General features: G+C 39.6%; 33 protein-coding genes and 1 pseudogene across 99 annotated transcripts in view; 13 read left to right on the forward strand and 21 right to left on the reverse strand.

Moving 5' to 3' along the window:
* The window catches only part of LOC143732087 (GTPase IMAP family member 8-like), a 33,638-nt gene extending 13,743 nt beyond the window's left edge, over positions 1 to 19,895 (reverse strand). Inside the window, exons 1-4 of the mRNA XM_077222780.1 lie at positions 19,614 to 19,895; positions 15,696 to 15,817; positions 5,133 to 5,210; positions 3,687 to 4,547 (exon numbers count right to left, since the gene is read on the reverse strand). Of these exons, the coding sequence (XP_077078895.1) occupies positions 3,687 to 4,547; positions 5,133 to 5,210; positions 15,696 to 15,759 (1,003 nt within the window). The 5' untranslated portion in view covers positions 15,760 to 15,817; positions 19,614 to 19,895. The remainder of the gene's footprint in view (positions 1 to 3,686; positions 4,548 to 5,132; positions 5,211 to 15,695; positions 15,818 to 19,613) is intronic.
* A 22,959-nt stretch (positions 19,896 to 42,854) lies between these two features.
* On the reverse strand, positions 42,855 to 330,841 carry naa35 (N-alpha-acetyltransferase 35, NatC auxiliary subunit). Of its 2 annotated transcripts, none has more exons than XM_077223794.1 (23): positions 330,833 to 330,841; positions 57,773 to 57,901; positions 56,640 to 56,673; positions 56,422 to 56,536; positions 55,592 to 55,666; positions 54,901 to 55,068; positions 53,648 to 53,714; positions 53,001 to 53,044; positions 52,821 to 52,871; positions 52,583 to 52,666; positions 52,375 to 52,489; positions 52,098 to 52,276; positions 51,952 to 52,011; positions 50,994 to 51,100; positions 50,232 to 50,298; positions 50,043 to 50,141; positions 49,243 to 49,421; positions 46,998 to 47,134; positions 46,838 to 46,905; positions 45,529 to 45,669; positions 45,312 to 45,434; positions 44,555 to 44,635; positions 42,855 to 43,117 (listed from the first exon to the last, which is right to left on the reverse strand). In XM_077223794.1, exons 2-23 carry the CDS (start codon positions 57,891 to 57,893, stop codon positions 43,058 to 43,060), a joined length of 2,175 nt encoding a protein of 724 aa, XP_077079909.1. In that variant the 5' UTR covers positions 57,894 to 57,901; positions 330,833 to 330,841; the 3' UTR covers positions 42,855 to 43,057. The 2 variants fall into 2 exon arrangements, with proteins under 2 accessions (XP_077079909.1, XP_077079908.1); XM_077223793.1 differs by lacking the exon at positions 330,833 to 330,841 and adding an exon at positions 59,389 to 59,479.
* Positions 59,118 to 106,153, forward strand: agtpbp1 (ATP/GTP binding carboxypeptidase 1). Of its 5 annotated transcripts, none has more exons than XM_077223757.1 (26): positions 59,118 to 59,137; positions 61,555 to 61,619; positions 61,872 to 61,993; positions 71,616 to 71,683; positions 71,787 to 71,850; positions 75,119 to 75,265; positions 75,476 to 75,607; positions 75,742 to 75,835; positions 77,907 to 77,944; positions 79,402 to 79,610; positions 79,702 to 79,879; positions 80,185 to 80,285; positions 81,157 to 81,273; positions 82,313 to 82,806; positions 83,251 to 83,334; positions 88,399 to 88,485; positions 88,590 to 88,738; positions 89,027 to 89,114; positions 89,216 to 89,360; positions 90,101 to 90,251; positions 91,589 to 91,769; positions 92,076 to 92,205; positions 92,280 to 92,411; positions 93,644 to 93,820; positions 99,724 to 99,893; positions 104,732 to 106,153. In XM_077223757.1, exons 2-26 carry the CDS (start codon positions 61,588 to 61,590, stop codon positions 104,904 to 104,906), a joined length of 3,465 nt encoding a protein of 1,154 aa, XP_077079872.1. In that variant the 5' UTR covers positions 59,118 to 59,137; positions 61,555 to 61,587; the 3' UTR covers positions 104,907 to 106,153. The 5 variants fall into 5 exon arrangements, with proteins under 5 accessions (XP_077079872.1, XP_077079871.1, XP_077079873.1 ...); XM_077223756.1 differs by having other exon boundaries at positions 59,120 to 59,137; positions 61,552 to 61,619; XM_077223758.1 differs by lacking the exon at positions 59,118 to 59,137 and adding an exon at positions 60,274 to 60,528 and having other exon boundaries at positions 61,552 to 61,619.
* ntrk2a (neurotrophic tyrosine kinase, receptor, type 2a) lies at positions 117,401 to 167,888 on the reverse strand. Of its 5 annotated transcripts, XM_077223783.1 has the most exons (17): positions 164,210 to 164,849; positions 163,786 to 163,860; positions 163,626 to 163,697; positions 163,423 to 163,491; positions 162,379 to 162,521; positions 156,150 to 156,286; positions 154,281 to 154,419; positions 152,933 to 153,232; positions 152,821 to 152,847; positions 152,332 to 152,369; positions 150,030 to 150,129; positions 130,688 to 130,876; positions 125,995 to 126,125; positions 125,732 to 125,904; positions 125,152 to 125,392; positions 121,818 to 121,976; positions 117,401 to 120,458 (listed from the first exon to the last, which is right to left on the reverse strand). In XM_077223783.1, exons 1-17 carry the CDS (start codon positions 164,425 to 164,427, stop codon positions 120,273 to 120,275), a joined length of 2,397 nt encoding a protein of 798 aa, XP_077079898.1. In that variant the 5' UTR covers positions 164,428 to 164,849; the 3' UTR covers positions 117,401 to 120,272. The 5 variants fall into 5 exon arrangements, with proteins under 5 accessions (XP_077079898.1, XP_077079901.1, XP_077079899.1 ...); XM_077223786.1 differs by lacking the exons at positions 117,401 to 120,458; positions 121,818 to 121,976; positions 125,152 to 125,392; ... (1 more) ...; positions 125,995 to 126,125; positions 130,688 to 130,876 and adding exons at positions 141,661 to 142,883; positions 167,673 to 167,888 and having other exon boundaries at positions 164,210 to 164,458; XM_077223784.1 differs by lacking the exons at positions 117,401 to 120,458; positions 121,818 to 121,976; positions 125,152 to 125,392; ... (1 more) ...; positions 125,995 to 126,125; positions 130,688 to 130,876 and adding an exon at positions 141,661 to 142,883 and having other exon boundaries at positions 164,210 to 164,842.
* On the forward strand, positions 121,355 to 187,864 carry hnrnpk (heterogeneous nuclear ribonucleoprotein K). 9 transcript variants are annotated; one of them, XM_077223822.1, is made up of 18 exons: positions 174,971 to 175,063; positions 176,053 to 176,162; positions 180,172 to 180,269; positions 180,349 to 180,405; positions 181,038 to 181,081; positions 181,758 to 181,830; positions 182,411 to 182,524; positions 182,599 to 182,727; positions 182,809 to 183,125; positions 183,223 to 183,315; positions 183,695 to 183,748; positions 183,874 to 183,916; positions 184,472 to 184,484; positions 185,399 to 185,440; positions 185,896 to 185,931; positions 186,572 to 186,633; positions 186,706 to 186,875; positions 186,964 to 187,864. In XM_077223822.1, the coding sequence occupies exons 2-18, from the start codon at positions 176,105 to 176,107 to the stop codon at positions 186,992 to 186,994; spliced, it is 1,434 nt and encodes a 477-aa protein (XP_077079937.1). In that variant the 5' UTR covers positions 174,971 to 175,063; positions 176,053 to 176,104; the 3' UTR covers positions 186,995 to 187,864. The 9 variants fall into 9 exon arrangements, with proteins under 9 accessions (XP_077079938.1, XP_077079937.1, XP_077079935.1 ...); XM_077223823.1 differs by lacking the exons at positions 174,971 to 175,063; positions 184,472 to 184,484 and adding an exon at positions 121,355 to 121,364 and having other exon boundaries at positions 183,874 to 183,929; XM_077223820.1 differs by lacking the exon at positions 184,472 to 184,484 and having other exon boundaries at positions 183,874 to 183,929.
* Positions 171,446 to 533,962, reverse strand: rmi1 (RMI1, RecQ mediated genome instability 1, homolog (S. cerevisiae)). Of its 2 annotated transcripts, none has more exons than XM_077223819.1 (2): positions 533,894 to 533,962; positions 171,446 to 173,356 (listed from the first exon to the last, which is right to left on the reverse strand). In XM_077223819.1, exon 2 carries the CDS (start codon positions 173,323 to 173,325, stop codon positions 171,706 to 171,708), a length of 1,620 nt encoding a protein of 539 aa, XP_077079934.1. In that variant the 5' UTR covers positions 173,326 to 173,356; positions 533,894 to 533,962; the 3' UTR covers positions 171,446 to 171,705. The 2 variants fall into 2 exon arrangements, with proteins under 2 accessions (XP_077079934.1, XP_077079932.1); XM_077223817.1 differs by lacking the exon at positions 533,894 to 533,962 and adding an exon at positions 174,570 to 174,885.
* Positions 188,536 to 195,943, forward strand: qng1 (Q-nucleotide N-glycosylase 1). 4 transcript variants are annotated; one of them, XM_077223836.1, is made up of 6 exons: positions 188,552 to 188,727; positions 188,964 to 189,056; positions 190,221 to 190,563; positions 192,559 to 192,815; positions 194,577 to 194,772; positions 194,980 to 195,943. In XM_077223836.1, exons 3-6 carry the CDS (start codon positions 190,227 to 190,229, stop codon positions 195,207 to 195,209), a joined length of 1,020 nt encoding a protein of 339 aa, XP_077079951.1. In that variant the 5' UTR covers positions 188,552 to 188,727; positions 188,964 to 189,056; positions 190,221 to 190,226; the 3' UTR covers positions 195,210 to 195,943. The 4 variants fall into 4 exon arrangements, with proteins under 4 accessions (XP_077079954.1, XP_077079951.1, XP_077079952.1 ...); XM_077223837.1 differs by having other exon boundaries at positions 188,967 to 189,056; XM_077223838.1 differs by lacking the exon at positions 188,552 to 188,727 and adding an exon at positions 188,770 to 188,829 and having other exon boundaries at positions 188,967 to 189,056.
* On the forward strand, positions 196,325 to 206,919 carry gkap1 (G kinase anchoring protein 1). The gene is made up of 12 exons (XM_077223833.1): positions 196,325 to 196,452; positions 197,210 to 197,444; positions 197,732 to 197,890; positions 197,981 to 198,058; positions 202,513 to 202,636; positions 202,726 to 202,754; positions 204,179 to 204,322; positions 204,479 to 204,565; positions 206,071 to 206,134; positions 206,218 to 206,288; positions 206,374 to 206,451; positions 206,571 to 206,919. The coding sequence occupies exons 1-12, from the start codon at positions 196,346 to 196,348 to the stop codon at positions 206,610 to 206,612; spliced, it is 1,218 nt and encodes a 405-aa protein (XP_077079948.1). The 5' UTR covers positions 196,325 to 196,345; the 3' UTR covers positions 206,613 to 206,919.
* Positions 208,907 to 325,253, forward strand: frmd3 (FERM domain containing 3). Its single transcript, XM_077223815.1, has 14 exons — positions 208,907 to 209,142; positions 263,151 to 263,255; positions 269,214 to 269,256; positions 270,837 to 270,915; positions 274,883 to 274,980; positions 275,321 to 275,444; positions 281,334 to 281,421; positions 281,550 to 281,638; positions 285,108 to 285,171; positions 294,616 to 294,704; positions 297,509 to 297,583; positions 297,738 to 297,806; positions 299,523 to 299,647; positions 322,372 to 325,253. Exons 1-14 carry the CDS (start codon positions 209,038 to 209,040, stop codon positions 323,013 to 323,015), a joined length of 1,797 nt encoding a protein of 598 aa, XP_077079930.1. The 5' UTR covers positions 208,907 to 209,037; the 3' UTR covers positions 323,016 to 325,253.
* On the reverse strand, positions 333,146 to 351,591 carry rasef (RAS and EF-hand domain containing). Its single transcript, XM_077223795.1, has 17 exons — positions 351,101 to 351,591; positions 348,390 to 348,536; positions 346,950 to 347,040; positions 345,243 to 345,338; positions 344,944 to 345,021; positions 344,285 to 344,400; positions 343,439 to 343,507; positions 342,917 to 342,998; positions 342,282 to 342,346; positions 341,757 to 342,036; positions 339,224 to 339,358; positions 338,945 to 339,092; positions 338,778 to 338,859; positions 337,032 to 337,146; positions 335,945 to 336,064; positions 335,366 to 335,442; positions 333,146 to 334,293 (listed from the first exon to the last, which is right to left on the reverse strand). The coding sequence occupies exons 1-17, from the start codon at positions 351,421 to 351,423 to the stop codon at positions 334,188 to 334,190; spliced, it is 2,130 nt and encodes a 709-aa protein (XP_077079910.1). The 5' UTR covers positions 351,424 to 351,591; the 3' UTR covers positions 333,146 to 334,187.
* On the forward strand, positions 354,144 to 424,920 carry opn7d (opsin 7, group member d). 2 transcript variants are annotated; one of them, XM_077223831.1, is made up of 7 exons: positions 354,144 to 354,842; positions 404,054 to 404,141; positions 409,529 to 409,691; positions 410,930 to 411,057; positions 413,338 to 413,476; positions 420,055 to 420,250; positions 423,327 to 424,920. In XM_077223831.1, exons 2-7 carry the CDS (start codon positions 404,054 to 404,056, stop codon positions 423,822 to 423,824), a joined length of 1,212 nt encoding a protein of 403 aa, XP_077079946.1. In that variant the 5' UTR covers positions 354,144 to 354,842; the 3' UTR covers positions 423,825 to 424,920. The 2 variants fall into 2 exon arrangements, with proteins under 2 accessions (XP_077079946.1, XP_077079945.1); XM_077223830.1 differs by lacking the exon at positions 354,144 to 354,842 and having other exon boundaries at positions 404,027 to 404,141.
* On the reverse strand, positions 453,188 to 460,920 carry nfu1 (NFU1 iron-sulfur cluster scaffold homolog (S. cerevisiae)). The gene is made up of 8 exons (XM_077223844.1): positions 460,816 to 460,920; positions 459,989 to 460,086; positions 459,769 to 459,904; positions 456,752 to 456,818; positions 456,557 to 456,674; positions 456,400 to 456,463; positions 454,965 to 455,139; positions 453,188 to 454,204 (listed from the first exon to the last, which is right to left on the reverse strand). Exons 1-8 carry the CDS (start codon positions 460,872 to 460,874, stop codon positions 454,163 to 454,165), a joined length of 759 nt encoding a protein of 252 aa, XP_077079959.1. The 5' UTR covers positions 460,875 to 460,920; the 3' UTR covers positions 453,188 to 454,162.
* Positions 462,754 to 501,744, forward strand: sypb (synaptophysin b). The gene is made up of 8 exons (XM_077223840.1): positions 462,754 to 462,927; positions 467,136 to 467,201; positions 489,047 to 489,171; positions 490,850 to 491,048; positions 493,730 to 493,921; positions 496,276 to 496,414; positions 496,872 to 497,032; positions 500,575 to 501,744. Exons 1-7 carry the CDS (start codon positions 462,910 to 462,912, stop codon positions 497,018 to 497,020), a joined length of 888 nt encoding a protein of 295 aa, XP_077079955.1. The 5' UTR covers positions 462,754 to 462,909; the 3' UTR covers positions 497,021 to 497,032; positions 500,575 to 501,744.
* On the forward strand, positions 509,855 to 528,349 carry plp2b (proteolipid protein 2b). 2 transcript variants are annotated; one of them, XM_077223853.1, is made up of 5 exons: positions 509,855 to 510,213; positions 521,546 to 521,701; positions 521,798 to 521,896; positions 522,029 to 522,125; positions 525,842 to 528,349. In XM_077223853.1, exons 1-5 carry the CDS (start codon positions 510,118 to 510,120, stop codon positions 525,847 to 525,849), a joined length of 456 nt encoding a protein of 151 aa, XP_077079968.1. In that variant the 5' UTR covers positions 509,855 to 510,117; the 3' UTR covers positions 525,850 to 528,349. The 2 variants fall into 2 exon arrangements, with proteins under 2 accessions (XP_077079968.1, XP_077079967.1); XM_077223852.1 differs by having other exon boundaries at positions 509,872 to 510,213; positions 526,068 to 528,349.
* prickle3 (prickle homolog 3) lies at positions 528,690 to 578,063 on the forward strand. Of its 3 annotated transcripts, XM_077223780.1 has the most exons (11): positions 528,690 to 529,446; positions 539,747 to 539,829; positions 562,240 to 562,423; positions 564,192 to 564,305; positions 564,463 to 564,600; positions 566,237 to 566,440; positions 566,695 to 566,881; positions 569,790 to 570,143; positions 571,395 to 571,706; positions 571,796 to 572,173; positions 575,800 to 578,063. In XM_077223780.1, exons 1-11 carry the CDS (start codon positions 529,405 to 529,407, stop codon positions 576,216 to 576,218), a joined length of 2,415 nt encoding a protein of 804 aa, XP_077079895.1. In that variant the 5' UTR covers positions 528,690 to 529,404; the 3' UTR covers positions 576,219 to 578,063. The 3 variants fall into 3 exon arrangements, with proteins under 3 accessions (XP_077079895.1, XP_077079896.1, XP_077079897.1); XM_077223781.1 differs by lacking the exons at positions 528,690 to 529,446; positions 539,747 to 539,829 and adding an exon at positions 555,364 to 555,504; XM_077223782.1 differs by lacking the exons at positions 528,690 to 529,446; positions 539,747 to 539,829 and adding an exon at positions 555,381 to 555,409.
* Positions 578,064 to 578,561: 498 nt separating this feature from the next.
* On the forward strand, positions 578,562 to 583,071 carry fam110a (family with sequence similarity 110 member A). The gene is made up of 3 exons (XM_077222743.1): positions 578,562 to 578,753; positions 578,899 to 578,948; positions 581,422 to 583,071. The coding sequence occupies exon 3, from the start codon at positions 581,540 to 581,542 to the stop codon at positions 582,815 to 582,817; it is 1,278 nt and encodes a 425-aa protein (XP_077078858.1). The 5' UTR covers positions 578,562 to 578,753; positions 578,899 to 578,948; positions 581,422 to 581,539; the 3' UTR covers positions 582,818 to 583,071.
* A 4,594-nt stretch (positions 583,072 to 587,665) lies between these two features.
* mfsd2al2 (major facilitator superfamily domain containing 2a-like 2) lies at positions 587,666 to 602,990 on the forward strand. The gene is given in 20 exon segments (XM_077223898.1): positions 587,666 to 587,686; positions 589,450 to 589,506; positions 589,670 to 589,780; positions 590,970 to 590,992; positions 590,994 to 591,072; positions 593,268 to 593,362; positions 593,364 to 593,379; positions 593,622 to 593,704; positions 595,111 to 595,242; positions 595,733 to 595,765; positions 595,767 to 595,823; positions 598,183 to 598,213; positions 598,216 to 598,340; positions 598,427 to 598,561; positions 598,606 to 598,731; positions 601,079 to 601,136; positions 601,138 to 601,229; positions 601,482 to 601,570; positions 601,573 to 601,657; positions 602,981 to 602,990. Coding segments are annotated over 20 exon segments (1,458 nt in total).
* An 845-nt stretch (positions 602,991 to 603,835) lies between these two features.
* fkbp1aa (FKBP prolyl isomerase 1Aa) lies at positions 603,836 to 606,077 on the forward strand. Of its 2 annotated transcripts, none has more exons than XM_077224194.1 (5): positions 603,836 to 603,990; positions 604,198 to 604,245; positions 604,885 to 604,997; positions 605,245 to 605,419; positions 605,726 to 606,077. In XM_077224194.1, the coding sequence occupies exons 1-4, from the start codon at positions 603,954 to 603,956 to the stop codon at positions 605,371 to 605,373; spliced, it is 327 nt and encodes a 108-aa protein (XP_077080309.1). In that variant the 5' UTR covers positions 603,836 to 603,953; the 3' UTR covers positions 605,374 to 605,419; positions 605,726 to 606,077. The 2 variants fall into 2 exon arrangements, with proteins under 2 accessions (XP_077080309.1, XP_077080310.1); XM_077224195.1 differs by having other exon boundaries at positions 605,245 to 605,394.
* Positions 606,078 to 606,351: 274 nt separating this feature from the next.
* Positions 606,352 to 625,646, reverse strand: snpha (syntaphilin a). 10 transcript variants are annotated; one of them, XM_077224193.1, is made up of 7 exons: positions 625,467 to 625,619; positions 618,804 to 618,924; positions 618,431 to 618,527; positions 618,194 to 618,296; positions 617,771 to 617,896; positions 610,194 to 610,343; positions 606,352 to 609,344 (listed from the first exon to the last, which is right to left on the reverse strand). In XM_077224193.1, exons 4-7 carry the CDS (start codon positions 618,235 to 618,237, stop codon positions 608,060 to 608,062), a joined length of 1,605 nt encoding a protein of 534 aa, XP_077080308.1. In that variant the 5' UTR covers positions 618,238 to 618,296; positions 618,431 to 618,527; positions 618,804 to 618,924; positions 625,467 to 625,619; the 3' UTR covers positions 606,352 to 608,059. The 10 variants fall into 10 exon arrangements, with proteins under 10 accessions (XP_077080308.1, XP_077080302.1, XP_077080303.1 ...); XM_077224187.1 differs by having other exon boundaries at positions 617,771 to 617,899; positions 618,431 to 618,555; XM_077224188.1 differs by having other exon boundaries at positions 617,771 to 617,899; positions 625,467 to 625,606.
* A 7,037-nt stretch (positions 625,647 to 632,683) lies between these two features.
* rad21l1 (RAD21 cohesin complex component like 1) lies at positions 632,684 to 693,574 on the reverse strand. The gene is made up of 16 exons (XM_077223779.1): positions 692,564 to 693,574; positions 692,098 to 692,310; positions 691,726 to 691,846; positions 647,747 to 647,907; positions 647,496 to 647,625; positions 647,313 to 647,412; positions 647,108 to 647,211; positions 646,927 to 647,022; positions 643,456 to 643,554; positions 639,852 to 639,974; positions 638,800 to 639,029; positions 638,578 to 638,674; positions 637,417 to 637,565; positions 637,122 to 637,229; positions 633,473 to 633,547; positions 632,684 to 633,297 (listed from the first exon to the last, which is right to left on the reverse strand). The coding sequence occupies exons 1-16, from the start codon at positions 693,557 to 693,559 to the stop codon at positions 633,109 to 633,111; spliced, it is 2,991 nt and encodes a 996-aa protein (XP_077079894.1). The 5' UTR covers positions 693,560 to 693,574; the 3' UTR covers positions 632,684 to 633,108.
* On the reverse strand, positions 656,197 to 675,329 carry LOC143732612 (neurotensin receptor type 1-like). The gene is made up of 4 exons (XM_077223888.1): positions 674,682 to 675,329; positions 673,207 to 673,381; positions 656,580 to 656,664; positions 656,197 to 656,479 (listed from the first exon to the last, which is right to left on the reverse strand). Exons 1-4 carry the CDS (start codon positions 675,327 to 675,329, stop codon positions 656,197 to 656,199), a joined length of 1,191 nt encoding a protein of 396 aa, XP_077080003.1.
* Positions 693,575 to 780,236: 86,662 nt separating the features above from the next.
* Positions 780,237 to 804,499, reverse strand: LOC143732561 (taste receptor type 1 member 1-like). Its single transcript, XM_077223778.1, has 6 exons — positions 804,278 to 804,499; positions 803,853 to 804,150; positions 802,961 to 803,707; positions 802,509 to 802,721; positions 801,441 to 801,561; positions 780,237 to 782,553 (listed from the first exon to the last, which is right to left on the reverse strand). The coding sequence occupies exons 1-6, from the start codon at positions 804,457 to 804,459 to the stop codon at positions 781,619 to 781,621; spliced, it is 2,496 nt and encodes an 831-aa protein (XP_077079893.1). The 5' UTR covers positions 804,460 to 804,499; the 3' UTR covers positions 780,237 to 781,618.
* A 14,921-nt stretch (positions 804,500 to 819,420) lies between these two features.
* LOC143732628 (uncharacterized) lies at positions 819,421 to 825,528 on the reverse strand (annotated as a pseudogene).
* Positions 825,529 to 866,509: 40,981 nt separating this feature from the next.
* Positions 866,510 to 881,624, reverse strand: golm1 (golgi membrane protein 1). Of its 2 annotated transcripts, none has more exons than XM_077223834.1 (10): positions 881,482 to 881,624; positions 879,762 to 879,932; positions 878,786 to 878,956; positions 878,608 to 878,662; positions 878,406 to 878,508; positions 878,216 to 878,321; positions 876,477 to 876,657; positions 867,831 to 867,965; positions 867,568 to 867,750; positions 866,510 to 867,320 (listed from the first exon to the last, which is right to left on the reverse strand). In XM_077223834.1, exons 2-10 carry the CDS (start codon positions 879,891 to 879,893, stop codon positions 867,208 to 867,210), a joined length of 1,179 nt encoding a protein of 392 aa, XP_077079949.1. In that variant the 5' UTR covers positions 879,894 to 879,932; positions 881,482 to 881,624; the 3' UTR covers positions 866,510 to 867,207. The 2 variants fall into 2 exon arrangements, with proteins under 2 accessions (XP_077079949.1, XP_077079950.1); XM_077223835.1 differs by having other exon boundaries at positions 878,228 to 878,321; positions 881,482 to 881,620.
* Positions 881,625 to 883,766: 2,142 nt separating this feature from the next.
* ddx51 (DEAD (Asp-Glu-Ala-Asp) box polypeptide 51) lies at positions 883,767 to 897,351 on the reverse strand. The gene is made up of 16 exons (XM_077223813.1): positions 897,109 to 897,351; positions 895,810 to 896,126; positions 894,627 to 894,817; positions 894,382 to 894,532; positions 892,740 to 892,885; positions 891,711 to 891,782; positions 891,502 to 891,608; positions 890,383 to 890,491; positions 889,245 to 889,387; positions 888,226 to 888,403; positions 888,020 to 888,135; positions 886,610 to 886,726; positions 885,771 to 885,872; positions 885,602 to 885,665; positions 885,278 to 885,412; positions 883,767 to 883,997 (listed from the first exon to the last, which is right to left on the reverse strand). The coding sequence occupies exons 1-16, from the start codon at positions 897,129 to 897,131 to the stop codon at positions 883,971 to 883,973; spliced, it is 1,998 nt and encodes a 665-aa protein (XP_077079928.1). The 5' UTR covers positions 897,132 to 897,351; the 3' UTR covers positions 883,767 to 883,970.
* A 2,572-nt stretch (positions 897,352 to 899,923) lies between these two features.
* aak1a (AP2 associated kinase 1a) lies at positions 899,924 to 976,052 on the reverse strand. 13 transcript variants are annotated; one of them, XM_077223761.1, is made up of 19 exons: positions 975,151 to 976,052; positions 945,452 to 945,570; positions 941,565 to 941,673; positions 941,306 to 941,448; positions 937,764 to 937,885; positions 937,597 to 937,678; positions 937,277 to 937,409; positions 936,646 to 936,749; positions 935,044 to 935,123; positions 934,429 to 934,586; positions 933,520 to 933,695; positions 932,773 to 933,120; positions 930,020 to 930,213; positions 928,889 to 929,067; positions 928,666 to 928,752; positions 920,518 to 920,586; positions 917,478 to 917,633; positions 914,814 to 914,915; positions 899,924 to 902,514 (listed from the first exon to the last, which is right to left on the reverse strand). In XM_077223761.1, the coding sequence occupies exons 1-19, from the start codon at positions 975,302 to 975,304 to the stop codon at positions 901,733 to 901,735; spliced, it is 3,297 nt and encodes a 1,098-aa protein (XP_077079876.1). In that variant the 5' UTR covers positions 975,305 to 976,052; the 3' UTR covers positions 899,924 to 901,732. The 13 variants fall into 13 exon arrangements, with proteins under 13 accessions (XP_077079876.1, XP_077079875.1, XP_077079883.1 ...); XM_077223760.1 differs by having other exon boundaries at positions 932,773 to 933,123; XM_077223771.1 differs by lacking the exon at positions 899,924 to 902,514 and adding an exon at positions 906,612 to 912,921 and having other exon boundaries at positions 932,773 to 933,123.
* Positions 976,053 to 999,336: 23,284 nt separating this feature from the next.
* LOC143732629 (serine/threonine-protein kinase pim-2-like) lies at positions 999,337 to 1,002,194 on the reverse strand. The gene is made up of 7 exons (XM_077223906.1): positions 1,001,714 to 1,002,194; positions 1,001,385 to 1,001,479; positions 1,001,199 to 1,001,249; positions 1,000,418 to 1,000,796; positions 1,000,147 to 1,000,320; positions 999,943 to 1,000,031; positions 999,337 to 999,495 (listed from the first exon to the last, which is right to left on the reverse strand). The coding sequence occupies exons 1-7, from the start codon at positions 1,002,183 to 1,002,185 to the stop codon at positions 999,337 to 999,339; spliced, it is 1,419 nt and encodes a 472-aa protein (XP_077080021.1). The 5' UTR covers positions 1,002,186 to 1,002,194.
* A 10,652-nt stretch (positions 1,002,195 to 1,012,846) lies between these two features.
* On the reverse strand, positions 1,012,847 to 1,017,874 carry LOC143732586 (serine/threonine-protein kinase pim-2-like). Its single transcript, XM_077223843.1, has 7 exons — positions 1,017,779 to 1,017,874; positions 1,017,585 to 1,017,635; positions 1,016,804 to 1,017,182; positions 1,016,534 to 1,016,707; positions 1,016,330 to 1,016,418; positions 1,014,375 to 1,014,490; positions 1,012,847 to 1,014,138 (listed from the first exon to the last, which is right to left on the reverse strand). Exons 1-6 carry the CDS (start codon positions 1,017,845 to 1,017,847, stop codon positions 1,014,470 to 1,014,472), a joined length of 783 nt encoding a protein of 260 aa, XP_077079958.1. The 5' UTR covers positions 1,017,848 to 1,017,874; the 3' UTR covers positions 1,012,847 to 1,014,138; positions 1,014,375 to 1,014,469.
* Positions 1,017,875 to 1,027,862: 9,988 nt separating this feature from the next.
* Positions 1,027,863 to 1,033,512, reverse strand: LOC143732589 (protein RER1). Of its 2 annotated transcripts, none has more exons than XM_077223851.1 (6): positions 1,033,372 to 1,033,512; positions 1,033,046 to 1,033,145; positions 1,032,872 to 1,032,950; positions 1,029,605 to 1,029,740; positions 1,029,397 to 1,029,451; positions 1,027,863 to 1,028,318 (listed from the first exon to the last, which is right to left on the reverse strand). In XM_077223851.1, the coding sequence occupies exons 1-6, from the start codon at positions 1,033,480 to 1,033,482 to the stop codon at positions 1,028,308 to 1,028,310; spliced, it is 492 nt and encodes a 163-aa protein (XP_077079966.1). In that variant the 5' UTR covers positions 1,033,483 to 1,033,512; the 3' UTR covers positions 1,027,863 to 1,028,307. The 2 variants fall into 2 exon arrangements, with proteins under 2 accessions (XP_077079966.1, XP_077079964.1); XM_077223849.1 differs by having other exon boundaries at positions 1,029,323 to 1,029,451.
* Positions 1,033,513 to 1,062,106: 28,594 nt separating this feature from the next.
* LOC143732613 (serine/threonine-protein kinase pim-2-like) lies at positions 1,062,107 to 1,064,366 on the reverse strand. The gene is made up of 6 exons (XM_077223889.1): positions 1,063,898 to 1,064,366; positions 1,063,569 to 1,063,663; positions 1,063,383 to 1,063,433; positions 1,062,600 to 1,062,978; positions 1,062,329 to 1,062,502; positions 1,062,107 to 1,062,213 (listed from the first exon to the last, which is right to left on the reverse strand). The coding sequence occupies exons 1-6, from the start codon at positions 1,064,364 to 1,064,366 to the stop codon at positions 1,062,107 to 1,062,109; spliced, it is 1,275 nt and encodes a 424-aa protein (XP_077080004.1).
* Positions 1,064,367 to 1,086,098: 21,732 nt separating this feature from the next.
* LOC143732630 (serine/threonine-protein kinase pim-2-like) lies at positions 1,086,099 to 1,088,363 on the reverse strand. The gene is made up of 6 exons (XM_077223907.1): positions 1,087,895 to 1,088,363; positions 1,087,566 to 1,087,660; positions 1,087,372 to 1,087,422; positions 1,086,592 to 1,086,970; positions 1,086,321 to 1,086,494; positions 1,086,099 to 1,086,205 (listed from the first exon to the last, which is right to left on the reverse strand). The coding sequence occupies exons 1-6, from the start codon at positions 1,088,361 to 1,088,363 to the stop codon at positions 1,086,099 to 1,086,101; spliced, it is 1,275 nt and encodes a 424-aa protein (XP_077080022.1).
* A 5,303-nt stretch (positions 1,088,364 to 1,093,666) lies between these two features.
* LOC143732588 (protein RER1-like) lies at positions 1,093,667 to 1,107,322 on the reverse strand. Of its 4 annotated transcripts, none has more exons than XM_077223847.1 (8): positions 1,107,211 to 1,107,322; positions 1,104,095 to 1,104,180; positions 1,099,242 to 1,099,346; positions 1,098,920 to 1,099,019; positions 1,098,746 to 1,098,824; positions 1,095,408 to 1,095,543; positions 1,095,200 to 1,095,254; positions 1,093,667 to 1,094,122 (listed from the first exon to the last, which is right to left on the reverse strand). In XM_077223847.1, the coding sequence occupies exons 2-8, from the start codon at positions 1,104,173 to 1,104,175 to the stop codon at positions 1,094,112 to 1,094,114; spliced, it is 567 nt and encodes a 188-aa protein (XP_077079962.1). In that variant the 5' UTR covers positions 1,104,176 to 1,104,180; positions 1,107,211 to 1,107,322; the 3' UTR covers positions 1,093,667 to 1,094,111. The 4 variants fall into 4 exon arrangements, with proteins under 4 accessions (XP_077079962.1, XP_077079960.1, XP_077079963.1 ...); XM_077223845.1 differs by having other exon boundaries at positions 1,095,126 to 1,095,254; XM_077223848.1 differs by lacking the exon at positions 1,107,211 to 1,107,322 and adding an exon at positions 1,106,662 to 1,106,799.
* A 2,282-nt stretch (positions 1,107,323 to 1,109,604) lies between these two features.
* Positions 1,109,605 to 1,153,433, reverse strand: part of tp73 (tumor protein p73) — a 65,028-nt gene continuing 21,199 nt past the window's right edge. For 6 of the 15 annotated variants that reach the window (XM_077223796.1, XM_077223800.1, XM_077223803.1 and 3 more), the window contains 10 exons: positions 1,131,710 to 1,131,896; positions 1,130,629 to 1,130,744; positions 1,124,085 to 1,124,194; positions 1,123,703 to 1,123,845; positions 1,122,767 to 1,122,876; positions 1,122,544 to 1,122,668; positions 1,121,562 to 1,121,710; positions 1,120,484 to 1,120,616; positions 1,113,530 to 1,113,623; positions 1,109,605 to 1,111,925 (listed from right to left, as the gene is read on the reverse strand). In XM_077223796.1, coding sequence (XP_077079911.1) covers positions 1,111,611 to 1,111,925; positions 1,113,530 to 1,113,623; positions 1,120,484 to 1,120,616; positions 1,121,562 to 1,121,710; positions 1,122,544 to 1,122,668; positions 1,122,767 to 1,122,876; positions 1,123,703 to 1,123,845; positions 1,124,085 to 1,124,194; positions 1,130,629 to 1,130,744; positions 1,131,710 to 1,131,896 — 1,482 coding nt within the window. In that variant the 3' untranslated portion in view covers positions 1,109,605 to 1,111,610. Of the gene's footprint in view, positions 1,111,926 to 1,113,529; positions 1,113,670 to 1,120,483; positions 1,120,617 to 1,121,561; positions 1,121,711 to 1,122,543; positions 1,122,669 to 1,122,766; positions 1,122,877 to 1,123,702; positions 1,123,846 to 1,124,084; positions 1,124,195 to 1,130,628; positions 1,130,745 to 1,131,709; positions 1,131,897 to 1,153,433 lie in introns of all 15 variants that reach the window. The other 9 variants (XM_077223802.1, XM_077223805.1, XM_077223798.1 and 6 more) reach the window with 3 other exon arrangements.
* LOC143732575 (uncharacterized) lies at positions 1,147,461 to 1,152,964 on the forward strand. Its single transcript, XM_077223816.1, has 6 exons — positions 1,147,461 to 1,147,736; positions 1,147,999 to 1,149,020; positions 1,149,108 to 1,149,177; positions 1,149,670 to 1,149,841; positions 1,150,007 to 1,150,169; positions 1,152,672 to 1,152,964. The coding sequence occupies exons 1-5, from the start codon at positions 1,147,532 to 1,147,534 to the stop codon at positions 1,150,167 to 1,150,169; spliced, it is 1,632 nt and encodes a 543-aa protein (XP_077079931.1). The 5' UTR covers positions 1,147,461 to 1,147,531; the 3' UTR covers positions 1,152,672 to 1,152,964.

Genomic DNA, 1,153,433 nt, shown 5'->3' on the forward strand with positions numbered 1-1,153,433 from the left:
TTGCTCTTTAGTCGTTATTTAAGATGCTGAACCTGCTGATGATATGATGTGCTTGCGGACATTTCATTTGTGTGTGTTTTACGCACATACGAAAGTGGTGTAAAGAGATTTGCAACAGTAATTTGAGGAGGTGAAATGTGATTATTTGGAAAAGTCCTGGCATGACTGCTTAAAGAAAAATGCCAGCAGGCATTTGCCTCCTGCATAAACTTTAATATTGTTGACATTTTGGGCACACGCACGTTGGGCACTATTTGCGTTATATGTAGGCCTATGGCATATTGGTCTTTGTGTGTTGTTGCTGGTTTTGCGGTATATGTATATGGCATATTGGTCTTTGTGTGTTGTTGCTGGTATACGTTTCAAATAGAGGGGCGGCACAATTGTTTTTCGCCTAGAGCGGCAGAAGTGCACTCGCCGGTCCTGGGTCTCATTGTTATATTTCATGTGAATAACGTTACTAGTTAACGTTAACGTTAGATGAGTAGTATGCAGGAAGTGTTGCGTATTGTGTTTCCACAACAATGTGAGTAAAATCTACTGAAATGGCCACCATAAACGTGGAGTGTGATGTGTAACGTACGCTGTCATAGTTGTAAAAATAACAATGGCTTCTGAACATCTTTACCAAGCGTAAACGAATACAGAACTCAATAAATTATCGGGGAGGGTCATGCATTTTTTAACAATCATTTTGGAGGGTCATCGAAAAAATTATTGCTGGCGAAGGGAGGGTCAAGTCTTTTTTGACAACAGATCTCAAAACTCCTCCGGTGGCCCCTTAAATAAATAACGAACAGTCCCTTAGAAAAAAGTTACTTGTTTGAGCATAAAAGAAGATTAAAGAAAATAGTCCAACACCGTGGGAAAACAAGCACACTCAGAAAGTAAAGAGAGCAGCCAGAAAAATGGAGCGCAACTGGAAGAAAACAAGACTAGTTTTTTTCGCATTTCATGGAACCCTCGACCTGTGTCTGAAATGTCAACTAGTCTCACACCTGTACAGGCTCCTTCCCTTCCCTTTACCTCTGTACAGATAAAACGTTGTCAAAATAATTTCAGTTCACATGGATATGCGGAAGCGAAAAAAAAAATCTGTATTATACATTTTTAAGGCCAGACAAATAATTTGTTGAGGTCAATTTGTAAAGAAAGACTACACGCCTGCGCACATATTCAAATCCGCATACCTATAGACTAAACATGTAATACGCATTTGCGTATTTAAAGTTTACGCAGAGATGATTTTTTTTCAAAATTATTCAACGCTTTCACCTTCAAACCTATTTCAAGGTTTGCGTTCTCGAGCCACAAGGCACTGTTGTTATGTGGGCAGGGGTGGTAAAAGTACTCAAAAATTATACTCGAGTAAAAGTATATATACCTAAATAAAAAATGACTCCAGTAAAAGTAGAAAGTCCTCCATTCAAACATCACTTGAGTAAAAGTACAAAAGTATCCGATTTAAAACATACTTAAGTATCGAAAGTAAAAAGTAAATATTCAAACTGTAAATATCAATAATTAAACAGATCAATTGTTTTGGGAGTGTTATGCAATGTTTTAATTTAACAAATTATTAGATACTGCAATTAAGAATTTGTTAGATTTGAAATCATAAGAGACAATGAAGCACCTTACATCAATTCTAAACAATTTCATTAAGTTTAGTGACAGCATATTATGGTGCAATGACTGGTAGGCCATTCTTTGATACAAATTTTACAATTTCAATTCAATTATTGTGGTTTGATTCTGATCTTGATTTAATATAGATTAATTTTGATAAATATTCGGTACAGTAGATGCATGTTAATTTTTAAATTAAGAAAATCTCACCTAATTCTGTAAACATAGGCTACAGAGAGCCCTGTCAGCTGGTATTATTACATGTTAAAAATACATGTGAAAAATTGAAAAACACTGATTTATTGATATTATGTATAAGGTATATACATTTCGGTAAGTTGTACTGTATCTTTCAACATAGGCTACCTATTATTGTTCATTTGTGTTTATTTACAATTAACTAGTAGTAAAGAGATTAACGGCACCCTGCATAGCAGGCGCTAGCTATCTGTCACGTCACATTTAAAAGCTCCAAAACAGTATTTATTGTTTAAATTTCATAATAGAATTGACAGAATCTGAGAGCTGAGAATTTGTTTCATATCAATAGTAACCTACTCTGTCTTGTCTGTCGGTGTCAATGTCCTCTTTGCTTCGCGATTTTTCTCTGCGTGAGAAAATGGATGCGTGTCGTGAGAGCGTGTGGAAAGTGTCAATTGCGTGAGTCTCACACTGAATGAGTGAGAGTTGGCAGCTCTGCAATAGACATGTTCCATAACATTAGCTGCATCAAACAGAAGATGTGCAAGATACAAGGTAAGCGGGAATCTCGGGATCATTGCTGGGCAGAGCTGCACCTTCACCTGTTTCTGCGGTCATCTTCCACAATGGCGAACTGACTGCTATGTGAGTGTACATGCTGGCAAAGAGCTTGCGCATTCTTTTTTTCAAAATAAAACCAAGTTTTTCATTGGTTTGGAAAGCCAGTGTAATAAATACTTGGAGCAGGCATGGGCAAATGTAACGGAGTAAAAAGTAAACTTTGTCTTTAATATTGTAGTGGAGTAAGAGTAAAAGTAGATGCAAATAAAACATACTCAAGTATTTTTTTCGGGGATCTGTACTTTACTTAAGTAAAGTAACGAAGTATTTCTACTTCGTTACTTACCACCACTGTATGTGGGTGAGCGGGCCGGAGCACATTAAGGGTTTTCTGTTAGAACAGTGTCGTGTAAGCGGCCCCTAAGTTAATAACTAATGATCTTTGCTACAGAGGTGAATCAATCGAAACTAATTTTGCTGGACAATAACTTTATTCTAGAGCCGCTGTAAAGCCAAAACAATCTGTTACTTTAGTTTCCTATTACCAATGTAAAGCTGCTTTGAAACAATCTCTATTGTTAAAGCTACATATGTCATTTTTTCACCGCTAGGTGTTGCTAACCTCTTACAATAACAAAGGCGTAGGTTGATGACGCATAAGCGGAATTATGGAACTTGTCGTAATGCTGATAGTGAATACATTGATGTTTTTAACATGACTGTGGTATGAAGCAGGGCGCGACTTTATAAATACAGCTATTATTTTGTTTTGTGGACTGTAAACATTTATTTTATGAAATCGCTTAATGTTATTTTCAGGGATATTCAGTTGCGTTTATCTTAGTTTAATTTTCATGGACGTTTAGTTTGTTACTTTCAGTCATATTGTTCCTTTGTTCAGTTTCCCACCACACATATCAGTTGTCATAGTGATACATTTCTCATGGGTGTTTATCATTATTACCCTCATTTGACCTGTATTTAGTTGCTCTGTTTTCAGTTCTCATTGGTCCAGTCAATGTTAAAGTTAGCGTGTGTGTAAGTTGCGTCAGTTCTGTTCCTTCAGTGGACTGTGTTTTCATCTTCTTTGTGTGTTTCTGCACCCTTGCTGACAGTTGCACTGTTGTAAGTGAATTAACTGTTTTAATTATATAGATGCTGGGACACGCTCCAGCCCTGCTGTGACTCGACAAAGTATAAGTTGAGAGGATATTGTGTTTTAGGATGTTTTTAGGATGATGTCATGACAGACATTTGATGAAAAAAATTGTCATGGTTATATTAAAAGTTCTCACCTGCTTGAGTTGGTGGTTTTTCTAACACCAACTCCTGTTTCTTCTGACTCGTTTTCCCGCTTTTATCCACTTTTTGTTTCTCCTGGCCCGAGATATTCAGATCTCTATCTAATGAAGTATTTCCTTGTAGATTTGTTTCTTCATCAGTTGTTTTCTTTCTTTGTTGGACATTTTCTGGTTCAAACACAGCACTTGTTGCTCCTTCCATTGCAGCGTTCATTTCAAAGGTTTCCCCCAATGCTAGCTCTTGTCTCTCTTTCTCTTGCTTTTCTTGTTTTTTTCCTTTGTTAATTAAGAAAATCTTGTTATTAAAATGTTTATCATTTTTGTTGAATTCGATCTTCTTTAGAAGTTTTGTTATGTGAGTTTTATCAATCTCAATTGTACTGTTGATCTCATGATAATTGTTTCTGAAGTTTTCGACTAGGCCCTTAAATCCTTCACTAAGTATAAAATTATTCCAGTTATTGTTTGACATTTTTTCTCTTCCAATAAACAGCACCATTGTGAACTTCAAAGCTTTTGCTCCAAAGATCTCCTCAATTTTCTCCACAATGTTCCTTGTGTGTTTCTCAAAGTTCTCGAGGTTGACGATGAGCAGGAACATGTGAGGACCAGGATCAGAGAGATCCAGACTCTTCATCATCTGCTTCTGCAGCTCTTCATCAGTCAGATCATTGCTGAAGAATCCTGGAGTGTCGATGATGGAGATGTTTCTGTCTTCTACTTTTCCACTCTGCATCTCACTCTCTCTGGTTGTTCTCTCTTCAAACGCCGTTCGATCCAGTATTGCATTTCCTATTGAACTCTTTCCAGCTCCAGAGACTCCAAGCAACACAATCCTCAGATCATGTGCATCACCTGTCAAACAGTTCATTTCATTAGCGGCAGCTCTTCATGATCGTGATAAATGCTTCTAATATTCAAACAATTTAATCCCCAGTTAATAACATCGACTCGGTTTTCTGCTATTGTGTATCATGTACAATTTCATGCTATCATTTGGCATGCTGTTTTTACACCAAAGCATTGGTGTATAGAGTCATCCTAGCTAATACAGGGAACATTAGCTAACGTTCTGCCAAGGTTCTCTCAATGTTGGAAAAAAAAGATCTTCCAGTAAAATTAATACAGTGTTTGTTCAACTTTATCTGGTGAACGACCAGCAGAAGAACACAAATGAACACGAGACACACTATCGTCAACACCAAACACCTACTTCCTCCTGTCAAACAGGAAGAAAACACAAATCAATTAAGAACAATTCCATATTTTAAGGTTTAACACCTAAAATCAACCTTCGTAGGTAATTGATAGGGATTTTAAAAGAGTGTTCTTTTGAATGCTCTTTTATTATGACAATCATTAGAAATTAACACATGGTAAAAAAGAAAAAATAATCTGTTAATGTAATATTACTCAAAAATGAATAAACTCTCTTCTTACTGTTCTTGTCCTTTGTCCTGGTGGCGACCCCGGTATCGAGGTCCAGTTGCTGTGCAGGAAGTGGGGGTGCTGAGGGTGCTGCAGAACAAAGAAAAGAAAGAAATATAAATAGTTTTATTTCTTTTTCTATTCATTAAAATTCATTTGAAACAATGTCATTAAAGTCAACCTGTGATGTGTCTGCAGCCACCATTAAGAATATTAATGACCACTTCTAGAGTCATTGCAGAGAGAGAGAGAGAGAGAGAGAGAGAGAGAGAGAGAGAGAGAGAGAGAGAGAGAGAGAGAGAGAGAGAAGCGCAACTAATCCCCCAACAGCAACTAATCTCGCATTCTAGTTATTTATCAACATTTTACTTAAGAGGCATTAGGGATGAGCCATTTTTCCCAAGATTAATAAACTTGTGACAACACCGGTATTACACCCCATATTTTACAAGAATAAATATTTGTCAATGACGTTCAGGATCTTCAGCTCTTGTTTTGATCTCGTTAGATCTTTTTCTTGGAACACAACGAATGTGTAATGCTGATTCAATATTACTCTTAATGAAAAAACACAACAATAAAATAGTACAATGACAAACTTTAACAAAATGAACAACTAAGACTGATAATATGGTATAGCTATATTGTATCAAATAAATGAAAGGTCTTACTTTAATGCTTAGTGGATATTTTGTTCAACAAAATAGTACAATGACAAATTTGCTTATATTAAACATACATTTATTAACAAAATGAATAAGACAGATGATATGCTAGGCTATACCCGCATTCTAACACAAATAAATAGAACATATTTGGATTTTCAAGCCCCGAAAAGTTATTAAAGACATAGTTAAAATAGTCCAAGTGACTACAGTGGCTCAATCTTAAGTTTATCAAGCGACGAGAATACTTTTGTGCGCAAAAACAAACAAAAATAACGACTTTATTTCGACTATTCATTTCCTTCTCTGTGGGCCTCAAGTCCGTTGACGTAGTGTGATAGGGTAGTGTTTCTGTGTTGTACGTCACACGTAGGCTAACTATTGGCCAACGCTGGTCATGTGTGTGATGCGTGTGACGTATAACACAGAAACACGCTATAACACTAGTGAACTGACTCGAGGCAGACAGAGAAGGAAATGAATAGTCGAAATAAAGTCGTTATTTTTGTTTGTTTTTGCCCACAAAAAGTATTCTCGTCGCTTGATAAACTTCAGATTGAGCCACTGAGTCACTTGGACTATTTCAACGATGTCTTTAATAACTTTTCAGGGCTGGCAAGTTTTAATCCCTTAAGAAGCCTATGGAGGAGTGAGACTACTCTTAGTTTTAATCAAAAATATCTAAATTTGTGTTCCGAAGATGAACGAAGGTCTTACGGGGTTGGAAGAACATGAGGGTGAGTAATTACTGACAGAATTTTCATTTTTGGCTGAACTATCCCTTTAACTCTATTGGAGTTAGACAACGCATGTCAGGACCTACTCATTGTCGTAATCATACTCTAGATCTAATATTATCACATGGAATCAATGTTGATGCTGTTAAAATTCTGCAGCAGAGTGATGACATCTCAGATCATTATCTAGTCTCGTGTAAACTTCATTTAACCAAGGCTGCAAAGCCGACTCCGTGTTACAAATATGTTAGACCTATCACTTCTGCCACTAAAGAATTCTTTATTAATAATCTTCCTGATCAGTTTCATCATCTCAGCATCCCAGATAGCTTAGAAGAACTCGATATTGCGACAGAAACTTTTAACTCTCTCTTTTCCAGCACTTTAGACAAAGTTGCTCCTTTGTGCTTAAAGAAGATTAAAGAAAATATTCCAACGCTATGGTACAAGGAGCACACTCAGGCCCTTAAGCGAGCAGTCAGAAAAATGGAGCGCAACTCGAAGAAAACAAAACTAGAGGTATTTCGCATTTCATGGAAAGAGAGCATGATTGCATACAGAGAGGCCTTAAAAACTGCTAGATCTGCTTATTTTTCAACCCTATTAGAAGAAAATAAACAAAACCCAATTATTTATTTGAAACCGTGCCTAAACTAACGAAAAATAAAGCTTGTTTCCAAGCAGCACAGCAGTAATGACTTTATGAACTTTTTTACTTACAAGATTGATAACATCAGGGAGAAAATTATAATTATGCAACCATCTACTACAGTATCGCATCAGACAGTGCAGTGTAGTCTCACTGACAAAAAATTTGATTCATTCATTGCTATAGGAGAGGGTGAATTTTATAAACCCGTTAAATCATCTAAATCAACAACATGTATGTTAGACCCTATACCGACTAAACTATTGAAAGGGATGCTTGCAGAAGTCAGATACGTACCAAAAACTTTTAAGCTGGCTATGATTAAACCGCTTGTTAAAAAAAACGCAACTTGATCCTACAGAATTAGTCAATTACAGGCCGATCTCGAATCTACCTTTTCTGTCAAAAATACTAGAAAAGGCAGTATCTTCACAACTATGTTCCTTTTTAGAAAGAAATGGTATCTGTGAGAATTTTCGATCAGGATTTAGACCGTGTCATAGTACTGAGACAGCTCTCATTAGAGTCACAAATGATTTTCACTTATCATCCGATCGTGGTTGTATCTCTCTATTAGTGCTACTCGATCTTAGTGCTGCATTTGACACTATCAAAAATTATGTTGGCATTAGTGGAATTGCACTAGCATGGTTTAAATCATACTTATCTGACAGTTATCAGTTTGTAGTAGTAAATGAAGAGATGTCTTATCGGTCAAAAGTTCAGTATGGTGTGTACCACAAGGCTCAGTACTAGGACCGCTGCTGTTCACTCTGTACATGCTACCCTTAGGAGATATCATTAGGAAGCATGGCATTCGTTTTCACTGTTATGCTGATGATACTCAGCTCTATATTTCTTCACGCCCTGATAGGGGTGTCACGATTCTCCAAATCCTCGATTCGATTACATTTTCGATTCTAAGGTCACGGTTCGATTCGATTCTCGATTTTGAAGCACAGGTTGCTGTTGCTCATAAAAAGCTGACATCAGTTCATCGCAATCTCACACATCTCTGTTATTATCAATGAAGCTGACTGCACAATGAATCTTTCATAATATATAGCCTACACTTTGTTTGTTATAATTAGAGGATTTGCCAGCTTACAGAATTCCGGACTGAACAAAAAGTCAGTTTTGAGCGGTGAGGAGAGTCTATCTTAAATGCTTCTGATTGGCCATTGCGTTCAAGAAATCAACACATATGTTTGTGATTGGCTAAATCGCTCAACGCTGCAAACATGTTATAAATATAAACTCTGGCCTGTACATCGTTTCTATTTTGTTTTAGTTGTTCTTGTTGCTTTTCTGCAACAGATAAATAAAAATGTATTAGCTTTTATATGTTTTATTCATAGATATTTCTAGTTTGCGGGAGTCCCGCGAATCGTTTTATTCTCCCACAACACACAGAGTGAGTGCATTAACGCCCGCGCTCGGCCATCAAATCTAGTCCCGCAGCGCACTCTATTGCGTTGGGAGTGCACGTCTATAGATCAAGAGCCCGGCCCGAGGATAGTGACGGGAAATACCAAGTTCGGGGTCGGGCATAGAATCCAAGCTAGAGGACTCACAGCCTTTCAACACGTGTGTTTTTTCCCCGCGCCGTGATGAGTCGTTCATGAACGATCCGTTCATTGCCTCTGTCACGGGACAAATGAACAAAAGACTCGGAAGGTCAAGTAATTATTAATGTTCCCTGTAAATTATTTTTGACTGCATTAAAATGATTTCTTAATTCAGAATATGATCAAGATTGCGTAGGTGGATGTGTTCGGGGAATTTGCCTGTTAAAAGTATAACATTTAAAGCCCCTGAAATGACTAGAAAAAAGATTAGTTAATTTTGATGAACGAGATTGAACAATAGAGTCAGTAAAACGATCCGAAATTTCCATCACGGGCGCGACATGGGGGCGTGGCAGTATCGACGATTCCATTTTTTATTTCGATTTTTGAGATTGTGAATTAATTTCGATCCCTTACGCCCTGACGAAACTTACCAAACCACAAAATTAACAGAATGCATAGCTGATATAAAAAACTGGATGACTAGTAATTTCCTACTACTTAAATTGAAAAAACAGAGATTCTAATTTTTGGACAAAAAACGTCCTCACGTAATAACCTAGAATACTGTCTAACACTTGATGGCTGCCTTGTCAAGTCTTCGTCGTCGGTTAGGAACCTGGGTGTGCTCCTTGATACAAATCTTTCATTTGAAAGTCACGTGTCTAGTATCTGTAATACTGCATTTTTTCATCTTAAAATTATATCTAAATTACGTCATATGCTCTCAATGAAAAATGCAGAACTATTGATTCATGCGTTCATGACTAGATCAAGGCTAGATTATTGTAATGCTCTACTGGGTGGTTGCCCTGCACGTTTAATACATAAACTACAGTTGGTCCAAAACGCAGCAGCTAGAGTTCTTACCAGAACCAGGAAGTATGACCATATTAGCCCGGTTTTGTCAACACTGCATTGGCTCCCTATTAAACATTGTATACATTTTAAAATATTGCTAATTACTTACAAAGCACTAAATAGTTTAGCTCCCCTGTACTTGAGCGAGACAACAATCTTCAACAATCTTCTTTGGAACAATCTTCCTAACATGGTCAGGGAAGCAGACACAGCCTGTCAGTTCAAATCTAGACACATCTCTTTGGCTTAGCATACACATAACACATTATAGACTTCTATAATTCAATGTTAGGCTGCATAGTTTAGATCAGCCGGGACCAGGAACACTTCCCATAAATCCCGATGTACCTTCTACATCATAAGAAGGATGGCGTCTACGCTAATATTAGTCTCTCTGTTTATCCCGAGGTTTACCGCAAACCGCCGGATCCAGGCCATATCCAGATCTGATGAAGGACCATCACATGCACACGACGACAACACATCCCTGAAGTGCCAGCCTCATCAACACTGTGAAGGCCTCATGGACACCTCAACAAACTCGTCTCCATACCGGCGTGATGACTCCGACCCCCAACCAGATGGAACTGGATAAATATTCCTGAAGTTCTGAGCCCATCTGGCTTCTGACCTATTATGCTGCCTGAATCATAATCATACACTGTTCGTTCATTGGCCAAAGGAGAACTGGCCCCCTGACTGAGCCTGGGTTCTCCCAAGGTTTTTTTCTCCATTCTGTCACATGATGGAGTTTTGGTTCCTTACCACTGTTGCCTTTTCGCCTTTCTATGACTTTGTCGCCATTGGATTTTGGCTTGCTTAGTTGGGGACATTTAATTTTGTATTTAATAATACTATTACAACATTATTTTCCTGTTATCTCTGTAAAGCTGCTTTGAAACAATCTGTATTGTAAAAATGGCTATATAAATAAAGGTGACTTGACTTGACTCTCTACAACGTTCAAAGTGCAGGTTGTTTCCCTGCCCGCTTTATCTGCTGAGCCGTCCTCCTTGTGTGACTCTGAGGCTCAGAGCGCTGTTTGCCCTGTCAGAGCTTTGCAGATGTATGTGAATTGCTCGGCCGCCTTTCGCCAGTCGGACCAGCTTTTTGTGTGCTTTGGTGGATGTACTAAGGGATGTGCTGTTTCAAAACAGAGACTTTCTCACTGGATTATGGATGCAATCGCATTGGCTTACGAATGCCAGGGGAAAGATTGTCCCCTTAACATCAGAGCTCATTCGATGAGGGCAGTTGCCTCTTCTTGGGCCTGGTCTAGAGGGATGTCTATCCAGGATTATGTCTTGCTGCTAGCTGGTCTTCTCAAAACACCTTCGCCAGATTTTGCAAGCTGGATGTACCATCTGTGGCATCGCAAGTGCTTTTGGTGAGTTAAGTTTATTACTGGTGTATTGTGAACTATTGCAACCATATATGCAGTGGTTACCACTATGCTGTTAACTCAGTGTATATGGCTACTAGTGTTAATACAGCTGTCACCGCTACTGCCGTTGACACTTTGTTTAACCCTCATGCTTGAGTGCTTATTGTCTTGTGTCTGCCCTGGATCAGTGCAGCCTTCGCTTTCATTGCATTTGGATATGCAAATTTGGATAGGGTCGGTGCTGATGTCTCACTGCTCTAGTTCCGCCTATCAGATGCGAGCATTCCTAGCGGCGCGGCTATTGGCTGACAGTCAGTTTCTTCCGTGGCTTGTGTAGCTTGACCCCGTTTCTCAGGGCTTATCTTCACTACTCTCATGGCGGGATTTAATACAGTTCCCGCAGCGTTGCTATGCAATGTAGAGTTACTGCTCACGAAAGGGAACATCTCCGGTTACTATCGTAACCTTGGTTCCCTGAGAGGCAGGTGTTAATGTGAAAAATAAGAAAGTATACTTTCAATCTACATTTTATGTACTTATATACTCAAAAATATACTTAAAATTACACTTAAGTGTACTTGACTTATACTGAGAGAAAATTACACTTAAGTGTACTTGACTTATACTGAGAGAAAAGTCCAAGTATATTTGGCCTGTACTTGTACTCAATCTTTTGACAGAGATATACTTTAAAGTAAAATAAAGTATTCAAAGTATACTTGGCTTGTTAACTCTTTTGATCGAGTAGCCTATTAAATATACTTTTTTACATAGTTTTTCATATACAGTCTTATGAAACTTACATTGTTTGAAAATATTGATTAGAATATTGATATAAAACAGATGTTTCTAATTCTTCGTATCTGAATTTCTGTGTAGGCTAGTCCACTGGTAGTGTACATAGGAATTTACTTAAATTCTACTTTACTCTTTCCCCACCATTGACTGATTTTTCCAGCTATCCATGTTTTCACTGTTATACGGAAGGGGGCGCTATGACAAATTCTAGTACAGAATGTAGGGATCAAAACACAGGAGAAGAAGAAGCTGAAACAAGCGATAGATAGATTGCACACTCAAATGTAAAATAACGTGATCATCAAACAGCGTGTAAATCAAAAGTGCTTAATGTTACCAAATGTAACATTAAGCACAGTAAACTACTAAACTAGTAGTTTACTGAGAGTACTCTTCAGTGTGTACTTTCATAAACTAAAAAATTTGCTACTTGTATTAAAATAGTAAACTACTATTATACTTATAAGTTCACTTGTTGTACAGATGCATTACAAATGAGAAACCTAGTTGTGTACTTAGTTTACTACTGTTACACTTATAGTACACTTAAACAAATACGTTTATATACTAAAAGTGGGCGAATTTAGTCCAAAGCAGTATTGAAATAGTACACTTACAAGTTTACTACAAGTATACATTGATATTAGTATACTTACTACATAAAGTATACTCAAAAATATACTTGAACATTACTTAAGTATACTTCATAAAATGAACTTGAAGTATACTTTTTCGTAAGGGTAATTAGTAGTGACAGCAGCGGCAATCCACCTGTCACTCAAGTGGCCACGCCCTTAATTATGCAGAACTTTAAGGCTTAATATAATTTAAACGGATGAGTTATCCGCCCCTCTCACAGTTGTCATGAAGGACAAAATTAGCTATATAGACCAAAACCACTCTGTAGCAATGTTCAGGGAAGAAGGAGGCGGGAACCGGCGAACAATCAAATAATCTTTATTTAAAATAAAACAAACAAGCCAAAATACCGCCAGCAGCCCCTCGCGGACGACTGCTGGCTACCGAAAATAAACAAAGAACTGCCAGCAGCCCCTCAAGGACGACTGCTGGCTAAAATAAAATACAATGCAAAAACACAACTAAAACACAGGCCTGTTCCTCTCTCGATCATCAACGTCGTCGCTCCTCCTTTATGCTTCCGCTCCTCCGTGAGAGATGCGAGACCGGTGTGCTTCACAGGTGTTGCTCATTAGGAATCCCACCACCGGCCTCGCGCCGTTCTCTCACGTCCCTCGGCCGTCCTTCGCCACACACTCTTTGCACGAGGATATAAACATATTTTTTCAGCTGAAAAGTTGAGCATTTTAAAATGGGGGAGATACAGATTTGACTCACTTTTGCATCCAGCCTCAAGCGGCCAGTTGATGAATTGCTGTTTAATTCACTTCCGTGTTGGTTTCAAAAGAGAGACAGGGAGGTTGCCGCTTGGGGCGAACGCAGTCACATTACTCACATTACTGTGTGAGCAGTCAGATAACTCACATTAATGACATACATAAATTACATTACTGTGATTTCAGCAAGATGCTGTGAACATTGATTTGCCGTGAATAAACTTCAGCGATGTCAGATGAGGAAGCACAAGCACCGCGGGAGAACAGTGTGTGGACGCGCCATGCACAAACCCCAAAAGGACATTCCTTTACCACGGCCATTTCGCAACGATGGCTCTGAATCTTTTCAGCTGTGTGCCCGTCGTTATGAGGTAATTCAAGAGGCTTGTTATAAAGATAGTGGTGTCGATTTGGAATGCAGTTTTAGCAGCAGAGTTGCCTACTAGAATACCACCTGAACTGTTTATTGTTTGGGACAATTTTCCATCCGCAATACAGCACTCTTTTGGTGCAGTGAAAAAACATTTACAAGATGCTTTTGGTCAGAAGGATGTAATTGCGTCTTTTCAAACATTTCCAAATTCACACCACAAATTGCCTAGTGAACATTTGCAGCAGTGTGTCACTATTGCCTAGTGTAGTGTATGCAGCAGACATATGTAAACTGGTCAAAGAAGGTTTTCCAGATTTTGAACAGAATGCTTCTAAATACATGAAACTGTCGAGATTTCTGGCTGATTTAGATCAAGAACTTCAGATTAAATGCCATGAGAGGGGCGTGAAAATGTTCAAAGATGCCTTCCAAGTCACTACTCAAGCTGAACGGGTGCGCCAGGCTGCCAGATTGGTGCAGCCGGTTCCACCTGCAATAAGAGGAAATTCTCACCTGACAGCTACAGAAGATCTCCCAGCCATCACAGAGACCTTTGCAGACAAATAATACCAGCCTAATGTCAGAGTGGATTTTTCACCTCACCGTAGGAGGAGGTTCAAGGATTAATATTCTCCAAAATACTCCACTGCAGTCTGCACTGACTACTACGAGGACGACAGACGGGGACAACAGAATGGCACCATGTCTTACAACCGCACGTCATTTCAACGACGCAGTCCAAGCCCTCATCACAAGCGTGTCACCTTTGAGGAGTACAAAGGCCATCATTACAGACCTCAGCATCTAAGCCTGAATCTTCAGAGTGGTCCACATGACGTCTACCCAGATCATCACAGCCATCATCAGGGAAACTTCCACAAGCTGATGCGGCGGGGCACACATCAGCAGTTTCACTACCAGCCCCACACGACACCGTACGGATCACAACCAAAGACAACAGCCGTCCAGAGACTGAACACTGTGTTGCTACAAACATGAAGGACATTTGTACAGCACACATCAATGGCATTGTTGACGATACTGACATACTCATCATGATAGACACTGGTTCTATCAGTGCATAAAAAATCAGCTTGCAAAATATTTGTATACCATAGGTGGGGAATGGGATGCCCACTTGAAACAGGTTGAATTTGCCTTCAATACGAGTGTTCAATCCTCAACCAAACATAACACCATGAAGGCATCGTAAAAATAATCAATCAAGTGTTCCAATCCAAATCCAAGTCTTCTGAAGAGACACGATGGCTTTATATGATGAACAGATTTTCAATGATGCGCATACTGTAGTAAACACGAACGTTCAAATGCTTGCGTGACACTCAAAAACAACATGAGAGAGTAAATGCAAGAATTTAAAAATTTTGAACTAACCATTTACAGTTTGGGAAAAATGTCTAAGAACATTCTCCAAACATTCTGTTTTGGTTATGGAAACATTAAAATGTCAATTTTTCTTAACGTTAGAGTTACGTTTTTTCAAGGTAAGTATGATGTTCCTGGAACATTCTCTCAACTTTTTCAACATTTTTTCAACATTCTTTCAACAACTCAAAATTCTAGGGACATTGATATGTAACATTCCAATAACATAAAAAAGTCCATTTTCCTTAATGTTAATGGTTGTCAATTAAAGGTTTGTATGATGTTCCTGAAACATTCAAACACCTGCTGTTAACAAGCTGAATCACTGATGGAATGAGAAACAACAACAACAACAGAAACTACAACTGACTTCCAGCCACAGCCTTAGATGAAATAAACTGAAGATAAAAGAAGACATTAAATCTCTCAAGATCTCTGCAGGAGGATTAAACAACTCCACAAGCAGCATTACCAGCTACACTTATTACTAACCAGATTGACTTTATTTCCATCATAGTTACCGTCTGTCGAAGTTACCGTTGTGGTAATCAATGTTTGCTTGAGTTGGGCTTTTGACCCTTGCCTTTTGTACATCAGTTTGAAAAAAAACATAAAACATGAAAAAAAAAAACATGATTGAGAAATTGTTTAATCATTTAATCTGAACATGTTAATTAAGTAAAGTATTGTGTAAAGAATGTTGAGTGAACTCATATATTTATGTATATTTAACAAACTTTTTCTTGTTAATTTTTGCAGAAAATGACTCAAAAGTGCATAATGCAATATATTGGCTCACATGCAAATGAAGGAGGAGGATCAATGCTGCTGCCATCACTAGAGTCAGAGGAACTCTGATGCATTTTCACTGCCTCTTATTAAGGTACTCAATCAGTGATGTAGTGTCAGATGCTTTAAAACCTACAGAGAAAGGGTGACAAAAATCAGGATGAGCAAAAATCTAGATAAAACATCTTTATCAAATCAAACGGATTCACAATTACATTGTCTCTCCTGTCTGAGAGTTTAAGAGACTTGGATCTGCGACAGCCAATCAGAACTGATCATTATTTAATTCAGGTTAAATAGCCCATTGAAAGGGTACTGTTAATGCACGCCACTAAAATGTACATATTATTGATTATCCTTGAATTTCAAAAGTTTATTAACAATGCATCACATTTGATCTAGCCACATTGTTTGTTTCATTAAATATTACACAATGCTGTCAAAAACCAGGTGTTTTGTTTATAATCACATTTCTCCACGTATGACTTTCTCAACATGCTTAAAGCTGCAGTCCGTAACTTTTTTTGGTTAAAAATTATCCAAAATACATTTGAGCAAGCGCAGAACCAGCCAGTGTTCCATACTATCTGCTTGCCTTTAGCTCGATTCAAAACAGTAAGCTTGTAATAATGTTTTTAATTCCAGTGGTACTGGTGGATTTCCGTGGGAAATTCGAGCATGTCTTTGCGTCAATAGGTCACATCTGTACACATTCCTTGGCTAGAAGGGTATATTGTGTGTGAGGATGTTGGAGGTGGAGATTTATAGCCTTTTCTTACAGCACTTGATATACTTAAACTTATCAATTTGATGGCAATTTGGTGACGACAATCACCAGCAGACAACTGGAGATTCACCCGTTGTAAAATGCAAAAGAATTCGGAGTGGCTACAGAAAAAAAGAGACAGCAACCGGGCCAATGTGACAAGGATAAATATCTGAAGGGCATTAAATATAGTCAAGCAATGCTGATGTTGTTAACATTAACTATTTGAGAACAAAGTATAGTTTGTACGGTTTGCGATCGTTATTTAATCAGCACGATTTACTGCAATTTTTTTCCCCCATAGTTGGTCAGAACAAAAGTGGATGTAACTTGTTGAGACGACATTTTCTGGAGAAAATTCTTATGTTGGTCATACTTCCTAAAAGTATAATCTGTTATTCTGAATAACATTATCCACACCGACGCGGTGACTGACAGACTTACATTCTCCTCAAAACATTGGATTCATCCGCGCTGTGCCCTGCCGAGGCACAACCCACGTAAAGTTGATAATTCCGTGAAGAACTGCAATTGCAGATTTCGACCAGAGATGACTACAAAAAGGAAAAACTATAGGGACTGCTGCTTTAATTTGGGTAACATAGGGCCCATTTTTTATTTTGCCATTTCATCTGAATATCAACATTTGTGAGATTTAGTCAGTCGAAAAAGTTTTGAGGTTGATTGATTGATATAATTTGGTGTCTCTGGAAAATATGACACTTTCGTGTCTTTTGTGTCCCAAGTGGTATGTTGTTACATGTGTTATTATTTATGTTAAGACTGCATCTTCAAAACTAGTACGAACAACTGAGAGTTAGTTAGGGGTAATCAATCTTACTTTTGTGTATCAAATTAGGCATCTAGATGTCTATGTAACTTACTTAAAAAAAGTTATGAACTGTCTTAAGGAAAAAAAATATGACTAACTTTTAAGACTAGTCTTAGCAGTTTATGCAACCGGCCCCTGGTTTCACAGACATGACTAAGCCAGCATTAGGCCTTAGTTCCATTAGGACATTTAAGAAGCTTAGAAAACAAAAACATTACGGTGTGCATCTTGAGACAAAACAATGGCGCATATTTTAAGACATTTCAGTGCAAGTTGCTTTCAGTTAAAACAGCTCAAACATGCATTTTAGACTGGAACTAGCCCTTGTCTGTGAAACTGGGGGTAAAAGTATTAATTCAACACTGCTTGTGAGATTTGCTGTCAAAATAAAATTTTAAATAGTTGATTTAGTATTTTACATTAATGACACACAAAATATATGAATTAGAATTATATAAAAAGTAATTTATGTAAAAGGTTTAAAAGGGTTTATCCAGTAGGGAATAGAGAAAATAGAAAAATTAGCCTATGTTAACACATCGGTTGATGCATCATTACCCTGCACATGCTAAACGTAGCCTATATCTAAATATAATAGGGGTGGGAGAAAAAAATCGATCCATCGATGCATCGCGATTCTCTCTCCAACGATTCTGGATCGATTCTGAGAATTCCAGAATCGATTCTGAGCTTAGTTTTTAACCAGATGTGCGATGACGTTGAGTTTGCTTTAGAAACACCCGTATCCTGCTTCCAATTCCTCACACACATACACCACTCGAACCTTCCGTAAAATAATCTTTCATAAAGTTCGGAAAGGTTGAAGCGAATTACAAGGACATTCACAGGCTTCATTGCACAGGATATACGCGGTGAGAGACGCGCTTTCTTTGATGTTACACTAAGTGTGCTGTCTCGCCCGTCGGTATTTTCCTTACAAATGCTCTACGAAGTCATCATTTATGTGGTTTGGAATGCAGTGGACGTATATATTTAAAATATGAACCTCACTAACAGAAGGCTGCTTTCAATATCAAATGCTGACGCGCGCTTTGTTTGTGAGACTGCTCGCGCATGCGGCTGTGCGACTCCGTGTAGTGGTTTAATGTACTTGTGCAAAATTAACGTAAACACAGCCAGTTATGTCTTAAGGGATTAAACGGACAGGACTCACCGCATTACTTTTTTTATTTCAAAAGAGATGCGTGCGTGAATGCAGCTTAATAGATCTCCCGCAGTCTATGATGTCATAGTAAAAAACAACAGTAAAGATGAAGAAAAATCACTCACAGTTCTTGAATGGAAAACGTTCAGATAATCTATACGCTACTGAAAGCACTTTTTGTTTGTTGTTATATTTTTCTATGCTCCTCTTCATTATTTTTTATATTAGTTTAAAATTCTTAACATACAACTGTTTTAATAAAAAAAAAAGTGTAATTATTTTTTAAAAAGTACTTAATTACTTATGTAAACTAATGAATTAATAACGGGGAGAAGGGTAGATAAAGAATCGTTCTGGAATCGGATCGTGACTCCCAGAATCGGAATCGGATCGGATCGTGAGGTGACCAAAGATTCCCACCCCTAAAATATAAATGCAAGGAATGCAAAAGTGCCTATAACTTCAGTAGCCTAACTCATGGTCTTTGGGTGTATGGTTCCGCTCATAAGAAAAAACAATCCAAGGCACTAGTTTTTAGAAAAATTTAAAAAGCCTTAATTCTTTCATGGCTTAGATTTTGTGCGTTGGCCATAACGCACACCTACGCGTTATGGCAAATGAGCCTTCATCAGGGTGTGCTCACCGAATAAGGCTTTTTAATTTGTCTAAAAACAAATTACTCTAATGCCTTGATGTTTTTTTTTTCGTTTATCTAAATATTTTTCAGTTTGGTAAATCCAGGGAACAACATAATGAACATATCGGAGCGCACACGGACGGTCAGCTAAAAATAAATTTCTGGCAACGCTGCTGCAGCGTAATCATTTACAAAAAAGAGCGAATGTGACATTATGGACAAATCTTACAATATTTAGAAGTTGTTAGTTATGCCAAACTTTTTGTTTTTGCTCATGTGTTTAGTTTCGGTTTCCCTGCATCAGTGGCTGATTACCATCACAACTCCTAATACAATTTAATAATGCACATTTTAAGTCCAACATTTATGCAGTCTTGATAGCTGAACTCTGTTTTACAGAGTGACGAGAAAGTAAGTTATGCCTAACTGAACCGATCCAATTTATCTTAAAACTAACTGTGTAACACAAATAAAAGAATATAATGTCATTTATATTACACGTAGGCTACCTTAAACAACATGTCTCACCGTATGTTTTTGTCAGAATCTCTCCGTCTTTGTCTGACTGTAGAGAAAGAGAAACTAAAAGCATCTACTACTTGCGCACTTCCACGTGAAACTATTGTTACAACTCGGAAGTTTCCGGTCACAGCATTCTGCGCAGTTAACCCGTTTAATCCCACCGGTCTTTTTTTTTTTTCATTTTGTTATTTGCTTTGGGCAAGAAATTCAACTTTTAAATGAAAAAATTAGCAGTGAGAGAGTGAGTTCAGGCTCTACATGTGCTGTTGTTGGTTGTTTTAACAATTCAAAGACATTTTTTTTAGAAACTGGGTGCTTTGAGCATAACATAAAAAGGAGATAATGCCTATGTCCGGTATCAGCTACATTCAATGCCAGAGAGTAGACGTCATTGTAGACATCCAATGAAAAATGTGTAATACGTTACCAGTAGGGATGTTGTTGTTGTTGTTGTTGTTTACTTTATTTATACCCGTAGGTAAATTTGTTTTACAGTGCAATGACATTCTATGGCATCCAATACAAAAAACACAAGAACACAGGACACTACACTACACATAAGGACAGATAAATAAATACTCATAAACTTAGTGAAGTGCTCTCATAAAAAGAAAGAAAATGCTCTCAAGAGCATTTCATATGATCTTTTAACATCATAAAATCATAAGACCCCTAGTACATATCTAAAAAACACCTCTACAATTTGTTAAGCATATCAATCGCATTTGTTACGAAGCTGCTTTTATATCTTTTCGTTCTACACCTGGGGACTTTATACCTCCTCGCAGACGGTAATAACTGAAACTCATTTCGCAAAGGGTGAGAGTCATCATTTAAAATTGAAAGGGCCATCCTTTGTAATTGTTTGGCATATAGTGATGCCACTCCTGGCATTTCAAGCAAAAATAATATTCGAAGATCGCTGGGTATTATTCAATTATTATTCGAAAATCGCACCCCTCCATCACATCACGCACACATGCATGTATAGGCTATAGCAGACCAGTGTTTCCCAAACTTTTTTCAGTCGAGGCACCCTTTGAAAATTTTAAAAAATGTGTGGCACCCTACACTAGTGTTGTCACGATACTACTTTGATACTATACCTTGAAATGTATTGATTTTCAATACCACAGGGAATAACTGCCGTATATAGGCCTACTGCCATATAGATATTTTTTAATATTATAAATTTTTTTGTCCATCCATTTAAAGTCTAGGAAATCATTAATTTCTTCTCCAGAGATCACTTTACATGATGACATATTTAATTAAGGCTTTTATTCATAATTCAGTAAAACATTGCTCAATTACCATTGCAAATCTCACCTAAATGTTTGCTCACTCAGTGTAGGCCTATTTGTGTTTTTATATTGGGATAATTTTGTTATAATTGCACAAGATAGCTTGTTTTTAATATATTTTATAATGTAATAATTTCACAGTTAATCTCCAAATTAATGTATAAACAACATAAAGACAGTATATTTTAAATAATTGTTTAATGGCATCTTTTTTATGAATGAAGCCCATATCACTGATACCAATACTGCTACTGATGTCAGGAAATACACAGAAATTGAATAAAGTTATCAAACACTTTACAGTCTTCACTGCATAAATTATAAATGAAATATAGATGAATCCTTATTAAAGCTACAAGCGTTCTTTAGTCAAGAGCAGTGAGTAATTTTCTCTGTTACTTGTTCTTTGATTCTGTTGTCACTGCTGCACTTGTTTATTTCACACGCGTCCCATCTTCTCACAACTCTAATTTAAGATTTTAACTAATTTAAGACTGCTCTCATGACGATACTCAACAAAACTGAAATGTTGGCATAACTGTGTGTTATTATTCGTTCAAGCACGAAAGAGAAGACGATTCTGGCACGCGATGCGCGTCGTCAGTGTCAGCAGGACATTCACAGACAGCGCGTTCTCTTTTGTCTTTTCGCGGTTGCATGGTTTAAAAGCATTTGCATGAATAAGAACTTGATTATATAATGTAAGGCTAGCCAAAGGATGACAGAAAAAACGGATGCTGCGTTAATTGTGTTTAAATATTTTTTAACGCGTAAAACTGAAAAAACATTAATCGCACGCGTTACCGTTGACAGCAGCACGGACATAACCGATGTGTTTGTGAATATGCGGCAAGACGGACCTTGTGACAATGTTTCGTGTGTATTTGACCGTAAGCGCAACAAGCCATGAAAAAGAGGCAGCTTTATGTGTGGACGCTGGGAATGAAGCACGAGAATGAAATCATGCGGAAATCGCAATTCAACGAACGCAGAAAACTTATGATTTGCATTTTTTATTATAAATTTGTGTGCATTATTTGTTGTTATTAGACGCTTCCGACGATGCGAGATTGATGATACATTAATTTTTTTTTTTTTTTTTACACATTTTAGCAATTTAAAAACGTTTAATGGAGTTTTTACACGGGACCCCTGCTCTCGCCAGAAGGCACCCCAGGGTGCCGCGGCACCCCGTTTGGGAAACGCTGGCATAGAAATCATATAGAGACTAGATGCCCCATTGGCCGCTGTGGCGCAAGAAATGCGGCCGCCATCTTAAACCGGTCATACTCCTATTTGCGTTGCATAGCAGCAGTAGATGCCAGAGCACTGTGAAGCATATTCCTGCTCAAATCGGCGGACCATCACTCGGGGATTACTTTTCACAAGTAAGATTTAACATTTAACATTACCGTACTATTGTTTGTATTTTGTGAGTAAAATGTTCAATGTGTCCTGTATCGTAGCTACGTGTATGACCTTTGCAGCAAAAGTACCCGCGTGAAAATCAGTTTGGTATTCAGTGAGATATGATTAATTAAAGCTCATTTAATTAATCACATCTCACTGAATACCGAACTGATTTTCACGCTGTTTTTTTTTTTTTTTTTTTTTTTGCTGCAAAGGTCATACACGTAGCTATGATACAGTGTTCTGTCCTCACTAGACGTGTCACTTCTCTATCCAGCTAGACAGACAGTGAACAGGCGAGATGTTGATTCATGGCTTTTAATCTTCCATTAGCTTTCATGAATCTTTTCTCATTAAACTTTAACATTGTAAAACTGTAAACAAACATAGAAAATACAGCAATTAGAATTGTACATATTCAAAGTGCATAGCTGACTGAACAGTATTTACTGCCTATAATAAGCACTTATTTGAAACATTAAATCAACATATTAAGCATTAAACATTACATTGTCATTTGCATTTGATAATTATATTCCTAGTTTTAGGTAATAGCTTGTAATCACGGAAACCAAATTAGCCTAATTATCATAACAAAATATCGCTAACATACGGCGCTAACTAATGCTCACGTATTGCACAATCACTTTACGTCATGGTTATAGCACATTTGCTTCTCTGAATTTACTGACAAACATGTTAAGCTTACTAAACATCAAATTTATATGACAAATAATAGTAACTTACAGCCTTATGCGAGCCAACACTTCACCGTAAGAGCAGCACTTCAGCCATGACACTTTACAATGAACTCAACTCGACGCAAGTCATACGGAAGTTACCATACACAATATCACCACAAGAGGGCGCTTAAAGGTTGACACATAACCAAATCAACCTGTCTTTTACAATTAAACTGAACCATTACACTCCCCGTCTGGTATAAATGCTTTATACCACTATTTAATACTAATCAGTCTTTGTATCACTACTTTGGGGAAGCAGGAGAACAAGTTGAGTCACTGGGCGCAAGTAGACACGAGAAATCCCTTGCTTCACAACTTTGACTTCCACTTTTCTGATCCTCTTGTCTTCGCTTGGGATACTTTTAGTTATGAGTCCTATGGGCCATTCATTACGTTTACTTGGTCATCTTTCAACAAGACTACGTCCCCCACTTGAATGTTTTCTTTGTCATGAGCCCATTTCCTCCTTGGCTGAAGCACTGACAGATAATCTTGTCTCCAGCACTTCCAAAAGGTGTTTGCAAGACCTTGAACGTGTTGCCATTACTTTTTATACATGCCTTTTATGTCAAATGTCCCTTCAGGAGCGGGAGCAGCTCCTGCCTTTGGAGTTAGAAGCATAGACGGTGTCAGAATAGTTGGTGAATCTGCATCAGTACTTATGGGAACCAATGGACGAGCATTCATGATTGCCATGACTTCCGCCATTAGTGTAGTGAGGACCTCATGGGTAAGGCGAGTTGGACTTGACTGCAGTAACATGGCATCTAGAATGCGGCGAGCAATGCCAATCATTCTTTCCCATGAGCCACCCATATGTGATGAGTGAGGTGTGTTGAACGTCCATGTGCAGCCTTCGTTGCTGAGGTAGTCTTGGATCTCAGGCTGATCGGTACTGATTTTTAGCTCCTTACAGGCTCCTATAAAGTTTGTGCCACGGTCTGATCTGAGAACTTTGGAAGGTCCTCTGACTGCCAAAAACCTTCTCAGTGCATTAATAAAGCATGAGGTGGACATCGATTCAATTACTTCTATGTGAACTGCACGAGTCCCTAAGCAACTAAATAAAACTGCCCAGCGTTTGCTTTCTGCGGCCCCACCCCTAGTCTTGCGAGTGACTTCACTCCAGGGCCCAAAAAAATCTAACCCGACCCTAGTGAACGGGGGCTCCATGGCGAGTCGATCTTCTGGGAGGTTGGCCATTTTTTGTTCAACAGGTTTTCCTCTAAGCCTACGACAAGTGACACACTGGTAGATTACAGATGAGACTAGTTTCCTGCCTCCAATTATCCAAACACCAGCGGATCGTAGAGTTCCCTCAGTGAGGTGACGACCTTGGTGAGCTACGCCTTGGTGATAATGTCTCACAAGCAGAGTTGACACATGATGTTTTTTAGGGAGTATCAGAGGGTGCTTTTCGTCATATGGAAGGTTGGCTAGAGACGTCCGACCCCCCACCCTTAACAGCCCATCTGAGTCTCTGAAGGGGTCTAGAGCCCACAAGGGGCTTGTTTTGGGAATTCGTTCCCCTTTATGCAGCTTCTTAATGTCCTCTTTGAAAGCAAATTGTTGGATGCATGAGATGACTGTAAGCTTAGCTTGAGTTTGAGGATTTGCTGTGTTTTGATCTGAAGCTTTGGACTTGTTTCTAGCTAGAGTAATGAGTTTTGCCATACCTCGTATGAGATGTTTCCACGTTGAGAACCGTTCAAACCGGTGTGGACTGAGGGGTTCGATGCTGGCTTTAGTTGCATAGACATTCACTTCTGGTCGAATCTCTGAATCATGCTCTGGTTCTATTAGCTCAAACTCGTTGGTATCTGCTGTAGATTAACACTGGGGCAGTTCCTTTGACAAGAATGGGGGTCCGGTGAACCAGCATGTTTGTGGCAGTAAAAATGTTGCTATTGGGCGAGTAGCAGTGTCTGCCGAGTTGTTTTCTGATGACACATGATGCCACTGTGTTGGTACTGAAGATTTTGTGATTCTAGAAACTCTGTTCGATACATAGACATAAAATCTTCTTGATGTGTTGTAGATGTAACCTAGTACAATCTTACTATCCGTGTAGTACTTTACAGCATGAAGCTTCAGGTCGATTTCTTGGCATATAAGCTCTGCCATTTCTGTAGCAAGGACAGCAGCGCATAGTTCCAGCCGTGGAATTGTGTGAGCTGGTTTTGGTGCTATTTTAGCCTTGCCCATGACAAATCCGGTGAGGTGCTGTCCCTGCTCATTGACAACTCGCAAGTAGGCGACAGCTGCTATCGCTGTGGATGAGGCGTCACAGAAAACACAAAGCTCTCTGTGTTGTGTTGAGGAAAGAGACAATGGTACGTACGGTCTGGGAATGTGTAGGTGCTCTAACTCGAGAAGAGAGTCTCTCCATACAGACCATAGTCTTTCTTTGGCTGGCGATAGGGGGTCGTCCCAGTCGCATGGTTCGGAGGTTAGTTCTCTTATGAGTGCTTTTCCCTGTATAGTTATAGGCGCAACAAAACCTAAGGGGTCGTACAAACTATTACAGTGGATAGCACGCCTCTTTTGGTGAATGGTTTTTGTTCTTTAGAGACTTGAAACGTGAAAGAATCCGATTCGAGACTCCAGCTGATGCCTAAACTTCTTTGCACAGGTAATGGGTCAGTGTCTAAGTCAAGGCTTTTGATGTCTTTTGCTAAGTCATTGGGGTGGGAACGCCTCCATGACCTTGCTGCTGTCGTCGTCTACGTAAAAGTTCCTGGTGACAAAATGCTCTGCGTCCTTGCCATATTCCTTCAAACCGGCTTCAGCTGCCTTGCGGAGCCCATAGATTGCAACAGAGGGAGACGGACGGTTTCCAAAAACATGAACTTTCATGCGATACTCGATAATCTCTTTGGTGACGTCGTTGTCTTTAAACCAGAGAAATCGTATTAAATTGCGATGGTCTTCTCTTACTGTGAAACAGTAGAACATTTGTTCCACATCTGCTGTTATTGCGATGGGCTCTCTGCGGAATCTGATTAGAACCCCAAGAAAAGCGTTGTTGAGATCTGGGCCGCTTAAAAGGACATCGTTGAGCGCTACGCCCTCATGTTTGGCGCTCGAGTCAAAAACTACACGGATTTGCTTGGGTTTCTGCGGCTGGTACACCCCAAACATGGGGAGATACCAACACTCCTCATTCAGCTGTAAAGGGGGGGCGACTTCTGCCTGCTTGTTGTCAATGACTTTTTGCATGAACTGTACAAAGTGCTCTCTCATCTCAGGTTTTCTGTCGAGGCTTTGTTTTAGTGTGTTGAGTCTTTTTAAAGCCTGGTGTCGGTTATTTGGTAGACGTTGTCTGGGTGTAACAAAGGGTAGGGGTGCAACCCAGCTGTTTGTCTCATCCTGATACATTTCGTTCTGCATTATTGTGAGAAATTGTGCATCCTCTTGTGAAGGTGCTAACCTTTCATTATCCTCCTTTCTGATAAAGACAGTGTCCCCGAGACTGTCAGTTTGTCTTGCCTGGTAAGTATCTGTACAGCTCTGAATGTCTTTTGATTGACTTACAGATTTATCTTTTATTTGCAGGACATTGGTACATGGTCTGAGGTATGATGGACGGCCGTTGAGCAACGTGTTAGTTTTGTACGCTGCGACAGACTTTGGTTTGTGTGCGCCATTCAAACAGACGTCTCCCACAATAACCCAACCAAGGTCAAGGCGCTGGGCGAATGGTGCATCATGGGGACCATTGCACTGCTGTCTCACTTTGTGCAAACTCAGGATGTCTCTACCCAAGAGCAACAGGATTTGTGCATTCGAGTCTATGGGATGTATCTTGTGTGCGATTGCCTTTAAGTGTGAGTGATATCGGGCGACTTCAGGCGAGGGGATCTCTGAGCGATCCGCTGGGATCATGTCACATTCTAACATCGCAGGCAGTGGCACCTTTATGTGACCATCCATAGACTCGACAACAAAGTCTTTAGCCTTTCTCCCTCTCACTTCCATGATACCTGAACATGTCTTCAAAGTATACACCTCTGTGCCTCCTTTAACACCAAAGAGGTCGAAAAAGTCAGAGCGTGCAAGAGACTGATTACTTTGTTCATCCATAATAGCATACAGGTTTATTGCATTGTTCCTCTGACCTACTGGATACACTTTGGCAAGGCATATTTTAGCACAAGACCTTGAGCCGCGCTGTTCGCCACATACCTCTGTGCACATTGCAGTAGCTGCGACTGATGGTGTGCTGAGCTCAGGCTCCCCGCCATGCTGTTTCACCTCTGTCGGCGGTGTGATGCTGTTAGGAGGAGGTGGGCCTGGATGTAGCACTGTATTGTGTCTTTCACTCCCACATTCCTTGCAGGTGGCTTTGATCTGACAGCTTCTGGCTTGGTGTTTGGTTGATGCACAACACTTGAAGCAGATGTTGTTGTCCTTCAGATATGTTTTTCTCTCTTCTAGGGACTTACTACAGAAACCATGACATTTTCTGAGGGGATGCGGCTTTTTATGCAAAGGACATTGTTTGTCAGGATCCTCACTAACATCTGTTGTTTCATTACTCTGTGCTATTTCTGTCTTTTTCACTGAAATCATAGGGCGAGTACTGTTTTTAACAGGTCTGTCAAACTTGGACTAAACTGCTGACAGAAATGAAAAGCTAGGATCATTTCTTATGCGTGCTTGCTCCCGTACAAAGTTAGAAAAAGTAGAAAATGGTGGAAATGTGGCATTGTAATCTACCTTGTATTTGGATGCATGTGAGATCCATCTTTCTTGTAGGGAGTAAGGGAGCTTTTCCACTATGGGATTAACACCACAAGCTGTATCCAGAAAGGCTAACCCAGGTGAATAACCATCTGCTTTAGCTAATTGTAGTTCAAGTAAGAGGTCTCCTAGCTCTCTTAGTCTACTTGAGTCTCTAGGTGTAATCTTAGGGAAGTTTTCAACCTTTTGAAAGAGTGCATGTTCAATTACCTCAGATGCTCCATAGGTTTCTTCCAAGCGCTGCCAGATCATTTTTAGGGCTGCAGCGGCATCATTGATTTGAGCCGCACTGATTCTTTTAGCTTGTTGGTTTGACTTTTGTCCAAGCCATTTTACAAGTAGATCTAATTCTTCTTTAGGAGACAGGGACAAGTCTTTAGTGACATTCAGAAATGAGGATTTCCAGCTTCGATAATTCTGTGGATCATCATCAAAGGTTTGCAAAGTGGCTGACACCAGTTCACGTCTCATCAGATATTTAGCCATATAATTTACCGTAGATGTCTGCTGAGGATTTGTGGGCGATGAGCTGAATGACTGGTGTTGGTGTTTGAGAACTGGAGGTGATATGTTAGGATGTGGTGTTGATGAGTATATGGATGGCCGTTGTTGTCTGTGCTCTGGGAATTTTTGCTTGGTTACAGGAGTATTGTAGGGGGCTGGTGATGGTTCTGCGCCTGCATTATCATGTTGGTAGAAGGGGTTCATGATTGAGATTTGAGGCTGTGACGGCACTTGGCTGTTTTCCAAGAATACTTGACTGTCAATGAAATTTTGAACCTTTTCCTTGGAATCCACAGGGTTGTCGCACAGATGTTCTTGGCTGTAAGGCTGTTGTTCTTCAAACTGTGCGACTGCTTCTAGTATCTCTGCTCTTGCAGCTGCAGCTGCCGCTTCTTTCTTTATCTTTAAAATATGTAGCTGAGCCTGCATTTCAGCTTGTTGTTTCATTACTTCAGCTTCCTCCTCTGCATAGACCACCTGCGCTTGAACAGCCTCAGCTTTGGCTCGTGCTTTGAGAGCTGCTACGCTTGCAGATGACCTGGTAGATCGTGATGAAGAAGCTGAGCAACGGGATCACGTTTCCAGTACCTCCTCTTGTACTTTCAGCATTAGACTCCCTGGCTGTCGTTGGGATTGCGGATCCAATGGCTGCCACATGATGACTGAAGTTAACAGCGTCCTAAAGGCGATGTCTGCTAATAATAAGGCTTTTTACTGTTCTGTCCTCACTAGACGTGTCACTTCTCTATCCAGCTAGACAGACAGTGAACAGGCGAGATGTTGATTCATGGCTTTTAATCTTCCATTAGCTTTCATGAATCTTTTCTCATTAAACTTTAACATTGTAAAACTGTAAACAAACATAGAAAATACAGCAATTAGAATTGTACATATTCAAAGTTCATAGCTGACTGAACAGTATTTACTGCCTATAATAAGCACTTATTTGAAACATTAAATCAACATATTAAGCATTAAACATTACATTGTCATGTGCATTTGATAATTATATTCCTAGTTTTAGGTAATAGCTTGTAATCACGGAAACCAAATTAGCCTAATTATCATAACAAAAGATCGCTAGCATACGGCGCTAACTAATGCTCACGTATTGCACAATCACTTTACGTCATGGTTATAGCACATTTGCTTCTCTGAATTTACTGACAAACATGTTAAGCTTACTAAACATCAAATTTATATGACAAATTATAGTAACTTACAGCCTTATGCGAGCCAAAACTTCACCGTACGAGCAGCACTTCAGCCATGACACTTTACAATGAACTCAACTCGACGCAAGTCATACGGAAGTAACATACACAATCTCGCCACAAGAGGGCGCTTAAAGGTTGACATATAACCAAATCAACCTTTAAACACAATCACAATTAAACTGAACCATTACATACAGGACACATTGAATATTTTGTTCACAAAATACAATCAATAGTACGGTAATGTTAAATGTTAAATCTAACTTGTGGAAAGTAATCCCCGAGTGATGGTCCGCCGATTTGAGCAGGAATATGCTGCACAGTGCTCTGGCATCTACTGCTGCTATGCAACGCAAATAGGAGTATGGCATGAGTATGACCGGTTTAAGATGGCGGCCGCATTTCTTGCGCCACAGCTGCCAATAGGGCATCTAGTCTCTATATGATGTCTATGGTGACAACAGTCTGACATTTGTACATCTTCTAGTAGCTGTTGCAAAACAAATCTAAATCACCCAATTCCTCAAACACGTTGTTGAAATATTTTGTCCTGTTGCTTTTATGGACTCTCTATCTATGGGTTTCTCCCTTGACTTTATGCCTCTATGTCCCTACGATTGCCTCATAGACAGTAAAAGATTGCCTGCGAGCTTCTCTTCCTGTCTATACGGTAATGTCTCTATTGTGCGACATAAAGTCGCGTGGTTATGACACAATCGTTAGCCTTTTTTTAACAAAAATGACTTCTACGGGGCCATAACGTAAGATACAAAGTAATGGAGCCTTTTATACATTGTCGTGTTTATTTAGAAATAAATAATGGACAAATGAAGTCTTTGGACGCCTCAGATGTAAAGTTATTTGCTGTCAAAGTGACGCCAAAATGAATGGGAGTCAGTGGAATGCTAACAGCAGGTGAAGTTCTGCTACAATGGCGGCCCCCGCGAGGCTTCAACTTCCGGCTGATGGATTACCTCCTTGATATTGAGAAGCACCCCCTATAGAGAGCTTAAGTCCCTCCCCTCTGCTTCCGGCTCATGGGACCTTATTTCGGAAAAAAAATGTATGGTAGTCAATGGCGAGAGACAACTTATCTTTTTATTCCGTCTGAACTGTCCCCTGAATTACACATATGATGTTTGTCAATTTAAAAGATAATTATGAAAGTCAAGAAAGTCACAGTTTGTAATAAAACAGAAGAGTAACATTTAGTTTTATGTGAAAATCACTCAATGAACTACATCTCTCGTCTCGCACTATGTACGTCACCAAGGTCTTGTGTGTTCAGTCTGGTACAAAACACACAGGCATGACGGCGTAATGTTACGATTATAACGTTCGACTATAGAAAACATGACAGACGTAAGCTTCAGTAAAGTTAGCTTGATTAATTGAGAGAAAAGGTAAGACGTCACATGCGCGCCTTTTGGGTTTGTAGTCTTTGTAATTACGTATTTTCACAGTCTTATACCTCAACAGTTTTACATCAAACTGCGACTTTCTTGACTTCAAAATGTATCTTTTAAATTGACAAACATCATATGTGTAATTCAGGGCACAATTCAAACGGGATCCAAATAATTGTTGTCCCCCGCCATAGACTACCATACAATATTTTTCCGAAATGAGGTCCCATGGTGTCCACCGGAAGGGGAGGGACTTAGGCTCTCCATAACCTCGAGCGTCACTTCACTGCGTCATCAGCAGCGCTAAAGGGATCTTTGATGTTGTTGAAGTTAGTTTATTTAAGAATTTCATAAGAAATAACAATAAAGCAAGATACCTTGTTGAAATATTTGAGATATGTAGTTTATATAAACTGCAAAGGTAAAGAATAAATTAAAATGATTGTGATGATGTGACGTCACATTTAGTCGATAAAACTCTTCGCATATCATACACCCGTGTATCCTTGCTCATAACTCCTCCGGAAGCCTCCTCACTCCTCGCCGTGCAATTAGAGAATTAACTACCACAGATTTACAGATTTGACAACAATATTGGAAAGAAACAGGCCTTTTGTGTACATAGAAAAAGTCTTAGATCTTTCAGCTCATGAAAAATGGGGGCAAAAACTAGGGATGTCCCGATCCGATCCACAGCATCGGTATTGTGCCGATACTGGACCAGAACGCTAGATTGGAGATCGGAAAAAATATGATCCGATACCTATCTATCCAACAATGCTTGAATATAGCATTTCCCTTGCTGCGACATCCAATTAAGCGGTGAATATTGGGCGGTTTTGCAATCTATTTTGCGGGTAAAAAATGGGTTTGGGCGGGTGGATAAAAATTGGGCTGGTTTCGGATCAGTCCGGCTGACACATACACATCTCTGGCTGACGTGCCCCCTAAACTCACAACAGACACTCCATCCCACTACTTCGGTGTACTATAAACACGGTTTTGCAATCCGTCTCCTCAGTTTATAAACCGTGGGCAGTAAACTGTATGCTACACAGGACTTTGACGCATATCCAAGCAAGGGTTTGTTCAGAGGGTGGAGCGCGCACTGCATGGACAGAGCACGGGCGCGAACACTTCCGTGTTCCTTTCAACATTGGAAACAACTTAAAATACTATATCATTTCTGGTCATACAGAAAATAACTTATTTATATATAACTTACGTCAATATTTATTTTTTGCGCAGCTTTTGGTGTGCATACAGTTCAAATTAAAATGTTGGTGTTCAACTTTGCGTTTTAAAAATACAACAACCGTTACCTTTTCGTTTTTTACGGGTTAAAAAGGAAAAACGAATCGACGCAAAAGTACACAGATCAATGGGTAATTTTAAAGCTTTTTAATTTTAAATGATTAACTTTAAACCTGTTGGTAGTGTAATGACCTCAAATAATTATTTAATTTGTTATGTCTTTGTTTATTGTAGATAATCTGCACTAATATAATGTAAACAGTATACATATAGAAAGCCTCAGGAAATATGTATACTGTGGGGGGCACTGTGAGAAGAAAAGACTAGTGAGAAAAAGGGGAAGAGAAGAAGCGCAGTTCACGCATGTGGTTGTTCATGTTAAAACGTTCAGCCCCAAAATCTGTCACAGAAAACAAAAGAGAAAAACAACCGCGGCGAATAAATCTACAGAAAAGATCTAGTTGTCGTTGTTATTGTCTAAGGGGGCAACATAAAATTGGTGTTTCTGCTCGGTTGTGACGGATTTCGGGAAGAAGAAAGCAGCAAGTGCGGAGCGGCCAGCGAATGATGAAACGAGCCGCGAGTGCAGCGCGAGCTGAGAACGAGCCGCGATTCACGGAGAGAGTGGACTGTGAAACGGCGGAAAAATAACTGCAATCTACTACAAACGTGAGTTAATCTGTTCAGTGAGTGGCCATAACGTTGCCTGTGTGGGAAGCTACGCTGGATGAAATAGAGGGTAAATTACTCGAGTTATCTGCTTCGCAACTGAGAGGTTTGTGTGAAATGTTAATGCTAAATGTTGGGGTGGATAAGACACACACACACCTCGCGTGCTGAGGAGACGCATTCTGCAGCATTTAGAGGGAGATGATGTTGTTTCACTTGAAGATGAAGGACTATCTATGTTGTTAGATACAAAGGAAAAAATTGACAGTTTGAGAAGTGTGGACGAAGAGGAAACCGATAGCCCATCCAGTTTAGGGGTTGAAGCAACCAACGAGGTGCATCGAAAAGTTGACCTGGAGCACTACTCTGTGGGCGTTAGTGGAATTGCATCAGAAAAGCCTGTGATAATCACTGCAACAGAATCACTATATGCCAGAACAAACAGAAAACTGCGAAATTCATCAGTTTCAGGAGAAAATGTCACACTAGTGCATCCAGTGTATAAAAAAGAACTCAAAATAATTGGACAAATAGGTGAACCGGGCCAGAGAGACAAATTAAACTTCACCAGCCTGGACAGACAGATCCACAGGGCCTGCAAAAAGGGTTATGAAGAGGGAGGAATTGTTGAGGCAGTCATTCAAGCCATCATCCCAGGTGTTAGTTTGAGAAGTTACCTGGAGAATAGGACAGACTTAACATTGCCTGCCCTTAAACAAATTCTCAGAGCACATTTTATTGAAAAGGATGCAACTGAATTGTACCACTCACTCACACGTGCATTTCAAGAACCCAAAGAAATGCCGATCCAGTTCTTAGTTCGAGCCATGGATCTCAGGCAGAGGGTTTTGTCAGCATCTGAAAATGTAAAGGCAGGATTAAGATATAATCATGAACTAATCCAGAATCAGTTTTTGCAGACAGTTCTGACTGGCCTTCATGATGACAGCGTACGAACAGATTTAAAACCCTACCTGGAAAACTCGCTGGTGGAAGATGAAGTGCTTTTGGAGAAAATGAACATGTCGCATAGTCTTGAGCTAGAAAGAAAATCAAAGTTTTCAGCCACTCGACCAAAAGTAGCCAAAGTGGCCACAGTTAGGGAGGAGGAACAGGCACATGCTGAACAAGATAGAGGTGTCAGGATGAAAAAAGAGAAATCTCCAAAGCCTAACAACTTGATGGAAAAGCTGGATGCGCGAGACAAAGTGATCTGTAAGGCAATCCAGAATCTTACGTCTCAAGTAGTGAGCCTTGCTCAAACATCACGACCTCAGATGACTAGAAACATTAACCAGAGATTCAATCGCAATCAATTTCCACCTGTTCGAGCAACCACCAGGCGCTGTACCCAATGTGAGCAGTCTAACCCAGAGGGAAGGTGTGAACACTGCTACAAGTGTGGCAGCAGTGAGCACTGGGCAGCGGGTTGTCGAAAACGAACTGTGAACAATGTGACGTCAAGCAAGATTGAGATTACATCAGACATCATTGAAAGCTTACCAAGAGTTTGCTTATCTGAAGGACCATGGTCGAACAAACAGGAGAAAACAGCCAGTTTGGTGGGACGCAGATGCTTGGTGCAATGTTCTCTTGGAGGTGTTATAACATCAGTGCTTTGGGACACAGGGTCACAGGTTTCAATTGTGGGCTCAGCGTGGAAGAAAAGACACCTTCCTGACGCAGAGGTGAGACCAGTGAGAGAGCTGCTTGAGGAGGGAGAACTCAACCTGACAGCAGCGAATGGGACGAGCATCCCATATGAAGGCTGGATGGAAGTGGAGTTTTGTCTGTCTGGAAACACTGAGACTGAAGGAAGGGGCACACACCTGCTGGCACCAATTCTCATTGAATCCAGTGAATTGGAGAAACCCATAATCGGCTTTAATGTGATTGAGGAATTGGTCCAAGCTAATGCAGCCCAACAGATTCCTTTGAGTTCCCTTGTAAACACACTGAGTTCATCCCTGGAAGTTACCCCAAGGAAAGCAAAAGCCGTTCTGTCACTCCTGAAGAAACGCAAAAACAGCAGTGGGTGTCATATTGCAAGACTTGGACGAAAATCCATTATTCTTCCAAGGTGCGCGAGAGTGAACGTCAGTTGTGGCAAACTGAATAAGACCCTTGGAACACACGTGATGCTGGAGCCCAATTCAGAAGTACCCTGGCCTGCAGGTATAAAGTTAAACAAACAGCTTATTCAGATGCCTCTGAACGAGAATGACAACATTACAGTGATGGTGGAAAATACCACAGAAGAAGAGGTGACACTTACAGCACAGACTGTCCTGGGGTGGCTGCATACAGTGGATGCCATCCATCAGCTGGAAGTGAAGCCACCGTCTCCGTCTGAATCCCAATCTCAGCTATCACAAGGTGACAATGACTTGCCTCCAGACACCCAACCTAGGGTTCAGGAGAGTGAAGGATGGGACCCGCCAGTGGACCTCAGTCACTTACCTGGGGAACAACAGGAACGTGTGAGACAGCTGTTGAGAGAGAATAGTGGAGTGTTTGTTAAGGATGACTGGGATACTGGTTGCATTCCAGACCTTAGAATGGACATTTGTTTAAAAGACAAAAACCCTGTACAAAAGACGTACAATGCAATACCACGACCCCTGTATCAAGAGGTGAAGACCCACATACAGAATCTGCTGAGTCAGGGGTGGATCCAAAAGTCGACATCCTCCTATTCCTCGCCAGTTGTGTGTGTGAGAAAGAAGGATGGGAGCTTGCGTCTATGTGTGGACTACAGGCTGCTCAACGAGAAGACACACCCTGACCGGCATCCCATCCCACGAATCCAAGAGATACTAGAATATTTAGGGGGAAACTCCTGGTTCACTGTGCTGGACCAGGGTAAAGCCTATCATCAGGGCTTCATGAGCAAAGACAGTAGGGCATACACGGCATTCATAACACCCTGGGGGCTCTACGAGTGGGTACGGATACCTTTTGGCCTCACGAATGCACCCGCCGCCTTTCAGAGATACATGGAAGAGTGTCTAGGAGAGTTAAGGGATGATGTCTGTGTTCCCTATCTTGACGATGTGTTAGTCTTCAGCAAGGATTTCGACCAGCACCTAGAGGACTTGAAGAAAGTGCTACAGCGACAGGAGCAGTGTGGGATCAAGCTAAGGCCAAAGAAATGTGACTTTTTTAAGCGGGAAGTCTGCTATGTGGGCCGCATCATCTCGGAACATGGATACAGCATGAACCCCCAAAGAAAAAGAGGCTGTGCAAGCACTAAAGTGGGAAACACCTAGCACTGTTCGTGAGCTGAGGAAGCTCATGGGTTTCCTTGGTTACTACAGATCATACATTGCTGACTTTGCCAGAGTAGCCAAGCCTTTATATGAACTATTGACAAAGCCCAGCATGTGCAAAATGAAAGGCTCCGGAAAAAGAGGGAACTCTTCCTCGCAAACACCTCCATCACAGCCAGTAGAGTGGACAGGTAGACATCAGGAAGTGCTGGAGAGGCTGATTGCGGAGTTGTTAAGCCCACCCATTATGGCATACCCAGACTTTGAAAAGCCATTTGTCCTTCATGTTGATGCGTCAGAAGAAGGGCTAGGAGCTGTACTGTACCAACGACAGGGAGGACCACTCTGAGTAGTTGGTTATGGGTCTCGGACTCTGAGCCCTGCCGAAAGGAACTACAAGCTGCATTCTGGGAAGTTGGAGTTCCTGGGACTCAAATGGGTGATCACAGAGCGTTTCCGGAACTACGTGTTTCATGCACTGCATTTCATTGTCTATAGTGATAATAACCCATTGACATATGTCATGAAAACGGCAAAGCTTAATGCAGCGGAGCAACGGTGGGTTTCTTAGCTGGCAGACTACCGTTTCACTTTGAAGTATAGACCAGGGACGGCAAATCGAAATGCAGACTTCTTATCACGGAGACCAGTGCCCATTGAAGTCACAGTCAGAGAGGGCACTCAGGAATGTGAGCCAGAAGTTCTGGGATCAATCGGGGAAGTCCTGAAAGCACAACGACATGGAGAAGTGGACTGGATATCTGCAACCACTTGCAACATAGATGTCTTACTGGAGGAGCTGAAGGGTGGATCAGAGAACAGTCAACGGCTAACGCCTCAGGATATCAGGAGCGCTTAGCTGAGTGATCCAGTCATTAGCAGAGTACTGGATCTGAAACAGAAACAAATCTATCTCAAACACAAAGACAAATTGAGGGAACCGGAACCTGTGAGACAACTCTTATGAGAATGGCATCACCTGCAGATTAATGAGGAAGGTATCCTGCAAAGAAAGATAATGACCAGAACTCAGTTAGTTGTCCCAGAAAAGTTGAAAAGTATGATATACAAGTACTTGCATGAAGACATGGCCCACCTAGGTGCTGAACGTATGGTGGCAGCAGCTCGTGCACGTTTCTTCTGGCCAAGAATGAGAGAAGAGATAGAGCATTATGTCACAAGAGTGTGTCGATGTCTAAGACAAAAGAAACCAAACCGGATTACCAGAACCCCAATCAAGAGCATTGAGACAACAGCTCCATTTGAGACGATCTCAATTGATTACCTGCACCTGGAGAAAAGTAAAGGGGGAGCAGAGTATATCCTTATGATCATAGACCATTTTTCGAAGTTTGCTCAGGCATACGCCACCAGAAACAAGTCTGGAAAGACAGCAGCCCAGAAGATCTTTGAAGATTTCATCATGCGCTATGGTTTTCCTGCAAAGATCCACCATGACCAGGGGAGGGAGTTTGAGAACAGCCTGTTCCAAAAGTTACAGAGTTACTGTGGGATTTGGCATTCACGTACAACTCCCTACCATCTCCAAGTTAACCCGGCAGAGAGGTTCAATAGGACACTGTTGGGGATGCTGAGGACCTTAGAGGAGACAAAGAAGTCGAATTGGGCAGAACACCTTAACAAAGTTGTCCACGCCTATAATTCCACGGTGCACTAGTCAACAGGATTTTCCCCATTCTTTCTCCTTTTTGGCCGAGAGCCAGTTCTTCCAATTGATCTGGTGCTCCCCACAAAGCAAGTAAAGGACACCCGGTATCATGCCGACTATGCTGAAAAGTGGAAAAGGTCTTTGCAAGAAGCATATGATATCGCAAAAAAGAACATGAAGACGGCTGCTGCAAAGGGGCAGAGAAATTACAATCGGAAGGCATGGAGTTCTGTCTTGGAGCCAGGTGATCATGTGTTGGTGAGGAACCTGTCAGTAAGAGGCGGCCCAGGAAAACTGCGAGCGTTCTGGGAAAAACAAACGTATATGGTGAAGGAAAGGAGAGGAGGATATAGGCCGGTGTATGTAGTTGAACCGTTGGATGCGACTGGAAAGGATAGAGTGCTGCACCGGAACCTTCTATTACCTTGTCCGTACCTGGTTGATGAGCAGAGGACAGCCAATGTTCGTCTAGAAAGAAAAGGATGTCAGAGGAACAGGTCAAAACAGGAAGAACAACCACCACAAAATACTCACCATGGAAGCACTGACAGTTCCAGCGACGAGGAGGTTGACTTGTGGGTTCCAATGCAGAGAGCAGGAACAGATCTAGATCCATGTGCAGCAGAATTTCACCCTGGAAGAGAGGAGAGAAACAGGAAACCCGGAAAAGGAACCTGACATCGAAGAAATTGGTGACGAATCTGTAAACCTACCTGACTCAGATAAGTCCGATGAAGAAGTGCTGGGAGATCTTCAAGGGGAGCGGGAGCTGGAGGAAGGATCCGTTGGAGAAGCCAAGCATGAAGATAGTGACTTGGCATCAGAACCTATCAGTAGAACTTCTGCCAGAACCAGGCGACCTAGGAATCTATACACATATGACACCCTGGGTGAGCTAGGGCTGGGCGATAAATCGATTTTATCGATTAACTCGAATGTGTAGTTTACGCCGATTTTTTTTTTATGATAATCGGTTTTCTCTTTAACAACCGCCGACGCTCCCATCTGGGCTCCCGTAGTTCCGACCGGGCTCAGCGCTTGCCATGATAGAGATACACAAACAACATGGCAAATGAGCAGGACCGCGGCAGCAGAAGCACACCCGCCGAAAACATTTAGGCTACAAGCTGAATCTGTAGGGCCGCCAACTCTCACGAGTTCACTGTGAGAGACGCAATTCTGTCACTTTTTACACGCTCTCACGCCACACATCCATTTTCTCACGCAGAGAAAAATCGCGAAGCAAAGAGGACACTGACACCGACAGACAAGACAGAGCAGGATACTATCGATATGAAACAGATTCTCAGCTCTCAGATTCTGTCAATTTTATTACAAAATTCAAACAATAAACACCGTTTTGGCGCTTGTAAATGTGACGTGAAAGAACGCTGGCAGATCTCAGTTCAAGCGGCACGTGAACCGAACATCTGTTAGGCTACTCTTTACTACCAACTTACCGAAATGTAATAAAATCGATCGATCAGTGTTTTTCAACCACGGAAAGATGTCCATAAAACAGCTGGAGAACAACATATGTCACGTAACGTTACATTTACCTCAGGGTGGCTTTTAATGACCCATAGAACGCATGTTAGTTAGACGCATTATAAAATAAAAAAACGCATTATATTTAATTTCAGTTAGTAAATTAAACCTTAGTAAACCTTTAATAATACCAGCTGACAGGGCTCTTTGTATGTTTACAGCATTAGGAGAATTTTTTTTTTTTTGGGAGAACAATTAACACATTAACGTATCTACTGTACCTATTTATCCAAAGGAATTTATATTGAATAAAGATCAGAATCAAATCACAAGAATAGAATTGAAATTGGGAAATTTGTGTTAAGTTATAATAAAAACAATAGCATACCAGTAAACTTAATAAAATGATGTTTAGTTACCAAATAATTTGACAATCACAATACACTTATTGTGATGCAAGTTTTTTTTTTTTTTTTTTACACATCCCCCCCAATCCCAATCCACCCATTTTATTTTATGTTACATTTTCATTGTTTTCAAAGACATGGCCTGTCCTCTTGTCTCTTTGGCTTGTTGTTTTTGATTGCACTTTAATGGAAATCAAATCCCAGAAGGGAATATTAAAACAAAATAAAGTTAAAACTTGTTTTGAACAATTTCTTTGTCATCTGCAGATTGATTTTAAGTAGGGAGAGAAAAAAATCGATTTAAATCGTAAATCGGATTTTTTGTGAAAAAATCGGGGATTTTTTTTTTAGGCCATATCGCCCAGCCCTAGGGTGAGCCCACACTTCGACCAGTGAGCTGGGGTGTTTGTGGTGGAAATACTGACGTGATAACCTGCTGTGTACAACCCCACCTGAGCATCGATCACCTGAATCTGTATCCTTCATAGTAAGTAATAATAGTGAGAGTTGAAATAGTTACGTTCAAGGTAATATTTTTGTTAAGTGAGTTATAAACAGTTAAGGGTATTGTAAGTCTACAGTCGTAATAATGCGATAGGCTACTGCAGAATTATAGGTTGTTCAGCCCAAGGTATATTTTGCAGACTGGAAGAACACTAAGAAATTAATACATTACTGAAGTGACATTTAAAATGTGTCAAATACATTGTGGAGGTGTATGTGGTTGTATCCACTTGTCATTACAGGATGTTCTGGGGGGCCCACCAGCGAACCTAAAGACAAGACACCTCTCTCAACATGCATCAAATCTAAAAGTTTAGATGATTGTAATTATGTCAAAGTAGTTTGGAAGTAAAATATACTGTTAAGCTGTGAGAAAGCATGTACATTACACTGTTATTGGAACTTACACTTTCAATATTTGCCCAGAGATTTTAAACTAAAAATGTTTTGTAACATTTTATTATTATTTTAGTGGGAGAGGGTGTAATGACCTCAAATAATTATTTAATTTGTTATGTCTTTGTTTATTGTAGATAATCTGCACTAATATAATGTAAACAGTATACATATAGAAAGCCTCAGGAAATATGTATACTGTAGGGGGCGCTGTGAGAAGAAAAGACTAGTGAGAAAAAGGGGAAGAGAAGAAGCGCAGTTCACGCATGTGGTTGTTCATGTTAAATTCAGCCCCAAAATCTGTCACAGAAAACAAAAGAGAAAAACAACCGGGGCGAATAAATCTACAGAAAAGATCTTGTTGTCGTTGTTATTGTCTAAGGGGGCAACTGTAGCTTTAAGTAGGCTAGCGTACTGAAGTAGCCTGCCTGCATTATTTATTTATTTTTTTTTTGTAGTGTTTGAATAAAGGGTTGCAGTCTTTCATAATCAACTGTTGTTGTGGACTATGTACTGGAGAAGTATTTGTTCTCCATTTGAGTGAGATGTTTTAAGGGTTGCTAATTGAGCAAAGTGCTTCCATATATTTTATTAGGCCTAGTATTAGTTCAAGAATAAAATAAAAATATCGGATTAATATCGGTATTGCAAATAGCCAAAGCTGCGGCATTGGAAGTGAAAAGTGGTATCGGGACATCCCTGGCAAAAACAAAAGTGTTGCGTTTATAATTTTGTTCAGTGTAGTTATCAGTATCCCAAAAATGATCAATGTGTTGGACCTTCTAGACATGACCCACCCCCACCCCAAGTGCTGTGTGCAGCAGAGGCAATTGAAAGTGACTGTGATACTGATGGTTCATATAGGGAGTCCCGAAGTGAAACGGCCCATTTGCGAGGTAGACTATTGAATGGCGATGCAGAGGTGAACTATCTGGAGGATAAGGCAGATGTTCATGAGAACCAATTGGTGTGCCCTACACATGACCACAAACAACCCTTTCTACAACGTACGGCCCATCTTCAGTGCACTGAATGAGTGCACACACATCTCCCTGAAACTGGCCTAGGACAGGGCCCAAGTGCAGTAATGGTCTAACCATAGGGGTATAGCCGAACAAGCAGAAGCTCCTCCAGGGTGTAACTTTTTTGCATGACAACCTTTTCATCTCACTAAGCCTCCTTCATGAAATTACAAAACGAGGTATTGGATGTCTTGGAATGTGTTGTGTAAATAGGTCTAATTGAAGAATTTGTTTGAATTCTGACTATGGTGTTTCCCACCGGTCACTTTTGTGGCCGAGTATAAAACGTAATATTTCACTAACTTAACCAACATAAAATCAAAGAGGGCATAATGTTTGAGTGTTAGGGAGGTCTAAGGAGTAAAATGCATGTATTCAAATTGCAAGAAAAAATTTGGGATTAAACGGGTTAATGAGAACGCACATTATTAAGTACATAGCAACGCACATTAGCCTACGTACATTTTATGGCTGTCAATTGGATTAAACAAACATGCAGCAGTTGTGTTCGTCTTCTCATTAACAGTGTTTTTCTCTTACTGATCATATTTCATACCTGTTGAGTTTACATTTTTAAATGAATTTGAAGGAAAGAATGCGCGGTACAGGCCTTAAGTAAATGTAAAATATTAACGATGTTAAATATTGCATTAATCTTATACAGTAACGCACACAGCTTAGAAGACAATGACAATCAACTACTTTGAATATTAATTAAGCATTTTGGGCATAAACATGTAAATCACATACAGTAAAACGATTGACAATGAAAACTGACACAGAATAGTTATTAGTATTAGTTTTACAATGTGAATACCATAGATGAAGTCTGAGCTTTGAAACATATTCAACTAAGCTTATTCAATAAACCCTGATCATTTTTCATCATCACTTCGTCTCCTGCTTCCTGCCATTTCACAGCCTCGTATGTAAACCTACAATTTTGGGTACCAGACAAAATACAGGTTTGTTGACAGATTTTGGCTTTCAGATAACACTTGCTGCTAACTGTTTTTGGGTATCCAACAAAACTGACAATTTTGGATACCAAACAAAACAAATGTCTTCTGATGGGATCTGGTAAAGAGACTGGATCCAATATTACTGGCGTGGAGATTCAAGCCTTTTTGGAGAGCAGGATATAGACACAAACGTGGAATACACTTTGTACGCACCTTGTCAAACCTGGACCTGATGAGTGAAGTGAGGGTTAATTCTGAAGCCACTAAAAACAAAATATGCCAGAAAGGCTTTATTCTCACTCCAATTTAATACAATACTATCAACCAAACAAAAAACATGATTTGTGAACTGTTCAAACTAAACCACTTTGAGTCCATGTGTATTTACTGTACAATTGCAGTTATGAATATTAACTTATTGTGCAACTGTGATGACAGTTCATGTAAACGAGACGAGTTCCTGGAGAAACATGGCTGATCTCAAATGATCTTGACTACGGGGAAGTATTTGTGTGCCGAGAAGTCAAATTCAGGAAGGGCCTGCAAAGAACAAACACAAGGATGTAATGAGTTTCACAGTATCTCATTTCTTCTATATGCAAAACGTGTGTTTTTGGAAGGAATTCAAGTTATGCATTTTAAACAGCATCTGTGCAAGAGACATCATTTTGACTCCTCTCCAGTTTACAATAAAAAAAGCCTATGGGGCAAAATATTGAGATTCAAAGCAAAAATGTTCAATACATATTTAAAACTAATTTAAGCGTTTACTGCGATTTCACACCAGCCTCGTTCGGAGCGATTGTTTCAGAACCTGGCGTGTTTTCTCTCTTAGTTCATTTTGGTTAGCAATCCGACCCAACAAACTAGGCTTTATCACAGTGTTTGATGGGCAATTACATACGTTGCGTGAAAAACAGCAAGTAGTTGTTTTGCTAATGTCTTTCAAAATGAATCGTGGATTAACCGGGAGCAAAGCAATGCGTTTACATTTTAAAATGCTTCCTAACTGCTCTTCTCCGAAATAGGTATGAATTTTGTCCCGATTAAGCCTCGATTCCTGCCAAAATGATACATATAGCGACAGCTACAAAGAAAGCCACAAAGCTGTTGTCTATCCATCCTCACGGATAACCGATATAATGTTGTCCAGACTGTCAGTCCAGCTCTGATTTTTAGGCATATTCGATGGGAATACGATCAAATTTAGCAGGTGTGAATGGCAACAACAAAAACAAAAAAAATCACATGAAATCTGATTTTTTTTTATGAATTTTTTTTTATTTATTTTTTATCTGCTCTAAGCTACCTTTATGTATTGTAAATGGGCCCATTTAGAAATTTTGCCTTTTGAAAGTGAATCGAACCAAGAAGAAACCTGCAACATTGTAACAGTTGTAATTCCTTTTTTCGTAAAAGAGCAATTGATTTCCAGGTCTGAAAAAACCCTTAGACTAAGTATTCAACTAAAAGAAAATTGTAAAATAATAATTGTCTAAATTATCCTTTCAGCAGTGGGACAACAGTGACTTTAGCATTGGAGAAACGGTTTGATAGCCTTTTTCAAAACCTTTTGGGGGAACTAAATTAGGGTCTAACCCAGCACAAAAGGAACCAGTGACGTAAGTCTATGTTGATTATGCGAACACTGAAACCTGCCATTAGTCAAAAGTAGTTAAAACTCAGTTTTTAGCCTGTATATTTACTCCACAAACAAAACTCAGTGATAGATGGATAGACAGATGAGCTTTGATTTTAAGTTACATGGTCAAGGCAGGAGTTGAAGTATTGGGTATAACTTTCAAATAAATGTCTATTGTAACATCTCCCAATAGATGTCTCATTAAGTGAATTACTAAAAACACAATATTATTTTTTACAAACAGAGAAAAGTTAAAATGATTTGTCCGGTAACAGAGACGGTCCATAGAGCTTAAGTTGTACTGAACCTAGAATATTTATATATACATGTTGTACCTTAGTTTCCTTCTTGTGTCCTCCAGCCAGCAGTTTCATTACAACAATATTGGGTTTGGCCACTTTAAGGATGCGGTTAACCTACAACATGACGCAACAAATCAGTCACTTCTTTACACAATATATAACTAACAATGTAAGACTTCAATGTAACAATGTATGAGTTTTCAGTTTTCATTGGATATAATCATTAGTTAAAAATAATATGATATCAAAAATGAAATATTACAGCCCTTTTTCAAAATTTAAAGTCATTATATTATTTTAAAAAAGGCAATACTGCTGAATTTCCTCCAAAGATAGCTACACTATGATATATACACTAAAGTTCTAAAACGTGAGGTCTGTAAGTTTTTTTTTAAAGAGGTCTGTAAAATTTTATTAAACTGATCACAAATTACAGTAAAGACTTTTACACTGTTGTAAAAACCTTATAAATATAATATAAATGATGTTCTTTTGAACTTTGTAATAATAAAAAAATCCTTTAAACGGTTTAGACAGAAAAACAGCACAACTGTTTTCAACATTGATGAAAATAAGAAATGTTTCTTGAGCATCAAATCAACATATAATGATTTCTGAAGGATCATGTGACACTGGAGAAATGACGCTGAAAATTGAGCTTTGATCACAGGAATAAGTTCCATTTTTAAATATGTTAAAATCAAAAACCAAGTACCAATTCCAACTATATATTTGTGTTAATAAGACTGGACTGGCTCACAGAGCAATATAAGGACTGTTTGAAATGTACCTCTGCATCAGGGCTGGTGACGTTTTCAAGTATAAGTTTGGCCTGCTGGAAATGTTTACTGGCTGCCATATAGAGATCCGCTGAGCGAGGAGGGGGATTGTACTTCTTCAAATCTGACATTTCCTACATTTACACACACAAAAAAACAGTTTACTGTAATCTTTGGACAGGATAGCTGCAGTAAACATGACCTTGAAGTGAGTTAAAGCAGTGCTACCTTAAACTGGATGTAGTGCACTGGTGGCGGTGTGACGACACTGTTGAAAGGGGCGAATCGATGCTCGTAGCGAACCTGCTCGCTGTCCAGTTCAAACTGAGGCTTGCGCACCTTTCTGTCCATATCCAACGCTATCATGGTCTGCAGAAATAAAGACTAAGTTCATTCAAAAATACAATTCACACAAATACAATGACTTGAATCCATCCCTTCTGTGATGAGTATGTTTTTAATTTTAACATTAAAATTCATTTTCATTTGGAACAAAGTTAAAATTGTGATTTAAATAAATGACTGTTCTCGCGGCTCTCTGCCCCGCCCTGCTTGCCACATACCCCCATCACCCCTCGCAATTAGTTGGCAATGTCACTTTGTAAAGAAAGACTACGCGTGCCTGTGCATCTACACATTCAAACACGCATACCTATAGACTGAAAACGTAATACGCATGTGTATGCCGTCATCATTTTCACAGAACTTTTGTAGTTTACACTGAGATGATAATGGGATCGTTTTCAAAAACTTTCAAAAGTTGAAAGGCCAGCAAAACGCCATTGTCGTGTAAACGAACAGTCCAAAGGCATAAAAAGTTCCTTTCTTAGTTGAAAACGGTGTTGTGTAAACAGCCCCTCGATTTCTCCTCGTCAGCATCCGGCCTCCTGTTGTTTATCTCCGGGCCTCTAGAGGTCACCTGTGTTCCCTCTGCCTTAGTTCTTCCTCATGTGTCCTCATTAGCATTATCCAGGTCACCTGTGCCTTGTTTCCCCTAGCTGCGTCTTTTCCCCTTGTTCCTCACTCGGTTTTTGAGTCTTGGCTATGCGTCTCCTGCTGTGTCCCACCGAGTCCTTCCAAGTTATCCCAAGTAAGGTGTTCTTAGTTATTTGATTTTGTTTTTCTCCCCTCGTGGAGTTATTTGATTTCTCTCCTGTGATTGTTTTCATTATCACTACTTTTAGTAATACCTCTTTCTGAGAAGAACTTTTGTTGGATTACTTTTGACTTACAAAGTACCCTCTTTTTTTTATAAATCTGCTTTGCCTGGAGTATTGTCTTGAGTGTTTCGTTTGGGTCCAACATAACCTCCTCTGTGGCTAAGTGGTAGATCTCTCAACTCACCACATCTGAGACCCGAGTTCAAGCACAGATTGTGACACTCCTTCATCATGCACACTTATTTGTCTCTGACCCACCAATAAAATCCTGATGATCATGATTTATTTCCATCTGAATATTCTCTGCCACTCTGAAATACTGTATGTTACATTGGCAGCTTTGAGTACTCCAGTGTGTGTGTGTCAGGAGGCATTACCTTGTACATGCCAGCACACATGTTCTGGTAAGCTTGGCTCATGGTGATCTCTTTACTCAGAGGACGAGCTGAGGAGACAATGGAAACACAATGAGCGAGCCAGACCCAAACATCCCAATCCTCCATAGCAACAGTTGAATGAATGTGGGCCTGGGAGAACCTTTCTTCTTCTTCTTGCTCTTCTTGCTGCTTCGTACTTTCAGCTGCTCCTCCAGGATTCTCTCCTCTGCCATCTGAGAGCTGTCCGCTCGACTCAACGTGGACATGAGCCACGCATACAGGAACTCCGACAGATACCTGAACATACATGGAGAGAAAGATATATCTTTATCTATATCAAAGTAGACATTGTTCATCATGGGCAGCCAAATAAAAACTACAAATTGGAATTATGCAAATTTCTTACAAACCTACATAAGTTTGTGCAGGAAGTGAGACTGGAATTACTGATGACTCGTTTCAGGCAGTTCAGAATCTATTCTTTATTTTGGGAGACAATAACTCCATTTATACACATTTATACGCATTTTCAGGGAAACACACGGCTAAAGTAGTTCGAGGCAGGTCTTGACCGCATTACATGTCCATATCACTTCACCAAATGATTTCAGCTATTTCAAAAGGTCCTAACAGCCGACAACAGCAAAAGAACAAAATCCCACAACGACACGGAACAAGCAAATAAATATAGTAAATATTAGGATAAAAAAGACCTAAAAGACCTTTAAAAAAATATTTCCATGTTTTTTTTTTGCCACAAAATTAAGTTTTATTAAATACGCAAAGCACATCCTCTCTTTCGCCCACTCTCTCTTCCATTCAAAAGCACACACATACAGTACGGACACACACTCGCACAGAAACGCGTTGTCAGTGCTCTGATGATTTTATCAGTAAAATAGTTAAGCAACTTAAAAGCTACATGACATTTCTAACTAGCGAGGCAATAAAGGCGCTGTTCCTGAAGCAGATAAACTTACAGTTTCGCTATTAGTAGAGACACTGCTGCTGAACACTGTTGAGAGACACACAGACTCGGGTAATTCATACACGCTTAATCTCTCTCTCTCTAATAACTGCATTAGTCTGTTATCAGTGGCTGAAGCTTCCATTACTAGCTCTAAAATTAAGTTTTGGAATTAGCAACGGAGGGGTGGGATGAGATGCGTAATAAATTAGTCGTCAATTATCCCTTATTTATCATGCACATACATGTTTGAAACTTTGCAGACCATTTACATTCACAAACCGCTTTCTAACACACCAGATGAAAGGTAATATCCAAAAATGCATAATAGGGCCACTTTTTAATATGCTATTAAAGGGCACCTATTATGCCCCTTTTCAGAAGATGTAAAATAAGTCTCTGATGTCTCCAGAGTGTGTATGTGAAGTTTTAGCTCAAAATACCAAACAGATCATTTTTTACAGCATGTTTAAATTGTCACTTTTTGGGGGCTGAGAAAAACACGCCGTTTTAGTGTATCCCTTTAAATGCAAATGAGCAGCTGCTCCCGGCACAGAGGCACTCAGGACAATCCCATCTCACAGAATGATAATATCAGAACAGAAACTCTCAGTAGTGTTCATTTCAATATATACACACCTTTTCATTGGGTGCTTAATAAACTGGTAAACTTTATATCCGTAAAACGACTCGTTGATGAGCTGTCATAAAGTACGCGCGCCGCTCTCATATACATTTCTGCCATGATCAGTGATCAGCAAAAGTTAGGCCTATCGCTCCGGAGACTGTAAGCTGGATCACGAACACTTGGTCCAACGAGAGTAAATGAAGACTGCTATGTTCATTCTTACATCCAACAGCAGAATACCTCAATCGCTTAGGAGACATTCTTGTCTACAGCTGCTCCGGTGTCGAAACAATGTTGGACTGTGTACTGCTCACTCAGGGCGGGTCTACGCTAACACTGCAGTGTCCGTCAACAGTCGTGGGAGGGGCTTGTGCAAAAGTATGTCACATTTCCCCGAATCTGAGAACAGGTTGATTCTGAGACAGTGCTTATGATTAATGGGGATTTTTAAAAAAAAGCACTGGGTGGATTTTTTTCATTATAGGGTGTTTGTGTACACACACTGTCAACATACATTTATGTTCAAAGAGCATGGAAAAGTGAATTTGGCATAATAGGTGCCCTTTAAATCTTCGGCATAATTGGTCAATGGTCGCTGTCCCTTTAAATTAGTGTGAGATTATTATCTAAATTTTAAAATGGGTAGAAATAATTAAACCTCAAATATTTTCTGATGGATATCTGATAAAAGTCGATATTGATAAAAAAAATAAAAAAAACGCTAATAAACAATAGTATGTTTAGTGCGTGCCTGTGCATTCTGATCTGTCTATAGCAATAAAAGCATGTTTGTTTAGCTCTTTGTCGTACCAGTAGATGTAATAATACTCATGCATGCTGTAGAGCTCCAGCTCGAAGCCACTGAGCAGGTACTGGATCATGATGCGCAGGTTATGATAGAGGATCCAGGTGCCCAGACAGGCTAAATGCTGCCTTTGAGGCTCCAGCTTCATCAGAAGACCGTGAAGAGCAGCGTCCACCTTCTCAGCCTAAACACCAACAAACACACTCCATTTCAGAAGAAGGAACATTTTGGTTAAGTGGACTTTCAAAGGATGGGCAATAAAGATTTAAAACATCTTAATTTGTGGTTTGAAGATGGGTTTGGAACGACATAGTGAGTAAATTATGACAGAACTTTCATTTTTGGGTGAACCCTAACCCTTATATTTACACATTCATGCATTTAGCAGAAGCTTACAAAAGAAGAACAAAAGCAATAAATCTAATTCGTTAAACCTTTTTAATTCTTTGTAATAAACACCTATGAATTGTGAGGAATAAGACCAGAAACACTTATTAAAAGGATAGTTCACCCAAAAATGAAAATTCATCAATCATTTACTCAAAACCTGTGTTAAACCTGTATGCATTTCTTTCTTCTGCTGAACTCAAAAGAAGATATTTGGAGAATATGGGTAACCAAACAGTTGATTGGCCCCACTGACTTCATAGTATCTTCTTCAGAAATTCATAAAGGTTTGGAACAATTTGAGGGTGAGTAAATTATGACAGAATTTTCATTTTTGTGTGAAGTGTCCCTTTAAGAAAGTATTAGATTCAATTTGGAATTCATGTCAACTTTAACCAAACAAATAACATCTACGCACCTCGTCCTGAAGGGTGGCAAACTCCTCCAGTATGTGACCCAGTTTGTCTCGCTGGCGTGCTCTGTTGTGTCCGTGAATCTGGATAAGGCTGCAGAATGGCTGAGACACAAAATAAAACTCTTAATTCATCTAATCAAAAACACTATTTCACCTGTTACAGTAACATATCAAACAAAATGAATCACAAACCCGTGTGCAGTGTGTGACAAAGGAGTCAATGTAATCTTTAGCCTGGTGGTTATTGTTCAAACTGCATCTGTGAAAACAGCATTTAAACAGTGAGGGAATATAATGTCATCTTAAAAGAGTCATGAAATGAGAATTTAAGCAAGATAATAAGGACAGGCAGGACAAATACTAAAACAGAATCACGAGACCAAGAATAACATTAGTTAATCTCTGCAACTTTAATAGTAAAAACGTAGTTTAAATGTTTTCAAAAGGAGTTAACGTATAATACTTGTTAGCTCTGTTAGCACAAAAAATGTTAGCAGTGGGTATTTACTTCTTAAAATCTTAAAGGAGACACGCCCCTTTAAATGGAGTGTTTAAAACAGTGGGCTAAAATCATGGTAGAAAATAGGGTAAAACTATTTTACACGTTGCACGTAGTTACTATTTTAATAACTATAAATTATACATTACATCCAACTAACCCTAAACCAAACCCGAATCCTAACCCTATAGTGAGTACATGTAATTAATGAATATTACTCAGAACGTAAATGTATACTTAACACTGTAACAAGGACATCTTAAAATAAAGAGTAACCGAAAATGGTCTCTTCTTTCTAAATTATGTAAATTTTTTATGCAAAAATCCTACTAACATTATAAATGCACCTCAGGAAACATTGTAAATTAAAAAACAAATGCAGAAATTTCATGTGATTTATAAGCAACAAATTAATTAAAGAGTAAATAATAAAGTGTAAAGAAATAATCGCTCACTTTGTGGAGAGGACGGGTGGGCTGACAAAATAGCGCAATGCATCTTTAATCATATCCTGCATCAGATGAGTCCCAAACACCTTCTTATTGTCAATCAGAAACGTGGTCTGCATCACACACACACACACACACACACACACACACACACACACACACACACACACACACACACACACACACACACACACACACACACACACACACACACACACACACACACACACACACACACACACACACACACAGAAGGCAGGTGAGTGTTCAGAGTCAGACTATCTACATGCAAAGACCATCCATCATATCATTCTGTCACTATGTGTAACAATTTATCCGAGACAAGTTTTTTATGTGATATAGTTATGTGTTGAATGTGTAATTCGTTGATAATTAAGCTAAATTAAGATAATTGTTTTTTAAAGCCACGGCAGCAGCAAGGTGATGTTCATGTTGAGAAAAAGAGTGAATAAATCATACAATTAAAAGAAAACTATATACGACATTTAAAGTCACCATGAAATCATGAATGGACAATTCCTGTTTATTATGTAATGATGCAGTGTTTTCTTTCATAAATGATTTATCCGTATACATCATTATTTTTAAAATAATTGATGTGTCTTTCGTTAAAATAACTCCCCAAAATTAAAACCCGCCATACAATTTTTCCTCATTCAAGAAGCCGTTTCACTCGATTATACGTCAGATTAGGAAAGAAAGGACGATCGGAACTTCCATTTTATGCTGAATTTAAGATTAATGCAAAACAAATTCAGATTATACTTCTTTGATTACATCAGTTGAACATATTATGTCTGAATAAAAACGCTGTCTATTTAGATTTAAAACAGTCCAGTCCGGTAAAATATCTTTAACGGTCATTAAAGATTAAGAAATGTTGTTTTTTGTCCATTTTCTTTGAGTAAAGCACAAGTTTGAGATTCATGTCAGATGAAGTTACCTGTAGCAGAGATCTAGACATCACACATGGAGACTGCTCACTGAACTCACAGAAGAAATCCTGAAACCGCAAACACTCGGCAGGATTAGTTACATTACTCTCCAATACAACCACAGAATGCATGTGTTAATACAGAGTTATTTTACCAAGATGCTGTGCAGGTTGGTTATGTTGATGACCTCACAGATATTTTTAATGCGCTCAATGAGTTTGCTGAAGTAGTTGACCATCTCTTCTCTCTTAATGATCTTGGCGTAGCGCGGGAAAGTGGGCGGGAGCAGGCGCTGGTTAACCAGCGGCTCAAAACCCATCATGATTGGGTGATCTGGAAAAAGCATAGTGTGTACATTTGGGGAATTAGAAAGCTCCACAAGACAAATAACACAAAAAAAATTACATTTTGAATTGTTTTTAGACAGTTACCTCCTTTGGTTGTGTCATTCTGTGACTGTATTCCATACTGTATAGAGGAGTGTATCGCGGGCAGTAAGTCAGCAGCCTGAGTCATCAGCTTCTGTGCTTCGCTGACAGCACTCGTCTTAAATGTCCAATTACCAATCAAAGATTAGATAACGAACTGGTGAATCTTTTTGTGAAGCAATATGCTTGAGTGAATTTAATAGTGTCATACCTCTTTTTTAGTGAAGGAGATGAGCGCGCTAAGCAGCAGACGAGTGAATTTAACACGGCTGAACAGAGCCAAGCATTGCTGATGCTGAAGACAAAAGAGAAGGATGATAATCATCAAAACTCGCAGTATTTCAGTACAGTGCTGTTGTCTGGCTGATAATAAACGCCAATATCACTCAAAGCATCCATGCATCTCGTTATCCTCAGTTTAGTATTCGGGGAAATGATTATGTACTTACATCCAGTTCCACCTCAGGATCTCTTTGTTCACCCTGTCGACTGCGTGTACTCTGAAAGAAAAAAGAAAAAGGAAGGAACAAATATTTAACAAGTCAAGAAAAAAGAAGGAAAACCTCAAACCTACGCAAGTTTGTAACAAATTTAAAATCGTGAAAAGTATTGAGATGGAGTCACCATACCTTCACTTTCCTCTGAAGTTCATCCTCAACATCTTTTAGCATTCCTATAGAAATTTTAAAGGGCGAAATGAAAAGACTGAACAACAAAATCTCACAAAAACGTGTAGTCTAATTTACATTTTGCATAAGGAAGACGAAGCCTAATATGTTGCACCGTTGCATTATTTTAATGATAATTAAGAACATTTACCTTAAATTCTTTTTACTGAAGTTCATCTAAATGCTTTATTTTTTGTTTGTTGTACACTATCTTTCAAAAGTTTGGGATCGGTAAGAATTATTATTATTTTTATTTTTTTAAGTTTCTATTGCTCACCAAGGCTGCATTTATTTGATAAAAAATACAGTAAAAAAACGGTAATATTGTGAAATATTATTACAATTTAAAATAACTTTTGTATTTTAATATATTTTAAAATATAATTCATTAAAATTCATATATAATTCATTACTGCAGTCTTCAGTGTCACATGATCCATCAGAAATCATTCTAATATGCTGATGTCACTTTTTGTCAGAATTGGTGAGAAAATTTGCTTTTTTGTCACAACAGTGAAAAATAAATAAAATTAAAAGTAGATACTAAAATTATTTTATTATATTACGCAAAATATAAAATCACAATCAAGATCGGTCTTTACACTCACCTGTCACTCTCAGATCTGTTACGTTATTTGCCATTTTAAAGCCGTAAGTCATGGCCTGAAAATCTTCCTGCGATTGGAAAACAGAAAAATTCATATTCACCGAATAAACCAACAGAAAAATTAAATTACAATAAAAATAAATGGTGACTAATGGCCACACCGTTACTAAATATTTCCAATGGTCTTCCAATGGGTTCATTTATAAATAATCTACATATCGTCAGTAATCACACCAGACATTTTTAACTTGAAGTGCCCCATTATGCTTTTTCATACATTACCTTTCATGCAGTGTGTAGTTTGTGAATGTAAAAGGTCTGCAGAGTTTTAAAGTTGAAAGTGCACGATAAATAAAGTTATTGTCCCCCCAAAGAAAGAATAGATTCTGAACTGCCTGAAACAAGTCGTCAGTATTTGAACGACTTCCTCCTCGAACCTACGCAAGTTTGTAACAAATTTAAAGCCTACGGTCTTCATTGCTGCCCGCGAACAACGTCTACTTTAACCTTCAAACAGTGTAGTTGTGGCTGAGGCCTAGAAGAGTTAGGTTTGTGTTATTCATGTTGAGAAGACGCTGTTCTCTGCACTGCAAATCTTTTGAATGCATTTCCAAAGGATGAGGACTGTTCGGTGTATCAAGCGCTGAGGAAGATCTGGAGCTGAAATTCAGATATGGCAATGAGCGTTTGGTTTCAGACACGTGCTGTAAGCTGTCGACCAGCGCGTTAAGGGTTTTCTGTTAGAACGGTGTTGTGTTAGCGGTCCCTGAGTTAATAACTAATGATCTTTGCAACAGAAGTGAATCAATCAAAACTAATTTAGCTGGACAATAACTTTATTCTAGAGCTGCTGTAAAGCAAAAGCAATCTGTTACTTTAATTTCCTGTTATCACTGTAAAGCTACTTTGAAGCAATCTATATTGGTAAAAGCGCGACATAAATTAAGGTGACTTGACCAATCACAACAGACTGGGCCATCTGACCAATCAGAGCAGAATAGGCTCTCAGAAAGGAGGGGTTTAGAGAGATTGAATTCTTTATCGAAACGTTTCAGACACTGTGACTAAAGAGGTGAAGCTACAATGTATATTATTAGAAAATGTATGTTTTTTTTTTTATCTTGGGTGCATGTAAACCTATTGTAAGAGACCTTCAAAACAGAATATGGAAACATTTAAAATAGCATAATGGGGGCAATTTAATAAAACAACAATTTGAACAAAAATCAAATAAGACAATTGAATGTGTCTTGCCTCCTCAAACACAGCAGCTTTGTTGACTTTCTCGCGGGCGATGTCGCAGATCTTGAGGATGCCCAGAGCGAAGGCTTTAAGAGCAGGGTCTTGAATAAGATCCGGGTTATGAACATATAGACACGTAAACACAGTCTGAGCCAGAGAATGCCCCTCCAGCCATGTGATCTGAGACAGATGAAGACAACAGTGACATTCAGTACAGTCAGTAAACTCAAATGCAGCTTTTTCCAGCCACTGCTTTCTTTAGTATACACTACCATCTCAGGGTCACATGATCCTGCAGAAATCATTCTAATATGCTGGTTTGATGTGAAGAAACATATCTTATAATTATCAATGTTGAAAACAGTTGTGCTGCATAATATTTTTGTGGAACCATGATAATATTTTTCCATGAAAATAAAGTCTAAAATACTATCTTGTAACATTACAAAAGTGATTCCTGTCACTTATGATCAATTTAATGCTTTCTTCGTTAATAAAATTATAATTTTTTTAATCAAATAAATTATTATCAAATTAAATTAAATCAAATTATTTGTTGAATGCGTATTTTACTCTTTTGGATTTTTTTATTATCATTACAGACACTTTATTATTATTATTATTAGAATATTTTTTTTTACTTTGCAATTGATACACAGCTTCATGAAACACAATTTTTGTGTTTGGTGATATCAATACTGACCAGACAGCAAAAACATGTGTCCATGATCCCGATGAGCTCAGGAATACTCAGATCCTTCACTCGAAGGGCCTCATCCTTCAGAAAAAGAGGAAGACAGAAGGAATAAGAAATAAGGAAAAAATTACATAGAGAGAGAGAGAGAGAGTACACTTTCAGTAAAGTATAGTACTGTGAATAATGAAAGCCTAAATAAAATCTATTCATCATACAGTGCTGTGAATAAGTTAGGACACCCATGCTAAAGTTGCCTAAAAAGAGGAATAAAAAAATCATCTTTTGGAAATTGATCTTAATGCCTTAATTAGAAAAATGAGGAAAAATCCAACCTTTAAGGACACCAACTTTCTTTGTGAATGAATAATGTATCATAAATAAATAAATGTTCTTCCTTAAAATACAGGTTGCATAAGTCAGGAAACCCCTATGTTTTCACAAAGAAAGTTGGTGTCCTTAAAGGTTGGATTTTTCCTCATTTTTCTAATTAAGGCATTAAGATCTATTTCCAAAAGATGATTTTTTTATTCCTCTTTTTAGGCAACTTTAGCATGGGTGTCCTAACTTATTCACATCACTGTATAAAGAGTTCGCGTCTCTTTAGAAAATTTGGACTAAACTGTCAATGGAGGGACAGAAATCTCTCAGATTTAATCAAGAAGATCTTCATTTGTGTTCCGAAGATGAACGAAAGTCTTACAGTGACAGAATTTAAATTTTTGGGTGAACTAACCCTTTCAACTCACTATATTCAGGTTCATTATTACAATTACATCACTTCACAAGATAAAATAAAATATCAGGAGCGAGGTGAAACCAGCTCTTTCGAGTGCTACCTTAACAGCTTGTTCAAAGTTGAGGACTTTACGGTTCACTTGGTTTCCGATCATCCCAGCATCCATCTTCGGATCCATCATCTCGATGGCTGACATCGCCTCAAACAGACCAAACCTACAGGAACATGAGCATTACGTACACCGAGCTAATGCACCAAATCTTGAATTACATGTAAAAGCATTTCTTTGCTCAAAAAATAAAAATATAAATTTCTTACAGTTTGTCATGGAGCAATTCGCCAAGTTTGAGTTCTGCAAAAACAAACTCATTTAATCGGCAAATTTGGTTTCTGTACAACATTTCACTACAAGATTAATCAACACAAGCACTAAAACCAGACTGATGGCACCAGAACCGTCCAAAAATCTCCTGTTCACAATAACACAGATGTATTGAGGTGACTTATGGCGTAGTGCTGGAGCTTAATCATGATGTGGTCAAGCTCGCATGGGAAAGGAAGTCAATTTTAGAACTCTTAGTGACCATAAATGGTCAAAATTAAAATATCAGCAAATTTCTGCAGCCATGCCTCGTTGCACATTTAGATGATGGATCCTACATGCAATCAACATTTCCCCGGATCATTTTTGGGGGAGAGAGGAAAAAAAAAGTTAATGCAAGACAATATCCTGATGAATCACAAATCACTGATCAGAATATTGGCTGTAATGGGATATGAAGTCTGCATCCTGTTTAGGAATATAGCCTACTGTAACTTTTTAATGTTACATAAACAAGGCATATATTTCTCAGGGCTTTGTGGAAAATGGCTATTCTGAGAAATAGCTACTGCAGAGTTCAGCCAATGATAACTCACAGCTTTGTCATGCCCATGAAAGACACACACTCCTTTGCAAAAAAATTAATAAATAAAAATAGATGGAACAAGCCCAAACTGGCTTTTAATTGTCTTATGCACAAATTATTGGTCAAGAAATTAGCAAAATGTAACCAAATGCACTACTAAAAAAGCCATTGCTCTCACAGAAAAACATCAAAGACAGAATGACGTTTTTGGCAGAATATGGGAAGTTGGTTCAGGCTCATGTTTTGGCTTTGATCAGAGTCCAGATTTGAACCCTGCAGTGAATATTTGGTCTCTGTTTGAAGCCATAAACATTGAGCAGAACAACACTGACTCTTCTTGCTGTAAAAAGCTGTCTGAGAGTTGGAGAAGGATATTCCGTGCTAAATTCCCTTATCTACAGTATTTGTGCAATTCTTGCTAATTTCCTGACCAGTGATTTGTGATTAAAATGGTTAAAAAAAATCAAAAGACCAATAAATATTTTGCCATTTTTGGCTTGGCCCATTTGTTTTGCCACGTAGTGCACACACAGAGACACACACCTTTACAGGCTCCTTTGAATTCTTTGGTGACGTCCACCCAGTCGGCATTGTTTCTCATCTTCTCTGGGATCCCAAGACCCCAACCTCCCTCCTCCTCCTCTACCGATGACTTCATCACCATTGAGACAGCTACGAACATAAAAAAAAATATGTGCATTAAAACTATTTTTATTAAAGGCCAGGGATAGTAAGACTTTCGTTCATCTTTGGAACAAGAATGAAGATATTTTTGATGAAATCTGAGAGATTTCTGTCACTGCATTGGCAGCTATGAAACTTTCACTTTGACGCCTCAAAAAGTTCATAAAGAGATCATAAAACTAATCTATATGAATTGAGAGGTTTGGTTAAAATTTTCTAAAGAGACTCAATCGCTTTATATGATGAACATAATGAACATAAACAGAAGCTCAACCGAACCCGCTTGACTCGCGATAACAAACCTCATTGGTTCTTGCCGAAGCTCAAACGTGTTGCGTAACACGAGAATGAACCTCATTGGTTCTCACACGTCAAACGAACATGCTTGAGCTTCTGTTTACCACAACTGATGTGTGAGTTGATGAATGTTTATATGTGAATAAATACATCACATAAAGCGACCGAGTCTCTTCAGAAAATGTTGGACTAAACCGCTCAATTCATATTGATTAGTTTTACGATCTCTTTATGAAACTTTTGAAGCGTCAAAGTGGTAGTTGTGTAGCTTCAGATTTCATTAAAAAGATCTTAATTTGTGTTCCGAAGATAAACGAGAGTCTTAAGGGTTTGGAACGACATGAGGGTGAGTAAATAATTGACAGAATTTTCATTTTTGGGTGAACTATCCCTTCAAGAGTCGCCAGGAATATCTTGTACAAGCACATATTAATATGACCAATTAGGTAATATAAGGGAAAGACAGAATATTGAATTAATAGTGCACATGATTAAAGATTAAATAAACAATGGAACTATATCAAGACTTCAGACTGAGCCTGAGGACCACACTTCAACAGTTTGCATGACTAAAATTGAGTGTTTTTAAATAACTGGGTTTCAGCACAATAGATGTCTCTAAACCTTGTGAGTTACCAACACATTTTGGGGCAATATATGAAGCACCACATGATGTGGTCTCGGTAGGCACTAGGCAGTTCACTAGCTTTAGAGCACAACTAAATATGTCCAAATTGGGTATTTCGTCCAGCTACAATCAGGCATGACAGACCATAGGCACAGACACTCAAACAAACTCCAGTATTTTGCAAGGTTAAATATACTGTACTCATGAGGACACTTGTGGAGAAGAACTCATGGTAACTGTAACGTTACTGAACCTCCCTTTGTTGTTACTGGTCGACGACGAATCGTTTTTGAATTCAGGTGAGTTTTAATGAATATAATAGGATTTTAATTACACGTGTGATTTGGTAAAATTATTTAAATACAGAACCAGCATCGATGTGTCAAACTGCACATAAACAAATAGCAGATGACATTAGCGAAGAGCGATAAATGCTAAGCTCACTAACCCCTAACATATATCATTACTGCTAAATAACTTCTATACTTTACAAAATTTGAAGTACATATTCAATTACAAAAGACATTCAAAGGGTAAATAAATACAATACCTTTAAAAAGGCAGTCTTTCTGTGCTGTTGCAAATATACAGCGCTGCTCCAGCGGGCGCCTGTGAATGACATCATTTTGTGATTTGCATTCTGGGACATGTAGTTCTGAGATTTGAAGCTGTAAATAAAATAATGTAAGATGTTTGTGACAACGTGTTATTTTTTCTGGATAAAAAATATTATTACTTTATCAAAAAAAAATAATCTATAAATATAGAATAAATAATATATACTTAATAATCATTATAATATTTAATGAGTTAAATTCCGTTAAATTCCTGTCAGAATGAGAAATTTAAAAATGCACTGAAGTTGCTTGGTTAGTTCATAAAATATAATCTTGTGTAGAGGTATGGTATGGGAGACCCATTTTCTTGCACTTTTTTTTATTTATTTTTATACTTCAGACAGAACTGCAAAACTCGAAAACATATATTATACAAATATTTCACATTAGTAAAGTAATAGATTGCATATATAAAGTAAAATAAATAAACGTATGACAAAAACAAAAAGTTGCGGAATATAAAAACAATAAACAATAACAAAATCACAAAATTAAAAACAATTTAATAAAATAATGTATCAAGATGTTTTTAAAACGTGTGAAATTGTGATATGATTATAAATGTATATATTATTATATTTATATAAATTATACATATATGTATGTATGTATGTATGTAAGTATAATACATTTAATAATATATAAATATATCATAAATTATAATAATATAAACATCTAGAAATTATATATATATAAACAAACAACGACATATATTAACAACGTTTTATGTTAGATGCGATTAATCGATTTGAACGCACTAATATGTATATGTATTATATAAATGACTAATGTTTTTTTTACTCACGTCTACCGACGTTACGTTAGTCACGCTAAAAGCGCTGAATGGACGCTGATCTGTAGTCCATCTGTGCGTCAGACTCTGATGTGACACATGAGGTGCAGATCGTGAATTATGCGCCAGCTCTGTTACTGGACGCGCCCTCACTTCCGAGTGTGTGTTGGGGGTTAGAGTCAATAATAATAACACCATCAGGGGGCTTGTGTTGTGTCTGTGCTGCCAAGAGATCGCGCTGTGAGTAGTTCAGATGGCGCAGCTCTCGCATGCTTTAAAGGTTGGTGCTCGCATGTATTTTTATTTCTATGCCTGTGACAGAGATCAGCTGTCCTGTTAGCGTATCTGTGCTAACAGTGGAGCTTTCTCTGTAGGACAGGTGGATCTGACATGATCATGAGTGGATTTCAATTATACAGGAGGGGTTTTTATCAACTTAATAATTAATAATGACGTTGAATTAATTATTCATTAGCTGGTCTGAATCTGTCTGTAATATATGGCCAACTTCCTCTGACAGACTCATTTAAATAGGAGTGGACTGTACTTGCACAATTACTGGCCTTGGCTCAAAACCTAATGTGCTCCCTACATGGACAGCTTTTTTGGGAGCCCAGCCTATTATGCCCTAAAATGGCTGTCCAGATTGAAAGCACAGTTGGTTTTCATGTCCTACAAATGCTGTCTGTGTGGGCAGGTAGGCTATGAGACACAAACAAATATGGTTTATGTTGGCAGCTTTCTAGAGTTTGATGCCTAAAAATGTGGACAGCAAGGGCCAAAAAGCTCAGTAGATTTTAATGCCCAAAACTGCTCTGAAATAGGCTTTGACACCCAAAATGCTGTGTATATTGGAAGCTCTATAGGGGTTTAATGCCTAAAAATGAAGTCTGTATAGGCAGAAATACTGTAATGCTGTCTAGGTAGGAAGCTCAGTAGGTCTTAATGCCCAACAATGTTGTATATGTGGACTGATAGACTATGATGCCCAACAATGTTGCCTAGTTTGGCAGCTCAGTCAGTAGGCACTGATGCACAAGAGTGTTTTCATCTAGGTAGCTGTATAGGTAGTTTGCTCACTAGGTTTTGAGACACAGCCGTTGATCTTGATTAAGATTCTTGCTGCTGTTTTTGTTTTTTCCTCCCTTGAATAAGCAAAATGCTTATGATTTAAGACTGTATAAAGTGGCCTATGTTGCTGTATAAACTCGGACCGATTTTAAAGCAGTAGTGTGACTTTATTCTCTTTATAAATTAAATTTGATATTCTGTATAAATGCATTTCTACATTTTCCCCCCTCAGCAGTCAGTTTGACGTTTTACTTGAATGTGAGAAGAAATGAATAAACCCAAAATGGCAACAGAAAAAAGGTTTGTTTTTGTTTCCAACACGCACACAGACACACACACACACACACACACACACACACACACACACACACACACACACACACACACACACACACACACGCACGCACAGACACACACACACACACACACACACACTGGCAGCTCTATGACAATGACGATATGCAGTTTACAGTTTTTCGACTGCCTGAAACATCTTTACTAAGCTTCGCCAGTGTTTACTTGGCCTATTGTGATGGTTTCCTGTATTCCCAGTGCGTCCCGGGTGCTGGTGTTGCTGAGTCAGCTGGAAAGACTGAACGAGGTGTCCAAAGTCTCTGATAAGGATGCCATCCGACAAATCACTGGAAAAGTCCTTCACCTCATCCAGACCCAAGGTGACCTGACACACGTATACACAAAACCAGTGCATTAACACAATGAGTGGGATCAGCAGCTTCAAACATGCACAATAATTCCTGGTCTTTGTAGAAAATTCAGCAAGTTAAAATGTTATGCTGTTTCAGATATTACCTTTCATTCCGTGTGTTATATAGATGTTTGTGAATGTAAAAGGTCTGCAAAGTTTTAAAGATAATACTATTAGTAAATATTAATGTTAACCTAAAGCCAAATAGCTATTCAGACATTGTTTTTAAACAGTAGATTTGAATAGATTTTTCAGGGTTGTCTTGAGTGTCCCGTTTTCCTCAAAAGTTGATAGTTAGAGAGTAATAGGAAACACTCACTTTTTGCAAAGAGTATAGAAGAACAAGAGGCGAAACTCAATAGAACGTTCCATTGCAACACCAGCGCCCAGCAGCAGCGCTACGCTTCCGCCATTTTGGGGTGAAAGCGCCTCGGCAGTCCACTAGTGTTGATGTGTCATTCGGGAACGAGCCGCTCTAAAAGCCGATTCATTGAAAAGAGCCGGACTTCCCATCACTATCCGTATTAAAGTAGCCTACATTAAAGATCAAATCCAAACTGAATGATGACAACACAGAATAACGTACAATCACTAGACTAGTGATCATCAAATCCCTTTTAACAGTTTATTTCACAGACTTAGACAAGTTTTCTATTTTTTTCCCACAAAACCTTTAGTATTAGCATTACAAACACTGAATTAATACCAACATATAAAGGTAATTAAAGGACATGCTGCTATATTAGATAATTGGGAATGTTGGAAAATATTTATATATAACAGCAATAGAATAGCTTTACAGTCAACTGTTTATTTGTGTGTTTTTTTTTTTCTTTTTCTTTTGCAGTAGCTCTACTATCTTATATTAATGACCGTTAAAGCAAGATTATGTAAACAAAAAAACACAGCCACTGTCCATCATGTTCTATAAGATCATCATGTTTGTAGCATGATCCAGGGGATTACCCATACAGAAATGTAATATATGTCAATATAAGTCAATTACATATATAGCCTAATGTCAGTGCACATGTATGTCTGCTGCCTATATGAGAATATATGCAAAATTCATATAAAACACATAGACATATATGAAACAATATAGCAAAAATGGCCGTTTTCATGTAAGTGCCATATATGTTACCGTATATGCACATAAATGTTAAATATATGTAGCCTAATACGCATATATGTACTTATTTCAATGCATCAGTATCACATGCATGTTTACATACATTTATTAAATATGCGGGAAACAATTATGTATGTCACATATTTATACTTAATGTTGTCCACATATGCGAGAAACCAATACTATACTGTAATATATGCAGATATATGGTATCATATATGGATGAACTCAAATATTTTCTTCACATGTTTGGACACATACATGTTCATATATGTTGCAGGCATAGGCGATATTGTGTTCTCAGATAAGTCAAATATATGTATAGATATATGTCATGCTATTTAAAATATATGTACATATATGGCCATATGTTACATGTTTGTAGGCCTATGGGTAAAACGTACAAAATATATTTCAGGGCTAGTGAAGTTGCTAACTAACAATAGTAATAAATGTGTAAAGTTGCATAAAATGGAAATACTCCATAAAGCAAGAAAAAAACACCTCAAATGTGTATATAATGACTGGATTAACTGTTAACTGTGCTGTTGTCCAGTAACTCCAGTTGGAATTTTCACCCCAAAATGGCGGCCGCACTACCGAAGCGCCACCTAGTGGCTGTTTCCATAAAAGCATCAGAGTTTCGCCTCTTGTTCTTCTATACTCTTTGCTTTTTGGTAGCATTTTATAGAACCAATGAGATTCATTCTCGTGTTACGCATCACGTTTGAGCTTCTGCAAGAACCAATGAGGTTCATTCTCGTGTTACGCATCACGTTTGAGCTTCTGCAAGAACCAATGAGGTTCATTCTCGTGTTACGCATTACGTTTGAGCTTCTGCAAGAACCAATGAGATTCATTCTCGTGTAACGCATCACGTTTGAGCTTCTGCAAGAACCAATGAGGTTTGTTCTCACGCGTCAAGCATGTATTGAGCTTCTGTTTATGTTCGCTGATCAATGTTTATATGTGAATAAAAGCCTAAATTGAATCTGTTCATCATATAAAGCGATCGTGCCTCTTCAGAAATTTTGGACTAAATCATATGGATTTGTTTTACGATCTCTTTTGGAAGCATCAAACAGCCTGAGCTTGCTGAGATTCTGAAGAGATCAGCTGTGAAATGTGACAGCTCTGGGATATCCAGCACTCGTTCGCTCTTCCCCCTGACCCCCGCTGACCGTAACCGTACACCGCAGATGCGTAATATCTCCTAACACACACACACACACACCTTGTCATCAGCAACTGAGAGAAAATATGGAAATGTTCCCACGTCTCCGAATGGTCGCCCCTTGTGCCCTCCCCCTGTCTGTCTCTCTCTCTCTCTCTCTCTCTCTCTCTCTCTCTCTCTCTCTCTCTCTCAGTTCCCCTTCACATTCTCGGCCATATCCTCACATGCTCGTGACCGTCATTGAGCTGTTGTGGGCTTTGGATGTGTGTGTGTTTTGATTGACAGCTCCTGGGCTGTGGGAGGGGTCTTTGTCTATGTGAAATATGATTACCCCGGTGTAGAATTTCCCCAGTATCTGTGTTATGGATGAAGCGCTGGAGTGTATTCAGGTTATGAGAAGAGGCATAAGTGTGATGTGTTAGGAATAAACATGGACTATAGAAGCCATGTCAGAAGGAAGACGAGAGATTTGTGTCGGCCCTCGCGCAGCCCTGGTAAGACCAGATCTTTTTACGGCTTCTAAACTTTCCAAATAATACTTATGATATGTGAAGATCAAGTTTCACACTTAAAAGGATAGTTCACCAAAAAATTTCAATTCTGTCATTATGTACTCACCCCAAACCTGTATGAGTTTCTTTCCTCTGTTGGACACAAAAGAAGATATTTCACCCAAAAATAAAAATTGTGTTATCAGAGTTGGCGTCATCTGAATTTCCTCTGTTGAACACAAAAGAAGATATTTTGAAGAATGTTGGTAATCAAACAGTTGATGGACCCCATTGACTTCCATAGTAGAAAAAAAAATACTATGGAAGTCAATGGCTACCGTCAACTGTTTGATTACCAACATTCTTCAAAATATCTTCTTTTGTGTTCAACAGAGGAAATTCAGATGACGCCAACTCTGATAACACAATTTTTATTTTTGGGTGAACTATCCCTTTAAGTATTATAGTGTAGCAGCCTCTATAATAAATTCATTCATTTTAATACTATATAGCAAATCTCAAGTGCTCTAATCTGCTAAATGTGGACAGTTAGACATTAAGGGTATTATAAAGATTAATGATGTGTATTGTGAAAAGCGCAATACAAATATAATGCGCTTGACTTTTATGAATTTTATAGTAAAGGTTATTCATTTTAAATTCAGTTTTAGTACTTTATTCACAATTTTTCAGTTAAGTTATTAAAACTTAATATTAACACATTTGAACACTATATTGATAATTATTAATTTTGTATTAATAAAACAGTATAACATCAAAACTTTCACTCAACTAAACATATCTATATATATCTATAATGCATGTATTTGAACTATCATTTACTACATAATTAAAATGTATAAATAATAGAAATATTGAACTGAATTTCAAAGTAATGATTATAGTTGTATTTTTGTATTCATCTTGATCTTAATGATGAATTATCAATTTACTAAGGCAGATTAACTGCAAACAAATTGTGTTCTACTAAACAAGATATAAGCCTTAAAATAAATGAAATTATTGAATACATTGTCTTATTGAATGTCATCGTAAAAGTTGTTTATTATTATTATTTATTATTAGTATTATTTTAGTAGTAGTTAATGTTTCCAAAGCAGAAGTGTATAGGTTGAATAAATGTCAAAAAATGTAATTAATTTATGAAATTGTGTCAGCTATATGAATTAAAGTTCAAAAAAGCATTTTTCAGTTTGGAATTTCTTAGCATGTTCTTACCGCTTCTTAAATTGGGTGGGGGAGTGATCTTGTTACTCTGCCGCACTTGGGTCCGTGCATTGAAATGCATTGATGTGTCGGTGTGATCTTCGCTCGTGTCTCTTCGGTTACTCTGTGTCGATTGGAGAGTTCAGAGTGATTGAAAGCATGCGCTGCCTCAGCCTGACATGTGTACTCTCAGCCGTCTGCCATGTCATCAGTTTCTGATTTGCGCAGCACTTTTTATTTATGTGTGTGTACATCTAGGCTGGGATATGTAACAAGTTAATTTGCCGTTAATAGTAGATGGAGCGGCTTTGTCTCGTGCGTGTGTCATTTAAGAGGGATCTTGGCATGCATAAACTGCACGCTGATATATTTAACGCTGGCCAAACTTCTTGTTCTTTCCGAGGTGTTGAATTTAGAAGTTCACTGCCTGCTTGACTCGCTTTTTCATTTCTCGAGTTGTTTTTACCGTTACTCTGCAGTTTTTAGACTGTGTTGAGTTGATAGATACTTCTTTTTTACTTTGTGCTCTAATAATAGAACCGGTCAACAAGTGTCATAATTTTGCCAAAGGTTTAGTGCCATTTTAAGGTCATAAATAAAAGATGACAATTGTGGGGAGGGAGGGGAAATTATTTTTAAATACTTTTGTGTTCTTTTCCCCCCCCCAATTAAGCCAATATTCAATATCTATGGAAGCTTATTTCCGCCACTAAATAAAAAATAAAAGGTAATTGCAACTTTTTGTCTCACAATTCTGAATTATTCTCGCAATTCTGAATTTTTTTCTTAGAATTGCATAATTTAAACTCGTAATTGCGAGTTATAGTTAGAATTGTGTGATATAAAGTTGCACTTGCAAGAAAAGAAGTCAGAATTGTGAGATATAAAGTCTGTTATCTTTTCAATTGTTTTATTCTGTTTAAGTTTCCATAAATATCAAATTTATGCACTACTGTTCAAAAGCTAAGACTGAAGATTGCAATTATTTGATACAAATTAGTAATATTGTGAAGTATTAAAATACTGATTTCTATTTAATATATTGCAAAATGTAATTTATTTAAAGCTGTATTTTCAGCATCATTGCCAGACTCCAGTCTTCAGTGTCACATGATCCTTCAGAAATCATTCTAATATTTTGATTTGCTGCTCAAGATGCATTTTAATATTAATATAAATGTTGAAAACAGTTGTGCTGCTTAATTTTTTTTTGCAGGATAATTTAATGACCAAAAGATAAATGTCTGTACTGTCACTTAGTTAGATTAATTTATTTAAAGTCATACTGACCCCAAACCTTTGAATGGCAGTGTATAATAAATAAGTAAATACATGCATGCATACAAAAATGCCACATTAATTCCATGACTAGCATAGATTAAGGACAACTATAAGCATAAAATCAAATTTAGTGTGTCGAAACTCCAAATAATCTGAATTAGGGTACTATTTAAAGGAAAATAATGCAAAACTATGATTCAGCTGTTACTGAGGCAGATCCGTCACTCTTTTGACCGAATGCCATACCAAAAACATCTCAGCTATTCAAGGCCTGTGTCGTAATAGGCCCTTTTAGCTTAAGGTCCCAGGTCTCTGCCAAGAAGACATTTCTTCAGAGATGCTACTGGATTTTAAATGTGTAAAATATGATGAATGTTACGATAAATAATATTATTAATAATATTTCAGGGGAAAAAACAGGGCTTCGATTAAGCCAGGATTAGGCATTGCTGGTTATTAAATTATTTCTGGTTTGCATCTTGAGACAAAACAATGGCACTGACATTTTTTAAGATATTTCAGTGCAAGTTGCTATAAAATAGCTCACACATGCATTTAGTCTGGGACTAGGTTTTAACTCTTGTCTGTGAAACCGGGGGTTTATGCTAAACTTCTCATTGGACACTCAAGTCTAAACTGAGAACTGGAAATCATACAAGTCTTAGGGCCCTATCATACGTCCGGCACAATACGTGGCACCAGGCGCGATGCAATTGTGTTTTGCTAGTTTCAGCCCGACGCAGTTATCATTTTTACGTCCTGCGCCATGTTTTTTAAATCGCAAATGCATTTGCGCCCATCTGTGCGCCCATGGGCTGCTAGGTCTGACTCCGAAATTGCCCCGTGTACCCTCAAATAGGGTATTATTTGAGGGCAGAGCTATTTGTAGTGGTGTCCGAAACCATAGTGGATGTTATTGAGTGCACTTCAATCCCACCGCAATAACGATGTACGCACAACAGCTGTCCGAATTCACCTGCTATTTTTTTCATTCACTTTTTTAAGTGAACAGTATTAGTGGACTAACCTAGTGAATAGTGATTGAGTGTTTAGGAGGCGATATATAAATAGTATAAATCGGTATAAATAGCGAATCCGTCATGGCGCGAGCGCACCTGGCTTTTAAAGGGAATGGGAGATGATACTCTGATGAGAACTGATTTCACGTTACGCCCAAAACACACCCATTACTCATTAAGTGAATAGGGACAACACTTTTAGACCATGCGCCGGGTGCACCGACCATTTTTCCCGTCGTTCAACTAGCAAAAGTGGATTCAGACACGCGCTAAGTGCACTTGTGCCCTGCACTTTAGACCATGGGTGCTTCTCATTTCTTATTTGTGCATCCTCGTTTCCTTTCCTCGCTTCCTTTCCTAGCGCCTCAGCTCCTCCCCCTGTAGGTTGTGAGGGAAGGCTGCAAGGAAAGAAAATGAGGACGGAGAAATCGAATGAAAGCTTTTTTTATACATTGGAATACTTGATCACTCGAGCGTCACTTCACTGCGTCATCAGCAGCGCTCAAAGGATCTGCCCTTATGTTGTTGAAGTTTGTTTATTTAAGAAATTCATAATGAATAATAATAAAGCAAGATACCCTGTTGAAATATTCGGATGTGTGGTTTATTTAAACTGCAAAGGTAAAGTATAAATTCAAATTATTGTGACCGATGTGAAGGGGGAGGAGAATGTATACGTGCGTTACGTTTAGTCAATAAAACACTTCCGCATAGGATACACCTGTGTATCCTCGCTCATGACTCCTCTGAAAGCCTCCTCACTCCTCGATCCTCGACTCCTCGCGGTGCAATTAGAGAATTGAGATGTCCTTCAAGATGGCTGTGCTTGATTGGTTTCTGGGTCATAGGATGGAGGACAGAGGAGCGAAGAGACGAGGAGGGATATTGAGAAGCACCCCATGTGCTTAGATCGTTAAAATAGGGTCCTTAATCTTAAAATCGTAAAATGCAACTCCTAGTGGATGGTAAAAGATTAGTTATCTAGTATACCAGGGTCCGGTTGCATAAACGACTAGTCTTACAAGTTCTTAAAAACCGTTCATAACTGTTTTAAGTTAGTTACATAAAAACGTAGATTGGTCTAATGTGATACTCAAAAGTAAGACTACCCCTTGACTAACCGCTAGTTGGTCGTACTCTTACTTAAGACACAGGCTTAACATAATAGCTCTGTTTATGCAACTGGTTCAAACCAATATACTAGTCTGTCTTTGAGCAGGGAACTTGTTAAGTTAATAATTAAGGTTAAAAACTCAGACATGATGTGACCGCCCTACATCAAGTATTTTTTTAAAATTACTTATAACAAAGACTATCATGATTCGAGCGTGTAGAAACTAAATTTATTTGACAGTTGTTGTCAGATTTCATTGGTAATTTCAAATATGAAGTTTAATCGTAACCATGGCGAACAGTTTTGGAGAATTTGATATTTCCCCATTCAAAGAGATTGGAGTTGCACTTGAATGCCCGAGAGGCGTTTCAAAGATGGCCGCCGAGTGAAATGGGACTTTACTTAGGAGTTTACATTGAGTAAAATGTAAAAGTATTGAATAGTTAAGCTGCATTTTCTAAATTCTGGGTGGCAGTTGATAGAGAGTAGAGTTACCATGACAACTGCAGCACATCCTCAAACAACACGGAGGACCGCTTGAGTAACTCTCGTCTCTTTCGCTCTCATTTACTGTTAAGGTTAGTTAAATTCACTAAATTTATATCAAATTGTTATTTGCATGCTTTAATGTCCAACCAATTTGTTTTAATTTTTGATTCATAATTTTAAAGGGATAGTTCACCCAAAAATTCTGTCATTAATTACTTGCACTCATGTCGTTCCAATCCCGCAAGACTTTCGTTCATCTGTGGAACACAAATAAAGATATTTTTGATGAAATCTGAGAGATTTCTGTCCCTCCATTGACAGGCTATGCAACTACCACTTTCAAGCCCCAGAAAGGGAGTAAAGACATCATTAGAGTAATCACTTCACTTCTTAAAATTGAGGTTAAACCACTGGAGTCACATGGACTACTTTAATGATGTCTTTCAGGGCTCCAGCACCTGATTTGGTAGTGCTGGGGGAAAATGTATCATAAAGTTCATTTAATCATAAAATTACTATTGGTTTGCATTAATAAGCACAGTTACTAATAATATTACATGTTTGTCTATTGGAGTTTTAAAAGTAGAGCACTGAGCTTGTATTGATATGGAGATAAAATGTCCTTTTATTATCAACAGTAATGTGCAAAAATCAAATTTTTACAGGGAAAAGTTAAATATTCTACTCTTATTAAATGTGCCATTGCTCTTCTATAGGATCATACTGAACTGACCAAAAGCATCAGTGATTATAAAATGAGCTGTGTAATCTTGAATTCAGTCACAATTTGAAGAAAAGTTTTAGTTTTTCATAACGTTCACATTTACATGTATCCAAAGCGACTTACAAATGAGGAAAAAAGCAAGCAATTCACCGTGAAAAGGCAAATAAACACAGAAACTGCTCAAAATGCAAAGTTTCAGACATTGCTTAGAGTAGCATCAGCTAGGATATAAGGGATTAAGGGAAAATGAAAGTATAGTCTTGACACTTTGTGACTTCCTACTTTTTCCCATATATTCAAGTGGTGCTCACTGCAGAGTCAAATGACGTCCAGCTCCACCTCTCTGGATGTCTAATGGGGTGGAGGGATAGAGTTGTGGGTAGGATATTCTAGCTTCACCTATCAGTCCCAAATTGCATTCGCTCCTCCTCGATGAACGTCTAGCAAGGGTGAGCTGAGACGTAAGCTCCACCCATTTGCTCTGCAGTGAGCTTACATATATTAGGGAGTAGAAATGGCTATGTAATGTATAGGAAGGTTAATGTATAGGAGCCCAATTGTGTGATAATATGAGAAATCAAACACATCACTTAAATAGTCAGTTATAAGCAAAAAATGGATAAAAGGATCTAATAATCACTAACGATTATCCCCATAGAATTGGATTTTATTTTTTTATTTTATTTTGAAGCTTGTTTCCGCCACGGAATAAAAAAAAAAAATAAAAAATAAATATATATATATATATATATATATATAGTATATATACTGTATATAGTTGCGATTTTTATCACAAGTTTGACTTTTTTTTCTCAGAATTGCGAGATATAAACGTGCAATTCTCAAAATTCTAACTTTATAACTCGCAATTAAGAGAAAAAGTCAAAATTGCTAGATGTAAATTACCTTTATTAACCGAATATTTTTGTGATGTTTTAGAGAAGACCCGTAAGGAGGTGGTGTCCAAAGGCTCTGGTGGGATGGAGGTCATTCTATCATCTCTCGAGGTACCATCACTCAGAACTGACAACTTTACGCTGCCATGAAATCTGTTTATCTTAGCTCAAGTTGGAATGCTTTTCAGCTGCTAATCTACTTGATTCTTTACAGAATACACGGGATTTGCAGACCAATCTGAACATCCTCGGTATTTTAAACGAACTGTTGACTGTGGGTGAGTTTCAGTGTTGTTATTGTTACCTAAAACTATTCAAAAATGTAAAATAAAATATAATGTAAATCTTAAAACTTAAAAAAGTGAAAATTACTACCTAGGCAACTAACTGAAATTAAATAAGTTAAAGTACTTAAATTATTTAAACTAAGTGTTGTGTTGTGACCCACCAAGCTGTCGGGCGAGTGTTCCAGCATCAGGCTGTGGGTGAGAGCGATCGCTTTGATTGGTTGTTCAGTTTAGCTAGCGAGTCAGTGCACGTGAATTAAGGCGAAAGTGATGAAAGTGAATGGAATGAAGAAAGTGATCAGCATGATTGATATTCAAAATAAAAGCAAGCGCTGCTTTGTTTACGGTTTGTATATCTGCAGTCCTAGTTTCGGTTTCTCTTTTTGAATGATGAATATAGACTATTGATACCTGCTGATTTAGACAGTTATTTGTAGGATTACAATTTTTCTTTTTTCAATTTGCATAAAGCCAGCCAATGGTCTTCATTGGCTGCTCACAAACAACGTCTAATTTGACCCAAAATCAAACACTGAGGGCTTTTCACTCTTGAAATGGTTAACCCTGGGTCATTCTAAACCCTGGGTAAACAGAATCCTGGGTTGCCTTGCTTCACGATTCACGCTGCTCCTACTTGTGTTGTCAGTGTCATTGATTGGTCGAATGCAGCACATGGCCCATTTACATAAAAGCTCTAGATTTGCGCATCCTTATATTGGCGACTGTATTATCAAGTTTACATTGCATGGACATTTCGGACTATACAGGTAAGAATGAAACGGTCTCTTCTTCACTCAAATTGTTCCTGTTTCTGCAACAATATACACTGCACAATATACACAATATACAACCCGAGCCTGGCTCCGCCCTCCTACGTACTTCCGCTCAATTTTCATTTTCCTTCAGTAATAGGTTTGGGATTGTGCTCTCGTCTTTGGTTTTCTCCGATCAATTTTTTACCGGGCCAATCAGCGAACAGAGGGAGAGGCTGAGAACGATGACGTTGATGTCGTGCGTTATTTTGAGTTGTACTTCAGTAATGGGAGCGGAGAAAGATGCTAGCGAAGCCATTCGGTCCGTTGTGGCAACACTGCCGAGTATCAAGAATTTAAAGCCGGAGCAAGAAAAATTTTTGCTTAGTTTTGTTGGTGGCCATGATGTTGTGGCCCTCCTCCCCACGGGGTTCGGGAAAAGTTTGATTTTCCAGCTCGCTCCGTTAGTGGTGAATGAGTTGGACAAGGCGAACGCTAGGCATACGTCACGACCAAACGTTAGCGATTGGTTATTGCAGAGGGACTCTGGGCAGATCCAATAGTTTTAGACTTCAATAGAGTACCCGCCTACAAGGAAGTTAACGCTCGTCAATGGAGCGGTGCCAGACTCTATGTACAAATGAAATGTACGAGAGTCTGGTGGGACCAGGCTAGTGAAACCCTGCTCCGGAGCAAAAAAAGCAGTTCTAACCCCTCTTCTAGATTGAAGTTCTAAATTCTAAATAAAGTGTAAACATTCCTTTACATGGGGTTAAAAGCGTTGTTTAGAAGGATGAACCCAGAGTTAAGCGTAGTGTGAAAAGCCATAAGTTGTAGCGAAGACGGAAGAGCAAATCCACTTTGATGCACTTCCAAAGGATGAAGACTCAGGACCAGATTGATACAGTAAAACTGACTCCATCGTTACTGTACAAGTGCTGAGGAAGCCGGAGCTGAAATTCAGATATGGTAATGGGTGGTAGACCAATCATAACAGAGTGGCTCATCTGACCAATTAGAGAAGAGTTGGCTCTCTAAAAGGAAAGGGTGAGACAGAATCCTCTATCGAGCCATTTCAGACACTGAGAAAAGAGGTGATGCTTCAATGTATATTATGATAAAATTAAAGTGTGTTTTTTTTCACTTTGAATGAATGTAAGCCTATTGTAGAAGACCTCCAAAATAATATTAGGAACCTTTACAGTTTTTCTCAGTCGCTTTGGTGCATTTGCAGATCACAGCTGAAATTCTCAAAACTACTTGTTCAACCTCCACATCATCTGGTCACTTCTATTGCACATCATAAAAATGAACAAATTGCAAATGCTTTGATACATTCATGCAATTGATTATATACAATTGTCTGCCGTTTACTACATTATCAATTGCTTATGTCATGTTGATCAAAATATATTATATGGTTCCCGGTTGAATAGTCTTACCAATAGTCAAAACATCTAGGCATTAGTTCTAGCATAAGTCATTAAATGCAAAATGATTGAAATAGTTGTTATAAACTGTCAAGCATATTTTCTATACATTTCTGTTAGACTTTTTTGTAAATGTTTGTTTTTTGTAAATGTGTCAATTTACAAAATGAATTGCAGAGGTGAATTTTGAATTTTGATTGTCCTCAATCATTCAAACGTTTGTAGAAAGAACAGGTTCCGTATGTAATCAGACAGTGTTCACTATACATATACTGTAGACTTAATGTAATGCTATATTCGATACATTAGTCCTCTTGCATTTTACATTATATAGTAAATATACTCTATAGAGATAATGTAAAACACACAAATGTCATACAGATAAAGTGCAGTCTTTTGCATTTTAATTGTCATCAAAATCGTAGACATTTTACATCTGAAAATACAGACAAAATACACTGTTATATTGACAACATGACTACGCATTTTGACTATCTTGCTTGTGAACAATGACACAGACTTCTCATTTTGATGGCACTGATATGTTCACTGACAAATACTATTGGGAGATGAACCCAAGGAAAATGAATTTTTATACAGGTAATCCATTGTGTTGTGCTGTCTGTATGAATTGTTTTGAGAAAAAGCACTTACTGGTTTGCAAATTTTAAGAATGATTCAATAAATGTACCTATGCGACAGGAAAAACTGCAAAATAGCGTAATAGTGGCACTTTTAGTGGCACTCTAAAGGTGATGATTCATGGGGCAAGATTTTTGAGCGATGTTGCTTGCGCACTTTCCCATTGAGAATGTGCAACAAATTTCTATCTGGATACTTTAGATCGGTCGTGGGCCCTGTCTCATCTGGTTGCCCAGCAACATTGCTCAAAAAGTTGCCCTGTGTATCATCACCTTCAGACTTCTATAAAAGTCCCTTTGTACACTACACTAGATTCAGCTAAGAAAAGCTGTAATCAGGAGACTTCAGTCAAAACAGTGTTTCTGAAGGACAGAATGACTGTGTCAGGTCTAGCATAATGTTTGTTTCACACTAACTCTGCTGTACTTGTGGTAGGTGGAGGCCGTAGGACCGGGGTGTTTGTGTCTAAGGGAGGAACAGCCATTCTGCTGCAGTTGCTAGTGAGCTCCAGCAAAGACCCTCCGGCTAATGAGGAACTAATGATTCTCATTCATTCTCTACTGGTCAAAGTTGGCCCGAAAGGTACAAAAGACACAAAAATGTCACTTTGTTTTAGCTTTGCTAACCCTGTAACCTAAAATCAGAATACACAATATTTTGGTACAATCCAGACAACATCATATAAGTCTACAGTTATTATTTATCTATTTGAATCTGTTGAAGTTTGATTAAGATGTCAGAAATTGCAGTGGACAAATGAACAATTTCCAGTGACATCACTTCCTTATTCAGACAAGAAGTTTGGTGTTAAAGCGCGTCTGAACGGGGCTCTGAATGTGACTGTGAATCTAGTGAAACATAATCTGCACAACTACAAGCTGTTGTTGCCATGCCTGCAGGTGCTTCGGGTCTACTCAAGCAACTGTAAGTTCACTCGCATTACATTTGATGGTCTCTAGTAAATTTACAATAATAAATACCTTTACAATGTGCTGATATGATCAAATGAAAAACAGTAGGGCATTAGTGAACCTCAAGATTTTCTGTCTTTTTTGTAGTGGTAAATGCAGTGTCGCTGGGAAGGAGTGGTGCTTTGGAGATCATGTTCGATATTATTGGACCCTTTAGCAAAAAGAGCACCACTCTACTAAAGTATGTAGTGTGTGTTCCCGTTTACCAGATCTGAGAAAGATATAATGCACATTCCCTATATGTCAGTCTCATCGACGTTTTGTTGAAATACCGACTCTATGGGTCCCAAACACCTCTGATGTATTCAGAAATGGTCAATGGAATTGGCAAATGAAATTTGCATGTCCAGCCAACTCCCCTGGTATAAAAGAGGGGTCTGGCCTGCTTAATTCACTTAGCTTTGTTCTTCGGAGACAATCAGTGGTCTCTCTCTCTCTCTCTCTCTCTCTCTCTCCTCACACACCCAGATAAGTGCATAGAGTTCCCCTTGAGCGCATCATTCATGCATGCCTTTTTGTCCATGTCCTTCTGGGAGCAGTAGATTTACATCTCCCTCGGACGGCAATGATCACTCTCCTGAATGGTTCATGTCCTCACTGTGAGAACATGGCCATGGGCACGCTGCGCTTGCGGCTCTCGTTCTTTTTCGAGAGACCAAGAGTCACCTCAGATGTTTCCCATCTTGGTCCTTCTACCTCTGGGTACGAATCCTCTGCAATTCCCATAGGACTCCCATTCCTCTGCACTCTCGTGTTCTTCTGGATGAGTTTCTGGATGAGTTTGGACGCTCGCCCCTGGGTGATGTCAACACTCATGGTCCTGGAGTGGCACCTATGGCTTAACCTGATGGAGATGAGGGATGCAGAGAAAGCACTGCCCACTCGTCAACAGGCTACTAAGAGCCCTTCGGAAGGCTTCAAAGCGAACCTGAGATGGGCGACCCAGGAGAGGAGAGTTCTCACTCCCAATGGAGGGATGCAAGGAGAGCAATTATCTTTGGCCAGACAACACCAGGCTCCCACATGATCAGCAGAAGAGCAAGTTTCCTCTTTCCCCTGGGTCACACACACACACACACACACGGTACTCATGGCTCTCTTTATCATGACGACCAGGCATCGAACATTTGCACCAGAACCTTCATGAACTCCTCATGTTCTGCTGCATCAGGTAAGCGTGACGAGTGCATGACTAGAATGAGAATGGCCCACAGGATTGTGGATGCAATTCTCCTGGCCTACCAAGCTGTAATGCTTACCATGCCCCTTGGGATTGAGGACTCACTCCACCAGGGGCATTGCAGCCTCTTTGGCTCTGGGGAATGGTGCCTCGTCTGCAGAGCTGCGGGTTGGGCTACACCTAACAACTTTGCATCTCGAGTTTTGCTCCATATGTGTTGACTCCCTAACAGTGGTTCCATATGTATTGTTCCACTGTTTGGTTTCCCCTGGACAAAGCTCTGCTCCATCGCCAGTCACTGTGGTCGGTAGTCTCTCCCCTAATAGGTGGAACCCACCGCAGAGACTTCATCCCTATGTAGTGTTTTCCATCAGGTAAGTCCATAACTTGTATTTTCCACATACTAACTCCCCTTCAGATAGGATGTGCTCTCTATAGTGTTCCTTTCTCAGTAGAGAAAGAGAACGCTTCCCAACGTTAACAACCAATTTTGCTCAACTGCAAAAAGCAATGGAAAATCCCCTAGGGACGAAGCGAGACTAGGGGTTATACCCTCTGGGCGTTGTAAGGTTTTGAGTGGGTTGAGTGCACTTGTTACTTGGCAAACGAACTACCGAAGCTTGTATCGTTAGTTTTGGTTTTTAGTATAGGGACCCCTAGTGTCGGCATTTCGACACGTCAAAGAGAAAGATAGGGAACTTCCCTGATGGAGGGAATGAAGACGTAGTGTTCCTCCTGACACAGCTCTGAATGGCTGCTGAAATGGTCGAGACGCTGTCTTGGTTCCTCACAAACCTGAATGAGTGAAGCACGCCGGCCCTTTTTTATAGCCGGATGTCCGGGAGTGGCTGGACATGCAAATTTCAGTCGCCAATTCCATTAACCTTTTCTGAATACGTCAGAGGTGTTTGTGGCTCCCAAGAGTAATCCCTAGTGTTGGTATATCGACGCATAACAGAGGTTACAATAGTAACCAAGACGTTTTGTCTAATTGTTACAAGAATGATATTGATCATTTATTTAATTATTTAATTTCTTTCTTTATTAATTTATTTGATTTTTTCCAACTCAGGGTGGCCTTGGACACACTGGCAGCATTACTGAAGTCCGGTAAGATGCCTCCTTGGATGATTCTCACAAAAAAGAACATGTCAACATTATACACCAAAAAAGAAGAGAAAAATATATATATTGCATGAAGAAAAAGAAACCAAAATGACATGATTTGTATATTACTTTATTCCCATAATAGTTTTCATTACTGTAAAAATAACATTATAGAATGTAAATTATAAATTGTAATTTATAAATTGTAGTAGTTTGTTTTACTACCTTGAAGTTATGTATTACAGCAATGAGAATAATATGAATATTAGAAATATTAGCAAAGAATAATTATTCCAGATTTATCTCCTGATTCATACTTAAATTATTAACCCTTCTGTACCACAGTTATGCATTTATTATAATATAATACTACTGTTTTATATGTATATATACATTATATATATATATATATATATATATATATATATATATATATATACACACACACCATGGTCTGTTCTGTCTGATCATATTAATGCCCTGTTTTCATTGAAGCTCACTCAAGCATACGTCACTCACGCACACAAAATCGGCAATCACGCCTCGCACACACACACACATTAAGGAGCACAGAAACTTATCAATGCTGCCCTGCGACTTCTGAAAACATTTATCCACTACTACATTATATTTCTCAGCAACGAGGGAGTAACATTGCTGGTTTTGAAGTAATTAAACTCACAGCTTTGCTCTCTCTCTCTCTCTCTCTCTCTCTCTCTCTCTCTCTCTCTCTCTCTGTCTCTGTCTCTCTCTCTGTCTCTCTCTCTCTTTCTCTCTCTCTGTCTCTCTCTCTCTCTCTGTCTCTCTCTCTCTCTCTCTCTGTCTCTCTCTCTCTCTCTCTCTGTCTCTCTCTCTCTCTCTCTCTCTCTCTCTCTCTCTCTCTCTCTCGATAATTAATTAAAATAAATGCTATAATTCATTCATTCAAATATTGCACTGCAAATATTGACACCTTTAAGTTGTCAATGCTGACAATTTAAATGACCGTGGTATAAGCAGGATAATCCACTGCATTCAAATCTTTTAATGCACAGCTAGCTATGCGCTTCGTGTTGGGTGGTTTTTGCCTCCACATTGTGCATTTAAAATATTTTAATGCACTGCTAGCTGTGGATTATCCCTTACATAATGTTGTACAAATTTAAAATGTATGTTTTCTTTTTTACTAAATTATAAAACGTTTCAAATCTATTCTTTCGATGCAAAGCTGAATTTTCAGAATCATTACTCTTGAAAGCTGTTGTGCTTCTTAATATTTTTGTGGAAACAATTTTTCACAATTCTTTAATGAATGAGAAATTCAAGAGTACAGCGTTTATTTCAAATAAAAAATGTGTAACGTTATAAATTACTTTACTGTAACTTTTGACCAATTTAATGCATCATTGCTGAATAAAAGCATTTATTACACACTCAAATCCACTACATTACAAATTGTCTCTCGTGTGTGTGCTCTTTAGGAATGAATGCCCGCCGGGCGGTGGACAGAGGATATCTTCCCACACTACTTGCAATCTACCAAGATTGGCACCGCAATGACACTCGTCACCGCCATGTAGTCATCCGCAAGAGCATCCTGGGATGCATCAAAAACATCACTAACATTAAGCTTGGCAGGAAGGCCTTCATAGACGCAAGTGGGATGAGGATCCTTTATAACGCATCCACAGTATGAAAGTTTTTACTTTATTTTTTATAACATTGGAATGTGCCAAACAGCTTCTCCACAGTATAAAGATATATTACTGTGATATGTTCAGGAGTGCCTGCCCGTCCGGACACTAGATCCACTGGTCAATACCTCCAGCCTAATTATGAGGAAGTGCTTTCCAAAGAACCGCCTACCACTGCCTACCATTAAAAGTGTCTTTCTCCACCCGCTGCCACACGTACCCGCTGGTGGAGCAGTGGCGCTGCTGTACAACCAGCCGCCAGGAGGTAAAACACACTTACAGGTGTCAGAGGGGTGCTGTTTTTATTGGTCTTGGTGCATGATAATTCTGATGCACCACATTTATTGTCTTTGCTCTTATTGTGGATGATTTATCAATCCTCAATGAATAAAACCAAGTCCTGTCCATTTAAAAAAAAAAATCTAAATATGTCAGCTTATAGAAGTAAAATTGTTTGCAAATGCTTTTTCTTGCCCCATTTAATATTAGCTTATAGCACTGCATAAAGTGTCAGTGTTGTTTGTTTGGTGTAGCGTCATTGGTAAGAGATCCCTCTGTCTTCTGTGTTAGTGGATGATGTAGTAGATGAGAGCGATGAGAATGAAGCTACAGAGGTCGACACAGAAAATGACACGGAAAATGAGGAGGATGAAACCGGGCACAGAACACAGGTAACAATGGTCTCATTAAACTTCACTAAGATTCTAGTGATCAAACAATGTGGGTCTTTTAATAGCTGATACCAATATGCAGAGAACAGGGTGACTGATGGAAATTATAATGTGATTCCATCTAATATTTATATGGGTCAAATGTCACGTTTCCCCTGTTATATATTGCATTTTTTCACCCTAATTCTGATTATTGTAATAATTAAATATAGAATTTTCTTTTAAGAATTTCTTTATTCAAATTTTTAGGTGAACATGATCCAAGTGTTTTTTGTGTGGTTCACAGATACATTACCAATAGTTTAACAATATCTAATGAGATTAGTGTTATTTTAGTATTATTTATATACTGTTGTAGTATTTATTAATATTCTGAATTAGCTTTTATTATTATATTTTTAAATTTGTTAATTCATTTTAATTTCTTTTGAGATTCAGCCTTATCAAATCACTTTATAAATTGTAATTATTAAATAAATGTATAAATAATAAATTAATAATAATAAATTACTTTTTGGTATCATTTAGAGTAATTAAAGCAATTTCATTTTACATTTTAGTAACTTTGCTATGAGTTTTTTAAAGTTTATTATATATATATATATATATGTAGTTTTAGGTATTTTTGTACTTTTTACTTGTACTTTTTGAATTTACAGTATTTATTTTAGATAGTTGCCAAGGCAACATTTCTCATTTTCATTTAAGTTTAAGTTTTTCATCTAATATTTACATATTATCATGTTAAAGCAATCCTATCCAATGAATACTTGTCTCTACTCGTTGGCCTACATGGGGGTTCAGAATATTTGTAAAAGAGCGATCAAAGTTCTGGGAAACTGATGTTGATCAGATTTGTTATGCACTACAGAATGATGACATAGAGACCGATATCAACAAACTGCGGCCCAGACAGATCAACATGCGTCCGTTTGATGAGCTCAGAGTCTACGAGCATTTCTGTCGGGAATTCATAGAGAATTTTGAGGTGAGAACATTTCTGATTAGCTGGTGAAAGGTCAATAAAAATGCATGTAAATAAAAAAATGACTTGGATTTCAAAATAGCAGACACAAAAATACTTGCCTTAATGGTTTTAAGAACTTAAGTTTATTTTGTTCATCTAAGGTAGTTTTGCTTTTTATTTCTCCATAGCACAATTTTATTTTTTGTTACATGCACTTAGAGAATTGAGTTTCGTTTTAAGAAGTGAGTAAATTGTTCAGACCTGTAGATTGTTTGGTTTGTTTTGAAATGGGGACTTAATTTGTTACAATATAGCATTTTCTACTTGGTTTGGTTCGTTTTCAAAGGGCAACATTTCAAGGTGTAAAAAAATGTGTCTGTACAAGTCACATGAGTAAAACTGAACTCTTATTGGTCAGGGTTTCCACTGCATCATTCATCAAGATGGACTGGCAAGTTCGCTCCGTGATTCATCTTTAGAAGATGATTTTAATTAACACGAGAATTGTTCAATAAACATGATAATAAAAAAATACAGTCATCATTCAAGATAGTACAAGCTCTAACTGATAAAAAAATATATATAAAATTTAAAATACAGTTTGAGCGGGAATCAAGGCTTCATCAGGACCGCATTCTTGTATTGCATGGAGGAGAGCAATTACAAAACATTTTTAAGATGTAGAAGCGCTTTTTTGGTTTTCAACTGCGATAATGTGCTCACTCACAGAATCAGACACTGCCGTTTCTTATATTACACATTTCCGTTATGAATTATGATACCACTTGGTCTGTTGTGTTGGATTGCTTTCTCACCTCAACCGAACCACTTTTGTTTCATTTTCATCCGTTTTCAATGGGGCCGAGAACACGTCGCCCAGGCGATCTCAGAGCGATTGTTTTGGTGCGAAACAGAGCGTGATTGTCGTGTTCATATATGCCAAAACGAAACAAACTAAGGGAGAAAACGCACTAGATTCCAAAACAAACGCTCCAAGCGAGCCAGGTGTGAAAACGGCCTTAATAAATGGGGGTGATCACTGTTTCTATTTTGATCTCAGGATAATGACTTTGAAAGCCCCAGATCTTTCATTCCTCTATCAAGCGTCAACCCAGAGCTTCATCATGGTCCCATTATCATTCCCACCACGCCAACATCCTTGGGGCCTCAAAACAGATGTTCCCCGCAGGGAGACGTTCTGCTGCCCAACTCAGATAGATCATCTCTGGAGCTGGACACCATCTCTATATCAAAAAGCCCAGACGGCAAATCGGACTGCGATCTGGTCTATAGTTTGGGTCGTCTGGTTCTAGATGGCGGCGTGAATGGAGGCTCTGTGGATGGGTCTCAGGAGGAGGGCGGGGAACAAGCGGATCTCGAAGTTCCAGATACAGCGGCACTGCTGCCACTGCATGACCCTGACCTCTACTTAGAGATGGTGAAGAGTACACGCTCGGTGCCTGCCTACACAGAGGTGGCATACCCAGATTACTTTGGGCATGTGGCACTCAACCTCCGCGAGCCCATTGTAGAGAGGGTTTATGGTGTGCAGAGGTACTTAACAAATGTTTGACTTTTTTTGCTGTGAAATATAGTACTTGAAAGGGTAAACAAAACCTCAAATTTCGATGTAATTCGTTTAAGATATTCCAAACCCGTTAGAGTGGAGCACAAAAGGAGATGTTCAGCTGAATGTTCACGCTGGTCTTTTCCATACAGCAAAAGCCAGGGACTGTCAAGCAAGCTCCAAAAACACCATAAAAGCATGATTAAAGTGTCTTTTGAACTATATTCCAGATCTTCTGAATACATCCGAAAGTTTTATGTGACGATCTAACCGAAAATTTAAGATATCAACTGAATGTTTTGTGTGGAAAAGAACTCATCTCATTTTGTGCTCCGGTCCACGGTAGAAACAAAAAGTTCCAAGGGTAGGTAAATGATGACAATTTAAATTTTTGAATGAACCATTCAGTTAAGACATTCTTTTTTCAACAGAATGAAGATCTTCCAGGATATTGAGAGGCTCATTCACCCCAGTGACATCATCGATAAAGTTGTATATGACTTGGACAATCAGAGGTCAGTGTGCAATTTTGACAGGAGTGTCTGAAACAGAAGTAAACTGTCTTGCTCTTGTAAGGGAAACGGGTCAATTTAGCTCAAAGGGAATGATTCATTAATTTATAGGGATTTTTGAAAGAATCATTTATTTTACGTCGAACAAATGACTCGTTCAGCGTTCACTTGAACGGGCCGTAACTATCAGCTCTGCAGCGGATATTAATATCCAAACTATATTGAAAACACTATTTATTAGCACGGTAACAGATCAGCAGTTTAAGACATTAAATTTGTAAACACATAACACAAGAACACTTCTCTTTAAAATACAAACAATACTTTATTGATTGTTCTAACACAAATAACTAATATCTAACACAAACACACGCAAACACACATTCATACGAGTTGCAGAAAGAAAGAAAGTGAGGAAAGAATGAGTTTTAGGAGTTAGATGGTGAAATCTGAAGTTTAAATAAAACATGACCTGAACGAACCATCAATCATTAATTTAACCCTTCTATCGTTTCTCAGGTTGGTTATTCAATTTTATATCAAAGCACCAGTTCAGCTGAGAGTCTGGAGGCTACTTGCATTTGCCTTTGCGTTCCTTTGGGGTTTCATTTTTTGGCATAAAAGGGGGTTTCCCGTGTTCGTTGATTGGCTGGGGGTCTCGTCGTGTCTGGATAGATGTCTTGGGCGGCCAATCACGTGCTGTGTTGGCGGATGGATGGAAAGTTTTTGTGCAAGTGTAGTTAGAAGCGGGCTTTGCTGTGGAATCGTTGACCTAAACTGTACAGAAAAACTTAACTTAGAACTGAGACTCTCAACGGAAAAGAAAAGAAACTAAGTAAGAGGAAGAAAAGTGGGAAGAGAGTATAAGATGGCTTAAAAGAAATTGTTTAACCCATGTTCTTCTGATCTTGATCTGCAGTCTTTTGCCTGCTCGTCTACATGTCTGGTCTGAATCGTCGTTTGTATGTCTACTCTTAATCTTTGTTCGTGTCCTAAGATTTTAAACTCAGAAGTTTGTCTAGCCTCCTGGATGAGTTCTGACCAATTAGACACTGTCTTTAGTTCGGAGGAGTCTGTTTCTCCTCCTTGCATCATAAATTACCTTTATTCGTGTCTCTTTACTTTCCAGCTCTAGCAGAGAGTACAGTTTAGACATGATTCCTATAATAAGAATATGACTTTCAGTCAACAATCCAATAGTTATAACAATTGTATGACTTATATGTGATCAAAGCATAATAGTCACATATATCTATATCTGTCCATTTAGCATGTAGAATGATCTGATGCCTTTTAATCATGTAAAAGTCTCAGTCTCTGTGGTTTTAAGAGATTTCAACCCTGGGGTGGTTCAGAGGTCCTTAAGAACAAGAAAGGTCTGCTTTGCATATTCGTCCTTTAGCTAGGCTCATCTTTACAAGCTTGCATGGCCATAAAGTACTTAGCTGGGGAGGTTCTCTAGTTAGCTCAGACTGGCTGGAGCCCACTTCATCTATGGTCCTAGATTGCTGATTTGGGGTGTGGAGTCTAGAGTTGAGGTTTTTGTGTGGAATTATGTTTAAACGAATCATCTTGAAGATTAATTTGTGTTTGGGTTACCTTCAAAACCTACACTATGATGAGCTAAACAAATTCAAGAATTTTTTTCTTAAATTAATTCTTAAATACAACATTTTGATCATCAACAATATACATTACTCATTTTTTGTTTTGTTTTTGACTTAAATAAAGGTAGGATAAAAGGTTTTTTAAGGAAAAAACTTTAGATTGTTATAGTCATGTAAAAAAAAATGTATATAAAAAAAATGGCCAAGCACCCTAATAATAATAATCTTTAGTCGTCTTCGTCTACTTCTTCGCCGTCTTCTTCTTCTTCTTCCCAGTCTTCTTCTTCTTCTTCTTCTTCTTCTTCTTCTTCTTCTTCTTCTTCTTCTTCATCTTCTTCTTCTTTGTCGTCTTCTTCTTCGGCTTCTTCTTTGTCGTCGTCTTCTTCTTCGTCTTCTTCTTCGTCGTCTTCTTCGTCGTCTTCTTCTTCGTCGTCTTCTTCTTCGTCGTCTTCTTCTTCGTCGTCTTCTTCGTCTTCTTTGTCGTCGTCTTCTTCTTCGTCTTCTTCTTTGTCGTCATCGTCTTCTTCTTCGTCTTCTTCTTCGTCGTCGTCTTCCTCGTCTTCTTCTTTGTCGTCGTCTTCTTCGTCTTCTTCTTCTTCGTCTTCTTCGTCTTCTTCTTCTTCGCCGTCTTCTTCTTTGTCTTCTTCATCATCTTCTTCTTCGTCTTCTTCGTCTTCTTCTTCTTCGCCGTCTTCTTCTTTGTCTTCTTCATCATCTTCTTCTTCGTCTTCTTCTTCGTCTTCTTCTTCGTCGTCTTCTTCTTCTTTGTCGTCGTCTTCTTCTTCTTTGTCTTCTTCTTTGTCGTCATCTGCTTCATCTTCTTCGCCGTGTTCTTCTTCGTCGTCTTCTTCTTCGTCGTCTTCTTCTTCGCCATCTTCTTCGTCGTCTTCTTCTTCTACGTCTTCTTCTTCGTCTTCTTCTTCGTCTTCTTCGTCTTCTTCTTCTTCGTCTTCTTTGTCTTCTTCGTCTTCTTCTTCTACGTCTTCTTCTTCTTCGTCTTCTTCTTCATCTTCGTCTTCTTCTTCTTCGTCTTCTTCTTCTTCGTCTTCTTCTTCGTCGTCCTCTTCTTCGTCTTCTTCTTCTTCGTCTTCTTCTTCGCCGTCTTCTTCGTCGTCTTCTTCGCCATCTTCTTCGCCATCTTCTTCGCCGTCTTCTTTGTCTTCTTCTTCGTCTTCTTTGTCTTCTTCTTCTTCGTCGTCTTCTTCGTCATCTTCTTCGCCATCTTATTCTACGTTGTCTTCTTCGTCGTCTTCTTCTTCGGCGTCTTCGTCTTCTACGTCTTCTTCTTCGTCGTCGTCTTCGTCTTCTACGTCTTCTTCTTCGTCGTCTTCTTCTTCGTCGTCTCCGTCTTCGTCGTCTTTTTCGTCTTCATCGTCTTCTTCTGCTTCTTTGTCCTCTTCTTCTTCGTCTTCTTCTTCGTCGTCTCCTTCGTCGTCGTCGCCTTCTTCGTCTTCTTCTTTGTCGTCTTCTTTGTCGTCTTCTTCGTCGTCTTCTTCTTCGTCTTCTTCTTCTTTGTCGTCGTCTTCTTTATTATCATCATCATCATCATCATTATTCCCTTTTCTTCTGCTTTTGAGTCAAGGGCAGCCCATAAAACTGCTTGTGGAAAAATTTTGAAATTTGAAACACAGATAAAGCACATTCTCATTATTAACCACTGCAATTTTTGAGTCTCTAACTCAATGCCTCTAGTGCCACCGACTGGCCGAATTTTCACTTAAGTTTATGCTAATAACTCATGAACCGTAAGGATTAAAAATCTTTTTTCTTCTGATTCCTTTGCTCAAGACGATTCGATTTTCTGAAAAACTTTTTCAAACTAGTCTTAGACCATTGAAATGATTTCCACCAAAAAATGGTTCACATCATCTTCAGACCATGCTGGAAAAAAGATATTAAAAGCATTTTAATGAACCCAACTGTTCTCGAATATCGCGCAAATAAAGAGCATGCCAAATTGGATGTGAGGCTATATATTCGCAATGCTTTTGTTTTTTGAGTGGTACAGGTATGACGTCACTTTGTAGGCCAACCGGCAGTTAGCATCACGCTGGTTCCCTCGGCAAATCCCATAGGATTTTGGATTATCGCTAAAAACAAGCTCTGTGATCAGCAAAAGTTTATGAGACTTGCAAGTTTTGTCCATCTAGATAATTATCACAGATGAACACAACTTTTATTAATTTTGAAGCCTAAACATAGTCACCAGAAGTAAAAAAGCTAAAGGTAGGCTATAAACAAACTACAGTACACTACGGTCCCAGAACTTTAACGTGACCATCACTAAGCTTCTGACAACTCTTTCAGTTTTTATCTAAAAACATTTTCCCTGAACATTTGAGTTAGAATAGTTTATATGAGCACAATTTTAAGCATAATGATGCTGTAAAAGCGGACTGAGTTTACCTGTTCAGCGTGATGACGTTTAATGTCCTAGACAGCCTCTGTAGTCCCATTTAACCACTTGTTAGCAACCGCCTTTTCCAAGACACGTAACAGCTTCAAAAAAGTCACAAGTGGGGTAATACTGATGTATTTTATGTCGTAGAATAAAATGTGAAAGTGTCTTGAGCTTGTTAACTACAGATCTTATTTCAGCCATTCAACCAAAACCCTATTCAAAAAACCCATTGCATTTTGGGACGATGGAAGCGGAAGTGCTAAAATGCTAACTCGCTTCTGCGATTTGGCCTACAAAGTGATGTCATACCTGTACCACTCTATTGAGGTTCATCTTGGTCTATGTCATCACAAGCATGACCCAAAGCTACATGCAGCATTTCAGCACGGCGCCACCTACTGGTCGGGAGATATTCAAAAAAAAAAAAATGTTTGTATGTACTTCTTAACCGTTTGCCTAAAACTCATAAAAGTGGTCTTGTTAGATTCGGTACTGCATACAGTTTCAAATGGAATCCAATTTTTTCATTTCAGCCATTTTAAACTTTAAATTAAAATGCTGTAATTTACAAATGCATTAACGTATCGTTATGAAACTAAGTATGGGTCATTGGCTCCATGCCCTAATGATAAAGTTTCAAGAAAGCGCCAGCTTCTGATCTAAACTTGTAATGAAATTTCAAAAAGTCCTAATAGCTTTGGATTATTTTGCCTATTTTAATGAAAGTGGTTTTGATACGTTTCCCTGAAAATAATTGAACACCTTTGAACGTTTGTGCATCAATCAGATTCAAGCATTCAATAGCCCCGTAGTATAACACCGATTTATTTTATCATCTGGTATATATCAGCCAACACTGGTTGAAGCTGGAAAAAAAAACTGTATTAAAAACACTTTTTAATATCTTTGTTAATTCCTTTTTTTAACTAATTGCTCAGGTTAATGGAATATCACAGATATGACCACATTTATTGATTTATACACACCCAGACTGTCTTTGTTTTGTTTTTGTTTTTCAAAATATGTGAATCATCAATGTCAATTTATTTGTCTTTTCAGTTGTCCAGTTATTGACAATGGGGAGTCTCTCAAGTTCAACTCTAAATTTGAGTCTGGAAACCTACGGAAAGCAATGCAAGTCAGAAAGTATGTGCAGAATAAGCATTTTTGTTGTTTAAATGTGCTTTTCATAAAAAGAACAGAAAAATAAGAAACAGCTTCTTCAGTGTATTGCCTTCTTCTATCGGCAGGTTCGAGTATGACTTGATTTTGAACTCAGACATCAATAGTAATCACTATCACCAGTGGTTCTATTTTGAGGTGGGCAATATGCGTCCTGGAGTTCGTTATCGATTCAATATAATCAACTGTGAGAAGTCTAACAGCCAATTCAATTATGGTAGGTCATTTCAAGCATTAGTCCAGAAACATACATACTGGAGCGATTGTTCCATTCAAATGTCTGAATACTTTAGTATTGGGTTACTTAATAATCCAGTTTAATGGCAACGTGTTATGAATTGTGCTAGAGCTAGAATGCCATTGTGTTATGCAGAGTATGTTTGGATGTTGTATAGTATTCAGCTACTTAAATGCACTAAGTCAACCTATCTCTAGCCATCTCTAAAGTCAGAGTGTGGTTGGTTTTTGTCTGATTTTGCTACTGGTTTTTCCTATGATGTGACAGGTATGCAGGTGCTCATGTACTCTGTCCAGGATGCCATCAACGGCAGGCCCCAATGGGTTAGAACAGGATCAGACATCTGCTACTACAAGTTAGTACCATCCTTTTATGTTGTATATTAGTGTATTATAACCTGTAAAAGTACTTTGATTTGTGGGTTGTCATGCATTGACCTCTATTCTTGTCATCTAGGAATCATTTCTCACGGAGCTCCATTGCAGCCGGAGGGCAAAAGGGCAAATCATACTTCACCATGACCTTCACTGTGACCTTTCAGCATAAAGATGATGTTTGCTACTTTGCCTATCATTATCCATACACCTACTCGATGCTGAAGGTACTATGCAAATGTACCCTCCTGTAATTGATGCAACAGTGGATGTACAGTAATACCAGCATGTGTTTTATCAAGAAGCACATTAGTTTGAATAGTACACCTCAACTCACATACTTCTATATGTACTAAAATGATTTACTTTGGTGGTTACAGTTGTACTTTTGACAATATACCGTCAGGGGACATATGTGGCCAGATTTACTAACAGCTTGCACCAGTGCAAACCCTCTTTTGGTGTTAGAAAACTACTGTCAGGATTTACTAAAGACACGCAGTGAAAAATCAGCACTGAAAGGCATGGGCAGGGTTATTTTTGCAGCTGACCTTATTTCATATGCATTTGTAGGACTTTTCCTTTCAGCCACAAAATGTATGAGGGGAGAGTATTTAAATGAATCATGCAAGTCGATTTACTAAGTTTTGCGCTCATCAATTTACCAGTGTTTGCACCATTATTTACCAGGCGCCAATTGGTAGATTGAGTTGGTCATTGTAGCAATGATCCGGCTGCGTCTGTATTCTTTAATTTGCGTGTGGTCAGTAGATCATTCTACCATTACCACTATCATTTGCGCTGTTTTGGAATTGCTCATTCTCACACTAATTTCCCCTGTTTAGTAAATCTGCCCCATGGCATGATATTTTAAATATACCTTGATTTTACCATCATCCTGATCTTTCATGATATATAGTAGGATCTAAAGTTGGATTCAGTTTGATTTTGTTCCTCATTTGTTTAGATGCATCTGCAGAAGTTGAGTGCTTTGAGTACTGCTCAGATCTACTACAGACAGGAGGATCTGTGTGAAACGCTGGGAGGAAACAGCTGTCCCCTGCTCACCATCACAGCCATGCCAGAATCCTCCAGCAATGACCATATCAGCCAGTTCAGTATGTAACACACACACACAGACAGGAACATCACTGATAAACATACAGCCATAGCAATCAGTTTAGTGCAGGGGTGCAAAACTCAGTTTCTGGAAGGCCACAGCCCTGCAGAGTTTAGCTTCAACCCTAGTTTGACCAGCGAATCAAGTGCTTCAGGCTTATTTAAAAACTACAGGTATATTGTCTTGGAGTAAGGATGGAACTGAACCCCTGGTTTAGTGGGTAAGAAACAGCATGTACTCTTAAATGCACTCGCTCTCATGAATCACAAACTCACGCTCACATAAACACTCACACGCATTCTTACACACTCTTGCATACACGCTCTTTAGCTCTCACTTTCATGAACACTCATACATGCAACCTCATGCATGCACTCAACCATGATCTCTCTCACGTGTCCTCATGCACGCTCACATACGCTCTAATGAATTCTCTCATATGATTCCTCATGCGCACTCACATGCACTATCTCTAATGAACACTCTCACATGCGTACTTATGCACACTCACATGCATTCATTCATGAACACTCACATGCACTCTCTCTAATGAACACGATCACATGCGACCCCATGCACGCTCTCATGCATTCACTTTTACGAACAATCATATATGCAACCTCACATGCACTCACTAATGAAGTATTTCACATGCATCCTCATGCACACACATGCATTGACTCATGAACACACTCGCATGTGACCTCATGCACTCTCTCTGATGAACACTCACATGCACTCTCGTGAACGCTGTCACATGTGTTATGCAAACTCACATGCACTCTCTGATGAACGCTCACATGGATCCTTATGCATGCTCACATGCACTCACTCTCATAAACATTTATATGCTTCCTTATGCACACTCACATGCACTCACTCTCATGAACGCTCTCACATGCTCAAACACACTTTCTAATATATCCATACACTCATATGCACTCCCGCATATGTCATACAACACACGAGTGTTAAGAACACTGTGCATGCATGTCAGCAGGCATGCAAAAGTGTATGACAGTCACATGCTCACACTTAAGCACTCTACCAATTGCTCACATTCGCCTTTTTTGGCTCTCTTACATGCATGCTGTCATGCAATTTTGCTTTTTCATTCACATGGGTCTTAGTCTTAATCTCACATGCACCTCTTGAAAGCACTTGCTCTCATGCACTGTTACATGCACCTTAGCAGCACTCCCTGTGCATGAACTCACTCAGGCTCTCTTCCACACATTCTCTCATGCACACAGTCCATAATGTGATTGTCGTTTCAGTCTCCGTGAATGAGTGTCAGCAATGCTCGCTCAGCAATGCTGTAACGTGTGTTTGTAGGAAGCCGTCCAGTGGTGTTTCTGTCTGCGCGGGTGCATCCTGGAGAGACTAACTCCAGCTGGGTGATGAAGGGCACTCTGGAGTTTCTCATGAGCTGCAGTCCTCAAGCCCAAAGTCTACGAGAGAGCTACATCTTCAAAATCATCCCCATGCTCAACCCTGACGGGGTCATCAACGGAAAGTATGTCAGCAAACAACAAAATCCCCTCCACACTGAAAAAGCCACACTGGTTCTGCAAATGAACAGAAGCTGTTGATAATGCTCCTTCATCATTAGTACAGCACAAACCAATGATCTTTGTTATTATATTATTTAAATAAAAAATCTAATGCACGTAAGATATGGGCAGGAAAGTATACTGCATTTTAAATGATACTGTTTGTTAACACTATTAATGAAAGTTATCACACAGTGTTACCAATATTAGAAACTGCAATACTTTATCTGTAATCACATATTTCAATCTTCTTTATGGTCACGTTTCAGTCATCGTTGTTCTCTGAGTGGAGAGGATCTGAACAGACAGTGGCAGAACCCCAACCCCGAGCTTCATCCCACCATCTACCACTCCAAGAGTCTCCTGCAGTACCTCAGAGCTACAGGAAGAACTCCACTGGTGAGAGAGCATCATGTTTAAACTGTTTAATGACACCAGCAGTGTGTGTTTGCCTATTAACCGTGTGCGTTTAGGTGTTCTGCGACTATCACGGCCATTCACGGAAGAAGAATGTTTTCATGTACGGCTGTAGTATTAAAGAGACTGTGTGGCAGACCAGTGTCAACACCAGCACTGTTGACATACACGAGGACCTTGGATACAGGGTAACACATCTGCACACTTTATATACTAATCTTTTATTGGCACCTTTTTGGCATAATCTGACATTCACAACACACAGCTCCCTCTGTCCATTCAGACCATTTATGAAAAAAAAAAAAAAAAAGGCAAAATTGGGTTATTCACATGTAATGCCCTCATTAACATTTAACTGCCCACATTTACACATTAAAGGAATAGTGTGCCGAAGTTATGACGTCACTTTGTAGGCCAAAATGCAGAAGTGAGTTCCCCTCCGGTTCCCTCGTCCTAAAGTCTATGGGTTTTTGCTAAATCGCCTGAAATAAGGTCTGTGGTTAACAAAGCCTCTGAATATTTTCACGTTTTGATCTATGACATAAAACACACCAGTTATAACCTGCTTGTGGTTTTGTAAACTTTATTGTGTCTGCTTGTGGTTTTTTTAAACTTTATATAGGCTTCAAAATGTATACATTTTGGATTAACTTAAAGATTATCTTAATAGACAAAACGTGTAAGGGTCACAACTCTTTGTTGAACACAGATCTTATTTTTTGCGATTTTCCAAAAGTCTATGGGGAAAATGCATAGCTTTTCGATCGAGGGAACCCATGCGCCGCTAACTTCCGAGTTGTCCTACAAAGTGACGTCATAACTTCGGCACTCTATTGGTGACCCAAAAATGGAAAATTGGAAATGCTGGTGCACAACACAAAAGATGATATTTGATAAATGATTCAGATGTTTTTGTATGTATTAAATTCATGCTACACCTTCGTGTCATCTTTGGAGCTTAAACGTTTTGGGTCCCTTTAACATTCATATTATGGACAAAAACAACTGAACAATTCTTCTTTTCACAGAAGAAAGAAAGATACGATCTTTCGAGTAAATGACAGTATTGTAATTTTTTTGGGAGGATTATTCTTTTAAAGTAGGACCTATTATGCCCTTTTACAAAGTCTTGATATTGTTTTGGGGCTCTAGAACAGGTTTTCATGCATGAATGTTAAAAAAAAAAAACACTCCCTCCAGGAAAAGTGTTGTGAAATACTGATATAGAGAATGAATCCTTTTGGAGTGACTTTGTGCTTTGGAAATTTATATTACACACTAAAGAATGTTGAACATGTAAAAAGGCATTAAAGACAGCATAAAACGTAGGCTAGTCTTAAAAAGTTGACTCTCCATCAGTGTTGATTGTTTCATGTAAATACTGTATGTTGAATGTAAAGCAACTTCTCATGTGTTTTAGACTCTGCCTAAGCTGCTGTCTCAGATGGCTCCAGCGTTCAGCTTGTCCAGCTGCAGTTTTGTTGTTGAGCGCTCTAAAGAAGCCACGGCGCGTGTGGTGGTCTGGAGAGAGATCGGAGTGCAGCGCAGCTACACCATGGAGAGCACCCTGTGTGGCTGTGACCAGGGCAAATACAAGGTGAGGGCTGCTTAGTTTTACACACAAACTTTACCTTAACATAACCTTTTGTTTTTAAAACTTCTGAATATTCCTGAGATTGCTGCTCGAAAATGAGTTCTTCTGAAAATGACTAGGAATATCAGATAAAAACAACACCAGATAAAGAACAAAAGTACACGTTGGAAATAAATGACCATGAATGGATTGAAGCATTATTGCATTGCAAAATATGTAACCAACTTCAAAACGCTGTGATTTGTGTACTTGTGTAAAGTGTGTTTCTGGCCTTGCTCTTATTGTTTTTGCTGTTATCTAGTAATCGTCATGGAAATTAATTTCACACAGGGTGTGGGAATACTAAACGGAGAAACAAGAAACGTTCACAATATAAAACACAGTAACCCCATGTGAATGCTGAGGAAGTAAAAGAAAAAAAACATGACAAGAAAAATTGAAATGACTAACACATGATCAGTTTTAACTGTGTTTCGTAAATGTTGGTCTGACATCAAGGTTCTTGGCTTTCTGTGTGGGTGAGATTAAACGATCTATTGATATGACAAGGTCTTCGCCGGGCGGTTCTCAGCTGGAATGAACGACAGCTTCGTTTGTGATAAAGTTCAGCCTTCTGAGATGCCATGCTTTAACATGTGTTAGCAATTCTCACTGGATTCATTTGGCACTGCAGTTCGAGCCCGTTCTCATCCTTTGGCGGCATATGTGACGCCATATGACAAAACGGCGAAATACTACGCACATGGCACCCTTTAGCGTGAATATAACACGCGAACCCAAGGCGTCATAAAGTTGACTGGCATCCTTTAGCGTGAATATGAGACGCAGACCCTACCCCACACCTAAACCTACCCATTACAGTGCGTGTTATATTGACGATAAAGGGTGCCATGTGCGTAGTATTTCGCCGTTTTGTCATATGGCGTCACATATGACGCCAAAGGATGAGAATGCGTTGGCAGTTCAGAGTAGCTGGCCTTCATAACCCAAGGTTAATATTTTTTTAGTTTTTTCACACATAAATAGCTGTGTGTTTACTCTGCCTTTGAAAAGAATGATATGAGTAATCTTTTCACCAGTTTGTTCTAGAAGAATGCTGTAAGCCTTTTTGCAACCCTGCAAGTCGAAACATCTTTGTCACTGGACTTCATGAAGTGGAAATGAATATACTCATAACCTGTCCAAAATCAATTTGGTGTCCCTAATACCAGAGAAGTGACGAGAAACAAGTTTGACCGCATCTACTCATTCTTTTGACTTTTCTACATTTTAGAATAACAGTTCAAGTCACCGAATCTATGAAATAACTAGGGTTGCAAAGGGGTGGAAAAGTTATTTTCATGGGAAGTTAAGCTGAGGCATTTTGGAAATATGTATATTAAAAAAATCCTCTGATTCCAGAGCGACCAGGGCCTGATTTATAAAACGTTGCCGTGTGCATGCGATTGAGGAATTACACAGGGTCGCATTTGAACTGAATTTGCATTCTGGTGGTTTAAACCAAGATTATGCCGCAAGATGTTTTGGGGTTTTTTTCAGCTACATTTAAAGGGATAGTTCACTTTAAAATAAATTCTGTCTTCATTTACTCACCGTGAAGTTGTTTCAAACCTGTATGAATTTCTTTCTTCTGGTGAACACGAAGGAAGATATTTTGAAAAATGTCAGTAACCAAACGGTTGATGGACCCCAGTGACTTCCATAGTTGGAAAAAAAAAATCTGTGGAAGTCGATGTGGTCCATCAGCTGTCTGGTTACCAACATGCTTCAAAATATTGTCTTTTGTGCCGAAGAAATAACTTCATACAGGTTTGAAACAACTTAAGGGTGAGTAAATGATGACAGAAAAGAGTAGTTCACTTCAAAATGAAAATTAAGTTTCCTGTTATAGGCTAACTTTCAATTTAGCTAATTATTCCCGTTAATTCCCATATATTCCTGTGGGAATAAATCCCTGGAATTTTGCAACCCTAGAAATAGCACAACTGCAATTATGTAGTTTGTCTAGATTCAGATTTGTTTACTCTGGTCTCTTAATCACTTCATAAGCTTTTTCAGTTCTAAATTGAAAGGACAATGCTATTTTGGTCAGTGTACTTTTGTGTCCATTAATTTGTCTATTTTTAAACCAGAAATTAAATATGGAAGATGTGGTTCTTCTTTAATAGTTAACACTGACAAATGGAATATTGTATTTTATTGAAAATTAGAGAAATAATATACAACTTTTTTTGTTTTTAATATACTTTATATACACTCTTAAAAATAAAGGTTCCAAAATGGTGTTTGTGTAGCAATGTCATAAATGAACCATTTTTTGATTTCCCAAAGACGCTTTCAGTGAAAGTTCTTTGAAGAACTATTTTTTTTTTCTTTGTGTGATGAATTTAGGTAATCTAAAGAACCTTTTTTCTACTATAAAGAAACTTTTGTGCAATGGAAAGGTTCCATAGATGTTAAATGTTCTTCATAGATGCTAATAAAGAACCTTTATTTTTAAGAGTGTACTGTACATGTTAAATTTAGGGTGTTTTGGTATCTAGCATGTTTTTTGTTTGTCGTCGCTGGGCGCTTGTCAGCATAGTGAGCACATTTCTCTTGGATATGCGGCAGTATCGGATGCCTTGGGAGCGGAAACATTGTTCGTTTTAAATTAAGTTACCTCTCTGGTTCATGAGACATGGCTATGATTCAAACATTTCTAATTTGGCCAAAGAGAACTAGTCAAAATACAATTTTATATATTAATTTGTGTATTTTTTGATAATTAATAAATGTGCGCACAGTCTTAAACAAAATTCTTAAAAGAACACAATATTTTATTCTGTGCGAAGCATGTACAGTTCTAAATTCTATTTTGGGATTCAACATAGCATTTAAAAATTACAACCGTTCTATTTTTACTTCTCTCAACCATGTTAAAAAAGGGAAAGGGGTGTAAAAGTACACTGAACAGGCCATGTTTACTTTAAAACTGCTCCTTTACCCCTTTTAAATATAATTAGTAGAAGCATAAGCATTTTGTAATGCCACATCTTAAGACATTGGTGTCCAAGAAACAAAATTTGTTACAGATTTGCTCAGATTTAAGGCTGTCATACGAGATCTAAACAGACGCTCTTAATATTCAAAGGTGATGACCACTGCTTGCTTGTTTTTATAACGTCTTGATGAAGAAATAATGTTAAAATGTCAATAAATATATGACAGGTTGTCATGATGAATGTGAACAGTAGATGGCGCTATAGACCACCTGTGAAAGATGCAGTAGTCTCAGGTCTCTGATAGTGACTGTCTTCTGTCTGTAGGACACATAATGGCGTCTCTGTGAGTTCAAGTAACATGGCTGAAGCTTCTTTCTGTCTAGCATGACCAACTGACAATTTACAGTAACTAGAAAAGATTTAGATAAACTACATCAGCAGCACTGTATTCTGTACTTAGTTTTCAGTTCACTATAAAAACGCATGCATACCTGTGTTGGAGCCGTCACCTAGCGGTTATATTCTCTAATGACCGGTAAACTGTGTGATTTTGGGCTGTCCGAGATGAAAGATGACCAGTGGCCGCGGCTCCAAACGGTCCTACGTCATTCAGAGTGAGAGAGGTTCAAAGATGGCCATTGTCACGGTCTTGTGACCAAAGATAGCCTGCGATAATATTCTGACAATGTCAGAAATTCAGCATGATCATCTCACCGTGTTTGCTGCTATGACTGACGTCTACTGACTAGCCAATAAAAATGCAACATGAAATGGCGTATTGGTCAACACGACTTGACACACCCCATTTGCAAAATGGACATGCCAGGTTGCCCTCTTTTCCCTAGCCATGACAGCATCCATATTCTCCTTTCGAAGAAACAACATTTAAAAAAAAAAAAGTAAGGTCACACTTTATTTTTTAAGGTGTCATTGTTACAGTGCAAGTACTGATTAATTGACTACATGTACTTACTATAGGGTTATGGCTGGATTAGGGTTAGTTGCATGTAATTATGCCCAATTTACTGTTATTACTATGGTAAGTAATAACATAGTAATAAGTATGTATATAACTAATATTATAGTATATATTATAGTAATAACTATACAATTCAATATTAAATAAACAGTTTATAAACAATATTTTTTTTTTAAATCCTAAAAAACAAAAACTCATTTTTGTATTTTTGGAATAATCTGATGCGTCTGTGGATCTAAAACAGTCCGTGCATTCATAGTCTGATATCTGATGCATATTGCAAACAAATTTGAAAATGACTTTCTCATTCTGGCGAAATCTAATTACACAACTTCCTCAAGTAAGGGCACACAGGTGGTTTTTATCAGTCTTCCTGGAAGCAAAGTATCGTATTTACAATGCACTGGGATGATACACTGAGCGGTTCAAGGAAAGAACTCATCATTGGATTGGAAGTTGTGATTAATGGCATCAAATCTTTAAAAGGGTTTTGTTGGGGAAAAACTGTGATATAAACTGTATGCAATTGCAAAAAAAGGCAGAATTGTGAAAATAAAGTTGCAATTATCTTTTATATTTCGTTATTCCATTGCAAAACAAAAACAGAATTCTGTGGGGGAAAATTGTGAATCTGAATTGTGGGATAAATAGTCACATTTACGTTTATTTTTCGGTGGCAAGCTTCTATAATAGCTTTGATAATTTAATCAACCGTTTTCATTTTAGTTTTGTTAAAAGAAAAAAAGTGAACAGTATATTATTATTATTATTTTATTCAATGAAAAGCTGCGTTTCTCGATGTGCTGTCTGGTGCACATTCATTTTTGTTTTGTTTTTTTGTTTTAAAGATATTTACTTTGCCTGACTTTCTGGGTGAAAAAAAATGAAGTTGGCTTCTGTGTTCAATACAAGTTAAGCTCAATCAACAGCAAATTCTAGCACAATGTTCAATATTTGTGCTGCCTTGCCTTTGTAAAAAATAAAAAAAGCTGTGGGTTTCAGTGAGGCACTTACAATAGAAGTGAATAGAGCCAATTCATAAATATTTAAATACTCTGTGTATTGGCTCAAGACATAAGCAATATGCTTGTTGACTTGATTTTACTGAGACAAAATCACTTGTAGACCTTTTATGAGTTAAGATATTTACAATTCTACAACTGTATTGCCATGGCAACAAAGCTCCTAAATCCTACAATGTCAATAAAATTGATATTGCAAATTTACAGCTCAAATAATGCACAAGATTTAACAGAATAAGTGCTTTTAAAATATCATAAGCTTCACATTTCTGCATACAAGTTCTCCAGAAATTGTCCCCCAATTCCATTGTAAGTCCCTGACAAATCTCAAATTGTTTATTTTTATTTTTTACTATTATTAAAGAAAACGAGGGACAAGTAAAAATTATTTTGTGTAAATGAACATTATGCCACAAATGCTAGATGCTGAGCTTAACTTAAGTTACATTGAAGGGTGGTCCTGACTGCTGAGTTTTATCTAGAGAGCCAAAAAAAGCGGATTGGTCTCACATGATCCTGCAGCCAATGAGATTGCTTGCTCTACATTTAAATATTCTGGTTCATTGTTTTCTGTAAGCTAGTCCTTGAGCCTGCTATCAGATTTACTCTGAACCCCTCCACCTCCCCCAGCTCCACCTGACTAGATATTCTACGGGATTTATGTATGTCTCTTTATGCAATTAATTGAATTAATTCCTTCCTTTAATTTTATATACATAATGTAATTCATCGTGTCTCACACACAGACAAAACACACTCCCTTTTTAGTAAAATCTGAAGAACCCAATGCTGTCTGTATCAGTACATGAAATCACAGACGTCTCCTGTTAATGAATGTGACCCAGATGTCATTTTGCAAACTAATCCTGTACAAACAGTGCTTGTTACATGGGATCTGTGTGTGTGTGTGTGTGTTTGCAGGGTCTCCAGATCGGGACAAATGAATTGGAGGAAATGGGCGCTCAGTTTTGTTTGGCTCTGCTCAGGCTAAGACGCTTCACGTCCCCACTGGAGCTCCACAACCACAACTCCCATCTACTGGACATGGAGAACGACTTGATAGACACACGCAGCATCCCCAACATCACCAGGTACACGCGCACACAAACACACACATACACACCAGTACAATGACCAAATCCAGCTCAGGGACGTCCTGTTATTGTGCTGCGCATGAACCGGCACAAACCGTAGAAGACGCAACAGATGCCATATCAAATTTCAATACAACATTAAGCAGCTCGTAGCCCACAATGTTCAGAACAATAATAGCCCTGATGTCCATGATGTCAGAAGCTTCTAGATTCTTGGGAACATACTTCGGCCCCTCCCTACTTGTGTATTTCTGTAATGGATAACACACACACACGATCTTGCAGTCCTCTTCTAATGGCCGGCACCACTTGAGGAGATGTCAGTCACATGGGGTTCAGCGCACTTGAGTGTAGAGAGAAGCACTCTGCTCATTATAGTCATCTAATCACCTGATCAAAACGCCCGCTAATCCACTTTGAGTCTGCCCCCCCTCCCCTCAGCCCGTCTCACTTGGATCCAGTTTCTTCCCCCTCACACCATTAAAACCATTAAAAACCCACTAAAACCAGCCAAACCACCAGACCACACATTAAACCATTTAACTGCTTAACAAGAGGGCCATAAAACCATCATCACTCTTAGTAAGGTTATTGTGTTAGGAGAGAGAGAGAGAGAAGGATGCTGAGAAATGCCTCCTGTGCCGCCACATGAGGTTTTCAACCACTACCCTACAGGAGTCGTTTGTTGGTTTTGTTGTATTGACCCGTCATTTATTATAGCTCTAACTTAGGGTTAGATATTTGAACAACCCCCAACCTAAAGTATTAAACTGTGGCTCGTAACTCATCCCGCATTGTTTTGCTACAAACATGAATGATGTCTCAAATTGTGTGGCTTAAGGAGAGGTGGGAGATCCCATAGACTTACACTGAAGGGGAGTCCCAAGCTATTTAGATAGAGCAAACTATCATAGAGACATGGGAATGGGATCTGGTTTCTTGGTCCACAATGCACCAACGATCATGGAAAATCTGGAAATATCTGATCATTTTTAATTTGGAATTTCTGAACTTATCTGTAAAATATTTTTGTTCAACCCGTTGAATTAAATCTGAAAGTCTGCACTTTAATTTTATCTTGATTTATTTTAATTCTCTTCTGGCGGTATACAGAGCCAAAATTATGAAAATTGTGTCAATGTCCAAATATATATAATGGTACAAGGAAGTCACGGATCGGTACGTACCTTGGTTTTGGGGTCCGGTTACAACAAATCCCCAATGCAATGTTTCTTTTCATTTATTTTGAACAGACAGTAGTGCAAATTACAGTTTGTTCCACCGTTCAGCATTTAGCCCCACCTGAGGTAGTTGGTACAGTACAGCCTCCGTTAGCGTATTAAGCTCTAAACCGTAAACAGAATGCACACTTGCATAGGTCTTTTTTTTTTCTTTATTTTGCACTCCTGTAATCTTTTTCTGCCTAGTTCAGGTGATTGGCACATCTGGATGATGTCGTTTGATTGACATGTTTTGCATAGTCTACGAAGTCTTTTTTTTTTGCTTGTGAGAGTTCATGAACATGCAGTGACAATGGGAGATGACGAAGTTCAATAGAGTGTTTGCACCTACGTCACGATTTGGTCAGTTACCTGGATGCGGGTTAGGGTTAGGCATGAATTGCACCGTTTATGTACTACTGAACACATTGTTACATTAATTTATGATGTCTGAACTACGGAAAAAAAACACATGGAAGCTGCAAAATCATATAGAGAAGGACCCAGTAAGTCCGGAATTTTGACGAACTAAAGTTAATATTTAGTAAAGATCTGAACGAACGAGCTTCTCTAGCCCTTACCACTATTCTTCCTTCTATTTCTGACGTAGGCTACGTTCAGATTGTCAGTCCAGAAAAAGCACATGAAATCCGTTTCAAGCTACATCCTTATGTGGTTTGAAATCCTATTCAAATCACATATCAGGAAATCCGCTTCTGAAGAACGCTCTGATCGGATTTAGCGTGGTATGGGACTTTCTCACGCCACGTAAAATGTAGACGTCAGACGTTGTTATAGGGAAAATGCTGAATGTCGATGCCGAAATAAGGCTGTGTTGTTGCAAAGTGCCGGACAAGCAGAAAATAATTATTTTTGATAAATATTTTGAAACCGGCGCAGATAAGAGCGCAGAAAAAAAGCTGTGCATACCAGCCTTCAGTTCTGCAGCTCGAGACGCAGGAGTCCAGCGCGGCGGCTACATATATCCATCTTGTAAAATTTAAATAAGACAACATCTCTAATGCAAATGCAAACCCCTTCATCAACGCAACGTCATTGCCATATTGCCAAAGAGCTGCATGAACACACAAATTGGATCTGAAGAGTTGCGATACAAAGTGTGGACATCATTTTAGATCAGATTCCAATCGAATACAAAGATAATCAGATTGTGACTGACAGTGTGAATGTAGCCATAGTTAACTGCTTTACGTCAACATTTTAGCCATAGTCAATGCTTAATTTACACATGTGGCTGATGCTGTGCCTCTCTCAACCTCAAACGCCTTCTTTCATCCGTTTTTTGCACTCTTCTCTTTAACTTTTGGCAGTCTATAGAACTCGAAATGTTTTTTCCCGGTGTGACCGATTATTACAGAAAAAAACACAACCATATTTCAGCAGCAATAATCAGCCAAATATGCAATTCTGTTCAGTTCAGTGGCATTGTTTACATTCAGTGCCTCCATAATGTCCGACCTCCGGATTGATGACATTTAGTGAAAACCCTCTATGTTACGCTTTATCAAGAAATCAAGGGAAGATGAGCGAGAAGGAGAAAAAGTGCCATACATCTGAGTTCACTTCACCTCAAGTGAAGCGGCTCCTGAAACTTCCAAATGATTTTCTCATAACAATAACTTCAAATACTCCGTCATTTATGTTCATACAGATGGGAGTAAAGGTCATTGCACAGGTGTCTGAAATTCACGTCCAAAATTTTCGCATGTTAAAAAATAAATACGACCTCACAAAACTTTCGTTTATAATAAAAAAATCAGATTGGGTTAAATGTTCTGCTTTTTTGCATTTTGAGAGGTGTTTTGTCAATTCAGAGCCACCGTACAAGCGAACGCCAAAATCCAGAACTGTTCGGGATCAATTGGTTCATGGAAATTGGTGGTCTTCTTTTTAATATGTGGCTCCAGTATTGCTAGCAAAGAATCAAACTGAGCCACCGACATCCATGAAGTAAACTTTGAATCGCTTGGGATAATCCCGCAGTGGAACTCTCCTTCCTCTCTCTCTACGCAATGTCAGGATTGGGAGATAGATATTATACAATATTTCCTCTTTCTTTTTCTCTTTTTAAGAGAGAGGACAACAAAATCATTCTCACTGCTTAATGACTCCATTTTGTATTGTTTTAAAAAAAAAATTAAAGCGAATTATTTATACGCATCTGACTCCGTGTGTGCAAGGTTTCTGTGCGTGAAGAATTATTAGGATGACGAATACGAACGGATATGAAAATTTCGGACTTAGTGTGCAAGGACCTTAAGACCATGCGAAACTGTAAAGGGTCTGTTTTTGTGTGTACACTCACAATAGAAACTAAACATTGCGCTTTTGTAAAATAAAGAAAACAAACAGGATACCGCTTTCTGCCGTCCTGGTTTCCTTTCCGTGTAGTTTGTGGAGCATGTCACAATAATCAATGTCTGTAGACTACTAGCAAGCTCTTGCGTGCCATCTCTTGTTTTAAGTTGGAGCGTAGATCGTCTCTTCTGCTCTTTTTTCTGTTGTGGCGGTTAGCAAACAGTGTTGCATTACCATGCGCGCCCCCTTCTGGACTGGAGTGTGGATCGCCTGTATTCTTCATCTGACTGCATGCACCGAAACATGACGTCCGTACCGTGACGAATACATGTACCGTTACATCCCTAGTATATTTAAATACAATATTTATATTGTATTTGTTTTTCTAGTTTTGCTCAACATCACTACCTTCATTTTCTAGAACTACTTCTTTGTGAATAATTAATTTTGAAAATCCTTGTCCAGTAATCATTAACACCTAAAAAAGTCGTGGCAGATCATTAGTCAAAAGGTGCGAGAACCCAGAACATACATAGTGGAATTAACAGCAACACCCTAATGTCGAGGCATTGAGTTTTACCCAAGAGGCAACATTCTAATCTGAAAAATGAAGCCTACCCGGAAAGGCGAAAAATTGCAATACATCGAAAATCCGCTAGGGGCAGGTCCCAAAAGGGAGCAAATGTCCATAGACCCCCCATGTTAAAATGTCCATTTTCACAGCATAAATTCATGTTTTTACAGGTTGGTCCCATGGACTTTTATTGTATTTCGATAGGTTCCGAGTGCCTGACAACTGTGAGGGGGGTGAATTTTTTTCTAACTCGTTAGTTTAGATCGTATTTAGATATAAAATGTATGACAAATAAGGACGTGGTTATCTTTGATTGACAGCGTGATTGACAGCTGATAACGGGCTGCGCCGAGTGGAATTCCTGAAATTTGACGTCTCGGCCATGATCTGACATACCACCTCTGTATCCTTTCTGAAAAGATTTTCCAAGGTGGCGCCGCCCACACCCCCCATAAACGGCCTCAAAACCGTTCTTCAGAAAGTCTATGAGTGACGTCACAGACGCTTTGTCCATATTTTTTTACAGTCTATGGTTTTACCGCCCAAACAGCACTTACAGAAGAGATCAAAATCTCAGGTATTAACGCGGTGTTAATAGAAATAAGGGAAGCTTTATGCGACTTATGGGAATGAACTGTTCAGTTGTATCCGTTTCTGTCAGAAGATATAATCTCACTCATCTCTGACTTAATAAATGACAGCCATGTGTCTGTTTTCTGCAGTAACACCACATATGTGTTGGATGAGGATGAGCCAGCGTTCCTGGAGGAAGTGGACTACAGTGCGGAAAGCAATGACGAGAATGACCCCGATCCTGAAGCCTATCTCCAAGATAACCACGCTCTCCCGGACCCCAGTTCTGACTCTGAGTTCAGCCACCAAGACTCTCTTAACTGAAATCATACCAGGCTCACTTTAGTCTAAGGCTTTAGCTGGACTCACCTGTCGTTTGCCTGTATTGTCACCTGTGATCGCCTACTTCTTCATAGAACTTGTTCACAAAACTTACTTAAATAAGTATAAGCAAACCACTTTTCTGACAGCAAACATGACATAATAATGGAAAAGGACCTTTTGAGACCATGACGAATATAGATGCTTTTCAAGCTATAGCACTCTAAGTAATATTACATAGAAATCATCCTCTTGTCATTCCAAACATGTTTGACTTTCATTCTTCTGTGGAACACAAAAGGAGATGTTGTGAAGAATGTTGACACTGCTCTTTTCCATACAATGATGGCATACTGTAACCAGGTGCTGTCGAGGTTTAAAAAAACACTATAAAAGCAGATTTGTGTCCTCTAGTCCAGATCTTCTGAAATGTATCTTGTTACATAGTATGTTCCACAGAAAAGAAACAAGTCATACAGATTTGCAATGACATGAAGTTGAGTAGATGACAGAAACCTTAAATAAAACAATCTAAGAAGTGTAAATGTAATAGGTCCCTATAATAAGACATTGAATTAAATTAGTTATACTCAAAAAAAAAGTATGTGTTATGTGCTAAACAGAAAACCGAAAAGGTCATGACCATGTTTCCTTAAACACCATCTTTACATCTCTTTAAGAACATATGGTACAGCTATAATCCTGATACTGAATGATGAACCACAATGTCACCGAACGTCACCATGAGGATAAAATCAACACCTCACAGTACAATGCATTGCAATCTAATGAATGTAACATCACTCCTATTCTCACGAGAACGCTCACCTCTGTGCTTCCTGTGGCGTCCTGATAGGACCATGACGTCGCAGTGCTAGATCAGTATTGTATTCGTTGGAGTGTGTGTTCACGGTACATTTTGTGGCTGTATCTGCTTTAAGTGAGAGAGCTTCTGTATTTTAATTTAGATGTTAATATTTCTTTGTTGCATTTGTATAATTAGTGCATGATTTTTTTTAAAGTCTTTGCATTTTTAATTTATTTTATTATTTTTATTTGCTTGTTGGGAGAAAAGAAGAGTGAAACTTGATTTCGACAGTGTGTTAGTGTGCTTGTTTGTATTTGTGTTTGTTTGATGTCAGCAGTTGGCCAAAGTATGTATGTATGGGGTAGAGAAAATAGTTTGGTTGTTTGAATGTTTGTCAATCTTTGATTGAAATTATGGGTAATAAACAACTAAGTTAAGCTGATCCGTCGCATTTGGATTTTGCACTTAACTGGTATTTAAATGACTAAATGTTTGCCTCCCAAAAAAAACAAACATTTAAAATAAAGTTTGGGGTCAGAAATATTTTTGTTTTAATTAATACTTATATTCGGCAAGGACACATTAAATTGATTGAACGTGACAGTAAAGGCATTTGTTACAAAAGATTTCTATTTCAAATAAATACTCTTCTTTTGAGTTTTTAGCCATTAAAAAAACAAAAGTATAAAGCAGCATAGCCGTTTTCAACATTGATGTTAATAAGGAATGTTTCTTGTGCAGCAAATCGGCATGTTAAAATTATTTCTGAAGGATCATGTGACACTGAAAACTGGTGTAATGAGTTATTTTAATTTGTCATAATATTCCTGTTTGTATTGTATATTTGATATGCAGCCTTAAACATAAGAAACCACCCCAAACTGAACCGTATTGTGAGTACTAAGAAATTGCTCACTAATTTTATTAAGGATTCACCGACAGGATGTTTAATTTTATGTATCTTTTTTTTTTTTGGCTGACACCGATTTTAACAAACTATTGTTATTAAAATAGATTACTGTTTTGATCACGTTTTAAATTATAAAAATGTAAAAATGCATGCATTAAGGTATACTAGTTTATTGCTGCATCCTCAAGTCATCTTCATTGAACATGGACTGGATCCATTGAACGTTCAACAGACCAACATAAATACAACAGAACAAAGATGATTATGAAATAAACTGTGCTTTTCAGGTAGGTCTAAGGGTAGTTTTCAGGAATATAAAGTAATCAAATGTAAGATAACACTTACATAGGCCTATATTAATCCTTATGATACAAAAGTTATTTAGTTGTTTTTTTTGTTGTTTGGTTAAGAAAAGAGACTGCAGCGCAGCAAGAATATTCGGCTGCTGTCACTTTAAGAGTTGCATGGATCTAGTACTGATACACACCTGTGTTTTATTTCTCAACTATTTACATTCAGTTAAGCCATAACCGACTGTGTTTACTAGGATCCCCGCCGAAATGGCCTTTTGATATAATTCTGTGTGATTTTGTCCGTTCAAAATTGAAAGAGAACTCAGTTCAGTATTTGCGTGCTGCCTGAGACGGGGGTTTCTTGACGCGTGCTTTGAGTGACCGCACACACAAAACATCTTACACAGGGAGTATCAAATTGAATATTTAAACTGGTAAGGCTTAAAAACACATGGATGAATTTGAATGGCGATGCAGAACTGTCCCGATCGGGTCAGTCACTGTTCCGTCAATTGTCCTGAGCGTTGTTCACGCTGGTACCAGGCAGTCAATATTGTCGATTGTTCATTTTGTTTTGGCAAGTATTTCATTATTTTACCCCGAGAAAATATTGGATTATGTAACAGATATTATATTACTGGCGGGCTCTGACGCGAAGCGACCTGGTTGGTTCGCGCATCTTAACCGACTCGCCATAGGTTCGTGCAGTTGCCGCAGCGCAGCCAATGAGTGGCTGGACGCTCAGCTGTGTGTCTGCTGTGCAGCTGCACTGCATTTTAAAAATGTGGCTTCAATATTCTCGAGAATAGGAGTTTTCCAATAGCGCAAGCAAACTTGCGCATTACTCGTTCCCTATACTCTCAGGGAACCGAGATGTTATTATAGTAACTATATGTAACAATGACACTGTAAAATAAAGTATTACCAAATATTTTTTATTGATTTAATCACTTGTTATTTTAATTTAAAAAATATATATATATTTTTGTCTGAAAATGTTCTACTAGACCCCTTAGCCCCAGGTTGAAAACCCCGGCCAGAGGATTGATGTGACAAACTTGCTTAATACATTTTAATAAAGTTTAATTTTTTTTAAAAAGCGTAAAAAATGTGTTAAGTATTTTATAAAAGCAAACAGGAACTTGAGGTCAAGTTGTATTGTACATATAGTCACGGGTGTAATCAGAATGTAACAGGACCTCTCCTACCTAACTGTCACAGAATGGTGTATCAGTGACGCACACGATGAAGGATCATTCCAGGAAATACTCTTTTATTCCAAACACTCAAGGAACAAGCAGAGAAACTCAGAAAACAACCATCCAACATAGAAGAGATAGGGCAAAGACCGGAACCACCTTTTGTAAAAGGTGTAAAGGTGGAACACCACATAATCACACAGGGGAAGTTCATCTGTGCAGAAAAGAGGCCTACTGCTAAAATGTTGACTGTGTGTGACAGCTTTACAGCTCAAATAACAAATATCAAAAAACACGTTTTGTATGGAAGTATTCATGTAAGCGCTTTGACAAAATGACAAGCTTCACATTTATGTTTTTAAATTCTCCTAAATGCCTTGGCCATAGGCTTCTTTTGTACATTATTGCAAATGCTATATTTTTGCTTGTTTTTACAAACTGAGGCATAACGACATGCCACAAATGCTGCCCATAAAGCTTATCTTGTTTTGAACCCGGAACACTGTGGACAAGTGGATGGTCAGACAGGAAAGAGTCAAATGAGTGAATGAGTAAGTGGGAGCAGAGACGCATGTCTTAAGCAGCGGAAGAATGCTAATCCACAGTCGGCATTCCAAACGAAAGCTCCCGTCTTTTCAGCTCCATCACTTCCTCTTTATTTTCAGCATCCCTTCATTTTCCACAGTGCAGAAACAAAAGACTCAATCCCAGCTGGCCCTCGTCGACAGCTGTATTCACATCAGACCCCTAATTAACCACACCAATACATTTGGCATGCATATGTCAACACAATCTGATGCTCTCCTGACTATTCATTTAAAAACCATTCATTGGCTTTCATGTAACTCATTCATTGTGCAGATCTTTATCAATGTTTTTCATGAGACTGAGGTTGTAAAAGCCCTTTTATCTCTCTCTCTCTCTTTCTTGCTTGCATATTGTTGTGTATGTGTGTGCCATCTATGCCAAAAGATATACCTTTTTTAGAGAACAATCACACACATTGCTATCATTTTCAAAGCAGAGTTTGTATGACTTAGGTTGTTGCTCCACTACATAAATAAAACCAGAGCGATAGGCTACCATGCTGATGCATTCATTCTTTGGACAAATGAATACAGCATTAAGGCAATATAACCATGTTTTTCACCATTAGTCAAGTCTTTTCCTAGTCTAGTGTAACACTCAAAAAAGGAATGCTGCAAAGATTGTCTATGCTATCACTTAAGTATTTAGACTGTCACAACCCAACTGAATTCTCAGAGAGTAGGGGCAAGGTATCTTCATAATCAAACACACCTGATTTTACTCATCGGCTCATTAGTAGAGACTCTGAGATCTGAAATGAATGGGTCAAATAAAGGAGACATCTAAAATGTGCACTGTTGGTATGTCTCCAGGAACAGTGTTGGGAAACACTGGGGCATTTTTCTCACTTTAGGTGTGAGAGGTTGTGGGATATAAATCCCGCACGAGCCCCCAATTTATTTGTGAATTCCAATTGGAAGTGAGAATTCCCATGCCCTTCTCACTCTAAAGTACAGGGCCATTGAAGTAGGAACTCTGGAGGGAGTGAGACGATTTGTCAAAAAATGTGGAGGCTTCCTAAAGCTCATTCAAGCGCAAGTCCGATGATAAATCATTGACAGACTAGTTATTCAACCCGAACCTCCATCGCAAGGATGACTCGAGCAGGAAGTTTCTCAGTGATACATTACACAGTTTGTTGTGCATTATGAGATGCTGCACCTGTTAATGCTCCTCTACATCAGCATTAACAAGTGTATGTCCATCTACAAACCGATGTGTATATTCCTAATTTATTGCAGTGCACATGTGGGAACTCTATCATTAACTGTATCAGTACCAGTGCATATGTTACCCGAGCACTAACGTGAATGACTGATGTACCATCAAAGTTTGTAAAACAAATCTTGCTCCATCCTTTATCACTTTACTCAAAGTAGTAATTACAACAGAAAATCTGCATTAATGGACACAGTTTTAGGTAATAGTGGCCCACAGCTGATTAGCAGAAGTATTTCAGTAAGACAGTAATAACGTGGGTTAGCCGGTTAGGCGGAGAGCTGCACACTTTAAAACACAAAACTACATATTTTGAACACCTGGTAGAAAATATATACATCAATAATTATTCATACTTATAGTTTGTGATTCTGAGGAGCAAGTTGGCCCAAATAAAGTGGGTACTACTGTCCCATCTTTATTGGATAAGCGTTTTTTTAAATCCTGTTTCGACCTCACAGAGATTTAAGAAGCTATCATCGAAAGGTTAAACTGCTGTTGTATCGCTGTGGTCATTCTAACAACTGACCCTTCACACCCTCATGCTTTGGAAGTGTTTACAAAGAGAAATTCCTTTTGCAGTGCAAAAAACAGCGTCTTCTTGACATGTACACAACACAAACCAGATACAGTGTTTGAGGGCGGGTCAATGTAGACATTGTTCGTGTGCAGCAAATGAAGACCATTATGCAAATTTGTTACATTGTTATGTATGTAAATTACGGAAGTAAGACTGGAATTATTGACAACTTGTTTCAGCAGTTCCGAATCAATTCTCTCTTTTTCTGGAAAACAATAACTCATTTTATCATGCACTTTGATCTTTAAAATTTTGCAGACCTTTTACATTCACAAACTATATAACACACTGCATGAAAGGTAATATCTGAAAAAGCATAATTGGGGCACTATAACCCTGGGGACCCACTGACCTGCAGAGTTTAACTACAACCCTCATCAAATACACCTGAACCAGCTGATCAAGCTCTTCGGGATCACTTGGAAATCACATTGGTTTGAAATCCAGTTGTGCTGAAGCAGTTTGGATATAGACTTTGCTGGACAGTTAAAAACCTCTACCCTTGACCAGTGGTTGCCCAATTCGTTCTGGTCCACACTCTGCATATTTTGTAAGTCTCCCTTATCTAACATACCTGATTTAGTTCATCTGCTTACTAGGAGAGAGCTTCATGAAATGCTACTGTCCCTACACAGTGTTCACTGATCCCGATTCCCTGAGCATGGCATAATATACATAAATAAAGCTAATTTGGTTATAATAGGTGCAAAATACTGGGTGCAAAATACTGCCTGATTTGGTTTTGTTTTTTTTTTTTGTTTTTTTTTAAAAATCTCAGATTTCTGTGTGCATATAGCACATGAGGTTATGGGTTCAAAATCCAGGACATCCCCAATTTACTGTTGTACAGAGGCCCCAAAATGTCATTTCACACTCAAGCCACACATATCTCTTTGGATAACAAAATATCAAAACATGTGGCATATGCAAAGTATGTTAGACCTTTTCTTTGAACAAACTATTTAGAGCCACTACATTTTTTTTATAATGGGATACAGTGTATTCATAGTTCATAAACACACACATAGATACATACATAGATAGAGCTGCTCTCACACACAAAACCTGCCGCACCAATAATCCGCAAACTCATACACACATAAATGCAAGATGTCCTCTATGGATGAGTGAATTATTTAGTTGTATATGAAAGAACGTTATTGACTGATTATCTGTGTTCTGAATTATTAATTTGTGAAGATGCTGGTCGGGGGTGGGGTGGGGGTGTAGTTCATACATGATGTGTGTGTGTGTGTGTGTGTGTGTGTGTGTGTGTGTGTGTGTGTGTGTGTGTGTGTGTGTGTGTGTGTGTGCGTGCATGCGTGCGTGCGTGCGTGCGTGCGTGCGTGTGTGCGTCTTTTAAAAATAAGACATTCAGTGGGAAATATATAGAGTTAAAGACGGGAAGATGGGTAGAGGTCAACCACAGGAAGTGAAACCTGGTACCAACCAGACCTACAGAAAAACCGTGACATTGCATCCTTTACATTTAGACCAATATTGAACATGGACATCAGATACAGGACGGGATGTGCGATCTCAGGCTATAAGATCCCATTATTTATTATGTACTGTTGGTTTTCATCAGAAAAAAAAAGTTGTAGACAGACAGGCTTTTAGTTAATCAGATGTAAGGTAGAAATAATCTCTGTAAAAGCTAGTATTTCAATACACACATGTACAAACAACACAAGGTCAAAATAAAATCACAGTAGCATTATCAAACTAGATAACATTTTATTTCGAAGATATGCCTTGGGTCCTTAATTCAATGTCTATTGAGCACTATTTTTATTGTCAGCTATGCAAAATAGTAAAGCACACTTCTTAATTAGCAGCAGGATTTGAGGTATCATTCATGTACGTGGCATATATGGGGCAGGAACTGGAAGAGGTTTCATTTCAGCAATAGTCTTAGTAAACATCACTAATTAGCTGATGCCAGCTAATTCAAGGAGTGCTAATGATGAAACTGCTCAGCATCACACATGAATGCCAGGATAACATCTTGTCCCTGATTATGAACTCAGTTTGAATCAAGTCAACAGGAACTATATGCTTCAACAGATTTGTCAAACGACTCTACGTCAGGTGTGTCCTGGATGACTACTATCCTGCTGAATTTAGCTCAAATCCTAATTAAACACACCTAAACCAACTAATCAATGTCGTCAGGATTACTGGGACTGCGTTTAAGTTAAATTATTTTCGCTAACTTCCCTCCATCTCGTTCACAAGGATGTACATCATTATTTATGTTGCACGAGTGCCCACTACTGCCGAAACCCTTGCAATGTGTTTAAATGGAGCGTCCTAAACCCTTCATCACTTAAAATCTGCAGTGGAGCTGATTAATTACTTACAGTTTTTTTCCTTATGAATTTGTTTTACGCACCTTTCTGCGCCATCCTATTTGCATGCTTGGGCTGTTGGAAAAAATATTAAAAATAACAAACGAAAATTCAATACAATAAACTATAACAATCAGCTTAAGTTAGCTACCATTATTATGCGGTTAATTGTAAAAATAACTCCAATATCATGCACTAGAGCTGTGTGGGGTGTGAAGCTGCTGTGATGTCACACTCATGTTGCATTGTGGTCTGTAGATCTGCCTGAAGTGTACATATCGAGTAGACTCTCTCCCTCGGTTAAAATCGGGTCAAGAGTCTGTCCAAATAAAGTTCCCTCATCCACTTGATGAAGTTGAACGCACTTCAAAACAGCAGCGGGGTTTCCCCCAAGGGGAAGTGCTTAGGAAAGTTTGCAAGTGTATGTCTAAAAGTGGAGTTAAATGCAGCCTGAAAACTTCCAGGCAAGTGTGTTCAGGCAGGATGGAGCTAAACTCTGCAGGACATTTGCCCTCCAGGAACAGGACTGGACACCTCTGCTCTATGTTGGCCATCAGTACAGGGTATTGTCAGGACAAAATAAGCACTTGTGTTCCGTACACGGGAGCTTCTGTTTAGTTCAGGGGTCCAGTTTGCAGTTTGGATGTAGACTTTGCAGGACTCAGCTGGAAGATGGCCCTCCAGGAGCAGGATTGGACACCCCTGGCCTACTTGAATGTTTAAATGGCCTTGTTTCCGTTCCAGTATTAAGATCAGTGATCTGATCACAAGCATTGAGCCAAGGCGTATTGCCGTTTTTACCTGGTATTCATATGCTTCTTCAATGCATCTTTTGTTACCACTTGTGTTGTGATAGGAGTTTGTCATACCCTGCATCAATGGATGATCTAAACTCTAGTCCTGGGGACCTACCACTCTTCACATGTTGTAAACAGGGCCAATGAAATGTCAAATCACCAATAAATTCTGACACGGCATCATTATGTATTTTTTTATTCAGCTTCATTTGGGCTAAAAGTGTGGAGGAGAACAAAACATTCTGGGCTGCATTTCTCAAAAGCATCGTAAGCCTAAGTTGATCATTGGTGGCAATTGTTCTACGATCAACTTAAGCCCTATTCGCACGGGATTAGTACTATCTGTGGACCTCGTGTGATTTAGAAATTACACCCCCACATCTGAATTTCATGTGGTGCATTCGCATGGGATAACCGAAGCCTGTGATTTTACTCAAATTTACTGACTTAACTCCCGGATATGACGTCAATAGGCTATTGCTTAGAAATGTCATTTCGTTATAGGTCTAGCTGATATATTATGACATAAACAGAATAAAGTTCCTTACCGCACGCTGCTATACATGTCATTCATCTCCATCTAATCATTCTTTTTGTTTTTGCTCTTCTGATGATTTTCAGCTTTCACTTTCTGCAAATTGTGTAGTTGTGTATAGCCATATGACCCAGCACCCAAAATACTAACACTCCAACACAGCCTCCATTCTTCGCGAAAGATGGATAAATAGGCGCACATGAAACAAAAACCTTGAAAAAATGATATACGATCCGGCCAAATCACAGAGATGCCGATTCGCACGGGACTAATACTATCACAGGACCTCGGTGTTCAGTGAAATATAGTAGGTAATTTGCGGGGGAATTCTTACTTTACAAATTACAGATATGGCCGATTCGCACGGGATTAAGATCTCAGACAAACTCCGCAATTATTACAAATGACTAGAGGTCACCAGGTAATACTTATCCCGTGCGAATAGGGCTTTAGTCTTACGATGCAGCCCTGACCAATCATCTATTAAATTAATTTATAAAGTCACTGTCACAAACTGTCATGATTCCCTCTTGTCTGTGTTCCTAGACTTTTATTTTGAAATGATTTTGTCTGGCTGCGCCTATGTTCTCTTCCTGTGTTTAGTTCCTCTCTGCCTGTCTTTCAGTAGTTTGTTAGTTTTTTTTTTTGTTAGTTAACATGGTTACTAATCAACTTCACCTGTCCCTCATTATAGCCTCTTGTTACCCAGTGTATTTATACCCTTGTGTTTCAGTCAGTGTTTGTCGGTTGTTGGCTTTACTCCTTCTCCCCAGTTGGATTATTATCTCGTCTTCAGGTTTGGATTAGCTTTGTATTGTGTGACTATTAAATAAAAACTGCTTGCATAAAATTCTCACCTCTCTTTGTCCCTACTACACGCGTGACACAAACTTTCTTGGTTACAGATATTCTGCAGTTTAACACAAACCACCAGCTTTATGGAGAGAAATTAGCCTACTCTATAATTGTACAAATTATGAACAATTTAAAAATCTTTCATAAAAAAATCTAAGTTCAAATTAATGTACACCTAACGCTTATCTTAAATTGTAAATCAACAACTACTGTACACCCCTGGCTAATAATTTAGCTCAAGGTGGTCTATAATATCTTTAGAGAGCTTCTGTTAGCATTCAATTTCACCATCAATGGTGGTTGCTATGGTATTTAGCCCAACATCCTTCAATATGTACTTCACACCGTCAGTTTTGTTTTTTTATTTTAGAATATTTTGTTTTGGATAATGTCTACTGGCACAACATTCATTAGCATTAGCATGTTATCTTCATTGTCCCATTCATCTGTGCAGTTTATGTTGATTCATTAACTCTGCATATATGTAAGCATAACCTTCTCTAACAAGAAAAAACTACCATGATACTACCATAGTTTTTGGACATGATACAATGGTATTATTTAAAGCAACTACATTATGAAAATTCGTGAACAAAATGGTGAATAATTTACTCACCGTCATAATATTTAAAAACTGCATTTCTTCTGTGACAGAATTTTGTGGTAAAATATCCCTTCATGGATTTATACGCCAATTTTATACGCAAAAACAAACTTAAATCCACAGTATACAAGGTAAAAATGACACCAAGCACATGCTCTGTAGGTTTTGATAGTTAAAAACAGCATTATACCACAACACAGATTTACTTGTAAAACACATTGACCAAGAGCACCCAAAGCCTGCTGTCAGCGACTGTTTTCCCTCCACACACTGACACTAAACATCTGATAATGTGGTTAATCTGATGAATAGCACATGCTAATATCCCAAATGATCTCCCATGCTTTCCCAGAAAAAAAATGCCCTGACATTGGGATGTATCTGTGTTTAACGAACCACAAACCCTCACAGTTGTCCACTTAATGTATTGGAGTGGCATTTAAGAGTTAATATCTCTGAGGAAGTATGGTGGGAAAAATCAATTTAGGATGAAGAGGAGGGGCCCTGTCATAAAAAACATCTCTCTTACAATTTTGATGAAACCACGAATCCACGAACGTTTAAGCCGAAAAGAGCACACAAATATTCACTGATATCGATATATGAATAACAGATCGGATATTCCCGTCAATGAGAGTCGTACGTCATTAAAAAAGTGACGGTGGAGATTGACGTCAACTCAAGTGGACACCAACCGTGATCACAAGACTCTTGTCAATGGAGGATGAAGGCTCAACCCAATGATTTGCTGACCTTTAAAGATGGTGCAGAAAGCAAAAGCTTGTATTATCATTTCATTTGCGTTCATTGCAACTCTTGCTGTTTTTACTTCCTTTTTCCTGGTCACTACGTCTACCTTGGGTTGTTTCACCAAGTGCATAGTGTAAATGCAGATGTCGGATATGGGTCACTTTTAAAAGAAGATGTAAGCTGGTCATCAAAAAAAAAAACAAATATGAATATAGTCAACAAATTGGAATCGGTCATCAAGACCTGCACTGTAAATGCGGTGTAAAAGTACAGCACACCTCTCCTCAACAAGCCACACTTTTTGAGGTCTCATTCTGTAGCACAAGCATTGCAGCGTGGTTGACATGCTGTAGTTAATTATAAGTACTGTAATAATTATAAGTATAAAATGTATGTATATAAAACTGCAAGATTGGGTTTGAAATGATGACATTAGAGTGGATCTTTGTTTGTTCAGAGCTGCAGTTGTTTGCACACTCACTCGGTCCTTCGAGAATTCTGCTGCATGCTGTGAAAAATCCCGATTGCACTGACCATCATGGATGTGTTTTTAAAAGCATTTAGCCCTCTGGCAATTAGTTAGGTCTTAATGTACAATGTCAAAACAAGCCATCGATCCACTGATTGATCAGTCTTCCTTTTCTTTTTCCCCTCTGCCCATGACTGAAATGGGAATTGGAACAAACTCTTGTTTTATTCTACTCTCGAAGCTTCAGATCTACTATAGCAACGCTAATGCTACATAAACTTTATGGATTGTGTCATGTCATCATAAATTGTTTTTAACTTGCTCTGGTCTCCATCATGCTTCTGTATGAGGTAAAATTTCAGGCTGACAGCCAGTAAGACATAAAAAAACATGGCTGTCAATAAAGCATTTTAGTGCCTGTAGGTCAATACGTTCGGCCAATGTTGTCAAAGCACTCTGTATGAACCTCTATTGACCCACCTATAAACATGGACCTACGCATAACTCACTGTCACAATAACACACTCCACACACACACGATGAGGTAAGACATTACACTTTTATTAAATACAATGGCGGACAACTTGACTTGTCCATATACCTCAGAGAAAGCATACAGACAAGGACGTTTGATTGTACTTTTGTAGATGAGTGTTTAATTGTATAACACACTACAAAATACTTTGCAGAAATCTTCTTTCCAGGTGTAAGTAGGCATGTATTTAAAAGTATCAAGAAAAGTATACTAGGTGGGAAGTCTCTTAAGAATGTTTGATTCAAAGTCAACATGAAACAGCCTTTGCAAATCATTTTACTTCCGTAAATTGGTGACTGGTGAAAAGGAAAGATGTTTCAGACTAGGAAAGTGTTCGAAAGTAAAGTAGATCAATGTTGCTGTCATGTTGACTTTAACACTTGTCAGGTGGTTTAATTGTGGACAGTAGTTTAGCTTATAGACATTCTGAAACATCAGAAGAAGTTCTGTACATGTAGAAGACAGTATTTGATATGCAGTCACAGTTCATTGTTCTGTCGCAGACTAATCTAAACCACTTAAACTCCTCATCCATAATGATATCTTTGAACAACCTCATGAAAACCTCATGAAAATAAGAAGTTGCATTGTGGTATTATTTTCTTGACAATTAAGCAGATTTTTCTACATTTCCATTTGTATATATATATAACATAAGAAAAAAAATCATAGCCATCACAGTAATGCGAAAAAAGTAATGACATTTCAATAGTTTGTTGTACTGTAAGGTAGTTTGTTGTACTGTAAAAAAAATGCTAAGTTAAAAACATTAAAAACATTGTTCTTCAGTAAAAAATGAAATTACTTCATTACAGAAATTCAACATAAAAAATACATCGTGTTAATTAGAATTTGAGAACATTTTCTTAATGTTCATGAAAAATAGTCACAATCCAAAGTTAAGCTTCATTGCTTTTGCAGTCTTTTAATGTGGTTTTCTTAATGTTCACCCCAAAATATGTAATCTTTCTATATATGTTTCATCAATACATCCCAATCCACAACCCTTGAACTCTCAACCAAATATCAAAAAAATATAATATCAATAATTACTATTTTTACATAAATAAAATAATTTACAAACACAAAAGTGCTACACATTTAGTACAAAATAAATAAAATATAAAATTATAAGTTACATCTCTTCAAGATTATTCCAAAAAAGTAATTAACTCCAAACTTGTGTAAACTATTTTTGGGATTTTACTTTTGAGTACAGTGTGCTAAGTCTTCTATGGGAGATTGACAGTGCAATAATCAACACAAAAAAGGATGCTTTGATAGGATCTCTACAGTGATAAATAGATATAATCATGTATGTATGATAAAAGGAAGAAGAAATGCGGGTTTTAGTGAGGTGACTCAAGTTTATCTCTCTTTAACATTATTTTCCTCCCCACGTCTCATTCTCTCCATCCTGTCCCCTCCCGTCTCTCCTCTTCTCCCCATTGATAGCGTATGAGCCTAGAGGGAGTTGCTGCTAATAGGAGACATTTTTCCTGTAATGAAATATATATTACACTATAGCAGTTGTACGACCCGAGGCTTGAGTACTACATTAGTACTTCAACTCAGTAGTAAAACATTGCGAATGAGAAAGACAGAAAGAAAGGTCGTAAATTAGCCCACACCATCATAATCGGCCACTCTGTATAATTAAGCTCCTGTGAGAAATGCAAGCTGATGGTATTGAGGCATGGCCTCGTCTCAAATGACTCCATGGTGCATGTCGTGTAGAGACCTGAAGACTATGGCCGTTAATTTGGTCGAGGGCACAGTGGCGGAAAACAGACACGCTGGTTGTGACATCACAAAATGGTGAAGGCTTAGCTTATGAATATTAATAAGGTTATGCACAAATAATTTATTGTGACCTTATAAATATGAAGCTTCGATCTGGAAAGTAGGTCAGTAGTAGAGCTTTTCTGCAAGTTAAAACTGAAATGTGAAAAATGACAGTGATTAAAAATGTCCAAAAATCATACATCATAGCTAATTCCACCAATAGATCGCTATTCATACTAACAAAATATAAGCCCTGCTCGAAAACTGTAGATACATTCACTGCACTGGACATAAACCTGCTGCAAACTATTTCATAAAGTAGTGGGACAAAATCAGCAATGGCAAAAGTAGTGGGGACATGTCCCACTCTAAATAAAACCTATTTTCTCGACACATTTTAATGGGCTACTTGGCATTTCAGATTTGCTCGGCTGCATCAACATCCTGTCAGCGTCCAGAAGCATTTAATTAGAGTCGCTCAACTGTGAAACTACTTCGGTAACACCCAGTTTTATAAACACACATGTATACGTATAGATATAGTTGCAGTTTGTCACTGTTAATCACCATGCTAGTTTCAATTTCTGTGCTTTGTATCGGATGTATGACACAACAGGTGGGAGCTGAGAGGACCAAATCTGTGCAGAGCGCAAAAGAGTTGTTTATTTCTCCTCTCATTTGTGTTTGGTCATTGTTCGGAGCTGCTATTTCCTCTTTGTTAAGATGGACACCCTTCCTCAAGTCCCGAATCCATTTATTCACTGAACTGGAATTTGCAGTTGTGAACTTGGTCCAGAAGTTGAGGATGGTCAACCATTGGGATCTTGATCACCGTAAGTAAAACTAACGTCACTTGAGTACGGCTCTTTCCATTCAATCCATTTCTGTTCAGAAATACATAATTCATAGTCATTGGACACAATCCTGTTGCCAATGTATGTAGACGTTTACATTGAGAAGAGGAGCAGTCGATGAGGAGGAGGGCAAGGGAGGAGGTGTTAAAGCTGTAGAAGAAAGACATTTCGGGTGGGATAGAAGAGGAGGGGCAATTTCAGGGATCCACTCGCAATCCCAAATGCGGCACATGCTCTCTTATCCCAGGATGTCCAGATAAACTGGTGATGCCTTGGCCAAGTTGAGGAGCAGGTTATTGATCTCTTTAATGTAGAGTCGGGTGTGGGGTTCTCTCTGCCAGCATCCCAGCATCAAGTCATACACCTCCTTTGGACAGGTCCGGGGTCGCTGGAGTACACGACCTTGGGTGATACACTCAATCACCTAAAAAAGAGCAAGGATTGAAAGGTCAAACAAATTAAATGTCCAGAAATGTATGAGTCAAACTGCTATAAACGTAGAAAAGGATTGTTTATTAAGGTAAACCACCATCCAAGGAGTGATAGAATTTGAATATATAGCATTTTGAAGTTTATATAGTGTAGCCTTATGTGTTTGAGTACTTCAATTCTGAGGTTTGAAGGGGTGTAGGCCTTACTCAGGTCATTGCTAGGGTATTCAGGTTAGGTGCGAATTTGTTCTAAGTAGATGTCCAATTTGTTCCAATGTCCTAAAGAGTTTAGCTCCAGCTTGTCCCGACACACATCTGCCTGGAAGTTTCTATCAATCCTGAAGACCTTGACTATTTGATTAAGGTGTGTTTAATTGAGGTTGGAGCCAAACTATAGGATAGTGACACCACTGTATTCTGGGTGTTCTCTAGGGCACAGCTTCCCAAGCCTGCTCCAGGGAGCACATTTATATGATAATATTGTAATTTATATGAGCTACATGGGAACTCAAGGCATCCAGCAGACGGTCGGTTTAGCAAGTCTGTCTGCTTTCTGACCTGGGCCCCGGATAGTCAAGCACTTACACTAAGAAGAAGCAGGTCAGGTCTACCCCAAAAAGTCTGAATCCTATGCCTTTCTGTGAACACCACTTAGAACTGGGGTTTTCAATCCTGTTCCGGAGGATCCCAAGCACTGCACATTTTGTATGTCTCTGTCATCTAACACACCAGATTCCTCTCATCAGCTCATTAGAAGAGACTACAAGACCTGAAGTGGGTGTGACAGATAATGGCAGTTTTGGGGATCCTCCGGGGAAGGTTTGAAAACCCTCGACTTAGACATCAAGCCATTGGGAAGAGTTAAAAAAGGTCTACTGTTGGTGTGCCTTCAGGAACAGGTTAGGGAAACCCTGCCTCAGGGTCTTCTAGTTGGTTGTTAATGTTGTCTAGATGCTTGCTATAGTGTTCATTGCATTTGATAATGTGTTCAAAGAAGCTGCTAGGGTGTTCTGGGTGATCTCTAAGGCAGAGGTAGGCAACCTTTCTCCAGGAGCGGGGTCGGCTACCCCTTGCTCTAGCTTCTTCAGGTTGGTGACTAATGTGTTCAAGGTGATTGCTATGGTGTTCTGGGTGGTTTCTGGGGCATTGGTTACTCATTAGAACCGTACAAAACATCCAAAATTTGCAAAGCAGTAATACTACACTTATCAAGTAGCAGATTAGTTGGATCAATTTTTTTGCTCATTTCTTTAAAAAATATAAAGGAACAAGTGCTGGAGAGGGGGCCTGCCCCCCAAAAAGGCATTTCATTGCATGGCGATCACATGGATGTGTATGATATGCATCAATACCTCATTATTTGACAGTTGGTACCAGGGCTGTTTCCCATAGGTAAAGATCTCCCACAGCACCACTCCCAGACTCCAGACATCACTCTCCGTGGTGAATTTCCTGTACATGATGCTTTCTGGTGGCATCCAGCGAATTGGCAGCATGGTATGACCTCCAACCTAGACATGTGAAACAGTAAATACACACTGAGTCATCCGACATATTGAGTCATGGTGCTGATGTAGGTGACGCGAGTTTGAATCTGTCGAATCAATAAAAGTTGTAATGGACAATGTAATTAATTACAAAAATAGAATGGCACTGAAACTTAGAATATATGTTGGACTGTGGTTTGACATTAAGATAACCAGGTGTGATCAAATCGATAAAAACAGAAGATATATACTGTAAATTCAAGCTACTCTAACAAAACTCCCTGCATTTGCTAATGCAAATTGCTAATGCATGCGCTAATGGATAAGATCCTTACAGACTTAAGAGTAGGCAGTGGATACTAGTTTGTTGCCATTGGAGCATTGTTCAATCCAAAAACCTCTCTGGCAAATGCTGACAGTATTTCTAGTACAGGACCTCAGATGGTGCCGTAAGTTGCGCCTCTCAGGATTTGGATGCTGTAAGCTTGGGGAGTTGGTCTGGCCTGGAGCTCAACCCCAAAACCAATCATTTCATTTATTAGCTTTCTCCATAATGCGCTGCCTCTGAAATATTAATTATGAGATTGTGGTCCAGTATGTGGATTAGTCTCAGATTAATTGGTTTAACATACTGGACTCATCAAATATTAAGGTCAAAAGCTTTCAGGCTTTTTCACTGGTCCCATAGTGGATCTACAGACTGGAAGGGTCACTTAAAAAGAGGTCTACAGCACTAGCACTATTAGAAACCTTTTTCCTCTGCAATCAAACACACACACACACACACACACACACACACGCATGCACGCACACACAACAACATCCTGCTAAAAAGCTTAGACCAGTTTGCACCAGTTTAAAATCCAAGGTTCTTTTAATTGGTTTTAGGTGGGCATTTACTGGCAAAGCTGGTTAATTTTGCAGGTCATATGATGTTTTTGCTCACACTGTCAAATAGCCTGTTAAAGTGCCTCGGTTTATGAGTATGTACAAAGGATCAAAAGCTGTTGGTTTCAGTAGGGTACTTTTTTTTCATACTGCATTTAAATTTTTTTATAAAAAAAAAAAAAAAAAAAAAAATATATATATATATATATATATATATAATATATATATAATTATATATATATATATATAATTATTATATATTTCTTTTACCTTTTTGGATTTTTTGTTCAATAAGGTGACCACTTTTTTTCCTAAAAAGGAGGTGTTTGTTTAGGTTACGTTATTAATAATAATAATAATAATAATAATAATAATAATAACAATAATAATAATAGAACTGAATGACTATTAAAATATTACACTTTACTGAGATGACATGAAAGCTGTTCACACACATTTTCTTGACAACATAATCTTTGTTTACTGTATGTTTCTAAGAGGGATTGGTGACATCAGCCAAATGTGTAGTCAGTTTATGTGTAGAGAGACAGCAAGTTATAACATTTGAATGAAAGATTAAAAATACATGTTTTTATCTTTGGTATAATATGTAGTGATGAATGGTGCACAATATGAGACAATTAACTCTCTATTAAAGAATTGAATGAAGACAAAGGCAATGGGTTGACTATGAGGATTCTCAACTAAAGCTTTTGTATATAGGTTATAATGCACAAATGTGGCTTCATAAGAAGTTCTATGGTTACACAACATGCTTTCACAACTTCAAATCCACCCATCAGCCTCTGCCTGACCAGCTGTTTCTATGGAAACTGATGTTCTATAGGCCTAATCAATGGTGTACACACAGTGCGCACACACACAAATCTACTGACCTGCATTTGAATCTCAATGGAGACTAGTATAATGGAGATGTGTCATGATATTCATCAGTATTCAGAGACAAATGAACTTGAATGAACTTGTTGGCACAGTTGTCAATGAAGAGAGTTTTCTAATAGCACATCTCTGCATTTATAAACATCATTCAACCCATTTCAAACACTGGACAGATGATTCACACTGAATACATGATTGGAGCACAATAGAAGAACATCATGCTATCAAATAATAAATTAAGTAGTCTGTCTCTCTTCAAATCTTTATTTACCAAAGTGTAAGTTTTGGTTTATTCATATTTCTTTATCTTTTCATTTGTTTTTTAGTCTTTTCCCCCTAACTTCTACCTCCTACCCCTCTCCTTCTCGGTAGGCCCTCATGCTGAATTTGGGGGGGAATACTAATGAGAGATCTTTAATGACTTTTTCAGTTTCTGTCTTATGGCGCAAGCGCTCTATTCTTTTTCTTTGCTGTTGCCATAGTGACCCCTCTTTCCTGTTCCCACGCCACCTTCCTCTCTGACTCCTAATCTGGGAGAGACTAACTGACGGGAGTGAATCAACACACAGACACACAGACACACACACACACACACACACATACACACACACACACACACACACACACACACACACACACACACACACACACACACTGAAATTCTGCTGACTTCATACAGGAGGAGAGCCAGTGGGGTCAAGGTGTTCGAATATCTAGTATTCAGTGATCTGTATAGCAAAAAACATGAGAAGCATATTGATTTATACATATACTGGGAAAAGGATTTGAATATCGCCTTTAAGTGTCCTTGTAAAGTCAGCATTAATTTCCAACTAATGAATCTGAAACAGAATAGAAGGTAATGCATCTCGATCTCTAATAAATAGGAATGTGAATACTGATATAATCTGACCTAATATATATACACACACGCACATTTAGTTTTAAATTAAATTATATACTTTTTTTTCTTTAAGTTGACTACTTTTTTTCCTAACGGAGGTGATCGTTCCGGTTACATGTAAATAATATTAATAATAATAGCACTGAAAAACTATCAATATATTACACATTACTAAAATTACATCAAAGCTGTTTACACAGACACACACACACACACACACACACACACACACACACACACACACACACACACACACACACACACACATATATATATACACATGAGGAAATCCGGATGCCTAAACGCCATTGCATTAGATATCAAAATAGCAATTAAACATGACTTTATTTGTATTTTTTAAATACAACACACTAACACCACAACATCTAACCTTGTTACAAACATAATTATGTAATATTGATTTTAATAATGTCAACAAATTAGAATTAGAATTTATATTTATAATTAATTTGAAAAAGCACAGACAAACTATAAAGCAAATCTTACCCGATAGTAATCTGTACTGTAGACATCTCTGGACATTCCAAAGTCTCCGATCTTCACCAGGAGATTCTCCCCGACTAGGCAATTTCGTGTGGCCAGGTCTCTGTGAACAAAGTGCTGGGAAGCCAGATACACCATGCCTGCGGCGATCTGCTGCGCGATATGAAGCATCTGAGACTGAGTGAGCTCTGCCTGCTGCTGTACCTGTCCGTCAGCCATCAGAACTGCATCAGGACCATGAGCCCTGGGGCGGACAGAGAACGTAACAACATCAACCAGACCACAATTCAACAACACTCCTTTTAAACTCAGACATAAACTAAAACATTACATAATTGGCCATCAGCATCCTGATAGATCTTTTTGGATTTGTTTACCAACTAGAACACTTTCTTAACTAGCTTTAAAAAGCAGCAATGAAAGTCCTATGGTTTACTTTGTATTAGTGACAGATTTTCAATAGCTTCATGAAAAATGATGTGTAATTATTGGCTTACAAGGACAAAGCAATTAAAGAAAAGATGTGACTAAGCACTATTGGATTCCAATGCGAACACGCGCAGACACGTTCAGGAAGCTGTACCTGAGGAACTTGTTGAGGTCGCCATGCTTCATGTACTCGAACACCATAATAAGCGGATCGCTCTCCACACACACTCCGTAGAACGTAACGATGTGCTCGTGCTGCAGATTGGTCAACAACTCGGCTTCACGATGGAAGTCCTTCCTGGCGTTCTCGCTGGCCTCTTTCAATGTCTACAAACACAGAATGTGTACAAATACAATGAGTATACGGTACGTATAGTGATCAGTATGCTAACATCAACGCTAAATTAAACAGCCAACCTTGACAGCCACCAAGATCTTCTCCTGTTCTGCGGACAGGTTGTAGCATTCGGCCAGGAACACCTTCCCAAACGCTCCTTCTCCAAGTTCCCTCTTCAGTACAATGTTGTGCCTCTTAATGTGCTGAACAACTGTCGAAAGAACACAACACAATCACACATTAGTGCTACTTTTGCCTTTTTGCACTGCCCCGTCAACTCCGTAACCTTCAATCTCAAAATAGTATAATGGGATTGGAGCCAAACATGGTCCCCATTGTGACCTTGGGGATCGAGATTGTGGATCACAGGATGAAGATTTAAAAGCTGATGAAGACTGGAGACTCAAGGGGCGTTTAAATCAGGAAACTTAAGGAACTAAGCAAAACTCTTAGAAATATGAAACTAACTGATAGTCTCAGTAACAGGAGAATCAGGAACATTCTCTCAAACAGGAAACATTAACAAGGTCTTCAGTACAGGTCATTCAGGGATGGATGATACAAAATGCAATGATCTGTCAACATATGTATTTCCATACCTCCACGCACCTGTTCACGCAGCCATCACACATCATGAGTGCGTTCAGTAAGGCTGTGCAGAGTTATATACAGACAGTCACACTCCTTTTATAGTTTCTCTTGAACCAAAACAACGAGCTTGTGCTGCGTCCCCGTCATGTCAATGGTTAACTATGATATGGCAACCCGTGACGTTCTACCCCGACCAGCTCACATCCTCAGACTCGGATTTATGCGTTTCTATGTCAACACTATCAACACCAAAATAAATCTGCAGCAGTCAGGTGGTACAGGTCAGTTGTTTATTTTCATTATTTTTGTAATGTTATGTACTTTGAGACATGAGGTAATTTAACACCATCTCTCGTGAAGCTTTGCAGACTCTGCTGTGCGCGTTCATGTGTTTTAAAGGATGCGTGGCTTTGGAGACACTCTGAAGGGACGGTGGGATCTTATGCTATTGCTAGCCTCTCTGAAATTGCCTACTCTACCTTTAAGACAGTTCAGAGGACTGGATATTTAATAAAAACAGAATGAGTAATCCAAAATGGATAATCCCACCTGGCAGAGTTCACAAAAAATAGCTTGATGGTCAGATGTTCTGTAATGTAAATCTTAGAGAATGATAGTTAAAGGATCTAAGTGATTCTTTATTCAAGGAAGTACACAAAGATAGAAAGATTGAGAACAAGTAATTCAAGAAAGACAATAAATCAGACCTTTTCAAACATAACATACAAACAAAGACACTTTTTTTTATAGATTTGACATAAATCCAAAAGTTAAGGCAAACCTGAAATGAACCAAACTCATGAAACTGAACCAGAATACGTAATAAATGGTAATAACACAATAATAATAAGACTAGTGCCATTATGTTAGCTAGGCAGATCCTTGAATATGCTTGTGTTAGTAAGATGCTAATATACATAAAGTATACCTCTTTATAGTGTATACTAAAGTCTATTATCTGAAGCTTATCAACATCAAGATCAACTAATTGAAGAAGCTAACTCTTTTGTTTGGAATCTGGACGTGATGATTATGTAGGATTGGTGTTGTCAGCATTATGGCTACTATGCAACTGGATGGAAGTGATCTGTTAAGTATAGACACCCTGACCAATGTTAGTGCTTCATTCATGGTAACTTGAGCAATTTCAGATGAGTGACAAGCCTGTTAGGTAGGCATAAGTAGGTTATTCTTGTGAGAACCTATGGAAATATTATATTGTTTAGAGGTTGCTATTTAAAGCATTGGAGACATAAATGGTGTGTCTCCTTAATCAAACACACCTGGTTTAACTCATCTTGTTGGAGACTCCACAAATTAAACGATGGAAATACTGTCATCATTCACTTGAAATTTACGTGGTAATTCACTCTGATCAAATCAAATAATTGATTAACAAAACATAGCTCAAATCATATATGTTGAGATGTCAAAAGTGATCGCAATGGTTCTGAAGACTTGGATTAAACTGCTGGAGTATGTCCCTATTTGTGCTTGGACCCCATTGACTTTCATCATACGGACAAAAACTGCTGAAACATTCTTTAAAATATCTATATCTATGTGTGTGTGTGTGTGTGTGTGTGTGTGTGTGTGTGTGTGTGTGTGTGTGTGTGTGTGTGTGTGTGTGTGTGTGTGTGTGTGTGTGTGTGTGTGTGTGTGTGTGTGTGTGTGTGTGTGTGTGTTCTATATGTTCTATAGACATTCCAATGGCTACGTTTTTTTAATAATTATTATTAAATAATGGGTTTCTAAGAGCTTTATTTATAATCAGACAAATGCAATTCCGGACATTCGACATAATTTAATAAAAGGTGTACTAGAGATTATTTCAAATTTGGTGGAAAAGAGACCTTTCTTATCCCAGATGTCCCTTAAGAGAGTGAGGACAGTGCAGAGATAAGACGAGATTAATCAGCCGTTTAGTGTGCTGGAGGAGAGAGAGATAAAAACAGAGAGAGAGAAGATTCTGAACAGACACTGCACTCTTAGAGATTTATCCTTAATGTGATTAAGAAATGCTTTTGAAGAAAAACTAGCCAGTCAGCCGATTACATTAGCGAGAGCTAGATGATGAGGCTGCATCGATCTACAGTAACTCACTGTACAACATAACCCTATATTAAAAGTAACCAGAGTGGGAAGGAAAGGACACAGAGAGCGTAAAAAAATGAGAGAGGCAAGTGATGAGGGTTATAAAATAAATATTTAAGATGCTGTGTGATTGTGTATGCAGATGCACAGTCATATAAACCTGGATAGTTCACCCAAAAAATTTTAATTCTGTCGTTAATTACTCACCCTCATGTCGTTCCAAACCTTTCTTGACTTTCGTTCATCTTCAGAACACAAATTAAGATCTTTTTGATTAAAACCCGGAGTTTTCTGTCCCTCCATTGACAGCTATGCAACTACCACTTTGACGTTCAAAAAATTCATACAGAGATTAAAGAGATTTGTTAAACTAATCCAAATGTATTGAGCGGTTTAGTCCAAATTTTCTGAAGAGACACGATCACTTCATATGATGAACAGATTGAATTTCGGCTTTTATTCACATATAAACCTTCATCAACTCACACATCAGTTGTGGTAAATGGAAGCTCAAGCATGTTCGTTTGACGTGCGGGAACCAATGGTTCAGTCTCGTGTTACGCATCACGTTTGAGCTTCAGCAATAACCAATGAGGTTTGTTCTCGCACATAAAACAGGTTCGGTTGAGCTTCTGTTTATGTTCGCTGATCAATGTTAATATGTGAATAAAAGCCTAAATGAAATATCTTCATCATATAAAGCGATCACGTCTCTTCAGAAAAATTGGACTAAACCACTCAATTCATATAGTTTTACGATCTCTTCATGAACTTTGAAGCGTCAAAGTGTTAGTTGCATAGCTGTCAATGGAAAGAAATCTCTCAGAATTAATCAAAAAGATCTTCATTTGTGTTCTGAAGATGAACAAAAGTCTTAAGGGTTTGGAACGACATGAGGGCGAGTAATTAATGACAGAATTTTAATTTCTGGGTGAACTATCCCTTTAAAGTCCCTGTAAAGGCAATTCTAAAAAAAATTCTAAACACGTTATAAATGTTAGAAATGTATTGCTAAAACATATTACAAAGACTGTTAACTGTGAAGTACTGAATTGTGGAGTTAGACCGTTAAACAGTTGTTTACCATTGCTGTGTTACGGATTTTTTGGGCGGGGCTAAAACGCGGCTCGATGACGCACTGGAGCCCCTGAGCTCCTGGACACGCCCCTACTTGATGACGCACTGGAACCACTGAGGCTGGCCCCTCCCCTAATTGCGAGTTACTGTCAGTACTATTAGTTACTACAGCTTACAGTTTGCTAGCTAGCTATGTCTTCGTCACGGAAATGTGTACTACCTGGATGCGATCACGTACAAAACAGATCAGTGTCCTTATTTAGATTTCCAAAAAACGATCACATTAGAAGAGGTGGATTAATTTTGTGAAGAACCACCCTGATGGAGAGCTGAGAATCACCGCCAAAACCTGCCTCTGTAGTGATCATTTTACACGGGATAGTTTTATAAACTTTCGTCGGAGACAACTGGGATTCACTGATAATCCGCTGTTGTGTTACTGGTGAATGGGGCCGAACGACTCAATTATGTATTGCCTTTAATTTAGTCTACAGTTCATTTCCCTTTTAATATTACATTCTGTTATTAGATTAGTATGTTATTAGTTATTATTATTAGTTAACACTATTAGAGTATTAGTACACTATAGTTTTAGTAGTATACTACTATTAGTAGTATTAAACTTTATTTTGATGCTCCCTAACAGACATTCTACTGACTATAAGTAACTTTACAACTACATTTCAACTTATTGTACTAACCCGAACACTAACCTAACAGTCTACTAATACTCTAAGGGAATAATAATCATTCCCTGAATAATGAGAGTTAGTTGACATCTAGTTGCAAAGTTGCTTACATTTAGTAGAATGTCTAAAGTGGACCATCGAAATGAAGTTTAAACCATATATAATGTTGGGGGGGAATGTACTTATTTGAAATGGTCTCATTGCAAAAAAAATCCTGACAGATTATTCATATTGTTAAATTTTTGTAGTCATTGGGCTAACATTGTTTCAGGTTGGCAAGACACAAATGAAAAAGCAAAGACAGACAGACAGGTGAACTCACAGGTGTCAGATTTGAGCAGACTGCTGGTGCTGCGGAAGTACTGCGGGTTCTCTATGACGGGAATCTTGGTCATGCCGATGATGACGGCGTCCGCGTTCATGTCAGAGGACGAGGGTGTGTTAGAGCCATTGGACACATGATGAAGAGGGCTGGCAGAGTCATCATCATTACTGATGACTGAGGAAGGACCTGTGTCAAAGACAAAGATTTGCACTCAGAACCAAAACATTTCTTTCCTGGCAAGAGTATACTTGCTATTAAAATTTAATTTTTATTGGCATCAGAATTACCTTTTTTTTTCTGCCACCATACACTTTTGCAAGAGAAGTTTATTATTCTGTGCCACAATAAACATCACTTGATTGAATGTTCCAACAAAATTGAACAAAAAACGATCAATAAAAACATCAGAAATGTTTAACTAAAAAACATCACAGCAAGGTCTCTCAGGGACAGCAAGCCCATTTGAAAAGATTGACACTGTTCCAGTTTAAAGTCAAACGTTTTGGCAGAACCGGAAAGGAAAAATGTAATACATGGAGGAAAAAAACAGTGGGGGGCTTCCTGTCTGACAGGATATTTGTATGTATAGTAGGGTCCAAAACTCTGAGACCACAATGGAAATGTGGGACTTGTTTTTTCATTACAATCTGGAAATAAACAGAATGGAAGGATTCTGAAAAAATATGTAAAATTTATAATATAAAATTTATATAAAATATTAAAATTCTGCTCTATTTCTTGGTCACTAATTAAATCTGGGACACTGACATCCTGTGACTCTTTGTACAGATGGTCAGATGTTCTTAATTTAACTGAAGCACAAGATGCTCTTTGATTCATTCTGAAATTATGTTGGAAAACATGATCATCATGACCAACACAAACTTCTGGATTTTATTTATTCATTGACATACACTGAATATAAAATATTTAAAATGCTGTGTTATGTCCTGGTCACTAATCACGTAATTTGAAACATTGATATCATGCTGACTCTTTTTTTGTTTTGTTCAGACCGTCACACAATGATGTTTGAATCATTCTCAAATCATTCTGGAGAAAAAGATCATCAGGTTATATACAAACTTGTATAAAAGTTCATGTGGCTCAAATTCTGTTGTTAAAGCAAAAGGGGAACATAACTAATTCCAAGATTAATAAATACTACAGACAAGAACCCCAAAATCACAGTGTTCAGCAGTCATGATACTCAATCAGTGTCTGAAATCAGTTTTCTGTTGAAATTGGAATAAAACACAAGGAACCAACTAAAAGAAATTAATAGTGCACATGTAAACATCTTCATGAGCCAAGAAAACCAAAATGTTTCAACAGAAATACCATCAAGGGTATAATTGTTTTATTTCCATGAGGTTAACAACGTTTAGCAATGCATCTATCATGAACTAACTATTCCCAGGAAAAGATACTTTGCGAAAAATAATTTTAGCTGGAAATACAGTTTTAAAGTTGACCTATTATGACCTTTTATAAAGTCTTGATTTTGTTTTTGGGGTCTACTAGAATTTTCTACTAGAGTTTTCATGCATGAATATTCAAAAACACATTATTTTCACATATTTTACATTATTACAGCACCTCTTTCCCCAGTCCTTCAGTAACTCTGGGCTTTGTTTCCCAAAAGTATCGTAAGCTAAGTTGATCGCAGAGACCATCGGTGACAATGGTTCTACGATCTACTCATGGGCTTATAATGCTTTTGGGGAATGCAGTTCCTGTCTCTATGAAGCCCCTCCTTCCGAAAAGCGCAATGTGCTCTGATTGGTCGGCTGGACCAGTGTGTTATGATTAGTCAAGCGCTTTGAGCATGTATACATTTACATTTACATTTATTCATTTAGCTGACGCTTTTATCCAAAGCGACTTACAATTGCTATATTTCAGAGGTCGCACGCCTCTGGAGCAACTAGGGGTTAAGTGTCTTGCTCAGGGACACATTGGTGTCTCACAGTGGATTCGAACCTGGGTCTCTCACACCAAAGGCATGTGTCTTATCCACTGCGCCATCACCACCCTATGTATGGGAAATGTCACGCCACTTACCATAACCGTGAGTTTCAACACACTACTAACTGAACTCAACCAGGCCCCGCCCCTTTATTCTGCATATGCCTTAGGCATTAATTATTTAAACAAGGAATATTTTGACGTGTTCGTTATCGGAAGAAACTCAAGACTTATCTTCTTTTTTCTCGAACATGGTTGAAGATGGTTGAGATGATGAAGATGTTTTTTTATTTTAGTAACATTAAAGACACAGACAACAGCAGGAATATTAGGAAGCTGTCACTTTAAGACCGAATGCATGGAGCGAATATACTGACTCACATCCGGTTTCTTTCTCAACTGTTCACTTATACATAACCAAGAGAATACTTGTCGAGACGGGTATTTTGACATAATTTTGTGTGGCATGTGTCAGTTCAAGCGCAAGTAAACGCGAAAGAGAAATCAATTCAGTGTTTGAGCGCTGTCTGAAACGCACCTCTCTCTCTGCGTGCTTCGAGTGTGTGAGGCTGTGCGCACAGATAACAGCACGCGAGTCCCGATTTCAACCTCTTCTTCTGCATTTAAATTGGTTCAAATGTGTAAATTGGCATGACAAAACACATCCAAATGATAAACTTTCACTCTATGATGGTTAAACTTATCAGTCAATCCACAAATCACATGCATGCCGAACCGAGGGACTAGATCCGTACACATCATGGATCCGTTGCAACCCTTATAATTAATGAACACAGTTATCATCATGATTGCTATATTACCAGAAATGGAGAAAAATCCAACTCCAGTAAGTAAACGTCATGTATTTTTACCACGCATGCGCACCAGTTATGAGCACCCCTGTTTGTAATGCTTTATACGGGTATTCTTAATGCATTATAATACATGAATAACGTCTTATAAACAACCTTATAATACGTTGTATCATCTTACAAAAAATCATAACAATAGGTACAATACATTATCATACTTGCTTATTTGTGGTTATAACTTTTAAGAGTACAATGCATTATAACACCAGATAAAGCCTGCATTTATAATGCATCATAAGGGTAATTTTTTTCTTGTAGTGTCTTGTCTTAAGATCAGTGGTTTGGCTGTCTTTGTACAAAAACAGGGCATCCACCAGTCATAACCTGAACCCCATCCATAAAATCAGTGCACATAAAGGATTGATAGGAATGTTGTTCCAGGAACAACAGGATGTTGATTTTGGAACATCTACTTGAACATCTAAATGTTAAGTTGCATAACAGTGCACAACAGTAGGATGAATAGAAGACAGAGAGACTGAGGAATGAGCCTGAGGAACAGACATAAAGTCCCTTCAAATGTTTGCATAGTCCTAAAGTGATAGCTCATCAAAAAAATTGTGTTCTGCAGAAGAAAGAGATAGAAAGAAACATTTTGCATGCATCTTAGGCCCAGTTTGCACCCAGTATTAAGATGCGTTTTGATCAGTCGGTTGACAAGTAGACGAGGGAAACACATTCCTGTTAAACCTGGTGCTTTAATCCGTCTCTTTTGTCCACTTTCAACCATTTCTGTCCTGATTCAATTGAGGGGAGGGTCTATGGGCGGGTAAATGAAAGGACTTTTTCAGATCTTTTGATCTAATGGACAAAGTAAGCTCACGCATTTTACATATGAACGCGCCTGGAGACGACGAAAAACATACGGAGCAGCTTTCATTTCTGTTCTGACAGCTGTAAGATCAGCTGAATGCTGTGTGTGTTAGAAATCAGGAATGGCGAGAGAACATTGTGCTTGGTACATTTTTGTCTTCAAACCAAACTTGGATCTTCAGTCGACAAAGTTTAAATCCCATCTGGCTAGATCTAGAGCTCTTCCCATAATGAATGCATTAGATCAGTAGACGGAGAGTAGACGGTCTTTTGTGGCTGTTCGAACACATTCGACCACATGAGCGTTTACACCACGAAAGCAATCCTGTCGAATGTGTTTTCGACTACCTCTGGAAGTGGTGGAAAGTGGACAAGCTCAAAACATTTTAGAAACCATTTACACCTGTATTTATCCTCGCCGACTCGTGATCCGATTGACCAAAACTCATCTTAATACCAGGTGTAAACAGGGCCTTAGAGCACCTCCTGCACAAAGTTTGAGTTTGATTGCTTTTCATGTTAAATATGTCTTGGTGGCCATTTACACTTGTTATTTGCATGAATGGGTAGCTATTCCATAATTAAAAACGCATGACCAAGTAGATCCATCCGTAACCCTGCCTGATATTGTGAAAAATATTGTTGAAGCCAGTGATTCCAGCCCTAAATCGGTTGTTCCATGACCAACTAAGTGATCCAGGGACTTGTCTTACGTGGGTAAATCACATTAACCTTGACATCATCTTCCTTCTTTACTCTTAGATTGCCAACTGCACTTCTACAACAGAGTTATTTATCAGTAAGTAAAAGATAGAGACTGTCAAGACAGAATATTTGGCTTAAAGAGTCAGTGGCATGTTGAATGATATAGCGATGGTAGAGGTGCATTAGCCTCATTGATATCTGAGAAAATAAAACAGGAAATTGGAGATGTTGCGATGACCCCTCTGATGGCACATGACAGCTTAAAGCATTTACTAGAAAACCCAAGCGTCTTGTTACCAGCAGAAATGTCTGTGGAAATAATGAACACTTTTTACAGGACGTCAACATCGTTTTATAGCTATTATGACATAATCTAGAGCTGGAGAAGACACTGATAGCTGTAGTAATGGGGCGATTGATTGGGTCATTGCCACGATGGCGAGTTCTGGTCCTTGAATTTGATTGGCTGAGTGGCGTTCCAGCAGTGCTGATATACAATCCAGGGCACTGCGACTTTTCACTGTTTATATAATTACACTTTTCTGTGTTTGCAGAGTATACTACCGATCAAAAGTTTGCGGTCTGTACAATTTGTTTCATGAAATAATCATTTTTTAAAAGTCTCTTCAGCTCATCAAAAATACAATAAAATATATAAAATACAGTAAAAACAGTAATATTGTGACATATTATTGCAGTTTAAAATAACTGTTTTCTATTTTAATATTTTAAAATGTAATTTATTCCAGTGATGCAAAGCTGAATTTTCAGCATCATTACTCCAGTCTTCACACACGTCATCCTTCATTTAGTGTTATATTAATATATTATAGTCTATTATTTTATATATTAAGCATACATTATGTTATATATTATTTATATATTAAGCATTTAATGTTTATATATTATATATTTTTATCAACACACAAAGGCTTCACATGGGTTTGATTGATTGCCATTCGGTTTAAGTACACATTGCAAATGGAGTTAAGCGACAGGGGTCAGACTTCAGTCTGGTGAGGGTGAAGAGGGCAAAATAATGACAGAGAGGCAGCAGACGAAAGAGGAGACAATCAGGAGTGACCAAGTGACCAGGGGTCCTGACATTACAGCGCATGAGCCTGAGGCCGGACAGAACTCAGGCCGTTGTATTGATTCTCTCTGCTGTTCAAGGGGTAATTGAATGTTGAAGGTCTCTTGCGATACATGACACTCAGTGATTTACATGATGCTGTCTTTGAATCGAAACTCACAATTGTCCTATTCAAACATGATAATACACCTAATACAATTACATTGGTTTAAAGCTATTAGCTTTGTAAAACTGCTTTGGTTTATGCACGGGCTTATATTAAATATTCACTCATTAAAGCCCCCATGAAATGGCTTGACAAGTACAGTTTGATAGTCGATCATCGAATTAAAGCTTTCATATATTAAACCATATGTTTTATCAGATAGGGCCCTCTAGTTTGATAAGCAAATTAACTTAGTTGCCTAGTTTCTATACAGACCCTATGGCCAGCTTCAGCTCCATACCGGCGTAATGAACCAATCTCAAGCAAAAGGAACTGGGTGAATATTTAAATGCAGAGTGAATCATAATCACACAGTGTTCGTTCGTTGGCCAGAGGAGGACTGGCCCCCCGACTGAGCCTGGGTTCACCCAAGGATTTTTCCTCCATTCTGTCACATGATGGAGTTTGGGTTCCTTGCCACTGTCGCCTCTGGCTTGCTTAGTTGGAGACACTTAATATTAAAAAATATTATTGATCTGACTGTACTTCCGCTGTTGTATGAGAACTGAACTGAGCTGGACAACATCCTTTTTTGAAGATAGATTTTATATATATGTATATATATATATAGATGAAATTAACTAATTTAATAATTGATGATCTTTACAACGGAACTGAAACAACACTGAACTGACTTCAGCTGAACAACAGCCAAAATGCATAATTTTACTGTTAACACTAAAGCTGGTTTGAAACAATCTGTATTGTATAAACGCTATATAAATAAAGGTGACTTGACAATACCAACTAGGAGCTTTGGATAAAGTGAAGTCACTTCTCTCTTTTAATAAGTTTAAAACAGTGATAACTTTAAAACCAATTATAAAATAAAAAAGTTCTTGCTTTCTTTTTAAATGTTTAAATTGCCTAGCACCTTCTTACATCTTTGACCTTTAGAACATCATCCAGTGAAAACTCTTATGTCTGTCAATCAGAGGTTACCATTGCTGAGTGTAGGCTAAAACCTAGGGGTGATTGTGCATGCGCTGTAGCGGCACCGAATCCGTGGAAAATTATGAAATTATTTCATCTGCTGAACACAAAGATATTTTGAAGAATGTCGGTAACCAGGCAGTTGATGGACCCCATTGACTTAAAGTATTTTTGTTCCTGGTTACCGACATTCTTCAAAATATCTTTGTGTTCAACAGAAGAAAGAAGTTCATACAGGTTTGAAACAACTTGAAGGTGAGTAAATGACAGAATTTACAATTTTAAGTTAACTATTCCTTTAAGATAACTAACATAAAGGAAAACATCTAACTGACTAAAAGTTCTTGACAAAGCAAGCAAAAACCGATCAGGCCACACGTTAAATTACACGAAGTCAGAGGGATGAAGGACCAGGGCGATGTTGCAGGCACTGAGGGCCAAGGCAGAGGGTTGGGGGTGAAGGGCTGAGGTGTACCCGTGATGGACACTACGGTGGACGGGGCCGTTAGAGCCAAGGCCAAGAGCCAACAACTGACTTTGGTGTGTGGTGCTTCATGCATTACTATACTATTGACAGCTAAATTTTGCTAAAATATGTGAATATATGTTATAACAGGATATAACGGGTTTCCTACTTTTAGCAGACAGAAATGTAAAATAGACTAAATATTCGAACACAGAAATGCAAAAAGCACAAGTGAAAATAACTGGTTGTTTTGAAAGAGGAAATTCAGATGCATATTTAGTGAATGAGCCAAATACACACAGATAGTCCCAGGCTGAATCCAGAGCTTGTGCTCACATTTGTGTGCGTATGTGTGTGTGTGTGTGTGTGTGTGTGTGTCCGGTAAGAAAACCCAGCCAGTCGACACACTCTTAAACTCTTTTTCTTGCTAGCAGAGAGGAAGTGATCTATCGATCAGAGAAGTTAATGAGAAGAGATGGATAGTTGGATGGATGGATGGAATGATGGATGAGGGGTGGGAAGGAAAGAGCGTCGAGAGAGGACAGCAGCGGATGGATTGTTTTCAGGATTGGATTTCGGTTACACAGCAATACTGACTGGGACCCCTGTGCCGAGCGCTCTTTCAGGCCAGAACATGAAGAGGAAAATATCATATTCCCAAAAATAACAGAGATTGATCGTTTTTCTCGCTTTTAATGCCTGCTGCTATTTTTAAAGACCAAAAACACCCTCGTCGTGTGACAGTAAAACTCCAGCCCCTCTTCCTTCTGAAGACCCCAAGGTCACAGGAAGTTCAAATAACAATGGAAAACACTCTCTCTTTCTTCCTCGTGTGTTGCATTCACATTTTCTCACTGGTCTGAGATGAAAATCTATCCATTAAACTTAATAATAAACTGTGCTCTCAGATCTTACTCATATTTGACACTGTGAATGGTGACCAGGGCTGTGTTCACAATAAATACTAGCATACTACACTATGTATACTTTATTGCATAGTACTTTATTTGGTTATACTACTGTATGAAAAACACTATTATGGAATGATTAATGCTGTCACATGACCTTGTCACGAACACAGCAAGTGTAAAACAATCTTGGCTGTTATTATTTCTGGTTCACTTTTTACACTGGAAATGGAAGTTCAAGTCATATGCATTGCATTGTGGGATGCACATTTTGGCAAATGTACACTACCATTCAAAAGTATTGGGATTATACTAAATATACAATATTTAGGTGTTTTTGAAAGAAGTCTCTTATGTTCATCAAGGCTGCATTTATTTGATGAAAAATTTAGTAGGCTAATATTGTGAAATATTGTAACAATTTAAAATAACTGTTTTAAATTTTTAAATATTTTAATTTATTCGTGTGAATTCAGTTAAGCAGCCATTACTCCAGTCTTCAGTGTCAAGTGATCTTTCAGAAATCATACGAATAAGCCAGCCCGATCTCACGGCAATTTGTACGAATTTTACGAGGTGGCTAATTCATACGACCTAACTCGTACGAATTAGTAAGATTTTTGCTAAATCGTACATATTTTACGAGTTGCCCAATTCGTATGAATTTGTACGAATGACCTACCCCTGACCCCGCCCCTAAACCTACCCATCACGTGGGTTTAGACAAATCGTACAAATTCGTACGAGTGAGGTCGTATGAATTCATACGAATTAGCCACTTTTTAATCACTAGTACAAATTCGTACGAATTGGTCGTGAGATAGCGTTGAATAAGCCGATTTGCTGCTTAAGAGACACTAAAAAGTTGTGCTGCTTAATATTTTTGTGGAACCACAAAACTTTGTTAAGGATTCTATGAAGAATGTAAAGCTCAGAAGGACAGCATTTATTTGAAACAGTTTTTTTTATGCAAGTAAGTCTTTACTCTTTACTGAAACTTTTGGTCAAATTAATGGGTCCTTGCTGAATAGAATTATTGATTCATTTTGAAACAAATCCATCTGACCCCAAACCTTTGGCGTATAAATACTGTGAGAAATATACATAGTACATATTAAATAGCAAGAGACCTATGGCAGTATGTGTTTCCAAACATAAACCAGCATTCCCCCATGAGCATTTCTCTTTGAAAGAACATGTCCAATGAAAACACAGTGATTCAACAGGGTAATCTGAAAGCAAACTTCAAAATCATCAACATCCTTCACTCCAAACATAAAATAACTGGAATGTTATCCAGCCAAGCTTTTTAAAGTGACGGTACTAATGACTTTCTTTTCTAACCATGTGTCATCACATTGGGGGTTGTTTAAACTGGAGTGCATCACTCAGCATGTTTCAAGGCAACCACATAGTCCTAAGGTGAAAAGTTAGATTTGAGATATTTTTTGGAGACTATATACTTCTACTTGTCTTGTTTTTGGTCACAGAGTTGTTGAGAGATTTGTCTCAACTTCTAAATCAACACGAGACCCTTTGGATATTTTTCGGGTATAGAAAAGAAAATATTTGTCGTAAAAAGAGCATGTTCACAGGGGTCAGAGGAGGGACTGTGGCTCTCAGGAATGGAAAGAGAAATCATATCGAAGGAACAGATGTTGTGAACATAAGGGAGGACGGCAACATCTAAATAAAAGTGTCATGCAGGACATTGGGGAGTGGCTAATGGGCAGCCTAGCAGGTTTATACATAATACAACACATTATACGACTGAAATAGGATTACAGAAGATTAGATTAAGATAAACTGTCCATAAACACTGCTCAAAAATCTGCTTTACTGTCCTGCTTCCCTTTTTTTTGACATCCATATTTTTCATTGTGAAGCAGCAGGTCAACAGTTACAGTGATTTTCAGACTCATACGCAACCCGAGGTGGCTAATTCGTACGATTTTAGCTAAATTGTAGCTACATATTTTACGAGTTGGCCAATTCATATGAATTCGTACGAATGACCCAGGCCCTAAACCTACCCATCACTAGGGTTTAGACAAATCGTATTAGCGATTCTTACGAATTAGCCACCTTTTACTCACTCGTACGAATTTGTACGAATTGGTCGTGAGATAGGGATGTTATACACCACGTATTGCGTACGTAGATGAACTGCCCAGATAACACTGATCTCTTTTTTTACCTACAACCACCAAGTAACTGCCCAGCTGTGGTGAGGCCTGTTGTGTTAATGCCAAGCCCTGGGCCGTCCCGGTGTGAGTTAGAGGAAAGGGGGCCATCTCCGCCCGCTGGGGTCTGTTCGCCGTGTGCCCCCTAAAGCCCCTTTGATAAAGGGCGGTCCTGGCCATGCCTTTATCAAACTGCTACTCACAATGAAGTGAAAAGGGACAAAAAGCTGGTTTCAAAAGTGGTTTTCATTTTTCCGAGCTGCACCGGGAACTTAGACATTCAAAGTAACCCCCAAACGTCTTTGCAGAAATGCCGAAAACTTCACCTTACAGTTTCTGTGCCTAAGCCAAACACTGCCTCCGAGCTGCAATATCATACTGCATTACGCCTTTCATTCTTGACATCTGTGTTTGTGTGTGAGAGAGAGACACACAGAAAGAGAGAAAAAGAGTAGGATGGGGGGCAAAAGAGGAAATTCTTCCACCTCCACTTTGGGACATGAGACGGATTGTTTTTTATGCGTGATGAAGAGCGTTTCTGTCAGGCCGACTAAAGCGATGATGACGTCCAGACACAAGAAAGCAGCAGCGTGTTATTTGAAGTAATGCATTTTATTAAATGCAGCACCATCTCTTGCTTGTTTTCATGATATTTTGATAAATCATTTGATTTGCAATCTCATTTTGCAGAAATAACAAAACTCCTGATGAGCTTGGGGTTGTTGTATCTAAAATACATTGTATTAATAAAATCAAAACTCCAAAAGTCTCTATATATATATATATATATATACACGACACAGTAAATCAAACAAAAACAAACATAAAGATAAAATCATTTTATGAATAAAATTATGCAGCTGTGCATGTCCAGTTAAAATGAACTACATTTTACACTTAATGTATGTTAGTGAGTCTATGATGTCTAAAATTAAACTTTTGTTTGTACTGATTACACTTTTTGCAAAATACAGTGATTAAACAATTGCGCAAAAGCAGTTTTATTTGAAAGGTTATTCGTCCCCGTTTTACTTCCATAATGTGATGAATTTCTGCACGAAACAGCATATTCCAACACAAGATTTGATTGTGAAAAAGTTGTCATAAGAAAATAAAGGACTTGGTGGTGGCGAAAAATATTTTTTACTCGTCTGATCAATCGTTCCCAGTAAGACAATGAAAATGTATTAAGAAAGTAAATCAAAGCGACTGTAAGGATTTTTCAGTGGTGGTCTGATCTTCTGCCTCAAATGAATTGAACATCCTGAGTGTCAGCTGATAATGTTTTAGTAAGAGTGGCCACAAATCTTCACAATTAAAAATATATATTAAAAATGTGTTATCTGCATTTTTACCATACATAAATATGAAAGGATGAACAAGACACGGTCTCGTACATATTTTGTGTGTGTGTGTGTGTGTGTGTGTGTGTGTGTGTGTGTGTGTGTGTGTGTGTGTGTGTGTGTGTGTGTGTGTGTGTGTGTGTGTGTGTGTGTGTTTGTGTGTTAAAATGAGCACACTATCTCTTTTAACACATATGTGTGTCTGTTTTCAGTACGTGCAAATCTTTATGGTTCAGCTGTCACTTTGCTATCTGGTCATTAAATGTGTGAACAGGGTGAAAAAAGGCCCATCTGGCATGATTCATTTATAAGCGACTCCATTTGGGTGCGATCTGTCCTTCTCTCTTAAAGCATCAAGGGTTCATTTGCCCACTGACACAGATTCTAGCAGCTCACAGTGAACCCAGTGATGGATTCACACATTTATTCCACTCAGCACAAGTACGAGACCAGGTCACACCATTCCCCCACTGCATGGGTTAGTTAGAGAACCATTCTTCTGCAACAACCAATCAGAATCCACCCTGTCTATAATGTGCTATCGTATGATTGGCTATATGGCTTGGCGTGTTGCAGGTGGGGTCAGCCATAAACCTCTCTCCCAAAATGGTCCATAAATTCTCGGTCCAGGTCAGTCTGGTGTGACCACAGTCATTCTTATCTCGCCACAACCACGACGGGGACATTGTGAAATAAAACAAAACCTAAAAAGAAACCAAAACACAACAAAACAAAACATAAAAAACACAACACAGCATTAACATAATGAACACAATACAACATAAAAAAACAAAAAATATATAAAACATTGTAAACTGAATTATCTAATAATAAATGAAAACAAGGAAAAAAGGGACAACGGTAAATAAAACAAATAATTTCAGACTTTTTGGAATGCATCATTATAATAATCAAACTGCTAAAATGTTATTAGCATCTAGAGGTTAAAGTCAGAAGCTGTGTGGCAGACATACAAAAGAGGGATAGTTAGTCCTAAACATGCTGAAAGTCACTGCAGAAACAAAGTGTCGCATCCCAACATAGAGTGGACAGTCAATCATTTAGACCAGATTCCAATCGGATGAACAAATAATGGGATTTGGACTGACTGTGGGGACGCAGCCCTGGTGATTGCTAACACAGGGACTCTCAGTAATAAAGACACTGTTAAGCAAACCAGGGTTAACGGTAACAGAATAAACGTACTGTGAACAGCTACTGGTACAGATACATAACTGTAATATGTTAGGTATGTTTGTGCGTGTTGTGCATGTTACACAAGTGAATGTGTGTGTGATCTCAGCTAATGGTGATTCATGCTCTGTGAGAATGATTCATCGTTGGAACAGAGTAACTATGATGCTTGCAACTATGGCAACTATGCATGCGGTGGGAAGGCAGGTCCACCCCCAAGTTCTTAACACACACACACACTTTAAGAGCCGAGCACACTCTGAATGACAGGCGGAAGTCGCTGGTCGGTAATGACAGTTTTCAGAACGCTAAATCAGGGCTTATTCTGTTTGTCTTAAAGAATTCAATGAAATGAGCCCTTTAACCCTTACCAGACAAATATACCACTGGCAATCTAATCACTGATGAAACAGAAGAATGAAAGGGTTACTTTAAATGGGATCTCTTTACATTGCAGTGCCCGTTACACATATTACATGCTATTACTTATTAAAATGTTTAATTGCAAGCAGATCCACAAAATGTACTTTAGATATATGTTGTAATTAACTAGTAATTACAATGTAATCACATAGTAATATGAAACTAATGGATTCGTTTCAACTAAGTTGCATGTAGAACAATCTGGGTTCAATATAAGTTACATTAAATCGACAACATTTTTGCTATGATCAGTCAAAAATAATTTGGACTCATCTCTCATTTTCTTAAAAAAAACAGGTTACATTGAGGCACTTTGACTGCACTGTTGTTATTGATAACTATAACTAAAAAATATATATTTTTTAAAACTGTAATTTAAATAAAGCAGAAATAAAACAAAATGTAAACATTAGATGAAAAATTTAAACACCTAAAACCCAATGGCAACTAACTGAAATAAGTTGAAGTACTAAAATTACTAAAACTAAACTAAAATTGAAGCTATAAAATTAAAATATTTAATTCAAAATACTAATAAATAACTATAACAGTATATAAATAATACTTAATACTTAATTTTACGGCCATTGTTTTGTAAAATTGTATATAACGACTTTACAAAAAAAAACACTAAAAATATGTTAACATATTGTGGCGATACTACTGAAAATGTGAGAATTTTAACATTAATGAATTAGCATCATTCACTTCCAGTGTAAATGTCTCATTATAACCAAGACTTTTGCTGCTTTGTTTTACAGAAAAGAAGGAAGTAGTAGAAATATTTTAGTAGTAGTAAGTATTCAACATTTAACTTAATCAGTAATATTTTTTGAGTAGCTATTGTGAAACTGGCATAGCCAAATAACTGCACACTTGATTTGATAGTACACTCTTGTGTCAGTTCCAAAATCTGCCAAAGCCCTTTTTTAAAGGGAATTTAAGTATTGTGTACAATAAGAGTTCATTTAATTTAAACAATAGTGTACATCTCTTTTGTCGTCATTACATTGTGTTCTTGCATATATATATTGACATTATAACGGCCTCCCTGCTCTCTAGACATCTCGTATCGGTCAGCACTCGAATGCTTGAATGCACTTGAATATTGAATGCTCTCTTCACAATAATGAACCATCAATGTGCTCAGAAACACTGTAATGTGCCCTTGACCTACCGGCTGGACTGTTTACTGTGGTACTGCATTCGCTTAATAAACTCAACATCCACAGCAGTCGTGCACCTCATCTAGATCTGTGACACTGGTTGTGATTTAATAGTTCTTTAAAATAATGTGATGAAAAACACGAGTGTAAATTTCTTATACATTTAGAATGTAAATATTATATTTGTTTTACAGTTACAAAACGCACATTGGTGCTTTAGCCCAAGATTCATCGTGTATTTTGTGTTACTTAAAGGAATGTTCTGCATTCAAAAGTAGTTTGGTCCAGAACAAAAAGACGAACAAACAAAAAAATAATGTAATCCTGGTCCTTAGCTTAGCATTCACATTGGCACTTTAAAACAGAACCTAAAGATACCGAACCTAAAGGCATAGGGATCTGTTCACAACCTGATTGGTCGGCTTTAATATTTCGTATATAATTATAGCGAATTACCGAACATCCAAATCAATGCTGTTTGCTGGAATAAATGCACTATTTGTATGTGCGTAGCCTACATATGACAGTATTTTGACCAGTTGAGAACTCATGAAGAGCTTATTTAATGTGTAAAGGAGTCAAAACAGCGGCAGGAATCCCTCCGTCACACACACAAATGAAAATTGCGGTTCTGATGCCTGTATTGAACTGTGATGGGCCACATTGCGACTATGACGAGAAAAAACAGGTGCTTGAGGTGTAATTCTGTCCTTCTTAGGGTTGCATCTTGTGACATCATGTCCTGTTTTTGGTTTGTTACATGTCTGTGTTACGTGTTGCGTTCATATTTCAGTCAAACCGCACAAGAGTTTGTTTGGAAGCGGATCGAGACCCATCTTTTCAGTTTCTCGGTCCGCTTGTTTTGTGTCATCAGGGTTCAGATGGCAGCGTTCACACTTATTGTGAACCGCACTAACAGAGCAATCGCACCAGGGTTCGTTTCAATCCAACCAAACATGGCAAGTGTGAACACATCCCACTTCTAAACAAACTCTGGTGCGGTCCGACTGAAATATGAATGCATCACAGAACGAAGACATCTAAACGAACCAAAAGCAGGACGTGATGTCAGAAGATGTGGCCCTAAAAACAACAGAATACTGAAGCATACCAGTTTTTTCTCGTTAAAGGAGCTTCAATGCCCATCACAGTTCAGTACAGGCATCAGAACCAGTGAAGGGATTCCTGCCGCTGTTTTGAACCCTTTATACATTTTATAAGCTCTTCATGAGACATCAAAATAGCATGGAGGCTACGCACATACAGCGCATTAGCGCATTGTTTTGGATGTTCAACAAGTTCCATCACAAAATTAGTTTGTTGTTTTTTTGACATCTTTAGGATCTGTCTTAAAAATGACAAAATGAATGCTAAGTGAATCAGGACTAAATGTATTACTGATGTATTATTGATATATGATATGCTTACACCCCAGTGGCGGTTTTGTTTAGGGGTGGACCTTCATGCTTGCTTTTCCCCCCCAAAAAATCTTACTTTTTTTTTGACTATTCACATTGTACAAATCGTCACCTTGTAAAATAGTAATGTTTTCTCACGAGATCCGGTTAGACATTCTGTTCTAGATTACCAACATATTTCTTAGCGGTAACACTTTACAATAAGGTCCTGTTGGTTAACATTAGTTTACGCACTAACTAATATTAACTAACAATGAACAATGCAGTATGAATATTTTTTAACATTAATAATAACAAAGTAAATGAATTTCTAGTTTAATGTTAGCGTGTCCATTAAAAAAACACAAAAATATACAACTTTTGATTTTAATAACTTATTAGTAAATGTTGAAATTAATATTATAGATTATAATATTTAGTTTGTAGTAGTTAACTGTTGCACTTAACAAATGGAACCTTATTGTAAAGTGTTACCAATGTAAACAGACTCTTTCTAATATCCATGTGAAAGTTCCTGGTATACAAGATTTCCATGGTCAGGACAAGCATTGAAATATTGGATATAACTTTCAAAACAGTCTTTTCCAGAGCAGTGCCTTTCGCCAGACTTCTATTATAAGTGCATTATTTTAAACATGGTTCTTGGTTTGTTTGAGTCTTGTTCAAAGTATTGAAATGTTGTTTTGAACAGGGACATTCCTATAAAAATGGTGGAGAGAGGAGAATTGTGGGACGGTGGCTGAGGGTGAGGAGCACCTTTAGTTTGTTAACCAAAGACCACGAGTCAAGGGCTGATGATACTTCTGACCTTGACAAGCTTCATTGATTTTTTTGATTCGTCCAAACCAGAGAAAACTGATACCTGGCCTCTGAATCATTGATAAGCACAAGGTTGCTGACTCTCTCTGTCAGGCAGATGGAGAACTGCATCTCTGCAGACACCCACACTTCCTGAAGCCGAGGGCTACAATTACACCTCGTTCCTCGATCCCACTCCACTTCCGCTCCTCTCTGAATGGTTCAGGGGTCTGCTTTTCTCTATCTGCGGTGAGATGTGTTTGTGTCTGCTTCTACAGTGGGGTCCGAAAGTTTGAGAACACACTGGGTTTAAAGAATATAGAAATAAAGTTGTCACTCGAATCCTTATTCTTATTAAATGATTTGTATAAAAAATAAAAATAGAGTGAAAACACATTCACGCAGCAATTACAGCATGATTGGGATAAAAAACTATGGGAATGAAACCTTCAAACAAGTAAGTAATCATGCATTTTGTCCTTGTGGACAACCAAGGAGGCACTTACACACACACACTCAAGACCACTGTGCGAAAATAAGCCCCTTAGGACATCTAACTCGACACTTCCTCTCAGAGAAACCACAGAAACAATCACACGCTCTCACTCAGACACCAACTGACTATTAAACTGTCAGGAGCAAGACAAACGCAAATAAATAAATAAAATAAAACAATGAAAATCTGCTTTAGAGGATCATTAGTAAATTACAGAGAATATGTTCGGTCAGATTTACTGATGTTCTGCAAATTTTCGCAAGCAAAAGGCGAACGATTTCCCCATGCAGATTTTGCAACGGGTGGATTCATCGCGCTGACCAGACGAAAGCCTAAGGAGTTTGATTGACAGGCGATCTGACCAATCATAATTCGACATCTGCCGAATCCGCCATTTTTTCCGACAAAACAGTCAGGAGAGTTAGTAGATTAACGTCGGTGGACTTTTACTTGAAAAACTGTACTGACGTCTTTCTGCGGTTGAAACAACATTCCTTCTGATGTTCATTCATGTTTATTTGATGCTATAAATTAACTAGAAGGAAGAGATGATCGGTTCACGAGGCGCTACAGCGATCTGTCACCACATATTAAAGAGCCACAAAACAGTATTTATTGTTTAAATTTCTTAAAGAAAAGGCACAATTTGTTTCATATGAAAAGTAACCTGCTCGGTTCTGTCTATCGGCACGTTGTCAGTGTCCTCTTTCTTCTGAGATGTATTTTTCTCTGTGTGAGAACATGTGGCGTGACAGTGGCATGGCTTGTCGGATATAGAATATATATAAAAATAAAGATGGTGGGTCTTTGCGAACGGTCAATTAGCGTGAGAGAGCAATTCCAAAAAAGCGCCGATGGGAATGGAAAGTTTTGCACGTGATCTACTGATGATGCATAAATTAAAGAACACAGCCGGATATATATATATATATATTCTATAATGACCAACGCAATCTAACAATAGCAGCACAAATTAGCGTCTGGTTTAAGACATGCTTTTTTGGGCGTTAAAAAATAGCGTAAATACCAGTAAATTGACAAAAGCAAAGCTTAGTAAAACACCTTGCATGACTCATTTAAATACTCTCCTCCCATAAATTCTGCGTCTGAAAGGAAAACTCCTACAAATGTATATGCAATAAGGTCATCTGCAACAATAACCCTGTCCATGCCTTTTTCAGTGCTAATTTTTCACTGCGTGTCTTTAGTAAATCCTGACAGTAATTTTTAACATAAAAGAGGGGTTTGTGCTGGCGCAAGCTGTTAGTGAATCTGGCCCTTAGTATTAACAATTGGCATGTAACTCTTCATGTGTTGTTGTTTTTAACAATTGTATTACTTTACGATTTACAATTTCTGATGATAAAATGGGTGAAAATTCCCTTAGATTTACATTGAAGGAGGACCCAAGGCATAGCGATCAGAATATCAAGAAAATCTCACCCAAGGGCCAGTAAATAACCACCTAGCAACCACCCAAAACACCCTAGCAACAACATAATGAAATAGAAACTACTCAGAGCAGTATACCACCACCATATACTGTAGCAAAGCCCTGGCAACCACACTAGCATTGCGGCAGCAACATCTGCACTTTTACACTCCTTTCTTAAGAAAAACTTACTGAATGAAAATAATTCACCGCTCCACAACACAATGCACAAGTTTATCCCCTATGAGGAGTCATGTTTAGTCAAGAAGCATGGCACATCATTGGGAGAGACAAACAAGAATGCAAGAAAACACTTTAGTATCTAGTAGTCAGCAAAGATTATTTAAGCAAACTTTAATATATTAGTGTGCACGTTTTAAAGAGGACCTATTATGCCCTTTTACATAGTCTTGATTTAGTTTAGATTTAGACACACTACTAACTCAATCAGGCCTTGCCCCTTTATTTTCCGTATGCCTTGGGCAGGAATTATTTAAATGAGGGTTATTGGGAAAAGTTCGTTCCCGGAAAAAAAAAAAATCAAGACTACAATGGAGGCGTTTAAGGGAGTTCAGAAACAGTGATACTGATATGGAGAATAATTCTTGCTGGAGTGACTTTGTGCTTTGGAAATTTCTATGTTCAAACAGCAACATTACACACTAAAGAAAGTTGGAAATGTAAAAAAGCATAATGAGTCCTCTTTAATATTCTCCATGAGAAACAAATGTTATAATATATTAAGTGTGTATTAGTAATAATTACAGCCCATTAAAGAGTCGAAGCACAGCCTTCCGTTAGCATTCCTCTTTTTCGATTTCCACAAAGGAAACCCACTTATTCCACCCAGAACAATGTGTCTTTCCAAAGCAGTCCTTAATGAAGGTTTGGCAGAGCCACGCACAGAGCTGAGAGGTGCTTACCTTTGATTCCAAACTTTGAGTTGCGTCCAAACTTCAGAATGACAAGCATCAAGATGAAGCCTGTGAATGTGATTGCTGCAATTCCCACGACCACGTACACCTACAAACAGAATGAAGAGTCTTCAAAGAGCAGTCACCGCATTCAAAGCTTATTGGGTAAAAATACTTACTCTCCATGAGGAAAGGATTTTGACGAGTTTTACAAGTTTACTATACTAAAAACTGATTGGGAATCTAGAGGTCACAAACATACATGACAGATGGCTTAAAGGGATAGTTCACCCAAAAATGACTCACCCGTAAGAAAGACTTTCGTTCATTTTCGGAATGCAAATTAAGATATTTTAATGAAATCTGAGAGCTTTCTGTCCCTCCATTGACAGCTCCGCAACTAACACTTTGACATTTTAAAAAGTTAATTAAGAGATCGTAAAACTAATCCATATGAATTGAGCGGTTTAGTCAAAATTTTCTGAAGAGACATTAAAGGGATAGTTCACCCAAAAAGGATAATTAGCCCATGAATTTCTCACCCTTGAACCCATCCTTGGTGTATATGACATTCTTCTTTCAGACGAATACAATCGAAGTTATATTTAAAAATGTCCTGGATGTCCATCAAACGCATCCATCCATGATTAAAGTGCTCCACACAGCTCTGTGGGGGTTAATAAAGGCCTTCTGAAGTGAAGCGATGCATTCGTGTAAGAAAAATATCCATATTTAAAACTTTATCGACCAAAATAACTAGCTTCCGGCAGATGGCCTACGCAAATCGACTTACGCCAAAAGAGTAACACTTGACGATGTATGATGTAGGAGTAGCGTAAGCTTTGACGCCTCTAGCGGTTCAAACAAACAGGGCTGGACAACCGCGTCCGTCATCACGTTGTGCGTCAAGTTCAAGTTGCTCGTTCGCCATAAATCGATGCATACGGCCGTCTGCCGGAAGCTAGTTATTTTAGCTGATAAAGTTTTACATATGGATAGTTTTCTTACACGAACGCATCGCTTCACTTCAGAAGGCTTTTAATAACCCGCCAGAGCCGTGTGGAGCCCTTTAATCATGGATGGAAGCGATTTGATGGACTTCCAAAGACATACACCCATTCACTCCCATTATAAAGCTTGGAAGAGCCAGGATATATTTTTTGTGTGTGTGTTTATTTATTTGTATGGATATTTCATACGTACTGCTGTTTTTATTTTTTTATTTTTTTTTATTATCATTATTTTATTAATTGTTCGAAATAAAGATTTTATTCATTCATTCATTCATTCAATATAACTCCGATTGTATTCGTCTGAAAGACGAATGTTATATACACCTAGGATGGCTTCAGGGTGAGTAAATCATGGGTTCATTTTTGGGTGAACTATCCCTTTAATAAACATTCATCAACTAACACATCAGTTGTGGTAAACAGAAGCTCAAGCTTGTTCACTTGACGTGTGAGAACCAATGAGGTTTGTTCTCGTGTTACGCAGCATGTATGAGCTTCTGCAAGAACCAATGAGGTTTGTTCTCGTGTTACAAAGCACATTTGAGCTTCTGCAAGAACCAATGAGGTTTGTTCTCGTGTTACCCAGCACATTTGAGCTTCTGCAAGAACCAATGAGGTTTGTTCTCCCATGTCAAGCAGGTTCGGTTGAGCTTCTGTTTATGTTTACTGATCAATGTTTATATGTTAATAAAAGACTAAATTAAATTTGTTCATCATATAAAGCGACAAATCTCTTCAAAATATTTGGACTAAACCACTAAATTCATAGTTTTACGATCTCTTTATGAAATTTTTGAAGAGTCAAAAGTGTTAGTTGCGCAGCTGTCAATGGAGGAACAGAAATCTCTCAGATTTCATTACAAATGTCTTCACTTATGTTCCGAAGATGAACGAAAGTCTTACGGGTTTGGAACGACATGAGGGCGAGTAATTAATGACAGAATTTTAATTTCTGGGTTGTCCTGATGCCATAACACTGTGAAGTAATACAATTTATAAAAGTGTATTTATTTTACAAAGGTTTAGACAAATTCTGATTGGATGAAATGCATTTGAAGCTGTTGTAAAATGATGATAAACATACATTATATATAATTGTGGCAAGCAATCCATTGCTTGTTAAGCATGAACAGCCTTAATTGACTATATTACTCATTAATTCCAATTTCTAATTAATTTCTAACCCGATTTCTAATAAAAGTAATTATTTATTAAACATCAGTGTAAATTATTGCTGTTGCTGCCATTTAAAAACTCAGCTCAACAGAAATGATGAGGAATAATAAAATTTCACTCACAGCAACTTTGTCCTCAGGCGGTCCAAGAGGAGTGTCGTCTGTTTGGAAGAGAAGAAACACTAAGATATATGTGCTTAGATTACAAATCTATCATCTTTAATGTGCATGTTCCTGTGTCTTTTGTTCATACCTGTAGTGGGATCTCACACACAAGAAGACAAACAGAAGAAGGAAATGTAAGAATTATTACGAATTATCACTTTTATCACCAAAATGTTTGTAATAAAGATTCATAACATCATAATGAATATGTGTATTATGTAATAAATGACTAAAAAGCAATAGTTCACCCCGAAAATGAAAATTGTCAACATTGACTTGTGTTGATCCAAACCCATATGACTTGATTGCGTGGAACACAAGAAAACCATAAGTCATATGGGTTTGGATCAACACAAATGTGAATAAATTATGTCAAAATCAAACATTTGGGTGAACTAGGGCTATAATCATTCATAATTTAATTCTAAGTTCTTAAACTAGACTCACCATAATACAGCGGATCAGTAACTGATTCTGATGAATAAACATGAAAAAGAAGACAAATAAGGCAACTTCTCAGAAATTGTTTTGTTTTGGCTGCATACTAATTCCAACTCACCGTTCCACGGCTCATGCATGAAATGAGCGAACACTGCCTTGCTATCCTCTCCGTATGCATTGCTGGCCATCAGCGTGTATTTTCCATTGTTGATGTGTGTGGGACTGTCCAGTTGTAAGCAACCGTGGTATTCACCCTCTGAATAATCGTGGATCATGGTACGGATAAAGCTGCCCTCTTCCACGGGCTGGTCGTTTAATAACCAGCTCAGCTTCGGCTCTGGGTTACCCGCCACGCTGAAGGGAATGCACCAGTGGTGGTCTGAGATCGCATCCATCAGCTTGCTGATCACAGGGGCAACTGGCATCCCAAATAAATGGACAAGACAAAGCATAAACAAACATAAATAACTTGAATACTTCATGATTTATGGTAGCATTACAGGCTTGGTCTTATTAAAATGTATTATTTGCTGATTAAATAATTATGTAACAATTTATTTTACAGTGTCATTCTTAGATGTAACATTTAGTTACTGTAGTACTAACTATAAATTATGCATAATTACATGCAACTAACCCTAAACCAAAACCTAATCCTAGAGTAAGTACATGTAGTACATTCATATTACTCAGTACATAAAATACACTGTATCAAGGACACCTTGAAATAAAGTGTAACCAAAAATTAAACTTCTAAAATATATCTAGTACATAATCATATCAAAGATCATTTATATACAGAAATCTTAATTGTGTACTAAACTCAGATATTTTGGTGAACAAATTGTTGAATTAATGTGAACTTACAATACTTACTTCAAAAGTTCGGGGTTAGTAAGATTTTTTGGTTACACTTTATTTGGTAACATTTTATTTTACAATGTCCTTTGTTACATGTAGTGACTGTAGTAATAAATAAATTATGCATAATTACATGCAACAAGCCCTAAACCAAACCCTAACTCAAAACCTAACCCTATAGTAAGTACATGTAGTTAATTATTATTACACAGTACTTAAATGCATATTCACACTGTGACACAGACACCAAATAAAGATTAGCCCTTCATTTTAAGGTCCTAGTTGCATTGTACCTACTCAAATAAGTACTGTGTAATATTAAATATCTACATGTACTTACTATGTACTTACCTTTATTTTACACCACGTGTACTTACAGTGTACTTAACTAAGAAAGTACTGGGTAATATAAAGTAACTACATGGGTTAAGGTTACGGATGAGTTCAAGGTTAATACCTAGTTATTACCCAGTTAGTGTATATAAAAAATATATAAATGTAATATCCGGTATAAATGAGTAGCAATTATAGCAGTATCCCAGACTTCTCCTAAAACAGTGTGTATCTGTTGGTATTACAGCTGTGTGTTTCTCTTGATATCTTACACAGTATGTCCAGATGCACAGACGCCTCAGACTCTCCCACTATGTTATCAGATCTGCAGGTGATTTTGCATCCGTTGTCCAGAGAGGAGACATTCAAGAGCTTGAGCTTGATCTCTGACATCTGACCTGAGCCTTCTTTCTGGGGGTGTGAGTTACAGCAGTGTCAATGTCATTTCTATTTAAAGTCTATGCAATAGAACTCCTCCTTAATAATACAGATTCCCAGCATTATGGTGGACAATTCATTGTCACATGTTATTCCAAAGAAAACAATATTTGTCTTTAATCAAATTGTAATCAGTTGCTCCTCCTCTGAAATGGCTTTCCTTTTCCATTCCATTCCACTTAGGCGGATGGCAAATTGGATAATGTTAACCAATAGCTATTCAGGATCGTTGTTTTGGGGAATATCCTGTTACGCCTCATTAAGAAAATGGTTTGCAAACTGCAATATACATTAGCCGCTTTTCCACCATTGGGCCGAATGGTTTAGGAATTGGTTACGGTTATATTTCCACTTGAGCCCGGTTCGGTACATGCATGATTACAATCCGGTTTCTCCGTAGCGAGCCAAGCACGCTATTTGAGCGAAGTAAACACAAGTTAATAATATAAATATCTGATCATTCTCCATAATGCGGTCGCTATTTACATCTCATACCTCAGTAAATCCTTGCATTTCGAAGGCAATGTCTAACGCATTTGTATTACATTCCAAAGAGCACTGATATCAGAAAATGAAATCATATCCGTGCCGTCGAAGCCGGATCGGCACAGAATGGGACGGTTAAGCAAAGAGAACGGTTAGGCCCGATAGTGTAAAAGTGGTTATTAAGGTGTTTTTGCCCTGTTCCATAAATCAAAGCCTTAAAGGCCCACTGAAGTGCCTTGAAACGTGCAGCGTTATTCAATGTTTCGACGTAATTTCCACTGAAACAGGAAGACAGGGTGGGACATATCGAATAGCTCCTCCCCTTTTTTAATAGCAACAGCGTTTCGTTTATATCACAGCTCAGCCAGAGCCGTTGATCTCAGTAGAGCCGCGATTCCCTCCTAATCTCTAACCGTTTCTTCTGATAATCTACACCATATCACTTTAAAATATAGCAATCGGTGCAGAATTCAAATGTGTCCGATATGGTTCCTGGTCTGCGTCGGAGCAGATTGTGTGCTTCACACACAATGGTTCGCGTGACTTCATTCCCCCGATGGAAAGCATATTTACACTGTCTGAATCGTTCCCTATCCCCATAGTGCACTATGTGCCATTCACCATGTAGAAAATAGTACTTGTGTGAACAAGTGACCGATTTCAGCCGCAGCTTCAGCGTCTATTTATAATGTAGGGGCGGAGCTTCAGATTCTAGAGAGTATTTGATTGGACAGAAAACCTGTGCAGAGTGATGTCATCAGAATCATTGATCCATATTGGTGGAAGTTTGTAAGTTTTGAATGCTTATATCTTCTAAATGCAAATGTTGTCATTGATTTAGAGCACACTAGCTTATAGATAACAGTAAGGCTAACATAGACTACAAGGCAAAAAACTTTGATTTCAATGGTAAAATTAACAAAATCTGCTAAATAATTAAGCAATCCTCTTAGCAAAATGTAATGCAAATGTCATAAATAAGAAATGGCTTTCACAATGCATAATGTATCATCAAAATAACTGAACAATACTGGCCTGCAATACAATTTTGAAAGGCTGTGGCAAGACAAACTAGAGAGGATAGTGAAATGAAATGGTGTTGTTATTACCCATGCTCCTCCAGGCTGGATGTCCTCTTTGGCATCCACACGAAAAGAAATCTCAACAACCACTAATCATTACAACTGAAAGAACTTGTAGATGACGGTCAGCATTACCTGGTGCGCTGAGTTTAATTTGCAGGTGTTCCAGTTCAGGTTAGGCGTTGGCGTTCCTGACGTGTTGCACACCAGCGTCACATTTAACCCTTTCCGCATGGTCACTTTTGAGGGTTTGAGAGTCACAGTGGGGAGAACTAGAAAGAACAACAGACCACCAACCAGAACGTTTATACACTATTTAACAATGAAGTATTAATTAGAAAAAAAATTACATTGTTAATCAGTATTGTTGTCTTGTTTTTTGATAAAAAAAAAATAATAATAAAAAAAATCTAAAGGTCCTTAGAACATAAGTGGTTTGGAATCATTTTTTTCAAAATGCATGTAAGTCTGAATGGTCAGATTGGCAGTAGTTTGTCATTCTGGACACTTATAACAACATAAAAAAGGAACAATATTATCTGTGTCTGAATCTTTGCGTGCGTGAGTGAACTTTCCAGTTTTTAACATGAAAAGGGTTTACAAATTTAGTTTACATTGTTTTTTTCAAATTCTCAAAAACATAAACCAAATCCATTTTGTGATATATGAACATTTTAATTTTCACCCTTTATTCAATAATTATTAAAAATTTGCACTGTGCTTGGAGTCAATTATTTTATTTGTGATAACGCAATGAAATATGTTTAATTGTGAAAATTGTGTGGATATCTACTCGGACAGGCTGTCATATAAACATATTAAGAACACATAAGAGAGAACCAACGAAATATTAATAACTGATTATGTTGCTCTTTGTAGTCAATGTTTTTTTTTTTTTTTTTTTACTGTGAGCATTTTGTATTTCTATGCATTTTTTGAATAGTAAAATAAAACCTATAGCTGTATGTTGCCTTTTTTAACCAAATCATTTTGTCAGATAAGCACCTTAACCATTTTTATTCTTCCCTCATATTCAAAATATTTAAAAATATGTATATAAAATAATTTCCTTATATTTTGATGGTTTAATTGAACTTGTAAGGTCATTAAAAATAAATATACCCTTTCGGACATCACTTTTGGCCACTGCTGTATCTATTTTTAATTTGATGTATTGTTTTGAATAACTTTTAAAGAAATCTTTAATTTTATTTCTAAGTTATGGACATTTTCCAGGTATAGTTAAAACGGCACAGAGATATATATTTGATATTTTAGTTCAGAAATGTATCACTTTCAATAAATTAAATGAAAGTAACGTAATTTTAACATGAAAATGTTAAAAAAAAATGTTAAAAACATTTGACCAATTTTCAAAAAAAATCATTTTTGATATTATATTATGTTATGTTATTTTATATTAAATTATATTATATAAAAATCTTTTTTTTTCTTTCTTATTTTCTAACAGCCAATTATTTTTAAAGTGAAACCGAAGTGTATATATTTGAATATCAGATAACTCACAGGAACACTGTTCTAACCAGCTAGGCGCTCCACTAAACTGAAGGCCATCGAGTGCAGACAGCTCTGACTGTCTCTGTCATGAATGGACAGTTAAACCAGATCTCTATCTCCGTCTGCTCCCAGGCTCCAGCAGGTTACGGCCTTATCACCGCGTCCCGGGAATCTCTTTCTGCTGCCGGAAACTGCTGGTCACGCAGCTATGATCATTTCAAGACTATATGTATTTTTTTTTATGTTTAAAGTTAAATATTCACCAAACACAACACACACCTTCAGTCTGTTCCGACTGGATTTTCCCATAGCAGCTCCTACTCTTAAAAAGCAGTTAACCCAAAATGTTTAATTCTTTCATCATTTACTCATGCTCACGTCATTCCAAACCTCTGTGACTTTCTGCAGAAAACAAAAAAAGATATTTCGAAGAATTGTTTTTGTCCATACAGTAGAATGAAAGTCAGTGGAGTCTAAAATATCACTGGACCCCATTGACTTTAGAAAAAAGATACATTTTTCAAAATATCTTCTTTTGTGTTCAGTCATACAGGGGTGCGTTTCCCAAAAGCATCGTTAGCCAACTATGTTCGCAAGTTCCGTCGTCATCAGCATAGTTCAACGACTCGGTGTCTCCCGGAAACATAGGCTAGTTCTAACGAACGTTTGCAAACAGCATCGCAAAGTTGTGTGTTTGGAACGACAGATCTCCACCTGTGGTAAGAAGCAGTTTCTTGTTTGCATGACATGTGGACTCAAGAAATCCTTATCTTGAGCAAAATAAGCAAGCTGACATTCAGTACAATCTGTATCTTTTATTTAGAGTACATACAAATGTCCTTTACATCTTTTAGTTTGTCAAGAATTAAAGCACCATCTTTGAAGAGTGCGCATGTGCGAACATGCTCTACTACGTAAGAACGAGTGATTGAATCTGGAAATAAAGCGAAATAACTGAGAAAAATGAGAAATATTCCTCAGATGCCATGCCCGTAGTTTATAGCAAAACATCTAGCATTAAAGCTCCAGTAGGTCACTTTTGTAAACAAATATTTGTTAAAACTGTCATTATGTCCTGACAGTACAATATGAGACAGATAATCTGTGGAAAAAATCAAGCTCCTCTGGCTCCTCCCTGTGGTCCTACTGCCATTTGCAGAAATACACCGCTCCCGGTCAGAAACAACCAATCAGAGCCAGGAGGAATGTCTTAGCAGTGTCAATCACGCTCGTGTACGCGCGGATCACCCCTATCTTGCACAGCGCGAGCGCGTACCGTCGTTCGTGACTCTCCTGTTCAAACTCGTTCATCCAAATGAACGAATCTTTTTTCGAGTCATTTCGTTCATTCAACGAACGAAATGACTCGAAAAAAGATTTGTTCATTTTGAACGACTCTTTTTCAGAGTCATTTCGTTCATTCAACGAAGGAAATGACTCGAAAAAAGATTTGTTCATTTTGATGAACGAGTTCGAACAGGATTACGAACGTGCATCACAGAACAGAGCAAGGCGAGCATTTGTGCTTATAAAACTTAAAGTTTTGTATTTATTTTTGAAATGACCGATCGTTTCGCTAGATAAGACCCTTATTCATCGTCTGGTATCGTCTAAAGCCCTTTGAAGCTGCACTGAAACTGTCATTTGGTCCTTGAAACGTTTGTGTCCTATTGAAGTCCATTATATGGAGAAAAAGCCTGGAATGTTTTCATCAAAAACCTTCATTTCTTTTCGACTGAAGAAAGAAAGACATGGACATCTTGGATGACATGGGGGTGAGTAAATTATCAGCAAAAGTTTTTTTTAAAGTGAACTAATCCTTTAACGTTATCTTACTAGCTATTTATAACTTATAGAAAGAGTGCAGCGTTATAAAGTTACATGTATTGCAAAATACATAATGATTTGAGGACCAAGTTTGTAGTCAAAGTATGGGCAGGCCATAGTCAATGTAAAGCATATTGTTGATGTTTCGTCCCTATTAGTGAATGTTCCATAACTGTTTATAATCCGCCGTCATCTGTGATTTTGCTTACTAGCCTGTGCGTTCACGGCAGGCTCCGCTGTGGGGGAGGAGCTGTGGAGGGAGGAGATGTGGAGGGAGGAGATGTGGGGGAGGAGCTGTGGAGGGAGGAGATGTGGAGGGAGGAGATGTGGAGGGAGGAGATGTGGGGGAGGAGCTGTGGAGGGAGGAGATGTGGAGGGAGGAGGTGTGGGGGAGGAGCTGTGGGGGAGGAGCTGTGGGGGAGGAGCTGTGGGGGAGGAGCTGTGGGGGAGGAGCTGTGGAGGGAGGAGCTGTGGGGGAGGAGCTGTGGAGGGAGGAGCTGTGGAGGGAGGAGCTGTGGGGGAGGAGCTGTGGGGGAGGAGCTGTGGAGGGAGGAGCTGTGGGGGAGGAGCTGTGGAGGGAGGAGCTGTGGAGGGAGGAGCTGTGGAGGGAGGAGCTGTGGGGGAGGAGCTGTGGGGGAGGAGCTGTGGGGGAGGAGCTGTGGAGGGAGGAGCTGTGGGGGAGGAGCTGTGGAGGGAGGAGCTGTGGGGGAGGAGCTGTGGGGGAGGAGCTGTGGAGGGAGGAGCTGTGGAGGGAGGAGCTGTGGGGGAGGAGCTGTGGAGGGAGGAGCTGTGGAGGGAGGAGCTGTGGAGGGAGGAGATGTGGGGGAGGAGCTGTGGAGGGAGGAGCTGTGGGGGAGGAGCTGTGGAGGGAGGAGCTGTGGGGGAGGAGCTGTGGAGGGAGGGCTGTAGCGTAGCAGAGAGCAAGGGGGTTGGACCTGTAAGTTGTGCTTGTTCAAATTTTCTGGCTAAGTCAACATTTTCTCAAAACTCCCTACTGCAGCTTTAATTCGATCTCAAACAGATTCATTAAGAGTGGTTATTACTCCACCACGTTCGTGACGTGATTAACCAACGTGGCTGAACGACCACTTTGCGACAGTCGATTTCTTCAACGATACATCATTCTATGGCAGTGAAGCAGCGAGTTACGGCGTTGTATGGGAAATGCACCCCTGGTTTGGAGCGACATAAAAGCAAGTGAATCATTTTTGGGATTAAAAGGCATCAAGTTTCTCTTTATTGTATTGGCAAAACATCTCTAATGTACATGGTACTCGAGACGTTCCAGAAACGACGGCAAGTTAAAACGAGTCAGTGGAGCAGCTTATTTTCTTTCATGGCACAAAAAATGGAAAAGAAAGGCAGCATTTGGCCACAGGCCAGCAGACGCTCGCAGCAGAGTCTAAATGTCTCAGTGTTTTTGCATTCTGGGGATCCCCCCCGTCTGTCTCTATTTTTCCCTTTTCCTCCCTCTCTCTCTTGTCCTCTCTTCCTCCCTGGAGGCCCTTCTGCTGTGGTATTGCTTAAAATAGGCCTGGCTGGAGGCTGATCTTTGGATCAATAATGATCCGCGTCTCAAGCCGCAGCCATAAAACTACAGCCTTTACAAATCACATCTTACCAAACAAACAAACCTAAACTTCAGTCTGGAATATTATATGAGTGAAACCGTAAGTTTCCTTTCAAATTCGCGGATTCTCAGTTACCCAGGCCATGGTGGAATGTCTTTCAACTGGCTTCATCTGGTTGACAATCAGTTTTAGGGGATTCATTCAATTCTTGAAATCTGGTAATAAAGACCAGTGTTGGTGTTGTTAAGTAAAATTAAAACTGTTATAAATCATTTTTGGTCATTGAAATAATGCAATTATAATGAAATAAAACAGAATATAAATATTATATGAAAAACTTTCAAATGTAAATCAATTAAATGATATTTAGAAATGTTGGCTTTGCAACTAGCTGCAATAAATTAAGTTAGTAATAGTAATAGTAATAAAATTACTAACATTGAAAATTAAATAAAAATAGCTAGACACCAAAAAATGCTGAGTTGTTTCAACCCACGTTTGGGTCAAATACTGTATGGACAAACCCAACCATTGGTTTATATTTTTTAAATTACATGTTAAATCCAACGTTTGGGTTTGTCCATATTTTACCCAAACGTGGGTTGAAACAACCCAGCATTTTTAGAGTGGAGAAAAAGTAATCAAAATGACAAATGCACATAAATTTATTATTAATAAATACTAAAATAGTAAATAATACTAAACTGATAAAGACACATTTGAGTGCCTCTTATCAATCAAATGATACATAGATATTATTTACTATCATTATTTTTACCCCCTCAGGTGTACTCATGTTCTCAAAACAGCCACAATCAAATTTTTTCCTGGTCGTTTTTGGCTTCTTCTTTTTTTCTTTCCGATTCTTCAAATTAAGCAGCATTTTTGCAGCGTTCCTTTTTTATAATTCAATGTTAACGCCCTCTCACATGTGAAATAGGATACAGCACTGTCCCATCTTTGCAAAGTCTATAGTACAGTATGACAGATTCGCAAAACAATCTGTGGTGAATTTAACAGCAAACGCTGTAAAAATCAGACTGAAACGATCAAGGTTCTTGTTAAAAATCTAATTCAGCCACTGGTTTTAAACATCAGAACTATGTGCAGAGAACCAACATTTTCTTATTTAACTCACTTATCATTATAGAAATTACCATCTAACAATAGTCTAACCAGCTTCATCTTATCTCACTGTGTCTGGGCAGGACTGCGACTATCTTACATCAGAACGTTGGGGAATCATGGAATGTTTTTTTTTTACATTGTTTCAATAAATGGCCTAAAAATGTAAGTTCTTAAAGTTACAGTACATTTTCATAGAGCTCCTATTGTATATCTTACTCAGAAGATCAAGGATAATTTGAGTACTCATGATATGACCCCTGTAGAATGAACGTCTAGACTGTATTGTCCGTATATTTTCTTTATCTTTAAGTAACTCTTACCACAGTTGGGCAGTGTGAGCATAGCCAGAGCTCTCCTCTTCCCTCCCTCCTCCACACACATCAGCTCCTCGGACTCCTCTCGACTCCACTGCTTCAACCACACGTTCTCACACGAGCACTGCAAAGTATTGCCTGCCAGCAACCTGCCACATACCAATGCACACAAGTGTATAAGAACAGTGCCCTGAAACATGCAGTACTCACACAAGGACCCAAATAACTCTACATGTAACCTGGTTGGACTGCATCAGAATCAGGATGCCTCATGTGGATATGGACAGTGTTGAGGGTAGTAACACATTACAAGTAACACGAGTTATGTAATCAGATTAATTTTGAATTAACTAGTAAAGTAATGCATTACTTTTAAATTTGCAACAAATATCTGAGATACTTTTTCAAATAAATAACGCAAGTTACTTTGTTTTGCCCTCTATTGACTGACAGCTCTCCTGTCGTCGTGTGAGAGAAATCGGGAGTGAGTGCAGGGGAGTTGTGTGTGTGTGAACATGATGGGTATTGTAAATGTGAACATGCATTTACTCATCTCACTTGCAGAAAAGCAGATTCAGTATTCCTCGAAATGAATAAAAACAGTGACATGCAAACTCTAACATTTAACACTTAAATGTTAAAGCACATTATGCATTTAATCTCACTTTATTTACCGATGTCTTTTCTGCTGACCTCACTGATCCAATTCAACCATACCGAAAAGCAAAACTGGCGAGTCCAGTTTATCAAACAATATTTTCAAGAGTGTCGGCACTGGCTGGCAACCAGTCCTGTTTGACTGATTCCAAAAATTATCAAATTTACCAACAACCTTGAACCTCAAATATTTTTTGAATACATTTTACTTTTGAATAGTTTTGGAATATATTATTAAATTGTATATTGTGTGCAAGCATCATTTGCCGTCAAAGAAAATGAAATATTTTAATCACCAAAACCAAAACAAACAAAAACCATTACGTCCCACTGGAGACACAGCATACACTGAACGCTAACTCATATATCTTCAATAAACATTCCGAGACTCACAGGGATGAAATGTTTAAATGATGAAAAGTCCTCCAGGATAGATACGACAGATTGTTCTCTTTGAGATTCCTGAAAAAGGAGGCAATGATCAGCACTGATAAAGATACATACTAAATTCCCATAATATCAGATGTTTGTAACTTTGTAAACAATCAAAGCATGCTAAATTGAACCTCCAGCTGGTCCAAAATCAAAACACTCACAGATATTGTAGTTTCAGGTTGCTCTGGAAGGCCTGCCTCGAAATATATGTGAGCCTCGTGTTTGTTACAGTTCTGAGGGATAAGACAAACACCGATGTCATAAATTTCCATCTCACCGCATATAAAGAACATACAAATTGTTCCACATTTTAGTACTCACAAGTTTCTGAGGTTGCGGTACAAGTTGAGATCTTTTTCATTAATGGATGTGAAACTGCTTTGATTTGCAATGTATCTGTAAACAGCAACAAGAACATTCTCTTTAAAAAAATCATCCAGGGGAAATACACCATGCTTGGTGTGATTTGTAACCTAAAGTCCATCGAAATGTCTTGGCATCTGGCTCATATCATTATTTTTGCAAACATATTGTGACACACCAGAAGCAGCACTGAAGAGAATGTAATTACAATAATAATGTGTTTTGCACTTATAAAATTACTTCGGCACAGTAATTCAAGTAGCCTACAATAAATCAAATTGAATAAACCATTGACACAATTATGCAAGTTCATTGGCTTAAAGAGTTGACACAACATGCATGATCACCTTCAGTGACCCCTGGCATCTTCTGTATGACTTACATGTCTGTGATATTCTCCATCTCTGCCTCGGACTGCAACATTGGAAAAGCCATAATACTGCGCTCCGCATCCACGCACGAGATCCGCACGCCCGTGCATGTGCAGAGCTCCGGACAAGCGGTCCCGGGCCTCCAGAGCGCGAGCAGCACCAGAACCAGAACCAGAACCCAACGAAACCCCCAGCCCGCCATGCCGAAGCCCCTCGACAGCAGGCTCATCCCCGGGTCCTCGCCTCCAGATTTAAGACCCCTGGAAACCGACGCGTGGAGAGGAGACAGCTCAAAACACACGCGCCCGCGTCTGGAGCGTCCGAGCGCGAGACACGCAGAACGGATCGTGAGACTCGGTCGACCTTGTCTCGGGCGTCTATCTACTCGAAGTGCTCGTATTCATCTCTCCCTCTTGCCTCTGTGTGTGTCGCTCTACCTCGAATGAGGCTGGCGTTAAATGCAGAAGACGCGCACTTGAGAAACGCGAGTGCGAAGTGAGGGAGCGCGAGCGCTGGATGATGCGCATCTGAGGGGAGGAGACGAGGAGAGGAGAGGAGAGGAGGAGAACAGATCATTAAAGCACTTTATTGATTATTGACAACGTGTGCCATCCTTACACCGATCAAGACTTGAGACTTTAAGTTAAGGCGTGTGTATAGGCTACATCGCATACAGCCTATGTTGTGATTCCGTTAGTAGGCTATCAAGTCAGGACAGTTGTTTTATCTCCTTTCAGAAATGTTGTTGCTCAGATTATGGTAATGACTGCCACTAATTAGCACAGAATTCCTGAAAGACTAAAAACTGAGGCAAATCGGAGCTACGTCATCATCTGAGTGGCGATCGCTGTTTGAAACATCAGGAGCCGCTGAGACAAGAGGAAAATGTAGGCTATAGCACGGCAGTAGACTATGTTTCGTTCGTGAATGAATCCGTTTTTGGAATGAATTTTTAAATGAACGAAAATCTCTCGTTTCTACTCGTAGTTTTCGACTCATCCCCTGGAGTAGCTACTACTATTTCTCTTTTGAAGCGCGTTTTCAATGGGGTCCGGCCGGGATCATACACTCACACAAAAAATAGAGCCTTTTTTCAAGATTTACGCATTTCAATTAACAGTAAAATTCCATCTAACTGAAATGAACAAGAGAATGGGGAATGTGATTCGTATTCATAAATGTAAAAAAAAAAAAAAGCCTATGTTTCAATTTATGTTTAAGATTTATACAAAATGTTTTATTAGGCTTTAGTTGTTTTTACTCATTTGAAATTCTTAATTTCTAGTTGGAATAATATGTAAGGATTATTCAATTCAATTTGATGGGATTTTACTATTAATTGAAATAGTAAATGTAATTTTTTAGCGTTGGGGGCCACAAGGGGGTGCTAGGGTGTCCGTGGAAAAGTCTAAAGAAGTGCAAAAAAATTCACTGGAGTAAAAAATAGTAAAAATTCGAATAAACTAAATAAATAATTTATATATAAATTGAATACAACACATAAAACGAACAAAATAAAAATGTTATTTGATTAAAAATAATACACCTAAAAATGATCTACAGTAGCCTATATAACCATACATTGTGAGCAGGAAAAAAGCATAATAATGTAACAGAAACCAGCAATGACACGATTCGTTCAGAATTGTGTTACAAGAATTGCGATAAAATAACGACCATACACAATTAAAGTGTCAGGGCAACTGTAAATCATAATGGATTTTTAGCTATTATCTGTTTTATGATGATGATGATGATGATGATGATGATGATGATGATGATGATGATGATGATGATAAGCAATGGTCCTATGCTCTGTTGTCTAGTCTAGATATTAAACTTGATATACATTTCTCTCTTGTATCAGCGGCTCATGTCTTTGATATTTCAAACAGCCATCGTCACTCAGATGATGTTTTCAATCTTATAGCGATCGACATTAACTGTCGGCGTATAGAAAATCAGGGCTAAAATCGTGTAGTGTTGGCAGCATTAGTTACAAATTTATAATTGTTTATTTATGTGTATGTGGTGTTTTTTGATATGCTTTAGGACAAACCATGTGTAAATGCATAAGTCAACACCATTGCTGAGTATTTTCTCCTTAAAACTGCAGTGAATCAAAGACTCAAGAACTCAGTTTGAAATCGATGGTGTTTCTGACGTCACAAACTACCTTGTAACCAATCAGCTCAATGTGTGATGGTCAACGTGTGGATCTCTGAGCTGCTGTGAGTGAGTGGAGGCGGGGCTAATTAGCATATTCATAGAACCGAGTATACTAAATGAAGCAAGGGTGTAGAGATACATTCAAGCTTAAGACATGAAGATGTTTTTTTTCAAGGAAATTTTTTTTAAATATATAATTTTGGTGATCAAAAATTAGTTTTAAGGGATCAAATTATTGACTACTGGGGGACTTTAACTAATGGAATGATGACTTGCTCATAACACAAAAGGGCACTCACTTGTCGCCACCTGCAGGTCTCATTTAAAAAAACTGTGGGTAGGATCCTTACTAAAAGTGTAGCCTACGAAAGCCAAAAATGGCTATGCAAAAACATATTTTCACTTTATTCGAATTCACTTTATAAATCCCAGTCAGCGGAAAGATTGTGCACACATGCATCTCCTCTCCAAAATAACCATATGGAGCTTACAACGCCTAGTTTTACTATGCATATCCTCATCTGCATATAATTTGCATATGATTATTCATCCACGTGATAACATGTTTAACGGTACAAGACATTAGGAAAATATGAAATACATTTAGTAGCCTATATCCTTGCCTTGTTTTTGAATAAATAAATCAAATAGTGTAAATTACATTTCAGAGAAATTTTTTCTCAATCTTTTCCACTGGCCAAATAGTATTTTTAATTGATTTATATTTTTAATGGAAACATATAGACCTTGTTGTGCATTATTTGCACGAAACTATTTTCTCAGACAATCTGCTATTATCATGATAAGCAATTATCTCTGTAGGCTATAGTTAAAACATTCAAACCCAGCATGCCACAGGAAAAGTGTTCAAAAGCATTGCATCCACAACAGATATTTCTATTTATCGAATATAAAAAATGTTGTAACTTCTCTGTAATGATTGTGTTTAACTCCATGAATGGCATCTTTAATCTAAATGTTTATATCAGAAGTAAAACATAGTTTAAATCATTATTGTATTTATTTTATTTTATATTGTATTTATTTTATGATGTTATTGTGAACATGCGTTGTATTTATGATTAGGACTCATAATGAAGATATGGTTTTACTTCATCTGCCGTTAGATAATATGCGTCAGTTTCACTGAACATCATAACTCGCTCGCTGGCGCGGACATTTAAGATTTGCTTCAAGTGATAGGCTTGGTGAGTGAAATTATATTTTAATTATCTTTCTGTATACATTATTTTATTAACATGTTCTGTCTAAAAGTGACCAAAAAGACATTTAACTCCAGCTCACCATCGGTGTCGCCAAACTGCTCCATCTCCAAAACGTTCGTACGCATGGGTCAGAGTTCGCGTGCAGGTGCGCACATTTCCAGTCAAGTTTGTTTTTATCAATCACAACTTATGCGTCGGAATTGTACGCCTTTTTCAGGGGTTGTTTTGTGCGTACGCAACGGTTAATGAGGCCCCAGGTGATTGAACGAATCGTTTTAATGAACCGATTCAGAACAGCAGCTCGCTCAACCTCCTTACCCGGGTCAAGCATCATTCCAATGACGTCAAGATTGACGCACGACGCGGGATAAATCAAAGGACAGGAGAATTAGATGAGCGCACAAGTGGCAGTTTACGCGCACTCAGTTAATGACACTCAGGTATTTTTAGTCCAGGCCCCAGGACCATAAAGGCATAAACCATAAACATGAGTATGAATAAAGCCATATGAATAAAACCAGGACCGAAGTAACAGATGGAGTTTGGGATTAGGCTACTTAACACAAGAGATACTTCATTATGAAAGGCCTTGCCTTGTTGTGGTCTTGAATTGTGCATACTTTTTCCACTTCAGAGATTTTTTGTTTTTTGCACACATTTATGTAACCAGCAGGAAGAACATCTAAGCTGGTTCATTAAATGGTCCATTTGGGATGTAGAAATGCAGGATTACATCCCACTGGTGCCATCTACCGGTACACATTAGTATTTGATTAAAGACTTTTAAGCAGTCTATGCTAAAGGCAAGCATCACAAGTAGGCCTAAGCTATTGTTTCTTATATTTAGGATGACGGATTTAAAAGTCTTGATAATAATGATAAAAATGATAATAGGCCTATGTAGATTGAGTACAGTTCTAGCATTTGTTGCTTTTTGCTATGCTGCACAAAGACTATACATATGGGGGTGTTTTTTTTTCATTAAATGCCTTTATCTGCCTACTAACAAAATAAAGTCAAAAGCTACATATTTCCTATTTTCCACAATTAATTAATTTAGTATTAGTACTACTACTTATACTACACTGATTTTATTGTGGTATGAGATATTAGGCCTACATTTAATTCTGACAGGGTTTATAATCTGATTGCTTTAAAACCGTTTTAATTGTATATATATATGTACACACACACACACACACACACATATATATATATATATATATATATATATATATATATATATATATATATATATATATGTGTGTATATATATATATATATATGTATGTATATATATATATATGTGTATATATGTATATATTATATATAAGTGTGTATGTATATATATGTATATATATATATATATATATATATAAATTATATGTATATATATATTAATTGTATGTATATATATATCTCTATATATATGTGTGTGTGTGTGTATGTATTAGTTCAGTATTTTTGTGACTTAATTTCACCTACGCCACCATCAGTGCTGTTACCGCTGAGTCTTATTATGTTGAATACTTGCTTGATTTTCTCAAAAACCTAATGGCCTGGTTTGAAAAAAAAACTGTAGTGCATTTTGTGACAAAACAATGACTGATCTATTTTAAGATAGGTCAGTGCAAGTTGCTTTCAGCTAAAACAGCTCAAACACGGATTTTAGTCTGGGACTAGCTTAAGCCTTGTCTGTGAAACCAGGGAGAAATGTCCCAAAAACAATAGTTTGAGAAAGACAAAGCAGTAATTCCAAAAGGCACCGCTTGTTTTCATGATCACCTTACTGAAAACCTTGAAAACATTTAAAGCTCTGACCTGATCAACTCCTTAATTAATATATGTGTGAACTTTTAAATCCAAACTCATCTGTTAGATCTCTGAGGCCTTCTGAACAAAGATGGTTGATGGTCCCGAGATCTAGATTAAAGTTGAGAGGCGATCATGCCTTTTCTGTTGTTGGGCCAAAACTGTGGAATAGTCTTCCAGTTTCACTCAAATTAGTTCAACTTTCATCAGAATCTTAATTTAAGTGGAAGTTAACAACCTATATTTTAACTGTTCCTAGAGTTTTTGAGGCCTCATCATGTATTGGTGTTACTACTTTTTTCTCATTGCACTGCAGTCTTTATTGTTCATATTTACTTTTTATTTTAGTTTAAACTCTAACGCTCAAAATAATTAATTGTTTTGAGTAGGACAAACTTAAAATTAACAAATTAGTTCAGTCAAATTAATTTTATGAGTATTTAGGACTTTCTTTTTCTTTCAAGTTAACAGAACTGATATATTTTAAGTAAACTGAACTGTTTAATTGTTTTGATGATTGTTTTATGAAATTATTTATTTTAATTTTAGACTAACTTAAATTTAACTGAAACAGCTGGGATATCTATTTCCCAGCATGCTTTACCGATGGCACTCGAAAGGGAGAGTAAATGCTGAAATTAAGTGTAATTTAATGTTTTTTTGTGTGTGTAAGATTAATGTTAAGTGTGAGATTTAGTAGTTTTACCCCTGCAAGGCAGACAGGAGTAATGCAAGAAAAAAAAGCATAACTTACCAACATTTGCAGCAGGAATATGGTGCACATGCTTCAAATGTTCCTTGCAAAGAGAAGATGCTAATGTGAACGTTAAGCCTAGCAAATATCCAACATAATCAGACTCGGCGGTAACAGCACTGATGGTGGCATAATGTATCGATGAAATGAAGTCACAAAAATACTGAACTAATACATACAGTGATGTGAATAAGTTAGGCCCCCCATGCTAAAGTTGCCTAAAAAGAGGAATAAAAAATCATCTTTTGGAAATTGATCTTAATGGCTTAATTGGAAAAATGAGGAAAAATCCAACCTTTAAGGACACCAATTTTCTTTGTGTATGAATAATGTATCATAAATAAATAAATGTTCTTCCTTAAAATACAGGGTGCATAAGTCATTGCCCCCCTATGTTAAATTCCCATACATTTGAAGGAACATTTGAAGCATGTGCACCATATTCCTGCTGCGAATGTTGGTAAGTTATGCTTTTTTTTCTTGCATTACTCCTGTCTGCCTTGCAGGGGTAAAACTACTAAATCTCACACTTAACATTAATCTTACACATCTAGAGATTGGCATGGTTTTATTTCAGTTAGCCTAATAGCTGGTTTGATTTGCATTGAAAGATGATCTTATGGAAAGTGCCCCATGCCAATCTCTAGATATGGTGAAGGGTGTGTGATGATGTGGGGATATTTTAATTCCAAAGGCCAAGGGAACTTTATCAGGATGCATATTATCCTGGATCCATGAAATAACTGGCCTTTAAAAATAAAAATCTGCCTGCCTCTATGGGAATTTAACATAGGGGGGCAATGACTTATGCACCCTGTATTTTAAGGAAGAACATTTATTTATTTATGATACATTATTCATACACAAAGAAAATTGGTGTCCTTAAAGGTTGGATTTTTCCTCATTTTTCCAATTAAGCCATTAAGATCAATTTCCAAAAGATGATTTTTTATTCCTCTTTTTAGGCAACTTTAGCATGGGGGGCCTAACTTATTCACACCACTGTATGTATGTATATGTATACACGCACGCATGCACACACGCACCCACGCACCAATCACAATAAAATTGAAAAATACAAAAGAATAAAATTGCACAAGACGTTATACATTTAAATAAAATAAAATCTTCTGGAAGGAAGTTGGAAAGATTTCCTGAGTTACACCTGCACTGTTACTTAATATAGTAATACCTCAAATCACCTGGTTTACTGAGGAATAGTGTGTTAAGAAAAACGTTAAAACCTCTCAGAACACAGTAGAAAGCACATAGCAAAAAAAAAAAAGTGATGTTGAAATGCTTTATTATTTTTTACATTGATAAAATCACAGAAGACATTGAAATGTAAAACCCAAAAATCGAACAAAACAAAAGTATTTACGAAAAAGGAATACAATGAATTCTGAAATGTAATGTGGCATGAATTTTTAAGCCATTTTCTTGAGACTGAGTGAACCAAAACAATTTATTCCACTCAAATCACGTTGAAACAACAGACTGAATCAGTGCAAACACTGTCAGGTTAGGTTGAGAGAATAAGCAGCCCTTACTTCCTCCTCTCTTTTACTCTTTTCTGTAGTTCGGAGCATTCTCTGTCCGAGAGCGGACTGGCACTCAACACGACTCCTCTTCCCGTCGGATCCACCTGTACACTCATCATACAGCACATATCCACCAGCTCTCTCTGACAATGCAGGATCCCACTGTCTGACTCGCCACGTCTCGCCGGGTCTTTCCGCAGTTCTCGGACCTCTGTTGCCGAGAAGCCGATGAGACTGGTCAGCATGGCGTCAGACAGATCCACGTCCAAGTACCCGGTTCCGTCTGATATCGTGGCTCCCAGTTTCCACGCACCGCCAATGACGCGCAAATTTCCCACCAGTGTGACAATGAAAGCTTGTAGTCGTAAAACCTGAACCCTTACGGGCGGCCAACCGCATGCCTGTAGTGTGCAGAGGTACATGGGAACTGGAGCGTCTCCATCGCAACCAGAAGACCCACCTGTGTTTGTAGAGATGCTTGAAGATCCACCTGTGTTTGTAGAGGAACTTGCACCAAATGTATCCAGAACTTCTGGGCGTAAGGGTCTGCTTTGGTGAGGAGTTCTGGAGCGATAACTCAGAGGGTTAAGTTCTTTTGTTTTGGGATGGCTTGGTATATTTGAGTCAGGTTGCTTGATTTCAGAGTGTTCCTGAGTACTTGGTGAATCTATCGGGCTCATCACCCTGTCCAGCTCCTCTAACGGGATGTCATCAAAGTCCTCAGGGATGTAGTCCATCATATCATCAGCGGCGTTTTGCAGAACATCGTCAAAATTGTCTGGAATACTTCTGAAGTCATCATCTGGGATTTCATCCATGTTATCCCAGTTGTCTTCCCTGGATATGGGCATCGCTTGCGGACGGGGTTGCGGTCTGAATGAAGCTTCTGAAGTCACGCTGTCATAACCACTGTCAGCTACCTGATGATCTACCGCAGCCAGAAGCTCCCGGTCATCTGGTTCCTCGCCTTGTGGATGGTTCTCCTCAGGCAAACCAAGTGTCCCACAAAGCACTCTGCCTTGAGAGTACATCTCCAAAAGCTGTTCCACCTCCCCACCCAACACCTTCACGTTCTCAGCTTTCAAGAGCAACACCCCTAGACGTACGACGATCGGCCCGACTAGCTGTAGCTTCGTGCCGGGAGCCAGGTTTGTACTCAGAGCCGGGATGGGCCGGTATTCCATACCCTCCAAACTTTGCACTCCATCCGTGAGCTGCAACATCAACACACGCGTGGGCTTGGCCTCCCACGGCCTCTGCGTTTCCTGCGTAACAGCCGACACTTGATCGTTGGAGCGGTCGGTGCCCCGAATACGCTGTAGTTGAGTGTAGGCGGGCTGGCTGATGTCTAGTAGAGAGTCCATCTGAACACAGTAACAGCTGTCCAGTTCTGTCTTCAGCACCTCCGAAATCCTCTCGGGAAGAACCGGGTGGGCCAGATCTCGCAGGTCAGTCAGCAGCCATTGCTCCAAAACACGCTGATTCAGCTGCGACTGAGGCACGGATTCTCTATCCGCCTCCTCCTTTATCCAGTTCACACAAGCGTCCAGCCAGGCATGAGGGACTTGGACGTGCCATTCGGAGCGCAGCCATGCCTGGGTAACCTGGACTTCACCCACTGACATCCTCTCACTGTCCCAAACACTAGAGCTTTACCTTTTAAACATGGAAAGAGGCAAATGTGTATGATTTAGACTTTTTAAATTAACACATTTATTTAAACATGTTAATTCTAAGGCTTCCACATCCAATTATGATTAAATAATACATTTTATCTTAAAAATGTCATTGTATGATTTAAAAAAAATGCATAAAAATTATTATATATAGTTCCTAAGGTTTGGAAACATTACTATTTTGAATGTTTTTGGTGAACAGCCTACATTTATTTAAATAAAAATAAATTTATTTTTATTTGATTTTAAAAAGTGACGGTAAATATTTATTTAATTAATTTATTTTATTTAATTTATTTAAAGGCATGCGTCTCATCCACTGCGACAAATAAATATAATTATGAAATTATTAAAATATAATTTATTTATGTGATGCAAAGCTACATTTTCAGCATCATTTCTCCTCTTCAGTGTCACATGACCCTTCATAAATCATTCTAATATGTTGATTTATTATCAATTTTGGAAACAGGATTCATTGATGAATAAAAAGTTAACAGCATTGATTCAAAATAAATCTTTTCTAACAATATAAATATTTACCGTCACTTTTTAAAATCAATTTAACACATCCTTGCTGAATAAAAGTATTAATTTCTTTAAAAAAATAAAGAAAAATGCCGACCCCAAACTTTTGAACAGTAGTGTATATTGTTACAAAATATTTCTATTTGAAATAAATGCTGATTTTTAAACCTTTTTATTCATCAAAGAATCCTAAAAATCACAGGTTATAAAAAAACAGCACAACTGCTTCTAACATTGATAATACATCAGCATATTAGAATAATTTCTAAAAGATCATGTAACACTGAAGACTAGAGTAATGATGCTGAAAATTCAGCTTTGCATCACAGAAATAAATAATAAATGATAAAGTACATTAAAATAATATTTCACAATATTACAGTTTTTCTGTATTTTTGATCAAATAAATGCAGGCTTGATTAGCATAATAGACTTCTTTCAAAACTTTAAAAATAGTAATGCTTCCAAACTTTTGACCTGTGTGTGTGTGTGTGTGTGTGTGTGTGTGTGTGTGTGTGTGTGTGTGTGTGTGTGTGTAAGCGGAATTGTTATTATATTTAAATACTTTTTCGAAATAAAAAACACATAGTTAGCAACTTACTAAACTGCATACTATACTATACTGTGTACAACATTTGTATGTTTAGTTAAAGTAGATACCTTACCAGAAAATGAGTAACTCCACCTTTATTCCTGTGCAGGCTGCATGGTGTCTGATTTGAGAGCGCCACTTTGCTCTGATAAATGTGTTGCGATCATAACCTATAACATCTTTGCCTATACTACGGATTATCTTGTGACTCCCTTACAGCGACTTTTTGATATTAAAGTTACTGATATTGCAGTTACGTTTTGATACTTCATCTAAGTACAAAGAAATATCACAATTAGACTTATCTCATTTTAAAACAAAACTGTACTTTCCACGGCTAACTAGCCGTACTAATCATGAAAGCGGTCATAAATGATTGGCGTTTCAGTTGACCAATGATTGTCCGTTACGCTGCTGGAGTTTCGGTTATGCTGGGGTTTGGACCAATCAGAGCACGTTTCTTTTGTGGAGGGAGGTGCTTTCATTGGTCCGCGCTACATCGCCGTAGAAAGATAGATTTAGTGCGTCATTGTTTTTACGAAGGGGGAGTAAGACAGGAACAGGTCGGTAGGTACATTTCCTGATACAAAAATCATTTTATTATCGGTTTTACACAATAAACCAATATATAATAGTGTTAAACATGTTCATAGTTTTAAATTATCGATATACGTTTTCGTGCACACGGATTATTGTCGCAGTTTGCATTATTTTTTTCTTGCTAGACAACTAGCCTCTTCTGTGTTAGCTAAAGGAAGCTAGCAGTCCTAATAAGCTATTTCCTCTACTGTAATTTCCACCGTTTGGCATGCGTTGAAGAACGTGTTGGCGTTGTATATTATTTTTGTTTAGTTTTATTTTTCAGCAGAATGCGTAGTATCTACGAGTACTGCTTGTGGAAAAATACTTTATGGTAACGTTAGTTAGCAAGCTCGTTAGCTCACTGAAACTATCTATTGTTAATTAGCCAGGCAGGCAGCTGATTCCGTACAAGAAGATGGCGGCTAATCAATTCATTTAACTGTAATCCTGTGTTTCAAAGCACTGTAAGTTGCATGTCTAAACAACATCGTCAGGAATCATTCGGCGAATAGTTTGTTAGCAACACAGGCGCGTTCCGCCGTTCATAAGCCCTTGTGTTGCGCACAATGCTGTCTAGGTAACGATAGGCAGCCTAATACTTTTTGAGACACAACCCAATTGTAGGTTTGTTTTTAATGTTCTTTATAGTTTCTTGCTAATTTTAGGTATATTGCAGTACATTATTTTTCAGTTTTTTCAATACTGAAGAATAGCTGCTAGAACATTTAGTTTCAGTTCTGTTATATCTATATATATATATATATATACACACACAATTATTTTTATAATTTCACTTAAAATAATGTTTTTTTTTGCTAATCATGCTCCATTGACAAAGAGAAGTCTTCATTCTGATGAGATTCATAGAATGGTTAAAGGTTATAAAAAAGTAGTTTAGAGTTTTACAGTTGGGACTAGCATCCCATTAGATAATATACCATTTTCTTTCATGTACTATTTGTATTTTTCCTTAGGCATCCGATAGAAACGAGAGAGCTGTTCATCTCCGCTTGTTGTAGATAGATAATGGAGCCAGAAAACGACCCGCAGGAAGAGGACACTTACAGCAACAATGAGAGTAACGGTAAGATCCAGCCTTTTCTTTTAAAAGCAGTGTAAAATTAAAATGGAAACAATATGTGTAATGTTGTTATTGTCCACTCTTTTTTTTCAAAGAAAAAAAAAATGTTAGTCTTCATCCGATTTTCACAATCCAATTCCCAACGGATAAAATCCTGCTTTTTCTTGTGCAGTATCTGGTTTAACCTTTAACAGGGCCGTCCCTGACCAGTTTGCTGCCCAAGGCAAGATTTTACCTGGTGCCCATTGCATCGCAACCAATTCCACCACTCACCATTGTGTTCATATTCTCACTCTAGAGCTGCACGTTTCTGGATAAATTGAGAATCACTTCTTTTTTTTATATAGGGATTCTGAATAGACAACTAAACAAAATAACATGTAATTTACTAAAGATTCTGGAAAAAAGTTTATTGCTAGAGTCTTATTTAAGTCTATATATATATCATACAGTCTATTTATATTAATTGGATAATTTTTTTAATTCAATTTTCAATATATTGAATGAATGAATCAATGTCTAAAGCCCTATTCGAACATTAATTGTTTCTGATACGGTAATAGTCTGAAAAATCTTAGAATAAACAATGATATCATCCACTGGTGTGGACTGTGGATGCTAATATAGTTATCTTTATAGTTATCGTTCTTGGTGTGAACGGGCCTTAAAGGTGCTCTAAGCAATGTCGGGTGACGTCACTTCTTGTTGACGTTTAAAGTATTGTCAAACAAAACGGAGGCTAGCTAGACCCTCCCTCCTCCTCATTCGCGCACTAACCCCCCAAACCCGCCCCCAAACCCTACTTGTCGGTTATTGGCTGGAACAGTTTATGCTTTGTGGCGCGGGTTGCTACAGTTTGTTTTTGTTGCCGTTTGTGGAGCCTGGGGTTTCTGCAGGGAACGCGTTTATTTACAGTGTGTTCAGGGGACAGGCAGCTAGCGGATAGTGAGGAGATGTTTGATGTATTTGACAAAAATGTTTTGGCCTAAAATATGCGTGACATTGCTTAGAGCACCTTAAGTGTCCATCTTGAAATATTGCTGACAGTTAGGGGTGTGCCATATCATACCTTACACGATAATACCGGTATACATTTTTACATGATAAAAAAGTGTCATATCGCGATATCAATGATATAGCGACGCGATGACGTATGGCGCATTTACATTCCATAGCACGCACAACAACACCACCTGTCTGAGCGCGAGAGCAGCCTGTCAGCCTCCGATGACGATTTAGCAATTTCACAAACAGCTTGAGTGTTCAGCGGGGCTGCCGACGCGCGTCTTCTCTCGCGCGCGTTTAGGAGTCGGGACATGACTGAATGGTCTCTTGCACAATCGGGCCATCAGTGCATCGTAACTAAAGTTTATAATTTTCAAGTCTTCTTAATTCTTATAAGTTTAAACATTCAAGCGATTTTAAACTATCCAGTAAGCTACTCGCGCACTCTCTGAGAGAGTTGCACTGCGTGCATACATAGAGTACAGCTCGCGAGAAACTAAAGTAATTTTTCGCGGATTATATCGCTTTAATGGGGGGAAAAACACAAAATTGTGTAAAACTTCCGGTCTTGGTAAGTATACTCATAAACACAGTCGGTTATGTATAAAACGCATGTGACAGTGTGACAGACAGTATAATGAAAACAGCAATGGATCCGTGCACTAGCTGTAAAAGTGACAGCAGCCATAGGCTATGCGTCTGTCATTAATGTTGTCGTCAAAACGACAAAAGATAGCTTTAATTGTAATGAATGAGAATTATTAGCCTATGTATTTAATTTAATCAGGAAACAGAACTAAAAGACTATGTGTTATTTTACATTTGATTACTTTATTATGTTCCTGTAGTATTTCTGAATACTGGTGTTAGACCTGCACACATTTAACATTTAATTCAAAGATTGAAATCAAGCTTTGTGTTGTCTAAACTCTTAACAACAAAATTACCACATTGTAAAAACGCAATGAGTGAGCAAACATTTAGGCGAGATAAACATAAGAATTTTCAACAACAAAAAAAAATGTCTATATCGTCATAAATATCATTATTGCAAATATTCTTGAAATATCGTGATAGAATTTTGAGGCTATATCACCCACCCCTACTGACAGTATAACATATATCTTTGTTTACTTTATAAAAATCAGTAATAATTTCACAGCAAAAAGTCACGTGAACCACAACCTGTAGTGGGACATTTTTACAATTATACTAAAAGACCTTTTACTTGCTTAACAAAAAAGTCTGTCGATCAGATAACAGAAGGCATGCAGAGGAATGGTGTACAACAGGTTTTTAAGTAAATTTCTTTGATCATGTTGACAATTTAGAGGCCTTAGGAATTTGATAGCAAATATCATACAGAAGGCTAAAGTCGGCATGAAATAAATTCACCCTATCTATTTTCTAAATGCATGCTAGAGATTTTATTATAAACGGTTCATTCAAGTATGTTTCATTTTTAAAACGTTGTTTTGATCTCGTAAATTAATCAAAGTGTCTTAATTGGATCTTTCAGTGAAATGATGAACTTTTCTTATATGCCAAATTCTCCAGTCATTTGGTCCACTTAAACCTGTAAATTCGTGTTCATCTGCCTTTACCATGGTCTTTAACCCTGCTCCTGTCCTGGAGGCCTACTGTCCTGTAGAGTTTCGCCCCAACCCTAATCCAACACACCTGAACCAGGTTCAACCAGCTAATCAAGGTCTTCAGGATTGCTTAAATCAAACAAGCTGAAGCAGGTTGAATATAAACTTTGAGGGGCAGTGAGCCTCCAGGATATTAAAAACACAGTAACTTGTTTTTATTTGTAACCAGTTCTATCTAATAACTTATTTGACAGGACTGTTAAACAGGTCGTAAACTAATGAAGATGGAGAATGGGAACGCTGTGTGTTCAGGCTCTGGCTTTCTTAGAGCCGTCAAAATAAATGTCTGCTGCACTGTCGAAATAAGTCACAACAACGAGCGCATTCACAAGTCACTTCAGAGTTTCTACTGGCTGTGTGAATGCAACCAGGAAAGTGGCCCTAGGGGAACATTTAGTTCTTGGGTTAACCACCCTGGTGGCTAGTTCCTATAACTTTCAGCGAAATTTCCCAGAACAATTTGTTACAGGAATTTTTTCCCCCCAGAAAAAACCCTGTTGCTGTCTGTGTTTCCATAGTGGTCTACAGTACCGTAAAGATTAGGCAAATTAGTCCGGTGACATAGGACTGCGCACTACTTTCTAGTTCCTGCTGGATTTCATTCTCTGAGCTTAATAAAGCCTGAACCATGTCTGTCCATCGGTCGTATTTTTTAAACATTGTTGATTCGAATAGCAAACAACTTACTGCACGCACCGCAACAGACTTTTAAAAATGGTGGTTGGAATGAAATGCTGCGTGAACTCAACCAATCAGCATGTTCAGCACCCAAGTCTCACCCCTGAAAGTTCCTAAACTTACAAAGTCCATGCTGACGAGGTAGTACTTTTTCAGAGGGGCAAATTTTTACCCGGAACTTCATTTAGACCCTGGTCGAAACACACAGAGTACAAGCCCACAGTTCATGGGGAAAGTTCCTGCTGTGGAAACGCGGCTTAAGTTCCTAGAACTACCCGGTTCAAAGGCCCTATTGAGTGCCATGCCCAGATCTCAAGATCCAATGCATACCCTACATTTCCCCGACCAACATTTTTCTTTTTCGATAATGTTGCACTCTAATGCAGTTTTTCTTAATCCTATTCCTGGAGGCACACCAACACTACACATTATCAAACACACCTGATTCAACCCACCTGATTCAACCCACCTGCTCAATAGTAGAGATTCCAAGACCAGAAATATATGGGTCAGATAAGAGAGACATCCAAAATGTGCAATGTTGATGTGCCTCCAGGAACAGGGTTGGGAAACACTGCTCTAATATATGTCACAATACAGAAGAAAAGATCTGTCGCAAGGTCCGGTTCATTGCAACTTTTATGTGATAAATGTACGTGTTGCGAATGCCATTTCAGGTAAGCGTTCTGCTGAGGATACTGAGGACGACATGCCCCATAAGCGATCCCGAAATTCTGACGACATGGTGGAGCTCAGAATTCTGCTACAGAGCAAAGTAAGTCGCTGAGTTTCACATCACTTCGGAGTTTCGTTTCTCCTCTTGTACCTCAATGCTGATTGGTTCTTCTCTGCAGAATGCCGGAGCGGTGATCGGAAAGGGTGGGAAGAATATTAAAGCTCTGCGCACCGATGTGAGTACTCGTTTGTTTAGTTTGCACATTCTCACTCTTTCCACACACACACACACTTTGGTAGATGGAGCTCAGATGTCTGTAGAACTGGGTCAGAATATGCTAATGCTAGTATGTATAAAAAGCAACAGAACACTTTAAACTCATCATCCAAGAAAAAAAAAGATAGATTTTGTGGAACCAAGGCAGTTTGTGTTACGAAAACAGTGCTGTGTTATAAACACCCCACATTCTATTGTACTCTTTAGTTAATTGAAGAGTATATGAATCTTTGACACTGGCTAAAATAGTATTTGGCCTAGTACATATTCTCATAATCTGTTCCTCTCCTGTTCTCCATTCTCCTCCAACATTATGAGAATTGAAAGTCACACTGAAAGTGTTTCCAATTAAAAAATGTATTCCTCTTCCACTCCCTCTCCCCTTTTCCTTGTTTTTTGTTTTTATTTTTCTGTTCATTTTTGGCCAATTCCCATATTCCGGATCAACTCGTACCGCCCACCTGCGTTGCCGCCTGACCTCCTGACTCCCTGGTTGGCCACACCCATAATCGCGCCCTTCCTATTGGGCGGCTTACTTGATTGACATCCGTGTGCTTGATTGCTCTGGGTACTTGGCCCCGCCCCCTGCAGTACAATGCCACTGTGTCAGTCCCAGACAGCAGTGGGCCCGAGCGGTACGTGCCACCTAGATACTCCAACCTCCAAGTCATATCAGCTCTGTTACTGCCAATATCAGAACTGTTTTAACATCCTTAATGTACAAACTGCTCCCTTTCTGCCATGAAACATGAGTATGATGCTGCCATGACGATCAATATGAATATAAAATACTGTTGTCTTATTTTCAAATGCCTTTTCTGTCATGTAAGGAAGCCCTTTCCCACCCTGTTTCCCTCTCCGACTGGGAAATGTCCTCCTTCCACAGTTTTTCATTTTAAAGGTTTCTTGCTAATACAAGGCTGAATTTGGTTATTTATGGTGAAGGGGCAGTGCAAAATATATTTTCTCCCTTTTGTCTGTTGCATTGTTTTACTGTGGCATTTGACTTTTAAACTTTTGCTCTTCTGCTTTTTCTGCTTCCACTTTTTCACCCCTCTATCCGTTTCATATCTGACCTTCCCTGTATCTTCACGTTTCAGCAACAGGAAGGAGCTTCAGTTTGTTTTTCTTTGTTTTCCTGTGTTCTCCACTCCCCTTTGACAAAGGAGTGCATGACTCTCTTTGGGGTCTGGGCCCCCTCACATTTAAATGTGCTCAAAAAAAGCACTGACCGTTTTCCTCAGGCTGTTTGTGTGTCTAATATACGCTCTCTTCTCTCTTCTCGTGGAATGCAATTCATTACATTGACAGAATCCTAAGCGTCAGTGCTGATATTCCCACGGTAGCTGAGATATTGCTGAAGATCATACCTACTCTAGAAGAGGTGAGTTTTTTTTCACAATTCATGAGATGGGAGTAGGGGTGGGTGATACATATTTATTTTTGAGCCCTGCATGGGCCCCAGACTGGGGGTGTACTAGCAGCCACAAAACAAGCAAACAAAACAAAAAATACACAGAAGCCTGAATGACTTGTCATGTCATAATGCTTTCATTATTACTGATCTCATGCTTGACTTGATTTTCGTCCCATTATTGGATGTGCAATTTTTAGAAAAATGTTCATGTTACATATTTTGGTTGCATTTGTAAGTTAATAAAAATGTAACTGGTTGTGTAAAATAGGCATATAATATCATAATATAGATGTATCAATCGATATACCCCCGAATCGTAATCGTTTCACAGAATTTTTTGAGGTATCAGCAAATATCGTACCGCTGGCTATGAGAATCAATATCATATCGTGATGAACTGTTCGACTTAGACCCATTTTTTGACCCAAAGTATATTAAAAAATATTGTCATTTACATAAGCCACCCCTGGATGAGAAGTTGCACATTCTCTGAAGCTGTTACTGTATACTTAAATGGCACTTCTGATTCTCTGATTGGTTGGAGCAGTATCAACATCATAAGGGGGTGGACTTTGACTGTGAGCTGAGGCTGCTCATCCATCAGAGTCTAGCTGGAAGCATCATCGGCGTGAAGGGTGCCAAGATCAAGGAACTTCGTGAAGTAAGACACTAAGATGAGAATTTTAACTATAAAATATGAATTTTATAGCGCTGATCAAAAAACTTCTGTTCTAGAGCACCCAGACCACCATCAAGCTCTTTCAGGAGTGCTGTCCTCAGTCCACTGACCGTGTGGTGCTAGTGGGGGGCAAAGCAGAGCGGGTGGTGCAGTGCATCAGGACCATGCTAGAGCTCATTGTGGAGGTCAGATCGACACATCATTTGACAGTGCTGTTTGTCACGGTGTTGTAAGACATGTTTCTCATTACCTCTCTCTCTCTCCAGGCTCCCATTAAAGGTAGAGCTCAGCAGTATGACCCCAACTTTTACGATGAGACCTACGACTATGGTGGCTTCAGTACGATGTATGAAGAGCGGGGCCGCCGGCCAATGGGAGGCTTCTCTTCTCGGGGGCGTGGCAGTGGAGGAGGCTTTGATCGAATGCCCCCCAGTGGAGGTCGTGGTGGCCACCACATGCAGAACAGGAGAGACTATGATGACATGAGTCCACGCAGGGGCCCCCCTCCACCCCAAAGAGGGGGAAGAGGAGGGGGTCGCCCCCCACGAAACATGCCCATGGGACCCCCACACCACAGGAGAGGGTGAGTCACTTCAATCTACGTATATATTTATTCGGTTGAAATTTAAAGACTGGAATACACTACATGCCTTTTGCCTTGATTTTCCCCTTATTTGCAGTCTGGACAAGTCAACGCTAGTTGCAGAAAGTCAGAGCCAGTCTGCAGATTTTGGGCAGCCGGCGATGACGGGCTTCACAGAAAAACGCGTAGCGTATGAAGGGCACAGAGTGTCATAGGATATCACACATCTTTGATATTTTGAGCCGATTATAGAACATTCGTGCATGGAGGCGCAGGTTTCTGCACAAGTTTATGTTCGGAACAACTTTAAACTAGTTCAAAGTTTGAACAACTTTGACGTGAAAGTCTGTTAGTTTGTAATCCTCAGTTGTTTTGTGTGATGTCCAGTTTTTCAATAACTGTTAACTTAAAGTTGTGTAGTGTATTCCAGCCTTAACATAAATAGGGTCTAAAAAACTTTAGAATGTTTGTTTGGTTTTTGCCAAGAGTTTTAATTTTGGTTTATCGTAAAGTATTGATTTATCTTCTTGTGGAATAATTTTTTGGATGCTGTGTTTCTAACTTTACAGCGATGACCAGTACTCCTACAGTTCCCAGCGTGGCCACATGGAAGAAAGACGGCAGTGAGTTCTTCAGTTGTATCAGTGCTGTTCAAGATTTCCCTTGTTATCAGCTATAATGCTTTCTTGTGTTGTGTAGCAGTTAATCATTGTATGCCATAATTGTCGATTTTTCTTTTTTGCTCCAGTGGGGAAAGACGAGGACGCAATGATCGTTATGGAGGCAGCATGGTCAGTATTCAGTGTTTTTGCAATTTATTATTTAGTTCAGTTTCAAGAAATGACTCAATCTACATTTAAAAACCACAGGCCATGCCAATTAGTCACAATGAAATATGGCCAATTGTCACTTATTAAATTATTATTACTAAAAGTAACTTAAAATCTGTGCACATAATTTTAATTAAAAAATTGCTTGCTTGCTGCCACATCACTTCAATAAGGTTGTCAAATGGACAGATGAGTTTCAATTCTCCAGCAAGAATTTTTCGGTCAGATTTACATAAAACATTTGCTGCAATTAGTAAACTACAGTGATCCAATAAATTCCAGTTTGACAAAATCAAATACTGCCCTACACTTCTTTTGTCTTTTGAGAGGTCAAAATACATATACATATCTTATGTACATCACAATTTCCATTTCATGCTGACTTTAATTTTTCTTAGCAATAGCATCTAAAACAGCAGAGTAGCTTGGTGCATTGGAAATAAAGAGAGGGATGCATTGTTTTCTGTAAGTTTGAGGTTTTTGATTCTCACCCTTCTGTTCTCTCTTGCTTCACAGAATGATGGATATGGTAAGTCTTTCTTTAAATGTTTTATTTCTTTGCATTTGAAATATATTTTTTTTCTTGAGGAAAATGTTTCACCCTTTGTCACCTTTCAGTCTCACCAAAGTCTTTGAAATGTTTTATAAACTATCTGACTAACTTGTTCTGGCTGAGTACTGCATGTGTGAAGCAACTAACCACTATTTTATATGTTGCATGCAGTATAGGGGACGGTTTATCTAAAATATAAATAAAATAAAAAATAAGGTGACTTGATATGGGGAGGCTAGATGGAAGGGGATATCATATTTTTATGCTTTTCCTTTCTCTCACCAAAAAAACACGCATTCTATTACTAAAGTATGATGCTAGTTTTTCCCTTGAGAAACTTGCATTCCCTTAGAAACTGACATTCTCCCACGACATATTTCCATCACAGAAGTTTCTTGGGTATGGGAACATGTTTTTTTTTAAGTGAATGTGAAAGCATTGAGATGTATAGTATCTATGTATTTTATATTGGATATATTAAAAAATTAATATTAAAAAAAAAAATTATACCATCATCACCATGTGGTTTTAGGGGCTCTGTAGATTTTATTCAAGTAAACCGGGACACTTTTTGACATTCTAGACTATCAAAAGTGTGGCCCAATTTACATATCTTACTATACAGGGGTGGTTTTTGATAATGCAGTGGGGCTGCCATTTACTTTAAATAAAAATATATTTTTTTATATATGTAAAAATGTCTTATTAAATATAATGATTCGATATAAAATGAAATAACAAAAATAAACATTAAACTTTCACTGTGTGTTCAATATTTAAGCTCACTGTTTGGTTGTTAAGAATAAACCACCAGCTTATCTCCATAATTTTGCTGCATATAGTTACTGTAGGCTACAAAGTTTTAAACATGGATAAATGGTTATCAACAGGGTCGCTGAAAAGGACAAATGCAGAAGTTTCTCCGTCTACAAGTAAGGATAAATCTGCAGCAACGCCTGACATCAAAAATACTAAAAATATAGCTGAACGAAGAAAATACCGTAGCTACTACCTAGCGCTAGTCTTCACATGTGTAGGAGCGGAGAACAAGCAGAAATTAAGATTTACATTTATTTAGCTTATTTTAGTTTTACTTTATTGTACCGGAATAGGCTTAAAGTCAAGCCTGATCTCTGTTTGAAACATTTTTCTCTTTAGCCCGACATACAGTGCAGTACATTTATGCAGTGTTGAGCAATGTTAATTTCTGGAACGCAATGGCCAATCAGAGGTGTTTAAGTTAGTCAGAATCCACTAACCTTTCAAAACACCAGAGTTTTTCATTTCCGTTAAAATTCTTGCAGTGGGTCGTGAGTTGGAAAAGGCTGGGAACCACTGCTGTCCAGTAAAGATTATTTACTTTTTCTTTTTGTGTTTCTCAAATCAGACAATAATTCATCTTGGGATTCCTCCTATCAATCTGGTAAGTACAGCACCCTGTTATAATAAGATAGGGACACACCAAACCCATGGCAAAGAACAAGCCGACTGGCGTCAGGGCAAAAACACTGCACAGGATAGGCACCTGCGTGAGAGGACACGACTCTCCCATACCAGCTTGTGGAAGTAGTCTGCATTCGAAAAAGGGAAACTGGAAGAGTCAGAACTGTGGAAATACAAAGCAAGCAGCAATTTGCCAGTTTACACCAGTATCAGTCACTACAGACGGATTTGTGAAGCTTCGACGTCTTGATTCCACAAAGTTCCATGTTGTTGTTATTAAAATAATCCACAGTTCAAATGAGAAGAAATGACAAGAATGGCAATGTTTGCTTTAGTCATGTTTTCTCGTTTGCTAATTCGCTAAGCTGAACAGCCAATCAGAGTGATCGCTCTCACCTACAAGATCTGCCGCTGATTTGACATGCAGAATTGGGCGTAAAACCACAAGCGTTGTCCGACTAGAGCCAACGGTGCTGAACACTGAAAAAAAAAAAACGCAGACTAACGGTCAAAAACGAGACGACATTGGCCGACCATCGGCTTGGTGTGTCCCAGGCTATAGAGGCCATATATTCATAAATCTCCCATTATGATACACATCCCTCTCTCCTTATGCCCAGGTGGAAGGAGTAGTTACAGCGAAGGGCCCGTGATCACCACACAAGTGACTATTCCTAAAGATGTGAGTAAATCACTCCTGCAACGATACGATTTACACATGAATTGTGTATTTGACTCCTGCTGTGATTCTCAGCTGGCCGGATCGATCATCGGTAAAGGGGGTCAGAGGATCAAGCAGATCCGTCACGAGTCTGGAGCGTCTATCAAAATCGACGAGCCCCTACAGGGTTCAGAGGACCGCATCATCACCATCACAGGAACCCAAGACCAGATCCAGAACGCTCAGTACCTGCTACAGAACAGGTATGTTAGAGATTGAGTGATCACGTCACAGTGGACTGAAGCATTATGTTGCTGACTGATCTTCTCTCCTGCTCTCTCTGTTCTTCAGCGCTCTACACCTCTTGGGACGCCAGAACTAACCAGCCCTTCTCAGGATATCCATCCAACTGCAGCTGAGGTCCTCGTCACCGCGTGATGGCCTGACATCCCTGTCTGCCACCTTTATAGGAATCCCTCATAGAATCATACGAGCCCGAGCCCTGTGGTTGTCCTTGATTGTGGATTTTGTGGGATTGTTCTTTCTTTTGGTTGTTTTTATATTCATTTTATACGGGCCAACTGTCGCTTCTCAGAAATCTTGGATGAGCAGATAGCTGCTTTTCAACAGGACATTGTCATTGTATTTTCCCTTTTGGAGTGAAGGTTTTATGGGTAAGGAAAACGTTCCACTATTCCAAAAGCTTGATCCAGAATGTACGCAAACCCACCGCCTGTTTTTTTTTATTTTATTACTCCTCTGAGTGTTCTAACTGCATTTGATAGGAAATAAAATGTAAATATCCAATGATTACTATGGACATGAATATATCCTTTACACTGTTTCATTCGTGTGATGTTTTCCTCAGAAATACAGATATTTTCACCAGGTACTGAAGGCTTGCAGTACTTTTTTTTGTATGTCTTTTCTCCTGTCTGTTGCTGGGTTTTTAAAATCTAGTGTTTAAAAAAGAAAAGTACTCTACCTCTGGAATTTTTTGTAGGTGTGCCATCCTAAAAGGCTAGCAATCATCATATGTGTTTTTCTTTTTATAAGAAAAGAAAACACAAGTGAATTTGAAGTTTTAGACTATATTTGTGTCCGAGCAGGATGGTAATTCTCACTCTCCCTTTCTTTGTTTTATTTTTCTTATCTTTATTTTTTTACTCAAATTTTCTCAAGTTCTTCAACCAGGCACATTTGTAGAGTTTGTCATTTGTCTGAAATAATAAAGGAATTGCCATTTTTTTCAGTGTGGTTTGATTATTAATCTCTGTCAGTACAGTTAATGTCCAATTCCTTCTAAAACATTAAAATGATCATGCCTGGACAAACATAAAAAAAAAAAAAAATATCAAAGTGTGTGTGCATTTTCAGAAATCCATATGAGACTTTGATTTACAGACTACTGGCATGTACTGAATTCTAAAAAAATATGTAACTGGCTGTTTTATTTTAATATGTTGTATATTACATTTATTTTAAAATATTTATTAACATTTTTTGCATATGTGCCTAATATGTAGTTATAGTAAGTTAACTCAACTATTTAAACCTAGTGCAGTACATTTCTAATTTTGTCCTGTTATTCCATTTTCTCTTAACATTCATTCAAGCATTGCAAAACACTTTTGCACTTTGGTTCACAGTAATCTTGTTGGCTTCACACCTTGTTTGTGATAAGTTTAGATATTGTTTTACAAAGTTGTGTAATTATATGGATTTATATAGCCCAAGCTCAAGGACGGTACACAATAACAGTAAGGAAATAACAGTCAATTACACATTGTACAAAAACTACTCTGTGTACATGGCAAACTAAATTTGATAAGGTTAAATGACCTGGTTTGCGATGTTTTATAGCAACCCAAAATAATATGTTTGCGCATTTTTGCGCATCTATAATCCGCTTGAAGCCAGACAAAATCCGCATGATGTTGCTGCCTTCACGTGCTATCGCAACTAGCGTACGAGTTTCCTAGTTAAAAAAAAAGGACATGAACGCCCTCTCAAGTCAACATTTGAGTGCGATGAGCTCGTAACCACGACTTCAAGTGGGAACTGGGAAGAAACTGATAGCACGTGAAGACACGAGTTTTAGCATTAAAACAAGAGGTAAGAAGTAGCTTGGCCAACACGGAAATTAAAAGCTACAGCGGGTTTATTTCCAAATTCAAATTGTTACTATGTGCAATAGGTTTATTTGCGAGGAGAAACGTCAGTAAATCTGCAGTAACGTTAAATAAACAGCATTATGTACTTTAATGTGTATTATGTAAATGTACCAAGAGTCATTCTCACACAGACCCTCCTTCTCTCTCAGCAATACTGTAACGGTAATTATATTCCAGCAGGTTTGAAAATTCAAGTTAGATATTGCTCGATTACACGATTTAAAATGACGTTAATTTGAGTGGCGACGATTTTTGGACACGGGCTTTTCAGTAAGTACAATTTAGGCACATGAGACTAAATGCAAGTTTCTAGAAATTTTTAGAATTATTATAAATATTACAATTGTTGGAAAATTTTCATAAAATAAGGATTGAGACATCTGCAACATCTAAAAGAATGATTAAATTGCTAATGGTTTAATTTTTTAATACAACGATGGGATAGCATAGCATAACGTTAGGCTATACTACTCATACTTTCCTGTATGCATGGAATATTCAAATGACCTGTGCATTAAAGGAATAGTTCACCCAAACATGAAAATTGTCATCATTTACTCACTCTCGAGTTGTTCCGAGTTTCTTTCTTCTGCTGAACACAAAAGAAGATATTTCGAAGAAGAATGTTGGGCACCCAATGACTTCCATGGTATTTTTTTCCCTTCTTGACAAAAGTCAAGTCAAGTCACCTTTATTTATATATAGTGCTTTTACAATACAGATTGTTTCAAATCAGCTTTACAGGGATAAACAGGAAAATTATGATAGCTGGAAACAGTTCAATTCTGCATTGAAGCAGCCCTAAAAAAGACAATAGTGTCATTATTCAGTGTTGATTCAGTTCAGTTCAATAACTGTGTAAAGTTCATCAATTATGAAATGAGTTAGATTCAGCTATAAGCAGCATCTGAATTACTTAATCAGATTCCAAAAATTCCAAATACTTGTAATTAGACTATATAATATTTTAAAATACTTGTATTCAGACTACAGTTACTTTTTTAATTTTGAAATTTAATTACTAAACAGCTTTGTATTAAATTCACAAACCACCTGCAGTTCCATCACAAACCCCAGTCTGGGAAACCCTGGCATAAAGAAATGTTTAGTGCACTTCATATTGTTGATAACAAAAAATGTTGTCATATAATTTAGAATCAGTAACAAACTACAATTTGTAATCTAGAAGTAATCCATCCAGCACTGGCTATAAGCAGCTCTACACAAGACAATAGTGTTGTTATTCAGTTCGAGTCAGTTCAATGTTGATTCAATTAAGTTCAATAACAGTGTCAATTATGAAACAATGTTGAATCGGCTATAAAGCAGCTCTGCAGAAGTACAGTGGTGTCATCATCCACCACAATTCCGTGCAGCTTTAAGTATTCAGTTGTGAACATAGCCAGAGTCTCAAAATGTTTCTTCCCTAAGCAGAAAACAATGGAGGAGCCACTGTCCCCTCGAGAGTCTGGTCAGTTTGTGGCCGAGCGGAGTCGAGATGTGTTCGTGGATGAAGATGGTGTTAAACGTGTGGCGCAGATGATTTATGAGCTCCGTGAAAGTGAAGAATTTACTGCCAGCGGCTGGAAAAAGATGAATCCTCTCGCACCTTCACCAGACTCAGATGATGCCATACACTGGGTGTTTGTGACAGACACCATGAACTTTTCCTTCTGGCCTGAGAAGGAGGAGGAACAGTGTGAGGTCACGTGTAGGGGAAACACCTACCGAGGATACATGTCTCTCTGTGCTGCTGTGACCAGGGCTATGGATGAAGGTGACTGTATATGTACACTATATTGCCAAAAGTATTGGGAGACCCCTCCAAATCATTGAATTCAGGTGTTCCAATCCTTTCCATGGCCACAGTTGTGTAAAATCAAGAACCTAGGCATGCACACGCTTCTATAAACATTTATGAAAGAATGGGTCGCTCTCGGGAGCTCAGTGAATTCAAGCGTGGTACTGTGATAGGTTTCCACCTGTGCAATTAGTCTATTCGTGAAATTTCCACGGTCAACTCTTAGTTGTATTATAACAAAGTGGAAGCAATTGGGAACAACAGCAACTCAGCCACGAAGTGGTAGGCCACATAAAATCACAGAGCGGGGTCAGCGTATGCTGAGGCACACAGTGTGTCAATAGCTGCAGACCTCCAAACTTCGTGTGTCCTTCAGATTAGCTCAAGAACAGTGTGTAGAGAGCTTCATGGAATGGGTTTCCATGGCCGAACAGCTGCATCCAAGCCTAACATCACCAAGTGCAACAAAAGCTTTGGATGCAGTGGAGTAAAGCACGCCGCCACTGGACTCTAGAGCAGTGAAGACATATACTCTGGAGTGATGAATCACGCTAATCTTTCTGGCAATCCGATGGACGAGTCTGGGTTTGGGGTACTTCCATGACTGCATTGTGCCAAGTGTAAAGTTTGGTGGAGGGGGGATTATGGTGTGGGGTTGTTTTTCAGGGGTTGGGCTTGGCCCCTTACCAGTGCACAAAGCAAGGTCCATGTATGACTCGCACATGTATGAGCGAGTTTGGTGTGGAGGAACTTGACTGGCCTGCACAGAGTCCTGACCTCAACCCATAGAACACTTTTAGGATGAATTAGAGCTGTTTTTCAATGTCAAGGATACTTCCTAGGCAGGACTGGTCCTTCCAAGTCATTTCCATCAGAGGCTAGGCGAGGCTCCTCATTAGCATTCGGAGAACACGTAAATGGAACAGGCAAGTGAATAGTGAAATATAAGTAAATAGCGAGTGCGTCATTACGTCAGTGGAAAGGTCGCTTTTGGCGCGGCAAAAATTCAAAAAGATCAAAAAGTTGTGATGATGTACACTACCGTTCAAAGGTTTGGGGTCAGTACGATTTTAAATGCTTTTAAAAGAATTCTCTTCTGCTAACCATGTTAAATTACTTTGTACAACTTAACTAGTTATTTATAAAAGAAATGCCGGTGACGGCAACCAAGCTAACAATTGTTAAATGACAGGTCCGGTTCAGTTAGCCATCAATAACGTAATTTGTATATATTTGTTGTAATATCAATACGGTAGTAATTTGTACTGGCATTTAAACGTTAAACTTTACTTATATGTACTACGGTTTTAACAAATGTATGGTAACGTAAATATACTTAAGTTACATTTGAAAGCATATTGCCCCGTTATTGCTGACGTCCGACATGTTTTATTATTTGAACAAGATAGCAAAACCGCGCACATAGGATTGTGGGTGATTTGAGAGCGCGAAGGCTACACATATGCATCCTTTCCTGTGTATGGAATAGTTTCCGAAGGAAGGACTCAGTCCTTGGTTGAAATTCCGAGGATCCTCGACATTGGAACAGTCCTTCGATGGATGTCGATGACGTAGCATCCTCGAAATTCCGGCTTCCGAGGATCCTTCCTTGACATTGAGAAACAGCTTGTGAGCCAGGCCTTCTCGTCCAACATCAGTGCCTCACCTCACAAATGTGCATCTAGAAGAATGGTCAAAAATTCCCATAAACACACACCTAAACCTTGTGGAAAGCCTTACCAGAAGAGTTGAAGCTGTTATAGCAGCAAACGGTGGGCCAACTCCATATTAAACCCTACGGATTAAGAATGAGATGTCATTAAAGGTTATGTGCATGTAAAGGCAGACGTCCCAAAAATTTTGGCAATATAGTGTATCTCTCTGAATTTACATCCTTTTCATTTTATAAGAATACTTTTTATGGACTGTGAAATTTCAACTCTGATATGTGTATGTGATGTCTTTAATTAGGAGTGCCCATTACGAGCCCTGCCTACTTCTCTCAGATCAGTGAGGCCCAGCTGGCCAAGGTCCTGCGTTCAGACAGCGCTGCTAGCATGCCCATGCTGAAAGAGCGTCACCAGGCGCTAACAGAGGCCGGACGAGTGCTCATGGAGAATGGTGGATCCTTCCGGATGTTCATGAGTCATTGTGAGAATGATGCAGAGAGGATGGTGAAGTATATTGTCGAGAATATACCGTCATACAGAGATGAAGCCACGTATGAGGTAAAAATATTCACATCAAACATTTGAAATCAATAGAAAAATTTCAGTTTAGCCATTTAAAGCATGGCTTTTGAAGAACTTTAGTTAAACTTGCTTAGCTTTCACTTGCATGTTAGATGCCTTTTGAAAAGTAAGTGTATTGAAAGTGCACTTGTAGTGTACTTGTGTATTTAAGAAAAACTGTCCTTTCAAATATAATTTTAATGAAATAAAAATTAAGTGTTTTAAGTGTCCTTAAAGTACACTTTTCATAATATTTTGTTGTGCTTTAAAGAAGACCCCTTTTCAAAGTCTTGATTTTGTTTTTGCGGTCTACTAAGAATAGGTTTTCATGCTTAAAAGTTAAAAAAACAACTTCTTTTTCACATATTTTACATTGTTGCAGCTCCTCTCTTCCATGTCTGTCAGTGACGCTCTGGAGTGCGTTTCCCGAAAGCATCGTTATCCAACTATGATCGCAGTTTCCATTGAATTCTATTGGTAACAACGGAACTTGCGACCATAGTTGGCTTTGGGAAACGCACCCCTGTTTAGTTCCTGTCTCTATGAAACTCCTCTTTGCGTGAGTTTCAACACACTACTAACTAACTTAATCAGGCCTCTCCCCTTTTTTACTTATGCCTTGGGCTGGAATTATTTAAATGAGGAATACAGTTTAAGTAGAAATTACTCTACATTTAGTTTACTCAAATGATTGTCAGTACATTTGGCATTAGCCATATTTCAAAAACAATAGAAGTGGTTATGAAATGACAAAGTACTTAAGTCCTACTTTAAAAAAGCACTCTTAAGTTCAACTAATTCCATTTAATATAAATGTAAACTACATTTACAATAAATACATTTTCAATAAATTGCAAATAATATGCAATTAAGAGTCTGGAAATATTACATTTAGTCTTGTACTTAAGTATATTATTTTAAAGTGTTCCTTATGCTATTTTAAAGGCTCCTCTTTTTATTTTTAAGGTGTCCTAAAATAGGTTTACATTACATAAACCCAAGATCAAACAACACTTAATTTTTCTCATAATATACATTGCACATAGCCTCATTTCTGAAAATGGTTTGTTCGAAGATTCAGTCTCTCTAACCCCTCCCTTCTGAGAGCGGCTCTACTCTGATTGGTCAGATGGCCCAGTCTGTTGTGATTGGTCCATCGCTTACAGCACATGTCGGAAATGAAACGGCCATTACCATATCTGAATTTCAGCTCTGGATCTTCCTCAGCGCTTGATACACTGATACGAACAGTAACAATGGTGTTGGCTTTACCGTATCAATGTCGTCATCCTTTTGAAGTGCAGCAAACAGCATCTTCTCAACATGTCGACAACACAAAGCAAACGTTTCCAGGCCTCAGCCACAACTACAGTGTTTGATCAAATAAAAATTCAAAGTAGATTAATAGTTTGTGGGCAGCCAATAAAGACCATAGGCTGGTATTATGCAAATGTTACAAATACGGGAAGTAAGAATTGAATTACTGACGACTCGTTTCGGCAGTTCAGAATCGGTTCTTTCTTTTTGGAGAAAATAACTTTATTTGTCGTTCACTTTGATTTTTAAGACGTTGCAGACCTTATACATTCACAGACAGCTATAATCCGCTTTATGAAAGCTAATACCTGAAAAGAAACATAATAGGGGAACTATAATAAAGTATATTATTTGTGTAATAAGCGCTCAAATTTTCCAAAGTGTACTTTTTCACAAGGCGTACCACGTCATGACATATGCAATATTTTGTTTATATTGTAGGGTAAGAGGATCTCGTTTTACAAGAGGGCTCAAATCCTTGTGGCGGACGTGTGGGGCATCATGGAGGCCCGAGGGGAGGGGCACATCCCGAACCTTGACTACCTGACCATGTTTGCTGACTACAGGGTACCACAAGGCCTCGTGCACCTTGGGGCTTTACGCTACTCTGACGCCCTAATGAAGACACTGAAAAACGGTTTGTTGTGCCTTTATTTTAGATGTCCTATTTATTTAGTATGGAGATTTTTTGTCAAACCTTTGTTCAGTTTGAAAGACGTGATTATGAGTGAATTTCACAAAAATATCTTTAGGGTTGCTTAGGCAGGTTTAGTGAGATGAATCCTTACATGATAGACAGATACTGTTGGCAGTATTGTTGTAGTGATGATTAGTTGTTTCACAGGTGAATTGTTGAGCTCGGGTGAGAGGCGAGAGGTGGAGATCAGGGGATGCTCCATCTGGTGTGTGGAGAGAATCCGGCACCATCTTTGGAGGCTTGTGGAGGAGAGAGATGGGAAGAGCTGTCACATCAACTCTGCTCTTATTGATTTTTACCTGTGGCCATATGCTAAAAAACACCACAAAGAAATGGCACATATTCCAATACATCACACTCGCTGCATCTACTATTGACAGCACCATCACATTAGCACAAAACACATTTCACGTTTTTTGTATCATTCTGTTTATACCTTGAAATAAAGTTATGAAAAGGAGGTGATTTACATTTGGTATAAATCCCTTTGTTAACAAGAGAATTGAGAGGAAACAGTCATTATATATCAACACAACAGTCAAAACTACATTTCCAACAAGAAGTTAGAATTGAGTAACGTAGATTAAACATTACTGTCATCAGAATAACCATGTTGAGAACCTCAGAGCAATACACAATAACGTCGCTTTATTCCTGAATGAATCATTGTTTTGAAAGAATCTGGTGATTGAATAATTCAACAACTCACTCAAAACTGTTCCATTACTTATATCTTGTAATGGAGTTCTTAACAAAAGTTTGTGAGGAACATGTTCATAATCGGACCAATCAGTGCCAGAGTAAGCGTAAGCCGCTGCCTACATCTGTCCTATTACGGTTCTTTGGCATTTCTCCACAAACTTCACCTTCTTGACTGGGGCTTGAGGTTGCAAATTGATTACAGCAATGAAGGAGTGACACTAAAATAGATTTAATGTGAGTGACAGGTTGTGCCGCCCTTGCATCAGTGAAGAGATGTAAGAGATGTCGCTGCAGAGGGGAAGTTATGTTTATTAAAGATTATGAGGGCACATTAATAAAAAATAAAAAAGAGGGTGGAAATCTGCACAGATGAAAAGCCCTAATTTATAATAAATACTGTAGTATTTCAGCTTGGCTGGTGACGGTGTTTCTGGGTCTGGAATCTTTTTTGAGGTTTTGACTTCTTTTGTTATTTAATTTGGATGTTTAAAAGTTACCCTGTGTCATTATTCAGGCTTAAATTATTTTCGAGTTGGCGTTGTCACGTGATATGCATGGTTTTTCTCATCGTTGATTAGACACACTTTTTTCCACAGTAATTTGTGATTACAGGATACAACATGTATTAAATAATTCTATAGATTGCTGCGGCAGGTATTATGTCAGGCCTATGTTTTAGGATACAAATATCTTCAGTGACAAACAATCCTGATATTTGAACGCGTTTTAAAGCAGATTGTGCTCGCTGAGCCTTAGAGCGCCATCTGGAGTTAGTACTACTATATCAACGGTTATTAACATTTTCCACTCAATGCCAGGTAGCATTGAAGCTTTTGTGTCCGTTCAGGCCGCCATACACACGTCTGTGTTTGCAGTTTACAGCACGAAGCCGAAGATACCGACAGTCCTTTTAACCAGGTGAAAGTTTGTTTAGTTCATTTTAACGGCGCCTCCTCTCAAAAGTCCGGCAGGTTTAAGTTACACAAGACATGTTAAACTGGATGAAACATGTTCAGGAAAAATGAGGGGCTCGTTTGTTACTTGTGTTCAGCACTGGCGAGCTAAAAAAAGTCTAAGCTAGCGACATTTTAGGTGTCAAGTGATGTAATAACCAAATCGGCAGTCTATCTAGCAGTTCATTTTAAATAGACTAATATATATATAACAACGAATAAATATCGAGCGCTATAACGTTATTCACGAATCCAGCACCATTACTACGCCTTCTAACGTTAATTGATAAGTGCTATAACTGTGCAGCAAACAGATTTATGTTTTTCAATGAGCAATACAGATTAGATATAGTTTTGTGTATTTGAGTGTATTATATTAACAGGTTCATATATTGTGCGTAAAGAGTTATCCTCAGTGTGTACATTGCACTGATTCTTGAATGCTATTAATGATATTTCAAATTCGAAATTGCTTTATTGGCATAATTGTAGATCATATTGCAAAAGCTTGGAATATATGACACAATAATAAAAAAGACATCAAAATAATAGAAGAAAATATTATAACTTAACTTAAGCTTAAAATAAACAGTGTTACAAATAAGAACATGATGTAATGATATATCAATGTTTTTCTGTCTTGGTCCCAGAGACCAGCAGCACTGCACTGAACTGTCTCACACTAATATACAGGCATCATGTGTTGGTTGTCCCGTTGGCAGGTTCAGGATGGCATCAACAGTGATCTCAGTGCCCACCACGGCGTCACGCTTCGCTCTGCTGCAGGTCGACTCGGATTCGGACACGGATTCGGATGCAGGAAAGCCAAAGGCAGGTCGTGGAGCAGGGAAGCCTCGCTCGGGGAAATCTCCCAACGGGAAGATCAACCAAAATACAGACAAAAAGAAAGAGAAGAGAAGACGAAAGAAGGAACAGCAGCAGAGTGAAGCCAATGAGGTCTATCTATCTATCTATCTATCTATCTATCTATCTATCTATCTATCTGTCCATCTGTTTTTCTATATATATGTCTGTCCATTTGTCTTGTCTGTCTGTCTGTTTTTCTAAAAAGGCTGTTGGGCCCCATGTTTGTTTCTGAAAACAATGATGATGAGTCAGTGTTTTTACAATTTAATAACATCTCCTTATTTGTGAAGAGGGTGGTGTAGTGGGCATGTTTTGGGCTGAAGTCACCTTCAGCAAAATGTCTTCTTACAAAGAGTCTTTGTCGTCACACGCTGTAGCTCAGGAGTCTTGCCTTTAAGAAGATCCCTCAGAAGTGTACGGCACCTCCCTCCCTGACGCTGCAGGATTTAGCGAATGATTTGATCAGCCCGGCGGCTGTCCAGCGTGGCTCCAAGCCCCAGGAGAACTGGCAGGAGTGGAAACAGAGAGATGAACAGGTACACCTTTCTCACAAAAAAACAGAATTTGACTTTCCTACAGCCCATTTCTCTCTTTGCTTTATGCAAACATGTTCGTGTTTGTCACAGCTGACCAGTGACCTGTATGAGGCAGATCTGGAGAAGGCCTTGATGCTGAGTAAATTGGAATTTGAGGAACATAAAAAGGTACATTTATACTGACTCTAAAAATGTCATCTTGTGCAATCATCAACATAAAACTAATAACCAAGTCCAGCTTAGTCGAATACGAATCCAAAAGTCTGAGTCTAACTAAACAATTGTATTCCTTTAAAGGAACACGCCACCGTTTTTTGAAATGGGGATTATTCACCCTCTCCCCTACATTTAGATAGGTGGGCAAACACATTTTTGTCTAAATTAAAGGAGAAGAATTTGGAGTGCTGTCAGTACAGAGAACAACGACAAAAATCGGTGTTGCTTACACCGTGTTATCCTCTTTTTAAAATTTGCACCCTGTTGACTTAAATGGGGCAAGTTTTAAACCTGCTTTAAGCCTCTTAACATCCTTGATGTGTCATTACAAGTGCACAGCCATGTGCGTGATTTTATTCAGAGTGAACACAGTGAATCTGACTGCAGTAGATGTGAAAGACATGAATAAAAGTGATGTTAATTCAGCCAGCTCACATACCTGTATTTACTTCCTGTTTTCGGTCGAAGTCCACAGTAGTCGATTGTCGAGTGCACGCGCGCGATCATTGGTGTTCAAGATCTGATATTCTCAGAACACCACACAGCACCGTCATTGGCTGACAGCTGACAGTCTGAGTCTCCACTGTTGCTTAGTTACCAATGATCGCGCGCGCGCACTCGACAATCGTCTACTGTGACTACATTTAATAAAGTATAATGTCATTAATTACTCCAAAAATATAATACTTTCGTTCATCTTCAGAACACAAATGAAGATCTTTTTGTTGAAATCTGAGAGAATTCTGTCCCTCCATTGACAGCTACACACTTTCAAGGTTCAAAATGTTCATCATAAAGAGATCGTAAAACTAATCTGTATGAATTCAGCGGTAAGGTTGTGAACGTGGTTGGGAACCCCGTCTGTAGTGTAGTCTGTGATGTACTCATTAAACATCGGGGTCTGGTTGTCCTTTCTCTTCCGCTACGTAATTAAAGCTGGGACAGTGCATGAAGTGTCCAACATTCCACACTTATTATTATTTTATTTTTTGTTAAATAATATAATAAATAATCTTTCATGGATTTAAAGTGCATTTTTTCTTGTTGTAATTTGTCAGTGAACGCACTACTCACACTATTTATACTACAAAAGCTTAGAATAGTGCATAAGTATGTGAATTGGGACACAACTTTAATAAACTAGACACTCTGCGGGGGTCCTCTCTATGAGTCTTTTGATATCAAAATGAGTGGGGATGGACACAGTCATGCAAAACATGCAAAATTGACAAACTACTAACTAATTCAACTTTTATTCGCCATGTATACAGATACTAGGTATTTAATTTGGTCTTCTCCATGCAGGCAACACACAGTAAAACAGAAAGACAAGAAAACAAGGACAAAAACACAGTACAAGGACAAACAAAGACATTATCAGCAATAAGTTAATATGAATGTACAGACTGCAATGTATTCCAGGTTAAAAGTCATTTAGGAGGGCTATTGCTTGGGGGGGAAAAACTGTCGCGGTGGCGAGATGTTTTGGGCAAAATGCCGCTGTACTGCATTCCATAGGGGGAAGACTAAACAGACTATTGGCAGGATGAGAGGGGTCGGCCACAATCTTCACAGCTTTGTTAATGGACCTGGAACTATACAGGTCCATGATGGAGGGCAGGAGGCAGCCGATGATTCGCTCTGCTGCCCGGACGACTCTTTGTAGCCTGGCTTTTGCATTGGCTGACCAGACCGTGAGGGAGGATGTTAGCACACTCTTAATGACCACTCTGTAGAATTGTACCATAATGGGGGGATTGAGCAGTAGACCTTTCAGGCGGTGGAGGAAGAACAGGCGCTGCTGGTCTTTCTTCACTAGTTGGGAAATGTTATTGTCCCATTTGAGTGTGTTAGTGATGGTTGTGCCCAGGAACTTAAAGTGCTCTACCACAGTCACAGATGAGTTGTTAATGACCAGAGGAGGATGAATCGGGGGCTTTTTACGGAAGTCCACTATCATCTCCACTGTTTTATTGATGTTAAGCTCCAAGTTACTGATTGCACACCAGGACTGACTGACCTCTCTGCAGTAGGCTGACTCGTTGTTGGAGATGAGGCCTATTATGGTGGTGTCGTCCGCATATTTGATGGTTTTGACAGAAGGGTCTCTAGAGGTGCAGTCATTGGTGTACAGTGAAAATAGCAAGGGGGGCAGCACACAACCCTGGGGGGCACCGGTGTTGACTGTGAGGGGCTGTGAGAGATGTAGGCCCAGCCTGACATACTGAGTCCTGTTGGTGAGGAAGTCTGTAATCCATGAGCAGAGGAGGGGGTGAATGTTCAGATGGGACAGTTTGCTGTGGAGGAGGTGGGGGATGATGGTGTTTAAGGCAGAGATGTAATCCACAAACAGGAGTCTTGCGTAGGTGTTCCGATTGTCCAGGTGTCGTAGAATGAAGTGAAGTGCAATGTTGATAGCATCGTCAACTGAATGGTTGGGTCTATATGCAAATTGAAGGGGGTCCATGAGGCGGTCGGTAGAAACTTTGAGATAAGAGAGAACCAAGCGTTCAAATGCTTTCGTGACTACAGAGGTGAGGGCGACTGGTCTGTAGTCATTCAAGCAGGTGATCTTGGGCTTTTTCGGCACCAGAATGATGACAGCCGATTTTTGGGCTTCGAACCTAGTGCAGAACACATTGAACTTGTCAGGTAGATATGGGTCGGTGGAGGCTGGTGAGGGGTGCTTTTTGTTGGCCGTGGCAGATTGTAGGCCTTTCCAGACCGCTCTGATGTTCTTATCCCCGACCTGTTGCTCAATCCTGGCCTTACACAGCCTCTCAGCATAGTGAATGGCTTTGCTGAGTGCGTATTTGGCCTTGATGTAGGCAGCCTTGTCTCTACTCCTGTGGGCCGCCGCCTCCTTTTTCCTCCGTAGTCTTACTTCCTTATTGAATCCTGGCTTACTATTCCCATAAATGACAGTAAAATGTCTGGGAATGCAAAGTTCCTCACAGAAGTAAATGTAGGACAAGCATGTGTCTACATAATCATCAAAATTATTGCATGGCAATTTAATAGTTTCCCAGTCTGTAATATCACAGCAGGCCTGTAGTGTTTCCCTAGCAGCGGGTGACCATTTCTGTACAGCCCTCTTGATCGTTTTTTGTTTTTTGAGTAGAGAACGGTATGTGGGGATGAGTTTAATCACAGCATGATCGCCATTGCCTAGTGGCGCATGCGCACAAGCACGATATGCCTCTTTGATGGAAGAATAGCAATGATCTAGAGTCCGTTCTCCCCTGGTGGCACAGCGCACCAACTGATGGTATTTCGGAAGTTCAGATCTCAGATCAGTGTGGTTGAAATCACCCAAGACATACAGTGGAAGTATACAATAAAATATTCTATACAATCAAAGGCCTCCAAAGTTATCATCATGGTCAAAACTTTGAGGAAAAACCCTTTGCACTCAATCTTCTACATTTCTTCTGTTGTCTGGTTGATAGTTTATACGTTTTTAGCAAGTAAAAGTTTTTTTAATATATTTGTAAACACGTCCCCCTTCAGCTTGTGATATTTTAATGTGAAATCTTTACTGATTTTTAGTAAGTAAATGTAAAAATAACTTTTATATTATATAATTTTTTTATTATATAATCATGTTAAAATGTGAATATCAAATCTGATACAACAGGCTTTTGAGGAACATATTTGTTATATTTGTTATATAGTAATATTGCATTACATTAAATGCTTTGCCCTCTACAATAACAACTGCAGAACTTTGATCATAAAACTAAGCATTTAAATATCTTACTAAGACATATTATTGGCAGATATAGAGTGACAGCTAATAATTATATACATTTTATGTAAGTAGTCTGATATTATGTTAGAACGATTTAATTGATTTACATTTATAAGGTATCAGAATTTCTTTGCTTTACTTTTTGGCCATATAAATATCAGCAACTGCCTCAGAGTAAAAAAGTTTTATTCAGAGTATGAGCTTTGTATTCTCCTATATCATATTATATGAGCCATAAAAGACTGATGTTTCAGATATGATACTCATAAAACACATGCAATTATTTATTTATTTTCCGTCTATTATTTAATTTGTCAGGCCTTACAGGGTTAATGTTATACAATAGTTTGAGGAACAGAGTGAAATTGAAATTGTATTTAATGTAAGTGTATTGAGCACCAGCCCACACTGCCAAAACACCAGTCTCCTACATGTTCATTCTTGTGGACGTAGCTCTTTAAAATGTAGTGACAAGTGTAGCTACTCCCTCTTGTGGCCACAGTGGTATACGTATTAGAAGTGAAATGGTCAATAATATCTAAATATCTTGTATAATATAATTGCAATTGATTATGAAACTATTAATGGTAACTACTTATTTGATCATTTTCATCTTTTGCAAGATTCTTAATGTTTAATATTGTAATTTCTCAAGGATCCTGAAAAAACAGAGACTGCGTCACCGAAGACGAAGGCGGGAGGAAAGAAGGACAGGAAGAAGAATCAGCAGGGGAAGGACAAGCGAGTCACTGTATCTCTCAAAGACTTCCAGCATGAGGGTGAGAACGCCATATTCTTCTTCTCGAGAGAGACCGATCACTGTTGTATACTGCTGTGTGAGAGCGTTAACTCACTGTCTCTATTGCAGATCAGCCGAGTAAGAAGCCTGACAAAGAGGTGAGTGACTGTGTAGTTGGAGACGTCCCATACAAGCTTAGGGGAGAGTGTGTTACTCCGGTTCTGAAGCACGATGGAACTGAGGAGTAATTATATACCCTGAATCTAAAGTTTTAGATATTTGAAGCAAACACTTTTCGCAAATAAACACTTAATTCTTGGTGTAATTTAGATCAGGACTTTTTTACGAGGGTCTGGGACAACCAGAGGGCCACTAGTGGACTCCACAGAAAATATGAGAGAAAATGAATTTTACTGCATGTATTTTTAGGGCTGTCAAAGTTATGTGTTAACTTAAGATAGTAATTAAATATAATTAATGCATTAACAAAAACTGGTCATAAATGAGTAAAAAAAAAACAGTTTAGAAGTTTATAAATCTTATATTACTCGGAGTAGAAAAAGATGTTGTCAATTTAATACAAAATAAAGGTTCTCCAGATAATATTTTAATTAGAAATTAACTTTCTTTGACTTTGGTACAATGACGACATTAATTACTTAGAATTATTTATAATAGCTTAGTTTTGGAAAAATTTTGTCTACGTAATATCACACTTAATGTTTTTCTCATACAGTATACATCTTTTTTATTATTTATATGTAAGTGTAGTATTTATTCATATTTTTGAATGAGCTTTTATTTATATATTTTCAGTTTATTTAAATTGTAGTTTTATTTTATGTGCTTTTGTCATTTTTTAATATTTAAATTTAGTTTTAATAAAACTGAAAGTAAAATCATAAAAAATGTTAATTCAAGTAAAATAAACATGAACTGAAATACAATAAAAAAAGTTAAACTTTATTATCGCAGTTGGTTGCTAAAGCAAGATTTCTCATGTTCATTTAATGTAACTTGATGAACTAAATTGAAAAATTGAAATAAAAATTAATAAAACATTGTTTAAAATTACAAAAAACATTGACTAAATATATATATGTGTGTGTGTATATATATATATATATATATATATATATATATATATATATATATTATATAAACTATAATATTATCTCAATAATACAAAAATAACACTGGCTCTAATTTATTTTTATTTCAGTTTTAGCACATTTTGTACTTAAACACTTAATTTCAGTTTTTTTGCCAACGCAGTTTTTTAAGATTTTCATCTAATATTTGTTTAATTTTATTTTAGCTTTTTTTTCTTCTTCTTCAATCAATGACAAGGGTTTTTAATAGTTTTGGTACTATATAACAATAACAACACTGGTATAAATGTATTTATATTTGCAAATATACAGCTGTCTTAATATTTTATGATGTGGGTCCCTCGGAAGGGGATTGGGTTATTTGGGGGTGCTTGGTTTGAAAACTCTTCATGATTTCCACTTATGATAAATGATCATACAGTGTGTTATATGATATTAGTGAATACTGACTTCTTCCTGTTTTTTTTAAGCCTGTGAATCCTGCGCTGCGTGATGAGAAGTTTTTTAACCAGCTAGAGGATGATGTGAGCAAGATCGTCCAACGGGACAAACGCAGAGAGCAGTACAGCAACAGTGCCGGTCATGAGGTCAACACCTCCTCAGAGCAGGAGCAGGTATACTCACTCACTCACTCACTCAGTCTTTCACACACATAAAGAAAAAAAACCTGGAAAATGTGCAGAATTTGTAGTCAGATATATCATAATGTAGAATTTAGCTCAGTAGAACACCAAAACTGTTGTTCTTGTTTTCTTTCTCAAAACTCTCAGGATGTGAGAACTGAACAGTTAAAATATGAACTGGAAAAGAAAGACCTGGAAATTGGAAAGTTGAAAAAGACAATTTCACAATGGGAGGTAAGAAGTTCGGATGAGAGATGAAGTGTTGCACGATACTTATTCTCATTGGCATATTCGGATCTTAAAGAACATTTAAAACAATAAAAATGTGATTACATTTATATTGGCATCAATGGTATTTTTTATTGTTATTTTTAAATCTTGGTGTTTTTTTTGTCAAAATCTACTTTTTCTTTTAGCTGTGTCATATGTAAAATCATGATAAGGGTGCTGTTGTTCCTGAATATCAGCACAATTGCTGTTTCTTTCCTGAATTAATCTGTTTTTAAACAAGTCATTTAATCGCCCTATTCAGATGGGACTAGATTCATGCAGGACGCAAGAGAAATTTGTATTTTACATGCATTCTTTGTGTTTTTTTATTCCTTTCTGATTCTGCCAAGTCTGTGTAATTTTTACTGAGGTTGTGTGAGAAAAACAGAGCCAATGACCTGTTGTTTTTCGGCACACAACTGTCATCTGAGAAATCTCATAGCTTCCGAATGCGAATGTCTGTGATTGCCGATAGGGTTATACTAACTTTTTCTCCTGTTGTGTTTTTTAATTTTTAATTTTTTGACCTACCTGAGCTACCGTTTGCGCACCAATCGTTTGCATGCTTTCGTTTCATTTCAATATGGATGGTGTGTGACGTGTCAGGTACTTTTCCAAATTTCTCTGCTCACTTATGTTGGTTTATTATAAACAGCCACTTCTATAGCCTCATGATGAGTTTATTTAAATAGACATGTACGTCATACATGATGCAAGCAAGCACAGCACATGTCCTTCTGTAATCTAGAAAACACACACTCCCTCCTCTGTAATAAACACAGAGATGTTAGTCCCGTCCGAAATCGGTACATGAAATCACAGACGTTGGGTGATACGGATTGAAACTAGTCCAGTCTGAATAGGGCTAATGACCCAATGAAGAGAGTTACTTGCTTTGTTTGTGAATGAATGGTTGGATGAATGACTCAACGACTCGCTGTGACCCAAAGGTAGCTTTTGTTGATACTGATTTCATCTTGAATGGTAACAGCCTAAAGTGACGTATAATTGTAATAGATTTTGATTAAATTGAAGAATTTGACAAAATACGTCACTGATATATTTTAAAAGGTTAGAAAAAATTGGCAGAAAGTTAAAAAAAAAAAATCTGGGAAAACAAATATTGCACCTTTAATAAAAAAGTTTTTGAGAGTGCAGGACTCTTGTTGAACTGTGTTTAGTGATTAGCATAAATAATATGGCCTGCATTTGCCACACACGTACATTTTATTTAAATGTGAATTATATTAGTTGGCAGTAATAATTACCATTACAATACCCAAGACGTTCTGGGTAAATTAGCAATATTACGTTAGTAAATAACTGTTCTGAAGATTTTGATGTTCTGCTGTTTGTGAAATGTGTGTGTGGATTGTCTTTTTGACCAATGCTCAATGAACAACTGACGATTTCAGTGAGATTTAAGAGTATCTTTCTGTTTAATGATTAATTGCTGTCTTTTTTTTAAGGAAAGATACAAGGAAGTGAAGGCCAGAAACGGTCAGCTGCTTAAAATGCTTCAACAGGGAGAGAGTGAGTGCAGAACCGCAAACACACCTGACAGACTGAAATCAAGCATTTATTCTTGTTATTTATATAACGTTCTTTATATTCAGTGAAGGACAAAGCTGAAATTCTGCTGCAGGTGGAGGAGCTCATGAACATTAAAGAGGAGTTGTCCTCGCAGGTGCGTGCTGAACCCTACACTTTTTGCCTTAATCTTAGTGTTGTGATGTTTTGTGCGTACCAAAAAGTGTTACCCCCTTTTTAAGGTGACACAGTTACACACAGCTCTGGAGCAAGAGAGGTCAAAAGTGAAGGGCTTACAGTCAGAGCAGCCGAAACATCAGGTATGATGCGTCCAAACCTGCAATGACGGTCACGTTCTAGCTGATCGCGGTCAGTAACAAAAAAAAACATGACATCACTAATATTTTAATTTAAAATGTTTTTTTGTTTTTTTTTACAGGGGAACCGGAAGGGTAAAAAAGCATCAGAAGGGGATGTATGAAGATGCATGTTAAAGGACGGCTTGAATGTTCCACCTCCTTTGTCAAGCTGCTCATTTCTTTTAATATCTGTTCAAAACACCACATACACTCTTAACCAAAACTTCCACCATCATACAGGCATTTTGTATTTCTGCTTATTGCTGCATATTTCTGTTAGCCTGGTCACAGTAGCTTATGATAACAACAGAAGATGATTTTCTCTGGAATGGACGCTCATCTGTTCTACACTGTGGAATAAATCTACTTCTGTGCACTAACAATGGAAGACATACACTTGAATTCTTTTGAATAAAGATGTTCATCTTATTTTTCATATTGTGTTAGTTGTTTATGCATGAAACAATCTGTCCATGCTCACTAAGCATTGTTGTGTAATAATGCCTTCAGCCCATTTACTTCGCTCAATAAATCCGTAATGATCAGTGGGATATACTTTAAGACAATCACATAATACAAATTAAGAGGACATTCAAATTGACACATTTAATCACTGTACTTGTGATCTAATTTGATATATTTTATGTTTATATGTGTGCTTTGGATTATTAAGGTACATTGAAGTTATATTCTTTTTTGGAAATTGTTTATTGATATTTGTTTATATATATATTTAATATTTGTTTAAAAGCAAGATTCTGAAAGCATCTGTTTGACGGGGATCCTATATAAATGTATCCTAAATGGCCTATATTTATATTGTATATATATACTGTATAGTACAGGTAATAAGTAGGCTACATATTACATGTTTATTAGTCTTTTGCAAAATGTACTCATGGTGTTCATCAGTGTTGGGCATTTTTCAGTGACTTTCTGCGCTAGGAGGTGGTGACAAGTCTTAATGAATCTTTATATGTCTATGAATGAGTCATTGAATTATTCATTTGACTGTTTATGTCATATTCCATGTACTGCTTTTCACATGCAATATAGAAATGAGGCATACAGACTATATTACTAGAGTACATTTACATTTATGCATTTGGCAGACGATTTTATCCAAAGCGACTTGCATTGCATTTCCAATTCTCATCAGCTCTTGCATTCCCTGGGAATCGAACCCATGACCTTGGCGTTGCAAGCGCCAACGTTCTATTGTTTGAGCTACTCTAAAACCTGAGACTGTTCTATAGTAGGGTACAAACGGGCTAAAGGCACACCGGTGTAAAAAGCACATTTGTTTTTATTTTCCTCTAAACCACTAGATGGCACGAAAACTTGCCGCAGCACTAAAACGTCAAGATGCACGTGGAAATGTGTCTGATCATTGGTGCGTACTTTTACGGCAGAAATTCGATTCTTTGCTAATGATATAATATTTTGTCTTTTAAAATGTTGTAGATTTAAGTAGCAAATGATAATCGCTAAAATTCATTGACTTTATTTTGAGACAACGGTCTTGTTAATGATTTTAATTTTTTTTCAAGGTAATTAACAGTTTTTCAATAACGGAAGATTATGTAAAACGGTATTTTGGGTAAAAGGAGCCCATGCTGTTGGGGTGAAAGGCACAATAATTAACCATATCATATAAAATATAATTTATTGTTAATACTGTAAAGCTATATTCAATTATTATGGGATCTCCGTCAATGCTTTCAGAATCTTTACTTTTTAAAATTAGTTTGTTTCTGTATTTTTAAAAATATTTTTATATAAGTATTTATTATATTTTAACATATTTTAATTACATATAATATAATATTAATATATTTATTGAAAAAATATTTTATTTATCAAAATAAACGGAAAATAGTACAAACTTTGCTAAAGTGATTGTTTTGAACAAGTATTAACTTTATTATTTATATAGACAAAGTATTTGAATCAATAACGTGTGCCTTTTGCCCCATGTCACCTCATACATATATCATATTTTAAACAAAATGAACCACTTTTATGATTTATTGTCACACAAAATCTGTCGCTCCATCAATGTTCAATACAATCTGTAGATTTTTTCTGCAATCATAGGCTACACAATTTTTCTTAAGGTGTGCCTTTAGCCCCGGTGTTCCCTATATAAACCACGGTGAAATATATAAATAACTGTAAAAGCTCTATCACATGTGAATTTTATTTTCTCATATGGTTTTACTGTAGGCTAGCACAAATAGTAGTAGTAGTGGTAACTATTAATTTTCAGGGGGAAACTGTCCTGTAACTCCCGTTGTTATGGCAACACATTGTGTGTAGTTGTTCATTACAGGTGATGCTCGCTGATTTCGCTGATGTGATTGAACTGATGGAGAGAGGCGCGCGCGTTCGGGAGGGAGGGGGAGAGAAAGAAAAGGGGGATCGTTCTCCCGGTCATATAACGCGACATCTCTCTTTCCTCCTCTCCGGTGGCGACATAAGCGACGCGTGACCGTCCTCACTGAAACCAAAGGCGCTTTTTTGCTTTGCTATGCGGAACCAAGAGCCATGAAAATGCTTCGATTTCGGAGTCCGAGCATGTCCTCCCTCGCGCAGGAGGTCCAGTGCACGGTTCGCCTGCTCGACGACTCCGAGATCTCGTGCTGCATCCAGGTAGGCGCGAGCGTGTGCTCCGGTGTGCGCGCGCTCAATGATGCGATGCTCTTCTTTACTGCGATTATAAACATGCCGAGAGGACATAATGCTTATAAAACGTGTCGAATTGACAATTTCTTGTTTACTGGCCTCTTTGAGTTGTATACTCGTGTTTGTTTAGGTGGAAGACGCCTAGGGAGTGTTGACGCTTTGGTTATGGTTTGCTCGTTTCATTATTGCCGTCACTGGATTGTCTGTTAAACAGTTACGCCCTTGACTTTCTTTATACTAGAGAAAGATTTATATGCAAAACGTGTTTCATTTATAAATAGGCCTAATATAATTACTGAACATAGCCTATAACTGTTGGATATTTTTTTGCTGTGTAATTTAATTTGCAGTGTTTGCTAACATGAACATGATGTAAGGCAGAATGAATGGCAGATGTCTCATCTCTCTTTCCAAAGTGATGGAGGATTGCTGAAAAAGTCTTTGATCGAAAACTATTTGCTATGGGAAGCATGTTTCATTAGTAAAGTCAAGTCACTTTTATTTGTCTAGCTCATTTCACAACACACATGGTTTGACAGCAGCTTTAGCCCATGTGCAATCGAAGTACACTTCAGCATACTTACAAAAACAATAGGCTACTTAATCAATATAAGCGTGAACGTGATGTCATTTTTTTAAATTTCTTCTTTTTTCGGACACTCAATTGCGTGTTATTTATTATTAGGCTACACGAAAATATATGATAGTTTAAATTTATATTAAATGCAATTATAGTTGAACTTAAGAGTGCCTTTTTAGGCCCACCGGTCAAAAGTTTGGAAACATTACATAAAATAACGTTTTTGGAAGACTCTCTTCTGCTCTTCTTGATCAAAATACAGAAGAAAAAAAAAACTGTAATATTGTGAAATATTATTACTATTTAAAATGATAGTTTTCTATTTTAATTTACTTTAAAATAAAATGTATTCCTGTGATCAAAGCTGAATTTTAAGCATAATTACTCCAGTCTTCATCAATCCTTCAGAAATCAGTCTAATATGCTGATTTATTATCAATGTTGGAAACAGTTGTGTCTCTTAATATTTTTTTATAACCTGTGATACTTATATCAGGATTCTTTGATGAATAAAAAGTCAAAAGGATGTGACACTGAAGACTGAAGTAATGATGCTGAAAATTCAGCTTTGCATCACAGGAATAAATTACATTTTTAAGTATATAAAAATATAAAATCATTATTTTAAATTGTAATAATATTTCACAATATTACATTTTTTTCTGTAATTTTGCTCAAATAAATGCAGGCTTGATGAGCATAAGAAACTTTTTTCAAAAACATAAATAGTAATGTTTCCTAAACGTTTTCCTAATTTCCTAATTAAAAAGGTATTGTCTTTAAAATATGGTTAAAATCTACCTATACTGACAAGCAATTATGGTAAACTAACTTTAATGCAATTTCTTTTTAAACAAATTTAAAAATATTTGTAATTTATCATTATGTGTAATGATTAAGTTGCAATTTAGAATGTTTTAAGTATATTACTAACTTTAAATCTAATATAAAACAACACACTAGAGTTAAAATTATCATGTAAAAGTACTTTACTAGTGCTTTAGTATGTTAGTCACACATCAATATATGTAAAGCATACAACTGCACTTTCAAAACAAGCGCACTTGTTTTCCCAAGGGAGCACCTTAGAAATCCCCAATGACGACAAACCAAAGGTAACTATGACATGGGGGGCGGGTGTTAGATAGCACTTAAGACGTGAATATGCTCACTTCATCACCAAGACTTTGGCATTGCCATGCCACTTTTTAAAGATCTCAGGAAAGCTAATGGAAGCACCACATAAAGACTGAATGTTTCGATGATGCCCAAAAATCCTGTCTGGCCAGGCAGCTCGCAAAATTTTGAGACGCAGCCAATGGATTTCTTCCCATCATGCTCTCTATGTTCCAGTCAAGATAAATGAGCAAACCCATTTCTGGGAAATACTCATGACATTGCACTTCCTTTCAAAACATTCTTGGAAACTATACAAATCTGCATGCAGTTTTGCTAATATAAATATAATTGAATCTATAAAGGTCATGAGGCAGCCTTAATGCGGTTATTGTCCTTCAGCTCCGCTGCAGGTTTAAGTGTTTGATGATAACTGATGATGATGTGGATGTGTAGTCGAGCTCTTTACAGTATCACTATTAGTTCCCAGACACCTTACACACTAATGTAAATGCAGTCTAATGGAATCAAGCACCATTTCCTCTCTTTACGTTTGAGAAAAAGTCAGGAAACTGTCCTCTTATAGTGGTTTAGCTCATCCTAGATCAGTGAAAAGGGCTAAAAAGTTTCTACCAACTTTTAAAGTATCTGTTGAGTTATTTTCTGATGGTCCATTTATGTACATCTGCACTAATGGAACAAAGTGAAAGAGGTCTAGTCGACGAAAGAGATGACAGAAAGAGTGACGTGCATCCCGGATACATTGTATCTCTCTCCGGTGTTGTGTTTATAAACTTTTGAGCTAAGGAAGGAGCGTTCGGTTTGGTCTTATTAATATTTCAGAAAGCCACGAGGTTCTAATGGCTTCTTGTTCTGTGATGGCTTTCTCCTGCATATTTCATGACTATCCTCATAGACACTCAGAGGCTGCACCTCCATCAGTGCACTTTTACATGTTATAAGCACTCAGCTCTTACTTTTTTATCAGCAATACGTGGAGTTAAATGCTGAGTTTATGTTTGCTGTGTCGTGTACAGTGCAGGTCAGCAGATAGTTCTGGGCCTTGAATTTGATTGGCCTACAGAGTGCTGATGTACAGACCTTTGACTTAATTCAATGTGTTACCGCATTCCAGATAGACTGTCAGTCTCATGAGAAAACGTAACTGACTGACGAGGTGTCGATTTCGGGTGTTATTTGGACGGAAACTTGTGATTTTTAGGAAAAATTTAGCGTGAAGGTCCACATCCCTAAACTTAACTCTCAGTGGGATAATTTGAAATTTTCAAAAATTATATTGTACAAATTCATATGAATTAGGCTAACACCAATTTGCCAAAACGTAAAATAGTTACTAATTGGCATGAGAGTGCGTTTGTCAATGTGTGAATAATTGGGGATGTTTTAAGGACTCTTTCACCAGGTTACATTAGCTTTGTTTCCATCCGAAAGTTGTGAATTTAACTCTTGCGCAAAATTGGAATATCGGATAAAATATTTGTGAATAAAGCACCGTTTCATCCAGTCAGTCGAAAATAACAAAATCTTCACTTCCTGATAAACTGGCGATAATAATCACTAAGAAAAATGGAAGTTGATGCAGTAGGACTGTCTTTTTGAGTGAGTCATTGAATTATTCACTGCTTCTTTCATAACACTGATTCATTTAGGAACTACTGTGTGTTGCTGCTTTGACTTAGTTTAGAGCTGTTATTATTGGCAAAAATAGACAAGGTAAAATGTAATTTTGTCAATATTAACTTCTGGTTTATTAAACTTTTGTATTTCAGCAATGTCATATCCCAATCATGCCGTTGGTCTAAATATTAGCATGGCTGTAATCACCTGCTGTATGATGAGACATGAGTTCTGAAAACATGGTGAATTACTATATACCTTGACTTTTGAAAACTTCAATTGACCTTCAAAAATGATAAACATGAAAACACGCATGCCAAAAATGAAATTAAAAAAATGATTCAATAAATAACTTGTAAACATAGCCTTTAACATGATCAGTACATTCAGAACTGGATTGAAAAGTTAGGTATTTTTTGAATCATATCGTAGCAACACTTGCGACACCTTAGCAACTGCAAAGAAGTATATTAAATATACCTTATCAACATAGGAAAACCCTAGCAACCACTCACGACACCCTAGAATCATCACAATGAGATTTGCAAAGGCCAGCACCACAGATTTTTAAATTTTTTTGTTTTTCAGAAATAGAAGGAAAAATGAATGTTTTTCACAAATCTGATCTACTTGCCATGAAACATTCATAAATCATTTAAAAGATTTAGATGGCCATAGATCTTTGGGGCAGTGTATGAATTGAGTTGTTTGTGTCTCCCTGTTTTGGACTGACTGAAACCATATCAAGTTATGCCCAGTTTGGATCAGTGATAACGTTACCAGCAGATTTCTATCTTAAAGTAAATGGGATGTGTGTGTTTTCTTTGGGTCATTTCTCAGCGTTGGCTCAGGCGCACCGAGTGTCTTCTCAGTGTCTGAAGGACAGATAGGCCATGCATTATTAAGGCAGATCATGCTCTTCAGTGTGATTGCTGCATCACTCATGTGCTACTGATGCTGCGCTCAGCTTCTGCTGTTAAACTTCCCTGTGTAGGCAAAACTGGACAGAATTAAAGGATCAGTTCACCTCAAAAGGACAAATTTCCTAATAATTTACTCACCCCAATGCCACCCAAGATATCCATGTCTCTCTTTCCTCAGTGGAAGAGAAATTAAGTTTTTTGAGGAAAACATTTCTGGATTTTTCTTCGAATAATGGACTTCAATGACAACCAGCGTTTTGAAGTCCAAATCAATGCAGTTTCAAAGGTCTTTGAAGTGCTCCAGCGGCTGACGAGGAGGGTCTTATCTAGCGAAACGATAGATCATTTAAAAAAAAAAAAAAAAAAAAAAAAAAAAATTATATATATATATATATATATATATATATATATATATATATATATATACTTTTTAACTACAATTGTTCGGATTGAGCTGATCTGCAACGCGCCGGAATCACTTGAAAGGTCACTACGTTTACGTGAATACTCACCAAGACCGGCATTTTGACATTATTTTGTGTGTATTTGACTGTTTAAGTGCAATAAGCAGCGAAAAAGAACTCAATTTAGCACTGAGATGCGGCTTTATGCGCGCACACTCTGGGTGTGAACACAAAATCTGCAGCAACGAGTAAAGTTGTGTGCAGTAGGTGCAATAACACGCTGAAATTCAAGCCCTGTTACACCAACAACACTCATCTAGAGCAAATAAAACGAGTGAGTGAGGAGAGACGGGCTTGTGTGTAACTCGCTGTTGGAGAGAGGAGAGAGAGAAAGTGCAGCTGATATCGTGTTGGCTTCTCTATCTATTCTGCGTATTTCAGATAATTCAGTAATCTGAACACTTATATTTTTGACAACACTAGATTGCACTTAGTTTATTATTTCAGTTTTTTTTAAAAGACTACAATTAAAAAAAATATATATAAAATTTTTAATATTACATATTTATTTTCTTGATAATACGCATGCATTTATGCATAGCTGTCTTAATGGGCTTTTATTTATTTTATCTGGTCTAGTCTTCACTAGGTTTTTTAGGTGCAACTTCACTATCAAACTACCAAGGGTTTAATGAAATGAAACTGACTATTATTTAATATAATACATTGTATACAATCTAAGATTATTGGAGTATGTTTATTGGATTATTGGAGCACATTTTATAATAATATTTCAGTCTTTCTTCTACAACATCTCGTGTTTAAGTCAACGTACACTCAAAAAAATTATTTTTGCCTCTTGGTAAATTTAATTAATTAAAATAAGCTAAAGTAACATGATTGTTTAATATTTTGTCACAACTTAATTTAATTGTGTTCAATCAACCTAATATATTTAAAACTGAAGTTTACTTAATTAATTTGTGTGAAAACTACATGAATCATTTTTGTTGACAACTAACAGTTGGGCAGTGGATCTGTAGGTCCCAGCATGCTTTGCTAGGGACTGCATTAGGAGGGTAAATTTAGGGATTAAAGTGTTATTTTATGTGTTTTTCAGTAAATGGAAAGATGTTGTTTGGTAATGTTCAGTTATGTTAGAAACTTAGAGGACTTGTAATGTTTTTGAATTTTGTGGTTACCATTATACAGAAGAGTGACGACTCTTTAGGCTGTGGGCACTTATACTCTACATATGCATTAAACTTCACTCACAGACCTGCATAAGTCATATCTAATATTACTATGTAAAAAGTTGATTTAATTAAATTGAACGCTAGCAGCTTCTATCATTGGAAGTAACTATAGAGTCAAATTAGCTAAAATTATAATGTTGGCGATTTTAGGCAGGACAAAATTGAAATCGAGTTAACTTGACAACTTTATCTAGTAGGAATGACATAATTATTTTAGTTGTCTTGACTAAATTAATTTAAGCTCATACAGCAAGATTACAACAAATCATTTCAGACAAATTAGATTTTGTTGGAAAAATGTAATTAAATTTTGTGGAAATGCTTTCCTTAATTTAATTAAGTTGGTTCAACAGCTTTTTTTCTTGAGTGAAAATTACTAGCAGGAAGAAAATAAAAACTAAAACTGAAATAAAGATAAATTAAACCTAAATAGTAATATATATATAAAAAAAATATATATATATATAAAACAAACCTAATAAAAATGTCAAAAGAACTATAATAGTTAAATAGTATATAAATAATACTAAAATAACACTATCAAACAAGGGTGGATGGATGGAAAGAAATTGGAAACCATTATATAGAAGGTAAACCAGAAACACTTGTTGATTAAAGAACTTAAACTTTATTTAAGTATTTTGGTTACTCAGAACATTATCAGAAAAGTTAAAAGAAAACAGTTAAAAAGTTATACTTAAAATATAAATGAAAGTTTAAATCTAAGGAGAGCAGTTAGTCACTAACAAGAAACACCATGATCTGGTTTGGACACACCATGGTGTTATTTGAATGCTTTTTTGGAGAATGAAAATCATAATCATTCAGTACCATGATATATTAAAATACCATGGTTTTACCATATGATACCATCACTGTATTATGGTACCACCACAGTACTTTTTTGTAACGGTTATTAAGATGCCAGTGTGCCGTAGCTTTAGTCACATTCAAAATTCTCCACTCACTGTCTTTGCTATTCTTAAATATGCAGCAATGTCATTATCGATTAAACATTTCTATTTTTGTAACACACCAAATGCAAATCGCCCCATCTGCAGAAATGTATATCTCATCTTCACTCATTCCCTCTTTTCATCAATAAATGTCCGGCGAGCAAGAAGGAGAGAAGGTGCTGTTGTGATGGAGACTATAAATAGTGCTCAAGCTATTCTTATCCTTCTCCTCTATGCCCTTTGATGAGATTTTTTTTGTAATGACTGAAGAAAGAAAAGAGAGATAATAAAACAGGAGGAGGGGGGGGGGGGGGGGGGGGGTGTAAATGAATGACGTCATTGCACTTGTGTTGAATGATATCTCAGTGATGTGCAGTGCATATGTTTACCCGCTGCGGTTCAAAGACAGTGTGTGTCTGTGCCGAGACTGCAACGCTTCATTTCACAAGCTGTTCATGTTCTTTTGCTCAGAAACATTTCTTTCTGGAAATGTGACGTTTTTGGGATATAGAAAAAAGTATTAATTCATAAAATAAATAATCTGTTTTTCTTTTTAAAAAGGGACAGTCAATATTCTATATATTGTGTGTGTGTGTGTGTGTGTGTGTGTGTGTGTGTGTGTGTGTGTGTGTGTGTGTGTGTGTGTGTGTGTGTGTGTGTGTGTGTGTGTGTGTGTGTGTGTGTGTGTGTGTGTGTGTTGAAGTGTCCTCCTGTTCTGTTTGTACACCACTAGCCTGAGGCAGTGGAGTGACAGTGTGTGGTGTGTGATAGATATTTTAAGAGACAAAAGCATGTTTGGCCATTGGGGATAAATGACCTGTTAAACACACAAATACACAATGATACACACTTATATCTGTCACTCACAGCCGCTCAGCTGAAATAAAAGTACATTACAGCCCATTCAGCTATTTTATGATGCTCTACATCATTAATATTATTTACTAAATGCTTTACATCCGTATATGCAAGTAAAGCACTTGTGAAACAAATAGATTTCACACTTTGAGATGTCAAATTAAAAGTTTTTCTTTGTTGACTAACATACTAAAGCACATGTAAAGTACTTGACTCTGATTTAAATGTAGCGTGTAATTTGATATTACATTTAAAGTTGAAATATTTTAAATGTACTACATTTCAGCTGCATCATTTTCATTCATTTGAGCTCAGTGGTGCAGACGGTATCACACTTGCCCACATCACGTACTGTATGTTCAGTTCCGGCCTGGGTTACCATCCCCTTCCCCCATTTCCCTAACCTGCTGTCCTGTCACTTTACATTGTCCTATTTGAAAATATTTTTTGCCAAAAAAAGTATATTTTTACCATAAATAATTGTCAGTAAAAGTTTTAGTATAACTATAATACATTTCCATTTTACTGCAAGTAGTGTAACATGCAATATTGTAAGCAAGCTTGTTTCCGCCACTGGATGAAAATTATAAAAAGGTAATTGTGACTTTTTATCTCACAATTCTGACTTTTTTCTCACAATTGCCAGTTTACATCCCGCATTTCTGACTATATATCTCGCAATTCTGAGAAATAAAGTCAGAATTGTGAGATGTAAACTCGCAATTGTAAGATAAATTATCTCAATTATCTTTTAAAATATTTTATTCTGTAGCAGAAACGAGCTTCCATAATTATGCGTTTTAATTAATCTTAGTATATTTTTAAAGCATAATATTTCTATGATATGTGTTCTCTATTAACATACGCTAAAGTGTGCTTCGTTTTCACAAGGGAACAAAGAAAACTACTAATTTGACTTGCTTTGCGGCAAGCGTTACAATTGCTCGTTTGTGATGTCGCAATACATCATACTTTCATAAAATCATGCATCATACTCTACCTTGTCTGTGGCCATTGTTGATTCCAAAGCCGGTGCTGGATAAACAGAGAGCATGTGCGTGTGACAGTAGGCTGCGGTAGGCTACATTATTTACGACAGCGGTAATGGACAATCGACCGCAGAGGAAAAGTTACTTGGTGTTGCTTTAAAGGCCCACTGAAGTGCCTTGAAACACGCAGCTTTGTATGATGCGCTGACGTAATTTCCACTGAAACGAAAGTTAAGGCGGGACATATTGAATGGCTCCTCTGCCTTTTTTCAAATAGCCAATAGCGTTTAGTTTACCTGACAGACTGCAAGTAGTACTTGAAAGCACCATGGAAAAGAATACGAGCGCTGATACGTTGGATTCAATAGTAACGTTAGAGGTGTGAATAAATTGTAGCCATTTCATTCTGAAAACCGAATAAAACTTGAGCTTTGAGCAACCGAACACACAACTCCAACCCATATTGCTCCGTGACGTGACAACGGTAGTGATGTCCGGTTCGTGAATGAATCGTTCTTTTGAACCGGTTCTTATTTAGTAACCTGGTCGAACCAGTTCACCAAATCGAACTGAATCGTTCAAAACAGAGTCAGCGCTGATTCAGTTTTCTAAAGTTACTCGCTTTCCGAAGTGCCTGACAGTCACTCCGACTCGAAATAAACAATATCCCAGAGTATGTGTTACTCCAAAAACTCTGCCAGTTAACTGATGAGCAGCTGACACTGAGCATTCGTTTACAACCGAACGTACAGTCAGGTAGCTACAGACACGGTCGCTATGGCCATGTGGTGTTTATAGCATAGGGGGCGGAGCTTCAGATTCTAGAGAACATTTGATTGGACAGAAGATGTGATGAGAAGCTGAAGTCCGCAGTGACGTCATACAAATCCGTGATCCATTTTAGCGGAAGTGAGATACTAAGTTTTGAATGCTTATATCTCCTAAATGGGAATTTTGTCATTGTTTTGGAAGTCACCAGCTTCTTTATAACATTAAGGCTAACATATTCATCCTAAGAGCTAAAAAAATAAAATTTTGATTGCAGGGGGCCTTTAAGCTGTCATTGTAAAATGAATAAATGTTTTATGATCCAACCACAAACATTTGTGATCGGTACAGTTTCATTCACTTTAAGAAAAAAAGTACCACGTTTGCAATCTTCACCATCCTGTTGGCTTAATAAGAAATATTAAGGATCATTTACTCTTAAAATGCAAACTGTAATCATTAATTGGTATAATCAATCAATTTAATCTTTGAAGATTCACAATAAATACTTAAAATAAGACATCTTTTGGACATTTTTCTGATTTGTCTTAAATAAGTCCTCCTAAATGTTCTTCTGCTAATTACTTTCTGTGTTCAACTCAACCTTTTTAACCTTTTTTAACATCCACAATAACACTGATCATTGAAGATAACAAGCCATCCTCAAATCAGTCACATCAGAACCAGTCACATCCCATCCAGATTTGTGCACACTAATCATTTTGATCTTTTCTTATGTAATTGCGTTATACTCTGACAAATTATTCATATGCAGCCATTGATATATAAAGACTACAGGTTTACATGCATAATCAAGTCACATGGTAGACTTCAAAACAGCATTACTAACTGAACTGTAATGTTAATCATTGCACATGGATTTATGTTGCACAGTAAATCATGCAAAAAGGACAAATTCGTTGAATGCATCAAAGTCCACTTTTCCTTCCAACATGTAAGACAGCTGTAGGAGTTAATGATGAAATCTAGCTGTCATATTCAGAATATGTTTAGATCTTTAATTATAAATTGAGCATGAGATATATACAGTAACAGAAGAAAGACTTGGACAAAGGCATCGTGTTACCACACCAGATCAGTTTCACATCAGACCTGTCGTCAGCATAATCCACTTTCCTGTTCTCAGGCTTAAAGGGCGAACAGAGAAATGCTTCTATGGTTTCAAGATTGCTCTCATTATAGGCATAAACGTTGTGCAGGTCATAAGGGTCAGGTCAACACCAATATTGGAGGACTGTTAAATGGATTCTGAAACTGCAGTATGAAATATGAACATTGGCGTCACTAAACAAAATTACAAAAATAAATCTTTTTCAGTGTCTCACGCAATGAGGTCCTTGTTTTTTAGACAATATGTCCATTTAAAAATAGTTCATGATGGTATTTAAATCTTGAATATCTTTTGTTGTAGGACAATTCCTTATTAACGAATTTACATACAGGTCAGCTTAATTAAATGAATAGTTCACCCAAAAGAAGATACTTGAAGAACTTACTTATTTTTGTCCATACATTGAAAGTCAATCGGGTGAAAAAGTTTCAAGCTCCAAAAAAGACATAAAAGTATTTTACCTTAGTGTTTGTGTGACTTTAAGTCATGTAAAAAAATGAATGAAGTTCACCATATTTGGCCTTTGTATAGGTTTGTTGATCAATGATTTGATTCGATATTTACCACTTAAACTTTGCTCAGCATACAAATCATACAAAATGATTCTATTCTGAAAAATGTGTTCACATTTACCTTAAGTTTTCAATGGCGAAATCCAGTTAATTCAACAGTATTCCAAGTGATTGGGAATTTTGCACCAGATTTCCCAAAGCAGATTTCCCAATGGGTTGTTCAAGTGAATTCACATCATTGACATACAGAAGGTTGCTTGTTTAAAAGCTGTGCTTCACACTACACTATTGACAATATACCTTTTTTTTGCTCACAAAATTTTGCAAATTTGACCGCACCTGAAGACTTGTATTAAACCGCTGGAGTTGCATGGATTATTTTACACTTTTTTTTTGTCCTTTTTGGAACTAAAAACTTTTGGAACCCTTTGACTTACATTGTATGGGTAAAAACAGCTGCAACATTCTTTAAAATCCCTTTATTTGTGTTCTGCATAAGAGTGATCTATCCATTTAATTTCTTTCTTTTTTTTTTTGCAAATGAATCACACTATTTTAATGTTTAGTTGACACACAGACATAAAATATTTGAGACAATATGAGTATTTATTCCATGTTCAGTCTTCTAAACGGCTTCCTCACTGATTAGGTTTCTATGATTCTTGTCGCACTGCAGAAGTTTAGTAAATCCTGATGGATTTGGGTGACTTTAAGATTTGCTATTTACAAGTATATATGTCACCATATACCCTCAAGCCTTTAACATTGACCAGTCCTTATGCATTTGGGCCAAGGACAGACTAAACGATTTTGAGAAAATGAGGGGTTAATGGGAATCGACAAGGGGTTCGTCTTTCACACATGGTCAGATGCTTAAATAAGGCAAGTATGCATGCTGTAGAATGCTAACATCTGCCTTTTCTTATCTTATCTTATTAATTTTTTGACTTTAACTCATTCATTTCTTTATGATTTCATGCATAAAGAAAGTGTGCTCTGATTTACTTGCTCTCATAAATCTCATTAATTTTCCCACTCCCCTGTTTATGATATGAATCTGCCTTGTGACCTCTGGATTAGCAAACATTTTGTGTTTAGTTCTAAGGGAGACGCAGTCATAATTGATATGGCATGGGTATTAATTACTGAACATTTTATCTAGGGCAAAGCTTTCACGGTCCTAAACTCTGCTTGTTCCGACTAGAGCGGCCGACAGAGGCATTGCTAAGTGAATCTTGGAGGGATTTTGGAAGGTGGAGAGTTAAATAAAGAGCAGGAATGCAGTGTGGTTGTGTTGTTTAAACTTGTCATCTTGTTAGACTCCTTAATACTTGATAATCTCTCCTCCATACTTCCTCTCTCTCTCTATCATGCATGCATGCTTATTCATTATAAGTGTTTGCTAAAGCAAGCATCACTATTTGCCTTCTATTGCACATACATAGCCATTTGAACAAAGCCTTTGCATTATTTAGAGCAGTTGTATTACAGACATGAAGGGAAGCTCAAAAAGAGCAAAGATGTCCAATTTTCCCCTTTATGATAAAATTGGCCAAGAATTTAAACAGATTTACATTGAAGTAAGGGACCTGAACCATAGAGACATGGGGTACGTTTCCATTTCCTAAAAACATTATTAGTCAACTATGGTTGAAAGTTCTCTTGTTAGCAACATAGTTTAACAAAACTGTGTTTCCAGCATCACAAAGTTGTGTGGTCGGAACCACAGCTCTCATCCTGTGGTTAGAAGTGTAGTTTATTGCTAGTATGACATGAGCTGCGTCTGAAAGCTTCAGGCATTAAGAAAGTCCGGAAGGCATCAAGGCATGTCCGAATCCAATGTTAGCTTGGATGTTGTTATCAATGTTAGCATAGATGTTTCTGTTGCTGCGTTTGATATCCCACAATCCTGTGCTTTCCAATTGAGCAGTTGAGCTAGAAAATAAAGATGGCATCTGAAAGTTGAGGTTGGTTCCCTCTAACAGAGGAAGACCGATAGTTTTCGTTTATTTACATCAATAATCTGGCGTAAGATAAAAATCGGACAAAAAAATCAAACCGATAAATAATCTGAAGTATTTTGCTCCATCATGAGTTACATAGTGGTACTTGAAACGCACCTCAGAGTATTATAGGGACATACCAACACCATAGCAACCACAAATAACACCCCAGCATGGTGGCAAAACACCAACAATCACTCAGAACACCTTAGCAACCACATAGTAACACCATAGAAATCTCAAATAACATCTTAGCATTATGGCGACACTCTAGCTTATAGCTTACTATAAGGCTAGGGTTAGGAGTAGAGTTTTTATGGTTAGTTGCTTGTAATGCATAATTTACTGTAAAATAAAGTGGGTAACACTATTTTACAGTGTCCTTGTTACATATGTAGGGATGGGACGGTATGAAAATTTTATATCACGATTATCGTGATTATCAATATTATCACGGTTTTGTTAAAACAAGATGAAAGTGTTAAAAAAGAACTGATGCTCACACTGAAAACATTTCAACAAGTTTTATATTTGAGAATCAACAGACAACAAATAAAAAGAGCAGCTCTATGCACTTTTTAAAGCAAGATTCTGTTGCATTTCCTTCCTTATAATGACCGTCGTCAATAGCAACGCATTATAACTCAGCGCACATCCATGTATCACAACGGACGCACGCTCTCATTTCATTCAAATACAACTTGTCATCTTGCGTCTCCGATTTTGATTGTATTGAAAATTAAATCAGAGTTGATTTATTGTTTACAGAATTTGATAATATTGTTGAGATCATCTTGTCTGGACGAGTTTTGTACGCTGTACAAAATGGATTTAACAAATAAGAATAGAGACATTAATCTGTATTCAATATGTCCCCGCAATTATGTGGTAAAAAAAAATCGGTGTAATAAGAGTACAATGAATATACATTATTATCTCTTAAATGTCACTCTTAATAGTCTTGTTTGAACTTGATCGTTCGTCTTTGGCTCAAAGCCACTTATTGCTGCGAGCTTTTCTTCGCGGAAGCTTCAAGTTTATTTCAAGGGAGTGAGATAAAATATTTCAACTCAAAACAACATTTTGTGCCCAATTATTTCCCAGACGTAGTTTTAGTATTGAGATCAAAGTTAACTTGCCTTGCGTTCGCTACAACAGTGTGTGATGGTCACACAAGACGACTCGGCAGATTTGAAGTGTTTACCCCTATCACTGCGACTTTTTTGTGCATGTTCTGCAGACAGAGTGACCATCCTCGATTAAGTTTCCCTCAGGATTTTTGTAAATGCCAAAATATGACCACATCTCAGATTTGGTCCTCTTAAAAGGCTGAAATATCTCCCGAACACGGTCACCGCTGTCCGCCATTCCTTCTCGAATAGAAAAAAACAACAACATTGCGCGCTGCGTCAGACTGTTGCTGGCTGGACAGGATTCATAGTGAGTTATTAAAATCGCGATAATCAAACACGGTTTTAATGATAATTGAATTTTAAACGATATTACTAACCGTCAGTACATTTTATCGTGGTTTATAGTGAAACCGGTAATCGTCCCATCCCTATACATATGTTACATGTACACTCTAAAAAAGATGGTTCTTTAAATGTCTTTACAAGTAGTAACAGTTCTATTTTGTACCGTATTGTCCTGAAGAACCCTTTATATGCTGAAATGATTCTGTGTGTTTGAGTGTAGGGTTCTTTATTCCCGCCTTTTTGTTTTTTCAAATCTGTAACTGTCACACTCACAACCCCTCATTATTGAGTTTCTGGAGCTCAGCTATACAACTACATAGACTGTCAACATACTCTCAACAGGTAAATGATTTCTTTCTTAAAATGTCTATAAATTATAACTTTAAAAATTGTAACAATCAATTCCTAACAATCATGTCTTTTTCTCTTTTTAGTTTAACAGAACTACGTGAGCAGTTCTTTTCAGTTAAGAATATTCCTCTTCTCCACAAAGTAAGTAACAGAGATGTGGAATTTATTTTAATTAGACTTTATGCCTAAACATACCCAGTTACAAAAAAAAACATTAAAGCTATACCATGACTTTATATCAATTTATCATTTTAAGATGGTAAAGGGCTCATACTGTAAATTTTTGCTAATTTTGGCCTTCATTAACATAATTGTTCCCTATCGGTCAGTCACTACAACGTAGGTCATGACTGACCAATAGGAATCTCGCTAGAGAGGCCAATCTACTTCGAGTGAAACTAAAACAAGCCAATACACATTGGCGTGCAATCATTTGCAACAGCTGTGCAGCCTCGCAGCGCGGGTATTTAACAAGCAGCTGGTGCGATTGCACACTAGCTTTTTGCTTCGGAGCCAAGCACTTCGTATGCTGAACAGAGTGAATTTGAAAGCAAGCCTCTTCTGGATCTCTCCACTTTGGTGCGGGCGTGACGGCACAGCAGCGCGAGCGGTCTTTTTCTCTTCTCTCTCTCTCTTCTTTGTTTGTTGTTTTAAAACTGAGCAAACAAAAAAGCTGTTTTCGCGGCTGGTAGGGTGCGCGATTAAAGCGTTCAACGGCCGTTTTTACGGCTGGTAAGGTGCGCGAATAAAGCGCTCAACGGCCGTTTTCACTGCTGGTAAGACCAGCGAGAGAGAATTGCGCACAGACAGGTGCACATTCCTGTCTGTGTTCGCTGTGACCGTTCCCCTGCGTGCTTCAGCACCAAGGAGAGCAGTCTCTAAAAGAGCTTACACAGATAGTTTGCGTCTTTTTCAAGATGACATTCTATCTGTGTGTTTCTGGATGCGGTCGTTACCTGGGGTCGCGGGATGGTCACGATCGCTGCGTTGTGTGTCTGGGCCTCGAACACGCACAGGCAGCGTTCGTGGATGAGTCATGTACCCATTGTGGGAAGATGACCATCTCGGAGCTGAGGTCGAGACTCACGTTCCTGCAAAGGGGCGGAGTCCCCGTGCCTGCACCTCGTTCCAACCCCCCTTCGCGGGTTGCTACGGGCAGTGACACGGGTGACCTGAGGATTACAGTGAGCGCGCTTCCTTCGGGGAACCAACCCCCTAGGAACCCTCACTCCTCTCATGCTCCGCAACCAGTTGAGCTGCCAACGGAACGTTCTGGACCATCCTCGAGATGTGTACCAGTCGTTTCGTTCGGCGCTCCCTGCGACGACCAGATGTCGAACGCTGCATCGGAGGGTGGGTCAGACTTCTCTGCGGACGACGGCTCGGAGCCGCTGCCTCCTTCGGGTGTGGCAGCGGTGCCCGAGTCGGACCCGGAGATGATGGCCATGCTTTCCCGGGCCGCCAACAGGATCGGGCTCGTGTGGAACCCTCCACCGTGTCCCGAGCCCTCGAGGTTGGACGATTGGTATCTCGGGGTGGCGCGCGCTGGTTCTCATCAACCCACCCCAGTGCCTTTCTTCCCGGAGGTGCATGAGGAGCTCACAGGGACGTGGACGGCACCTTTTACTGCCAGAAACCGTCTCGGTGGCTCCTCCTCCCTCACCACCCTTGATGGGGGGGCAGCTAAGGGATACACGCGTATCCCGCCAGTGGAACGGGCCGTTGCTATGCAACTGTGCCCTAACTCCACTTGGCGTGGAGAACCGTGTCTTCCTTCCCGGGCCTGTAAGTACTCGTCGGACCTGACCGGCAAGGCTTACAAGGCCTGTGGTGAAGCTACCTCTGCCATGCACGCTATGGCGTTGTTGCAGGTTCATCAGGCCAAGGCTCTGAAGGATCTGCACGAGGGTGGTCATGATCCACAAGTTCTCCAAGAACTTCGTGCCGCAACTGACCTCGCGCTTCGTGCGACGAAGGTCACTGCGCGGTCAGTGGGTCGTGCGATGTCCACACTAGTGGTCCAGGAACGCCATCTCTGGCTGTGTCTGGCTGACATGCGGGAGACCGACAAGATCAGGTTCCTTAACTCCCCCGTGTCCCAGACCGGCCTCTTCGGCGACGCGGTCGAGAACGTCGCCCAGCAGTTCTCGGCTGTACAGAAGCAGACTGAGGCCATCAGACACATCCTGCCGCGGCGGTCAGCTGCTGCCTCCACCCCACCGCCTGCGGCTCCTCGGTCTGCTCGTGGCCGTGGGCGTCCTCCTGCGTCTGCCCCTGCTCCCGCGCCGCAGCAGCAGCCTCCATCTAAACGGCGCCGTGGAGCCAGTCGCAGGCAGGGCGCCCCGCCCGTCCAGGCCCCCGCCAAGAGGGGCGGCAAACCCAAGGGTAAGCGGCCCTAGGACGGCGACCCAGAGATGGAAGGGACTGCTCTCCAGGAGACGATGACTGCATCGCTCCCTCCCCCGGAAGAGGGCCGGGTGGTAAATCCTTTGTTTCATTTTGTTTGTGTTCCGCCGCTGGCCTTAAAACCAGCGGTACCCAAATTTTCAATAAAAGAGCAGTTTCTATCATCTCTGGGTCCGAAGAAGACCCGGAGAGCAGTGGGGGGTTGGAATCCTCACCACTCTCATCCGCCTCTTCTTTCGCCAGCCGGCAGCTGTGTACGGTCCGAGAACGCCACCGAGCCGCCTCCCGCACCTCCTGCCCCGTGGAACCAGGTAAGTGCTGCACAGCACACTCAGACTCCGCTACGGGCCGCCTCCCAGAGAGAGCCTCCCGAGCTGCGTCCCTGTGTTCCACCTCGCTGCCCCACTCCGGGTACGCCTACGGTCCCTTTGGTCCCGCTTGTATGGTCTCTGCGAGCCTGGTTAGTGCTCCCCAGTCCGTGTCGCTGGCTCATTCGAACCATCAGGCTCGGCTATGCGATTCAGTTCGCCCGGCGTCCCCCCAAGTTTCGGGCCATCCACTCCACTACAGTGAGAGCAGCCGATGCCCATGTCTTGCGAGCGGAGATCGCAGTCCTACTGGCGAAGGATGCGATAGAGCCGGTCCCTCCAGCCGATATGAGGTCAGGGCACTACAGTCCCTACTTCATTGTACCCAAGAAAGGTGGTGGGTTACAACCGATCTTGGATCTGCGAGTTTTGAATCGGAGCCTCCACAAGCTACCGTTCAAAATGCTCACGCAGAGACGCATTTTCGAATGCATCCGTCCCCAAGATTGGTTTGCAGCGATCGACCTGAAGGATGCGTACTTTCATGTCTCGATTCTTCCTCGACACAGGCCATTCCTGCGCTTTGCGTTCGAGGCTCGAGCATATCAGTACAAGGTCCTACCCTTCGGGCTGTCCCTGTCCCCCCGTGTCTTCACGAAAGTCACGGAGGGGGCCCTTGTTCCCATGAGAGAACAGGGCGTTCGCATCCTCAACTATCTCGACGACTGGCTCATACTAGCACACTCTCGAGATCAGCTATGCGAACACAGGGACCTAGTGCTCAGGCACCTCAGCCAGTTGGGTCTTCAGGTCAACTGGGAAAAGAGCAAACTCTCCCCTGTGCAGAGGATCTCTTATCTCGGTATGGAGTTGGATTCGGTCACCCAGTCAGCGCGCCTCACAGAGCAGCGTGCTCAGTCGGTGCTGAACTGCTTGAACACGTTCAAAGGCAGGACAGCGGTCCCACTGAAATTCTTTCAGAGGCTCCTGGGGCATATGGCAGCAGCAGCAGCGGTAACCCCGCTCGGCCTGCTTCATATGAGACCGCTTCAGCACTGGCTTCACGGCCGAATCCCGAGATGGGCATGGCATCACGGCACTCACCGGGTGGCAATCACACCGGCGTGCCGCCAGACCTTCAGCTCGTGGTCAGACCCCTTGTTCCTGCGGGCAGGAGTCCCCTTGGAACAGGTGTCCAGGCATGCTGTGGTATTCACAAATGCCTCTGCCTCCGGCTGGGGTGCCACGTACAACGGGCATGCAGTGTCAGGGGTGTGGACGGACCCCCAAATGCATTGGCACATCAATTGCCTCGAGTTGCTAGCAGTACATCTCGCTCTGACCCGCTTGAAAAGGCCGCTACAGGGCAGGGACGTGCTGGTACGTACGGACAACACGGCGACCGTTGCGTACATCAACCGACAAGGTGGTCTACACTCCCGTCGCATGTCGCAACTCGCCCGCCATCTCCTCCTCTGGAGTCAGAAGCATCTGAGGTCGCTTCGAGCCATGTATGTCCCCGGCGTGCTCAACCGTGTGGCCGACGAGCTATCACGAGCTGTGCTTCCGGGAGAATGGCGACTCCACCCCCAGGTGGTTCAGCTGATCTGGAGAGAGTTCGGGGAGGCTCAGGTAGACCTGTTTGCCTCCTCAGAGACCCCCCACTGCCAGCTGTTTTACTCCCTGACCGAGGGAACACTCGGCACGGACGCACTGGCACACAGCTGGCCCCGGGGCCTTCGCAAATATGCGTTTCCCCCAGTGAGCCTACTTGCGCAGACACTGTGCAAAGTCAGGGAGGACGAGGAGCAGGTCCTTCTGGTGGCTCCCTATTGGCCCACCCGGACTTGGTTCCCAGAACTCATGCTCCTCGTGACAGTCCCTCCCTGGCCCATTCCTCTGAGGAAGGATCTTCTGACTCAGAGACGGGGCACCCTATGGCACAGGCGCCCAGACCTCTGGAAACTCCATGTCTGGTCCCTGGACGGGACGCGGAGGTTCTAGGTGACTTACCCCCAGAGGTACTTAACACCATCACTTCAGCATGGGCGCCGTCCACGAGACGTGTTTACGCCCTGAAGTGGAACCTGTTCGTCGAGTGGTGTTCTTCTCGCCGAGAAGACCCCCGAAGATGTTCGATAGGGTCTGTGCTTTCCTTCTTGCAGCAGGGGTTGGAGCGTAGACTGTCTCCCTCCACCCTCAAAGTACATGCTGCCGCTATTTCAGCTTATCACAACCACATAGATGGCAAAGCAGTTGGAAAGCACGACCTGGTCGTCAGGTTTCTTAGGGGGGCGAGACGATTAAATCCTCCTCGACCCCCCTCCATACCCTCTTGGGATCTTTCCCTGGTGCTTCGAGCACTTCAGGATGTTCCCTTTGAGCCTCTGCAGTCAGTAGACTTAAAGCTTCTTTCCATGAAGACTTTGCTGCTGGTTGCACTGGCCTCTGTCAAGAGGGTAGGAGACCTGCACGCATTTTCGGTCGACGAATCGTGCCTAGAGTTCGGGGCGGGTAACAGCCACGTGGTACTAAGACCCCGGCCTGGCTATGTGCCCAAGGTTCCTACCACTCCCTTCAAAGACCAGGTAGTGAACCTGCAAGCGCTGCCCTTGGAGGAGGCAGTCCCAGCCCTGGCTTTGCTCTGTCCCGTTCGCGCCCTGCGTATGTACATGGACAGAACTCAAAGCGTCAGGACCTCAGACCAGCTCTTTGTCTGTTACAGAGGCCAGCAGAAGGGAAAGGCTGTCTCCAAGCAGAGGATGGCCCACTGGATAGTGGATGCCATCACCTTGGCTTACCAAGCTCAAGGCGTGCCCTGCCCCCTCAGGTTGCATGCACACTCCACGAGAGGCGTTGCATCCTCCTGGGCGCTGGCACGTGGCTCCTCGCTAACAGATATCTGTAGAGCTGCGGGCTGGGCGACACCTAACACGTTCGCTAGATATTATAGCCTACGTGTAGAGCCGGTCTCCTCCCGTGTTCTCACCCTAGACGGGTAGAAGCACTGAGAGGCCTGGCTCTGTCGGCTTGCTGCACCCTACTGTGCACCCTTATTGCTCCAGAGTAAAACCTGTCGAGTCCTCCAAAACCCCTCGGCCCGGACATGGCGGAGCGTCCGGTGCCAGGCCCTTATCCGCTGAATCCTTGAGAACCGGATCTGGGCTGGGTTCCATATGTGTGACCCTACGGGGATCCCATATGTGTATATTTTCCACGGCTGCTCCTATCGGAAGCCCGTGTCTTTCCCTTGGGCTAAGTCACCCATTATTTCATATGCAGTACAGCCTGCGGGCTAGGCATATGTATTCCACATAACCTTTGAAGAAGTGGCTTCCGCAGCGTTCCTTCCTAAAGAGAAAGGGCACGCTTTCCCAGTGTTATCCAATATCTCACTGTATGGGTTATCACGGAACAACAGTGTCAGATTCACTCTGTGTAAGCCTCCTCCTATCGTCCTTCCAGGCAAGAAGGTGTAGAGGCTTGCACCGGGCGCTGGATGGGGTGCAGCGGCTGTGGCGCTTTGGTAGGGATTCCTAGTGGTCAGTCATGACCTACGTTGTAGTGACTGACCGATAGGGAACGTCTCGGTTACATATGGTAACCCTCGTACCCTGAGGGAGGGAACGGAGACGTAGGTCCCGTCGCCACATCTGCTGCTGCCGCCCGCCTGGGGCGGCCAGCTTTTTCAGGCTTGGCTCCTCAGCAAAAAACTAGTGTGCAATCGCACCAGCTGCTTGTTAAATACCCGCGCTGCGAGGCTGCACAGCTGTTGCAAATGATTGCACGCCAATGTGTATTGGCTTGTTTTAGTTTCACTCGAAGTAGATTGGCCTCTCTAGCGAGATTCCTATTGGTCAGTCATGACCTACGTCTCCGTTCCCTCCCTCAGGGAACGAGGGTTACCATATGTAACCGAGACGTTTTTACATTATCAAATGGAAGAGACACAATGTAACTCTAAACTCAATTGTGCATTTCAGAAGCTGTCACATATCATAACCTCATCATCTGCAGAGAGAAACTGCTCAGAATACACACATAATGACGGACGAAAAGACATCATATGGGATTGTGAAGATATTTCACTGGATCTATATCGTGTTCAATGTCAATTGTTATTTATTAATGTATTCGTATTCAGCTAACCACTGTTGTAAGAGCACTGTCATTTTTGCTACAATCTGCCATGTCAATAAAAAATAAAAGTACCTAATTGACACAACATGCTGTTTTTTTTAAAAATGTAAAACCCAAATAGATATAACAAGATATAAGACCAGGCAGGTAGAGGGATGAAAAACAATATTAATAAATAATTAAAGCTGCAAGCAGCATTTAGCGGTGTTCAAGCAGTTAAGGCCTTTCAGGCCGTTAAGCACAAAAGCATCAAAAGACATTAAGTTTTATGTAGCAAGCATGATTTACCATGATATACTACATTTCAGTGTGATTTTTCATGATTTACCATGATATACTACATTTCAGTGTGATTTTTCATGATTTACCATGTTCCAGTATGATTTACCATGAATCTTACATGATTTTCCATAGTTTACCTTGATATACCATGTTATATGATGATTTACCATGATATAGCACATTCTAGAATAATTTACCAGGATTCTAGCATGACTTACCTTTTTTACTATGATTTACCATGTTTCTGGCGTTATTTACCATGATTTACCACGTTGATAGCAATTATATGAAGCATAAGAACAATTGAAGTGATAAACTCTGACAAAATATGAATGTGTTATAATAGTAATTGTTATTTAAGTGATTTTATAGTGTCTATATACAAAAAAAGACTATTAATAAGAAGAGTGGCCAGCAGAGGGCAGTAGAAGACCACTTATTGGCTCACTTTCATTTTCAACTACTTTGTTTCTCCAGTATTCTCCAGTGAAGCAAACCATTTTTTTCATGTTAACTCCATAATGCATGCTTACACACACACACACACACACACACACACACACACACACACACACACACACACACACACACACACACACACACACACACACACACACTTTTGGGATATGTTATTGTGAAAATCTGTTTTAATGGTATATGAGCATTTCACATATTTCTTTGCAATGTAATAATATAAAACTAATTAAAGAAAATGCTTTAAGCATTTGTTTGTTAGCCAATGCTGAAAGCTGATAAAAAAAGATTAAAAATATCTAATGCTGCTGCTCCATCTAGTGGACAACAGTGCTATTACAGCCTACTTATACAATAGGCCATGTTTTTCATATCATTTAATCTACACACGCTCATTCTGATGTAGATAGAGACATTTGGAACTTCAGGAGCCAGTGTGACTCAATTGTCACTTCAATAGACGATTTTTGACTAAATGTTATTGTAAATGTTAAAATAGTGAATTTATAAAGTCTAAATATTAATTATAGTTGAGTAGTGTGACAAAATGACTTTTTTTAAACAGCAGGGGGCAGTAAAATACCACTTATTGGCTGTTAGCCTTTTTCAAGCTGTTATAGCTGTTCTCGACCTTTTTTTAAGAAGCTATGAGCATTTATTGAAAAGATATTGGCTTTCGGTCAAGGCTACATATTGAAGTGACCCTATTATAGTCATCCAAATGAAGAAGTTATACATTTTCCTATAATTATTGTTGTAGAGAGTACAGAGCAATAGATGCATTTTGACAAAATGTGATTGTAAATGTTAAAATAATGATTTAATAAAGTCTAAATATCAATTATATATAAAAATATTAGAGAGTAGTATGATGAAATGACAGCAGGGGGCAGTAAAATACCACTTATTGGCTGTTATAGCCATTCAAGCTGTTATAGCTGTTATAGCCATCCGATTTACACTCTATTATAGCCATCCAAATGAAGTAATTATACCTTTTCTGATAATTATTGATCTAGAGAGTCCAGATAATTGTACTGCACTGGTTTTAAACATTAAGATATGAATATTATACGATCATAGATGGAAAAGACCATTTACAGCCAATACAGGCAATTTACCATAGGAAATACATGGGTTTAAAGCTTTTCAACAGTTATAGCGCCACCTATTGTCCGATCTCCATGAAACGTTTCATGCTTCTTCACCATGGTATGACACATATGCTCATCAATTTTTGTGAAGTTCTGAGTTTTTATTTATGATTTATAGGCTTTTGGGTGCATTTTGTCACGCCCCTTTTCTAAATAACCCTTTAATACCATAAGAAAAATAAAAAAGTTCAACTTTTTTTCAATAATTATTGATCTAGAGAGTCCAGAGAATTGTCCTAGACTGGTCTGATTCCGATCGGGCAAAAAACCAGGGACTAGTTCGCAAAAGTAGGTTTTTAACATATTCATGAATATTTAATGAACAGTTTGATTGACAGCAATGGTTCTAGAGGCAAAGTTGTTCATCATGAGGAGATCTATCAAATGATGTGCATATTGTGGGGATGTGTGCAACACCACGTGATTACAGAGCCGTAAAACTCGTTAGCGCCAACTAGTGGCCGATTTCTTTCAAAACTCTTACAGACCTCTTGGGCCATGAGTCGAACATGCCCATAGAGTTTCGTTCCGATTGGCCTCCGTTAACCTTGTCTCACAGGTGCTCAAATTTAATTGGCCGATGGCGGCCATGTTTTTTTAGATACGCCAATATCCTTTTACACATACATGGCACCTTGGACCAAGACACTGCATACCAATTTTCAGGTCAATCGGACTAACGGTCAGGTGGCCACACCCCCTTTTATGTTTTTTCAATGTTATAGCGCCACCTAGTGCTAGATCGACGCGGTTTTTTTACTGTGACCTCAAATTGAACTCATTAATATGTGGACCAAGTTTGGTGAAGATATCTCATTTCCTTCTTGAGTTATAGCCATTTTAGTAAAATAGGCTCCTCCCACAACGTTCATTTTGCGCCCCCTAGCAACCGGAAATCGAAAATTCGACTTTTTTTTGATAATTATTGATATTCAGACTCCAGAGAACATTTCTGCACTGGTTTGGTTCCGATCGGGCGAAAAACCAGGGACTAGTTCGCAAAAGTAGTTTTTTGACAAAATTCAAAATGGCGGAAAAATTTGCATACCGGAAATGAAATCGGAGATATACGTTTTTTAAGTCAAGAGTCCAGCTTTCCAATGATATAAGACACTTGAGTCTACGACATAGGGTTTAGGAGTTATGATCACTTTCGCGTTTTTGTTACTATAGCGCCACCTATGGGCCAATCGGGCTCATACTCTCTCAACCTCTCCTCGATTTCTGTGCTACCTTAATCCCAAATATGAAGTCTCTAGCACTTACGGTTTGGTCTGCACGACGCGTTTTACGGCAGAATAATAATAATAATAATAATAATTAAAGCTGCAAGCAGCATTTAGCGGTGTTCAAGCAGTTAAGGCCTTTCAGGCCGTTAAGCACAAAAGCATCAAAAGACATTAAGTTTTATGTAGCAAGCATGATTTACCATGATATACTACATTTCAGTGTGATTTTTCATGATTTACCATGTTCCAGTATGATTTACCATGAATCTTACATGATTTTCCATAGTTTACCTTGATATACCATGTTATATGATGATTTACCATGATATAGCACATTCTAGAATAATTTACAAGGATTCTAGCATGACTTACCTTTTTTACTATGATTTACCATGTTTCTGGCGTTATTTACCATGATTTACCACGTTGATAGCAATTATATGAAGCATAAGAACAATTGAAGTGATAAACTCTGACAAAATATGAATGTGTTATAATAGTAATTGTTATTTAAGTGATTTTATAGTGTCTATATACAAAAAAAGACAATTAATAAGAAGAGTGGCCAGCAGAGGGCAGTAGAAGACCACTTATTGGCTCACTTTCATTTTCAACTACTTTGTTTCTCCAGTATTCTCCAGTGAAGCAAACCATTTTTTTCATGTTAACTCCATAATGCATGCTTACACACACACACACACACACACACACACACACACACACACACACACACACACGTGTGGGATATGTTATTTTTGAAATCTCTTTTAATGGTCTATAAGCATTTCACATATTTCTTTGTGATGTAATAATATACAACTAATTTAAAAAAATAGCTTTAAGCATTTGTTTGTAAGTAAATGCTGAAAGCTGATAAAAAGATTAAACATGTCTAATACTGCTGCTCCCTCTAGTGGACAACAGTGGTATTACAGCCTATATAGAGTTGAAATGAATTAATGGAAATTTGGTTTTTCACTTATATCTCGGGAACGAGAAAGTGAAAAAATCTGAAACTCAGAACTTAGATAGTGTCCGAGGAGTACTGTTGAACGAGACCATCCCGGTGTTGGTGGCCGATCGGAGCCGGGAGTTTTGCCCGTTCAAAGGCATATCTTTTGGGGCTTATATCTCGGAAATGCCCAGGCCAAATCGCACCAAACTCGAATCGAAGCTAGGTGAGGACGAGCCCTTTTCAACGAGCTATACCACAAGAATTTAGGTGGTCTAGGTCGGGAGTTACAGCCGTTCAAATTCGGGGGTCTCTCGAATTAGCGATCCGCGGGGGGGCGCTCCCGAGGCCCGCGACGATAGATTTCGATCAAGGCCCAATAGAGGACTTTACCATCCAAATTTGAGCGCGCAGGGAGTTTCCGTTTTCGAGTTATGAGTGAATTTGTACTGGGAGGGCGTGGCCTAACGTTATACTTTCGTTTTCAGCCTTCCTGTGACACAATTGTGAATAATACATGAATTTTAACAAAATGTGATTGTAAATGTTAAAATAATGATTTTATAAAGTCTAAATATGAATTATATATAACAATATTAGAGAGTAGTATGATGAAATGACAGCAGGGGGCAGTAAAATACCATTAATTAGCTGTTATAGTCATCAAAGCTGTTATAGCTGTTATAACCATCCAACTTACACCCTATTTACATCCTATTATATAGCCATCCAAATGAAGAAGTTATACCTTTTCTGACAATTATTCATCTAGAGAGTCCAGAGAATTGTACTGCACTGGTTTTAAACAGGCAATTTACCATAGGAAATACATGGTTTTAAAGCTTTTTAACAGTTATAGCGCCACCTATGATCCGATCTCCATGAAACTTTGCATGCTTCTTCACCATGTTATGACACATATGCTCATCAATTTTTGTGAAGTTCTGATTTTTTATTTATGATTTATAGGCTTTTGAGTGTATTTTGACACGCCCCTTTTATAAATGACCCTGTTATAGTGAAACAAAGGGCAAAGTTCAACTTTTTTTTGATAATTATTGATCTAGAGAGTCCACAGATTTGTCCTAGACTGGTCTGGTTCCGATCGGGTGAAAAACCTAGGACTAGTTCGCAAAAGTAGGTTTTTAACATATTCGTGAATATTTAATGAACGATTTGATTGACAGCAATGGTTCAAGAGGCAAAGTTGTTCAGCATGAGGAGATCTATCAAATGATATGCATATTGTGGGGATGTGCGCAATACCACGTGATTACAGAGCCGTAAAACTCGTTAGCGCCAACTAGTGGCCGATTTCTTTCAAAACTCTTACAGACCTCTTGAGCCATGAGTTGAACATGCCCAACGAGTTTCATGCTGATCGACCTCCGTTAACCTTGTCTAATAGGTGCGCAAATTCATTGGCCGATGGCGGCCATGTTTTTTGAGATACGCCAATGTCCTTATACACATACATGGGGCTTTGGACCAAGACACTGCATACCAATTTTCAAGTCAATCGGACTAACGGTCAGGTGGACAGAGCTCTTTTTATGTTTTTTTCACATTATAGCGCCACCTAGTGTTTGATCGTCGCGATTTTTTTACTGTGACCTCAGGATCAACTCATTCACATGTGTACCGAGTTTGGTGAAGCTATCTCATTTACTTCTTGAGTTATAGCCATTTTAGTAAAATAGGCTCCGCCCACAACGTTCATTTTAGGCCCCCTAGCGACCGTGAATCAAAATTTCAACTTTTTTTTGATAATTATTGATATTCAGACTCCAGAGAACATTTTGGCACTGGTTTGGTTCCGATCGGGCGAAAAACCAGGGACTAGTTCGCAAAAGTAGTTTTTCAACAAAATTCAAAATGGCGGAAAATCTATCATGGCGGAAATGAAATCGGAGATATACATTTTGTTTGTCAGGAGTCCAGCTTTCCAATGATATAAGACACTTGAGTGTACGACATACGGTCTAGGAGTTATGAGCAGTTTCACGCAATTGATCGCTGTAGCGCCACCTATTGGCCAATCGGGGTCATATTCTCTGAACCTCTCCTCGATTTTTGTACTACCATCTGACAAAGTTTCAGCTCTCTAGCCCTTACACTTTGGGCTGCACGATGCGTTTTACGGCAGAAGAATAATAATAATAATAATAATAATAATAATAATAAAAATCAGTACAATTACAATAGGTTTTCAGCACTTCGTGCTTGAACACCTAATTAAAGCTGCAAGCAGCATTTAGCGGTGTTCAAGCAGTTAAGGCATTTAAGATTTTTAACCACACAAGCATCAAAAGACATTAAGTTTTAAGTAGCAAGCATTTAACCACTGACATCATAGATGGAATAGACCATGTTTTAGCATGATTTACCATGATATAGCACATTTTAGTGTGGTTTTTCATGATTTACCATGTTCCAGTATGATTTACCATGAATATAGCATGATTTACCATAGTTTACCATGATATACCAAGTTCTAGTATGATTCACTATGATTTACCCTCTTCTAGCATGGTTTACCAAAATATAACACATTGTTCTGCACTAAAGCAAACCAGTTTTTCCATTTTAACTCCTTTATGCAAGCTTACACACACACACACACACACTGATAAAATCATTATGAAAATATATTTGAATGTTATTTCATACATGTCTTTGCAAACTATTAATCAGATTATTCAGAATTTATTCAGAAACATAGGACTACACACACATTCTGTTGTAGATACAGAGATTTGAACTATGTCTCATTCAGGATTCACATTTGTCAATGTGACAGAATTGTCAATAGTGATACTTCAATAGATGAAATTTGACTTAATGTGATTGTAAATGTTAAAATAGTAATTTTATAAAGTCTAAATAGTAATTCTGTCACACTACTCAAGTATAATTCATATTTTAAACAGCAGGGGGCAGTAAAATACTACTTATTGGCTTAATATGCCATTATATTCATTTAATTTTCTCATTTTTAACTGTTATAGAGGCAAATTTTGTCCGATCTGTCTGAAATTTGTCATGATTGTTTGGAGACATATGGCACATGTTCTGACTTGTTTTTAAGAAGATCTGAGCATTCATTGAAGAGATATAAGCTTTTGGGGACACTAGGTCATGGCTACATTGTGAAGTGACCCTATTATAGCCATCCAAATGAAGTTGTTCAACTTTTTCTGATAATTATTGATCTAGAGAGTCCAGAGAATTGTACAGCACTGGTTTTGAACATTATGATATGAACATTACATAATAAAAGCAAAACACCATTTACAGCAAATACAGGCAATTTGCCATAGGAAATACATTGTTTCAAAGCTTTTTAACAGTTATAGCGCCACCTATGGTCCGATCTCCATAAAATTTGGCATGCTTTTTAAGGATGTTATGTCACATATGCTCACCAATTTTTGTGAAGTTCTGAGTTTTCGTATAGGATTTATAGGCTTTTGACTATATTTTGCCACGCCCATTTTATAAATGACCCTGTTATAGCCAATCAAATGCCAAATTTCAACTTTTTTTTGATAATTATTGATCTAGAGAGTCCAGAGAATTGTCCAAGACTGGTCTGGTTCCGATCGGGCAAAAAACCAGGGACTAGTTCGCAAAAGTAGGTTTTTAACATATTCGTGAATATTTCATGAACGGTTTGATTGACAGCAATGGTTCTAGAGGCAAAGTTGTTCATCATGAGGAGATCTATCAAATGATATGCATTTTGTGGGGATGTGTGCAACACCACGTGATTACAGAGCCGTAAAACTCGTTAGCGCCAACTAGTGGCCGATTTCTTTCAAAACTCTTACAGACCTCTTGGGCCATGAGTCGAACATGCCCATTGAGTTTCGTACCGATTGGCCTCCGTTAACCTCGTCTCACAGGTGCTCAAACTTTATTGGCCGATGGCGGCCATGTTTTTTGAGATACGCCAAAATCCTTTTACACATACATGGGGCCTTGGACCAAGACACTGCATACCAATTTTCAGGTCAATCGGACTAACGGTCAGGTGGCCACACCCCCTTTTATGTTTTTTTAATGTTATAGCGCCACCTAGTGTTAGATCGACGCGTTTTTTTTACTGTGACCTCAAAATCAACTCATTCACATGTGTACCGAGTTTGGTGAAGCTATCTCATTTACTTCTTGAGTTATAGCCATTTTAGTAAAATAGGCTCCGCCCACAACATTCATTTTGCGCCCTCTAGCGACAGTTAATCAAAATTTCAACTTTTTTTTGATAATTATTGATATTCAGACTCCAGAGAACATTTTGGCACTGGTTTGGTTCCGATCGGGCGAAAAACCAGGGACTAGTTCGCAAAAGTAGTTTTTCAACAAAATTCAAAATGGCGGAAAATCTATCATGGCGGAAATGAAATCGGAGATATACATTTTTTACTTCAGGTTTCCAGCTTTCCAGTGATATAAGACACTTGAGTCTACGACATACGGTCTAGGAGTTATGAGCAGTTTCGCGCAATTGGTTGCTATAGCGCCACCTATAGGCCAATCGGGCTCATAATTTGATAACCTCTCCTCGATTTTTGTACTACCATCTGACAAAGTTTCAGCTCTCCAGCATTTACGGTTTGGGCTGCACGATGCGTTTTAGCGGAGAATAATAATAATAATAATAATAATAATAATAATAATAATAAAAATCAGTACAAATACAATAGGTTTTCAGCACTTCGTGCTTGAACACCTAATAAAAATCAGTACAAATACAATAGGTTTTCAGCACTTCGTGCTTGAACACCTAAAAATCCTTACAATTACAATAGGTTTTCAGCACTTCGTGCTTGAACACCTAATAAAAATCAGTACAAATACAATAGGTTTTCAGCACTTCGTGCTTGAACACCTAATAATAATAACAAGCAGCATTTATCGGTGTTCAAGCAGTTAAGGCAGTTAAGGCAGTTAAGCTCAAAAGCATCAAAAGACATTAAGTTTCATGTAGCAAGCATGAAACACTGACATCATAGATGGAATAGACCTTGTTTTAGCATGATTTACCATGATATACTAAATTTTTCCGTGATTTTTCATGATTTACCATGTTCCAGTATGATTTACCATGAATCTAGCATGATTTACCATAGTTTACCATGATATACCAAGTTCTAGTATGATTCACCATGATTTACCCTGCTCTAGCATGGTTTATCACAATTGAACACATTCTAGTATGATTTAATATGATTCTAGCATGATTTATCATAGTTTACCATGTTTTACCATGTTATAGAATGATTTACCATGATTTACCATGTTATAGAATGATTTACCATGATATACCACATTCTAGAATGATTTACCAGGATTGTAGCATGATTTACCATGATTCATCACATTGCTAGCATGATTTGCCATGGTACACCATGTAATAGTATTATTTACTATGATTTACCATGTTTCTATCGTGATTTACCATGATTTACCACATTGCTAGCATTGATGTGAAGTGTCAATAGCCATGAAGTGATAAACTGACAAAAAAATGATTGTCTTATAATAGTTAACATGGAAAAACAGGTTTGCTTTAATAGTGATGAAAATCAAGTCTGTCAAAATGAAACTGAAACAATAAGTGGTCTTCTACTGCCCTCTGCTGGCCATTATACTTATTAATAAAGTGTTTTCACAGGTATCTTATTTAGACATATGCTTACACACACACACACACACACACACACACACACACACACACACACACACACACACACACAAGACAAATGTTGTTGTTGATTTTTTCAATGCTATTGGGATGTGTCATTATGAAAATATACTTTAATGGTCTATAAGCATTTCACATAATATCTTTGTAATCTATTAATCAGATTATTCAGAATTTATTCAGAAACATAGGACTACACACACATTCTGTTGTAGATACAGAGATTTGAACTATGTCTCATTCAGGATTCACATTTGTCAATGTGACAGAATTGTCAATAGTGATACTTCAATAGATGAAATTTGACTTAATGTGATTGTAAATGTTAATAGTAATTTTATAAAGTCTAAATAGTAATTTTGTCACACTACTCAAGTATAATTCATATTTTAAACAGCAGGGGGCAGTAAAATACTACTTATTGGCTTAATATGCCATTATTTTCATTTAATTTTCTCATTTTTAACTGTTATAGAGGCAAATTTAGTCCGATCTGTCTGAAATTTGTCATGATTGTTTGGAGTCATATGGCACATGTTCTGACTTGTTTTTAAGAAGATCTGAGCATTCATTGAAGAGATATAAGCTTTTGGGGACACTAGGTCATGGCTACATTGTGAAGTGACCCTATTATAGCCATCCAAATGAAGTTGTTCAACTTTTTCTGATAATTATTGATCTAGAGAGTCCAGAGAATTGTACTGCACTGGTTTTGAACATTATGATATGAACATTACATGATAATAAATGCAAAACACAATTTACAGCAAATACAGGCAATTTGCCATAGGAAATACATTGTTTCAAAGCTTTTTAACAGTTATAGCGCCACCTATGGTCCGATCTCCATAAAGTTTGGCATGCTTTTTAAGGATGTTATGTCACATATGCTCACCAATTTTTGTGAAGTTCTGAGTTTTCGTATAGGATTTATAGGCTTTTGACTATATTTTGCCACGCCCATTTTATAAATGACCCTGTTATAGCCAACCAAATGCCAAATTTCAACTTTTTTTTGATAATTATTGATCTAGAGAGTCCAGAGAATTGTCCTAGACTGGTCTGGTTCCGATCGGGCGAAAAACCAGGGACTAGTTCGCAAAAGTAGGTTTTTAACATATTCGTGAATATTTAATGAACGATTTGATTGACAGCAATGGTTCTAGAGGCAAAGTTGTTCATCATGAGGAGATCTATCAAATGATATGCATTTTGTGGGGATGTGTGCAACACCACGTGATTACAGAGCCGTAAAACTCGTTAGCGCCAACTAGTGGCCGATTTCTTTCAAAACTCTTACAGACCTCTTGGGCCATGAGTCGAACATGCCCATTGAGTTTCGTTCCGATTGGCCTCCGTTAACCTCGTCTCACAGGTGCTCAAATTTATTGGCCGATGGCGGCCATGTTTTTTGAGATACGCCAATATCCTTTTACACATACATGGGGCCTTGGACCAAGACACTGCATACCAATTTTCAGGTCAATCGGACTAACGGTCAGGTGGCCACACCCCCTTTTATGTTTTTTTAATGTTATAGCGCCACCTAGTGTTAGATCGACGCGGTTTTTTTACTGTGACCTCAAAATCAACTCATTCACATGTGTACCGAGTTTGGTGAAGCTATCTTATTTACTTCTTGAGTTATAGCCATTTTAGTAAAATAGGCTCCGCCCACAACATTCATTTTGCGCCCTCTAGCGACAGTTAATCAAAATTTCAACTTTTTTTTGATAATTATTGATATTCAGACTCCAGAGAACATTTTGGCACTGGTTTGGTTCCGATCGGGCGAAAAACCAGGGACTAGTTCGCAAAAGTAGTTTTTCGACAAAATTCAAAATGGCGGAAAATCTATCATGGCGGAAATGAAATCGGAGATATACGTTTTTTAAGTCAGGAGTCCAGCTTTCCAATGATATAAGACACTTGAGTCTACGACATACGGTCTAGGAGTTATGAGCAGTTTCGCGCAATTGATCGCTGTAGCGCCACCTATTGGCCAATTGGGGTCATAATCTCTGAACCTCTCCTCGATTTTTGTACTACCATCTGACAAAGTTTCAGCTCTCTAGCCCTTACGGTTTGGTCTGCAGAATGCGTTTTACGGCAGAAGAAAAATAATAATAATAATAATAATAATTAAAGCTGCAAGCAGCATTTAGCGGTGTTCAAGCAGTTAAGGCAGTTAAGGTAGTTAAGCTCAAAAGCATCAAAAGACATTAAGTTTCATGTAGCAAGCATTTAACCACTGACATCATAGATGGAATAGACCTTGTTTTAGCATGATTTACCATGATATACCAAATTTTAGCGTGATTGTTCATGATTTACCATGTTCCAGTATGATTTACCATGAATCTAGCATGATTTACCATAGTTTACCATGATATACCAAGTTCTAGTATGATTCACCATGATTTACCCTGCTCTAGCATGGTTTATCACAATTGAACACATTCTAGTAGGATTTAATATGATTCTAGCATGATTTATCATAGTTTACCATGATTTACCATGTTATAGAATGATTTACCATGATTTACCATGTTATAGAATGATTTACCATAATATACCACATTCTAGAATGATTTACCAGGATTGTAGCATGATTTACCATGATTCATCACATTGCTAGCATGATTTGCCATGATACTCCATGTAATAGTATTATTTACTATGATTTACCATGTTTCTATCGTGATTTACCATGATTTACCACATTGCTAGCATTGATGTGAAGTGTCAATAGCCATGAAGTGATAAACTGACAAAAAAAATGATTGTCTTATAATAGTTAACATGGAAAAACAGGTTTGCTTTAGTGTAGAATAGTGATGAAAATCAAGTCTGTCAAAATGAAACTGAGCCAATAAGTGGTCTTCTACTGCCCTCTGCTGGCCATTATACTTATTAATAAAGTGTTTTCACAGGTATCTTATTTAGACATATGCTTACACACACACACACACACACACACTCACACACACACACACACACACACACACACACACACACACACACACACACACACACACATACACATAGACACACACACACACACACACACAAACACACAAAGACAAATGTTGTTGTTGATTTTTTCAATGCTATTGGGATGTGTCATTATGAAATTATACTTTAATGGTCTATAAGCATTTCACATAATGTCTTTGTAATCTATTAATCCGATTATTCAGCATTTATTCAGAAATATAGGACTACACACACACATTCTGTTGTAGATACAGACATTTGAACTATGTGATGGAAAAAAATGTTTACTGCAAGTCTCCTTCAGGATTCACATTTCTCAATGTGCCACAATAGTCAGTAGCAATACTTCAATAGATGAATTTTGACTAAATGTGAGTGTAAATGTTAAAATAGTGATTTTATAAAGTCTAAATAACAATTATAGAATTATATTAGTTAGTAGCATGACAAAATGACTATTTTAAACAGCAGGGGGCAGTAGAATACCACTTATTGGCTTAATATGCCATTATGTTATAACTTTAACGTTTTTAACTGTTATAGATGCATTATTTCTTATCTTATTTAGAGTCACATGTTCTGACTTGTTTTTAAGAAGATCTGAGCATTCATTGAAGATATATAGGCTTTCTTGGTAAAGGCTTCATATTGAAGTGACCCTATTATAGCCATCCAAATGAAGAAGTTATAACTTTTCTGATAATTATTGATCTAGAGAGTCCAGAGAATTGTACTGCACTGGTTTTGAACATTATGATATGAACATTACATGATAATAAATGCAAAACACCATTTACAGCAAATACAGGCAATTTGCCATAGGAAATACATTGTTTCAAAGCTTTTTAACAGTTATAGCGCCACCTATGGTCCGATCTCCATAAAATTTGGCATGGTTTTTAAGGATGTTATGTCACATATGCTCACCAATTTTTGTGAAGTTCTGAGTTTTCGTATAGGATTTATAGGCTTTTGACTATATTTTGCCACGCCCATTTTATAAATGACCCTGTTATAGCCAACCAAATGCCAAATTTCAACTTTTTTTTGATAATTATTAATCTAGAGAGTCCAGAGAATTGTCCTAGACTGGTCTGGTTCCGATCGGGCGAAAAACCAGGGACTAGTTCGCAAAAGTAGGTTTTTAACATATTCGTGAATATTTAATGAACGGTTTGATTGACAGCAATGGTTCTAGAGGCAAAGTTGTTCATCATGAGGAGATCTATCAAATGATATGCATTTTGTGGGGATGTGTGCAACACCACGTGATTACAGAGCCGTAAAAGTCGTTAGCGCCAACTAGTGGCCGATTTCTTTCAAAACTCTTACAGACCTCTTGGGCCATGAGTCGAACATGCCCATTGAGTTTCGTTCCGATTGGCCTCCGTTAACCTCGTCTCACAGGTGCTCAAATTTATTGGCCGATGGCGGCCATGTTTTTTGAGATACGCCAATATCCTTTTACACATACATGGGGCCTTGGACCAAGACACTGCATACCAATTTTCAGGTCAATCGGACTAACGGTCAGGTGGCCACACCCCCTTTTATGTTTTTTTAATGTTATAGCGCCACCTAGTGTTAGATCGACGCGGTTTTTTTACTGTGACCTCAAAATCAACTCATTCACATGTGTACCGAGTTTGGTGAAGCTATCTTATTTACTTCTTGAGTTATAGCCATTTTAGTAAAATAGGCTCCGCCCACAACGTTCATTTTGTGCCCCCTAGCGAACGTGAATCAAAATTTCAACTTTTTTTTGATAATTATTGATATTCAGACTCCAGAGAACATTTTGGCACTGGTTTGGTTCCGATCGGGCGAAAAACCAGGGACTAGTTTGCAAAAGTAGTTTTTCGACAAAATTCAAAATGGCGGAAAATCTATCATGGCGGAAATGAAATCGGAGATATACGTTTTTTAAGTCAGGAGTCCAGCTTTCCAATGATATAAGACACTTGAGTCTACGACATACGGTCTAGGAGTTATGAGCAGTTTCGCGCAATTGATCGCTGTAGCGCCACCTATTGGCCAATCGGGGTCATAATCTCTGAACCTCTCCTCGATTTTTGTACTACCATCTGACAAAGTTTCAGAGCTCCAGCACTTACGGTTTGGTCTGCACGATGCGTTTTACGGCAGAAGAAAAATAATAATAATAATAATAATAATTAAAGCTGCAAGCAGCATTTAGCGGTGTTCAAGCAGTTAAGGCCTTTCAGGCCGTTAAGCACAAAAGCATCAAAAGACATTAAGTTTTATGTAGCAAGCATGATTTACCATGATATACTACATTTCAGTGTGATTTTTCATGATTTACCATGTTCCAGTATGATTTACCATGATATAGCACATTCTAGAATAATTTACCAGGATTCTAGCATGATTTACCTTTTTTACTATGATTTACCATGTTTCTGGCGTTATTTACCATGATTTACCACGTTGATAGCAATTATATGAAGCATAAGAACAATTGAAGTGATAAACTCTGACAAAATATGAATGTGTTATAATAGTAATTGTTATTTAAGTGATTTTATAGTGTCTATATACAAAAAAAGACTATTAATAAGAAGAGTGGCCAGCAGAGGGCAGTAGAAGACCACTTATTGGCTCACTTTCATTTTCAACTACTTTGTTTCTCCAGTATTCTCCAGTGAAGCAAACCATTTTTTTCATGTTAACTCCATAATGCATGCTTACACACACACACACACACACACACACACACACACACACACACACACACACACACACACACACACACACACACACACACACACACACACACACACACACACACACACAATTTTGGGATATGTTATTGTGAAAATCTGTTTTAATGGTATATGAGCATTTCACATATTTCTTTGCAATGTAATAATATAAAACTAATTAAAGAAAATGCTTTAAGCATTTGTTTGTTAGCCAATGCTGAAAGCTGATAAAAAAAGATTAAAAATGTCTAATGCTGCTGCTCCATCTAGTGGACAACAGTGCTATTACAGCCTACTTATACAATAGGCCATGTTTTTCATATAATTTAATCTACACACGCTCATTCTGATGTAGATAGAGACATTTGGAACTTCAGGAGCCAATGTGACTCAATTGTCACTTCAATAGACGATTTTTGACTAAATGTTATTGTAAATGTTAAAATAGTGAATTTATAAAGTCTAAATATTAATTATAGTTGAGTAGTGTGACAAAATGACTTTTTTTAAACAGCAGGGGCAGTAAAATACCACTTATTGGCTGTTAGCCTTTTTCAAGCTGTTATAGCTGTTCTTGACCTTTTTTTAAGAAGCTATGAGCATTTATTGAAAAGATATTGGCTTTCGGTCAAGGCTACATATTGAAGTGACCCTAATATAGTCATCCAAATTAAGAAGTTATACATTTTCCTATAATTATTCTTCTAGAAAGTACAGAGCAATAGATGAATTTTGACAAAATGTGATTGTAAATGTTAAAATAATGATTTAATAAAGTCTAAATATCAATTATATATAAAAATATTAGAGAGCAGTATGATGAAATGACAGCAGGGGGCAGTAAAATACCACTTATTGGCTGTTGTAGCCATCCAAGCTGTTATAGCTGTTATAGCCATCCAATTTACACTCTATTATAGCCATCCAAATTAAGTAATTATACCTTTTCTGATAATTATTGATCTAGAGAGTCCAGATAATTGTACTGCACTGGTTTTAAACATTAAGATTTGAAAATTATACGATCATAGATGGAAAAGACCATTTACAGCCAATACAGGCAATTTACCATAGGAAATGTATGGTTTTAAAGCTTTTCAACAGTTATAGCGCCACCTATTGTCTGATCTCCATGGAACTTTGCATGCTTCTTCACCATGGTATGACACATATGCTCATCAATTTTTGTGAAGTTCTGAGTTTTTGTATAGGATTTATAGGCTTTTGACTATATTTTGCCACGCCCATTTTATAAATGACCCTGTTATAGCCAACCAAATGCCAAATTTCAACTTTTTTTTGATAATTATTGATCTAGAGAGTCCAGAGAATTGTCCAAGACTGGTCTGGTTCCGATCGGGCGAAAAACCAGGGACTAGTTCGCAAAAGTAGGTTTTTAACATATTCGTGAATATTTAATGAACGGTTTGATTGACAGCAATGGTTCTAGAGGCAAAGTTGTTCATCATGAGGAGATCTATCAAATGATATGCATTTTGTGGGGATGTGTGCAACACCACGTGATTACAGAGCCGTAAAACTCGTTAGCGCCAACTAGTGGCCGATTTCTTTCAAAACTCTTACAGACCTCTTGGGCCATGAGTCGAACATGACCATTGAGTTTCGTACCGATTGGCCTCCGTTAACCTCGTCTCACAGGTGCTCAAACTTTATTGGCCGATGGCGGCCATGTTTTTTGAGATACGCCAATATCCTTTTACACATACATGGGGCCTTGGACCAAGACACTGCATACCAATTTTCAGGTCAATCGGACTAACGGTCAGGTGGCCACACCCCCTTTTATGTTTTTTTAATGTTATAGCGCCACCTAGTGTTAGATCGACGCGGTTTTTTTACTGTGACCTCAAAATCAACTCATTCACATGTGTCCCGAGTTTGGTGAAGCTATCTCATTTACTTCTTGAGTTATAGCCATTTTAGTAAAATAGGCTCCGCCCACAACATTCATTTTGCGCCCTCTAGCGACAGTTAATCAAAATGTCAACTTTTTTTTGATAATTATTGATATTCAGACTCCAGAGAACATTTTGGCACTGGTTTGGTTCCGATCGGGCAAAAAACCAGGGACTAGTTCGCAAAAGTAGTTTTTCGACAAAATTCAAAATGGCGGAAAATCTATCATGGCGGAAATGAAATCGGAGATATACATTTTTTACTTCAGGTTTCCAGCTTTCCAGTGATATAAGACACTTGAGTCTACGACATACGGTCTAGGAGTTATGAGCAGTTTCGCGCAATTGGTTGCTATAGCGCCACCTATAGGCCAATCGGGCTCATAATTTGATAACCTCTCCTCGATTTTTGTACTACCTTCTGACAAAGTTTCAGCTCTCCAGCACTTACGGTTTGGTCTGCACGATGCGTTTTAGCGGAGAATAATAATAATAATAATAACAAGCAGCATTTAGCGGTGTTCAAGCAGTTAAGGCAGTTAAGGCAGTTAAGCTCAAAAGCATCAAAAGACATTAAGTTTTATGTAGCAAGCATGAAACACTGACATCATAGATGGAATAGACCTTGTTTTAGCATGATTTACCATGATATACCAAATTTTAGCGTGATTTTTCATGATTTACCATGTTCCAGTATGATTTACCATGAATCTAGCATGATTTACCATAGTTTACCATGATATACCAAGTTCTAGTATGATTCACCATGATTTACCCTGCTCTAGCATGGTTTACCACAATTGAACACATTCTAGTATGATTTAATATGATTCTAGCATGATTTATCATAGTTAACCATGATTTACCATGTTATAGAATGATTTACCATGATTTACCATGTTATAGAATGATTTACCATAATATACCACATTCTAGAATGATTTACCAGGATTGTAGCATGATTTACCATGATTCATCACATTGCTAGCATGATTTGCCATGATACTCCATGTAATAGTATTATTTACTATGATTTACCATGTTTCTATCGTGATTTACCATGATTTACCACATTGCTAGCATTGATGTGAAGTGTCAATAGCCATGAAGTGATAAACTGACAAAAAAATGATTGTCTTATAATAGTTAACATGGAAAAACAGGTTTGCTTTAGTGTAGAATAGTGATGAAAATCAAGTCTGTCAAAATGAAACTGAGCCAATAAGTGGTCTTCTACTGCCCTCTGCTGGCCATTATACTTATTAATAAAGTGTTTTCACAGGTATCTTATTTAGACATATGCTTACACACACACACACACACACACACACACACACACACACAAACACACACACACAAACACAAACACACACACACACACACACACACACACACACACACACACACACACACACACACACACACACACACACACAAACACACAAAGACAAATGTTGTTGTTGATTTTTTCAATGCTATTGGGATGTGTCATTATGAAAATATACTTTAATGGTCTATAAGCATTTCACATAATGTCTTTGTAATCTATTAATCCGATTATTCAGCATTTATTCAGAAATATAGGACTACACACACACATTCTGTTGTAGATACAGACATTTGAACTATGTGATGGAAAAAAATGTTTACTGCAAGTCTCCTTCAGGATTCACATTTCTCAATGTGCCACAATAGTCAGTAGCAATACTTCAATAGATGAATTTTGACTAAATGTGAGTGTAAATGTTAAAATAGTGATTTTATAAAGTCTAAATAACAATTATAGAATTATATTAGTTAGTAGCATGACAAAATGACTATTTTAAACAGCAGGGGGCAGTAGAATACTACTTATTGGCTTAATATGCCATTATGTTATAACTTTAACGTTTTTAACTGTTATAGATGCATTATTTCTTATCTTATTTAGAGTCACATGTTCTGACTTGTTTTTAAGAAGATCTGAGCATTCATTGAAGATATATAGGCTTTCTTGGTAAAGGCTTCATATTGAAGTGACCCTATTATAGCCATCCAAATGAAGAAGTTATAACTTTTCTGATAATTATTGATCTAGAGAGTCCAGAGAATTGTACTGCACTGGTTTTGAACATTATGATATGAACATTACATGATAATAAATGCAAAACACCATTTACAGCAAATACAGGCAATTTGCCATAGGAAATACATTGTTTCAAAGCTTTTTAACAGTTATAGCGCCACCTATGGTCCGATCTCCATAAAATTTGGCATGGTTTTTAAGGATGTTATGTCACATATGCTCACCAATTTTTGTGAAGTTCTGAGTTTTCGTATAGGATTTATAGGTTTTTGACTATATTTTGCCACGCCCATTTTATAAATGACCCTGTTATAGCCAACCAAATGCCAAATTTCAACTTTTTTTTGATAATTATTAATCTAGAGAGTCCAGAGAATTGTCCTAGACTGGTCTGGTTCCGATCGGGCGAAAAACCAGGGACTAGTTCGCAAAAGTAGGTTTTTAACATATTCGTGAATATTTAATGAACGGTTTGATTGACAGCAATGGTTCTAGAGGCAAAGTTGTTCATCATGAGGAGATCTATCAAATGATATGCATTTTGTGGGGATGTGTGCAACACCACGTGATTACAGAGCCGTAAAAGTCGTTAGCGCCAACTAGTGGCCGATTTCTTTCAAAACTCTTACAGACCTCTTGGGCCATGAGTCGAACATGCCCATTGAGTTTCGTTCCGATTGGCCTCCGTTAACCTCGTCTCACAGGTGCTCAAATTTATTGGCCGATGGCGGCCATGTTTTTTGAGATACGCCAATATCCTTTTACACATACATGGGGCCTTGGACCAAGACACTGCATACCAATTTTCAGGTCAATCGGACTAACGGTCAGGTGGCCACACCCCCTTTTATGTTTTTTTAATGTTATAGCGCCACCTAGTGTTAGATCGACGCGGTTTTTTTACTGTGACCTCAAAATCAACTCATTCACATGTGTACCGAGTTTGGTGAAGCTATCTTATTTACTTCTTGAGTTATAGCCATTTTAGTAAAATAGGCTCCGCCCACAACGTTCATTTTGTGCCCCCTAGCGAACGTGAATCAAAATTTCAACTTTTTTTTGATAATTATTGATATTCAGACTCCAGAGAACATTTTGGCACTGGTTTGGTTCCGATCGGGCGAAAAACCAGGGACTAGTTCGCAAAAGTAGTTTTTCGACAAAATTCAAAATGGCGGAAAATCTATCATGGCGGAAATGAAATCGGAGATATACGTTTTTTAAGTCAGGAGTCCAGCTTTCCAATGATATAAGACACTTGAGTCTACGACATACGGTCTAGGAGTTATGAGCAGTTTCGCGCAATTGATCGCTGTAGCGCCACCTATAGGCCAATCGGGGTCATAATCTCTGAACCTCTCCTCGATTTTTGTACTACCATCTGACAAAGTTTCAGAGCTCCAGCACTTACGGTTTGGTCTGCACGATGCGTTTTACGGCAGAAGAAAAATAATAATAATAATAATAATAATAATAATAAAAATCAGTACAAATACAATAGGTTTTCAGCACTTCGTGCTTGAACACCTAATAAAAATCCTTACAAATACAATAGGTTTTCAGCACTTCGTGCTTGAACACCTAATAATAATAAAAATCAGTACAAATACAATAGGTTTTCAGCACTTCGTGCTTGAACACCTAATTAAAGCTGCAAGCAGCATTTAGCGGTGTTCAAGCAGTTAAGGCCTTTCAGGCCGTTAAGCACAAAAGCATCAAAAGACATTAAGTTTTATGTAGCAAGCATGATTTACCATGATATACTACATTTCAGTGTGATTTTTCATGATTTACCATGTTCCAGTATGATTTACCATGAATCTAACATGATTTTCCATAGTTTACCTTGATATACCATGTTATATGATGATTTACCATGATATAGCACATTCCAGAATAATTTACCAGGATTCTAGCATGATTTACCTTTTTTACTATGATTTACCATGTTTCTGGCGTTATTTACCATGATTTACCACGTTGATAGCAATTATATGAAGCATAAGAACAATTGAAGTGATAAACTCTGACAAAATATGAATGTGTTATAATAGTAATTGTTATTTAAGTGATTTTATAGTGTCTATATACAAAAAAAGACTATTAATAAGAAGAGTGGCCAGCAGAGGGCAGTAGAAGACCACTTATTGGCTCACTTTCATTTTCAACTACTTTGTTTCTCCAGTATTCTCCAGTGAAGCAAACCATTTTTTTCATGTTAACTCCATAATGCATGCTTACACACACACACACACACACACACACACACACACACACACACACACACACACACACTTTTGGGATATGTTATTGTGAAAATCTGTTTTAATGGTATATGAGCATTTCACATATTTCTTTGCAATGTAATAATATAAAACTAATTAAAGAAAATGCTTTAAGCATTTGTTTGTTAGCCAATGCTGAAAGCTGATAAAAAAAGATTAAAAATATCTAATGCTGCTGCTCCATCTAGTGGACAACAGTGCTATTACAGCCTACTTATACAATAGGCCATGTTTTTCATATCATTTAATCTACACACGCTCATTCTGATGTAGATAGAGACATTTGGAACTTCAGGAGCCAGTGTGACTCAATTGTCACTTCAATAGACGATTTTTGACTAAATGTTATTGTAAATGTTAAAATAGTGAATTTATAAAGTCTAAATATTAATTATAGTTGAGTAGTGTGACAAAATGACTTTTTTTAAACAGCAGGGGGCAGTAAAATACCACTTATTGGCTGTTAGCCTTTTTCAAGCTGTTATAGCTGTTCTCGACCTTTTTTTAAGAAGCTATGAGCATTTATTGAAAAGATATTGGCTTTCGGTCAAGGCTACATATTGAAGTGACCCTATTATAGTCATCCAAATGAAGAAGTTATACATTTTCCTATAATTATTGTTGTAGAGAGTACAGAGCAATAGATGCATTTTGACAAAATGTGATTGTAAATGTTAAAATAATGATTTAATAAAGTCTAAATATCAATTATATATAAAAATATTAGAGAGTAGTATGATGAAATGACAGCAGGGGGCAGTAAAATACCACTTATTGGCTGTTATAGCCATTCAAGCTGTTATAGCTGTTATAGCCATCCGATTTACACTCTATTATAGCCATCCAAATGAAGTAATTATACCTTTTCTGATAATTATTGATCTAGAGAGTCCAGATAATTGTACTGCACTGGTTTTAAACATTAAGATATGAATATTATACGATCATAGATGGAAAAGACCATTTACAGCCAATACAGGCAATTTACCATAGGAAATACATGGGTTTAAAGCTTTTCAACAGTTATAGCGCCACCTATTGTCCGATCTCCATGAAACGTTTCATGCTTCTTCACCATGGTATGACACATATGCTCATCAATTTTTGTGAAGTTCTGAGTTTTTATTTATGATTTATAGGCTTTTGGGTGCATTTTGTCACGCCCCTTTTCTAAATAACCCTTTAATACCATAAGAAAAATAAAAAAGTTCAACTTTTTTTCAATAATTATTGATCTAGAGAGTCCAGAGAATTGTCCTAGACTGGTCTGATTCCGATCGGGCAAAAAACCAGGGACTAGTTCGCAAAAGTAGGTTTTTAACATATTCGTGAATATTTAATGAACAGTTTGATTGACAGCAATGGTTCTAGAGGCAAAGTTGTTCATCATGAGGAGATCTATCAAATGATGTGCATATTGTGGGGATGTGTGCAACACCACGTGATTACAGAGCCGTAAAACTCGTTAGCGCCAACTAGTGGCCGATTTCTTTCAAAACTCTTACAGACCTCTTGGGCCATGAGTCGAACATGCCCATAGAGTTTCGTTCCGATTGGCCTCCGTTAACCTTGTCTCACAGGTGCTCAAATTTAATTGGCCGATGGCGGCCATGTTTTTTTAGATACGCCAATATCCTTTTACACATACATGGCACCTTGGACCAAGACACTGCATACCAATTTTCAGGTCAATCGGACTAACGGTCAGGTGGCCACACCCCCTTTTATGTTTTTTCAATGTTATAGCGCCACCTAGTGCTAGATCGACGCGGTTTTTTTACTGTGACCTCAAATTGAACTCATTAATATGTGGACCAAGTTTGGTGAAGATATCTCATTTCCTTCTTGAGTTATAGCCATTTTAGTAAAATAGGCTCCTCCCACAACGTTCATTTTGCGCCCCCTAGCAACCGGAAATCGAAAATTCGACTTTTTTTTGATAATTATTGATATTCAGACTCCAGAGAACATTTCTGCACTGGTTTGGTTCCGATCGGGCGAAAAACCAGGGACTAGTTCGCAAAAGTAGTTTTTTGACAAAATTCAAAATGGCGGAAAAATTTGCATACCGGAAATGAAATCGGAGATATACGTTTTTTAAGTCAAGAGTCCAGCTTTCCAATGATATAAGACACTTGAGTCTACGACATAGGGTTTAGGAGTTATGATCACTTTCGCGTTTTTGTTACTATAGCGCCACCTATGGGCCAATCGGGCTCATACTCTCTCAACCTCTCCTCGATTTCTGTGCTACCTTAATCCCAAATATGAAGTCTCTAGCACTTACGGTTTGGTCTGCACGACGCGTTTTACGGCAGAATAATAATAATAATAATAATAATAAAAATCAGTACAAATACAATAGGTTTTCAGCACTTCGTGCTTGAACACCTAATTAAAGCTGCAAGCAGCATTTAGCGGTGTTCAAGCAGTTAAGGCCTTTAAGGCCGTAAAGCACAAAAGCACCAAAAGACATGAAGTTTTATTTAGCATACATTTAAACACTGACATAATAGATGGAAAATACCATTTACAGCCAATACAGGCAATTTTAGCATGATTTACCATGATTAACCCCATTTCAGTGTGATTTTCATGATTTACCATGAATCTAGCATGATTTACCATAGTTTACCATGGTATACCAAGTTCTAGTATGATTCACCATGATTTACCCTGTTCTAGCATGATTTACCACAACTGAACACATTCTAGTATGATTTAATATGTTTATAGCATGATTTATCTTAGTTTACCTTGATTTACCATGTTATAGGATGATTGACCATGATATACCACATTCTAGAATGATTTATCAGGATTGTAGCATGATTTACTATGATTCGTCACATTGCTAGCATGATTTACCATGATATACTGGTGAAAATCAAGTCTGTCAAAATGAGAGTGAGCCAATAAGTGGTCTTCTACTGCCCTTTGCTGGCCATTATACTTATTAATAAAGTGTTTTCACAGGTGCTTTTGTGACTCATATCTAGACACACACACAAGTCATTATGAAAATATATGAAATGCTTATAGACCATTAAAATATGTCTTTGCAAGCTATTAATCAGATTATTCAGGATTTATTCAGAAACATGGGACTACACACACACATTCTGTTGTAGATAAAGTGATCTGAACTGTGTCTCATTCAGGATTAACATTTGTCCGTGACACAGTGGTCAATAGTAATACTTCAATAGATGAATTTTGACAAAATGTGAGTGTAAATGTTAAAATAGTGATTTTATAAACTTTAAATAAGAATTATAGAATATTAGTAGTTAGTAGCTTGACAAAATGACTATTTTAAACAGCAGGGGGCAGTAGAATACCACTTATTGGCTTAATATGCCATTATGTTATAACTTTAACCTTTTTAACTGTTATAGATGCATTATTTCTTATCTTATTTAGAGTCACATGTTCTGACTTGTTTTTAAGAAGATCTGAGCATTCATTGAAGAGATATAGGCTTTCTTGGTAAAGGCTTCATATTGAAGTGACCCTATTATAGCCATCCAAATGAAGAAGTTATAACTTTTCTGATGATTATTTATCTAGAGAGTCCAGAGAATTGTACTGAACTGATTTTGAACATTGTGATATAAATATTATATGATCATAGATGGAACACACCATTTACAGCCAATACAGGCAATTTACCATAGGAAATACATGGTTTTAAACCTTTTCAACTGTTATAGCGCCATCTATTGTCCGATCTCCATAAAACTTTGCATGCTTGTTAATGATGTCATGTCACATATGCTCATTAATTTTTGTGAAGTTCTGAGTTTTTATTTAGGATTTATAGGCTTTTGAGTGTGTTTTGACACGCCCCTTCTTCTAAATGACCCTGTTACAGTGAATCAAAGGGCAAAGTTCAACTTTTTTTCAATGATTATTGATCTAGAGAGTCCAGAGAATTGTCCTAGACTGGTCTGGTTCCGATCGGGCGAAAAACCAGGGACTAGTTCGCAAAAGTAGGTTTTTAACATATTCGTGAATATTTAATGAACGATTTGATTGACAGCAATGGTTCTAGAGGCAAAGTTGTTCATCATGAGGAGATCTATCAAATGATATGCATTTTGTGGGGATATGTGCAACACCACGTGATTACAGAGCCGTAAAACTCGTTAGCGCCAACTAGTGGCCGATTTCTTTCAAAACTCTTACAGACCTCTTGGGCCATGAGTCGAACATGCCCATTGAGTTTCGTTCCGATTGGCCTCCGTTAACCTCGTCTCACAGGTGCTCAAACTTCATTGGCCGATGGCGGCCATGTTTTTTGAGATACGCCAATATCCTTTTACACATACATGGGGCCTTGGACCAAGACACTGCATACCAATTTTCAGGTCAATCGGACTAACGGTCAGGTGGCCACACCCCCTTTTATGTTTTTTTAATGTTCTAGCGCCACCTAGTGTTAGATCGACGCGGTTTTTTTACTGTGACCCCAGACTGTCCTCATACACATGTGTGTCAAGTTTGGTGAAGATATCTCATTTACTTCTCGAGTTATAGCCATTATAGTAAAATAGGCTCCTCCCACAACGTTCATTTTGCGCCCCCTAGCAACCGGAAATCGAAAATTCAACTTTTTTTCAATGATTATTGATATTCAGACTCCAGAGAACATTTCTACACTGGTTTGGTTCCGATCGGGCAAAAAACCAGGGACTAGTTTGCAAAAGTCGTTTTTTAACAAAATTCAAAATGGCGGAAAATCTATCATGGCGGAAATGAAATCGGAGATATACGTTTTTTAAGTTAAGAGTCCAGCTTTCCAATGATATAAGACACTTGAGTCTACGCCTTACGGTTTAGGAGTTATGAGCAGTTACGCGCAATTGATTGCTGTAGCGCCACCTATAGGCCAATCGGGGTCATACTCTCTGAACCTCTCCTCGATTTTTGTACTACCATCTGACAAAGTTTCAGAGCTCCAGCACTTACGGTTTGGTCTGCACGATGCGTTTTAGGGGAAAATAATAATAATAATAATAATAATAATAATAATAATAATAAAAATCAGTACAATTACAATAGGTTTTCAGCACTTCGTGCTTGAACACCTAATAATAAAAATCAGTACAAATACAATAGGTTTTCAGCACTTCGTGCTTGAACACCTAATTAATAAATAATAATAGTAATATTAATAATATGAAGATACTTATATACTGATATTAACATAATTGAAAGGGTTATTTATAAAACCATTAAGGTCCTATATTGCACTTTTAAATCTTGGTTCTTTATGGAACCTTTGGAAAAAGGTGCTTCTATTTAGCACCAAAAGGGTTCTGCTATTGTTACAAGCCGAAGAACCTTAATTCGGTACTGTTCAGAACCATTTTCCTTAAGAGTGTACTTACCATAGTAATAACAGTAAATTATGTATAATTACATGCAACTAACCCTCAACCAAGTCCTAATCCTACCCTAACCCTACAGTAAGTACATGTAGTTAATTAATATTACTCAGTACTTAAATATATAATTACATTGTAACAATGACACCTTAAAATAAAGTGTTACCATATAGTGTTACCAAGTGTAGTTCTTTCTGTCATTGTAAGAGAAGAGATATGTAATGGTATTAGAAATTCTCTTCTTAATTCGATCCAGTGTAGTGCTTGATCCACATTTCACATTTTAAAATGTGAACTGCATTTTAAATTTAAGTGTGCTATAGCAGCCTGCGTCACAGGTAATAACAGCAAGGTCAAAAGCTGATGGTCATCGGAGCTGAACCAGAGCTGCTCAGTCGAGCACACAGAGACACTGTCCTGTATGAGACCATAAACCCATCATCACTCAATGCAGGATGATGTGTTTGCTGCAGGCGAGCTGCCTGTCCAACCCTGCAACCCCTTGATTGGATCTGAATCTAAACCATATTATATATAAAAAAAATATGTTTTAAACATAAATAAAATTTTAAATTATAATTATATACCATTTATTTTGCAAAAATTGTAAATGTATTTTCAGTTACACATTTTCATATGAACAACCAGTCAGTAATGATACTGGTTTAAGATTCCCAAACATTAAAGGCCCACTGAAGTGCCTTGAAACGCACAGCATTATTCAATGTGTTGAGATAATTTCCACTGAAACAGGAAGACAGGAAGGCAACTCCTCCAATAGCGTTTCATTTATAACACAGCTCGACTAGAGCTGTTGAGCTCAGTAAAGCCGCATTTGACTGCTTATGATAGCCACAGTCTAATAGATTCCCCTTTAATATTTAATATGATGCTGTTAGTAAAGCAAAACAGTGAACACAAACAAGGATGTGTAGTTTGAAAAGTGTGTAATTTATGTTGGTGTTATCTCTTCTACTTATCAGTGCTGTTTAATGCAGAGTCTGTCTAACCGTTTCTCCTCCACCGCTTAAAATACAGCATTCTGTGCAGAATTCAAATGGGTCCGATGCTCTTTGTGGTCTGCACCACATATGATCCGCTCTGTGCTATCATGTCTCCGGACCGGAGCTGCAACGGTTCGCATGACACTAACATGAAACCAGATTTCATTCACTCCAATGGAAATCATATTGTTCGCCCCAATGGAAAGCACACTGTTTGAATCGTTCCCTATATATTGCACTATGTGCCATTCACCATGTAGAAAATAGTAAATGTGTGAACAAGTGATGATTTTCGCCACAACTTCAACGTCTATTTATAATGTTGGGGGCGGGGCTTCATATTCTAGAGAACATTTGATTAGAGAGAAAATCTGAAGAGAAAGGTCTTGGTTACGTTTGTAACCCTCGTTCCCTGAAGGAGGGAATGGAGACGTAGTCGGATGTACCGTACTGATTGGATCACACTTAAGGCTGATTTATACTTCTGCGTCGGACCTACGCCGGAGCCTCTACGCTATAAACTACGCATTGGTTTTCATTTATACTTCTGCGTTGTTGTCCGCGTTGACGCACGCAGAGGGAGCATGTGAAACCCGAGGGAGCGGTTTGAGCTGACCAATCACAGCGCTTGCGTCCGCATAGAATTGACGTGTTGTTACGTTTTTGGAGAGGTGCACGTCAGGGTACGCCGAAGGGCACGTGCGCTACGCACAGCCTACGGCGTAGCTACGACGTAAGTTCGACGCAGAAGTATAAATTGGGCTTTAAGGAGCCTGTCATCTTCGAGTATTGAAAAAACGAGCCAATGCAGACTGGCGTTTGAGATGAGCTTCTCGCGCTCCGCCCCGCAGTGCGGGTATAAATACGGAAGCGGATTCACGCACCACTTGTTTTTCGCTGAGGAGCCGAGCGGAGCCCAGGGTCAGCAGTGGTCCAGGACTAGTGCCGACGGGACTACATCTCCATTCCCTCCTTCAGGGAACGAGGGTTACAAACGTAACCGGGATGTTCCCTTTCAGTTCGGTCACGTTCAACGTAGTCGGACGTACTTAAAACGGCACCTAGTGCTGCCACCTTCCAGTGCCTAGCGGCACTTACGGTGTTGACTGGTTTCTATTCGAGGACAGGACTCGGGAAGCTACCGGCTCGAAACATAGGCTATAGAATCTAGCGAACGTGTTTGGTGTTGCCCAGCCCCCAGCTCTACAAATATTTGTCAGCGAGGCACCTTGTGCCAGCGCCCAGTGGGCTCGCAACCCGGGGGTCATGATGCGTCTTGGGATTGATATGCCAAGACGATGGCATCCACTATCCAGTGGGCTAACCTCTGCTTGGACACAGCCTTTCCCTTCTGCTGGCCTCCGTAACAGACGAAGAGCTGGTCTGAGGTCCTAAGGCTTTGCGTTCTGTCCACGTACAGGCGCAGAATGCAGACGGGACAGAGAAAATCCAGGGCTGGGTCTGCCTCCTCTGGGGGTAGCGCTTGCAAGTTCACCACCTGGTCACAAAAGGGAGTGGTAGGAACATTGGGCACATATCCAGGCCGGGTCTCAGGATGACGTGACAGTTGGCCGGCCTGAATTCCAGGCACGATTCGTCAACCGAAAATGCTCGCAGGTCCCCTACCCTCTTGATAGGGGCCAAAGCAAGCAGAAGAACTGTTTTTATAGACAGGACTTTTAAGACAGGACTCCGGAGAGTCAGCGGCAGAACAGAAACTGACACAAAACAAAGATTCTCCACCCGGCCCTTCTCCGGGGGAGGGAATGGTGCGGTCACCATCTCCAGAAGAGCTCGTTCCTCCATCCCTGCCTCCATCCCGGGCCGCCGTGGCAGGATTTGTCGGATCGCCTCCGTCTGCTTTTGGGTGTCGGAGAACTGTTGGGTGAAATTCTCCACCGCGTTGCCGAAGAGCCCAACCTGAGAAATGGGGGAGTCCAGGAAACGAGACTTGTCGGTCTCCCTCATATCAGCCAGGTTGAGCCAGAGATGGCACTCCTGGACCACTAAAGTAGACATCGCCAGGCGAACCGCACGAGCCGCAAACTTTGTGCCCCGGAGGGTCGGTTGCCGGAAGGTCGGTTGCCGTGTGGAGCTCACCCATGAGCTCACGGTCTGGACTACCCTCGTGCATGTCCATGAGTGCTTTGGCCTGGTGGACCTGCAGCAACGGCATGGCATGCAGGGAGGAAGTGGCTTGCCCACAGGCTTTGTAAACTTGCCTGTGAGAACTAACCAGAACTTAAAGGCCCGAGAGGGGAGACGAGGATCACCCTTCCAAGAGTTAGCGGTTGCCGGACATAGTTACATCACGACAGACAACTCCACTGGAGGGATAGCCTCGTAACCCTTCGCTGTTCCTCCGTCAAGGGTAGTGAGGGGGGAGGAGGTACTAAGGTGGTTTCTGGCAGAGAAAGCTATTGGCGCCCCCGCCCCCCGTGAAACCAATCATCCTACCGAGACGGTTCGGGACACGGTGGAGGGTTCCACGCGGTTCCACGAGAGGGTTCCCCTGACATTTCTGGATCCGGCTCGGGCAACGCTACTCTCCCAGAAGGAGGTAGTGCAGCCGAGTCGTCATCTCCAGAGTCCAGCTCCCTTTCTGATGCAGCGATCGACATCCTGTCTTCAGGAGGAGCCTCAAACGAAACGGCTGGTTGGTCCACTACAGAGGGACCAGAACATTCCACAGGGAGCTAAACCGGCTGAGGTGCAACAGAGGAGTGAGGGGCCCACGGGGACTGGTTACCGGGTGGGGCAGCCCTCACTGTGATCGTCAGATCACCCATCCCACACGGCGAAGTAGCTCTTTTCTGAGGTGGGCCAGAAGGGGCATTAGAGCGGGGCATGGGAATGGGGACTGCACCTTCATGGATGAAGGCGAGTCTCGATCTCAGTAGAGAGATAGTCATGTTTCCGCAATGAGAACATGAACCATCCACAAAAGCTGTTTCAGCATGCTGTAAGCCCAAAAACTTGATGCATCTATTGTGAACGTCAGCTGGGGACAGGGAACGACCACATCCAGAAACGCACGGGTGTAATGGTATCTTGAAAAAGACGCAGACACCCGTGTTGCTCTTTCAGTTAATAGCGCTCTCACCAGTGCTGGAGCACACAGGGGAATGACCGATGCAACACTGACAGGAGATGGTGCAGCCTGTACCAGTGAAGCACTCACCTTCTTCGCCCTCTAACCAACCGTCAGAACAAACAAACACATAAATGCTGTTAAAACTGCAGAGAGCTCAGAAGGCTCGCAATCATCGCTGCACTCGCGCTGTAGACACACAGGCACTGGGAGAGACTTCCAGAAGTAGCACCGACACACTCGCTCGTTGAATGCACTCCAACACTCTTCAGAGACATCGACATCCGATCGGCTCTGAAGCGAAAGACAAGTGCTGCGTCCATCCGCTTCCGTATTTGTACCCGCGCTGCAATGTGCATTGGCTCGTTTTTTCAATATTCGAAGATGACAGGCTCCCTAAGCGTGATCCCAATCAGTACGGTTGGTCCGACTACGTTGAACGTGACCGAACTGAAAAAGGGAACTGAAGTCCAGAGCAATGTCATTAAAATCATTAATCCATATTGGCGCAAGTGAGAGACTGTAAGTTTTGAACGCTTATATCTTCTTAATACGAATTTTGTCACTAGCTTATAGATAACATAATAAAAGCCAAAAATCTTCATTTTTGATTTCATTTGGACTTTAAGAACATAAAGCATTTCTAGCTTAATTTGAGAAATATTGACCTGTCATATTATTGTTTTCTGTTTTTCACCCTGTATATTAGTGTATTTTTTTCCCTGTTGTAAATCGATGAACTTATTATATACACAACGGTCAATATTATGATACTGTCTATATTTTCACGAGAACTAGCTTGCTCACTATTATATTTATATTATATACTGCTGAAATGATGTGATTTGGTTTTGATTTTTATTCCTTTGATTTTTCTTTCCTCCACAGAGAGACACTAAAGGGCAGTTTCTCTTGGATCATGTGTGTAACTACTACAGCCTGCTGGAGAAAGATTACTTTGGCATCAGATATGTGGACCCAGAGAAACAAAGGGTAACTACACATTCACCACTTGTGCCCAATATTCATTAAATAAATCTGACCTATTTTTCTGACTTGACGTTTATTATAACTTCAGCAGATATACTGTGGCTCCAACATAAAACACATCAAAACAAGTCAAGTCAAGTCACCTGCATTTATATAGCGCTTTTAACAATATGGACTGTTTCAAAGCAGCTTTACAGTGATAATAGGAAATTAAAGTAAAAGAGATTGTTTTAGAAGAAAATTAACTTAGGGGCCGCTAACACGACACCGTTCTAACAGAAAACCCTTAACGCACAGCAACAATTTTTTTTTTATATTTCATTTTATTTATCTCTGCGCAAGCTTTAAAAACGCAAACCTGTGAAAACACTGACTGCGTGCACATGCATATTACGTGTTTATTCGAAAGGTATGCACGTTTGAATATATATGTGCGCAGGCGTGTAGTCCTTCTTTACAAATTGATCACAACAAATTACTTGTCTGGCCTTAAAAATGTATAATACAGAATTATTTATCGCTTCAGAGTAGAGATGCACCGATTGATCGGCTGGTGACCAGAATTGGCCGATTTTCACGTGATCGGCCATGACCGGCGACCGGCCGGTCAGTCTGACATATTTCCTATTTTTTGCCGGTCAAATGCACTCGGGCACCGCATGATCAACATTGCGCATCATCACACGTGCACACGGAACGCACATGTAGGACACCTCCTGAATTACGGCCGTTTCACGCCGCAAGCGTGAGCAGCGCGGGTTTTTTAAGGGCGTGCATGTTAATCCCTGAGTGCATTCACACCGAGAGCAGGAGCAGCGCGTGAGCGTCGAGCAGGAGCGTCGCGTGAGCAGCAGTGAAGCGGGGTTTCGGCGCAGAGTCTATTTTTGCTGCGCTGCTCGTGCTCAATTAAAGTGAAAGCACACTTTTGTTGGACAAAATAAATATGATTTCGACCAAAATGCACAGAATTTGCATGTCTGGTGTGTTTTAACAAGAACTGGAGTAGGCTATGTCAGAAAATAAATTATTTGTATTATTTCCCAATTGTTTCCCTGCACTTGCTCCACTTGCCCGAGCTTAGCGCTTGTTACCCCTAAAATCCACTGGATCCATCTACGGCGCGGAACGTCAGCGCCACGTCTTTGATGTGTCCATAGCTCGGCGTCAAAGTCCACTGGAAGCGTCTCAGACGTGTTTCAGCAGCGGAGCGTTGGTGACTTCTTCATTTTTCCTCAGAATCGGAGCGTTGTTTATTTGTTGTTCATTTGTCCTCTTTTGGCTCAGGAGCAGACAGTTGTGCTACCTTATTGATTGTTATTTTTTTCAATTTTCCTCTTTGTGCTTCTACAATGGGTAAGTGGATTACTTAATTAAGTGAATTCTTTCTATTTGTTTTTTCTGTTGTTATTTCCTACTTGGTGGGTATAGCCTAAATTTCACACAATTAAAAATTAAAAAATTACACAATTACACGTTCAGTTCACCACCCACTGCCTCTGATTGGCTGCCCAAGCCTTAAAGCGAATGCAACGAGTAATATCCAATCAGAGGCATTGTTGTCCAAACTGTAGGGATGCGGAGTCTCCACAGGGTGTTTTATTTTGAAAATCGACCAGATCCTCTATGCCGTTCTGTGTCTGACTTCCTGCCCGGTACGATGTGCTCTGTGCTGCTTGACGCAGCAAGCGGCGAAAATAGACCTGCTACCTATTCTCTGCAGAGCGGAGCGGAGAGACGCTTCTGGGACGCTTCTGAGACGCGCTGCGTCCGCAGCAGGTGGACTTAAGAGCATTGACTATAATGGCCGCGATTAAATCCGGCATCCGCGACGCTAACGTTCCGCGCCGTAGAGGGATCCAGTGGATTTTAGGGGTTAGCCTGGCTGGACATGTGGCAGATGAGAGAAGAACTGTTTGCGAAATAAAACTTGCCTTTGATGTACAAGTTAATACAATAGGCCTGTGCGTGTGTGTGTGTGTGTGTTTTGAGGAATATCTTTATACTGCAAGGCTATATTTATTTTATTTTTATTTGCCATTTATATATAATTTTATTGCCATTACCTGTTTTCATACAGAAGTTTAGTTTCCTAAATCAGTAAATATATCACTTTTTTTTTAGTTGAATATAGGAATTGAAAATGGTTCTTCCATACCATAACACTGCACTTAAATATGTGTGAATTTCCCACACCAGGAGTGTAATAATTTATATAGTTCTATTTTATTTTATTTGTTCAAAAAATGTTCTATGTTCTATGTATAATGTTCTATTAAAGAAAAAATAGAAAATAAATATTTGTGTTTGCTGTAAAGTGGTAAGAAAAATTGAAACCGGAATCGGCTAAAATCGGTATCGGCAGGCCAAAACTCATGAAGATTTCATCGGAATCGGCATAGAAAATTGTAATCGATGCATCTCTACTTCCGAGTAACCATGTGAACCGAAACTATTTTGACAAAGTTTTATCTGTACAGAGGTAAAATGAAGGAGAAGGGGGCCTTCACAGGGGAGAGACTAGTTGACACTTCAGGACTGCATTGTGGTCGTGTCCAGGCGCAGGTCCTTCATCAGATCTGGATACGGCCTGGATCCGGCGGACTGTGGTAAACCTCGGGATAAACAGAGAGACTAATATTAGCGTAGACGCCATTCTTCTTATGATGTTACGAGTACATCAGGATTTATGGGGAGTGTTCCTGGTTCTGGCTGACCTAATCTATGCAGCCTAACATTGAATTATAGAAGTTTATAATTTGTTATGTGTATGTTAGGTCAAAGAGATGTATTTTTAGTCTAGATTTGAACTGACAGAGTGTGTCTGCTTCCCGGACAATGTTAGTAAGACTCTTCCAGAGTTTTGGTGCTAAATAGGAAAAGGATCTACCGCCAATAGTCAATTTTAATATTCTAGGTGTTATCAACTGGCCAGAATTTTGAGTTCGCAATAGATGTGAAGGACTATAATGCGTTAAGAATGCGGTTTTACAGATATTAGAAACATGACTTTCAAATGGAAGACTTGTATCAAAGAGCACAACCAGGTTCCTAACCGACGACGAAGGTTTGACAGGGCAGTTATCAAGTGTTAGACAGTATTCTAGGTTATTACGTGAGGAAGTTTTTAGTCAAATAATTAGAATCTCTGTTTTTTCAGAGTTAAGTAGTAGGAAATTACTGGTCATCCAGCTTTTTATATCAGCTATGCATTTCGTTAATTTTGTGAATTGGTAAGTTTCGTCAGGGCGTGAAGAAATATAGACCTGAGTGTCATAAGCATATCAGTGAAAACTAATGCCATGCTTCCTAATGATATCTAGCAGGGTAGCATGTACAGAGTGAACAGCAACGGTCCTAATACTGAGCCTTGTGGTACTCCATACTGAAATTGTGATCGATAAGACATCTCTTCATTTATTGCTACAAACTGATAACGGTTAGATAAGTATGATTTAAGCCGTGCTAATGCAATTTCACTAATGCCAACATAATTTTCGAGTCTATTTAAAAGAATGTTGTGGTCAATAGTATCAAATGCAACACCAAGATCGAGTAACACTAATAGAGAGATTCAACCACAATCGGATGATAAGAGCAAATCATTTGTCACTATAATGAGAGCTGTCTCAGTACTATGGTACGGTCTAAATCCTGACAGATACTCGCAGATACCATTGGAAATCCTCGCAGATACCATTTCTTTCTAAAAAAGGAACATAGTTGTTAGGATACTGCCTTTTCTAGTATCTTTGACAGAAAAGGTAGATTCAAGTTCGGCCTGTAATTTATTAAATCTGTAGGATCAAGTTTCATTTTTTTAACATGCTTCCATGCTGGAAGCATCTCTTTCAATAGCTTAGTCAGTATAGGGTCTAACATACATGTTGTCGAATTAGATGATTTAACGAGTTCAGAAAATTCTTCCTCTACTATTAGCAATGAATGAATCTAATTTTTCCTCAGGGAGACTACAAATCACTGGCTGATGCGATACTGTAGTAGACATAATTTTTACTACATAATTCACATTATAAATTTCTCCCTGATATTATCAATCTTGTAACCTAAAGAAGTAAAGTCATTACTGCTGTGCTGCTTGGAAATGTTTGGGGTTGAAGCTATATTTTTCGTTAATTAAGCCACTGTTTGAAATAAATACCTAGGGTTTTGTTTATTTTCTTCTAATAGGGTTGAAAAATAAGCAGATTTAGCAGTATTTAAGGCCTCTCTGTATGCAATTGTGCTCTCTTTCCATGAAATGCGAAAAAACGTTTGTTCTTTTCCAGTTGCGCTCCATTTTTCTAGCTGATCTCTTAAGGGCCTGAGTGTGCTCGTTGTACCACAGCGTTGGGACTATCGTCTTAAAGCCCAAAGGAGCAACTGTGTCTAAAGTGCTGGAAAAGAGAGAGTCAAAAGTTTCTGTCGCAATATCGAGTTCTTCTAAGCTATCTGGGATGCTGAGGAGATTTAAATTAGATAGTGTTACATTAAGCACCAACACTTCAAAAGAATTATATTTGAAACAAGACTTTTCAGTAATTCTGAACATATTACTGTAGATTACAGCAACACCTTCCCCTTTGCCTTTCAGACGAGGCTCATGTTTATAACAATAATTTTTATAATGGACTCATTTAAAATAATTGAATTGTCTGGTTTTAGCCAAGTTTCTGTCAAACACAGCACATCTAGGTTATAATCTGTGATCATATCGTTAACAATAAGTGCTTTTGAAGTAAGGGATAGAATATTCAGCAACCCGAGCTTTATCATTTGTTCATTTGTATTATATCTGTTTTTATTTGTTGAACATCAATTAAATTTTTACCCTTAAATGGGTTTGGGAGTTTTTAATTATTTCCTAATTTGGGGAACAGACAATACAGTCTATATGATGATATCTAGGTGAAAGAGTCTCAATGTGATGAGATTTATCTCACCTCAGTGACTTGAGACAGCAAGCAGACAGTCGGTTTAGCCAGTCTGTCTGCTACCTGACCTGAGCCCCAATTCAGGTTTGAAGCTGTGGAATCAAGTGGAATCTGCAATAAAATTCTGCACAAGCTTTTACAATAACTAAACCTCAAACATACATACAAATTAAAATCCTGTGGCAAGCACAACATGGTTAAAAAAATGTGGGGTCCGTAAGATTTTGTTTTTGAAAGAGGTCTTGGTTACACTTTATTTTAAGGTGACGTTGTTACAGTGTAATTACACAAATAAGTGCATACTACATGTATGCCTTCTTACTTTAGCGTTAAGATTAGGTTTAGGGTTTGGTTTAGGGTTAGTTACTTATAATTATGCAGAATTTACTGTTGTTACTATAGTAAGTATATGTAACCTTTAATTACACTTTAAACTAAAGTGTTACCAAAGTCTCTTAAGCTGCATTTATCTTTTCAAAAATACAGAAAAAACAGTAACACTGTGAAATATTATTACAATTTAAAATATATTATATTTGAAAAAAATTGAAAGCATTGTAAAAATATTTATTGACACTTTTGATAAATTTAATGCATTTAAAAATCTTACTCACCCCAAACTTTTGAACAGTAATGTAAACACTCACAAATCTTACATGTACTTTTTTCTTTACTATCACCAGATATTTTATCCTTAAGTAGCCTATCATACTGGCTTTAAAGTCTGATAAAAGTTACCATGACAACCGACCAAGGGGTTTTACCCTACTGTATGTACAACAATGTTTCTTCAGTTGAGCAGAAAACCTCCCAGCAGAACTGTAATTAATTATTCACAGTCCTTTATGTTGTAATATTAATGCCCGCTATAGAAAAAAGGGATTGTTCATCAGTGGAAATGTTTTTTACGATCATTTCCTGAGCAGGATGCTTATCCAAAGTGCTTACCATAAACATTTTTGATTTGTCACCATCTTTACTTGTCAGTGCACAGCAGTGAATAAATTATTTTTCTTGTCATTTTTTACAGCATTGGTTGGACCCGAGCAAACCAGTAGTGAAACAGATGAAATGTAAGTTTTATTTATTTCGTTCTTGCCCTCAAGGTGACAGCAAGTCACATTTACTGTTGTTCGTGAATTTTTGTCGGGTGGAAACATTAGGTGGAAACATTTTCCAATGCATATTTTACAAAGGGTTCAAGTTGGTCACATGGGTTTGTTTGCTTTGACCAATATTAAGCTGCTTGGTTTGAAAGCGACTTAAAGTCCCTGTAAAGGCAATAAAAAAAAATCTAAACACATTATAAATGTTAGAAATGTATTGCTAAAACACATTACAAAGACTGTGAACTGTGAAGTACTGAATTGTGGAGTTTGACCGGTAAACAGTTTTTCACCATTGATATTTTACGGATTTTTTACGGGCGGGGCTAAAAGGGTACTCGATGACGCACTGGAGTGCCTGAGGCTGGCCGCTCCCCTAACAATATAAATAGAGCTCATTCGCATCAGTTTGCCGCTCAATCGCGAGTTACTGTCAGTATTATTATTTACTACAGCTTACAGTTTGCTAGTTAGCTATGTCTTCGTCCCGGAAATGCGTTACTTACTACCTGGATGAGATCACGTACAAAACAGATCGGTGTCCTTATTTAAATTTCCTAAATACGATCACATCAAGAAGACGTGGATTAATTTTGTGAAGAGCCACCTTGATGGAGAGCTGAGGATCACCACCAAAAATCGCCTCTGCAGTGATCATTTTACACGGGATAGTTTTATAAACTTTCGTCGGAGACAACTGGGATTCACTGATAATCCGCTGTTACTGGTGAATGGGGCCGAACGACTATCTCCCGCCTCGGCCTTCATCCTCCCGTCGAACATCCTCCAGTGCGTGTCCACCAATGAGTGTAAGTTGCCTTGTGTGCTTATGTTATAATTAATCTAATAAGCTGCTAGGAGCATCCATTCCGGCTGTAGCGGTGACAGTTGAGTGTGGCAACGGCAGCTTTACCACGAGTGGGCGTGGTTTCAGTGCAGCCAGCGGACACGCCCCCAGCGTTTGAGATCAGAGACTACTGCTCATTTTTTCAAGATTTTGATAGCTTATTTTATGTACTTGCCGGCTTTTTTATCATTCAAATTTGGCTGGGTGTCTAATAACACATTTTTCTGTGATATGACAAACTCAGAACACATACTTCATTTTGACTTTACAGGGATTTTAAACTGTGCATCTCTCATTGCTATTTACATTAAACAATGGACTTTTTTTGCCGACATTTGCTAATGTGACCGAGTCTTTACATAGGTAAAACATCACTCACATTCAGAGAATTTTTATGTAAAATTACAGAAGGGAGATGAATGAACACGCAGCGGACAAGTGACAGAGAGAGATCGTAGACAAAGTGACGTCAATGAACTCAATCTTTCCCTTTGAGCTCTAAACTTCTTAGACTCATTACGTTTATCTTTGAAGACTTCATTTCATTCTTCACCAGAGGGGTTTCCCTCATCTCATGGATTAATATAATCATTTTAGCTCTCCTCATGCCCTCGGTTACAGTTCTCTGCATAATATGTCTTACGGTCTCAAGTTGTCTCTTTCTCCCCTCATCTGATTGTTGATGTTGTGCTGTTTTCAGGTCACCAGCCATACACTATGTGCTTCAGGGTGAAGTTCTACCCTCAGGAGCCAATCAAGATCAAGGAAGAGCTGACCAGGTAACAGTTCTCTGATCTAATGTTCAAATTGCATTAGAATGACATAAAAACAACCCTGGCCAGTCACAGTATAAACAGCCCTGAATCGCTCAAGTCAAGTCTATGAGATTGAGGATTTTCTGGAAGAGATTTGCATTTTAAAAACGCCTCCTGAGCAGATTGTTCCAGTTTCATTTAAAAGAGCATGTTTACTTTGTAGCTGAAGCCATAACGGCTGATCGGTGGCTTCTTTCATGTCAAAGTAACCAATGTGATCTCATTACAGTGCATCTCACGAAACCTGTCAAGAACTTGTACATTCATATTTCACTTCAAAATCAGAAGAATTGTGAAAATATATTTTGTTAAAAAAAAAATTAAAAAAGCTTTTTTCATAAATTTTACAAGTGTAAAATAAGTAAATGTCATTTTTAGGACACTTAATTGCAAGTTAATTGCAATTAAATTCAAATGTATTGTAGTTAATATTGTTATAGATTTATATTCAATGCTATCAGTTCAAATTATAAGTGCTTTTCTGAACCACAAATAGGGCTTAATTATGTCATTATCCCCTGGTTTCACAGACAAGGCTTAAGCTAGTCCCAGACTAAAATACATGTTTGAGCTGTCTGAACTGAATGCAATTTGCACTGACACAATCTTAAAATATGTCAGTGCCATTGTTTTTTCTCAATATGCACACCAGTAATGTTTTATTCTAAGGCATGTTTATAAAAGCTACTTAAATGCCCTAATTGAACTAAGGCCTAACCCTGTCTTAATCTAAGCCATGTCTGTGAAACCTGGCCAATATGCAATTTCACAATTATTTCTACTGTCTTGTACTGACAAGCATTTAAGCGCATAATATAAGCGCACTAATATATAATCTATTGTCATGTCAAATTAAACTGTATTCTGTATACAGAAACTGTATATCATGTATTTAAATTAGCGCTGTTAAATTTGTGATATATATATATGTATATATATATATATATATACTGTATATGTGTATGTATGCATTTATATATAAATAGATATGTGTGTCACGGAATGGGTAGGATGAAAAAGGTGCGAGCACTCAAGTGCAAGTGTAACAAACAAACAAACACAAACTACAAACAAAACTCCCTCGTGGGGGAAAAACGAGAACATTAAAAGGCAGGATCGGAAACACAAGGAACATGGACAACGAACCAGCACAGGACTGCAAACACAGGGAGATTAAATAGGGGAACAAACATGGGGTAACGAGGCGGACAGGCAGGTGTGGAAAATGAAACAATAACGAGATAACAAGATGGCTGGGGTTTGACAATTGACAGGAGAGCACATGGCACAAGGAAATAACATGACAGCCATGTGCTCACAACAGACCAGACTAAACACAAACACATGACAAACCGGGAGTGTCACAGCTCTGTCACTAAACCAAGAGAAAACCCAGACAAGGGAGACAGAGCTGTGACAATGTGTGTATATATTGTCACAGGTGGTTGCAGGTAAACAGACGAAGAAGATGAATAAAGTTCCAACAACAAATTTAATAATAATGTTCTAAAAAACTAGCAAACAGGCAGGAGCAACAGACACACAACGTAGACGTGACCGGATAACAAACAGAGGAAAAGGATGAACTTAAGAATACTATCATTCCAACAATGATTACAAAGATTTCAACAACTTTTTAATTCGGCAATAACTTTTCTTTTTTTAACTAGATTTTTTAAATGATTTTTCTTTTCATCATTTCAGACATCCTTATTTTTCCATAAATTAATATGAAACATGTTTGCTCCTCAATTTTTATGTCAAAAGGATTTTTTTTCCTCAAAAGGAAGCAGAAAATATTCTGAAAAGACTGTCAGTGTCAATGTGTGTCACATATTCCTCTTACATTATCAGAGAGCGACGTTCGAGCTTTGATTCCATCTCACTAATTCTCTCACACAAACACACACACACACACACACACACACACACACGCACGCACGCACGCACGCACAGACATCTGCATGGATACACAAACACACACTCACAGATTGTTGGTGTGACTAAATCATTAGTGCTGCTCTCACAACATGGTGCTCAGTGCATGTACACCATCTGAACTGTCAAGATAAATGTGTTTGTCTTTCTCGATCTTCCATGCTTTCTTTGTGCGCACGAAAAAGAGAATGTTCCTGTGGCCAGACAAAAGCTTTAGAGAGAGCGAGGCGTATGTGTGTGAGAGGTAGCCCAGGTTGTCTGAGTTTAAATGTTTTTTTTCCTCTGAAAGAGAAAGCAAGGGTTTGAGATGGACAAGAGATGCATTATTGTGCCAGTTCATGCTATTTTCTTCTCCATACTAGAGTTTTTTCCTCTTAAAGCTGTTTGACACAGAAAACATCTATATATATATTTTTCCTACCGCTCTCTCTCTCTTTTATATTTTATATAAAAAATGGATTTGAGAGCAGTGGGTTACAAAGAGTGAGAATGGAGAAAACAGAAACATGCAAGTGCACAAAAGCAGATACAACCGTTTGGCCAATGCATTGCAGTTCCGTCATACAAACTTTAGAAATCACCATAAAATCAAAATGGACCCTGTTATTCTTATTGTGAATGATTAATATGTGGTCAGTGCAAATTATTCCCATACTAAAAAAAAGTTTTTTGAATATTTAATCAAATGTGAAACCACCTCTGAAATTACTTCACTGGATAATATCAAGTCCCTCCATTGACCTAATTATTTTTTTCCCTTGAATATCATGTTTCACTTGGAAATTTGTCTCATCACCTTGCCAAGAAGTGCACTTAATTGTATTGAAAGTGCACTTGTATTTCAATTGTCCTTGTTTAAAAACAAAACAAAAATATGTTAATTATATCTAAATCATAACTACAAATGTGTAATTACAAATGTATTGAAATACATGACTCAGAAGTTTCAGTAGACATTTAAGTATAGCTCTTATAGTTTTCTTATAGTATTCATTCACACTTTAACCATATTTTAAAAACAAAATAAGTTATTATAGAATTACATATAAAGAAGATGTACTTAAGTTCTGTTTGGGTTACTACAAATTCAACTAATTGCATTTATTAAAAAGCTAAACTATAATACAATTTAATTTAATTGCAATTAACATGTACTTAAGTGTCCAAAAGCTTTGTATTCAGTTTGCATTTAAGTACTGTATATTCGTTTTTTTAATGTATGCTAAAGTGCACTTCTTTTTCCAAAGGGAAGTGAAATAGATTGTAAATTCCGTTTGCACTTGTCTTCTCTTAAATAATGTAGAGCCATTGTGCATTTTCAAGTTTGAACATATATATATATATATATATATATATATATATATATATATATATATATATATATATATATATATATATATATATATATATATATTGAGCTCCTACTGTACATACGTAGAAGAACACAACCAAATGCACTTTTTTGGTACTTTGTTAAAAATTAAGTACAGATTCTCATAGGGATGTTATATTTATATCATCTTGTACTTATGTTATAAGTGCATGTCCGTATTCCATCTTAAAATGTCATTGTCAGTTCAGACTTACCTCTGTGAGGTGTGTCATGTGCACTTATATTTAGTAATGTTAGTGTACTAAAGCAGGGCTAGTTTGCCAGTGAGCGCAGACCATCTGGTAGACATTTGTGTTCTTAAAATCAATTTTTCTTTACGTCATTCTAAGTTGACAATCATTATTGTGCACATGATTTGCCCTTAATAATAAAATAATTTATGAATTGAACTATATGACGTTGCAAAAACATAAAGTTTGCACTTAAGTATGTTCTTTTAAACTATAATAAGTGCTCTTTTTGAAAGTATGGTAAAGTGAAGTAAAGGACTTCTTTTTCACAAGGGTTGTAGTGTGAATGAATCCATGGTGAATGATTCATGTTGAAATAACACCAAGACTCTTTTGAAATATCTCCTCTCTTGTTGTTTCTCTGTGTCAGGTACCTTCTGTACCTACAGTTGAAGAGAGACGTTTACCACGGTAGGCTTTTATGTCCGTTCATCGATGCTGCGTATCTTGGAGCCTGCATAGTGCAGGGTAAGAATACAACTACATCTACAACCAATCACACATTTCATTACATTGTGTTTTGTAACCAAAGCTTGAATAGTATTTGATTGATCGCACCAGTAGCATGGTGTTCCTGAGCAATTTTCTTCTGGAAGCTTTTTAACTAATGAGCAGTCATATTTCAAACCTCTTTCCATATTTTCTTGCTCAAAGTGAACAACAAAGAGAGTTTCTAATGGATATGAACCTCATTTAGATCAGGAACAGCGGAGAGTCTCTTGTTCTAGATACACAGGTATCTTAATGGGCTCTTTGGCTTTTTCATGTGGTTATTTGATGATTTTTAAGGCTGTTTGTCTTGTTCTAGCTGAACTTGGGGACTATGATCCTGAGGAACATCCTGTTGACTACATCAGCGACTTCAAGCTCTTCCCCAAACAGTCTCTCAAACTAGAGCGCAAGATCATAGAGATTCACCAAAATGAGCTGAGGTGAGAGAAAAAAAATTAAGCTGTCTGCCAATTGGAGTTATACATTATTTGTGCGAAACAACTGTCCAAAAGTTTGATGTCAGTAGGATTATTTAAAGTTTGAAAGTAGTCTCTTGTGCTCACCAATGCACCAATTATTTGGTCATATAATCATATAAGCACATTTTAAATTGCTTTCAGTTAAAACCACTTAAACATGCATTTTAGTCTGGAACTTGGCTTAAGCCTCGTCTGTGAAACGTCTCGGTTACGTATGTAACCCTCGTTCCCTGAGTAGGGAACGGAGACATTACGTCGGATGACGACGAATGGGGTTTCGCTTAGAAAGCCTATCAACTTCGAGTATTACAAAACTAGCCAATGGCAAAGAAATACCATGGGTTTGCGGAATTTGCATAGCGTATCTCCGCCTTACCTCGTGGGTATAAAAGGAAGACGCTGGCAACATGCAGATATGTTTCTTCGCTGAGTTCAAGACAGAGCTCAGGTGATCCCCGCGGTACAGCGGAAAGTGGCAGGCAGACGTAACGTCCCATGTTGTGAGAGTCTCCGTTCCCTACCGAGACGTTCCCTTTCGTTGTCACTCCGAGTTACGTCGGATGACGACGAATGGGGTTACCAGTCTAATCACGCCACCTTCTCGGCTGTCTTCTAGTGCCCTGCCTAAATCTGAGATCCTTGTCGTGAGATTGGCACGGACGAAGGACTCCTATTTAGCACAGGAATACCAAGGTACACTGGGAAGCATATCCCATAGCTTAGAGGAAAATATGCAATTATTGCCAACCCAGAAGGGGGGGGGGGGGGACTTAGAGAATACACATATGACCCGGAGGGATGCATATGGAGAACACTGGGGTGTCCAGCCGCAGGTGGAATATTTCAGGACCTCAGTCCAGCTCTTTGTCTGTTATGGTGGGAAGCTGAAGTGAAAGGCTCTGAAAGCAATTTAAGGGAAAGACACATGCTCAGAGAGGCTTACAGTGGAAATACACATGTGGGGGTCGCTCAGAGGAGGGACCATGCACACGGGAGGCACCTAGCCGACACGCAGGCAATAGACACTGGCGCCGACGTTAGGAGTGCTGGAGGAACTCAGGGCTTAAGGAGAAGCTCACCTGAGGAGAAATCGCACGTATCCAGTCCGTGGAGTGGAATGGCGAGCAAGCGAAGACACCTGAGCGGGTCCAGTACTAGCTGGTTGAAGCGAGTACATGAGAGGACACTGGCTCCACTCGGAGATTGTAGAATCTGGCGAATGTGTTAGGTGTCGCCCAGCCTGCAGCTCTGCAGATGTCTGTTAGCGAGGCGCCATGCGCTAGAGCCCAAGAGGACGCCATACTCCGGTTGGAGTGGGCAGTCACACCAAGGGGGCACGGTCGACCCTGCTGCTGGTATGCCAAAGCAATGGCGTCCACTATCCAGTGAGACAACCTTTGCTTGGTGAGAGCCTTTCCCTTCAGCTTCCCACCATAACAGACAAAGAGCTGGACTGAGGTCCTGAAACACTGCGTCCTGTCTACATAGGCGCGGAGAGCGCGTACTGGACAGAGCAGTGCCAAGGCTGGGTCTGCCTCCTCCAGGGGCAGCGCTTGCAGGTTCACCACCTGGTCCCGGAAGGGAGTGGTAGGAACCTTGGGCACATATCCCAGCCGGGGTCTCAGGATCACGTGAGAGTAAGCCGGCCCGAATTCCAGGCACGCCTCGTCAACGTGCAGGTCCCCTACCCTCTTGATGGAGGCCAATGCAACCAGGACCGCTGCCTTCATTGACAGGAACTTAAGCTCCACTGATTGCAAAGGCTCAAAGGGAGCACTCTGCAGGGCAGTTAACACCACTGAGAGGTCTCAAGAGGGAACGAGAGGAGGGCGAGGAGGATTCAGTCTCCTCGCTCCTCTCAGGAACCTGACGCTCAGGTCGTGCTTTCCAACAGACTTACCTTCGACCGGGTCATGGTGTGCGGCAATAGCGTCAACATAGACTTTCAGGGTGGAGGGAGACAGCCTTCGCTCCAACCCATCTTGAAGGAAGAAGGCTCACTGGGGGAAACGCACATTTGCGACCCCACGGCCAGCTGTGCGCCAGTGCATCCGTGCCGAGCGTGCCCTCGGTCAGGGAATAATACAGGGCGCAATGGGTCGAGTCATGAGAGGCAAACAGATCTATCTGTGCGTCCCCGAACTGGTTCCAAATCAGCTGAACCGAGTGGGGATGGAGTCGCAAATCTCCCGGGAGGGGCTGAAGCCGTGAGAGCTCGTCGGCTGCACAGTTCAGGGCTCCGGGGCTCCATATAAATGGCATGAAGCGACCTCAGATGCTTCTGGCTTCATATGAGGAGGTGGCGGGCGAGTTGCGACATACGGCGGGAGCGTAGACCACCTTGATGGTTGATGTACGCTATAGTGGCGGTATTGTCTGAACGAACTAGTTCGTGTTGGTTCTTGAGCACGGCCCGGAAGCGGCGCAAAGCAAGACGTACGGCCAGTAACTCGAGGCAATTGACATGCCAGAGGCGTCGGGGTCCTGTCCAGGAGCCCGCGGCAGCACGTCCATTGCACATGGCACCCCAGCCCGTAGAGGAGGCATCTGTCGTTACAACAACATGCCGCGAAGCTCGTTCCAGGGGCACTCCGGCCCGTAGAAAACTGAGGTTCGACCACGGGGTGAAGGTCTGACGGTAGGTCGAAGTAACTGTTACTCGGAGGGTGCCGTGTTGCCATGCCCACCTCGGGACTCGGTCGCGAATCCAAAGCTGAAGCGGTCTCACATAAAACAATCCGAGCGGCGTTGCCGCGGCTGCAGATGCCATATGCCCCAGGAGCCTCTGAAAAAGTTTCAGTGGAACCGCACTCTTGCCCTCGAACTGTCTCAGGCAAGTCAGCAGTGACTGCGCGCGCTCGCTCGTAAGCTGCGCGGACATGGCGACCGAGTCGATATCCATACCGAGAAAAGAGATCCTCTGCACGGGGCAAAGTTTGCTCTTTTCCCAGTTGACCCGAAGGCCCAGACGAGCTAGGTGCTGGAGCACTAGGTCCCTGTGTTCGCAAACCTGGTCTCGAGAGTGAGCTAGGATCAGCCAGTCGTCGATATAGTTCAGGATGAGAACCCCGTGTTCCCGAAGGGGAACAAGGGCTGCCTCGACGACCTTCGTGAAGACGCAAGGAGACAGGGCTTGCCCGAAAGGGAGAACCGCGTACTGGTATGCCTGCCCCTGGAAAGCAAACCGTAGGAACGGTCTGTGTCGAGGGAGAATGGAGACATGGAAGTAGGCGTCCTTCAGGTCGATTGCTGCAAACCAATCCTGGGGCCGCACACATTCGAAAATGCGTTTGGCAGTGAGCATCTTGAACGGCCGCCTGTGAAGAGAAAGGTTCAGCACGCGCAGGTCCAGGATTGGCCGTAATCCACCGGTTTTATTTGGGACAATGAAGTATGGGCTGTAGAAGCCGGTCCTCATCTCGGCCGGAGGGACGGTCTCGATCGTACCCTTCGCCAGCAGGGTAGCGATCTCTGCTCTCATGATAGGGGCGTTGCCACCGACCAAAGTGGAGCGGACTCCCCTGAAGCGGGGAGGAGACCGCGCGAACTGAATCCAGCGGGACAGGTGGGGAAGCTCTAGCCAGGCTCCCAAGAACTGTACCAGCGGGGTCATACGAACCACAGAGTTCCCACCGGTGGTGCAGCAGGGCGGAATGACTGGCCCAGACGTGGACGGCATAACGGCCCGGTGTGGGGGCACAGTCATTAACCGCGCCCTGACAGAGGAGACCAGGGAAGGATGAACGTTCCACGGGGGTCTGCTCTGCCAGGGGGCTGGCGACAGAGGCGGATGAGAGCGGCACGGTCCGGGGACGGCGCGCACTGTCAACCGGCTCTGGGACAGAGGAGGACGAGGGGTGCACGGCTCGCGGGCGGCGCAGCGTGTCGTCCGAGAACTCTGTGTGCTCAGGGATGAACATGTCACTTCTTGCTTTAACCACATCAAGGTGCTGCCCACCCGGGGGTGAGCAGCGGGGAGTGGAAAACAAAGGATTCTCCCCTGGCCCTCCACCGTGGGGCCCTCCACCATCTCCTGAGAAGTGCCCATCATCCCTGAGCAGCCCGTCTCAGAAGCGCCGCTTGGCCCGGCATTTAGCGGGGGGCGGGGCAGGAGAGGGCTGTGGCGTCCCCCTGCGGCCTCCAGAGCCAGCCCGGGTGAATGGGCGGGGTGGAAGCCACGGGAAGCCGCCTTCGACGGTGGGCAGAGTGAGGGATCTGAGCGGACGGCGGGTCCGTCGGGGCAGAATATGCCTCAGTCTGCTCATGGGTGGTTGAGAACTGTTGTACAGCCCTGAACCGCACCGCCGAAGGGCTGACCTGGGATATGAGGGTGTTGGGCAGACGGGACCGCCGGACATCCTGCACATCTGACAGGTTAAGCCACAGGCTTGAATGGTGTACATCACCTGACCCAGGGAGCGTGCAGCCACTTTCGTCGCTCGGGGAGCAAGGTCAGTGGCGGCGCACAGCTCAATGAAGAGCCCTGGGTCAGTCCTGCCCTCCTGCATGTCCATGAACACCTGGCCCAGGAAGACCAGCAGAATGGCCATGGCATGCAGTGAGGCGGCTGCCTGTCCTGGGCGCTATAGGGTTTCGCCACAAGTGTAGACGAAAAACTACAGGCTTCGGACGGGTGCTTAGGATCGCGCAGAGAAGAAGCACTCTGAGGACACAGTTATTTTAGTATCACAACAGAGCGTTCAACCGAGGGACCCCAGTGTACCGATGGGCAGCGGCCATTGGAAGGAAGGGCGGTGGAGATCAACGAGGGATCGCTGGAAGACATGGGGGTCTTCGAGGATTTCGAGATCTCCTGATGCACATCCGGGAAGAAAGGTGTTGGGGTTAGACGGCGAGGAGAGTCAGCCTCGACAAATGCCATATGCACACCCGAAAGTGGCAGCACTGTCAAATCTTCACTTCATGAAGATTCTTGCCCGACCTGTGATGCTGCGATGGACAACAGATCGAATGGAACCGATTCTGGAACGTCAAAGGAAACCCGTTTGGGGTCCGAAGACGGGCCCGCGGGCATCACGTGATCGTTCCAGGGTTGCGTCAATGAAGAGGGGGGCGTGGGGCACGGACGGATAGTCGGCGCCTTGTTCCATACCAACACCCTCAGGTCACCCTGGCCACCAGCCGAAGTAGCACCTCACGTGGAGAGTGTTAGATCGGGGTGTGGATGAGGGGACTCACTCTCAAACAAGATCATTGAGTCTCGACCGTAATGGTCACGTTCCCGCGGGGAGAACGTGAGTCATCCACAAACGCTGCTCTAGCGTGATCAAGCCCAAGTACGCAGAGCAGAGAATGTGCCCATCAAAATCGGAAATGAGTCAACCGCCACCAGAAATGCACGGGCGAGCCGGCTTTTAAAAGACGTGCCGCGTGCGAGCTCTTTTGTGAGAGAAAAGAAACTCTGAAAGTGTTGAAGCGCCCGGGGAGAAACACACTCACTGGCAAACACAGATAAGCAGGAAGCGCGCACTCGCCGGGAGATCGCCGTCACACCAACACCAGAGAATCTCGCTCGTCTGTAAGAAGCTGACAGTTCAGAGATGGCCTGTGGAGTGAAGAATTAACTTGGCTCCGAAGCGAAAACATATCTGCATGTTGGCAGCGTATTCCTTTTATACCCACGAGGTAGGGCGGAGATACGCTATGCAAATTCCACAGACCCATGGCATTTCTTTGCCATTGGCTCGTTTTGTAATACTCGAAGTTGATAGGCTTTCTAAGCGAAACCCCATTCGTCGTCATCCGACGTAACTCAGAGTGACAACGAAAGGGAACCAGGGGTTTATGTACTTGGAGATCTTAGATTGTAATCTTACATTGTTTCTGTAGGGGACAGTGTCCTGCACTCGCCGAGTTAAACCTTCTTCAGAGGGCCTACACACTAGACACATATGGAGTGGACCCACACCCGTGCAAGGTACTGACTCGCCTCAGAAACTTACTAAATATCTATTATATACTGCATCTAGCACATATCTAGTATTAAGTATACAATATATATAGCTAAAACATCAAAAATCTGTTCTTTGATTTAATTTGTTTCAGGATTTCACAGGATCCACAGCTTTCCTGGGATTCACTGCAAGAGGGTTTGTAGTTTTCCAGGGAAATAAGAGGATACATCTTTTAAAATGGTAACTTTAAAAAAAAACATCTTATCATTAGCTGCACTCTCAGATTCACTCTCCATCTCCACCTCATCCTACTCAGTGTAGTTTAGTGTAAGGTGTGGTCACAAAAATTTCAAAAAGGTCCATTGTCTATTGTCAGTTGTGTAGTGATGTATGAAGCACAGCTCACACAGAAGCCACTTTTAAAACAAAAAGCTTTCTTTTGGTCAACGTGGCGAATCCATCTGTTGTAAAATTCCCAATCACGTGTATTCCTATTGAATTGACTGGATTTCACCTGCAAAAAGTCTAGTGTACACTTTCCAGTTTTTTCTTACAGTTCTCAGTTCCCACTGTTCACACCAAGGATAATAACCATAATGATAACTCTCACTGTAAAGTTTCTTTCGTTCTAATTCTTTGAGAATAGAGGCGTCCACATCACAACTATAACAATAACGCAACTGAGGAACAATATAGTTGGAATCACTTTCAGAAAAATTTGATAGAATGAATGAATGAATGAATGAATGAATGAATAAATGAATGATAAAAACATCAGCCAATCAGAATCCACCCAAATTTAAAGAATGTCAATGTTTAAGTGTAGTGTGTTTCTCTTTCTCTGGTGTTTATTAAAAGTGTATTTATTTGTGCATTCACAATCACGCATCATCTTTATTCGACTCGCTGCATGCAACCATGACAGAATAAAGGATTTAAAGGGGAAAAAGGAATGGATATTCCAGCTGTACACCTGCTTATCCTTGAACAAGAGGATCGTTCCCTCGAGGACCACACAAGGGATTTCTTAGCCGTGCCTGACTCAATATCTGGACCACTCGCTCTGCAGTTTTATATCACACCAGCCTCAACAAGTGGTCCAAGACACGCCTGCCCATGGAAGGTCCTTGAGGGAGTTTTGCCGAATATGTGGAGTGGGTACTTGCCAGACTAATTCACTATTCACTGTCTGCCTCGCTGATGAAGGCATCGCCAGCCCCACTCCGGACCCAGATCCCAGCCAGCCTTCAGCCATGCCGTATCGCGCTACGAAGATAGAGCCAGAGCGATTTCCAGAGGCCACTTTGTCCTGGAGCCCGAGCCTAATACAGAGTCTAAACAGGTGCGTGAGCTGGAAACAGCATCCATCATTGAGAAAATATTAGTTTCCATTGAGGGGATGGATTGGAGCCCCATCCACACTCCCGTCACTGAGAGGCAATCAATGAAGTGGGTTCCCAAGGAATTATCATTTGATGAGTTGGATAATGAAATGTTTCAAGGTCTCCAGTCTCTGCTGGTCCTGTCTAGTCCCAAAATGTCTTTGAATCTGCTGGTTCAATCCAGTTCCAAGTCATCTTCATCTCTGCTGGTTCAGCCCAGTTCCAAGTCATCTTCGTCTCAGATGGTTCAGTCCAGTCCCAAGTTATATTCATTGTCATTAGCTTCATCACCGTTGGCCCTGCCCAGCTCCAAGTATCCTTCGACATGGATGGTCCTGCAGCCTCCCTCTCCCTCTTCCTCTACCTATACCTCCGGTTCCTAGGCCTTGCTTCCACGTTCTCCCTTCAGCTCCTCCTTCTGTGGTTCCGCCTAGCTGTTTGGATCCACCTTGGGCTTTCCAGACATCAGTTCCACCTTGGTCCAGTTCCGCCCTCAGCTCCATCTCAAGCCTCCGAGCCCCGGACTTCATCTCAGCCCTCCGACCCATCGACTCCACCTTGGCCTGTCATCCCTCACGTTCAACCGGGTTCTTTCGTCCCTCTGGCTCTCCTTGGTCTTTTGTCACTCTGGTTCTGGTTTGGACTTGCGGATCTCCTGCTGTGCTGTGACCCTTCACCCTTCTGGCTCAGCCAGGCTCCTCCTTCCCTCCGGTTCCACCATTATCCTTTGGTAGCACTGACTCTGACAAGTCTGCCAAGCCCACGCCGCCACCTCAATAATGCACATCTGTGTTTCCACCTTGGCCCCCCAGGTCTTCAGCTTCACCCTGGGATCACGTCTCATTGATTACTCCTGGGTCTCTTATCACAACTTCAACTCACTTGGGGCTCCTGGCTCCATCTTGGCTCCTCCCTCCATCAGTATTGCTATGGGCCTTCGTCCTGGCTCTGATCTGGGTCATCCTCCGGCTCCTACCATCTCTGCCCTAGCTCCTCCCTCTATTGTCTCCAGAACCCCTCCCTCCTTCCTCTGCTGGAGTGTAAGGTCATGGTCAGGTTCTCTTTAGTTTAGTTTTCATGGTTTTCCCTGTTTTTTTGGCCTAATTCTTATTTCTAGTTTGTTGCCATAGTTTCTAATTAAGTTCCGCACCTGTTTCTTGTCCCTTTAATGATCATCTCTGTGTATTTAAGCCCTCAGATATTTCTGTTCATGGTATGGTGTCATTATCGTCAATAAGTGCTCATAATGCGATTATTAACCCAATACTTTGATCAAACTAATGTGATTAAGCTCATAATCGTAGTAAACATAATCCCATTAAACAATGTGGCGTATGCTGATTTTAATCTCAGTGAACAGGTATGTAAACACCTTAATCACATTATTACCGCTCTGACCAAAGTGCGCATGTGCTCGTACATAGACGGATGCCGTGTGTTATTCACACAAATTCATGAATGAATTCCATGTCATTATTCTGAAATGTTTTCTTCTTAAAAACTAAAACTCTGTCAACACAACTCGCTGCACAGTCTTTGCTCCGTATCTTAATCCAGACGGCAGCGTAGACAAACCCGGCATTGCGATGTTCAGCACTGCGCTAAATAATGTCCATTACGTCCATAAAAATGTATTATGAATTTGATGCGAGTAGATTAAAACAATGGCCGGTAACATGCATACTGTTTGCCTATCTGAGTGTGGTATAACCATACTTGATATTATATTTGATATTATACTTGATATTATATGTTTATTATAAGGATGCGCTGCAGTTTCACTGACTGCCATTTTAAATGCTAAGAATTATTAAAACTATAGTTATGGTTATTGTTGTAGTTATCATCGTTGGTGTGAACAGAAACAAAGCGGAATTTATTTAGTGCTTAAGGATATCTTGCAACTTGAATATCTTTCAAAGATGTGTTGCCATGAACTTTGCATATTGAACTGCGACTAGGAGCTGTTCATCCTCAAAATCAGCCTGTGAGCTTGAAAACCAAACTGTTTCCCAACAGACAATTTAAAGCCTGTGAGCGCTGACTCACAGACATTATGTAAGACCAGTCGATCAGATGGTGTATACATCAGCTGATCAATGAGTGTTCTGTGAGTGCTCATGATCTATGACATAAGGTTTTGTAGTGTTGTTAACACCAGCCCACAGTCAACAAGCAGATAAATGCACTCAAGCCTAGACGTTTGAAGAGTTTTATATGTCTATTAATCTCTCTCTCTCTCTTATGTCTCACTGTTGACATGAAGTTTTTGCATTGAACGTCTCACTTCCCTTGTAACATTTAATTTGTATGTCTCACTCTTGCAGGGCAGATGTCAGCAAATTTAAGTTTGAAGGGAAAACATTCTATGTTATTGGTGTGCAAAGAGAGGTAGGAAATATTATCTTGTAAACTGTTTTTCTTTTAAAGCTCATGTTCAGTGTAATCATATGGTTCATAATGCATTTAACCACCATGCAACGCCAATTTACTTTGACTTAAAACCATTCTGGCTTTTTTTTTTCAATGCTGTGCATTACATTATGAGGAGGATGTTATAAACACAATCTTATGTTATCTTACATTGATTTATGATCTTAGATAAACTCACTCGCATTGTCTTTTATATATTTATTAACATTCTTATGTCCCTATTCTTCATTATACATAGCTGAAAAGATTTTATTTAAGATTTATACATAATAAAACCTATTAAATGGCTCTTTCACCTCAACATTTTCACACAGATTTCCGATTAGAACAGATTTAAGGCCCATTCACACCAAGGACAACAATTATAAGGATAACTATAAGTATAAAATTTTTTAAAAAAGTCATTGTAATTATATAATAATAGAGCCTACACCACATCTATAACGATAACTGCACAGAGGAACAATATCATTGAAATTAACTTTCAGAATAATTTTTTTTCCACTAGCTGATGAATAATAAAAAGCATAATACTTTTCATACAATACATGAGACTTTAAAAAACTTGAGCATTTAAAGCGGCTGATGACGTAACTACAGCACGCACTCATAATAAACCAAAAATTAGCAGCCGTTGGTGTGGCCGCTAATATAGTTATATCATCCTTGGTGGAATGGGCCTTTATTCAGCTTCCTGTGCCTGTCGTACTGTTTGTGTCACGCTTTAAATCTAGTTTTACATGTGCTTCTGTCTTCTTTTCTCTGTGTGAACTTTTCCATTGCTGGTGAGTAAACATATACATCATGGCCATTGATTAACTTATGAATTATTATTATACAGCCTTACAGTTCCTCATCCACATATCTGTCCTGATTTAAATCAGACTTTAGTTGTAGTGCCCAACATAGAGTATTCATACGAATTTCATGAGCAACACTGTCAGGACTGCATAACTGTGATAAACATCATAATTATCAAGTATTTCACTGGATTTTCTAATTAAAATGATTAATTTTGAATTTCCGTGATAAAAGTAATTATTTTGTGTGGCAGATACATCATTTTATTAAGCTATAAAAAGTAATAGGTGATTTACCTAAATGTATTTATTTACGTTTAGTATTAGATATTATATAAATATTTTTAATAAATGTTGTGAATGGAAGAATGGAATGTTTAAAAAAAATTAAATTTAAGCAATGATACTGTCCACAATTCAGAATAATCTCATAGAATTAGTTATGTTAATGCTAGCAAATAAAAAAGAATTCCTAAAAGCTTTATTTTATTTTTTTTGAGGGATAAACAGTGGTACATGTTTTTAAAAATCCTTATAATTCTTATCCATTAAATTGCAAAAGTTATTAGGCCCTGGAGTCAAAAAGACGAAAACCATTTGTTTAAAAGTATTACATTTGTTAGGTTGCTTCTGAAGTTATGCATATTATATGATGGGTATGAAACTGAAGTGTTGTTCGATGTCTAAACCTGTGTGTGTTAACTCTGTATACCATGTCATCGCCTGTCTGGTTCATCACACATGCAAGTCTGAAAGTTTCTAGGTTGATACTGTATGTGTGAACAGTAAGAACCATTGTATGCTGGAAGTCTGCCTATCTGCATGTTCACACGCACTCAAACAGGTGTGTGTGTGTGTGTGTGTGTGTGTGTGTGTTTACTTATACTGGACATGTGACTGTGTTTCACACATGCACAAGTCTGTCTGTGATATGCACTATTCCACTCAGAAGTGCAGACTGTTCACTATCCTGAGAGGTTGAGCAATGGCTGACCTGTTCTGCTACTCAAATCTCACAGAATGATTTTTGTTTTATTGCTCATACTTCGAGTCAGGCATTTAACCAGACCTTAAAGAGCTCGTCCAGCACTGACATGAATAATAATAATACCTGTGGCTTATTGAGGAGATTTGTGCTATTACGTTTTTTTTGTTTTGTTTTTTGCTTTTGGACAATAAAGTTAGCAAAAAATCACATAGACTCACATTGTAATATTATAACATAATATTACAACATGTAATATTACACTGAATATTATAAAGACTAGGGGTGAACTCTATATTATGCAACCACCTGTCACGACACGCACACAAAAGGTAGATCCAAGTGCAGTTTATTAATTGGGCTAATCCATAGTCATCGTCAGCCAGGCAAAGGTTCAAAATCCATAAAGCAGTCCAGAAACAAAACAAGACAGACCTCCAAAGTGTAGTGACATAAAACAAGGACTCGACAACTAACAGAGAAACAGACAGGATATATATACACACAGATACTAACAAGGTGAGGGGAAACAGCTGTGTGCAATAATCAATGAGTGACAAACAGGATGATGGGAAATGTCTGAGTGAAGGACACCGTGGTGGAAGAGGACCTCTAGTGGAAACCCAGGGAACACAAACCAGACAACGTGACATTACCCCCACTCTAAGGAGCAGCTACCAGATGCTCCTCAGAACAAAAGAAAAACAAGAGTCCAGGAGGGAGGTGGAATGGTGGAGGACCAGGGGGAGGGATGAGGGGCCAGGTCCATGAAGGGGAACAGGAACAAGGGGTGATGGCTTAGCCAACGGCCAGGGCAAAACAGAGTGTCCATCGGGCGGCCAGGGCGGATAAGACAGTCCATCGGGCGGCCAGGGCTTAGAAGACAGTCCATCGGGCGGCCAGGGCGGAGCAGACGACAGTCCTTCGGGCGGCCAGGGCGGTGATGACCCTTCGGGCGGCCAGGCGGTGATGACCCTTCGGGCGGCCAGGGCGGTGATGACCCTTCGGGCGGCGATGACCCTTCGGGCGGCCAGGGCGGGTAAGACCCTTCGAGCGGCCAGGGCGGGAAAACCCTTCGGGCGGCCATGGCGGTGATGACCCTTCGGGGCGACCATGGCGGTGATGACCCTTCGGGCGGCCATGGTGGTGATGACCCTTCGGGCGGCCATGGTGGTGGAACAGGAACAGACCCTGGCTCAGGAACAGAACCCGGCTGAGGAACAGACACCGGCTCAGGCACAGACAACGGCTCAGGCACAGGAACAGACACTGGCTCAGGCTGGGCAGTATTGGCCTTGATGGGTGGAATGGGTGGTGCCGGCAGGGCCAGGAGCTTGGGTGGCGCCTGCTGGGCAAGGACTATGGAAATGGCCTCTGGGCTGACAGGAGGCTAAGAAAGGACCTCCGGGCATTGCGGGACGCAGGAAGTCCTCCTCCTCCGTCCCCGACTGCGAGAAGGTGCTGGGCTGGACGGGACCAGCGGTGAGGGCTCTGGGCTGGAAGTCGGGATGGACGGGACCAGCAGGGAGGCTCTGGGCTGGAAGTCGGGTCCTCCGGGAATACAGCGGGCTGCTCGGTCACGACCTCCGGGTTCTTGGGGGGGCTGGAGGTCGTCCCCCTTCTCCGCCATTTCTGATGGCGATGTGCAGGCTCTGGGCTTGACGGACTCAGCAGCGGATGGATCTCTGGGCTGGACATCACCAGCCCAGGGTCGAAGAGGGACCGAAGCGGAGAGTGGTGCCAGGGCTCACTTCTAGCACCTCCTCTCCTGCGACCTCCACGGGTTCCAGAAAACCTAGCCAGACGGGTTACTTCAAAAGACGGTCCGTGTCCGATGGTAGGGGGCTCGGGAGAATTTACCACCTCTTGCACGAACCCAGCGGCTATGATCTCCTCAGTCCTCCGGGCCGCCATGGTAAAATAATAAAATAAAGATCTGTTGGGCCCCGTGCTGCTGGATCCATACATTGTCGAGTCCTTCTGTCACGACACGCACACATAAGGTAGATCCAAGTGCAGTTTATTAATTGGGGTAATCCATAGTCATCGTCAGCCAGGCAAAGGTTCAAAATCCATAAAGCAGTCCAGAAACGAAACAAGACAGACCTCCAAAGTGTAGTGACATAAAACAAGGACTCGACAACTAACAGAGAAACAGACAGGATATACATACACACAGATACTAACAAGGTGACGGGAAACAGCTGTGTGCAATAATCAATGAGTGACAAACAGGATGATGGGAAATGTAGTCTGAGTGAAGGACACCGTGGTGGAAGAGGACCTCTAGTGGAAACCCAGGGAACACAAACCAGACACTGTGACACCACCTAGAGCATCCTAGCATTGTGTTTAACATTTATAATTACAAAATTATAAGTTTTTATGGTTACACTTTATTTTAAGATGTTTTTGTTAGACTGTAATTATACATTTAAGTACTGAGTATTATTCCCAAAAATTTTGGACAGAGTTCCTTTTCATTTTAATAAATTATTAACGTGTGTAGCCTAACTGTCGCCTCTGGCTTGCTAAGTTGGGGACACTTCATATTCAACAATATTATTGACTTGACTACACTGATACTATTGGATGAGAACTGAACTGAACTGGATTACGACATTACTGTTTTTCTGCAGAACTGCTAACTAATTTTACAATTGATGTTCTTTACCACTTAACTGAATCAACACTAAATTGACCTCAGGTGAACAATGACACTCTTTTCTTTTAGGTCTACTGTACAGCACAAATGAACTGTTTGCATCATTGAATCATTTTACTGTTATCACTGTAAATCTGCTTTGAAACAATCGGTATTGTATAAAGCGATTTATAAAAAAAGGTGACTTGACTTGACAAAACAGGAAGTATATATACACAAAAACAAACAATGGGACTATATGAGACAAAGGTGTAATAATCAGAAACCAAGGAAACTAACAAGGGTATTAACAAGGCTAAACTGCAAGGAAACAAGAAACACAGGCACAATCTAACATAACCCTGAAAGTAACTTATAATTAATCAATTAAAAAGTGTTTATTTTTATAATTTTTACAGTCTTTTCTACAGAAGCCCTGAACCGGCTTAAAAAAAAATAATCAAAAATTACGAGAATCATAGTCTTCCGTAGAAGTTTTGTGTGTGTGTGTGTGTGTGTGTGTGTGTGTGTGTGTGTGTGTGTGTGTGTGTGTGTGTGTGTGTGTGTGTGTGTGTGTGTGTGTGTGTGTGTGTGTGTGTGTGTGTGTGTGTGTGTGTGTGTGTGTGTGTGTGTGTGTGTGTGTGTGTGTGTGTGTGTGTGTGTAAAGAAATGCGCTTGTGAACTGCCTCGGACATGGATCTAAACAAAATAGTAGCTTTTTACTTTTATCTGGACTTTCAACAAAAGGAAATTCTACAGGTGCTAATCTACCAACATGGCATTACCATTTGTTACATTATTATTTTTTTACATTGTGGCTAAAAAATAAATATATATATATACTTTTTTTTTTTTTTTTTTTTACAGTCTCTTCACACAGGTTTTTCATTGAAATGTAAAAATGTGGGCAATCCACATGTCTTATTGTTACGTGCAGGCGAGGTGGATATAATCACAGCTGTATTAAATGTTTTGATCAAAAACCAAAACAAAGACGATAATCCAGGATAATAGGAACAAACACAACAGCTTTACAAACAGTGGCAAAGACAATACTGGACAAAAACTAGGGTTACGCTTTAGTTACACTTTATTTCAATGGTCCACTTTAGACATTCTGCTAACTATAAGTAACTGTGCAACTACATGCCAACTACCTCTCATTAGAGTATTAGTAGACTGTTAGGTTAGGGTTAGTAGAATAAGTTGACATGTAATTGCAAAGTTACTTATAGGCAGTAGAATGTCTGTTTGGGGAGCATCAAAATAAAGTCAAGTCAAGTCACATTTATTTATATAGCGCTTTTTACAATACAGATTGTTTCAAAGCAGCTTTACAGAGATAACAGGAAAATAATGCAACAAAGTTTGTTTCGAGAAGAAAATAGCATCACAGTCCAGCTTAAGTAAGTTCAGTGATGTTTCATTTGTGTTGTTAAAAAGTTATTAATTTAGTTAATTTATATATTTAGCCGCTCTGGAGAAAAGTTCTCCTCTGGCCAACGAACAAACAGTGTATGATTATGATTCAGGCAGCATTATAGGTCTGGGAAGTCAGATTGGATTGGAACAATCAGAATATTAAGCTAAAGTGTTAGCAGATATTAAGCAGTCTACTAATACTCTAATGAGAGTTTGTTGACATGTAGTTGCAAAGTTACTTATAGATAGTAAAATGTCTAAAGCCATCAAAATAAAGTGTTACCAAAACTAGAATCAAACTGATGGCTTAATAAATAAAAAGGAAATAATGAGGAGGGGGAGGTGAATATAATCGGTAACCATTGTAACAAATGATTGGTGGGAAACATATGAAAAAAAAGGAAACAGGAACAAAAACACAGGAAACAAGAAAAAGCAAACTAAGAGTCCATGACAAATCAACATAACCCTAACGCTTATATATCTATAAAGATTTATTATAATAAATCAGCCATTAGAAATGAAACTTGAAAAAATAACAATTTAAATAAATCTTTTTTGTATTTTTAGCATCTTTTAGTGTTAATTTTAGGTTTGTGCTATACCACCTGAGGGTACTCTGAGAACACAGTTTGTAATCACAGTTAGTTTACTGCAGGATTCCCACTCGAAGCTCAAATGAGTAGTTGACTATCAAATTCAGATCTCTCTGAGCGCTCTGACATTTAGTTTTGTTTTTATGACGTGACTCTAAGCTCAGTCTGAGCGTACAGCAATGAATTGCAGGGGGCGGCAGTTTGATGCTAAACGGCCTGGAAGTGGTTTGTATCGATTTCTGCCTGGATTCACTGTTTTGCTTAGTACTCCATCTATTGATCCCCGGCTCAGATTACACACGCGTAGGGTTAATGGAACTTATTCTCCTGACAGTTCTGTTTTTCACAGCACTTTTTAAGACCTCATATATCTCTGTCACACTGGCCTAACACATACATATTCACCTCCGCTTCAGACCTGGTTTTATAATCCAGCACATATATTTGACGGGCTCAGGGTGTCACATAGTTCGGTTGCCAGATTAGCACATTCACTCCTCTGTAATCTCATCGTGTTAATGAGAGAACCGGGAATCTGATGCATATCGATCCAGAAGAAAACCAATTCCGCTATACGTTTTCATTATAGCACTGATGATGATGATTCATGAATGACATGAATGATGATTCATCTAACATATAATTATCATTACCAACCAGTTCATGTCCTCCTGAGCAGTTAATGCAGCAGTCTAGTGGTGATAAAACACAATATAGGAACATTTATGATGTGAAACGCATTTTCATTAGCTATTGCATAAACTACCGTTCAAATGTTTGAGGTCACTAAGATTCCGCCTTCGCTTTTTTGACATGCATAAAGAATTATCCTACTGCGCAATGTGACGTCAGAGTGACGTCTTTTCTATGTAATTTTTGGACGTCCAATTTCGGTCCACTGAAGGGGTTGTTTTGTAAAGCCAGGCGACGTCTTTATTCGACGTCTTTTGCACGTCTAATATTGACGTCGGTGGGACTAAATGTGGTCGTTTGTGGACGTCTTTTCAACATCAAATTTAGTATCTTCTATAACTTCTATAACTGTAGTCCCATGTTTCAAAAGGGTAGAGGACGTTTTTAAAGGATGTTTTCTGTACCATCTATTTACATTTATGCATTTGGCAGATGCTTTTATCCACAGTGACTTACACTGCATTACACATTTACATTCCTGCTTTCTCTGGGAATCGAACCCATGATCTAGGCGTTGCACTAGGTGGCCGTTACACAAGTGCCAAAGCTGTACTGTTTGAGCTACAGGATTACACAATAAAACTATCTTAAATAATTATAAATAATCTGTATTCATATGTATTAATCATGTTGATAACAACAATGTTGATATTTGTAAATAAAAAAAATATTGCATATCAATCATGTAAATTTCCTGCACCTGTAATAGACGCCCAAATGAGGTCCAAAAAAATGACCCAGTTCAACGGTCAAATGTTGAACGTCAACATGACGTCCAAGTTGGGTCATGGTTGGACGTCCAAATAGTGGACCTAGTTTGGACATCGAATAGATGTCCAGAATTGGTCATGGACCAACGGACCCAATAAAGACATGATCTGCACGTCTATCCGACGTCCAGTGTTTAGTGGGATATATCACATGATTTTTCGCACATACCTGTGACATTCATACCATATGGTAGAACTCACTCTGAGCAACTTTGCCTCTGACCAGCATTGTCAATGGAACTGTATGTTAAATATTAAAGATTATTTAATAAATGTTTGTCAAAATCGGTATCAGATTTGGGGTACCCATCTAAAAATCCTATTGGTGCATCCCTAGTAATTTCAGCTCCATTAGAGTCTCAAATTAGTTTAGAAAATAATGAAAAGGTTCCACCTTTGGTCAAAAAAACTGATGCCTGATCACACAGCGCTCACATTTTCCATCTTCAGTAGTTTCCGGTCTCTGTTTAGCAGTCATATCTAATATGTTATTATATGGAGCTGTTAAAAAAAAAAAGTAAACTGTATGTGAAAAAGTATAGCATTTGTTTTTTGTACTGTGGCTGCCGTCGCATCACCCAAGTGGATGCTGCACACTGGTGGTGTTTGAGGAGAGATCCCCTGATATGATTGTAAAGCGCTTTGGGTGTACAGTAGTACATATAAAAGTGCTATATAAATGCCTCAATCATTCATTCATTTAAGAATCTACATTTCCGAACTAGTGTTTTTTGGCTCAACCTCGATAACTGTTCTAAAGCTTTAAAACTACTATATTTCCTTAGTAAATTGCCTGTGTTGGCTGTACAGTAAATGGTATTTTCCATGCATGATCTAAGTGGTTACGTATTTGCTAAATAAAACATAATACCTTTTTACAAATTTGCTTAAAGGACTTAAAGCGCTTGAACCCCAATAATTGCTGCTCGCAGCTATATTACTTATGAGAATAGTTTATTGTGATTATTAATCATAATAAATACAATTATTTATTGGTCATTTGAGACTTTCATTATTTGTTTTGACTAACCCACAATCTTTGTAAAATCATGATAATGCACAGCTTCTTGTGACTTACTCCTTTATTACACTAATATATATCCTTGTAAAACATTTTGCAGTATCTTTAGTGTAAATGAAGGTTAATAATTGTAGTGTACATTGTGTTCGTTCCAGTCAATGTGCTGCTAACCGGTTAACCGACTGTGCCGTTATGACGTTATATTGATCCACACTCTCATGTTCCCTGCACTCTTCCCGGTAAAGCCGTCCTGCACTCAGCGGCCATCACTCTCACTAACATGCACACAGATTTGGGTCAGCATTTTGTTCAGCTCTCATTATTTATGACATTGTGCTCAGATTCCATTTCCGTGTAATTTATAGATCTTTTTATGTCCTTTTACCTCCCCGTTCACTTAAGTTGATTGTTGTCACCTTTGCTAAGATTCCATGCTTCAGTCATTCATTCTGTCTTTTCATCTCTCTGCAGAAGAAACTGGTTCTGACATTCCACACCTCCACACCAGCAGCCTGTAAACATCTGTGGAAATGTGCTGTGGAAAATCAGGCATTTTACAAGTGAGAGACGCCCTTTCTCTCTCTCTCTCTCTCTCTCTCTCTCTCTCTCTCTCTCTCTCTCTCTCTCTCTCTCTCTCTCTCTCTCTCTCTCTCTCTCTCTCTCTCTCTCTCTCTCTCTCTCTCTCTCTCTCTCTCTCTCTCTCTCACTCTCTCTCTTTCTTCTTCACACTTTGTATGTGTGTCTCTTTAGCATTTGCTCGTGGTTTGGTGTTTTTACACAGCACCATTCAAAGTTTTGTTTTTTTTTTTACTTTCTGTTCATCAAACAATCCTGGAAAAAATGTTTCCATAAAAATATTAAGCAGCATAACTTTAAATTTCAAAATTGATAATATTAGAAAAAATTCTTGAGCAGCAAATCATCATCATATTATAATGATTTCTGAAGGATCATGTGACAATGAAGACTGGAGTAATGATGATGCTGAAAATTCAGCTTTGAATCACAGGAATAATTTACATTTTTAAATATATTCAAAATTAAAACAATTATTTAACAAGCATTTTTTTTATTTTTTACAATATTACTGGTTTTACTGTAGCATAAGAGACTTTTTAAAAAAACATTTTAAAAGAAAATCTCATAAAATAGTACTAATGTTATGCTAAAATAATTAAATGTATGCATGTATGTATGTATATGTATTAACCCATGACTTTTCTCTTTTTTTGTGCCAACCCTGTTAAATACAAAATATTTTGGAGTTTTTGGATCAGTGAAAAAAATGTCTGATATAGTACACCACATAATTTACAGTTATTATTTTAGTGATATTTTTAATAAAAATGTTTCACTTTGATGGACTACTGTGACAATGTAAGTTACTTAATGAAATATGGAATGTAATTTAAACTTACCTTGGTTTGTTTTTCATGATTTCACTCCTCATGAAAATTTTTTTAAAGAATGTCACAACATAACAGAGTTGAACAGAAAGTGCATAAAACATTTTAGGGAAAAAAATACATTGTGAAATCACAAGTTAAAATTCAATGAAACCTATAAATATACATTTTTGAAAATAGATTTAGCATATAATGTGACTAAGTTCTAGATCCTGTTGATTATATCAGTATGAGGTCATGAGGACAAACACAGCACACGAACGGCGCCGCTTCCTGAGAATGACCCTGATATAAGTGCCTCTGTCTCTTTCTCTGTCTCTGGTTACTGTGTGTGAGTGGTGTCACATTACTGTAGAAAGCCCTTTAATTAAGAGCTTTAATGACAGCAGGCCTGCACATACCAGGACACTGGCCGTTATCCCTTTCTTCATATTAACAACACACACATCAGTCACTCAATGACAAACTGCTCTCATGCTGCTCTCACTGCTCATCAGGCCACACCGTATCAGAACACTTTCTACACTGATTATCTGCTAGAAAATCTGCTGAATTATGCTGAATGGATTTATATATAGCAAAAACTGTTTAATGGAAATGAGAATACTGCAGTCTGTTAGCTGGAAGAAACAGCAGGCACAGACTCCATATGGTCCTGCTTACAGGACATGCAATGTAAGATAAGCTGGTAACAAAGATACACCAATTACAATAAAATGCAATACACATTTATTTGTAAAGTACATTTAAAAACAGAAAGTCTGAAGTGCTTTACAATTTAAAAATTCTGCTAACTATAAGTATATTTGCAACAACATGTCTGCTAACTCTCATTAATTTGCAATACATTTCAACTAACTTTCGTTCGAGTATTAGTAGACTGTTAGGTTTTGGTTAGAACAATATGTTAACATGTATACGGGACAAAATTATAAACGCAACACTTTCGTTTTTGCCCCCATTTTTCATGAGCTGAACTCATGATCTACGACTTTTTCTATGTACACAAAAGGTCTATTACTCTCAAATTTTGTTCTCAGATCTGTCTATATCTGTGTTAGTGAGCACTTCTCCTTTGCCGAGATACAGGTGTGGCATGTCAAGATGCTGATTAGACAGCATGATTATTGCACAGGTGTGCCTTAGGCTGGCCACAATAAAAGGCCACTCTAAAATGTGCAGTTGTACAGTGAAAACCGGGATTCATCCATGAAGAGAACAACTCTCCAAAGTGCCAGACGCCATCGAATATGAGCATTTGCCCACTCAAGTCGGTTCAAGACGACGAACTGCAGTCAGGTCGAGACCCCGATGAGGACGACGAGCATGCAGATGAGCTTCCCTGAGACGATTTCTGACAGTTTGTGCAGAAATTCTTTGGTTATGCAAACCGATTGTTGATTCAGAAGTGCTCACTAACACAGATTTAGACAGATTTGTGAACAATATCTGATAGAAATAGGCCTTTTGTGTACATAGAAAAAGTCTTAGATCTTTGAGTTCAGCTCATGAAAAAGGTGGGCAAAAACAAAAGTGTTGCATTTATAATTTTGTTCAGTGTAGTTTCAATGTTACTCATAGTCAGTAGAATATCAGTTGAGGAGCATCAAAATAAAGTGTTAGCAGATATCAGGCAGACACTTTACTAATACTTTAATGAGAGTTAGCTGACATTTTACAAAGTTACTTATAGCTAGTAGAATGTCTAAAGTGGACTATCAAATAAAGTGTTACCAAAAATAATACATACTTTCACACCACATATATACATTCAATAAGATGCATTAACACCATTTTCATTGCTCTAACGCAAAGGCCAAACTACAAAAATAGGTTTTAAGACAGTATAAAGGTCTCAACTTAAGGAGAATATAGTTGTAATAAATAATATTTATATAAGCAACGCGATTTCAGTCATAACTAAATGTTATTGCATTTCTCTGATTCATGTGATTTAGATGTGCAAAGTCAAGTCAGATAAAGACTGTGTCCAGCAGCAGTATATTTTTCAAGGGAAGCCGATTTCGCTACAGGTGAGAAGATTTGGCTGCATGTGCTATTAACCGCTTACCTGTTTAAAGTAAATCATGTCAGACATGCTAATATGACTATTTTCATCTTACTTATGTGTCATTTTATTTCACATTATTTAAGTGGATCAAATGATTGTTTCTGGTTTGATTTCAGTGGTCGGGTGGCTAAAGAAGTGATTGAAGCCAGTTCAAAGATTCAGAGAGAACCTCCTGTTGTACACAGGTCAGGATCCATTTTCAATATATCTTACAACCACTTTTCTTACTGTATCTAGAATGTATCTTGATGACACTCAGACATACTGTTTGTGGGTTAGAAGCTTATGGGTATCGGGCTTTTTATATGGTTCTAAAGTGTCATAATATACACTTAGCCTTTTTTGTTGTTGTATAATGTCCACTTACTGTATAATCCACGCTTTCTTTGACCATTTTCCATCCTCACGCTGACCCTCACAATTAAACAAATTATATTTTGGATACGGTGTTTTTGAGACTTATGTATGTAATGACTTCTTTTCCCTAGTGGATTTTTTTTTTTTTAAATTTAGCACTTCATTTAGAAATAATATTACTTCAGTTCGAATTAAATATATTGTTTTTGGACATTCAATTGCATGTTATTTGCAATTAAATGAAAATGTATTAACATGTATTTAATAATTAATAAGTAATTTTAAATAAATTTGTAATCATACATTTGTAATGATAAACTTGCAATTTGGTATATTTAAACTATTTAAGGGATAGTTCACCCAAAAATGAAAATTCTGTCAGTAATTACTCACCCTCATGTTGTTCCAACCCCGTAAGACTTTCGTTCAACTTCGGAACACAAATTAAGATATTTTTGATTAAATTTGAGAGCTGGATCACTCCTTGCTTCTAAGGGACTGAGACTTGCCGGCCCCGAAAAGTTATTAAAGACATCGGTAAAATAGTCCAAGTGACTACAGTGGCTCAATCTTAAGTTTATCAAGCGACGAGAATACTTTTTGTGCGAAAAACCCCCCTAAAATAACGACTTTACTTCAACTATTCATTTCCTTCTCTGTGGGCCTCGAGTGCATTCACGTAGTGTAATAGCGTAGTGCTTCTGTGTTGTACGTCACACGCATCACACACATGACCAGTGTCGGCCAATAGTGAGCCTACGTGTGACGTACAACACAGAAGCTTACGCTATTACAATACGTGAACTCACTCGAGGCCCACAGAGAAGGAAGTAAATAGGTGAAATAAAGTCTATTTAAATGGACTATTTTAACGATGTCTTTAATAACTTTTCGGGGCCGGCAAGTTTCAATCCCTTAGAAGCCTATGGAGGAGTGATACAGCTCTCAGATTTAATCAAAACGAAGGTCTTACGGCGTTGGAACAACACGAGGGTGAGTAATTACTGGCAGAATTTTCATTTTTGGGTGAAGTATCCCTTTAACTTTAATTGTAAATTAAATTTTTATGATTTGAAACTAAAACTGTAAATTTGACATTATTACAAAGTGCACCTTTTAAAAGTGTACTCTCTCTTTAAGTACACTTAAGTAGTCTTTTATTTCAGTAGTGTTATACTATTGTACTATCTGCATGTACAATTTTAAAAATATACTTTTAAGATTTTAAATACATACGAGTGTAAATTTAATACAATTAAGTACAATCTCAAGTGTTATATTTGAAATAAGTGATGGCAATAAAGCAATAAAACATATTATTATTTGTTAATTGGCTATGTTGATTTCTGACTGATCTGCCCTGCATTTCTCAAAAGCATTGAGAAGTTAATCATAGAGACTAATGGTGGCAACTGGTTCTACGATCTACTTAGGCTTATGATGCTTATGATGCCTTGTATTTTAAACATGACATGTATAGTATCAAACTCTTTTATTTAAAAAACTATGTTTTATGAAATGTTGATTTTCTGTGGGTGTTTCAGATCTCAGTTTGGCCAAAGCAGAAGCTTTACTTCACTCAGTCATAAACAGCTCATAATGAACATGGAGCCTCTCCTACCAGCACTGAGCTCCAGCAGGGAAAACAGAGACTCCTCAGCAGACATTGGTAACACAAATACACCTGCATGCATACACAGCTTAAAGATAAACCTTTTTTCCAACTTTAAAAATCTTTGACCCCTGACTTGAAAATGACTAAAAAACCTAACAAATTATTATGATAATTTATGATTATGATTAAAATGTTGATCATTCACGTGAGCTGGTCATATTAATATACTAGAAAATATATATTTTGATGGTATAGCGAAGAGGAAAGAAATGACGTATCAAAAGCAGACAGATCAGTCAGAACCTTCATCTTTGGGTGCGAGAGTTGGACATTGAGAAAGACCGATAGAAGGAAAATCGATGCATTTGAAATTTTGAGCTCGTGGAAATTGTTACGAATGCCATGGATAGCCAGAAAAACAAATATAGAAGTATTGGATCAATTAAAACCAGGGACAAATATTTATTGAAATGTTTGTAGTATCTGATTTCATTGTTTCTGAATATAAAAATGTGAACATAATGGTAAGTACTTGCTCTGGCCTCTGTTTTAAATGATTTTGTTCCCTTTCGTAGTCACTACGAGTTCTGTCGTGACGACGAATGGGGTTTCGCTTAGAAAGCCTATTAATTTCGAGTTAATACAATTTGACTTCGATTACAAAACGTGCAAAACCAATGGCAAAGAAATGCCATGGGTCTGCGGAATTTGCAATGCGTAACTCCGCCCAACCTCGTGGGTATAAAAGGAGGACGCCGGCAACATGCAGATATGTTTCCGCTTCGGAGCCAAGTTTATTCTTCACTCCACAGTCAATTCTGAGTAATCTCTCAACTTCCTCTTCGAGACGAGCGACTCTCCGGTGTTGGTGTGACGGTGATTCCAGCGAGTTCACATTGTCTGCTGAACTGTGCCTTTTTAAAGATGCCTCCCCCGTGCACTTCTGGTTGCGGTCGGACTGTGTCTGATTCTGATGGGCACAATCACTGCTTTGCGTGTTTGGGCATTGATCAAGCTGAAGCAGCGCTTGTGGATGACTCATGTTCTCTCTGTGGGAACATGACCATCGCCATAATTACGGTTGAGACTCGATGACCTCGTAAGAGGGAGAGTCCCCTCATCCACACCCGATCTACCCCCTATACTTCAGCTGGTGGCCAGGGTGACCTGAGGGTGATGGTGTGGAACAAAGCGCCAACGATTCGTCCTCGGCCCACACCCGCGAGTGTTCAATTGCCACTGGCGGGCCCATCTTCGGCTGTCCCGCGAGTGTCCTTTGGCGCTCCAGAAGAAGATGCTATGTCCATCGCAGGATCACAAGGTGGGCATGAGTCTTCGGGAAGTGATGATTCAGCTGTGCTGCCACTTTCTGGTGTCCCAGCATTGCCCGAGTCAGATCCCGAGATGACGGCCATGATTTCCCAGGCCGACATGAGCATTGGGATAGAGTGGAACCCTCCGCCCTGTTCTGAGCTCTCGCGGCTGGATGATTGGTTTTTGGGTGCGGCCGCCGATCCCCGTCGGTATCCTACCCCAATACCTTTCTTCCCGGACGTGCATGAGGAGGTCTCGAGGTTCTGGAAGGCACCCTTGTCTTCCTGTGATCGTTTTACGGCCTCCTCCGCCTTTCCTCCCCTCGACGGGGCCGCTGTTCTGTTGCGATGCAACTGTGTCCTCAGAGCGCTTCTTCTCACTAAGCACCCATCCAAAGCACCCTATGGCACCCTTGTCCCGATCTTTGGAAACTCCACGTGGAGAGTGCTACCATCACTTCCGCTAGAGCATGGTCCACGAGACATGCCTATGCGTTGAAGTGGAACCTCTTCGTCAACTGGTGCTCTTCTCACCGAGAAGACCCCAGAAAATGCCCGATCAGTGTCGTGCTTTCCTTCCTGCAAGACGGGTTGGAGCAAAGGCTTTCTCCCTCCAACCTGAAAATGTTAATTGCTGCTATCGCCGCACATCACGACGCAGTCGAAGGTAAGTCCGTGGGAAAGCACGACCTGATCATCAGGCTCCTGAGAGGAGTGAGAAGACTCAATCATCCTCGCCCTCCTCTCTCTACCTCTTGGGACCTCTCAGTGGTTTTAACTGCCCTGCAGAGTGCTCCCTATGAGCCTCTGCAATCAGTGGAGCTTAAGTTCCTGTCAGTTAAGACAGCGTTCCTGGTTGCATTGGCCTCCATTAAGAGGGTAGGGGACCTTCACGCATTGTCCGTTGACAAAGCGTGCCTGGAATTCGGGTCAGCCTTTTCTCACGTGATTCTGAGACCCCGGCCTGGATATATGCCCAAGGTTCCCACCACTCCCTTTCGAGATCAGGTGGCGAACCTGCAAGTGCTGCCCCTGGAGGAGGCAGACCCAGCCTTGGCACAGCTCTGTCCAGTACCTTGCCTACGTTGACAGAACTCGGCATTTCAGGACCTCTGAGCAACTCTTTGTCTGTTATGGTGGGAAGCTGAAGGGAAAGGGTCTCTCCAAGCAAAGGTTGTCTCATTGGATAGTGGACGCCATTGCTTTGGCATACCAGCAGCAAGGTCGACCATGCCCCCTCGGTGTGAAAGCTCACTCCACCCGGAGTGTGGCTTCCTCTTGGGCTCTAGCGCATGGCGCCTCGCTAACAGACATCTGTAGAGCTGCAGGCTGGGCGACAACCAACACATTTGCCAGATTCTACAATCTCCGAGTGGAGCCAGTGTCCTCTCATGTACTCGCTTCAACCAGCCGGTACTAGGATCTGCTCAGGTGTCTTCGCTTGCTCGCCATTCCACTCCACGGACTGGATACGTACAATATATTTCCTCAGGTGAGCTTCCCCGACAAGCCCTGAGTTCCTCCAGCACTGTTGACATCAATGCCAGAGTTCTGCAACCGGCAGCTTTCGCGTTGGCCAGGTGCCGCCATGTGCATGGTTCCCCTTCTGGGCGACCCCCACATGTGTTTTTCCACAGTAAGCCTCTATGAGCATGTGTATTTCCCTTGGCAAGCCACCTTGCCACCCTTGGGGTTGAAACATTTCACCCTGCGGGCTGGACACCCCAGTGTTTTTTCCGTATGCAGCCCCCTCCCGGTTCATATGTGTATTCTTAAGTCCCCCCCACTTCGGGTTGGCACTGACTGCATATTTCCTCTGAGATATGGTTCCCAGTGTACCTTGGTATTCCTGTGTTAAGTAGGACTCCTCGTCCGGGCTAGTCTCATGACAGGGAGTTTAGACTTACGCAGGTCACTGGAAGACAGTGCAGAAGGTGGCGTCATTAGACTGTAACCCCATTCGTTGACACGACGGAACTCGTAGTGACTACGAAAGGGAACGCCTCGGTTACGTATGTAACCCTCCTTCCCTGAGTAGGGAACGGAGATGTTACATCTTCCTGCCACTCCAGCTGTACCACTGGTAACGCCTGAGTTCAGTCTCGGCTCCTCAGCGAAGAAACATACCTGCATGTTGCCGGCGTCCTCATTTTATACCCACGAGGTGGGGCGGAGTTACGCCATGCAAATTCCACAGCTCACTCAGGGAACGAGGGTTAGATACGTAACCAAGACGTTCTGTCTTTTTTCCGTCTGTTGTTGTTGTACAAACAGTAGGTGTATTCATCCCACCCCCCAAGTTACAGTGATGAGCGCTGCGCACCAAATGTGCAGCGCACAGCTTGAAATAGATTTTTGGAGCGCCTTGTCACACTACTGGTGTTTTTAAATATGCAGCACTCCCATTGAAAACAATTGGGAAAAAAATATGCTGGCCTTAAGAAAAAATGCTTTGGTAGACTAACGGCCTAAATAAATACATGTAATCTCACGTGATGCTTTTTTCACGGCAATAAGTATTATTATAAAGTCCAAGACCACTTTTGTATTGCCCATTGTATACTTTGCATGAAAAACTGACCTAGTTCACCTTTATAATAGACGTTGTTGCCAGGTATAACACCCCCATTCTCAAGGGAAATGTTTAAAGTGAGCCATTGAGGTGCTATTATCTGTGGAGACTCCAATCAGAGCTTTAAAAATACTTGTGTATATCCCAGCAGACAGCATGTTAGCAGTGATTAGATAAGAGGCCTGCTCGGGCTTGTGCTGTTAGAGGTGTGCATTAAAGCAATGACATTCAAGTACACATGCTTACGGAGTTAGAAGCTGCTGGTTTAATGATGTCCTTGAATTGAATCACTTAGCTGTTTAAACTCCGATCATTCGGAACAGAGTGAAGGAGGAGCATGATCAGAGTGTTTCATGTAAGGGTTTAGTCACGTGAGTCTGGGGAGATAAAGCCGGTAGTCCATGTGAGGAGTCCTGAAGCTGGTTCATCAATACTAAGCCCCTTAAAGATCAAGTTACCAGAGGAGACGACAAGGTGACAACTGAATGTCACACTGGCCCTTCTCAGAAGTTCCCTGTACATCCTTGTAGGGAAGCCAAACAGTTGGAGTGGAAAAGGGAAATGACGTGCTGTACAAAAAGTTGATGCAAAATCCAAAATGGTGTTTTATTGGAAGGTGCTAAAATATTTACAGTGCAGGAGAAAACAAAAATAAATAAAAACTGTACAAAAAGAAAAGAAAACCGCAACAATGTGCTAATTTTGGCTAAACCAAATGGCCCAATGTTCACAACACTGCTCAGTATTCAATTTCTCTGAGTTCACAATCAGAACTGAAATTCTTTCATCCAGCAAGCCTATTTATAGGCTGAAGCCCCGCCTATAGGGCATACCAACCACAGGTACAAACGAAAACGTTTGTACCAATCAATTTAAATAATATAAACACCCAACACAACTCTTAAACCTCCAAAACAGCTAAAACCACAAAAATTAACAGAGAAAGAGTTTAACAACAAATTATATGGCAAACACAACTGTTTCTAACTCCCCCCTCCTCTGACATCCCACCAAAATGGTATCTTCCACAGGAAGTGATGTGGCTGTTACTATAAAAAACAGTTTAACCTGGATTGTGGGTTTGGTTGTACAGAGTGTGAACCGGGAAGTTTAACTGCAATAAGGTTTGTGGAAGATATGTGGAAAAATAAAGGTAATTATCATATGAATTATTGTGTGTTTCTGGCATTCTGTTCTTTTAGAAAAATAATGACAAACTTAAAGAAAAACTATAAAGAGTTGAAAATTATAACAAAATACAGCAGTAACAAACTTTAGACTGAACAAAACAAAAAATCCATAACACCTTCCTGATGTGTACACAGATGTTAATATTGCCGGCAATGCACAGTATCAGTGAAATGGGTGTATGTTTGTAAGTCCAAGTTTATAGAGTCACCAGGTTAACCTGTGACATTTCTCCCCCCTTCCTCAGACACCTGAGGTGTCCTAGAGAGGTAATCTGCTGTACAATTTTGTGATCCAGCTTTGTACAAAATTTCAAAGTCAAATGGTTGGATGGCTAAAAACCATCTGGTGATACGAGCATTTGTGTCTCTCATACGGCCCAACCAGGCCAATGCCCTGTGATCAGTCTCAAGTGTGAATTTGCGTCCCACCAGGTAGTACCGTAAAGCGTCCAATGCCCATTTAATTGCCAGACACTCCTTCTCAACTGTGGAATACCTGGATTCACGGGGAAGGAGCTTTCTGCTGATGTAGGCAATCGGTTGGAGCTGACCTTGACCTTCCTGAAGCAGTACAGCCCCAATGCCATGCTCAGAAGCATCGGTCTGTACAGTGAAAGTCTTATTAAAGTCGGGACTCTGTAAAACAGGCTCTGTGCATAAGGAGTCCTTTAGGTCCTGGAAAGCCATCTCACAGTCCTGAGTCCAGTCAACTTTATTCGGCTTATCTTTTTTAGTTAAATCAGTTAGGGTAAAGGCTCGTTCAGAGAAGTTGGGGATAAAACGCCTGTACCACCCCACAAGTCCAAGGAAAGAACGGACCTGTTTCTTGGTCACTGGCCGTTCTGCATTCTTGATGGCCTCCACTTTCCCCACCTGTGGACGTATTACTCCATGACCCAGCACATACCCTAGGTATTGTGTCTCAGTCCTGGCTAGGGTGCACTTGTCTGGGCGGATGGTTAGACCAGCACTCTTAATTCTCAGTAGCACGTCCTTCAGATGACCCATATGCTCCTGCCAAGTTTGGCTATAGATGATTATGTCATCTAAGTATGCTGCAGCAAACTTCTCAGTCCCCCGGAGGATCTGGTCCATCATCCTTTGAAAAGTAGCCGGAGCTCCGTGAAGCCCAAAGGGAAGGACACGGAACTGAAAATGTCCAAAGGGTGTTTTAAATGCGGTCACCTCCTTGCTCTCCGAACTTAGTGGAACCTGCCAATATCCCTTGCAGAGGTCAAGTGTGGTGAGATACTTTGCTCTTCCAAGACTCTCCACTACCTCATCCACTCTTGGCATGGGATACGGGTCAAATTTGCTCACACTATTGAGCTTGCGGAAATCCAGACAGAATCTGAGACTGCCATCCTTCTTAGGCACTAGGACAATGGGATTGCTCCATTCACTGGTTGAAGGTTCAATTACATCAAGGCTCTGCATGGTCTCCAACTCCTCCTTCATAACTGGCAGAAGTCTTTCTGGGACCCGGTATATTGGCTGACGAATGGGTTTGGGATCTTTGAGAGTGATGTGATGGTGGATAACGTTTGTTCTGCCAGGTGTCTCCATAAAGAGTTGGGCTGGGATGCATTGTAGAAGTTCCTGCCTTTGACCATCTTCCAGGTGCTCAAAGTTCAGCTGACTGTTTCCCTGACGACCAGGCAGGTATTGTTCCTCTATTTCCTCCTCTCCCTCCACGGATCTCACGAACAAAGCAGTTGTGGTTTCCGCCACTTCCTCAGATGTAGGTCCTTGTTGTGTGGAACGAGCATACCACTTCTTCAACATGTTAACATGGAAGATTTGCAAGGGCTGGGTCCTGGATGGGATCTCGATCTCATATGTCACAGGACCCACTTTCCTCTTTATTTGGTAGGGGCCCTGCCACTTAGCCAGCAGTTTATGCTCACTCGTTGGTAACAACAACAAGACCTTTTCACCTGGCTCAAATGTACGGGATCTGGCTGTTCGGTCGTACCAGTCTTTTTTACGTTTTTGAGACTGCAGGAGATTTTCTCGTGCAAGGACTGTTGTCTTCTGCAGATGCTCTCTCATCTTTAATATGTAGGAGAGAATGTTTTTCTTTTCTGGTTTATCAGTGGCCTCCCAACTCTCTCTCAGTACATCCAGAGGCCCTCTGACATGGTGAGCATACAGCAGTTCAAATGGCGAGAACCCTGTAGATGCATGAGGCACCTCCCTATATGCAAACAGGAGGAATGGAAGCCACTTGTCCCAGTCCTTGCCCGTTTCAGAAACATATTTCCTCAGCATGGTTTTCAAGGTCTGGTTGAAACGTTCAACAAGACCATCAGTCTGAGGATGGTAAGGGGTGGTTCGTACTCTCTTTATGCCCAGCAATTGATATACTTTTTGTAGGGTGTGGCTCATGAAGTTTGGACCCTGATCTGTGAGCACTTCCTGAGGTATGCCAACCTGAGAGAAAAATCGTAGGAGTACAGTGGCTATTTGCTTAGCTGTGACCTCTCGTAATGGGTATGCCTCAGGGTACCTGGTAGCATAATCACAAATAACCAAGATAAATCGGTTCCCTCTCTGACTCTTTTCCACAGGCCCAACTACGTCAACTCCTATTCTCTTAAAAGGAGTGTCAACTACAGGAAGTGGTATAAGGGGTGCGTAGGCAGGAGTACGGCCAGTAGTGAGCTGGCATTCTGGACAAGATTTACAGAACTCCTTAACCTCACTGTACATCTTTGGCCAGTAAAATCTTTTTGCAATTCGCATTAATGTCTTCATAAAAGCCAAGTGACCTGCCCAGGGTATAGAATGCCCAAGTTCTAATACCTCCTTCCTGTATGCCTTAGGTACTACCAGCTGCAGTCCGTCTTCCTTACTCTGTCGGTACAAAAGACTATTTTGTACTACAAAAGTCTCACCAAGCAAAGACACAACACCCTCATTTTCCTCAGCCTGTTTTAAACATTCAGTCAAGGTTGAATCCTCACGCTGAAGTTGGGCTAGATTACCAGGGACAACTAAGTCTGCTTCAGTGAGTTCGGGTTCTTCTGCCCCTTCCTCAGCTTGCTCTGAAGTTTCCAACAACCCCTCAACCCACTCCCTGCGTTTCTGCAGCCTTTCCTGCTCTGTAGGCCGTGACTCACCTAAACTAGTCTCAGAGCTGAAGGGCATTTCTTGCAGTGTTTCTGGTGTTATTTCTTGGGGCTGTGGAACCTGAGTAAGCTGCTTTGCTTGGGCTCTCGTGACAACACCACACCATACAGTCTCTTGCACCAATTCAGCTAATACAGGGAAGTCAGTACCTAACAGTACAGGATAGGGCAGCTTGGTAGCAACACCCACATTCATCAGATATGACTGATTACAGACCTCAATATAAACCTCAGCAGTAGGCAACTCAGTGCTATCCCCGTGCACACAACAAACTGTTACTACATCTCCTTCACTCCAGGAATCTCTGGGTATATATTGGGCCTGTACCAGAGTATGGGAACAACCTGTGTCCACCAACGCTGAAAGGGGTTTACCATTTAACAGTACAGTGATGACTGGTTCCCGATCGGGCTGTGTTCTTAACTGTTCTGGCCGGGGCATATAACAAAGACCAGTTGTCTTGGGCTTTTTGAGCGGGCAAAGGGGCCTAGTATGACCTGGCTCACCACAGTTATAACATACAACAATCTCTCCCTTAACTGTGGTCTGGGGCATTGTGGCTGATGTTGGTGGTTTAGAATGAATGGGCTTGAAGATTTTAGGGCCACTTTGAGAGTTTGAACCCACCCCCAACCCATCAGACTTACCCTTCGAAGAGTGGAGAATGCCAGCATATCGAGTAGTTCCAGGTCCCTTCCGTGCAGCAATGTAGGCCTCAACCAATGTTGCAGCCTCTGCAGCAGTGTCGGGATCTCTTTCCTTTACCCAAGTCCTCACCTCAGGGTACAACACTCGCAGGAACTGCTCCAGCACAAGGGACTCCATAATGTCCCTCTTATTACTTTGCTCATAGTGTACCCATTTGGAGAACAAGTCCTTCAGTCGGATGTAGAGTTCCGTAGGGGTCTCATCGGCAGGGGTACTAAGGGATCGGAATCTCAACCGGTATGTCTCTGCACTGATTTCATATTTTTTTAAGATTGCAGCTTTCACTTGGTCATAGTCTCTGGTATGTGAGGGATTTATAGCCACAAAAGCACTTCGGGCCTTGCCAGTTAGCAAGGGAATAAGACGAACGGCCCAGTCGCCCCTTGGCCACTGATACACCTCTGCAAGTCTCTCAAAAGTTGTAAGGTAGTGTTCAATATCATCACTGTCCTCCAGCTTGGCTATTCGAGGTTCATGGTCTAAAACCCGCTTTGCAGCTCCTTCCGAAGCTCCATGTCTTGTCCACTCCATGTCTAGCTGCATTTGGGTGACCTGGTGGCTGAGGACCTTGTAATTTTGCTCGCGGCGAGAAGCATCCCTCTCCTGCCTTTCATCCCGATCCTTTTGGTACAGCATAAATGACTGGAACATTTGTGCCAGCGCTGTGATGGCAGCATCTCCACCAGTGGCTGGGATTTCCGCAGGCAGCAATCTCTCCTCGTCAACACCTCCAACAGCACCTTGGTCCATTACTGCATCTGTGCCCTCTACAGGCTGACCCCTCGTTTTGGGTGGCATCTCAGCAGGGCATTACCTTATACAGGCACGTCACTCACTGGTGGGAGGATCCCACTTCTGACACCATATGTAGGGAAGCCAACCAGTTGGAGTGGAAAAGGGAAATGACGTGCTGTACAAAAAGTTGATGCAAAATCCAAAATGGTGTTTTATTGGAAGGTGCTAAAATATTTACAGTGCAGGAGAAAACAAAAATAAATAAAAACTGTACAAAAAGAAAAGAAAACCGCAACAATGTGCTAATTTTGGCTAAACCAAATGGCCCAATGTTCACAACACTGCTCAGTATTCAATTTCTCTGAGTTCACAATCAGAACTGAAATTCTTTCATCCAGCAAGCCTATTTATAGGCTGAAGCCCCGCCTATAGGGCATACCAACCACAGGTACAAACGAAAACGTTTGTACCAATCAATTTAAATAATATAAACACCCAACACAACTCTTAAACCTCCAAAACAGCTAAAACCACAAAAATTAACAGAGAAAGAGTTTAACAACAAATTATATGGCAAACACAACTGTTTCTAACTCCCCCCTCCTCTGACATCCCACCAAAATGGTATCTTCCACAGGAAGTGATGTGGCTGTTACTATAAAAAACAGTTTAACCTGGATTGTGGGTTTGGTTGTACAGAGTGTGAACTGGGAAGTTTAACTGCAATAAGGTTTGTGGAAGATATGTGGAAAAATAAAGGTAATTATCATATGAATTATTGTGTGTTTCTGGCATTCTGTTCTTTTAGAAAAATAATGACAAACTTAAAGAAAAACTATAAAGAGTTGAAAATTATAACAAAATACAGCAGTAACAAACTTTAGACTGAACAAAACAAAAAATCCATAACACCTTCCTGATGTGTACACAGATGTTAATATTGCCGGCAATGCACAGTATCAGTGAAATGGGTGTATGTTTGTAAGTCCAAGTTTATAGAGTCACCAGGTTAACCTGTGACAATCCTGTTTTAAAATAATGTGCTTGCTAAGACAGATATAGAGATTGGAACAAACTAGTTTATTTTACAAAAATGTAACATGCTAAAACGAAATGTATTATAAAGCTATTTACCTACTTTTTTTGTTTACTGATTTTCTTTTTGGGCTCTTCTAGAACAGGTTGTCATGCTTGAATGTTAAAAAAAACACCTTATTTTTCACATATTTGATATTGTTGCAGCTGCTCTCTTCCCAGTCTGTCAGAAACGTTCTGTTTAGTTCCCGTCTCTATGAAGCCCCTCCTTCCGAAAAGCTCAATGTGCTCTGATTGGTCGGCTGGACCAGTGTGTTGTGATTGGTCAACTGCTTGGAGCGTGTTTGGGAAATGTCACACCACTAACAAACTCGAGCTTCAACACACTACTAACTTAAATAAAGCAGCCTTTCTGCTAGTTTGCGTTTGCCTTGGATGGAAATTATTTAAATGAGGAATATTACGACGTGTTCGTTCTCAGAAGAAAACTCAAGACTACAATGGAGGCGTTTCAGGGAGTTCAGAAACGGTGCGCACTGATATAGAGAACGACATTATACTCTATAGAAAGTTGAAAATGTAAAAAAGCATAATAGGACCCCTTTAAAACTTTCAGTTTTCCACCTTAGAGAACAGTGACCCATACATGAAAATCTGGCTTCTCTTTGGTACGATGAATCTGTCAGCAAAATGCTAAAGTAGCTTTTAGCTATTTAAGGGGGAAATTTACAACTCAATCAAGACAACAACATAGCTTTTGATTAAAGTAGACCATTTGTTGACTCGGATCTTAGATATTACAGTGGGTTTCCAAATTCCACTGTCTATTAGATATTGCAGCTTCATCCATTTCAAAGGCTTTTTAATCTTTCATTATGCAGCAATCAAGGCATGCTGTGATTACTGCAAGGAGTTGATTTGTTAGATTAGACAGTGTTAACTGCTTTGGGTGAGAAATATTTAAATCGTCTTTGAGTCTTACACACTTTTGTTTTAGTTGCTTTACATCACACAACAGTACTGCTAGAAGCCTTAAAGGAATATCAGACCCAAAAATGTACTTTTTGGGTCGATGTATGAGTCGACTTTCATGACATGAATGCACTTCAGTGCACTTTTTAATAATGTTAAATTAAAAGTTTTACTTTATATTTTAAATGTACAAAATTTCAACTTAATTACAACTTTATTACAAATGTGTAATTACAAATATGATATACATAACATAAAATTAAAGTACACTATAACCATATTTCAAAGACAATACAAGTAGTTATGAAATTACATATAAAGATGTACTTAAGTCCTTCTTAAGTGGGTCAAACAGCTCTCTGAAGTTCAGCTTAGTACTCCCATTTAGTACTGCCTTTTTTTTTGAAGAAAAGGAAGGATGAGTTAAAATATTTTGTGGTAATCAACATAATGCCAGAAATGTTAACAACTGATCTTAACTTACTTAACCTAAATGTTTTATTCCTTTAATATCTGTTCATGAAATATCAAAGGGAAATGAAACCCTAAGCTAAATTTCTCTGAGATTTTAACAGAGTGGTGTGCGTGTTGAGCATCATAGAAGACAATGTTACCATCCATTAATTTTAATTGTAGGAGAAAACTAGTCTATTTTAAGCTTTTTTTGACATTATTTTTATCTTCCGAGTTTAATTCGTCTTCATGTCTACGTTGGTTTTCTTGTACCATAGTACATTGATGACTCTAATTATTAATTATAATTATTCATGAGACTGTGTGTCCTTATCCTATGAGAAGATTCTTCGCTTAATTATTCATGACAGGATGATTTCCTATGACGTCCTTCAAACTGTAAGATCGCATACATTAAGTGAGAAATGCATTTATGGATCAGAAATGAGTGTTTGTTTTTGCTTTATAAGAGTTTCTGCGTCACATACAGTAAGCTCTCATCAATAGATTCTGAGTCTTCGACACAAACAAGATTCATCAACATTGTTTTACCGATATTGCCGATCAAATGGCTTATAAAAACGTAGCAAAATAAGCAACAAAAATTAATAAATCATTCGAAAACGTTACAAATGTGAACAGCTGTGAATTTATTTGTGCATTAAATTATAGCTGTCACAGGAAATGTAGGCTAAAGTACTTGTGTAATTTACGGTGAGCTTACAAAACCATGTATAATATATATTCTATTTTTAATAATATATTTTGTTGCGTGTTCTGCAGCTTGAATTTATGGGAATCTTTGATTATTTTGAGAGTAAAATAAAACTGTCTGAATAGGGCTGGGTGATATCATACAATATCATATCGAAATCTTGATAAAATTTACGTCGATAACGATGATAAGTTCTGGACATTTTTTCTCGATATGGATTAATCTAACAGCTTATCACACTAGTCTTAGCCTCAGAACCGTTGGGTGAACGTCTGAGGCATATGGCACACCTCCTGAAAAACTTCTGGAGTTTCGAAGTCGCATTCTGATTGGTTGAATTTTACAGGATGTCCAGGAGACGTGTGTCGCGTTCTTTATCGGTCCATCTGGAAACAAATGGCGTGAGGCCAAAACCCCTCGTGGAAGAAGAAAGCCATTGTGTTTACAACTGTGACTGGGCTTACCAGGATCAACTAAACGCTGAATTTTCAAAAGTATGTGAAGTTTGCGGCTCCATTGTTGTAGTAAACTTGCACACATTCTTGAATGAATAATTTATTAGATGCACTCCGGTCTGTTATTGTAGGGACATCGAGATTATATTGGCACGCCCCTAAACATGATGCGGAACAAAACAAACTTTGATTGGTTGCGTTACATGTCAGTTAAACGTCCTTTTGGGCGGTCCTTGGCCAAGTAAAGCTGCGATAGAGTCCAGACCTTCTGCCGTCAGTCTGAAGGTCTGGCTACGCGAGACTAGTCTGTCACTAGGGCTGGGCGATAAATCGACTTTATCGATTAACTCGAATGTGTAGTTTACGCCGTTTTTTTTTATGAAAATCGGTTTTCTCTTTAACAACCGCCGATGCTCCCATCTGGGCTCCTGTAGTTCCATCCGGGCTCAGCGCTTGCCATGATAAAGATACACAAACAACATGGCAAATCAGCAAGACCGCGGCAGCAGAAGCACACCTGCCGAAAACATTTACAAGCTGAATCTGCAATCTTTAAATCGTAAATTTTTTTTTAGGCCATATCGCCCAGCCCTATCTATCACAAACACCAGCTCAGTTACTCTCAGCACTACACTTCCCAGAATTCTTCCTGATCACCAACTGCATACACTCCACAATCACCTGTCTATTACCTTCATTAGAATCTCTCTACAAAAGCCTGCACTTCACACAGTACCTGTGTCTGGTCTCATCAATTCTTATGGAAAGACAGTGTTGTTACCACCCATAGAAGTGACCTGACTCATTACCTGACTCTTTACCTGAACTACTCACCTGCTGAGATTCCTGCCCATCATCCTCCTTTGTCTTCTTGTCTTCTGATCCACCAGTTTATCTACCACCATCACCATCACAGCCCCTGCAATGGACGCAGAGACTATTACCCGTTAAACTAAGTCTGCTTATTCATCTATTTGATGAACACTCACCGGATTATCCTGCCCCCTCTCTGCTATCTGCTAATAAACTTCTGTGAACTTGAGGTACTTGTGTTGTCTCCTTCTGTATTGGGACAGAAGACCAGACCATAGAGATGAGAAGGAGCATGGTAATTGCGTCCATCAATGTTGCCCCCTTGAATGGTAAGAAACTCATGGGAGGGAGCGACAGTTTTTGTTTTCCAGGGTGGCAGATGCCTGAAGGAATATGTAAAGAAGTTCGTTGACATCCGCCACCGAGCCACCTGCAGTAACCTCACCCTGATGGAGGATTTTGGTGCGGGCTGGACGAAGAGACCCGCTTTGTGATGCCGCGAGGAGACCTATCCTGGACGCTGGAGAATTAAATCAACTTCGTGCTATGGATAGATGGGTCCTCATTCCTCGTTGGCAGAGCGGAGGAAGACACAATCACCATTGTCCAGCCCCACCTCACACCTTTCATGCAAGCAGTCCCTGTCCAGAGTTCGGTGGTGGCTCCAGTCGCTGTCCAGAGTCCGGTGATGGCTCCAGTCCCTGACTGTCATCCAGTGAAAGGTTCCAGCCTCTGACTGTTGTCCAGTGATGGCTCTAGCCCCTGACTGTCTACAGTGATGGCTCCAATCCCTGAGTCCGCCCCAGTCCTTGAACTCAGCGCTGTTTCTGCTTCCACTTCAGAGCCCGCACCTGCCTCAGAGCTCAGCCCAGTGTTTGTCTCAGTCCCAGAGCTCAGCCCAGTGCTCGCTCCAGCACCAAAGTTCAGCCCAGTGCTCACGCCAGTCAAAGAGTTCAGCCCTGAACTCGCACTCATCCCAGAGCACACCTAGGAACCCGCTTACGTACCAGAACTCAGCCCGGAGAGCACTGACAAAACAAATTATCTGACCTTCTGTTCTCCCTGCTCATAGTCACAGTCACGGTGACCTTCACCAGTCTCCTCGTCATGGCCACGGCGGCAAAATGGAATCACCTTTAGTTGATTTATTTGACACCTGTTTCGGACTCATGAGCTATCTGCACCGCCATGGCTTCCTAAACTACCTGCACCCCCATGGACCCCTGAGCTACAGTGTGTCCACCGCCATGCTTTCCAGAACTGCCAGCGCCTCCCTGGGTTGCCAGTGCCGTCCTGGAGACATCCCTAGTTACCTGCTCGTCACCTGACACAGCTCCAGGACGTCCAACACTTCCAGTCCGGCTGGAATACATTTTGCGTGAGGTGCCGTTTTCCGGGAGGGGAATGTACTGTCAAAGTCACCAGCTCAGTTACTTTCAGCACTACGCTTCCCAGAATCCTTCTTGCTCACCAACTGCACACACTCCACAATCACCTGCACCTGCTATCTATTACTCTCATCAGCACCACTCTGCAAAAACCTGCACTTCACACAGTACCGGTGTCTGGTCTCGTCAATCCTTATGGAAAGACAGTGTTGTCTCCACCCGTACAGCTTATCTGATTCCTCACCCGTTGAGATTCCTGCCCGTCGTCGCCCTTCATCTTATTGGCTTTCTTATCCACCGGTTTATCTACCGCCGTCACCATCACAGCACCTGCAAAGGACAGAGACTATAACCAGTTAATCTAAGTCTGCTTATTCATCTAATTTATGAACACTCGTCGAATTATCCTGCTTGCTGTCTGCTACCTGTTAATAAACTTCTGTGAACTTGAGTTACCTGTGTTGTCTCCTTCTGAATAATGATGCAGTCAGTGCAAGTCACTAATAAATGATTTGCCTTAGTTCACTAAGTAGTCTAGTTGGTTGTTAAATAGTTCCCCACACCTGTTCTATTTCTACTCTAATTGACTATTTTTACCTCTGTTTAGCCCTGAGTTATCCTTAGTTCCTTGTCCTTTATCGTCTATGTTTGATGGGGTTGTGTTCTCCTGAGTTGCATTTATTATTAAATGCTATAATTTCCTTATTATATATCTATTTATATCTTTATATATCTATATACTGTCTATATACTGTATCTATCTATATACTATAATATATCTTCTCCATCATGTGAGTTGTGACTACAGCCACCCTTGACAGAATACAGGACCCTCCAAGTGAGTAATATAGGGGAAAATTTGGACTTACCAGTATTACATTGCCTCATGACCTGTGAGCAGAGGGCGCTGGAGGAATATTGGTGGTGGGTGCTCTAGCTGGACGACTCCCCGTTCACCATCTGCGAGGCAGAAAAGCCAACGACTACCTCAGAACAAGTGCTAGAGCCTGCAACCTGGGTCTCCTTGGAGTCGAAGTGTGCTGTGTTAAGTCCATCTCAGAGCCAGGAGAGGACCAGGCCTCGACCCTTTACCCTTTCGGCTCCACTAGGCTTCTCCGGCTTCCCTGTCATCCTCACTCCCGCTGTCGTATCCATGTTCTGCTGAGCCCCTGTCTCTGCCTCAGTCCCATGACCCAGCAGCTCCACCTTATGCTTCTGGGCCGTGGATGTCACCGTGATCCTTCGGCCTCTCCATACTCCATGCACCCTGGTTCCACCTTCGTCAGTCAGTCCCTGGGTTCCAGCCAGCCCTTCAGTCAAAGCTCCTCCCACTGTTGGCTCCACCATGGTGTCTCTCTCCACCGACTTCTCTGTCTCCACCGACTCCTGTCCATGTCCTCAACACCCACCTCCAGAGCCCCCTCCCTCCACAGGTGGGCTCTTTATGCGCCTTCCAGGAGGGGGACCTACTGTAACATTTATGTTCTGTCTCTGCTCAATTTCTGTGATTTTGTTTTCCTTAGTTCACTAATTAGTCTCATTGGTTGTTAATTAGTTTCCCACAGCTGTTCTGTTTCTACTCTGATTACCTCTTGTGTTTATAAGCCCTGAGTTATCCTTTGTTCCTTGGTTGTGTTCTCCTGAGTTGTTCATTATTAAAGACAATTAAGTCCTTAATCTCCTTCGTTGTGCAAGTTGTGACTACAGCCAACCGTGACAGGTAGCTACTCCGTGGAGTTTAATTTTGAACAAACAAGTTTACATGTTTACATAAATTTTCAAGCTCTAAAAATATGTGGAAAGCATTTCCTTTCCCATTAATGGTCAATGAATGGTAAATCTCGCTATCGTATTATATGAAAAAAATATTGTGATTATCCAGCCCTATGTCTGAATCAGAAGTTATTGTTGTGTTGTCAGTTTACCCTCTTCCCTCTCGACTCTGCAGTTTGCCACGCCCACTTTTTGTAGCATTTTCGAAACGGTGGTGAGAACTAACTGGTGCTGAAACAGGGGGGTTCATGACTCTTTAATAAAGTATTGAAAAGAGATTGTTCAGGGACTACAGCATGACACCTCAGATCAGGATGAGTGTGATGTCTGCTAGCTGTACTGTACTCCGGAGTGGATCTTTTCACCATAATCAGCCCCTGTGATTAGCAAAGCCTTGTGATATGACTGATGCTGTATAAATAGCTCATCCTGCATTTGGGCTGATCCGACCCCTAATGCCCCGACTTTGTTAACACTCTCGACATGCCCGCTATCCGGTGAAGGAAAGGGGCCGGCAGGACGACCCCATTCTATGGGTGTGTGTGATTTATTACAGCATTAACCCAGCCAGAAGAGTTAGGGAGAGTATTTGACATCATTCAACCAGACAGAAGTTGTGAGAAGGTCATTGTGCAGTGAGGTTGGGATTGAGAGGGAGGTGTGGAGGGGGTCAGATATGGAGATTCTCGGAGAGCAGGGGGAGCGTGGAAGTGGTGTTCACAGTGTGGTGGGTTGTGAAGTTGTTGCTGAGGAATGTCTACAAGAGAATGCAGATGAGGTTCTGAATACGGTTTTGGATGAAGATTTGGAAGAGCGGGTGGATGCCATTCGCTGTCAGGTGAAGATCACCACGCGTCACAACCTGCAGCTCCGCATGGCCAACTACACGGCACGAGACGTATATGTGCGGTTGCTTGGCCATGGAAACCGCATCTCAGGAACCGGTACGGAAGCTTCCAAAATACTGTTAAAATAATGATTCCTACTTGATTTCTTCATTGGCTAGCAACCTTGCATCATTCTGAAAAATTAAAGGGATCGGTCACCCCAAAATAAAATTGAGTCTTTTTGAACATAACATAGAAGATATTTTGAAAATGTTCTGTGTGTGTGTATATATATATATATATATATATATATATATATATATATTGTCCGTTTAATGGAAATCAATGGGCACCAAAACTGTTTGGTTACCAACATTCTTCAAAATATCTTTTGTAATCCGCAGAAGAAAGACATTTATACAGGTTTGGAACGACATGAGGATAAGTAAATCATTTTTGAAAATTATTCTTTAATGGCAGCTGAAAAGTCTTGATCCTACTTTGGTTTAACTTGTCAATAATATAATATAATAAAATAATGACCAAAGGGTTGACAAAAATGCACGTATTAAGCCTGATTAATTCAACACTAAAGCACAGAAAATTAATTACTAAACCCAAAGAATTTACAACATTGTAGTACAATAGTGTGTTAAGTATAATGTTATTTCAGGAGCTTTTGTTAAATGTCAGGATTTTTGGTTAAATGTTTATACAAATATTTTGTTTCATTTTTCATTTCTCATAAACTAAAATGTTATTTTCGGATATTATTTTAGATTTACATTAGAGTATAATTGACTAAAATATAAACTTAATTTAAGGATATTTTATCTAAAGAAAATATATGACAGGGGATGTTTAATTTTGTGAAAAATGACATTGTTTTCTTTCCTTTTTTTAACATATTTTCCATTCTTTATGAAAATCACCCTCATATTAAGTTTTTGTTGCATCTAACTGTTGCCATGGTAGCCATGATGGTCTGTTGCTAGTGATGACTGTTACATCCTCCTGGGCTAAATGGCTCTCAATGTCGCCATGGTGACATCTTCTTTTTGCCCATGCCTGCATCTACTTGCTTAAGTGTGCTTCTGTATAAGGTGTTCAATAGATAACTCATGATTATCCAATTAGTTTGACAAATATTACATTTCAGGCACTGTTAAGTGGCTGTCAATGCTGATGCCTTGAAATCTAGTACGCCCTGTCAATTATAGATAATTTAATTACTAATTGTGGAATTAATGCTTTCGATCCAACAATCTAGTTTCTATGTGAAGAGACATAATTCTTTTTCAATAGCAGCTATGTTAAAATATTATTGGGAAATAAGAAGATGGTTAGACGGCATTACAGAGGTCTGTGTGTGTTAGAGAATAGTTGCATGGAGAAGCATCGACGTCAGTGGCAACTTAGCTGGGAGACTTGTCTTAATCCACACTACCCAGGCAGCTGGGTCTATATTTAGATGGGACTTGTCTAAAGAACACAGGCTGCAGCCGTGCCTTTAAACTGCTGTATAAACACATACGACATGCACACTACAAGAGCAAAAGCTTTAAACTGTGGAATAGTTTGCAGGCCACAAAGACATAAAATAATATTTTAGTTAGCTCAAAGGATGTTGTGTACAGTGAATGTTATGAATGTGGGTCGTTCTTGGGTCATTTATGATTTTTTTAATATATATTTATACTGTATATATATATATATATATATATATATATACATACAGGTTCCCTTCCGAGGGAACTCCCGCTGCGTCGAGAATCGACACTACGGGGAATGCCCTTAGCATGACGCGTCTGAAGCCTGAATAGAACTAGTCCAATCCTGATTGGTGCTGCGTGATGACGTCAGCCGTGACGTCGTATGTGACGGTGAGCGGAACTATAAAAAGGGCACCGGAACCCGGAAGCAGTAGCTTTCTGTCCTTCAGCAAGCGTTACATGTGAAACTGTCTGTCTTATTTGGTGTTGTTTGTTCAGTAAAAACAAGGTATTTTGTGATGGAGAAGAGTGCAAAGCAGTTTACACAGTGTGTGTCCCCTTGCCCACGCTATTTAAGCGAGGGTGACACACACTCACTCTGTGTTGTTTGTTTGGGAGTGGAGAATGCACGGGCAGCGCTCGAGGGTGCTGCCTGTGCAAACTGTGAAACATTGCCCCTTAGAACGCTCCGCTCCCGCCTGAGCCTGTTCGATGAATCAGGCCAGGCTCGCGCTCCCCATGGATCAGGTCCCGCGTTTGTCGAGGCATCGCGGCGCTTGCATTCATGGGGATCGCAGAGAGATCTGGTGGATAGTGTTGAGACGGCTTCGGCCCTTTCCCAACACTCATCAGCCAGTTCTCATGGTCCCGCTCACGGTTCGGGAGTCCGCCCTGCGGCTTCTCCCGACCGCAGAGAGGACCCGATGTTAGAACTATCTGAATCTGAGGATTTAGATGTTATTAACATCGAGGCAGGGGAATGTGAAACTCCATCACCACATTCGCCTGCCTTTGAGGAGTTGCTGGAGGTTGTGACTCGGGCTGTGGCCAAATTAAATATCGATTTGCCCCCTGAGAAGCAGGAAGCGACTAAAAAAAGTAAGCTCGACGAGCGCTTCCTGCAAGCCCGGTAGCCTCAGGCTGGAGAAGATCGGACCAGCTGTTTGTGTGTTTTGGGGCGCCTAGGAAGGGTTCTCCTGCTTCCAAACTGACCTTTAAGTAGATGGATTGTAGAGGCTATTTCGGCAGCTTACGAGGTGCGCAACCTGCCTTCACCTCTTCTGCTTAAGGCCCACTCCACGAGAGGAGTGGCCTCCTCTAGAGCCCTTCTTGGGGGCGTTTCCCTTCGAGAGGTCTGTGACGCCGCTGGCTGGGCCTCCCCTCACACTTTTATAAGACATTACAGTCTGGATCTGCCCTCTACACCGGGTTCACAGGTTCTCTCGTCTTGAGTGTGCCAGATTGCTTCACACCTGGGCGTACTCTCTTAGTGTGGCGCAGTGGGTATTTCGTTCCCCGTAGTGTCGATTCTCGACGCAGCGGGAGTTCCCTCGGAAGGGAACCTCTCGGGTTATGTCTGTAACCCTCGTTCCCTGAGAAGGGAACGAACGCTGCGTCCCTCGGCCACACTCTTCGAGCCCCTAGAGACGACTTGCTTCGGACTATTGAAAGCTACTGCTTCCGGGTTCCGGTGCCTTTTTTATAGTTCCGCTCTCCGTCACATACGACGTCACGGCTGACGTCATCACGCAGCACCAATCAGGATTGGACTAATTCTATTCAGGCTTCAGACTGTGCCCTTAAGACGCGTCATGCTAAGGGCATTCCCCGTAGTGTTGATTCTTGACGCAGCATTCGTTCCCTTCTCAGGGAACGAGGGTAACTCACGTAACCCGAGACGTTTTCCGATGTCAGATTCTAGCTATTATCCATATTTCTATGCGGTAACTGCCTTGCAAACAAAAGAAAACAAACAAACAAACAAACAAAAAAAAGACTTAAGATTATTTTAGAATTTATTTACATATAGATATAGAATTCTCATATCACTCATTTCATTGTGCCTTGTAATTAATCACACATTGAAATTTGGGAAAAAACATTAATAACCTACATTTGTCTTTGAAAACATGTTTTGTGTCAACTTTTTTGGTCTTGAATGTTAATAGGATTCTAATGCAAAAAAAAAGTCTAATAGTTTATTAACTTATCGAATATCATCGCATTACCCGACACAAATATTATTTTTGCCAAGTACAATATTTTCTGTATTAAACATTTTTAGAGATGGCGACTGACTGTAGACTGAGGCGTAAGGTTAAATAAACTTAATAAAATAATAATAATAATCAGAAAGATGAGAGAAGGGGGAAATGTCACATCATACTGAGGTTAAACAAACTTTGTCTGAAAATGAATAAAACATTTTAGAAAATAGAAATGAATTAAACTAAACAGAGACAAATTCTAGGTTCTTTTTTAATTCTATTCATTTTAACAATGATGAATGGAGATGATGAGTTTTATTCTGACGAGGAATAAAATATTTAAAAATAAAATGTTTTATTTTAAAAGTTCTTTTGCATTCTTCTTCAAGTCAATAGTGTTTCTTTTTGTTCTCTTTATTTTTAAAGCGTTTTTCACATCATTTCAAGCAGCTTTACAGAAAGCCTTAGAGCTTTACCTTGGAGCAAGTTAGGGCTGGGCGATATGACAATATAAAATCATGATACAACATCCCTCCTTCGGATGAGACATTAAAACCAATGTCCTGACTCTCTGGTTATTAAAAATCCCAGGATGTCCTTCGAAAAAAGAGTAGGGTTGTCGGGCCGGCATCCTGGCCAAATTTGCCCATTGGCCTCTGTCCATCCTCATGGCCTCCTAATCATCCCCATATACACTGATTGTCTTCATTACTCTGTCTCTTCTCCACCAATAAGCTGCTGTGTGGTGGGCGTTCCAGCGCAATATGGCTGCCGTCGCATCATCCAGGTGGATGCTGCACATTGGTGGTGGTTAAGGAGATTCCCATTTCCATATAAAGCGATTTGAGTGCTGAGAAAAGTACTATGTTAATGTAATGAATTATTATTATTTAGCTATAATAAGCTATCCTGACAATGACCCGTACGTCCTTCGGGATATGTCGGTGAAATCCAGTGAATTTTTAGTGACTAACACAACCAATTGTTCACTCCGCAGGACTCTCGGCTTTGAAAGAATCTGTCCATCTGTCCCCACTGAAACCGTCGGTCACTCCTGAGGAAGCAGAGATGGAGGAGAGGGAAAACCACGGTCAGGGCAGGCGAGAAGACGAGGCAGCCAATAGGACGAGAGCAGATGAGGAAAGGAGAGAGATCCGTGAAGACGATGGGTGCAGCACCCTCACCATATCTGACACGGCGTACAGCCCGTGTGCCAGCATGGTCCCGACGCCGGTGGAGGAGGCTCAGGGCGGCTTAGACCTGCTGTTCCAGAGTCCCGCGCGCTTGCTGAAGGAGCTGCACGCTGATCCAGAGATGCAGGTGGAGCTCCAGGCGGAGAGGGAGAGGGAACTCGCCAGAGAGGCGTTTCGGCAGTCGCTGTGTAACCCGTCGAGTGGGCGGCACCAGATCCAGGCCTGTCTGAGCAGTGCAGCACGTTTGGTGGTGATGGCCATCGGCCTCCTCATGATTCTACTTCCCCTCCTCCTCGTCCTGCTGGAGTCGGACCTGGACATCTCCTTCTTGCATGACATCCGCCAGACGCCCGAGTTCGAGCAGTTCCACTACGAGTACTACTGCCCCATGCGACGCTGGTTCCTCTGCAAACTCGAACTCATAACGGAGCAGCTATGGGGCGACTGAGGCTCACCGCTCAGGAACTACAGGGATCGGGGGCGGGAAGGAAATGGAATGGGCAGGTTTGCTCTCCTACATTATATGATTTATTCCTTCGCATCTTTTGCAAATCATGCCAATACATTTTCATATCGGCAACTGAGGCAGTGTCCCTGCTGTAGTTTTATAAGTAGCATTAGAGAACAGCATGTGGCTATTCTCAGATAGTCCAGACAACTTCATGAAGGGTGTACGAAAAGCACAGCTCGGATAGAAATGCATCTTACATTTCAACATTGATAGTGGATATGTATGCCTTTTCAATATTTTCCATTCATTTCACATGCCTGTTGTCATTAAAAAAACGTATCAATCAGGGTCCAAAATTAACTTTTTGCCTTTTCGGTCAATGGTGGGATACAAAAAAGTATCCCAGTTTCCACAAAAATATTAAGCAGCACAACTGTTTTCAACATTGGTAATAATAAGAAATGTTTCTTGACACTGAAGACTGGAGGAATTTTCATTTTTTTTTAAATATATGAAATTTGAAAACAGTTAATTTAAACTGTAATATTTCACAGTTATGCTGTTTTACTGCATTTTGGATCAAATAAATGCAGGCTTTGTGAGCATAAGAGAGACTTCAAGTTTTACACAGTAAATCATATATATATATATATTTGATTTATGTATTTGTGGAAAACATTAGAGGTTTTTGATTACAAGACAGCTCTGACTTCAGCCATAGGAATCAACGATTTTACAAAAAGAATCAATTCTTATTGACTCTTTTGAGTTGACTCCCCAGCAGCTCAAGCATCACATACTAGTGAATCTCTTTGTAAAACACCAGCTCTCACATAAAAAATCTAGACCCATTGCGACTTTATTCCCCACATTGCGACTTTATTCTGTTTTGCTGGCTTAATGGCAGGAATGTGACGCATCATGGCATCCTAGCTTAATGTCTGATGGTAAATTTGTTAGAAGAGGCTAAATCTTTTCTTTTCTGTAGTCAGTTTGTATCTCTTTGATTCACTTACATCAGTGAGGGTCGGAGGATATTGAAGCTTGTTTCCGCCATGCAATAAAAAAAATAAAAAAGGTAATTCCAACTTTTTAGTTTATATCTCACAATTCTGTGAATAAAAATGTCTGAATTGCGAAGTCTTGAATAAACTCACAATTCTGGCTTTTTTTCTTGCAATTGTGATATGAACTCAGAATTGCAAGTTATAAAGTTTAAATTGTGAGTGAGATATAAACTCGCAACCGCAAGAAAAAAGTCAGAATTGTGAGATAAAAATTCGTAATCACCTTTTTGAATGTTTTATTTCGTGGCGGAAACAAGCCTTCATAAGAAGGGCACCGTTAAACGATGCGGAAGGTTACGTAACTAGCCAAACTGGCCAGTTAAACACTTTTGTCTTTCACAAAAAAGACAATTTTTCTATTCACATTTGACACGTAAGTTAATTTTGGACCCTTATAGCAGTTTCCAAGTGAAATCCTGTACACTCATATGAAGAGTCCATATCAAATGATTTGATGTCTTTGACTCAATTAACCTTCATAACAACACAAATAATGCAAGTCAAAATGTAGAAGAGGCACAGGCAGGAAATGAGCTCGGACCCGCTTCCCTAAATCTACTTATTTTTCTTAAAAATCAAATCAGCTATTAAGACAAGCAGATTTTGACCTCATAACACTGTATTGGATTAAACGTTCTCATCCTCTCACAGAGCAACACACACACACAGATATTTGAGCGAGGGAAAGCTATACATGCTAAAACTTAATATCTGTTTTTAAAATTTTATACATTCTTATGTGACGCTTACAGTTAGTTATATTTTTCAGCAAAAAAAACACCTAAGTTATCTTATTTAAACTGATTTACACAAAAAAGTAGGTGGTATAGAAGTGAAATGTTTTTATTATCACCTATAGTTTACCTTAAAATGCTGTGCTGTGTTTTTTATATAGAAAAGCACAAACTATAAAACAGATTTTGATTTTGTGTTTTCAGATTTTAAGATGTGATGAGCAGATGTAAACAGCAGGTTACTAGTACATTTGAGAGGCTCTTATGAAACGGATCACTGTAATCACACAAAATACATAACCAAATTGCATGAAATGCCATAAATTCACTTATTAAAGAACATGTGTTGTGTCAATATCATTATGGAAAACCCCAAAGATTGAACGTATTTAAACAATGAAAGTGCAGCTAATAAAATTTACTTTACAAATGGTCCATTTGGCCCAAAAATCTACATTTCATTTGCACAGTTGGCTCTTCGTAATAGTTATCTTTATATATATTTATATATTTCTTTTTAATGCAGGTTGTATTGATTGTGTAAATTGTATCAGTGAAGGGTTTCAGTCACTCATGCAGCACACAACTTGATTTTATTCCTTGGGAACTGATCGAATCATGAAATGTGTTTTTGTCCCTGATTAACTTCATTTTGGATAACTTGTTTGGCAAATAGATTTGGAGTTTGTTTTTCTATTTATTTATTGATATATCCCCATGCATGCCAAACCTGTGATGGTTTTTTCCATTGAACCTTTTTATATGTAATTAAAGGTTCACCCAAAAATGAAAATTCTCTCCAAATGTATTGCCCTCATGCCATCCCCGATGTACATGACTTTCTTTCTTCAGATAAACTTGAATGAAGATTTTAAAAAAATAATAATTAATCTCTGTGAGTCAATAATAAAAGTGAATGGGTGCCACTCGGTTAACGCTTGAAAAACCACACACAGCGATCGTGACGATAATCCATATGACTCCAGTTGATGAATCTGTTACACTTTATAGCCATGGTTCACTTCAGACATTCGACTAACTATAAGTAACTTTGCAACTACATGTCAAATAACTTTCATTAGAGTACACTGTTAGGTTTGGGTTAGAATAAGTTGACATGTAGTTGCAAAGTTACTTATAGTCAGTAGAATGTCTGTTGTGGAGCATCAAAATAAAGTAGCAGACAGTCTCTAATACTCTAATGAGTGTTAGTTGATATGTAGTTGCAAAGTTACTTATAAGCTAGTAGAATGTCTAAAAACTGGTCCATCGAAAAGTTTTTACGGATTAATAAATGTTTTCTGAGGTGAAACGATAGGTGTGTGTAAGGAAAATACTAATATTTTTATCTTTTTAAAATATAAATTACTGCTTCTAGTCAACTGTCAACTGTGCATCATAAATCTGCCTTGTTTATCCTTTTGATCTTTTTTATCAAAATATTTGCACAAAAAATCTAACCTTTCATTGAAGTAAAACAATTGAAAGTGGGGGGGAAATCACTTAATGGAGTGCTGTATAAATATGAGGAAACACAAAGGCCAAATTCCCTTAATCATCCATCGCTATGAGTAAATCCAAAGAATATAGTTCTGATGTGCAGCAAAAGATTGTTGAGCTTCACAAAAAAAGTGGCTTTAAGAAAATCAAGGCAATTAATAAAGATGTTACGAATCTGCCAGGAAGAGGACGTGCGTCTATTTTGTCTTAATGCACAGTGAGGACGAAAGTCTGAGTGGCCAAAGACTCAATCACAGATGGAGAATTGCAGGTCTAAAATATTATCCAACAGCCCCCGCATCACTACATGTTGTTTGGGAGGGTTTCAAGAAAAATCTTCTGTTCTCATCTAAAACAAACTCCAGCATATTCAGTTGTTAGACACGGAACCTGGTTCTATGGTCAGATGGAAATAAAAACAGCTTTTTGGCAGCAAACACATGAGATGGGTTTAATGCAATCAAGGACAAAAAGTATCCCAATGTGTACAGTTAAATATAACACTGGATCTTTAATGTTGTGGGCCTATTTTTTTGTTGGAGGTCCTGGACTTCTTGTTAAGATACATGGTATTATGGATTCTAGCAAATACCAACAGATAAAAAATCAAAACCTGACGGCCTCTGCTAGAAATCTTATAATGGGCCGTGTTTAGATCTTCCATCAGGACAACGGTCCAAAACAAACATCAAAATCAACACAAAAATGGGTCACTGACCATTCCATAGATCCCCTACCATTTTTAATTATTTTACTTCAATGAAAGGTTATATTTTTGTGAACTTTTTTCAACTACAGATCAAAAGGATTAACGAAGAAGATCTTTGTTCATATTTACCAAGGGTGCCAATAATTCCAACCATGACTGTAAGTGTGTCAACGTCCCTCTCATGATCGCTCGTATGAAAGTAGACCAGAAGCAATGATTGATAGTTAATAGAGTTTAAAATATTAGTCTTTTTCTTAAACCTATCACTTGGCTAGAGAAGACATCGATTCATTCATTGAGGTCACTTGCATCATATGGGTTCACAGAGATGGATTATTTTCCTAAAAAATTAGTGTGTTTATCTGAGGACAGAATGTCATATACATTGGAGATAGCATGAGGGTGATAAATTGATGAGAGAATTTTTATTTTTGGGTGAACGGTCCCTTTAAGTAGATGATAATACGTAGCATGATTACGTTTGTGTTTCCTTCAGCGGTCCTGGATCAGACTGACGTTGGTCTTCCTGTGACACAGGGCTTTGTCCACATCAACTAATCAAATTAACACGGCTACTTGTGATGCAAATCTGATGTGATGTCACATCTGTTGCTGAGGTGATAGCAAAAGGGCTAATGACACATTTCTGTCAACTATATTGAGTTCTATATAAAAAAACGCTGATCGCTGATATTTATTGTCCAACAGCAGGTGGCTTTCTCAGGAACGTATACTGAAATACTTCAAATACTGAAGGATCTTTAAAAAGCGGTTTATTTTCTGATAAAAAAGAAAAGTAAAGAAAACAAATATGCATATTAGCAGACAGGCATTTATATGGACACGCTATCGCAGAGAAAATATTTGATTGCTATTGTATGTTATTTGTGTCTCATTGTGTGGTTGATATTCCTACAGGCTCATATTTAATCAATATATTACCATTATAATATGTGCATCATCAAATCAATGTCAGAATAACGCAACACCTACATAATGCATAAGGTTGTGATTTAGTCATTATTCATCAATGTAAATTAATATTTCTTTTTAAAAATGACATACTGTATACACTACAAGTCAAATATTGGACACACAGTTGACAGAATTTGTCATAATATTAATATCATTAGTTGATCTTAATATGAATTAATATAATTTATTAACATTAATTTATTCTGATATTTCATAAATATTAATTCCTATTAATATTAAAATAAAAATATTTGGACCCACTTTATATTAAGTGTCTTTGGCCACTATGCACTAATATTTAAACAAATCATTTGATCCAAGGCACTTCCTGTTTTTACATTGTGCTTACAGTTATAAATACCTGCACATGATTACTTCTGTAATTACATCTATAATTACACTTTTACCCTCAATAGCAGCAAAAGTGTTTTTAAAACAACATGAACACAATAAGTACAAATAGTTCTTACATACGTGCACAGTACTTAAAGACACCTAATATAAATTGGGACCTAATATTTTATTAATTTTAAAGGGGCTATATGTAAAATTCAGAAACCCTTGTTATTAGCGACACCGGTGGCCATTCAGTGAACTGCAGCCAGCAGCTTATTGCTCGTACTCATTCACACGTAATGTACAAGAGACTGAATGTGATTCAAGAACCCCGATATACGATTTATTTTATTAGAAGTAAAAAGCAGTTGGAAATACCTTTGCAGCGATACACTGTTAGTGAACATCCATACGCCGTCCACACTGCTGAGAGCGATGTTTAGATGAATATGTAAACATATGCTGCACGCTTTATTCTCAATAACAAAATAAACACACAACAAAAATGACAGCGGTGAGAAAGCAGCAGTTACGAAAGCATCTTATCTTAGCGATGTGGATATGTTTGTACCAGCACTGCAATTCACTGGCATAATGTTGTGGTATTAATACCATCATGAAGTATTAAAATGACACTTTTATGATAGTTTAATTATAACCCCTTATTTACACTGCACATGTCTGCAGCGCATTACGACTCCGACAAGGTTTTGTTCCGTCCTCCACATGGTGCCAACTCACACCAGGAGAAAATCAGAAATGAAGCGACTAGATTCGCAAGAACACGAGATTTGCCTGTCCGATGTTGTTTTTCTTGATTTTGTCGTGTTTTTTCTTGATTTTCGGGGGTTCTATCATGGCTTATTTGGCTAAATGGCTGTTTTTTCCGGTTAAATGGTTTTTATTGCTATGTCCTACTTTTTTCTGCTGTAGCCTACAGACAAAGTTAATACACTTAAAAATGAAAGCTTTAGCTTAAGTTCTGTCAGGAAGACTCAATCAGCGCGTCACGTATTACCTCATTCGTATCCAATCAGGTGTTAACAGTCACAGTATAAAAGATTGTTACTTACACCTGTCTGAGTTCGCAGATGCTGACGCTGCCATTCACCTCCATCCTCCCCAACCACCACCAAGATGGTACCTTCCTTACCTCCAGGGGGTCGGCTGCGCCCCCGCCTTCATCTCAGGCGGGACATGCAGATTCGGCTAACCTCGCTTTGCTCGCTAAGGACGGGGCCTAAGCCAAAGAACTCTTAAATTTATGCTTGCTGAGCTGACAATAAATGTATACAGCTTTTCAATTTATCTCCCGAGTCTTTCTGGTAGAAGTCCAGTTATGAACGATAAGGAAAAAAGATTTGTAGCTGTGTTTTAGTCTTTAAAATACATCCTCAATTATCTTGTATCTATATTTCAAACACAGTGCCTGTGAGCAGGAGGAGAACTAATGGTTCCCCTAGAAACATTTTCCTGGTTGCATTCGCACCGCCAGTAGGAACTCTGAAGTTACTTAAGCCGCGCTTGTTGTTGTGACTTTTATTTTGACGGCGCTGAGAGCGCCATAGCCTAAGCTCACAGCGCTCGCATTCTCCGCATTGATTAGTTTACAATCTGTCTAAATTGTTATACCTGTAAAGTAGACAGTATATGAAAAGGTATTAGTGTATGCAGTGTGTTTGATGTCCAGTGTTGCTAGCTGAACAGAAATACATAATTGTGTTTTGCTTGGTCCCCTCAAAGTTGCGCTGGATTTTCTCCTTGGCGTAAAGGTTGAGAGGTCCATCTATCACTGTTTTCCATGTCCGTAGAGTTAGTTTCTGGAGTAAATATATAGGCTATAATCTGTGTGTGTTTACACAGCTTTTTTCAAAATGGCCGGTGCTGGTGTTTCGCGTGCGTTCGGCCAATCAGCGTACACTAACGTTACTGGTAGTTCCTATAGTGCAGGTTTAGACCCGACTCTGAAGTAAGAGCTAAATTAGTTCCTCCAAAAGGCGCTCCTAGAACTAAAATCATTCCTAGTTCCCGCAGTGCGAAAACGCCAGAAAAACGGGTACTTTTGCCATTAGTTCTGGGAATTATGAAAAGGTTTCTCTGGTGCGAAAGCCTCAAAGCATTGACTAGAGTGGCCGCGATCAGCTCTGGTGGCCTATCGGAGCCGTAATGCGCCGCAGATGTAATAAGGGGTAAACTATATTTGAGACTAGAGACTATATAGTTCTGGCTATATGAGACTATCATTTGATTAATCCTTTTCTTTGCGTTACAGTACAGAATTGCTCTTTTGTCATTATCCTGAACATTGTATAAGCATTCATTTTCATAGAACATAAGAGAGGGGAGTGCGCTTAAAAGTCACATCCTTTTGACTTCCCCCGCAAAAATGTCCCGAGTCCTTCACATAAAAATCAGTCTCTTAGGCTTTCAGAGATAATCTACGAATCCGGGGAAGGTCTCGTTTTTTTAAGTTTCGTTACAAGCTGTTCACACTTTTAAAAAGGCAATTAAAAAGTGATTAATACATGAAAATTCTTACATATAGCCCCGTTAAACATTTGCATTTTTTTATCTAATGGCTTATGGATTAATGTGCTGTAAAATATTAATTAAAAACATTTTTGTAAGTTGGAGTTGGAGTGGATAGTAAAGGAAATGGACAAGGAAGCACAAATTTAAATTTGGGTTAAGAAATAATGTCAATTTTATTTGGTCAGTACATAATTCCATTTGTTATTTCATAGTGGTAATGATTATTATTATCCACATTTTAGAATAATTGAAAAGAAAAGGTGTGTCCAAACTTTTCACCCGTAGTGTCCACAATGTACATTTCAACACTGACTCTTTCTCCCTCTGCATGTATACCTCTGTAAATACTGTGAAAAGAATATATCATTCTCATTTCAAGCGTCTGACCTTGTGTATCAACTAGCTCATCTAAGTCTTATTTGTATAGGACTATGAAAAGACATGAAGGCTTTTTTTCTACCTGTGTTCAGGTTTCTCTGGACTTTCAGCTCAGGGTTGAGTCATATTAATTGATGGGTTCATGAAGCAGACCATAATATAAATACAACATTAATGCTTTGTTCTGATGCTGCTGTGAAAGTTGTAGTTCTCATTGTAATAAAAAAAAAACATCACATACAGTATGTGGAATATGTACATAATAGATAGTCATGCTTTGTGCTTTAATGTGAGTTATCATGACCAATGAAACCAGAGAACCAGTGGACACATTCAGTCAAACTGCTAGACAAAGCCATTGATCACCAACTTCATTAGTTTTAAGGCAGGCAATAGCAGGTTGACTGAATTTGCCTATTATCCTGAACATCTCCTATCGTATATTGTAGTGTGGCAAAATATAGATGTCCAAACTCATTTTAATTGGCCAGAGGGTAAACCTATTTCATACAGCATTCAGAAATGTCATGCACTGGAATTTGCTGTTTATTGTTTTTGTAGCCTTGCTATTCTGTTGCATGATGGGACACCGAGATTTCAAGGGAACCCTTCGTTTCGTCATGTTTGATGGAAGTGATTTTATTTGCCAGTGGATAATACTGTCCACAACACTGAACATTGATAGGAATGGAAATTCAAAAGGCAAAATATCGCAATTTCCATGTTTTAAAATATTCAGCTTTATTTATTAATTAATTGTATAATTGCGTTTGTTAAATGTAATGTTTTTGGATCATTTTTACAAAGCCTGTCATGAACACCAATATCAGGTTCATAATTTACCCCAAATTCAAAAGATTATATATATATATATATATATATATATATATATATATATATATATTAAGAAAATGACATGTATTAAACATTGTGAAAAGAAAAATGAGATTGTTTAGTATTTCTATCTTGGCAGTGTTTGTGATCAAACAACAAAAATATTGTCTTTCATTGCTCTCATTACAGTAATGAGAATCATCATTGAGAATAATGAGAATTACAAACAAACTCAAATTAAATCATCCGGGTGCATTACCGTAATGAGGATTTGGAAGGGAAATGTCCTTAATTATGAGCATAATGTCACAATGGTCTTAATGGTCCTTTAAATAAACTATGTAATATATATATATATATATATATATTTTGTTTTTCTTTGTATATATATATATATATATATATATATATATATATATATATATTGTTTTTCTTTTTTTCATATGTTTTCAGGATGAAATATGATCTGAAAAAAGTGAAATTTACCTCTTTGGATGACAGTATTGAGTTTTGAGTATTGAGACAGTATTGACTGGCCTGGTTATTTCTTTACACTGATAAAAAAAAGGAAACATTCACCAATTCTTGTTCAAGATCTAGATCTTGATCAGTGCTTTTGTGGCAAAAAAACAAAACAAAAAAACCCCACAGATGATTCTTACATAACATGGCTAAGCTTAAAAACATCCCATTGCCCTTTAAAAAAACAAAACATGATAATTATACATCAAAACAAGAAAATATGCAAATGACCAGACCATCTGGAAAATGCGTGTTCAACTTTTTTCTTTAGAGGTTTGAAATCTTTTCAGTGTTTGGTGGTTTCATAGAGTATGTGAAATATGTTTTGTTTGCATGTTTAGCAGCATTATTATAAATGTTTCAGTTTAAAACAGTCTGTCACTTAATTCCAAAAATACAACTCTGGGAGTATATAAAAAAAGACATCAGTTCCCAGATTCACTGGGAATCGCCTTATTAAATTTGTAAAGTGTTTTTTGATTGTTTATATGTTCAAAAAAAATTGAATTGTTTTATATGTTAGTACTGCCACAATAAAACTGGAGTGAAAACATTGCGGTCTTTATTTTTGCTTATTAAGATTTCAAATTTAAACCAACATTCACTCAATTACAAATGCAAATTAAATACAGTGAAATAAGCATGAAATAAGAATTACAGATAAGACATTAGCATTTCATTCATATAATTGCGAATACATTTAACATATAATAAATGTTTTCCTGCAATAAAAATGTTTTTTTTTTTAAGTTAGCACTGTTTATTACACAATATAATGTTACATATATGAGCTGTGCTCTTGAGAAATTCATAAAGCAATGATAGTATAAAGATAAAAGCTTGTCAATCTGTTTTAAAATGGGATCAACACTGAGCAAATAAAGGAAGAAAAAAAAACACTTTTACATGTATTTTTTTTTTGTAATTTAAAGCTACAAGCCAAAAATGAAGGCTTTGGATCAGGCATCAACTTCCAGTTCTTTTAAAAGACTTCTGTCATTTTCAAACACTTCTTAAAACTCAAACAGAACTTTTCACATTATTTCAACTTTCACATGCTACCACATACACACACACACACACACACACACACACACACACACACACACACACACAGACACACACACACACACACACACTCACACACACACACACACACACACACACACACACACACACACACACACACACACACACTTACAGAACTATTATGATATATTCCTTCTCTCTTAGCTTAAGGAAGTTTTCATGAAATAAATAAAGGCAAAGTGCAGCGTACTAAATTCCTGACTGAGTGTATGTTCACTTCATAAGCTACTAATAATCGTCTGTAATATTAAAGCTGTGAAATGCAGGGCTGTTAAAGGCAACCCATGACACACAGCTATGAGACAGTCCTGAGGACAATACTTGAACACATTTAGCACAGTAAAAACAACTTGGCCAATCGCAAACCGGCATCTCCCATGTAATGTGACTTGAATAAATAGTTGAATGATTAAATATTTGATGAGCTCTATGTCGAAGCCTCGCGTCGTACCTGCACACGGGCTGTCGCCGGGTCATGTGACGTGCAGGCGCATCAGCCCATGCAGCAGTTTGGGCTTGGCATCTTTTTGTTAGGGCTTCCAGACAGTTTGGCCACTGATACGGGCTTCTTGAAGTCATCAGAATGCTTGGTCACCTCTCTAAAGTGCAGGAAAGAGAAAACATTTTAAGTCTTGAGTTTTAAATGTAATATTAGGCTACTATGCAAGTATAATGCTGAGAAGTGAATTTGGTAACAGTAGAGCTGGGTGATTAATCAAATATGATTTTGGCTTGAAATGATTATGAACGCAAAGTAAGGGCATTAAAAAAAACATACAACAAAAAACATATAATAATAATAATAATAGTATATATATATATATATATATATATATATATATATATATATATATATATATACATTATAGCATATTTTTTATTTGTTTTAATTTTAAATATATTTAAAGTTCAGTGAAATCCACTGTTCAGTAAATGCATGATGCTTGCAAAGTCTATGAGTAACTGTGTTTAATAATCATGAACTCAAGAATGAGCAAAACAATCATGTTTATGATTGTTGCCATAATCGGGCAGCCCTAGGTTCTCATTTTCGAATACTGAATGGTTAAAATTTGCTGCAAAGCATTACACAAGAAGACCTGACTGTCAGAATAATGTGTTTTTATTCACTTCACAAGAATTTATCAACACATTATGCTCAGATTATTAAACTCAATAAACCTCAATCTGCTGCCCTCTTGTGTTTTGTGTTAATATTACTGTATGCAGTCAGTTCCTCTGAAAGCGCTTTATCGTGAATCTCACAAAACCTATCAAGAAAATGTCTCCAAAATATTATGTTAATGTTTTTCTTGTATTGTCTTATATGAATTGAATCACTGCTTCACACATTTATTTTTTTCAAAATAAATGAAATTAAATAACTGTCACAAAAATACAAAAAACAAATAATCATGGTTTTAAAAAAGGAACTGTCTTTGGGGGGAAATATGTATTTCTGTTGTTTTTTTTTTTTCCTACTTGGTCTTTTGAATTCAGTTAGAAATGGGATTTGGATAAGTTTTTGTAATATGCACTTTTCACCTTTAGTCTATTTGGTCTATTTTGGTATCATTTTTGGGTGTCAGATGTTGACTTTAAAATGTATACCAGGCAGAAGTATTGTATTTACAGAATGTGATTTCATTTTGAATCTTGGACTGGGCTTACCTGGCTAAATGAAGAACAGCCTCAATGATGTTGGATCCATCCCTTGCACTCGTCTCGCAGAATAAGGCACTGTATGTCTGAACAGAGAGAGCAGCCACAGTTACACACAGTAGATTTTCATTAAATTAAACATAATATTTCTTGGGGGGTGGTTTCTCCACAAACCCTATTGTTTACCCCCAGAACACTTGTTCTAATATGATACGTCACATTGGATAATCCTGTGATACTTTTGCGTCTTTTTGATGGTGGTCGCCATTCACTGCCATTAAATGGACGAGTTTGAGAGGGACATTTTTTAAAAATTCTCCTTGTATGGTCCATTAAAGAAAGAAGGGTGTACGGAATTAGAACAACACCAGGGTGAGTAAATGATAACTTCATTCTTAATTTTAGGGTGAACTATCCCTTTAAGTTATGTACTGTATGGAAAAGAGCAGCCAGTAGTGTGATTTTCTTTTGTGTTTCAGGGGAGAATCAAAGTCAAACAGTATTTATAATTTTCATTTTTGGTTGAACAATCCCTGTAAAAACCAGAAAGCAATTGTAAATCATAGTGAATAATGTCCGGGTACGAACCATGGCCAGTTTCTCTCCGTAGCTGGTGGGAATACAGGTGACTCCATCCAGAAGAGCTTCCTTTCTCAGGTCTGTCTTATTCCCAACAAGCATGATGGGAATGTCATCCTGGGACACATCCTGCATCAGAAATGAACATCAATCAGTATCTTATTCAATCTAACCCAGCAAAATCCCACATTTCAGTATCTTTTAACTGTAGGTGTTTATTTAAAATGTCAAATCATCGAAAACTTCAGGCTACATTCAACTCTAGAATCAAAAGATGAAGAAAAATCTATTTAAACATGTTCACAAGATTCCTATTCACTTCACCAAGATCATTTATGGAAACAAAGCAACAAAAAACTTCATTCACAAATCACATGCACTTTGCATTCAGCATCTAGGCCTGTCCCGATGAGCAACAGTCTTAAAGGGACAGTTCGCCCAAAAATGAAAATCATTTTCTCACCATCATGTTATTCTAAAACCATAAGACTTTTGTTCATATTCAGAACAGCATGCTTGCTTGATGCACAAGAACCACTGAGGTTCATTCTTGTGTGTTACGCAGCATTTTGTGCTTCGGCAAGAACCAATGATGTTTGTTTTCACGCATCAAGCAAGTTGAGCTTCTGTTTATGTTCGCTGATCAATGTTAATATGTGAATAAAAGCCTAAATTAAATGTTCATCAAATAAAGTGATTGAGTCTCTTCAGAAGACTTGGATTAAAGACTGCTTGATTCATAAGAATTTATTTTACGATCTCTTTATAAACGTTTAGAAATGTCAGAGCTTTGGGTTTTGACTTTAAATTTCACAGAAATTTCTAATTTTTCATTTAAAATAGCTTTGTGTTCTGAAGATAAACAAAAGTCTTATGAGTTTGGAACGGAGAGAATTAATTTTTTGGGTGAACTATCCCTTTAAGGTTACAGTAGCACCAAGTACAAAGAGCGCATTTAATTCCCAGAGAGTTTGGAAAATGAACAAGTCAACTAAATTATGACTTTTTGGTTTTGTATGAAACCTTAACTAACATTATACGATTACAATTACTGTAGTAGAAAAATATGCTAAACACGACAGCGTTGAGGAAATACCTCAATGATGTCGACCCATTCGCGCACATTCAGAAAGCTCTTCTCGCAAGTGACGTCATACAGTAGAAGGACCCCATCGGCTCTCCTGAAGTAAGACTTAGCAATGCTCCGAAACCTGTAAAAGGGACACCAGAGTAATCAACCCAAATTATACTTCAGTTTTTACATGCATGTGTAACTGGTCCTACTCGACCTACTCAGAGGGAGATACGAACCGGGGTCTCAGGCGTGGGAGGCGGGTGCGCTAACAAGGACACTAAAGGCCACAGCCTCTAGCATAAATCGCTAGCATGCCTCTTGAGGCCTGGGGAGTGAGGTTTACATACACAGCTCTTACTGGCCCCCGTCCGTTACATATGCTAGGGTATGCATATCATTACATATATTAATAATTGTATTTATTGAAAAACTGGAAATCTCAGGAGGTCATTCATGTAAGAAGAATCCTGGGTCTAGAAGAACAGGTTGATTACAGAGTTTAGAGTTTAAAGCCGTGACACACCAAGTCAACTGTCGGTTTTTGTGATGTGTTCCACACCCTTGCAACAAGCCGATTGAGGATATAGTGAATTGCCTTTGGGCAGTCGGTGAGAAAGATCACTCTGATTGGCAGTTCAGCTTAGATGTGCGCAAAAAGAATAACCAGTGGACGAAAAAAAAGAATAGTCAAAGTCAAAGAGTGCACACAGAGTCTATTCATCATCTTACCTGAGCATTCCAATACACAAATATCTTCAGAACAACATGGTCGTCCGGAATGAAGAAACCGAAGACCAGCAGAAAACATCATTCATATTTAAAATGGTAAGCAACACTGCCTTGTTTACGGTTTGTATATGTGCAGTCCTTGTTTTGGTTTCCCATTTTTAATCATGAACAGGCCTTGACATTGACTTTTTTTGCTCACCAGCCAGTGTGGCTAGTGGTTTTCCAACGTTACTAGTCACAATTTTGACATCGATACCATGGGCAAAACCTGCCATACAGATATTTTTAATATTATCTCATAATTTGGTAGGAGTATTAGGGTGCTGTCACTTTAAGACCTGATGCACGGATCCATTACCTTCTTACACATCCGCTTTTTTCTTTTTTGCGCACAGCCGCACACTTTGGCTGTGAGCACAAAATCTGCAGAAGTTAGTAAAATTATGCACAATGCCATGCAGAAATTCAAGCCCTGTATATTCCGGAGCAAATGAATGGAGTGAGTGAGGATGAGAGAGAGAGATAGAAAGTGCAGCTGATATCATGTATTCTTAGGTTTCAGAATTTTCAGTATTGATATGTATCGAAAAATCCATACTTCAGTTCTGACAACACTACATTGCACTTAGTTTATTATTTCAGATGCCTTTTTAAAAGTGTATATATTATATAATATTCAACACGGCAAAGTGGCTAGTAGGAGTGACTGTGTTACACCCCACTGCTGACATACACTAGCATTTGGCGGGTTGGCGGGTGTTAATGTCAAGCCCTGGTCACAAATTACTACTGCCACCTGCTGGTATAGATAGTTATTTCCTCTCACACAGGCGAAGAATGTGCATTCTAGTTGGCTGTAGTCTTTGCAGTGTGTTCAAGCGCAATTTTTTGAACCAGACACGGAAATGGCAACACAGTCGGCTTGTGTCACCGCTAGTTCTATGATGTCGGTTTGGTGTGTCACAACCTTTAGAGTTTATACCAAGAGGTATAAATATGTTTTGGGTTTCAACTTGATTTTGGGCACTGGGATCTTACCTTTCCTGTCCAGCTGTGTCCCATAACTGCAGCACTGTTGGAACACCGTCCACCACCAAAGTTTTCATCTGGAAATCAACCCCTGCAGGAAAAAGACACATCGTTTCACAATATTTGTGACAGTTAAAGATTAAATTCAAGTGCGGTTAAGCGTTAGACAGTCTTACCCAGTGTGGCACTAGTGTTGCCTTTGAACTCGTTCTTACAGAGGCGGAGGAGGAAACTAGACTTTCCCACAGCGGCGTCTCCTGCCAGCACAATCCTGTAAGCCTTCTCGGATGGAGGCTGAGTCACTGCCAAATCATCCTGCTCTCTCTGCACACATGCACACACATTTGGGCTTCAGACTTTGAGTCTCAGGACTGGGATTAGTTTGAGTTCAGGATTTAGAATGCCGTTGGTCAAATTTAAGCCTTTATGATACTTCTGGCAGGTGAATCCAGTACCTCGGTGAAGATGGCAGAGAGGCATTTCTTCCCAGAAGCAGTAACTTCCTCTTTCTGAGCAGGCTTTGACAGAGTCCAGCTCAGAACGGATTCGCTGTCCGACCCAAACGCAGCCTCTTCTTGCACTTCCACAACCTGAGCGAACAGCATATTTTAAAAAAGGAATCTGACTGATCCAGAAATGACATCAAGTTACGTAAGAACACACAGGGAGATGTATCTGTTTTATTCACGTTGGTCATACTTAGCATGCTTAGTATGCTTTTTTATTCTCAATTTTTTTTTATTATTGAGTCAATGTTTAAAAAAAAATTGTATAACGTAAAAATGTGATCATATAATCAGTATCGTACAGGACAATTAACTGAAGAATGAATCTGACAGTTGAAAAATGAAGATTTTTAGCCACAACAGCGTGTGGGACTGTTTCTATTTGTTTCATCAGTTTAAGAACATCATTTTTTATAACAACAGCTTCCTAAGCAGATTTTGCAAATAAACAAGCAAATATTGCTTGTCAGGGATAATTTCTGAGTTGATTGGACTGTGGTTTTGTATGAATATGCACAAGTGAATCAGTCACAATAAGACCTGGAACGTGTCGAAAGTCTCTAGCTTTTTGAGTGGTCTTAAAATACTATTATTCTCCTTTACTACGACATTCTGCCCTTGTTTTTTTTTTAAAGTCTTTATTAACATGCCACTGATGTAATTTTCTGGCTTTCCTTGTTTTCAATGTTATACGGTAGGGGAGGTATCTTCTGAAAGAATACTGAATCTCCTGATCAAAACACAGAATAATGTTAGAAATCAAACATCTCTTGCATCTCAATGATCGCATTACATTTATAGGAACTAGTTTCTCAGCAGCGGCGGAATTTTACTTTGCTCCAGTTAGTAGTACTGCGCCGAAAAGAAAACACAGAACAGATGTGCACTACAGTCGGGACGTCTAGCTAGCTAGTAGTAGCCTTGAACAACGATATTGAAACATTCGATTGTAAATGAAGGAATTGGCACATGGTGATATACTCTGCTTCTGTAGTGAGGAGTGTCAGCGGCAGGGAAATACACTTGCGTGATTGTCATGTGGACCGACTCTCTCAGTTGCCTAGGTAACTTAATATCACTCCGCCGCTGCTGTAGACTGTGCTAATAAATACAGGGAACAAAGTATAACTATTGCAATGCGATGGTAGTTTGATGTGATGGTAGTTTGATTTCTAATATTATTCTCTGAACAGACATTTACATCGATAGTCTGGCGTTATGATTAATTTGCTTTTGGTGTACTGTGGAGTGGGTAACACTGTTTTTAATAGCAGGCTAGCAGATACCGTTGACTCGCGCTAGCCTAGCACCGGCGAACTATGCACCTGGAAGCACTGGATGAAAATTTTTGAAAACTGTCTCCACTGATAAATAACACCCAGGCTAACTTGGAAATGAGGTCCGATGTCCAAAATCCTGAACCACCCCTTTAAGTGTACTTAAAGAGAGTACATATTCATGACTTTTTCTTAACTTAAATACTTAAATTGAAAGTTTTACATTTAACTGCATTTTAAAAGCAGAAATTGTGGAGTAGGTCCACTCAATTCATATGGATTAGTTTTACAATCCCTTCATGAATTTTTTGAAGCGTCAAAAAAGTGGTAGTTGCGTAGCTGTAAATGGGGGGATGGAAATCTCTCAGATTTCATTAAAAAGATCTTCATTTGTGTTCTGAAGATGAACGAAAGTCTTACAGATTTGGAACGACATAAATGATGACAGAATTTTATTTTTTTTGGGTGAACAAACCCGTTAAAGTGAAGGCCTAATTGTTTCAGGGATTCCGTCACAAGTCCATTCTTTTTGAGTTTTTTTTTTTACTTTTGCTATATTTCCACACTTAAAACATTGCTTTATTAATCCTCTTGTACCATTGTCGTCTTTTGTGGAAAGAAATAAGTCTCCTGACAAATCTCTACCAAGTGGTTCCACTGCTGTCAGCATTAAGTCTGAGAATGATTCAATGGCATACTGTATTATACAATAACACTTGTGATGGTCAAGAAATTACACCTCTTAAAATGTTTCGGTTCAGCCTACTTATCTATTTTACTGTCTTTTAAAAGCGCTAAATCGCAACTTCATCATTACAGATATGTAATTATAAATAAATATATGACATACAATGTCAATAGACATCAAAGTATATTTTAGTTTACCATAAATGATTGTCAGTACATTTAGCAGTACACTTTAACTATGTCAGAGACAACAGAAGTAAAATATAAAAAAAATACATAAAAAGAAGTATTTAAGCAAAAAGCAATGTACAGCTAATTGCATTTATTAGAAGTTATATATATATATATATATATATATATATATATATTTATTTGCATTTAAGTATCTGAAACCATTACACTCAGTTAATACTTAAGTATATTCTTTTAAAGTATATTATTTCCGTAATATCTTTTTAAAGACAGATGGAGAACATAGTGTTTAAATGGTTGGTTGGGCACATTTACTGACATTATACCTCTGTATCTGATGTGTCTCCAGACACAGTGGTGATGTTGTCCTCTGCTTGGAAGTTCAGGAGAAGGTTCAAGGAAGATCTCCCATGCTCATAATCGTAGCCCATATTTGAGCGCAGGGTAGACATGCCGCTGTCCACACAGCTGTCGGGGAGGCTGTCTTCCTCAAAGCTGCGTCTGCGCATGGGGTCGCACAGAGCCAGGGCCAGAGACTCACAGCTCGGACCCTCCATCAGCCGAAAATGAGGATCATAGTCCTCGTCCGCACATGTGTTACAGCATCTAAGCGAGTTTTCATTGTGACAACATCACAGTTATAAGAATCTATATTTGCATTTCCTAAATGCACAAAACAAAGTTTGTGCACAAAACATATGTTTGTGCTGAATTAATGCAGTGGTTTAATACTAAGGTTTAGGGTTGAGAATGTGTGATCAATATCAATACACTGCAATAGGGTTCTACATATTACAGCAAGTAGCAAAAAACTCTAATGTTATCTGCAAATACCTATGCAAATATCTTACCTATCAAACTGAGAGGAATTCTTTCTCGTGCTCACGTAAACTCCAGGTGAGAGTCCACTAACACGCTGTAAGAGAAAAAAAATCGTTCTGTCCAAGCAGATAAGCAGAAATGTAAATACAGTTAACTTGAACCCTAATCCATGCCTCTTAAAAAACCCACACTGTTCAGCAAGCATTGCTGTCAAATACCTTAATCCATTTTACAACATCATTTACATTAAAGAAAGGCTATGGACACAAGGGGTTTAGGAGACTTTCTGATCCCACTTTATATTTAGTGGCTTTAAGTACTATGTACTTGTATCGAGAAATAAGTACAATGTACTTATCGTGTTCATGTTGTATTGTAAAACACTTTAGCTGATATTGAGGTGTGATACGGGTTAGGGTTATAACTTATGAGGGGATATGGTTAGGGTCAGGTGTGGTGGTATGGGTAGGTTAAGGTTTAAGGGAAGGGTCAATAGTGTAATTACAAATGTAATTACATACATTAATTACAACTGTAATTACATGCAGGTATTTTCAAAATATAAGTACAATGTAAAAACATGTATGTACACAATAAGTACATTGTATCAAATTATTAATTTCAATGTTAGTACATTAATATAAAGTGGGACCGACTTTCTTACCTGAGTCTTACTCTTACTCTGACCGTTCTCCAAGGCCGTACGCAAACTGTCATTACTGTCATGGAGCTTTCTGTTTGCGGCCCTGGATATGGAAAACAATAACAACAAAAACAATAAAGCAACAAACCAAAACTAAAGAAAATATACTCGACCAAGAACTAACTTCTCAACTTTACTAAAATCAAGTCCCGCCCCACATTTTTTCTTGTTTCTTCCGTTTCATGCAGACTTTAAAGATGTTTGGGATCAAAATTAAATAAATAAAAGATTAAAGGCACGTAAATATTACATTCATTTGACTCATTTTTTACTTTTTTACTAGCAGAAATGCATCTTCGCTTTGAATTTACAGTGTTTGGGCTTGTTTTCTATTTTCACAAAGAACCTGCAAGTGAATCCCAAAAGTGGCTTAGAAACAGCTTTAACTGTTTAACAGCTTCTGCTGTTAGCCTGACATGTTTCTAGCTGTGCTGGAGTGTCATTGAGAGCAGTTTCATGTAGTGCTGTGTGTGTTCAACTCACTGAAGCACCTCGATTTGTCTCTCCAGGTTATCTCTCTCCTCAGAAAAGCACTTCATAAGAGCCTCATCTCTGCACACAAATCAACAAACGTCAATACTTATTGTTTGAGGTGTATTCAAATTCATATGTACACAGTAAGCACAAACAAAATAAATGGCAATGGCTGCCTTAGCAAACACCACTTCTTAATTTTATACTGTAAAACAAATTGCAACTATTATCTTAAGAAGCTTTTTTTACCATTCAGGTCAGGCTGTTCATTGCTTTAACCTAATGTTGTCAGGTTGATTCAGTCATTCAATATTTGGGTTACCTGACAACGTTTTTACACTGTAGTAATCCTTATACTAACGCTGAGACACTCACACACAAGTAAACTGCGCTCTGTTTTGTCGTTACTAGGCGACAAGGTTTAGACATTCCTGTGCAGTGTAATGAGTGACACCAGGATATCCTGCTCTGACGATTTCAGCACTGCAAACAGTCACAAAACCAGTTTACAGCTGCTCATGTGGGGGAATGACTATGTTCTTTCATTATTGACACTGACGTATCCAGTAGGGAGAGTTCGAATCAGAAGAGATAGTCTGGGTTTCTTCAGAATACATATTTGATGGGGTTCTTAAAAATTCTTGGTCTGAAGATCAGAATCCAGAGGGTTGATTACATATTCATCAATAACTAAGTCAACTGTGAATGCTGAGATGCCGCCACCACACACACACACACACACACACACACACACACACACACACACACACACACACACACACACACACACACACACACACACACACACACACACACACACACACAGAGAGAGAGAGAGAGAGAGATACTCAGTACCGTTCAAAGTTGATGCTTTGGTCTGTGAGATCACTCTTCAGAGAGTCCAGCTCACTCTGCAAGAACGCAACGTTAGTGTGAGACTCCAAAAGCTCCTGTTTCAACTTCTGGTTTTGCTGAAAAAGAGAAACAAGACAAAAACACATTATATAATATCATACATAATTTTTGTTAAGATTCGAATTAGTAGGAAATCCTTTTTTTACCACGGAATAAAACTATTTAAAAGATATTTGCGACTTTTTATCTCACAATTGCAAGTTTACATCTCACAATTCAGAATTGTGAAATATAAAAGATAAAAAATACGAGATATAAACTCGCAATTGCGAGGAATAAAGTCTAATTCTGAGGGAAAAAAGAGTGACTTTTTTAACTTGCAATTGTGACTTTATATCACGCAATTCTGACTTTATAATTCGCAATTATGAGTTTATATCACGCAATTATGACTTTATGACTCACAATTGATCATTTATATCATGCAATACAGAATTGCGAGATATAAACTCGCAATTGTGAGAAATAAAGTCTGAATTGCGAGATATAAACTGAAATATGCAAGAAAAGAAGTCAGAATTGTGAGACAAAAAGTCACAATTACCTTTTTTATGTTTTATTCTGTGGTGGAAACAAGCTTCGATAAATAGGAGCCATACCAGCATTAGCTCATTGTTCTGTCGTTTCAGTGCTGAGGTTTCCTCTTTGAGGCTGGTACTCCTGTTCTGGTTTTCGATCTAAACATTTTTTAAAAATAAATCTTGTCTACAGATTGTTTCAAAGCAGCATCACAGTAATTAACAGGAAAATAACAGTGTTAATGCTGCAAAACTCGTGTCAGTACAGATAAATCTTTAATATAACTCAATATTAATTGTCTATTAAACCCCAACTTTTTTAAAGCCAACTTTTATACAGCAAAAACTACATAAGGCTGTTGTTAGTAGGAGTCAGTCACCATCTGCAGAGTCTGTATCTTCTGCTGAAGTTCACATATCTGAGACTCATACTGGTGTTTCATGCTGCCCAGAGTCGCCTCTGCTTTTTTAGACTCCTGGGGGAAAATGACAGAAACCATGTGCTGGGGTTAAAAATAATACAATGTTATAACATTATAAGGAAAATATATATATATATATATATATATATATATATATATATATATATATATATATCGAGTAAAATGTGTTGGATTGAAAAAAAACTAAAGACCTAAAAAGCTCCATAAAGTAAAACAATAGATCAAGACAATTAAGGGAACAAAAGGCTGCAGAATGCATTCATAGGTACAAATGCTTGTCTCTTTTTACAGGAACTTGAACAGGTGCAGTTGAACAAACAGTCAGTTCATTTTACATTACATAACGTGAGAAGTCGCGGAACACGGCTCTAAGATAAGGAACAAGAACAAACACAGGGCTGTCGAAGATTGTCTGCACTAAAATGTGACGTTGTGGATAAATTAAGCCTTGAAAGTAATCCAAGACACTCACATGATTTGGCTGGAACCCAGATCACAACAAACACCTGTGCAAATTCCTTTTGAGTTGTGCCTAACAGTTAACAGAGCACTGCATCCATAGAAATAATACAAATACCAACACTAAAATTGTAATTGATTACAGTGACGATGGAAAAGAAAATGCAGAATATTTCTGGACTATAGATAAGGGTTGCTTGCAAAAAACATTCAAATGATTGGTAACATATCAACCTAATCAGTTCCTTTAAGATAAGCGACCATTACAAATCAACATTTAAAAAGGAAAAGGAAAAAGAGCAAAAGAGAAAAGGCCGGCGGCACTAACGGAGGAGCTTCGGGAGGATAAAAGGAGGAGCGACGACAGTGAAGGACGAGAGAGGACCAGGCCTGGATTTTACATGGTGTTTTGCTTGTGTGTGTGCGGCAGTCGTCCGTGCGCTGCTGCCTCTTTACTTTCGTTTGGTGTTCGCTTATTTATTAAAGAGTGTTTGAAACGTTTGCCTGTTCCCACCTTCTTCTTTCCTGATCCTTTAACTTCTCTACAATCACAGTTGCTCTTGAACATAAAAATAATTAAGCCAAAAATGTAACTGATTAAATTAAAAATCAAATAAAACTAATTGAAATAAAACTAAATCCATAAAATGATGGGAACCCCTTAAAGGGGCTATGTGCAGCTTTTTACTTAAAAAAATCTTTAAAATAGAGTTTTCATTTGTACATTTATGAGCCAACCATAATGTAATAGAAAGAATGACACCTTAATGTCCACCACGGTTGCCTCTATCAGCCTGTGGGCTCAATTGTGTCGGGAGGAGTCGGGTTCGAATTGGCGCGAAAATTCACAAAATGTGACGTCATGCGCATTCTCATCCGTACGGCAGCCATTAGTAAGCAGCGGCAATCGCTAGCAGTGACGTTAGTGTTTCAAATGGACTCTGCGGACGGAAAGAAGCTTCCAGCCTCCAGCCCAATCCAGACACCCACGGGAACTCCTCGTAAGTAAAAAATAAATTAAAAAAAGCCTTATCTAGTGCGAGCGTGCCGAGAACAAGCATGAGACTGGCTGCAGATTCTCTAACGGCCACTGGTGTCAGTAACGGTTACAAATTTCTCCTTTAAACTGTCTATAAATGAAGCGCCTGAGGTTGGATCAGCCAGCCCTAATGTGTGTCTCCTCACCTGTAGACGTGTGTTTCTCTCTGCAGTGTGGATGCGGTGATCCATCTCTTCCTCCATCTCACTCAACTGTATAGCCGACTGATCCTGAGCTCTGAACAAACACCCACAAATCAAACATTAGCCATCACATATGTAATAATATACAATATATTGTATATTATTATATGTAATAATATACAATATAATAATGAAATAGTTCAACCAAACTTTCTTTCTTCTGTGGAACACAAAAAATGTTGGTAACAAAAAGGTTTGGTTATCACAGACCTCCATTGTATGGACAAAAAAAAAATTGTTCTACAGAAGAAAGACAGTTTTGGAATGACATTAGGGTCAGCAAATGATGACAGAATAGTAACTACATCTAATGTGTAACAAGGACACTTTAAAATAAAGTATATACCGAATTTTCTTTTTTTAAAGTGCCCCTATTATCATGCCATATTGAAGGCTCTTAATTTTATTTTAGAGGTTTACATGCATCAAAGGTCAAAAAACAGTTTTTTTTTCTCATAATATACATTGCCTATCACCACATTTTTCCATGATTCTCAAATAACTTAACGGATGAATCAATCGGTCTAAATCCCTCTTTCTGCCAGAGTACTCTGCTCTGATTGGTCAGATGGCCCAGTCTGTTGTGATTGGTCTACCGTTTACATTATCACGATTTACCATATCAGTCCGAGCGCAAGTCCAATGATGAAACATTGGAAGAACTAGTTATTGAACCCTAACCTCGCAAGAACGACTTGAGCAGGACGTTTCTCAGTGATACGCTACTCAGTTTGACGTTCATCATGAGATGTTGCACCTGTAATTCCTCTACATTAGCATTAACAAGAGTATGTCCATCTACAAACTGATGTGTACACATTTTCTAAGCTTTTTGTGAGTTGTCAGCTGGTAAAAATACCACCATATATACGTGGTGATATACGATCATTTGCATAATGACCAACTCAATCTACCAAGAACAGCGCAAATTAGTGTCTGGTTTAAGATATGCTTTTTTTGGGAGTTAAATAATGACGCAAATACCAGTAACTCGACCAGAGCAATCCTTAGAAAATCACCTTGCATGATTCATTTAAATACTCTCCTCCCATACATTTAGCATCTGAAAGGGAAAGTCCTACAAATGCATATGCAATAAGGTCAGCCACAAAAATAACTTTCCATGCCTTTTCAGCACAAATTTATCACTGCATGTCTTTAGTAAACACTGACAGCCAAAAGAGGGTTTGTATTGGCGCAAGCTGTTAGTAAATGAGGCCCTTGATCTGCATGGAACTATTAAGCAACTCTTAAGAACCATTAACATGCAAAGATGCTGCAAAGAATTCCTGAAGAACTCAATTGCACCCAGTTTCTATTAAAAACAAAGGTGAAGAAAACTGGCGACCAGAGTATGTAGCCTATGTGCACGAGAGTGTGTACCTCTTTACAGCAAGTGCCAGATGTTCCATTTCAGTGTTCAGTATTCGGATCTCTTTGATAAAACTGAGGAGAACTCTTTCATACTGAGGGACCATTCTGGGCTCCGTCAAACTGATGTTCTGGTACAGAGTTGATACCGGCTCAATCCTACACACATTAAAACAACATCAAGCCATTAAAACTTACATAAATGTAGATTGGAAAAGAAAGATTCATCTGGAGTATTTATTCACAGAATTTATGTAAAACTCCTTGTTGGGGATCACCCAACGAAATATGACAAGCTATTGTGACAATGAAAAAATCTCTGAATAAGCATTTATGGAAAACATCTATGCATCTTGTTGAGTTATTGAGGGGAAAGCTAAAGGTTCAACTTAAGGATAATCATGTGTTTTTCAGGCAATATTCAACCCAATGGAGTCTAATAAATTGGTGCCAGGTTGTTCATAACTGCATGTTGTTGAGCCTCATGACTTTGCTGTTCTCTTTTATAAAGTAACACTTGTGGTGTCAGATGCTATGGCTGATGAGTGAAATAAGAGAGGTATTGATAGTCCACAACTAATCGATGTTCTGTCGACATTAGCGGGGCATGACGGTGATGTGTCTCATGTCAAGCCTCTGGCTTCAACTCCACCAATCTGACATTAACCAACATCAACCAAACAAAAGCTCAAATTCTCATGACTTCAACAATTAAAGTTGTACAATTAAAGACTTGGAAATATTTCATGATTTAGAACATCAGCTTTCACCACAAATATGAAACAAATAAAATCTCCCTCAAAAAGTTAGAATAAAACAAGGATGTTTCCAACATTTTATGAGCCGCATTTAAGGGAATAATTTCTCATATTTCTACATACATATGGAGACCTGTACATTCTGGTAAATGGGTGGCAGTGTACCTGTTTGGATGTTTGCACAGCCTGATAACCAACTAGGTCAGATATATTTACTGTAATAGTGTATATACTGTAAATGTCCCTTTCATTTTGATATTTCAGCCCATAATAAAGATATGTTTAATTTGTTTAGTTGCAGTCTACCAAACAGTATTTGGCAAAAGCAGTGTAGCTGCATCGCCGATTACACACTTTTAAAAATAAAGGTTCTTTATTGGCATATATGGTTCTATGAAGAAACTTTAACATCCAGACTCTTAAATATATCTATTTTTTTTTCTTATTGGCATTGATGGTTCCATGAAGAACCTTTAACATCCATGAAACCTTTCCATTGTACAAAAAGTTCTTTATAGTGGTAAAAAGTTCTTTATAGTGTTCTTTGGGTTATTAAAATGTCATTACACTAAGTAAAAAAATATTCTTTAAGGTTTTTTAGTTTCTTATGTCATCGCAGCGAAAACCCCCTTTTGGAACATTTGGAAGCTGGTAGAATACAAACCGAACAGAGCTCTCAGATCGGAAGGATCAAGCCAGGTACACCTAGGGTAAATTAAAAAGATGGTGAGATGGCGTTTAGCTATTATACCACCCGCAGCAGAAACCAGCTTCCAGAGGATGTCAGATCCCGTCAGTAGCTTCCTTTAAGTCCAGATTAAAACACATATGTTCAAACACATCACACTGTTTCTGCGCTGTACCAATCGCACTGAACAGTTCTTTTATTTTTTTAATCTTCTTTTCCTTTAATGTCCCTCATATTCCTTTTAATGTAATCTTATTTCATTTTAAATAATAATTTTTCTTTTTACTTTTATTGTAGCCTAATGTAAACAATTTGTAAAAATATTTTTTCTGTAAAATTCACTCTGAATTGCACTTTGTATGAAAATTGCTATATAAATAAACGTTCCTTGCCTTGTGTGATAAAATATGTTTTGTGGGTTTTACCAGGTTTTTGTGTGATGTTAGAAAAAAACTTAAAGGACTTCCTTTAAGAAAATTTCCATTAGAATATTTTAAGACTCCAATTACAAAATCCTTTAGCAAGCAAACAATAGCCGTCATTTCACCGTCTATGTTAAATATAGACCCAATATAGTCCGGCTATGAGTAATCCACTTCTAGCCAAAATAACCTTGAATTTGGTTACAAGTAATTTTTTCCAAAATAACTTGAGATATTCCATCGTGGCAAAGTCAACAGTGATTACAGGGTGTTTGGTTTCATTTCTTCACTCATTTCTTTCTTTGTTATCTAATCGATGACTAGTCTATTCTTGGGCTATGGTTTAGACATCTATTAAATTTTCACTGACAGCCCAAATTTTGCCTCGTTTTAGCCTAGACGTCTGGGTTGTGTTTGGACGGCTATTAGACGTCTTTTAAAAGCAAAATTTCTTGCAGGGAGGAATCCCACTGAAATGTCTTATTCCTTTATACTAATATCATTAACAGGAAGGAAGAAAAAACAGCTGAAGGCAATCATAGAGGGGTATAAATGAGCTTTAAAACCCTAAATGTATTCTTTAAACTTCTTTTGTTAAATTCCTATGGGATAATAATCAGAAATATTATGGAAAGTCCTATTACCATAAGAAAAACATTTGGCTTTGTTAACTTGGTTTTGTGTTATGTTGTAGTCCTATTAAATCATTTCCATATAAAAACTTTAAGGATACATTTAAATTATAGACTTTTTTTTTAATAGGAATATTGTCGAATTTTCTTAACGCATTCTTTAGTATTTTGGTTGATAAAGGTAATTTGTCAGCTTTATGGCACAGGCTGTCAGGTGTTTTACCTGGGGATGAATTTGAGCTGATCCCCCAGACGGGATTTAAAATCCTCCAAGGCGGCAGAGGAACTTTCCCCGGCGGGTTCGCTGCTCATCTCCTCGTCTTTCAACAAGTGTGACTCTTGAAACCCGTCCATAAATTCTTCCAGATTGATCGTGCCGTCTTTGTCGGTGTCAAGTCTGGAGAAAATGTCATCTATCTCGGTGGGTCGGACCTTCTGCTCGGAACATATTTTCATAAACTCCCATTTCTCAATACGTCCGGAGTGATCCACATCACAGGCGTGGAAGAGCTCGAGGAGTCTCTCCTTTTGCGCGTCAGACCCCATGGCTGCTCTAGAGAGATGTTATTTAACAAACATTATGAATGACTTTTCAAAGCAGCCTATAGACCTTGTGGTAAAAGTGAGTAGACCTTGTGGTATCTTGCTTGTACATTGACAATTTCATGAGTTCTGTGAGTGGAGTAAACGCCCCTTACACAAACTGCGCTGAGTAAACAAACTCTCTCAACTTTGAGGCGTTTAGTTTGTCGCCGCTCGTCACGAGGAATTTACAAAACAGGGTTACTTAACAAATACCAGATGATAGGATATTGTTTACAGTACAAGACACTCACGTTTAGCATTTTACTCCTGGATGTCACACTAATAATTGCCCGATGTATTCCACAACAACGGAATGTTATAGTAAGCCCCTTTGTATAGTAGCCTAGGCTATATCCCTTTTTGGAAACAAAAACTATCATGAAAACTTGAAGATTTAAGTCTTTTCCCCCTCTTTTTGAACGACATATCAGTAAAACGAGGTTTACATAAACCGTTAACTTTAGATTAACATTAGGCCTAAGCCTCTTACCAAAATTTTCGACATAGAAATAGAAATAGCCTACAGTTTTTTAGTTTTATTATTTTATTATGGCAATAAGCAAACATTATATTTTTAATGATAGTCTACTATTATCATGTTAGTCTTTTTAATTGATGCTTTTGTCTCAGAATAAGGATTTAAAGACGACGAAACTTCATGTGCAGCTGCTTAAAACCCTGTAAGACCCAAATATAGAAAAAAATAAAGAAAAATTTTTCACCTGTCAGATGTTGTTGTAGGAGGCCTCTGATGCAAATAATGAAGGATTTTTTTATTATGTTTTAGTAAGTTGTTAAGGAAATGTTGTAATATTGCAACGTTTGCCTATTTGGGAGCAGAATTTCAGCATTTGCACTCACACTGTCAGAACAAATATATAGAACAACTAAGGGCTCACTTGAAGTGTGGATTGCATAGCACCATAACAGTAAACATCATGAATAATAATAGTAATCACCCAACAGTCATATTTTTATGAATTAGAATTTATTAAAAATAAACATAAAATATAAATATTAAATACAAAACAGATTGAAAACTGTCAAATAAAAATCTGTTGCCAGCTATTTTGACAATAATGGCTGTATGTTGAGTTATTTTCAGAGGACAGTACATATACATATACACAAGCAGCACGTTGACTACTCTAAAATACTGTATAGCCAAGTTTAATTTCTATAGTATTGTCCCTTGAGAAGATATACTAAATGTTTGCTGAAATGTGAGGGGTGTACTCATTTTTGTGAGATACTGTATATATAATTCAGATTGTGTTTGGCTGAAATAAGAAAGTCATTTACTTTCATTAAAACGTTTCTTATTTCACCCAAACACAATCTACATATACATATATATGTATATATAAAATCCTAGGATGGCTTCAGGGTGGGTATATTATGGGAACATTTTCATTTTTGGGTGAAGTAACCCTTTAAATTCATCCCTGTTTTCAGCAATAACATGCAGCATTCACAGTGTTCGCAGAACTACACCAGCCAGCTCTTTATGTAAGGTAAAACCCTTGCAATGTACTGTGAAAACTGCCTATGCAGTTTAAAGCCTGAAACACTAGATGGAGACAAAATATTTAGGACAACATTTTGCTGCCTGCCAAACCTAGCTACATGTAATTGATTAAGCACATGCATGTGGGTATCTGGTCAAATCATTTTACAAAATAATATGCCATTGGTCATGTGAAACATGTCAGGTTCTGTCCACCTTTGCACATTTTAATGCGTATATTGATATCTTAAGATTAACAAGTTATACTAATAAATCATCCTAATATTTTGACCATTATCTAAGAGCATTCTGGGATGCATCACTGAAGCTGAAGCCAGGGCATCATGTTCATTTTAGTATTAGATCCGAGGTGGGTGAATCTCAACAAAACGGTCAAAAACATGTCCGCATTATATTGAAAAATCCTAAAAGTCTAAAAAATTAATAGTAGTCCGCAGTGATGCAAAAAAAAAGTATTCTAATTACTTTATTGTAAATAAAACAATCATATATTATTGAAATTCTAAATCAATTTGTACAATTTTAGTAATAATGGTATTTGCTTAATTTACGCTAATTTTATTTGCAAAAATTGTTGTGGTTAATTGTCATTAAATGTCAAAAAATAAAATATTAAAATTAATATATTGATAATAAAAATATATATAGAAAACTTTGGGGTCAGTACCAATTTTTGTGTTTTGATACAATACTGAAAATGCAGCTTTGTATCACAGGGAATTTAAAAAAATATATATATTAAAATAATAATAATTTAATATTTTTTCTCAATGTTTTACTGTATTTGTGATTAAGTAAATGCAGCCTTGGTGAGACTTCTTTTAAAAATCTTAAAAACCCACAACTTTTAAGTGCTAGTGTAATGCACTTTATTTTGTGATCTTTTAAAAAAAAAAAGTATTATTATTATAGAATAGAATATACTTTATTGTCCCATTTGTGGGAAATTTGTCTTGGACAACTATGACACAGCCAGTGCACATCACTGGACTTATATAACATAACATATAATACATACAATAACACACAATAACTGAAGAAAATACTGCAACATTCCAAACAGTTTTGCAATTGTCTATTTAATAATTTAACTGCAGTTGGCACCAAATAATTTTTATAATGATTTGATTTACACATCAACAACATGGAATATGTTCATATGTTTATATCCCATACTCATGTTAAACATAGTGTGGCAGCAAAGATTGTCAAAAAGAATTGTTAAGTTCAGGGAAAGTGTCTCTAAACCCAGTGGAAAGAGAGCGAATCAGAGAGTCAGGAGGCAAAGGAAAGACATATAAAAGCAGAACGGTAGAAAAAAAAGGGGTGGACCTGGTGGAGAGACATGTATGATATATCTAGGATGAAAAGATACAGAGGGGGAGGAAAAACAGTGAGCGAGAGAGTAAGATTGAAAGTGAGAGAGACCATGCTGTTTAGGTAAACAACAAGCCTCAGTGTCTTTCTTGCAACGTTTGGACTGTCAGCGTTCTGGACTGAGCCACTCTACATACCATACGGGAAAAACATTTGAGAGAGAGAAAGTGTTTGTGTGTGTAGCCTGAATGAGTGAGTCAAGCCCAATGCACATCACATCTCTGCAATTGTCTATCCGAACTGTCCTTACTCCTGTGTGGATATGTGTGTGAGTGAGTGTGGACCCACATTTCTCCTTCAGTGTGTCTGCATGCGTGTCAGACGCTGGCTTGCTCTGCGCAGTCTCTCCGAGCTCCAGTCTTGCGCTCTTTCTGCCTCAGTCTGAGGACCGACACATCCTCTCGCTGCTGCTTTGCCCTGGATCACCTTTGGCCTCCATGAGTGCAACTGAGGAAATCCAGCCTCTCCCTGGAAGGTAAGCTAAACCTGGAGCGTCAGAAGAGCTGGCATGTGGGAATGTTTTATCGTATGCTTGTTTTATTGAAATCAGAGGCTTTTCCACTCAAAGTTCCTCTGGGACCAATTTTGGGATGCATTGGAGGGCCGGACACTTTAAAGACCTTCCAGAGTTTCCCTGATGCAATTTGTCTGCTTTATTTGTTTTATGTGCAAAGCAAAAATAACCCAAAATTGAAGAGCTTGAATTATTGCATTGAAAATACATCAGTAAACAGTAATATTATAACAATTTAAAATAAGAAAAATGTATTTAAAAGTGTTAAAAAGCCATTTATTCCTGTTATGGCCAGGCTGAATTTTCAGTGACTTCAGTGTTATTGTAGTGTGTGCAAGTGATTTATAACATACATTTATAATTCTAAATGAATTGCTACTGTGTGAAGCCTAATCATTTTGGCCTTGTTCGGAGCTTTAAAAATCCACTAAAAAATGATTTTAGTGTGGAAAGTTGTTGATAAAAAAGGCATCACAAAACATCTAGGTTGTGCTTAATTCCCTTGACAAATGTTGCAGCTTGTCTCGCAATTTCTTTTTTTGTGTGTGTGCAATGACTTCCACATGACATGGTTCTTCAGATGAATGGACATTTTGGCATCTAGCCTGGACGTTGTGACAAACAATGATAGCAAACTGCTTCCTGACTGCTGACGTGTGCGTGTCACCATCTCCTATCCCAATATACTTTGAGGGATTTATATTTAACCAACAGTTGTTCAGAGCACAAAACCCTACTTATATCCTGATCTAAATGTTAAGATGGCGGTAATAGGCAAAGCAAATATCTCTTGTCAAAAGACAGAAGAGAGTAATCAGCTCTTCTGGATTCTAATGTCTTCCATTCAGTAATAGATAGGCAATGTTGCAACAGACTTGTTTTGAAATACAAGCAACATGTGAATGTTCATACGAGTATACAAGTAATATAGGCTTTCAAATAATAAAATGTTACTTAAATACATATACTACGTTTAAAATGTAATCTGTTATAGATTTAAATTTTTAAAGCACCTAATTACTGTAATATGATATTTTGTTACAAAATACTTGAACAACTATTTAAAAAAATTATAAATATGCAGTTTGAAAAGGCAAAAGCAATTATTTTTACATTAATTATCAAGCGTAGCGTCAGTTCTGGCAGGTCACGTTTGTCAAGATCGCATCAACTGACTCTCAGCTGATCCACGTCTACCTATAGGAATATGACGCCTATCACTGTATACATATATGAGCTCCTTCAGTATTATCAGCAGATATCGCGTTTCTCAGGAGCTTATTACCCTCCTCCATCCCCAGCTCCCCTTGTCATCAGGCAGGATTTGGCATTCTGATTCCCCTTGAATCAGAATAAATTCTCGAATTATGTTGTACTTTAAATCATGAATTAATGATATCTTCAATACATTCATGTTGGTTCTTTTCTGTTTCCCGTAAGGAGGGTTATTGCTGCTCTCCCTGCTCTTATCCATGCTAGGTTGCATGGATGTGCAGGGAGTTCTTGCCCAGAACAGAAACACACCGCCAATCCTAACTATATGCTAATTGTCAATCGTATTTGACGATGGTCCTGACAGAAATGTAAATATGCTGTTTGCTTTTGGGAGACATTTGTGGGTAACTGACAAGTAAAATAGACATTAACAGAAAATTCTTTTCAGCATCAAGACTGTTGAAATCTGTATGCATATTCATGTATTTTATGTGCTATAGTCACTCAAATAATTCTGTGGTGTGACATTTTTTTAAAATAAACAATAGATGAAAAATATTATACACTAACGTTCTAAAGTTTATGGTTAGGAAGATGTTTTTGAAAGTCTCTTATGCTCACAAAGGCTGCATTTATTTGATAAAAAATACAGTAAAAACAGTAATGTGAAATATTACAATTTAAACTAAAAAAAAAGATATATTTAAAATATTTGTTCAAATGTACTTGTAATGTAAAAATTTTATTCTTGTAATGCCAAAGTTAAATTTTCAGCAGAAATCATATGCTGATTTGTTGCTCAAGAAACATTTCTTATTATCAATATTATCAATAATGATGAATATAGTTCCCTATCTGATGTGGTGTCAAATTCTGACACTATGGGTCGCACTTGGGAGCCCAAAACACTCATGGACACTCCCCTGGATAAATGGGTATAAAAGGATCTTGCGCGTAATTATTCAGATTTGTTCTTCAGAGCCGGGTGGTGTTGAAGTAATTGCTCTGCCATTTCACTTCTACTAGGAAGCTGATTCATCTGAATATATATAGCATCACAGTGGTCTCTCCCACACTGACACAGATAATTGCAGTACAATCCTCGGACGACCACGAGCGTTGCCTCCTGTCTGGGTCGTTCACACGCTGAGAAAGCTTTTTGGGGATGGTCCATGTTCTAACTGTGAGAAAATGACCATGACGATGTTGCGGTTATGGCTCTCCTTTCTGGTTAGAGAGGGAGTCACCTCAGCCTCTGGATGAGTTTGACCTAGTGTCACCTAATTTCTCATTCGGGGCTCGGGATGAGGATGAGTTATTGGATGAGGACTCGACTGGGCTCCCACCCAGTCTGACTAAAGTGGATTTCTGGAACCTCCACGTCTGGCCCATAGATGGGATGTGGAAGACTTGAGTGGGCTATCACCAACAGTTTTAGACACCATCAATTAGGCACGAGGTGGGCCTATGCTTCGAAGTGGAGTCTGTCCGGTAACTGGTGTTCTTCCCACAGAGATGAGCAGTCTGGTCAGTGCTTTCCTTCCTGCAGGACATTTTTAAGGTGGGCTGTCTGTCCCCCTCCATCCTGATATGAGTGTATGTGGCCGGCCGCTATAGCGGCATGTACTATGCAGTGAATGGTAAGTCTTTAGGGAAGCATGACCTGGTCATCAGATTCATTCGAGGCGCCAGGAGGTTCAATCCATGCCTTATTCCATCGTGGGATCTCTCTGTTGTCTTGATGGGCCTACACAGAGCTCCCTTTGAGCCACTGGAGTCAGTCGAGCTAAGGGCCCTCTCATTGAAGACAGCTTTCCTGACTGAACTAACTTCCATCAATAGGGTGGGCGACCTGCAGGCATTTTCTGTCAGCGAAATGTGCCTCGAGTTAGGTCTAGCATACTCGTAATCCTGAGACCCCGACCAGCTGTGCCCAAAGTTCCCACTACCCTTTTTAGATATAAAATGGTGAACTTGCAAGCGTTGCATCAAGATGAGGCAGACCCAGCATTATAGCTTCTGTGTCCAGTATATTTACTTGGACCGTACCAGTGTTAATTTCGTTAACGAAAACTATGACGAAAAAGGTTCGTTGACGACCTTTTTTTCCCTGACTAAGACAAGACGATGAGAGACGACACCCATGTCATTAAACATAACTGTGACTATATCAACAATACAATATCGTTGACGAAAAAAGACGAGACTGATGGGTTAAAAAAAAACTTGACCAAAACCAGTTGTTTTTGTCGAATAAAGGAGACGACAACACATTACAGTCAGCGTGTGCTTGCGAGCGTTCATGCTTACGGTTGCCAGATTTCAATTATTTAAAACCCCCAGTCAGAGCTTTTCTGGTAAAGTAACACGTTTCCTACCCGTTCTTTTCAATAGTATCTGGCAGCAATGCTCGTGCTCTCTCTACACTGCTGAAGAAGCGCGGATGATCAGAAAAAACAGACAAGTTAACTGGAGTTCAGCGATCTTCATTTGAGATTTTCTACTTAAATTAAAGTGTCATTCAGTCTGTCTTTTTTCTGTCACGAGCCGCTTGCGCTGTTTGTGTGACTAAATCTGCGATCAAAATGCAGGCTGATATCCAGCAGTGTTTTTTAAATGTTGATCATATTATACGAGCAAACTTTTAAATGTATAAATTAAATGTACACTTTTGTAATATAATGGATTTCCACATGACCAGGGCTGCTGTTGTTTTGGCTGTTTCATGTGATGTCAACACAGAATGATGCCATGAGCTTATTACAAGGACAGGCTCCCTGGAATAACCGGGGTTTGAGCGCCCTGCTCAAGGGCACAATGGTGTTGACTTATGGCTCACTTCTTGGGGGCATCGATCCAGAAATCTTCCAGTTTCCAGCCCTGAACGTTAACCACTGCAACACACCACCCCATTAGATACCCCAATTGTAGTGGGATCAGGGTTAATTTAGCCTGGACCACTGTCTACAATTGAAAAAAAACCGGATGTAGATTTTCACCACACATTGCTCTAAATTTGTGATTAAAACCACTTTGTCTCATCTAGCCACACAGTCCTTTCCTAAATAGGTAATTATTTGGCAAACACCAGATGTGTTTTTACATGATTATTTTCAATGATATCCAATGAACTCATTGTCCACTGACAAACACATGCTGGGGTACCTCTGGGTATTTATGGATGAAATATGATCTGTTCTTACAGGCAGTGCGTGGGAGAACTATTTCTTGTAATGGGCTTTCAGTTGCAGTAGGTGCTGCTGATTATATACATTAGGCTACATTGATGTAACTGATTTAAAACAATTGTGGGCTTCTGGGTAGAACATACTAAGAGTTTAGCTATGTTTTGAATAGGATATTAAAATGCCTACTGCATACTGCACAGTATAAACACCTGTGCAGTATGCAGTATTTTTTTTTCATGTGAAGCAGAGCCCAATGTAATACAATTAACATTTCGAATCATAGTAAAATGTAGCTATGTTTCCATCAAAGATGCTAATTTAAATCATGCAAAATATCAGAAAATTGCAAAAACAAATTATATAAAGCAGGGTTTCCATCCCATGTGTTCAAGAAAACAGGGAGTAGGAGCAAAATTGAAATAGAAACAAAAGATGCTTTTATTATATGTGATAAATTACAGGTGTAGATTGCAAAACAAAACTCTCTGATGAACTTCTTGTTTGCTTGCAAATGTCAGTGGGTGCTTTATGTCTGAAGTGACAGTGAGTCAGACAGTTCTGAGACAGGCTTTGGCTCCGGCATGTCACAGTGACCAGATAAATATGAGATGCTTTGTGATGAAACATGGTCCAACAATATTTTTCACAAATTTACAAAAACACTCGGCATACTGCCATCATACTATTTTTGCTGTATGTAATTTCGAATATAGCCTTTGAGTCTAACAGTTATGGACTTTCTGCATTTGAACTCCGAAAATACGTCTCCATGAGGCCAGCTAACACCTTTAATTATACCGTATCCTGATTTTAACTACTGTTAATGTCATATGATTATGATTCACTGCAACCTAATGTGTGTTCCCTTCATAAACTCCAATAAAGATAAAATAGACAATGAACAAAGGTAGTATTCACTGGGAAGGCCTCCGGCTGAACAGTTCTGGTTGAGTGTGTGCTTCTTTATGACACCTCAAGGCTTGATTTGGTAAGATCAGGAGATAGCAGGGCTCAGAGACCTGTAGAGATCCACAGGGATCTCAGGGATAAATTCTTGAAAATGAATTTAAACACCTACAGTAGAGGTGATAACACGCATGCATATTTAAATGTAGGCTACGTGTGTTTATTTGTTTATGCATTTTTTTAAAATCTGCACAAGAACCATTCAGGCCACAGCTAACAAAGACTGTACCACTAATAGCTTGACATAAGCACAGCCGGAGCTAATAGCTCGAAAGCAGGATTTTTGATGGAGTTTCTGGCTGTTTCTATCCAGATGTTTAGAATAAAAGGATGTGTGCCGTACATGCGTCAGTGAGGGATGCGAGGTGATTCAGAGAGAGAGAGAGAGAGAGAGAGAGAGAGAGAGAGAGAGAGAGAGAGAGAGAGGGATAGAGACTATCCACTGTTAAAAGAACTTTGGACCCCTAAAAAATTTGGGGCTCAAAATCTGACAATGATCAGACTATAAACACTTCAGTGAAGACACTGAAGGCATCATTTAGGTAGTTTGTCACACAGGGATTGTGTGTGTGTGTCTTTCCACAGTCTACATCAGGAGTTTTCTTTTTTAAATTTAGATTCCGTCTGTTTGGTCAGCCAGTGGCCTTTTGGGATTATTCACAGGGATTTTGAACACACACACACACACACACACACACACACACACACACACACACACACACACACACACACACACACACACACACACACACACACACACACACACACACACACACACACACACACACACACACACACACACACCTAACCTAAGATTTTACCTTCTCAAAGTTAACACTGTCAGGCACAAATATGACACCAAGAAAAGAGCAAAAAGAAAGAAAAAATGTCAATACCTTCACATAATTTCACTCAGGGTCTGCTTGGGATTAACCAGAGCCCATTTTGAATCATTGTCCCTTTTAATCTTGACCATGACAGTCACCGAGTGTCAGGATTCTGTTTTTTTTTTTTCATGAGTCATCAAGTTTCTGTGCTTGATCGGCTTTAGTAAACTTAATTTTCAGAAGTGTAGAGGCGGCTGACATGATTCTGATGTTTCATGCGGTGTTGGTGCTTATAATTGCATGGTTATGTAACTCATTGAGAAGCCTAAAGCATGGTGCTTTGAGAGCAAATGAGAAAGTCCAGAGCAACGATTCAAAGGCTTAGAATTCAAACAGAAAGGCCTGTTATCTGGAGAGGATGTCTGGGAATGTTGAAATTCTTGTTTCTATCATTTGTGATATTCTTATTCTTTTCAATAGCTGTCTGTGTGGTGCACAACAACATAAATGTGACTCATGTCTTCTGTAACTGCAATCATCCCATAAGCACTTTGATGCACAACACACAGCAATGATAATTACCTGATTTTATAAACTTGATGGCTAATTTGTCAGAATTGGAGAGTTTAGATATGACAGAGAAGAACTTTGGCTAATTTGCTTATTCTATTGTTTTGAATAAGCATGTTTTGATTTGGTGTTATGACAGTTGTGTTAGTGTTGGTTGACAGCGTCTGCCATTGCAGCTACATGTCAAGTCTATTTCCAAGAGAGAGAACTTCATGCATGCAAGATAAAGATTTTTTACTTACAACTTAATGGTGAACAAAATTGAACACAAAATCAGTACAGATATAAATTGCGAAGTATTAAGAAGGATACTTTCAACCATAAAGCATAGTGGATCCTCTTTAATTCACCAAATATTTAACATAAAACTTTGCAGAAAAACCTGTTGTAAACAATCTACACGCCTTCTGTCATCTGATTGATAGTTTATACTTTTTAGCTAGTTTATACTTTTTTAAATAATTGTAAGAATGTCCCCCTTCATGTCGTGGTTTACATAGCTGTGAAAACTAATTTTTATAAAGTAAATGTAAGAACTTAACTTATATTATTAGTAAAGAGTTGAACATTTACTGGACTGAAGCAACTTATTTTTAATTGATTATCCATACTTTCTTATTCATATTTTAGAAAAAATTATGTTTAAGGGTGTATTTACACAACAACGATGTTTAAAACGGAGAAGTTTTTTTGGTGTTTGCCTTTTTCCTTGGAGTTTTCCACGTACAGACAACGATCGCCGTTCAAACACATCCGTGAAGACGACTAAAACGCTATATTCTGCTGCCAGGCCATTAGATGGTGATGAAACACTATAGACTGAACACATAATACGCATGTGCATGATGTCATCATCTTCAGAGATTCACGTTCTCTTACGAAAGTATCTCTCGTACTGCGTAATATCTTACGCTATGGGGAAAACCTCTTTTCCACGAGATATTGAAGCCAAAAATTATCCTTAATTTTGAATTAATGTAAAACGCTGTGCAGCAGCATGCAGACATAGGCAGGACGGCTCGCGCGCCTATTGGCTGCCCTGCGGCAACAGCAGCAGCCTATCGAGAGAGGCGCTGCGTGACACCATATCCAATGGGGGCATTTCGCGCCCATTTCGTCACGTCCCCCCAGAAAGGGCGTGGTCTCGCCCTATAACTATAGCTCGATAAGGCTGGTACACTGATTTTCATCTCTTCAGCGAAGCATCACGCATCGCTGGATCCGGAGTGAGAAGCCACGCCGTCTGAGATAAGCACACAGCGGGACGAGCCATTGAGTCTGAAGTTGCTGGCATCGCCGCCTTTAGCCACCGTACCTGCTACGCTTTCCGGCGTTATATCCTTTTCATACTGTGTGTGTGTGTTCGCCGCTGCGACACACATTTTTTCACTGTCTCTCTCTCTGCTAAAAGAGCTGCGTCTTTGTCAAAATGCAAAGATCCTGCGGCTCGTGCCGAGCCACACTCAGCGACGGGGACTGTCATGTCATCTGCGTTTCCTGCCTGGGTGAGGATCATGCGGCTCTCGTTCTCGTCGACGGCGGATGCCCTCACTGTGAGCTACTGCTGATGGTGACTCTGAGGACTCACCTGGCATCATTCTCAGAGCCTGCACTTCAGCCCGCTGTAGCGCCGCGCCGTAAAAGCCCCGTGCCCAGCGCGGCCCCGAGCCTTCTCCTGCCCGCCAAAGCTCGCCGGTTCGCCCGCCAGCTTCGCCGGCATCGCTCGAGTCCCTCACCGACGGACAGCGGCCGCCGTCTGCCGCCGCTTCCGCAATTGAGGTTGACGAAACAGCCCCGAGCCTTCTCCAGCCCGTGATAGCTCGCCGGTTCGCCCACCAGCTTCACCAGCTTCACTCGAGTCGGTCGCTGACGGACAACGGCCGCCGCACGCCCTGCGTCCCTGCCGTTACACGGCGCGAGTCGAAACCACGGTAAACAACGAAGTATCTCATCTACTTCGAGCCGAAATGGCGAAACTGCTGAGCAAAGGGGCCATATAACCTTTATCTTAAGCTCAGAACAAGGGGGGCTATACAGCAGATATTTTCTGGTACCGAAAAAAGATGTGGGTCTCAGGCCCATTCTAGATCTGCGACAGCTGAACAGAGTGCTTATGAAGCACCAGTTGAGAATGCTGACAACCAGGAAAATCCTCACGCAAGTGTGTCAGGGAGACTGGTTTATGTCAATAGATCTGAAAGACACCTATTTCCAAATACAAATAGCGTCACGTCACAGGCGATTCTTGAGATTCGCCTTCGAGGGCCAGGCATATCAATACACAGTCCTACCGTTCGGCCTATCCCTAGCACCCCGTACATTTACGAAGTGCATGGACGCGGCCCTCGCACCCCTGAGACTTCAGGGCATGCGGGTTTTGAACTACTTGGACGATTGGCTGATTCTAGCTCGATCACATTCAGAGCTCATAGAACACAGAACCACATTACTCGAGCATCTCGAGAATCTGGGTCTCACAGTCAATTGGGCGAAGAGTTCGCTGTTCCCCAGCCAGAAGATCTCTTTTCTGGGAACAGTACTGGACTCGCTGTCTTTGACAGCACGTCTGTCGCCAGAGTGAGAACTGGACATTCAGCGAAAAGGATTTCGCCGCGGCTCTATAGTCCCGCTCAAAGGTTTCAGAAAATGCTGGGCCTCACAGCCTCTACATCTTCAGTACTCCAGCTGGGCCTGCTTCGCATACGCCCACTGCAGTTATGGCTGAAAGTGCGAGTTCCACCCCGGTCATGGACCTCTGGTCTGTTTCACCTCAGGGTCGACATGAAATGCGTTTCGGCTCTGGAACCTTGGAAAATAGCCGACTGGTATCAGTCAGGCGTGAGTCTGGGGACTCCCTCGAGTGTGACGGTGGTGTCCACGGACGCCTCCACCTCGGGATGGGGAGCGCTGCTCGAGGGCAGACCGTTCTTCGGCCAGTGGTCAGAACGGGGAAAGCTGCTACGCAAATGCCAGTCGACAACGCGCTATGGCGCTTTTGTCCCCAGATAAAAGGCCGCCACATCTTAGTCCGGTTGGACAACATGTCAGTGGTGGCATACATAAATCACCAGGGTAGCGTCAGGTCCCGAAACCTTACAGGCTGACGGAACGCCTCCTGGTCTGGGCTCAGCACAACCTGCTTTCACTGAAAGCAGCGCATGTGCCTGGTCGCCTGAATCTGGGACCAGACCGTCTGTCCAGAAACAATGTCCCAGCAGGGGAATGGTCGCTGCACCTGCAGACGATCCAACTGCTGTGGGAGACATTCGGCAGAGCGCAGGTGGACCTGTTCGCGTCCCAAGAAAGCGCTCACTGTCCGAACTTTTTCTCCAAGAGCAGGGATGCGCTGGCCCACGTATGGCCCCGCTGCCCCCTCTATGTTTTTCCCCCCCTCTCGCTCCAGCCTCAAGTGCTGGAACGAATCAGGGAAAACGGTTGCCCAGTGCTACTCGTGGCTCCGCTCTGGACAAACCAGAATTGGTTCCCAGTCCTAATGCGGCGGACCAGCACTGCCCCGTGGCCAGAGGAGAGACCTCCTCTCTCAGGCAAAGGGCTCGATTTGGCATCCTCGCCCGGAATTATGGTCCCTACATGCATGGGCCATCAACGGCTACCCGCTAACCTCCCAGAGGGAGTGTTAAATACAATAGCACAGGCTAGAGCCCCGTCTACTAGACGGCTCTATTCCTCAAAGTGGTCAGTGTTCTCTGCCTGGTGTCAAGCTCAGGGCTTTTCACCCGCAGACTGCGGGGTTACGGAAGTGCTCTCCTTCCTTCAGGAGCTGCTGGATAAGGGCAGAACCCCATCCACGCTCAAAGTATACGTGGCGGCCATAGCGGCGCTTGCAAAGCTGACGTCTGGCCAGTCACTGGGGAAAACGACCTGGTCGTGCGATTCCTCAGGGGAGCTCGGAGGCTGAATCCTCCCAGACCCCCCTCAGTCCCTTTGTGGGACCTTTCTACGGTTTTGGAAGCCATGAAAGGTGCCCGATTCGAGCCAATCCATTTGTCAGACATAAAACATGTCTTTCAAAACGGTATTCCTTATGGCTCTCGCTGCAGTGAAGTGCGTAGGGGACTTGCCAGCGCTTTCGGTAAGCGCGTCATGCATGGAGTTTGGGCCTAATGACTCAAAAGTCATACTCAAACCAAGGCACGGGTACGTGCCCACATACCTCAACACACCGTTCAGGGCCCAGTTATTTCCCTGTGCGCCCTCCCGGTTCGTGATGAGGAGAAGGATGCGAGTCTCCTCTGCCCTGTCAGGGCACTGAGAGCTTATGTGTCCCGCTCGTCGGTCTTCAGACAGACTGAGCAGCTCTTCGTTTTGTTTGACGGACGCTCCAAGGGACTGGCCGCATCAAAACAGAGCCTATCCAGATGGATAGTCGACGCCATAGCACTGGCTTACACTTCTAAGGGCCTGCAGTGTCCTTTGGGTGTCAGAGCGCATTCCACGAGAGGCGTGGCCTCGTCGTGGGCGCGGTATAGTGGGGTTACCGATATCTGTACGGCCGCGGGCTGGGCCTCGCCGTCTACATTTATAAGGTTTTACGACCTAGAGGTTCCCGCCTTACAAGCCAAGCTTCTGTCAGTATAGAATTCAGTGCTATCTGCCCCGCTGTGCCGGCCCAGATGCTGAGTTTTGCTTGTGCATCGCTCACTGAGCGATAAAACAGCTCCATGGGTGTTGAATAACCCGTACTATTACCCAGTTCAGGCTGAACACGTTCACCCTGTCTGCGTGAAACACTGTTAACATAACTAGCTCCTGTAGGATGCTATTTCATGGGGAATGATGCTTGCAGCCTCTCTTCTCCGACTCTCTGTGATTCTATGGTGATTATGCACTATATGAGCCCCGGGTTACTGCCCTTGGGACTTTGGTGTCGGATCCCAGTACGCACGCCGTTTTGCATTGTGTTCCCCATAGCGTAAGATATTACGCAGTATGAGAGATACTCTCGTAAGAGAACGTACTCGGTTACTAACGTAACCTCGGTTCTCTCTAGAGAGGGAACGAGTACTGCGTATCTTGCCGTGCATACACAGCTCTGGTTCGCTTCGGCGATGAAAACCAGTGTACCAGCCTTATCGAGCTATAGTTATAGGGCGAGACCACGCCCTTTCTGGCGGGACGTGACGAAATGGTCGCGAAATGCCCCCATTGGATATGGTGTCACACAGCGCCTCTCTCGATAGGCTGCTGCTCTTGCCGCAGGGCAGCCAATAGGCGCGCGAGCCGTCCTGCCTATGTCTGCATGCTGCTGCACAGCGTTTTACATTAATTCAAAATTAAGGATAATTTTTGGCTTCAATATCTCGTGGAAAAGAGGTTTTCCCCATAGCGTAAGATATTACGCAGTACTCGTTCCCTCTCTAGAGAGAACCGAGGTTACGTTAGTAACCGAGGACGTTTTTTGTTGTTTACACTAAGACCGTTTTCAAAAACTTGCACTTTGAAACACCCAAAATGCCGTCGTTGTGTAAACAAACGGGCAAAATGCATAAAAAGTGTTTAGTTGAAAACGGTGTCGTGTAAACAGCCCCTTAATCTGAGCAATGCACAGAAATCTGTGCACCAAGACATAAATTTAATGAGACCACCGGTACATTTTCATAAATCTGAATGCATTCTGATCAATTTTGATTGCATGGAACATTGGGATTAGATGTTATCATACTTGCCCTAATAATGGTCAAATCCTAACAGCAATTAGCAATGTCGATATGGCCATCTTAAGCAATTATACAGGCCAACCTTGATAAAGTCATGATTTCATAATTAATGACTTCCCTTCTTCATCGTCTTCCTACATCGACTCCCTTCTCCCCGACCACGTGAGGCTGTGGAGAGTTTCTGAAAATGAGTGCAAGATACTGCTGTTTATAAGCACTATAATATGTTCCTTGAGAGTTTATATGGGAATAATGAAGAGATTCTATAGAGATTAACTGAGTTAGGAAGGATTAGAGAGAAAGGTCAGAGGATATTATCTCTGGAACTCTTGAAACAAATAATGTGTCCAAAATAGCTCATAATTTAATACAAACGACCTTCATATAAAGACAATGATGACCCTTTCAAAAGATTAAATAACATGCAGACAGGCAATGACATGAAAGATTATTAAATACAGATGAAGAGATATTTAAAAAATGGGGAGTGGAAAAACAAGAGGGATACAGAAAGGGGAAGAAAGATGAATTAGGATATTTAAAGTATAGATTTGACTATTCGTACTTCCAGGGGTTGCTGAACCACTTAAATAGATGGGATTCAGGTGTGCATTTGTGTGAGTCTTCTAAACCCTGCTGTGACTTCAACATGTCTTGTGTTTCCTCTAGACAGCAATGAGATTAAGACACTATGCGGGAAGGACACAAAATAGGACTTAAAATTTAATCAATTTTTTTATCTCATTTAACAAAGTGTCAGGGAACAGAGCTGGTTATCTTTCAGTTTATGTTGAATATGGAGCTGGTTATGTGATGCAAACGTCAAAATGTATTATAGTTTATAAATCATGCACTATAGTAAATGTGTCATAGCATAGTATTGTGGAAGAAATTGCTTAAAATACTTCTTTATTTACTGATAATTTGCCCTTTAAGTTTTACTGCATCTAGTGTTCATTTCAGCTGTGTAAGGCCCGTCCAATCGGTCCAACGATAGTTTCCGATAAGCTGGTGAAGGTTTACTGCGTGTTACTGTCTTTTCAGCGTGACAAAGTAATTTAATTCCAATTAAACATTTATCTGACTCCATTTTATCACAACCTCAAATTTAGGTTGGAATGCCAATTGGTTATTGGTCATTTATATAATAGTTTAGCAGCACATTTGATTATTCTATTTAACTCTTTACTCTTATTATCCTCGTTCAATCGGGTGCATGCCAAAGTCACACCGGCTCCTCGCACCGGCCGTTTAATGCGGGCCTACGATCACAAACTCGCCAGTCTGATCAATAACCAGAGGTTATGGCTAAAGCAATTTAACAATGCCGCCCACTCTTGCGATTGTGAAAAGGTACCCATGTAGACCCCTACAGTCGCCTATATAACAACTTAGTTAAAGCCCAAACATTAGTGCATTAATGATAATGCCGCTCCAATGCTTGATATTACTTCAATAGTATTTTTATATAGCCCCCTATAGTAATACCCCTGCATAACAGCTAAAGTCAAGCAGTTAGTCAGGAATCTAGACTCTCACCAGATGTGCCCCATGCTCCATCTAACCTGAGATCTAGTATGTACTTTACCCTGGACGCAGCTTTGGTCTAACAATGGATACAACGTAATCTACTAAAGTTAATAATTTCAGAGTAAGCCAGAATAAGTCCAAATATAACAATTTTTTATGTCAGGTAAATATATCATGCCAATTACATAATCAATTCAAAGATAATCATTACAAAACATCAAATGCATCAAAAAACATTTAATGATCTTTACACAATAAGTGAATCAACACTTATTTTGTTTTTTTGAAAGCTGCTTTACAGCAGAATTGAACTCCTATTTATCCATGTAAACATGCTTTGAAACAATCTGTGTTGTATAAAGCATTATATAAATAAAGGTAAAAAAGACAGGACAGGCCTAAAACTGCCATATAAAGGGGCACTAAAATAAAATATAGACTCCCACTCAATCATTACTCATGATTCAATAGAAGTGTGTGGTGGTGTTTGTGTCTATAGAGACATTGTCCTTTGCCTGTGTTTTCTAATTTTATTCTTCTGTTGGTGTGGGACATTTGGGTGTGTCGTCTGTGTCTGAAGATTGGGAAGGGCCGCTAAGTTGTCGCCCTGATTTCTCTACACAATTACAGTTTGCTAATGTTTCTAGTGCCTTATTAACTGCTATCTGTAACTCGACAGATTCGTTTTTATGATGACACGTATCGCAAATTACAGCCAGTCATCTAATTATTATTTCAAATAAATGCTGTTCTTTTGAACTTTCTATTCATCAAAGAATCCTGGAAATAAATTGTACACGGCTGTTTTTAACATTGATAATGATAATTAATGTTTTTTGAGCATCAAATCCGCACATCAGAATGATTTCTGAAGGATCATGTGACACTGAAGACTGGAGTGATGATGCTGAAAATTCAGCTTTGATCACAGGAATAAATTGCATCCTAAAATAAATTAAAATAGAAAAGTCATTTTAAATCGTCATACTGTAATTTTCACCAATTTGCACCCAATTTGTGGGAAGTGACTCCTGCTTTCCAGACCCACATGCATCTCCAGTAGAGTTTCAGAAAATATCTCAATAATGTCTCAGCAATGAAATATCAGAGATCTTAAAGGAATTGTTCACTTAAAAATGAAAATTCTGTCATCATTTACTCACCTTCAAGTTGTTTCAAACCTGTATGAATTTCTTTCTTCTGCTGAACACAAAAGAAGATATTTTGAAGAGTTGATGTACCCCATTGACATCCATAGTAGTTTTTTTTCCTACTATTTTAGGCTGAATAAATGTCAGAATTTTCATTTTTAAGTGAACTATTCCTTTAATAAGAACTGAAGCATATTGCAAATGAACTAAACTGCTATCCAGATCCCTTACAGTTCAACATTCTTACAGTAAATGACAACTGTCTCATTTTTTTTTACCTTACCTCTGAGTAATGCACTCTAAAACACTGTATAGTTTTGCACAGTAGCATTTATACATTTGCCCTTAGCAAGATGCAACAAATGCAATTACTACAACCCCAAATCAGAAAAACTTGGGACATTTTGTAAAATGCAATTAAATCAAGAATCTGTGGTTTGTTCATTCTATTTAACCTTTTATTAACTGACAAAAGTACAAAGAAACGTTTTCCAATGTTTTCACTGACCAACATAGTTGTATTTTGTAAATATGAACAAATTTTGATGTTGATGGCTGCAACACACCCCAAAAAAGTTGGGACAGAGACCAAATAAAAGTCAAAAGATTATCCAAATTCGATCATCCAACTATTTTGAAACAGTCCACAATGAGCAGGTGAATTGGTAATAGTTGAGGGTATCATGTTTGGGTGTAAAAGTGCTTCTCAGTCTTTTTAAGCATAGATGGGTCATGGCTCATCACTTTGTGCCAAATATCTTGAGAGAATTGTCAAACAATTAAAAAAATCCAATTTCTCAATGCAAGATTACAAAGCATTAATGCTTTTCAACATTTTCGATACATAATATTGTCACAAGATTCAGGGAATCCAGAGAAATCTCAGTCTGTGTTGGGCAAGGCAGTAGATATCTGTTGAATGTACGTGACCTTTGAGCCCTCAGATGGCATTGCACAAGATACCATCATGCTACTCTGTCAAAAACAGCCACATGTGCCAAGGAGTAATTTGGAAAACCGTTTTCACTGAACACAGTCTGACTCTGCATTAAGAGATGCCACTTGAATCTCTGTTACGCAAGGAGAAAGCTTTACATCAGTTCTATGTGGAGATGCCAGCGAGTTCTCTGCGCCTGAGCTCATCTCAGATGGTCTAGAAGACAGTGGAAATGTGTGCTGTGGTCGGATGAGTCCATCTTTCAGCTTGTTTTTGGGAGAAAATGGACATCAAGTTCTCAGTCCCAAAGACGAAAGGGACCAACCAGACTTTCACCAGAGACAGGTGCAAAAGCAAACATCTGTGCTGGTATTGAGCTGCATCATTGCAAACGGTATGGGTAACTTGCATTATTGTGAAGGTACCATTGACATGGAGGCATATATTTGGATTGGACAGAGACATAAACTGCCATCAAGATGACATCTTTCCTGGGAAGCAAGACAATGCCAGGCCTCATTCTGCACGTGCTAAAACTGAGTGGTTTCTAGACACTCTGCACTATAGAAGGGATGTGCCTGCCTGTTTACTGCAGTCCAGATATGTCTCTTATGGAAAATGTATGACCCATTATGAAAAGGAGAATCAGGCAATGAAGTCCACAGACTGTTGAGCGGCTGTCTTGTATCAGACAAGATTGGGCAAACATTCCACTAGCAAAACTCCAACAATTAGTATCCTCAACTCCCAAATGATTAAAATGTGTAATTAAAAGGAAAGGATTAAGTGACACAGTGGTAAACATGTCTCTGTCCCAACTTTTTTGGGGTGTGTTGCAGCCATCAAAATTAAAATTTGTTCATATTTACAAAATACAATTATGTTGGTCAGTGAAAACATTGGAAAACATTTCTTTGTACTTTTGTCAGTTAATAAAAGGTTAGATAGAATGAACAAATCACAGATTCTTGATTTTATTGCATTTCACAAAATGTCCCAACTTTTTCTGATTTGGGGTTGTAGAAATTACAGTGCCACTGTAACAGCTAGAAAACCAAATGATCATTCCCAGGGAGGCAGTGATTGCAAGAAGTCCCCCATACAGCCTTCATGGGAGCCAATGGAACCGAGACAAAGATGCAGAGATGGTTATAATAATTACACTCGTGAGAGTTAATGGATTAGCTCTCCGAGAAAAAAATGGTGACACCATATTGATAATTTTCTAATCCACACGCAAAAAAAACTAATTACTCATCACAACAGCCTCAATTACTCAAGCTCAAAGGAAATGTAACAGTGTGCAAGCAGACATAAACAGACAGTCACTGTCAATAATCATATTTTCATATTAGTCTTTAAACTCTATTTTGGCACACTTTTAATGTTAAAGGTGTAATTTCCTTTTAATTATAAAAACTTACCTCCTCTTCCAATTTAATATTCGAAGACGGTCATTTGTAGGTTGATTTCCCCAAAGAGTGTAAACACCATGGCTCTATCAAAACATCGCTCCACTTCTTTGAGTCAAGGAGGTCTATAATACCTGGAGAGAGCTTGTCATTATCATTCCCATTCATCTCAATGGCAGCTGCTCGGCGTGGGCAGGTCCCACTGGAATTACACAATTTGAGTCCTGCCATTTTTCTGACACGTTTATGTTCAGTTAGTTTCACTGAGTTTCATTGAGTTTTAGTTTGTTTATCGTCTGTTTCCTGTTTCCTTTGTTTTAATTTTCCAGCCAGTCATCTGTTACCATGGATATTCATTTAATTATGGCAGCTGATTATTATTGGGTTTGTTATCATTGAGTATTTAAAGGGATAGTTCACCCAAAAATTTAAATTCTGTCATTGTTCACGCACCCTCAAGTTGTTTCAAACCTGTATGAATTTCTTTCCTCTGTTGAACACAAAAGAAGATATTTTGAAGAATGTCGGTTACCAAACAGTTGATGGACCCCATTGACTATCATTGTATGGGAAAAAATACTATGGAAGTCAACGGGGTCCATCAACTGTTTGGTTACCGAATTTCTTAAAATATCTTATTTTGTGTTCAGCAGAGTAAAGAAGTGTATACAGGTTTGAAACAACTCGAGGGTGAGTAAATGATGACAGCTTTTAAATTTTTGGGTGAACTATCCCTTTAAGTTCCTTGTCTCCTTTCTGTCTTTGACCGGTATTGTTGGTGTTTGCTATACACTCTGTCTCGAGTTGTTTGCTTTTGTTAATAAACCCTGTTGCCATTTTGAAACTTGTAATAGTAGATTATTTAACTAACATCTTGACCCGGGACTAGCCTACAGCAAACACTAAACCAGACTATTTGAATGCTGAGCAAGCAATCTCATTGGCTGCAGGGTCAGCAGAGGCCAATCAGCTTGCGCCATGCTGTAGTGATTTGATTGCTTGCAGATTGCATGTAAAGGACCAATCAGCTGACTGAAATAGATATATATTCTAAAGTTTGTATTTATTTCTACATTTAATTTAAATTTAAACTAAAAGTTTAGAGGAGTAAAGGCAGTTACAGTATTCACGTTTAAACATATTATAACAGTATTAGCGTAGGTTGGACACTAGGTGGGGCTTTGGGGTAATTTTCACCCCCCAAAAAAACTCCCTATACACAATAACGCAAAGCTGTAATTCTATAATTTTTCATTAATTTAACAAATTTAAATGAAAATTAAAAACAATGAAAATTAACTATAATTCAACACACTTAAATAATTATTTCAACCAAAAAAGAAGTACAAATTTGCAGCGCATTCAATGGGGTGAGTTACTGCTCAGTGCTCACCCGTCCTCTACTTGGGTCCTTCACAGAACACGGGTGAATGCTATTTGAAACAATAAAAATATAATATGCACTGTTGCTTAGTATTAAATTATAGCTTGAGATACATGAAATTTTCATTTGCTACCGGCAGGATAAACAGGAAGCATGTCCAATGTGGACGCGCAGACGGTTGTCGTGGTAACGAACACCACATCAACCACATGCTAAACGAGCATCCCGTATATAAAAAGCATTTTTAGGGGGCCCTTGGATTTTGGGGGTCCAAGGCGGTCGCCTACCTTTGCCTAATTGTAAGTCCGCCTCTGCTCGGAGGGGAAGGCCTGGTAGCCGCACTCATCTTCTGCCCTTCTCCCCAGGAACTCTTTCCTGGAAAGGGTGTAGACGACTTGGGGGACTGAACCCAGCGAGGGATATACTTCCCGAAGCCAGCCGACTGCGTTCTAGCTTCTATAAACCTGTCAAGAACCCCCTCAATGGCCATGCCAAACAGTCCCAAAGGCGAGACAGGGTCATCAAAGAGGACAGTTGTATCTTACTCCTTGATCCCTGAAAAATATGCCAGAGATCTAGCTCTCTGTCGCCACCATGGCGAGCCATGGACTGGCCAATAGAGTGGGCCACATTTTTGGTGGCACGAAGAGCTTGGCTATACCATAGACTGTAAAAAAAGATGGATGACACACCTTCTTCCATTGTAGAAAAGTGAAGCTGCCAATGTCCCAATATGACTCTGACATCTTGTGACATCTTGTGCTGATTTGGGTCCTGATTCTGCTTAGCAGTGCGCGTGATGTGGAGCCGCGTTATCAAGGCCCCGCCCACACTCTCACAGAGATGTTTAATACTGCAGAACAACTCATTATGTCGGTGTGAATTAATTGGTTGTGGAAATGTAATTAAAGTTGAAGCTCCAATCTCCTCCCTAAAATCCGCCAAAAAGTCTGTTGGTGCCTCACTGACTACTTCGCTCAGAGAAGCTGTCAATCACAGTTGTCAATCATGACATCACACTCCGGTTTTTATAAAAAAAATTTAGTTCGCCTCACGTCCCATTAGACTACATGGAGAGGCCGGGGTTTATGACCTATACTGGGACGAACTACCTGTGGGGCGATCGAAACGATTTGGCTTCACTTTTCAGGACTTGTGCGGCACGCTTGGGCTATACGCAGTTCAGAGACTGCCTCAGGAGATAAACCCTCCCCCTGATCAAGGTCTTTGAGCAGATCTGCTTGGTAAGCTTGCAGTACTGCCATAGTGTGCAGAGCTCCACCAGTCTGCCCAGCCGCCGCATTTGCTCTGCCCACCATCCTTGATGTTGTGTGAACCATTGTTTAGAGGGCAAAACGGGAGCCTTCAAAATGAGGATGTCCCCGGTGAAAAGGTAATTCCCTAAATTCCATTCCACCGAGACATCCACCCATAACCCTGCTCTACATTCAAATAACTCGAAGCCAAATGGACCACACGGCCGGAGTATGGATGTCTCCGTGTGCATATCTGGGAGAAAGGGAAGACTCACCGGAGCTGCACACTTACAAATCAGCAGATATTGTTCATCTAAACGGCCTTCCACAGTCTTGCGCTTTAAACCGGACTAGTTTAAACTCTGGCTGTGGCATGAGTCATAAGTTTCACCAGCTCTTCGTATTCAGTGGTTTGCTGCATCGAGAAGGAAACAGATCTATTAAATATATCCATTTCTACTGACACCACATCTATTATATCAGAATCACAGCAATGAGTTCTCGCTTTCCGCGGAAGAAACCGCTGAGCGGGTTTCCGCTTCTGGCACAAAGACAATGGAGCCGGTGGGAGAGGTGAGGGAAACTCCATCATGCTCCTCTACCAGCTCCTTCGGAGATTCCCACAATCAAAAATGCGAAGCTAGAGCTGTAGGGGCTCGGCGGCTTGACTCTCTTCACTTGTTTTGGGTTTTCTCAGTGAGAAATCTTGAAATGGGGACAAAGAGTCTAGGCTTGTCCAAACTCAACTGGGCTGACAATAATTGAAAGACATGTTACAGTATTCAATTTCACACTCTGCAGGGGGACTCCATCTGCGTGGGGTTGAATGATTGCATTCACTTTGCCATTCATAAATATGTAGTCTGAGCAATTGTGAAGTAAAGTAATAAGTTTCATAGAAATAGCAGTGTTCTGTGGAGTTGGAAAAATCATGCTGACAGAGCAATGTTATTTTCTGTGGATCACAAACAATAAACATATAAAAATGTTAACACACTCCTTTCTTTACTTTAACACCATAAATGTGATATAATAAAAGTCATGTAATTTGTGTGAGGAAAAAAGTCATTTAAAAAGTCGTTATTATAATTATTTTAAAATTGTCTTCTGTTTTTATGGCAAGCAGGTAAATATGCAATTCAAAGTCACTAAGGAATTAAACGAGTTAAGGTTTTAATCTTACAAATTGTATGATAATATTCTTAATCAGAATGTTCTTGTCTATGCCAAAAAAGGTTCTAAATTGAACCATAAAGGGTTCCCAAGGTATCATTAAGTGAATTTATTTGTAATTAATTTTGTTAAATTTTATGAACTAAAAAGCTTGTACACATACTTTATCGCAAGTTTTTTTAAATAATCCATTAAACATGAAAGTATTATGCAATAATTTAAGACATTTCTCCTTATATAGAACCTTTTTGGCATAAAGTGTTCTTTAAAATTGAGTCAAGAACCCAATGGTTTCATTCCATGTAGAGTAAGTAAATGTCACTCCTTGTGATAATTACATTTACAAAATATCATGTTTGATATTTATCAAATATCAAATAAAGCATAAACAGTATAAAATAATGTCCTTAATCAGTGTTATTGAATGAAAAGTTTGCCTTTTTTAAGGTTTTGGTCAAATATAAAGCCACAATCTTAGTTTGAACTAGTCAAGCCTCAATGAAGTAGCAATAGGAATATGTAATTTGTGTCTCAATTTCTGTACTTGGTATAGGTGCAAAACAGTACAAAACTTTGGGTTTCATTCCATGTAGAATAATTTTGAAGTAAATGTCATGCCTCTCCTCATGAAAATTACATTTACAAAATATCACGTTTGCAATAGTTCTCAATGGCCAGTGAAGTGATGATGTTAAGATGTTTTAAGGATGTTCAGACATTTCTACTGAAATACAAGAGAAAGATACAACTTAAGAATATTTTGCTGCCCACTTAATAATCAAAGAAAACCAAAGACAGGATAAATAGAGTATAAAAGAGTTTCCTTAATCAGTGTAATGCAATAGAGTGAAAAGTTGTACTTTTTAAAGATTTTGGGGAATTTTAAAGCCTCAGTCTTAGTTTGAACTAGTGAAGCCTTAAGCCGCAGCGAAGAAAAAACAGGAATATGTAATTTGCGTCTCAATTTGTGTACTTGGTACAGGTGCAAAACAGTACAAAACTCATTTTAAAAACAAATTGATGAACTTCTCGACCTCAGTTCATTTTAGAGTGGTGTTAAGATGCTGACTTGTGCGTTTGGCAGAGTCAGTGGATCATATCAGTTCATTTGAGAGGTTTACGTAGCAGCATTCATTACAGTACATATTCGCCATGCTTGCAAAGCAGCTCAAGAGTACCAAAGACACTTTTCTTATTTAAGAATAATTTGCCTCCGCTTCCCTCTGCGGATAAGAGCACATCAAAGCATCCCATTCATTCGACATGCGTTTTGCAACAGTGAGGCTGTTGACCGTTAAGTTCAAATGCTAATGGCTCAAAATCCGATTATAGTGGAAAATTTAGATTAAAGTGCAAACGAAAGAGGGGAAAATAAAAAAACGTGTCTTTAATGTTTAAGCATGGGATCAATAATGGCAGTTTACTGTGTACCATTGTGGTTTCTTTTAGCATTCACGCTGGAAAGGGGTGGTAAGGTTAAGTAAATTTAATCAAGCTGCAAAGATGTTGGTTTTGAAATTATATAACCATGGTGATTTAGCATATTAAATGGCGAAGTGCAAGGAGAGAAGTGCATGGAGGAAAAACTGCAAGAAAAAAAATGTGAATACTAATGACAAAAATATGTAAATATTTAAATTTAAATCTAAATCTAAATTTAATGTTTATGTAATTTAATTTGCTAAAAATTCCATCCATTTGGGTTACTGTTTTAACATAAACAAATGCTTAAAATTAATGTGATGCATACTTGTCAGTCATATACAAATGAAACAAGAGTGAGATTTATTTATTAGTACTAATAAACTGAATGAGTTTTAAATGCAAAATAACCAGGTTTATATATCTATCATCATTTAAAAAAAACTAATTGAATCTATAGCTTGCGCGAAAGCTAGCCAAATTTGAACCACAATCATACTTTTACAATTATTAAATTTAATCTTTATTAAATCTTTATCTATATTAATCTTTATAGATTAACAGATCTGAATAAATGCATTTTGAAAATATTATTGCATCATGATCAAAAGCTCATGTCGTCTTAACTTAATCTATTTACAATTATATGAAAATGTATTATTAAAATTTATATTAAATGAAGTTTAGTTGAATTCAAGAGGGTTTTTTTTACCTTAAGACTTAAGTAATTATTTAAATGTAATTTAATACTTCTATTGTCTTTAAAATATGATTAAAGTGTATTGCCTAATGTATTGACAAGCATTTATGGTAAACTAAAATATACTTTATTGTAATTTCTATTGAAACTTGTTTGTGTAAAATATGGCCTGCAGAGCATGACAACGATAGAGTTCACAAACAAAGTCTTTATTTATTAGAAAAACAAACACTAGGAAACGTAGGAGAAAATGCATACCATATAAACTGAAAGAAGAACTGACGAGGGACTGAACCAAACGGAGTTTATATACAAGATGAACATAATGGGCCCTATCTTGCACCCGGCGCAAATGACTTTGTACACTGACGCATGTATCATTCCTATTTTGCACCCGCGCAAAGCGGACTTTTCCTTTTAACTATAAGAAATACACTTGAGCTCCCCGGGGCGGTTCAGCGCAAAGAGGAGGCGTGTTCCAGCGCAAACTTTCCCTCATGCTATTTTGCTGTTCTATAAAACAATTGCGCCACTGACCAGAAAAAACCTAGTCTAAAGTCAATGGCGCGTTGTGCGTGCATTCAGATGCTATTTTAAGCGCGCATGCTTGGCCATAATACAGAGTGTGAACAACGCGCATACACTGTAGATGATTCTCTCATCTACACAGATGCATTGAACTTTTTGCAAATGATACATCATTGTAAGGAAAAATATTAAAACACAAGGGAAATCATTGTTGTGTCCATGACGATGGGGAAAATAGGCATAAAGCTTACACATTTACCCAAATTATTATATGCATGTTTAACCGAAGCTAATTTGGGTGGGTTTGTCCCATTCCCAATGTCACTTCTCTTTCTTTTACGGCCCTGACGAGAACATCGATCTCCTCGGATGTGAACCGATTCTGAAGCGCGCCTGGTAAATGCGCCGTTATAATAGTAATGCGCCATGGAACAAGCGCACCTCGTTCATCATGCTCTTAAAGGGAATGTGATATAAAGCTCTTGTTGGTTTGATTCCCGTTACGCCCAATCCACATCTATGAATAATGAAGCTACATCAGACCAACCCCTTTTAGATTTGCGCCCCTTTTGGATCCGCTCATAAAGTTATTTGCTTTTTGCGCTTTGACACTTGCGTTTCAGATCGTTAAAATAGGGCCCAATGACTTACAGGTGATAATTATACATAACCATTGAAACTAAAGAGGAGATAATCAGTAAAAAATAAATAAATAAATAAATAAATAAATAAATAAATACCTGAACGCATTAGAGAAACAGGAACTAAACAAAAAAGAATATAAAACTCCATAACCGTGACAGTATGTCAAAAATACATGTAATTACACATTTGTAATGATGAAGTTGCAATTTAGTACATTTGAAATATATTATTACACAGCTCTGTGTAATACCTGATTCTGATTGGTCAATAGCGCCATCCAGCGCTATGCTATTTCCAGATAACAACCTCTGAAAACGGATAACACAGGCTCATCCGGGTCACTGAAGTCAGCAGTGCTATACGCTTGTGAGAATCTTTTTTCCTTCGTGGAAGTTTTGCTTTTGGTTAGCTAATAAAATATTAAAACTCAGTCGAATCAATATTTTGTGTACGGTTATTTAATTACACCACCCAGTATCGTTGACTAGCTCTCTCGTTTCATACAAACGCAGCTGCTGCCATTTTGTGACTATTGTTTTGTACAGTTTTGGATTTTAGTATAATAAACAGGTACGAATTTAAAACAGTTTAATCTGAAATCAATATCTCTAATCTCCATAATTATTTATGTGGCGAAATTCTGCATAATAAGTGGTATGACTGTATACCGTATCCCTTAAACGTTTAGTTTGAACTTGCCGCGCTAGCAACTGCTCTCTCCACGGAAGCTTTGCGTTTAAAGAGCTAATAAAATATTTAGACTCAGATCAATATTTTGTGTCTAATTATTTATTTATGTGGCAAGTAGCTGTGTAATATGCGGGATAACACAATTCTGCTTCGTGTTGGGGTCGTCCTCACCCTGTCGGGGGTTTATTCTCAGATAACAACCGGTTGGATGTACATTATCCCTTACTTAAAGTCCTCTTGTGGTGAAAATCAAGCTTTTAATGTTGTTTATATGTCTATGTGGTGTTTTTAATATGCTTTAACATTCATAAGTCAATACCATTGCTGAGTATTTTCTCTTTAAAACTGCAGTGAACCAAAGACACGGTTTAAAATCTCTGGTGTTTCTGACATCACAAACTAACTTGTAACCAATCAGATCATCGTGTGATCGTCAACGAGTAGATCTCTGAGTAAGTGAGTGAGTGAGGGAGTGGAGGCAGGCATCATTAGCATATTCAAATGACCGTATACTAAATGAGGCAAGGGTAGAGTTAAATTCAAGCTATTTTAAGGCATGAACAATTTGTTTTCAAGGAAAAAACATCTAAATATGTAATTTTGGTGATCAAAGGTGAGTTTTAAGGGATACAATTATTGCCTACAGGGGGACTTTAACTTTAAATGTAATATTGAATTACACATTTACATTTATAATCAAGAGCTTTACATGCTGCGCTTTAGTTTAACACATCAAAAGAAGTGTACTATAAAACATGACAAAAAATTATAAAACATAATTATTTAAAATGGTAAGATTTTAATTTGACATTATTACAAAGTGCACTTTTTAAAAGTGTATAAGTATGTTAAAAAAAGAGTCATGAAAGTTAACTCTCTTTATGAACACTTTTATTTCAGAATGTTATATTATCTGCAAATACAGTTTGAATTTCTGTAGCAAGTTAGCAACTGCATTTGATTTGGTGAGAATGTCTGAGCTTTTATTGTGATATATCAAGGGTTCAAGGTCTAGCAGGTTAACATGGTCCAGTCAGCGCTAGCCGGCTGATGCCGTAACTGTCATCATGTAATAATAGACGAGAAGCAAATGCAAGTAAACAGTAGATTTAATAAGGATGATGATGATGATGATGCAGTACAGGCAGATGTAGAACGGGTGACACAGGGACTTCGGTGGTCAGGATCCGGTGGTGAAGAGACGATGGTGCGGTGACGGTGAAACAGCAGACGAAATCCAAAGACGAAGACGGAGAACAGGAACTGGAACACAAGGCAGGAACTGGACACTGGAACACCAACACGAACGACATCAAACAACGATCTGACAAGGATGATAGAACAGCGGTAAGTATAAATAGAGTGGTGAGATTGACTGCAGCTGGTGAAGTGAATGAGGATCAGCTGAAGTGGATCAGGTGATGTCATACATTCACGCCCACTACCCACGTGCATTCAAACCACAACATAAACACGAGACGAGAAGGAACAGAGAATGTGTCTACCGTGACAGTACCCCTCCTCCTAAGAACGCCTCCTGGCGTTCCCAGACTCCTTACCCTGTCGATTGTAATCATCGATGAGGGAGTGATCCAGTATGTCTCTAGCAGGCACCCAACTTCTCTCCTCCGGACCGTAACCCTCCCAGTCCACCAAGTACTGGAATCCGCGTCCTCTCCGCCTGGAGTTCAGTATACGATTAACCGAATACGTGGTCTCCCCATCTACGAGTCGCGGTGGGGGAGGAACCGGGACAGGCGGATTAATATGAGAATGAAACACGGGTTTAATTTTAGATACATGGAAGGCGGGATGGATCCTCCTGTACGCGGGAGGCAATTTGAGGCGGACTGCCACCGGGCTAATGATCTTGGTGACAGCAAACGGGCCAATAAATTTGGGAGCAAGTTTGTTAGATACGGAGCGAAGAGGAATGTTCTTGGTTGAAAGCCACACCTTTTGACCAACGACGTATACGGGAGGCTTCGACCTGTGGCGATCGGCCTTAGCCTTAGTGCGCGCCCCCACCTGGAGTAGAGTCTCACGGGCTCTAGTCCAGGTACGGTGACACCTCTGAACAAAGGCGTGAGCGGAGGGGACCGCGACCTCGGATTCCAGACTGGGAAAAATTGGTGGCTGGTAACCTACACTACACTCAAACGGAGATAGGCCCGTAGCCGACACTGGCAACGTGTTGTGGGCGTACTCCACCATGGAGAGTTGTTGACTCCAAGAGGAAGGATTCTTGGAAACCAAACATCGCAACACTCTCTCCAAATCCTGGTTGGCTCTCTCGGTTTGACCATTGCTCTGGGGATGAAACCCTGAGGACAAACTAACCGTCGCCCCCAGTAATCTGCAAAACTCTCGCCAAAATTTGGACACGAACTGGGGTCCCCTGTCGGACACCACGTCAATCGGAAGGCCATGTAAACGAAAAACGTGATCTACGACTGTAACCGCTGTCTCCTTAGCTGAGGGTAATTTGGGTAAGGGGACAAAATGGGCTGCCTTCGAGAATCGGTCCACTACAGTCAAAACGACTGTGTTCCCCTGAGAGGGCGGGAGGGCGGTAATAAAATCTAGTGCGATGTGGGACCAGGGTCTTGAAGGAACCGACAGCGGTTGGAGTAACCCATCTGGAGGTCGATTGGAAGTCTTACCAGTGGCACAAACCGAGCAAGCCAAAACAAAATCGTGAATATCGCGAGCCATAAGTGGCCACCAGAACCGTTGCTTGACCAAAAAGCTAGTACGATTAACTCCTGGATGGCAAGCCACGTTGGAGTTATGACCCCACTGAATAACGTCGGACCGTAATCCCTCCGGCACAAACAATCGGTTCGGTGGGCAACCGGGCGGAGGCGTTACCCCTTCTAAGGCCTTCTTGACCTTCGATTCGACCTCCCATGTGAGTGTGGAAACGAATAGAGTTTCGGGCAAAATACACTCGGGAGTAGACGGGCGTTCGGAAAAATCAAATATACGGGATAGTGAATCGGGTTTGACGTTCTTGGAACCCGGGCGGTATGAAAGAGTAAAATCGAAGCGACCGAAAAATAATGCCCATCGAGCCTGCCTGGAGTTCAATCTTTTGGCGGTTCTGATGTACTCTAGGTTCTTGTGATCAGTCCAGACAATAAAAGGTACCCCCGACCCTTCTAACCAGTGGCGCCATTCCTCCAACGCTAACTTAACTGCCAACAACTCTCTGTTACCAATGTCGTAATTGCGTTCGGCTGGAGATAAACGATGAGACAAAAACGCGCAGGGATGCATCCTGTCGTCTGTGGAAGAGCGTTGGGACAACACTGCGCCTACTCCCACCTCTGATGCGTCGACCTCCACCACGAACTGACGTGAAGAATCAGGGGCGACAAGGATGGGGGCTGAAACAAAGCGGCCCTTTAGTTTGGAGAACACAGCTTCGGCTGTGTCTGACCACCTGAACGTAGTTCTGGGGGAGGTCAAGGCAGTCAGAGGTGCGACTAGTTGGCTAAAATTGCGAATAAAACGCCGGTAGAAATTGGCGAATCCCAGAAACCTCTGCAGGGCCTTGCGGGAATCTGGGCTTGGCCAATCTACCACAGCCTTGATCTTCTCAGGGTCCATCCGCACTCCCTCAGACGAGACGATGTACCCTAAAAACGGGACCGACTGTGCATGGAAATCGCATTTCTCCGCCTTGACAAAAAGCCCATTCTCTAGCAACCTCTGAAGCACTCGTCTGACGTGTTGCACGTGTTCCTGGAGAGAAGAAGAAAAAATCAATATGTCATCCAGGTAGACATATATGAACTGATCGATCATATCTCGCAACACGTCGTTGACCAGTGCCTGGAAAACTGCTGGGGAGTTGGACAGCCCGAAAGGCATGACCAAATATTCAAAGTGCCCCCTGGGGGTGTTAAACGCAGTTTTCCATTCATCCCCCTCCCTGATGCGAACCAAATGATAAGCGTTACGTAAATCCAGTTTTGTGAAGATGGACGCTCCCTGCAACCTCTCGAAGGCTGAAGACATCAACGGCAAAGGATAAGTATTCTTTACCGTGATGTTATTCAGCCCTCGGTAATCAATACAAGGTCGCAGAGAACCGTCCTTCTTCCCCACAAAAAAGAACCCCGCCCCCGCTGGAGAAGAGGAAGGGCGAATGAACTTGGTTGCCAGAGAATCAGAAATATATTTCTCCATAGCCTCCCTTTCTGGAATAGAAAGTGAATATAACTTGCCTTTAGGCGGAGACTTACCTGGCAGTAAATCTATAGCACAGTCATAGGGACGATGCGGAGGGAGAGAAGCAGCACGAGACTTACTGAACACCTCCTTCAGGTCCAGGTACTCCGCGGGCACGTTAGACAGATCCCCTGCTTCCTCCTGAAACACAGAAACAGGCACAGACGAACAGGCAGACACGAGACAAGACTTATGACATTCCTTGCTCCACTCCAGTACTGATCTATGGTGCCAGTCCACTCGGGGGTTGTGACGGATGAGCCAGGGGTGTCCGAGGACGACGGGTGCAAGGGGTGAGTCCATGATGAAGAATGAAATAGTCTCAGAATGGTTGCCGGAAGTGGTGAGGGTGATGTCTTCAGTGCAAAGGGAAATGGTGGGGAGTTCTTGTCCATTGAGTGCGTGAACGGCAATTCTGTGAGTGAGGGGTCTGAGGGGAATCTGAATTTTCTGTGCAAAAGTGTGGTCCATAAAATTACCTTCAGCCCCAGAGTCCAGAAGTGCATGGCAGTCGTGCTGTTGGACTGACCACCTTAGTCTTACCGGAAGGAGTGTGGAGGTAGATGTAATCGATGATGAGGTCTTCCTAGCGGAGATCCCACCCGATAGTAGCCTCAGTTTTACTATCGGGCTTGGCCTTTTACCGGACAGTTGTATGCGTAATGTCCCGCTCCTCCACAATACAGGCAAAGGCCCTGGGATCTCCGCCTCTCCCTCTCCTCCCGGGAAAGCCGAGCTCGACCCACCTGCATGGGCTCGGGATCGTAGACGGGGCTGACCACGTCCCTGCCGCTGGATCGTGGAGGGTCGGTCCCTGCGAAGGTACGGGTGGACGGGGCTCGGCGCTCGACCCTAGACAGCCGAGCGTCCACCCGCAGAGCCAAGTCGACCAACCCGTTGAGAGTGGTGGGTAGATCCAGGGCGTAGATCTCCCTCTGGACGTGGTCAGCCAACCCATGCAGGAACATATCCCACTGCGCCTCCTCGTTCCAGCCGCACTCCGCCGCCAGGGTCCGAAATTCAATAGAGTAGTCCGAAACCGACCTTTCTCCCTGCTGTAGTTCCGCCAGTCTTCGGGCTGCCTCTCTCCCAGAGACAGCCCTGTCGAAAACTTTCCTCATTTCGGCGGCGAGGGTCTGGAACGAGGCGCAGCATGGGTGTTGGTTCTCCCACACCGCCGTTCCCCAAAGCGCAGCCTTCCCCGTCAGCAGAGTGAGAACGAACGCCACCTTCGCTTGTTCCGTGTTGAACGTGCGGGGCTGTAAAGCGAAATGCATCGTACAGCGGGTCAAAAATGCTCTGCAAAAGGTAGTCTCACCGGCATAATGCTCTGGCACTGGAAGACGGGGCTCTGGCTGGGAGGGTCCTTCTGGTGGTATGGGAGGAACGGTCGGTGTGGGCGGCGCAGTGGGACCCTGTAGGCGTTGGATCTGCTGGGTGAGCTCGGACACCTGTGTCACCAAGGCCTGTACTGCGCGTCCCGTGTCGCCGATCTCTCGCTGCTGCGAATCCATCCTCCTGATGCTATGGTGAATGAATTCCTCCATCGATCTCTGTGATGCACTCGCTGCTTCTCTTTCCTGGTCAGATCGTTCTGTCATCATGTAATAATAGACGAGAAGCAAATGCAAGTAAACAGTAGATTTAATAAGGATGATGATGATGATGATGCAGTACAGGCAGATGTAGAACGGGTGACACAGGGACTTCGGTGGTCAGGATCCGGTGGTGAAGAGACGATGGTGCGGTGACGGTGAAACAGCAGACGAAATCCAAAGACGAAGACGGAGAACAGGAACTGGAACACAAGGCAGGAACTGGACACTGGAACACCAACACGAACGACATCAAACAACGATCTGACAAGGATGATAGAACAGCGGTAAGTATAAATAGAGTGGTGAGATTGACTGCAGCTGGTGAAGTGAATGAGGATCAGCTGAAGTGGATCAGGTGATGTCATACATTCACGCCCACTACCCACGTGCATTCAAACCACAACATAAACACGAGACGAGAAGGAACAGAGAATGTGTCTACCGTGACAGTAACCACACCATCTGACAACAAAGAACACTTTTCTCCATTGAATACCATTGAGAAGTATAGCTTTGCAAATTCACGAGAATCAGCCAATCAGCTATTTCCAGTCATGCAAGGACAGCTCCTATGTACTTGAATGGCGAAAGAAAAACTGTTTGTCAGTGTCACATTTTAATAACATTTCAAATCAGCCAAGAAATCTGACAAAAAGGTCTAAACAAGATACTGTAGTAACAATACAAATGAAAGACAAACCCATTAGGTTATCTGTGCTGACAGTGAACGGTCAGGATCACCTGCACAGTGTGTTTACAGACGGGCACAGTTCCCCATTTACAGCCCACCTCCTAACATCAGCACCTGTCAAGACATCTGCCTCCTCTCTCTCCTTCACTGCGTCCCAATCCTCCTCGATACACGGGTTCTGCTGTCTCAGAGCATTGCTGAGTACGCTGACATACTCCAACTTATTCTGTCTCTCCTTTTAAAAATCATGTGGCACTGCTGCTTTTAACAGTTCTATAGGTTTCAACAAGCTGTGATCGAATTGAAGAATATAGTTTGTATAAACCCCTGAGGAATATTGTATTGCTCAATGGCTCTTTCATAAATGAGTTGTTCTTTCACAGCTCAGGATCTTTAGTGTTCTCATTGGGTTTAATTCTTAGGACCCTATCATACACCCGGCGCAATGCAGCGCCAGGCAAGTGTTTTTTGCTAGTTTCAGGCTGACGCAGTTATCATTTTCACGTCCTGTGCCACGTTTAAACAGCTAATGCATTTGTGCCCATTGGTGCGCCCATATGTCGTGCTGGTCTGAAAACGAGGTGTGTTCAGGCGCATTGTTGGTACGTTGCTAGTTTGAGGTAACTGAAATAGACTGGGCCATTGACCAACTGAAACCTGGTCTGAAGTCAATGGTCCATTTTCTTTTAGTTATTTTAAGGGCGCATTAGTAATTTGAGCCTATAGGCGGGTTCATAACTTGTGTAAACACACAGGGACGCGCAGCTGCGCACAAACATGCCATATATTTAAAATAAAAGGATTACAATGTAAAAGATTATTATTGTGTACATAAAGATATGGTGGAATCCAGCTTGTCCTGTAGATGGTCTGTTTGCGCGCACGAGCAGATCTGATGAAGGGATTCAAGCTATATCTATATAGAGATTTTGGCCATTTAACAACCACCTAGACACCACACTATAAACTCCACAGTTTTTAAAGGAGCAAACACTTTTTTCAAAAAATATTAAAGTATTAACCCTGTAAAGCCTGACATTCGAAATATTAGTATAAAAAATTTAATTGAACAGTTTATTAAACCTTTAGGCATCTAAAAACAATTGCACATGTGATTTTGTAGAGTATCATATTTGATAAATCAGGCTTCTATGGTTCATATTTTAGTGAGAATATGTAGCTCACACTCGAGGAGGGAACAAAAATATGCAATTTCTAGTAGTTGCTGAAATTTATATATGCCCCAAATTCTGATAGATTATGTAAATTAGTGAGATCTTTATAACAGTTTAGCAGACTACTTGCATAGAATGCATATAATATCAGCTGCCATTCTATATCTTCCATTAATATATCTTCATCAGATGATGTTTAAGTATGTGAAGTATGCTTAGTATTATGGTCAAAGCTCTGTAGTTTTTATTGTGAGGGCAAAACTTATAACGTAATTGTCACGGCTTGGCGGATGAAGAAGACAGATGACGTTGATTACAAGCGATAGTTAGTTTTAATAGTAGCAAACAGAATGTAACAGCGTGTAACATCAACCATGTACACAAACAATAACTGACAATGAAAAGGAGTGAGAGGGGAACTTAAATACACAGATAATGACAAGGACAACAGGTGACGGTGATGATGATGATGAGGGTGATGAGGTGCAGGTGCAGGTGATTATGACAGAGGATACTGGGAAGTGTAGTGAAGACTCAGACGATGAAGGAGGTGAATGTGACAGTAATGCAATACAATGATGATTGAGAGATGAACAAATGTATCGTATTTGATCATTTTTTTCTAAGAAATGATGTATGAATAATCAAGTTAATCTAAGTTGCTGAAGTCCAGTAAATGTTCATCTTGAAATATTGCTAACAATAAAAAATATTCTAATGGCTATTTTACAAAAATCTGTAAAGATATCACAGCAAAAAGAAGTGTGACGTTTTTACAATTATTGGGAAAGTATAAACCATCAATCAGACGACGGAAGGCTTAGATTGTGTGCGACAGGTTTTTTAGCACTGTTTTGATCATGTTCATAATTTAGAGGCCTTAGTAATTGGCATATCAAATATAATACAGTAGGCTTTATAGGGTATACTACAATTAACTAAATAAAAAAATAACTTTAACGAAGTTTAAGATTCAGGGAAGAAGGAGGCGGGAACCGGCAGACATTTAACGTTTTTAATAATACAATAAAACAAATACAAAAAGCAAAAGTCTGCCAGCAGCCCCACGCAGACGACTTCTGGCTACACAAAACACAAATAAAACACAACATAAACACAGTCCTGTTCCTCTCTCAATCTTCATAGTCGTCACTCCTCCTTTATGCTTCCGCTCCTCCGTGAGAGATGCGAGACCGGTGCGTCTCACAGGAGTAGTTAGTTAACACTCGCGCCTTTCTCTCACGTCCCTCTGCCTCATCCTACAATACCTTTAAAAACACAGATGAGACAAATTTTACAGTTAAAGTGAAGCGCTATACATTTACTGTAAACAGCTCAGATAATTAAACAGTTTATAATAGACAGACACACCTGTGATCCTTTTAGTAACATAACGTATTGTAAATTGGAACCTCTCCACAGATATGAAAAAAAAAAAAAAAAAAACATGGGCATGAAACAACTGAACCGCTCCACATCTACAATGGCCATAACTTCACAGTTGAGTAAGTCATGGCATGGCCAACCGAGCCTGAATATCCATCCCTCCAGCCTGCTGATTGGCCAGTGGTCAGTGAAAGATCACACACTGTATGGTACATGTGTCATGCTACATGTGGCACAAACCCAGTGCATGTCACTGCAGTTACACAAGACTTGTTAGAAACGTAGATTCCAGCGGCAGTAGGTTTTGGCTAAAACCATAAAGCTATAATATAAGTTACGAAGCAGGGGTGGAACATGGCTTTCAAAGCTAGTATTTTCTGTATATCAAATACACAAATAAACTATATTTTCACATTTTTTGCATAATTGCTGCTTGGTTGAAAATATTCTGCTTACAAGTGATATTTACCTTGGGTTTTTTTGTGTGTTTTTTACACATCATGTCTCATATATTTATCTCAGTAGTGGAAATGATGCCACATCTGATTTGTAAAAAAAAAAAAAAAGAGATATTAATATTGCATATTCACACAATAAATATAACATTTTATCGTTTTAATGTTTATTTCTCTCTGTGTTTTCATATTCATTGTAGTTGAAAATGTAATATTTCATATTTTAAGCAATAAAATGTATTTCTACATAAAATGCAATTGATGAGCAATAAGCCACAATGACATCATGCTACTTTTATTTATCTTTTTAAAATCAACCTCTGATACATAAAATTGCCTGTACTTGTAGAAACAGTAGTAATGTGCAGTGATGACAACAGAAGTGGGACCTTTGAGTATGAAATGTTCTGGACTCTAACGCAATGACTTCCATGTCATGCATCAACAATTCTTCCCATAGGGCACAGATGCTAAACATCCACAATAATACATGACACTTCACAGTCCCATCCTCAGATCAAAACAAACACTTTGCCATCCGGTAATAAGGCGGTTGAGTATAGCCTTCCTGATGTTATCGCAACTATTAACATGTTGTCCTTCTGATGCCTTAGCCAGCGGATTAGTGAAGGACAGGCGGAACGGAGCGGCCGCCCTTGGGCTGAAATGAAGCCAAGCTGGGCTATGCTATAGCTGCCCGCTTTGATACACTCCGGACCCGAATAAAATGCCACTAATCGGATGAGCAGTGAATGTCCAGTTGAGCTTTTGGACAGTTTGTCCACTCTTCTTGTCCCACATTTTCATGGCTACCATGTTTGTCTATCTAATGATGTTCAAGATGCTACATTCCAGTTCAGCTCTGCACTTGTACTTAAAATAAACAACATTATTTGTGTTTTGAGAGGTTTTTGAGAAGCATTTAGATAAAGAAAAAAGCCTTTTGGCTGGTCAATACTTCAATACCTTCAGTATTATTTAAAAAGAAACCTAGGATGCACCTCATGAATACTCAGATGTCACTGTAAGTCCCGCAATTTGTGTTATTTCATGGTTGGTTGGTTGTACTTGAATTTATTGCCATATCAGCTTCAAAGGCGATTTCATAGCAGATACAGATTCAACATTCAACAAAGAATTCAATGAATACACTTTCAATACAAAATAAACGAGTGAATTTTCATTTCAAGCAGACTTTCTCAGCCTCTTTCACTTTCACTGTATGGAAAAAAAAAGTTGTATATACAATAGTTGTATATAAACAATTCTTTAAATGTACTTGTGATAAATATTGTAAAAGTTGTTCTGGGTAATCTCGCAATTGCGAGTTATAAAGTCAGAGTTGTGACAATTTAAACTCCAATTCTGACTTTTTTCTTGCAATTACGAGTTTACCTTGCCATTCTGATTTTTTTATTTTTTTTGCTCAAATTGAGACATACAGTATAAAGTTCGAAAATGCAAAACATAAAATCGCAATTCTTAAAAAAAACTTCAGCTCAAAATCTTGTTTTTTCTTGCAATTGCAGGTTTATATCATGCAATTCTGCCTTTACAACTCACAAGTTTATATCTCACAATTCTGAGAAAAAAGTCTGAATTGTGAGTTGTAAACTCACAGTTACAAGAAAAAAGTTGCAATTACCTTTTTATTACATGGCAGAAACAAGTTTGTGCTACAATTGCCATTTTGGTGTTTTTTTACCCTTCAATAAATGTCCATGAGTCAGTCTAGTATGTAATGTTATTTCATAGTTTTGATGATTTATTTAAAAATGTGAAAAATCATCAGGATTAAAAGTGAGTTAGTGTGACAAAACATTTGGTGTTGGTTTATATTTTTAACTAAATGTCTACATTTTCGGAAGAAAATTTGAGTACTGCTCTCCCACGCAAAAGTTAATGACAAAAGTTTAAAATGTTGTGGATGGTGGGCAGGTTGAGGGTTTTTTAGCGCATTGCTTTTCAGACTGCCACAATATATAATATTTTCTATAATATTTTGGTCTTTAGATATTATACTCGGATCCCTCTTTGTAAATCTACAGGATTCTTACATCCATTCATTACCTGTCATAAATCTGATCACTTAGAAATAGCCTATTAAAGCACACTTCTACTCAACAAGCTGCATGAGTTGAGGAATCATTCATGGCTTCAGCAGAAACAAAATGGGGCGAGTTATGTGCCGAAGATTAATACTTAGGGATAGGGGTTTGTTCAAATCCCTAATCCTGTCAGAAATAATAGTAGTGATGCCTGCCTTAGCATCTGTTTTTATGTCTCCGCCCATTATAATGCAGTCAGCCAAAGCAGGATGAAATATTACAATGACCAAAATGCCCTTAACATAACTGTCCAGAGCTAGCATTTTATTAGAGATAATAACTCTCCTGAAAGCTCATGTAAATGGACTAAAAGACTAAATTAATCATTTCAACATGGAAATGGACCAAAAGAACAAAAGACATGGCAGATGCCGCAAACACTCGAAGCACAGTTCAGGGACACTCATGTTATGTTCACTTGAATATTAACTGCAATACTAGCCGGTGTGTGTGTTTGTTCCAGAAACATTTTTTGTTATGCTGGTTGAAAGTCTCTTCACATCCTGATAGCAATTGCTAAGTTAAGTGGTCTAAATGTATTAATACATGTATTTATACATGCATGTATTTCTACTGCAGCTTGCTCTCGCAAACATCATTCATCATCAGCGCGTTTCATGCTACGCAGAGTTAGACAGATGTCACGGTACGGACGTCATGGTTCGGTGCATACAGTCAGATGACGAATACAGTCAGTCACAGGCGATCCACACTCCAATCCAGAAGGGGGCGCGCGCGGAAATGCAATGCTGTTTGCTAACCACCATAACAGGAAAAAGAGCAGAGGAAGAGACAATCTATGAACCAACCAAAACAAGAGTTCAGATGCTCGCAAGAGCTTGCTAGTAGCCTATACGCTGCGTTTCGATTAATTTTTGTGACATGCTCCACAAATTACAGGGAAAGGAAACCGGGGCGGCAGAAAGCAGCATCCTGTTTGATTTCTTTATTTAGCAAAAGCACAATATTTTATTTTTATTGCGAGTATACACATTTCGAATGATGTCTTTTATCTGTGAGTATTTTAAGTTGTTTCTGCTGTTATAATAAAGGGGGGTAGTGTGCAGACATCATCCAGATGTGCCAATCACCAGAGCTAGACAGAAAAAGACTACCGGACTGCAAAAAGTTTTATTTTTCATTATTCTATATATTTTGTACTTTTATAACACAAGTAACTTTTTATCAGCCCTACAAAAAAAAATATATATATATATATATATATAGATATATATACAGGTCCTTCTCAAAAAATTAGCATATTGTGATAAAGTTCATAATTTTCCATAATGTAATGATAAAAAATTAAACTTTCATATATTTTAGATTCATGCCCACCAACTGAAATATTTCAGGTCTTTTATTGTTTTAATACTGATGATTTTGGCATACAGCTCATGAAAACCCAAAATTCCTATCTCAAAAAATTAGCATATTTCATCCGACCAATAAAAGAAGTGTTTTTAATACAAAAAAAGTCAACCTTCAAATAATTATGTTCAGTTATGCACTCAATACTTGGTCGGGAATCCTTTTGCAGAAATGACTGCTTCAATGCGGCGTGGCATGGAGGCAATCAGCCTGTGGCACTGCTGAGGTGTTATGGAGGCCCAGGATGCTTCGATAGCGGCCTTAAGCTCATCCAGAGTGTTGGGTCTTGCGTCTCTTAACTTTCTCTTCACAATATCCCACAGATTCTCTATGGGGTTCAGGTCAGGACAGGTCAGTTAGCAGGCCAATTGAGCACAGTAATACCATGGTCAGTAAACCATTTACCAGTGGTTTTGGCACTGTGAGCAGGTGCCAGGTCGTGCTGAAAAATGAAATCTGCATCTCCATAAAGCTTTTCAGCAGATGGAAGCATGAAGTGCTCCAAAATCTCCTGATAGCTAGCTGCATTGACCCTGCCCTTGATAAAACACAGTGGACCAACACCAGCAGCTGACATGGCACCCCAGACCATCACTGACTGTGGGTACTTGACACTGGACTTCAGGCATTTTGGCATTTCCTTCTCCCCAGTCTTCCTCCAGACTCTGGGACCTTGATTTCTGAATGACATGCAAAATTTGCTTTCATCCGAAAAAAGTACTTTGGACCACTGAGCAACAGTCCAGTGCTGCTTCTCTGTAGCCCAGGTCAGGCGCTTCTGCCGCTGTTTCTGGTTCAAAAGTGGCTTGACCTGGGGAATGCGGCACCTGTAGCCCATTTCCTGCACACGCCTGTGCACGGTGGCTCTGGATGTTTCTACTCCAGACTCAGTCCACTGCTTCCACAGGTCCCCCAAGGTCTGGAATCAGTCCTTCTCCACAATCTTCCTCAAGGTCCTGTCACCTCTTCTCGTTGTGCAGCGTTTTTTGCCACACTTTTTCCTTCCCACAGACTTCCCACTGAGGTGCCTTGATACAGCACTCTGGGAACAGCCTATTTGTTCAGAAATTTCTTTCTGTATCTTACCCTCTTGCTTGAGGGTGTCAATGATGGCCTTCTGGACAGCAGTCAGGTCGGCAGTCTTACCCGTGATTGCGGTTTTGAGTAATGAAACAGGCTGGGAGTTTTTAAAAGCCTCAGGAATCTTTTGCAGGTGTTTAGAGTTAATTAGTTGATTCAGATGATTAGGTTAATAGCTCGTTTAGAGACCCTTTTCATGATATGCTAATTTTTTGAGATAGGAATTTTGGGTTTTCATTAGCTGTATGCCAAAATCATCAGTATTGAAACAATAAAAGACCTGAAATATTTTGTTGTGCAATGATTCTAAAATATATGAAAGTTTAATTTTTATCATTACATTATGGAAAATAATGAACTTTATCACAATATGCAAATTTTTTTAGAAGGACCTGTATAAGAATGCATTCTGTTTACTGCTTAGTGCTTAATACACAAAGAAGGCTGTATTGTAGCATAAGCATACCAACTACCTCAGGTGGGACTAAATGCTGATAGGTTGAACAAACTATAAATTGCGCTACTGTCTGTTCAAAATAAATGAAAAGTAACCTAGCATTGGAGATTTTTAGCTTTTTCCTGTGGTACCGAACTCGTATCGAACAGTGAACCCAAAACGAAGGGACGTACCAAACCATGACTTCTGTGTAACGTTACACCCCTAATATGAACAGATTAAATTGTTTACAATAAGATCTATAACATGCATTTACAAAATAGACGAGTGAATTTTCATTTCAAGCAGACTTTCTCAGCCTCTTTCACTTTCACTTTATGGAAAACAGTAGCTGGGTCCTTCCATCTCAAGTTTTTCAAAAATGTCACATTTTCCTTTTTTTTTAGCTTTAATAATTTCATGTTGATGCAAGTACACCATGTACTATCTACACTACAGATGTTGAGATGCTAATTAAATAATCACTCAAACGTTAAACACAAACGCCTCGGTTACAACTGTAACCTCGGTTCCCTGAAGAGGGAACGAGACGTTGCATCGATTGACACTAAGGGAACGCTTTGCGTGATGATGTATTGAAGCACATGTAAAATCAGTCCAATGGCGTGACGGGACGTCAGAAGCGGGTGACGTCATGAACCAGGAAGTAGAAAAGCCGGTTCAAACCCAGCCGCGACAGCTTCGCAGGGTCTGAACAAGTCGCTTACAGGCACGCAGGAGATATGGCAGGTGACGCAACGTCTCGTTCCCTCTTCAGGGAACCGACGTTACATTCGTAACCGAGGCGTTCCCTTTCAAGGGAACTCGCGTTGCGTCGATTGACGGTAAGGGAACGTCTATACCAACGCCACCATAGCGAGAACTGCCTGTCCAGTGTGAAATCAGGCGAGCAGCACTAAGACGAGAGCACTCGGGACCCTGGAGTAGAGTCCACGTCCAGAGCATAGAATCTAACGAACGAGGTGAGGACCAGCCTGCCGCATCACAAACGTCCTGAAGAGGAACTCCTGACAATAAGGCCTTAGAGGCCATGGGTGAAGGCTGTCCGGTCGACTCGTAAGCAAGTGAGATGGCCTCTACCACCCACTTGCTCATCCTTTGCTTAGATGCAGGGGACCCCTTGTTAGGGGGTCTAAAGCAGACATATAGCTGTTCAGTTTTACGCCACAGGGCAGCTATGTGGACGTAAGCATCCAGCGCCCTCACAGGGCATAGCAAATTGTGCCTTTCCTGGTCCGCATCCTGGAACGGAGGAGGACAGAAGGCCTGCAGAACTATAGATCGGGCCACATTAGTGGGGACCTTGGGAACATAACCTGGTCTAGGATGAAGGAACGCTTTAACCATGCCAGGTGCAAATTCCAAGCACGAGGGTGTAACCGACAGAGCCTGAAGATCTCCTATTCTTTTAAGGGAAGGAAAAGCGAGGAGGAACAGAGTTTTTAAAGTAAGAAAACTTCCTGGAACCTCCTCGAGGGGCTCGAAGGGAGCCTGGGAAAGGCCTTGGAGGACAATAGCCAGGTCCCAAGTCGGTACCCTAGTGCGTACAGCAGCCCTCAGCCTCAGAGTGCCACGTAGGAAACGAGATACCAGAGGGTCTTTACCCACAGACATTCCACCCAAAGGGATGTGGTAAGCACCTATGGCCGCCACATAGACCTTCAGAGGGGACGGGGATAGACCTGCAGAGAACCGATCCTGCAGAAAATCCAGCACTGTACCAACCAGGCAGTTAACTGGGTTCAGCTGACGGTCACTGCACCATGAAGTGAAAATCTTCCACTTCAGGGCATAAAGTTTCCTCGTGGAGGGAGCTCTGGATTGTAGAATGGTCTCCACAACCTCGGTTGAGAGACCTGATCCTATGAGCTGGGCCCCCTCAGAGGCCAAGCCCACAGGTTCCACAATTCAGGACGAGGGTGAAATATTGAGCCCTCTGCTTGAGTAAGTAGGTCCCTCCTGACGGGAAGCTCCATAGGAGGCCCGTTGAGGAGAGACACTAGATCTGCAAACCCCACTCTGCCCGGCCACAGTGGGGCTATAAGAAGCAGGCGGAGATGGTCCCTGCGAACTCTCTCCAGAACTCCCGGGAGCTGAGCAATCGGGGGGAAAAGCATACAAACGCAGCCTCGGCCATGTCTGTACCAGCGCATCCAGTCCGAGAGGAGCTGGATGCGTGAGGGAGAACCAGATTGGACAGTGAGACGTCTCTCGAGAAGCAAACAGATCCACTTGAGCCTGGCCGAACTACCTCCATATCAGCTCCACCACCTTGGCGTGGAGCCTCCATTCCCCGGGCCTCGGCCCCTGTCTCCACAGGATGTCTGCTCCTATGTTCTGGGCCCCCGGAATATAAGCTGCTCTGAGTGAAAGCAGCTTGCCCTGGGACCACAAGAGGATATGGTGCGCCAGTTTGCACAGTGGACGTGAACGCAAATGATGATTTATATAGGCGACCACCGATGTATTGTCCGTGTGGACCAACACATGGTGGCCCCTGAGGTCTGGGAGGAAATACTTGAGAGCAAGAAAAACAGCCATCATCTCCAGGCGATTGATATGCCAGGAAAGATGATGGTCTCCCCACAGACCCTGAGCCGAGCGTCCCTCTTGGATCGCTCCCCAGCCCGTGAGGGAGGCATCTGTCGTTAGCATCCTGCGACGACAGGAATCTCCCAGCACGGGTCCCTGGGACAGGTTTCTTCCACATAACCAAGGCACGTAAGCATCGCCGCGTAACCTTGATCATGCGAAAGGGGTTGCCCCTCGGGGAAAACCCTTTGGTCCTGAGCCACCAATGCAGGGGTCTCATGTGCAGCAGGTCAAAAGCGATAACGTTGGATGCTGCTGCCATCAGACCCAGAAGTCTCTGAAACTGTTTCACAGTGAGCGACTGGCCTAGCTTTATTCTTTTTACGGCTGACAGAATGGACTCTATGCGTGCCGGAGACAGGCGCGCCCGCATCGACACAGAATCCCAAACTACCCCTAAATAAGTGGTTCTCTGTAGTGGAGAAAGTACACTCTTCTTGGCGTTTAGCCGTAACCCCAGCTCTTTAATGTGGGCGAGGATGACATCTCGATGCTGAACCGCCAACTGATGCGACTGAGCTAAAATCAACCAATCGTCGATGTAGTTCATGATGCGAATACCCTGTACACATAGTGGCGCCAGAGCTGCATCCACGCATTTCGTGAAAGTGCAGGGTGATAGTGCTAGACCGAATGGAAGAACTCGATATTGGTATGCTTCGCCCCCGAAAGCAAACCTCAGGAACTTCCTGTGATATGGAAGGAAAGAAATATGGAAGTATGCGTCCTTGAGGTCTATCGTGACAAACCAGTCCTCGGATCTGATCTGTGGCACGATTTGTCTCAAGGTTAACATTTTGAACTTTAGCTGCATGACTGATTCGTTCAGAACTCTCAGATCCAAAATGGGACGCAACCCCCCATCCTTCTTCGGAACGATGAAATATTGGCTGTAAAGCCCGGCGTCCCTGCTGGAGGGAGGTACATATTCTATGGCCCCCTCGTCCAACAGACTTTTCACTTTTTGTTCCATTACCAGAACTTGCTCGGAGTCCACCACAGTGGGTAGGACCCCCATAAACCTGGGTGGGCGAGACCCAAACTGAATCTGATAACCCTTTTCTATGGTCTGCAGGACCCAACGAGAAATATTTGGCAGTAGTTTCCACGCTGTCAAAAATTCTACTAAAAGTACCAGCCCCTCGAGACTGGTTTCTGGATTTAGTTGTTGTTGAGCAACCAGCCCGTCGCCCTGTAACGGTGAACCGGCAGGGAAAGACTGAACTGACTGCTCTAGGGGGGGGGCATCCCAAGACCACTACGTTTCCGGGTGGACCCTGAGATATGTGCTCGCCGGAGACCGCTGCGCCCTGTAACACACGAGGTGGCAGGGTTGGCATAACGGTCCCCTGAGGGCACCGTATAATGAGGTGTTAACCGCTCTCCTTTCGGGGGGAACTGCCCTCGATGGCCTGCGCCCTCGGACGTCAGGACCTTATGTTCGCAGCCTTCTTGGACAAAATAACGGGGGAGGAGTTTTTGGAATGCAGCCGCCTGTTTAGTGGACACCTGAAACCTCTCGACGACCGAATTTACTGAATCGCCGAAGAGGCCAGTCGTTGAGACCGGTGCATCCATAAGAAAGTGTTTATCCCTCTCTTTTATACTGCTCAAGTTGAGCCAGAGATGTCTCTCAGTGGCCACCAGGGCTGCCATAGACCGGCCGATAGATTTATCCGTCTCCTTGGCGGCCCTGAGAGACAAATCTGTAGCCCGACGCAGTTCGCAACTGGGTTCGGGCCAATACCCCCGCCCTCATCAAGGTCTCCTACCACCTCTGCCTGGTAAGCCTGCAGCAATGACATGGTGTGTAAACATGCTGCAGCCTGCCCAGCAGCAGAGTAAGCCTTACCCACCAAAGCAGATGTAACTCTAACTGGCTTGGTGGGTAATGCCGGGGTCTTAAGGGAAGATGCCGCTTCAGGGGAAAGATAGCTGACTTATGTTTCTTCTACCTTTGGCATCTCCCCATAACCGTGCTCTTTATATTGGGATATATTGGAGTAGTGTGATGTTTGTGCACTGTACACTCTATATGACACTGGTTTCTCCCACGATCTCGACACCTCAGTGTGAAGATCGGGGAAAAACGGAAGACCCCGGGGTTGAGGTTGTGCGCGAGAGGGCAGAAAGCGTTCGTTGAGCTTGCTATTCGAGCGAACATCCTTCTTATCTGACGGCCAATCTATAATTAGTCTCTCGACCGCACTCGTCACAACCTCAACCAGCTCCTCATACGCGTGAGACTGAGGTGGCGAATCCTCAGACACACGTGTATCAACACCTACAACATCCAATTCCTCGGAACTGGATAGTTGAAGTGTTGGTGCGTGTATCGGGGCAAAAGAAACCGCAGCGCATGCTTCCGAACCCTGATACAGCGCACTGGATCTGTCAGGTGAAGGCAGAGATAAGGCGGAGCCCGTCTCTAACCCCGCTGACAGATCCATTTGCGATCCCCAAGACTGAAGCCTTCGCTGTGCCTCAGCAGCAGCGGGACCTGAGCCCTGGGGAACGCAAGCCTGAGCGTCCTCGCGAAAGAACGCCAGGCAGGATCGGAGTGTCCGCAATGGAAGCACATCACAGTGCTCACAGCCAGCGCCCTCGAGCGCTGACCGTGCATGCTCCTCTCCCAAACAAACAACGCAAAGAGTGTGTGTGTCCCCACCCGTTAAATAACGCGGGCACGGGTGCACACACATTCTGAACTGCTGCTTGCTCGCCATACTGATATAAATATATATATAGACAGACAACACCAAATAACAGGGACAGTTTTCACATATAGCGCTTGTGAAGACACAAAAGCTGTCGCGGCTGGGTTTGAACCGGCTTTTATACTTCCTGGTTCATGACGGCACCCGCTTCTGTCGTCCCGTCACGCCATTGGACTGATTTTACATGTGCTTCAATACATCATCACGCAAAGCGTTCCCTTAGCGTCGCAACACGACGCAACACGACGCAACACGAGTTCCCTTGAAAGGGAACAGATGTTTGTTTCATATGTTTTCATGTTTCTCTAGCAAAATTTAAAAACAGGTTTCCGAATAGTTTTAATGTCTAGTTGTGTTCTTTCTAACCCATCTGTGTGGACTCATGCCAGAGCTCATCTGTTTCTTTGGCTTATTAGGCTAGTACTCATTACATTCTATTCAGGTCTTGAGCAGGAAACTGTTTTTGGCATTATGACAGCTTTTTGATGGAATTACTCATTCAGGAATTGAATACAGGTGGAGAGACATGCTTGGTGTGAGCTGTTAATGAGTCTTCTCACTTCCACTGAGGGGGAATCATATGAGATGAGCATACTGAAGTTATACTTATTTTGTCATTTCATTTCATAAAGCAAACAACGGTGTGGCGGTCAGTGTTCCTTGACAGACCATATATGGATAAGGCATCACCAAAGGCATCACAGGGTTTTTTGCAACCCAGGCTCATTGGAAATGCATGACAAAACTGCAAAATTGTACCTGTACATACATTTACACTATAGTTTCCATTTGAAATGAACACTAGAAGCAGTAAAATGCAACAATTTCTGTTACTTTTCACACAAATTATCGGGCAAATTATCGGGCAAATTATCGATAAATAAAGAGTTATTTTGCGTAGTTCCTTGCACAATGCTATGCTATGACCACAAAACACTTAATTTGCATGATTTGTAAACTAAAACATTTTGACATTTACATCACATAACTAGCTCCATATGTAAGGCTTTTCTGACCTAGTAAACTTGCTTGAAGCTCACCTTGTACAGTTGCGAAATGGAGAGCTCGGATATGAGTATCGTGAAACATGAGTCACGACACTCCATAAAAGAGCTTGAAGACTTGTAGAAGCAAGCTAAAATGGCATCGTTGGTTCAGCAAATGTTTTTTTTATCTTATATCAGCTTTTGTTAACACTATTGGTTAGATTTAAAGCAAGGTTAAGTGTAAGTGGTATGATAATTTCAAAAGCATTAGAGCATTAACCTTTTAGCGCCATTCACAGTACATTTCAATTCTGAACTGCCATGATAAGTATAACAACCAATGCAATAAACATTCTGAAACATTATACAAGAAATGCAGTATCATTTAGCAAATATGTACCCACAGTAGGTACTTAGGGAGTAATTCAGGAGTATTTGAAATAAATATTTTATGTCAAATGGTTAATTTTGAACAAAAAAAACCCCATAATATATCTTTAAGACAGTTATTCTAAAACCTCAATGCATCATGTTGCCTTTGTTTGTTTTTTTACTTTTCTAAACAATTTCCTTTTATACCGTAGTTCTCCCCTCTTTCAACTTTAAAAACTCTCTTTTATTCTGTAAGAAGCCAGTTGGAATTTAGCGATTCTTAGCTTTGATATTTTGTACTGAAATATGGGTCTCATTATCTTCTAATAGGAACATTCCCAGCAAAGTCCATGAAATATCAGAATATTCTTAAAGGGCCATTCACATAAAAATATTTCTGTCATGACAACTCTCAGAGTGATAAGCATGGTAGTGGTTATAACAATGTTGTATGTTTGGTCTTGATGGAATACATCTGCTACGCTGCTGCTGTTATTGCTGTTGCTGCAAATCAAGTACGGGACTTGCTACTGCCAATACATACACGACCCACTGCTGTGAGCAACAATATAGCGTACATAAATTACCAGTAGCAGATCTATACAGGTGGAGCTGGGGAAGGTGGAGGGTTTCTGAAGCACGCTGCACTAGCAAATGCTACCCAAGTGTTTGAAGGTTGAGCAGTGAGCTCATTGGCTGCTGATACGGCAGGAACCAATCAGCTGCACCCTATAGATAATGATGTGATCATGAACAGGTGAGTTAAAGGACCTATTAGCCTGCGTCATCTAGAGTTTCATGCCAGAACTTCGTATTTGTTCTTTGAAGTCAGAATATATGTACTCTTGACTAAATAAATAAATAAATAAGTAAATAAATAATACAAAACAAAATAGAAAAACAATCTGTGGCCGGATGCAGGGATTTAAAATTGAACGGAGAACAGATTGGGCCAACATGAACTGAAACTTGGTGTTAATAGTGTGAGTTTTTGCTGGATTTGGCTGTGAGCACATTAGTGATGCACCTATCAGAAACATGTATTGAAGAGAGCTGTGCAATAAAACAATATTTATTATAGTGATCTTTCATGCTGATTACACAGTGCTTGTTCTTTGAATCTGCTTGACTCATACAGACAGAGAGGCAAGCTGTGTTTCCTAAACCTCAGGCAGAGGCTGAAGCATCACTCCCCTATTTCATTCCAGCTGAGTTGCGACTATCAGCCTCCAGAAAGTAGGCCATTTGCACAATTTGGTCATTGACTCCTCCAGTATAGATAGTAAGAGGCTTTACAGGGAAATCAGTGTATGAACATCTTTATGTCTCTATCCTCAATAAACTATTCACACACACATGGTCTGTATGTGTGTGTTTTCAGGAGAATTTAAGGACAGGAAACAAAGAAAGTGTTTGAGAGCTTCTAGTGGAACAAAGACAGTAGAAGCGAAACAATGTGTTATCTTCTGAGAAGCAAAAGGCAGCTCTCTAGGATACTTGATTCTGATTGGACAGTCGTGGCATTCTGTGGTCAAATGTTTGGTTTAATAACCTAAATGGAATTAACTATTTCCCCAGGCGAACAGTTTCCTACTTTGCGCATTTTAGTTTCATGCGTTCCCCTATTTGAGTATTTATCTACTGGTATTTATGTCTCAGGGGTTGATTTTTAATCTGTTGAAGAACTAACAGATTAAATATTAACTATTAAAACAATTTGTTTTGTTTTTTTTGATACACGAAAGTCACACTGACTTTCATATACTAATCTGACTTGCCAAGTTTGTACCATATCTTCATAATTTATTTATGCTACATTCAAATGTGTACCTTTTGCAAGGCAGTGGTTGTCAAATTATTGTTTAGTTTTTTTGTCCATAACTGCCCCAAAATAAAAATCTACTCACCCTCATGTCTTTCCAAACATATATGACTTTATCATCCATGAAGCTGAAGGATGAGAGGATGGTAATTGTAACTCAAGCTCCCAAAAGCTTTATTTAAGAAAAAACAGAATGTAATTTAAAACTGATTCACTTAAAATCTTGACCTACCCCAGTTTTTATTCTTTTTACATAAGCGCAGTGCAGTAAACAAAGAATGACGTTACACAAAGCTCATTGGTTCTCGCATCTATCGTCAACGCAGTACAGTATATTTCCATTTTGAAAGTACAATTATGTTATGTTAATCATGTTAAATAATACATAATGTGGTGGAAATAATATTTGTTGGTTAAATTAAAATGATATTAGAGAAACAAATTACAAGATTGATTCTTTTTACTGGACAAATTAAACTAGTGAGAGTCTTCGGAGAGTTTATTTTCTTAAAGTCAACAGAGCTAAAAATGGCCATAACCTAATATATATATATATATATATATTTCCTTTCCTCTCTTCACATGTTCCATAAAACAAAAGGACTGGACATTCTTGTGTTGGCATTAGCTGTGAATGGGAATCTGGATATTTTCATAGAGATGAGCTGCTAATCTCAATTGTAATGGTCTCACCAAAGAGCTCATTGAACCACAAAGTCCCCTGATTCAGCCCTGAAAACCATCAGCTCGCTCATGAATGCTTTATACTTGTTCTTGTTTTACCACGGTTTCAGCTTCATTTGTTTTCCACTGTTCATCTAAATGTCATGTCTTATCTTTCATCTTCTCTGCAGATGGGAAATACCTCGGAAACTACCCTTTTTGTTTCCAGAATCCCAAAGGAACATGATGTCTTCATGGGTTCCATATACACAACCTTCTGTGAGTCCACTTACTTACAAGTGATACTGTTTATTTATTATTTATTGAATTTTTAGCCTTTATTTATAGAGCAGTCAGGAGAGATAGAAAAGTTGAGGGAGAGAGAGGAGACATTGGATTTCTTCATGTTGGTTTCATATGTTTTTGAAAAACTTTTATACCATTTTCAATAAAGGGTGACATTTAATGACTCTAATGGTGTAGCCATAAAGTAAAAAGTACATGTTTTCCCTTACACTTTAAATACACATGGAACCATCCTACTCCCTATTCGGTAACACTTTACAATAAGGTTCCATTAGTTAACATTAGGTAATGCATTAGTTAACATGAACTAACCATGAACAACACCTCTGTTCAGCATTAGTTAATATGTGTTAACGTTAACTCACACATGTACTAATGTATCAATTCACATTAACAGTACAGTTAGTTGACATTGGTCAATGCATTAGTTAACATGATCTAACCATGAAAAACATCTCCGTTCAGCATTAGTTAATATTTGTTAACGCTAACTGACACATAAACTAAAGCATCAATTCACGTTAACAGAACAATTAGTTAACATTAGTAAATGCATTAGTTAACATGAACTAACCATTACCAATGCCTGTAAATAGCTTTTACGGTTTTGTAAGGTTAACTTACTGTACATATTTACATTAGTTTACGTAGTAGATGACACACTAAGAATGAACATTTCTAACTCACCATGTTACCCTAAATGTAAAAATACTGTTGTGTACCTTATCAACACTCTTTTATATATATAAGGCATTGCTTTGTTGGTAAACACAATTCTACAGCGGAAAAAATATGTTGTTCATGTTTATACGCACTTAACTATCATTAATTGCATTCAAATAAGTATTTATTAATGGATTGAGTGAACCTTATTGTAAAGTGTACACTATTTAAACATTAACTGATGTGTTACTAACATTTGTAGACTCTTTATAAACAATACTTACCATTAATAAAGCATTTATTAATTGAATTCATTAACCTTATTGTAAAGTGTACACTATTCAACATTAACTGATGTGTTACTAACATTTGTAGACTCTTTATTGTCATGACTTACAATTGGCTTGAATTACCAAATGTTCATACTTAGTGTGTGTCAACTGCTACGTAACCTAATGTAAATATGTACAGTAAGTAATCCTTACAAAACAGTAAAGCTATTTTCAGGCATTGTTCATGGTTAGTTCATGTTAACTAATGCATTAACTAATGTTAACTAATTGTGCTGTTAACGTGAATTGATGCATTAGTTTATGTGTCAGTTAACGTTAACAAATATTAACTAATGCTGAACAGAGATGTTGTTCATGGTCAGTTCATGTTAACTAATGCATTAACTAATGTTTACTAACTGTGCTGTTAATGTGAATTGATGCATTTGTAAATGTGTGAGTTAAAGGAGTAGTTCACTTTTTAAAAAACTTTTACTGATAATTTACTCACCCCCATGTCATCCAAGATGTCCATGTCTTTCTTTCTTCAGTCGAAAAGAAATTAAGGTTTTTGATGAAAACATTCTAGGATTTTTCTCCATATAATGGACTTCATTGGGTACCAAACGGTCCAAGGTCCAAATGACAGTTTCAGTGCAGCTTCAAATGGCTTTAAACGACACCAGACGATGAGTAAGGGTTATTGTTATTTTTGATGTTATTTTTGAAATGACCGATCGTTTCGCAAGATAAGACCCTTATGCATCGTCTGGTGTCGTTTAAAGCCTTTTGAAGCTGCACTGAAACTGTCATGCTGAACAGAGGTGTTTTTCATGGTTAATTCATTTTAACTAATGCATTAACTAATGTTAACTAATGGAACCTTATTGTAAAGTGTTACCCATTAGGGTGTAAAAAGAAATATTCTAAAAAAAAAAAGATTTTATTTTAAAGAAATATCATTTTAATGAGTCTTATGTATAATTATGATACCAGGACAGTTTTTAAATCAGAAACATTCTTATCACAGAAGAGGTGTATTCAAGTAATTATATTTACAGTATGAATTACATTTTTATTGTATGAATTAATAGATACGACAAAAGATGCCATTGACCCAGAAAGTAAAATGTACTTAATGTTAGAATAAGAGTACTCAGCTTTGAACGTATATCCTTGCTCTAGTGGTTCCTGATATTTCTGCTAAACTGCTAATTCCTTGAATGGTTAGCTGTGGTTTGCACTTGGGGATGACCTTGAATTGTCTAAATCGTTACACAAAACATCCCAAGGTATTGATAGAGGTTTATTCACATTACAGCATAGCTAAATAAGCATTACAGCTACCACAAGGATTTGAGGTTACATGCTTGATGAACTGAACACTGATAAATCCAAATAATAAAACCAAAACCCACATGGAATTTCTGAGGGAAACCATGGCAAATTTGCCTTTGACAGCTGGCCTACAAATTGACGTTACAACTAAACTAAACTTTATATTACAATTCTGCTTGCTAATTAAACTACAATTTTAGGTAACACTTTATTTGATAATCCACTTTAGATATTCTACTGACTGTAAGTAAATTTGCAACTAAATGTCAACTAGCATCACTAGAGTATAAGTAGTGTCTGCTTAATATCTGCTAACACTTTATTTTGATGTTCCCTGACAGACATTCTACTGACTAAAAGAAACTTTGTAAGTACGTCAACTTATTCTACTAACCCAAACTTTGACCCTAACCTAATAGTCTACTAGTACTCTTGTCACATTATGATAAAGAAGATGACGAGGGGAGGCATAGCAGGTCTTTAGCAGCATAAACATTAATCAGATTAAACAAAAGAATGAAATCCAATACAAAAACAAACAAACAGTGTGTTTAAAACACAACCAACACTAGATAAAGAACTGAAAGAACTGAGGGCAATATATGACAAAGATAATTAACTGAATACGAAACACGTGTGAGATAATCAATGAATAAATGAGTAACCGTGACAACCATTGATAAGGGGGGATACGGCAACAAAGGAAACAGAAATAATGCACAATAAACTTAAAGTCCATGAAAATGAAACTGGACACAACAAAAAGTGACATAACCCCTCCAGAAAGTGGCTCCTGACCCTTAAACTGGACCAGCAAAGTGAAAGTCTTAGTGGAAGAAGTATCAGGACTGGTGGCAGAAGAGACCACCAGGGAGGAGCAGACGGTGCAGGAGACCACCAGAAACCAGCCAGAATGATGGTGACCCACGGCAAGGAAGTCTGTGGCAGAGGTAGAACAATCAAGCTGGAGCAGAGGGATGAGAAAGCCTGGTGAAGCTGGAAGGATGATGATGCTAGGTGGAGCCAGAGGGGTGAGAAAGCCCGGTGAAGCTGGAAGGATGATGATGCCAGGTGGAGCCAGAGGGATGAGAAAGCCCGGTGGAGCTGTAAGAATGATGATGCTAGGTGGAGCCAGAGGGATGAGAAAGCCCGGTGGAGCTGGTAGGATGATAATGCTAGGTGGAGCCAGAGGGATGAGAAAGCCCGGTGGAGCTGTAAGAATGATGATGCTAGGTGGAGCCAGAGGGATGAGAAAGCCCGGTGGAGCTGGTAGGATGATAATGCTAGGTGGAGCCAGAGGGATGAGAAAGCCTGGTGGAGCTGGAAGGATGATGGTGCCAGGTGGAACCAGAGGGATGAGAAATCCCGGTGAAGCTGGAAGGATGATGGTGCCAGGTGGAGCCAAGGGAGCAAGGAGCCAAGGTGGAGCCGACTGGTCGACAAGCCAAGGTGGTACTGTGAGCTTGGGGCTTTGATGCGGAGCCAGGGAATCCATAAACCATGGTGGCGCTGAAGACCGGGAGCCTCGAGGCATTGTAGCAACTCTGGTTGGTGAACAAGGAGGAGCCGAGGAGCCATAGAAGACCATCATAGTCGAACTGGATGGCTGGATGGTGCATGGGTAGGGAGAAGGGTGAGAAATGTCTCTGCCAAATCCCAGTCAATAATGCAGTCTTCATCATCCAGCTCCACTAAAACACCCACTATCACAGATGTATAAACAGGCTCACACACCTGGTCAGACTGGATGGCAGGCTTTGTTTCAGGGACGAACAAGGCTGCAGGCTCTCGCTCCATTGCGGCCACTGGCTCAGGCACAGGGTTCATGGCGTACATTTGCTGGATCGCTCAGCCTGCGGTGGACTCAGGCTCTTTATCAGCGATGACTGTAATGAATGAAATCAACAGGGGATATGTGCATTCCAGACACAGTAGAATGGTTTCTTTCCATGTTCAAGGAATCTCACAAACTGTCATGTTTTCGGTTTTATTTTCAAGGATTCTTTGAGCCAGATTTGATAAACAGCGCAAATTAGCATGAGAGCACAATTTTGAAAAAAGTATAAGAGGGAGTGGGAAGATCTGCACTTGATCTACTGATCACAAATTAAAGAACATCAACACAGCTGGATCACTTCTGTAATGACCAACGCAATCTACAAAGAGCAGCACAAATTAGCGTCTGGTTTTAGACATGCTTTTTTGGGGGCGGCAAATAATGGCAGAAATACCAGTAAATTGACTAGCGCAAACCTTATTAAAATCACCTTGCATGATTCATTTCAATACTCTCCTCCCATATATAAATTTGAACCTGAAAGGGAAACTTCTACAAATGCATATGCAATAAGGTCATCAGCAAAAATAACCCTGTCCACAGCTTTTAGCACAAATTTTACACGCTGTTACATTACCTTTCCGCTTATTTGGATTATCTTGTTGGTTTATTATCTTTTCTTTTCTTTTCGACTTTTAGGTCCTCTACATCTCCCTTCATCATTATCTTCAGCCTTCCATCACAACTCTAATGAGAGTTAGTTGACATATGGTTGCAAAGTTCCTAAAGTGAGAATGTCTAAAGTGGATTATCTAAATTAATTATATCTGAAATATAAAAACATTTAAAACATTAAAAAACACATTCTTTTCTTAATGACACACACAATTCCGGTGTGTTATATTTATGTCTATGCATTTGGTAGGCATTTTTATCCAAAGCAACATACACTACTTTCAACATAAAAAATTTTTTATTTCTTGCATTTCAAACCCTTAACCTTGGTGTTGCTAGAGCAATCATTCATGTTTGAGCTACAGCTATACTGTAGTGTGAACATTAAATTATCAAGGGATGTTAGATCAGAACTTCAGAGGTCACTGGCAAACGGAGTAAGAGGAAATACGGCAATTCAAATTGCGGCTTCAAATCGTAAAATGCCAGAATAAATCATTGCAGTTTTACTTCTTGCTGAGCTGTCAGAGCAATAACAAAACAGTAAAATAGGGGTTGCAGGGAGTTAGAACAAGGAAAAACAAACTGCTTGTGGTAGTGACTATTCACTTAATGCATTTCTTTCTTTTTTTTAGGTATTCTGTCACTCTTGGGAAATGGCATCCTGCTCCTTGTTGCGTATCGTAAGAGATCATCTCTGAAGCCGGCAGAATTCTTCATCATAAATTTATCTATTAGTGACCTTGGAATGACAGTTACACTCTTTCCCTTGGCGATTCCATCAGCCTTTGCTCACAAGTAGGCAGATACCACAAGAAATATGTGCTAAAATATGACCACCCCATAGTGTCAGAGAGAAAGTTTAAGGCAGCTCTGAAGTGCCATTTAATTGACACAGGACCAAAGCTGCCGCAGAACTGCCTAACATTGACAAACTTTATACAGTTGGATACTGCAGTTGATTAGGAACATCTACTACAATAACCAACAGTACAGTGACTCGCTTGTCATTTTATCGTGTTGCAGAGGGTTGAGACACAGTGCTAGACTTTGCTGTTTTCATGACAATCAGAATACGTCTTGTTTTTTTGTGCTAGTACTGGAATCAACAATATCTGTTTTCCCATCTCAAAAATAAAAAATAAAACAGGTAATTGTGAAATAAAATAAGAAATAGTCTTATTATGATATATAAATTGCAAGGAATAAAGATATAAAGTTGTAATTATAAGAATAAAATATAAAATCGCAATAGCAAGTGGTACTTGAAAGGTAATTTTTATATTAGAAATATAAAATCATAATTATGAGAAATAAAGTTGCAATTCTAAGAAATAGAATTAAAAAGTAATTCTCTAAGAAGTAGCAATTGTGAGAGACGGTCAGAATTGTAAGACAAAATCACATTGTAAAATAGCAATTTCTAGAAATAAATTTTTAATTGTGAGACACATAATTTCAGAAAAGGTATTTGTAATTACGAAAAATATTATTATTAAGAACAATATTATTCAATTATTAATTATTCAATTATTCAGTTATTGAAAATACTGTCCCACATTTGTAATGTTGAGATGGCTATAGTGAAAACTACAGAGCCCCTAAAGGGAAATGATGATAGAAAAAATATGAGATGGGAGGAAAAAAATATTTCAATGGCTTTGAATTCTCTTGTAAATGTTTTGTGTTCCCATGAAAAACTTTGCATTCGCTCGCGAAACCTTTGCCTTCCCGAGTAAAAACGTTTGTGTTCTCCCGAGAAACTTTGCGTTCCCTCGCAAAGAACTCAAAAGGTTTGAGAGCGAACACAAAGTTTCTCTGGGGAATACAACCATTTTGCGAGCGAATGTAAAGTTTCAAAACATTTCACATATTGACATAATTTTTCCTCCCATCTTATATTTGTTTCCATCCCCATGTCTCTTATAGGGGCTTTGTAGAAAACCAAAAAGTCATTGTACCTTGATTTTTTTTACTTGCCTCTCTCAGTCTGCCAAATGCATAAATGTAAATGTAAATCTCTCCCATTCTCTCAGGTGGTTGTTTGGAGAACTGACATGTTTATGCTATGCTGTATGTGGCGTCCTCTTCGGCTTATCCAGCCTCACAAATCTCACTGCGCTGTCATCCGTCTGCTGCCTCAAAGTCTGCTTCCCAAACTATGGTATTCTTCCTCGACACCTTTCACACCACAATACATTTATCTTCCTCCCAACCCCTCCTCCTTATCTTAATTAAGAATCGGATGGAGCTGCATGCAACCCTTCTGTCCTGCCATTGATGCACGCTAAAGGGAAATTCATTACCTTATGGCTTTCTCCAATGTGTTCAATGGATATTCTCATTTTCATCAGGGTCTATATGCCCAGTGTCTGTTCAGCTTCTGGTCAATACTCCTATGTATGGACAAGAGCAGTCAGCCTCAGTTCATTAGTTTTGTTGGTTTCAACTTTTGATTGACTTGAAAAGATGAAGGTGTGCGTGGGAGAGAGGAGATAATTCAAACGGGATAGTTTATCAGCATGTGGGTGAGCTTGAGAACAGAGATAACGATGGCAAAAAGGGCAGCGGGTGAACAGATGGATTCTGTAGGTGGAAGGGAAGCAAACACATTTGGGATGCAGTTAAAAAGTTTAGAGGGCACGTTGCCAGATAAGATGTGGTTCTTTAACTCTGCACCTGAGAGAAGATAGGCCAGGCTAGCAGACCATGGGCCAAATTTGCACCAAATTTGCAAACCCTCTTTTGCTTTTAAAAAAAAATACTGTCAGGATTTATTAAAGACACGCAGTGAAAAATTTGCACTAAAAGGCATGGACAGGGTTATTTTTCAAATGACCTTATATGCATTTGAAGGAGTTTCCCTTTCAGATGTAAAATGTATGGGAGGAGAGTATTTAAATGAATCGTGCAAGGTGATTTATTAAGGTTTGCGCTAGTCAATTTACTGGTATTTGCACCATTATTTACCATCCAAAAAAAGCATGTCTCAAACCAGAAGCTATTTACACTGTTCTTGGTAGATTGAGTTGGTCATTATGGATATGATCCGGCTTTGTCTGTGTATTTTAATTTGCTCGTCGTCAGCAGATCACGTGCAGAACTTTACATTCCCGTCTACGCTTTTTTTTTGGTTTTGTGCAATCACACTAATTTGCCCTGTTTAGTCAATCTGGCTCTAATTGTCTAGAAATATGTTAAGCTATTATGCTGAAACTCAAGAAATTACTAATGTTTCATTTTACTGTCTATAGCTTCTGCAATTTTTCATATTTATAGAAGTTAATGGTCATATAGTTAAGATGCATATATTATAAATCAAAGTTTTGCGTTTTCTAACCAAACACAGAACAAAGTTCCCATTAAAAGTAGGCCTACAGAACTGCTTTGGGGTCCTGCTTGGACCCATTTGGCAAGGGCAGATCCTTTATAGTGCTGTAGTGATAACATATTTTATTGTAGGTCAGCCCAGAAGTTGGCATCACCCTGGTTTCCTTGACAAAAGCCCAATTGTTTTTTTAAATTGTTATTTTTTATTTTTTCCATCAGCCTTTGGATTATTGTAGAAAATAATCTCTGTGACCAACAACATATTATTATTCTTACACATTTTGTTCATCATGATAATCTTCACAAATAAACACCATTAATGAATTGTAATGCCTAAATACAAGTATTGATGCATTTTATGTTGTAGAATAAAACATGAAAATATCGTGAGCTTGTGATAAAGTCTGCTTGAAACAGATGTTGCCATAATCGTTTATTCCTTATTATGATACATCCGAGTGAAACGGCTTCTCAAACTAAACAAAAAATAAGAGTGGGTCTTGATTGGATCGTTGGTTAGCTGTCATTCGCTATTGGTGGATCTCATGTGAATCACAACTTGTCCCGCCCTTGCATCAGTAAACACGTCATCAGAAAGGAGATGAGATGTCGCTGCAAGAACGAGGGGAAGTTATTTTGAATTAAAAAATATGAGGACACATGAATGAAAACATTAAAAAAAAAAAAAAACATTGAATTCAGGAATGCATCATCCCTGCAACAGTATTGTTTATGACTTTGATGTTCAGTGGTGTCCTTTCCAAAAGGTAAGCATTTAAAATAAAAAAACAACTTGTATTTAAAGAATCTATTTGTGTACTTTTGACAACATTGCAAGAATAAGGGTCTTACCATAAGAGCATGTGGGAGAAAAATGGATTAGAGCAACAGGAAGTGGTGTGATTCTAAAGGTTTACTGTTAAGAAATCTTTTATAAAATCTTTAAAAAAAAGGGTTTGGTTTCAAAATGCATTCATTTTCAGTTTTCAATTTCTATTCATAATCTCTAGTTTAAAAGTAATGTAACATACTCCAACACCGTATTAAAACAGTTGAAAGTCATCAATACTTTGTGCTAAATTAATCCTTTTATGTGTTTGCTTTCCTTTAACAGGAAACAAATTCTCCTACTCTCATGCCTGTCTGATGATTGTGGGGGTGTGGTGCTATGCCATGGTGTTTGCTATGGGTCCTTTGGCAAATTGGGGCCAGTATGGCCCTGAACCCTATGGGACAGCATGCTGCATAGACTGGTAAGTGCCTGGGAGGATGCTAATGGAAAAGGATTTTTGGATTATCTAAAGGACTCTAAGAAAACCAGCAATAGCAAGCCAGATGTGTGCAATTTATACAACATTAGTGCCACAATGCTAGGGTGTTCAGTGTGATTGCCTGGGCAAAGGGCATTGTAATCGTTTAGGTGTTCTGAGTAGTGTGTGTGTTCTGGGTGGTTGCTTACTGACCCAAATCAAAAGAGCCCTATTCTTACTGATATTCTGGACTGAAAAGCATATTTATTAAAGTATATTGGATAATAAAAAAGTAAATGTGATCACTTTGATAGTTTTTATAGCACAACAGAACTGCATTGTACTTTTCACTCTTTTGAAAGTCATACTATAAATGGTTTATTTATAGTTGCAAATTTAACTTGGATAGGATAAAGTGTTTTAACATCAAAGAATGACACAGTTTTAAAGTAGCCTAATCTAATGCACGGCATATTCTATTGAGCTCACATGGCTGCACTCTAACAAAATAACTACATTCTTTTATTTTATTTTTAGATTTTGTTGCCTTTGTTTATTGGATAGTGGAGTGTAGACGGGAAAATCAGGCTGTCTTATTTGTTCCTAATAATTCTAAGTCTCAGTCAGGAGGCTCAGTGACAAATAAATACGGAAAAATAAATAACAAAGTTATCGCGCAATTCTTCTGACAGGATAATTTTATTTAGCAAAACATCTCACCATTCACAGGTCACACTCAGTCACCATTTGTTTGGTCTAAAACGCAACTGCTCTCATGTATTGCCGCAGGACAGCAAATGTGAGTAAATTTTCTGTCATCTTTTCAGGACTGATATGAAGAGTGAGCAAAGTAACATATTTTAGCAACAGTGTGAAGAAGAAGAAGAAGAAGAAGAAGTTTTATTAGCGCCTTTCCGTAGCTCAAGGTTGCTTTACATTGTACATTACAATACATTTACGCACCCTTACACACATTACAAACACATAGGGCACATATAGTCACATTATCCAAAATAGATGTTAAATAGATATGCTTTTAGCTGAGTCTTGAATATAGCCACAGATGAAACATTACGAAGTGTAAGGGGTAGTGAATTCCATACTTTAGGATCATTAACACTAAATGACCTTCCATCTACAGTAGACAACCGGAAAACGAGGGATGGGCAATAAACCAAGTTCAGCGGATCTAAGGGACCGAGCAAAGTAAAGAGAGTAAAGTATATCAGACAGATATGGAGGTGCAAGACCATTTAATGCTTTAAATGTTAGAAGCAATATCTTAAAGTGAATACGTGATGGCACGGGTAGCTAGTGAAGGTCATGAAGCAGAGGAGTAATGTGAGCAGAACGTCTGGTGGAGGAGAGAAGTCTTGCTGCTGAGTTTACTGTAATCTTGCAATACGTTTTTTGGGCAGACCAAGAAATAGAGCGAGAAATAGTGTGAAAAAGTGAAAAAAACATAGACTGTAAAAAAATATGGACGTAGTGTCCATGCAACACCCGTAGGTTTCTGAAGAGCGTTTTTGAAGCCTAAAGTGGGCGGAGTCGCTCGTCGCCATCTTGGAAGCGCGTCACAGTGCGTCACTCCAGAATAAACGAAAATGGGCAAAAATGCGGGACGTGGGTGGAGTTGAGGTGCCTGGATGCTGAAACTACGCCCGCCTAGCTCGACGTGATCGAGTTTGCTCTGACTAAGCTAATGTGCTACTGGCCTCGCGCTAAAGTGACAGCTGACTTGAAGAAGTAGACCTAAAGCCAATAGTTAAAGTTCATGTTTTTGCCCTTTGAAATACTATAATAGTTAAAAGACATAACTAACCGTGAGACTATGTGTATTGTGATGTATTATTATTCTCATGCAGTAACTTACAATATTTACTCTGAGCGTGTGTGTGAGTGTGTCAGTGACTCATGCGCATACATGTCAGTCAGCGCGGCATCGCACGTCAAGTTCGTAGAGAGCTTTATTCAGTCCATTTTCAATTCTGATAGATATTACCTAAGAAGTTCAAGTAATGCACTAGAAATCCGCGCTCATTTAAGGGACGAAGAGAAAGCACTGACACCTGCAGGATTTCATCTGACGGTACTTTTTATTGAACACTAAAAAGTTAAATAAGCATACTATAGTCTATCTGCTCCGTAAGATCAACGGCACCGCAGAACGAGTGTGGCCTCTAGATCTTAGACGTTTTTAAATCTGAACTCCAAAAAGCAACGATATTGTCAGACATCAATGAGTGCATATTCACAGAGGAAAACAACTGAAGAACAGCGCTGGTTGTTCTTTCGACACTCGACAACGAGGGAATTCAACGGCGTGGGCGAAGGTATAAGGGCGGCGTGTGATAAACTATGAAATAATCCCCAAAAAAGAACAAACACGGCAGAGATGACAAGTTCAGCAGCTGGAATCAGCTGAGGTGACATGATGGCTAACAGAGAGCAGACAAACGGCTAGTAACAGCAGCGGGAATCCACCTGTCACTCAAATGGCCACGCCCTTGATTATGCAGCATTTTAAGGCTTAATATAATTTAAACGGATGAGTTCTAAAAAAAATTCACCCCCCTCACAGTTGTCATGAAGGGCAAAATTAGCTATATAGACCAAAACAACTTAGGACACCAGGGTGTAAACATATTTTTTTCTGCGGTAAAGTTAGCCATTTTAACATGGCGGAGATACAGATTTGACTCACTTTTGCTTTCAGCCTCAAGCGGCCAGGCTATGAATTGCAGTTTAATTCACTTCCGTGTTGGATTCAAGAGAGAGACAGGGAGGTTGCCGCTTGGAAAAAAAGTGTGAAAGTGAATAGCACATAACAGGCACAATACCAGTATAGACATGAATATCTATTGGTACAATATGTGTCAAATGATTAAACTTATGACATCGTTTTTAAATACCTCCATTTTGACAGTTCGCACTACAACTCGAAAACGGCGTATTAAAATGTATCCACTTGGGAGAGCGTTTTCAAAAAGCTTAAAAAACGCCATCTCAGCGTGGACGGAAGGCCAAAACAGAGAGAAAAAGATGTGTTTTTAAACGAAAACGTATTGGTGTGGACAAGGCCTAAGATGTTCAGGAACACTGAATAATTACAGACAGGAGTGTTGGAACTGAACTCCCGCAGGAAGGTAGCTATTCAATTAGGGCATTTAAATGGCTTTTATAAACATGCCTTAGAATTAGGGTTTTACCAGTATCTACTCGTATTTTTTAAACGGTTCCGGTGCTTAAACGGTTCTTGAAACGGTACTTAAGAAAACGAAACCGCACACACTTTGTCAAAAAATAATACCCTTTTATTTATAGGGCCAAACTGGACACAATATTAACTTAAATCTTTAAACAATATAAATACAAGTAACATATGGTAATAATAAATAAACCAATATAAAATAAAAATGCACATTTACATAATATCAAATAGAACAATAATGTATCAAACAATGTAATAATACTGGAGACTAATAGAGATTACTACCAGGGTAATCTAATCTTGACATGGCTCCAGGTTCCCATTGTCAGTTTGAACCAGTCATGTAAATTATCTGGTCGTTGTACTAGTTACGGCAGTGCTTAGTTTGGCGAGTTTGGTATTTCGTTCTGCGTCTTAGCAACGCAGCGTTGAGTAAACCTATGAAAGAGAACGTCTCTGGTTACTGGTGTAACCTATGTTCTCTGAATAGGGAACGAGACGCTGCGTTCGCTGCCAACAAGCTTACGTTTTCGGCAGAGAAATCTGAGGAGCAGATGATGCGCGCGCTAATATAATATGAGGCTCCGCCCGCGCCATCAGACAATGGATTGGCGTGATTCTTTAGGGGCTTCAGACAATCGGCACACCCAGAGGGCGTTCTGACGCGTAATTTTACACGTGAAATGCAGCCAAACCTATGAGCGTTTTGTCTTCGCCATCTTCATTAATCCCTTCGCTATCTGCAGACGTTCCGGGAGTCTCCCGCATATTGATAACGGCTCCCTGATGCCCGCAAATTAGTACAAATCTCCCGCATTGTAGACAGAACAGACTGCGCGCACGGCCGAGAGAGAGATAGCGAGAGACCTTGCGTGTGTGCGCCTCATGACACAGAGAATCAGGCCCTGAAATTTTCGTTCTTATTCCGTTTACGTCGGAACCGGTTACCTATTCGCACTTCGTTTCGGTACCCAACCCTACTTAGAATGAAAGATTACTGGTATGCATCTTGAGACAAAACTATGGCAGTGACATAAATTAAGTCAGTGCAGGTTACTTTAAGTTAAAACAGTTCAAACATGCATGTTGGTCTGGGACTAGTCTTAAGCCTTGTCTTTGAAACTGGGGTTTGTGGGGTTTACTTCTAAACATTTGAATGGTGTGCTACAGGAATGATTCCTAAATCCTGGAGTGTTTGCACTTTTGGTTTCATCATCCCAATTTCAATGGGTTTGTATTCATGGGTTTTGGTTAAATGCCAGAAATAAGGTGTGTGGTTAACACAAGCTAAAGATATTAAGTTTTATTTTACAACAAAATACATCAGTAATACCCCAGTCATGATTTTTTAAAGCTTTTTCGTGTCTTGAAAAAGGTGGTTGTTTACAAGTGGCTAAATGGTACTACAAATGGTGTATGGGACATTAAATGCTATTATACTAAACGAGTTCCAACTTGTAGATTTTAAATAAAGATTAAAAGATATGTTGCAATTAGTGGTGGTGACGTAGTGGTGAAGTTGTGCAAAAGTGGTGTAGTCAGTTTATAGCCTACCTTTAGCTTTTTTTTCTTCTGGTGATTGTAACCAGGCTTCAAAATTAATAAAAATTGTGTTCATTGGTGAAGAATAATATAATGAAATTTATAAGGATCATAAACTTTTGTTGGGTCACAGAGCTTATTTTGTGCAATAATCTAAAAAGATCTCATACCCAGCGATCTTCAAAATAGCTTGTGTTTAGGGCCACCATTAACTGTTGTTTTTCATAGATAAGGTTTGGCAGAAACAATGACCAATTTAGCATAGCTCTGTGGTAGCTTGTCTTTGAGTAACTGGGTATCTATGTAAGTAAAGAAGGCTTAGTAAAGAATGGTTTTGATTAGTCAACCTCTGCCCATGCCCGGCATGCTTCTGATGCACAAGTCTACTTAAAACCCACCCCAGATGGGACTCAAATTCAAGTTCCTTATCCATTAGGCCGCTGGGCCTATGGCTCATTTTGTCTCCAATAATTATCAGTCTTAGTCAGGTGTCCCAGTGGCACCAATTAACTGGTTATTTGAATAAGTATAACAAACACAGTCATTTAGATCAGTGTTTCTTCACTCCAGTCCTCAGGACCCTTCCCCAGAATGTTTTAGATGTCTCAATAATTGAAACACTTAATTCAACTCATCAGCTTGTTAAATAGGAAAACATCTCAAACATTCTGGAATGTGGATCCCAAGGACTGGAGTTGATCTAGATGAATGGCTACTTCAACAGCTTCTCAGAACATTAATGCAGTACTGCATCAGTTCCAGGACTAAGGTCGTGTGTCCACCTAAGCGTTTTTTCACGCAGCTGGCGTAAAATTCCAATTGTTTTCAATGGGAGCGCCGCGTTTTTTAAACGCCATGAGTGTAACGAGGCGCTGAGCGTGTATTTAACGCTCAAGCGCTGAGCGCCCGGCGTTTTTTACTGGTCGCCGAGAGTTGAAAAATGTTCAACTTTGGGTAAAACGCTGCGCTCATCACTGTCACTTTTTACACAGCCGTCCAATCACAGTGGACGAGGGGCGGGACAAATATCACACCGACCAACTGTCACAACATTCTTTCTGTACAAAGACATCAACCAGCAGAGCTAACCGAACAAAATGGATGAAAAATAAATTTGTAGTATGAAACAAATTATCTACTAAATCAGTTGCAAGTAAACTGTGCTGCGGATATTCTGTATCATAGCAACGAATCGTCTCAACTGAAAAAACGCAGCGCTGCCAAAACGCTCTCAAGCGCCCACAGCTAGGCGTTTTCAGCAGAGCGTCTAGCGTTTTCAGCCGGCTAAAAACGCTTTGGTAGACACACGGCCTAAGAGGTTTTGTGTTTTACACCTGTACAGTGGAATTCAATCCTTATTTAGGGTCTGGGCATCTTTATAAGTTATCAATGCCATACAAGGCCATAGCAGATTATGGTTTTGATCCATGGACCTCTGGGTTATGGGCCTATCATGTTCCCAGTGTACCATTCTGCTTGCCTAAGAAGAGAACCCATACAAACTTTAGGCCTGCATTAACTGTTCCTTTTTTATATATAATGTTTGGTTAAACAATGACTGATTTAGCATAGTGCTGTGGAAGCTTTGCTTTAAGTATAAGACCATAGTATCTAAGTAAAAAATGCTTAACAGAGCTCTCAACCTCAGATTGGACTCAAACCCACAATCTCTGGTTTAGGAGTCAAGTGCCTTATTCATTAAGCTACTGGGCCAGTAATTCATTTGCCTTAAATAAATTTCAGTCTCAGTCAGGTGGCACATTGACACTAATATCTAGCGGTGTACATGATTACCATCACTATGTCCTGTTCTCTTTTCAACTTTCAGGTATGCACCAAGCCAGGACGCTCTGTCCATGTCCTATATTATCTGTCTCTTCCTCTTCTGCTATGCGCTGCCTTTTACCATCATCCTATTCTCCTACATCCTGATCCTCATCACCGTACAAGGGTCACGGCAGGCAGTACAGCAACACGTGTCGCCACAGACAAAGACAACAAATGCACACATCCTCATTGTGAAGGTGAGAGGATAAAACATCAAAGTCAGTGCTAAAAGCCAGAGACACACCAAGCCGTTGGTGAGCGTCAGCTGGCTTAGTTAACAGCGAATTCGGGTGATATTAGAGCTGATCTGTCCATCTCTAATCCACAGTTCTGGCTCTTCTAGTTTCCCTTTGTGAATGCCGAATACAGACTACTGCCACCTGCTGGTATTCTGGCAGTAGTCACCATACTTTCACGCAGCCGCAGAACGTATGTGCTAGCTGGCCGTCGGCTGTACTCTGTGCAGTGTGTTCAAGCGCAACGTTTTCTGCCCCCTACACCGGCGATGTGAGGGGATGCCACAGTCGCTTTCATCAGTTCTAGCATGTTGGCGTTGTTCCCTACCTTCAGGGACTTGGTGTAATGACATGCAGAATCAGTAAAAATCTTCAATCTGTGTGTATATTGAGTCATTCTCTATTTGGAGTGATAAATGAGAGATAGAAATTGGTCCAAATGTTTCTCATTCTTTATAATAATATACTTTATTTATATGCTTTTAAAAATAGTTTTCATATGCTAGATCTAAAATGGAAGCTTATTGACAATTCAAGTTCCAAGTAATTTTAATGAAATCCTCTTGACAAATCATGTTTTTATCTGTGGTGTTAGTCTTTCGAGGTAAATAAAATGGATGCTACCATTCTGCTAGTTTCAAGAGGTATTTTGTGGGTATTTCAGTTGGTATTTTGGAAGCAATAAAATTATTTAATAAATCATTAGAAATGATAAACATTAGGCAATTGTGGCCTAATGGCTAGAGAGTGAGATGGGTATCCCGAAGGTTCCGGGTTCGATCCTCAATACCGGCAGGAAATGACTGAGATGCCCTTGAGCAAGGCACCTAAACCCCAATCGCTCCCCAGGAAGCCGCAGCAAAAATGGCTGCCCACTGCTCCGGGGTGTGTGTCCACGGTTTGCAGTGTGTGTGTTCACTGCTTACTACTAATGTGTGTGCACTAACTTGGATGGAGAGGACAAATCCGTAGTATGGGTTACCATACTTGGCCTTCACGTGTCACTAAAGAATTTTTTTTATCTAAATATTTCAAAGATGCAAGCGCCACAGACTAATAAAGAGTGAAACATGATATTTGTCATGGGGGTGCAGATAGTGATGTTACGTCTGTCACCGACGCTCCGAAGCTTGCTTCAAACTCGAATGGTCCTTGCAATGAACCACTGCTTCGGAGCTTGTATCATTACGTTACTAGTCACGTGAAAATGACGTCTGAATCAAACACACTGGTTCACTCCTGTAAAGAACCACCTGACTGCTTTGACAGCCCAATCCAGTGTTGACAGGTTTGAAACCTGGCGGCTGTATTTCTTATAAAAGTGAAGCCAAACCATGACAACACAGAGAAAATAATATTTCTGAATAAAAACCATACCATTTAATGAACACTTTGTCTAAGCCTTCTGCATGATGTACCCAAAGCACATCCTCTGCCAAATGTTTTTTTTGTATTATTATTAATTAGAGAACATATGAACATTGTTACATAAAAAACATGCATCAAAGACAGAAACTTCAAAAACCCTCTGCTACATTATACAAGTACAACCAGTTACACAAGCACATCCTTTTCAACATACAAAAAATACCAGTTCCACCAGTTAGCAAGTTATAGAGTTCGGCTTCCCACAGCTAAACAAGATAAAGCTTTCACACATGATACTGCCGTGCTAAAAAAAAACTATAGAAACCATTACAGAAATTCTATTGGATTTAATGGTTTTCATGGGAAGTTTATTGGTTGTAATGGGAATTATAGTGGTCTCTGTGGGTCTCTACTTATATGTGTTGGGTTCTATTGGTATTTCCATTAAATCCTAATGGAATATGTCCCAAACACACTACAAAAAATTATTCTGTAGTGGTTTAAATGGTAAAAGCCAATGGTTCCTATTGGTATTTTAATAGAAACCATTAGAATTTCTGTGATGGTTTCCAACTTTTTTTAAGCTGGTCTGATCGTCTGTCCTTGTCTAAAGAAATAATTACACACACACACACACACACACACACACTGCTTAATGTTTTATCAAGGTGAACACATGAAATTTATCAGTATCTGTAAAATTCACCAACATAAATGAGTTTCACAGCACTAACGCTGTTTCAGCTTTGATCGCCTCGGTAAACACGAAATAAACGGGGCGTTAACATATAAGCTTATTTGCATTTAATGGTTGTCAGCTTTGCTGCATTACATTTACTTCACCAGGAGATGGTGCTGCAATTTCTATCTGAATGAAGCTTCGAGTAATGAACCATTTTCGACACAATTGTATCAGAAAGCAATAATGCTTCAAAACGCTTCATTTGGCCATCACTAGGTGCAGATAGACGAACCCAAAAGAAGACTGAATGCTCTACAAACAAATTATTGAAGACAAAACAGAGAAAACAAAACCCACGAGGGGGCAAAACAAGACTAGAGGCAACAAGCAAGACTAAGACTAGATGATAAATAAAGAGTTGACTAGGCAGGAACTAATAATAAAAACTCACAATACATTAAACTGGATACAAGACAAAGTACTCACAGAAGTGTAGTATAAAGATAGACAGAGTTTGACAATGAACCGACAGAGGACAGAGAAACACAAGGGGGTTATAAAGGGAGGCTAAAAATGAACAATAGGTGAAACTAATATGGTAATAATTACAAAACGAGGATAACAAGGGGGCGGGGTTAGAAATGAGACAACGCAAGCACATGGCCCAAACAAATGGCCATGTGCTGAACATGAAAACATGGTTCTGTCATAAATCTGCCTCAAGACAAGAGAATATCAGGAACAAGAATCATTGTCAAAAAACAAGTACTTCAAATATATTTCCCTGTTTACTTAAATCAATTTCCATTACACTACACTACATGTTAAAATATAATGTTTTCCTGTTTTATTCATAATTAAAGTTTATTTTTACTGTAGCAAAATAAGGGACACCATCTGTCACCAAACATGAAGAATGACCTATTTAGACATTTTCTCCAGAACATGTGGAAATGTTCTCATGAGTAATTTCTGTTTCTCTTCTAGCTCTCTGTGGCGGTATGCATTGGTTTTCTGATCGCCTGGAGCCCCTATGCTGTTGTGGCGATGTGGGCTGCATTTGGAAAACCTAATAACGTCCCACCTGTAGCCTTTGCCTTGGCAGCTATCTTTGCCAAATCCTCCACAATCTACAACCCTGTGGTGTACCTGGTATTCAAGCCCAACTTTCGTAAATCTCTGAGCAGGGACACAGCTCAGATTCGCAGACGAATATGTTCCAGCCCATGTAAGGGAAGCCCTGTGCCTGGAGAAAACGATCTTCAACGGCAAACATCTCTACGCTGCAACAAGGAGGCTAGCAACTCCACTCGCCTCTCCAATGGCCTGGCAGACAGCCACGGGGCTTGTCTTCATTGCACCGAGGCGGACCCTCGATGTCAACAGACCACGCCTCAAAGGACTGCCTGTGTGCTGATTGGTAAATCCTACAGCGAGGTGACTGTGAGTCAGATGCCGGAGAAGATGCAAGCTGACCTTCTGTGAAGGCCCTGTAGGCTCTCCTCATGCCAGCATGAGGATGAATGTGAGGAAATGATGGATGGGCAGCCTCAAAATGAAACTTCTGGCCACTAGAAATAAGTTTGTCAGACAATCTGTGGTCAGGACAACACTTCAGATACTGATGTCATCTGTAAGAACAGCAAAACAATTGACCCTGCACGAAGTCCCGCCTTATAAAGGTTACGGACCAATCGTAGTGTAGAAGCTGTTGCCATCTGCCATTTTGTCAGACTAGCTTGTGCTCTTTCACTGAATATCTGTTCACAGAAATCTGCAATTCATTCACTGTAAAAAAAAAAGAAAAGAAAAAGTTAAATATGCATACGTTCATTTTTTAAATGTTTTTTTTTTTACCTTTAATTTTTATTTAAAATATCATAACTTGGATCTTCCAGTAAAACAAGAGACTATGCCGGACTAGTGACGGGCACTTTCGAAACACTGCCTCGTGAAACCTCATATCTTTGTGAATCATTTTTTTCGAATGGGGATTTTGAGCTGTAATCAAACTGCCAGAGTCACATGATTTCAGTAAACATTTAGAAATTTCAATGGTCACTAGGGAGCAATCTCTGGAACACATGAATTTTTCTATATGATTTTTTTATATGATCTCGGATTAGTTGCATAAATTTACAAATTTGTATAATAAAAAGGAAGAGTTGTATTTAATATTCTCTTATTGGACAGATTAACCAAGACTTCCATAAAACAAACAGCACAAGCCCTACAAATCAATAAATACACTAAATATGATATATAAAAATATCCCCCGATTTCACGGACAATGCTTAAGCCAAGTCCCTGACTAAAATCATTGTTTGAGCTGTTTTTAACATGACGTGCCACAACTGTTTGAGTCTGTCTACAGTAAACACATCAAAGTAAACTGTATAAACTGGTACATTTGTATTTCTGAACAGGTGCATGATGATGCTGTATGGTACTGAAGCGTTCTTTGTAGCATGTAGTATTACAATGCCCCTTTAGCTTTGACAGGTTCATAACATGTTCAATTTTTTAAGTTCTAAATGCAGTGAATTTTGGGCTGCACTCCTGAAATGTTTTACCCATGTAAAGCCCAGGACACATTGCATGATTTTGGGCTGTCCCAAAACAATCGTGTTTCGTGGCTCCTAAACGATCCTACGTCGTACAGTGAGAGAGGTTCAAAGACGGCCTTTGTCATGGTCTTGTGACTAAAGTTAGCCTACGATCATTTTTTGACAATGTCAGAAATTCAGCATGATCTTACAGTGTTTGCTGCTACGAGCCAATAAAAATGCGACATGGCACAAAAAATTCAAACTTTTTTTCAGCACACATAAAAACTGCAACTGCCAAAGTGATTCATCTTGCACTTTTTGTTCCCCACTAGACGTTTTATTCTTCTATAGAAACTTTCGTCGTAGCCTACGATTCAATTGGTGTCATCATCGTACAGTCTACAGTACATGCATGTATACCCACGTTTACTAGGTCCATGTTGCACAGTGTTATTTATAATGATCTTATAGGATTGCTAAAATCGTGCAATCTATACCGGGTGTAAGGCATCAACCATGGTCCCACACTGGGTAAACACCCTCTGGCTCCGCCTACTACATTAGCCACGCCCCAAATTCTCACTATAGGTTGAGCTGGAAAGAAAATGATGAATCTGAGCAGACCACTCACAAATTTTGATGGTGCCTAGGAGACCATCATTTACACTTTTTTAAGGAGAGAAACATAGTAGCCAATAAACAACAAAACTGGGTAATGAGAATGTATTTTTACATAGAAAATCTTACATACTTCACCTTTAGTGACGTTCTGTACAACCAAAACCCACAACATTAATTTGGTGCCACGTGTGAGAACCACTAACAGCATGTATCGTTGACAAAAAGTATCCATGTATTCTATCCAAACTAATTTTTTGCAAGCAACCTTGTACATGTTTAATAGAGTTATAGTAAATATTTAACCAGTGCCTGATTTTTTTCCCATTTTTTTTTTATTTAAGGCTCTTAATAGCTTGAAATTGATTTTAGAAAAAAAATTCCCAGGACTGCTGCCTTTGATGTTACAGCTTAAAGGGTTTAGGACAGTGCACGTTCCCAGCCAACATTTCATTGTGGGGACAATTAAGCACGATATGGGCTTAAGGTATGGCCCATATCATATCTACATTGGCCCTACCATGACATTTTGGCTGGGGTTCTTGTGAAGTCATCAGCCAACCAGCGTTATCATGACGTCATCTTCCTGCTGCTCCAGAGCGTTTAGCCACATGGCTTTTATGGCCCAGGTTCCCACAACTGAGTGCCTATAAGCAGTGTTGGTTGATTTGAAATCGCACATTTGCGCAGCTGAGCAACTGTCATTGAGATGAATGGGAATGCTAATGATTAGCTTTCTCCAGATATTCAACCTCTTTGGTCTGACTGTAACAAAGATTCTAAAGTTCATAAGAGTATTTTCAGAGAAGTAGCCTACGGGAACTGGAAAATCAGTGAAATCAACAACTGCATTTTACTATCCACTGAAAACCATAATAGATCGTAAAAGTTTTGTGGGAAAATCTCTCCTGAGCTGGACCATGGCTTTGCCACAATCACCAACATAACAAGAAACAGTGACTGACTTTGTTTAACTAGCACAGCTGTTCACATCTTGTGACATTAGAGGAAGGTGAATCAATAATCCTTCAATGAAGCAGTGACAAAAAAGAAGAGTAGATTCTTTTTTGCTATTACTTTATAACATTTTACAGAACACCAACTACTTTATGAGGAAAGAAAGAGCAGATGAAAGCAAGACAAAGGTCAGCTAGAGGAGTAAAGCCCTGGGGAGGACATGGGTTTCAGCAGACCGTCTATATGCTGTACTGACATCAACATCCTCATAAAATGGTCTTTTCATTCAACAAAACTATCTGTGATTTCCAAAATTCACTGTTTATATATATATATATATATATATATATATATATATATATATATATATATACACTATGTATATTGTTGTTAAACACCACTAACAGTTATGCAAAAAAAAACATTATTTAAAACTTGCATGCAGAACTAGTTTTTTTTTTTTTAAAGCAGCTGTAATTTAAAAAAAAAAATCAGATGATCATTACATGAACTAAAATACATTTCTGGATGTGGGAATATGATATCACATGACATTCTGTAACAATGCAGCATTTATCGCTGTTTTCATCAGTAAACCACAGTGAGCTATGATAGACCACAGCGAGACTGATTCTAATCTGCCATTAGTTTTGAAAAAAGAACAAGTAAAATTAATCGGAGATGATCAATAGAATGTTCTTATGAATTTCTATTTCATTACATTTTCTCTTTATTTTATAAAAAAAAAAATATATTAGATTACTACTCACTTCCCATAAAACGCTGTCCTTATACATAATTAATCTGCATAACAAATAACATTATCTATTTTGAGGAATGCTTGAGGATGAGCGAAACACATATATATAAAATACATATATATTTTACATATATATACATATATATTTTACATATATATATATATATATTATTTTTTTAGATAACAACAAACATAGGCTAAATATATATATATATATATATATATATATATCTTTAGAAAAAATTGTACATGTTCTGATATACTGTAGAGGTTCATTTCCACAAATTGTAAAAAAAAAAAAAAAAAAAAAAAAATCTTTCATTTTGAGAATGTCCTATTAGTAATAAGCTACATCAAACAAATTGACTTTATGTAATGCAAAATATGTGATTAATTTGTCAACACTATCAGTTTTTCTTCATTAGATGGAGCTGACAGTTTAAAAAGCATTTCAAATTTTATTCTTAAAGTTGAATGCTTGATTTGTTATTTATATTTGAGATTTGTAAATATTTGACATTATATATCTGTTGTGAAAAACACATTTATTGGGAAAATGGAAGAAGCATGAGGTTGCACTAAAACCTAAGATAATACAAGAACCACACTTTGCATATCTACTGTTAATGCCCAAAACCGTATAGTATTCATATTATACAGTAATCATGTATTCCTTCTTATTTATAGAAAGACGCTGTGTGACAATAAGACAATCATATGATAAAATGACATAAAATGGTAAATGGATTTCTCACAATAAGCCATTTAGATCTCATTTCACACCAAAATTATATATGCGTGTGTTTAAATGCCAAAAAAAGGAAACTATTTTTGACTTGAAGAAAATGAAGCTAAATTTAGGAGCTTGTGACATTAGTTTCATAACAGATTCTTCCCAATTTCTCCCCCTTCCTTGACATTACTTTAGAGTTTGCAATTGTTTTATGCAATGGTCATTGCATGAATTTAGGTGATTAGATACTAACATTTTGTAGGCTATAAATACTTAATTTAATAATATCAATTTTTTATTGCAGTACAGGGTTAAAATACATATCAATGTTTTACTGTTGTTTACATTGTAGCAAGGTTTGTTGATGGGGGAAGAAGGCAGGGAAACGGCGAACGTTAAACAACTGTAATGATAAATTTAACATAAACTCTCTCCGTTCCCACAGCTCTCGGCCCCGCCCCGCTTGTCACATTCATTTTTTGTTTAAACAAAATATAATTTATTAATTATTTCACTTGATTTTTGGGTGAAACATGACCTGGAAACGTGACCGATTTCATGAGATTTCACCCATGTGATTCCCTCAAGCTTGGAGGGTATGTGGGAAAATGAGAGTGACCTTGCCGTGTATCTGAAATGACTCCTTGTTTATTTCAGTATGGACTAATCCTTACCCTGAGTTCCGGCTACAGCCCGCGGGATCTGTGAAAATCCTCCTTCAGCAGTTGCACTGAATTTTGCCCCTTGATTTTGAAACCTGTATATTTTCAGGCTGTGAGCTTTCATTTCTGACTAATGTCACACTGGCACTATGCGTGGAGTCATCTTTACTCAGAGGGCAGATTTACAAAAGACTAAGCCTGTCCCTGAGCCTAGCCTTAACCCATCACTCATTCCATCTGGATGGCTAATCTGCTCCCAAAATCATTTATCGCTCACAGTATTGATCAACAGTTTCTGGGACAAGCGTAGTATATTACTCACCTCTAAATGTCTCAACTGCTGTAATGATAACATGTTTAAACAAAAACGTTTCATGGTCAGGATTAGCTTTTCTTGTTTCCTGTTAGGTCTTTCTGTTAAAGGGACAGTTCACCCAAACTTTAGAGTTCTGTCATCATTTACTCACCCTTAAAGATATCATTCACTGAAAGTCTTCTCCTGTGCCCACAACAAGACATTGTGCCAATTTGATGTTGATGATTGTATACAAGAAAAACTGAAAGACAGTCATACTTTTTGGAACAACATTAAAGGGAGTAAATGTTGACAATTTTCATTTTGGGGAGAACTATCTCTTTAATTTCTGTGATATATTGTGTATATTCTGTAAATATGATTGCAATAAAGATCTTAATACTGGCTATTATCTTTGGCTATTAATACTGGCGATTAAGCTTTGGAATGCACTGTGCAAAGAAATGTTTACACATAATGCAATAGTCAATTTGTAAATAAAAGTTTATTATACCTAAATATAGCTGCATCTTGCAGTTCCTGAAACATCTTGAAACCCTCAGCAATATAGTAAATATGTTAGTTTCAGTCATTTTGTTGCGTTTTGTCCTTTTTATTAGTTTTAACAAAAAAAGTCTATATAATTTTGTATAAAATTTTATTTCAGATTTAGTTTTAGTTATTTTAGTACATCAAGTTAAATTGAATGAAAATAAGACATGTTTTCTTGGCAATAAAATAATTTTAAGTGTTTTTTATGTTTTTTATTTTATATCAGTTAACGTTTATTATATATAGCAAAATATTTTTTATTGTTTAAGTTTTAGTTAACTATAGTAATCCTGGTACACAATGAAAAATATATCAATGTTTATCCATATATATCCATATCTTAATGCTTCTTGTATGAGGTAATAAATCTAATCCAAAAGTTCATAATAACAAAGTACCCTTTGAAGTGTAAGATATGAACTCTATTTAGAGAAAGATGAGAAACAGAACATGACTAGAGAAAATATGAATCCTAAAAAAAAGGCTCTTCTAATGCAGTGAGGAACTCATAACTTACCTGTTAGTTAAGGCTGTTCGGAATTGCCTTTCTTACAGTACAATTGCAGGTTTAACACTATTTGCAAGGTTTTTTTTTCAGTGAAGGGCACTAAAGCAAATGTCTCACACTTTTAAAACTTTCACTTTTTTGAAATGGACATGCAGTGGCAGTTCTACATTGAATTACACCCTGGGTCAACCCCTTTTTTAACTGCTCTTGCCGCCTGCTACTGTGGAGATGCATCACAGGTGGATTTTTTTTCTTAGGGGCCATTTTTATTCGTTTTCGTGGATCGGTGCATGTGAACAGGGATCTTTTTGACAACATTGTCATCTGTACGTGAAAAACGTGAAGGAAAACTTTTCCATTTTTTGTGCATCATTGTCATGTAAACGCCCCTGCGTGATTGCTTCTGAAGCACGTATGCCAACTAGTCCAATGGCGAGAGTCAGCTTCACGGGCGGGTGATGTCATGACCAGAAAAAGGATAAAAGCACATGCGGTCTGACCAGCGTCAGCTTCTGTGCCTCAGCAAGCGCTCTATGTCTAAACTGTCTATTTATTGTTGTCTTGTCACCAGCATTTCTATCTATTTCATGGCGAAAGAATTCTACAAGTTGTGTGCTTCTCCCTGCCCGCACTATTTAACGGGTGGGGATACACACAAACTATGTGTAATGTGTTTGGGAACGGAGCATGCTCTGTCAGCCTTCGAGGGGGCTGACTGTCAGCATTGCGAGAGGCTTCCACTTCGCAGGCTTCGCTCTCGCCTGTCACTTTTCGAGGAAAGTGGCCAGGCTGGTGACCCTCGGGGATCCGGCCCCGCTGCTGCTGAGGCAGCAAGAGAGGGCATTCTTGGGAATCGCAAATGGATCCCCCTTTCTCTTTCCTTACCCGAGGGATCCAGCACACTCTCACCGGTCAGCCCGGAGCATGCCTACATAGAATGGCAGTGTTGCAGGCATATCAGGCTGATCTGCTGGGGGATTTGGATAAGAGGGAGGGGGTAGGACCTGACGAAGTTCGAGAACTGTGTTGAGCCACAGATCTGTCTCTCAGGGCCACCAAGAAGACCGCCAGAGCAATAGGGAGGACTTTGGCAGCCCTGGTGGCCACTGAGAGGCTCCTTTGGCTAAACCTAGCCTAAATAAAGGACAAAGACAGCCGTTTTATTAGATGCCCCGTTAATGCTTCCAGGCCTCTTCGGCGACTCTGTGAATACGGTCGTCGAGAGGTCTCAGGAGGCCAAAAGGCTAAAAAATATCTCCCTCGCCGTACCCAGCCCCAGCTGTCCAGCTCCTCATATAGAGCACAGTGAAAAGAGAGTGTCGCGTCCTGTGCTCCTACTCAAAAGTCATGGGGGCAGGGCCGACACTCTCAGCCGAAGCCTTCGAAGCTGAAGCCGGATCTGAGGACCATTCTTCAAGCTAAGAAGGCTTCGGCTCAAAAGAGGTCCTGACGCCACTGGTGTCAGACCTCTGAGGGAAGCCCTAACCGGGGTGGAGCGGTGTACACCTCAGTATATGGTGCCCGTTCCACCTCAGTGCCCTCAGGGGGCTGTTCTGCCAACCCCGCCACCCTTGGTGCCTCGGGGCGCAGAGGTCTCCAGCGAGCACATGGCTCAGTGTCAACTCAACGCTGCGTCAAACTCGCACCCTCTGAGGGGGGTTCAAAAACGAGTCAGTTTTAGAACCGTCAGTCCGGTCGGTTCCTGCCAGTATGTTTCAGTTATACCAGAGGCCAGTCTCGAGAGGCTGGTATCCTTAGCAGATTATCGGACAGAATGGAAGAATCTGCCAAACATATATCAGTGGGTCCTGCAGATAGAAGAAAGAGGATACAGAATACAGTTCGGTTCTCGTCCGCCACGCTACAACAGGGTGTTGCTCACATTAGTGTATGCCGAACAGGCTCTGGTAATGGACCAAGAGGTGAACGCTCTGTTAATGAAGGAAGCTATAGAACAAGTGTACTCACCCGTCAGAGAATCGGGTTTTTACAGCCGCTACTTCATTGTTCCAAAAAAGGATGGGGAGTTGCATCCTATACTAGATCTTCGTCAGTTGAATCGTACAGTCAAGAAACTCAGGTTCAAGATGATGAAACTCAAAAAGATCGTGACACAAATCAGGTCCGAGGACTGGTTTGTCCCGATAGATCTAAAACAGTGGTTCCCAACCCTGCTCCTGGAGTACCCCCAACACTGCACGTTTTCTTTGTCTCCCTAATCAAACACACCTGATTAAACTCATCAGCTCATTATCACATCGGTTAATTAAGGAGACAAAGAAAACGTGCTGTGTTGAGGGTACTCCAGGAGCAGGGTTGGGAATCACTGATCTAAAAGACGCATACTACCATGTCTCCATCCTCCCTCAGCACAGGAATTTCCTGTGGTTTTCTTTTGGGGGTAAAGAATATCAATATCAGGTGCTTCCATTCGGTCTAGCTCTATCACCCCGCACGTTCACGAAGTACGTAGATGCAGCTCTGACCCCGCTCATGCTGCAGGGCATACGCATTCTGAATTATATCTATGACTGGCTGATTCTAGCGGAATCAGAGCAGTCAGCGGATCGGCATCGAGATGTCGTCCTCGCACACATGCAGAAATTGGGGTTGAGACTCAATGCCAAGAAGAGTGTGCTTTCTCCACTACAGAGAACCACTTTCCTTGGTGTGGTCTAGTATTCAGTCACGATGCGAGCTGTCCTATAGCCTGCTCGTGTAGCTGCTATCCTCACAGCCACGAAAGAGTTAAAGCTAGGCCAGTCACGCACTGTGAAACAGTTCGAGAGACTGTTAGGGCTCATGGCAGTTGCGTCCAATGTGATACCCTTTGGCCTGCTGTACATGATACCTACGCAGTGGTGGCTCAGGACCAGAGTGTTTTCCCCTGAGGGGAAACCCACTTCGTATGATCAAGATCAAGCAGTGGTGTCTACGCACCTTGGTTATATGGAAGAAACCTTGGTTCCTATCCCAGGGTCCAGTGTTAGGAGCTCTTTGCCATCGAGTTACGTATATGCCTCCCTCACTGGCTGGGGAGCAGTAATGGGAGGCCGCTCAGCTCAGGGTCTCTGAAGGAGTCATCATCTTTCGTGGCACATAAATTGCCTGGAGATGATGGCGGTCTTCCATGTGTAGAGACATTTCCTCCCAGCCCTGAGGGGCCATCATGTGCTTCTCTGGTCAGATAAAACATCGGTGGTCTCTCACATAAATCATCAGGGGGGTCTGCATTCGCGTCCACTATGCAAACTGGCTCACCAGGTCTTACTGTGGTCCCTAGGGAAGATACTCTCCCTGAGGGCAGTGTATATCCAAGGGTGCCAGAATATAGGAGCAGACATCCTGGCGAGGCAGGAGCTGAGGCCAGGGGATTGGAGACTCCACCCCGAGGTGGTGGAGTATATATAGGATGTTTACGGCCAAGCAGAAATGGATCTGTTTGCGTTTCAGCACACGATGCACTGCTTTCAGGAGTTCTGGAGAGAGTCCTCCGGGATGGAATAAGCCTACCACCACGCTGGCCGAGACGGATTTGGTTTGCGGACCTTATATATCTCCTCTACGGCTCTCCCTTGGAGACTCCGGTCAGGAGAGACCTTCTGTCTCAGGCAAGGGGCACAATCCTTCACCCCTGCCTTGAGATTTGGAACCTGTGGGTTTGGCCTCTGAGGGGGCCCAACTCATAGATGCTGGTCTCTCAACTGAGGTTGTATAGACCACCTTACACTCAAGAGCTCCAGCTACGAGGAAACTTTATGCCCTGAAGTGGAAAGTTTTCACTTCTTGGTGTCACCGAGTTGGTACAGTGCTTGAGTTCTTACAAGATCGCTTTTCAGCAGGGTTATCTCCATCCACCCTAAAGGTTTACGTGGCGTTCATACTGGCTTACCACCCCCTTTAGGTAATGCATCGTTGGGTAGAGACCCCTTGATTATCCGTTTCCTATGTGGTACTCTGAGGCCGAGGCTTGCAACTCGAAACCGGGTTCCGGCTTGGGATCTGGCTATAGTCCTAGAGAGCCTATCTTTGGCTCCCTTTGAGCCCCTCCAATAGGTTTCAGAAAAGTTTCCGACCTTCAAGACCATTTTCCTTCTGGCTATTTCGTCCCTTAAGAGAGACAGAGACCCTCAGGTCCTTTCGGTTTCTCTCACCTTCCTTGAGTTTGTACCAGGGATGGTCAAGGCATTTCTATGTCCTAAACAGGGCTAAGTCCCTAAAATAACGACCAATATACCGAGGCCCATTGTGTTGCAAGCTTTCTGTCCTCCTCCTTTTACGACTCCGGACCAGGCAAAGCTGAATCTCCTCTGTCCTCTGTGCGAGCACTGGACACTTATGTCCACAGAGCTGCCCCGTGGAGAAAATCAGATCAGCTGTTTGTCTGTTTTGGATCCAACTTCTAAGCAGGTGATCAGCAAGTGGATAGTCAAGGCTATTTCTCTTGCTTATGAGTTCTCTGGCCAGCCGTCACCTTTGGTGGTCAGAGCTCATTCTGCTAGGAGTATGGCGGCCTCCAAAGCCTTAATATCAGGGGTTTCCCTACAGGAGGTGTGTGACACGGTGGGCTGGTCTTCCCCGCTCACATTTCTGAGATTAGCTAAATCGAAGCTAACGCTGGTCAGACCAGATGTGCTTTTATCCTTTCCTGGTCGTGATGTCACCCGCCCGTGACTCGCCATTGTACTAGTTGACATACGTGCTTCAGACGCAATCACGCAGGGGTATTCCCAAAGCGTCATCGACACAGCGTCTTGTTCCCTGCTCAGGAAACGTCCTGGTTGCGTATGCAACCCACTGTTCCCTGAAGGAAGGAACGGAGAACGTAGTCGACATCGACTGAATGGGGATCACGCCAGGGAGCGTATCATCTTCGAGTACTATTGAACGAGCCAATGTAATTGGCGTGCGTGATTTGCATCACACACTCCGCCCCCGCGGCGCGCGTATAAATACGGAAGTGGATGCACTAGTTGCTTTTTCGCTAAGGAGCCGAGCGTAACCCGGAGTCAGTGGTGGTCCAGCGGTAGTGGCAAGGGGACTACGTCCTCCGTTCCCTCCTTCAGGGAACGGTGGGTTGCATACGCAACCAGGACGTTCCCTTTCAGTCGATAACATAGTCGACGTCGCCTGAATGGGGATAACCTTTGAAAACGCCACTAAAGCTGCCACCTACCAGTGCCTAGACAAAAGCCTCCTGATGCCCCCACAATTTTTAAGGCGGGGAAGGACAGGGCTTAGGCCAGGGAAGTCACTGCTGTTCCTACAGGACCACTGGGAAGCGTTCCCGTACATTGGAAGGAAGGGACGCTGCGGAAGCCACATCCTACCCGAAGGGAGGTAATGTGGAAAATACACATGAGCTCACCCTCCAATGCTGCTATCGACATCTTATCCTCAGGGGGAACCCCCATTGAAACAGCTGATCAGTCCATTACAGATGGACTTGCATGCTCCACAGGAATTCGATCGGCTGCGGTGTGATGGAGGAGTGAGGAGCCCACAGAGAATGGTTACCGGGCGAGACATCCATCACTATCCTCCAATCACCCATGGTAATGCGAAGGCAAGTCTCGATCTCAACACCACGACAGTCATAGTCCCGCAATGAGAACATGAGTTGTCCACAAAAGCTGCCTCAGCATGCTGAACATATAAATATATATATACATACATATTTATATACATATAAATACATAGCTCAAACACATGATGCAACAATTGTGACCCTCAGAGAGGAAAAGGGAACGACCGCATCCAGAAACGCACTGGTGGAATGACATCTTGAAAAAGACGCAAACGCACCAGTGCCGGAGCACACAGGGGAATGACCGCGGCAACACTGAACAGAGAACTGAGACAGTGAAGCACTCACTTTTCCGCCTTCTAACCAGCCGTCAATACAAACAAACATTTAGAATTTGTTGCTGTTACAACAGCAGTTGAGAGCTCAAAGCTCGCGATCACCACTGCACTCACGCTGTAGAACACCAGCACTGGGAGAGTCTTCATGAAGAACACAGACACACTCGCTCGTTGTAAACAACAGCACTCTCAGAGACATCAAACGATTGGCTCCGAAGCGAAAGGCAACTAGTGCGTGCATCCCCGCACCGCGGGGGCCGAGTAAGTGATGCGAATCACGCACGCCAATTGCATTGGTTTGTTCAATAGTACTCGAAGATGATAGGCTCCCTGGCGTGATCCCCATTCAGTCGACGTCGACTACGTCCGACGTTATCGACTGAAAGGGAACTAGGGTTACAGTTGTAAACTGAGAAGTTCTTTTGAGCTTTCAATACCAAAGAATCCTGAGGAAAAAATTGTTTCCACAAAAATAAGAAGCAGCACAACTGTTTTCAAAATTGATAATAATCATAAATGTTTCTTAAGCAGCAAATCATCATATTAGAATGATTTCTGAAGGATCATGTGACACTGAGCACTGGAGGAATGATACTGAAAACCCAGCTTCGATCACAGGAATAAATTACAGTTTGAAACATATTTCAATAGAAAACAGGTATTTTAAATTATAATGTTAATATAATATTTATAATCAGCTATATAATGAAGCTGGAGTTTAACTGAAAGCTAGAACTCAGGAGAACTCCTGATCTCAGGAGAACTGCAATACACTATATATATATATATATATATATATATATATATATATATATATATATATATAGACACAGAAATGCAGGTCGTGGTAAGTTGTCACATATTTAAAGTCTTATAAACTCAAATATCTGTTGGCAAAAAATGTCTTGGTATTTCTGTGTCTTACCTTTATTCATATTTTTATTTTTTTATAGTTCTATGGTATACAACTTGTCGTGTGTTTTTCAATGAACGGCCATTTAGGCAGAAAGCTTTACTGTTTGAACTGAAACACAAGATAATTTAGTGCTGAGAGGTTAATGCATAACACAGATCTGCTAACATAGTGCAAAAGAATTGAGCGGGAAACAGACACAGACACAAAACCGAGCAAGACAACAACAGAGAGACAGAAAGCAAGCGTTTGAGGGGGTCATTCGAGTAGGATGCCTTTTGCAGCCTTCAGTGATTCAGATGTCTTAAGGGCCGACAATAACTTTATGTGGCTTGACAGGCTAGCTTAACAAGCGTGCAGCACTTTGTGCGTAGTCATTGAAATTAGGTTACATAACCAAACAGATGTAGGAATTTTGCATGCTTTGCTGCGCCGACATCGACTGACCCTGCCATCTTAAACAGATAGTAGAACGCCTTGTCTGAGATTCTGTTGTACTGATAATTACCTACAGATTAGGTCTTCCTCTCTCTAATTATATGGCTTCATAAGAAAGACCATTGTGGTAACGCGTTGCAAATGGTTGCTAAGGTGTTTTAGTGTGTTGCTTTGTGGGTATTAATGGTATACTGGTTGCTAGGGCATTGCTAGGGTGTTCTAGCTTGTTTCTTATTGGGCCCAAATCAGGGTTATTAAAAAATATATTAAAAAAAAGAATGAACCATTTATGTTACTTGAAATAAAAGAAACTTTAACTGAAAAAAATAAATAAAAATAATTTAATATTTTTAAAAAACTTAAACTTATCTTCTTTCAGCTAGTTACCAAAGCAACATTTCTCATTTTCATTTTGTTTAACTTGATGTACTAAACCAACTAACACTAAAACTAATAAAAATGGCAAAAACGTACAACAAAATTACTAAAACTAACTAAAATGAAAATGAAAAGAGAATATACAACAATAAATATGATATCAAAATATTAGAAGTATGCAGTTATACTAAAATAGCACTGGGCCAGATCAAAAGACCCTTGACCCTTGTTTAATTGTTTTGAATGTGCACTTCTAGTGTACTTTAAATCATATATTATTAAAAAAACTGTACTTGCATATATACTTGCGGATAATACACCCTGCAGATAATATAATATTAATTAAATAAAAGGCCACTTATATACTTAAAGAGAGTAAGTGACCTACAATTAAAAAGTGCACTTTCTCATAACATCAAATTATTTCATTAAATAATATCTCATTAAAAGTTGAATACATTTTAAATTATTATGTTTTAATAATTTGTCATTCTTTAAAGAAGTAGACTTATTTAGATATGTTGATTAACATTCTAAAGCACTAAATTGCAACTTTGTCATTACAAATATATGATTATATATAAGTTTCAATATAAATGACAATGAAGAATATTTGTCAGTATGTTCGACAGTACATTATATTTCAAAGACAATAGATTAAGTATTGTAGGTAAAAAAAAGCACACTTAAAAGTTTAATTTACCCAAAAATGAAAATTCTGTCATTATTTACTAACCCATGTCGTTCCAAACCAATAAGACTTTAGTTCATCTTCAGAACACAAATGAAGATATTTATAATAAAATCTAAGAGATTTCTGTCCCTCCATTGACGGCTACGCAACTACCACTTTGATACTTCAAAAAGTTCATAAAGAGATTGTAAAACTAATATGAATCGAGCGGCTTAGTCCAAATTTTATGGAGACTCCCCAGATAGCAAGGTGACATTGATACAATGTTGACTTTGGATCCAAACCAGCATTTGGTTGAGATTGACATTTGAAGGTTTAAAGTGAGTTAGATCCGCATTGAAATTTTTATGAAAGCCAACAGCACACATGGGTGGAGACAGTATCATTGAACTAACAGTGATTTGTAGTTGATGAGCACAAGATCATTCAGGCTTGCATCTCTGTAGAACACTAGTGGGTGTTTCCCAATCACTGGGGCATTTTTCAATCACATTACCCGATTTGCTCTAATCCACTGGGGGCTTGGTTTATGGGTGGGCCTTCATGATTTTAGCAAGTATGTTGAAAAATGGTTCAAAAACATTCAATGTAGTTTGAAAATGGCCACTGATTGTTAATCGCCCATTTTGGTTTTGTATGTGCACTTCTCACCACGGGTATTTTTATAAACTGAATTTTCCTCCTTAATTTTGAAAATAATTCACGTCCACATAAAAGTGCAAAAACACACTATGAAGCACTGTCAAGAGCATGCCAAACCAAGGTAGCGATATAACCCTAACCGTAAAGCCATGTTGGCCAATCAGAAGCCTGGAAAAAAAGGTTAATACCGGTTCTGATTCCGGTACCGGTTCCGACGTCACAAACCAAAATCTCCAGTTTCACCGTCTACATAACAACACTGCAACTAGACTTTCTAAAAATCTTCACCCTGGCAGGAGTTTTCAAAAAAGTTTGGTTTTAGTGACCGGATACTGCGTTTGCGTGTGGACGAACTGCCAAACCGCATAGAAAAATCGGAGGTTTTGAAAAAACCCATGTTCGTGTGGACAGGGGCTCTGTAATCGTGATGCTTCCTTATTAGAGAGAAAGCACAGGTGCATCCTATACAGAAGAACATACTTTCACGACTTAGCACATTTTCAAACAATGATGCATACCTTATTATTTCTTATTTGTGTTTGATTAACTGTTACTGGCTGCAATGAAATGCATTAATTTAAAAAGTTATTAAAGTGTTTAAATAAAGCATCCATTTTTCTCCATTCTTAAGAAAATGCATCTTGCTTTAGTAATGTTTATTAGGAATTTCCTTATCAAAGTTCTAACATTTAACAGATTTAATGAAGTGCAAGAGACATGAGTAAGAATGTCATACTTATAGCCCATGTATGCATGTATTATATATTGCATTTGCATGTTGCATGCATATATTGCAAATATTACTCAGTGCTTGCAGAGCACCTTGCCTTCTTTCCTTTAGTGAAGGCAGATGAAAATGGACAATTAAAAAATGAGAAGCACCTTCCTGATATTGGTGACATTGATACATTGAGTTGTAGTGAACAGCATAATCACCTGACCCGGGACTTGATGCTATCCTGTGCCTTATCTTCTGCTCCCTGATTACTGTTCGTCAGGTAATCATTCATATTCCTGAATCACTATTAAATGTGACGAATGTAACTGATCTCCATTCAGTTTAGCCTGTCCCTACTGAAACACGATCACAAAAAAAACTACACCTTGTGTTAATGAGAAAGTGACTGGCGTGGCTATTGTGACAAAAAGATTAAGGTCTACATAAGGTGAATTTGCTGCTTTAAAGAAATTCTCATTGGAAAAACCTAAGCTCTTTTATTCTCCAAGATAAACTTGTCACTTGAATGCTGTGTAGTTTAATGGAAAATGAACTACATAAAGATTATCCTGCTCCTGCCGATCGACTGTCCTGCACAATTCATCTCCAACCCTAATCAAACACACCTGAAGCAACCAATTAACGTCTGCAGGATCACTTGGAAATGAAAGGCCGGTGTGTTTGATTAGGGTTGGAGATGAACTGTGCAGGACAGTCGATGGGCAGGAGCAGGATTGGGCACCCCTGTTTATGGCCATAGCTCAGAGGTGTTTATTCCTCTTCATGTTCAGCCCCAGCACCTGCCTGGAAGTTTTCATTGATCCTAAAGATCTTGATTAGCTGCTTCTGGTGTGTTTAATTAGGGCTGGAGATAAACTCAACTGGAAAGATCGGACACGTTGCCACTGCTTCCATTTGATAGCTGTGTTAATAGGTTTTTGATAAATAGATTAAATGTACTTAATTTAACAGTATTATAAAAAAATAGTCAGATCATTTTGTGTGGAGCAATTTAAAACAGTGAATCGTAGTAGTCTGATGTGAACCAGATTTTGTAAAACTTGAAGTGTTTTACTGCTTGCAGTTATAATGACATCTGACTTCTGAAAGTAATGTTATTTTTAAAGGCTGTAAATGTAATGCTTTTGTCCTTTTTTAAAACTTTTTTAATATATATTTTTGTCGTTGATTGTGTTAAACTTTTAAAAGGTTTTCCCCAAACTTTGAAATGAGAATTTGTTGATGTACCATTAAAGTATAGCTGAAATATTAATGTTGTTTGTTAAACATTAATTTGGTACTTCAGTACTTCATTGTTTTATGTTGACATTATATTTCAGTTGTATTTTCAATGTTTAAACAAAGGTGATTTAGAATCAACATCACATTGTAACATTGATCAAACGATATTACCATTGATTATTTTTGTTCATTTCAATGTTGATTCAACAGCAGTGATGTAGAATCAATCATCATGCAATGTTGATTCAGTGGGATTTAATTTGTTTTTGTTGAAATCTAACCATTGTTTAAACATTAATTGTGGATGCAAAGGTGATATTGAACCAACATCACTTCATAATGTTGATTCAATGACATTTTCATTGATCTTTTTGTTGAAATCTCACCATTGTTTCAACATTTATTGAAACACAAAGTGGCTTTTATTCACATAAACATTCATCAGCGAACATGAACAGAAGCTCAACCGAACTAGCTTGAAGCGTGAGTACAAACCTCTTCCTGAAGCTCAAACGTGCTGCGTAACACGAGAATGAACCTCATTGGTTCTTGCTGAAGCTCAAACGTGCTGTGTAACACGAGAATGAACCTCATTGGTTCTTGCGGAAGCTCAAACGTGATGCGTAACACGAGAATGAACCTCATTGGTTCTTGCGGAAGCTCAAACGTGATGCGTAACACGAGAATGAACCTCATTGGTTCTTGCGGAAGCTCAAACGTGATGCTTAACCTCATTGGTTGCTGAAGCTCAAACATGCTGCGTAACATTCGAATGAATGAACCTCATTGGTTCTCACACATCAAGCAAACATGCTTGAGCTTCTGTTTACCACAACTGATGTGTGTGTTGATGAATGTTTAATAAATTCAATTTGTTCATCATATAAACCAATCATGTCTCTTAAGAAAATTTGGACTAAACCATCCAATTCATTTGGATTAGCTTTATGATCTTTTGTCAACTTTTTGAATCCAGTTGCGTAGCTGTCAATGGAGGGACAGAAAGCTCAGATTTCATAAAAAATATCTTCATTTGTGTTCCGAAGATGAATGAAAGTCTTACGGGTTTGGAACGACACAAGCGTGACTAAATGATGACAGAATTTTCCTTTTTGGGCGAACTAACCCTTCAATTTAAATTAAATTGCATTTAAAACAAATTAAAATTCGAATGCATTTTCATTCAACTGCAATAATACAACATTGCATTCAGTTTGCATTTAAGTATATTATTTCCATAGTAAAAGTGGAATTAAATTTCTTAATATTCTGTAATTCCTAGATATAAAGTTAAATTTGTACAAATAAAGCTAAGCAGCCGGAGAGTATTTGCGATATGATTTTAAAGCTCATGATTTGAAACAGCATGGGCTATTTCTTGTTCTAGTTGTTGTTGAAGCCCTGAGGGCCGCTGTAGTGAGTGAGTTTGGGGCGTCTGCAGAGATTTGTCACACCAGCTGCTGTGGAGCTTCCCAGTGACTCCCAGCGACACTTTTGCGCGATTTGCAAAATCATGTTGGCGTGTGTATCTCTCAGCTCAGCTGCCTTCGCTTCAGCACACACGCTTAGGCTCTTGAGCATGTATGTGTTTGTGAGCTTTGTGGGAATATATGTCCTTAATTTGTGTGAGAATGCAAGATTTTCTTTTTGCACGAGGGGTGGGGAGAGAAAAGAGAGGAGAACAAATAATTTGTCCTCATCATCATCATCTCGTTACATCATAAATTTAAAAGGACAGTTGTTTCGCATGATGAAGCGTGCCTCATGAGCATGTAGGGGCTCATTTTGCCAACTGACAAGCTGTAACCTTGGTTTAACCTAGGGTTATACACAGTAAAATCCCATTGTTAATCATATTGTCAAATAATTGCAATTTTAAGAATATTTTCTGTATAATCACAAAAAAAGTCATGTGTGTTAATCTTCACAAAAAGCGTAGCTTAAAGTTGCACGCATTATTTTGGTTACTTTGTTTCTATGGTCCACTTTAGACATTCTACTAAATATAAGCATCTTTGAAACTACATGTCAAATAACTCTCATAGTATTAGTACTCTGTAATAGACTGTTAGGTTAGGGTTATGGTTAGTAAAGTCTCATATATATTCAAACTACCTGAGCAATAGTAAAACAGATGGTTGCCTTAGCAAGCATCACTAATTAGCCACAGTACACTAAGGTTACTCACAGCATATTATTTCATGTTTCAAGCTTTAATTTGTCCTCCATCCTAAAAGTTACTTCTGACATCCAATTATCCCTTTTCTGCGATAACCGTCAGCTAGCAGAATGTCTACACAGTTCTTGAAGCAGCAGTTAAGGTGATTATGTAGCTTACTCTGATCTACGTTCCACATTCCATCCACTCAAAGCGCATTAAGAATCATGTGAAGGCAATATATGTGCATTAGATGAACTATGACTTGAGCTGAACATCTTGACGGCAAAAGTATTCCCTGTTTAACGTCTGGTGGATTAAAGAGTGATGAAGGAGAACATGAAATAGGGATCTAAGATTGAATTTGCTGAATTATAGTGACCATGAGTGTTTCATTGGCTATAGGTCAGACTGCTGTCATCTTCCCACATATCTAAAACTGAGGTGAATGAGTCAGTCAGGCTTCATATTCCTGTCACGTTCATTTGTGAGGCATTGATTTATGGCCAGGGTCTTGGTGTGTGTGTGTGTGTGTGTGTGTGTGTGTGTGTGTGTGTGTGTGTGTGTGTGTGTGTGTGTGTGTGTGTGTGTGTGTGTGTGTGTGTGTGTGTGTGTGTGTGTGTGTGTGTGTGTGTGTGTGTGTGTGTGTGTGTGTGTGTGTGAGTGAAAGAGAGAGAGAGAGAGAGAGAGAGAGAGAGGAGAGGAGAGGGGGGTGGGGGGGATTGGGGTATGATTGTATGTGTGTGTGTGTGTGTGTGTGTGTGTGTGTGTGTGTGTGTGTGTGTGTGTGTGTGTGTGTGTGTGTGTGTGTGTGTGCGTGCGTGCGTGCGTGCGTGTGTGTGTGTGTGTGTGTGTGTGTGTGTGTGTGTGTGTGCGCGCTGCTTGTCAGAACTTTGAGTGACAAGTCTCTATTAGCTGGCTGTAGAGAGATATTGGACTCAGGAGATTTTCAGTCTGAAGTGAAGTCAGTCGTCTGTGACCATCAGCACCCTGAAACCACATCTGAAGACATCACCCACAGGTCTGCTTATCTCTCCTTCTTGGCCTCTCGTTCACATATTCTTTCTCTGCCTCTATAATTCCCTCCTTCATTGTCAAATCCATACCTATTTTTCACTTTCTCATGTCTTTCAGTCTGTTGTACTCTCTTGTAATGTAATGTTTATAATGTTATACTAGACCCAGAAATAATATAATTGTTTACCTAACCCACACTATAAACACTATAATTAGCTATATATATATAGGCAATTATAGTATTTATAGTGTACTTAAAGTACATGACAAAAATATAAAAAGTGTTCATAAAATATTGTATGTGGTATTTTATATCCACATAAATGACAAAACAATACTTCTTAATTACCCATTTTAAAAAAATCTTGTTCTCTGGTTTGTTTTCATAGCGTTATTTTTTTTACTAATAAACAGGAGAAAAAGTGATGGCCGCTTTTGATGGCCACTAGTCAGTCAAGTCATCCTCATTTATATAGCGTTTTTAACAATGTAGAATGTTTCAAAGCAGCTTCACAGAGATAAACATATAATTTAAGGTAACAGAGAATGGTTTGGTTTTATAGTGGTTCTTGAATAATGTTTTTTCCAGCTTAAGTTAGTTTTGATTGATTCACTTCCGTCTAAATGATCATTTGTTATTAAATTAAGGGCCGCTAAGACGACACCGTTCTCTCTAAACAGACTTTTAACGTGAACTTGTGATAGACGCTGATGGCGTTCACATGCGCATTGATTCTATAGTTATGTGCGTTTGAATATATGTGTCACGGTATACTCTTTCTCTGGTTATTTCTCGTCTTGTGTTTATGTTGTTGTATGAATGCACGTGTGTAGTGGCGTGAGAGTGTTGTGTCATTACCTGATCCGCTCCAGCTGATCATCATATCATCACCAGCTGCAGTCCATTTCCTCACCTTATAAATACTCACTGGTTTTTGTCCTCTTTGTCAGATCGTTGTTTGATGTCTCCTGTGTCGGTGTTCCAGTCCTGTCCTCCCGCTCGTCCGGTGTTCGTGTTTTCCGTGGATTATCGTTGGTGTTGGATTCCGTCGTCATCGTCTCACCTCTTCTGTTCCTGTCTTCACCATCGACAATCGAAGTCCCTGTGCCATCCTTCCACGCTCGTGTCATTGTTCTTGCTATCTGTTCAAGTCCAATAAACTGAGTAACTCGCTTTTGCTTCCTGATCTTTGATTCACTGGCATGACAATATGTGCGCAGGTTTTTATTTCCTTACAAACCATGCCTAAACAAACTACTTGTCTTGTCTATAAATTTTGATGCAGAATTTTATTTTATCTTATCACTTTGGGTAGGTACGCGAACCGAAAAATTCCACAATGCTTTATCTGTAGAGTGGTATAGGGATCCTCCATAGGGAGAGGCTAGTTGGCACTTCAGCACTGAATTGTCATCGGGTCGAGGCGAAGATCCTTCGTCAGATCTGGAAACGGCTTGGATCCGGCAGGCTGCGGGAAAACCTTGGGATAAACGACACTAAAATTAGCGTAGATGCCATTCTTCTTATGATGTAACGAGTACATCAGGATTTAAGGGAAGTGTTCCCAGTTACAAAAAACAAACAATGCCCTCACCATTCGGCTTCTTAAATAATTAAGAAGGTATACAGATAGGATCAACAGGACACTGATGTTTTCACTTAAAGGGCAAACTGTATCAAAAGTGGCTAACAGCACTCTGTTAAACACCAAGAGAAGATCAGAGAAATCACCATCTAACACACAGCACAACAACTGTCAGTCAAGAGCAATCGAAGAAGCAGAGAGCTCCCTACCTCCAGAGGAATTCAAGGGGGAACTTAGTCCGGGAATCTTCTCTGGTCCAACCACCAACAGGACCAATCCTAAAGGAGGAAAAGGAGACAGCAGGAGCAACAACAAACACCAAAGTATAATGCATTACGTCACGGACGTAACAACATGAATGCTGATGCTTGAACATTCGCCTCCCTGAACTTGTGGCTCACCGTCTCAACGGCAGTACCAAAAAGTCAGGAAGGGATGAGTGGGGCATCAAGATGGAAAGATCTTTCCCCCTCCTTGAGCCCTGAAAGTGCTACGGAGCTCCAAGACTGCTTCTTCAGACAACCTCTTCCTTTTGGTAAGGGTCCTTTAATAAATCGGCCTGTTACGCGTGCAAAGTATGGTGTGTAAGGCGTCACCAGCCTGGCCCACTGCCGCGAATGCCTTGCACACAAGTCGAGGGGCTTCCTGATCAGGCATTGGAGCTCGAGATTGAAGCTTGAGATAAGGACAAGCCCATCTCTAGCTCTTCTGCTAGCTCCACCTGCAAGGCCCACAATCAGTAACTGTGCCGCGTTGGCAGCAGCGGGACCTGAACCCATTTCCTTTAAAAAGAGGCAAGTGGGATCGAAGCTTTCTCACTGTGAAACGATCATAGAGAGCACAACCAGCCCCCTAGAGAGCTGACCGAGCCTGCTCCACTCCTTAACAGATGTACTCTCAAGTGTGTCATCTGGAAAATCAAACCTGCTAAATGGTGTGACACTTCTCCTGAACCTAGCTGACATTTTTTCTTTTTCCTCAAACACACACATGCTGGTTTCACAATGTACAGCAAACATACCAACCCGATCTCACGGCAGTTCGTACACATTTTATGAGTTGCCCAATTCGAATGGCCTACCCCTGACTCCTCCCCTATTGGAGTTTAGACAAATCGTACGAATTTGTACGAATTGGTTGTGAGATAGCGTTGAACCTGAAGACAAAGAAGCTGATGTATTTTTCTTAAGCCCCCCTTTTATAGCCTGTCAGCGTGTATGTGATGTCAATTGACGGGGATGTCACCTTACTGTGGTAGCCAATCAAAATTGGTATGTATTAGAGTGCGGATCGGGCCGCATTTTTCTGTCCGAGCCCGGCCCGCGTCCGACAGGGCAGTAACCGAACCCGACCCGAGCCTGACACGCATTAAGATATTTATGTCCGAGCCCGACCCAAGCCCGACACAGTTAAAAATCTAACAGTAAAAAATGAACATAACCAACATGTTCATCACTATCGTCCTTGACAACTATGTAGAAAAACTACCACACAGTAGACTTTCCTTCATTTTCAGTGGTTTTAAAATCTCCTGAGGCCAACTTTTTTTTTACGTCTTCCATCGTTGCGCTGCCAGCCACATGTAGCCAAATATGCAATATTATGCACGCATGTGTTGCGCGTTGTCACAGCAACATAAACAAATATCCGTACACATGAAGATGGATGTTACGGTAATATTTTACATTTATTTTAATCACAAAAACATTTGCATCCAGTTAAAATGTTTTACATTTCAAATGTTCAATGCCTTATCGCGCCGACGTGACCGAGCCCGACCCGAACCCGAACGTCATTTCAAAATATGTGTCCGAACCCAGCCAGGCCCGTCGGGTACCGTCGGGCTCGAGTCGGGTATCCTTCCTCTAGTATGTATCAAACGTGCTTCAGACGCGTGTCGGGAAGCTTTCCCATAGCGCCAACACCATGACGTAGCGTCAAAGTTCCACTTTAAAAGGGAACTGTCTGTTGGAGGAGCATCAAAATAAAGTGTTAGCAGATATTAAGCAGACAGTCTACTAATACTCTAATGTCTGCTAGTTGACATGTAGTTTACTTATAAGTTACTTATAATTAATATAATTTATGAAGTGGACTACTTAAAGGGTAACTAAACCCCTGGTCAGAGCCTGACTCCACCCACTGGCAATATTTGAAAAATGCTGGAAAAGTGGGCAGAGCCCTGCGGAGGGGGCGTGTACCTGTATGGAACTTGCCTACCTCACCACCAACCCCTTGCATCAGGAACCACCCCAAACATCCAATAGGAAAATTCAACTGCAGTAGCCACCGTTCAACCTGAAGAGGGCAGCACTCAGACATTTTTACACCATATATTGTAGAATTAAAACACTTTATACACAAATGTCAAAAAAGTTACTCGAATCAATGAACAGCACTAATAAAGCCCCATTCTTACAGATCATTAACTAAAAAAAGTTGGTTTAGGGTTTAGTTACCCTTTAAATAAAGTATTATCAAGGATTCATTATGTGTTTATGTATTTACATTCTTAGAAGAAAAACCTTTTAAGGGTTCCCATCTTGGGATCATTTAATAGATTTAGATTTAATAAATTAAATTAAATTAAATTAAATTAAATGACTCGCAAATATACGTTATCAGTAGAAAAAAAATTTAATAACCTGTTAACCATAAAAGTATTATGCTATCATTTAAGACATTTCTCCTTATGTAGAACCTTTTTAGCATTAAGGGTTCTATATAGAAATTGAACGTTTTTTCTAAGAGACAGAAAGAGAGAGAGAATGAGAGAGTAATAACTTGGCAAAGTTTTATAGGAACGACTCATATTTCATGAATACTGTTCATTTGTTTCTGCTCTATTGACCGGTGATGTCTTCCCTACAGCACTCACATAAGTCCTGATGTCCCTTACAGAGGACATAAAAAAAATACGGGATCTCAAAATGAATGTCCTCTGTAGAGGAGAAAGGAGCATCAGCGAAACAGTTCATTTCGAGTTTCCTTGCTCTTTATGGCCATTCCTTATTCCTCTTGAACCTAAAAATAGGTAAGCACATGACATCCCTCCCCTACAAAGACCATATGCCAAAATTATATTAGATTGAAGATTATATTCTGATGCAATCAACCAGTGATGTAATGTATGTGATTTGTGTGTTGTGCAATAGTCTGGCAAGTCTGTTCTTTACTTTGAAGTCAGTATGCATTCCCTTATTCACTTAAAAGTGTTCCAACACCTTTTGGCAGTGGCGAATTGATTACATCAATTATTTAAGCTACCTGAAATAACACGCATATAGTTAGAATAGTACTGCACTACAAAACAATATATTAACATTATTGTTAAAAGTGCTTAATACTGTAATTGAAGGTGACTAAAAGTTTATGTTCTGCGGTATTTACTCTTTGTACTCAAGCTCAATCAAATATATATGCCAAAAGAGATCAATTCGATAAGCATTGCTCTATTTCTTTCATCCTCTATTAAAGTTTTAGCTTCCTATGTAATACATCAGTTTACATCTATGCTCTTTAACCTGTTGAAGTAAGTAAAGTTTAAAACTGGAATATTGTTGATTTTCCATTTCCTTCAAGTTTGTCATCAAATATAACAAGTGTGATAAATCTGTAAAATCTTCCCAATGTTCAACTGTAGCCAAGATATGTGAGAATGAATATGTGTGTGTGTTTGTGTGCGTTCGCACATTTTTCAACGCATTTACCATCTCAGGTATCATAAGGAGTTGACTTTGAATTTGAATTTGCACATGGATTGTCTCAAATAATATTAAAAACCCCACATATAAACATTACAAACTTGATTTTCTTCACAGGTGGGGTCTTTAAGTTGAAAGAATGTGAAGAATGTGCTTAAATTATATTATTAAATTAAAATATTAATATAGCTAATAAAAAAAATCTCCCAAAAAATCTCATTAAAAAATAGAAAAAATATCATCAAAATAGAATGATATAAGTTTTCTGAACAAAAACCACTGAAATGATTGTCTTATAGAAGCAAGAACAATAGATTTTAACCCAATATGAGTCGAACTAAGTACATGTGTAAGAAGGGGCACATATAACCAAAAGTACACAAAACAGACACTAATTGCAAACGAGATTTACAACAGATGTGTTCTGGGTTTTGTTGAGTGGTATTGATAGTTCAGTCCAAAATGTTCAAAATCACTTACATCTCCAGCTGACAGAACTCATACCAAGAAAGGCAATAAATCAGTATGTTGAAAGAAAGCCCAGAAGCCTTCATCAGGTTCCAAACGTTCTTTCTAATGTGGAACAGAAAAGAAAATATTTTGAAAAAAAAAAAAAAATTATACAAAAAAGTCGATACACCAATACCAGTTCACTCTTTCTTCTCTCCAAGTATTCTCTCTAAGTATCAAATTGACTTAATTTTTTTTGTCTTAATCGCTTAAACGGTCAAATTCATACAAAATGATGTCAAAATGCCCGTCTCGCCGAATATTTAAGTAAATAGAGCTTTTTGTTTTTTACGTAGTTGAGAAAGAAAAGGCATGTTGTGTAACATTGGAACCACTAGCGTAGCCAGAAAAGCGTCTCTGGGTGTGCATAAGAAAAATTGGGTGTGCCACATTTATTGTCAAATTAATGTGCAAAAAAACTCGGACCCGGCGTATCACTAACTTTACAGAATAGATTGGGATGATGTGTAAATGGCTTGCCACATAAACATAATACTAGGCCTACAGTATATAAAATATAACTCAGGGTTCAACATTAAGGCTTTACATGTGCTTGTCCTTCGAATAAAGTAAATCAGCCATTCTCTTGTCCAAGTAAAAATCCAGAAAATCGGTTTAAATGTATGCTTCATCTTTCATTTTAAATTCTTAGATTTGATCAATAAATTCAATTGAAATAATAAGACACTATGCTGTTGCCAATCAAATTAATTAATTTACACTGAAAAATTACAACTGCATTAAATAATGTTATGAGATTGTTTTAAATATGTTTTGAAGATACAAATATGACATATTGGAAAGAATTATAGCCTACTTTTAAACATGAAACTAAACCACCAGTAGGGGGCGGCAGGTGACTGTCTTAATGAGTGAGTTATTGAGTCATTTATTCAAATGATTCGTTCAAACGGCTGAATCGTTAAGGAATGAGGCAGTTGTTTAATAGGTCATTGAATCTTTGACTCAATTGATGCATTCAAAGCGCTGAATGAATCATTCATTAATGCAGTTACGTGTTCAGGTGAGCTGCGCTGTGGTTCTTGGGATGTTTGTTTGGAACTATTTTCCCTGCTCAAATAGAACAAAAACAGTCAATATTGTGTCTAAAATTGTAAGTGACTTGATATTAATTACTTGTTTATTGAACTGTCAGGTCACGTGATGTTGCTTAACTGTAGGCTATGTATCATATCATATGTTATAAATATAAAAACTCCACATTAATTTTTTAACCGCTCTATGTTCATAAAGTTTATTTGTGTGATCTGCGCCCATTTGTTTCCATTTGTCCTCAAGAGGCTGCGCGAGCCTCAACAGCACAACCGTATTACCAGTCAGCGGCTGTTTGCCGATTGGTTGGCAGTCCGAATGTCGGCAGATATATGTTTTTAACATTATTTTGTTTAAATAATAATTTAAAAATTAAAATACATTTTAAATGTTTACAAATATTTTAATTAAACAACAATAGGCCAAGTTTAGGAAACGTTTTTATTAAAACTTTAAAAAAGAATTCGGCATTTATTTTATGTGCACACCCGTGGCTACGCCAGTGGAACCGTGCTGAAGCTCTTAAAGTGACAGCAGCCTAATAATCTGCTGTCTGTCCTGTTAATCAGAGAACTAAAGACAATGAGAAAGTCTTTCATTTTTTACAATGAAAACTATCCAATTATTTTACATTTGATTATAATTTATAATTTATATAGTTCTTACATGAATATACTGTTAGACCCCCATGAAAAACTTAAAGATGAGTTTACTTAATTTGTCTCTTTAGTATTCATTTGTGCCAGCGTTTGCAATTTATTTATTTGTTCTTATTTTATCACTGTTTTCTTTCTTGTCTTTTTTGTAAATTGATTCAATGATTCAAATAAAGCCTCCCTGTGCTATTGCAACAAAATAACCCAAATTATCAAAACATTATGAGATATATATGGCTGTTTTCCTTGTGGTATCGAAAATGGTATCTATCGATATTGGTATCATATCGAAGTTGGAAATTCCAGTATCGTGACAACATTAGTTTGGACACACAACTTTGGGGAGATTTAGTATGTTTTTTGTGTACCTAAATATGAAAATATTTAACTTTTTTTTAACATTGATAATAATAATAATAATAATAGTTTCTTGAACAGCAAATCATCATATTAGAATGATTTCTGAAGGATCATGTAACACTGAAGACTGGAATAATGATGCTAAAAATTCAGCTTTGCATTACAGGAATAACGTACAATTTATTATAAATCACAAGCTATTGAACATTTTCCCCCTGTTTTAGGTCATGCACAATCAGATAATGTAATTTAGCACATATTGGCATGTAGTGAGAGGCAAGTTGACATTAAGCTGCCAATGAACATCCGTTTAAACAGTAAAACAATCATCAAACACAATTTATGAAACATTTTAGTATTTTAAAAATTCTAACAATTTTGAATGAAGAAATTTGGATAAATTAATAGCAATAATTATAAATACATAGCCTACATATATGCAAATAAAAAATACTCTTGTCCTGAAAATAGTTTTTCCTTTTCATTAAAATCTACTTTCATTAGGTAGCTGCCAGTGTGGTTTATTGTGTTCATAGTACAGCAATACCAAAAATATGATAACGGTGTCATTTTATTTTAGAGGACAGAATTGACAAATATTATTTGAATGTATGAGGGGTTTGAAACCACCATCCAAAACATGAAATTAAACTCAAAACCTGATTATAGACCTTCCCCATGCGTTTGGTTTATGGCGTGATTTATTTCACGCTTATGGGTGCAGTACAAGGATGTCAATGATCCCGGTGGTGATTGGACTCTCAATCAGTCCCTGAAAACCAGGATTATATCCGCTGTTTGTGTAGTTCTCTAGCGCCCCCTGCAGGTCAGCACTGCAATTATAACACGCATACCTGTCCTAATATAGCTTCTTATGGTCATCTCGGTTCATAATCCAAATATATAATTGGACACTCTAGCAATTATTGCAGTGAAGTTTTATAATAAATATTTGTATTTTTATTTTATGTGGGTTTGGATACGATGAATTTTTTCATTCATTTTTTTTTCATTTTTCAAGTCAAATCTACTCTTTTCCAGGCATAGAAAACAAACAAAAAGGAAAACAAATAAGGAAATAAATAAAAATCAATTATGCTAGACTATCATGTTTTATAGTTATTGCATTCATCAAAAAAAATTGGGGTTCAAAAAAAGATAAAACACCCATGTACTACAAGATGTCTTATTTCTTTTTTTCTACATACATATTTTGCCATACAATTATGCTACAAAAATAAAACAGTTACTAAATAATACAAATATAAAGTACACACACATTTCTGTTCAAGCATTCTTTTAATAGGCAAATTCATTAAGTGTCACCCTTCTATAGAGGATATAGTCTCTTGACATATCAGAATGTTGCTATGCAACAAAAATAACAATCCCCTATGGGAGCAGCAGTGATGTGGTTTTAACATTATAGTGACTGGAACACTGTTTTGACCAATCAGAAGCCAAAACCAGAACTTGGCTTAACATTTATTTATTGTTTTATTAATTTTTTTTTTTTTTTAATATTTACAAATTTGATCCTCTATAACAGGTTAGCCCCAGAACAAATAGTTTCACTGCATGTAACATTTTATCTATGAAACTATAACATTTACAAATAACATTTTTCAAGGGCGATTTTAATAGACTGTAATCAAAATGCCCTTTAAATATATTAACAATTTACATTTATATTTATCAGATTTACATTTATTTATAAGATGCTTTTATCTAAATGACAAATAAGAAATACAAGTAATTAATCTTTAATCATGGTTCAACACCACTGATAAAGGAGCACTACAGCTAGTGGAGAATGAAATGTATTTCTTATTTTTTCATTTATAGCGTATTATTCTATGAAACTGAATCTCTATTAAACTAACTAATGAAACCATGATAAAATCCATATAGAATCCATTTAGCATGAAACTAGTAGATTTCTTATAAAAATATCTAAACGTGTATTTATATTGCGTGTAATTTGTTCACATACACATGAAATTCGGATTTTTATTTTAACCAGTGCATTGAGAGACAATCAATAAAATATTATGGGTGACCAACTCAAAACCTGTAACAGCACAGACCAAACATCGTCCAAAAATGTACGGTAACACTGCACACCTTAATATGTCTGTAGTTAATATCTGTGTTTAAAGGAGTGTAAGGACACACAGATTTGTCCTTTCAGCAATCTACATGATTGGACACTGAAGGGAAAGGCTGGGTAATTTATTATGGAGAAAGGAATGACATCAGAGGACACCCTTTTCAACATCCACATCCTCTTCTTTCACCTACAAAATTAAAGGGACAGCAGATTAGCTGAGAAACATATTGCTGGGTGAATTTTCTCACTTGGTGTAAAGGAATTCACAGGGAGCATCTTTTTGTTTTAAAGTGCCTCATTGCCCCTATTATGCTTTTTCAGATATAACCTTTGTGCATATAACCATGCAGTGTGTTACATAGCTGTTTGTGAATGTAAAAGGTCTGCAAAGTGCACGATAAATGGAGTTATTGTCTCCCAAAAGAAAGAATCGATTCTGGAGTGCCTGAAACGAGATGTCAGTAATTCCAGTCTCACTTCCTGCATGAACCTACTTAGGTTTGTAACAAATTTGCATAATGTCAGTCTATAGTCTTCATTGGGTGCCTGTGAACAACGACACCATTGTTACGGTTTGTATCACTCTGTATACAAGCGCTGAGGAAGATCTGGAGCTGAAATTCAAGTATGGTAATGGGTGTTACGTTTTCGACATGTGCTGTAAATGGTAGACCAATCACAACAGACTGGGCCGTCTACCAATCAAAGCAGAGCAGCTCTCAGAAAGAAGGGGTTCAGAGAGGCTGAATACTTTATCAAACCATTTCAGACACTGTGAGAAAGGAGCTGATGCAGCAGTGCATGTTATGAGAAAATGAAAGTGTTTTTTGACCTTTGATGCATGTAAACCTGTTGTAGGAGACATCCAAAACAAAATTAGAACCTTTAAAATAGCATAATAGGGGCACTTTAAGAAACTGTGTTGAGAATAGTCCTTAACGCCTCACCTGCTCAACTCCTTCCACCTCGGGGACGTAGAACTGCAGCATGTTCTGGATGCCACTCTTCAGCGTGATGATGGAGCTGGGACAGCTAGTGCAGGAACCCTGCAGCTTCAGCTTCACAATACCATCCTCAAAACCATGATACAACACGTCACCGCCGTCCTCCTGCACTGTGGGCCTGAGGAAGGACATGCAGAGCGAGGAAAGCGAGGAACAACATTATTAGTCTTACGACTTCTGTGTAATCAAAGAAGTGTTGATTACAACATTCCATTTAGTTTATTCCTGTTGAGTCCAAATGTCCTATTTAGAATGAAACGGGTTAGAATTATTACACTGACGTTTAAAAGCTAGGGTTTTGTATGATTTCTTGGTGACACTTTAGATTAAGGTCCAATTCTCAATATTAACTCATTATTAACTACAACTTTTGCCTCAATAAACTCAGAATTACTGTTTATGAATAATTAGTACGGTAGTTGTTAAGTTTAGGTATTGGGTAGGATTAGGAATGTAGAATATGGTCATGCAGATTAAAGCATTAATATGTGCTTTAGAAGTACTAATAAACAGCCAATATCCTAGTAATATGCGTAGTAATAAGCAACTAGTTAATAGTGAGATTGGAGCCTAAACTAAAGTGTTACTGATGTCTTAATGTTTTTCAAAGTCTTTTATGCTCACCAAAGCTGCATTTATAAAATCTAAAGTTAAAAAAACTTGTGAAATATGAGTACAATTTAAAATGTTAAACAATAAAGCATGTTAAAATCGAAAACTCTTGATGGAAATAAATGTTGTGATGTTATTTCCATCAATTTATGGTCCAGATCTTGTATTGTTAATGCAAGAGTCCAGCTCTCTGTAAAGTCTCCTCCAGCACATCCCAAACACTTTAAATTAATTACTTTCCCTGGACTCAGAGGAGAAGATTCATGTGTGAAAATTATTCTTCATGATCCTCACAACCATTCTTTCACAATCTTGACATCGTCATCTTGGAATATGGCCTTGATGATTCTTCATACATGGTTGTTTAAGAATTGAAAAGCTACACACTCAAAGACTTAGGGTTAGAAGAACTTAACCAAACATATAACATGCTAGAAACATAATAATCACTGCAATAATGATCCAATCATACTCTCTTACGCATTTGCCTATTTATATCCAAATATTGTCTTTTTTTTCATCTTTTTTTGGCCTGGCAGTGTATTTTAGCTGTATATTGCTGCCATCTTGACATAACTTTGACACACTCATCTCTGGCTGATGACTGAATACTTTCTAAATTGTAACACTGAAAAAATAATTTTCTGTAAAGCTGCTTTGAAACAATATCTATTGTGGATAGCGCTATTAAAGTAAACTTGAAATGAATTGAATTTGAAGGCTGCATTGAATATAAAATCAAAAGTACAAAAATGTTCTGTAGTACCTTATGCGTGTGTCCAGTAATTCTTTAATCATGGCCACCACCTCGTCATCATCCTCCGAAGGAGCTGCAGGAGTACGACATGTGTAAAGATCTTCAATTTAGTGATGATGTCAAGATAAGAAACATGAGAAGAAAAGAAGAGAACGTAATGTTCAACCTGTGTCGGCACGTGGAGCATCTGCTTCATTGACAACAGGAAGTCCAGAGGTGAAGAAGTCCATAATGGTAGCGAAGACGTCTGGTTTGAGCACCTTCCACTGCGTTTCGCCATCAGCCTGAAGGAAAAAAGAGATGTAACGTTTAATGCTTAAAAGTTAAACTAAAATAGTGTTTAACAGGGCTGGTAGTTTACCTTAGTAATGGTTATGAAGTCAGGGCCGAAGAAGACACTCTTGACTCCTTCAATTCTGAACAACTGTCTGAGGAATGAAAACAGCATCAGTACAGGCAGGATTCCCTTCAGGTTCTGATGGAAACATAGTTCAGCAAAATGCACAGGAACATTCTCACAAAAACATTTCTAGATTTTGAATACCACACATAAAATAAAGCCAACAGCCTGACACTCAAATGGGCGTCCTGAGAAATCAGATATCAATCATTAGTGGTGTTTGCAAAGTCAAGCATCAATATTACTATTGTTCATGTGTCATTCTCAATATAATTATATCATGACCATTGATGATAATTATATTTAATATAACTTTTTTTCAGAAGCATAATATTTTCTCCATTAAGGAAAGGCACATTATAATCCCACACAATGATTTTATGCACCCTGTGTTTCTGGCTCACTGTGATTTAGCCTAGTAAGACATGTTTCTGGATCAACTTATTTTGTTGATCCTGAAACAGCATTCCTGTCTGAATATTTAGTCCTAACCCTATCCCTACTCATATCTTACCCCTAACATCAGAGGGGAATGATAGGTGAACTGATGTAGAAGCACCTAATCCTGATTGTAAGCCTAAACCTCTCAACTTAAACTGGCTTAAATCTGATTGGTTGATTAGAATTTTGTTCCAGTATCAGCAAAAATGTTGATCCAGGAACATGTTGCACTTGGTGAAATCACATACTTCTGTGTTTTCGGTTTGCTTGAAATTGCCTTGATGTCCCATACATTACAGTTTTTGCAGTGTTTGTTTTTTAATTGAGTGAGTTTTGCATTCAAAATAATGAATTCATTTCTAAAATCTAAATACTTCAGAAAATATAGATATTATTTTTATTTTAAACTAGATTTTTAGAGTTTAAAGTCAGCATGAGAGTTGTGTTCATCTTTTCTTCCCTACTTTGATGTATATCGGAGTGAAATGGTTTCTTGAATAAGAACAAATGAAGGGCGGACTTGGTTTTGTTCACTGGGAATTGATTGGATGGTTGTGGTTTGCTATTGGTGGATCTCATGTGAGTGACAGGTTGTCCCGCCCTCACGCCAGGAAATGCATCATCAGAGAAAAGAAGGGAGGGGAAGTTATTTTGATTAAAGATTAAGGGCAAATTAATAAAAAAATGAGTAATGAAGTGCAAGGATAAATCATTTATAATAAATACTACAATATTCTATAAAAAATAGGAATTGTCCATTTTGATTTCATGATGAATAAAAATTTGATTTAATAAAATATTTGATTTTGCTTATGTCTGCAAAAGTTCTGTCAACTATGTTATCAACCAAACAAATACCAGCAAAAAAAAAAAAAAAAAAAGTTTAAAGAGGTGGTATAATGCCCTTTTCACAAGATGTAAAATAAATCTCTGATGTCCCCAGAGTGTGTATGTGAAGTTTTAGCTCAAAATACCCCACAGATATTTTTATATAGCATGTTAAAATTGTCACTTTTTGAGGGTGAGCAAAAACACACCGTTTTTGTGTCTGTCGCTTTAAATGCAAATGAGCTGCTCCCGGCACAGAAGGCGGAGCTACAACAACTTGTGTCCTTTTACCTCACACAGACATCTCATGCACTGAAAATTTCAAAAACGTTTAGCCTTTTATGTTCAAACCGGAGTCAGACAAAGATGGAGGGACTCGAGAAGAAGTGACAACATGTAGAGCAACAGGACATTTCTGAATGGTTTGTTGATGAATTTAAGTAGCGTATGTATAGTTATCTTCTAGTCATTGATTAGCATATTCTGTCTTGATAATCTATAAATCGTGTTCCCGGGGGCGGGGTTTATGTAAATTTTAGGGTTGGTGATGTCACTAACCTCAGAGGAATGTAGTGTAGTCCCTACCAGCCTTTGTATAAAGCAATTCCTTTAAAATAAAATATCTCTCTTTGCTTTGAACTTTGAGCATCGTAACTTTGCTGATGCTGTTTATGCTCAAACAGCAACATTACAGACTAACTAAAGTTAAAAAAAGTGAAATCATAATCAACCACTCCTTTATATTGAATTTATCTAAATTTAAATCTAAATTTTAAAAAAGCTAAAATGATCACAACACAATGCAACCAGCATCATATTATGTTATTTTCATATCTGGTGGACATTTTGAACATTATTATAAGTGTCCTTTCTTTTTTTCTTTTTTATCTGCAATAGCTTGTGAAGGGTACATATTAATTGATGGGTACATTGCTATGGTTTATAAATTTTAATTCAAATGTATTTTTTTTAAATTTGAGGTTAACCTGATCAGGAAAAGAATATGTGTTTGGCCAGACAAGGCTTTTCAAAAGCCAATTAATGGTCAATTTGTGAAATGTTGGTTACTCTGTAGAGCCAATAAGACCAGAATAAGTTAAGAATTAATTTTTTTTTAGATTTGAGCTAGTAAACCAAAACATACAATATCCTAGCATCATGGCACAAACTTTTGAACTAATTTTATAAAATAGGCCCATATGATTTACTATATTGCTATGAAAATTAACAATATTTGCATGATTAATTATTCATAATATAATAAAAACAGTGTTTTTTATATTCTATATTCTTTACTCTCTGTCTACCAAACTGGAAAAGGAGACACAATGTTGTGCATTTTGAAAGAACTTCTCAAAGTGCTTGAATTTCCCTAATTTCGACGGCAAATGTGATTGAAATTTAATTTTCACAATTATTGCGGTTATCTCAAACAATGGCAATTAGAACGAATAACCACGATCAGGTGATTAATCAATAAGCATGACAGGCCTACCGCTGACATATTCTTTAGAAAATGATTTTTTTTTTAATGCGATTTTGCAATGCCATAACTGGTGAAATCACTTACATTGACTTTAGCTTATTTACTATTAAAAAATAACTTCTCCTATTGATTACTATGAATCATGATTGATAGTAAATAGCATAAGCAATTAGCACAGTCTCCAGAAAAAAAAGTCTAGTCTGGGTAAAAATACAAACTCCACCTTGCCAAGGGTGAAGAATAAGCCTCTCTGGGTCCAGCGAAATCCATAGTCCCTGATTCCATCACCATGCGTCCAGGGAGAAACTTCAGGCTGTTTGGGTTCGGAGTGTCTTGGGTCTGAATAAACATGTTTCTGACTGATGAGATGAAAGAATCGTTATGATCCATTCCAACCAAACACTTTATCATAATGTGCAAACATGAACATGGGTGATACTTACTAAACATAGTGGATGTTTGCTGTGGAATCTGCCTTCTGCCCACTCTGTGAAGAGAGGGTCTGTTGAGCCCTGCTCCATGGTAACTGCACACATGATGCCTTTGACCACAGCAAATAATCAAATTACTGTACTTCAATAGCAGCTCTACAGATTTTTACATTTTCCTGATATGCCTTACTAACATAAACAATAATATATAAAGTGCCCACTCAAAAATGGTTATTGTAATATTTATATTAGCATAACATTATTATATATTATTAGTATTGTGCAATATTAGTATCGTGTGACAGCGTATTAATAGAATATATTATTGTTGTTTTGATTTTGTTGTTAAACAGTTTCTGAAAAATTACTACAGTTATTGTTAGTAGAATAAAACGATGGTAACTTTGCATGAGAGCAAGGTTCTATGTTACGTTATTACGGTATTTTTTATGGTTTCAGCAATTGCTGTGGTAAAAATATATTTTGATGGCGGTTATAATCACCATGGTAATTTTTTGTGAAGAGACCATTGAAGTAACTCGCTTTTGCATTAACTATCACATAAATTAGTATCGAAAAGTACACATATATTACCAAAAGTAAATAACAGTGGTGATAACATTGTGTTAACTGGTGAATATTCATGACATTATTACGTTACTCCAAGAAGTACCCTGCATCTGCGTCACTCAGACCTTGTCAGTGACACTGAAAAATGTTATGAAACTCTTAAAAACTCAAACGCTTCGCCCGACTCTAAGCATTCTGAAAGACATCACTTATAACTCCTTACTGACATAGGAACGTATAATAAAAAGCGTAGTACAGTAACGACTCACGATTTCGTTAAAAGAACAGCTAAATTCCTTGCAACCCCGAATCTCCTGTAAGCGGCCATGCTCTTGAGGAGCGGGCACGAAAACTCTGTTACGTCACTTCCTGGATTTAATGCGGGGCGGAAATCAGACGGGGTTTCTGTCCGGTTATTATAATTTGTGAGAAGGGTCTGACCATAGACCTCATATAGAGCCTATATGATATCTATGGGTCTGACTGCAGAGCCGCAGAGCCACAGTTTCACCCCAGCAGTTTTACCCGCGCTTGCGTAGTTTCACTACAGCAGTTTTATTTGAAATTATTGTAAATAGTTTGTGTTCAAGTCATTTGTTTCATCTGTGTTCAAGTTAACACATTAACCCCTCTGATAATGTTCCAAGATGTTAAAAACGCTACGCGGCTGATCATAGACAAACAGGGGGAGAAATTTGTATCTACCGCACCGTCGGGTTTTTTTTCTTCTTATCATAGCCTACTTATGTTTTCGTTCATAGTCTGTCTGACATATAGCTATTAGAAGCTATGTGTCTGTCATGGATTTGCACTGAATTGATTCTCAAAAATACGGAACAAAGTGCGTTCCGTATCAGTTCAATGAATACGGAACAATACTTTTATGTGTCAAATACGGGACGATTCCGTATTATACGGAACGGTTGGCATTGGCAACCCTACATTGAACAAAAAGTGTGTACATATTATACCAGGCTGTTAGTTTTTGGAGGAAAAACGTAAAAGATTAAACTATTCATTACACAAGCATTGATTTATTTCAGTAAAGGACCCTGAAGGCCTGCGAGCAACAGTAGGAGCAAAAAATAACTAATAAGCAAAAATAATTGGTAACAATAACCATTAGATCGTTTTAGGACAAGAACAAGGTGACAGCGCATGCGCTGGTCAAACTGTTGTGGTGAAACTACGCATGCGCGGGGTAAAACTGCTGGGGTAAAACTGTGGCTCTGCGGCTCTGCAGACAGATATTATTGTAATTTGTTCAAATATAAAACATATAAAAAGACTATTTAAATCGATATATATATATATATATATATATAGCATGTCCGTAAAATCTTGTAAAAAAAATAGTTAAAAACACTTTGAAAATTCGTTGAGATATCTATGTGGTTTTATATATTTTTGGTATTGAAAATAAATAGGCTACAATATTCAGCAACAAAAATATTGCTCAGGCCATTACATTTTCTGTCTCAGCTGCCCCAAAGATTCTTGCCACGGGAACCTGTTCATTTATTTCATTTAAAAACACATTTTTATAAAAAACTTTTATAAATTTTATAAATAGTTCAATAAATACTTTTTAAGGGTGTTAAAATTGCTCTGGATCAATCAAACAATCACGGTGCGGGAGCAAAAAAAAAAACCTAAAATTTTTCATCAAATGAAGCCATTTAGAAATAAATAACTTTATATTATTTAAGAATTAATGTATTTCATATATATAATTTATTGTATTTTTGTTGCATGTATAGTGGTACTTTTTTGCTTGTGTAGAGCATTGAATTAATGAATGAATGAATGAATGAATGAATGAATGAATGAATGAATGAATGAATGAATGAATGAATGAATGAAAACACAAAAAAGTTAAAAACGAGATGATCCTGAATGGTGGTGAAAATTTGCATTTAATTTCGTACACTATAGTTGAACTGGAAACACAGTTCAAATGCAAACTATAGAAAATATTTCTGGGGGAAAAGTGAGAAACAGTCAGTATCAAGAAATAACGTTTCTTGATTTGAACAAGATTACTGTGTGTCTGAAAAAATATATTTTATTTATTATAATAAATAGTATTAATTATTGTTGTTATTTATTATTGTATTTTGTTTAATTTATTTTTCAATTATTATTATTCATAATAATTAATTAATTAATTAGTAATTGAATTATAACCCATTATATTAGAGCAGTACAGTGTGATAAGGAGTGCAGCTGTGAAAGAAGCACATTCCCTCAGACAGCATGGCTTGACCGATGGATGTATTATCCCGAGCGAGCGAGTGTCATCAGTGCTGTGACCCGGATGTCTCCACTCGTCTAATCCTCTTATCAGCGACAAGGGGACCGAGATGGATGTTGTCAACCAGGTAAGGCATTCAATCACAGCTATTCACCTAATAAATACTCATTTACTGCAAAGTCCTCACGCTTATTCGCGTATAGGCCTAAAGGCAAACTGTTATTTGACTGACTAACATTGATTCTGAATGGACGGATAAAACGGAGTTTAAATTAATGACTAGGACAAGAAAATACCTAGAGACGATGTCTCGTTGACTTTCAGGGAATCTATGTTGGATGTAACCAAATAAAACACTATAGAAAACCGTTAGCAATTCAAGACAATTCGCGTAAAAACGATATATAACAATAGGGTACAAGCAGTGCATTGCGACTGTGGTATTTTATACTATGGGTCGGGGTAACTTATATATTATTTACTATGAATTAATGTTACTGAACTGCGCAACTATTTTCAAACGGGGAGCTGTATGATTCGGCTGATCAAATACTTTAAAGTCTTTATTTTCATGTTTCCTCTTTGAGATGAGACATAAAAGGACATGAGCCGTCCACTGGTTAGCAGCTATCTGTATTTACGTTGATGTCAAATTTGCGAACGAATCGACTTTTAAACCGGTTCTTTTTAGTGAATCGAACGAACCGATTCATACAACGGTCGTAAATCATTCGACTGTCTAAGGGACAACTTTGGTGGTAAAACTTTGAGTGGGTGACATGTCGGAACCATAAACAATCTATATAACCCAAACTACGGGTTATAAATCAAATCTATATAACCCAAACGTATTAAATAAAACTGTCCGAGAGAACCGATTCGCTCCAATGAATTGGACTTCAGAATATTATTTATTCAGACAGTTTCTGTCACGTATTGCTTTATAACAGAACATGGATATCACAATGTGGATTACTGTAGACGGCAAATGGTTTGCAAGGGCACTAAAGAGTAAAGTGAGAAATGATTGTGCTATTATCTGCAGTGTGCCGCATTCACTCGCGTGCTCTCTGGCCTCGTGCCCGTTGTGCGAGTCAAATAAATCGGCCTGTAGACTGCAAATGCTCGCCAATTGCACTTTCATAAAGGAAACGTTGACATAAGCAGCTTTGACTAATTCTAATGCTTGCAAAGTCTCCCTCTCCTCGCACGTGCGCTCTATTGGTCGCTTTGGACGCTGCTCTGTCGTCATCACTGACGTAGGTAGGGACAGTGAGGTTATTTAGAGTGTATTGAGAGAGAAAAATTATTCTCAGAAAGGAGACAAATGCAACATACCTGTAATATCCATGAAATACGTGACTCTGTGCTCAGAAGTAATAAGCTGAAAATATTCTACAGAAAGGCAGACAGACAGATATACTATACAAAGATAGATACTCTTGTGAAAAAGCAGTGTGCAAATTAGAGTTGAATGTGCACTTGTAGTGTACTTCAAATCAGCTGTGAAAGCTGTGAAATCAAGGAATTATACCTTATGAATTAAGTAAAAAAAATGTTTTAAAGTACAATGAATAACCACGACAAGTCAAATTAAGTAGTAAACCCAACAAGTTAACTCAAATATTTAAGTAAGCCAATTTAAAAAAACAATATGTATGAGTTATGTGAACTTATTTCATTTTGTGTTCACTAATATAATACTTTTAAAATAAAGCAGCAAGCTAGACAGTCTTTAAGTCTTATTGGCTCTTGGCCCGTCCTCAACCTAACCATCTTGTTAAAGAAACTGAACAAAAATAACGAGAATATCTTAAAATATAATTTGATCATTTCTTTTCGTGAAGAAAATTTAAAAAATGATGTACCTTTCAGACCAAATATACTGTTGAATTTTTGGCATTTATTTTGGTATGTCCAACTCAAACCATCACATAAGTGATGTTCAGAGATTTTACTAAAGGGATAATTCACACAAAAATGAAAATTCTGTCATCACTTACTCACCCTCGTAAACCAAACACATAAGACATTTGTTCATCTACAGAACACTAATAAAGATCTTTTTAATGAAATCTGAGAGATTTCTGTCCCTCCATTGACAGTCTACGCAACTACTAGAATGTAGTTTTTATGACTATATCTTAACACACTTAAATACACTTTAAATACAAAGGCAGAGGAGAAGCAGGCGGGTGGATATAATCACAGCCATATTAACTTTATTATCCAAAACTAAAACGATAATCCAGGATAACAAGAACAAACGCAACCCCTTTTTAAACAGTGGTTAAGCTGGACAAGGCTATAAGGATATAATGAGGAGGGGCAGGTAAACATAAATGGTTACCGTGGTAATACTTGAGTGATAGGGAACAAAGGAAACAAGAACAAAAACACAGGAAACAAGGAAAACGCCACGAAAACCAACATAAACCTAACAAACTGATTGCATTTAATATTATTTTAAACTATAATACATTCACATTTAATTGCAATTAAATGTCTGAAAACATCACATTCAGGTCCTGTTTACCCCTGGTATTAAGATGGGTTTTGGCCAATCGTATCACAAGTAGACGACGGAGACACATTCCTGGCTATATCGCTTCCTATAATGTTTACTCATTAGATCAGTAGACGGAGAGTAGACGGTCTTTTATGGCTATTCGAACACATTCAACCACATGAGCGTTTACACTACGAAAGCAATCCTGTCGAATGTGTTTTCGACTACCTCTGGAAGTGGTGGAAAGTGGACAAGCTCAAAACATTTTAGAAACCGTTTACACCTGTATTTAGCCTCGCCGACTCGTGATCCGATTGACCAAAACTCATCTTAATAGAGGAGTGTAAACTGGACCTCAGTTTGCTATTATATCCATAATAGGTTCTCTTAAAAGTATGCTAAGTTGTACTTTTTTTCACATATACAGGTGAAACTCGAAAAATTTGAATATCGGGCAAAAGATATAATTTTGATGATTATGGCTTACAGCTTATGGAAAACCCAAATTAAAAAATCTCAGAAAAATAGAATATAACATGAAATCTATAAAAAAAGGATTTTAAATACAGAAATTTCGGCCCTCTCTGTAAAGTATTATGCATATGTATATAGTTATATATCAGTGTTTCCCCTACCATTATATAATGGGGGCGCCCCGCCCTCCTAACGGCTCGCCCCGCCCCCCTTGAAGGTCAAGTAAGTTTGATTTGATTTTCTTTATAGTGCCAGATTACAATTTTTTATTTTATTAAACAAACAAACTAAATAGCCCTTAAGTAATATGTCGTTTCTGTCTGTGTTTGCGCGTTTACAAGTATACCAATGAGTGCGCACACTCACACACAAACAAACAAACACTTGTGCGAGCGCGGGCGGTAATGCACTCACTCTGTGTTTGCGGGTTGCGGGAGAATAAAAAGATTCGCGGGACTCCTGCAAACTAGAAATATCTATGAATAAAACATATAAAAACTAACACATTTTTATTCATCTGTTGCAGAAAAGCAACAAGAACAACTAAAACAAAATAGAAACGATTTACAGGCCAGAATTTCTTTTTATAACATGTTTGCAGCGTTGAGCGATCTAGCCAATCACAGACATATGTGTTGATTTCTTGAACGCAATGGCCAATCAGAAGCATTTAAGATAGACTCTCCTCACCGCTCAAAGCGGACTTTTTGTTCAGAGCTGAATTCTGTATGCTGGCAAATCCTCTAATTATAACAAACAAAGTGCATATATTATGAAAGATTCATTGTGCAGTCAGCTTCATTTATAATAACAGAGATGTGTTAGATCGCGATGAACTGATGTCAGCTTTTAAAAAAATTATTAAGGGAGCGAACTTTACCATGCACGCAGTATCTGCTTGCTTTTATGTTATAACTCAAACAGTGGTTTGTGTGTTAATGCTTTAATAATTTTACATTTTTTATTTATATTTGTTTTTATTTTTTATTATAATTTTACATTTTAAATAATTTATAAAATGCAGTTAATATATTCACTGCTGTCATTAAAAGAAACAAATGAACACCATGACTCCTTTAAGTGTTTGTGTCTGTCAATTTTCCCCAACCAACCAATCAACCAACCAACCCAAAGTTGGTTGCCAAACTTCCCCAAACCCCAGGGCTGTAAACCTAGGGGAAACACTGTATGTACTAAATATATTAGTTTCACCTTTTAATAATTTGAATAACTGAAATACATGAACTGTTGCTCGATATTCACATTTTTCGAGTTTCACCTGTATATCAGGTGTGATGGTCTTTATAGCAGTAGTTTTTGTCATTGACATTATCTGTTTATTTGGTTTTCAGTTGGTCGCCACAGGGCAGTTCACAATCATCAAGCAGCCATTAGGATTCATTAAAGTCTTACAATGGGTGAGTAAATAAAGTTCATGCAGTGTGTTGTTTTTATCTTGCTCTCTTTAATCCATAACTCCTTTTCTTTTCTCTTTCCTTCATATTATTTCCTTCTAAAAACTGTAATCTCTTTAAATATGTGGGGTCGCAACTTTTAAAACTGTACATTTACCAAAAGCACTGGTATTTCCTACAGGCAGTGCAAATCTAGTTTAGTTTATCTTAATTATAGCTGGCAGTAAACACAACACACACACACACACACACACACACACACACACACACACACACACACACACACACACACACACACACACACACACACACACACACACACACACACACACACACACACACACACACACACACACACACACACACAGCTTGTGTGGGTGGCTGTGAACAGTCACTGCTGTTGCTTACGTAAAGAGAGGAGCCTGACGGTAGTTTACAAGACAAGTGATGGTAAATCAAGACTGCCATTCACAAATCATTAGATTCTAAGAGTGCAAGTGCCCTAGTATCTTTAGAAAATGCATTTGCAAATATGTGTGTTTTTGTGCATGTTTAAAGTTGTAAAATAGATTTGTAGGTAGATAGCTGTAAGCAGGGCTTGACATTAACTTTTTTGCCCACCAGCCACCGTGGCTTGTGGTTTCCCAAAGTTACTAGCCACTCAGCATTTTCACTTACCACAATTTTATTAGGCTTCTGTCACTTTAAGACTTGACGCACGGATCCATTATACATGCGTTTTCTGTCTCAACTGTTTACATTCACTTAATACATAACTGACTGTTTTTAGGCCTACATGAATACTGACCAAGACCTGCATTTTGACATTATTTTGTGTGTACTTGACTGTTTAAGTGCAATAAGCAGAGAAAAATAACTCAATTTAGTGCTGAGAGGCGGCTTTATGTGCGCGCACTTTGGGTGTTAGAACAAAATCTGTGGGAATAAGTAAAATTATGTACAATCACATGCTGAAATTCAAACCATGATACACCAACAATATTCATCCGGTGCAAATGAAAGGAGTGAGTGAGGGGAGACAGGTTTGTGTGTCACTCGCTGTCAGAGAAATGAGAGAGAACGATACAGCTGGAATCATGTATCTATTCTAAGGGGGAATGAGTATTGGAAGAGTTTCAGATATTTCAGTATTGATATAGAAAAATCTGTGTTTTTGACAACACTACATTACCGTAGTTTATTATTTCAGATTCCTTTTTAAAAGACTACAATTGAAAAATGTATATATTCTATATACAGTTCAACCCTCCAAAGTGTCTAGTAGTGACTGCGTTACACGTCACTCCTGAAATACACCCGCATTTCCAGATTTGGCGGTTGTTAATGTCAAGCCCTGGGTGTAAGTAAGTATTGAGATATTGTTTTTCTTAAAGATTTTACTAAGAGAAAATTTTTATTATATATGGTATGATATGAAATTGTGATAGTATGTTACAGTATGTAAGTTATTTTGCTTCAGTGCAACGGTAAATTTCTTCTGAAATGTTTCCATTTAGGAAATAAACATTAGTCAGTTAATGGGTCCTTTTGAAAAAGAAGAGACATTGATATCTAATCTGGCACATCTCTAGATTTAATTAAACGCTTTGGTTTAATGTGGTATGTCATGAATTTGTGCCCATTTCTGTCTAATTATCTCTTTAAAGCTTGCTCTAATGAATTGCTCAGAATTAGAGAGAAGTTTATAGTCACTGGACCGGAGCTGGCATGCATCCTCAGTTAACATATGTTCTCAGTTCTTCTCATGCAAAAAAAAAAAAAAAAGGCCAATATTTAGTGGATGTTATGATGCCTTTATTGCATAAATACATTCACTTGCTATTAAAAACTGAACTCCCATTTGTCAGGCGCTGGGTAGGCTGTAGTGCACGATCACAAAGGATAACAAAAGGAGTCTTTAATATTAAATTACACTAGGAACATTTTGTCCCCATTGCCAAAAAGGAAACCAGGTCTGAATCCAGGTTTGGAACAAAAGAAAAAATTAAACTTGTAGTCACATAATTCCTTATTACTTTTTCACCATTCTTCATTAATTTATTCTGTTATAGTTGTAAATCTTTAAGGAATGCCTACAAGACACCTGTCATAAATTGAAACCCATCCTAAATGGCAAATAATTCAATTCACATTTATTGTATAGCGCTTTTCACTATATCGTTTTAAAGCAGCTTTACAGAAAATGCATGTCTACATTTTTACAATTTAGAGTGATCTGTTATCACAGGTGACTGTGTCAAGTTATACATTTCAGAAATGTACACATACAAATCACATAGTTAGCTAACAATGTATTCATTTAAGGCAGAAACGATGAGCTTGTTAAAGTAAAGAATACATGTTGTTAACAAATGATTAGGATATATAGAAAATTTGAAAACTACAGCATCACAAAGCAAAAGCCTAGATGCGAACTCATAATTCCCTACCGGACCAGCAGGATAAAATGTTGCATTTCAAAAAGAATTGAAAGAAAATGTCAGGGGATTTTAAAACTCTTAAAACTCCCTCTGGGATTTCCTTGAACAGATCTGCAAGACATTATTCCAATACAACCCAAGCAGCTTTCTGTTAAAGATTACACAATATCCAGTAGGATTCTAGGAATCAAATAAGATCCTACTGGATCTGAAAATCCTATCGGATGTTTTGATTTGTTTGATGTTTTAGAATTTACTCATTATTTTCAACATCCGTCAAGCTAAAGTAGCCCTGACTTTATCAAAGCAAAAGTGTTTTTTACTTTCTGTTGTATTTTTGTATCTTTCTTATTATTTACCCTGTTGCCTTCTCACGAATATAATCACTTAGTGCAAGTAATAACCCATTTCGTTTCCTGAGACACTCAGACATCCCAGAATAATGAATTGTTTATATAATGTGCTGCTTGTCCCATAATACATCAGTAACCATTTGTGTGCTGAGCTTCACAAGTTGCATACAAGTTGTCTATTTGAGGCTGTCTGTGCACTTGTGCTGAATGACTGTTTAAATTCTAGTGAGCTGCCTAGAAAATGTCGGGAAATTTATGCTGCATTGCATTGCAATTAAAAATGCACACTGCAATACTAAAACATATTGCTCAAATTTGTTCAATGTAATTAAAAATTGAGCAAGTGACCAAACTTATGATTATGATTGAAATAATAACAGTTGTTTCAATGTTGACAAAAATGTTCAAACAACATTTAACGAGGAATGGTTAAGGTTAAATAACAAAAGGTTAACAAAATACTAATAAATCCATGTAACATTTTAACTCTTATGTTGAAAGTAAAATGTTGAAACAACATTGCGATATCTATGTTGATTTGAAATGTGAGATTTTTTATTTTTTTTATTTGAAAAGTAAAAACGGGCATTAAATCGTTATTCATGTTGCTGATAAATTTTGTGTATATTAAATGGATATAGTTCACCTAAGAATTTGGTCATTATTTACTGTCCTAACTTGTATGAATTTCTTGGTTCTGGAAAACATTTAATTAAAAAATTGTCTTAGTGTTTTGTTGTCCATACAGTCCAGGTCAAAGGGGACCAATGTTGTGTTCTTTAAAGTTGTCATGAAATCAAATTTTACCATTCATATTTTTATGTAATATTGTAGTGTTTATTAAATATGTTAATATTAATTACATTAATATTTAATAAATAGTTAGGTTCACTATATATTTTTGTGGGAATTTTTGGGGGATTTGCTAAACTATAAATTTTTGGAAAGGTTATTGTATAAGGAGTCAGAAAATCAATGTTTGCATTTGCCCAGATGTCTATGTGGCGGTCATATTGATTTTTTTAAAAATGGCCGCCGTAAAACTTTAATTTGTAATATCTCGGCTTCTGAATAAGCTGGAATGTTGATTTTAACTGATAAACCTACATTTTCAGGGTCAGGGAATCCAATGGTGCTAGTTAGAAAGCTACAAGACATTACCACATTAACCCAAAGATGCATAAGTGGGTCAAAAATGACCCGGTGTGGTTGTTTTCTTTCAATATCATTGTAATGAAAAGTTGTTTGCACTTAATATTCCATGTTCCTTAAAAACAATGTTTTTTATCATCCCATTGAAATACATCCACAATATGGGTAAAAAAACTACACATCACAAGCAATTGGTCAGATAACTCGGAGTTCCCTTTCAGTCGATAACGTCAGACGTAGTCGACGGTCGACTGAATTGGGATCTCGCTAGAGAGCCTGTCTTCTTCGAGTACTATTGAACGAGCCAATGTAATTGGCGTGCGTGATTCGCATCACACACTCCGCCCCCGCGGCGCGGGTATAAATACGGAAGTGGATGCACGCACTAGTTGCCTTCGCTTCGGAGCCGATCGTTTGATGTCTCTGAGAGTGCTGTTGTCTACAACGAGCGAGTGTGTCGGTGTTCTTCAGGAAGACTCTCCCAGTGCTGGTGTTCTACAGCGCGAGTGCAGCGGTGATCGTGAGCTTTGAGCTCTCAACTGCTGTTTTAACAGCAACAAATTTCTAAATGTTTGTGTGTGTTGATGGCTGGTTAGAGGGCGGAAAAGTGAGTGCTTCACTGTTTCAGTTCTCTGTTCAGTGTTGCCGCGGTCATTCCCCTGTGTGCTCCGGCACTGGTGACGGTCCTATTTTCTGAAAGAGCAACACGGGTGCGTTTGCGTCTTTTTCAGGATGTCATTCCGCCCGTGCGTTTCTGAGTGCGGTCATTCCCTGTCTCTTTCTGATGGTCACAACTGTTGTGTCACGTGTTTGGGCTTACAGCACGCTGAGACAGCTTATGTGGACAGCTCATGTTTTCACTGTGGGAACATGACTGTCGCAGTGTTGAGGGCGAGACTCGCCTTCGTTCGCGGAGAGCGAGTCCCCATTACCATGCCCCACCCTCGGGTGCTGTGTGGGCTGGGTGACCGGAGGATAGTGTTCGATGTCCCGCCCGGTAACCATTCCCTGTGGGCTCCTCACTCCTCCCTTCCACTGCAACCACTGGAGCCTCCTGTGTTGTCTGCTGGTCCATCTGTAATGGGTGGGCCAGCGGTTTCACTCGGGGCTCCCCTGGAGGACAGGACGCCGATTCCAGCGTCGGAGGGTGAGCTGAGTTCTAGAGATGATGACTCGGCTGCATTGTCTCCCTCCGGGAGTTCAATGTTGCCCGAGCCGGATCCAGAATTATCAGCTATGCTGAAACGGGCCGCCGAGGTTGCCGGGCTCGAGTGGAACCTCCACCGTGTCCCGTTCAGTCTCGGTTGGAATCTGGAGTTTGGTATCTTGGGGCGGGCCGCGCTGGTTCTCAGCTCGCCGCCCCAGTGCCTTTCTTTCCCGAAATGCATGGAGAGCTTATCAGGTGGTGAACAGCATCTTTCTCTGCCAGAAACTGCCTGAATAGCTTTTCCCCCTCATTACCCTTGATGGAGGAAAGGTGAAGGGTTGCGAGGTGTCCCTCCATTGGAGCGGTCTTTCGACACAGGTGCACCTGTGTCCGGCGGCCGCTGCCTTTTGGGGGGATCCTCGTCCCCCCCCCAAGGCCTGTGAGTTTTCGTCTGTCCCGACGAGCAGAGCTTACAAAGCCTGTGGGCAAGCCGCTTCCTCTTGCTGCAGGCTAGGGCACCCATGGCATGCACGAGGGTAATCCAGACCGTGCGCTCATAGGTGAGCACCGCACTGCATCCGACCTCACCCTCCGGGGTACGGGTGTCGTAGCGTGCGTGTGGCGATGTCCACCTTGGTGGTCCAGTAGCGCCTTCGTTGGCTCAGCCTGGTTGGTATGGCGGATGCGGACAAGTTTCGGTTCCTGGTCTCCCCAATTTCCCAGGTTGGGCTGGTCGGCGACGCGGAGGAGAACTGCATCCAATAGTTCTCTGCCGCTCAAGAGCTGACGGAGGTCATCCGGCACATCCTGCCCCGTTGGCCAGCTGCTGCCTCCACCCGCCGCCAGTGGCAGCTCCTCCGCCTGCTCGTCGCCGTGGGCGTTCCCCGGCCGCCGCTCCTGCTGGCCTTACGCAGCAGCCTCCACTCAGGCCTCAGCATGGAGCCGGCCGCAGTAGAGACGCCCAGCCCGCTCCAGGCGCTGCCAAGCCAGGTGGCAAGCGACAGCGAAAGCATTCCGGAGCGGGCCGCCCAGGAATGGATGAGATGCTCTTGGAGTGGCACGATCACTCCCTCCCCCCGGGTGAGGGCCGGGTGGAGCCTTTGTTTGTTTGTGTGTCGAGAGCAATTTCATCTGTTCCTGGGTCCCAAGAGGGCCAGTCTGGCGGGTGTGACCCTGTATAGCCTTACACCCCTCAGCTCCCCCTTGGTTGCCAGCAGGCAGCTTGGTGCGTTCGAGGACCCGGTCATCCGCCCTCTCACGCGCCCCCTGCCGCTTGTGGAGACAGGTAAGTGTTGCACAGCATACTAACACCACTCTCTCTACTTTGCTGCCCCACCTCAGGCTCGGCTACCCCGCTCAAGTCAGTGATAGTCATCACATTAGGTGTTGAGCAGACGTGCTCCTGAAAATTCAGTGATATTCATCACACCGAGTGTTGAGCAGTGCTCCTGACTTGTGCGTGCTTATCTTATCCTGCTGGCGAAGGATTTGATATAGCCGCTCATCCAGCCGGTACGAAGGCCAGTTGTAAACTCGTTCTTCGTGCTACTAGGTGGTGGGTCGTGACCATCTTTGCCAAAGATTGGTCTGCAGCTCCGACCTGAAAGACATGTGCTTAAGAACAGATCTCTACCTTCCGCACCGCAGGCCATCCTGTGGGTTGCGTGTAAGGGTGCAGTATCAGTACAGTGTCCTTCCCTTCGAGTGCTCCAGAGCCTGTTGGGTCTTCAGGTCAACTGGAAGAGAGTAATCTCGCCCACGGGCTTAGTATCTCTTTTTCAGTTTTGGAGATGGACTCGGTCTAACACGTTTCTCCAATGAGAATAAGTTCAGCTGGTGTTTGAAGTGAGAAAGGGTCCCACTTGATGAACTTTCAGAGGCTCCTGGGGTATATGGTAGTTGCAGCCATTGGCTTCCTCCATATGTGACCGCTTCAGCGCTAGCTTCATGATCGAGTCCCGAGCTGACCGTGGCAGAGCAGCTCACCCTGTGTGACTATAATTCATCCCGGTCTGCTGCCAAACCCTCTTCAACAGAGGGGCCATGTACAAAGGGCGTGTTTTAACAGGGGCCTGGGCGACCCTCGACTACACGGGCATTCGAGTTGTTGGACATTGCGACCGTTGCGCAAGCTTCCCTTGCATGTCACAACTCAACCGTCACCTCCTCCTTGGAGTCAGAAGCTTCTGAGGACGCCTTGTTCCACTCTTCCCGCTTTACTCAATCGTGCCGCCATCGAGCCTCACAACAGTTATAGCCAGGGCAGGTGGAGACTCCATCCCCTAGGTCCAGCTGGGTCATGACCACTCCGGGGCCGCTCAGTTGCCCCCCCGGTTTCATCTTCCCGCCAGTGTTTGTGTAAACCGAGCGGACTACCCTTGGACAAACACTGGGTCTCAGCTGCCCCAGGGGCCCGCAGAAATGCGTTTAACCCCAGTGAGCCTTCTAAAAGTGACTGCGACTCATGGTCGCCTTGCGCCTGCTCAAGGCAGTGAAATCATCACTCTTCATGTTGAGCAGAATTGCTCCTGAAACTCAGTGAAGTTCAGCGCACTCAGGTGTTGAGCAGCAATGCTCCTGTAGCTCAGTGAGTTCGGCACACTCAGGTGTTGAGCAGAAATGCTCCTGTAGCTCAGTGAATTCGTCACACGCAGTGCTGAGCAGAAATGCTCCGGGTGCTCAGTGAAGTTCTTCGCACTCAAGTGTTGAGCAGAAATGCTCCTGAAGCTCAGTGAGTTTATCACACTCAGGTGTTGAGCAGGAATGCTCATGAAGCTCAGTGAACTTGTCACACTCAAGTGCTGAGCAGAAATGCTCCTGGTGCTCAGTGAAGTTCTTCGCACTCAAGTGTTGAGCAGAAATGCTCCTGAAGCCCAGTGAGTTTATCACACTCAGGTGTTGAGCAGGAATGCTCCTGAAGCTCAGTGAACTTGTCACACTCAAGTGCTGAGCAGAAGATGCTGCTGAAGCCCAGTGATCTTCAAATGTTGTGTTGAGCAACGCTCCTGTCTTTTTGCGCCTGTCGCTTGCACCTACGTGCTAAGTCAGGAGAGGAACAGGTATTCATAGTTCCCCCTTATTGGCCCAACTAGACCTGGTTCCCATCGACAGCCTTCCTGACTTCCCCTGAAAACTCTTTCAGGGACGGGGCACGAGGGCACCCGCGTTCTTCCCCCGGCTATCACTTCTGCGATCACTTCAGTTACCATCACTTCTGCGAGCACCCCCTAGAAATGGGTAGCGTAGCTTTCACTACCGCTGGACCACCGCTGACCCCGGGTTACTCTCGGCTCCTCAGCGAAAAGCAACTAGTGCGTGCATCCACTTCCTTATTTATACCCGCGCCGCGTGGGCGGAGTGTGTGATGCGAATCACGCTCGCCAATTACATTGGCTCGTTCAATAGTACTCAAAGAAGACAGATTCTCTAGCGAGATCCCAATTCAGTCGACCGTCGACTACGTCCTCCGTTCCCTCCTTCAGGGAACTGTGGGTTGCATACGCAACCAGGACGTTCCTTTTATTGAAGAGTTTAAAATTAGCTAATGTAAAACGTGGATGTTCTGGAACTATCGACATGCACATTTAGACCACAGTATGATTAAGCAACCTTTTTAATTATACAGTTTATATACATCATCTTAATCATCATCGCTTTCATACATCACGGCTTGGGAATCGTCATCGTTCTGGGACCGGCTGCTGTACTGACACATGTCAGTACAGGCTTAAGCCTTAGCTCTGCAGGAGCACCTCCCAGAAGAGCAGTCAGATTTACACTTGCATTGAACCAACTCAAGGATGGCCTTTGGGGCTGGGAGGACCTCTGTGGTCACTGGTTTGAGCATGCCATCCGAGAGTTTGAAATATCCGTTTTGCAGAGGATCCAGCGGTGGATCCTGCAGAGCAATGGCTGCCTGTGCCCATACTCTTGTTTGGACATGGACTCTCAAGATGTGCTGCTCCAGAGTTCCAAGTGTTGGAGGGAGCTTGTCACTTTCTCCCCTATGTTTGCAGAAGAGATGCCATCGCAGTTGAGGGATTGCCTTGATGTTGATCCCCTTGGGTGAATAAACTGCACATATAAAGGATTCCAGGGCTGGCAGCATTCCTTCTGTCACATCTGCTTCATCCAAAAGCATCTGCAGAGCTTTGACAACAGGTAGACCTGCAGCCAGGTTGCCTTGCCTATGCGGGAGAACCTTCCTGTGTTGTCAGCCCCAGTGAATGCATGGAAGGCTGGCAAAGCCTTTGCTCTTTCTTTACCTAGAGCTCGCCACAGTGGTTCAATCTGCACAACACCAGAGGCCATAGAAATGGACGTGTTCTTCAACATGAGATCATAGTTGGCTGTGACTGGCACTAAAACATCTGTATCTGGTGAGAAAAACACCAACTGTGCATCATGTGGGTTTCTCTGTGAAGCCAGCACAGCCTGGTGGATCAGCAGTGTGTCTCCTCCTTCGTGGTTGTTTTCTTCAAAGACAATGTCTTTGTTGCTCCTAGTGAGCCCAGAAGCAGATGTGATGATCAGCTTGGAGGATCCCTTGTTGTACTCCAGAGTTTTGGCAGCAAGATAATCAGTCAGATCACTCTTAGTCTTGTCATGGTAGAGGAACCTGCTCATTGGAATGTGTTTGATGCTGGTGTCATCTCTGACTTGATACTGAATAGAAGCTTTTCCTTGTCTTCATTTATCTCTAGTTGCACTCTTCAGAGAATCTGCCCTATATGTGTCAAACACGAGGATGATTTCATCATAATCTCGTGTTAGTTGCATCAGTCTGTCATTGAAGCAGCCACTCAGATCCTTGCCTGTCAATACAGTCCCTGGTTTTTTGCTCAGCTTCTGCACAATCACCATACCGTCCACCAGTGCTATCTTCCGACTTGGCTGATCAGTAGATGTGAGGTCTGTAAGTCCTGTATGCATTACATCTTGGTGAGTAGAACTTCCAACTTGAGGCGGCTGATGGTCTTGATGGGGCATGCCTTCTTTTGTCAGCTTCTCAAGTAGATGGACTAACTTGGACTTGTCATGGCATGGCAGAATTGTTCCATCAGGAGAGAACAGTGCCCTTGGTGTCAGAGTGAATTCATAGTTTCCTATGGCCTCTTTCTGGTTGATGTCTCGATTTGATCTAGCAAGTATCATCAGCCTTGCAAACAGGTCCTTGGTCTCCTTCAGATCCACTGTATTGTCTCTGAGTTTCAAGTCAAGTCAAGTCATCCTCATTTATATAGCGCTTTTAACAATGTAGATTGTTTCAAAGCAGCTTTACAGAGATAAACATATAATTTAAGGTAACAGAGATTGGTTTGGTTTCATAGCGGTTCTTGAAAAATGTTTTCTCCAGCTAAAGTTAGTTTTGATTGATTCACTTGCGTCTAAATTATCATTTTTTATTAAATTAGGGGCCGCTAAGACGACACCGCTCTCTCTAAACAGACTTTAAACGTAAACCTGTGATAGACGCTGATGGCGTTCACATGCGCATTAAGAATTGAATCTATAGTTATGTGCGTTTGAATATATGTGCGCAGGTTTGTAATTCCTTACAAACCATGCCTAAACAAACTACTTGTCTTGTCTATAAATTTTGATGCAGAATTTTATTTTATCTTATCACTTTGGGTAGGTACGCGAACCGAAAAATTCCACAACGCTTTATCTGTAGAGTGGTATAGGGATCCTCCATAGGGAGAGGCTAGTTGGCACTTCAGCACTGCATTGTCATCAGGTCCAGGCGAAAGTCCTTCGTCAGATCTGGAAACGGCCTGGATCCGGCAGGCTGCGGGAAAACCTCGGGATAAACAAAGACACTAAAATTAGCGTAGATGCCATTCTTCTTATGATGTAACGAGTACATCAGGATTTAAGGAAATTGTTCCCAGTTCCGGCTGACCTAATCTAAGCAGCCTAATATTGAATTATAGAAGTCTATAGAGTGTTATGTGAATGCTAGGGCAAAGAGATGTGTTTTTAGTCTGGCTTTGAACTGACAGATTGTGTCTGCTTCCCGGACAATGTTAGGAAGATTGTTCAAAGTTTTGGTGCTAAATAGGAAAAGGATCTACCGCCAGCAGTCGATTTAGATATTCTAGGTATTATCAACTGGCCAGAACTTTGAAATCGCAATAGACGTGAAGGACTATAATGCGTTAAGAGCTCGCTCAAGTACTGGGGAGCTAAACCATTTAGTACTTTGTAAGTAATCAGCAATATTTTAAAATTTATACGATGTTTAATAGGGAGCCAATGCAGTGTTGACAGAACCGGGCTAATATGGTCGTACTTCCTGGTTCTGGTAAGAACTCTAGCGGCTGCGTTTTGAACTAGCTGTAGTTTGTTTATTAAGTGTGCAGGGCAACCACCCAGTAGAGCATTACAATAATCTAGCCTTGATGTCATGAACGCATGAACTAGTTGTTCCGCATTTGTCAATGAGAGCATGACGTAATTTCGATATATTTTTAAGATGGAAAAATGCGGTTTTACAGACACTAGACTTTTAAATGAAAGATTGGTATCAAAGAGCACACCCAGGTTCCTAACTGACGACGAAGACTTAACAGAGCAGCCATCAAGTGTTAGACGGTATTCTAGGTTATTACGTGTGGAAGTTTTTTGTCCAATAATTAGAATCTCTGTTTTTTCAGAATTTAGTAGTAGGAAATTACTAGTCATCCAATTTTTGATATTAACTATGCATTCCGATAATTTTGTGAATTGGTGAGTTTCGTTAGGTTTGGAAGAAATATAGAGCTGAGTATCATCAGCATAACAGTGAAAGCTAATTCCATGTTTCCTAATGATATCTCCTAAATGTAGCATGTACAGAGTGAACAGCAGCGGTCCTAGTACTGAGCCTTGTGGTACGCCATACTGAACTATCACTGTAATCTTCTTGTTCCCAGACAGGAACATCTTGTTGTTCTCTTTCTTCACAGGGGCCCAGAGGCTGACATCTCCATCGATACGCTCTGACACATAGTCTTCATACAACTTCTGGCCAGTGACATCAGCATTCAAGATCTGTTGTACATACTCATCTGGTATGTAGGCTTGCGTGATCACATTGTGCAGGTTGTCACCTTCATTGGTAAAGGGGTTTCCATGGCTGAGTATGCCTGCACTTGGCCCAAGCTCATGATGCTCTGTGATTCTGTCAGCTTCCATGTCAAACTGGCATTGTTGGAGATGCCAATGATCCCAGAGCTAATCTTCATTAGCTTGTTCAGGTGTTTGCATGCATGGTCTGCCCCAACAGACACAAAGGGAATGACACTCTTGGTGACTGATATATTGCCTGCTCGTAGTTCCTCCCATGTCTGATGGTCCTCAAGTCATGCATGTCTGTGATGTATCTTGGCCAGAGTCGCTTGTACTTGATGCGGTCCATGGCAAAGAACAGCTTGCTCAGTGCTTCTCCAGCTTGTAGATGGAGTTTCAGGTCAGCATTCCGAGTTGCCGCTGTAAAGGAAAGGATTGCTTCCACACGATGTAGGTAATTCATCATGGCCTTGAACATTGCATTCTGGGATTTCTGTTCCTTCCATTTCTGGAATGCTGTGATGACCTTAGCAGTAGTCAATGCTTCCAGGAGGGTGCTGTTTGCTTGCTTCATGGATTCAGCCTTTATGTCTTTCCCTTCAGAGCAGGCAGCTTCTACTCCCTCTGTAGCCTTCAGGCACACATCTTTCAGTTGTGAGTTGTCCTTGAAGAACTCTTCCATTCGAGCCATTTCAGAGAGTGCTACATATGAGTAGATATGGGCATGGAGAGCTTGCTTATAGTGTGTGCATTTCAGGATTTGCCTTGTCGTGGCAGGACCTTACACATCAGCTTCCACCAAGGCATCAACTATGCCCGAGTTCTCCATGGAGGCACCAAGAGCTCTGAGGGCTGCCATGACAACATGCAACTCACCCAGTCTGGGAACAACCATTTGTTTCAAGTCAGGTCTGGCATCTAGGAGCTTCACCACTTTCTCATAGAGGGCCATGTCAAAGGTAATGACCGTGGGGTGATCTTCCCCAACTGCCAACTTCCTCAGCTGATTTGCTTGCATGATCACAGTCAGCAGAGTTGACCACTCGTGTGCCACCTCTGGGAGTAGTGGCAAAGCTCCAACCTGTGTCAAGGGAAGGCTTTCAGACAGTAGTGAGTTGTATCCTGCCCAAACTGGAATGTTACTGGAAAGCCTCAGGCCCAGACGGCATCTCATCCGCTTGTTTAAAAGCCTGCGCTGACCAACTGGCCCCGGTCTTCACGCAGATCTTCAACAGATCATTGGAGCAGTGTGAAGTTCCCTGCTGCTTCAAACGCTCCACTATCATTCCTGTCCCCAAAAAACCCAAAATCACTGGACTTAATGACTACAGACCTGTCGCTCTCACGTCTGTGGTCATGAAGTCGTTTGAAAGACTGGTGCTGGCCCTCCTGAAGGTCATCACTGGACCCCTGCTGGATCCCTTTCAGTTTGCTTACAGAGCAAACAGGTCTGTGGATGATGCAGTCAACATGGGACTGCATTATATCCTGCAACATCTCGACAGACCAGGGACTTATGCAAGGATCCTCTTTGTGGACTTCAGTTCGGCCTTCAATACCATCATGCCTGGTCTTCTCACAGCCAAACTGACCCAGCTCTCCATACCATCCTCGATCTGTCAGTGGATCACCAGCTTCCTGACGGACCGGCAGCAGCGAGTGAGACTGGGGAAACACACATCCAAGACACTCACAATCAGCACTGGTGCTCCCCAAGGGTGCGTTCTCTCCCCACTGCTCTTCTCCCTGTACACTAATGACTGCACTTCTAAAGACCCCACTGTCAAGCTCCTGAAATTTGCAGACGACACCACTGTCATCGGTCTCATCCGAAACGGTGACGAGTCTGCTTACAGACTGGAGGTTGAACAGCTGGCTGCCTGGTGCAGTTATAACAACCTTGAGCTGAACACGCTCAAAACAGTGGAGATGATCGTGGACTTCAGGAGGAACAGCTCAGCACTCCCCCCACTCACCATCATGAACAGCACTGTGGAAGCAGTGGAGTCATTCAGGCTCCTGGGCACTATCATCTCTCAGGACCTGAAGTGGGACAATCACATTGACTCCACTGTGAAAAAGGCCCAGCAGAGACTGTACTTCCTTCGCCAGCTGAGGAAGTTTAACCTGCCACAGGATCTGCTGATTCAGTTCTACTCAGCCGTCATTGAGTCTGTCTTATGCACATCCATCACTGTCTGGTTTGGTTCAGCTACCAAATCAGACATCAGGAGACTACAACGGACAGTCCGGACTGCGGAGAGGATTATTGGTGCCCCCCTGCCAAACCTCCAGGACCTGTACTCTTCCAGAGTGAGGAAGAGAGCAGGTAAAATCATCACAGACTCCACTCACCCTGGACACCACCTGTTTGAACTGTTACCGTCAAGACGGAGACTCAGATCACTGGCCACAAGAACATCTCGGCACAGGAACAGTTTCTTCCCACAGGCCATTTCCCTCCTGAACAGTTAACACTCCTCCCAAGGCATATGCCTGTAAGTGCAATACTCCCACTGTTTAGTGCAATATCCTACAACTCAGGTGATACTTATATGTAGATTTATTTATTTATAATATTCAAAACACTGTAAATAGGTTCATAATCTGTAAATCTGAAAATGTCTATTCTGACTAAACCCAACTGTGATAGTTTTATTCTCATATATTTATATTTTTATTTTTTATTCTTATAATTTGTAGTATTATGTTTCATGTTGTATTTGTATATGTCCACTGGAAGCCTCAGTACCAAAACAAATTCCTTGTGTGTGCAAGCACACTTGGCAATAAAGCTCTTTCTGATTCTGATTCTGATTCTGATTCTGATTACTGGAAGCTTCTTCTGCTTTCATTCTTGATAAAGCAGATGCAAAAACCCATCCTAGCTGTGTCAGCTGACAGGATTCTGAGATCCCCCGTTTGATGGCAAACTGTTCTGACCTCTTGGTAAGCTGTGGTTTTGGCTTGTCACAGTGAAGCATCTCTACATGGTAGGGAGTGACTGATAGACTCTGTGCATCACCCATGATCAGAGGTTCTGCAACAGGTTCTTTAGAAGGATCAACCTTCTGGTACACTGCAGTGATCGTTCCGTGAGTGGTTCCTTTTCCATCAGGAGTGTCCTCTGCAAAGTCTGTGTTATCTACTGCAAAAAACACGAAGCTCCCCTTCTTCAGGAATGGTGGTACATAGAGGCCTTGGTGCGCTTTAATGTTTTCTACAACAGCATTGGCCAAATCAGTTTCCATGAGAAGGGCACGGCCATGTGAAACAGAGTAGCCATGAGCATTGAGAAGATTCATCAGCTCCTTGTTGCGTGTGTCATGGTGGACAGTCATTGCTAGTCCCAGAACCTGTGGGTTCTCTCGTGCTTGGGGTGACCTGAATGATGCGGATTCACTGCTCGGTATGTACATTACCTGTGCACAGGATTTGAACCCATACATGATATTCTAGCTCACCGTCAATGTTGCTCGGTCAACAACTCTGGTTCTCTTTTCAGTTTGCAGCTTTTCAGCAGGCCCAACCATTATCCAATATATTAAGGTGTGTAGTTCAGCTGGAACATCGCCAATGTCACTAGATACCTTTATGACATTTCTCTCCTTGGTCTTGGTAAAGGTTGCAATACTTTTCCTTATTACCTGTGCTGCTTTGTAGATTGTCTTCATGCTGTTCTCCTCCTCCTTGCCATCTGTCATTGTGGTAGTAACCATGTCCTCTTCACATGCATCTGGGGAGTAGAGGACCGCTGGCTTCTTTCTATTTGGACGAAAAGACACAAGGTGTGGCAAATCAGTGAGGATTCTTTATTTTAGCCATTTTCTGCTGAATGCAGGTACATGAGTTTCCAAGACTTCTGAACCAATCAAATTGAGATAAGTGGTTTCAATGTCATCCATATGAAGGTACGCTTGGTTTCGTGTTTCCACATCAATAAGGTTGATCAGCTCAAGAAGACTCGACCTTTGTAGAAAGGGTTCTTCGGCAGTTTTGCTAGTGGTAGTTTCTCGAAGAGCGTGGAACACATTTTCTCTCCAGCAAGATTTGTGGTATTTCACATCGATTGCATGTGCATCACCAGGTGAGATGCAGGTGTTCAGCCTTGTCTTCAGTGCAGTATTATGGGACTTTTCCACAGCATTTTTGAGATCGTTACCAGCATTCTCAGTCCTGATCTGGTACAGTTGCTGGCCATTGACCTTTTGGCTGAAGAAGCACTCTTCCTTATCCAGTGGATTTGTATGGGATCGTGTGAATGGCAATGAAGAACCAAATGTTAAGGGGTCTGGCTCATCCATTTCTGTGCTTCTTCTTTTCTGTCCACGCTTTTTGGAAGTGTAGTGTCCTGTAGCTAAAGCATGTGCATTGCGGTCTCTTGCACGTTGTATTTCAACCTTATTAGTTGCACTTGAGTGACATGAGCGATGCCAGACTGCCTTCTATGTGCACATTGTTTTTGGTGTGCAGTTCTGTAGTCGCCTTTGTAATTGGACATAGTCCCCATCATTCAAACGGGCCCTCTCTTGAACGTCCTGGAGAATGAGCCCATAGGGCTCTAATCTAGGGTGTTGGACCAGGACTCCTTTCTTTTTATCATCAGACTGGCAGAAAATGCACTGCTTCCAGTTAATGGACTCCTCAGCTTGACATACCCCTACTTTACCTTGTGACTTGTCACTCATGCTTGGCACCGGCAAAGACATAAAATATTATCAAGCTAGCTAGTGTTGATATCTAACTACAAAGGGTAATTTGATGATACATAACACATGCTCTCAAAATAATAATTATGAATGTAGACTACATACAGTAGCCTAATGTTTGCCAGCTAGTTAGCTAGTGTTAGCTAACTATAAATTAGGCTAATTTGTAGGGAAAAAAATACTCTTTCAAACAATCATCATTTATGACACTGACACGTGCTATACAGTAATGTTAGCGACCGTTTAGCAGCAGTCATAAATGTATATGTTGAAATATAACATTCTGAGGAAAAAAATAAGATAATAGGCTACCTACTATACATATACCAGATGCTCTGTAAAACAATGTTCTTGAGGGATGACACCGCTGATATAATATGTTGTGTGTTCCACAACAACTATCCCTGTATATCAGAAGTCTGAGGAGCAAAAGACATATGACACACACTATACAGTAATATTATCTAGCTTAGTTAGCTGTAGTCATATGTGTCTAACTATGTTGTTGAAATGTATAGAATTTTCTGAGGTAAAATGAAAATACTTACTATACATGTATTAGATGCTCTGTAAAACAATGTTCTTAAGGGATGACACTTCTGATATAGCAAGTCTGAGGAAAAGCCATTGGCTTAAAATATCACTGCAAATAAAATCTTTCAACAGGAACTTTGCTTCTTTGTGTGTGGATCACTCTCAGCACGCATTCTAGTAGGTTTGCAATGTGCATGTCTTTGTAATCATTCCCACAATAAATATTAAATGTTTTAATGAGTGATATAAAAAATCTTTATTTTTTGAAGAACAGCTGGAATATGAAATGATAACTTTTCATTACAAAGATATTGCAAGAAAACAACCACACGGGGTAATTTTTTTACCTACTTATGCATCTATGGGTTAATGTGGTAACATCTGGTAGCTTTTTAACTAGCACCATTGGATTCCTTGACCCTTACAGTGTGGGTTTAGCAGTAAAAATCAACATTCCAGTTTATTCAGAAGTCGAGATATTACAATTTATATTTTATGGCGGCCATTTTCTAAACTTCAATATGCAAATGCAAACATTGATTTTCTGAGTCCTTATACAATAGGCTTTCCAAAAATGTATAGTTTAGCAAATCCCCAAAAAATTCCAACAAAGGTTAAAATCAGAATATTTAAATGAACCTGACTAAAATGTAAATGATTTATCTGTGCACTTAATTATTTTTTTAAAATTCATGTACCCTTATAATCTTTAATCAAATACGTCACCTTTCCCTCCCCCCTCGAAACGACTTCTCTTCTTTTCCGGTCAAAATCTACTACTAGAGGGCGTGGCTATTGTGGTCTGTCTCTTTTCCGCCTCATCTTGGTTCGCGGGAGGCTCATATAAATATGGGGTGATTCCTTCCGGAAGATTTGGCTCCTCGTCCTTGTTCTTATCGTCGGGTTCCTCAATTAAAAATGCTTCATGGGAGGGTAAGGGTGGTGAGTCCGGTGGAGAGAAATCCTCCACAACTGACTGTAAACTGACATTCAAATCTACCTCCATATTGTTAGCAACGCCCAATCTCCAACGATCCAATCAATTCCCGAAGGATGTAATCAAGCCCCGCCCTACATTTTTTTTCTAATTTCAGAAGCCGTTTCACTCGGATATACGTCACAATAAGGAAAAAAGGACAATCTCAACTTCCGTTTCATGATGACTTTAATGCTTATTAGCGTGTCACGCCATTAGCTTAGCAACATGCTAATACCAAACTACTGAAATAAACTGTGCACTGAGGGCTATTTGTGGCACGCAGAGATGCTGCCTTTGGAGAGCGTTCCTAATCGTCACTTATTCAATGGTGGCTAGGAGGCAGCTACCAACTATGTTTTGAAACAGAGCTTATTTGTGTGTATGTGTGCAAATGTGCGTGTGTAGAGTGATGTGTTGTAGATCAGCACAGTGTGTGTAGTGACAGATGGTAAAGCACCTCAGTGAGATTAATAGCTGGATTTTCTATTCAATCGGATCTTCCTGCAGTGAAGGGAGGGTGTGGTAAAAATACTCTGACTAACTAATCTCTCTGTGTGTGTGTGTGTGTGTGTGTGTGTGTGTGTGTGTGTGTGTGTGTGTGTGTGTGTGTGTGTGTGTGTGTGAGAGAGAGAGAGAGAGAGAGAGAGAGAGAGAGAGAGCATGTGCCTGCATCATTGTGACACCAGTGCTAGTAGGTGTTATTGTGTTAATTGTGATAATTCGTTAACGCCTTGCTAACGTTTGTCACCTCATCTCATTATATCTAAGTTTCCATGACAACAGGTGCAACAGTGACCTGGGTGTAGTAGCTGCATCTCTTTGAATTGTGTATGCTTGTGTCAGTAGTGCTGATTGGGTTAGCAGATATTGTATTTTATATTTTATACATGGTGTGATATACAACAGATGGTGAATTAACACAGAAACGAGAACCATTCTCATTTCTGCATTTTCGCTTTATTTTATATTTGATATGAAACTCCCTTCTTTTTATTGGCATTATTAAATTAGAGTTACACAAGTGAAATGTCTGAAACTATGTTTTTTATTTAAATGTTTTTACCGTCATGTGATGGTAAACACTATTCAAAAATTGGGTTCTGTAAGAAATGAATACTTTTATTCAGCAAGGATGCATTAATTTGATCAAAAGTGACAGAAATCTTTTGTAACAATATAAATATCTTTATTTAAAATAAATGCTGTTCGTTTGAACTTTCTATTCATCAAAGAATCCTGAACAAATTGCATCACAGGCTTCCACAAAAATATTAAGGAGCACAACTGTTTTCAACACTAACAATAATCAGAAATGTTTCTTGAGCAGCAAATCAGCATATCAGAATTATTTCTGAAGGATCATGTGACACTAAAATACATTCAAACAGTAAACAGGTCTTTTAATTTGTAGTAATATTTTGTAGTCTACATATTTGCATATTACTGTGATGTCTTGTTTAATATAATCGAAAAAGCTTTTCCTAACCAGTTCGCACTGTGCTATAGGCTAAACTATATTGCATGACACTAGTATAATAGTTAAAAGCTTGTATCCGGCCTGGAATAGAGTTTGGTTTATGGTTAGGGTTGGGAGACACCATTTTGGAAATAAATGTAGTAGCCTTGATCTGCCAGTCTTGGATCTTTCATGCAGAGACTTGCCTGGTGTGTTTGCAATTTGCATATAATGATGCATTTAAAAGTTAATGACCATACGTATCTTTACAAAAGTTCACAATCCTGTTGTAGATGAAATATAATGTGTAATGTGTATAATGTGTAAATATAAAAGTATCATAAACTTAAGGCATGCACTTCTGTCCATACAAACTCCGCTGTTCTGCACTCTAGCCAGAGAATACTCTCATTGCAGGAACACTTTTAGTAGTCCAAGAAGAAGCAAATATATTTATTAAGTAGCTATAACGAAGTTATATGTTAAGTATTATATTTCACCAGATTTTATAGTGTAAAACATATTCAAGCGTGAATGAGAACCGTTTCGAGGGGGATGCCAGGTGTGCAAAAAACAACAACAAAAAAACAACGAATATTCGAATGTCACATTTTCAAATCAAATATCAACCCACCGAACGAATATTCGAATATTCGGGTCCAGCCCTAGTAGTTTTTAATACTTTTTATGAGTTTGTAGTTCTAACCGAACCCTCGTCCAACACGCATGGGTTTGTGGGCAATATTAGCTGTTGGAGTTTTCATGGATCTGCAATTCATTCGGATTCTAACCGGAAAAATAAAACCGTCCGGGTTCCTTTGGAATACCAATTTCAACATACTACGATTTGGGACACACTAATTCTAATTTTGAATGCTATTTAGGACGGACAGTATGCAAATTGGGACACAGCAAATTAAGTACTTATGAAAATTGGGACACAGCAAATTAAGTACTTATGAAAATTGGGACACAGCAAATTAAGTACTAATGAAAATTGGGACTCAGCAAATTAAACGACAGGGAGCCTCAGCTCAGTGCAGACTGTAGAGTAGGCTTGTATTAAGTAAGAGCTATCGTGAGTCAGTGTGGTTTCGGTAGTTTTTGTATTTTAATTTATCATCATCATGGTAAATTATTGTGTTTGTGGAGGTTGCAAAAACTCCGGCCCGTCAGGACATTGAGTCCACAGGTTTCCATAACAAGAAAAAGGACGGTGCTATATATCTTTCGTGCCTGGTGCTGGTTGTGCAGGTGAAGAGACGGGATTTCTCTTCCGCATCGGCTTCGAAAAACGCGGTCGTGTGTAGCATTCACTTCAGATCGTAGGATTATCATCCCGGCGATATGATGGAGTTTAACATGGGATGCCGAAGCAAGAATATTGATCGTCTTATACTGTACCAAAGGCATCAAATAGTGTGATATAGGTAATCATACCCTTAATAGAGGCAACTTGTAATTGAAAAAGAAAATTACTAGGTTGTTTAAATATTCAAATCTTTAATATTCTGTTTATGTTATAACCCAGGTGAAAAATATGTGTTAAAAATGTACTTGAGTATGTTTTTAGTACAATACAAACATACTCAAGTATACTTACTTATGAGAGCGTCATTGAATCATTCATTCAAACAATTATTTTTTTTATTTTTTATAATTCATTCAGATTCATTAAACATTTTAAATAGACTTCAGCAATTACCAGTTTGACAAACCCCTTTAGTAAATGACATGTTATTTTGTTTAGTTGTTTGCTCAGAATCATGGGAGAAATTATGATCTCTGTTTGAAACCAAAAAAAATTGTGATTCTCAATTTATCAAGAATTGTGCACCTCTAGCTGACAGGAAAAAAACAAGTCTATTTATAGTTTAACCTTTTTTTTACGATTTATTTGTTGTATGCAAAAACACATTGAAAATAGGATATTTATTATATAGATTGTACGTTGTATATGGGCGTTTTCAGTTTTTTTGTTTTTGTTTTTATAACAACTGACTCTCTTTCTTTCTCCTTCTCAGTTTTTCGCCATCTTTGCATTCTCCACCTGTGGCGGTTACTCTGGAGTGTTTCGTCTGAGTGTGGAGTGTAAGAACCGCACAGAAAGTGACCTGAACATTGAGGTTGAGTTTGAATACCCGTTCAGGTCAGTGTTCCACTGCCATTCCTGTCATATCAGATCACAGTACAGCAGACACAAGTCCTCAATAAATATCGACAATCTTCCATTCTTTAATTGATGTGTTTGATTCACCTAGTTGTAAAGAAAGATTATATCATTTCATTTTTAGATATTGCTTTCTCTATTTTTTAATGCAATGTTTTTGGAGATTTTTTTTATTTACCAGTAAATTACTAGATTTTAGCATTCATTTAATTTAATAATATAATTTAAGCACATTCTTTCACTTAAATAGAAAATATCGCTTCATTACATGCTAAAACTTGTTAAAACAGCACAAAAAAAACTCATATTTGGTGTCTTTGCTGACCTCTTGTGCAAAGAAATATAATTATTGCCACTAGATGGCCTTATTGCTCTCTATGGAGCACATTAACGGTTTCCCTGGGTCCCTAAAGTCAGTTTCTCTTATAATATTAAAATTTTTACCATTTATTTTGCATTTGTTTGCGTGTTCTGCATTGTAAATGTGTTCAAATCTAACCACGGGATTGTGCCATATTTCCCATTCATTCCTATGAGGGTCAAATTGACCCACGAGGGAAGGATTTGTTACTGTTTTTATTACAACCACTCCTCGAATCCAGTACATTTTTTGTGTGTGTTCCAAGTCCAAGTGCGACAAAAGTCCTAAGCTCTTGGACCACTCCAATGAACACTCAATTTTTATTACAACCTGCCATACTAGTCATTCGTTTTATTTTGTGTGAAACGTGTCGAGATCCACCAATAGCAAACCTCAACCACCCAACAATCCAATTGATTCATGAAGTCCCGCCCTACATTTGTTTTTTCTTCAAGAAACCGTTTCACTCGGATATACAATAGGAAAGAAAAAAACTATCGCAACCTTCGTTTTACACTGACTTTAAACAGTTTCTATAGAGACTTTCGCATCGGAGAAACCTTTTCATAGTTCCTAGAATTAATGGTGGAAGTACATGCTTTTTGGCGTTTTCGCACCGCAGGAACTGGGAATGAGAGTTGGGACTAAACTAGCACTAGGAACTATCAGTAACGTTAGTGTACGGTGATTGGCCGAATTCATGCGAAACACCAGCACCTGCCATTTTTTAAAAAGCTGTATAAACACACACAGATTATAGCCTATATATTTACTCCACAAACTAACTCTACAGACATGGAAAACAGTGATAGATGGTCCTCTCAACCTTTACGCTAAGGAGAAAATTCAACGCAACTTTGAGGGTACCAAGCGAAACATGAATGTATTTCTCCTCAGATAGCGACATGGGGCAGTAACCCCACGGCAAACGCTAATACTTAGATAGGACTTTTAAACAGATCGTAAACTAATGAAGACGGAGAATGGGAACACTGTGTGCTCGGTCTCTGGCGTTCTCAGAGCCGTCAAAATAAAAGTCACAACAACAAGTGTGCCTTACGTCACTTCAGAGTTTCTCCTGCCGATGTGAATGCAACCAGGAAAATGGCACTAGAGGCACATTTATTTATTTCAAGTTCGTACAACTAAGTTCCTAGAACTACCCAGTGCAAAAGGGGCTTATGATTCCATAAGAGAACTTTTTAAATGTATTCACATGAATGTGCACACACTCTCACACATTGGTCAAGCGATTTTAACTTCTGACAGACATTTACCAAGTGTCTTTCTCCACAGACTGCACCAGGTATGGTTTGATGCTCCTTCATGTAAAGGGCCGGAACCTGAACGTCTCTTTCTGGTGGGAGACAACTCTTCCTCTGCTGAGTTCTTTGTCACCATTGGTGTCTTTTCCTTCCTTTATACAATGGCAGCAATGTCCGTGTACATCTTCCTCCTGGAGAAGTACCACGAGGGAAACAAAGGAGCTCAGGCTGTGAGTCTTCTTGCTGTCTCTTTCCTGTGAGGCAGATAGCCTTATGTGCCATTTTGAAATTATGAGATTAAAAATTGAAATTTCTGCTGGCATACATTTTCTTTGAGCATAATCAGCATAAAACTGAATGACTTAAATGAGAGAAGAAAAAACAAACAAAACCCTGCAAATCAGGTTTATTGGCAAAATTTACAGACTTTCAGCTGTTTGCAATGAACAAATCAAACAAAAGTAATTGAAATAGCTCAGCACAACAAATCAGCACAAAAAAAGGCAACCAAGCCTTGGTGGAATTTGAGGTATGCTTGGGATCATTGTCCTGATGGAAGGTCCAATGACATCCAAGCTTCAGCTACCTCACTGTCGGCATGACGTTTTCTCCTAGGATTTTCTGGTACTTCAATTAATCCATCTTGCCTTCCACACGCTGCAGGTTTCCAGTGCCAGTGGATACAAAGCAGCCCCAGAGCATCACCGAGCCACAACATGCTCAACTGTAGACAGAGTGTTCTTTTCAGCATATCCTTCAATATATATTCTTCTTCCTCCAGACTAGGGATGTGACGGTGAGGATATTTTCCCACCGGTTAATCGACGTGTGACAACACCGGTAATACCGGTATCACCGGCGGGGGCTTTTAAATCATTAATTTAAAGGCAACTGTAAAATGCGCGGGTTTGCCCAGGCATGCATAACGAGCCACAAAACGGTAGGCATATTTGTTGTTTAATTTTCTTTGACCAAATTTGAAAGTTGAGATTTTGTTCCATATTAAATATTACCTGCTCGGTCCTGTCGGTCAGCGCATTGTCAGTGTCCTCTATTTTTCACTGCTTGAGAACATGGGTTGAATCCGAAATCGCCCCCTAAACACTCATTCACTAAGTAAGGCCTATTCCCTACGTTATTCCACTAATACATGTACTGTTCACTTGAAGGAGTGAATAAAAATGAGTGAGCGAATTAGGACAGACCTTGAGCGTATGCTGTACACTCGTTAATGTAGTGCAATGTGGTATTGAATAAGTGCACTCAATAACGTCCATTATGTTTTCTCACAAATCTCTACGTTCATTTAAGACTGTATTTAAATCATTTAAGACTCTTATGAGGACACTCAACTTCGAGATGCCGATGCCGCATTTTGCGCTAGTCCTTACTGGATAATTTATGTGTGTTATGGTTTGTTCAAGACCGAAAGAGAACTCGGTACTGACGCGCATCTTTTCTGTGGGTCGTGTGTGTGTGTGTGTGTGTGTGTGTGTGTGTGTGTGTGTGTGTGTGTGTGTGTGTGTGTGTGTGTGTGTGTGTGTGTGTGTGTGTGTGCAGGACTTAACAGATACTGCGTAATTGAGTTAAATATTTTTAACGCTTTAAACTTCTTTTATTTTATTTTTTTGCGGTGTCGCGGTGGGCAAGTGATGAAACCGGTGTTGCGGCTGAACACCGCGTAACACCGGTAACACCGACTACCGTAGAAAGCCTACTCCATACATACTGCTGATCCATAGGGCTAAAAAGTTCTGTGGCTTATTTAAATGATTTTTAGCACATTTCTAGTTCTTTTGGGTCAGGTGTACGTTCAGATATTTTATGTGTTCTAGCTCAAGCACACCTGGTGCAAGTAATGAAGCCCTTGATTGTATCAGGTGTGCTTGAGACAACATCTGTTTTGCAGAGTTGTGCTGTTGTGAGGAATACTATTCAGGTGGTTGAATAATTTTGAGACTGCCGAAGTCATTAAAAGTTGCATTTTCAGTTGCAAGTTCAATTATTTTTGTTTGATTTGTTAATTGCAAACAGGTGAAAGTCTGTACATTTTGCCAATAAACCAGATTTGCAATGGGGGTTGAATAATTTTGATTACAACTGTAAATCTTTCTTAATGTTAGTTTATAAAAATACAACTGTTCTTTATAAATGTTAACAGAAATAAATTTTGATTTTAATAGTGTATCAGTGAAGGTTGAAATTAACATTAACTAAGATTAACAAATGCTCTTAGGCCTATTCAAGACTATAACGATAAGGATAAAGATTATGGGTCTCATTCACTAAGCATGCATACTCACAAATTTGTGTTTGAAATCTGTGTATGAACAATTTCACAAACAAATCATGATTCACCCAAAAATTTTTATACTAAAATGTATTCTAAATTTATGAAAGATGTAGGAGCAACTGAAACCACACGTACGTTAAAAAAAGAAGCAAAACTTCAGCACGCTTTTAATAAACAGAACGTTAACCTGTGTGGGCGTGGACGCTAATATAGTAATAGTATTTGGTTTTTTTTTAGTTCCTGTAAATATAGTAAACTAATGTTAACAAATGAAACCTTATTGTAAAGTGTTACCAAAAATTTTAATAACCTATGATATTTTGTTAACCCATATAACATGTTTTTTTTAACCCTGTTACATTAAAAATATAATGTTGCAACACTGAAGATCAGTGGAAAATTGTCTAACATGCCTTAACTAACAAATCAGTTTGAACCATAAAGTCTATCTCTTTAAATATAATAGATTTTAAAAGGGGAAATGTCACTGCATTATAGTGTGGCAGTAAACGCACAATAATACATTTTTTAATATCATATAACCCATTAAAATGTAATTGGGATTAGTATTCCAATGAAGAAAATGTTAATAATTTGTAAATAATTTTTGTTTTACAGGATTTTGTGGTGACAGCTATTTTTACCTTCATGTGGTTGGTAAGTTCATCGGCGTGGGCTAAAGGTCTCTCGGATGTTAAGAGGGCAACTGACCCCGATGAGGTCATCAACCTCATCGCTGCATGTGATCACGAGGACAACCGCTGCAAAGAAATTCATGAGCCTGTAGTTTCTGGCCTCAACACATCTGTGGTGGGTACAGTCACTATAAATAATGTTATTTTGCGTATGTATTAAATGCATTTCTAGAATTTTATGACGACACATGGGCAGTTGAGAAAGGTTGGACATTATGCTTATGAGCAATGACGAAATTGTTACTCCTATAAAATACTTTAGTCATACATTGATAATCAAACATTATGCTCCATTATACTCAGTTATATACAAACTTGCCAGCAAGTGACCTACCTTCAATGTTGAAATGTTTAAAATAATGACATAAATGTTTCAACATTTAAAGTATTATGCTTTTTCAGTTATGACCTTTCATGTAGTGTGTAATATAGCTTTTTATGAATGTAAAAGGTCTGCAAAGCTCAAAGTGCATGATAAATGGAGTTATTGTCTCCCAAAAGGAAACTGATTTTGAACTGCCTCAAACTATTCATCAGTAATTCCAGTCTTACTTTTCTGCAAGTGCCTCCAAAGCTTAAATTAATATATAGTAATGGATAATATATGGTTTCCAAGGCGCTAAAAGTGGTAGACATTCTGACCAATCATAGTAAAGCAAGCTCTCGGAAAGGAGGGGTTTAGAGAAACCTCTGGCTCAGGGTTGGCAGAACTGACGTGAAGAGGCTCAGGCTCGGCAGGACTGACGTGAAGAGGTTCAGGCTCGGCAGGACTGACGTGAAGGGGCTCAGGCTCGGCAGGACTGACGTGAAGGGGCTCAGACTCGGCAGGACTGACGTAAAGCAGCTCAGGCTTGGCAGGACTGACGTGAAGAAGCTCAGGCTCAGCAGGACTGATGTGAAGAAGCTCAGGCTCGGCAGGACAGGCGTGAAGAAGCTCAGGCTCGGCAGGACTGACGTGAAGAAGCTCAGGCTCGGCAGGACTGACGTGAAGAAGCTCAGGCTCGGAAGGACAGGCGTGTAGAAGCTCAGGCTCGGCAGGACAGGCGTGAAGAAGCTCAGGCTCGGCAGGACTGACGTGAACGGGCTAAGGCTCGGCAGGACTGACGTGAAGGGGCTCAGGCTCGGCAGGACTGACGTGAAGGGGCTCAGGCTAGGCAGGAATGACTTGAACGGGCTCAGGCTCGGCAGGACTGACGTGAAGAGGCTCAGGCTCGGCAGGACTGACGTGAAGAGGCTCAGGCTCGGCAGGACTGACGTGAACGGGCTCAGGCTCAGCAGGACTGACGTGAAGGGGCTCAGGCTCGGCAGGACTGACGTGAACGGGCTCAGGCCCAGCAGGACTGACGTGAAGGGGCTCAGGCCCAGCAGGACAGGCGTGAAGAAGCTCAGGCTCAGCAGGACAGGCGTGAAGAAGCTCAGGCTCGGCAGGCCTGACGTGAAGAAGCTCAGGCTCGGCAGGACTAATGTGAAGAAGCTCATGCTCGGCAGGACTGACGTGAAGAAGCTCAGGCTCGGCAGGACTGGCGTGAAGAGACTCAGACTAGGCAGGCATGACGTGAAGAGACTCAGGCTTGGCTGGCATGATGTAAAGAGACTCAGGCTTAGAAGGTACTGTGGGATTGTGGGGCTCCTCATCCGCATAACCCAAATTAAAAGATGAGCCATTCAACAACAAGGCATAGTCAATAAATCCTGCTACCGAGCCTCGAGGACCATCACGAATGGTGGGAGTGGTAATAATCATTGAGCCCATTCCAATAAAAATCAATAAGTGCAAAATCTGTAAAGTCGGTGAGGTATGCAAGGTCTAGGAAATCTCGGGTGTGGTCCTTGAGTGGTCGGTTACCTTGACGGAATCGAATGAGGCGTACTGCTGGATCCATAATGTGGTCAGTCCTTCTGTAACATATTGGTTGGAGCAGAGGAGGAAGCAGGATCCAAGTGCAGTAGTCTTTAATTAAATAAATTCAAAACTTCAAAAACACAAACGTAGACTCGGGAACGGAACAACCACCATAGTGAAACAAAAAGAACTGACAAAACACAGTGCTTAAATACACAGATAGACAAGCTTCATAAGATAGCAAGGGGGTGTGTCTAATAAGAAACACCTGGGGAGACTAATCAACATTAAACATAACAAGGAACTGCAAAACATGGAACAAGACTGGGGAACACAGGTTGAAAACATCACAAATGTATATTTATAAATTAAAGTGTTTTGTTTTGTTTTTTAACGTAGATGCATTTAAATCTATTGGAGGATACCTCCAAAACAAAATTAGGAAACTTTAAAATAGCATATTAGGGGATCTTTAATACTAAATAAAGGCAAAATATTTACCTGTATAAATCAACAATGACATTTTAATTCACCTATGTTAAAAAGATCAATAATGATCCATGTTTTGAACAATCATCCAGTAACCATGCGAGTAACCATTTGGCTTGTTTCTCTTATACCTACAGGCGTTTGGGTTCTGTAATGTAGTGCTATGGGCAGGGAACCTGTGGTTCGTCTTTAAGGAAACCGGTTGGCTTACAGCCTTTGCTGGCACTTACACAGCTTCTGGAGAGAAGCAGCCAGCACCAGACTCCTACGGCCAGGGTGGGCACAACTAAAAGACTGAAAATAAAAGCATGGAATTCACATAAATTCTTATGCTCTCAGTGCATAAGTTCATATAAGCTTATTTATTATTACTACCAAGATTTTTGTTGCTGTTATAAACATTTATATTTAGGGTTAATGTGAATCTCAAGAAGAAATAAAGTCAGTATTACAGTAATGTGGATAAAAAAATGTGATTTGAATACTATGATTAATTGTCATTATAATAATGTCAGTGCAAAAATTTTATTTGAATGATCCTACAAATAGGCTTATCTTCTGTATCAAAGGAATAATTAAATTTGTTAATTTCTGACACATTCTTGACAAGTTTCATACGATTTACCCTAATAGAACTTACAGGATAATTGTCATTTGAAATGTTTGATATTTTAAGGCTTGCAAAGGTCATCATCCTATTTAATTATATCCTCTTTTAAATGTATTTTTCTAGGCTATGGACAAGAAGGTTATGGACAGGACCCTTACGCTGGCTCTCAGGGCGGTTACCAGCCCGAATACAGCCAACAGGGTGAAGGTGGTGGTTACAACCAAGGAGTTTATGGTCAGGGTGAGCCCACCTCCTTCTCCAATGAGATGTGAAGCTCTGCACTGGTGAGTGAACAAAGCTTTAAGTGTACAAGACGTTCCCTTTCAAAGTGGAACTTTAACGCTGCGTCATGGAGTTGACACTATCGGGAACATCTCGATTTATATCGTAACGTCCGTTCCCTGATGGAGGAAATGAGACGTGGTGTCGATGACTGACACTAGGGCTTGCATTTTGAGCATAAACCGCGTTGGCAGTTTATATACGCTTTTACGAGTCTGAAGCCAATGCTTAAGCAGTCCCATATGCATCAACCCGAGCGGCACAACCGCTGCCGAGGACACCATATGCCCCAGGAGCCTTTACTTTTACATACTTTACATACTTTACAGAGTATGTTTTTACTCTGAATGTCTTTAGGGAGTTCAGCATTGTGAGATGTGAAGTCCAGCTCCATCCCGAGAAAAGAGATGCTTTGCACCGGGGAGAGCTTGCTCTTTTCCCAGTTGACCTGAAGCCCCAAACGGCTAAGGTGTCTGAGCACCAACCCTAATCCTGTGTGCACACAAAAAATCTCGAGAGTGAGCTAGAAACAGCCAGTCGTCGAGATAGCCAAGGGCCACATCCCTTTAAGGGGTCATCGGATGCCCATTTTCCACAAGTTGGTATGATTCTTTAGGGTCTTTGTGTAAAGTTTGTAACATACTTTGGTTAAAATTCCTCAATGGTTGTGTAAAACAACACCCTTTTTACCTCCTCAAAAACAGCTCTGTTCATAGCAACACATTTCGGTGCATGTCTCTTTAAATGATAATGAGCAACTGCTCACCCCATCCCTCTCTTCCGTGGGGCGTGTCAACACAAGACACGTAAAGTGCTGCCTTGGCAGACAGTATACAAATGGCTGAGGGCATAAATATGCTAATACGGGACAGTCCGTCAGTGGCCATGGGCGGAGCATGAGCAATATGACATTATATTGCTCAGAAAATACAAACGGCTTGATTATTGAGAGTGTTTAGGCTTTTTGAGGATTAAAAAAAAGGAGTGAATGTATTGTTTTCATTGTATGGTAGTTGTGTCCACACACTGCAAAGACACATTTATTTGAAAACACCATGTAAAAGTGAATTTTGCATCCGATGAACCCTTTAACGGGGTAAGGGCAGCCTCTGCGACTTTGGTGAAGACTGACAGCCGGAAAGGGAGGACCTTGTACTGGTATGCCCGAACCTCGAAAGCGAAACGAAGATGTTAGGATGTGCTTGTGTGATAACATCTTGAATGGGAGCTTGTGCAGCACCTAATTCAAAAGTCGGAGGTCTAAGATTGGTCGTAACCCACCGCCTTTCTTTGGCACAATGAAGTTAGGGCTGTAGAAACCCTTATTCATCTCGGATGGAGAGACAGGCTCTATTGCGTCCTTTGCCAATAGGACTGCAGTTTCTGCACTGCATCTTTGCCTGTCACTGAGGAAAACAGTACTCCTGGTTGCATTGGCCTCCATCAAGTGGATAGGGGTCCTGCATGCATTTTCGGTCGACGATTCGTGCCTAGAATTCGGCTCTGCTAACTCTCATGTGATCCTGAGACCCCAGCCCAGATACTTGCTCAAGGTTCCTACCACTCCCTTCCGGGACCAGGTGGTGAACCTGCAAGTGCTGCCTTCGGAAGAGGCAGACCCAGCCCTGACTTTTCTCTGTCCCGTTTGCGCTTTGCATCTTTAAGTGGACAGAACGCAAAGCCCCAGGACCTCATATCAGCTCTTCGTCTGTTACGGAGACCAACAGAAGGGAAAGGCTGTCTCCAAGTAGAGGATGGCCCACTGGATAGTGGATGCCATCGCCTTGGCTTACGAAGCCCAAGGCGTACCCTGCCCGCCCGGGTTGAGAGCTCACTCCATTAAGAGTGTCGCTTCTTCATGGGCGCTGGCACACGGCGCCTCGCTGACAGATATCTGTAGACCTGCGGGCTCTGCAACAGCTAACACGTTCACTAGGTTTTATAGCCTACATGTTGAGCCAGTTTCTTCCTGTGTGCTCGCTTCTACCAGCTGGTAACACCAAAGTTCCCGCTCTAGTGTCGGCTTGCTGCGCCACTCCCCTCCACGTGGAGCAGATAAGTGCGCTTTTTGCACCAGTCGAGTTCCCCACTCAGGTGAACCCTGTTGAGTTCCTCCGCACCCCTTCGGCAGTCAGAAGTTGCGGAGCGTCTGAAGCCAGGTCCAGTGCTCGTATGCTTGTGTAACTTGTGCTAGGCTGGGTTCCTTATGTGTTGATCCCTGCAGCGATCCCATATGCGTATTCTTCCACGACCAGCTCCCTGCGGTGACCCCGTGCCTTTCCCTTGGCAGAGTTCGCTATGCCATCACTGCCTGGTGTAGCCTCCCCCTTCTCAGGCTGGAGCCACCCCAGTGACATTCCATATGTTGCATTGCCCCTCCGGCCAGTCCATATGTGTATTCTCCACATGTTACATCCCTTCGGGCAGGATGTGGCTTCCACGGCGTCCTTCTACGCTTTCCCAGTGTTATCCAGAGAGTTCCACTGTGTTGGATATAACGAAACAGCAGTGAACTCCCTCTACGCAGGCCTTCCGCCCCAGCCAGATGAGGGTCTGAGAGTCTTCCGTAGGGCTTTGGATGTGGCAGCAACCGTGGCGTTTTCCATAGGGATCCCAATTAAGTCGTCACGTCGACTTACGTCGAACGTGAGCGACTGATAGGGAACGTCTCGGTTCCTAATGTAACCCTCGTTCCCTGAAGGAGGGAACGGGAGACGTAACCTCCAGTCGCCACCATTGCTGACTATTGCTGTAACGGCCGTCATGATCTCGGCTCCTCTGTGAAAAACCATGAGTGCGTGCGGCCACTTCCTTTTTATACCCGCGCTGCATGTGACGGAATTCACGCACACCAACGTTCTATTGGCTCGTTCTGTAGACACTCGAAGATGATTGGGCTCCCTGAAGTGATCCCAATTACGTTGTCAAGTCGACGTTACGTCTCCCGTTCCCTCCTTCAGGGAACGAGGGTTACTTTAGTAACCGAGACGTCTTCTATTTGAATATATTTTAAAATGTAGTTAATTCCTCTAATGGCAAAGCAAAACTTTCAGCATCATTACTGCAGTCTTCAGTGTCACATGATCCTTCAGAAATCGTTCTAATTGATGCTCAAGAAACATTTCTTATCATAATCAACGTTGAAAACAGTTGTGTTGCTTCATATTTTTGTAGAAATAATACTTTTTCTGGAATCTTTGATGTTTAGAAATGTCAAAAGAACAGCCTTTAATTTAAACTTAATTTAATTGAAATTTCTGTAACATTATAAATGCCTTTACTGTCACTTTTGATCAATTTAATGTGTCCTTGCTGAATAAAGGTTTTGTTTTTGCCATTATAACTTTTAAGAAAATGCCCAGTATACTGAACCTCCTGTATATTGTACACTACACTGTGCACAGTACACAAAAATATATAGTACGTACATAGTCATCTTTTTTTAAAAATTGAATACAATTATGATGTTTGTATCTTGTTGTTTTAACATTTAAACAAATTTTCTTTGATAAAAATTGTAAACATTTAAACGTTGTCTTTTCAGATCACAGCAAGAGGATGTCGTGTGATCAGCCAGCATGGAAACTACCAGCTATGTTTCCACTGTCTTCAGTTGGTTTTAAGGGAAGGGGGTGGGTGGTATTAAAGCACATATAAGAAATATTTTTAGGGTTGATATTAACATCATAACCAGGAGTAAACAATTGGGACCCAGGAAGAAGTGAGACCCTAATTTCAACATACTATCTATTACATGGAATCCAACTGGAGATTATCGATCCTATTATAATGAGGGAAAACTTGAATATGCTACCAAAAATATGAATGAAACCTATGATGTATATTATGTACGGGGAGCCGTTTGAATGAATTATAGTAATATTTAACTGAATGTGTTTTACTGTGGTGTAAATATGAATTAATTAGATATACTGTATTGTGAATTTAACTTATTGTTGCTTTTTTGTGATTCCATTTGTAGTCCCCACATTTGTTTTTATTTCCCCTATATCTTACCATTTTACCACCTCAATCATTCAACCCATGGTAAGAGATCTGACCTTCAACCTACTGAATGTTTTTTCTTTCTTTTTTATTTGTGTGATACATTTGAAAGGTTTGTAAGAACACAAAGATTAAGTAGTATACAAGTTCTGTATTGGTCAAGTGTTAACAAAAGTCAGTAGTCTTAGATAAAACTGGTAGGGAGAGAAACCAAGTAACAGAAAAGTTTAAGAACGAAGTGAAACAGGAAGTACAGGCCACTATTTTTTCAAAATCTGAACAAATGATGCACATGCACAAGATACATTTCCTTTAATGATTTGGTTATATTTCCAAACTTCGCTGCCCAAACTTCCAAGCCACAGCACAAATATATTTTTGGTGCTATAAAAACGGCTTGTAGGACAATACAGTGAACACTTCACTTCACACAGTCATGGGTGCTTCAGTATTTGGTTGTTTTGTTTTTCTAGTTCTGTGAAACGCCACTGATGCTCTTATTCAGACATGAGTGTGAATGACCCCTTGATATTCTTTCTGAAAAGATTTCTATGTGTTTTGGCTTTTTGTTCACAGTGATATGGATATGATTTTATGCGGTCTCTGTCTCTCTGCCTTTACATGAAGGTCCATATTGCTTTCTTTCTCTCCCTCATTATATCATCTGATAATGCAAAATAAAATAATGTTAGAGAATGACGAGTGATGACGTTGATGCTCCAGTGTGTTTGTTTTTAGTAGCGCTTTTATGAATTCCAACATCTTACATTTTTGTAGGACGACCAGTACATATATAAAGCTATTGTCATTTCACTATGGAGTTAGAATAAGGATAACTTTTGGTTAAAATTATTATCTTAAGGTTGAAATATTTTGAATTCTTGAGTGCAAGATATATCATTCTGTATCATATCCCTGATCTTACAGACATTGTTGACGCCTTTTACGACCAGAAGAGGGAGATGTTTAGTAAATTACTTGACCTTAATGGAAATTTGGCTGTTGAAACCATGCAACCTCTGAATTGGGACATCCTTCGTCGCGCCGCTGTGACGCAATCGGCCTTCAAATACGGCCTTCGGAGGATGCAGCCTTCACATTGGGACACAGCAAGTATCGGTATTGCTCCGATACTACCAATATTTGCCGGATCGGGTATCGACCAGAGGAGACCATCCAAATCCGATGTTGTGTGTATGTACAACACAAGAGGCACAAAAACATTATAAAGCACCGTAATGTTTTCGTGATCTATATTCCAAGTTTTCTGAAGCCATTAGCCTACATATAGTATAATGTGAGGTACAGATTTAAGTCGTTAAACTCAAGTTCACCTAAGTGCTTCCCTCGCTGCAGCTGTCAGTCATTCTCCATTCAGAGTCAAACAGCACGTCGCGCTCGGGTACGACAGTCAACACCATGAAACTCTCTCCAAGATGATTCAAGTTTCCTATTTTTATACTGTAGATCTGTAGATAAAGGTCTATGGTTTGCATAAAAGAACTTTAACTTGCTGGAGTTTCACGTTACTTTCTACCGGGTGTCTATTAGAACACGACACAACTGATCACAAAACTGGGGCGATATAATTGTTCTTCACGCGCACATTAACTGAAATTTAGAACTGTTAAAAGGCTCAAACTAACAAATAAATATAACGTTATGTTTATCTTACTTTTGTGCTTTTTTTTTTTTACTTTTCATTGCGAAGTGCTGCGCGTCGTGACTCCATGTTGCTTCAAACGCATCATTCTGCGCACGGAAAGCGCAAGTGTTTCGTTCTGATCTGAATTGGATTTTTTCATTTTACAATACTTTTGCGCAATGGAAGTTTATTGATAGCCTTAGTTGTCCCAGAGCCCGTCAACGGAGAGCCTGTTCACTCCCTATAAAGCCCTATTGTACTGAATTTTGGTTGTAGTTCCACCAGAGTTCCACTGGGGGGCGATCGCCGTCGGTGCAAAAATGAATGGAAGTCTATGAAGCTAGACAGCTAAATTTGTCTCTTTCACCCGATTGCCGTTGAGAAATCAGATTTGATTGTAGGTTTTGCAAGTTCAACGTGGGTTAAAGGTCGAAAATTAAATGAACGACTACTTATGTCCTTTTGATTTCTTACAGTTTGAGTTGTTGTTGCCCATTACACGCTAGAATTCTGCTAGTGAACCCTGATTGGTCAGTGAAGGGCTGATTACGACCAGAGATACCGCTTGATGGCATCGTGGCATCCGAAGCGGGACCAGAATGTGTGTGTGTGTATTTTCGGCGTGGTCTTTTAAAACAACAAAACAAAAACTCTTCTAGCACGTGTATATTTACCTGTGTCAGCGGTGTTGTCGATGCCTCGAGAGAAAAGAGAGTGCAGAGCGTGAAAGCACTAAAGTGAAAAAGGGATTGCCGTAAAGCAGTTCTCTGGTGGTACGATGTGTATGACGTCGTTGACATTTTAAAATACTTTTTAAAGCAAATAAGTGACTCTAAAAAAAAAACACCCAGCAATGAGTAATTTCTTTGCACCTCCTTTCGAATATAATATTCAAATTACTAGACAAAAAATTATATCCTGAGAAAAGTGGATTTTGAGGGATATAGCTCCATTGACCTCCTTTCATTCTGCACTCGTCCTGTGAGCACCCTCATATGGAACCAGAGTGGAACTGTAACCAGTTCAGAAGCCGGAAGTTTACTGAGAGTGGAGGTTCTCCCCTTATTAGACATTCTCTGGTTGTTCTGTCCAATCTATCATATGTTGCTGTTTCATTAAAAAGTTGCGCTTAAAAATTTATTTTTAATTTTAAAATAAATGTATTTTAATTATACAGTATATATTTTGTCTGTATATTGTTTTACAAAGTTTAAGTCAAGCTTTGATGCCTTTAACACAGTCTCTTCCCCACAGTGAGGCATACAGATACAGTTTATTATGTAATTTGGCACTGTTTTTTAATTATTATCTTAGTATTGGATCGGATCGGTAATCGGTATTGGCCAACACTGAGTCCCAGGTATCGGAATCGGTATCGGAGGCAAAAAAGGCGGATCGTGCCACCCCTAGTTATGACGCAATCGTTAGCCTATTTTTTACAAAAATGGCTTCTACGGGGCCATGACGTAAGATACAAAGTAATGGAGCTTTTTTTACATTTTCGTGTTTCTTTAGAAATAAATAATGAAAGTTATTCGCTGTCAAAGTGACGCCAAAATGAATGGGAGTCAATGGAATGCTAACAGCAGGTGAAGTCAATGGCGGCCATTTTCGGGATTTTGGGATCTTCGGAGGACTGAGGAGATTGTATTTACTTTATTTTAACAAGCCTCTTGTCGTACTGCAATCAACTGACATCAAAATTGGAGCAGACATAGGCCACTTAAAAAAAGTGCAGTGACTGGGAGAGTGCGTTCGCGAGAGTGAGGGGGGGGGGGGGGGGGCGTTGATTTCGCGGCCTTACTTCCTGCTCACTACTGCGCAGGTCTGGTCCCGAGATCGCAACTGCGCAGACTCAAGTCCCAAGATGTCAGCGCCATATCGGGACACTGGCGGCTTCACTTCTCGCCAATGGAAGAGAGCGAAGGGGTGTCGTCCATCTTTTTTTGAAAATAACAAAAATAAATACACAAAATAAAATAAATACACAAAATAAAAATATTACATGTTAGAAATTAAGTATAGAAAGTCAGTAAATAAGCCTACTTTATCAATGCAGTTATTGTGCTTTTCTTATAAAGTAGGCTACATTGCCGTCAGTACGATTTTTTTTAATTAATACTTTTATTCAGCTTGAACTAATTAAATTGGCCAAAAATTGCAGTAAAGACATTTATAATGTTACAAAATATAATGTTATTTGATTTCAAATAAATGCTGTTCTTTTGAACTTTCTATTCATCAAGGAAAGTGTATTATGGCTTCCACAAAAATTTTCCACATTGATAATAATAAATGTTTCTTGAGCAGCAAATCATCATATTAGAATATAGAATTAGTTATGATGAAGAAAATTCACCTTTGATCACAGAAATAAATTATATTTTAAATATATTCAAATAGAAAACATTTCTGTTATATTCTGTTTCACAATATTACAATTTTTGATCTAATAAAAGCGGTAGTGTGTGTACCATCAGTTTTACTATTATTTGACTGTTTATAAACCTGAATTAGTGTTTCTTTTAGATTAGGGTATTTACTTAGCATCTTTAAAGAAAAGTTTATCTAAAAATAGCTTGCATGAATGTTACAATTGCTACAGTATAGTATTTTTTATCCATTCAGTGAGGGAACAATGACTGATGTCTTGATGGTTTCGTCTTATATTTGCAATGATATTGCAATATCATTTCTGAAATAGACCTTAAACCAGAAAAGTGTGGTTTCCTGCGGCCTCCAGCAACTCACTTGTATTGACAAAACACGGACCTCTGTGTGTGTGTGTGTGTGTGTGTGTGTGTGTGTGTGTGTGTGTGTGTGTGTGTGTGTGTGTGTGTGTGTGTGTGTGTGTGTGTGTGTGTGTGTGTGTGTGTGTGTGTGTGTGTGTGTGTGTGTGTGTGTATGTGTGTGTGTGTGTGTGTGTGTGTGTGTGTGTGTGTGTGCCCACATGGTGATCTGCTAGGGAGAGCAAAAGCGACCCAAAGTTCTTATGGCACAGAATATTTCCACAGTGTTACTTAAAATCAAATTGTTACCTATTAACTATTTTCCATGAGATCTCTCTCTCTCTCTCTCTCTCTCTCTCTCTCTCTCTCTCTCTCTCTCTCTCTCTCTCTATCTACACTCCCTGTAAATCATGAGACAGAAACACATTCCAGATGTGAAGCATTTACAGTTTATTTCCCTATTCAAAGCCATTTGTCACAACTCTTCACTGCTCCTTCTTCTTCTGCTCTTAGGCCACGTCCACACGAAGCCAGAGCTTTCCCTATCCGATCTTTTCTTTCCTCATTCTAAAAAAAAATTCCGTAAACACAGCGCCGTCTCAGGAAATATCTGCGTACACACGAAACCACTGAAACCGACTGCCAGACCAGTATGAGGCGCTGTATTTCTGACACAGATAGGCTACACTAAAAACAGAGAAGAAGACTTGCGCATAAACCTTGCGCGCTGTAAACAATAATATAGAGAATGTAATATTAGGCAGTAGCTTCTTTTCTTTTTTACCAAGAACTTTATTGAACAATATGAAAAACCATAAATGGCCTGGTACAAAATAGGGATGAGTCACGATATTCGAGCTAAAGCATAAAGCTTGCCACAAAGAACCGTCAAATAGCCAAATCATTATGAATGTGTCAAATATAGCAAGGAGACATTTTAATTGTTTATTAATAAACTAGTGTTTTCTGTGACGATGCTGACTCGCCACATTCGCAGTATTGTGAAGGTGCCTATAGAGAGAAATGCGCACTTCATACGGATTATTAGAGTTGTCTGTCTCTTTTTGTTTTGGATTGTTTTGTTTAAAAGTAGACATTTCAAGCTTAGATATATTTCTGAGTTTCTGTTCATTTATGAGACAAGCTCCAGTTCACGTGCGATGCAAGTTATATCGCGTCGGCTCCTCCATGTCCTGGTTATAGGCTATTGTCTGCTATATTTGCTTCTTATTTATTAAATCCAGGAAATTGGTTGATGAAACATTGAAGTGGTCAAAATGATGTGTCTCGATATTGCGCATCTTATGATTAGGCTACTCAGGCTGTTCAATTTTCATATAATCAACATATATGAAATGGAAAAAAATAACATAATATTTAAACATAAATATGAAACTAACTTTTCTTTAATGGCTACAACATGTAGGCTACAGTACAGAGAAATGTAATGTCGGAGCGAACTACCAGTGAGCATGAGGGGGCAGAGGTGCGAAATGCCCATCCCTACAAAATACGAAATGTCTTAGACAAAATACAAGCCTCATAGCATAGTAAATAAATAAATAAAGAAGTAAAATAAAGAAATAATATAAAAAATACATTAAAATAGGCCTACATAATAAATAAAGAAATAAAACTATTTTTTGAAACCGGGTCCCTGGGTGGATAAATCTGAAAACAACACCCTTGTGTCTTCGTGTGTACGGCCAATCCATATATTTTGTGAAACGATGATGTCATCACCCCACGTGTGGACTAGTCAGACGCGCTAAATCAGTAACAACAACTGCGACTACTTGCTTGTATTCGTGCTTCAGAAGCTACTGAGCCTCTTTTATTTCTTTATTTATTATTCAGGTCTACTTTAATGTATTTTTATTTTATTTCTTTATTTTACTTCTTTATTTATTTATATTTCTTTCTTATGCTATGATGCTTGTATTTTGTCTAAGACATTTCGTATTTTGTAGGGATGGGCATTTCGCACCTCTGCCCCCTCATGCTCACTGGTAGTTCACTCCGACATTACATTTCTCTGTACTGTAGCCTACATGTTGTAGCCATTAAAGAAAAGTTAGTTTCATATTTATGTTTAAATATTATGTTATTTTTTTCCATTTCATATATGTTGATTATATGAAAAGTGAACAGCGTGAGTAGCCTAATCATAAGATGCGCAATATCGAGACACATCATTTTGACCACTTCATTAAGTTTTGTTTTGTAAAAAGCCTTTCTTTAAAGTGAATTTCGTTTTATATGAATTGTATCTTAATTTTAATCAATGTTTCATCAACCAATTTCCAGGATTTAATAAATAAGAAGCAAATATAGCAGACAATAGCCTATAACCAGGACATGGAGGAGCCGACGCGATATAACTTGCATCGCACGTGAACTTGAGCTTGTCTCATAAATGAACAGAAACTCAGAAATATATCTAAGCTTGAAATGTCTACTTTTAAACAAAACAATTCAAAACAACAGGCACCTTCACAATACTGCGAAGGTGGCGAGTCAGCATCGTCACAGAAAACACTAGTTTATTAATAAACAATTAAAATGTCTCCTTGCTATATTTGACACATTCATAATGATTTGGCTATTTGGCGGTTCTTTGTGGCAAGCTTTATGCTTTAGCTCGAATATCGTGACTCATCCCTATTTTGTACCAGGCCATTTATGGTTTTTCATATTGTTCAATAAAGTTCTTGGTAAAAAAGAAAAGAAGCTACTGCCTAATATTACATTCTCTATATTATTGTTTACAGCGCGAAAGGTTTATGCGCAAGTCTTCTTCTCTGTTTTTAGTGTAGCCTATCTGTGTCAGAAATACAGCGCCTCATACTGGTCTGGCATGTATTCTACATTGGTTTCAGTCGGTTTCAGTGGTTTCGTGTGTACGCAGATATTTCCTGAGACGGCCCCGTGTTTACGGAATTTTTTGTTTAGAACGAGGAAAGAAAAGATCGGATAGGGAAAGCTCTGGCTTCGTGTGGACGTGGCCTTAAACTGTAAACAAATTAGCAAGAAATGAAGCAGAGGAAAACTTGTCAGTACTTGTGGCAATACCATGGTAAAATGATTTGTATAGAATCTCATGAAATCTGTCAAGAACATGTCTGAGTCATATTTAAACAAAAAGATTTTATTTTGCATGAAGAAAATTGTTTTCGGTACTTTATCATTATTATTTTTTTTTTTTTTGCATCACAATTTACATGTTTCCCTAGTTCTCAGTGGTGTAATAGACACACACAAAAAAATCACATTTGCATTAAAAAAAGATTGTAATTTTATTTTCACTCTAGACAAACATTGTATTACATATTTATTTTTGTCTGTCGTACTTACTTTACAACAGTTACCACAGAGAGTAATAGGAACTACAAAAACAAAAGCTCAAAAGAAACAGTAAAGCAATAATGATGAAGAAAACTCTCGTGAAAGTAATCACAAAAAAGTCCTATGGGTTTTATTATATTTAAATGTATACCGTTATCTATCTATCTATCTATCTATCTATCTATCTATCTATCTATCTATCTATCTATCTATCTATCTATCTATCTATCTATCTATCTATCTATCTATCCATCAGATGCGTCCGTTGTTCAAATTTCTCACAATCAAAGAGGACAGTAATACGCATGTGCACAGCAAAAATCACAACTTGTGCTTGCTGCGCACGCAAATTATTTAAGGTGTCTCAACTGTACATGTCTCAACTGTACACAGTCTACCCATGTATAATATATCATATTATAATAATATCGTATATTTACAAAGGGGGAAATGTGGTTTTCTCTTTTTAAACGTATTAGTTATGGATGTAAACTGTCTTTCAAAGAAAGCTCAGCAGTCATTACTGCTGAATGCACATTTCCACCGCTCACAGTTATGAATTTTCCGGCTGTGTGTCAAAAACTTGCGCGCTTTCTACTTAGACAGCATTTGTAGGCAGTTCTCTAAGCCGAAATACTGTCATACTGCTGTGTAGGTAGGCTATTTTTGCTTTGTCTTCTGGGCAATTTTCATCTTCACAAAGCCAGAACCATTCATTGTAATCCTGATTTAGAATTTTCTCATCTGAAATAAAGTCCCTTTTTTCTTCCTTTAAGAATCTTTCAAAACCTTTAAACTCTAAGGTTTCTAAAACAAATAATATCCTTGAGTCTGTTGTAAAGAACCTTTAATTTGTTATTTTAACAAATTGTAATATTGTATTGTTTGTATAACCAAATTCATTCTATTGTGATGTCTGTAACCCCTCTCTTATTGTTAGTGTAATTATTTTAAAAAAAAAATCATTTTCCTTTTCTCTTCTGCTCTCTGTTATTGTATGTTTTCTTTAATTTGCAATAAATAAATAAAAACTTTTTACACTTTTTTTTTTGAGTGTAGGTTTACAACTAGGAAATAAAAACTCTCCCTCTAGTGGTTTTACTTTCCTCCGTAGTTTACCCTCAAGAAAGTACTTAGCCAACGCCCTCCACACTCACTCTTTCCTTTCGCAGTAACCGAGTCGCACACTCGCTGGAAGCCCAAGAAGAAGCTGAAAGCTGCGTCAGAATTGACGGATTGAATCAAAAACTACGCTTTCATTTTCACACTTTCAAAGTGTCAACGTTCACTGAATCTTCTTTGTGAGAGTTTGCTGATACGGGCACTAGGCTTCGGCGTTATTTCACAGGAATACATCTGCAGAATGGCAGAAACTGAGGAGAGTCCGTTCGGAGGCTGTTTGGAGAAACTGAAGAATTATGTGCGAACTCGGAAAGGAACGATACTGGCTGCTGAAATAGTAAGTTATTAGCATGGCTGTGACTTTTATTGTTCTACAATTTCATTTTGTAAGACGCTAGCATAACATTGAGAGAAATAACGTCCGTTATTCATTTGCTTTATTGAAAGTGTGATTAGCAAAATGCTCGGTATGAAATAAATGAACTGTTGCCATTGCCATGGAGACGCTCCCACTCGTTAAATAAAAATAATTCACCTGTTGATTCACACACTTGAGTCAGAGAAAGTGAGATTTTTTTTTTTTTTGGATAAACAAGACTTAACTTACTGTATGAACATTTATTACATTTGTTTTTGTTTCATTCCTCCAGTCTCTGAGTCTGAGACCCCCAAACAGGAGTAAGATAGAATTGTTACGGAGCACTTTTGAAACATAACGTTACAATAAAAATAAACTCTTGTTTATAATCAGTTCTCAAAGTCATAAGTTACCAACCCGTTAGTCATATTTTAAGTATGTTTTTGAGCTATTGAAATGAGACCCTAAACTGAGCATATATGGGGTAAACATTGTTTAAAATATCTAAAATGTTCACTTCAAAATGAAATTTGTGTCATCATTCACGCACCATCATGTTGTTCCAAACCTGTATGAGTTTCTTTCTTCTGTTGAACTCAAAAGAAGATAATTTAAAGAATGTTTGTAACCAGACAGCTGACGGCACGCATTGACTTTAATAGTATTTTTTCCCTACTATTGAGTCAATGGGTGCCGTCTGCTGTTTAGTCACCAATATTCTTTAAAATATCTTCTTTTGTGTTCAACAGAAGAAAGAAACTCATACAGGTTAGGAACAACATGTGGGTGAGTAAATTATGATAATTTTCCCTTTTAATTGAACATTTTAGACATTTTAAACAGTATTAAACAATGTTTACCCCATATATGTTCTGTTTGTGGTCTCATTTCAATAGCTCAAAAACATACTATCCCTTTAACTCTTAAAGTTTGACCATAAACCACATACTTTACACTGAAAGCTAAAAAAAATATGTGAAGAAAGTGTTATATTTGTCATCCACACTCAAACAGCTGTGTCTAGTATAACAAGAAAATGACTAAGATAAAGTATTGTTGTAAATACAATTATGCAACTGCAGCAATTCAGTTCCTCAAACAACCTCAAAACATACTCAGGTGTTTCTTATTGTGAGAATATATGGCTACAAGTAACAGAAGTGGGTGAAGAGAGAATTATCTATCTATCTGTCTGTATGTCTGTCCGTTTATTTTTTATTTTTACAAACTGTACTTTTCAAGTTAGAAAAAGTTACAGGCCTAGTTATATAGATTTTGTTCCATTTTTGTTCATTTAAATTCTTCTTCCTTAAATTCTAATTAAAATTGCTCTCCCTCTTGTATGCTACCTCAATTCAAATTCAGTTCAAAATAAATAATTCAATTTGAATTTAAAAACATTCTCAATTCAATTCTAAATGATGCAGAGTCTTGGAACAGATTGAAATTTTAACGATTATTTACTGAAATTCTCCAATCTCATCCGCACTAGTGCATATTAATACTTGTTGGTCAAGAGCATTAAATATTGTGTCAAGTTGTCAACGGTTTTTTTTAATCTTTTTTTTTCTTTTTTGTCCTTTTTGGAGCTTGACAGAACTTGGTCACTCTTTGCTTCCACTGTAATCTGCAAAACTTCCGAGAATTATGAATGAAAGAACGCAAATCTAACAGGTTTGGAACAACATAAAGATGAATAAATGTTGACAATTTTAATTTTGGTGTGAACTAAACATATAGCTGGTAGCGGGACACTTGATGTGCTTTTTTATTGCCTTATTACCCTCATATATCACATATTTTAGTAATAATCATAAATTAGGTATCATTGGAAAGCTTAAACACTCAAAAATTCATTCTGTGGAAACCATTTTGTTAAACCAAATTGGACAATAAGTTACCATGCATGTGAACAGTACTTTAAAATCTTTTAGCTGGCTCAAATTTTTTTTATTTTTTTTTTACATAAACTTCAAATTGGGAAGAAACTTGGGTAGACATATGGCTTTGATTTTCTAGACATTTTACAGATCAGATTATTTTGTATAATATATTTTTTTCTATGAAATATAAATTGCTTAACAGTAAACTTAAACGTCTATAGCTAACTTTTTTACTCTTTCACATTTTTGAAGTGCTTTCACTTCTGCAATAATCTGCTGATAAATGCGTCTTCTTTAAAAAGCCTAACCAACCTTATGTCTGTATTTCAAAGCATTCATGAACTACAACCATTAAAGTTCAGATTTGCTCAAATAGGGGGTGACAGTTAACAGGTTAAACTAAAACATGCATTTCTGTTATAGGTCTCAGTATTGTAAAAAACCTATATTACAGCAAATTAATAACATGGCTATAAAAAGTTCTTATTAGCAAATTTGTTCTGGGTGAATGATTCGAGCAGGAGCTGACGACAGAGGGATTTTACAGACATAAACTCAACATGTCTTTGCATAGAATACTATTAGAGAAAACAGTAATAAAGGCCTGAATGATAAACCAGCGCCCCTCTATCATTTATTATTATACATAATGAATCTTTCCTAGTTCACCACATCTCACATGCCCAACTTCCTGTCTCCTGCTTAAATATGACATCCGCATACTCTCTCCTTATCAAAGCGATCTGAATTTGTTGTTTGGCTATATCTCCCGATCAGACGATGGAGTGACGGCCTTCCTTGAGAAGCTATTGACTGTCAACTAACACAGAATACTGTGGTTCCAGCAGCAATAATAGCATGTTACATAACTAATTGCTGGTTAAGGTCATGGACGTTGGACACTCATGATACACTCATTTCTAAGAGTTCAGTTTTGTCATGCAGACACACCCACAGCTAAACGTGTAGAGTCACAGTCAAGTGAAAAGACACGCCTAGCGTCTTACAGTAAGAAACCATGCATGCTGGGACTTTTACTGAGACTTAGATGAAGTAATAGACGTACTGTATAACTATTATATTCTGCTGTTTTGGACCGAAACAAACACATGCAAGAATGTTTGCTCTAGTGTGACGTGAACAAGCTGTAGGTGCCTTGCCATCACTAAAGGTGATGATACACAGGGCAACTTTTTTAGCAATGTTGCCTTCAACGGCCAACCAGATGAGACACAGGGCCCACAACCGATCTAAAAGATTGCCCAGTGTCCTTAATTGTGTCTTCCTTAAGTGTGTCCTTAACCTTAAGTGTGTCTTCGTGCGCCTTTGCCAAATGACTAGTGTTTGGGTGTTGAATATTCTTCATTGGAAAGTGGTTTGTGTATTTCACTCGTGCTAGTTAATATTTTTCGTGTTTGTGCTTCGGTATTTTGTGTCTCTGGTGTTTCCTCGTTTATCTGTTCCCCCTCGTGACCCTGTTTAGCTCGGAGCCCTCAGTAGTGGGTGTTCTTAAAGGGGCAGCGCTGCATCCTTGAATAGAGCTTCATTGTGCGCTGGCTGGAGTTCAGTCTGCTTGTGTGAGGCTCATAGAGGCAGTTTGTGCCAGTCCCCACAACTCATAAAGCTCTGATACATACGTGCATGAAGGAGGAGTGCCTGATGACATCATGCTGGCCACTCCACTCCTCCTCGCCGCCCACGGCGTAAAGACTCGCCTCTAGTTCAGTCAAGTAGATTTAATGATTTATTACATTAGTGCTCTAGAAAAACTTTTCAGCATAAGATAAATGGTTTTTTTTCAGCTATTCAAATGACACAATATAAGGAAGTTTGTAAAGCTACAATGAACTTTTCTCTAGGCATGTTCATGCATACTTTATATATAAAATAGTGTTTATAAAAATGGTGTTTGCTTTAAAGGGACATTGTGTAGGAATTTCTCCCATCTAGTGGTGAAATTGTATTTTACATTGAAACGAATTGTGCTCTCCAGCGCCTCGGTTTTTCAAATGCGTGTTGCATCTACGGTAGCTGTTATGCACCAAAAAGCTATCCCGACATTGACTCTTGTTTTTTATAATCTCTGGTCATGTTTCCTTTTACGTTCAATTTTGGACTTTTTTGGTGACGAGGATTTCTTCTCCTGTGGCTCGGCATATGTATGGTCCGCCATTAAAAATAACAGTGCAAGGCAGCCTTTTAAAGTTGCTGGGGAAGTGAAGCGCCTCTCACTGCTCTGCTCCTCCGTTTCTGCTGCTTTCAGTCACGTGACGCTGGCTCTGAACGAAAACGCGTTGTGGAAACGTGTTGGCCTAGTACTTTTTGACCCTCTCTGCTATTATAGTTTTTCAAGATGGCGGAACTACATGGAAGCCTCCGTGGACCTACCCGTCACATGTATATAAAGATAATAAATTCTTCGTTTACGAGGATAAGTCAGATAATTAGCAGATGTATTTGTACACCATTGAGGACATATTTATGAATAAAAATATTGATTTTAGTAAAAATACCTAGAAACTATACATTGTCCCTTTAAAGCTGCCCTATTATGTAAAATTTAATTTTACATGGTGTTAAACATAAGTGTATGTCTGCGATGTGTCTGCAATCACGCTATATAGGTAAAAAAGTGTGTCAAAACGAGTAATTTGGGTTTTCTATACATTGTGATGTCACAGTGTAATAGGCCCGCCCACGACTGGTAACAGACTCTGGCCTATCAGCTTAGCTCCTCCCCTCAGTGAGCTGAACACAGTCCCCCATGTTTATCTCCTCGCTATGGCAGCTAATGGAAACACAAGAATGTCTCCGCTACGTGATAAACAAGCTAAGGGCGTGTTCACACTTGGTGTCTTTTCATGATAAGAAAAGTTGACAAGGGCGCTTTTTTAGTAAAAAAAGAAATGGCAGCGTTTGGTTCCAAATAGCAGCCAAGGGCGTCTTTTGTTGCTATAACAACATAAACATATAAATAACCAGCTGGTTACGGTATTGATAACTGTTGCTAACGTTAATAGGTAAGATAGTTTTGTCAACGACAAGTAGTAGATCATACACTTACCTGAACAACCAAGGATCCGTCCAATCGGTGCCCACAGAGCCTCTTTATGGTGTATATTATGGTTTTGTGCTCATGAGTTTTGTGCTCATGTCAAATAACTCCTTGTGCTCCGACATTAGTACAATAAGTCCATCTACCGGCACCTTCTCCATTTTTTCTTGTTGTTATGAAAACAACAGGTCTCGCTACTCGCTTGCATTGGTCAGCTGTCAAAATGGTGCTATTTTTTCAGAAAACTTAAACTTTATTCAACTTGAAAAGACGCTCTAAGCTGCAGAAAAAGAGGTCGCAGCGGCATTTAAAAAACACTCAGCACTGTACACCGTAAGGAACCAAAAACACGGTTTACTCCATAGGATTATAATGTAAATCCGATGCTGGCAGCTTCAAAAAAGACACGCCCTAAATGTTCTTTTGTTGGCTGTATAAATGAACACAGAAAGTTATTTTTCCATTGCGCTAGATTGGCGAGTTTCATCGTTGCGTTTACGTCAAGCATCTTTTACATCGTCTCGCACAGGACGTTCTAAAAACGTAGCTCTCACATTAAAAGTAGTTTAACTTAAAAAAACATTTCTACGCCTTGTGTTTTCCACTGCCCACGTCTCGCATTTTTAAACGCAAAGAAGAGTTGTGTGAGTGAATGTCCTTGAATCGGAGAAAGAAACACAAGGTCCGTATCGCACGTTTATATAAATAATGGAAAATCAGTGCAGTGGAATGCAAGAACGCCTTCTGTTTCTCCTGTTTTGTTGCCTGAGTATCTGAGGAACTAAAGGCTCCGCCTTCTTCTGGAAAGGGGTGGGGAACAGCAGCTTATTTGCATTTAAAGATATAGAGAGCCTAAGTCCCTCCTCTCTGCTTCCGGCTCATGGGACCTTATTTCGGAATAAAATTGTATGGTAGTCAATGGCGAGAGACAGCTTATATTTTTATTCCGTCTGAACTGTGCCCTGAATTACACATATGATGTTGGTCAATTTAAAATATAATTATGAAAGTCAGGAAAGTCACAGTTTGTCATAAAACAGAAGAGTAACATTTAGTTTTATGTGAAAATCACTCAATGAACTACATCTCTCGTCTCGCACTATGTACATCACCAAGCTCGTGTGTGTGCAGTCTGAAAAACACACAGGCATGACGGCGTAACGTTACGATTATAACGTTAGACTATAGAAAAAATGACAGACGTAAGGTTCAGTAAAGTTAGCTTGATTCATTGAGAGAAAAGATAAGACGTCACATGCGCGCCTTTTGGGTTTGTAGTCTTTGTAATTACGTATTTCACAGTCTTATACCTCAATAGTTTTACATCAAACTGCGAGTTTCTTGACTTTAAAATGTGTCTTTTAAATTGACAAACATCATATGTGTAATTCAGGGCACAATTCAAATGGGATCCAAATATTTGTTGTCTCTCGCTATAGACTACCATACAATATTTTTCCGAAATAAGGTCCCATGGTGTCCACCGGAAGGGGGGGACTTAGGCTCTCTATACACACCGAAACAACGTGCATTTGCTTCCACTCAAAAAGGGGCATTTTGGGCATATATAATAAATTATCTGTGGGGTGTTTTGAGCTGATAATTCACAGACACATTCTGGGGACACCTAACACATATTACATCTTGTAAAAATAGTAGGTCCCCTTTAATTAGACAAAGTTCATCTATAATATCTATAATGCTATATAAATTTATAGCATTTCATCCTGCATGTACATAATGTGCGTCTGTAAATTAACTATAATAATCTGATATGAATTGCAATCTTGGGTCTATTAATTAGCAGAAGTTATTACTCAATCACCTCCATGTGACGTTATTAACAATATATTGTTGAAACACTGTGGTTTAAATGAAGGAGGTTCGACGTGTTATGGTTTTGAGAACAGTCCCAACTAGTTAATTTCTCCAACAATTCATTGCACTATGGTAGTAAAGCAGTGATTTACGTTGTTGTACAGGAAACGAACCCCAGGTTAGTGATCAACTAATATGGATTTGGCATTGGCTGATTCTTAAACTATCACTGGGAAATTTAAATACGGGGTTAATAAATTCAACACTGAATTATTTCAAGGTCACCAAAGGAAGTTTTAAAATTTTAAATGGATAAGAGAGTAAATTCTGGTCCCTTAGTTTGTGTGTGTCTTGTAATAAATAATTCATTTTAATAGAAAAAATAAATAACCTAATTTTAAAACCTAGCTATTGTGTGCCATACCTTTTCAATCTTGTTACATTCAAAATGTTCTGAGGTCATTAAAATGGGATAGTAACATGCAAATTTGCTGATATTCTGAGGAAACCCAAACATGTAAAAACAATAAATAAATGTACATAAATCTTTAAAACTTAAAGTTTGGGACGGTTAATACTGCAGAGCAGATTGTAGAAGTGTAGCATGGTCACTTCTGTGTGAAGAACTGTGGATGTTGTATTACACGCTTGTCAAACTAAGTACAGTTGAAGGCAAACAGCAGTAATATATGTGCGTGCCCCATGCTGGCTTCTTTTCAAAGGCATGGAGAGATAAGATTGTGCATGTTTTCAACTGGCTTCCCTAATGGAAAAAATAACTTTCTCGGCTCTTTCTCTGATATTTTGAGCTTAGCTGAAAATGTAAAGTGTGGTAAAAATGGTTAACGTTTATGGTGTTCTGGGAAGTATTAGGACAGAATTAACCTCAGATATTACCTCGGTCTGGTTGCTCTTTTGACTGGCTTTGAAATGCAGTATTTGAACGCACTAGCAGTTGTGTTTTCTCTTGTATTTTGCATTTATATGGGGGGGGGATTGAGGATGAATGGAGTAGTCACGTGAGAGGAGGCAGTGCCTCCATCGCGCTGTAATTGGCTATTGTGCTGTTCACACGATAAATTTATTCACATGCATTCCACATTCAATCTGACTGCTAATACTATAGTAAGACTTAAAGGGATAGTTCACCCAAAAATGTAAATTCTGTCAGTATTTACTCACCATAATGTTGTTCCAACCCCGTAAGACCTTCGTTCATCTTCGGAACACGAATTAAGATATTTTTGATTAAATCTGAGAGCTGGATCACTCCTCCATCGGCTTCTAAGGGATTGAAACTTGCCAGCCCCGAAAAGTTATTAAAGACATCGTTAAAATAGTCCAAGTGACTACAGTGGCTCAATCTTAAGTTTATCAAGCGACGAGAATACTTTTTGTGCGCAAAAACAAACAAAAATAACGACTTTATTTCAACTATTAATTTCCTTCTCTGTTGGCCTCTAGTCAGTTAACGTAGTGTGATTGCGTAGAGCTACGTCACATGTAGGCTCACTATTGGCCGATGCTGGTCATGTGTGTGATGCGTGTGACATACAACAACAGATCGTACGCTGTTAAACTAGTGAACTGAGTCGAGGCCCAGAGAGAAGGAAATTAATAGTTGAAATAAAGTCGTTATTAATTTATTTTTTGTGCACAATAAGTATTCTCGTCGCTTGATAAACTTAAGATTGAGCCACTGTAGTCACTTGGACTATTTTAACGATGTCTTTAATAACTTTTCAGGGCTGGCAAGTTTCAATCCCTTAGAAGCCGATGGAGGAGTGATCCAGCTCTCAGATTTAATCCGAAATATCTTAATTTGTGTTCCGAAGATGAACGAAAGTCTTACGGTGTTGAACAACATGAGAGTGAGTAAATTTTTGGGTGAACTATCCCTTTAAGCGAACTAAATGATTAGAAAGGCCCTGCATACATCACCATAGAAGTTTTTCGTTTCACCGGAAGATTGCGTTATGAGTAATTTAATAGATAGGGAGAATTTTTTGTTTATGCTATATTGCCATGGTATCATAACTTTGTTTGCCCAAGTGATAATAAACAGGAAACTTATCTCCTAACACATTGAGAATCTTCCTGTTTGAGAAGATAAGTCTTCACACTTGCGTGTGTTTGAGACGTTGTTACTGTGGAAGCAGCAGCACATTACAAACACAAGGCACAGGTGTTTCACGGTGACATGTGGACAAATCATTAGTACCACGACAAACCATGGCAACATAAATTACACTTGAAGAGGAACTGCACCCTGTAAGAACATTAAATAACACCTTCACTGTCCTTGATACAACTATTGTGGGAATATAAGTATTAGTTGTGTTTGATAAGGCGTTTTTAGGCAATCAGACATTTAAATAAAAAATAGAAACATCTATTTAGAAGAATTGACCAAAGCCATATCAAGCACCCAGAAGTGCTGCAGTGGTTTTCGATTCAGTTTTGGATTATTGTAAAAAATGATGTTTGTTAGCAACCGCCTCTTTCAAGACCAGTAAAAGCTTTTTAAAAAATCACAAGGGGGTATTACTGATGTACCTTATGTCATTAAAATAAAATGTGAAAATATCACACACACTTGTGTTAACCACAGACCTCAGAAAAATACCCATTGTATTCAGGACGATGTTTTGTAGGTCTTTACCTGGAAATGAGTTAGCATTTGAGCATTTCCGAACTGGAAGTGCTAAAATGCTAACTCATTTCCAGATTAAGGCCTACAAAAAAATGTCATCCCTTCAGTGCTCTATGATGTCATGGACTTGAAGGTGTGCTCATGTGACCGTAATAACCACCTAGCAACCACTCGGAACACCTTAACAACTGCATAAAAATGGCCTGTCAGCAGCCCAGAAATTCCTAACATTGTGTCAGGGAGTATTGCACCACTCACATTTTCTAAATTCCTTGCCACTAAAAAAAAAGTCTGGTTACTTTTGATCTTTTCTTTCTTAACTTATTTTAATGTTTTGTTAGGCTTGTCAGTAGGTTTAACATTTTGAGCATGTTGAAATGTTAAGGTCAGTAATTTTTTGTCAAACTGCATATACTTGCTTTTCTTTTTATCGTTCATTAAAAACAAACCATAGTCATGGATTATATACTATAGTCTGAGTTCTTGAGGTCTGACTTGTGTCGACAGCAGGAACAAACCTTTCCTAGTAGCAGTGTTTATCTGGATATTTTTGTTTCATGGCAGGTAGCAGGATCAGCAGATGTGCGTATCATGCGTTTCACTTTAAGGGCTGATTTGATTACACATTCATAATATTTCTGTACTCCCAAAGGTATTCTTGTAATAGTTCTGTTTGTAACCATATAAGGACCTCGTCTACTAGGCCTATGTGCTGTGTTTACACCCATGGCCTATTCCTCTCTTTTAGTCCTCACCACATGTTTTAGTAATCAAAGTTCAAAAAGCTTCACAAACTCTAGAGGGATGTGAGAAATGTAGAGCTCCACTGTTAACTAACACCTAGAGCAGATGGTACGTTCAGATGAATTGTGGGTAGTGAACAGTAGTAGAAAGCTTTGGTGATTTGGCAGCAAACATGGATGACGTACTTGAGAGGGGAATTTCCACACTAAAAGCCAAGACATTTGTAAAAATAGTAAAGAACACTACCATACACAATGACTCTTTAAGAAGCTTTAAGTTACGGATAGTGTTCAGTCTATCATTGTTAGTTTTAGTTTTTCCATAGTTTCACTTTGTAAAGTTTTTATTGTAGTTTTAAAATTTTAGGGCTATGAAAGTTAACTGGTTTCATTTAAATTTCTTAACACAGTTTAGTGTTATTCTGTCTAGTGGTTATTTCACGTTTAATGTAGGCCATTTGTAGTGGTTTCAAGTTTTATAATGTATCAAAATACCATGTATCAATAAGCTTCTTTAATTTGTGGCCATTTTTAATTCATTTTTAATTGAAAAAAAAATGACCCCCCCCCCCCCCCCAGTTAACAAAACTTTTCATGTAGTTTTATTTTAAATGCATCATCTGTTTTTGTATCTGTTTTGTATAGACATGTCATAAATCTTATTGTGAACAATTCATCCATGTATGTTTTTCATGCTTGTAACAGTTTTTTTTACACCATAATGTTTAACTGATCTTCCGGTGAAAGTGACACTCTCTGACTTCTCTCTGGTGAATGCTGAACTTCTCCAATCAATCAGCTTTAACCCTTAATCCACAATTGACTGCAAAACTCTCAAAATTCAATCAATAACTGATGGATAGACCATTGCCCTAAATTCTTTTCTTTTCGATAATCTGATTCACTCGGATGCATGTCACAATATGGAAGAATAGATTTGGTTTTTAGAATTATTTTAGCTTCATCGCGACACTATAATAGCAACACTGCAATAGAAAAACAGGCTTTTTGTCTGCAGAAGAGTGTAAAGGCCTAACTGCTAATGCTAACCAGCTAACTATTGACTTCTGCTCAAAACCATGTTCACGTCCTTACACTACACATTCTACACTGATGTGATCAAGTTTTTGAAACTTTCTGTCTGTCTGTTTTCTTGTAGCTCGTCAGTTTCATCATCCTTATCTGTTACGCCGCATCAATGTATGGAGGGTATACAGCTGTCGCCATCTGCGAGATGGTCTTTGCCATCATCTTCTTCATTGTCTACATGTTTGAGCTGGACAAACAGTTCCTGGTGGTCAACTGGCTCTGGACCGTAAGTATGAATTCACACACACTTGCATCACAGTATTGTGGTGGCGAGTTTTTCACGATCAAGTGCCACTCATATTTTCTCTGTTTGCCCCGCCAGGATCTGTTCCGCGCTGTAATCGGTGCAGCGCTTTATCTCATCACCTCTCTCATCTGTGTGATCGGTGGAGCTGGGGATGGGGCTCGCATCGCTGGTGGGGTGAGACATCCAACGCTCAGCATCGAAACATACCATTCTTTCATCTTTATGAACAAATCTGATTTATTAGGGCTATATATCCATCACTCTGCTAGCAGCTGTTTATAACAAAGCTCACCTTCTCTCTCATAGGTGTTCGGTCTGCTGGCTGGGATCTTGTTTTCTTATGATTCCTACACACTCTTCTTGGAAATCAAGAGCAGCAGACAGCATACAGCTGCTCCCACAGGTGCATGAACACACCCATTCATTTATTTAACAGGTTAGAAAGTACATTGGCCTCAAAAGGTATTTAGACACTTAAACCACATTTAAAGGGGTCATGACATGGATTTTTAAATTATTTTAATATGTTCCTTGAAGTTCACTTATACTTTTGCAAACACCAAAAACACCACAAAAAAAATAACAATTATTTATACATATATTATTTATATATATATATATATATATATATATATATATATTAGTGGTGGGCCGTTATCGGCGGTAACGTGCTGCGTTAATGTGAGACTCTTATCGGGCGATAAAAAAAATATCGCCGTTAATCTATTTTCAAAGTTGGGATCATAAAATAGCTTTTTCGAATATCGTTATATTTTCGCGCAATTCCAATGTGTAGCCTGTCACAGATCGCGCAGCAGGGTATTTTCCTGTCAGGGACACAAGGTGTATACTTTTACATGTTACGTACAAGTTGGCAGATCTGTCTAAATCGGTTCGCAAATCAGTCTGAATGATCTGTTCAGTTTCCTCACGCACTGAATCGTCTGAAGCGTGTTCAATCATTCGTAACAGGAAGATTTAAGAACATCAAGAGCGTTGGATGAAGTGGCCATTGATCTGCAGTTTAGTCTACTGAAAGCAAATTTGCAAATGCATCATATTTTTGCCAGCGATGAAGATCTTTATTAGTTGAACATCTTCGTAAGCTGTCTGTGAATGAATGATTCCAAAGGACGATACATTTGATTTCATTTCATTCAGGTAATACATTTTACATTCAAACAGATTATTACGCCATGATAGCACTACTAAAAAGTATGACATTATCCGTTTTTTGGATATATACATTAATTTATAAGCTACAAAAAAAACGCTTCAGAGCGTCGGCGCACTGGCAAAGGTTAACAGGTTAAATAAGCTACCATTGTGTAGTGTACAGTTTATGAAATGAACACCCGCCATCCCGCGGTAATGTGTGTGTATTGCGCAGGGGCATAGTCACACGAATAGTTTACATTGATTGAAACTAATTTGTTTAAAAAGGAGGAGGCTATTGCCGGTAAAGGCAGGTTCACATAAAATCATTATGACATATGACATTATTTTTTGATCTAACGAGCATCTGGTTTGGCGATGCAAAAACGGACTGTAACTACGTTGTGCTTATTGTTTTTTTCTTCTTCCAATTGGCCTACTATGTTAAAAAAAACGACGAAAACATGTTACTTGTTCAATTGATAAACAGTTTGTTTGATGACAAATCGCTAAAGATGAAATTGGCCTCCCTTTCTGTCATTGTGAGTGTGCGTTTTTTTTTTTTTTTTTGAACGATATTCGACTTTTGCTCCTCTATTGTCGAATGCCATTTTTGGCAGAAATTCACATCCCTACGCGAGGTGAACTATTCTCAAAGACTTCCTTTTAGTCATTATTTGGGTAGCACACATATTCTGAATGCCTTTGGCAGAATTCAAATGAGCCATTTTAATCAAGATTAATTCCTAGATTACAGTGAGATTAATCTAGATTAAAAAAATTAATCTATGCCCACCTCTAATATATATATATATATATATATATATATATATGAAAAAAAAAGATTATTTTCAGCCTTCATTCTGAGCCTCTGTTTGAAATGACCCGTTTTTAAGGAAACAGAATCAACGCCCCCTCGCTATTGCATGCAAGTACTTCGAAAACAACCACTTAATGCCGTCATTTACAGACAAAGCATTAATCATTACGTATGTTTTGTGATGCAGCTGCTGTCAGATCAGTCTGCTGCTTCATCTGTCAACAAAAGTTTCTTTGCAACTCTGCATTACACTGTTCCTCGTTTGCAAAACAAAATGCTCCGAACAAACATACAATCCTCCGACGCGATCTGTGACGCCATTAAAATACACCACTCACTTATTACCTTTCGCTGGGATCCTTTTAAGCTCTGTACAGAGACACAAACCAGCTGTTTGAACTGGACGTGTCAAAGCGAACGTTCTTCACTCTTCTGTTTGTCCTGTTGTGGACAGACTCTAGTGCGTTGAACATGTCAGAAACTCAACACGCATCTGTATACTGTATCCAGTATAGACAGCGTCAGTGATTATAATGGGTTCTTTTGCTTTTGACGCGACGCTCACATCCAGTGTAGGGAAATGTCAGCCGCTATTAAGCACCAGAATGCCAGTGGGCGGGGCCTATGCTGTGATGATGTGTAAATATTCGTTGATGTCTTGCTCTGGAGGCAGTCATATGCAAATGTATTTGCCTGTAAGACATTACAGATCCCGCATTATTAAAACGAGCTGTTTTTGACGCTGTGAGTAGGACGTTTTAAGCTATGAAACTTGCTGGATCCCCACACAGAAATGTAGGCCTAATATATGTCAATATATGTAAATTACATATATAATGTCAGTGCCCATGTATATCTGCTGCCTATATGAGAATATATGCAAAATTCATATATATAAAACACATAGACATATATGAAACATATATTTCAAAATATAGCAAAAATGGCCGTTTTCATGTAAGTGCCATATATTTTCCCATGTATATGTATGTCACGTATTTATACTTAATGTTGTCCATATATGCGAGAAACCAATACTATACTGTAATATATAGATATATGATATCATATATGGATGAACTCAAATATTTTCTTCACATGTTTGGACACATAAATGTTCATATATGTTGCAGGCATATATTCTCAGATAAGTTAAATATATGTGTCTAGATATATGTCATGCTATTTAAAATTTAAGTACATATATGGCCATATATTACATTTTTGTATGGGTCTTTTAATGGTTAAAAGACCTCTTATATGTCAAAAGATCAAGGCAAATTTGATTTCTCATGTCATGACCCCTTTAAAAGTCATTGCATTAGACAAAATATCAAACTAAGTGTCACCAAATGTTGCAGTAGTTGCTCAGTGACTTCAGTGGATGTTCTATGTCAGTTTAAGGCTGCACATTATTACTGAAATTGCAATATTTACTTCTTCTGTTATACAGTACCTGTCAGAAATTAATATTTTTTAATGTTTTTGAAAAAAGTCTCTTATGCTCAGTAAGGCTGGATTTATTTGATCAAAAATACAGTAAAAACGGTAATATTGTGAAATGTTATTACAATTTAAAATAATTGTTTTCTATTGTAATACATTTAAAGTCCCCCTGTAGTCAATCATTTTATCCCTTAAAACTCATCTTTGATCACCAAAATGACATTTTTAAATGTTTTTTTTCCTTGGAAAAAAAACGTCTTCATGCCTTAAAATAGTTTGAATGTAACTACACCCTTGCCTCATTTAGTATACGCGGTTCTATTAATGTTCAAATGAGCCCCGCCTCCACTCACTCACTCCAGCTCAGAGATCCACTCGTTGACGATCACACGTTGACCTGATTGGACCTAATTGGATTAAACTGCCCGATTCATATGGATTACTTTTACAGTGTCTGTATGAACTTTCTGAAACATCAAAGTTTCAGTGGGGGGACAGAAATCTCATTAAAGATATCAAGATCTGTGTTTCGAAGATGAACAAAAGTTTTAAGGGTTTGGAAAGACATGAGGGGGATTTTCTTTAAATCTGCTCACCCAGGAGAATTTATTCCAGTTGTTTGACGATGAAGGCCGAGGTTTAAGCCTCTCCCTAGATTTGAACTAAAGGTGACACATGTTGTAACTCTCTTTGAACAGGTCGCTGAAGGCTTCTGTGGGATGTTTACAACTGACATTTGGCATTTGAGCCAAACTGTTATTCTGGTAGAGACGCCAGTGGCAACACTGGTTTCTAACTGAAAGCTATGCCGTTTTACACGTCCGCTCTTCGTTCCGTGTAACTATAACAACTTAACCTAACTAACTATTCCCCAGTTATTTATTTTGCGTCTCCCTTTTTGTTTTCTCTTTGTTTTCTTAACAGATGACACTGTTTGAAAGCTGCTTTTCTCACTACAACATTAACAGCAACCAAAACATGGAGGAGGATTCTAAAAATGGCAAAAGTTCCTGAGAGTTACCGTAAAGTTACCATGACAGATGAAGACCAGAGGAATGCAGAAGGGTTGAAACCATTGCACAGAAAAGAAGTGTAAGCACAAAAGGGATTGAAAAGTGAACTGTAAGATTAATAACAGCTGTTAAAGAAGCCAACAATATATGAAGCAACAGAAAGCTGTTGGCATCCAAAGATTTATTACCGTCGCTTTGGTTAGGTGGCTTTTGTTAGCACAAATGGTTTGTCAGATTGGTTGGTCACTATTAGAAAAGCACCATCACAACATTTAGTAGGAGATGGGGCTAATAAACACGTCAGATAAAACTAACAGCTGCAAAACTACTATCAGAAGAGTTGTCTTCCCATTCTTTACTAGAGAAAGACCCAGTGATTTTAAATGAAGTCATTTTTCATTATTATTACGTTGTGTTGGAAAACTGGATTTAATTCAGTCTGGTGCTGTTTTAGTTTTTTTCTGAAGAAACATTAAAGCTTATGCTTTTTATGGTGTAAAACTAGATTCTAATTACTATTGATTGTTCTTGTATTTTGTGTCTAAAATAAGTTAATTGTATAAGTTTTTAGTGATTTCAAACAGGATTTCTAACCATATTCAACTCAGGTGCATGCAGTCTAGAAAAAATAGTCAGTTTTCAGTCAATTTAAAGGGATTTTCAAAAAAAATTAAAGGGACCCTGACATGTTCTAAGGTGGTACAAATTTGTTGAGATGTCATTGTGTTGGCATTAGGGGTGTAACAATATATCGTGTCACGATACAAAAATGCAACAATATGTATCATGGATAGAGACAATATGTATTGTGTATAGTTCACCCAAAATAAAAATTACTGTGCGTGAAAAAATTCAAGTTTACAGAGTTTTAGTGTCAGTACTACATTAAACTACTATATATATAATGTATAATAATGCAATGGGGAATATCTGTGGGTCCTGATAATGCCAGGTGTCTGATGTTACCAGTAAAAAGTGGCCTACATTATTTTAAATATATCTAGTCAGTGAAAGAGTGCAAGCATATTCGTCTTAAAATAATTCTGTATTTTCAGGTTCAGAATCATCAATATGTTTATTCTGGTGTCACTACTGTCCTGTGCACTGGGTTATCAGCACTAACTCCAAGCATATGCATTTACACCCACAATGTAATATCAAATTTAGCATTTGAATCAACAGTTCATTTTTTGTTAACCTTTTACCATGTGTCTTGGAGTATTGCAATAATATCGTATCGTGAGTTCAGCATCGTGACATGAGGGTATTGTTACACCCCTAGTTGGTACAATATGTTCATTTTTATTAATCTTTCTTACATTTTGCCATTTAACCGGTTACCTCAAAGGTTGCTCAATATCTCAATGCCATAGGTGTGGTTTTTTTAATTATTCTAATAATAAACCAATTCATATGTTAGACATGCCTTCATTTGCAGTGTCTATTCCATTCAACCCTATTGAGTAATGTAGAGTAAGAAATACTAAAACAGCCCTCATCATTTTCAGGAAATATCATGAATAAAAACTGCTCAATCAACTGTGTAATAAGAAATGATTGTTTTGACGTGCCTTGAAAGAGATCATTGAGCTGCCAGCTACGTTTATTCTAATATGCAGTTGGTCGTCTTCATGCTTGAATAAGCAGAACTTCTCAACAGCTTTTGGAACAGGAAACTATCATTCTCACATAACACCTGATTGTTGTAATGCCATATGCACAACAGTTTTGTAATTTTACTGTAAAACATGGGGACCTTGTCTAAGTCAGAGATTCATAAATCTTTCATTTTTGTAAAACCATAATCAAGAGTAAACAATTGTTTTTTTCTTTACCATTTATAGCATGTGTCAATTGTTGTAACAATTTATAAATTTGATATTGTGAAGACTGTTTGTCTATTTGTTTTTGCAGCCTCAGCTCTGACTACCTGACAGCATTTATTTGTGAGATGGTCAGAAATGCCATCAGATCTGTAAAAAAAAATTATTAACTCAGGATGTTCTGCTCTTTTAAAACGGACGTATTTTCAGACAAACGTATTTTTCATGTTTTTTGTTCCCGGAAGTACAGCGTGTGGAAATAATTCTGCAGGATTTAAGTCTCTGTCTAAATTGGTGTTGCTGGGTATTTTTTGAGTTCCTTCGATAACATTCAATAAAAGTCTGTTATAACCTATTCAACTTTTAAAAATGTGTGTGTGTTTGTGGACCCTTTGATGTGTGTGAAGTGAGTGAAGAATACTGTGCGCGCAGCGCCACCCGCCGGAGTGTTACGGAGGATTTCGACTGCCAATAATATGACGTTTTAGAGCTACACAAATGTAATTTATATATAAAAATGAGATAATGATTAAAAGAAAAGAAGAATTCACTATATTCAATGATAGACAGCCATTGGAGAAAATGTGACAAATATTTGTCACTAGATGGCAGCATTTACATTCATTGATAATGAGGAGTTTACTGTAGGCTTTTCTGCAAAGGTAAAGACTTGTGAAAATGCTATTCATGTATTATTATTGGGGGGGGGGGGGGGGGGGGGGGGGTCTTTTTAAAGACATAGTTTAAAAAATATAGACTACAATATACCATTCAGAAGTCAAGAATAACGATGATTTTCCTTATTTATATGTTTGTTTGTAAAGCAATACATTTAGAAGGATTCCAGGATCATGTAACAGTAGACTTGAGTAATTGCTGATAAAAAAGTATATATTTTTAAATGTACAAAATAGAATACAAATATATAACATTATTTTAAAGAATAATAAAAAAATGCATAGTCTTTTAACTAGATAGATAGGTAGATAGATAGAATTATAGACAGACAACAGCTGATTCAGTATGAATAAAACGGAATAACAAACCGTGATCACGATACACTTTAATACACTATAACCTACACACAATATACGTATTTTAAATACTTCAAACTAATCAAAAACCAATGTGCAGTACGCTAGGGGGTTTCACAGAGAAACAGAATGTTTTTGTGATGGGAGTATGAGGTACAGTAGGGGGTGGTCCTGACTCCTGATACACTACAGTTAAACACTTGTCCTGTAGGTGTAGCCCGTCTGGTTACACGCTCTTACGGGCAACTTCTGGTGGAGTTGTTGCCAGCACAGATATCTACAGGCCAAAAACCACCAGACCCTCGAGACGAGCGAGAAGAAGTCACGTTAGGTTCAAGGAAACTTCAGCGGACACATGAGAGTCTTCGCGTGAGTCGCCACAGCCGCCGACATGTTCACGCGCGGATCGAAGAAGCGACGCTCCAATCGCTCTGTAAGTCGCTCTCATGTCGTGGCATCCCGCTTTTAACATTATCTAAAGACATTTGATCCCTTTCCACAATATGTCCTCAGGTACTTGAATGAATGCAGCGTGGTTTGACGTTTTAAAGGTCATTTTAAACCTATCGTGCTGTTTTAATGGTCGAAAGTTACTTTTGTGTCACGCACTTATTTTACCTGAGGAGACTGTTTTCATCGCAAGGCACGGAGTGTAGGCTTCATATATTATATCGTGCACTCCTATATTTACTTTTATTGTATCAGCTGTAAGTTTTGCATGTAGCCTATAGTTATCAGTCATTATTTTGCCCCTAACCATTAATGTGGCAATTTTTTGCGATCATGTTAACTATTGCATTGTGGAGGCGTGGCTTGTTTGTGCTACGTCACCGTTACCTGTGCAGGTGACGACATCGGTTGAGGATACCGTTTCATAATAATAAATGATTTAGTATGTCAATTTATTACACTGAATTTAACCAAATCATGTGTTTAGTTTATGTCTAAAATAACAAATAAGGTCTAATGGAAAATTATTCTTAAAATGTTATTTAAAAAGTCTACAAGTATAGAACAAATTATAGCACGGATTCATTTGACAATTTTGAATTTTCACGTGTCATTTTCAACCGTTTTAAGAATATTACAATTAAGGTTAGCCCTGAGATTCATAGTAGATCTGCATCAGTTAGCACCCTAACGGAGTGCCTCATGTCACGTTTTGTAATGTGTTTTCCTTTCTGAAGGTAGTGTTTTCCATTGAGGAAACATTCCTTAAATGTCTGGAAAGGGAAGACAGGGACAAAAAATAAACACAACCTAAAAAACATCAGGACATGCTTAGGCCAATGTTCAATGTAATCCAAGATGCTAATTGGATTAGAATATTGAGTAGATTAGAACAGGAAACTCTTTGTTTCCTGAAGTTGCTCTCTGTAATGTTTTGATTCAGATCTGTACCAGATGGTCTTAATGGTGAAATAAATCTCGTAGTTATGTATCTTAAAATGAAATGAATGGAGATCATCTGATATTGTCCTTTTAACTTTGACTAGAATTCACGAGCAAGTTTCTTTGACATTCAGCCAGTGTTTTCTTTTCTCAAACACCCACTTGTAAGTGTCATGCTAGTTATTATTAAGAATGTCCTACTCAGGACAGTACACTGATCTGAGGAAACAATGATGGTGGGCCTTTAAAAAAGTGTCTTTTAAAAGCTTTTGACCTCTTGTAACTGTTGTCATGGTCACAATCGAGAGGGAATTTCCCCTGAGGGTGTGGACAGGAAGACACCCGGAGAGCTTCCTGTCTCACCGTAAGAGACGGGACATAAAACCGTCAGGTCATAGTATGTTTCTCCGCATAGACTGTACACGTCATAGTTTGTTTTGGTTTAGGCTTTTTCATGTTATCTTATCTCTGCAAATGTCTCCACAGCAATCTGCACAATAACCTTTGAGAGTTAACTCTGCTAAACTGGCTATTAAGTCATTGTTTTGTCTTTATGAAAGTATTTTTTGTACGTTTGTTGCTCTCTTTGCATGCTTTACTGTTTTTACATGTGTTAAATTCTGTACTTCTCTTACTTGCATTTTTATTTACATTGCGCTCTGCACTTTTGTTGCTTTTTGTTATTTACCTTACTTACGTCACCCGTCATTACCTGTTTCACTTCTATTCTTTCTCAGGTTACTTATGTTCATTTTTGTACTTTTGCTACTTTCGTTACTTTGCACACTTGTGTTATTTTTTAGCACTTTTATTACTTCGATTACTTTCCTGACTTCATTACTTTACATACTTGCTTTAGGGGCTGTTCACACAGAACACATTTTTCCGCTGCTCTACTTTTCCCATTGTTTTTCAACGTAAACATTCACTAGAACATCTTTTGCAGCATCTTTCGCTTAAAACGGCATTCTAAAAAGGCAAATTTTATAGTTAAAATACGTTTATTTTTATTAACCCTTGTGTTACTAGCACTTTTAATACTTGCATTACTTTCATTTCATTACATTCATCACTTTCCTTAATTGTGTTACTTTTAGCACTTTTATGATTACCTTCCTTACATTACTTTTTTGTTACTTTCCTTAATTTACATACTTGTGCTACTTTTAGCACTTTTATTACTTACAATACTTATACTTTCATTCATTACTTTCCTTACTTTACATACTTGTGCTACTTTTAGCACTTTTATTACTTACATTACTTGTACTTTCATTCATTACTTTCCTTACTTTACATACTTGCGCTACTTCTAGCACTTTTGTTAATTACATTACTTTATACATTACTGTTAATTTCCTTACTTTCTTTTCTAATTCTGCATTACTTTTGTTACTTTTTGTACTTGCATTACTTTTGTAACTTACCTTACATGTTACTTTTTGTACTTGCATTACTTTTGTAACTTACCTTACATGTTACTTTTTGTACTTGCATTACTTTTGTAACTTACCTTACATGTTACTTTTTGTACTTGCATTACTTTTGTAACTTACCTTACATGTTACTTTTTGTACTTGCATTACTTTTGTAACTTACCTTACATGTTACTTTTTGTACTTGCATTACTTTTGTAACTTACCTTACATGTTACTTTTTGTACTTGAGAACTTCCAAATTTGTGTTTTGTCCTTTGTTTGTTTTTGTGCTTTTCTGAGTACTGGTTCTTGCTAGGATAGGGAATTGAAAATCGATTCCTATTCTGGAATGGAATACTTGAGGTCAGGAATCGGATACTTGTTATAAAATAAAAATTTCGATTCCTCTTATCGATTCCTTTTTGAGCATTTCAATGCGATTTTAAACCATTCAAGCACAAGACTACTCTTTTTAATTACTGAGTGTTTACTTGTCTTTCATAATGCTTGAAATGTATGTTAGTTAGGCTAGGCTAGTTGTTTTTCTATGGTATTTTTAAACCACAGGCAAACGTTCCTTGCGTAAGTGTTCTTTAGCCTGTTGATTTTTGGTCATGATGTTCAGCTACAAATAAATGTTTTGCAATAAGACTAAATGTGAATTATATCTAAGATTGTATTTTCTTTACCTCATTGGAATCAGAATCGTTAAAATTCAAACGATAACCAACCCTAGTTCTTTCTTTAGGCATAATAGAATAAATTACCTGTAATAACCATAGTTTGTTTCCTTTTGTTACTTTTAGTATGTTTGTTACTTTCCTTATTTGCATTACTTTGGGAATTTTGTTGGGCTGAACGATTAATTGCATTTGCGATAATATTGCGATATGAAACACGATTTTGTAACCGCAAAAGCTGCGATCACACTGGTCACGTGACACGCGAGAGAAAAGCAGTCTGCAGATCAAGCATCAACTTGGCACGCTACGCATAGGTCTGGCATACAGGAAAGAACAGTTTATTTTTAATGTATGTGATATTGTGTTATTTATTCTCCCTCCGACAATTCTGGATCGATTCAGAGAATTTCAGAATCGAGTCTGAGCTTAGTTTTTAAACACACATGCGTGATGACGCTGCGCGTGCTTTAGAAACAACCGTATTCTGCTTGCTTCTAATTTCTCTCTCTCTCTCTCTCTCACACACACACACACACACACACACACACACACACACACACACACACACACACACACACACACACACACACACACAAACACACACACACACACACACACACACACACACACACACACACGACACTGCTCGAACCAGGGGCGTCATGCAAGCCAAAATTCTGGGGGGGCACAATCTGAGACATCGCAATTGTTTCCTGACGGGTGATATGATCATGTTAGGAGGGGTCAGGGGGTTTCTCCCCCTGAAAATGTTTAAAGTATGGCTGCTATACATACCATTTCAATGCAGTTTGGGAGGGACAGAAATACCTTAACGGAGCTTGCAGCAACCCTCCTCTATCTGAGGACTAAGTTAAAGTATCTATTTTGTAAGTTTATGCAAAAGACAAGTTGAAGAAAGAACTGGAAGCTCAAATTCAAAAGCTTTTGAAGTCTACTTCATTAAAGCATGTTTACACATACACTTACTGTACACTTAGGCCTACTACACATGATTTTAAAAACAGTAACATTGCAGTTTTTATGTTATGATTTTAAATTGGTATGTGACCTAAGAACGATCTTACATTAAAGGTACATAAAGGTGCTGAGGTCTGACTTTGTGGTGCTCTGAAATTAAGTTATTTTAATATTAATATGATGAAGGACTTTGAAAGAAGTTTGACAACTAGTTTACGGTTAGACTAGGCGAGCTATCGATAACGTCACACTGACACAACTTAAGTTAATGCTCTGAATTCGCAGCTAATATCAAATCCATAACTTTTTGATCAAGTTAAAATTTCCAGGTCAACCACAAATAATCCCACTACCTTTTAATATCATCCGATAACTAATTGAATGCCGATTTGTTGCTTTGCCAAATTACCACTTCAAGACCATCTGTAAAACATTGCCAGCTCAACGTGCGAGACGAGTGAGTTGCTTGAACACACACAGCAAAGACTCTACAGCGCTACGCGTGTAGCGCTCTAGATTTGATATACACAGACACCATATTAGGAAAAAGGGGCGGGCTGATGCTGACCGATTTATTACACATCCAGAAGAGTATATTTGAGTCGTTATAGGCTCTGGTAATTTTGGAGCATAATAGGAATAAAGTTGTGACAAAAAAATTATCGGGGAGGAAAAATCTGAGGGGGCACGTTTGAATGGGCATGACGCCAATCACTCCAGCTCTTGAATGGAAAACGTTCAGACAGCCTACTTTTAAATACTGAAAGCACTCTTTGTTTATTGCTTGTAACGTTTTTTTTGTTCCTCTTTATTTAGCCTACTAGCTCTTATATTTTGAAGCTATATTAGTTTATAGCCTATTTAAAATTCTTAACATGTAATTGCTTTAATTAAATGTGTTTATATATATATATATATATATATATATTTTTTTTTTAAGTATGTATATTTATTTACACATGTAATTAAATACATATTTTAAGTGTTATTAAGATTAATTAATAAGAAAAAAATTAGATTGGATCATGAGCTGCCTAAAGATTCCCATCCCTGCTGTACAATGATTTATTGCTTGTCTTTGTCGACTAATACAGAAGGTAAAGAACTTAAAAAGTAATCGCATATTAAATCGCAATCGCAATATTGGTTAAAAAAAATCGCAATTAGATTTCTTTCCATAATCGTTCAGCCCTAGAATTTTGGTTATTTTTCAGTTATTGAGTTACTTTAGGGCTTTTCACACTTTAAATGGTTAACCCTGGGTCATCCTAAACACCAGGAAAACTGAATCCTGGGTTATCTTGCTTTACATTTCACACTCCTCATAAAATACTCGGGGTTAACAATTAATCCTGGGTATTCATAAACTGACTTTTTACATTGTACATTCCTAAACCCCAGGTTAACGTTCTTATTTGCATATTTGCGGGGTCATATTGGATGAACGCAGCACGCGACCTGTTTACATAAAAGCTAGCATTGCACATCCTCTTATTGCCGACTGTAGCCTACTATTGAGTTTATACTGAATGGATACTTACTTTGGACTATAAAGGTAAGAATAAATTAAACGGTCTCTTCTTTTATCAAATTGACGTGTCTTCTGTCAGTATTTGACATTTTCCTCTCAAACACCGAATTTACTGTTTATATAAAATGCACAATGTTTCTGTGACTGTACAAAGCATGCAAATATGTAGGCGATTGGTTTTCTGTTGCTATACGTCTAGCTTTAACGTTCTAACATCTTGGTAGCCTTGGTAGAAGACACACTTTATCTCAAAGGGTCTTTCCAGGTTACATAAATTGACAAATTCATATTGTTACATCAGTAACAAGTCCAATTAAAGACTGCTACCGGCTCTTTTGCCTTGTTACATTTTGGGCAGTCATCCTGTGTCATGTGTTTGTTTGTTCCTAGAGCTTCCTCAACACACTATCAGCTTATGAGAGTTTGTAATTACATTTACTTGACTTACATTTACATTTATCTGACGCTTTTATCCAAAGCGACTTACAATTGCTATATTTCAGAGGTCGCACGCCTCTGCAGCAACTAGGGGTTAAGTGTCTCAGGGACACATTGGTGTCTCACAGTGGATTCGAACCCGAGTCTCTCACATCAAAGGCATGTGTCTTATCCACTGCGCCATCACCCCCCACTTCAGATTGTTTATTTTTGTGTCTTCATTGCTTGGTTTGTAAATTGAAACAATTGCATCCAATAAATACGTTTTACCTTCTTTTTTTTTTGCTACTTCTAATTGAATGCAAATATTATCAGTGCACTGAACTTGAAAATTATTTACATGGCTATAATAATAATAATAACAACAACAATAACATACTGGTTAATGCAACATTTTAGTCAATTAATACAACAATTAGTATTTGTGTAAACTTCGACGAAAAATGTCACTATTCTTATCACACGTCATTGGTCACCGCATGGTACGCGACGATCGACACGATGATTGCTTAGTTTTCAAAGTAAGTGCACAACTCACACCTCGTAGAACCCCTCCCTCGGGTTTCACATGCTCCCTCTCATGTGTAATTGCACGTCAGCGCAAACCACTACGCAGAAGTACAAATGGAAACCGACGGCGTTGGTCTGACGCAGAAGTATAAATCAGCCTTAGAAGTGCTCTAAGCGATGTCGGGTGACGTCACTTCTTGTTGACGTTTAAAGTATTGTCAAACAAAACGGAGGCTAGCTAGACCCTCCCTCCTCCTCATCCGCGCACTAACCCCCCAAACCCCGCCCCCAAACCCTTCTTGTCGGTTATTGGCTGGAACATTTTGTTATGTTTCGTGGTGCGGGTTAGGCCAGTTTGTTTTTGTTGCTGTTTGTGGAGTCTGGGGTGTCTGCAGAGAACGCGTTTCTTTACAGTGTGTTCAGGGGACAGGCAGCTAGCGGATAGTGAGGAGATGTTTGCTGTGTGTGACAACAAATATTTTGGCCTAAAAAACGCGTGACATTGCTTAGAGCACCGGAAGAGGGGGTTTCAATGGTTTCCCGTGTAAAAAGCGGTGCTAACCGCTGAAACGTTCCTTTACCCAGAGTTAAAAGCGGTGTTTAGAACGACGATAAACAAGGGTTAAGCGCAGTGTGAAAAGCCCTTTTGGGTATTTCCCAAAAGTCTGTGTAACACTGACTGACTTATGCTTTAGATTAAGTATATTGGTCTGGGATAAATGTCACTGATTAATCTTTTTAATAATATCAATCTTATAAATAAAATAAATACAAAAAAGTAATGTAATTCAAACCCACATTTATGCATTGATTGTTGTCTTGTATACTGTAACTGCAATACAATGCAGCCTTCAATTCTTTCAGTTCATAATAGTACATTAAAATCAAATTCATGAACATTACCAGCTTTGGACCTGAATGGCAGGTTTTTCTTTTTATAACTCTACCAGTTTGATGCCAGATCTTAATTTGTGAACGTGGCAATCTTGTTTTTCTCAGAACTCTTGGACTATCTACAGTTTTGTCTGTACAAGGCGACACAGAATAAACGCTTGTGAGATCATTTTTTTTCTCATACCTCCCCCTTCTATCCTATTCATTCTTTCAAACAGGCTAATGCAATTAACTATTCAGAGAAGAAAAAACACTCAAAGATCCTGTCCACACACACTCGCTTTCTCTCTCTCTCTCTCTCAGCAGTGAATAGCAATGGTCTGGTCTCGGTTCAGTGAAGTGTTAGAGTTCACTGATCTTACGGGCAGTGTTTGTTTTAGCACGCGTGTTTCCATAGATCTCTCGTTCCTGGCGACAAGAGGCCGCCGTCCGGCTCTCCCTCACACTCGCTCATCCTGACGCCGCTTTCATAGTACACAAAGCTTATTAGTGTTTCTCGTCTGCATTAATCCTGACTAAGAACTTCAAATTATGTTTAACAAAAGTGTAATGAACTTGCATTTCATTGTCATGACATATGCTAAAACTTGTTTTGTCAAATTAAGTGCATAGTCTATTTTTGAGTCTAGGTTTTCATTTCTTGCTTATAATTTGTTCTCAACTAATTGTACCATGGTACAGTGAAGGCATACTATAATATAAACAACTTGATACCAATTTCTGTCCTTATGAAGCCTATCTGAAGAACAAAAAGCATCAAGCATGTTAAGACTCTGGGTTCGCCCTCTGTATGTGCGAAAGAGCAAACCAGGTGTTTAAGTTTTATGGCTGTTGTCGTCTTGTCGTATAGGCACGTCAAAGATTTCAAACACCCTAATCACGTCACTTGGAGGTTTTGAAGAACAAGTTCTCAGTTTTATTGCTTTATTTGTTCCCACAAACAAGCAGAAGACCTTGAGGCTAAACACAGCCTGAAGTGGAGTTGTACTGTAGATACTCTACCTGCATTCCACCTTTGGTACTGTGTGTTGTGTTGGAGAAACTAGTGTTGGATTTCAGGACTGGGGTAAGAACACACAGGGCCCTGGCTCTTTAGCAAACACAAGGGCCCCCTTCATAGTAGCCTATCTTGGTGCCACAACACTCAAGCCTAGAAATCTAGATTCACCCTAGCGGCCGCAAATTTTATTTTGCAGCCAGTGTCGTCTAGCAACTCCGTTGGCTTGCGAGCTGGAAAAACCAAACTCTAGTCAGGCCAATCACATCGTGTATCGAGACAGTGGGCGGGGCTTAACATAATGACGGCAGAGTTGCGACGGTTCCGCACGAGTTCCCTGCTACATAGAAGAAGATGGTGAACAGCGGTCTTTCAAACCGGCTTTGGACGCGATTCTGGAAGACTTGGAGTTAAGCTTTTTTTAAAGAAAATAACAAAGAACGGCACTTAAGTCCATCGCTCTGATTTCGTCACCTCCTTCGTTGCTCTGGTTGGTTGTAGCGCTATCCTATTGTGTGCAGAGGGAATTTGATAGACAACCGTTTGTCCCGCGCCTCGGATTGAGCCCTGCCAATGGTGTGTTCCCAGACCCAACATCTGTCTGGCTTCTCAGGTTAACAACTCTATCTACCATAGGAAAAAAATAGTATTTAAAAACAAATCAAATCTCCAACATACAGAGATGCAAAGAGTATGCACACCAATTGTAGTGGTCTCTGTAGATTTAGTCGACTAAAATAATAATATCATAATTTAGTCAATTAAAACTTAAAACAATTTAGATGACTAAAATATGACTAAAACTAAATGGCATTTTTGTCCAAATCTGCTGTCAAAATGGAAACTGCAGTTTACATGGCCAGAGCTATTGGATCTGCTTTCAGCTATTTGGATCTGTTTACCCCAGAGCCTTCAAGGTTCACATAAATTCAAATGGGTCAAGTGACTGGTGCTGGTTATCACTTCAATAGAGAGGCAATAGCACCTACACCAGTCTCACGCTGCAACTGCTGGATGTGTGTACGTATCTTTGATCAGATGCCAATTCATCACTTGGCTTTTGGTGTTTGTTTCTCATGCGCGCCAGTAAATAAAATAACTTAATATCCAGTTCTGGTGCTCCTGATGGCGAGTTAGGCTTTAACCCTGCCTAGTCCTCATGCTAATCCGGCCCTGTTGGACTCGCAGACCTTGAAAAACAAATAATCTTATTTGGGATAGGCTATTATATGCGTCACCAACACATTCATTTTTTTTTTTTTGAAAAGTCGTTTCACAAAAAAAATGTATGCCGCTAAACCTTGATCCATACAACACTTTTCAAATAAAATCACCATAATTACCAAGAAAGTTCAATTGTGGTTACAATGTATTTGTTTAAAGGGATGGTTCACCCAAAAATGAAAATGTATTTTTAATGACTTTATTTTAAGATATTCTTTTATATCTATAAACAACATAAATGAGTAAATTAAGACAGTTTTGATTTTTTGAGTGAACTCTCCTTTTGACGACATCTGAGTGAATTATTTTTAATTATGTTTTTGGTATGTTTTTGGTCAGAAAATACACGTCAAATGACAACGTCAGCTGGATGTATATAGTATGTCAGAGAGTGTATTTATAAAACCCACCTACATACAGTACCCAAAGAACATATTTAATCAATTTTATTTTTATTTTATTTTAGCTTAATCTTATTCCGTACATTCTAAGAACACATTTTCACAAGTTTTTGTTATGACATCATCAGCAGAGAGATTCGCAAAAAGCAACCTGCACTGTGAAATTTTACATAGTGGGACATCATTGTTTGTTTCAGTTTTCTAGACTTTTGGGGTATAAATTATGAAGTAAATAATATTGAAAACGTCTGTAATTCTCTCTCGCAGACCGAGGATGAGGATCCGGACAGGGGGCAGCCGTGTATGCGCTGTGGAGAACAGTGTCCTGGCTTCCGCATGCACGGATGGAGGTAAGACTGGAGCGCTAAAACTGTTCCATACTAGATGAGGAAAAAGTCCTTGTCCTTCCTTTTTACTGCCAAATCTTGTGTACTAACCGCTAGGCCAGGGATCCCACCCCTTGACTTACTTTCGAAGGACATTCGTCCCTGGCCTGACAGTCTGCAGACGGAAACATAACATCCTCAGACATAACATCTCGGATTATTGTTTTAGGTATGTGTTTGTTTTGAAATGAAGTTCCTAGAGGAACAGGAAAGCATGGAAGACAGCGCCGATTAACTGCAGTCGGTCAGGAAAAGATTCGTGTGCGCGTTACGTTGTGTGAGACCTGAGATGCTTGTGTGTAACGCAAGATGTCTAATCATATTTCCAGAGCAGGTAATAAGAGCCGCACAGTGTTTACACTAACCAGTCTTCACTGTACGCCATTAGACAAGCCATCAGCTGAAGAATTAGGAGCTGTAGTGTGTGTGTTTGCGTTCTCCGCTCTCATATGCTAGTGTCATCTGCAGGACCCTTGATTTTTACATCTGGCAATAAGTTTATGAGGCAGCCAAAAATTATCCACACTTAAAAATATTCAGAGGAGTCCCATTGACCAGTAAATACAATATTTCTGAAGTCATGGCCACTAGAACACTAAAATGTAGGTTTGGAAATATTTAAATACTTCAGAGCCAGTTCAGAGCGGTAGATTATGTTTCCATCAGATTAATTTTAGATATAAGAATCCAAAGGGCGGTTTGTGACGTTAATACATGCCAGCTGTTGATCTTTTTTTCTGTGTTTTCTTAACAAAAAACCCATCACAAATAGACCATGTGACTGCTGTAGTTTAGCTGTTTGATGTCTCTTTTTTCAGAAAGCAGAATTGACTGATTGATAGTTTGATTAGTCACATGGCAAGTACTTCTTGTGCACCAGTTTACCACTGTAAAAATCCCTAAAGAATAGCACTTTATCTTGTCATGGAGTCTAGAAAAGCTGTTTTATTCTCTTCTTGGTCACATGACTAACCGAATACCAGATGATTTGTCTCAGTAACCCCCATGTGATAAGACAGTTTTGAATGCGGCATAAAGAAGTGGCAAATTCACACGTGAATAGGGCATCAGAAAATGGCATCCGCTTTTGTAAGCCTTTGCTTTAGTGATGCTAGGCTACATCCACATCAGTATGCAGTCCAAAACTATCGGCCACACAACATAAAATATAACAAAAGAGTACACACCTTTAATATGTATTTGACTGAAAGTACAGTAGTCAACATTTGAAGTGGATCAAAAAAGTTTATCAAAGTTGTCCTAAGACTAGAACGGGTACAAAATTCATGTATTTGAAAGGTTTTGATCCACTTCAAATGTTGACTACTGAACAAACATTTGTCCTCACAGTCGGGTCAGATTTGGACCATGTTTTAAAACACACACACACACACACACACACACAAACACACACACATACGCGCTCGCGCCTCAGAAATACTTACCTTCAACTGCCAGCGGGTGTGTGAAGAAGCCAGACAATGACCTGGAATGAATGCAAAAGGACATGAGGCATTCCTGTGTGTGTGTGTGTGTGTGTGTGTGTGTGTGTGTGTGTGTGTGTGTGTGTGTGTGTGTGTGTGTGTGTGTGTGTGTGTGTGTGTGTGTGTGTGTGTGTGTGTGTGTGTGTGTGTGTGTGTGTGTGTGTGTGTGTGTCAGTGTGTGTGTGTGTGTGTGTGTGTGTGTGTGTGTGTGTCACATGAGTCACATAGCTGTATGTTGGGGGAAAATTGTCTTTAGAACTTAGATAAAATCTTCAAAGTTTATTGAATAATGATTAAAGTAAATAATAACTAAAGCTATTTAAAATTGTTATTATGTATTAAAATAAACTTAAAATGTTGCCTTGGCAACTTACTGAAATGAATATCTTTAAGTTGAAGTATAATAAATACTAAAACTAAAACTGAAATAAAAATTAAATTAAAGCAAAATAAATATTTCCACAAAAAAGGACAAAGGTAAATTAAAAAACAATTAAACTCAAATTAAAAGGAAACCTAAAATATATACAAATAAAAGATAATTAAAAACCCATGAAAGCTTGATATAACGTGCAAAAATATAGACAGAGCTAGTAACAGTCTTGGAGATTTTATCTTTCATATGCACAAAATAGATTTTTGCAGGATTGCCTAATGAATAAATCATTTCTGATGTAATTTGGTTGTGCCTCAATGAACTACTTAAGTAAACTGGGGTTTGAAAATCAGATTTATTTTCTTAATCAAACTGCGAGGCATTGTCTTTAATATAGTAATGATCATTCTTTTTTACTGAAGTCATACTGCAGTTTCATGTATCACACACACACACACACACACACACACACACACACACACACACACACACACACACACACACACACACACACACACACACACCTCAAAAGAACAACATTGATTTGAATCATTGATTTGATCATTCTTTTTTACAGATAATCATTCTAATAAATACATTGAATAAAATGATAGCGTACCACATGCAAAAGCCTATTTTTAAGGGATGTATCGGGGACTTTTTACCGTAAATGAATGTGTTCGCATGACTTCTGTTCTCACCTTAAATTAGTGGGTGTGTGTGTCTTTCTGCTTTTTACTCTCATGCCTGCACTTCTGTCATACATCAACATCAGTCCAAATCGAATCGGTTGCCCATTCTTCAAGTCAAGCACTATTCATATGCTACAATCTAATCCAGAGCACAGAAACAATCACATCTAGATCTGCACTACATCATTTTAATCTGACAATGTGTTGCTTTAATCCAGTGTTTCCCAACCTTTTTTTATTTTTTGCCACAGCAGAGTTTTGATATGTACAAAATCCCACTGCACCCCACTAAATGTGTGCGCTTTTAAATCTCATGATATAGAAGATGAAGCGCTAGCCTATAAGGAAATCGCTATATGCACAGGATATTTAAAACAGTATACAGCTAAACACTTCTCCTCTCTTCAAATACAAAATAATACAAAAAACATTAGCTTTTATAGACACAGGGCCCTATTTTAACGACCTAGGCACATGGTCTAAAGCGCACGGGGCAAGCACACTTCGGACATCTCTGAATCCACTTTTGCTAGTTTAACGATGGGAAAAACACCCCGGCGCATGCTATAAAAGGGATGTCCCAGTTCTACAGTGTCGGTTCTACATTGAATTACACCCTGGGCGAGACCCCCCTTCACAAAAAAACACAAAATTCTGCACAAACAGTTATATTCTATTATAACAACATAAGTGAATGAGAACATTTTATTTCTCAATTGCACAAATCCTTCATTAGAACATTTTGAAAAACACACTTAAGAGAATCCAGTAATTTAACTATTGCAATTACAACAGGAAACCTCCAACTTTGCCAAAAGACAATGAACACAATTCTGCACATAATATGACAGTATATAAGTTATCAGAACTTAAATAAATATACACTATATACATAAATGTGCCAAAAATATATACAATCAGATATATAAAAAATGTAACGAGCAGAGAGCAACAATAATATAAAATAATATACTAATAAAATATAGAAAAAATATTCTAAATAGCACAAATCCTTCATCACACAAACCATTAGCTCTTTGGTTACTGCCTCGAAATCTATGCATGGCACACTTTTAGTTATGACTTGTTAAACTATACTTTGTCAGGAAATAGAGTTGTAGCAAATAAATAGCAAATGTTAATCTTTGAAACTACCTACAGATGTGAAAATTACAGGGCCTTACGTTAACCCAACTGATGGAAATAAATAAATAACTGAACTTGTAAAAGTTTTGTTGCAAAGCACAATATTATGGTGAAATTAGATCTCGTTTTTGTTGAGTTAAAACCGAATTATTATTGTATAAGCATAGCAAGCATTATAGCAAAAAGGCTAACAAACGTAAGAGTTATACCCACCAATTAACATTACCCCTTCATTCATGACATGGATACCGTAATCATACAGAGAGAACATAGTTGCATACCTTTATCTTTTGCTCGTTTCTCCTCTTCTTCTGTTCTTTTTTTTATGGCTTTGACCTTTTCCTGTCCATCTCTGTGTTTATTTGGCACTCGACATTCAACAGATTTTTTTTTACTGCTCATGTCGCCCCCATGTGTCATGAAAAAATGCCGCCCCTGGGTGACTGCCCGGTTCGCCCGTGCCAAAAACCGCTACTGCTATTCTCTTAAAGGTGCTCTAAGCGATGTCACGCGTTTTTTAGGCCAATTTTTTTTTGTCACATACAGCAAACATCTCCTCACTATCCCCTAGCTGCCTGTCCCCTGAACACACTGTAAAACGCGGTCTAGGGTTGTAACGGTATACCGGTATGGCGGTTTATCATGATATTGACATGTATGATTATCATATCGTGAACATTTGCTTATCCAAGGTTTTGGAAAAAAAATTAAACCAGATCTCACCTGCACATATGCAACTTCTTTCCACTTGAGCTTAGACTCCACCCATGCATGTACAGCGGAGAAAATCTCTGAGACAGAGGCTGCGATTTCTAATCTCTTTCCCCCGCAGAAAAAAAGTTGAAATCTGCAGTGTGGGAATACTTTGGGTATCCAAAAAACGAACGCGGGGTTTTCCTTGAAGGTGGATATCCAGTTGTGTCCAGAAATGTGGACGAAGAGTGGCTGCAAAAGGAGGATACGTCGAATGTTCTCCCATATTCGCGAACACCATCCCTCCCTGCAGATAAAGTTCAATTTATAACTCAAGGCCGTATTATTTCCATTTTGACGCAGATGTCGCAAAAAATGCGCGATTTGATATATGGATGAATAAATCTAAAATATAGCTGTGCAATAAATCAAATCGATATATGAGTGTGTGTCAAAAAACTGCTATACTGTAAATCTATATTCTGTAGTATGTGTGACGCTCATGATGTTTAAAGCGTCTGCTGTCTCACTCACTATATGACGACGTGAACACATGAAGATATCCAGAGCTGCTCTGAGAGAAAGAAATGAGCATTTCATAATTTCATTTAAAAGAATCATCGTGAAATACACTCTTGACTGAAACTCATAGGAGTTTAGTACAACCTGTCAAAATAAAAGTTCACAGACTCATTAAAAAATTTCATTAAAAAAAGTTTATTGTAATAAACCATGTTCAACCAAAAAACCCTGTCTGTTTTCATTCATTTTAGGGTCATTGTAGCTGATGATTATAGTAATAATGATTCTTTAATACCGTATACCGTGAAACCATGATATTTTCTGAGACGATTATCATACCGTAAAAATCTCATACCGTTACAACCCTACTCTGCAGACACCCCAGGCTCCACAAACGGCAACAAAAACAAACTGGGCTAACCCGCACCACGAAACATAACAAACTGTTATGTCATGTAACAAACAGCCAATAACTGACCAGAAGGATTTGGGGGGTTAGTGCGCGGATGAGGAGGAGGGAGGGTCTAGCCAGCCTCCGTTTAGTTTGACAATACTTCGAACGTCAACAAGAAGTGACGTCACCCAACATCGCTTAGAGCACCTTTAATGAGTAATGGGTGTGTTTTGGGTGTAACATGCAGTAAACCAATCAGTGTCTCATCTCCCATTCCGTTTAAAAGCCAGTTGCGCTCACGCCATGGCGGATTCGCTATTTACATGAAGGAATTTGCAAGCGGAAAAACTGAACGCTTCTCTAGCGAGGAAAATAACACAAAAAAATTTGCAATATTTTTAACAATATTTTTTATTTTTATTTAAAGAGCGCGTTAGTAAGCCTATAGGCGGGTCCACAACGCATGTGCACACTTTGTCCCGTAGATGGTCTGCTCGCGCACTTTAAACTCGCTTTAAGATCCGCAGTCTATTAAGGTTGCCTCAAACTAGCAGCGCGCCGACAATGCGGCTGAACACACCTCGTTTTCAGGCCAGCAGCCCATGGGTGCACAAATGGGTGCAAATGCATGTGCTATTTAAACAACGTGGTGCAGAACGTGAAAATGATAACTGCGTCGGGCTGAAAATAGCAATAAACACTTGGATACACTGGGTGTATGATAGGGCCAATAGTGTTTCTTGAGTAAAGAAAAATCAGTACTTATTCAAACATCAGTTCTTTATTTACCTTTGCATTGCAAACCAGCAGAGATCTCTCTACAAACTGCGTGCAGAACGAGGTTACGAATAATTTTCATTGGTTAAATATTTGTAAAACCCACATACAGGTATAAAGGATGACCAATAGCATTGATTTTTAAAAATAGAGATAAAAGGTTTCGGCCTGAGAGTTACGTTATATTGTTAGTCGTAGCATTTATTTTATTTTTAAAAACATTTGATCATTTTCCACGGCACATCTGACAACACAGTGGTTGGGAAACTGCTTTAATCTATGTAAAGTATCCTATTCAGATTCTGCTCAACAAGCGTTGTGTAAAAAATTCAACGTTCGTTGCACTGACGTTATTGTCCATTGCGGTAAAATTTATTTTCCTCCAATTCGACCCACTCTGCTTCGGTTCTTTTCTTCACAGACTCTTTCCCCCATGCCCACCCGTCTGGCCCCCTATTTTGTGTCCTAATTCCTCCTGTACGACTAATGAGATTAGTCCTTTCAGGTCCTTCTGCTGCCAAGACTGCAGGAATACAGCCATCAGACTCCCACACTTACCCTCCTCTCTGCATTTCCCTCTTCTGTCTCAGTGCTTTAACTTAATCATTGTCTTGCTCTCTTTTTCTCATTCCCTTTCATTATGTCACACTCTTTTAATCTTTCTTTAGGTTTAGAATCAGATCAGTGTTGTTGGGGAGTAACTTAAAGTAGCAATGCTCTTACTGTATTGGCAACATTTATCAGTAGTGTGTTTCCAGTAACTACTTTATGAGCTTTATTCAAATTTGAATCCCAAAGTGTTTTTAATTTATATACACTACCGTTTAAAAGTTCAGGGGCGGTAAGTTTTGTTAATGTTTTTTGAAGAAGTCTCTTATGCTCGCTGAATTTATTTGAGGAAAAATACAGTTAAAACAATAATATTGTGAAATGTTATTACAATTTAAAATAACTGTTTTCTTTTTTAATATATTTTAAAATTGAATTTGTTTCTGTGACAGCAAAGCTGAATTTTCAGCATCATTACTCCAGTCTTCAGTGTCACATGACCCTTCAGGAATCATTCTAATATGCTGATCTTCTGCTCAAAATGCATTTCTTATTATTATGAATGATAGCTTTAAAAAAAGTTTGTGCTCATTTTTTTGTGTGTAAACCATGATAATATTTTTTTTTCAGTATTCTTTAATGAATAGAAAGTATAAAAGAACAGCATTACTTAACAGAGAGTGAAATATGTTGAAATAAACTGCTGTTATGTTTTTTATCTAGTTATAAAAATGGTGTATTTTGTAATCTGTTAAATGTATGTATTTTGTTATATTATGTGTTTGTGTTGGTCACCCGAATGGAAACAGATAGTTGAATAATTTAAATAACTCATTTTTATTAGGCAACTAACTAGCACTAGCACTAAAGTGTGGCTTGACTGTAGTTGAACTACTTTAAATGATCAATAGCTTGTAACTCAGCAAAGTACAGTTTCAAAGTAGCTCCTCAACACAGGTATTTATGTATAAAATCTGATGTTTTCTTTAAAAACATTCATTATATCTAACCAGGTTTTATATATAGGTTTCTCCTTATCGTAAATGCGAATGCCGCTAAGACCGGAAGAGTACGAGCGGAAATAAACATGCACACACTCGCATTGCCGAAGCTCACAGGCGCCATCTTGTGCACCTAGCCCATAACTCGCCGAGATCACTCAAATGCGTGGCAGACTTATTCACAAAAACAATAGAGTATGGCATTCCCCTCTGGGCATGTAGAACAACGACATTACCGAACGATATACCTCACATTTTACCAAACAAAATGCACGATGCACTAATAACTCTATTACACTATTAATTAAAACACATTAAATATAAAAACACATGCCTTACCTTTTTGTTGCAGTGCAGTTTTTATTGCATATATGGTATAAATAACGTTTTGCTGACAGCACTACAGTCCTCTTTTTTTTATTGCTGCTTCCATTCTCCTGATTGGTATTATTTAATTTCTTCATTAAAAAAAAAAACCATCCAGGGAAGATTGAATAGGCCTGTTTCTTTTCGTTTTTACTCCGTATCTGACATCTAATCAAAAAGACACGCGATTAAGCGATGCAATAAACTGCGGGTGCGCACACTCACTCCACACGATTTTTTTGGTAATAATACTTTTGCTATAATGTATACAAACTAAAGGAAAAATGTCATTTCATGTCAAAAAGGTTGCAGTATGGGACCATCAAAAAATTAAATCTAGTTGCCGCAATCTGTGATTCATCTGCAACTGTCGATGGAGGTGGAAACGTTAATTTCCCACCCTGAACTTATTTGCATGAACTGAAATGACCTTAAAGTCTTAATTGCATTATTTACTGGGCCAAATTTAATTTAAAAACACACCAAAACTCCATATTTGTGTGACTTAATTAGGTCTGATTTAGCTAGAAGGTGATTTTGCATGCCAGGATGATGAAAAGCCTGTGAATGATAGATTGGTCCCAGAATCTGTGCCAGCTGAGCACAAGCACCGGAGAGAACGTCCATCTTGTCATGCGTGTCTGCTGTAGTACAAATGAGGATGTTGTCCAAGGCAGGTGTCCTGGAGGTTGTCAAGCTCTTGTGAGAATTTGATTGAGTTATCAGTGAGCTCCTGGCCATGATGAGAGAGTCTGGCAGGATGGTAGTAGTTGAATTACCAGTAAAGAGCCAGGCAGTTATTTCTCAACCGCTCATTGCTGCCACCGTGAAACCCGCACCAGAAAGTGTCCATCTGTTCTTTAAACCGGATCCCTTGGTTACTCACTTTTACGTTTGCAGCTCTTCAGCACAGCACTATGGAAGCTTGTTTCCGCCATACGGAGTAAAACTATTTAAAAGACAACTGCGACTTTTTATCTCACAATTCTGACTTTTTTTCTCGCAATTGCGAGTTTATATCTCACAATTCTGAGGAAAAAAAGTCTGAATTGTGAGAGAAAAAGTTGCAGTTATCTTTTTTTTTTTTTATTCTGTGGCGGAAACAAGCTTCCATAAATATTCGAGCTCAAAGCTGTTAATAATCATTAGGGATGCACAATATATCGGCCACCATATCGGTATCGGCCAATATATGTTCATTTTTAATTTGGTGGATATATATTAAAGCCGATAAATAATGTATTATTTCCTTCAGCTGAGACACTTCAGATGCGCACTGTTCGCCATTACGGTGTTGGATTGCTTGAATAATGATTGAAATCCCTTCAAAAAGGGTGTAACGTGCACTGCAAGTCTGTCATATAGGCTACATAAAATTATAATGTGAACATTATTATTGTGTGCTTGGTACATGGATTTTATTTGTTAGACTTTGTTTTTGTAATCAGGCTCTCAAAATGATATAAAAATTTTGATCTATATTTATCAGCCAATATATTGGTTATCAGCTTTCGAAAATAAAGAATTATCGGTTGTCAGTATCGGTATAAATTTTCATATTGGTTCATCCCTAATAATAATTTGTACCGTAATTCTAGGGTTTGTGTTGTCATGGCAATAGAGGTGTAAAATTGTAAATATAAAAAATGTAACGTTACACAGAAAAGGTTAAGTGAATTTTTCATATGAAAATGATATAGTTTGAAGTCTATCTAGTAGCTCTACTTGAGTATTTTACTGTTTACGAATAAGCCTTGCTATAAACCAGATTTAGCTGCTTTTTTTTTCTAAGAAAAGGAGGGACAAATGGAAATGAGTTTTTGTGGTAATCCCCGTTACACCATTATGATGTCCAGTGAGTTTAGCTTGTATGAAACCCAGAATATTATTTTAAGATGAAAGCGTCAAAAGAGCCGCAGCTTCATACTGTATACTTTACATCCTTCCTATCACATGAGCTGTTATAGAGGACGTGTCTGAAAAGGGAAATCTGAAACATGTTGTTGGTGAGGGAGGAGACGGAGAGGAGGGCTTGTGAGGGGAGAATCTATTGTTCGGGATCAGTGTTGGCTTCAGCGGCCTGAGGGGGAAGAGGCAACCAATAGAGACCACTGTCATTTGACTCGACTCAAGCGGGATGACGTTTGAATCACTACCAGGTCATTGAAGAATGGCTAACTTGCTTAAGCCACCTTAGGTCTGAACAATTCAACATATTACAACTCTTAGAAAGGGATTTTGCAGTGTCAGGGCTACAGGTAATATACTCAGTACTGAACACTGAGTGTTCAGTTACCTTTGATCTTGTGAAGTGTTTCAATTTAGTTTTGTGTTTGAACTAGTCTGACAGGAAGTTTGTTCAGAATGACAATCATAACGGCAATAGCAGTGATGATGATGATGATGTGTATCGGTGTTAGTTTGGCAAAAGTGTGTGTATGTGCTTGTAGGAACTTTCTTTGGAGTGTTTATTCAGTTTTAAAGAATGTCTCAAATTTTCGAAATATGCGCCCTCAGATTTTGCAGACAAGCTTTTTAATACAGCTTACACGAACAGAAATATTTAGCTTTTTTAATAAGTTTCGTGACTATTGTGCTGTGGTGAAAATAAGTGTCTGAAAGTGGGAGATATTGTCATTCACATTAAAATGTTCTCATTCCAATATCTTTCTTTGACAGTTAAGTTGCATGATTGTACTTTGGGGGAGAGTGTCTAAAAGTGGCAGATCATCACGATTCTATCAAACTGAACGAGGTAAAAGATAAAAATGTCAGCGTTTAATTATAGTTAGAAAGATGCCAGCGTTTCTGTACATGATTTGTAATCTTAATAAACAGCATTATTAGTGTGCAGAATTGGTTCTGGTACAATACAATTGTTTTATTCCTTAACATTCTTAAATCTAATTCTAAAAAGTTGTATGGTTAGGGTTTTAGGATTTTTTATTTATAACAGCTGTTGTACCCTATATTCAAATTGTTTAATGCACACAATAAAATAATAATGTTTTTTAAAAAATTAATTAATTAAGGTATTTTTTTCACAGTTTGTCGCTAAATTAACACAAAGAATATTTTTTTGTTATCATTTTTATTTAAATAACACAATATACGAAAACATTTTAAAGTCGGTAAAATGCTTTGGGATCTATTTAAAAAAATAGCAGTGACTAACAATAGTGTGAATTAGGTTTTTTTAAATAATTCATTTAAAAAGTTTGAAATAATCAGCACTATGGATATAAATTGCCATTTTGCTACAGACAGACATTAATGCAACTTATTAGTCGCTGAGACACACGAAAGCATACTTCCTACTGGAACGATTAACTTGCCAAATAAAAACATAATTAAAATCATCACAATATGTTGGATAATTCGGTATTGAATGTATTGCAAGTATTCATATATTGATCTGTGCCAATGCGCTGATAAAGACATCATTCAGCCGTTAGAGCAATGGAAAAGTTCTTCATTGGAAAGTAGGCTTGGGCGGTATCCAAATTTTGATACCGTCAAACCTCCTCCCTATTTTACCGGGGTATACGGTATTACCGTGACTAATTAAAAATTATGACATAAGGCTCAGACAGCGTCACCAAACTGTTGGCTTGTGCCTACACCGTTCAGAATCTGAATACCAGATCGGGCAAAAAAATCAAAAAAAATCAAGGCCAACCCGTGCACGTTGTGTCTGATCCCTGTTGACGGCATTAAATGTAATATGAGCCGTAGCCCTATTTAGACTCGACTATTTTTAATACGTGGGTCGTTATAATATGGTGGCGTCAAATAATTTTTTAACCCAGGTGCTGAGGGGGTGGTAGATATAAATACTATTTATAAATGAGCAAAAATGGGACAATTAATAATATTTAATTATTTTAATTATGACAATTGTATTCATTTTATTCATTAATTTAAATTAAATTAACAAGCAACAAGCAAGAAGTGCATTTGTAAATCCGGTGACACGAGTCCATTGATTTTTATTAATACAACTTTTCTGTCAGTGCTGCAAAGATTAAGGTGACGATCGCCATCTCCGTAGTGAACGCGCATATAGAGAAATGCAAATCATGGATTACATAATCAGAAGGTATAGGCTAGCCTTTTTCTTTTCGTTTTGAATTGTTTCGTTTATAGAAATTGACGATTGATATCTCCGTAGTGAACGCGCGTATAGAGAGAAATGCACATCCTGGATTAATCAGAGAATATGCTGCCTATATTTCTTTTCCTTTTGAATTGTTTCGTTTAGAGAAATTGACGAATCGCCATCTCCATAGTGAACGATAGAGAGAAATGCACATCATGGATTCCATAATCAGAGAGTAGGCTAGCCGATTTCTTTTCGTTTGGAATAGTTTCGTTTAATTTGATGATCGCCATTTCCGTATAGAACGCGCATAGAGAGAAATGCACATCATGGATTAAATAATCAGCGAGTGGCCTATTTCTTTTCGTTTTGAATTGTTTCGTTTAATGACATTTCAAGCTTTATTTAGATATCTGTCATGTCTGTGAGACATACACTGAGTTTCGGTTAATTTATGATGAGATTTCAATGCAAGTGACCGCATCATGTCATGATTATGTTGTCTGCTATATTTGATTCTTATTTATTATTGGTTGATAAAAAAATTATTAAAATTAAGATACAATTTATACAAAACGAAATTCACTTTAAAGAAAGGCAAAATTAAACTTAATTAAGTGGTCAATGTCTGACTCCCGATGCATCCCATCTTACTCGTGCTGTTCAGTTTTCATTATCAACGTAAAAAAAAAAACATTATAATATTTTAACAAATATAAACTAATGCGCTTATTTAATGAACTCGGGGCAAAATGCATCCTCGCAGCAGTGAGTGGGTGGTTGTTTCGGAGATGCGACATTAGGTTAGAGGTGTTTCCATCTCTCGCGGTCACCTTTTTTATTGCAACATTTAACAATTGCATCAGTATTTACTGCCTCTCCCTTCTCTCTCTCTCTCTCTCTCTCTCTCCTCCACACTGTCACTTGATGACAACTACATAAGCATTTTTAGGCATTGAATAAATTATATTTATATATTATATATAAGTGCCGGTAATGACGGTATTGAAACTGATACCGTTGCTATTTTAAGACCCCGCGGTATACGATATTACCGAAATACCGCCCAACCCTATTGGAAAGACTTCATTCCTTCATTTCAGTTGAGACATTGCATACCCATTATCTTTGATTTATCATAGACTTTATGGCACAATATTACAAATGGGCAAAGGGTAAATGAATGGATTGGCAGATGTGTGTGACATCATCATGTGCAGTCATACCATCTGCACATGCAGCGTGTCTTCAGGACACATCTGGCAACAGATTGCATGTTGATCTTGGGTCAGGATGGCTTTCGCCAGCAGAGCTTAACCAGCATGGGTGAACCTGTTGACCAGTGCTTATGCCTGAGCCATTTATGTGAACTTTCCTTACGGTTAGCTAGGAATAACCCTAACCTCTCCTAACCCCCACCACTACATTGCACTTAAGTGTATTATTTCAGATGCCTTTTATAAAAGACTACTATTTAAAAATGTGTATATATATTACACGCCACTGCTGAAATCCACCGCATTTGGTGGGTTGGTGGGTGTTAATGTCAAGCCCTGTTTAGCAGTATATAAGAAAAAAAATTATTTTAGTAGTAGTGTGCGTTGTTGGATTTTACCAGTTTAAATGGCAATGTTCTTATTTGTAATTTACAGTTTTATACTATTAAATTTGTTGGTTGTTCTGTTTACATTAAATATGTTTACATTTTTACTGTATTTTTTACAGAATTATTCTGGCAACTATGGATGCACCGATTAGAGATGCGCGGTTGGCGGATAAACCGCAGATCGGGCGGATGACGTGACAGAAAAAAATATTTTAATTAAATTCGGGCGGGTGGCGGGCGGTTTCTAGTCTCGTGGCTGTCATCAGCAGCGCCTTGTATCAGCGGATGGCGGGCGGGAAAATTGGTCAAAAATGTTGATGCGGATGGATGCCGGACGGATGATGAGTTTTGTGATGCGGTTGCGGATGAAATAATAGCCCATCCGCGCATCGCCAGCACCGATACCATTTTATCAGAACCGATCCGATCCCAAAAATTCTGAGTATTGACCGATACCAATGTGTTCACTGATAATCACTCTTTTGTGTGCTAAACACAACCTACTAAGTACAGACAACTTCGTTATAAAGAAAAACAAAATATATATTTGATCATATGCTATGACAAAAAGGCTATTATGAACTAGATTAGTGGATAATTCAGCAGCAAAAGAACAAAAATTATAGCGCTGTCTACTCCAGTGTTGTGATCTAACAGACACCCGGTAGAAAGTAACATGATGAAAGGGTTGAAAATTCAACCCAAAAATGAAAATTCTGTCAGTATTTACTCTCCCTCATGTTGTTCCAACCCCGTAAGACCTTCGTTCATCTTCAGAACACAAATTAAGATATTTTTGATGAAATCTGAGAGCTGTCTCACTCCTTTATAGGCTTCTATGTAATTTAATTCTGCCGGCCCAGAAAAGTTAGTTAAGACATTGTTAAAATAGTCCAAGTGACTACAGTGGCTCAACCTTAAGTTTATCAAGCGATGAGAATATTTTGTGTGCACAAAAAAAACTTTTTTGATTCAACTATTAATTTTCTTCCGTGTGGGCCTCTGACGCGAGTTCACGAGAGCGCCACGACGCATACGCGAGAACTGAGGAGATGACGCAGATGGGTCTCTGTAGTGTTTCAAATGGTTCTGAAGTGTGCATTTCCTGGATGTCCGAATCGTGACATATAATAAAATTAAATTTTAAAATATAAATCCAATATTTTAAATTGTAATAAGATTTCACCATATTATTGTTTTTTCTGATTTTTTTTATCAAATAAATGCAGCCTTGGTGAGCAGAAGAGACTTTATATACAAGCAAGTTGGGCTGGGGACATGGAGTGGCAGCTTATCCAGAGAAGAAGGGATTGGTAGAATGGAGTGGTGGAAAGGTGGAGTGGAGGAAGAGAGTAAAATCAGTGAAAAGCCGCTTTTGTCTTCCATCTGTCCTTGTGCACGTCCATTCCGCCCCTGCCACCAAAACCCATCTGAGCTGTTATACAATATATAGTTTATATAAATGCATTGTTTTGTTTAGTTTGCACTCATCTGCTTTCTTTTTCTCTATTTGACATTGTGGCTGTGCTGTAGCTGTCCATTAAAATTAATGGATGTCTGACTTTAAGAGAACAGTAGCGCTTATCCCATAACTGTACTGAGAAGGATTAAACCCCCACCCCTTCCACACACACACACATGAACCGCCACAATATTCCCGTTTCACCTCCGTTTGGACTTGAAGACCGGGCGCTGATTTTCAGCATGAGATAGAGAGAAAACTGATCACACAAGTGGTGTGATATCATCAGCGCCGCCCAATGAGCGGGCCTTCAGACTGTGACACGCGCGTCCGCCGCTCATCAGTCTCTCTCTGGCAGTGCTCAGTCCGAGGACGAGGTTTGTTGTGTTGTGTTGTGTTGTGGGAAGGATTAGGATTAGAAAAAAGTGTGTCGCACCTGGACATTTTCTGGCTGATTCTTGAACTGTATTCCGTACGTATTTTTTTCATTCTCTTTTAATGTTTTAGAGATTATTATTGATTTATTCAAGCATTAAGGTAGGAGAGATGTGCTATATTTTATACTGCTATGGCTTTATAAAGCTCGCAAAGTTAAAATAATAAAATATTATAGAAAATTATTTAACTTTATTAATTAAAAATTATTATAGAACTTTTTTAAACAAATTCTTGTTGTTTTATCAAGGAAATTCAAGTGATATTTAAACATCTCAACTGCATAGGCAAGCCAACGTAAGAATAACTTTTATATCATTATAATAATTCAATATTATATATTTTGTATTGTTCATAATATTTCAAGATGAACATTTACTGGACTGAAGCAACTTTGGTTTACATCATTTACTTTTTAGAAAAATATGTTAAAAAATGTTATCAAATTTGACCCATCAGTCTTTTGAGGAATGTTTATTTGTTCATCTCACAATCATCATTGTATTGCGTTGCATTATATGTTTTGCCCCTCAGAATTAAAACTACTGAGCTTTGATCATAAAACTAAGCATTTGCATATCATCTCACATATTATTGGGAATTTAATAATTTCATCTTACTTTTTGACCACATAAATTAATGTTTTTCCCTCCCTCCTCAAGTATGCGCTCCATATTCTCACTATATCATACTATATGAGCCATACAATCCTGATATATTAAATATGGCGCAAACTTTTTTTAGATTTAGTGTGTTCCATTTCAAAATATTAGATTTTTCTGACTATTATTTCATATGTCATGCATTACAGGGATAAGGATGCGTTCACCTAAAAATAAAAAAATCATTGATTATTATTTACTCTTCCTTTTGTTCAAAACCTGTATGAATTTCTTTATCTTCAAAAAAAGATATTTTGAAGAATGTTTCGTGTTTGTTTTTATTTATTTAAACCTTTATTTAACCAGGAAAAGACTCATTGAGGTTAAAAATCTCTTTTTCAAGAGTGTCCTGGCCAAGACAGGCAGCAGTACTAAACCACATATACAGTTCATACAAACATAAAATATGCAAAAACACTAGAAACATAAAACAACTGACATAGCCAATCTTTCAAACTCATCCAGAATCATTTGGTATTTGTCCTTACAATGAAAGTCAACGGGGTCCAAAACAACATTGGCCCCTACTGACTTACATTTTTATCTTCAAGTTTTCAGAGGTTTGGAACAATGTTAGAGTAAATGATGACATCACATCTATATTATACAAAATGAAGTGAAGGTGGGTTAAGATTTGTGTTGGCATGAGTTTGGCTGTGTAGTGAAGTGTAGGATCCGTGACTCTAGCCATTGTTCCAGTAGTTGCCATGGATGAACCTGCTGTGCTGGTCGTCATCGGAAACATTAGATCACGTTGTCATTAATAGATGCCATTAATTAAATTGCTGTGACAACAGCAGGTTAAGTAATTCAGGGTGAGGTGTGAAACCAATGCAGTGGGACAGGCCTGTCTGCATGCACAACATCTGTTTTGTTTTTCTTGTGTGTATATTGATGTTTGCATTCAATGCAGTGTTGTTCGCTTTAATATTTTTTTTTTATGAAATGTGTAAATAGCTATAACCGGGATTTAATGTGCGATTAGATGTATTGTCAGATGTGTGATTTGGTCTTATTCTAATTTATTTTGTGGATGTTTAGGACACCAACATTTTGAAACCAACATGAAACTCCATTTGCAACCCAGATTTCTTTGGTAACAAGCCGGAAAAAAGTCATAGCAAAGGCAAACTTTGTTATTTAATTTTGATGAAAACATTTTCTTTGGCACGGTGTGCTGGATGATAGTTCACAATAAGACCAGTAACATGTAGAATGTAAAAATTGCAGGGTTGATTTCAACATCTGATTTTAGCATAAAGTCAACTTGAGTTGATGTAACATCTTTTAGGCTTGAATCACCTGCCTGAAATGATTGTCTGTTTTGAGTAATAATAGGTATCACATCGGTTGTGTCAGCTGGAATGTTGGTGACAGGGTTTGACCAACATTCAGAAATGATTCTTTTTAATTCATGAGTAGTGTTTGACCGATAATAATTTTTTTATTTCCAGTGCCACCATCTTAGAAAGCGGGGTGACAGATGGCTGATATGAAGCTGATTAATATGTCAATGTCAGTGTTATTTATGGGTGTTTCTGCAACTACGGGCGCTTTTGACTATCCCAATTTTTAAAAAAAATCAACCTCTATGAATTTCAATTTTAACCATCACAGTCTGTAATACATATAAAAATTTACACAAAATAGAATGTAGTCGTTAAGATTTTAATCTGGAACATGTTTATTTTTTGTGTTTTTCGGGTCATCTTCTTAAAAAGTGTCCTGACCGCAACGTTACAATAACGTTCATTTTATAAATTTTTCTTTAGTAATTTCTATAAAAAAATATATATATTTAAATAGCTTTTTCAAATTTAATGCAGTGTTGTAAATACTGATATAAAAAAATAATATACAAAATAGGGATTTTCATGTTTTTTTCTATGCCATGTAAAAAATTTACAGTAACCTTAGATGTCAATTGTTTCTCTACACACAAAAGATAACATATTTAACTTTTTATGACAGATGTTGCAATTTCAATGAGTTAATCATCTCAGCTTAAGTGTAAAAATATTTTTTTGCAAATGAAAATGTGAAAAAAAATGAAAATAGAGCAGTGCTGCGGTAATGACATCATGTGTCGGTAAGGACACAATGTTAAAATCTAGGGTTAAAAAATGGCATGTTTATATATATATAATAATATATATACTAATATATACTTCAGTACTAATAATATACTGAATATTTGTAATTTAATATACAATAAACCTTGAATTTGTCATTACCGCAACACAAGGTCTTTACCGCAACACCTAAATATGCTGCGGTAAAGACATGTTGCGGAAATGACATTTTTGCTAATATTTTAGCTAATTGGCAGCTAGCAAGGCCTACCAAATTAGTTTAGACTCTTAGCATCATAATATACATGAATTCAACAGTAATATACATTTATTTTTAAAATGTAGTTCAAAATTGGCGGTGGCGGGGGTGTGGTGGCACAGTGGATAAGACACATGCCTTTGGTGTGAGAGACCCGGGTTCGAATCCACTGTGAGAAACCAATGTGTCCCTGAGCAAGACACTTAACCCCTATTTGCTCCAGAGGCGTGCGACCTCTGACATATATAGCAATTGTAAGTCGCTTTGGATAAAAGTGTCAGCTAAATGAATAAATGTAAATGTAAAATACACAATTATTAAGCTGAATGGTAAGGACGCACAATAAATACTAGAGCAGAAAAGATGATGTTTACCTTATTTTTTTGGTATCTTGTGAGTGAGGTAGTGTGGTGGCCAGTATGTTCACTTAAGACAAAACAGATTGTGTATACGAGAATACTTGCCAAAACGGTACTTTGACTTTTTACATGTCTGCTCTTTGACCATTTAGCTGGTATCCAAAGCCCACGTATGTGAATATCTGCGTTCGGCTCAGTCTCGGTGCACACACAGAAAGCCGCCTGGTGAACAGTGTCTCTTTTGCCGCTTAATGTGCTTTTAATAACATGGTTTAATATCAAGCACTTCCTCCAGTTTAGCTACAGTAGACTGCATTTTACAACAGTTATTTGGCTGATTGAAAAGTTCAGGATTTTTGGGAGGAATGAAAGCGCACCGCTGTAAAGGAGAGGAAGGTGCGCATAATCGTTGAAAGCCATAAGTGAAATTGAAAAATCGATTTATGGTAATTTACGATTAATTGCACAGCCCTAGTCTGTTTCTCACACAAAGCTATAGAAGACTTGGAATATCAGAATCAGAATCAGAAAGAGCTTTATTGCCAAGTGTGCTTGCACACACAAGGAATTTGTTTTGGTACTGAGGCTTCCAGTGGACATATACAAATACAAATACAAATACAACAAGAAACATGATACTACAAATTATAAGAATAAAAAATAAAAATAGAAATATATGAGAATAAAAGTATCACAGTTGGGTTTAGTCAGAATAGACATTTTCAGATTTACAGATTATGAACATATTTATAGTGTTTTGAATATTATAAAAAAAATTAATCTATATATAAGTATCACCTGATTTGTAGGGTATTGTGGGGTAACAGTGGGAGTATTGCACTTACAGGCATATGCCTTGGGAGATATGTTAACTGTTCAGAAGGGAAATGGCCTGTGGGAAGAAACTGTTCCTGTGCCGAGATGTTCTTGTGGCCAGTGATCTGAGTCGCCGTCTTGACGGTAACAGTTCAAACAGGTGGTGTCCAGGGTGTGTGGAGTCTGTGAGGATTTTACCTGCTCTCTTCCTCACTCTGGAAGAGTACAGGTCCTGGAGGTTTGGCAGGGGGGCACCAATAATCCTCTCCGCAGTCCGGACTGTCCGTTGTAGTCTCCTGATGTCTGATTTGGTAGCTGAACCAAACCAGACAGTGATGGAAGTGCATAAGACAGACTCAATGACGGCTGAGTAGAACTGAATCAGCAGATCCTGTGGCAAGTTGAACTTCCTCAGCTGGCGAAGGAAGTACAGTCTCTGCTGGGCCTTTTTCACAGTGGAGTCAATGTGATTGTCCCACTTCAGGTCCTGAGAGATGATAGTTCCCAGGAACCTGAATGACTCCACTGCTTCCACAGTGCTGTTCATGATGGTGATTGGGGGGAGTGTTGGGCTGTTCCTCCTGAAGTCCATGATCATCTCCACTGTTTGAGCGTGTTCAGCTCAAGGTTGTTATAACTGCACCAGGCAGCCAGCTGTTCAACCTCCAGTCTGTAAGCAGACTCGTCACCGTTTCGGATGAGACCAATGACAGTGGTGTCGTCTGCAAATTTCAGGAGCTTGACAGAGGGGTCTTTAGAGTGCTGGTGGTGAGAGTCCTGGATGTGTGTTTCCCCAGTCTCACTCGCTGCTGCTGGTCCGTCAGGAAGCTGGAGATCCACTGACAGATCGAGGATGGTATGGAGAGCTGGGTCAGTTTGGCTGTGAGAAGACCAGGCATGATGGTATTGAAGGCCGAACTGAAGTCCACAAAGAGGATCCTTGCATAAGTCCCAGGTCTGTCGAGATGTTGCAGGATATAATGCAGTCCCATGTTGACTGCATCATCCACAGACCTGTTTGCTCTGTAAGCAAACTGAAAGGGATCCAGCAGGGGTCCAGTGATGTCCTTCAGGTGGGCCAACACTGAATATAGTCGTATTGTAGTGTTATACTCATTTTATGGCTTTTTTGGAGCTTAGTCTGCATTCACTTTCACTGGAAATGAGGAGTCTGGACATCTCCTTGGGAAAAAAGTATAATTATTTTGCAGCATGATTGCAAGTAGATAACGGAAGTTTTATTTTGAAATAAAAGTGATGTTGCGATATGGCTTAGTGTGACTGATTTTTCGTGTAGGATGCGTTTAATCAAGTAAATATACAGTATGTGCTTGCGGTTTCAAAGTGTGGTTCATGATAGTGTTTCAGAGACTCAGAACGGCTTGAATCATTTACTGTGAATCAAGCCGTTCTGAGACGCTGTGAGCTGCACACGTGTAAATGAACATACAGTGCCTTCACTCTGAAACTGGAAGGATAAATTGTGTATTTATTTGCCTGCAACCCATCAACATAAAAGCTTGATGGTAAAACATTTGAAAATGAAGAAATATAGGGCCAGATTTACTAGACAGAGCAAATTAGTGTGAGAGCGCAATCTCTTAAAAGAGCGGATGGGAGTGTAAAGTTCCGCACATGATCTACTGACAACGAGCAAATTATACAACACAGACAAAGCCGGATCATTTCCATAATGACCAACTCAATCTACCTAGAGCAGCACGAATTAGCGTCTGGTTTAAGACGTGCTTTTTTTGTGCGGTAAATAATGGCAGAAATACCAGTAAATTGTCTAGCGCAAACCTTAGTGAATCACCTCGCATGATTAATTTCAATGCTCTCCTCCCATAAATTTCGCGCCTGAAAGGGAAAGTCCAACAAATGCATATGCAATAAGGTCAGCCGCAACAATAACCCTGTCCATGCCTTTCAGCGCTAATTTTTCACTGCGTGTCTTTAGTAAATCCTGACAGTATTTTTTTAACACCAAAAGCGGGTTTGTACTGGCGCAAGCTTTAGTAAATTTGTCCCTAAGATGTAAATAGTAGTATTATAATTTTATTAAAGTAAAATAAAATGTGTTATTACAATATATTTTTGTTAATATATTTAATAATAATCACAATTAAATCATAATTGTTTATAATCATATTGAATTGGTCAAAAATGGTGTGAATGTGGCCTATAAAAACTCAAATGGAAAGAGTTTTTTTTAAGTAAACCAAAAAAAATGTTAGTTTTTTTTCAAATTCATTCAGCCCTAAAATAATTTCATGCTTAAAATCATTCTTCAGAGTAAAAAGTAAATTTTCACCTTTTTTTTTCCATTTTCAATGCGGATGCTTTTGCCAACAAAACCACCCAAATCATTCTAGAGTGACTCTTTCTTTCCAAATAGAGCTATTCAAGTCACAATATAAATATTGCAGAAAAGTGCAATATTGCGATGTCATTTTTATTTTTCAGTATGGTGCAGTGCAAATTCATTCCCTTAATTTCCCCCAAATCCTAAACAGTTGTGTTGAAAGTGTCATTTTCAGTTGTGTTGGATTGGCGGTGTCCAGTCTGTCCACTCAACACCCCTCTGCTGACCTGTTTCCACAGGAAGATCTGTGTGCACTGTAAGTGTGTGCGGGAAGAGCATGTGGTGCGCTCGGTGCCCAGCCAGCTGGAGAGAATGATGATGAAGCTGGTGTCAGACTTCCAGAGGCACTCCATATCCGACGACGACTCGGGCTGCGCCTCGGAAGAATACGCCTGGGTGCCGCCCGGGATCAAGCCTGAGCAGGTGAGGACACCGTTTTCAGGACAATCTAGAGATACAATGACCTCAAAGTAAGGCCGTGTGTCCACCAAAGTGTTTTTTCATGCAGCTGGCATATTTTTCCAATTATTTTCAATGGGAGCGCTGCGTTTTTTTAAACGCCATGAGCGTAACGAGGCGCTGAGCTTTTTTCTTTCACGCTGAAGCGCTGAGCACCCGGCGTTTTTTTACTGGTCGCCGAGAGTTGAAGAATGTTAAAATTTGGGGTAAAACGCAGCACTCATCACTGTCACTTTTTACCCAACCGTCCATCACACCGACGGTATATCACACCGACCAACCGTCACATTCTGCTTGGTCAACGTCAACAGATGACAACAAAAAGCATAATAACGGAACAAAATAATTTAAAACAAGAGCCTGAGAAAATATGTTACATTTGTATCGACATTTTAATATAGAATCAACACAGAAACGACGTATGTGTGAAATGAGATACTAGTAACACTTTCGCGGATATTCCGTATCATAAGTATCATATCAAAGTGTTTCAACTGGAAAAAAAAATATGCTGCGCTGCCAAAACGCTCTCAAGCGCCCATAGCTAGGTGTTTTCAGCTGGCTAAAAACGCTTTGGTGGACACGCGGCCTAAAGTGTTAAGTGAGCGGTTGGTCTGAATCAGCCAATCAAATCTATATATGGACTAGTGCCTGTAAGTATTAAACCTCAAAAGACTGTTAATCAAATATAAAGTGTGTATGTTCTGTGTGTAAGGCTGGGCTCTGGGCTGGCCTTTCGAGACTAGCCTGGAATATTCTCACTCAAACCACTGACTGCTGCTGCATCTGATTGCTTTTAAGGCCAATTCACACCATACAGACAAACGGCAAAAAACATGTTTGTTACGTTTTGTCGGATCGGTGTGTTACCCCGGTTGGTGTTTGTCGGGTTTGTTGAACAGGACAGTTTTTTTTTTTTCTTTTCTAAATCCAACTACCAACTTGTTTGTTGCCATTTGTCTGTACGGTGTGAATTGTCCTTTAGAGGTAAAAGCTTTTCTTAACTGCTGGTTTAGATTCAGTTTTTTCCATAATATTAGCATATTGGAGAAATTAATTGGGTGTTTGCGCTCTCAAGAGCGCCAAAAGTTTCTATTTAGAATTTGTTTTTGAAGCGTTGTAGCCAATCTCAAACATATCTGTTGATTTCTTGAACGCAATAGCCATTCAGATGTGTTTAAGTTAGAATCCACTCACCACTCAAAACGTCAGAGTTTTGACTTCTGAACAAATCTTCTCGTTACAAGTTAACTTATAATAAATAAAGTGTAGAAATTGTGTAGGCCAAATAAGAGATTCATTGCGCAGTCAGCTTCACTGATTATAACTTTGGAACTTTGTGAGATAGCGATAAATTGAGAAGAGCGACGGCTTTTTAGTGATTTAGATTTTTAGGCAATATATATTTAATTCAGAATTTGAATAAAACGTTTGTTTTGCTGCATTAGGTAAGGCAATGGTTATGTATTATTCAAATTAGCTTGCATGCTTGCTTTTCTGTTCAAATTAAACTGCTTTAACTTTAGGAAAAATATTACTATTGGACAGTAGAATGTATTTCTCAAAGTAATAATAATAAAACTATTGAAACTTAAAAAAAGGAAAATTGATACATTTTCATTTGATGAAAAAAAAAATCCGAATTTGGGAAAAAATGTAAAGGATTTCATAAGGCCCCAGACATAATCTGTCACACTATTATATGTGTGTATTTGTGTTCTTGTATGTACAGGTTTATCAATACTTCAGCTGTATTCCAGAGGACAAGGTTCCGTACGTGAACAGTCCAGGAGAACGATATCGTATTAAACAGCTCTTGCACCAGCTGCCAGCCCATGACAGCGAGGTAAAACCCATCACATACTTAGCACTTTTTCATGAATTCATCATTCATGTTGGCCTGAATACATTAAAGACGTTGAGAATGTCATGTTGTAAGTCTGTGTTGGTCTTGCGTGAGCTGTAACAGTATTGTAAATGTATGTGTGTGTGTGTGTGCATAGCCTCAGTACTGTAACTCTCTGGATGAAGAAGAGAAGAAAGAATTGAAGTTATTCAGCCAGCAAAGGAAGAGAGAGAATCTGGGCCGGGGCATCGTACGACTTTTTCCAGTCACCATGACTGGTGCCATCTGTCAACAGGTAGAGAAAGAGAGACACAAAAATGGCACAGTCTTCTGATGAGATCAGTCCGGATGCCACTTTTCAACTGTAAAATCACCTTGAAATGTGAACTTACTGCTTCCTCTTCCAGAAATAGTGTATACTTAACTGAGTACCACTTCAGCTCAAGTATAGAGTGTGCATAGAACTACTTGAGCTGAAGAGGCACTTGTCGGGCATGTGGCTTCTGGAAACTTTTTGATATGCTGTGATAAATTCAAACTCCAGTCTGGCCAGTGCCAAGTCAGATACCATATGTACTAGATAAAACCGCATACTTTCCATACACCCCCTGCGATATTTCATGTGTTTTGCCACGTTTCATCACCCATAATGCACTCCAGATGATGAGTAGCTGCCAAGAGGGTGTGACTGTGTTGAGAAGAGGCAGATTATTACAAGTCTTGTTTTGTTGATTTGTGTGAAAACCCATTTTTTTGTGTCATCAAACACAGAATATAGTTAGTATGTAATTTTTCTTTCATATTTTTTCTACTTGTAAAGTTTTTAATTTTGACTTTATAATAGCTTTTTTTATTATAGAGGTGTCACCCTGCTAAAGAACAGGGATGTGCTGTTAAAGCAAAGTTAAAGGGCACTAGACATGTATTGAAGCAGAATTAACCCTTTTACTCATGGTAAAATCACTGTAACAACCTTGAGTGGGTTAATGATTTTTTTTTTATGTTCAATAAATAATTTCAATTATTGATAATAAAAATCAGGATAAACTATTATTTAGTCTAGGAATGTCCACCTAGTTTAACTAAAATCTACAGTCTACAGAAATCTACAGTCATTTTCATAAAAAGAAACTGACAAAAATATTGATGACTCATCCTTTACAGTTTTTTTTGTCCAATCAGATGCTCTGTGGAATGAAAATGTCTCCTGGGGACAGGGGGCATGAAATAATATTAATTATTATTATTTGAATGTTTCTTATTTTATTAAATTATAAAATTATTATTTAACCATTAAATAAAACACTATAGTAATAACACTATTGTACTATAAAATATATATTTAATATGTAATAATAATCAATTTGATACAGTACAATTAATAATATTATTTACATTTATTTTATTTATTAAATTATAAAAAATGAATTACATATAGAAATACGAATTTACTAGTAACTAATAATAATTGTATTGTATTGTAAAATAAGATATATTATTATACAAAAATATTTTATAGTTCAACAGTAAAATGACAGTACTAATATGTATGATATTTATCTTAATTTCTTTGCTTTCAAACATTAAACCGCTTTATTTTGCTATTATATTATTGTTATATTATTTTCACTGAAAGCTGATAATTTTTCGTCTCTGAAGCAGAGAATCATGAATCATCGTTATGATATAAACTAAAGGCTAATGGCTAATAAAAAATAGTTTTTTTCGATGTGTCCTGCACAAACTTCCTGTTTCAAGAGGAAATAAATCAATACAGGGAAAAAAAATTCACTGCTATTTTAATTGTTATATGACATCACAGCGGTCATGTGGGAGCGGTCAGGGCTTCCATAAAATGCTGAGTTTCCAACTTGTAATTATGAATTTCTAAACCTCTCTTCCCTTCCCTGTTCTCTATGACTGTTTATCAGTGTGGAAGGCAGATTTGCGGCGGTGACATAGCGGTGTTTGCGTCACGTGCGGGTCACGGCTCCTGCTGGCATCCTCAGTGTTTCCAGTGCGCTTCCTGTAACGAGCTGCTGGTAGATCTCATCTACTTCTACCAGGAAGGACACATCTACTGCGGGCGGCACCACGCTGAACACATCAAACCCCGATGCCAGGCCTGCGACGAGGTGAACGCTGCACTAGCCCTATTATTTTTCTCCCAGTTTCTATTTTCATTCATTTGCTGACAGAATCTGTTGTGTAGTGCTTATCACTCATGTGCCTTGGTGCTCAGCAGGAGAGACAGGTTCAATCCTGGCCTACAACAATCCCGTTTTATTATATGAACTAAAACTGAATTTGATCCCAGCCCTGCATCACTTACTGAATGGATCAGAAATAAGACGTGGTACCGCATGACCTTAGACTATATCTCCCTCAGATCATCTTTGCGGACGAGTGTACGGAGGCTGAGGGGCGGCACTGGCACATGAAGCACTTCTGCTGTTTCGAGTGTGAGGCGGCGCTGGGGGGTCAGAGGTACATCATGAGAGAGAGTCGGCCCTACTGCTGCCGCTGCTACGAGTCACTGTACGCCGAATACTGCGACACATGCGGAGAACATATCGGTGAGGACAGACCAACAACTCTCTATATCTATATATTCTTAAATATATCTAAAGTGTAAACCATTTAGCAGCATCAGTCATGCATCAGCGATCCAGGGGGTTTAAGAGCTGAATTTGTTTGAATGTATTTATCTCAACACCAAAAAAATCAGCTAAAAAAAAAAAAGATATAGTATTTTGCATTCAAAATGAAGCTTTTTTTAGGACATTGTAGGCAATGCAACAATACTACTATGATGTATAAAAGTGATTTAATTAATATACTGTTTTGCATTACATTATTGAGAATGGGGAAATGTACCTCATCGTCATTATATTAATGTCTCAATTAGGCTTCAATTTCTTTATGCAGAATAATTTTGTCTTAAAAATTTGTGGAGTCTGTCGTGAATGTATGTATACGAGAGCTTTCTGACCCCACATGGGCAGCGACGTAATCACCACTTTCAAGACCCAGGAAGGTAGTAAAGATGTCGTTAAAATAGTCCATGGACCTACAGTGGTTCACATGGACTATTTATACACTTAATGTAATGAAGTGAAGAGAATACTTTTTTTTTTTGCACACAAAATTACGATTTATTCCAAGAATTTGTTCTCTTCCGTGTCATTCCCTGCCGCTGTTCACGTGAGCAGCACGACGCATGTGTGTGATGCTGATGCAGGAGCCGGCCAATACTGAGCCGGTGTTCTGACGTAGAACCAGGAAGTGCTGCATTTGCGTTTACAACGTGAATATCAGGGAAAAAACACAGATTCGGTTGCAGGTAACAGAATAGTTATTTTGCTCTCAAAATGAGCCCAGGAAAAAATTACAGAAACACAAAAGAAAAGAGGAAGTCCAAATAAAAGTCTGGACACTGGGTCAGGAGAGCACTTCTCAAAAGGAACAAATTATAGCGTCACCCGACGCAGTGTCCAAGTCACACCAGAAGGTGATGAGCACACAGTGAGGGACTGGGGTGGTGCATTCAAGTTCAGAAGACTAGTCACAGGAACAGCATTACACACAACAACGGTCTGACAAAGGACTGAACACAAGAGGATCTAAAATAGGGGAGAAAATTTGTGATAGATTGACAACAGGTGTGAAGAGAACAAGGATAGTTAAGGATAATGATTGGGAGGGGAGACGTCACAATGACAGCGTGTGCATGGTGAGCTGTCAAAACAAAACACGTGCTCAAAAGACAACGAGGCACACGAGAAAAGACAAAAACAGCAGATCAGACCAAGTCATGACAGTGAATAGCATCAGAGACAAATTTTGTTTAAATCTTACGAAAATAGCCTCAGGTGACGTTGGACTGAGCTGCACAGAAAAGACTGAACAGATTTTTTTTTAATTCATCTTTGTTCTAAAGTTATGATGTCGCGAACTTAACGAGGTCGACCTGAAATCGGTTCAGATGCTGCATCTCTGCCAAACTGGGTTTCGTGGGTTCGAATCCTGTTTGGCACATTACCCAGACCTCAAGAGGTACTGTGGTCAATAGTGATGCAAAAGTTGCTTCTGCTCCAGACAATGTGTTTTCTGAAATTATTAAATATACCCATTTATATACAAAATCTTCATTTTGAGTTTGAGTCCCATGTGGGGCAATTTTATAAAATTGTGTAATGTTGTGTCATTTAGAGCCAATAGCTGCGGTTCTGCCTTTCAAAAACGTATGTCTCTGTAAAATTAAAAAAAACTGTTGTATGTGTGACATACTGTTTAAAGCAACAGGCCATAGCTTTGAAGTTTGATCAAATTCAATATGTAGTAAATGTTTAAACATGTGAAAATTTGCATAAAATCCAGTGTTCAAATGTACATTTGGTTGTACCTGTGCAGGTTTGCCTGTGTTTAATTAGTCTCCAAGGTTGATAACCCCTTAAACCCTTTTTAATGCATCTAATGCATCATGTGACACTGAAGACTGGAGCAATGACGCTGAAAATTCAGCTTTAATATATAGGAATAAATTACATTTTAAAATATAAATCATTTATTTTTAATTATAATAATAATCGGTTCCTTTCCTTCGGTCTCCTTTTTCGCGTTTTGCTTGCTAAGTTGGGGACATTTCATTTAATATTCAACAATATTATTGATCCGCCTGCATTGACACCATTAAATGAAAACTGAACTGAGCTGGACGATGACATCACGGTTTTCTCCAGAGCGGCTATATTTCTATAAATCAACTAAATTAATAACTTTTTTACAACAAAATTGAACCATCACTGTACTTAAGCTGGACTGTGATGCTGTTTTCTTTTAGAAACAAACTTTGTTGCATTATTTTCCTGTTATCTCTGTAAAGGGCGGCAGTGGCTCAGTGGTTCATGTAGGTTATCTACAAACCGAAAGGTTGGTGGTTCAATCCCCGGTTCCACCTGACCAAGTGTCGAGGTGTCCATGAGCAAGACACCTAACCCCAACTGCTCCTGACGAGCTGGGTGGCGCCTTGCATGGCTGACACCGCCGTCGGTGTATGAATGTGTGTATGAATGGGTGAATGTGAGGCAACTATGTAAAGCGCTTTGGTGGCCATTCGGTCTGTGAAAGCGCTATATAAATGCAGTCCATTTACCATTTAAAGCTCCTTTGAAACAATCTGTATTGTAAAAAGCGCTATATAAATAAATGTGACTTGACAAAAGAAGGACCTAGTTACATTAATAAAACATTTATTCACTTGCCTGCTTGACCTTTGTAGGTGTGTTAACATGAACACATTTCTGAAGTCATTTTATGTAATTGCTAGAGATGCTGTACATTCCTCGTTAATTATGGCAGTAAAAAGCTGAGTAATTACAAAAAGAAAATGCTGTGGTTCGTGATTGAGACGTTACATGATTGAAGGATTTGACTGTGACGTCTGATTTCCCTCTCTCTCTCTCTCTCTGTGTCTGTCTGCAGGTATAGACCAGGGCCAGATGACGTACGAGGGCCAGCACTGGCACGCCTCTGAAGCGTGTTTCAGCTGTGCCTGCTGTCGGCTCCCCCTGCTGGGCAGACCCTTCCTGCCCCGCGGCGGACTCATCTTCTGCTCACGCTCCTGCTCGCTGGGGGAAGACCCAGAGAACTCCGACTCCTGCGATTCTGCCCTACAGAGCAAATCAGTGTCGCATAAACTAGTTCATAGTTCCACACCACGGCCACAGGGGGGAACCGATGTCCCTGCCGCCACCTCGAAAGTTAGCACAAAGAAGAATGCAGTCATAGCAACTACAACAACAGATAATGGGGGTCATTTTACACTGGAGAGCAAAGGTACAGATGTTATTGTTTTTCTTTTTCTACTTTGCTTTTTTATGATGCTTCACACATATACGTTATTTTTTCATTTAAGCACAACATGGAAATACAAAATGTAGCTAAATCTTACAAAAATTTGTGTCATAACAAAAAGTGTCATATTTTACTACAGAATCAATAGAAAAATAAATAAATTATTTTTTATGAGCCTATTTTTAGTAAAAAAAATAAATAAAATGTGTTGCATTGTGGCTGTTTGAGAAAAAAAGCACATTTAATAATTTTTTCATTTTTATTTATTCTCAGTGGTGATTGAGAAATTTTATCCCTGAATTCTCATTCTTTAATAAAAAAACTATTTTAGTAATTCTCTTTCATCTCAATGGTGATTTAAACACAATTAAGCACGTTTGTTCACAAATTCGTATCATTGTAATACATTTTTAAAATAATTTTCTAAATTTTAAAGTACATTTGTAAGTGTACGTTATTTATTATCTTTAATATAGGCTAATTTTAAAAAAGGTTTCCAGACAAGATGATTAGTGTTTAGGTACAACAACAAAAAATGACTTCTGCATGTTGACTTCAGTATGTGACACCTGAAGACTGGAGTAACGGCTGCTGTAAATTCAGGGGTAAATTACATTTCAAAATATACAACAGTTGTTTTAAATTGTAATCATATTTCATAATTTTTTACTGTATTTTTGATCAAATAAATTGAGCCCTGGTGAGCATAAGCGACTTCTTTCAAAATTTACCAACCAAAAAAGTAATGAACAGCAGTGAATTTTTTTCAATTCAATTCACATTTATTTTTACAGTGCTTTTCCCAATACACATTGTTTCAGAGCAGTTTTCTGTGCATTTGCAATGTAGAGTCCACATTACAATTTAGAGTGATCTGTTATCAGAGGTAACTGTCTTAGTTATGTATTTCAGAAATGTACATATACAAATCACAGTTAGCTAAAAATGTACTAATTTAAACAATGTTATAATTTAAGGCAAAAACAATGAGCTCATTAAAGTAATGAATACTTGTTAACAAATGATTATGACATATAGAAAATTGTAGCATTGGTGCATGTTGATTCAGAGTTTGCGTCATCTGCAGTTCGTAGATGACGCAAATTGACGCAGATTTTTAACTTGTAACTTGAACTGTAACTTGTAAATTGGAAAAGCGCTCTCAGTACATATTATTGACAGTGTTTGTAGTCAGAAGCATCTCTAATAATTATGCCGTTGGTCATTTTGCAGGTGTTCACACATCATTCCCTCATATACCGAACGCTGAACCTCCACCGTATGGACATACTCACACACAACACTCACATCTTTCCTCTCAGCTCTGTCTAGTAGCCAATGACAGCGCAACATTACATTGCAAGGACCAATTGAGCATCAGCACACACCAAATGAGTCGCCGGTCAGACAGTCCTTACAGCGCTCTGGAGTTTACAGTGGAGCTGAACGGATATGCAGAATTTGGTCCTTTCCCACCAAACTGCACATCTAGGGGGACTTCCACTGCAAAGGATTGTGGGAAGATCATCGAGAGCGGTCGTACAGGTTTGCTTGATGTCATAGAGTCAAATTAATTTAAGCAATAAATGATTTATCATGTCTGAAGCTGTATTTCTTACTTTGCTTCCTCATAGAAATTTCCTCTCAACTTGAGTCTTCTGATGCGTTTGATGATCCAAACGACTCCGACTCCTTTCCGCCTCCTCCGCCCCCTGTTTTCTTCGATCCGTCTGATTCGCAGACGCCTCCGGATTCCCTTCCCGTTGTCACTGAAGATGAAGACCTCCCCACAACACCTGTCCGCAGCAGCACCGCCAGGGTCAGCTTCAGAGAGCCAATCAGCTGCAGTTATTCAGTGGAAGAGGAAGAGTGGGAGGAAGAGGAAGGGCTGGAGATGGAGAGAAGAGAGGGAGAGGATGAAGAGCAGGAGGAAGATGGAGAAGAAGCTGAGGGAAGTTTGGGACACAGGTTGCGCTTTTGCACTGAAGAACCATCTCAAATGGATCTGCTGGGTGAGATCATGATGCTTTTGTTCTAAGATCATAATAGCAATAAAACAAAATACAGTCTAATGCACGTCAGATGCTACACAAAAGAACATTTGTTGTAAAGCTACATGCGAAACCACTGCTAGAGAAAACAATAATTTGTTTAGTTGGACTTTTGAAATAAAACCTAAATTTATATTTGTATTTAGCTTAATCAGTCAACAAAGTTACTGAAGTTATTGTAAGAAAAAAATATTTAAGAAATAGAGAAAATATAGAAATGCTGATAACTAAACTAGCCTGAGTGACAAATGAAGGTTTTATGGAAAATTCAAATGAGTCACTAACTACAAATTAACATTTTGTCCCAGTCTGATGTTTCTCAAGTTTAAGCATCTTTTCTAATTTGTTACAAAAACTAAACGGATTAAAATGTCTACCTTGTTCATGGAAAGTGCTACAAATGTATTAAGAAGAAAGATAAATAAACTGTCCGCACACTTAAATCCTTTAAGCTAATTTAATCACCAAGCTTTCGGTCAAATGACCATCCTCAGGGCATACAGACAATAAATGTAACAATCAATTTAACTGTGTTCAAACACATCAGGACAATCAACAGTGATTACCAACACCTGTGAAGGCCAGGTAGGAGAATTGTAGTCCAATGGTGGGAGTTATGAAGGTTTTACTGATGTTCTTGCAGTCATATGTATTTATTTTTTTTTATATATATATATATATATATATATATATATATATATGCGCCTGTATTTTTGTATAATTTTTGTATATGTGTATTTATGTTTGTTTCTTGTAGTGGGGATTTTCACTATGGGGAGTAAATGTGTAAATTACCTAGATAACTCAGTATATTGGGTAGGTTAAAGTTAAACTACAACTCCCACCATTGGACTACAATTCTCCTACCTGGCCTTCACAGGTGTTGGTAATCACTGTTGATTGTCCTGATGTGTTTGAACACAGTTAAATTGATTGTTACATTTATTGTCTGTATGCCCTGAGGATGGTCATTTGACCGAAAGCTTGGTGATTAAATTTGCTTAAAGGATTTAAGTGTGCGGACAGTTTATTTATTTTTTGAGATCTTGAGTCTTGTTTGTCTGGGACCTTGATGATCGTGAGTGCGGTGTAACTCCTACAAAACATTAAGAAGAAAGATAAAATGCTTTCTGAGCCTCCATGTGCCTCTTGGAGAATGACATGGTTGTGTGGGAAATGCTTAAAAACAGGATTTCCCAGACCAGAGGTTCATAAGGGAACTGCAAGGCATTCATGAGCTCATGAAAAGCTAATAATGAATTAAATCCAATGTAACATTAAAATAAACCAATGGGGATGCATTGGTAATCAAAATAAAACTGAAGTAGCGATATACAGTGCCTTGCGAAAGTATTCATACCCCTTTGTTTTGATCTGTTGCAGCCTGATGCTAAGCGGCTTTAACTTTTACTTTTTTAATTACTTTTTTCCCCCACATCAATCTACACTCCTCATCCCATAATAACAAAGCAAAAAATAGATTTGTGACACCTTTACAAATTTATTGAAAAGGAAAAACTGAAATGATTACATTGCATAAGTAATCATACCCTTAACACAATACTTAGTTAAAGCACCTTCAGAGAGAAAGTTGTTTTGGGTATGATGCCACAAGCTTTGCACATTAGGGGATTTTTCTGTCATTCTTCTCCTCAGATCCTCTCAAGCTCTGTCAGGTTGCATGGAGCTTGTCGGTGGACAGACATTTTCAGGTTTCTCCAGAGATGTTTGATTGGGTTCAAGCACAGGCTCTGGCTGGGCCACTCAAGGACATTCACGGAGTTGTCCATAAGCCACTCATGCAGCGTCTTAGCTGTGTTTAGGGTCATTTTCCTGTTGGAAGGTGAATTTTCCAGTCCGAGGTTCTGAATGTTCTGGACTAGGTTTTCATTAAGGCTAACTCTATATTTTGCTGCGTTGAGCTTTCATTCTACCCTGACGAGTCCCCCAGTCCCTGCCGCTGAAAAACACCCCACATCATGATGCTTCTCCACCACACTTTCCTGTTGGGATGGTATTGTGCTGGTGATGAGCAGTGCCTGGTTTCCTCCATACATGACGCTTGGAACTGAGGTTCATGAGACCAGAGAATATTGTTTCTCACAGTCTCAGAGTCAATCAGGTGCTTTTTTGCAAATTCCAAGTGGGTTTTCATGCGTCTTCACTGAGGAGAGGCTTGAGTCTGGACACTTTGCCATAAAGCCCAGTGTTGGAGTGATGTTTGTCCTTCTGTAAGTTTCTCCCATCTCCATATATGATCATGGAGCTCAACCAGAGTGACCATCAGCTTCTTGGTCACCACTCTAACCAAGACTCTTCTCCATCGATGGCTCAGTTTGGCTCTAGGAAGAGTCCTGGTTGTTCCAGTCTTCTTCTATTAAGGATTATGGAGGCTATGCTTCTGTGAACCTTCCATACAGCAGAATTTTTGCTGTAGTCTTCCCCAGATCTTTCTCGACTCAATCCTGTCTCTGAGCTTTACCTGCAGTTGTTTTGACCTCATGCTTGGTTTTTGCTCTGATATGCTTTTATTGAGAGGTGTGTGCCTTCCCATTCAAATGAATTTGCACAGGTTAACGCCACTTGAGGTATAGTTACATCTACAAGCACAATTGGAAAGCTCCTGAGCTAAATTTCAAGTGTCCCAGAAAAGGGTACAAATACTTATGCATTGTTATTATTCCAGTTTTTAATTTTTTATAAAATAGTTATCACAAATCTGTTTTTGCTTTGTAATTATGGTGTGTGAAGTGAAGATTGATGTGATTTTTAAAAAAAATTTAAATCAGTTTAGCATAAAACTGCAACATAGCAAAATGTGAAAAAAATGAAAGGGTACCAATACTTTCGCACTGTATCCTATCAAACTGTGATTATCAAATCAAAGAATGCAATTTAAAACGTTTAGTCAGTTAATTTAATAAATATAGTCAGTTGCGCTGTGTGTTTCAGATTGAAACATTGTCAGTAAGTAGTGATTCAGTAAAGACACTTTTGTCAAATTTTATTACAAAAAAACTGTTGACATTTCAAGTCTTTAGCCATTTTCAAGAAACTGCTGAAAACACATCTTTTTCATCATCATCACTTGACCAATTAATTCTATAATCTGAAATAAATAAATAAAATCTTGCTACGTACAATTACTATGCTGGACTAACTGGGACTGGTCACAGCACTTGCATATTGTTGCCCTATTGTTGTTGTTTTTTGGATAAAAGAATCTGCTAAAAGATTAAATGTAAGTCATTATCTGGACCACTTTTACTGTTTCCTGTTATTCCATCCAATTTCCTCTAAGTCATTATTCACTGATAATCTGATAAACCAGCGAACTAGAGAACTGGATCAGCCTGTTTCATGATCCCTCCTACTGGTTTTTCTGAACTGGATTAGCATATTCACTAAAAAGATTTGACTCAAAATAATGATTTGTTCATGAATCAAACCTATCTCATGAAAGAAAAATATGAGGAATGATGACAAACGTTCATTTTTTGGTGAGCTATTCACATTAAGTTATAGTGAAGTGTTGTTAGGGCTGTGATCACATCAATCCCGATCTCACTCAAGCATCTTCCCTTCAGATGGGTCGTACCACCACAGTTTCCGTCGGGGAAGCGGTGGCCAACTTCCCATGGAGAAACACCTCAGACGATCCAGAGGCTCACGAAGCGACAGACCTCGTCTGGAAACTCTGGAATGGCGGAAAGAGGACCGCAGGCGGTCCAACAGCGTCCAGGACAGAAGTCGAAACGGCAGCCTTACCCTGCACTCCACCCGCTCCAGACACGAAGACTCCTGCTCCACCTGCTCCTCTTCCTCAGACTCAGAGGAGGAAGGCTTCTTCCTGGGCCAGCGCATCCCTCTGCCGCCACAGCTGACGGGTGGAGAGAGAGCAGAAGCGCAGAAAGAGGACGAGGACAAGAGCCGGAGAGGAAGTTTCAGGAGAAGGACACAGAGTATCAGTAGAAAAGACAAGGACAAGAACTGCATACTGTCCTGAGACAGCCATGCAAAATCATATCACGTTACAGCTCTCTCAACCAACAGGCTTCTCAGTCAAGAACAAAGTTTATGAGTCACATTTTGTATGATAAACATAGAATCTATCGAACAGTCTGTGTACCAGTATTTTTATAGAGATTATGTAATATTATCCAATATATCAGTATCAGGATGCTTAGTCAAATTTACTGGCATTATTATTCAGGCAGAGGAACACTTCTGATCTAAATTTTGTTCGTTATAGGTAAGGTAGGACTACAGTTTATAAATGTATGCATTCGAAATATCTAGATAGATCTACAAACTAATTATAATTTACAGCTAAATGTCTGTTCACACCAACAAGAATTTTTGGCATGTAAATTGGGTCTGATTTAGGCAGATTAGGGCTGGGTATCGTTCACAAATATTCGATATCGATAGCAATACCGATACCTTGACTTCTATAACGGTTCCTAAACCCAAACTTTATCGCAAAGAATTTTATTAAATCCATTTGAACAAGATTACATATTACCTAAAAAAAAAAAAACTTTGGTTTTATTTTTTCAGTTTGTTGACTTCTTCTACACTGCGGGGTGGAATATATGCCACCAAGTCACAGTTTTATGTAACTGCAGCGGCTCTGGGCATTTGACTAAAAGTGCAAAAGTGTGAATCGTAATGGTTGGCCAGCTTAATTCGCAGTGCAATGGAAAAGAGATTAAAATATCTCTTTGTTAAACAATTCCATTGAACTGACAGAACGTGTGTGTCCGGCCGAACAGACGCATTAACAGCCATTCATTTCAAAATAAATTGTTAATTGCACCAAATTTTCATACAGCATATTTGCCTTGAATCAGAGCCAAAGTAACTATGTTCGGAATGGAATATAAGCGTACTGCACAGTATACACTGTGTCCTGCCTACTATATTTAAATAATCGAATGCAAAACAGTATTTGTTATGTAACAATAAACATTTGCAACAGTAATATGTCTCGCATTACCTCATAAAAAGTTATCTTACATTTTTAAATCTAATTTTGTGTCCAAATATCATTTGCCGATCAAAAAATGAAGAAAAACTATCGCAGCAGATGTGACGTGCAGTTCATTTCTCACACTGAACATGTGAGGTCAAGCACAATGCACACTGCACATTTTGACAAATGTAGTACATCATTCAGGTATGCCATGCATTTGGAAAATATGAATTTCTATGCACAGTATACAGTCGTAGTGCGCTATTCCAAACACTGCCTGTGTATGGGTGAAATATCTTTTACGTCATTCAGCGAAAACATTATAAAATCACAGAAATAAATGATGTTTTAGGCCTTAAAGCCCCACATCTGCTAAAGCCAAAGTACAAGTTAACATCTGAAGTGCTAAATCTAAAACAAACTGCTGAAACAGGGTAATAGTCGTTGCTTGTTTGACAGGTTTTGAAAGGGCTGTGTAATTTGCACTTGCTTAAGGTTTTACTAAGTGAAACTTATTGAAATGCAAACACAAAGTGGTTGAGTTATTGTATCTGAGCATATACAACAAAGAGAAGCCAACATGGCCGTATCATAACAGAATGTGGGAAAATACCATATTTGTCTCTTCATCAACTGTATTATATGTAAATATTGACATTTCAAACCTCTCGTGTGTAAATGAGAGTTTAAATAAAGACACATGACTTTCACTTTGTGTACTGCAAAATAGAGATCAAATGATTGTATGCTAACATTTTATTTTTATAAACAACATGGTGATGGTTTTATATTCTTTTCAAGATGCTTTCTGGCTGAATATAAGCTTTTCAAAAGTTATGTTTTTGAATGAGAAAAAATAAAACACTTGAACCTGAACAATATGTTCTTTTTTTTAAAGTACGTTTTTAGGACTGTTTAAGCAAAAATGACGATTACGTTCAAATCATATTTTTTATCATGCAAATTTTGCTACAATGTCTATAAATAGCACTCAGAAATAATAAATACCAGCATTGTTTTTCTCATTATCCTAGTTCTGCTTTTTATAAATAAATAGGAAAATAAATATATATGGTAAAATATACTGTTTGTTTTAAATAGGCAAAAATCGACAAAAATAATGTTGTATCATCAAAGAGGATTGACTAGCAGGTAATTTGATGTCACAGCTTCGAACTATCTCTTCTCTATTAATAGAACAACACTTGGAGATCACAGACAAAAGGTGGCATGATAATTTTTTCAAAGGAAAAGGTTGGTCCTTCCTTTTGTGATCAGGTGACCCTGAGGGCATATGGCCCATACTTCCTGGTGTGGGAATGAGTTTCTGATTGGATAGGACAAGAAAAAGGGCAGGAGGAACGTTTGAGGAGAGAATCAAACCGGTCTGGCAAGTTTTACTTTCTCCTTAACTCAAACATGCGTGCACCATCAGCCCTGCTTGCTTTCTGCTCTCTGACACACACTGAAGACATTGACTGCTGACTGCATTCAGTCTCTGTCCTGACTCAAACTTTACAATTAAAGAGGAATCCATTGCTGTTGAGTTTAGTGAGGCAACCACAGGTATGTGTTTGGTTTTGTGCGTGTGAATGTGTGTCAATGCTATCTATACCTTTAAACAATGAGGCTAACATACACTTTACCGCTTCACTCTGTTATCTACTTGTGTCTTTCTAAATCCCTGTAACTGTTGTTTTGACTTGTTTAGACGTAATCCTGGATCATGTAGAGACATGCCGTATCCTGTACCTGGAATCTGTAAGTTAGATCTGGTTCCATTTATTCTTGTTGACCTTGTTTTTTCTTGCCTTAAGGGATTGTTTTCATATTTACTTTATCTCGAATTATAACCAGTTATAAACTGGTAGAAATATAGGGAGAGTGGGGTCAGAAAGATAAACTGATTGATGGAGAATATGGGAGAGCAGAGACGATGCGAACAATGTACAGATTGTAAAAGACGGGAAAGGATAGAGCATGAAGTGCACTTTACCCTTAGGTGGAGCACTGGCTGTTATGTTCAAGGAATGCTAACGTTTCGTCAATGAGCTGGTGAAAGTATCTTCAGTTCATTGATAAAAGCTGCTGTCTGTCACAAACTGCTGTCATTTATTAACAAAATTGAGGGGAACAAATCCAGTCTGAAACAAAAAGTCCCTTGAGTTAACCAGTGACTTCAGTGTCACATTTCTCCCAGAGGTCACATTCCTAGTGGGCATGTATCTATCACAATCTTGGATGAATGTTTTCATATCAGTCACAATGTTTTGCTAAATGGAGTCGCACTGAAATACGTCTTTAGCGTGATTTACAGTTATTTAAGAAAGTATTCAATTAAAAAATCAATTAAGTGAATGTTAGTTTCATCGATATTCTAGAAGAAAGTGGAAGGCTTTTAGCCACTGCTAATGGAGTCTGAGAATGGCTTCATAATGGTTTCAACTCATACTGGAACATACATCAGCAGTCTAAAGAGCTCATTAGTTTTGTTTGCTAAAGCTAGTATGACCATTACTATTGCTTCATATACTTTGGGTTAGGGATTTGATCAAACCCCAAGTATTTAATTTAGAAGCATAACTCACCCTGCACTGTTTGTTCTTCGACCATGAATGACATCTGTAATAGTGCAATTATTTTTCTAAGCAATTAAACTCATTTTGCATGTGATAAAACTGGTGGGGGAAAAATTCCATAGACTTATTTAAGGAAGGACTGGAGACATATGTAGAGACCAGAATATCATATTTCACTTTTCAACACATCAGGCCAAACGGTTTCTGGCACTGAGTCATGGCGTCTATTCTGATCTGGGTTTGTTGACACTGTTGTGCTGCAAAATCAGGATTTGATCACAAATTACTAATGCCTGGTACACATTGTATGATTTTGGGCTGTCCCAGACGAAAGATGACCAATCATGGCGATTTCTGTGGTCGCGGCTCCTAAACGTCATACACTGAGAGAAGTTTAAAGACGGCCATTGTCACAGTCTTGCCAAAGTTAGCCTGTGATCATTTTCTGACAGTGTTAGAAATTCAGCATGATCATCAGTGTGTTTGCTGCTAAGACCTACGTCTACTGACTAGCCAATACAAATCCAACATGAAATGGCGTATTGATCAACTCGACATGGCGCTAAAACTTAAAACTACTTACCTCAAGCTCCATTTGCAAGCTTTTCCCTAGCCATGACCGCGTCCATATTCTTCTCTTTCGCTTCATCCTCTTTTTTTCAGCGCACATAAAAACCACAATTGCCAAAGTCAATTCATCTTGTTCTATTTGTTTACCATGAGCGCATGCTGATGACGTTTATTCTTCTATACTAATTTAAGTCGTAGCCTACGATTCAATAGGTGTCATCATCGTACAGTCTACATACATGTTGTACAGATTTGTAATGATCTTATAGCACTGCCGAAATCACACAGTCTGTATAGCAGGTATAAAACGGTTCAACTTATACAGTTCTCTTATCCTGAGATTAGCAATCCATGCTTAGAAATCTGTGGGAGAGATTATATCATACCATACTGAATCATGTTCTAATAGAACCGTTACTCATCAGAACCGTTAGGGCTATAGAAAATATATAATTTCTATTTTGTTTACAGAAAATGTTTGCTGTGCTTTGTAGGGTTGCACAATTTGGCCAAAATTGTATGATCATTTTTGATCCTTATGAATCCTTGTATATCAATATGATTCCTTTACTCAGTTTAAAGTTGTGCTATATATGAAGTGTTCATAAATGGCTGAGAGTATTGAGTATTGAGAGTATTCTCCATTTAAACTAAGTTTTATATACACTACCTTCTCTGGGCTTACAGCGAGTGACTGTTTACTGTGTGTGTATATTAGCAATGTTAATTGTTTGCTATTGGGCTCTGAGGAAACAGTGCTTGATGTCAGACTTAACAATTAAATAGAGACTTGGGGGTGGGTTTGGGCCAGTAAGAAACCACCCAAAACGCTTCGCAACAATCTTGCCACTCTTTAGCAACTGCATAGCAATGCACTGGCAACCAACCCACAATGCCCTAGAATTGTGGTTGTTGACTTGTGCAGTCAAGCACCACTCCCATTATCCTCGGCAAATGTACTTTATGAAACCATTACAATGTTGTTAAGTGTGTGTGCTGTCAGTAATAAACAGTAGGCTGTCTAGTATGATGTCTAACCAGACTTTGCCATTGTCTGTTTGTCATAATCATTTCTGTTCCCCCAGGTATCCAGAGTGTTAATGTGGAAGTATACTGGCAATAAGTCCATTCATCTACTTCGAAGCAAACCAGTGCAGAAAAAAAGAAACCATATAAAACAGCTGAAGTTTTTCATTTCAAAGGATGTCAAATGACGCCGTACAGCCCTCTCCACGGAGAATAATAAGGCTGGCTGTAACTTCTGGCACACCAAGTCGCAACCCAGAGCTCAGTTGTCCAGTCAAATCATCTCCAGGGATACGCAAACCAAGTGCGGTGGAACGTTTGGAAGCAGACAAGGCCAAGTACGTCAAGACTCAACAGGTGGCTTTGAAAAAGCAGCAGCCAATCACTTGTTCCTCCAACAACAGCCAGAGTGGACTAGCTGCTCAACAGCCATCGAGGAAGATCCCTGTAAAACCCGCCAAGTCTGAAACGCCAGCCCTTAACCTGGAACATCTTTGCAAACTGATCGATGGAGTCGGCGATACCACCGTTCCAGTCATTTCTACACAAACCAACTACACTGGGAAAGATCAAGATGCTACAGACCCATGCAAGGCCATCTCTCCAACAAACAGTCCGTTGGAAGAACCTTCTGTCGGGTCAACTTCAAGTCAAGGAAAAGCTGCAGTAGAAGCCTCAGGGGTTAACAGATGTCCTACCATGACGGTGCGGAGAGTCGATGTCAGACCGCAGTTACCTCAAATGAGGATGGCCGGTAGACCACAGCTACAGAACCGCTCACAGGTCCAACTGTCCACGTCGCAGGTCCCGTTAAAACTTCTGCGCATGCTTAGACCATACACACAGCCGAATCAGCAACCAATTGATTTCAAAAGGCTCCACAATGTCACAAACGTCACCCGAGGACCTATTAAACCACCAAACGGTGCTGCACAAACCTCACCTTCTTCTAAATCCCCATCTAGCCCTCTCCCCATAAAACCAAACACAGAACCATTATCGCGTACCTCTCCAACCCAAAATACTCCAACCTCCGTTGCTTCGTTCCTAGCCAAAAATGACATCCAGTCCCCACCATCTCCAGCCATCACTCGGCTCTCCTCAACAAGCTCCAGGAAGCGTCCTTCACTGACGCGCTCAAAGTCCGATGTCAGCGACTGCTTTTCACGAGCCGGGGTAGAGCTCGAGCGCTTCTTTAATTACTGTGGCCTTGACCCATCGGATTTAGAGGAGCTGGGAACACCAGGTTCTGACATTGTGTCCGTTTCACGTCTTCGTAGTGCCAGTGCCCCAGCATCCGAGCGTACAGCTGAGGGTGAAGACGACGAAGAAGAAGCAGCAAAAGATGAACGTCCTGTTTATGGGGTTTCTGTCATTGAGAGAAATGCTCGAGTGATCAAGTGGCTTTATGGAATGCGCCAGGCCAAAGAGAGTCCTAAAGTGGCCAATATGTAACAGACAACAAGGGACTAACAATCACAATTAAGACTGAAATCAAACATGATGCACAAAATGCTTTTTGTGCTTTTCCCATTCAGTATTTTGTCTGTTATCCATATACTTTAGAGTTGTCTAGTTGAATCTACTGTGTTTGTGTGTCATTTATATTAATTTAAGCTTGATGTTCATTAGCATGGCTGTAGCCACCTGTGTTCTCAAACACTGACCATGCTTTCATAGGGTAAACGCCAATAAACCTTTAAGCACAATGTGTTTTTTGCATTGTTGTCTATTACAACAATGATAGGCTGTACTTGACAGGCTGAATCAAATGATGGCAGGGGTTTTAGCAGATATATCCAAAACTGATGCATGCAAAAGATATTTGCCATCCAAAAATATTTTCAAAGTGGACCAATTATTTTTGTGTATTTTGTGTCATTTGATGATAATTTTTTTTTGTACATTTTTTACTTTTTTTTCACTATGTTAAAACTCATTGGTTTATTCTGTCACGTCAGATCTTTATTATAAGAAAGTAGGAAAACTTTGCTTTGGTACACAACATTTTGTACATTAAGGGCCAGATTTACTAACAGCTTGCAACAGCGCAAACCCTCTTTTGGCATTAGAAAACTACTGTCAGGATTTACTAAAGACACGCAGTGAAAAATTAGCGCTGGCATGGACAGTTATTTTTGGACGAGTTTCCCTTTCAGACGCAAAATTTATGGGTGGAGAATATTTAAATGAATCATGGATGGTAATTTACTAAGGTCTGTGCTAGTCAATTTACTGGTATTTTTGCCATTATTTAATGGCCAAAAAAGCAAGTCTTACCCCATTTTGCACCTGTGTTTTCAGTAGATCACCCGCACCCTATTATCAGCGGCTCTGCTAGTTTGTGACCCTATGCTAATTTGCGCTGCTCTTAGGTGCTGTTTACACGACACCGTTTTCAACTAAAAACGTAAAACTTTTATGTGTTTTGGGCATTCATTTACACGACAACAGTCCACGAAACTTATGAAAATGGGGTTCAAAGTTTTTGAAAACGGTCTATCTGTAAACCACAAAAACAGAAATCTCTGAAACCGATGACATCATGCCCACATATTACGTGTTGAATCTATAGAGTTTCATCGCCATCTAATGACCGGCAGCAGAATACAGCGTTTTTAGTCGTTTTCTAAGGTGGCCGAGAAGGGTCACAACACATACAAACGCCACAACAACTACATATTCAGAAAACATCTCCAAATTCAGAAAACACATACAAACACCACAACAACTATATTCAGAAAACAACTTCGTCGATTTCACAACACGTAGGCTACGCTGCAAATATTCACAGCACGAGCAAATAGGGCAACGAACTGCAAACTGCAAAGACACAACGGAAATGTTTCCAGGGGGGCCATAATCAGTGACGGACCCGCATCCATCCGGTTGTCTTCACCATAGACATCATATAGATAGACGCCCTATCGACCGCTACTGCCTATTGGCGTGGACGAGCCGTGGGGCCGCCATCTTAAACCGGTCACCTGCTCCGCTCAGTGTAATCTGTTTGGCAGGTGCAATGAGCTGCCAGCGCATTTAATTAATCATATCTCACTGAATATCGAACTGATTTTCACGCGGGGTTTTTTGCTGCAAAGGTCACACACGTAGCTACGATACAGGACACATTGAATATTTTGTTCACAAAATACAACTAATAGTACGGTAATGTTAAATGTTAAATCTTACTTGTGTAAAGTAATCCCCGAGTGATGGTCCGCCGATTTGAGCAGGAATATGCTGCACAGTGCTCTGGCATCTACTGCTGCTATGCAACGCAAATAGGAGTATGACATGAGTATGACCGGTTTAAGATGGCGGCCGCATTTCTTGCGCCACAGCGGCCAATAGGGCATCTAGTTACTATATGATGTCTATGGTCTTCACACTATCTGAATGTGGGCTTTTGTTGTCTATGGCTACAAGTAATGCATCTATTTAGTGACCAGAAGCGAGCTAGCCAGCTAGTTTTCAGCTAACAACGTTGGCAGAAAGTTTAAAACAATTATCTGCGTGGACTAATACTTTATGGGGGCAATAACTTAATATGTTGAAAACACTCAAAACCACTTCGGTATCCGAGCACATCGACAAGTCTGTCATAATAAAAGAGAAACACTTACCTCTTGTAGCCTCTTATTTGCAGCGTACGTGATGTGAAATCGACGAAGTTGTTTTTTGAATATGTAGTTGTTGTGGCATTTGTATGTGTTTTCTGAATTTGGAGGTGTTTTCTGAAAATGTAGTTGTTGTGGCGTTTGTATGTGTTTTATTAATTTGGAGATGTTTTCTGAATATGTAGTTGTTGTGGCGTTTGTATGTGTTGTGACCCTTCTCGGCCACCGTATTTTCACTGGTCCAGATTTTTACAAAGGTGTCGTCTGTCCGTGGAAAAAACAAGGGGAAAACGTTTTAAGCATATCGCTGTCGTGTAAATGTACCCTTAGTAGATTGCGTTGGTTATGGTAATGATCCGGTTGCGTCTGTGTTCTTTAATTGCAAATTGCTCTAATGCTAATTTTCCCTGTTTAGTAAATCTGGCCGTAAATGCAATGGTACACAACATATTCCAAATATGGAATCCTGCACAAGTGAGCAGATTTGATCTGAGGGGTTTGTCATCAAATGGCAGTCCAAAAACCAGTGTCGTACTGACAAATAGACAGTTTTAGCAAACTTATCTTAACGATTGAGATCTGTAAGACTAAAAAGAATAAAAATGAATTTACCCTGAGCAGTTCTGTATTGCCATTGTATCCTATGTAACAGTTTGGGCTTTTAAAAAAACAAATGCATATGTTTAAACTTGGGTGGTGTCAAAACTGGTATAAAAATAGCATTTAAAAGTATTTGAAGGTCACAACATTTTTCTATTATATTTTCACTTGATCATCATTTCCTGTTATTATAGCCAGGAAAACTAGGGGTGGGGTGTAGTTACTTTTTTAGACCGTAGTTTTGACCTTCTTTGACCCTCTCCGAAGTTCTAGAAAAACATTAACCTTTTCTTGTGCCCAACCTGTGTATCTCTTAATAGTTTGTGGATGGCAAAAGCATCGTTGAGGACAGTCTGCCAGGAACGACAACAACATGAAAACGGATCTCTGTAACACTCCAGTTCATGGGTCACTCTTTTTTTACGAATGAAACTGGGAAGCTTTGGTTTGCAAGGCCAGATTCACAACCTGTGGACCTGACTGTAGCTGAATTACTTTATAGCTTGACAAACTACAGTTTCAAATTAACTTCTCCAACACTGAATAAAACTAATTCATAGTAGTTGGTCCAACATAAATCTCTCCATGTGATGCATACAATAATGTATGCCATCCATTTTGCAGTGTTGTTCAAATTCTAAACAATTTCATTCCCTATATAGTGCAATCTTTTAACTCTAACCTTTTTTTTTTTTTACTCTCAACAGATAACATTTACCTAACAAATGAAAGTTGATCATGAAAATTGGACTGAAAATATGTTTTTCATTCAATTCGATGTTCAACAACTTGCCAGCAGCGTCTCTTATTTCAGTGTGCTGTTCCCGTGGGAGGATCAGTGAAGTTGTGACCTTCCACTTCAGGATTCAGATTGACTAGTTTCACTCTTCTCTTCTTAGGAATAGGCACTAGTGTGTGAGTATAAAATCAGTTATGATTTAAGACTAAAAACAACAGACCACCAAAAATCAGGCCGAAAGCAGAGGTGGACAAAGTACACAACTTCCTTACTTGAGAGAAAGTACAGATACTACTGGTTAAATATTACTCTGTTACAAATAAAAGTTGTAGGCTAAATACTTATTTTTGATTAAGTAAAGAATATCTGTTTTGAAAAGTACTTAAGTATCAAAAGTAAAAATGTCAATGCATTGTTTTATTATTGTAATACTTACAGTATCTTATGCCTCTGGAACAACCTAGTGAATACACCTACCAGTTAGTAGTATCTGTGGAATTAAAGCTTTTAGAATGTTATAAAACCTGTACAAATTAAACAACTGAATTGAGAAAAAAAGACAGCCATAATCATCTTTTTTATTTTTTTATTTAACACTCCTACCACCCCAACAAAAGAAGTAGACTACACATCTATGTGCATCCCTTTATGCACATTTGAATCAAGTGGTCTGTAAAAATCCAACCTGCTTTAGAACCTATCTACACAACCATAGCTGTATAATTGCCCAACAGCAATACTGCTTTAAGTCAAGTCACATTTATTTATATAGCGCTTTTTACAATACAGATTGTTTCAAAGCAGCTTTACAGAGATAACAGGAAAATAATGCAACAAAGTTTGTTTCCAGAAGAAAATGGCGTCACAGTCCAGCTTAAGTACGTACAGTGATCTTTCATTTTTGTTGTAAAAAAGTTATTAATAGTTCATTTATACATATGTGACCCTGGACCACAAAACCAGTCACAAGGGTCAGTTATTTGAAATTGAGATACATCATCTAAACCTTGTTAGGATATGACCATATTTGACCGTGATACAACAATACAACGAAAATCTTAGAGTGCAAAACAATCGAAACATTGAGAAAATAACCTTTAAAGTTGTCCATTTGTGTTCGCGATTTTGCTGCATTCACTCACAAAAATAAATGTTTTATATATTTATGGTAGGACATTTACAAAATATCTTCATGGAACATGATCCTTACTTAATATTCTAATTATTTTTGGCATAAAAGAAAATTCTATAATTTTGACCTGTACAATGTATTGTTGGCTATTGCCACAAATAGAAGCCAATTTGGCCAATTCATTCTGGCCAATGAACAAACCGTGTATGATTATGATTCAGGCAGAATTACAGGTGGGAACAATCAGAATATTATGCCGTTCTATCTGGTTGAATATTGGAGTCACGCCGGTATGGAGACGAGTTTGTTGAGGATCAGTGTCGATGGCTGTCGTGTCGATGAGGCCTTCACAGGGGAGAGTCAAGTTGACACAATCTCTGCTGAAACATCAGGGATGCATTGTGGTCGTGTCTAGGTGCAGGTTCTCCATCTGATCCAGCTGATTACAGTAAACCTCGGAATAATCAGAAAGACTAACATTAGCATAGATACCATTCTTCTTATGATGTAGCGAGTACATTGGTGTTATAGGAAGTGTTCCCGGTTCCGGCTGACCTAATTTATGCAGCCTAATAATCATTTAACTGATTTGAATAATAGGAATGTATAATTTTGTGTATGGCAGGTTAAAGAGATGTGTTTTAGTCTAGATTTAAACTGACAGTGTGTCTGGTTCCCCGGACAATGTTAGGAAGACTCTTCCAGAGTTTTGGTGCTAAATAGGAAAAGGATCTACCGCCAGCAGTTGATTTTGATATTCTAGGTATTATCAACTGGCCGGAATTTTGAGATCGCAATAGACATATATCACAATAGTGCTTTGTAAGTAATCATGAATATTTTAAAATGTATACGATGTTTAATAGGGAGCCAATGCAATTTTGACAGAATCGAGCTAATATGGTCATACTTCCTAGTTCTGGTAAGAACTCGAGCGGCTGCGTTTTGGACCAGCTGTAGTTTGTTTATTATGCGTGCAGGGCAACCACCATAAGAGCATTACAATAATTTACTAACTAACTTTAACTAACTGTTCTGCATTTTTCATTGAGAGCATATGACGTAATTTAGATATATTTTTAAGATGGAAGAATGCAGTTTTACAGATGCTAGAAACGTGGCTTTCAAATGAAAGATTGGCAGCCGTCAAGTGCTAGACAGTATTCTAGGTTAGTTCGTGTGGAGGTTTTTGGTCCAATCATTATAAACCGTTTTTTTTTTTCAGAATTAAGTAGTAGGAAATTACAAGTCATCCAAATTTTTATATCAGCTATGCATTCCGTTAATTTCTTGAATTGGCAAGTTTCGTCGGGGCGTGAAGAGATATAGAGCTGAGTATCATCGGCATATCAGTGAAAACTAATTCCATGTTTCCTAATGATATCTCCTAACGGTAGCATGTAAAGAGTGAACAGCAACGGTCCTAGTACTGAGCCGTGTGGTACTCCATACTGAACTTGTGATCGATAAGACATCTCTTCATTTACTGCTACAAACTGATAACGGTCAGATAACAGTAAACCAGAAAGACCTATAGTATCTGCCATGAATGAGCACACTGTGATCTGTCTTCGTCTATTTTGCCACCAGTTGATTAGTGTTCAAAGAAAGTGATGGGAAATAAAGTGATGGGAAATCGCCGAACATCACGACACGACACGTGACCCTACAAGAGTGATTACTAATAGGCTGTCTGTCTCCAATCAAGTTTTAGAGATGAAGAAAAAGCATCCCCTGACTGAAATTACTACTTTCTACTCAAGGACCTTGACAGAAATGCAGTGGAATAAAAAGTATGATATTTGTTTTTCAAATGTAGTGAAGTTACAGTAAAAAGTTTCCAGAAAAAAAAAACACTCAAGTAAAATACAGATACTCAAAAAGTATACTTAAGGACAGTATTCAAGTAAATGTACTTTGTTACTGTCCACCTCTGGCCGAAAGAGGGCACAATCAACACAGCGCTGACCGCAGTGTGTCGACTTCTACAACACAGTGTTGTACCACTGATGAACATGGTAACCGAAAAAGATAAGAGAGTCAAGAGACTCGGGTGAGAAAAGACTCTCGGGTAAGTTCTTTTTAACAAGGTATTTTGTAACACACTCATATGTTGTGGATACAGAGAATACCTCCTTTAAACATTTGTATGCTTTTTCATTTTTAAGAGGCCAATGTCTCTCTCTCCGTTGCTCTTTCTGTGTCTTCACAATAAGGTGAGGCGTCCCCTCTCAAAGCTGTGTTATGCAGTAGGTGGTGTACCATATCAGATGAACAACATTGCTATGGGTCTTTCTCTACATATCTTCCTGTTGAATGTAGTGCAGGTAAGAATGACATCTGCATTTTCTCACCTTTGGCTGAATTATAGTCCAAAGATTAATGCTTTATATTGTCAAATTAATCTGTATTGCACTATCCCCTTCATGTTCATTTGCATTTGCCTAATAACTCAAAATCCTTCATTGTTTTCAGTTTAAAGTCACCATGAAACCAAAATTGACAGTTCAAAATTGACAGAAATATTTATTATAAATGATTTATCCGTTCACATAATTTTATTTTAAATTAACTTGCCTTTCCAATCTTTATTCACCCACCCTCTTGCAGTGACATCTCTTCTCTGATGATGCGTTTAGTGGTTGCCAGGGCGGGACAAGCTGTCACTCACATGAGATCCACCAATAGCAAACCACAACCATCCAATCAATTCCTAATGGAAAAATCCAGTCTCGTCATACATTTTTTTTCCTGCTCGTTTCAGTTGGATTTACTACACAATAGGAAAGAAAAGACTATCGGAGCTTCCATTTCATGCCGATTGTAAAGTCAACATGAAACAGCATTCACTGTCAATTTAATTTAATTTCTATTTGAAAAAGGATATTCAATTTTAATATTTGATATTAATCCGGAATTGATTGGATCGTTTAAGTGGCCAATACCAGAATTGCTAAAACAATACCAAAAAAGCTACTTTGTTATTTGTTCCAATTATTCAAAAAAAGCGACATCAGAGGCGAGTCAGTACATTGTGATGGAAGATCACAAAAACAAACTTTTTTTCTTCTTTGGAATAATCAAGGAAGTTTATTATACATAAAGTAATTTATAAGAAAATGGAAAAATATATGTCCATTTCACACTTCTATGAACCTCCAAAAAATAATATAACATCTGTTATAACATAATGAATTTGTTGCTTTCAAAAAAAAAATGAGTCAGACAATTATTGCTACTTTTGAATGCCAACAATGGAGAAAAACACTTTCTGGATCCAGAATGTTTGGCACCTTATAGTCTTGACCTACAGTAAGCACAATAAGACCAGCAAAGAGCTCTATGTAAATAAATCCATTTTCATATCGGTTAACTGTAACTGCTTTGTCAACTAAAGTTATGTCTAAGTTTTTTGAATAGAGTCATTTAATCTCAACAATCTTATCTCTGACATGGAAAATATGCAATCCCCATATTTACCCTCATTTCTCTCTGTTTTGCTCTTGTGGTGTTCAGATGGAGGCATTTTCTGTTTCTGTTCATCATAGACACCCTCGTCGACTATCTAGTGAGCAGGAGTAGGTGGACCCAAATCGCCAAGCTCCTCCCATGGTGGGTGGTAAGATAAGAGGTGGATTTTGTGACATGAGTGGTACTGTATATTTTAATTAAATATTACCTAGTTTTATGTTAAAAAATATTATTTTTAGTGGATTCAGTATTTAATAATGTACTTGCAGAGGAGAGTGCTGCTTGTGTGGCAGGGAAAAATTCCAGATTTTATTTTCTCCATTAAATTAATGTAAAATATTTTAGGCTGATAATTTTTTATTTAATATTTTGTATTTTTAGGGGATTTTACGGTACTAAATTATATTTATGGAATAGTTATGATCCATTTATTAGCTGTTAACCAGACCTTAACTTAAACTGTTGTAAATCTTGAATGCTTTGGAGACTTAAGGTTTAAGTTTGGTCTCTTTTCAAAGAAGACACTAGGCAGATTATTCCAGAAGTGAAGAAAAAGAGTTTAAGTAGAAGTTTAAGTTTATCATTATGAAAATGCATAAAGATACTATTTTAAATTTTTTATATGAAATATATAGTTAAAACATGTTTTACTCTAAAACTGTGAGAAAATCAAAGCCATAAATCTAAACAAGTTGTGTTTCAAATTTAAGGTTCATATCTCAAAAAATTTGCTTTCAGTAAGATTTTGTTTGGGCGCAGAATTCCAAACGTTTCCACTTGATGAAATTCGCTTCCCATTAGTTTTCAATAGTTTCCAATGTGGTCAAGTGTGACCATATCTTTTCAGGACTATTTAACCTTTTAGAATCATGTCCATTATTTTTAAATTATGGAAAACAGCGTTCAAATCATCCAAGGCCCTGTCCCAAATGGCACACTCCGGACTTGTGGACTTCCTCAGAGTCCACACTTCGGTGACGTCATGTAGTGCAGACCTATAAGGCCCTTAGTGCGAGTCCGCGAGGGAGCATTGAGAGGTTTTTTTGGGACAGACTCGATCGTCACGCCGGAAACAGGAAGAAGGTCTCAGCTCAGACGTCGAAGCTGAATAAACTTAAAGGTCATCTCATCAGTCCCTTTATTAGAAAAATATCACAAATATCATTAATAAAAATTACAGTCTTTAGCATCGAGAACAGGATTTATTTTATTTTCCCAAATCTTATGTCCATGTGAACTACACAGCCAGCTTTTACAGTTCTATAATTGTAAAAGCCACCTGGGATTTAGAATAGATGTCATGGTTATGTAAATGATCAATACAGTTGTACATAATAATATATAATGTTCAATTTTAACACAAAATTAAAATGTAAATGAGTTTAAGAAAAATGTATAGGTTTCAATATTCATACTACGTTTATATGACTCAGTAAAGCCATGACATTCGGTTCTATTTATGTAATGAATCATAATGCGATCGGATTATTTAACAAGCTATTATTATGTTTGAGATATCAACCACTGGTCGATAATGTTTGTATAAACTGTAAGTAACCACTGGTAAAATGTACGCCTATATCATAAAGCCATGTTAACAGTCCGTGAGCGAAATCTCCTCCCATCCGTTTTCTGATTGGCATTTCGCAAGGATTCCTGGGTAGTTAAAGTGCGTGGAGCCTGCATCTATGCGGGCTTCGCGGAAGACCGCTTCAAGGGTACAAAGGGGGCGATGCTGAGCACACTTCAGAGCGTTAAAATGCTAAATGGGACGGCCTACGGACTCGTAGACTCGGCGAGCACGCGCAATTTACAAAAGACCGAAAGTCCGCATGAAGTGCGCCATTTGGGACAGGGCCCAAGTGAACCAAAGTGAACTATGTTAATCGAACCCGAAAAAATGCTAGTGTGAAAGCAACCCTAGTCACCTTATAGAGGTTTACCCTGCTATAGTTTACTTCTGTGATTCAAATGTGAAAAAAGTCCATTTAGAACTTTACAATAAATAAATTACTGAATTATTCATGTAAATGCATTAGCAAAAATAGCTTGACATTTATGCTTTTAAACCCTCTGGCCTGCTTGACTGCTGAGCTTCCAGAGTAAGTGCACTACTGTATGCGCATTTCCTGTTTGTTTTTACACTGACGTATGAGTCATAATTACTGTCTATGACAATGAACATTATATAGTACAGATGTTGTTCATAGACTCTTCAATTCAAGTGTTGAGAATGGAATGGTTGTAAAGTGCCTGTTATAAGTTTCCTGTACATGCAAGAAATCAGAAAAATGGTTTATAAGGCTTCTTGATATGACTTATCTGTGTCTTCCTGCGTCAGAGAAGTGCTGTCATTGCCACCGGTCATTCTTCCTGTGGTTTAAACCCCACAATACAGTGAGCTCAGCGTTCAGAGTGACCTGGTACCTAACCATCAGCTGAGACTTTCATGAGTGTATGACTTCCTTTCTTATTCTATCAATCTCTAACATATGCCTTGTCCTTTCCCCATGTGATGATTACTGGCTCAGAAAAAGCTTTTTATGTAATAGGCAAATTAGCCAACTCCCATTAGCACCACTCTTGTGTTCATTATTGAGGTCAAATGTCTGTTACATCACACAGCTACCCCCGCATGTCTTTCATGTGCTGTGCGCTTTCTTGACTTCTTCAAAGTGAACGTTATGCTTCCTGCAGTCCTACAGTGTTCCATATACATCCCTCAACATGTTTCTGGGAGGAGATCAACAAGACAGAGAGAACATTTCAAGCACTCGAACGTCAGCATTACAAAATCGAATTCTGTCATCATTTACTCACCCTCATGTTGTTTCAAACTTGATGTTTTTTCCATGGAACACAAATGGAGAAATTCTGAAGAAATATTATGGAAAGTGGGCATTCTTCACAAATTCATATTTTGAGTTCCCAGGAAGAATCAAAGAAATTCATACGGGTTGAAACAACATGAGGGTGCATTTTCCTTTTTTTCTATTTTATCAAATGTTTGTTTGTGCTACATGCTAATGTTAAACTGTTGCAGTTAACTGAAACAAACTGTTGAAAATCTTTTTCATTAATTCAAATAAAGCCGAAATAAAAATAAATACATTTTACATTAGATTACATTTAGACAAACTTAAAATATGTAATTAAAATTAGATGTTTGCCAACTAAATAAAATAAAATAAAGTTGAAGTAATAAAAAAATTACTAAAACTATAATAAAAATACAGCTAAATAGAAATATTTGTTTAAAAAAAACTTGTCAAATGCACAACAACATTACTAAGACAAGTAATAGATAGAAAATATTAAAATAAAATACAATATAATTGTATAAATACAATGAAAGTAACTGCTACGTTTTTTTAAAAGAAAAATGGTTTTTCATTTAATGCATAAAGGATGCATTAAATTGATCAAAAGTGACAGTATAGACATTTAAAATGTTTCAAAAGATTAGAAATAAATGCTATTCTTTTGTACTTTCTATTATACTATCATTGACCAAAGAGCCAAGGTTTCCACAAAATTATTAAGGAGCGCCACTGTTTTCAACATTGATAATAATAAGAAATGTTTCTTGAGCAGCAAATCAGCATATTAGAATGATTTCTGAAGCATCATGTGACACTGAAGACTGGAGTAATGATGCTGAAAATTCAGCTATGATCGCAGGAATAAATTACTTTTTAAATATGTATTCAAATGGAAAACAGTTGTTTTAACTTGTAAACATATTTCACAATATTACAGTTTTTATTGTATTTTAAATCAAATAAATGCAACCTAGGTGAGCAAAAGACACTTCTTTCGAATGCAATACCTAACACTGTTGAGAACTGATGCCATTCAAAATAGGACTCAGTGGTTTGCAGCAGATTTGGGGCACAGAGTTGCAACCTAGATAGATTATTCCAAATCAGCCCCTTACAATGTTCCATTTTGGTTAGAATCCTGTCTTATAAGGCATCTGCCCATTTAGGCAGTAGCAGCTCACTAAATTTTGGAACAGGGCCATTATAATCTATTATTACACTGCCAAGACTGAAAAAACAGACCTAATCCCTGTCGCAGGATGTGTACGATAGCGTTTCACAGAGCAATAGTTTGTATTATCGGTTGTTGTAAGGTTGTGTGCACATCTGTCTCACCCTATTTCTGTCTCACTATTCGGGCTGAGTGTGGAGGCGTTAGCTATGCTGATGGAGACCGTGATTCAGGGTCAGGTGCTGTGGGTGTATAACAAAGACAGAGATCAAGCCTGTCTGAACGAGGACCTAGAACCGGACCTCCCACACAGCACAGCGCTGCACAAAACCATATCACACTAACACCTACACACCACACTGTGAAATACTGTGTAGGGCAACTGTTCAGACGTTACTCAGGTGTTTTAACATTCATAATTAGTGGCATTTGCTAAGGAAAGCTTAGCTTGTAATGCTAAGGGATTTGAACAAAGCCATAAAGTATTTAACTTTGGGCTGTAATTTTTGGGTCTGTTTAGTGTGTGCAATTACACAATTACTATCTTTTTAACAGAATTTCTATAGGTAGTTTTTAGCCTCAGGGACAGTTAGTCTATGAGACCATGTGAAAATACACACTCTGACTAACATGTAATCCAACTTTCAATTTTTGTAATCTAGCTAAAACATTGTTTGAAAACACAGTTAAAAAGTTCCTTATAGGAGTACATTTTAGTGCCACACTTTCATTGGGGAGGTCTTAGTAATGCCCCTGTAATTTGCACCCTGAGTCTGTTTGCATATACAGTACACTTACATATATGTCTGTGTTTCCCAACAGAGGAATGCCTTCTTGATTTCAGCACTATAGTGCACTCGTCTTTGTTTTTTGTATGGTGTTGTTCCTGGGGGTCAAAGAACAAAAACTTGTGCCGTACATTTGTGTAAAATTATTTCATTTTTTTAAAGCCGTGGTCAAGCTAGACTTTGAGCACCCAAAATTTCTACATACACTGAAATTGTCGCAAAATGAAGTCAGTAATATTCGCCATATATTGCCTAAAGAATGTAAAAATATGTAATCCACTCCACTTTACTGCAACACTGCAGATTTCAAGTTCTTTAAAAGGCCTTTGTACATTAAAATATCCAATAACCACTAAAACAATGTTGTATATGTTGCTGACTTGTGTACTTATATTATCTCAAATGTTTCCACGAGAAATCAGCTATTTTAACCAGTCTAAAAAAGTAGGGTTATGTAAGGAATAACTGACAATGGGCTGTTTATAAAAATAATGCACACCCGAGGTGGTAATGCGGCCACGAAGCGGAGAGTGCATTAACTTTTAATAATTCAACATCTCAGAGTCAATTATTCCGTATATAAACTGACACCTCAAAACATTGTTCAGAATCAGATGATTTATTCAAGATCAGATGATTTATTCAAGATCAGATGATGTATTCAAGACATTAGTCAGGTTTTTGTAAAACTCTTCACTTTGGTGTGTAGGAGTAATTTCTTACGCATCTAATCCCAAACGTCGCTAATTCCAAAAGGTAATTTTAGAGCTAGTAATGGAGGCTTGCGCCACTAATAGCAGACTAATGCAGTTATGAGAGAGCGAGAGAGAGAGAGAGATAGAGAGAGAGAGAGAGAGAGAGAGAGAGAGTTATCAGGCGTGTGTGTGTCTGTGCGTCTCCCAGCAGTGTTAAGCAGCAGTGCCTCTAGTACTACTAATAGCGAAATTGTAAGTTTATCTGCTCCAAGAACAGCGCTGTTATTACTTCGCTAGTGAGAAATGTCATGTAGCTTTTAATTTGTTAAACTATTTTACTGATAAAATCATCGGAGCAGCACTGACAACATGTTTCTGTGCGAGTGGAAATCATTTGGCGTAGTGATATGGAACTGCCAGGAACTATTTTAGCCGCACGTTTCCCTGAAAATAATTGCACACCATAGATCATTTGTCAACCAATCAGATTCAAGCGTTCAACAGCCCTGTAGTATAAAACATAACTTTCAACATTCCAATATATTTTTAGTATGATAGTTTTGACCAAGTAAAACAGCGCTGCATTGCCACACAATTTAAATTCGGCAAATAAAGTAACCTGTATAAGTAGTAATTCAGCATTCGCGGCTATTTCATTAAAATTAGATAAAATAATGTGAATTTAAGTGCCTAAATGTAACTGTAACAAAGTTCAAGTTCAGGGAAGGAGGAGGTGGAGGTGGACATTAATCCTAAAATCAACATAAGCAACAAAACAAAAGGAGTGGCAGTGGCCGACTGCAGCGTATAAGCATAATAAAAGCCACAAGGTAAAAGGTTCCAGGCTCTCGGCCCCGCCCTTCACCCCTCAGTAATGTTAATAAAACTTTAATAACTTAAGCTCATAACAATTCCCGTCGGATTGCTTTCCATCAGCTGTGGAGGTGAAGATGACAACTCCCATGATTCCACGCTCATTCATGGCACCATCAAGCTACGCCTTTGATATAGTTTTAAATAAGTGACCCCAAGCGGCAAAACTTACATACTGTGCCTTTAATTCAGCTAAAAGGTCACCCTAGGGTATATCAATCTTTGGTGACACTTTAGATCAAGGTCCAATTCTCACTATTAACTAACTATAACTACGACTTTTCCCTTAATAAACTCCTAATTACTGCTTATAATTATTTTGTGAGGTAGTTGTTAAATGTAGGTATTAGGTAGGACTAGGAATGTAGAATAAATTCATGCAGATTAAGACATTAATATGTCCTTTAGAAGTACTAATAAACAGCCAATATCCTAGTAATATGCATCCTAATAAGCAACTAGTTAATAGTGAGAACTGGATTATGTGTTACCCAATCTTCTATTGGTCTTCATGTGATACAAATTCGCAGGTCAGAATTCAACAATCTTGAACTTTGGAACGCAGTGAAGAGTATAAAGAGCAGCTTGAGCTTGTGTTTCCTGTCTCTTACATTTGTATGCATACTGAAAAGTGTAGTGTGACCACGCCTTAATTTCAAGGAATGTTTTGTTTAATTTTTTTGTTTTGTTTTGCATGATTCCTTGATCATCAACATTTAATAATAGTAACTTTATGGCAGACTACATTTTAAACAAGTTTGTGAGCCAAACAATATGTTTTTGAACTGTAGGGAATTTATTGTTTACGAATAAAATCCCACCAAACTAGCTCTTAACTCTATACCAGTTCAGTGTCTAATTTCATTGCTGATGTAATGATGTATTGTTGTATCTCACTTTGGCTTCTGTAGGGCCTCACAGTGTTCACATGCACACTACATACAGTACCTGAACGCTTTAAAGAAGCTCACTGGCCATCTGTCATACCAATGTCTGGTCCTCGGCTTCCTCTTCTCCACATTAGCTTTTCAGATTGGATCCTAATTAACCTATAAAGTAAATGGAAAATCAGAACTAGAACAAAAATATCATGTTGACATGCAATCATATCAAGAGTATTTGATTGAAATTGTATGTGTTAAATAATAAAAACCTACATTCTGTATTGTATAAATCGATTCGTAAGTATGGCCGCAACCATATCAGTGTTAATGTGGCAGATGACACTAGTGAAGCTGAGCAAGAAAACTGCACTTTTTATAGGTCTACCTGTACGTTCCCTCTGATGGTGATGGTGAGGAGACCATACACAATGATTCTGGTGACATATAGTGATCTATCTATATGTTCTTTGCCTGTGTTTCTCCATAGCTCCTCATAGCCAGAGAACTTTCCAGTGTACATGGTCATGTGTGTTTTGGTTGGAGCTAGTTTAGCTGCACAGTTCATGTTACCATGGCGAGTAACAATTCCTTACCTAACCAAGGCGAGTAACAAGTAAAAGACCTTCATGCTGTTCATCTCTCCTAATCAGGCCAGCATCCTCCACCATGGAGAGTTTAGCACTTGCCGATTTATCAGCAAATCTTACTTTAAAGGGTTAGTTCACCCATTAATTACTCACCCTCATCATGCCAATCCAAACCCGTAAGACCTTCGTTCATCTTCTGAACACAAATTAAGATATTTTTGATGAAATCAGAACCAGGATTTAATCAACCAGCCATAGGCAGCAACGTCATTGCAACTTTCAAGGCCATTGCAACTTTTCAAAATAGTAAAGACAACGTTAAAATAGTCCACGAGACTACAGTGGTTCAACCTTAAATGTTATCAAGTGACGAGCATACTTTTTATGCACAAAAAAAACCCCACACAAAAATAACGACTTTATTCAACAATTTCTTTTCTTCGGTGTCATTCTCCTACGCTGTTGTTGATGTAGTGTAAACAGTCCAGCGCTTCCGGGTTGTACGTCAGAATGTCGCCTCACTATTCATACTTCGCAGTCACGTGATGGATACTTGGCGGGCAACAAACGCTGACAAAATGGCCATTACTACAATCAATTATATAGTGAGGCTATTTTGTTTCCATAGCACATAAACAAAACGTTTAATGACACTAATAACATTAAAAACAATACAATTACTAAATATTAATAATATCACTAAAATGATATAGGCCTAAAAACAGTCTTTAGTTCACGAACAGCACAACTCTGCCATCTGTGAAAATCAAAAGCAGCTTCAAAAACTTGTTTAAAGAGAAATATTCTTCAAATTTTTTACTCTAATTTTTTATTTATTAATGTAGGTCCACAAGAGAAATATTAAGCCAGTAAATTAAGATAGTCGTCGCTATACCGTTATATCCATCGTCGTCTATGAGAGAACGTGGCGTTAATGCAGCGACAGATGCTGAAAGCTCAGTCCGTTTCTACTTTCACTTTCAGGGAATGAGCGGGTTTACATGCAGGTTCTTAACCCGATTATGCTGAATAATATTGCATCCAATCGCACAACAACTATCTGGCATGTCGTTAACACTTCAAAACACCAACTTTTGTATATTAAAACTGGCGACGTCCTGGCAAGATCCTTGATTAGTTTACTGGGTTTCGCTGCTAAAGAACGACGTTCTTGCCCGCCAGCCAGTACTTGTGACGTCACGTGCAAAGTATGAATTGGCCGATGCTGGTCACGAGAGCAGCACAACGCATGTGTGTGATGCTGACGCAGGAGCCGGCCAATAGTGAGGCGACGTTCTGACGAACAACCCGGAAGCGCTGGACTGTGTTTACTACGTGAATAGCGTAGGAGAAGGATGTGGAAGAGAAGAGATATTGAATAATATCGTTTAGTTGTTTATTGCTTATAAAAAGTATTCTCGTCGCTTCATAACATTAAGGTTGAACCACTGTAGCCACATGTACTATTTTAACAATGTCTTTACTACCTTTCTGGGCCTTGAAAGTGGTAATGATATCGGATTTTATCAAAAATATTTTCATTTGCGTTCCGAAGATGACCAAAGGTCTAACGGGTTTGGTAGGACATGAGGGCGATTAATTAATGACATACATTCATTTTTTTGGGTGAACTAACCCTTTAATACTATGCTGGACAAGACATTGCCGTCACTTTTGCTAATCTCAATACTTTTGAGGGAAAATGTCCACTTCTTTTGATGTTTGTCAAATGTCAGTTAAATGACTTTCAATCAATCACTGAACCTAATCGAGAGGTCATATAATGCTAAGGCAAGTATCTGTTACTATTGCTCTCAGTTAAGGAGTAGTAACTATAAGAATATGGATCAATAAAACTTTGCAAATTTTTGCCTGAATCTATACATTTATGCAAAATGTTTTAGAATGCAATTCATACAAACAATTTCTTGAATACACCTTTATGATGTGCAAAATTGTACCTTTTTCTTTATCTTGAACACTTATCTGTCATCAGCCAGATCGGCACTCCTTGTGCTAAGGATAAATCAATGATTACTCAAATCTTGTTGAGGTGAGGTGTGCTATTCCTTTTATAAGCAAACAGACGTACAATCTTGTCTGCCGAGTGATAAAATGGATGACAAAATCTCATAGATTTAGACACAAGTAGAGATCAGAATATTATATAGAATGTCACTGGAGGGTCTGAACTTGGGCCAGTAAGCAAAAGCAACACCCTAGAAACCACACCAAAACCACTACCACTACTAAAAACCAATCAGGACACCCTAACAAACACATAGCCTAAACACTTTTGGTGGTTGTGAATTTTGCACCATCTAGTTTGGTCAGGTCAATACTTCCAGATGTAGTGGACGAGTTTGCTGTTCAGACCCCCTCCTGCAGGGGCCCGGGACCTGGAGCCCTAGTTTGTTTCATGCTCGAGGTTTTGCATCAAGCTCGGAGGATGTCTGTCTGCTGGCATCTCCACCGTGACACTGCAGTGAGTCAGCACTCGCTCTCTCCGAGCTAATGTAAAGCCTGATTTAATGTGGCAGTCTGTCAGTTCTTAAAAACATTGTGGACTCTGGGCCTACATTCAAGTACAATTGTTCACGCTCTATGTCCTGCAAGTTTTTAAATACTGTCAGGCAAGAATGTTTCAGCAAAACAAAATCATGCTTCTGTTTGCAGTCGTTCAGCCCTTTTTATGGAAGTCCGAAATGTTCACATTGAGCAATGTTTTTTGCTGAAGCTTTACAGGATATAAAGCAGGTGCATGTAGTCATGCGGATGGAGTGATCTTGGCACTGAAACTGCTTTTGGTCCCAATACCAATCACCTTTTGCTGGTGGGTTTAGTGTTTTTCTATCTGTACCCAATCAATGAAGCAGATCAGAAGAAGATTCAGCAAGATCTCGGACACACAAGGTAAGATGTAGTGTCGTCCAATGTCTACCCAGAACGTTTTGCTAACGTTCCCATAAAGTTATGAAAACATTATTTCTTATTCTATTATTATTTCTGAATGTTCTCTGAATGTTTAAAACTTCCACGTGTCGGAAACGAAACGCGTTACGAATCTGAATTTCCGCCCTGAATCTTCCTCAGCGCTTGATGCACTGTGATATGAAGAGGAACAATGGCGTTGGCTTTTCCAATCAATTCCAGCGGGAGTCCTCATGTTTTCGAAGTGCAGAAGAGTGAATTTGCAGTGTCGACAACACGAACAAAACTCTACAAGGCTTCAGCTGCAACTAAAGTGTTTGAGGGCGGGTCGAAGTAGACGTTGTTCGAGGGCAGCCAATGAAGACCATAGGCTGGAAAGTGGAATTGTGCAAATTTGTTACATTGTAACAGGAAGTGAGACTGGAATTGCTGATTACTTGTTTCGGCAGTTCAGAATCAATTCTTTCTTTTAGGAGACAATAACTTTAATCGCCGTACCATACACTTTCATTTTTAAAACTTTGCTTTACATTTACATTTTTAAAAGCTTTTACATTTACAAACAGCTATATAACACACTGCATGAAAAGTTTTTTTTGACAAAACATAATGGGGGCAAAACATGCTCCGTGAACGACGTATTAATAATGTTTTTGTGGGAACATTTGAAGAACATTATTAAAGACCAGGTAACTTTGAACAAACATTTTATTTACGTAACTGGTAGAATGTTTGTTTAGAACTTTCAGTGAACCTTGCCAGAATGTTAGCTAAAGTTCTGAGAACGTTACCTGTTAGTGGAGTAAATCTGATTAGATTTATTAATGTGTTCTTTACTTTTTTTAGGTCTAACTGTGCCACACTTGGGTCCAGTCAGAGTTTCATCTTCCAATCAAAGCCTAGAATAACATCACATCTTTATGCAAACAAATCTGTCTCTCAAGCAAACAATTCTTAAAAATCATCTCCTCAATAACATTGCAACACAAGTGCTGTTTTACATGTCAAGATTTCGAGTTTCAAGTCAACAAACCGATTTAATAAATCTAGAGCTTACCCAAAATCATCACAACAACATAAGTCAAGTGTGAAATGTCATGAATCAAGGTTGAGTGAAACTCAAGCCACACATAAACTTGCACTAAAGTTTCAAGACAGGTAATGATAGGTCAAAAGTTGCATGGGTGAAGAAGTTTAAAATTGGAGGTTTTTTTTGCATGCAATGCATGCACTTTAAAAGCAAACATGCCTGATTCCCTGATTCGCTGAATTAATTCTGCCTTCTGTGATCTCGTTTTTCACTAGGTGGCGATAATGAAGCGAAAAAAGCGATGAAAATGACGTTGTAAGGGGTGTGGTTTGGAGATGATAAGCTATTAAACATTTTAATTAAATATCAGCACTCGTCTTGTTTACACTGTTGTATAATGAAAAAAAAATGTATAAATGAAAATACACATACAGCTGTAAATGTAATTGAATTTCATTACACTTAGCTAATATTGGTATTTTCCAAATTAATTATGAACAGAACACAACTACCAAATTAATATCAAAGTCCCTTTTAAGTTATTCTATAGTCTTTGTCAATATTTTTATGCTCCTGATGTAGACTAAATAATTTTTAAGGGTAAATATGACGGTTTCGTATGATGCCATTGGGTACTTAAATGGGTAGGACTACTTGTGATGTCAGGTAGGCTAATTATTTGATAATATAACCTTAAATGTTGAAGAAATATGATGATACGATGATATCTTTCATGTAGGCTACCATGATTAATATCTGTTTGCTGTTTCTTTTTTTCTTTTTTCTTTATTTAGCTCTTTCCATTTTTGTCCTATGATTGTGCACGAATTAGTTTACTTGTTTAATACATTGTTGGAAATGTTCTAGATTTCTAAAATATGTGTATTTGCACTATTGTAAATTTTTTCTTGAATAAAAAAATAAAAAATAAAATAACCTTAGATGTTTATATCAGTTACGTGTTACTACTTTTGTTAAATAATCACTACGTGTTAAATACTTTATTTGCGTTTGCTGATACCAAGTTAGCATTTTCATTTTAATGGTATTATTATTATTATAAACTGTGGTGACCGCGGTGAGGTTGATGGACGTTCAGATGTAGAGCGCTGTTCGGTGTTCGGCCGCTGGGGGCGCTAATGCTCCAGTGTGGCGCAGACAGGGGGTTTTCTGCCCTCAATCACAATTACTGAATTACTGAAGCGCATTTTGTGTGCAGAGCTTCAGGAGTCAGAACAAGCAGCCAGGATGGGAGTCGAGGTTGAAACCATTACTCCTGGAGACGGTAAAAGGCCTCATATATGGGATCACATCGACCATTCAAAAACCACAATGCTTAAATATATCAAATGAATCAAATTTTAAATCGATTTATTCTGCCTGTTTTGGCATCACGGGCGTTAGCCTGCTAGCTAACCACTAACCTCTTCCCACAGGATTTGACGGGCAATTTTAGGCTAATCGTTTTTACCTTCTTGTTTTGAACTTTTAGGAAGTACTTTCCCTAAAAAAGGACAGACCTGTGTCGTGCACTACGTGGGTAAGTTGACAAGTGATCGTGTTGATGAATCCCTGAAGGGTGTTAGCCAGCATTAGCTTTTAGCTGCATTGACAATAGATACTTTCGCATCCACGATCCGCTCAAGTCTTTATATTTTTAATATTTTTATGGAACCTAATCTTTACCACGTCTTTGATCGTTCCTTTTACTGCAAACTCTTAAATGCGACTTTTTAACAGCAGTGGATTTGGAAGCCGTGGCCTGTTTTTGCGGATATAACGTTACGGTGGCTTTATTGCCGTCATTTATGATGAGATGGGGTGCGTTAAAAATAGCGGGCAATCCAGTCAGGAAAACGTTTTAGGAGATTCGGTCTGAACATTACAGTCGAGCGTTTTTAATTTGTTCCAGTGCTAGAAAAATGCTGCAATTCGAATCGGTTCGATATGCGTTTCAAAATGCTTCGAGTTGAACGCTCCCGTAACTGTCAAACATATTTAGATTCGAACGACCTGTGGGCGCTCATTGGGTTGTTTTGTTGAATGCGAATATATTACAGCCACAAAAAGCTTTTAATTTTAGACGTTTACGTTCCAAATGAATCATGATTTCAGGTGTTGAACGTATGTTTTCTTTGCATGATTCATACGTTTTAAATATTCCCTTTTATTCTCTCAGGCTCCCTGACAGATGGACGCAAGTTCGACTCATCCCGTGACCGGGGAAAGCCTTTCAAATTCAAAATTGGCAAACAGGAAGTGATCCGTGGTTGGGATGAGGGAGTAGCCCAGGTAAATGCTCATTTTTCATGAAATCAAAATGGATTTGATTTGCTATATAAATCTGCTTGAGTCCTATATTAAGCTTTTTGTAACTGTCTTTTTATTAAGTAAGTCTCTTTACCTTTTTTCTTCAGACAAATACATACAAGCTGTCTAGTAGGGTTTTGATAACAAATCCGTGTCATTTATTTAGCCTCCAGTCATCGTTTCATACTGGACCTAATTTGGCCAAATGACCTTTTCCCCCTCGTAACAGATGAGTGTCGGGCAGCGTGCCAAGCTGACTTGCACTCCAGACTTTGCTTATGGGAGCAAGGGGCACCCGGGCATCATTCCTCCCAACGCCACCCTCGTATTCGATGTGGAGCTGATGGGCTTGGAATAAAGTCCCCACAATTGGACTCAGGTTATTCCCTATTCATTCTTTCAGGGTATGTGTAAAGTTTTCCACATTTTTCTTTTGACTTAATTTGTTATTGTTGCTCAGTTTCTAGGACACTTAATGAATGCCCAATAAATGAAAAACATCTTGTAGTCAGTTCATCCAGTTGCATCATGCATGGATGACTTTAATAACTAACAGATAATCTTTAAAGGAGATTATCCTAGTCTTGTTCTTAACTGTCCTGTAGAGTTTATTTAACCGGCTCTTCGATTAAACCCTTGTAATCGTATTTATGGCCTTTGAGGAACACGGTTCAGTTGTTTAATAAACCTCTCTCTTTGTTTTCTTCCAGGTCAACCTTTTTAAGGAACATTGCTCCATGCATGTGATCCTCAAAAGGGGTAGTGTTAATAGCGATACCACTTAGCTTAGCTCTGTTTTGCATTTGTATATTTTGTTGCCTTTTTATTTCTTTTCTGCTTGACATAATCACTTGTATTCTCTCAATCATTGGAAGTTCACTAAGACACAAGTTTCTTTTTTTTTTCTTTTTTTCCCTTTTCTCTTTTTATAATTGATTTCTGTGTTGTAAACGCGATCACAGCAACAGGGTTTTGGCTGAGCTGGTAATAAGTACTCTGGTGGGGAAATCTGGTTAAGTATAAAACAAACTACTTGAAAATAAATTGTTTATAAAACATTAAGCTGGTCTCTGATGTGTTGATTGGGAAACTGGAATGGTGTGTTTGCGGGTGCATCAAAATCATGCCACATAAGACGATAACATTTTGTAAGTCATTTGGTGCCCATCTCTAATATTGGGTATTTTGTGCTGGGTAGCCCCGACCACAGTAAAATCTCATTGACTAAATCCCACTCCACATAACTTAAACTTGAATTGTTGTCACAGCATTCTGCTTTATATGAGGAAAGACACTGCAAATAAAACATAAAGTAATTAGCACAACAGAAGCCATGTAATTTTAATGAAACACTTTTATTGTCAAGGTGCAATTGAACCAAACAATCCAAATTTACAATTAGGATCGAGTGTTGATGGGCTCTGTCTAAATACACAATCATACGTTGCAATGTTGCTGTTCAAATCAGCACGAGTTGTTTATTCAAATGTCTACTTGAAATATAATCTATAAGTTTATTGATAGTTAACTATGAGGAATTCTTGTGCTAACATGCGTTCTAAGCCCTTACAATAATCTACTGGAATGCCATGATTACTCGGTTTTGTTCTTTTGTTTGACTTCAAATAAACCTTAGACTTTGTTTTACAAATGCATGAATTATTAGATACATAATTGCATTACTGAAATCTGGATGCATGCAATAGTTAGACTCCTTGGTTTTGAAGCAATGCGTTGATCAAAAATTCAAAAAACAAGACATTTATGACAGTAAATGTACATGTTCACCACAATTGTTCTTTATAAACCTTTGTGTTTCTAATGAATGAATGTTTTGGCAGGGGTTTTGACTAATTTTGCATCCTCTCTAGTACTATTCACCTGAGTTCCACCTGAGACTGAGTTTAAAATAACTGAAATCTATCACCCAACAACAGATTAAGTCATTTTAGGTCATCACCTTCCATTGCTTTATCAATAAAATTTGGCATATTTAGCAGATAAGCTATGATACAATTCAAATAATTCCATAAATATTATGCAAATGAACCGTCAAGCAGTTTCAAAATTTCCTTTTGCTAATATATGAAGAAGCAAATGATAAAACATAACTTCAGTAGAAAAGTCAAGAATGACATCAGAGTAGTGATCCACAAAACACCACGTTAGTTTAGGCATTTTAATGTGAATGAGTGAAGGATGTTTTTTAGAGATCCAAACAGTTTCTGGATGCCTATTGCTTTATGTGTTCATATTTTATGAAATAAGATGGATTGGCACAATGGTTGCTTAGCAACAGGTATGTAAAGGTTTAAAATTTGAAAGCCTAGCCCTGCTAATTTGTTTGAGCTATAGGCTTGAAATTTTCTCTTCATGAAGAACAAATTGTACCCATGTCTATATAACCTACCTAAAGTTACAAGTTTTCCTGTAAATGGGCCTCACTCATGAAACATAAGCAGAATGAGTTCAGTTCGATAGAACAGTTTACATAAGAATATTTCAAATTATTTACACTAATGTCAGTGAGTTAATATATCACTAAAATCCTATAGGGGGATGTTGCAAATTTTCTGAAACTGACAGTGATGATGGACCAAGGTCACTATTTCAGTAGTACAATTTTCATTGGATGAACAGAATAAAAATAACTATTAAGGCATTTAATTATTATTATTTTTTAAATATGTGCTTAAAGGCCTAAACTTCTGTACATTGTGTAGCTTGGACTCTGGTCATTGCTGTTTGCAGATACTTTTGACTGTGTACTGCCTGTTGAGTTTCAGCCAGGAAAGGGAGGAAATAAAGCAGATAAGAGAACCAGAAGGAAAAGGAAAACAAATGGTGGAAATGAGCCTTGAAACTTCTGAGTGTCCGTACAAATTAGGGCCACATTCCCTCAATCTTTGTCTCAAAAACACATTTGAACCAAGAACAGATTTACGCCTTCTTGGTTCAAAGATATTACCAACTGAGAGATCAAGGACAAAGAGTTCACACAAGGTCCAGTTAAAGTTTTTGACGGTACTGTAATGTTAAAGTTATCAGATAGGTGTTGCGTTTCCTGTTCCCGAGGGGCTGCGACCACAGCCACTGCCAACCCGTCTGAGAGAGTGTAGTGCGACGGCACAGCATCCGCGCAACAGGGAGCTCATGTTGTACATCGGCATGCCTTCATTCCGTGGCCCTCGGCAAAGCCACGCCAATGTCGGAACTACGGGAACGGCCACCGCTAGGAGGTCGATCAGGAAATAGCGGCTCCAGTGGCTCCTCTGAGGGGGACTTGATTCTTCGTCCTCCCCCACTCCATCTTCATCATTGACTTTTACTACCGTTGTTTCCAGTGGCGGCAGCGCGAGAGGTGGTGACGCTCTGGGACACGGTTGCTGAACCTGTGGGTTGATCAGCACTGTTGGTGTCGCTGTTGATGATGTAAATTCAACTGTGCTGTCTAGCGGTAAAGTTTCTGTGATGTAAGACATCTGAGCAGGTGAAGTAGTGGCCGAGGATGGCGAAAACACCAGAGGCTCAGCTAAAGTGACATCTGGTGCGCACGTTGCTGAAGTGATGACGCTCAATTCCTCTCCTCCACCCTCTTCAGAGATCCAGGTTATGGTGGGGCTACAGGCCTGCGACCGGTACCCTGGCCTGTCACTCACTTCGGATGCACTAGGTGGTGCTGTTGGAGGAGGAGGAGGTGGTGCTTCCTCCTGTGGGAGGTGCAGAAACAGATGGTGGTGTGGGAGGTAGGCATGAGGACCACAGTTACAGTTGTTATTAACAGCATGACAGGACCGGCTAACTGGCAACACCGTCTCTCCGCTACACAATCTCTCGCAGGTTGATGATCGCGACAAAGTGGAGCATAGCGTTGCGTGAGGGACTTGTTCAGACAGTAAAGCTGCTTCCAGAAGTAGATGAGTACGCCCGTCACCTCTCGGTAACGTCATTGCCCCTCTGTTGGCGGGAATGTAGCGATCAGAACATACATTTCCATTGCGGTCTGTAGCGCCAGGTGACGTATCACTGCTCAGCCTGGTGAAGGTGGCGCTGCGACTCATGGTGTGGGCCGGAGAGCAGCCACAAGACCTTGATGCCCCAAATCGTTGGCCTATCCTACCGACACCTAGACCTTCCGACTTGCAGTCCTGTTGATCTGCCTCTGTTCCCAGGTTGGACCTAACTGTGTCAACAGCCTCCTGAAGCTGCCGGATCTCCTTCCGGGCCTTTTTTAGGGCCAGCTGAGCCTCTACGCGATGACATTCCTCCTCTATCCAGTCCTCCTGCATCCTAGTCAGCTGAATCCGTAACTCCTCGACCTCAGAGTCTCTGCCGTGGTACAAAAAAATAAGGGCATAGTAATAAATCTAATGCTGCATTCGAAGTTGCAGATTAGTAGTAGGTACTACATTTGGTTTGAAAATTACTTCGTGTCCATTAAAAAAGTATGTTCTATATTGTATGAGTTTGGGTAGTATGAATACAATCAGGATGTACTACAGCTGTCATGTGACCACTGTCATGTGGCGTCAGTTGCGGTGCTTCACTGTCATTCACAACTTCTCTCCTGTGGCCTTGTGGGATAATAAAGTGTTCATCAGATTTAAACCTCGCCAGAAGTAGTTGGTTATTCAGGTACTTTTCGCCAACTGTTTTCTAAATATATATATGGCTCAGTGGTTCATGTAGGTTGTCTACAAACCGAAAGGTTGGTGGTTCTATCCCCGGTTCCACCTGACCAAGTGTCGAGCTGGCCATGAGCAAGACACCTAACCCTGGCAGCTCCCAAACAGCTGGAAGCGCTATATAAATGCAGTCCATATATAGATGTATATATGTGTTTGTGTGTACTTGTTTAACCTGCATTATGAGGTCCAAATTTCCCCACAAGGGAAATGGATTAGTAAATATACTAAATGAAGGTTATTTGAAAATGTAAAAATGAAGAAAGTATGCTGTAATGGGTAGGTTTATGGGGATAGAATATACGGATTGTACAGTATAAAAAAAAACATTATTCCTATGGAGAGTCCCCACAAAGATAGCGAAACTGTGTGTGTGTGTGTGTGTGTGTGTGTGTGTTTGTGTGTGCGCATGAATGATTCACAGGACATGATCTTGTACTGCTAGAAGCTGTAAAACTCCACTGACACGTCGACAGATAGAAGCCCTACTCACCGGTCCTGAAGCCTCTCAACATTTTCCTTCAGCCGAGCTCGTAAGTGACGAATACACACTTCCTTCTGCTGCAGTGGGGTGAGATACTGCTCAGGAGCTGGTGGACGGATCCCGTGATTCTCACTACAGGTCGCATACTTTGCCTGCCGTCTGGTTTAGAAAGCAAGGAATAAATAATATTTAATTGTGATTAATCTCATAATTTTTAAATATTTAACATGTTAACGGTGCAAATAAAACTAAATAACAGGTCCAAGTGTAATTATTAGGCTCTGTAAATGGTGTGACAGTGTACATTTAGGCAACAATGATTTTTTTACATGTCTCACTTTCACAAAAAGCAACAGAATCGTCTACGGTTACGTATGTAACCCTCGTTCCCTGAGTAGGGAACGGAGACGTTACGTCGGATGACGACGAATGGGGTTTCGCTTAGAAAGCCTATCAACTTCGAGTATTACAAAACGAGCCAATGGCAAAGAAATGCCATGGGTCTGCGGAATTTGCATGGCGTAACTCCGCCCCACCTCGTGGGTATAAAAGGAGGAAGCCGGCAGCAAGCAGATATGTTTCTTCGCTGAGGAGCCAAGACTGAGCTCAGGCGATCCCCGCGGTACAGCGGAAAGTGGCAGGCAGACGTAACGTCTCCGTTCCCTACTCAGGGAACGAGGGTTACATACGTAACCGTAGACGTTCCCTTTCGTTGTCACTCCGAGTTACGTCGGATGACGACGAATGGGGTTACCAGTCTAATCACGCCACCTTCTCAGCTGTCTTCCAGTGCCCTGCGTAAATCGAGATCCCTGTCAGCCTGGACAAAGGACTCCATATAACACAGGAATACCAAGGTACACTGGGAAGCATATCCCAAGCTAGGGGAAGTATGCAATTAATGCCAGCCCGGAGGGGGGGGACTTAGAGAATACACATATGACCCGAAGGAAGCATATGGGAAACACTGGGGTGTCCAGCCGCAGGTGGAATATTTCAACCCCAGGGGTGGCAAGGTGGCTTGCCAAGGGAAAGACACACGCTCAGAGAGGCTTACAGTGGAAATACACATGTGGGGGTCGCTCAGAGGAGGGACCATGCACACGGGAGGCACCTAGCCGACGCACAGGCAATAGACACTGGCGCCGACGTCAGGAGTGCTGGAGGAGCTCAGGGCTTTCGGAGAAGCTCACCTGAGAAAAATATCGCACGTATCCAGTCCGTGGAGTGGAATGGCGAGCAAGCGAAGACACCTGAGCGGGTCCGGTACTAGCTGGTTGAAGCGAGTACACGAGAGGACACAGGCTCCACTCGGAGATTATAGAATCTGGCGAATGTGTTAGGTGTCGCCCAGCCTGCAGCTCTGCAGATGTCTGTTAGCGAGGCGCCATGCGCTAGAGCCCAAGAGGACGCCACACTCCGGGTGGAGTGGGCAGTCACACCAAGGGGGCACGGTCGACCTTGCTGCTGGTAAGCCAAAGCAATGGTGTCCACTATCCAGTGAGACAACCTTTGCTTGGAGAGAGCCTTTCCCTTCAGCTTCCCACCATAACAGACAAAGAGCTGGTCTGAGGTCCTGAAACACTGCGTTCTGTCTACATAGGCGCGGAGAGCGCGTACTGGACAGAGCAGTGCCAAGGCTGGGTCTGCCTCCTCCGAGGGCAGCGCTTGCAGGTTCACCACCTGGTCCCGAAAGGGAGTGGTAGGAACCTTGGGCACATATCCAGGCCGGGGTCTCAGGATCACGTGAGAGGAAGCCGGCCCAAATTCCAGGCACGCTTCGTCAACGGAGAATGCGTGCAGGTCCCCAACCCTCTTGATGGAGGCCAGTGCAACCAGGAGCGCTGTCTTCATAGACAGGAACTTAAGCTCGACTGATTGCAGGGGCTCAAAGGGAGCACTCTTCAGGGCAGTTAGAACCACTGAGAGGTCCCAAGAGGGAACGAGAGGAGGACGAGGAGGATTTAGTCTCCTCGCTCCTCTCAGGAACCTGATGATCAGGTCGTGCTTCCCTACCGACTTACCTTCGATGAGGTCATGATGTGCGGCAATGGCGGCAACATAGACCTTCAGGGTGGAGGGAGACAGCCTTCGCTCCAGCCCCTGTTGAAGGAAGGAAAGCAAAACACTGATCGAGCATCTCCGGGGGTCTTCTCGGTGAGAAGAGCACCAGTTGACGAAGAGGTTCCACTTCAACGCATAGACGTGTCTCGTGGACGACGCTCTAGCGGAAGTGATGGTAGCCACCACCGCTGGTGGTAGGGTACTCAAACCTGCCTCGTCCCATCCAGGAGCCACACGTGGAGGTTCCAAAGATCGGGACGAGGGTGCCATAGGGTGCCCCGTCCCTGAGAAAGAAGGTTCTTCCTCAGAGGGATCGGCCAGGGAGGTGCTGTCGCGAGGAGTACTAGTTCGGGGAACCAGGTCCGGTTGGGCCAGTAAGGGGCAACCAGAATGACCTGCTCCTCGTCCTCCCTGACCTTGCGCAAAGTGTGCGCAAGAAGGCTCACTGGGGGAAACGCATACTTGCGGCCCTGCGGCCAGCTGTGCGCCAGAGCATCCGTGCCGAGCGTGCCCTCGGTCAGGGAATAGAACTGGGCGCAATGGGTCGAGTCGTGAGAGGCAAACAGATCTATCTGCGCCTCCCCGAACTGGTCCCAAATCAGCTGAACCGACTGGGGATGGAGTCGCCATTCTCCAGGGAGGGGCTGAAGCCGTGAGAGCTCGTCGGCTGCACAGTTCAGCGCTCCGGGAATGAAGATGGCTCGAAGCGACCTCAGATGCTTCTGACTCCATAGGAGGAGGTGGCGAGCGAGTTGTGACATACGGCGGGAGCGTAGACCACCTTGATGGTTGATGTGCGCTACAGTGGCGGTATTGTCTGAGCGGACTAGTACGTGTTGACCCCTGAGCAACGCCCGGAAGCGGTGCAGGGCAAGGCGTACTGCCAACAACTCGAGGCAATTGACATGCCACAGCCGCTGGGGTCCTGTCCAGGAGCCCGCAGCAGCATGTCCATTGCACATGGCGCCCCAGCCCGTGGTGGAGGCATCTGTTGAGACAACAACATGCCGGGAAGCTCGTGCCAGGGGGACACCGGCCCTGAGAAAATCGAGGTTCGACCACGGGGTGAAGAACTGACGGCAGGTCGGAGTAACTGGTACTCGGAACGTGCCGTGTTGCCATGCCCACCTCGGGACTCGGTCGCGAAGCCAAAGCTGAAGCGGTCTCATATGAAGCAATCCGAGCGGCGTGACCGCGGCTGCAGATGCCATATGCCCCAGGAGCCTCTGAAAAAGTTTCAGTGGAACCGCACTCTTGCCCTCGAATTGTCTTAGGCAAGTCAGCAGTGACTGCGCGCGCTCGCTCGTAAGCTGCGCGGACATGGCGACCGAGTCGATGTCCATACCGAGAAAAGAGATCCTCTGCACGGGGCAAAGTTTGCTCTTCTCCCAGTTGACCCGAAGGCCCAGACGGGCTAGGTGCCGGAGCACTAGGTCCCTGTGTTCGCAAACCTGATCTCGAGAGTGAGCTAGGATCAGCCAGTCGTCGATATAACTCAGGATGCGAACCCCTTGCTCTCGAAGGGGAACAAGGGCCGCCTCGACGACCTTCGTGAAGATGCGAGGAGACAGGGCTAGCCCGAAAGGGAGAACCGCGTACTGGTATGCCTGCCCCTCGAAAGCAAACCGGAGGAACGGTCTGTGTCGAGGAAGAATGGAGACATGAAAGTAGGCGTCCTTCAGGTCGATCGCTGCAAACCAATCCTGGGGCCGTATGCATTCGAAAACGCGTTTGGCGGTGAGCATCTTGAACGGCATCCGGTGAAGGGAGCGGTTCAGCACGCGCAAGTCCAGGATTGGCCGTAACCCACCGGTTTTCTTGGGGACAATGAAGTAGGGGCTGTAGAAGCCGGACCTCATCTCGGCTGGAGGGACAGTCTCGATTGCACCCTTCGCCAGCAGGGTGGCAATCTCTGCTCTCATGATAGGGGCATTGCCACCGACCAAAGTGGAGCGGACTCCCCTGCAGCGGGGAGGAGACCGTGCGAACTGAATCGCATAGCCGAGCCTGACGGTACGCGCGATCCAGTGGGACAGACGGGGAAGCTCTAGCCAGGCTCCCAGGAACTGAACCAACGGGATCATGCGAGCCACAGGCGTCCCCCCGGAGGGGCAGCGAGGCGGAGTAACTGGCCCAGATGTGGACGGCATAGCGTCCCGGAGAGGGGGCACAGTTAGCAACCTTACCCTGGCAGAGGGGGCCAGGGGAGGACCAGGCTGGTCGTCCCGCGGGGGCCTGCTCTGCCAGGGGTCTGGCGACAGAGGGGGACAGGGGCGAAGCGGTCCGTGGACGGCACGCCGTGTCAACCGCCTCTGGGACAGAGGGGGGCGAGGAGAGCACGGCTTGTGGGCGGCGCTCTGTGTCGCCCGAGAACTCTGTGAGCTCAGGGAAGAGGGGATTGTTTCTGTCTTTAACCACATTAGGGTGCTGCCCACCCGTGGGTGAGCAGCGGGGAGTGGAGAACAAAAGATTCTCCCCCGGCCCTCCACCGGGGGAAGGAGTGGTCCTGCTACCACCTCCTGAGAAACAATCATCATCCCTGAGCAGCCCGTCTCAGGAGCGCCGCTTGGCCCGGCATTTAGCGGGGGGCGGGGCAGGAGAGGGCTGTGGCGCCTTCTTACGGCTTCCTCCGCGACCGGCCCTGGGTGGAGACTGCTGCGTGGTCCGGGCGGGAGGGGCGGGAGCCGCAGGAGGGCGCCCTCGGCGGGAAACAGGTCGAGGCGTCTGCCCGGCCGGCAAGGTGGAGGCAGCAGCGGGCCGGCGGGGCAGAATGTGTTTGATGGCCTCGGTCTGTTTCTGGGCAGTTGAAAACTGTTGGGCAAAGTCTTCAACTGCACCGCCGAAGAGGCCGGCCTGGGACAAGGGGGCGTTAAGCAGACGGGTCCGCTCAGCGTCCCGCATGTCAGCCAGGTTCAGTCACAGATGTCGCTCCTGGACCACAGCTGTGGACATCACCAAACCCAGGGAGCGCGCGGTAACCTTCGTCGCCCGGAGAGCAAGGTCGGTCGCGGCGCGCAGCTCATCAAAGAGCCCTGGGTTTGTCCTACCCTCGTGCATGTCTCTGAGCATCTGGGCCTGGTAGACCTGCAGAGTGGCCATAGCATGCAGTGAAGCAGCCGCCTGTCCCGCCGCTCTGTAAGATTTCGCCACCAGGGTCGACGAAAATCTACAGGCTTTGGATGGGTGCTTAGGCTCGCCCCGAGAAGAAGCACTCTGAGGACATAGTTGCATGGCAACAGAGCGTTCAACCGGGGGAAGCCCAGTGTACCCACGGGCAGCTGCCTCATCGAGGGGAGGAAAGGCGGATGAGACCAGCGAGCGGTCCCGAGAAGACAGGGGGGTCTTCCAGGACTTCGAGATCTCATCATGCACATCCGGGAAGAAAGGTATTGGGGTTTGCCGAGGACGAGGGTCGGCGGCCTTACCCAAAAACCAATCGTCCAGCCGCGAGCGCTCAGGACAGGGTGGAGGCCTCCACTCAAGTCCGATGCTCGCGGCTGCCCGGGAAAGCATGGCCGTCATCTCCGGATCAGACTCGAGCACAGCCGTATGCACACCGGAAGGTGGCAGCTGTGACGAGCCCTCACTTCCAGAAGAGTCAAACCCGCCTAGTGATGCTGCAACAGACATGGCATCTTCCTCTGTAGCTTCAACTGAAGCCCGCGGGCCACCAGAGGGTAGACCCGCGGGAATCAGCAGTTCACTAGCGGGCACCGTCATTGAAGAGGGGGGCTGGGGTCGCGGACACATAGTCGGCGCCTTGTTCCAGACCGTAACCCTCAGATCACCCTGGCCACCAGCCGCAGGACGGGGGGTGGATGAGGGGACTCTCACTCTTGCGAGTTCACGGAGTCTCGACCGTAATGACGCGATGGTCATGTTCCCACAGAGAGAACATGAGTCATCCACGAGCGCTGCTCTAGCATGATCAATGCCCAAACATACTATGCAACGCTCGTGCCCATCAGAGTCCGATACCAATCTGCCGCAACCAGAAGTACACGGGCGAGACATCTTTAAAAAGACGTGCCACGTGTAAGCTCTTTTAGTGAGAGAAAACTCAAGTGTTGAAGCACCCGGGGAGAAACGCACCGACTGGCAGACCACTGCAACAGATCAGCAGGAAGCACGCTCTCGCCGTAGATCGCCGTCACACCAACACTCGAGGTACTCGTTTGTAAAGCTGACAATTCAGAGATGGCTTGTGGAGAGAAGAATACACTTGGCTCCGAAGCGAAAACACATCTGCTTGCTGCCGGCTTCCTCCTTTTATACCCACGAGGTGGGGCGGAGTTACGCCATGCAAATTCCGCAGACCCATGGCATTTCTTTGCCATTGGCTCGTTTTGTAATACTCGAAGTTGATAGGCTTTCTAAGCGAAACCCCATTCGTCGTCATCCGACGTAACTCGGAGTGACAACGAAAGGGAACTATATTTCTCTATTTCTGCTGAAGAGAAAATTAAGGAAACTCTAAGAAGTAATGCATTTTACTTTTTACTTTCTTGTTTTCTTGTGATCTCGAAATAAAATAGCTATTTTCTCAAAGTATCGACATAACAAAAGTTGTTTTCTTTTGATCACACCTTTTTACCATGTACTCAACATAATAGCATGTTGGTTTTTATTGTACTAGGGGCAGCAAAAGCTTGGCGCAATCCTTAAGCATCATCAGTAAACAAATTGTTTTTACTTTGATCAGGGATTCACTCAAGCTGAAATAGCTTTACATCTGTGGGTGACTGCCAACTCCCACATTTATGTTGTAAATTTTAGAAGATGTCCGGTCTACAGTTTTATTGTCGAAGACAATATAGTGACCCTAAATATGTGGTCAGTTTTATTGCTAGCCAGTCCAACTGTACAATGTGCAATTTATAATGGTAATGGGGGAAGACATAACGTGCATGCAAAACCAGTCCCACTCACAAGGAAATTTGATTAAAGATAAAATTGCGAGTCATTTGTAAATGAGACCTACAGAGGAAGAGATTTTCAGAGAATAACAGCTATGTCTTGACTTCAGGAGTCTTGGAATATTCACTGTCTGGCAAAAAAAAAAAGTTGCTGTTTGGATTTCAATAGGCAAATGCTTACGTGTACATGATTGGATCATTAATGCTCGACAAAAAAATTATGCACCTCTTTTTTGTCCTTTTTGTAGCATAAATGCCCCAGTCCCCATTCACTTTCACATAGAAAAGAGCAGCTTGTACATTCTACAAAGTATAATCTCCTTTTGTGTTCTACAGAGGTCCGAATGACATGAGGGAAAGTAAATTAGGAATTTCAATTTTTGTGTGGACTATTCCAACATGCACAATGACATCAGTATTTCTGTATTTCAGAACTTCTGAATTTCTGATTTAGACACAAGTAACCAGACTTATAAATGGATATAGAGTCATGACTGTTTCATTAATTCTATTTTTGTACTGTACTTTTTGCCACCATACAAAATCTGGAACACGACCCTAATGGAAGACAAATCTAATCTGCCTTTGAGTGTGTGTGCCGCTCACCGTGGTGTGGCTGGGTTGGAGCGTGGTACAGTGTTGCTCTCTGTGCACTTGCAGGATGCTGTTGAGTAACTGCTACGGACAGTCGAGTCCCCAGGCGAGTGTCGAGTGCTGCTTGGGGCAGCAGACCTTCTATGACACACACACACATGCACACACACACACACACACACACACACACACACACACACACACACACACACACACACACACACACACACACACACGCACACACACACACGCACACACGCACACAGAGACAGTGACAGCTGAGCTCTGACATCCATTTCAAACATGCTGTCACAGTGAAACTGGATGTGTTTTTGAAGGAATTCACACTATTGGTGGTTATTGAATATAACACATCATAATAATCAGAAAACTACCGACATGTTTGATTGTGCAAAAGAAGGCGGATAGCATTACCTGCGGGAACCAGCAGATGGTCTTCGGTTCACGGGGAGGGACATGGGTAAGGACTGGCACCTTGTAACGGCACAACTACAAGGATTCTTCAGGACAGATCTCTCTAAATCACACATACACCACAGAATATGAAATAGTCAGTACCAAACAGATGAGACAAGATATTGGTCTCTTGAACAGGGATCTTTTTAATGGAATACAAAATGTTCGGATTATATTTTTAAAAGAGTTACTGACCTTGACATACACGAGGGGCTCCTCTCTATGGTATCATTTCCTGAATTATATATATTTCTTAATGTGTTCTTCTGCATGCGGGCTGCACCACATGATTCTGATTAACGGAAAACAGTTTTTCAATTCTGAATAAGCAGTGAATGAGATTTCTTTTTTAAGTCACCATGAAATCATAACTGGCAATTCTTTTTTAAAAACATTTCACATGTAAGTTTAAAATATTCTAGATGAGCCCCAGCGTGAGCTTTTTAAGGCAACCATTATTTTAGAAGGTATCACCTTATTATTTCCATGGGGATCTTATATCTACTATCTTATAACTATCTTATATTCTGGTTTTAAAATATGTGAAAGAGTTCTGTCATTTAAGTACCTTTATAATGATAATGTCAGTTGATCTATAACGCGTGATGGGCGCCACCAATGTTAGTTTGTGCCGCAATTCAGAGAATCGCATCTGTCGGATTTACATCGCGTAAATTCATCCACTTCTCCTGAAATACATTAAAGTGGCTGATGAACTGGGAGAAGAATAGAGTAAACTTTATAGTTAGCTATATGTGTATCTGATATGTATAAAACGCGTTGTCAAATTATAGTTGAAAGGATTATAATTGCTGCTTCCATAGACATAAGTGTGTATTTAACAGGCTATAAGTGTTGTTGTTTTTTTGCTAGTACTTTTGTGTATTTAAATGTTTGAAACCTATAATAAACATTATGCGGTTGAAATCACTGAATAGTTGTGATATATGACAGGCGTTGAGCAGACTCAGTGCCAGTCAAAGCGGGAAACCACATTTGAATTTAGTAGTTGAACATGTGACGCACTGAATGTTCTCATCACCAAAGACAGTAAAAGAAATGGACACACTTGATTTCAACGGAGAAAACTGAAGCCAGATTAGTACACTCACTTCCTGATGGCTGAGCGACTGCGCAGGCTCAACTGACCTTGACGACAGTCTGACAGTTGTAAATGTGCCGCCCAACATTTGTTCTTGTTCGAGGCCGTTTCACTCCGATAAACATCACAATAGGGAAGAATAAACTATCACAACTTCGTCTTCATGCTGTGTTTAAATGTATACACTATCGTTCAAAAGTTTGGGGTTAGAAAGATCTCTTTATAATCACCATGGCTGATTTATTTGACCAAAAATACAGTCCAAAAAAAATATTTTGAAATTTTAATACAATTTAAAATTTCTATTTGAATACATTTGAAATGTAATTTATTACTGTGTTGGCAAAGCTGAATTTTCAGTATCATTATTCCAGTCTTCAGTGTCACATGATCCTTCAGAAATCATTCTAATATTCTGATCTGCTGCTGAAGAAACATTTCTTATTATTATGTTGGAAACAGTTGTGCGGTTTCATATTTTTGTGGAAATGGTCATACTTTTTTCAGGAATCTTTGATGAATAGAAAGTTCAATAAACAGCATATATTAAATGTATTAAAGCATTTAATAAATAGAACTCTTTTGTAAAAATATAAATGTCCTTACTGTCACTTTTGAACAAAAATAGCGTATGTATATTTTTCTTCAAAACGATTAAAGATTACGCTAAACTATATGAGTAAAGTTTTCGTATCAAGAATTTTGTTGTTTTAATTAGGCTTTTTACTTCATTATGATATTAGGACAGTTGTATCACCCCGACAATTTTGACTTTATTCCCCCATAACAATACTATAATGAATTTTAATTCATAGATACATATTCATTAATAAAAATATGTACATCATAGAATAGCCGTATTTAGGTCGCTGTATGTATGAATTACATTATGTATTTTTCATTGACCCAAAAGCAAAATGTTCATGCTGTTATTTTCCAAACACAAACAACAAAAAACACGTCATGTGACATTCTGGAGCAACACCCTTTTTGTGTTCCATGGTAGAAAGCTAGTCATGAGTGTTTAGAATAACACAAAAGGTGAGTAAATGATGACATCATTTTGACATGTTTGGCTGAACTATAAGTTGCTGTGGCAATTTGATAACCACAAACACAAGTGTTTATTAGGAGACTCTGTAACCTTGCATCGCACTTCAATACAAAATCCACGAAGACACATGCCAGACAATATTAGAGTCTCAAGATGCTGAACACGATCCAACAGAGAGCATTTCATTCTGGATGCCACATGACAAGACAATAAATGCTTATGTAAACCAAACATTCAGAACAATACACAAAATGAACTAGACAACGGCACTCACTCATACTGTATATACAGCGCAAAGATTCTTCCACACTTTGCACTGAGCTATTCACACACTGACAGAAACATTGATTGTTCATCCGGTGCATGATATGGTGACATGAGTGACAAGTGTGTGTGGGTGCGACTGGCATTACACTGGATGTCATAATGACAAAGCTAGAGTGTGAACTATGAGATTCATGTGCTTCTAGATTATTTTTATGCATATTTGATGAATGTTCTCAGAATACTCAACTGTCCAAGAATCTCCTCAATCATCCATAAATTTGATAATAGTAGCGGAGCCTTTATAAGCAGTTTTGCACTATGTTTGGATTGAACTGATTCTGCATCTCTGAATTTTTATTTATTTCAGTCCACAATGTGCAATGATAACATTTCCTGACACTGTTTTGAAAAATAAAACCCTCCTCAATAAATAAGCAGAATGTGTATGATATGGCAGAATATTTAGCCTCTGAGCATCTGTCAGACCACAGAGTTCAGTTCAGGACAGTGTACAACATACGGTCTGCACTATGATTAACATTGACACAGACACATACACAATATCTGGAGACTATGAATCCATATGTTCCAAAACCAGCCTGAACCTGCTCACTTGCTCATTTCTTAGGTTACTATGTTTATGTTGCATTCATCATTCTACATCTAAATATACTGTATATTGGAGTCTGAGACTACACTGTAAATCAGGGACTTGATATAATGATATAATGATGATGATATAATGTAATATTGATATAAAATATTTCTGCACTATTAATAGATGATTAAACCAAGTAAATCTGTGGGTTTATTGAATGGGCCATTATTTGTAACACTTGCTGAGACACAAAACTTGGACGATGCTAAAACCATCAACATCGACACTGTTATTGAACTGAACTGAATCAACTTTGGACTGAACTGAGCTAAATAATGACACTATTGTCTTTGCTAGAGCTGCTTTACACCTAAATTTGAATTCTCTTATATTTGATCGTTTTCCATATTGATTGTTATATTCTTGTTAATACTGTAAAGCTGCTTTGAAACAGTCTATATTGTGTAAAGCCCTATAGAAATAAAAGGGACTTGGCATTGATTTTTACATATAGGCGGATGTTTTTTTGGAACGTCATAAATCTAAATTCATGCCCAAATGTTTTGCTGACAATGTTTATTGGAAATAAACATTAAAAAAATACAAATTAGCATTTTCACTAGTGGTACTATTAGTGTAAGAAATTTACATTTTAATTTTCAGCATTTTATACATATACATATATATACAGTCATGGTCAGAATTAATGGCACCCCTGGTAAATATGATCAAAACTGGCTGTAAAAATAAATCTGCATTGTTTATCCTTTTGATCTTTCATTCAAAAAATTTGCAAAATTCTAACCTTTCATTGAAGTAAAAGAATTGAAAGTGGGTGGAAAGCACATTATTAAATAAATGTTTTTCTCCAAAACACGTTGGCTACAATTATTGGCACCCCTATAATTTTTTTACGAGTAAAATATGTCTGAAGTATATTCCCATTAATATTTACATTTTTTAGCACACCAGTGTGACTAGGAACATGACATTGTCCAGCCATGACTTCTTGTTTCACAGGAGTTTAAATGAGGAAACACAAATGCCAAATCCCCTTAATCATTCATCACAATGTGTAAAACCAAAGAATATAGTTCTGATGTGCATTAAAAGATTGTTGACCATCACAAAATAGAATGTGGCAGTAAGAAAATAGCTAAAATATTGAAAATCCCCATTTTGACCATCAGGGTTAATACTGTAAAGTAAAAGGGGACTGGGGAATTAAGAAGTTCCAATCAAATAAAGAAGTTATGAATCTGCCAGGAAGAGGACGTGTGTCTATATTGGCTTAATGCACAGTGAGGAGGAGAGATTGAGTGGCCTGAGACTATTCAAGGATCACAGATGGAGAATTGCAGTGATTAGTTGAGTCTTGGGGGTAAGAAAGCCAAAAAAAAAACTACAAAAAAACCTACATCACCTCATGTTGTTTGGGAGGGTTTCAATAAAAATCTTCCTCGCTCATCCAAAAAAATAAATAAATAAAAATAAAATTCAGTTGTCAGACACGACTGGAACTTCAAACGGCACAGGGTTCTGTGGTCAGATGAAACTAAAAAAAAAAGCTTTTTGGCAGCGAACACTGGATCTTTAATGTTGTGGGCATATTTTTCTGCTGGAGGTCCTGGACTTCTCATTCAGATATATGGCATCGTGGATTCTATCAAATATCAACAGATAGAAAGTCAAAACCTGACAGCTTCTGCTAGAAATCTTATAATGGGCCGTGGTTGGATCTTCCATCAAGACTACGATCCAAAAACAAACATCAAAATCAACACAAAAATGTGTTACGGAGCACAAAATGAAGCTTCTGCCATGACCGTCCCAGTTCCCTGACCTGATGAGTGGAGTGATCTGAAGAGAAGATGCACCAACATGGATCTGGGAATCTACAGGATCTGGAGAGATTCTGTATGGAGGAATGGTCTCTGATCTCCTGTCAGGCATTATAGGAGAAGACTCAGAGCTGTTATCTTGTCTAAAGGAGATTGCAAAAAGTATTTAATAAAAGGGTGCCAATATTTGTGGCCAACGTGTTTTGGAGAAAAACATTTATTTCATAATGTGATTTCCCCCCACTTCCAATTCATTTACTTCAATGAAAGGTTAGCATTTTGCAAATTTTTTGAATGAAAGATCAAAAGGATAAATGATGCAGATTTATTTTTTACAGCCAGTTTTGATCATATTTACCAGGGGTGCCATTAATTCTGACCATGACTGTATATATATATATATATCTTTCATGTGAAATTAAAAGATCTCCATTATATTGGAGAGCCCAATCTCTAACAATACTCAAAAAATGACTGAAGACTCAAAAAAAATCTTTATTCTTTAATTATTTCTTAATCCCTCCATGTTCTAGCTTGTACTATTCTGAATATCTGAAACTATGTATTGCTAGCACTTCTTGTGTTACTGCCTCCTTAAAGGGATAGTTCACCCAAAAATGAAAATTCTGTCAGTAATTACTCACCCTCATGTTGTTCCAAACCCGTAAGACCTTAATTCATCTTTGGAACACAAATTAAGATATTTTTGATTAAATCTGAGAGCTGGATCACTCCTCCATCGGCTTCTTTAGGGATTGAACTTGCCAGCCCTGAAAAGTTATTTAAGACTTCGTTAAAATAGTTCAAGTGACTACAGTGGCCCAATCTTAAGTTTATCAAACGACGAGAACACTTTTTGTGCGCAAAAAACAAACAAAAATAACAACTTTATTTCAACTATTCATTTCCTTCTCTGTGGGCCTCAAGTCAGGTTACTAGTTTAACAGCGTACGCTTCTGTTGTGGTACGTCACACGCATCACACACATGACCAGCATCGGCCAATAGTGAGCCTACGTGTGACGTAGCTCTACGCTATTACACTGAGTTAACTGACTAGAGGCCTATAGAGAAGGAAATTAAAAGTTGAAATAAAGTCGGCATTTTTTTTTTTTTTTGCGCACAAAAAGTATTCTCGTCGCTTGATAAACTTAAGATTGAGCCACTGTAGTCACTTGGACTACTTCAATGATGTCTTTAATAACTTTTCGAGGCCGGCAAGTTTCAATCCCTGAAGAATGCCTATGGAGCAGTGATCCAGCTCTCAGATTTAATCAAAAATATCTTAATTCGTGTTCCGAAGATGAACGAAGGGTTGGAACAACATTATGGTGAATAAATACTGACAAAATTTTCATTTTTGGGTGAACTATCCCTTTAAGATAAATTTGCAAGTCACTTTGGATAAAAGTGTCTGCTAAATAAATAAATATAAAAGTAAATGTCATAGGCCTACTTCAATTGAATCAATCAATTGAAATACATTTTCAATTCATACAACTATGTATGTTGCCAAATGAACATTAAATACAAAGGTCCCTGTAAATAATGCCTAAGATCTTGACACAGTAAACGCACAGCTAAAATACAGCTTAAACAACGGTCTCGTCTTTCTGTTGATCACAGTAATATTTAATGCTGTGAGTCAAGATTTGGAGCTCCATCCAATGTTTTTAGGGCTGATTTAACTTTCATTTGACATTATTACACATTCAACAATACTTGCCTCTGAACAATATCTGACAGCCACAGGTCACTCTTGTGTCTGCAGAAACTCTAAGCCTATGGCCGAATAGGACTACAATAAAAATAATATTAATATAAATAAAAGTAAAAAAAAAAGGGACTAGTGGCATTTTTTTTCTACCACATTTTAAATATTTGAGACATATCCATGTATTGTACTGCAATATACAGTAACACAAGCCAAGATTTAAACATTTAAAAAAATAAAACATAAAATAGAAATAGAAATGTTCATTGATGCACAACTTCCATGGTTTGGGTTTCAGGACCCGCGTTGGGAGCGGGGCATGATGACGTCACCACCCTCCATATGTTGCAGGTAAATCGTCCCCGAAGTAAAGGGCACAGGCGGTCTTATGTAACAGTGTGAGATATCAGCAGAATACTGTCCGCCTGTCTGAGACTGAAACGCGGCGCTGCAACAGTGCTTCGTTGGTTTTGCAGGGCACAAACTATATTAGGCTGTAGAACAAGCTTAGTCTAAACTGTTTTAAGCTGAGAAACGCACTTACATATGATACACAACTCATTGTGATGATGAACATCATAGCATTGCAGACGAGTTTATGAAAGTCGAGAGAATCAGTGACACAGAAGAGTAAGACCGGTTTGAGCGTGACTTACATCCTCTGCTTTTCCGTCGACGCAGCTTTGCAGTCTCCCATTCCCAGTGAAGTTTGTTCATGGATGTTGTTGGCTGTCATTTCTCCCGGGTCGGTTCGGTTGATGATGGACTGATGGATGGATGCTGCTGATGAGAGCGCGCACACGAGACCTGCGAAAGCAGAAACGACGCATTTGCGTGACGCTGCAACGGCGTTTCTTAAAGGGGCAGGAAACGAATGTTAAAAAGGATAAAATTATCCGGGCCCGTATTCCTAAAGAATCTTAATGCAAAAAGTAGCTCCTAGTGACAAAATTCTAAGAAATGTGGGCGTTTACTCCTAAAATTAAAGAAAAAATCCAAATGAAGAAAAAAGTAATTCAGAAAGCATCTTAACCCTTAAAAGAGGTCTTAAGGTCAAAATTGTTAGGAGCACGGACGAGGACTTTTAAGAGGTTGGTAGTCCAAGAAGGGAAAAAAAAGAGTGATTTTAAGTATAGGGTCTATTCTAAGCCTTCACTTTGAAATCACATGCATAATTTTTCCTATTTCCTATCTCATACATACACACACACACACACACACACACACACACACACACACACACACACACACACACACACACACACACACACACACACACACACACACACACACACACACACACACACACACACTATATGTGTGTATATAAATCCTTTTTTTGTATTTACCATGCTGTTAATTTCCTTTAAGGTATTTGATTGGCTTAGAATGATACAAATTATTCCACTCTTTCCAATTACACTGATTGCTGGCATGTCTATTTAAGTGGTGGTTTGAATGTTGGTTTTAATGTAACAAACATGGAATCAAAACCAAGGAGGATGAGAAAGCCCAACTGCACAGAGGAACAGTGTTTACTGTTAGCCCATTTAGTGGATGAACACAAGGCCATCCTTAAAGGAAAATTCAGGCCGGGTGTCAATCTATAGCGTCTTATTAACTCACGGTCATCCATTGTCTGCAACTAATTTCTTCTCCCTATTCATCTTTCTGCCATTTTCTCCTCCGCTAAAGAAACTCTTAAAAGTCCTCGTACGTGCTCCGAACAATTTTGACCTTAAGACCTCTTTTAAGGGTTAAGATGCTTTCTGAATTACTTTTTTCTTTACTGGGATTTTTTCTTTAATTTTAAGAGTAAACGCCCACATTTCTAAGAATTTTCTTAGAATTTTGTCACTAGGAGCTACTCTTTGCATTAAGATTCTTTATGAATACGGGCCCAGGTTCATAGCAAACACTGCAGAGAAGATCAGGCATAATCGTGGTCAAGAAACAGGCAGGATATCAGGGCAGGCAGCAAACAAACAGGATAAAGGAACCAGGGAGAAGATGAGGAACAGACAAGGGCACAACAGGCAGGTAAACACATGGAAAAACGCTTGGAAATGTTCGCAGCAGCAAAACAAGACTTAGCCCAGAGTGTTGTGTGAGTGTGGCTTAAATGAGTGTTAGAACATGAGGTGCAGGTGTGTGTGTAATCAGCGCAGTGCAGGTGTATGGTGTAATCAGTCCAGGGAGATGCATGATGGGAAATGGAGTCCGTAATCGCCCAGGGAGTGCGTGGCTAATCGTGACAGTAGCTTATTGCCGTTTATCAGTGGGAGTCTATGGCAAAGGCTTGTACCACTGATTTTGTTGGATAAAGTTCAAAACACCAACACATCAAAACAAAAGATACACATGCCTATGTGTTTTTTGAGTATCATCTTTGAAACATCAGGCATTTATGTGCTGATATTTATGCCCAAAAAGTAAGATCTTTATAACAGTATAGCAGAGTACTATATAAATATCAAATACATATCAAATTAGTATATGATATCAAATTATTATAAGTGCATATAAATATCAGTTGTCAGTCACAACAGTATATCTCCCACTAAAATGTGTTAAGATTATATTTGTTTTTTTTTATTGTAGGGGGCAAAACATAATGCAATGCGATACAATGATTATTGAGGGATGAACAAATAAACGTTCCCTTTCGAATGGTCACTTCGTATTGCGTAGCTATACGCAGTGGGGAAACTCCTTTTCCTCGATTTACTGTAGCCTTTATGTAAAGTGCATTTGCAGCTGCACAGCTAGAACATGAGCGTCTGGCTCACTCTTAGGCTGCGCTGCGGCAACTGCACATCCAATGGCGCGGGCGCCTCTGACGTGCGACCAATGAGATCACCCTGCATCATACACGTCTGAGCCCGCCGAGGGGGCGTGACCATAGTCTATAATAGTCCCCGAATTCGCCATTATAGCAGATTTTTACTCCTTCAGCGACAAACTTCACGTCTCTGACCATTTATTGAGCCTTCGCCGTCGAACAAGCCTTCAGCCTGAGCGATCTACAGTTCAGCAGACGACACATTCAACCGTGTTTCTCCTGACACAGAAAGCGTCCCAGGCCATGCGTCACTTCTTGCCTAAGCGCTCTAGCTCGGCGTCGAGTGCTCACAAGCGAGCCCCGTCAACGCCTTGGCCGACAAAGCCCGCGAAACAGGCCTCTAAGCCCCGCCCTGCAGCTGATGCCCAGCGCCAGCCCAGAGCAAACAAGCGCTTCCGGTTTCCCCAACGCCAAGGCCCGAAACAAAGCGCAGCGCCCCACTCAGCGCCGCCGAAGGGGGATTTTATTACTGCAAACAGGCCCGCAACAGTAAGCGCGTTTCTTGCAAACAAACGCCGTTTTCACGGCGACCCAAATAAAGCACAAAAAGAGCATGTTTCACAATCACAACACATGGGTTCACGGTCCCCCTTCATCAGGCGGCCCCTCCCCGGTTGTAATACTGACTTCCCAACACGCAAATGCTTGTACAGTCAGTCCAATACTCAATATGTGCACAAATCACAATATAAGGGTATCAGGTCCCCCTTCACTAGACGCCCCCTCCCTTGTTGTAACACTGACTCCCCCACATGCAAATGCTGGTATAGTCAAACCAATACTCAATCAATGTGTGCAAAAATCACAATATAAGGGTATCAGGTCCCCCTGCGTTAGGCGACCAGCCCCAATCTGTGTGTCAAGCCCTAGCCACACGGGTTCTAGCCTGGCAAGCTATCCCCGGTGTGTCGAGTTGGGTCATAAACACTATAAAACGAGGTTACTCGCTCCAATTCGCTCGCAGACCCCCAAAATTTCAGGCGGTTCTCGAGACCTCTGTGAGAAGCAACGTGGGTCACCTGCTTCGCACCGAAGTACAGAATCTTTTAGCAAAAGGGGCGACAGAGTTAGTCCCCCCCGAGCTAAAACATATGGGTTTTTACAGCCGCTATTTTCTGATTCCGAAAAAAGACGGCGGTCTCAGACCCATTCTAGATCTGAGCAATTTGAACAAAGCTCTCATGAGGCGCCGTTCAAAATGTTAACTATCAAACATATCCTCGCGCAAGTGCGCCCGGGGGATTGGTTTCTCACAATGGATCTGAAAGATGCTTACTTTCACATTCAAATAAATCCTCATCACAGGCCATTCTTGAGATTCGCCTTCGAGGGCCAGGCTTATCAATACACCGTTCTGCCGTTCGGTCTATCTTTGGCACCCCGCACATTCACGAAGTGTGTGGATGCAGCGCTTTCTCCTCTGAGGCATCAGGGAGTGCGCGTGTTAAATTATCTCGACGACTGGCTGGTGCTGGCACAGTCGAGAATCGAGCTATTAGCTCACAGGGATTTGATTCTTGGCCATCTAAAATGCCTGGGTTTCACAATCAATGTTTCAAAAAGCAAACTAACCCCCAGCCAGAGCATGATGTTTCTGGGCACAGTTTTAGACTCGAGAGCTATGACAGCGTGACTCACACCAGAGCGCGTGCTCTCAGTGCGAGCGCTTGCGGGCACTTTCAGAGTGCCCGAGCGTGCGCCACTGAAGAAATTTCAGAAACTGCTTGGTCTCAGGGCAGCAGCATCGCCAGTACTCCGCTTGGGATTACTGCGCATGCGCCCGCTGCAGCATTGGCTGAAACGCCGTGTGCCAACTCACGCATGGCAGTCAGGCAACTTGCGCGTTATAGTGAATCACGGTTGTTTAAGAACCCTGATACCCTGGCGGGCTCAGAACTGGTACCACAAGGGGGTGACAATGGCAACAATTTCCAGGAGGAAAGTGGTTCTTACAGATGCGTCCAACCTGGGTTGGGGAGCGCTGCACGAGGGCATGCCTGCATCCGGCCTCTGGTCGAGCACGGAGCAGAGCTTACATATCAACTGTCTGGAGATGAAAGCAGTTGGGTTGGCCCTGAAGGCATTCCTGTCGAACCTCAGAGGTCACCATGTTTTAGTCCGCACAGACAATATGTCAGTGGTGGCCTACATAAATCGCCAGGGGGGCATCAGGTCAGGAAACCTGTATGCGATGGCGAGAGACCTATAATTATGGGCACAAACCAACCTGAGCTCTCTGAGAGCAGCGCATATCCCAGCCGTCCAGAATGTGGGCGCGGATATGCTATCAAGGGGGAAACCCTCCCCTCGGCGAGTGGTCCCTGAACCCACAGACGGTCAGTCTGATATGGAAGTTGTTTGGAGAGGCAGAAATAGACCTTTTCGCCTCGAGAATCAACACCCACTGCAAACTGTTCTTCTCGAAGGACAGGGACTGTTCCGCTGGCCCAACCGTCCCCTCTATGCCTTTCCCCCCGTTTCAATGATTCCATAAGTCATCAAACGGGTCAGAGAGAGCGGGTGCCCAGTCCTTCTGGTGGCCTCCTCACACAGGCGAACGGGACATTGTGGCATCCGAGACCAGATTTATGGGCCCTCCATGTTTGCTCCCTCAACGGGTACCCAAGGACCTTCCTGAGAAGGTCTTAAGCACCATATCTGAAGCCAGGGCCCCGTCGACTCGGCGCCTTTATGCTTCGAAATGGTCGGGTTTTTCCAGCTGGTGCTCGAAAAATCAGGCTGACCCGGGGGTCATGTGAGATATCTGTGGTTCTCTCATTCTTACAGGAGCTGCTGGATGCGTGTCGCTCCCCGTCCACGCTCAAAGTGTATGTGGCAGCCATAGCAGAACATCATGTTCTGGTGGCTGGCCAGTCACTGGGAAGAAACGACCTGGTCGTGAGATTCCTTAAAGGTGCTAGGGGAATGAACCCCCTCCAGACCTCCGTCTGTGCCGTCTTGGGACCTCTCCATGGTCCTGAGGGCTTTGAAAGCTCCGCCTTTTGAACCGCTCCAATCGGTTGATCTAAAACCTCTCTCGCTGAAGACCGCTCTCCTTATGGCGTTGGCATCTATCAAGCGAGTGGGAGAACTGCAGGCGCTCTCTGTGAGCCCTGCATGTTTGGAGTTGGGTCCAGATGACTCCAGAGTCATCCTCAAGCCCAGACATGGTTACCTTCCTAAAGTGCTCTCAACACCGTTCAGAGCACAGGTGGTGACGTTATCAGCCCTCCCTCCTTCTGCAGAGGATGGAGAGGTTAATCTTCTCTGCTCTGTCAGAGCGCCCATTTGACCAGAGGTATGGCCTCGTCATGGGCTCGGTCATCTGGCATTCACGTTAGTGATATTTGTGAGGCGGCTGGCTGGTCCTCCCCGTCCACATTTATGAATTTCTATAATATGGAAGTGCCTTCCCTGCAGGCGAAGGCGTTTTCGGTATGATTAAAACCCGTCGGTGGCCGGTCTTGTCATGTATTGCTGTGCGCAATCACATTCACATATATATATAAAACCCGCTGCTGGCCGGTTGTATTCATGCATAAACCCGCAGTTGCCGGTTAAATTCACATATATAGAGAACCCTCTTTTGGCCGCTTATATGAGATGTATAAAACCCGCTTTTGCAGGTTATATTCCATACATATATAGACCAGCTTTGGCCGGTTATAGTTCATATATAAACCCATGTAATATTTTAGACCTGATGGTATCTGCTCTATTTATACATAATTATGCGGTTATGGCTTGTTCTGTAGGCTCAGGGGTCCTGAGTTGCAGTGCAGCCAGTTACCCAGTGGGGCGTTTTGCATGGCGACCCCACTGCGTATAGCTACGCAATACGAAGTGACCGTTCGAAAGGGAACTACTCGATTACTCACGTAACCTCAGTTCCCTGAGTTAGGGAACGAGTATTGCGTAGCCAGCCACACTATAGTAACATGGCAAGTTGTCGCTTATGTAGTTAAACCTGCTATAATGGCGAATTCAGAGGCTATTATAGACTGAGGTCACGCCCCCTCGGCGGGCTCTGACGTGTATGACGCAGGGTGATCTCATTGGTCGCACGTCAGAGGCCCCCGCGCCATTGGATGTGCAGTTGCCGCAGCTCAGCCTATGAGCGAGCCAGACGCTCATGTTCTAGCTGTGCAGCTGCAAATGCGCTATACATAAAGGCTTCAGTAAATCGAGGAAAATTAGTTTCCCCACTGCGTATAGCTACACAATACTCGTTCCCTAACTCAGGGAACTGAGGTTACGTGAGTAACCGAGTAGTTCCTCAAAAGACTAATGTATCATATTTGATACATTTTATCATAATTTCTCTATAAGAAAATAACGTGTGGATAATCAAGTAAACCAAAGTTGCTTCAGTCCAGTAAATGTTCATCTTCGAATATTACTAACAATATAAGAGATATTCCTACATTTGCTTTAAAAATCAGTAAGATTCCACAGCAAAAACACACATGAACCACAACCTAAAGTGGGACTTTGTTAGTATAATTGTAAAGGGCCTTTTACTTGCTAAAAAAGTATTACAGAAGGCATGTAGTAGATTGTGTACAACAGATTTTCAGCAAAGTTTTGATCATGTTGATAATTTAGAGGCCTTAAATGAATTTATTAAATATGATACAGTAGGCTTTATAGGGTTAAGTGTGCATACAGTGTACACTACTATCCAATGCTAAGGGAGCTGCAGAGACCGATAAGATTAGAGATCTGAAATTTGAGTCGTATCTACTTTATGATGCTATTTTTCTCAGCACTCAATTTAGCATCAGTCCCCATTCACTGCCATTTTAAAAGAGCAATCTGCTAAACTTCTCCTTCAGTGTTTGTGAAAGTATGTCATAGTTTGTAACAACTGAGTAAGAGTAAAGGATTTTGTCTTTCCTTTAAGTTTTGCAATATTTATTTGATGTATGTGGTTTATAAGGATTCGGTGAAAAGAAAATACAGATCAAAATAACAAACAGAGCAGAACTGTTTTAAAAACATAACTATTACTACATTAAACTGTAATAATAATGCTCGACTCTCAAGCCATTGCAACTCACTTTTCAATAATGAACAAATATTGGTCAATTTACTCAGATCATTAAATTGGTTAAACTGAAACAAATATTGGCCAATTTACTCAAAATTGGTTAAACTGAAACAATCAAATGAATGATCATTTGATGCAGACAATTCACTGTGCTGCTTTACGGTACAATTTAGCCAGCTCATATTGATCTGAGAACAATATATTATATATTAGAAACAGTATATAACACTATGCAGATGCATTTCATTGTTTTTAGCACGGGGATTCATAACACATTGTTTACATTTTTTTAAAAACAGAAATTCATCAAATTTGTTTCCATTCAAGAACACGAATGACACAACAAAGCCCTTTAACGAGTCAAAGCCTCACATTTTTTCCCTCAATTGCTTCATGGCTTCTTGTTCTAGGGGGAGTGAAAGAGAGGGCCAGGTGTGGCGATGATGTCACTGTATGGGGCACTCTGGTGCAGGTCGAGAAGTTGTTGTTTCTTTAACACCAGCAAGCAGAAAAACATGGCTGCCACGTATGAACGACTGCTGCTCTCACATAAAGCGTGAAGACTGTACACGGCATTGGGAGAAGAGTCTTGTCTCTGAAGAGAAAGTAGAAGTTAGTGCAAGTTCAAACCTAAACCATGCATATATCCACTAACACATTATCAAGTGTGCAAATTGTATAGTGACTTTCAGAAGGGTCAGCCTAGCACCCATACATTTAATTTATCTTTCTCTTAATTCTTCACTCCAAAGCTTTTGATTGTTTCTTACTTTGAGGGCCTGGTGGAGGTCATGTGCCCGACTGGTCAGTCTCTTATCCTCCACATCCTGGCTGTTCAGAGCTGACTGTAGACAAAGAGTAAGAGGTCAAGTTCTGCAAACGCACACACGCACACACGCGCACACACACACACACACACGCGCGCACACACGCACACACACACGCACGCGCACACACACACGCACACACACGCACACACACACACACACACACACACACACACACACACACACACACACAAACACACACACACAGCAACTCTACTGTAAACGTTTTATCCTTTCATGTGTTTTCTTCAATAACATTACTGATGATATAGACATTGTTATATTACATTCAAGATGTACATCATTTCATGGGGAAAATAATCTCTAATGGCTGCTTTTATTTAATCAAAAATACAGTAGAAAACATTACTCCATTCTTCAGTGTCACATGATCCTTTACAAATTCTTCTAATATGCTGATTTGGTGCTCAAGAAACATTTGAAATGTTATTATAAGTGCTGAAGACGCTTGTGCTGCTTAATATTTTTGTGGAAACCACACTTTTTCAGGATTCTTTGATAAATAGAAAGTTCCAAAGAACAGCATGTTTTTGAAATAGAAATCTTTAGTAACATTATAAAAGTCTTTAATGTCATGTTTGATTTAATGCGCCCTTTAGGGATGGGCATGATTAATCGACGATCGATTATTGATCATTAAGAATTTCGTCGATCACGTTAATTTGTTATCGATTATCATTAAACTAATGCTGCTGCGTTGCGTAGTGTGAGTGGAAAGTGAACGTGTTCCCCGGGCTGGTCAAGTTAGCGCGGAGGTACCTGTGCATCCCGGCAACGTCAGCCCCCTCAGAGCGGGTGTTTTCAGCGGCTGGACTGAAGCCTTGTTTACACTCGACGCGTCCGCACGAGCGCGAAGGTGAGCGCGGCAAAAATGACGTCATTGCGGTATTCGGTATTTCACAGGCGAGCGCGTCGAGTATAAACGCCTCAACGTTTGGGGAGGTGCGCGCGCAGTCTGTGGAGACTCGCGCTGCAGAGCCAGGCGAAAGTGTAAACGAGGCTTGACGGTCGGTTGCGGTCGCGTCTGACCTCAGATCATGTCATGAACATGCTTATCTTTCTCAACAAAAATCAGTAGACTGATGTAGAAGTTGTATGTGAGTTACTAGTTATTTTTTATGAGGCTTTGTTAAGTAGCCTAGCCGAATTGATTGTTACAGTAGGTAGGCTAATCTTTCTCACTCTCTTTCTCGACTCCGTTCTTGGATAGTTCTGAGTTACATTTTGACAAAACCTGTCAGATCTAAGTATTATTATGTTTTTGGTTAAGTTATTGTTTAACATGATTTTTTTTATTATTTATTATTTTGGAACAAACGAGGGTCTCTGTTTAAGAACGCAAACTCGCAGCTGCAGGTTCCGTTGCTTTCGAGCACCGCAGCGCATATATCTTCAAGTTTAGCCTAACCGAACGTCCAGTTTTACTGCCACAAGTTGATCATCTTGTAATAAAGATCCAATCGAGGAAAAACACACTGTATGTTTGTATTTTCATTGCATTTTTAATTTATAAAAAGTATATAATATGAAAATAAATAATGAATTTGAATATAAAAATATTAATGATTAATCGATAGTCGATCGTTAATTCTCCCGACGATCGACTAAGAAAATTTAATCGAATGCCCATCCCTAGCGCCCTTGCTGAATAAAAGTATTATTTATTATTGGCATTCCTAGATACGTTCTATGAAATATGTGAAGTTACAACATTTGAACAATAACAACAACAATTTTTATGATCTGTTTTAAAGGTTTGAAAAGAACCTAATCAATCTGAAATTAAGTGCAAATGCAGCAAATTCAGATGTAACAAAAGCATTGGGTCCACCTCTCAGATTCTCATTGGTTAATTTCTCAAAGGAAAGGCTGTAAGTAAAGGTCTGCATTCACAGGACCCTGCGCAACGGAGTACGGCACGGGACAAGTTTTAATTGGTGTGTGTAGCAGGGAAGATACTGATGTGTGCGCAGAAAGCAGGAGAAAGATGGTGAGATCAGAAGCAGGTAATAGAAAAAGAAGAAAAGAATTGCAGAAAAAGAATTGGAAAAACATTTTAAAAAATATATTCACTTGGTTTTTAAAAGCAAATGTATTATATTTATTTGGATAAATTTAAAAAAATATATATATTAGGTCACGGCCTAATGACAATGGGACTAACCGTTCTGACTGGGCCAATATAGAAAAATCCTTAGCGTTGAGCCCTGATTTATTAAAGGGCACAGGTTTATGTGACATTTCTTATAATGGGTTTATGTGAAAATTGTTTTAAGTTCACCTAACGTAAAAGATGTTTTATTTTTTAAAGTCCAATAAATGTTAAAACTGACAGCTTTCATTTATACTGTAATGTTGAATGATTATAATAAATGGCTAAAAGGATTATTGGATTATGAACCAATGGCAGGAAAAAGTTAAAAATCTGTACATGTGGTTATGTTGAAGAGACAAAATGTGTTTTGTGTGTGGTTGAGTGTTTAGGCATAAACATTTTTTTTGTTTGGTTCCGGTTTCCGACCGACCCTGTCAATTTATGTGCGACCCAAATTTATTTTATAAGCTTGGGGAAGAAATAATACAAATTAAATAAATTACACAATAAAAAACTTTGAGGCGAACTATAATTTATGTTTTTGTACTGCACCGTATTTGTATAGCCAGTTGTCCTCCAGCAATGCTAACAAACGAGGCAGCCACGGGCGTTCACACATCGTTGTTTAAATGTAGATGCACTGCTGCGCTTGTGACAGGGCGCATGAACTGAACGAGCAGAGATAGAGAGAGAGAGAGCCCCGGTCGCGCGCACGCTCTCTCTCTGCGGAGCCAGGCGAAAGTATAGGCTTCACCTTCTCAAAACTAAGCACTGTCTTGCTCTCTCTCCCGCACACGTATTAATGAAAATAAATCGACACGATGGCAAGGTCGGAAGACTAAAGTTTCATGTGGAGCATTCGGAGATTTCTTTTTTCCTGAATTACCGCTGGGTGGGAATTGTGCTAAAATACGTTGCCTTATCTTCTCTGAAAAGCGTTCCACACATTCAGCTGACATATAAACCACACTTTAAATAAAAGAAAAAACTATCCAGTGATGAAATGTTTTCTGTGATGACACAAATCTTGTGGGATGTGCTAACCGCCAGAATAATCACATAACGCGCACACGTCGGATAATGACACGTCTAATTCGCGAACTAATGACACATTTGAACCGATTTGTTTTAATGAATGGTTAAAACAACTGATCTTTCCTCGTGAACTCACGAGACGTCTGAATCGGTGTATAACTAATCGGTAACACTTCACAATAAGGCAACCCCGTTTCCCCCCCCCGCACACATTTTAAATCAGTGTGTGTGTGTGTAACATGCTGGGACACACAAGGTGGTAGAGTACATGTACAGGTAGGCTATGTTATGAAAAAAACAGTAGCTTATCAATCGCTACTGTAAATAAATAATAATAATAATAATAATTTCTTTATTATTATAAAAAAGAAAAAAAAAGTCCCTACCGACCCATGAACTCAACCGGAACCAAACTTTTTTTTTTTTACGCCTTAGCACTACCTGTGTCCGTGTCACCAGTGGGGTTTCCCTCGTCTCTACAGATGAATGACCGAACATGGAGATCTCAGAGACAGGCTCTGGATACGACACCTCCAACCTACACTCCTCCTGTGACCAAAAGGGTAAAAGAATGGTCAAAAGTTGTTTCAGAGGTGGAGCTCTATTCTGATGAAAGATTATGAACTTGCATCAATGAATCATTCAAAATAAGTCCAAGAACTTGAATAAAAAATAAATAGACAGGGTCTGTGACTTCTTTAAGTCAGTGCTTATCAAGTGCATGTGTAGTTCTTACACTGGTGGTGTTCCAGGAAGGACGAGGTTCTGGATAAATGACAGAAGTGTCTACAGTAGTGTTTGCATTATCTGCTTGATCTTGACCAACAGACTCTTGCAGCAAACTCCAGTCTTGCAGCACCGGCTCAGCAGTGTTCTCCCAGACGGCTACAGGTATACACACAGTAATCAGGATTAGCTGAGATTTCACCTTCATGCCATTCTAAACTTACTTTCTTCCATGGAGCACAACAACATTTTGCAGAATGTGCAGACTTACAATACAAGTCATTATTCCCTGAATATCTTGCTCTGCTGGTGTGTTCACAAACACACAAGAAAGGCTTTGAGAAGGCAGTGCTATGATGCTGTCATATGACTTCTGAAGACTTGTAATAAAATTAATTTAAATTTATGGATGGAGTTTTGGTTCCTTGTTACAGTCGCCTTTGGCTTTTGGCTTGCTTACAATATTATTGGTCTGTATATTATGGGACAATATTATTGATCTGCCTGCATTAACACCCTTATATGAGAACTGAACTGAGCTGGATGATAACATCACTGTTTTCTCCAGAGCGGCTATATAGATGAATTCATAACAATTTTACAACAAATTAACCATCACTGAACTTACATAAGCTGGACTATGACACTATTCTCTTCTAGATCTGCTGTACAGCAGAACACACTTTGTAGCATTATTTTCCTGTTATCACTGTAAAGCTGGTTTGAAACAATCTGTAGAAAGCTCTATAAAAATGAAGGTGACTTGACTTGACTATTCAATTCAATTTCACAGAAAAAAGCACCAGAGACATTCTACTACCTTGACACAGCAATGGCATCAGCTGTTAAAGGGATAGTTTGGCAAAAAAAATTTGTGATCATTTACCCACCTTCATGTCATTCCAAACCTGCAAGACTTACTTAACAGTGTTCCCCCCATTCTTCAAAATATCTTCTTTTATGTTTCACAGAAGAAAGAAAGTCATGCTTTGGAACAAAGGGTGAGTAAATGATGACAATTTTCATTTATGGGCAAACTATACTCTTAATGATTTATGACATTTATAATTGAACAGCCAGAAAATTAAACTGGTTAGGAGCGAAACAAGGTAGTAAATGATGACAGACTTTCATCAACTCTGTTTCTGTCTGAAGCAATGTGATTTCCTACCCTCTCTAGTTAGCTCTCTCATCTCCTCGGGGTCAGCCTGCTGTCTCGCTCCTCCCTTCAAGCCCTGTCTCCTAGCTGATGTGTCATAAGGGAACAGCTAGAGGAAATAGAGGGAGAGGAAGCTTTCCTATGATGCACTACCTTAATGCTACACAGAGAGTATAATGACAGCTGTGCACTTCAGCTGCGCTTTGCTGCCATTTATAAATGGGTGTGCAGTACCTGCTTTAAGTCAGGGTGTAAGATTGGAAGGCAAAAACTCGAGAAGAGCTGCTTCACCCCTCCTTTCGTCCTCCACTCCATGAGCTGCCGAGTGGGCGGGGCTATCTCCAACGGGGTTAAAAGGTCAGAGCAGTCAGCCAGTTGAACTCTGATGGCATCGTCAGTTAGTTCCTTTGACCGGTCAATGACCAGCTTCCTCTTCCTCGTCATTCTTTTCCTTGTTGGAGATGCTGTACACATGTTTGAACTTTCCATTAGTCTGATGTGAATAGCAATTATAAGCAAATTTGTGAGTGACCATGCCTAGATTCAGAATGGAATACTAGTGTACTGATTACTGAGCAGTATTTACTAATGCTAAAATTAGCCAGTGGAAACATTTAAAACTCACTAAGTTACATGCTTAATGCAGTGAGTGGTTTTTAGTTGCCATCACAAATTTTTTATTTTGGATCAAATATTATGCAAAACTGTGGTTTATATTACTCTGGTTGCATACTACTACAGCTTTTGGCAAACATAGCAGGTCATCATGATATTCCTTGAACACAGAAAATCTACATGCTGTGCACTGTGTACATACTGCAGTGGCTGATTCGTTGTCATGATCTGGGCTACAAAACTTACAATGGATATTTTTATTCTTGGTTGTCAACAGCACCCTCAAGTGGCTTCATGAGACCAGTTAAAACCCCAACAATAAAGGGATTTTTTGCCCAAAAATGAAAATCATTTACTCACTCCTGTGCCATTCCAAACCTGTGTGACTTTCACTCTTCTGCAGAACACAAAAAAAGATATTTCTAAATAATGTTGGTAACCAAACAGTTTTGGTGACCATTGACTTGCATTGTATGCACAAAATATCGTTCTTTATGTTCCTCAAAAGAAAGCAAATCATACAGATTAGGAAGGACATGAGGTTTAGTAAATGAAGAAAGAATTTTGGGTGAACTATCGCTTTAACAGTCCAAAAGTGAACAAGGTCAACCAATTTGAAGCAAAGGTAAATACTACTGCTCATAACATTCTCCAAAGGAGTTAACACTCACGTGTGACAGCAACAGGTGCAAGAGCGAAACCTTCCTCTGCATTTACCAAGAAAGTGGTCTCAGTCATGGCTGGACTGCTCCTACCCTTTACACAGGAAAGTCCTGGTTTCACAGACTCTGGCTCTTTAAGAGAATGAACAGAAGGAACATTTCTTGATTGATCAATGTTAAAGAGGTGGTTGATTGCGATTTCACTTTTTTCATTTTAAATAGTGTGTAATGCTGTTGTTGGTGCATGAAGAGTATCTGCAAAGTTGCTCCACTGGAAGTTCAACGTAAGCAGAGATATCGTCTTTAAAAAATCAGGAAGTTTAATGCCTACAAAAACGACTCGAATGAGACTACAACAAGATACTTCCCGGGTTTTATACGTAACTAACCCATAATCAACCCTCCCTCCGGAATATGCAAAAAAGGGGGCATGGCCATATTTCTGCGGCATTGTCGAAGAGGAAGAGTTAGTGGAGAGCAGTAGCCATGCCGTCGAAAGTGTGTTATTTTCACCCAGCTGTCAGGTCTTCTGTGTTCGGGCTTCCTACGGACGCTGTAGTTCGTCAACAAGGCTACAATTTATGTTTGATTATGTTCCTGAAAATTACAATCGTAATTTAGCTCTCTGTGCTGCGCATGTTACGAAAGACAGCTTCCAGAATATCCACAAATTCAATGCCGGATTCAACAACAAACTGTTACTAAAGCATGAAGTAGTTCCAACTTTAAAACCAGAGGCAGCAGTTGTTGGGCCACAACCTGTAAGTAAGACTTAATAATTTTGAATGTATTTGCATGTATAATTTCAGACGTAATGTTTTAGTTTTTATCAAGGACGTAAACAAATGCCAGCGCTGGCTTTAGTAGCCACTTAGTTATGCTATTTCGTGTGTCTATGGCAAACGCGTACAAACATTTTGGACCTGAATTTGTTATTATGTACTAATTTTGTAAATGTATTTTCCATGTATACTTTATGACGTAATTTTTCAATTTGATCAAGAACGTAAACCAATGCCAACGCTGTTTGTTTATAGTAGCCAGTTAGTTTGATGCTATTTTGTGTGTATAAGACAAACGTGTACACCTAAAGAAAACGATACACTGAGTAAACTAAGTTTTCTGAATAGATAAACGGCTGCTCATTATATCGATAAAACAATATCTTTAAAAGACGGTATTACTCTGTCATTTATTCAGTTATATTAAATGTTTAATCACCGTTTCTCAAAAGCTAACAAGCAGCAGTTGCATTTTCAAGTGTATGAAACAGCGCATTGAAATTCTTATATACTAATAGTAGAATAGAATAGAATAATAATAATAAAAAAATGTACCATTCAGAAACGTTTTGTAAGAGCCGTGGGGTGGTTCTGCTTGACTCTCTTCATTGTCTCTTTCCGGACAACGTGCGCTACGCAGTTTAGCCAATTGCAACACACCGGCCCAACCAATCTGAGCCCATTGCCCGTTTCTAAGGGAGTGTTTCATAGAATCAGGAAGTCAACCGGTCGTTCAAATGACAGAGGAGAAAGCGGCTTACAATAAAGGTGAAATTTATGAAAAATAAGGCTTAAAAAAAAAAAAACACACAAAGAAGTGTTATATTGCACCCCATAAACACAATCATGCAAAGAAAAAAAGCAGTAAACCACCCCTTTTACAATCTCCTTTTGAGATTGTTCCAGTAGACCCAAATAAACAATCAGATATTATATTATAATCAGGTCAGGTATTAAAATGCCCCTATAATGGATTTTTGAAAATTACCTTTCAGGTAGTGTGTAACATAGCTCTAAGTGAATGAAAACATCCTGCAAAGTTTTAAATTCGAAAGTGCACCGTATATAAAGTCATTTTCTTTCCAAAAGTAAGAGTCGACTCTGAGTCAATGAAAATAATTGTTTTTCAAACGAGTTATAAGCCGTTTCGTTGTGACGTCAACATTAGCATATTGCCCACTCACTTACTGCGCGCACAGACAACAGGTTAAACTTGAACCTCAAACCGGCAGCTGATTCCTGTGGATACTGGATAGCATCATGTCAAGAATACGCTGTGCTCTACAATGTGAAGGTAAAGCCAGTTTTTTTTCACTGCCAAAGGATGAGCATGTGAAGAATCAGTGGTTAAAATTCATCTTTACTACAATACCACAGCAGTATGATCCTAAACTTTTGCTGTGTTCCCTTTATTTAGTTTTAGGTTTTATATTGTGTAGGTCTCCTGCTAACTGGTTAACTCACATTATTACGGTTTTACTGAAATACTTCTGCTAATCAGTTGTGGGCCACTAAAACTGATTTTAGGTTTTACCTAAAACTGTGTCTATTGATGCAAATTGTCTGTTGTTCTCACTACTTTGAGTAAAGATTAAGCATGGAGCAAGATTTCTTTTACAAACATTTATGTTACATCAGTCATTCACGCTAGAGCTCGGCTAATGTATGCAGTGTTATTGATAGTGTTTCCACATGTTCACCACAATAAATTAGAAAAATACTCGGTAAATAAATAAGTACAAGTAAAATAATCGGTTTGTTGATGGACATGCACTTGTTATTGCTGATGGTGAGGAGTTACAGTTGCAACATCTAATAATGTACCTCAAACTGAGTAGTGTATCACTGAGAAACGTCCTGCTCGAGTCGTCCTTGTGATGGAGGTTCGGGTTGAATAACTAGTTCTTCCAGCGTTTCATCATTGGATTAGTGCTAGATATGGTAAAATCGACGTCATTGTTCGTTAACGTGTTCACTTTACGGTGTAGGAAGCCTCGGGACAAGCACAGCTGACACTCTTATGGCAATGGGCGTTTTTGTTTTCTACACGCGTGCTGTAAGCAGTAGACAAGCAGTAGCTGTCTGGTCAATCAGAGCAGAGTAGCTCGCAGAAAGGAGGGATTTAGAGGGATTGATTCATCTGACGAGTCGTTTGAGAATCATTGAAAATGTGGTGATGTGCAAATGTATATTATGAGAAAATTAAACACTTTTTTTTTTTTACCTTTGATGCATGTAAACCTGTTGTAGGAGACTCCAAAACAACATTAGGAAACAAATAGCATAATAGGGGCACTTTAAACAAGTAAAGCACATACTATACACCTAAATGTGTTAGTTATTACATTTCATATTAAATATTTTTATTTAAATGCATGACAGTTTAGCCTCATTTTGAAAAGAAATTTAAAAAAAAGATTTATATTTATATTTTTATACACATTGTATGTAAACTGGCTATGTCAGACTTATTCTCCATGACAGCAATATGCATGAATGCAAATCAAACATGTCTAATTATCACAATCTTATTAGAGGACCTTATAAGGATGCCAGCAAGACATACAATACACTTAGATGACAAAACAAATCATTGTGTAATTTTTTTTGGCCTTGTCTTTCTCCTTTCTGACTTTTTACCAAGCCAATAAACATGACTTTTTATTGCATATATCCACTGACACCATGCCAGAACATTTACTTATTCCTAACAGCTAACGAGAATTAAATATTAAGATAAGCCATGAACAACAACATGGCTGCTGGCTCATCTATTTCAAAGGGTAGATATAATGTAATGCAAATACTTTTAAAAAAAGTAACATCATTACCTGCACTGACAGCAGTTGGAGGAGGTGTAGCTGGTAATTCAAGAGTGTCCTCATACAAATCAGGCATTAGAGCATCCTCAGTATTACTCGCTATAAAATCTTGACAGACCACAAACAAAGAGAAGGAAACAAATATTGAACTCAGAGAAGTGGGAAAGTGATGAGGTTATATTAAGGTTTTTAATAAAGACAAAAATTAGGCAAATGTGTTTGTACAAAATCAAATGTACTCAAATGCACAAAAAGGCCAAGGACTCGTAATCCATGCTCAATACATAATGCCCAGATTAATGTTCACAGCCATATGAGGTAGCCATGTTTCCCAAACATTGTGAAGGCCTCATGGACACCTTAACAAACTCGTCTCCATACCGGCGTGATGACTCAGACCCCCAACCAGATGAACTGGATAAATATTGTGAAAGTTCTGATCCCATCTGACTTCTAAACTATAATGCTGCCTGAATCATAATCATACACTGTTCGTTCGTTGGTCAGTGGAGAACTGGCCCCCTGACTAAGTCTGGGTTCTCCAAAGGTTTTTTTCTCCATTCTGTCACCTGATGGATTTTTGGTTCCTTGCCACTGTTGCCTTTTCGCCTTTCTACTCCTTTGCCGCCATTGGCTTTTGGCTTGCTTAGTTGGGGACATTTAATTCTGTATTTAACAATACTATTACAACATTATTTTCCTGTTATCTCTGTATAGCTGCTTTGAAACAATCTGTATTGTAAAAAGCGCTATATAAATAAAGGTGACTTGACATTAAAAATTAAAATAGTCAGTAGTCAATAGTATAAAAATAGCCACTTCTCACAAGTCACTTCTGGTGGTGAAGAATTGATACAATTCACCTGCTTTAAACCAAAAAGGCATTTCAATATATCCCTATTTTTTTAAATATTAAATTATTTGCTATCATTGCCATAATCTCTATTAGATTAAAGGTGCAATGTGTAAAAATTGAGTATCTATTAACAGAAATGCAATATGACATCCATAACTATGTGTTCAGTGGTGTATAAAGAACTTACTTAAACCGTAATCTTTTTATTACCTTAGAATGAGGCATTTATATCTACATAGGCGCGGGAATCCCTTTCTATGAAGGTCGACATATTGTGACGTCATGTTTCTACCGTGGCCGACAGCGAACAAACAGCGTTACAGAGCGCGTTTCGTCACTACCTTGAAAGAGAAGCCGCAGAAAGCTAGAAGCTAGCCATAAACACTGTGAGTAGTGACTTTTCCCTTGTCAGTGGTGTAAAATATGTAGTTGGATTGTTTCATTTAACTTAATTCTTCTCCCTCGCTGTGTTATGGCTTTGCTATGTGTGGTTAAATGTGCTGGTTACGTTCGTGAGACAGCTGATTAGTACTCTTGTCATTGACCGTAAAACAGTTACAGGAATCACCAACCCGTCGATCTTGGAAGCATTTTAAGTCGATCGAGTTTCCAAAATCAGAGAAAAAAAGCCTATTGTGTGTAGTAAATGTGTCTAGGGGATGCGGAGGCCCGCGCGCTGTTATAATCACGTCATTTTTGCCGCACGCACCTTTGGGCTCATGCGGACGCGTCTAGTATAAACAAGGCTTAACGCTTTAACCAGCTCAGCCACAGTAACAGCTCATATTAGCTAGCTAAACTTTTACTACCCTGTTAGAAAAAATATATAGTTGCATAGTTTCATGTGGTTCTTCTCCCTCACTGTATTATGGGTTTGCTATGTGGGGAGAAATGTGCTGGTTACGTTCGTGAGACAATCAACTAATTACTATTATTATATTACGTATTAAGACCCTTGATCCTCACCTGACTATGGCTTTGTAAACTTTATCCATGATGTGGTTTATAATGGACTGTGGTACAGAAACTTGGTTTACTCTGGCTATTCTCTGCCGTCTCAGACCACGATGTTTGTCCCGTTTTAGCCACCGTAGCTTCTTCGAAAGGGAGGGGTGAGCGGTGGGCTGAGCCCAAGGGTGTAGGTTTAGGGGGGGACGCTAGGTACTAGTCCCAATCAATATTTTGAGATGACAAATTTGTCCCCACCAATATTTAGCAAGCACCTTTGAACTGCTATTGTGATATTTGCGCTGCATTTGGATGCTTGCGCTGCTATTTGGATCGATTCCACAGGCCAGGACAACGACAGTACAAGATAAGCCGTAATTTGATTGGCGGCGGGGTATCTGACAGGAAGGCTACACGCGCGGCCGGGACTACTTTTTGTGCTTGCACTCACTGGCAGCGAGCGGGTGGTTTATGCGTGTGTGCGCGCGTGACGACGCCGATGGTAAGTTACCAGGGCTGTCTCTCTGCCTGCCATATACAAAGGCCAGAGTAAAACATTTTAATATTCCGTTTTTTTGCCCCTTTTTGTACTTTGTAGATCAGCTATGTCACCCAAGAAGAAGAAAGGGGACATACAAAGCTTTTTCATAAAGCAGAGTGTAAGTAGGCAAAAATAACTAGCCACACAAATAACTAGGAGTAGTAGTGACTGACCAGGCTTTCAAATGCAGATTCTACTGTGGAAAATAGTATTAACTGGTGATCCTGGTTACCCAGGATATTGTCACAGTTAAACCTAGCTTCTGCAATCTTTCAAGGTTAGGAGCATTAATTAGGGGTGTGCAGCACGGATAGACTCATAGAAGTCGCGCTATCATGATAGAATGCTACGTTAGCAAGTCACTGAATGTTAATTAGCCTACCTTAACTTAGAATCTTGCAGTCATAAACAGTGGATCATCTGAGACATTTTTCGTTTCTACATTCTGTTTATGTAATGTATTTGTGAGTGTAGCCTACTTGCTAGACACATGTGCTGGAAAAACATGTTGGCAATGTTAAAAAGGCGAAAGTTAACACTGTTAGTTATTCAAATATAATGAATCATTATTTGATTGATAATATCCAAATAACAATATCTGGTAGGAGGGTTAAACTTGCTAGCCATAGGATAGACTACAAAATTAATTAACCATTTTGTATGCAGGAAAGACTGCATCAAACCACAACAGATTTACATTTATTCATTTAGTAGACACTTTTTATCCAAAGCGACTTACAATTGAGAACAATATAAGCAGTAAACCTAGGATAACAATATGCAAGTTTTATGACCATTCCCAGTTTAATCTAATGCACTTTTTTTTTAAAGAATAAAATGGGGGGAAAGGGGGGGATGTCCCCACCAAAGCTGAGACCAAACCTACGCCCATGGCTGAGCCCTTAGTGTAAGCTCGCAACCGAACCGCTAGATGTCGCTAAAAGTCACACACTGCACCTTTAATGGTAACTCTTGTCTTATACGGTTTATTGTGTACGAAAAAATTCATTTGAATAACATGCTGCATTACAACAAAAAAAAAATTCTGATTTTGTGTTACCTTTAAAAAAAACTCTTTCATCTACTTACATTTCATTAGCATGTGAAGCATGAATATTAAGTGTGATGAACTCACCGATGAGGTCAACAGCCATTTCCTCATCACCAAAGCAGTCGCCATGGACACTGAAACTCTGGTCAAACAATCCTTGATAAGACTGGATTTCCTCCCCTTTTGAATAAAAACAGAGACATGAATGGTTTTGCATAAACTATGTAAAAACTACTTCATTTTATTGATAATTCAGAGTTTATACCTATTCCCTCAATGGTGAGAAAGTGGTTCCCAAAGTTCTCTTTGAGAGTAATATCTTCGGTGCGGCATTGATTCAAAGAGAAGTGGTCTACCACATCAATGGTCCTGGATGAGACATAGCATGCCAAATAGGTCATAAAACACTAGTACATCAGAAATAATGTATCTGAAGAGCTGTGATCGAGTGCTGTAGATAAACACAATACTTGAGGTCAGGTAGCTGAGTTTCAAAGTCAGTGAAGTCTTCCGGTAGAGTGATTGTTTTTAAGGTGGCCTCCATCGCATCATTGGGCAGGTCTGTCTGTCCTATGGACAAAAATGATATATCATTAGAGTTGCAGTGCTTGCTCATTCTGCTGTCATACACTGATACAACAAGCTGCATTTACCTGGCCGGAAAGCCACTTTAATTTTGACCAACGCATCACTGCAGTCTGAGAGAAGGTATCTGGTCTTCTTTGAGTATATCCGCACAACTCCTAAAAGTAGGTGGCCTGACGTTCGCAGACCAATTTTAATCTGGTAATGAATCACAGAGTTAGATCACACACACAAAATTCTTATTTTACTTTTTCTAGTTTAGCTATTAGATAGCTAGCTGGTTTAGTGTCAATATTTGGATTAACTAGGTGAATCTTGCCTGGGGGGATATGATTTCCTTTATGGTGGCCTCCAGGTCACATTCAAACACATGTGCTTTGGTTATTTTCTTCTCCCAGTGGGCTGCAAGCCAGATCTTGGCTAGTGTGCCTCGTTTAGAGACGAAGAGTTGGGAATAAAACATCGTGATGTGTGCCGTGTCTGAGAAAATACACGTCGTCATGGGAGACCGTGAGTTGAAACTTATTGAGCTTATTTGCGTTTATGCCATACATATAACGTTACATGTAGTCATTCATCAAACAGTAACATAAGAAACTCCCACATGTTGTACTTGAGTACTGGTTGTCGAAGTAGAAAGTCCTAATGATCGATTTGTTTATTTATTAGGCTCCGAGTTTGTCTCAAAACATATAACGTTAAGTTAGTAAGTTGTCGACCTAGACAGCCTTAATAGGCACCGTTCAGATGTTTGAATTGTCTACCAAAATGCTGACAGGATAGGCACCAAACATTTTGTGCTTTCGGAAAGCGTGTCTATGACACCCGAGAATATTAACTAACGTTACGTTACCTAGGTAAAGTTAGAGAGCTTGCTAGTTTTTGAGACACCATCTTGTGTAAGCCTAACCAATTAAATAAGCCTGGATTTTTGCCGTCTTTAGGAGCGGTTTCACCTCAGTATCCTGTAAAATAGCTTTATTCTTTTAAAAATAAAATAATTGTAAACGTTTAGACATATTTTACTATAGGCCTACCTTTTGCCGCTCAACGTTCATCAACACTCACTGAATCGTTTTTTTCCCGCCCACTTCACGTGCTCTTATTTACGTTACTGCTATGCATACACAGTATATGATGCTATGCTGGCCATACATTTTTTGCCTTAATTTAAAGTGTGTATGTTAAGTTACGCTATTATAGAATTTTTTTAATTTAGTTTCGACTCTTATCTATTTATTTATTTATTTATTTAAATAGCCTATTAAACGTAATGAATAAAACATTCCAAAAGAATCTCTCCCTCTTAAAGCGCGAGACACCTTCCGCTTACATTAATATCGTGCAAGGAGATGTGTCATTTTGAGGCAGTAACACTTGTGTCCATTTTATATCAAAGGGACTCTGCTCTGAAAATTGTTTTAACCCTGTATGGGACATTGTCATTTATAAATGACGCGAAGAAAATTGCATTTAAAATACAACAATAATTAGCCAATAAAATTAAAATATATTTGCCAAGTGCTTGACATTTTTGGAAAGTAAAGGAGACATTATATGGTTGCGTACGAAATCAATAATTACTTCATAACCACTAAAAAGTACATTCTACATAGTATGAGAGTGTGTAGTATTAATGTTATCTGGAAGTATCTGAACGACGGACTACATTCGCCATGTTGTCATTATCATGTGACATAACATTCAGTTACGTCGCTTCACTGCAGTGAGTTTGTTTTAGACTACAAAATATATAATCAATTTAAAAAATAGGCTATATATATATATATATATATATATATCATTGCACATCCAAATGTGTTTTGTAAAGTTTTTGGTCATTTTTAATGCACATTTTGTAAAAACAACAATTTAAAGACAAAAAAAAAATCTTTGCGTCATGCATAAATGACAAAGTCCATTTAGGCGATTCATATTTTCTGTGTAGCTGGTACAGTGTTCAGTACTGACAGGCAGTATATTAGCCTTTTTTCCTGTGTTTTAGGTTGATGTTATTAAGTTATACTGTATATGAAAGAGTAGAGTATAGAAGAACAAGAGGCGAAACTCTGATGCTTTTTTTGGAAACAGCCACTAGGTGGCGCTTCGGTAGTGCGGCCGCCTTTTGGGGTGAAAATTCCAACTGGAGTTACTGGACAACAGCACAGTTAGCAGTTAATCCAGTCATTATATAAACATTTGAGGTGGTTTTTTCTTGCTTTAATGAGTATTTCCATTTAATGCAACTTTAAACAGATCGAAAACAGAAAAAAAAACAGTTGACTGTAAAGCTATTCTATTGCTGTTATATATAAATATTGTCCAACATTCCCAATTATCTGATATAGCATGTCCTTTACTTACTGTTATATGTTGGTATTAATTCAGTGTTTGTAATGCTAATACTAAAAGTTTTGTGGGAAAAAAAGTAGAAAACTTGTCTAAGTCTGTGAAATAAACTGTTAAAAGGGATTTGATGATCACTAGTCTAGTGATTGTACGTTATTCTGTGTTGTCATAATTCAGTTTGGATTTGATCTTTAATGTAGGCTACTTTAAAAAAATAATTAGAAAGCAGCTGATATTGCCATAGTGACAGCAAAAAGCTAGTGGATAGTGATGGGAAGTCCGGCTCTTTTCAAAGAATCGGCTTTTAGAGCGGCTCGTTCGCGAATGACACATCAACACTAGTGGACTGCCGAGGCGCTTTCACCCCAAAATGGCGGAAGCGTAGCGCTGCTGCTGGGCGCTGGTGTTGCAATGGAACGTTCTATTGAGTTTCGCCTCTTGTTCTTCTATACTCTTTGGTTATATAGAAGACAGAGAGAAAATTAGCTTTACCTTTTCTAGAAAGTATTGATGATAGTGATAAGGATGATAGTAAGAAAGGATAAAGTTGAGGATCAAGGAGGATAGAAGCAGAGAGTGTGATGGTAGAGATGAATAATATAAGTTATAGATTGTTGTAGAAGTCAGGCATATTTGCAGAATTTATTATAAAGTTCATGCAGTACACGGTTGAAAGTGCATAAGTACAGTGAGTTATTTAGGACAATAACAACTTAAATGGATAGTTCACACAAAAATGAAAATTCTGTCAGTATTTACTCACCCTCATGTTAATCCAACCCCGTAAGACCTTCGTTCATCTTCGGAACACAAATTAAGATATTTTTGATGAAATCTGAGAGCTGGATCACTCCTCCATAGGCTTCTTCAGGGATTGAAACTTGTCAGCCCCGAAAAGTATCGTTATCGTTAAAATTGTCCAAGTGACTATAGTGGCTCAATCTTAAGTTTATCAAGCGACGAGAATACTTTTTGTGCACAAAAAAAAAAAAAAAAATAACGACTTTATTTCAACTATTCATTTCCTTCTCTGTAGGCCTCGAGTCAGTTCACTAGTATAATAGCATAAGCTTCTGTTGTCCAGCATCGGCCAATAGTGAGCCAACGTGTGACATAGCTCTACGCGATCACACTACGCTAACTGACTAGAGGCCCACAGAGAAGGAAATGAATAGTTGAAATAAAGTCGTTATTTTTGGGTTTTTTGCGCACAAAAAGTATTCTCGTCGTTTGATAAACTTAAGATTGAGCCACTTGGACTATTTTAACAATATCTTTAATAACTTTTCGGGGCTGGCAAGTTTCAATCCCTTAGAAGCCTATGGAGCAGTGATCCAGCTCTCAGATTTAATCAAAAATATCTTAATTCGTGTTCTGAAGGTTGGAAGAACATGAGGTTGAATAAATACTGACAGAATTTTCATTTTTGGGTGAACTAACCGTTTAAGACCATTTTCACAACTTTTCAGACAGTGAAAATGCATTTAAATGTGTGTGAAGTTTCAGATGATTTGCCAAATATAATTTACCCTAATAGGACAAATTCAAATACGTGTAAAATATGAAGTAATTTATTTTTCTAGCTATGATTTCATAATTAGTCCCATAGAGTGTTTAATTTACTTCACAGGTTACAGGAAATGAACAAATAATTTTTTTATGTTATTTTTCTTCACAGTAGGCTCTAACATATTATAATTCCCCATACAGTGCTGCATGTATTTTTACCTAAAGGTCGTTTTATGTGTTTATCTTTCTCATTTTTCATTACATTAAAATAGTGGTGGAGGGGTTTGAGTACCCGAACGATCCTAGGAGCTGTCCGGGGCTATATGCCCCGGTAGGGTCTCCTAAGGCAAACAGGTCCTAGGTGACGGGTCAGACTAAGAGCGGTTCATAACCCCCTTGTATCATTGTATTAAGAACGAGGACCGTGACGTCGCCCGGCATGGCGCAGCCGGGGCCCTACCCTGGAGCCAGGCCCGGGATTGGGGCTCGTATGCGAGCGCATAGTGATTCAGCCCGAATGAGTGACGTGGGGCCGCCCTCCTGTGGTCTCACCACTTGCAGGAGGGACCGTAAGGGGCTGGTGCAAAGTGGATCAGGCGGCAGTTAAAGGCGGGGGCCTCGATAGCCCGATCCTTGGACACGGAACCTAGCTTTAGGGACGTGGAACGTCACCTCGCTGGCGAGGATGGAGCCTGAGATTGTGCGTGAGAATGAGAGGTAACGACTAGAGATAGTCGGGATCACCTCCACGCACGTCTTGGGCTCTGGAACCACACTCCTTGAGAGAGGATGGGCTCTTTACCACTCTGGAGTTGCCCATGGGGAGAGGCGGCGGGCTGGTGTGGGTTTGCTTATAGCCCCCCAGCTCAGCCATCATGTCTTGGACTTCACACCGGTGAACGAGAGGGTCGCTTCCCTGCGCCTTCGGGTCAGGGATAGGTCTCTCACTGTAGTTTGTGCCTACGGGCCGAATGGCAGTGCAGAGTACCCGGCCCTCTTGGAGTCTCTGGGAGGGGTGCTGGAAAGTGCTCCGACTGGGGACTCTGTCGTTTTACTGGGGGACTTCAATGCCCACGTGGGCAGCAACAGTGACACATGGAGGGGCGTGAGTGGGAGGAACGGCCCCCCTGATCTGAACCCGAGTGGTGTTCTGATATTGGACTTCTGTGCTAGTTACAGCTTGTCCATAACGGACACCATGTTCAAGCATCAGTGCACGTGGCACCAGGACACCCTTGGCCGGAGGTCCATGATCGACTTTGTGGTCGTTTTATCCAACCCTCCGGCCGTATGTCTTGGACACTCGGGTGAAGAGAGGGGCGGAGCTGTCAACTGATCCCCACCTGGTGGACATCACTCAGCAGACCCAAACGTACTGTGAGGGTCTTTTGGGAAAGTTTGGCTGAGCCCCCTATCAGATAGTTCTTCAACTTCCACCTCCGGCGGAGCTTCGACCTGATCCCGAAGGAGTGTGGAGATATTGAGTCCGAGTGGTCCGTGTTCTCCACCTCCATTGTCGACGCGCCCGCACAGGTGGGCACCTGTTGACCACGAGTGGGGATGTCGTCGGACGGTGGAAGGATTACTTTGAGGATCTCCTCAATCCCACCGATACGTCTTCAATTGAGGAAGCAGAGGCTGAAGGCTCGGAGGTGGACTCGTCCATCACCCTAGCTGAAGTCACCGAGGTAGTCAAGAAGCTCCTCGGTGGCAAGGCAAGATCCGCCCTGAGTACCTCAAGTCTCTGGATGTTGTGGGGCTGTCTTGGCCGACACGCCTCGGCAACATCACGTGGCGGTCGGGGACAGTATCTTTGGGCTGGCAGACCGGGGTGGTGGTCCCTCTTTTTAAGGAGGACCGGAGGTTGTGTTCCAACTACAGGGGGATCACACTTCTCAGCCTCCCCGGGAAAGTCTATGCCAGGGTACTGGAGAGGAGAATTCGGCCGATAGTAGAACCTCTGATTCAGGAGGAACAGTGTGGTTTTCTTCTTAGTTGTGGAAACCTGGACTAGCTCTATATCCTCTTCGGGGTGCTGGAGGATTCATGGGAGTTTGCTCAACCAATCCACATGTGCTTTGTGGATTTGGAGAGGACATTCAACTGTGTCCCTCGCGGCTTCCTGTGGAGGGTGCTCTGGAAGTATCGGGTCCGGGGCATTTTGCTTAGGGCTGTCCGGAGCAGGAGCTTGGTTCGCATTGCCGGCAGTAAGTCAGACTTGTTCCCGGTGCATTTTGGACTCCAGCAGGGCTGCCCTTTGTTACCTGTTCTGTTCATAATTTTTATGGACAGAATTTCTAGACGCAGCCAGGGGCCGGATGGTGTCCGGTTTGGGGACCACACGATTTCGTCTCTGCTTTTTGCGGATGATGTTGTCGTGCTGGCCCCATCAGACCAGGACCTTCAGCATGCACTGGGACGGTTTGGAGCTGAGTGTTAAGTGGCTCGGATGAGAATCAGCACCTCCAAATCCGAGGCCATGGTTCTCAGTCGGAAAAGGGTGGCTTGCCCACTTCAGGTTGGTGGAGAGTTCCTGCCTCAAGTGGAGGAGTTCAAGTATCTTGAGGTCTTGTTCACGAGTGAGGGAAGGATGGAACGGGAGATTGACAGACGGATCGGTGCAGCTTCTGCAGTAATGTAGTCGATGTACTGGTCTGTCGTGGTGAAGGAGTTGAGCTGCAAGGCGAAGCTCTCAATTTACAGGTCAATTTATGTTCCTACTCTCACCTATGGTCATGAGCTGTGGGTCATGACCGAAAGGACAAGATCCTGGATAGGGATGCTAACCGATGACCGTTTGACCGATGGTTGACCGTCTCAACGTTAACCGATCAAAGTTGTCGGTAGTCGGTAAATAAATAAAAAAAAGTGATCTCTAAATTAGGCTATTATAGACAGTGGACTAAACGCTACTACAGTTAGCCATCTTATTTCAAGATATTTTTGTGTGAAGAGAACAAATCCCTCACACTCAATTTTTCATAACTCGCCTGTTTGTACTTAATAAACCAATAAAAACATTTGGTGCGAGGTCACAGCGTTTGGGTTTGCACGCTCACAAGGTTTGCGAAAGTAAAGGCTACAGGCTAAAACACTGGAGGTTACAGCCAGGGCAGACGACAGGATGAAGCGTGCAAAGAAACGTAGTGTGTGGGACCATTTCACCAAAAAGAATGACACAGTAAGTTGCAACTTGTGTGATACAGTGCTTTAATACAGTAGTAATACTGTAGAAATACATTACATCTACATTTCAGTGGTAACAGATAAGGTGATGATGATCATCATCTTTCTTTATTATTGTTAGCACTAACGTTACCTAAAACTAAGCGGAGTCTCTTCGGAGCTGTCATTTTCTTAAATGAGACGCTGCAATGTTTCAAATGAGCTTCTAACTCTAGACTAACGCCTTTATTTTCAATGCGATCACCTTGTACCCAAACCATTTCGAAACTAAGGAGCCATTTGTCCTCCGATTACATATAAGCTCCTCGGCGCCGCGTTTGCGGGACTCATGTTTCGCGCTGTAGGGGATTTTAAAAAAGTGACGTGAGTGGAAGCGCGGCGCCGGGGCAGTGTGTGTGTGTGTGTGTGTGTGAGTGTGAGCGGGAGGCAGAGAGAGATGCGACAGAGTTGCGAAATTGCAGGCGCGGCTCGAAATGGCTGTTATTTCAAATAGCGTGGCATATTTTAAACTAATCGGTTAACCGGTTTCAACCGGCTAATGAGGCTCGGTGGTCGGTCAAGAACATTTTTAGTTTTCGCCATCCCTAATCCCGGATACAGACGGCCAAAATGAGCTTTCTCCGCAAGGTGCCTGGGCGATCCCTTAGAGATAGGGTGAGGAGCTTGGTCAGGAGGGAGGAGCTCAGAGTAGAGCCGATGCTCCACATCGAGAGGGGCCAGCTGAGGTGGCTCGGGCATCTGTTCCAGATGCCTCCTGGACACCTTCCCGGGAAGGTGTTCCAGGTGCATCCCTCTGGGAGGAGACCCTGGGGAAGACCTAGGACACGCTGGAGGGATTATATCTCCCAGCTGGCCTGAGAACGTCTCGGTGTCCCCCCGGAAGAGCTGGAGGAAGTGTCTGGGGAGGGGAAAGTCTGGGAATCTCTGCTTAGACTGCTGCCCCCGTGACCCGGCCCTGGATAAGCGGAAGATGATGATGATGATGTATTGCACTGTAATTTGTTGACAGACCAACAATAAAATCCAGTCCAATCTCTTGCAAACGTTATCCCATAAAGAAATATGTGTAACTTTGTACTATTGAAATACGCCATATACTGTAGGAAAAGTGTAGCCTTGTGCGTTTTCAATCATTGTCATCAAAACCGAAGGCATAGTTTACATCAGAAAAATACTAACAGAGTACACTGTTTGTGAACAATGACACAGAGACCGGAGATTCTTATGGCACTGAGTCGTTGACATAAATATTTGTTTTTGAGAGATGAACTAAGGATTTTGAGCATGTTACAGACTTTTGCAGATAATCCATTGTGTGGTGTTTGTACAAATTGTTTAAAAAAATGCACTCATTGGAAGAGTCACTGTGCCTTTAAATATTTTTGTGGCCATGGGGGGCTTGGAGTCAAAAGGTTGAGAACCACTGCTCTGAGGTTTTGATTGGAAAACAGTAATCAACTCACGCACATCAGAAAAAACTGAAATACAATTAAATAATAAATTAGTGATTTACACACATAAATTAATAAATAAGATTGAAAAGGGAGTATTATTTTTTTAATTTTTTTTTTATTCTGCAATATAGTATATAATGTTCCATATTCAGAAAGTCAAAACGTTTGTCAAAAACTTGACAAATCTGCACGCCCTTTGTTCTGAAATTAAACAAAACAGCAACACATACATTTGTAGTCAACAAGTCTAAAAGTCCAGACAGAATTGACATCAGTACATAGTCTCCATGACCACCATGGGATAAAGGGTCTGTTGGCTGGTACGGGGTGTGACCAGAGATGAACGAAGGTGCTGTGATAGTTGTAAGCTCCTTTTGCTTTTGTTAGTCATCTGGCTTTTAGAGTACATCTGGCAAAAGTAAGTGACAGTGGAAAAAAAAAATTGCCGGTATTTGGACGAGACCAGGTTGTAAAGGATGGGATTGATCACAGAACTCACATAGAAAAGTACATTTGTCACCATGTAAAAGTAATGGTAGAAATCATAAAGTGCACTGTGGGGGGAAACAAAACCAAGGTTACAAAATCGGAAAATTATTTTAAAAGCTAATTTTTTTTGGCAAATCTATAGTTATATGCAAATGCAAAACTCACTTTGTCCACTCTGTGACATAGCAGTACATCAATCGGCGACAGTGATAAGGAAACCAACATAAAACAAAAGCAAAAACAACCCCACCTGATAAAAGAGAAATTCCATAGCAATGAACTATTGAAACCAAGAAATTAAAGGTTTTACCCCTGATTAAAATGTGTACTCACATGAAATGAAAATGACAATTGGGTAATAGTAAAACATATATTATAATATAATGAATTATACAACATTTCTAGCCCTGAAAATCGGACTGAACAAGATCGAGGTAAGCTATTGTTTTGTGAATAGGCCTATGTGAGATTTCCAATTTATTAGCCACTATAGGTAACTAGAAGAATAACAAAGTTCACTTAATGGTAAAGCTATTTGCGCTACAAAACCAATATGTTTATAATTATAATTCACATATATAAGAAATACCAGTTTGCAATATCAAGCAGCATAATAAGCTGTTTGTACAGCTAAAATAACTGGGAGCAGATGACACCAGAAGTCTTGCACGTTGAAGTTACAAATGGCTGCTCTTATTGGATATAAGTGAAGGTGACTTGACTTGACTTGTCGCTAGAGTGCAACAGTGTCTGCCCACTTTTTCAGTAGCCTTGGTCTCTGATCGTTATCTCTGCCAAATTTTTTTTTTCAGCGCACAATTTCTTCTTTTTTGAATTCATATTATGAAATTACGAATTCATATGACTCCTCGGGACATGCTGGTAAAACCCAGGTGTGGTATCCATCAAATTGACGTTATAAAAGTCTCCCGCAATCACAAAAAATGCCTCAGGGTGTTTATTTTGGAGAGAGCAGATGTTATCATGTAGCTTGCTGAACGCCTCTATAGCTTTAGCGTTCAGAGGAATGTAGACAGCTACAATATGCACCGCAGTGTACCTCTGTGTTAAATAGTGTGGCCGGCATTTGATAAATGTCCTCCCTGAGTTTTTTCCCGATATATAATTCTGATCGGCTCACCCATGTTTCATTCAGTAAAAGTACACAGCATTTCCTCATCTTCTGGTGTACACTCATACGCATCCGCAATAAGTCAATAATGTTTTATTGTCCAGTGCATGAACGTTGGCTAGAAAGAGTGATGGAATCGCTGGTCTGTTGCGGTTAGCTTTTAGCTAAGCTAGTAGGCCAGCTCAATTGCCCCTCTTTTGCTTCTGTGTGCATCGCTTCCTTTTGCCTCTCAGCCGCTGTTTGTTGCTCCACCATACCGCTAACCTCAGTAGCCTCATCCAGCCTAGTTTCGATTTGAGATTCACTGTTAACATAACTTCTGGCCTGTAATTGATTTCACCAAGTTCAGATCAACTATAACATACAAACTTAACTTCACATACACTCTAAACAAAAACCGGGAGCTTGAGAAGCCACTGCACTCATGCACACCGTCATATTGCATGCCGCCATATTTTGGATTTTTATTAAAAACTTTTTGCGTTATTATCTCCTTTGTCGTGTGCTGATTGCAGCAGCAATTTTTTTTTACAGAATACAGAACCCAGAACAGATTTAAACATAAAATGGACTTACTTGTCCACCGGCTCTTGCTTGGAGCAGAAGCATTGTAACTTTTCAGGATTTTTCAGACCTGATGTGCCTCACCACCTTCCCCGACCTCTCCCTGCGTGTGTGTGTTTTTGGACTAGCTTAAATGAGCAGTGTAAGACATGCCACCTTAAGAGTGGAGTGGGGGCTGTTGAATTGTGTATCTGCGTTCACCATCCGCCCCGCTGAGGAGGACTTCACCAACCCCACTCCGGATCCAGATCCGCCTGCCACAACCTCCATGGAACCTATGCCAGAGCCAATCGTAGAAATGGAGCCTTAGCCTGCCACGACGCCTAAGCCCCAGCAGAAGCCAAAGCATATCATTACCTCGGAGCCTGAGCCTAACAAAGAATTTGATCAAGTTTGTGAACCGGCAACAAGATCTGTTTCAATGTGCTCGTGGAGTACGAGGGGATGGAAGAAAGCCCTACCCACACTACTGCTGCTGAGAGTCAGCTACATCCAAGTCTCCTGTGTCAATGATGGTCTCACCCAGCTTCCCTCTCCTGCCTCCTCTTCCTACAGTAAGCCAGACAGTCCTTCAGCCCTGCCTCCGTTGACTCCTTTCAGTCCCTTGGCAGGTACTCTGTTGGCCCCTCCCTGAATCCTCCCTCCATCATCTCCACCATGCTGTTCCCCTTTGCAAGCTCCTCCAATCTTCCATCTGTTTCAGACTCTGTGCCCTCCTCCAGAGCCCCCACCCTCCCATCGCTGGACTATGTTATTAGTTCTTTTTCTAACTTCGCTCGGTGTTTCACTATGGGGAATCGCTTTGGGCGTGACCAATTACGGAAGCTCCTATGCCACCACGTCTGTCTTTGACAGACAGGTCGACCTGAGATCAGGCTCCGCCCCCACCTATATCACGTCCGACTTCATTGCTGATTTCGCTGAACTGTTCAACAGGCGGACCGTCATTGGATTACGCCACCGAACGCGGCATCAGTTGATTGGACTGTGTTGAGTGTCTCACACCCGAATAGTGTCCGCGTCAAGGCGAGCTATTCTGTTTGGACTATCGCGCGTTATCACGACTCTTGTATTTTGCAGTGGTGTCAAGCCATCTTTAGGCTCTACGCGTCAAGCGACCCGCAAACATGCGCTCAATGTGCGTCAATGCCGGCGAACATTTTGGAGAGAAAGCTGAGAGTTGCGTGGCTAGCCAGGAAGACCCATGTCTGTCCGGTGCTGCCGCGAAATCTAAGGCTACTGACCATCAGCGATCAACCACGAGCTGGGCTGACATGATGGAAGCCGAATCCCCGGATATGCCTACTCTGTTCGAGGGCCTTCTCACACACGAGGAGGAGGAGCCGGGAGTCGAGGATGTGGAGGGCGACGCTAACTCTGACCTCCTAGACTTGGACATGGATGACGAGGAGGAGGAAGACAAATCTCTCTTCCCTGTCCAACAGTCTAGACCCCCGAGCGCGACCGACTCTGGCTCTCAGGCAGACAGTAACCTGCACGAGGTGTGCAAGCGAGCCGCGGCTAAACTGGGCCTAGCGTGGCCCGCGGCGCAGGATGCAGAAGGAGCAAAGAGGGACCTTTATGACGGAAAAAGGCTGCCGCCTATCACCTCCATCCGAATCGACGCGCTATTTCTGCCTCATCCCAAATCTCGCTGCCGAGTAAGATGGAACGTCTGACAGCGTCCGTGTATCAGAGGATGTACAAGTATGTGGCACAGTCAATTTGCCCGCTGAACGCGGTGACTTTACTGTCAGCGTACCAGGCGGAGATTTTGGAGGAGATGGGCCACCAATTAGACACGGGGGTGCCGAACCCAGTACTCTGGGACGAGATATGTGTGGTGAACGATCTAATTCTCCGCTCTTCTCGTGGTGCGGTTCAGGGCTGTGGCTTTGTGATGGGCCTGGCTGTTTCAGGTGAGAGAGCGTTATGGCTAAACCTGTCAGGGTTGAGCGACGCTCAGAAAGCGGAGGTGATGGACACAGCGTTCGATCCAACCAAGGGCCTGTTCGGACCAGCTCTCGAGAAAATGAGAGAGACCAGCACCCTCAGGAAACAAGAGGATGAAGCTTTTAATCTCTGTTTACCACGCAGGCAGGCACCGCGACCACCCTCTCAGCCAGCACGGCCGGGCTTTGCAGCAGCCGCGGCGGCGAGGGGAAGACAGATGGGAGCTAGGAATGTGAGACCGGCTCTCAGCGGACAACAGTCTGGCCATCGTCCGAGATCTGATGGCTCCGGACCATGGGGGAAGCATTCGTTTGCGGCCGCTGCCGCGAGAAACCGCCCGCCCCACCCCGAGGAACGGAAGAAAAAGTGTGCGACCTGACACGCGAATGTTCCCCTGCACTTCTCTCTCCGCCCGCAAAGAGAAGGAGAGGGGCCAGCCCTGCCGTTCTGAGTTCAGAAAGGGCTCGCGCTGCAAGCTATCAAGTTCAGAATGTTCACCAGTGTCACCAAGCACTCATTCAGGGTTTTCAAACGCCAATGTTTATGTTTAATAAAGAATGCATTATTGCATCCAAGCGACGAGCTAAGGGCGATACGCTCCCCAAATTCAATAAACACAATAATAAATGTTTCACTATCGCAGACAGGCAGACAGCCGAGGGCGGTAGATTGCAAAAAAAATTCAAGGATTGAAACGTGTATCCCCAGCCTCACCGCTGGAGGGAGCTCACGCTCCGTCAGAAGAGGTCAGCGCAAAAACTGCAATGACGTCATCAGAGCGCGCCCACGATGGGGAAGTATACCGGGGACCTCTCTCGGCTCGCATACTCAGTTGGCGCGCATGCGCAGCCCATCCGTGGGTTGTAAATACAATTTCACGGGGATACAGACTTCAATTTGTCATGAAACCACCCAGATTCAATGGCATAATAGTCTCAGTGGCCGAAGGAGAATCAGCTCGCGTCCTGACGGCCGAGATAGACACTCTTTTAAACAAACGAGCCATCAGAGTAGTGCCAAAGGAAGTGAGCTGTCAGGGGTTTTACTCCTGTTACTTTGTGATTCCAAAGAAAGTGAGCACATCTCTGCGTCCAATTTTAGATCTCCGTGTATTAAACAAGCACCTGCGGAAGTATGCATTCAAAATGTTGACACACAAGACACTTTGTTCGATCCATCCGACAGAACGATTGGTTCGTGACGATTGATCTGTCAGACGCGTATTTTCACATAGATATTTACCGGTCTCACAGAAAATATCTCAGGTTTGCATTCCGAGGCACTGCTTATGAGTTTCAAACCATGCCATTTAGTCTATCTTTAACGCCAAGAGTGTTCAGCAAATGTGTGGAAGCAGCACCTTTTCCTTTGAGAAACAAGGGGATAAGAATATTGTCGTACATAGACGATTATCTGATATGCGCCTTGTCGAAGGAGCAAGCGATCAAAGACGCAGACATGGTGTTAATTCATCTCGACAGTTTAAGATTCAGAATAAACAGGGAAAAGAGCCGCTTAGAGCCAGCGCAGCACACAGAGTATCTAGGACTCAGTATAAATTCCTCTCTTATCGAGTCACTCTGACAGAGGGGAGGATCACGTCCTTCACTCAGTGTCTCTCCCGTTTTCAGACGGGGAAAATTGTCCCGTTCAGACTGTGCCTACGAATGTTGGGTTTAATGGCCTCAGCGATTTCTGTAGTACGGCTGGGGCTACTCATAATGAGGTTTTCAGCGTTGGGTCACGCATCTGCGTCTGTGTTCTCGGCGTCATCTCAGCCGACCAGTGAGAGTAACTCATGTGTGCGTCAGAGCGCTCAGACATTGGAAAAGCCCCACGACTCCCAGAACAGGGATTCCCCTGGGGACAGTGTCGTCGAGAGTCACTATGACGACGGATGCGTCATTAAAGGGCTGGGGAGTGTTGTGGCAAAAATTCTGTTAAACATCATCACTGCGTAAGAGACACTCAGAGTCAAATTAATAAAATGATAAGTATTTATTCTTGCAAGAATAGGTTCAGTCTAGTACACAGAAGTTACGCTGTGCAAGAGAGTGACACACAACAGGAAGATATGAGACAGCCTTTATACTGTTTTCAAGGTTCCTCCTCACCCGCTGTACCTTTCACCCACTCAGATAAGGTCCTTACTGCTTAAAGACACAAACTGGTACTGAAATAAACTGGCCAAAACTGACCGTACCTAAGGTCAGAGGTCTTGTCCCATATGTTCCTGAAAAGTCACGCACAAGCACGTACACACATATACTTTTATACATTGAATAGGTTCTTTCTCTTATGATACCTGTTTGGGATCAATGACTATTAAAATTTCCACAACAATTCCCCCCTTTTTATCATTCAGATTACCCAATCATAATAATAAAAATAATAAGCCAAATTTTAAGTCATTTCATCACACTTATACTCTTCATCTCTGGTTTTCACATAACTGACCACTCTCTTAAACATTTGTGAAATAACATTTGGAAAAGTAAAAAGCTTAGGCTGTTTTTGTGGGGATAGTCCCTTAAGTATTAGCAAGCAAGTAAAGACTTTATCTGCGGCCGGTCTGAATGAATAAGCACTGTTATTGCACTCCCGACCTAGGTCGGACCCTCAGTCACCTCAGTATAAACAAGAAATAGTGTATAGTTTAAGTAGGAAACACATCAATTTAACATCTTGAAACCCACATGGCATTTCAACAGGCTAAGAAATACGAAGAAATAAAGTAGAATAAAATCCCTCATTTCGACCCCTCTCCTTGTACGTCATCACATAGCGGATAACCACAGCTTTTAACCTTCTGTTCATATCAAAAACATTCATAGAAAGAAAAAAAAAGAAAAGGAAACCATACAATTTAACACATGTCACAGTAGCTCCCACTACTTGCATCATCATATTTTGTTCATCCAATTGAACAGACTCCCAGCTTTAACCAGTCTCTGTACTGAGCTGGAAACACATTATAATGCATGGTAAACATAACAATATTGATAATCCTATCGCTGAAATTGGTAGTACAGTACCCCCAACCCCCCAAAGATTAACCAATCTTATCCATTTACCATCAGTCCACGCCCATTTCCATACATCGCCTCCATTTTCCTAACCATATTTTCTTAACTTTTAACTCGATTCAGCCAATGGTTTTACTTAGTAAGCTCTATTTAACACCATATTTAATAAAATCTATCCAGAAAAGGTTTTATATTTTTTTTATCCATTCTTTTAACCAATGTAGTTGTTCAAAATTAACTCTAATATTTCCATTACGGACCATCTTTTAGCTTATTACCATACATATTCTCCCATGATCGGCCTTTCTTACCCTTAATGGAAAGCCTAATCAAGTTTCTTCAATAATAATCCCTATAATTTACCTGAAATATTTTCTAATGAATCCTTAACCAATCAAATCATTTGATCTAGCCATATTTTGATTCAATCAAATAAAATCATCAAAATCATTTTTCACAAAACCAGATTCTTTTGCTAAACTCAAACCATTAGTTGGTGCATCTTCCTCCAGGTGTGTTGGTCATCTCGTTTGCCCCATGGACATTCCGTCTTCACCAGGGTGACTCTTTGCGAGTCGTTGCCGTAGTCTTCCCTCGCCGGTGAGGGAGGCTGTTACTAGCACGAGCCTTTGACCCCTCACGTTGTCCTCATATTTGATTGTTGAGGCCTGTCGGTGTAGTCTAAGGTGAGAGGCTTGGACCCAGGTGTCACACTCTCCAACCATTTTCTGATCATTACCAGATTTGCCCCTTAGATCACGATGCACCCCTACTGGAGTGAACCATCTCCTGCTTTGACCTGTGAATGGAGACCTTAAGGTTTTGTTAGTGACCGCTTGTCTTGCCGCTCGTCCCCTTTGGTGTGACCTGTGGAATCAACAACCTGAAACATTATCTCCGGATAATTTCTTGCTCACTTAATAGCACTCGGGGTCCTTTTACCATGAAAAACACTCAACCCACTTTGGGTTGTCCACAACCACAACACAATATTTATACATTTGGAACAGAATTAGTTCTGTTTTCTGCAATCCTACCTGACATTCTGCAAAAGGAAAATCTTAAGTTATGCGCTGCGCAGGTGTGGCCTAGTTTCTTTCTGCCACAATAACAATCCAGGCCAGGATAGTAAGTCAAATTCATCCATAACCATTATTTTATTGGGCACATTCTGCCCTGCATCAAAAGTCTGCATGCTCTGTAAAGAAAAACAAATGTCGAGGTTATTTTCAGATAGTAAAGTACACGTAGTTTCTTTTGTCTGCTGTGCTGCCACGGCCTTCGCTGCTGCATCTGCCCTGGCGTCTCCTGTTGAAACAGTCCTGCAATTTTGTTATCAGCGTGTGCGGCACACTTACAGACAGCAATTTTGTTAGGGAGAAGAATGGCTTCTTGCCAGGCTTTTACCCTATTAAGCCCCTTGTCCTCCCAACATATACCGTCCCTTAATAAACCAAATTTTGTCAATTGTTATCCAAATTGTTACCATCCCCCCTTTTGATGCATGAATCATCTCGTGCATCAATCTAACATAATGGTGTTTGGATAAAGTTTGCCATCAACACTAACCCAAACGTTGTCCCAAAGCCAAAATTCCTCCAGACATCTTTCTCTGCCTCTGAAACAAAAATATGACTTAAAGCCACAAACACATCTTCTTATCAGAGTATTTGGAGGGCAACGGCCCTCAGTCTTACAGTGTATCCTGCTTTTCAGGCCTGTTGTTTGGTCTCTTAATCCCGTCATCTACAAACATTGTTCAAAGTCATCAATTGTTTCTGTCAGGTCAGGTCGTGCTGTACAGACTTGGTCAATGTCAGTCAAACAACATTTTCCCCCTTTGTTCACAATATTCATAAATGTGAAGGACTCTCTGGATAATTTGATATTGACTTAGCCAATATGTCACTTTGTTATTGCCTTCAAATCTATAACATTTTAGTTTATCTCAACCCATGATGGACATCTCTCTACATAAATGCTTTTAATCCATAGATTGATTCCTAATTACCAGTAGCAGACAGAGCTGGATAACTAATCCATTTAAAGCTCGTCCCATTTTCTGCATCATCTTGTCATCAGATTGACTCAAAACTATTAGCTTCCTTAAAACTTGTCATTTGCCTTAACCCATCTGTAATGATAAAACCCTCATTCCAGAGGTTAATGACACAATATACACACTATTCAGACGCAGTATTCGTACCCCAAACTAACACATACAAGACATAGAGTGCAGTCACCATCACACACACTCATATTAGACACATATTTTAACTGTTCATTTTTAATGTTCGCTTTTCATTATATCATCTCTAAAAAGATTTAAATTTTAAGTAAGATTTTAAACTTCACATTTTACTGTAGCTTTTACCTAATTTTACATGGTCTCTTAACCAGTTTCAAAGCATGTCTGTTCATTATTCATTTCATCTTAGCAAAGTCAGCTGGGTTGTTTTGGTTCATTATCACTATTTTGTTCTTTAGCTTGCTCTAGCAGGCCGATAACAGAAAGACAGACACAGTTACCATCCCTTCCTCCACTCAAGCAGTCTCTCTCACTATAAACAAATAATCTTTTTCAACAGCCTCCTAAGACTGTAATTTAGACAAATTGTAATATTAAATTTATTACATTAACCTTTTACCATTCACCTTTGTTATCCAGACTCTTCTCAAATCTACAAAAGCCTGTCTTCATCTTTAGCCACCACCATGTCCAACGACCTTCAGGAGTTAAAACTATGTTATAAACATATTAGCTCAACATTAACTCTTCTATAAATTTTACTTGCCCATATGGCAATCAACATCATGTCCCTCATATAATTAAGTTTTGTTACTGTCTCCGCAGCAAATAATGGCAATCACCTCATGGAATCAGCTGGCTTTTGAAAGTCCACTCCCGCTAATCATTTATCTTTAATTTTCTTCTCTTCAGGGTGTCGTCCCCTGGCATAGTTGCAGACACTTGTCACAATGAAAAACAAGCCATACAATCAATGCGGTTTCTGGTGAGTGGTATAGAGGAACTCACATTTCTGGGTCAGACTGCCGTAAAGTTAATTTTAACCTCACAGCGCATCTCACCTCTCAATGCTCTGCTGACCCCGGTGGCCTCAAGTAATCAGCGCTCAACTCTCATACCTTTCTCACAAATAACACCTGTTTCGTGACCCCCTGCGTTGGGCTGTCCCCTGGCCAGGAAGATCATCCCGTCATTGAGTAGCCACTCGTACACACGTACACACTGGTGACCGCTCATTCCCAATACAATCAGTTTTCTTCAACAGAACTCAGCTGTTTTCTGGAGCTTAGGAAAGGCACGTTCAAGAGTCACCAGAGCCATTCCGATTGCCTAATAGTGTTCACAGGGAGACAGGTTAATAACAACAGTATTTAATCACTTAAATCCATTAACTATCTTAAAAGCAGCAACCTAGCTACTTAGACTATACTCAGTGAATTTAGATCACAACCGTACATTCAGTGTACTTCATCTGTAGCCGGAGCCATCGGTCCTGAATTGTGGAGACTAAATGAGACAAAGTTGTTACTGGTCCTAAAATACGCTAATCAAAATGTCACCTCTATCGTTTAAGGTCTGTATTATTATTTTAAAGACTTCTTTAAAGTCATTCAGTTTTACTTAAATCCATTTACAAATACAAATTGCCATCTGAACGGCAATGATTTCTTTTAACCTTTCCATGTCTATGATTTTCAACTTAAACACTGTGCTTTACTTATGACACAGGCTCAGATAACAGCTTTTAGCTGACATTGAATCAGAGAGAGTCTCTGAGGCATTCAGGACTGGTACACTGCATTTTCATAAAACTTTTAACATCAGGCTTTATCTACCATATTTTAACTCTAGCCCAGCTTAAGGCATCTTTGCCAGAAATTACATGTGTTTTCAAATAAACATAGTTTTACAGTTGTCTTTTGCCCACGTCAGGGAATCTAGACATTACAAATTTCCATTCAGATTGAGTCTCTGTCGCCCTGGCACTTTCAGCCACAGCACACACCAGATTCAGATAAGCGAACTGTTTCAGCCAAATCACAAGCTTATCTTTTAAAAGCAAAACATCAGCTTCTAGCTCTTTCATGGTCAACCTTTCAAGCTGTTTGTTTAATCAGATGCCTTTCAACACATTTTACATTTAGCAACTGTTAATTCGGTAGCCTACTACTTCTGCTTATTTGTTCTTACATAAAAATAATTATTCTAGTTCTCAATAACGTTTCACATTTCTCAATCTCCAATTAGGATTTACTTTTTGACGAGGCAAGCACTCTCTGCTTGTGATACTTTTGCAGTTATTGTAAATCATCTGTGAGATTAGTCTCTCTATATACTCTAAAATCCTTTTTTAAATGTTTAATTACAACACAATCATCCTGTTAGTTACTTTGATATATTTTGCTACTCACATTTGTTGGAGTCATTAATTTTACATCAACCTGTATTCATCAATTCACTTTTAAAAATTACTATTATAGATCTTTTCTTTAAAAGGATTCACTTTAATACTTCAATCTCTTGACCTTGTTTTTATCTCTTACTCTTTCTCAGACGAAAACTTTAATATCGTTATATAAACACTGATCTACTTTCAAACCTACATTATTACCAGAAATGTGTCACTATATTACACTTTGTTTTTTTACACCTTCTCGGTGGGCATTTACAGTTACATGTTAGATGGTCCTGATGACCACCATTAAAACACTCCCTGTCATCTAGTGGGTTCATGTGTCAGCCTCAACTACAGCATCAGACACCTGTCCTTGACTATAGTTTGATCACTGTGAGCTTGCAAACGGCTCCAACTTACTGCACACCCTTGAAGCAGTGTGTGTCCCATTCAGGAATGTAAACAGAGCCACTGATTAAGCAGTTCTCTGTATTCTTTTACAGTCCACCAGTGGCGGATTTAATCACAATAGCCAAATCATAATCTTCATCATTATCATTGGCCGCACATTAATTTTAATAAGCTGCATCGAAATGCTCAAAATATTCTAAGTTGTTTTCACAAAGTTTTCGTTTAACTTTAGTCATACTTGTCCAAGGAAATTATCCTGACCCATAATTTCATTTATAAAACAGACAATATCTTTTGCTTCAATGACTTAATATCAACAAATATCCACCATTATACATTATTGATTTCCAGAATTTTTTGTCAAAGTTGTCTTTACATTTTACTAATTTGGTATTATCATCAACAACCCTAATTACAGAACAGGTACTTTTATCTAACATCCGGAAACCGAGGTGAATAAGCAAACCCTGTTCCTGTACCCCCAGCATAGCTGGACCCTAGGTTCAAAACACAATGGTTATCAAACTAAAACTAAACCTAATTTCAATCATTATTTTACCATTAAAATATAGAATTTTTCCCATTTTGCTTAATGAAACATTCCTTATCTTTATATCACATTAATCCCCGTTAATCATACTCAATGCCTTATTTTTATTCTGAAACTCATTTTTCATACCATTTAAACAGTTAATTTGACTTCCATAAATTCTGTCCGACATTTTATTTTCATCACATATAGTTTTCTACTATATTCCTTCTCAATCTTTCCCTACATGCCAGTTCCTTCTGCATCCTCTGTTCTACATGCTAATTCTTTCTTCTTTAAGACAACAATCCATTGTTTGTCCACATTGCTTACACATGTTGAACACAGCCATAACTACCTTTTTGTTTCTCACTGCCCTGTTCAACTGATTCTCGCACTACTTTCAGTCTAGTTGTGCTCAGTGTTCCCTCCCTGGGAAATAATGGTATTTTCTCAGTTTTTTCAATATCTAAAACATAAATTTTCCCCCATAATTTTCTCATTTGATAGAAAAACCGGTGTATCAAATTTGCATGCTTACCTTGAGACTTCCCCATATTGGCTGCTTCTCTGTTCTCTGTGGATTTCTCTTCAACGCGCGTTTTCCTGATCTGTTAGGCGTTCCCAACATACCCAAATCTGTTGGGAACGCCTTTTTTCTTTTAACCCAAATCGGTCGGGTTGCACTATTAGTGCCCTCCTAATTAAGGTTTACCAAAAACTGTTCTGGGTCCCCCTAATTAGCCTCAGTACCTAAAAACAATTTGCTCCGTGGCGGAACAACTCATTTTCAGTTTACCTATTTGTTTGAAATCTCTTGATCTGTTACAGACCTCAATTAATCTCAGATAATTTCCTCTCGTATCTGTTTGAAACCTCTTGATCTATATATAGATCTCAATTAATCTCAGATTACGTACCACAGAAACAGCCCTCAGCCAATATGGTTCGCTCACATTTCATACCCGAAACAAAATACTTTTCCCCAAAAGAAAATATTTTAGACGTCTCTTACCAGAGATATGTTGGTTGCCACGGGTTCGCTTTCTTTTGATTCCAGTGGAGCCCCTCCCGGACCCGATAGCGGTCGGCCCCTCTCTCTCAAGCTTACGAGGTAGAGCTGGAACTGCTCAGTCCAGGTGGCCAAACACCGTCCGCTCTCAGGTCCAGAAGGCACTTCCAAGGAATCCCACTCTGACACCAAAATTGTTGTGGCAAAAATTCTGTTAAACATCATCACTGCGTAAGAGACACTCAGAGTCAAATTAATAAAATGATAAGTATTTATTCTTGCAAGAATAGGTTCAGTCTAGTACACAGAAGTTACGCTGTGCAAGAGAGTGACACACAACAGGAAGATATGAGACAGCCTTTATACTGTTTTCAAGGTTCCTCCTCACCCGCTATACCTTTCACCCACTCAGATAAGGTCCTTACTGCTTAAAGACACAAACTGGTACTGAAATAAACTGGCCAAAACTGACCGTCCCTAAGGTCAGAGGTCTTGTCCCATATGTTCCTGAAAAGTCACGCACAAGCACGTACACACATATACTTTTATACATTGAATAGGTTCTTTCTCTTATGATACCTGTTTGGGATCAATGACTATTAAAATTTCCACAACAGGAGCAACTCTAATGGGCAGAGCTGTGAACGGTCTGTGGCCTCCACAGCTGATTCGCGAGCACATAAATTACTTGGAATTGTTGGCGGTATTTCTAGCGCTGAAACATTTTCTGAACTTCATCAGGGGCCAGCATGCTTTAGTGAAAACAGACATTTCTACAGTGGTTGCTTATATCAACCGACAGGGAGGCACACGCTCTCTGGCGGACGAAAATGCACCATTGGGTGTGGATGCTTTAGCCCACCCATGGCCAAACGTCCCGCTGTATGCTTTTCCCCCTCTGAGCCTGATTTCACCCACTCTAGCCAGGGTGAGGGAAATGGGATTGTCACTGATACTGATAGCTCCACGTTGGATATCCAGACATTGGGTGGCCGAGATAGTTCAACTACTGTCAGGTCAACCGTGGCCCCTCCCTCCCCGGAGGGACCTCCTGTCACAAGCTGGGGGGGCGAAATTTATCATCCTCACCCAGACAGGATAGCTCTCTGGGCCTGGGCCGTGAGAGGTGAAATTTGAGTGCAGCAGGTCTGCCCCCATCAGTCGTACACACTATACAGAGTGCAAGAGCCTCTTCCACTCGCACACTTTACAGTAATAAATGGCGAGTCTTTGAAGAATGGTGTGGACGGAGTCATATTGTCCCTTTTCTATATTCAGTGAGGGACATATTGTGTTTTCTTCAGGACCTGTTAGATAAAGGGAAGGCTTTTTCTATGTTAAAGGTATACTTAGAGGCTATATCTGCTTGTCATGTCGGTTTTGGTGACAAGACAGCAGGTCAGCACCCTTTAATAAGTCGCTTTATGAAAGGGGCACGGCGTAAGAGACCAGTGGCCAGGCGAATGGTTCCATTATGGGATCTGTCTATGGTTTTAGAGGCCCTTTCTCAACACCCTTTTGAGCCATTGGAAGCTATAGGGTTGAAGTTTCTCTCTCTTAAGACAGCACTCAGTGTTTCCCCTAGAAATTTTTCCAGCAGCGGTGCTGTTACGTGCCCGAGGTTGTTACCAAGCCGCGCGTGGTGGGGTCCGGGGGCATGCACCCTGGAAGATTTTTTTTTAAAAAAACCCTTAAACCATGACTTCTGGCAAGTTTTGTGGATAGAAATGGACATTTTAAGAAAAACAAATATGACATACCATCAACTGATTCAAGGCATGATTATTGCAGCACGTACCTTGAACTGCAGTCACAAACAGAAACCTTAATTTTATAATTTTAGACAGGATTATTCATGTTTTTCTTTTGTGTTCATTTTCAGCTTGGTAGAAATTGTTTAGGGGAAAAATGAAACCGCACAACCCAGAAAAAGATTATTTACAATTTATTGAAAATTTTATGTTAATGGGAAAGGCCACACCCAATCTGTGAGCACTTAATTTTTCTGGGCTTTTCATAGAAGATCTCTAAGGCTCTTTGGTAATTGAATGATTGTGGGGGTATTTTTTGTTTTTGCAAGAAGTCTTATGCTCATCTAGCCTGCATTTATTTAATAAAAAAAAAAAACAGAAAAAACAGTAGCCTAATATTGTGTAATATTACATGATGTTCTTTTTAACTTTTTATTAATCAAAGAATCTTTGAAAAAAAAGAAAAGAGCATCACATATCATATTAGAATGATTTCTGAAGGACACCAACAAGTTTAGTAGACTCATCTGAAAAATTAAATATGATTTAACGTTAACTATCAGGACTATGAGCAGTAGGTGATACTTCCTCGTCCTCATGGAGAGCGCAGTTCGTACCGCTTTCTCCTTTCCACAAGCGCTTGCTCTCCCTTGGCGTCTGTCGTTGCTATGCAACCATGAACAGAGGCGCGCTTGGGAAAAAGAGCGCGCCGGCGGCATTTGAAATAATGAATTTGCACGCGCAAAAAACGCGCTATGCGAACGGCCCCTTATGGCAACGTGACATTAGCCTAATCGAAAATATTTCCATATGTGGCTCTTTCCTCCTTGTTTACAAGTGGATTCAGAGCCACCGCATGCAGCGCCGCCGGTCGCCATGTCTCAGTGTTTTTAGGTGTGTACGTGAATGAAGAGAATGTCGTGATATTACTGATCATGGAAAGATTTTACAGCGGCGCTGAAAATCCAGCGGCGGCGCTGCGCCGCTGCTGAATACATTGTAGGGGAAACACTGGCACTGCTGTTAGCACTGGTTACAGCTAAGCGTGTGAGCGACTTACAGGCCCTGTCTGTCAGCCTGTCTTGTCTGCAGTTTTCTCCAGGGCTCACAAGGGTTTCCTTTCGCCCTAACCCGGCTTTCGTGCCTAAAGTAGTGGACTCGTCTTACAGATGTCAAACTACTGAACTTACGGCCTTCCACCCTCCTCCGTTCTCTTCTCCGGGGGATAAGAGATTGAATTATTTATGTCCTGTACGGGCGCTTTGTGTGTACGTGGAAAGGACAGCAGGTTTCAGGAAGAATGACCAGCTGTTTGTGTCGTGGGCTACTCCTCACAAAGGGAAGCCGTTGTCACGCCAGCGACTGTCCCATTGGATTGTAGAGGCTATCTCTTTAGCATATAAATGCAGGGGTTCTCAGCCTCCTGAGGGCTTAAGGGCCCACTCCACTAGGGGCACACTGAATGTGTAGGAGCCATCCTTAGCTCATGCAGTGCTAGGAGCCCAACATCAGGTCCCATATGAGGAGGTATAGAGTTTGTTGTGCAATCCGGGAGTGGTCTATATCTCCCATAGTGAAACCAAGAGCGAAGTTAGAAAAAGAACGATTGGTTACTTAACGTAATCCCGGGTTCTTTGATAACTGAGTGAGGTGTTTCACCAACACTTCCCTCCTTGCACCGGAACGGGAAGAAATCTCTTTATACTGACTTCGTTATGGGTCGACCTGAGTGATATAGGTGGGGGCGAAGCCTGATTTCAGGTCGACCTGTCTGTCAAAGACAGACGTGATGGCATAGGAGCTTCCGTAATTGGTCCCGTTATGGCTCGAGGAATCACCTTCTTGGGGAGCAGGCAGCAGGAGATATCAGGGCCACCAGACACCAAACCTTGAGCTACTACCAAATATCAGACACTTTCAGTTGTAGAATAGTTAAATAAACCTATAATTACTAAACATTTTGGTAAAATCATGCATTTCTTTTACTTACGTAGGACTTTGACGCTATGGCGTAGGGAACGCTCACGGTTTGTCTCTGTTGTGACATCTGAAGGCGTTGAACAGTGTAAGTCATGATGGGTCATTTTCTGGAGCTTATGTCCAATCAGGGCGTTCATCACAGTGATCACCAGCATTGGCACAACAAAAGAGAAAAGGGCATTGACCTGTAAGGAAAAACACTTATACTGACATAGGAACTATTCAAAAAGTGGGGACCAAAACATTAAGGTTAAGGCGTAATGATTATTTCCCAAAATAATAGTTATAGTAAGTTTCTACACACCTGAACCAAAGTTTAAAAAAGATACCTCTATGGTTTGCTCAATTAGTGCAGGCTCATTTTGCTCTATTTTGTCTGCTTTGCTCTCTACTGTGGCTTTCTGATTGATTTATTGATTGATTGATTGATTGATTGATTGATTGATTGATTTGCTCTGAGGTTTATTTAAGGTTTCCTCTTATTCTTCCTCCCTCCCTATACAAATACAGGGGGATTTACTTCAGAGAATTTTTACCAGCTAGTATTCTGAAATGAGCTTGTCCATATGAAAAATAGAAATATTCAGAATACACATGTGTTGTTATATCTAAAGAGACATTTTAATAGAGCTGCTTTTTTTGCTCAGCACATTCAATTCAAGCTGTTTAAGTTAAATCACAAGTGACAGTTGTGAGGGCTCAGGTCTTTGGCATGCCATGCAGCAGCCTTCTAAGTATCACTAACTCTCTCAGACATTATGATCATGTTAACTACTTTATACTTGGGGCTTTACTGGATCGTCTGTCATTGTAGACTTGGTCAGACTTTAAAGCAAACCTGACATATAGACAAATGGCAAAGAGCTAAATTGAAATGTATTATGTTTACTGTAAATAAATAACATATCTGCCTCCAAGTAAAAAGCTAAACTGTAATTTAAAAAACAATCTTTCTTATTATGTATGTTACAATTATTGGTTATGACAGCAGCACTCAAGCTGACATAACTAAAAAAAAACTCATGTTCTCCAGCATGATTTGAGAGAGATCTAGAGCCTCTTGTGCTTCAGTAGAATCAAGAACATTTGACCATCTGTACAAAAGAGTTCACATGATCAGTGCCACAAATGTGTTTAATTGCAAATAATGCAAAATCCTAAATATTTATTCTTTGTTGTAGATTGCAACATTTTTACATTCTGAAAACTATTAACTGTTCTGTTTATTTCCAGGTCTAAATGAAAAATAAATTCCATATTTTATCATTGTACTGAATGACCATATTAATTTCTTGGCATTTATGGCACTCCAGGTACCAAGATGTGAGAAAAAAATCATATTGCCAATAGCTACAATACAGTACAGTAAGCTCCTTCAAAATAGATACGCATGAAAGTAATTGTAGGCCACATCAGACTGCTAATAATCTATCTACTGTATTGTACTAATAAGGGCCATTAAGGGTGAAATAGCTTCATGCCCACCTGTAGAACCGTTTTGGCGGTGTTGTTGGAGGCTACGGTGGTGCAGATGCTCTCTTCACCTACGTAAATTTGCCCCATTGTCAAAAGCATGGGTGAGGCGAGAATGAGCGACGCGCACCAGAGCGCGCAGATGAGTCTCCTTGTGCGCCCGCGGGACATCCGACTCTTGGCTTTGAACGGGTGGCAGAGCGCAATGTAGCGCTCCACGCTCAGACTCACGATGTTGAACGCCGTCGCGTACGAGCAGCCGTCCCGCAGAAAGTAATAGCCCCTGCAGACCACGTCACCGAAAGCCCACGGATGGTGAACCCAGATAAAGTTGTACAGCTCCACCGGCATACACAGCACCAGAATGAGCAGGTCCGACACCGCGAGACTGGCGAGGTGATAATGGACGGTCCCTTGGAGATGTTTGATGGATCTTCTCTGGAGGGATATGTAGAGGGTCATGGCGTTGCCGATTAAACCGACTGCAAACAGTACAGCGTAAATCAAAGTCACGAGCCATTTGGAATAAATATCCGTGTTCACATCCAAATAATCCACCGGCAGGGAATCTGTGCTGTTCAGTAATATCACCTGGGTCCGGTTGTCCAGAACACGATTAGTCCAAAGTTTTGTCATCAGATTCGTTTCATTTGATGTCATTTCTCAATGATGTCAAACTGCTTGGCATAAAACACTGAATAATCGCGTCCGTTTTGAATGTGAAGCTGCGATGAGCATCTGTGCATCAGTGCTTTATTTGGAATAGGGGCGCGCGGGACTCACTCGCGTGCTGACGTGTGAATAAAAAAATAAAAAAACATGTTTATGATTTATCTAGGGCATACCTGTTATGACACACAACGACAAAAAACACGTGTTTAACAACATGTTTAACATTTAAAAAAATGTTTACTATTGTCAGTGCATATAACTAAATATTTAACCAAGTGGAATTTTAATTTAATTCACGATTTTTACAAAATACTTTGAAACAAAGGACAGCAAGAACAAAAAAGGTTCAAATGTTAAAACAATAGATAAACTGTTCAAAATGAGGAGGGATAAAAATTTATTAGGGTTGAAAAATGTGACAAAGATAATAATAATAATAATATATAATTTAATACAATAATAATAATAATTGTATAATTTAATACAATAATATTTAAATAATAATAATTATTGTTATTAATTTAAATATTATATTAAATTATAAAAATGAAACAAATCAGTAAAGAAATACATAGTAATAATAAAAAAATAGTATTTAATTATTATAATAATTTCATTTTACAGAACAGTATAACAATACTAATATTTATGGATGTTGTATTCAATGTTAAACCATAAAGCTCTATAGAGCTTTTATAAGAAGACCTTGCTTAAAGCTTCTTTTTCTTTGATGACAGATATAAAAATCTCATTACCTGTGCCAATAAACATCAGTGCACAACTTTACCTTTATTTAAACAACATAAACAACAGTGTGACAACATGCCTTATAGGTCATCGTGTTAAACCAACTGTATCTTTCTGAGCAATAATTCTGGAAATGTTCTAAAAAATAAAATTGTAGACAAGATTTTATAGAATGTGGTGTACAGATTAGACATATAAGCAAAAAAAATGTGTAACAATAGGTCCTGCAGAAATGTTGACAATATACGTATAAAACACGTTCAGTGATTTCGTTACACGGTTACCCACTGATCTATGCATGTGGGGCATCTTGTCTAGCTGCCTCCTCCTGATCTATGCATAGTGTCATGTGATTGTTTTGCATAGATATATTGTTACTTCCAAAAGGACTGCACCTCTGGCACTAAACCCGTCTGAAACTGTACGCTTGACAAACCATGTGCTGATGGTGTAAAAGAGTTTCTTTGAGATTTGAATCAACGCAGCATTTTCACGTTCAAAACTGGGCTTAAATTATATGACACCAGTGGTTTTGCTTTACTTCAGGGCTTGCCAAAGAAAATTTCAGTTTGTCCTTGTCTACATTTAAACAACCACCCTATTCTGCTCTTTTTTCAGTTGCATTTATACTTTTATACTCAGCTGACAAATAAGTATTGTTTTTTTATGCACTGAGCTTGTAGTATGACTACAGGCTGCAGACTTAAGTATGCACATCACACATATTAGTATTTTCAACTCAAATTTGACTAATTTAGAGGAATATTCCAGGTTCAATAAAAGCTCAGCACTTGTAACATAATGTTGACATTGTATACTGGTAGTACTATTGGTAGTTAAAAGAGATGGAACATCTCATAAAAGAAGATATTTTGAGAAATGTCTATAATGAAAGTCAATGGTCACCAAACTGTTTGGTTACCAATGTTCTTCAAAATCTTTTTTGTGTTTCGCAGATTGTCTCAAAGCAGCTTTACAATAAACAGGAAATAATTATTTAATGATGCAAACAGAGCAACAAAATTGCTGTAAAGCAGCTCTAAAAAGACAATAATGTCATTGTTCAGCTGAGGTCATTTCAGTGTTGATTCAGTTCTGTTCAATAACTGTGTAAAGGTCTTTCCTCCCTCACCGCTGCATTCTCCCACTCACCCACTCGTGCTCAGTTCACACTAAAGGACCGTCTCACCATTTCTCCATCGTCTGGGCTCGTATTTGATTCCTGGACTTTACTACCTGTTCTGCTGCATCTGTGGATATACTTTCCTGTTTTAGTTTTCCTTAGAGTGATGTTCTTGCTAATCCTCATTTCTGGTTGGAGTCTGTGTTTTTTTTTTCTTTTTTCGTTTAACTCTTTCGAGTTAGCGAGCTTTGTTACAGATCATTGTTTGAATGACCTGATGAAATACTTTCAGTGTCTGAATCCATATCTCTCTCTTTGTGTCATCTGTCTATCATCAATATATGAAAAGAGTTCAATTCAGCTCTGTAGAAAAGTGATGTCATCAATTTAATTAATATTGATAAATCTAAATAAAATTAGATTAAAATAAACAAATAAATACATTTAACAGTACATTACTATAGTGAACATATGATAATGTAACTTAATATAAACACATTTTAGACTTATAATATAACTTTTTCAATGTATCAATTGGGTGTTATACAAGACAGACTAAGACAGATAACTTACACATCTTAGGATGAGGGTTTCCTGACACAAGATGATCATATTTGGGAGTCTGTGGATTAAAAACCCCTGCATTAGAGCAAAGACTATTTAAATCTAAAAGTATTATTTTATGACTCATTGAACTGTTTATTCAGGTCATATCAGTGTTGCTGCATGAATTCATAGGGCTTAGTAGACAAAGAAGCATGTGACGACAGATTGTTAGTCTTCAATGTGCTCAGCCCCCTATAGCACAACCCTATTCAGCCTTGTGTAAAATGAATCTGGATTTCACACAGAAGAAACTCATTCGCAGCTGCAAAGATTCTTCTTTTACTTGAAAACGTTATCTGTCTAGTAATTGCATGGCAGATTGCATAAAGTAATTGGCTTTGTTGAGTCAAAAACCATCTTCCAAAAATCGTAACCAATGTTTTGGTGACATTGTATGGGGTGGAAACCCCCCTACTGAGACATTTCTCAAATTATATTTTATGTTCCATGGATGAAATTATAGTTTTTATGACAGAATTTTCATTTTTGGGTGAACTAGTGTTTTTGTGGCTATTCATGAAATACATTTATTGGTTGAGAGATAGCTAAGATACATGACAACATTTGAGGATTTGCTGTGGCTTGTCATGGGGGAAAAAAACTTTGTCACAAGTACAGCTGTATGCAATTCATGCATCAATGATTTTGTAAAGGTTATTTAGCTGAAGTAAACGTGTTATGACAAATCTGTCAGAAACTGTCAAGTGTAACAGAGAGACCTCATAATATATAATTGCATAATAAAGGAAGATAGATAGATAGATAGATAGATAGATAGATAGATAGATAGATGACTGCATTTGATGCACAATAGACTCACTGAGAGACTTTGAAGCTGCCTGATGTTTGTGATGTGTTGTAAGTTAGAAATGTAAGTTTATTTTACTGGTTTCTATTGTTTATCTTTTGATTGTGTCATTTTAATACGATTTATCTTGATTCAGTTGTTTGTATTTCTGTTCTTGTCTTGAAACCACACGTTATGAACTCCCTGCTCATCCGCTTTGTCATGCTTCAATGGATTAATAAAGTGGTCAAATGGAATTGCACTACTGTACTCTGTTCTTACAGACACCCCTGCTGGAATCAAGCCAGACATTCCCTCCTTAATACTAAACTCTCTTTCACAGACAGACGGATAAATAGACTCATTACTGATGTAAGGCTGAAAGAACCTCATATACTTTGATCTCCTGAGATACAGACAATAGAAACACACTCTCAAAAAAGCTGTCACTGGGGATGCACCCTAAAGTGTGCTTATTTGTACCGTAAATGTTCAGTGTAGTAGAGTCCAGTGTACCAAAAGTGTACATATACAGTACCTAAATGGTACATATTAGAACCTTTTTAATAGGTACTGAATTTAATGGGTACTGGCTAAATATATCAACCAGATATCTGATTTTATCTAATTTTGTCTGTCACATTGACCTGACTTCGTTAGCTTTATCGGTCACAAAACGCGCTAGCCTCCTGCTAGCCTGGGAGATATAGCAATATCTTCAGTGTTACTCAGAGTTCTAGTTTCAAATATAATTCTTTTGAAGTGATGGTGCTTTCTGTAACGTTATCTAGCGTAAGTGAAAAATCCCGCTTGACATTTGTGCTGGCTACTGTATACAGGCCACCAGGGCACCATACAGATTTTATTAAAGAATTTGCTGATTTTTTATCAGAGTTAGTACTGGCTACAGATAAAGTCCTAATTGTTGGTGATTTTAATATCCATGTAGATAATGAAAAAGACACATGGGGATTAGCATTTATAGGCATTCTAAACTCTATTGGAGTTAGACAACACGGGTCTGGACCTACTCATTGTTGTAATCATACTCTAGATCTAATATTGTCACATGGAATCAATGTTGATGCCGTTGAAATTCTGCAGCAGAGCGATGACATCTCAGATCATTATTTAATCTCATTTTAACTTAATTTAGCCAAGGTTGCAAAGCCGACTCTGTGTTATAAATATAGTAGAACTATCCCTTCTGCCACTAAAGATTGCTTTATAAATAATCTTCCTGATCGGTTTATTCTTTTCAGCATCCCAGATAGCTTCGAAGAACTCGATGTTGCAACAGAAATTATTGACTCTCTCTTTAACAGTACTTTGGAGACAGTTGCTCCATTGCACTTAAAGAGCAACATGCAGGTTGAATTTATTTCTGAATTAATACTTTAAATTGTCTGCAGAGGTATTTTAAAAACACATATGTAGAAATTACTAATGAAATCTCATTTGATATTGAGATTTTGATGAAAATGTACTAGGCTCTGGAATACGCCTTTCCCGCTATAGCAACGTGTCATATGACGTAGGCCGAGGTAAATAAAAGAGCTCGCGGTCAGCTTTCTCATTGTTGGGTGTTGGTGTAGTTAGAGCAGTATTGAGAGACAGAAAGTTTTAGATCGAGTTTTAGAGAAGCCATGATGGTAAATTATTGTGTTTGTGCTAGTTGCACGAATTCCAGCCTGTCAGGACATCGTGTCCATCATTTTCCTTCTAGGAAAAACAAGGCTTTTCGGTGGGTGCGTTTTGTGCAGGTGAAGAGAGCAGAGTTCACTGCCGCGTCTGTTACCACACACTCGGTCGTTTGTGGTGCACATTTCACTCCGGAGAATTATCGTCCTGGAGATTTGATGGAGTCTCGGATGGGATTTCGGAGTAAGGACCGCGTGAGGCTGATTACTGATGCTGTTCCCTCGGTGCACTCGATGGAATCAAGTCCACCGTCAAAGTTTACACCGGATTTTGGCGCTTCCTAATCTGCCCCTCTCCTGCAGGCAAAACCGCGTACTGGAGTTTTATACAGATATGACTGTTATGGCACTTTTCCACTGCATGGTACGGTACGGCTCGCTTTAAATGGTATTACTAACTGCAGTTGAAAAGCAAACCGAGCTAAAGCTGAGTCATACCACGCAGTGGAAAAGCGAAGCGAGCAGAACCGTACTGAGCCGTACCATTCAGTGGAAAAGCGCCATTAGACTGTTGCTATTGTAGCTTAGGTATTGTCATTATTAATTTGTTGTCATGGCATGGTATTTAGTCAATGTAGATAGTGCTAACCAGCTTGGATGGACTGCATAATCACTGTCGGCGTAGAATATGAGAAGACAAAACGTTGCTGGCTTAAATTATGACAATCTAAATGGATGTTTAATTAAGAACAATGTCGAACGTATGTTTGTTAAAGCAGATTTATTGCAAAACACCATGGTACTAGCCATACAGTAGATGAACCAGCGTAAGCCACATTGCTAACTTACATGAACTCACCCAAGTCACTTGCCCTATTCGCCACTGGTTTTCTTGACACCACAACTCTACTTCTCTCCTCTGCCCATTGTTCCTCCCCCTGATCTCCCCCCTGACTACTATCTAGCCTAGAAGGCTCATAATTATAGGCCTGTGGGCCATCATAAGCATGTTCGTCCACATCGGAGAACTCGGTTTCTTCATTCGAATCCATTTTAATCTGAGCTTGAACTTGACCAGACTCCCTCGCCGATCGTCACTTCCGGTTAGTGCTTTACCGACGCGGAAGTTATTTTATCACAATTTATCTCAAAATATCGTTAATGGCTAAATATATATTACTCCAGTTAAGAAAATCTAGTTGTTCTATCATCAACATACACTATGCTATATAAGGGTGTCCAACCTGCATGTTGCTCTTTAAAGAAGATTAAAGGAAATAGTCCAACACCGTGGTACAACGAGCACACTCGGGCCCTAAAGAGAGCAGCCAGGAAAATGGAGCACAACTGGAAGAAAACAAAAGTAGAAGTTTTTCGCATTTCGTGGAGAGAGAGAACTCGATTGTGTACAGAAAGGAATGACTTTATGAACTTCTTTATTTACAAGATTGATAATATTAGAGAGAAAATTATAACTATGCAACCGTCTACTACAGTACCACATAAAGCAGTACATTGTTGTCTCCCTGAAGAAAAATTTAATTCATTCATTGCTATAGGAGAGGAAGAATTGTCTAAACTCGTTAAATCATCTAAATCAACAACATCTATGTTAGACCCTATACCGACTAACCTATTGAAAGAGATGCTTTCAGAGGTCATAGATTCTCTTCTCAATATCATTAATTCATATTTGACACTAGGATATGTATACCGAAATCTTTTAAGCTGGCTATTATTAAACCGCTTGTTAAAAAAACATAACTTGATCCTACAGAATTAGTCAATTACAGGCCGATCTCGAATCGACCTTTTCTGTCAAATGTACTAGAAAGGGCAGTATCCTCACAACTACGTTCCTTTATAGAAAGAAATGGAATCTGCGAGGATTTCCAGTCAGGATTTAGACCATATCATAGTACTGAGACAGCTCTCATTAGAGTTACAAATTATTTCCTCTTATCATCCGATCGTGGTTGTATCTCTCTATTAGTGTTACTGGATCTTAGTGGTGCATTTGATACCATCGACCACAACATTCTTTTGAATAGAATCGAAAATGATGTTGTTATTAGTGGAATTGCAATAGCATGGTTCAAATCATACTTACAGTATCTCACCTTTATCAATTTGTAGCAGTAAATGAAGAGATGTCATATCAATCAAAAGTTCAGTATGGAGTAAGTACTAAAAGGATCAGTACTGGGACCGTTGCTGTTCACCCTGTACATGCTACCCTTGGGAGATATCATTAGGAAGCATGGGATTAGTTTTCACTGTTATGCCGATGATACTCATCTATATATTTCTTCGCACCCACAAAATTAATGGAATGCATAGCTAATTTAAAAACTTGGATGACTAGTAATTTCCTACTACTTAATTCTAGAAAAAAACACTTTCTAATTATTGGGCAAAAAACCTCTACACGTATTAACCCAGAATGCTGTCTAAAAATGTATGGCTGCTCTGTCAAGTCTTCGTCGTCGGTTAGGAACCTAGGGTATCTTTGATACCAATCTTTCATTTGAAGTGAATCAAATGAAAGATTTGATCAGCACTGATCCTCAACAAATCCTCAACAAACTCGTCTCCATACCAGCTTGATAACTCCGACTTCCAACCAGATGGAACTGGATAAATATGGGGAATGTTCTGATCCCATCTGACTTCTGACCTGTAATGCTGCCTGAATCATAATCATACATTGTTCGTTCGTTGGCCAGAGGAGAACTGGCCCCTGACTGAGCCTGGTTTCTCCCAAGGTTTTTTTCTCCATTCTGTCACCTTATGGAGTTTCGGTTCCTTGCCACTGTTGCCTTGGCTTTTTTGGCTTGCTTAGTTGGGGACATTTAATGTTCAACAATATTATTGATCTGCTTTACTTAAGGTGGCCGATGACACAATTTTTTTAATTACTAATTAACTTAATTAATTACATGATTGTGTGTTCCCTTTCGATAAGGCTCACTAGCATTGCGTCAATTTCTAATGCTACTGATTCTGATTCCGTCTCGCCCACTCTCCCGTTTTCTTCCCCTCTCGAGCCGAGACGGGTCAGTTCTCTTATGAGAAGTTCTCTTGTATTGCGTAAGTTGCTTACGCTACGGGTAAAGTCATCTTTTCTCGAGATATGGACACATAGGGAAAGCGCCTTCCGTGCCTGCTACGCTATCCGGCGACAAGTATCCTCTTATATCTTTACTTTCTGTGGGTGTTGGCCGCTGCGACACTCACTCTCTAAAAGAGCGAGAGGCGTTTTTCTCAAAATGACTCGCATTTCCTGTGGCTCGTGTAGAGCCCCGCTCAGTGCAGGAGACCGCCACGTGATCTGCGCACTCTGCCTGGGCCCGGACCACGCAGCCCTCGCCCTGGATTCGGGGGGCTGCGAGCATTGTGAAGCACTTCCGCTGTCGACCCTGCGGGCTCGACTCGAGGCCTTCAATGTGAAAGCTGTCACTCAGCCCTCTGGACCGCGCAAGAAGCGCCGTTCACAGAGGCGACCGGAACTTGAGGTCACAGTGAGACGCTCGCCGGAATGCATCCCGCCAGCCTCCTTCTCCGCCCCTACCGGACGCGCAGCTGTTGGCTTCGGCTCTCACTGCCGCCGCCTCAGGGGACGAATCTGAAGGAATTGACCCAGGTGACAGCTGTTCCATCCTGGCATCGGACAGCAAGGAGTGGTCGAGTTCACATCACTCTGCCTCCTCCTCGATCCAGGAAGGCTACAAAGGCAGCAGTGTATTCGGCAGCCAACGAGCCGGTAATGCAACCCGCTCGCCTTCACACACCGCCGTTGCTACGGCGACCCAGACAAATCTCTCAAAAGACTGTTGAGTCCCGCCGCGGCTGGACCACCATTGAAACATCTCTCCCTTTCAGGCCACTTAGAAAGGCTACTGCAGCGATGTATTCGGCATCCAACGAGCCGTTAATGTAACCCGCTCGCCTGCAAAATCTGTATAACAGTATAACATCTGGCTATCCGGGTCATGGGGTGGTGCTCTAGGTGTAGAAAATGTGCCCTCATCTCAGTGTTCACCCCTAGACACAAGCACGATACCCCCGTGTCTCTCACACTCACAGAGCCCACTCTCATAAAGCTGGCAAATACCGCTCGAGTGCTAGATGTAAGAAATGTGCCCACTACTCTCTGCCCGCTCTGTCACACGGCCAAAACAGCCTCATGTCGGTCAGGTTACGAATGTAAGTTACGTGCCCGCTTACGAGCGCTCACGCTTACTAGTAAACGCCCGGCGCTGCTCGCGCATCACAAAGTTATCTCAAAACGTTCCCTGTTCAAAGCAACCGTGAAATCACATATGAATGTATGCATACAATTTATGAAATTGACATCCTATTCAGAAGTAGTATGGGTGGTTTGGCAGTATTTGATTTGAATTCAACCTCTAATAAATGCATAAAAAAGACCACATATGTGCATTATAGCTCGCAGCCGCATCACAAATCGAGAATCCATAATATTTTTCTTTATATTTAAAACATTTTCAGACCTTTTTTTCTCATAAAATGGAATTGGTGTTATCTTTTGAACTCTTGGCATGAAAACAAACTGAGGTTTCTACCAATCTTTCATAATTTTTCATGTTTATTGCTATTTCAAAATAAAGGCCTAAATACTCCTAATGAATATGAAATATTCTTGTTGCAAATTGATAAATTACTGCTCCTCTGTAATTTATTTTAGAAAACAGCCAACAAATATGAAAACTAGAGATTTTAAGCTTTCAAATGATATATAGTTTGTCAATATTACTTTAGGTTTTTACTATGATATTATTGTTTTAAATATATAGTGGCAAACGTCCCACCTTTGGGACGGTGACACTTAAGGGGTTTTAAAAGGTAGTGGGATTATTTGTGGTTGACCTGGAAATTTTAACTTGATCATAAAGTTATGGATTTGTTATTAGCTGCTAATTCAGAGCATTAACTTAAGTTTTGTCAGTGTGACGTTATCGATAGCTAGCCTAGTCTAACCGTAAACTAGTTGGCTAACGTTACTGCCTGCCATACAAAGCCAATAAGCCATAGTAACGTTATCTGATCGGTTTTGAAACATCTGTTCTGTTTTGTCTTGTGTCAAAGTCTCCAGGTCACATACCAATTTAAAATCATAACATAAACACTGCAATGGTACTGTTTTTAAAATCATGTGTAGTAGGCCTAAGTGTACAGTAAGTGTATGTGTAAACATGCTTTAATGAAGTAGACTTCAAAAGCTTTTGAATTTGAGCTTACAGTTCTTTCATCAACCTGTCTTTTACATAAACTTACAAAATAGATACTTTAACTTAGTCCACAGATAGAGGAGGGTTGCTGCTAGCTCCGTTAAGGTATTTTTGTCCCTCACAAACTGCATTGAAATGGTATGTTTAGCAGCCAGAATTTAAAAATTTTCAGGGGGAGAAACCCCCTGACCCCTCCTAACATGATCATATCACCCGTCAGAAAACAATTGCAACGTCTCAGATTGTGCCCCCCCAGAATTTTGGCTTGCATGAAGTCCCTGAGTATGATGTCAACCATCCAAACCTCACAAATCGATGTATTACCTGGACACCAAGTTAGGAAAGTGTAGACTTGGAATTAAGCCTTTCCCCCATTATTATTTGATTCACGGAAGCAACACCAGCTATTTTGCCAAGAGATCTCTATTTATTATTTTATACATGTATCAGACAGAGAGAAACGGGCATAGAAGAATAAGGCTACAAGTGAGGAGGTCTTCATTCCAGATTTCTCTGTTCCCCATTTCTCTTTTCCCTCACCCCATCGTGCCAGCTTTAAATGGTTTCTTGGTGTTTCTCCTCCCTCACCCCCTCATGCCTCTATGTTTCTCTAGAGTGGTACAGTATGGATTGAGCTTATATACACCACTGAGCGTCTGTCATCTTGTAAGGCAGCAAAATATGTTGCTTATGTTTAAAATGGAATGTATAACTCGTGCTTACACATGGTACAATCCACTATCCCTCTGTGTGTACATTAGTGGTACATTTGCATCAGTTGAAACATTCCTTTCCTTGTAAAGAACATGCCAATTGCACACATTTGATGTATTATCATTAGTGGAACATCTCTGTTACTAATCTCAATACTAAAAAATAACATTAAAGGGTAACTAAACACTAAAACAACTTTTTTTAGTTAATGATCTGTAAGAATGGAGCTTCATAAATACTTTTCATTGATTTGTGTAAATTTTTTGACATTTGGGTTTAAAGTGTTTTAATTCTACAATATATGGTGTAAAAAGCTGCCCTCTTCAGGTTGAACAGTGGCTACTGCAGTTGAATTTTCCTATTGGAAGTTGTGGTACTCTCTGACCTCAGAGGGTACCAGCTAACCACGCCCTTGCCTACAGAGAGATGTGTCTCGGGTGCACGCCCCCCCTCCGCTGGGCTCTGCCCACTTTTCCAGCATTTTTCAAAAATTGCCAGTGGGTGGAGTCAGGCTCTGACCAGGGGTTTAGTTACCCTTTAAACCAAGTGGTACTAGATGCAGAGCCAAAGGGGAGGAGCTGGAGCTCCAGCTTCACCTCACTGGATTTAGTGGGCGGGGCCGCGCAGGCGCAGGTTAACTTTCGTGGAGCAGCATCGACTACGAGCACTCAGCATGATTTCAAAAGCAACATATTTCAGCGCCAGCTCGATTTTTATTTAACACAAATGAACAAAATAAATACTCTGTTAGTCAACAAGAGTTTCATTTGTTATAGATATATCTGTACCGCAAACTGTTATAAAAAGACACAATTTTAATAATGTACGTACGACTGTCTGCTTACACGGCAGGTCCAAAATGCACACCCAATTCATATCAGATTTATTTCCACATATAAATGACGCCTGAAACCTCAAGTATGACCGAGCTATCGTAGTTAACAAGAAGAAATTTGGGCTCCCTTCCTATTCATTTTTCTACTCATCAAGAGTAGAGGACATGGAAGTTTTCTTGCTGGAAGTACGAGACAGAAGAAAAATCTGTGTGTCTTGTTTACACAACCCTCACTTGTGAATCTTGTGAGATCAAGCGATTTCTGTTTTCTTATTATATATTTTAGGTTCGATAATGTTTTTGCTACTCCTGTTTAAGGCTGCTCTTAGCTTTGCTGCACTTATCTGTGCTGTGCTGTTATGCAGGTATGATTCTCTTTTAATTTTTTTAATTTTGTAGTTCTGTAAAGCACTTAGGTCAGTCAGTGGCTGTTATAAAATGAGCTGCATAAATAAAATCAACTTGAACTTGGATCTAGCCTACCAGTGGGAGTACTATGTAAATAAATATTGATTGAGTTTTGTAAAATATTACAATGTTATGTGAATTGTGTACTTCAATGTTATATTCATAAAATGTATTATTTTATCTTATTATACCATTAAAATGTGGAGTGGATGCCTCACTAATCTCAGAGCACATTTGTTATCTTGTTTTTCCTCTAGTGTGGGAAGTCACATGGCTTGTTTTAGAGTACTGGACTGCTTGTTTCCATTTCATTAAAATAGCTTAAACCATAGCCTATCACATGAAGGTTGAGTCTATCCAATATTACAGTCAATATTCCATTTTAATTTACAATATAAAAAAAAATTACAACTGGCCTGTTGGAGTAGCCTATGCTTTTACATTTACGTACAAAAAGGGCAGATTAGGTAACCTAGTCTTATTATTTTTTATTTCATGAATTATTCAGATGATTTAGATTAATTCACACAAATAACACGCGTTACTGCGGTGGACAAAAAAATAAACGGGTGCAGATAGTAAGCTTTCACATTGCCTTTTAAGTCTAGTAGGCCTACTTTACATAATCATATAGCAGACGCTTTTGTCCAAAGCGGCTTTAAAAGGGAGGAAAACAACTAAACTGTTCATCGTAATAAAGAGAAAATAATACATAGATACAAAGTTTCAACAGTTTTTAGAAACACGCACACATAGTGTGAGCAATGTTCTTATTAAGTGTTTACGCGTTTGTCACCGAAACGATAAATAATTTTATAATTTATCATAATCATGACAAATATTAGAAAAAAATACAATATTATGTTTGCCAGCATCTTGCGCATCAAAACAAACTTGTCCTTTCATCACGGGTGAAACTCGCACTAACATTAACAGGCTTGATAGGGCGCCATGTTCTGTCCACTAGATTCAGCGAGGGTGAGCTACAGCTCTAGCTCGAGCTCTAGAGCTCTGGCGAGGTGGAGCTGGAGCTCCAGAAAAGGGGGAGCTCGAGCTCTAGCTTCTCCCATTTGGCTCTGCATCGAGCACCATCTCCTTTAAACAGTACATTTTTAGTCTTTAGGAAGTTTTGAAGGTGCTCTTTATTACAAGTTAAAAACAAGCATTTGTGTTTACATTACATTACACTTGTTAATGCTAGCATTTAAGTTTTTAAAATATTTAAATTACTCTTTTTATTCTCATAGATCACAAAGTATCTTAATTCAGACTGAACCTCAGAATAGATTTCCATTCCCATACATTTCCTACGTGTTTCTTTAAGATTGTGGTAAAACAATAGTAAATACCACTAACACAGAGTGCACATCCTATCCACCTTATTTTGCAACTCAAAAGTAAGCTATTTTCTGTGAATGTGTAAGACTTAATCAGGATAATCGATTAATTCGCTTCTATAGGTAAATAACTAGAACAATTTGCGCTACAAATCAGTGTGTTTACGATAAAAGATTCAAAAAGAAGTTCGCAATATCAATCTTTTGTACAGCAAAAAAAACTGGAGGCGGATGAGACCGGATGCCTCAAACATTAAAGCTATTAATGGCAGCACCTGCTGTTATGTTAAAAATAAAGTGGGTACACAAAGACTAAAGTCTAAATCTTACTAAGGGTTTGGGTGTAATTTTGAATAGATGCTTGAAAGTATGCGGGAGTGTTCTTTTGTGGTTGGAATATTATGATGTAACATTTTGGTATAAAATAGCTAAAGAGAATTCCATTTATACTGGATATCTGGGCTATTGCATTCAAAAGGATGATATATTTGCTTTTGAAAGAGACGTATGCTGTAAAATAAACAATCCAGGTCAGATAGTACAAAATGAGACTGAAGGTTATTGATTTGGCCTCATAGTAATTTTTCGGCAGATCTCTTCCCATATAGGAAAACAGGAGACACAGGAAACCAAGAAACCAACCTATGAACACAACTATGGTTAATGTTATAGAGTTCCCCATTTCACAGATGAGCATAATTTGGTCCTTATAAGTTCATGAGTCAGCGATGGGTTTGACAGGAGAGACAGTCATCCATATCACACAAGAAATTAAATGAATGACTGAAGCAAATGCAATGAAAAGCCACTGTCCATTGTGCTTTACCCAAAGACTGTGCACCTTAGGGAACTGAGCAGCCATTTTAAAAACACAAATAATTTGAAAGGAACGGACAGTTAAACAGGAAATACACACAGTGAAGAAAAATGCAAATATGGCATTTCTCAGAAAGCAAAGTACAAATGTGGGTTTTCCAAAGAAAAAGAATGCACTTATCCTAGACATGATCAAAGACGTCAACATCAGGAAACACATGCTACCACCAGCAGACCTCACCACTGGTGTGTTGTAATTGTAGGAGAAAAGGCAAAATATGGCAATGAGTAAAATAATTATGAATATGGCAGAAACGATGACAGCGATTGAGGGGATTTCTGTGAACTGAAGATAGACAACAGAACATGTTTTACAAGTTGTGGTGCCTTCATCATACCATTCACTCTCTCCACATGGAAAACAAGTATAGGGGTCACCTGAAAAATAAATTAATATAAATCTTAAAAATAGCATTTTGCCAAAACCCATAAGCTTGTGAAAAGAAATACTGTAGGGCCTACTTAAGCATACTTTTGAAAAGAATAATTATCCTTTAAAAGAATATACATAGTTTTTTATTCGCTTTAGTACTATTCTCACAAGGTGGAAATTAAAAAAAAAAATGTAGTACAAAAATCCAAACTTTTAAAACAGCTATTCACCATATTTCTGACGATCTTACTGCGTTTTGAATTACGGGTGGCACTTCCGGTTAGGGAGAACTTCCATTCAAAATGACTGAAACTAATAATTTCAAATCATAATGTTGCCGTACAAATAAAGCTTATCCGTCAGTTTGACTGAATGAGGTGTCAATTTCCCTTCATGTTTTATTTTCAGACATTATGAGAATATCATAACACTTGGTATTTTACTGTTACATTTTATAACAAGAACATCTACAGTGTGGCAAGTCTTTCAGTCGCTGCATTCTTTTCCTCATGATTCTTTTATTTTTCCCCTTTGAATTCTGCTGTAATAGTATAAAAAAAGGACAACATATACTGCACATTTGTGGTCTGTTCTCCTGATTATATATCCCATTAATAATTTTCTCTTCAAATCCACGTAACTTTACAGGTATGTTTTCACAGGTAGGCTAATTAAATTTTTTGATTAAGGCAACGTATGTTACATAATATATATATATATATATATATATATATATATATATATATATATATATATATATATATATTACTATAGTGATATTTAACCTGTCCGTTATTGTGGAAAGAATTACGTTTTAGGGTTATTCGTGGTCTTTTGAGAGTACCTTGTTGATGCTTTTACACTTTTTAAATGTCCTTTTAAAAAAATGTCCTTTGCATCGTACTATGGTAGTGAAGCATCGAGTTACGTCGTTGTATGGGAAACGCACCCCTGGTTGCTGAAGATTTTGCAGTCATACACGCTACAGTTGTATAAAAAAAATCCATAATGTTTGTTATATCTATCCAGTGTGTAATGAAAAGGTGTAAATAAGATATGGAATGGTATAAGATATGGCTATGTAGTTTGCTGCCAATATAGTGAATGTTCTCACTGTGCCAAAGAAAGTGAGTGGAGTAGCACCAATTTCCCCTCCTCTTTCTGAACCTTCAATAATTACTCCACACTTCACTGACATACTCTGCACTGTGCCAATATATATAATTTCAGCTGAGCTGGGGGATGTGGAGGGTTTCTGATTGCTTGCTGCAATAAGACTTGTTCACAAACACAGAACCAAACTAATTAAATGTTGAGTGCCAAGCTCAGTGGCTGCAGATGCATCCAGCTTATACCATGTAGTGATAGCAGATTACATTAAGGACCTATTTTCTAGGACCTAGTTTTATAACAAAACTAGAAATTAAATGGATGTGGGAAAATAGTTTGCCTTCAAATCACATTTAAAAAAGCACCATACCTTCAGTAAAGTATTTTTTTATATATATATATTTATGTATATGATTATTTGTGTGTACGCATGTTGAAACACAGGCAAGAAAAATTTCCCCATGGGGATAATAAAGTAATCAAATCAAATCAAATCAAAAAGTATATTATGGTGATAGAATGGACAGAAGAAACTTAAGTACCAAGGTGTCATTGACCACATCCTAAGGTACTTACGAGAATAATCCACATTGCTGTTACGCTGGCATTTTTTACATGTAAAACAGCAACTATGAAAACCTTCAGGTTGCCTTGAAAATCCCTCCTTGCACTCAGCAGAGCAGTTTGAGAAAGGAACCTTTAAGGAATAAGAATAAGAAAAGGTGTTATTAATGTTAAAGTTAACTTAACCATTACATTTTTTCCATAAACAAATGACTAAATACTAATTACATAATTCCTTTAAACTCACACAAATTTCTCAGATCTTGATTTCAAAGATGAAAAAGCGTTGACCTTCATTTGGAGAAATTTGCTAAATTGTCTGTGGAAAAACTGGAATTTATAAAGCTAAATGTTTAGATAAAGACTCATCAAAATAAGACTTACAGAACCGTTGTTATGCCAGGGCAGGAGAGAGTTGTTGATTGTAAAAGTCATTTCTTGATATGTATCATATGTGCCCACCATCTCAAACTGTGGAGGATTTACTTCAGTGTGCCAGAGCACAACTGCATAATTGATGGGTGTATCATAATTATCATCATATTTCACCTGACGACCATTGAGTGGAAAATCCAACTTCTTTATTTCTCCCAGAATCTGTAGTGAATGTATTTAAAAAAAATTTTTTAACAAAAAATACCATTTATAATAATATAACTATAACTAATAAATTAATATTAATTTAGATTTATTCATTTATTATTGTATAATAATCAAATATTATAACATATTATAAAATGCAATTTCATAAATATATTAATAATATTATTCATTATTTAATGAATTAAAACATTTTTTATAATGTGATATATTGATTCAACTTGTTATAAATTCAAATGAATTATCTTACCATGTATGGCTTTACCACTGTGTTTTTGCGGCATCCATTCATGTCGCACTGCAGAACTTTATGTAATGCATGAGCTATGGTGTATATGGAAGCATAGATGGCAAAAGAGAATGTGGGATTTTCATTTATAATCTCCTCTGCGGTCATCAATGTGCAGTAATCACAAACTTGATTACATGTCTTACTCTTACTCTGCATGTCACTCTCTTCATTATGGGTGACATCAGTTGATCTCCTGTCTTTATAGACAAATTCATTAAATCCAGGCAATGTCAACAATCTCTCCGTAATACCAATAATTGTGCCAATTTTCCCAATTCCTGGCTCTCTGGGAAGCTGTTGATTCATAGCCCATGCTTGACATGCAATCCATACTTTGTCTTGGATGTTGCTTTCTATGGCGGCTTTGATAATTTTGCTTGCATATTGTGGCAGAGCAAAAACAACAATGACATTAATATTAAGCATTTCAATCTTTTGAAGTATTAGGCTGTGGTTTGCATTTAAGCTTAGACTCTCTTGATAGGCCAAACAAATGCTAGTATTCCTTATATACGTGTTAAACAGATTTAGTCCGTCTGAACTGTAATCATATTGGCTGCCAAGAAAAGCAACCCAGTTCCATCCAAACCAGTGAATGATGTGAATAATAAATGTGTAGTCTTTAACAAAGGACAGTAAGTAAGTGTGTAAGTATTTTGTTATATAAACTGTATAAAAAGAAAGAGCATCACTTACCATAGGTATAAGTTCCATTGTGAATAGTGGTGCAATAGTAATATTTTGTGTGCTTCCATATGGCCCTGTTAAAGCAATGACTTTAGGCTTATAGAAGTTCAGTTTTTCTTTAGGTTTTATTGACCCCTTCTTTGAAATAAAACTTAAAACTGAAGGGATATTCCCTGTATCAGAACAATGGTCAAAAATTTCATAGCCCAAAGAAACATTGGGCAGAAGAGTGGTGGAGTTATTGATCTCCTCAACGGCAAACCTCATTACTTGCAACCTCTGATAGCCAGATTTTGTGAAAATGTGCCTTGAAAACATCAGAGAGGAAGTTAATAGCATGCAATTGAATTTTCACTTTATAAATTCGACTTTGAGCAAATGCTGCTTTTATTTACAATATTGCAAATTGACAACCTGACTGATAAAAAAAAAATCCTTGCTAACCTGAAACATTCATTGGTCTCTGGGGAGAACAAGGGTGTTGCTTGTTCAATTTCATGTAAAGCAAAAAGGCCACCCAATAAGTAATCTCCTTCTAAGCTGAACTGTTTTGAGCAAGAAACTTTGAAAAAGAAACAATTTTGTAAAGCCCACAAGGAAAATGTAAATGCTACTGAGAGACATTGTTTAAGTTGGCCTGTTGGATGAAGCAGATGTGCAGTGGCTAGTCGTTTGAGAATCAGGCTCATATTCTTGAGTTAATTTTCTTAAAACACATTTCAATTTGCTTAAACCACTATATTCAGCGAAACAAATGTCCATTTCCATATCTAAACTCACAAAGCATTTGTCAGTCAGTTATTAAATAGAGCATTACACCACATTCATGATATATTTTTCAAACTGTATCCTGGAAAGGATAAAAATTGACTCTGGCATGTGTATACAGTACATGAGATTTTATGCAGATTCTGTTGTGCTGAGTACTGTGATGTTGCACATCACATTTGAGTATAAAATATTGTTAATGCTCTCCCTGCTGAAAACCAATGCTGAATTCATAGATGTTGATTTGCCAGCAACACTGTTGCTGTTCACATATACTTTACATTTTTAAATTTGCTTAACCCAGTTCCAGCATAAATTTTAATGTTTTTGCATATCTGACATTATTCTAGATTTGTCACCCCACAAGTGTCACATTAATCCACCAGTGTCACTTCATAAAGTGAAAACATGAGAACTGTGTAGCAGTTCTAGACATCCCTCTAGTTGTAATGGGTGGATGAACATGCACAATTCAAAAGTAAATCAAGAGTTTTTTAATAAGAAAGGAGAAACTGGAGGAGTATGAAAATAACAACTACACATTAAAAATATACAATACCAGGCAAAGATGCAGAGGAATGTAAAAGCCTAAAATACACAGGGCAAGTCAAATCACCTTCATTTATATAGCACTTTTAACAATATAGATTGTTTCAAAGCAGCTTTACAGTGATAATAGTAAATTAAAGTAACAGATTGTTTTGGCTTTACAGCAGCTCTAGAATAAAGTTATTGTCCAGCTAAAGTAAGTTTTGATTTATTCACTACCGTTAGAAATCCATAATGTTTGTAAAATCTATCCACTGTGTAATGAAAAGGTGTAAATAAGATATGGAATGGTATAAGATATGGCTATGTAGTTTGCTGCCAATATAGTGGATGTTCTCACTGTGCCAAAGTAAGTGAGTGGAGTAGCACCAATTTCCCCTCCTCTTTCTGAACCCTCAATAATTACTCCACACTTCACTGATATACTCTGCACTGTGCCAATTATATATATATATATATATATATATATATATATATATATATATATATATATATATATAATAATTTCAGCTGAGCTGGGGGATGTGGAGGGTTTCTGATTGCTTGCTGCAAGAAGACTTGTTCACAAACAGGCTACAGATGCAACCAGCTTGTATCATTTAGTGATAGCGGATTACATTTTCCGTTGCAAACATCATTAGTTATTAACTTTGGAGCCGCTTACACGACTCCATTCTAACAGGAAACCCTTAATGTGCTCCGGAGCCTGCTCATTTGCACAACAACACTGCCTGGTGGCTTAAGAAATCAAACCTTGAAATAGGCTCCAAGGTGCAAGCGGTAAAAATCTTTTAAAAGTTATGAAAATCTGTGAAAACGCTGACGGCGTGCACAGGCATATTTCGTGTTCTGTCTATAGTTATGTGGGTTTGAATATATATGTGCAGAGGCGTGTAGCCTTTCTTTACAAATTGACCTCACCAAATTACTTGTCTGGCCTTAAAAATTCATAATACAGATTTTTTTTTTGTTGCTTCCGCGTATCCCTGTGAACTGGAATCATTTTGACAACGTTTTATCTGTACAGAGGTGAAGGGAAGGAGGCCTTCACAGGGGAGAGACTAGTTGTCACTTCAGGACTGCGTTGTTGTCGTGTCCAGGTCCAGGTGTACTGTGGTAAACCTTGGGATAAACAGACTAATATTAACGTAGACGCCATTCTTCTTATGATGCAATGAGTACATCAGGATTTATGGGGAGTGTTCCCGGTTCTGGCCGGAATTGGTCGGAATTTTGAGTTTGCAATAGACGTGAAGGACTATAATGCGTTAATAGCTCGCTCAAGTACTGGGGAGCTAAACCTTTTAGTGATTTGTAAGTAATCAGCAATATTTTACAAAAAATACGATGTTCAATAGGGAGCCAATGCAGAGTTGACAGAACGGGGCTAATATGGTCATACTTAGATACTTAAGCCGTAGACAGGTGTACTCACGGGATCGATCTCAGCGTTCAATAGCAGGAGATAGTGATGTGTCCTCCCGTATCGAGGCTTCGAAGCGTGTGTCGAGTAATCCGGGATGATTTCTGTGAAGCGCGTATCGAGGCTTGTGTCGGTGACGTATGTGGTGACGTTTGAAGCCTCGCGAGGCGCCTGTACCAAGTGGTTCACGGTTTGGCGGTCTATTTGAAATATAAGGGACAGCAAAATGCAATGGATTCCCCCTCACATTTTGTGGACTTCGGACTTTGCGAGTTTGTTAGCGATCTATTCAAGCTTCTTTTTTTTGCGATGGAACCATGCGATGTCATTATAATCACACTGCACGTTTTACATTTATTGTCTACTTGATGGCATAATAGAGCAAATGAAGCACCATGAAGCTTCGGTACATGAGTGAACCAATTGGATGGAACGCTTCAATGCTTTATGAAGCTTCATCTCGCCATCACTAGCAGGAGAGCTGGGCAGAGCATAAGATTAGCACAAACGCACAAACAAAGAATGTAGACGAGTAGGTAATGAAGACCAGACAGTGTAGGCCTCGGTGATAGAGAGAACGATCACATACGTGTACAAAGTTAATAATCTGGCAGAGGACAAAGGAGAGAAGGGAACTAGAAGTAGAGATGCTAATCAGAGAGAAAGGGGACAGGTGTGGAAACGAAGATGCTAATTGCATAGGCTGATGAGGAACAGCTGAGTAAGAAAGAAAGCGCAAGTAAGTGTGTGTGTGACTGTGTGTGTGTGACTGTGTGTGTGTGTGTGTGTGGCAGCAGGGGAAGAAAGAGAGAGGAAAATATCGGGATCATGACACATATGTTGTAATTTAGATTAGGGGTGTGCGATATCACGTTTTTTGATCGTGGACGATTAAAATGCCTCCACGGTCTGCTTTTGAACAAATATTGTGCTACAGTGCATTTTATCAGTTCAGTTCTGACGCCCCCGTCTCAACATACTGTACAACGCGAAGTACACACAACACATGTTAATGCAGCGGTAGAGATACACTCACGGGACACTGCAGTTCATAAAAGTTCATTATTTGCCTGTGCATTAAAATTTTGCCGGTTAAACATTCTGTTGCACACTAACATGCACTTTTCTAAGTGTGTACACCCGAAATACACACACTAAACGTCAAACAGCGCCTGATTACTGGACTAAGTTATCTTTCAAGTCTTATTGCACTAATACTGTCAAATACACACAAGGTTTACATAAACACAGTTGGTTATGTCTAAAGTGAAAGCACACATTTGAGAGAAAATCCGGTGCGTTTCATATGCGTGTGTATTTCCCATATGCGTGCATATATCATATGCACCTATACAGGAAAACTGGTTTGACTGTTCACCTTATTGCTTACACTGACCATATTCAGTTATACAAATCTGCTATAAAAACTGCACGCTCTAGTTACAACTCTACTATTATTAATAATGCATCCTCTCGACCTAAAACTCGACCTACTGTAGTCAATAAACTCACCAACCCTCCTGCACCTGTCATAAGTAACTCAGAAGACCTCTGTGAGTCATTCCTGCCTTTCTTTCTAAATAAAATCGATAGCATTCATAATCTTTTCCCATTCATGATCTCTCCTGTCTCCACATACAACTTCCCCACTGCTTTTACACCTGGTACTCTCACTGATTTTGCCACCCTTACCCCTGGTTAAATCTCTGAGCTAATCAACAAAGCAAACGCATCTTCCTGTCATCTTGCTCCCGCTCCTACTGCTTTACTTAAAAAATGTGCACCTGTTATTTCACTGCCTATTTCACTTCTCATCTCCCAACTACTAAGTACTGGTGCTGTTCCTCTGGAATTAAAAACTGCTCAACTCACTCCTGTCCTAAAGAAACCTGGCCTCGACCCCTCTGACATGGCCAACTACAGACCAATCACAAATCTACCATTTCTTTCCACACTGCTTCAGAAATTGGTCACTGCTCAACTTCAAACACATTTGTCATCTAACAACCACTATAAATGTTTTCAATCCGGTTTTTACACCCTCCACAGCACTGAGACAGCACTGAGACAGCACTTCTTAGGGTTGTCAATGATCTCCTTATGGCCACTGACTCCGACTCCACCAGTATTCTAATTCTTCTAGACATTTCCTCTGCATTCTAAACAATCTCTCACAGTATTCTCATCTCACGACTCTCTGCTCTTGGTATTTCTGGAACTGCCCTATCCTGGTTCCCCTCCTACCTGTCTGGTCGCCAGCATTAAATCTCTATCCGCCAGGCTAAGTCCACTACTGCCTCTATCCCACACGGTGTTCAAGAGGGTTCTGTTCTTGGGCCTCTTCTCTTAATCATCTACATGCTCCCATTAGGTAACATCATCCGTCATCGTGGCTTTAAATTCCATTGCTACGCAGATGACATCCAACTATACATCCATTTTCAACGCAATGCTCCTTTCCCCACAAATTCCATACCATATCAGCTTGTATTGATTATATAAATGCTTGGATGACCAGTCATTTTCTCAAACTCAACACTGATAAAACAGATCTACTTCTTATTAGTTCACCTCAAATTACATCCTGTTTCTGTGTTTACAATGTTAATATCGCTGAAGTTTTGGTTCAACCTTCTACCACTGTCATAATCCTTGGTATAATCTTTGATTCCTCTCTTTTCTTCCTTCCACACATCTCCTCGCTCACTAAGTCTGCCTTCTTTCTCCTTCGTAATATCACACGCTCACGTCCATTTCTGAATATCACCGATGCTGAGACCCTAGTCCACACTTTCATCACTTCACGGCTTGACTACTGCAATTCTCTTTTCTATGGCTTACCCAATTAATCAATTAATAAGATCCAATATATTCAGAACTCTGCAGCTAGGGTCCTCACATACACAAAGAAGTCTTCCCACATTACTCCGATTTTACGCAGACTTCATTGGCTACCCATTCGCTTTCGTATTCAATACAAGATTCTCCTTATCACATTCAAAGCACACCATGGTCTTGCCCCCAACTATATTAATGATCTCATCCATACCTACTCCCAACTTCGCACACTTAGATCTTCCGATACTGGCCTGTTGACGATCCGTATAGGCACAAACTATCATCGTTTGGTGGAAGGGCTTTTTGTACCGCTGCCCCAACTCTTAAAACATATCTTTTAGCTACTTGTTTCCCTAACCCCTTACTCTATGATCTGATTTTTATGTATATGTACCTCTATCTATTATGTTATCCATCTCAGTTTATTTGTATTGTTTCTGTCATGTTTATTTGTACTTTATTGTAAAGCGACCTTGAGTTTTCTAAAGGGGTTTTATAAAATAAACTAGGGCTGCAACAACTAATCGATAAAATCGATTATAATCGATTATGAAAATCGTTGTCAACGAATGTCATTATAGATTAGTTGGTCTGCTTACGTCACGGGGAGCGTTTACTGGTACGCACACACACGCAAGGTCTCTCTCCCTCAGGCGCTCTGCCGAGCGCGCGCGCTACACGGTTTGGAGCAGTCTCTTCTGTCTCGCATGCGCGCTCTAGATTTCGGGAGTTTGAACTAATTCGCGGCCATCAGGGAGCCGCAATCAATATGCGGGAGACTCCCGGGATGTCTGTATTTTGTCTCGAGCATCAGGTTGTGCAATCAGTTCGCTCGCAACGTAAGTGATGGATTAAAATAGCGCTACCGCAGAAATAGGTTAAATTAAAACGGTGTTTACAAAGTGAAGCATTAAATACAAAGGCAGTTTGTTGTGTCTGCTGAGTTATTGTGTAGCCACTAGATGGCAGGAGAGGCAAGGAAGAGAAAAGAGTAGTAAAGAGAAGAAAAGATACACACTCGTGTCTGTGCTTGCTTCTTTATTTCATGATAAAAGATACAAAACATCACAATTGGCGACGAGGATGTCGATTACAGTTCCTTTACCAGCTCCATTCCTGCCATGCCCTGGCGAGCCTTCACTTACTTTTACCGTATGGCTCAAAATGTTTGAAAACTACCTACTCGTGATCGATGCTACTGGTGACGCATGGCCGGAAGAAAGAAAGCGAGCTGTTCTGCTACATGCCTTGGGCACAGAAGGACAAAGACTGTTTTATACGTTACCAGACACGGGCAATACTTACACGACGGCTGTCGCTGCACTGAAAAGGTATTTCATTCCTGCAGTTAATGTTGTCGCAGAGAGACACAAATTTAGGCAAAGGACACAGCGGACTGATGAATCTATGAATCAGTTCCTGGCTGCTTTACGGGAGCTTTCGGTCGCATGTGATTTCGGAGAAATGGAAGAACAAATGTTACGCGACCAGCTCGTGGAGCGAGCAGCTAATTCACGCGTTAGGGACAGACTTTTGCTTGAACCCGACCTCACGCTGAATAAGGCTTTCTCAATAGCAGTACAAATGGAGACCGCATTTAGGAACTCCGAGATACTTTCTGATACTTCTCAAGTACGGGCCATACAGAGCCAACGGAATGTAAAACAAAGAGACAGAAAGACAATATCTTCCCCATCATCAGATCGGTCAGCTGTGAACGCGAGACAGCGGCGTTCGTGTTACCGTTGCGGATCCAACAACCATATGGCTAACAAACCTTCATGTCCAGCGATCAAAGCAGTCTGCAATTCATGTGGAAAAATTGGGCACTTTGCCAAAGTTTGCCGATCATCACAGAAACAGGTGCGTGAGATTGTTATACCAGAGCTCACTGTATTATACATGAATGATCCTAAGACGGTGACAGACAAAATCCTCTGTTCAGTGCAAATTAAAACAAAGGATGGACATTGTCAACCAGTGGAGTTAATTGTGGACACGGGCTCATCAGTATCCATACTGCCCGAGAGCATTTACCGTAAACATTTTGCTTCATGCACCCTCAATCCAGCTACAGTAAAATTAGTTTCTTATTCCAAGGAGATTATTCCAGTGCTGGGCTGTTTCTCTACAGACGTCTTCCATGATGGTAGTACAGCAGCGGGCACGTTCTATATAGTAAAGTCAGGCTCACCTTTGCTGGGAATGGATCTGCTAAAGGCACTTCACTGCCGTATTGAAGGCGATGCTGTGATTACACATGAGAATTCGGAAATACTGCCAGTGCATACTGTAGGATGCGCAAGCGGATTCATGCACAAAGTGAAAGTGAAAGAAGGTTTCATTCCTGTTCAGCAAAAATTGAGAAGACTGCCATTGTCAGTCAGGCAAGCAGTGTCTGATGAACTGAAACACCTGTTGGAGCATGACATAATTGAACGGGTGGATGCATCTCCGTGGGTCTCCCCAATTGTGGTGACACAAAAAAAGGGAGGTGGAATTCGCATGTGCATTGATTTAAGGGAGCCTAATAAGGCTATAGTTGTTGATAGCCACCCCTTGCCCCATATAGAGGAACTGTTAGCAGAACTGCGTGGGGCGACAGTGTTCTCTACCATAGACCTGGCCTCAGCATATCACCAGGTTCCATTGCACCCTGAAAGTCGGGATTTAACAGCATTCATTACCCAGGATGGACTGTTCCGTTATAAACGCATCCCGTATGGACTGGCTTCAGCCGCGCCTGCTTTCCAGAACATGATGACAGTGATACTACACGGATTGCCAGGTGTTAAAGCATACTTGGATGACCTAATTGTTTACGCCGACACAGAGGAAATCCATGACACTCGTTTAAAAGCCGTACTCCACTGTCTGAACAAGGCTGGTCTGAAACTAAATATGCAGAAATGTAAATTTAAGCTGGAAACCTGAAATTTTTGGGGCACACGATTTCTAAAGAGGGATTACATCCAGACGCTGATAATGTAGCTGCTGTCGTGCATGCACCTGCTCCCCATGACATAGCCTCACTGCGCTCATTCCTGGGCCTAATGTCTTGGTATAGTAAATTCCTACCTGATTACGCAACAGTGGTTGAACCCCTGCGTGAAGTTTTGAGAACCTCCACTGACATGAACTTCTTCTGGACTGATAAGGCTGATCAAAGTTTTGCCACCCTGAAGACGCTTCTATCAAAGAGCCCCATTCTAGCTCTATTTGACCCCCGATTGCCCACTTAAGTGAGTACTGATGCTTCTAATTACGGTGTGGGAGGAGTCCTTTCTCAGCTACATGCTGATGGTACGGAGCGCATAGTGGCATTTGCCTCCCGAACTCTTTCGTCAGCAGAAAGGAAGTACTCGACTGTGGAGAGAGAAGCACTGGCTTGTGTGTGGAGTGTTGAAAAATGGAGGACGTATCTCTGGGGTAGACATTTCGTTCTGCGCACTGACCACCAAGCCCTTACAACGCTTCTTACATCAAAAGGCACAGGTAGAGCTGGCATGCGAATTGCTAGGTGGTCAGCCCTTCTGTTATGCTATTCTTATGATGTTGCATTCCGCCCTGGGAGATACAACACAACAGCAGACTGTCTCTCTCGACTTCCCTTACCGGAGACGAGTGAATCTACAGATGAACCAGAGATGATCGCCACTGTTTCTCACTTACTTGCTTTGTCAGTCTCTGAGTTTTCGTCTGCATCGGAGAGCTGCCTCCAGTTAGCTCAACTTCGTGAACAGATCAAGAACGGCTGGCCTAAAAACAAGAAGTCAGTGGAACAAGAACTAGAACCTTACTTTCACATCAGACATGAGCTTTCTGTGGAGGGTCCTCTCATTATGCGGGGGGACCATTGCTTAGTAGTCCCATTGTCTCTGCGTACAAGACTTGTGAATTTAGCTCACGAAGGACACCAAGGCATTGTACGGACAAAACAAAGACTTCGCGAGCTCTACTGGTGGCCGAAAATGGGCAGAAGTGTAGAAACTCTGATTGCCTCATGTTTGACATGTCAGCTGAACGACAAAACGGCCAAGCCGGCACCTGCACCACTCATACCTGTGGAACTACCTAACGGTCCATGGGAAAAGGTAGCCATCGATATTGTGGGACCATTTGAGTCTGCTACATGGGATTGTCGCTACGCCATAACACTGGTAGACTACTACAGTAAGTGGCCAGAAGTAGCTTTTGCATCACAAGTGACAACGGATGTCATAACAACTTTCCTGGACACCATCTTCAGTAGAGAAGGTAATCCACATTGCTTAGTGTCTGATAATGGCCCACAACTAACATCTTCTGCTTTTGCTGATTTTCTGAAGGAACGCAACATTCAGCATATGTACTCCAGCGTATATTATCCTCAGGCCAACGGGGCAGTAGAACGATTTAATAAAGTGTTGAAACAATGCATCCAATCTGCAATTCAGGAAAAGAAGCCCTGGAAAGCAGCTGTGACACAGTTCTTGCATAATTTCCGGGCGACGCCACATGCTACCACAGGGGCTACACCTTTCGAACTCCTGCGCGGCCGCAAGATGCGTACAAAACTGAATGTCCTGCCTGTCAGCAGGGAAGTGAAGACACATTCTGAGATTGAAAACACTGTGACACGTAAACAGCAGAAATACAAAGACTACACTGACAAAAAGAGAGGAGCAAAGGTACACAAATTCAAGGAAAAGGACTGGGTGCGTATTAAGAAACCAGAGCATGTTCACAAAGGCTCTACAAGGTATACTGCTCCATGTTTGGTGAGAAAGAGAGTTGGTCCAAATACCTTCCTGTTGGAAGATGGGAAGAAATGGAATGCGTCTCGTCTCACGGGAGTTCCAAATGAGGTGTCGATAAGTTTGGGAAAGACTTTTGGGAAAGTGAGCTTACAGCCTAATGTTCAGGAAAAGGAACAGCAAACAACTCCCAGAAGAAGTGTGAGAGTTTTTAAACAACCAGCTTGGTTGAAAGACTTTGTGTTAGAGAAATAAATAGATGCAATGGTGCTGAAATAGTTCATGATTCAAATTCAGTCAATTGTTGTTTTGGTTGTTTACTAGAATTAGTTAAACATTATTAAGGCACTCCTTAAAGAAAGTACCAGGAGTTAATATATCATTCGTTTTATAGCACTACTGGTTTTATATAAAGAGATGTTGACAAGACAAGTTGTTTCTTTAAGTAATTCTTTAATTCTGTATTACTTAGTGGTTGGAATAAAGTATATTATTATGTTGTAATGTTCTAAGACAGAACCCCAACCAAAACGCTTCAAAGAAAGGGGAAATGTTGTGTCTGCTGAGTTATTGTGTAGCCACTAGATGGCAGGAGAGGCAAGGAAGAGAAAAGAGTAGTAAAGAGAAGAAAAGATACACACTCGTGTCTGTGCTTGCTTCTTTATTTCATGATAAAAGATACAAAACATCACACAGTTAATAACAGCAGCAGTAAAATATTGTTTTTTAGTCACTGTACTCAGTGGTTTTCAGCGAATGCTTGTGCACTAATGCATACTTTCTCCTGTCCTTTACTCAAGCCTGTTAGCTTGCTGGGTAACGTTACCTCCATTCCGTTCTCTTTTTATAGCATTTGTCTACTAAGTTTTAATTGTTTTTCAAACGCGATCTACTGCGGCTCTACATTCACACAATTGTTTTCAGTCTTTCTATATTTATTTAATCAATTTATCCTTATATTATTTTCTTTTATATATTATATATATAATATATATTATATTCTTTATCCTTATATTCCTTATATATAATTAATTTTAAATAAAAATTAAGTGAATTATATATTTTAGATGTTTTTAGTTTGTTTTTAGTTCAGATATTCACATCTGAACAACATGTCTGTGTAAAATTGTTTTAACAAAAATTGTGTTAAAACATAATATGTTGGATATAATTTTTTTAACAATAATCATGTTTGTCAACTTGCCATCAGCAATTATCATTAAAAACAATGCAAATATTGATATTAGTAAAACTCAATGTGTGGCTTTTGCACTTTTTAAAGTACACTTTTACACATAAATACCCTGATTTACGGTTTTATTTAGTTATAATAAAAAAAAAAAATCTAATTTAATTTCTATCCGATTAATCGAAAAAATAATCGTCCGATTAATCGATTATCAAAATAATCGTTAGTTGCAGCCCTAGTATTATTATTATTATATTAGATGTGTGTGCTGGTCTTAAAGTGACAGTAGTCCAATAGTAAACATGCTGTCCTTCCGTTCACCCAAAAATGGAAATTCTGTCATTATTTACTCACTCTAATGTTGTTCCAAACCTGTATTCATTTCTTTCTTGTGCTGAAGAAAAAAAAAGAGAAGAAAAAAGAAAAGAATATATATTGAAGAATGTGGCTATCCAATCAGTTGCTGGTCCCCATTGACTTCCACAGGAGAAAAATATAGTGGGGACCAGCAACTGTTTGGTTACCCACATTCTTCAAAATAACTTTAATTTTCAACAGAAGAAAGAAACTTATTCAGGTTTAAAACTTGAGAGAGTAAATTATGACAATTTTCATTTTGGGGGAAACTAATCCTTTAATGTTAATAAAACAACAAAACACAAAGAGAAAATCACTCACTGCTCTTGACTGAGAACTTTAAAAGTAGCTTTAATAAGAATCAATGTATAATTTATACAGTGATGTCTATGTGGCGTTTTATTTTTATATGTGTTCCTTTAATTTCTTTCTTGAATGCTACTGTTAAATACACCTACTGTAGCTGAAAAAATAAAGCACTGTTTATTTCATTTGTAGATTATGTTGTGTAGCCTATTTTTATTTGTTCCACTTTGGCCTAATTGTCTGCCATTCTTTTTTTATTTTATATTTTGTTACCTTGTAAGGCTTTGTTTTTAAAATAGGGAAATTAGTTTGGCTGTAATGCTTAGTCACTTGCAAAATAGTAAAAACCAACATTAAAGAGAATTGTGATAAAATCGTGAATCGTGATTTTCCTGAAAAAAATTGTGATATAATATTTTTGCCATATCGCACACCAATTTAGATATATTTTTAAGATGGAAGAATGTGGTTTTACAGATACTAGAAACGTGACTTTCAAATGAAAGATTGGTATCAAAGAGTACACCCAGGTTCCTAACAGACAACAAAGACTTTAAAGAAAATCCATCAAGTTTTAGGCATTAGGCCCTATTCTAGGATATTATGTGAGGACGTTTTTTGTCCTCACATAATTTTAATTTTTTTTCCTAATTAAGTAATAGAAAATTACTAGTCATCCAGTTTTTTTATATCTAGGGATGGGGAAATTAAGCCTCATGGAGCAACGAGGCTTTCCCTAACTGTTCCGGGAAAAGATTCAAAGCTTCGAGAGTGTCGAGAACAGCGCCATCTGGTGCTTATTTAAAATAAAGCAGCCAGAAGACTTTGTAAGAAGCTGTCAGATGAAGCAACCACAACACACTCCATAGTTTCAATGTTATGTTTACAAATAAAAGCCTTACACGTTTGTGTTTGATTTGTCCATTAAATAAATTCCTTTACCCAGTAAAGTGTGACCAAATATAAAATTAGCTTAAATGATTAAATAAGACCTAATAGTCCTACTATCTCTCTCTCTACATACATACTCACACACACACACACACGCACACGCGCGCGTGCACACACACACACACACACTCACATAGTGAACTAGAAAAAAAAGTTTGATGAGACAAACTTTAAGTTGGCTTGAGAAAGCCGAACCAGAGAGTTTGAATAAGTTTAAAGTAGTTTGAAGTTTAAAGTAGTTTGAAGTTTGATAGATGGATTAGTTACAAAGAAAGAATAGTTAGAAAGAAAGAAAACGATTGGTTAGAAAGGAAAGATTAGGTAGAAAGATAAATAAATAATAGATAGATGGAAAGATTAGTTTCAATGAAAGAGATTAGTTAGAAAGAAAGAAAGAAAGAAAGATAGATTAGAAATTAAGATTAGTTATAAAGATAGATAGAAAGAAAGAAAGATTAGTTAGAAAGAAAGATTTGTTAGAAAGATAGATAGAAAGATTAGTTAGAAATAAAGATAGATAGAAAGAAAGATTAGTTTGAAAGAAAGATAGATAGAAAGAAAGATTAGTTAGAAAGACCGAAATATCGATTTGAAAGAAAGATCAGTAAGAAAGAAAGAAAGAAAGATAGAGTAGTTAAGAAAGAAAGATAGATTAGTTAGAAAGATTAGTTAGAAAGACCGAAATATCGATTTGAAAGAAAGATCAGAAAGAAAGAAAGAAAGAAAGAAAGAAAGATAGAGTAGTTAAGAAAGAAAGATAGAAAAAGAAAGAAAGAAAGAAAGATGAGTTAGAAAGAAAGAAAGAAAGAAAGAAAGATTAGTTAGAAAGAAAGAAAGAAAGAAGAAAGATTAGTTAGAAAGAAAGAAGAAAGATTAGCTAGAAAGAAAGAAAGAAGAAAGATTAGTTAGAAAGAAAGAAAGAAAGAATTAAATAAGAAAGAAAGATTAGTTAGAAAGAAAGAAAGAAAGAAAGAAAGAAAGAAGAAAGATTAGTTAGAAAGAAAGAAAGAATTAGTTAGAAAGAAAGATTAGTTAGAAAGAAAGAAAGAAGAAAGATTAGTTAGAAAGAAAGAAAGAAAGAAAGAAAGAAAGAAGAAAGATTAGTTAGAAAGAAAGAAAGAAAGAATTAGTTAGAAAGAAAGATTAGTTAGAAAGAAAGAAAGAAAGAAAGATTAGTTAGAAAGAAAGAAAGAAAGAAAGAAAGAAAGAAAGAAAGAAAGAAAGAAAGAAGAAATATTAGTTAGAAAGAAAGAAAGAAAGAAGAAATATTAGTTAGAAAGAAAGAAAGAAAGAAAGAAAGAAGACAGATTAGTTAGAAAGAAAGAAAGAAAGAAAGAAAGAAAGAAGAAATATTAGTTAGAAAGAAAGAAAGAAAGAAGAAAGATTAGTTAGAAAGAAAGAAAGAAAGAATTAGTTAGAAAGAAAGATTAGTTAGAAAGAAAGAAAGAAAGAAAGAAGAAATATTAGTTAGAAAGAAAGAAAGAAAGAAGAAAGATTAGTTAGAAAGAAAGAAAGAAAGAATTAGTTAGAAAGAAAGATTAGTTAGAAAGAAAGAAAGAAAGAAAGAAAGAAAGAAAGAAAGAAGAAAGATTAGTTAGAAAGAAAGAAAGAAAGAAAGATAGAAGAAAGATTAGTTAGAAAGAAAGAAAGAAGAAAGATTAGTTAGAAAGAAAGAAAGAAAGAAAGAAGAAAGATTAGTTAGAAAGAAAGAAAGAAAAAGTAAAAAAGAAAGAAAGAAAGAAAGAAAGAAGAAAGATTAGTTAGAAAGAAAGAAGAAAGATTAGTTAGAAAGAAAGAAAGAAAGATTAGTTAGAAAGAAAGAAAGAAGAAATATCAGTTAGAAAGAAAGAAAGAAAGAAATATTAGTTAGAAAGAAAGAAAGAAAGAAAGAAAGAAGAAATATTAGTTAGAAAGAAAGAAAGAAAGAAAGAAAGAAGAAAGATTAGTTAGAAAGAAAGAAAGAATTAGTTAGAAAGAAAGATTAGTTAGAAAGAAAGAAAGAAAGAAAGAAAGAAAGAAAGAAAGAAAGAAAGAAGAAAGATTAGTTAGAAAGAAAGAAAGAAAGAAATAATTAGTTAGAAAGATTAGTTAGAAAGAAAGAAAGAAAGAAAGAAAGAAGAAAGATTAGTTAGAAAGAAAGAAAGAAAGAAAGAAAGAAAGAAAGAAGAAAGATTAGTTAGAAAGAAAGAAAGAAAGAAGAAAGATTAGTTAGAAAGAAAGAAAGAAAGAAAGATTAGTTAGAAAGAAAGAAAGAAAGATTAGTTAGAAAGAAAGAAAGAAGAAATATTAGTTAGAAAGAAAGAAGAAATATTAGTTAGAAAGAAAGAAAGAAAGAAAGAAAGAAGAAATATTAGTTAGAAAGAAAGAAAGAAAGAAAGAAGAAATATTAGTTAGAAAGAAAGAAAGAAAGAAAGAAAGAAAGAAAAAGAAAGAAAGAAAGAAAGAAAGAAGAAAGATTAGTTAGAAAGAAAGAAAGAAAGAAAGAATTAGTTAGAAAGAAAGATTAGTTAGAAAGAAAGAAAGAAAGAAAGAAAGAAAGAAAGAAAGAAAGAAAGAAAGAAAGAAAGAAGAAAGAATAGTTAGAAAGAAAGAAAGAAGAAAGATTAGTTAGAAAGAAAGAAAGAAAGAAATAATTAGTTAGAAAGATTAGTTAGAAAGAAAGAAAGAAAGAAAGAAAGAAGAAAGATTAGTTAGAAAGAAAGAAAGAAAGAAAGAAAGAAAGAAGAAAGATTAGTTAGAAAGAAAGAAAGAAAGAAGAAAGATTAGTTAGAAAGAAAGAAAGAAAGAAAGATTAGTTAGAAAGAAAGAAAGAAAGATTAGTTAGAAAGAAAGAAAGAAGAAATATTAGTTAGAAAGAAAGAAGAAATATTAGTTAGAAAGAAAGAAAGAAAGAAAGAAAGAAGAAATATTAGTTAGAAAGAAAGAAAGAAAGAAAGAAGAAATATTAGTTAGAAAGAAAGAAAGAAAGAAAGAAAGAAAGAAAAAGAAAGAAAGAAAGAAAGAAAGAAGAAAGATTAGTTAGAAAGAAAGAAAGAAAGAAAGAATTAGTTAGAAAGAAAGATTAGTTAGAAAGAAAGAAAGAAAGAAAGAAAGAAAGAAAGAAAGAAAGAAAGAAAGAAAGAAGAAAGAATAGTTAGAAAGAAAGAAAGAAGAAAGATTAGTTAGAAAGAAAGAAAGAAGAAAGATTAGTTAGAAAGAAAGAAAGAAAAAGAAAGAAAGAAAGAAAGAAGAAAGATTAGTTAGAAAGAAAGAAAGAAAGAAAGAAAGAAGAAAGATTAGTTAGAAAGAAAGAAGAAAGATTAGTTAGAAAGAAAGAAGAAAGATTAGTTAGAAAGAAAGAAAGAAAGAAAGAAAGAAAGAAAGAAGAAAGATTAGTTAGAAAGAAAGAAAGAAGAAAGATTAGTTAGAAAGAAAGAAAGAAAGAAGAAAGATTAGTTAGAAAGAAAGAAAGAAAGAAGAAAGATTAGTTAGAAAGAAAGAAAGAAAAAGAAAGAAAGAAAAAGAAAGAAAGAAAGAAAGAAAGGAAGAAAGAAAGAAAGAAAGAAAGAAAGAAAGAAAGAAAGAAAGAAAGAAAGAAAGAAAGAAGAAAGATTAGTTAGAAAGAAAGAAAGAAAGAAAGAAGAAAGATTAGTTAGAAAGAAAGAAAGAAAGAAAGAAGAAAGATTAGTTGGAAAGAAAGAAAGAAAGAATTAGTTAGAAAGAAAGATTAGTTAGAAAGAAAGAAAGAAAGAAAGAAAGAAAGAAAGAAAGAAAGAAAGAAAGAAAGAAGAAAGAATAGTTAGAAAGAAAGAAAGAAGAAAGATTAGTTAGAAAGAAAGAAAGAAAGAAAGAAGAAAGATTAGTTAGAAAGAAAGAAAGAAAAAGAAAGAAAGAAAGAAAGAAAGAAAGAAAGAAAGAAAGAAAGAAAGAAAGAAGAAAGATTAGTTAGAAAGAAAGAAAGAAAGAAAGAAGAAAGATTAGTTAGAAAGAAAGAAGAAAGATTAGTTAGAAAGAAAGAAGAAAGATTAGTTAGAAAGAAAGAAAGAAAGAAAGAAAGAAAGAAGAAAGATTAGTTAGAAAGAAAGAAAGAAGAAAGATTAGTTAGAAAGAAAGAAAGAAAGATTAGTTAGAAAGAAAGAAAGAAAGAAGAAAGATTAGTTAGAAAGAAAGAAAGAAAGAAAGAAAGAAGAAAGATTAGTTAGAAAGAAAGAAAGAAAGAAAGAAAGAAAGAAGAAAGATTAGTTAGAAAGAAAGAAAAAGAAAGAAAGAAAAAGAAAGAAAGAAAGAAAGAAAGAAGAAAGATTAGTTAGAAAGAAAGAAAGAAAGAAGAAAGATTAGTTAGAAAGAAAGAAAGAAAGAAGAAAGATTAGTTAGAAAGAAAGAAAGAAAGAAAGAAAGAAAGAAGAAAGATTAGTTAGAAAGAAGAAAGATTAGTTAGAAAGAAAGAAAGAAAGATTTTTTAGAAAGAAAGAAGAAAGATTTGTTAGAAAGAAAGAAAGAAAGAAGAAAGAATAGTTAGAAAGAAAGAAAGAAAGAAAGAAAGAAAGAAGAAAGATTAGTTAGAAAGAAAGAAAGAAAGAAAGAAAGAAGAAAGATTAGTTAGAAAGAAAGAAAGAAAAAGAAAGAAAGAAAGAAAGAAAGAAAGAAGAAAGATTAGTTAGAAAGAAAGAAAGAAAGAAAGAAAGAAAAAGAAAGAAAGAAAGAAAGAAAGAAAAAAGAAAGATTAGTTAGAAAGAAAGAAAGAAAGAAGAAAGATTAGTTAGAAAGAAAGAAAGAAAGAAAGAAAGAAGAAAGATTAGTAAGAAAGAAAGAAAGAAAGAAAGAAAGAAAGAAAGAAAGAAAGAAGAAAGATTAGTTAGAAAGAAAGAAAGAAAGAAAGAAAGAAAGAAAGAAAGAAAGAAAGAAGAAAGATTAGTTAGAAATAAAGAAGAAAGATTAGTTAGAAAGAAAGAAGAAAGATTAGTTAGAAAGAAAGAAAGAAAGAAAGAAAGAAAGAAAGAAAGATTAGTTAGAAAGAAAGAAAGAAAGAAAGATTAGTTAGAAAGAAAGAAAGAAGAAAGATTAGTTAGAAAGAAAGAAAGAAAGAAAGAAGAAAGATTAGTTAGAAAGAAAGAAAGAAAAAGAAAGAAAGAAAGAAAGAAAGAAAGAAGAAAGATTAGTTAGAAAGAAAGAAAGAAGAAAGATTAGTTAGAAAGAAAGAAAGAAAGAAAGAAGAAAGATTAGTTAGAAAGAAAGAAAGATTAGTTAGAAAGAAAGAAAGATTAGTTAGAAAGAAAGAAGAAAGATTAGTTAGAAAGAAGAAATATTAGTTAGAAAGAAAGAAAGAAGAAAGATTAGTTAGAAAGAAAGAAAGAAAGAAAGAAAGAAAGAAAGAAAGAAAGAAAGAAAAAAGAAAGATTAGTTAGAAAGAAAGAAAGAAAGAAGAAAGATTAGTTAGAAAGAAAGAAAGAAAGAAGAAAGATTAGTAAGAAAGAAAGAAAGAAAGAAAGAAAGAAAGAAGAAAGATTAGTTAGAAAGAAAGAAAGAAAGAAAGAAAGAAAGAAAGAAAGAAAGAAAGAAAGAAAGAAAGAAAGAAAGAAGAAAGATTAGTTAGAAAGAAAGAAGAAAGATTAGTTAGAAAGAAAGAAGAAAGATTAGTTAGAAAGAAAGAAAGAAAGAAAGAAAGAAAGAAAGAAAGAAAGAAAGATTAGTTAGAAAGAAAGAAAGAAAGATTAGTTAGAAAGAAAGAAAGAAAGAAAGAAAGAAAGAAAGAAAGAAAGAATAAAGATTAGTTAGAAAGAAAGAAAGAAAGAAGAAAGATTAGTTAGAAAGAAAGAAAGAAAAAGAAAGAAAGAAAGAAAGAAAGAAAGAAGAAAGATTAGTTAGAAAGAAAGAAAGAAAGAAGAAAGATTAGTTAGAAAGAAAGAAAGAAAGAAAGAAAGAAAGAAGAAAGATTAGTTAGAAAGAAAGAAAGATTAGTTAGAAAGAAAGAAAGATTAGTTAGAAAGAAAGAAGAAAGATTAGTTAGAAAGAAGAAATATTAGTTAGAAAGAAAGAAAGAAGAAATATTAGTTAGAAAGAAAGAAAGAAAGAAAGAAAGAAAGATTAGTTAGAAAGAAAGAAAGAAGAAAGATTAGTTAGAAAGAAAGAAAGATAGATTAGTTAGTAAGAAAAAAAGAAAAAAGAAATATTAGTTAGAAAGAAAGAAAGACAGAAAGAAAGAAGAAAGATTAGTTAGAAAGAAAGAAGAAAGATTAGTTAGAAAGAAAGAAAGAAAGAAGAAAGATTAGTTAGAAAGAAAGAAAGAAATAAAGAAAGAAAGAAGAAAGATTAGTTAGAAAGAAAGAAAGAAAGATAGATTAGTTAGTAAGAAAGAGATAGATAGATGGATAGATAGATAGATAGATAGATAGATGGATAGATAGATAGATAAGTTCATTAGTACATATAGAATGGTAGTTTAATTGAGTCTTGGGCTTCAGGGAGTTTAGATTTGAGTTTTTGTGTTGTACACTGCTGGGCCACCGTAGCCTTGGCTCAATTTGAACTGTTGCAATGAAAGTCAATGGGATTTTTATGATTTTTAATATTAATTTTTAAGAAATCTGAAAGTCAAATCAGTCTGAAAAGATATAGCACACTAAGTCAGAACAGTCTGAAGGTCTGACCCGAGTTTGGAGTTTGTAGAGTTAAAGCTCTAGGAGGAGTAGCAGTCAGAAAATGTTGGTTAAGAAAAAGAAGAAGAAAAAGAATAATAATAAGTTTAAATAGGATTTCAGTAAGTTGGCTTTCACAAGCCAACTTAATAAGGACATTGTGTGATAGGATAATCTGTTATTAAATGTGCTTATGACACTTGGCAGTAATAGTGAAATGTAACTGTAGGAATGACAGAAAGGTCATAAGGTTTTTAATTATTTTTATTAAGAAATAAAAGCTGTTTCACAGTGTTGGGGCTGAGTCTACTTCTCTTAGACAGTACTTCCCCAGCCTTAGAGAACACTCTTTCACATGGTACAGAGGAGGCCGGGGTACACAGAAATTGTAATGCCAATGTATATAGATGGGGGTAGACATGTTTCTGCATTCTCCAGTATTCAACTGGATCTTCAGCTCTTTATGTTTGTCTCTGTAAGGTATTTATCCACTTCTACGATCACATCAGAAGTGGCATTTGAGCTTGTTTGTGCTGGTCTACAGCACTATCCAACAGATGACAAAGGTTTCCACCTCAGAAGTGTGAGGAGAAAAAAAAATTGATTGAGAGAGATACATGTAGTACATTGACTGAATATAAGACACATCAACGGTCAACAATAAAATACAACAATAAAATAAGTAAAATTTTAAATAATAAATAAATATTTATTTTTTCTTCTTTTTTAGAAATGCATACATACATTGGAATCTATAAGCTCAAAATATTCCCAGATAGGGGAAGTCTTTTTTTTTTTTTTGGCTGTTGCCATTGCTATAATTACAAACCCTTCACCAAACACCAACACCCTGTGGGGGTGGGATTGTTTTTTTTTTACAAAAACAAAGATTTTACAAAAACAAAAAGACACAACAACAACAAAAAAGAATAAGTAGTTTTGGTTATTTATAAGTAACTTTCAAAGTACAGCACTCTCCAGACTGAGCCAACAAGGACTCTGGGGTTCGAGCCTTCTGACACCCAAAGCGAAACACGCACGTGATTGGACAAAAAGTGAGGCTTCATTTGTCATCGATCACGTGACTCTGGGAAACCAATACACACCCCGATATGGGGCTTCAATAGAAATTGCAGCGCATATTCGATACGCACATCGAAGCTTCAGTGTCATACATAACATCACTAGTGAAAACTAATGCCATGCTTCCTAATGATATCTCCCAAGGGGAGCATGTACAGAGTGAACAGCAACGGTCCTAGTACTGAGCCTTGTGGTACTCCATACTGAACTTGTGATCGATATGACATTTCTTAATTTACTGCTACAAACTGATAACGGTCAGACAAGTATGCTTTAAACCATTCTAATGCAATTCCACTAATGCCAACATAATTTTCGAGTCTATTTAAAAGAATGGTGTGGTCAATGGTATCAAATGCAGCACTCAGATCATGTAATACTAATAGAGAGATCGGATGATAAGAGCAAATCATTTTGTCGTGTTGACGAGGCCTTCACAGGGGATTGTCTAGTAGAAATTTGACTAGTAGTAGTTGTCTTCTGACATTAAGGGCTGCGTTTTGGTCATGTCTAGGTGCAGGTCCACCATCTGATCTGGATATGGACCGGATCCAGCTGACTACAGTAACCTCGGGATAAGGATGAGTCAGACAAACTAATATTTACGTAGATGCCATTCTTCTTTCAAAGTACATCGGTTGTTATAGGAGGTATTCCCGGTTCCGGCTGACCTAATTTATGGAGCCTAACAATCATTTAACTAATTTGAATAAATAAAAAAAAATGATAATGTGTTATGTGTATGCCAGGTTAAAGAGATGTTTTTAACCTAGATTTAAACTGACAGTGTGTCTGCTCCTCGAACAAGGCTAGGAAGACCATTTGGAGATCGAAATAGACATGAAGTACTATAATGCGTTAAGAGCTCACTCAAGTACTGAGGAGCTAAACCATTTAGTGCTTTGTAAGCAGAGTTGGGTATCACAAAAAAAAAAACCCTGCCCACAGCATATAAATACAATCGAATTTGCATTCCCTTTGTTCTTTAGTTCTTCACCGTGCTGCTAGAACGCCATCACGCAAGTTTTCGTAGGAAAAACCCACGGTGGTGATTCCTGTCGAAAAGCAAACAGAGAAAAGTGTAAAAAGCATAAAGTTTAGCATTGCTAACAAAAAAAGCTCATACTTCTTTTTCTCGGGGATGTCCAATGATATGTGGGTACTTGTTGTCCAAAAAAGATACACACGAGCACTGTCCGTTGTGTTTGGGGATTGTCCATGCCAAGATGGCTCTCTCCAACCCCGCAGAATATATACACTACCGGCAGCTTCGTCGCTCGACACTTGAACGGCGTGTAGCATTTGTTGAGCGAGTGCTCGATGGTATAGCGGATAGGCACGGCCCGCTTCTGTCCTCAGGTGTTGTTCCCAATTCGGCACTAGTCGTCTTTGAAGAAGCCACAGGGACTTGGGGCGACCGTATGGAAGCCGGGGGAAGTTATGGATGATTTTAACAATGTTCCCGGGATAGCTCCAGTGTTTAATCAGGAACTGGAGTGTCGAGAGGAGGACTCTGTCTCGCTTGAAGCGGGCGAGGAATTCTTCGACGATAACTTTCAGCCGGGGCAGGTCAAGGCTCCCCCCTCACCTTCTGGGGCGACAGGTGGAAGTGAGTTCATGGAGGAGCCCTTTATTGAGCTATATCGGAGGGTAGCAGCAAAGCTGTTGGTGGAGTGGCCAACCCCTTCCCCGGTTCAGAAGAGCTCGCGCTTCATTTGGTTCTATTTGTCTGAGGTACAAACGGTGGTAAGGACGCATCTGCCGCTTTACCCGGACTGTTTGGCAGAGCTTACAGCTTCATGGTCAAAACCCATGTCTCCTCTTTCTCCGCTGCCGGGGATGGATAAATTCACCGACCTCGAAGGAGCACAAGAAGCAGAGTTAATACCAGCTCCTCCAATGGAGCATTCGCTTGCAACATACCTGGACCGTGTTTTGTACAGGCAACTTAGCAGGATTTATGGTGATCAGCAGTTCAGACTAGCAGTTAGTCTGGGGATGTCAGTTTTACTTTTCGGTATTAAATTAGGCTAATCTACGTTTTTATGTAACTGATTTAAAAAGCTATGAACAGTCTTAAAGAAAAAATATTGGTGTCTAAATTGTAAGACTAGTCTTAGCGGTTTATGCAACCGGCCCCTGGCCGGCACAACTAGAGCCCATACCTGTCAAGTATCCCGTTTTGGCCGGGAAAGTCCCGTATTTAACTCTTCTTTCCCGCCGTCCTCCCGTATTAGTATTTTCCCGTAAATCTCCCGTATTTTAACCGGCGCTATTAAAAAAAAAAATGGCCCGGGCGGATTAAAAAAAACAAAAACATTCCCAATCTGAGCTCTGTCACTAACCACGCGATAACTGCCACATGCAGTAGCCTACTACAGGTACTGTGCGTAGATGGCAGTTGTCGCGAGGTTGGTGTGTGAGGTCAGATGATGAGTGACAACGCGGGGGGAAAAAAGAAAAAAAATCGGAGACGGATGATGGACGCTACGACAGAGACGGAAGGCACTCCTGCCACAAAACCAAAACGCTCATGTAAATACCGCGATCAATGGGACAGCGAATTTACTTTTCTGAAGAGGAGCAGGGTAGGGGACAGTCACGCGTTTTGTAACTGCGACTTTAGCATCTTAAAACCTGTTAACCGTTGCCAGTGCGCCGACGCACTGAAGCGTTTTTTTGTTTGTTTAAATAGTTCAAAGCTACTATCAGATTTAATGTTATTACCTTGACAAACTATACATCATTAAGATATAACACTCAAGTTTCAGTATTTGACCACTATTGTATTCTCAGAAACTTTGAAGATGTTTCATACAAAATAAATTTCTAATAACTTTGCAAAACTTTGTAGCTATTAATAACTATTTTTTCATTATGACAATAATTAATTCTACATTTACAATAAACTGCCAGGTGTCAGCTTTCAAATGAGATCATACTTGTGATTTTAGTGCAAAGTGTTAATGAACTGTAGGCTATCTGTTTCAGTTTGGGTATGCCATTTCTGAGGATTTTTCAAAAGTGGGGTTGCAGCCTAACAGGTTAAAGAATGCAAAGTCTGCAACAAATTTGAACAATAACTCACTAAAAGAGTAAAGAAAAGTTATCTGACATGTAAAGAAAAACTGTAAAAGAAAAGCAATATGAAATTAAAAGAATGTGTGGAATGAAAATAAAATGTAAATGAGACAAGAATTGTTAAATGAACAGAAAATATGCAAATAAGCCTTTAAAATAAATGCTCTTCATATATACCCTTTTGTGTTTTCATTTAAGCTATAACACTTGTCTGAAAATGTAAGGGATAACGTTACTGGAGATTGGTTGGGATGGTGGGACTGCTCGCGGTGGGCGCCGGAAAATTTCCCTTATTTTCAAATCCAAAACTTGACAGGTATGCTAGAGCCTTGAGCACTATGTCCTTGCTACAAACATATCAGGCTATTTGCTTGGGTGAACTAAGCGAGGCTATGTCAGAGGGAAGACAGTTTGACCAGCTAATGAGGGAGGTGCGATCCACGGCTGATTACATACTGCGTACAACATGTTGCGTGTTGGTATCCTTAGGTCATGCGATGGCCAGTACAGTGGTGGCTCAGCGTCATCTATGGTTGACTCTGGCGAACTTGCCGGAACGAGATCGGAATGCGTTCCTCAGCGCACCGATCTCCACGACGGCTCTATTTTGGAGAGGGTTTTTACGCGTTTCAAGCGCGATTTGAAAACTCAAAGAAACAGGTGGAATCTCTCAGGGGTTCAATGCCTAGAAGGTTTAATAGACCAACACAGTCAGTTGCACAGCCGGGTTTTAGGTCGTCTTCTCGACCACCACCAGCTAAGAGGCCGGCTGCAGCAGCAGCGCCTAGACCCAACGCTTGGGAGGTTGGGCGAGCACACGCACAACCTAAACAGCAGGTGGGGTCAGGAAAGAAAGGCCCGCCCCCAGAGAAAGGGACATTTTTCTCCACAGGAAGGAGGGGATGGCCAAATTCCTAGCTCGCAGTTGAGGGAAGATCATCAGCCCGGAGGCAGTCGCCTTCTTCTCTCAGTGAAAAAGAAACCTTGCAAAAGAGCGGGTTCAGCTTTAAGTTCAATTTCAATCAAGAAAGGTTGTGTTCAGCATACAAAGCCTCATGTGTTGATTTGTCAAAACAATCATACAATGCCTCATGTATTAATTTGTCAGAACAATCAAAATGTTTTAGAATCACTGAAAATGAACCTTGTGTTGTCAAAAAGGGTAAAGGCAGGGATATGTGATATCCAGCAATGCTCAATAAGAGAGTTGGGGGTTTCTCCGGTCATGCCGTGGATCCTCGCCGTCAGCCTGGACCGGTGGCGTGCATGCGCACAAACACCATGGGTTCTTCACACGATTCAGTGCAGCTATCGGCTGCATTTCCTTTCACCCAGGCCGTTCGGGTTGTCCCTAGCGGGACAACCAACTTTTTGTGTGTTTTGCCAATCCAGTTCGGAGGAAACCGCTGTCTAAACAGCATCTTTCACATTGGATTGTGGAGTCAATTTCAATTCAATTCAATTCAATTCAATTCAAATTTATTTGTATAGCGCTTTTCACACTACATATTGTTTCAAAGCAGCTTTTACAGAAAGTGCATTTCAGAAATGTATACAGAAAAATACATTTAGTTAATCATGTATTAATTTAGGGCATATCATATCGCCGGCGTTGAGTCGTCTCTTCACAGGCGTCGAGTCCTCTCTTCACAGGCGTTTATTCATTTCATCGCAGGTGTTGGGGCATCTGAAGTCTTCGTGAGAGGCTGGATACAAATTGGAGCTGATGAACGCCATTTACCTCGGGACGTTAGTCCTGAGATAACAGCAGAAAAGCAAATGGGAAATAATTACCATAGCTGCTGTTCATAATATTAATGCATTCGATCTGATTCAACAGTGGTATAAAAGGTAAGCATTATGTGAATGCTATTCCAGAGTTTAGGATCTCTTTTTCCTATTTGTAGTGGAGATGAGTGGTACCCGGTGGGGTTTTCTGCTGTTGTAGCCCATCCGCCTCAAGGTTGTGCGTGTTGTGGCTTCACAAATGCTTTGCTGCATACCTCGGTTGTAACGAATGGTTATTTCAGTCAAAGTTGCTCTTCTATCAGCTCGAATCAGTCGGCCCATTCTCCTCTGAACTCTAGCATCAACAAGGCATTTTCTCCCACAGGACTGCCGCATACTGGATGTTTTTCCCTTTTCACACCATTCTTTGTAAACCCTAGAAATGGTTGTGCGTGAAAATCCCAGTAACTGAGCAGATTGTGAAATATTCAGACCGGCCCGTCTGGCACCAACAACCATGCCACGCTCGAAATTGCTTAAATCACCTTTCTTTACCATTCTGACATTCAGTTTGGAGTTCAGGAGATTGTCTTGACTAGGACCACACCCCTAAATGCATTGAAGCAACTGCTATTTGATTGGTTGATTAGACAACTGAATTAATGAGAAATTGAACAGGTGTTCCTAATAATCCTTTAGGTGAGTGTATATATTCAATTCAATTCAATTCAAATTTATTTGTATAGCGTTTTTCACAATACATATTGTTTCAAAGCAGCTTTACAGAAAATGCATTTCAGAAAAGTCGTCTCTTCACAGGCGTCGAGTCCTCTCTTCACAGGCGTTTATTCATTTCATCGCAGGTGTTGGGGCATCTGAAGTCTCCGTGACAGGCTGGATACAAATTGGAGCTGATGAACGCCATTTACCTCGGGACGGTAGTCCTGAGATAACAGCAGAAAAGCAAATGGGAAATAATTAGCATAGCTGCTGTTCATAATATTAATGCATTTGATCTGATTCAACAGTGGTATAAAAGGTAAGCATTATGTGAATGCTATTCCAGAGTTTAGGATCTCTTTTTCCTATTTGTAGTGGAGATGAGTGGTACCCGGTGGAGTTTTCTGCTGTTGTAGCCCATCCGCCTCAAGGTTGTGCGTGTTGTGGCTTCACAAATGCTTTGCTGCATACCTCGGTTGTAACGAATGGTTATTTCAGTCAAAGTTGCTCTTCTATCAGCTTGAATCAGTCGGCCCATTCTCCTCTGAACTCTAGCATCAACAAGGCATTTTCGCCCACAGGACTGCCGCATACTGGATGTTTTTCCCTTTTCACACCATTCTTTGTAAACCCTAGAAATGGTTGTGCGTGAAAATCCCAGTAACTGAGCAGATTGTAAAATACTCAGACCGGCCTGTCTGGCACCAACAACCATGCCACGCTCGAAATTGCTTAAATCACCTTTCTTTACCATTCTGACATTCAGTTTGGAGTTCAGGAGATTGTCTTGACTAGGACCACACCCCTAAATGCATTGAAGCAACTGCTATTTGATTGGTTGATTAGACAACTGAATTAATGAGAAATTGAACAGGTGTTCCTAATAATCCTTTAGGTGAGTGTATATATTCAATTCAATTCAATTCAAATTTATTTGTATAGCGCTTTTCCGATTACATATAGTTTCAAAGCAGCTTTACAGAAAATGCATTTCAGAAAAGTCGTCTCTTCACAGGCGTCGAATCGTCTCTTCACAGGCGTTTAGTCATCTCATCGCAGGTGTTGGGGCATCTGAAGTCTCCATGAGAGGCTGGATACAAACTGGAGCTGACGAACGCTATTTACCTCGGGACTAGCGTCCCGAGATAACAGCAGAAGAGCACATGGGAGATAATTAGCATAGCTGCTGTTCATAATATGAATGCATTCGATCTGATTCAACAGTAGTATAAAAGGTAAGCATTATATGAATGCTTGGCTAAAGAGATGCGTCTTTAATCTAGTTTTAAACTGGGACAGCGAGTCTGAGCCTCGGACAATATCAGGAAGGCTATTCCAGAGTTTAGGAGCTAAATGTGAGAACGCTCTCCCTCCTTTAGTGGACTTAGATATCCTAGGAATGACCAGAAGCCTCGAATTTAGTGATCTTAAAGAACGCGATGGATTGTAGGGCGATAGAAGGTCCATTAATGTGTAATATCAAAATCAACAGAGTATTTTGAGTTTCTTTTGCACTGATAAGAAAAAAAGCGAGACTATCGCGCTGCCTCAGAGGGTTAATGCCCAAAGACTTTTCAACATTGCTCTCACCACCAGACCCATGACACTCACTACATCAGGCAATCATTCTGAAACCTTGTCATTTCTTCTCTTGGACTCACCCTTGGCACACGTAGTCCTTGGTCATCCCTGGCTCACATTACATAATCTCCGAATAGACTGGCGTCAACACTCCATCACCGAGTGGAGCACTCAGTGTTATAAGTCTTGTCTTACGTCTGCTTTTCCGTCTGTACCTGTTTCTGTGTTTCAGGAGGAGACAGTGGATTTGCTTAACGTGCCCGTTGAGTACCTGGACCTGAAGGAAGTGTTCAGTAAGTCTCTTGCTGCTTCTCTCCCTCCGCACAGTCCCTACGACTGTGCTATAGATTTACTGCCAGGTAAGTCTCCGCCTAAGGGCAAACTCTATTCGCTCTCTTTTCCAGAAAGGGAGGCTATGGAGAAATATATTTCTGATTCTCTCGCATCCAAATTCATCCGGCCTACCGCTTCACCTGCGGGGGCGGGGTTCTTTTTTGTGGGCAAGAAGGATGGTTCTCTGCGACCTTGCATTGATTACCGGGGGTTGAACAACATCACGGTAAAGAATACTTATCCTTTGCCGTTGATGTCTTCAGCTTTCGAGAGGTTACAGGGAGCATCGATCTTCACAAAACTGGATTTACGTAATGCCTATCTTTGGTTCGCATTAGGGAGGGGGATGAATGGAAAACCGCTTTTAACACCCCCAGGGGGCACTTTGAATATTTGGTTATGCCGTTTGGGCTGTCCAACTCCCCAGCGGTTTTCCAGACACTGGTCAACGACGTGCTGCGAGATATGGTAGATCAGTTCATATATGTGTACCTGGACGACATATTGATTTTTTCATCTTCTCTCCAGGAGCACGTGCAGCACGTCCGGCGAGTGCTTCAGAGGTTGCTAGAGAATGGGCTTTTTGTCAAGGCGGAGAAATGCGATTTTCATGCACAGTCTGTTTCTTTTCTAGAATATATCGTCTCGTCTGAGGGAGTGCGTATGGATCCTGATAAGGTTAAGGCTGTGGTAGAGTGGCCAAGTCCAGATTCCCGTAAGGCCCTACAGAGGTTTCTGGGGTTTGCTAACTTCTACAGGCGTTTCATTCGCAATTTCACCCAACTAGCCGCGCCTCTGACTGCCTTGACCTCCCCCAGAACTACGTTCAGGTGGTCCGATACAGCTGAGGCTGTATTCGCCAACCTGAAAAGTCGCTTCTTTTCGGCTCCCATCTTGATAGCCCCTGATTCCTCACGTCAGTTCGTGGTGGAGGTCGACGCGTCAGAGGTGGGGGTAGGCGCAATTCTTTCCCAACGCTCTTCCACAGACGACAAGATGCATCCGTGCACGTTTTTTTCCCATCGGTTGTCTCCCGCTGAACGTAACTATGACATTGGTAACAGAGAGTTGTTGGCGGTCGTCTGGACCGATCACAAGAACTTAGAATATATCAGCACTTCCAAGAGACTCCAGGCAGGCTCTGTGGGCTCTTTTTTTCGGTCGTTTTGATTTTTCTGTATCGTACCGCCCGGGTTCCAAAAACATCAAACCCGACTCTTTATCTCGTATTTTTGACCTTTCCGAACGCCCGTCCACTCCCGAGTGCATTTTACCAGAGACCTTAGTCATCTCCACACTCACAAGAGAGATCGAGTCGAAGGTCGTTTTGAACGTAGTGGACCGGTCTCGAAGGCGGCTCATTTCATTCCCTTGCCCAAATTACCCTCTGCCAAGGAGACAGCGGAGACTGTCGTTGACCACGTTTTTCGCTTACATGGCCTCCCTATTGACGTGGTTTCCGACAGGGGTCCCCAATTTGTGTCCAAATTTTGGCGAGAATTTAGTAAATTACTGGGAGCGACTGTCAGTCTGTCCTCTGGGTTTCATCCCCAGAGCAATGGTCAAACCGAGAGAGCCAACCAGGATCTGGAAAGAACGTTGCGATGTTTTGGTATCCAAGAATCATTCCTCCTGAAGTCAGCAGCTCTCAATGGTTGAGTACGCTCATAACTCGCTACCAGTGTCATCCACGGGCCTCTCTCCGTTTGAGGGTAGCTTAGGTTACCAGCCACCAATTTTTCCTAGTCTGGAATTCGAAGTCGCGGCCCCATGCTCACGCCTTCGTCCAGAGGTGCCACCGCACATGGACCAGAGCCCAAGAGACTCTGCTCCAGGTGGGGGCGCGCACCAGGGCTAAGGCCGATCGCCACCGGTCGAAGCCTCCTGTATACGTCATTGGTCAAAAAGTGTGGCTCTCCACTAAGAACATTCCACTCCGCTCCGTCTCTAATAAATTAGCTCCTAAATTTATCGGCCCGTTTACTGTCACCAAGATTATTAGTCTGGTGGCAGTTCGGAGAATTCACCCCGCCTTTCATGTATCTAAATTAAAGCCAGTGTTTCATTCTCACTTTAATCCGCCTGCCCCGGTTCCTCCTCCGCCGCGACTCGTAGATGGGGAACCCACCTATTCGGTTAATCGCATTCTGGACTCTAGGTGGAGGGGACGCGGATTCCAGTATCTGGTGGACTGGGAAGGTTACGGTCCAGAGGAGAGAAGTTGGGTACCTGTTAGGGACATCCTGGACCACTCCCTTATCGATGATTACAATCGATAGGTAAGGATGTCTGGTAACGCAGGAGGCGTTCCTAGGAGGGAGGGTACTGTCACGGTTCGTCAATCTACTGTTTCCTTCTTGTCTCGTGGCATTTGTTATTGTGTGTGTGTGTGTGGGTGTGGTCTCTGATCACTACCGCTGATCAGTGGCGCCAGCTGCATATCACCTTCGGCGCCAGCTGCATCTGATCAGTGGTGCCTATATATACTCACTGTTTGTGTCTTGTCTTTGTCAGATCGTTTTGTGATGTGTTCCGGTGTCATTCCTGTTCCTGTTTGGTCTTCTCTCGTGGTCTGTGTTCCCGTGTTGGATTATTCGTCGTGTCTCTTCGTCTGTTGATCTCCTTCACCTTCTGGATTTTGGATACACCTCATCATCTCTCATCACCATCAGTCCGGTTCCATCGAAGTCCCTGCGTCACTTGCCCGTCCCTGTGTGTCGCTTTTGTGGATCTGAATCTGACTGTTGCTTTCTTAATAAACGTGATTATTTACCTGCTCTTGCCATCTCTCCGTTACTTAGTATGACACAAAAGCCCAGCTGTTCTTGAGAAGTAACAAAAGGTTAATGTCATCATCTATGCCTCCAAATGGTAAACACTAGTGTGAACTTTCTCAGTTAAAATACTGTTGAACTTAAATTAAACATTTAATAAATTTGTAACACTACACCTTTAACAATTCATTCCACAACTTTTCGATTGTTTGCCATTTGAACTCTCTTTCTCAGCGGTAACATCATCTGATTGAGTAGCCGCTATATTATGTCAACAAAGAACATTTTCAGCGGACGCGCCAAACGGATTAAGTTCGCATCGTACCACGGAGGACAGGATTCTGCTCAATTAAAAGGAAAGGAATTCTACAGCCGCAGAAGTTGAAACGCCAGCGAAACTTGATCAGCAAAGCTCCGAAGAGAAGCAAGCAAACAATCACCGCGTAGGTAAGCCTGTTGGGCTTTGTTCTAATCAGCTGTGCAGTATTGGATTGCGCACAGATTGAATTGTGATCTCTATCTATCCATTGGGGATGATCGCGCGGTTGTGTTATTGTTTGTTGTTTGGCTTCGGTTGATTTTGCACAGAGCTCTGGTGTTTAAAGCTTAGGCAATCATTGGCGATCCATTTGTGTTGTAAAAGAATGTTGCGATGTTGTCGGCGTTTGTTTACGTGTCGCTGACGCTGTGATGTTGGAGGATTTGAATGACTATACGAAATTGTTGACTTGTGAGAAAAAACAAACATGAGTTAAGTGAGTGTTGATGACGCCACTGGCTTTGAAATGGATTGCGGTAAAAGAGAAACTAAACTTACTGCAAAGGCCTTGGCGAACAAAATTGAAAGATTGCAAATGAAACGAAAATCAAATGAAACGAAAATCAAATGTAAACAAAATTAAGAGCTAGATACCAGAGATGAAAAATCTGATGAAAAGAAGAGAAAATGCCTCCCAGATGCAAATTCAGTTTAAAACTCTTGTTCAGCTTTGTGAAAATGCCATCAAGATGTATGACATGGTGATTCCTTTACTTCCTAAAGATGAACAGGAAAAACAAAATGAATGGTTTTGGAGTATTATGAAATACAGCAACACATTTAAAGCGGTTCAACATTGGTTGAGTGAACCAGAAGGATCATTGGAGAATGAGTCTGTTCAGTCTAGTGCTGGTGCAATGCAGGAAGAGTTTCCCATTCGTCAAGTGCTAGTTCATGCGGCATCCATCGTTACATCTGATAACTTGCAAGATGACATCATACCAGCTGACAGTGTATCAAATGTGGGGAGTATATTATCCAAAATTCAAAGCTCAACAACGGAAAAAATATCTGTTGCATCATTTACTTCTTCTGTACGTCTCAAAGCAGAGGCTGAGTTGGCTGCATTAAGGGCACAACAAAAATACTTGAAGGATAGGCATGAGCTGGAGGATCAGGAGGAACAGCTACGGAAAAAAAAGAACAACTTAATTTGCATGGAGAAATTGCAATTCAAATGGCCAAACTGAATGTTTTGAAATCGCAGAGTGTGTCAAGCAGTAAATTTGACTGTTCAGGAAGGAAACATTCCAATTTAGAGAAGGAACAAAAGAAAACACAAAGTCTTAATGCCAGTGCTAAATCATTTGTTCCCCCAATGCTTTTATGAGAAAAAAGATCAATGCATGAGTGTTTAGAACCAGGCGCAAGGCCTTAAGAGACAATTGTTCAACAACGGGTATTCTCACAGCCTCAGCCAGTGGAACAACATCCATCTAGATGCCAAACAGTGGAACGGAGATCACAAGGAAATTTATTAAATTCCCACGATGAATCCAACGATGGAGAGCAAAATAACATATTGGGAATAATGAGAAAGCAAAATGAAATAACAACACTATTGTTAAAACAGCAATGTTTATCATCCTTGCCCAAGGTGGTGATCCATTACAGTATCATGCATTCATGAGAGCTTTCAAAAATAGCGTTGAAAGTAAGACCGATAACGACAGTGATTGCCTGTATTACCTTGAACAGTATACTGTTGGTTTTCCAAGGGATTTGATACAGAGTTGTCAGCATATTGATCCACAAAGAGGATACATTAGAGCCAAAACTTTGTTGCAGGAACATTTTGGCAATGAACAGAAAGTTGAATCTGCTTATATTAATAAAGCTCTTTCATGGCCTCAAATTAAAGCTGAAGACGTGAATGCTTTGCAAGAATACAGTCTTTTTCTTAGAGGATGTGGTAACGTCATGGAGGAAGTGCAGTATATGTATGATTTGGACATATCTGCCAATATGATGATAATCATAAAGAAATTGCCCTACAGACTCCGGGATAAATGGAGAACAGTGGCTTGTGAACTACAAGAAATACACAGACGTAGAGTTTCCTTTGTTGATATTGTTCACTTTTTAGAACATCAAGTCAAAGTTGTAACTGACCCAGTATTTGGAAACATACAGGATGTTCCTGTAACAACTAATAAAGATGCGAAGAGACCAAAATCACAATTTCGGCCTGGAATAAAAGGAACCAGCTTTGCTACCACAGTGGTTGCTGCGAGCAAAGAAAATGAATCCGAAAATACAGCAAAGAAAAAGGTTGGATTTGATAGGAAAGAATGTTTCTGCTGTAGAGGTGCACACACATTGGGTATGTGTCCTCAGTTGGGAAAACAGTCCCACAAAGAGAAGATTGGCTTCTTGAAAGAAAGTGGAATTTGTTTTGGGTGTTTGTGTATTGGGGACATTAGCAAAGAGTGCAAAAAACGTCTTTATTGTGATGTTTGTGGTGTTAGACATCCTACTTTGCTCCATATTTTCTCCAAAGTAAAGGGAATCGAAACTGAGAAGAAATCAAAAATGGCAGTGGATGATGTCTTAGTATCTTGTGGTCTTACTGGGGCTGATGATAAAGATTGTAAACTCCCGATTGTGCCTGTACAGATCAAGGCCAAGAAAGGCAGCAAAAGTGTCACCACTTATGCCTTTTTAGATCTAGGGAGCACTGCTGTGTTTTGTACGGAGAGTTTAATGAGAAGACTCAACCTCACAGGAAACAAAGTGCGGATACTTCTACGAACTATGGGGCAAGAAAAGGTTGTAAGTAGTCATGTTTTATCTGGACTGGAGGTAGCTGGCTTGAATGGCCACAACTTTTGTGAATTACATCAAGTTTATACACAGGAAAGTATGCCTTTTCATAAAGGGAGTATACCTAGAGGAAGAGATCTTCAAAGATGGCCCCATTTAAAGACTGTTCATTTACCTGAGATCGAGGCAGGGATTGAGCTGCTGATAGGGACAAATGTTCCTAAAGCATTGGAACCATTGGAGGTAATCCGCAGCGTAAATGATGGACCCTATGCAATCAGGACAATGTTGGGATGGACTGTGAATGGCCCACTCTCTGGATACAGTGAGAACAAAATGGATTGTGCTCAGCCAGAAGTAACTGTCAACAGAATTTCAGTTATGAATTTGGAAGACATATGGCAACAGCAGTTTAAAATGGACTTCCCAGAATGTAGCCAAGATGAACAAACTGGCTATTCAAAAGAAGATCAAAAATTCATGGAAATGGTGACACATTCTGTCAAACTTGTTGATGGGCATTATGAGATTGGTTTACCTCTGAGAAAGAGAGTTCAAATGCCAAACAATCAAAAAGTTGTGGAACAACGTGCCTTGCATCTAAAGAAGAGACATCAAAAGGATTCTGTTTTTTTGCTGACTATAAAGCCTTCGTGAAGGATATGGTCTCCAAAGGTTATGCAGAGCAAGTACCAGCAGAGGATATGATGCGTAGTGATGGAAAGATCTGGTACATCCCATATCATGGTGTCTACCATCCTACTTAGAAAAAAATCCGTGTGGTATTTGATTGTGGAGCAAGTTTTCAGCGAACATCACTTAATGCTCAACTCTTGCAAGGACCGGACCTTACCAGCTCACTCATTGGAGTAATAACAAGATTCCGAAAGGAACCAGTGGTGATCATGGCAGATGTAGAATCAATGTTCCATCAAGTAAGAGTGCCAGCTGATGATGTTGATTTGTTAAGGTTTCTTTGGTGGCCAGATGGGGACTTAAGTCAAGATCAAATTGACTTTAGGATGCGGGTACACCTCTTTGGAGCAACATCATCTCCTAGCTGCGCAAACTTTGCACTTAGGAAATGTGCACAAGATCATAAAATGCAGTTCAACAGAGAAACAGTGGATAAAATCTTACATTCCTTTTATGTTGATGATTGTTTGGTTTCAGTCACTTCAGTTGAACAAGTGATAACTTTTTACCAGGAGCTTGTATCCATATGCGCCAAGGGTGGATTTAGGCTCACAAAATGGATGAGCAACAGGCGTCAAGTGCTAGATGCAATACCGGAGGATCAAAGAGCAAAGACAGTGAAAGACTTGAGTATGGATTGGGATTCTCCATTAGTTGAGAGAGTGTTGGGAGTGCAGTGGTGCATTCAGTCTGATGAATTCAAATTCAAGATTGCAATCAAAGACAGACCTCTGACCAGAAGAGGAATCCTATCCATGATTGGTTCCATCTACGATCCATTGGGAATTGTGAGTCCTGTAGTGTTGTCTGCAAAAAATCTTGCAAGATATCTGCAAAGGAGATTCAGGATGGGATGATGTCTTGCCTGAATTGGTTGTTAAAAAAATGGACCACATGGCTGCAAGAACTTTACCATCTGGAAAGTTTTGTGCTTCCCAGATGTTTAAAACCTCCCAATTTTTGTGACATCACAAATGCACAATTGCATAATTTTTCTGATGCAAGCCAGGATGGATATGGAACTGTGACATACTTGCTTTTACACAACATGCATTCTCAAGTACATTGTGTTTTTATCATGGGAAAATCAAGAGTAGCGCCAATTAAGTCTGTTACCATCCCTCATATGGAGCTCATTGCTGCTACCATGGCAAGCCGAATGGATGTGTTATGGAAGAAAGAATTGCATCTGCAGCTTCAAGATTCTGTCTTTTGGACGGACAGTGCTTCTCTTCTCAAATACATCAAGAATGAGACCTCACGATTTCGAATATTTGTAGCCAATCGAGTGACAGAAATCCTCATGGCCTCTCAAGCTTCACAGTGGAGATATGTAGACACAGCAAGCAATTCAGCTGATGTTTCTTCCAGAGGATCAACTGTCCACGTGTTTCTTAAGAACAAGACATGGACCTCAGGTCCTGCCTTTCTTCTTCTTCATGAAAGTAAGTGGCCTGCTAATCCCAAAGAACTTGAGAAACTTGAAGTGGACTTCTGTCAGATTTGTTCTGGAAGAAATGGGTTCAGGAGTATTTACCGCAGCTTCAAGAACGTCAGAAATGGTCAAGAGTCAAATGCAATTTTAAATCAGGAGACATAGTGCTTATAGTGGATAACACAGCACCTCGAAACTCTTGGCTTATGAGACACATAATTCAAACTTTCCCAGACAGAAAAGGGTTTGTGCGTCATGTGCAAATTAAGACTAAAACAGCTGTCTGGACAGGCCGATAACCAAGGTCTGTCTTTTACAAGAAGCAGAAGATGGATAACTTCACTTGTTACCTGACATTTCTTTTTGACTTTGACATTGGCCTATGGGCTGGACAAAGATAAACTGGAAAGAATACTTTGAATATGAGTATGAACACCTTTTTACTTGACTTTTTTCAAGATTTTTTTCCTTTTTTGCAAGAAGAAATGGACATTAGCCTATATGATGTTGTTAATGAATTGTTAATTTGAAAAATTCATGTCTCTAATGAAAATGTAATCATTATTTGATAATAATTCGGGGCTGGAATGTAGTAGACATGAAAGAGTCAATGTTTTTGATTGTCACGTGATCATGGTGGGGGGTCACGGGATTACGTAGGAATGTGAATATTAGTCACCTGTTCACTGATTAAGTTAGGTGAGAGGGGGTGAGCAGGGGCGAGGTATTCTTTGTTGAACACTAAACTTTGTACCATCAAAAAAAATCAGCCAGCAATAAAGAGTTGCTAGAAAAACATAATTTGCCTCATTGATGGTTTATTTATGCGTCACAAGTACATAAAGTCCCTGTCTCAGTATCTCAGCGGTAACATCATCTGATTGAGTAGCCGCTATACTCTCTAATTGGGCACTGGAAATTAAATTAATCACAAAAATCTCTGTAATTCAACAAATTACCAAAGTTATCCATCAAATGTGATAACGCCCATATTCCTTTTTCCATCCAAGTTCCTAAAAACAAGGATTTTCTATTACTCAGAATATACCTATTGTTCAACAGAGGTGTATTATGTGGTGAAAAGTTGTGTTTAAACATTAGGTTCCAGTAAGAATTTGCTGATTGAAATCAGATAATTTTATATTTAGTTTGTTTAAATCATAGTCACACCGCAATATAAAATCAATTCCCCCCATTTTTTGGAAAATTGCATTCGGGATGCTAAACCAAATAGAGTCATTATGACACACAAAGGAATTCAACCAGTTTAGTTTTAGTACACCATTCATCACAGAAAAATCTATGACATTCATGCCACCCTCTTCAATACTCTTAATCATGTAATTTTTTCAGATATAATGGCATTTGCCCTTCCCAAATAAAATTGAAATGTATATTATTTATTAATTGAATCATGTTATTTGAAATTTCTAGTGAAAAGGCAGGGTAAATTAATAGAATAAACCTGCCAAAAATGGTTATATCCATTTGCAGCCACAAACTCAATATTAATTTACATTTATCAATATTTTTAAGAATGTTTTCTTTTTCCCTTATTATTTATTTATTTCTGGTGACCGTGATGCCCAAATATTTGACTTCTGATTTAACCCGAATATTATCAATTAAAGGGGTCATGACATGAGAAACCAGATTTGCCTTGATCTTTTGGTATATAAGGTATATAAGGTTTTAATGTACCATTAAAACTTCCTGCAAGTTTCATAGCTTAAGACGTCCTCCCCATTATAAACGAACAATTTATTTAATCAAGCTCTAAATGCAGCTCGTTGTGGATCCATGGTATGAAGTGACGTCATGGTACGAAGTGACATACCAGTAGTTTGCATATGACCGCCTCCAGCTCAAGACATCTACCTCTTATTTCGCGTCATCGCATCGTTGTCACGCACACATGTGTTCAGTCGACATGCAGAGAGTGGATCTGTTTACAAGAAGATTGCGATGGCAGAGGAAAGGGGGAAAAAGAGAACTAGAAGTAGTAACGCTAATTAGGAAGAAAGTGATAACAGGTGAAAAATGGAGATAGAGTAATGGGAAGACTGATGGCCATCAGCTGGCGGAGAATGAATGAGCGCGATAGTAGGTGGGTGTGTTTAAGCGAGGCGTGTGTGTATGAAGGGAGCGCGTGTGAGAATGGTGGGTGTGTCAGCGTGTTGGTGAATGAATCAAGGAAACCGAAAAACCACAAGAGGGAGACAGAGACAGGAGAAAACACCGGGACCGTGACAGTACCCCCTACTCAACGAGCGCCTCCTTGCACCCCCGAGGGTAGAGACTGGCAAGTGCGGTAGAAGTCCTCAATAAGCGAGCGGTCCAAGACGTTCCGTGAGGGAATCCAGCTTCTCTCCTCCGGCCCGTATCCCTCCCAGTCGACAAGGTACTGGTGACCACGACCCCGCGGACGGACATCAAGTAATTTACGTACGCGATATACAGGACCTTCCTCCACCTGAATAGGGGGGGGGGGGGGGGGGGGGGGAAACTTGGCGAGGCGGGGCGTTGATGACGGGTTTGACGCACGAAACATGAAATACTGGATGGACGTGCCGGAGGTTAGGGGGCAATTTAAGTCTAAGTTTTGTTTAGACTGTTTTTTTTTTTAAACAGTGGTTTAATGAAAAAATAGTGTCTTTAAATGCAAGGATTAAAGAAAAAACATCTGCTAAAGCTGTAAACTATATAGGGAGCCCGCACATTACTATAACATTAAGGTTAACAACAGAGCCTAGACTTTTAGCCTAAATTCAGATGCTATTTATTTTTTTGATATAATAATCAACACCCAACACATTGTATGAAAACATGTAAACTGAACATAAGGCAGTTTTTGCATTAACTTGTATTTTTACTCTAATTTGTTATTAAAATATAATGATTTACACAGTTGCTCTCATTTTCATGAAAGATATTTTAAACATACATTAAATAATCAAGATATCATTAACAGGTTAAGTAAAATATAGCCTAATATAGGCTAATATAGTGCATATTATTTAGTGCAAGAGTTCATTTGGATGACTTGCCTGCTGAGTACATATGCTATGTGAAAAACTAAGCTGTTTTATTGACTTCTTTCCGCTGCTGAAACAGTAATTGAGCGATTACATGAATTATGATGCCTTTCAGTAAGTATACTGTATCTTTCAACATACCTTCAGGTGTCCATTCGTGTTTATTCTGTAACTGAGGAAGAGATGATCGCATTTACTCGTGGCCCGCGCTGCCGCTTGAAATGAGGAGCTAGTACAGCGATCTCACGCCACATCAAAGAGCGCCAAAACGCCATTTATTGTTTGAATTTCGTTATCAAATAGACAGAATTTGAAAGATTACACCTTGCTTATTAACGAAAGTAACAAAACATGGGGCTTGCTATTATATTGTGTTAATGGTGGTGGTTAGGCTACAAAACTGACTTCGTTGTGTACACATAAGACATGAGGTCCGATGAGCCAGGGCTGGGCGGAGTAGCAGGGGCGGGGCGTGTTCAGTAGGCCATGACAGAATCGCGATTCGTATCGTGGGTTCTGTATTGCGGCTTTTCGGTTCGGTTTGAATATCGTTACACCCCTAGTATTAAAAGATGCTGGATGTCAAACTGACAGACCCACCGAGACAAGTAATGTTCAACTGTTAATAAAATTATAGTATGATTACGCAACAATAACCCGTTTTCAAGTGTCTCGGGTTACAAATGACATATTAATTCAAAATAGTTTCACACTTTCCATGTGCACATGGGCTGATCCATTCTTAGTTGTTGTGATCGTTAATTTTCTTCTGATTCCTCATCTGATTCGCCATCGCCTCGCACTTGCTATTAATGTAAACAGTTCCGCAGAATCTGCACATGTTCTGTCTAGGGGGCATAAATAATTTATGTATAAGTACTAACGTTAGCCAATCATAACAGTGGGCGTTAACACTGAACTCTTAAAGGGGAAACACCCCCAAAACAGATTGTTTGAATCAGAGGATGGGAAACTGGGTGGGAAAAGGTCATTAATCACTACATTTTAAAATGTTTTGGTCCAAAAAACTATAGTAATACTATAATTGCACCTAAGGGAACATAATAAAACAAAAACAAAAACCATTTCATGACCCCTTTAAGCGAGCTGGTTGGTCATGTAAAGCTAGAATTTCACATTTATTAGTGTTCAATATAACACCTGATGCCTTTGAAAATTGACTGACTGAATCTAGGCTAATGCTTTGGAAATTTGTCTTTTTGTTTTTTAGAAATAAAGTCTTCATCCGCAAACTGACTTATGATGTGCTTTCCCAGAATTGTTCATTCAAATCCTAATAGACAATAGTTCAGCGACCAATATAAATAACAAAGGAGAACTGTTGCAGCCTTGTCTAATGCCCCTCTTAACTGCGAATCATGAGCATGTGCCGTGTTCCAGAGATACACAGCTGTTAATATCATTGTAAAGTAGACTAATTAAATTTGAGAATTTCTTTCCAAAACCAAAATGATTTAAAGTTTCTAAAATAAAGGGGTGTTCAACTGAATCAAATGCGTTGTAGAAATCTAGTACCAATCGTATATTATTATGGATAGATCTTCCAGCAAGGAAGCCAAACTGAGTTTAATTTATTATCTGGGGTAGGCATTTTTTCATCCTAGCTGCAATAATTCCCGATAACAACTAATAATCAATGTTAAGAAGTGTAATTGGTCTTAAATTATCTTACAATCTTTTATCTTTGCCATGTTTAGGAATAAGTATTATTAGGCCTTGCTTCATGCTTGTCATTAATTCGTTCTTCACTATGCATTCTTGAATTGCCTTAAATAATAAATGTCTGATTTCTTTCCAAAAGAATCTATAAAATTCGGCAGTGAGCCCATCAGTACCTGGAGATTTATTCAATGACAATTTCAAGCTCATGTCCTCCAATTCTCCTCCAACACTCACATAATTCTTTAAAAGAATCATCAATCTTGGGTATGAAGTCAGTATTTCATTTAAAAAAAAAGAGGAATCTAGTTTGGAATATGCAGATGTCAGGATTCCACCAGCTCCATCCACTTCTCCCACTCATTCACTCACTCCTCCAACTCGTTCATTATCACGGAGTACTGATCACCATCACCTGCACCTCATCATTCCACCTCCCTTTATATTCAGCTCCCTTGCACTCACTCATTGTCTGGTCTCATCGCTACATGACACACAGACTCACCAATGATACTCACCAATGATACTCACCAATGATACTCACCAATGATACTCACCAGCGATACTCACCAGCTACACTCACCAGCTACTTACCTGATTCCCTTCGGACTTGCTTCGACCTCTTGCCCGTGAACATCATCTTCCGTCTTCAGCCATCCGTTCCCATCTATCCATGTGACCTCCCATCTGCATCTGCAATAGAGACTCTTGTTATACTTCTGCTAAGTTACCATCTGATTATCATCTGTTTGAACACTCACCATATCTCCGTCTGTTTCTGCTACAACTGTAAATAAACGTATTACACTTACCACCTGTCTGACTCCTGTTCCATTCGTGACAGCAGAGGTGTAGAGATTATTATAAAATGTAAAAACTGCATTTTCCTTGCACTCTACACCATTTATCAGTAAACTTGATATTGTCTTATTTTCTTGTCTTCTCTTCTCTAAATTACTGAAATATGAGGTATTCTTTTCTCCTTCCTCTATCCACTTTGCTTGTGATCTCACAAACGCACCTTGAGCTCTTTTACTAAACATGTCATCTAATTTGGCTTGCAATATCAATAATTTGCTTCTATCTTCACAGTTTAATTCTGTCTTATCACAGTATTTACTAATTTCCTGAAACAGATTCACTACTTTTTTCCCTGGCAATCTCCTTGCTAACCTTAATGAAACATTCTCAAATTCTATATTTTACAAATTGCCATTTATTGCAAAAACTATCTATTGTTTCATTATTTTCCATTTCAATTATTATTTATTTTATTTTTGTTCAATAATCTTTATTTTTTAACAGACCGGAGTTAAATTTCCAGTAGCCTTTATTTTTCCTTATCCCAACTGGATTTAATTTAGGTTCTACAATACAATGATCCGTTAATGGGGCTTTGGAAATCAAGATGTCTGAGACAAATTCTTAAAGCGAGTGATCAACGAGCCAGTAGTCAATCCTGGATTTACAGGTGTTATTAGGTTTAAACCAGGAGTATTGTTTAACTTCTGAATTTAAACTACTCCAAATATCTATCAGGTGGTTATTATTAATAAAATCCCCAATTGTATGATTTAAGTGGTATCTGTCAAATTAAGTGGGCCATCTATCTTCCCATTCATCAGGTGACATATTCCAGTCACCTCCCATTAGAATAAAGTCTGTTGGATAAAATGTTTTGAGCTCTGATAAAGTGATTTTAACATCTTCAAGCGTTTGTTTATTTTGGGCCATGGTTCTATGACCATATACGTTAGTTAATATTAAAAAATAACCATAAATTTTCAAGACCACCATCAGTCAATGCCCTTGACTATCTATCCTGTATGCAATTATATCACCTGGAAACCTATTAAAGGAAATTGCAACACCAGCAGACTTGCTGGTCCCATGATTAAACAGTATTTGATCACCCCATTGGTTAGACCAAAACTTAACATCCGCTTGGGAAGAATGAGTTCCCTATCGTTGTCACTTGTCACTACGAGTTCCGTCGTGATGATGAATGGGGTTTCGCTTAAAAAGCCTATCAACTTTGAGTATACAAAACGAGCCAATGGCAAAGAAATGCCATGGGTCTGCGGAATTTGAATGTTGCAACTCTGCCCCACCTCGTGGGTATAAAAGGAGGACGCCGACAACATGCAGATATGTTTTCGCTTCAAGTTTAGCCAAGTTTATTCTTCCCTCCACAAGCCATCTCTGATCAACTGTCATCTAGGAGACGAGCGACTCTTGGTCTGACTACGATCTCCAGCGAGTCAAGTTTATTCTTCCCTCCACAAGCCATCTCTGATCAACTGTCATCTAGGAGACGAGCGACTCTTGGTCTGACTACGATCTCCAGCGAGTGCACACTTTCCTACTAATCTGTCTCCTTCCCTGATCAGTTTCATCATCTCAGCATCCCAGATAGCTTAGAAGAACTCAATATTGCATCAGAAACTTTTAACTCTCTCTTTTTCAGCACTTTAGACGCAGTTGCTCCGCTGCGCTTAAAGAAGATTAAGCTGCCTTTTCTAATAGCTTTGACAGAAAAGGCAAATTCGAGATCGGCCTGTAATTGACTAATTCCGTAGGATCAAGTTGCGTTTTTTTAACAAGCGGTTTAATCATAGCCAGCTTAAAGGGTTTTTGGTACGTATCCTAGAGACAAAGACGAATTAATGATATTGAGAAGAGGATCTATCACCTCTGGAAGCATCTCTTTCAATAGTTTAGTCGGTATAAGGTCTAACATACAAGTTGTCGATTTAGATGAGTTAACGATTTTGCAAAATTCTTCTTCTCCTATAGCAACAAATGAATCAAATTTTTCCTCAGGGAGACTACAATGCACTCCCTGATGTGATGCTGTAGTAGACGGTTGCATAGTTATAATTTTGTCCCTGATATTATCGATCTTATAAGTGAAGAAGTTCATAAAGTCATTACTGCTGTGTTTCTTGGAAACTTCTGGGCTTGAAGCTTTCTTTTTCGTTAGTTTAGCCACTTTTTCAAATAAATACCTAGGATTATGTTTATTTTCTTCTAATAGGGTTGAAAAATAAGCAGATCTGAAGTGCCAGCCTCATCAACACTGTGAAGGCCTCATGGACACCTCAACAAACCCATCTCCATACCGGCGTGATGACTCCGACCCCTAACCAGATGAACTGGATAAATATTGTGAAAGTTCTGATCCAATATGACTTCTGACCTATTATGCCGCCTAAATCACCTGATGGAGTTTTGGTTCCTTGCCGATGTCACCTTCTTTTTCGCCTTCATTCGCCTTCATTTGCCATTGGCTTTTGGCTTGCTTAGTTGGGGACATTTGACATTTAACATTTAATTTTGAATTTAACAATACTATTACAACTTTACTTTCCTGTTATCTCGGTAAAGCTGCTTTGAAACTATTTGTATTGTAAAAGCGCTATATAAATAAAGGTGACTTGACTTGACTCTCTTCAACATCCGAGGAGTTTTCCTCTCACGCGGCACCTCTTTTTAAAGATGCCTCGCCCGTGCACTTCTGGTTGCGGCAGACTCATTTCTGACTCTGATGGGCATGATCGCTGTTCTGTGTGTTTGGGCATTGATCACGCTAGATCAGCGCTCGTGGACTCATGTTCTCTCTCTGGGAACATAACCATCGCGTCACTATGGTCAAGACTCAGTGATCTCGCAAGAGTGGGAGTCCCCTCATCCACACCCTGATCTAATATCTCCACGAGAGGTACTACTTCGGCTGGTGGCCAGGGTGACCTGAGGGTGACGGTGTGGAACGTCTACGGTTACGTATGTAACCCTCGTTCCCTGAGTAGGGAACGGAGACGTTACGTCGGATGACGACGAATGGGGTTTCGCTTAGAAAGCCTATCAACTTCGAGTATTACAAAACGAGCCAATGGCAAGGAAATGCCATGGGTCTGCGGAATTTGCATTGCGTAACTCCGCCCCACCTCGTGGGTATAAAAGGAGGAAGCCGGCAGCAAGCAGATATGTTTCTTCGCTGAGGAGCCAAGACTGAGCTCAGGCGATCCCCGCGGTACAGCGGAAAGTGGCAGGCAGACGTAACGTCTCCGTTCCCTACTCAGGGAACGAGGGTTACATACGTAACCGTAGACGGTTTCCTTTCGTTGTCACTCCGAGTTACGTCGGATGACGACGATTGGGGTTACCAGTCTAATCACGCCACCTTCTCAGCTGTCTTCCAGTGCCCTGCGTAAATCGAGATCCCTGTCAGCCTGGACAAAGGACTCCATTTATCACAGGAATACCAAGGTACACTGGGAAGCATATCCCAAGCTTAGGGGAAGTATGCAATTAATGCCAGCCCGGAGGGGGGGACTTAGAGAATACACATATGACCCGAAGGAAGCATATGGAAAACACTGGGGTGTCCAGCCGCAGGTGGAATATTTCAACCCCAGGGGTGGCAAGGTGGCTTGCCAAGGGAAAGACACACGCTCAGAGAGGCTTACAGTGGAAATACACATGTGGGGGTCGCTCAGAGGAGGGACCATGCACACGGGAGGCACCTAGCTGACGCGCAGGCAATAGACACTGGCGCCGACGTCAGGAGTGCTGGAGGAGCTCAGGGCTTTCGGAGAAGCTCACCTGAGGAAAATATCGCACGTATCCAGTCCGTGGAGTGGAATGGCGAGCAAGCGAAGACACCTGAGCGGGTCCGGTACTAGCTGGTTGAAGCGAGTACACGAGAGGACACAGGCTCCACTCGGAGATTATAGAATCTGGCGAATGTCTTAGGTGTCGCCCAGCCTGCAGCTCTGCAGATGTCTGTTAGCGAGGCGCCATGCGCTAGAGCCCAAGAGGACGCCACACTCCGGGTGGAGTGGGCAGTCACACCAAGGGGGCACGGTCGACCTTGCTGCTGGTAAGCCAAAGCAATGGTGTCCACTATCCAGTGAGACAACCTTTGCTTGGAGAGAGCCTTTCCCTTCAGCTTCCCACCATAACAGACAAAGAGCTGGACTGAGGTCCTGAAACACTGCGTTCTGTCTACATAGGCGCGGAGAGCGCGTACTGGACAGAGCAGTGCCAAGGCTGGGTCTGCCTCCGCCGAGGGCAGCGCTTGCAGGTTCACCACCTGGTCCCGAAAGGGAGTGGTAGGAACCTTGGGCACGTATCCAGGCCGGGGTCTCAGGATCACGTGAGAGGAAGCCGGCCCAAATTCCAGGCACGCTTCGTCAACGGAGAATGCGTGCAGGTCCCCAACCCTCTTGATGGAGGCCAGTGCAACCAGGACGCTGTCTTCATAGACAGGAACTTAAGCTCGACTGATTGCAGGGGCTCAAAGGGAGCACTCTTCAGGGCAGTTAGAACCACTGAGAGGTCCCAAGAGGGAACGAGAGGAGGACGAGGAGGATTTAGTCTCCTCGCTCCTCTCAGGAACCTGATGACCAGGTCGTGCTTCCCCACCGACTTACCTTCGATGAGGTCATGATGTGCGGCAATGGCGGCAACATAGACCTTCAGGGTGGAGGGAGACAGCCTTCGCTCCAGCCCCTGTTGAAGGAAGGAAAGCACAACACTGATCGAGCATCTCCGGGGGTCTTCTCGGTGAGAAGAGCACCAGTTGACGAAGAGGTTCCACTTCAACGCATAGACGTGTCTCGTGGACGACGCTCTAGCGGAAGTGATGGTAGCCACCACCGCTGGTGGTAGGGTACTCAAACCTGCCTCGTCCCATCCAGGAGCCACACGTGGAGGTTCCAAAGATCGGGACGAGGGTGCCATAGGGTGCCCCGTCCCTGAGAAAGAAGGTTCTTCCTCAGAGGGATCGGCCAGGGAGGTGCTGTCGCGAGGAGTACTAGTTCGGGGAACCAGGTCCGGTTGGGCCAGTAAGGGGCAACCAGAATGACCTGCTCCTCGTCCTCCCTGACCTTGCGCAAAGTGTGCGCAAGAAGGCTCACTGGGGGAAACGCATACTTGCGGCCCTGCGGCCAGCTGTGAGCCAGAGCATCCGTGCCGAGCGTGCCCTCGGTCAGGGAATAGAACTGGGCGCAATGGGTCGAGTCGTGAGAGGCAAACAGATCTATCTGCGCGTCCCCGAACTGGTCCCAAATCAGCTGAACCGACTGGGGATGGAGTCGCCATTCTCCAGGGAGGGGCTGAAGCCGTGAGAGCTCGTCGGCTGCACAGTTCAGCGCTCCGGGAATGAAGATGGCTCGAAGCGACCTCAGATGCTTCTGACTCCATAGGAGGAGGTGGCGAGCGAGTTGTGACATACGGCGGGAGCGTAGACCACCTTGATGGTTGATGTACGCTACAGTGGCGGTATTGTCTGAACGGACTAGTACGTGTTGACCCCTGAGCAACGCCCGGAAGCGGTGCAGGGCAAGGCGTACTGCCAACAACGAGGCAATTGACATGCCACAGCCGCTGGGGTCCTGTCCAGGAGCCCGCAGCAGCACGTCCATTGCACATGGCGCCCCAGCCCGTGGTGGAGGCATCTGTTGAGACAACAACATGCCGGGAAGCTCGTGCCAGGGGGACACCGGCCCTGAGAAAACCGAGGTTCGCCCACGGGGTGAAGAACTGACGGCAGGTCGGAGTAACTGGTACTCGGAACGTGCCGTGTTGCCATGCCCACCTCGGGACTCGGTCGCGAAGCCAAAGCTGAAGCGGTCTCATATGAAGCAATCCGAGCGGCGTGACCGCGGCTGCAGATGCCATATGCCCCAGGAGCCTCTGAAAAAGTTTCAGTGGAACCGCACTCTTGCCCTCGAATTGTCTTAGGCAAGTCAGCAGTGACCCGTGCGCGCTCGCTCGTAAGCTGCGCGGACATGGCGACCGAGTCGATGTCCATACCGAGAAAAGAGATCCTCTGCACGGGGCAAAGTTTGCTCTTCTCCCAGTTGACCCGAAGGCCCAGACGGGCTAGGTGCCGAAGCACTAGGTCCCTGTGTTCGCAAACCTGATCTCGAGAGTGAGCTAGGATCAGCCAGTCGTCGATATAACTCAGGATGCGAACCCCTTGTTCTCGAAGGGGAACAAGGGCCGCCTCGACGACCTTCGTGAAGATGCGAGGAGACAGGGCTAGCCCGAAAGGGAGAACCGCGTACTGGTATGCCTGCCCCTCGAAAGCAAACCAGAGGAACGGTCTGTGTCGAGGAAGAATGGAGACATGAAAGTAGGCGTCCTTCAGGTCGATCGCTGCAAACCAATCCTGGGGCCGTATGCATTCGAAAACGCGTTTGGCGGTGAGCATCTTGAACGGCATCCTGTGAAGGGAGCGGTTCAGCACGCGCAAGTCCAGGATTGGCCGTAACCCACCGGTTTTCTTGGGGACAATGAAGTAGGGGCTGTAGAAGCCGGACCTCATCTCGGCTGGAGGGACAGTCTCGATTGCACCCTTCGCCAGCAGGGTGGCAATCTCTGCTCTCATGATAGGGGCATTGCCACCGACCAAAGTGGAGCGGACTCCCCTGAATCGGGGAGGAGACCGTGCGAACTGAATCGCATAGCCGAGCCTGACGGTACGCGCAATCCAGTGGGACAGACGGGGAAGCTCTAGCCAGGCTCCCAGGAACTGAACCAACGGGATCATGCGAGCCACAGGCGTCCCCCCGGAGGGGCAGCGAAGCGGAGTAACTGGCCCAGATGTGGACGGCATAGCGGCCCGGAGAGGGGGCACAGTTAGCAACCGCGCCCTGGCAGAGGGGGCCAGGGGAGGACCAGGCTGGTCGTCCCGCGGGGGCCTGCTCTGCCAGGGGTCTGGCGACAGAGGGTGACAGGGGCGAAGCGGTCCGTGGACGGCACGCCGTGTCAACCGCCTCTGGGACAGAGGGGGGCGAGGAGAGCACGGCTTGTGGGCGGCGCTCTGTGTCGCCCGAGAACTCTGTGAGCTCAGGGAAGAGGGGATTGTTTCTGACTTTAACCACATTAGGGTGCTGCCCACCCGTGGGTGAGCAGCGGGGAGTGGAGAACAAAAGATTCTCCCCCGGCCCTCCACCGGGGGAAGGAGTGGTCCTGCTACCACCTCCTGAGAAACAACCATCATCCCTGAGCAGCCCGTCTCAGGAGCGCCGCTTGGCCCGGCGTTTAGCGGGGGGCGGGGCAGGAGAGGGCTGTGGCGCCTTCTTACGGCTTCCTCCGCGACCGGCCCTGGGCGGAGGCTGCTGCGTGGTCCGGGCGGGAGGGGCGGGAGCCGCAGGAGGGCGCCCTCGGCGGGAAACAGGTCGAGGCGTCTGCCCGGCCGGCAAGGTGTAGGCAGCAGCGGGCCGGCGGGGCAGAATGTGTCTGATTGCCTCGGCCTGTTTCTGGGCAGTTGAAAACTGTTGGGCAAAGTCTTCAACTGCACCGCCGAAGAGGCCGGCCTGGGACAAGGGGGCGTTAAGCAGACGGGTCCGCTCAGCGTCCCGCATGTCAGCCAGGTTCAGCCACAGATGTCGCTCCTGGACCACAGCTGTGGACATCACCAAACCCAGGGAGCGCGCGGTAACCTTTGTCGCCCGGAGAGCAAGGTCGGTCGCGGCGCGCAGCTCATCAAAGAGCCCTGGGTTTGTCCTACCCTCGTGCATGTCTCTGAGCATCTGGGCCTGGTAGACCTGCAGAGTGGCCATAGCATGCAGTGAAGCAGCCGCCTGTCCTGCCGCTCTGTAAGACTTCGCCACCAGGGTCGACGAAAATCTACAGGCTTTGGATGGGTGCTTAGGCTCACCCCGAGAAGAAGCACTCTGAGGACATAGTTGCATGGCAACAGAGCGTTCAACCGGGGGAAGCCCAGTGTACCCACGGGCAGCTGCCTCATCGAGGGGAGGAAAGGCGGATGAGACCAGCGAGCGGTCCCGAGAAGACAGGGGGGTCTTCCAGGACTTCGAGATCTCATCATGCACATCCGGGAAGAAAGGTATTGGGGTTTGCCGAGGACGAGGGTCGGCGGCCTTACCCAAAAACCAATCGTCCAGCCGCGAGCGCTCAGGACAGGGTGGAGGCCTCCACTCAAGTCCGATGCTCGCGGCTGCCCGGGAAAGCATGGCGGTCATCTCCGGATCAGACTCGAGCACAGCCATATGCACACCGAAAGGTGGCAGCTGTGACGAGCCCTCACTTCCAGAAGAGTCAAACCCGCCTAGTGATGCTGCAACAGACATGGCATCTTCCTCTGTAGCTTCAACTGAAACACGCGGGCCACCAGAGGGTAGACCCGCGGGAATCAGCAGTTCACTAGCGGGCACCGTCATTGAAGAGGGGGGCTGGGGTCGCGGACACATAGTCGGCGCCTTGTTCCAGACCGTAACCCTCAGGTCACCCTGGCCACCAGCCGCAGGACGGGGGGTGGATGAGGGGACTCTCACTCTTGCGAGTTCACGGAGTCTCGACCGTAACGACGCGATGGTCATGTTCCCACAGAGAGAACATGAGTCATCCACGAGCGCTGCTCTAGCATGATCAATGCCCAAACATACTATGCAACGCTCGTGCCCATCAGAGTCCGATACCAATCTGCCGCAACCAGAAGTACACGGGCGAGACATCTTTAAAAAGACGTGCCACGTGTAAGCTCTTTTAGTGAGAGAAAACTCAAGTGTTGAAGCACCCGGGGAGAAACGCACCGACTGGCAGACCACTGCAACAGATCAGCAGGAAGCACGCTCTCGCCGTAGATCGCCGTCACACCAACACTCGAGGTACTCGTTTGTAAAGCTGACAATTCAGAGATGGCTTGTGGAGAGAAGAATACACTTGGCTCCGAAGCGAAAACATATCTGCTTGCTGCCGGCTTCCTCCTTTTATACCCACGAGGTGGGGCGGAGTTACGCCATGCAAATTCCGCAGACCCATGGCATTTCCTTGCCATTGGCTCGTTTTGTAATACTCGAAGTTGATAGGCTTTCTAAGCGAAACCCCATTCGTCGTCATCCGACGTAACTCGGAGTGACAACGAAAAGGAACAAGACTATCTGTCCGCGCCCCACACCCCCCTCTACAGTGACGCAACCCGCAAGTGTTCAGGGGATTCCCGCAGGACCATCTTCAGATGCCCGGTGTGTTTCCTTTGGCGGTCCAGAGGAAGATGCGATGTCTATCGCAGCACCACAGGGCGGGCCTGATTCATCAGGAAGTGAAGACTCGTCACTGCTGCCACCTTCTGGATCTCTTTTCTCGGTATGGAAATCGACTCGGTCGCCATGTCCGCGCAGCTTACGAGCGCGCGCGCAGTCACTGCTGACTTGCCTGAGACAATTTGAGGGCAAGAGTGCGGTTCCACTGAAGTTATTTCAGAGGCTCCTGGGGCATATGGCATTTGCAGCCGCGGCAACGCCGCTCGGATTGCTTCATATGAGACCACTTCATCTCTGGCTTCGCGACTGAGTCCCGAGGTGGGCATGGCAACATTGCATGCCTATGGCATGTCAATTGCCTCACAGTTGGAAGCATCTCATTTTTTTTTATTTTTTTCTATGTCTAGTAATTGTGCAGTTAATTCTCATACTGTATTTTCAGTTTTGGAATATGTATCCTCTCCCCAAATTTGTCACTAATAAAACTCAATAAAAATTATTTAAAGAAAAGGCTTATATTTACCTTTTAATAGTTTGTTTACATCTACCTTGTAAATATTTTTTTTTATTAAAAAATGTTACAATTACAACAACAATTCAAGTGCAATCTTTCTTTGTAAAAACTAAAGTATACATTTTATCATACACATTTCAAAGTTAAGGATTCATTACTTTGGATATAGCTTAGGCTACATTGGAACAAACACATAATAACATATTATTTGATTACTTTATTTTTGACAAAACATACTATAGGCTATTTAACATATGAGCAAAAATTGGCAAACAAAAGCTTATTTGAGGTGGCAAATATTTTAGAGGACAAATGTATAATCTATCCAAAACTAGACAATGAAATGTTGTCTTTCATATGTCTGTAACATAGGTCTTTCGTTTATATAAGAAATATAAATGTTAATTTGCAGTTTAATACGTTGCTTATACAAATACATTTTATTCCAACATATTTCAGTCGATTTTTACTCATCTCAGTATAGCAATATAGTTTGCTAAAAGCTGATCATTCATTCACACACAGAAACGCGATTCAAATTTAAACTGTCTTTTTGCGAGTTGTGGTAAACAGCGCATCTCTGCCGTTCATTCATTCACACACAGAAACGCGATTCACTTGAGAATGAAAAAAACTTACTACAGTATTCCTCAGTATTATCCTACAGTATTATCATACATATTTTAAAGTTAAGGATTCATTAGTTTTTATATAGCTGACATTGGAACAAACACTATAACATCTTAGTTGATGAGTTTATTTTTGACAGAACATAGCCTATATATTTAAAATATGAGCAGAAACTGGATGACAAAAGCTTATTTGATATTTTAGAATAAAAACTTTATAATCTATCCAAAACTACGAAATGTTGTCTTTCATATTTCATCTGTAACATAGTAGGCTAAACATAAACAGCGCCCATCTGTGCCGTTAATTCATTCACACACAGAAACGTGATTCAAATTTAAACAGTCTTTTTGCATTTACAGACATTAGAACAAAGCACAAGAATAAAAAACTTAGGCTACTCACAATTCTCGGTTAGATCGGTCGCTCCTCAAAATGGAAATAAACCACATGTTCTGAGGTAAATGTCCCAGGATTACTGCTCACAGTCACAGCATCGCAAGACGAAAAGGTAAATTAATCTGATGATTACATTTGTTGTGTTATCGCGTTTATGAGGGGCGTTGACACGTTTGCATGTGTCGCTTCAGATAATCTGCGTCTGAATAGCGCGCGCTGTCCGTGGGCGTGTCACATTAGCAGAATAATGAGCTGAGAGAACTATAATTAGATCGGCTGACACCTCTCTCTTTTTTTTTATAGATTACATAAACAGAGAATATTTATTTTAGTTTTGAATTAGATATTTTAATCTTACAAACTTAAATGATCATAAAGATATATTGCTCATGCTTGAGTGAATAGTATTCGCTGAGTTTTGTTTAAGTTTAGAGACGTGCTCCAGAAAAAAGGTTAACGGAGATGGAGAGACAGAAAGCACAGCCTGTTTATTTCCTTTATTTTACAAAAGCACAATGTTTTATTTCGATTGTAAGTGGGCACATAAAAAATAGACATTCAACAGTTTATTTTTTTATATTTCTTAAGTGTGTATTACCAAAAATGACTTGAGAGTATTTTAAGTCTATTTTCCTGCTATGTGAAAAAAATCGAGCAAAACGCGCCGGCGCGTTTGTCGACCCCAGAGGGTTTCTAAGCGAAACCCCATTCGTCGTCACGACGGAATGTCTCCGTTCTCTACTCAGAGAATGAGGGTTACATACATAACCAGGACTTTTCTTGTAATAATAGCCCTTTACAAAATAAAAATAGTGCCTTTCGTTTGACCATATCTTTTAGACCCCTTAGGTTTAGTGAAGCAAAAGAGACTGAACAATTGAACATTGCTAGAGATAATGAAGTTAACTTAAAACTGAAAAGAAAAAACAAAACAGTAAGAACTTACTTTAAAGCTAATTTATGCTAGTTCGCAAATACAAAAAAACACACTTTTTACACACTCCTTTTACACCTAGTGCTAGTAGATCAAACCTTTCTTCGTTTAACCAATTCATCGACCCACTATGTATCCGTGTGGCCCGCGGTAATAAGCTTGCTTTCCATCCCAACGAGCCTGTTCAATCTGCGGCCACAGTTTCTTCCTTGCCTCCCTTTCCTCTAACCGTAGCATCTCGGCGAGGTGGTCGCCTTTCTCTCTGCAAACCAGGGAATCCTTCCATTGACACCAACTCTTCCTTGACAAGTCTCCGGGCAAATAAAACAACTATGTGTCTACTCCTGTTATCTTCTTTACGGCCGACTCTGTGAACAATGTCGATTGCTTCTTTGAGCTGTCACCTTTTCATGTTGGGGGCGATCTCACTGACGAGTTGAATGACGTCCACTATAACGTTCTCATCTTTTCTTACCGATAAACCTCTCAGTTTCAGACACCATCTCATCTCCTGTTCCCGGATTCCATCCCTTCCTTTAATGAAGTTTTGCTCTTCTTCCCGGCTGGAATCTTGCTCGGAGGTGATGGCACAGAGTCTTTTCTTTTGCTGATTGAGCTAACTTCCATAGCGAAGTCCTGGTCGGTAGATTGCTCTAGAATATTTGCGTCCTTAGCGCTCATCGTAACTTGCGTCCTTTCACTGTCCCCGGCATCAGTCTAGCTTGTTTGATTATACTTTTTCAAATATTTGGAGTGTCTTTTATAAGCACGTAGTCAAAAATTTGGGACACTGTTCTTCCGACTCTAAAGCGAGTGACTGATCAACATGCCATCTTGCCCCGGAAACAAAATGCAGCTCATATCTGTTGCTTTCGGTGACGTGAACTCCAGTGCAGTAATTGAAGATCGGATATCCGTTTTGCAAAAACACATTTATGTGACCAGGTGTAAATGGAATCGTTTTAATAAATCAGATAGCTATCTGATCAGTAAAAATGCATCAAGTGACCAGGTGTAAACAGCCCCTATAAGTAACATTTCACCTAGACAACATTTTAAATAACTCTTGAGAGTATTAGTAATACTAATGGGTGACCATAGGTCTGAGATTAGCTCTGTTCTCACTGGTGTTCCCCTGGGGTCAGTTCTGGGCCCTTTACTTTTTAACATATATCTATCGCCACTTGGCTATCTCTTGAGACCGCTCGGCCTCAATAATCAATAATATCTTGTTATTATTAATTATAAATATTCGGGTCAGTTAATTGGATTAACTTGATGTGGCTGAATTAATATTACAATCAATTAATCAGTTCTTCCAACGAACTCTTTTGATTATTAATTTATTCTAAGAAAAGGGTATCTTCCATGGCCACCGAAGAATAATTATTTCTTCGCCTGTACAGTACTTTGAGCCAGTAGCAAAAACCGTGATCGTAAAGTGACTTGTATTGCAAACAAAACAGAACCAAATACATATTATGTACAAGTTTTATTAACTAAATATAGATATTTATATGAATATAAATAAACTAAACAACATACACACATGAATACATAAATAGGTTAGTGATAGGATGAAATTGGAAACCGGAAGAGGGTCTATGAGAAGAACCATCAGAATTTCATTTTCACATTTCATTGAATTGAATTCTTGCATTTGTAATGGGAACAATTCTTGAAGTTGTTGAAAATTGAAGTCGTTGATGGTTCCGGCAGTGTCAAGTGGAAGTTGGTTGAGCGTTCTCTTTCTCCAGGAACGCATGACTGGTTTGGTGAAGGCCTGGGACTCTGTTGAGGCCACGCCGAGCACCCAGGAGAAGTGAGGAAGTCGGAAGGATGGGTGATTGGAGTCGTTGTTGGTTGGAGTCTTTGTTCCTAAACTCTTGAGATTGTCCTTGGTTCTTTGTGAGAGAGTCATCTCTCTCCTGCCTGAGCCCATATCTGGTTGGAATCGAGGCCTGCTGGGCCCTGGGGCCCCCGTGGAGGGGGAAGGGGGTTCCCCAGTAACACCAGAACAGTGTTCCGGCTGGATGATAGAACTAAGAGAGGGAGGTCACATGTGGACTGTCTCTAATAAGGCCTGGAGAAGATCCTCCCCTAAGGGTTGAACTCGACCAATCAGAAAGGGGACATGTCTGAGAGGGAAAGTGGCTCTTAGTTGATTTACGGATCTTTGTCCCATAATATGATTATACCTTCATTAATGCTAAAATAGCTATAACACATCCACACTGCATTCTAGAAGAAGGTGATGTACATCAAAGTGTGAGTCATTAAATGAGGATTATTTAGGTAGGAGGCATTATACAGGTGAGGTTACATTGATCGTTAGTTGGTTGTATACCAGGATACATACCATAATATATACCTAATAGTACACGAGACAGTAAACCATTTACACTGTTTCTTTCACAGTTTTATGCATGTTCATTTATAGATCAGTTAGTCTATGATTAACGCAGCAAAGTCTGTTTTAAAGAGGGTTTCTGTTTCATAGTCTCTCTCCTGAGTATGTGGCCACATTCCTCGGAGGTCGTAAAATCTCCTTATCATGCCCTGTAACATGACACTGTTTCTTTCACTTGTGTTTGTTCATTTGGGCTGTGTGAGGAGTTTCATAAACCTTTGTATATAATGAATAATTAGTATGTGTCTGATTGGTCCATACCCTACAGATCCCCCCCCTCTCGATCGTTGTTGTCCCCCCTCAAGGACAACCACGAGCGAAGTTGGAAGTGGAGAGAGATCGGACACACACTTGTCATAGAAGGCTGGAAGGCCATGGTGGCCTCTGGTTGCTCGTGTCTTCTGGAGCGGTGGTCGTTCCACGGCTGGTGATGTGGACAGTAGCCAAGTCCAGGTCTCTGCAGCAGGTGTTGAGGCAGCAGGTGTTGGGACATTCTGAAGTTCATTAGTTTTGGGGTAGGTGTTTCCTTGTGGTTGCAGGAAGTGGTTAAGCCGCTATGTAGCATAGAGAGGTTTTCAAGCTGACATGGTGCTGGTGGCCGGAGGTCAGAAGGTGGTTGTTAGCCTCTCAGTCACGAGAGGTCTGAAGGATTGAAGTGTTGTTCTGTCCTTATGGTGGTGCCGACGCAAGCTTGCCTAAGCTGGGCTGGGCAAGGAGTCGGAAGCTTGTACCTTACAGGACTCCTCGGGTGAGTCCTGTGCAGGGAGCTATTTTGCGTGTGTCAGCGGCTCCAGTAACTCTGAGGAAGGTGCGTCCAGCTGTCCTTGCGGAGCCTCAGATTGACACCTGTGTGAAGGGTATGGAAGAGGATGCTGTCGTTGACAGCCGTGGTCTTCCTGTGGTGTTTGCAGGTTGAGGGTGCTGTCCTCCATGGCTTCTCCAAGGGGCTTGGCTGGTACCTGGGTTGTTGCCATGGTGACAGTTCTGTGCTGGTCCTGGGCATGCTCAGTCCAGCTGCATTGAATCTGGTTCGAACCTCAGTGTCTAGCTGGTCTGTAAGGCTTTGGGCAGAGGTCCGCTCCTTGTGGGACGCTGTGATCTATTATGTGAGGTTGTTTACCTTCTGTTTTATACCCATAAGGTGGGGTAAGGAGATGAGAATCTTGATCACCCCGGTGTGGCTGTAACTCTGGCTTGGGTCATGGGTCGTTTGTCCTCTTCTCTCATGGTGCAGTTCCGTTGGCTCCGGTGCCGTCGGATGTCAGCAGCCATGGATGGAACAGTGTTCCTCGCGATGGCTTGTCAGTCTTTTCGTTCTCCTAACCGGTTAAGGTCAGGTTAAGCAGAGGATCTGCAACATTTTGGCACACCTGTGGTGAGAGACTAATGCATGACCCTAGAAAGTTCAGAGCCACGGTTTAATGGGTTCGCTAGATATGTAGCATAAAGCTAGGTATTTCATGTGTAGCTAGCTAGTGAAGTGTGTATTGTATCCTTATCATCTTAGCTGTGAATGTTAGGAGGCTAAGACTTGTGTGGTTCCGAGAGTATTTCCTGGAAAGGGCATAGCCGAGATGAAATAAATGACTTAAGATGGTTCTTATGACTAAAATATTTCTCTGGACTTAACTGGTGGTTCACTACGGCTTGACGAAGTGAAGAATAGGAGGAAAAAGGACAGCTTTCCTATTCAAATTATGCTTATTATCAATCCTCAGGACTATAGTTATGCCCTAGTAATCGTTGAAGTTACTTGTGTTGCAGGGTCATAAAAATTAGTGCACTTGTTGAAAATAAACAAAATCACAAATAAAGGTGTCTCTGGTTCCTTTCTGGGCCCTATGGGAAATGGAACCACATTTGAACAAGAGAAGAAATGGAAATAAATCATATTCATGACAGTATAGACAAGTGAATAGCTGACTGCTATTATTATCGAAGTAAAATAAAAATGAAAAGGACTTAAGTAAGTGATCAAAACAGCGGGAATGATCTGAAATTGAGAGTAATCAATAGCACTAGTGACTAACCTTTAGATTTGCCTGGACCAACACTCCATAGTGGGTCACAGCTGTTGCGTGTTTAAGACCACACCGTGTGTGTCCCTCCAAAGGTTTAGTCAACATGCTGATGAAAATTCTCATAACTATAAGAATTCTTCTCTAGCTACACAGCTTACATGTAATTAAACTTGGGTTTAATTGACAGGGCATCTGCAAATTTAGCCTACAGCGCTCAGCAAGGACTATGCCTAAACTAGTGAAGGTGAAATTCAGCTGAGAAGAATTGAAAGTAAGGAAAGAGAAAAATTAGAAACCCTAAATGGGGTTAAAGAAAGTATTTTAGAATACTTTGCGCTGTATACATAAAAGCTGTAATTAAGGCTTCAAGTAAATGATGCTAACCGCTAACTGTAGAAGTTATTATGTAGCTTAGCCTAAGCTGGATGGATGCTAGGTTAGCTTAGCTTAGCCTAAGCTGGATGGACGCTAGGTTAAGTTAGCTTAGCCACCTAGGCTGGTTTGTTTACAAGATGACGTCACGAGTTAGCACTTCCTGTGACAAGTCGTTGTCATGGGAACCAGTGCATGTCAGAACAATTCAACAGTCCATGAAGAACGTCCTCACATTTTAAATGAGTTATGCATGTTTAAACGGGTTAAAAGGGGGCGCCTATACTTTAAGTCTTTCAAGAACTTGATGTTACATTCAGTAAAATGCAAATGTGGTTTGGCATTTGCAAATTTTACTCATGGAACTCTTCTCTTTACTGTACGCAACTTATTCTATTTGTTTACAGAGTAAGGAAATAGATTTGCTGTAAGTCAAAGCCTGTCTAAGCCTATATAGTTACGTCCATCTCGTGCATAAATACTGACTTTTCAGCGAGTAAACAGTTTTGATCGCTAGGTAGCTCTCTGCTTGTAGATGCAGCCAAAATTTAGGTGAATTTACATCAACCTAACAATAATTTGTAAGGTCTTTACTTTGTAGAAAGGGGAGCATCACCCAAGTCTACGTGTATATAACACTGTACTGAGATTCCTTCGTCAGAAACAGATTAAGCAATACTGCAATTTGGATTCCTTCAACCAAAGCAGACTAATAAATACCGGTACAGTTTGCATGCCGCTGAGATGAGATTCCTCTGTCAAACAGACTTACGCTTTAATGCTGAAATTACCGATACCAGTTAAGACCCCTTTTTTTATTTTTTATTATTATTATTTTAAGTAGAGATGTCAATTCCAGCTATCGTTTTATCTGCATTTAGACAAGCCAGCAGCTAGTGATCAAAATGTGTATCGCATATCATGTCCCGTTTGGATCGGAATGATCAAATAAGCACTTTTTTAGCATAACAGTAGTTACGAAGGGGCTCTAGGTCATGCTAGTTTTCCCAGCTTAGGTGGTTTGCTTACTATCTGGCATTAGGGTGACGAATGCCCTATTTGGAGTTTGTATTTCCTGTAACAAGTCATTGTCATGGAAACTAATGTGCAGCAGTGTATATTTCAACCAGCGGGTGGCACAATGTCTGTATGTTTCAAAAAGCAGTGCATAGTCTGTTGGCACGTGAGGCTTACACCTACATTCAAGATTTTCTTTAAATCAGTAAAATTCAAATTTTACTAATGCAAACTCTTGCTTCCTTTTGAGCACACATTTTCATCTACTTTAAAAGTTTTATGTCCTATGCTGACTAGGAACTTTGTAGCAGAGTCGTGCATTGCGGTCATGCCGTGTGTCTTCTGGGTTTTGAAGTTCAGAGTCAAAAGGTTCTTGAAGCTGGTGTCTTCCTCCATCACAGGTTTGTTGCACGCTCCGCGGTAGCTCGCTTGATGTCTGTGGTAGTAGCACCGGGACTTTCAGGGTTACCCTGGTTGGTGTCTGGGACCGCGCCCAGTCTACATTCAGACTCTTAAGTCTGAGAATCCTGTTGTGATGGCTTGTTCCAGCTGCTGGTAGTTAGACTGGATGTTTTCTGGCTGCCGAGCCAGAAAGCGTCGCAACTCTGGGCTGGTCAGATAGAGACTAGCAAGCTCTGGTGTAAATGCAGGGATATGTCTGGCCGTTCGGTTGAGGTCTTTGAGTGTCACTACACGCGTCGTTTCAAGATTCTTCTGAATCAATCCTTTTCCTTCCACGGCTGCAGAAGCTTTAAGGAAATTGTCTGATGACATGTTAAGCAGAGGGGTTTGTTCCCCCCCCCCCCCTGTTTGTGCAGGGCTGGGGAAGCCTACGCTGCTGATGCGAAGTTCAGCAGGGTACATCTTTCTCGTGGGGTCCATTTGCAGTTGGTTGGACTGTTTCAGTTCTATTTGGACCACATTGAGCTGGACTATAATGTTGCAGCATCGCTGAGTCAGTGTTGGGACTTCAGCTCTGGCTGCAAGCCGATGGCTTCAGCGTCTCTCTCTTTGAGTTCAACCAGTTCCTCTCTCGTCTGTTGGCAGGTGCTCAGCAGCTGTCAGAGCCGCTTGAAAACTGGTGATCTCTTTCAGTTGCTCCACGCTGTCAGGGTCTCTGCATCTGTCCTGTGCCTTCTCCCGTTAAGCAGGGTTCGTTCTCTGTGGAGTCCTGGGGCTGGCAGCATTAGTTCATTTACCTCCTGTTTGAGGCCTGCGGGAGCATGGCCAAGGAGAAGATAATGCTGGTCAGCTCTTGGTGGCTCAGGCTGGGTGTCAGACGTCTGCTTTCTTTGTTGCCTAACTGTTCCTTCCTCTGCCGTGGCAGGTCGTTGCCTGCCTCAGGCTGAAGGATGTCCATGACACTGCTCTGCCGGGTCTTCAGGTGGTCCTGGTGGCAGGGCCGGGTGTCTGAGGCCTACTGGCACACTTGTGGGAACACGAGAGAGAAATGGCAAAGGCAAATGCAAGTTTCTACTGAGGTGGTGAGCTATCTGTGTGGGAGAAAGGCTATGTGGAGCAGCTACAATTAAGTGTTGGTGAGCACACACAACAACAAAAAAAAAGTTTTGAGTATCTTAGTTGACTGCTTTAAGCAGCATCGACTGATGACTGGGCTCTTACATGTCATAACCTATTACTCAAAAATGCTGATGGTTCTTCTCACATGTTGTGCTACAAGAGTAAAAGATAGAGAAAAACCAAAATAAAACAATAGGATGAAACCAGAAAAGAAGAGGAAGAAAGGAGTGTTTTACCTATTTAGGTTTAGCTAGGAGACATAGGTAAACAGGAGTCACTTATGGGTTATGCTGCTGTTAGACTAAGCTACCAGGGACACATCAGACATCTCAAGGTCCAAAAGAAGAAGAAGAAACAATGGGAAGTGTTTCCAGTTCTGTCTGGGGCCTACTGTGCGTTTGTGTTTAGCCGTACTTCATGTATTTAGCTTGGTGCTAAGGAGTGAGGATGGGTAAAACACAGACAGGAAGTAGGATATTAATGACCTGTGTAACTCACTATGGAAACAACAGTCGCTAGATATTGTAATCCTATAGAGAGAGAGAAGATGAGGATAGTGACTAGTGATCTAAAATAAGGTAAAGGTAAAGTTAGAACGTCCTTATAGCTCTAAGAAAACTAAAAGGAAAGGGAAGCGTATCAAGTAATTTAATTAAATTTCAAATTTAGTTAAGCCCTTCTTTTTTTCTTTAGCTGAATATAAGAATTCAGGCTGAAACAAACGTAAATAACTAAATTGGATTAAAATAATAAAATAAAATAATGTATGTAAACATTGTGTGTTCTCATAGCTCTGGTAACTAGAGGGGAACTTGACTAAGCAAATTGATTTAATTAAATTCCCAATTTAATTAAATTCAATTTAACTGAATAGGACTATTCAGGCTCAACAGGTGTAAATACACAAAATAAAATAGGGGTAGATTTAAGTAAAAATAAAAGAAACACAAATAAAAACCCAAAGTATCTGGGTTTCAATCTGAAAGTGAAACCAAGAGGAAGGGGTCGAGAGAGAGAAAGAGAGAGAGAAGAGGGTGGTTTAACCCTCTTATGAGACATGCTTCGTGAAGCTCTGACACCAGGGTGAATCATTCGTCTCAAATCATTCGGAGTGTATCACTGCTAAGGTCACGTGATTTTATTAAACTGGGCTTCGTTACGCGTCATAGCTGTTTCGAAATTGTTTTAAATTTCAACGGTTCGTGAGCCATTGTGTATCTGGTCTCTATGTGATCTCGTATCACTTCATAGATTCGTACACATTTAATGACGCATTTGATAAAGGGTCTGATTGACTTTCAAGTCAAGCTTTCATAAAACGAGCCCTACGGTTTACTAAGATATTATGCCTTGAAAGACACCTCATATTAAACGATATTAGGTAGCTCGCGGATTGCCATTACCTGATTACAACTTTTGATAAAACCTTTGCGATTGGTTTGTAAAAGGTGTTCCGTTGATTTGAGTTTCCGCTATACTTCCACTGTTTTGACCAGCAGGGGTCGCCAGCGAGGGCGCTTCAAACAAAGAATCATTTGTGACTCAGTTGACTCCTTTGATTCAAAGCCTCGAAGAGCTTTGACTCTCATTACTCGTGTTCAAATCACTCAGTTCAAATCACGCAAAATCTATAGTCTTTGGTTTAAGGTTACACTTTACGCTCTAATGTGTCTAAGTTTTTAGGCGGTGCTAAAACTATCACTCGAGGTAGAGGGTTTTACTTGTAAGTCATGCGTGTAAGTTAGGATTGAGGGAGCTATTGGCTACAACCGTCGCTTGTTTACACAAGGGTCTGTGAGATTGGTGCTGTTGTCAGAAAAACTAGATAGGAACGCCTGCTCGCGTTCCGGACGCAATGCCAACCAACAACACAGATCGGCCGGAGCAGCGACGAGCTGTGCTGACAGTTTGCACTGAGTCTCTCGCTTAGACACACGTTGCGTGTGAGTGACTCTTTTTAACAAATCAAAACAGCACCATTCTTTCACAGACAATGGCAAATTACTAGTTAGCTAAGCTAGAATTTATACCACTAATTCGACGCGATTGTTTCATATGAGCGCTTCAGCGGTTTAATATGAATACAATGACGTAACGCATAATAAGGCCTTAATCGGTGATTGAGGAACATCGCTCAGATCACATTCAAAAATGCTGAAAATGGAGATTTCTTCGTCCATATCAGGTTAATTTGTTCTGGTACCATTTATGCGTGCGGCTAATCTGAGATTTCTTCGTCAGAGAAGACGTATGCTCGATTTATATCTGAAATTAGTCTTTCTTCGCTAATATCAGGAGTTTCTTATCGTACGATTTAAATATGCATTATAGCATTTGTGAACTTTCTGCCATTCGTAGGAAGGCATATTCAAGCTATAGTTTTGCTGATTTACCCAGAAACTTGTACGTGCATGTATGAGATGTTAATAAAACTTATGGGACAACATATGATTGATTACTGTCTGCTTGCATGCAATGTTTAATACGATGCCTGCATTCTCCACCATATATGTAAGGAACTCAGCTTTCTGGAAATATTAATAACATTGCAGGCTCATGCCCCATTATACACTCTAGGTAGGCAAGAAAAACTACTGTAGAAGAAAAAAAATCAATAATATGTACAATGTAAAGTTAACAGTATCACTACAAACAGTAGTAGACTACAACATTATCACAAACAATGAACATTATCACTAGCTTACTGCATAGTGATATCGATTTTGCATACTGCATCAAAGAGATTGATGCAGAATGATAACACAGCACTGGTGGTTTATGGGTTGCAGTACTGAAGACAGCTCTGACACACTGACAAACCATGTAAGGGGCACTCTTTGCGTGCGTGCGTGCATGCATGCGTGTGTGTGTGTGTGTGAGAGAGAGAGAGAGAGAGAGAGAGAGAGAGAGAGAGAGAGAGAGAGAGAGAGGCGCGGTCGCGATCGAACAGTGGAAACATGTTCGTTTTGCGTCTGCTGCAGCAATTCAATGGTAGTAGCTAGGCTACAGTAGACGTGATAGCGGCGCGTACGTTCGAAAAAAATAGACCATTCATCTAAAATGGATTTTACGCGTCGCGAACGGAACCCCTTAAGTTGCGTTCACACTACCTACACGCGACCATGTCGCCAGTGGCTGGCGATGAGGTCGCTAGTGGGCGTTCCCACTACTGGTTGCCTTTATGAATGACATCCAATGATGTGGAGAAGGATCATGCGCGCTCCACTCCTATTGGTTGTCGCTTCCGAAAGTCGCACTTAATTTGCATAAAGTTAAACAGATCTCAACTTTGTCGCGTCGCCAGACAAGCCCCATCCAGTAGCCAACGGTCGCGACCGCGCGTGTCGCCGGAAGTCGCCCGCTCACCATTGAAAATGAATGGTATCGTGTCGCTTGGTCACGTGTAGTGTGAACGCAGCTTTACCCCTGAGTGATACATTGGAATTGACTTAAATGAGAACTCCGGGCAATCGTTATATCTTTGTGAGTACTGTCTATAGAAAAAAAAAACGAACCGGATTTGTGCTTGCAACACGGAGCTGTTCCCGCAAATGCCCAGAGCTCCAACTCAGCTAAAATTGCAGTTATGGGGGCATAACTGTCTTGAGTGTCTTTTGGCTCGTTTCCACTGAGCAGTATGGTACAGTACAGTACGGTTCGGTTCGGGTCAGTAAACCTTGATCCGGCTAGCGTTTCCACCGCCAACAATACCCTTCTTGATAGGCGTGGTGTTTGCCGGAAAGAAGCGATCAACGTCAATTTCGCGCGAAGAAGAAAGCAACAAAGTAAACACCAATGGGTGGCATACAGCTGATATTGTCCTTGCTACTCGGCATGTTTGTCACAGGAAGAGAAGCGCCGACATTAGGCATTTCTCAATACCAAGTATGCAAAGTTCTCAGCAGAAGGACTCCCCGAGGACGGTAATTCTCCAAATGGAACAGCGCGTTCTTGAAAGCATCACTGCATGTACATTTTAGGCAACAATAAAACGAAATATATAATAAAACACTACTCTGCCTCTTTTCGTTTTCATTTATATACATATTAAACATTATAGGCACACAAATGTGGTTCAGGCAATGTATAGACCTGATTATATTATTTACTGCATGTTTAACGTTAGCCTATTTATAACAAAACGAAACGTCTCGTTTACGTATGTAACCCTAGTTCCCTGATAGGGAAGGAAGCGCTAACGGGCATGCTGGGAGTATGGCAGAACGACGCAGAGTCTCGTTCCCTATCAGGGAACTAGGGTTACATACGTAACCGAGACGTTCCCTTTCAAGGGAACTCGAGCTGCGTCAAGCTGTGGGAAAGCCAATACCCACGTCGCCATAGGAGCAAATGACCGTCATGTGGGAACTAGCGCACAGAGGACGAGAGCACCTGCGCCCCAGGAGTGGAACTTAAGTCCAATTCATAGAACTTAACAAATGTATGCGGTGAGGACCACCCAGCCGCATCACAAACATCACTTAGCGATACTCCTGACAACAATGCCTTAGAAGCAGCCACACTCCTAGTAGAGTGGGCTCGTACAGCCAAAGGTGAAGGCTGACCAGCCGACTCATAAGCAAGTGAGATGGCCTCAACCACCCACTTGCTCATTCTCTGTTTAGACGTGGGACACCCTTTCCTGGGTGGCCCAAAGCACACAAATAACTGTTCTGATTTCCTCCACAGGGCAGCTCTGTGGACGTAAGCGTCTAACGCCCTAACCGGGCAGAGAAGGTTAAGTTTCTCCTGATCTGATCACACAAAAGGAGGAGGATAGAAAGCCTGCAACACTGTAGGTCTAACAGCATTAGTAGGGACCTTAGGGACATAACCTGGTATAGGGTATAGAAAAGCCTTAACCATACCAGGCGAAAACTCCAGGCACGAGGGTGCAACCGACAGAGCCTGCAAATCTCCGATTCTCTTAAGTGAGGAGATTGCAAGCAGTAAAAGAGTTTTATAAGTGAGAAATTTCTCAGAAACTTCCTCAATAGGTTCAAAGGGGGCCAAAGAAAGGCCCTCTAGTACAATGGCCAAATCCCAAGTCGGCACCCTCATACGAACTGCAGGCCTCAGCCTCAAAGTGCCACGAAGGAAGCGAGTTATAAGTTGGTGTCTCCCAAGAGAAACTCCACTAAAAGGGACATGGTAAGCAGCTAGTGCCGCCAGATACACCTTTAGTGTGGAGGGGGATAACCCTGCAGAGAAACGATCCTGCAGAAACTCCAGCACTGCACCCACTGGGCCGTAAACTGGGTCCTGCCTGTGTTCTGCACACCAAGAAGTGAAAAGTTTCCACTTCAGGGCATATAACTTCCTCGTGGACGGAACTCTGGAGTGAAGGATGGTCTCAACAACCTCAGTTGAGAGACCAGATTCTATGAGCTGGGCCCCCTCAGAGGCCAAGCCCACAGTTTCCACAAATCTGGGCGGGGGTGAAATATCGTACCGCCCTCCTGAGAGAGTAGATCCCTCCTGATCGGAATCTCCAAGGGAGAGCCGTCCAGAAGAGATATTAGGTCCGCGAACCATACTCAGGCCGGCCAGAACGGGGCTACTAGAAGTAGGCTGACCCCGTCCCGGCGAACCCTCTCCAGAACTCCTGGTAGCAGAGCAACCGGGGGAAAAGCATACAGACGTGACCTCGGCCACGGCTGTACCAGAGCGTCCAACCCCAGAGGGGCTGGCTGACTGATGGAGAACCACAGATGACAGTGCGTTGTCTCCTTGGAAGCGAATAGGTCCACCTCGGCGCGACCGAAACTCAACCAAAGGAGCTCCACCACCTCGGGGTGGAGCCTCCATTCCCCCGGCCTCGGCCCCTGCCTCGACAGGGAGTCTGCTACCACATTCAAATAACCAGGAAGATACATAGCTCTCAGAGACCGTAACTTCCCCTGGGACCACAGGAGGATCTGACGGGCCAACTTGTAAAGTGGACGCGACCGCAGGCCCCCCTGATGATTTATATACCAGACCACCAACTTGTTGTCTGACTGAACTAGCACATGATGACCTCTGAGGTCTAATAGGAAGTGTTTCAAAGCTTGGAACACCGGCAACATCTCTAGACAATTTATATGCCATGATAGATGATGGTCCTGCCACAGACCATGGGCTGGACGACCACTCATGACCGCCCCCCACCCTGTGAGGGAAGCATCCGTCGTTAGCGTTACGCGACGACAAAGAGCCCCCAACACAGGCCCTTTGGATAGGAAACAGGTTTCTTTCCACATGACCAGAGCACAAAGGCAGCGCCGCGTGACTGTGATCGTGCGGAGGGGATTTCCCCTCGGGGAGAATCCCTTGGTCCGGAGCCACCACTGCAGTGGTCTCATGTACAACAGGCCGCAAGGTATAACGTTGGACGCTGCTGCCATCAGACCCAACAGTCTCTGAAACTGTTTTACAGTGAGTAGCTGGCCTAGCTTTACTTGTTTCATAGCTGAAAGAATCGAAGCAATGCGGGTCGGAGAAAGTCGCGCCCGCATCGAGACCGAATCCCAAACGACGCCCAGAAAAGTGGTCTTCTGAGAAGGAGATAATACACTTTTCTTTGCTTTCAGCCTCAACCCCAACTTTCTTATATGAGCGAGAACGACATCTCGATGCTGAACCGCCATCTGCTCTGTCTGAGCTAAAATCAACCAATCGTCGATGTAATTGAGGATACGAATGCCCTGAAACCTCAGGGGCACTAAAGCTGCATCCATGCATTTCGTGAAAGTGCGGGGAGATAAAGCTAGGCCAAATGGAAGAACCTTGTACTGGTACGCCTCGCCCCCGAAGGCGAACCTCAGGAACTTCCTGTGTTGTGGAAGGATGGAAATATGGAAGTACGCGTCCTTCAGATCTATCGTAACAAACCAGTCCTCGGATCTGATTTGTGACACGATCTGCTTGATAGTGAGCATCTTGAATTTTAACTTCCCTACCGAGCGATTCAACAGGCGCAGATCTAAAATTTGACGCAACCCCCCATCCTTCTTTGGAACGATGAAATATCGGCTGTAAAAACCTGACTCCAAACTGGGAGGAGGAACCCGTTCTATAGCCTCCTTTTGAAGGAGAGCTTTCACCTCTTGTTCCATTACCAGAGCCTGCTCGGGGCCCACCACTGTGGGCAGAACCCCTCTGAATTTTGGTGGTCGACACCTGAATAGGATAGCATAACCCTTTTTTACTGTGTGCAGAACCCACTGAGATATTTTTGGAAGGCTTTTCCACTCTGCCAGAAATACTACTAAGGGTACCAGTCTCTCGAGACTGGCCTCTGGTGTAGCTTGAGCAGCAAACACAGCGCCCTGTAACGGCGCACCGGCAGGGAATGACTGGCTTAACTGCTCTGAGACCCTCCTCAGAGGGTGCGAGCGTCCCTCGGGAAAGCGCTCGCTGAGACCGTCTGTGCCACGGCATGAAGGCGGGGTTGGCAGAACGGGCCCCTGAGGGCACCGAAGAAGAGCGGGCACCGTGTAATGCGGTGAACACCTCTCTCCCACGGCAGGGACCACCCTCAGCATCCTGACGCCAGAGATAAATCTGCAGCCTGACGCAGTTCGCGAACTATGTCAGTGCTGACCTCTTGAGTATCACTCACATCCTTTAATAAGTCAGCCTGGTATGCCTGCAAGATGGACATCGTGTGCAGGCACGCCGAGGCTTGACCGCCCGCCGAATACGCCTTACCCACTAAAGCTGATGTACTTCTAAGAGGCTTAGAGGGTAAAAGTGGTGCTTTAAAAGAAGATGCAGCTTCAGCAGAAAGATGACTAGCAAGCGCCTCTTCTGCTTTGGGCATCGCCCCATACCCATGAGATTTTGCCCCCACAATGTTTGAATAAGTGGACGTTTGAGGGCTAAAAACACGATAAGAGACCGGCTTTTTCCACGATCTCGAAACCTCTGTGTGGAGATCAGGGAAGAAGGGCAAGCACCGGCGTGGAGGTTGAGAACGGGAAGGCAAAAATCTTTCATCTAATTTAGATTTTTCTCTAGACTCCAGCCTAACAGCTGGCCACTCGATGCTTAACTTAGAAACAGCACGAGTGAGCACCTCCATAAGCTCCTCACTTTCGGGAGAGCGAGATGGCGAATCATCGACATCTCCCGCATCCAGACTAACAACATCCAGATCCTCAGAACTGGATAGTTGCAGTACTGGGGCCTCAGTTCAGGGGGGAAGAAACCACAGAGCGTGCTTCCGAACCCGAGACTGAGGCACTGGATCTAACAGGTAAGGGCTGAGATAGGGCAAAGCCCGTCTCAAGCCCCGCTGTTAGATCCATCTGCGATCCCCACGAATGACGTCGCCGCTCAGCCTCGGCATAAGCGGGACCCGATCCGCGGGGATCGCGAACCGAACCACTCTCCTCAAAGAGTGATCGGCGGGAGCGGAGCGTTCTAAGAGGCAAACGCTCGCAATGCTCACAATCAGCCCCCTCGAGAGCTGACTGGGCATGCTGCACTCCCAAACAAACAACACATAAGCTGTGTGTATCCCCGCCCGTTAAATAGCGCGAGCAGGGAGGAACACACTTCTTAAATTGTTGTTCGCTCGCCATTGTCTCTTAATATAACATATACAGGTCCTTCTCAAAAAATTTGCATATTGTGATAAAGTTCATTATTTTCCATAATGTAATGATAAAAAATTAACTTTCATATATTTTAGATTAATTGCACACCAACTGAAATATTTCAGGTCTTTTATTGTTTTAATACTGATGATTTTGGCATACAGCTCATGAAAACGCAAAATTCCTATCTAAAAAAATTAGCATATCATGAAAAGGGTCTCTAAACGAGCTATTAACCTAAACATCTGAATCAACTAATTAACTCTAAACACCTGCAAAAGATTCCAGAGGCTTTTAAAAACTGCCGACCTGACTGCTGTCCAGAAGGCCATCATTGAAACCCTCAAGCAAGAGGGTAAGACACAGAAAGACATTTCTGAACAAATAGGCTGTTCCCAGTGTGCTGTATCAAGGCACCTCAGTGGGAAGTCTGTGGGAAGGAAAAAGTGTAGCCAAAAATGCTGCACACTGAGAAGAGGTGACCGGACCCTGAGGAAGATTGTGGAGAAGGACCGATTCCAGACCTTGGGGGACCTGCAGAAACAGTGGACTGAGTCTGGAGTAGAAACATCCAGAGACACCGTGCACAGGCGTGTGCAGGAAATGGGCTACAGGTGCCGCATTCCCCAGGTCAAGCCACTTTTGACCCAGAAACAGCGGCAGAAGCGCCTGACCTGGGCTACAGAAAAACTGCACTGGACTGTTGCTCAGTGGTCCATAGTACTTTTTTTCAGATGAAAGCAAATTTTGCATGTCATTCGGAAATCAAGGTGCCAGAGTCTGGAGGAAGACTGGGGAGAAGGAAATGCCAAAATGCCTGAAGTCCAGTGTCAAGTACCCACAGTCAGTGATGGTCTGGGGTGCCATGTCAGCTGCTGGTGTTGGTCCACTGTGTTTTATCAAGGGCAGGGTCAACGCAGCTAGCTATCAGGAGATTTTGGAGCACTTCATGCTTCCATCTGCTGAAAAGCTTTATGGAGATGATGATTTCATTTTTCAGCACGACCTGGCACCTGCTCACAGTGCCAAAACCACTCGTAAATGGTTTACTGACCATGGTATTACTGTGCTTAATTGGCCTGCCAACTCTCCTGACCTGAACCCCATAGAGAATCTGTGGGATATTGTGAAGAGAAAGTTGAGAGACGCAAGACCCAACACTTTGGATGAGCTTAAGGCCGCTATCGAAGCATCCTGGGCCTCCATAACACCTCAGCAGTGCCACAGGCTGATTGCCTCCATGCCACGCCGCATTGAAGCAGTCATTTCTGCAAAAGGATTCCCGAACAAGTATTGAGTGAATAACTGAACATAATTATTTGAAGGTTGACTCTTTTTGTATTAAAAACACTTCTTTTATTGGTCGGATGAAATATTCTAATGTTTTTAGATAGGAATTTTGGGTTCCCTTTCGTTGTCACTCCGAGTTACGTCGGATGACGACGAATGGGGTTTCGCTTAGAAAGCCTATCAACTTCGAGTATTACAAAACGAGCCAATGGCAAGGAAATGCCATGGGTCTGCGGAATTTGCATGGCGTAACTCCGCCCCACCTCGTGGGTATAAAAGGAGGAAGCCGGCAGCAAGCAGATATGTTTTCGCTTCGGAGCCAAGTGTATTCTTCTCTCCACAAGCCATCTCTGAATTGTCAGCTTTACAAACGAGTACCTCGAGTGTTGGTGTGACGGCGATCTACGGCGAGAGCGTGCTTCCTGCTGATCTGTTGCAGTGGTCTGCCAGTCGGTGCGTTTCTCCCCGGGTGCTTCAACACTTGAGTTTTCTCTCACTAAAAGAGCTTACACGTGGCACGTCTTTTTAAAGACGGCTCGCCCGTGCATTTCTGGTTGCAGCGGACTGGTATCGGATATAGGTCGAGACTCGGTGAACTCGCAAGAGTGAGAGTCCCCTCATCCACCCCCCGATCTTCGGCTGGTGGCCAGGGTGACCTGAGGGTTACGGTCTGGATCAAGGCGCCGACTATGTGTCCGTGACCCCAGCCCCCCTCTTCAATGACGGTGCCCGCTAGTGAACTGCTGATTCCCGCGAGTCTACCCTCTGGTGGCCCGCGTGTTTCAGTTGAAGCTACAGAGGAAGATGCCATGTCTGTTGCAGCATCACTAGGTGGGTTTGAGTCTTCTGGAAGTGAGGGCTCGTCACAGCTGCCACCTTCCGGTGTGCATACGGCTGTGCCTGAGTCTGATCCGGAGATGACGACCATGCTTTCCTGGGACGATGGGTTTTGGATAAGGCCGCCGACCCTCGTCCACGGCTAACCCCAATACCTCTCTTCCCGGACGTGCATGATGAGATCTCGAAGTCCAAGAAGACCCCCTTGTCTTCTCGGGACCGCTCGCTGATCTCATCCGCCTTTCCTCCCCTCGATGGGGCCGCTGCCCATGGGTGCACTGGGGTTCCCCCGGCTGAACGCTCTGTTGCGATGCTATGTGTCCTCAGAGTGCTTCTTCTCGGCGCAATCCTAAGCACCTGCCCGTGGCCTGTAGTTTTTCGTCTACGCTTGTGGCGAGATCCTATAGCGCCACGGGACTGGCAGCCGCCTCACTGCATGCCATGGTCATTCTGCTGGTCCACCTGACCCAGATGCTCATGGACCTGCACGAGGGCGGGACTGACCCAGGGCTCTTCACTGAGCTGCGCGCCGCCACTGACCTTGCTCTCTGAGCGACGAAAGTGGCCGTACGCTCCCTGGGTCAGGTGATGCTCACCAGTCTGTGGCTGAACCTGTCTGATGTGCTGGATGTCGCGCGGACCCGTCTGTCCGACATTCCCATATCCCAGGTCGGCCTCTTCGGCGGTGCGGTTGAGGGCTTGCCCAACAGCTCTCAGCCGCCCATGAGCAGAGTGAGTTTGATTCTGTCCCGACGGCCCCGCCGTCCGCTCAGATCCCTCGTCTGCCCACCGCCGAAGGCGCCCTCCCGCGGCTCCCACCCCGCCCGTTCACGGGCCGGCTCTGGGGGCCGCGGGCGGACGCCACAGCCCTCTCCAGCCCCGCCCCCCGCTACACGCAGGGTTAAGCGGCGCTCGTGAGATGGGCACCTCGGCGATGGAGCAGACTGAGGTTGATTCTGTCCCGGCGGCCCCGCCATCCGCTCAGATCCCTCGGTCTGCCCACTGCCGAGGGCGCCCCCCCGCGGCTCCCACCCCGCCCGTTCACCCGGGTCGGCTCTGGAGGCCGCGGTCGGACGCCACAGTCTTCTCCAGCCCCGCACCCCGCTACACGCCGGGTTAAGCAGCGCTCTTGAGTTGGGCTCCTCAGAGATGGGACTCAGTTCTTTCCAGGAGTTGGTAGCAGGACCACTCCTTTCCCCGGGGAGGGCCGGGGAAGAATCCTTATTCTCCAAAGAGCTGATTCTCCCGTCTCTGAGCACAGAGTTCTCGGACGTCACAGAGCGCCACTCACAAGCCGTGCTCTCCTTATCCCCCTCTGTCCCAGAGGTGGTTGACATGGCGTGCCGTCCACGGACCGCTTCGCCCCTGTCCCCCTCTGTCGCCAGACCCCTGGCAGAGCAGGCCCCCGCGGGACGACCAGCCTGGTCCTCCCCTGGCCCCTCTGCCAGGGCGCGGTTGCTAACTGTGCCCCCACATCGGGTCGCTATGCCGTCCACGTCTGGGCCAGTTACTCCGCTTCGCTGCCCCTCCGAGGGGACGCCTGTGGCTCGCATGATCCCGTTGGTTCAGTTCCTGGGAGCCTGGCTAGAGCTTCCCCGTCTGTCCCACTGGATCGCGCGTACCGTCAGGCTCGGCTAGCGATTCAGTTCGCACGGTCTCCTCCCCACTTCAGGGGAGTCCGCTCCACTTTGGTCGGTGGCAATGCCCCTATCATGAGAGCAGAGATTGCCACCCTGCTGGCGAAGGGTGCAATCGAGACTGTCCCTCCAGCCGAGATGAGGTCCGGCTTCTACAGCCCCTACTTCATTGTCCCCAAGAAAACCGGTGGGTTACGGCCAATCCTGGACTTGCGCGTGCTGAACCGCTCCCTTCACAGGATGCCGTTCAAGATGCTCACCGCCAAACGCGTTTTCGAATGCATACGGCCCCAGGATTGGTTTGCAGCGATCGACCTGAAGGACGCCTACTTTCATGTCTCCATTCTTCCTCGACACAGACCGTTCCTCCGGTTTGCTTTCGAGGGGCAGGCATACCAGTACGCGGTTCTCCCTTTCGGCCTAGCCCTGTCTCCTCGCATCTTCACGAAGGTCGTCGAGGCGGCCCTTGTTCCCCTTCGAGAACAAGGGGTTCGCATCCTGAGTTATATCGACGTCTGGCTGATCCTAGCTCACTCTCGAGATCAGGTTTGCGAACACAGGGACCTAGTGCTTCGGCACCTAGCCCGTCTGGGCCTTCGGGTCAACTGGGAGAAGAGCAAACTTTGCCCCGTGCAGAGGATCTCTTTTCTCGGTATGGACATCGACTCGGTCGCCATGTCCGCGCAGCTTACGAGCGAGCGCGCGCAGTCACTGCTGACTTGCCTAAGACAATTCGAGGGCAAGAGTGCGGTTCCACTGAAACTTTTTCAGAGGCTCCTGGGGCATATGGCATCTGCAGCCGCGGTCACGCCGCTCGGATTGCTTCATATGAGACCGCTTCAGCTTTGGCTTCGCGACCGAGTCCCGAGGTGGGCATAGCAACACGGCACGTTCCGAGTACCAGTTACTCCGACCTGCCGTCAGTTCTTCACCCCGTGGGCGAACCTCGGTTTTCTCAGGGCCGGTGTCCCCCTGGCACGAGCTTCTCGGCATGTTGTTGTCTCAACAGATGCCTCCACCACGGGCTGGGGCGCCATGTGCAATGGACATGCTGCTGCGGGCTCCTGGACAGGACCCCAGCGGCTCTGGCATGTCAATTGCCTCGAGTTGTTGGCAGTACGCCTTGCCCTGCACCGCTTCCGGGCGTTGCTCAGGGGTCAACACGTACTAGTCCGTTCAGACAATACCGCCACTGTAGCGTACATCAACCATCAAGGTGGTCTACGCTCCCGCCGTATGTCACAACTCGCTCGCCACCTCCTCCTATGGAGTCAGAAGCATCTGAGGTCGCTTCGAGCCATCTTCATTCCCGGAGCGCTGAACTGTGCAGCCGACGAGCTCTCACGGCTTCAGCCCCTCCCTGGAGAATGGCGACTCCATCCCCAGTCGGTTCAGCTGATTTGGGACCAGTTCGGGGACGCGCAGATAGATCTGTTTGCCTCTCACGACTCGACCCATTGCGCCCAGTTCTATTCCCTGACCGAGGGCACGCTCGGCACGGATGCTCTGGCGCACAGCTGGCCGCAGGGCCGCAAGTATGCGTTTCCCCCAGTGAGCCTTCTTGCGCACACTTTGCGCAAGGTCAGGGAGGACGAGGAGCAGGTCATTCTGGTTGCCCCTTACTGGCCCAACCGGACCTGGTTCCCCGAACTAGTACTCCTCGCGACAGCACCTCCCTGGCCGATCCCTCTGAGGAAGAACCTTCTGTCTCAGGGACGGGGCACCCTATGGCACCCTCGTCCCGATCTTTGGAACCTCCACGTGTGGCTCCTGGATGGGACGAGGCAGGTTTGAGTACCCTACCACCAGCGGTGGTGGCTACCATCACTTCCGCTAGAGCGTCGTCCACGAGACACGTCTATGCGTTGAAGTGGAACCTCTTCGTCAACTGGTGCTCTTCTCACCGAGAAGACCCCCGGAGATGCTCGATCAGTGTTGTGCTTTCCTTCCTTCAACAGGGGCTGGAGCGAAGGCTGTCTCCCTCCACCCTGAAGGTCTATGTTGCCGCCATTGCCGCACATCATGACCTCATCGAAGGTAAGTCGGTGGGGAAGCACGACCTGGTCATCAGGTTCCTGAGAGGAGCGAGGAGACTAAATCCTCCTCGTCCTCCTCTCGTTCCCTCTTGGGACCTCTCAGTGGTTCTAACTGCCCTAAAGAGTGCTCCCTTTGAGCCCCTGCAATCAGTCGAGCTTAAGTTCCTGTCTATGAAGACAGCGCTCCTGGTTGCACTGGCCTCCATCAAGAGGGTTGGGGACCTGCACGCATTCTCCGTTGACGAAGCGTGCCTGGAATTTGGGCCGGCTTCCTCTCACGTGATCCTGAGACCCCGGCCTGGATACGTGCCCAAGGTTCCTACCACTCCCTTTCGGGACCAGGTGGTGAACCTGCAAGCGCTGCCCTCGGAGGAGGCAGACCCAGCCTTGGCACTGCTCTGTCCAGTACGCGCTCTCCGCGCCTATGTAGACAGAACGCAGTGTTTCAGGACCTCAGACCAGCTCTTTGTCTGTTATGGTGGGAAGCTGAAGGGAAAGGCTCTCTCCAAGCAAAGGTTGTCTCACTGGATACTGGACACCATTGCTTTGGCTTACCAGCAGCAAGGTCGACCATGCCCCCTTGGTGTGACTGCCCACTCCACCCGGAGTGTGGCGTCCTCTTGGGCTCTAGCGCATGGCGCCTCGCTAACAGACATCTGCAGAGCTGCAGGCTGGGCAACACCTAACACATTCGCCAGATTCTATAATCTCCGAGTGGAGCCTGTGTCCTCTCGTGTACTCGCTTCAACCAGCTAGTACCGGACCCGCTCAGGTGTCTTCGCTTGCTCGCCATTCCACTCCACGGACTGGATACGTGCGATATTTTCCTCAGGTGAGCTTCTCCGAAAGCCCTGAGCTCCTCCAGCACTCCTGACGTCGGCGCCAGTGTCTATTGCCTGCGCGTCGGCTAGGTGCCTCCCTTGTGCATGGTCCCTCCTCTGAGCGACCCCCACATGTGTATTTCCACTGTAACCCTCTCTGAGCGTGTGTCTTTCCCTTGGCAAGCCACCTTGCCACCCCTGGGGTTGAAATATTCCACCTGCGGCTGGATACCCCAGTGTTTTCCATATGCTTCCTTCGGGTCATATGTGTATTCTCTAAGTCCCCCCTCTCCGGGCTGGCATTAATTGCATACTTCCCCTAAGCTTGGGATATGCTTCCCAGTGTACCTTGGTATTCCTGTGATAAATGGAGTCCTTTGTCCAGGCTGACAGGGATCTCGATTTACGCAGGGCACTGGAAGACAGCTGAGAAGGTGGCGTGATTAGACTGGTAACCCCATTCGTCGTCATCCGACGTAACTCGGAGTGACAACGAAAGGGAACGTCTTCGGTTAGGTATGTAACCCTCGTTCCCTGAGTAGGGAACGGAGACGTTACGTCTGCCTGCCACTTTCCGCTGTACCGCGGGGATCGCCTGAGCTCAGTCTTGGCTCCTCAGCGAAGAAACATATCTGCTTGCTGCCGGCTTCCTCCTTTTATACCCACGAGGTGGGGCGGAGTTATGCCATGCAAATTCCGCAGACCCATGGCATTTCCTTGCCATTGGCTCGTTTTGTAATACTCGAAGTTGATAGCCTTTCTAAGCGAAACCCCATTCGTCGTCATCCGACGTAACGTCTCCGTTCCCTACTCAGGGAACGAGGGTTACATACGTAACCAAAGACGTTTTCATGAGCTGTATGCCAAAATCATCAGTATCAAAACAATAAAAGACCTGAAATATTTCAGTTGGTGTGCAATGAATCTAAATATATGAACGTTTAATTTTTATCATTACAATATGGAAAATAATGAACTTTATCACAATATGCTAATTTTTTGAGAAGGACCTGTATATATATATATATATAGTTTTTTGAAATAGTGAAACTCCTGCTTAGTGACAGACAAAAACACTTGAGACAGATCCACATATAGCGCTTACTGAAGGCATAGAAGCTGTCGCGCTTGTGTTTTGGGGGTGCTTTATAGTTTCCTGGTCGATGACGTCACCCGCCTATGACGTTCCGTCTCTCCATTGGACTGATTCCATACGTGCTTCATGACGCACAACGCAGGGGCGTTCCCACAGCTTGACGCAGCTCGAGTTCCCTTGAAAGGGAATCTAAAACACAACCCTGCATCTTTTCGTTAAAATTTTAAAAATATTAAACATATTCCAGGCAATATGTGCAATTGTACAAATGTTGCAATAAACAACATTACAGTGATAATCTTGTAATAAAATAAAAAATGACAAAACTCAACCCAGTTAAATTTCAGTTTTATCAATAATAGCCATTATAAAAGTATAAGTAAAAGGTAACGTTACAAGAAGCTATACAATAAGAAATAAAGCAAACAATTCAGTCAAATATACAAATTCAGCGCTAGTCTAACGTTAACGTTACATCGGAAAAGTTAAATAGCCTAAATATATGAAACTTCACTTAGCCCTCAGCCAAAACGATTGGCCAGGGAACGAATGATCGATTCACGAGACCAAAGATCACCCGTTATATACACAAGACAAATTACCACTACAGAGTCAACGGCAAACGTCAGAACGACTAGCCGAGGAAAGGCTATTCCAGGCAGGGAACATGAGCGCCGAGCGCCCGGTGATCCCTGGAATGGATCAAATTATCATCTTAAAACTACATTTCGTGAAAGAATAACCGTAGTATTATATTCCAACTGTATATTAAAAAATGGCGCTTCTTATGTTTTCATTCCCCTTGTAGCACGCGCAAGTGACGATACTCTGTCAACCATTTTACAATTTACATTTATTCATTTAGCTGACGCTTTTATCCAAAGCGACTTACAATTGCTATATTTCAGAGGTCTCACGCCTCTGGAGCAACTAGGGGTTAAGTGTCTTGCTCAGGGACACATTGGTGTCTCACAGTGGATTCGAACCCGGGTCTCTCACACCAGAGGCATGTGTCTTATCCACTGCGCCATCACCACCCCATTCACAACCCCAACCAATCAACGTTCTGGAGTGAGTCTAGCTCCTCCCTTTAGTACCGTACCACTGTGCTAGGTACCCCAACGGAAGGCTACCCAAAAAGTGGTACAGTACGGTTCGGCTTTTTTGGTACCATTCACAACTTTTGACAGTGGAAACGCAAATAATTGCGTACCGTACCGAACTGTACCGTACCGTACCGCTCAGTGGAAACGAGCCATAAGTGCCTTTTAACAGACACAAAATGCAATTAAAATGTCTGTCCAACATGAACAGGGCCCTTACATGTGAACAAGATGCGTTTAGCAACTTAGCCATTGTTTAAATTCACCTAAATTTAGTGTTTTAGAAGGCTAGCTGGAGTCTCGTGCGGAAGTCCCGTGGGAACTCAGTTGTAGCCAAAGGTAAATAGTTGTGATGGGAAGTCTGGTTCTTTTGGACAGTTCGTTTCAATGAACCGGTTCAAAAAACTCGTTCACCAGTTATTTTACGTCATCACGCAATGACTTCATTTAGAGTGACGCAATGACGTAAATTATTTCAGCCCGCGGAGATCATCAGTTCTCAGATGACGGGTCCGAAAGAAACAGTTTTCGGTTCAGTGTACTGGTGATTCGAAACTGCAAGAATTCTTGAGAATCGCTGTAGTAAAACGGCGCTGATCGCGCTCACGCGAGAGAGAGAAATAGCAGTGTGCAGGTGGGAGGAGCGTAGTGTGTGAAGGGTGATGATCGGAGAGTTGCTCACAAGTGAAGAAGAAATGGTTCGCGTTTGTGCCGTTCCGAATTATGGCAACAGAATGCGAAAATACAAGGACTTATTTTCATCGTCTTCTTTTCAATGACCTCGAGATTCTGCATTTGTGGCTAGTTGTACTTCAACTTCATGCGCAAACTCCCATACAAGTACTGCGCGCTAAAGATTACCGCATTTGCAGCGAACACTTTGACAAGGATGACTACACAGACACAACACAGCGGGGGCGGTTGAAGATAAAAGTGATTCCGTGGACGAAGACGGGTGCAACTACTGTGGAGGTAATGTAAACTTTATTTATCCTTCCATTTGGGCGCTGTGTTGTGTCTGTGTAGTCATCCTTGTACGGTACAAACGCGAACCATTTCTTCTTCACCTACACACTGCTATTTACCTTTGGCTACAACTGAGTTCCCACGGGACTTCAGCGCAAGACTACAGCTAGCCGTCTAAAACACTATATAGGTGAATTTAAACAATGGCTAAGTTGCTAAACGCACCTTGTTCACATGTAAGGGCCCTGTTCATGTTGGACGGACATTTTAATTGCATTTTGTGTCTGTTAAGTGGCACAAAGACACTCTTTATGTATATGCCCCCATAACTGCCGTTTCAGCTGAGTGGGAGCTCTGGGCATTTGCGGGAACAGCTCCGTGTTGCAAGCACCAATCCGGTTCATTTTTTTTTCTATAGACAGTACTCATAAAGATATAACGATCAAGATTAACTTAAAAATTGCCCGGAGTTCTCCTTTAAGCTAACTAGCTAGCGCTAGCTCGCTAGCCAGAGATAATCATACAAGTTTGCAAAAATAACAGAGGCAGCCCAACTCAACTCACTCCCACCCTTCCTCTATGTCGACACATTCTTACACACTAAACTTAGTGAGAAAATAACTATATGATCTTATCATTTCAATTATGCTTTCAAGTATCACCCACTTAATCACCTGTTAGTTACAGTGGTATCCAGTGGTTAGTTGCTAGTCTCAATTAAGCGCTGTCAGAATGCAGGCACGTAATGTCTTTCACTGTTGATGGGGGTGTGCATGACCCAACATCTCGCTAATATGGGGCTTGTAGCGTAAGTGACAAATTACTTGATAAAAAAATAATAATGCATACATTTCAGCTTCCTTTAGACTGTTTCTGTTCAGGAGGGTTTTTTTATTTATTAAATGTATTTTCCCTCTCCTCAGACTGGGGGTGGGGCCGTGAGGTTGGGGGGGCCGGCGGGGGCTCCGAGCCTTTACCAGTGGTGGCCGTGGCCCCCCCTGGCCACCACGCAGCTTCGCCCCTGCATCCTAACACAAGCTAATACTATGTAAAATTTATGTTCATTAACAAAAACAGTCATTTTATTTGGTAAAATGTGATATTCTGACTGTTTGAGTTTTATTAAAATTAACCATTGGTCATCCAGTATCATGCATTTAGATCATGATAACCACAGATAAAACCAGGCATAGCCTATAGCAACTCACTATCATGGCAAAATGTAAGTTACATTATGGTTTCTATGGTATTTGTATGAAAAACAATAGCCTATACATTATTAAATACTGTAATTATATTCCATTAGTCATTTAATACATTGTCTACATTAATAATAGGCCTATTAACTGCACCATGAAATGTAGGATATACATATTGAATTGTATTATATTACTAGGCTAACGTTACAGTAAATAATGGTATATGATGGGAATTTATAGATGGAAAAGTCTTCTGTATCATTGCGCACAGTGTTTCTCCTGTTTGTCAGCGCTGTTTCATCTGCCTTTAAACTTGTTTAAACTGGACATTTGTGTTCTTCGCTGAATCCAAGCGCTTCTCACTGGATCTCTTGAGCGAGGTCGATCAGAGTAAACGCATCTAGTGAGCTCGCGCTGCGTTGCAGTTTGGACTTTGAGCCGAGCGGATATACAATTGTTATACAATTGAGCTTGAGCGGAAGCAACATAATTGTTACTTATGTTTAAAATGGAATATATACCTCATGCTTACAGATGGTACAATTCGCTTTCCATGTAAAGAAATCTTAATATTTCTTTATTTTCTTAACCGTTTAGGATTTTTAAAAATGCTAAAATTAGGGGTAGATTACAGTTTGAACAGAGGGACAGGCGAAACACATTAAAATACTTATGTAATCGTGACCAGTGTTGGTCTCTGTAGTCAAATCTTTTTAATATAGGCCTATCTCTCTTTAATCGGTTTCAAAAGTAATATTATTACTTTACTTATTACTCCCTGCCTACTATTACTGCCTATTATATTACTTCTCCGTTACATCCCATAAAATTGGTAATTGTGTCCTTTCTCAAAATTTCTAGCTTCATGTGCACTCTTATATATTTATTTAGACATTAACCCTTTCATGCATGAATTACGACTACCCCAGTCAGGATTTTAGGGCATGAAAATAAGATTTGAAAAAGATTTGTTTTTTTACACATATTTTGGTACAAAAACAAACAGACAGTATATAACAAACCAATGAATAAAATTATATAATATCATGTAGAAAATATAATGAAGCTTCAACTATTGAAAACACAATTGAGTTTGTTCCTGTGTGACCAGCAGATAAAGAACTTCATACAAGTTGAACTTCACGTGTCTTTGATATCAGAACATGAAGACGTGATTCTTAACTGCAAGTCACCTAGGATAGAAGCGTTGTATTGATGGATTGATGTGTTCCGGAGCATTCCTTGGCATTTCTGATTGGCTGTCGGCCATCTTAGTTTGGATGAAAAAAAAACAACAACTCCACATTCAATGGCTTGCCATTGAAGACTAAAATTTTACTGTTGAATGTCATTTTTTTAGTATTAATTTTCTTTATTAATGTTCATAATAATTTATAAAATGTATTTTGTGAAGTCAGAGTATGTTGTACATGTGTGCTGAGGAGAGATATGGGAGGAGCTATATTTTGCATAGAAGTATGTGGGCAAAGCAACATGTTTCACTAAGCAAAGGTTTTCCAATGATGATGTCTATGTAGGGTATGGACCAATCAGACACATACTAATTATTCATTATATACAAAGGTTTATGAAACTCCTCACACAGCCCCAATGAACAAACACAAGGGCAGAAACAGTGTCATGTTACAGGGCATGATAAGGAGATTTTACGACCTCCGAGGAATGTGGCCACATACTCAAGAGAGAGACTATGAAACAGAAACCCTCTTTAAAACAGACTTTGCTGCATTAATCATAGACTAACTGATCTATAAATGAACATGCATAAAACTGTGAAAGAAACAGTGTAAATGGTTTACTGTCTCGTGTACTATTAGGTATATATTATGGTATGTATCCTGGTATACAACCAACTAACGATCAATGTAACCTCACCTGTATCATGCCTCCTACCTAATTAATCCTCTTTTAATGACTCACACTTTGACGTACATCACCTTCTTCTAGAATGCAGTGTGGATGTGTTATAGCTATTTCAGCATTAATGAAGGTATAATCATGCTAGGGACAAAGATCCGTAAATCAACTAAGAGCCACTTTCCCTCTCAGACATGTCCCCTTTCTGATTGGTCGAGTTCAACCCTTAGGGGAGGATCTTCTCCAGGCCTTATTTGAGACAGTCCACATGTGACCTCCCTCTCTTAGTTCTTTCATCCAGCCGCAACACTGTTCTGGTTATACTGGGGAACCCCCTCCCCCTCCACGGGGGCCCCAGGGCCCAGCAGGCCTCGATTCCAACCAGATATGGGCTCAGGCAGGAGAGAGATGACTCTCTCACAAAGAACCAAGGACAATCTCAAGAGTTTTGGAACAAAGACTCCAACCAACAACGACTCCAATCACCCATCCTTCCGACTTCCTCACTTCTCCTGGGTGCTCGGCGTGGCCTCAACAGAGTCCCAGGCCTTGACCAAACCAGCGATGCGTTCCTGGAGAAAGAGAACGCTCAACCAACTTCCACTTGACACTGCCGGAACCATCAACGACTTCAATTTTCAACAACTTCAAGAATTGTTCCCATTACAAATGCAAGTATTCAATTCAATGAAATGTGAAAATGAAATTCTGATGGTTCTTCTCATAGACCCTCTTCCGGTTTCCAATTTCATCCTATCACTAACCTATTTATGTATTCATGTGTGTATGTTGTTTAGTTTATTTATATTCATATAAATATCTATATTTAGTTAATAAAACTTGTACATAATATGTATTTGGTTCTGTTTTGTTTGCAATACAAGTCACTTTACGATCACGGTTTTTGCTACTGGCTCAAAGTACTGTACAGGTGAAGAAATAATTATTCTTCTGTGGTCATGGAAGATATCCTTTTCTTAGAATAAATTAATAATCAAAAGAGTTCGTTGGAAGAACTGATTAATTGATTGAAATATTAATTCAGCCACATCAAGTTAATCCAATTAACTGACCCAAATATTTATAATTAATAATAACAAGATATTATTGATTATTAATATTTCCAAAAAGCTGAGTTCCTTACATCTACTTCAGCTGTGTACCATTGGCATATTCTTTACAAGGAAAGGAATGTTTTTCACTGATGCAAATGTACTACAGTATGAATGTATACACTGCAGGACAGATTTGTTATTATTTGTAGGTCACTAATCTTTTTTGATATTTCACTATGCTAAATCCTTTTGATAAAAGGTCAGACATCTGACCTTTTTCTGACATTAAATATACCATAATAATAATTCATTACATGTATATAGTGCTTTTCTCAGCACTCAAAGGGCTTTACATGGAAGGGGGGAATATCCTTAACCACCACCAATGTGCAGCATCCACCTGGATGATGCGACGGCAGCCATATTGCACTGGAACGCCCACCACACAGCAGCTTATTGGTGGAGAGGAGACAGAGTAATGAAGACAATCAGTATATGGGGATGATTAGGAAGCCATGATGATGGACAGAGGCCAATGGGCAAATTTTAATGGGATTTTTAATGACCACAGAGAGTCAGGACCTTGGTTTTAACGTCTCATCTGAAGCACAGTGCTTTTTGACAGTATGGTGTCCCCATCACAGACCCACACAGACCACAGGATGAGCACCCTCTACTAGTTTGAATAGACAGTTAGTAAAAAATCAAACATATAAGACTGCTGATCCAAACTTCACAAATCTATGGCCTGGTTTCAAAGACAGGGCTTAGTTCAATTAGGATATTTAAGTAGCTTTTATAAACATGCCTTAGAATAATAATGTTATAGTAATGTTAAGTAACAGTAATGTTAAAAACATTACTGTTGTGCATTTAGAGACAATGATGCTGACATATTTTAAGATATGTCAGTGCAAGTTGCTTTCAGTTAAAACAGCTCAAACATACATTTTAGTCTAGGAGGCATGTGCCCTCTCAGATTTTAGGCCAAATGGATTTGAATGCAGCTTCCAGAAGAAAAAAATAAATAAATCTGATAATTAACCATTTAAGGCGTACGATCACACTGGTGTGATTAGAATGTTCAGTGTGTCACCTTATCAACTGCTAAATTCAAATCTGTGTTCACACTTTGGCTGGTGCTGAGCCTCCTCTCGTCATTATAGCCTATCATAACTATTCCGCGTTTTTAACCATATAGCTTATTTTCTGATTCTGATATTTAAATAAAGATAAAGGGCAAGCAAGTGGATGGGGGATTCCGTTCTGTCCAAAAGTTTACAATATATAGCTAAATTTTTAGCATTCTGTTAAACTGACTTTACCAATCAACTCTGAACTTCAAATAACAGCTTCTGATTCACAAAATGCCCTGTTGAACGCCGAGATAAGGTGCAGTTTGCCTTGCGGTGTCAGAACTTAAATGCTTTAAAATCTTTTGTTTCTACAAGCTGGAAGAATGAATCGATGCTAATAGGCTATAATATTCTGGAATAGCGACAGTATAAGAATTCATATCTGATATGATTGTCACAGTTTTTTTCAGTTTGTTTTCATTTGCGTGGACATTCAGTTTGTTTTCATTAGTCACATGTCTTCCTTTGTTTGATTTTTCCACCACTCCTTTGTTACCATGGTCATCGTCATTATGAGTTTGTTAGTTTCAGCTGTGTATCGTTAATTACCTTTAATTGTGTCAGTATTTAATTTCCAGCTTTTACTCAATTTGTTGTCCGGTCACTCTTACATTTAGTTTGTGTTGCTTTACCTGTTTGTCTGTTATTTGGTACTTATGATTAAAACTTTGTGTTGGAAGTCTCTTCTTCATCTGTTTGCCTGCAACCACCTTTGACAGATGACCGGATCGCTAAGTATATATGCAGCGAGGTTCGCTGCTGTGGCTCAAGAGAACCATGACTTTTTCTTACACCGAACAGTTTTGTCGTCTTGTCATCACCTTCCCCTTCGATGACGAGACCCTGAATTGTTCTGGATCAGGGCCGACTATCACCACCCTATAGACCTCGCAGACACCACAGGACTTGACTGGATAAAGGCCTTATTTAGGTGTCTGGAGAGCGTCCTGCCCTGATCCATGGCACAGCCAGACCCAGAGCCAGATTTACCACCTTCGACCGCTGAGATTTCGAGTGAGCCCCCCACAGACGTAGAGGGACCACCCGCCGCGCCGAGTGAGCCAGAGCCCAAGATCAAGAGGACATCGCTTACCATCGCCTCGGAAGAGGTACCCATTAGTGAGTCTGACCAGGGGTGTGAGTCCGTGACACCAGCGGCAGAGGCAATGGAAACCAGGACTGGCTGATAGACTTCAGTGAGGAGGTATCGACTCCCACTCTAGACAGCACAGAGAACTTTATAGACCGCAAGTTTTTCTGTTAAGCAGTCATTGCTTCTTCCAGACAGCATATATGGACTGTGATTTATTAATTTTATTGATTTGCATTGACTGTGTTACACTTACCATTATTCTGTTGAGTTTTGAAGCTCAGCCAGTCCTCCAGCTCCGCTGCTGACGGATGTCTACAGCCCTAAGCAGTCTCCGGCGAGTCCCTGCGTCATTGAGCCGCAGGTCATGCATCCACCTGCAGCGCCCATCTGAGAGAATCCTGTCGCTCCACCTTCAGCCTCTGATCTCTTCGCTCCACCTCGGCCTGTCGACCTGCCGGCTCCACTTTGGCGCCTCCCACCTTCAGCTCTACCGGAGACCCTCGGCCTTGTGGCTCCACCTGGTTCCCTCATCCCACTGGCTTCCCCTTGGTCAGTTGTCACTGTTCTTCCACCACAGATTTACAGGCCATCCACTGCGCTCTGTCCTTCCACCCCTACTGCTGCAGTGGGTTCCTCCTTCCCTTCACTCAACCTCAGCCCTCAGGTACTCTGGCTTCGCCTCCGATGCTCGTCGCCATGGCATTGCCTAGGTCTCCAGTGTTAGCGATGTCTTTCAGTTCCATCGGCCCTCTGTCTGCACCTATGGATCCATCAGCTTCATCTCCTGCGGTCGTCCCCCAGATGTCGGTAGCCATAGCAACATCTTAGCTCCTGCCTCCCTCGACTCCACCGTGGGCTGTCGGCACTGAGGAGCTCTGGGTTTGTGCCATCGGACTACCTCCATCCTCACCACCAGGGGATCGTTGTTGTCCACTTGCCACCATTAATATGTAACTGCCTCCTGCCACTATCCTTTCACCACATCCTCTTGCCATCCCTTCGCCATCTCCTCGCCCACCTCCAGAGCCCCCACCATCCCTCTCTTCTGCTGTTGTGGTTCGAGGTCGCGCCTTTTTGGAGGGTGGCACAATGTCACAGTTATGATCAGTTTGTTTTAGTTTTCATGGATATTCAGTTTGTTTTCATTAGTCACGTCTTCCTTTGTTTAATTTTCCCACCATTCCTTTGTTACCATGGTCACATCATTTTGAGTTTGTTTGTTTCAGCTGTGTATCGTTAATTACCTTTAATTTTGTCAGTATTTAATTTCCTCCTTTTCCTAGGTTTGTTGTCCGGTCACTCTTACATTTAGTATGTTGCTTTACCAGTTTGTCTGTTATTTGGATTCTTATGATTAAAACTCTCTTCTACATCTGTTTACCTGTAACCACCCGTGACAATGATGACATTACAGTAATTATTGCAGTAAAAGCAAGTAAAGTTTTATTATAAATAATAATAATTTTTATTGGGGGTTGCCCCCCCCCCCCACCCACCAATTGGTGCCCCCTCAAAAATATTGAGTGCATGACGCCCCTGCGTTTACATTGCATTGTTACATTACATAGTGTTGATGCAAGATTGTAAACAAAAGCTTTTTAAATATCTAAATTACTCTTTATTCTCAAAACTCACATTGTATCTTAATGCAGATTGAACTCCAGAATAGATTCTCTATTTCGCCTGTGTGTCTGTAACATTGTGGTAACATAATAGTAAAGAATCTACGCCACTAACACAGATTTTAAGAGTTAATATCCTATCCACTGTGGTGGAGATTTTAAACTGAATATTAAGCTAACCATGTTTTAACATTTAACCTTATTTAACCTGCTAACACTCTGTTACAATGTACGATGACATTCTGTACTTTAGATGAATGTATGTGTGTCAAACCCCTGACTGTGTATAAATAACAAATATGGGGAATGAAACTAGACAGATGACTAAGTTAGAACCTTGAGATTAACAATGAAGTAATCATTAAAACAAAGTTTGCTTTACCTAGTAACAGAAAGGTTTGCATATGAAGAACCAATCAAATTCATGTCATTTTGACATACCCTCCCCATTGTATAAAAACTGTTGTATTAGTGTTTACTGAGGGAATTCTCAATGGAATTTGTCTGAGATCCACCGGCCTTGTTTTTACTTGGGAGATTGTCTGAGTATTGCTCGAGAACTCTCCTGGCCGTAATTAAAAGCATTTAAAGGACATTTGCTGGAGTATTTCTGATATTACTGGTGCGCAGCAGAAACAGTTCAGGGTAAGTTAGAAAACAAGTTAGAATTATACGGTTAAACTCGGCTGTAGTCAACTGTAGACTCGCTGAAGTATAGGATTAGACGGATGCTGTAGTCGATTGTAGACTCGCTGAAGTATAGGGACCTGAAGCTGTAGTCGACTGTAGACTCGCGGAAGTCAATGTATAGGCGCGATGGAGTATAAATTATTCTAGGGTAGGTTAGGTTCAGGGAAAAATCCACTACACACCTTATTCTGCAACTCGAAAGTAAGCTAATCTTTGTGAATGTGTGACACTTCTGATTCATTAGCTTCTCTTGGTAAATAACAAGAAGAATAACAAAGTGTAGTAAACAGTAAAACTATTTGTGCTATAAATCAGTGTTTATGATTATGATAATAGATTCAGATATGATAACAAATTCTGGTAAAAAGGACTGTTTTTGTACAGCTAAAATAACTGGAAGCGGGTGAGATCGGAAGCTTTGCACATTCAAGTTATAAATAGCAGCTTCGCCTCTTATGTTCAAAAATAAGGTAGATACACAAAGACTAATGTCTAAGTCCTACTAATGGTTTGGGTGTAATTCTGAATAGATGTTTGAAAGTATGCGGGAGTGTTCTTTTGTGGTTGGAATATTATAATATAAGATTTTGGTATGAAATAGCTAAAGAGAATTCCATTTATACTAGATATCTGGGCTATTGCATTCAAAAGGGTGACATACTTGCTTTTGACAGAGAGGTATGCTGTGAAGTACACAATCCAGCTAAGATAGTACAAAATGAGACTGAAGGTTATTGGTTTGGCCTCATTGTAATTTTTTGGCAGATCTCTTCCCATGTAAGAAAACAGGATACACAGGAAACCAAGAAACCAACCTATGAACACAACTATGGTTAATGTTATAGAGTTCCCCATTTCACAGATGAGCATAATTTGGTCCTTATAAGTCCATGAGTCAGCGATGGGTTTGTCAGGAGAAACAGTCATCCATATCACACAAGAAATTAAATGAATGGCAGAAGAAAATGCAATGAAGAGCCACTGTCCATTGTGCTTTACCCAAAGGCTGTGCACCTTAGGGAACTGAGCAGCCATTTTAAAAACACAAATAATTTGAAAGGAACGGACAGTCAAACAGGAAATACAGACAGTGAAGAAAAATGTAAATATAACCTCTCTCAGGAGGCAATGTGCAAATGTGGGTTTTCCAAAGAAAAAGAATGCACTTATGCTAGACATGATCAAACATATCAACATAAGAAAACACATGCTACCACCAGCAGACCTCACCACTGGTGTGTTGTAATTGTAGGAGAAAAGGCAAAATATGGCGATGAGTAAAATAATTATGCATATGACAGAAACCATGACAGCGATGGAGAAGATTTCTGTGAACTGAAGATAGACAACAGAACGTCTCTTACATGTTGTGCTGCCTTCATCAGACCATTCATTCTCTGCACATGGAAAACAGGTATAGGGGTCCCCTGAAAAACAGTAAAATAATATGAATGTTTAGTAATAGTATTTTCCAATAGCTTTGAGGAAAAAAGAAGTACAGTACACTTCAGCATACTTTTAAAAATAGTAATTATTGCACTAATAATCTAATTTATAAGAACTTCGCTTTAGTACTATTTTCACAAGTAAGGTGGAACTTCTCTAACATCTTAGTACAAAAATACAAACTTCCACACAGCTAGTCATTCATTTAAAATCTATACATATACAGCCGTTCTTAGTTCATTTTAACAAAATAACTCAGGATAGACAGAACAATGGCGTTGAAGACTAAAATTTCATCCTTTAATATAATTTATACACAAAGGGATAGTGGATTGTACCATGTGTAAGCATGAGGTATACATTCCATTTTAAAAATAACCAACATGTTTTTTCCTTACTGTACTATGGCCGAGAAACAAGGAAATGCATAGACTGGCATGAATACAACATTCTCAAGTTTCTCTCCTGACATATATGAATAAAGATTTTTCTAGGCAAGATAACTTGTGTCCGGTCCCATGAATCAAATAATAACAGGGAAAATTTGGCGTCACGAACAAGGATTGCTATTCTTTCTAAAATAATTCTAAGTCTGCCTGATGATTAGAGACAATGACTGAAACTGCCAAAGTACCAGTTGTGTTGCCAATGAATATATGTCAGACATAGTAAAAAAAGGGAAAAAAAGAAGAATAAAATTGGAATTAAATTAAGTAATTTAATTTAATTTGACTTATTTAAGTTGCTCTGATCAGTACATCTCTAAAAATATTTGAAATTCTGGGATAAAGGTGGATCTTTTTTTTTTTAGAAGAAATACCATTTAGACAAATATTGGGAGAATTAGCTATAAGGCGATTTAGCAATTAGCTTGATCATGACAGTGCGGTGGTTGGAATATGGCGAGACTGTAAAAGGGCAGAGTAAACTCTAAAATATTTCCAACACACCGAAGAATCGTTTCAGAAGGAAACAAGGAAGTGTGACAAGCGGTGATTAATGCGGTTTAAAGTGGTGGGTCTGCGCTCTGAGGAAGTGCAGTGCAGTATATGAGATACCAAGGAACCCTAAAACGTTTGTATGCGCAAAGAATGAACCCTTAAAAAAAGGGTATCACTAAAAATGGAGCTAGAATCGCGGGCATTCTGATTTTGACCGTAAAGCTGTTCGAATATTTAAGGAGGATACTGATCTGAGTTAACTGAAAAACAAACAAACAAAAAAAAAAATACTGAAAAATTGGAGTTAACTTTTCCTTAAATTTTTCTTTTGTTCTATGAGTGATAGAGCAGGGAAAGAGAGTAAAGCAGCCCCTCCCTTCGAAATTTGCTGTATACCAACAATCACACACACATATAGTTTAGAGCAGGAAAATAGAGTGACGCAGCCCCTCTCTTGAGACTTCACACACACACAGACACATACATAGGCCTGCCGTTCTCAGCATACACACACACGGACGCACACATACATAAATAGTCCTGCTGTTCTGAGTGCACACACAAAGTGACAAATAATTAGCAAGATGGCAGAAAGTGGCTTTAACAGCAGAACAATATCTGCATGGTACCTGGAAAGGAAAAATAAGAAGCAAGCTAAACTTTTGAAAAAAAGGACTGGGTATCAATGCATCTATGGATGTGCAGTTAAGCTGGTTCGAGTCCCAAAAAGACAAAATCAAGTCAAAAGCATTCCCAATACTAGCAGCTCATTGGATTGTGAAACAAGGTGGAATTTGTTGCGATATAAATGGTGGGCCAATACCACTTGAAGCATATAACAAGTTGTCTTTATGTCAAAAATAATGTCTTTTAAATGTTCAAATAAAGAGAATACAACCACTGATGAGTCATTTGATCCAGATTGGACAAATATAATAACTGAAGCTGAAAGGAAATATTCACAAGCACCAGTGAAATCTGCGACAACTGTAATGCCTCCTCCTTACAAACCAATCTGTCCAACTTTGGCTGAACAATATACAAGTTCATCTAAACCTCTGACACAGCCTCAAGCTTGGAGATCACATGTAGGTCCAGTTGAAAAAATTTATATTGTATCTGCACAAGCAGCTCCAATAATAACGAGGTCTAGCCAAGCCAAACCAATGAATCAGCCCAGCCAAACAGAGACATGCTGCTATGTACACCACCTCGTAATTATGGATCTAACTGGGGTGATGAGACAAGACATGATGATTTCCATTACACGAGAGTAGATGTTAAAACTTCATGCTGATTTGTACTCGGCTTTCGCCAAGATAAGCACCAACTAAGACATAGCTTTACAGTAACCTATGCTTCTCCGTCCATTTACGCTTCTTTCCATCTGGTGACGTGAATCTCCTTCTGTCTGGTGTTAATAGTGTATTTGCGCGTCAGCACACACAACGGCTGCAACCACAGTGCGGTCCCCCCATAACAACCCTCTGGATTGAGCGGAGTAAGGAACATCTCTAGGGTCTTCAAGTGGGCACCTTCCGTCCTCAGTGTTTCGTCGACTAGCCCACGACACCTCAAGAGGGCTCGACAGTGACTCTGGCGTCCCAGAGTCACCCCCCTCCGTCCCCCACTCAACTCAGCCCAGCTTACTGACCTCTACTTCCCTCTTGCTGCTGAGACCTAACCACAATCTCACAATCTCTCCGCAACCCAACCATACGCGCCAACCCGTTTGACTAAGGCTGTCGAGCCCCACTGGTGCGTTACTATGCAGTTTCAGTGGCAACGGTTCTGTATGGCATACCACCTACCGAAAACACAATATCTGCCCAACCACCCGTCATTCACGCAATATACTCAGGAACGTAATGACTGTAAATACTATACAACCTCTACAAATAAACCAACAGTGCTGCTGAGACCTAACCACAATCTCACAATCTCTCCGCAACCCAACCATACGCGCCAACCCGTTTGACTAAGGCTGTCGAGCCCCACTGGTGCGTTAATATGCAGTTTCAGTGGCAACGGTTCCGTATGGCATACCACCTACCGCAAATCACAATATCTGCCCAACCACCCGTCATTCACGCAATATACAGAGGAACGTAATGACTGTAAATACTATACAACCTCTACAAATAAACCAACAGTGCTGCTGAGACCTAACCACAATCTCACAATCTCTCCGCAACCCAACCATACGCGCCAACCCGTTTGACTAAGGCTGTCGAGCCCCACTGGTGCGTTAATATGCAGTTTCAGTGGCAACGGTTCCGTATGGCATACCACCTACCGCAAAACACAATATCTGCCCAACATCCCGTCATTCACGCAATATACACAGGAACGTAATGACTGTAAATACTATACAACCTATACAAATAAACCAACACCCTTCAAGTTTTCAAGAATTCTACGAAACCGTAGCATGGCGGCCTGTACTCAGCCAGCTAGAATCTTTCCGTCTCAACCACAGCCAGTTGCTGCTCCTTTATGCTGCTTCAGATAAGTTCTTTACTGTGCGACGCAACTCTTGACCACTGAATCCGACGTCTCTGAGGAACCGGGTTGTAGAGTGTGCCACAAAACCTTGACAACCCACTTCCACTGGATAAACCTGTACTCTCCATCCTCGCTGTTCTGCTTCAGTGGCCAGATGAGCATACCGCAATTTCTTCCTCTCATATGCCTCATCTACCGCATCCTCCCATGGCACTGTTAACTCTATCAGTTGAACAATTCGTGCTGATCCAGACCACAAAACAATATCTGGTCGTAGGTTAGTGGTGGCAATCTCAGGTGGAAAAATAAGCCGTTGATCAAGATCGGCCAGCATCTTCCAGTCCCTAGCAGCTTCCAGTTGTCCTGGGCGAGAATTGGTGTTAGCACCTTTTCTTGGTGGTTGCTCGCCTGGGCGGAGGAATATTGTCTTCTGCGTGTAATGTTTTGCTAGAACAGGCGGCAACTTATTGGTCATACTACGCTTGCCTTCCAATGCTAAAGCCAAACATCGCAATACTTGGTCATGGCGCCAAGTAAACCGACCTTGGCTAAGAGCCACCTTACATCCTGTCAAAATGTGCCTTAATGTGGCAGGTGATGAACACAAAGGACAAGAGGGATCCTCTCCTACCCAGAGGTTTAGGTTCTGCGGTGATGTGAGAACATCATATGTTGACCTAATAAGGAAACTGATCCTACTCTCTTCCATTGACCAAAGGTCTTGCCAGCCCATTTTTCGTTGTTCCACACTCTCCCATCTCATCCACTCTCCCTGCTTGGCCTGGGAAATGGCCTTTATACATCTCATCCTCTCCTCCTGCTTTCGCACCTCGTTGACTACCAGCTTCCTCCTTTGAGCTGGGCCTGCCTTGTGCCATTTAGGAGGAGCTAAACTGAGCCCAAAACCCCCTCTTCCATGCTGTACCTGTCCCACGATATCCCCAATTTGAAGGTCAGCCTTTGCCTCTACTACAGATTTCTTTGCTGACCACTTTCTACCAGTTTTTACCACAGGAGCTGCCTCCCTTACACATTTGTCGCGTGACTCTGCTAAAGTAATTTCCAGTCTGACCTTGGCACACTTAAACTCCTCGGTTAAAGCAGAGACTGGCAGCTGCAATACTCCTTTACTATAAAGTCCCACTCTGCTGAGGCAGCGTGGAACTCCCAACCATTTCCTGATGTATGAACTTATTAACGCTTCCAGCTTATCCACTGTTGTCAAAGAAACCTCGTACACAGTCAGTGGCCACAGCAACCTTGGCAGTAGACCAAACTGAAAGCACCAGAGTTTTAGTTTGCCTGGTAGAGCACAGCTGTTTATGCTCTTCAACCCTTCCACTGCTTGTCGTCTAACTTCTCCCACTCGAACTGTGTCCTTTAGATCCCCATCATACCATCTAAATCCCCATCATACCCTAGACTCTTCACTGGCTTCTGAGAAACTGTTGGTATTGCCTCACCATTAATGAAGAATATTTTATCTACTACCTTGCCTTTAACTATTGAGATGCTCCTTGATTTAGAGGGCTTAAATTGCATTCGTGCCCATTCAATATTATCTGTTAACTTCCCCAATAACCGATTAGTGCAGGCTACCGTTGTAGTCATGGTTGTCATGTCATCCATGTATGCTCTGATTGGTGGTAGTCGCATCCCAGAAGCCAAGCGCTCTCCTCCTACTACCCATTTTGATGCCCTAATGATTACTTCATTGCCATGGTAAAAGCCAGTGGAGAAATGGTGCATCCTGCCATTATTCCAACCTCTAAGCATTGCCATGTAGTGCTGAATTCTGGAGTTGAGAAACTAAATTGCAAATCTCCAAAATAGGCTTTCACTAAATTTGTTATGGACATCGGTACCCTGAAAAAATCAAATGATGCCCAAAGAAGCTCATGTGGCACTGAACCATATGCATTAGCAAAATCCAGGAATGTCACATGGAGCTCCTTCCTCTCCTTTTTAGCTGATTGTATACGTTGCCAGATAACACTGATATGTTCTAAGCATCCTGAGAATCCTGGAATGCCTGCTTTTTGAACTGAATGGATGTCTGACGGGATCCACATAGGCTCATGCCTTTTTGCATCTGTATGCGTTTCCTCCAAATATCTCTCTAGCTCAACCCTAGATGCTTTTAAAGTGCCATTCTTCTCACTGGTGAATAACTTCTTTATGAATTTGAATGGATCTTTATAGAAATTAGCCCTCGGACGTTCCTTCTTTTTGTAGCGTTTCCGTAGGCGCTCAGCTCTGCGTAATGTTGCAAGCTTATCTTTTATGGTCCTTTGTAAGAGATTGAGTCCCTCCTTCTGACTTTGTTCCGCTCTTTTCCATTGCTTCCTCAGCTGTCTCCTTTCTCTAACTAACCCTTCAATTTTCTGCTGCCGTCTAGACAATCCAGGAGTAGTTTGTACTTTTTCCTTCCTTTTTTCCACACCAAACCTCTCACTTCCATATGCGTAAATGATGTCCCCAAATTTATCCAGCTTCTTTTCAACTGTACCAGTTAATCTTTCCAATGCAAAGCATAGATCTGTGTTTACCGTGTCCCATGCAGTTTTCTCACTAGCTCTTGGCCATCTAACTCCAGGCCTATGCCCGTTGAGGTTCTTTTCTCTCTTATGCTGGTTAGTCTGACCGGGTTCACAAGAATCAATGTGTTCATCACTAACTGCGCAAACCCTCATCTCCTCTATGACAGGGGTGCTGATATCCTGCGAACTGTGGTTTGCTTCTTGTCGCTGACATGATCAGTCAACAAACACGGTGAGTCATGTCTTCTCCTGTTATTGTCACTTGCACTTCGTGCCACATGTATAGTATAGCATTCTCTGTCAGCGTTGAGGGCTTCACATGTGATAAATGCAGGGAGATAGTCAGGCTGACGGAGAAGATTTAGAGACTAGATCTAAATCTCTAAGAACTAGAGACACGTATCCAAACTTTAATCAAGGATAGTAAGAATGCAAGGGCTTTAGATACTGCTTTGGATGCGACTAGCTTAGTGAACTAGTGCAACTAGTTGGGTGACCATGAGACGCTATAGTCGCGGAACAAAACACCGCTTTTCCGTTCCGATTACAACATCAAACAGGTTCTTCCCACTCAGTGAAGCACCCAATGAGAATCCTGTTGAGTGTGCCCTAGTTATTGGCGATTCTATTACATAGAACGTGAAAATATAGACACCAGCCACCATAGTCACATGTTTGCCGGGAGCCAGAACGCCTGACATCAAAGCAAATTTAAAAGAGCTGGCTAATGCTTATCGTAATTTTTCTAAGATTATTATTCACGTCGATAATAATGATGTTTGACTTCGCCAGTCGGAGATCACTAAAATTAACATTAAATAGGTGTGTGTACTCACAACTACGATGTCAGATACTATAATTTGCTCTGGGCTCCCTCCTGTTCCTGGTTTAGCTCCCCAGTACTTAAGTGAGCTCTTAACGCATTATAGTCCTTCACGTTTATTGAGATCTCAAAATTCCGGCCAGTTGATAATACCTAGAATATCAAAATCGACTGCTGGCAGTAGATCCTTTTCCTATTTAACACCTAAACTTTGGAACAGTCTTCCTAACATTTTCCGGGAAGCAGACACACTCTGTCAGTTTAAATCTAGATTAAAAACACATATCTTTGACCTAGCATACACGTTATCAACTTCTTTAATTTAATGTTAGGCTGCATAGATTAGGCCAGCCGGAACCGGGAACACTGCCCATAAATCCTGATGTACTTGTTCCATCATAAGAAGAATGGCGTCTATGCTAATATTAGTCTCTCTGTTTATCCCGAGGTTTACCGCAGTCCGCCGAATCCAGGCCGTATCCATATCTGATGAAGAACCTGCGCCTGGACACGATGACAACACAGTACTGAAGTGTCAACTAGTCTCCCCCCTGTGATGCCTCCTTCCCCATACAAAGATGATAACATAGATAAACTTCTCATCTGGCAAAACACCGGTGTATCATATTTTTCACAACTCCCAGTTTTACTCTGAGATTTTCCCATGGTGATTAAACTGTGTCTGTGGCGTTATTTCGGCCCCTAAGAAATCTATTGGACGTCTCCGATGGACCCGATTTTTCCCTAAAATCGGACAGGTGGAGCTCTAGGGCTGACTGACTGGGTAACCTTGGGTTCACTGCCCCATCAGTCCGCACCCTTAAAAAAAAAGTCAATCAAAACTAACTTTAGCTGGACAATAAATTTATTCTCTGGCTGCTGTAAAGCCCAAACAATCTCTGTTACTTTAATTTACTATTATCACTGTAAAGCTGCTTTGAAACAATCTATATTGTTAAAAGCGCTATATAAATGAAGGTGACCTGACTTGACTGTAGCTGCTTAGTTCGTGTTGTCAAGTCAACTCATTTTAATTTATATAGCACTTTTAACAATGCCTGGTGGCTCGAGAACGCAAACCATTAAATAGGTTCCAAGGTGCAAGCCTTGAAGAATATATTTGTGTATATATATATATATATATATATATATATATATATATATATATATAATTTTTATCTCTGCGCAAGCTTTAAAAATGCAAACCTGTGATAAATGACGTGAACATGCGTATTACGAGTTTAGTCTATAGGTATGCGCGTTTTAATATATATGTGCGCAGGCGTGTAGTCTTTCTTTACAAATTGACATAAACAAATGACTTCTCTGGCCTTAAAATCTTATAATACAGAATTATTTATTGCTTCCGAGTAGCCATGTGAACGGGAACTATTTTTACATTTTATCTGTACATAGGTAAAGGGAAGGAGAAGGGGGCCTTCACAGGGGACAGACTAGTCGACACTTCAGGACTGCGTTGTCGTCGTGTCCAGACGCAGGTCCTTCATCAGATCTGGATACGGCCTGGATCCAGCAGACTGCGGTAAACCTCGGTATAAACAGAGAGACTAATATTAGCATAGATGGCATTCTTCTTATGATGTAATGAGTACATCAGGATTTATGGGGAGTGTTCCTGGTTCCGACTGACCTAATCTATGTAGCATAACATTAAATTATAGAAGTTTATAATATGTTATATGTATGCTAGGTCAAAGAGATGTGTTCCCTTTCGTCCTGGGAACTCTGACGTGTCGTAGGGGGAGTTCCCTGACGAATTGGGATCACACTAGGGAGACCAATTGCCTTCGAGTGAATTAAAACGAGCCAATGAAAATTGGCATGCAAGATTTGCATTCCGCGACCCGCCTACCAGCGCGGGTATAAAAGGCGGAAGTAAACATTGCGCAATGCTTTTAGCTTCGGAGCCGACCGATTGTGTCCTCTTTGAGTGAGTGAGCTTTAAGATTGTATTTTTCTTACGGCTCCGAGTCTGCTGTTTCGGGAGGGGATCTCTCTGGGTTGGTGAGATGGCGTTTCAGCGACCGCGCGGTTTCCTGTCTGCCGGCTGCGTCTATATGCTGTTGATTCAAAAGCTGTTTTCACAGCTCGTAAACGGTTGAGTGCGCACAGCGGGCTTGCAGTTTCCCCGCTGTGTTGCCGCGTTGGGTCCCTGTGTGCTTCAGCACGATAGAGAGAGTACTTTCTTCCTGAAAGAGCAACACGAGTGAAGATCGCGTCCTTTTCAGGATGACGTTTCACTCGTGTGTTTCTGGATGCGATCGTTTCCTGTCCTTATTTGACGGCCACGTTCATTGTTTCACATGCCTAATCAGTGTGTGAGACTACGTTCGTGGGTGGTTCATGTTCTCTCAGGAGTGCATGACCACATCGGCACGCTGTTCGTCTCCCCTTTCTCGTAAAGGCTTGAGCCGCTCAGCGTGCCGTGAGCCGTCGAGCGCCGGCTGACAGCGCGGGTTGTCACGGCAACCCAGCGCGCGTCATTCGGCGCTCAAGATGCGCGGTCAAGATCAAGACTCGCGTGCCTCTATGAGGTGAGTCCCTTTGCTTATTTCCCGATCTAGTTTCTCTTCTGGTGCACCAGAGGAGGGCTACTTTGGTGAATAACATTGGTGATCTGAGGGTTTCAGTGAGCACGAACCACTCACTCCTCTAGCGCATCGCAAACATGCTGAGACTGTGTTCGTGGGTGGTTTATGCTTTCTTATGAGAGCATGACCACGTCGGCACGTTGTTAGCCCTGCCTGAAGGCTTGAGCGCCCAGCGTGCCGTGTGTCATCGAAGCGATGGCCACGTTCACTATCTTGCATGCCTGGTTGACGGCCACGATCACGGTTTCACATGCCTAATCAGTGTGTTGAGACTGCGTTCGTGGGTGGTTCATGTTCACTCAGGAGTGCATGACCACGTCGGCACGTTGTTCGTCTCCCCTTTCTCGTAAAGGTTGAGCCGCTCAGCGTGCCGTGTGCCGTCGAGGCTTTCGGATGAGAATCTGGTCCTTCTCATGAGGGACCAAGCATTTCATTCGGGGCCCCAGGGAGGACAGATGTCGATCGCTACATCGGAGAGAGGGCTGTTATACTCTGAAATGATGCTGAGTTCCTACTATAATGGTGTGTTCTCATGCTGAAGATTCAGACTTAACAGCCACACTTTCCTGGGCTGTTCTAAAGTGCCTGGATGTGTGTGAAAAATTTTGGCAGCATGCAAGCATTTTGGTGCCAATATGGCAAGCCAAACATGCCTAAATCTGCAGAAGTTTTTCCTCTCTCACTACCACTGCACGTGCGTAGTTCTAACTCGGGGTTGAGCTGTGCTTAGTGACTGACCGTGATTAGTCACAGCGCTGGCCCTCGGTTAGACGATGTCCACACTGGTGGTCCAGAAGCGCCTCAAAACCAGCCCGCTCAGAGTTTGTTTCCCCCAGCGAAGGGAAGCAACCCTGAGATGAGCGACCCAGAGTGTGTGACGATCTGCTCTCTGGGAGTGCGTGTCATCACCACTCCTTCCCCCGGGGGAGGGCCGGGTGGAGAATTTTTCTTTTCTGTTTCGCCGCTGTATCAGCGGTACCCAAAGTTTGAGCAGTCCACTTCCTCTGAGTCGTTCACGGGCCCTAGCGCTCAGATGGCAGTGAGGTCTACGGCCTTGTCACTCTCGTCTCTCGCTGGGTGAGGGGAAACCAGGACTCGATGCCCCCGGGCCTCGTCCCTCGTTCCCCTCACGGTCGAGACTGGCAGTATAATAAGACCAATTTCCTCCGTCCGAGAGGGTCAGAATGACAGTGCGTGCCGCCCCCGAGCTGCACCACTCCCGTTCCCCTCTCCCCAGCTTGCAGATAGCAGTGACGTAGCCTCGGTCTGCAGCTGGGCCCTGAGGCGCAGAGACCAGCATACGAGGAGTCAGGGCCTCGTTCCTCGTCTCTCCCCCTCCCCTCGCCACCGGGCAGTCCGCAGCAGAACGCCCATGAGCCTTCTCTGCCGTCTGCCCCTCGGTGGAAGCAGGTTGGTGTCAGGCGCAACCAGACCCCCGCTCTCGGTCGCTACAACGCCACCAGAGCCGGGTCCCTGTCTTCCACCTCGCTGCCCCTCCGCGGGTACGCCGGTGGTTTGGGTGGGTTCATTGCGACGCTATCTGGAAGCCTGGCTAGCGCTTCCGGGTCCGTCCCGATGGCTCATCCGCACCGTCCGGTTCGGCTATGCAATTTAGTTTGCACGCCGGCCTCCCAGGTTCAGGGGCGTCCACTTCACCCGTGTGCGGTCGGTGGACGCCCCTGTCTTGAGGAAAGAGATCGATGTCCTGCTGGCGAAGGACGTGATCGAGCCGGTCCCTCCTGCCGAGATGAGGTCTGGGTTTTACAGCCCTTACTTCATTGTACCCAAGAAAGGCGGTGGGTTACGGCCAATCCTGGACCTGCGTATTTTGAATCGGGCCCTGCACAAACTCCCGTTCAAAATGCTTACGCAGAAGCGCATTTTCGAATGCATCCGTCCCCAGGATTGGTTTGCAGCGATCGACCTGAAGAACGCGTACTTTCACCTCTCGATTCTCCCTCGACACAGACCTTTTCTTCGGTTTGCTTTCGACGGTCGAGCGTATCAGTACAAGGTCCTACCCTTCGGGCTGGCCCTGTCACCCCGCGTCTTCACGAAAGTCGCGGAGGCGGCCATTGTTCCCATGAGTGAACAAGGCGTTTGCATCCTCAACTACCTCGACGACTGGCTCATTTTAGTTCACTCGCGAGATGTATTGTGCGATCACAGGGACGTGGTGCTTCGGCACCTCAGCCGGTTGGGGCTTCAGGTCAACTGGGACAAGAGCAAACTTTGCCCTGTGCAGAGGATCTCTTATCTCGGTATGGAGCTGGACTCGGTCGCCCGGACTGCGCACCTCACAGAGGAACGCGTCCAGTCAGTGCTCACCTGCCTCAGGTCTTTTCGAGGCAGGACAGCGGTTCCACTGAAGCAATTTCAGAGGCTCCTGGGGCATATGGCAGCCGCAGTAACGCCGCTCGGCCTGTTACATATGAGACCGCTTCAGCGCTGGCTTCATGATCGAGTCCCGAGGTGGGCGTGGCACAGCGGCACGTTCCGGGTCAAAGTGACCCCGCACTACCGCCAAACCTTCTCCCAGTGGTCGGATCCTGTGTTTCTACGGGCCGGAGTGCCCTTAGTCCAGGCTTCCAGGCATGCTGTGGTTTTCACAGATGCCTCTGCCACCGGATGGGGGGCCACGTACAACGGGCATGCAGTTTCAGGTCTGTGGACGGGGCCTCAACTGCATTGGCATATCAACTGCCTAGAGTTGCAAGCAGTACGCTTAGCCTTGCGTCGCCCCAAAGGGGTTCTCAGACACAAGCACGTACTGGTCCGTACGGACAGCACTGCGACCGTCGCGTACATCAACCATCAAGGCTGTCTACGCTCCCGTCGTATGTCGCGACTCGCCTCCCACCTCCTCCTATGGAGTTAGAAGCATCTGAGGTCGCTTCGTGCCTTTCACATTCCAGGGGAGCTCAACCATGTGGCAGACGAGCTCTCACGGCTGCCTCCCCTCCCAGGAGAGTGACGACTCCATCCCCAGTCAGTCCAGCTGATTTGGAGTGTCTTCGGAGTCGCACAGGTAGACCTGTTTGCCTCTCCGGACACGACCCATTGCCAGTGGTTTTACTCCCTGTCTGAGGGGACCCTCGGCACGGACGCCCTGGCTCACAGCTGGCCCCGGGTCCTGCGCAAGTATGCGTTTACCCCAGTGAGCCTTCTTGCACAGACTCTGTGCAAGGTCTGGGAGGAACGAGGAGCAGGTCCTTCTTGTGGCGCCGTATTGGCCCACCAGGACTTGGTTCACCGAACTCATGCTCCTCGCGACAGCCCCTCCTTTGCCGATTCCTTTGAGGAAGGACCTTCTTTCTCAGAGACGGGGCACTCTATGGCACCCGCGTCCAGACCTCTGGAAACTCCATGTCTGGTCCCTGGACGGGACGCGGAGGTTCTAGGTGGTCTACCACAGGCAGTGGTAGACACCATCACTTCGGCTAGAGCCCCCTCTACGTGGCGCCTCTATGCGTTGAAGTGGAACCTGTTCGTCGATTGGTGTTCCTCCCGTCAGGAGGACCCCCGGACTTGCCCGATCGGTGTCGTGCTTTCCTTCCTGCAGGATGGGTTGGAGCGGAGCCCCCCCCCCTCCACCCTCAAAGTGTATGTCGCAGCAATAGCTGCGCATCACGATGCAGTGGAAGGTAAGTCCCTAGGGAAGCACGACCTGGTCATCAGATTCCTTAAGGGTGCCAGGAGGTTAAATCCACCTCGTGTTTCGCACTCTGTACCCTCTTGGGACCTTGCTCTGGTACTTAGAGCTCTTCAAAGTCCTCCCTTTGAGCTATGCTGACGGTAGAGATAATATCCTGTCCATTAAGACAGCGCTCCTGTTGGCATTGGCCTCTTTCAAGAGGGTCGGGGATCTGCAGGCTTTTTCGGTCGACGAATCGTGCCTAGAGTTTGGGCTGGGCCTTTCTCACGTTGTGTTGAGACCCCGGCTCGGATATGTGCCCAAGGTTCCTACCCCTCCCTTCGTGGACCTTCACCCCTCCGGTGCTGGGCGTGGCGGACCACCCGGCACCAGGTCTGCTACCTCTAGTAAGGAGCTGCTAGTAGACTGGGTGCTCCAGTGGTTTCTATTTGTGACCCATGAGGCCACGTGCAGTTCAGCCGTGTCTTCCCCTTGACGGACTCGTTCGTCGTCCCTGTTGAGTACGCTCCCACTTCCCTTGGATTGGGACTACCTCAGGGACTGCCATATGTTTCACTATTCCTTCGGGCTAGTACATATGTGTATTCCTGGCCTTCCTCAGTCAGGCTGGGGCTTCCGCAGCGTTCCCTCCTCTCTTGAGGGAACGCTTTCCCAGTGTTATCCAATATCCACTGTGCGGGTCTCGCGGAACAGCAGTGTGTTTCCCGTGCTAGCTCCCGCAACCTATTTCAAGAAATTGCTGCAGGGTAGCTTTGCCGGGCGCTGGAAGGGGCCAGCACCATGGCGTTTTATTAGGGATCCCAATTCGTCAGAGAACTCCCCCTACGACACGTCGGAGTTCCCAGGACGAAAGGGAACGTCTCGGTTACGTATGTAACCCTCGTTCCCTGAGTACAGGGAACGGAGACGTGTCGTCCCTTCGCCAAGTTGCTGTACCTTCGCGGAGGACTGGACACCGTTCGGCTCCTCAGCGAAAAGCATTGCGCAATGTTTACTTCCGCCTTTTATACCCACGCTGGTAGGCGGGTCGCGGAATGCAAATCTTGCATGCCAATTTTCATTGGCTCGTTTTAATTCACTCGAAGGCAATTGGTCTCCCTAGTGTGATCCCAATTCGTCAGGGAACTCCCCCGACGACACGTCTCCGTTCCCTGTACTCAGGGAACGAGGGTTACATACGTAACCGAGACGTTTTTAATCTAGATTTGAACTGACAGAGTGTGTCTGCTTTCCGGACAATGTTAGGAAGACTTTTCCAGAGTTTTGGTGCTAAATAGGAAAAGGATCTACCGCCAGCAGTCGATTTTGATATGCTAGGTATTATCAACTGGCCGGAATTTTGAGATCTCAATAGACGTGAAGGACTATAATGCGTTAAGAGCTTGCTCAAGTACTGGGGAGCTAAACCATTTAGTGATTTGTAAGTAATCAGCAATATCCATATCCATATCCAATATCCATACTGAATTATTAGAAGCCAGTACTAACTCTCATAGAATATTAGCAAATTCTTTGATAAAGTCTTTATGGTGCCTTGGTGGGCTGTATACAGTAGCCAGCACAAATCTCAAACGTGATTTATCATTTATAGATACATAGTTAGTGTTACATTAAGCTCCAACACTTCAAAATAATTATATTTGAAACAAGACTTATCAGTAATTCTGAAGATATTACTATAAATTACAGCAACACCTCTCCCTTTGCCTTTCAGACGAGGTTCATGTTTATAACCGTAATCTTGGGGGGTGAACTCATTTAAAGTAATGTAATCATCTAGCCAGGTTTCTGTCAAACACAGCACATCTAGGTTATAATCTGTGATCATATCTTTAACAAAGTGCTTTTGAAGTAAGGGATCGAATATTCAGCAACCCGAGCTTTATCATTTGTTCATTTGCTTTATCATCTGTTTTTTACGTTGAACATCAATAACATTTTTACCCTTAAATAGGTTTGGGAGTTTTTTGTATTTCCTAATTCAGGGAACAGACACAGTCTCTATATGATGAAATCTACTGTAGGTGAAAGAGTCTCTATGTGATGGGATTTATCTGACCTCAGTGACGTGAGACAGCTGGCAGACGGTCAGTTTAGCCAGTTTGTCTGCTTCCTGACCTGAGCCCAATTCATATTTGAGCTCTAAGAATATGTGCCATATTACTAGAGAGAAGAGCAGCACCATCCCAGGAGGAATGAATACCATCTCTTTTCAACAGGTCAGGTCTGCCCCAAAAACTTTTCTAATTGTCTATGAATTCTATATTATCTTGCGGACAGCACTTCGACAGCCTTGAGGGAGGACAGTCTACTAACTATCTCATCACTCCGGTGAACAGGGAGGGGACCAGAGTAAATTACAGTGCCTGACATCGTACTTGCGAGTTCACACACCTCTTTAATGTTAATTTTAGTGATCTCCGACTTGCGAAGTTGAACATCAATAGTGCCGACGTGAATAATAATCTTAGAGAATTTATGATTAGCCTTCGCCAGCACATTTAAATTTGCTTGTTGTCAGGCGCTTTGCCTCCCGGCAAACCTGTGACTGTGGTGGCTGGTGTCTCTATTTTCAAGTTCCGTGTAATTAAATCGCCAATAACTAGAGCACTTTCAACAGGATTCTCAGTGGGTGTTTCACTGAGTGGGAAGAATCTATTTGTTATGGTAATCGGAACGAAAGAGCCGTGTTTTAGCAGTTAATGATACAGTTCATGCCTTGCACTGCTATAAATTAGCAATATACACATCGGTTTGTTGATGGACATACACTTGTTAATGCTGATTGAGAGGAATTACAGTTGCAACATCTCATGATGAATGTTAAACTGAGAAGCGTATTACTTAGAAACGTCCTGCTCGAGTCGTCCTTGCGATGGAGGTTCGGTTTGAATAACTAGCTTTCAATGTTTCATCATCGGACTCGCGCACGGATTGATATGGTAAAATCGACGCCATCATTACTGTCTTTACAGTGTATACAAGCCTCCGGAGGTAATGGCTGGACATTTCGTTTCCGACATGTGCTGTAAACGGTAGACCAATCTCAACAGACTGGAACATCTGGCCAATCAGAGGAGAGTAGAAAGGAGGGGTTTAGAGATACTTTTTTTTGAGAATCATTGGAAAATGTGGCGATGTCCAATGTATATTATGAAAAAATGAAAGTGATTTTTGACCGTTGATGCATGTAAACCTGGACTTAATGATGTTTATACTGTACACACTGTATATTCTACCCCCTAAACCTAACCATCACAGAAAACCTTCTGCATTTTAACATTTTCAAAAAACATCACTTAGTATGATTTATAAACTGTTTTCCTATTGGGGACCAAAAATAGCCTCACAACGAGAAGGTTTTTGGATATTGCCATCTCTCCTCATAATGTAGGTTTTACCAGGACACCACACACACCCCCGCCCCCCCCCCCCCCCCCCCCCCCATTCGTCTTTGTCTCTAGGATACGTACCAAAAACCTTTAAGCTTGCTATGATTAAACCACTTGTTAAAAAAACCCAACTTGATCCTACAGAATTAGTCAATTACAGGCCGATCTAAAATCTACCTTTTCTATCAAAGATATTAGAAAAAGCAGTATCCTCACAACGGTGTTCCTTTCTTGAAGGAAATGATATCTACGAGGATTTCCAGTCAGGATTTAGACCGCACCATAGCACTGAGACAGCTCTCATTAGAGTCACAAATGATTTGCTCTTATCTTCCGATCGTGGTTTTATCTCTCTATTAGTGTTACTTGATCTTAGTGCTGCATTTGACACCATTGACCACAACATTCTCTTAAATAGACTAAAAAACTATGTTGGCATTAGCGGAATTGCATTAGCATGGTTTAAATCATATTTATCTGACCGCTATCAGTTTGTAGCAGTAAATGAAGAGATGTCTTATCGATCACAAGTTCAGTATGGCGAACCACAAGGCTCAGTCCTCGGACCGCTGCTTTTCACTCTGTACATGCTACCTTTAGGAGATATCATTAGGAAACATGGAATTAGCTTTCACTGTTATGCTGATGATACTCAGCTCTATATTTCTTCAAAATCTAACGAAACTCACCAATTCACAAAATTATCGGAATGCATAGTTGATATCAAAAATTGGATGACTAGTAATTTCCTACTACTAAATTCTGAAAAAACAGAGATTCTAATTATTGGCAAAGAACTTCCACACGTAATAACCTAGAATACTGTTTAACACTTGATGGCTGCTCTGTTAAGTCTTCGTCGTCAGTTAGGAACCTGGGTGTGCTCTTTGATACCAATCTTTCATTTGAAAGTCACGTGCCTAGTGTCTTAAAAACCACATTTTTCCATCTTAAACATATATCTAAATTACGTCATATGCTCTCATTGACAAATGCGGAACAACTAGTTCATGCGTTCATGACCTCAAGGCTAGATTATTGTAATGCTCTACTGGGTGGTTGCCCTGCACGCTTAATAAACAAACTATAGCTAGTTCAAAACGCAGCCGCTAGAGTTCTTACCAGAACCAGGAAGTACGACCATATTAGCCCGGTTCTGTCAACACTGCATTGGCTCCCTATTAAACATCGTATAAATTTTAAAATATTGCTGATTACTTACAAAGCACTAAATGGTTTAGCTCCCCAGTACTTGAGCGAGCTCTTAACGCATTATAGTCCTTCACGTCTATTGCGATCTCAAAGTTCTGGCCAGTTGATAATACCTAGAATATCTAAATCGACTGCTGGAGGTAGATCCTTTTCCTATTTAGCACCAAAACTTTGGAACAATCTTCCTAACATTGTCTGGGAAGCAGACACAGTCTGTCAGTTCAAAGCTAGACTAAAAACACATCTCTTTGACCTAGCATTCACATAACACTCTTTAGACTTCTATAATTCAATATTAGGCTGCTTAGATTAGGTCAGCCGGAACTGGGAACACTTCCCTTAAATCCTGATGTACTCGTTACATCATAAGAAGAATGGCATCTACGCTAATTTTAGTGTCTTTGTTTATCCCGAGGTTTTCCCGCAGCCTGCCGGATCCAGGCCGTTTCCAGATCTGACGAAGGACTTTCGCCTGGACCTGATGACAATTCAGTGCTGAAGTGCCAACTAGCCTCTCCCTATGGAGGATCCCTATACCACTCTACAGATAAAGCGTTGTGGATTTTTTTGGTTCGCGTACCTACCCAAAGTGATAAGATAAAATAAAATTCTGCATCAAAATTTATAGACAAGACAAGTAGTTTGTTTAGGCATGGTTTGTAAGGAATTACAAACCTGCGCACATATATTCAAACGCACATAACTATAGAATCAATTCTTAATGCGCATGTGAAAGCCATCAGCGTCTATCACAGGTTCGCGTTTAAAGTCTGTTTAGAGAGAACGGTGTCGTCTTAGCGGCCCGTAATTTAATAACAAACTATCATTTAGACGGAAGTGAATCAATCAAAACTAACTTTAGCTGGAAAAACCATTTTTCAAGAACCACAATAAAATTAAACCATTCTCTGTTACCTTAAATTATATGTTTATCTCTGTAAAGCTGCTTTGAAACAATCTACATTGTTAAAAGCGCTACATAAATGAGGATGACTTGACTTGACACACACACACACACACCCTTTTTAAACATTGTGGTTTTGATAATTGTTTTGTGAGATTACTTCTAAGATTTTTAAAAATGTAGTACTTTTTTGTAACACAAAAAAATAAAATAAAAAACTGCAAAGTTGAACTGAATGTAATGTTTATAAACATTTAATTTTTGGAAACTTAATTTGTACTTACGATAATAATCCACATAGCTGTTACATGGGCATTTTTTACATGTAAAACAGCAACTATGAAAACCTTCAGGTTGCCTTGAAAATCCCTCCTTGCACTCAGCAGAGCAGTTTGAGAAAGGAACCTTTAAGAATAAGAAAATGTGTTATTGATGTTAAAGTTTTTCTCAAATAATTTAAACATTTTTCTAAACTGTGTCAGTATTCTTAAACAATTAATTCATCTAAACACAAATTACAAAATACAAATTAAATAATTCCCTTAAACATCGCCAAAAATGCTAAAATCTTGCGACCAAACATAGAAAAAAATAGATCTTTGTTTACAGTTTAGTTTAATGTTTGCCTGATACAGTGAAATTATACATTTAAGTACTGAGTAATATTAATGAACTACATGTACTTGCTATAGCAGGGATTCTCATCCCTGGTCCTTGAGGCGTGATTTTTTTTCCCAAACCACTTCAGCGGAAATCCCGCCCTGCAGCCGATTTCATTGGTTTAGGTTACAGTGACGGGTAGGTTTAGGGATCAGTGTTTGGTGTAGGCAATCAGTACAGTGATTGACATGACCAATGAAAACTTTTAAATCGGCTGCAGGGCGGGATTTCCACTGAAGTGGTTTGGGAAAAAAAATCACGCGTCCTTGAGGGAGTTTAGCTCCAACCTTGATCAAACTCACCTGCCTGTAGCTTTCTAGTAATCCTGAAGAGCTTTATTAGCTGGTTCAGGTGTGTTTGATTAGGGTTGGAGCTAAACTTTGCAGGAAAGTGGCTTTTTGAGGACCAGGGTTGAGAGAGCCTGTGCCCAGTGCTGTAGGGTTAGTGTAGGATTAGGGTTTGGTTTAGTTGCATGTAATTATGCATAATTTATAGTTATTATTAATTACATGTAACATGTAACAAGGACACATTAAAATAAAATGTTACCAGATATTTTGTCAGCTTTATGAAAAATGAATTAACAGAGAACAATTTAATAGTCTTGATGTCCATATTTTAAATTTGATTGAGAAAAACTGGAATTTATAAAGCTAAATATTTAGATAAAGGCTCATCAAAATAAGACTTACAGAACCGTTGTTATGCCAGGGCAGGAGAGAGTTGTTGATTGTAAAAGTCATTTCTTGATATGTATCATATGTGCCCACCATCTCAAACTGTGGAGGATTTACTTCAGTGTGCCAGAGCACAACTGCATAATTGATGGGTGTATCATAATTATCATCATATTTCACCTGACGACCATTGAGTGGAAAATCCAACTTCTTTATTTCTCCCAGAAGCTGTTGTGAGTTTTACCCCCATTATTTTACAAAAAAAGACAATTTATATTACTATAACCTTAATAAATTTAAATAAATATTGTTTTATTTAGTTATCAAATTATTGTATAATAATGAAATAATATAATATGCAATTTCATAAAAATATGAACAATATTTAATTAAATAAAACATTGTTACTTCAATAATGCAATTAATATATTGATCAACTTGTCATAAATTCAAATGAATTATCTTACCATGTATGGCTTTACCACTGTGTTTTTGCGGCATCCATTCATGTCGCACTGCAGAACTTTATGTAATGCATGAGCTATGGTGTATATGGAAGCATAGATGGCAAAAGAGAATGTGGGATTTTCATTTATAATCTCCTCTGCGGTCATCAATGTGCAGTAATCACAAACTTGATTACATGTCTTACTCTTACTCTGCATGTCACTCTCTTCATTATGGGTGACATCAGTTGATCTCCTGTCTTTATAGACAAATTCATTAAATCCAGGCAATGTCAACAATCTCTCCGTAATACCAATAATTGTGCCAATTTTCCCAATTCCTGGCTCTCTGGGAAGCTGTTGATTCATAGCCCATGCTTGACATGCAATCCATACTTTGTCTTGGATGTTGCTTTCTATGGCGGCTTTGATAATTTTGCTTGCATATTGTGGCAGAGCAAAAACAACAATGATATTGATATTGAGCATATCAATCTTTTGAAGTGTTAGGCTGTAGTTTGTGTTTAGGCTTAGACTCTCTTGATAGGCCAAACAAATGCTAGTATTCCTTATATACGTGTTAAACAGATTTAGTCCGTCTGAACCGTAATCATCTTGGCTGCCAAGAAAAGCAACCCAGTTCCATCCAAACCATTGAATTATGTGAATAATCATTTCTATCAGATTTTTGTTGCTAGGGATTGTTCTTACAAAAGAAGGATACTTAAGTTTGTTGCTTAATGCATGGCTAGAAGCTCCATAATTCACCTTTGAAACAGAAGACAACAAAATATTATAAACAATTCATTAGCATTATACTGTATATATAGTCATTTTGTTGTCCTGAACAAAGGGCAGTAAGTAAGTGTGTAAGTACTTCATTATGCAAACTATAAAAAGAAGCTTAACTTACCATAGGTATAAGGTCCATTGTGAATAGTGGTGCAATAGTAATAGCTCTTGTGCTTTGAGCTGGCCCTGTTAAAGCAATCCCTTTAGGCTGATAGTTGTTCAGGTTTTTTTTAGGTTTTATTGATCCATTATTTGAGATAAAACTTAAGACTGAATGGAAATTCTTTGTATCAGAACAATGGTCAAAAATTTCATAGCCCAAAGAAACATTGGGCAGAAGAGTGGTGGAGTTATTGATCTCCTCAACGGCAAACCTCATTACTTGCAACCTCTGATAGCCAGATTTTCTGGGACTGTGCCTTGAAAACATCAATGAAGAAGTTAATAGCATGTAATTAAAGTTTGAACTTATAAATGTGACTATGAGGAAGTGCTACTTTGATTTACAATACAGGCAACCCAGCTGATAAAAATGTCCTTGCTTACCTGAAACATTCAGTGGTCTCTGGAGAGAACAGGGGTGTATCTTGGTCAATTGCATGTAAAGTGAAAAGGCCACCCAATAAGTAATCTCCTTCCAAGCTGAACTCAGATTTTGAGCAAGAAACTTCAATAAATAAGCAATAAGTTAAGCCAATAAGGAAAATGTGAATGCCACTGAGAGACATTATTTAAGTTGGTCTGTTGGTCATAAAGCAGATGTGCAGTGGCTAGTCGTTTGAGAATCAGGCTTATATTCTACTATTAGTTTTCTTAATGCTCATTTTAATTTTCTTAAACCACTATATTCAATGAAACAAATGTCCATTTCCATATCTAAACTCAAAAAGCATATGTCAGTCAGTTATTAAATAGAGCATTACACCACAATGCTCATCATAAAAAAAAAACAAATTTTAAAAGCCTGTGTGAAACAAACTGTACCCTTCTGAACTCTCAGCAGGGGTTTACAGTTGGATTAGAATCACTGAGGTTTAGAGGTGGTGAGCCAAAAAAACTAAAATACTCTAGGATATGTATACATTAGAGATTTTATGCAACTTCTGTTGAGGTGAATACTGTGGTGTTACAAGTTATTTTTTGAGTATAAACATAGTTCATCCTTAATGCTGAAAAAGAAAATTCATTGATTCGAATGGCCAGCAACACTATGGCTGTTCACATATACTTTACATTTTTAAATTTGCTTAACCCAGATCCTGCATGAATTTAATTTCTTTTGCATATCTGACATTAATCCAGATTTGTCAACCCACAAGTGTCACATTAAGACACTTGTGGGTTTACAAATCACTAGACATCCCTCTAGGTTTGTGAAACGGTACAATGAAATCTGAGGCAGAATTAGTTTATTATTACACTTGGCATTTATTACAAAACCCTGTATATATATATATATATATATATATATATATATATATATATATATATATATATATATATATATATACACTCAATTAAATTAAGATTAACACCAAATACATACACAGTTTGACTGGAATGAATACTTCAAAATAAAAGATAAAAAAGATATTTAACCTTGATACCTGATATTTACATAATGGGGAACACCATCAGCATGACAAACGCATCAATTTATTGGCTGATGACAGTCCATGACGTCACAAGCGATGTGCCCGTAAGCCTGTGATACATGCCATCAGCTTTTTTGTCTTCAGTAGCCACTTGTATGTATGCGTATGTAAGATAAAAGCTGGGTGCACTCATTGGAGCTCACTGTGAAAACCCATTAAATTCGCTCCATCACAGGATTGCATAACTCAATTGCACAGCAATAACTCAAACATATAATCAAGAAAAAAAATGTATTTCTCTTAGTTAAATCAAATTATTATTCTTTCAGTTTATTGGTCATTGGCAGACCAGCTTTTTGTGAATTACAACCATCAACTGAACTGGAGTGTGGGCTAGATTAATTGAGCTTACTTGTTTATTTACTCAATTTACTGAATTTTATTCAGAGATGACTGGTGAGAAGATATTGAAGAACTTGAACTGGATAATGAACTTAGCTGGATGGTAATCTTGATCTCGTTTGTAGATGATGACTGAGGATAAAGCGGGCAGATGGCTGAAGACAGATGATGGGAACCAAAAAAGGTAAGTCTTTAGTGGAGTCTGTGAGATCACATAAGGACGAGACTAGACCCTGAGGTCTTCATCTTCTTCTTTGTTTTTAACGGCGGTTGGCAACCAGCTTTTGGTGCATTACCGCCACCTTCTGCTCCGGACTGTGAATCAGACATTAGGCTTTCAATCTAATTTCCACATAAAAAAATAAAATAAAAAAAACCTTATAACACACACTCACATTCATTAATTTCCCTACACACTTTCCTATATCCCTATTTATCCTTATAACCTATCATACAAACCAGTTTCCCTTAAAAAAAGTTAACAATATTGTAATGTCAGTATAAATAGAAGACACTAGTTAGTGTTATGTTGTTCGACAGTGTTAGACTCATAAGTGGTTCTATCTGTTAGTCCCTAGTTCTTTAAGGGGCGGGGTTTAGCGGGGTCGAGTGACTAGAGCGAGTGAGAGCTGGAAGTGGGTAGAGAGACAGAGTTTAACAGCAGAGCAGAGACAGCACGTTATATCTCTCCTTTCATGTTGTATGGCGTGGGTTACGGCCATAACAGTAATCCTGCAGTTTTTGAATAAAGCCTTAGAAGGAGGAAGAATCCGTCTGTTACTTCTTAGTAGCGAAACGCTACATTTGGTGTCAGAAGTGACGGACTTCAACGCACGAGCTGAGCATTCGCCGCCGAGATGGACTACGGGGCGCGGCCGAAAGTGAAGCAAGAGATGCAGGAGACAGTAAGGGGGAAAAGCGAGTGCTTGTGGACACACGGGCCGCCGGCAGATCCGCGCTGGGTTTCGAGCGAGGCGGCTAGGATGAGAGAGGCTATCATGTTACAAGCTGCTGAAGCTGGCTTCGCGCCTCCCTTTACCCCGCACAGTGAGTTTGCACATCAGCAGATTGGCGCCGACGTGACAGCGCATGTGCGGCGCGGCAAGACACACTCTCGCGATGACGTGAAGCCGCGGGATGTAAACAAACATGGCGGCGCCCAGGCCGGCAGCGAATACATCAGAGAATCAAACACGATCGCTATTAAAACACCGCGGTTCTCTGGTAAGACGGATTGGGATGCATTCAAAGCCCAGTTTGAACTGTTAGCTACTGCTGCAGGCTGGCCTGAAAATCATAAAGCCTTGCAGTTAGCGCTGTGCCTGACTGATGATGCGGCTGCCTGTCTGTTGTTGTTGAGTCCTGCAGAAAGAAATGATTATAATGCATTGGTTGGGGCTCTTCATAGGCGGTTTGGACATTGTAGCCAGCCTGTCCTTTTAAGGACAGAATTTCATAACAGACGTAGAAGACAAGGTGAACCGGTCCACATTTTGGCCAATGACATTGAATGCTTATGTAAACGCGCCTATGCTGAAATGCCACCGTCAGTCCAGAATGCGCTCACTAGAGACAGATTTATCCAGGCGCTCAGCCCAAGAGAGCTCCGTGTACAAACGCAGCTAGCTCACCCGACCACACTGAGTGAAGCGCTGGAACTGGCTATTGAAAGGGAGATACTGGGGACTGAAATGGATGCAGTTGGAATTACTCCAATAGTGAGGGCCGTGGAAATGACTGAAATGTGTCCCAGGACACCCATGTGGGTGGATAATTATGCAAATGCTGCGACGATACGCCCGGGCCGCTCCGCCTCAGTGCCCCGTCCACGTCACCGACCTTCAGTTTGCTGGGGCCAGCCAGGTCATCTGATCAGACATTGCCCTAGGATCGGTCAAATGCAGGGAAACGCCCAGGGGCCCGTGTAGACAGGGGGACACGGGCCCGTGAAAACATTTCCCATACCTCGCCCCAAGCTGAGGATGAGGAACAGCGGGTGGAAAAAGGGGTTAAACTGCAACCTGAAGAGACTGTTACGGTAGTGGGCTGGTCTTATGTTGGAAATTTTTGCCACATACCCATTGTAGTGGTGGGAGACGCTTGCACAGCCCTTGTTGACACTGGATCGAATGCAACCCTTGTTCGTCCTGATCTGGTCCCAGTGGGGGGAAAGGTCTCTTCCTGTTTGACATAGGGGGTCTGTCTGTGTCGTTCCAGGCGTGGGTGGCTAAAGTGCAGGACCCATGCATCCTGGGACTGGATTTCTTGAGGGCCGTTGGCTGTGTGCTGGACCTATGTAGAGACTCGCTTACCCTCCCTGATGGACGTTCGGTGCAACTGACCCATCCTACTCCAAACTTGACACAGGTTTCCCTATCTGTGTTTTCAGCAGACACATCCAGGCATGCCCTTGGCGCAGAATGCCCAGCCCTTGGGGCACAACCTCACTCAGTGAAATCGCCTGCCATTAGTTCAAATTGTCACACACGCTACAGCCCCGATTGTGACGCCACATCCCCTTCCCCCATTTTTCCGTTAGCACGGAATAGCTATTGTGTGAACAATGGGGTGTGCGATGATGAGAGAGAGACTCGGATATCGGCTGTGAGAGACATTTGGTCCAGAAACTGTGAGGGCTTAAGTGAGCAACAAAAAGAGTGCTTGTGGGAAGTCATGGAGGAGTTCATCGACATTTTTGCTCTCAATGAGAAGGAAGTGGGCCTAACCCACTTGATGCACCATGTTATTGACACTGCAGATGCCCGCCCGATAAGAGTAAGGCCACGTCGTCTCCCCCTGGCCCGACAGGAAGCGGCGGATAAGGAGTTGGAAGAAATGCTGCAGGCGGGTATAGTTGAGCCCTCAGAGAGTCCATGGGCTTCAGCAGTCGTCATGGTACCACGGAAAAACAGTTCCAGATGGCGGTTCTGCATAGACTATAGGCAGCTCAACAAAGTCACGAAAAAGGATTCATACCCCCTTCCTAGAGTGGATGAGTGTCTCGACTTGGTAGCTGGTTCATCGTGGTTCTCCACCCTTGACTTGAGGAGCGGCTACTGGCAAGTGCCATTATCCCCTGAGTCTGCTCCCAAAACCGCGTTCCGCTCAAATGCAGGCCTCTGGCAGTTCAAGGTCCTTCCGTTCGGGCTCTGCAACGCTCCTGCCACGTTCGAACGGCTCATGGACAAAGTGTTAGCAGGAGTGCCTCGCCATGAATGTCTTGTATACCTGGATGATCTCTTAGTCCATGGTGATTCGTTTGAGGTAGCACTCGATTCCCTCCGACGGGTGCTGGGAAGAGTGGCAGCAGCAGGCCTGAAACTGCATCCAGATAAATGCCACTTAATGAGGCGGGAGGTTGAGTTCCTTGGACACAAGTTGGGGAGGGAGGGCATAGGCACCCTGGAGGACAAAATACACACCATTAGAGACTGGCCAGTCCCTACAGACCTGAGACAACTGAAGAGTTTCCTGGGGCTCGCCTCTTACTATAGGAGGTTTGTAAGGGGATTTTCATGCATAGGGGCGCCGCTCTTCCGCCTCCAACAGAAAGACCATGTTTTCGTCTGGACTGACGAGTGCCAGAAGGCATTCGATACCCTACGGCAAGCATTGATTGAAGCTCCAGTCCTTGTTCCACCTGACACCTCGCTGCCTTTTGTTTTAGACACGGACGCAAGCAACGTCGGCATGGGGGCAGTGTTATCACAGAACAGACCAGATGGGGAGAAGGTGGTGGCATACTTTAGCAGGGTCTTTAACAAGTGTGAGAAACGCTATTGCGTAACCAGACGCGAGCTCCTCGCAGTGGTAATGGCAGTGAGACACTTCAAATACTATCTGTGTCGCACACCATTCACGATAAGGACAGACCATGCTGCTCTTCAATGGTTGATGTCTTTCAAAGAGCCTGAAGGTCAAGTGGCCCGATGGCTGGAAGAACTCCAGTCATACGACTTCTCAGTAGTTCATAGACCCGGGTCTAACCACGCCAAAGCTGATGCCTTGTCTCGTCGCCCCTGTGCCGCCGAGGGCTGCCGCCACTGTGAGAAGAGAGAGACGCAGGAGAGGGAACTGTGTCTGGGGAACGTGCCAGCGCAGCCTGCATGTGGAGCATTAAGGGTGTTTGATACACCAGAGTGGAAGTTGGAGCAGGAGAAAGATGAGGATCTGAGGCCTGTTCTACGTTGGTTGGAGGCACAGCAGAGACCCGATTGGGGGAATATTACGGGCTGCTCGCTGGGCACAAAAGGACTGTGGTCCAAATTTAACACACTGAGGCTGAGTGAGGGGGTGCTCCAGCGAGCATGGAAGGAGCCTGCCACTGGGGAGGACAGATGGCAAGTAATAGTGCCCAAAGCACTGAGGGAAGCAGTGTTAACCGCTTGTCATGGGAGTACAGGGTCTGGCCATTTCGGTGTGTCCAAAACGCTCCGCCGCCTTCGCCAGGGGTTCTACTGGGGCCAGCATAGAAGGGACGTGGAGGATTTCTGCCGCAGATGTGATGCCTGTGCAGCTTATAAGGGCCCTCTCGATCAATCTCATGCCAAACTTCAACAGCAGGCTGTAGGAGCACCAATGGAAAGAGTAGCTGTGGACATCATGGGTCCCTTCCCTGTCACTGTAAGAGGTAACCGGTTCGTCCTCAATGCTATGGACTACTTCACAAAATGGCCTGAGGCCTATGCAATACCGAACCAGGAAGCAGAGACGGTGTCTGATGCACTGGTGGAGGGGATGTTCAGCAGGTTCGGTGTGGCAGAGGTCATTCATAGTGATCAGGGGAGAAATTTTGAATCCAAGCTGTTTGCAGCCCTGTGTGAACGGCTTGGCATGGAAAAAACTCGCACAACTCCCCTGCACCCCCAAAGCGATGGCCTGGTTGAAAGATTTAATAGGACCTTGGGTCAACAGCTAGCTATCCTTACAGCTGACCATCAGCGGGATTGGGACACTCACCTCCCTTTCATTCTCATGGCCTACAGATCTGCAGTACAGGACTCCACACTGTGTACCCCTGCTTTGCTTATATTGGGGCGTGAGCTTCGGACCCCCACAGAGTTGTTGTTCGGGAAGCCCCCGGACATGCCGGCTATACCTGCCGGACCAGAGTATGCAAGGAGGTTGCAGGATCGAATGGAGACAGCCCATGTGTTTGCCAGGGATCAATTGGAAAAGGCTGGCATGAGGCAGAAAAGGAACTATGATGTTAGGAGCAAGGGAAGAGATTTCCAGGCTGATGAGTCAGTTTGGGTGTACAGCCCGAGGAGGAAAAGAGGACGCTCCCCGAAGCTTGACTGCCACTGGGTGGGCCCCTGCTTGGTTCTAGAGAAGGTGGGAGAGGTAGTGTATAGGGTGCAGATGCCGCCTAGAGGCAGGAAGGTAGCCTTGCATAGAGACAGGCTGGCCCCGTACAGAGGTAACTTGACCGTCTCTTTTGAAAAGAGAAAGACCACCCCCCCTGCCTCTCAAAACAACATTGACCCCAGGCCCGTGCCCCACACCCCAGTGGCTCCTGAATCCCCTGCCCTAAGCACCCCACATGCAGCCACTTTCCGGGGACTTTCAGCTGATCCCCATGCCCCAACCCCTCATCCCCTTGCAAGCTCAGACATTCAACCTGCTATGCGGCCAAGGAGGCAGAGACGTCGGCCTGGGCACCTTAAAGAATTTGTTTGCCCCCTCGTGGACGAGGGTTCTTCTTATTAAAGGGGGGGCAGTGTAATGTCAGTATAAATAGAAGACACTAGTTAGTGTTATGTTGTTCGACAGTGTTAGACTCATAAGTGGTTCTATCTGTTAGTCCCTGGTTCTTTAAGGGGCGGGGTTTAGCGGGGTCGAGTGACTAGAGCGAGTGAGAGCTGGAAGTGGGTAGAGAGACAGAGTTTAACAGCAGAGCAGAGACAGCACGTTATATCTCTCCTTTCATGTTGTATGGCGTGGGTTACGGCCATAACAGTAGCCCTGCAGTTTTTGAATAAAGCCTTAGAAGGAGGAAGAATCCGTCTGTTACTTCTTAGTAGCGAAACGCTACAATATTATAACCTGTGCTCTGTCACCTATATTCAACACTCCATTTAATGTTAATTCCTGTACCCCTAATTCCCTCAAATTATTCCTCATTGTCAGTGTTTGAAGTGGGGTGAAAAAGGTGCCGGTACACTCTTGCACTGGCAAATCATAACATTTTTCTACTGTGAAAAACAAAACTTGGAGATATTGCTGGTACAACAACAATTTATTGTTATTTATTAACAACATAAATGTATTTAAACAGTCGCGTGTGTGTGTGTGTGTGTGTGTGTGTGTGTGTGTGTGTGTGTGTGTGTGTGTGTGTGTGTGTGTGTGTGTGTGTGTGTGTGTGTGTGTGTGTGTGTGTGTGTGTGTGAGAAAACGGAACTCCTCCAAGTCTGCAAGTCCAAAAATACATTTATGGTGAGATACTATACATTTTATTTAATTAAATGCATTTATGGTAAGATTATTATATTTTCATGTCAATCTGTGTTCATTTTGACCACGAACCATGCGCTGTAACTTTAATTCAGCACGTGCAGCACAGCAGAAATAGACTCGGTGTGGAAACGATCTCTGCACTGATGTATAGGCTACACACCGCTCCTGGAACGGATCGCCGGAGCGCATCCGCGTGCAGTGTGAACGCTCTAACCTGTTAATACGGGTGCGGAAAAAATATGCACCACATACGCACTGCAAACGGAGTATATGTGAAACTGGCTTGACACTGACGCTTTTTCTGTCAGTGGTAGAGTACCGGCTACATGCGAGAAGTAGCGGTACGCAAGAAAAAGTGCAGGTACGCTTAAGAGTAAAATGTAGAAGTGCCGGTACTGCGTACCGGTGAGTACCGCCCCACTTCGAGCACTGCTCATCATCACTCTCTGTACCTCATACCTCCTACATCTTATAATTATGTGCTCCACTGACTCCTCTTCCTGACACCACTCACACAAGCCTGTATCATGTTTTCCTATAATTTTCAGTGATTTGTTTAAAGCACAGTGGCCCAGCCTTAATCCTGTCATTACAGTTTCCTCTCTTCTGTGCCCACCACCTAACCTAGTTATTTTTACACTCTTTTGAATTTGATATAAATGCCTTCCTTTCTCCTCTCTGTCCCATCTTTCTTGCCACATTTGGTTCGTTTTTTCCCAGATAATACTTTTGACCTCTGCTTTACTTATTTTAATTAGCATTTCTATATTTTCCTTTTTTAAAGCCCTTTTTGCCAATTCATCCACCTGCTCATTCCCTTTCACCCCATCATGTGCTGGAACCCACATAAATTGTACCTGTCCTCCTTGATTTGTTATCCTTGTAACTGACTGAAGGACTTCATATAATACATCCTGACGGCTCTTAGAATGAAAAGACCTTAAACTCACAAGGACTGAGGATGAATCGGAGCATGTCAGCACCTTTTCTTGCCTTGTTTTTTCCACCCACCTTAACGCAACTAACACTGCCACCATTTCCTCTGTAAATACTCCCAAAAAATCTGATGTTCTTCTATTAATTCCTATTCCTTTTGCAGGTATTGCCACCCCATATCCTGTCACCCCTGTCTCGGGTTTCTTAGAACCATCTGTATATATATGTATGAATTCTTTATAATCTTTATTTATATGGTATTTGAATGCTCTAACCAAATCTATTTGATCTTTTTCTTTCCTTTTTAAGTCTAACAAATACCAGTCAATATCTGGCCAAACAAGTACCCATGGAGCCACCATCGGATATACAACTGCGGGGCTCAACTTCATATCAAACACTCCAAATTCTATTGCTACCTCATTACCTACTCGACTAAAATTATCTCCATTAAATCTTGCGTTCTCCCATGTCTCCCGCAACACAACTTTAGTGGGGTGGAAATCATTATGTCCCTGCAAATTGGCCCAAAAGTTTGTCATCATCTGCCTCCTCCTTAATGCTAACGGCATTTCTCCCATTTCTACCTGAAGTGCAGGTACTGGTGAAGTTTTAAAAGCACCATTACACACTCTTAATGCCTGTGCCTGAATCATATCTAGTTTCTGTAATTGAAATTTGGCTGCTGACCCATAAGCTACACTTCCGTAATCCAACACATATCTCATCAATGCCACATATATTGCTTTTAATGCAGAGCAACTTGCTCCCCATTCCCTACCTGTCAAACATCTCATCACATTAATAACTTTTTTGCATTTTCCTTCTATTTTCTTTATATGATCTGCCCATGTTAGCCGAGAATCAAAAATGACTCCCAAAAATTTGAATGTTCCAACCCTTTCTAATTCTTTCCCATACATACTTAACTTCATCCCTTCCTTAATTTGTTTCCTGGTGAAAAAAGACTGTTTTTGTTTTTTCTATTGAGAACTTAAACCCCCAATCATATCCCCACTCCACCACCTCATCAATTGCTCCTTGTACTTTCCTAATTGCATACTCCATATTCCTTCCCCTTTTCCACAAAGCCCCATCATCCCCAAACAGTGACCTCCCTATATCCATTGGCACCTTTGTGAAGACATCATCGATCATGATGATAAAAAGTAGTGGGCTTATCACACTGCCTTGAGGCGTTCCATTGCCCACATCGTACTGACTTGATATGTCTGACCCTATTCGTACTTCAATTTTTCTTCCAAACAAAAAATTCTTTATCCAGTTAAAGACTCTGCCCCCTACACCTACCAAGTGCAACTTTATTAACAATCCTTCCTTCCACGTCATGTCATAAGCTTTTTCTATATCGAAAAACACTGTAATGACTGATTCGTTATTTATAATATATATTATAATCCATGGTACTCCTTCCTTTCCTAAAACCACTTTGAAAGTTTGCTAGTTTTCCATTTTTTTCTAGTATATACGATAACCTTTCTGTTATCATCCTTTCCATAATTTTGCATGCATTTGATGTTAATGCTATTGGTCTGTAACTAGTGGGTTTAGAAGGATCCTTTCCAGGTTTCCTTATTGGAACGACTACTGCCTCTTTCCATGCTTCCATGCTCGGTAATCTTCCCTCCTCCCACACTCTGTTATATAAGTGCAGCAACTTTAAGAGCGCTCCATTCCCTAGATGTTTTAGCATCACGTAGCATATCTGATCTTTTCCTGGAGATGTTGGTTTAGCTCTGCTTATTGCTCTCATTAACTCAATTTTATCATCAACTTTATCCCTCCATTTTAATACACCTGGATGCTTATTCATTGTTCTTTCCTTTCTCATTTTGCATACTTCTGATAGGTTATCTGAACTGTGAATTTTTACAAATGCTTTTGCCATCATCTCTGCTTTATCCTTATTGGAGATTGCTGTTCCTTCCTCAGTACTAAAAACTGGAATATCCCATTCCCTCCTTACTCCTCCCATCCTTTGTATCATTCCCCAAACCTCTCCCACAGGTGTTGTCCTTCCTATTTCATTGCAGAATGTCCTCCAACTTGCCCTTTTAGCTTGACATACTGTTCTTCTAACATTAGCCTGTGCCTTTTTATACTGAATCAAATGCTGCAAGTTATGGGTGTTTTTAACTAGTTTAAATGCTTTATTCCTGTTTTTTACAGCCTGACGACACTCTTCTGTCCACCATGGTACCAGTTTTTTAATCCTCCTTTGTTTACTTTTGGGAATAGATCCACCTGCTGCCACAATAATTGCTGATGTTATTTGTTTGTTTATTTCGTCTATATTCCCAGAAATGTCTATCCTTGATATTGATTCCTCACTTAATTGCTGAAATTTTTCCCAATCTGCTCTTCTAAAACCACATTTTAGTATTCCTTCACCTTGTCTTTCTTCCACTCGCTCTCCCACTGAGCATGATACTGGGTAGTGATCGCTGCCCACTGTTGAATCATTCCAAACGTGCCAGTTACTTATTCCAGCCAAGGTATTAGACACTAATGTAATATCTAATGTCGATTCATTTCCTGTTGTTATGTTTATTCTTGTTCCTCTTCCGTCATTCTTACACACTAACTCCTTATCATCCATCAACTCTTCTATCACCCTTCCATTTACATCTGTATGTGAACCCCCCCAAATTTTACTATGAGCATTAAAATCTGCACACCATATTACTTTTTGTCTATTAATTCCTTGTATCCTTGATAACTTATCTACTTCCAACCTTTTGCAAGGATTATAGTAGTTTATTATAACCACTTCCTCCCCTCTTTCCCACAATACTACCACAATGTATTCTAGATCCTTTCCCTTTTCTAGAACCCTATATGGAATATCTTGTTTAATAAATGTAGCACATCCTCCTCCTCCTCCTCCCATCCCCCATTAACTCTGTCATTCCTTATCCCTATATATCCATGAATCACAAACTCTAAATTTGGCTTTAACCAAGTTTCCTGGATACACACTACATCTGGATTTACTTTACTGTCTTTGATGAAATGTTTGAATTCCTGGCCATTGGCCAGTATGCTTCTAGCGTTCCATTGTAAAATAATAACCATTAATATTAACCAATACATGGTGGATCCTGGCTTGACTGATTAGTGAGATTCTCCCTCACTTCTTCCCACGTCAGTCCCACTAGTCCTAAATGATTTACTGCTGCTTTGACAACCAGCTATATTTTATCATTTTTTGATTTAACTTCAGTAGTTGATTTATCACTCCTGCAATAAACGTTACCAAGTCCTTTTTGTCCACATACATCTTGTCACTTGTTCTTTGCTGTTGTTCTTCAACCCCCAATTCTGCTTGTTCTGTGGTGATATTGTCATGTACTCTTGACACTCTTGCAGCTTCTGCATAAGTGATCCTTCTTTCCACTCTTATTTTCTGGATTTTATTTTCCTGCCTCATCACCTCACATCCTTCATATGCCACATTATGGTTCCCTCCACAATTACAACATTTTGGTTGCACTCCTGTTCCACACTCTCCGTAGTCATGCTCGCCCCCACATCTTGCACATATCTTCTTCTCTTTACAGTTATTGGCTATATGTCCAAACCTCTGACAGTTAAAACACCTCAATGGTCTTGGCACATACATTCTCACTGGGTAGCTCAAATAACCAAGGCATACCTTTTTGGGCATATTCTCCCCCTCAAATTCAATCAATACCGTTTCACTATCCTTTTTCACTCCTTCTCTTGTTGTTTTAAATCTTTGCGCACTCACTATTCCCCCCCCCCTTTAAGATGTCTTTTAAGTTCTTCCATTCCTACATTCATGGGTACCCCTGTGATCACTCCTTTACATACTCCCTTGCCAGATGTTTTGTTAATACAAACGGGTTGATAATCTTAAAACTCTCTTGATCTTTGTCATTGAATCTTATTATGACTATAAAATTCTCATTTATTTCCTTCTTATTTTGCTCATGTCCTTCTTCCTCACTTTCCGACCCCTCATCATTTTCATTTATTATTCTTTTATTCCCTTTTACTTGATTGGCTTTCTTTTTTGAAAACTCTCCCTTCCATATTCCCTCATTTTCTTCATCTTTCCCTTCACTATAATCCATTTCTGCCCACCTACCTATGTCTGATCCATTCACGAAGCAGTCGTGCTCAACCGCTCCTAAAACAGTATTTCCTACATTTTTGGAATTTCCCGCTTTCAGTCGACTACTATTTCCTCGATCACGTCCTGCTGATGTCGCCGCCATTCCAGTGAACTCTTCCGCTTTCGTGTTTGATGGAGTAAATCGGTATGGTAAAACGTAGACCTTTCCCTAGTCTAGACCCTGAGATGAAGGGGAAGTTGTCTCTTTATAGTGTGTAGATGATGTGCAGGTGCTGATGTAATTAGGTGATCCAGTGATGGCTGATAGTGCGCAGGTGAGAAAATCAAGAGGGATGCTGGGAAGTGTAGTGAAGACGGTGAAACTAGGGACTCTGACAACGAGTAATGTGCAAACTTTGCACGAGAGTCATGTCGGTGAAGAATTAAATTATTCACTACAGAAAGACTTCATTTGGCGCTGCATTAACATATCCTCTCAGAGATGATGAGAGCTGAATTTACTTCAACATGTGCAGATGAAGGCAGATAATTGGAGATACTTTCTCTTGTGGCCCATTTGTGAAAAAATGTGAAAATTTTCTTCGTTAAACAAGTTGTTTTTAAATGAGAAGTAGCCCTAAGCTAATATAACTTATCTTTTATTATCTTCGCAGTGTGTTGGTTATGCAGCGATGCACTACGAATTTATTTCAGGGAAAATTAATTGCAATATTAATTTATTATTAAAGGTAGCCTAATAATAATAATAATAATAATAATAATAATAATAATAATAATAATAATAATAATAATAATAATAATAATAGTATAGCAATTAAGGGGCCAAGCACAAAGAAGGCAGCATTTCTTGGAGCATCAGACCAACTGCAACAATAAGCAATTAAAGATATTAAGATGATTTAAGGCAAAATGGCAGAAAAATCATAAATACAGTCACTAGTAATATGATTAATAGTTTGTCACTTTTTGACCAATAGGCGGCGCTGTTACAAAACTTTTTATTTGATTTTATTTAACCTTTATTTATCCAGGTAAACTGTTTGATAATGACTTCTCATTTACAAACATGACCTGGCCAAGAGGCTACAGAAATAAATAGAAACATACTGTACAACTGTACATAGTCATACACATGACACGTAGAACAAGCAATTAAAATAAGAGAGGTAGACAGCAATGAAAAAAAGAGAAAAAAACACTAATAAAGTGCTTAAGTATATATAAATATGGTTTGGGATTGTCAGGAGGAACAAGAGTCAACTATGTTGTTTTGGAGATTCTGCTTAAAGGTGGAGATTGGGATCAGAGACGTAAGTTTCAGGGTATTTTGTAGTTGCAAAACGCAAGGCATTACGTCCAAAGGTAGAAAAAGTATGGGGGGGGGGGGCTAAACTTAATAAAATTACTTGATCTTGTCTGATGTGTTATGAGCGGCATGAAGAATGACAGATAGAGAGGTGTGTTAGATTTTGCTGTATTTGGCCAAGCAGTGGTTTGGGTGGCTCGCCAATGTATTAGATGTCTCCAATACATAAAATAAGTAAGCTTGACCAGAGTTCTTGTGGGGAGAAGAATTTATTGAAGGTTTGTAGTGTAGCAGTCCTTCAGCAATCTTAACCCAAAGTTCTGTTTTGTAAGACAGAACTTTATACATGAAGACAAATGGGCTACAAACAATAGAATCAATCTACCCTGCAATCTACTCTGAGCAATGCTGTTTCTTTGTCATTCAAACCAATCAGTTTCTGTGGACCATACACCTATGGGCCATTCAGTTTCTCTAGGCCATACATCTGTATGGGCCATTTGGTAGTACCGTACCACTGTGCTAGGTACCCCAACGGAAGGGTACCCAAAAAGTGGTACGGTACGGTTCGGCTTTTTGGTACCATTCACAACTTTTGACAGTGGAAACGCAAATAATTGCGTACCGTACCGAACTGTACCGTACCGTACCGCTCAGTGGAAACGAGACATTAATGCTGCTGTATGTGCACCTCTCTCCTTTACGGCTTGTATAGCAGCACCTTCTACTAAGACATCCTCTTTGGCTTCAGTTGTTGAGACTTCTGTGTATGCTTTTACCTTTGGGGTGGTGTCTTCATTTGTCATTTTTGCATACACATGGAGTCCACCAGTTGTCGGATGAGATGTCACTAGTTGGTCCTGCAGAGAGAGGCTCAACAGTTTCCCTGCGGCTCAACAGCTTTTAGCAGAATCTGTTTTTGTTTGGCTGTCAGCTGCTGAAACCTCCTCAACAGGTTGTCTTCATCATCACTTTGATGTTTTAAACTCAGCTTGCAATCATGAACCCATTGTCCTTCTTCGTTGCAATACCTGCATCTTCCTTGAGTTTTTGACTGTTTATTATCTTCATTTTCTTCATGCTCATTCCACATTGTCTTGTTGTGGTATGACATGTTCTTCGATCGCAATGCTCTGAGTTTGACTTCCTGTGTTCTTTCAATCTTTGCTGACCACTCAACAATCTTATGAAAAGATGTTCTAACACTGTCCCAGTCGTCATATCGGATTTTGAGTGCTTTTGAAACTTCAGGTTTCAGTCCTTTTACAAAAGCAGTTTTCAGAGGCATGCTAGTGTCCTTGTCAAGATCCTCGCTGTCATTTAAACCAGCATGTTCCAACCAAATTTGTCTGAAACATTCATCGAACTCTGCAACACTTTCTCCAGTCTTCCGCATACATGAGGTAATTCTAGCCCAATTAACCTCTGCAGGTTTCAGTTCAAACAAGAATGTTCGTACAGCTTCCCATCCAGACTCGATGTTTTCTTGAACCTCACCAATCCTTCTTTCGACACTTTCTGTTAGTCTCTTTTGGTCATTATCCCTTAAGTTCACATTAGCAATCATTACTCCATCTAGTGGATGTAAATTGTAGATTTTCTGTAAGCGTTGAAGAAATTGGCAAGCTTTCCGTGGTTGCTTGTACACGTCTGCCAATTCTTTTGACCATTTGTCAATTTGATCTGGAGTAGCAGGTTGGTATGTTCTATATGGAACATATTTCTTAATGTTTTTTTTTAAGATTCGGGTTCGTCTTTCGCCTTCTACTCATACTCCTCCTCATTGTCAACTTCAATTTCAGTCCTTCTGTTCTTGACAATTACAGGAGCGAGTCTAACCTTTTTGTTCTTCTTGGTGACATGAGCATGTGTCTCAGGTTTAACATCACTGTCATCAGGGCTCCCAGTCGAGCTGCTGTCACTTTCTCCTAGCAGATAATGACGTTGTTGATCCTCAATCTTCTTGAGGTCTTTAAATGGGTAGAGTGACCCTTTCTCTATCTTGCTGCTAGATTTTATGGGAGTTTTTTGTCCAGAGCAGTCTTTTAATTCCAGCTGTGTGGAAAGCAACTTTAACAGCTTGTCATTATCATTTAAGAGTCTTTCTTTGTCCTTCTTTTCATTCTGCAATTGTTCAGCCAGTGCTCGAACCTTTGCTTTCTCTGCTTTGTACTCACGCTGTGATTTGTCAGTCTCACACTTCTGTCGATGCTGTAGAATTTGTTTTACCAAAATCACAGACAAGCCATCTCTGTTGGTGTTTGTCCTTAAGCGCTGCATCTTTCCATAAGCCCTTTTAATGTCCGGCAAGGCCCATATTCCACTCTCTGAGTTGCTTGATGCCATACTTCTGGCACATGTCATCATGTTTTCGGCTTTGTTTTGGTTTATTGTATTTATATGATATTTGTATTTTTATAATTGAATTTTTGCCATGAAAATAGCTTTGAATGCTGACATGGCATTAAATAAAATAATCTGAATCTGAATCTGATGTAGTTGAGGAACCAACTACGTCAGATCAAAAAAAAAAAAATACCACCACCACTTTTGAAAAATCTCGCGGCACGAATGTACCAATACAAATAAATAAAAAACATCTCCAGTTAACTCAGAGCATTCATTTTGTTCATTTGTTAAATAAGAGGCGATCTAGTGCTGAAATGTTTTTTTTTTGTCAAGTGATCAAAGTTCTCGTTGCCGCAGTGGTCAGTGGCGCAGATACTGCGTTCTGTTTTGGCTCGCGCGGTGCACGGTCTTCACTCGGACGCGCGCTTCAATCCGTTGGGAAGACTCCCTATTCGTTCCGGTGAAGGAGAACTCATGTTGCCACTGCCAAGCTCCACTCTGCTGTTGTGTGCCCGTGCGCCACGCATGCAGGTGGGAAAAAGTCGCGCGAGTAATTTACATCACATGATCGGCTTTTTTGATCGGCGCTTTTGGGGTTCGCCGATCAATCTATTTTTAGCCAATATCGGCCGATCATGATCGGCGTCCGATCAATCGGAGCATCCCTAGTCAACTGAAAATACACATAATCTTACAGGTGTCTTGCCCAGGATTGTCTTGTATGAAAAGATACCAATGATGGAGCCGCCGGTTATGAAGGGAGGGCCAGCCCACCAGTTTATACAGGTCACAGTGATGAATGTGAAAGGGGGCATTAGTGGCAAAACGGATGGCTGAATGCGTCAGGTTATGTGCAGGTAGCTGAAGACGAGGACACAGGAATAGCAGTATAGTTGATTTATTTTACAATCTTCAACTTACAGGAATAAACAGGAACAAAATAACAAAACTCCAGGACTTCAGAAAACAACCATACAAGGACGACGACCAACGAACACTGAGGGAAAAACACAAGGATTAAATGAACAGGGACTAATATGATAATTAACAGAACACAGGCGAAGAACTGAACACAAACGAGGAGCGGGAAAAACTAACAGGACTAAACCAAAATCACAAAGACAGGGGGAAACAAGATCACAGAACATAACTCAAACATACTGAAACGTGACAGAATGATAGAGTGTGTCAAGCTTTTTTAGGACTGTGTTTGGTGCCATTCTGTAAATAATATCGCCATAGTCCAAAACTGGCAGTACTGTCATCTTAACAAGGGTGCATTGGTAGCTATTGCAGAAAAGAAAGGCTAGTCTAGCTTTAACTTTTGATTGAAGGTTATTGATGTGTGTAATGAATGATGATTAAGGTGGCAATACAGACCTGCTTACTGTCTAATTATGTAATTACATCATCAAGGACCTTTGTAATGGCTGTTATGCACCCATGTCTCATCTAAAAACCAGATTGCATGTCAAATAATGTATGATTTTTATCCAGGAAATCATTTAACTGTTTTTGGGCGAGCTTCTCCAGAACCTAAGAAAATATACTAATTTTCTGATGGTTGTCATCAGATTATCAGTCTGTGTTTGAGGGTAGACTTCAATGAAATATGAAACATATGGATATATGGATATTTGCACATTGAGTACTACACATTTCATTGTTGTAATGAATAAACTGATTTTCAGATGGGTGTGATGCAACAATATATCTATACCAGTCAACATGTTGTAAGACTGGAAAAACTGGAAGAACTGGAAGAGAGGGCAACTCTCTGAGAAAACAAAGGAAATTAACATTTGAATTTCTCTCTTGTGCACCATTTGAGATGCATGTCTCACCTCCCCCTCTCTCATGCCATGCTGAGATACTCACTGTGTCACAGAGAGAAAACTCTGCATATCTTTGCCTTTGTAAATTGTAAACATTTGACTTTATTCTAATCGACTCTGACATTATTTTCAGTAAAGAGTTAAAAACAACAGTCAAACATTCGCTCACATTTTATGATGCACAGATATCATTAAAACCTTTTTCATTTATGGAGTCAGATGAAATAACAAGTTAATACATATGAGAAAATGTATTTCATTTAATCAAATTACTTTGCCACGCGGAAAGACAGTAACACGCAGAGACCTTCACCCTGTTCTATCAGAAAATCTCCATTGGGCCGATTTAGACGGGCTTACAATGTAAAAGAAAAACCGACAAAATGATGAAGACTGGACAGCTGGCCAGAGTTCTTCAAAGCAGTAGCCTGCACCTAATCCATCTCTGGAAAACTGCATCCTGCATGGTGTCATGACAAGTTCATGACAAGTTCATACCTTTGTCTTCTAAGGCTGATCCACTGAAAGCATTTACTGCTATCCATGGTTTGAAAAAGAAACTTCAAACACAAATGTTTGATTGTGGTGGTATGCAAGATGTTTTAGAATCAATTCCTGATGAATTGTCTGCTGATTGTGGGTATCATGAAAACTGTCGACGCATGTTTTTCTGTAGTGCTATCCGTGCTTTAACCAAGTGTCAAACAGAAAATTTCTCCATTAGACAGATACGTGAGCATATGGATTCTTCAGTTTTGTTAGGCAGTTATTGCATATTCTGCAGAAGTAGCGCAATGAAGCAAGTGTCCGGCAACAGATTTAGAATACAGATATAGCTAGCAGAAATTCCAATCAAATACATACAAAAATATAGAGAAAAAAGCAACGGAACTGTGTGATGAAGACTTTCTGTGCAAAATCAGAGAAGGCACAGTTTCATGAATGCTGTCGCAAGCAGTACATGGTAAAGCGAGCACCCCAGCCAGCTGCAGCATGTGAAATAACTTCAAAGAAGCTGCTGATCAGTAAAACTTTTACTCGGTTGCATGACCATATAAAAACTGAAGTTATCAAATGCTGCCCTGATCTGAAAGATTATATCGACTTCTCATCCTCCCCATTCAAAGACAGATTTTTGTTTTGTACATCCCTAGAATCCATGAAGACGACAGTGCGTTACGCTTATGAGTTGGGAATTGCTGATTGGACCAAAGAGGTCAGCCATGGTCTTCACAAGAAAATCTTAACAGCCTTTAAAACCTCTGAGACACTACCTTGGCCTCCGAGGGCACATTATCTCCATGATCCAAATGAGGAGATTCCTTCTGAGGTTTTACAATTCATTTTAAACCTCATTTGTGTACATAAGAAGCCCTCATATTGGGTGGAAAGTCTGGTATCATCCATTTCTCAAGATATCTGTGACACATGTGGTGAGTTTCTCTTTAAAATGAGAGATTTTGGCATTTCTCATAGCCTGTGTTGCTTAATTTCTGCATTGACGGAAGGCCAGCCAGTCAACAGGCGATTTGGTGGAGCAGGCCTTTCTCCAGAGGGCATTTTTACGATGAATAATCTCAGCCAGGTAATTGGAAAACCAGGGTGTAAGGCCGTCTAACTCGATCCAATGGCGGTATTCGAATTAGCGGTGAAGGTCTTTGCGTGTTCCTGTCTTTTCTCGCGGCAAAGTATTTTTGGTTAAATGCAATAAATTTTATCTTTTGTATTAACTCGTTTCATCTGACTCCATAAAATGAAAAGGTTTTTCAATGATATCTGTGCATCATTAAATATACGTTAATGTTTGACTATTCCTTTTAACTCCAATGAAAATAAAGTCAAAGTCTGTTAGAATAATCAAATATAACAATTTAATATGTCAGGTAAATGTATTATTACAATTCCATCATCAATTGAAAGATAATCAATGCAAACCATCAAATGTTCTAGAACAAAAAGGAAAATCCTTTACCTGACACTGTATGGCTACGTGAGCTGAGAGTCGCGAGACCCTCAACCACACAGGCTAATCTGAATACAGAAAACAGCCCTGAACTCTCGTTGCATTTTCCTTATATAGCCCGACCTTATTTGATATGTAAAACTTGAGTTTAGTGGAAATTTACTGTATTCCCCCACCATTACTGGGGGTAGAAGTTGACCCTCTGCTAAGAATAGTGGAAATTAGCATTCATGAATTTGCACCTTTGGGAGTGCCTAGAGATCACATTCCTTTGTGTGCCAGTTATTCCTAAACTCTTAAAGACCTTATTACCTTTTGTTTTACTTCTTTGGGAATGAGACATTTGTACCAGTCGCACTGAGACATTTCAAATAATACCAAACATGTATAAACCTTGATGATAATCATTCACATTAAACCATTTAGATTCTTGTGTGAGTTTGGGAGATCTTTGCCAGGATGAAGAATGGGGGAGAGAAATGTAGATTAGGATGAGGGAGGTGAGACCTTCGTCTCAATAGTGCAAATGTTAATTTCCTTTGTTTTCTCAGAGAGTAGCCCTCTCTTAAAGTCCTTACAGTTTTTCCAGTCTTACAGATCCTTCCTTGACCCCGTGGGTCACATTCAGACACTTAAGGGGTCATAGTGTGACGTTTGTCGTAATCCTTGGTGTAACTCAAAATTGTCTTTGCAATGTTAGCATCTGTAGAAGCGAGAGGGCTTTGTTCACCTGCAGAACACCTGGCCTCACCAGGTGTATGTAGCTTGAGTCCAGCACGTGGAAGAAGGCATTCAGGCTTTCTTCCGGTGATCCAGTGATGTGAGCAAAGTTCATAGACTCAATCTGGACCTTTTGACTTGTTCAGTTGACGTGTCATTCCTTCATGGAGAAACTTCCGTTTCCCTGGCACCTTCCCCAGGGCGATAATCTGTCCCTTCTTGACCAATCCTGTCACCTCCAGCGGTGCGGTTGTCTGGACAGACCTCAGGGGAGTGAAGGGGCTCTCCTTGGCTTCACACTGCCTTGTGTGAGACATCTGAAAAGCATCTTAAATGTCCGCTTCACGATTGAACACATATGAACTTGAACTCGTGAAGAAATGCATAGAAACGCATAATGCAACAAAACAAAATCATGTCATGTTCAATGTAAAATACCATGTTCTTATCAGCAAGTGCGAATGGTACATCTGTCTCATATGTTTCTCAGGGTCCTGAATGGTAAGGATGTCTCATATTAAATATCCAATTCTTAAATATATATATTTTTTGGTCTGAATTATATAAAGGGAATGCAGCAAGAGGTCAGTGTAATCAAAGCAATCAAATAGATTCTATGGATCAAGAAGTCATGTAATAACAACAATACTATTCAATAAATGCATATGTATATAATAATCAGTGTTTGTTCAGGAATCTTCCAATGCCAGCCACTTATGCAAATCTAAGAAGTGACTTGGAACATGCTTAAATGTATTCAAGAATGGACATTGTTCATTCCTTGCAACAGGTGTGAGAGTGTGTGTTTGTGTGAGGGTGTGTATGTGTGTCTGTGTGTGAGTGTGAGAGTTTGTGTGAAAGAGAGAGAGAGAGAGAGAGAGAGAGTGTGTGTGTGTGTGTGTGTGTGTGTGTTGTTGGCTAAGTCACAGTCAATGACAGGGTTGAATTTTAAATTCTGTAATTGATTGAAGCGCTCACACAAAGCGATCTACTTAGTTATGATGTTTCTGTTATTAGTGGTTTGTTGAGAAATCAGGGGCCCTCTGATTTTCCAACCACCCTAATAACAATCAGAAAGTTTAAACATTTTGAAATTTAATAGCAGGTCTGCCTCTGCTTTTTGATGCATTGCATTGATTTGTGACTGTAGCCATTAATATGTATATTCCAATGTTTTCCCATGAGTTGGCAGAGTGTTGTGAATAGCGTATGCTATGTCATGGGATCAGCTTTCCCATCCTATGTGTGTGAAGCTATCCGGATCTGTTAGTGTGAAGATGTACAATAGATGTACCTAACAATACCTAACAATACCTTCGAATGTATTTTTTGCTAGAGAAGCACCATACATGAGCGATTGCTGTACACGTGGTCCTGCATTTGTAAGTAGTAAATCAAGGAGAGTTACATTGTTGTGGTTAACACCTTCAATTCCAGAATACTCCTCAAACAGTTCAAACATTTTTTCTGCATACGTCTCGAACGATTCTTCAGTACTCTGTTTCCGATTGAAAATCAATTCCCATCCAACAGGACTACAACCACGTAGATCGCGAAGACATTGTTTTAGTCTATTAAAGATTTCACCCTCAGGCTCATCTTGATACACTGACTGCACAATGTTCCCTGTCATCAAAGCCTGTGGTATCTTATAGTTCAGAACGTCTGGAATTAAGCTGATAACAATTTGCCAAATATCTTTTGGTTCAAGCTGAAATGCATGTTTTAGACTAACAATGCGTCTCCACCATGGTTCGAATGGCCCTTTCAAGGGGAATGGTCCAATCTCTGCTTTAAACAAGCTACATTCAGTTACCGTTAGAGGACGCCGAATGGTTGACTCTGTGCCATTTGGGTGCCGTATCACCTTAAAGGCTGAAACAGGCACTCTGTTCAAAACTTTATCACATGCTTCACCTGTCTGAAAAGATACAGGATTGTTAGAGCAGGCTCGCTCATTTAAGAAGTGCAAATTTTTAGTCTCATCGCTGTTGAGCGTTTTGGGAGACATGAACTTTTTAGCATTTAGTTTAGTCTTAAGATCTGCAATGGTGTATTTGTGATTTTTACACTTTTCAGTCAGGGCTAACTGCTCAGCTAGTAATTTATCTTGCTGTGTTTGGAGATCTTGAATCTTTGCCTCAGACATTTTTTCCTCTGCATTTTTAGAATGCACTTCTTCACATTTAATATCCATACGCGAAGATAGAAATGTTGTTGACTTATCTTGCCGTTTATAACTCATGAAGTTTAAAGCCTCAATTATTTCACCATGTTTTGATTTCTTCTGCTTACTACCAACTGTTTTCCACCAAGTGGAAATTTCATTGTCATTGGCGTCCATGTTAAGACCTTTTTTATTGAGTTTGTACAGTGTAGGCTCGACCTTTTCGGCCCATAATGTAAACAGGACAGGATCATTATACTTGTTCCAATTAATATTTGGGGAAATTTCGTTCCCTGAAGCTTTGAATATGAAAAGGTTTTTTGTTTCAGGATTAATGAGATGCGCGTTCACAGTTTCTGATTCTCATCTATGTTCCTTTGCGTGGTTTTACCGCAGCTTTTGGAGTTTTCCACCAAGGATACAAAAATTCAGACTATATGAAGGCAAAGTCATTTTAACGTTTGATTATTCTATTTTCTCTGACTTTATATTTTTCGTTTATAGATCAGGAAACTATGTCACTTTGCAGTCCTTCTTCTAAGGATGCACGACACAATCTCACAAGTCTGACTTATCAAAACAGAGGTAATTGGCTAAATATCTGAGATGTGCCGTATTCACACGTACACAATAACAGACACTTGAATAGCCCCCTTGAACGCCACCTCAGGAACTTAAATTAATTGTTTCAATTAGTATAGGTCAATTCAATTCAATTCAATTCAATTCAAATTTATTTGTATAGCGCTTTTCACAATACACATTGTCTCAAAGCAGCTTTACAGAAAGTGCATTTCGGAAATGTACATAGAAAATACAGTTAGTTAATCATGTATTAATTTATGGCATAACATATCGCCGGCTTTGAGTCATCTCTTCACAGGCGTCGAGTCGTCTCTTCACAGGCGTTGGGGCATCTGAAGTCTCCGTGAGAGGCTGGATACAAACTGGAGCTGACGAACGCTATTTACCTCGGGACTAGCGTCCCGAGATAACAGCAGAAAGGCAGATGGGAAATAATTAGCATAGCTGATGTTCATAATGTTAATGCATTCGAACTGATTCAGCAGTAGTATTAAAGGTTAAGCATTAAGTGAATGCTTGGTTAAAGAGATGCGTCTTTAATCTAGTTTTAAACTGGGACAGCGAGTCTGAGTCTCGAACAATATCAGGAAGGCTATTCCAGAGTTTAGGAGCTAAATGTGAGAACGCCCTCCCTCCTCTAGTGGACTTAGATATCCTAGGAATGACCAGAAGCCTCGAATTTAGTGATCTTAAAGAGCGCGATGGATTGTATGGCGATAGAAGGTCTGTTAAATACACAGGAGCTAAACCATTTAGGGCTTTATAGGTCAGTAGGAATACTTTGTAATTGATACGTAACTTAATAGGTAACCAGTGTAGAGATGATAAAATAGGTGTTATATGATCATATTTTCTTGATCTAGTAAGAACTCTAGCGTCTGCATTTTGCACTAACTGTAGCTTGTTTATTGAGGATTCAGGACAACCAGCTAATAAAGCATTACAGTAATCTAGTCTCGAGGTCATGAATGCATGAACTAACTTTTCTGCATCAGAAACAGATAGCATGTTACTTAGCTTAGCAATGTTTCTAAGGTGGAAAAAGGCTGTTCTTGTAATATATGAAATATGATTTTCGAGAGTCAAGTTGCGGTCTAGTATAACACCCAGGTCTTTTACTGTAGTGGATAAAGTAACAGGACATCCTTCTAAATTAAAGTTGTATTGTAAGGGATTTTGTGGGTAGTTTTTTGGACCAATAAGTAGTACCTCCGTTTTATCTGAATTTAATAGCAGGAAATTACACGTCATCCAGCATTTTATATCATTTAGACACTCTGTCAATTTAGATAAGTTAGTGTTTTCATCTGGTCGTGATGAGATATATAATTGAGTGTCATCAGCATAACAGTGGAAATTAATTCCATGTTTTCTTATAATATTACCAAGTGGCAGCATGTATATTGAGAATAGCAGAGGGCCTAACACCGATCCTTGCCGCACTCCATAGTCTACTGACGTTATCTTTGATTTTTCCCCATTTAAACAGACAAAATGGTAACGGTCTGATAAGTACGATCTAAACCAGCTTAATGCCTGTCCCTGAACACCAGTGTAGTTTTGTAGTCGATCCAAGAGTATTTTATGATCTATAGTGTCGAACGCAGCGCTAAGATCGAGTAGAACTAGTATTGAGATACAGACTTGGTCAGAAGCTAAAAGTAAATCATTTGTAATTTTGACTAGCGCAGTTTCTGTGCTATGATGCGGTCTGAATCCCGACTGGAATTTTTCATATATCTCATTTTCTTGCAAGAAAGAGCACAATTGAGCGGACACAACTTTTTCTAGTATTTTCGACATAAATGGAAGATTTGAGATGGGTCTGTAATTTGCTAGGTTATTTGGATCTAATTGCGGTTTCTTAATAAGAGGTTTTATTACTGCCAGCTTGAATATTTTTGGAACATGACCTAAAAATAAAGATGAGTTAATAATATTAAGAAGAGGCTCTTCCACTACAGGTAACACTTCTTTCAGTAGTTTAGTGGGTATTGGATCTAATAAACATGTTGTTGGTTTAGATGCAATGAAAAGTTTATTTAGCTCTTCCTGTCCTATAGTTGTAAAGCGGTGTAGTTGTTCTAGAGGGGCCATAATTGAGGTTGAATCATAAGACATCATAGAGGATTGTATATCTACAATTGTGTTTCGGATGCTTTCTATTTTCACATCGAAGTAATTCATAAAATCATTACTACTATATTGTAACGGAATATTTTGCTCTGGTGATGTTTGTTTATTTGTTAGTCTAGGCACGGTGTTGAATAAAAACCTTGGATTATTTTGGTTATTTTCTATTAGTTTGCGGAGATGCTCAGCCCTGGCTGCTTTTAGAGCCTTTTTATAACGTGACATACTGTCTTTCCACGCGATTCTAAAGACCTCTAAATTAGTTTGTTTCCATTTACGCTCTAAGTTACGAGTTTCTCTCTTGATTGCATGCGTAGCACTGTTGTACCATGGTGCTTTAGTTTTCTCTCTAACCTTTTTTAATCTAATTGGTGCAACAATATCTAGTGTACTAGAGAACATGGTGCTCAAACTGCTAGTCATTTCCTCTAGTTCATCTGTTTGTTTGGGGGCACTGAGCAGCTGAGATAGATCAGGTAAGCTATTTGAGAATCTATCTATAGTGGTTGGAAGGATTGTTCTGCCTGGTCGATAACGTGGCGCAACAGGACAAATTTCAGCAGTACGTATTACGCAAGATACCATGTAATGATCAGTGAGATCGTCACTTTGCGGTATAATATTTATATCAGTTGGATTGGTTCCATATGATATAATTAAATCTAGTGTATGATTTAGACGATGAGTGGGACCACTGACGTTTTCCGTGACCCCAAAGGAGTTTAATAAATCTGTAAACGCAGCCCCTAACGCATCATTTGTATTATCTACGTGTATGTTAAAGTCTCCAACAATTATTGCTTTATCGACATTGACCAATAGATCTGAGAGAAAGTATGGAAACTATTTTAGGAAGTCAGCAGAGGGCCCTGGAGGTCTATATAGGGTAGCCAAGGCTAGAGATAATATGGATTTGTTTCTTACATCTAAGAGCGTAACATTTAGCACAAGTACTTCAAACGAATTAAACCTGTGACCTGTTTTCTGAGTAACATTAAGAATATCTCTAAAGATTGTTGCAACACCGCCGCCACGACCGATCAGACGGGGCTCATGCTTATAACAGTATCCTGGTGGAGTAGACTCATTTAGACCGAAATAATCATTTGGTTTAAGCCAGGTTTCAGTAAGGCAAAGTACATCGAAACTATTATCTGTGACCATTTCATTTACAATAACCGCCTTAGGTGTGAGCGATCTAATGTTTAGAAGACCTAGCTTTAGAAATTGTTTTTGTTCACTGATATTTAGATTTCCTGGTTTAATTACAATAAGATTTTTGCTAGATCCTACACTAGATTTATTGTTTGGCCTCACTAAGCGAGGAATAGACACAGTTTCTATATAATGTTCTACACTACTTATATCAATTAAGTTGGGACAGCAAAGACTGTGATTTGGACTTTGACTTACTAGTCATATGGTGTGTAACGTCTTGGAGATGTTGTCCAACAGAACAGCCGCTCCGATTCTGCTGGGGTGCAAGCCATCAGCACGGTAGAGCCTAGGTCGCTCCCAGAAAGGATTCCAATTATTTACAAAGAGCAGTTTCTGTTCATTACACCATGACATTAACCATTCATTTAGAGCAAATAATCTACTGAACCTTTCTTGTCCTAGTCGGTACGTGGGAAGCGGTCCAGACACGATGATCGTTGCTTCAGGCGATGTGCTGCGAACCGTCTCGATCAGGCTTCTGTAGTCCTTCTTCAGAACTTCCGTCTGCCGCAGCCTGATGTCGTTCGTTCCCGCGTGTAGCACGACAGCTCCGACGCGCTCGTCACCGTTCAGGATCTCGGGAATCTGTGCAGCGACATCAAGAACACGAGCACCAGGAAAGCAGTGAGTGCGCACCTTACGTTTACCTGAGGTAGCACGGACATGACGGACCATGGAAGTGCTGATGATCACGGCGGCGTCACGTTCCGACTCAAGAAAAGGGGAGAAGCGGTTCCGGGTGGAGATCACGAAGACCAGGAGGGGCGGGGAGGTCCTTGGACTGGTCCTGGCTCATGTCTTCCGCTGTGGGATCACCCAGGGTCCATGGTGTTGCCTCGGTGCCGGAGTGAGTGAAGGCAGAGATGATCGCGTCCTCCTGGGCAGAGAAACGCATGGAGTAGACGAAGTCGGAGTCAAAAAGTTACTAACCACTGACTTGTGAGCATCGGCGCGTGATGTTTCAAGCGCTGATCGCCGATCTCGCAGCTCGGCTTGCTTCACCAGCAGAACACGGATCTGCTTCTCCACCGACTCCAGCTCCAATCGTACCGAAAATAGCTCGAATGTGTCCTCACCTGCACTCAGAGATAACGTTAGACACACATCCGATATGTTCGCCATTATAACAGATGAACAGTAAATTAGTAGTGATACTACCAATATCACTACTAATTTAGGACTGAAATGATGGATATAACCCGTATCCTTTCAGTGAAACGGGTGTAAAATGAGAGGGTCGATAGGCGCGAGGCCATGCGTGAAATGCTAGCGGGCTAAAGGCTAGTAGCCGAGATTCGGAAAGTTGGATCTAAGTAGCGATATCAAAGCAATCCGATTGTCTTTTATAAGGAATAGTGTCGAGGATAAGTTCACATGATATAAAAATAGAAAGTGCTTGTTTATAAATGAGTGGTAAAGAAGAAAATCAGGGATTAATGAATCAATTCGACGGAGCTCCAAACACAAACACAGACCGCACGCGCATGCGCAATTCTGGAAAATCGTCCATCATGACGACAGGTCATGACCACCATTAAAAGACGTTAGCCGATCAACTTACTTTTCTTAAAATGGCTTTGGTTTAGACAAGCCCGTGGTATACCCACGTACACTTATCTAATAAAACATTAAATTAGAACAGAGGCTATGGAACGCACCCGAATCCAGGTTGATCAAACAGCATTTTGCTGATTCTGGACGGAAATAACTCGTTCCCCACATTCAAGTACACTTGAATCTGATATTCAGTATTAGTCGTCACTAATGTCTGGCGCAAACTTGTGGAAATATACGAATCCTGTAATCTATTTTGAAAAATAATTTCAGAGCAATCCAGAATTAGTTCAAACGTGATAATATTTCGTTCTCCGAATATGAAAAGTATTTCTGTCTCGGGACTTTCAAGAATTAATGAGATGCGCGTTTGTTGTGTTCGACTTTCAAATTCATTGTGAATCACATTATAACCACATTCAGCATAGACACACACTTGTTTAATTCAGTTCACACAGGATACATGGCCTAGAATACAACATCAACAGCCTTTACCTAAGTGTTCCAAATACACCCACAATAAAGCAATCCTGTGTTTAAAGAATAAACTTACATTTAGCCTATGTGCACATATAGTAGCACAAACAACTATAAAGTGTGTTCTATGAGTGCATTACAATGCAGGGCTGCCAACTTTTGAGTTTAGCTTGGCGTGAGACTACTCCAACGGAGGGGGGGGGGGGGTGGTCTGCACACGCAAGGTCTCTCGCTCGCTTACCTCTGCCGTGCGCGCGGTTTGGAGCACAATATCTTTACTTTAGATTACGGGATATTTAACTAATTTGCGGTATAACTAGTCGATCGCGAGTGGCTCAACAGGTAGATATATAGATAAACTCATCTTTCAGGCATTTTACCTACCGGGTTGACACTTAAGCGTGAGAAATCGGGGGTGTGGCGTGAGAGCGTGAGAATTGGGTCAATTGCGTGTGTCTCACGCTCAATGCGTGAGAGTTGGCAGCCCTGACAATGTGTGAAGCACAACTCCAAATTTGAAAATACAAATTATTGCATTATTGCCTTTTAATCCCATCTGTGTTAAAGTGGAAGCTTTCGAATGCAATATAGAGTTTGTAAAGATTAGTTTAGGTTTATTATAGAATATTATTCAATGTGGCCTAGGGCCCATGGTGTGCTGGTGGTCACACAAAGGGTTAAGCGTTTTTTGAATGCATGGACAATAGCATTTAGCTTAGCCTTGTTTTGGAAACAGCATGGACAAAAGCATTTAGCTTAGCCTTGTTTTGGAAACAGCATGGACAATAGCATTTAGCTTAGCCTTGAGATCCGATTTTAGCCTGTAAATCATATCATCCTGTTTTTCCAAATTTAGCTTTTTATAAACAATGCATCATCGGCCTGCCTTTTATTTATAAAATCATGTGTTTTCCGATCGTTTACAAATTTAGATTTTTCTTTCTGTTGTTTCCTGATTCTCTTCACGTGTTGCTGGTTTGTTTCAACAAAGCCAATACAACAATGGCGACAAACATGCGGCTGAATTGAAAACTTTTAGGGTTTGTTTTACAGCTCCTCATCAAGTAACGTTACACGAAAAACATTTGGAAGATGTTATTCCGATTTTAGGTTTCGTTTTTTGTTGCTTAGGCAAACAAGGATATCTTTAATCTATTAACAAGGGTTTTCATTCTTCATCTGCGCTGCCGCTATCACGTCCTCACGTATTTCAGTTCCGGACTAAACAAAGGGCTCTCCGACCCGTAACAATGCAAACAACATTTTCTTAACACTTCTCAAAAGGGAAGAAAAAGTTGACTTACCACAGCGGCAGAAGAAAGAGAAGATGTTCAAACCTCGTGTTGATTTTAAAACCCCTATACTTTGCTGGAAAAGACGTTGCTTGCGAAATTCATTTGTTGCGACATCACGTCGAGGTCACCACTTTGTAAGGCCGTCTAACTCGATCCAATGGTGGTATTCGAATTAGCGGTGAAGGTATTTGCGTGTTACTGTCTTTTCTCGCGGCAAAGTATTGGTTAAATGCAATACATTTTATCTTATGTATTAACTCGTTTCATCTGATTCCATAAAATGAAAAGGTTTTTCAATGATATCTGTGCATCATTAAATATACGTTAATGTTTGACTGTTCCTTTTAACTCCAATGAAAATAAAGTCAAAGTCTGTTAGAATAATCAAATATAACAATTTATTATGTCAGGTAAATGTATTATTACAATTCCATCGTCAATTGAAAGATAATCAATGCAAACCATCAAATGTTCTAGAACAAAAAGGAAAATCCTTTACCCGACACTGTATGGCTACGTGAGCTGAGAGTCGCGAGACCCTCAACCACACAGGCTAATCTGAATACAAAAAACAGCCCTGAGCTCTCGTTGCATTTTCCTTATATAGCCAGACCTTATTTGATATGTAAAACTTGAGTTTAGTGGAAATTTACTGTATTCCCCCACCATTACTGGGGGTAGAAGTTGACCATCTGCTAAGAATAGTGGAAATTAGCATTCATGAATTTGCACCTTTGGGAGTGCCTAGAGATCACATTCCTTTGTGTGCCAGTTATTCCTAAACTCTTAAAGACCTTATTACCTTTTGTTTTACTTCTTTGGGAATGAGACATTTGTACCAGTCGCACCGAGACATTTCAAATAATACCAAACATAAACCTTGATGATAATCATTCACATTAAACCATTTAGATTCTTGTGTGAGTTTGGGAGATCTCTGCCAGGATGAAGAATGGGGGAGAGAAATGTAGATTAGGATGAGGGAGGTGAGACCTTCGTCTCAATAGGGCATGAGGGGGAGTTCAAATGTTAATTTCCTTTGTTTTCTCAGAGAGTGGCCCTCTCTTAAAGTCCTTACAGTCTTTCCAGTCTTACAAGGGACTATATCAGTTTTTGATTCAAATTTTTTTCAGAGGGGGATGCTTACTCATAGTCAGACTGAAGGTGTTTTTGAAAAAAGACAATGCCTCTTCCAAGAAAGTAAAGGAATTAATTCTGTCCCAGGACAAAGCCGCAACATCTTGGAGAGAAGATTGCATGTCAAGATTTTCAGAGAGCGCTTGGTTACAATTACTGGGGGCCTTTTGAATCAGAGTCCAGAGTGTATACATGCAACAATGCAGTGATCACTTATTTGACTGAAAACTCCGGCTTGATAATTAGATTGGGTGTTAGTCAAAAGGAGGCCAATCAGAGTGGATGATGAGTAAGATTTAGGATTAGGTCTGGTGGGCTCAGATATAATTTGAGTAAGGTTTAGAGCATCAAACTGTTGCAAAATTGTATCTGGGGGATTGATCATATCCCAGTTTAGATCACACATAAGGACAAACTCAGAGGATATGTATGGAGCTAGGAGTTGACTAAAGGCTGTGAGTGCATAGGCTGGAGCTGAAGGTGCTCTATAGCAAACAGCAACAGAGAGAGAGAAAGTAGTTGACAGCCTAAGCTTTAGTACCAGTAGTTCAAGTTTTTTAGGAACTGACTTAGACAGAGCAACAGTACATTGCAGATGATCCTTAACATACAATAGCTACCACCACCCCTGGTAGCTCTGTCCTGACGAAACACATTATAGCCTGGTGTGAAGATCAGTGTTACATTTTTTAAGCCAGGATTCAGAGATAGCAAGAACATCAGGATTAGCTGTGTGCACCAATGTTTTTAAAGTGTCTAAATGCTTAGAATTTAGCAGATTGCAGATATTTACATGTAGAAAACCCAATGAATTATGGTCACAAAATTCACTAAATGACAGCAGGGCAGTAACTAAATTAGCTGGCCCAGGATTTGGATGAACATTACCAGAGATAAATAACATATAATAATTAACATGCGTCTAAGGGGCAACACCAGAACAAAGTCATTGTCTGTCTTTTACGAAGGGCCAAGCCAGTAACAAGTTAGAGTTAAAGAGCACCTGCAGCAGCATAATTGAAAAATACGGATGAGTTTGAAATACCTGGGTGGAAGTAAGTCCAACAGATTTAGTAATCCAATAGGATGGGACATCTCTCGATTGTAGAATGAAGTCTAATGTTCCCCAACAGTGAAATGCTGTGGCAGATCCCAGAGTGCGTTTACGAGCATGCTCGGGGTCCTGATACTGTACATGCAGCAAAAAGGCGAGTGACAAAATCCAGAGAACCAGTAGATTTTTTCAAAAGAAAAACATGATTCGGAAGCTTTAGTAGGGTAGCACAGGCTTCAATGTGTGCTGGAAGCAAGCCACAATGCATCTAGAGATGGATCTCTGTGTTGTTATCTTGATGTAAATCCTGATTCGAAAACCCCTGCCACAGATCTAGGGTGGAGCCACAATGCAGCAGGTCCATGTAGGCCTCAGTCCAGGTGGAGTAGGCCGAGAACCTCTCAAAAAAGCCAGCTAGCATAGGCTTTAGCGTGTGCTGGAAGCAAACCACAATGCAGCTGGAGATAGATGTTGTTATCTTGCTGTAAATCCTGTTTCAAGAACCCGTCACAGATCTAGGCTGAAGACGAGCCACACTGCTGCAGATCCCTGGGCTGCAGCATGAAGATAGGCCTCAAACCAAATGATAGGCCAAGAGCTTACAAAAATGATTGGGTAGAATATCCATAGTCACAAAAACTTAGATAAGATTAGATGAAGACACTATCTGGAATATTTCAGTGCCCTAAAATCCTTTAAAGAAGTTAAAAATGAGCAAACAAAGAGCAGACAAAGAGAAGACAAACGGACATGCAGCAATCTTGGAATGACCACGTGATGATTCGTGATGATCTTGACTGAAGTGTGGCTGTACTTGACTGTAGTGTGGTCAGACTAAGGTGACAATGACACATACAAAGTTTGTTTGTCAATACGCCAAAGCATTGCAGAGATACAGCCTCAGAGTCATTTTGGCATAATTTTGTTGATGCTGTATATGAAAAATGGTTTTGTCTACCGACACAAAATCCCCAAATTTTTGCCGGCATGATCTGAAGATGACATGATTTGATTTTGGTGAAAATCAGACCAGAAAAAGTAGGTTTTTAAAGAGAATTCAAAATGGCGGACAGGACGTTTGGCCGACTATAGCAAAATTGGAATCTATGTTCTTGGAATCTATTTAGACCAGTTTCTTTACAATAAGCTAATTTAAACAAAAGTTATTAGCATTCTTGGAAATCTCATTATAATTTTTGACCTCAAGGTGGTGCTATCTCTAAACTTTTTGAAGTTCCTTCAGGGCATGGTGCAGATGACACTTACAGAGTTTAGAAATGATATGCCAATGTGTTCATTTAAAATATAGCATTTTATAACAAAATTCAAAATGGCCGATGGCCAAAATGACTAATATGGAAAAATTGGTTATTTTTCGACCCGGCATTCTAGTAGGGAGGTTAAGTGACTTTTGACTTCAAGTCATGATGCAAAGGTCCCCTTTCGTATGGAAGTACCTTAGGGCCATAGAAATAAATTTATCCTAAGACACAAGTGAGATCACATTTTGTATCTTATATACGCACATTTTTTAAAAATGGCCGCCGACCATACTTGAGAGGCCCATATCTTTGCTTCTGTTATAGCTATAATGACAAATTTGGTATCAACGGGTACATTTTTGTGGTTAAGGAGTCCAATAAAATAGGTTCCAAGACTAAAAAACAATAATGTTGTCCTTAACATGACAATTGGAGGTGAGGTATGCAATTTTTTATTAAAAAAAGCATGCCAAACACACAGTCCATTCACAACTTAATAATTTCTTCGTTTAGGTCTGCTTCGCATGCGCCCTTTACAGCACTGGCTGAAGACGCGGGTCCTGCGTCGAGCATGGGCATCCGGTCGTTTACGTCTCAAGGTAACTCAGAACTGTGTCACAGCTCTGGAGCCCTGGAAGGCGGTCGCCTGGTATCAGACAGGTGTAAACCTGGGAGTAATCTCTAAACTGATAGTGGTTTCGACAGACGCCTCCAATTCGGGCTGGGGCGCCCTCTATGAGGGCAGACCGACTTTTGGCCTGTGGTCAAGCCAAGAAAAGAGCTTAAATAAACTGTCTAGAGATGAAGGCGGTCGAGAACGCCTTGCGGTTCTTCCTTCCCCTTCTAAAGGGCCACTATGTCCTTGTCCGCACGGACAACATGTCGGTGGTTTCCTACAAAAATGGCCAGGGCAGTCTGAGATCACGGAACCTTCATGCACTGGCAGAACACATCCTTGTATGGGTTCAGCGCATCCTACTCTCGCTGAGAGCGGCGCATGTGCCAGGCCATATTAATGTGCATCCAGACAGGCTGTCCAGGGACAACGTTCCCCCAGGGGAAAGGTCCCTCCACCCTCAGACAGTTCAGCTGTTGTGGGACACCTTTGGCACAGCAGAAGTCGACCTCTTTGCGTCTCAAGACAACGCTCAGTGTCCAATATGCTTCACAAAGAACAAGGACGCGCTGGCCCATCACTGGCCCAGCCGCCCTCTCTATGCTTTCCCTCCGATCATGCTTTTACCACAGGTAATCAAGCGTATAAGGGAGAACGGTTCCTGTGTACTTCTAGTAGCTCCGTTCTGGCTGAACCAAGTTTGGTTTCCGGAGCTGATGCAGCTTCAGAGCTTGCCTCCGTGGCCTGTCCCGTTGAGAAGAGATCTCCTCTCATAGGCCGGGGGTACGATTTGGCACCCACGACTCGAGCTTTGGGCTCTGCATGTGTGGACCATCAACGGGTACCCGTCAGTTTCCCCGACGGAGTGTTAAACATGATTACGCAAGCTACCGCGCCCTCTACGGGACAGCTTTGTGCTTCCAAGTGGTCAGTGTTCTCAGGTTGGTGCTCAGCTCGCAACCTGGATCCACAAGATTGTGAGGTGTCAGAGGTTCTCTCCTTCCTACAGGAGCTCTTGGATAAGGGTAGATCCCCATCCATGCTCAAGGTATATGTGGCGGCTATTGCTGCGTTTGTCAAACATTCGCATGGCCAGTCACTGGGTAGGAACGACCTTGTAGTCCGCTTCCTCAGTGGAGCTAGAAGGATGAACTCTCCTCGCCCCCCCATCGGACCTTTCCTTGGTCCTGGAGGCCATGAAGGGTGCCCCTTTCGAACCTCTAAAGTCTGTGGACCTTAAGTATCTCTCATTGAAAACAGCCTTTCTGGTGGCTATCGCCTCAGTCAAGCTGGTGGGTGACTTACACGCACTTTCTGTTAGTGCGTCGTGCCTTGAGTTTGGGCCTAATGACTCCAAGGTCATCCTCAAACCAAGACATGATTATGTCCCCAAAGTACTTGCCACTCCTTTCAGAGCACAAGTCTCTGTGGATCTGACAGCGAGTCTGACATTCTCTCGCGATTTTTGAGATTCGCCTTCGAGGGCCAGGCATATCAATACACAGTCCTACCGTTCGGCCTGTCCCTGGCATCCTGTATATTATGATGTGCATGGATGCTGCTCTCGCGCCCCTGAAACTTCAGGGCATACAAGCTTTGAACTATTTGGACGATTGGTTGATTCTAGCTCGATCTCATTCAGAGCTCATAGAACACAGGACCATATTACTCGAACACCTCTAGAATCTTGGTCTCACAGTCAATTGGGCGAAGAGCTCGCTGTCCCCCAGCAAGGAAATATCCTTTCTGGGCACAGAGCTGAACTCGCTGTCAATGACAGCGCGACTATCGCCAGAGCGCATACTGAACATTGCGGCACTATAGTCCCACTCAAGAGATTTCAGAAAATGCTGGGCCTCATAGCCTCATCATCATCAGTACTCCAGCTGGGTCTGCTTCGCATGCGCCCACTGCAGTGGTGGCTGAAAGCACGAGTGCCGTCTCGAGCTTGGGCCTCCGATCTGTTTCGCCTCAGGGTCAATCAGAAATGCGTCGCTCTTGTGGGATTACAAATTTTATTTAAATGTTTAATTTAGATTTCCAATACAATAGTATTTTATATTGAGAAAGTTTATAAATGATGGAAATCTCTGCAAACGGTAGAGGTTCCCAGCATCATATTCCTGACTGTCCCATCTCAGTACGAGAAGGCTAGGCCTTTCCTGTTCTCGTGTCTCACCGGGTGGAACTCATGCTGAGCAAGTTTGAACATCTGCTATTTTAATACTGAGACCGTTTGTCTTGGAGTTCTTATCTCAGTACGAGAAGTCTATGCCTTTCCTATTCTCATGTCTCATGCTGAGCAGGTTCCACAATCTGTATACCTTATTTACATTTGCTTTGTTTCAGAGAAGTCTCCACCTATATGTAATCCCTCCCCCTTGAAATGTATATAAACTACAATGTAAAGTTCCTTTAGTTAGACGATGTTGGAATGACTGCAGTAAAGACAAGCAATAAAGAACTTCTGCTTGGAAAACTTCCACCGTCTCCTAGTCTGAGCTTCTAACTTTTCTACAAAGAAAAAGATCACTACACTCTGAAACCTTGGAAGGTGACCGACTGGTACTGGTACCACCGCCTCTTCAATCTGACATTCTCTCTTCGGATCTGACAGCGAGTCTGACGTGAATCTCCTTTGCCTGGTTAGGGCCCTTAGAATTTACGTGGAACGTTCGGCTGCTTTCAGACGGTCAGGACAGCTATTTGTTTCATTTGGTGGCCGATCTAAAGGTCTAGCTGCCCATTTTTATATCCCCATATCATATGAACTCCGGGCGCTCGCCTTTGGGTCAGTGTTGTGGTAGATTTAGCACGCACGGCGCTTTAAATTGGATTCCCGTAGCGTAAGCTAGCTTACGCAACATGAGAGTACTCTCGTAAGAGAACGTCACGGTTACTAACGTAACCTCGGTTCTCTCTAGAAGAGGGAATGAGTGTTGCGTAACCCTGCCGTGCTTGTGCTACCATCTGGTTTCGCTTCAGTCGATGAAAACCAAGGAGCATCTTATCGACTCTGGCTTATATAGGCATAAGCCACGCCCATTCGCCCACACGCCCACTCATTGGTACTTACGTCACGTACAGTGCCTCGATAGGTTGCAGCAGTTGCCGCATAGCACCCAATAGGCGCGTGAGCTGCCTCGTCTAGGTCTGCTAGCTGCAGCAAGTGTGTTTTAAATTAATAAAAATTATCAGGATAATTCTTGGCTTCAGTATTCTCGAGAAAAGAGGTTTTCCCTCTAAGGTTTTTTTCCATAGTCAACTAGCTAGCTATTTATTAGTTATCTAACATTAAAAACATTTTTCTATTTAATGAGAAAGTCGTACGAACCTCAAAGTGTTAACCTGTCACCTCTCACCTTCAACAGCTGTCACAGCTCCTGGTGCAGATGGGATGTGTTGTTGCAGGAACTGATATGCTATAGGCTACTCCTGACTGGTCGAAATCTCATGCTACTTAGGAAAAATGTAATGTACAGAAGTTGCTGCACTGCTTAAATACAAAATTAAAGTTTTTGAACGTAAAGATAAGTAAAGTCACTCTGATGACAATTTTTATGTGAAATGTGCATATTTACCCCCAATTGTCATGGTATGGGGAAAATTATTATTTATTTAAACTTGAAACCAATTTTATTGGATTCCTTGACCACAAAAATGTACACTTTGTCAACAAATTTGTCATTATAGCGATAACAGAAGCAAAGATATGGGCTCTAGAGTATTTTCGGCGCATTGGCGGCCATTTTTGAAAAAACATGTTTATTTCTGATATAAAGTGTGATCTCACTTGTGTCTTAGGATAAATTGATTTGTATGACCCTAAGGTACTTCCATACCAAAGGAGACCTTTGCATCATGACTTGAAGTCAAAGGCCTATTTTTTGGGCTTAACCTCCCTACTATTCTGCACCGAATCTAAAGAGACCAGTTTTGACCAAACCGTTCAAAAGTTATAAGCAAAAAATAAAATTTTCCATATCTACTGACCACTAAGTAGCACTATGCAGAAACTGTGCAGATACCCTCAGGTCATGGTTGTCATAACACAGCAAGTTTGGTCGGAATACGCTAAAGCATGGCAGAGATTTTGACGTGCCCTTCATTAAATTATTTTGCTTGTTATTTGAGAACAGTTTGACGGATCAACTTGAATTACTTAATTTTTTGTCTGCAAGGTCTGAAGATGATCTGAATGAATTTTCGTAAATATCGGAGCAACAGCCTAAGAGGAGTTCGAAAAAGTAGGTTTTTCTGAAAATTCAAAATGGTGGAAAATTTTAATTAAGGAAAAGTATGTCATAGGGTGCAATAGAATCGTCTTGAGCCAAGGAATCCGAGGAAAACAAGGAAAAAATATAGATGCAAGCAGCAATTATCGGGGCCAAGCGCAAAGAAGACCATAAGACATGCCAACATGGCTGGAAGTGTCAGACCAACTGCAACAATGAGTAATTAAAGACATTTAAAGAGGATTTTAGGCGAAATGGCTTAAAAATCATATAAACAGTAATTAAAAATATGATTTAATGGATTTTCACTTTCGACCAATAGGTGGTGCAATTACAAAATTGATGTGATGTTGTCAGAGTGAGGTGACAATGACACATACAAAGTTTGGTGTCAATTTGTCAAGGCATTGCAGAGATAAAGCCTGAATAGTCATTTTGGCATCATGCGTCAACTTTGCTACAGCGGTATTCGCAAACAATCTCCGGACCAGTAGGTGCTGCTGTGCCGAAATGCAGCATGTAGCCTCAAGTCATGCTTGTGATGACATGTACCAAGTTTGGTTCGAATAAGATAAAGCGTTGCGGAGATACAGCCTTACATCTGTTTTTGCAAGCGCTATGTAAAATTTGTTCCCCTGGTATTCGATAACAATTTGACAAATCAACTCAACTTTTTGTCCGCATGGTCTGAAGATGATCTGGTTCAATTTTCTTGAAAATCGGAGCAACCTTCTAGGATGTGTTCGAAAAAGTACTTTTTTTGAAAATTCTAAATGGATTTTTTGAGGAAAGGAATCAGAGGAAAAAAATATTTTGTTTGTAGCCCTTACGTTTCAAAAGTTATCAGCATAAACATGAGTGCAAATTTGGACAGTTGGTGGCGCTAAAGGGATTGATTTGGAGACTCCCCATTTTTCGTTCACGCTCCGTCTGCCCAGTCAGAGACTGTTCACGCTCCATCTGCCCAGTCAGAGACTGTTCACGCTCCGTCTGCCCAGTCAGAGACTGTTCACGCTCTGTCTGCCCAGTCAGAGACTATTCAGGTCACATCTGCACAGACAGAGACGGCTCACGCCACGTCTGCCCAGTCGGAGACGGATCGGGAGATGCCCATTCTCGTGGCCGGAGGGGCACTGATCGGCTATTTAGAGCGTCTAGCTCAGATCCTGGAGACGCCCTTCAGACCTTTAGTGTCTGCTGTTTCAGAGCCGGAGCCAGTGTCTGCTGTTCCTGAGCCGGAGCCAGTGTCTGTTCCTGAACCAGAGCCAGTGTCTGTTCCTGAGCCCGGAGCCAGAGTCTGTTCCTGAGCCGGAGACAGCGTCTGTCCCTGAGCCGGAGCCAGCGTCTGTCCCTGAGCCGGAGCCAGCATCTGTCCCTGAGCCGGAGCCAGCGTCTGTCCCTGAGACGTAGCCAGCGTCTGTCCCTGAGCCGGAGCCAGCGTCTGTCCCTGAGCCGGAGCCAGTGTCTGTCCCTGAGCCGGAGCCAGTGTCTGTCCCTGAGCCAGAGCCAGTGTCTGTTCCTGAGCCGGAGCCAGTGTCTGTCCCTGAGCCTGAGCCAGTGTTTGTTCCTGAGCCGGAGCCAGTGTCTGTTCCTGAGCCGGAGCCAGTGTCTGTTCCTGAGCCGGAGCCAGTGTCTGATCCTGAGCCGGAGCCAGTGTCAGTTCCTGAGCCGGAGCCAGTGTCAGTTCCTGAGCCGGAGCCAGTGCCTGCTGTTCCTGAGCCAATGTTTGTTTCTGTGTTTGTGTCTGTCAAGTCAAGTCATCCTCATTTATATAGCGCTTTTAACAATGTAGATTGTTTCAAAGCAGCTTTACAGAGATAAACATATAATTTAAGGTAACAGAGATTGGTTTGGTTTTATAGTGGCTCTTGAAAAACGTTTTTTCCAGCTAAAGTTAGTTTTGATGTATTCACTTCCGTCTAAATGATCATTTGTTATTAAATTAGGGGCCGCTAAGACGACACCATTCTCTCTAAACAGACTTTAAACGTGAACCTGTGATAGACGCTGATGGCGTTCACATGCGCATTAAGAATTGATTCTATAGTTATGTGCGTTTGAATATATGTGCGCAGGTTTGTAATTCCTTACAAACCATGCCTAAACAAACTACTTGTCTATAAATTTTGATGCAGAATTTTTATTTTATCTTATCACTTTGGGTAGGTACGCGAACTGAAAAATTCCACAACGCTTTATCTGTAGAGTGGTATAGGGATCCTCCTTAGGGAGAGGCTAGTTGGCACTTCAGCACTGCATTGTCATCAGGTCCAGGCGAAAGTCCTTCGTCAGATCTGGAAACGGCCTGGATCCAGCAGGCTGCGGGAAAACCTCGGGATAAACAAAGACACTAAAATTAGCGTAGATGCCATTCTTCTTATGATGTAACGAGTACATCAGGATATGAGGGAAGTGTTCCCAGTTCCGGCTGACCTAATCTAAGCAGCCTAATATTGAATTATAGAAGGCTATAGAGTGTTTGAATGCTAGGTCATTGTGTGTTTTTGGTCAGGAGATGTGTTTTTAGTCTAGCTTTGAACTGACAGACTGTGTCTGCTTCCCGGACAATGTTAGGAAGATTGTTCCAAAGTTTTGGGCTAAATAGGAAAAGGATCTACCGCCAGCTGTCGATTTATATATTCTAGGTATTATCAACTGGCCGGAGTTTTGAGATCGCAATAGACGTGAAGGACTATAATGCGTTAAGAGCTCGCTCAAGTACTGGGGAGCTAAACCATTTAGTGCTTTGTAAGTAATCAGCAATATTTTAAAATTTATAAGATGTTTAATAGGGAGCCAATCCAGTGTTGACAGAACCGGGCTAATATGGTCGTACTTCCTGGTTCTGGTAAGAACTCTAGCGGCTGCGTTTTGAACTAGCTGTAGTTTGTTTATTAAGCGTGCAGGGCAACCACCCAGTAGAGCATTACAATAATCTAGCCTTGATGTCATGAACGCATGAACTAGTTGTTCCGCATTTGTCAATGAGAGCATATGACGTAATTTAGATATATTTTTAAGATGGAAAAATGTGGTTTTACAGACACTAGACACGTGACTTTCAAATGAAAGATTGGTATCAAAGAGCACACCCAGGTTCCTAACTGACGACGAAGACTTAACAGAGCAGCCATCAAGTGTTAGACGGTATTCTAGGTTATTACGTGTGGAAGTTTTTTGTCCAATAATTAGAATCTCTGTTTTTTCAGAATTTAGTAGTAGGAAATTACTAGTCATCCAATTTTTGATATCAACTATGCATTCCGATAATTTTGTGAATTGGTGAGTTTCGTTAGGTTTGGAAGAAATATAGAGCTGAGTATCATCAGCATAACAGTGAAAACTAATTCCATGTTTCCTAATGATATCTCCTAAAGGTAGCATGTACAGAGTGAACAGCAGCGGTCCTAGTACTGAGCCTTGTGGTACGCCATACTGAACTTGTGATCGATAAGACATCTCTTCATTTACTGCTACAAACTGATAGCGGTCAGATAAATATGATTTAAACCATGCTAATGCAATTCCACTAATGCCAACATAGTTTTCTAGTCTATTTAAGAGAATGTTGTGGTCAATGGTGTCAAATGCAGCACTAAGATCAAGTAACACTAATAGAGAGATACAACCACGATCGGATGATAAGAGCAAATCATTTGTGACTCTAATTAGAGCTGTCTCAGTGCTATGGTGCGGTCTAAATCCTGACTGGAAATCCTCGCAGATACAATTTCTTTTAAGAAAGGAACACAGTTGTGAGGATACTGCCTTTTCTAGTATCTTTGACAGAAAAGGTAGATTTGAGATCGGCCTGTAATTGACTAATTCTGTAGGATCAAGTTGCGTTTTTTTAACAAGCGGTTTAATCATAGCCAGCTTAAAGGTTTTTGGTACGTATCCTAGAGATAAAGATGAATTAATGATGTTAAGAAGAGGATCTATGACTTCTGGAAGCATCTCTTTCAGTAGTTTAGTCGGTATAGGGTCTAACATACATGTTGATCTAGCAGCTTTTAAAGCCTCTCTGTAAGCAATCGAGCTCTCCTTCCATGAAATCCGAAATACCTCTAGTTTTGTTTTCTTCCAGTTGCGCTCCATTTTTCTGGCTGCTCTCTTAAGGGCCCGGGTGTGCTCGTTGTACCACGGTGTTGGACTATTTTCTTTAATCTTCTTTAAGCGCAACGGAGCAACTGTATCTAAAGTGCTGGAAAGGAGAGAGTTAAAAGTTTCTGTTGCAATATCAAGTTCTTCTAAGCTATCTGGGATGCTGAGACGATGAAACTGATTAGGAAGATTATTGATAAAGCAATCTTTAGTGGCAGAAGTGATAGGTCTAACATACTTGTAACACGGAGTTGGCTTTGCAACCTTGGCTAAATGTAATTTACATGAGACTAGATAATGATCTGAGATGTCGTCGCTCTGCTGCAGAATTTCAACAGCATCAACATTGATTCCATGTGATAATATTAGATCTAGAGTATGATTACGACAATGAGTAGGTCCTGACACGTGTTGTCTAACTCCAATAGAGTTAAGAATGTCTTTAAATGCCAATCCCATTGCATCTTTTCCATTATCTACATGTATATTAAAATCACCAACAATTAGGACTTTATCTGCAGTCAATACTAATTCTGATAGAAAGTCAGCAAATTCTATGATAAAATCTTTATGGTGCCCTGGTGGCCTGTATACAGTTGCCAGCAGAATTCTCAAACTTGATTTATCGTTTACATTATATATTTTTACATTAAGCACCAACACTTCAAAAGAAATATATTTTAAACTAGATTTTTTAGTGGTTTTGAAAATATTACTATAAATTACAGCAACACCTCCCCCTTTGCCTTTCAGGCGAGGTTCATGTTTATAACAGTAATCATGAGGGGTGGACTCATTTAAAGTAATGTAATCGTCTGGTTTTAGCCAGGTTTCTGTCATACACAGAACATCTAGGTTATAATCTGAAATCATATCATTAACTATGAGTGCTTTTGAAGTAAGGGATCGAATATTCAGCAACCCAAGCTTTATCGTTTGCTCATCTGTATTATATCTATTTTTTATTTGTTGAATATCAATTACATTTTTAACCTTAGATCGGTTTGGACGTTTTTTGGATTTCCAAATTCGGGGAACAGACACAGTCTCTATATGATGATATCTAGGCGAAAGAGCCTCTATGTGATGGGATTTATCTGACCTTGGTGACGCGAGGCCGCTAGCAGACGGTAGGTTTAGCCAGTTTGTCTGCTTCCTGACCTGAGCCCCAGATTGTCATGTTTTGTCTCTAAGACTATGAGCCAAATTACTAGAGAGAAGAGCAGCACCATCCCAGGAGGGATGAATACCATCTCTTTTCAACAGGTCAGGTTTGCCCCAAAAACTTTTCCAATTGTCTATGAATTCTATATTATTTTGCGGACACCACTTAGACAGCCAGCCATTGAGTGATGACAATCTGCTAACTATCTCATCACTCCTTCGAACAGGAAGGGGGCCAGAGCAAATTACAGTGCCTGACATCGTACTTGCGAGTTCAAACACCTCTTTAATATTAATTTTGGTGATCTCCGACTGGCGGAGTCGAACATCGTTAGTGCCGACGTGAATAACAATCTTAGAGAATTTAGGATTAGCATTAGCCAGCACTTTTAAATTTGCTTTGATGTCAGGCGCTCTGGCTCCCGGCAAACATGTGACTATGTTGGCTGGTGTTCCTATTTTCACGTTCCGTGTAATAGAATCGCCAATTACCAGGTCACAATCAACAGAATTCTCAGTGGCTGTTTCACTGAGTGGGGCAAATCGATTTGTTGTGGTAATCGGAACGGAAGAGTGGTTTTTTGATCCGTGACTAGAGCGATCCCTCACTGTCACCCATCTGCCTGGCTGCACAGGCAATAATTCAGCCGGAACCGAATCATGTAAAGAGTTCACTATGCTAGGCGCATCCAAAGTAGAATCTAAAGCTTTGGATGCGTGTTTCTAATTCTGAAATCTTCTCCGTCAGCCTGACTGTTTCCTTGCATTTATCACATATAAACCCTATATTGCCGACGGGGAAGGCTATGCTAAACATGTAACATGAAGTGCAGGTGAAAATAACAGGACAAGACATTACTCACCGTGTTTGTTGACTGAATCTTACTCACCTGGGCTTTTATAAACTCAGAGGCACGGGCGCGCGAGAGAAAAATAAATAAATAACTGAGCGCACGGGTGCGAGTTAACAGGCTAGGGAGTTACTAGCGTGTTGTTCTAACAATAACGGAAGCTAGCGATGTCAGGTTAATCTGAGATGTTGTCTAAGCTGTATTTAGTAGTATAAACAACTAGAAATGGTAGTAAATGATGGTTCAAAACAGAAAGAAATACAAAGCTAATAGGAGGCTTAGACGGAGCTTACAGCCTCGAAGCAAACAAAACACTGAAGGCAGCTAGGCAGACAGGAGCAATCGATCAGGATCAGGAACAGCAATTGAACAGCCCTTGTCCTTGTGGCTGTTACTATCCTGGTGTCTGTTCCTGAGCCGGTGTCTGTTCCTGAGCCGGTGTCTGTTCCTGAGCAGGTGTGTGTTCCTGAGCCGGTGTCTGTTCCTGAGCCGGTGTCTGTTGCTGTTCCTGAACCGGGTTCTGTTCCTGTGCCGTGGTCGCCCGAGTGGTCGTCTTCGCCCTGGTCGTCCCCGCCCTAGACGCCCGAGGGGTCTTCACCGCCCTGGCCGCCCGATGGGTCGTCTGCTTTGCCCTGACCGCCCGATGGACTGTCCGCTTCGCCCTGGCCGCCCGATGGACTGTTTGCATTGCCCTGGCCGCCGGCTAGACCATCACCCCTTGTTCCTGTTCCCCTGCATGGACCTGGCCCCCCATCCCCTGGCCCTCTGATCCTCCACCATTCCACCTCCCACCTGAACTCTTGTGTTGTTTTGAAGTTGTGTCGTGGAGCGTCTGGTAGCCGCTCCGTAGAGAGGGGGTAATGTCACAGTGTCTGGTTGGTGTTCCCTGGGTATCCACTAGAGGTCCTCTTCCCCCACGGTGTCATTCACTTTAGGAACTGCATTCCCCACAATCCTTGTCTATCGCATCATTGATTATCGCACGCAGCTGTTTTCACTAACCCTGTTAGTATCTGTGTATTTATACCCTGTCTGTTCAGTCATTGTCACGGAGTCCTTGTTTTATGTCACCACACTTCCTAAGTCTGTATCTGCCCGTTTCTTGTTTTTGTCTTGTGTTTTGGATTGCCTTATTGGATTTTTGACCTTGCCTGGACTGGTTGTGAGTACGGATTACCCTATAAATAAACACTGCAATTGGATCTCTCGTTTCTCGTGTGTGTATCATGACAGGCAGACATCAATCGCAAAGGTGGTGTCAATTCATGGCCCCTACAGAGGCTGGCGTGGAGCCTTCCTGCCTATCGATAGGGGTGGGCAGATCGAGGCTTCGTGGAACACTGAAACAGTTGAAGCAAATGTACGGTTGAAGCCGTATTGTGTCGAGGCTTCGAAACAGTCTGACATCCGTCTCCACGGTGATCCCTAGTGTACAGAACAGTGTAAATGCAACCAAAACCCTCTGCCAAACATGCATAAAAACTACTCGGTTACTATCGTAACCTCAGTTCCCTGAGATAGGGAACGAGTATTGAGTGGGGAAACTCATTTTCCTCGATTTACTGAAGCTTATGTGTAAAACGCATTTGCAGCTGCAGAGCTAACAATTGAGCGTCTGGCTCGCTCATAGGCTGTGCAGTGGCAACTGCACATCCAATGGCGCGGGCGCCTCTGACGTGCGACCAATGAGCTAGCCCTACGTCATTACAAGTCAGAGCCCGTCAAGGGGGCGTGGCCCTAGCCTATAATATTCCCCCGAATTCGCCATTACAGCAGGTTTAACGACTGAAGCGACAACTCTCCAGATTACTATAGTGCGGCCGGCTACGCAATACTCGTTCCCTATCTCAGGGAACTGAGGTTACGATAGTAACCGAGTAGTTCCCTTTCGAACGGTCACTTCGTATTGCGTAGCTATACACAGTGGGGACACCATGCAAAACGCCACACTATAACTGGTTGCCACTGCAACTCAGGACCCCTGAGCTCACAGAACAAGCCAGAAAACCAAGTATATATAACAGACCGGGCACCGTCGGGTCTAGAATCATATATATGTGTTAGTAACAAACCAACATAATATACTAATAAAACCAGACACCGTCTGGACTATTAGTATAAGAAATTACAACCGTCCAAAGCAGGTTTTATATATATATGTTTGTGCACAGTAACATTTTTTAGACAAGACCAGACACTGTCGGGCCTTAATCATGTTGAAAGCACCTCCGCCTGCAGGGAAGGCACCTCCATATTATAAAACTTCATAAATGTGGAAGGCAAGGACCAGCCGGCCGCATCACAAATATCTTGAATGGGAAAGCCAGATGACCAAGCCCATGACGAGGCCATGCCCCTAGTCGAATGGGCCTTGATACCAATAGGGCAAACCTGACCCACTGAGGTATAAGCCATAGAAATGGCATTTACTATCCATCTAGACAGTCTTTGCTTAGTGACTGGATCACCCTTAGATCGGCCACCCATGCAGACAAAAGCTGTTCTGATTGCCTAAAAGAATCAGAACGCTCCAGATAGATTCTCAGCGCTCTGACAGGGCAGAGAAGATTAACCTCCCCATCCTTGGCAGAAGGGGGAAGGGCTAATAATGTAATAACCTATGCTCTGAACGGTGTTGAGAGCACTTTGGGTACATAACTGTGGCTGCTCATAAACCCATAAGCCTGGGTTTGAGAATGACCCTGGAGTCATCTGGACCAAACTCCAAACATGAAGGGTTCACAGAGAAAGCCTGAAGATCTCCCACTCGCTTGACAGATGCCAATGCCAACAGGAGAGCAGTCTTTAGCGAGAGAGGTTTCAGACCAACCGACTAGAGTGGTTCAAAAGGCGGACCCTTCAGAGCCCCAAGGACCGTGGAGAGGTCCAAAGGCGGCACAGAAGGAGGTCTTGAGGGGTTCATCCTCCTACCACCTTTTAGAAACCGTACCACCAGATCGTTTCTTCCTAGTGATTGGCCAGCCACCAGAGCATGATGCACGGCAATGGCTGCCACATACACTTTGAGCGTGGACGGGGAGCGGCCTGCGCCCAACAGCTCCTGCAGGAAGGAGAGTACCACAGCTACCTCACATGACTCTGGCTCCACACGATTTTTCGAGCACCAGCTGTGAAAACCCGACCATTTCAAAGCATAAAGGCGCCGAGTAGACGGGGCCCTAGCTTCAGAGATAGTGCTTAAAACCTTCTCAGGAAGGCGCAGTGCCGCTAACCTGTTGACAATAATAAAATCTCCAGCCGCCTGAGTAAGACAGGGAGCTGTGAGAAGTGTCATGGGATTTTGAGCAGTGACTATCTGTGGCGGCACACACTTCGTAGCGGGCGCACTGACTGCAGTGATAGTCTGCAGAATGAGTGGCGCACGCTTGTAACGGGCCTAGGCCTTTACGTGAAAAAAATCCACCACTGAGCCACAGGGGGGATTGACAGAGAAGAGCTCTTATAACTTTTGCAGTGAGAGATAACAGTTTCAGCGTGGTTGATTCCAGGCATGAAAACTGCGCTGTTGTGTCTGAATCATGGAGAAGGTTCTGCTTGATGAACAGAATGTAAGGGAGCGGTAGCTCTCTTGTGTCGTGAAGAGAGATAGCGGCGTGCAGATCTGACCGCGCACTTTTTCCGTCGCTGCACAATGAGGGAAGGAAGCGGGCACACAAAGGAAAATAACATTTCAGTTCGAAAACGCTCTTCTGTGTGATGTGCAAAACAGAGGGCAGTGTAGCTCTCGTGTCGTAAAGAGATCTAGCCGCGTGAACATCTACCCGCGCGCTTCTTCCGTCGAGGCTAAATGAGGGAAGAAAACGTGTGAGCGCAAGAGGCGGTTTGCCGTCCCAAAGGAGAGCTAGCCGCGAGCACATGGTATATTTTTAGGGCGGGGTAGCTCTCTTTTGTTGTAAAGAGATCTAGCCGCACGAACATCTACCCGCGTGCTTCTTCCGTCGAGGCTTGACAAGGGAAGACAACGTGGGAGCATGAGAGGCGGTTTGCCGTCCCAAAAGAGAGCTAGCCGCGAGCGCATGGTGTATTTTTAGGGCGGGGTAGCGCTATTTTGTTGTAAAGAGAGCTAGCCGCGCGAACATCTACCCGCGCGCTTCTTCAGTCGAGGCTCGACGAGGGAAATAAACATGGGAGCGCGAGAGGCGGTTTGCCATCCCAAAGGAGAGCTAGCCGCGAGCGCATGATGTACTTTAAGGGCGGGGTAGCTCTCTTGTGTTGTAAAGAGAGCTAGCCACGCTAACATCTATCCGCGCGCTTCTTCCTACGAAGCTCGATGAGGGAAGAAACGCGAGAGGCGGTTTGCCGTCCAAAAGGAGAGCTAGCCACGAGCGCATGATGTAATTATGACAGAACAGGCATACTCTCGCAGAGAGAGCAGCCTCCATCATAGAGTGCGGTTCAACATGGGGGGGTTCCAAGTAGGGCTGGATGATTAATCGAAAAATAATCGAAACCAAAATTCAGAGCCTATAACCGACGTAATTTTACCATGTCGGTTATTTCGTTTTTTTAATCCTATTAATATTTCCGCCCACTGTGTGTTAATGTACTTTCCCCTGAAAACATATTACCGAGTGTGTAGTCATGTAACTCCGTCCCGTCCAGTCTGCGACATTGAAGCAACATGAGCCCCTTTCACACAGCGCGTTGATCCCGGGAAATTGCCAGAACAAACTACTTCTGTGTGAACCCAAACACGACCCGGGATTGATGCCAGGTTGGGGTCATAGTAACATTGCCGTGTTCAGTCCCGGAACGCGCGCTGTGTGAACAAAAGCCATAATCAATGCCGTGTCGTAATGATGGGGCTAAGCCGGGATCGTTCGCCTGTGTGAAACGGTTCGTAATGCGCTAGTTTATGATCGAATCAGAGAAAAAAAAATGCACAAGCGTGGTCTCATAAGCAAACTATAGACGCCGCTGGGACATCTCAGAAGTCTTTGCGGGTTGTGTGTGTCTGTGTGAACGCACTCTCTTGATTCCGGAAAATCACTGGCAGTGTGAATCTGGCGTTGAAAGTCAAACGAACTAGGGTCAAATCCCGGGCCACTTTATCCGTGAATTTTCCGGAATCTCTGTGTGAAAGGGAACTCAAACACTGAGTCAACTCAGCAACAGGAGCTGCTTGTACCAAAGAAACAAGCGAAAAAAGAGAGAGACTGACAAACGCCCAGCAACAAGTGCCACCACTCCACAAACCAGGTTTCGATAACACAAGCATTTACAAATGCTACACAATATGAAAAGGATTAGTTTTTTTTAGTTTTATACAAGTTATATTTTACTTTTAAGATGGCAATATTTACAATAATTTATTTTGTTTACAAAAAGAACTATTTTCTACACTTTTAGGAAACTTTCTTTTTACATAAAAACTTAATTACTTTTTTTATAAGACGTTTTTATTTCAAGCATTGTATGCTTTGTTTGATTCAATTGTTTGAAATATTTATTAAGTAAGCATTAAAAGCTATCTGTGTGTTTCCTTATTTTAGAATGACAAAGATAGGATTATGCATTCTTTCATTGAAAAAAATAACTGTGAACATATTTACAGTATAAGTCTTGCCAGTGACACATGAGAAAGAATTTTTTTTTTAAATAATCGTTCAATAATCGTAATCGAGGTAACCTGTTCGATTAATCGCGATTATAATTTTAGCCAAAATCGTCCAGCCCTAGTTCCAAGGCATGTGACGCACTTTGTGTGCCCAAAGGCCTCGTGCAGATGCATCCGCATGGGGCACAAGATGAGCGAGGCATTTGAAACAACGCCTCGTACACTTAAACACAGAATTTTACAATAGAAATGATATAGCGTCGTCGCTGGATAGCCACAGGTGAGACGGGGTCAGGAGAAAACGGCTGAGAAGGCGTTGTCTGCTGAGATGATGCTCGCTCAGGCTGAAGGGCTTGTTCAACGGCGAAAGGCTTAGTAAAACAGTCAGAGACATGTAGTTGTCGGTGAAGGAGTAAAATCTGCTATAATGGCGAATTCGGGGGAATATTATAGGCTAGGGCCACGCCCCCTTAACGGGCTCTGACGTATAATGACGTAGGGCTAGCTCATTGTTCGCACGTCTGAGGCACCCGTGCCATTGGATGTGCAGTTGCCGCAGCACTATGGCGTTCCGATCGGTTCTTTAATATGACTTTGCAACATGCACTCGTCTCAATGAACGTGACGCCTGCGTCTGCCGAACGTGACGTCTGCGTCTGCCGAACGTCTCGTCTGCGTCTGCCACATCACTCGTTCGTGTGCCGAACGTGACGTCTGCGTCTGCAGAACGTCTGCAGCAAGGGCCAGCATTTCACACACTTATTCATTCTTTATTATTTCCCAAACGATCTTCAGTTGTATTTTATTAGCAATAAGTGATTTTTACCTTGCTTATGTATAGCTTTTTATTCCAAATAGTAAATATGAATTTACACAAATGATCATGTTAAAAAAAATTTTGCCATTGTTTCTTGTCAACATATCCACAGATACCATGAAGAAATCATAAAAAGTTGTTCTAGCATGTATGTATATTCAGCACTAGGAGTCTCTTGACCAACACAAAATAATGTAGTTGTAAACATTTGGGCTTATTTAACACATACATAATGTTTGTAATTTGTAATATTTGTAATGTTTAATTTTAGAGTTTCCCCGAAGTTGGATTGACAGTCGATCTGACAGTTAACAGAATTATATAAACAGTTACACCTCAAAAGAGAAAGGCGAGCACAGTTTATTATTGAATAAATTGAGGTGTATTCTCAGTGTACAATTGTAAATGTTGCAGCAATAACTTGCCTTTTTGATGTTGATTCTTCCTCAATATAGATATTTTATTATTTCCCATTTGTGAATGGAACTGTTCTCAAATCTTTTAATTCTGTCTTTACACTATATTTTCCTGCTCTAAATAACACTCTACTATCTCGCTGATTCTACACCTTCACTAAGCCGTTGAACTAGGCTATTAGTAGGCATAGTCAAACTGTCTCAGACTAACTTAGCCTACTTTTTTCTCATACCTGCGAATTTTATTTAGTTTCCCCAATTAATTCAGATCTGCTTCATTTGGCATGATGTTTTTAGGATGGCAGATTGTAGTTGTATTATTTTTCGGTTATCAGACATGATGTTTTAATAATAATTTTAGTAATCATAGTTTTATATATAGGCCTATGTATAAAAATATTATTTTCCAATTCTATTCTTCTTTTTATTCCAAATAGTAAATATGAATTTACACAAATTATTTTGTTTAAAACATTTTTTTAACAGACATAGTTTTCAGAATATAGTCTTTCTAGTTTACCAAAGTGCTGTAGCCTAGACCTTTTACAATTATAAACAATTAAAATCACAATAACAACCCCAACAACAAGCTATAAAAATGAAATAGCCAATATCAATTTGGTTTCTTAATAATTCTATCTTTGTGGGGGCATTTGGCCCTCAAAACGTGGGTTAAACAAGAACAATCACACATCCTATATAAAAATCACAGACGCAAGTAGGCCTATCACGTTCATTGAGTATGGAACGCGATCGGAGCCAATATTCTTTAAACGAAACGCGTGAAATTTGACCGCGTCAAAACGCTCTGTTTGTCCGCGTTAACGCGGCAATTTTTACGTGTTTCTTTTGAACGCGTAGACACGCTCATTCTGGTCGTGTTAAGACGTCAGTTGTTGTCGCGTTACTTTAGTGCTTGTAAAGACGCACAGTTTTACCATGTGACGTCCAATTTGAACGTGTTTCTTAACGCGCAGATTCTGTACGTATTGAAGTGTAATATTTAAAAAAAACAGACTTACCTTTATATGTACCTAAATATTAATCCTTTAGTTTTTTGTGGCATTGCTTTACTGACTACTATGCTAGAGTAAAGTAATGTTAGAATGTATAGATTAAGTAAGTCAAGTGCTAATTATCCATGTTGTTCAATTATTATAATGTATATGGGTTATTATTTGTTTTTATTAATATTATTATTTTTTTTAAGTTTTAATTTCCAAAAGTATTATAGGATAACTTACACAGCACATATTTATAACTAAACACACACACACACACACACACACACACAAACACAAATTTATTCACTTTCACATAGCCTAATAATGTTTTGTAATTTGGTGTTTAGTTGGTTGTATAGTTTGTTTCTGCTGTTCTGTCTGTATTGTTTCCAGGAACATCATCTTGGCTGCTGCAGGCTGATGAGTGCTATAATAAAATTACTACATTATATTTAACTTAATCAGTGTTCAAAAAGGATAACGTTTAAAAGTTTGGGGTCTAATAGACCCCAGACTTTTAAAGAGTGATTGCATAAGGAAATATAGTTCCCTTTCGTAGTCACTCCGAGTTACGTCGGATGACGACGAATGGGGGTTTCGCTTAGAACACCTATCGACTTCGAGTATTACAAAACGAGCCAATGGCGATGAAATGCCATGGGTCTGCGGAATTTGCATAGCGTATCTCCGCCCCACCGCGTGGGTATAAAGGAGGACGCCAGCAACATGCAGGTATGTTTTCGCTTCGGAGCCAAGAATATTTCTTCACTCCACAATCATCTCTGACTTCGCTCTACGAGACGAGCTTCTCTCTCCGGTGTTGGTGTGACGGCGATCTGCAGCGAGCTCACAGTACTTGCTGATCTGTGCAGTGATCTGCCAGTGTGTGTGTGTCTCCCTGTGCGCTTCAACATTGCGGAGTTTTTTTTTTCTCCTCTCATAAAAGAGCTCGCACGCGGCACGTCTTTTTAAAGACGGCTCGCCCGTGCATTTCTGGTTGCAGCGGACTGGTATCGGACTCTGATGGGCACGAGCGCTGTCTAGTGTGTTTGGGCTTTGATCATGCTTGAACAGCGCTCGTGGATGACTCATGTTCTCTCTGGGAACGTGATCATCGCGTCATATATAGGTCGAGACTCGGTGAACTCGCAAGAGTGAGAGTCCCCTCATCCACTACCCGATCTTCGGCTGGTGGACAGGGTGACCTGAGGGTGTTGGTCTGGAACAAGGCGCCGACTCTGTGTCCACGCCCCAGCCCCAGCCCCCCCTCTTTAATGACGGTGCCCGCTAGCGAACTGATGATTCCATGATTCCTCACTGCATCCCATGACCGTTCTGCTGGTCTACCTGACCCAGACGCTCATGGACATGCAGGAGGGCGGGACTGACCCGAGGCTCTTCAGTGAGCTGCGCGCCGCCACTGACCTTGCTCTCCGAGCGACGAAAGTGGCCGTACGCTCTCGGAGTCAGGTGATGTTCACCAGTTTGGGGCTGACCGGTCTGATGTGCACGGTGTCGGGCGGACCCGTCTGCTCGACACCCCCATCTCCCAGGTCGGCCTCTTCGGCGGTGCGGTTGAGTGCTTCTGCCCAACATTTCTCAACCGCCCGTGAGCAGATTGAGGTTATTCTGCCCGACGGCCCCGCCGTCCGCTCAGATCCCTCAAGTCTGCCCACCGCCGAAGGCTCCCTCCCACGGTTCCAACCCCGCCCGTTCACCCGGGCCTGGCTCTGGAAGACCGTAGGGGGATGCCACAGCCCTCTCCAGCCCCGCACCCCGCTAAACGCCGGGTTAAGCGGCACTTTTGAGATGGGCTGCTCAGAGATGAGACTCAGTTCTTTCCAGGAGTTGGTAGCAGGGCCACTCCTTTCCCCGGTGGAGGGCTGGGGAAGAATCCTTATTTAGAAAGAACTGACTCTCTCCTCTCTGAGCATACAGAGTTCTCGGACGACACAGAGCGCCGCCCACAAGCCGTGCTCTCCTCATCCCCCTCTGCCCCAGAGGTGGTTGACACGGCGTGCCGTCCACGGACCGTTTCGCCCCTGTCCCCCTCTGTCGCCAGACCCCTGACAGAGCAGGCCCCCGTGGAACGCTGGTCCTTCCCTGGCCTCCTCTGTCAGGGTGCGGTTATGACCTTGCCCCAACCCCGGGCCGCTATGCCGTCCTCGTCTGGGCTGGTCATTCCGCTTCGCTGCACCACCGGGGGGACGTCTGTGGTTCTTCACTCCGCTGGCACAGTTGGGAGCCTGCACTAGAGCTTCCCTATCTGTTCCGCTGGGTCGTGCGAACCATCGGCTCGGCTATGCGATTCAGTTCGCACGGTCTCCTCCCTGCTTCACGGGAGTCCGCTCCACTTTGGTCGGTGGCTATGCCCCTATCATGAGAGCGGAGGTTGCTCCCTACTGGCGAAGGGTGCGATTGAGACTGTCCCTCCAGCCGAGATGAGGTCCGGGTTTACAGCCCCTACCTCATTGTCCCGGAGAAGTCTGGTGGGTTACGGCCAATCCTGGACCTATGCATCTGAACCGCTCCCTTCACAGGCTGCCGTTCAAGATGCTCCTGGCCAAACGCATTTCTGGATGTGTGCGGCGACAGGATTGGTTTGCAGCGATCGACCTGAAGGACGCCTACTCTTATGTCTCCGTTCTCCTTCTACTCAGATCGTACCTACGTTCTGCTGTCAGGGCGCGCGCATATCAGTACGCTGTTCTCCCATTCGGGCTAGCCCTGTCTCCTCGCGCCTTCACAAGGTTGTTGAGGCAGCCCTTGTTCCTCCATGGGAACACGAGGTTCGCATCCTGAACTATCTCGGTGACTGGCTGTCTTAAGCTCACTCCTGAGACCAGGTTTGCGAATACAGGGACCCAGTGCTCTGGCACCTAGCTCGTCTGGGCCTTCGGGTCAGCTGGGAAAGGAGTAAAGTTTTCCCCGTGCAGAGGAGCTCTTTTCTCGGTATGGACTTGGTCGCCTTCTCCACTCAGCCATTAAACAAGAGTGCGGTCCCACTGAAATTGTTTCAGAGGCTCCTGGGGCATATGGCATCTGCAGCCACGGCAACGCCGCTCGGATTGCTTCATATGAGACCGCTTCAGCTGTGGCTTCGCGATCGAGTCCCGAGGTGGGCATGGCATCATGGCACGCTCCGAGTTACAGTAACTCCGACCTGCCGTCCGACCTTCACCCCGTGGTGGAACCTCAGTTTTCTACGGGCCGGTGTTCCCCTAGAACGAGTTTCCAGGCATGTTGTTGTCTCCACAGATGCCTCTTCCACGGGCTGAGGCGCCATGTGCAACGGACAGGACAGGACCCCAGCGCCTTCTGCATGTCAATTGCCCTGAGTTGCTGGCAGTACGCCTTGCCCTGCACCGTTTTCGCACGTTGCTCAAGGGTCAAAACGTACTAGTCCGTTCAGACAATACCGCGACTGTAGCTTACATCAACCGTCAGGGTGGTCTACGCTCCCGCCGTATGTCGCAACTCGCACGCCACCTCCTCTTATGGAGTCAGAAGCACCTGAGGTCCCTTCGTGCTATCTACATTCCGGGAGATCGGAACTTTGCAGCCGACGAGCTGTCACGGTTTCGGCCCATCTCCGGCGAATGGCGACTCCATCCCCAGTCGGTTCAGCTGATTTGGGACCAGTTCGGGGATGCATAGATAGATCTGTTTGCCTCTCACGACTCGACCCATTGCGCCCTGTTCTATTCCCTGACCGAGGCACCCTCAGCACGGATGGACTGGCGCACAGCTGGCCGCGGGGCCTACGCAAATATGCATTTCCCCCAGTGAGCCTTCTCGCACAGACCTTGTGCAAGATCAAGGAGGACGAGGAGCAGGTCATTCTGGTTGTGCCCTATTGGCCCCACCCGGACCTGGTTCTCCGAACTGGTACTCCTCGCGACAGCACCTCCTTGGCCTATTCCTCTGAGGAAGGATCTCCTTTCTCAGAGACGGGGCACCCTTTGGCACCCTCGACCCGATCTCTGGAGGCTCCACGTGTGGCTCCTGGACGGGACGAGGCAGGTTTGAGTACCCTGCCACCAGCGGTGGCGGCTACCATCACTTCCGCTAGAGCATCGTCCTCGAGACATGTCTATGCGTTGAAGTGGAACCTCTTCGTCAACTGGTGCTCTTCTCGTCGAGAAGACCCCAGGAGATGCTCGATCTCTGTCGTGCTTTCCTTCCTGCAAGATGGGTTGGAGCGAAGGCTGTCTCCCTCCACCCTGAAGGTGTATGTGGCCGCTATCGCCGTATATCACGAAGCAGTTCAAGGTAAGTCTCTTGGGAAGCACGACCTGATCGTCAGGTTCCTGAGAGGAGCGAGGAGACTGAATCCTCCTCGCCCTCCTCTCGTTCTCTCTTGGGACCTCTCAGTGGTCTTAAATGCCCTGCAGAGGGCTCCCTTTGAGCCTCTGCATTCAGTTGAGCTTAAGTCCTGTCTATGAAGACAGCGCTCCTGGTTGCTTTGGCCTCTATCAAGAGGGTAGGGGACCTGCACGCATTCTCCGTTGACGAAGCGTGCCTGGAATTCGGGCCCGGTCACTCTCACGTGATCCTGAGACCCCGGCCTGGATATGTGCCCAAGGTTCCCACCACTCCCTTCCGGGACCAGGTGGTGAACCTGCAAGCGCTGCCCCGGGAGGAGGCAGACCCAGCCTTGGCACTGCTCTGTCCAGTACGCGCTCTCCGTACTTACGTAGAACGCAGTGTTTCAGGACCTCAGACCAGCTCTTTGTCTGTTATGGTGGGAGACTGAAGGGAAAGGCTCTCTCAAAGCAGAGGTTGTCTCACTGGATAGTGGACGCCATTGCTTTGGCTTACCAACAGCAAGGCCGACCGTGCCCCATTGGTGTGACAGCCCACTCCACCCGGAGTGTGGCTTCCTCTTGGGCTCTAGCGCATGGCGCCTCGCTGGCAGACATTTGTAGAGCTGCAGGCTGGGCGACACCCAACACATTCGCCAGATTCTATAATCTCCGAGTGGAGCCTGTGTCCTCTCGTGTACTCGCTTCAGTTAGCTAGTACTGGACCCGCTCAGGTGTCTTCGCTTGCTCGCCATTCCACTCCACGGACTGGATACGTGCGATTTTTCCTCAGGTGAGCCTTCCTCTCTGAAGCCCTGAGTTCCTCCAGCACTGTTGACGCTGGCGCCAGTGTCTATTGCCTGGGCGTCGGCTAGGTGCCTCCGTGTGCATGGTTCGTCCCTGAGTAACCCCCACATGTGTATTTCCACTGTAAGCCTCCTTGAGCATGTGTCTTTCCCTTGGCAAGCCACCTTGCCCTCCTAGAGTTGAAAGTTGCCACCCCTCGGGCTGGTCACTCCAGCGTTCCTCCATATGAAGCCCTCCGGCCATATGTGTTTCTTAAGTCCTCCCTACGGGTAGGCATGCTGCGGCATATCTCCTCTGAGATATGCTTCCCAGTGTACTTTGGTATTCCTGTGTTAAGTAGGACTCCTTCGTCCGTGCCAGTATCACGACAGGGGGATCAGACTTTCGCAGGGCACTGGAAGACAGCTGTGAAGGTGGCGTGATTTCACGGGGACACCCATTCGTCGTCATCCGACGTAACTCGGAGTGACTACGAAAGGGAACGTCACGGTTACGTATGTAACCCTCGTTCCCTGAGTAGGGAACAGAGACGTTACGTCTCCCTGCCACTTCCGCTGTACCGCTGGGCAGACGCCTGAGTTCAGTCTCGGCTCCTCATCGAAGACATACCTGCATGTTGCCGGTGTCCTCCTTTATACCCACGCGGTGGGGCGGAGATACGCTATGCAAATTCCGCAGACCCATGGCATTTCATCGCCATTGGCTCGTTTTGTAATACTCGAAGTCGATAGGTGTTCTAAGCGAAACCCCCATTCGTCGTCATCCGACGTAACATCTCCGTTCCCTACTCACTGAGCCGTGTTGTACTGTGAATAGTGTTAGCGAAAAAAAAACATTAAATAACTTCACTGCCACACGTGAATGACGCGTGACGCCTGACTCCACACTTCACTGCCACGTCAGGCGTCTTAAATAGAATATAAATAAATAAAAGAATAAAAAAATGAGACGTTGAGTGAGACGTTCATTGAGACGAGTGCATGTTGCAAAGTCATATTAAAGAGCCGATCGGATGGCCATACAGCACAGCCTATGAGCGAGCCAGACTGAGTTTCCCCACTGCGTATAGCTACGCAATACGAAGGGACTGTTCGAAAGGGAACACCTTTTACAAATCTATTGCTAATTTTTAATTGAAAGTAAAATCTTTCAAATGAAATTATCAAATCATCTAACAAGATTATCAAGTGTATATATGTTATTTTATCAATTGTCAGGGTTTGTTTTGTTTGTTCAATGAATGGCTCAGCTAAACAGGCCAATAAGACATTACCAACCATTATTCATTTTAATTATACTAATGTCTAATTAAAATGTCTACAAATGTATAAAACTGATCAGAGATCAGGTAAAACCCACAGACACTTGTTCATTGGTTCTCAGTGAATCATGATTCATGGGTTGACAGAGATCATTGCCCCCAGCAGTGAATCATTTACATTTTAAAGTGTTTCAAAGTGTTTCGAAACATGTTATGACATAATGAAGCCTTGTTTACTGAAATCAGTTTATCTGACATCTCCTCTCCAGTCGACTTGTGCTTGTTCCTGGCCATATGAACTGTGGCGCAGACCTGTTATTAAGGGGGACTGTAGTACCCTGACGTGCACCTCTCCAAAAATGTAACAACGCGTCAATTCTACGCAGATGCAAGCGCTGTGATTGGTCTGCTAGAACCCTCCCTCGGGTTTCACATGCTCCCTCTGCATGTGCAATTGCGCGTCAACGCGGACAACGACGCAGAAGTTTAAATGAAAACCAACGCGTAGTGTATAGCGTAGAGGCTCCGGCATAGGTCCGACGCAGAAGTATAAATCAGCCTTAAGTGGAGCTGTTGACAGTAGGCCTACCCTCCTGGACCATCCCGCTGATGAGGGATCTTCTCTCTCAAGCAGAGGGCACAACTTTGTGGAACAGGCTCTTTATATTAGAAACTTCTATGCCCATAAGTCGAAAGAGTATGTTATCTGGTGCAGGAAGGGTGACCAGAAGTCCCGAAAAATTCGGGACAGTCCCGAAATCTAACCTGTTTCCAGTAGGAACTGGAAAGTTGCGCGCAGTCCTACGTCACCGGACTAATTTGCCTAATTTTCACGGTAGGCTACTTTAGACCGCGATGGAAACGCAGACAGCAACAGGTCTGGGGGATAAAAGTTACTGGGACGAATTGTTCCGGGTAATTTCGTTGGAAACGCGGCTATAAATTATGGAAATTTTCGTCAATGGTGGGAAAAAAGTTAATGTGCTTGTAAAAAATTGTGTGACATTACTACTACCGTTTATTGCATCAGCATTGCTGCCACTCAAATTAATACAAAGTTCTGTAATGAAGCTCCAGAGGGTCGAGCTGATAGGTCCTCAAAATATTATGTAATGTATTATAGACATAGAGAATGAAATATTGTTATGAGATGTTTATTAACTAGCATCTAGGTTCTTAAAGGGAGCACACTACACAGGCTACGTTCAGAATAGCATACTATTATTTAGCAGAATATACACTGCGCTCAGTATAATACAGGTCCTTCTCAAAAAATTACCATATCATGAAAAGGGTCTCTAAACGAGCTATTAACCTAATCATCTGAATCAACTAATTAACTCTAAACACCTGCAAAAGATTCCTGAGGCTTTTAAAAACTCCCAGCCTGTTTCATTACTCAAAACCGCAATCATGGGTAAGACTGCCGACCTGACTGCTGTCCAGAAGGCCATCATTGACACCCTCAAGCAAGAGGGTAAGACACAGAAAGAAATTTCTGAACAAATAGGCTGTTCCCAGAGTGCTGTATCAAGGCGCCTCAGTGGGAAGTCTGTGGGAAGGAAAAAGTGTGGCAAAAAACGCGAGAAGAGGTGACGGGACCCTGAGGAAGATTGTGGAGAAGGACCGATTCCAGACCTTGGGGGACCGGAAGCAGTGGACTGAGTCTGGAGTAGAAACATCCAGAGCCACCTTGCACAGGCGTGTGCAGGAAATGGGCTACAGGTGCCGCATTCCCCAGGTCAAGCCACTTTTGAACCAGAAACAGCGGCAGAAGCACCTGACCTGAGTTACAGAGAAGCAGCACTGGATTGTTGCTCAGTGGTCCAAAGTACTTTTTTCGGATGGAAGCAAATTTTGCATGTCATTCGGAAATCAAGGTGCCAGAGTCTGGAGGAAGACTGGGGAGAAGGAATTGCCAAAATGCCTGAAGTCCAGTGTCAAGAACCCACAGTCAGTGATGGTCTGGGGTGCCATGTCAGCTGCTGGTGTTGGTCCACTGTGTTTTATCAAGGGCAGGGTCAATGCAGCTAGCTATCAGGAGATTTTGGAGCACTTAATGGTTCCATCTGCTGAAAAGCTTTATGGAGATGAAGATTTCATTTTTCAGCACGACCTGGCACCTGCTCACAGTGCCAAAACCACTGGTAAATGGTTTACTGACCATGGTATTACTGTGCTCAATTGGCCTACCAACTCTCCTGACCTGAACCCCATAGAGAATCTGTGGGATATTGTGAAGAGAAAGTTGAGAGACGCAAGACCCAACACTCTGGATGAGCTTACGGCCGCTATCGAAGCATCCTGGGCCTCCATAACACCTCAGCAGTGCCACAGGCTGATTGCCTCCATGCCACGCCGCATTGAAGCAGTCATTTCTGCAAAAGGATTCCCGACCAAGTATTGAGTGCATAACTGAACATAATTATTTGAAGGTTGACTTTTTTTTTTGTTTGTCTTATTTTATTGGTCGGATGAAATATGCTAATTTTTTGAGATAGGAATTTTGGGTTTTCATGAGCTGTATGCCAAAATCATCAGTATTAAAATAAAAGACCTGAAATATTTCAGTTGGTGTGCAATGAATCTAAAATATATGAAAGTTTCATTTTTATCATTACATTATGGAAAATAATTTACTTTATCACAATATGCTAATTTTTTTAGAAGGACCTGTAAATGATCAGTAGGCTATGCATGGAATGTTTTACCTATTGCATTGGCAAAATGTGCAGCACACCAGAGCACACTAAATAGATAATATATCCAATGTGCATTCTTCTATTTCCAGTGTGATGAAAGAGCCAGATATTAACTATGATTTCTAACATCTTCTTGACCTATATTTGATAGTCCCAAAGTTTTTACACAAAATTGCAAATGGACTGCTGCTGTGATAACGATGTTACTTGCTAAATTATTATGCAACATAGTGAGGTCCTGTGACAATGCAGCATGTACCATGCAGTACTGTACGTAGTACACTAGCATTAGTAGCATTCCCTTATCCAGTCATTGCTCATCTACATGGTTAACACATTAAATGCACACAATAGATAGTAGCGCAACAAAATAATTTTTATTATGAGATCAGAAATTCAGTAAGAAACCCATATTTTTCAAAAACATATTCCAGTTCCCAACATGAAAATGTAAAAAATTCTTAAATCAACATAAAAATATCCTTTTACAGCAAATAAAAGCCTGGATTGCACTGTTATTAAATGAGTGAAGAGGAACGTGTCTTTTAGTCTAAAAATCGAATATTCCTGTGTTTTCAGCAGCTTAAATGTTGATATCCAGTTTCGTCAAAACGGAACATGAACCGTAAAGACAAGAATAAAGCTGTTTTTGTAACAAATCAGCAGTTGTTTCTGTACAAGAGCAAAGCATCTTACATAATAATAAGAGGTTTGACATAGGGAAAATTCACCATGATGCATTCATTTAAAGGCTTGTTGTCATAAGTAGTTACATTCAAGTTTAAACTAAAATCAGTACTAGCAAAAGAATGCCGTCTTCATGCCTGTCCTGGTAAGACATATGAGATAGTTTGTTAATGACATAAACTCATATCTTTCATTACACAGTAGTGCAGTATTCACCAGCACAAATGAGTCTTTACAGCAGGTTTCCTCTCCCATCTTTTAAACGTCTGCCGAGCTGTTGGGAGGTCACAATAAAGGGTTTGTGACAGTCTTCAGCTGAAGAAAATGTTGCTGTCAGAAGACTCGTCGTGATCAGGAGCACATTCGTTACATCCCTGCGAGCTCCGCCTGCTTCTCGTCCTCAGACTCCGGTTGGTTGTCATCATCACCGATATAATTAGCCTCAACATCCTCTTCTAGACCTGCACCTTGATTTTCATCTGTAGAAACAAGAAAATTATTCGTAATCTTATTGCATGGGACAAAAGTACTTTTGACATAGAATAATGATTATTCACAACTTTGTCAATTGACTTGCTGTCAATTACCACATAAAATACGTCATCCTTCAGTTTGTAAAAGCTACCAAAAAAAGTGTTACACTTGAAATTTCCTAACATCTTTATACAGTCATTTTAAAATGGAAAAAAAGTCTAATTGTATGATGATCATGATGTTGAAGACCACCTTTAATTTTAGAGAGCTGTTTTTCTATCTCGCCCTCATTGTCATACATAACGGCGTCTTCCTTCCCATTTGCTGCATCTTCCCCTTTCCTGTACCCAATTTTGACATCTTCCTCCTCCTCGTCGCCAATCCCGATGTCATTTTCCTTTGGGTCTAAAATCCCTGCTTCATCCAGCACAGTATCTGCATGAAGACAGATAAAATTAGTAATGTGTGTGTGTGTGTGTTGTGCTTTAATGGCTGGACTCTCTCCGTTAACCCACCTATGGCCTTTGAAGCTGGTCCTTTAATGTCCACCACTGCTTCTGGAACTTCTTCATTGGCTGGTCTGTTAAGAGCCTCACTCTTATTGGTCCGTTTGGAGGTGGGGGTGGGTGAGTCTTGTAAAATCACAGCATCTTAGAGGAGCAGACAGAATGTTGTTAAACATGTTATCTCTGCTTTGAAACAATCTGTATTGTAAAAAGCGCTATATAAATAAATGTGGCTTGACATGCTGGAGGAATAGAGAATTGAGTTTTTCTTTTTTTTTAAACTGACAAGCCCATTCCCACCCAGAACGATAACGTCTCGGTTACGTATGTAACCCTCGTTCCCTGAGTACAGGGAACGGAGACGTGTCGTCGGGGGAGTTCCCTGACGAATTGGGATCACGCTAGGGAGACCAATTGCCTTCGAGTGAATTAAAACGAGCCAATGAAAATTGGCATGCAAGATTTGCATTCCGCGACCCGCCTACCAGCGCGGGTATAAAAGGCGGAAGTAAACATTGCGCAATGCTTTTCGCTGAGGAGCCGAACGGTGTCCAGTCCTCCGCGAAGGTACAGCAACATGGCGAAGGAACGACACGTCTCCGTTCCCTGTACTCAGGGAACGAGGGTTACATACGTAACCGAGACGTTCCCTTTCGTCCTGGGAACTCCGACGTGTCGTCGGGGGAGTTCCCTGACGAATTGGGATCCCTAATAAAACGCCATGGTGCTGGCCCCTTCCAGCGCCCGGCAAAGCTATCCTGCAGCAGTTTCTTGAAATAAGTTGCGGGAGCTAGCACGGGAAACACACTGCTGTTCCGCGAGACCCGCACAGTGGATATTGGATAACACTGGGAAAGCGTTCCCTCAAGAGAGGAGGGAACGCTGCGGAAGCCCCAGCCTGACTGAGGAAGGCCAGGAATACACATATGTACTAGCCCGAAGGAATAGTGAAACATTTGGCAGTCCTTGAGGTAGTCCCAATCCAAGGGAAGTGGGAGCGTACTCAACAGGGACGACGAACGAGTCCGTCAAGGGGAAGACACGGCTGAACTGCACGTGGCCTCATGGGTCACAAATAGAAACCACTGGAGCACCCAGTCTACTAGCAGCTCCTTACTAGAGGTAGCAGACCTGGTGCCGGGCGGTCCGCCACGCCCAGCACCGGAGGGGTGAAGGAGGAACTCACGAGGCTCACCAACGTAGGGCGCCATACGGAGCAAAGAACGCACGTATCCGCTGTTTGAGGCGGAGTGGCGCAGCAAGCCGACACAACCTATTCCCTCGACCCACTGGCCGTAGCCAGAACTCGGGAGGAAACAGGTTCCACACGAAGGCTATAGAACCTAGCGAACGTGTTAGGTGTCGCCCAGCCCGCAGCTCTACAGATGTCTGTCAGCGAGGCGCCTTGAGCCAAAGCCCAGGAAGCGGCAACACCTCTAGTGGAGTGAGCGCGCAACCTGGGAGGACAAGGCTCACCCAGAGACTCATATGCTCGGATGATAGCATCCACTAACCAGTGGGCTAACCTCTGCTTGGAGACGGCCTTCCCCTTCTGCTGGCCTCCGTAACAGACAAAGAGCTGATCTGAGGTTCTGAAGCTTTGCGTTCTGTCAATATAAACCCGCAGGGCACGGACGGGACAGAGAAAAGCCAGGGCTGGGTCTGCCTCCTCCTGGGGCAGCGCTTGCAGGTTCACTACCTGGTCCACGAAGGGAGGGGTAGGAACCTTGGGCACATATCCGAGCCGGGGTCTCACACAACGTGAGAAAGGCCCGACCCAAACTCTAGGCACGATTCGTCGACCGAAAAAGCCTGCAGATCCCCGACCCTCTTGAAAGAGGCCAATGCCAACAGGAGCGCTGTCTTAATGGACAGGATATTATCTCACCGTCAGCAAAGGCTCAAAGGGAGGACTTTGAAGAGCTCTAAGTACCAGAGCAAGGTCCCAAGAGGGTACAGAGTGCGAAACACGAGGTGGATTTAACCTCCTGGCACCCTTAAGGAATCTGATGACCAGGTCGTGCTTCCCTAGGGACTTACCTTCCACTGCATCGTGATGCGCAACTACTGTGGCGACATACACTTTGAGGGTGGAGGGGGACAGCCTCCGCTCCAACCCATCCTGCAGGAAGGAAAGCACGACTCCGATCGGGCAAGTTCGGGGGTCCTCCTGACGGGAGAAACACCAATCGACGAACAGGTTCCACTTCAACGCATAGAGGCGCCTCGTAGAGGGGGCTCTAGCGGAAGTGATGGTGTCTACCACTGCCTGTGGCAGACCACCTAGAACCTCCGCGTCCCGTCCAGGGACCAGACATGGAGTTTCCAGAGGTCTGGACGCGGGTGCCATAGAGTGCCCCGTCTCTGAGAAAGAAGGTCCTTCCTCAGAGGAATCGGCAAAGGAGGGGCTGTCGCGAGGAGCATGAATTCGGTGAACCAAGTCCTGGTGGGCCAATACGGCGCCACAAGAAGGACCTGCTGCTCGTCCTCCCTGACCTTGCACAGAGTCTGTGCAAGAAGGCTCACTGGGGGAAACGCATACTTGCGCAGGTCCCGGGGCCAGCTGTGAGCCAGGGCGTCCGTGCCGAGGGTCCCCTCGGACAGGGAATAAAACCACTGGCAATGGGTCGTGTCCGGAGAGGCAAACAGGTCTACCTGTGCGACTCCGAAGACACTCCAAATCAGCTGGACCGACTGGGGATGGAGTCGCCATTCTCCTGGCAGGGGAGGCAGCCGTGAGAGCTCATCTGCCACACGGTTGAGCTCCCCTGGAATGTGAATGGCACGAAGCGACCTCAGATGCTTCTGACTCCATAGGAGGAGGTGGGAGGCGAGTCGCGACATACGACAGGAGCGTAGACCACCTTGATGGTTGATGTACGCAACGGTCGCAGTGCTGTCCGTACGGACCAGTACGTGCTTGTGTCTGAGAACCCCTTTGAGGCGACGCAAGGCTAAGCGTACTGCTTGCAACTCTAGGCAGTTGATATGCCAATGCAGTTGAGGCCCCGTCCACAGACCTGAAACTGCATGCCCGTTGTACGTGGCCCCCCAACCGGTGGCAGAGGCATCTGTGAAAACCACAGCATGCCTGGAAACCTGGACTAAGGGCACTCCGGCCCGTAGAAACGCAGGATCCGACCACGGGGAGAAGGTTTGGCGACAGTGCGGGGTCACTTTGACCCGGAACGTGCCGCTGTGCCACGCCCACCTCGGGACTCGATCGTGAAGCCAGCGCTGAAGCGGTCTCATATGTAACAGGCCGAGCGGCGTTACTGCGGCTGCCATATGCCCCAGGAGCCTCTGAAATTGTTTCAGTGGAACCGCTGTCCTGCCTCGAAAAGACCTGAGGCAGGTGAGCACTGACTGGACGCGTTCCTCCGTGAGGCGCGCAGTCCGGGCGACCGAGTCCAGCTCCATACCGAGATAAGAGATCCTCTGCACGGGGCAGAGTTTGCTCTTGTCCCAGTTGACCTGAAGCCCCAACCGGCTGAGGTGCCGAAGCACCATGTCCCTGTGATCGCACAACACATCTCGCGAGTGAGCTAAAATGAGCCAGTCGTCGAGGTAGTTGAGGATGCGAACGCCTTGTTCTCTCATGGGAACAAGGCCGCCTCCGCGACTTTCGTGAAGACGCGGGGTGACAGGGCCAGCCCGAAGGGTAGGACTTTGTACTGATACGCCCGACCCTCGAAAGCAAACCGAAGAAACGGTCTGTGTCGAAGGAGAATCGAGACGTGAAAGTACGCGTCCTTCAGGTCGATCGCTGCAAACCAATCCTGGGGACGGATGCATTCGAAAATGCGCTTCTGCGTGAGCATCTTGAACAGGAGTTTGTGCAGGGCCCGATTCAAGACCCGCAGGTCCAGGATTGGCCGTAACCCACCGTCTTTCTTGGGTACAATGAAGTAGGGGCTGTAAAACCCGGACCTCATCTCGGCAGGAGGGACCGGCTCGATCGCGTCCTTCGCCAGCAGGACATCGATCTCTTTCCGCAAGACAGGGGCGTCCACCGACCGCACACGGGTAAAGTGGACGCCCCTGAACTTGGGAGGCCGGCGTGCAAACTGAATTGCCTAGCCGAACCGGATGGTGCGGATGAGCCATCGGGACGGACCCGGAAGCGCTTCTAGCCAGGCGTCCAGATACCGTCCCAATGAACCCACCCGAACCACCGGCGTACCCGCGGAGGGGCAGCGAGGTGGAAGACAGGGACCCGGCTCTGGTGGCGTTGTAGCGACCGAGAGCGGGGGTCTGGGTGCGCCTGACACCAACCTGCTTCCACCGAGGGGCAGACGGCAGAGAAGGCTCGTGGGCGTTCTGCTGCGGACTGTCCGGTGGCGAGGGGAGGGGGAGAGACGAGGAACGAGGCCCTGACTCCTCGTATGCTGGTCTCTGCGCCTCCGGGCCCAGCTGCAGACCGGAGCGACGCAGCTGAGGCTGCGTCACTGCTATCTACAAGCTGGGGAGAGGGGAACGGGAGTGGTGCAGCTCGGGGGCGGCACGCACTGCCATTCTGACCCTCTCGGATGGAGGAAACTGGTCTTATTATACTGCCAGTCTCGACCGTGAGGGAAAACGAGGGACGAGGCCCGGGGGCATCGAGTCCTGGTTTCCCCTCACCCAGCGAGAGACGAGAGTGACAAGGCCGTAGCCCTCACTGCCATCTGAGCGCTGGGGCCCGTGAACGACTCAGAGGAAGTGGACTGCTCAAACTTTGGGTACCGCTGATTACTGGATAACCAGCGGCGGAACAGAAACTAAATTCTCCACCCGGCCCTCCCCCGGGGGAAGGAGTGGTGATGACACGCACTCCCAAAGAGCAGATCGTCACATACTCTGGGTCGCTCCTCTCAGGGTTGCTTCCCTTCCCTTGGGAAAAACAAACTCCGAGCGGGCTGGTTTTGAGGTGCTTCTGGACCACCAGTGTGGACATCGTCTAACCGAGGGCCAGCGCTGTGACTAATCACGGTCAGTCACTAAGCACAGCTCAACCCCGAGTTAGAACTACGCACGTGCAGTGGTAGTGAGAGAGGAAAAACTTCTGCAGATTTAGGCATGTTTGGCTTGCCATATTGGCACCAAAACGCTTCCATACTGCCAAAATTCTTCACACACATCCAGGCGCTTTAGAACAGCCCAGGAAAGTGTGGCTGTTAAGTCTGAATCTTCAGCATGAGAACACGACATTATAGTAGGAACTCAGCATCATTTTCAGAGTATAACAGCCCTCTCTCCGATGTAGCGATCGACATCTGTCCTCCCTGGGGCCCCGAATGAAATGCTTGGTCCCTCATGAGAAGGACCAGAATCCCATCCGAAAGCCTCGACGGCACACGGCACGCTGAGCGGCTCAAGCCTTTACGAGAAAGGGGAGACGAGCAGCACGCCGACGTGGTCATGCACTCCTGAGAGAACATGAACCACCCACGAACGCAGTCTCAACACACTGATTAGGCATGTGAAACAGTGATCGTGGCCGTCAACCAGGCATGCAAGATAGTGAACGTGGCCATCGCTTCGATGACACACGGCACGCTGGGCGCTCAAGCCTTCAGGCAAGGCGAACAACGTGCCGACGTGGTCATGCTCTCATAAGAAAGCATAAACCACCCACGAACACAGTCTCAGCATGTTTGCGATGCGCTAGAGGAGTGAGTGGTTCGTGCTCACTGAAACCCTCAGATCACCAATGTTATTCGCCAAAGTAGCCCTCCTCTGGTGCACCAGAAGAGAAACTAGATCGGGAAATAAGCAAAGGGACTCACCTCATAGAGGCACGCGAGTCTTGATCTTGACCACGCATCTTGAGCGCCGAATGACGCGCGCTGGGTTGCCGTGACAACCCGCGCTGTCAGCCGGCGCTCGACGGCACACGGCACGCTGAGCGGCTCAAGCCTTTACGAGAAAGGGGAGACGAACAACGTGCCGACGTGGTCATGCACCCCTGAGAGAACATGAACCACCCACGAACGTAGTCTCACACACGGATTAGGCATGTGAAACAATGAACGTGGCCGTCAAATAAGGACAGGGAACGATCGCACCCAGAAACGCACGAGTGAAACGTCATCCTGAAAAGGACGCGATCTTCACTCGTGTTGCTCTTTCAGGAAGAAAGTACTCTCTCTATCGTGCTGAAGCACACAGGGACCCAACGCGGCAACACAGCGGGGAAACTGCAAGCCCGCTGTGCGCACTCAACCGTTTACCAGCTGTGAAAACAGCTTTTGAATCAACAGCATATAGACGCAGCCGGCAGACAGGAAACCGCGCGGTCGCTGAAACGCCATCTCACCAACACAGAGAGATCCCCTCCCGAAACAGCAGACTCGTAGCCGTAAGAAAAACACAATCTTAAAGCTCACTCACTCAGAGAGGACACAATCGGTCGGCTCCGAAGCTAAAAGCATTGCGCAATGTTTACTTCCGCCTTTTATACCCGCGCTGGTAGGCGGGTCGCGGAATGCAAATCTTGCATGCCAATTTTCATTGGCTCGTTTTAATTCACTCGAAGGCAATTGGTCTCCCTAGCGTGATCCCAATTCGTCAGGGAACTCCCCCGACGACACGTCGGAGTTCCCAGGACGAAAGGGAACTATGGACACCAATGGACAATGATGTTCTGTTTATTATAAGCACACGCTGCAGTAATGTCGTATGTCACTTTAAATGCTCAGCCGGGTAGATTCTGCAGTCAATGTTTTTATCGTTCATCAGCAGTGGAGTTTCTCTGTGTCGTTAATGTAACAGTTGTGGTGTACACTCTGCTATTCTCTTAGAGTTCGAACAATTATTAAAATGTTAGTTATCGTACACCTTGGTGTGAAGGGCTTTAACGGTGCACATTTAATAAGAGGGATAGTACGGAACGCTAAAACGTAAGTTTTTTTTATGGTTTTGATTATAAAAAATGACAGACAAGAGTTCAAATTTATTTAGCTTTTCACAATACACATTTAAAGTGTTTACATGCCTGTTTATTGCGTTTAAAATCAGCATACACCATATATTTTACTACGATTATGGTTGATTGATGGTATTTGATTGAAGTATTGTGTTTACGAAGTAGATTTTAATCGCAATATTGCCTAATGAGGGTGCATGTAAACATAATCATTGTTTCAAAGCAGCTTTACAGAAAATTTTGTGCGACAAAACATTACGCAGCCGTTTGACCAAATGGGAGGTATTCCAATTAAACAATGAGTGTAAGGAGAAAACCAATTCTATCCTAAACACCTGCTGAATAGATGGTTATGACTAAATAAAAAAAGTACAATTATAAAGATTATTTATTCTTACAAATTTCAATGTTATTATGAGTTTGCAGTAAGTGAAAAGATTAACGTTGTGATGTAACAGAAGGAGCGAAAGACCTTTTCTTCCATATTATGACGTAATTCAGAGTATTTATCCGAACAGATTACGGAAAAAAGAAAAGATAAAAGACGAGGACTTCTAGGCATCGGTTGTTGATTGGATTTTGAGATGTGGGTTTTGCACTCACAAACAGAGGTGGACGAACACAAGCTTGCAGGGGGGAATATAAGCACACTAAATGATTGGAAAAGTCCTGCTACGCCATCAGAGAGAAGTTTGTCGTTTCACAAGAAAATTTGAATCATTTGAAATACGATCAATTATGTGCTTTTAGAGAAGAGATGGAGTGAATATTCATTTCATGCCGATACGGGTACTCATTGTCCTACCGGCATGAAAATCATGTGGTTTATTGTGGAGAGGTTTACTTGTGCTAGGGCTGTGCTGTTCAACCGGACAACCGCCCCACCACTGTGGTTTGTATGTGAAAGCAGTTTTACATGAATATTACAACACGAGTGAAGCACAAAGCTTTACTCACCAAAGAAATAATAGCTAAGCAATTAAATGTTACATCGCAAACATTTGAATACGTGAGGAATGAGAGAGGTAACATGAGCCAATCAATTTAAGCCATTTGACGGCATTGTATTCTGTTTTGCGATCAGGTCACCTGATTTCATTATTCCACTATCATTTCTTTTACCAAATCTTCACTCACGTCTCACCCATTTTTGCAGGGGATTATAAACATTTCTTCCTTTCATTCACTTTTAATTACTATATTCACTGTAGGACGGACCTTTTTTTGCACACATGCCTGTAATTTATTTTTCTGGCAGTGCAAAATCAAATATACTATATCCTAAATGCCTTGCACCGGCAGAAGATAACATTTTCTCTTCAGACCTTTAATAAGGTCAGTTGCTTTGGAACATCAGGGAAGAAATGAAGATTTTAACCTAGAGATGGACTCAGTCCTTCTCCTGTCCCACATTCCTCTCAAATCGCTGAACGGTATATATGATGACAAATTTATGTTTGTGGGGAAATATATTTAAACTTGGCTTAGTTTCATAATTTCGTATTTCTATTTTTTTCTATGTTCAAGAATCACATTACAGCCATAATGTCTGTATTTGTATTATTTGCGTGAATAATAGGCTATTATTAATTCCAGCCACTGTAAAAAAACAAAAAAACAAAAAACAAAGAACTGCCAACGTCACAGACCTAGCAAGTACTCTTAAGTTATCGGACTTGCATTAAATGAGGGACTTCAACCATATATAGAGACCATTTACAAACCACACTCAAACAGGCAACTCTCACCTTCTTCATTTTTCTTCACTACTAACTCATTGATTTGGACCTTAGCATAATTTTTGGGCTGTGAATTCACATCTGGTTTGCCGTTCGGAAGTTCTGCCACACTTTTATTTGAATGGTTTGTGGCGGGAACATCAGATTTGGCTTTTGAAACAGAGACTTTCGGCATGGAACCATCAGCATTCTGTGAAGGACAGTTTATGTCAGTGGAAAAGGGGTAAAAGACATCAAATAAATAATGGCTCGTTTCCACTGAGCAGTATGGTACAGTACAGTACGGTTCGGGTCGGGTCAGTAAACCTTGATCCGGCTAGCGTTTCCACCGCCAACAATACCCTTCTTGATAGGCGTGGTGTTTGCCGGAAAGAAGCGATCAACGTCATTTTCGCGCGAAGAAGAAAGCGACAAAGTAAACACCAATGGGTGGCATACAGCAGATATTGTCCTTGCTTCTCGGCATGTTTGTCACAAGAAGAGAAGCGCCGACATTAGGCATTTCTCAATACCAAGTACGCAAAGTTCTCAGCAGAAGGACTCCCGAGGACGCGAGTGCGGTAATTCTCCAAATGGAACGGTGCGTTCTTGAAAGCATCACTCCTCTTGCTCTGCATGTACATTTTAGGCAACAATAAAACAAAATATATTATAAAACACTACTCTGCCTCTTTTCGTTTTCATTTATTTACATATTAAACATTATAGACACACAAATGTGGTTCAGGCAATGTATAGACCTGATTATATTATTTACTGCATGATTAACGTTAGCGTATTTATAACAAAACGAAATATAAAACACAACCCTGCATCTTTTAGTTTAAATTTAAAAAATATGAAACATATTCCAGGCAATATGTGCATTTGTCCAAATGTTGCAATAAACAACATTACAGTGATAATCTGTAATCGATACAGTGATAATAAAAAAATGACAAAACTCAACCCAGTTAAACCCAGTTAGCCATTATAAAAGTATAAGTAAAAGGTAACGTTACAAGAAGCTATACAATAAGAAATAAAGCAAACAATTCAGTCAAATATACAAATTCAGCGCTAGTCTAACGTTAACGTTACAACGGAAAAGTTAAATAGCCTAAATATATGAAACTTCACTTAGCCCTCAGCCAAAACGATTGGCCAGGGAACGAATTATCGATTCACTATACCAAAGATCACCCGTTATATACACAAGACAAATTACCACTACAGAGTCAACGGCAAACGTCAGAACGACTAGCCGAGGAAAGGCTGTTCCAGGCGGGGAACATGAGCGCCGAGCGCCCGGTGATCCCTGGAATGGATCAAATTATCATAAATCATTATAAATAAACCACAGATTTGAGCTATAAACAACTACATTCTCACCTGAAAAACTCTTAAAACTACATTTCGTGAAAGAATAACCGTAGTATTATATTCCAGCTGTATATAAAAAAATGGCGCTTCTTATGTTTTCATTCCCCTTGTAGCACGCGCAAGTGACGATACTCTGTCAACCAATCAACGTTCTGCAGTGAGTCTAGCTCCACCCTTTAGTACCGTACCACTGTGCTAGGTACCCCAATGGAAGGGTACCCAAAATTTTTTGGCTTTTTGGTACCATTCACAACTTTTGACAGTGGAAACGCAAATAATTGCGTACCGTACCGAACTGTACCGTACCGTAACGCTCAGTGGAAACGAGCCATAAGAATCACAATAAAAGGAACTATTTAAGGCCATTTTTTTCCTCATAGCCGTACCAGTGGAGCTACCTTTTCAGACGTCCTTTGCTTTTCCAGTTTGGCAGCTGCCATTTTTCCATTGCATTCCTCTTTTATGGCCTCAATTTGTTTGTTGCACTGAGACCTGCACAATACATACAGCCATTATCATACTGATCAAGCATTATGTCTTTGGTATTGTAGATTAGAGCATTCAGAATAGACCTACATCTCACTGCTCGCTTTCTTACTGAGCGTGTCCATGTTATTTTGACAGGACTTCAGCTCACTCTGCATTTTACTCAGATCCTGCTGTAATGACTTCATATGGTCTAATAAAAATTAAAAAATCAACAAAAATGTGAAGGAAATATGATATGCGTTAAAGAGTAAATAGCCTACAGTAGCACAAATATGAGGTAAACACTTACTCTTCATGTCTTGCACCATTTTAGCACTGGAGGAAATGTTGATCTTCAGATTCTCCTATGACAGAGAGAAAACTTTTAGACCTAAAAACATACACTGAGCATTTCTGGGCATTAATAACACTTAGTCAAGGTAGCGCCATAATGCCATTTTGAACGTGCTAGCATAGTTTTTTCATACTTTTTCTTTTTTCCAGGTGTTCAGAACACTTTCCTGCTGTCTTTGGTGTGTTTCCTCCATTAACTCCAGCTGATCGTTCTGTCTGCGCGTCTCATCCTCGGCCTTCTGCTTCTCTCTGTCACTTTCTACAGCCAGCTTCCTCATGCGGTCCTCCAGCTCCAATATCTTGCTCTGGAGAACAACAAAAAGTCAAGTCAAGTCACATTTATTTATATTAGGCTTTTTAGAATACAGATTGTTTCAAAGCAGCTTTACAGAGATAACAGGAAAATAATGCAACAAAGTTTGTTTCCAGAAGAAAATAGCATTACAGTCCAGCTTAAGTAAGTTCAGTGATGTTTCATTTTGTTGTAAAAAAAGTTATTAATTTAGTTAATTTACATATATAGCCGCTCTGGAGAAAACCGTGATGTCATCGTCCAGCTCAGTTTGGTTCTCATATAATGGTGTCAATGCAGGCAGATCAATAATATTGTTGAATATTAAATTAAATGTTGAATTTAATTTTTAATAAAATTTAATTTGGTCCCACTTTATATTAAGTGGCCTTAACTACCATGTACTAACATTGAAATTAATAATTTGATACAATGGACTTATTGTGTACATAACTGTTTTTACATTGTACTTATATTTTGAAAATACCTGCATGTAATTACAGCTGTAATTAATGTATGTAATTACACTGTTGACCCTTCCCTTACACCTTAACCTACCCATACCACCACACCTGACCCTAAACTTACCAGTATCACATTTCAATAGCAGCTAAAGTGTTTTACAATACAAGATGAACACGATAAGTACATTGTATTTATTTTTCGATGCTTATTATTCGTACATAGTACATAGTAAAGCCACTTAATATAAAGTGGGACCTTTAATTTAAAGTTTAAACAAACCTCCTTTCTAGACAGACCTCTTAAAGTTAAACAGCCACTCGCCAAAGGCTACATCCAAACACTGAGTGTCAAACCTGCAGCTCGACGTTTCTGGAGTTTGAGACCCAATAGTTAAAGCCAAGCAGGAAGATGCAGGAGACGAGAGCCACCAACAGCAAAGTTGAAGAGCGGCCGCCACGTCGACCGTTCCCAAGTGCACCCATCATGCTTTATCACAGTTCCACAAACACCTTAAAGATGAATTCCTGAAAGGGAAATATGAACTTAGTATAGACATTTATAGCCCCATAATACAGGATATAAGAAACACATAAATGCAAACAGAAAAAGAAGTGAGGCATTTTTAGCAAAATGATCTAGACCACATTTTTGGGAATCATAACTTGCCTGCCAAAATACACAAACATTTCTGTGGAATCTTACCTACTACTCGGGTACTGTGTGTTAAACATAGAAGTCACTAGTTATCGCTGCAGTTTTCAAGAATAGTCCATTTTCATCAACAATGTCAGAATATAGCATGTAATTGGTCATTAAAAGGGAGCTTGTCTTAATGCATATTTCAAAGGCATGAAGATCAATTTCAGAGAATTTCCCAAAACTCATCAAACTTGTTTCAGTATTTAGTTGATTTGATTTATTCAAAGAGTTGAGTTGTACATACATGTGCAAGTGTTTTCAATTCTGCATCAGTAATAAAAACATTTATTTTACTTTACCCAAGCAAATAATATTTCACAGCAATGATCAATTGCCAATGTTTTATTAATAGTAACAATAACATTAGAGTCCGTGGTTTAAAAGATTTTTTTTCTTTAGTTATTCTTTCTTTCTTCTCAACTGTTTGGTGGAGTTTTTTTAACCCTATGAAGCCTACTGATACACACATTTCTAAGGGCTCTAAATGATCAAACCTACGCTGAAAACCCTGTTATACACAATCTACTACATGCCTTCTGTCGTCTGATTGATAGATTATAAATTTTAGCAAGTAAACACCCTTCAGTTCGTGGTTTACGTGTCTTTTTGCAGTGAAATCATTACTCATTATTATAAAAATACAGTAAGAATAACTTTTATATTGTTAGTAATAATTTCAAGATTAATCATTACTAGACTGAAGCAACTTAGGTTTACTTGATTAATTATCCACACATTACTGAGAAGTATGAGAGCCTCAAAAGCCTGATATGCAAACTGTTCCATTTTAAAATAAATAAATCATTTTTTCTGGCTATTATTTTATGTCAGACTTTAGAGAGAGAAAAAAACCCCTGAACAGATGGAATGTATTGAACGAAAACCTGTTGTTCGTCAGATACCAACACACATCATTTACACCTCCTGCACTTTTTATTTACATAATAACTAAACAAATGCTATATAGAGAACACCCAGTGCCCAGGATGTACTGCAGGAACAAATGCAAACCAAATCAGTGTGGTGTAAAGTTAGTAACAGAGAGAGTGCAATTAATCATGTTCACCAACGCCAGACTTTTACAGGAGGAACACTTTACTACTGTACGTTACTGCCACTGTGCCTTTCAAATCAAAGAAACATTTTACTCAACGAATGATTAAATAAAGGAGTATTAGAAAATATTAATATCAAACAAGCCACACATTCAACATGTAAATCCATTTAGTACGTAATTGCTTTTGTTCTGGTAAGTTAGCATGCTTGCTAATACAGCTCCTGTTATTGTTTTAGTTACACTTTCCTCTTTTTTTTACAGATAAATATTGTATATTAGTGTCAAAATTATATGTATTGGTGTCAAATTGTCCTTACCGGCGTTTAATGTGAAAGGTCTCGTCAGGAAATGGGATATAGACATCTCGGTTTTCATTGGAGTCTTTCCGGGATGAAATCACTCAATAAACTGCAGCGTTTTTGCCTTGAACCGCAACGCGCACGCGCACTTCATTCTGATTCACTTGTCTTTTCAGGAAAGCGTTTCTTTCGTCGCTGAATGGTTCTTTGAGGTACTACAGTTGAGCACTCTTTCCACTCTTAATAGCCAGAAAATAAATAAAAGCAGGACATGTGTTTCCACAATGGAACTTGTATCAAATTGTCAGCTTTAGGCAAAAAATATTCTATTCTATAAACTGTATTGATTTGTAAGATATAAAATATGACAACATGCCCCAAACCTACATTTATGAAAAATCCCCCTTTTGTGAGAACAGTTCATCCTTTTGCTAAACCTTTATCTCATGACAGTGAGGTTATAGTGTTTGCTTGTTGCCTGACTGAAATTATAAAGATATGATAATAATGTTAATTTTTCATGAAGGACAGAAGTTACAAAATATTTTAATCTTAATTTCATAAAGTTAAATTAGTAGGAATTACTTGAACTTGGTTTTTGGACCAAAATCCAAGAGAAAACAAGAATGTGTGTATTTGGACTTTTGACTAAAAACCGTGTGACCCAGTAAACCAGTTAATGAAATACAGAAATACAGAGCTTCCCTGTGTGAACTATCCTTAGTTTGCCCTTGTTAAATGGAAGGAAAAATAGTCAGAACAGATGTTTTGAAATAAAAAATTTAGTTATTTTAGGCATATTTTTTTTCTTCTGGATGTTAATAGCTTCTCCTGTTTGTTTAAATTAACATAATTTACATGGATAAAAACATAGATCTTCAACATTCAACCTGATTTCTTGTTTCAAAGCACCAAGACAGTCTGTCCCTGCAAAACTGGAAACTCCAAAAACTGATTTTCACGTCATGAAGATTCTTGTGTGGTGCAGAGACACGCCTCTCATCTCATGTGGCAGTTCACTACGTTAAAGCAGAACTAAGTAACTTTTTTACCTTAACCGAACAGCTTTGGAGTCATTGTAATGTTTATATTACTGATTTCGTGTTGAATGGTGGTCGTCTCGCACCCCCCTGGTGCCTGTGAGCCGCAAAACCACCCTTGCAACTTTGGGCTGGCGGGCCGCCGGCCTCAGTGTTAGGAAGTATCGTGTGATAGCAGGTCTCGCGAGGTAACGAATTGCTTTACGGCACTGCACGCGTACACGCCCCCATCCAGGATACGGCTAGCTATAAGAACAACTATCGTCCCATGGCAAAGCTGGCATATAAGAAGCAGAAAGCTAGAAAAGCATTGTCGGAGGAACAGAGAAAGAGGAAATGGCAGACTGACCGAGCGAGGAGTCAGACACGAGTAAACATCGGACCTGCATTTTCAGAATGGCGAAAAAAAAATGAAGAAAGAGCGGTCGGAAGAGTCTAGAATAACGAGAATCTGACAGCACGAGGAACCGGACAAGAGTCCCACTCGTCTTTCACTGTTAAAGTTGATTCCTGCGATTATCATGAGAACAGTTGTCAATATCTCACATAATTATCAGGACATAAATAAGCCTACATGTTGTAAATAGTGTAAATGAGCGCAATTTGCAAACTATTATGATAAATTGCAATAATCCTGTCTAACAACATCATAACGGACATTGTTACGAAATCAGGGCTCTCAAGTGTCACGCATTGAGCGTGACGGTCACTCATTTCGGTCTTCTGTCACGCTCTCCCGACACGCATTGTATTTCTCACGCTGAAAAACTATTTGTAGGCTAATATATTTAAGATGCCAAAACTCTGTCCGCGCCGCTCTCACTGTGGAACCGGCAGGAATCAAGCGCGTCTCCTCTGGTGTTGTTCTTCGAGCTACACAATAGAACAGAAATCAGAAAATAGCACTATTGTATCTGGGTAAGATTTAACGCAACAACAAATGACAAAAATGTATCTGTCGGCTGGATGTCACTCTTGCCTGTCTTCAAAACTTGAGAGCCCTGCGAAATAATGCGACGTACATGATACACTTTATTGGTGTCATCTGGCATTTAGGCTCAGGTAAGCCTGACACGGTAGGCTACTTTATTATTATGAAGTGCAGAGGCCGTGAGTGCAGATATGCTCTGCGTGAGTGGTGTTTACGACAGTAACGTTAAATACAAGTACTCTACAGCGACTCTAGGGATCGCTGTTTGACAAAAACAGAAATCCTGCATAGTGCCGCTTTAAGTGATGGTCTCTAGTCATTCATACGCTTCATTTCTTTTTCATACTGCTCTTTGTGGCATACAATTTACCATTTTAATTTCAAAGCATTAAAACACAAGCTTGAGTCTTTTCACATTTAAAAAAAAAACATTTGTAGCTCATTACATTATAGTTCAGATATTGCATTTTTGTAAGAAACAAGGCATGAAATCATAACTCAAAGACAAACAGATGTATAGCTCAGTCAATTCCTGCTCAGAAACGCTTCCTCGCTTTTTCCTCCTTAAAAACAAAGAAATACCAACATTAGTTAAGTTACACAAAAGATAAGTCTGAGTCAGCAGTGGCTATGTACAAACACTGTAAAATATATCCTGTTAAGTTAACAGTAGAAAGACAGCAGTTGTTGTGGTTGCCAAAAAATCAACATAAAAGATATGGTGACAATATTTCTGGTATTACAGATTGGTGCCTGTTTATATTTTACAACCGTTTATGTACGTTAACAACCAAAATCTCCTTTTCAAACTAAAAATGTACTGATAACTACCATGATAATACAGATGGAATCAAAGTTCATTATAAGTGACCTGTCCATAAAACATGGCCAGTACTTCAAAACTGAAAAAATGTACAGTTTTTCACCATATATAGTAAGGTAACTTACAGTAATTAGCAAATTAACAGGTTTTTACTGTAGCATTTACTAACCCTAACCCATTGTAACTCAATTTTGAATTTAAGGTTTTGAAAATGCATGTAGCTGCTATAGTTAAGAATATATTTTATCACTAATAAACAAAAGATGGCAATAACCATTGTTTGAAATGCCACCTATAAAAAAATGTGTTTAATATAATTATAATGTAATAATATAATAATATAAATATCATACATTATATAATGAACTTTCATTTTATGGACAATCATTCCCCAGAATTTACCCCAAAGCCTTCAAAATGGAACCAAATATTAATATATATCAGTAATTCTTTTACATTTTGATTTAATGTTGTTTCAAAAAATTTATGTTTTTATTTAATTTTATCATGTTATCTGAAAATAATGGTGGAAAGCGGTGGAAGTTCTGTGGTGCTGTATTCAATTATATATGATATATTTTAACCGTAATGAATTTAGTGTATTTCTGAAAAAATATGCCTAAAATATAAAACATATCAGAGAACAAATGAGCAAAATCAATCAAAATAACATATTTATAATAAAATAAAGAAACAAATTAACTTTCAATGAATTAAATTAATTAGTTATATTTTGGACTAATGAGATTCCCCAAGTGGCTTAATTTAATGCAATTTAGTAAATTCATATTTCTGTCAATCCAATTTATAATCACACTCATGAATTTGGAGGATGGAGCGATTCTTAAATTCTGAATTCTGCAAAAACCTTCAGTGTAAACATGCATAATTTAGGTTCCCCAGACAAACACCAAACCTTGTCCAACAGTAAAAGCACTTCTGTAATCCAGGAATAGGTTTAATCCATGTCTGGAAAACCTGCCAATAAAGTCTCAGACAGCTCTGCAGCCTTGCTTTTACCTTCACAGCTTTGCCAAGCTCAGCCAGTGTTTGCTCATAGCGAGCCTCCATGCCTTTAAGACTTTCTGGTTGCACAAGCTGCCTCTTTATGCCAGGACTGCCAGCATCTGACACCATCTTCAAAAACCTCGATTCCTGAAACATGAACAAAGGCTAAAGGTATTCAAGCTCAATTTACATGACAATCAGTCAATCAGTCACCCATAATTATTTATTTGTACATGCAAATTGTTTTTTGCTCATAATAAACTTTGATAATTGATTGAAACAACAACCTAAATCACAATTGCTAGGATTTCATTCCCGTTATGAGAAAAACCTGACCTGCACTTTTAAAAGGAAGGTGAACGCCGACCCAGCTTTCCCTGCTCTCGCTGTTCTGCCCACCCTGCAAGTCAAAATGCGGTAAAGATACGCTGATGGATATGAAAATCATAATTCTGCGATCAAATCAGTGGATTTACTGGGTCTTTCGAGTAATATTTTGACTTGCCTGTGAATGTATGTTCGGATGTATTGAGGGGCATCATAATTAATGACACATTTTACGCTGTTGATATCAATGCCCCTGGCAGCAGCATCTGTGCTTATCAACCTGACATGAAAAACATCACCAATATTTCATCATTACAGACACACTAAAAATATTTATGTATACACAGTTTGGGTAAGTAACTAAAAAGTAATTTATTGCAAATGTAATTAGCTCAACAGTTTAATTATATTACTGTAATAACTACTACCTCTAGAAAGTATCGCATTACTTATTACTAATTACTTTCTAAATACCACATCAACCTCGACCAGTTGAAGCATAAACATGAAACTGCTTTTTAATTCTTCATATAAATAATATTAAATTGCACAAATTATTCTTCTCTCTATATTTAAAGGGAGAAGATTACATTAAAAAACAAATAAAAAAATAAAAATTATAAAAATGCAGCGTTGCCATCACAGGAATAAATTACATTTTAAAATATATTACAACAATTTTACAAAATATATTACTATTTTTCCTGTATTTTTGATCAAGTTAATGCAGCCTTGGTGAGATCAAGAGACTACTATTGAAAAACATTAATGTTTCCAAACTTTTGACCAGTACTATAACTATAATTAAATTACAGAAAGAGATTAATCCCTTACTTTACTTTTTCCAGGGAAAATAAATTAAATTACAGAAATTATTTACTCAGCAAAGCATTACCTAATACACCCATTACACTGTGTATATATTATATATTATATATATATATATATATATATATATATATATATGGGCTTTAACATTGTGTGCATTATTTTTGAACATTATTAAAGCATACGTACAGTGGGATCTTCCCTTGCTCAAAGTCTTTCAGTGTTTTTTGTCGTTCACTTGGGCTCAGACGAGAGGAAAACTCAGCCACTTCCACACCGCCAAACAGCTTCACCAGCAAATAAAGTCTAGTCAGACAAAAACACAGAAGTTGTACAGGCAGTTGATCACAGCCAAAACTATTTTTTTCACAGCCAAAACTTTTTTTATTTTTCCTTGATGTGGATGACTTCGCATCCTCGTGAATTATTCATGATTAATAATACACATAAATATTAAAAGGAAATACCTCGGGGCTCCTCTAGACTATAAAAATGTCTAGGAAGTCAATGGTTTCTAAAATGAAACATTTAGGAGCCAAAATACTTTATTTAGTCACCACATCTTCCATGTTCGTCTTAACAGGGCTGCTCCAAAGTTTTTTATAATCAAAAGTATAATTAACTGAATAAATAAAATGTATATTTTATATCCATACCAGACCAGATCCACATCTCAAATCTTCTATCACTTTTACGCAATCATATAACTTTAATCTGCAAGTTTAAAATACATATTTAAAGACATGTTTTCCACTTTTCATTAAATTAGTTAATGAAAAAAATAATATATACCCATAAATTAGGTATTTACTACCTAAGTTTTTTTTTTTTAAAGAAACTAATACTTTTATTTGGCAAGGATGCATTAAATTGAAAGAAACAAAAATAAAAAAATGACAGTCAAGTATTTTACATTTGCAGAAGTTAAGTGCAGTAAATCATCATATTAGAATTATTTCTGAAGGATCATGTGACGAGTAACGATGTTAAAAATTCAGCTTTGCATCACATAAATAAACTACATTTTGAAATTCATTCAAATTGATATTTTAAATTGTAATAATACTTAATTATTTTAAATAATATTTATAATATATTTAAAACTGTAATAATATTTCACAATATTTGTTTTTACTATATTTTTAATGTGCATAAAATACTTTTTATTTAGAAAAATCTTACCGAAACTTTATATAGTCTACAAACTGTATATATATATATATATATATATATATATATATATATATATATATACACAAATCATAATAAAACAGATACTGTATGGCATATTGCAGAATAATCAACAATATTTATCAACATACAGTATTACTCTAAGATAATTAATGTAATGTAATTAATGTCATGTCGGCACATCAATAAACACTTTTAATTAATAACGTAAACAAATTGCTAAATTGATTCAGTTAAATGGACTGAATGAAAATTTTTTTTTGGGTAAATTAATCAGATTTTCAGTTCTATTGCCAGTGGTGACTAGATTTCTATTCATTGTTTTCAACTATTTTAGTCAGGGCCTGGAGCCCTGTGAATAAATAGTCCTACATCTGCATCGTGCTGGAGCTTCAAATGCATCATTACCGGTGTGCTCCTTCTCTGGAGTTTGTGAAGCACAAAGCAGGACTGAACTTGAGCCGAAGCAGGAAGTGAAGGATGAGGAGCGGTTTGTTGCTTAGGGTGCAGGAGACGTAATACTCCTGCATAAGACATTCACATATGTAATAGGTGTGCACAGGAGAACTGTACCAGTGTAGATCACATGGTTCAGGAAATGTTGTTAAACTCACAGAGAGGCCCTGAGGGAAGTTAAACGTGTCCTGGCTTTGAGTGGAGGTCTCTGAACAGGTGTGTGTGGAACTGAAGAGTCGAGGCTGGTGCAGGTCCAGCAGTTGTAGTTTCTCAGGGTTTTGTGTGAGAGTGGCTGAAAACAGCAACTTCTGCAGAGGAATCTGTGGCGGAGACAAACTTACATACATACAAACAAACAAACAGACATAAACATTGAGCTTTACACTGCATGATTGAGACTAACAGTGCAACAGTCACAGCAATGTTTCCCACAGACCGTTGGTGGGTGGACTGGGCCATTATTATTATTATAAATATTATTATTATTAGTATTGTTGTTGTTATTATTCCTAAGACAATTATATAGTAATTTTTAATACAAATGCACTGTGAAAAAATTGTAAATGAAAAATACATTTCATAATAATTATATTATTTATTAGTTTACTAAGGTAAAATTACAATACTGTCTCAATTTCTTCACTTCCAAGCTTTTCTGAGTTTTTCAAAGTTTAAAACAGGTTTACAGATGCTTATCATAACAAATCTAGTGAAATGCTGTAATCATATGTCCAAAAAAAATTGTGAATGTGAAAAAGCGTAGCTGAAACTCGCAGCACATGAGGACGTGGATTGAGCTGCTCTAAAACACCGGATCATGAGCTGAATTAAAAGGGCACAAAAAAATGCCATACTTTGATTTCAAATTTAGTTTGACTGACAGATGCTTTGCCAAAGCAATGGGCCAAGACACAATTTTAGAGAGCTTTTATGTTTAAATGAGAGGTGTAAATGTACTTTCGAGATTGTGGAAGGCCACCAGAGGTTAGTTAATTAATGGAAAATACAGGTCACAGGTTCTAGTTGTGGCAGGTGTATTACTTTGAGCAAGACCCAGGTTACTTGAAAGTTTAACATTAAGGAATGCACAGAGATTGTCGAAATAGGTTGGCTTATAGTGTGGGTGGGGTTTGAAAATCTTTGTTCTAAATAATGGACAAAGCAGATGACATCCTACCTTGCCACTGTGATTGGTCCAGGCACTATTCTCCTGAAGAAAGACGTCTGTGTGTCACCTGGGCTTTTGTACACTGCTTTAGTCACCTGACCGAGCCAGGACTGATGCATGCTGTCAATCATTCTGTCTGCCTCGTCAATAATCTGCAACATACACATTATTATATGCATACTTTCTATACAGAACATAGAATAATACCATGATAGAGAAAAGTGAAAAACAAAATGAACACAACATAACAGTGGTTTAGTTAGCCTTAATGATATGTTAAGGACTTTCTCTGTAGCTGTGGTTAAATTCGCATTAACCCTAGCTCCTATTGTCAGTGGGGTCCTTCAGGGCTCCATTCTAGGGCCGATTCTCTTTAATCTGTATATGCTTCCCCTCGGAAATATTATCAGGAAACACAATATTTCCTTTCATTTGTATGCGGCTGAAAAAGTGCTATATCTTCCTCTGAAGTCTAGTGATTCTAATTAGCCTTTGCTGGACTGTCTTGATATAAAAAGTGGTTAGCAAATAACTTCCCTCAACAGAGCTAATGATCTTGGTTCTACTTAATCTAGATGCGGTTTTGTCAATAATCTTGGTTATCATTTTCCATTTATTGAGCCTCAAGTAACAAATCTGTGTTATTCTTGACTTTTTTATTAGTCAAACAAATCGACTCTTGTTAAAAAAAAAAGAGTTGTTTGTATCAGTTGTACATTTCTAAACTTCGTTCTTAAACATTGATATTGTCCTTTTAGGATTTGGAGAAAGTTATTGACACTTTTATCACTTTGCAATTTGATTATTGTAATTCCCTCTACCTCTTTTCCTTCCTCAATCCTTACTGTAATTCCTCAATCCTCAGTTGAATGTGTTTTTGCTTAATGAAAGTATTAAAATGTTCAAACTATTGAACAGTAATGTACTATATATCTGCTTAAGGTCATTTAGTCAACATTAATGAGTATAATAGCATTTAGATAACCTCAAAGCTAAGAAAACTGAATTAAACTCAACAAGACTCCCATTTTGATCTATAGGGGTCTTTAAACAGAAATATAATTGTGTTTATTGCTTTAGTTTTCTCTTCATAGGATTTCACTGAATGTTGTTTCAGATTTAGATGTAGATTTGTGCTGATGCTCACCAGGAATCGTAGGTGTTGTAGACTGAAGTTGTTGTTTTTATTGATGTGATCCACCAGTCGGCCCGGTGTGGCAACGACTATATCTGCCAAACTGTGGCTTATACTTCCCCTATACAAAGACGCAAAGGTTAAACTCTTGGAGATGAGTGAAGTTACTACTGGGTGTTACTAACTGTTCATCAAGTTTCACCTACTCTGGGTGGTCATTAGTAACATATTCTAGGCGACTCGAAGTAGAGCTGCACGATTAATTTCTAAAAGATCGCAATCTCGAACCAAACACCTACACGATCTCATTCCTAAATGACTACGATTCAGCTTGTCTATTAAAACTTTGACAAAATCACACCGGAGCATTAACGTTCAGATGTAAACACTAATGCCTACAGAAGCAAATACAACAAACAACCTTGAAAGTAACTTGGCGCTTTAAATAATGATGGAATCGATTACATCATTACACAACTAGGTGGCGAGTCGACAAGTTACTGTTAAAACACATATTCGTCAATGAATCATTCATTCAAGAGATTCGTTCAGAGACGCCGATTCATCCAGTAATGAAAAAAATTATGATGAATGATGAAAAAAAGTATTTATGAGTGAGTCATTGAATCATTCACTCTAACCCATTTAAAAAAAAAAATTAAAAAAGACTACAGCAAATAATTTTGTTAGAACCTCTAGTAAATTCCATTCTACTTTGTTTAGTAGTCTGTTCAGAAACGTGATCTCTATTTGAAACAAAAATGTTGCGATTCACAATTTATCCAAAACCGTGCAACTCTATCCATGAGTCAAGTCAAGTCATCTTCATTTATATAGCGCTTTTAAAAATATGGACTGTTTCAAAGCAGCTTTACAGTGATAATAGGAAATTAAAGTAACAGATATATATAGACATATATATTTTTAAAAGCTTTAAAAACGCAAACCTGTGAAAACGCTGACAGTGTGCACTTGTGTATTACCTGTTTAGTCTATTGGTATGCGTGACTGAATATATATGTGCGCAGGCGTGGAGTCTTTCTTTAAAAATTGACCTAAACAAATTACTTGTCTGCCCTTAAAAATGTATAATACAGAATTATTCATCCATGAGCCTACAAACACACTCACCTGTTTTCAGAGAGCGCTGCTCGCTCTGCAGCAAATGATTTCTGGCCTGCGATCATGACCACCTTTAGACTGCTGCCCTCAGTGTACGAGCTGAACACCTTTGACACCTGTGGGGTTGAAATCAAGGATGAACAATGAATATAGGCAGATTTGTAGATTAAGTGGATATGTAGATAATTGATAAATAATTAATGAGTAATAATCATTACCTGTTGTGCTAACTCCTTAGTGGGCAGTACAGCGAGTGCACGGATCTCTCGCACCACACGCTTGGACAACGCCTGCGTTAGCAAACGCATATATATATAAAAAAATATCTAATAATTTAATCTTTTTATTTTTTTAATCTTTGGCCTTTTGCCACTTTTGTTTATAGTCTGTACAGTCAAAAATCTGTAATTATTTAATTTTTTTTAATGTTTTTGAAAGAAGTCTCTATGCTCACCGAGGGTTGCACTTTATTTCACAGTACGTGGACTATCAATGTACTTACCCACAAAAGTACTAAGGGTAATGTTAGGTAACTACATGGGTTAGGTTAAGATTTAGGGGTAGGTTCAGGGGTTTTACTCAGTTAGTGTCATTACCACAATAAGTACATAGTATGTTCAAGCAAAACAGGACTGTAATATAAAGTGCTACCAAAAGTACTATTGTGAAATATTATTACAATTTAAAATAACTACTTTCTGTTTTAATGTAAAATGTCATTTGTAATTGTAAATAAAATGCAAAGCTGAATATTTAGAAGCCATTTAAGACCGTTATAATGTTACAAAAGATTCCTATTTCAAATAAATATTGTTCAAAAAATATTAAGCAGCTTAACTTTTTTCAACATCGATAATAATGTTTCTTGAGTGCAGAATCAGCATATTAGAATGATTTCTGAAGGATCATGTGACGTTAAGAACTGGAGTAATGATGCTGAAAATTCAGCTTTGATCACAGGAATAAAATGTATTTTTAATATTAAATAGAAAATAGTTATTTTTCAATAAAAAATTGATAGAACAGAAAGAGAATAGAAAGTATTAGTATTAATGGGTCAAGTGTTGGCAAAAAAATATGCATCTTTAGCTGTTTCTTGTAAAATGCTTGGGTTGAGTTTGGCAGGTCATTCCACTAGCAGGAAACACACTCAAGAGCACATGTGCTAACCACTAAGTCACAGGTTCAATGCCAATATTTTAGAGAGAGAAATAATAATACATTCGAATGTAATTCATTGTTTGTACCTGTACAATAGGTATGACGAACGCCAATGTCTTCCCACTCCCTGTAGGTGCAGAAACACAGATGTCTCTGGGCCTGTAGCCCCCGGGACCCAACAGCAGCCCTGAGCTCACGCTGTCGAGAACGGCAGGGATGACCTCAGCTTGAACTGAAAAACACCAGCACAAACACAGCACAGCGCTAGCATCATCAAGGTCATGGGTTCTTGTGAACATTCAATGTTTTTTTTAATTGCCTGCAGATTACTGTAGTTATCATAATAAGAGCACAGACTATTTTGTAGTGATTGGCTTAACGGGAGTTAATTACTCCGTTTATTTAACTTAATTATTTAGTTTAAATAACTATTTTAAAGAGCCTGTCTAAAGATGCAGACGTTTATCCCACTCATTTGTGCTTCGTCTGTCTTGCGCTCTTTCCAGAGTGATCTAGAGTGACTTTCATGATCATGTTGTGATGATCGATCGGGTGTCACATTCCTCGTCCACATTCCTGGTACTATTAATATGAATTATACGTAGCTAGTGTTATGTTGTAATGCTTAAAGTCCCCCAGTGGTGAAAATCAAGCTTTTAATGTTGTTTATATGTATATGTGGTGTTTTTAATGTGCTTTAAGACAAACCCTATGCAAATTCATCATGAGTCAACACCATTGCTGAATATTTTCTCTTTAAAACTGCAGTGAACCAAAGACAGTCTCAAAAACGAGGTTTGAAATCGCTGGTGTTTCTGACGTCACAAACTACCTTGTAACCAATCACATCGACGAGTGGATCTCTGAGCTGGTGTGAGTGAGTGGAGGCGGGACTAATTTGCACATTTATAGAACAGCATATACTAAATGAGGCAAGGGTGTAGAACTAAGTTCAAGCTATTTTAAGGCATGATGAATGTTTTTTTTAAGGAAAAACGTTTACTCATGTCATTTTGGTGATCAAAGTTGAGTATTAAGGGATAAAATTATTGACTACAGGGGGACTTTAATATTTGAAACAGCCCAATAAATTAATTAAACTTAACTTTGGGGATTTAAGACAGGTAGGAGGTTATCCTAACTTTAAGATGTTATTTACCATGATTTTTTAGAACTTTCTTTTCAGGAAAATAAATACTTGAACAATCTTAAAAGCCTAAATTCAATCTGCTCATCATATAAAGCAATCGAGTCTCTTCAGAAAATTTGGACTAAATCGGTCAATACATACGGATTAGTTTTACGATCTCTTTATGAACTTTTTGAAGTGTCAAAGTGTCAGATGCGCAGCTGCCTATAGAGGGACAGAAATCTCTCAGTTTTCATCAAAAAGATCTTCATTTGTGTTCTGAAGATTATTTAAAGTCTTACGGATTTGAAAAGATATGAGGGTGAGGAATTAATGACAGAAATTTCATTTTTGAGTGAAAAAAGATAAGAAAATAAAGAAAATAAGAAAAGTTTTTGGGTATACACTACGTTTAAAAGTTCTTATCTTTTTTCTTAAGTTTCTAAAATAAGCAGAAAATAGCAGATAAGTCGAATTTTCTTTTAAGGAATGTTTTTTGAATCTGGCCCCAGATTCTCCACTAATGTGGTCAAGATTTGGTTGTTCATCTTCCTGCATTGTATTTAATACAATGCCAGTGAATTATCATCCCCTCTTACCTGGAAAGAAGCTCTGTATCCCATTAGCTTGTAATTTCTTCAGCAGTATCGGACAGATGCCTGGCACCTGACTGATGGGAATGAGGTTATTCTTCATGTCCCTCTGAATGACGTCAGGCTGTGCCAACCATTGAGGCAATACTCTTCTGACCTGCAATAGCACCAAAACAGCTCTTTACAAAGACATTACACTCAAATACAGTTTCATTCAGAACTTAAACATATTTTAAACACATAAGTGCTACCTTTTGGACGGCCTTCTCTTTGAACCCACCCAGGATGTGGAAGGCGGTCTGGGAAGTGTTGTTTTCTGCCTCTTCATGGAACTGACCGATCAGAGGGTCCACAGCTTTTTCAGTCTTCTTACTTTCCTCTGGGTCACTTTCACTTTTTTCTGTGATTTCCACAGACTTCTCATGATCCGATTCATTATCTCCTATAATGAATGATAGTTTTCTGTATAAAGCAATTTCCACAAAAACAGTACAGGATAGAGTTCGAAACTCTTAATAAAGTATTTTTCCCCCCAACAAATGCTCAGTTAAAGGTGATGAGTAAGTTTAAAAAAAAATGTTTTTGCCCATATCAGAACTTTTATTTACCGGTAAATGCCATTATGAGCTATTTTATTTACTAATCATTTGATATGAGGTTTGCAATTTGTGTAACCCTTGCCTGCTAAAAAAATTAGTCTTTAATACAGTTGACCTGATTTTTAGATCCTGGTTTTATTTTATAGCAATAAATGTTAAAATAAAGATATTGACAAATAAATAATAATGCAAAAACAACAACAAAAATAAAATGGTAGAATTGGTAACAGGGTTGTAAATTTCCTTGCTAGTTGTTTTGGAAATGTTGATTAGTAGTCACTAAAATGTTTATTTTATTTAAATAAGAAAAAAATGATTATTTTCCTAGACTGGGTTGAATGCTTGAGAGCTTGATAAATGCAGCCAACACTAAATTTGTGTGAAGATTAAGAAAATGGAATATTATTTACGTGTCTTATTGATATACTGCAAAAAAAAAAAAAACATTCCAAATGATATTACTTCTTGGGTATCACAATTTTATGCGTGTTCAATTTATTAATGGGGGGAGGGGGGGAGTCAACTGCAGTAACAGGGTTTTACAAAAATATGGTAAGCTAAACATAATATTTTAGCATTTCATACAGCAAATTTTGCAACGTCATATTCATAGCTTACATTTGAAATACTAGACAATAGTTTATCTAACCTATTTAATCATTCTCTCTCTAAGCAACATGGGATTTATGCCTTTATTGTTTTACGAAAAGTAATGGAATACCAATTTGTACCGTATTTGTGCTAAAAAGTGCCAAAACGTTTTAAGCCAAACAAATCAACAAGCTTGACTAGTTTCATTTAAAAACAATCAAACATAGTAGTAAGCCAGCATTACCTGTATTGACGCTCTCATTTTCCTTGGACAATGTTTTGCGTTTTTTCTTCTTTTTAGTTGAACTTGCAGCTTCATCATCCAGATTTGTTTTTTTAACATTTTCACTCTTCTTTGCTTTACACTGCACTTTTTCAGTCTCTTGCCGTTCACGTTTTCTTTTCTTTGGTTCTTTCTCACCCTGATGGCCTTCATCTTCATCAGCCGTGTTTGAGACGCTCTGCTGTTCTCTGGCTTTGACCTGCTCCTGAAGTTTAGCCAGCAAAGCTCTGGATCGAGACTCTCTGCTAGATTCACTGTCCTCCTCCTCCCCTAAATACCTGATCACATTCAACACATCAATAGACAGGGTGTCACATGGGATGATGGGTTGTTGACAAATAACACAAACTTCTTTTGGGTCATTCCGTGTCAACTCAACCAGAGGTCCCCGCTCAATTTTTTAGGATATTAGGAATAAGAATCTAGAAGGATATAAATATATCTTGAATAATTTTATAGGCATTAAGTTAAAGGCATGGGTTAATGAGTTAGAGGCATGCAAACTTTGGAAAAATAATATTTATTTCACCCATGCAGGTGTGTTCAATGAAAATGAGCTGATAGAAAAAAAGGAGATACATTTCTAGTTTTAACATTATTTGTTTTTAGATATTCCTCTTTAAAAGAAAAAAGTATCAGCTGTGTGCAAAGTGTTAAAAGTGTTTTTATTACTTAGTAAATATACATCTGTGCCATTTAATATTTTGTCTTTCATCACTATTTTTTGTTTGTCTTTGAACATAAAAAATATTAACACAATTAAAAAATTGAGCAGGGGAAATTTCCGAAATTTGTATGATTTGACACAGAATAACTATTTTTTTTCAACATGTAGATTTTAGAATAAATTATATCAACGTAAAAGTGAAACTGCATATTTTATGTTTATTTACTGTTTTATATTTTATGTTTTATTTGAATGTGTATATTTTTCATTATTTTAATCGCCAATTAACTTTAACTCGGCAATGAGATTATTTTAGAATATAAATACTTAGTGAAGTCAAATAATCTATACAATTATACAGTCGATTATTATACAGTAATTTGAAGGAAGTATTTTTAAGTCATTTCAGATGAAATGTAAGATGAACGGACAATTCTATGCCAGACTATACAACTAACGTTAACTGTGATGTAATCTGGAGTGAGAGCCATTACTTATAATTTAACTGTCAAATAATTTACTCTAAGAGGTTCTGTGTCAGTGAACTAAATGTGCAGCAATCAACAAATACTGTAATATATGCATAACGTTACCTGTTTATCATAAATAGCGCCATTATAGGTACTCCTAGCTCGTGTCAGCTTCACGTAGACCTTTATTTGACTCACTTAAAAATTATGACTGCATGTATTCACGCACAGCTTTCATAAATGAACAATTAAACAGTACAGAGTACAGTTAAGTTGACCATGTGGGTTCCTCCCGAGTAGCTACTGTTTTGAAGTCGCGAAGTGATGACGTAGAGAACGCTCACAGAAATTATAGGGGGGAAAAAAGAAGAAAAAAAAAGAATACAGGGCAATCGTTATGATGCCAATTTTGCCATCTCTGATGATACTGGTTTCCATGTGTTGGTGGTCTTGACGTCGTTTTTAATTATGTGTCAATATTTTTTCTATTCTAAATCTTCGATGTTTTATCATTATTTACACATCTATATCTAGGTGTTGTCGCGTGGAACCAACGGATGATATGACAGGCCGATTACATTTTGTGTGAATCAGTATTTTTTCAGTCATTTTTGTTAATTACTAGAGTTTATGAATGTCTTCCGATATACTAGTAAACAGTGGTTAAATTGGGCCGGGGCTCTCCGGGGCTCAGCCCCGGCACATAAGCCTGCTTGTTTGCAGTCAATTGCCTACTGGAAATTATGTCACATAAAATTTGATGAAAGTAATGCTTTTGAAAACATATTTATGACAATAAATTAAAGATTTTTGAAATGGCATGTCTATTTTGTCTCGGCGGAGCTGAGAACAATCGGAACACGGCCGTGTTCTTGTTCAGCTGCTTAATCTCGTTGTCAGTCGACCATGATCGCGCACCGCTCGCGCACGCGCATCTAGGTGACACGGATAAATGTACGCAGCAATATATAATGAATATTCCTGGGAGATTCGTAGTTGCGCGGGAAGTTGAAGCACGGAAAAGTTCCAGAAATGTACAAAAAGTGCTCTGGCCTTGAATGACAAGGTAATTAAATAACCAAGACTAGGTTGACCGTGTGATTTTTCTCAGGAGATGTTTTGAGCATTTTACTGAACGCACCTGATTATCAGCAAACTGCCGAGAGAACTGCTAGCAGGCTACTCAAAATAAACTAGCAATATATTCAGTCGGCATATTTGTATTTGATCTGTGTGAATTACAGAAATATAAGACTTGCTAGACCTACATTTAGCTACCAAGAAACCTTTCCACAAGGATAGATTGATTTTATTTTTGTGTCTTGTGCATATCTTGATGAGAAATTATGCAGAGTAGGATGAGTGTGTGTGTTTTGTTGTAGTAGTAAAGAGAGAGAATGGGAGAAGGAAGTGTCTGTGAGGTGGACCTGGTCACCACAGACCCAAATCTTCTCAGCTGTTGCTACTGTCATATGCTGCACTGTCTCTTCATGTGGCACATTATGTTTGGCACATTGTATGGGTCACTATATATCATAACAAGGTAATACAATATGTAATCAAGTGATGACTGATTAACAGTAATGTAAATGCTAAATGTCCTAATACCTGTTGATACTACAACAATGCAAAGTATATGCTCTTAACCTTGCAGTTTTTCACATATCATGTAATACTCAATTTCTCCATTTCTTTGCACAAAACACTCCAGAAAGTGCTATTTAATGTTTTTTTTTTTTTTTTTATTCACGAGGGGGTATACCCCCAGAGCCCCCTAGGGAGAGCACCCCCACATGATAAATCCCAATTTAACCCCTGCTAGTAAACAATCGTTTAAAAACTGAATGCGGCCGAAGACAGAGGCTTTGGTGCGGCTCCTGATCCGCCTAGCCCCCCCTGGAGGAAGAAGCAACACACAAAAAACAGTCAGTATATCATAAGAACGCCAGATGGCAGTGTTTATTCTTTTCCTTGGATTAATGTCCTTTCAAATGATGAACTACAGAAATTTTCGACTCAATTTACACTCAACACTGATCTAGACAGTAGTGTGTTTCCCAAAAGCATCTTTAGCCAATTATGGTCGCAAGTTACGACTCGTTATCAATAGTTCTAATTACATCTCAAAAGTTGGAACCATCGGTTGGAACGAGCTGTAGTTAGAACCATATTGTTTTTATGACGTGTGGACTTAATTTGTCTTTATCTTGAGCAAAGTAAGGTGACATGCAGTAGCCTACAATTTACATCTTTCATTTCAAATATATATACATTTCATTAAGTTTGTCATGAGATTTAAACGTAGGCACATAAGAAGGAGCCAATGATTGATGAATATGGAAATAAAGCAATAACTGAAGGAAAAAGGGAGAATTAGTCCTCAGCTCAGATGACATGCCATCAATTTTAGCAAAAACAAAACAAAAAAACACTGTTATTAATTCGATCTTAAACAAGATATTGTACTGACAATGCAAGAGTCCAGCTCTCAGTAAAGTCTCCTCCAGCACATCCCAAAGACTTTCAATGAATTTAAGATCTGATCTTTTTTTTGGTCGGGCATTACAAGCACAATTTAGAAGAGGCATTGGAAATAGTGATATGGGGAAAACAAGTTTTTTTTTTTACTACTGAAAACCTATGAAATGAACTACTCCTACTACTAATAATTACTATTTCATTATAATTATTATTTAATAATATATATTATACATGCGTGTGTGTCTGTGTGTATATATACATATACATATTGTATATACATATACACACACACATAGTTATGTGTGTGTATATATATATACACACACACAGTATATGTGTATGTGTATATACAATATACACTAACACGCACAGAAAAAAAAGAAATATATAGCAAATTATAATATATTGTAATATTACAATAAAAACTAGGTGTATAATAAATCACTACAATGACACCTTTTAAACACATTTCATTTATTACATAGAGATTCTACACCAGTGAGCGTTTTGCATAGCTCAAAGTATTTCCAAAAGAGAAGTGCTTCCAAATTCATTCAAGGCCACCAAGCAATCATGGCTGTTTCAACATTAGACATAAAAAACATGAACAATCCCCAGTCTCTCATATAAAACACATTTCCACAAAGAGCAATGTGGATACACACCTAAAATTCACCCCACATAGTACAAACTACACCTTATAACTCTTAGTATCATAGTAAAAAAAAGTGTAAGATGCACCTGTGTATATTAACAACAGCCTTAATGCCTTGATTTACACATTTGCATTTAAGGGATGAAATGCTGAGGAGGCAAACGGAAGACGACAGGTGCATTGAAAATCTGAGAAGCAAAAGTTAAGTGTTTCATGGGTTGGGACTGAATTTGAAAATACTATATTGCATTTAATAAGAGATTGAGGGGATGTTTTGAACAGCAGAGATAACAGCATCTTGGTGCTCGAGCTGCCTGTTTAAACAATAAAGGGAATGTGCAGTTCATTGATAGCTACAAAACAAATATTACATTGAATAGTAACATTCTATTACAGTTGTGTGCAATATAATCCAGCATCAATTGGATTTAACATTCAGCTGTATAATATGAGCCCAACACTAATGTGCTAAATAAAATCAAAACATGACAAGATTGTATTAAATACTGTACACTAGCACAGCTCTTCCATTAACACGGTGCATGAGATCAGGTGTTGCTTATACAATATTTAGAGCTTATATCTGCTTGCTTTTCATTGGCTTTCATGCTAAACATGATTATTAGGGAAACAATTTCCTTATTAAGTTGTGCAAATGTAACATACATATAGATATAATAATGAATCTGACAGAAATAACCAGTCCAGGTCACTTTAAGACCATTACAATTTTTTTTTCATTCTAACATACATTATTTTCATGAAAATTAAGCATGTTTACAGGAACAAGACTGCAAAATAAATCTAGAATGTATTATTTCAAATATTAAGTAAATTGAATTTATGCAGATTTTTTTTTAAAAAGAACAGTAAAAAAACTATCATTAGTTTATTATTTTAACATTACAGTAATAAGAATTTAGATGGCAAATATTTGTCATGAAATTGACATGTTAAAATTCAAAAATATTAATAGTGCTTAAAAGCTGGTGCTTTGTTTTCTTTTGCATTTGGGGTGAAATGTGAACTGAACATTTCCTCAAGAAGGGAAAGAATAATTAAAAATGTAAAAGTATTTTCACAGCCCAAAAGAAATGTCGGCTGATAACCCTTTGTGTGTGTGTTTGAGAGACAAATACAAATTGTTAAATATGTTTTATTTATCATCAATTGTTGGGACAGGATGCTTCCTGTTTTTTATTATGATGTGTGACTCTGCCAGACCTGAGCTATACAAAACTGCCTGGTATACCATGATAGTAGAAATGCCATCGGTAACCAGATTGAGAATAATATAAACATTTGATAATGGTGGAAATAATTCCTTAAGCTCATGCTCATAATAGAAAAAGATTCAAAATTTTTGCTAAACAACAAACCAGTTGAGTGTTCTGTTGACGTGGTAGATACACAGGACAGAAGTGAAGTTTGAGAATGATCTGAGGTAGCAAAAGATGTCACAAATCAAACGTTTACCCAGAGATAGACAGCCAAAGGCCATGAATGTGCTTCATTCTTCAATATACTACACTCAGTATACAGCATTTTATTATGTTGAACTCAAATCTTTTAGGGGGTGAAAGTACTGGTGTGGTTTCAGACGCTATTCTCTCAGCGTTTATCATGACGGCCTTTAAGGTGGAAGGGTGCTGAGACAAACGGGTCACCAGAAGCCACATCAGACGTCAGATTGTGATGATGCTCGCCGCTCGGTTTGTGTTCAGGCTCGGTGTTCACGGGTCCTTCATAGTGTCTGGAATACTTAGAAAGTGCCTGGGGTCGAAAGGGCAGAGGCGTCACTTGGCCGAGGATGCTCTCGTCAAGGGAAGAACCTGGATGGGGGTGTAAATATCCCGGCTGGGCCAGTGGATTGGTGTAAACCTTTCCAGAAGTTTCCTTCTTCCTACCAAAGGGGGCCTGGAGGAAAATATCAGGCTGTTGAGGCTGAACCGGGGGACGAGCAAAAGGAGCATTGGCGAATACATCTCCATCACTGTCCCCATCTTGTCCGATCCGAAATGGAGCTTTGGAGAAGACATCGACGCCTGAATCCGCACCTGGATGTTGGGCTTGGGACACCAGTGCTGGCGAGTGGTTCTGAGTGTGGACTGAAACCAGAGAGGACTGGTGTTCAATTGGTACCTCGGATTCGGAAGACATCTGGAGGTTTCTCGAAGATGCGGGGCTTTGCTCATCATCGTCTTCGGAGTCTTGAAGTAATGGTCTGGAGCCACTGCAGTCCAGACTTGGAGTTTCTTCTCCACTCATCTGTGACTGCCCCTCTTCTTTTTCTCCATCGTCTTCATCACTGGAATGAAAACAGTCCTCAACGGGGTTCTCAACACCTTCTCCATCTAACAGCATTCCATATCCATCACTCTTCCTTCTGGCTTCTGCAAAACAGAAAACCGCAAAAAGAAAATTGATAGTTGGTGACATTTTCGCAAATACTCCACCGTAAGAATTCAATAGCAGGAGAATCATTATGAACAATCAATGATTGTGACCAAAAAGTATTTTGTAGATAGAACTACAGAGTGAAAAACGTGGGTGAAACAACCAGAATCCTATATTGTTGCCAGCCTGTATTGGGACAATGACGATACTGTGCTTCCTCTACTGGACAGTTCACCCAAAAATTAAAATTCTGTATCATTTACTCACCCTCATGGCATTCCTAGCCTGTATGACTTTCTTACTCCCGCGGACCACAAAAGGAAGCATTTTAAATTCTGTACTGATGGTGTTTTTTTTGAATGAATAAATGCAGACTGGAGAGTTCAAGTTTCAAAAAAGGAAGTAAGTCTACTGAAGGCATACAGTTACTGTGTGAGCAACAGACTGTTTAAGCCAAGTTTAAGTCATTATTCCATGAAAATCTGGACATCCAAAATAAATACCATTAGGACAACAAGTGCATGAGAGAAGTAGAGATGTCAATCATTATTTTGAGTCAGATCTTTTCAATTGGCTGATCCAGTTCCCAAAACCAGTCTGAATGATTTGTTCATAAGTCAGACTGATTCTTGAGTTCATCTCTTTGCCTCAAAGAACCAGTCAGAGCAGTTCAAGAGATAACAGCCCACTGAAGAACATTAAATCTAGCCATGAGTCATACAGGCTGCTGATATGTGTTGTGATGCTTGAAGGTCCAGTCCCCAGACATTGCAATTCAATAATAACAATATTAATCAAATTGCTCAAATTTTCTCCTTTTGTGCTCCACTGAAAGAAGAACATTAAACAAGTTTGAAACCACATGTTGGCATGGAATGATGATAGAATTTCAATTTTTGGGTGAACCATCCCTCAAGACGAGGATCTGTGTGTTCAAAAGAGTTTAAGGGTTAGTGTCATTATTTACTCACCCTCGTGTCATTTCAAACCTGTATGACATTCTTCTGCGAAACACAAAAGACTTCCATGGAATGGACAAAAACAAGCACTGAGACATTTCAGAAAAAAATGTTCCACAGAAGACAAAAAGTCATACAGTTTTGGCAAAACCTGAGTGAGTAAATGATAACAGAATTTACTACATTTTTGGAGAACAAATTATTAAAATGGGAGGAAAACATGATTTAGTAGCACTCCATTATACAAGATGGCTACACAATGAAGCAATAGAGAAATACAGGACAAATAAAGCACTTTCTACTACAGTATATCCACAGAAATACTATTGACCAACACCACAGGAAATTCCACGAACAGTCAACGTCTAGAACAGCTACCACTAACAAACAGCAACCTTGTTTCCACAAACTGTCACTATTATCTCTGCATTTGATCACATTTCCAAGAAATGCCAAGTCAGAACTTATAAGTTCATAAACTAATAAACTAACAGGAAGAACAACTACTTTTTTTAAAGGGCTGTCAAGATAACAGGCAGGTTTAGTGTGTGAGAACTTTACACACATTGACAGCCCACATTTGTTTTTTGAAAGGTGTGTTAGCAAAAGACAAGGTTAAAGGGATAGTTCACCCAAAAATAACATTTCTGTCATTAATTACGCGCCCTCATGTCGTTCACCTTCGGAACACAAATGAAGATATTTTTGATGACATCCGAGAGCTTTCTGAGCCTCCATTGACAGCTACGCAACTACCACTTTTAAGGCCCGGAAAGGTAGTAAAGACGTCGTTAAAATAGTCCTGTGAATACAGTGGTTCAACCTTAAAGGGTAACTAAACACTAAAACAACTTTTTTTAGTTAATGATCTGTAAGAATGGAGCTTCATAAATGCTGTTCATTGATACATTGAAGTGTTTTAATTTTCAAATATATGGTGTAAAAAAGTCTGAGGGCTGCCCTCTTCAGGTTAAACGGAAAGCTCCTGAAGTAGGGGTACTCTGTGACGTAGGGTACTGTATGACGGACCTCTATCACGCCCTTGGTGCGAGCTCACCACGCCCTTGGCAGCCCCTGGTATAAAAGCATTTGGTTCCGTCAAAACTACTGTAGCGAGTCAGAAGATAGAATTATGAGTATTGAAAACGATCAGGTTAGTTTTATATTTGAAAATCAACAAACAACAAATAAAACAAGCAGCTCTATGCACTTTTTAAGTCAAGAATATTCCATGTGCCTACAGTGGCTCAACTATAAGTTTATCAAGCGACGAGAATACTTTTTTTCCGGAAAAAAAAACATAAATAACGACTTTATTCGACTATTCCTTTTCTTCCTTGTGGGCCGGAGACGAGAGTTCAAGAGATTTCCAAGACGCATGCGCGAGAACTGAGAAGAGGACGTTCTTCTTCTAATACTTCTTGTTCAGTTCTCGCGCATGCGTCGTGGAAATCTCTTGAACTCTCGTCTCAGGCCCACAAGGAAGAAAAGGAATAGTCGAATAAAGTCGTTATTTATGTTTTTTTTTCCGGAAAAAAAGTATTCTCGTCGCTTGATAAACTTATAGTTGAGCCACTGTAGGCACATGGAATATTTAAACATGTTCTTTAATGACTTTCTGGGCCGTCAAGTTTCATTCCCTCTGGCAGCCTATGTAGCAGTGATCCACCTCTCAGATTTAATCAAAAATATCTTCATTTGTGTTCCGAAGATGAACGAAGGTCTTACGGGGTTGGTACAGCATGGGGGTGAGTAATTAATGACTTAATTTAAATTTTTGGGTGAACTAACCCTTTAATGTTATGAAGAGACGAGAATATTTTGTGTGCAAAAAAAAGAGACAAAAATAACAACTTTATTCAACAATTTATTATTTTCCATGTCAGTCTCTGACGATGTTCACATGTAGACACAGTGCAGCGCTTCCGGGTTCTACGTCAGAACGCCGGCTCAGTATTGGCCGGATCCTGTGTCAACAACGCATGTATCATGGTGCTCACGTGAACAGCGTCAGAGACTTGCATGATAGAGAAGAATTGCTGTATAAAGTCGTTATTTTTGTTTGCGAACAAAAAGTATTCTCGTCGCTTCATAAAATTAAGGTTGAACCACTGTAGTCACATGGACTATTTTAACGATGTCTTTACTACCTTTCTGGGCCTTGAAAGTTGCAATGACGCTGCTGCCTATACGGGGTCAGAAAGCTCTCGGATTTTATAAAAAATATCTTAATTTGTGTTCTGATGATGAACAAAGGTCTTACAGGTAATTAATGACAGAATTTTCAGAGTTTTTGGGTGAATAACCCATCACTCACCAGTGCTGAAGTTATAAAATGAATAAACTAAATTCCATTATTGAGAGCGATGGAAACAAGTAGGTTACAAAAAACACAATGGCTGAACTGAGATCAGAGAAGACACATGATGTAAGTCTTACCTTCAGGATGAAGTAAATGGTTGGCATTAAACTCAGGATTAATACAGCAGTGCACACTAAGATTTAGTTAAAATATTAGTGCTTACATCCTAACACACTGCAGAGGCATTGACAGTGTTGATTATCTGTGTAAAATGTGCTTTTGTTTGAATATATGTACAATAGCACACACACACACACACAGACAGACACAGACACAGACACACACACAGTATATATGACCCACTGATGAGGTGGGATGCGAAATATACACGTTGGTATGCGCATGTAAGCTAACTGTCAATCCCTCACTGAGCAATGGCTACATTTAATAGGACAGAAATAAAGAAATAAGGACAAAGTACCCAAGGATTCATTTAAATAGCAACATGGGCACATTCATCAGTTCAAAGGGTGCAGAACAGGAATGACCCATGTAGTGTTAAGAGTGTGGGCTGTCACATATCACACATACCAACGTTTAAATCTGGCCAAGAAAAGAAAAGATTGAAAGAAAAGTGATGTAATTTATGGATTGAATTAAGTCAGAATTCAGCTAATTAATAAAGCCCGGTGAGGGATAGACGGATGTCTCCTCTAAACTGCCATCATGTAATTCGTCCAAGCCATAATGCAGGAGTCCATTAATGCAGAACGTGATTTGACCAAGTACAACATGTTTCTGATCTCCATTAACAAAGACTAAGACACAACTATCTGTTCCCATTGACACTTTTATTTAATATCCTCCTTTTCAGAATTTCCATTGTTGCATAAAAACAGAAGGAATACGGCGCTCGATAACATGAGGAAAAAAGGATAACATGATGGCATTCCAGTAGAGATAAGACTTTTTTGTTGTTGTCATTATATTCTCCTGACATGGGCTGTGATGCACGCTACAACACAACAAAGACTTCAACGTCAGACTACTTAGCCACACCGCCAGGTGCACATCTAAGATCTAATATGAGCACTACAGTCAGATTGCATAGGTCAGCCACATTAAAACAAGCAAAGGTAGGAAAAAGAAACGAGAAGCTAAACCTTCACATAAACATAATTGCCAACACACTCTCATGGTAATTTGTGACCATTTTACCTTTTGGCTAAATCGGTAGAATTCATACAAATCTCATTCGTAGGCTTTGTACGATATGCTTACGTCCCAATGATGGTTACGTTTAAAAGTGGGATTAAGGGACGGCCTTCATGCTTGTTTTCAATTTTTCTAAAAATCACATGATTCCATATGAATCAAACGAAACCGCCACCTTGTAAAATAGTTACGTATTCTCATGAGATCGGGTTGAATATTACACAACAATGTTCTACCGATGCAACATTTGCACAAGCTTTGGACAAAACAATCACTCAAAATAAAACAATGCTCTTGGCATTTAACCAAAAAACACTTAAGTACACTATAATGTTTACATCTCAAAAGAAATAATAGTGTATTGTTACTGCTTCCGCACATCTAATTAAGAAAATTTAAACATCATACATATACATACAGACATGTTTTCGTACATTGAGCTCTGTTTAATGTTTGATATGTGTCGGTAAAATGTGACTTTGTGGAGATTGAAGTCGGTGTCGGCATGTCTGATACGTGCTGCCTGGACACCGATGTGACGTCAGCTTTAGGATAGTGATAGATCGATATATAGGCCAATATTTGACCATTCTGAGGTAATGACATGAAAAGTTGCTGAAAAGTTAACGAATGATAAGAAGCAATTTCTGTTGTCAACTTTGTGAATTTTGAGTACATCTGGAAGTAAATAAGTATTTATTTAATTTCAGTAATTAAGTAATTTCCTTATGTCTCAATTTGTATTACTATCAGATTTATATCACTCTAAAAAATAAAGGTTCCAAAAGAGGGTTTGTGACGCCATGGAGCAACAATTTAGGATTCCCCAAATAACTTTTCATTGAGCCAACATAAAATTGGTGTGTAGAACATTTGTTATATGTTCGTCCTATTGTTATATGTCATATACGTGTTCACACTTGTAGTTTGGTTCCCTTGGTTCTTTTGGTCCAGACCAAAAAAAAAATGTTTTAGTCCAGGTCTGCTTAGCGTTCACATTGGCATTTTAACAGTGAACCTAAAGATACCGAATCTAAAGACATAGGGATCTGTTCACAACCTGATTGGCCGGCTTTTATGGCATATAGTTCACGACAGAACTTACAAAACATCCAAAACAATGCTGTGTGCTGGGCTAAATGCTCTCGTTGTATGCGAGTGGCCTACGTATGATGGTATTTTGACCAGCTGAGAACTTGTGAAGAGCTTATTAAATGTGTAAAGTGGTGAAAACAGCGTCAGAAATCCCTCCGTCACACAAACAAATCAAGATCTGCTGCGGTTCTGAGGCCTGTACCGAACTATGATTGGCAACATCACAACTATGACGAGAAAAAACAGGTATGATTGATGCTTTTAGGGTCGCATCTTCTGACATCATGTCCTGTTTTTGGTTTATTTACATGTCTGTTGCGTGTTGCGTTCATATTTCATTCGATATTTAGTTCTTTTGGAAGCGGATCGAGACCCATCTTTTCAGCGGTCTTGGTCCGCTTGTTTGGTGTCATAAGGGTTCAGATGGCAGCGCTCACACTTATTCAAATGAACCGCACTAACAGAGCAATCGCACCAGGGTTCGTTTCAATCCAACCAAACATGGCAAGTGTGAACACACCCTAAAAACCTAAAGAGCGCTTTTCCTTTATAGAGAACCTTTCGAGCAATGAAAAGGTTCTATCGATGTTAAAGGTTCTTCATGGATCTATATAAGTGCCAATAGCGAACTTTTATTTTTAAGAGTGAAAGACCTGCTTAGCCTTAGATGAAGGGTTCCCACACTGTTGACCAATGAATTTCCATCATTTTTCCATGGCATTCCAAGTTGTTTGTGATTAGGATTTTAAAAAATGAGTTTGATTCAGTTTGATACTGTTGTAATATACATTACTTTTCCAGGCCCAGAAAACACAACTTTAAAATCTCCAGGTTTTTCATGACTGAGAACCCCATCAATTTCAGAATTGCTTGTTGAAAAGCACTATTACTTGTTTAGGTTAGATTTTTACATTTTCCGGATGTAACTGGATGAAACACTGTGCGTCCTACTTGAATCTCTAATTTCTGGTAAATGTCACATGGCAGACAAAACCTCAGGAGGAGCAGACCGTCATAGGCTCAGTCCAAACACATTTACTCAGTTAAATTAGAAAATAAACACATATCTGTCTCACTGAAAATTTAAGAGATTAAGATTCAAAATGGAGGTTATTTGAGAAGGTAATGCATAAAAATAAAAAGCTGCCCACAGGCACAGCTCATGAGGTTTTGGAACAGCTTATATTTACATTTATCATTTAGAGCTTGATGGATGAAATGTTGCTGAACACTGAGTTTCTTCAGAACCACAGATAGTCGCTATGTTCAAGTTTATCCACAACAGGCAAAATGTGACAAAAGAGAATTCAAATGACAGAAAAGCTCATTTTACAGCTTTGTGCTCTAATATACAGATAAATAATCTTTATCTTATAATAGTTATCTTGAGAATAATACAGTTTTTACATTCATCCTATACCATCACGGCCTAATTTACCCTCATGTAGGTTTCCTTTTCATTTATCCTTTATGTGTCTTTAAAGGGGACAATGCGTAACTGGGTCGAAATTCTATAAATTCAAATTACACTATAGGGGTAGTACAGGGCATAAGAAGTTTTCCACATATGTCAGATATAGCAAAAAGCAAAGAAAAAGAAGCATGGGGTATGAATGAAAAAGAGAGACGAAAATGAAGGAGATGAGATAGAATGACAGAAAAAAAATAAATGATGGGATCAAAGAACATCACAGAGGAAAGAAATCCAAGATGATTAATACTGTGACAGATTATAACAACTGCAAAGGGAAACGCCTCTGTTAAAATAGGACGAGTGTTCAATTACATCATCTGTGATGTTGATCTGTCTAGAACTTTGCAGGATAATCTAAATCTAATGTAAACACTGAAGGGAAAACTTTAAATGCAACTTCAAAGGGCCAAAACATACTCTGCAGAAGTATGTGAACGCTAACAGTTCTAGCTACTTAAGCTCCATTTCTGTTTTAATGGCACAGACATTTTAAGGTAACTATCACCTTTTTGAGGACTATGGTTTGTTTCCACCTGAACACTTGCTAATGTTAGACTTCAAACGTGATAGGCATTGCTAGCATGTTGTTAGCATGTTCTACACTACCATTCAAAAGTTGGGGTCAGAATTATTTCTTCTTTTTAAAGAAACTAATACTTTAATTTAGTAAGGATCCATTTACTTGATCAAGTTTCAGTAAAGATTCCCATTAATTCCCAATAAATGCTGTTCTCTGAAGTTTCTATTCACCAAAGAATCCTGAAAACATATATCATGGTTTCCACAAAATCAATACTAGTTGTAGTAGTATTGATACTAGTAATTCTAATTTTATATGTTCATATAAATATCATATAATGATATATTCAAATAAAACGGTAACACTTTACAATAAGGTCTTAGTTATTTGTATTAACTATAGTTAATATAGTTAACGTATTAACAACGAGCAATACATTTGTTACAGTATTTATTATTCTTTGTTGATGTTAGTTAATACAAATATAGTCGTTGATTGTTTGTTCACGTTAGTTCACACTGCATTAACTAACGTTAAACTTTTAATTTTAATTATGTATTAGTAAATGGTGAAATAAACATTAACTAAGATTAATAAATGCTGTGGACTAATTGTTCAGTAGTTCACTAATGAAACCTTATTGTAAAGCGTTACTAATAAAACTTCTCAAATATTAAAATATTGTTTGTATAACACTAGTTTAGCTGGAATACATAATTTGACATTTCAAAGAATTTCTATTTTTTTAATTAACTAAATTAATGTAATTTGGAGGTTAATGTAACGTTAAAACACAGTAACTTTAACAACATTTAAATCTTTAGACATTCACATGTTGCTAAATACGGTATAATATGGTTTTAGTTGAAGTTGCAGCAAGTCAAAGCTGACCTCTGACTGCAAAGCCGTATGTTGATTTTGAATGCATTAGGAAGGTTTTCAACAAAAATATTTCATTGCTAGCATGTTGTAGCGGAGTGTATAGGGTGGCCAAGCATTCATGTCTATGTTTGTATACTTATGTAGAGTATGCTTCTGCCCGTAATGGCTCAATTTCTTAAAATTTGTCTTAGTCCTAGCTTTAGTTTTGTCTAATTATTTCTGCAACATCATCCTTTTGAGACGTTAAAAGCTAACCCCTTACTTGCTTTCGTTTCTTTTGTATTGTCTGTCTGCCACTGCATTATATGCTCCAGTATCTAGAATCATTGGTGGGCTGACCACATGAATAATCAGAGGAATCAAAATGTCCCCGTTGTAGTTCTGCATGATTCAACCGTTCACATTATTCTAAAGATAAATGATCGCTTTTATAATTCTTTAATAAAATGTAAACTTTTCTCTGGATCGTCACAGTCGGGCGGAAACCTTGTATATTTAGTCATTTTTATTTTTATCCTTTATGTCGATCTGTGGGTATCCAATGAAAAGTATTAAGAGCAGCTTGTGACTAAACCTCTTAATGCATTGGATCCTCAAACTCATAACTCCATCCGCACACATTTTGGACCGGCTCTGCTTGTTTGCAATGCAAGGGTAAATAAAGAACTGGTTGTTTGCTTTGAATAAGTACAGCATTTTATATATGCATAAGGGCAAATGATTCATGCATTTGAGAATCGGAGAAGAGTGTCTTAGTCCAGCATTTATCGTCGAGTTATAGCCAATACTGTATAAAATAGCTTGTGTGTAGTACTTTATCTGTTATAACATGAGATTTTAGCCACATGACTGTACGCCCGCATAGCCACAGTAAACTTTATAACGTTTTAAGTGAATGTAAACAGTTGAGAAAGAAAACACATGGGTAATAGATATGTGCGTCAGGTCATAAAGTGACAGCAGCCTAATATTCCTGCTGCCAAGTTATGAGATAATATTAAAAATATCTATATGGCAGTTTTTCCCCATGCTGAGTGGCTATTAACTTTGGCAAACCACTAACCACCATGGCTGGTGAGCCAAAAAGTTAAAAGTCACTGAACATAACACATGCAGGTGTCTGACCATATATAATGCTACAATATATATTATTAAAAAAAGAGTTTTTTTGCCATTTTTTGAAAAGTACCGTTTTTGGAAAAATATGAATAAGAGGTTTCTGCCCGACAGCAACGAAAATCTAGAGGTGCTTGACCAGACGAACATCCTCATCACAATACTAAGGTGTTGTCGATGGTTTCCAGACTGTCAAAGTGTTGGATTGTGAGTTTTAGCAAGTTACTAAGTTAGCGGTTGTTGGGGTTTTCTGGGTGGTTGCTAGGAAGTTGGCAGGCTAAAGTTTAACAAGCCAACCAAATCCCAATGAATTAATTCAAATTCTGTTTGAATTAAAAAAAAGTTTCCTTCTGTTCAATTTTTACTTCACATGACAGATGGCCATTTCATCATTTCTATAAAGAACCCTATCCAAATACAATTTTTTTTTTTATGTAAACAAAATGTTCAAATTTTGACTTTTGGTTTGTTATGATTGAGATGTATGTTTTGGGAGTTGAAAGAAAGCATCATGTTTTATCATCCTGAAGAATGAAGCATAAATCAATGATAGAGTCATGAGAATGTTTATGGATCAGCAGAAGAGAGACAAAGAGCAAATGTGAAAAGAATGCCAAAGGAAAATGTGCACAAGGTTTATGGGATTTCTTAAGGTTGAGGTTTCTATACTCTCGCTATATTGTTTAAGAATTGCACACTGCCCTCTCCCTCTCTCTCTATTCATCTGCCTCTCTTTCTGCTTCCTCTATAAGTCGATGAGTTGGTCCACCAGCAGAAGAGAGCGTGCCAGTGAGGGCAGACTGGTCTCAGAACTGCCACTGTTGCTGCGAGAATGACCACCTAGAACAATGCCGGAAAGAGGAAAAGAGAAAGAGTGAGGGGGGGGAGAGAGAGAGAGAGAGAGAGAGAGAGAGAGAGAGAGAGAGAGAGAGAGAGAGAGAGAGAGAGAGAGAGAGAGAGAGAGAGAGAGAGAGAAGGATGTGAGGAATGAGAAGTGTGAGAAAGAATGAGGATGAAAAGAAGATAAGACGTTGACGGAGGGTGAGTGAAGAATGAGGGGTGAGAAAAGAAAGGAGGAAAGAGAAAAAGCAAAAACCAGATGAATAGCAGGAAAGAGAAAGTATAAAACGCTAAAAGATAACAGATCGGAATCGAAGTGAAATATTTTAAAGAGAATGGCTAGAAAGTAAAACAAAACCCCCAAAAGCCAAGATAATACTTTGTTTTTATGGTCCCCTTTTGATATTCTACTAACTATAAGTAACGTTGCACCTACATGTTAACTAACTCTCATTACAGTATTAGTAGACTGTGTGCTTAATATCTGCTAAAACTTTATTTTGATGCTCCCCAACAGACGTTCTACAGACTATAAGTAACATTGCAAGTGCATGTCAACTTATTCTACAAATCCTAACAGTGTACAAATACTCTACTTATACTCTACTAATACTCTAATGAGAGTTAGTTGACATGCATGTAGTTGCAACAAAACTTTTAGTCAGCAGAATGTCTAAAGGGGACCATCAAAATAAAGAGAAACCAAAGTCTAAAGTCTTGGAGAATTACAGTATGTTTTGCTGTAATGCTACTTTACGGTCATAGTTTACATTTTAGATTTAATATATTATTTATTTTGGACATGACAACCACATACTTGGATATCATAAAAGCCATGTCCAATTTCACCACAAAACTAAAAGAAATGTAATATCAATTATATTTTGCATTAAGAAAATTAAGCCAATTTTAGGAATATATATATTGGGGTCAATACGTTTTTTTATTATTTTTATTTATTTTATTTTTTAGAAAATCTTAATTTTTAATGTTTTATTTGAAATATTACAAAATAAAAATGTTTTATTTATTTATTTTAATGTATTTTAAAATGTAGTTTTATCCCTGTGATCAAAGCTGAATTTTCAGCATCATTACTCCAGTCTTCAGTGTCACATGATCCTTCAGAAATCATTCTAATATGCTGATCTGCTGCTCAAGAAACATTTCTTATCAATCTAGAAAACAGTTGTGCTGCCTACTATTTTTGTGAAAACCTGATACACATTTTTTCAGGATTTTTAATGAATAAAAATAGAACACTATAAATGTCTTTACTGTCACTTTTGAACTATTTAATGCATCCTTGCTGAATAAAAGTATTACTATTTCTCGAAAAAAATATTGACCCCAAAGTAGTGAATGGTGGTGTATACACAATAAATATAATTTATTGTATTTTTTTTATTGTATATTAAATTAGTCTAATTTAATGTTTATTTGTTTATTTTTAATGAGAATAACCACTGACAATAATGGGGAAAATCTCATAAAGGAATTATATTAAGATATAAAGGTATTGCGAATGTCCCAATGCCTTTTGATTTTTTATTGAAATATGACAGTGACATGTTTTTGTATGATTCACCCATTTAAAAATGACTGCAACAGGGTGAGGACACTCGTGCTTAAGAAATTTAAGCATGTGTCCAAGGAGTATTTCTTATTCTTTTGCATTATTCAAAGTGCGGTCAATCAGCTTATACTTAAACAATTGTTCAACAACGTCAAAAACACCGGTATCTCAGAACAATCTAACGCTACACTACCACTTTCACTTTGATCACTCAAAAAGTTTGCAAACATATACCTACACTTCAGTGTGAATTAGATGCAGTAAATAAAGCATGGCTCTCTTCCACAATCTTTTGCTGATATCCAAACTCCCTTACCTTGGCTGGAGCTTTTGGAGATAAGCACTGGAATTGGGTCAAACTGGTTATCGGAGCATTGGTCCCCAGTCTCAGAGGACTGGAAGCTTGAGAGGGGAGAGGCTGCAGGAAGAGGTTAGTGCCACAGCAGACCGATGGAGAGGAAACAAAAAAGAAAGATTAGGAAGTGTGTTAGAGAGGGATGGGGGGAGGGGGAATGGAGAGATTATAGATAAGCAAGAACAGGTAGTTAATGCAAGACATTGTCCTTTATAAGCAAAAAGAATTCAAGAAAAATAGTGCTTTAAGTGCTTAAAGGCAGGGTAAGCAATTTGTTCCAGAAATGTTTTTGTTATGCAGGTTGAAAGTCTCTTCACCTCCTGATAGTAATCACTAAGTTGAGTGGTCTAAATGTATTTATACTGTATATACACATCGTCTGTGGAAGGCATAGGACCATTCAATGTTTGTCCAATCATTGCCCTCGTTTCAAAGGCAATGATCAAGCATGTGGTTGGCTAAGGACTAAAAAGCAGGAAAACATACTGAGAGACTCGAAAGATAACTTAGTCCAGTAACCAGGCGCTGTTAGACAGGCTTTTAGTGCATGTGCGCGTCGGGTGTTCGCGCTCAGTAAAGCGCATGTTAGAACAGCGCATCAGCAGTGAATGACATGTTTAACTGGCAAGGCTTTAAAGCACATGCAAATAATGCACTTTTGTGAACTCATTGAACTGATGTGTCCCGTTCCTCTGCGTTTATATTTGATGTGACTATTTGTCGCGTTGTATGCTCAACAATGCACGATATGCATATTTCTACAAAAGCAGTCAGCAGCTTGCTTGGAGCAAGGATCATAGCGCAAATTTTAACTATTATGCGATATGGTCTAATTCCATATCACATTTAAAAATATATCGTTATATTTTTTATATCGATATATCGCCCAGCCCTACTGGTGGCCTAACGGCGATGTTCTTGTCAACTGACAACGATACCACTGTAGCGCGAGAGCGACTGAGGTACGAAATTGAGCAGGTGAACAAGCTGAACGCAAATACATCCTTGTTGATACTTGGAAAGGAAGGAAAAAATCTGTACGCAAGTCAGCCTGTTATGTCCTCATATCCTCTCCTTTTCACTCCGACAGCTATTGACCCCCGCCTTTTATTTTTTTAAAGATCTGCATGATTCACATAGGTCACATTTTCAGGTCGAAAAATCCGGAATTCCGGATTAATCCGGAAAAATCCCATCCCTGAATGATACAATGTCCTACCTGCCTGTCAACGTATGTATTTCCATACCTCCGCGCACCTGTTCGCGCAGACATCACACATCATCAGTGCGTTTCATGCAATGCAGAGTTAGACAGACGTCAGTCATGAGCACCGCAACCGAAACAGCAGACGCCTTTTACAGTTCCTAGTCAACCAAAACAACAAGCTTAAGCTGCGTACACGCCATAGTAATTTGGAAGAGATGGAAAACCGTGACGTTATAATCGGAGCAGTTCGTGACTTGAACTGATGCATTTCAATGGCAACACTATCAACGCTGAAATGAATCTGCAGCAGTCAGATTGTACAAGTCAGGGATCTTTAAGTTGTATCTGTTCATTATTATTGTAATGTTACGTGCTATGAGACAGTTTAACGCCGTCTCAAGTGTTCATGTGTTTTGAAGGAGGGGTGGCTTTGGAGATGCTCTGAAGGGAGAATGGGATCTTATGCTTTCAAAGCTAGCTCGCTATGCTAGCCTCTCCGAAAATTGCCTTCCCTACCTTTAATTAGTCAAGGCCTATTCTGAGCACAAATCTTCATCATTTTAGCTGGCAGTTTAGGGCAATTTTGTTTATTTGCTCAGCAAAAACAAAAACCTTTTATCACAGGCTGATTCAAATTGATTTCTATTCTGGCTGCGTTTCATTGGGAAGCTCCACCAATTGCGAATCTCATTGGTCCAAAATCACACTCCACTGACTATACATTGCAATATTATTACAATTAAATAACCAATTTCTATTTTAAAATATTTAAAGTTTAATTTATTCATGTGTTGGTAAAACTTATCCAGTTTTCAGTGTCTCATGATCCTTTAGAAATAATTCAAATATGCTGATTTGCTGCTAAAGAAACCATTTTTTATTAATATCAGTGTTGAAAAAAGTTGTGGAGACAAAAAGTTGTAAATATCATTAAGTTTATGACAGTAGTTGAACTGACAGAGAAAACTTACCATACTTGAAGTACCTCAATGTGTTTGCATTTATGCATTTGGCTGATGCCTTTTTATTCAAAGGCTTTAGGCATTTAAATTTGACCATTTCATGCATTCCCTGAGAACTGAACCCATCGAATCCAACCTTTGACCTTGATGTTGCTGGCTAGTGCCTTGTTTTGAGCAACAGGAATGCCTCAGAAAGAGACAGAAGAGCATAAATTTGGGTTGGGACACAATTTGGATTGCAGCAGTGTGTCGAACTTGCATAGCTATTAGTATTATCCCCAGATGAGGGGATAAGCCAAATAAGCCAAAGGGGCTTTTTGTTTTAAATGATTCCCCATTATTTTAAAATTCTTTCCCCGAAATGTGGTATTTGTAAAAACAAAAATCAAACTTTACAATCTATGGCTTGTTACATATACGACATGCAACTGAGGCGAGTATGCAAACAGTTCTTACCCTGGTGGGACTGTCCACTGCTCAAAGCAGTAGTGGTAAACTGGTCCATAGATGGTGCAGGAAGAGATGAGGGGGATGAAGCCAGTATTAGACCCCCAGTGGAGGGGAGGGAGAGAAGCGGCCCATCCAAAAAATAATCATGTCCAACCAGGGAATCTGGAGGACATAGGGCAAGCATGAAGAATAAAGAATGACAGAGAACAGAAGGATGAGTGACAACAGTAATACAATATTGAAAATATAAAGAGAGAGTTCCAAACAAAAAGACATCCACAAGGTTCAGATGGGACAGATAAAACAGAGTGTAAGAGATATATGAAGAGGATGGGTAGAAGGTGAGCGTGAGAAATCAGAGAGAAGCTCTGCAGCAGAAGTGAATGAGACCCACAACATTCTCTACGATGTTGTGTTCAAAATGTGTCCGAACTAGTGCTAGTGATGTCAATCGAACATAAACATTTATTTATATAATTTATGTATGTTTATATATATATATTATTATATGTATGTTAGGGCTGTGAAAAGATAATGCGATTAATCGCATCCAAAATAAAATTTTGTGTTTACATAATATGTGTGTGCACCGTGTATAATTATTTTGTATAAATATATATATAAATAAAAATACACACACATGCATGTATACATTTAAGAAAAAATTGTTAGTTATATATAAAATATTTATTTATAATATAAATTATATATAAATATATTCAGTATATACATGCAAATATTTCTTAAATTAATACATGGATGTGTGTGTATTTAAATAAATACAAAATAATTATACACAGTGCACACACATATACAGTATTATGTAAACACAAACTTTTATTTTGGATGCGATTAATAGCGATTAATCTTTTCACAGCCCTAATTTATATATGTCACAGATATTCAGTTGTGTTTGTTTTTAGTTTAATTATGATAGACTTTTAGTTTGTATTCAGTAGTTCCTGTGTTCCTTTGTTTCAGTTTCCTGGTTCTCATTTGTTGTCATGGACATTCCTTCAATCATCACAGGTGTTTTTCATTTGTTCCCTCATTTAGTCCAAATGTATTATCAAAAAAGTGGTTATCAAACTACTGCATAAAACTTTAACTATTCATTTTATCTTTTAAAATATAACCAAACGAAATTAGAAAAAATCCATTCAATTTTGTAAAACAAAGTGCACAGAAGTTTAATGTTTAAATGAAAGCATGGACAAAATTGTGATATTCAATATAATATTTTTTCTATATATAGTACATTCTACTGTACAATAGTAATACTGTAATAATTTACAGAGTTACTTAAACATTTATTTTGGTGGGTTGTAGTGAAGACCTTTGAGTTTCTGTTTATCCGACGATAGTTTTATCAAATGAAATGGCGAAATGTTGGGGAAGTGACTCAGAGCAGCTTTGGGGATAAAGTAAATGCGTTCATGTTCTCATACAGTGAGACGGCAGACGCCGAAAACACCACGAGCATCACGTGCTTGAGTATGTGTAGTAGACGAAACCGCACCACTCATTCACACAGAGACAAGCAGAACATACACACTTCATATTTAAATAACAGTATCTTTGAGGTTTAATATTCACAGACACTAGCCTGTCTCGTGATTTGATTAAGTATTCAGTCCTACTTATTTATTCATCCAAATTTTGCCACATTTTGTGACATTCTGCATTATACGGCAAAGTCTACTTTTATTACTGGATTCCATTATTACGGTTTGTACCAGCAGAGTAATGTAAGAGTACACTTTAAATATGTACAGCGGCCAAACGCTTGTGTCTGCAAATTATGTTTGAGGCCTGAAACCACTTGAAAGAGTAAAAAAAATATTCCTGTCAAAAATAATGACTATTACTGAATAAATGCTATCAAGCTTCAAAATAGATTTTAGGCTCCATAATGATGTCAGTGATGCAAATGAAACAAATAATAACTACAAGTGCTACAGCATAGGCTGCAGTACAACCACAACCAACAGGCCCAAAATAAGACACTGGGAATAACCTATGAATGTATTCGATACACACTGGGATGTAGTTTGCCATTTAGTCACCAGGTGGCTCTACACACAATGCAAATAGAAAACAACACAGTCCAAACTTGACTGCGATGTCAAGAAAGGTGACGCAGCCCTTAGAGGGTTTTAAAGGAATATTCTGTAGGTCATCACCCCGGCATGACCAACAACGTGCAATTCTTTTTGCTGCCAAAATAATTAATTACATATCATTCAACCAAACCATCCACATGTTATCATCAACAAGCGATGACAAGTTACTTCACTGCTAACAAGGACAGATGAGGTCATGTGGTTACTGTGCAGAAAGTATCAGCATTTTTTCCATCATTGGAACTGAACTACTTACTATTATTGATTCCCTTTTTTAAGACCACTGCAGTGAATAAAGGATTCTAATGGACCAAATATTCTGCTCTATTTCATGGTACATAGAAAACACTGGGCTGAAAATCTAATAACTTCAAAGACGGATACCTGAAACAGAGCAGAAAATATACCAAAACAACTCTTAATAAAATTATAAAATGTTACGCTTTATACAGTAATCACAAACTGCTGATCCAGCCAGATCAGTGAGAAAAGTAACCCTAGATGCGCGGTTGGCGGTTATAGCCGCGGACTCCGCGGATAAACCGTGGATCGGGCGGATGACGTGACGAAAATAAATATTTTAATTCAATTCGGGCGGGTGGTGGGCGGTTTCTGGTCTCGCGGCAGTAATCAGCAGCGCCTTGTATCGGCGGATGGCGGGCTGGAAAATTGGTCAAAAACGTTGGTGCGGATGGATGGCGAACTGATGATGAGTTTTGTAATGCGGTTGCGGATGAAATAATAGCCCATCCGCGCATCTCTAACTTGGAGTAATAACAATGGTTTTTTTTTATTACAGTGAAGGTTCACAAATGGCAGTGATAATGTCATCCAGAACGACCTTGCAGATTTTTCCAATGTCAGCAGATTCAGTGCTTCAGTGAGCCACTGTATAAAAGGAGAATATTTACAGAATTGCTGACCTGGCAGTGCAGCTGACCCAGGATCAGTCTGTAGAGGATCCAGGCCAGGGATCAGAGAATCCGTCCCAACTGCAGAAAGAAAAAAAGAAAAGAGACAAATTTGACGTTTTACGTAGCAAATGTAAAGGTGAGAGAGATGGTCTTGATGATGTCAATTCACTCCATGCATGAAGCAGCACTCCTTAAACCAGATCATTCAAAGATATACAGATGCCTGATGAAGACAACGTTTACAACAACTATACAGATGAAGAGATGAAAACGCAGTGTGGTAATAAGTATAGACAGAAAGGAGTAAGTCAGAAATGAGGACGATCCAGGAGTTCCAGGTGTTAACTCTGAGCTGAACTAAGAAAACAATCACCATAAAAACACCAATGAAGGCCAGCGAGGCAATTCATCAGTTGTAGGCAATAAAAAACAAAAACAACAATAAACAGACAAGCGGCTGGTTACCATGACTACTGTCTGCAGGGCTGAAGGGGTCATTCAAGGGAAGGTCAGGGAGGATCAGGGAGGAAGAGGGCTCTGGAGACTTCAAACCCTCAATCAACTTCTCTACTCCATGAGCAAAGAGGAGACGGGAAGAGAGAAGAAACAGTGAGGAGAGGAGAGAGCAAGGAGAACGAAAAAGAAGAAACAGAAAGGAATGAAAGATGAGGAGAGGAAAGAGGAAGAAATTGGTCAGTGAGGTAGAGAAGAGATGAAAGGAAGAGAGAAGACAAAGAGAACAATGGACAGTAAAATAGAGAGGAAAATGTAAAAAGAGGAAAGAGCAGAGCGATAGTGATGAGATACGAGATGAAAGAAGGAGAGGAGACTGTAAAGAGATGAGAGGATAACAGAGATCGTGAGAAGGAGAGGGGTCAGGAGAGTTAGGCAAGGAGACCGTAAGGAGAGAGTGATGAAGGAGATGAAAAGAGGAGACTGTGAGGAGAGAGTGATGAAGGAGATGAAAAGAGGAGACACTGAGGAGAGGAGACAGAAGAGAGCAGAGGGGACTTTAGGGGGAACAGACAGTAAGGAGACAAGAAATGAGAGGAGTAAAGAAACAATGAGGAGAAATGGCGAGACAGTGAGGAGAGGAGAGGAGAAAAAAAGAGAAGAGAGCAGACAGTGAAGAGACAGTGAGGTGAAGAATCAGCAAAGACTGCAAAGAGAAGAGAGACAGTGAGAAAGAGATGAGACAAAGAGGAGAGGAGAACAGAGATAGAGAGGAGGATACATTGAGGAGAGGGGACAGAAGAAAAGAGACAGTGAAGAAAAGATTGAGGGGAGTGAGGGGATAGTAAAGAGAGTAGACAGTGAGGAGGACGGGACATGAAAGGAGTAGAGATCACAGTAAAGAAAGAAGAGGAGAATATTGTCAGTAAGAAGAGGAAAAGAAGAGAGTGAGGAAAGTAAAAGAAAGGAACGAGTGAGGAAGAAATTCAATCGGGAGAGAAGACAGCGAGAAGGAGACAAGGAAGTGAGGAGAGGAGAAGATAAAGGTAACAGTGAGGAGGAGAGGAGACTCAGTTATGAGCAGAGAGAGGAAACATTAAAGACAGGAGAATATACAGTGTGGAGAGATCTAAGTCAGTGGTGTCCAATCCTGTTTCTGGAGGGACAATATCCAGCAGAGTTAATGTCCAGGAGAGTTATTGTCCTGCAGAGTTAATGTCCAGCAGAGTTAATGTCCTGCAGAGTTAATGTCCTGCAGAGATAATGTCCAGCAGAGTTAAGGTCCGGCACAGTTAATGTCCTGCAGAGTTAATGTCCTACACAGTTATTGTCCTGCACAGTTAATGTCCTGCAGAGTTAATGTCCTGCACAGTTAATGTCCTGCACAGTTAATGTCCTGCACAGTTAATGTCCTGCACAGTTAATGTCCTGCACAGTTAATGTCCTGCACAGTTAATGTCCTGCACAGTTAATGTCCTGCAGTTAATGTCCTGCACAGTTAATGTCCTGCACAGTTAATGTCCTGCACAGTTAATGTCCTGCACAGTTAATGTCCTGCAGTTAATGTCCTGCACAGTTAATGTCCTGCACAGTTAATGTCCTGCACAGTTAATGTCCTGCACAGTTAATGTCCTGCACAGTTAATGTCCTGCACAGTTAATGTCCTGCAGAGTTAATGTCCTGCACAGTTATGTCCTGCAGAGTTAATGTCCTGCACAGTTAATGTCCTGCACAGATAATGTCCTACACAGTTATTGTCCAGCAGAGTTATTGTCCAGCAGAGTTAATGTCCTGCACAGTTAATGTCCTGCAAAGTTAATGTCCTGCAGAGGGTTGGCGCCAAACTCTGCAGGTCAGTGTCCCTCCAGGAGCAGGACTGAGTTAAGTCAAAAGTGTTGCTTATAAGGAAAAATAACATTTATTAAGACTGTTTAAGCATTAATCATAGATAATCAATAGAGTATGGACAATAGACAATAGAGTATGAGAGTAGTTATGCTCAGCATAACATACTACTTGCTCCCTTTCTTCAGTATGCAACATGTATACAGTGCATAGTAGTATTTTCTGAATGCCTGAAATAGCCAAATGGCCTACCACATTTGCTAGAACATGCAGTATAAAACAGAGCACACTGTGTGAAATACTGCACTGGACTCGTGTAGCAGAAAGGTTCTCAAACCTGTTCCTGGGGCCCGAATAGGGCTGCACGATTAATCGAATTTCAATCAGGATTTAGACTCCCCTCGAACAAATTCGCACGATCGAGCGATATTTAAAATGCGTCATTCCGTTCAATTCAAAGTTTTTTTTGTCTGATCACGTGCCTCCATGAACCACAGTGCGCGAGAGAGACCCAAGTGTGTCTGCACGCGAGTGACAGAGCACGAGAGAGGACAAGTGTCCAAGAGCGCGCTCGACAGTGCGCGAGTGTGTCTGCGTGCGGGCGACAGCGCACGAGAGATACCGAGTGTGTCTGCGCGCGAGAGAGACTGAGTGTGAGCATTAGTAAATTGCATTAGTAAATTGTTACATACTACATAGTAATATATTATTACTATATAAGAGGCATGGAAGTTCGATTAATAGACTCCTATAATCAGTACTACAAACGTCTTGTTTTGAAGTATTGTTTAATAAATAGAAATAATTTGAGCACATAAACTTTCATACTTCCAAAATTTCACAACTAATCACTGACACTGTATCACAACCAGGTTTTAAGTTTCTTAAGCGTCAAATAACAATGACTCTGAATTTTAGCCATTAATTGAACTTCCATAATTCTGCCTTGAAATGTTCTCATTGGGTTACATTCTGTTATGGAGTATTTGTTTTTTATTGATTTTATATTTTCAGTTTTTCTTCACATCCATTATGCAGGTACAATGCAAGTTTATATTTTGCTTCCTAAAATATATTTACACAATGTAAAATGTAAAATAGTGCCCTGTTAAAGTTTTGCTACATTTTCTTTATTGTTTTATTTATTTTTATTTGTTCTTTAAGGAGATGCACTGAATTTTGGAGAATAAGAGGACCTGTTTTATTTTGATGCACATATTTGTACATTAGCAGGAATGTAGCACAATATGGATGTGAAAGCAGTTATAATTAGCCTATGTGACAATAAAATTTGTTTTGGTTAAAATCAACAAATAATCGTGATAATTAATCGTGATCTCAATATTGATAAAAAATAATCGTGATTATCACTTTGGCCATAATCGTGCAGCGCAAGGCCCGAGCACTGCACATTTTGAACATCTCATTTGTCTGATTAGGGATAGATTCAAAATGTGCAGTTTTGTGGAGTGGGTTCCAGTAACAGGAGTTTAAAACCAACTTATTATTCGTGTTAGACAGACAATCTATACTTCAAAGGCTTCACAGGGTTATAACTCAAGCAGAGCGAAGGTTCAGTACTCGACTACCAGACAAGCTATTAGTTACACTGGCAAACGTTTGCAATGGTGCAACTGTCATGGTTTCATTCGACCAGATGCATGCGGATCAGTTGAGAATCAGACACTTCGTTACAATTCTGGTCTTACTCACAGTCTTTATGATCGAAAGGAGGACTTTGGGATGAGGGTATGGGGAGAGAAGGGGGGAACTCAGGTCACAGAACAGCAGTACGCTCGCTTTCCCACTTTCACTAAGGCAGAGAGCAAACCATCAACCTTTAAACATAAATGAATCAAGGATGGTCTTCAAATCTTAGAGAACACCACTCCTCTGAGTAAACAGACTCAACAAGGGTGTTGTGAACGGTTGCCAGGGCACAGCTACATAGTTTCTTGGGCATTCTGAGTGGCTTTTAATCATCTTGTTATGCAGTTTCTAAGGTTTTGCCCAGATGATTACTTACAGGTCTCAATTGGTCCCTAGATATGGCTACTAACTATTGTTGGGTAAAGTGTGTGTCAGACCTCCATGGAGCTACGGTACACATGATTGCCAATTTCATGACCTTGTATCCTGCGGCTCTCAAAAGGTTTGCCTGTGCCCAGCATGATCTGGTGTGTGTCATCAGATTCAGAGGATTACCAGACTGTGCTTATGTAAGACTTTCAAGCGTTAATCCACCCTCTGTGCTTTCTGCTGGGAATCATCACACACACTTCTCTTTTACATACAAATTCTAACACTAAAAATCAAAAAGATAAAATATCATTTAAAAGAATAAGTATGCACAATAATGTGCCATTATATACAGTGTAGCAGATGTTGTTTAAATATAATTGTCTTTTTTGGTTAAATGGCAATGTGAGATGCATGGCACTTTTCACAAATTGCATTCAGAATGAGAACCTGTAATTTACATCAAATACAAATACATCAATGATAAATTAATACTAAATAACAGTAACACTCGAACGCTTCACAAAAAGGCCATGAAACAGTGTACCATATTCGTGGAGAGTGGTATATATTTAATTATTTTTCATTATAAAAATTGAACTAGTGCTGGGCGGTATACCGGTTCATACCGAAAACCGGTGTATATTTTTGTTATGATATTAATTTTTAATATACCGCCATACCGATGTATTTAATTACACAACGTTCGGAATGAACGTTACACTGTGCCGTACGACAGTGTTTCAGACAGACTCTTTACAATGTTGCACTTCTAAGCAGAGACTGCGAGGCGAGGGTAAATCCTTTACCATAGACACAATAAATACATAGACGCCCTTTTGGCCGCTTTGGAACGTTGCTGCGATACGTCAACGCGTCCGCCATTTTCCTGAGGGCAAGACTGCGCTGTAAACAAATGCAAGTAAACGGGTGAGCTGCGGTTTTCCTGGATAAAAACAATAATAACGTTTACATTTATCAACCGATTTCAGTGGTTTGTACGTGGTGTACGCTACTATTACTAAATATATAATGACCAAATACAACCAGAAAAAAAATTTCAGTCTTGTTTGTGAAAGGTAATTCCCGAGACCTGTTTTAAATTGTGTGGCGATTTGTACAGCCCCAAGCAGCACACGAAGCAGGCATTTTTCGCAATTCCCGTAATGAGAGGTATGGGAAAGATGCCCTCCGCAATATGGCGGCGCCGTTGGCGTATGCTCCAGCGGCCAATAGGGCGTCTATGTATTTATTATGTCTATGCCCTTTACTGTCTATGGGTAAACCAAGGGGGTAATCCATCAGCCGGAAACTGAAGCCTCGCGGGAGCCGCCATTGTAGCAGAACTTCACCTGCTGTTAGCATTCCATTGACTCCCATTCATTTTGGCGTCACTTTGACAGCGAACAACTTTATATCTTAGGCGTCCAAAGACTTAATTTGTCCATTATTTATTTCTAAAGAAACATGACAATGTATAAAAGGCTCCATTACCTTGTATCTTACGTTATGGCACCGTATAAGCCATATTGTAAGCCAATTGTAAAAATAGGCTAACGATTGTGTCATATCCACGCGACTTTGTCGCACAATAGATAAATTACCGTATAGACAGGAGGAGAAGCTCGCAGGCAATCAGGGGGACATAGAGGCATAAAGTCAGGGAGAAGCCCATAAATAGAGAGTCCATAAAAGCAACGGGAAAAAATATTTCAACGTTTTTGAGGAATTAGGTGATTCAGATTTGTCTTGGCACAGCTACTAGAAGATTTACAACTGTCAGACTGTCGTCAAGCTCAGTTTGAGCCTGCGCAGTCGCTCAGCCATCAGACAGGAAGTGCAATAATCGGGCTTCAGTCTTCTCCGTTGAAATCAATGGGGTCGCTGTGTCCATTTCTTTTACTGTCTATGGGGTAAACAGCAGTGCTCTGGTGTTACGTTACAGGGAAGATGGATGCTGCAGAACTATGGCGTTATTTTCCTGTCAAATTTCGAGAGCGCATTGCTCTTGTTAGAATAGGTTTATTTTCTCTGGGCTCGCTCAGAAAATCCTGCACTTAAAACGTGTTCAGTGCAATCGCGAATCTCTCCTCTTCCCCAGCTAACAATTTTAGGTTATAAGAACGTTTTCATAACTTTCCCATTAAGTTATAAAAACGTTATTTCTGAATGTTCTAGGAACATTCAAAACGTCCAGTTTTTTAGGCGTTGTATTAACGTTATTTCTTGGTTATAAGAACTTTATTCAAAACGTTATAAGAACGTTCAATTCTCCCGTTATATAAACGTTGTATTAACGTTCTTGCTTGGTTATAAGAACATCATTCAAACGTCATTAGAACGTTCAATTCTCTTGTTATATAAACGTTGTATTAACGTTATTTCCTGGTTATAAGAACGTTATTATAATGTTAAGAAATAACAATTTTAGGTTATACTGGGCGCTATTCTATTCTACACTATTCACTAATGACAGTAAAATAGACCATCCTAAGTCAATTCAAGCATCAAGCAAGCACATCTGAGCTTCCATTTAACATATTTGATGAGTTATATTTGTGTGTTGATCAATGTTTTTGGAAGGCCTAAATGAAATCTTGGTTGTCTTCAGAAGACTGATTAAACCTTTCAGTTCATAAGGATTACTTTTATAATGTATATCTTTAAAATTATAAAGAATCTTTAAAGTTTAGATGGAATGGACTGGAGAAATCACTCAAGTTTTATTAAAAATATCTTCATTTGTGTTTCAAATAAAAGTCTCATGGGTTTGGAAAGACTTGAGGGTGAGAATGATGACAGAATACGCTTTTTTTGGAGGGTGAACCTTTTAAGTCCCTTACCATGTGACAGATAAGAGTGTTCTAAGAAGTTGGTAGGGCATTGCTATTCAGTCACTCACAGACACATTTCAGAAGAGCCCAGGCCACAAGTCTCTATGATATTCTGGTCTTTGGATTTGGCTCGGGTTCCTCCTTCTATGCAAGTCTACGAGATTTTGATAGTTTTATCATCAACCAGGAGAAAGCTGTAAGACTGATCACTTTAGTAAAGAAATAACACACCTCTCCTCAATAAGCTGCAATCTTTTAAATATCATTCATGTCTGTAGCGCAAACGGCGGGACTTACCAAAGTTTGTCTAAATCCCTAACCCTAAATTGGAGAAATAGTAAAAAAGTCTCACAATAAGTTTCACTACAAAAAAAATCACTACAAAGAGAAACTATACATTTTAAAAGGTCTTAAATCACCCAATAACAATCTTGATCAGAATTTACCCTTTAATTGATTACTGACAAAGGTCTGCAATGTTACCAAGAACACAGGTAGAAAAAGAGTGACTATCTGTCTTAATCTCTATAAATAGGAAGAGGATAGGCTTATCACAAGGCTGCTAGCAGGTGAAATGCACAAATGCACGTTACTTTATTTCTGGAAGGCTAGAATAGGTCAAGAACATTCAATGCCTTTTTAAAGATCCACAATCACAACCCATTTTACTTCTGCAACGTGGCATGTTTCTCGGTGAAACAGGATATTCAAGACGAAAGTGTAGAATGTAAAATGACTTGATCCATTGGGAATTGCATGGATTGTGAAAAACTGGCATTCCATTCCCGAGTTTGCAGTAAATTGTGGTGGACTATCCCCCATCCTGAAACTATGGCAGCACCCATTGGTTGAATCAGTTCCAGGATCAGTAGAGGTTAACAGCATTTGTGGCATCACATTGTTTTGAAAGTGGAAAAACTAATTTTGCAATGCAATTCTGTCTTAAGCATTAACAGACTCCCAGCAAGCACTGGGGCAGACAGAGAGAGTGATAAACAAACTGTACCTCCTCCCTGGAGAAAGCCTTTATTGGAAGACACAGACTGCAACCCAGAAATCAGATTTTCAGGACAGGATCTCTCTGCCATCTTAGCTGGAAACACAGACACAAGTATTACTAGAGTCTCTCTGTAGAAGTCTGCTTAAATAAAGTGTATAGAATAACTAAAATAAATGTTGTGCTAAAAGGACTTTGAGTACTTGATTTCAAACAAAAACATTGGTTTTACCATCCAATTTGGCAAAATCCTTGTTTAGCAGCTCTTCTGCTGTGAGTTTGGAGAAATTGTCATCGCCAAAAGGGTTCCAGGATGCGGCGGCTCCAGCTGAGGGTCCCGAAGCCTCCCCTGACTGATAAACACTCTGCTGCGATGAACATGGAGAACCAGAGGGAGTGGTGCTAGCCGACCTACATCCGTGAGGAAAAAAAACAACAACAAAAAAAAACAATGCAAACTTTAAAAAGTTCCACTTCAAGGTTTCTTGCACCAAAACTCATAATTTGGTTTTGATGTAAATGTTTCTCCCTTTGACTCACTTATGCATCACTCCACAATAAATATATAAAACAACAGTATGGTACATTGTTTTCACATGATCTTAACATGTTGCATGAGAGAGGTGTCAAGTTTTCAAAATAAAAACTATTTGCATTTTCAATTCGATTACACATCAAGCCGACAGTCGGCTGATGTAGGGCTGATGTTGAGCATCTGGCAGCCTAGTTTTTTGCAGTGTGTTCTGGCACTAGTAACACCATCTGAGCCTTTTCGGCCAACTGAGTGAGTTAAATTGCAGTCAAAAACATTGGTGAGAGAGATTGGCCTTAAACCTTTAGCAATCAAAAATAATGAATCAACCCTGCTGAAAAAAAATATTAAACCGCTTAACCCTCTGGTGCTGGTCGGATATTTCTGACCGAAAATCTTTGTTTTTTTTCTAGATTTTTTTACTTCATTGGAATAGTACAAAACTTGGTAAAGGTTTTTGGCACTTGCTATGTGAACACACACACACACACACACACACACACACACACACACACACACACACACACACACACACACACACACACACACACACACACACACACACACACACACACACACACACACACACACACACACACACACACACACACACACACACACACACACACACACACACACACACACACAATATCATGGACATGATTTGAAAAGGTTAAATGGTCCTGAAAAAAATAGTCACACATGATCTGTTCGCGGTCAAAAATGACTGTCAATGTAGTGCAATACAATCCTTATCTTTACCCAATGCTGAACAATGTAAAGGTTAAAACTGAAGCATAACATTATTGATAAAGTATTTTCTTGATTTACTTGGACTTATTAAGGCTGGCCTCTGCAGCAGCAGCTTGAAGCAGTTGAGTGGACTTGCTCACAGGAACTCCAAATATGGTGCTGTGTGTGACATCACTCAGAATTCGTCTGTGGCCTCCCTTTGGGGCGGTCTTAGGAGAAGAGGGTGGAGTCAAAGATCCGACTTTATGCATCCCACGACTTCCAGCGATGGACTTTTACAGAAAGAAAGGTATAAAGACAAAGTAACATTAAAGCCTGTGGAAGCTGAAGAATATTTATAAGGGAATTTAATTTCTGAAATTGCAAAATGAGTCATTCTGTCTTTGAAAGGTTCAGAAAGAGAGCTTAAAAAAAAGACATCCCACTGATTTGTTGAAAAAAGGTTGATCTGTGAAATGAGAAAATGCCAAAGGTTCACCTTTGAAAGGTTAAATGTCTGTTGTTAGATGAATGGGACATTCGATTTATTCACCCTCATGTCATTCCAAATCCATATGATGAATTATTTTTTATTTTGTTACATTTTGTCCACAGTGGAAGTGGATATGGACTTGGGCTATTGTGCTCCAAAAATGACAAAAACACCAGAAAGCCACATTGATGTAGTCCATACGATTCATGTTCTATATTTCAGCTCTTTGGAAGCCATAGGAAGAGACCGGGAAAGTAAGTCGTTATTCATTGAAAATCTTCTAAAAATCCTTTGCCATTGCCCTCAAATCTCCTCTGTGCCAAACTTAGGTGTTGAGACTAATATACAAACACAAATTAAACTTAAGAATAGAGCAGAGGGCTTTTCCCTCAATCACATTTTTTAAATTGTAAAATTCATAACTGAGTTTTGGTATTTAAAATACTCTGACTGTTTGTGAATATTCTGCTAAATTTCTCCTTTCATGTTTTACAAAAGAACAACAAATGAGATGTGTTTGGAATGACATGAGAGTTAACAAAGATGAACTTCAGACGTGTCATGAAAAAGATATAGATTTTAGTCAGGGTAGCGCCATATATCATTTTTGACCGAAATTAAATTAAATTAATTAAATAAATATGCACCAAGTATTTCAGAGTGTTTGAAACTGTTTTCAAACTTAGATGCGAGTAGTCAAGTAAAGTAACCTTCATTTATATAGTGCTTTTTAGAATACAAATTGTTTCAAAGTAGCTTTACAGTTATAATAGGAAATTAATGCAACAATTGATTGTTTTGGCTTTACAGCAGCTCTAGAAGAAAGTCATTATCTAGTTTAAGTAAATTTTTGATTGATTCATTTCCGTTGTAAAAATCATTAGTTATTAACTTATCAACTGAAAAGTGTTTACAGTGTTTTTAGTGTCTCAAAACGAATCGGTTCAAAGTAAACGCTGATCCACACGAACATCATCTCTGCATCTGCTCTGAGTTTGGGTCGTTTTAAGGTAATTTAAGAACACAACATGTACCAACCATCTTTCCATACATTCAAGTTCTTATAAACAAAATAGAAGTTTTTCGTTTTCCCTGTCATTTCGTCTAAATAAAAGCTTGACATTAAGCCATTAATGTCAAAATCATTATTATAAATTTACAGCTGATATAAAATAAAAATACTATATTCCTTTATTTAATACTTGTTTTTTTATTTTACAGTTAAACATTACAATAGTAATATTTATTATCATTATTATTATTTTTTTTTATTATTATTTATTTAGTAGTAATAGTAGTTATAGAAGCTTATTTCCACCACGGAATAAAACAATTAAAAAAATGATTGCAACTTTTTCCTTTCACGCATACCATTGTAAAGACTATAAGTCTATATCTCACAGCTTAATTTTCATCTAAATAAAATTCAATATGATGACAGCCCTGACTAAGGTCTATTATATAGAACAACTCCACTAGTGTTGTACATGACACCTAGCCCTGCAGGTATAATCATACAGTAACTAGCCGCGTTTCCGTTACCTTTCAAATTGCGCAAATTGAAAACACGCCCAACACGTCAATTTCGCAAAAACTCCCATTTATGCAAAAAAGTTTACGCTCGCATGAGGTGGTTTTTCGGGCAATTAGAAAAATAAATTTTTCGCAAAACTGCAATGGAAACAGTTTTTGCGCATTTACAGGTCACCTGACCTAGATGACGCGGTGTGTTTGGACAGAAAACGAGACAGAGTTCTTTATTAAATTCATAAAAGGCAAAATAATTACAGGAATACTGGATACTAAACCTCAAAGAAATGCCACAATCAAGACCTCGTAGCAGATTATGAGGGAGAAACACCCAGAAACACCTCATATGTGCCGCTCTCAAGTATAAGGGTCTTTCCTTGCCATTAATGATTGGATAACACACATACTTCTCCTTCGATTAATAATGATGGCCAGTGCAGTGGTTGGGATATACATAAGCCTACCAACGTCGGTTGCCATTATTTTTGGAATGACTTATCGTGAGAGGAAAAAATTTAGTTTTAGTCGCATAACATCGGTTAATAGAAACGCCGCCATTTCGCAATAGTTTTTTGTCGACATTTAGAAAACTTGCAAAAGTTCTGCGCAAATCTGTAATGGAAACGCGCCTACTGTCAACACCTACTGATTTTATGATAATGTAAATCTTAGAAAGAATTCACACAAAATGCATGAAAAAAATCTTTACAGCAATGAATCCCCTATGAGAGAGTTTTAAGGTGCATGGCAAGTCAACAGGTGGAGGATAAAGGCTCTAGAAAGTAAAGAGAATCACTCTAACAGAACAGACAGATGTTGGGAGGGTTACCCTCTGCACTGGGTCCACTTCAGAGACAGCGGATGGTGCTGAGGTGGTTTTAGGTGGAGGAGGGGTGGAGGCATGAGCTGAAGGGGGTGGAGGTGCCATAGCTTTGGTTTTAGGTTGGGCCGAGATATCAACATCTACATTATTACTATGTGAACACTCTGCAGGCGGAGCCGGGGCCGTTGTTTTGCTTTTTGTCTGTGCGGTTGCTGATAATGTCAAGAGGTTGGTTTGAGGGTGGTGTATGGGTGGAGGGGGAGCCCTATTCTTGGGTTTAGAGTGTGTAGAAACAGGGGTGGACGATGATGCAACCGTTTGTGCAGGTATGGCGCTCATCTGCGTTGAGTGATGCTGCTAAAATAGGAGGTAGGTTCAACAATTGACATCACATGGTGCAAAGACGTTTCTTCTTTTTGAAAATTCAAAAAATTCAAACTACTACGTAGCATTTCAGAGATGATTATTCTTAAATTCACATGAAACCAAAATCACAACCTGTTTTACTTTCATAATGTGACATATTTATGAGGAAAGTAAGCTATTCGATAAGGGAAAAAATGCAAGGTAGGACTTAATTTAATCTATCTGGATTTGATTATCCTCTGCAAACGCTCTTTTCATGAGCTGAAGTTCACAGTAAGACATAAATATGTAGTAAGAAAGTAAATATGGTCAATTCTGATTTCATGTTGACTTGAAATTATATTATTTTTAAAGATTATATCCACATTGTTTTTTTGTAGCAGTTACCTGTTGTTGAGCAGTAAAGAAGGCTGTATTTTGCTGCTGTACAAACAGTTGTGTGTGCTGGGGTGTGGTCTGCGGTGGAGAAGGCGTGGCCTGTATTGGAATAGGAGTGGCTTGTTGCTGAGCGACAGAAACCTGTGACTGGGCAAGAGAAACAGGCTGGGAAGCCATGTTAACACCTGTGAACAAACAGAAAAACACAATAAAAACACAAATTAAAAATTAAAAAACAAAACCATAATATTCACAATGTGATTTAATTTGATATTTCCAGTAATATATTTTTTTTTAATCTGTCTCTATTCAATATACTTTAAATAGTTCTAATCCACAGCAAGGTATACATATTAAGTCAGCTTATTACCCCCCCCCCAAAAAAAAAAACAACAACAACAACAATTATCTACTTTATTAGTCAGCATTTTTTTGTAATTCTACACAGTGCAGCATTTGCATTCTCAGCTATAATAAATTACTTGATAAAAATGAAACGTCCTCCTAAATTAAGACAGACCCAGATAATCTGGTGCTAAAACATTTCAGGAGGATAACAATACGTCAGTATATTCATTATCAATGAACCGTGTAACGCTTTAATTAGCATTGACCAGAAATAAGAGGTGAAATGTCGGCTCAGTAGGATTCAGTGTGTCAGGAGCTCAATAGAGAGGTTTTATTAGCTCTCTCTAATAACACACTGATTGAACCAGTGGGAGTACTAGAGTCGTGTGTGTCAGCCAAAGACGCCGGTCAATACAACAGGTGAAGTGCCGTCGGGCGACGAGAGTAAAAGTGAAAAAAAAGAGCGAGCAGGAAGAGATGAACGACTGTAGCCACACAAACGGGTTTGTTCTGGTGGTGATGCCTAGATAGTGTTTGATTTTGGATGAAGGAGCATAAATGAACACTCACTGATTGGCTGGCTGGGTCCTGAGGGTGCAGTGGCTCTTTTGCGAGGGGTGAGTGCTGGTTGGATGGGCAGGATGCCTGCGATTGGTTGAGCTTGGCCAGCCTTGGGACGTTGCCGTGGCGCTATGGACGTTTCAAGAGTGGGGATTGGATCAGTGAGCCTGAATGACAAAAAAAAGTTCAAGACAAGTCAGAACTACCACTATATAAGAATGCCTCAGGGATGACGTCAAAACCTGGAAGACTAATCGAGGTTTTCCTAAGGGTTTTTACAATGGGGTTTTTCAGTTTATGAGTAGAATAGGGTCTGTGGTAAACAACATGACTATACTTGAACGTTTTGTTCTACAACGTAAACTGCACACACCAATATCGAAAACGTGAATTTTAAAGACTTTATGCTAATTGAAAAAAACATTTGTTTATAATAAGTGCCTAAATAAGAATGTGTGAGTGCGTGCAATTTATGCTGTAGAACAAAACTATTTATGTTATGTTTACCAAAAACCTTATTTCACATAATCTCTGCACCACTATATGCATCCAAAGACTACAAAAATATATATGTCATAAAAATTTAAAAACATTTGTGACCACACAAATAAATGAAAGTCTCACCTGGCTTTGTTTTGACTCTTCTTGGCCACGGCTTCGCTGGCTCTGATTGGCTCTGGGAGTTTTGCTGGAATGGGTGAATTCTAGTGGAATGAGAGAAATTTTATAATTACCATCACATTGTTATATGTTGTATATGATTGTGTTTAGTCAACATGAAGAGACTTCTGAAATTCAACACAAAAACATGCTGAGTGGAATATACGACTTCTACTTATTACCAATGTGAAAAAACTGTGACCATATATTTTTATAGTATTTTCATATTTTTTATAATTTTATTTGTAGAATTTGTATTACTATTTGTATTACTATTACTTGTTGTATCTGTATTTGTATATGTGCACTGGAAGCCTTAGTACCAAGGAAAATTCCTTGTGTGTGCAAGCACACTTGGCAATAAAGCTCTTTCTGATTCTGATGTGGAGTGAGTTTGTAGGTATCAGAACTTTTCCAAATAATGTTTTTTCTTTTTTCTTTGGAATAACATCTCTGTTGTTTAATTGTAGTCATAAAACCAAAACTAAAAGTATAAAAAATTGTGATGCTGAAATAAAATATAAATATTAGATAAATAAAGATAAATAACTGACATAACTTTAGTTTAAAATTACTAAAATGACTAAATCTGAAATAAAAAATAAAGCTAAACAGAAATATAAAAAAATGACAAAAGCACATAACAAAATTACTACAAATTACTAAAAATAAAAGCTCGAAGATTGAAAGATTGAAAATATTAATAAATATTATAATTGTATATAAATAATACTAAAATAACACTGAATAAGATGTGCCAATTAATTGTGCATGAAGACCAGTAACATGCTAAAGTAAATGTTTTGATTTTAGGTTGACTTAAGTTTTTTTTTTTTTATAGAATAAGATAATTATTAATTTAATTTATGAAGTTATTTATGTAGTGTCAATTGTCTCACTCCCTAAGTGTCATGTTGCTGGCACAAACACAAATGAGTAATAAAGGCATGTTCATTAGCAATGATATTTATTTGTAGATGCAGTCTGAGTCAGGGAAACCTCATTGGATGACATGGCATGAACATCTTGGATGACGTGGGGGTGAGTAATTATCAGGAAATTTTAATTCTGAAGTGAACTAATACTTTAACTTGTATCAGACTAACTTTACAGGGAAAATTATTATTTTCTAAAAAGTCTTTTTGTAGCAGTAACATTGAAAAAACTGTTTGTTGGAGAGGTCATTCCTATTGAACTCTAAACAACACTTTGCGGTGCCAATGTTAATATGTCTTTGATCATGACTCAACGCTTCCATTATGCTATCAATACCGCTCAGAGTGGGAGGGACCACTGGATCTGGGCCAAATGGCAGCCAAAAGAGACATTCCACTTCCTCTGCCGTTACGTGCAACACTTACTATATCTACTGAAAGGGATGGGCATGAATTAAACATGGATTAAGAAGAATATGCTGCAAAAGAGAACAAAAACCATGTAGAGTGTGGCAGGAAAATAGGTGAGAAGATCAGGGCAAATGCACATGGTAGTTTGTTTGTTATTATAGCACAGGAAGAAGGAAGAGAGATCTTAAGTCATTCGTCACGGTCAATGAGCAGGCCTTACGTCGATATTCTGTACTGGGCATTCTTTCCGAGCCAGTTTAAAGGCGAAATATGACACCTGGTAGATATCTGGCCTGACATCAGGGTCTGGCTCCAGCATGTAACCTGATGGGAAAAATAAAACAAATCAAAACAAAAAAAAGTCTACAGGTAAAAATCAGATTTGGTCAATCTTGAATTTTTTTTTTACAAATTTTGTTTTTTTTCTCTTTGTGTTATATGAAGGTCACATTAAAGTTTTTTTTTGTGTTTTTATTTGTTTTTGCTACCTTTCAAATGCTTACATATGTATATATCTGTGTAAGCGTTCGGTGAAGAGCGTCTATTTACAAAATGATTTTGAAGTGTTGGTTACTGTAGCCAATCACAGACATATATGTTGAGCGGTTTAACGCAATGGCCAATCTGAGGTGTTTAAGAATCCAACATGCTCAAAATGCTAGAGGGAAATACTGGTATCGTCACATTTTTTTTATTTCAGTACCGACTTGGTACTGAAATTGGTACTTTTGATAACGCTATATAATTGTGTGCATTTAGGACACGCACATAAAATATTATCTATGAAACTTGCATAAAGTGTCAAAATCTTCAAGATTAAAAAAAAAAATCGAATCAACAGCGTAACTTACGGATGAGACAGTGCATGTCGTGTGAGTATCGGGAGTTGTCTGGAATGGTGAAGCTGCCGTCACAGATGGCCACCTGACTCTCTCCAAACGGCAATGTGAAATAACACAACTTATACAACAAGCAGCCCAAAGCCTGAGGACACAAACATATAAATGTTATTGTGTTTCTGAACACTGTAAAAAAAATTAAAAAAAATAAGAAAAACAAATTGTTTAATACACTATCAAAAGGAAGGCTAGCCAAAGCCTTGGCAACTGAAATACACTGTTGTTGTAGATAACAGAATTATTCTCTAACAGTCTTCACCTATTTAACGTACCCAAATATCTGCTTTAGTAGTGATAACTTTGTCCCCATAAAGATTCACCATTTCTGGGGCTCGGTATGAAAGAGTAGTGTACCTTAAACACACAAACAGAGTAAAATATTTAATTGATGTAAACAAGTAAAACTGTGGTGTGCAAAATAAAAGAAACTGACGCTCACTTCTTGATTTCTTCTTCTACAGCCGCTACACCTTCTGTTTGTGGATTCTGGGAGCGGTTAATGGCACTACCAAAATCACACAGCACGTAATGACCTCTGTCATGCAGCAAGATGTTCTCCACCTAAAACAGACACAAAGAGAGGAGAGACACATGTGTGATAAGTTCTGCCTTTGCTTTTGAAAAGCTTAACTGAAACAGTTCTAAAAAAAAGAGCTCTAGAACAGGTAAAAAGGTAAAAGGGTACAATCATAAAAAGTAAGGTCAGATATTAAAACTATAAAGCCTACTGTATATTTGATACACAAATTTCTAATGCCTCTAAATTATCAACATGATCAAAACTTTGCTGAAAAACATGTTGCACAAAATCTAATATATCAGTATATGCATATTTATATAGTATGTATATGTTTATACCTTTTAGCAAGTAAAAGTTTTTGTTGTAAAAATTGTAATTTTAAAAAAAAAATTGCAAAAAAAATTTGTAAAAACGTCCCACTTCAGGTCTTTTTGCTGTGAATTCTTACTGATTTTTATTAAGTAAATCTAATAACAACTTTTATATTGTTTGTAATATTTCAAGATGAACATTTTCTAGACCGAATAAACTGACTTTTACTTGATTATCCATACATAATTTTTTAGAAAAATCATGTTAAAATGTGAGAAATAAACGTTTTGCCCCCGACAATAAAAACTACAGAGCTTGGATCATAAAACTAAACATTAAAGTATCATCATCCTAAGACATATATTGGGGGATATGGTGACAACTGATATTTATATGCATTTCATCCAAGTAGTCTGTTTTACTGTTATAAAGATCTCACTTATGTACATTACAATCAAAGAAACCTTACTGTTTGGCCTTAAAAATATCAGCAAATGGCATATTTGTTCTTAGTTTGGGCCTCTAAATAAAACAGAGGGTTTTTTTTCCTCGAGTGTGAGCTCCATATTCTCACTGTGTCATACTATATGAGCCACAAAAGCCTGATGTAAAAGCCCATAAAAGCCTGATCAAATATTATTCTCAACAAAAAACACATATGCATATACAGTGCTTCGCATAAGTGAACACACCCATGCTTAAGTTGACTAAAAAGAGGAATAAAATATAATCTTTTGGAAATTGATCTTAATGCCTTAACTAAAACAATTAGGAAAAATCAAACCTTTAAGGACACCAATTTTCTTTGTGAATGAATAATGTATCGTAAATAAATAAATGTTCTTCCTTAAAATACAGGTTGCATAAGTCAGGACACCCCTATGTTAAATTCCCATAGAGGCAGGCAGATTTTTATTTTTAAAGGCCAGTTGTTTCATGGATCCAGGATAATATGCATCCTGATAAAGTTCCCTTGGACTTTGGGATTCAAATATCCCCACATCATCACATACCCTTCACCATACCTAGAGATTGGCATGGTGTTATTTCAGTTAGCCTAATAGCTGGTTTGATTTGCATTGAGAGATGATCTTATGGAAAGTACCCCATGCTAATCTCTAGGTATGGTGAAGGGTATGGGAATTATATATATATATATATTAGGGCTGTCAATCGATTAAAATTTTTAATCTAATTAATTACATACTCTGTAATTAATTAATCTAAATTAATCGCATACACAATCTTACAATGTTTACATCGTACAATTTCTGCTAAGCTACGTTTTTATTATTATTGCTTGACACAAATTTCACGATTTCAATTTAATTTAATTATTGTGATTTGATGCAATATTGTTGATGCAATTAGACAATTGGACCAACCACATCTGATTCCTATTGTATCTGTATCGGTGAATGGTGAATACAAATTCTTGTATTTTGTAATTAGTCTGTAAAAAAAAAAAAAAAAAAGACAAAATATATTGAAGCATAATGCATCATGTCTGATTCATTCCAGTAAAATATATTGCAGTGAATTCTAAACAGTAGAGAGGTGTGCTTGTTTTACAGAAGAAAACATTGTATAATGCTACCTGTTGTTAGTGTTTTTAGGTCATTGTTTTGTGGGTGACAAAGTGTGTTTGTTGTCTGTCAACCTTTGCTAGTGTGATGGAAGAATATGTTGATTTGAGACATGTATGAAGTGATATGGTAGTTTTAGTGCATTTTGAAAGTGAAATGAACTGCTGTGCAGAGCTGAAAGTTGGTTTGGAGAACTGTTGAAGAGTTTTGAAAAAGTGACCTAAGTATTGAGAAATGTGTCCTAGCGACTGTAAAAAAACTGTAAGGTTAAAAATAGCTCAAATTAAATATAATGCGTGTTTATTACAAATAACAACTTTGATATAAGTAAAAATATAATACATACGTAATATACTAGTAGGCTACATAAATTTTGAAAAATACTCTCAATAGCTCTTTTTTATAGCCAACTATAACATGCTATATGGTCATGAAATGGCTTTCCTGAGGTAACTTAGGGCTAAATTTATGTGACATAATTGTTCTCCAGCTGTTTTATTGACCTCTTTTCGCGGTTGAAAAACACTGATTGATCGAGGAATATACATTTCGGTAAGTTTTAGGCTGCCCTATACTGTATCTTTCAACATTGGTCATTCGTGTTTATTTACTATTAGCTAGAGATGATCGGTTCACGTGCCGCTATAGGGATCTGTCATGTCACATTTACAAGCGCCAAAACGGTATTGTTTGATTTTCGTAAAATTAACAGAATCTGAGAGCTGAGATTTTTTTAATATCATAAGTAACGTGCTCTGTCTTGTCTGTTTCCGTGTCCTCTCTTTGGTGCGCGATTTTTCTGTGCGTGAGAAAATGGTTGTGTGACGTGAGAGCGCGTGAAAAGTTACAACACACACACAAGCGCGCTTTCTCTCAGACACACTCACCGACTCACGCACACACTCCTGGATGCTTTGCATTGATGTGGTACTTTAGAGTTTGACGAACTCCGTTTGTTATAAGTAAATGTTCCAAACAATGATCCAAGCAGCGCGTTCTTGTCTCCCTCCTTCTTTTTACATGAATGCTAGAACGGCTCCGCAAAGGTCAAAACGGAATGGATTAATCTGCGTTATTTTTTTTAACGCGTTATTTCTTCTCAGATTAATTAATCGAAATTAACGCGTTATTTTGACAGCCCTAATATATATATATATATATATATATATATATATATATATATATATATATATATTGTCTAAAGGTTCAATAAACCTGTTCCATTCCAAAAAATCATATTTTGTATGTCAGGCTTTACAGGGTTAAAGCAATAGTTCACTCAGTACATTTAAAAATATTCAAATTTGAGTCATCAAAACATCACATCATGTTTGAATCAATGGCAACATCTTTTTGAAGCTTGACAAACACTAGTTTCTGTATGTTTTAATTGTATGGAAATAGCAACGAAAAACTACTGAACACTTATTTTGTGTTTCATAAGAAATTCATACAGGCTTGGAACAAATGGAGGTGATTAAATGATGACAGAATTTTCATGTTTGGTTGAACTATTTCTTCAAGAAATAAACAGAATAATAAATGTCTGTAGAGAGTTCATACTTTGAGGTCCCGGTGGATGATGGGAGTTTTGCACTGATGTAGTCGAGTGACAGCTTCACATGTGTCACAGAAGATCTGCAGCACCTCTGGCTCACTGAATCCGGTCTGTAAGCGCTGGTTCATCAGGTTCACAACCTGCCCACCTGGATCATCACACGAACAAAAGTGTTGCATAGTAAGTCTAGAACACTAAAAGTAGTGGGAAAAAGTGCCTGCATCCCAATTTGAAAACTATCTTGAGAGAGGAACACACACTGACCTCTACAGAAGTCCATCAGTATGAGAACTTCCCAAACATCTCCCGATCCCACTGCTGTGATGTTGGAGTCCAGGAAACCAACAATGTTTTTGTTACCCACAAGGTCCCTCTGTTCAGGAAAATCAGCACATTTAGAGCGCAAGAAAAAATAAAATTGTAAATAGCTTTAAATGACATCAGCAGGAAACATCTCATAAAGAAACGTCTGGGTATACAGTGGATATAAAAAGTCTACACACCCCTTTTAAAATAGCAGGTTTTTGTGACGAAATGAAACAAAGATAAACCATATCAGAACCTTTGCACCTTTAAATGTAAAAAAAAAACCTAAGCAATGCCACTTAAAGCGAAAGTTGATGTTTCATTAACTCTTTGTGGCCCATGGCTCTTGTAGTAGCAAGCAACCAAGATATCAGAAAAATCTTACAAGAAGAGCTGAGGTTTGGAGAGTTAATTAAATCAAGACACAAGGATGGCAATACTAGAAATCTTTTTTGGTCCAATGAGGAAAACAGCATATAAATCATGCTAAATTATGATGGGGTTTTTTTTATGTAAAAATGCAGAAAGGTTCCTGTGATGGGTAGGTTTAGGGTTAGTGGATAGAATATACTGTTTGTACAATATCAAAATCATTATGTCTAAGGAAAGTCCCCATTAAACATGGAAACCCAAAGTGTTACCGTTTGTGAGCATGCATGCATGTATATATAAATACACACACATATATATATATATATATATACATATATATATATATATATATATATATATATATATATATATATATATATATATATAAACTAAACTCTTTCAATAACAAATGCTATTTGGTCTCTGTATAAAAGCAGTTTATTTGGTGTACAAATAAATACATTTTTATTTATATAAAAATTCCCGAAATTAATTTCAGAGGTTTGACAGAATTACTGAACAGTGTCTGAATTGTGAAGGCTCACTTTGTTTTCCTACCATTTACTAAAAGCTCAGACAATGGGCCTTTGAGGCGACTAAGTCAATGCTAGTTTTTAAATGGAATAGCTTAGCTGGTCAATGTCCTTTCAAATCAACTCATTCATTCACAAATTTGAAATGCCCTCAGTTAGTCGTCTATTTAGGAGTGCACTGTGAGCAGCTGCTCATTTTGAAACAGCAAGACACTTTGTGAAGCTAAAACAGTGCTGACATTTTCCTCCCTGTCTATTTAGTAGGGCTCACAGTGAAGAACACTGGATTTCCATTCGGAACTCCGTCCCAGAGGACACGAATGACCTTTACCGGGACTGAACTATTCTCAGCGCTGTATTTACTGCACTACATGCAAACTGAGGAACAGTAATCAAATCCTCAAATCTTTTAAGATTGTGCATGGCTCAGTTTTGAAGGTCTAATCGTAATGATATTAAAATGATAAATCAAAGAGAGGACAAATGGTGATGGGGGATGGGAATCTACAGAAAACATCTGTTTGGAACAGTTGTAAGGAATAGTGTACCCAAAAAAGGACATAATGACATCTGAATGCATCTGAAGCCATGCAATACCTTTGTGTCAGCAATAGATTGAATTTAAGTCCTAATGTAAAAGATAATAATGTAAAGCAGGTCAATTAGCGCAAAATAACCTGTAAAGGGTATTAGTGATATACTCAAGTTTAATTTTCAATACAATCGGTAATTTAAAAGTAAGATGGCACCAGTTGCGTTTGTATGAATCAAGAGAAAGCCAATCAGCGGTGTGACATAAGAGTATATATATACAGATTTTTTTAGTTATACTCCTTCCTATTGGTGGAATTTGACAAAAATGAATGCGAGTGACCTCAGAATGTCCTGTTATTGATGATAAATAATTTTACATTTTTTTTTCTTTGTTTAAGTTATCAATTTCCATCTACCAAAAAATTCACTAGGTAAAAAAAAAAAAAGAACTTATTTTAGACGTGTCTTTCCGTTTCGCTTGAAATTTGCTATGGGGGTTGCACAGACTAGTGGACTTTAATGCTCGGCCAAGACACTTTAAAGGATAAGTTCACCTCAAAATGAAAATTTCCTGATAAAAAAATTAAAATTGAAATACTTTTTAACCACAATTGTTCGTCTTATGCTGGTCTGCGACGCGCTCGGCATTTCGTCATTACGTTGGAAAGGTCAAGTGGAAGTACCGCCCCATTGTTTTAAACATCCAGGATAGGCACATGAAAGGACCATTTTAAACAATTAACTGACACAAAAGACATAAATATGTCATTCAACATACAGTAAAATTTGAACGATCCTCCTTCTCCACACTTTTAAAACAATGGGGCGGTACTTCCACTTGACCTTTCCAACGTGATGACGAAATGCAGAGCGCGTCGCAGACCAGCACAAGACGATGTGCTTCTTTCTTTTTTTTTTTTTGAAAATGACTGATCGTTTCGCTAGATAAGACACTATTCCTCAGCTGAGATTGTGCAGAGACCTTTGAAGCACTTTAAAGCCCTTTGAAACTGCATTGATTTGGACTTCAACATGTTGGTGACCAGTAAAGTCCATTGTGTGAAGAAAAATCCTGAAATGCTTTCCTCAAAAAACTTAATTTCTTTTCCACTGAAGAAAGACAGACATGAACCTCTTGGATGGCATTGGGGTGTGTAAATTATCAGGAAATTTTCATTTTGAGGTGAACTAATCCTTTAAGCTTGACGCCGACTAGTCGCTGATCATGGCCTATAGAGAGCCCAACAGGATAAGAAATCTTTGAAGTCTCATTTTCTCCATTTGCATGCTCCAAGAGCGCTCCACAAGTCTATATAGCATCTGGATGCTCAATATTGACCGGGTGTATTCATGTTTTAAACAGCTTATTGTACACGCAAGTTAATTACCGTTCTAAACTAATGCACTGCTGGATTGTAACACACACACACACACAGAAACAGAAACTTGCACATCACGTGCAGATCGCGCGCACACAAACATTCAGAAGAACAGGAATGTTGTCAACACTTCTGTGATTTATCAATAAAATAGCTTAGGAACTGAAAAGGTCTAGCATAGATTTCTTAGTAACTAAACCCACAGCTTTACTATTAGTAGAGAGACTCTGCTAGGTAGAAATAATTCACACGCAATCACTCTCTTGCACAAATGCATTTATTTTTACTGTGCTACCAGTGCTAATGACTTAGAACAAGTAGAAATACAGTATATAACAACTCAAAGACAAAATAACTCGTTAATAAAAATAAGCCGTATTGAGCAATAGCCTTGTGGGCAGCGCTGTGTCATATTCCAAAGCTGTGCACAAGGCAAACCGCGTTCAGGCTTATTTGATCATTAAGCTCTGTCAATCCCTGCTGACACAAAATAAATAAATAAACAAACAAACAAACAAATAAATAAGTACAAATCAAAGCTAGTTTGTCAATTTTTTTTTGTTAGCAAACAAATGCTAATTAAATTTTTGGCTGTAACCCATAGTCACTTGGCCTATATAGCCACTGAACATCTGGTCACATCTGCATGAAATTTGGTAGGCGTCAATAACAGGACATTCTGCAGACAGATATTAGTTTTTGTCAAATTCCGCCAATAGGGAAAAGTATAACTAAAATATCTGTAAATTCAAATTCACACATATAACTATTCTGTTATGGCAAATTTGGAAATTGTGGTCATTATCTCCCCTTTTTCAGCTTGGACCCTGTTAACTGCTGCCCGTGGTGATATGCAATTGACATTAATTTATTTGGCAGATGTTAAAAAAAATAAAAAAAAGCAACCTTGGTTATATATCTGATCAGTATGTTTGTGCCTTTAGTGTCATGTTCTCCCAGTTGAGCAGCAGGAAGATTACAAAAAATGTGTAAGGCATGTAAAGAAGGCAAGAAGGCAATGTCTCACCATAATCTGAATCTCCCTGTTGCATACTTGAAGGTCATATTCATTGTTCACATACATTCTCTTCATCGCACAGCGGACGCCCTGATGAGTCCTCACCAGAAATACGATAGCAAAACCACCTGTGGAAAGAAAACCAACAGCCTGAAAATCTTTAAACACAGGACAGTCGAGCTACTGAGAGCTCACATGCACAGAAACGCAAATCGATCTCATTTGTAATTCAACAAATGTAACACAGCATCACAAGGAACACTGGCAACCTTTGTCCAGGGAAATAAGGAGGTATTGAACATTGGTTCCCTTCTGCATTCAGAGTGACTGTCAGTGGACACGGTGTACAATCACATTACAGATAGGTTAACCTCATTTTAATTATATTATGTCTGACAGTAAGAGAAAGTGCTCCTAAAAACCTTTGGTGGACCACAATAACTAATGCTCATACTTGGGATTAATTATTTAAAGTTCAACAAATAACTCATCAGGGATCGTTTGTGCTAGAAATGTTACCTCAAATTTTATGACTCATATTGAGACGTGCTATTACTTTAAATCCATTTCAGTTTCGCTTGCACCTGTTTGGAAGTTTCAGGGTTACTACTTATTAAGTAAGTAAACTTTCTATGCGTTTTGGTCGTTCATTTACATGGGAATGGCATATTGGGGGCCTGAAAACTTTTGAAAACGTATTTCAAAGTGCACGTTTTTGAAAACGATACCGTCATCGTCTCGGTCTAATCTACAAAAAGAAAACGCTGACATCATGCACATGCATATTAAGTGTTCAGTCTATAGGTGCATGGTGTTTCGTTGCCATCTACTGGCCTGACAGCAGAATACAGCGTTTTTAGTCGTTCTCACGGATCCGTGTGAACGGGGATCGTTTTGACAACGTTGTGTGAACGTACGTGAAAAACACAAAGGAAAAACGTTTCTGTTTTTGGTACATTGTTGTCGTGTAAACGTACCTTTAGACAACTTGTTTCATTAGTAATTAAACAATAGGAAATTATATGAATGCAATCCACACATAAAATAAAAAAATTATACAAAGCTCAAAATAAATCTCATGAGAAAAAACTGAGTCAGATTGAATCAGAACAGCCCAACTAGCAACAACCCAAAACAACCTAGAAACTGCAGAGCAACATAAAAAACACCAAGTTATGGCCCATTTGCAGTTCTTCTCATTGGTTTACATACCCCTTGCAGAATATTCAAGATGCTATTAATATTTTTAAAAATAAAAATAAAATCATAAAAATTGCATGTTATTTTGTTGTTGTCTGGATGATCAACAACTGTTTTTATGTTTTGTGATAGTTATTCACAAGCCCCTTGTTTGTCCTGAGCAGTTAAACTGAGCACGGTTCTTCAGAAAAATCCTCAAGGTCCTGGACACTGATTGGTTGTCTAGCATCTTCTGCATATTCGAACACTTTGCCAACAATGACTGTATGATTTTGAGATCCATCTTTTCACACTCAGGACACTTGAGGAATTCATACACAACTGTTAAAAAAGGGTTAAAGCATTCACTGATGCTGAAGATGGCAACATGATCATATTGTTTTTCATTTAGCACTGTTCTTCAGAATCTACCTTAGATCCTTTATTTTATTTGAGTAGGATTTCAATTCTTGTAGAGAAATGTGAGAGTTGAAATGTATTAGATACAAAATGGATGATGTAGCCTAAAACCTGAGATCTTGTTGCAACTCACAGCAAAACCTTTTCCCAAATATATATTTTGCATCTATTTTTAGCTGTGCACTTAGTTGTGCAGACATAGAATATGGAAACAATATGGCTGACTTTGCGAGGTTCCTCATAAAAAAAAGAAGCAGGTACGATCAATGCTGCTGATAAGACTAAGAGTTCTACCTGTCTTTTTATATAAAAAGACTAGCATATCCTTTTAACTAAGGTTGAACTGGTTGGTCTACTGCATGTCTGCCAGCAGGCTGATCAGTCAAAAAAAATATTACCAACAGAATAGCAATTCAACAACGTCACTTTTATCATCTGACACCAAAATTACATTCTGAAAACAAATCCAGGAATCTCACTTTCTTGACTGTCGCAACATAAATAGTTACGCTGACAAGGCACGTATGGTCATCAGTTTAAGCTGTTAGCTGGGATGAAGCACCATGAGGTCCAACAAAAATAAAATAAAATGTCACAAATGTCAGTCCAACTGAGCAACTAGACAAGAGGAGCTCTGTCCAGAAACCTGCAACTGTCAAAGGCATAGGGAGAGTAACAATGAACTTTATTGTCTGAAAATTTGATAGCACATAAAAGTCTCATGTTTTCAGAATTTTGATTTTCAGAAAGTCCATGAATAGTCTGTGTGCATGACCGTACCCCACCCCAGTTCTGGACCTCTACATTTTTATATATAATAAAAGTTGTGAAATTGGCAAATAATAACTATACTTTAGATCTGCAAAGATATTTGATTGATTCAAATGTTTCATCTGAGCTGATCAGTGCTCAACAACATCAAAATGGCTAATCAAAGAAGTCGTGCTTCAGATTTAACGGTAAAAGAGTGTAATGTAAGATTAATATTTGAAGCATGTTTTACAACAGAATTGTTAAAGGTATTAAAGAAGCATCCAGGGATGCCTACTCAACTTTCGTCAAATGTTGTGTTTTGCATTGAAACAATATATAAATTTAAGTGATTTACATAATATATTCTTTAGCCTAACTGTTAATGTGACAAGACAATAAACATTGACAGAGCCGTTTTCAGCATATTAGTCATCAGTGTTGGGGCAAGTTACTTTTAAAAGTAATGCTTTACTCCCTTCAAAAGTAACAGCTGTAACTACTTGGCTACCTTTTATGCAAAGTTATGCATTACGTTACTTTTGCATTACTTTTTCTCAGCTGGCCTGGGCTTGCTTGTTCGTTTCTAATAAAAATGTATAACAAAACTTATATTTTTGGGTAAAAAAACTTTTTACACCAGAAGTGAAATTAATAGCCTCAGGTTGAAGGAAATGTCAATTCACGTCTGTAAAGAGAGAGCAGCTCAAAAAAAACTTTCAGCTGTGCTGCCATTCTAGAATAGGACGAAGCAGAAGAAAGTTTAACACTCTTACTTCAGAAAAAAAAAATAGTAACAAATGTGATGTTTTCTAAAGTTTTTTTGCATATTCATATGGTTAAACTGGATCATTAAAAGGTCAGCTGCAAAGACATTGGCTAATAAAGTGAGATTAAATGCATAAAGTAGTATATTTCTGTCATCACAACTCTCAGAGTGTTTGGCATGTATGACAATATAGATATGTTTGGTCTGCAGAATAGATCTGCTACTGCTGCGGTTATTGCTGCAAAGTACAGGACTTGCTACTGCCAACACATACGTGACACACTGCTGTGAGCAAGTAAGACATGCTGCTCCTTTACAAATTAGCATACATGTATATTAGGGCTGCACAGTGTATCGTTTTAATATCGATATCGCAATGTGGATGTGTGATGTCAAGTATAGGGATCGTAGTTGATCGGCTCTGGTTCGGAATGCATGTGATTCGCAAATTAATTAAAAGTTTAACCATCATAGTGAAAGTTTATCAATTGCAAGTGTTTTTAGATCCTATCAGTTTAAACATCAAGCGCAAGAAGACTAGAGCTGAACACTGAATTCAGTTCTCTTTCTCTTTCTTTTGAGCTTGAACGGACACATTTAACAAATTTAAGTCAAAATATCTGTCTTGGCGAGTATCCTTGTAAACACAGTAGGTTATGTGTTGTAAACAATAAAATGGATGCATTTCATGATTATATTGGGTCCGTGCATTTATCTTAAAGTGACTGAAGCCTTATATACCTGCAGCTTTTTGCGTCAACAATGATAACCAAACAACAAAAGAGAAAATCACTTTCGTAGCTTTAAAAAAGATAAATGATATTAGTTAATCACACTGAAAAAAATTATAAACACAACCCTTTTGTTTTTGCCCCCATTTTTCATGAGTTGAACTCAAAGATCTAAGACTTTTTCTATGTACACAAAAGGCCTATTTCTCTCAAATATTGTTCACAAATCTGTCTAAATCTGTGTTAGTGAGCACTTATCCTTTGCCGAGATAGCCTAATTCATCCACCTCACAGGTGTGGCATATCAAGATGCTGATTAGGCAGCATGATTATTGCACAGGTGTGCCTTAGGCTGGCCTCAATAAAAGGCCACTCTAAAATGTGCAGTTGTATCACACAGCACAATGCCAAAGATGTCGCAAGTTTTGAGGGAGCGTGCAATTGGCATGCTGACTGCAGAAGTGTGCACCAGAGCTGTTGCCCGTCAATTGAATGTTCATTTCTCTACCATAAGCCGTCTCCAAAGACCGTCTCCAAATAAGCACTGCTTAATTCATTTTTGATCTGTGGTATTTATCTATGCTTAATTTGTTTATTGTTTTGATAAATAAATGCTTTCTCAGATGCACTCTTCTACAATATCACCCCAATCATTCTAGAATGATTCATTATTTACAAATAGAGCTATTCAAATCATCTGTTGAAATTGTTTTCATATCGCAATATATATTGCAGAAAAACAACATATCACAAAGTCAGTTTTTTCTAATATCGTGTAGCCCTAACATGTATTACACGTAGCAGATACAGGTGGAGCTGGGAAAGGTGGAGGGTTTCTGAAAGCGCGCTGCACTGCTACAGCAGACACAGAGCAAGTTTTTGAAGGTCTCATTGGCTCCTGATACAGCAGGAACCAATCATCTGCGCCCTATAGATAATGATGTGATTATGAACGGGTGAGTTAAAGGACCTATTAGCCTGCGCCATCTACAGTTTCATGACAGAACTTTGTATGTGTGTTAACATATTTAATTGTTGCAGGTTTGCGTAATATTCTGAGTTTGCATTTCACTGTTTTTATTCAATTTGAGGAATACTGAATCTCTTTTAGGGCAAGTGAGATGAGTAAATGTATGCTCACATTTAGTCTAGATCAGTGTTGTGCCTGAACGCGTTTATTGAACGATAGTTCATATTTTGGGCGAACGTGAACTGAATGTACTGTATTACTGCCTGATGAACGTTATTGTGAACGCGTTCATTCTGGTGTCTGTGAACGCACGCTCTCTCAGTTTAACTTCGTTCAATAGGGTGCCAGATTTCTATAGAGTCTTCCAGGCGAAAACCCGGATAAAACACAAGTAAACAGGCCTTAATATGTTGCGAAAAAAACACCCAATCTGGCAACACAAGCCACCAGTGTCGCACCGTGCGTCATCAAAATGTAGTCGCATGTAGTCGACAAAGCAGTGAGGCGGCGTCATATCGTATGATCAGTTTTAAGGCAAGGTCGGTGAGGATGGGAAAAATCTTACATTTCTGTGCAAACTTTGCCCGCCGATAAAATAACCGCTGTCTGTGGTTGTATATGGGTTGTGGCAATAATAAAAATAAAAATAAATAGCTCGCAGCAACATATGGAAAAAAAGAACTATGAACTAGTTCATTTTTTGGAACCGTAACGTAGTTCAAAATTGTGAAGTATGAACTATGAACTGAGCTACTTCATTTTAAAATTTGTGAACTGAACTTTGAACTAGTTCATGTAGAAAGTGAACTTTCCCAACACTGGTCTAGATCTACCTCTACGCTTACTCCTGATTTCTTTTAACATAGGGGCAGGAGAGGTGTCAAACAATAAATGGGAATAGAAAGTAACTTGCATTAGTTATTTGATATTTTTTGTGAAATATTATTGTGTTTGTGTTGCTTTACTAGTTACTTGAAAAAGTAATCTGATTACGTAACTCGTGTTACTTGTAATGAGTCACCCCAACACTGTTAGTCATAAGATTAAGGTGGCTTTCACATTGGGCTGATTTTTCCCACCGCCCCCTGCAGAGTTGGTCTGGTTTCACACTCTTTTGAGGTGACAGCTGAGGCCCCACCCACACTACTGCGTTTTAGATTAGAAACGGAGAATTAAAACCAATACGATCTCCGTCCACACCAGCGTTTCAGCTGTGTATTAGAACTGATCTCTGTCCACATTAAAACGACAGAAAACGCGGATCACGTCACCATTCACCTACACTGGGCATGCGCGTGCCGGTGTAAACAGAAAACAGATTGACTATTCCTCAGATTTCGCTGAGGTTGATAAGTGCCCATCTGGACATTCAAAAGTTTTCGCACCATTCTTCAGGAACTACAACTTCATTGATAAAATTATCTCACCATGCGCTGGTTCTTCCCGGATTAACCCAAAACCGACGCTCCATGTACGGTCGATACCGCCGCTGCACACAGAGTCACAGATCGCTGGAATAATAATAAGCTTGCCTCCGTTGCATGTAGGCAGTTATAGCATTGTAAAATGCAGAATTTACTTGCACTAACGTAACTGGTAGTCCAGGCTGTTGTTGTGTGTTTTCTTCTGTTGTATGACACCCAATCAGAGAGCCGAGCGTGAGCCTCTGCGTCATCGTTTCTAAAGTCCTCCGTTTTGACCCGTCTACACTAAAACGCCCTCCGGAGATTGAAAACGCAAAACGGGGTCGGCAGGGTTTCTAAACTTCTCCGTTTTAGGTCTTCGTTTTTGCCGTTTTAGTGTGGACGAGAGGTGCAAACGTAGCAAAAGGTCTCCGTTTCTAAACTAAAACGTAGTACTGTGGATGGGGCCTCAGACAGCAGTTCATTTGCCACTCTGATTGCCCTCACTATGTGCGATTACACTACAGGCTCACTATCGCTTGCATCCAAGGTAAAATCATCACCACTGTTATCCCTTAGAGGTTATAACACTTAATGAGATAAGAATTTACACCAGTAATCAATATTTCCAGTAGTTCAATCAGTAATTTGGTTGAACTAATGATATCGTCATTAATCGTCATTCATAATTTACTCACCCTCATGTTGTTCCAAACCTGTATGAGTTTCTTTCTTCTGTTGAACACAAAAGAAGATATTTTGAAGAATGTTGGTAATCAAACAGTTGAAGGTAGCCATTGACTTCCATAGGGAAGAAAAAGATTATGGAAGTCAATGGCTAATGTCAACTGTCTGGTTACCAACATTGTTCAAAATATCTTCTTTTGTGTTCAGCAGAAGAAAGAAACTCATTTTGGGTGAACTATCCCATAAGCATACTTCAAATGCTTTTTCATGGAAACAGTACACAGTACTTTTCACAGCCCGTCTTAAGAGAGCAAACCGTTTCATATAAACCAGGACATATAAATCAGAACAACCTGCTGCCAAAAGCTGATTAAATCAAATGCTAGGTAAAATAGTATATGCACACATAACAGTACACCGCTCTGCACACACAGTAATCCCTGCATACGTGTTTTTTTATTTTGTACAGGAGAGCTGCTTCAGTCTGCATTCAGATAAACACACGGAAAAAGGCAATTACTTCAAAAATAACAAACCACGCCTGTGTCCTCACCGCAAAACACGCAAGCAGCACACACACACGCACTTCGGATGAGGTGGGGTGTAGTCCTAAGTAAACTGAGAATGTGATTATGTAAGGGTCTATAAATATCACCCCACTATCTTGTTTTTTGCAGCTTACAAAGAATCTCTAATAGGCTGGACTGAGAAGCTTACGGTCCTCAAAACTGCAGCATCTTAAAGGAATGCTCCACGTTCGACTCAAACATTACACGTGTTGGCATGAGACTGCAAATTTACCTAATCTTTTAACTTAAGTAAATCCAGCTACTTTCACATGGTTTACGTGTGAGAAAATGACCTGGAATGGATGTACTTCAGGATGTCAAGAAACCAGTACTTTACAGTAAATGAAGCCTAATCGAGACAAGAAAAAAAGAAAAGTACATGCTTCTCACAATGTATTTCTTTGTTACCGTTTTCTTTAAGAGGAAAAGATTGAAGCTACGTTTATTAATTGAGAAACACTTTAATGCCATATTCTATTGTTTCATGTGTAATATTCATATATATTTGACTTTTTAAATAAAGGAGTAGAATTCTAAAGTATATGCTGTGGTAACAACATTGGTATAAAAAAATTATTTTCAGGGTCAATGACATAACTTTTTTTTTTTGTATGAATCTATAACCTTTTTTTCATAGCAAATGTAACTAATACATTCAATGACTTAAACACCCCATGATGAGCATGTTTCATTTTTTAATTAATTGTAACCTATATTTTTTAGCGGCATAATGTCAAAAACTGTACTTAAAATTGTCTGACGAACATATACAAAAGAATACAAACTAGTTCATAGTATATATATATATACGGTTCATGATATTTATAAATTAATAACTTTTTGCAAAATAATGATTAAGATGTGTAGACATTCATATCCTCAACGCGTCAGGAAAATGTTAGATTACAAGACATTTTTAGATGAATTATATTGAAAGTTTCTTGAAAATGGTATGAAAGCTACTTCAATACAAAGTACACAAACAGGAATTATGTCAATAACCCATAATGAGACATTAATCCACCTATGAAAGTAGTCCCATCTCTAAAAGATTGATACAAATAACAAACGACAAATAACTACAGTGGCGGCATCAATCTACTATCTAGAGACAGAGACAATCAAAAGGCTGAGAAAACCGTCTGTGACTGTTTCTGTGCCATCTCTATTGTGATGTGAACCCTGTGTCCCAGCATGCACTACTCCGGTTTCTTCACAGTGTGTCTCACGTGTCATTTCTGTATTGTGCTATTTTACACAGGTACAAATATAAAATTACAGCTTTGTTTGTATACCCAATACTCAAGGGCAAAGTATGAAATTGAACAATGCTTGGAGACATTTCTCTCTATTGATTTGAAATCCAATTTGCACTGCCTCTTATTCCTCCTCAGAGAGATAACACCCCTGGCTTAAAGGTGATGAAAGATTTTTTTTTGTTAAAATACATTCTCCTTATCCATTTTATTGTTCATTGACTATTGTTAGTATGCCTTTCATGGGTTTATCTCACTCAAAAGTGTAAACATTGACCCTCCCATGCACCATCAAAACATTCAGATCCGTCAATCACTTTCCAGCTCAACCTGTAGCGAGAGTTTGGGGCGGGGCTACTGTAGTAGGCGGAGCCAGAGGGGGTTTAGCCGGTGTGGGAAGAAGTGCAAGCCAAAATTCACTGCATTTTACTACATGTCAAGCCAATGGGGCAAAATAGATGAATACCTGCAATACCATCTGCAGCCATTCAGAAAGAAAAATGTAACAGATTATGTTTACTTTGATGTGAGAAAAAATGCACCTGGTGCAGCTATGTTGGATGAGTTTAATATAAGCGAGATGCTTGCTCATGTAGTCTACTTAGTTGATTACTCATGACACATAGCAACACAGCTAAAAGTATTCCTAAAATGTACTATTATTGAAAGTAGCATACTTTGCACTGTTGAGACATGCTTTCACAAGAACCGTTAAAGAAGGCCCCGATATACTCACGGCAAAGTTCGTTTTCGTTCTTCGTTTAGGGTCAAAACGAAGTTTGAAATACGTGACCAGCGATAGTCTGTTAGCGAACATCTGACGCCGCCCACAAAGCTGACTGCAGCATTTAGATGAATATTATGTAAATATGTGCTATGCGCTTTCCTCTCAATAACAAAATAAACACAACAAAATTGAGAAAACAGCAAGTATTTTTTTAAATAAAGCATAAGAAAAGCATCTGATCATATCAACGTGGATATGTTTGCACAAGCTCTGCAATTTGACATTGTAGTAAAGTCACGTTTATTTTTAAAGCACTTTATACAATAGACTGCTTAAAATCAAGCAGCTTTGCCATATTTAACATGAAAAATAGTGTCCGTCTCATTTCATCAGAAGTACAATTTTGTTTTATTTTTTTGGTATTTTAATAGTAGTTTCGAACTCCCAAACCGGACTCGAAACGAACTTCATTTTGGCCTGATTTTGTTAGAAATTAAGTTACTGTAGTTTGTTCTTTGATTTCGCTTGAAGTTCATCGGGGCCTTAAGAGCTGTGTTTATGATGTTTGAGTTGCAAGGTTGCTTGAAAATATGCTTTATTTTTGCAAGGTGCCATTAGTGTCGCAGAAACTACGTAGGCCTGCTTCACCTTTCACTTAATGGAAGTTAATCAAGCAGAACAGAAACAATACAAACAGATACGCACAAACATAAAAACACACATAGACAGTGACTCAGGACTGTGCTAAATTTAAACAGCTTTGTTGGAGAGGAGGTATCGCTTCCTTTCACCTTCCATCTCTCATTTCCTGTCGTCCTTCTTGTGTGTGTTAGAAATCTCCTCGCAGGAGGTCGGAGCAGGGCAGAACTGGCAGCAGAACTATGACTCATCCATTCAGCATCGACTCACACACTTCCCACCAAAACACTGTAGACCTGCATGTGCAGCACCGAACCAACTATTATAAAAAACCTTGCGTAGATTCTACTGAACCTTCAGTACTCTGAAATCCTCAAGCACACAACTATGAGAAAGCAAAAGCTTCTATAGCTACACTAGCTTGATTCATGACTCAATTCATAACACAAAAGTGTTACCCCTGGGAGCACTGTATTTTGCTTTGGTCATTGTGGTATTCGTGTTGCCCCTCCTCCATTGTGATTGGACGGCTGAGTAAAAGGTGACAGTGATAAGCGTGTGTTTGGACACATGGCCGTAACAGTCTTTGACATTTTTCTCTTTAAACTAATTTCACAGCGACAAAACATTCTGAAGAGAGTTTTTCTTTGCAAGTTAGTTAAGGTTCATACTTTATAAAAAGCTGCACGATTTGGGGGGGTGATTCTATATCAACATAGCTATAAAATAATAATGATAACAATAATTGTTTAAAGGTCATTTTTGATGGTTGAAATCACAAGTGTTTTTTTTTTATTTATTATTATTTTAAGGATTTTTCAAGTTAAAACACAGAACAAACAACACTGGCTCGGACTACACCCACACAATAAAAAGAAAAAATAAATAAAAGTGGTCCAATATATAAAAGTGCAATAGTAAAAAGCTGATTAACAGTCAAGGTGCATCATAAGCCTTAGAGAGGTCACTGGGGGCCGACTGGGCGGTTCACTTGTCCAAATGTCTAAGAAATGAACCCTAAAAAGAGGAAAACTTTTCAATACAATCAGACCGCAAATGAGATCACAAGTGTTTACCAGTATTTTGGTCCTGGTGTGTTAAAGGTATCTTAACTGTAAAAAGAATATTTGAATAGCATATATATGGTATATTTACATGATAAATCAATCTGGTAATTTTATGGTTTATAATTTACCAGTATAATGTGTGAAATGGGCAACTAATTCATCCGGTGGACTATTCCTTTACGAAAGACTAAACCCAGCTAGACAAACTAGACTACCCAACTAAAACCAACAGTACCACTAACACAGTCTGAAACAAACACACCAGAACACAATGAGCATGACAGCTGAGGGCCGACAGATGGCGGCCATTAGAAACACTAATGAATAAGTCAGTTGCCTATCATCCATTATTCACACACACACACACACACACACACACACACACACACACACACACACACACACACACACACACACACACACACACGAGGCAAGGACGCTCTCTCATAGGGCTGTCTGATGTTTACTCAATGACAAAAACACGATGACCCAAGAGCTTCAAACTGAACCAAGACATTTTGTACTTGCATTCAATTATGCAAGTACTTACTTTTTGATTAGAAATAATCCTCATCTGTCAGTTTGACTGAATGAACAGTAAAATGTCCTTCAAGTTCTCATGTTCAGACTTCAAGAGAATAACGTAACATTTGGTATTTTAGTGTGACATGGTATATGAAGAATATCTATGGCAAGAGCTCTTTTCAGTTGCTGCTTTCATTTCCTCCTGATTATTTTTTCCCCTTGTTTGTTTTCTACTGTAACAGTATAAAAAAGGACAACATATACTGCGCATTTGTGGTCCGCTTTCCCGATTTAATTTACGATATATCCCATTATTAATTCACTGGAATGCACCAAGAATTTCTTGCTTTTCTCCACAAATCCTCGTGTCTCTTTCCAGGTTTGTTTTCAAACGGATGCTTTAAACTGTAATTGTCTCACTTTTCACTTCTAATCCCTATTAGCAGTGTTTACTGGAATGCTTCTTATGCAGGTGAATAGAATATGTATTGTCTGTCACAATGACAGAAATAATTTTGAATATATCACTCAATGTTCCTGTTAAAGAACATTTTTGATTAAGGCTAAGTGTTACACAATACAGACATATATTACTACAGTGATATTTAGCACGTCCGTAATATTGCTGCGGAAATAATTGGGAGTTATTCATGGTCTGTTGTAGTAATTTGTTAATGCTTTTACACTTTTAAATTTCCTTTTAATGTTTGATAGTTTGCAAACAAGGAACTCCCGCACACTATCTGCAACTTGCAAGTAGAAACTTTTATTGGCAAGGTTTCGGTCCCACGACCTTCATCAGGCATGAATGTTCAATAGTTGAAAGGGGAGTAGTATAATCTTGACTCATCTCATTATATCCATTTTTTTTATTGCAAGAACAAGTGCGGTATACATACAAAGATTGTACAAAATACACATATAGACTAGCATAAAACAAAACACAATATAGTTTTTGCTGATTTAACAATCAAGTAGTTGAGATTTGCTATACATTACATATCACTTTACATGAGTGTACTGTATTTATACGGGGAAGATTGGATATACTTATAGTAGTTGTATAATTCATTATTAATATAACTAGCATTGTTATATGCATACTCTCATCATAAACTTGCAGATTGTCAACCAGCTTTGCATTGTTATAGTGTCTGTAGTATATGTAAATGAACAATGTGTACTCTCTCTGCCAATTTGTGACAATTGGACCATTTTTGACGGCTCTGGGGCGTTTGTTGAAAATAGTCGGATTGACTGAGGGGTGCATTATGAGTGTTGAGAAAAGGGTTTTCTCTAGTCTTGTAGCACCAATTTCTTTTTCTTTTTTTCTACTGCATACACAGCTAAGTTTTATTTAAAGCCCATCTTGCCAGCAAATAATTACCCCTTAAATTTACTCAACTCAATTCTTCTTATACCGTATTGGAGAGAAAAGTCTTTCATGGGTGAAACTTTTCATAATTATTAGGGGTGTAACAATACCAGAGGTGGAAAGTAACGAATTACATTTACTCGCGTTACGTAATTGAGTAGTTTTTTTGTGTACTTCTACTTTTTAAAGTAGTTTTTAAAATCTGTACTTTTACTTTTACTTAAGTACGTTTTCTTTGAAGTATTGTACTTCGCTACATTTGAAATCATATCCGTTACTGAGTAAAAAATAATAATACAAGGGGGGGGGAAATCACACACTCCGGAAACTACTGAATTGATTGAAGGGCGGGAGAACAAACGCGCAAAAAAGGTGACGCCCAGCTGAAGCTGAAAGCTAAGCGCCAAGCGAATTATGGCCAGTATGAAAAGTATAAAAAAAGCGTGGTTGTCCTCGAGGATAGATATCCAATTTGCAAAAAATGTGGACGCAAAGTGGCTGCAAAAAGAGGATATAGGACACCATCCCTCCTGCAGATAAAGGTATGTCCCGATTTACGTGGTGCAAAGGGAATCCCGGAATCCAGTCATGAAAATGGAATTCACTTAATGCAGATGTCACAAAACATACAAAATAATGGATGGATGAATACATGGAAAGTAGAACTGTGCAATAAACCCAATCGCGACATGGTCTGTGGATAATTAAGCTAAGCACAAAAATACTGCAAGTAAATATATAAGTTAACCCTATTTGTTCTGCTGAGCTGCGTTTGTCTACTACATACTCAAGTACTCGTGACATTCATGGTGTTTTCAGCGTCTCACAAACAATTTGAGGATATGAATACATGAACATTTCCAGAGCTGCTCTGAGAGAACGCCTAATGAGCATTTTCATAATTTTATTTGAGAAAATCCATTGTCAAATACACTTTTAACAGGTCTTCACAACCCGTCAAAATAAAAGTTCGGTTTTACTAGGAGAAATTATGACAGAAATATATTACTATTGTAGGCATACAGTAGAACGTAGCCTACTTCTCAAAATAATAATAATAATAACAATAATAATACATTTTATTTGAACATTATTTATAGGAATATTTTTTTTTGTCCATGGTTTAAATTAGGAAATCTTTTTTTTGCAGCGCTTCCCCAAAAAATAAAAGGACACAAGTTTAAATTTACATTTGATTACCACCGTTTTTGATAATATATTTGGATTAAATCATAAAAAGTAGGGGTGTAACGATACACAAAACTGACGGTTCGGTTTTCCCACGGTTTTGATGTCTCGGTTCGGTTCGGTTTAGAAAGCTAAAAAAAAAAATTAAACAGTGGTTTAATGAAAAAATTGTGTCTTTGTCAGTTTTTGCATTAACTTTACTCTAATTTGTTATTGAAATATAATAATTTACACAGTTGCTGTCATTTTCATTAAAGATATTTTAAACGTACTTTAAATAATCAAGATATAATTAACAGGTTAAGTAAAATATAATATATAGGATAATATTGTGCATTTATTTAGTGCAAGAGTTAATTTCTCTAGGAACCAACAAGTTGTGGAAACTTAATCACTTCCTGCTGAGGTAAATATAATGCTAGTGACAAGCTATGCAGTTTTATTGACGTCTTTGCGCTGATGAAACACTGATTGAGCGATTACACGAGTTATGATGCCTTTCAGTAAGTATACTGTATTTTTCAACATATCTTCAGGTGTCCATTCATGTTTATTCTGTAACTGAGGAAGAGATGATCGCGTTTACTCGCGTTTACTCGCGTTTACTCGCGTTTACTCGCGTTTACTCCGCGCTACCGCTACTGTTACAATCCGTGGTGACAGATAGCTTTAAACTGTGGGTACAGATTGTCAATTTACATCCATGTGGACAGATTGGTAAACTGTGCCTAGTTTTGTAAAACTGTGCACACGGTAGTTTATTTTTCTTCTGTAATGAAGCTTGGCTGTCCATCTAGTGAAAAATTTTGGTACTGCGGCCAAATAAAATCTTACTGAAAGCTCATTTTTTGAGATATCAACCTAAAATTTGGAACACAACTTCTTCAGATTTTTGGCTTACATTTTCTGGCAGTTTTAGAGTAAAATATATTTTGTAATATATATAATTTATATAAAATATAAATAATTATATTTTTACATTGTTCATTTTCATAAACTCAAACTTGTATAACTTTTTTTCTGTTTCACTTTCATAACTTCATAATACTTCATTTCAACATTAATCTGGCAAATGTCTTCTTTAAAACAAGACCAACCATAGGTCTATATTCCAAAGCATTCTTGAATTACAACCATTTAAGTTTGAATAGTGATTTTCATGTCTATGCGAAAAAAGGGGGAGTGACAGTTAAAGGGTTAAACAATATTAAACTATAATATCTATATCTATAATATCTAAAATATAATTTATATATAAAAACTCTCCTACAGTCCAGTCACCATCAGTCGCGACAGTCGCGACTCGCACGTATTTTCATTTAAACGTCACTCACTGACGTTTTCCTAACCAGAAAAAAAACCGATTGCCCTGCTCTGCCTCTGATTGGCTAGTACTTATTGCCATCTGGGTCAGAGCCAATTAGAAGCAGGATGTGGGTGGGGAAAAAACTCTGTGTATAGGGAAAGGGGAGAGACAGAGGGAACAGGCAAGACAAACTCCTACGTTTAAATAACATATAGAAAATATCTGCTTTTCAACGAGCTGAGAACAAGCCCAAATAAGCAACTACACTTTAGAAACAAGCCCAAAAAAAAACGCGACTACCAATATTTGTAAGCGACTTTACAGAAAAACAAGCCCAAAGTCGCTTATAATAAGCGGACTTGGCAACACTGATTCCAGGTCCAATCAATTAGCCGGGCTGGGCGGGGCCGGGGTAGCTTGCAGGGCGGGGCGTGTTCGGTACGCCATGAGAGTATCGCCATTCGAATCGTGGGTTCTGTATCGCGGTTCTTCAGTTTGGTTCGAATATCGTTACACCCCTAATAAAAAGAAACATTAATTTTCTGAATAAAATACATTTCATAGGACAATATTATTCTTAAACATTTTAGTAAATTATTAATGTTAAAAATAAGTTGTTAATCTAATTCATTATTAATTATCAAATTTAATTGATTAGACATGTTTTATTGAAATTTTAATAAACAAACAAATTATTTCAAGTTTGTTATAATAAAAGCATTTGTTCAACCAAAAAAAAATCCTGTTTTCATTAATTTAACTGTCATTTTAACTGATGATAATAATAATAATACCCATAATTTAATAATACAGTTTATTTATTTAACAATTGATTAATACTGTAAACCGTGATATTTTCTGAGACGTTACCATACTGTGAAAATCTTATACCATTTCAACCCTACACGGGAGGGTCCCCCACCCCACCCCACCCCCGCTGTTAAAAAAGTAACTCAGTAACTTTTACTCTGAGTCAATTTTAAATGAGCTACTTTTTACTTTTACTTGAGTAGATTTTTAGACCGGTACTTTTACTTGTACTTAAGTAAAATTTCATTGAAGTAGTAGTACTTTTACTTGAGTAGAATATTTTATTACTCTTTCCACCTCTGAACAATACCCTCATGGATATATATCACGATACTGAACTCACGATACAATATTATTGCGATACTCTAGACATATGATAAAAGGTTAACGAAAAATGTAGTGTTGATTAATGCTAAATTTGAGGTGTAAATGCACAGGCTAGGACTTGGTGCTGATAACCCAGGACAATAGAGATATCAGAATAAACATATTCATGATTCTGAAGCTGAAAATTCAGAATTATTTTAGTTTGAATATGATTGCACTGTGTCACTGACTAGACATATTTAAAATAATGTAGGCCACTTTTTACTGGTAACATCAGACATTTGGCATTATCAGGACCCACAGATATTCCCCCATTGTATTATTATACATTATATTCAACATTATATATAGTAGTTTAATGTAGTACTTACAATAAAACTTGAATTTTTTCTCACACAGTAATTTTTATTTTGGGTGAACTTTCCACAATACATATTGCTGCAATTTTGTATTGCGATATACTGTGACACGATATATTGTTACACCCCTAATAATCATGCTTTTGATGCATTTAAATGGACAAATTTATCTTTATTAAAGTTTACAATGTTGTTGCAGATGAAATATAACAGATATATTTTTACCAAAACCTTACTTAAGGTTTACAAAACACATTCACCATTTTTGTAGTTTTTTTAAGACTTTATATAAATTTTTGTAGTTCTGAACCGAATCCTCCCCCAATGTATTCTGTGCAGTATTAGCTTTTAAGCCCTGTTTACAGCTGGCATTAGGATGTGTTTTAGTCGATTGGATCACAAGTAGATGGAGACACATACCCGTTTACACCTGGTGTTTTAATTCGTCTCTTGTCAACCACTTCTGTCCTGATGTCTTAGACGGGAGGGTCTATGGGTGGGTAAATGAAAGGTTTTTTTCAGATCTTTTGATCTGAATGGACAAAATAAGTTTGCGCAATTCACATATGAATGCACCCAGAGACTTTAGTTTCTGCTCTGACAGCCGCAAAAATCACACCGACGCTGTTGATTGTGTGTTAGACATCAGGAATGGTGAGAGAACATTGTGCTTGGTACATTTTTGTCTTCAAACCAAACTTGGGTCTCCAGCCAACAAAGTTAAAATCCTGCTTGGCTAGTGCGCTTCCCATAATGTTTACGCGTTATGTCAGTAGGCAGAGAGTAGGCGTCTTTTGTGGCTGCTCAAACACATTCAACCACATTAGCATTTCGTTTACGCTACAAAAGCAATCCGGTCGAATGCGTTTTCAACTAACTCTGGAAGTAGGGATGGGAATCGAAAACCGGTTCCACTCGAGAACCGGTTCTAAATTTTACGATCCATCGATATTGTATGCCCTCGACGTTAACGAGTCCTCTTATCGATGCTCCTGCTCTGAGTCAGCCATAGTATGTAGGCCTACAGACCGTGAACTCACAACTGTCCCTTTTGTCCTTTATCAAGCACCATAGCACCGCGTCCAAAGATAATCTTTGTCCTGCAAAGTCTTATTTGATCAGTGAGTAAAATTGTCTCTCTCTGGTAATGTAGATGAACCGCTGCGCTTGTGACAGGGCGCATGTTAAACTGATCGAGCAGAGAGAGAGAGAGAGAGAGAGCCCCGGTCGCGCGCACGCACTCTCTCTCTTCGGAGCAAGGCGAAAGTAGGCTTCACCGTCTCAAAACTAAGCGCTGTCTTCCTCTCTCCCTCGCACATATTAATCAAAATAAACGACACGATGGTAAGGTAGGGAGACTAAAGTTTTATGTGGAGCATTCGGAGATTTGTTTTTCCTGAATTGCCGCTGGGTGTGAATTGTGCTAAAATACGTTGCCTTATCTTCTCTGAAAAGTCTTCCGCACATTCAGCTGACATAATCACACTTCAAATAAACGAAAAAAAAAACGATCCAGTGATGAAATGTTTTCTGTGATGACACACATCTTGTGGGATGTCCCAACTGGCGGGATAATCACACAACGCGCACACGTCCGATAATGACACGTCCAATTCGCGAACTAATGACTCATTTGAACCGATTCGTTTTAATGAATGGTTAAAACAACTGATCTTTCCAACACTGAACTCACGGGACGTTTAATCGGTGTATAACTAATCGGTAACACTTTACAATAAGGTTCCATTTATTACAGAAATTACATAAAAAGTACAGTTTGCTTAGTCAAGTGTAAGCATTAAAACGACTTGTTTTCCCCCCCGAAAAAGACTACTTTTTCCCACACAGTGCTATCAGGAATTGATAAGAGAATCGTTAAAGAATCGGATCGATAAGCAGAATCGTTAGTGGCATTGATATTGATAAAATCTTATCAATTCCCATCCCTATCTGGAAGTGGTGGAAAGTGGACAAGCTCAAAAAATTGTAGACCCCGTTTACATCTGTATTTAGTCATCCACTTGTGACGGGATCAACCAAAACGCATCTTAATACCAGGTGTAAACAGGGCCTTGGAGTGTTCATGGATTTCAAATTTTCACCAGAAATAGTAGACCTTTGGGTTTCTCAGTTCATCATACCACAATTGGGACACAATTTTGAATGCTAGTCAGGACAAATAGTATGTTATTTGGGATGTAGCAATTCTAGATCCGAATAGAATTGACTGACATTATGACGTTTAAGTAAGCACAGTTTATTCTGTTTTGCATATTTATTTGTTATTTTGTAACTTATGGTAGAATGATCAAATAATGAAAAGGAAATTGCAGATGAAATGGCTTTTGGTTTATTCTTCTCAGTTGATCATCTCAATATAAACAGAAGATCGATCACATTGTGCAGGGTCATTTGCATATTGTGCACAGTGTAAATACTGCATACTGCATTCTATCAAAGAGAGCAGATTGTATAACAATCAGAACATAACCAGCACATGTGTATGCCCTCTTTGGTAGTGTGGCGCACACGAATAACCTCTTTACATTTAAGCCACAAACATTCCTAAGGTCACAAAAATGCTAATTCCTCTAACAACTGTCTCCGAACTAGCCCATGTGTCATGGGTGACACTCACAGCTGTTGACATTCAGCCATACTGCTTAAATTAAGATCTGCCTGCAGTAAAGATCATGTAACTAATGAAGCATGCACTGCAGTCATACACACAACCTCTTAGTGTTATGTAATTAAATGCGCCAGGCCTTCATTTCAATGTCTTCAGTGTGTTAATCCAATTTGCTTCAATCCACTTTTATAGTTCATAGACACTTAACCGCTGAGCTTACCATAATGAAGCTGTTGAAGTCAAGCACCATTGCTGAGTTTACAGCTTTGTGGGTAATGACTCTAAAATGAGCCTGCAGTCAAATCTGTTGACTGGACAATTATCTCCTAAATACTATATTTAACTGATTCAGGTTTTTTTTGTTGTTGTTGTTTTTAAGTTCATGCAAGTTTTGACTGCAAGGGTGAGTGTATGATGACAAAAAAAATATTTTGGGTCAACTATCCAATGTTTAGACACTGACAGCAACCACAGTCTCACAGTGTTTACACTTAACTTACCAATGGATTATTCATTATTATGCTCTCAATTCGACTGTATATGACTTCCAAAATAAGTTTAAGAAATGTCATTTGGAGTAACCAACTTAAAAGTAATAAAATATTGTCAACCTGATTTATATTAATCATTATCAAAAAAGTATTTAAATATATATTTTCAAGGTGAGAAGTACTTTTATAAACAAATATCATATTATTCATTCAAGTTGAGAAGTTGCACCACATTACATTTGACTTTATTTTAATTTTACTTAAAGGGACTATGTGTAGGGTTTTACTTAAAAAAATCTCTAAGATAGAGTTTTCATTTGTACATTCATGAGCCAACCATAATGTAATAGACATAATGTAATAGAAAGAATGACACCTTGACTGTCCAACACGGTTGCCTCTATCAGCCTGTAGGCTCAATTGTGTTTGGAGGAGTCGGGTCCGAATTGGCGCGAAAATTCACAAAATCTGACGTCATGCGCGTTCTCGTCTACTTGGGCTTACATCCGTACGGCAGCCGTTAGTTAGCATCGGCAATCGCTAGCAGTAGTTTTTCAAATGGACGTGAGTAAAAAAAAAAGAAAAAAAGCCTTATCTAGTGCGGCCAACGAGCGTGCGCACCGAGAACGAGCATGAGACTGGCTGCAGTTTCTCTAACGGCCACTGGTGTCAGTAACGGTTAGAAATTTCAGAACTTCCGCAATGCTCTTTTAACTAACCATGCCAAGTCAAATCATAAAAATTTTAAATGATCTGATATTTTGAGATTCACCCAAAAATAAAATTCTGTCATCATTTACTCAGCCTTATGTCATTCCAAATTTTTTTCATCTTCGGAACACACAATCTCATGTAACAATTCGTAACTAATTTACGTTTTTGGTGAGTTGGTAGCTAATAAGTATGATTTCATTCATTCGTTTTTTTTACGATGTGCTTACGCCGCACTGACTGTCGTGTTTAGGGGAGGACCTTCATGCTTACTTTCTTCATACTTATGATTCACACTGTACAAATTCATAAGAAATCACCACCTTGTAAATTAGGGGCTGTATGCACGATACCGTTTTCAACTAAAAAGTAAAACTTTTTCTGTGTTTTGTCCGTTCATTTACACGGCAACAGCATTTTGGGTGCCTGAAATCGTAAACTTTTGAAAACGGGCTTTTAAAACCGGTCACCCTGTAAAAAAAAAAAAAACGCAGATCTCTGAAGATGATGACGTCATGCATATGCACATTACGTGTTCAGAAAACAGTGTTACATTAGCTACATGAGGTTGGGTTGTATTTTTTAATACTCAACATGCTCTCATGGCAATTCACAATTGTTTACGCTTTGGCACATCATATAAATGTGTATATTCATTCATGCATGTTCATACTTTATGCTTACCTCCACTTATAGTTTAGTTTCATGTGTTTTTTCAAAAAATCTTACATTTTTGTACAAATCTCTTGTATGAATTTTTACAAAAATTCCCACTTCATTAAAATAGTTACATTTTCTCATAAGATCGGTATGGATTATTTATTATTATTTATCCCAAAGCTGGGCATATCTTGAGAATATTGCTGAGCAAGTTAAATTTAGTTTGACTGTTGATCTGTTTATAGCTGGCATCCTGAATGAGAAGCATGTGCAGCAGAACCACACACCTGCAAATAGTTTGGCCAAACATTTGTGTCTGTATTTGTACTTGCATACTGTTCTTGTCCCTACAGTGAGTTTATGCATACTTGTAAGAACCTCCAAATTGTCCTGTTAGTCTTTTAGAGAGTGAAAGGTGACAGCCTGACTGAAGCCGTGATGTAATGGTTTAACAACATTGAGATATCGCTTGAAGGCCTTTTGAACTCATTCGGATGACTAGGCAGAAGCCAAACATATAGTGAACTGTGCTTCACTGTCAAAGCCTCTAGACCTTGATAGTTTTTCCTTGACAAAATGGCTTAAACAGCATAACTGGCCACTATACTATGGTGACCGACTGCAATGAGCTCAAGGTTGGATGCCGTTCTTCAGAGGAGCCAGCTGAAATCATTCACAGTACAGCTGTTGTGTTGGTATTCCTAAACTCCCTTGTAACAAATGCAAGTGACTGAAATAGTGCATTTTCTTCTTTTCTTCTATTAAATGCTATTTAGAAACTACATTTGTCCATCATAAAAGGGAGTACTTTGTTTTTTTAAATCTAGGTTTAAAAACTTGTCAACTTCCAAGAAATATCTCTTGCATTACCATTGGCTTCATATGGTTTTCAAAAAAGTTTCAATTTAATGATTAAGAAAAGTGTTGTCACCAAGTTTAAAGTATTATTGTCCTTACACCTTTAAAACTTTTTTTAACCAAAAATCATATTATTCATTTAAGTTTTTGAAAAGTCGCACCACATGACATTTTATTTTATTTTACTGAACTATCCTTATCTAGTCAAGACATAAAAAGTAAAAAAAAAAAATCTATTCTGGAGACTCACCCAAAAATAACAATTCTTTCATCAATTACTCACCCTCATGTTGTTTCAAACCCTATTTTTACAAAACAAATTCAATTCGTAACTATTTTGTGTTTTTGGCGAATTGGTGGCGAATTAGCATGATCGAATTTGTACGTTGATAGTTCGTACGATAACTATGAATATAGTTATAAAAATCATTCTAAATATAAAAGCAGAGCAGAGTCCACACCACCGCTATAATGATAACTGTACAGAGAAACTAGGCTATATCTTTTAAAATTACTTTCAAACCTTTACTTTTCTAGCTGATGAACGATAAAAATTCTTACATCCAATCAGAATTCATCCTGATTTAAGAGCTAAAGCAGCAGACAGCATGTGCTCAGAATTAACAGAACAATATCGCTGGTGTGAACGCCAATATAGCTATTGGCCCGAGGCCAAGCCCGAACTTGACCCGACCGAAATTTCCCGTCACTATCCTCGGGCCGGGCCTTTGATCTAGAGACGTGCACTCCCAACGCAATAGAGTGCGGCGCGGGACTAGATTTGATGGCCGAGTGCGAGCGCGGGCGGTAATGCACTCACTCTGTGTGTGCGGATTGCGGGAGAATAAAATGATTCCCGGGACTCCCGCAAACGAGAAATATCTATGAATAAAACATATAAAAACGAATACATTTTTATTAATCTGTTGCAGAAAAGCAACAAGAACAACTAAAACAAAATAGAAATGATTTACAGGCCAGAGTTTCTTTTTATAAAATGTTTGCAGCGTTGAGCGATCTAGCCAATCACAGACATATGTGTTGATTTCTTGAACGCAATGGCCAATCATAAGCATTTAAGATAGACTCTCCTCACCGCTCAAAACGGACTTTTTGTTCAGAGCTGAATTCTGTATGCTGGCAAATCCTCTAATTATAACAAACAAAGTGAAAGATTCATTGTGCCGTCAGCTTCATTGATAATAACAGAGATGTGTGAAATCGCGATGAACGGATGTCAACTTTTTAGGAATTATTAAGGGAGCTCACTTTGCACGCATTCAGTCATGTTTGGCATGACTGAATGCGCGAAAAGTGCGCAGTATCTGCTTGCTTTTATGTTATAACAGTAGTTTGTGTGGTAATGCTTTTATAACAAATAATTTATCAGGAGCATTTATGCTGATGTGTGTAATGGCGACACGTAGGCTAACTTGAAAGTATTTGGAGGTACAGAAAGAAAATCTATTTGCGGTCTTTTGTGGGACAAAACATAAATGTTGTAGGCGGGATAAGTAACATAGAAAGTAGTTGAGAACGTTATAACGACCCACGTATTAAAAATGGTTGGGTTTAAATTGGGCTCGGGCTCATAATTACAGTTAATGTGTCGGGCCGGGAAGCGCAAAGACGACAACATGCACTACTTTTGATGGCGTCCACTCGCTTTAACCTCCTCACCCACAGGTTCCGCTGGATAGATTTATTTTTTTCTGAAGGAAATCAATAAAACCCTACACCTTTTGCTGTATATCTGGCGGCGCAACCCCAAACACAACATGTTTTCGCCATCGTTTCAACTTTGATCAACAACAATGATTTTAACTATGTAACTGTTTACAGTAGCCGGCTGGATCTCTTCAGTTGGTCAGTAGAAGCCGCTCGCGTTCTGCCACCAGGAAGTATCTTGGTGCCTATTGTTTCCAAACATTCTGAAATGCTCTATACTAATTCAGGTCGAATGTCTAATTGTCGTTAGCTCCTCTACTCCTCGTCTCCTTCGATGACAAGTCATCCGTTTCATCCCAAAAAACAAACTTGTGTTTTCATCTCCCTACATAACACGATAGTCCAAATAACTAATATAATACAAATGTGACAAGACTAAGTGCGACAACTAAAAAGGTAACCAAAAGAAAATCCATATATTAGGAGAGTTATCTCACTTTTCAGACACCCTTTGGGAGCCGATGCTTGAAATGGTCGGTGGAGGCTTATGCTGCGTTCCCACCGGACGCGAATAGCGCGTCAGGCGCGAGTGATTTCAATGTTAAGTCAATGCAAAGACGCGTTACGCGCGTAAAAAATTCCTGCACCGCGAATGAGGCGTGGAACGCGGCGCGGTAGACGCGAATACGCCTCATTAGCGCGTCAAGTTCGCGCGAATGGCGCGAATTGAGCGTCTGGCGCGTTACGCGCGAATGGTGCATTTTGTGCATTCACGCGTTTGACGCGAATTCGCGTCTGCCACCCGAGTTGAAAAATCTGAACTTTGGCGTCAATTCGCGCCACGTTAACCAATCAGGAGCCTAGCTGCATGCTGCTGTCACGTGGTGAAGTATCTGGATGCTTCAATACATTATTTTGTAATGGTTCTAATGCACAACAAAGCAACTATTTTATCACATAAAACTTGATTTCAATATATAGACATTCATTTTGTATTGAATGCTATTTATTCCATATCTAGATTATATTAAATATTATTATAATGTGAAGACAAACATACTGCATTATAAGTTCATGTCTGGACAGTGTTGTGTGTGAGAGAGAAAAAAATCACAGGACAGATTAATCACTTTTGGAGGCTGGCTCCATCATCAAAACAAAAATAAATGACAGATTAGGTGGATGGAAGTACCGCTGAAAGCGGCCGTCATCCAGGCGCAGCTCCTGGAGCGAGCAAATTGTGAAACTCGCCACACTGGGTCGAAGGGTCAGGTGGACACAAATACGGCGACGATGACCCCTACGCCGCCGTTCTGCTCTCCAGAGCAAATACAGACAGGGTGGGAAATTAACAGTGGCTGGTGGATGCCCAATTTTACCAGCCACTTGTATTTTTTACCAGCCACTTTTTCTGGAATTCAAATTTATGAATGAGAACTGTGACTTTGATAACATTGACGTCGATTACAAATATGTCATTCGTTTTATCCATTTAACAATATGAGTTATGCTGCACTCTGGAGCCAATTTATGTTTTCCTCCGTGGATGCTCACGGGCGCACGCCCTTTTTAAAAAAAAAAAAAAAAAGCACTATTAGCACAAACAGGGCTACCATAATATGTAAGCAACATGTATGTACATGTTTGTATTTTTGAGAGAATTTTATGCATGGTTATTTTACAGTTTATTTTTTAATATTAGTTAAGTCTGTATGACAATAAACAATGGAGTATTTAAATGTATTTTGCTGCTATTTGAAAATCCAGCAAAACGCGCCCGCCAGTTTGTCGACCCCAGAGGGTTAACTCGATAATAAAGCCGTAAAGTAGGCTATCTTTCAACTCAGGACAGCACCACTTCTCACAAATACAGATAGGATTGGAGATGAAAAGTTTAACTGACACGTAATCGAGCTCCGGAGCACCCACGGTATCGGCTCCTATCCTCGCCGCTGCTAAAACTATCGCTAAACTAAAAAAACGATAGCTATCTAGCCATCACAAAACACAACTTCAAGTTAGTAATTTACTTACTTGCACATCCAAACGTAGTCCCGAAAAGGTCTGCCCTTTTTGCCGATCGCATGGATGTTTCTGAATAGAATTGCTCATATTCATTGACTCTATTTTAAGGTTAGTTGTTCCTCTAACGAACGAATTGTTTGCATTTTCGGACAACGCATAGGTTCGACAGTAAGCGAACTAAGCGAACCCTCGTGTTCCCTTCGTCATCAATGCGCCACTTGTTCGAAAAGTACCTTCACTTTTTATTTACTTCGCCCTCAACAGGTTGTACATTCATATACTGCTGACTCCGCGGCGGGCCTCTTAACACCGGGTATATTTTTTTAATTTTCCTTTTGTCTGTACCTCAGCTATATGTGTCACGGTCCGTTCAGCGCCGTGTCCGTGCGCTGTGTCCGTAAAGCACAGCGCTGAAAACCAATTAAATTAGTTACTCGACAAAAGTGCATTATTTTTACTTAGCAACAGCATTCTTTGACAAAAGATGTCCAATCCGTTACAAGGAATGTTTTAAGTAGTAACCAATAAAATTATGTTTTACAATTTACCCGCCACTGTGGCTGGTATACAAGGCAAAGTCACCCGCCACTTTGAAAAAGTACCAGCCAATGGCTGGTGGCGGGTGCTAATTTCCCACCCTGAATACAGAGCTGTGACTCTCTCAGTGAATACTCGATCAACATAAAAAAGATGGCCGCCAACGGGTTTCGATTGTGACTCTTGACGCGCGAATGGATTCAAAGTGGTCAAGCGTATAACTAGACGCGGTAGGCGCGAATTTGACGCGCTTTTCGCGTCCGGTGTGAACGCAGCATTAGGCGTTCCAGGTTCAGACATTACAGGTTCATAATAAAAATAATGCAAATGAACAAACAACCGGAGATGACAAGTATATTCAAGCAAAAGACAGCATTAGTTCTGGCAAACTCCGCAAAACCAACGTTACTCATGTATCGAGAAGAAATAAGCAACATTGATGTACGTTTTCAGGCCTTCCCACTCCTTAAGGTCTCTCCGACGCTGGAAAGCCTCTCTGATATTAATGAGTCCTCTTGCCTGATCGCAACCTTTCTTTTTAAAGTTATATTCCTCTGACCTCTTCCTCTTTTGTACTTTCTCTGCCCCGTCATGAGTGTTTACTGCTGATTGCCTACAAGTTTGTTTTGGTGCTCAGTCCGACCCACTTTTCAAGTCCCAATGTAGTGAAAATCAAGCTTTTAATGTTGTTTATATGTATATGTGGTGTTTTAATATGCTTTAAGACAAACCATGTGCAAAGTCAACACCATTCTGGAGTATTTTCTCCTTAAAACTGCAGTGAACCAAAGACAAGTCTCAAAAACGCGGTTTGAAATCGCTGGTGTTTCTGACGTCACAAACTACCTTTTAACCAATCAGGTCAACGTGTGATCGTCAACGAGTGGATCTCTGAGCTCCTGTGAGTGAGGAGGCGGGGCTCATTTGCATATTCATAGAACCGCGTATACTAAATGAGGCAAGGTTGTAGAGTTACATCCAAGCTATTTTAAGGTATGACAAATGGTTACAAGGATATTTTTTTAAATATGTAATTTCAGTGATCAAAGATGAGTTTTAAGGGATAAATTGATTGACTACAAGGGGACTTTCAAATCTATACAAAATACGCTTGACTGGAATGGCAGTGGAATGAAAGACAAAATCAACCCCAGATTATAAAGCCAAGCCCCGTTTTGTTGAGACACACAGAGGCACCAGTTCAAAGTTTGTGAGAGAATACCAGGTTGACAAAGATTATACAGTGCAAGGGTCTGAGGAGGACATCACAATGCGCGTGCGTCTTCAATGCAACATATTCTGTGGCAAAATGTCCATGAAGGGATTTACTTCAAAGTGACAAAACATCATCTAATACTGAATTATCAAATACAAAATTCTCACTAGGTTGTAGACTTTTTTTAAATGGCAGAATGTCTCCGATCTCCCATGAGACACAGTGACTCCAAATGTGCTTACAAACAGAAATGGCTTGTGTAAGGCGTTCAGAGTTCTCTAAGCACTGAGGTCATGACATGAACATATGGCAGCCGGTTCTCCCTCTCAGTCTTGATAATATCGTCTGCATTTACATGTTGAGTTAGAGGACAGCACATTCTTTGTAACTCTAAGATGTAGCTTGCAATTTCATAACCAGTTTTGAGTTCCTGATACGACACCCTATCAGGACTCGTCTGCTAAGATCTCAGTGCATCAGCAGGGGGAATGACTTCTTCCAATCTGCTTAAGAGACTTTAAGTTGATGACTCATGCAATGCATCCTGTGAATTCAGAACTTTCCATGCAGTTCCATTACCACAATATTGGGGCTGCATAAGTTCCAGAAACCCTGGTAAACCAATCATTTTTTAAGGAATTTCACACTGTATATCCATTTTGTGTTTCGCTGCAAAAAGTAGCTTAAGTCATCTAGGTTTGGAACAACGTTAAAGAGAAGTCTGAGTTACAATTCTTGTCAACCAATGTCTGTGATTTCATGCACCAATTCGAACGGGACTAACATCTCCATGTTTATTACAGAGATGGGAGTGTATGTGTTTTCTAGATGTGGGCATCATTTTAATTTATTAAACCCTATTTAAATAAAATTACATGAATTTATAGACATAGCTGTTTATAATATACCCAACCCATATAATTGAGCAGAGAAACATAAGAATCTTACCTGCTAATGATATGAAATAGGGCAGTCACAATGCATTTTACAATTTAGCTCTATTTATTATTATTATTATTATTATGTTATTTTTTCATCAGATACCACCCATATTGAAATGAAGGCATGCTGAAGATTGATGCTCAAACGGTAGCTCAGGAAGGTCAAAATACACATGAGGAGAAGCATCAGGATAATACATACAACATCAGCAATCACAGACATTCGCATTTGAACGGGATGAGATTTCTCAAAGCAGAGGACCATCAAGTTAGCCAAAAAAAAAAAAACAGTAGGTTATTTGCTCTGGAAGTTGTACTGAGGGTGTGTGAGAAAAACACAGACATGCCAGATGAAATAAATCAATAAAAACAATAAAGTTTGGCATAATGTCAAACATGCTGTTGACAGTTGAATACATGCTGACATGCAAAACTAGCATATGGCTTCAGAAGACTTGTGATACATATGCATAAGTCATTTTTGGTTACTTTAAAGGTAGTCTTAAGATGCTTTTTGTCACTTTTGGAGCTTGATATCGCCAGTCTCAATCCACTTTCATTATCTGGAAAAGAGCAGCGTTGACATTCTGCTCAACTTCTCCTTTTAGCTTCCAGGAAGAAAGTAGCCTAAGTCTTACTTGTTTGCAACAAGCCAACAACACAAAAGTAAATAATCACCAAATTTTCACTTTGGTGTTAAATAATAAATTGAACCTAAATTGAAACAGCACGCCTCACTACATGCAGTCAGCAAATATTTAGATGACGCATGAGTGACGACAGAGGCTCGGAGTCATTCATGAGGCATCGTTATTTATTTATTTATAGACATGGGCCGTAAAAGCATCAACAGTACGCACATTTAATACATTATTAGTCCTTATGAAAAGCAAAAAGTCACTTAAAGTCGCTTACCCTCAGCTATAGTCTCCTCCACTGTCACTTGATATCGTCCAATCGAGAAAACGCGTCCGATGAACGCGCCGGACCCCGCGCTGCCCCCCGCGACGGCTCCTGACCCGGGCCCCGAGCTCACCATCTCCCGTCGGGTATCGAAGAACTTCTTCATAGTCCAACAACCAGCAACACTCTTTCATTAAATCATGAAAAACAACCAGACTCTCGCGTACGTGTCGTTACCCAGATCCAACAAAGACTGGCAGATGCACAAATTATAGAAAAGCGCGATAATCTCTTAATATAAAACAGTCCAGTTCGAGACTCCCGAGGTACGCTCAGTGGACATCAAGTGTTAGGAGATCCGAAACAACTCAACTGCACTACAAGGAATCGGTTACCAGACCAGTAGAATGAGTCACCATTGACACATTATCTTCATACTTATACCTAAACACTAGCTTATAATAACATATCTGATGAGTGCCAACGTACTCCTGCCAGCTGCATAAACAAGCAGCTTTATTCCACGAGTCCTCTTGCCACGCTGTCTTTTATTATGCACTTGGTGTCCAGCAACGATTATCGGCAGCACAGCGTTCAGGAGTCTCTCTCTCCTCTCCGTTTGCTCATTCAATCATCACAGCTGATCCTCAGAACTGACGCTTGCCCGAAAACCCGGAAGTGCAACGTATACGCAGGGAAACAGCCGGTTCGATGGGGTTTTCTCTAAACAAAGTGAATATAGTGTTTAATCATTGTCTGCTGACGAGGTTAGATAAAAGAAACGGCCATACACAGGTAAACAGCAAGAATTAACCGCGCGTTAGGATGGACTCGGTCGTCTACAGTCAGTCACGCTCTCTGGTAGATGTTGTTTAACACAACGCGTAGACGTCAGCGAGGACGCGCACGTGTGTGTCCAATAAGAGCCACTAGAGGTCATCATTACACGCACGCCACAACATTACTAATCTGAGAACCAGAAAACCTTTTTTTTGTCATTATCTATTTATTTTTTTACAGTATATGGTCATTACATTGTTTCGACTCGGAGCTTAAGAAACAAATGGAGAATTTTTGTTTTTGAAAAAAACATTTTAATTATTTTTTTATGCTATGTCCTCGAGGAAACCAGGACTCATTTAATAAAATAAAGTGGAAAAAGACGCATGCAGGCACAAACAATGTTGTTTTTTCATTTACCAATACATTTTTAGGTTTCAGGCTTATTTTTAACCAAAATTTGTATAAAAATGATTCTTAACTATGTTATGAAACAAATGGCCTAACAGAGTGATTGGACATATTTACTTTATGCAATATGTGTGCAAAATGGCCTTAAATGGGTAGTCCCATTCTATGTATCTATACATTGAATCTAATTAGTATGTTGATGTGTTCCTGAGGCAACATGCAATAAAAAGTGTAATAATGGGAGTAATTACTTCATAGGAATTGCTGTCAAATCGATTTATATTTTATTTCTTGAAATTAAGGCTTGTGCTATGCAAAGGGCATTTGTTTATGTTTGTTTATGTATATCTGAGTTGGTTCTGGATCAAAACATGAAATGCGCAGAGAGTTTAATAGGTATGACACCGAATGGCTAACAAATGTCAAATTTAAATTTCAGTTTAGCCTAAATATTTATAAAAAATATTACTTGACTGTTAATACACACAAACGCTATGTATAGGTGTAAGCAAGTATAAGGTGAGAAATAATGTGGCATTAAAATCTATGGCTTGAGCTTGATTGTCCCTTGCATAATTTGAATTGTTTATTTCTTCAGATTTTTACAGAATTCCAAGGAGTTGCTGCTAAAAATGTACAGCAGGAGATTTTTGTCTCTGGACATCCATAATTCGTGTCCATAAAGGGATGACCTGGTCAAAGACAAAGTTCTCTTGCAACAAATTAATACACAGGCTGCATATAAAACGTTATCTTCTTGAATGTTTAGACTTATGCATTTACATAAGATTTTTGAGGCTGTCCAGTGTCCATGCAAAATTTGGTGCCATGCAAAAAAAAGTATTTCTGCCATAATCTAAAGCTAACTGGACACTTTATTACTTTTTGGTTTTAATTTATCAAGTTAATTTGTTCATTCATCTCCATTTTATTTATAGACCCAAGATGTTACAGCAATGTGAACACTCGTGCCTCACTGCTTCATAGTCTTCCAATTCTCCTTGGCGACGACGACTCAAGAGTTATAAGACTGTTTTGTAAGTGTCTATGTTTTTGTTAGTTTCAGTTTCTGAATATATTGAAGTACTCCAGTGATGTTTTATTCTAAGGCACATTTATTAAAGGTACTTAAAGGAGTAGTTCACTTCAGATTAAACATTTCCTGATAATTTACTCACCCCCAAGTCATGCAAGATGTTTATGTCTTTCTTTCTTCAGTTCCGGGGCGTAGGAATGAGTTTAACATTTGGGATCCTATATCGGAAACCTGACAGATCCGTTAATGGTTAATGGTTTGAACAGAAATACGTCATAAATTAACTACACTGCAAAACATTCACCAACATACTTTATTCTACTAAAAAGATACATTTGGAAAGAGAAGTAGGGAACGAGTATTGCATAGCCTGCCGCACTGTAGTAACATGGCAAGTTGTCGCTTTAGTGGATTTAAAATAGGCTATAATGGCGAATTCGGGTTCAAACACGTAGGCTCACTATTGGCCAACGCTGGTTATGTGTGTGATGCGTGTGTTGTACAACACAGAAACACTGCGCTAATACACTACGTCAACTGACTCGAGGCCCACAGAGAAGGAAATGAATAGTTGAAATAAAGTCGTTATTTTGGGTTTTTTTGCGCACAAAACGTATTCTCGTCGCTTGATAAACTAAAAGGGGTGGTAAAACACGATTTCACTTTTCTAACTTTAGCTAGTGTGTAATGTTGCTTTTTGAGCATTTAACATCTGCAAAGTTACAGCGCTCAAAGTTCAAAGCAAAGGGATATATTTGCTTTTAAAGAAATCAATTTCTAAGGACTACAGCAAACGGCCAGTAGGGACTACACGACATTCCTCCAGGGTTGCTGACGTCAGTAACCCCAATATTTACATATACCCCTCCTCCGAGAATACTAAATAAGGGCGAAGCCATTTTATATTGCTTTGGAGAAGAGTTGTTGTGGTATAGTAGGCTGTTGTTGCCGCAATCCCGTCAAAACACTGTTATTTTCATCCGGATTGCAGGTCCACTTTGTTCAGCCTTCCTAGGGTCGCTGGAGTTAGGGATCAATGGTTAAAATGTATTTTTAACTCGGTCCCTCATAATTATTACCCAAATCTGGCTCTCTGTGCTGCACATTTTACGGAGGAAAGCTTCCACAATCTTTGCGAGTTCAATGCAGGATTCGCACAACGGCTTTTCCTGAAAGATGGAGCAGTTCCAACTTTAAGAATAGAAGCTGTTGTTTACGGGCCACAATCTGTAAGTATGATTTATTTTTCGTCTATGTGTTTTCCTGTAATAGTTCGTATTGTTAATTGTACGTTGTAGCAAGGAAGTAAACAAATGACAATGCTGTTTGGCTATGCAAAACAGCTTGTTAAATGCTCATTCATACTTAACGTCATCCGACAAACAACTAACATTACAAACTTTTTTTTAATCTCAACAGCGAACTTGGAATTAGAGTAAATTATTCTTTGATTAGAGCTTTTCTGTATTGTTTATCGCTTGTTTATCTACAGGCATGCTAAACATGGTTCTGTGTTTGATTTGGCTAGTAAAGCCCATCTTTAGTGTTCGTTTTGGGTTAACGTTAATAGTTCTGGCGACAGATATTTGGCTACAATCGTTCTAAAAATACAAAAGTAACCGTGCCATACAGTCAGTAATGATCACTATAGATCCGCAGTCTTTACTCAAAAAATTCCTGAGGACTGTAGTATAATTTGTTAGAACGATTATATGAAAATCTTGTTTATGAAACTTATTTTTTGTAATACTATAATAATTAGTACAATTAAATAACAGCGTATCTAAAAAGTAATGACAACAACAAAAAACAAACCTTTCTGAAACGTTGTTTAAAGGGACTATGTGTAGTTTTTTAGGTATTTTATTATCTAAAATCAATATTTTTATTCATAAATATGTCCTCAATGGTGTTCAAATACCTCTGCCAATTATCTGACTTATCCTCGTAAACGAAGAATTTATTGTCTTTATATACATGTGACGGGTAGGTCCACGGAGGCTTCCATGTCGTTCCGCCATCTTGAAAAACTATAATAGCAGAGAGGGTCAAAAAGTACTAGGCCAACGCGTTTCCACAACGCGTTTTCGTTCAGAGCCAGCGTAACGTAACTGAAGCTGCAGAAACGGAGGAGCAGAGCAGTGAGAGGCGCTTGTCACTGCCCCGGCAAGTTTAAAGCAACACCAAGGAACTTTTCCTCTGCGGTCGCCCTACAGGTTGGAAGCAGAATTGTCCTTTACCGCTGTCATAAATAATGTAGCCTACCGCAGCCTACTGTCGCATGCGCACGCTCGCTGTTTATCCAGCACCGGCTTTGGAATCAACAATGGCCACAGACAAGGTAGAGTATGATGCATGATTTTATGAAAGACATCACAAACGAAGAAAAACTGTATGCCATAAAGCAGTCGAATTTTGTACTTCTTTGTGTGCTCCGGTAACTACCCGAAACCCGAAGTTACATAGTGCCAGTAAAAGCGATACAGACCACGTCAGGCTATGGCAGACGTGTCATTTAACCTATTGTAAGTCGACGTACCATCACAAGGGTCTTGGAAATATATTATGAAGGTTGAAAAACTACATAGTGTTACTTTAAAAGGCTGCATTGCACTATTATTATTCATACTGTAACATTCGTTTGTTCGTTGTGTCAAGTTGCAGTTTGTTTGAAATAACAAACCTGTTAACCCGAAGGATAACTCAACGAAGTGCTGTTAGAAGACACACATTTGAAAAAGCGAGGCGCTGGAGAGCACAATTCGTTCGAATGCAAAATACTATTGCACCACTAGATGGGAGAAATTCCTTGACAATGTCCCTTTAACAGCCGTTCTTGAACAGGTTCTGCTCGATCATCTTCACTAACATTCTCTGTGTCCGATTGGTTTTATTGGCGCCATTGTTTATAATGCACCAAAGCACAAACTACCAGTAAAGGTAAGGGGCGTGACGTTTCCGTAAAACTTGCAATAGGCGGTTAGCGAATTACAACACACTGGGCCAGCTAACCAATCTGAGCCCATTGCGTAGTTTTGAGGGACTGGCTTCATAGAACTCGGAAACTATTAGACTGTTTTTAAAAGGAGGGACAGAGCAGTGTAGAATAAAGGTAAAATATCTGAAAAATAATGCAATTTTTTTTAAAAAGAAGCATGAACACGTTACAGTGCACCCCACAAACACAATCAAGCCTTCGAAAAAATGTGTTTCACCACCCCTTTAAGATTGAGCCACTGTAGTCACTTGAACTATTTTAACGATGTCTTTAATAACTTTTCGGGGAACAAGTTTCAATCCCTTAGAAGCCTATGGAGGAGTGATCCAGCTCTCAGATTTAATCAAAAATATCTTAATTTGTGTTCCGAAGATGAACGAAAGTCTTACGGGGTTGGAATAACATGAGGGTGAGTAATCACTGACAGAATTTTCATTTTTGGGTGAACTATCCCTTTAAGATTGCACCCCTGTGTTCATATTTTTCATTCTGTTTTTTAGAGCAATTCTGGAGGAATTGGGTCTGCTGGGGAAGGCAACTCCAAAAAAAAAATGGGACAACTTAAAAAAAAAATTAAGAAAGTTAATACTGACATCTTTGCTTAGATTTATTGTGCTGTTGTTGTTAACAAGCCATGGTTAATTTGATCTGCCTTAGGATTGGAAGTGTCCTGGGACAGGTGAGGGTGTGAGTGGGAAACCCACTGCTGAAACTTGGCCCTGGTTTGTCCTCATGGATGAGGTGTTGAGACAGAGGCACTCCACCAACCCCCGTCCTCATTGCATCAATCCCTGAGGACAGACCAGGGCCGAGTTCAGCAGTGGGTGCCCACGGTGAGGAGGAGCCAGCACCACCAGCAGCAGCCCCACCAGCAGTAGCACCAGCACTAGCAGCACTAGCACCACAACCAGCAGAAGGATCACTAGCAGTAGCACCAGCACCACCAGCAGCAGCACTAGCAGCAGCACCACCAGCAGCAGCACTAGCACCAGCAATACTAGCAGTAGCACCACCAGCAGGAGCACTAGCAGTAACACCACCAGCAGCACCACCACCAGCACCAGCAGCAGTAGCAGCAGTACTAGCAGTAGCCCCAGCAGCAGCACTAGCAGCAGCACTAGCACCACCAGCAGCAGCACCACCAACAGTAGCACCCACTGCTGAAACTTGGCCCTGGTTTGTCCTCATGGATGAGGTGTTGAGACAGAAGCACTCCACCAATCCCCCATCCTCATTGCCTCAATCCCTGAGGACAGACCAGGGCCGAGTTCAGCAGTGGGTGCCCACAGTGAGGAGAAGCCAGCACCAGCACTAGCACCAGCAGCAGCAGCACCACCAGCAGTAGCACCAGCACTAGCAGCACTAGCAGCACTAGCACCACCACCACCACCACCACCAGCAGCAGCACCACTAGCAGTAGCACCAGCAGCAACACCACCAGCAGCAGCACTAGCAGTAGCACCAGCAGCATCACTAGCAGTAGCACCACCAGCAGCAGCCCTAGCAGTAGCACCACCAGCAGCAGCACTAGCAGTAGCAGCAGCACTAGCAGTGGCACCACCAGCAGCAGCACTAGCAGTAGCACCACCAGCAGCAGCACTAGCAGTAGCACCACCAGCAGTAGCACTAGCAGCAGCAGCACTAGCAGCAGCACTAGCAGTAGCACCACCAGCAGCAGCACTAGCAGTAGCACCACCAGCAGCAGCAGCAGCACTAACAGTAGCACCACCAGCATTAGCACTAGCAGTGGCACTACCAGCAGCAGCACTAGCAGTAGCACCACCAGCAGCATCACTAGCAGTAACACCACCAGCAGCAGCAGTAGCAGCAGCACTAGCAGCAGCAGCACTAGCAGTAGCACCACCAGCAGCAGCACTAGCAGTAGCACCAGCAGCAGCACTAGCAGCAGCAGCACTAGCACCACTAGCACTAGCAGCAGAAATAGCACCACCAGCAGCACCACTAGCAGCAGCACCACCAGCAGCAGCACTAGCAGCAGCACCACCAGCAGCAAGACCACCATCAGCAGCACTAACAGTAGCACCACCAGCAGCAGCACTAGCAGTAGCACCACCAGCAGCAGCACTAGCAGTAACACCACCAGCAGCAGCAGAACTAGCAGCAGCAGCACTAGTAGTATCACCACCAGCAGCAGCAGTAGCACCACCAGCAGCAGCACTAGCAGTAGCACCAGCAGCAGCACTAGCAGCAGCAGCACTAGCAGCAGTAGCACCAGCAGCAGCAGCACTAGCACCACCAGCAGTAGCACTAGCAGCAGCAGCACCAGCAGCACTAGCACCACCAGCAGCAGTAGCACCAGCAGCAGCACTAGCAGCAGTGGCACTGGCAGCAGCACTAGCAGCAGCACTAGCAGCAGCAGCACTGGCAGCAGCACTAGCAGCACCAGCAGCAGTAGCACCAGCAGCAGCACTAGCAGCAGTGGCACTGGCAGTAGCACCAGCAGCAGCACTAGCAGCAGCAGCACTGGCAGCAGCACTAGCAGTAGCACCAGCAGCAGCACCACCAGAGGTGGACATGGCGCTACAACGGGAGGCAGAGTAGAGGAGAGCTCGAGAGAGCAGGGAGAGGATGGACAGGCTGTTTGCTCTTCTTGAGCGAATGGTGGAGCAGTAGTTTTTTTTTTTAATTTGTAAAAGAGGAAACTAAGTTCTGTACAGTTTATTTTTGTGAATAGTTAAGTTAAAGGGAATAGTTCTGGACATTATTTATTGTTTTAATGACAGGTGCAATTTGGAAAAAAAACTTCAATACAATTTTTTGAAATAACATTTGAAAATGAAAAAAAATATTTATATAGATAAATAACGCTTTAAAACTATTTACAACATAACATATATCATCTGACAACATAATTTAAATCAACAGTACATAAAACAAGAGGCAGGGAGCAGGGAGACCCTGGTTGTGCTGCTGGACCTGGGTGGGCTCCACAATAGAAACCCTGGTAAGTCCTCTCTGCCGGTGGGACATCATCTAGGATGGTCTCCAGAGTGTTTGACTGCATAATTTCCACTGTCCACTGCATTGTCTAACAACAGGTTTCCAGGCCTGACTCAATCGACGGCTGCCATCTCACTGAGATCATTTCAAAAAGAGGGAAGAATAAAATAAATTAACTCGCATCCTCAAATCAAAGCGTTAAACATGTAAACCCATTCTATGGACATTCATTTTTGGTCTTGGCCATTATAGCTCTACACTTCTCCGACTTGCCTGTTACAAATAATCATGGTCAATGGGAACCTCCTCCAGGGCAGACACCTCTGCAGTCAGCTGGTCACGCCAGGGAGCACCGCTGACCGTCTCCAAAACATGCTCCCCCTCATCCTCTGCATCATCATCCTCATCCTCCGGGGCCGTGATGTCACCGGGGCCATGATGTCACTGGGGCCATGATGTCACCAACCCCAAGAAAGATGTTTTGGAGGATGGCACAGGCTGTGATGACCTGAAATGAAAAAACAAAACTAAAAAGAAATTAATTATTTTTTGGTTTTTTGCAAATGTATTTTCAATTCACTTATATGAGGCACAAAGGTGTGGTGCACCTCCAGCGCTTTCAGGAAGATGGCCCTGGTCTTCATCATCCCAAAAGCACGCTCTATAATGGAGCGTGCCCTGGAATGATGGAGATTAAAGCGCTGGGCTCCCAGACCTCGTACTGGCCTCTTGTAGGGAGTGATGAGGGGCAGTAGGTGTTGGAGACATGGGTACCCTCCGTCTGCCAGGATTAAAAACCTGTCCAGCACTGGCACGCTCAGGTTTATCCTGCAGTACAGGGGTCTGGTCTGATTTAGTGAAACAAAGAAAAGAGAAATTGTTTAGAGTTATGACAAAGTAATTGTTGGGAGATATATTGTGATACTTTAGTAAACTACTTTTAGTAAGTATTAATGGCACATTGGGGAAATATTACTAGTTATATTTAAAAACCTTACTTATTATGTACAAGTGTTATCTTGCATACTTGTACTTAATGTACTTTAGATATCAAGAGTAAAAGTAAAGTTATGTATTCGGCATAAAAAACCCTCCTTGTCATGGTTTTTAGATATGATGTTGTTGCATTAATATTACTGCTGCGCTATGTTTATGTTGCATTGTAATTCTGAATATGTTGTAGGTTGTTATATTTAAAGTACTTTACTGTTGAGTAGTCTACTATACAAAAATGCATCATATTGTATAAGACCATGTTTTTGTAGTGTTGCTGTCCTGTGTGAGAGAAAACCCCTCATTATTTCACATTTGTACGTGAATACTTAACGAATGTACTTGCTTACAGTCAACCACAGCATATTTTGCAAATGAAACGAGCACAATTTATTTACACAATATTAAGGAATTGTTGCTAACTACAGATGCGTCCCATATCAAAGGCGAGCGTGAGTACCTTTGCAGGATTGTTTAATAAAAAGAGGTAGGCTATATTACACTTTATTTATTTATTGTGTTTTATGCTTCAACTGCTTTAAAACAAAACACGCTGGAAACATGCCTAAATAAGATCACCATGATCAAGAGAATAAACTCCATAAAAATCACATCTTCGTAAGGTAGCCTATAAGTGAACATTTGAACAGCTTTATGTGTAGTTTGTATTTTCATAAGTATCATTACATTACTCAAGTACACCCAATAATTATGTACATTTTAAAGTGTAATCCAGCAATTAAGGACGCAACTTTTGAATTGGGATGCAGCAAACCAGATTACCTGGCCACGGTCTTGACCAAAGCTCAAAGGATCTGCCCTTATGTTGTTGAAGTTTGTTTATTTAAGAAATTCATAATGAATAATAATAAAGCAAGATACCCTGATGAAATATGTGAGATGTGTGGTTTATATAAACTGCAAGGGTAAAGTATAAATTCAAATTATTGTGACCAATGTGAAGGGGGAGGAAAATGTATACGTGCGTCACGTTTAGTCAATAAAACACTTCCGCATAGGATACACCTGTGTATCCTCGCTCATGACTCCTCTGAAAGCCTCCTCATTCCTCAATCCTTGACTTCTCTCGGTGCAATTAGAGAATTGAGATGCCCTTCAAGATGCCTGTGCTTGATTGGTTTCCGGGTCATAGGATGGAGGACAGAGGAGCGAGGAGATGAGGAGGGATATTGAGAAGCACCCTCGGAGCGTCATTCGAACGCGTCGTAGTTAGGGGACGTGGTCATAGTGGGGGAAAACACTGCGAACATCATGTGTATTTGAATGACAAAATGTCTTATTGCGAAGCATTGACGCCTGCCAACCGGCAACGATATATTGCTAAATTAACTGCAATAGGGTACGATTGCCCATATTTAATTAAAAACTGAGTCAATGACCCGACCAAATGGCCGGAGGTGTCGTTTCCAGACATATTTTGCTATCTGGTTGAATCTCCAGGTAAGACATCGCGGTAGCTACCGCCTACCGGTAACATTAGCCTATAACTCAATCATATGTTGCATACTATAACTCCATTAAACCTTTTCACTTACCAATTGTACGTATGCTTCACTCCAAACTATTGTCCTTTTGTAAAACGGTGATCAGTAGTACGAGGTTGCGGAGGGACTGTGCTGACAGTTATCCCTAACTCACAGACTGCAGTCTGTATTGAGTGTAACGTTAGACTGTAGCGATTGGCCTATCAAGCGAGCCTTCAGCTGATAACGCTAATGTGAATGAGACATCCCTTATTATCTTTACACCTCTGTATAGCCGTGAGTTTCCCGCTGACATGTTGCAATACTCTTCTTCAGTTTTTAATGCTTGCTTTAACATCACAACCGACATAACAAATGAATTACTCTTGAGTCAGATAAGCAAATTATTACCTTTTGACGTCACTACCGGGAAATAGCTTGATTCATTAATAAAGTCTAGGTTAAATGCGGTTAACTTGCGTTGTCGGGTTATTGGTTTGCATGTAAACCCGGACAACAGGTTATTTCAATAAGCTGATTTTTGGGAGTTATCAGCGTAATGTGTCTCACTAACACTACCAGACTGCATTCGCCCCAATGGAAAGCATATTTACACTGTCTGAATCATTCCCTATCCCCCTATAGTGAACTATATGCCATTCAACATATAGAAAATAGTAATTGAGTGAACAAGTACAATCAACACTTAATGGCAGTTTAACACTTATTCACTGTTGTGGTATGAATAATAAAACAAATGTGTTGTGTGTTAAGCTGCAAGCAAAAGTAATCATAGACAGCACATTCTCATATGAGCTCAGAAGCTCCTGCAGCCCAAGAAATATTTGATTTATTTACTTTTTCTAACATGCTGTCTTAAGTAGGACAGTTTGTTCTGTGTAGTATTACTGCATACCATTATTATATTATAATTACTACAAAAATATTACATGATTGATTTATTTCTTAAATTGTTTAATTGGTTTTAGTTTTACAAAATATTTCATAGAGTTAAAATACAAGTTCACACAAATACAACTTAAAAGATTTAAAAGCTACACATATTAATATATTTATTTAATAACGGCCTAAAAGATAAATACTTTAGATAAAAAGTCTTGAGTCTTATTTATTTGAAATTGTCTTGTGACATACAATGACATGTGATTCATCTAAATTTAAATATTGAATGAATCCAAACATACACACATATTATCAAAATTGTTTTTGTAAAAAATTCTCTGACAACTGCTTTGGCCCCAATATCCTTATCCTTGATATTTTTACTTTTTTTTTTCTTTTACAAAGTACTACTGCTGTCTACATGAAAATGTATAACTATTCCAAAAAGTATTGTCTGGACCTCAGCTGGAAATGAAATATGGAGGCTGGACTTCTTAGAACTTTAACTGAATACCCCTGATATACAGTGAAACACTGTAAATAGTTTAACATTGCATCATAAGTAATGCATTGCCATATAATTCATAATGAAAAACAGTAAAAAGACATTCCCAAAAGAAGTCTGTCTGATGTGATGTTGTGATGTTCCAGATCACAAAATGATTATATTTTATAATATATATTTTGATTCTCATTTCTGTTATCAGCAATGATTTAACATTATATCACTTGATGAAATATACAGTTGTAAACTGTTGTAAAATATACAGGCATCCTGTAATCCCTGAAACTGTCTCACCATATTTTTTATGGTGATTACAGTCACCATGAAAGCAAAACTGACAAATTGTTTTTTATGGAATGTTGAAGTATTTATTATAAATGGGTGAACAGTGCACCTCTTTTTTAATTTAAACTGTTTGTCTCTCCAATTCACCTATCCTGCATGTTTTTGGATTGTGGGGGAAACCGGAGCACCCGGAGGAAACCCACGCAGACACAGGGAGCACATGCAAACTCCACACAGAAAGACCTCCTGGCTCAGGAGAGGCCTTCTTTCTGTGAGGCAACAGTGCTACCCACTGAGCCTGCCCTTGATGATTATAAATAAATATATAAATAATTACATACAGGCGGAGGTTCCCACCTCCTGAGCCTTTAACATTGCTACAGTGCTGAAACCCTGGAGGAAGGAGGAACACGCTGTCAAAGAGCCCTCACCGCTGTGGGATTTCCGCAATGCCATTGAGCTGAACAGAATTTGTCACCATGGACGCTCGTGTCGGTGGACTGGAGGAACTCGCTGCCGTTCGCCTGGGTTGTGGAGGGGCAGCTGCCGCCCGACAGGGAGTGGAGTCGCCGTTTGCCTGAGACCGGAGCCTGCTGCCGCCCACCATGATGAGGAGGAGCAGGGAACAGGAGAGTCGCTGCCGGGTGCCTAAAGCCAGAGCAGTCAGAGGGCCGTTCACCAAGGGGTGTCCAGCACCACCGGCAGGCATCGCGGAGGAGTTCAACCAGCTGGAGGCCTGAATGGCCCTCTATAACTCTCATCTCTGTCTCTCCTCATCCTTCCGTCTCCTTTTCTCTCGCCTCGTCTGTCCTTTCCTCCACAGGTGCTGTGGCCGCTGTGACGGACTCGAGTGGGAATGGGGGAATGTGGCAAGCATGGAACGGAGCACGGCCGGTGGCGTAAGTGCTAATGAGCGTCACCTGCGTGCCACACCGGTCTCGAGTCACACAGAGTAGTTCCAGAAGGATAAAAGGAGGTGTGACTACAATGCAAGACGAGAGAGGACTAGGCCTGGATCTTAAGTTGTTTAAGATGGCGCCGCGGATGGCTGCCTCGGTGTGGAGCTCTCCAGCTATCGTGTTGTTTTTGTTTGTTTGTTTCTGCGTTTAGTCATTCTTTTCCTATCAGTTTCACCAAAGACGAACTACTGGACATTAGGAAACACACACCAGAAACCTTTTCTACAGTTTTTGATTATTCTGACGTTTTGCTGGACATTCTCGTCGGAGGGGCAGCGGTGTTGTTCAAACGCGCGTTCAGACGCAAATGCGGGAAGCGTGCCGGCGCGCTGGTTAAACTCCGCGAGTGCGGCCTGCGGACTGCACTCCCCAGTATTCATCTCGCGAATCTCCGATCCCTTCCTAACAAACCGGATGAACTTCTTCTCCTCACCCACACTAACAAGGATTTTTTAAACTCTGCTGCTTTGTGCTTTACTGAAACCTGGCTGAGTGAAGCCATACCGGACAACGCAATACATCTGCCGGGCTTCCAGCTGTTCTGAGCGGATCGCATCGCGGAGCAAACGGGGAAAACGAGAGGTGGTGGATTGTGTTTCTACATTAACGAAAGTTGGTGTTCAGATGTGACAACACTGAAGAAGATGTGCTCTCCTAATTTAGAGGCACATTTCATAAACTGTAAACCCTTCTACTTGGCTCGGGAATTTTCCTCCTTCATTCTCGTGAATGTTTACATCCCTCCAGACACGTGCGTGAGCACGGCGCTACAACAGCTGGCTGAACAAATAGCTGAAACGGAACAAAGGTACCCAGACTCTCTTTTAATCATTCTTAGGGATTTTAACAAAGCAAATCTTTCTCGTGAACTACCAAAATACAGACAGCACGTTACATGTCCCACCAGAGACAGTAATATACTGGACCACTGTTACACCACAATAAGAAATGCGTATCACTCGGTCCCACGGGCAGCTTTGGGGCTCTCTGATCACTGTTTGGTTCATCTCATACCGACCTACAGGCAGAAACTGAAATCAGCTAAACCTGTAATAAGGACTGTAAAAAGATGGACTAATGAAGCAGAGCAGAATCTACAGGCCTGCTTTGATTGCACTGATTGGACTGTTTTTGAAGCTGCTACCAACGATCTGGATGAGCTCACAGATACTGTAACATCATATATAAGTTTCTGTGAACATGCATACATTCCTACCAGGACATTCTTATCATTCACTAATGATAAACCATGGTTTACTGGGAAACTCAAACACCTTCGTCATGCCAAAGAGGATGCTTACAGAAGTGGGGATAAAATCTTGTATAATCAGAACAGAAACAGATTGACAAAGGAGATCAGAGTTGCTAAAAGGAACTACTCTGATAAACTGAAAAAACAGTTTTCATCCAACGACCCATCATCAGTCTGGAATGGCCTGAGGAACATCACCAACTGCAAGTCACCATCCCCTCGATCTGTGGACAATGAACACCTGGCTGACGATTTAAATTCATTTTACTGCCGGTTTGAAAAGCCCTCATTCACACCACACACCCGGTCTGATATGCACTTCACACATTCACCATCACCTCCTGCACTCCCACTCTCTGGACTTAATGACTACAGACCTGTCGCTCTCACGTCTGTGGTCATGAAGTCGTTTGAAAGACTGGTGCTGGCCCACCTGAAGAACATCACCGGACCACTGCTGGATCCCTTTCAGTTTGCTTACAGAGCAAACAGGTCTGTGGATGATGCAGTCAACATGGAACTGCATTATATCATGCAACATCTCGACAGACCAGGGACTTATGCAAGAATCCTCTTTGTAGACTTCAGTTCGGCCTTCAATACCATCATGCCTGGTCTTCTCACAGCCAAACTGACCCAGCTCTCCATGCCATCCTCGATCTGTCAGTGGATCACCAGCTTCCTGACGGACCGGCAGCAGCGAGTGAGACTGGGGAAACACACATCCAAGACACTCACAATCAGCACTGGCGCCCCCCAAGGATGCGTTCTCTCCCCACTGCTATTCTCCCTGTACACTAATGACTGCACTTCTAAAGACCCCACTGTCAAGCTCATGAAATTTGCAGACGACACCACTGTCATCGGCCTCATCCAAAACGGTGACGAGTCTGCTTACAGACTGGAGGTTGAACAGCTGGCTGTCTGGTGCAGTTATAACAACCTTGAGCTGAACACGCTCAAAACAGTGGAGATGATCGTGGACTTCAGGAGGAACAGCCCAACACTCCCCCCAATCACCATCATGAACAGCACTGTGGAAGCAGTGGAGTCATTCAGGTTCCTGGGAACTATCATCTCTCAGGACCTGAAGTGGGACAATCACATTGATTCCACTGTGAAAAAGGCCCAGCAGAGACTGTACTTCCTTCGCCAGCTGAGGAAGTTCAACTTGCCACAGGAGCTGCTGATTCAGTTCTACTCAGTCGTCATTGAGTCTGTCTTATGCACTTCCATCACTGTCTGGTTTGGTTCAGCAACCAAATCAGACATCAGGAGACTACAACGGACAGTCCGGACTGCGGAGAGGATTATTGGTGCCCCCTGCCATCCCTCCAGGACCTGTACTCTTCCAGAGTGAGGAAGAGAGCAGGTAAAATCCTCACAGACTCCACTCACCCTGGACACCACCTGTTTGAACTGTTACCGTCAAGACGGCGACTCAGATCACTGGCCACAAGAACATCTCGGCACAGGAACAGTTTCTTCCCACAGGCCATCTCCCTTCTGAACAGTTAACATATCTCCCAAGGCATATGCCTGTAAGTGCAATACTCCCACTGTTTAGTGCAATATCTTAAAAATTTAGGTGATATTTATATTTATTCATACTATACAAAATACTGTAAATATGTTCATTATCTGTAAATGTTTATTCTGACAAAACCGAACTGTGACCATATATTTTTATAGTATTTTCATATTTTTTATAATTTTATTTGTAGAATTTGTATTACTATTTGTATTACTATTACTTGTTGTATCTGTATTTGTATATGTGCACTGGAAGCCTTAGTACCAAGGAAAATTCCTTGTGTGTGCAAGCACACTTGGGAATAAAGCCCTTTCTGATTCTGATTCTGATTACAGTAGTTCTAATTTATGCAGCAGTCCATTAGGGGCTGCCGTTTTACTTGCGTTTTATGGTTAAAATGATTTTTAGATGAAAGTTTGTTGAACATATTGCTACAATATAATTAAAAATATTTTTTAAATAAGCATGTAACATGTAATAGCTGCTTTGATTTTTATAACAGTTAATTATAAATATCTAGTTTCATAAATATTGTTTTCTTCATTTGCAAAGTGCATGTAAGCTGTGCTTTGGCCTGTAATTGCATCCATCATATTGCCAAAAGTATTGGGACACCCCTCCAAATCATTGAATTCAGGTGTTCCAATCACTTCCATGGCCACAGTTGTAAAAAATCAAGCACCTAGGCATGCAGACGCTTCTACAAACATTTGTGAAAGAATGGGTCGCTCTCAGGAGCTCAGTGAATTCAAGTGTGGTACCGTGATAGGTTGCCACCTGTGTCCATTCGTGAAATTTCCTAACAAAGTGGAAGCAATTGGGAACAACAGCAACTCAGCCACAAAATGGTAGGCCATGTGAAATCACAGAGCGGGGTCAGCGTATGCTGAGGCACACAGTGTGCAGAAATCACCAACTTTCTGCAGTCAATAGCTTCAGACCTCCAAACTTCGTGTGGCCTTCAGATTAGCTCAAGAACTGTGCGTAGGGAGCTTCATGGAATGGGTTTCCATGGCCGAACAGCTGCATCCAAGCCTAACATCACCAAGTGCAACTCAAAGCGTGGGATGCAGTGGGGTAAAGCACGCCGCCACTGGACTCTAGAGCAGTGAAGACATATACTCTGGAGTGATGAATCACGCTTATCTTTCTGGCAATCCGATAGACGAGTCTGGGTTTGACGGTTGAGAGGAGAACGGTACTTGCCTTACTGCATTGTGCCACGTATAGAGTTGCGAATAAATGCTTCAGCATACCACGACATTTTGGACAATATCATGCTCCCAACTTTGTGGGAACAATTTGGGGATGGCCCCTTCCTGTTCCAACATGACTGTACACAAGTGCACAAAGCAAGGTCCATAAAGACATGGATGAGCGAGTTTGGTGTGAAGGAACTTGACTGGCCTGAGTTTAACCCGATAGAACACCTTACGGATGAATTATGCCTGGTTCAGATTACACGATTTTAGCCCGATTTTGGCATGATCCGTTAGACGTAGGGTGTCGTGGGGATTCGTAAACGACAACGGGCGTCGGGACGCAAGATTCGATCGTATCATCTCGTATAGTGTGTCATAGTGGGCGACAACCTACATCGCGTCTGCGATGCTTCACGACATCACGACAAAAAGACTAGCATGTTTAATTTTTTTAACGGTCGTCCACGACGGGTTCCGTCACATGTATGAAGTTGACCAATAGGAGCACAGAAGCTTTTCTGTACACAACTTTCAAAAATGGCAGATCGAAAGAGACGATGGTGCTACTAGGTGGAGTTATGCCATGGAGGAAAGGTTCGTGGAGCTGTGGCAAGAGTACTCCTGCCTATATGATGTGTCATCGAGGGAGTACCATGACAGAATGCAAAAAGAAAAATGCTGCCGAAGGATAGCAGAAACACTTCAGCAACCCAGTGAGTACTGAAAATAGCATTAAGCTAGCTAATCATTCATTAAGTTTTCCTTCGCTATAGAGCAAATTGTTTGTGTGATTATGTATGTATGTGTATGAGTGAGTGCGTGCGTGTGTGTGAGTGAGTCTCTCTGTCTGTGTGTGTGTGTGTGCGTGCGCATATGTAGGCCATGTACAGTATCTGTGAATGAACGAGAGTGAGTTTGAGTGTGTGTGATTATGTATGTGAGTGCGTGTGTGTGTGTGTACGCGCGCACATGTAGGCCATGTATGTGTGAATGAACGAGAGTGAGTGAGTTTGATTGTGTGATGTATGTATGTGCTGAGTGAGTGCGTGCGCATGTATGAGTGAGTGCATGAGCGAGTCTCTCTCTCTGTGTGTGTGTGTGTGTGTGTGTGTGTGTGTGTGTGTGTGTGTGTGTGTGCGCGCGCGCGCGCGAGTGCGTCCGAGTGAGTGAGTGAGTGTGATTGACAATTACAGAGACTAGATTTTACAATTGTAATCTGATTTCTTACCTACAGCCGGTGAGGTCCAAACGAAAGCTGCTTCCCTCCGAACACACTATGGGAAAGTACTCCGTTCAAAACCGAGTGGCAGCGGCGACAAAGAATTAACTTCCAGACAGAAGTGGATTTTAAAAAACCTGCAGTTTCTACAGCCTTTTGTTGTACAACGTGTGTCTCAATCTACACTGAATGTAAGTTTGGGGTAAAGGTTGTTACAGTACTTTCCAACTTTTAAATACATTTGTGAGCTTTCTGTAGTAGATGCTTCCAAATATGTATTGTGCCATTACTTGTTATGCCTGATATTTCATACAACTTGTTTTATCATAGTTGGATGACTTGGAACACAGCATCGCAGATGAGGGTGGAGAAGATCAGGAGACAGAGGAGGATGTCTTCGAGTCATCCACCTCCACCTCCACCTCCACCTCCCACCACACATCTGGACCATCAACTCCACATACATCACTTGAAGCCTCATCATCCCACCAGCATCGTCAGGTTCCTGAAAGAGCACATTACAAACCCCCCAAAAAGTTACGAGACAAATCATTAGATGAACTTGAAATGGAGAAAGTAAACATTTTAAAAAATTTATCTGAAACACTGGTAAATGCCGGTACGGATGTTGATCAAACATTTGGCAAACAGGTAGTTACTGAGATTAAGCTAATTAAAGACCCACTGACCAAGATGAGACTCCGTCGTAACATCCTTATGATGTTATACAATGCACATGAAAATGAGGCCAGATAAGCATTACATCCTGGCGCCCAAACACCTTGGCAGGGACACACAAATTTAAATCAACCTTGAAATACATCCATTCATGTACCCTCTGTAACCCCTCCAGTGAGCTACCTCAGGGCAGTAGAAGCATAGACAGTAAAAGAAATGGACACAGCGACCCCGTTGATTTCAACGGAGAGAGTTGAAGCCAAACATGGGCACTCACTTCCTGATAGCCAAGCGTTCTGCGCAGGCTCAAACTGAGCTTGATGACGTAGATGTCACGTGAGCAACCTGACTGACAGTTGTAAATCTTCTAGTAGCTGTGCCAAGGATATTTGAAGTGTATTAACAGTAGCATTATGAGCAGAACACATGGGTATGCAATATGAACAATATAGACAGATATGTGCAGTTTAATAACAGTAACATTTTAAGAGTAGTGTGGGTGTGTGTGGTTGACCCTGTCAAAGCAGCCCCATGGACGTGGTTATAATAATTAATTTAATATAACATATTACGCTATATAATTACAATATGACATGATAAAAGAAGTGGCTAAAATCGACTTTAAAATAGCCTACTTTAGGATTGTAATCGTTTGAGTAGCCTATCTGCAGTTCTAGTAATTTTAGTTAGTTAGTTTAGTTTATTTTGAACATGTTTATGTATATATCTATTAGATTTAAATATTTGGCTAGTACACACACACACACACATAATACAATCAAACATAACAGATAAATAAATGCATGTAGGCTACAGCACAATCTTCCATAATTATTAAAAATGATTCAAATATAGGCACATATGCAAATAATTTTTCCCCTTCTTTTTCGTTTCCTTCTACATCAAACAGAATAATAACCCATCCAAAAAATACTTCTTAGTATGAGCCCAGGAACCATATAATAATGTCCCCTCGAGTCATTTTCGTATCCATTCAATATTACATGACCATATAATATTCCAATATATAAAGAATTGTGAGCTAGGTGTAAAATCATGTAGTTTTGGCTAATAAATCACGGTCACAAACACTTGAACAAAACCGTTTTTCTTTATTTCACGTTATGTAGGCATTTTGTACATATGGCTTCCGAACGGGATCACATTCACCTTCAAGCGTAGATGTGTAAATAAATAAAGGAACAACGTTAACCGCGATAGACATTGAGATGTTTTTTTTCTTCTTCCATTGCCTGTATAATTTCCTGATAATTAATTTCCCCATCCCCCGTAGGTGTAGTAGTAGATAAATAATTTAAAGTTCGTGGATAAATGTTACTTCATATGTATTCACTTGCCACATATTATAATACAATTATTTCCAATTCCTCAAAAACGTTGTTTAAATATTTTGTCGCGTTGCTTTTATGGATTCTATCTATGCCATGGGCTGACTTTAGACAGTAAAAGACTGCCTGCGAGACTGTGCGAGCTTCTCCTCCTGTCTATACGGTAATGTCTCTATTGTGCGACATAAAGTCGCGTGGTTATGACGCAATTTTTAGCCTATTTTTACAAGAATGGCTTCTACGGGGCCATAACGTAAGATACAAAGTAATGGAGCCTTTTATACATTGTCGTGTTTCTTTAGAAATAAATAATGGACAAATGGAGTCTTTGGACACCTCAGATGTAAAGTTATTCGCTGTCAAAGTGACGCCAAAATGAATGGGAGTCAATGGGATGCTAACAGCAGGTGATAGCCAGCTACAATGGCGGCTCCCGCGAGGCAGCTTCAACTTCCGGCTGATGGATTACCCCCTTGAGTAGAAGTGGCATATGACCAGGAAATAAATGGGGTGTAAGTTCAAGTATTGATCCCTTTTTTTGTGTGTGGTGGTGCTAGACTGCAGTCACAATGTGTCTTAAATGCTGTTTGTTGTTGGTACTTTGAATCCTGTTTATGTTTAAGCTGTTTTGCAATATTTGTACATTTTAAAAGGGTTAATGTTTGCAAGTCATTTTCTCTTTGATCAAAACTTACGACATATGAAATGAGTCAAGAAAAGTGTTATTTGATTTCTATAAAAGATTTTACTAAAGAAAATGTATCTTGTGCATTTTTAAAACACAAATCATATTACCTTCTTTAACCATTACACATTCTACTATTTTTTTTATTACACATATATAATTAAGTCTTTAAAAGGGTTAATTCACCCAAAAAATTATTCTGTCAGTAATTACTCACCCTCATGTCGTTCCAAACCCTTCGTTCATCTTCGGAACACAAATTAAGATATTTAAAAGTATCTTAATTTGTGTTCCTAAGATGAATGAAGGTTTTACAGCTTTGGAACGAGATGAGGGTGAGTAATTAATGACAGAATAAATTCTTTGGGTGAACTATCCCTTAACATTTTACTAAAGTTTTCAACCTTTCTGTTGGTTGTATATTGTACTAATTTGTATAGTGTAAAAAAAAAACAGGAAGTCTTTCTGAACGAGTGTTCTAAACGTCTTGCAAAAATGGTCAATATGAAAAGATTTAACCAGTTGTTGCTTAAATCATATTTTCCTGCTAGGAAACAGATCCAGCAGGTGAAAGAAAATATTTCTTTAAATTGTCTCTGATTTTTGGCGGTGGTTGTGGCATTCTGTGCACTGCTTGCTGCAACAGAGGGGAGTTCTCCATCCCTTCTCCAAGCTCCAGGAACCATGTTGTAATTGTCATCTTCTACATCTGCAAAGGCTGAAGGCAGGTCTGCACATCTGACGCCTTCTTCCTCAGGAAGTTGTGCACACAGAGTGCAGCTAGTGTAACTGTTGTCACTTTCTCAGGCTCCAGTGCAATGTTGGAAAGAAAAACACAGAGTCTATTGGCCAAAATGCCAAATGCGTTTTCAACTGTACGCCTTGCCCTTGATAGCCTGTAGTTGAATATTCGCTGCCCATGGTCCAGATTTCGGAAGGGGTATGGCTTCATCAGGTCGATTCGGAGAGGGAAAGCTTCATCACCAACAAAAGCATATGGCAAAGATATGGTACTCCCTGGTAGTGGCTCTGGGGGTGGGACATTCAGCAGATCTCTGTCCATGGAAGCTCGGAGGTCTGACTGGCCAAATATTCCTCCATCTGACACTCTTCCTTGTACGCCAACATTTGCATAAATAAATCTGTAATCTGCTTTGACTACTGCCATGAGTACAACAGAAAATCTGGACTTGTAGTTGTGGTAAGTACTTCCAGAGTTTGCAGGTGGCTGGATGTAGATGTGCTTTCCATCTATGGCTCCTAAGCAATTAGGAAATTGCCATTTGTTTTCAAATCCCATTGCCACCTCTCTCCACTCTGCCTCCGTTGTAGGAGTCTGAAAAAACACCATATATAATTAATACATGTATAAATACATGTTCTCTCATTTTTACAGAGGTTATAATATACTTTAAAAAAAAATTCTAAAGTCCACTAATTATAATTTAGAAAATCCATGATCTACTCTGGTTTTGACTCTCCGGGTAAAACACTTGGTTTTGGGACTTCTCCATTAAAGGCTTCTCTTTGTGTGTCCACCGTACATCTATCTTTTATTTACATCAAATGACTTACCTTTAAATGTTCATCCTTTAAGACTCCATACAAGGCTTGACAAGTCTCCATTACTTTCTCACTGATGGTACAACGGCCGATCCGGTACTGGAAGCTCAGAGATCTAAACGTCTCTCCTGTGGAAAGGAGCATGTGTATAAGGTGTATAATACACCATGGCCTGGTTTTACAGAAATGGCTAATTAAGCAAATATTAGGCATTCAATTAATTAGGGCATCTGAGCAGCTTTTTAAACTTGCCTTAAAAACATTACTGGTGTGCATCTTGAAACAAAACAATGTCACTAACATATTTTAAGTCATATTTTAAGTGCATAGGCTATTGCTTTCAGTTTAGACAGCTCAAACTTGCATTTTAGTCTGGGACTAGCTTACATTTTGTCTGTGAAACGAAGGTCATATGATTTTTTTTAAATGGACTTTTTACCGGTAGCAAGGAATCTTAGCGTAAGTGACTCGCAAGAGTATAAATTCTTGCACTGATTGCTCTTCTCAGTTTTGTGTCCCTTCTTTGGATAAATGGTGTGACTTTGCCAAGCAAGTAGCTGAAATCCTCCACATCCATCCTAAGCAGATCACGAAAACCCTTCCTGTCACTGTCCTACAGTGTAAATAGGAAAAAAACATGGTGTGGTTGTTTGGTTTACAAAGGCGAAAAATAATCACCCCCAATTAAAATGTATGTGCTTTTCACAATACATATAATTTCAAAGCAGCTTTACGATGATGTTAGTGTTTGTAATAATTTAATAGATTAGAGTTGGTCGATAGCATAGTTTACATTTTGTATACTAGTATAGTTTACAACGCAAAATATTATTAGTGAGAGTGAAAAAAAACCTCCTTCCCTTAATGTCTTTAAATATTTATTTGTGTACAGTTGGTGACTTTAAAGACATTAAGGGAAAGAGGTTTTTTTTCACTCTCAATAATAATATTTTTGCGTATAATGGTATTGCAATTTTATAATTAAGATTAAGCCTATAGATGATGGTGTTATGAATCAATCAAAGGCATTAAACCATTGAACTGATATGTTATGTTAAAGGCTAAATTACCCCATGTGACTGCATAACGAAAAATGTTTACTTCTGAACATTAGAAGTATTTAATTACATTGGTGAACAATTAAATTTTTTAACAGTCTGTTTTTGGAATCTGTTATCGTTGTGGCAAGCTAGCATCATTATTACTTGTACAACTGGCTAAAGTAAAAATATATAAGAAAACAATATTTTACCTCAAGTTCTCTTTGGAGGATTGACAGCCCATACTGTCCTCTTCGAGCAATCCAGGAACGTGTCCATTGTCGGGTTTCTTTATTTTTTTAAACGTTTTTCTGAACACAGGACAGCCAATACAGCACTCACCGCTTCATCCATTGTTTGTTTACGTTCGTTTCTGGAAGTCACTCGCTACTAGTTTCGCCTTCTCGATGACATCACGCGCGTCGTTAAAGATGCCACGCGATGACTGGTCAGGAAGCAACGAGTAGTCTGACATGTTTCTTGTCCACGACACGACAAGTAATCTGAAACAGTGACTATCCTAACAGACAAAAAAAATTGTGTAATCTGAACCAGGCATTAGAGTGGAGACTGCGAGCCAGGCCTTCTCGTCCAACATCAGTGCCTGACCTCACAAATGCGCTTCTAGAAGAATGGTCGAAAAATCCCATAAACACACTCCTAACCTTGCGGAAAGCCTTGCGTAGTTGAAGCTGTTATAGCTGCAAAGGGTGGGTCAACTCCATATTAAACCCTATGGATTCAGAATGGGATGTCATTAAAGTTCATGTGCATGTAAAGGCAGACGTCCCAAAACTTTTGCCAATATAGTGTACGTATATATACACATATATACTTCATTTCCTTACTTTTTTCTTTTAGGCACATAATGTTTTTTCTTTACCTACTCTCTGGGTTTCTTTTGTTTCTCGTTCTGCCTCTCATGACGGTATCTTGTTTTCAAACATTTTTAGGTAAGAACCAATACCTGGAACCAGTCATGGAGGAGGATCTTTTCCAAATCAATCCGCTTGGCTGGATCCCTTTCCATGCATGAAGAGATCAGATCTCTGCATTCTGTGAAGAGGAGAGAGATGTCCGGTTATTTTTGTAAGTGTTATACTTTGTGTAACTGATCATATTATTTTAAGCAGTAATAAAGTTCCTGTATGACCCATCCACAAGCTCTCACCTTTGGAAATGTCTTCTGTGAACCAGGGCTCAGCAATCATCTGAGGGACGTTCTTGCCAGGGGACTGCCCAGAGAGCATCTTGAACATCAGTACACCTAAAGAATACACTGTTGCAGGCTTGCCATGATAACTTTGATGGCTGACACACTCAGGGGGAGCATAAACTCTTGTGCCTGGAAGAAAGAACAAGTTTTCGACCATTGCAATGATTTTGTAATTCCATTGCTTTTTGTCTATTTATTCACCGTAGATTTGTGTAATAATACGTACCTCTGAATTTCGAATAAGGAGACTTCTTCAAGCGTCTGCTACAACCGAAGTCTATTAATTTGACCTGCAAGGTGTTTTGATTGATGAGCAGGTTTTCCAGCTTGATGTCGCTGTGGAAGACGCCCTTTTCACTGCATATTCTTGCAGCAGTGACAACCTGACGCATCACAGCTCGTGCCGTCGATTCTTTGATTCTGCCACCATTTTCCCGTAAAAACTGCCGCAGATCTACACATGGCGTGGGCCGCTCTAAGACCAGTATGTATTCCTCTGGTGTCTCGTACCAGTCAAGCAGCTTTATTATTTGAGGAACGCTGGGACCTTTGTTCACAAGAACCATCATAGCGACCTCATTTGGAAGGGATTTGCCAAATAGACCCTACAGGAGAGAGAATAGTTATACGAAAGTGAGATAATTAGGGGACATAGTTTAATTTAAATGAATTACTACAACAGAATTATGTCCTGCTTTTGGGCAAGTAGGTTTGAAGACTTGTAATTGAAATACTGGAAATAAATACTGAAGTTTCGGTCACTTTTACTGTCGATCGGCAAAAAAAATTAAAATAAACTAAAAAATCAGTAATTATAATGGGAATTTTTGCATGATTCACCCTCACATGAATTCATCATGCTGACCAACAGAAAGCTGCTTAGTTCGAAAGTTAATTCGCTATTGACAATGGACCTTTTAAATGCAAAATTTTGTTAAAATGTCCTATTGCTAATGTGACTGTATACTCTGAAAGTATGAAAACGAAGAGAGGAACTGCTTACTTACAATACGGACATCTTCCATGGATTCGGTCTTCTCCACACGTTTGAGTGCCACCTGTTTTCCAAGAGAAACATTTTTGTAAGAATGTGTTACAATTAATTAACTATATGTGCAGAAGTCACATGATGCCAGTAATGAACCTTGATGTAACTTTTAATTAATTTAAATTCCAAGAGTACAAAATACAACCTTTCGTGAATCAGACAAACGGATCCCTTCGTGGACATTTCCATATGATCCTCGACCCAGCATTTTCGTAATTTCATAGTGCTGCAAGATGTCCACTGTTAAAAAAAGGGGGAACGTAGTACATTTACAGTATAAACCACAAAAAATGCTGATTCAAGATCGCTTTAGAATGGACACATTATTGTGGTGTTAGGGCCTCACACAACCAAAAACCATCTTCAGTTCACATTTTCATTTGGATAAGAATGACAATGTCCAGAAAAAGATGTTAAAAGAGGTACTTTTTGCACATTTTATGAGTCATGTTGGGGCTAATGATATAAACTGACCTGTCTTTCCCTTTAAACTTAAATGGATAATTTCTTCCTCATTCTTCCAAGAAATGTCCTCCGATTTCGGAGCTGAGCTTTTGTTCTCCTCAGTCATAGATGGCACAGTCAGAGAAGGACTGCTGTTATGAGGGCTGATGCCCCTTTGCTCTTGCCTGGGAATGTCTTTATCAGCATCCTGCTCAGCGGTGAGAGAAGACAAACAGGTGTGCCAGCTGTACACTGAATTGTTGTCTATGCCTCTGTTCTGTTCAACTTCACCATCAGAGCATCTCTCAGGCTGTTGGCTGCTGTCATTTCTGCACTGACTCTGTTGGGCTTCGGTGGAAGTTTTCTTGGATTTCCAAGAAAAACCCCATCTAAAGAACCTCCCTTTCTTCTTTTTTTCTACTCTCTCTGGGACAGGCCTTGGTGACATAGATGCAGCAGCATCTTCCTCTACAATGTAGTTGTGAGATATGCACTGCCCCATTGCTCCAGATGTCTCTCTGATGTTCTGTCTGCCACTAACTTAACAAAAGTTTACTGAACTTAAATAGCACAGATCGAATGAAATACTAAAAATCAAGAGATAAAACACAGATCGAGAGATATAATACAATTGGAGCAATTTTTCACCAGATGTAACAGAAATACGAATCAGATCACTTGGACTACCAGAAACCAACTGAACTACTCTACAACCTGACCGGAGTTCCATTGTGACGTCACAAGTAGTGACACGCGTTGGCCGGTTGCCAAGGGATTTTTTCGAACGTTTTTATAAACACAGAGACATGCAAACGATAACTGCTATTGTTTTGGCAGAAAATGTATATCCTTATAAAGTTATGTAGGGGATAATCCACGTCTAGCTGGGCATTAAACTATTTTAATGCACGACATGGAGGCAAAGAACCGGCCGATGCAAACTGGAGGGTCGTTGCCTCCGCGAAGTGCATACATAGGATGGTCATTTGGGTAATTTGCCAGCATTGACAACTGCAGCCAGCTCAGCTGTTATTGATGTTTGCAGTGAAATATTTTACTGGAAGGGTAAAACTGACGGCTATTTTCGTCAGTTTACGTCTTGTTAGATCTAGCATTCTGCCCGATTTGAATGAGACACAGAGATAAAGTAAGTTAGTGCATAAGATTACAATTTATTTGAATAAATGAATTATAGCGTTTATTTGAATTAATAATTGAGAGGGAGAGAGATGTATCTGCGTCTGTTCAGCGCCTCTCTCACCATTGACAACGGGCTATGACTTGAATAAATTACTTCAAAAAATGCGACGTCCCCCTCCTTGCAGGAGGAGTTTTAATGGCGTGAATAATCACGCCATTAAAACTCCGGAGTAGTGTGGACGGCAGGCTTAACCGTAGCAAAATGTATGCGTTTTAAAACGAAAATGCACTATTGTAAACGTAGATATTCCAGTCTGCTTGGGAGCTGATGCTCTCGAGCCAAATATGACTTGTGGTACTTTCGTTGAGTAATCGACGGCAGGAAGAAATAAACCAAACAATTTTTATCCGTTTTTTTTTCAATAATCAAACGTAGTGTGTCGACTGTCGATTCAATAAAAAATCCACATATTTCATATTTTAAAATACATCATAATTCATTGATGCCTGTTTGTCATGTGCACCGACTAATCATCACATGTCAATAGATTTTAACTCTCTCCTACCAGGCTGTTGTCGAAAATAAATAAGGGTTAATAAATTTATTAATTGTAAGTTATACCCTAACAGTCTTTTTAGTCCAGTCAGTCACACATGGTTAAAAATGGTAAAACTGACAAAATATCAGTTAGCGCGCTGACAAAGTAGGAGAGTACGTAAAGACGCTGCTCCGCCCATCTCCAGCAGGGGGCGTTCATTATTATGTAGCTCCGCATGGCGTGAGTGAGTGTAGCAAACAGACTCGATGCATGCTTTCATCACGTTTCATGTGTTTGTATATTACCAAGTTGATGTATGTTCTTCAGCTCATGTTAACTGTTTGATGAAGTCAATTTATTATGTTGGTTGATATTCCTTATTTATCCCCCCACCCCAAAGTAATTAATTTAGTGTTAAAGAGAGTGAAAAAGTTTGTGTGTGAAAGAGAAGAATGTTTTTTTTAATCATATACAGTAAATCATTTACTTGTTATTTTGTGGTTTAAAATTGGATTGTTAATAAATGTTAATATATAGTGTATTTTGTTCATTGTTAATACATGTTTATATTAAAGTGTATTTGTTAATTTTATAATAAAAACCCTTAAATCGTTGAATTTGTGTTTCACTGTCTGCCAGTTTCTGGGCGACATCTGGCCCGGGGACCAAGCCGCCTCTCAGCCAGATCTGTCTTACTGGGCCTGGGCCAGACCTGGGCCATATCAATAAATAAGAGTCATTTTATAGTGCTTGGGTCACACCTGGGCCATATCAATAAATAAGAGTCATTTTTCAGGGTGTGTGCCACATCTGTGCCAGAGGAAGTTGTTTGAGTCCGTTTTCAGTGTGTTGGGTCAGTTTTGGGCCGGGGACCCAGCCAGAACTGGGCCAGAATTGAAGCAAGGGTGAGGCCCAGAGGTGGGCCAGACAAAATTTTGCTATGTGGGTCAAATTTTGTCTAGGTGCAACAGGGAAAAATTACTCACCGTGGGACAACATATTGAGTATCGTGGTATAGCAATACTTTTTGGGACAAGAGTGTGGCACCACATCACAATACGTATTTACTTGATATTTTAATGGTTTTATTTTGGTCCATCAACACTGATATGATGACGGTACTATGTTAAAATTGCTGAACACTGTGCCAAAAATTTAGCCCTGGGCTGGCATTGTAGCCACATCAGCCCACATTACCCCCCGACCCCCAAAGCAATGTGCATTTAAATGTGAGGTAGTTAGGGGGGTTCAGGGGGCATGCTCCCCCGAGAAAAAAAAAAAAGTATTCTAGTCGCTTGATAAACTTAAGATTGAGCCACTGTAGTCACTTGGACTATTTTAACGATATCTTTAATAACTTTTCTGGGCTGGCAAGTTTCAATCCCTTAGAAGCCTATGGAGGAGTGATCCAGCTCTCAGATTTCATCAAAAATACACTCACCTAAATGATTATTAGGAACACCTGTTCAATTTCTTGAAAATGCCTTGTTGATGCTAGAGGTCAGAGGAGAATGGGCCGACTGATTCAAGCTGATAGAAGAGCAACTTTGACTGAAATAACCACTCGTTACAACCGAGGTATGCAGCAAAGCATTTGTGAAGCCACAACACGCACAACCTTGAGGCAGATGGGCTACAACAACAGAAGACCCCACCGGGTACCACTCATATCCACTACAAATAGGAAAAAGAGGCTACAATTTGCAAGAGCTCACCAAAATTGGACAGTTGAAGACTGGAAAAATGTTGCTTGGTCTGATGAGTCTCGATTTCTGTTGAGACATTCAGATTAGAGTTCTCAACGGGCCTGAAAATTACAACCCGACCCAGCCCATGGCTTTTAAAACCCGGACCCGATGTAACCTGACACATCAACATGAATTATCTGCCCGCGGCCCGACGCCGATTTTCTTTTTTTTCTTCATTTTTTCTCATACACGTATTATCATGACCAGCAGACGGGAATTCAAATCAACCTTTAATGTTCACGTCTTTTAACAATAGCCTACAAACAATACAAACAACTGAAACAAACTTTAAATATATAAATAGGCGATATAGGCTACTAAATATGCCTCAAATAAAAATCTTCTGGACAACCCTGTTTTTTTTGCTGTCATATTTCATCAGCACCTTGCATTTTGAGCATTGCACATAACCTGTAGAATTTCCATCAGAATCCAGCACCACTCCAAACACATTCCAGACCTCTGATTTTTCCCACTCCTGTAGTAGGCTAGCGACGGTGAATTCACCTGCGGCAAGTTTACTATTCACCAACTCCATCTTCTTCTCCAGGGTAAAGGCGTGCACGCAGCGGCGTCAGGTCTGCCCCCGTGATGCAAGTTGCACGCAGCAGCCAGACTTTCTTTACGGTCAGCAGCAGCGATGATTAATAAATGTTTTTTTTTTCACTGAGCGGAAAAGATTTAGCCCGAGGTCCGACCCGACCCGAGTCATTTGCTTATATTTTCAACCCGAACCCGCGGGTCCCGTCGGGTTTGTCAGGCCGACCCGGCCCATTGAGAACTCTTATTCAGATGGTAGAGTCAGAATTTGGCGTAAACAGAATGAGAACATGGATCCATCATGCCTTGTTACCACTGTGCAGGCTGCTGGTGGTGATGGTGTAATGGTGTGGGGGATGTTTTCTTGGCACACTTTAGGCCCCTTAGTGCCAATTGGGCATCGTTTAAATGCCATGGCCTACCTGAGCATTGTTTCTGACCATGTCCATCCCTTTATGGCCACCATGTACCCATCCTCTGATGGCTTCTTCCAGCAGGATAATGCACCATGTCACAAAGCTCGAATCATTTCAAATTGGTTTCTTGAACATGACAACGAGTTCACTGTACTAAAATGGCCCCCACAGTCACCAGATCTCAACCCAATAGAGCATCTTTGGGATGTGGTGGAACGGGAGCTTCGTGCCCTGGATGTGCATCCCACAAATCTCCATCAACTGCAAGATCCTATCCTATCAATATGGGCCAACATTTCTAAAGAATGCTTTCAGCACCTTGTTGAATCAATGCCACGTAGAATTAAGGCAGTTCTGAAGGCGAAAGGGGGTCAAATACAGTATTAGTATGGTGTTCCTAATAATCCTTTAAGTGAGTGTATCTTAATTCGTGTTCCGAAGATGAACAAAGGTCTTACGAGGTTGGAACAACATGAGTGTGAGTAAATACTGACAGAATTTTCATTTTTGGGTGAACTATCCCTTTAACACTTGCTACTCAGGGAGCCGTGGGTTTGTTAGTTGGACCCTTTCTAAATATATTATCACGTGCCAGTAACGTGTTACTGATAACACATCTTATCCTAAACTCTCTTCCTGTTCAGAAAAAAAAAGATAACTAACACTAGTTCTGAGTAAAGCACTCGCATTATATGTTTGCAGATTCCAGCTGGTTTGATGTTTTGTTATCTAATGCAATGACATTCATGCATTTTTAGGTAGAACCCAAGTGTCTCTTAGGGGCTTCTGTACTGTAAATGGAAATGCAAAATATCATGAACAGCACTGTGGAAGCAGTGGAGTCATTCAGGTTCCTGGGCACTATCATCTCTCAGGACCTGAAGTGGGACAATCACATTGACTCCACTGTGAAAAAGGCCCAGCAGAGACTGTACTTCCTACGCCAGCTGAGGAAGTTCAACTTGCCACAGGAGCTGCTGATTCAGTTCTACTCAGCCGTCATTGATTCTGCCTTATGCACTTCCATCACTGTCTGGTTTGGTTCAGCTACCAAATCAGACATCAGGGGCCAGTTGCACCAACAGGGCTTACGCCTGGTCTTAAGGTAAGTAGGTCTTAACTCAGCATTCTAAGTCCGACCTAATAGTTACGACGGTTGCACCATCCAGGCTTAAGTCCTCTTCTCGCTAAGACCGGGCGTAAATCTTACGCCTAGTCAGTAGCAGGCGTAAAGTCAAAATCTAGGCATATACTAGCGTTAATAGGCCTATCCGTTTTCCGACAGATAATGTTTCTATAGTAACCACTAAAAGCAAGTGATTGTTCATTGAATCGTTAAAATGATTTGTTAAAAACGGTCAAAAAATCTTCCTGTCTGTTGCATGGAGACTCTGCTACAGTTTCATTTTGAAATTCTCGTCAGCAAAATAAAGGGGAAAAAAACAATATTCACAATTGTGTCTAAAAAGTAACTCACAATGTTAACTCATTGTTAATTTAACTGTTGTATAAAATAAATATCACATTTGCAATTGTGCACATGAAAACGGCCCTTTTAATAACATATTATATAAATATAAGACAAAAAAACTTATTTTGGGACATACCTATAACTGCAGTGACACATCACGCAGTGAAAACAAGCACGAGAGACAATGATGTCAGCTCGCAGTGCCTCGTCCATAGTTAAAAAAATGATTACAATATCATCATAGACGATACATTACGCACACTCCTAAGCACATAAAGAATGAACTTACAATTGAACTGACATTTATTACCAACGTTCTTCTACCTCACCTCTCGCGTGCAGGAGACAGACGTAATGCTGCCGCGAATGAAGCGAATTGTCACGTGCTGAATGTACAGCTCTATTAACTGAATACTATTTTAACCCCTTAACTGTCACATTAAAAATGAAAGTTTCAATTATTAACTGAAAGTCCTTTCCTTTTTCTTGATCCTCCATTGATATGGCTACAAGTTAACCAAACAGCGGAAGATAGTTTACAACGTAACCCCAGCAACGCATGCTGCTAGACAACCGTGGCCATTCACAGGAACGCGCATTGCTAAAACCAGGCGTAGTTAAGCCTAGGCTTAAGTTTGGTTGGTGCAACCGACGTTAGGTCAACTCTAAAGACTGGTCTTAACTAAGACCTACTTAGCAGTTAGGACCAGGCTTAGTAAAGCCCTGTTGGTGCAACTGGCTCCAGGAGACTACAACGGACAGTCCGGACTGCGGAGAGGATTATTGGTGCCCCCCTGCCATCCCTCCAGGACCTGTACTCTTCCAGAGTGAGGTAATTGCCTGTAATTGCATCCATCATATTGCCAAAAGTATTGGGACACCCCTCCAAATCATTGAATTCAGGTGTTCCAATCACTTCCATGGCCACAGTTGTAAAAAATCAAGCACCTAGGCATGCAGACGCTTCTACAAACATTTGTGAAAGAATGGGTCGCTCTCAGGAGCTCAGTGAATTCAAGTGTGGTACCGTGATAGGTTGCCACCTGTGCAATAAGTCCATTTGTGAAATTTCCTAACAAAGTGGAAGCAATTGGTAACAACAGCAACTCAGCCACAAAATGGTAGGCCACGTGAAATCACAGAGCGGGGTCAGCGTATGCTGAGGCACACAGTGTGCAGAAATCATCAACTTTCTGCAGTCAATAGCTTCAGACCTCCAAACTTCGTGTGGCCTTCAGATTAGCTCAAGAACTGTGCGTAGGGAGCTTCATGGAATGGGTTTCCATGGCCGAACAGCTGCATCCAAGCCTAACATCACCAAGTGCAACGCAAAGCGTGGGATGCAGTGGAGTAAAGCACGCCGCCACTGGACTCTAGAGCAGTGAAGACATATACTCTGGAGTGATGAATCACGCTAATCTTTCTGGCAATCCGATAGACGAGTCTGGGTTTGACGGTTGAGAGGAGAACGGTACTTGCCTGACTGCATTGTGCCACGTATAAAGTTGCGAATAAATGCTTCAGCATACCACGACATTTTGGACAATATCATGCTCCCAACTTTGTGGGAACAATTTGGGGATGGCCCCTTCTGTTCCAACATGACTGTACACAAGTGCACAAAGCAAGGTCCATAAAGACATGGATGAGCGAGTTTGGTGTGAAGGAACTTGACTGGCCTGAGCTTAACCCGATAGAACACCTTACGGATGAATTATGCCTAGTTCAGATTACACGATTTTAGCCCGATTTTGGCATGATCCGTTAGACGTAGGGTGTCGTGGGGATTCGTAAACGACAACGGGCGTCGGGACGCAAGATTCGATCTTATCATCTCGTATAGTGTGTCATAGTGGGCGACAACCTACATCGCGTCTGCGATGCTTCACGACATCACGACAAAAAGACTAGCATGTTTAATTTTTTTAACGGTCGTCCACGACGGGTTCCGTCACATGTATGAGGTTGACCAATAGGAGCACAGAAGCTTTTCCGTACACAACTTTCAAAAATGGCAAAACGAAAGAGAAACGATGGTGCTACTAGGTGGAGTTATGCCATGGAGGAAAGGTTCGTGGAGCTGTGGCAACAGTACTCCTGCCTATATGATGTGTCATCGAGGGAGTACCATGACAGAATGCAAAAAGAAAAATGCTGGCGAAGGATAGCAGAAACACTTCAGCAACCCAGTGAGTACTGAAAATAGCATTAAGCTAGCTAATCATTCATTAAGTTTTCCTTCGCTATAGAGCAAATTGTTTGTGTGATTATGTATGTATGTGTATGAGTGAGTGCATGCGTGTGTGTGAGTGAGTCTCTCTGTCTGTGTGTGTGTGTGGGTGCGCATATGTAGGCCATGTACAGTATGTGTGAATGAACGAGAGTGAGTGAGTTTGAGTGTGTGTTAATATTTATGAGTGAGTGCGTGTGTGTGTGTCTGTACGCCCGCGCATCTAGGCCATGTATGTGTGAATGAACGAGAGTGAGTGAGTTTGAGTGTGTGATGTATGTATGTGTATAAGTGAGTGCGTGCGCATGTATGAGTGAGTGCATGAGCGAGTCTCTCTCTCTGTGTGTGTGTGTGTGTGTGCGCGTGCGCGAGCGCGTCCGAGTGAGTGAGTGAGGGTATTTGACAATTACAGAGACTAGATTTTACAATTGTAATCTGAAACAAAAGCTGCTTCCCTCCGAACACAGTATGGGAAAGTACTCCGTTCAAAACCGAGTGGCAGCGGCGACAAAGAATTAACTTCCAGACAGAAGTGGATTTTAAAAAACCTGCAGTTTCTAGAGCCTTTTGTTGTACAACGCGTGTCTCAATCTACACTGAATGTGAGTTTGGGGTAAAGGTTGTTACAGTACTTTCCAACTTTTAAATACATTTGTGAGCTTTCTATAGTAGATGCTTCCAAATATGTATTGTGCCATTACTTGTTATGCCTGATATTTCATACAACTTGTTTTATCATAGTTGGATGACTTGGAACACAGCATCGCAGATGAGGGTGGAGAAGATCAGGAGACAGAGGAGGATGTCTTCGAGTCATCCACATCCACCTCCACCTCCACCTCCCACCACACATCTGGACCATCAACTCCACATACATTACTTGAAGCCTCATCATCCCACCAGCATCGTCAGGTTCCTGAAAGAGCACATTACAAACCCCCAAAAAAGTTACGAGACAAATCATTAGATGAACTTGAAATGGAGAAAGTAACCATTTTAAAAAATTTATCTGAAACACTGGTAAATGCCGGTACGGATGTTAATCAAACATTTGGCAAACAGGTAGTTACTGAGATTAAGCTAATTAAAGACCCACTGACCCAGATGAGACTCCGTCGTAACATCCTTATGATGTTATACAATGCACATGAAAATGAGGCCAGATAAGCATTACATCCTGGCCCCCAAACAATTGGCAGGGACACACAAATTTGAATCAACCTTGAAATACATCCATTCATGTACCCTCTGTAACCCCTCCAGTGAGCTACCTCAGGGCAGTAGAAGTGGCATATGACCAGGAAATAAATGGGGTGTAAGTTCAAGTATTGATCCCTTTTGTGTGTGTGGTGGTGCTAGACTGCAGTCACATTGGCCCTCATTTATCATTCTTGCGTAGAAACGGGCGTATATGTTGGCGTAAGATTATGCTTACACTCCTCTCACCGCCTGATTTATGAAGCTGTGCGTACCTTTGAAATCCAGGTGTACGCAATACCTGCCCTTGATAAATGCCGCGGCTGAAAACGATCGTCATTAGAATAACACGCCCCTATATATTCAAGTATCCGCTTCCCCCACACCCTCATTTTACACCATGGACACATGGAAGACGGCATAGAGGAGACACTTCTCTGGAGATCGAGACCATCACCATCATGAAAAATTATTATTAAATCAAACAACAATATTATTGATGATAAATTCAAAGTTAATTGTATTTTTTTTTCAAAACGCTATAAATCCATCCATTTTTTGTCTAAAAAAACAACAACAAAAACAACAAGAAGAGAACATGCAACATAATCAGGGACTCATACTATAAATTAATATAAATTAAGTAAGTGCAACTGCATGAAATAAATAAAAGCCAAACAAAATAAATAGTAAAATAAATTAAATAGTAAAAATAAAATAAATATTTCCATTGTCACGTTCCAATATTGTCCACCACATAAAACAAATAATTTAAAAATAACACACAAATACAGTCCTTAAATACAACAATGTTAAAAATACATTCAAATCATTTAGTAACACATTTAGGCTAATAGTAATTCGTGCCGAACTTGAAAAAAGTAATGATAACAATATTCAGGCCTACTATTAGGCTACGTGTTGTAGCCATTAACTAAGTGCATTTAGTTTCATATTTGTTAAAAAATAATAATGTTATTTTTTCCCCATCAATATTGATTATGAAAAGTGAACATAGGCTAAGATAGGATGTGCAATATATCGGGAGACATGCTCAGACATGATTTTGGCCACTTAATTAAGTTTTGTTTTGTAGAAAGCCTTTCTTTAAAGTGAATTTCGTTCTGTATAAATTGTATCTTAATTTTAATATTTTTTTCATCAACCAATTGCCTGGATTTAATAAATAAGAAGCAAATAGCAGACAATATAATCATGAGTCATGACATGGAGGCGCGGGCGCGGTCCCTTGCATTGCATGTGAACTGGAGCGCATCTCATCACAAATTAACCGAATCTCAGTATATGCCTCACAGACATGAGAAATATATCTATAAATAAAAGCTTGAAATGTCTATAAACGAAACAATTATAAACGAAAAGAAATAGGCTACTCTCTCTAAAGGCCCGTTCACTACGGAGATGGTGATCATCAATTTCATCTTTGCAGACACAACACTAGTTTATTAATAGAAATGAACGTTTTGGAAAAGAGCTCCTCATATCTTTTAGTTTGTCAGTGCTTTTTGTGGTGTTAGGAATTGTTTTTCTGCGCATTTCCGCACTAACTCAAAACGTGCGTACATGTACACCACCTCCTGACCTGGCGTAGGATTTGAGCGTGCCGTACGCCAACGTCCATATTGATAAATATCAAAGTCACCGTGGTTTTGGGTGTACGCTGGAAATTTGGTGTACGCACTTTTGATAAATGAGGGCCAATGTGTCTTAAATGCTGTTTGTTGTTGGCACTTTGAATGCTGTTTATGTTTAAGCTGTTTTGCAATATTTGTACATTTTAAAAGGGTTAATGTTTGCAAGTCATTTTCCCTTTGATCAAAACTTACGACATATGAAATGATTCAAGAAAAGTGTTATTTGATTTCAATAAAAGATTTTACTAAAGAAAATGTATCTTGTGCATTTTTAAAACACAAATCATATTACCTTCTTTAACCATTACACATTCTACTAATTTTTTAATTACACATATATAATTAAGTCTTTAAAAGGGTTAATTCACCCAAAAAAATTATTCTGTCAGTAATTACTCACCCTCATGTCGTTCCAAACCCTTCGTTCATCTTCGGAACACAAATTAAGATATTTAAAAGTATCTTAATTTGTGTTTCTAAGATGAATGAAGGTTTTACAGCTTTGGAACGAGATGAGGGTGAGTAATTAATGACAGAATAAATTCTTTGGGTGAACTATCCCTTAACATTTTACTAAAGTTTTCAACCTTTCTGTTGGTTGTATATTGTACTAATTTGTATAGTGTAAAAAAAAAACAGGAAGTCTTTCTGAACGAGTGTTCTAAACGTCTTGCAAAAATGGTCAATATGAAAAGATTTAACCAGTTGGTGTTTAAATCATATTTTCCTGCTAGGAAACAGATCCAGCAGGTGAAAGAAAATATGTCTTTAAATTGTCTCTGATTTTTGGCGGCGGTTGTGGCATTCTGTGCACTGCTTGCTGCCACAGAGGGGAGTTCTCCATCCCTTCTCCAAGCTCCAGGAACCATGTTGTGATTGTCATCTTCTACATCTGCAAAGGCTGAAGGCAGGTCTGCACATCTGACGCCTTCTTCCTCAGGAAGTTGTGCACACAGAGTGCAGCTAGTGTAACTGTTGTCACTTTCTCAGGCTCCAGTGCAATGTTGGAAAGAAAAACACAGAGTCTATTGGCCAAAATGCCAAATGCGTTTTCAACTGTACGCCTTGCCCTTGATAGCCTGTAGTTGAATATTCGCTGCCCATGGTCCAGATTTCGGAAGGGGTATGGCTTCATCAGGTCGATTCGGAGAGGGAAAGCTTCATCACCAACAAATGCATAGGGCAAAGATATGGTACTCCCTGGTAGTGGCTCTGGGGGTGGGACATTCAGCAGATCTCTGTCCATGGCAGCTCGGAGGTCTGACTGGCCAAATATTCCTCCATCTGACACTCTTCCTTGTACGCCAACATTTGCATAAATAAATCTGTAATCTACGTTGACTACTGCCATGAATACAACAGAAAATCTGGACTTGTAGTTGTGGTAAGTACTTCCAGAGTTTGCAGGTGGCTGGATGTAGATGTGCTTTCCATCTATGGCTCCTAAGCAATTAGGAAATTGCCATTTGTTTTCAAATCCCATTGCCACCTCTCTCCACTCTGCCTCCGTTGTAGGACTCTGAAAAAACACCATATATAATTAATAAATGTATAAATACATGTTCTCTCATTTTTACAGAGGTTAAACTATACTTAAAAAATTTCTAAAGTACACTAATTATAATTTAGAAAATCCATGATCTACTCTGGTTTTGACTCTCCGGGTAAAACACTTGGTTTTGGGACTTCTCCATTAAAGGCTTCTCTTTGTGTGTCCACCGCACATCTATCTTTTATTTACATCAAATGACTTACCTTTAAATGATCATCCTTTAAGACTCCATACAAGGCTTGACAAGTCTCCATTACTATCTCACTGATGGTACAACGGCCGATCCGGTACTGGAAGCTCAGAGATCTAAACGTCTCTCCTGTGGAAAGGAGCATGTGTATAAGGTGTATAATACACCATGGCCTGGTTTTACAGAAATGGCTAATTAAGCAAATATTAGGCATTCAATTAATTAGGGCATCTGAGCAGCTTTTTAAACTTGCCTTAAAACATTGCTGGTGTGCATCTTGAAACAAAACAATGTCACTGACATATTTTAAGTCATATTTTAAGTGCATAGGCTATTGCTTTCAGTTTAAACAGCTCAAACTTGCATTTTAGTCTGGGACTAGCTTACATTTTGTCTGTGAAACGAAGGTCATATGATTTTTTTTAAATGGACTTTTTACCGGTAGCAAGGAATCTTAGCGTAAGTGACTCGCAAGAGTATAAATTCTTGCACTGATTGCTCTTCTCAGTTTTGTGTCCCTTCTTTGGATAAATGGTGTGACTTTGCCAAGCAAGTAGCTGAAATCCTCCACATCCATCCTAAGCAGATCACGAAAACCCTTCCTGTCACTGTCCTACAGTGTAAATAGGAAAAAAACATGGTGTGGTTGTTTGGTTTACAAAGGCGAAAAATAATCACCCCCAATTAAAATGTATGTGCTTTTCACAATACATATAATTTCAAAGCAGCTTTACGATGATGTTAGTGTTTGTAATAATTTAATAGATTAGAGTTGGTCGATAGCATAGTTTACATTTTGTATACTAGTATAGTTTACAACGCAAAATATTATTAGTGAGAGTGAGAAAACTCCTTCCCTTAATGTCTTTAAATATTTATTTGTGTACAGTTGGTGACTTTAAAGACATTAAGGGAAAGAGGTTTTTTTTCACTCTCAATAATAATATTTTTGCGTATGATGGTATTGCAATTTTTATAATTAAGATTAAGCCTATAGATGATGGTGTTATGAATCAATCAAAGGCATTAAACCATTGAACTGATATGTTATGTTAAAGGGTGAATTACCCCATGTGACTGCATAACGAAAAATGTTTACTTCTGAACATTAGAAGTATTTAATTACATTGGTGAACAATTAAATTTTTTAACAGTCTGTTTTTGTAATCTGTTATTGTTGTGGCAAGCTAGCATTATTATTACTTGTACAACTGGCTAAAGTAAAAATATATAAGAAAACAATATTTTACCTCAAGTTCTCTTTGGAGGATTGACAGCCCATACTGTCCTCTTCGAGCAATCCAGGAACGTGTCCATTGTCGGGTTTCTTTCTTTTTTTTAACGTTTTTCTGAACACAGGACAGCCAATATAGCACTCACCGCTTCATCCATTGTTTGTTAACGTTCGTTTCCGGAAGTCACTGGCTACTAGTTTCGCCTTCTCGATGACATCACGCGCGTCGTTAAAGACGCCACGCGATGACCGGTCATTTTTAGGAGTCAAAATTATTTTAGGAGTCAAAATCGCGTAATCTGACACAGTGACTATCGTAACAGACAAAAAAAATTGTGTAATCTGAACCAGGTATTAGAGTGGAGACTGCGAGCCAGGCCTTCTCGTCCAACATCAGTGCCTGACCTCACAAATGCGCTTCTAGAAGAATGGTCAAAAAATCCCATAAACACACTCCTAACCTTGCGGAAAGCCTTGCGGAGTTGAAGCTGTTATAGCTGCAAAGGGTGGGTCAACTCCATGTTAAACCCTATGGATTCAGAATGGGATGTCATTAAAGTTCATGTGCATGTAAAGGCAGACGTCCCAAAACTTTTGCCTGCTTCCTTTCCTTACTTTTTTCTTTTAGGCACATAATGTTTTTTCTTTACCTACTCTCTGGGTTTCTTTTGTTTCTCGTTCTGCCTCTCATGACGGTATCTTGTTTTCAAACATTTTTAGGAAAGAACCAATACCTGGAACCAGTCATGGAGGAGGATCTTTTCCAAATCAATCCGCTTGGCTGGATCCCTTTCCATGCATGAAGAGATCAGATCTCTGCATTCTGTGAAGAGGAGAGAGATGTCCGGTTATTTTTGTAAGTGCTATACTTTGTGTAACTGATCATATTATTTTAAGCAGTAATAAAATTCCTGTATGACCCATCCACAAGCTCTCACCTTTGGAAATGTCTTCTGTGAACCAGGGCTCAGCAATCATCTGAGGGAGGTTCTTGCCAGGGGACTGCCCAGAGAGCATCTTGAACATCAGTACACCTAAAGAATACACTGTTGCAGGCTTGCCATGATAACTTTGATGGCTGACACACTCAGGGGGAGCATAAACTCTTGTGCCTGGAAGAAAAACAAGTTTTCGACCATTGCAATGAATTTGTAATTCCATAGCTTTTTGTCTATTTATTCACCATAGATTTGTGTAATAATACGTACCTCTGAATTTCGAATAAGGAGACTTCTTCAAGCGTCTGCTACAACCGAAGTCTATTAATTTGACCTGCAAGGTGTTTTGATTGATGAGCAGGTTTTCCAGCTTGATGTCGCTGTGGAAGACGCCCTTTTCACTGCATATTCTTGCAGCAGTGACAACCTGACGCATCACAGCTCGTGCCGTCGATTCTTTGATTCTGCCACCATTTTCCCGTAAAAACTGCCGCAGATCTACACATGGCGTGGGCCGCTCTAAGACCAGTATGTATTCCTCTGGTGTATCGTACCAGTCAAGCAGCTTTATTATTTGAGGAACGCTGGGACCTTTGTTCACAAGAACCATCATAGCGACCTCATTTGGAAGGGATTTGCCAAATAGACCCTACAGGAGAGAGAATAGTTATACGAAAGTGAGATAATTAGGGGACATAGTTTAATTTAAATGAATTACTACAACAGAATTATGTCCTGCTTTTGGGCAAGTAGGTTTGAAGACTTGTAATTGAAATACTGGAAATAAATACTGAAGTTTTGGTCACTTTTACTGTCGATCGGCAAAAAAAATTAAAATAAACTAAAAAATCAGTAATTATAATGGGAATTTTTGCATGATTCACCCTCACATGAATTCATCATGCTGACCAACAGAAAGCTGCTTAGTTCGAAAGTTCATACGCTATTGACAATGGACCTTTTAAATGCAAAATTTTGTTAAAATGTCCTATTGCTAATGTGACTGTATACTCTGAAAGTATGAAAACGAAGAGAGGAACTGCTTACTTACAATACGGACATCTTCCATGGATTCGGTCTTCTCCACACGTTTGAGTGCCACCTGTTTTCCAAGAGAAGGAAAAAAACATTTTTGTAAGAATGTGTTATAATTAATTAACTATACGTGCAGAAGTCACATGATTCCAGTAATGAACCTTGATGTAACTTTTAATTAATTTAAATTCCAAGAGTACAAAATACAACCTTTCGTGAATCAGACAAACGGATCCCTTCGTGGACATTTCCATATGATCCTCGACCCAGCATTTTCATAATTTCATAGTGCTGCAAGATGTCCACTGTTAAAAAAAGGGGGAACGTAGTACATTTACAGTATAAACCACAAAAAATGCTGATTCAAGATCGCTTTAGAATGGACACATTATTGTGGTGTTAGGGCCTCACACAACCAAAAACCATCTTCAGTTCACATTTTCATTTGGATAAGAATGACAATGTCCAGAAAAAGATGTTAAAAGAGGTACTTTTTGCACATTTTATGAGTCATGTTGGGGCTAATGATATAAACTGACCTGTCTTTCCCTTTAAACTTAAATGGATAATTTCTTCCTCATTCTTCCAAGAAATGTCCTCCGATTTCGGAGCTGAGCTTTTGTTCTCCTCAGTCATAGATGGCACAGTCAGAGAAGGACTGCTGTTATGAGGGCTGATGCCCCTTTGCTCTTGCCTGGGAATGTCTTTATCAGCATCCTGCTCAGCGTTGAGAGAAGACAAACAGGTGTGCCAGCTGTACACTGAATTGTTGTCTATGTCTCTGTTCTGTTCAACTTCACCATCAGCGCATCTCTCAGGCTGTTGGCTGCTGTCATTTCTGCACTGACTCTGTTGGGCTTCGGTCAAAGTTTTCTTGGATTTCTGAGAAAAAGCCCATCTAAAGAACCTCCCTTTCTTCTTTTCTACTCTCTCTGGGACAGGCCTTGGTGACATAGATGCAGCAGCATCTTCCTCTACAATGTAGTTGTGAGATATGCACTGCCCCATTGCTCCAGATGTCTTTCTGATCTGCCTGCCACTAACTTAACACAAGTTGACTGAACTTAAATAGTACAGATCGAATGAAATACTAAAAATCAAGAGATAAAACACAGACCGAGAGATATAATACAATTGGAGCAATTTTTCACCAGATGTAACAGAAATACGAATCAGATCACTTGGACTACCAGAAACCAACTGAACTACTCTACAACCTGACCGGAGTTCCATTGTGACGTCACAAGTAGTGACACGCGTTGGCCGGTTGCCAAGGGATTTTTTCGAACGTTTTTATAAACACAGAGAAATGCAAACGATAACTGCTATTGTTTTGGCAGAAAATTTCTATCTTTATAAAGTTGTGTAAGGGATAATCCACGTCTAGCTGGGCATTAAACTATTTTAATGCACGACATGGAGGCAAAGAACCGCCAGATGCAAACTGGAGGGTCGTTGCCTCCGCGAAGTGCATACATAGGATGGTCATTTGGGTAATTTGCCAGCATTGACAACTGCAGCCAGCTCAGCTGTTATTGATGTTTGCAGTGAAATATTTTACTGGAATGGTAAAACTGACGGCTATTTTCGTCAGTTTACGTCTTGTTAGATCTAGCATTCTGCCTGATTTGAATGAGACACAGAGATAAAGTGGTGCATAAGATTACAATTTATTTGAATAAATGAATTATAGCGTTTATTTGAATTAATTATTGAGAGGGAGAGAGATGTATACCTGCGTCTGTTCAGCGCCTCTCTCACCATTGACAACGGGCTATGACTTGAATTAATTACTTCAAAAAATGCGACGTCCCCCTCCTTGCAGGAGGAGTTTTAATGGCATGAATGATCACGCCATTAAAACTCCGGAGTAGTGTGGACGGCAGGCTTAACCGTAGCAAAATGTATGCGTTTTAAAACGAAAATGCACTATTGTAAACGTAGATATTCCAGTCTGCTTGGGAGCTGATGCTCTCGAGCCAAATATGGTACTTTCGTTGAGTAATCGACGGCAGGAAGAAATAAACCAAACCATTTTTAACCTTTTTTTTCAATAATCAAAGGTAGTGTGTCGACTGTCGATTCAATTAAAAATCCACATATTTCATATTTTAAAATATATCATAATTCATTGATGCCTGTTTGTCATGTGCACCGACTAATCATCACATGTGACTTGATTTCTCCTACCAGGCTGTTGTCGAAAATAAATAAGGGTTAATTAATTAATTAATTAATTGTAAGTTATACCCAAACAGTTTTTTGAGTCCAGTCAGTCACACATGGTTAAAAATGGTAAAACTGACAAAATATCAGTTAGCGCGCTTACAAAGCAGGAGAGTACGTAAAGACGCTGCTCCGCCCATCTCCAGCAGGGGGCGTTCATTGTTATGTAGCTCCGCATGGCGTGAGTGAGTGTAGCAAACAGGCTCGATGCATGCTTTCATCACGTTTCATGTATATTACCAAGTTGATGTATGTTCTTCAGCTCATGTTAACTGTTTGATGAAGTCAATTTATTATGTTGGTTGATATTCCTTATTTACCCCCCCCCCCCCCCAAAGTAATTAATTTAGTGTTAAAGAGAGTGAAAAAGTTTGTGTGTGAAAGAGAAGTATGTTTTTTTAAATCATATACAGTAAATCATTTAATTTTACTTAAAAATTGGGTTGTTAATAAATGTTAATATATAGTGTATTTTGTTCATTGTTAATACATGGGTAGATGACAAATAAGGGTGAAACAGCATTTTTTTTAAACAAAGTTCTAAATTGCTTGAGATTGTATGAATTTGTAAAGTTCAAATACTGTTGTTTTTGAGACTGTTAGAGGTTAGCAGATTTTTCTTCTCATTATGTAATTTATTAAGCTTTTCCCACAGCTCCAGGCAAAATATGTCCTGCGGTGTGACATAACATTACTATAAAATTCAAATATTGAAATATTATTAATTTCAAATACAAATCAGGTATGTTTTAAGTTTAAAAAGTATTCTTAAAGAATAATCATTAAAATTCTTTTTTTTTCTTTTTTTCACAGCTGTTTTTGGATTATATTCTTTGCTTGTGCCATCTTTTACCACTCACTCCAGTAGAAATATTGTGTAAAATGAGAAAAAATATTTGAAAATGTTTATTATCTTTTTATATAGTTATATTATGCAATGTTTTCAAATGCATATAATTATTTAAGCAAGTTAACATAGTAAAAGTCATTTAATTGTGTTTGAAATGATGTCACACCACAGGACATCCCGTCACACCACAGGACGAAATGAGACACTGTATGAACTTTTATGGTGAAATTTATTGAATACTTTTGTAACAAACAAATTCATTTGCATCTCTATTTGAACATTAATGAAAATGCAACATATCAGTACAATCTTATTACTTAGTGTATGAATTTGAACTAAAAACATAGTGAACAAGACATACTGAATAATTAACATTTTGGAGTCGTCAAATCAGACCCAGTCATAAAGTCCATTAATTTCTATTTTTAACTTAAAAGACTAAACAAATATCTTTTTTCTCAAAAGAAAGTCATTAAAATCATGCTAAAATAATTAAAAGCATGTTCAAATCATCAATTCAGCTCTTTGAACAAAGATTCCAGTGAACAAGAGAAATTTGACATTCTGGAGTCGTCACTAACAAAAGATCAGACCATAAACATGACAAGCTGTTAGAGCCCATCCATCCATCTTCTTCTGCTTATCCGGGGCCGGGTCGCGGGGGCAGTAGTCTAAGCAGAGATGCCCAGACTTCCCTCTCCCTGGACACTTCCTCCAGCTCTTGCGGGGGGACTCCGAGGCGTTCCCAGGCCAGCGGGGAGACATAGTCCCTCCAGCATGTCCTAGGTCTTTCCCGGGTTCTCCTCCCGGTGGGACCCAACCGGAACACCTCCCCGGGAAGGCGTCCAGGAGGCATCCGGAACAGATGCCCGAGCCACCTCAGCTGACCCCTCTCGATGTGGAGGAGCAGCGGCTCTACTCTGAGCTCCTCCCGAGTGACCGAGCTTCTCACCTTATCTCTAAGGGATCGCCCAGCCACCCTGCGGAGAAAGCTCATTTCGGCCGCTTGTATCCGGGATCTTGTCCTTTCCATGACCCAAAGCTCATGACCATAGATGAGAGTAGGAACGTAGATTGACCGGTAAATCGAGAGCTTCGCCTTGCTGCTCAGCTCTTTCTTCACCACGACAGACCGTTACATCGACCGCATTACTGCAGAAGCTGCACCGATCCGTCTGTCAATCTCCCGTTACATCCTTCCCTCACTCGTGAACAAAACCCCAAGATACTTGAACTCCTCCACTTGAGGCAGGAACTCTCCACCAACCTGAAGTGAGCAAGCCACCCTTTTCCGACTGAGGACCATGGCCTCGGATTTGGAGGTGCTGATACTCATCCCAGCCGCTTCACACTCGGCTGCAAACCATCCCAGTTTTGCCCTCTTTCTTTGGTCATGCCTAAAAACTTACAAAAATCACTTTAAAAACAATGATCAGTGACTGTTAACATACACATACAACAAACAAATGAAGACAGATATATATATATATATATATATATATATATATATATTTGTTTAATATATGTATAATATAGGTATATTATGTATAATGAAGACAGATATATATTTATGTTTAATATATGTATAATATAGGTACATTATATATAGTATTTACAATATTTGTTTAATATATATAGAGAGACAGAGATATATTTATATTTATGTTTAATATTGCAAACATAACAGACGAGAATCTAGCTAGATGTCTGACTTGATTATGTCACACTACAGGACGGGCTGTCACACCACAGGACTTTTCACCTTTGCAGCCATTTTGAGTCATTGCTATATAAGACTGACCTTGGGTATTACAGTAACTGAATAAGTTCATTGTTTTAAACCTGAATATGACTCTTTTCTAAAAATAATTTTCTTTTTTCTCGAACTAGATCAGTCACACCACAGGACTATCAAAAATGGACACGTTTATGGTCTGACAGAAATGATGAAATTTATCAAATTAATAAGAGATTGACACTCACCTTTTAACCTCCTTAGCATATCCAAACATCTGGGGGACGTCCTTGTAGGGGGCTTGACTAAAGAACCCCTATGGCTGTCCATGTAACTGCCAGTACAAAAATCTAATATCCTATGTCACACTGCAGGACATCGTTTGTGTTTCAAAACTAAATGTACTGTAAATATTATTTTAGTACTTTTTAGCATTTTGAAAACTTAAGTTAATTAAGTAAATACATACAAAATAATGCCAAGGAATTTATTAGCTGCTCCAAACATATCTGCTTTATTTTACCAATATTTACATTTGATGAGTCATCAATGTTACAGTCACACCGCAGGACATTTTGCTATTCACCTTGAAATATGAACAACACCAAATACATTGTACGTCCCAAAATCATAATATTGAAATAAAATGATGTTCTATGCCCCACTGGCATGTGTTGTTTTAGTTGAGAAATGAAGTTCAGTAAACATTTACACTTAATTACAGAAAAAACATGTTTCACGTCATCTGCCCACATGTTTATATTAAGGTGTATTTGTTAATTTTATATAAAACCCCTTAAATGTTTGAATTTGTGTTTCACTGTCTGCCAGTTTCTGGGCGACATCTGGCCCGGGGACCAAGCCGCCTCTAAGCCAGATCTGTCTTACTGGGCCTGGGCAAGACCTGGGCCATATCAATAGATAAGAGTCATTTTTCAGGGTGTGTGCCACATCTGGGCCAGAGGAAGTTGTTTGAGTCCGTTTTCAGTGTGTTGGGTCAGTTTTGGGCCGGGGACCCAGCCAGAACTGGGCCAGAATTGAAGCAAGGGTGAGGCCCAGAGGTGGGCCAGACAAAATTTTGCTATGTGGGTCAAATTTTGTCTAGGTGCAACAGGGAAAAATGACTCACCGTGGGACAACATATTGAGTATCGTGGTATAGCAATACTTTTTGGGACAAGAGTGTGGCACCACATCACAATACGTATGAACTTGATATTTTAATGGTTTTATTTTGGTCCATCAACACTGATATGATGACGGTACTATGTTAAAATTGCTGAACACTGTGCCAAAAATTTAGCCCTGGGCTGGCATTATAGCCACATCAGCCCACATTACCCCCCGACCCCCAAAGCAATGTGCATTTAAATGTGAGGTAGTTAGGGGGGTTCGGGGGCATGCTCCCCCGAGAAAAAAAAAAAGTATTCTAGTCGCTTGATAAACTTAAGATTGAGCCACTGTAGTCACTTGGACTATTTTAACGATATCTTTAATAACTTTTCTGGGCTGGCAAGTTTCAATCCCTTAGAAGCCTATGGAGGAGTGATCCAGCTCTCAGATTTCATCAAAAATACACTCACCTAAAGGATTATTAGGAACACCTGTTCAATTTCTCATTAATGCAATTGTCTAATCAACCAATCACATGGCAGTTGCTTCAATTAATTTAGAGGTGTGGTCCTGGTCAAGACAATCTCCTGAACTCCAAACTGAATGTCAGAATGGGAAAGAAAGGTGATTTAAGCAATTTTGAGCGTGGCATGGTTGTTGGTGCCAGACGGGCCGGTCTGAGTATTTCACAATCTGCTCAGTTACTGGGATTTTCACTCACAACCATTTCTAGGGTTTACAAAGAATGGTGTGAAAAGGGAAAAACATCCAGTATGCGGCAGTCCTGTGGGCGAAAATGCCTTGTTGATGCTAGAGGTCAGAGGAGAATGGGCCGACTGATTCAAGCTGATAGAAGAGCAACTTTGACTGAAATAACCACTCGTTACAACCGAGGTATGCAGCAAAGCATTTGTGAAGCGGCAACACGCACAACCTTGAGGCAGATGGGCTAAAACAACAGAAGACCCCACCGGGTACCACTCATCTCCACTACAAATAGGAAAAAGAGGCTACAATTTGCAAGAGCTCACCAAAATTGGACAGTTGAAGACTGGAAAAATGTTGCCTGGTCTGATGAGTCTCGATTTCTGTTGAGACATTCAGATTAGAGTTCTCAACGGGCCTGAAAATTACAACCCGACCCGGCCCGTGGCTTTTAAAACCCGGACCCGATGTAACCCGACACATCAACATGAATTATCTGCCCGAACCCGGCCCGCGGCCCGACGCCGATTTTCTTTTTTTTCTTCTTTTTTTCTCATACACGTATTATCATGACCAGCAGACGGGAATTCAAATCAACCTTTAATGTTCACGTCTTTTAATAATAGCCTACAAACAATACAAACAACTGAAAAAAACTTTAAATATATAAATAGGCGATATAGGCTACTAAATATGCCTCAAATAAAAATCTTCTGGACGACCCTGTTTTTTGCTGTCATATTTCATCAGCACCTTACATTTTGAGCATTGCACATAACCTGTAGAATTTCCATCAGAATCCAGCACCACTCCAAACACATTCCAGACCTCTGATTTTTCCCACTCCTGTAGTAGGCTAGTGACAGTGAATTCACCTGCGGCAAGTTTACTATTCACCAACTCCATCTTCTTCTCCAGGGTAAAAGCGTGCACGCAGCGGCGTCAGGTCTGCCCCCGTGATGCAAGTTGCACGCAGCAGCCAGACTTTCTTTACAGTGAGCAGCAGCGATGATTAATAAATGTTTTTTTTTTCACTGAGCGGAAAAGATTAAGCCCGAGGTCCGACCCGACCCGAGTCATTTGCTTATATTTTCAACGCGAACCCGCGGGTCCCGTCGGGTTTTTTCAGGCCGACCCGGCCCGTTGAGAACTCTTATTCAGATGGTAGAGTCAGAATTTGGCGTAAACAGAATGAGAACATGGATCCATCATGCCTTGTAACCAGACCCGTCGCTATGGGCGGGCCATAGGGGGCCGGGCCCGCCCCAAAAAATGCTTGTGCCCCCCCACTCGAGGCACAGATACTTTAATTTTAATTTCATTTTAATATTATCATAGTTGCTAATTTTGTGTTGCATTAATGTTGCATTCTTTATCATTAAAATATTAAAAATATAAAGAAACAATGGTGTGATTTAGTTTGATTTTTGGGAATCTAGACTGCAACAGCCTATCACGGCCTTACAAAAGAACGTTAGGCTACGTACGTGACATACAAGCCGCTCAACAGTTACCCCGCATTTTTGAAAGCTGTTTCAAAACGAATCTTCGCCGGATTACTCGCTTCAGTTCCTTCCGAGTGGAATGATACTTTGATGAGGAGGTTCTGCTCGGAGAAACGCTTCCTCCCGCTGTACTGGGACTGGAGAGAGGACAGCGCTGCCTCCACTCAAAGTATCTGTGCGAGTGAATTTGCATGCGTGCGTGTGTATGTGTGTGTCATGGCAATGCATATCCCTCTGTTGACTGCTTTAAAATGCAATATTTGAGAGATGCTTCCAGTGTTACATCTAATATGTTGTGTAGTCAAGTGTTTCATGGATATTCATAACATTGCTTCTGTGTAATGTGGTGTAGGTTAGGCTACCTGGTCATATTGCTGTTGGTTATGTTTAACGTGATGATTACATGCTGTGCGACTAGAGTTGATTATTAAATAAGTTACTTTAGGCTAATAATAATTGTGCCCCCCCATACATTTCATATGCCCCCCTTAAAGGGATACTCCACTTTTTTGGAAATAGGCTCATTTTACAACTCCCCCAGAGTTAAACTGTTGAGTTTTACAGTTTTTGAATTCATTCAGCCGATCTCCGGTTCTGGCGGTACCACTTTTAGCATAGCTTAGCATACATCATTGAAGTGGACAAGACCATTAGCATTTCTAAAAAAAAAATGACCAAAGAGTTTCGATATTTTTCCTATTTAAAACTTGACTCTTCTGTAGTTACATCGTGCACTAAGACCAACGGAAAATGTAAAGTTGCGATTTTCTAGGCTGATATGGCTGGGAACTATACTCTCATGCCTGCGTAATAATCAAGAAACTTCACTGCCGTACCATGAAAGCAGCAGGCGTAATGATATGACGCAGCGCCTGAAAATAGTTCCGTTGTGTTGACGGAAGGTGGCCTATTTTCAGGCGCTGCGTCATATCATTACGCCTGCTGCACTCATGGTACGGCAGTGAAGTTTCTTGATTATTACGCAGGCATGAGAGTATAGTTCCTAGCCATATCAGCCTAGAAAATCGCAACTTTACATTTTCCGTCGGTCTTAGTGCACGATGTAACTACAGAAGAGTCAAGTTTTAAATAGGAAAAATATCGAAACTCTTTGGTCATTTTTTTTTTTAGAAATGCTAATGGTCTTGTCCACTTCAATGATGTATGCTAAGCTATGCTAAAAGTGGTACCGCCAGAACCGGAGATCGGCTGAATGGATTCAAAATCGGTAAAACTCAACAGTTTAACTCTGGGGGAGTTGTAAAATGAGCCTATTTCCAAAAAAAGTGGAGTATCCCTTTAAGACTGAGGTCTGGTGACGGGTCTGCTTGTAACCACTGTGCAGGCTGCCACGTGGTGATGGTGTAATGGTTTGTTTTCTTTGCACACTTTAGGCCCCTTAGTGCCAATTGGGCATCGTTTAAATGCCACGGCCTACCTGAGCATTGTTTCTGACCATGTCCATCCCTTTATGGCCACCATGTACCCATCCTCTGATGGCTTCTTCCAGCAGGATAATGCACCATGTCACAAAGCTTGAATCATTTCAAATTGGTTTCTTGAACATGACAATGAGTTCACTGTACTAAAATGGCCCCCACAGTCACCAGATCTCAACCCAATAGAGCATCTTTGGGATGTGGTGGAACGGGAGCTTCGTGCCCTGGATGTGCATCCCACAAATCTCCATCAACTGCAAGATGCTATCCTATCATGTTTTGTTATCTAATGCAATGACATTCATGCATTTTTAGGTAGAACCCAAGTGTCTCTTGGGGCTTCTGTACTGTAAATGGAAATGCAAAATGTTGTAAGATCGTGTTTATCAAATTTTCATAGTACATACAGAATTATAATGCATCTAATACATTGCACTTTATCTTCGATTCAGACTCAACCAAACACTCTTGCAAGTAGAATACAGAAATATGTTACCCTTTATTTTAAGGTGTCCTTGTTACAGTGTAATTATTGTGGAGTAATATTAATTAACATAAGGTTAGGGTTTGGTTTAGTTGCATATAATTTACTGTTGTTACAATAACATGCAACAAGGACAATAAAATAAAGTGTTGCCAGAATTATTAACAGACTTCAATTGATTTATTCACTAAATGTATTTAAAAAAACAAACAATAAAAACAAAAAAAGTAATAAGCAGTGAAGGGACACAGCCTTTTAATAGCATTTGAAGTGAAAAATTTACACTTAGTTATTAAAATCATCTTGTTTTCTCTTAACCAGCAGCACAAGAAAACCTAAAACATGCAATGTCTTTAATCAGGAATTAACAAACCTATTATTTTGTTTTGATGAAGATTAATTTAATACATTAAAAATGGCATTTTCAAAAAAAACATGCTAACCATTAAAAAAATTATACATTATACATTTTTTATATATATCTCCCCTCCAAAAAAAACTGCACTCTAATAGGAAAAATGTATCCTCATCTCAAATGCTTATTGAAGTTCTCTCCAATTACCCATAAAAAAAACAAAATCTATACTGGTTATGGCCCAGCTCAAAAAAGAAAACAGAAAAGAAAAAACAAAGAACAACCTTCAACCCTCGCCATCCATTTGTAATAGTTAAAGCACTCAACTTTATGTTTCCTCTGTAAAAGAAAAAAGAGAGACAGTTTTAATTGGGAATGCTTAAACGATAAAAACATACAGCCAGTATTTTTGTATCAACATTTTAATGGAATGCACGTTTGCTTTAAAAATCCTGATGTACAAAGTAAAGGGGGTTTGAAACGGTTTACCTACTGAAGAATAACTTACAAACAGCACGAATGGATGTGAATAAAGTGGACAACTATGTACAAAAATTAAATACAATGCTACAGCACATTAAGAGATTTATAAATGTTCATAAAAGGCAATTATTAACATGTGGCAAGATGGAACTCCACTAAGTCCCTATGATCAATAATGTCTCCTCTCTCTTCATATAAGCTTTTTGTGTTAGTCTTAATACTGAATCCAATGTTATTATCTATGAAAGACATCAAATGTACCAGGGTTCGAATATTAAACTTCCAACTATTTTATATTATATTCCCATGTTTGTAAATAATCAGGAAACATTTCAACCAAAACTCGTTTCTCATCATGACTTAGTCCCAAATTTATATGACTATTTTCATCAGTTGAACACACACGGCAGAATATTCATGCTGCCATTTTCCATTAAATAAAAAGTATGTAAAAGAGCAGCAGGGACATTCTGTAAAATTTCTCCTTTTGTGTTCCACTGAGAAAAAGATATACGGGTATGAAATGACATGAGGACGAGTGAATGGTGATGAAATTTGCCTTTCCTTTTTAAAACGGACTGTAAATGAGTATCAAATCCTCTAGGTTTAAAGAAGTATGGGGACCACTGAGCAAAAAATCTGTTAAATCTCATACTTAGTTGTCCAAATATATATAAAAATTGTCAGTGTAGAAGCTCTCAACAGCATTTCTCAAAGGCCCAAACCCCAAACGATTAAAGGCATCATTACAGTTTCAATGTCGATCAAAAGTTTCAACAAGCTTGGCTTTTTCTTACTCAGAAAAAGCAAAAGAGAGAAAAAAAAAATTTATAAAAAAAACCTCAACCCCCGTTACGCACCATTCTTCATCAATAACTTTAATTTCAGGAAGGGGAATTTTAACTAGCAAAGGTTTTCGCTGTGTCTTCCTTGCCTCTGTAAGTCCTCTTCCCATGTGTGAAGGGCAGGTATCTATACTTGATCATGTGCTGTAGAGGAAACACAAACAGTGTCAAAACCTCACGTTAACAACAGTTTAGTACATTACATCACTGGAACTCTATATTTAGATAACACTGCTTTTAACAGCTCAGCTATATGAACCAGAAATCTCTTAAAAGGCAAGCTTCCCGTTGGCAAACCTTGATCTGCCGCTTCATGGTGATGCAGAACAGCATGATGAAATACATGACGAGGATGGGCCAGAACACCGGCACGTCAAAGGCGTCGAAGAATGTGCAAATCATAGCGATGACGATGCCCTTCGTCGCTGAATGCCTGAGACATCAACCAAAAAAACACTTAAACTGAATCACTTGGAGGGATATACACATTTATGAGTCACTAAGGGCTGGTTTAACACACAGAGCTTAGATTAAGCTAGGATTAGGCCTTAGTTTGATTAGGACATTTAAGCAGCTTTTATAAACATGCCTTTAACATTACTGGTGTGCATCTTGAGACAAAACAATGACATGTTTAATGATATTTCAGGTCAAGTTCCTTTCAGTTAAAACAGCTCAAGCTGCATTTTAGTCTGGGACGAAACCGAGGGTAAAGGTCTAAAATTAAATATGTAAAAAACAACATTACTGTGAGCTTATTTGAACATACTAATTGAATGATATTTTGTGGATAACTGATATATTAGCAAGACGTTTGGCATTTAAGTTCTCCTGTTTGGCCGATTAGTGTTGCAAGCAAGACTTTTATTCCAGCACAGATGCACACGAGCTCATGAGATTTAAAGGTGCAGTAAGTGCTGATATATTTAAAGGTTCTGTTGAAAGTGGATTGGACCGAGCAGCACAACACACTTGTAGCCAATCAGCAGAAGGGGGCGTGCCACTCATGATGGGGAGGAGAGAGAGTGAGTAAGAGGGAGATTTGAAGAAAAACTACAAATAGAGATGGCTGAGAGACATTACAAAATAGAAAAGGTCAGAAAAAGAAGGGTTATGATCAGGCAAGAGCTTTAGGAGCTGCGTTAATATTAGAAAAGCTTTCCAGCATTAGAGAGACCGAAGCAGGAAGACCGGAAAACAGATGCTGAGGTTTTGTTGTTTCTGCTCCATGTGAGTAACATGCTTTTGGTGTTCCACAGAACCAATATATGCTGTTGTTGTAATCTTAGCTTTAGTAACAGGACAGTGTTGAGTTGTCTGGAGCTGGTGTGTTGCTGGCGACAAACAACAAACTCCTGCTTGCATACTCGTGTACTGCATGTTCATTTTTTGTTATCTTTGCTTTATTATTCACCAAGCATTATTTTGCTTTGCATCAGCTATGATAAAGAGACATCCAATCTTGCATTGCGCGTTTTCCCATTTTGGGGGCGGAGCAGTGACGGGATGGGTGTGTATTTGGGTTGATTTCAAATATCAACATTGTTTCTAAGAAATCACATATTGCACCTTTAAAGCACTCCTGCTTACAGCTCCCTATTCTCCATCTCCCTCCCGTTTTGTTTTTATAGATGTAAAAAAAAAAAAGTGAATTATTTTGAAAAGTATTTTAGTAAATATTGTAATTTAAATATATTTATTGTAGCAATATTGTGCAGTTGTTATTTGCATTCAATTTTAATATCTTAAAGATCACCACATTATTGTTACTTTTTTCATTCCTATGAAATGTGCCAGAAATTATGTTGTCTGTTTTAATTTCTCTTTATTTATCTGGTGTTTTTATGATTAAATAGAGATAAAAAAATGGTGGTAATCAAATTAATGCAGAAAATTTTAATTTAATTTCAAAATGCAATAATGTTTCTTTGTGCATCTAACGATAGTTTTATCAAATAGAATGGTGAAATGATCATGAAGTGAGTTTGTGTTCATATCCTCATATAGTGAGATTTACATTACATTAAGCTTTGTATCATTAGAAACCCAGTCATATTTTTGAATGGTCATGCATTATTCCCTCATTTCCCCAGAGACGGGAGAAATAAGGATTTAAGTGTTGCAGTTCCTGCTAATAATCAGCGGATCAGTGGGTGGGACTTCACTTGCAGAAACTAAAAGCAATATCCGCCATCTTGTTTGGAATTCAAGCTAAGAAGCGCTGTGGAGACAGATGGGAAGTTACGACTATTGTTTGGTAAAAAAAAAAAAAAATTCCAAGGACCCTTGCAAAATTATTTTAAATAGATTAAGAAAGCCACCAATACTGGTCACATCTTTGGTTAGATTGATTTGTTTAGATCCAGTGAAGTGTGTCCCACCACTTTTTCTCAGGATTGATATTGTCCCCCGCCACTTTTTGAAACATTGAGGCACGGATGTACCTAATACAAATAATAAAACATCTCCATTTAACTAGCAAAGCATTCATTGAGTTCGTTATTAAATAAGAGATCTAGTGCTAAATTGTGTTGTTTTTAACTGAAGCGGAGCGCTCGTGTCCGCTGCTATCAGTGTCACGGATACAGTGTTCTCTTGTGACTCGCGCAGTCTTCACTCGGACGCGCGCTTCAATCTATCGCCGTTGCGGGGACTCTATTCATTTTGGTGAAATCACAAAATAAAATGCACACAAACGTGTCCCTGCTTGATATAGACTGTAACCACTGATGAACATATTCAGTTTTGATGAGAGAAAAAAAAAAACTATACGAGTGCGGATTAGAACCCGTAAACTCTGACACGCTTGGCAAAAGATCTACCACTAGACCATTTAAGAAGTCAAACAAAATTTGTGGATTGATACATTTATTTATGGGTTGAGCAGAGAGCCTGTACAGTTTGACCAGCAGGCAGCGGCCGCACACCAGGACTTGCAATGTATGACTATTATCAGACCGGGCATCGAAACACTACCGGCCCACCAGGAAAAGTCCGGACTCTACCGTTTGACACTCCAAATTTTGTTTCTGTGAAATTAAAAAGTAGCTAGCCTTGTAAACGGAAGAGTGCTTTCTCTGAATCTGATAGGCGGATACCTCATAGGCGCTGTTCTGGATTATTGGGAGTGGCTTGGGGAGCTGTGCAATGTTGTGCATTGTGGGAGTTGTGGTTTTCAATAAAAATGCGCCCTAAAGTTACATTCTGTCTTTACTCGGTCAAGAAGGCACCAAATTCAAAATTTTTGTTACATTTCGACTACATATATGACCCACTTTTTCATGGGTGAAATGCTCCTTTAAGTAGCTTTAAGTGTTCAGCCCTACTTTTTATTCATACTAATTTTGCCAAATTTTGTAACATTACGTATTCTACACAATTTAATTTTTATCACTGGATTATGCCCATGTTTTCCACGTGGTGGAAATCATTGGGCTCTATTTCAGGTCATTTCTGTATGTCACTGGATCAAGGCCAATCCACTCATTGTTCTCTGGAGAAAACTGCACTCATCAAGCGATTCCATGGGATCTTAAAATGTCACCCCTTAATGTGACAACTCACCAGAATTTGAACTCTGGCAACCTCCTAATGAACGGCCGGAACTCTTCATTCTGTTTTGTGGGTAGTGCTGGACCCTCATCTAGTGAAGGGAGACATCAATTAGGGAAGAAAAAAAATAATTCACCTCAGCGATGCAAATGTCACTGATAAGATAGTTTCAAATGCCGGTCTTACCTGGATCATCAAGCAATGAGGGATCCACTTTTGGTGAGAGGAAAGCAATGAAGAGGTTAAGGTGGTAGATCCCGAGAGCATATGTGACTATGTACCAGCCCTAATAAAAGACACAAATGATTGAGTGCATTTGATTAATGTTTTGCGATGAAAAATGCAACAGTTACTCAATCAAACTTTGTAGACCTGCAAGATGCAATTACACAACAAGAACATTACCATAAGTCTACAACTGCATAATGACTCTAACCTTATTGTCAAAGCATAAATGAAATAGATAAAGTTGAAGTATTTTGCAAACATTCCTAAACAGATGGTGTTTTTACCTGTAGAATATATACTCTGATCATATATATGGCCGTTAGAAGAAGAGTGGCTGCCCACCGGAATGCTGAGAACGGTGTTGACTTGTCCAACCATGACTGATAAATCTGCATTTAAAAGAGAAAAAGTAGTTTTCATTATCCAACAACACTCACTAGGAGTGGAAGATATAGCAGTAGACAAGATTAACAGGTTTTAGACTATTGTTTCTATTGCAGTTACACTCATGTGACGCTGCTGTGCTGCAGAGTTAGCTTATAGTTTTTTTATCAGTTCATTCTCGTGTTATGCAGCAAGTTTGAGTTTCCGTAAGAACCAATGAGGTTCATTCTCGTGTTATGCAGCACGTTTGAGTTTCCGTAAGAACCAATGAGGTTCATTCTCGTGTTATGCAGCACGTTTGAGTTTATGTAAGAACCAATGAGTTTCATTCTCGTGTTATGCAGCACGTTTGAGTTTATGTAAGAACCAATGAGGTTCATTCTCGTGTTATGCAGCACGTTTGAGTTTCCGTAAGAACCAATGAGGTTCATTCTCGTGTTATGCAGCACGTTTGAGTTTCCGTAAGAACCAATGAGGTTCATTCTCGTGTTATGCAGCACGTTTGAGTTTATGTAAGAACCAATTAGGTTCATTCTCGTGTTATGCAGCACGTTTGAGTTTCCGTAAGAACCAATGAGGTTCATTCTCGTGTTACGCAGCACGTTTGAGCATCTGCAAGAACCAATGAGGTTCATTCTCGTGTTACGCAGCACGTTTGAGTTTCCACAAGAACCAATGAGGTTCATTCTCGTGTTATGCAGCATGTTTGAGTTTCCGTAAGAACCAATGAGGTTCATTCTCGTGTTATGCAGCAAGTTTGAGTTTCCGTAAGAACCAATGAGGTTCATTCTCGTGTAACGCAGCACGTTTGAGTTTCCGTAAGAACCAATGAGGTTCATTCTCGTGTTATGCAGCATGTTTGAGTTTCCGTAAGAACCAATGAGGTTCATTCTCGTGTTATGCAGCAAGTTTGAGTTTCCGTAAGAACCAATGAGGTTCATTCTCGTGTTACGCAGCACGTTTGAGCTTCTGCAAGAACCAATGAGGTTCATTCTCGTGTTATGCAGCACGTTTGAGTTTCCGTAAGAACCAATTAGGTTCATTCTCGTGTTATGCAGCACGTTTGAGTTTCCGTAAGAACCAATGAGGTTCATTCTCGTGTTATGCAGCACGTTTGAGCATCTGCAAGGACCAATGAGGTTCATTCTCGTGTTACGCACCACGTTTGAGTTTCCACAAGAACCAATGAGGTACATTCTCGTGTTATGCAGCACGTTTGAGCTTCCGTAAGAACCAATTAGGTTCATTCTCGTGTTATGCAGCACGTTTGAGTTTCCGTAAGAACCAATGAGGTTCATTCTCGTGTTATGCAGCACGTTTGAGCATCTGCAAGGACCAATGAGGTTCATTCTCGTGTTACGCAGCACGTTTGAGTTTCCACAAGAACCAATGAGGTACATTCTCGTGTTATGCAGCACGTTTGAGCATCTGCAAGGACCAATGAGGTTCATTCTCGTGTTACGCAGCACGTTTGAGTTTCCACAAGAACCAATGAGGTACATTCTCGTGTTATGCAGCACGTTTGAGTTTCCGTAAGAACCAATTAGGTTCATTCTCGTGTTATGCAGCACGTTTGAGTTTCCGTAAGAACCAATGAGGTTCATTCTCGTGTTATGCAGCACGTTTGAGCATCTGCAAGGACCAATGAGGTTCATTCTCGTGTTACGCAGCACGTTTGAGTTTCCACAAGAACCAATGAGGTACATTCTCGTGTTATGCAGCACGTTTGAGTTTCCGTAAGAACCAATTAGGTTCATTCTCGTGTTATGCAGCACGTTTGAGTTTCCGTAAGAACCAATGAGGTTCATTCTCGTGTTATGCAGCACGTTTGAGCATCTGCAAGGACCAATGAGGTTCATTCTCGTGTTACGCAGCACGTTTGAGTTTCCACAAGAACCAATGAGGTACATTCTCGTGTTATGCAGCACGTTTGAGTTTCCGTAAGAACCAATTAGGTTCATTCTCGTGTTATGCAGCACGTTTAAGTTTCCGTAAGAACCAATGAGGTTCATTCTCGTGTTATGCAGCACGTTTGAGCATCTGCAAGAACCAATGAGGTTCATTCTCGTGTTACGCAGCCCGTTTGAGTTTCCACAAGAACCAATGAGGTTCATTCTCGTGTTATGCAGCACGTTTGAGTTTCCACAAGAACTAATGAGGTTCATTGTCGTGTTACGCAGCACGTTTGAGCATCTGCAAGAACCAATGAGGTTCATTCTCGTGTTATGCGGCACGTTTGAGTTTCCACAAGAACTAACGAGGTTCATTCTCGTGTTACGCAGCACGTTTGAGCTTCTGCAAGAACCAATGAGGTTCATTCTCGTGTTATGCAGCACGTTTGAGCATCTGCAAGAACCAATGAGGTTCATTCTCGTGTTATGCAGCACGTTTGAGTTTCCACAAGAACTAATGAGGTTCATTCTCGTGTTACGCAGCACGTTTGAGCTTCTGCAAGAACCAATGAGGTTCATTCTCGTGTTATGCAGCACGTTTGAGCATCTGCAAGAACCAATGAGGTTCATTCTCGTGTTATGCAGCACGTTTGAGTTTCCACAAGAACTAATGAGGTTCATTCTCGTGTTATGCAGCACGTTTGAGCTTCTGCAAGAACCAATGAGGTTCATTCTCGTGTTATGCAGCACGTTTGAGCATCTGCAAGAACCAATGAGGTTCATTCTCGTGTTATGCAGCACGTTTGAGTTTCCACAAGAACTAATGAGGTTCATTCTCGTGTTACGCAGCACGTTTGAGCTTCTGCAAGAACCAATGAGGTTCATTCTCGTGTTATGCAGCACGTTTGAGCATCTGCAAGAACCAATGAGGTTCATTCTCGTGTTATGCAGCACGTTTGAGTTTCCACAAGAACTAATGAGGTTCATTCTCGTGTTATGCAGCACGTTTGAGCTTCTGCAAGAACCAATGAGGTTCATTCTCGTGTTATGCAGCACGTTTGAGTTTCCACAAGAACTAATGAGGTTCATTCTCGTGTTATGCGGCACGTTTGAGCATCTGCAAGAACCAATGAGGTTCATTCTCGTGTTATGCAGCACGTTTGAGTTTCTGCAAGAACTAATGAGGTTCATTCTCGTGTTATGCAGCACGTTTGAGCTTCTGCAAGAACCAATGAGGTTCATTCTCGTGTTATGCAGCACGTTTGAGTTTCCACAAGAACTAATGAGGTTCATTCTCGTGTTACGCAGCACGTTTGAGTTTCCACAAGAACCAATGAGGTTCATTCTCGTGTTATGCAGCACGTTTGAGTTTCCACAAGAACTAATGAGGTTCATTGTCGTGTTACGCAGCACGTTTGAGCATCTGCAAGAACCAATGAGGTTCATTCTCGTGTTATGCGGCACGTTTGAGTTTCCACAAGAACTAATGAGGTTCATTCTCGTGTTACGCAGCACGTTTGAGCTTCTGCAAGAACCAATGAGGTTCATTCTCGTGTTATGCAGCACGTTTGAGCATCTGCAAGAACCAATGAGGTTCATTCTCGTGTTATGCAGCACGTTTGAGTTTCCACAAGAACTAATGAGGTTCATTCTCGTGTTACGCAGCACGTTTGAGCTTCTGCAAGAACCAATGAGGTTCATTCTCGTGTTATGCAGCATGTTTGAGCATCTGCAAGAACCAATGAGGTTCATTCTCGTGTTATGCAGCACGTTTGAGTTTCCACAAGAACTAATGAGGTTCATTCTCGTGTTATGCAGCACGTTTGAGCTTCTGCAAGAACCAATGAGGTTCATTCTCGTGTTATGCAGCACGTTTGAGTTTCCACAAGAACTAATGAGGTTCATTCTCGTGTTATGCAGCACGTTTGAGCTTCTGCAAGAACCAATGAGGTTCATTCTCGTGTTATGCGGCACGTTTGAGTTTCCACAAGAACTAACGAGGTTCATTCTCGTGTTACGCAGCACGTTTGAGCTTCTGCAAGAACCAATGAGGTTCATTCTCGTGTTATGCAGCACGTTTGAGCTTCTGCAAGAACCAATGAGGTTCATTCTCGTGTTATGCAGCACGTTTGAGTTTCCACAAGAACTAATGAGGTTCATTCTCGTGTTACGCAGCACGTTTGAGCTTCTGCAAGAACCAATGAGGTTCATTCTCGTGTTATGCAGCACGTTTGAGTTTCCACAAGAACTAATGAGGTTCATTCTCGTGTTACGCAGCACGTTTGAGCTTCTGCAAGAACCAATGAGGTTCATTCTCGTGTTATGCAGCACGTTTGAGCATCTGCAAGAACCAATGAGGTTCATTCTCGTGTTATGCAGCACGTTTGAGTTTCCACAAGAACTAATGAGGTTCATTCTCGTGTTACGCAGCACATTTGAGTTTCCACAAGAACCAATGAGGTTCATTCTCGTGTTACGCAGCACGTTTGAGCTTCTGCAAGAACCAATGAGGTTCATTCTTGTGTTACGCAGCACGTTTGAGCATCTGCAAGAACCAATGAGGTTCATTCTCGTGTTATGCAGCACGTTTGAGTTTCCACAAGAACTAATGAGGTTCATTCTCGTGTTACGCAGCACATTTGAGTTTCCACAAGAACCAATGAGGTTCATTCTCGTGTTACGCAGCACGTTTGAGCTTCTGCAAGAACCAATGAGGTTCATTCTTGTGTTACGCAGCACGTTTGAGCTTCTGCAAGAACCAATGAGGTTCATTCTTGTGTTACGCAGCACGGTTGAGCTTCTGCAAGAACTAATGAGGTTCATCCTCGTGTTACGCAGCACGTTTGAGCTTCTGCAAGAACCAATGAGGTTCATTCTTGTGTTACGCAGCACGTTTGAGTTTCCACAAGAACCAATGAGGTTCATTCTCGTGTTACGCAGCACGGTTGAGCTTCTGCAAGAACCAATGAGGTTCATTCTCGTGTTAAGCAGCACGTTTGAGTTTCCACAAGAGGTCAAGCAGGTTTGGTTGAGCTTAGGGGTGGGCGATATAGCCTCGAAATTCTATCACGATATTTCAAGAATATTTGCGATAATGATATTTATGACAATATAAAAAAATTTTTTGTTGTTGTTGAAAATTTTCTTATGTTTATCTCGCCTAAATGTTTGCTCGCCTAAATGAACTCATTGCGTTTTTACAATGTGGTAAGTTTGTTGTTAAGAGTTTACACAACACAAGGAAGCTTGATTTCAATCTTTGAATTAAATGTTAAATGTGTGTAGGTCTAACAGCAGTATTCAGAAATACTACAGAAACATAATAAAGTAATCAAATGTAAAATAACACATAGTATTTTAGTTCTGTTTCCTGATTAAATTAAATACATAGGCTAATAATTCTCATTCATTACAATTAAAGCTATCTTTTGTCGTTTTGACGACAACATTAATGACAGACGCATAGCCTATGGCTGCTGTCACTTTTACAGCTAGTGCACGGATCCATTGCTGTTTTCATTATACTGTCTGTCACACTGTCACATGCGTTTTATACATAACCGACTGTGTTTATGAGTATACTTACCAAGACCGGAAGTTTTACACAATTTTGTGTTTTTCCCCCCAGTAAAGCGATATAATCCGCGAAAAATTACTTTAGTTTCTGGCGAGCTGTACTCTATGTATGCACGCAGTGCAACTCTCTCAGAGAGTGCGCGAGTAGCTTACTGGATAGTTTTAAACCGCTTGAATGTTTAAACTGATGAGAATTAAGAAGACTTGAAAATTATAAACTTTAGTTACGATGCACTGATGGCTAGATTGTGCAAGAGACCATTCAGTCATGTCCCGACTCCTAAACGTGCGCGAGAGAAGACGCGCGTCGGCAGCCCCGCTGAACACTCAAGCTGTTTGTGAAATTGCTAAATCGTCATCGGAGGCTGACAGGCTGGTCTCGCGCTCAGACAGGTGGTGTTGTTGTGCGTGCTAGGGAACGTAAATGCGCCATACGTCATCGTGTCGCTATATCATTGATATCGCGATATGACACTTTTTTATCATGTAAAAATGTATACCGGTATTATCGTGGACGGTATGATATGGCACACCCCTAGTTGAGCATCTGTTTATATTTGCTGATCAAGGTTTATATGTAATTAAAAGGCCTACATTCCATCTGTTCATCTTATAAAACGATAAAGAGAGAATTTAGATTAAACCACTCAATTCATTTGGATTAGTTTTACGATCTCTTTATAAACTTTTTGAAGCATCAAAATGTCAGTTGCATAGCTGTCAATGGAGGGACATATCACTCAGATTTCATCAAAAAGATCTTCATTTGTGTTACTAAGAACGAAAGTCTTACGGGTTTGGAACAACACGAGGTTGAGTAAATAATGACAATTTTCATTTTTGGGTGAACTCTCTCTTTAACATTACGGGCCGGAGCACGGTTACGCCATTACGATGGAACTTTTTGTTTGGAAGAAAACAGGAAGAAACTCACTTTCGTTAATAGACTGTCTAATAGATTTATCACTTATGCAGCGATTTTCACTTAACTGCACTGCTCATATCAAAATAATTTTTACGGAGGTAGCTGACGTTGATAGAGGAATTTGCAGCTTTACTCGCAAAACAACAATTCCTGTTCGCCAATAAGGTGAGAAGCAGACACGTTATAAATATACTCAAAAAAAGTGTACCATCCAAGTAGTAGTAAGAAGTTTGGTAAAGATGACAATAGCACAGAAAAAAAGCAGTAGATGCTCCGGCACGGTTAGTGATCACAATACATGCGTACCGCACTCGAGCCCAATCGACCTGTGCCCAATCCTACCTCTTCAAGCAGGCCAGGGCATGGTGCAGCGTACACATCACCCAGCAATCACACTAGTCAAACGAACCAGACTTTGGGAGATCGCCTGCTGTAAGTACACCCTGAGAGACGGTTTCTGAGCGCTGTCTCAGAGGCGTGCTCATAAAACCGTGCGAGTACTGAAACAAAATCTTTTTGCTGCGTAATTGGGCTTGAACGGTTAATTACACATACTTACGTGTCAAAATGCCCATCTTTGAAGGTATCCTCAAACACAGTAATTTGTCTTAAGTGAAAGTAAATGGTTGAGAAAGAAAACGCACGTGTAACTAAGTTGGATCTGTGCATTTGATTTTAATAAGGAAGCCTAATATACCTGCTGACATCTGTGTAAGTAATGCTAATCAAACAACAGAAATCCCTTCTCTTGACTGAATCACAGACTATGCAATTTTTTTATACATTTGATTACTTTATACAATTTATGTAGTACTTTTTATTCCTAGTAATTGAATTTTTTAGGTATGTCTATTTAATTTGAGTCATTCTCCTATTTTAGTTTATCGTCCTATTGCTTGTAATTCATTTCTAGGTTCTTATTTTATCACTGACTGTTTACATATCTTCTGTAAACTTGAGTTTTTCTTATTTTTACTTAGGCTAGTATTAGGGTGTTTTTGTGATATTGAAATTGGTGAAAAGAATTATCAATTTCAATAGTTTAATTTTTTTTATATAAAAACCCTATTTAATGCAAAAATCGTGATCAATCCATCCACTTTCATTATCTGGAAAAGAGCAGCGTTGACATTCTGCTCAACTTCTCCTTTTAGCTTCCAGGAAGAAAGTAGCCTAAGTCTTACTTGTTTGCAACAAGCCAACAACACAAAAGTAAATAATCACCAAAATTTCACTTTGGTGTTAAATAATAAATTGAACCTAAATTGAAACAGCACGCCTCACTACATGCAGTCAGCAAATATTTAGATGACGCATGAGTGACGACAGAGGCTCGGAGTCATTCATGAGGCATCGTTATTTATTTATTTATAGACATGGGCCGTAAAAGCATCAACAGTACGCACATTTAATACATTATTAGTCCTTATGAAAAGCAAAAAGTCACTTAAAGTCGCTTACCCTCAGCTATAGTCTCCTCCACTGTCACTTGATATCGTCCAATCGAGAAAACGCGTCCGATGAACGCGCCGGACCCCGCGCTGCCCCCCGCGACGGCTCCTGACCCGGGCCCCGAGCTCACCATCTCCCGTCGGGTATCGAAGAACTTCTTCATAGTCCAACAACCAGCAACACTCTTTCATTAAATCATGAAAAACAACCAGACTCTCGCGTACGTGTCGTTACCCAGATCCAACAAAGACTGGCAGATGCACAAATTATAGAAAAGCGCGATAATCTCTTAATATAAAACAGTCCAGTTCGAGACTCCCGAGGTACGCTCAGTGGACATCAAGTGTTAGGAGATCCGAAACAACTCAACTGCACTACAAGGAATCGGTTACCAGACCAGTAGAATGAGTCACCATTGACACATTATCTTCATACTTATACCTAAACACTAGCTTATAATAACATATCTGATGAGTGCCAACGTACTCCTGCCAGCTGCATAAACAAGCAGCTTTATTCCACGAGTCCTCTTGCCACGCTGTCTTTTATTATGCACTTGGTGTCCAGCAACGATTATCGGCAGCACAGCGTTCAGGAGTCTCTCTCTCCTCTCCGTTTGCTCATTCAATCATCACAGCTGATCCTCAGAACTGACGCTTGCCCGAAAACCCGGAAGTGCAACGTATACGCAGGGAAACAGCCGGTTCGATGGGGTTTTCTCTAAACAAAGTGAATATAGTGTTTAATCATTGTCTGCTGACGAGGTTAGATAAAAGAAACGGCCATACACAGGTAAACAGCAAGAATTAACCGCGCGTTAGGATGGACTCGGTCGTCTACAGTCAGTCACGCTCTCTGGTAGATGTTGTTTAACACAACGCGTAGACGTCAGCGAGGACGCGCACGTGTGTGTCCAATAAGAGCCACTAGAGGTCATCATTACACGCACGCCACAACATTACTAATCTGAGAACCAGAAAACCTTTTTTTTGTCATTATCTATTTATTTTTTTACAGTATATGGTCATTACATTGTTTCGACTCGGAGCTTAAGAAACAAATGGAGAATTTTTGTTTTTGAAAAAAACATTTTAATTATTTTTTTATGCTATGTCCTCGAGGAAACCAGGACTCATTTAATAAAATAAAGTGGAAAAAGACGCATGCAGGCACAAACAATGTTGTTTTTTCATTTACCAATACATTTTTAGGTTTCAGGCTTATTTTTAACCAAAATTTGTATAAAAATGATTCTTAACTATGTTATGAAACAAATGGCCTAACAGAGTGATTGGACATATTTACTTTATGCAATATGTGTGCAAAATGGCCTTAAATGGGTAGTCCCATTCTATGTATCTATACATTGAATCTAATTAGTATGTTGATGTGTTCCTGAGGCAACATGCAATAAAAAGTGTAATAATGGGAGTAATTACTTCATAGGAATTGCTGTCAAATCGATTTATATTTTATTTCTTGAAATTAAGGCTTGTGCTATGCAAAGGGCATTTGTTTATGTTTGTTTATGTATATCTGAGTTGGTTCTGGATCAAAACATGAAATGCGCAGAGAGTTTAATAGGTATGACACCGAATGGCTAACAAATGTCAAATTTAAATTTCAGTTTAGCCTAAATATTTATAAAAAATATTACTTGACTGTTAATACACACAAACGCTATGTATAGGTGTAAGCAAGTATAAGGTGAGAAATAATGTGGCATTAAAATCTATGGCTTGAGCTTGATTGTCCCTTGCATAATTTGAATTGTTTATTTCTTCAGATTTTTACAGAATTCCAAGGAGTTGCTGCTAAAAATGTACAGCAGGAGATTTTTGTCTCTGGACATCCATAATTCGTGTCCATAAAGGGATGACCTGGTCAAAGACAAAGTTCTCTTGCAACAAATTAATACACAGGCTGCATATAAAACGTTATCTTCTTGAATGTTTAGACTTATGCATTTACATAAGATTTTTGAGGCTGTCCAGTGTCCATGCAAAATTTGGTGCCATGCAAAAAAAAGTATTTCTGCCATAATCTAAAGCTAACTGGACACTTTATTACTTTTTGGTTTTAATTTATCAAGTTAATTTGTTCATTCATCTCCATTTTATTTATAGACCCAAGATGTTACAGCAATGTGAACACTCGTGCCTCACTGCTTCATAGTCTTCCAATTCTCCTTGGCGACGACGACTCAAGAGTTATAAGACTGTTTTGTAAGTGTCTATGTTTTTGTTAGTTTCAGTTTCTGAATATATTGAAGTACTCCAGTGATGTTTTATTCTAAGGCACATTTATTAAAGGTACTTAAAGGAGTAGTTCACTTCAGATTAAACATTTCCTGATAATTTACTCACCCCCATGTCATGCAAGATGTTTATGTCTTTCTTTCTTCAGTTCCGGGGCGTAGGAATGAGTTTAACATTTGGGATCCTATATCGGAAACCTGACAGATCCGTTAATGGTTAATGGTTTGAACAGAAATACGTCATAAATTAACTACACTGCAAAACATTCACCAACATACTTTATTCTACTAAAAAGATACATTTGGAAAGAGAAGTAGGGAACGAGTATTGCATAGCCTGCCGCACTGTAGTAACATGGCAAGTTGTTGCTTAAGTGGATTTAAAATAGGCTATAATGGCGAATTCGGGTTCAAACACGTAGGCTCACTATTGGCCAACGCTGGTTATGTGTGTGATGCGTGTGTTGTACAACACAGAAACACTGCGCTAATACACTACGTCAACTGACTCGAGGCCCACAGAGAAGGAAATGAATAGTTGAAATAAAGTCGTTATTTTGGGGTTTTTTTGCGCACAAAAAGTATTCTCGTCGCTTGATAAACTAAAAGGGGTGGTAAAACACGATTTCACTTTTCTAACTTTAGCTAGTGTGTAATGTTGCTGTTTGAGCATTTAACATCTGCAAAGTTACAGCGCTCAAAGTTCAAAGCAAAGGGATATATTTGCTTTTAAAGAAATCAATTTCTAAGGACTACAGCAAACGGCCGGTAGGGACTACACGACATTCCTCCAGGGTTGCTGACGTCAGTAACCCCAATAAACCCCTCCTCCGAGAATACTAAATAAGGGCGAGGCCATTTTATATTGCTTTGGAGAAGAGTTGTTGTGGTATAGTAGGCTGTTGTTGCCGCAATCCCGTCAAAACACTGTTATTTTCATCCGGATTGCAGGTCCACTTTGTTCAGCCTTCCTAGGGTCGCTGGAGTTAGGGATCAATGGTTAAAATGTATTTTTAACTCGGTCCCTCATAATTATTACCCAAATCTGGCTCTCTGTGCTACACATTTTACGGAGGAAAGCTTCCACAATCTTTGCGAGTTCAATGCAGGATTCGCACAACGGCTTTTCCTGAAAGATGGAGCAGTTCCAACTTTAAGAACAGAAGCTGTTGTTTACGGGCCACAATCTGTAAGTATGATTTATTTTTCGTCTATATGTTTTCCTGTAATAGTTCGTATTGTTAATTGTACGTTGTAGCAAGGAAGTAAACAAATGACAATGCTGTTTGGCTATGCAAAACAGCTTGTTAAATGCTCATTCATACTTAACGTCATCCGACAAACAACTAACATTACAAACTTTTTTTTAATCTCAACAGCGAACTTGGAATTAGAGTAAATTATTCTTTGATAAGAGCTTTTCTGTATTGTTTATCGCTTGTTTATCTACAGGCATGCTAAACATGGTTCTGTGTTTGATTTGGCTAGTAAAGCCCATGTTTAGTGTTCGTTTTGGGTTAACGTTAATAGTTCTGGCGACAGTATTTGGCTACAATCGTTCTAAAAATACAAAAGTAACCGTGCCATACAGTCAGTAATGATCACTATAGATCCGCAGTCTTTACTCAAAAAATTCCTGAGGACTGTAGTATAATTTGTTAGAACGATTATATGAAAATCTTGTTTATGAAACTTATTTTTTGTAATACTATAATAATTAGTACAATTAAATAACTGCGTATCTAAAAAGTAATGACAACAACAAAAAACAAACCTTCCTGAAACGTTGTTTAAAGGGACTATGTGTAGTTTTTTTAGGTATTTTATTATCTAAAATCAATATTTTTATTCATAAATATGTCCTCAATGGTGTTCAAATACCTCTGCCAATTATCTGACTTATCCTCGTAAACGAAGAATTTATTATCTTTATATACATGTGACGGGTAGGTCCACGGAGGCTTCCATGTCGTTCCGCCATCTTGAAAAACTATAATAGCAGAGAGGGTCAAAAAGTACTAGGCCAACGCGTTTCCACAACGCGTTTTCGTTCAGAGCCAGCGTAACGTAACTGAAGCTGCAGAAACGGAGGAGCAGAGCAGTGAGAGGCGCTTGTCACTGCCCCGGCAAGTTTAAAGCAACACCAAGGAACTTTTCCTCTGCGGTCGCCCTACAGGTTGGAAGCGGAATTGTCCTTTACCGCTGTCATAAATAATGTAGCCTACCGCAGCCTACTGTCGCATGCGCACGCTCGCTGTTTATCCAGCACCGGCTTTGGAATCAACAATGGCCTCAGACAAGGTAGAGTATGATGCATGATTTTATGAAAGACATCACAAACGAAGAAAAACTGTATGCCATAAAGCAGTCGAATTTTGTAGTTCTTTGTGTGCTCCGGTAACTACCCGAAACCCGAAGTTACATAGTGCCAGTAAAAGCGATACAGACCACGTCAGGCTATGGCAGACGTGTCATTTAACCTATTGTAAGTCGATGTACCATCACAAGGGTCTTGGAAATATATTATGAAGGTTGAAAAACTACATAGTGTTACTTTAAAAGGCTGCATTGCACTATTATTATTCATACTGTAACATTCGTTTGTTCGTTGTGTCAAGTTGCAGTTTGTTTGAAATAATAAACCTGTTAACCCGAAGGATAACTCAACGAAGTGCTGTTAGAAGACACACATTTGAAAAAGCGAGGCGCTGGAGAGCACAATTCGTTCGAATGCAAAATACTATTTCACCACTAGATGGGAGAAATTCCTTGACAATGTCCCTTTAACAGCCGTTCTTGAACAGGTTCTGCTCGATCATCTTCACTAACATTCTCTGTGTCCGATTGGTTTTATTGGCGCCATTGTTTATAATGCACCAAAGCACAAACTACCAGTAAAGGTAAGGGGCGTGACGTTTCCGTAAAACTTGCAATAGGCGGTTAGCGAATTACAACACACTGGGCCAGCTAACCAATCTGAGCCCATTGCGTAGTTTTGAGGGACTGGCTTCATAGAACTCGGAAACTATTAGACTGTTTTTAAAAGGAGGGACAGAGCAGTGTAGAATAAAGGTAAAATATCTGAAAAATAATGCAATTTTTTTTAAAAAGAAGCATGAACACGTTACAGTGCACCCCACAAACACAATCAAGCCTTCGAAAAAATGTGTTTCACCACCCCTTTAAGATTGAGCGACTGTAGTCACTTGAACTATTTTAACGATGTCTTTAATAACTTTTCGGGGAACAAGTTTCAATCCCTTAGAAGCCTATGGAGGAGTGATCCAGCTCTCAGATTTAATCAAAAATATCTTAATTTGTGTTCCGAAGATGAACGAAAGTCTTACGGGGTTGGAATAACATGAGGGTGAGTAATCATTGACAGAATTTTCATTTTTGGGTGAACTATCCCTTTAAGATTGCACCCCTGTGTTCATATTTTTCATTCTGTTTTTTAGAGCAATTCTGGAGGAATTGGGTCTGCTGGGGAAGGCAACTCCAAAAAAAAATGGGACAACTTAAAAAAAAAAATTAAGAAAGTTAATACTGACATCTTTGCTTAGATTTATTGTGCTGTTGTTGTTAACAAGCCATGGTTAATTTGATCTGCCTTAGGATTGGAAGTGTCCTGGGACAGGTGAGGGTGTGAGTGGGAAACCCACTGCTGAAACTTGGCCCTGGTTTGTCCTCATGGATGAGGTGTTGAGACAGAGGCACTCCACCAACCCCCGTCCTCATTGCCTCAATCCCTGAGGACAGACCAGGGCCGAGTTCAGCAGTGGGTGCCCACGGTGAGGAGGAGCCAGCACCACCAGCAGCAGCCCCACCAGCAGTAGCACCAGCACTAGCAGCACTAGCACCACAACCAGCAGAAGCATCACTAGCAGTAGCACCAGCACCACCAGCAGCAGCACTAGCAGCAGCACCACCAGCAGCAGCACTAGCACCAGCAATACTAGCAGTAGCACCACCAGCAGGAGCACTAGCAGTAACACCACCAGCAGCACCACCACCAGCACCAGCAGCAGTAGCAGCAGTACTAGCAGTAGCCCCAGCAGCAGCACTAGCAGCAGCACTAGCACCAGCAGCAGCAGCACCACCAACAGTAGCACCCACTGCTGAAACTTGGCCCTGGTTTGTCCTCATGGATGAGGTGTTGAGACAGAAGCACTCCACCAATCCCCCATCCTCATTGCCTCAATCCCTGAGGACAGACCAGGGCCGAGTTCAGCAGTGGGTGCCCACAGTGAGGAGAAGCCAGCACCAGCACTAGCACCAGCAGCAGCAGCACCACCAGCAGTAGCACCAGCACTAGCAGCACTAGCACCACCACCACCACCACCACCACCACCACCACCAGCAGCAGCAGCACCACTAGCAGTAGCACCAGCAGCAACACCACCAGCAGCAGCACTAGCAGTAGCACCAGCAGCATCACTAGCAGTAGCACCACCAGCAGCAGCCCTAGCAGTAGCACCACCAGCAGCAGCACTAGCAGTAGCAGCAGCACTAGCAGTGGCACCACCAGCAGCAGCACTAGCAGTAGCACCACCAGCAGCAGCACTAGCAGTAGCACCACCTGCAGTAGCACTAGCAGCAGCAGCACTAGCAGCAGCACTAGCAGTAGCACCACCAGCAAGCAGCACTAGCAGTAGCACCACCAGCAGCAGCAGCAGCACTAACAGTAGCACCACCAGCATTAGCACTAGCAGTGGCACTACCAGCAGCAGCACTAGCAGTAGCACCACCAGCAGCATCACTAGCAGTAACACCACCAGCAGCAGCAGTAGCAGCAGCACTAGCAGCAGCAGCACTAGCACCACCAGCAGCAGCACTAGCAGTAGCACCAGCAGCAGCACTAGCAGCAGCAGCACTAGCACCACCAGCACTAGCAGCAGAAATAGCACCACCAGCAGCACCACTAGCAGCAGCACCACCAGCAGCAGCACTAGCAGCAGCACCACCAGCAGCAAGACCACCATCAGCAGCACTAACAGTAGCACCACCAGCAGCAGCACTAGCAGTAGCACCACCAGCAGCAGCACTAGCAGTAACACCACCAGCAGCAGCAGCAGAACTAGCAGCAGCAGCACTAGTAGTATCACCACCAGCAGCAGCAGTAGCACCACCAGCAGCAGCACTAGCAGTAGCACCAGCAGCAGCACTAGCAGCAGCAGCACTAGCAGCAGTAGCACCAGCAGCAGCAGCACTAGCACCACCAGCAGTAGCACTAGCAGCAGCAGCACCAGCAGCACTAGCACCACCAGCAGCAGTAGCACCAGCAGCAGCACTAGCAGCAGTGGCACTGGCAGCAGCACTAGCAGCAGCACAGGCAGTAGCACCAGCAGCAGCACTAGCAGCAGCAGCACTGGCAGCAGCACTAGCAGTAGCACCAGCAGCAGCACCACCAGAGGTGGACATGGCACTACAAAGGGAGGCAGAGTAGAGGAGAGCTCGAGAGAGCAGGGAGAGGATGGACAGGCTGTTTGCTCTTCTTGAGCGAATGGTGGAGCAGTAGTTTTTTTTTTAATTTGTAAAAGAGGAAACTAAGTTCTGTACAGTTTATTTTTGTGAATAGTTAAGTTAAAGGGAATAGTTCTGGACATTATTTATTGTTTTAATGACAGGTGCAATTTGGAAAAAAAACTTCAATACAATTTTTTGAAATAACATTTGAAAATGAAAAAAAATATTTATATAGATAAATAACGCTTTAAAACTATTTACAACATAACATATATCATCTGACAACATAATTTAAATCAACAGTACATAAAACAAGAGGCAGGGAGCAGGGAGACCCTGGTTGTGCTGCTGGACCTGGGTGGGCTCCACAATAGAAACCCTGGTAAGTCCTCTCTGCCGGTGGGACATCATCTAGGATGGTCTCCAGAGTGTTTGACTGCATAATTTCCACTGTCCACTGCATTGTCTAACAACAGGTTTCCAGGCCTGACTCAATCGACGGCTGCCATCTCACTGAGATCATTTCAAAAAGAGGGAAGAATAAAATAAATTAACTCGCATCCTCAAATCAAAGCGTTAAACATGTAAACCCATTCTATGGACATTCATTTTTGGTCTTGGCCATTATAGCTCTACACTTCTCCGACTTGCCTGTTACAAATAATCATGGTCAATGGGAACCTCCTCGAGGGCAGACACCTCTGCAGTCAGCTGGTCACGCCAGGGAGCACCGCTGACCGTCTCCAAAACATGCTCCCCCTCATCCTCTGCATCATCATCCTCATCCTCCGGGGCCGTGATGTCACCGGGGCCATGATGTCACTGGGGCCATGATGTCACCAACCCCAAGAAAGATGTTTTGGAGGATGGCACAGGCTGTGATGACCTGAAATGAAAAAACAAAACTAAAAAGAAATTAATTATTTTTATGTTTTTTGCAAATGTATTTTCAATTCACTTATATGAGGCACAAAGGTGTGGTGCACCTCCAGCGCTTTCAGGAAGATGGCCCTGGTCTTCATCATCCCAAAAGCACGCTCTATAATGGAGCGTGCCCTGGAATGATGGAGATTAAAGCGCTGGGCTCCCAGACCTCGTACTGGCCTCTTGTAGGGAGTGATGAGGGGCAGTAGGTGTTGGAGACATGGGTACCCTCCGTCTGCCAGGATTAAAAACCTGTCCAGCACTGGCACGCTCAGGTTTATCCTGCAGTACAGGGGTCTGGTCTGATTTAGTGAAACAAAGAAAAGAGAAATTGTTTAGAGTTATGACAAAGTAATTGTTGGGAGATATATTGTGATACTTTAGTAAACTACTTTTAGTAAGTATTAATGGCACATTGGGGAAATATTACTAGTTATATTTAAAAACCTTACTTATTATGTACAAGTGTTATCTTGCATACTTGTACTTAATGTACTTTAGATATCAAGAGTAAAAGTAAAGTTATGTATTCGGCATAAAAAACCCTCCTTGTCATGGTTTTTAGATATGATGTTGTTGCATTAATATTACTGCTGCGCTATGTTTATGTTGCATTTTAATTCTGAATATGTTGTAGGTTGTTATATTTAAAGTACTTTACTGTTGAGTAGTCTACTATACAAAAATGCATCATATTGTATAAGACCATGTTTTTGTAGTGTTGCTGTCCTGTGTGAGAGAAAACCCCTCATTATTTCACATTTGTACGTGAATACTTAACGAATGTACTTGCTTACAGTCAACCACAGCATATTTTGCAAATGAAACGAGCACAATTTATTTACACAATATTAAGGAATTGTTGCTAACTACAGATGCGTCCCATATCAAAGGCGAGCGTGAGTACCTTTGCAGGATTGTTTAAAAAAAAGAGGTAGGCTATATTACACTTTATTTATTTATTGTGTTTTATGCTTCAACTGCTTTAAAACAAAACACGCTGGAAACATGCCTAAATAAGATCACCATGATCAAGAGAATAAACTCCATAAAAATCACATCTTCGTAAGGTAGCCTATAAGTGAACATTTGAACAGCTTTATGTGTAGTTTGTATTTTCATAAGTATCATTACATTACTCAAGTACACCCAATAATTATGTACATTTTAAAGTGTACTCCAGCAATTAAGGACGCAACTTTTGAATTGGGATGCAGCAAACCAGATTACCTGGCCACGGTCTTGACCAAGCCGGAGATACATCACCGGCAGCGCCAGGGATGAAACATCCCCACCATCTCCTCCAGTAAAACATAAAAGATTAAAATAAAAATGATTAATTCTTGCTCCATTTTAACAAGAAATGCCGTTTAGGATGGCAGCTCTCCTGTCACAGCGTTGCTAGGCGACAGCATAATGGAGAACACCTGGTGGCGCAATTAGGCTACAAATCCTACGAAGGCTAGACTCAGGGTGCTTCTCATTTCTTATTTGTGCATCCTCGTTTCCTTTCCTCGCTTCCTTTACCATGAGCTCTCAGCTCCACCCCCTGTAGGTTGTGAGGTAAGGAAAGAAAATGAGGACGGAGGAATCGAATGAAAGCTTTTTTATACATTGAAATACTTGATCACTCGAGCGTCACTTCACAGCGTCATCAGCAGCGCTCAAAGGATCTGCCCTTATGTTGTTGAAGTTTGTTTATTTAAGAAATTCATAATGAATAATAATAAAGCAAGATACCCTGATGAAATATGTGAGATGTGTGGTTTATATAAACTGCAAGGTTAAAGTATAAATTCAAATTATTGTGACCAATGTGAAGGGGGAGGAAATTGTATACGTGCGTCACGTTTAGTCAATAAAACACTTCCGCATAGGATACACCTGTGTATCCTCACTCATGGCTCCTCTGAAAGCCTCCTCATTCCTCAATCCTTGACTTCTCTCGGTGCAATTAGAGAATTGAGATGCCCTTCAAGATGCCTGTGCTTGATTGGTTTCCGGGTCATAGGATGGAGGACAGAGGAGCGAGGAGATGAGGAGGGATATTGAGAAGCACCCTCGGAGCGTCATTCGAACGCGTCATAGATAGGGGACGTGGTCATAGTGGGGGAAAACACTGCGAACATCATGTGTATTTGAATGACAAAATGTCTTATTGCGAAGCATTGACGCCTGCCAACCGGCAACGATATATTGCTAAATTAACTGCAATAGGGTACGATTGCCCATATTTAATTAAAAACTGAGTCAATGACCCGACCAAATGGCCGGAGGTGTCGTTTCCAGACATATTTTGCTATCTGGTTGAATCTCCAGGTAAGACATCGCGGTAGCTACCGCCTACCGGTAACATTAGCCTATAACTAAATCATATGTTGCATACTATAACTCCATTAAACCTTTTCACTTACCAATTGTACGTATGCTTCACTCCAAACTATTGTCCTTTTGTAAAACGGTGATCAGTAGTACGAGGTTGCGGAGGGACTGTGCTGACAGTTATCCCTAACTCACAGACTGCAGTCTGTATTGAGTGTAACGTTAGACTGTAGCGATTGGCCTATCAAGCGAGCCTTCAGCTGATAACTCTAATGTGAATGAGACATCCCTTATTATCTTTACACCTCTGTATAGCCGTGAGTTTCCCGCTGACATGTTGCAATACTCTTCTTCAATTTTTATTTCTTGCTTTATCATCACAACCGACATAACAAATGAATTACTCTTGAGTCAGATAAGCAAATTATTACCTTTTGACGTCACTACCGGGAAATAGCTTGATTCATTAATAAAGTCTAGGTTAAATGCGGTTAACTTGCGTTGTCGGGTTATTGGTTTGCATTTAAACCCGGACAACAGGTTATTTCAATAAGCTGATTTTTGGGAGTTATCAGCGTAATGTGTCTCACTAACACTACCAGACTGCATTCGCCCCAATGGAAAGCATATTTACACTGTCTGAATCATTCCCTATCCCCCTATAGTGAACTATATGCCATTCAACATATAGAAAATAGTAATTGTGTGAACAAGTACAATCAACACTTAATGGCAGTTTAACACTTATTCACTGTTGTGGTATGAATAATAAAACAAATGTGTTGTGTGTTAAGCTGCAAGCAAAAGTAATCATAGACAGCACATTCTCATATGAGCTCAGAAGCTCCTGCAGCCCAAGAAATATTTGATTTATTTACTTTTTCTAACATGCTGTCTTAAGTAATGATTGATTTATTTCTTAAATTGTTTAATTGGTTTTAGTTTTACAAAATATTTCATAGAGTTAAAATACAAGTTCACACAAATACAACTTAAAAGATTTAAAAGCTACACATATTAATATATTTATTTAATAACGGCCTAAAAGATAAATACTTTAGATAAAAAGTCTTGAGTCTTATTTATTTGAAATTGTCTTGTGACATCCAATGACATGTGATTCATCTAAATTTAAATATTGAATGAATCCAAACATACACACATATTATCAAAATTGTTTTTGTAAAAAATTCTCTGACAACTGCTTTGGCCCCAATATCCTTATCCTTGATATTTTTACTTTTTTTTCTTTTACAAAGTACTACTGCTGTCTACATGAAAATGTATAACTATTCCAAAAAGTATTGTCTGGACCTCAGCTGGAAATGAAATATGGAGGCTGGACTTCTTAGAACTTTAACTGAATACCCCTGATATACAGTGAAACACTGTAAATAGTTTAACATTGCATCATAAGTAATGCATTGCCATATAATTCACAATGAAAAACAGTAAAAAGACATTCCCAAAAGAAGTCTGTCTGATGTGATGTTGTGATGTTCCAGATCACAAAATGATTATATTTTATAATATATATTTTGATTCTCATTTCTGTTATCAGCAATGATTTAACATTATATCACTTGATGAAATATACAGTTGTAAACTGTTGTAAAATATACAGGCATCCTGTAATCCCTGAAACTCTCACCATATTTTTTATGGTGATTACAGTCACCATGAAAGCAAAACTGACAAATCGTTTTTTATGGAATGTTGAAGTATTTATTATACATGGGTGAACAGTGCACCTCTTTTTTAATTTAAACTGTTTGTCTCTCCAATACACCTATCCTGCATGTTTTTGGATTGTGGGGGAAACCGGAGCACCCGGAGGAAACCCACGCAGACACGGGGAGCACATGCAAACTCCACACAGAAAGACCTCCTGGCTCAGGAGAGGCCTTCTTTCTGTGAGGCAACAGTGCTACCCACTGAGCCTGCCCTTGATGATTATAAATAAATATATAAATAATTACATACAGGCGGAGGTTCCCGCCTCCTGAGCCTTTAACATTGCTACAGTGCTGAAACCCTGGAGGAAGGAGGAACACGCTGTCAAAGAGCCCTCACCGCTGTGGGATTTCCGCAATGCCATTGAGCTGAACAGAATTTGTCACCATGGACGCTCGTGTCGGTGGACTGGAGGAACTCGCTGCCGTTCGCCTGGGTTGTGGAGGGGCAGCTGCCGCCCGACAGGGAGTGGAGTTGCCGTTTGCCTGAGACCGGAGCCTGCTGCCGCCCACCATGATGAGGAGGAGCAGGGAACAGGAGAGTCGCTGCCGGGTGCCTAAAGCCAGAGCAGTCAGAGGGCCGTTCACCGAGGGGTGTCCAGCACCACCGGCAGGCATCGTGGAGGAGTTCAACCAGCTGGAGGCCTGAATGTCCCTCTATAACTCTCATCTCTGTCTCTCCTCATCCTTCCGTCTCCTTTTCTCTCGCCTCGTCTGTCCTTTCCTCCACAGGTGCTGTGGCCGCCGTGACGGACTCGAGTGGGAATGGGGGAATGTGGCAAGCATGGAACGGAGCACGGCCGGTGGCGTAAGTGCTAATGAGCGTCACCTGCGTGCCACACCGGTCTCGAGTCACACAGAGTAGTTCCAGAAGGATAAAAGGAGGTGTGACTACAATGCAAGACGAGAGAGGACTAGGCCTGGATCTTAAGTTGTTTAAGATGGCGCCGCGGATGGCTGCCTCGGTGTGGAGCTCTCCAGCTATCGTGTTGTTTTTGTTTGTTTGTTTCTGCGTTTAGTCATTCTTTTCCTATCAGTTTCACCAAAGACGAACTACTGGACATTAGGAAACACACACCAGAAACCTTTTCTACAGTTTTTGATTATTCTGACGTTTTGCTGGACATTCTCGTCGGAGGGGCAGCGGTGTTGTTCAAACGCGCGTTCAGACGCAAATGAGGGAAGCGTGCCGGCGCGCTGGTTAAACTCCGCGAGTGCGGCCTGCACTCCCCAGTATTCATCTCGCGAATCTCCGATCCCTTCCTAACAAAACGGATGAACTTCTTCTCCTCACCCACACTAACAAGGATTTTTTAAACTCTGCTGCTTTGTGCTTTACTGAAACCTGGCTGAGTGAAGCCATACCGGACAACGCAATACATCTGCCGGGCTTCCAGCTGTTCTGAGCAGATCGCATCGCGGAGCAAACGGGGAAAACGAGAGGTGGTGGATTGTGTTTCTACATTAACGAAAGTTGGTGTTCAGATGTGACAACACTGAAGAAGATGTGCTCTCCTAATTTAGAGGCACATTTCATAAACTGTAAACCCTTCTACTCAGCTCGGGAATTTTCCTCTTTCATTCTCGTGAATGTTTACATCCCTCCAGACACGTGCGTGAACACGGCGCTACAACAGCTGGCTGAACAAATAGCTGAAACGGAACAAAGGTACCCAGACTCTCTTTTAATCATTCTTAGGGATTTTAACAAAGCAAATCTTTCTCGTGAACTACCAAAATACAGACAGCACGTTACATGTCTCACCAGAGACAGTAATATACTGGACCACTGTTACACCACAATAAGAAATGCGTATCACTCGGTCCCACGGGCAGCTTTGGGGCTCTCTGATCACTGTTTGGTTCATCTCATACCGACCTACAGGCAGAAACTGAAATCAGCTAAACCTGGAATACGGACTGTAAAAAGATGGACTAATGAAGCAGAGCAGAATCTACAGGCCTGCTTTGATTGCACTGATTGGACTGTTTTTGAAGCTGCTACCAACGATCTGGATGAGCTCACAGATACTTTAACATCATATATAAGTTTCTGTGAGCATGCATGCATTCCTACCAGGACATTCTTATCATTCACTAATGATAAACCATGGTTTACTGGGAAACTCAAACACCTTCGTCATGCCAAAGAGGATGCTTACAGAAGTGGGGATAAAATCTTGTATAATCAGAACAGAAACAGATTGACAAAGGAGATCAGAGTTGCTAAAAGGAACTACTCTGATAAACTGAAAAAACAGTTTTCATCCAACGACCCATCATCAGTCTGGAATGGCCTGAGGAACATCACCAACTGCAAGTCACCATCCCCTCGATCTGTGGACAATGAACACCTGGCTGACGATTGCTTACAGACTGGAGGTTGAACAGCTGGCTGTCTGGTACAGTTATAACAACCTTGAGCTGAACACGCTCAAAACAGTGGAGATGATCGTGGACTTCAGGAGGAACAGCCCAACACTCCCCCCAATCACCATCATGAACAGCACTGTGGAAGCAGTGGAGTCATTCAGGTTCCTGGGAACTATCATCTCTCAGGACCTGAAGTGGGACAATCACATTGACTCCACTGTGAAAAAGGCCCAGCAGAGACTGTACTTCCTTCGCCAGCTGAGGAAGTTCAACTTGCCACAGGAGCTGCTGATTCAGTTCTACTCAGTCGTCATTGAGTCTGTCTTATGCACTTCCATCACTGTCTGGTTTGGTTCAGCAACCAAATCAGACATCAGGAGACTACAACGGACAGCCTGGACTGCGGAGAGGATTATTGGTGCCCCCTGCCATCCCTCCAGGACCTGTACTCTTCCAGAGTGAGGAAGAGAGCAGGTAAAATCCTCACAGACTCCACACACCCTGGACACCACCTGTTTGAACTGTTACCGTCAAGACGGCGACTCAGATCACTGGCCACAAGAACATCTCGGCACAGGAACAGTTTCTTCCCACAGGCCATCTCCCTTCTGAACAGTTAACATATCTCCCAAGGCATATGCCTGTAAGTGCAATACTCCCACTGTTTAGTGCAATATCTTAAAAATTCAGGTGATATTTATATTTATTCATACTATACAAAATACTGTAAATATGTTCATTATCTGTAAATGTTTATTCTGACAAAACCCAACTGTGACCATATATTTTTATAGTATTTTCATATTTTTTATAATTTTATTTGTAGAATTTGTATTACTATTTGTATTACTATTACTTGTTGTATCTGTATTTGTATATGTGCACTGGAAGCCTTAGTACCAAGGAAAATTCCTTGTGTGTGCAAGCACACTTGGGAATAAAGCCCTTTCTGATTCTGATTCTGATTACAGTAGTTCTAATTTATGCAGCAGTCCATTAGGGGCTGCCGTTTTACCTGCGTTTTGTGGTTAAAATGATTTTTAGATGAAAGTTTGTTGAACATATTGCTACAATATAATTAAAAATATTTTTTAAATAAGCATGTAACATGTAATAGCTGCTTTGATTTTTATAACAGTTAATTATAAATATCTAGTTTCATAAATATTGTTTTCTTCATTTGCAAAGTGCATGTAAGCTGTGCTTTGGCCTGTAATTGCATCCATCATATTGCCAAAAGTATTGGGACACCCCTCCCAATTTGGGACAAAACCTGCAGTTTCTACAGCCTTTTGTTGTACAACGCGTGTGTCAATCTACACTGAATGTAAGTTTGGGGTAAAGGTTGTTACAGTACTTTCCAACTTTTAAATACATTTGTGAGCTTTCTGTAGTAGATGCTTCCAAATATGTATTGTGCCATTACTTGTTATGCCTGATATTTCATACAACTTGTTTTATCATAGTTGGATGACTTGGAACACAGCATCACAGATGAGGGTGGAGAAGATCAGGAGACAGAGGAGGATGTCTTCGAGTCATCCACATCCACATCCACCTCAACCTCCACCTCCCACCACACATCTGGACCATCAACTCCACATACATTACTTGAAGCCTCATCATCCCACCAGCATCGTCAGGTTCCTGAAAGAGTACATTACAAACCCCCAAAAAAGTTACGAGACAAATCATTAGATGAACTTGAAATGGAGAAAGTAACCATTTTAAAAAATGTATCTGAAACACTGGTAAATGCCGGTACGGATGTTGATCAAACATTTGGCAAACAGGTAGTTACTGAGATTAAGCTAATTAAAGACCCACTGACCAAGACGAGACTCCGTCGTAACATCCTTATGATGTTATACAATGCACATGAAAATGAGGCCAGATAAGCATTACATCCTGGCCCCCAAACACCTTGGCAGGGACACACAAATTTAAATCAACCTTGAAATACATCCATTCATGTACCCTCTGTAACCCCTCCAGTGAGCTACCTCAGGGCAGTAGAAGTGGCATATGACCAGGAAATAAATGGGTTGTAAGTTCAAGTATTGATCCCTTTTTTTGTGTGTGGTGGTGCTAGACTGCAGTCACAATGTGTCTTAAATGCTGTTTGTTTTTGGCACTTTGAATCCTGTTTATGTTTAAGCTGTTTTGCAATATTTTTACATTTTAAAAGGTTTAATGTTTGCAAGTCATTTTCTCTTTGATCAAAACTTACGACGTATGAAATGAGTCAAGAAAAGTGTTATTTGATTTCTATAAAAGATTTTACCAAAGAAAATGTATCTTGTGCATTTTTAAAACACAAATCATATTACCTTCTTTAACCATTACACATTCTACTATTTTTTTTATTACACATATATAATTAAGTCTTTAAAATGGTTAATTCACCCAAAAAATTATTCTGTCAGTAATTACTCACCCTCATGTCGTTCCAAACCCTTCGTTCATCTTCGGAACACAAATTAAGATATTTAAAAGTATCTTCATTTGTGTTCCTAAGATGAATGAAGGTTTTACAGCTTTGGAACGACATGAGGGTGAGTAATTAATGACAGAATAAATTCTTTGGGTGAACTATCCCTTAACATTTTACTAAAGTTTTCAACCTTTCTGTTGGTTGTATATTGTACTAATTTGTATAGTGTAAAAAAAAACAGGAAGTCTTTCTGAACGAGTGTTCTAAACGTCTTGCAAAAATGGTCAATATGAAAAGATTTAACCAGTTGTTGCTTGAATCATATTTTCCTGCCAGGAAACAGATCCAGCAGGTGAAAGAAAATATGTCTTTAAATTGTCTCTCTGATTTTTGGCGGCGGTTGTGGCATTCTGTGCACTGCTTGCTGCCACAGAGGGGAGTTCTCCATCCCTTCTCCAAGCTCCAGGAACCATGTTGTGATTGTCATCTTCTACATCTGCAAAGGCTGAAGGCAGGTCTGCACATCTGACGCCTTCTTCCTCAGGAAGTTGTGCACACAGAGTGCAGCTAGTGTAACTGTTGTCACTTTCTCAGGCTCCAGTGCAATGTTGGAAAGAAAAACACAGAGTCTATTGGCCAAAATGCCAAATGCGTTTTCAACTGTACGCCTTGCCCTTGATAGCCTGTAGTTGAATATTCGCTGCCCATGGTCCAGATTTCGGAAGGGGTATGGCTTCATCAGGTCGATTCGGAGAGGGAAAGCTTCATTACCAACAAATGCATAGGGCAAAGATATGGTACTCCCTGGTAGTGGCTCTGGGGGTGGGACATTCAGCAGATCTCTGTCCATGGAAGCTCGGAGGTCTGACTGGCCAAATATTCCTCCATCTGACACTCTTCCTTGTACGCCAACATTTGCATAAATAAATCTGTAATCTGCGTTGACTACTGCCATGAGTACAACAGAAAATCTGGACTTGTAGTTGTGGTAAGTACTTCCAGAGTTTGCAGGTGGCTGGATGTAGATGTGCTTTCCATCTATGGCTCCTAAGCAATTAGGAAATTGCCATTTGTTTTCAAATCCCATTGCCACCTCTCTCCACTCTGCCTCCGTTGTAGGAGTCTGAAAAAACACCATATATAATTAATACATGTATAAATACATGTTCTCTCATTTTTACAGAGGTTATACTATACTTAAAAAAAAATTCTAAAGTACACTAATTATAATTTAGAAAATTATCCATGATCTACTCTGGTTTTGGCTCTCCGGGTAAAACACTTGGTTTTGGGACTTCTCCATTAAAGGCTTCTCTTTGTGTGTCCACCGTACATCTATCTTTTATTTACATCAAATGACTTACCTTTAAATGATCATCCTTTAAGACTCCATACAAGGCTTGACAAGTCTCCATTACTATCTCACTGATGGTACAACGGCCGATCCGGTACTGGAAGCTCAGAGATCTAAACGTCTCTCCTGTGGAAAGGAGCATGTGTATAAGGTGTATAATACACCATGGCCTGGTTTTACAGAAATGGCTAATTAAGCAAATATTAGGCATTCAATTAATTAGGGCATCTGAGCAGCTTATTAAACTTGCCTTAAAAACATTACTGGTGTGCATCTTGAGACAAAACAATGTCACTGACATATTTTAAGTCATATTTTAAGTGCATAGGCTATTGCTGTCAGTTTAAACATCTCAAACTTGCATTTTAGTCTGGGACTAGCTTACATTTTGTCTGTGAAACGAAGGTCATATGATTTTTTTTAAATGGACTTTTTACCGGTAGCAAGGAATCTTAGCGTAAGTGACTCGCAAGAGCATAAATTCTTGCACTGATTGCTCTTCTCAGTTTTGTGTCCCTTCTTTGGATAAATGGTGTGACTTTGCCAAGCAAGTAGCTGAAATCCTCCACATCCATCCTAAGCAGATCACGAAAACCCTTCCTGTCACTGTCCTACAGCGTAAATAGGAAAAAAAACATGGTGTGGTTGTTTGGTTTACAAAGGCGAAAAATAATCACCCCCAATTAAAATGTATGTGCTTTTCACAATACATATCATTTCAAAGCAGCTTTACGATGATGTTAGTGTTTGTAATAATTTAATAGATTCGAGTTGGTCGATAGCATAGTTTACATTTTGTATACTAGTATAGTTTACAACGCAAAATATTATTAGTGAGAGTGAAAAAAAAACTCCTTCCCTTAATGTCTTTAAATATTTATTTGTGTACAGTTGGTGACTTTAAAGACATTAAGGGAAAGAGGTTTTTTTTCACTCTCAATAATAATATTTTTGCGTATAATGGTATTGCAATTTTATAATTAAGATTAAGCCTATAGATGATGGTGTTATGAATCAATCAAAGGCATTAAACCATTGAACTGATATGTTATGTTAAAGGCTAAATTACCCCATGTGACTGCATAACGAAAAATGTTTACTTCTGAACTTTAGAAGTATTTAATTACATTGGTGAACAATTAAATTTTTTAACAGTCTGTTTTTGGAATCTGTTATCGTTGTGGCAAGCTAGCATTATTATTACTTGTACAACTGGCTAAAGTAAAAATATATAAGAAAACAATATTTTACCTCAAGTTCTCTTTGGAGGATTGACAGCCCATACTGTCCTCTTCGAGCAATCCAGGAACGTGTCCATTGTCGGGTTTCTTTATTTTTTTTAACGTTTTTCTGAACACAGGACAGCCAATACAGCACTCACCGCTTCATCCATTGTTTGTTTACGTTCGTTTCCGGAAGTCACTCGCTACTAGTTTCGCCTTCTCGATGACATCACGCGCGTCGTTAAAGACGCCACGCGATGACTGGTCAGGAAGCAACGTGTAGTCTGAAATGTTTCTTGTCCACGACAAGATTTTAGGAGTCAAAATCGCGTAATCTGACACAGTGACTATCCTAACAGACAAAAAAAATTTGTGTAATCTGAACCAGGCATTAGAGTGGAGACTGCGAGCCAGGCCTTCTCGTCCAACATCAGTGCCTGACCTCACAAATGCGCTTCTAGAAGAATGGTCAAAAAATCCCATAAACACACTCCTAACCTTGCGGAAACCCTTACGGAGTTGAAGCTCAGAATGGGATGTAATTAAAGTTCATGTGCATGTAAAGGCAGACGTCCCAAAACTTTTGCCTACTTCCTTTCCTTACTTAATCTTTTAGGCACATAATGTTTTTTCTTTACCTGCTCTCTGGGTTTCTTCTGTTTCTCGTTCTGCCTCTCATGACGGTATCTTGTTTTCAAACATTTTTAGGTAAGAACCAATACCTGGAACCAGTCATGTAGGAGGATCTTTTCCAAATCAATCCGCTTGGCTGGATCCATTTCCATGCATGAAGAGATCAGATCTCTGCATTCTGTGAAGAGGAGAGAGATGTCCGGTTATTTTTGTAAGTGTTATACTTTGTGTAACTGATCATATTATTTTAAGCAGTAATAAAGTTCCTGTATGACCCGTCCACAAGCTCTCACCTTTGGAAATGTCTTCTGTGAACCAGGGCTCAGCAATCATCTGAAGGAGGTTCTTGCCAGGGGACTGCCCAGAGAGCATCTTGAACATCAGTACACCTAAAGAATACACTGTTGCAGGCTTGCCATGATAACTTTGATGGCTGACACACTCAGGGGGAGCATAAACTCTTGTGCCTGGAAGAAAGAACAAGTTTTCGACCATTGCAATGATTTTGTAATTCCATAGCTTTTTGTCTATTTATTCACCATAGATTTGTGTAATAATACGTACCTCTGAATTTCGAATAAGGAGACTTCTTCAAGCGTCTGCTACAACCGAAGTCTATTAATTTGACCTGCAAGGTGTTTTGATTGATGAGCAGGTTTTCCAGCTTGATGTCGCTGTGGAAGACGCCCTTTTCACTGCATATTCTTGCAGCAGTGACAACCTGACGCATCACAGCTCGTGCCGTCGATTCTTTGATTCTGCCACCATTTTCCCGTAAAAACTGCCGCAGATCTACACATGGCGTGGGCCGCTCTAAGACCAGTATGTATTCCTCTGGTGTCTCGTACCAGTCAAGCAGCTTTATTATTTGAGGAACGCTGGGACCTTTGTTCACAAGAACCATCATAGCGACCTCATTTGGAAGGGATTTGCCAAATAGACCCTACAGGAGAAAGAATAGTTATACGAAAGTGAGATAATTAGGGGACATAGTTTAATTTAAATGAATTACTACAACAGAATTATGTCCTGCATTTGGGCAAGTAGGTTTGAAGACTTGTAATTGAAATATTGGAAATAAATACTGAAGTTTCACTGTCACTTTTACTGTCGATCGGCAAAAAAAATTAAAATAAAATAAAAAATCAGTAATTATAATGGGAATATTTGCATGATTCACCCTCACATGAATTCACCATGCTGACCAACAGAAAGCTGCTTAGTTCAAAAGTTAATTCGCTATTGACAATGGACCTTTTAAATGCAAAATTTTGTTAAAATGTCCTATTGCTAATGTGACTGTATACTCTGAAAGTATGAAAACGAAGAGAGGAACTGCTTACTTACAATACGGACATCTTCCATGGATTCGGTCTTCTCCACACGTTTGAGTGCCACCTGTTTTCCAAGAGAAACATTTTTGTAAGAATGTGTTACAATTAATTAACTATATGTGCAGAAGTCACATGATTCCAGTAATGAACCTTGATGTAACTTTTAATTAATTTAAATTCCAAGAGTACAAAATACAACCTTTCGTGAATCAGACAAACGGATCCCTTCGTGGACATTTCCATATGATCCTCGACCCAGCATTTTCGTAATTTCATAGTGCTGCAAGATGTCCACTGTTAAAAAAAGGGGGAACGTAGTACATTTACAGTATAAACCACAAAAAATGCTGATTCAAGATCGCTTTAGAATGGACACATTATTGTGGTGTTAGGGCCTCACACAACCAAAAACCATCTTCAGTTCACATTTTCATTTGGATAAGAATGACAATGTCCAGAAAAAGATGTTAAAAGAGGTACTTTTTGCACATTTTATGAGTCATGTTGGGGCTAATGATATAAACTGACCTGTCTTTCCCTTTAAACTTAAATGGATAATTTCTTCCTCATTCTTCCAAGAAATGTCCTCCGATTTCGGAGCTGAGCTTTTGTTCTCCTCAGTCATAGATGGCACAGTCAGAGAAGGACTGCTGTTATGAGGGCTGATGCCCCTTTGCTCTTGCCTGGGAATGTCTTTATCAGCATCCTGCTCAGCGGTGAGAGAAGAAACACAGGTGTGCCAGCTGTACACTGAATTGTTGTCTATGTCTCTGTTCTGTTCAACTTCACCATCAGCGCATCTCTCAGGCTGTTGGCTGCTGTCATTTCTGCACAGACTCTGTTGGGCTTCGGTCAAAGTTTTCTTGGATTTCCAAGAAAAAGCCCATCTAAAGAACCTCCCTTTCTTCTTTTCTACTCTCTCTGGGACAGGCCTTGGTGACATAGATGCAGCAGCATCTTCCTCTACAATGTAGTTGTGAGATATGCACTGCCCCATTGCTCCAGATGTCTTTCTGATGTTCTGTCTGCCACTAACTTAACACAAGTTGACTGAACTTAAATAGCACAGATCGAATGAAATACTAAAAATCAAGAGATAAAATACAGATAGAGAGATATAATACAATTGGAGCAATTTTTCACCAGATGTAACAGAAATACGAATCAGATCACTTGTAGCCTACTACCAGAAACCAACTGAACTACTCTACAACCTGACCGGAGTTCCATTGTGACGTCACAAGTAGTGACACGCGTTGGCCGGTTGCCAAGGGATTTTTTCGAACGTTTTTATAAACACAGAGACATGCAAACGATAACTGCTATTGTTTTGGAAGAAAATGTATATCCTTATAAAGTTATGTAAGGGATAATCCACGTCTAGCTGGGCATTAAACTATTTTAATGCACGACATGGAGGCAAAGAACCGCCCGATGCAAACTGGAGGGTCGTTGCCTCCGCGAAGTGCATACATAGGATGGTCATTTGGGTAATTTGCCAGCATTGACAACTGCAGCCAGCTCAGCTGTTATTGATGTTTGCAGTGAAATATTTTACTGGAAGGGTAAAACTGACGGCTATTTTCGTCAGTTTATGTCTTGTTAGATCTAGCATTCTGCCTGATTTGAACGAGACACAGAGATAAAGTAGTGCATAAGATTACAATTTATTTGAATAAATGAATTATAGCGTTTATTTGAATTAATTATTGAGAGGGAGAAATGTATACCTGCGTCTGTTCAGCGCCTCTCTCGCCATTGACAACGGGCTATGACTTTAATTAATTACTTCAAAAAATGCGACGTCCCCCTCCTTGCAGGAGGAGTTTTAATGGCGTGAATAATCACGCCATTAAAACTCCGGAGTAGTGTGGACGGCAGGCTTAACCGTACCAAAATGTATGCGTTTTAAAACGAAAATGCACTATTGTAAACGTAGATATTCCAGTCTGCTCGGGAGCTGATGCTCTCGAGCCAAATATGGTACTTTCGTTGAGTAATCGACGGCAGGAAGAAATAAACCAAACAATTTTTATCCTTTTTTTTCAATAATCAAAGGTAGTGTGTCGACTGTCGATTCAATTAAAAATCTACATATTTCATATTTTAAAATATATCATAATTCATTGATGCCTGTTTGTCATGTGCACCGACTAATCATCACATGTGACTAGATTTTAACTCTCTCCTACCAGGCTGTTGTCGAAAATAAATAAGGGTTAATTAATTAATTAATTAATTAATTGCAAGTTATACCCTAACAGTTTTTTGAGTCCATTCAGTCACACATGGTTAAAAATGGTAAAACTGACAAAATATCAGTTAGCGCGCTTACAAAGCAGGAGAGTACGTAAAGACGCTGCTCCGCCCATCTCCAGCAGGGGGCGTTCATTGTTATGTACCTCCGCATGGAGTGAGTGAGTGTAGCAAACAGACTCGATGCATGCTTTCATCACGTTTCATGTGTTTGTATCTTACCAAGTTGATGTATGTACTTCAGCTCATGTTAACTGTTTGATGAAGTCAATTTATTATGTTGGTTGATATTCCTTATTTATCCCCCCCCCCCCCCAAAGTAATTAATTTAGTGTTAAAGAGAGTGAAAAAGTTTGTGTGTGAAAGAGAAGTATGTTTTTTAATCATATACAGTAAATCATTTACTTGTTATTTTGTGGTTTAAAATTGGATTGTTAATAAATGTTAATATATAGTGTATTTTGTTCATTGTTAATACATGTTTATATTAAAGTGTATTTGTTAATTTTATAATAAAAACCCTTAAATGGTTGAATTTGTTTTTCACTGTGTGCCAGTTTCTGGGCGACATCTGGCCCGGGGACCAAGCCGCCCCTCTGCCAGATCTGTTTTACTGGGCCTGGGCCATATTCATTTTATAGTGCTTGGGTCAGACCTGGGCCATATCAATAAATAAGAGTCAATTTTCAGGGTGTGTGCCACATCTGGGCCAGAGGAAGTTGTTTGAGTCCGTTTTCAGTGTGTTGGGTCAGTTTTGGGCCGGGGACCCAGCCAGAACTGGGCCAGAATTGAAGCAAGGGTGAGGCCCAGAGGTGGGCCAGACAAAATTTTGCTTTGTGGGTCAAATTTTGTGTAGGTGCAACAGGGAAAAATTACTCACCGTGGGACAACATATTGAGTATCGTGGTATAGCAATACTTTTTTGGACAAGAATGTGGCACCACATCACAATACGTATTTACTTGATATTTTAATGGTTTTATTTTGGTCCATCAACACTGATATGATGACGATACTATGTTAAAATTGCTGAACACTGTGCCAAAAATTGAGCCCTGGGCTGGCATTGTAGCCACATCAGCCCACATTACCCCCCACCCCCAAAGCAATGTGCATTTAAATGTGAGGTAGTTAGGGGGGTTCGGGGGCATGCTCCCCCGAGAAAAAAAAAAGTATTCTAGTCGCTTGATAAACTTAAGATTGAGCCACTGTAGTCACTTGGACTATTTTAACGATATCTTTAATAACTTTTCTGGGCTGGCAAGTTTCAATCCCTTAGAAGCCTATGGAGGAGTGATCCAGCTCTCAGATTTCATCAAAAATACACTCACCTAAAGGATTATTAGGAACACCTGTTCAATTTCTCATTAATGCAATTGTCTAATCAACCAATCGCATGGCAGTTGCTTCAATGCATTTAGGGGTGTGGTCCTGGTCAAGACAATCTCCTGAAATCCAAACTGAATGTCAGAATGGGAAAGAAAGGTGATTTAAGCAATTTTGAGCGTGGCATGGTTGTTGGTGCCAGACGGGCCGGTCTGAGTATTTCACAATCTGCTCAGTTACTGGGATTTTCACACACAACCATTTCTAGGGTTTACAAAGAATGGTGTGAAAAGGGAAAAACATCCAGTATGCGGCAGTCCTGTGGGCGAAAATGCCTTGTTGATGCTAGAGGTCAGAGGAGAATGGGACGACTGATTCAAGCTGATAGAAGAGCAACTTTGACTGAAATAACCATTCGTTACAACTGAGGTATGCAGCAAAGCATTTGTGAAGCCACAACACGCACAACCTTGAGGCAGATGGGCTACAACAGCAGAAGACCCCACCGGGTACCACTCATCTCCACTACATATAGGAAAAAGAGGCTACAATTTGCAAGAGCTCACCAAAATTGGACAGTTGAAGACTGGAAAAATGTTGACTGGTCTGATGAGTCTCGATTTCTGTTGAGACATTCAGATTAGAATTCTCAGCGGGCCTGAAAATTACAACCCGACCCGGCCCATGGCTTTTAAAACCCGGACCCGATGTAACCCGACACATCAACATGAATTATCTGCCCGAACCCGGCCCGCGGCCCGACGCCGATTTTCTTTTTTTTCTTCTTTTTTTCTCATACACGTATTATCATGACCAGCAAACGGGAATTCAAATCAACCTTTAATGTTCACGTCTTTTAACAATAGCCTACAAACAATACAAACAACTTAAACAAACTTTAAATATATAAATAGGCGATATAGCCTACTAAATATGCCTCGAATAAAAATCTTCTGGACAACCCTGTTTTTTTGCTGTCATATTTCATCAGCACCTTGCATTTTGAGCATTGCACATAACCTGTAGAATTTCCATCAGAATCCAGCACCACTCCAAACACATTCCAGACCTCTGATTTTTCCCACTCCTGTAGTAGGCTAGTGACGGTGAATTCACCTGCGGCAAGTTTACTATTCACCAACTCCATCTTCTTCTCCAGGGTAAAGGCGTGCACGCAGCGGCGTCAGGTCTGCCCCCGTGATGCAAGTTGCACGCAGCAGCCAGACTTTCTTTACGGTGAGCAGCAGCGATGATTAATAAATTTTTTTTTTTTTCACTGAGCGGAAAAGATTTAGCCCGAGGTCCAACCCGACCCGAGTCATTTGCTTATATTTTCAACCTGAACCCGCGGGTCCCGTCGGGTTTGTCAGGCCGACCCGGCCCGTTGAGAACTCTAATTCAGATGGTAGAGTCAGAATTTGGCGTAAACAGAATGAGAACTTGGATCCATCATGCCTTGTTACCACTGTGCAGGCTGCTGGTGGTGATGGTGTAATGGTGTGGGGGATGTTTTCTTGGCACACTTTAGGCCCCTTAGTGCCAATTGGGCATCGTTTAAATGCCATGGCCTACCTGAGCATTGTTTCTGACCATGTCCATCCCTTTATGGCCACCATGTACCCATCCTCTGATGGCTTCTTCCAGCAGGATAATGCACCATGTCACAAAGCTCGAATCATTTCAAATTGGTTTCTTGAACATGACAATGAGTTCACTGTACTAAAATGGCCCCCACAGTCACCAGATCTCAACCCAATAGAGCATCTTTGGGATGTGGTGGAACGGGAGCTTCGTGCCCTGGATGTGCATCCCACAAATCTCCATCAACTGCAAGATCCTATCCTATCAATATGGGCCAACATTTCTAAAGAATGCTTTCAGCACCTTGCTGAATCAATGCCACGTAGAATTAAGGCAGTTCTGAAGGCGAAAGGGGGTCAAACACAGTATTAGTATGGTGTTCCTAATAATCCTTTAAGTGAGTGTATCTTAATTCGTGTTCCGAAGATGAACAAAGGTCTTACGAGGTTGGAACAACATGAGGGTGAGTAAATACTGACAGAATTTTCATTTTTGGGTGAACTATCCCTTTAACATTTGCTACTCAGGGAGCCGTGGGTTTGTTAGTTGGACCCTTTCTAAATATATTATCACGTGCCAGTAACGTGTTACTGATAACACATCTTATCCTAAACTCCCTTCCTGTTCAGAAAAAAAAAGATAACTAACACTAGTTCTGAGTAAAGCACTCGCATCATATGTTTGCAGATTCCAGCTGGTTTGATGTTTTGTTATCTAATGCAATGACATTCATGCATTTTTAGGTAGAACCCAAGTGTCTCTTAGGGGCTTCTGTACTGTAAATGGAAATGCAAAATTTCCAAAAAATCCCCCCACTCACCATCATGAACAGCACTGTGGAAGCAGTGGAGTCATTCAGGTTCCTGGGCACTATCATCTCTCAGGACCTGAAGTGGGACAATCACATTGACTCCACTGTGAAAAAGGCCCAGCAGAGACTGTACTTCCTTCGCCAGCTGAGGAAGTTCAACTTGCCACAGAAGCTGCTGATTCAGTTCTACTCAGCCGTCATTGAGTCTGTCTTATGCACTTCCATCACTGTCTGGTTTGGTTCAGCTACCAAATCAGACATCAGGAGACTACAACGGACAGTCCGGACTGCGGAGAGGATTATTGGTGCCCCCCTGCCATCCCTCCAGGACCTGTACTCTTCCAGAGTGAGGAAGAGAGCAGGTAAAATCCTCACAGACTCCACTCACCCTGGACACCACCTGTTTGAACTGTTACCGTCAAGACGGCGACTCAGATCACTGGCCACAAGAACATCTCGGCACAGGAACAGTTTCTTCCCACAGGCCATCTCCCTTCTGAACAGTTAACATATCTCCCAAGGCATATGCCTGTAAGTGCAATACTCCCACTGTTTAGTGCAATATCTTAAAAATTCAGGTGATATTTATATTTATATTTATTCATACTATACAAAATACTGTAAATATGTTCATTATCTGTAAATGTTTATTCTGACAAAACCCAACTGTGACCATATATTTTTATAGTATTTACATATTTTTTATAATTTTATTTGTAGAATTTGTATTACTATTTGTATTACTATTACTTGTTGTATCTGTATTTGTATATGTGCACTGGAAGCCTTAGTACCAAGGAAAATTCCTTGTGTGTGCAAGCACACTTGGGAATAAAGCCCTTTCTGATTCTGATTCTGATTACAGTAGTTCTAATTTATGCAGCAGTCCATTAGGGGCTGCCGCTTTACTTGCGTTTTGTGGTTAAAATGATTTTTGGATTAAAGTTTGTTGAACATATTGCTACAATATAATTAAAAATATTTTTTAAATAAGCATGTAACATGTAATAGCTGCTTTGATTTTTATAACAGTTAATTATAAATATCTAGTTTCATAAATATTGTTTTCTTCATTTGCAAAGTGCATGTAAGCTGTGCTTTGGCCTGTAATTGCATCCATCATATTGCCAAAAGTATTGGGACACCCCTCCAAATCATTGAATTCAGGTGTTCCAATCACTTCCATGGCCACAGTTGTAAAAAATCAAGCACCTAGGCATGCAGACGCTTCTACAAACATTTGTGAAAGAATGGGTCGCTCTCAGGAGCTCAGTGAATTCAAGTGTGGTACCGTGATAGGTTGCCACCTGTGCAATAAGTCCATTTGTGAAATTTCCTAACAAAGTGGAAGCAATTGGGAACAACAGCAACTTAGCCACAAAATGGTAGGCCACGTGAAATCACAGAGCGGGGTCAGCGTATGCTGAGGCACACAGTGTGCAGAAATCACCAACTTTCTGCAGTCAATAGCTTCAGACCTCCAAACTTAGTGTGGCCTTCAGATTAGCTCAAGAACTGTGCGTAGGGAGCTTCATGGAATGGGTTTCCATGGCCGAACAGCTGCATCCAAGCCTAACATCACCAAGTGCAACGCAAATCGTGGGATGCAGTGGAGTAAAGCACGCCGCCACTGGACTCTAGAGCAGTGAAGACATAAACTCTGGAGTGATGAATCACGCTAATCTTTCTGGCAATCCGATAGACGAGTCTGGGTTTGACGGTTGAGAGGAGAACGGTACTTGCCTGACTGCATTGTGCCACGTATAAAGTTGCGAATAAATGCTTCAGCATACCACGACATTTTGGACAATATCATGCTCCCAACTTTGTGGGAACAATTTGGGGATGGCCCCTTCCTGTTCCAACATGACTGTACACAAGTGCACAAAGCAAGGTCCATAAAGACATGGATGAGCGAGTTTGGTGTGAAGGAACTTGACTGGCCTGAGCTTAACCCGATAGAACACCTTATGGATGAATTATGCCTGGTTCAGATTACACGATTTTAGCCCGATTTTGGCATGATCCGTTAGACGTAGGGTGTCGTGGGGATTCGTAAACGACAACGGGCGTCGGGACGCAAGATTCGATCTTATCATCTCGTATAGTGTGTCATAGTGGGCGACAACCTACATCGCGTCTGCGATGCTTCACGACATCACGACAAAAAGACTAGCATGTTTCATTTTTTTTAACGGTCGTCCACGACGGGTTCCGTCACATGTATGAGGTTGACCAATAGGAGCACAGAAGCTTTTCTGTACACAACTTTCAAAAATGGCAAAACGAAAGAGAAACGATGGTGCTACTAGGTGGAGTTATGCCATGGAGGAAAGGTTCGTGGAGCTGTGGCAACAGTACTCCTGCCTATATGATGTGTCATCGAGGGAGTACCATGACAGAATGCAAAAAGAAAAATGCTGGCGAAGGATAGCAGAAACACTTCAGCAACCCAGTGAGTACTGAAAATAGCATTAAGGTAGCTAATCATTCATTAAGTTTTCCTTCGCTATAGAGCAAATTGTTTGTGTGATTATGTATGTATGTGTATGAGTGAGTGCGTGCTGGTGTGTGAGTGAGTCTCTCTGTCTGTGTGTGTGTGTGCGTGCGCATATGTAGGCCATGTACAGTATGTGTGAATGAACGAGAGTGAGTGAGTTTGAGTGTGTGTTAATATTTATGTGAGTGAGTGCGTGTGTGTCTGTACGCGCGCGCATGTAGGCCATGTATGTGTGAATGAATGAGTGAGTGAGGTTGAGTGTGTGATGTATGTAGTATGTGTATAAGTGAGTGCGTGCGCACAGTGGCGCAAAAAGTGGGTATGCGCTATATGCGGCGCATAGGGGCGCCGCATGGGGGCGCCAAAGCGATGGTTAAAAAAAAATCTATTTTTTTATAAGTTATATAGCCTACATTTATATAAAAGTTATACAAGTTAAATATAAAAAAAAAAGTTATATAAATTTTAAAGGATTAACAGGCTAGAGTAGGCGCCGGCGCCCTTATAATATTCCATCATAGAATTTATTTTGACATAGAAGGGTAATATCGCGAGCGGGCGGGGGCGCGCGCGTGAGCGCTGAGTGAGCAGCACAGGAGTGCGTTATCGTTGAAACTCGAAAAAGATGAATGAAGCAAAAAAGCGGTCGGGGGCTAAAAATAGAAAAAGAGGGAGGTTAAAGGAGATGGCATGTCAAGGGATGCGACAGCAGCTAAATAAGTGGATGGTGAAATGCAACAGGTATGTGATGTTTGTGCTTGGAGGAGGCTTGTAAATATTCATGTTAACAGACTAACGTTTGCTAACTCTGGGAATGTACGTTAGCAGCCAGAGCTAGCTAGTTTAGAATATGCAAAACCGAGGTTGCTGAGCTGAAAACTAAAAAATATAAGGTAGCATGTACAATAAATGACAAGAATCTGGAAAACAACTAATGCAATATCTCTGGTTTACCATGGAATCATGCGTAGATTTGCTACCAAGCTTGGAGGCTTGCAAATATTATGTTAACTTCACACAAAATAACATTGCTGATATCTACATTTAGATTTTGGTTAAACCTTATGGTACCAATCCCATGCATGACATATCTCAATTTTATTAAAGTAAAATAACAACTGGAAAATATAAGGTAGCATGCACAACTAGAAAAAGTTCGTCGAGACAAACTTTAAGTTGGCTTGTGAAAGTTTGGAACAGAAAGTTTAAAGAAGTTTAAAGTAGTTTGAAGTTTACATTAGTTTAATATGTAAATTAGTTTAAAATGTAAATTAGTTTGAAGTTTAAAGTAAATTGAAGTTTAAATTAGTTTATAGTTTTAATTAGTTTAAAGTTTAAATAAGTTTAAATTAGTTTAAAGTTAAAAGTAGTTAGAAGTTTAAATTAGTTTAAAGTTTAAAGTAGTTTGAAGTTTAAATTTAGTTTGAATTTCAAAGTAGTTTGAAGTTTATATTAGTTGCTAGGGTGTTCTGGGTGGTTGCTAGGGTGTTCTGGGTGGTTGCTATGGTGTTGCTAAGGTGTTGTAAGGTATTTTGGGTGGTTGCTATGGTGTTGTTAGGGTGTTTTAAGGTATTTTGGGTGGCTGCTAGGGTGTTCTGGGTGGTTGCTAGGCAGTTGCTATGATGTTCTAGGGTATTTTGGGTGGTTGCTATGGTGTTGCTAGGGTGTTTTAAGGTATTTGGGGTGGTTGCTAGGGTGTTCTGGGTGGTTGCTATGGTGTTGCTAGGGTGTTATACGCTATTTAGGATGGTTGCTAGGGTGTTGCTAGGGTGTTTTAAGGTATTTGGGGTGGTTGCTAGGGTGTTCTGGGTGGTTGCTATGGTGTTGCTAGGGTGTTATATGCTATTTAGGATGGTTGCTAGGGTGTTGCTAGGGTGTTTTAAGGTATTTTGGGTGGTTGTTAGGGTGTTATGGGTGGTTGCTAGGGTGTGCTGTGTGGTTGCTATGGTGTTGCTAGGGTGTTCTATGGTATTTTGGGTGGTTGCTATGGTGTTGCTAGGGTGATTTAAGGTATTTTGGGTGGTTGCTAGGGTGTTCTGGGTGGTTGCTAGGCAGTTGCTAGGGTGTTCTACGCTATTTAGGATGGTTGCTAGGGTGTTTAAGGTATTTTGGGTGGTTGCTAGGGTGTTCAAGAAAGAAAGAAAGAAAGAAAGAAAGAAGAAAGATTAGTTAGAAAGAAAGAAAGAAGAAAGATTAGTTAGAAAGAAAGAAAGAAAGAAAGAAGAAAGATTAGTTAGAAAGAAAGAAAGAAAAAGTAAAAAAGAAAGAAAGAAAGAAAGAAAGAAGAAAGATTAGTTAGAAAGAAAGAAGAAAGATTAGTTAGAAAGAAAGAAAGAAAGAAAGATTAGTTAGAAAGAAAGAAAGAAGAAATATCAGTTAGAAAGAAAGAAAGAAAGAAAGAAATATTAGTTAGAAAGAAAGAAAGAAAGAAAGAAAGAAGAAAGATTAGTTAGAAAGAATTAGTTAGAAAGAAAGATTAGTTAGAAAGAAAGAAAGAAAGAAAGAAAGAAAGAAGAAAGATTAGTTAGAAAGAAAGAAAGAAATAATTAGTTAGAAAGATTAGTTAGAAAGAAAGAAAGAAAGAAAGAAAGAAAGAAAGAAAGAAGAAAGATTAGTTAGAAAGAAAGAAAGAAAGAAAGAAGAAAGATTAGTTAGAAAGAAAGAAAGAAAGAAAGAAAGAAGAAAGATTAGTTAGAAAGAAAGAAAGAAAGATTAGTTAGAAAGAAAGAAAGAAAGAAAGATTAGTTAGAAAGAAAGAAAGAAGAAATATTAGTTAGAAAGAAAGAAGAAATATTAGTTAGAAAGAAAGAAAGAAAGAAAGAAAGAAAGAAAGAAGAAATATTAGTTAGAAAGAAAGAAAGAAAGAAAGAAAGAAGAAATATTAGTTAGAAAGAAAGAAAGAAAGAAAGAAAGAAAAAGAAAGAAAGAAAGAAAGAAAGAAGAAAGATTAGTTAGAAAGAAAGAAAGAAAGAAGAAAGATTAGTTAGAAAGAAAGAAAGAATTAGTTAGAAAGAAAGATTAGTTAGAAAGAAAGAAAGAAAGAAAGAAAGAAAGAAGAAAGAATAGTTAGAAAGAAAGAAAGAAGAAAGATTAGTTAGAAAGAAAGAAAGAAAGAAGAAAGATTAGTTAGAAAGAAAGAAAGAAAGAAAAAGAAAGAAAGAAAGAAAGAAGAAAGATTAGTTAGAAAGAAAGAAAGAAAGAAAGAAGAAAGATTAGTTAGAAAGAAAGAAGAAAGATTAGTTAGAAAGAAAGAAGAAAGATTAGTTAGAAAGAAAGAAAGAAAGAAAGAAAGAAGAAAGATTAGTTAGAAAGAAAGAAAGAAGAAAGATTAGTTAGAAAGAAAGAAAGAAAGATTAGTTAGAAAGAAAGAAAGAAAGAAGAAAGATTAGTTAGAAAGAAAGAAAGAAAGAAAGAAGAAAGATTAGTTAGAAAGAAAGAAAGAAAGAAAGAAAGAAAGAAAGAAAGAAAGAAGAAAGATTAGTTAGAAAGAAAGAAAAAGAAAGACAGAAAAAGAAAGAAAGAAAGAAAGAAAGAAAGAAAGAAGAAAGATTAGTTAGAAAGAAAGAAAGAAAGAAGAAAGATTAGTTAGAAAGAAAGAAAGAAAGAAGAAAGATTAGTTAGAAAGAAAAAAAGAAAGAAAGAAGAAAGATTAGTTAGAAAGAAAGAAAGAAAGAAAGAAAGAAAGAAAGAAAGAAAGAAAGAAAGAAAGAAGAAAGATTAGTTAGAAAGAAAGAAAAAGAAAGAAAGAAAAAGAAAGAAAGAAAGAAAGAAAGAAAGAAGAAAGATTAGTTAGAAAGAAAGAAAGAAAGAAGAAAGATTAGTTAGAAAGAAAGAAAGAAAGAAGAAAGATTAGTTAGAAAGAAAGAAAGAAGAAAGATTAGTTAGAAAGAAAGAAAGAAGAAAGATTAGTTAGAAAGAAAGAAAGACAGATTAGTTAGAAAGAAAGAAGAAAGATTAGTTAGAAAGAAAGAAAGAAAGAAAGAAGAAAGATTAGTTAGAAAGAAAGAAAGAAAGAAAGAAAGAAGAAAGATTAGTTAGAAAGAAAGAAAGAAAGAAAGAAGAAAGATTAGTTAGAAAGAAAGAAAGAAAAAGAAAGAAAGAAAGAAAGAAAGAAAGATTAGTTAGAAAGAAAGAAAGAAAGAAAGAAAGAAAGAAAGAAAAAAGAAAGATTAGTTAGAAAGAAAGAAAGAAAGAAGAAAGATTAGTTAGAAAGAAAGAAAGAAAGAAAGAAAGAAGAAAGATTAGTAAGAAAGAAAGAAAGAAAGAAAGAAGAAAGATTAGTTAGAAAGAAAGAAAGAAAGAAAGAAAGAAAGAAAGAAAGAAGAAAGATTAGTTAGAAATAAAGAAGAAAGATTAGTTAGAAAGAAAGAAGAAAGATTAGTTAGAAAGAAAGAAAGAAAGAAAGAAAGAAAGAAAGAAGAAAGATTAGTTAGAAAGAAAGAAAGAAAGAAGAAAGATTAGTTAGAAAGAAAGAAAGAAAGATTAGTTAGAAAGAAAGAAAGAAAGAAGAAAGATTAGTTAGAAAGAAAGAAAGAAAGAAGAAAGATTAGTTAGAAAGAAAGAAAGAAAGAAAGAAAGAAAGAAAGAAGAAAGATTAGTTAGAAAGAAAGAAAAAGAAAGAAAGAAAAAGAAAGAAAGAAAGAAAGAAAGAAAGAAAGAAAGAAAGAAAGAAAGAAGAAAGATTAGTTAGAAAGAAAGAAAGAAAGAAGAAAGATTAGTTAGAAAGAAAGAAAGAAAGAAGAAAGATTAGTTAGAAAGAAAGAAAGAAAGAAAGAAAGAAAGAAAGAAAGAAAGAAGAAAGATTAGTTAGAAAGAAAGAAAGAAGAAAGATTAGTTAGAAAGAAAGAAAGAAAGATTAGTTAGAAAGAAAGAAGAAAGATTAGTTAGAAAGAAAGAAAGAAAGAAAGAAGAAAGAATAGTTAGAAAGAAAGAAAGAAAGAAAGAAAGAAGAAAGATTAGTTAGAAAGAAAGAAAGAAAGAAAGAAGAAAGATTAGTTAGAAAGAAAGAAAGAAAGAAAGAAAGAAAGAAAGAAAGAAAGAAAGAAAGAAAGAAAGAAAGAAAGAAGAAAGATTAGTTAGAAAGAAAGAAAGAAAGAAAGAAAGAAGAAAGATTAGTTAGAAATAAAGAAGAAAGATTAGTTAGAAAGAAAGAAGAAAGATTAGTTAGAAAGAAAGAAAGAAAGAAAGAAAGAAAGAAGAAAGATTAGTTAGAAAGAAAGAAAGAAAGAAAGAAGAAAGATTAGTAAGAAAGAAAGAAAGAAAGAAAGAAAGAAAGAAAGAAAGAAGAAAGATTAGTTAGAAAGAAAGAAAGAAAGAAAGAAAGAAAGAAGAAAGATTAGTTAGAAATAAAGAAGAAAGATTAGTTAGAAAGAAAGAAGAAAGAATAGTTAGAAAGAAAGAAAGAAAGAAAGAAAGAAGAAAGATTAGTTAGAAAGAAAGAAAGAAAGAAAGAAGAAAGATTAGTAAGAAAGAAAGAAAGAAAGAAAGAAAGAAAGAAAGAAAGAAAGAAGAAAGATTAGTTAGAAAGAAAGAAAGAAAGAAAGAAAGAAAGAAAGAAAGAAGAAAGATTAGTTAGAAATAAAGAAGAAAGATTAGTTAGAAAGAAAGAAGAAAGATTAGTTAGAAAGAAAGAAAGAAAGAAAGAAAGAAGAAAGATTAGTTAGAAAGAAAGAAAGAAAGAAAGAAGAAAGATTAGTTAGAAAGAAAGAAAGAAAGAAAGAAAGAAAGAAAGAAAGAAAGAAGAAAGATTAGTTAGAAAGAAAGAAAGAAAGAAAGAAAGAAAGAAGAAAGATTAGTTAGAAATAAAGAAGAAAGATTAGTTAGAAAGAAAGAAGAAAGAATAGTTAGAAAGAAAGAAAGAAAGAAAGAAGAAAGATTAGTTAGAAAGAAAGAAAGAAAGAAAGAAGAAAGATTAGTAAGAAAGAAAGAAAGAAAGAAAGAAAGAAAGAAAGAAAGAAAGAAAGAAAGAAAGAAAGAAGAAAGATTAGTTAGAAAGAAAGAAAGAAAGAAAGAAAGAAAGAAGAAAGATTAGTTAGAAATAAAGAAGAAAGATTAGTTAGAAAGAAAGAAGAAAGATTAGTTAGAAAGAAAGAAAGAAAGAAAGAAAGAAAGATTAGTTAGAAAGAAAGAAAGAAAGAAAGATTAGTTAGAAAGAAAGAAAGAAAGAAGAAAGATTAGTTAGAAAGAAAGAAAGAAAGAAAGAAGAAAGATTAGTTAGAAAGAAAGAAAGAAAAAGAAAGAAAGAAAGAAGAAAGATTAGTTAGAAAGAAAGAAAGAAAGAAGAAAGATTAGTTAGAAAGAAAGAAAGAAAGAAAGAAAGAAGAAAGATTAGTTAGAAAGAAAGATTAGTTAGAAAGAAAGAAAGATTAGTTAGAAAGAAAGAAGAAAGATTAGTTAGAAAGAAGAAATATTAGTTAGAAAGAAAGAAAGAAGAAATATTAGTTAGAAAGAAAGAAAGAAAGAAAGAAAAAAGAAAGATTAGTTAGAAAGAAAGAAAGAAAGAAGAAAGATTAGTTAGAAAGAAAGAAAGAAAGAAGAAAGATTAGTAAGAAAGAAAGAAAGAAAGAAAGAAGAAAGATTAGTTAGAAAGAAAGAAAGAAAGAAAGAAGAAAGATTAGTTAGAAAGAAAGAAAGAAATAAAGAAAGAAAGAAGAAAGATTAGTTAGAAAGAAAGAAAGATTAGTTAGTAAGAAAGAAAGAAAGAAAGAAAGATAGATAGATAGATAGATAGATGGATAGATGGATAGATGGATAGATAGATAGATAGATAGATAGATAGATAGATGGATAGATAGATAGATAGATAGATAGATAGAAAGAGATAGATAGATGGATAGATGGATAGATAGATAGATAGATAGATAGATAGATAGATAGATAGATAGATAGATAGATAGATAGATAAGTTCATTAGTACATATAGAATGGTAGTTTAATTGAGTCTTGGGCTTCAGGGAGTTTAGATTTGAGTTTTTGTGTTGTACACTGCTGGGCCACCGTAGCCTTGGCTCAATTTGAACTGTTGCAATGAAAGTCAATGGGATTTTTATGATTTTTAATATTAATTTTTAAGAAATCTGAAAGTCAAATCAGTCTGAAAAGATATAGCACACTAAGTCAGAACAGTCTGAAGGTCTGACCCGAGTTTGGAGTTTGTAGAGTTAAAGCTCTAGGAGGAGTAGCAGTCAGAAAATTTTGGTTAAGAAAAAGAAGAAGAAAAAGAATAATAATAAGTTTAAATAGGATTTCAGTAAGTTGGCTTTCACAAGCCAACTTAATAAATGACTAGAAGCTGGAAAACATGACTTATGCAATAATGCTGGTTTATCATGGAAACAAATAGATTTTGTTTTACCATTCATGTATGTTCATGTTAGCTGTGCTATCAGACATACAAGCTATAGTTACATCTGCTGGGTGACATAGAAGCTGTATTTAGGGTCACATCTCTCTCTCTCTCTTTAAAGATCTGTGCTATATAATATGTATATGATCAAGTGGCAAACAGCAACGAGGCTTTTGTTGACCACTTGGACAAAATCTGTTTCTGTTTTTTTGTTGTTGTTCATTGACATAATTTATGTCATCATTGTTGTCATTGTCACAAGTACAGGGATTTGCAAAGAAAAAAAGAAAATTTTCTGGGATAAGGAAGATTTGATGGATGATCATTTTGATACAAATGACAGCTACACACAATATGATTATTATTATTTTATATATATATATATATATTTATGTGTATGTATGTGTGTATGAATGTGTATATGTGTATGTTTGTAACTGTTTATTCTGTAACTTTTTATAATTTGTTAACATTGTTAATATATATATATATATATATATATATATATATATATATATATATATAATGTGTGTGTGTGTGTGTGTGTGTATTGGGGGGCGCCAAAATTGTTGCTGCATACCCCTCTAACACTGGGTAGTTGCGCCCCTGCGTGCGCATGAATGAGTGAGTGCATGAGCGAGTCTCTCTCTCTGTGTGTGTGTGTGTGTGTGTGTGCGCTCGCGAGCGCGTCCGAGTGAGTGAGATTGACAATTACAGAGACTAGATTTTACAATTGTAATCTGATTTCTTACCTACAGCCGGTGAGGTCCAAACAAAAGCTGCTTCCCTCCGAACACACTATGGGAAAGTACTCCGTTCAAAACCGAGTGGCAGCGGCGACAAAGAATTAACTTCCAGACAGAAGTGGATTTTAAAAACCTGCAGTTTCTACAGCCTTTTGTCGTACAACGCGTGTCTCAATCTACACTGAATGTAAGTTTGGGGTAAAGGTTGTTACAGTACTTTCCAACTTTTAAATACATTTGTGAGCTTTCTATAGTAGATGCTTCCAAATATGTATTGTGCCATTACTTGTTATGCCTGATATTTCATACAACTTGTTTTATCATAGTTGGATGACTTGGAACACAGCATCGCAGATGAGGGTGGAGAAGATCAGGAGACAGAGGAGGATGTCTTCGAGTCATCCACATCCACATCCACATCCACCTCCACCTCCCACCACACATCTGGACCATCAACTCCACATACATTACTTGAAGCCTCATCATCCCACCAGCATCGTCAGGTTCCTGAAAGAGCACATTACACCCCCCAAAAAAGTTACGAGACAAATCATTAGATGAACTTGAAATGGAGAAAGTAACCATTTTAAAAAATGTATCTGAAACACTGGTAAATGCCGGTACGGATGTTAATCAAACATTTGGCAAACAGGTAGTTACTGAGATTAAGCTAATTAAAGACCCACTGACCAAGATGAGACTCCGTCGTAACATCCTTATGATGTTATACAATGCACATGAAAATGAGGCCAGATAAGCATTACATCCTGGCCCCCAAACACCTTGGCAGGGACACACAAATTTGAATCAACCTTGAAATACATCCATTCATGTACCCTCTGTAACCCCTCCAGTGAGCTACCTCAGGGCAGTAGAAGTGGCATATGACCAGGAAATAAATGGGGTGTAAGTTCAAGTATTGATCCCTTTTGTGTGTGTGGTGGTGCTAGACTGCAGTCACATTGGCCCTCATTTATCATTCTTGCGTAGAAACGGGCGTATATGTTGGCGTAAGATTATGCTTACACTCCTCTCACCGCCTGATTTATGAAGCTGTGCGTACCTTTGAAATCCAGGTGTACGCAATACCTGCCCTTGATAAATGCCGCGGCTGAAAACGATCGTCATTAGAATAACACGCCCCTATATATTCAAGTATCCGCTTCCCCCACACCCTCATTTTACACCATGGACACATGGAAGACGGCATAGAGGAGACACTTCTCTGGAGATCGAGACCATCACCATCATGAAAAATTATTATTAAATCAAACAACAATATTATTGATGATAAATTCAAAGTTAATTGTATTTTTTTTTCAAAACGCTATAAATCCATCCATTTTTTGTCTAAAAAAACAACAACAAAAACAACAAGAAGAGAACATGCAACATAATCAGGGACTCATACTATAAATTAATATAAATTAAGTAAGTGCAACTGCATGAAATAAATAAAAGCCAAACAAAATAAATAGTAAAATAAATTAAATAGTAAAAATAAAATAAATATTTCCATTGTCACGTTCCAATATTGTCCACCACATAAAACAAATAATTTAAAAATAACACACAAATACAGTCCTTAAATACAACAATGTTAAAAATACATTCAAATCATTTAGTAACACATTTAGGCTAATAGTAATTCGTGCCGAACTTGAAAAAAGTAATGATAACAATATTCAGGCCTACTATTAGGCTACGTGTTGTAGCCATTAACTAAGTGCATTTAGTTTCATATTTGTTAAAAAATAATAATGTTATTTTTTCCCCATCAATATTGATTATGAAAAGTGAACATAGGCTAAGATAGGATGTGCAATATATCGGGAGACATGCTCAGACATGATTTTGGCCACTTAATTAAGTTTTGTTTTGTAGAAAGCCTTTCTTTAAAGTGAATTTCGTTCTGTATAAATTGTATCTTAATTTTAATATTTTTTTCATCAACCAATTGCCTGGATTTAATAAATAAGAAGCAAATAGCAGACAATATAATCATGAGTCATGACATGGAGGCGCGGGCGCGGTCCCTTGCATTGCATGTGAACTGGAGCGCATCTCATCACAAATTAACCGAATCTCAGTATATGCCTCACAGACATGAGAAATATATCTATAAATAAAAGCTTGAAATGTCTATAAACGAAACAATTATAAACGAAAAGAAATAGGCTACTCTCTCTAAAGGCCCGTTCACTACGGAGATGGTGATCATCAATTTCATCTTTGCAGACACAACACTAGTTTATTAATAGAAATGAACGTTTTGGAAAAGAGCTCCTCATATCTTTTAGTTTGTCAGTGCTTTTTGTGGTGTTAGGAATTGTTTTTCTGCGCATTTCCGCACTAACTCAAAACGTGCGTACATGTACACCACCTCCTGACCTGGCGTAGGATTTGAGCGTGCCGTACACCAACGTCCATATTGATAAATATCAAAGTCACCGTGGTTTTGGGTGTACGCCAGGTGTATGCTGGAAATTTGGTGTACGCACTTTTGATAAATGAGGGCCAATGTGTCTTAAATGCTGTTTGTTGTTGGCACTTTGAATGCTGTTTATGTTTAAGCTGTTTTGCAATATTTGTACATTTTAAAAGGGTTAATGTTTGCAAGTCATTTTCCCTTTGATCAAAACTTACGACATATGAAATGATTCAAGAAAAGTGTTATTTGATTTCAATAAAAGATTTTACTAAAGAAAATGTATCTTGTGCATTTTTAAAACACAAATCATATTACCTTCTTTAACCATTACACATTCTACTAATTTTTTAATTACACATATATAATTAAGTCTTTAAAGGGTTAATTCACCCAAAAAAATTATTCTGTCAGTAATTACTCACCCTCATGTCGTTCCAAACCCTTCGTTCATCTTCGGAACACAAATTAAGATATTTAAAAGTATCTTCATTTGTGTTCCTAAGATGAATGAAGGGTTTACAGCTTTGGAACGACATGAGGGTGAGTAATTAATGACAGAATAAATTCTTTGGGTGAACTATCCCTTAACATTTTACTAAAGTTTTCAACCTTTCTGTTGGTTGTATATTGTACTAATTTGTATAGTGTAAAAAAAAAAAAACAGGAAGTCTTTCTGAACGAGTGTTCTAAACGTCTTGCAAAAATGGTCAATATGAAAAGATTTAACCAGTTGGTGTTTAAATCATATTTTCCTGCCAGGAAACAGATCCAGCAGGTGAAAGAAAATATGTCTTTAAATTGTCTCTGATTTTTGGCGGTGGTTGTGGCATTCTGTGCACTGCTTGCTGCCACAGAGGGGAGTTCTCCATCCCTTCTCCAAGCTCCAGGAACCATGTTGTAATTGTCATCTTCTACATCTGCAAAGGCTGAAGGCAGGTCTGCACATCTGACGCCTTCTTCCTCAGGAAGTTGTGCACACAGAGTGCAGCTAGTGTAACTGTTGTCACTTTCTCAGGCTCCAGTGCAATGTTGGAAAGAAAAACACAGAGTCTATTGGCCAAAATGCCAAATGCGTTTTCAACTGTACGCCTTGCCCTTGATAGCCTGTAGTTGAATATTCGCTGCCCATGGTCCAGATTTCGGAAGGGGTATGGCTTCATCAGGTAGATTCGGAGAGGGAAAGCTTCATCACCAACAAATGCATAGGGCAAAGATATGGTACTCCCTGGTAGTGGCTCTGGGGGTGGGACATTCAGCAGATCTCTGTCCATGGCAGCTCGGAGGTCTGACTGGCCAAATATTCCTCCATCTGACACTCTTCCTTGTACGCCAACATTTGCATAAATAAATCTGTAATCTGCGTTGACTACTGCCATGAGTACAACAGAAAATCTGGACTTGTAGTTGTGGTAAGTACTTCCAGAGTTTGCAGGTGGCTGGATGTAGATGTGCTTTCCATCTATGGCTCCTAAGCAATTAGGAAATTGCCATTTGTTTTCAAATCCCATTGCCACCTCTCTCCACTCTGCCTCCGTTGTAGGAGTCTGAAAAAACACCATATATAATTAATACATGTATAAATACATGTTCTCTCATTTTTACAGAGGTTAAACTATACTTAAAAAAAATTTCTAAAGTACACTAATTATAATTTAGAAAATTATCCATGATCTACTCTGGTTTTGACTCTCCGGGTAAAACACTTGGTTTTGGGACTTCTCCATTAAAGGCTTCTCTTTGTGTGTCCACCGCACATCTATCTTTTATTTACATCAAATGACTTACCTTTAAATGTTCATCCTTTAAGACTCCATACAAGGCTTGACAAGTCTCCATTACTATCTCACTGATTGGTACTACGGCCGATCCGGTACTGGAAGCTCAGAGATCTAAACGTCTCTCCTGTGGAAAGGAGCATGTGTATAAGGTGTATAATACACCATGGCCTGGTTTTACAGAAATGGCTAATTAAGCAAATATTAGGCATTCAATTAATTAGGGCATCTGAGCAGCTTTTTAAACTTGCCTTAAAAACATTACTGGTGTGCATCTTGAGACAAAACAATGTCACTGACATATTTTAAGTCATATTTTAAGTGCATAGGCTATTGCTTTCAGTTTAAACATCTCAAACTTGCATTTTAGTCTGGGACTAGCTTACATTTTGTCTGTGAAACGAAGGTCATATGATTTTTTTTAAATGGACTTTTTACCGGTAGCAAGGAATCTTAGCGTAAGTGACTCGCAAGAGTATAAATTCTTGCACTGATTGCTCTTCTCAGTTTTGTGTCCCTTCTTTGGATAAATGGTGTGACTTTGCCAAGCAAGTAGCTGAAATCCTCCACATCCATCCTAAGCAGATCACGAAAACCCTTCCTGTCACTGTCCTACAGTGTAAATAGGAAAAAAACATGGTGTGGTTGTTTGGTTTACAAAGGCGAAAAATAATCACCCCCAATTAAAATGTATGTGCTTTTCACAATACATATAATTTCAAAGAAGCTTTACGATGATGTTAGTGTTTGTAATAATTTAATAGATTAGAGTTGGTCGATAGCATAGTTTACATTTTGTATACTAGTATAGTTTACAACGCAAAATATTATTAGTGAGAGTGAAAAAAAAACTCCTTCCCTTAATGTCTTTAAATATTTATTTGTGTACAGTTGGTGACTTTAAAGACATTAAGGGAAAGAGGTTTTTTTTCACTCTCAATAAAAATATTTTTGCGTATAATGGTATTGCAATTTTATAATTAAGATTAAGCCTATAGATGATGGTGTTATGAATCAATCAAAGGCATTAAACCATTGAACTGATATGTTATGTTAAAGGCTAAATTACCCCATGTGACTGCATAACGAAAAATGTTTACTTCTGAACGTTAGAAGTATTTAATTACATTGGTGAACAATTAAATTTTTTAACAGTCTGTTTTTGGAATCTGTTATCGTTGTGGCAAGCTAGCATCATTATTATTTGTACAACTGGCTAAAGTAAAAATATATAAGAAAACAATATTATTTCCAGGAACGTGTCCATTGTCGGGTTTCTTTATTTTTTTTAACGTTTTTCTGAACACAGGACAGCCAATACAGCACTCACCGCTTCATCCATTGTTTGTTTACGTTCGTTTCGGGAAGTAACTCGCTACTAGTTTCGCCTTCTCGATGACATCACGCGCGTCGTCAAAGACGCCACGCGATGACTGGTCAGGAAGCAACGTGTAGTCTGACATGTTTCTTGTCCACGACACGACAAGATTTTAGGAGTCAAAATCGCGTAATCTGACACAGTGACTATCGTAACAGACAAAAAAAATTGTGTAATCTGAACCAGGCATTAGAGTGGAGACTGCGAGCCAGGCCTTCTCGTCCAACATCAGTGCCTGACCTCACAAATGCGCTTCTAGAAGAATGGTCAAAAAATCCCATAAACACACTCCTAACCTTGCGGAAAGCCTTACGTAGTTGAAGCTGTTATAGCTGCAAAGGGTGGGTCAACTCCATGTTAAACCCTATGGATTCAGAATGGGATGTCATTAAAGTTCATGTGCATGTAAAGGCAGACGTCCCAAAACTTTTGCCATTATAGTGTACGTATATATACACATATATACTTCCTTTCCTTACTTTTTTCTTTTAGGCACATAATGTTTTTTCTTTACCTACTCTCTGGGTTTCTTTTGTTTCTCGTTCTGCCTCTCATGACGGTATCTTGTTTTCAAACATTTTTAGGTAAAAACCAATACCTGGAACCAGTCATGGAGGAGGATCTTTTCCAAATCAATCCGCTTGGCTGGATCCATTTCCATGCATGAAGAGATCAGATCTCTGCATTCTGTGAAGAGGAGAGAGATGTCCGGTTATTTTTGTAAGTGTTATACTTTGTGTAACTGATCATATTATTTTAAGCAGTAATAAAGTTCCTGTATGACCCGTCCACAAGCTCTCACCTTTGGAAATGTCTTCTGTGAACCAGGGCTCAGCAATCATCTGAGGGAGGTTCTTGCCAGGGGACTGCCCAGAGAGCATCTTGAACATCAGTACACCTAAAGAATACACTGTTGCAGGCTTGCCATGATAACTTTGATGGCTGACACACTCAGGGGGAGCATAAACTCTTGTGCCTGGAAGAAAGAACAAGTTTTCGACCATTGCAATGATTTTGTAATTCCATAGCTTTTTGTCTATTTATTCACCATAGATTTGTGTAATAATACGTACCTCTGAATTTCGAATAAGGAGACTTCTTCAAGCGTCTGCTACAACCGAAGTCTATTAATTTGACCTGCAAGGTGTTTTGATTGATGAGCAGGTTTTCCAGCTTGATGTCGCTGTGGAAGACGCCCTTTTCACTGCATATTCTTGCAGCAGTGACAACCTGACGCATCACAGCTCGTGCCGTCGATTCTTTGATTCTGCCACCATTTTCCCGTAAAAACTGCCGCAGATCTACACATGGCGTGGGCCGCTCTAAGACCAGTATGTATTCCTCTGGTGTCTCGTACCAGTCAAGCAGCTTTATTATTTGAGGAACGCTGGGACCTTTGTTCACAAGAACCATCATAGCGACCTCATTTGGAAGGGATTTGCCAAATAGACCCTACAGGAGAGAGAATAGTTATACGAAAGTGAGATAATTAGGGGACATAGTTTAATTTAAATGAATTACTACAACAGAATTATGTCCTGCATTTGGGCAAGTAGGTTTGAAGACTTGTAATTGAAATACTGGAAATAAATACTGAAGTTTCGGTCACTTTTACTGTCAATCGGCAAAAAATAAAATATAAAATAAAAAATCAGTAATTATAATGGGAATTTTTGCATGATTCACCCTCACATGAATTCATCATGCTGACCAACAGAAAGCTGCTTAGTTCGAAAGTTCATACGCTATTGACAATGGACATTTTAAATGCAAAATTTTGTTAAAATGTCCTATTGCTAATGTGACTGTATACTCTGAAAGTATGAAAACGAAGAGAGGAACTGCTTACTTACAATACGGACATCTTCCATGGATTCGGTCTTCTCCACACGTTTGAGTGCCACCTGTTTTCCAAGAGAAGGAAAAAAAATGTTTTGTAAGAATGTGTTACAATTAATTAACTATATGTGCAGAAGTCACATGATTCCAGTAATGAACCTTGATGTTACTTTTAATTAATTTAAATTCCAAGAGTACAAAATACAACCTTTCGTGAATCAGACAAACGGATCCCTTCGTGGACATTTCCATATGATCCTCGACCCAGCATTTTCGTAATTTCATAGTGCTGCAAGATGTCCACTGTTAAAAAAAGGGGGAACGTAGTACATTTACAGTATAAACCACAAAAAATGCTGATTCAAGATCGCTTTAGAATGGACACATTATTGTGGTGTTAGGACCTCACACAACCAAAAACCATCCTCAGTTCACATTTTCATTTGGATAAGAATGACAATGTCCAGAAAAAGATGTTAAAATAGGTACTTTTTGCACATTTTATGAGTCATGTTGGGGCTAATTATATAAACTGACCTGTCTTTCCCTTTAAACTTAAATGGATAATTTCTTCCTCATTCTTCCAAGAAATGTCCTCCGATTTCGGAGCAGAGCTTTTGTTCTCCTCAGTCATAGATGGCACAGTCAGAGAAGGACTGCTGTTATGAGGGCTGATGCCCCTTTGCTCTTGCCTGGGAATGTCTTTATCAGCATCCTGCTCAGTGGTGAGAGAAGAAACACAGGTGTGCCAGCTGTACACTGAATTGTTGTCTATGTCTCTGTTCTGTTCAACTTCACCATCAGAGCATCTCTCAGGCTGTTGGCTGCTGTCATTTCTGCACAGACTCTGTTGGGCTTCGGTGGAAGTTTTCTTGGATTTCTGAGAAAAAGCCCATCTAAAGAACCTCTCTTTCTTCTTTTCTACTCTCTCTGGGACAGGCCTTGGTGACATAGATGCAGCAGCATCTTCCTCTACAATGTAGTTGTGAGATATGCACTGCCCCATTGCTCCAGATGTCTTTCTGATGTTCTGTCTGCCACTAACTTAACACAAGTTGACTGAACTTAAATAGTACAGATCGAATGAAATACTAAAAATCAAGAGATAAAACACAGACCGAGAGATATAATACAATTGGAGCAATTTTTCACCAGATGTAACAGAAATACGAATCAGATCACTTGTAGCCTACTACCAGAAACCAACTGAACTACTCTACAACCTGACCGGAGTTCCATTGTGACGTCACAAGTAGTGACACGCGTTGGCCGGTTGCCAAGGGATTTTTTCGAACGTTTTTATAAACACAGAGACATGCAAACGATAACTGCTATTGTTTTGGCAGAAAATGTATATCTTTATAAAGTTGTGTAAGGGATAATCCACGTCTAGCTGGGCATTAAACTATTTTAATGCACGACATGGAGGCAAAGAACCGCCAGATGCAAACTGGAGGGTCGTTGCCTCCGCGAAGTGCATACATAGGATGGTCATTTGGGTAATTTGCCAGCATTGACAACTGCAGCCAGCTCCGCTGTTATTGATGTTTGCAGTGAAATATTTTACTGGAATGGTAAAACTGACGGCTATTTTCGTCAGTTTACGTCTTGTTAGATCTAGCATTCTGCCCGATTTGAATATGACACAGAGATAAAGTAGTGCATAAGATTACAATTTATTTGAATAAATGAATTATAGCGTTTATTTGCATTAATTATTGAGAGGGAGAGAGATGTATACCTGCGTCTGTTCAGCGCCTCTCTCACCATTGACAACGGGCTATGACTTGAATTAATTACTTCAAAAAATGCGACGTCCCCCTCCTTGCAGGAGGAGTTTTATTGGCGTGAATAATCACACCATTAAAACTCCGGAGTAGTGTGGACGGCAGGCTTAACCGTAGCAAAATGTATGCGTTTTAAAACGAAAATGCACTATTGTAAACGTAGATATTCCAGTCTGCTTGGGAGCTGATGCTCTCGAGCCAAATATGGTACTTTCGTTGAGTAATCGACGGCAGGAAGAAATAAACCAAACCATTTTTAACCTTTTTTTTCAATAATCAAAGGTAGTGTGTCGACTGTCGATTCAATTAAAAATCCACATATTTCATATTTTAAAATATATCATAATTCATTGATGCCTGTTTGTCATGTGCACCGACTAATCATCACATGTGACTAGATTTTAACTCACTCCTACCAGGCTGTTGTCGAAAATAAATAAGGGTTAATTAATTAATTAATTGTAAGTTATACCCTAACAGTTTTTTGAGTCCAGTCAGTCACACATGGTTAAAAATGGTAAAACTGACAAAATATCAGTTAGCGCGCTGACAAAGCAGGAGAGTACGTGAAGACGCTGCTCCGCCCATCTCCAGCAGGGGGCGTTCATTATTATGTACCTCCGCATGGCGTGAGTGAGTGTAGCAAACAGACTCGATGCAAGCTTTCATCACGTTTCATGTGTTTGTATATTACCAAGTTGATGTATGTACTTCAGCTCATGTTAACTGTTTGATGAAGTCAATTTATTATGTTGGTTGATATTCCTTATTTACCCCCCCCCCCCCCCCAAAGTAATTAATTTAGTGTTAAAGAGAGTGAAAAAGTTTGTGTGTGAAAGAGAAGTATGTTTTTTTAAATCATATACAGTAAATCATTTAATTTTACTTAAAAATTGGGTTGTTAATAAATGTTAATATATAGTGTATTTTGTTCATTGTTAATACATGGGTAGATGACAAATAAGGGTGAAACAGCATTTTTTTTAAACAAAGTTCTAAATTGCTTGAGATTGTATGAATTTGTAAAGTTCAAATACTGTTGTTTTTGAGACTGTTAGAGGTTAGCAGATTTTTCTTCTCATTATGTAATTTATTAAGCTTTTCTCACAGCTCCAGGCAAAATATGTCCTGCGGTGTGACATAACATTACTATAAAATTCAAATATTGAAATATTATTAATTTCAAATACAAATCAGGTATGTTTTAAGTTTAAAAAGTATTCTTAAAGAATAATCATTAAAATTCTTTTTTTTCTTTTTTTCACAGCTGTTTTTGGATTATATTCTTTGCTTGTGCCATCTTTTACCACTCACTCCAGTAGAAATATTGTGTAAAATGAGAAAAAATATTTGAAAATGTTTATTATCTTTTTATATAGTTATATTATGCAATGTTTTCAAATGCATATAATTATTTAAGCAAGTTAACATAGTAAAAGTCATTTAATTGTGTTTGAAATGATGTCACACCACAGGACATCCCGTCACACCACAGGACGAAATGAGACACTGTATGAACTTTTATGGTGAAATTTATTGAATACTTTTGTAACAAACAAATTCATTTGCATCTCTATTTGAACATTAATGAAAATGCAACATATCAGTACAATCTTATTACTTAGTGTATGAATTTGAACTAAAAACATAGTGAACAAGACATACTGAATAATTAACATTTTGGAGTCGTCAAATCAGACCCAGTCATAAAGTCCATTAATTTCTATTTTTAACTTAAAAGACTAAACAAATATCTTTTTTCTCAAAAGAAAGTCATTAAAATCATGCTAAAATAATTAAAAGCATGTTCAAATCATCAATTCAGCTCTTTGAACAAAGATTCCAGTGAACAAGAGAAATTTGACATTCTGGAGTCGTCACTAACAAAAGATCAGACCATAAACATGACAAGCTGTTAGAGCCCATCCATCCATCTTCTTCTGCTTATCCGGGGCCGGGTCGCGGGGGCAGTAGTCTAAGCAGAGATGCCCAGACTTCCCTCTCCCTGGACACTTCCTCCAGCTCTTGCGGGGGGACACCGAGGCGTTCCCAGGCCAGCGGGGAGACATAGTCCCTCCAGCATGTCCTAGGTCTTTCCCGGGTTCTCCTCCCGGTGGGACGCACCCGGAACACCTCCCCGGGAAGGCGTCCAGGAGGCATCCGGAACAGATGCCCGAGCCACCTCAGCTGACCCCTCTCGATGTGGAGGAGCAGCGGCTCTACTCTGAGCTCCTCCCGAGTGACCGAGCTTCTCACCTTATCTCTAAGGGATCGCCCAGCCACCCTGCGGAGAAAGCTCATTTCGGCCGCTTGTATCCGGGATCTTGTCCTTTCGGTCATGACCCAAAGCTCATGACCATAGATGAGAGTAGGAACGTAGATTGACCGGTAAATCGAGAGCTTCGCCTTGCTGCTCAGCTCTTTCTTCACCACGACAGACCGTTACATCGACCGCATTACTGCAGAAGCTGCACCGATCCGTCTGTCAATCTCCCGTTACATCCTTCCCTCACTCGTGAACAAAACCCCAAGATACTTGAACTCCTCCACTTGAGGCAGGAACTCTCCACCAACCTGAAGTGAGCAAGCCACCCTTTTCCGACTGAGGACCATGGCCTCGGATTTGGAGGTGCTGATACTCATCCCAGCCGCTTCACACTCGGCTGCAAACCATCCCAGTTTTGCCCTCTTTCTTTGGTCATGCCTAAAAACTTACAAAAATCACTTTAAAAACAATGATCAGTGACTGTTAACATACACATACAACAAACAAATGAAGACAGATATATATATATATATATATATATTTGTTTAATATATGTATAATATAGGTATATTATGTATAATGAAGACAGATATATATTTATGTTTAATATATGTATAATATAGGTACATTATATATAGTATTTACAATATTTGTTTAATATATATAGAGAGACAGAGATATATTTATATTTATGTTTAATATTGCAAACATAACAGACGAGAATCTAGCTAGATGTCTGACTTGATTATGTCACACTACAGGACGGGCTGTCACACCACAGGACTTTTCACCTTTGCAGCCATTTTGAGTCATTGCTATATAAGACTGACCTTGGGTATTACAGTAACTGAATAAGTTCATTGTTTTAAACCTGAATATGACTCTTTTCTAAAAAATAATTTTCTTTTTTCTCGAAACTTCACTGCCGTACCATGAGTGCAGCAGGCGTAATGATATGACGCAGCGCCTGAAAATAGGCCACCTTCCGTCAACACAACGGAACTATTTTCAGGCGCTGCGTCATATCATTACGCCTGCTGCTTTCATGGTACGGCAGTGAAGTTTCTTGATTATTACGCAGGCATGAGAGTATAGTTCCTAGCCATATCAGCCTAGAAAATCGCAACTTTACATTTTCCGTCGGTCTTAGTGCACGATGTAACTACAGAAGAGTCAAGTTTTAAATAGGAAAAATATCGAAACTCTTTGGTCATTTTTTTTTTTAGAAATGCTAATGGTCTTGTCCACTTCAATGATGTATGCTAAGCTATGCTAAAAGTGGTACCGCCAGAACCGGAGATCGGCTGAATGGATTCAAAATCGGTAAAACTCAACAGTTTAACTCTGGGGGAGTTGTAAAATGAGCCTATTTCCAAAAAAAGTGGAGTATCCCTTTAAGACTGAGGTCTGGTGACGGGTCTGCTTGTAACCACTGTGCAGGCTGCCAGGTGGTGATGGTGTAATGGTTTGTTTTCTTTGCACACTTTAGGCCCCTTAGTGCCAATTGGGCATTGTTTAAATGCCACGGCCTACCTGAGCATTGTTTCTGACCATGTCCATCCCTTTATGGCCACCATGTACCCATCCTCTGATGGCTTCTTCCAGCAGGATAATGCACCATGTCACAAAGCTTGAATCATTTCAAATTGGTTTCTTGAACATGACAATGAGTTCACTGTACTAAAATGGCCCCCACAGTCACCAGATCTCAACCCAATAGAGCATCTTTGGGATGTGGTGGAACGGGAGCTTCGTGCCCTGGATGTGCATCCCACAAATCTCCATCAACTGCAAGATGCTATCCTATCATGTTTTGTTATCTAATGCAATGACATTCATGCATTTTTAGGTAGAACCCAAGTGTCTCTTGGGGCTTCTGTACTGTAAATGGAAATGCAAAATGTTGTAAGATCGTGTTTATCAAATTTTCATAGTACATACAGAATTATAATGCATCTAATACATTGCACTTTATCTTCGATTCAGACTCAACCAAACACTCTTGCAAGTAGAATACAGAAATATGTTACCCTTTATTTTAAGGTGTCCTTGTTACAGTGTAATTATTGTGGAGTAATATTAATTAACATAAGGTTAGGGTTTGGTTTAGTTGCATATAATTTACTGTTGTTACAATAACATGCAACAAGGACAATAAAATAAAGTGTTGCCAGAATTATTAACAGACTTCAATTGATTTATTCACTAAATGTATTTAAAAAAACAAACAATAAAAACAAAAAAAGTAATAAGCAGTGAAGGGACACAGCCTTTTAATAGCATTTGAAGTGAAAAATTTACACTTAGTTATTAAAATCATCTTGTTTTCTCTTAACCAGCAGCACAAGAAAACCTAAAACATGCAATGTCTTTAATCAGGAATTAACAAACCTATTATTTTGTTTTGATGAAGATTAATTTAATACATTAAAAATGGCATTTTCAAAAAAAACATGCTAACCATTAAAAAAATTATACATTATACATTTTTTATATATATCTCCCCTCCAAAAAAAACTGCACTCTAATAGGAAAAATGTATCCTCATCTCAAATGCTTATTGAAGTTCTCTCCAATTACCCATAAAAAAAACAAAATCTATACTGGTTATGGCCCAGCTCAAAAAAGAAAACAGAAAAGAAAAAACAAAGAACAACCTTCAACCCTCGCCATCCATTTGTAATAGTTAAAGCACTCAACTTTATGTTTCCTCTGTAAAAGAAAAAAGAGAGACAGTTTTAATTGGGAATGCTTAAACGATAAAAACATACAGCCAGTATTTTTGTATCAACATTTTAATGGAATGCACGTTTGCTTTAAAAATCCTGACGTACAAAGTAAAGGGGGTTTGAAACGGTTTACCTACTGAAGAATAACTTACAAACAGCACGAATGGATGTGAATAAAGTGGACAACTATGTACAAAAATTAAATACAATGCTACAGCACATTAAGAGATTTATAAATGTTCATAAAAGGCAATTATTAACATGTGGCAAGATGGAACTCCACTAAGTCCCTATGATCAATAATGTCTCCTCTCTCTTCATATAAGCTTTTTGTGTTAGTCTTAATACTGAATCCAATGTTATTATCTATGAAAGACATCAAATGTACCAGGGTTCAAATATTAAACTTCCAACTATTTTATATTATATTCCCATGTTTGTAAATAATCAGGAAACATTTCAACCAAAACTCGTTTCTCATCATGACTTAGTCCCAAATTTATATGACTATTTTCATCAGTTGAACACACACGGCAGAATATTCATGCTGCCATTTTCCATTAAATAAAAAGTATGTAAAAGAGCAGCAGGGACATTCTGTAAAATTTCTCCTTTTGTGTTCCACTGAGAAAAAGATATACGGGTATGAAATGACATGAGGACGAGTGAATGGTGATGAAATTTGTCTTTCCTTTTTAAAACGGACTGTAAATGAGTATCAAATCCTCTAGGTTTAAAGAAGTATGGGGACCACTGAGCAAAAAATCTGTCAAATCTCATACTTAGTTGTCCAAATATATATAAAAATTGTCAGTGTAGAAGCTCTCAACAGCATTTCTCAAAGGCCCAAACCCCAAACGATTAAAGGCATCATTACAGTTTCAATGTCGATCAAAAGTTTCAACAAGCTTGGCTTTTTCTTACTCAGAAAAAGCAAAAGAGAGAAAAAAAAAATTATAAAAAAAACCTCAACCCCCGTTACGCACCATTCTTCATCAATAACTTTAATTTCAGGAAGGGGAATTTTAACTAGCAAAGGTTTTCGCTGTGTCTTCCTTGCCTCTGTAAGTCCTCTTCCCATGTGTGAAGGGCAGGTATCTATACTTGATCATGTGCTGTAGAGGAAACACAAACAGTGTCAAAACCTCACGTTAACAACAGTTTAGTACATTACATCACTGGAACTCTATATTTAGATAACACTGCTTTTAACAGCTCAGCTATATGAACCAGAAATCTCTTAAAAGGCAAGCTTCCCGTTGGCAAACCTTGATCTGCCGCTTCATGGTGATGCAGAACAGCATGATGAAATACATGACGAGGATGGGCCAGAACACCGGCACGTCAAAGGCGTCGAAGAATGTGCAAATCATAGCGATGACGATGCCCTTCGTCGCTGAATGCCTGAGACATCAACCAAAAAAACACTTAAACTGAATCACTTGGAGGGATATACACATTTATGAGTCACTAAGGGCTGGTTTAACACACAGAGCTTAGATTAAGCTAGGATTAGGCCTTAGTTTGATTAGGACATTTAAGCAGCTTTTATAAACATGCCTTTAACATTACTGGTGTGCATCTTGAGACAAAACAATGACATGTTTAATGATATTTCAGGTCAAGTTGCTTTCAGTTAAAACAGCTCAAGCTGCATTTTAGTCTGGGACGAAACCGAGGGTAAAGGTCTAAAATTAAATATGTAAAAAACAACATTACTGTGAGCTTATTTGAACATACTAATTGAATGATATTTTGTGGATAACTGATATATTAGCAAGACGTTTGGCATTTAAGTTCTCCTGTTTGGCCGATTAGTGTTGCAAGCAAGACTTTTATTCCAGCACAGATGCACACGATCTCATGAGATTTAAAGGTGCAGTAAGTGCTGATATATTTAAAGGTTCTGTTGAAAGTGGATTGGACCGGAGCAGCACAACACACTTGTAGCCAATCAGCAGAAGGGGGCGTGCCACTCATGATGGGGAGGAGAGAGAGTGAGTAAGAGGGAGATTTGAAGAAAAACTACAAATAGAGATGGCTGAGAGACATTACAAAATAGAAAAGGTCAGAAAAAGAAGGGTTATGATCAGGCAAGAGCTTTAGGAGCCGCGTTAATATTAGAAAAGCTTTCCAGCATTAGAGAGACCGAAGCAGGAAGACCGGAAAACAGATGCTGAGGTTTTGTTGTTTCTGCTCCATGTGAGTAACATGCTTTTGGTGTTCCACAGAACCAATATATGCTGTTGTTGTAATCTTAGCTTTAGTAACAGGACAGTGTTGAGTTGTCTGGAGCTGGTGTGTTGCTGGCGACAAACAACAAAATCCTACTTGCATACTCGTGTACTGCATGTTCATTTTTGTTATCTTTGCTTTATTATTCACCAAGCATTATTTTGCTTTGCATCAGCTATGATAAAGAGACATCCAATCTTGCATTGCGCGTTTTCCCATTTTGGGGGCGGAGCAGTGACGGGATGGGTGTGTATTTGGGTTGATTTCAAATATCAACATTGTTTCTAAGAAATCACATATTGCACCTTTAAAGCACTCCTGCTTACAGCTCCCTATTCTCCATCTCCCTCCCGTTTTGTTTTTATAGATGTAAAAAAAAAAAAAAAGTAAATTATTTTGAAAAGTATTTTAGTAAATATTGTAATTTAAATATATTTATTGTAGCAATATTGTGCAGTTGTTATTTGCATTCAATTTTAATATCTTAAAGATCACCACATTATTGTTACTTTTTTCATTCCTATGAAATGTGCCAGAAATTATGTTGTCTGTTTTAATTTCTCTTTATTTATCTGGTGTTTTTATGATTAAATAGAGATAAAAAAAATGGTGGTAATCAAATTAATGCAGAAAATTTTAATTTAATTTCAAAATGCAATAATGTTTCTTTGTGCATCTAACGATAGTTTTATCAAATAGAATGGTGAAATGATCATGAAGTGAGTTTATGTGTTCATATCCTCATATAGTGAGATGGCAGATGTATTCATAATTACATTTCTTAAAGGGGCACTTCAACCATTTGCATTAAGCTTTGTATCATTAGAAACCCAGTCATATTTTTGAATGGTCATGCATTATTCCCTCATTTCCCCAGAGACGGGAGAAATAAGGATTTAAGTGTTGCAGTTCCTGCTAATAATCAGCGGATCAGTGGGTGGGACTTCACTTGCAGAAACTAAAAGCAATATCCGCCATCTTGTTTGGAATTCAAGCTAAGAAGCGCTGTGGAGACAGATGGGAAGTTACGACTATTTTTTGGTTAAAAAAAAAAAATAAAAAATTCCAAGGACCCTTGCAAAATTATTTTAAATAGATTAAGAAAGCCACCAATACTGGTCACATCTTTGGTTAGATTGATTTGTTTAGATCCAGTGAAGTGTGTCCCACCACTTTTTCTCAGGATTGATATTGTCCCCCGCCACTTTTTGAAACATTGAGGCACGGATGTACCTAATACAAATAATAAAACATCTCCATTTAACTAGCAAAGCATTCATTGAGTTCGTTATTAAATAAGAGATCTAGTGCTAAATTGTGTTGTTTTTAACTCAAGCGGAGCGCTCGTGTCCGCTGCTATCAGTGTCACGGATACAGAGTTCTCTTGTGACTCGCGCAGTCTTCACTCGGACGCGCGCTTCAATCTATCGCCGTTGCGGGGACTCTATTCATTTTGGTGAAATCACAAAATAAAATGCACACAAACGTGTCCCTGCTTGATATAGACTGTAACCACTGATGAACATATTCAGTTTTGATGAGAGAAAAAAAAAAAACTATACGAGTGCGGATTAGAAGCCGTAAACTCTGACACGCTTGGCAAAAGATCTACCACTAGACCATTTAAGAAGTCAAACAAAATTTGTGGATTGATACATTTATTTATGGGTTGAGCAGAGAGCCTGTACAGTTTGACCAGCAGGCAGCGGCCGCACACCAGGACTTGCAATGTATGACTATTATCAGACCGGGCATCGAAACACTACCGGCCCACCAGGAAAAGTCCGGACTCTACCGTTTGACACTCCAAATTTTGTTTCTGTGAAATTAAAAAGTAGCTAGCCTTGTAAACGGAAGAGTGCTTTCTCTGAATCTGATAGGCGGATACCTCATAGGCGCTGTTCTGGATTATTGGGAATGGCTTGGGGAGCTGTGCAATGTTGTGCATTGTGGGAGTTGTGGTTTTCAATAAAAATGCGCCCTAAAGTTACATTCTGTCTTTACTCGGTCAAGAAGGCACCAAATTCAAAATTTTTGTTACATTTCGACTACATATATGACCCACTTTAAATAAAGATTAAAGTTTTCATGGGTGAAATGCTCCTTTAAGTAGCTTTAAGTGTTCAGCCCTACTTTTTATTCATACTAATTTTGCCAAATTTTGTAACATTATGTATTCTACACAATTTAATTTTTATCACTGGATTATGCCCATGTTTTCCACGTGGTGGAAATCATTGGGCTCTATTTCAGGTCATTTCTGTATGTCACTGGATCAAGGCCAATCCACTCATTGTTCTCTGGAGAAAACTGCACTCATCAAGCGATTCCATGGGATCTTAAAATGTCACCCCTTAATGTGACAACTCACCAGAATTTGAACTCTGGCAACCTCCTAATGAACGGCCGGAACTCTTCATTCTGTTTTGTGGGTAGTGCTGGACCCTCATCTAGTGAAGGGAGACATCAATTAGGGAAGAAAAAAAATAATTCACCTCAGCGATGCAAATGTCACTGATAAGATAGTTTCAAATGCCGGTCTTACCTGGATCATCAAGCAATGAGGGATCCACTTTTGGTGAGAGGAAAGCAATGAAGAGGTTAAGGTGGTAGATCCCGAGAGCATATGTGACTATGTACCAGCCCTAATAAAAGACACAAATGATTCAGTGCATTTGATTAATGTTTTGCGATGAAAAATGCAACAGTTACTCAAACTTTGTAGACCTGCAAGATGCAATTACACAACAAGAACATTACCATAAGTCTACAACTGCATAATAACTCTAACCTTATTGTCAAAGCATAAATGAAATAGATAAAGTTGAAGTATTTTGCAAACATTCCTAAACAGATGGTGTTTTTACCTGTAGAATATATACTCTGATCATATATATGGCCGTTAGAAGAAGAGTGGCTGCCCACCGGAATGCTGAGAACGGTGTTGACTTGTCCAACCATGACTGATAAATCTGCATTTAAAAGAGAAAAAGTAGTTTTCATTATCCAACAACACTCACTAGGAGTGGAAGATATAGCAGTAGACAAGATTAACAGGTTTTAGACTATTGTTTCTATTGCAGTTACACTCATGTGACGCTGCTGTGCTGTAGAGTTAGCTTATAGTTTTTTTATCAGTTCATTCTCGTGTTATGCAGCAAGTTTGAGTTTCCGTAAGAACCAATTAGGTTCATTCTCGTGTTATGCAGCACGTTTGAGTTTCCGTAAGAACCAATGAGGTTCATTCTCGTATTACGCAGCACGTTTGAGTTTCCACAAGAACCAATGAGGTTCATTCTCATGTTATGCAGCAAGTTTGAGTTTCCACAAGAACCAATGAGGTTCATTCTCGTATTACGCAGCACGTTTGAGTTTCCACAAGAACCAATGAGGTTCATTCTCGTGTTATGCAGCAAGTTTGAGTTTCCACAAGAACCAATGAGGTTCATTCTCGTATTACGCAGCACGTTTGAGTTTCCACAAGAACCAATGAGATTCATTCTCGTGTTATGCAGCAAGTTTGAGTTTCCACAAGAACCAATGAGGTTCATTCTCGTATTACGCAGCACGTTTGAGTTTCCACAAGAACCAATGAGGTTCATTCTCGTGTTACGCAGCAAGTTTGAGTTTCCACAAGAACCAATGAGGTTCATTCTCGTATTACGCAGCAAGTTTGAGTTTCCGTAAGAACCAATGAGGTACATTCTCGTGTTATGCAGCACGTTTGAGTTTCCGTAAGAACCAATGAGGTTCATTGTCGTGTTATGCAGCACGTTTGAGCATCTGCAAGAACCAATGAGGTTCATTCTCGTATTACGCAGCACGTTTGAGTTTCCACAAGAACCAATGAGGTTCATTCTCATGTTATGCAGCAAGTTTGAGTTTCCACAAGAACCAATGAGGTTCATTCTCGTATTACGCAGCACGTTTGAGTTTCCACAAGAACCAATGAGGTTCATTCTCGTGTTATGCAGCAAGTTTGAGTTTCCACAAGAACCAATGAGGTTCATTCTCGTATTACGCAGCACGTTTGAGTTTCCACAAGAACCAATGAGATTCATTCTCGTGTTATGCAGCAAGTTTGAGTTTCCACAAGAACCAATGAGGTTCATTCTCGTATTACGCAGCACGTTTGAGTTTCCACAAGAACCAATGAGGTTCATTCTCGTGTTACGCAGCAAGTTTGAGTTTCCACAAGAACCAATGAGGTTCATTCTCGTATTACGCAGCAAGTTTGAGTTTCCGTAAGAACCAATGAGGTACATTCTCGTGTTATGCAGCACGTTTGAGTTTCCGTAAGAACCAATGAGGTTCATTCTCGTGTTACGCAGCACGTTTGAGTTTCCGTAAGAACCAATGAGGTTTATTCTCGTGTTATGCAGCATGTTTGAGCATCTGCAAGAACCAATGAGGTTCATTCTCGTGTTACGCAGCACGTTTGAGTTTCCACAAGAACTAATGAGGTTCATTGTCGTGTTACGCAGCACATTTGAGTTTCCGTAAGAACCAATGAGGTTCATTCTCGTGTTATGCAGCACGTTTGAGTTTCCGTAAGAACCAATGAGGTTTATTCTCGTGTTATGCAGCATGTTTGAGCATCTGCAAGAACCAATGAGGTTCATTCTCGTGTTACGCAGCACGTTTGAGTTTCCACAAGAACTAATGAGGTTCATTGTCGTGTTACGCAGCACATTTGAGTTTCCGTAAGAACCAATGAGGTTCATTGTCGTGTTACGCAGCACGTTTGAGTTTCCGTAAGAACTAATGAGGTTCATTCTCGTGTTATGCAGCACGTTTGAGTTTCCGTAAGAACCAATGAGGTTTATTCTCGTGTTATGCAGCACGTTTGAGCATCTGCAAGAACCAATGAGGTTCATTGTCGTGTTACGCAGCACGTTTGAGCATCTGCAAGAACCAATGAGGTTCATTCTCGTGTTATGCAGCACATTTGAGCATCTGCAAGAACCAATGAGGTTCATTCTCGTGTTATGCAGCACGTTTGAGTTTCCACAAGAGGACAAGCAGGTTTGGTTGAGCTTAGGGGTGGGCGATATAGCCTCGAAATTCTATCACGATATTTCAAGAATATTTGCGATAATGATATTTATGACGATATAAAAAAAATTTTTGTTGTTGTTGAAAATTTTCTTATGTTTATCTCGCCTAAATGTTTGCTCGCCTAAATGAACTCATTGCGTTTTTACAATGTGGTAAGTTTGTTGTTAAGAGTTTACACAACACAAGGAAGCTTGATTTCAATCTTTGAATTAAATGTTAAATGTGTGTAGGTCTAACAGCAGTATTCAGAAATACTACAGAAACATAATAAAGTAATCAAATGTAAAATAACACATAGTATTTTAGTTCTGTTTCCTGATTAAATTAAATACATAGGCTAATAATTCTCATTCATTACAATTAAAGCTATCTTTTGTCGTTTTGACGACAACATTAATGACAGACGCATAGCCTATGGCTGCTGTCACTTTTACAGCTAGTGCACGGATCCATTGCTGTTTTCATTATACTGTCTGTCACACTGTCACATGCGTTTTATACATAACCGACTGTGTTTATGAGTATACTTACCAAGACCGGAAGTTTTACACAATTTTGTGTTTTTCCCCCCATTAAAGCGATATAATCCGCGAAAAATTACTTTAGTTTCTGGCGAGCTGTACTCTATGTATGCACGCAGTGCAACTCTCTCAGAGAGTGCGCGAGTAGCTTACTGGATAGTTTTAAACCGCTTGAATGTTTAAACTGATGAGAATTAAGAAGACTTGAAAATTATAAACTTTAGTTACGATGCACCGATGGCCCGTTTGTGCAAGAGACCATTCAGTCATGTCCCGACTCCTAAACGTGCGCGAGAGAAGACGCGCGTCGGCAGCCCCGCTGAACACTCAAGCTGTTTGTGAAATTGCTAAATCGTCATCGGAGCCTGACAGGCTGGTCTCGCGCTCAGACAGGTGGTGTTGTTGTGCGTGCTAGGGAACGTAAATGCGCCATACGTCATCGTGTCGCTATATCATTGATATCGCGATATGACACTTTTTTATCATGTAAAAATGTATACCGGTATTATCGTGGACGGTATGATATGGCACACCCCTAGTTGAGCATCTGTTTATATTTGCTGATCAAGGTTTATATGTAATTAAAAGGCCTACATTCCATCTGTTCATCTTATAAAGCGATAAAGAGAGAATTTAGATTAAACCACTCAATTCATTTGGATTAGTTTTACGATCTCTTTATAAACTTTTTGAAGCATCAAAATGTCAGTTGCATAGCTGTCAATGGAGGGACATATCACTCAGATTTCATCAAAAAGATCTTCATTTGTGTTACTAAGAACGAAAGTCTTACGGGTTTGGAACAACATGAGGTTGAGTAAATAATGACAATTTTCATTTTTGGGTGAACTCTCTCTTTAACATTACGGGCCGGAGGACGGTTACGCCATTACGATGGAACTTTTTGTTTGGAAGAAAACAGGAAGAAACTCACTTTCGTTAATAGACTGTCTAATAGATTTATCACTTATGCAGCGATTTTCACTTAACTGCACTGCTCATATGAAAATAATTTTTACGGAGGTAGCTGACGTTGATAGAGGAATCTGCAGCTTTACTCGCAAACAACAATTCCTGTTCGTCAATAAGGTGAGAAGCAGACACGTTATAAATATAAATATACTCAAAAAAAGTGTACCATCCAAGTAGTAGTAAGAAGTTTGGTAATGATGACAATAGCACAGAAAAAAAGCAGTAGATGCTCCGGCACGGTTAGTGATCACAATACATGCGTACCGCACTCGAGCCCAATCGACCTGTGCCCAATCCTACCTCTTCAAGCAGGCCAGGGCATGGTGCAGTGTACACATCACCCAGCAATCACACTAGTCAAACGAACCAGACTTTGGGAGATCGCCTGCTGTAAGTACACCCTGAGAGACGGTTTCTGAGCGCTGTCTCAGAGGCGTGCTCATAAAACCGTGCGAGTACTGAAACAAAATCTTTTTGCTGCGTAATTGGGCTTGAACGGTTAATTACACATACTTACGTGTCAAAATGCCCATCTTTGAAGGTATCCTCAAACACAGTAATTTGTCTTAAGTGAAAGTAAATGGTTGAGAAAGAAAACGCACGTGTAACTGTAAGTTGGATCTGTGCATTTGATTTTAATAAGGAAGCCTAATATACCTGCTGACATCTGTCTAAGTAATGCTAATCAAACAACAGAAATACCTTCTCTTGACTGAATCACAGACTATGCAATTTTTTTATACATTGGATTACTTTATACAATTTATGTAGTATTTTTTATTTCTAGTAATTGAATTTTTTAGGTATGTCTATTTAATTTGAGTCGTTCTCCTATTTTAGTTTATCGTCCTATTGCTTGTAATTTATTTCTAGGTTCTTATTTTATCACTGTTTACATATCTTCTGTAAACTTGAGTTTTTCTTATTTTTACTTAGGCTAGTATTAGGGTGTTTTTGTGATATTGAAATTGGTGAAAAGAATTATCAATTTCAATAGTTTAATTTTTTTATATAAAAACCCTATCTAATGCAAAAATCGTGATCAATATAGCTATCATGAAATACATTTTTTCATATCGTGATATAAGATCTTGGTCATATCGCCCACGCCTACTCTTACAATCTTAAAATTGCTTATAGTCAGACAGTGGCATTTCCAAGAGCCTCACCTGCCCGAGGCGTTTAAAGAAGTTTCCGATCGCTGATGGTTTCCCATGGATGGATTCACCAGCACTGTCTCCTTCTGGCATTCTGTCTGTAAATGAGGGGTAACATAATGAGGGTACAGTGACAAAAAAAAAAGATTATTTTGCTTGATATTTATATATTGACAGTAAACAACCCAAAAATAACATAACATAATATAAATCTCCTCATTGAGCTCACTCAAGCATATTCAAAACTGCATGTAAATAATTCTACCATTTAAGAGTGCAGCTGCACATTTCCATCCTACAGTCTCCTAGGCAAGCATGCTTTCTTAAACATTATAACCGTTCATAAAGCAAATAATGGTGTTGAACAGCCACATCAACACTAAGAGTTTTGCGCTCAAAGCATGGAGAATTACAACCTGATGCACTTATTTCTAAGTGCAGCAAATTTAGTATGACTAAATCGAGCCTTAAATGGGATGTGAAAAGTTCTCATTTTTTTTTCATCATTATTATTTTCTTATTTTCCCTAATTCCCAAGTGTCCTAAAATAGTGTTTGGAAGCAATCTCTTCTTTTATTATTAAAAATATTTTATTTCCATATTTCTATAAATCCTTTACTCAATTCCTATAAATCCAACTGAGACCATATAAAACCCTACCAAAATTTTTTTTTATCCTACTGGAAAATCTGACATTCATTTAGGATATTTTATACTTATCTATTTTTTTACAGCCCTATTGCATTGGGTATGGTTTACTATATCTCTTCTGAATTTTTAAACCGATTCACATAAAAAGATAAAACAACCGAGACATAAACTGAACACATTTCCATGTTAGTTACAGGGTCTACTTCCTTTTTATTCATATTATTTCTAACAATTTCTTTATTTGTGAAAAAATACTGTAATACAACTACAGAATCAAGAAGTTGTCATCTAAAGTAAGTCTGTTTAATTTAGATATTTAATTGTGTTACTCGTAGTTTGGCAATGCGAGGACAGTCAGCTGTTCTTCCGGTCTCCCTGTAACACTGTCTTAGGCGTCTTAAATTACGGATATTGCCGTTTATGGCTCGGATCACATCTGCAGTCCTCATGCCTTCTGCAGCAGGACTATGACAGGTTCACACAGGTGATCAGGGACCCAGGCCACCTTTCTCCTGCTGTTTTCGCCCATTCGGTAAAAAGGTCTCTTTAGTGTTAGAGTCATTGGAACTGTGAGAAAAACATTCCAGGATAGTATATAGTATGTATATATATATATATATATATATATATATATATATATATATATATATATATATATATATTATATTTAAAGATAATTTGCTTATTTTACACACTTCAAGCATTATCGTATCGCATATCAAATATAGCATCATTTAATGAGTTGTCGTACATCACATTTTTCTTCAATATCGTGCAGCAGCCCTAATATATAGGCCTATAAAATATCTTTTTTTTTTTTTTTGAAAATAACTGATCGTTTCGCTAGATAAGATACTTATTCCTTGGCTGGGATTGTGTAGAGCCATTTGAAGCCGCATTTAAACTGTAATTTGGACCTGCAAACCGTTGAAGTCCACTATATAGAAACCTTAATTTCGTTTCGACTGAAGAAAGAAAAACATGAATACCTTGGATGACGTGGGCTGGGGTAAGTAAATTATCAGCAAATTTGAATTCTGAAGTGAACTAAGTTACTCCTTTAAGGACTGTTCCCCACAAGTACATGTGCAATAATTGTTTATAGTTCATTGTACAAGCATGAAAAACACGGTTCAAACACTTTCCAATAAAGATATGTAAAGCTTATTTAGATTTTACAAAATTTTCATTAAAATACTGTATTCTGAAAAAGGGACGTTTCTAATAAAGACTCCCGGGGTCCAGAAATCCCAATAGGAATCCATGATTTTTTTTAGGCTTTCTCTAGATCACCTGCTTTGCTCTATACTGACTGAATGACATTTCACAGGCGGTGTTGTATTACGTTAAAGTTGGTAGGTTTTAAAATCTAAATTACTGTGGACCAAATTATCTAACTTGCAAATCGATGAATTTCCCCCGTTTCAGTCAATGATAAAATACGATTCACTCACGAGTGGGTTAAAGGAATTGATTTCCTGATCGTAAAAGAGGGGAAGCCTCCGTGTGGTGATGAAAACCTACAGATGTAATCTGAGGCAAAGTCCAAAAAACCACCACGTCAATGAACAAGAGTTTCTTCGAGGAAAATAATCAACCTAAATCAAGATCACCTTCAGTATAGCGGCCCATACAATGAAAGGTTTTGGGTAGAAGCAGCTCATTTCCCTTATCTTCCAGTCACTGCTGTCGGCTACAGTGGAATCTAATGCCTCACTGTAGTGAATACTAACATGTGTATTTATTTGCTAAATAAACTATAGTGATCCCAGAGCAAAACGTGCGATTCTTGATCCAGATACGTCTAGGCTATTTCCTGACATCTGAACCAAACAGGACAGTGCATGCAAATGAACACTAGCTAAAGTTCCGGTACAGATTTGTTCTCAGCCTGTTGTCATTAGCGAACCAGTGCGACAGATACTTACCTCAATGTTTATTTCATAAACTCACTGTTAATGTAATCTCATAACTAGAAGGCTAGTGGTCAGAGCTTGTAAGCTAATTTGCTATTTAGCATCGGTTTGTTAGCCGTAGCTGATTCCTTTAAGGCGTAAAGCATGCTGGTTAATTTAGTTTTTAGAATTGATCTTCTGCGTTTGACGCAAAACACGGACGACTACTTATAAACTACACTTCCCGTTCTACTATACAACAAGACGGAAACGCAAGGGTTGTAGTTTTCATTTTCGAATTTGTACCTGAATATACCGCTGGGAGGCATCGAGAAGGAACTACAAAGACCAGCAGACACCCAGAAAAGTGGACAACTCACTTCCGGGGAAATCCGAACGCAGGCGAGTGGTAAACTTTGCTAGCACTGCCTTTTACTGCATCTTAGAGAACATCTAATGTTACAATCGTCATGCCACTTGAGGAAAATAAAACCAGGCGGACAGTTAACATATTAGAAGAGTCGGATCGCCTGTGAGAGGTTTATAACAGGAGTGAGATGACAGGAAATCTGTTTCTCTTACCCGGTTGTGCCGCTGTGTCACTCTCGGCTGCCGATCCGCGCGTCGCGCTGCTTCTCTGTGAACACGTCAGTGCTTCTGTAGACGCAGCCGCGTCAGACCGCAGTAGCCGAGCGCAGACAACATCGCTCCCTGTTCAACATCAGCCGAGCGTAGACAACATCGATCCCTGTTCAGCAGATCCAAACTCAGCGCCAGTTACACTAACTTTTTTTAACACCTAACTTTTTTTAATTCGATATGATACCGATACATTTTGTTACAGTTGTAACGATACCGATTACAATACTGATACTATTTTTTTTAAATGGGTATGTGATTTATTTATTTATTTTTTAGAAAAAGAGAAGAAGATTTTATAAGTATCTAGCTATATGTCCATCAACACACATCCATATGAACAGGTTCAAAAATCCAAGTAGGGTAAGATGGGTGAAGATTCCCCCTTAAGAAAATCTACATTTAGGCCTACTTTTTAAAATTGTGAGAAATGTAAATTATTTACCTGGGGCAAAAACTTTTACAAACTTTTATGTTCGATGTGATTAATTGATTTGATAGCACTACAATGTGTGTGTGTGTGTGTGTGTGTGTGTGTGTGCGTGTGTGCGTGTGTGTGTGTGTGTGTGTGTGTGTGTGTGTGTGTGTGTGTTTAAAAAGTATCATTAATATAACACTAAATCAATTAAAATTTTGTTTTGGAAATTATTTAAACACTTGAATAAGCGTTGACAGACCAAGCAAAAGAGATAAATCTGAAAGGTATGTAAATTATTCTATGTCTAGAAGCCCACAGGAATATGAATATATATACACATATTTAGTTGTCAATTATCTAATTAAAGATATATTAGTAATATCAACAATATTAATTCAAATTGATTGATTTTACTCAATTAGCCTATAGTACAATATTCCTCCACCCAGGAGAGCAACCACCAAGAAAAGGTGTTAAATCCAATTCTCGCCCAGGACATTTGGAAGCTGCTAGAGACTGGAAAATGCTGGCAGATGTTGATCAACGGCTTATTTTTCCACTTGAGATTGTCACCACTAACTTTCGACCAGATATTGTTTTGTGGTCTGGATCAGCACACCTCGTTCACCTGATAGAGTTAACAGTGCCATGGGAGGATGCTGTAGATGAGGCGCATGAGAGGAAGAAACTGCGATATGCTCATCTGGCCACTGAAGCAGAACAGCGAGGATGGAGAGTCCGGGTTTATCCAGTGGAAGTGGGTTGTCGAGAATTAGTGGCACACTCTACAACTCGGTTTCTCAGAGACGTCGGATTCAATGGCCAAGAGTTGCGTCGCACAGTGAAGAACTTATCTGAAGCAGCAGAGAGGAGCAGCAACTGGCTGTGGTTGAGACGGAAAGATTCTGGCTGGCTGTGTACAGGCCGCCACGCTACGGTTTCAAAGAATTCTTGAAAAACTTGGAGTCAGTTGGATTATTTGTAAAGTTTGCATAGTTATTATAATCCTGTGTACTCTATTTTGCGTGAATGAGGATTTGTGTTGGACAGATATTGTTGTTTTGCGGTAGGTGGTATGCCATACGGAACCGTTGCCACTGAACCTGCTTTAACAACGACAGTGGGGCTCCGACAGCCTTAGTCAAATGGGTTGGCGCGAATGGTCGGGTTGCTGTGAGATTGTGGCGTTAGAGATTGTGGTTAGGTCACATCAAGGGTTTATGCCACTGAACTATGAGGAAGGAGCAACCTGAAAACACTGATGAAACACTGAGGACTGAAGGTGCCCATTTGAAGACCCCAGAGATGTACCCTACTCTGCTCAATCCAGACGGTTGTCGTGCTGATCCGGTGGAGAGACGGCACTGTGGTTGATGCCCCGACCCAGCTTCGCAGCCGTTGTGTGTGCTGACATGCCAGGAAATATACTTCAGCCATTAATACCAGACAGAAGGATATTCACATCACCATATGGAAGGAAGCGTAAATGGATTGAGACGCATAGGTTACTGTAAAGCTACGTCTTAGTTGGTGCTAATCTTGGCAAAAGCCGAGTGCAAATCAGCATGAAGTTTTAACATCTACTATTGTGTAATGGAAATCATTAGGTTTTAATGAATAAAGATGTCTGGAATGTACTTTTAACCCACTAAAATGTGTAGGCATTCCATGATTGTTTACTGGGCATAACCAACCAGTTTTACATGCATGGTGATAAATGAACCAAAGGCCGAAAAGAGCACATTTTTCTCTCAGATAATTGGCAAAAGTCAAGATCTCTTTCAGATGCTCTCCACTGTCGTCTCATAGATGGCCAATATGAAATGTAATGTCTGGAATGACTAAAGTCCAGCAGAGACCAATGCATTGGTGGGTGATCCTCAACCAATACTGACCTTGCATAATTGAAACATCCTCAGTTTTGCACACTTTAGTATTTATTTGAAAAAGCAATCACTTTATATAATTCAAACATGGCGATATAAAAAAGAAACAGCATAACAGCTCTTTAATGAAAACACAAGATAACTCTTAAAAACATTTCTAAAATCTGTAGTTGTCAAAATGACACAGCGTGACATAATACTGACTGATATTTACTGTAAATATAACATTGTTTACAATATCCTAAAGCCATAAAGTGCTTGGATCTATATGATAGCATTTCACCATCATGGCCAATTTAAAAACCTAATTTTGTCCTCAATGAACCTCTTGGGACCCTTTAGTGGCAAATCCAATTTAAGATTTTGTGCTGTTACCATCACATGAATAATATGGTTAACACTAGTTATTTACAAATGCATTTGCTTGTTGAATAAAGGTTACAGATGTACCTTTAACTACATACAATCCACCAAATTATTAATGTTCAAGACAGCTCTTAGTTCAGTTTTATACACAGACTGTATAGGAGTAAGAAATAGAAATACATTCCTTATTTTCCACACAGGACAATGTTCCTGGATGTCCTCCTCTGATGAAGGCTCTGTCTGAAACACTTTTCTAAATTAGGAGCAGTGATTTTTGATGGAATCATATCATGATAATTGTGTGGCCAGCTGAACAAAAGTACTTCAGACTTTGTCTTCTTAGTACTAGTTTTAGAGATATTAAAGTAAAGTCTGGGTCTTAAAGAGTACAAGATTTAGTTATTTTGTCTTGAGACAGGTGAATCACAAAATGATGTTCAGGTCATATTTCAGCTGCAAAATACAAATAAAATATAATTATATTTTGATTAAAGACCAAATTTAGAATTTTAAGGCCATTACAATTTGTAGCACCAAAATTCTTATTGGGGTAATGCACAAAATATTAATTTTTATGCATTTCTACATCATTGTAGTATTTGTTGTGCTTTATGTTGATTTAAAAATGCATTACTATGATGAGAATTTTTTTAAATAATGGTACAATGTCAAAATTATAATAGCCCTAATGTCTATGCAAAATTATAATTTATGATATATATTTTTTTCTTTTAATTCTGGGATGAAATGTGACCGGGAATTGTTTTTGTAAGATTCACCTTAGTACCTTGGCTGAGCCATAATTTTACTATTAAACATCCTAAAATTAGAGACAAATATAACGATACCATAAGGCATCTAATAAAAGAAAAATAGACATTATAACAGTACAGCATGATAAATAAAACCTTGTCCTGCAAGGCTAATACCACAAAACAGGTGAACTTTAAAAGTCTGATTGTAAAGGCATTGAAAAAAATGCTTGTGGTGATACAGTGTCTCCCTTACAACAACATAATACTTAACAAATGCATAAAAAATACCACTTCAAAAGCAGTAAAAGATGTCCTGTTAAAAAATAATAATAATTCTGTTACCTATAAATGTACCTGCACTTTTATGGTGTGGTCTTCATTACTGTCATTGTGAAACTTGTGATAACATACAAATTATAGTTATGATATGACATTGTAATGAGACAATAAATCAAATAAAGAATGCGTTTTGACCTAGCCATACATATATATAGCTTTGTCAAAATAAGTGAATATAAAGTATGATTTAGTGGGTCAAAGTATCCACTTTATCTACGGGCTTTACTTCACACTATTTTTTTCCCTTTATCATACATGATTGCACAATTATAATTTACAACAAGCCAAAAAAATAAATAAGGCAATGTTTTGAAATCATACACTGCTTCTAACCATTCATAACTACGTCCTAATAATGTCATTCATTTTAGTTAACTTTTTTTGTGTGTGTGATGTAATATTAGCATAAGGCCATCTAATAAAAATGATTCGCTTGAACCCCGGAGCTCATAAAAAGGGAATTTCTACTCGTCAAATCATTAGTTGTCAAACATGGAAGTGCGACTATATGGAAAATATAAACCGTCCATTGCAGTTTTAAGAACCCAGTACGAACAATATAGAGATGGAAAACAGTTCTCAGCGAAGGTCACTTTCCGCGAACTCCTCCTTGATGGAGTGCTTGTGTATCCTGCAGTCGGGCATGTCGAAGCCGAAGTCGGCCCACTCGTCTCCCCCCGTGGCCCCGCTGCGGTTCGGGATGGTGATGGTGTGACGCACTCGGAAGTGCACGGCCTCCATGACGCGCTGGCGCTGCAGTTCTCCTCCGGGGCCGATGGCCATCGTGGCCATGTTACTGCTGGAGCGGATGTAGTCGTGGCCCTGCTTCATGTCCTGCAGGCCCCTCCAGATCGCCAGCCGGAACTGCTCAGGGATCTTCAGGGCCCCAAGATCCTGAGGAACACAAGATCACAGGTAGTAAGTAGATTGCGCTTACAGTAAACATCCTGCTATGAACGTTCACGGTAGAAAAAAGCAGGCCTTTGTGAATCATACCTTATAGAGTGTAAGAGTCGGGTTCCGTAAGTAAAAACTCTTTTAACCTTTTAAATGATAACTTAAAGACAAACCTGCAGTGAGCTACGAGGTTGTTAACTCTTTATCCGACAGCATTTTTGAAAAAAGTCGCCAGTCACTGCTAATTTCAAAAAAATTTAATGGCCCCCAGAATATGTATGAATATCTGAAGATACAATTTATCAAAAGATCAAACAGACCCTCTTTTAAACAAAAAAAGTATGGTATGTGGGTAAGTATCATAAAAAAAGCAACATTTTGAGCAAAAATCTGAGAAAATCTTGGTTTTGTCAAAGACTACATCCAGATCGAATTCAAAACGATGATCAAAACATAGATGGAGTAGATCGAGTCCATTAATACCCTCAAAGCATCACAGTCCTGTAGTTCGTCCTGGGTCGACATGTCATTCACTAACATTAGGCAGTTTTGATTTATATGCTGTTTAATGTTGATGATCGCGTTATTTAACATATGCATCTGCTTACATATGCTATCCTTGTTTCTGCTTCTTCTTCACCTGTGTTTTTATCAGGAGATTCAGTACTCTTTCAGAAGGTGCCTAACAGCGCCCCCTACCCAGTGAACGGTGAAATCACAGAAAGCCGGAAATTTGTGTCAATGGCTGGGAAAGAGTTAATTGAAAGTATTTGGTTCTGTTGAAGCCTTCATTATTTTAACATATTTTTAAGATAATCATTTAACAGCGGAAACTGTGGTGAAACACTACATTACCCATGATGCTCTACAGACAATTCCACCAATCAGAGTCGCATAATCAAACGCACCAAAAGAGCTCTTTACTCCGCCCACTTTAATGAAGCACTGCAAATGACGTAATCAAGATTCTCTACGCTCTCAAAATACTTAAATATTTCTCAATCGTGTTTAATTCAATTATTCTGTTAATAAAGCTTCATGGATTGTAGTTCTTACCCAACTACGCTGAAAAAGTGGGCGGGCACTGTTGCATTCTATTACATGACACATCTATGTATCCCACTAATTTTTGTGTTGTTATACAAAAATATTGGTCCACAAAATGCTGCTGAGTCCTGACCAATCAGAATCAAGTATTTCAGATCTGATTTCACCAAGTGCAACATGTTCCTGGATCAATATCTTTGTTGATGCTGGAGAAACATTCCAATCAACCAATCAGATCTGAGAGACAAGTTTACAGTTTATGTTAAGTTCAGGCTTACAACCAGGGTTAGATGCTTCGAATAACTTCAGTGTTATTCACCTATCATTTCGCTCTGATTCATTTTAGGGACAAGTTATGGGTAGGGTTAGGTTTAGGATTACATTTTCAGACAGGAATGTTGTTCCAGGATCAACAAAACATGTTAACCCAGGAACATGTCTAACTTGGCAAAATCACAGTGGCCAAAATTGGCTGGACACCAATGCACTCTACAAGGATAAACCAAAAATGATTCAAGAATGAAAAGACCATATTGACCGAACTGTTGGTTTACCTCCATAGAAAGAGTCTGAAGGTGGTACACACTCTGGAGTCCCTGGGACGTGAAGTAGTCGATACAGTTTTGGCAGCCCAGGCTGGTTAAGAAACTGTTCAGAGACAAAAGGAACCCCACTAAGACCAAGCGGCTGCGTCCTGTGAATTACATATTCACCCATGGAGAACATAACAAGCAAAGCACCACGGCATTTGCATCTGCAAAGGGATTATTATCAAGTACTGATTAAATAATAATGTGAGTGTATTTAGGCAACAAAATACTTAATTAAAATAAAGCATTTGTATTGTAATCATAATTATGATTAAAACTTTGATTATACAAACACCACTTAAATATTTTGAAATGTTCAGCTAGAAGTGAATGTAATATATGCTACCATTCAAATGTTTGGTAAAATGTATAAATGTTTTTTTTTTTAAAGAAGTCTCATATGCTCACCAAGGCTGCATTATTTGTTATATAAATACAGTACAAACAGTAATATTGTGAAATATTATTATAATTATTTAAAATAACTGTTTTCTTTTTCAATGTTTTTATAAGTAATTTATTTCTGTGATCAAAGCTGAATTTTTAGCATCATTACTTAGTCTTCAGTCACACGATCCATCAGAAATCATTCTTAATTCAAATCATTCTTTATATTATCAATGTTAAAAACCCTTTTGGTGCTTAATATTTCTGGGGAACGTGTGATACATTTTGATGAATACAAAATACAAAAGAAGGATCATTTACTTGAAATATATATATATTTTTAGGAATGTAAAAGTTTTAACTGTCACTCTTAATTGAATGCATCTTTGTTGAATAAAAGTATTAATTTCTTTAAAAAAAAAAAAAGTTTTACTGACCCCAAACTTTTGAATGGTAGTTAAATGAAATGCTGCACGCAAATTATTTTTCAGAATTTGCATAGGATTTCATTTTATAAAAGAATCAAAACATGCAATTACATTAATGATGCATAACAAGTTTTTCATTGTATTGATTTTTTTATTATAAATATTTCACCAAAAAAAAAAGATTTGCTTGATACAATCAAAACAGGAAATGTAGCAAATTTAAAGCCGACAGAGATATTTTTAAGGTAGAGCAAATAAGACAAACAAAACTACTAGTGAGTAAAATATGTGTAGCAAATTCAACATCTGAATGTAAAGTGTTTTGAAATAGCTTAATGATCACAATATCTGATTTAATAAAGAAGTTTTAGTCATTTTAAACAAAACATAGTTTCGAACACATGTGGTTGCTTTGCCATGATTATAGATGCAGCCCTTAATTTTCACCCTGACACATTGATAATTAAATGGAGATGGAACATTGATATATAATAAATTACATTTTTGACAATGGAGTTAGTAAAACAATGCATTGTGCATGGAAAATGACTCATTTAGTTTTAAATAAATATCACTCTAGGTGACAATATATAAGACTTATGGTTGGCAAAGTAGCACAAATGACAATGCTATTAACTTTGTAAATAATGTAAACAAGTTGTTGGTGGCAATGGACTAAAACACATAACTGGGTGAAAGTGAATCTCAAAAAACCTGTCTGGAAAATATCATACATGGTATTATATTTTAATCCAAAGAAAAAAAGAAATTATAGTTTGCTTAAAGAAACAATTTTTAGAATTATTACGATTTTTTAGATTGTGACAATTTTTGACAACTATTGTATTACAATTAGGGCTGTCACTAACGATTATTTTGATAATCAAGTAGTCGGTCGATTATTTTGACGATTAATCAAGTAATCATTGGTTTTATAGAACAACACTGTTAAAATACATAATATAAACAATCAACTTGCATCAATTGCAATCGAGGATTTTTTTTCAGGCCTAGTTATAATTAAAATGTGTAATATATTTTTTAAATAACATTAATTATAATAAATTATTATAACATTATAATATTTTCCTAATTTCTCATAAAACTGTAATAAAAAGAGTTTAAATACAATTGTAGTATTTGTTGTGTTGTTTCTAATGAATGCTTATACTGTAGGGAGAATTTAATGAAAAATGTATAAGAATTACAAAAATGAAATTTAGATCTGTGACAGAGATTAGTATTTATGGAGGAAATTGTGCTTAATTATCATCAAATGCAAGATGCAGAAACCATTTAAAGTGCTTCATCCAAAAATTTAAATTCTGTCATACTCATGACGTTCAAGACTGTCATTCTTCTTCGAAACATGAATTAAGATATTTTAATGAAATCTGAGAGATTTCTGTCCCAGGAGAGATTCTGAGTTTCTTATTCCCTCACATTGACAGTTACTAATTATTACATTATATGACTCACGCAAATTACATAGGCCTGTTTTCAATTCAAAATGGCAACATTAGAAAAAAGTTTATTAGTTTGCCTGATTATTTTTGTCAGTCGTTAAACATCTTTATCCTAAAACCGCTGTCAAATATGAAATGATTAGTTTAGCTACTTTCATCTTATCTCGCATTTAATGACTCTTTACTGAAGCGTCGAGTTGCGCTGGAATTCGCGCTCAGCAGTTTCTGTGAACATAAAGCCCGCCTACTTTGATTTGATTGGTCATCTCAAATATTTTGACCTTGACGAGCGATGTTAGTCCACTGAAGCAGCTAAGATGAGAAGATCTTGGTGCTGTGCAATATCCTTGTACCATTAAAGTGGTGATAATACTAAATTAGGCAATTATGTCACAACATTTATTATATAACCTACACCTCGGAAAAATATTGAGATCCAGACCTCAGAGACTGATAGCTGGCTACGGCCATGGGTAAACGGAAGCTCAAGCATTCTTTCTTGACGTGCAAGAACCAATGTCGTGTCGAGGTTCATTGTCGTGTTACGCAGCACATTTGAGCTTCTGCAAGAACCAATGAGGTTCATTCTCAAGTTACGCAACACGTTTGAGTTTCCAAAAGAACCAATGAGGTTCAATCTCGTGTTACGCAGCAAGTTTGAGCTTCTGCAAGAACCAATGAGGTTCATGATCGTGTTGCGCATCACGTTTGAGCTTCTGCAAGAACCAATGAGGTTCATTCTCGTGTTACGCAGCACATTTGAGTTTCTGCAAGAATCAATGAGGTTAATTCTCGTGTTATGCAGCACGTTTGAGCTTCTGCAACAACCAATGAGGTTCATTCTCGTGTTACGCAGCACGTTTGAGCTTCTGCAACAACCAATGAGGTTCATTCTCGTGTTACGCAGCACATTTGAGTTTCTGCAAGAATCAATGAGGTTAATTCTTGTGTTATGCAGCACGTTTGAGCTTCTGCAACAACCAATGAGGTTCATTCTCGTGTTACGCAGCACATTTGAGTTTCTACAAGAATCAATGAAGTTAATTCTCGTGTTACGCAGCACGTTTGAGCTTCTGCAAGAACCAATGAGGTTCATTCTCGTGTTACGCAACACGTTTGAGCTTCTGCAACAACCAATGAGGTTCATTCTCGTGTTACGCAACACATTTGAGTTTCTACAAGAATCAATGAGGTTCATTCTCGTGTTACGCAGCACGTTTGAGCTTCTGTAAGAACCAATGAGGTTCATTCTCATGTTACGCAACACGTTTGAGTTTCCACAAGAACCAATGAGGTTCATTCTCGTGTTACGCAGCACGTTTGAGCTTCTGCAAGAACCAATGAGGTTAATTCTCGCGTTACGCAACACGTTTGAGCTTCTGCAACAACCAATGAGGTTAATTCTCGTGTTACGCAACACGTTTGAGTTTCTGCAAGAATCAATGAGGTTAATTCTCGTGTTACGCAACACGTTTGAGCTTCTGCAACAACCAATGAGGTTAATTCTCGTGTTACGCAACATCTTTGAGCTTCTGCAAGAACCAATGAGGTTCATTCTCGTGTTACGCAGCACGTTTGAGCTTCTGCAAGAACCAATTAGGTTCATTCTCGTGTTACGCAGCACATTTGAGTTTCTGCAAGAATCAATGAGGTTAATTCTCATGTTACGCAGCACATTTGAGCTTCTGCAAGAACCAATGAGGTTCATGATCGTGTTACGCAGCACATTTGAGCTTCTGCAAGAACCAATGAGGTTCATTCTCGTGTTACGCAGCACATTTGAGCTTCTGCAAGAATCAATGAGGTTCATTCTCGTGTTAAGCAGCACGTTTGAGTTTCCACAAGAACCAATGAGGTTCATGATCGTGTTACGCAGCACATTTGAGCTTCTGCAAGAACCAATGAGGTTAATTCTCATGTTACGCAGCACGTTTGAGTTTCCACAAGAACCAATGAGGTTCATTCTCGTGTTACGCAGCACATTTGAGCTTCTGCAAGAACCAATGAGGTTCATTCTCGTGTTACGCAGCACGTTTGAGTTTCCACAAGAACCAATGAGGTTCATTCTCGTGTTACGCAGCACGTTTGAGCTTCTGCAAGAACCAATGAGGTTCATTCTCGTGTTACGCAGCACGTTTGAGTTTCCACAAGAACCAATGAGGTTCATTTTCGTGTTACGCAGCACATTTGAGCTTCTTCAGGAACAAATGAGGTTCATTCTCGTGTTACGCAACACGTTTGAGTTTCCACAAGAACCAATGAGGTTAATTCACGTGTTACGCAGCACGTTTGAGCTTCTGCAAGAACCAATGAGGTTCATTCTCGTGTTACGCAACACGTTTGAGTTTCCACAAGAACCAATGAGGTTCATTCTCGTGTTACGCAACACATTTGAGCTTCTGCAAGAACCAATGAGGTTCATTCTCGTGTTACGCAACACGTTTGAGTTTCGACAAGAACCAATGAGGTTGATTCTCGTGTTACGCAGCACGTTTGAGCTTCTGCAAGAACCAATGAGGTTCATTCTCGTGTTACGCAACACGTCTGAGTTTCCACAAGAACCAATGAGGTTCATTCTCGTGTTACGCAGCACATTTGAGCTTCTGCAAGAACCAATGAGGTTCATTCTCGTGTTACGCAACACGTTTGAGTTTCGACAAGAACCAATGAGGTTGATTCTCGTGTTACGCAGCACGTTTGAGCTTCTGCAAGAACCAATGAGGTTCATTCTCGTGTTACGCAGCACATTTGAGTTTCCGTAAGAACCAATGAGGTTCATTCTCGTGTTACGCAGCACATTTCAGTTTCCGTAAGAACCAATGAGGTTCATTCTCCTGTTACGCAGCACATTTGAGCTTCTGCAAGAACCAATGAGGTTCATTCTCGTGTTACGCAGCACATTTGAGCTTCTGCAAGAACCAATGAGGTTCATTCTCGTGTTACGCAGCACATTTGAGTTTCCGTAAGAACCAATGAGGTTCATTCTCGTGTTACGCAGCACGTTTTAGCTTCTGCAAGAACCAATGAGGTTCATTCTCGTGTTACGCACCACATTTGAGCTTCTGCAAGAACCAATGAGTTTCATTCTCGTGTTACGCAGCATGTTGGAGCTTCTGCAAGAACCAGTGAGGTTCATTCTTGTGTTACGCAGCACGTTTGAGCTTCTGCAAGAACCAATTCAAGGATTAGCAATGTATCTCGCACATCAAGAAAAAAGTGATTGTGTCTCTTTAGAAAATTTTAGCTAATCCGCTCAATTCATATGGATTAGTTTTATGATCTCTTAATGAACATCAATGTGGTAGTTGCGTGTACTATCAACGGAGGGACAGAAATATCTCAGATTTCATTAAAAAGATCTTCATTTGTGTTCCGAAGATGAATGAAAATCTTATGGACTTGGAACAACATGAGGGTGAGTAACTGATAACAATTTCTTCATTTCTGGGTGAACTATCCATTTAAAACAAATCAAGCAAATGTATTTTTTCCCTTTTGTTTTTGGGGTATACCAGACATGTTTTTGTGAGATTCACCTGATGAAAACTGCACAGGCCATTTAGGCACCTCACCACCCCCAAACCAGCCCAATGTGATAAATAACTGCATGTGATCGGCCGCATGTATAATGATGTAAAATGTAAAAACATAAAGTGTTGGAAATTTGAATATGCATATTAATGAAAAAGGTGTGATTTAAAGTCAAAATGTTTCTCTGACCAGCAGAGAAATATTTAAAAAAGATATTACTCTTATGTACAAGTTTGAAATAGGAACCTCTTTAAAAAAGCAGATTTCATTACAATCAAAATCCTCTTTTGTGCATTAGCAAAACAAAAAAAAAGATCAGTATACTGTAATTCCACAACTGTAACTATGTAAAGAGACGATGAAGTCGTGGTGAAATGGAGATGCATCTAAAGGGGTATTATGAATGATTTAAGGTTGCTCTTTATCTTTTGCCTTTTTACACCTGTTCACTTCATGCATTTTACTGATCGAATAGATATCTGATTTGTTAAAACGGTTCCATTTACACATGGCCACATAAATGTGTCTCCGCAAAACGGATATAAATACGATCTTCAATTCCCGTGCTATATGCAAATTTAACGGAGTTCACGTCAACGAATGAAACAGATAAACGCTGCATTTTATTTATCAATAGTTCCAATGGGACCGCAATAGGAGAAAGAGCGGCATCAGCACTGGTCGGATCATTTAGTCTCGTAGGGCATTTACACCTGGTCTTTTGACGATCAGATGTCTATCCGATAAGAAAAAACGCATGAAGTGACTAGGTTTAAAAAAGCCCTAGTGCACATGTGTGAAAGTTCACTCCTGGAGGGCCACTGTCCTGCAGAGTTTAGCTTCATGCAGCTCCAAAACACCAGTTTCTAGTATCCCGAAAACCTTGATTAGCTGATTCAGGTGTGTTTAATAAGGATTGAAGCTGAACTGTGAAGGACACTGGTCATCTAAAACTGAATCTGATACAGAATAAGACAACCTGAAGCCACTCTTGATGAGACATATGAGGCTAATTTCAGTCGCACTGCTGTAAGAATCCATATGAAAGAAGCTGAACATCATTTGTAGTCTGTGTGTACGGTTGGTGCTACTGCAGGGTGAAGTACCTGACGAGGCTGGGGTCGGGGTTGTAAGGTGGGGGAGGGGTACAGTGAGAGGTGGACACTATAGACTGTGACGGGTGAGCTCCATTCACGTCTCCGTTAGACTGCATGTGGTGTCCACCCAGCATGTTTGTTCCTGCATGAACAAATCCACAAGAGCCAATCGTCAAAACCTAAATGAACACTCACCAAACATCAAATGAGCATCATTTAGAGATCAAATAACACTTTGCTATTGGCCAAATGTCTGGTAGCTTTTCATGAATGCAAATGTCATTGCTAGAACAATAGTCTCGCTTTCATTGAATGAAAGCAAATCAAATCAAAGACCCTTGTAAAAAAGAAGTATGCTTGATTGTATTGAATGTGCAATTGTAATGTACTTCAAATCTTAAAAACTACTATCAGATAATATATTACTTAAATAAAACGTCACTTAAGTCTACTTAAAGAGTGAGACACTTTTGAAAAGTGCACTTTGTAATAGTTTCAAATTAAAAGCGTTACTTTAATGTACATTTTAAATGTATGTTTCAGTAATCTTTTGCCGTGTTTTAAAGTACACTTATTTTGATGTGTTGAAACATACTAAAGCACATGTAAAGTACTTGATTATAATTTTAACTAGTGTTATTTGAGATTACATTTAAAGTTAATATATTTCAATTGTACTAAATTGCAACTACATTCTCACAAATGTGCAATTACAAATATATTTAAACACATGAAGTACAAGTTTTAATAGAAATGACATTAAAGTGTATTTCAGTTTAAAATAAATGCTTGTCAGTACATTTGGCAGTATACTATAACCACATTTTAAAGACAACAAAATTATGAAATTTCATATAAAGATGAACTTGTAAGTCCTGCCTGAGTGGGTAAAAAAAAAAAATTAAACCAATTGCATTTAATAAGAGTTTCAACTATAATAATTTAGACTAAATAAAATAAAATATATAGACAAAATCAATAACTTCTTTTAAAGAGTTGGTTAGAGATGAACTGGTATTTGAAAAGAGTATATGACATGAAATAAAAGAAAAACTATATTTATACTAAATGTTGTGGAGGAGCTTACCCATATGTGACATGGATGCAGAGGGTCCTGCGCTCTGCTGAGTCTGTTGTGTAACCAGCTGATTCACTGAGGGAAGCTTGCTGATGGACCCGTGCATCTTATTCATGTTATTGAGTGTGCCATATGGAGAAGGAGAGGTAACATGACTCCTGTGAATCACATGAGAGGAACACAATTATATACGGCCCTCTGTGGAACACTACAATACTAGATGCTGAAGAATGAGCTGAAAGAGGCCATATCATGGACAGCTGAAAATGCTTTTCTACTGATATGTAAACATACTTTAATATTAATAATATCACTATAAATAAATATATAATATTATAAAATAATATTATAATAAAAAAATTATATATAAAATAATAATATTAATAACCCTAATCAAACACACCTGCCTTTGATGTTCAAATGATCCTAAAGACGTTAATTGGTTGCTTCAGGTGTGTTTGATTAGGGTTGGGAGCAGGAGCAGGATTGGGCACCCCTGGACTACATGTTAGAAATATGGCTAAGTCAAAAGAATGGTCCAAAAAATTTAACTCTATATACTGTGTTTTAAAGTTACAGTAGCAAAAATGCTTTTTTTGTGCAAAAAAAATCAAATAAAAAAGAGGAGAGTTGTATAAGTATATGTACAGTACTGTTCAACGTTTGGGGGCGGTAAGATTTGAATATATTTTAAAATCCAATTTATTCCTGTGTTGGCAAAGCTGAATTGTCAGCATCATTAGTTTTCAGTGTCACATGATCCTTCAGAAATCATTCTTATATACTGATTTGCTGCTCAAGAAACATTTCTAACTATTATCAAAGTTGAAAACTTTTCTACTGCTTCATATTTTTGTGAAAACTGATCTTTTTTTTTTTCAGGATTCTTCCAGGAACGTTTCTTCAACGGTATTTGTTTGAAACGCTGATTGTCTGTCACTTGACTCTGAACTTTTAAACGGGAGCATATGCTGCATATATAAACACTCACTGTCTCTGTAGGAGCTGCTGTTGTTGTTGTCTGTATGAGTCCACTAACTGCTGTGGTACAAACTCCACAAGTTCCAGACTGTCCTTTATCTTCATCAGGATGTCAAAATTCTCCCGACCACGCACCTTCAAATCAATCCAAAAATATTACAATAACTTAAGAGATTTGATGGGGGGTGGGGGTTTGGGGGGGGGGGGTATGTTTTGCATGCTTCCACACTCACTGGTATGTAATACATCTCTTCTTCTCCATGCCGCCTCTTCTTGATGTTGATGGAAGGGCCTGTAATATTGGCTGGAGTCTGCTTGAAATCTGTAAATTCATAAACAGAATCTCCAGTTTTAACCAGAGATAAAATAACTAAGGGTGTGTTCACACTCACACTTTGGTTCTCTTTGTTCTTTTGGTCCAGACCAAAAAAGAAAATAATAAATTTAGTCTTAGTTCATGTAGTATTCACAGTGTCAATTTTTAACAACACACCTAAAGATGCCAAAAAAAAAACCGGCTTTCATGACGTATATTTTGCTACGGACATCTTGTGCGTACATACTGTATGATGGTATTTTTACCAGCTGAAAACTGTAAAGGAGTCAAACCAGCAACAGGAATACCTCCATCGCACACAAACGAAGATCTGCTGCGAGGAGATTGTGTTTCTGATGCCTGTACCGAACTGTAATGGGCAACGTAGCTCCTATGACGAGAAAAATCAGGTATGCTTGAGCATTCTCTCCTAAATTCATTCCTAAATCCATCCATTCTGATCCATTCTTGAGCATTCTGTCAACGAACCCAAAACAGGATGTGATGTCACAAGATGTGAATCTTGTGACATCACGTCCTGTTTTGGGTTCGTTACATGTCTTTGGTCCGTGTTGCGTTTATATTTCAGTCGAATCACGCCAGAGTTCTTTTCGAAAAGGGCCGAGACTTTTCTTTTCTTTTCAGGGGTTTCAGTGCGCTTGTTTGGTGCGCACCAGGGTTCAGATGGCAGCGTTCACACTTATTCAAACGAACCGCACTAACAGAGCAATCACACCAGGGTTTGTTTTAATCGAACCAAACCTGCCAAGTGTGAACACACTATGATAACATTTAAAAGATTAGAAACTTATTTTAAATATTATATGAAGAAAGAAATGCATTCATGGCTTACTTCGTTTATTGGCATTTCCATTTTTGGCCACGCTATCATTTAGCGCCTGTTGCTCCCTGAAATGATCCTCATCTGCTTTACGGTCACGACCCGGACACGCACAAATCCGGCCCTCAAACGAACGCCTACCGAGAACCTGTCCACTGTGGGAAAAGATGGTAGAGTTCAGCTTTAACTTTTCAGTTTTCCTAGTCATGGTAATAATTTGCATGCTGTTGTCATGCAGTTCACAGTTAAATGAATACATTTCAGTGCTCATTTCTAAGTACATTTTGTTGAATTCTGTTTGTCTGAAGCATAATAAGTGAAGAATCACATTTTTCAGCATGTAACAAGCAAATAGTTTTCAGTGCTGAAGAAAACAGTAGAGGAGTTCACTCACTCTCGTGTCTCCAGCGTGATGATGATGAGGATAGGCCTGCGGTTCATTCCACCGACACAACTGCTGTTGCACATGAAATTATACAGAATGGTTGTGAACTCAGTGCCCACCTTGAGAAAGAGAAACAAAGAGAAACATGTTCAGTTTCTAGCATTGCATTATATTGCAAATACAGCAAATCGTACGGCATTGGAAAGTCAAAATCACTTTAATAATTTCATTTAGGTTCACTCAGAAACACCGAAATGAACCAGTTCAAAAAACTGATATAGTGATTCATCTGAGTCATCGGTCAATAATGTTCAAGATGTCCCTTTTTTATTTTACATGCATTTTTTTAAATGCAGTTTTAGTTAAAATACTTTTTGTTTTTGATCCCTTAATGAAACTATCAAAAAGAACCAGAAATGCATTTATTAATCAAACATCAGAACTGACAGAACGTAAGAAATATGTGCCTCTAGGTGGCGCCACCAATTTGCCGCAAAACGGAGCAACAGAGTAATAACTACAGGTATTGTTACTGAGAATAATCCTTGGGCTATTTATGAGCCAGTCAGAACATGTTAAGCGTCCTGATCCGAGTGATCATTGCATGGTTTTACTCATTTTCAAACCATCAAACATGAGTATGTGTAAATTTGTGAAAATATGGATTGTGTTATGAGAGTATGTGCATGAATGTTTGTGTATGTGTGCTTTTGCACATAGAAAACCATAGAAACAGTTTATAATGAGAAATGTTCTCCCTGAAGCATTAAGAACACTACATTCGTAGTGTACTTCAAAGTTTATATATTTTTTAAAAACTTTACTTGCAGATAAAATAATATTACTCAAATAAAAGGCAACTTAAGTGTACTTAAAGAGAGTACACTTTAATGAGTATGTACATATGCTTCCTATTGTGCCTAACAACACTCCTTAGCTGTTATAAATTAACTGTTAAACCACAGCTTCTTGTAGCTTATTGCTTTAATACGTGATAAGACACAAAAGAGTGTGGTATTATTGGTATGCGCATTTGTGAATCTTATGTTTGTGTGACACACACACATTCATGCGCACCAGAAAGCAGCTTCAGACAGTGCTTGAATTAACAAAAACATACAAATTTATGCCAAAATGGCTGTTTTGTCGAGTATCCTTACAAGCACAGTTAAATGAGTTAAATTAAGTCTTAAATGTATGTAAAGAGTTGTGAGAAAATAGAATGTGTAGCAGATCCACGTCTTGTGCGTCAGGTCTTAAAGTGACAGCAGCCTATAAACCCGTGCTGTGATGTCTGTGATTAAAGTTATTCAAAGAACAAAAGACAGAGAAAATCACTCAAATCTCTTGACTGAGTAGCTTTAAGGATTAATCTATATTTAATTTATAATTTATGCAGTGAATACCTTAAAGAGTTCTGTATATATATCCTACCTGTTAGACCTACCTGAAAATCTGAAAGCACTGTTAACAAGGTTACATGGTTCAAAAATAGGGATGGGCACAAGTACTCGAGTACTCGGGCGTGACAGCAATGATCAATCATGAAAACGATGATCACCCTAACTTTAAAAAATAGATTTTTCTATTTTTCTGATTGGTTATTTCAGCATTTTGGGTGGTAACTGATGTCTGATTGGTTAGCGTTAGACAGCACGCCTTCAGACCGGCGAAATAAAGTGAAACTGGATTTGAAAGGCAGTGATGCCTGAGTGATGATGAAATACAGTTAAGTGCAAGATATGCAGCACATATCTTAACATTATAATGAGAACACGATTGTAATAGATTAATATGTTGTAAATTCTCTGTGCTTTAGTTGGCCATGTATCAGCGTGCTGTTAAGGGAATCCACAACGAGAGTTATACATCAGACTAGTGCGGTCAAGTTCACATGCGCATTAGTGTGCTTTTGTGCAAATGTAAGTTGTAAGATTACTTTAAGATCACTGTAAGATATGTTGTCTATATCAGATTAATCTATAGGATGTGTTTGGTTGAGTATATTAACCAGCTACAGCAAAGCTATAGCAAAGCACCGCAGTTTACCGACCATTTTTCATTCACTCTTCAGTTTCAGCTCAAATGCAATGCCCAAAATTACTGACTATGGGTTATTTGAGATCGTCAAATTTCTTATTAGATAGGCAATTTCTTTTTCAAAATCATAGATGATATTAATAATGCAGCAGTATTATTTTGTTCTCAAATTTTTTTAACAGTTAGGTTTTATTAACCGTGATTAACATATGTATGACTGGAAAAACTGGAAGAACTGTAAGAGAGGGCTATTCTCTAAAATAACAAAGGAAATTAACATTTGAACTCACTCTTGTGCACTATTCAAGACGCAAGTCTCACCCCAGAATCATTCTAATGGTATGTTTTACCTTGGTCAAGGTATCTTTTACCTTGACCCCCCCATTCTTCCCCCACTTCTTTTCCCTCATGCTGATATCATCTGAAATTCATCCAAAATATATATGGTTTTAATGTGAACAATTATCATACAGTTTTATACATGTTTGGTATCATTTGAAATGTCTCAGTGCGACTGGTACAAACGTCTCATTCCCAAAGAAGTAAACCAAAAGGTAATAAAGTTCTTACGAGTTTAGAAATATCTTGCACACAAAAGGGTGTGAATTTCAGGCAAATGGTTGTCTAAAGGGTGTGACCTCAGACAAAAGGTGTTACCTCAGAATGCAAATGACCATTGTCAGCGCATGTTTACATCTGAAATGAGTTCTGGCTATATAATGGAATGCAGCAAAAGAATCTCAGCCTCATGTATTTCTTAAATGTCGGGTTAACATTTCTCCTGTTTATTCCAGAGCATTTGTGGTTTTGTATTGATTATATTTGAACCGATTATGAAATTGTAACTATACATTTACCTGACATAATGAATTGTTACATTTGATTATTCTAACTGACTTTGACATTATTCGCATTAGAGTTAAAAGGAATAGGCAAACATTCGCTCACATTTAATGATGCACGGATATCATTAAAACCTTTTTCATTTATGGAGTCAGATGAAATAACAAGTTAATACATATGAGAAAATTTATTGAATTTAATCAAAAATACTTTGCCACGAGAAAAGACAGTAACACGTAGAGACCTTTCGTGCTGGTTGGATGCCGGACTTTGGGCCGACCAAGCGCGAGTTCACAAGTGGTGACCCCGACGTGATCAACACAACACAAGCGAGCAACGTACTATCCAGCAAAGTATTGGGATTTTAAAATCAACAAGGTTTGGACATCTTCTCTTTCTTCCGCCGTTGTGGTAAGTCAATTCTTTTAGCCTTTTTAGAAATGTAGAAGAATGAAAACCCTTGTTATGGATTTTAAAGATCCCCAGGTTTGCCTACACAACAAGAAACGAAACCTAAAATTGTAATAACATCTTCCAAATTATATTCTGGTACTCAATGAAGATCTGTAAATTAGAGCCTAAAGTTTTAAAAAATCAGCGAAATGCTTTCTCCATTGTTTTATTGACCTCGTTGCAACAAACTAGCAACACTTGATGTAAATGAGCAAACCAGAATGAAAATTCTAAGTTTGTAAGCAATGGGAAAGCATGTGATTTGATAAATGGAAAGGCAAGTCGATGCATTTGTTTATGAAAAGCAAAGTTGGAAAAACAGGATGATATGATGCAACAAGTTTAAAGGTTAAGGAAACGTTTTGTTTGGCCAGAATTATACCTCAGCTCGATAGGATTTCTGCTACAAAGCAGACTTGCTATTTAATGTCTCTGAGAGTGGCTAACAGACCACATAGCTAAACCCACTCAGAGAACACACATTTATAAATTGATACATTTGAATTATTCTGACTGACTCTAAGATTGTTTTTCCCAGGTAGATTATTGGATTCGTATGCTCCCACATCTTTGCGACGGCTATACTTTACTTTGGCACTAGTTCAAGTGTACTTGTTTTGTAGAGACGGGGTTTTCTGTTTAGGCCAGCAAACGCGCTGCTTGACCAACCTAAATTTGGGTACGTCTATTCTACCTCTGTCTTAATTTAATGTTACTTTAGATACGTGTACGTGAGAAATCAGGGGCTTGGCCAATCCAAACTATTATAGGGAAGTATAGTATGTCAACTCATGCCTATAATAGGGCCAAAACAGGGTTCTCAAGTTTTATCAAAAGCTTGGAGTGAGATCACATGCGGTTTGGGCAGGAGGCCTAATAGAGCCCCACCCCCGCCCCCCAATTTTACCCATTGCTTTGACAGGATATAAAATATTACCGAGAGCACTCTGCTTTAATACATGTAGCCTTAATGTAACTAGAAAGACTATTTATACAGTATAATATATAATTTAAAATAAAATTAAGAAATACATCTTCATTTCTTAGTTTCAGATAACGTAAGCTAGCCAAACTGAGCCAAAGCTTCTGGCCTGGTTGCAAAGTAGTTGTAGAGTTTTTGACTGCATCAATTATTATGTATACGATGGGCTATATATTAAATGTTCTAGCCTAAAAATGTTAGACAAGCTTTCTTCCAACTTTACCTTCTCCATCACGACGTGTGCTCGCGCGGTGTTGTTGGTTACCTAGTAACGAACGTACGGTGGCCGAGAATGTTCCGTCAACTTCCGTGTGTTCGCGCATCTATGTTGCCTAGTAACAAACGCAATCTGGCCGAGATACGTGCTGGCGACAGGAAACTTCACTTTGTGTGCCTGCGCCTCATATACAACGTTATATATAAAGCTTGCAGGACAACTTGGTTGGCATTGCCTTTTCAGCATGAGAAATACACGGTGTCGCCTCTGAGCGTGTGAACTGGTTGAATTGCGTGTGTCTCACGGCCAATGCGTGAGACTTGAGAACCCTGCCAAAACCTCTTCTAAAGTACTTAATTGAATTGAGTTCAAGTGTATGCAATTGAAGGGGACTAAAAATAAAAGTATCTTTGATTGTGTTAGGGTGAATCCGACCGTCTGAGATTTTAGTCAAAAACCTGTTTGGTGACCCAAAAACTGGCGAGATTGTGAACGTGAGACCCGGAGAAGATGCGAGGACCTCTGAGCGGCATAGTTTCCTAATCTGAGTGGGTAAAACATAATAATCAAACATACGCTCACCATCCCATGGGAGTTATTTTAGCCTCACAGCAGGATTCAGTAACTCTGAAGTATAAACAAAATTTCTCCAAATTGCAATATCCTGGTTGTATTTTCAAATTTGTAATTGTACATAACATTGTGCTCATAGAACACACTTTATAGCTGTTTGTGCTACACGCACATAGGCTAATTAAGTTTATTTTTTCCAGGTTTCCGTGTCTTTACTGTTATATGCTAGGGTGCGCTATGGCATCTTCTGAAAGAGTACTGAATTTCCTGATCATAGCACATGCGAAGGAGATGCAGAAACAAGCGATGTCATATGTAAGCAGATGCATATGTAAAATAACGCGATCATCAACATTAAACAGCATATAAATCAAAACTGCCTAATGTTACTGAATGAAATGTCGACCCAGGACGAGGTATGTTTTGATCATCATTCTGAAACCCATCTGGATGCAGTGTTTGAAAAAAACGTGATTTTGTCAGCTTTTTGCTCAAGATGTTGCATTTTTTATTAAACTTACCCACATTCAAGTGTTAATAAAAAAAAGAATGCATGAAGCTAAAATAAAACAGGGTTTTTGTTTAAAAGCAGAAGGTCTGTTCTTTCCTTGCATGTTCCGATATTCAACAACAAATATTCTGGGAGCCATGACATTTTTGTGAAAAGGATCAAAAATGCTGGCGGGGAAAGAGTTTAAAGCATGCTACTTGCTTTTCACAAGGGTAAGTCTCAATCCCAATTCACCCCTTGCCCCTACCCCTTGTTTTCGAGTGTACCCCTTGGCCCTTAAAACAGAGTTACAAGGGCCAAGGGTTTGAAATATTCCCCTACGAAATGGAACAACCCTTCATGAAACGGATACGTCATCAGTCTCCCATGATCGCTCTGACGTTACGGAAGCGACTAGTTTTTACAGGATTTCTCCATGAGAACGACTGACAATGAGCGCCGCTGCTCTTACCTCTGAGGAAACATGATGATTTTAACGTTCCTTCCTTGAAATGTATGCCTTTTCTGTTTCGGAAAGGTAATTTATTATACAATTTCTGAATTTAAATGACTATATTATTATTATAAGATTAAATAAAGTGCATGGTGGTGTCACCTGGGGCTAAATTTAAATGTTTAACCGTTTGCAAAGCAATCTCGTCGGTGATTCGCGGTGTATTCTGGGAACTTTCTCGTAGCCCTCCGTTCGGAGTGTGCCTCTGAAAAATCTCCGTTTCGAGGGCTATGTAGCCCTACCCCTTCGCCCTACCCCTCTATCACAACAAGAATCGGGACATCCTACCCCTATACGTGAACGCGCAAAACGGAGGGGTAGGGCCCTGGTTGCCAGGGTGTTGCTGTCGGTTTGCAAATGTGTTCTGAGGAGGTTTGAGAGTTGTTGAACATTGTGCAAGACACTGTAGAACTGACATGCATCTGCAACTATTCAACTAACCTGTGGATTCTCATAGGGAACCAGCACACTCTGTCGGCCTGTCACAGGGTCATCCACATACTGACTCAAATTATTGCCCTCCACCCGTATCAAGTGACTGGCAGGAGCTGTCTGACCTGGACAGAGAACAGGAAAAGAAAGCTTCTCAATTAGAGAAGGAAGGACAAGAGGAATATTTCTGTTTGAGTTTGACAATCTTTCTCAAATTTATGATAGCTTTGGTTATTTTGAGGTGAATAATAAGAATAATACACTGTCACTGGATTTAAATAGGTAAATACTTAAAGGTCTATGATTGGATCATTATTGCAGTGATTATTATGTTTCTAGCATGTTATATGTTTGGTTAAGTTCTTCTAACCCTAACTGATGGAGTGTGTAGCTTTTCATTTCTTAAACAACCATGTAGGAAGAAACATAATGATCATATTCCAGGATGACAATGTCAAGATTCATTAGGCTCAGATTGTGAAAGAATGGTTGTGAGGAGCATGAATAATCATTTTCACACATAAATCTTCTCTGAGTTCAGATCTTTAAGAGTCCAGATCTTAAATTCAATGAAAGTCTTTGGGATGTGCTGGAGGAGACTTTACAGAGAGCTGGACTCTTGCATTGTCAATACAAGATATTGACCAAATATTGATGCAGCTCTTGATGTAAATAAATGTTGTGATGTTATTTCCATCAAGAGGTGCATACATTTTTGGTCAAGGTCTGTTGCCAAACATATAACATGCTAGAAACATAATAATCACTGCAATAATGATCCAATCATAGACTCTTAAGCATTTGCCTATTTAAATTCATACAGCAACTTTGTTGTGAATATTATAAATAATGATAATAATGATAATTAAAGACTTTACTTCAATAGTTATTCAGATGTCTTTGTTGACCAATTTGGTCTATTTTTACTGGTTTATAAATGCTTTCAGATGTCTGATCTATTATGATGTCATCACATATACAGAAAGAAAGCGTATTTATTACACTAACATGAACAGTCAAGCAACGGAAAAAGTTGTTACATTTACACAATGAAATGTCACAATATCTAACAAGAATGAAGTTTACAAACTTTCATTGAAGTCCCGTCCAAGTTCATGGTTAGGACAACGTTTGACCACCTCTGTGACGTGTTCAGCCTTCTTGTAGATGGGCATGGCTCGTATCACGCTGCCATTTGGGGGCAAGGAAGCAAGTTTGATCTGAATAGGACAGGTCTTGGCAATCTGACAGTAGAGTTTCTTAAGTAACGGAGAGTACTGCAGAAAAAAAAAATCGAAATAAACAATGGGTTATGCATAAGCATTTGAATAAATAGTGCTTATACAGCGAAGTCAAGACAAAATGTTAAAAATGCACATTTTTCTGAAAACTAATTTGGTCCTGGGTCAGTGTTGGCAAAATGTTGGTCTTTCATTTCACTAAATAAATCATAACCGGACAAGGTTTCTCTCTCTCTCTCTCTCTCTCTCTCTCTCTCTCTCTCTCTCTCTCTCTCTCTCTCTCTCTCTCTCTCTCTCTCTCTCTCTCTCTCTCTCTCTCTCTCTCTCTCTCTCTCTCTCTCACACACACACACACACACACACACACACACACACACACACACACACACACACACACACACACACACACACGGCACATGTCAGAGCTTGTCTAAAACTATAAAGACATCCCAGATATTCCCTCAAAATCCAAATGTACAGGCCTGCTTTGTGCGGACATGTATTAATGTGATTCAGATTTTATGAAAGGGATATTGTACACCAGGTGCGGCAAAAGAACAAATGTGATGAGCACTGTTTGCTGAATTCTACTGATGTTGCAATCATACTCTATCAAATATGTAATGTATCTCATGAAGTAAAGCTCATGGAGTTCATGGTGTTATACAAGTGTGTACACTGTAAAAAAATAACCTCCCAACTCAAAAAATTCTAATGACTGGTCACATATACATTTTTCAATTGGCCCAAGTGAAATTCTGCAAATTGATCAAATTAAATTAGCAGAATTTCACTTGGGCCAACTGAAAAATTTAGATGTGACCAGTCACTAGAACATTTCGAGTTGGGGAGGTTAGAAATTTTTTAAAGTGTAACTTAAATAGTACAAATGACATCTGACGCCTTACAACCTGTCACAAGTGTCAGAACTGAACAGAAATCGCATTGTAAAACCAAAATAGTTGAATGAACTTTAGCAGGAAAACAATAAAATTGTGATTTTTTTTTTCTTTGCTTTGGAGAAGTAAATATGAAATATGTTATAAATAATTATATACATTTATTGATTTAGTAGTAAGTAATTAAACAAGGCTATGCATTACCCCCAAAAATAAAATGAATGTCAACTCATACTTAAATTAAATTGTGACAAAAAGAAACTCAAGAAATATCTATATATTTGTACAAATATTTAGACATATTTATATTACTTACTGACTTTGTTCAGAACTCACTTTCTAATACTGGTAGATAAACATTCATTTTATCAAAATATTTTTATCTTAGCATAATTTTATCTAAAATTCAATACTACCTACAAAGTCCAGTTCAGCCCGGATCTGACAATTTAATTTACTGAATGATGAATTGATAATCTCATAATATTTTAGTTAATATCATAATAAATTATAATATTATCAAAGAGATGTGAGGCATATTTAGGGGTAAGTCTATTATAGTGATTTGACGGGGTCAGAAAGCAACCACCCAGAAAACCCTAGCAAACTAAGCATATTTCATATTTCAATCAAGTAGGTAAAAAATTTATTTCGCTGCTTGTTGCTGTAAAGTTGGGCAGTTTAACATGGGGGGTCTATGGGATTGACTCTCTTTTGAATCCAGTCTCTAGCGTCCAGTCGATGAATTGCAGTTTAAGTCACTTTCATGTTGGTTTCAAGAGAGAGACAGAAAGATTGCCACTTGGTGTAAACACAAACATTTGCAAAAATCAGATTTTTTCGCATTCATTTTAAGTCACTTCCAAATGTGGCTTTAAATCAGATACATATACAATATCTGGACATCTGACCAACCTCTGTCCTGTTATTTAAAAAAAATAAAAGAGCTTCGCTACGGAAAGCTACATTACAAGCCATTTCTCAGCAATGAGGTGATAACATTCACTGTTTTTGTAAATAAACTAACAAGCTTCACTATTACATACAGACGCACATTTACATTCACACTCACAAGCTCTCTCTCTCTCTCTCTTGTTAATTTCTATGAATTCATTCCAATTAATTAAATCTTATCACACTACTAAAATAACAAACGAAAATTACCGTTATTTTCCGGTCTATATTCGTTCAGTCAGATTTTGCGCTACAAACATCTATGACAGCTTTTAACTTACAATGATGGCCATCCAACGTGAATTATAAAATAACTTTAGTACGGCCGTTCAAAACCTGAGGGTCAACCATGTCACACAGCTAAATGTTGAAATTAAGTTTTATTTTATGCATCTTTGTTACTATGCAAACTTTGTTTATGCAAACTTGTTAGGGCCCTATCATACGCCGGGAGCAATGCAGCACCAGGCGCAACGCAAGTGTTTTTTGCTAGTTTCAGCCCGATGCATTTATCATTTTCACATCCTGCGCCACGCTGTTTGCGCCCATCTGCGCGCCCATGGCGTTGCTGGGCTGAAAACGAGGTGTGTTGGCGTGTTGCTATTTTGAGGGAACTGAAATACAAAAAAAATATTGCAGCATTGACTTTAGACCAGGTTTCAGTTGGTCAATAAAACATCATGGTAAAATATTTTTTTGTTATTTAAAGAGCGCGTACACTCTGCTTATTAAACACACAGTGATGTGCAGCAGCGCAAAAAACATGCCAAATATTAAAAATAAAAGGAGTACACGGTAAAAGATTATTATTGTGTAAAGATATGGTGGAATCCGGCTTGTCCTGTAGATGGTCTGTTTGCGCGCTTTAACCTCGCGCATGAGCAGATCCGCTTGCCCTCTGGATAAGCGTTCAGTCTTTCCGTTTGCAAATTCCGTCATGTAAATAGCAAATCCGCCATGACGCGAGCGCAACTGCCATTTAAAGGGTTTTTAAACACTGGTTTATTGCACGTTATGCCCAAAACATACCCATTACACATACCCTTTTAGACCATGCACCGGGTGCGCTAACCATTTTTCCCATCGTTATACTAGCAAAAGTGGAAGCGCAACTGGCATTTAAAGGGTTTTTAAACACTGGTTTATTGCACGTTATGCCCAAAACATACCCATTACACATACCCTTTTAGACCATGCACCGGGTGCGCTAACCATTTTTCCCATCGTTATACTAGCAAAAGTGGATTCGGACATGCTCTAAGTGCGCTTGCACCGTGCACTTTTAGACCATGTGATTAGATCGTTAAAATCGGGCCCTTAATGTTTTATTAAGCTGGTGTTTTTTTTTTGGGGGGGGGGGTAGAGTTGAGGACCTGCTAACAATAAAACAGCAACTACTATGGGAATGCCATTGATGTCACACCTAACAAGAAAAGCTGTGATTAGCTTGTTAGTATGAGTTATTATTATTAGCAGCTACACTCAAATATATCTTACTGTAAGTTAACTCAAATAAATAATGGTCATAATGAGCCATGTGATTGAAACATGTCATTTCTACTCAAATACTTCAGGTAGGATGAACTTGATTGAATCAAGTTATTTGGACATGATTAAGTTTAAGTTTACTCAATTCAGTTAAGTTCATCAAGGTATTTGAGTAGGGATAACATGTTTCCATTATGAGGAACCGCTAATTGAACTGAGTTTTTTTTTATTGTATTCCTTCATATACAATTTCCATAATAATAAAAAAGCCACAAACACCACAAAGTGATTTGATTCCCCTGCTAACCTAGTAAATCTACAGTAAAAGTGGCATAATAGTCTCTTTTCTCTGTAGTATTGTTTAACAGTTATTTTACTGTGAGAACATCACCTCAACTTTCACTGAGAGATTATGTAAATGAGTAACATAAACACACATACACACATAAGAGAGACGCATAGATCATTGGGTGCAGATGTGTCAGCACAGGGAGACGTCTCAACAAGCCCATGTGACACACACACCCTTATTAACACCATCTTGCCACTGTTTTACACTTAGTCCATCTGCTTTGGAGATACACCATTTATCATTCAGAGTTGAAAGAAGAGTGATAATTCAATTAGTGATGCTAATGGATAAATGTCCCAAAAAGGTGGGTTTCACAACGATGCTACAGAAGAACCATTTTAGTGAAACTTTTAGTTAACAGTTAAATAAAACAACCATTTTTTCTTAGTATGAAAAACATTTAAATAGTCAAAAGAACCTTTCTTCACTAAAAAGGTCCTTTTGTGCAAATGAAATGTTAATTAGGCTATTCTTAATAGAAGCATAAATGCTAATAAAGAACCTTTATTTTTAATGATGTTAATGATCTAATCTTCTATAGATTCTTCCCTTGTAGCACATCTTCAACCAACACAATTCTTATCAAGAACCATTTTTGCTGCATTGGGTTCTTGAATTGCTTATCATTCTACTTTACATTATAGGTGCTCCAGATCAAAGTATTGGTTTCTGGATTCTTTCTGAAAGAACTTAACTTTTATAAGAACTAGAGAATAAATAGTTATTGGCTGAAAAGCTTCTCCTACACTCTTAGAAGTAAAGATTCCAAGAGGGGCTTTTCATAGCAATGTCATAGAAGAACCATTTTGGTTTCCGAAAGAACCACTACTTAAAATATCCACTTTTATAAGTGTGAAGAACAATTTAATAATTTGAAGAATCTTTTCTACTATAAAGAAACTTTTGTGAAATCGAAAGGTCCATGGATGTTAAAGGCTTTTCATGGAACCATATATGACAATAAAAATAAAAAAAACTTTATTTTATAAGAGTATATTAGATATCCAGAACCAAACTTTTTGGTTCTAATTGCAGCCTTAATTTTTAAGAGTGCTTCCACTTCAAGGACTTTGATTTAATAAAATATGTGCAACATACATAAAGGGTGTTATTGTTGAGGGATCAAAATCAAGCGGGAATCCAAAACTAGATTTCCAAAAGCTGGACCCACCTGTCTGAAATTCTCAGTGATCAATGATTGCTTACAATGTGTGTTACAGACTGTGTTGTTGAAAACAGCTTTGTGTTGCATGATCATTTTCAAAAAACTTTTTTTCCAACAAAACATTCACAAACAACCCCTGAAGAACTTTTATAAATAATATAATAAAATAATATATAACGTAATATAATATAATATAATATAATATAATATAATATAATATAATATAATATAATATAATACAATAAAGTTATTAGTTTGAAGAAGAAATCAAGGCTAAGCATTACATGAATAAAGATAAAAACCCATCTACATTGTAAGCAATGCAACAAACAAAAACACACAAAGCCATTTGCACTGCAAGCAAAAGAAACAAAGCACGAAATGTGTACTTTTAGACATCTTGCTTGATTATAATGCAGCGCTGCATCGCTCGCCTGCAGTGTGGAGACGGTGTAAGTGATGTAAGGTAAAATAAGATGATGGGCAGGAGGAAGGTGAGCATTGGAAAGGCACACGTTCGGGCAGGCTCGCGGGCCTAAGTGATAATGACGAGTCTGACAGCCTGATGGACATGTTTCAGCATGCCACTCGCAAATTCAGCCAACTCCCCATCTCCGTCGATAAATTCACAAATGTGCTGCCTATGCTAACGGCTGTGAAATTGCAGCCAGCATCACATACTGTCCCTCCAAGGACATGCTTGGGAGAAATAGTTGCACTCCACAAATAAAGAACTTTTTTATATAGTAATAAAACATACAGCATTTAAAAAAAAACGGTCATCATTTACTTGCCCACATGTTGTGACAATAGATCTTTTTTTTTTTATGTCTGATGTCCATTGTTGTTTTGTATGTTTCCCTGCATATTACATGCTGAAAAATATATATCTATCATGGCCATGAATTAAGGATTTGTTCCATCGTCGTGGCCTGTTCCCCTTTTTCAAATGAGGAAATCAAATAAAGAAACTAATTGCTAAAATGAGGGAAAGAAATAATAAGCTGTGGGAATTAATCCTTAATTTGTGGCCACGATATATATATATACTGTATTTGTCTGCATGACATGTGTGGGGCTCTGCATTTTTGGACCCCATTGACTTTCATTGTATGGACAAAAGCAGTTCTAACATAATCCAGATGTTCTTAAATAAAAGGCCCCGTCAAAGAAATAAATCTAAAAATCACCTCTAGTTTTTCGCCATGTCATATCAAAACTAATATTTGGCATTTTTACAGCACGCTGATCACATTTATTCTCAAGTTTTTCAGATTCACTTAACGTCTATTTGAGCCAGTTCAGTGCACATAACTTATTTCCATATTTTTGGAGGGATTTACTTTGGAGTTGCTGTTTGCAGACATGTGGAAACAAGTATTCTTTACAGGGAGGGGCAGACCATTTTTTCTTAAAACAATAATTGTTTTGTTAAAATGTTCAACATAAAAAGGTCTCTGAATTCAGAAACTGGGTAGATGACAAATAACATTTCTGCACAAAATGTTAGGATAGAGTAAAAGGTTAAAATAAAATTGGCTATAATTGCAAAGGAAGTGTAAAATTAAGAAATATATTGTGGAGGATGCTACTGATATATTTAGCAGAATGTACAAGATGTACTTTTCCATGCCATGAAAGTGAACAGATGTCCATTGTTCCCATTCAATTTAACTGTATGGAAAAAGGAGCTTGTACAATCTGCGAAATTTCCCTTTTTGTGTTTTGTGCAAGAAAAAAAAAACTCATGCGGTTTGGAATAACATGAAATTGAGTGCATGATATTCCATATTTAGCTGAACTATCACTCTAGTTTCATTACAAATAAGACTAAACCAAACTAGAAGAATGATGGGCCAACCTGATTTTACATCTAAAAATAAACAAAGTATGCATGCAGTGTATTCAGTGTACATTTGTTGGGAATCTCATCATTTGTGTTTGCTGTTAGGTTTTGTCACTTGGAGAGGAAGGATGCACTGGCTTTGGGGCGTGTTTAGACCCGCTAGCTGACTATGAGGGTAAAAACTAAGAAGAGCAACCTCAAATATTCCAGAAGCAAAAACATGCTCAGACTTGCCCTACTTATATGCCAACAATGAAAAAAAAAGTGTTGGGGTCTTTATTGGAAAAGCTGAGGTGTCAGAACTCATTTTCATCCCTTATGACAGCTCATGCTTTAAGCCTATAATGTGCATTTGAGAGGGAGGTTTTAAACAGTTATCCCTAACACACAATTTGTTTTTATGATTCACTCAGTGATATCATACTTTAATTGGGACCTAAGAAGACAGAGGCAACGGCCCAGGCAGAAACAGACATGATTTAGGAAGATATCATAAAATGACCCTAACAAAACCTCAGTGATGAAAAAGAAAACACCTTTAGGAGCTTGCACATGGTCATTTGAGAAAACTGAATGAACGGAAGGGGTTCAGAACCAAGGACAGGGACGTGGTCTCTGAACTCTGCACCAATCCGACTGTTACACACAGGGCTTGATATTAACACCCGCCAACCTGCCAAATGCGGGTGTATTTCAGCAGTGGCGTGTAACGCAGTCACCCCTACTAGCCACTTTGGTAGGTTGAATTTTATATATAACAAATACATTTGTCAATCTTAGTCTTTTAAAAAGGCATCTGAAATAATAAACTAAGTGCAATGTAGTGTTGTCAAAAATATAGCTTTTTTTGATACATAACGATACTGAAATATCAGGAACGGTTCCAATTCTCATTTTCCACCGACTAGATACTGTACATGATACCAGCTGCGCTTTCTCTCTCTCTCATCTCTCTGACACATATTTTGTGTTCACACCCGAAGTGCACGCAGATAAAGCCGCCTCTCAGCACTAAATTAAGTTATTTTTCGTTGCTTATTGTGCTTAAACGGTCAAATACACACAAAATAAAGTAAAAATGGCAGTCTTGGCGAGTATTCACGTAAACACAGTCAGTTATGTTTTAAGTGAACGTAAACAGTTGAGAAAGAAAACAAACGTGTAACAGTATAATGGATCCATGCGTCAGGTCTTAAAGTGACTGCAGCCTAATATATCAGCTGCCAAATTATGAGATATTATTAAAAATATATATTTGGCATTTTTTCCCCATGTTATCAATGTCAAAATTTTGGCTGGTGAGCAAAAAATGTTACAAATGTTAAAGTCAAGCCCAGGTTACACAGGTCCATTTTGAGCAATTCATTCCAATTCAAGCATTATTACTAAAACAGGTAGGGAATGGTGAGGAGAAAATGTTTAAATGTTTTTTTTCTTTCACACAATAGTTTGTTCACCCTTTCAAATTAATTCCAAACCCGAATTACTTTATTTCCCATACAACACAACAGTAGTTGTTTTGTGGCATGTCTTGTACCTGTTTTTAATTCAAATGAATGGTGAAATGGTCTCAATAAAGTATCATAAATACTATATTCTGCTATCTTCTGAAATCATGTGGAATGACCTGCCTATCTCAATTCGAGCACCTGAGTCTTTAGACATCTTTTTCGTCAGCACCTGACGAATTAATAGCACTAGCACTTCCCTTTTCTATTCTATTTGTCGTTTTTTTCTGATAAAAACCAAAAACTTACTATGTGTACTGTGCTAGACTAACTGAGATTTGTTACAGCACTTGTATACTGTTGCCCACTTGTTGGTCTGATTGCTTCTATTGTTCTACTCATTTGTAAGTCGCTTTGGATAAAAGCGTCTGCTAAATGATTAAATGTAAATGTAAATGTATGTCATGTGATCTATGTGCGATGAAATGACAAAAATGTTATTTGTTACTCCCTAAAAATCTTCCCCTCCAATATCAAACCTGGTGTAACATGTCTTGACGTACTAATTTCAAATATGCACAAGCAACCGATGGGAATGTTTTCAAGGAATAAAGAATAAAACTTCTGCTCGCTTCTAACACAAAACTATTGTACAACTTCAGAGTACTTGGAATATAGTGCAAAAGTCGTATGGACAAAATTTAAGGTACTTTTATGATTTTTTTTTTGGAATTTTGGAACCTGACAGCTACAGTCCTCATCCGTGTTATTATTTTTAACTAAAACTAAAACTGTTAAAAATTATTTTCATTAACATGAAACAAGCTGAAATAGAAAACTTAAGCAAACATTAGAGATGACCTAAAATAAAATAAATTTAAATTGAAGTACTGAAATTACTAAAACTAAAAGTGAAATAAGTTCAAGTTAAACAGATATTTGTTTATTTTATTTTAAAGCTAAACATTTTTTAACAAAATTCCACTGTTCCACATATGGAAAAGAGCAGTTAAGACATTCTGCAAAGCATGTCCTTTGCATTTTTTATACATTTTACATTTTTACGTGTCACTCACACACTCCTTTTAGCAGGTCGTGTGCAATTCCTGATCATGTGATGTGTCTTAATCAAAAACAGTTAATACAAGCATAATTATTGGTAAACATCACAACCAGAGTAAACATTTCCCCTACAATTCTAACAGTCAATTGTGCAATTCCCCCGGATTGACAAATGGTTCATCCCCGAGTTTGGCTAAGAGGAATGTTGTTTCAGGTAGCGGTGAGAAGCCCACTTTGGATCAAGTAGATTACAGTCAAAATGCCCCCATGCCTCTCCCAAAGCACCCCGAGGCTACACAAATCCAAGAGCATCATGTCTTAACCCTTCAGTTCGACACAATGAGTCACTTCCCAGTTACACACTAATCTCAGATATCCTCATCCTGCAAGCCTTTGTATTATGCCTGGAAATTCCCTGAATTTGAGGTTACATTGAGATTTCACTTATCATGACAATAATCCTAAGTCATTTTTACCTTTCTCTGTTTCTTTTGGAGGATAAAGTAAAAAGTTTAATGGTCTTTAGAGTGAGTGGCAGAGTGAAATTAAAAGTTGTTTAAAAAAAAAGTAGCAAGGCAAGCAGCTTCTTGTCTTCCTGTCTTCCAGACATTCACATCCAGTAGAAGTTACAAAAAAGGCGTTTGAGTTACAAACAATAACAAGAATCTATTATTTATTTATTATTAAGCAGGGGTCTTCAATCTGGGGTCCGCAACCACTAGGGGGTCCGCCAATTAATGTTTGATCACAAATAATTTTTTTGTTAAAAAATTAAAACATTACATGGGTAAAAAACATCACAAATTCGAATTTAAATATTAGCACACTCAAATTAAAGCATAACCCTCTGTTGATACTGTAATAATATCACAGTGGCGAAATAGATTTGGCAAACGTGCAGAGCGGTTTTGTGTTTGCGCTCTGGAGAACGTGTTTTTGCAGCTATGAGACATGTATCCAATCACAGTCATGTCTGTTAAACTCTTGAACGCAATGGCCAATCGGAGGTGTTTAATTTAATCAGTTTTCAAAACACTGCAGTTCTGTACGCTCGCGAATCATCTTATTAACAAACAAAGACACAATGTAAGTAAGAGATTCATTATGCAGTGTACACAACTTTATTGATTTTAATGGAACTCTGTAAGATCGCGAAACAAGTGACAGCTTTTTAGTGATTGTAAAGTGAGCAGTCTTTGCACGCTTTCGAGGCTATATATAATCCATTGAATAAAAGTTTTGTTTTTCATGCTGCTAAGAGGATCGCCGGCTGCAAAATTTCAAAAGTGGCATCTACATATAAATGCATTATTCACTCTTGAATCTCTTGAAACTGCAATTGACATAGTGATAACTAGCATGGGACAAAATAGATGCGCGGAATGTAAAAGCAGACTAATAGATTAATAGAAAAATATTCATATCAATGTATTTTTGATATTCAGTTCCAATTATTTGGTATCCAATTAAAAGTAATGATTTAAATGTCTGACTGTAGTCGGTCGTGGGCAAGTGTGCCGTCATGTAGCACCGTTGTGCTTCGGGCAACCCGAGTTCGAGTCCCGGCTCGTGGACCTTTCCCGATCTGGACTATTTTATTTGATGTGTATATGTTTTATTTTATGTGACAGCAGTCGTCCGTGAGGGGCTGCTGTCTTTTACTTTAGTTTTGTATTTGTTTATTTTATTATTAAAGCTGTTGAATGTTCGCCGGTTCCCGCCTCCTTCTTTCCACAACATCATGTAACTTTGTTACAACGTACATTGCTATTCATGTTTTGGTGGAGCCGTTGCTTACATATTGCATCTGCACTTTACTAGAGAACCCTCACCCATTTCAGATTCCGAACCCGTAAGACTTACGCTCATCTTCGGAACACAAATGAAGATATTTATAATATCTTGGTTCCCTCCATTGACAACTACCACTTTGACACTTCAAACAGTTCATAAAGAGATCGTAAAACTAATCCACATGAATTGAGCTGTTTAGTTTCAAATTTTCTGAAGAGATTTGATCGCTTTATATGATAAACAGATTTTTTTTTTTAATTAATCATCAACTCACACATCAGTTTTGGTAGATGAAGATGAACGGAAGTCTTAAGGGTTTGGAAAAACATGAGGGTGAGTAAATGATGAAAGAATTTTTGTTTTTGGGTGAACTAACACTTTAAGCTCTAAGTTCAGGTAAATGTTTTATTGTCCATCTGACTACACTGTTAAAAATTGCTGTAAAAATACAGCCAATTTCCGACAGTAAAATACTGTTATTTCAATAAACAGTTTAATCCTGTAAATTTACAGTCTATGTTCCATAAATTAATTACCTGCGGTTAATTTACAGCATTTACGTGTAAACCCATTTTTTTCCTGGAAAAAACAGTCTTGGACTGTAAAAAATAGCACGTGGGGGCGGGGCATATTCAACGCCGTCTATTTTCGTCAAAGAGCAGAATTGTTTCGCAGCACTCCTCTAGGCTGTTTTAAAGAAGGACACTGTTTAAGGTAAGTTTATTTATTTGCTGTTATTCTATTATGTTGCTCCCAACCTGTAAAATCGCCTTTTTCACGAGGTATTTTTGACTGTGCTAAGTTACTGAGCGCGAATCGCGTTTTGCAGACAGAGCTCTCAACGGTCGAGGCCTTTCGCCTGCTCATGAATGTTCTCTGAGCTCCAATTATGACTGCGAATTCTTTGCTTGGTTAAAGTTAAGTTACCATTTATAAATTAGTTTGGCTTTCTTTTGTATTAACCCTTACCTCGATTTAAAATTAATTTCTGATTCAGTAGCCTAACGTTACACGATGCGAATCTTACTGCATTAATTTTATTCGCATAATATCATGCACATAAGATGGAGAATAATTTCAAAACTACTCGAAATATCCAGATCCATTATAGTAATTTAAATTTAGTGGTCAATTTGTTTAGTTCCCATGCAAATAATGTGAAGCTGTTAAAATTCCCACAAGGAAAATAACGTTAGATATTTATATATATATATATATATATATATATATATATATATATATATATATATATATATATATATATATATTCGATTTAGTGGTGCGAGTACCTGCGTTTTTGTGAGATTCATATGTACATAGTATTAAAAAGTCAAAGAGGTTGTTTTTTGAAAGACGTGGCTATTATTGACTGCACTTTTGGGCGCGAAACGCGTCTTTGCAGACAGACAGTTCAATCTCAGCAGCTGAGACATCACTATTCAATGTTCTCCGTGCTCTGACGTCGAATTTCTTAGCAATTACCAGATGCATTAATTTTATTCGCATAATATCATGCACATAAGATGGAGAATAATTATAAAACTACTCGAAATATCCAGAACCATTATAGTAATTAAAATTTAGTGGTCAATTTGTTTAACGTTAGTTCCCATGCAAATAATGTAAAGCTGTTAAAATTCCCAAAAGCAAAATAACGTTAGATATTTATATATATTCGATTTAGTGGTGATAGTACCTGCGTTTTTGTGAGATTGACATGCACATAGTATTAAAAAGTCAAAGAGGTTGTTTTTTGAAAGACGAGGTGGATATTATTGACTGCACTTTTAGGCGCGAAACGCGTTTTTGCAGACAGACAGTTCAATCTCAGCAGCTGAGACATCACTATTCAATGTTCTCCGTGCTCTGACGTCGAATTTCTTTGCTTGGTTAAAGATTTCGAAATAATTATTTTCTTCTTCTTTTTTTTCTAGGAATTATTCACTTGATGACGTTAATGTTTTACTGAGACCATACACAGCCCTAATCTTTGGTGAGTTTCACACCATGTATACTTGCAAACTTTGTGCACAAGCATGCAGTACCATTTGTGCATTTGTAAGGCACATGCGAATTCACAGGCATGTTTCTAATATAACTTTTAGTTGTGCTCTGCCTGGTTGCAACAAAACATTTCGAAAGTTTGAAGCCTTTAAGTCTCACAGCTATAGACATGGAGAGGGCCAAACGGAGTATAGTGCTAGGTCCTTCACCTCATTTGACCTAACATGTCATGTTGAGTTATGTCGGGTCAGGTGTGAGTCATTGAAAAGCTTTTACATGCATATAAAGATGCATATTAAGGAGGGAAAAATAGTTCCATGTCCATTTCAGGGATGTGGCAGAGTGTTTTCCAACGTTTCCACATTTACTGCACACTTGTCTAGAAAACATCGTGATTGTTCTGAGGGAAATCTGGTTGTTTCTGTTAATCCTGGTAGCCTGACTGAGAGCTCTGACCACCTGTCAGAAGTACTACATGAGGCTCCATGTGATGAAAGCCATAGTATGGAACAAGATGACAGTGCAGAAAGTGTTGACGAAGCATTGTTTTTGAGACATCTTGCTTTATTTTATCTCAAATTACAAGCTAAATGTCTACTTCCATCATCTGTAATTCAAATAATTGTTAGTCACTTTCAAGAAATTCATGACATGAGTAAGGAACACCTGCTTTTCAAGTTAAGAGACAAATTAGTTGCATTACAGCTTGCTGAAAGGGATATATGTGCCATTATTGATGTTTTGCGAAGTGATGACCTCTTTCAGACTTACAATTCACAGGTACTTTATACTGACCAGAGACGAAAAACCTACTTCAAAAGTAATTTTCACCACATAGCACCAGTTCCAGTCCGTCTTGGAGAAAATGAGGCAGGCAAAGAGTGTTTTGCACAATATGTTCCAATCAAGGAAACTGTCAGCTCTCTGTTACAAATTGACACAGTAAGGGAACACCATAAACAAATGTACTACAGTGTTCCTCGTAAAGATGTTTTTCGGGACGTGTGGGATGGCAACGGTATGAGAGAAAGTAGTTTGCTCAAAAATGAGCCCTCATCCTTTGGCATAATTCTCTACCAGGATGCATTAGAAGTTGCCAACCCTCTCGGATCTGGCAGGAAAAAACACAAATTACTCTGTGTATACGCCACCCTTACAGACATTCCTCCGCATCATAGGTCAAGCATTGACCAGATGCAACTTGTTATGATTTGCAGGGAGCAAGATTTTAAGTTTTTCGGGCAAGAAAAAATCTTCCAGGCACTCATCAAAGACCTTAAAGATCTTGAGATAAGTGGTGTTACTTTGCCTGACGGACAAGTGTCCTTGGGAACATTAACTGCAATTTCTGGGGACAACCTGGGCTCACACTGCATAGGTGGATTTGTAGAGAATTTCTCCAAGAGTATTCATTTCTGCAGATATTGCAACATTGAAAGAGAGACCTTTCGAGAAGCTCCTCTATCCAAAGGTACTAAACGCACTGTTGATTCATATAGAGAGCATGCTGAGAGTGATTCCACTTCATGTGCAGTTGAAGGAATCAAATTTGACTCTTTGTTCAATAGCCTAAGTTACTTTCATGTATGCCAACCTGGATTACCACCTTGTCTTGGCCATGACATATTTGAAGGTGTTGCGTCATATGATGTAGCATTATACATAAAACACCTTGTGACTGTGGATAAGCAGTTCACTTACCAGGAATTAAATCGCAGAATAAGTCAGTTCTCATACTTTGGCTGTGATTCTAATGACAAACCTGCTGAGCTTGCTCCAGGGGGGGATAAACTGTCTGGTCATGCAGTGCAAAACTGGTGTTTCCTTAGGATGCTTCCAGTTTTGATTGGAGATAAGATTGAAAGTCCAGCTGAAAATGAGGTGTGGCAGCTGGTGTTACAGCTTAGACAAATAGTAGAGCTTATATGTGCACCAGCTATTTCTGCAGGGCAGATAGCCTACCTAGAAGTTTTGATTAATGAGTACCTGCACACTAGATGTAAAGCATTTCCAAATCACACACTGAAACCAAAGCACCACTACATTACTCATTATCCTGAACTGATTTTTCACTTTGGCCCTTTAATCCGTTTGTGGACGCTAAGATTTGAAAGCAAGCATACATATTTCAAGCAGTGTGCTCGGAAATCACATAACTTCAAGAATCTTTGTCGAACACTTGCAGAGAAACATCAGCTTCTCCAGGCATACCTTTATGCTGGCAACTTCTTTCCACCAGATATTGTTCTCGAAAAAAGCACAGAATTTTATTCTACTGAATACAGTGAGGAGATCAGAACGGCAGTTTTGCATATGAATTTTGAGGCTGTAAACACTGAGGTTGCCAATGATATTACACTGAGAGGTACAAAATACAAAAAAAACATGTTTGTTTTGATCAGAGACTCAGATGATGAAGCGCTTGTAGTTGGAAAGATCAAATTAGTTCTTGTTCATCAGGGTTCATCTGTTCATTTTGTTACCCAGGAATATCAGGCTGTACTGGTTCCTAACATGGGTGTTTACAGTATTAAGCCAGCCGAGAGAGTGTGCTGTGTAAAACACGCGAATCTGTTAGATTATTACCCATTGCCTGAGTACAGAGTGTGTGGCATGCCTGTACTAATTCTTCATCACTCTTTTCTCTTTCTATAGACCAATGTCTGACTGGAGTAATGAGGTTAAAGACATCATTTTGCAGGCATTGCCTAACCTATCCTCAGATGTTTTGCAACAGATTGTTTCAAAACTTCAGAGCTCTGGGCTAGAAAGCAAAAATGATTTGCAGTATGTTCAGAAAGATGATCTTCAAGATCTCTTGCCAGTTATCCAGCTTAGAAAGCTTCTTCAAGTTTTTAAATCAGGTAATGTAGCAAAGACATTTTAAAGTTATGAATTTAATGAGCGTTACCTGCCTATACAAATGTAAATGTTACAGACAGTAAGATTTAAAATACATTTTTTTCGATATATAAGGTCCTTTTAATGTGTTTTGCCAAGTAAAATTTTAGTTTACATGAATGTGTAAATAAATGTAAAAATAGTTTGTGAGACAAAATAGTGACACTGTGCATGGTATCATCATTAGAGTTTGTAAATAATGTTAATTCTCTGTACTTTTATCAGAAGCTGAAGTGATTACTCTAGACCTACAAGCCATCTCCAGCCCATGTTCACGTTACAGTCAGTCAAGTTCATCCTCTCCTCTTTCAAGTCCAACACCTGACAGCCAAGCTTGCATGTCCTTTTCCCCAGAGACAGCCAACCCAGGAACATCCTCTTCACATACTTTTACCATTTCCAAGACATGGCCCACAACTTTCCAGGTCTCTTGGGACCGAATGCCACCAGAGATCCAATCAGCTATTGCTGCAGGCAAGAGGCCCAAACCTGCTGAACGGCGCCAGATGGTGAGAGTCCTAGTTGATGAAATGCGCAAATATGAGCTTTGCCCCACGCGCTCTCAATGTATTACAGTCTGCCAAAATATTGTTAGGCAGTACCCTAACAGCTTTGCGGACCAGTTTCCAAATGGTGCTTTAATAGCAGGAGGGTATACATCTCTCTTACTGCAAGTGAAGACACGTGTGGAAAATCTTAATCGTGAGAGTAGTTTTGGCCATCATAGAAGAACCATGACAAAGTCTGGATGCAAACGAGGACCCACTGACACTTACGGGTGTGTGAGATTTCAGCCACATCTCCCACCAGAAGAAACCACGGAATCCATAGAGGCAAAACGTCAGCGACTACAAGACATTTACAGCAAGGAGGGAACTGCTGGATTTGAGAAAGTAGAAGTACAAAATCTGATGGAAACAACATTCTGTCTGCAGCGTCAGCTTTTAAATTCCACACCATCTCCTTCCGTTGAGGACATAAGGTGCCAGTGGCCTTACCTTTTTAACCAGAGGTCCATCTGTGCCCATTTTCACTTACTTACTGAAATTGACATACTGCACACTTTAGAGATGTCCATGGAAGAATTTGGAAAGACCATTCCTGAGTACTTTAAAAGCAGACCAAAAGACAAAAACATGAAGGATGTCCTGTCCCAGGCAGACCACCTTGAAATTGCAGACCTGGTCATCAAGCTTCTTCTGGCACATTTCAATGAGAGTGAAAGTGGCCTGATATTACATGCAGATGTGAGTGTTTTTTATCTGTTGTTTCTTGTTTCATTTTATCTAATTCATTTATTTATCTATCATTCTAATTTTTGTGTTCTCTTCCAGGTTTCTGCGACTGCTGCTGATGTAGAGAAGATGGAAAATCTACCTGCGAGCCCTCGTCTTATTCTATGTGGTAAGTATGTCATAACTAATGAGATAAATAATTGGTTGCAAAGGCAGTACTTTTGAAAGAAAGTTTCGTTCGAAAATGAAGTGATATTTTACTCACCCTCAGGCCATCAAAGATGTACTTGACTTAATCTGACACAGCGCCACAAATTGTTTTGATTGAACAGGAAAGTTAATAATTAAATATTAATACTGGATTTGTTTCTTACCAACATGTATCATTTTACATTAGAAAACATGAACTGATGCATGGGAATTGTGTGGATTACTGTAATGCTGCCATAATATGCTGTTTGGATTGTCAAAAGGATGGGACCCGTTCACTTCAATTGCATGCATATACAGTGCTCTAATTTCCTTAAAAAAAGAATATTTGTGTTCTGATGTCCGAAGTCATACACATCTTGGATGGCCTTAGAGTGAGTAAATAATCATAAAATTGTATTTTTTGTGTATAAGTGTTGTGTATAATTTGAAAAAAAAAAAATCATTTCAGGGAGTGCAGACAACTGTATTGAACGCTGGATGATTACCCTAGAGGGTCTTGTTGTTTGTGAGGGCATACAACCACGATTTCTGACTGCAATAGCAACAATGTTTGCTATGTTCTATGTCTTTAATCTTCAGTATCCAGAGGAGGCATGTGGCACATTGGAATTCATTCAAAGGTATTTTATCACCTTTTATAGTACCCTTTAAATTGGTTTATATATTTTTTTATTGCTCCCTAATTTAGCAAATTTATATTTAATCCACTATTTAAATTGATAAAAGATAGATTTTGTAAGTTTTCTCTTTTAAAGTGTGTGTGTGTGTGTTTTTATTACCCTTAGACGATTCGTTGGGATAAACCCTGAAAGAGGTTCAAAGGCTCGCAGAGGCAAGGTGATTTCAAAGAAGACGGGAAAACTTGTCAGCAAGAAGTCTGCCACTGTCAATCCCAAAGTTGCTTCTCTCCTGAAGAACCTCATCGACTTCGAATGGGATTTTGTCTAGGTAACTTAACTTAAATGCCCACTGACACTCACATTTGTGCAGCTTCCTAAAAGAATCAACACCTCTTAACTGCATTCATATTCAGTGGTAAGAAAGTATCTGAACCCTTTGGAATTGGATGATTTTCTGCATTAATTGGTCATAAAATTTCATGTGATCTTCATCAGTCACATGTATAGACAAAACACAAAGTGTTTAAGCTAGCTACACAAACAATTATAATCTTTCATGACTTTACTCAACACATCCCATTAGCCACTATCAGTGCTGTGTAATAAAAATGTAAATTGTGTAAGTGACTACCTTGTTGTTACCTCTATGAATAACAAATGTTTTTTTTTGTTTTGTGATGGTTGTTCATGAGTACTTTCTTTGATTGGAGCAGTTAAACTGCCCAATGTTCTTCAGAAAAAAATCCTATCCACCATGTCCTGCACAGTCTTTGGTTTTCCAGCATATTCTGCACATTGAAACCTTTACAATAGTGACTGCATGATTTTAAGACCCATCTTTTCACAATGAGAACTACTGATGGACTATTAAAAGGGGTGCCAGGGGGAGGATTTTATTCTGAAGAACAGTGGACAGTTTAACTGCTCAGAACAAACAAGGGAATCATGAACAACTATTACAAAAACAAAAAAACATTTGTGGGTCATTAAGTAACAACAAGAACTTCACTTACTGCAGCAATTTGAATGTTTAATGAGATGTGAAAAAAGGACCCAAGGTCTATAGGACCAAGGAGCAGGACCGGAGCACAGAACGTTTTAATAAATTTATTAGTGTAAAATGACCAACGTTTCGACGCACATGCGTCTTCTTCAGAGACTCTGAAGAAGACGCATGTGCGTCGAAACGTTGGTCATTTTACACTAATAAATTTATTAAAACGTTCTGTGCTCCGGTCCTGCTCCTTGGTCCTATAGACCTTGGGTCCTTTTTTCAGATTGTTGTGTCCTGTTCCGAGAGCACTGGCTAGGCTGAGGCGCAAGTGATTCCTTTCTACTGTTTAATGAGATGTGTTTAGTAAAGACATGAAAGATTGTAATTGTTTGCGTGTTGTTAGCTTAAAGGGCTAGTTCACCCTAAAAAAAAAAACACAGCGATCGAGACATTAAAGGAACACGCCGACATTTTGGGACTTTAGCTTATTCACCGTATCCCCCAGAGTTAGATAAGTCCATACCCTTTTCATCTCTGTGCGTGCTGTAACGCTGTCTGACGCACCCACCGCTAGCCTAGCTTAGCACAAAGACTGGAAGTAAATGGCTCCAGCTAGCATACTGCTCCCAATAAGTGACAAAATAACGCCAACATTTTCCTATTTATATGTTGTGATTTGTATATTCACAGTGTGTACAAATAACAAGGTCATATGAGACACAGACATCTTTTAACCGTATACATACTGGGAACTATATTCTCAGAAGGCGAAGCACTGCTACTTGGGGCGGAGTGATTTGCTTGCAGCGCCTGAGAAGCCCGGTGGTGAGGAGCAGAGAGTTCGCTCAGAGTATTGCACTAATCACTCTGCCCAAGTAGTGCTACGCTTTCTGAGAATATAGTTCCCATTATGTATACTGTTAAAAGATGGCTGTGTATCATATGACCTTGTTATTTGTACACACTGTGACTATACAAATCACAACATATAAATAGGAAAATGTTGGCATTATTTTGTCACTTATTGGGAGCAGTATGCTAGCTGGAGCCATTTACTTCCAGTCTTTGTGCTAAGCTAGGCTAGCGGTGGGTGCGTCAGGCAGAGTTACAGGGTGTGTGTGGACTCATCTAACTCTGGGGGATACGGTGAATAAGTTAAAGTCACAAAATGTCGGCGTGTTCCTTTAATGTCCTGATCGCTGTGTTGTTTTTTAGGTGTCAAAAGAATGGCAGCCAATCAATGCCATTGTATGGACTCAAAGATTGTAATGTATTATAGCATGAGAGTGAGTAAATGAGAATTGTTGGGGTGAACTATCCCTCTAAGGACATTGTGTTTGTCTATACTTGTGACTGGTGAAGATCAGATGACATTTTATGACCAATTAATGCAGAAAACCAACCAATTCCAAAAGGTTGAGGGTTAACATAGCTTTTTTCCCACTGTACTCTCAAACGTGCTTTAAACATTTGTTTGCACATATAACTTATCAGATCTCTATACATATATACACTAATAATATACATACATACACACACTCAAATCAATTAATTATCTACTCCTTTCCGGCTAACTGGAAAACACACAATCACTTTCTTTTACACACATGCAGCTAAAATTTCTGGTCTTGTCTTAACCCCATAATCTTTGTTAAGATTGTTTTTCCTCCATGCTGTATCAAACATACACCCTCATTTGCTCTCTAAGATTAATTAAGTACATTAACATGATAATTTTATGTATCTTTTAAAAGTGTTTGCAGAGTATGTGATCACTAGTTTTTGCCATGTGCTTTATTTTACCACTAAGATTTTCTTGATTTTCTTTCTTCTCAGACTTGGATTTCCCCTCAGACCAGATGTCAAAAGATGATGTGGGACGCGTTGGCTGTTTTTCGCCTCTTCCTACGTTGGGTTCACTTGATTATGTCCCAGACTTCTTCTCTGGCATGGTGGCTGAGGTTGGCTGTTTTTTTTGTTGGTTTTTTTACCTCTTCGTAAGGTTTCTGTTTTTGGATCCTCTCATTGGAATTTAAAATGTATTTTCTGTGATTGTTTTATTTTTTTTATTTTCTTAAATAATGTTAATGTATTGTTAAAACATGTACCTGTTTTAAATAAATGTCAAAGAATGTACTCTATTTTGTCTTTATTTTTTCCATTGAGTAAAATGTCTGTTTGGAATGTCTGTATACATTATGCTACATATAGGGATGCTAATAGATATCAGACAATAGAGTAAATAGAAAACAGTATTTATATTCTAACTTTTTTATACTGTAAAATTATAGCTGGAAACATTGCTGCCAGTACTTTAAAAATTACAGCACAGCCGTAAAATTAAAAACTGTAGAATTACGGTAAAGTGCTGGAACCACAGCTGCCAGTATTTTACTGTGAAATTACAGCATTGTTGAAACCGTAAAATTACGGTAAAGGGCTGGAACCACAGCTGCCAGTACTTTACTGTAAAATTACAGCATTGTTGAAACTGTAAAATTACGGTAAAGGGCTGGAACCACAGCTGCCAGTACTTTACTGTAAAATTACAGCATTGTTGAAACTGTAAAATTACGGTAAAGGGCTGGAACCACAGCT

This window comes from Siphateles boraxobius, unplaced genomic scaffold (genome assembly GCF_051911475.1).
Source record: "Siphateles boraxobius isolate OS27281-9 unplaced genomic scaffold, OSU_SipBor_1 9, whole genome shotgun sequence".
Taxonomy (NCBI): Eukaryota; Metazoa; Chordata; class Actinopteri; order Cypriniformes; family Leuciscidae; genus Siphateles; species Siphateles boraxobius.

Excerpts from the sequence above, each read along its gene's own strand:
- LOC143732589 (XM_077223849.1), bottom strand. The coding sequence starts at position 1,033,482 with ATGCAGATTTATCAGTCATGGTTGGACAAGTCAACACCGTTCTCAGCA. Across the intron at positions 1,032,951-1,033,045 it reads CTCATTGCTTGATGATCCAG|ATGAGGGTCCAGCACTACCC; the intron begins GTAAGACCGGCA and ends TCCCTTCACTAG. Across the intron at positions 1,029,741-1,032,871 it reads TTGCCAGAGTTCAAATTCTG|GCATTCAGCGACGAAGGGCA; the intron begins GTGAGTTGTCAC and ends TTGATGTCTCAG.
- qng1 (XM_077223839.1), top strand. The coding sequence starts at position 190,227 with ATGGAGGAGCCACTGTCCCCTCGAGAGTCTGGTCAGTTTGTGGCCGAG. Across the intron at positions 192,816-194,576 it reads GAGATGAAGCCACGTATGAG|GGTAAGAGGATCTCGTTTTA; the intron begins GTAAAAATATTC and ends TTTATATTGTAG. Across the intron at positions 194,773-194,979 it reads AATGAAGACACTGAAAAACG|GTGAATTGTTGAGCTCGGGT; the intron begins GTTTGTTGTGCC and ends GTTGTTTCACAG.
- aak1a (XM_077223760.1), bottom strand. The coding sequence starts at position 975,304 with ATGAAGAAGTTCTTCGATACCCGACGGGAGATGGTGAGCTCGGGGCCC. Across the intron at positions 935,124-936,645 it reads GCCCAGTACAGAATATCGAC|AATTCACCCATTCCAGCAAA; the intron begins GTAAGGCCTGCT and ends TCATTCCACTAG. Across the intron at positions 917,634-920,517 it reads TGGGTCAGCTGCACTGCCAG|ATTCCCTGGTTGGACATGAT; the intron begins GTCAGCAATTCT and ends TATGTCCTCCAG.
- opn7d (XM_077223830.1), top strand. The coding sequence starts at position 404,027 with ATGTCTTATCTTTCATCTTCTCTGCAGATGGGAAATACCTCGGAAACT. Across the intron at positions 404,142-409,528 it reads TTCCATATACACAACCTTCT|GTATTCTGTCACTCTTGGGA; the intron begins GTGAGTCCACTT and ends TCTTTTTTTTAG. Across the intron at positions 420,251-423,326 it reads CACACATCCTCATTGTGAAG|CTCTCTGTGGCGGTATGCAT; the intron begins GTGAGAGGATAA and ends TTTCTCTTCTAG.
- rasef (XM_077223795.1), bottom strand. The coding sequence starts at position 351,423 with ATGGGGTCTGACGCGCAAAAGGAGAGACTCCTCGAGCTCTTCCACGCC. Across the intron at positions 348,537-351,100 it reads CAGCTCAAATTCATCCCCAG|GATTGAGCCGGTATCAACTC; the intron begins GTAAAACACCTG and ends TAATGTGTGTAG. Across the intron at positions 336,065-337,031 it reads AATGGGTCGACATCATTGAG|GATGTGTCCCAGGATGACAT; the intron begins GTATTTCCTCAA and ends TTTCTGATGCAG.
- LOC143732575 (XM_077223816.1), top strand. The coding sequence starts at position 1,147,532 with ATGTCTGACTGGAGTAATGAGGTTAAAGACATCATTTTGCAGGCATTG. Across the intron at positions 1,147,737-1,147,998 it reads TCTTCAAGTTTTTAAATCAG|AAGCTGAAGTGATTACTCTA; the intron begins GTAATGTAGCAA and ends TACTTTTATCAG. Across the intron at positions 1,149,178-1,149,669 it reads CCCTCGTCTTATTCTATGTG|GGAGTGCAGACAACTGTATT; the intron begins GTAAGTATGTCA and ends AAATCATTTCAG.
- fam110a (XM_077222743.1), top strand. The coding sequence starts at position 581,540 with ATGTCAAATGACGCCGTACAGCCCTCTCCACGGAGAATAATAAGGCTG.
- LOC143732612 (XM_077223888.1), bottom strand. The coding sequence starts at position 675,329 with ATGACATCAAATGAAACGAATCTGATGACAAAACTTTGGACTAATCGT. Across the intron at positions 673,382-674,681 it reads CCGCCAAAACGGTTCTACAG|GTCAATGCCCTTTTCTCTTT; the intron begins GTGGGCATGAAG and ends TTTTCCTTACAG. Across the intron at positions 656,665-673,206 it reads CCATAGCGTCAAAGTCCTAC|GTGGGGTTGTTTTTGCTTTT; the intron begins GTAAGTAAAAGA and ends CTCTTTTATCAG.
- prickle3 (XM_077223780.1), top strand. The coding sequence starts at position 529,405 with ATGTTCACGCGCGGATCGAAGAAGCGACGCTCCAATCGCTCT. Across the intron at positions 529,447-539,746 it reads AGCGACGCTCCAATCGCTCT|ACCGAGGATGAGGATCCGGA; the intron begins GTAAGTCGCTCT and ends TCTCTCTCGCAG. Across the intron at positions 566,882-569,789 it reads CACATGCGGAGAACATATCG|GTATAGACCAGGGCCAGATG; the intron begins GTGAGGACAGAC and ends GTCTGTCTGCAG.
- hnrnpk (XM_077223823.1), top strand. The coding sequence starts at position 176,105 with ATGGAGCCAGAAAACGACCCGCAGGAAGAGGACACTTACAGCAACAAT. Across the intron at positions 181,831-182,410 it reads TCATACCTACTCTAGAAGAG|TATCAACATCATAAGGGGGT; the intron begins GTGAGTTTTTTT and ends TGGTTGGAGCAG. Across the intron at positions 185,932-186,571 it reads GGATTCCTCCTATCAATCTG|GTGGAAGGAGTAGTTACAGC; the intron begins GTAAGTACAGCA and ends CCTTATGCCCAG.
- LOC143732586 (XM_077223843.1), bottom strand. The coding sequence starts at position 1,017,847 with ATGAAAATGCTGGGTCGAGGATCATATGGAAATGTCCACGAAGGGATC. Across the intron at positions 1,017,636-1,017,778 it reads GTTTGTCTGATTCACGAAAG|GTGGCACTCAAACGTGTGGA; the intron begins GTTGTATTTTGT and ends CTTGGAAAACAG. Across the intron at positions 1,017,183-1,017,584 it reads CCATGGAAGATGTCCGTATT|GGTCTATTTGGCAAATCCCT; the intron begins GTAAGTAAGCAG and ends TCTCTCCTGTAG.
- golm1 (XM_077223834.1), bottom strand. The coding sequence starts at position 879,893 with ATGATGGGTGCACTTGGGAACGGTCGACGTGGCGGCCGCTCTTCAACT. Across the intron at positions 878,663-878,785 it reads ACACCTGGAAAAAAGAAAAA|GAGAATCTGAAGATCAACAT; the intron begins GTATGAAAAAAC and ends TCTCTGTCATAG. Across the intron at positions 878,509-878,607 it reads AATGGTGCAAGACATGAAGA|ACCATATGAAGTCATTACAG; the intron begins GTAAGTGTTTAC and ends AATTTTTATTAG.
- naa35 (XM_077223794.1), bottom strand. The coding sequence starts at position 57,893 with ATGGTGATGAAGTCATCGGTAGAGGAGGAGGAGGGAGGTTGGGGTCTT. Across the intron at positions 55,069-55,591 it reads ACACATGTTTTTGCTGTCTG|ATCACATGGCTGGAGGGGCA; the intron begins GTCAGTATTGAT and ends CATCTGTCTCAG. Across the intron at positions 50,299-50,993 it reads CCACCCGTCCTCTCCACAAA|ATGCAGTTTGAACAATAACC; the intron begins GTGAGCGATTAT and ends CTGTTTTCACAG.
- frmd3 (XM_077223815.1), top strand. The coding sequence starts at position 209,038 with ATGAAAATGCTTCGATTTCGGAGTCCGAGCATGTCCTCCCTCGCGCAG. Across the intron at positions 297,584-297,737 it reads GGAAGCCGATTTCGCTACAG|TGGTCGGGTGGCTAAAGAAG; the intron begins GTGAGAAGATTT and ends GTTTGATTTCAG. Across the intron at positions 297,807-299,522 it reads GAACCTCCTGTTGTACACAG|ATCTCAGTTTGGCCAAAGCA; the intron begins GTCAGGATCCAT and ends TGGGTGTTTCAG.
- fkbp1aa (XM_077224194.1), top strand. The coding sequence starts at position 603,954 with ATGGGAGTCGAGGTTGAAACCATTACTCCTGGAGACG. Across the intron at positions 603,991-604,197 it reads AACCATTACTCCTGGAGACG|GAAGTACTTTCCCTAAAAAA; the intron begins GTAAAAGGCCTC and ends TTGAACTTTTAG. Across the intron at positions 604,246-604,884 it reads CTGTGTCGTGCACTACGTGG|GCTCCCTGACAGATGGACGC; the intron begins GTAAGTTGACAA and ends TTATTCTCTCAG.
- LOC143732630 (XM_077223907.1), bottom strand. The coding sequence starts at position 1,088,363 with ATGGGGCAGTGCATATCTCACAACTACATTGTAGAGGAAGATGCTGCT. Across the intron at positions 1,087,423-1,087,565 it reads GTTTGTCTGATTCACGAAAG|GTGGCACTCAAACGTGTGGA; the intron begins GTTGTATTTTGT and ends CTTGGAAAACAG. Across the intron at positions 1,086,206-1,086,320 it reads CACAGAAGACATTTCCAAAG|AATGCAGAGATCTGATCTCT; the intron begins GTGAGAGCTTGT and ends TCCTCTTCACAG.
- sypb (XM_077223840.1), top strand. Across the intron at positions 467,202-489,046 it reads TCATTAAAGTCTTACAATGG|TTTTTCGCCATCTTTGCATT; the intron begins GTGAGTAAATAA and ends TCTCCTTCTCAG. Across the intron at positions 496,415-496,871 it reads ACCAGACTCCTACGGCCAGG|GCTATGGACAAGAAGGTTAT; the intron begins GTGGGCACAACT and ends GTATTTTTCTAG.
- ddx51 (XM_077223813.1), bottom strand. The coding sequence starts at position 897,131 with ATGGCGCTATTTATGATAAACAG. Across the intron at positions 892,886-894,381 it reads GATACAGAGCTTCTTTCCAG|TTCAAGCTGAGGTCATCCCT; the intron begins GTAAGAGGGGAT and ends GGTGTTTTTCAG. Across the intron at positions 886,727-888,019 it reads TCCAGAGAAGGAGCACACCG|ACTTTATTTGCTGGTGAAGC; the intron begins GTAATGATGCAT and ends TTGTCTGACTAG.
- snpha (XM_077224185.1), bottom strand. The coding sequence starts at position 618,237 with ATGTCCCTCCCCGTGAACCGAAGACCATCTGCTGGTTCCCGCAG. Across the intron at positions 617,900-618,193 it reads CCATCTGCTGGTTCCCGCAG|AAGGTCTGCTGCCCCAAGCA; the intron begins GTAATGCTATCC and ends TGTGTGTCATAG. Across the intron at positions 610,344-617,770 it reads TCCAACCCAGCCACACCACG|ACGGCAGGCAAAGTATGCGA; the intron begins GTGAGCGGCACA and ends TTTCTAAACCAG.
- ntrk2a (XM_077223783.1), bottom strand. The coding sequence starts at position 164,427 with ATGAGCCTGCTGTCGAGGGGCTTCGGCATGGCGGGCTGGGGGTTTCGT. Across the intron at positions 150,130-152,331 it reads CGCCTGAGGACAAAGTTGCT|GTGTACGTGGTCGTGGGAAT; the intron begins GTGAGTGAAATT and ends TTCTGTTTGTAG. Across the intron at positions 130,877-150,029 it reads CTCAAAGTTTGGAATCAAAG|GTCCTTCCTCAGTCATCAGT; the intron begins GTAAGCACCTCT and ends TCTTTGACACAG.
- gkap1 (XM_077223833.1), top strand. The coding sequence starts at position 196,346 with ATGCCAGGTAGCATTGAAGCTTTTGTGTCCGTTCAGGCCGCCATACAC. Across the intron at positions 197,891-197,980 it reads GGAAACAGAGAGATGAACAG|CTGACCAGTGACCTGTATGA; the intron begins GTACACCTTTCT and ends TGTTTGTCACAG. Across the intron at positions 198,059-202,512 it reads AATTTGAGGAACATAAAAAG|GATCCTGAAAAAACAGAGAC; the intron begins GTACATTTATAC and ends TAATTTCTCAAG.
- nfu1 (XM_077223844.1), bottom strand. The coding sequence starts at position 460,874 with ATGGCCGCTTACAGGAGATTCGGGGTTGCAAGGAATTTAGCTGTTCTT. Across the intron at positions 460,087-460,815 it reads GCTGTTCTTTTAACGAAATC|GCATCATGTGTGCAGTTACC; the intron begins GTGAGTCGTTAC and ends CTGTGGTCAAAG. Across the intron at positions 456,464-456,556 it reads TGCTCCACGTGCCGACACAG|CTCCTTCGGAGGATGATGAC; the intron begins GTTGAACATTAC and ends GTACTCCTGCAG.
- LOC143732613 (XM_077223889.1), bottom strand. The coding sequence starts at position 1,064,366 with ATGGGGCAGTGCATATCTCACAACTACATTGTAGAGGAAGATGCTGCT. Across the intron at positions 1,062,979-1,063,382 it reads CCATGGAAGATGTCCGTATT|GGTCTATTTGGCAAATCCCT; the intron begins GTAAGTAAGCAG and ends TTTCTCCTGTAG. Across the intron at positions 1,062,503-1,062,599 it reads TCCTTATTCGAAATTCAGAG|GCACAAGAGTTTATGCTCCC; the intron begins GTACGTATTATT and ends TCTTTCTTCCAG.
- agtpbp1 (XM_077223757.1), top strand. The coding sequence starts at position 61,588 with ATGAATAAACCCAAAATGGCAACAGAAAAAAG. Across the intron at positions 75,266-75,475 it reads GGTCAAAGTTGGCCCGAAAG|ACAAGAAGTTTGGTGTTAAA; the intron begins GTACAAAAGACA and ends TTCCTTATTCAG. Across the intron at positions 92,206-92,279 it reads CTACAGGAAGAACTCCACTG|GTGTTCTGCGACTATCACGG; the intron begins GTGAGAGAGCAT and ends GTGTGCGTTTAG.
- rad21l1 (XM_077223779.1), bottom strand. The coding sequence starts at position 693,559 with ATGAGGTTTGCCGTTGAGGAGATCAATAACTCCACCACTCTTCTGCCC. Across the intron at positions 647,023-647,107 it reads TCTCACCATTGAGGGAATAG|GGGAGGAAATCCAGTCTTAT; the intron begins GTATAAACTCTG and ends TTTATTCAAAAG. Across the intron at positions 637,566-638,577 it reads GAGAGAGCTAACTAGAGAGG|CCGTCTGGGAGAACACTGCT; the intron begins GTAGGAAATCAC and ends GTATACCTGTAG.
- LOC143732588 (XM_077223845.1), bottom strand. The coding sequence starts at position 1,104,175 with ATGCCAGAAGGAGACAGTGCTGGTGAATCCATCCATGGGAAACCATCA. Across the intron at positions 1,099,347-1,104,094 it reads TCTTTAAACGCCTCGGGCAG|ATTTATCAGTCATGGTTGGA; the intron begins GTGAGGCTCTTG and ends TTTTAAATGCAG. Across the intron at positions 1,095,544-1,098,745 it reads TTGCCAGAGTTCAAATTCTG|GCATTCAGCGACGAAGGGCA; the intron begins GTGAGTTGTCAC and ends TTGATGTCTCAG.
- plp2b (XM_077223852.1), top strand. The coding sequence starts at position 510,118 with ATGGCAGAAACTGAGGAGAGTCCGTTCGGAGGCTGTTTGGAGAAACTG. Across the intron at positions 510,214-521,545 it reads CGATACTGGCTGCTGAAATA|CTCGTCAGTTTCATCATCCT; the intron begins GTAAGTTATTAG and ends GTTTTCTTGTAG. Across the intron at positions 521,897-522,028 it reads GGGCTCGCATCGCTGGTGGG|GTGTTCGGTCTGCTGGCTGG; the intron begins GTGAGACATCCA and ends TCTCTCTCATAG.
- LOC143732629 (XM_077223906.1), bottom strand. The coding sequence starts at position 1,002,185 with ATGGGGCAGTGCATATCTCACAACTACATTGTAGAGGAAGATGCTGCT. Across the intron at positions 1,001,480-1,001,713 it reads AAGTTTAAAGGGAAAGACAG|TGGACATCTTGCAGCACTAT; the intron begins GTCAGTTTATAT and ends TTTTTTTAACAG. Across the intron at positions 1,000,321-1,000,417 it reads TCCTTATTCGAAATTCAGAG|GCACAAGAGTTTATGCTCCC; the intron begins GTACGTATTATT and ends TCTTTCTTCCAG.
- rmi1 (XM_077223819.1), bottom strand. The coding sequence starts at position 173,325 with ATGTCAGTGGGTGAAGTCCAGGTTACCCAGGCATGGCTGCGCTCCGAA.
- LOC143732561 (XM_077223778.1), bottom strand. The coding sequence starts at position 804,459 with ATGTCTCTCAGTGGCATTCACATTTTCCTTATTGGCTTAACTTATTGC. Across the intron at positions 804,151-804,277 it reads GAGACCACTGAATGTTTCAG|GCACAGTCCCAGAAAATCTG; the intron begins GTAAGCAAGGAC and ends GATGTTTTCAAG. Across the intron at positions 802,722-802,960 it reads CAGTGGTAAAGCCATACATG|CTTCTGGGAGAAATAAAGAA; the intron begins GTAAGATAATTC and ends AACTCACAACAG.